This window comes from Rousettus aegyptiacus, unplaced genomic scaffold (genome assembly GCF_014176215.1).
Source record: "Rousettus aegyptiacus isolate mRouAeg1 unplaced genomic scaffold, mRouAeg1.p scaffold_m13_p_3, whole genome shotgun sequence".
NCBI lineage: Eukaryota > Metazoa > Chordata > Mammalia > Chiroptera > Pteropodidae > Rousettus > Rousettus aegyptiacus.
The window spans coordinates 83,899,176-84,899,744 of NW_023416306.1; the positions used below are offsets into that span (position 1 = coordinate 83,899,176).

Consider the following 1,000,569-nt stretch of genomic DNA (forward strand, 5'->3'; position numbering starts at 1 on the left):
GGCACATGGTTAAAACCACAATTACAGAAATAGATGAGGAAGTGAGGAACAAAACTCTTGGCTCAACTTGGGCCATTTTTTCTGGTCACATCCCTCTCTCTTTGTTACAGGGGTTGATTCTGTCACTGTTCAAAGTCCCCAGGGGGGATGGTCACATTGATCTATGAATAGTGAGCTGTTACTACTTTTTAGTCAATCTTAATGTTTCAGACTTTTTATGTCTGTCACGGGTAAAAACGTTTAGGCGAAGATATGTCTGCCAAGTAAAAGAGTGTGTAGGTGAGGTGGTGAAACAATACAAATTAGAATTAAATTCAAATAGCTTGATTGTGAGGGTAATTTTATGTTGTACGGGTAAACTCTCAATGAAGATATAATCTACTTAAAATTTAGCATAACTTAGCCTCAAACAATGTAACACAAAAACTGCAAGAAAAAAATATATGTATGTATGTATGGCAAAATGGAAAGGTATGCAGTTGTTAGAAGAGTTCTTGGGAGAATATAGCTGCCAAAATAGATGAGGTGAGAAACTGAGGAAAAGTTATTAGGTAAAATATTGTGCAAATACATTTAATGCTGCAATACAATTAGTTTTTAAGGAATATATTAATTACAAAAATCGGCTTATGAATAAATATGAGGATATTCATGTGGTACCAGATATTTGTGTGGAAGAGATACACTAAACCTTCAAGGAAGGTTTCTCAAATTGTTAAAAATAGAAGTTTTATATTTTTTTCTAGAACATATTTTATTACACTTTTCCCAAAGTAATGTGGTACCAGGAAATTTTGTAAAGTAATAACTTTAAAGGATTTCATAATGAAAATAGCTAAGGAGAAAATGAGTGAGCTAATCAAAAGTGGTAGCTCTTTAGGTGATGAGAACTGTGAAAGAAGTTAAAGAGATAGGGAGACAGACAGAGACAATCTGACATATCTAATCAGAGTTTCGGGAGTGACTAGAAAGAATGGAATACTGCGGGTTTCATTCCTTAGAAATCTGTCTCTTAGACCAAGTATAGCAAGCAAGATGTTTATTAAGGACTGCCTTTGGATCAATCTCCATGAGAGAAGTAAAAGAAAGCAGAAATAGATAGAGGGAAAAGATGAGACCACAATAGCTACAGCTGTCCCCCAAGGAGCCCTGATGGCCTTCAGAGTTGTTCTAATTGGGGCTGAGATAGATAGGCTTTATAATCAGATAGGGATCAGTAATTGGATATGGGTCACTCTTGGAAGAGGCATGAACTGGAGGCAATTTCTAAAGGGGCTGACAACTGAAGACTGTCTGCCCACAGCACTCCCAGCAAATATGACAACAGATCTTTTGCCAAAAGGGAGGGAAGGGGCCCTCAGCAGCACATCACACCGCATAGAAGAAAGACATCAATTAAGGAAACAATAACAGAGGATTCTCTAGAATTGAAAAAGATATGCAGATTTAGGAAGCACAAGAAATTTCAAGCAGTTTAAATAAAAAGAATTATACACTTAAACACATCATTTTGAAAGTGAAGATTACTGAAAGAAATGACAAGATCTTAAGAGCAGCCATAGAGAAAAGCCTATTACCTGCAGAGAAATGACAAGTTGACTATCAGTTGACTTCTCATAAACAAAAATGGAACCAAAGAATGACAAAATAATATCTTCAAAATGTTGAAAGAAAATAACTAACTCACTAAGCTAGCATTCAAGAAGTGGGCCAAAATAAAGAATTTCCAGATAAGCATAGCAGAGTTTACCACCAACAGACTCCTCACTAAAGGAACATCTAATGCAGTAGTTCTCAACTTTGTTTGCAAGTCCGTTGGAAACAACAGGGAGGTTTTACAACATATGCTTAGGTCTCACTCCAGCAATTCCAATTCAATTAGTCTAGGCTGTGTCTGTAACAGGGTACACCTTCTCCCCAATCCCGAGGTGGTGTTAGAGAAGGTTAAATGAAGATCTAGGACTTTTATCACCACCCAGCATTAACGAGCTTCTCATCCATGGGTTTAATGGAAGCCACAGAGACTTCTCTCCTTCCTTGGCAGAATGGTGTCAAAGAGGCCTAGTTGGACATTTCTACCTCCGGTAATGAGATCTTCTTCCCTCCTGTTCAGGGTGACTTCAGCAGACCTAGTAGGAAACCTGAATTTCAAACTCCACCTGTCAGTTACAAGGCAGTGTCCCTGTTTCTCAACTGGTGTAGGAGCAAAGGAGACCTGCTTAAATAGAAAATTTAAATATCCAGAGCCTTATAATAAAATTTTCAGAATTTCATAACAAGCACCAGTGCTGATATGACACTGATGTTGGAACCGTCAAAGATTGTAAAGTAACAATTATAAAATGCTTCAATAAGCAATTACAAATACACTTGAAACAAATGAACAACAGAAAGTCTCAGCAAAGAAATAGAAGATATAAATTAAAACTAAATGAAATGTATAAAAAAATTACAACAACCAAAATGAAAAACTCACTGGATGGGCTCAACATCGGAATGTTGATGATGGAGAAAAGAATCAATGAACTTGAAGATAGAATTTACCCAGTCTGAACAACAGGGAGAAAATAAACTTTAGAAATTTTAACAGAGCCTCAGGGATCTATGGGATTAAATCAAAAGATCCAACATTCTTGTCATCATAGTCCTGAAGAAAGAGGAGAAAGAGATAGGGGCTGAAAAAGTATTTGAAGACATCGTGGCTGAAAACTATCCAAATTTAGTAAAAGGCATAAATCTATAGATTAAAGAAGAGCAGTCCCCAAACAGAATAAAGCCAAAGAAATCCACATCAAGAAACATCATAGTCAAGCTTCTGAAAACTAAAGACAAAGATACAATTGCAGAAGCAGTGAGAAAGAGATGACACTTTACTTATAAAAGGAAACAATTAGAATGACAACAGATTACTCTTAAGAAACTATGGAGGCCATGAAGAAGTGGCACAACATTTTCAAATGCTGAAATCAAAGAACTGCCAAATCAGAATTTTATATCCAGCAAAAATATCCTTCAGAAATGAAGGGGAAATTGACATTTTCAGGTGAAGGAAAACTTAGAGAATTTGTCACCAGTACAAATACCTTTAAAAGAATGGCTAAAGAAGTTCTTTCAAGAAAATGATAAATGAAGAAATCTTAGACTATTCGGAAGGAGGGAAGAACAATGTAAAGAAGAAACACATGGTTAAATATTAGAGACTTTTCTTATCCTCTTGAGTTTTCCAAATTGTTTTTAAATAACATTGTCTAATTTGATTCTCAAAGTATGTAGAGGATATATTAAACAATTATTAAAAAGAGAAGATAAAGGAACTTAAATCTAGGTAACTTTTCCACACTTCACTTGAACTGGTAAAATATCAACACCAGTAGACTGTGTTAAGATATGTTTGTTTAATGTATCTAAAATAAGGAACAAGTAACCCATAGGAAGATAGGAAAAAGAAAACAGAGAAATGACAGAGAGAATGAAAAGAAAACAAAAAATTAAGTGGCGGCTTTAAGATCTAACACGTTGATAATTACATTAAATGTAAATGGTCTAAATATAGCAACTAAAAGACAAAGATTGATGGCCTGATTAAAAAAAAATACCCAAATATGCTACCTACAAGGAACTCACTTAAAAATATAGCAGCATAGGTAAGTTGAAAATAAAAAAGATGGAAAAAGATGTACTATGCAAATATTAACCAAAAGAAATCAGGGTTGGCTATATTATTATCAGATAATGTAGATCTCAAAGCAAGAAATTTATCAAGAACAGAGCGACATTACATAATAATAGAAGACAGCAATCCTAAATGTGTATATTCCAACCAACAGAGCTGCCAAATATGTGAAGCAAGAACTAATGTAACTGATAGGAGAAATAGATATATTCACAATTTTAGCTGGAGACTTTAACACTCCTCTCTCAACAACTGATAAACCAACTAGACACAAAGTCAGCAAGGATAAAAAAGAGCTCAACCAACATGATCTAATTAGCATTTATAGAAGACTCCACCAACACCAGCAGAATATACATTCTTTTCAAGTACCAATAAGACATTTACCATGATAGATCATATTCTGAGGGTCACAAAACCTAAACAAATGTAAAAAACTTAAATCATAGAGTGTTCTCTAACTGTAATGGATTCATCCTAGAAATCAAAGACAGAAAGATAATAAGAAAGTCTCCAAACATTTGAAAACTAACCAATACACTTATAAGTAATCCACAGGTCAAAGGAAAATTAAAAAAACATGGAACTGAATAAAAGTGAAATATCCTTATAATCCACTTTATAATCATGTAATTACAAAGAGTAACTTTTATTAAAAGTTAAAAAGAACTTTTGAAAAATTACAATTTATTTCTAAATAATATTTTGTTGATTCTGCTGGCTGCCGCTGCTCTTAAGAAATTTCAGTGGACACAGGCTAGCAATTTTACTTGAAAAAAGCAGACAAAAGTTTTATTAAATAAATATATATTTTATGAATTACTTATCTTTATTGTGTAACTCTTCTGTCCAAACATCATCACCCACCCATCAAGAGAATATACTCAGACAAAAGCAAGAGTAATAAAATTCCATCAGCTCTGATATTTTGTTAACTGTCAGTCATGTAAACAACAGCTTTACATGTATTTTTCGTTTTTTATTATGCGTGTATTTGTGAAAATGAAAGGCAAACATTTTATTTAAGAAATTTTAACTTATTTTACATCTTTTACACATATAGACACATCGTTTGTTTATTTTTATTTTTTCTCTTGCCCTGGGCCCAGCAGATGTTGGAGGCCGACTTGGTCCTAACCTCTTTGACCCTCAGACCTTCAGCTTCCTTTTCCAAAGAAGGTATATGACACTCGTGAGCTCACGGAACTGGGATGAACCAAGTATCAGAGCAAATATGGCTAATGTAAGTTCCCTTACTTTCCTGAGAAGGGATCTATATTCAAGGAGTGTTTGGGAGTTTTTATTTCTTTTCTCTTTCTTTAGAATTAAAAAAAAAAAATGGGAGAGGAGGATGTAGGTGAGACGAATGTGTTTGAGGCTCGTGGGTAAGGAAGTGGTTGAAGACACAGAACAGAGAGATGTATGATGGGGCGGGGTAGGGTGGCTTTGGTAGTGTGGAAGGAAGAGGAATCCCCGTCCATCCCCACATGAAAAGCAGCCGTGATTGGAGGTGAGTGTGCTTGTATGTGCCTGTGTGTGAGGAGGGGGCTAGCTCTGACTCCTGCAGACGCATGACGAAGCTACTTCCCCTCACGCGGTCCAAGGCGCACACGCGCGACTCAGGGCCACGCCCGCACACACTCGACACACACAGGGCACCCGAAGGTCCGGTTGCCATGGCGAGCTGGAGCGCGTGAGCCCAGCCGCCCCTCCGCCCCCGGCCGAGCACGGTCAACTACAGTTCTGATTGGCCGTTGCTTCCTCATTATGCAAATCATTTGCGTAGACTCGGCGGCCAGCTGCCTGACGTCACCAAGCACGGGGGCCGTGGCTCAGGGCTCACCTCCCGGAGCGCTCCAGCGCGAGCCCAGAGAGCGCCGCGCGGGGACCTCAAGCCGGACCCCAGCGTCCTGCAGGCTCAGCGCCGGCCTGCCCCGCCCCCGGCCCCGCCTCTTTCCAGCCCGCCCCACCCCCTTTTACGCCCCTCCACCGGGGACACCGCCCCCCGTGCAGCCCCCCGCCCTCGCCACCAGGGCCCCGCCCCCTCTCTCCTGGTCCTCGCCACCGGTCCTGGGAGGGGACGGCGGGACCGGCGGGACCAGCGGGAACGGCGGGAGGGCGGACGGGGCGGGGATATGGCCGCGGCGCCCGGAGGGTCTGCGCCGCCCGCCGGCCCCAGCCCGCGCCTAGGTTTCAGCACCGCGGACAGCGGCATCGGCATGAGCGGACTAAACCCAGGTCCTGCCGTGCCCATGAAGGACCACGACGCCATCAAGCTCTTCGTGGGGCAGATCCCGCGGGGCTTGGACGAGCAGGACCTCAAGCCGCTGTTCGAGGAGTTCGGCCGCATCTACGAACTGACGGTGCTGAAGGACCGGCTCACCGGCCTCCACAAAGGTGCGCGGGGTTCAGCCCAGCCCAGCCCAGCCCAGCCCAGCCCAGCCCTGCCCAGCCCAGCCCAGCCCAGCCCAGCCCAGCCCAGCCCAGCCCTGCCAAGCCCTGCCCTGCCCAGCCCCAATCCGATTAGAGTGCGGCCCAACCCAAACCCAATTCTAGCCCTACCTAGGGCCAATCCAACTCCAGTTCAATACTAGCCTCACTTCAGCCCGGTATTCTCCTCAGATCACAGAGCCCCAACCTAGAATTTTCTCTGTCATCCTGCCTCAGATCATTACTCTGGTAACCTGACATGTCCTCTACTCTAACCTCCAACTTCCTGCCTTTCATCTCTCACATCCCAACAGTCCCCACTTTTCAGTTGGACTTCACTCCATCCCTCCCAACCGACATGCAAAATCCTAGAATTTGGAAACTTATTCCACTTTCTAGGTCTCACATACCCTCAATCTCCCCAATGCTGGACCATCTGGTACCATCTCACTTAGGTTTAACCATCCCCACACACACATCTTGGACTTACATCCCTCATTCTGGCCTCCAAGCCCATCTAACCTCCAGAGTCTTCTTTTGACTCTTAGACTGCCAACTTAAAATGCTGCAGACCCGAATTCTCCCCTTCTTCAGAACCCAGGCCTAGGTAACTCACAAAATCCAATTCCCCTCCCAGGAGGTTCTCACCTCCAAATTCCATTTCATGTGTAACAGTAACCCCAATCTCTCTTGCCCCCTGCCAGAATACCAACATTATCTGCCTCTTCTGATTTGAGTCCAAGAACCCTGGAACTTCTGACACTATGTGCTCCCTCATCTCAGGTTTCCTCTCAGCTGAATCCACACTTTTTTCATCCTCTAATTTCCCCAACCCTGTGCCTCATCTTCGCTCCTCCCCAATCTTCCTTATAGCCTCTTGCTTTTCCTCCTTCACAGGCTGGTCCTGGGCCAATGCCTGTGGAACTCAGCCTCTGGGTGGGTCAGGTTGAAGAGGTAGCAATGGGTCTTCTCCTCGCCCTTCCTAAAGAGACAGAGGCGCCACAGTACTGTCCAGCCACACCCCTTTCTTCCAGTAGAGAGAGGGAGGAGGCTTGTTTACATGCAGAAAAGTCTGTCCAGTCTGGACTGGAGAAAGAGAGCCAGAATCACATGTCATTCATGGGTGGGGGAAGGAAATGATTTGAGGAGAAACACCTTTATCTCCCTCTACCTTCCCCATTCTGTGGTTTCAGGCTTTGGGGGGAGGGGAATTCACGAACTATACTCCATGATCTTCCTAGGAAATAAGTGGTGGGCCCTGGGTAACAGTTAAATGTACTTTCCTAAGGGCTGAGAGCTGTAATCAGGCTGCCACCTCTTTTCAACTGGGAGGCCTTGGGGTGTTCCTAGTCACACTATTGTAAATGCTTTAGGAAAATAAATGCTCATGGAAGATCTGGGACCAGGTAGGTAGTAGTGCATCTTCTACCCTTTGGGGTGGGGTTATTTTAAATGGGGCATGAAAGGACACAACCATACCATTCAGATTCTTTGTAATGCAGTCCAGTTGCCTGGCTGTCCATCTATCCATAGCAATTTATTTTCTTATATTATAGACATTTATTTCAGTATGTAGGTACAAGCTAGCCTTTTTAGGCCATCTTTACAATAAGGGAAGTGTATAGACTACCTTTAATTCTTACTTTCTCACCATTTAAAATCTCTAAACACTCTCTCTCTCTCTCTCTCTCTCTCTCTCTCTCTCTCTCTCTCTCTCTCTTCTCTCTCTCTCTCTCTCATTAATCTTGTTTTATCGTTCATCTGTCTCTTTGGACATACTTCTCTGTCTTTCTATCCCCACATGCTTCTGCCCCCTATCATAGGTAGTCCACAAGGGCTCCTTTAGTCAGCACCTGGGCCCCTGAGCCTTTCAGGCAGAGCTCCAGGCTGCACAGTTCTGATGTCAGCTGATATGGCACGGTGGCAGAAGATGAAGCAGAGATGTAAGCAGAATCAGGTGTTTGGTGATTTAGCCCCAAACCAACGTGCAACTCTTCAAGGCAGGGTTGCCTTGCAAGATGATCAGGGAAGATCTCCAAGTCAACATCTTCCCCATCCTCTCCCCAGCAACATTGACGTCCAAAAGCCAGAGTGACTCATTTTCCTTTCAATGGCTGGGTAATGAGGGAGGCAGCCACACTGCTTTGAAAACAACCTCAGCCTAGCACTTAAGAGATTCCAAACCCTATCCTGCCACTGACATACTCTCTGGGCTTCAGTTTCCCTATTGATATGATAAGAGTTTGTCCCAGGAGTTGCCTAAATTCCCTTTAACTCAGTGAATGGCAGATATCCACCCACCTTAAGGTAAGGGCAACCACATAGAACACATCAGAGAAAATGGTTTCTTTTGCCTTTTTAGTCTGATGAGGTCTAAGTGGAAAACTGCACCAAGCTCCTAAAGGCTTCCCATATCCACTTTTTCTTCCTTCATTCTTTCACCTTCCTACACTCAGAAGGCTTTTTTTAAAAACACAGATCTTATTATGTCACAGCCCTGTTTAAAACCCTTTTAGCGGCTACTTACTACTCTTTAAAAAAAAGTTCAAAATCTAGACTGATGTGTAAAAGGCTATATAGATGACCTGATCCCTGCACACCTCTGCCCCCATTCACCAATTTCAAATCACACTAGCCTTCCATCCATTTCTCTAATACACTGAATTCTTGACTGAGTCTTCATATGTGCTATTCCCTCTGCCTGAAATAATCACCATCTTTCTTGTCACCTAGTTAAACTCTATTTTTTATTGAGGATACAGTGTGTTCTTAAAGAAATTCCTTAGCATTTTGGACTCAATTACATGCCCCTCATGATTCTTTGTATAATCCCCATTAGGGCAGAGAATGTGTCTGTCTTGTTGCCACTTTATCCTCAAGCCTTTTGTAATGCTCTACCATAATAAGTAAGAATTCAGTAACTATTTTCTGAATGAGTGAGTGCTCAGTGACTGTTGGAAAGGAAGAGATCCCTGCTTCAGTGTTTTCTAGCAAGCCACAGGTTCTGAGGCTGAACGAAGAGTGGTAGGACCGACCCTTTGGTTCAATCTAGACTCCTTCTCTGCCCTATATCTACTGGTTCTTTCAGAGAAGTCAGATTCGGGTCACAATAACCCTTTAAGAGGCCCTATCTTGAAGCTTTGGGAATGCTGACAAATCAAGCTCCTTGGATAGGATTGGAGGTCCTGGAAGCTCCTACCTACAAGAAACCCTTAACCAGCCTCATCTTCTAAGCCTCAGATTAACCCATTCATTACCTTCAGAATTGGAGGAGTGAAATATTAGGAAGGACTTGTGGGGTTCTGGACTTGGATCCCAACCCTCCTCTTCCTCTCCTGCCTCCTCCCATCTGAAACTGAGTTGGGAAGGAATCAAGGCTGATTCTGGGAGACTCTGTGAGTATAAATCCAAAAAGGGGGAGGCTGGTTAAAGCTGAAGCCAAAGCTGCTTAGGGAGGTTTAACCCCAACAGGACTTATGGCTGGAGTGGGGAGGAGAGATGTGTGGTTGTATTAACACGTGACTGGGTATGGGTATACATGTTCCCTAGGTGGGAGGCCAAGAGAAAATGAAAGGGAGCCAGAGCCTAAGACACAGACACATGAAGCCCCTCCCTTCAGCGAAGGTAGGAAGCAGAGAAGAAGCAGTGTCCTTGTTTAAAGGAGAGTGGTCTTGAGTTTGTCAGCTTAATGAGGTATTTCCAGGAAGAGTATTTGGGGTTTCAGAAAACCTCCTGAGCCAGCCTCTTCCTCCCCAGGCTGTGCCTTCCTCACCTACTGCGCCCGGGACTCTGCTCTCAAGGCCCAGAGTGCACTGCACGAGCAGAAGACCCTGCCAGGGGTAAGTCCACCAGGGTTGGAGGGTGGGAATCACCTCAGGCTTGGGAGATGCCCTACATGCATGCCAGAGCAGCATGTAGGAGCCAGCTTGGAAGCAGGAACTAGCAGGAGAACTATTTTTCTAGGAGAAGGCTTACCTGTGCCCTAAACAGGTTCTTTATTACATTCAGTCTTCTGGATCAAAGAAATGGGCTCAAGACCCTTGGGCGAAGTGATCTATCTCATCTTTTAGGAGACGCGTCATTGTTGTGGGCTATACTAGAATCTGTCCACCTTGGCTAAAATCATGGCTTCAGGTGTCATTTGTCACTGATGTGAGCATATATGGAGCTATATAGGTTAGAAGCTCTGCTGTGTCTCATTTTCTCCGGTACTAGGGCCCTTGATGACATATCTCGCTGGTCTTCTTCCTGTAATGTTTTTTTAGGGGAGTGCCTTGACTCACCAAGCTTGCCTTCCCCCTACATCTCAAACACTTAGCTAAAGTTAAGAGAGACCTGATTCTATAGGCAGGTAGGCCATTATATATCGATGGCACCTAGTATGGCCTTGGCTAATGGCTAATCACTGGACAAAAGGCAAAGTGAGACCTATTGACCATGTGGCAAGAAAAAAGTGGTGATTGTTAGGAACTAACATGAGTTCACCAAGCAAGTTATACTACTCATCCTCATTTTCTCTTCTCTGAAGAATGGTATGTCTAGAACAAGAGCGGTATTTAAATGCCCTGAGCAGGCCAAAACTGGAACGATATCCATTTCAAATCCTCAGATTTAAGAGAGGGTCACTAGCCTACCAGAAAGAGACCATGATGGGATGGGGACAACACACACACACACACACACACACACACACACACACACACACACACGATGATTTGAAGTAACTGCGGATATTTAGCTGGTGAAGATTGGTTTAGTGCGGGCTTTAACAGGGAGGCATCATAACATAATAAGTAGAAATACTAGTTTTTGAGTCTCACAGACCTGACTTTGAGTCCCAGCTCTGCCATTTATCAGTTCTGTGTCTCTGGGTACATTACTTAACATCTTGAGCTTCAATTTCCTCATCTATAAGGAGTGGGTTATACTAACACTTGGCTCACTGGGCTATCATGAGGATTAACTGAGGCTTATTAAATGCCTGGAACAGAATAAGATCTCAATAAATATTACTATTGTGGGGGGGAGGGGTAGCCACTTTCAGATTCTGAAGAGATATATGGTTTTATACAGATGGCTCCAGAGAGCTGGATCAGAATCGATGGGTATAAAGAACAGAAACACTAATTTCAGCTCAGTAAAAAGAAGTCTTCTCTTCGAATTTGAGCTGTCCAGCAATGGGACAAGCTTTGCCTAGAGCTGGTCAAGCTATTAATAGGGCGTCAGATCCTAGAACTAATCCTAGTAATTGAAGCAACTGAAGCCTCGCTCTTGAAGATTCCATTTCAAGTAACACCAACTTATCACCCTCACCAATCCTCTGTATGCAGCCTCTGGGGTCAGACATACCTGGGTGTGGATCCAGGCCTCAGCACTCACTAACTCTGTGACACTGAGAAAGTCTTTACCTCTCTAAGCCTAAGCTTCCTCATCTGTAAAATCGAACTCATAGGGCTGTTGAAATAATTAAACTAAGTCATGTAAAGTGCTTAACATAGTTCTTGGTAGACAATAAGCACTCAATATAGGTTAGCTGGTGGTGGTAGTAGTAGTAATAGTAACAGCAGCATTAGTAGTAGGAGGGGTAGAAGTCATTCATCCAAGCATGGGAGTAAATGACTTCTGATGCTAGAATTAGAATTGAGTGTCACTGAGACAAACTGTAACATTCCATGTGGGAAACAGCATGGTAAATGTGTAGAGACAGAAGGAACAGGATGAGTGTGAAATGGGGTTGGGGGTGTAAGGGAGGGCCCATGTGAGCATGGGCCAGGCTGTAGAAAAGAGGGCAGTGGTCGAAGAGGAAATTTTGGGTGCCAGGCTGAGGAGTTTGGACTTTATCCTGAAAGCAACTGAAAGGCGCTGAGAAAATTAAGATGAACTTTGGGAGAACAAAACCCATCCTCAACCAGCCACAGGGCTCCATAAGATAAGGGGTAACTGGAGGACTCTGAAGCTTAGAGCACCTGATATAAGAGCTGTGAAGCCCTAGACTACAGGGATCATTTCTGGGGGGAGAAAAGAGAAATAATAAGTAACATTTATTGATTACAAAAATTTACATGTTAATCCTCTATGAAGAAGGCATTGTTATTGGTGTTTGCATTTTAAAAATGAAGAAATTGAATAATAGAAAACAAGTGGCTTACCCAAGGTCACGTAGCCACTAATGAGAAGACCTGGGCTTCAAGGCCAGGTACTCTGGCTCCAGAACTTATTCACCATTACCTGAGCCAAGCTGGTGGCAGACAGAGGTCTAAGGTTTTGGAGGGATTGGTGACTGGACACATCTGCCCCCTTTACCCTTTTAACTGCTGTCTTCCAACATGGCCTAGCTTCCTCTGGCACTGCCAAGATTGGCTTTATTCACCCTCCCAGCTTAACGAAATGAAAATTAATATTTAATTATTCTCCTAAATGAAAATCGATGGCTCTGTTGGCCACTCCCAGCAATGTCTGTGCCATCAACCTTTCCTCTAGGCCTGCCAGGGGCAGCAGCAGCTTTAGTTACCTGGCCTCAGGCCCACCAGCATGCAGGGAGGAGGGTCAGCTCTTTACAAGCACTGGATTCTGGGCACAGCTACCATCTTCTGGAGAAGCAGCGATAAGATCAATCTGGGCTCCCCTGAGATAGGCAGGACTGTTCCTGTGGGATAGGGAAATGTTGGGTCAACTCCAAAGAGAAAGCCTGGACCCCTAGGGTAAATTTCCAGATAACTGCTAGACTGAGACCTCCCTTTGGTTCCCTTCCACCTGTCCCCTGCTAATTTCTGTCATCTATCAAATCTTGGCTCCCTACTCAGGACTTCTTCAAATCTCAGTGGTCTGTCCCATCTTCTTCAGCTTCTTCCCCTTGAAGCTGTTAGCCACTTCTTTCAGCCTCACTTTAGACCCCAGAATCCAAATGAAGAAGGTGAAGTACAACCTCAGACGCACCTGGGATTCGAAGGTGCCCCTTTACTTTCTTTTTTCTTTCTCTCTTTCTGCTTATAAACTCCTTCCTTTCCTTTGGGTATCCATCCTTTTAAGCACTGTCAGACATAACTGACTTCATTTACTTTTCAGGTTGTGCCCTGCACAAAACAGCTTGAGTGGAAAAGACAAATGGGGATTAAAATCCACCCATGCTCTACTGACCAAGCCATGCACATTATCACAGGGATGTGTCAGCCCAGAGGAAGGGAAACATTTTCTCTAACTCACACAAAGTCACGGTATGTGCTAGTAGCCACCCAGTAAATGAGTTAGAGCCTTCACCCTCAAGGGGCTTCCAGCCCAGAAATAACTCATTACATCTCCTTGGGGTTTACATCTGAGCATGTAAAAGAAGCATCAGGAGTGAAGAGGGAGGAGAAGCTTCACAGAAGAGATGCTATCAGAGCTAAATCATGATCATATTTCATCGCGTTCAAAGGTCTAGAAACTTAAAAGGTGAAGGCCCCTTCTAGAATTCTGGGTACAGTGTGGGAACTGGCAAGGAATGTGTCTAGCAAAGATGGCTAAGGCTCTATGTGAATGAAGAGTATCATGTATGTTAGGCAACCAAGGAAAAGTTTTGACTGCCAACGCTGGGATCTTGAGCTTTACTGGGAGGCTTGCAATGGGAATCACAAACAGATTTTAAGCAGGGAAGAGTGAGGGACTGGCTATAGTGTGAAAGTTGGACTGGAGAGAAAGTAATCCTGGAGGCAGGATGACTCTTTAGGACACTGTTGCATGAGTGCAGGTGAATGATGATGCTGGCCTGGAGCTGGAGATAGGGCAGGAATGAGGAGGGGAAGGCAGACTTCAGAGGTATTTAGGATATCCATATAGATTTTAGAACCAATAGGTTTGGTTGAATTAGAGGAGGGGTGTGAAGTAGAACAAAGTACTGAAAATGGTGACATTTGTTTTTTCTCTGCGTCTCTCTTCCCTACATCCATGACAACTCTCTTAGACCCACCAGTGTCCCTTTGGGGAGGTTCTAACAAACACTCTTTCCATGGTGGGAGAAGGGGCTGAGGGCATTAGTGCTGAGTGGAGGGAGGAGTTGGCATTAGGATATGAGAGTCTGAAGAGGGCAATGCTGAATCTAAAGGCAGGAATTTTAGGCAGGTCAAGCAGAAGGGGTAGGGTCTTTCATTCACTCTGCTGATGGGGGCAGAAGGACCAGGGCCTCCTGCATGTATATGATGCCTCTGGCCTTCCCTACTCCACTGCTTGGAGCAGGTTGTTCTCTCCTCTTTCTGACATTCCTTCTCATGATTTCCCCTCTAGGGTTGGGCTCTGAAGCAGACATAAGCCTGGACTCCACTTAGGAAACTCTCAAGGAAATAAGTGCTTAGCTAAGCACAAGAGCTCACCTGAGGTTTCATGACAAAGTCTCAGCCAAGGAAGCAATAACTTCTTTTCTTCAAAGGGGAACCATGATCACCTCACCCCATTCCCACGTCCCTCCCCTGGTCTTGGCAGAAATAAGGCAGGGTAGGGTCAGGTTGCTCAGACGGTTCAATGGGCAACTCTCTCCTCCAGCCACACAGAGTATACCTAAATCCTAGGTGTTTTTCCTGACCACTTTTCAGTGGGGATTGAAGGCCCAGAGCCCTGGGTAGCACTGCTGTCCCAGTTTTGTCTTTGTTTTCTTGGGCTCCTTTCCTGGGACTTCCGCCTGCATCTCCTAATTCCCAAACTATCAACTTCCTGAATACCTGAGCCGTAAACTTGAGAGTCAGTCAACATTTCCTCCTCTCCCTCAGTCCCCACATTCACTAGAACTTTAGTCCAGTTAATTCTTCCTAAACATTTCTTGAGTCTGTTCATTTCCTCTGCCTTGGTCCAGGTCACCTTTGCCCCTTACCTGTATCACTGATTTTTCTGCCTCTAATCTTTCCCCTTCCAATCTCTTCTCTGCATGGAGACAGCTCATGGGATCTTTCATAAGACAAAAAGAACTAGATCATCTCCCTACTTAAATCCTTCCTTGGAGCCCTAAAACCTTTCAAATACAGCAGTCAAAATTCCTTTTTGAGGTTTTCACAACCTTCCTTGATCTGGTCCCTGCCTACCTTTCAGTTTCACATCTTCCCATTAAAATAAAAATATGTATTACATCAGGTGAGCCTACTAAGATCTAGCCATTGTCATTTTCACTACAAGCCTGTGAGGTAGGATCATGATTCTCCTTCTCTTTTACTGATGTGGATATTGAGGCTCAGAGACCTTAGAGAAGTTGCCAGTGATGGAGTCAGGGTTTAAATCCACATCTATCTGACTCAGAAGTAATGTATTCCACCTTGGCTACCTCTGTGCCAGGTGCCCAGCAGAACCCTTGCTCCTTCAGACTAGAAGCTCCCTCTCCATACCCCAGACATCTGGAATAGGCAGCCTCCAGCCCTACCTCTCGCATTATCTCCACATGGCTCAATAATCCCAGTCTTACACATGACCCCCAGGTCAAATCTGCCTCCTCCATGAAGCTTTTCCTAAGTCAGCCTCTCCAGGGGAAGTCAGCCTCTCCCAGAGCACATTATCTTGCAGTCCTCCTAAGGCTCTGATCTCTCTGTGCCTTCATTATTTGTATTCACGTCTTAAGAACAGAGTCAAGCGGCACGATGCAAGTCATCGACTTCAATGTCAGATAGAACTGGGGGTAAATTCCAACTCAACCACTCACTCACCACATGATCTTGGACAAGTGATTATCCTCAGCTTTCAGCCTCAGCCTTCTCATCTATACTGTGAGGACAATAGTGTTATTTTGCAGAGCAGGTGGAAGGAATTTAGAAACAATGTATATAAAGTGCCCCAGGTAGGGCCTGGCATATACTAGGTTCTCAGGAAGTAGTGGCATTATCTTCTCCTCTGTAAGTCTTTGAAGACAGGATCCCCAGGGGAATCACTGTCTCCCCTGAAAAGCCCAGCCTGAGGATCTTCACAGAATTCAGGAAATGCTGGCAGCATACCCGAGTGGTGGAAAGCCTAGGTGCCCAGCCTCTGAGGCCTGGACTCTGTTAGGTCCATGTGGAACATTACGTACCACCTAATGGCCACTCTCCATCAAAGAGCAGTGGAGTGGAGGAGGAGGAAAGGGGCGTCCCCCAGAGCACCGATGAGCACCATCTCCCCAGAAACCCAGCTAGGGAGGCAGCTGCCATGGAAACCATTGCTGTCACATGTGCTCATCACTCTAGGCTCCAGAGAGAAATTCTGAGAATCTATTTAAGAACTAATAAAATAATGATAGTCTTGCTCACCCTCACTGCCCCCAACCCCAGGCTTCTACCCCTCTTACCTTCTCCCCGACCACTCTCCTCCCTGCCTTTCTTACACCCCCTTCCTGTCCTTTTATCCCCTCATTTCCTTCCCATCTCCACCACTATTTCTCTCTTTCTTTGCCCCTTTCTAGGACTATCTCTTACTCTCTCTCTCATCATTTCTGTCTGCCTGTGTCTCTCATCTCTCCCTGTGTCTGTGCTCTCCATGGCTCTGTCTCTTGGTCTCTCCTCCACAATCACAGGTGGCCATGCCCAGGGACGGGTCCTGTCCTCCTGGTCCCTGGTCCAGGCCAGTCCAGACCTGTCCAGCTCGCCCTGCTCTGCTTGAATTGATCTGTCATCCCCTTAGACTGCAGCCTGAGTCCTGTTGGTGTCTCAACCCCCACCCACAGCCTGGTACACTGCAGGTGCTCCACCACCAGCGAGTGGGTGTGTCAGAGCATATAAGAACGTGAGCCTTGGGTGGGAGGGAAATGCACTGGTTCAGATTTGGCCTGTTTTCCTTCCTTCCTTTTTTTTTTTTTTTTTTTTAATAAACCCTCCCCGCTCCCCACCCTCAAATTTGATCCAAAGGAAATTGCTCAACTGTGACTGCCAGGGCGTTACCATGGTTACTGGGTAGCACTTGTGGCTATGGTAACAGGAAGCTGCCTGTTGTCTCGGCAACGAGCACATTGGTAGAGGATGAAGTGGCCCCTGATTGGTGCAGAAGCAGTGCATTTCCTGAGAGGAGGGGGTCAGATCATCACCTTCTCAGGCCAGATGGGCATCAGTACCCCTTCTCCATGACCAGGAAGGCCGCTGTTCTTTCCTCCCGGCACTCAGCTGTCTGCCCCCCAACAATAATTCCTCACATCCTACGCACCCAGCTCCTGGCAGTTTACAAAGACCTTTTGCGTCCCCATTATCTCATGTGATCCCCACAACACCCATGAGAGGAAGGTGAGATGGGATTCAATCATGAATTCTCTCAGGGTGGTTGGGGGATGGGAATGTGTGGGGTGTGTATTGACATCACCTAAGAGCTTTTACAAATTTTACAGTCCCCCAGCTCAAGAGTCTAATATGGTTCCCAGGCGATTCTTATCTACCCCTGACCAGGGAACCCCTGAATTAGAAGGTGAAATCGGTTGGTGGGAGAGGGGATGAGGGAGGAATCAAGCTGCTTTTCAGGTTTATAGTGGGTGACTGGAAAGATCAGGTTTGGGCAAAAAGATAAACTCTGGTTTCGTGTGTCAAGTGGAAGGTGCCAGTCAGACTTTCTAGTTGGGATGTCCAGCAAGAGGCTGAGCACATAGGTCTTAAGCTCAGAGAGGAGGATGGGCTGGAGCCGCAGAGCTCTGAGTCATCCTTGTGGGGATAGTAGCTGAGGCTGTGGGTGTGAATGAGATTATCCAGGAAGAATAAGAGGAGTGGAATGAGAGAGCCAAGGATGATGCCCTGGAGAACTTCAACATCCTTGGGAGAAGGGATGCCCAGGGAGGGGACAGAGGAGTAGACACTATGGGGACGCAGAAGCTTGCGTAAGCTTTCCCTCATTTAACAAGTTAAATCTGAGCAATGTTGGCTTATTGGAAGTCATACAACCATTAAATGGCAGAGTTTGGGATAGACAGCACTGAGTCTGATTCCCATATTGTTTAATTTGAATGACACATAGAATTATATTCTCAATTTGAGGCACAAAACATAAATCTGCAATACCCTCTCACCCAATTCCCTTCACGCAAAGCCCTTAAAGAAGTCCAGGAGCCAGAGGGACAGACCTCACATGGTCCCTGCCTAGCACCCAATGCAAGAGAATCTCTTCAGCCTCCACGATTCATCCTGCACTTAACACCGAGCTTTCTATCACTCAACTCTTTAGTTTTCAACACCTTCTAAATTCCTAGATTTAAGGAAGTAATCTTGGAGAAAATCTATAATCCCATGTGAGAGGGATGGAATGCAGATTCAAAAAGTCCAGAGCTTAGTTCTTGAGGAGTCCAGAGGTGGAAAAGCTGGGGGGCCCCAGGACCAGGCAGTCATGTTGACTGGGTGTGTTGCTCCGATGTCTTTCAGATGAATCGTCCAATCCAAGTGAAGCCGGCTGCCAGTGAGGGTCGAGGAGGTAACTTCCCTGCCTGACGAACTTCAGGGTATCATCTCTGTAGGGGATGGTGGGTCCACTCCTGGAATCAGTGCTACCCACGGTCTATTACTAGAGCCGCCTAGGGTCTGGGGAACAAGCGGAGTCCGGAGTTGCTTGGCACCAGAAAAACAAAGCCATTCCAGCTCAGACTAAGATAGGATGGCATTGCAGGGGCCCTAGACCCAGAACAGGGAGGAGGAGCCTACACAGATACTGGAGATAAAAGAAGGGAACTCTTGACACCTTGCCCCTGGAAAGAGTTCATTTCTTCTGTTTTTCCAGATTCTTTGTTTGAAGAACAAAGCTAGAGTTATTCTCCTTCTCCAGATTCATCCGATTACAGAAAACCCAGTCCGCTCTTGGTTGGGGCCACTCATTCCTTCATTGCAATTGCCTGACTTCATGGTCAAAGATGAAGCCAATATGACAGACTTTGTAGGCTACATAAAGGAATTTGACTCTATGCTAAAGACTATGGAAAGACTCTGAAATTTTTTTAGCTGCACTGTTTCCTGGTGCAGAAAGACCAATGCTCCTTAAGAACAGGAGGGGTTAAGAGCCTGGGCTTTTTGACAACCAGCTACATTCTGGCCAGTTTCCATCCTGGAAAAGCAATGCTAGCTTCTGGTACTAGTTCTTAGTGTCTTTTCGCCCTTGGGTCATATATCTGCCTGTAGCCCTCCCTGATGTCTGCTGACTGTCTCCCTTGGATAAGACCCTCCCTACTTTACCCAAGATCATCCATCACTTTGTTACGTGAAATAAGCTGCCCAATGTTATGGAAAGAATGGAATCCAATTGACAGACATTTATGGACCCCTACTAATTTTGCACACCCTCTTAGACTTCATGCTCACTACAAGGAGCTCTGATTCCATTGTGAAGTTCTTTCCTCTGAAAAAATCATTCTTTCATCCTTTTGGATTCAGTAACTTCTGGTCTCTGATTCTCAATTTCTGGCTAAAATGGTATCACCTCTACTTTGCTTTGAAGAGATATTTCAAGCTCACTCCCTCCCCTCTACATACACATCCTCCTTTCTCACTTCATTCTTTCCAGACAGGTTTTTGAGAAGTTTCAGGCTGCATACTAAACCTCCAGTTCCCTTGTCCCAAGAATTTCTGCTTCTTAGGAAACTCTGTTAGGCATCAAGGCCATTGTTGGCCCTCTTCTATGCCCTGCCCATAAACACTAGACAGTCCCACAGCTGAGAGGACAGCTGAGAGTACCTGAGTGAACAAAGAAGCAGACAGGTTGGGATACAGTTTATTCAACCATCCAACGAGCATCTTCTGAGTTACGTAACTTATTCCACATTAGGAATACAGATGTGAGCAAGGCAGACCTAGCATCTGGCCTCATGTAACTCTGCAGCTATGAGAGCGTATAGACAAGTGAACAAGGGGTTATGATTCAGTGTGATCAGTGCTTTTCAAGTCCTGCAGGGACTGTGAGGACACAAAGGGAATCTAGCTTAGTCTGGGAGGTCAAGGTGGGCTCTCAGAGGTAGAAGTATTTAAGCTGAGATTTCAAGGATTAACAAGAAGTAGTCAAATATTAAAAGGAGGAGGGGAGAGCAAGTGTTTCAGGCAGAGAAAATAGCATATACAGAGTTTAGAAGAATATGATGCAGCTTGGGGTCTGGTTTAGTAACTAAGTTCACAGTGCTGGGGGCACTCCTGCTATTTGGCGTCTGATACATCTTGTCAGGGTGAAGGGAGCTTACAGTTGGCCTGGTCCATATATATGTCTTGGTCATCTGGGTGCCAACCAGTGGCACCAGCTTGAGTTTTATCATTTTTCTTTTCATTTATGTACAAGTTTTTCAGGGGTCACGTCATTGGCAAATTTTGTGGCTTCACACCTCAAAACCTGTTTAGATTCGGAGCAGCTCAAGAGAGCAGGAAAAGCAAATCTAATTGAAAAGAAGTCTGCCTGGCAGTATAATTCACAATTTTAGTAGTTCTTTGTTAACACATATATTTCTTGACATGTGATGGCTCTTTAAAAGCATACACTTCAAATGTCTCCATGGATAATTCTTGCAGGTTTGGGTGACAAGATCTCTAATTCCTCCCTGCTCCCACATCACCAAATGTTCCCTGCTACATATTTGGGAGAGAGGAGGCATATGAACTAAGTCTTGCAGAATAGTTGGGCATTTACAATTTATAAGTAGTTTACTACCAACTGAACTGTGTTGGATAATCTTGTTACTAATCAAAATGTATTCCTTTTCTTCAATATTATCATGCATTCCTTCTAAAGTGAGCTCAGCTCTCTGCTGAATTTTAACACAAACTAATGCTTTAGAAACCTAACTTTTAGAATGGTATTGAATTTTGCTTTTGAAATGTAATTTGACACCAACGTGGGACATCTTGTCCCATTCAAGTCTTGCCCCTGTGAGTCCAAACATTCTATTAACTTTCAGAGTTAAGTCACACCTGTCCTGATATATTTAAGCCTGTGAGCTTGCATATTTTTTATTATTTCTGAAATTAAATTATTTATTTCTGGTTTATTAATAATGATTTCTATATGTGATAAGAATACTGGTATCAATGCAGACATAATCCAATGGGTATCAAGGCAAACGTACTTTTCCAAAATTCCACTATTTTCTTCTAGAAGGGATTATTAGATTTTTCTCCCCATGAAACAGGGATTACCAACTCAAATTCTATAGGAATTAGTAAGTTAACCTAAATTAGTGAGACCATCATGATTTAATAAATATTTTACCTTTTAATTATATTAAATGTTGGCAACTAGTTCAATTTTTTATGTGGATCAACACTATGATAGTCTAACCACATCTATCAAGTTTGGTTCTTTGGCCCAAAGACTTCGATTTTTTTTTTCATCTGTCACAGAGGAATATTCTATTGTGCACACATGAGCTTTTAAACAGAAATAGTTACTTTCCATTCTGTCTCTTGAATTTTGATGCCAGTGCAACAGAGCAGTATTCTGCTTGTTTTTAATCAACAGACATGAAGTTTGTGGTTGGAATAACAAATATATTAAACGTGCTGTTTATTGTATTACTTTTAGAAGTTATCAGTAACATACACATTCGATACCTACAATACAATAATAGTAGCAACACAACAGGATCTGCCTGATAGAAGGTGCTGGGGTTATCTTCTTTTGTGGCCGTTTCCTGCAGCCTTGGTGGCAATCAGAGTATCAGATGGACATATAGGTCCTCATGGACTACATTATAGCAGCCTTTTACTGTCTCCCAGCCAATTCCTATCAGTTCTGTAGTTTAATTCATGCTGTTTGTATACTCCATATTTCATGCCTGTATTTTATATTCTGGAGGCACTGAGCAGTATACTCTTATGGGAAAATGCATCTAATATTCCAACATAAAATTATTTATTTTTATGACATATTAAAGGCATCCATTTCTATATTAAACATATATAATGTCAAAAGCTATTCCTTCAGCATTTAGATTTATTCGAATGTAAACACTGAAATGTTTGCCTGGTAAAAATTCAGAGTTCATGTATTTCAGGATGTTAAGCTCAAATTGTATGAGGTCAGAGCTAGAAATCCCCAAATCCTTCAGACAATAGTAACTAAATAGGTCTATTTTATTTGCTCTTCAACGTGGAGCTTAGGTTGATTTTTCCTAACTTACACTATATCTACTGTGGAAGCACTAAAAATAAGTTAAGCTCTAAATACCAATCTTATAGGGAAAACATTTTTTTTGTCATAAGGCAAAATCTTCAAAATCATTGAACTCTTGTATATTCTTTCCTCTTTTAAATTTCATAACATAAAATCAATAAATTCATAAATCACAATGGTGATCACTCTGTTTGTTCCATTCCCCAAATTTGCTGTATTTTTCACTCAGCAAATATTTATGTATCTAAGATGCCAAAGATACAAAAATAAGTTGTGCTTTTAACATGCATTCTTTTTTCTTTAACTCTAAAATTGAACACATAATCTACAGTCATGCTACCTTGAATAAGCCCAATTCTGTCTGATTTCGAAAGGTAAGCAGGGTAGGGCCTGGTTAGTACTTGGATAGGACACCACCTACAAAGACCAGGTGCTATAGACATAAAAAATAAAAAAAATAAGAGATTGTACAAGCCTACAAGGTCCTTGCAATCTGTGAGGTCAACCAAGGGTTGCCTCACCTAAAAACTTAAATTAAAAAACCCAAAAATAATAAAATAAAAATAAAATGAAATAAATAAAATAAAATTGAAAACATTCTCTGAGGTGAGGAATCTCTTTTTCCATCATGAAATTTGGTTTAACTCAAAATCCAATTATCTGTTTTCATATAAGCCTTCTTTCCCCATCCTATAGCTGTTTAAATAATTTCTGCCTAAATTTGCAAGGGTTTAGTTAACAGCATGGATTTTGAGTAATAAACATATTACTATCTAGGTGAACTATCCTTCTTAAAATTTTTCCAGGATTCTATTTTAGTCAGTGTTTAACAAGTAAACTTTGAGTAACTTTACCATCTTTACAATTTTTAAGTGTACAATTCAGTAATGTTAAGTATATTCATACTGTTGTGCAACCAATTTCCAGAACATTTTCATCTAGCAAAACTCAAATTCTGTACCCATTAAATAATTACCCATTCATTTCTCCCTCCAGCCCCTGGAAACTACCTTTCTACTTTCTGTTTTTATGAGTTTGACTACTCTGGATATCATATATAAATAAAATCAGTGCAGTATTTGTCTTTGTGACCAGCTTATTTCACTTAACATTATCTCCTCAAGGTTCATCCATGTTGTAGCATTATGTCAGAATTTCCTTCCTTTTAAAGGCTGAAGAATATTCTATTGTATGTGTAAACCACATTTTGTTGATCTATTCATTACTTGATAGACATTTGGGTTCCTTCCACTTTTTGATTATTGTGGATAATGCTACTGTGAACATGAATACACGAATATCTCTTTGAGACCTTGATTTCAATTATTTTGGATATATACTCAGAACTGGTATTGCTGGATCGCATGATAATGCTATTTCAAATTTTTTACGAGTAACCACCATACTGTTTTCTATAGTGGCTATTTATCATTTTAAATTCCCACTAACAGTGCACAAGAGTTCCAATTTTTTTTTTTTTTTTGAGGAGGGTGTTTGTTTTTTGGTTTGGTTGTTTTTGGATAACAGTCATCTTAATGTGTGCGAGGTGCTACTTTGTTGTGGTTTTCATTTGCACTTCCTTAGTGTTTAGTGTTGTTGAACGTCATTTCATATGTTGGTTGGTTGCTTTTTAACTTTGATAGTGTCTTTTGATGCACAGGAATTTTTAATTTTGATATAGTCCAATTTATCTATTTTTACTTTTGTTGCCTATGCTTTTGGTGTCATATCCAACAAATCATTGCCAAATGGAAAATTATGAAGCTTTTCCCCTATGTTTACTTCTAAGGGTTTTATAGTTTTAGCACTTGTGTTTAGGTCTTTGATCCATTTTCAGTTAATTTTTGTACATAGTGTAAATAAGGGTCCCTTTTACATGTATATAGCTAGTTTTCTAAGCACCATTTGTTGAAAAAAATAACACTCTTGTCAAAAATCATTAGACCATATATATGAGGGATTATTTCTGGGCTCTCTATTCTATTCCATTGATCTATATGTCTTTTTGCCAGTACCCACTGTTTGATTACTGTAGCCTTGTGGTAAGTTTTAAAATCAGGAAGTGTAAGACTTTCAACTTTCTTCTTTTTCAAGATTGTTTTGGCTATTCAGGTTTTCTTGAGATTCCAGATGAATTTTAGAATGGGTTTTTCTTTTCCTGCAAGAAAAGCCATTGGGAGTTTGATAGAGATTGCATTAAATCTGTAGATCACGTTAGGTTGTATTGACACCTAACAATATCAAGTCTTTCAATCCATGAACACAGGATGTCTTCCATTTATTTGTGTCTTCTTTAATTTCTTTTAGCAACATTTTATAGTTTTCAGTTTTCTTTCACCTCCTTGGTTAAGTTTATTCCTAAGTATTTTATTCTTTTGATGCTATTATAAGTAAAATTATTTTTTAAATTTTCTTTTCAGATTGCTCATTGCTAGTGCATAGAAACACAGCTGACTTTTGTTTACTGATTTGTATTCTGCAACTTCATTGAATATGGTTATAGTTCTAAGAAATGTGTGTGTATGTGTGTGTGCACATGTGTGATTAAAGCCTTTTTTTTTTTTTTTTTAGGCAAGGCAACCCTTGGTTGACCTCACAGATTGCAAGAACCTTGTCAGCTTACAATCTCTCATTTATTTTATTTTATTATTTTTTTTCCACCTACAGCACCCGGTCTTCCTAGGTGATCTCCCATCCAAGTTCTAACCAGGCCTGACCCTACTTAGCTTCTGAGATCAGACAAGGTGGGGCTTATTCAGGGTGGCCGTAGACGATTAAAGCCTTGATACTCATCAAATCTGGCCAGGAGAGTCTGTTTGCCCTGGATATTTTCTTCACTCATATTCTCAGTCTTCCTTGACCCTTTATGCTTCCATCATCACCAAGGACATCAGGGAAGAAATGCTTTGCTCCACATGCTGCCACCAGCACTACCTCCTGGGTTGTTATTTGGAAGGAAAGGTGGCCTAATATTTTTAGGGTGTGCTTTGTGTTTGGTATCCCATGCTGGAGCCTTATCTTTACATTGTTTCTACAATTATGACATCCCATTGAGGTGAGTAGGTGTGAGGGATCTAGAAACCAGAAACTTGAGCACCTCAGGAATTCCTTCAGCCCAACTTGACGCAGGATCGCCTTTCTTGAATAGCATCTTGATGCCATTCCTGGGGAAGATGGAGTGGATTGCCTCTGACTCTGGGCACTCAACCCTATCATTTGCTGCATTAGAATCCCTGACCTATATGACCAGCGGCACAAGGCAGATTCATGGAGATGGGCCTCTGGGACCCAAACAACTTGGTTTGGGTTCAAAAAAGCTTTTGGTACGAGTGCAAGGAGTACACACTTTGGTTGCCAATAGGAAAATGCAATTATACCATCCAACTGTGTGTTTTTCCTACTATGTCTCAACTCTATACCAATGTTATCTTCCAATTCCTCCCACTTTAGGAAGTTGGAGCCTCTTGTTTGATATTCTCACAGGATACTTTTATTTGGAAATTTCCGACCTACCTCTTACAGACTTCTCTTTTTTACCAAACTGGTAGAGTCTTACCTAAAAGAAACAGAATTATATGGACTAAATCCCATCGTTATCTCTCTCTGGGGGCATTGATCAGCCCTCCAAATATTCAGGGCTGTGGATTTGGGGATTATTCTCAGGAGTTTAGTCTATATTTCTTTTTGGAGTACAATAAGGTCTCAAAAGAAATGCATCTCATCATTTTAGAAACACTTTGAGGCTTATGTTCACTGTGACCCAGATCATCCTCCTGTCAAAAACCATTAAATTTCCTGTAAAATGGCAAAGAGGATACTAGGATTGAAGATGATACCTGGGAAAAGGGCAGCACAGAGCCCAGCCTATACCCTGGCCTCGTTTCATGGATGCTGGTCCATGTGGCATGACATCTTACCTAGGTACCATTACCATCTTGTAGACCTTACCTAACAACACAGCTGTACTATAAATTAAGGCATCACAAATCCCTCTTTAAGCCTTGGAACTCTGGAGGCTCTAAGATCTTCAGCCTCTCCTGGGCCTTCTGCAGCCATGTGGGCATACTTTAGTGTCATAGCTCAGAACAATGATACAGTCTTTTGGGGTTTGACTTCTGGCCAAATGAGGCCTGTCCTCCAATGTTAAGGCAAAGCCACCAATGTCATACCGGTCAAGAGATTCATGAAAGACCTTTCTTGTCTTCTTGGATTCCTAAACAGGATGATCTCAGATTCCTCTTCATACACCCTCTGGAACTCTATTTTTCAAGTCAATGGTTTTTAAAGTGTTTTCCTTGGATCCTTGTTTTAGAGGGTGCCAAGAAAAGATAAAGCAAGAGGAACTCCAGCGCGCGTGCGTGCACACGCACACACACACACACACATGCACACCCCTACACTTTTCTGACTTCAGGCAGAACAGTTCTGCTTGTGTCTTATTTTGAGCTCCATCCTAATATTTTTGTTAGAACAATGGATTCACCACTTTCTTAAATGGTTAGGAAACCAGCGATTTGTTCCAAGAGCCTTATTCTGTGACTAACACTCCAAGTAGTGAAGCACACCTACTGGATTGTACTCTCCTTACAGAATGTCAGCACCTCCTCTAGAATTCCAGCTACAAGTATATTATCCATCCCTTTCCCCTCAGAATCCCTGGGCAGTAATCCTCTGGATAGATTCTGCTGAAACGCACTATGCCTGTTCCATATAAACCACAGTCCCTGCCCTCCACACAGACACAGCATTGACAAACAGATACCTTAGAGTACCTAGGGCAACCTAGGCTGAACCCTACACCATCCAGGTGAAACACGGACACACACATAGCCTTGTTGGAGATGCCCTCCACTGCTAATGTCAGGCAGTCTATTCTTCCTTTTTATTGTCACCCAGGCTTCAGTCTATGACCCTCACAGGCCTTGCTTCCTTACATTCAGGATCTGGAAACTGCCATCAGCCTAACCAAGCTTGTCAAGGAGTAAAAGAGTTTGAGATGGATTTTCTTGGGCTCCAGGATCTTGGAGGTGAAACCTGAAGCCAGATTCCTGCCCATTTCTTCTCTCCCAACTTGTATCATCCAGATAAAAATCCATCCTGAATTCACAGACTTACATTAGTGCAGAAAGACAGCAGGCCCTGTGGGCTGGGCGCCTCTACCCTAGGCTCTGGGATAGTGCTCCTGAGACCTAACTCTCTAGATGTACAGCTAACCCCTGGTGTTCAGCCCCAGCTCTCCAACTTTCTCCAAAATCACAGGCCCAGTTTGTAGCCCCTTTCTTGGCATCTCTGTCACTCTCAGAGAAAGGGTAGACAAAGCAAGAGATCAGGCTTGTTCTTAGGTGGCCATCCAGGTCTAGAGGCAGAACTTGTTCTCCCACAGCATGAACACCTGGAGAGGGATTGACGCAGGAGAACAGGTGAAGTCAAAAAGGAGGCAGCAGGGCTCAGTGAGGACCATGGCAGCTCAGTGAGGGTAGGAGGTGGTGAAGGTGGGAAGTAAGGAAGGATGTCAGGGATTCAGCAGGTGTAGCGGGGAACGTGCTAATGCTGGGGGCTCAAAAATCCAAGCTTCCTGCCTTCTTTCAGCCTTTATAGTGTGTGTGTTGGCGGGGGAGATGCCCGGGTTGAGTTTGGTGTTAGGGGTAGGGAAGCATCATTCCAGAGCTTAGTGTAGGAGGATGAAACAGTATGACGAGACAACTACTTCCGGTGCTGCTTTTTGACCCAGGATCCTCTTTGATCCGAGTAGGGAAAGGTCACTGCCATCAGGCTGACCAACATGGATGTACTTCTTTTCTCCAGACCTAGTCTGAACACAAAAGCCTTCTCTGAGGATCCCCAACCTTAATATGGCAGAAATGGTCCAAAATAGCCTTCCCCCAACTCTAAGAACAGAAAGGTCAGAAATACGAGATGCGTACAGGGCTCTACCCAACCAAAGAAATTGACTGAATCACTTTCCACAAGAGCAGCAGTGAGTCTTTCTGGGTTTTTCCAGGACCTGGGTTTTCCTGATGGAAATCTAAGTTGGGTTCCTTTCCTCCAGATCTGTCCGTAGGTCATCCTGCCCCTCAGAGAAACCCAACCTTGTAGCCCCAGGCCCTTCTCACTCCCTACATCTCTTCCTAGAGCTAGACTGTGGTGAGCTATCTTCCTAAGGTCGTTGGGCTACTCTGGGTAGTCCAAGAGAACCTAGGATCCCCAGGTCACTCCTGGATTTCTCCCCAGAGGACCGAAAGTTGTTTGTGGGAATGCTGGGGAAGCAGCAGGGTGAGGAGGACGTCAGACGCCTGTTCCAGCCCTTCGGCCATATCGAGGAATGCACTGTCCTGCGGAGCCCGGATGGCACCAGTAAAGGTGACTTGAGCTGACCCCGGGATTTCCTGGTGACCCTGTCTCACTCTGGGCCACACGATCCTTTGGTCCTTGTGGCCTGAGCCACCCAATCCCTCTATCCTGCCCCAGGCTGTGCCTTTGTGAAGTTTGGGAGTCAGGGGGAAGCTCAGGCGGCCATCCAGAGTCTGCACGGCAGCCGGACCATGGCGGTGAGGGCGGGCGCAGGGGGCGAGGGTGAGGCCAGTGGGGTGGGGACGGGCTCCTCCTCCCCACATATAATCAGTGCCCCAGGTAAGGACCTGATGGGCAAGGCGCTTGGCCCAGGGCCAGGGGTCTGGACCAGTCACCGTGGCCTCCCCTGCCCTACCCAGGGCGCCTCGTCCAGCCTCGTGGTCAAGCTGGCGGATACGGATCGGGAGCGCGCGCTGCGGCGGATGCAGCAGATGGCAGGCCAGTTGGGCGCCTTTCACCCGGCGCCACTGCCGCTCGGGGCTTGCGGAGCCTACACCACAGCGGTAGGTGCCAGGGCCCTGCGGGTGTGGTAGGCAGGCGGGTGGGCCAGGCAAGGGTTCGGGGGGGCCAGGCAGGGGTTCGGGAGCCCAGGCAGCCGCCTGCCGCTGGGCCTTCCACACCCGCCCGCTCTTCTTCCCTTCCAAAGATCCTGCAGCACCAGGCGGCCCTTCTGGCAGCGGCACAGGGCCCAGGCTTAGGCCCGGTGGCCGCAGTGGCAGCACAAATGCAGCACGTGGCTGCCTTCAGCTTGGTAGCTGCGCCGCTGCTGCCGGCTGCAGGTACTGCGCGCAGGGGTGGGGCACGATTGGGGGCGGGGCAGCGGCTGGGAGAGGTTGGAGAGGGGAGCTACCACCTAACTCTGCGACCTCCTCCTCCACCAGCAGCCAACTCCTCTCCCAGCGGCGGACCTGGCACGCTTCCTGGTCTCCCGGCGCCCATCGGGGTCAATGGATTCGGCCCCCTAACCCCCCAGACCAATGGGCAGCCGGGCTCCGACACTCTCTACAGTAGCGGGCTCTCCCCTTACCCAGGTGTGCCCCCTGCTCCACCCAAATCTGCCCGAAATGGAGTGGGGAGCGGGGGGTGGAGGGGGGGAGTGGGGGGGGGGGGTGCGGCGCGGCCTCCCTGGGAAGGGATACCTCCTTGTTGCCTGCTGCCTCCTCTCCTCCATGCTCACCAGCCTGTCTTCACCGCGGCCTCGTGCCTCTCTCCCCAGCCCAGAGCCCTGGCGTGGCTGATCCCCTGCAGCAGGCCTATGCTGGGATGCACCACTACGCAGGTTTCACTGGGCGCTACGCGGCCTTGGGGGAGGGGGAAGGGGGTCTGAAGGGCCCAAGAAAGGAATAGAGAAATTTGTGCGGGAGGTTAGCTCTCTTCAGAAGAGTCGACCCTCCCATTCCCCGACCCCTGGACCCAGAACGACCTCTCTAGGGATGAGGATTACCATGGACTGGGCTGAATTGGTCAAAGATGGCCAGGCAGATGGGGCCCTGCTTGGGAAATGGCTCCTGGGGTTCAGTGCCCACTCCTACTTCTGTCTCCAGCAGCCTATCCGTCGGCTTATGCCCCAGTGAGCACAGCTTTTCCCCAGCAGCCTTCAGCCCTGCCCCAGCAGCAAAGAGAAGGTGAGGGAAAAGGGTCTGGATATCAGGGCCTGGTGGGGCTGGATTCAGTGTCCCTTCTTTGAACCAGCCCACTACTGTTCCTGCAGGCCCCGAAGGCTGTAACCTCTTCATCTATCACCTGCCTCAGGAGTTTGGTGATGCAGAGCTCATTCAGACATTCCTGCCCTTTGGAGCTGTTGTCTCTGCCAAAGTCTTTGTGGATCGAGCCACCAACCAGAGCAAGTGTTTTGGTGAGCTGTGTCCCTTCCCTGGGCCTCTTCCACTTCCAACTTTGAGATTCCCTACAGACTCTAAGATTGTCCCTCCATAATTTAATGATTACCAGAGACTGAGTGTATTGCACAAAGCAGGGGCACAGATTAGTGATGGGACTAATCCCAGACCAGGAACAAGTCTAGTTCAGGTTCATCTGGGAAGGTTAGGTGTCTGGAAGATGTATCACCAGGTCAGGCTTTAGAGTCTAGCCAGGGTGGAGGAGTCTAGATCTGGGACCAGAGATCCCTTCCAACTCCAACTGCAGTTCAGAGGAACAGAATGGGAGCTGTGCAGGGAGAGAGTCAATCCATGCTAGGGAAAGACAGGGAAGCACCCCAACCAACACGCACTCAGAATTGCTTCCTGTCCTTCCAAGAAATACACTTTTAGGAAACCCAGGCCTTTTGCCCGTGCAAGTATGAGCATGTGTCCCTGTGTGCATGTGTGTGCAAACAATGGAGGGCGGAGGAAAATATATTTGATGGAACTGGCCTGAGAGAGCCAGGAGAAGAGGAAGTTTGTCAGAGAGAAAGGAGGCTCTGCCACGCAGAGTTCCCAGCTAACCTCTGTACCCAAAACCCCCAGGGTTTGTTAGCTTTGACAATCCAACCAGTGCCCAGACAGCTATTCAGGCCATGAATGGCTTTCAAATTGGCATGAAGAGGCTCAAGGTCCAGCTAAAGAGGCCCAAGGATGCCAATCGGCCTTACTGATCTGCTCTCACTGACCAGCCACAGAAAGGTGAGTCCTTCGTGGATCCCAGGCAGATGGGGCCTGAGTGATGGAGGTCCTATTAGCTTTGATTTTTTGAGGGGACATTGGGATACCCACCTCTAAAAAAATCTGGGAGAAAATAGCCAGGAGTTAGGAGGGATCCTTAGTTAGAGACTTTGTATTTTTCCTTCAATCCAAGGACTGAGGTAAATTAGACAATATCCCTGTCCCCATAATCTGGAAGAGACAGTTAACAGCTAGATTCAATCAGTTTAACTCCAGAGATAGCCACAGGGGGAGGGCAGAGGGATGGAGAATGAGACTAGAAAAGTAGGTTTGGGCCAGCTTGTGAAGGATCTTAAAGGCTATAATTTTGGACTTTATCCTGAAGATGGTAGAGAACCATGAGGAGTTTAAGCAAAGAAAGGACACAGTGTAAGGGCTGGGTAATAGCAGTGAACATAAACATGAGGAGAGAAACAAGTATGCTGAAGAAGCAGGACCTCCGGGGCCTGGCGGGTAATGGGGAGGGAGGTGACTAGCTCCGTTAGGTTTCTGACAGAGACAGCTGCCTGCAACTTTTGGAGATTCTCTGACCCAAAAGATCCACATGGCCCAACCTCATCTGAGCTACCTCAGGGGGCCCTCTGTGGTGGGTGCTAGGCTGAGGTCATCCGCCCAGGACCCAGAGTGGATGAGGCTGCTGCCTTGACCCTGCTGTAGCTCTTCTCCTCTCACCTAAGCTGTTGCTGACAGGGCAAGAGCTGCTCTTCTTTTTTGCCCTCCAGAGTGATGTTTTCCTCCCCTCTCCCACCCTGTTAATTAATATCAACAACAGATTCCGAAGAGTGAGAAGAAAAAGGAAAAGCACAGAAGCACTTGAGCAGCCCTTCTTGAAGAAGCAGCCGCAGATGGAGGTGGATTGGACCCAAGGCCCGCGCCTGGGGCTCGGGCCGCCTTAAGGATTGTTTTCATCAAGTGGGTTGTTCTATGCCTGTGGCATAGAGCCTAGGCTGGCAAGACAGCTGGGCCTGACTGAGGATTGACTGTGTAGGGGAACCAGCAGAGGGCCTTGGGGGTGCCAAGGGCTTCTCTGCAATGGAAGCCCAGATTTACTTCTTTCAAAATCATATCATTCCTTAGAGTTTAGGGACCAAAGGACTATTGCTTTTTTAAGAATATATATATATATATCTATATCTATATAAATCTAAACAAATGAAAACAAACAAAAACCAAGAGAAACACATAAGACAGTATAGAGTCTCATAAAAGCTGCCTTTAAATATCCCTAGGAGACAGGGTGAAGGAGACCTTTAAAAGTGCCAGCCTAGGCAGAGTAAAGGGAGGCTGCGGAAAGTTTGTTCCGTGTCTCATTCCCTCTTAAACCATCTCCCCACCCTGCCTTTTTAAAATAATTAAGGACTCGAGGTCTAGGCTCAGATGCAGGTGACAAGAGAGTTATGGAAGTAGTGAACCCATAATCTCGAAACTCAGAGAACATACCTGAAGAGGTCTCAGGAGTTCCAGCCATCATGGACTTTGCCATCCAGAGAGGCCCCCTAGCCAGCAGGAGTGGGAACCTGCCTTTCCTTCTTGACAGCCTTTCCTGTGGAACCACTGCTTCCACAGGCAGGAAGGAAGAGGGAGTTTGGACCATCCAAGCTTTTCCCTGCCCCTTCCAGATAGACAGAGGCCCTGCCTTTGGCTGAGCCAAGACACCTCCTGTTTCCCCTTGCCTTCAGCCATCCCAATGTCCCCTTGCTCAAGTCCACCTTCTATCTCTAAGTTTAAGTCTGCCCACCTGCAAAGTAGATTCAGGATATACGTAGGGTATATCAGACTTGGAAAGTTTGCTACTGTATATACTGCCATTGAGAAAGGGATAATTTTCAATATGTAGAAGCTTCAGAATTTAGAGGCCCCTCTTTATCCAGGACCTGGGAGGGAAGTAGATGTTTTGCCAAAATACTTTATTCCTTTAAAAAGTCATCTTTCCTATGCAAGAGTGTCTCACATGTGCTTATCCAAGGTGCTTCTAGATGGTGAGCAGTGTTCAGCTTAGAAGTGGTGTGTGCTCTGTCTGTCTGTCTTTGTCTGTCTGTTGTATACAGTGGGTGCCATATAAAGCTGATCAGTGGTGGTGCTTTCTGCCTGCTTCTGTGAGATGGGCAAAAGATTTCAGCTTAGAACACCATGACTCACTTTGCCTTGGTCAGCCTTTCCTGGGCCTGCAGGGCCTTGCACATATTTTTCCTGGGAGGATAATTTCCTCTCCACCCCATAGACATGGATCAAACTAGTCTGGGGCTCCAGCTGTGTGGTGAACACTCTGATCCCCAGATTTTGCCGAGGCTAGAGGCCTCTAATCTGAGCACATCAGACAGTAAAGGATGTGGGGGTGGGGTCGGAGGGTTCCTTCTTCCTGACAGTTTCTAAGAAAACTTGTTTCCACCTGTTCCTCTGTCTTTGACTCATTTTTGGAGGGAATGGGATGAAAATAGATGTAGTAATATAACCAGGTAAGGCGTATATATCAACTAATCATTTCCAACTGAGAGAAGAACCAGTGTCGAGGGCATCTGTACACCAGCACAATGCTGACGTGTAGACTGACCAACCCTGTACACAGATGGAGATATGCAGCACCTGCACATTCAAACAGATAGGCACACAGAGACCGCCTCAGTGCTAGATGCTAAGTACTAGGCTAGGAGCTAGGGCTCAGGCATGTCCTCAGCACTCAAAGTTAGGAGGGATGGCGGACCAGTAATGTAGTTATAATGGAGGGCCACACAGGGTCTGTGGGAGCAAGAGTTCCTAATTCAGACTTGATTGGAGATCAGAGAGAAGTTTCCTGATGGAGAAGAAAGGAGGGGAAGGGTCTTTGAGGATGAACTAGGCCATTGAGACAGTGGCCTGATTTTGATAAATCACCGTTTTGCTAAGAAATAATGGTTACCATTTATTCAGTGCCTATTATGTGGCAAACAATGGATACCAAGACCTTTTTCTCATTCCTAACTCTTACCCTGAACCTTTACTCATTACTAAGTCATGCCAAGACACATGAACCAAAACGGCATTTAAAAGTATTTTGCTTCTTGGTTAGGGACTTGCAGACTATGTGCCAATGCTGCAGGGGTTGGCAGGGTCAGGGGTCAGCAAACTATGGCCTGTGGGCGAATCCGGCCTGCAGCCTGTTTTTTTTATGGGCTACAAAGAATGGTTTTTACATTTTTAAAGAGTTGTAAAAATAAAACAAAAAATTATGAGACAGAGATCATATGTGGCCCACAAAGCCTAAATTATTTATCTGATCCTTTAGACAAAAAGTTTGCTGACCCCTATAAGATCATGAAAGACTTGTGAAATGTCAAATGAGTTTGAACAACATGGTGTTTGTGTCTCCGTTGTGTGTGCATGTATTAGTCTGAGCCCTTTCAGTTGCAAGTGTCTAAAACCCAACTCATACATGTTTAAGCCAATAAGAAATTCATTGGCTTACATAATCGGTAAATGAAAAGATATATCTTCATTCAGGCCTGGCTGGATCTAGGGGTCCAATCGATGTCTCCATCTCTTGGCTCTGCTTCTTTATGTTGGCATCACTAGTTCTAGCTCTGAAGTGCTAGGAAGAACTTTGGCCAAAATGGACATGTGCCCACCCCTAGAGTGAAAGAGTAGGCCATAGTAATTGACAACTTCACCTTTCCTGAAGGAGAGAAATGTGTCTCCAAAGGAAGGGACGATGGGCAGATAAACAGTATGCATCCACTATATTCCATCCCTTTATTGCTCAGCATCCACTTTTACTTTCTTGACAAACACAATTTCAAAAGCGTGCCTGACTAAAAATGCAATGACCCTGGGCCCAACAAAAAACACACCCGCTTTCCAATCGAAGACAAAACGGAATACGTTCATTGCTTTATTAAGCCCTTAGTCTAGAGTCCCTTTGTGATGTGCAATTCTTGATCAGGTCTGGATATAACTTGTTATGATTTTGCAACCTATGGCTAAAAGATAAATTTAGCTACCCCTGTATAATGAATATGAAATAATGGAGGAAAATAGAACCATTTTTCACATAGTTTGCTTTTTATTTTTTACATAAATAGTATCATACATATTATTTTCCAATTATTTTAATAATACACCTTTAAGATTTTGTAGAATTAATACATTTAAAATGCTTTCTTGCATTCTCTAAGGATAACTATTTTTTAAAGGGAAAAACACACCTTCCATTCGGAATAGGGGAGAAGAGAAAACAATGGTTACTAATCTGTAGCCTATAGCACATCCTTCTGGACAGTGGAGTGAGTTTCTTGATCAATAAAATGGATTCCTTTTGGTCTTTTCCACAGGGAAGTATCTCCTTCATCCATTGCCTTTTATGAATATTCTTGAGAGGATGCTTCTTCTGGAATTGAAGCATCCTCTTTCTTTTGGACATGATTTTGGGTCTCAAGATTGCCTTTGAGATTATGTATTTCGAGATTGCCAGATGTGAAGATTCTCTGGTGATAACAATTCTTTTCAAACTGATTGATTTGATTCCCAGGCTCTCTGTGAGCTAGTACCCATTATTGGGAATCTTGCTGAGTCCTTGTCTTTGAGCCTAGATCTGACCCTTGTGGTTTCTGTCTCTAGTGACAGGTCACCATTGCCCATTTCCCTCCCCCTCAGCTTCTCAGCTTCCGTAATGGCCTGTTTGTGGTGATAAGTCGACCTTAATCTGCTCAATGCCGAGAGAGAGAGAGAGAGAGAGAGAGAGAGAGAGAGAGAGAGAGAGAAAGAATTATTTATAATTATTTATAATACATAAGTATTTATGTATTTAACACTTGATCTGCTCAGGCTCCAGTGGCCCTAAGCTGACAGTCAAAACCCCTGAGTGCTATTGACTCCCTAGGCCTCAGCTGCAAGGTGATATATAAGACAGGAGTGAGGCAACCACATGGCTCTCACTGTGGGCTAACCTGCAGCTTGCTCCACTCCTCAGCCTCTGGCCACGGTCAGTTATTACACTGAGGCCACATTACTAAAGCACTCCTGAGGGGACTCTGTCAGTGGACACCAAATTTGGAGCCCCTCCAAGAACTTGCACAACTTGAGGACTGTGAGCAGTCTTCAGCCTTCGGCAGAGCCCCTGGAATTTTTCTCTATGGTGTCTTAGATGTAGTGAGAAAAGACCTGTGGTCTGAGATGGGACTCGAGCTCTGACCTCAGAAGCAGCTCTGGGTCTATCCGCTCTGACCAGACCTGAAGACTCGCTTCTGCCTCAGTGGAACAGAACATGTAATACCCTCCAAAAGAGGATGTTAAGGATGTGGAGATCACAGAATCTCTTGACCCTTTCCAGCTTTGGTTATAATCTTTGGGCATCCACTTTCTTGACTGCACCTGGCTGCATCATGACAAGAACAAACCCAGAAGAGACTCAGAGGTTATTTTGGCCTCTCCTCAGGCCAGTATATTTGCACAATTAATGTTACACAGCTCAGTGTTCTTTGTAAGAACCAATGAAGGAAGAAACTTCATGGACTCAGGGAGCTTAGAGCCAATGCAGGCCATGCAGTTGCCCTTGCAGCCTGAGCCATGTGTGGTCTGCAAGAGGTGACCAAGTCTGTGCCTAGCACCATGCTCTTTCTGTCCAGCCCTGGCTTCAGACATTGCTATCACAATGTTCTCCACCTTCTAACATCCTGGGCTGATCAGACCCTTTGGCCACTGTTTCACATGAGCCAGGAGAAGGGAAAAGGTCACCTGACAGGGTTGTTTGCTAAGCACATGGTGTTTGTAAAGAGAAACTGTGCCTTGGAGCAGTTTACCAAGAAGAGAATTGAGAGGGAATTTATTTCCTCCCTTGCCTCCTGTCTTCTATTGGTCAAGGTGTACCCCCCGGGGCACTAACTCCACTGCACTTCTGAGCTGCATCATTGCCCTCTGGATGTCTGCTTGGGAAGTCAGATCCCAAAGTCTGCCATGTGGCATTGCTACCACAAATGTGGAAGTGGAGGGGCTACTCGGCATAGGTGGCATGTCAACCAAGACAGAGAAAGAAGGAGGTAGCCTAGGGAGTCCAAGAAGGGTGCATGAGGTTAGTGACCAATACATTCCACTCTCTCTCACAGGATTCACAGCCGAGGTCCTCAGGTACCAGAATCCTCAGCTCTGTCTGAATGCTAAGGGAAATAAATATTTAATTTTGGAGAAAAAAAGCATTCAGGTGTGACTTGGAAGATTAGGCTTTTTCTCTTGAACTTTCCCATGCTCCAATATCTCCTGTTGGATTTCCTACCCGTATGCCTTTGTTTTCACTCCTTTAGTTCGGGGAAGAAAATCTGGCTTTTATAATCTATAAGGTGTGTGATTTTCTGACCCTTGACAGTCTAGCTTGCTGGCCACAGGTAGAAAAGGTAACTCTAAACAAAGCTGTGCATAGCTCTGGTTCCGCCGGCTTGGAAGAAAACTGAACTGCAGGATCTTATCGAAAATCTTGAGAAGAGGGCAGCATACTCCAACATTCAGACAGCTTCCCAATGTGTCCCTGAAATATCCATCTACGATGGATGCATGATCCAAATCTCAAGATAAAGTACAAGATGATTTACAGATGATTTAATACAGCACAACAGGGATTTCTAACTTCTCAGCCGAGATTTATCAGATCCCAACTGCTGATCAGATTTCACTTTAGTTCTACCAATTTCATATTCTAAGATCTGTTGTTTGCATATGCCATTCCATTTCTGTATTAAGACCAGTTTAATTACAAGTGATAGGAACCCAAATAAGCCAGCTTAAACAAGAAGGGAAATGCTTTAGTGTTATTACTTACTTAGGTAGCATTGAATGCAGGGCTCAAACAAATATCACTATGTCTCCCTCACTCTATATCTTAGAGCTCTGCTTTGCTTTGTGCCTTGGTTCCATTCTCTTTCCTGCCACACTTTCTCCATGTCGCACTAAGTGCCACAGCTTCAATCTCATATGTTCCTAGCACCACGGCCTCAAAAGCAAGAGACCTTTTATTAAAAAAAAAAAAAAAAAAAAAGCAAGAGAGCAATGAGGGGAAGGATATGATTGGCTCTGCTTGTGTCATAGACCCATACCTAAACTAATCAGTTTGGTCAGGGTGATGGAGTCCCCTGCCTGGCCTGACGGGTGGTGTAGCCATCTCAGAGGAGTGGAAGAGGGAAGCGGGGAAGATGTGCCATTTTGACTGTCAGCTCCACCAAGTACTTATGAAGTGTAAAGACATGTCCTGCATGGTCTGGATAATCATGTGTCTTATAGATTATAAAATTTGGCCTGGATGGAGTGTAGGATGCAGGTGAGGAAGTGGTGAAAGTCAAGTAGAAGGCAGGTCCAAAGAAAGGGTATAAGTTTTATCCTTGGGTCAGTAGGGAGCCATGGGACGCCTTCCCAATGTGTCCGTAAAATATCCATCTACAATGGATGCATGATCCAAATTTCAAGATAAAGTACAAGATCATGGCTCCCTCCCATGACACAATCAAATTTGGGTTTTAGAAAGATTCATTTAGGCATCTAAGTAGAGAATAGTTCGGAGTAGATACTGAGACAGGTGATCTAGTTAGGAGGCTAGAACAATGGTTCTGGTGAGAAGGAATAGAAATATAAAGGAGGGATTTATTTAAGATGTACTAAGTGGTAAAATTTAAGATGTTTATGAGGTGAAGTTGGTTCAATTTAGGTGAGAGTGGGAGAAGTTCAAGATGCTTTCCTCCCAGGGTTCATGTGACAGGGAACATGTCATAGGTGCTATTTACTACATTAGGAACATGGAAGAGATGCAGATTGAGAAGATGAGTTTACCTGTGAGACATATGAGCAGAGTTTTCTAAAAGATAACTCATTCAAAAGGAAGCTTCAAACACAAGAGGCCAAGGATGGAGATTTGAGAGTCCTGATCAGTTGCAGTCAGTGTGTCACATATGCTGATTTAAACAAAAAACCATTTGTTGAAAGGGCTCTGGGACTGCAGGAGAAGCAGCTTGGAAAAGAAGCAGGAACGATGGGGGGCCAATCCACCTGAGCAAAAACAAAATTAAATGCCAGGACCAGCCCGACGACAATACTGACACTGTCATCATCACTAGACACTGGATGTCACCATGACCAGTAACCACACCACTACAGCCCCCCAGCATGGGATAAAGCTGACTCTACTGTTGCCATTGCTACCAGGATGAATTATCCATGGTTCTATTTTTCTGAATAATTTACTCCAGAATCTACATTTCTGGGGGCTACTTGGCTAGGCCTAAGTCACATACTTCTGTTTTAGTTGCCAAAACTCTAGGAAAGCAAAGACTCAACCATTTCTATGCCTGTCATGGAAGGTGGGCTCTGCTTATCTCCAAGGCTTGTAAATTAGAAAGGGGATTCAGATTCTGGACATCCCCAAATTATCAAGGTCTGCTTCAGGTAGGTGCTAATGAGGTCACTGGGAAGAGTGATGAGGGTAGAAATGAATGTGGACTGAACTGTTTTGTTTTGTTCAACTTAAATAGTGAATAACAGAAGAGTCTATTAAGGATGCTGTGAAGAAGCCCTATGAAGTATAGGAAGTAACTGGAAGAGTGTAGCCTATAGCAGCCGGCAGAGGAAAGGGATGCAGGGACAGGGTGCTCGACATAATAAATGACATCAAGTGGTCAAATAAGTTAAGCCCGAAATTTTCCAATGGATCTGGCAGTTTGGAAGTCATTGGTAACTTTGGTGAAAGTATTTTCAGCAGAGATTTTCAGGAGAAGTCAGATGGCGCTAGGAATAAATGGGAGGTGAAGAAGCGGAGATGGGAGTGTAGACTACTCCTTAAAAGCTTGGTTGAAGGCAAGAAAAAAATATGCAATAGCCAGTAGTGTGTGGGATTGAAAGTGGATTTTTTAAAAAGGTAGGGCTAATTTATCAAGTTCAAATGCTGAGATCAAAGACTAGGGGAGGGGAAAAAGTTGAATATCCATGAAGAAGAGGCATAAGTGAAGGAGGAAAGGGATTGAAATACATAACACGGTGAAAGGATTAATCTTGGATTTGAAGGGAGACCTCTCTACATCTGAGAAAGAAAGTGTGGGAGAGATTCAAATGTTTGGAGGGTGTTGAAAATTGAGAGTTTCCCCGATAGCCTTTATTTTCTCTATGAAGCAGAGTGGAAGATGGTGACAGAAGTATGGAAGGACTGCTGAATGCACTGAGGGCCCAGCTGAGGAGACCGAATTGTCGTAGCTCTGTATCAGGTACGAGTTTAGTTAAGATGAGCAATTTATTATAGATAAAGGTGACTCAGGAAGGGTCTGGGAAGCTTCCAGAAACAAAAGAGCAATCCCACCATTTCTGGTCTCTGCCTCTTCAAAGCTCTTATGGGATCCTGCATGTGCATTGTTTTAGAGAGCAAAACCAACTCCTTCCCCAACCACTCTGAATTTCTATTCTTTGAGACTAAGGCTTTACGTTCTGTTATCTTATGTCCCTCATTCGTTTGGTGGCTCAGGCTAAGTGCCAAAGTGAGAAGAAGAGGGGCATGAAAAAGAAGAGGGAGTCAGAAAGGAAATGCTGAGGCTATCCAAATGTAAAAGTCACTGGAAAAATACCGACTGATGCCAGCTTAGGAGAGATAGAGATAACATGTGTTTATACTACTAGGGGCCAAAATCTTCCTTAAGCGTGCTGTGTCCAGCTAAAAAGAGGGAGTGAGGAAGGAACGTAGATCCAAGATAAACCTTTCCCCATTAGTGCTGATGGAAGAGAGAGGCATGTAGGAGCCCTAAGACACCCTTTTACGATAAAGATGAAAGGAGGTCTGGCTATTCCTAAAGTTAGTAACCATAATAACCATAGTTACAACTTACATCTATGAACTACTGTAAGTTCTCACATAACATCGTCCATAGATTCCTGGAATATGGGTCTTTAATCAAAATGATGTAAAAGGAAACCAATTTCACCACAGGCTAATTGTTATCAACAAGAGTTAAGTTCCTCATATTTCTGGTCAAAAACGTCACCAAAATTCTAAATAAAGACCCCAAACACTTCTAATATTAAACATTGATAAATGCGAGCCATACGTACATTTAAGAAAGATTAATAAAAACAATAATTATTTTCCAACCTGCTCATTCCAGTTCAGGTCACAGGTAGCTGGAGGCTCTTCAGCATCTTAGGGCACAAGGCAGGACCCACCCTGGACAGGATGCCCATCCGTTGCAGGGTTACTCACACCCACCCGTATCACTCAGATGGGACACAGGTCAGTTCACCTGACATGCACATCTTTAAGATGTGAGAGGAAACTTGAATCCCCAGAGAAAGCCCACACAGACATGGAGAGAACCTGCAAACTCCATACAGACAGTAGCTGGGCCAGGGGTTAAAAATTTTTTTTTCATCAATGTTATAAAGAAATGACATGTAATGAAACAATGTTATTTGAAGACCTGCTGTACTTCCTAGTCCCAGGTACTGTGCTGGTTACTTTATATATACAGTTGATTCAAACCACATAGGTTTGAATTGCTTGAGTTCACTTAATACGCAGATTTTTTCCAAAAAGTACACAGTTGGCTCTCAGTATCCCTAGGTTTTGTATCTGTAGATTCAGCCAACCCTGGATGGAAAAGAGTATTTTTCTGATTCACAGTTGGGAATCTGGATGTAGAGAGCTGACTGTATGCATTGTTCTACACCATCTTATATAAGGGACTTGAGCATCCACAGGTTTTGGTATTCATGAAGGGTTCTGGAACCAATCTCCCGAGGATACTAAGGGACTGTAGCTAAGTTTTGGGGGGAGTCAAAAGTTACATGTGGATTTTTGATTGGGAGGGTGCCCCTAAGCCCCAAATTGTTCAAGGGTCAACTGTATTAGGTAGAACCACTGAAATTGCAGGAATTTGACTCTTTATATCCTAAAAAATGGCACTTGCATACATTCCAACCTTCCATCTCATTTCATCCGCACCACAAGAGCCCCATTAGTTAGATATTATTGTTCCCACTTAATAGATGAGAAAACTAAGACTCAGAAATGACGCTGAACAGTCAATGAGTGCTGAAACCAAGCTTTGAACTCTGTTGACAAAGGAACCTCCAAACTGTAGAAAGCTTTATAAGACTTTATTTGAGCCAAGATTGTGAGAACACACCTAGAAGCAAGTTCTTAAATGATTAAGAAAATGCTATAGAGAACGGGTGGCAGTTTTGCAGCTTATTTTGTATATTTAAAATCAAGGGAGAGAAACTTAAGGAAAGTTACATTGAAATCTATTGGTGGTAGATGGGAAGGAGGGAGAAAGCTAAGCAGAGAAATATCTGGTATTGGATAGAAAGTAAGATGGAGAGTTACATACTTCTTTTTCATTGCTGGGTACAGGATAGTTAACACATAACCTTTACAGTGAATAGAGAAAGTATACCGGTAACAAGGTAACAATGAGCACTCATGTTGTAGTCTAGTGCTCTGCTGCCGGTGGTTGTGCAAGAGGTCTAGAAAACAAAAATTACTTTGACATTTTCAAGGGTATGTTATCCTAGATGCATAAGAACAATGGATAGGAATTATTGATGGTAAAGACTGATCTTTGCAGAGGAAGCTGTAGGCCTGGGACCTGACTACCTGCCATGACCTGCCCAGTTAAAAACTTATGAACAGACCATCCTGCGTGGTTACTTTCTGTCAATAAGCTTGCTAGGCCTGCCCCTAGCTCCCTGAACTGGTCATGTCTACTACTTACCCCTTTCCTTCACAGCCCTTGTCTGAATTGGTCAGCGTGCTTTCCAGCACACTACAGCTGCCAGGGGAGCAAATGTGTTTAACTTAAGAATTAAAAGACCCTTGAGGTGTTTGACTCCCACTGCAAACCAGAGTCTTAGAAGCAGCAGGGTCTCAGGAAGCTCCATCTGCAGGCCTGGCCGCTAATGCGGAGCGGTAGCTGGGGACCGCCTTCCCTACGCATTCCTCCCAACCACACGGGGCGCCAAATGCCAACGATGTATTTCCGAGGGCCCTCTGAGAACCCTCACCGCCCCTCTTGTTTCTCCACGCACACGCCCCGACCCAAAGCGCAGGTGCCACCCCCGCTCCGCTCCCCCTCCTAACCAGCCACCACGGCGCAGGCGCCGAGAGCCTGGCGTCGGCGGGGACTTACGCGAGGGAGGGCGAAAGCGCGGCTCGGGGCAGGCCGCGTGGCGGTTGGTTCTGAGCGGGCCACGTGGCCACGGCATCGCCGCGCGCGCGTGCGTAGAGCGCGCGTGCGTAGAGTGGCTCAGCGCGCCCGTGACGGAACGACGAGGCGTGGGGGAGCGCGACCTCGCCTGCCCGGCCGGCCCGGCCCCCGCCCCTTGGCCTACCGCTCCGCCCCCGCGGGGCGTCCCGGGCCGCTCGTACCCTCAGCGGCGGCCGCGCGCGGCCCGGGGTCGCCGTGAGTACTCGCGAGGCCAGCCTCTGAGGCGGTCGCCACGGGGACGGGGCGGGGCGGCCGGGCCGGGGCGGCCGGGCCGCGGAAAGGGTACCAGCTGGGGTAGATGAAGCGAAGGGTCTTGAACCGAGTGGTCTCGAGGAGCTAGACAGGCATCGCTCAAGGACGGGCGGCTGGCGACACAGATCGGGCACAGAGCTTCTTCCCCGGAAGGCAGGTGTTGAGTGTCTTTGGAGTCTCCGGAGGAAACCGGAGAACAGCTTTAACTACTCCCCCAAGGGAGGCCTCGGGGCCTGTCCTGGAGGGGCCGGTGGTAGCCAGTGTTTTGGGGGCAAACCCCGTCCTCTCCCTCCACTGGGAGTGCTCGAGATAGCGCTAGCCTACGAGAATCGTCCCTCTCTGGGTTCTCCCCCGCACTCCTTTGTTCAGTGGCCTGGTCTTTCAGAGAAAAGAATACTTGGTATGGAGCAGAATAACCTCCTTTTCAAGGACCGCAAAGCTAGGAGTCAAATCCAGAATTTAAATGTTGAGATTTTTGACCAGTTATAAAGTCGCCACACAGAGAAGCGCCTGTGGACCTCGGGAAAGACTTTTGTGATCCAGGTTTAGGCTTATTTGCATTTGGCTATTCCTGTGAAAATTCATAAAGCGTTCTGTGTTAGTTGCCATCATCCAAACTAAACGCTGAACTGAGCGACACCCTTCACAGTCTGTATTTGGCCTATCGTCTCTTAAAAGGTTCCTTTCTTTATCTCATTTAGATAAGTCAAGTCTTTATTGTTTAATTCATTAAGAACTCCTTTAATTAGCTATAACCACATCACATGAAGATTGGATGTTATTAGGACCTGTCAAATGTGCTGAAGTTTCGGTCCCACTATACTAAGCAAGTTGCTTGACCTCCCGTACACCTGTGTATTGTAGGTATAATATGAAAGCTTTGAAATAGGTCATCTTTCAGGCTTATTCCTCTTGAAAAAGTCTACGATTCTGTGAATTCTATGACATTACTCCCCTTTTTCCTACACTTCATCTTTTAAATTCATTCTCCATCTCTTCAGAGAAATGGGCATTGAGTAGAAGGTGGGAGTCCCTTTTACTGAAACAGCCTGGTTTGAAAAAGATGGTTGTGTCTGAATTGTCTCTTCCCTGGACAAGGAAAATTCCCTCTGAATTACATTTTTTTTCCCTTGTGATAACAGCAGAAACCAAGCAGCAACAGCCTTTGGAGAGAGGCTATTTATTGACTTCTACAGTGACAAAGACCTCGAGAAAGTTGGTACTTCTGGCCTGTGCTGCCATCATCCCACCACCTAGCCCAAGACGGCCTAGGCTGGACATTAGTGCCTCCCTCTTTGTTCCTCTGTGATCACCCAGATCAGCACCTGACTGTTTATTTTCAAGTCTCAGAAATCCAGCCCCCAGATCTTCATATTCTGGTTCTCAGCTGCTCTTGAAGGTGAATGGAACCTTCCTTTTAAATTCATTTCTGTATGATTTTGTCTATATGGAGGTTCTTATATGTATCTGCCCTTCGGCTTAGGTATCTAGTGGACAGTTCATTCATTCCCCCATTTAATAAATATATATTGAGGGACTGACAATTTAGGCAATAAAAAAAGTCAAAGCCTGTGCAAACACAGAGTTTGCTTTCTGGTTGGAGATAAACACAATTAAACTTTTTGTATGTCAGAGTGTGGTAAGTACTATGGGAAAAATAAAGCAGGGAAGGAGGATGCATAGTGCTAGTAGGTATGTGTTGGGGTTTTGCTGTTTTATATAGATGGTCAAGGTGCCCTTAGATCTGAGATCTGAAAGAGTGAAGGAACAAGCCTTGTAGATACCTGAGTGAAAAGCATTCCAAGAAGGGAGAACAATAGGAACAAAGGCTCTATAGTGGGAATATGCTTGTTATGTTTGAAGAGTAGCAAAGAGGCAGTTGTGGAGTCTCAGGTAATCTTCCTGATCACGTTTAGAATTGACTTTTTAGGGAGAGCCCCTGCAAGAGTCCAAGAATAGTCCCTGATTTTTAAAAAAAACTTTTTATAATGAAAATTTATAGTCTTTGGCCATGCCACCCTGAATGTGCCCGATCTTGTCTAATCTTGGAAGCTAAGCAGGGTTGGGCCTGGTTAGTACTTGGATGGGAGACCACCTAGGAATAGCAGATGCTAGACATTTTTTTAAAAATGAAAATTTACAATTATATACAAAGCTAGAGACTACAAGAAACCCTCATGTACCCATTACTCAGCTTCATCAGTAGTCGGCATTTTGCCATATTTATTTCGTCTCTCTTCCCCTCCTCTCACCATCTTTTTTTTTGGCGCTGGAACAGTATTTAAAGCAAATCTCAGATGTCAGCTATTTCTTCACTTGCAGTTTGCCTCTGCATATTTTGATGGGTCAGGCAGCACTGTCAGCTGGGGCACTGCTATGCTATTTGCCCTGGCATTGTGCCTTATGTCCCCATCATGGATCTTTTGCCAGGCTTAAGTTTGGGTATCTGAGAGACAGACTACAGGCCCTCTGAACACACAAGGATTTAGAACAGTGGTTCTCAAATTTTATTGTGTATCAGAATAACTTGGAGGGTTTGCTAAAACATATTACTGGACCCCGTCTCTGGAGTTTCTAATTCAGTAGGTTTCTATGGGTCTGTGAGTTTACATTTTTAACATTCCCTGATGATAATCGATGCTGCCAATCTACAAAGCCCACTTGAAAACCAGAGATCTAGAAACTTTAGGTTCAACAGAACCATGTTAGAGACGAAGAACAACTCTGTTTAAGGTTGGAGTGAGTGAGACTGAGATATATGCAGCTAGAATAGTGGTTCTCGCTTTTGTGAAAGGACTAGGGGTTTGTTTTTTTCCTGGGCATTTGTTGGGATCATTACCACATTTTTCTTTGCAGAGTAGGTTTCAAAATGAGTCCAGGGCATTATTTTGGCTATGACAGCTCAGACCGTGTCTACCAGAGAATGTTCAGTGTTGTTGAGGGCTCTTTAAGTTAGCTGTGATTATCATATAAAGGTTTCTTGTGATACCGTTGGTGAATAAGAAATAGTGACTCAATTTGGGGAAGAAACTAGGGGTAAAAACTCCCAAAAGAATCACAATCTGACGAGAGTTGGTACTGTGAAGAGTGTACTAAATGAACTGACATGACAGAGTAGCATAAGCATTTGGTTCTGCCACCATCACTTTTTGCTTCAGGATTGATACAACATTATGAACTAGAGTGGGAACTTGTCCCAATCCCAACTCTTCAGCTTGAATGGAACAGTAGTGCCTTATGTTTCTATAGTACTTTCATGGTTCATTATCTTTCAAGAATTATGTATACAAGTGTGTATACATGCTTAAAAGTATGTCTCTTTATGTACAAATGTCTGTATATGTGTATAATAAAGGTGATTCATAAACATGTGCCTCTGTATGTACCACCTAGCTTTTAAGTGTGACGAAACCAATTGTTGTCTACTTTCCACAGGATAGTGACTTGTTATCACCACAACAGCAGAGCCTGCCATCCTCAGCAGATCTCCAGTCAACCCCTGATATCACTCCCCTTCCTCGTCTGCCTTTGGGGCCTCCTAAATGCCCATCTCGTTGTCCTGGGTTCAGCTGGTGGTATGGAGGGGTGCTGCCTAGCACTGACCTGGGAGTGTGTGTGACCCACTGACCCAATGGTGAGAACTGACTGCCCACCCCTGCAACTGACCATCGAGGGTAGAAGGGACAAAGCGCACACCTCACCTTTTCTGGTATTTTCCCTTTTGGAAGGTATAGTGGCTATATGAAGTTGAAGGAAGGAGAAGGCATGGAAACAATATTACTTGGTGTGTATATAGGTGAATTTTCTTGGGAAGGAAAGGGATATAAAGGGAGCGATAAGAGAACTTAGGTATGCTTTGGAGCTGCATTGAGTCCCTAGATGATTTTAGAGGAGGCCAGCTTATACTAGAACCTAGATATGGCTAGGAATCAGCCTTGACATTGAATTCTTCTGCATTCTTTCATTGCCTACCAGGCCCTCCCTCAATCACACCTGACACTTAAGAAGGCCAAAATTCCCTACTGTTTTCCCCTTCCCACCAAGTCAGAACTAGGCCATGGATATGACCAGGTCAGGAAGAAACAGAGTTGCTCCCAAAGGGCGAGGTGAAGGGAATGAAGGGATTAGGGCCTCACTTATGCTATCATAGGGAACCTCCCATTCTTTGTGAAGATCTGTTTGCAGTCCTATCATTCTACTTCATTTCATGGGTTAACAGGGACCAGCAAAGGGTTGTATCCTTATTTCTCATTACTAGGACATCAAAGGCCAGTTCTGGAATGATGATGATTCAGAGGGAGATAATGAATCAGAGGAGTTTCTCTATGGAGTTCAGGTGAGATTACATCCACTAAGATCCATGTTGGATGGTCAAAATGTGTACTTCTCTCTGGATACATCAGGAGTGAAAGAGATTATTCCTGACCAGAGATACAATGTTGATGTGGTCTGAGCATTATCTTTTCAAAGATAATATATCCTTGCTCTTGCCTGGGACTCATACCTTTCATAGCAAACTACATCCCCTGTACATGGAGGTTACCCTTATGTTCTTAGTTGGATATAATTATTTTCTGACTCTTCCTTCACTAGCCAGTGGAGTCATTTTTAAAAAATTACCCTGACAGGACCACTCAGTTAAATGCTATATTCAGTCTGTTCTGAGTTCTCATAGAAGGGACACCTGAAGTGTCTTGGTCAAGGTCTGAGAGGAAAAGCTGGAGACTTAAGGATGTGAACGTAGGCAAAGCTGCCTGTAGGTGGACTACTGAAACTTCTTAGAGTGGTAATGGGGAGACTTGTCTGTCAGTGAAATCCCCAGCAAGGGCCACCACCAAGAGTCCCTTCATATATGCAGCTTTTTGCTTATATGTACTGCTATTGTTTGATTTTCCTATTCCTGGTATTTCTTCAAGTTCTTTCACCTCTCTTCCCCTCTGTCTTCCTCTGCTCTTCCAACCGTTTTTGCTGCTGATTCAGGGGAGCTGTGCAGCTGACCTGTATCGACACCCACAGCTTGATGCAGATATTGAGGCCGTGAAAGAGATCTACAGTGAGAACTCTGTATCCATCAGGTGGGACTCTACTTCAGAGGTGGCAGGGGAGCAAGCCATTTCTTTCTGAACTATTAAAATACTAGAGGGTTTTTCTTTTTATGATAGGGAGGGAGTCCGTGGACATTTATAACTTAACAGCTTAGCAATAGTGAGAATTGCTCAAAGTACTTCAGCTTGGCTGACAGGAGTAAATAGGGAAATACAGCCGCTTTCCTTAGAAATTCGCTCTTATCCTTGATCCTTCCCTCTAGGCTGATAGTTTCACCTTTGAGGTAGGAAGAGGCTTCTGAACTGGAGAAGGCCCTGATCATGTAGGTGCCTAGAAACTGTAGCCAAGAGTTTATATACAGAAGTACCTCTACCTTTCCCTCTCCCTGGCCTCAGGCTCAGTTCTCCCTCCACCTCTGCCCCCTTCTTTTCTCCCTTAATGAATCTCACCTGTGGTCACCTGTATCTCTATAGGGAATATGGAACTATCGATGATGTGGACGTTGACCTGCATATCAACATCAGCTTCCTCGATGTAAGTGGTACTAGTACCCACCAACAACATGTCTAGCTGGACTTGTGGATTTTGTCATGTAGGCCAGCAGTCATGTTTGATGTTCCTGACTGCTGTATTTGGAACACATTCTTCATCCCTGTCTTTCCTAGGTCATCAGAAGACAGTGGTGTGTACTGTCGTAAACATGTGTGTATCATACAGGAAAGACTCCAAGTTATTCCACTCTGTTACTAAACTGGAAACTATTTCCCATACTCTTTTAGGAGGAAGTCTCTACAGCCTGGAAGGTCCTTCGGACAGAACCTATTGTGTTGAGGCTGCGATTTTCTCTTTCCCAGTACCTCGATGGACCAGGTAAAGGCAGTGTCTTTGGGCAAATGAGTTCTCTGAGTCAGATCTAATCCAAAGTTCTAAATTAAGCAAGACAGAAAAAAGCTAGAAACTAGACCTTTGGGTGTAATCTGCAGGCCATTGGTAGGGGCTTTCAGTCTCTTCTCATTGGTGTCTTCATTACTGGTTACCTGATAGCAGTCCCCTCAGATCCTTCATGGTTAATGAAATTGTTTTCTCGGGATATTACTTATTACTTTCCTTCCCTTTAACTTCCTCATAGAAGTTGAAGACATTTGAAGTTGGCCAGGCAGCTCCCAGAATCTCCCCTCTGCCACAGATGTTTTCCTTCTCTATTACTGTTTAAGGTACCTTTAGGATCAAGGAAGCTAGTCCACTGAACCTGAGCCTTTGAATTCCCAGGAGGGTAGAGACGTGTACGTACTAGGAACTTTCTTTTCTCTTTACAGAACCATCAATTGAGGTTTTCCAGCCATCAAATAAGGAAGGGTTTGGGCTGGGTCTTCAGTTGAAAAAGTAAGAACTTTGATATTTCTGATTATGGACCTATGAGGGAAAGAGAGATGGACATATGTGGATGGACAGGCAGACCTTTGGATGGGATGTTTCCTTCCAAAAATGTCTTTCTGAGAGATGCCCAAGAAAGACTAAAATTTTGGGAGCCAAATTTATAATTAGGCAGAGGAGCGTGTGGTTCTGGGGTATCTGGCATTGAGAATTCTTGGAGGTAGGAGGAAATGCTCATCAGTATTTAGTATCTAAGGAACAGTACAATCCTGGAATTAGAGCCATGCTGTTTACATTTTCTCATAGTGGGTCTGTAGGAGCTAGACAATTTAAATATATTAAATATGTTGAACTTGATAAGTATTTGGTATACAAAAAGAGCTGAACTACAGATTTTACCCTCAGTGAAGTTCTGAAAAGAGTCCAGTGGATACATGTTCTAATACAAGTGAATAGGGAAGTTTTTGAAAGGACACAGAAGAAGTGGCCCAGTCTGGTGGTGGGTGGAGGGCTCAGAATGAATGGGAGCTGATTAATGGTTTTCAAGGATTGATAAGAGTTGCCCATGTAGACAGACTCTGAGAATGAATAGCATTTGCTAGCTCATAGTCATGTGAAGCAGCATGTATGCAGGAAGCTTCAAGTAGTTAAATATTGTGAATAAAATACAAGAAAAGAGTGGTAGGAACTGAAGCTAGAGAAATAGGAAAAGGTTCAAATCAGAGAGGGTTTTGGGCCCTTATATTGTAGACAGTGGAAGCATTGAAGGGCTTTAGGAAAAGAAGAGACGTGATCTGTTTAGCTTTAGAAAAATCATTCTGGTAACATTGGGCTAAATAGGAGGGAGTGAGATTAGAGACCAGAGCTAGCTTAGTAGGAGTATTTTATAGAAGACCAGATGTGAGATGATGAGGGCTTGAACCAAAGTATGAGTATAGGTGAAAATTAGAGATGATAGACTAGAGAGATTTATGGGGTATAAAATCAACAAGATTTGAAAATTGATTTGGATATGTTGCATACGGTCATAAGCCAAGGAATAATGGAAAGTTACTCCTGAGTTTCCATCCTAGATGTCTGCATAAATTGTAATACCACCAGTTGAAATAGGGATTTAAAAAGAGAGGCAGGTTTGTGGGATGAGGATAGATAATTAGTTTTATTTTAAACATGTTTAGAGGTGACCTTGGTATATTCAAGTGGAGATGCTTAATAGATATGTAGATTTGGTACTTATAGGAGACATTAGGGTTGAAGATATATAGCAGTGTATGGGTGGAAATTACAACCATTGTAGAATAAGAGATTGCTAAGGAAGGGCATGATAGAGTGAAAAGAAAATAGGATCAAGGACAAAACACTCTTTAACACTCAGACAAAATACCCAAGAAGTTAGCAGGGTAGGCAGAGGAAGAAGAAACACTGAAGGGAGGTCAGAGAAATTGGAGAAGAATGAGAAGAGAATAATGTCACAGAAGGCAAGGAGGAGAGTTTCTACAAGGAGGGCCTGATGCCAGAGAGAGGATAGTAAGAGGAAAATTTAGGAATTTCTGTTGGACTTCCCATCGATGTGAGAATAATTGCAGTGGGATGGCAAGGGTAGAATATATTGAGAAGTGAGTGATTGGTGACAAAATAGAAATAATAAGTATGGATTGAGTATTTAGATGAGGATAGGAGGGGAAGCAAGAGAGGTAGCTAAACTGAGGGGCAGCAACGTGAAACTTTATGTAGACTTTGGGAAAGGATTTGACAGGAGAGGGGCGTGATGGATCAGTGTCCCTAAAGAGGCAAGAAGGGGCTGAGATCCAGAACACAAATAAATTAATTGATCCTTAATAGGAGGGTTACCTTGTCTCCAGAGAATGGAAGGATGAGGTAAGGGTGGAAAGGGAAATACATTTTGTAGTAGGGTTGGAATATTAAGGGGGCTGATATCTGATGACTTCAATTTTTTTTTTTTTTTTGTTAAGGGAGAGAGTTTATTGGTTATAGGTGAAGTTGCTTAAAGAAGATGATGAAGATTTCAAATAATAGAGTAATGCTAAGGAGAACAGATGAAGGTCAAATGAAAGGATTGACAAGACTAGTTGAGGGCCCAGCTAAAGTCGGAAACCATAAATTCGGGATGTAATTTTTCACCTAATAATATCAGTGCCTGTCATGTCCTGAGTCCTTTTCACTATTCCCAATGCAAAGGGTGGTACCTCTAGCCTACTACAGTATAGTCATTCTTGGCAGTAAATTCCAAGGCTCACAATTTTCGAAGGCTCACCTTTGAGATTTCCCTTTAAAGGCAAAGCATCTCAGAAGTTTTTTGGTCCAGTAGACTAGATAATGGGAATGAGCATTTACCTTCCAGGGTAAAGAGGTACTTTAGGACAGTACATTTCCATGTGCTAAGGTCATACGGAAGGAGGGAATGTTCAGACACATTTCCTTACCACAACTAGCTTTGGTGTCCCTGGGTCTGAATTTTAGATTAGTTGCCTTTTGTAATCCTATTTCTTGACTTATTCCCCTGCCTGAGCTTTCCTGAGCCTGTTTTCTTTGATTCGTTAGGATCCTGGGTATGTTCACATCCCAACAATGGAAACATCTCAGCAACGATTTCTTGAAGACCCAGCAGGAGAAGAGGCACAGTTGGTTCAAGGCAAGTGGTACCATCAAGAAGTTCCGAGCTGGCCTCAGCATCTTCTCTCCCATCCCCAAGTAAGTACTCCCTCAGGAGCTGATCATCTCTAATCACCTTAGTCTTGTCTAAGTGCCCACCCTACCTTCTTGATTACCTAAATTTATCTATTCTGCCCTCTCCCTAGGTCTTCTGAATTTTGTACCTTTAACTACTAACACCACCCACATAGTCCTGTCTTTTATGTGTTTTTTTCCTTCTACTTCTGACCCTAATAGTCATACCTTGTGCTTTAGATAAAACACAATACCTAACTCATGGTATGCATTTGGAGAAATATATGCTATTCTTTCCATCTTCCCTTTATTTGACCCTCATCCTTATTCCCTCGCCTAAGGAGGCAAAGTCGAGAACAGGCATCAACTCATTGCTCTTACTCTGGGTATATTGATTTATTATCTAGTTCTAAAAATAAATATTGCTCCATTTTCTGGCCCCCGGACTACATCCCCCCCTTCTTGTGCTTTCTGATCTTCCCAAAGGCAAATACAGACCCAGATTTGTAGCTTCCCAGGCACTGTTATTGACAGTCAGACATCTGGCTCTCTGGGATGAAACTACTTCTTTCCTAGTACTGTGTTTAGCACTCAATCATAAGTATGTAAATACACACACACACACACACACACACAGAGTAAGTGAACCAGGGATCTCTTCCAAGGATCATTCAATACCTGGCCTAGATGCCACAGACAGTGACCCAGGCTTTGCCTCTGCCTACCCTCCATGTTCCACTCAGAAAAACACACAGATAGTGACGTGAAAATCAAGTCAGATGTGTGATCTACTTGTTTAACAGTGTTTAAATCCAGTGGAACTCTCTCATATGTGAGTTCCTCTTTCGCTTAGGTCACTTCACTCATCTTGACCTAGGACCCACTTGTCTGCAAACCTCTTCTAGGATTCATACTGAATCCCCAGTTTTGTCACTTCTCCTTGCTCTCTCCCAGGTCTCCCAGTTTCCCTGTTATACAGGACTCCATGCTGAAAGGCAAACTTGCTGTACCCGAGCTTCGGGTTGGACGCCTCATGAACCGTTCCATCTCCTGCACCATGAAGAACCCCAAAGTGGAGGTGTTTGGCTACCCTCCGAGCCCCCAGGCAGGTCTCCTGTGCCCCCAGCACGTGGGCCTCCCTCCCCCAGCACAGACCTCTGCTTTGGTACATGGGCTGGGGAGGGTTTGACTTGGGTGTCAGGTGGGTGGGAATGGAATTGTGGGAGTATAGCTTCTCAAAATGGGTGGCAGTATGGTTTTTCAGGTGTCATAAATCAAATGTGGCATGTACCAGGAGTGGGTGGAGTGGAACATATTTTTTAATAGCTGAAAACATATCAATTGTTTGGCAAGCTTCTCTGATAGTAGGCCATGAAGCAGAGAGTCTGGAGTTAGGCATTCCAGTAAGACGTCTCATGATTTTATTAGGTTGTGAATAGGACTTGGTAGTCAACTGCTGTATCAATCTATTCTACCTACCTTGAAGAAGGTTAATGACAGATGAGCCCGTTTTAAGACCCTTTGGCAGAAATATCTAAAGGTCTTCTTTCCAGCTTTGGGATTACTTAGGCTGATGGGAGGAGATAGGGCTTAGATACTTTAGGAGAGTCCAAGTTAATGGTGTGAGGGCTATCTAGGTGCCTGCTTCATAGGAGGCTTATGAGATCTGTTTTTTTACTCTCATCAGGTCAGTGGTCACTGCAAGAATATCCCCACTCTGGAATATGGATTTCTCGTCCAGGTAAATCAAATCCAAAGCTTCATTCCAAAGCTTTTCCCCTGTTGTCTGACCCATCTGATCCCCTAACATCTCCCAGCTCCTCAGTCAGTTATATGTTTCCTGAGTTGCCCTCCTTCCAGAACTATACTAAATGTGTGTATAGGAGAAAAGAAGGCATAGTTACCATTCTCAAGAAGATTACAGCATTACTGGGAAGACAATACTTACAGACTACTTATGACCAAGTGCCAAATGATGCACTGCAAATCTTAAGTGTCAGGGTATCAAGATGAGAAAGGAAATGACATTAATTTCTTTACAATTTCCACCATCCTTGCTTAAGTAGTCCAGTTTTTCTTGCGGATTTCTTTCATTGCTCAGCCACTACTGGTCATTTCTTCTTTTTTAAATCTTGTTATTCCTTGGACATGCTTTCACTTTTGCATCTCTGTTACCTTTGTTTATGTCATTCCCTCCACTGGCCTTCCTCCCTATATGTGCCAATTACAGTCAAGGCTCAATGTCACTTTTTCCATAAATCTCCATTACTCCAATTGTATTAATTACCTGGAAGTAATGTCTTCTCTCACTGAATTTTCATGATGCTTCCCCCCCCCCTTTAATTCCCCCTCCCTACTTCCACCCCTGACCTATGGACATTGCCATTTCCCCTTACGAATTGGATCTCTGAAGGTGGGGCATCCATTCCCACACGCTCACGGCCTGTACCTGGGGCCTGGCACACCCAGGGTATGGTCCATGGCTCCACCTGGGGCACGAACTCAGGACCTTCTGCGTGTAAAGCAGATGTGCTAACCACTAAACTATGGAGCCACTCCATGATGTTTTTTGTTTTATGTGGCATCTATGTGTCACATACCATATCCTACCTTGAATTGTAATTAATTTGTATACATACCACATCTTCCCTATTGCAGTATAGGGTCTGAGAAAACAATCTTTTGTATTATTGTATAATCAAGGAGACCTTTCACTGAGCTGAGTACATCACAGGCATTCAGTAAATGTGAATGAATAAAAACCCTTGTATCCCTTTACCAGCCCCAGAGTATATGAAATGGGAACAACTTGATTAATATACAAAGTGTACCTGGCTGAAAAGCCATGTTAAGACAGTGTTTAAAAAAATACTTTAGGATATTGCTGCATGAACTCTGGATTTTTGTTCTCGTCCCAGCACAGAGTTATATCTGTGATTGTGACCAGTGGATGGGGTGATTGTTCTAGGTAGTTGAAATGGCTTCTCAGGCCTCCCTGCCATCTTATCATGAGCTCAGTACTCACCTGTGCCAGAGGGACAAACTGTAATTACCACAACTAATGTTAATAGTTTAATACCTGTTAATGTTTATAAAATACCTTCATAGAAATCATCTCACTACTCTGAATACCTCATTGAGGTGAATGATGTCCCACTTTATAAATGAAGAAACCAAGGCTCAAGTTAACTGACTTGCCCAAAGTTTTATGGTATTAAGTAGTGACAAGGGGAATCTTAACCCAGGTCTTACCATGGCTGGTCTTATTTTTATTCTAATATATAGTCTTAGCTTTTAAAGTCAGGCCATCATCAGTTTATCTAAGGGCAGGGCTCAAGAAGAGATTCTGCCTAAGGCCCAGGACGGGGAGGGTGGAGAGTAGCTGGAAAAGAATCTTTGAATTTCCCCATATCGGTGTCTGTACTTCCAAAAGACTTACTTGAATATCTTTTCTCTCTAGATTATGAAGTATGCAGAGCAGAGGATTCCAACGCTGAATGAGTACTGTGTGGTGTGTGATGAGCAGCATGTCTTCCAGAATGGGTCCATGCTCAAGGTATGGCCCCTACTCTGTGGCCCTCTTCCTTGGACCCTTAGCCAAAGTCCCTTCACTCTGCATCTCTCCTTTATTCCTTTCTTCCTGGGTCTCTGGTAAAGGCAGAATTCTCTCCATACTCCCTGAGACTCTCAAAATAATTGTTTTTCTTAAAACAAATCCCAGCAGTCCTGTTTGGAAAGATGAGTATATGTGATTATTTTTGAAGATACAATCCCCACTCAACATTTAACAATTGGAATCAGATATTGACCAAAGTGATTGGATATTGTCCTTAAGGACTTTCAGGTCTAGCTAGGTAGACAGACACTTGACTATAAGTATATAGAAGAGATATGAGCAGTGTTGTGGAAGCTCAGAAGAGAGAGCATCGAACTACCTAAGGAGGTCATAGAAGGTTTCATGAAGAGAACATTAATTCTCAAACTTGTCAGTAAGGCATTTTAATTAAGATTTCACTTATTTATAGTTTTCTCCTGACAGAGCCCCAAATTCCTATCTCATTCTAATGTCTGAAGTCAGGATTTGCCCTCTCTTGCTACAATACTTTCTTATTTCACACCCCTCTCTACCACTGTTTAATATGTCCATTCAGCCAGCTGTCTGTACTCGTGAACTGTGCGTTTTCTCCTTCTACACACTGGGAGTCATGTCTGGAGCTGCAGAGGAGGTGGCCACTGGAGCAGAGGTATATGGGAGAGGGAAAAGCTACAAGGGAACTGGGATAAAAAAGGCTGGGGCACCTACCACTTTTACTCCTTGGAACTTAACCTCCAGAAATGCTTTTTGTATTTAAGGATATTCACGACAGTATTGTTTGCAATAGTAAAAAAAGGATTCAACTCCATCTGTAGGCAGTCCAATTAAAGAAATTATGGCATATCTTACAGTGGAAATACTATACAGCTATTATTTATGGACAGAAAATTATATAAGAAAACACAATAGTATGTATAGGACAATTCTTTTTTTACTAAAATATTAATAAAATATATAATAAAATATTTCCATAGGAAAAACTATCTGGAAAGATATGCATTACACTTAGCAATAGGGACTTCTGAGAAATGAGATTTGTTTGGGATGGGAGGGTGATTTTTATCTTTTTAAATCATTGTAACTTGAATTTTTAGAATGAGTTTATATTTTCTAATTAAAAACCATAAACATTTGCTTTTAAAAAGAACAGCAGAGAAAAATGCTGAGACTCCAGAAGGTAGACGTATGCTGGATACTGTGTGACTCGTAGCACTGGGAAATCATTTATCTTCTGCCCCCTTTCTCTCTTTTTCCCTAAGGTTGTGGATCTGCTGGTGGCAATGTGTAGGGCAGCTTTGGAGTCCCCTAGGAAGAGCATCATCTTTGAGCCTTATCCTTCTGTGGTGGACCCCACTGATCCCAAGACTCTGGCCTTTAACCCTAAGGTATAAGTTGTTTGGGAAGAAAGTCAAGGCTAGGGAACAGAAATAGTAAAAGATAGTGGGAGACTATGAGCTGTCATTCTAGTGTAAACAGCAGCTTAAAATAAGGGTCAGAAGAAATGAATCACTTGTTTCTTGGGAACTCTTGAACCCTAAGTTTTAGCTGATTTAGAGAATAAATAACTGAGTTTATCAGAAGAAGAAGAGGAGAATTAATATTAGTTATGTCATGAAAGAGAAGAATGTAGACTCTGGAGCAAGACAGACTTGGATTCCACTTGAGACTCTGCTGTTCCCCAGCTGAGTGGTGTTAGGCAAGTCACTTAATTTTTCTGAACCTCAGTTTCCATATCTTTACAAAGGGAATAATATCTACCTTGCAAATTGTTATAAAAATGAGGAATAATATATGTAAAGTATTGCATTGCTCAGGGTTCTCCAGAGAAACAGAACTAATAGGAGATATATATAGAAAGAAACTTACTGAGTTGGCTCATATGATTTTGAAGGCTGAGAAGTCCCAGGACCTGCAGTCAGCAAGCCAGTGATGTAAATTCCAATCCAAAAGCCAGCAGTCTACAGATCCAAGTCCAAAGGCAGAAAAAGACCAATGTAATGTCCCAGCTTCAGGAAGTTAGGCAGGAGTTCCCTTTTCCTCTGCCTTTTTGTTCTTTTCAGGTTTTCAACTGCTTAGATGAGGCCCACCCATATTAGGGAGGGCAGTGTGCTTTACTTAGTTTACTGATTGAAGGGTTAATCTTATCTAGAAACACCTTCGCAGACACACCGAGAATAATGTTTGACAAAATGTTTGGACACTTCATGGCTCAGTCAAATTGACACAATTAAGTACCCAGCAGTGTATCACTATCATTCTCATTGCTATGTGTCATGTACTATACCAGGTTTTTTACATGTGTTATTTAATCCTCAAAACATCTATATGAGGATAGTGGAATTATCCACTATCCTCATATAGATGAGGTTCTAGGAGGTTAAGTAACTTAATCTGTTATTTCCAGTTGGTAAAAGAGAACTAGCATGTGATTCTATAACTTGTCCAACATTAAATCTGTGTTCTTTCTGTGACATACCCCATCATTTCCTTGGGCCTACACATTAGCCCTCCTTTTCATCACATCTTACTCTCCTCTACTTTTCTTCATCTGGTTCTTCTCTTCCCATTGATTCCCCACAGAAGAAGAATTATGAGCGACTTCAGAAAGCTCTGGATAGTGTGATGTCCATCCGGGAGATGACCCAGGTACTCTGCCCTTTGCCTGTCCCCTGTTCTCTGCCTGCCTATGCTCCTCAAGTGCCCTATTCTGCTTTGAATTCATGGGAGTGGAGTGAAGATTTAGAGATGCTACTCAGATTGCTCACTGTGTTTAGTCTTCTCTCTTTAGCCTTCCCAGTCCCGTTCTGTTTTGTTAGCTCTCTTACTCTTTCTCACTCCTAATGTCTCAACCTTTACTTTTGCTGGTAATTCCTTCACAAGTTGTTCATATTTAATGTTTTTTTCATAATTCTTAGAGAATTAGAGAAGTAAGGGAATGACATCTGTCCAGGGTTGGGAGATTGAGGAGGGGGGCGTGGAGGTAAGGAAGTAGACCCAGGGGCCTACATCTTCTATCCTTCCAGGGGTGGGGCAGCCACATGGAGCAGTGACCATCCTTTGACTCAAGGCTGTCCCTCACCAGACTTCCCCACCCCCTCGTCTGCAATCTCTGCATGAATAGACATTCATTTGTACTCATTTACAGGTGGGCCTCTTCTCAGCAAATCCTATATATCACAATTCAGATTAACACATAAGATACACCAAGGAAGAATGATTTACTTGTCAGAAGAACTCTGCTTTATGTAAAGTTTTACCACAGGATTCCTTAGCCTGTTCTTTCTTGACATTGATTGTATTTATTTTTTGGTTTACAATAAACTTTTTAGGGCTGTAGGAATTGCATAAAATGAGGGAGACCCACCTGCATGTTGTTTTGTAAGCATCTTCAGTCATTTTCATATTTATGAATCTTCCTGATCTGACTGAGCTCCTTGTGGGTGGGAACCCCATTTCCTCTTGCCTTTATGTGGCCTTCAGTGCCTGCCTTGCCCTGGGCCCTGATAGTCTGTGGAAAGTGGGAGGGCTTCCACCGCTCTTGGAATATAACCTTATGGCTATTGTCTTACAGGGCTCATATCTGGAAATCAAGAAGCAGATGGATAAGCTGGATCCCCTGGCCCATCCTCTCCTGCAGTGGTATGGATAGAATGGTTCACCCTTCCCACAGTAAGGTCAGGGGCATGATATTAGACATGGAACCTGTACCTTTTCTTAGAGATGGTTTCAGCCTTTTTCCTGAGGTTATAGATATGGATGCTTTTCCTTGGGGTTCTGTTGATACACCTAGCCTTCACAAGAACTCAAAGCCTGCAGGGAGCTCACAAATTCTGAGATGTTTCAACTTCTCTTTAGGGGTTTCTTATTTCCCAATAGATTTTTGAGGGGCCCTTGCATGTAAGAATTAACATTCTTCGTTTCAAATAAGTTTCTGTGGATCCAGGGAGGTCTTTGTCCTAATTCTACCTGCTATCCCTGTCTCAAGGCCTTCTCTGTTGATGTAGACTGTCAAGGGCCTTGAGGCATTATTGTTTTCCCCTCTAGCAAAGATTCTCACCATTCTCTATAGCCCTCTACCTCCTGCCCGCCCTCCCTGATCTTGATTTCTCTTCTGTTTTCCTGACATAGCTCTTCCCTCTCTTCTTAGTCAGCATTTGATATTAGTACTTTCTCAGTGCAACAAGCTCCCTATTAATATGAGGAATGGATAGGCATAGACCAGCCAGGATGATATCACAAGTACATGGTTAAAGCACAAAAAAAACTAAACTGTATCCATCATAGGAGATAATGCTTTCTTGGTGAGCTCTCAAGGTTTTATGCCTTTGTTCTGTGATGTCCTCTGAGTTCCGCCTACTTATAATCTAGTATATCCGTGAATTCTCAGAAAGTTTGTTCTAGTTTCTTGTTTCTTTCTCTAGCCCAAACAGTAACTTTCTATCCATTCCTCCCCATCCCTGAGAGGCTTTAGGCTTCCTCTGAGATCAAGTGGGATGGCTTCTGAGCCCTAGTTCTAAATTGCTAAATCCCAAGGATAAGTTGTCACCATCCTAATACATACCCTTCCTTTCTAATTTTTTAGCACCTCTTATATTCTTCCTTTTGTTTGTTCCTTTTCCCTCCCTAGATATAGGAGCTCCCCTCCTGCCCTCTCTTTCATCCATTGGTTAACTGCCAGTAACAAATGGTCTCCGGTCAGTAGCTTTTCGTTTGCATTTTAATACACAAGTATTACTACCCACAGGAATACCCAGATAGCGACCTGGTTATTTCACACAATTCAGACTGCCCTGGAACCTTTGCTTCTTCTCCCAGGGGCACAGCAAGGCTGCTCCTTTGTTCAAGTCAGCCTACCTGTACACTTATTCTATCCTTCTCTTTTTTTGTCTGCTTTATCCCAGGATCATCTCTAGCAACAGGTCACACATTGTCAAACTACCTCTCAGCAGGGTAAGTGGCCTTTCTCCCTCTAAACTCTAAATTTCTGGTGAGGGGCAGGGAGAGGGTCCAGACCAGCCAACCTCATTGGTCCTAAACTTGCCTGATTGGCGCCGTCCATCAACAACAGTCTTTGGGCCTAAGCATATTTCCCTTATTTGGGGTCATCACAAGCCTAATTTGCTCACTATCCCCAAATCCTTCCCTTCCTGATCTCCCATTCTGTTCTGTTTTCCTGACCCCACCCCCACCCTGGGCAGCAGCTGAAGTTCATGCACACCTCACACCAGTTCCTCCTGCTGAGCAGCCCTCCTGCCAAGGAGGCTCGGTTCCGCACCGCCAAGAAGCTCTACGGCAGCACCTTTGCCTTCCAGTGAGGAGGGTGGAGGCGGGAGTTGGGTGGGGGGAGACAACAAATAATGTAGGGCAGTGGGAGGGCAAGTTCACTTAAGGAATATGAGTTTGTGTTATTTATGTCCATCGACCAGTCAGTTATCAAATAGTTATTAAACTCTATTGTGGTAGGTGCTGTAGAAGATAAAAAGGTACATATGATATAGTCTTTGCTTTTAAGCTAGCTACTTAGGATGTAGTTGAGGAGAAATTATATTTATATGTAAAAAAGATACGCTTGAAGGAACAGATTGGAGGGGATAGGTTTGAAAGCTCCTTTTAAGGAAATCAGTAATTGATGTCTCATTGTGGGAGGAGAGAGAGAAAGAGCGACATTAGAGATAATTTAAAGGGAGCGGTAGTACCATTTTCTCAAAATAGACATGAATTCATGACCAGAAGCCATATTTGGGGTTAGTGATAATTTTATTTAGTTCGAGAAGAATTTAATTTGAAATATAGGAGACTAGGCAAATAAAAATACTGAACCAACAGTTGAGGATTTGGATAGGTCTAGCTAAAGCACAGAAGAGGAGATGAGACCAGAAATTAAGACGTAGGGGTTAGCCACATACACATCTTGCATGCCGTGACTTATATCCATGTGCATGTTCATTGCTAGGTCTATCTGTGTCCATCTTCATGTCCTGTGTGGGTGAGAATGGGTGGGAGTGGCAGTCTTGGAAGTGCTCTTGGGAACCTCATGCTGTGAGGAGTCATGTATTCTACCCTGCCTTACAGTGGGTCCCATATTGAGAACTGGCATTCGATTCTACGCAATGGGCTGGTCAATGCATCTTACACCAAACTGCAGGTGAGGCTGTGCCCCTTTTCCCTTTCTCTCTAGCCCCCTTCCTGCACCCCTCAGTTTTAGGGAACGCTGGTCTAGAGTACTTAGCTCTTTTTGCCTCAGCATCCTCAAATCTAGCTTCCCCAGGAAGTTGGACCTATATATATAGAATGAATGTGGCTGTTGTATATTTGACCCAGGCTGTGTTTATTTTGGTGGTTTGGGGAATGGCAGGAGTTTGAGTCGTTGATTACAACCATTAGATGAATTAACCTATTAGAACTTTTCAGTTTATGTATTTGTTCAGAGAGTTGATATAGGAGACTTGTCTTTGCCCTTTGAGATTCCAAGGAATGGTAATTGTCCCTTCTGGTTACCCATTCTATCATTCCTTCTTTTGGGTGGAGGGAGGGAATCTGCATCTGTAACAAAATCTGGGGACAGAAGCATGGATTCTGAAGGACCAACTCAGTGGCTACGCAATTCCTCACTCCACAAGGCATCAGTATCTAGTATTTCATAGGCAAAGGGGGTAACCTGCATCCAGTTTTCAGCCAATCAGCTTTTCAAGAGTAGCTGCCCAGAGTTATTTGAATGAGAGAGAAGGTAAATGGAGGGACAGAGGGCTGGATAAGCCTTGTGGCTGCCTAATACACAGCCATGGGAGGGCCCAGGCTCATATTGCTCATCCTGGTGTTTCCCTGCAAGCTGCATGGAGCAGCCTATGGCAAAGGCATCTACCTGAGCCCCATCTCCAGTATTTCCTTTGGATACTCAGGTAAGAAATACTCTCTGGCCACTTTGACTATTTATACTGCATCTATTTTGTGAATACACAATCTGTGCTGTCTCCTTTTCTTCCCTCATAGATACATAGTCTGTTTTTCTCTTTTCTCTCATTAGAAATTCCGATTCTTTACAATTTGAGGCCAGTTATCTCCCTTTCTCTTAGGTAGTCCTCTTATCCATAGGGATGGTTTTATTTATTGTAGGGGCTTGTCCCTTAAAATGTGTTGGGAAAACCTGGGAGATGGAACTAGGCTTTTTGTATATCACATTTTTGGTGTTGGCAGTAGTCTGTTGTTATAAATTGTGTGAGTGCATATGTGCATGTGAGTTTATGTGTGAATACATTTGAAGGATTCAGTCCCTTTCGTTGGCCTATGTATGTAGAGATGTTCTTTTCCTATTAACAAAATGGATAAATTCTTAGAAAAATATAACTTAAAACCGACTTAAAAAGAAATAGAAAGCCTAAATGGCCCTCAAACTATAAAATACATTGAAATAGTAGTTTAAAATTTTACACACACACTCCCCCCAAAACATAAGCCCACCTAGCTCAGATAATTTTCAAGTGAATCTTAAACCAACCTTTTAAGGAATAAATTATTGCACAGTTTTATACAAAATCCAGAGAATAGAAAAAGATGGAACTATAAATCATAAAAAACTGAAAACTTCAGAAGACACCTTAAAGTAAAAAGACAAGCTACAAATCAGTAGAAAACATTGGCAATACATGGAAGCATGAAAGATTAGAAATAAAAGTATATTTTAAAAATTCTTACAAATCAATAAGAAAAACACAACTCAATAGAAAAATAGGCAAATGACATGAAGGGCATATCACTGACGAAATGACCAAAAAATATGAAAAGCTGTTTAACCACTATTAATCAAGGAAGTAAAATCAAGACCAAAATGACTTACCATTTAGCACTCATGTGGATTGGCAAAAATTAGATCTGATAATACTTCTGATTGAATCAGAGACAGTAGAATCAGAGTCTTTGTTTATGGAGATATAAATTGGTGTAATCACTTGGGAAAACTAGTTGGTGTTAAATTTCATAAAACTGAGAAATCTTACACTTTGACCCAGTATTTTCATTCCTGCATATGTGCACCCAACAATGTGTACATGAATGTTCAAAGCGATACTGTTTGCAACAGTAAATCTTGGAAACAACTCAAATGCTCACCATCAGGAGAATGGATAAATACATTTTAATACATTCCAACAATAGATTATTTAGCAGTGGAAGTGAACCAACCGTGACCCTTAACAATATGGAAAAATTTTAGTAATGAGTAAAAAACGGGAAGTCCAGAAGACTACTGTATGTATGCTGCCTTTTTTATATTACTCAAAAGCAAAAGTCAACATCATTTAAAACTGGATGGTGGTTACCTCCCAAGGGGAAGCAGAGAGTTGAGATAGGGTAGGAACGCAAAGTTAGATTTAAGTCACTAGTAACGTTTTAGTATTTTGATTTAGTTTTCAGGTTGGGTCTGTAGGTATTCATTGTCCTATTAAATAAATGACAGTGTGTCATGAATCCACACAGGGTAAGTGCCCAATAAATATTGAATGTGTGAAGGGATCTTATTCTGAGTGCCTGGGTCCAAAGTGGGATGGGGTTGGGGTAGTCTTTTTGGCTTCTTTGTCTAGGTTCCTCAGTTTTTATCTTTGTCCCAGCCTGAGCTTCCCTTTAATTAAGCTCTTACTGTTTTCCAAATGAGATTCTCCTGGTTCTCTTAGTATCCACAGGGTTCTCTTCCTGTCTGTTTTCTCCCAATTCTCTCCTGCTCTCCTCTCTCAATGATCTTTGTTTATCACTAAGTGCCTTAATATCTTTAGTTATGAGATGAAGCCTGGAGTCTGTATTGATTTATCTTTATCACTTTACTTAAAAACAGTAATTAATTAAAACCATTCTCATCTAAAAGGTCTATCCATTATAGATACAAAATACCGTAGGATTTTACTATTAGAGGTGTAGATCATCTCATCCAATCCCTATTTATAGATAGAAAGCTGATATTCAGAGAAATTAAATGACTTTGGGGTCACACGGCTATGAGTAGCAGAGCTACTGGAATCCAGATCTAACTTCTAGGACAATGTTCTTAAAATTATATTGGACTGACAGGGTAGGCTTTGCTTGAATGACTGACTCTCTAATATGTGAGTCTCTATAACGGCGGGATATATACAAGTATCATTGTAGTTACTCTAGCATTTGGCCAACTTTATCTTCTCTTCCCTTCCACACTGTTCTTCTCTGCTTTTCTCTACTTCCTCAGGGTATCCTTAGCCTACTGGCTTTGGGTACCTTCTAGGGGTGGTATAGAGAGCATTCATTTGAATAGCAGAGGCTCCAACGATTTGGCCAGAGTGTGCAGGGTAAAATGAGGGCCAGTGAAAACAGATTGTAAACTCCATCTGTTTATTTAGTCCTGTTTAGAGACTTGTGATAAGTGTGTACTCCAGAAACAAGGATCCAAGGATTATTCCAGCCACTGTGTTCTGAGGGTCTAGTCTTAGGAAACTGACAGAAGATCACTGGGTCACTTTGGGCAGCATAGTGTGCAACAGAATTGGGATAGGACAAGATTTGTATCATAAGGGCCATCTCTAAGACCAGCCATAGAAATCAGACTTTTTTCCTATCTGGGTTAGAACCTGAATGAGAATGTCACTAATAATATTGCACTGAAATACTCATGCTGAGAAGGTCATGATGCTTGGATGCAGAGCTAAACCTAGTTAAGGCTAATGGAGAAGGTAGAAACAGTGGTGGTAAGTGTCCTATAGGAGGAAAAAATTAGCAGTCCCAAATCCTGAGGCTCTCATTACCCTGAGTTTTGTTCAGGCCACAAATCTATCATGAAGCTTTACTGTAGGTGCATGATGAACTGGCAGCCTGAGCAGTGAAGTTTGTCTGTTCTGTGGTTATCATCCCCACTGCTGCACCATAGCTATCACAAAACAAAAATTGAAACAGAGTAGTTAGTAATAATAGAAAGTTCTAGGGGGGAGTGGTGAGATAATGACCCTGCTTATGGCCTGTAATGACAGCATCATTTCCCATCTTCATCCATCTTTCAATCTTTCTCACACACATGCATATATTGGGGGGTGGTAGTGGTGTGGGGGTGGGGGGAATAAGGTACTTTTCCCTAACCGAAAGCTGGGCCTGTGCTAAAGCTGAGTACAGAGACCGAAATCCTAATCACAGGCCAAAATGAGTTGAGAGTAGAGGCATACAAGCACTGTTTTGTATCTAAGAAAAATCTAGAATGAGTCTATAAAGGCTATAAACAGGGCTGTTCAGTGAGGGGTAAGAATGATGAGGATTTGGGATTTAGAGTAGAAACTGGAGGGAATTGGCACTACTTCCTAAAGTCTGGGAAGACTTTCTGAAGGAAGCAGGATTCTTCAAGGTTGTTACCTTGTGGTTATCTATGGAAAATTACTTATCACTTAACTGCTGTGCTTTCTCCTTCTCTTGAATGACTCTGGTCACAGTGTTTTATGTGACTTTGAGACTAGAGCAGATCTGACTTGGCTCTGCCTGCGTTCTCTCCACTCATTCACTCAGCATGGCATTTGATCTGAGGTATTCATGTCACCACTCTCCTGGGCCCTTTGTTACTGTCTCATTTCATATGTTACTTCCCTGTAGAAGCCTTTAGTGATTCCCTGATATTCTCAGCATGACCTCTAGTTACCTTAACATGGCCTACAAGGCCTGCTTGACCTGATCCTAGCTTACCTTTTAGACATCATCTCTTGCCACTCCTCTGCTGTTGACTACACTCAACAAACTAGGGCATACTGCTTTTTTCCCTCCAGGCCTTTCATATCTTGTTACCTCTACCCAGAACACTGCCCCCACTTCATGTAACTCTTTCTGATACTAGAGTTCTCAACCTAGCTGTCACCAGGAAGCCTTCTCCAAACACCTAGATTAGGCTTCTCTTCTAGCTCACACAATGCTCTATATTCTCCCCGTCAAAGCCCTTACCATACTGTGCTGTAATTACCTGTAATCTCTACCAGACTAAATTTTGTAAGGGCAGATATCTTATTTATTTTATTCATTGCTATATCACTAAGTGTCTAGCTCAGTACCTAGCACATAGTAGGCACTTGAGTAAATGTTTGATTAAAGAATGGGTGAATGAACTGGGTTTGTTGTTTTGTGACAGGAATGGGAAAAGGACAGCACAGGATGCCCTCCAAGGATGAGCTGGTCCAGAGATATAACAGGATGAACACCATCCCTCAGGTATTATTAGTTGACTCTGCTCTAGTGAAGCAGGACTCTTCTCCTAGGATAAGTTTAGGCTGCAGAAATGGATGGGGAAACAATGGTGCAGGAGGTGGGTGGTTTGAAAATCATTTGAAGGCATCAGGTACATTCATTCTAAGATGAACACACTTCCAAAGTCATGTGTGTGTGTGGTCTCAGTTATAAGTATGAAAGCAGAGACTAAGTTTAAATACAGTGACATGAAAATGTAAAGATGGAAGCTGTGGACTCATCCAGACTGGTTATGAGAAAGCAAAATTGAGTATCAGGGGTAGGTGGGAATCCAGGATATCCCTGAAATCCACCCCTAACCATCACCAGCTAACCGGCCTCTCTAGGGAAAGCTATAACAGTCTATCAAGCTCTGCTGTCTTTCTCTTCCAGACCCGATCCATTCAGTCAAGGTTCCTGCAAAGTCGGAATCTAAATTGTATAGCACTTTGTGAAGGTAGGTAGCTCACCCAGTCTGTTTTTCTGGGTCCTAAAACTTTATCTCTGGTGCACCTATGGCAGTGATCCAACAACAAGGGTGTTATTGAAGCATCAATTTTTCCCTCCCCTGCCTGGACTCTGTGACTTAAGCATTATATTTTTAACTTCTGCCCCGCTCTTCTCAGTGATTACATCTAAAGACCTCCAGAAGCATGGGAACATCTGGGTATGCCCTGTGTCCGACCATGTCTGCACACGGTTCTTTTTTGTGTAAGTCTAGGAGGGTACCTTGGGAATTACTCTGAGGGTGGGGGTGTGCTGGTATGTGACTACTGGGAGAGTCTTTTTCTGTTATCTGAGGCTTGTCCCTGGCTACCTGAGTGGAGGTGTCCTCGGACTTTTCCCTTGGAGGTTGGGGATGGCTATAGATAAGTCTGTTTAAAGGAAGCCAGATCAGTTGAATCTCTTCTACCCTAAAGAGTAGCAAGAAAGGCGTTTTACTTCTGGGATGGGATGCCCACACCTCCAAATAGTTTCACTGGTTGACATTATTCTGGTATTATTCTCCCTCTTATGTTCACACTTACCCTCTCTTTGGCAGATATGAGGATGGTCAGGTGGGCGATGCCAACATTAATACTCAGGACCCCAAGATACAGAAGGAAATCATGCGTGTGATCGGAACTCAGGTTTACACAAACTGAGGGGGCCCCAGCCCTCGTACCACCCCTGTCCCCCCCAGGATCCCATCTGCCCTCATTAAAAGGCTCAGGAGCAGCAGGCAAGGCTGCCTTGAGGAATCAAGGGGCCATTTTCAAGAGGCAGGAAAAGGGTTGAAGAGGTGGCCTTCATGGTGGTGATTGACCCAGGAACCACTCCATATTTGGATGGCCCAGACTGACTTCCTATCTCTGATTTTCCCAATTGACTTCACCCTGTTTGTAAATAAAACAATAAATTGGAAGGTGCTGTGGACTGGAGATGATCACTGTGGTCTGACTGGCCTTGGCCCAGCACTTGCTCCAAGCCTCTAAATGGGGGTGGGCACGGGCAGAGTGGAAGATCCCAACAGTTGGGACTATTTATGTTGTGTGGAGTTAAAGCTGAGTCTATCTAGAGTAGTGTTCTACAGATCTGTCAACATTTTTATGAATGGATTAGATAAAAAAGGGCAAGTTACCAGTTATGCAGATGACAAATCGAGAAGGATATTGAATATCACTGATTAACTATTTCTGAAGATTTAAAAGGACCATTGAGGCCAAAGCAGCTCAGATTTCCTACCTCTGGAAATTAGGTCAGATTAAGACTTCTGCTTTCTGCACAAAACCTATTTATTGTCCCTTGCTCTAGACTTCTGGGTCTGGGCCCTTATTCTCTTCTTCCTTCTAGTGATTTCTTTGGGAGAGGGAGGTAGGGGGAGAGCTCACAGGTGCAGGGATTTAAGTTGATGTCCAACTCGAAATCTATAAAGAGATCCTAAGGAAATGCAGCCTCCCATAATGAAACAAAATCCAGATTCTCCAAGGCTAGCAAGGTGAAGGAAGACAGCTGTTTCTAGGAGATCTAATTGTTTCAGTGAAATCCATTTCTCTCTTGAAGTTCCCGCTGCAAGCCTCTGCTGGTCTTTTAGGCTGTGCTCCATGTACCTGAATCCCTAAGTTAGTTATAAGAGACAGGTTGGACATCGCCAAATAGTATATAAAATAGTAAATGAAGAAAAATATGAGCACGGAAAATTTGAAAAGCATTTAGACAAACCTGACTTTTTAAGTACAGGCATACCTTGGAGATACTGCAGGTTTGGTTCTAGACCACCAGGATAAAGCGGGTCATTCTTTTTGCTGGTGGAGGGTCTTGCCTTCAGTTTGTAAAATATACATCTGTAAAGTGCAAAAGGGAAGCACAATAAAACCAGGTATGCCTGTACAGGTTTTTATTCTGTTATAGTGTCTTGATTTACGAAGCCTATGCTAGATCAGGTATTTTCTTTCATTACCTTCACCCTGCTTTAGCGATAACCTTTGTCCAGGTACCTGCTTTAGAGTTCCTGTCTTGGCCTTAACTTAGAAGTACCATTCTTAAGGTCCATCCCCGCTAGGAGCTGTTTCTTTAACTTTACCTATTCTTGATCAAAACTGGTATATTCTGACTCTACAAGTTTCCTAAGGCTCTCTGCCCCATTCTGGTTGCAGGTCTAGCAGAAATGCCCTTCACTAAGTAAATGACCCCATCGGGGATCCCACTTTATTGAAATTGTTGCCTCTTGAGAAGACCCTTGCAGCTTATCTGCATAGTTATCGGAGATAACTAACATCGTTTAGGCCTTACTAGGTTGGTGCTAGGCATTTTGCTAAGTGCCTTAATAATTTGCTTTAGCTTATGTGTTTGGCATAGTTGTAAGGTCTCTACATATAATGACTAATGTAATTCTCTCATCAAGCCTATGAGGTAGGTGCTGTCTTTCCCATTTTGTAGATGAGAGAACAGAGGCACAGATGTTAAATGACTGCCCATGTTTCACAGCTATTGATTGACAGGCATCCTGACTCCCATACTGTTGGTTCTGTGCTAGATAGCTTTTCAGATTTTACAAATGTTTTCATTTAATCCTGACAACAAAAGGTGGAAGGGAAGGTAGGTTTTTTTTAAAAGATCTTAAATAATGTATCTGAGGTCTCAGAGCTGGTTAGTGGCTGATTCTAGAATCCGAGCTCATAACCATTATTTTACTATCCCAGAGGCTCTCAAACTATTCCCACTGGTGTTCCAGCAACTGAACCTAGGTGCTTGGCTACTTAATTAGTGTAACTTTTTTGCTCTATTTTCAGAAATTTTTGATAGATTTTTCTTAGTCGTAAGCATTTATAATTTTTTTTATTAGTGGCAGATGACAGTACTAGTAAATGATGGAATGAGAAGTAATGAAAAGATATTGTATATTACCAGAAAAACTCAAATACCTGCGTGTCATTTTTTTTAGAACATACACATGATAATGGTCTTTTATGCCAATAAAAGTAATGAAATTAAATATAGCGGGTCTTCAGATAACAACTTTATAATGTCGAGATGCCATAGATCTTAACTCTTGTTTATATCAATTAGCCTAGGGGACAATTGGTCTAGTTTCACGTTAGCCAGATCTAAGCAAGAGATTATCATCCTTCACAGAAGGCAAGGCTGTTACAAATCCTGCCTGCAGACGTTGACAGTGGCCTACTTTTCATAGTCCTAGGCTCAAGCAGCCTTATTTCATTTAGACCTGCTTAGTTAGGGCTAGGGCTAGGCCAGGGCCAGGAAGAGAACTGTTTTCCTCATAATTAGTTCCAGGTGGAGTTGGTGGCTGTGATTATGGACTGATAACTCAAAAATCCTGGGAGTTTAACTTTCTCCTTCCCTCTTCTGGTAATTTTCCATCCATGCAGGGTGTGGGCATGACTCAGTTTGTGGTGAGGATGTAGCCATCTGTAGGGGAGGAGCCTTCTGCTCCATTCTGCCCTTCATTCCAGGCAACAGGGAAAAAGAGAGAAGAGTCTGGTGCTGAGTCATAACTGGGTAACTTAACAGCTTCTCACAGGATGGATTCTGAGATGAAGGTTTGGAAGATGTCTCAGCTTCTAGGCCCAATATGGGAGTGTTAGGAAGGAATTCACGAGTCACATAATTCCCTCAGAGTCCTCCAACCCCAGAATGGGTGGGAATAAAGTAGGCTTCAATTCATTTGAAAGGGCATCATTTTCTTTCTGTAGGAGAATATTTCCATAAATATTTCAGAACCCCCCTTGCAATAGGGCCAAAGATGCCACCCTTTAAGTTAAAGCATTGCCTACGAAAATTACTTAGCAGAGAGACCAAAGTCTCCTGGTCGTAGCAGTCCTTTCCAGTTTAAGTGGGTCAGGTTAGCTGGTAGCTAGTGAATGCAGAAGTGGAGACTACAAGCAATGGTGCCAAGGAAAAGCAAATTTTGAGCTGCAGCAAGAGGACTTCTGGGGACGGGGGCACTTGATCCATTGCTCACTGATGCCTTTCTTAGTCTTCCAAATCTTGATAACTTTGTGGGGCTAGGATCTGCTTACAATTGGGACCCTGAGCTCTGACTATACTTGTAGGGAAAAGAGAGAGAACACAGGACCTCCAAGAGAGTGGTTTGGTGGGCAGGATTAATCACCCTAAGGAGGCTTTGTCCTATGTGCCCTAGCAGTCCTGGGCTAGAGAAAGATTGCTGGAAGTCACGTCATCTGACAGGGTCACCTTGGCTGAGGCAGTGCTTTCACTGGAATGAACAAGGACTCCTGAGGCTTCTTCCCTCCTATTTCTAAGTACTGATGGGGCATTTCCTCATGAGGGGGGTCCAAGACACACAGTTGTATTCAGAAAATACTCTACTGTTCCTCTCCCCTGGGATGGCCTTCCCCTACCCATCTCTATCCTAACCTTCCATGTCTCTTCTCCCATGAAGCCTTCCCTTTCCCGCAGCCTGTTCTCTATTCTTAAATCCAAAAGGCCAACTTTCACTTCCTTCTAGGATTTTTCTGGGGGAAACTCTGAAATTAAGATTTTGTGCCACTGGTGAGCCTGAAGAGATCTTGGGAGTCTGAAGGAGGGCACAAATTTAAAAGTCTACTTGGTCTGCTTCTGCAAAGAGCATATAAAATCCAAAGTGATAAGCACTTCTGCTTTAAACCTGACATTCAGGGCTTTATGGGCTGCTCTGAAAATCTGTACTGTCCTGAGAGAGAAATAACACTGCTATTTCAGGCAGAGGCCAAGAGGTCAGTAACAATAAAGCCTGTAACCAGGGCTAAAGCTCATCTTTGGGCTCCAAGATTGGGTCCAGTATTGTTTGCTGACACACCCTACCCCACCAGAGACTCCAAATGGCCTTCAAGAATTAAACCATTAAACTCTGTGGTTCAAGAATCAAACCATTAAACCAGAATTCAAACAGATAACAAGCAATCTGTATCCTCTCTTCCCCAGTCAAGTGAACCTAGCAGCTTCCTCTCCCATCCTGCCAGGTCAGAGAGCATACTAGAAGGGTTGGCTCTAGGGGGAAGAGCCCAGGGTCTAGGAGAAACTGTCCTTCTCAGCTTTCTGGTTTATTTATCCCTGGGATTTCTTGCTGCTGGGTCAAGAGAGAGAAGATTCAGGAGAATTTCCAAGAGAAAGGCAAACTAAGTTACTTGAATTCAAAAAGATGTTCTGACACTAGTCACGAGGACAACCCTGCAGGACAAGTCAATTCCCAAATAAAGAGGATGCCTATTGGGCTCTATGCTGTATGAATTCACATACATTATCTGATCACACCCTACCCTATGAAACAGGAATTGTCTTCATTTTACTTTTAAGGAACTGGACTCTTATACATTATAGGATATGGTCATAGGACTAGTGAGTAGAATTGTAACTAAGATGGAACCTAAGCTTTCTTCTATACGCCACTGCTTTTCAGCAAAATGACAATCACCTTAAACTCAATGTGAAATTTTCCTATGTGTCACTGTGCAAGGATATATGCTGGATTTGTCTCTGCAAGTGTTTCATGGACGGTGTTTTTATAACTTCGATGATCAACATCTGTAACTGAAGGGCAGTAGTTTGCTACCAACTCTCCAGTTTAATAGATGTACATTTCAATTTGGGGATTATTTCTAAATTTAGAACTTTAAAATACAAAATAGTACAGCATTGGCCAGATCACCCACACCCCCGCCCCCTTTGCTGTCCACCACTGTATTTAGTTTATCCTTAACTCAGGGGCAAGGGAGGGCCTTTGATACCATTCCTTTCTCTGGATAGGGCATGACCTTTTTTCCTCAGCAACTTCATGTGCTCTCACCACCTCAGTGAACATGCATTCACCTCCTATCTACAACTAAGGGGACCAGAAAAGGCTCACATAAGAAATTAAAAGATTTTATCTCACAGAAATTTACTTTTAGGCTGTCATTCCAGCTTATCTGAGCTAAAGGAGTGTAATGAAGGCCTGTGATTCAGTTGCAGGCAGAGTGTCTGCCAGAGCAGGTCACACCCATTGGTCTCATTTTCCAAGAAAAGGAAAGAACCTAAGAGAATAGTCTTCACGATTTTTAATGAAATAACATTGTATTTGCTATCAAAATTTGGCTGAAGGAAGGCAAGGGTTAACATCTGTTTCATTGATAACTGCTATCACCGGTTGTTGGCTAATCACGGGGAAATGGGAAAATGCCTTGGGGAATATGTAAGAAAAACAACAATACTGATTTCAATTCACAATTGAAAATACTGCAAAGATCATCGGCTCTCATGTTCAGACTCGGTTCTACACCAATATTAATACCTCCTATTTGCTTTCTACGCTCAGACACTTGCTGTGCAGGATTCCAGCCTCTACTAAAGCATTCACATGGCCCCAATTTGTCCTTTTTTGTTCTTGCCCTAAGAACAAAAAGCTTCGCCCTCCAGCTCCATACACATTCCGCCCTCCCTAGTCTCTCTACCCCCACGCCCGCGCCCGCGCCCCACTGATGGCGGTCCCGACCTCCAACCATCCCACGAATCTCCATCCCCCCCCTCCGCCCCTTCTGATCTCATCTCGGGCTCCTCAACCTCCCGTTCGCCTCAGTCCCCGAGGTGTTCACTGGGGCGGGCACTGGGAGGGATGGGCAGTAGCGGGGCGGCAAGGAGAATGCTGCCCTTGGACCCATAAATCTGGGCACCGCCTGAATAGGCCAGGGCAGCTGGGGTGGGCCATATCAAGGGTCAAGAGAAAAGCCCTTCTACAGCGTTCCAAGTGCCGGCAACAGGTGGCCCAGGCGCCCGAGGGTCTGGAAAGAAAGGTCCCTGGGGCTCTGAGGGCGGGAACCGCCGCCTCTCCACTTCCTACAGATCGTCAATGACTGATTTGTTTTATGTTCCGTGTCCTTCCGCCACGGAATGTAGTCCTGCCCCAAAAGGGCAACCTGGTGGCCTGTTCCGGCCCCGCGGTACTTCCTACTGAAGTGACTGCTCCCGGCAAGGACGGAGAGGGCGGGCCGGACGAGCGGGGAGCCCGGATTGGGTGGGGGGCGGGGCGGCGGAGGGATTGCGGCAGCCCTGTAGTCGGGATAACCTTGAGGCTGAGGCTGCCAGCTCCGCATTCAAGAGACGCGCACAGAGTCTTCTGACCTCTCTGCCGTGAACGCGAAGCCACAGCCGGACCACGCCGGAGGTGAGCGGTGGGGGAGAGAGGCTGAGCCATCCGTTCCCACCTGGGCTCCAGTGCGGAGTCCCAGCCCGTCTGAGCACTCAGGAAACCCACTGCGGGGCGGCGCGGGGTCCTTGGCATCTTGGACCGGATTGGGGCCGCGAGAGAGAAGCTGCTTTCGCCTAGGGCCTGCTCTTCAAAGTCTGCAGCTCCTGTTTCTTCCAAAGTCAGATGAGTCAGCCAGACTCTCCTGCCCCAGTCCCTACCCCCATTTTGGTCTCATCCTCGCCTCCCTTCCCACATTCTCTCACTAATCTCCTTTCTTCTCCATCCTCTTTTCCCTTCTCTCACTCCCCTTTGTCACTTCGTCCTCTTGCCCCTTTCTACTGTTCATTCACCCCCTCGTCTCCAGCTGCACGTGTTCCCCATTCTGGTGCTTTCCTTGTATAACATCTCTGTGAAAGTCCTCTAGCTCCCCTCCCCCATTCCGGTTCGTGGTGCCCTCACGCGGTCCCCTACCCTATTCTAGGGCTGGTTCTCGCCCCTCCCCCTCCGTTCCGGTCACGTCCGCTCCGCATCCTTCGCGCCTCGCTGTCCTCGCCCCTCCCATTCGGTTCTAGTCACGTTCACGCCCCCTCCCCCGGCCTTTTGGTCACGTCTGTCTGCTCCCCCCGCCCCTCCAAACTCCCATTTCTGTCTCATCGACCTTCGCCATCACGCCTCCCAATCTCAGGCTCCTGGAGCCCTGGGGCCGTGTCACCGCCTAACTGCAGTGGTCTGCGGATGGGCAGAGCTGGTTCGGGTGCGGCCGGGGATGCAGCGGTGGCCTAGGTTACCTAACCCTGGGCTTTCCCCGCTGCCGGGGAAGAAAGGGTAGTTGCTCCTGGGGCGCTCCAGATTCGATGGGAGTGGCGGGGGCTCTGCGCTAGCTCCGAGAGCGTCGCGGGGTTCCATCCCGTCGCGGCGGGGCTGCACGTAGCGGCCAGCTCCAGGGCCTTGTCCCGCCCCGCCCCGCCCCGCCCCGCGGGACAACTGGCCTGCGGGCCCGTTACCTCCCAGCCTCACCTCCGGCGGCACCAGCCGTCCTTGTGGCGCGGAGGCCACGGGGTGGGGTGGGGTGGGAACAGGTGTGAGGAGGAGAGAACAAATAAGTCGATAGCTTGGCGCCATGCACCGCAATCACTCGAAAACTGCTAGGAGCTGTTTGGGGGAGGGGAATGGAGACCGGAATGACTTGACCGGTCATAGCCAACAGAGTTCACGGTCTCAGTTGAGAATGAACATAAACATTATCACTGGTTAGTGTGGTGAGGAAGGTACGTCCTTCCTGCTTGGGGAAAGAGGGGTGATGGGAGCCCTCACAAGGTGATATCTTATTGGGTTTGACGAAGCAGTAAAGCACCTCCAGTCCGAAGGTTATTTAAAGTCACTCCTTATTGTTCAAACTCGGGACATTAATCCTCTCCTGTACAAGTGAGCCTCATAGGTGATGGATAGAGGCATTGGGTCTCTGTTTAGTCAACAGGGTTTTAGAATCAGGTTTGATTCGTTAATACAATGACATAAATGTTGGAGGGAATAAAAGCTCAGGACCTCAAATTCCCATGTGTAAACTGGGAGTAACATTTTCCTCGTGATTGCTGGATGTTGACTAGTCAGTGCAATGTCTAATCTCTGGTGAGATGTCCAGAAGAAATGCCTCCAATGTATTCTTTGAGTCACTGGGCACAATACATAATTGAGCATGAAGGCTAATCTTCATGCCATCCCAAAACACATAATCTTTGAGAGTCAGGCTCTCTAAGTACCAGACATCTCCTGGAAACCAATCCTCCTAGGGATCTTGGTACAATGTTGACAAAAGTAACTAACAAAGTTACTTTGCAACTCTCCACTGTAACCGATCTCCTGGGAATGGGGGCCTCTAGACAAGGATGGGGCAGGGGAGATTTCATCCTTCCGTGTTCTATAAGTAGAAACAAACTTGCAACTCCTAGACTGCAATTTTCACATTCCATCCCCATCACCTGGGTTCTAGGATTTGCTTAGCCAGTGGATAGATGTGAAGTTGGGATCAGAGACAGGACAGTAGCCCCCTCTGGGCTGTACTGAGGGTGTGGCCACCCCCTAGGGTAACTGGAGGGCCTAGGTCAGTATTCACACCCTGCAGCATTGTTAGCAAATAATTTGCCCTCTGGTTGTTTGAGGATGCTCCTGGGAATTCAGTGGGGCTATTCTGAGGGGCTCAGCAGGGAGGCTCTGTGGGGAAGATGACTAAACCTCCCAACTTCTCTGCTTTTGAGAGAATTCTCTTCATTGGGTGAGTAGGAAACTGTATTACAGGTTTTAAAAGTCCCCTCTTCCCTTTCGATGAGTCAAATGATGAAGCATGTTTTTCCCCAGTTAAAAATGTCTCAACTAAGTGAAAAATGGTTGGTACTGGTCCCAGGCTCTCTGTACTGCCCCAGGAGCTGAGATGCAGCCTGGCAGAGCCCTATACCCAGGTAATGCAGTCTGTGTACCTGCATTCTGCTCCTTCTGTGGTGGGCATGGCAGTCTCATGGGATAGGGGCTGTAGTGGACATAAATAACCATTGAAAGAATTTTAGTGTTGAATTCATAGTTTAACCAAGAGCATTATTGGGTTTGTAAGAAGTGTACCCCCAATGACTTGGTGAATTTGGTGGCTGTGACTCTATAAACAGAGCTGGCACTTTATGGGAGTTGCTTCTGTGCCTGGAATGTTGAGACATCAATATGGAGTCACAGGAAAAGTCATTTCATTTCTTAAAGCTGTTTATTACTTAATGTTGAGGCAATGGAAGAAATGAGGAAACGGCTGTGAGCAGGAAGATAGAAAAAAATGGAGCTCTTGCATTACAAACTCACACTACCTGGGTTTTAATTTATTTTGCTTCCGCTTTTATGAAGGCATGTCAAGATGTGTTATTCTGGGCCCAGAGCTAAGACAAATCAGGTAGGGAGGTAGGGGAGAGTGAGTCATTTGGCATTGTTATTTCTGAATCATTCCAAGTATCCCCAGTCAAATCTCAATTAAGAGGTGCACTACAAGAATGAGTTGCCCATGTGAAAAGAGTTTTCTTGCAACCTTGTGGAAGATCTTGTGAGATGTATAAGTGATTCATTTGGTAAAGGGTCTAATAGTACCCTGACTCATCACTTTTTAATATCAACTTCTAGGACATATGGGAATAGAGCTAAATGAAGACCATTCTTGATACCACCACAGTTTCTTTAGAACTTGAAGGTTTCACTGAGACCCAGCCTTAGACTAGATAAATAAATAGTCTGATTCTTTGGGCTTTGTCAGAAAAGCTGTTTGGGGGAAGGTGAGCCAGGGTGGGTGGTGGATGGTGGTGTGCAGCCTCTGCTAGGCCATTTGGCCTCTTAGTATGACTGCTCAGCTCAAAAGCGGCGACTGACTGGGCCAACCAGCAGTGCTTCCCTCCCCCTGCAGTGGTTTGTGCCAGTCTGCACGTAGGAGGGCCAGGCTGCAGTGCCTCTGGTAGCCTCTGAGATTCACTACCCCTATTTCTGACTAGGCAGTGGCTGTGTTGGGTAGATGCCGAGACCTACTGTGATAGGGCCGTATCACAGCAGTTCAGAGTATAGGCCAGCTCAGCAGATGCAGTCCACAAAATTCTCTGAAAGGAACCCCATCCCTTCCAGACATCTTAAATCAACCTATAGATAGATAATATTTAACTTGAGACAACTGGTGTCTCCCATCTCCAGTGATGAGTGACCTGAGTCAGTCACATGGTATGAGACAAAACCACACATATTTTGGAGGGGCCCTGGAGTTTTGATCTAGGTAAGAGGTAGGGAGGTAGAGAGACCTGATAACCAGTATCCCTCTTTCGTTATTACTTTAGAGAGCAGAATTGCAAAGGTCACCCATCAGATGGGCAAACATTTTAAAAATGACAGTATCAGGTGTTGACAAAGGGTGGGAAGGCAAGAACTGACATTACTGCTTGGTCGTAAGTAGATATAACTATTTCAGAAAGCAATTCAGTATTTTTTATTTTACTTTATATTCATTTCAGGTGTATAGTACAATGGTTAAACAATTATATAGTTTATGAAGTGATCCACCCCTGATTACTCTAGCACGTAGTAGAAAGCATGGCCATACCCTATGGCCCAGAATTTCCATTTCTGAAAATGTAGAAGCTCATACCTGCACAAGGAGATAGGTACTAGGAGAGTTGTTATGGTATTGAAAATTGGGGGAAAATTGACTTAATGGAGGGGGAATGGCCAACCAATAAGGGCATACAAAAATAAATGGTCTAGTGAGTGGACTGGTATAGCAGTTATGAATTAACCAGATCTGTATATCAATTGGATAGACCTTAAATGTGCTGAATGAAAAAGCAAGTTGTTTAATGATACTTGTACAGTATACTATTAGGGCATTTTGAAAACAACATAGGGTTCAGTATAGATATGGACACACTTAAGTGAACTAGAAGGATACAAAATTTGTGACAATGGTTGAGTGTCATAGTTCTTGTCAGTGTGCAAGAGCTGAAGGGACCAGGAGATGGAGAAAAAAAATAAACTAAAATTATGGTTCTTTTTAAAAAAAGTCTAAAAAAATTGGTGAAATACAGATGATGATATTTCTTTTTTTAGTTAAAAAACAAAAAACAAAACAACCAAACTTATGAAGGTCACTGTAGGAAGACCAGTCATACTAACTAGGTCAGTACTCTTGGCGAGCTGGCACTGCCCTTCTCTGTCCCTGCTTCCTCTCCCTCCAGCTATGATGTAGGGCAGGCAGCTCCTGTAAATGCTGAGCCAAAGCCTTGCTTTGCTGAGGCCATCATTCAGCCTGGATGTACCTGACTTGGAGGCTCCTAAACCAGGTCCGTTGCTGCTTCCGGAGTATGAATACCATGCCTGGAAGCACTGTCTCAATATTTTAAGCCTAGAAAGGAGACGCCATAACAGCACAACCAAATTTCATCCAAACTTCCTCCTTCAGGCTTAAACCAGTTCTCTGCTTTAAGCGTCTGTGATCAAATCAGGAAATCTTTGGCATCTGAGGACTTCCAGTTTTTTTTGACTTTATACTTCCTGTCCTGGAATTGCCTGATTCTTCTGGGGGTAGGCCCCTTCAGTATCAGCTTTCGTGTCCTATTCCACTCTAGTTTGAAATGGGACCTTAGGCTCCTGCTTATATAAGGTTTATGTCACTTAATAAATAAAAGAACAAGGGAATTTTACTTGAATTGCTAGGTATGCTAATTTTGTTTTATGTAACCAGGTAAACCAGACTTTATTTTCTCTTATGGGGCCTGCTGAAGGTAGAATGGATTTCAGATTCACATCTCTCTGCTAAAGATAACTTATCCTTCATACCCTACTCTGTATGCAAATACATCATTGTCATTATTCTCACGCTACATCAGGATGCACAGCCATTCACTCCAGACTCTACTAGGTTCTGTAGCTGTCCCAGCACCTGTTTTGATTTTGTCGCTGCCATGGTCAGATGTGGCCAGTCTTTGAATTATACTTCCCTGACCCATCTTCTAGGAAGAGAGCTCTTAGGGAGTAGGCTGGCCTGAGTGCCCCATCCAGTATATTGAGATGCAGACTTTCTAATGGTTACTAACCTGAAGATTTGGGAATTGAAAGGCCTTCATACTGGCTTAGAGACCCAGGTAGCAAATTGATGTCAGAGCAAGGAACATAATCGCGGGCATCAGGTGCCGTCATTATTGGATTAGTTTGGTGAGATTGGCAGCAGAGAAAGTTTGGTTTAGAGAGCCCTGGCTGGTTAAAATTGGTTCATGCACATACAAGCTCATAGGTCAGGCTGGTTTACTAGGGCAGAATCATTTAGGCCTTTGCTTTGCAAAAGAGAGGATTGGTGGAGTGAAGTGTGAATCTTTTCCAGAACAACTTGCCAACAGTATTGGCTCTAAGCAGTGTGTTGGATTTTTTTTTTTTTTTTTGGAGTCCGTCCACCCTCCGCTGGTTTCTAAAGAGTGGCACAAATGAAACTATAGTTTTAGAGAGCCACTTGAGATGAGAAAGGAAAGGTGAGAATAGGGGCTTCTAGCTGAGCTGTGACTGCTTGCTCCATCCTTTCAGCCCACACCAAGACCTCTGGTGGTGTCTCGTTTCTCACAGAGGAGAAATGGCTCTGAGGAAGATCCTACTGCAGGGGCTCAGGCTCAAGAATAAGGCTCCTGTACCTGGGCACAGTGTTTTCCGCCATCAGTGGATACACCGGGCTTCCTCTGCTGTCCAGAGGTTGGCTCTGCATGTCTGTGCCTCCCAAGGAGGAGGATGCAATAGTGAGTCAGACTGACGTGGTTGGGCTGCATGTCCTGGCAGGCAGTGTCCAGATGGCTAGCATGAGGGTAGGGGAGGTCTTAGAGGCCTACCCTGAGAAGCCAGGGCTGAGGCTGATGTGCTGGGGCTAGGGAGAGTCCAGAGGGTGTTTTAGGAAAACTTTAGATAGATAGATGGTGGGATGGGCAGTTTGTGCTCTGGAAAAGAGGCTCATGGAGGACCTTCAAGACTGGCAGGAGAGACTTAATGACCCAGGGATGAGACATGAGGTCTCTGGTAGAGGGCTTTGAGGACATGCTGAGACCTTGTAGGAGTCTGGACCAACTTGCTGACTAACAAGCTTTTTAAATTGCTGATGTGTATTTCAACCCAAATGCCAAACAAATTCTTGTTTGTTACTTTTTGTTCTTAATAGCCTGGGTGAACAAAAGATCAGACCTCTTAATCTTAAACGTCAGGTTTAATTCAAGATGGTGAAATAGTGTTAGTGTCTGCTAATGACATCTTCTGGTCCTGGAGGCAGTTTTTCTGAACCAGAACATCTTTGTCAGAGAGATTTTGATGTGAAGCCAGAGGACAGACTAAACAGCAAAAGAGGTTTGTTGGATTTGGGCACGGAACTAAGAGAGCTTGGCATTGAGTTGTCCTATGGACTATATAAACTACCTTTTCTTTCTCTTCTCTCTCTCTCTCTCTCTCTCTCTCTCTCTCTCCCTCCCTCTCCCTCTCCCTCTCTCTCTCCCTTCCTCCCTCTCCCTTCCTCCCTCTCTCTTTCTCTCTCTCTGTCTCTTCCCTACTTTCTCCCCCCCCACCCACGTGCTCATCCTTCTCTTTCCCACACAGTGCGTGCACTTTGAGAGTCTGAGTGCATCAAGGTTTTTTGTTTTTTTCTAAGCCATTGAAACTTTGTGACTTGGGGCCTCAGATGTGCTCTCTCATGTCTATCACATTCAGACAGTATTCCTGAAGCGCTTAAAGCAGCAGTTGCTTATTGGAACTGGGATCCTCATACTTGTTGTAATTTCAACACTTTTACCAGGGTGCTTGTAAATGTATCATTTTTGGAACAGGTATATTTGTAATTTTTCTTGTTATAGATGAATTTCATGTCAGTAAATTTATTAGTAAAGAGAAGAAAAAAATTGATGTTATCCTACCTCTCAAATAACATAGTGTTAATACTTTAGTAGATATCCTTCCAGTCCTTTTATGTATGTTTAATCTAGTGTCCCTTCCATCTAAAAAAGGGGAGTGATCAGGTTCTTATATAGAATAGGATATTAATACATCCTAGGTTTAGAGAGACTTTTGAGAGAAAGCAGTATTTGGTATGAGGGGAGGGGATAAAGCATCGGACAGGAGTCAGTAAGAACTACTTTTACCTGTAAATTTTGGTCTTTTCTTAGGAGGCTTCTGTAGTTTTCTTTATAACATAACTGAATCTCTAAGAGCAGCTACTACTTGGATACCTAGTTATTAAGGTAATTTTTCCATTACCCCAAGGAGCTTTAGTTACACTCAGCTTTTACCTTAATCCTTGTACAGCTCTTCAGGGAAAACCTTACTCAGCTCTCAACAGTCTTTGCAAGTGGGGCAAAGGAGCCACCCTGAGCCAAAAAAGCACTATGTCACCGGAAGCCCAAGCCCAGAGAACACAAGGTATGACCTGATAATCAGTGGCCCCAGCCAGGTCTTTGCAAGGAGACCCTAATGTCTCAAGTCTAGTGAAGAGCCAGCTGATGCTTTTTAAGAAGAGTGGAATTAGTTACTCAAACCCACTCATTCAAATCTTATTTTGTTCACGACACAGTCCTCAGATTGGATGGCTCTCACCACTTGGAGGCTGCAGCAAGGCCTTTGTGTTCCACTTGACTTCGTGTGCCACCTGGTTCCGTCTCCTCAGTAATGTTCCCTTAACAGCCAGACTTACTTAAACCTGGCTGGGTGCTCTGAAGGCATGCAAGCCCTACCTCAGCTGTGAGTGCAGGGAAAGGAACCCTGGTTACCCAGACCGTCCTGCCAGTAATTAAGAAGTTCTCAGATTTAGGGAGTGGGGAGTGAAGGTAGAGCTTTGATTTTAACAGAGACATGAAGATACACTGGAAGGTCATTCAACAAACACTGGATTGCTTCCAATGCTAGGTGCTAAGAGATATAGAACCAAATGGATCACAGAGGGAGAAGGTTGACGTTGTCATTTTGGGACTTGGTTTGTATGAGGGAGTTAGGAAATGCACATTGAAAGGAACAGTGCATTTGCCGTGTGGAATAGTAAGCCGGTATCTTATTTCCCCATTTTTAAAGTTTTAGATTCTGTAGTTGAGGACTTGTAGACAACAGTTTTCTGTAACTGACAGAAAGTTTATTCATAACTCGTCACAAAGCTGCTTGTGCTTTTACCAGACTTCTTAAAGATGGCAGAGATGGGTTTAAATGCATGCTTACTCAAGCCATCCAGAGAGGCGGCAAAGTCACAAGTGGAGAAGGAATAGGGGGGCCTTGATTTGGAACACTGAGATCTAGGAGGAGGTGGGACAGGGCTAAAGAGGGTTTTATTCCTAAGTCTGATCTGAAGCATTTAGGTTTATGGGTTTGAAGAAGGAATGGCCCTTGGTTTGAGAACTTGAGGAAAGGGACAGTCTTCTGATGAAGAGTGTCAAGCTTCTGCTTACATCCTTACCTGACAGTTCTTCCAAGCACTGGCCAGAATCTTTTCACTTCTTTGTCTCAAATCTGTTGACTAACCGGCTGAGTGAGTTTACTTGTAAGTCAGTAATGAAGAAGAGCAGAGGCCAAGACAGTTGTCAGGACTGACCTGGGCTGGTTAATTACCTAGAACAAATGGTCTTCCTTACTGAGGGTGGTGGCGCTTGTCAGGTTTAGAAAAGGAATCAGGATGGTGCATCAGACAATCAGCTGGGGAGAAGATCTGATCAGCAACCTCATGTTGCAAATGTATTTGTAATCATTTTGGAGCCAGACCAGTGCTAATTGTGGTTATCCTTGATTTTATGCAACTTGCTTTGCACATCCTAAAGTCCTCCTGACCAAAAAGTACATATGGTTTTTAGGTACAGAATCCTGAAGCGAAAGATTTTGTATCCAGGGTTCTGGTGGGACTTTGTTTCTTATCCAGGGACTGGTTTTTATTCCCGGTCAGTGGGCTGGAACCTACTCTAGAGCCTAGGGTGAGGTCGAGGAATGAATTTATGTAGTGCTTTGGGTTAGTGAAAACCTAGGACTTTAGAGCTAGGGCTGACTGGATGGTGGTTGTCTTCACAACCAGGACCATCAATTTGGGTTTGGGTGGGGTTGTTAAGAGGCAGTGTGGATGTCCCATGCCATAGCAGATGTGTGTAGCTTTGACACAAAGATCTAGATTTACCTAGGTTCTAAACTAGGAATTGGTTGTTTATGTCATTGGAAAATGATTACAACTTCCTTTTGAGGAAGCTCCTTCAGTACATGTAAAGTAATGTTGTTTATAGGGGTAGCCGGCAAGCTGTCAAGGTAGAAATAAGCCCAGTGAGGGGGAGATGTGCTTACAGTGGATGCCTGGGAAGTACATGCAGTGGGTACGAGGTTTTAACCTATATTTTAAAGTTCTTTCTACTCTCTAATGATCCCGTGAGCTCTTTGTCCAAGTTGAGGAGTACCCATAGAGCCAGAGTGTGCAGGGCTTCCTGTGGCTTGTGCACAAAGTGTATTTATTGAGTTAACATGCAAGCAGGAAACAGCCTCCTGTTTCAAACAGTGTCTTAAATTACTCTGGGCTTCTTAGACTGATCACACTCTCTTCAATTCCCCTGGACCCAGCGCCTCAGAAACCATGTCGAAGCCCCATAGTGATGTCGGGACTGCCTTCATCCAGACCCAGCAGCTGCATGCGGCCATGGCTGACACGTTCCTGGAGCACATGTGCCGCCTGGACATTGACTCACCACCCATCACGGCCCGGAACACTGGCATCATCTGTACCATTGGTGAGTGGCTTGCTCCTCCCCCAAAACGATTGCATGTGACAGTAATTTTTTCTCTCTTGAAAAGACTAAGTAAGTGTAGCAAACCTGAGGTCTGAGCAAGATTCTGCACAGATCATAGGAAATTGCAATAAAGAATTAGTAAGCTTTATGTTTTCTGCTAAAGGCTAAATTTAGAAGGGCGTCTTCATTAGCACATCTTTGTAGGAGCATGTCAGAGACCTACATAAGATCTTTTTGACGTGCTCTGTGCAACCAAGATTCTGTGGTTGAACATCTGTCTGGGCTCCAGGGAGAGCAAAGAGGGCTGGCCAAGGCTTACCCAGGCTTTCCTAACGAGAGCCTGTAGAATTTAAAGGAAATAGTAGAAGTGTCCCCTAATCAAGAAAGTAGGCTAGTACAATGATAGCCATGTATGTGGCTTTTGAAAGAATTTTGAGCTGTTTTTGGGGGAAAAATAACATATCAAGAGTCCTTTAAATGTAAGCAAATTTAAAGTGTTAAACCTACTTTTAACAATTAACACTGATGGCTTTAAAACTTTACTAGGTCCAGCTTCCCGGTCGGTGGAGATGTTGAAGGAGATGATTAAATCTGGAATGAATGTGGCTCGTCTGAACTTCTCTCATGGAACTCATGAGGTGAGCCTCAGCTGAACAGCTTGGCCACTGAGATGGCTTCTAGGAAACAGAGTAGACCAGGCAAGAAAGAGTCTAGGAGTCTACGGCCATGCCGCCCTGAACATGCCCAATCTTGTCTGATCTTGGAAACTAAGCAGGGTCAGGCCCGGCTAGTACTTGGATGAGAGACCAGCTAGGAAGACCAGCTGCTGTAGGCTTTAAAGAAAAAGAAAGGAAAAGAGAGTCTAGGGTTTATAACCAATGGGAAGATTGCCTTCACTAGCCTATCCCTACTCTCCCTTCCCCATCTCCTTAAGCGAAGGCCTACTCATCATTGGCCATGTTCTCTCACACACCTGTGCTACCATTAGACACCCCCCCCCCCGCCCTTCACCCCAAAGAAAGTGGAAGAGCACTTATTGGAAACCCCTGTGAGCCGTTGAGTATCTTGAGGATCTCAGGCGCAGGGCTTGACACTCCTACCCCAGGGTTTCTGGAGCAGCTCATACTGAACCAGAAGATCACCTGCAGATTGATTCTCACCTAGGTTAGACCCAAGATAACTGGGCAGATCTGGGAGAAGGGTTTCCACTGTAGCAAGTTAAAAACTAAGTTTATTACAAGAACACTATCTGGCATTTAATACCCCTCCTCATCAGCTTGTGTTCCCAGCCCGTCTCTTCCCAGGAGTTTTAGTACATTAAAATTAAATAAAATAAAGTCATAGTACTTCCTCAGGAACCTGGTACTGCTGGGGCTATTTCTGAGCTGACATAACCTGTGGCTAGAGGCCTTACTCTGGGACCAGGCGGCAGCTTTTGGGATATCATATCATCCATTCCTGCTTCTGTTCCCAAGTTAAGAACAAACTCATTTTGAGGGGTACGGAGGCTCCCCGAGCGACAGTGCCTTTTAAAAATCACAGGCCCTAAAATTTCACTCTGACATTGATAGAGGAGTAATGGATGAGGCAAACTTTCCCCACTCTTGACTTCTATACCTTCTGTTAGGAATAAAGAAATGCTACCCCGGAAGGGCAAGTGGTGAAGGGTTGCCCTCTGGCATTTGGAAGTTGGTATTTGGGCTATAAATAAAGCTTCAGGAAGTGCTGTCCAAGAGGTGAATTCCTCCTTTCTGGAAACATGAGAATCATCATCTCAGCATCGTAGGTTCCCTAACCCATTTCCATAAACAGCCTATGGCCTGGCAGGTGGCCAGCCCCCAGATGTCATGGAGGCCTGACCCAGTTCAGAGGAACTGTGTTTAGCAGGCACCTCAGGTTAAGACACATTTGTAATGATATTCTGTAATTTTCCAAAGGAAGGGTGTCCTTGACAAGAATCACCAAGAATTACTGTGTTAGAGCAGCCCAAAGAGAGCTAAAGATGTCAGTGTAGATGGTTCACTATTGATTCCTGCTGCTGGAGAATGCCAGGGTCTTCTGTGTGCAGGGGAAGGCAGAAATAGATTTTAAGAAGTTGACCTTTAACTAGGCTTTATAGCCTCTTCCATCCAGTAAAATAATACCGCACAGTTTTAAAATGGCAAGGGCAAGTGGTATCTGCTGCACCTGTTGGAGGGGGGCCGCTGGTTCAGGAATTTTGTTTTTTTTTTAAACTGTAGGAGGCATTTGGAGATAATCTGTGCTTTAACTCTTACTCCCATTTTAGAATTGGGATATAAAAAGGACATTTGAATTTGGATGCTGAAAACATGATGCCATACACAGATGATGTGTTATAGAATTATTGTACCCTTGAAACCTATATAATTTTATTAAACAGTGTCTGTCACCAATTTAATTAAAAAATAAAAATAAACCATCACTCCTCCCCCCCCTCCAAAAAAAAACAAAACGAAACAAAACAAAACAAATCCCTTTTGTAGGTTTTTTTCTCTCTTTTTTTTTGAGGTTTTTGACCAGGATGAGGTTGTCCTTGGGATCTGAGCTTTAGAAGCTGATCCGAAATTGTTATAATATTATATAATGTAATATAAACAAGTTTTATTTTGACCACATTTCAGGATTGTTTACTAGCAGCTGGTGCAGGCTTTTGTAGCTCTTGACAATTTTAAATACTCTCATAAGAACATTGAAACAGTTCGCTCTCCGTCGGTCTGCCGAGGACCATCCACTGCCTACTTCTGTTAGTTCGTTCACATGAGCAAGATGTGTTTTTACTGAATGTGTCATCCCATAATGCCGTGTTGGCCAGAAATACTGACTTATCAACTTAAACTTAGAACCATCCACAAAGATAGCCTTGACTGATGGAACTCTTTACTACTTGATCATATCCAGCAAAACGAAAGCCACAGTGGGATACTTCAGTACACCTCCCAGAAATGTACCAAAAGATAACAATAGAGAGGATTCGAGCACTATAATACCTAGTAATCTAAGTGGTATGTACAGATGATGTTGGTCTCTAAGACCAAAAACGCATGTTATTTAAAATGCTATTTCAAAAATATGTTAAGCTGCAAAAAAACCTTCAAGCTTAATTAAGTAAAAACTATATAGACCACATTCTATGATTTTTTTATAGAAATTGAGAACAAAGTATAACATAAGAATCAAAATATAAATTTAAATGTACTTGTCAGAAAGCAAGAGTCTAAAAGAATAAAATAAATACATATTTAGCTCAACACTAGGGAAATAAACCTAAAGTAATGTTAAAAGAGTGAAAGAAAGGAATTGATTTAAAAGCCAAGCTTAATGAAATAGAAAGTAAACCTAACAAATTAAGCCAAGAGTTGGTTCTTTGGGGGGCAAATGAAATTCAATAAAGCAGAAACTCCTGGAAAGCCTGGTGAAGAATAAGGATGCACACACACGAAAAAGACTATGAATAGAAAAGGAGAATATTTCTTATACATCAGAAGAGAGTTTAAGTCATAAAAAGATTTAGACCTTAATTGCTATAAATTGAAATGAAATTGAATATTTTCCAAGAAGTAGAAAATATTAAGAGATTAGCAGACTTAAGAAAATAAAAAAGTGACTGTAAGGTCTGCCTCCTCTCAGAACACAGGCCCAGATGATTTTGATGGCTAAATTGTGTCCCTCCATCAAGGAAGAGATAAATCCTTTGTTATTCCTTCCTAGCACTTAGAGATGGGTAGAAATCTTCCCAGTACATTTTTTGAAACCAACATACCCTGATACTAAGGTGAGACAAGGACAGTACCAAAACCAGACAGGTTAGTACTAAAGATTAGTACACTAGAACAGTGTCACTTAGAAAGCATTAAATAAAAAAAGTCATGAATAAAATCTGACAGTCAAATCCAGTAGTGTATTAGTCGTGACCCATGACCAAGTATATTTTATTCTAGGGACACAAAGTTTGCATTGGGATTAAATCATGTGGTCAGTATAATATGAGATGATAATAATAGGTAACATTTATTAAATGATTATTATGTGCTCATTTCTGTTTCAAATACTTCGTATAGTTTACTCATATCAAGTCTGAGGAAAAGGAATTTGACAGTATTCAACATCCATTCCTTTGAGCTATTTCTGTATTCTCTTCTGTACTATTTTTGTTTCAAGTCAGTAATAGAAAGAAATTTTTATAACTTAGAGTTAGGACCTCTACCTCAAAAGAAAAAGCAAGCCAGTGGCCCTCATAGAGTATTCGTGAATTAGAACTTGAGGATTTTCAGACATAAGCTTTAGGCAACACCATGCTTATAGAGTAATCTCTGGTTTAGCTCCCTTCCAGGCTCCTACTGCAGGTGCTGTTCTAGTAGGCAATAGTGGTCCACAAAGTGCTAAATAGGATGCCTCTGTTATCAACAGTGTCATACTGATTATGCTAATTAAGAACTTTTGGCATCTTGGCTTTGAGTTGAACTGTAATTGGAAATGGAAAAAGAGAAAGAGCTTGAGATGATTAAAGTCGGGATTTGTTGCAGAGGGCCATTGGTTCGGAGAAAAGCATGCTCCCACTTTGCTCTATTTCACCTCCATCTCTAATCAGACTCTGGAAGGTAATTGTGAAAACAGGCCTACGTGACCTTGGCACTGGGCCACTGCTTATTTAGCTTGGGCCACTGTTAGCTTAAGTTAACAACCTTAAGTTTGAAGTGTAGCTGGAATCAATAGAGAAAACTCAGAATTACCAAATTTATCAGCATCTGATGCTGATTGCCAGACCAGCGTTGTCGAAACATAAGCCTGGGCGTTTTACTCCTGTGGTTTGATTTATTTGATGAGTCCTGGGAGAAGGAGAACAGCTGAAGGGACATAGGCTTCTTTTATGTTGACGTGTTTATGCTTATACCTTTAATGGTGTTTGGTGGCAGTATTCTGAAAAGTTTAGGAGGTTAGTGTTGTGGTTGAAGTGTGTGGAAGCCAAGGAAATTGAGACAAGCAGGTACAGGGTTCTCAGTGCATGGATGGCACTGAGACTAGATGGTGGTGGAGGTCTAGAACATCCACAGGTCTTGTGAGTGGTCAGCTTCAGCCCCGGTGCTAGGTCCTAGTGTCTGGGAGGACGCTTATCATCTTCTTTCCTGTCCCCCAGTACCATGCAGAGACCATCAAGAATGTGCGTGCAGCAACGGAAAGCTTTGCTTCTGATCCCATTCTCTACCGGCCAGTGGCTGTGGCCCTGGATACTAAAGGACCTGAGATCCGAACAGGGCTCATCAAGGGCGTGAGTATCCTGGGGAGAAGAGAAAGGGAAGGTGCAGGAGCGGGGGGCCCCAGAGATGTCCTCAGTAGTCTCTGCCCTGCAGAAGCCATGTTCCTCAGAGGTTAGGTCTGTAAATGAGGGTTTTATTCATCACTAGGAAAAAAAAAAATGTTGTTTTAATCTCTTTCACTAAGAAACTACCAAAAGGGAACCTTTTTAAAAACTATTTCCAAATCTCTACCTTTAGGGGGCAATTCGTCTTTTCCCCTGTCATTAAATAGCGTAGCTAAAAAACAAAGTAGGATTTTCTTGGGCTATTTCCTTAAAATATACTGAATTAGACAATATGATCTTTTATTCCCAAAAGAAAAAGGTTTATTGTTACTTCTGAGATTCGAGCATTGTTCCCCTGGAGGAAAGCATTTCTTTTCCTACCAGGAGGGCCTGGCTTCTGCAGCTGGGACTCATGGCTTACTCTTTTTGTAGAGTGGCACCGCAGAGGTGGAACTGAAGAAAGGAGCCACTCTCAAGATCACGCTGGATAATGCCTACATGGAAAAGTGTGATGAGAACACTCTGTGGCTAGACTACAAGAACATTTGCAAGGTGGTAGAAGTGGGCAGCAAGATCTATGTGGACGATGGGCTTATTTCTCTGCAGGTGAAGGAGAAAGGTATGTCTAAAACCGGCTCCCATCTCTAAATTTCGTAGACACAAGGAAGAGAGGAAGCTTGTTTGGATGGCAGCAGGATTGCGTCCGTGTTCCTTTTATGACTCCTTATCCTCTAAAACAGACTTCAGTCCTGCTTAATCATGCTCTTGGGGGGACATATGATAAGATTTCTCTTTATTCATCCTCACTACTTTGGGCTCTCGGCTTCCTTCCTTCGTCCCTCAGTATGATCTATACTGGACTCTAGCGTGTCCGGGAGTGATAGCTCATATTTAAGTGCCAGGCAGGCACTATTCTAAGCATCTTATATGAAAATTTGTTTAAATTTAAAAACAACCTTTGAGTAGGTATTATCCCTGTTTAACAGGGGAGGAAACTGAGGCATGGAAAGGTTAATTGACTTGCCCAAGGTTACACAGTTAGCGAAACTGGCATTTGAACTCTGGCAGCATGCCTGTAGCACCTGTGGTGTGCTGTCCCCCCTCCCCCCCGGTCACTATAGTGGGGAGAGAGGCAGGTGGCTTCCCGTTGAGGACACGTGCCCTCTGGTCTTTGCCTCCCCACCTACTCCATTTCACACAGGTGCCAACTTCCTGGTGACAGAGGTGGAGAATGGTGGCTCCTTGGGCAGCAAGAAGGGTGTGAACCTCCCTGGGGCTGCTGTGGACCTGCCTGCTGTGTCAGAAAAGGATATCCAGGATCTGAAGTTTGGGGTAGAGCAGGATGTAGATATGGTGTTCGCGTCTTTCATCCGCAAAGCATCTGATGTCCATGAAGTCAGGAAGGTCCTGGGAGAAAAAGGAAAGAACATCAAGATAATCAGCAAAATTGAGAACCATGAGGGAGTGCGGCGGTAAGTGCCCCCACTGCCTGTCCCCTGCCTCCGTCAGCCCCAGCCCAGCTCTCTGAAGAGCCACATGTATCCTATGAGTACCTGGCTGTCTGTGCATCAGAATGCAGATTCCTGAGCCTGTTCCGGACCCACTGAACCAGAGTATCCTAAGGGGAGAAGTGGCATTTAAAAAGCAGCTTCCTGCCTCGCCCCTTCCTTTCTTGTTGTGGAAGGCATTGCTATTTAAAAAGAAGCATCTCATATGTTTGGGGTGCCAGCATCTTGACATTGTTCCAGAGGCTCCGAGACCAACCCTGGAGAGGAACAGGGGTCACTGCTCTCAGGGTCAGGAGCCACTGGTGCGCTCCTAATCAGAGCACTACCTGCATTTGCTGGTAGCACTGCCACTGAGGAGAAAGGCAGCCAGATTTTTTTTTTTTATGTTTTATTTGACACCTACAGCACCTGGTCTTCCTAGGTGGTCTCTCATCGAAGCACTAACCAGGCCTGACCCGGCTTAGTTTCCAAGATCAGACGAGATCAGGCACATTCAGGGTGGCATGGCTGTAGACTAGTCAGCTTTTTAAAAAGGGCTCCTTTTGGTCTTTCACTAGGGTGCCGTGTGTAAACTCGAGCCTGATATTAAAGCTGAGGGTTATGGCCTCCTAGTCTTCACTTAGAAAGCAATTGGCTTGATGAGCGGGCTAGCTCTGGCATGGTATCAGCTTCCCAGAGGAGAGCATGCGATTCTTCAGGCTTAGAATCTCCCAGCTTAGCTTTACCATCTCCCCAGTGCTCATCCATTAGAGCCAAATGATGTGGCCAACTTGGTGACTTCTGTTGCTCGTTGGCTCCCTATTAGAAACAACTCGGCGTAGCTAAAACCCTAGACCTACTTGGGACGATTGGGCATTGCTTAATGTTGTAACCTTGGCTTTGTGTATTAGGTAGTTTGGGGTCCTCCTATGCCATCCTGATAAACCCAGCTGACCTTGGGCCTCAGGCCAGGCAGCAGAGCCATATGTCTGTCCTCTTGCTTTCTGCAGTTGGAGAGGGCTGCCTCAAGAAGCAGCCCTCAAGTGTCCTTGGCTGGAAGTGGCCATGGACTTTTGTGTTGGGAGCTGTCAGCAGGCCTTAGGTTTTTGCTCTAGAAGTGTTGAGTAGACATAGCAGAGAGACCTTGGGAAGGGTCTCATGAAATGCAGATGGAGAAGTAAGAGGCCTGTGGGCCACTTTGGGGAACTAAGGTAGCTGGAACACCCCACCACCTCCATGCACCCATGGTGACATCATGGGTGACTGTCTTGCTAAGTCAGAATCCCAGGAAAAGTTCCTTTGGGTCACTGTACTAGTGGCCCCTGTTCCATATAACCTCTCTCTTTCCACCTCTCCTGTTAGGTTTGATGAGATCCTGGAAGCCAGTGATGGGATCATGGTGGCTCGTGGTGATCTGGGCATTGAGATTCCTGCAGAAAAGGTCTTCCTTGCTCAAAAGATGATGATCGGGCGGTGCAACCGAGCTGGGAAGCCTGTCATCTGTGCCACGCAGGCATGTGCCTCTCCTCATGTGCATCTACTTACAGAGGAAACTGTAGTCTCTTCCCGTGGCCTTTTCTCTATGTCACAAACACATACATATAGTCCCTTCCTCCCATACAGCTACACAAAGCCATACCCTCTGCACATACACACTGCCCAGGGAGTCAGCTTGCAGTCATTCATCTCCAAACATAGCCCAGGCCATGTCTCACTAATGCTCTGTCCCCTTCCAGATGCTGGAGAGCATGATCAAGAAGCCCCGTCCCACCCGGGCTGAGGGCAGTGATGTGGCCAATGCAGTTTTAGACGGAGCTGACTGCATCATGCTGTCTGGAGAAACAGCCAAAGGGGACTACCCCCTGGAGGCTGTGCGCATGCAGCATCTGGTGAGTTTTTAGGGCTTGCCTGTCCTCCCAGCTCAGGCTCAGGTGGAAGCCAACTCTGGTATAAAGCCACACCTTTTAGTTTTCTGCACCCATATCTTGTATTATTCTCCAAGTTTCAAGAGTAAGGAACTGTTTGCTGGGGGTGGTGTGGGGGAGTGCATTTTATTTTTTGCTGTTGTACCTTCCTCGCCTATACTCCCCTTTCTATTTCCTTCTGTTCTGGAGGCGTTCTCCATCAGATGTATGTAGCCCAGTTTACTACTGGCTCTTTCACTTGGCTCAGGTACTAGGATATTTTTACCTGTTCCTCTGGACAGTCCAGAGGACCTGAGTACCTGCCCTACTCTGGAAAAAGCCAAGGGTTCCTGTTCCCAACCATCATCTTTGTTTGGCTTCCATTTTGATTCCCCACCTGTCTCACAGGCAGGTGCCTCCCCACCAAGGGTCTCTGGGCCTGCACTGGGGGCTGTTGCCTGCATTGAGTTGACCAAGCTGACCTTGCATGGTGTCTGCAGTGGGACCTGCTGTGCCGAGCTGATGCACTCATCCAGACTAAGAAGTAGGGTATAAGTGACAGGTGACAGGTGCATAAATAGAAGACAGGTGGGGGGACGGCAAGTCCTGACTGGCCCTGGTTTGAGAGCATCTGGAGAGGAGTCCTGGAGGTGGTGCTTCTTTCTCCTCCAGGGAGCTAGCTAACTTTTCAAGGCTCTTCTGCCTGCTATGTCCCAAATCCTGGCTGTTTCTCAGGGCTCGAGGCTGGGTTCCTCTGTCCTACATGCTCCTGTTCTAGAGCTTATTAAAGAGTTAACACAAAGATCAGCTGCCTGGGAAAGTGAGTGCTCCAAATTAACTTTCTCATAATAGTCCTAGGTTAGCAGTTTATGTATATGTAGCTCAGTGAACTTGTCTCTTATCCTGAAAGTTTTTTAAACTTTTCTATTCCCTTTCAGTCAACAAAGGACACCATGCCCTTTGTGTGACACCCTCTCCTCTGCATTTCCCCAAATTTAAACAACCCCTAAAAACGAACCGCTGGACTAGAATCTTCCTTTTTCACTTTCTATGTGTCCAATTATTAGGCTTAAATGGCCTCTAGAGAAGACTTGTCATTTATAATTTAATATTTTTTTAGTGGTGAACCAAGACATCTTGGCTATTCCTGTCCCCTGTCCTTCGGCTGCATGTATTCCATTCTTGCAGAAAAAAATCTTTAACCAAGTAAATCCTGCCACACATCGGCTTATACTGTCAAATTAATGAGATATTACTGATTCTTCCCTTGCCCATCATTCTCTAAGATGCTGGTAATTGTATTATAATCCTCAAAAGCTTAGATTTTCTTTCTAATTCTCAGTATTACCTGAGCAGGTGGTCTGTAAATAACTTGGTGGCTTTCCTCGTGCCTTTTAATCATTAGGTTTTAATCAGATGTCTTGTTAAGCTTATCTGCATGCTTCCACAGGCATCTGTCTCCACATGGCTGTTCAGTATGCCCCATTAAGTTCTCCAGTTTTCAACTTTCCTGTTCAGAACACAGTTAAGCTGTGTGGGTTTGACGTTGTCTGACCCCAACTTTCTAATGCTGCTCAGTGCATTTCATGGCAGGCCATTGGAAAGGCTCATAGCAGCCCTATGCCTGAAGCCAAGCTAAGTGCTCCATGTGTGTGTAGAAGTGAGACAGGAAGCCCTGGAGAACCAGACAGCCATGTGAGGAAGGAGGGCCTGTTCCTTTTATGTAAGCCTGTGTCATGAGGCAGCGTGGCCAAGCCTGCCAGGGAGTGGCATGGGCCCAGCCTGGGCATGTTTCTGTGCTAAGGTGCTAGAGCCTGCTGCCATGTTCGCTCCCTCTACCCCCACCTCCAATCAAAAAATCCAGAGTGGAAGAACCAATTTCCCCTCTGATGGAAGGGAAGCAAGCCGCAGCAGTTGATGCTGGAAATTCTGCACACATACCCCAAGCAGGCCTGTCTCACCCTGCCTATGCATCTGCCTGAAGCACAGATTTAGCCAATTAACCTAAGGTTACCTTCTTCTCTGATTAATTCCCCATTCTGTCCATGTTGTTGTCTCTTGTTTTTTTCTCTCCTTTTTCCCTCTTCTTGCCTTCCCTCCCCCCTAAACCTTACAGATAGCTCGTGAGGCTGAGGCAGCCATGTTCCACCGCAAGCTGTTTGAAGAACTTGTGCGAGGCTCAAGTCACTCCACAGACCTCATGGAAGCCATGGCCATGGGCAGCGTGGAGGCTTCTTATAAGTGTTTAGCTGCAGCTTTAATAGTTCTGACGGAGTCTGGCAGGTAGGGCCCTAAGGGCAGGTAACTCTGTAGGATAACCAGCCTCTTGCTCCAGCTGCTCTAGAAGACAGTCAGGACCCAGCCCTGCATTTGGGGCCTGGGCCCAGAGCCTCTTTTCTCATCTTCAGGAAGGCAGCCAGGTTGCTCAAGGCAGGACAGGACCAAAGGGTCCTTCAGCTCGGTAGGCACAGATAGTGTCACAGGCACCTGGTGAAGGACTGGTTCTTGAGTCTTGATTTTGCTCAGCTCAGAACTTCCAGTGATTGGGCTCCTCTTGGCCTTTGCACTCAGGGACACATTCCCCACCAGTGGTCTGTATGACTACCTCTCCTTCTCCCATTGTGACACAGCTCTGACAAAGCACTGTCCCCCTGTTGTCCCTCTGGACGGATGTTGCTCCCCTAGATTGCCCGTGAGGCAGAGGCCGCCATCTACCACTTGCAATTATTTGAGGAACTCCGCCGCCTGGCGCCCATTACCAGCGACCCCACAGAAGCTACCGCCGTGGGTGCCGTGGAGGCCTCCTTCAAGTGCTGCAGTGGGGCCATAATCGTCCTCACTAAGTCTGGCAGGTAGGAGGTGGCAGCAACTCCCTGGGGATGCCCTGCTCAGCGCCTTTCCTTGGGGGTCCTGGGAGTAGTGCACTGAACAGTGCCAGGATGGCACTAAGCTAAGGTAAGACCTCCTGCCTGCCGGGCAGCACTTGTAAGGCATGGGTGGGGGGACCATTTGGATCCAAAACAAGTTTACACCCTCAAGGTGAACTAGATGACAACAGATAGACTGACTCCAAATGATTATTTGGCATTTAAAGGCTGGTCCTCTAAAATAGTGAAAGACTACCAGCTTTCGTTATTCTAGTTACTGTGTGCTCTTTAAAAATTTAGTTGGAAAATTAGTGCTGTTCACTGACATGCTCTTTGGTTGGGGCACGTCCCCCTCTCTGTCAGAGCCCTGAAGATATGTGGGTTGTGGACCCGGGAAGCTCATCATATTGTCTTGCCAGCACTCTGGAGCCATGCAGCCAAGTTGAGGCCTGTGTTTGGCCTTGGACATGGAACCCTTTCCCGGTCTTGGACTTTGAGTCCCAAAGTCTAGTGGTCCTCGTCCCTTGCCCACAGGGCAGCTAGGGTTTCCTAGAGGAGAAGCAGACAAGCAGTCTCCATGCAGCAGGTACAGCTGCATATAGATAAGATCTGAGCATATTCCCTCAGCAGACGGCTCAGGATAAACAGCTGTAACCATTAGGGTTGACCTTTATGAAAAGGCCTAACCTTTACTATCTGGCTATTTTTAGCTCCACTCTTCTGGGGTTTCACTCTCGGCTGGTCCTGACTTCAGCAATTGCTTCCCTCTGAAAGTCTTTTATGGAGGCCCAGGCCTTACGCAGGGCATTCTCTTACGTGACATGGTTTGTTTCCTTGGCACCTATTGAGTGTCTTCAAAGCTTGCATTCTGGGGCAGTCCCTCCTGTACACTCTTCCCCACCTCCTGAGACACATCTGCAACTACAAGTGTCCTGTGTCAGTGTTTAAGGAAGCGCCTGACATTGGGACTTCAAAAGGGTCCCTTCCAGAGGAGCCTTCACAGGCAGAGCCTCTTACACTAACACTTCATCTGGTTTTGCCTCCTGGCTAGCACCCAGATTTCTAAGCCTCACTAGATACTCAGATGTGACTTGGTTTCTAGAGCTCAGTTACTGGGCCTCTTTCAGGGACCTGGGGGCCCCAGTGCTGGGGAGAGGGCCCAGCAGCTGGGAAGTCTTGGGTTGTAGATTCCCAAGGGGGCTGGTAGACTATTCCTGTTCTTTGCAGATGTCGAGAGTCAAGTGCTGTTCACATGCTGCTTGGCTTGTAGCTGTTGCTGGCAGCAAGAGAAGTGGGTGCTGGTGAGGTTGGGCCAGGGCTGTGTCGCTGTGCCAGAATGGAAAATTTCAGAAGGGATTCTGCCAGTTATGGGCCATGTGGGGAAAGTGGGTGAGGCTGATCATGCTGAGTCAATAAGATTCTGGGGCCCTGGCCTGTGGGGAGGGGTGGGGGGCAATGGGGTCACATAGCTATGAAGGAAAGTTATGTGCTATGGAGGATATGAAAAGAGGGACTGCCCTAGATGTAGGAGCAGCTCCCCACTCCCACAGTGGGGGGCCAGGGAGCGGATATTGAAATGGTCAGAGCCTCTGGCATGCATAATAAGTTGGATTAGAGGGTGAACTGTTGCCGAAGGCCCTAGGAGTTTCCTGGGACACTATTTAATGGTCTCTTTTGCCTGTCTCCCATCCTGTCTCAGGTCTGCTCACCAGGTGGCTAGATACCGCCCCCGTGCCCCCATCATTGCTGTGACCCGGAATCACCAGACAGCTCGCCAGGCTCACCTGTACCGTGGCATTTTCCCTGTGGTGTGTAAGATGCCAGTGCAGGAGGCCTGGGCGGAGGATGTGGACCTCCGGGTGAACTTGGCCATGAATGTTGGTATGTGCCTGGGAGCACAGGGTAGAGCCTGGAGGGTTGAAGGGGGATGGTTGAGGACTGGACTCTCAATGATCCTATGAAAAGGGGAACATCTACACCTTAGGGTGCAAGAGCCCTGGCTGCCCTCACTGGAACTCCTGCATCTCCTTCCACCAAGTTCTGAGCTGAGCTCAGGAGGCAAGGAGGGACCTTTGAGTTGTGGGGCTGACCAGCCCAGTTCTTGCCACACTCATCCAGTCCAGGGCCCAAAGCAAAGGATCCTGGATAATCAGGGTTGTCCATTCTTTGGCATCTGCTCATTACCAAGGTTTTTATGAAATTGGCCAGAGTCCTGCACTGTGGGGTGGCACACACACACATTATGTACTGATGTGGCCTTTGTCCCTATATAAGTATAGGATGCCATAGGAGTGAGAGGAAGCAGCTAGCTCTGACCTTGGGCAAGGCTCTCCACCCTCTTAGAGTATAAAATGATGTCCAAAGGTCCCTGCCCTGCCCGCTGTGGCATCTCAGTGATAAGGAAATAAGCCTCTCTCATCCCTGCGTTTGGGCTGTGAGGCTGGCGCCACCTTGTGATGTAAGGAAGTAATGGTCAGCCAGCTCTGCTTATTGGCTGTGGGACAATGTCCCAAGTGCGTACCAGCCTGACTTGACATTTACTCACCTACATCTTCTCTTCCTCCAGGAAAAGCTCGAGGGTTCTTCAAGAAGGGAGATGTGGTCATCGTGTTGACTGGCTGGCGCCCTGGCTCCGGCTTCACTAATACCATGCGTGTAGTACCTGTTCCATGATAGGCTTCAGAGCACCTCCTCCAGCTCCTGTCCCGTCCCTTTCCCCCAAACCATCCTTTAGGTCAGCAATGCTTGTAGTGCTCACTTGGGGCTGTAGTGCGTCACTGGTGGGTTGGGACACCAGAGAAGATTAATGCTTCTATGAAACATGGCTGTTTTTAAGACCCTGCTCAGGTGGGGTACCCCAGAGCCAGGCTGCCCGCCTTATGGCTTCACCTAAGCAAGAGAGAAACAGGGGTGCAGGACTGGAGGCCCCAGAGCTTAACACAGAGGGTAGCAGCTCCTGCTTTTCATTTGCACAGTCCATTCAGTTCCTTTAGAAACGGGTACTTAAGAGAACCCTCAAGCCTGGCCTGGAGTCAGTAGACAGCCATCAAGAGAGGATCCTTTAGGCATGAGGCAGTGGTTCCAGTTTAGTATAGAGTCTGGCCCTGGCCTTTACTTGCTTCTCCAACCCCCTCAGCCTCCTTCACTCCCACCTTGTGCACTATGCTCTTCTGTTCCTACACTCCACTCAGCTATTGCTGCAGGCAAACACTCCACCCTCCAACTTCATTTTCCCTACTACAGCCACCTCCAGGCCTGTTGCTATAGAGCCTACCTGTATGTCAATAAATAGCAGTTGAAGCATCTGTTGCCTCTCTTTTCTGATGGGGGAGAAGGGAGTGTGAGCCCTGCTCTTTGAGTAGGGTGAAAATCGCAAAGAGCTTGGGAGCTTCTGCATAGCAGCTCGGGCGCTTCTGCATAGCAGCTCGGGCCACTTGCTATCCTGTCCATCTCCAGGACACAGAGGTTGGGAAAGCAGTTGTTGACCATAGGGACTGGTTATTTCCTTTATTACTCTGGAGTGGTGTGGTGGCTGGATCCGTAAAAGCTCCAGCAGGTGGGGATGTTTTAATGACACATTTGAACCAAAGATGAGAGGGCAATGACAGGGGCCCCTCCCTCCCACTCTGCTAGGTAAACCAGGAGTGAACTGGCCTTTGCCCTACCCTGCCCTCAGGTCTTCATGGCTCCTAAGGGAGCTGTGGGATGAGATCCTGGTTCCTGAGACCAGTTCCTGCCCCCACTTCCCAGACGATTGTAGACTTGTGCTTCCTTTGTGCCCCTTCTACATGCTGGGGCCCTCCCCCTCCACGATAACAGCTGGGTCAAGGAAGTGGGAGAGGAATGGGAATGGAACCAAATCTGACTTGCAACTTCACCCTCTCCTGATAACTCCCCCAAACCAAGCCCTACCTGGTGAGGATCTGTAAGGGGCCCTTAGGGCTGGAAAGTTGGGAGAACCTGAGTTTGGTCCCACTCTCAAGGCCCATTTCTTTGCCACATCCCCACCAGTCTCAGCCCTTCTGCTTTTATTTCCCTACTCAAGTCCCTGGCCATTTTCAGTCTAGACTCTTGAAAAAGCATTTTACTTTGGAAACACTGAACTTTCCAACTCGGAAAAGGGCACCACAGCTGTCTGACTTTTACGTTCAACATCCCCTCTGGTGTTCCCCACTCATGTCCCTACTACTGATCGGTGTGGAGGGAAATCGAAAGCACCCCCGGGGCTCTGTTGAGAGGGTTTGGAGGGCAGGAGTCGGTTGCTGCAGAGCACCAAGCTCCAAGACTGGAAGGGCTGAAGAAGAATGCGGAGGGGCGGGGACCTTGCTGTATCAGGAGTTACGGCCCCGATCCTGGCTTTGGTCCAGACTGGAAGAACGAGCGGTGGGATCCACGCTTTGCATGGGCCCCACCTGTGCCTGGAGAGGGCCAATAGACAGGGCCCGTCCCACATGGGCAGCCAATAGGCGGGAGGAGGCGGGCCCTCAGGGCGGGCAGGGGCGGGCGGGGGCGGGCCGGCGCTAAGACCCGCCGCTCAGTCCCCGGCGCTCGCTGAACGCACAGCGATGACCGCTCTGAGCATGGCCGAGGCCGCCGAAGCGGGCAGGTAAGGGTCTGCGGCCCGCAGGCCGGACTCTGGAACCCCGAGGCTGCCGCGGGGGGCGGGGCGGGGCCTCCTGAGCCCGGGCGCCTTCTGCCTGGGGTGCAGGCACTTCGCCGCCGCCGGAATGCGGGCTGGGCTTCAGAGCCGCGCCGCGCCAGCTGAGGGCGCCTGGGGGGCTGTGGGGTGTTCACGGCGGGGCACATTAGCTGGGCTGTCTGCGCTCCGCGAGAGGTGTCCGGACCTGGAGATGAGAGACATCCGGCGGCATAAGGACGCAGGGTACCCTCCTTGGGACGCCTCCAGTGGTCCAACCCCATCCCCTGCCATCGCTGTTCATTCATTCACTTGTTCATTCATTCATTCTTCAGTCACATTGACCCCCAGTCCTGACTGTCCATCCCACACAAAGGCCGGCGCTTCCTTACTGACCCCTGAGGGGTGGGGGGCGGTGTACGGTATCAGCCTCTCCTTCCAGCCAGGTCTGCAATTGTAGCGGCCCGAGGCGGCCCCGGAGACAGAGTGGAGCTGTTCCGGCAAGACTCGGCCGCACCCGTTCATCAGGCCCGTCCCGGTTGGGCGGGCTGGGGCCGATCTCTCAGCCTCAAGATCTGATACGAAGTCGCCCTGGGAGGATAGAAAGTTCTTGCAGCTGGGGAAGGGGCAAGGAGGCAGGGCAGGCGGGAGGTGGCGTGTCAGGTGGCATCGAGAATTGTGGCCTGTCCCTTGAGGTCTTGGGGGCCTGGGGAGTGGGATTATTTGGGGAAGATAGAGCCAGTGGATGAGGCCCTAAGTTCCTGCCCTTGCTCAGGTCCCCGACCCTACAGTCTGAGCTCTGGAGGGCAGCCTGGCACCCTTGGCCAGCTAGTACTGGGGCACATGGGGTGAATATGCGAATGCTGTGCCCACTCCTCACAAGTATGTGGAACTGGCAGAACACTTTGGGCCTCTCTCTGCCCAGTGGGTTCTTACCCAGCTGTTATTTGTTCTTCTTTACTTTTCCTCCTACTCCCCCAACCTCACCCCTGCATGATTGTTTAAGGGTGCCATCCTTGCAGGCATGGGGCTCCTAGGGAATGAGAGAGAGTGCCTTGACCATTTGTGATGTATTTGTGCACCTACAGCTGGCTTTGAGGTCCCGCTCTTTTGAGAGTAAAGACTTCCAAGGTTACAGGGAGAGGTGGGTAGAGGGTGTCCCTCACATCCTGCAGCGAGAGGGGCCTCCACAGTTCTCTGGTCATGCTTGCTGGAATCCAGTCCAGTCCATGCTGGTAGACACTCTCAGTATGGCAGGGCCAGTTAAGCAGTGAGCATCTCTGGAGCAAATGGGTAGTCAAGAAGATGAAGTTGACAGAGGCCGATGCTGAGCTTCCAGGGGAGTTTCTGCTGAGGCCAAATCAAAGTTCTCCTTCTTGACTTGCCTTTGGGAGAATGTTCTGAATAGCCTAAAGGGGACAGCCCAGGTCCTATCCATGTCTTGATGTTACTGGTTGCTTTCAAATGTCTGGACTTAGTTGAGTCCGTTAAGCCTTAGTACAGACTAAAAAGACCTGAGTGTCAGTTCACCCACCTGGGATGCCTGCCCCCTGAGATTGAGGTCGGTGGTACCCGAGATGCCTTTTTATAACAGCCAGCCTCCCTGAAACTCTTCCAGGGTCCTGCTTGGGTGGCTCCTCCCAGTCCTTAATCTGGTTAAGCCATGGCTTTGGCACTTAAATGCCACATACCATATTTATCAGACTAGTGTGAAGAGCCTTGCTCTGGGAATCAGAAGTGAATTTGCAACCTTTTGCTGTTCCTGTTTTGCTGTGACTTGGGGACAAATCAGGTCACTTGTCTGGGACTGCTTTGCTATCGTAAGGTAAGGCGATTAGACTGTAGGCCCTTAGCCTAAAGCCCTTTCCATGTGGCTGTTCAGTGATTCTGCTATCTAGCCTGTTTCCCCTCAATTTCTGAAGGTATTTTATTTCTTTACATCATTTCCTCTTTGCCATATCTACTAATGAAAATCATTCTTTGGCTCGAAGTCCATCTTGGCCACTGTGCTGCTGTTCACCTGGGCTGTATGCAGGGCATCGATCTGTCACCACCTGTTATTACCAACCTTTGAAGCTTTGATTAATTCTCCAGCTATTTACTAATGTAGGAAAAGGAGGAGGAGGGCAGAAGCCCCTGGGATGGAGCTTCCTATGTAATTCAGAAGGAACTGCTTCCCCAAGGAGGACCTGCCTGCTACAGCGCTGGTGCCGAAGGAAGGCTTCATTCCCCAGAGTATAAGCCTCTACTGGGCAAGCCAGTTCCTCCTTTCGCCCCACCGCAATTGCACATTTTTATTAATTTAGGACTGTTGTGTTTTTATAACCTGTGGAAGTTGAACCAAGCTTTAAGTCCTCGTCTTAAATTATTGTGTTCCTCAGGTGATGCTTATAATCCACTATAAAATCACAATGTTAGTTTTTTAAATAGACATAAGTTTTTGGCTGGCACTTTTTTTTTTTTTAACATGAAGTAAAAAGCACATAAAGAATTAGTTTAAATCAAACATGAATTGCTTTTCCTTCTAAAGTGTTGACATGTCATATCATTGGTACATATTAAATAATTGTTAAAATCTAGTGTCCCTTTTTTCTCTAATTTAAGGTCAGAGCAGCAGCATGGGTGGTATGCCTTAGCAAACAACTGTGACCAATTATAAGAATGTTTTTCTATCTCTCCTATAGAAAAGAAAATTAAATATTTCTGATACATGTTAAGATTAATCAAATTATTTGAAACTTGCCCATAATCATCAGGGCCACACAAAATGCTATTTTAAAATAATTTTTGAATTTGAACTTTGTAAAGATAACCCAAAATTTTAAAATAAACCAGCGACAGTACTTCAGAATTGATATTCATTCATGCTGGGCTTCCTTGATTACCAAATAAGTTGAAAAATGTTTATATTTTAAAAAATATAACTACAATACCATTTTCATATCTGAAACAAATAACAGTAACTTCTTAAAATCATCAGATATCTAGTCAGCATTTAAAGTTCCCCCATCATCTCATAAATGTTTTTGTACCATTAATTTATTTTAATAAGGATCTAAATGAGATTTTACAGTTGCTTGACACACTGAATCTATATATCTATATCTCTGTAATCTCTTGTAATCTATAGGTTCCCCTTTTATTTCTTCTTCTTGTTGCAATTCATTTGTTGAAGAAACACATTTATTTTTCCTATATCTTTTCCCAGTTCGTTGATGTTGTTTAAAATATTCCTCTGACTCCTATATTTTCTATAAATAGAGAGTTGGATCTAGAATTTGATCAGCTTCAAGAGGTGTTGAGCACTTGAAGAAGCACATAAGGTCTAGTTATGTTTCTTTAGAGGATGGTAGCAGCCATTGGTGATTATTTCAATTAGGCTCATTGTTTCATTAGGAAGGGATCGCAAAATGGTATTACCTTAATTCTATCACTCATCATTTATTAGTTTGAATCTTCCTATGAAAGAAATGTCCCCTCTTCAACTATTTGGTTACCATGAGGTATAGTTAGTACTAGAAAGGTAGAATTAAAAACTAACTCTTTCCTTTTATTTACAAGTTTTCAAAATAATGCGATGGGTCCCTACTATCCACCAAAGATAACCAAAGAGTCCTCTTTCTATTATTATACTCTAATGGATTTAAACAGATTTGATGTGTTTCAGTCTGTTGTAGACATCGTTCTTATTGAGTCTTTGTGCCATGGTTTCCTTCCTCTCTGGTATGATTAAATATTTTATGCCTATTTGTGTATATCCTACCCCAAATCTGAAGTAGCCATTTCTCCAAGGAGTACTGGTTCCTTTTGGTGGAAAATGGTATTTAGAGAACACAATCTAAGCACCAAGATTTATTGCTAGCTGAATGTTTCTTTTTAAATTAATCAGCATTAGAGTTTATATTTTAAATCCATTTTGTTGCTGATCAAATTAAAGTTGTATTTCCTATCATTTTGGGAGTCATAGGCTACATTTAAAAACCTAATAAAAGTGAATTACTCTTTTTCCAGAAATGTTCACCTTTGTTCAGGCACAGTAATTTAGCCCCAAATTCCAGGAGTTCACAGACCTATCTTGCAACCCTTGCCTGGACTCCAGGGTCCATTAGCCTGTCAACTGGAATCCATAAAGATGGAAGAGGACTTGGGAGGACTGGAAATAACCAGTTGACCCCACATAAAAGCAGCAGTGGCCCAGGAGAAGAGAGTTTAGGAGTGGCCACGGCCCAAACTCTGTACTGGTCACACCAACAATGGAGATCTAGTTTTATCAAGGAAGGAACATGATGCCAAAGGTTTGGTCCTTGGTGAAAGATCACTAAACAGAGTGAGGTCCACTGGAGTGTTGGAAAGAACTTTCTAATAATCAGAGCTGCGGTAATATACGTGATGAGTGATATTCACAGGTAGGCACATATTTTGAAATTCCGTATGCCTAACTGATACTCCACTCTTTCACTCACTCAAATATTTATTTCCTTACACCAAGTTCCTTGATGTGGATAACACTAAACAAGTTTTTTTTTCCCTTTAAGTCATTCTCAGATGTAGTCGTTGTGATATAATAACAGGAAGGGTCTGAGCTTTTAGAAAGACCTGGATTTAAATCCTTAGTTAATGCTGAGCTACAACTAGCAATGGGCATCCCTTTCTTTATCTATAAAACAGAGTCATATCTGGCCCCCTTAAAGGTTCTCAGGCTGTATAATGAACTGATACATGGTAGGTACTCACCAAAAGTTAGTTTCCATGCAGTGCCTCCAGCTTTCCGGATCTCAGACCAGAACTCTGAAAATTCAGCCGTGGCTCTAAGAAAAGCTTGACCTGTTTTTCTCTTCCAGGTACACATTCAAATTTACTTCTATAAAAATAAACTTTTATATCGAGATAATTGTAGAATCCTATGCAGCTGTATGAAATAAGCATGTGCCTTTCACCCAATTTCTTCCATTGGTAACATCCTGTTTGACAATAGCACAACTAGAAAATTGATGTTGATATAATTCATTGATCTTGTTCAAATTTTACCAGTTTTACATGCATTCATTTGTGCGTGTGTGTGTGTGTGTTTCGTTTTGTGCAATTTCTATCGCGTGAGGATTTGGCAAAGTTCATTTTTAAAATCCAGATTTATTTTTCTGTTGGATTCTGAGGATTTCCGTGTAAGAAAATGAGGTTTTAGGAATTTGGAATTTCAGAGGCATTTATTAGTTAATATTGCTGTGCACTGGGAACAAGTTTTTTTTCTTGCTGTATGCTTCTCCTTCCTTTTAATTCTTTTCACCAAATGAAAATAGTTTGTATATTGTGATCATAAAATTCAAGCAAAGTATAAAGAAGAAAGTAAAAAACACCTGAAATCCCAACTCATGGAGAAAAATATTGTTAGAATTTTGGTGAACATTCTTCCCACATAGTTTATTTTATTATGCATGCTGTTCTATATAATGCTTTTTCCAGTATTATATAATGCCATCCTTCCATGTTAATATAGACTTATTTTTAATAATTTTTAATAAATAACTTGATAAATACCATTTTAATAGTTATATAGCCTTCCAGTCTATGAATAAACCATAATTTGTTCATGCTCTATTGTTTTTTTCTCTTCTAACTACACTTCAGTGAACATTCTTATAAATTTGTGTCTATTTATTTCCTTGGAATAAATTATTAGAAGTGGAATTTATGAGTCTAATGGGTATCTACATGTAAAATGTATGTAATCTTCTCACACTCCCTTACACACAGTAGTGTGAGACTGCCCGTTCACCAACATGTTGATAAACAGTAGATATTATTAAACTTTCAAGCCTTTGAAATTTAATAATTAAAAAAAGATATCACTTCTACTTTTTTATAATATCTTTTTTTTGCTGATTTTAAAAGGATCGTATGCCTGTTTAATAATTTCAAACAAAATAGAAATGATAAAAGTGACAATCATCCCATAATTTCCCCTAAGATATTATCACTGTCGTTTGATGTATACCCTTAAGTAAAGATTCTTTTAAATTTTATAAATGGACTATATCTTGCTAACTAATCTGTACCTACTTTTCACTAAAGAATATGGACTTTTTTCCATATTAGTACATGCTACTATACTTATTCTTTTAGTCAATTGAATAGGAATCTATTAGATTGATAAAATATTATTTTGGTATTTCCATTTTTTTCCCATCATTGTTAGCCATATAAATATACATTTTTGCCTACTTGTTCAGTCATTTTCTTATACCTAGTTCTGTTAAATGGAGTTGCTGGATCAAAGGATTTGCATTTCTTAAGGCATTTGATATATGTCAAAAAATTTAACTCAGTTTTCAGTCTCATGGGCGCTAAAGAATGTTTATTTTCCACATTCTTAGTAATAGTGAGCACTATACTTTTTTAAATGTTTGCCAACAAAGTAGGTTAGAGATTTCTTCTTTTGCAACTTGCCTGTTCATATTCTTTACTCACTTTTCTATTAGATTGTTTGCCTTTTTCTTATTGATTTGGATGTACTCATTATATGTTAAAATACTAATCCTTTGTCAGTTTAAATTTTGATATATAAAGGTTTTTAATTTTTTGTGATTAAATATTTTCTTTTATGTGTTCTGGGTTTTATATTTTGTTTAGAAAGAACTGTCCTGAAATTTAAGTATTCTCCATTTTATTTTGGTTCTTTATTGATTTAGAAAATATTTGAATGTTTAATCTACCTGGAATTTATTTTTGTGAATGGTGTGAGGTAGCCAGTTGCCCCAGTACCATTTATTGGACAACCCATTCTTCTCTTACTTATTTGAAATACCTTCTTAATTGTATAGTAAATTCTAGATACCCATAGATCATGTTCAGGACTCCCTCTAATGTTCTATCATTCTATTGATCTTCCTAAACCAGTAAATACTGTGTTATTTTAATTGCTCTAGCTTCGTTGTTGGTTCTGACATCTGGTAGGGCAAAGCTCTTGCATTAAATTTGAGATAAATTTGCTTCTTTAAAACTTTGAATATTTCACTCAAGAACAGAATACTCCATGTATTCAAGTCTCCTTTTATGTCATTTTAAAAATGTTTATGGTTTTCTTACATATTTTTCTGCATTTTAAAAGTTCATTTTTGGGTATCTTATATGTGTCATTGGCATATGAACAGAATCATTTCCCCAAATATATTTCATAACCGATGATTGCTGTTGGTCTATAGAGAAACTACTGATTTTTATGTTGATCTTATAACCACTATTATAATAATTAACTCCATAAGAGTTCATTATGTGTCTATCCCAATCACAGCCCTGTCTAGCCCAGTGCCCAAATACAAAATTATCTGGCCATTTTCTTATGTTTTTTATTTTTATTTTTTCAGTTGATTACATGTCCTCTGGGGAGTTTATCTTACCATCTTTCAAATAATAAGCAGCTTTTAAATATATAAACCTTTTATTTCTTTTTCTTGTCTTTGTGCAATGACTAAAACCTTCAGAATAATGTTGAATAATGGTGGCAAGAGCAGGCGTTCCTAGGGGATTTCCACCATTTAGACAATCTGGGGTTCTTCCGGGAGGAAGAGGACCCGGAGCCCAGCAAGCTCCTTAAAACTAGGTCATCGCTCAAGAATCTGAACCCTTAGTTGCTGCACAGTTTGGCGGAGCCTGCAAGAGGGCGCAGAGCCGGGCCCTGTTTTGTGTGTCCCAAATCTCCGCCAGCCGCAGGGTTTGGAGGGGACACGGATCCAAGAGGGGCGTGGGCTCACTCTGCAGGGAGGCAAGGAGATGCTGGAGCAGCTGCTGCATTCCCCACAGCGACTCCAGTCTGCACCAGCTTTTACTCTTACCACCGGAGGACCCACCAGTCCCCACGCACGGGTGGGCGGAGGGAGGGTAGGGGTACGGGCGGGCGGAATCTCTGGCTCCCCGGCCACCGCCTGGCGGAGCCAGGCTAAGTGCAGTGCTGGCATTCTGGGAGCGGCCGCCCTCTGGGCGGTGCAGAAAATGAACTTGTGGTTCACTGGCTCGGCAGATACTCCCCAGGGGTGGAGGAATGTCTGGGGAGGATGGCTGGAGAAGGGTGGACCAAGCAGTGAGGCTGCGGGCAAGAACATCACCTTCTCCCTCCCCGACTGCAAACAAGCCCCTCAGGGAACCTGGAGAGGAACAGACAATCCCTTGTCCCCACATCCTCCAGTATCTCTGTTTTTTCACTGAAAAGAAGCCAGGATCCAAGGCTGGTGTGATGCTGAGCTGGCCGGTGACCCGAGTTTCCAGCTGTACTCAGCAGCAACCTCACTTGTGCTCAGAGGCCTGACCTCACCGCCCCACCCAGGGATGTAGTCGCTGGCCTGGTGGAGGAGGAATGAGGAGCAGGCCTTTAGCACTCCAGTCTGTGTTCATACCCTGCCCACTAGCGCTCCACAATTGTCCTGGCTGAAGTTTCCCAGCCTCTCCTGGTTACTGAAGTCAGTGACTGCATTTCAGTCTTCTGCTACTGGGCCTCTCAGCAAACTGCACTGCTCTCCCATTTCTTTTTTAAAACACTCCTCAAGGTTTAACAACAGCCTCTACCCCTGGTTTTCCTTCTACCTCTTGGGCCCTTCTCTCCTAACCTCCCTGAGGGACTCCTCTTTCTGCTCCCCACAGCCCGTAAGTGTTATAGTTTCTGAGGTTCCACACTTCTCTCTTCTCTCTCTCCCTCCTGGAGATATAGTAGGCTTTCCTGTATCCTCCAGCTTCACATCGCTGAATTCAGTCAACCAGGGATGGGACATATTGGGAAGGGGGAATTGCAGAAACTTCCAAAAGCAAAACTTGAATTTTCCATGCAGGGAGAACTACACTGAATCCACATGAATGAAGTGATGTGTAGGTGTACCTTGCTGTAGTTGTATGCCAATATCAGTGATATGCAAATACGACATCATTTTATATAAGGGACTTGAGCATCCTCAGATTTTGGTATCCTCAGGGAGGAGGGGAGGCCTGGAACCAATCCCCTTTCAATACCAAGGGACTACTGTATAATTCGCATATCGTAAAATTCGTTCTTTTAGTGTACAATTCAGTGGCTTTTAGTGTATTCACAAAGTTGTGCAACCATCATCACTGTCTAATTCCTGAACAGTTTCATCACCCCCAAAATGAAGCCCTGTGCGCATCAGCCACTTCCCATGTCTCTATAGGTTTGCCAATTCTGGATATTTTCTGTACATGGAATCATATAATATGTAGTCTTTTGTAACTGGCTTCTTTAACTTAGCATAATATTTTTAAGGTTCATTCATGTTGTAGCATCTATCAGTACTTTATATCTTTTCATGGCTGAATTATATAGTCCACTATCTAGGTATAACACATTTTGTTCATTCATCAGTTGATGAGTTTTTGAGTTGTTTACATTTTTGGCTATTATGATAATAATGATTATCATAATATGATGAGCATTTTTGTACAAGATTTTATGTGGACATGTTTTCATTTCTCTTGGGTATATACCTAGAAGTGGAACTTCAGGGTCATATACTAACTTTGCACTTGCACCAGCATTCTCCGAGGGTTCCAGTTCCCCTACGACACCTGATATTGATTATAGTGGGTGTGGAGAGGTGTCTCATTGTGGGTGTGATTTGCATTTCCCTGTCGACTGATGATGTTGAACATCTTTTCAGGTACTTATGGGTCTTTGATATCTTCTTTGGAAAATGTTTATTCAAACATTTGCCCATTTCAGTTGGATTATTTGTCTTTTTATTCCATTTTAAGAGGTTTTTTTAAAAAAAATGTTTTAAATTGTGGTTAAGAAAAACACATAACATGAAAATTACCATCTTAACCATTTCTGAGTTCATTGATACAGTTCAGTAGTGTTAAATATGTTCACATTGTTGTGCGATCCATCTCCTAAAGTTTTCGTCTTGCAACACTGAAACACCATACTCTTTAAATAACTCTCCATGTTCCCCTCCCTCCAGCTCCTAGCAGTCACCATTCTACTTTCTGTTTCTATGAATCCGACTACTCTAGATATTTCATATAAATAGGACCATACAGTGTTTGTCCTTTTGTGACTGGCGTATTTTGCTTAGTATAATATCTTCAAGGTTGTGAGAGTTCTTTGCATAATCTAGATACTGTGTCTTATCAGAGAAATGATTTGCAGTTATTTTCTCCCATCTGCGGGTTGTCTTTTCACTTTCTTGATGATATCATTAGCAGCACAAAAGTTTCTAATTTTGATGAAGCTCAAATTATATACTTTTTCTTCTGTTTCTTGTGGTTTCGGTGTCGAATCTTAAAAGGCCATTATCTGATCAAAGGTCACAAAGATTTACACCTGTTTTCTTCTGAGTTTAATAGTTTTAGCTCTGACATTTTTGAGTTAATTTTTGTATATGGTGTGAGGTAGGGGTCCAACTTAATTCTTTTGCATGTATATCTCCAGTTGTCCCAGCACCATTTGTTGATAAGACTATTGTTTCCCCCAGTGCCTTGTTTGTTAGTGTCTCTCCTTTGTGTACCCACTTTCCCTGGGGAAATTTCCTAGCTTCTGTATCCATCCATGGGCCAATAACTAAGAAATTATCCCTCCAGCCTGGACCTTTAATGTGAGCTTTTTATCCATTATAGATTGACATCTCACACACGTTCAAGACTACACTAATGATTGTTTCTTTCAAAGATGTTCTTTTTCCAACATTTTCCTGTTTTGTCTCAGCAAAAACAGAGCAGTCTCTTACTTAAACCAGGAATCTAGAGTTATATTTGACATTTTTTCTCTTATGCCACACATCCAACTGATGACCAAATCAAGTTGATTCTATTTGGAAATCTATATGTTGAGTCTATCCCTTACTCTCCATTACTGCCACCAAGTCTGACATTATTTCTCTGCTGGAATACAGTCTCCTAACTGATCTGTATCCATGGGAAATTTTAAACCTACAAAACAGGAGACAGTTGTAAGGTGGGCTCCCATGTATCTACTAGCAGGCTGCAATCACCACCAACATAAGGTTGTTTCTATTTCATCAATATTTACCCTCTGCTCCCCCTGCTTCATCTCCTTTGGATTACTTTGAAGCAAATCTATGTATCAGAGATCTCTTTAACATACAAAGTCGATAGTATGTTTCTGTGTTTAAACCCTTTCATTAAATCCTCTTTGCTTTTAAGAGAGTGATGAAACCCTTACTGGGGCCCCACAAGGCCTTGGATGATTTAGACCTGCCAACCTCTCCAGCCTCATTGCTCACCACTTCACTATTATTCATCTCTACCCTAAGGGCACAAAGGCTCTGTTTCTAATCCTCATATATGCCACACATCTCTGACCTCAGGACCTTAGCATAACCCCTTTACAATGACCATCTCCAACTCCCTCCAGCCACCCGCAACCCATCTGATCAGTATTCATTAGCTGTCAGCTCAAATGTTGCTGCTTCTTTGGGGAAGTCTTCCCTACTCTGCATGGCTGAGTCAGGGCATTGTACTTTTCCTTCATAGCCTATATTTCACCATTATAATTATGTATTGATTTAAATAATTTTTTTTCCATGTCTACCTCTCCCACCAGGTGTTTTGGGGATAGTAGCTTGCCTTATCCCTCTTAGTATCCACAGCACTTACACAGAGCTAAGCAAATAGCAGGCATTCAGTAGGCGTTTATAGGAGAGAGACAGAGAGGCCCGCAGCCCTTTGAGGACTGTGCTCCTGCTGGCCTCTCCTGGGACAGGGGCTCTTCTAACCACAGAGGGCCAGTGACCATTGGGAGTTCACTTAGTGCCTGGCTCTGCTTTGTTTTTCCCTCAGACATTTGCTTTCCCTCCTGGCCTGAGATTTTCTTCCCTTTTGCAGAACAGTAACTGAGGCCCAGAAAGAGAGAGTGCCTTCCCCATGGCTCCTTAGCAGAGAGTGCTTTCCCCATGGCCCCTAGGCCTGCCTCCCTGTCTTCCTGTCCCCACACCCAGGCTCTTCAGGACCCTGAGACCCCTCCAACCTGTCTGTGTCCTGAGAAGAGCCTAGTGGGTCCACAAGGCCAGAGTCATTCCGAGGTGGGTGTCACATGATGGTTGGAGTGGGGTGCACTCAATAGTATCCATAGATGGGCAGAGCTGATTTGTCCCAAGAGTAGCCAAACCCCCTATCAGCCTTGAGTGGGGGCATCTGAGCGGCTGAGGCTGACTGTGCCCCTCCTCCCCCAGCCAGCCCAGGAGAGGATGGCCACCGGAGCAAAGGGGTGCTCTGTTTCTTAATGAATGCAAGTCTGTTTTTAGACCTAAATGACCAGCTTCTTGTCTGGAAACGGTCAGGCCTCAAGTGGCCTGCCAAGAAAAAGTGGTCTGTGACCAGGTCCAGGGGTGCCAACTTAAACAGTTGCTGGATGGGGCCAGCAACAGTCAGGTCACTCTCTGCAGAACCAACTGCCCATAGTGTGGCCTGGGCTTCCTAGGAAACCCTGGATATTCTCAGGAGCAAAGCTTCTGGTTTTCAGCTGTTTGTCGCTCTGTCTCACTCTGTAGGCCTTTGAGCTCTGGCCAGGAGTGGGGCAGCAATTGCTGACCTCAAACCACGGGTGGAGGGAGGAGAAGAGAGGATGGCATCCTGAGCATGGCTGGGCCTCAGTTATGAGAGTGCCTCCAGGCTCCAGAGGGGTGGGAGGCAGTCACTGGGTGTGGCCCAGGCATAAAGAGGGCCCTGCTCCCAGCTGCTCTCTCGTGCTTTAGTCCCAAGGGAAAGATTCAGTAGTACAGGACATGTATGGAGCTTTGTGGGTGCAGTTTGGGGCCTGACGGTGCCTCCATCTCTGCTTCTTCCCATGGGAATCTTTGGAAGACATCCTTCAATGGACATGACAGGACTTGGGGCCAACTCAGCTTTCAGTGGTGCTGGTTGGGGGGCGGGGCGGTGGTAGTGGGGTGTGAGGCTTAATGGGCAAGACTGTGAGAACTGGCCCCCTTCTGAGGACTAGGCCATGCATGACCTCTCAGATCCTCACAGCAGCCCTGAAGATCTGCAGGTCATGGAGGGGATTTTCCCCATTTATAGAGAAGCAAACTAGAGGGAGGTGAATGGGGCCACCCAGAGGGTCAGGGGAAGCCAGAAGCAAAGGAGTGACCTGCTCTCACTCTAGGTCTTGTGTTTGTGTCCTAAAGCCCCACCAAGGCTGAACAAACACAGAGGAGCTTTTCAGCAGGAAGCATTTGTTTATTCAATAAACAGTTATAGAGCACTTACTGTATGCCTGAAGCTGTGTGAGGCCCTAGGGTAAAGAGATGAATAAAATAATCTAATGAGGAGACAGCCACATAAACAGGCAATGCAGCAAAGGAAAGTATCTGGGCAGACTGGGTGTGGACACAGGCAGGGAGGGGTCTGCTTTGCCTGGAGGCTCCAGAGAGGAGAGGTACTGGGAGATGAGAACAAGAGGGACTCTATCCTGTGCAGGAGCAGATTAGTGCAGCAGGGCCCAGGCAGAGCTGGGAGGGGCACACCTCCCAAGTGCAAGAGAGGCGTCAGCCTGAGCACTTTACTCCTGACTTTCACCCCCATGAGGAGCTAGGCCTTTATGGTGTGCTGAGAGAGCCTAGGCCTGGGTGGGAGGTCAGGAAGCAGGGAAAAGGAGGACTGGGGCCCTTTACCCAGGGACTGGTCCAGTTGGCCAAGCTGCTAAGGGCTAAGCTGAGCAGCTCTGGGCTCTGCTCAGAGACCTGGGCAGCAGGCAGCATCTTGGCTGCTGAGACTAGACATAGAGCCAGCCGTGCTCTCGGCTCTCCTGGCGCCCACTGACTGAGAGAAGCCGGGGTTTCTGAGATCTCTGTAGGTAAAAGGAGTTCTTGTTAACACCAGAGCTCAAAGAGGTTCTTGTTCTGGCTGGATCCAGCCACCCTCAGAGGGATGAGCCAGCCCACATTTCCTCCAGAGCAACTAGCTCTCCCAGTTTGTTTGATTCTTTGAGTAGAGGAGATAAAGGCTGGGGGTGGGGGGTCTGATCTAGGGAACCCCAATCCCCAGAGGGGCCCCTGCATAGTTATCTCAGCCCAAGAGACCCTTGCTCTGTCTTCCCTAATCCCCACCTACTGGGGCCTTAGGGGAGAGCTGGGGCCTCGCCCTGTAGCCAGGGAAAACTATAGGAGAGGGCAGAATTCCAGGGCCCTTGAGGACTCTGGGCCCTGTCAGAAAGAGTGCACACTTTCAGCCAGACTGGAGTTTGAATTTGAGCTCCACTACTTTCCAGTTACATGGTCAGGAGTAAGGTACTCTACCTCTCTGGACCTCAGTTTCCTCATCTGCATAATGGGGATGATGCCATCTCCCTTGCAGAACTAGAGCTGAAGATTAGAGATCATGAGCCAGATCTGTTCACTCTTCTTCTCCCCAGAAGCTACCTTGGCTGATAGACTTGACTTAATTTAAGCATTCAGAGTCCTCTCCCCTTCCTGGCCCTGAAGCCTTGGGGGTGGGTATGGTATGACCCAGGCTTGGGTGTCAGACAGACCTCCATGGAGTCCTGGCTTTGCCAATGACTGGATGTGAGCAAGTTGTTGAACCCAGCTGAACCTGCGTTCTCCACCCATGAAACGTAAGCACTATCACCTGCCCCACATTAAGGGCCTAAATGACATCACATGTGTGCCCTGCTTTGTGGTCTTTGGGCAAATCCAGTGTAGGGTTTTCTTGTCTGGCTGCAAGTGCTGGGGCACCGGAAGCAGAATTCAAAGTTAATGAGTAACCACGGGGAGCAGGCCTTCTCTGCTGTCCTCAGAGTGGGGGCTTGGCCCATGCCCCGTGCTTCTCTCCTCTCCCACTTTCCTTGCTCTAGACCCAGTCTCTGGGTGCACCCAGGGATTCTGCTCCAGCATGCTTGTTCACGGCCTTTGGCTGCACACCCCCACATCTCATATTTCCCAGTTAGGGCTCATTAGAAAGGGCTAACCCTTTCTAATCTGATTGGCCAGCCCATCTTTTCACTCCCAGGAGGCTGCTGGTCAGCTTGCGGTGGCTTTACTTGGATCTGGAGCACACCCACGGCCCTGTCAGCCGTCGCCAGGGTCATTTGGTACAAACCATGGTGTCTTGGGAAGCAGGGCCACACTCCACATCCCCCTTCATTTAAAAGATGCCACAGGTAGTAAAGAGAAACAGCACATTCCTGGCCCAGGTGTTCTTAGCCCGGCTCCTGAGAAGTAGGTTTGTGGCTATGCGGAGGGTCTTCCATCCGTGGGTCCTTTGCCAGGATTGCTAAGCAGGACAGCTGGATCGGGACTCAGCATGTGGCCCTCCAACTCACTGAGCCCTCCAGCCTTACACTCAGTGATGGGATTTTCTCCTCTTTTCTAGTCAGCAGAAAGGGCAAAGCAGTGGTCCTAGGTATAGAATATTAGCTTAGAAAATAAAAAGTAAGGTACAGCTTCTGTGTGAGCATGTAAGTGGAGCTCCCGTATAAGAAATATTAGAATTTTTTTTGCAAAAGGAGATCACCTTTTATTCTCAAGTTTCAGCATATTGCTGATGAACCTGATTCTATCCACATGATTCCAATTGTCCTTCAGAAGAGGTCTTATCAACCAGCTTTTGGGCTGCATCTTGGGTCTGATGGCCCAGAGAGAACATAGATAGGCTTTGGGCAAATCCAGAAAGAACACAGTGTGGCTCAGAGCCAGCCTTGGCTACATGGGAAAGCTGGTCTTATTTCCTTGGCACAATGTAGTAAATGTGCTCTGTGACCTCCTCAACAGTTGGGAGGAGACCTCTATTAACAATGATTCTCTATCTTGCCAAGGATGTTCCTGAAACTCCAAAGGGGCAAGGTGAAGGCACAGGAGGGTCAGGTCCTGGATCTAGAACCCAAACGGGAGGGTTGATTGGCCCTGGAGACCAGGAGCCACAAAGAAGGGAGGGGCGAGGGCAGGGTTCATCCAGTGGTTTCTTAACATTGGCTCCAGGTCAAAAATCACCTGAGAGCCTTTCAAAGGCTGAAGCAGAACATGCACCTGCCTTACGACCCAGCAATTCTAATCCTAAGTGTTTACCCATAGAAATGAATACTTGTGTCCACAAGACAAGTACTGGAACTTCACCAGCCATGACACTGCTTCTGCCAGAGGCATGGAGGCGCCCTGGGGGGAGCACTGCCATGTGGTTAGGAAGGGCCCGGTGGGGGGTGGGGGCTGGGTAAGTTGGAAGAGTGTTGCCTGGACATGCCACAGCCTAGAGGAGTACAGCCAATTGAACAGTGCAGTGGAGGGCAGCAGGAGCCCAACCTGTGCTTTCCCCAAAATACCATCCCATTCTGTCTGGGCCACTTTATCCTTTTCTATATGTTGTCTTCCTCCCACCTGAGCTCCCCCTTTGATTAGTCCCCACATAGATTGAGAGTGCCTGGTGGTACTGGGCCAGGGCTGTCTGCCTACCCCCAGACTAGGGCTCCTAGAGGGAAGGGCCTATCTGTGGGCGACCCCATCAGCTCCTGTGTACCTCCCTCTTCCCCCTCTTGCTGGGCGATGGTCATTCTCTGTACCCGTTCACGTTTACGGTCTTGCTTTCTTCCTGCCCTCCTCCCTCTCGATTTTCTTCACATACCTTTCTCCATCTGTCCTTCACTCATTCATTTCACAAACACTGGGTGTCTGCTGTGTGCTGGCGATATAGAGATATTTAAGACACGCCCCTAGTGGAGCTCATAGTCGACTGGGGGAGATAGATGTATAAAAAGACGAGCACGGTCTGGTGTGGTAAGTGCTGGGGCAGCAGCACAAAAGAAGGGACAAGGGACCACAGTAGAGGGACTGACCAGCTAGCTCTGCGGGGTGGGAGGTGGGAACCACGGAAGGCTTCACAGAGGAGGTGGTCTTGAACTGGGGCTTGTAAGATAACCAGGAATTCCCCAGGTAGATAAGCATGGGAAGGAATTCCAGGTACAGCGAACATGCAACTGTGAAAGGTTTCTGTGGTGAGGAAGCACAGGGACCCAGCGGAGCTGCAGGATGTCTCCAAAGGGAAGCAGGAAGGTCAGAAAGGCCAGCTGAGGAGGTGAGAGGGAACTAAAGAAGGAACTTAGCAGAAGAGGGGCCGGGTCAGATCTGGGTCCCAGATAGCTCCATTGGCCATGTGGGTACAGAAGAGGGCCGTGTGTGTGAGGGCAAGGCTGGGGAAGATTTAGTTAGAAAGCTGATGCCAGCATCCAGGAAAAAGACGATGGTGGCTTGAGCTTGCGTGGTGCAGTGGGAATGTGGAAAGCTGATGGAATTGTGGGTTTAAGTGGTGGTAAGGCTCTGGGGCCTTGCGGATTGGTTGGGCAGTGGGGAAAAGAATGAGTGGAGGACTCTGGCTCAGTCTCTATGGGGGATGGAGCCTTTCAGGGATACTGAGAGCTCAGAAGCAGGCAGGTTGGACACGCCTCGGTGGCATGGCCAAGGTGTCAGGGTTAGAGGTGTAAGTGTGGGGGTGTTAGCCTGGGGGAGGCATCCAGAGCAGAGCTTGTGTGTCAGGTGTCCCAGGAGGCCTAGTCCGTGAGGTCAGTGGGAGGCGACTTGGCTTCATCTCTGGGTTCCCTACTCACTACCTCTCTCTCCCTCTCCTACCCTCTATGCGTCTCCCCTTTCTTGATGGGCCTGGCTTCCCTCATGACATCTCCTGGTAGTAGCTGCCTGTCCCTGCCCTCTTGGCAGGCCTCATGCCAGGCTCATGGTATGATAAGCTCAGTAAGTATTTGCAGAAGGAATGAAGGAATGGACAGGTGGCCTGAGTTCCTTCACTGGCCAGTGATGCTAGAGAGCAGAGCAGACACTTGCCATGTCCTCTGGATAGGCATCCTGCCTTGGGACCAGGCTCAGCAGGGTGAAAGGATCTCATCTGACGAGTTTTCCAACCTTTTCTATCCTCTTTAACATCCAAAATACTGGGCCTCCCCTGCTCCATTCCCTTCATGACAATAATGACTTTTTTTTTTGGTGGTGGTTTTGATTAAAAAAATAAATATGGATTTGAGGATCCCTGATATATTAGCTCCACAGTCTGCAGGGGGGTATAATCCACCGCCCACAGGGTAGGAGCTCCTCAGCCCAGGAAGTCTGTGCGGGAATGGACAGAGGCTGCTAGCAGGGTTGGAGGACCAGCGTCATTCCCCAGTCTCCAGCTCTCTGCTCTTGAAGCCTCCTTCCTGGCCCTCTGGGTGGGGACCAGTCCCTGGGTGCCCCACCCCCTGCCTGGTTCTGCTGGTAAATGCTCCATGACCACTTGGCTCCAGACCTTTTCATTTGGCATTGCTCTCATTTCTTTATTTTTGCTCAGCTAAACAAACAAGTGCTATGGGGGAGAAGACTAATTAGTAGAAAGTCTGAATTGAAGGTAATTTTGAAAGCAGTGCATTTCAGCCACAGCAGGGTCTCTGTATCAACAGCTTTATCTGGACAGCCAGGAGGGACTGCTCTAATGGATGGATATAAAGGAATTACTTTTAGCTTAAAGATATTTGAAAGTCATGTGTTCTCAAGTGACTCTTATTTATTACTGTTACTTTTTTCACAGAGATGCTATTGTTATTCTCATTGTCTATGGCTCCTCTAGCCCGGGTTTGTTATCCTGCTTGCATGTCTTCTCCCAGCCATTCCTCAAACATGTTGTGAGTTTCTGCTGTATGCTGGTGTTTAGGCTCAGGGGTTTCAGTGATGGAGGAGGCAGAGTCCCTGATGTCCTGGAGCCCCTGGAGATGGACAATTAGAGCTCACCGACCACAGGACAGGTGCAATCAGAATGCCGTGAGTTGCCCTGTAGGGGCTCCTCCACAGGCTGGGGGAGGACCAAGGGAAGGTTCCCCACTGTGAGGAAGTCTTATTTGGACCTAAGGATGAGTGGTTTGGAATCCATGCAAAGGCATGATTCTCCATGCCAGGTTAAATTATGGGATCCATGCAAGATTATAGTCCTGCTGTTGGTAAGGCTCAGCTTCCTTTTCTCTAGGAGCCCTTCCATAACTCTTTTATTCCACAGGGATCTATGTGTCCTCTGAGCTTCTGCGGCCCTGACAACTCAAATCACCCTCTCCAGTGTCTGAGGGACAGGCTCCCTGCCTCTGAAACCATGGGCCACTCTCCTTTTCCTCTTCGGGTACTGTTTTATCCCCTAGTCTCCAGGCCGGAGGGCTTGTTTCTTAGAGTGGAGCCCATGCTCTTCTCATCCATGGTGAACCAGGGGCTCATGGGCCTCAGGGCTCACGTTCTCCAAGGGCTCAGTGGTTTGACTTGTACGTGCTCTGTCATAGGGGCCTCTCCTACCAAAGCACTCAAACCAATTGAGGAGCAGAGACATGGAAGAGATGGTTGGAATCTACCACACAAAAATTAAACTCACGTACAGAAACAATACCTGACAAAACTAAAGGGCAAATGATGAACTGAAGAAAATATTTACAAAAGTGATAAACCAAGGATTAATATTCTCAATAAAGAATTTATACAAATCAATAAGTAAAACATGAAGATCCTTATAGACAATTCACAGATGACATTTCAATGGTTAATATATATCTTGGGAAAAATGTTCAATCTGCCAGTAAGTAGAAATGGAAATAAAAGCAGTATATTCTCACCTATCAAATCTGCAAAGGTGAGAAAAATACAATACCCAGCATAGGGCTTGGCTGTGAGGGTACGGGCACCCTCGTGCAGCGCCGAGGCCATGTCAACTGGTATAGCATCTGGAAAGCATTTTGGAAGTGGGAGAGAGCCTGAGAAATGTTTGTTCTCAATCCACTAATTTCAATTCTGAGAATTTATTTTAGGAGTGGACAGTGACATGGGGAATTTCTCATGAAATCATGTTAAGTGACAAAAATAGGGGATACAAATTATATGATATATAATCCCACTCACATAAATTATATATTTGCATAAATATATATTTGGGTGACTTGGGAATGTTTTTCTTATGGGTGATTTTGATCACATTTATATATTTTATATTTCTCATATTTCCTATAATGAGGAAAAAAAAAACCAAGGGGGGAAAAAATACCTCTGCAAAATGTGAGATGATGAAACCAAATAAATCCAGAAATGAACTTTGGGAATCAAAAGGTCAAGTCACTAGTACATTCTGTCACTTTGCAAGATAGAAGAAATATATGTTGATGTGTATATTAAATTTTTCCATAAGGCTGAGGCAGAGGTCACCAGGTCACATGGTATGGCTGGGCTGATTTTGTGGGCGGGGTAGCCTGGCTCTTCATGGTATGACATTGGGTACATCTTGTCCCCTGGGGTTTCAGTTTCCTCGTCTTTACAGTGATATGGCGGGAGAGGGTCAGACTAAACTCCGCGGGTCCTGGCAGATCTCTGCTGTCTGTAACTCTGCTCTTGAAGAGGAGAACTTTGACATGCCAAAGTCACCGAGCTGAGAGCGACTGAGTGCTAGGACCTGCAGGCTCCAGGTTCCAGCTCATCTGTTGAGAGAGCACTGCACAGGAACTCGTTACCTATTCCGGCCACCGCACTGCCCTGCCTTGGCTCTGCTTCTTGGCCACCTCCTTTCCCCAGCAGCCCCTGGGCCCACTAAGTTGAGGGCTCGTTTGACTGCTCAGGCTTTATTGATTTGTAGCCTGTCTTCCCTGGAGGGGCAGAAAGAGGGAAACCGTATTGTTTGGAGCTGTTAAGGGGAGGCACAAACTCAAAGGCCATTGAGGAGCCCCTCAGCCTAGGATGGGAGTGTCCCCTCCCTCCTGGGCCCTCTTCCTGGGACATTTTTGAGATGTTTGGCTCTCAGGCTGAGCTACCCCGACTGTCCAAAGGTAACACATGGCAACTTCCTGGAATATGGGGCAGCCCCTCCCATCCCGGCCCACACACCACCTGTGGGCTGACTGGAGTCCACTCCCACACCACCAGCTGCATCAGCTACTCAGCTTTTATAAGGACTTCTGTGCTCAACGTCCTTTCCCAGAACCTGATAGTTTACGGTAACGCTACCTAGGCATCTCGGAAACTTACTTTCAGCTGCGAGCAAGTCTCAGGGTCCTCCCTCCTGATGTGCCTTCTAAAGGGTGGGGCCCAAGGCTTAACTCTGCTTGGTGCTGGATGGTTTTCTTCCGGCCCAGGCATAAACTGAACTTCAGGCTTCTAGGAAAGACAACTTATGAGACTCCTGCCTCTGTCAGCTGTCTCCGAACCCCTGCCTGGGCTGCTGCCTCCTGACTGTGACGTCTTCAGCCTCACCCTGAAAAGCAGGGCCAGTCCTGAGTGGTGGGCAGAGGCAGCCGTCCTGGGTATGGTGGAGCCGGTAGGGCAAGGCGTCCCCGTGATCCACCCTTCCTGATATGGGCCTGTTTCTTCTTAGCAACCAACAGATGCATGGAAAGACGGCTTCTCTGAAGAGTCCTGTGTCCTGCACAGAGAAACAAGACAAGGTCCAGGCACCGCCGGACTCCAGGTGAGCCCTCGCCAAGTCAGATTATACATATGGACTGGGGGTGGGAAGCCCTCGGAAGGTGACCTGTTACAAAGGGGACCTTAAGGCAGAGTCAGGGTATTAGGCGAATCACAGGTTGCCCAGGGCCTCTTCCTCCCACCCTGAGGCCTGTCCCTGTGCACTGGGACCTAGCAGATAGCAGAGTCCAGGCTTCTCTGGTTACCAGCCTCCTCCCCTGCCCACCTGTCTTCAGGCCAACTGGATTAGGACAAAGGTTTGCATTTAGCACCACCCTTTTCCCCAGACTCCGACGCCTCAGTCAGTTCAGGTTAGTCTGCCAAACTCCTCACTGCAGAGCTCCAGGCTACCGGAGGAGGCATGGCCCATGGCCAGGCCCAGGAGCTGTGAGTCTGATGCCACCATCTCACCTACTCCCCAACCGGTTCTTGTCCCTGTACCTCCGGCCCATTTACACTTGGGTCTGCTCCTCTGCTTATCCCGTGGCCAGAGAAATGAGAACGGGTTTTTGACAGCCCTGGTGGGTGGTTCCTAAGTATCTCTGGGAGATCTAGGCTTGGGCTGAGCAATCCTCCTGGGGTGGCCACTGCTCACAGCTGTCTGGGACAAGGGGGCCACTGAGACCCCTCTTACGACCCCTCCATGCGTCAAGGAATGCCCTTCCCCATCGAGCTATTTGCTCTCAGTGCTTATCACTGTGGTGTGAGACAGGCCCCTCTGAGCTCTGCCCCAAGCTTCTGGCTTGAAGCCAGGGCAGAATTGGCACTAAAGATGCATGGGCAGGACTCGAGGGTTCCTTGTCCTTGGAATGGAATGTCTCCTTTGCAGTCTGCACTGGCCACAAGGCTTGAAGGGCGAAGATATAAAGAAGTGCAGCAGAGAGGGGGTAAGTGTGCGGAGGCTGACTTCTCACTGCCCAGCAAGGGAGGGGCCCGGGCTGCCTGAATTCAGCGATTGTTGGCTCCTAGGTCACTAGGAAACCTGAGTGAGTGTCCCCTCCTGGGTGGGAGTGATGCATCTCCCTCCGGTCGTAGGCTACCTGTCAGGACCCAGCATCCCCAGGAGACAAGCTATGCTTGGAACTGAGCCCTCTCTACCCACGGGCTGTTTACCTGCTGCTTCATGCTAAGTTCCCTGGGTGGCCTGGGCATTACTTTCTGGTGGCTAGATTCAGGGCCCCTTTGGTGGTCTGATCTCCCAGAACTTCTCAGCCCCAGCCCATGTGTTTACAGACACTACTGAGTAAATACAATCAGCAATACCACAAGCTGTTCAAGGACATCCCCTTGGAGGAGGTGGTTCTCAAAGGTGAGCTGTCTCCCTGGTGTGCCTGGACAGGCGCCTGTAGTGCCCGAGGCCCAGGTCCTATCCTCGGGAGTCTCCAAGGCACAATTTAGAAATGTCAACTGGCTGCCCTTTGGATGTGGTCAGTCCCTTTTCCCTCAAAAGTGTGAGAAGACTGGGCTAGTTTGGGTATATAAAGTTGAATTTATGAAGGGTTTCTTGAGAAAATGTCAGGACTTCCAACTCTTATTTCTGTTCTGCTCTTATCAGTGACTGTTCTTTCCTGCCGAGACCTGTCACTGAGCATTGTGGGAGCATTTGTACAACCAGGGCCCTCTCTGCAGGGCAGGGCAGGGGATTCTGCCTGAGAGGGTGAGAATCCAGGCTTGGAGGACCAGGGCAGGAACATAGCAATCTTCTGGGGTGAGGACCATCAGGATGCTCAGGAAAGGATTTTTGATTTTTTTAGGGGGTTCTAGGGGGTGGATTGTTTGAGAAGTGGGGTTCTAAGGAAGATGGTCCTTGAGGCTGGACTCCAGACTCCTCTGAGTGTGAGGACCCAGGTCCTGGGGCTTCCCAACTGACCTTCTCATGGCAGTCTTCTCTCCTGTGACTTCCCAGTGTGCTCCTGTGCCTTGCAGAGGGACCTCCTTCTCCAGGGCCGGCTCTACATCTCCCCCAACTGGCTCTGCTTCCATGCCAGCCTCTTTGGCAAGGATATCAAGGTAGTAATGAGTGGGAAGGGCTGCCATAGCCCGTGAGGCCATGCCCCAGCCTAAGGAAGAGACAGCCCCCTGCCCTGTGGGCTTGCCTCGAGTCATGCCCGTCCCTCTGGTAAGGCCTCTCACTGGTTGGATGAGCAGCTGTGAGGCATCCCACCTGGTGTCAACACTGTTTCTTCCGAAAGAGGGGCCCAATGTCTAGACTCTACATCTGGTCTGAGTTGGACTAAACAATTCACAGCCAAATTATTCGTCTTACAAATCACCTTCAGAATCAGAGTGGGATGTCATACTTAGGGGGAGCCATAAGCGTGGTTGGGAGGTAGCTAAGGGAACTCCATTACTAGAGTATGGGTTTCTCAGAGCCAACCATCTTTGGCCTCCTGGAGAACGGGGTAAAAGCCTGGAGTGGTGTGTGCTGCCCAGGTTGGACAGGGTGGTGGGGATAACTGGAAGGGGGGCCTGCATGAGAAGGGGAGGTTCAGATACTCTCCCACATGCAGCCAGGCTTCTTCATGGTGCCTGTGCTTGGCTCCCTGCAAGCTGAGGATGGGGCCCTAAGCCAGAGCAAAGGGACCGAGTCCTTGGTGATGAGTCTTGAAAGGATCACACCTCTTTCCCCTCAGGTGGTCATTCCCCTGCTGTCTGTGCAAATGATCAAAAAACACAAGATGGCACGGCTCCTTCCCAACGGCCTGGCCATCACCACCAATACCAGCCAGAAGGTCAGTGAGTCTCTGGGCCACACTCCCTTGTCAGTCTCTGTACCCCAGCCCCAGGAGCTTACAGCCTGCTTCCGGCAGACTCTCAAGTCTTAAATTACCCCACCCCTCTCTGTTTTCTTTCCATATCCCAGTATGTTTTTGTGTCACTGCTCTCCCGGGACAGTGTATATGACATGCTGAGGAGGGTCTGCACTCACCTACAGGTATGGAGCTCGGGGCAGGAGTTAGGCCAGGGAGGCTGCTCAGGCCCTGACTGAGGTCTTGGGACAAGGCCGTAGGGGGAGGTTGGCCCATCTCTTCAGCACAGGGACGGGGCACAGAGGGGGAAGTAACAGGCCACAGCTCAGCGTCAGAGACAGTCCTTGGACTGTGTGTCTGCATTTGCGAGCATGTCTCTTTGAGGCCAGTGGGCCCTTGTGTGTCCCTATGCATCACCCTCACTTGTGCTTCTTCAGCGTGCAGACAGGAGCATGGGGCTGCTTCCCAGGATGCCTACAGCTCTCTCTGGCCTATGGTGAGGAAGGGAGGGGCAGCTGTATGGGAGAGTAGGTTGCCTTGGACTTGCCCCTCTGCTGCAGCATAAATGGGGCACGCCTGCAAACTCTGGGAGCTAGGCTCCATCCGACCCAAAATGGAGGTGAAGCTCTCTTAGAGAATGCTAACACAGCCCCATGCCTGACCTTGGCTGTTCAAGATGGACGAGTGACCGCTGTTCCCTTTCCTCCTCAGCCTTCCAGCAAGAAGAGCCTGAGTGTAAGAGAATTTCCAGAGGAACCTGAATGCGAGTCTCTGGTGAGAGCTGAGGCTGGTTGCCAAAGCTGCTGGCCTGAGACTGCTGAGGCTTCAGGGCCTCCCAGGCAGAGGTCCACAATGCAGAACTAAGGCACCAGGCTCAAGAGCCGGTGGCCATGCTGTGTCAGGGGGCCTCTTTGACCCGCCACACTCCATATCATGCAGAACCACCAGGTCCTGGGCAGATTTGCTGACTTAATGAGCAGATCAGATGTCCAGCCCTGGAACGCTGTCCAGGTTGGATCCCACACCTGTAATGGGCACAAAGCCTATATCCTCTTTCCTTAAACAGAGTCAGGAGAGCTTTGATGGGTCTAGAGATGTCCCTGGGGAAGAATTCCATAGGCTATTAATATAGAACCCAGATAGACTCATTTTAGATTTGTCGAGGTCTCAACAGTTTCCTTTGGCAGCTGGGGTTCTGGATAGGCAGAACTGAATTTCTAGAATAGGATGAAGTATGGAAATGACTCCAGGGCATTTGAAGCCTTCTTCAGTAACTATTAAGTGGTTAGCCAAGCACGCTGTATGCACAACACAGTACAGGGAGATAGGAGGTAATGTTCCCATTTTCACTGATGGGGACTTTAAGTGCCCTCTGCCAAGATCAGTGATATTCTTAGGATTAGAGCTTAGATCAGAAAGAGTCATGACTTATTCCATCTAAGATAAGTTGTGCTGAGCTTTCTTGGACTCAGCTGATCTGAATATGTACCTGGGTTGGTTCACATCTACATTAGCAGTCTTCAAAGACATTGTTCCCTGTAAGAGTAGCCAGTCATAGCAAGGGAACAGATAGAAGAGACATGTGGTTGCTATAGCAATGGTCCCATCCCACCCCCCGCCCCCGGCCCCGGTACCTGCTTCCATGCCTTGCTAGGCATCCATGTTGGTAATATCTGGAGAAAGCTTTGATAAACCTTGTGTGGGCCCCTTAGGTCAAGTAAGATCCCAAGGGTCATGGTGAGAGAGCTTCTCCTGCCTTCTCTGTAGGAAGTCCTCATCCCCGAGATGAAGTGGAGAAAAGTGTGCCCTGCCTCCAGGACCCTGTCCCTCCAAGACAACATCCCTTGTATCCCTCGGGTATCTGTGGATTCCATGGACAGCTTCTTCCCCTCCAGGAAACCTCCAGGGTCCGGTGAGTTCAGAGGGCTTGTCTATGGCAACTGCTTGCAAAGACCCGGCTTCTCCTCCCACTTTTGTGAAAAGGGATCATCGCAGCCAGCAGGGCTTCTGAGAGCTGTTTCTTTCTCCAAATCTGTAATGGAAAGCCAAGAGCCCAAGCAGCTTCAGGGAGGTGGGCATGTCCCATGCGGGGCTGGGGACCTGACTGCTCTCATTGCAGAGAATACTGTCTGTGAGGAGGAGACGCTGGAGGAGGCGCCCAGAAGCAACCGGGAGCTGCAGCTCTGGGATTACCGGCTCCTCAAGGTCTTCTTCGTGCTGTAGGTGACTGTACTGGGGGAGGGGCAGACCCATCCGGGTGTCTGGGTGTTTGGAGCAGTGACCCCCTTGGTGTGTGTGTGGGGTCACTGTGCAGAATGAGGGGAAGATTCCGAGGCAGCTGCAAGCTCCTGACAAAGTATCTCCAGTTTTTATTTTAATAACACTGTAATTTATGGTTAAAGCTTTGTGATGGGGAGGGGCGGGTATGACACTTGAGACAAGGAAATGTTACACAGGACTAGGGAGAGTGAGCATGGAGGGATGTTTCATGAACAGCCAGGCCCTGGCTTCCCCTCACCTTACCTCCTCTCCTTCCTCGGGCCCTGCTGGCTGGGCTTGACTGTCAGCCTCAGCACTGGCTGTGCGAACCGCCTACTGCTGCGGGGGCTGCCTCAGTGGTCTGACAAGGTGGCTGGCTGGTCAGAAGGAAGGCGGGCTCAGCTGAAGAACCCAGGACTCCTGCTGGGCTTTGAGGACCCCTCCCCAGAGATGAGTCTCAGGACCCCCACGAGGCCTTTGGCATGAAAGAGGCCCAGGCTTGAACATGGCTGCGGGGCAGAGGTTCTGTAATCCCTTCAGTTGCAGGAGTAGTTTAGCTCCCACTCCTACTTTGGGCCAGCCTCTAAAAATGCCCCTTTTCTAGAAGACCGATTCAATTCTTCTTGCCCCTTTGTCTCCAGGATCTGCTTCTTGGTCATGTCCTCATCCTATCTGGCATTCCGCATCTCCCAGCTGGAACAGCAGTTATGCTCCCTGAATTGGGATAACCCAGTCCCTGGGCACAGGTGATGCCCCTTCTCTTCCCAATGCCTCTGGGATTCAGGGCTAAGGACAGGGACCAAAACCTACAACTAGGCCGCTTGTCACCTTGGCTGCCATTGGCAAGATGGCTTGATGGACCTAAGCAAAGCTGGGCAGAGTGCACAGCGTGCACAGATCCCGCCCTGCGCCACATTCGTGGGGTGGTCGAGAAGCCTTCACTGACCTGTCTGTCTGCCTGATAGGCCCTTCCTCTGACCTGGGTATCCCTTCTGTGTGTAGGTAACAGCCGCTTGGCCTTTGTCTCCATTCTTCCAAGAAGAACGCTCTGGGTGCTAGGGTTCCACCAACGATCGCCTTGGGTTTACGCTGCTGCTGCGCTGGGACTGATTGTGAAGGGAAATCTTCCAGAGCCCTCCTCCTTCGCCGACTGTTACCACTCTTCCAACGAGTGATCTGAAGTACCTGTTTACAAAGCTCCTACAATTTTTGGACTCAGACAAAAAGCCAGATTTTTTTGCAACCAGCTGAGGAATTCTGTATACTAAGCTTCAGCAATCACTTAAATGAAAAAAAAAAAAAAATTAACCTGTTTCTTAGAAACAGTTCTGGCACACAGGAAGAGCACTAGGCGCTGCCCCAAAGGACAAAAGCCATGCTTTGGTCTCTGGAATGCGGCTCCCTGACTGTCACATGGCTCACTTCAGTGGTGGGACAGAGGCCAGAACCCAAACCACCAGTGTGGGCTCTGCCCTCTTCCCACATACTGAGAGTCCCTGTTCTGAGGCCTAAAGAGCTACTCTACAGGGACCCAGGCACTTCCCTTTCAGGCCAGGGCAGACCAGAAGGGAATGTGGGGCAAGCACTGAATGAGGAGGGGAGGGCCTATGGCGAGTGCTCCAGCAAGAGAGGAGTGTTCACGCTCTGTGCCTGTGCCGAGGCTCTGCTCTTTCTCCTCTGCTGCTTCCTGGTGAGACAGGGGGAGCAGGGCCTTTGATCACAGACTGGTGCGCTCAAACATTTCCAAGGTGCCACAGGTGGAAAGTGGGTATGACAAGAGTGGTGGCTTTGATCTGAGGTCTTGCTTTGTGCTCCCCGCCTGACTGCCTGAACTTCAGTTCCTGCCAACGGCAGCTGGTTGGGGAGTCTAGGTTGCGTGGCCGGGCATGATTGTGGGCCACCATAGGGCAGAACTCGCTTATGTCACCTGCAATCACCTGCAACCATTCCATGGGCTTCATCTTCCATAAATAAGGTGGAGGTGTTCAAAGTGAGGGTGGTACAGTGCAGGGACCAAGCCAAGGGAGGTTCTGAGAGGTAGGGGGACAAGCGAGGTCGGGGGTTGAAAGGGTGGACATGGTGGTGGCTTTGCCTTAGATATTTCTTTTCTGTCAGAGTCTTCTCTATTCCGAAAAGCTTCTCTGTGCCTCAGAACTCTGGCCCGCTCTCCCTGGGACTCCCATCTGCTAAGACAGTGTCTTTGGCGATTCTGCGAGGGCCTTAGTGAGGAGGCCAGTGGTATCAGGGAAGTCACAGGTGATGGGTGGGTGATGTCAGAAATAGCCACTGTTTTCTCCTCTTCAGACACTTGATAAATTAATCAGGGAGAAATCCAGGTTGAAATTTTTATCATGGAGCCATGCTTGTCTGTCCTGTTTATGACAAATCCAAATGAGGATTGGAGGGACTGACAGTAGGTAACAGCTCCCTAAGCTCAGACGGGAGGTCTCTTCACCCTCTCCCCATGCCTGGCCTAACGGGTTGCTTGCACCAAATCTGTATGTCTCAGGTGAAATGCACCGTTCCACTCTCCCCACAGTGCCACACTGGGTGAATGTCCATTCTTGTTTGGAAACAAGCCCCCCTCACCACTCCTTTCCATCATGTTTTCAGGGAAATAATCCTACTTGCCCCAGCACCTCCCCTCCCTGGTCCTTGTCATAGGGTGGGGAGAACAGATTTATTCTCTGAGCCTTGCGAACTTAAACTGGAGGCCATGAGAGGTGCCAAGTCATTGGTGGCTGTGCCAAGATGCTGATGGACCTAGTCTCTAGCCATGCCCCAGGCTCAGAAAAGGCAAGAGGTATGCTGTAGGGTAGGTGGCTTAGGAGGCCCTCTTATGGTCCAGGGCTCTGAGTGGTAAGGGTGTGCCTGTCCTTCTGGAGGGTCCTCTCTCTGTTTCTCCCTTTTGTCCCCCAGCCTGTCCTCTGGGGCCGGTATAACTTCTGCTGTGCTCATTTATAAACTATGTGTATTTATAGACCTGCTTGCATTGGCTGATGCGCCTCTAATTCCCTGAGAGTTTGGTTCAACTGTCCTTGAGTTGTTCCACTATGGCATTAGCCTTTGAAAATATTTTTAATTAAAAAAACCTGATTTTTCTAGTGTCTTGTGGTATGGAAAGTTTATTTTTACTTTTTGATTACTCACTAAAGGTACCCTTTCTGCTGGAGCCCAAGTCATTCCCAGAATCCTAAGTATTCTGCAAGCAAGTCTATAGGACTTTAGCTTGGCTGACTCATACTTCAAGCATATGGAGAAGGATAAGGATGGTCGACAGCAAACCACTATAGCCTTTGGCTCTGTTGGGGGGACACCGAATGCTGCCCAGTTTCTCGTGGGCAAATCTAAAGGAGTATCCCTGGTTGAAATAGTTCTCTGCTTCTGACTCAGGAAGTGAAGTCTGGAACTCAGCACCAGAAAACTGTGGCTTCTTCTATGACATTGAGCCTAGATTAGGCAGGTTGAATTCCAATTTGGATCGCGTCACCTTGCTTTCTCCCTAGATGCCCCCTCTAGTAGGGATGCACTTGTTCAGTAAATATTGAACCCAGACTGTGTACCAGGTTCTATGCTAGACACTGGGGCTGTAGCAGTGACCATGTCAGGCAGAATCTCTCAATCTGCACGGCACCTGTGTTCCGTGTAAACATAAGTGCTAAGTAAATATGTAAACGAACAAGGTAATTGCAAATTGTGATTAAGGTCCATGAGGGAAAGAAACAGTGACAAATAGGAGATAAATAGGGAGATGGCTTGAGATGGGTAGGCAACAAAAGTTCTCTGAAGTGACATTTAAGCTGGTACTTAAAAGATGAGGAGCCAGTCATGGGAGGAGCTGGGACAAGAGCATTCCCGGCAAATGGATCAGCGACTGCAAAAGGTAGGAAAGAGTGCATGTGTCCGAGGAACAGAGAGACCATCTGCATGACTCTGGGATACTCATCAAGTGAGAATGACATGAAAAGAGGTTGAAGAGGCCAACTCAACAACAAAAACCAAACAACCCTATTTAAAAAGGGGTAAAGGGCTTGAATAGATATTTCTCCAAAGAGTATACAAATGGCAAACAAGCACATGAAAAGATGCTTCACATCACCAATCCTTAGGGAAATGCAAGTCAAAACCACAAGCAGATACCACTTCACACCCCTTAGGATGGCTACTATCAAAGCAACAGAAAACAAGCGTTGGTGAGGATGTGGAAAGATTGGAACTCAGGTTCTGTTGGTGGGAATATAAAGTGGTGCAGCCACTGTGAAAACAGTGTGGCAGCTCTTTGAAAATTTAAAAGTAGAACTGCCATTTGATTCAGTAATACCACTTCTAGGTATATACCCAAAAGTATTGAAAACAGGGTCTCAAAGAGCTATCTGTACACTCATGTTCATAGCAGTGTTATTCACAATAGTCAAAAGGTGGAAGCAACCCAGGCGTCTGTTGCCTTAAAAAAGGACATTCTGTTACATGCCACAACATGGACGAACCATAAAGACATTATCCTAAATGAAATAAGCCAGACACAAAAATACTGTGTGGTTTCACCTTTATGAGGTACCTAGAGTAGTCAAATTCATAGAGACGAAGTCGAATGCTGGTTGTCAGGGGTTGGGGAGGGGGAGGAATGAAGAGCGATTGTTTAATGGGTAGAGTTCCAGTTTCGCAAGGTTAAAAGAGTTCTGGAGATGGATGGTAGTGATTGTCGCACAACACTGAATGTACTTCGCACTACGAAAAACTACATTTAAAAATGGTTAAGATAAATTTTGTGTATTTTACAATTTAAGAAAAACAGGTTGGAGAGGTAGGCAGGAGAAGGGAATTAAGGTTTTGCACAATCCTTGGGTACTGCAGCTCTGATCTGAAGGCTCAGTGGCTGCTGAAACCCAAGTGCTCTCCTTTGCTGAAGGAAATCAGCACATGGATGTAACGTGCAGGACGGTGTGCCTGGTAACATACCCCCTTTTCACCGTTTCCAGGGACTGTTTCATAGCGGCAGCAGCACATATACTTTTGTATATGTTAAGTTGAAATGAGCTAAATTTATAAGGGAGAAGTAACTGCCTTAAATGTGGAGAAACAGAGGGGAATATATATATATATATATGTGTGTGATCTTCAATTTTGCAACATGGGCTGTAGCTAGGTGTAAGGAAGGATCATGAGATGGGCAGGAGTTCTAGTGAAAAGGGCATTCAGGAATGAGGGAAGCTCTAGGAAAACTGCATCCCCCTCGCAACCCCCACCCAGGCACCCAGCCAGCCAGCCAGCCAGCCCGGGCCCTCCTACCTACTGGCCATGGCATTAAGATGCTTATCAAGCTGGGTAAGGCTGTGAATCTGTGCTGCTGCTCTCTCCTACATGCTGGGTCGCAGAATCAGGGTGTCCCAGGGCAGAAAGACTTCTCAGAGAAGGCTCTCTGGTTTGCCTCAAGCCAGGACTGAGGCCAGGATCCCCCAGGCTGGTCAATCTCTGAGAGGAAGAAATGCCAATGAGGCCACTAGGTGGCAGCAAAGTCCAGCAGGAACTGGAACCTGGGCCGTGAACGGCTCCATTTTTCTTTCTCACAGAAACGGCCCCACTACCCTTTCCTGGGGTGAAAACGGGCTCCCGCCTGGTCTAAGTCCAGTGCACTGCCTATCTGGCAGGCTCAGGTGGTCATGTTTCCCTGTCCTCTTTAGTCCTTTCTCCTCTCCTCCTCGCTCTTTCGCAGCCTGGGAAAAGGCCCGAGGTGATTCTGAAAGGAAAGCATTTCCAAGGGCTCTCCAGCCTTCCTGAAGGTCAGGTCAGTAGGATGGCAGAACTGGCAGGGGTGAAGAACTAATGTGTGTGTTTGTGTTTGGGGTACAGGAGGCGGTGGGGAGCTCAGCTTCTCTTCCAACAAGGGCGCAGACATCTCAGGCTTTCTCCCTCACCTGCCAGTAGCATCTCCTTTACTCAGGGCACAGAATTACAGAAACCTGTCTCCTGCAAGTATGATTTCAGGAGGCAACAACACTCTTTCCCCTCCTCCTTCATTTTGAGGTAACGTGTTGGACACCAGAGCAGAGAGGATTCAAATTTGATGGTTACATATGCTTTGTTCACTGAAAGTGAGAGGGAAGATGGTTAAGCCTCTGCAATGATAATCCAGAGAAACCGGAGTCCATCCGCCTGCGTGCCTGACCTCCACAGAGCCAAGGAGCACCTGGCGCCCAGCAGGCCCTTCTTGCGGGGCCGCCTTCGTGTTGGCAGGCCTCCTTGCCTTCCTGGAATGTGTTCCTTCTTGTTTGCCACTCAGTGCCTGGCCCGAAGCCAGACCTGGGCTGCTCAGAATGCCATGCCCCACTCACTTCTCTCACAGGATCTGAGACAAGGCTCTCTCTTCTGCTTAGGGAAAGGCCAGACCCTCGCTGCAGCCTCATCCCACTGGTGCCGACTTCTCCAGGGACATCAGACCCTCGAGTGGCTGAGAGTAAAAACACTTAGGGAGGACACAGCTGGGACCTCAGTAAAGTAGATTGTGGCATATTGACATCTTGTCCTATTGACAGACTTCTAAATTGGTCCAGAGTGGGCAAAGTGTCATTCCAAGCTGTTCATTAACTTATTAAATGCAGAAAGGTTGGCTTAGGCACTACTTTGGGAAAATGTGACACTCACTCCTCTTGGATTCACTCTAGCGTGAAGTAGTGTTCACTGGTGTAGGGTTTCTGAGGAAGTTTTTCTTTGCGGTTAATACCAAATACCAGGCTAGTCTGAATGCATGCTCTCTCTCTGCTATGTAACTCCATTTAAAAGATTTATTAAGCACTTTCCGTGGGCTCCAGAATGTATGCTTCTAAAGGTACTATGACACTATCATTTTCTGAGCACTTAACTGGGTACCAGGCCCTATACAAGGTGTTTTTATACTCATCTCATTCAACTATCAATACAGAAACTCTCAATACAACAATATAGTTTTCACACCTTACACTGTGGAAACTGAGACCAAAAAGCCAGAAATACAATATGGACCCCTTCAGGGAGTTTATTGAGAAGGCAAGATAGAGGGAATAACTATCTAACAGAGCAAGACATGTGAGTAAGCACAAAAGGGAGTGGAATAGACTGACTAAATGGCACAGGGGTGTGCAGCATGTGTGGGCCTCAGTGAGTAAGATTGGTATTAGAGGAAAGGTGTGGGGAGGATCGTCACAAGATGTGTGTTTGGGGAGAACATCGGTAAAAAGATGGTGTGGAGGATGGTGCAGATGAAAGCGTGGGAGAAGCAGAGTTCCTGTCGGGGAAAGGATACGTAAATGGGCAAAATCCCTCAGGATCTAAATGCCAGGATGAGAAGAAGAGAGTTGATCTTTCAGGCAATGAGGAGCTGCTGGAGCTACTGGAGCTCAGGAGTGATGGATAAATTTGATGTTTTAGAAATATGGCTTGGCAATGGAGTAGTACAAGGTAGATTCAAAGTCCAGTCGAATAGTCTAGATCAAGTTCTCAACCTCAGCACTACTGACATTTTTGTCTGTATAGTTCTTTGTTACAGACGGTTACCTTGTGTATTGTAGAATGCTTCAGCACATCCTTGGCCTCTGCCCACCTGATACCAGTAGCAACCCCCTGCCCCAGTTGTGACCATCGAATACATCTCCAGACATTGCCAAGTGTCCTCTGTGGGGAAAACTGCCCCTGAGACTCATTGGTCTAGATGGCAGGAAGTTAGGGCTTTGGCCTCAGAATATTAGCAGGTATTTTCAGAACCAACTGCATCAATCCATTGATTTTTGGAATAGCTGACAAAAGTAAAAAGGGTTTCCTTGCTGCAAGAAATTCATCTTCAGTGCCAAAGAACTTAATGGCCTAGAGAAAAGAGGCTTCAGAAGTGGATCATTCTGCATTTTAGAAACCTCTAGAGAATACTCTGAAGCTACAGATAATGTGCTCTAGACTCATTAGCAAGAAAGTGGCTGATATCAGAATTTCTCTCCCTACCTCCCACTTTCAAGTCACATCTTACTCAATGGCCACTTTGAGTAAGGAATGGCCAATCTGTCTGCAGGCAGAGAAGCAACTGATCTGTAATTTTGCTAGATTTGCATTCGCCTTTCTAAAATTTTGTGTTGGGCAATTGGTAGAGTGTATGGATAGAACTAATGAAGAGTTATGATTTATTATGATGTATCTTTGTCTAAAGCAGAAATCAGTGAAGTACAGCCTGCTGTCTGCCTGCTTATTTTTGTAAATAGTTTTATTGAAACACAACCATGCCCATTTATTTACATATAGTCTCTGGATACTCTGGAGCTCCAAAGGCTGCGTTGAGCGGTTACAACAGAGACCGTATGACCCATAAACGTATAATATTTATTATCTGGTCCTTTAAGAAAAAGTTTGCTGATCCCTGGTCTAAAGGAAAAATGCCTGTGTTGTATAAAACCGTGTACTCAGATTCTCGTTCTGTTGCTGGGGATGACAGATTTTCATTTTTTTCATTCTGATAATTATCACTGAGTGCCTACTGTGGGCCAGGCACTGTGCTAAGTGCTTGGGACATATTAGTGAACAAAGCAGATGAAGATCTTTGTTTTCATGGAGATTATGTATTCCAGCGGTGAGGGGAGGGAGATAAGATTAATAAGCAATAAAGGTAATAAATGACACAGTATCTTAGAAGGTGATAAGTGCTAAGGGAAAAAGAAAAAAAGAGTGATTGGAAATGCTGATGAGGTATCAGAGTTAAAAGAAAATGGTCAGGGAAGGTCCGATTGAGAAGTTAATATTTTACAAAGAGAGAGAATAGCTTTGTGGGCATTCCAGGCCGAGTGAATAGCCAGTGCAAAAGGTCTGGGAAGGGAGGGTGCCGGGCTTGTTCAGGAACAACAAGGACAGAGGTGTAGCTGAAGAGAGAGAACCAGGGACAGGACCAGGAAATGAGGTCGAGGAGGTAACGGTGGGGCAGGATAAGGTGGCGGGCCACAGGGATGTCACTCAAGACCACTGCCAGAACTTTGGCTTTTACTCGAATAAAATGGCAAACAGAGGAGTGAATAATAAGCTTTTATTATACAGATTTTGAAAGGATCACCCTTGCCAGCTCGGGAGGAAAAGCAGGGAGACCAGTCAGAAGACTTCGTGACAATGCAGGTAGAGCTGACAGTGGCTCTGCCTATTGTGGTAGAAGCAAAGATGGGGGAAATGGGAAGATTCTGGATATATTCTGAAGGTGAAAACAACAGAATTTCCTGTCGAATTAGAGATGGAGTATAAGAGAAAAAGAGTCACAAAGGATAACTCCACAATTTTTGACTTGAAAGGATGGGTAGAGTTGCCATCATCCTTGATGGAGAGAGCCGTGAGTGGTGCAGTTTTTGGAAGGAAGATCAGAAATGTAACATTGGACATGTTAACTTTGAGATGAGTTTTAGACATCTAAGTAGGGCTGTCAAGTGGAGCAATAGACTAATCTGGGTCTGGAGTTCAGGAGAGGAGTCAGGGAAATATAAATTTGGGAAATGTTGCCATGTAGACGTAAAATGGTATTTAATAAATAATAAAATGGTATTTAAGAAATAAATGGTATTAAAAAGCATGGGATTGGATGAGATCACCAAGGGACTGAGTGTCGATAAAAGAGAGAACAAAGGACTGAGCCCTGTACACTGTCTGTAACAGATCAGGAAGATAGGAAACAAGAATGCCCGATGAGATGGGAAGAAAAACAAAAGAATTTGGTGTTCTGGAAGTTAAATATCAACGAGGAGACCGACAAATTGCTAATAAATCAAACTTCTTTTCCTGTGGCTCAACAAAAGTTCTTTCTCACTTGGGTGTAACCCAGAAGTTTCCAACTGGGACAACTCCAAACAATTTAATGATAATACAAAATGGCCTGAGCTCCATTTCCAACCACTGTGGGATATTCTGATCTCAATTTCTCTAAGGGTTTCCAAGGTGGCTTCTGTGTATCCTGAGTGATGCAGCCTGCTTATCAACTGTCACCTGCTCCTTTGGCTGTTGCCCTCTTGCCCATGATGTGCCAACTCCTCATTCTTCATTCCTCCAAATAATCCACCACCAAGAGGTTGGATGTAACCAAATTGCACGAAAGGTTTAGAGTTAATGGAAGGCTACAGCATACAGCAGAAATCAACTTCAGATTCAATGCATACATGACTGCTTATGGAAATTTAACCATCACTCTCTACCATTTTAGGAAACTTTTCATTGGTCGTGTCCTTCATTAGGCCCCTGCCTCCTGCCATGTTTCTGGCGTGCATCTCATCTCGGTTTTTTTTACCCACCTCCCTCCACTTCTTTCTTTCCTGGGCTCATTCTCTTTAACTAGGGCGTTGAATGAAAATTTAAATATTTATTTTATTATGTGCGGTAAGTGACCTCTCTTTGTATCATTCTGTCCCACTTAGGCTAAACACAGAGAAGTTGTGCTTTCTCAACCAAAGGTCCACGTAGATGTTTACCTCCACAAAACAATAAACCTTCCAGCAATAAAGTATGCCACACTCCTGAAGTCAGAAAGGCTACATTCAGTTTTTGTATTTAATGGTAATTTTTTCTTTCAGGTAAATAAAAAAGAAAAAAAACACCACCAACAACAATTAACCAGGAGGCAGCATATCATGGTGGTTAAAAGTACACGTTCTGCAACCAGTACATCTACTTTTCAACCTCATCAATTTACTTAACTTGAGCAACTCTAAGCCTCAGTTTCCTCATTTCTAAAAGAGGGATAAGAATAGTATCTATCTACTGTATAGGTTTATGGTGATTATTAAATGGGAAAATGTCATGTCAAATCCCTAGGAGTTCCTGGCACATAAAAAGAGCTCAATAAATGTTAATTATTATCCACTACACTTCAAGAAATAAATTTAAACAAGTGTAAAACCCAATGTTGGGAGGGTTACATGGACTTAGATATGTTTATAATATGCATTTTAATGTCATTATACATTGATTCTTTTGAGAACTCTCTGGCTATATGAATGTATATTAATTTGTCATATGCTTTGATATCTCAATTCTACTTTGTACTCATCAAGGAGATAATTTGAAATTTAAAACGTTATTTAGGAAGAATATTTACAGCACTGCTGTTTGTAACAACATCCGAACTAACCAAAAAGCCTAACGGTGGGGGAATGGCTAACGAAACCATGATCTATTAACTTAATGTGACCCCGCGTTACCTTTAAATATAACAAATAGGCAATGATTAAAGGTAGAAATTTGTAAAAAGCAGAATTAAAATAGTGCTTAGACATGGATTACAACTATGTTAAATGTAGAAAATCTCTAAGAAATCAGCAGATATGCTGAAGAAATGTTCACAGTTAGAGTTCCATGTTTAGTGAGTTCCTTATTTTCTGTCAGGTTGCTTAAGTTCATCAAACTCTCCCCCTACAATAGCTTGCTCTTATGCAAGCATGAAATATGCTGGTTAGCATGGCATTTTGATTTCTGATGCAATGCCATGGAAGGATGACAGGCTGGTTAATTTTTTTTGATGAATTACTTCTATATTTGCATTTATTCGTTCAACGAATAACCAGTGTCTTTGTGCCAGGCATTATATTAAGCAGCAGGGATTCGATGGTGAACAAATCAGACATGGTGCCTGGGCTCCAGGGCTTTTACAGTTTAGTGGGAAGAGAGATACACCACCAAAAATTATATGTGATTTGAGTACACAGAAAGGATTCACAATTCTAGAGAATTGTTTAACAAGGAAAGCAAACTAGTCTGGGACATCACGGAAGATTTCCCTGAGGAAGAGGTTATATAGGAATTTCTCGAATAGAGAGGGTGGGAGAGTTAGAATGGGGGAGAACAGCAAGTAGGAAGGCTTTACGGGAAGAAAAAAATGTATTGGAGGAACTAAGGTCTGCAGAGTTGGAGCAGAGTAAACTAGGGCAAGAGTGGTCTGGCTCGTAGAGACAGGAGAAGCAGGCAGGGGCCAGACTATGCAGAGCTTTATTAAATATATTGGCAGAATATAAAATTGGCTGGGAAGTGAAAGAGCATGTGTGAATACTGGGAGACTACTTTAGAAGCTAATTGTGGCAGCTCAGATAAGCGACAACAGATGTTTGGACTAGAGTGGTGGCACTGGTGATTGAAATATGTGAGTTTAAAGGATACGTAAGATGTAGAATCAACACGATTAGGAGGAGACCGATAGACGTGAACTTGAGAGAGACAAGTCAAAGGTGATTCTTAGACTTCTGGTTATAACTGGGGGTGGCGGGGCTGTGGTGCCATTTCTGAGGTAGGGGATACTGCTAGAGCAGGTTTGATGAGGGAAGATGATTTCAGCTTTAGGATTTAATGGGTTTGAGTTGCCTACGAACTATCCAAGGGAAGATGTTCAGTAGGCTGATAAATAAGTTTGGGACCCACAGTTCAGGAGAGATTTTAAGTGCACAGATCTATTAGTGGCCTGGGGTATGAGATGGAAGAGACTAGGAAGTATGTACAGAATGAGGGCAAGAGAGCTTTTTGGACAAAATCCTAAGAATCTACAGCAAGTGGAGAAGAAACTGGCAAATAAGAAAGAGTGGCCAGAGAAGTACCAGAAAAACTAGGTGTCACATCAGTTAAAGGAAGAGTGGTTTGAAAAGGTTTAAAGTTGCTAGGAGGACTAGTAAAGTAAGAACCATTAGTAATCTCAGTGAGAATTTTTTATAGAATGGTGAGACCAGAAAGCAGATTCAAGTGGGTTGAGAAGTGGGAGGGAGGTGAGGAATTGTGTCACTTTAGATCTGGTGGTAAAGAGGAGGAAAGCACAAAGTCAGTATCTAGAGGGAGACACGAGGCCCTGCTTTCATTTATTTTTAAAGATGGGCAGATTAAATACATGCATACATCTAAATGCTGATGGAAAGGAGCCAGCAGAACGAGGATGACAATGATGATGCGTGGGAGCATGCGGAGGAATTGTTTGCGCAGATTCCTGTGCACAGGTGTAAGGATTAGCTTCAGTTATGAGGTCACTGCAACAGGAGTGAGGGAGGCTCAAAGCTGGGTACAGGAACAGGTTTGTAGATTTGGTGTCAGGAAAGTTGAGGGAGGTGAAGGGTTTGCAGGTTTGAGGAAGGAAGACTGAGGGAGCGGCTGTGGAGAGCTGGCGTGGAAGCTGACTAGGGAAGCGTAGCCGAGCGCGGAAAACCTTGTCCCAGCTCGCATCATGGAGAAAGGATTTTCTTCCAAATACGGATTGTTTTATTTGGGTATAGGAGGGAAAAGAGCCAGGAAGTAATTCTTCTCTTGTCTTTTAACACAAACTGCAGGCCCTAAGATTAATTTTGTCCAGCGTAATAACTTCTCTGCTACTGACACTAAAATTGGCTACCACTTCCTTTGACGCTCTGACAAGTTCATTTAGCATTTGATTTTTCCTTAGTGAAATTTCATTTGTCTCATTTTGGAACTTGATCAATCTTCTCATGTGTACAGTTCCATTTGTTTGATCCAATTCCTTTAAGCCCTCTCCTTTTTATGAGATTTCCCAGGACACTACTCTTGTTCTACTTCCCATCTTTCATACACATGGCATCTGAAAGAAGTACAATGAGGGGTTTTTAAAATGCCTTTAATCAGTAGTAGATTGATGTCAGGAGCTGATCCAAATATAACCTAACACATAAAATAAAGCCAGTTATTATGTAGGTTTTGTTACATAACAGTTAATTGAGATGACAATGTTTCACTACTGGTTTCTGTAATATACAAGCTGAATTTATAAAATTTATGAAGTGAGGTGAGATTACATTTAAAATATTCAAGTGAGGAGCTCTTACTACCATTCTCTGTGAGAGAAAGAAAGGAATAGGTGGGTTTTAAGGAGCTGGAGGCCCTGCATTTGAGTCTTGGCTCTGTCATTTTCAATCATGTGACCATGCTTCTCCAAAAGCATATTTATAAAACTAGAGTAATAATACCTAGAAAAACATGACAATTAAATGAGATTACAGTTGACCCTTGAGGAAGAGGGTTTAGGGGCCCCTCGCCCTCTCTCCAAGTTGAAAATCTATGTTTAACTTTTGACTCCCCCCAAACTTGCCTACACTTCTCCCTTAGTATCCATAGGGGATTGGTTCCAGGCTCCCCTGTGGGTACCAAAATCCACAGATCAAAAAGACTATTTTGATCCGAGGTTGGTTTAATCTGTGGATGCAAAACCTGGGGAATGCAGAGGGGCCACTGTGTATTTATTGAAAAAAATCCACCTACGAGTGGACATATACAGTTCAAAACTGTATTGTATTGTTCAAGGGTCAACTGTATATGGAATTATTTATACCACATATGAAGTATCTTGTATGTATAGAGTAATACAAAGATTAGTTGCCATTTACCATCCTTGAATAAGTTTTCTCTTTTGTACATAACAGTATTTACCAGGACATATTTATATAGATGTTTAGCTGCAATATAAAACCAAGTTTTCAAACCTGATGCTAGTCTTAAAATGGAAGTAGGTAATAAGATAGAAGGGGAATAAATATATTTCTGTGTCTGTCATTTGCTTTATATATGGTATTTAATCCTTATAGCATCTGCTTAAAGATTGTCTTCATTTTGCAGATAAGGCTATTCACTTTCTAACTTACCTGAAACTTGCTTGTAACTTGCTTGTAAGTTCATAACTGGCAGGCTTTGATTTAATTAAAACATTCACACTCTTTCTCACACCACAGCATGCAAATTTCTGCAAATATTTCCCCCTTTTCTATTTTAAGTATTGGAAGAAAAAACTTTCAATATCAGTAAGTAATCATGTGGCTGAGAAATTATACTTTGCCATTTCAATAGAATACCTATTATTAAAACATATGGTTGATATGGATATAGTAAAAATTATAGTGTAGTAAAAATAATAAGATACATATCAGAAACATAATGCACTTGTGATTTTCTAATATTCTGATCCAATTAGGACCAGAGCTTAGAAACTTTGGCAGTTATCTAGCCAAAGAGCAGCAGACTTATAATTTGGATAGTATTAAATAGAAAAGCCACTGATATTTATTTTTATTTTTGAACACCATGTATAGCTGGATTTACATGTGGCCACATGAGACACAGGCTGGACAAGTGTGAATATACTTATGGATAAATGCAACCACATATTTGACAGGAGGGTAGTTCAGTGTGATGATTGCTCAATCCAGTTTTAAACAATCTGCTTTCCTTTTGCATATTTTGAAGCTAAATTTTGCATGCTGGACCCTTTTGACTCTAAGAGGAAAGGGAACGAGCAAAAAACTTTTTCTCTATTTTGTCTCATGTAACTTCAATGGTGTATGGTCAAACAGGTGCCTAATTACAGGCTGTTACAGTATCTAGTGAAATAATTACAAGTAAAATTTTAAATTCTCCTGTCACTTATAATGGTAACACTTACAAATGGCATACTCAAAGTTTTGTGCAGTGAACTAACCTGTGGCACAGTCTGATCATGTTATGTATTTGGAAAAGAAAACTTTAGGTTTTGTTTTTTAAGACTTTACTAGCTTAGTTCAAAAAATAATTTATTTCTGGGACAAATCTTAGGGAGTTAGGAAAGACTGCTCTCATATTGAAGAGGAAATTTGAGAAATTTACATCAAAAAGCTAATCAGCTTTGTTCTGTTTCTGTAAATATGCTGTATGCAGGAGCTCATGCAAGAGCTCACTTGCACTTTGCTCCACTTGTAAATGTAACTGTTTGTACCCATAGCAGCCCCACCCCCCACCTTGTAATACCTCAGTACTTTGGCAGATTCCAGCTTCCCATAAGAATTTGTAACCAGCGGTAACCCATAACAACTCCTGCCCTTCCACCAATGCTACTACTTGCAACCATAGCAACTCTCTTTGCTTTGTAACGGTCTAAGTGTGAATCAACCAATCAGCTTGTGTAATAGACTGGTACATAAGGAGTGTTACAACATATCTTGGAGCCCAGATCTTCAGAGCATGAGCTCCTCTGTGACCATGTATAATAAACTTGAGTTCTCCTTCTCTCCAAGTTACTGCTTGGTTCTTCACTGGACTGGTTTTGGAATTGTTCCACAATATTTTTGGAGGCTCCAGTGAGGTTACAGCCACGCTGGCCGCTTGAGCTGCTGGACTGGTTGGTGGCTTGGCCTGGCTGAGGCAGAGGGAAACCAAGATGACTGAGGAGGTGTGCCACCCGATGAGTATTCTGGGTTCTTTTTCAGATCAGTGCCCCAACTCCTAGTGAGGTTGAGTCACCAACTGGACTCATAGGAGGGAAGGACCAACTCACCAGAAATGGCCACAGGAAGAAAAGTTACCAAGGTAAGGAGGAAAGATCTTGGGACAGTCCCCATTCAGGTCCCGCCTGTTGGGCAGAAGAGAAAGCTGATCCTTTCCTGGTTTTCAGTAAGAAGACATCGGTTAGGGAACCTGATGAGTATTCCAGGTTCATTGGAGTCTCCAAAAGTGAGGGTGGACACTGGGTCTCCCCAGTGGAGGAAATGTCAGGTTAGGCCAGAGGCCTTCCATAAATGGGGGAGGCACCATTCAGCCTGATGTATGAGTGAGAGTTTCTTCAGCGGGGAGGCATCAGGTGGAGGCAGGCCCCCACTCAATGAATATACCTGTGGGGAGGAGTAATATTTTGACCTGATGTGTGAATGATTGAGTGGATGAACAGCTTGGCTGATATGATCGGTCAGGTATGAGTTTGTAGCTCCACGGCCAGGCATCCTGAATTTCCCCTGAAGGCCATGGAGTTTGTGTGGGCTCATTCTGCAGATCTGTGGTGAATGGCATATGGTCCAGGGTGGCATTGGACCGTATGCAAGTGTCCGATTGCAAGTCATGAAGCTGAGTCCACTATGGCTAAGTGTCACCTAAGCTTCTTGTGAGGGGACACGGTCAGATGAGCATCTGAATAGTCTCCTCTGTGGAGGGGGCACCCACCCTTGTTTGTCTTTGTGTCATTGTCACAGGGTGGGAAGAGTTTGGTCAGCACTAAGAAAAGGGGAGAACTCCATCATCCTCCGGAGGACAACCAAACGCCCTCCATAAGTTAGTGGACATGTTAAGGAATGTTGGGAGGTTGTATGAAAGAGAGTGAACGCTGAGTGACTGACACGTGGCCTTGCAAAGAGGCAAGAGTTGAGCCCCAATTCGCGGCTCTGTGGCGATACTCATATGGCTTACAGTGGCCTCACTGGATCTCTGTAAGGAGTCTACTCCAGTGATCTAGGTTAGGGGTTTATACTGACCCACCAATGCAAAGAAGCACCTGAAATCCCCATGAGGGGAGTGGCCGGAGATGTCAAAGCGAGTGGCATCCCCCTCCAAGTTTCCCTGACCCTATCCCCCATCTTCCCTTGTGGCATGATAGTTGTCTGTCGTAGAAGGCATGAGACGTACCTCAGATCTATATGAAGGAAAACAAAAGTGTTTTTGATAACAGAAGGTATAAGGTCTGGAGACTTGTTTTGAAGGAAATTGTTTACCTTAGAGGTGGTTATTGCTGAAAGAGTGAAAAGAGGCAAACTGAAGAAATAAAGAAAGAAAGAAAGAAAGAAAGAGAGGTTTGTGAAGGGAAATCCTGAGAGGAATTTTATGAGAGGAGAGTGTGGAAGAAGGTTTTTGAAAGAGATCTTGAGGAGAAATCGTATGTAATGAAGCGAAACGAGGTTGGAAATTTGAATGCCGAAAGTAAGCTGATGCGAAATTGTTTTTGTTTAATGTTTCTTAGACTATTGGTCTGATGCAAATGTTATGAAGAGGTTTTCTGAGTAGGAAACTAGGATTATGTATTCCATCAAAATAATTTCAGTGTTTTATGTTGCCTTAACCAGGTTTCTGGGACTTTAGAGAATATACTAACACCAGCCTCTGCACCCAATTTTCAAAGGAAGCTCCCTGCAAGAAGTTCTTCTAAGTCAACTGTCTTAAATTATATGTTGAAAAATTTTAAGAACGGTTTCTCAGAGGAGTATGGGGTCAAGCTAACCCTGGGAAGCTTTGTACTCTTTGTGAGCTTGAACGGCCCACCTTCGGTGTAGGATGGCCCCTGGAAGGGACCCTAGACGTCCCCACCATGAGGGCAGTGTACTGGACAGTGAAGGGACTCCTGGACATTTAGAACAGTTTCCGTACATAAACATATGGCTGCAGATTGCTGCAGATCGCTGTAGTGCCCCTTTGGGTCCAGTTTTGTGCAAATAAGCAGGGAGAGAGTAAGGTACTAGTGGCCTGACTGGCTCAGAAAAAAAACAAAGAGGAGCTAGCAAAAATAATCCACCAAGGGGACCCCAAGGAAAAAGCTATCTTCCCACCACTGTACATCCCAACAGCTCGACCAGTCCCCACCCAGCCACTCCATCCACAATTTCCAGACAGCCTTCCACTATGCCTTTGCTGCCCCAACAGCCTGAGCAAACCCCAAGCCCGAGTTCATGGCACCTTCGCTCGGCCATGCAGCCAGTTCAGCAATCTGCGGCCCTTCAGATGCTTCCCCCGCCCCCCGAGAGACTCAAAGTCCCTTTGAGATTGGAGAAGATGGCACACCCCAGCCAGGCCCCCCTGCCTTCTACTATTAGCCATTCAGTAAAACTGACCTCCTTAACTGGAAGCAACACACCCCATCCTATTGAGAGAAACGTCAGGCAATGACTGATCTGCTCAAGTCCATCTTCCAAACTCATCAGCCTAACTGGGATGACTGCTGTCAGCTCCTCCTGACTCTCTTCAACACTGAAGAATGACTCTCTTTGACACTGAAGCATGAGGATGGCTTCAAAAACAAGCACTGGGTGGTGTACTAGACCCTGTAGAATGGGCTTCAGAGGCTACACCAGATGCTTGATTGGGATTTTAATGTACCCCATGGTAGAGAGTCTCTCAACAGGTACTGGCAGGCCATACTGCAAGGGGTGAAAGTTGGGGCTAGGAAGTCAACAAATATATCAAAAGTGGCAGAGATACTCCAGAAGCCAGAGGAGTCACCCACAGAGTTCTACGAGAGACTATGTGAGGCATTCTGGGTGTATACCCCTTTTGACCCTGAGGCACAAGAAAACCAGTGCATGGTCAATGCAGCATTTGTGGCTCAATCCTTTACTGACATCTGCCCCTAGCTTCAAAAATTAGAGTGCTTTGCTGGAATGAACGCCATCCAGCTGCTGGAGGTCGCAAACGAGGCGTTTGTAATCCATGACTAGGAGGCCCAAAAGATAGCCGACAAATGGATGAGGCAAAAGGCATCCCAGCTGGCAGCTACATTAGGGAACCTGGATCTGGCACAACAGACTACTGCTCCCCCACGGAAGAGAAAAGCCAAAAGGAGATCTCCACTGCACTGCGACCAATATGCCTACTGCAGAGACTGGCCATTGGAAGAACGAGTGCCCCCACCGAGGGAGAATGCCTGAAAGGCTAAAGAAGTTCAATAAACCTCGTAAAGAAAAATACCAGCCCGAACCAGCTGTCCAAGAGCTTATCGGCATGGCCAAAGAACAGTCAGATTAGGGGTGACTGGGCTTCCTGATTGTAGGCCCCCAGGAGCCTATGGTCACAAAAGAAGTAGGAGGCAATCAATGACTTTTATGGTGGGCACTGAGGCTGAATATTCTGTGCTAACTAAGTGTATGGCTCCTCTCACAGATCATATGGCGATCATCGTTGGGGCCACGGGGAACTGAGTTACCCGCTTGTTCTGTAAAGCCCACTCACGTAAGCTAAGGGGCCACTTAGTGACTCATGAGTTCTTGTACCTACCAGAATGCCCCATTCCCCTTTTGGATAGAGACTTACTGACAAAACTTGGAGCACAAATCACCTTTACCTTAGGGAAGCCTGCCCATCTCACACTGAGGGGCCAGCCTGCTTTAAATGATGGCTGTGACTATATCCAGGGAGGACGAATGGTGTCTTTATTCTTCAGGAGAAAAACAAATGAATCCAATCAGTCTGCTAGAAGAGTTCCCTACTGTCTGGGCAGAAAAGTGGGGCCCTGGTCTAGCCAAAAATCACGCACTCATTGTAGTAGATCTGAAGCCAGAGGTTGTTCCTGTTACACAAAGGCAATATTCAGTGCCACGGGAAGGACACCTAGGAATCAGGACCACATCCAACATCTGTGTGATGCTGGAATTCTAGTTGAGTGTCAGTCACCTTGCAACATTTCACTCTTGCTGGTCAAGATGACTGAAGGAACAATTACCATCCTGTTCAGGACCTCCGTGCCATCAACAATGCAGCAGTCATCATCCATCTGGTAGTCACAAACCCATACACTTTCCTAAGTCTCTTACCTGTGCAAGCACACTGGTTCACATGCCTTAATCTTAAAGATACCTTCTTTAGTCTCCGAATATCACCAGCCAACCAGCCTTTGTTCGCCTTTGAGTGGAAAGACCCACACACCAGGGAAAAAATGCAGTTGACCTGGACTCAACTGTCACAGGGCTTGAGGAACTCCCCCACTCTGTTTGGCAAGGCACTGGCTTCAGATCTTGCTGCCTTCCCTGGGGAGACTTTGAATTGCACATTACTTCACTATGTAGATGACCTGCTACTGGCTAGACCCACCAAAGGAGACTGCTGGAAAGGTACTAGAGACTTACTGGCCCTACTCTCTACCATGGGATACAAGGTGTCATGGAAGAAAGCTCAAATCTGAAAACAGAAGGTCAAATACCTTGGGTTCATCATCTCGGAAGGACGTGAAAGGAAACTAGCCATCTGCTCAATACCTCAGCCAAACACTAAGAAAGGAGTCTGTGAGTTCCTAGGGGCAGCTAGATTCTGTCGAATCTGGATACCAGGTGTCTCTGGGATTGCAAAGCCACTGTATGATGCTGCAGCTGGGTCTGGTAAAGTCACCTGGTTTGGGGCTCCAAACAAGAAAAACCATTCTGAGAAATAAAGAAACTCCTAACCATTGCTCCAGCATTAGGACTACTGGATGTGACACGGGACTTTAACCTCTTCGTACATGAGAAGAGTTACACTGCACTGGGGGGTCCTCACACAGTTGGGCCATGGCAGTGCCCAATTGCATATTTGTCCAAACAGCTAGATTTGGTGGCTGCGGGATGGCCACCATGCCTTTGGGCCTTAGCTGTCACAGTAATCCTAGTCAGAGAAGCAGACAAGCTTACGCTGGCACAAAATATAAATGTAAAGGTTCCCCATGCTGTAACTGCATTAATGAATAATCAAGGACATAAATGGCTGACTAACCCCAGGTTGGCTGACCAACCTCATTATCAGGGACTGCTTTGCGAAAATCCATGAGTCTGTCTTGAAACTGTACAAACATTGAACCCTGCTACACTTCTGCCCACTGAGGAGCCTCCCGACCACAATTATGAGGAGGTCATGAAGTTTACTCAAGCAGGCCAGACCTGACAGATGTTCCTCTTCAGGACCCAGAACTGACAATGTTCACAGATGGGAGCAGCTTCATCCATAAAGGACAGTGCAAAGCCGGCTATACAATAACAACTATTGATAAGGTAACCAGAGGTGAGGCCCTGCTACAGGGCTGATCAGCACAGCGGGCTGAACTATGGGGACTCATCTAGGCACTGCAACAGGCTGAAGGAAAACATGCCAATATCTATACTGACTCAAGGTATGCCTTTGCTACCTTGCATATACATGGAGCCATTTATAAAGGGGATTACTGCCAGTGGGAGGAAAGGAAATCAAGAAAAAAGAAGAAATCCTCCTACAGCTAGAGGCAGTCTGGAAGCCTTTAAAAATGGCAATCATTCACCGCAGGGGCCACCAGAGAACCAATCCTGTCAATAGGGGAAAGAGACTAGCAGACCAAACAGCAAAGGAGGCTGCCCATCAACTAAGTGCCACAATGGGTCCTAAAACAATCTCCAAGGTCCTCCTAGCGCCAGAATTGCCTTTATCCCCAAAATACACTAAGGAAGGAAATCAATGGGCTTCAAGTGAAGGGGAATCCAGGAGAAAGGAGGGCTCGTGGAAGCTTCCAGATCGGAGATTCTTTGTTCCTGCTGTACTGGCAGTTCAGCTTGTAAAACACCATGAATTAACTCACCTGGGGAAGACTTCCTTAGAAAACCTGTCATACCCAAACTCCCAACCCTGTGTGCCCACATCAGTGCTAGGTGTGCGACTTGAGCACAAAATAATGCTGGCCAAAGACCAAGGCCTAATCCAGGGGTCCAAACAATTGGCACTATGCCATTTGAAGACCTAGAAGTGTACTTTACTAAGGTCAAACCCTGCAGGAGCCACTGATGCTTGTGTGGTTTTGCACCTACTCTGGATGGGTTGAAGCCTTCCTTACGTACACTGAATGGGCATGAGAAGTACCCAGAGCTTCATTGAGGGAAACTGTTCCAAGCTACGGACTACCCCTCTCCATAGGATCACATGATGGACCTGCCTTTGTGTCTGAGATAGTCCAGACCTTGTCCAAAGGTCTATGAATCAAATGGAAGCTCCACATGGCCTACAGACCACAAAGTTCAGGGAAAGTTGAATGCATGAACCAGATCCTCAAAACCACTCTAGCTTTGTCAGGTAACCCAGTTACCTTGGATAGATATGCTGCCTTTAGCTCTGCTTTGAATGCGATGCACCCCAAGACCTTCAGGCTACACCCCTTTCAAAATCCTTTACAGGAGACCTCCCCCAGTGATAGGAAAGTTAAAAGAAACCCTCAATTAATGGCTGATCTAGAAGTGTCCCAACACCTTCAGGGCTTAGGGAAGATCTTCTGTAGCATTACTTGGGAAACTTTGGAAAGAGCCCTATCCCTTTAAGGAATTGGGTCCACCCCTTTCAGCCAGGAGATGAAGTATGGATTAAAAATTGGAAAAAGAAGCCGCTCCAGCCAAGCTGGACAGGCCCTCACGCTGTTATATTAGCAACTCCCACTGCTATTAAAGTTGCAGGTATCATCCCATAGATCCACCATACGTGGGTAGAGAGCAGCACCGCTGGAAAGCCGGAAGACTTGGACTGTAGAGCCTCTTCCTGATCGACCACTCCGAGTCATGTTCTGGAGGCAGCGGAAGTCCACCTGAGGTCGTCGGCCCTGCTGTGGCCACCCCAGAAGCTGGCCAGTCTACGAATGGCAGAAGCTTGAGGATCAACCATCATTACAGTCGGCTGAAAACGGTGCAGATGGATTCCACCAACTCTTGATAAGTAGGAAGACAACAAGCCCTGCTCCAGCCATCAGCTGGAAGCTGGCTGGTCCACGCATGGCTGAAGCCTGAGGAATTTCATCGTGGGACTCCTTATAATTGGACACTGGGGAGGGAAGAGAATTAGGGCAGAGGACTGTGAGCTATGTATTCATGTCACCAAAGGAGGTAAGAGAATTTCCACTACCTTAATTTTCTATAGCTACTAGGAATGTCAGAGGACTCAGAAAGGGACCTGTACCTAAAAACAGGCTCAATATTCAGTATGCAACCCAGGAAGTAATCAAACTTATATATGTTACAACCCAAATAACCCTCCCACTGAAACAGTTCTTGAAATAAGGGTAGCTATGAGGGACCGTGGGGGAGGATGGACAGATGGACCCATGTTGGCCCAGACTAAAAGAAAATCCTAATCAGATAAGCCTAAAGTGTGATGCTTGTGCTGCTGAGTCAGGGACAATGGAAAGAAGAGAGATCCCATGGATCTCTCAGCTGGGAAGAAAGTTACAGGACAGAAGAAAAGTATATATGTCCCCACAGTTCCTCATAAGCTGTCTATTGGTCGTGTGTCCTATGAGCTACTTGGGAGAAAGACACCACCAAGACAGAGGTGCATTTACAAAAAGGGGTAGCCTTATCAAACTGCACCACACATACTTGCAATCCATTAATCATAACCAACCCCTTGAACCCCCGTTGGAGTCCCAGAGAAGTATTAACACTTGACATTGATGGGATAGGGATAAATCCCTATGTTCCAATTCATATTCGTATTAAAGGTCAAGTACCAGCCCATTCAGCCCAAGTCTATCAGGTTTATATGTCCTTCTATAAGGAAGTAACTGAACCCCTACCCCCATCACCACAATCGATCAAAAACTTATTTCTCAGAATGGCTGAATAGCTCACTCCTTGAACGTCACTTCCTGCTATGTATGTGGGGGAAACTCTAGTGGGAGATAGATGGCCATGGGAAGCTACTGAATTGGTTCCCTACCAGGCAATGCCAGATATAATGGCTCCATGAGGGCTTTAATGGATTTGTGGAAGCATGGCCTATATCCACCGCTGCACAAATTGGGAAGGAAGCTGTGTAATTGGAATAAAACCATCCTTTTTCCTTTTACCTCTGAAAACAGGGGAACATCTTGGTCAGCCAGTCCCACAATCCTTGCAAAGGGTAAAAAGAGAATTCCAAATAGGAGACTGGAAGGATGATGAGTGGTCCCCAGACTAATCCAATACTATAGGCCTGCTGCTTGGGCAAAAGGTGAATCTTGGGGATACTGTATCCCCATTTATATGTTAAACTGAATTATCCAACTGCAGGCAGTTTCAGAAATCATTATGAATGACAATGGGCGAGCCCAGACTCTTCTTGCACATCAACAGACTCAGATGAGAAATGCCATCTACCAGAACAGGTTGGCACTACATTATATCTAGTAGCAGCATGAGGCGGTGTATGTGGGAAATTCAATCTCACCAACTGTTCTATGCAGATAGATGACCAGGGCCAGGTAGCTGAAGATCTCGTCAAGCAGATGACAAAACTGGCACATGTGCCCATTCAAGTATGGCACAGATGGGACCTTGATAGCCTTTTTGGAGTTTTTTTTTTTTTTACCTTCAGAGGCTTTAAGACCTTAGTTGGAGTAATACTCTCCTCAGTGCCTGCCTCCTTCCGCCTTGCCTATTGCCTCTTGTTGACCAGTCAATCACCTCCCTTACCTCCCTTAGAGGGTATAGTGGAAAAAAAAAATTCCCAAAAAACTGCAGCTAAGATCCTTTTGCAGTGGAATTACCAGTCCCTGGCACTGAGAGATCAAGAGGGAGACCATGAGGTTGATGCCCTATGAAGAATCTAAACAGGCATCAAAAGGGGGGAATGAAGAGGAAATGTGAGGAATTTACATCAAAAAGGTAATCAACTCTGTTCTGCTGTAAATATGCTTGCTGTATGCAGGAGCTCATGCAAGAGCTCACTTGCTCTATGCTCGACTTGTAACTGTTTGTACCCCTGGCAGACCCCCTGACTCCCACCTTGTAGTACCTCAGTACTTTGGCAGATCCCAGCTTCCTGTAACAATCTGTAACCAGTGGTACCCCGTAACAACTCCAGCTCACCTAAGCTTGAATCAACCAATTGGCTCGTGTAATAGGCTGGTATATAAGGAATGTTGCAACATAGCTCTGCGGCCCAGATCTTCAGAGCACTAGCTTCTCTGTGTGACCACGTGTAATAAACCTGAGTTTTCCTTCTCTCCAAGTTACTGCTTGGTTCTTCGCTGGACTGGTTTTGGGATTTTTCCACAACAGTATGTATCAAAGGAGACAATCTAATATTTAAAGACATATTTGCATTATCAGAAAGACAACTTTTTCCAGGGAGGATATGATTCTTCCATAGTCTGTTATTCTTACTGCTTTCTTATCATTATCTACAGTCATGGCCTCAGCAACCTGTCACTCCTCTTGCTGTCCCTCTCTATTTCACCTCCGTGCCTGATTGCCAGCTCCTAATCTCTTTTCTGCTCCTGTCTTCCATTAGGTCTTCCATTAGGTCTTCCATTAGGTCTAGTGACTTGACATGGAAACTTTTTGTTGCTTTCTCTTTGACTTTGTTTCAACTTGTGTTCACCCAGACCTGCTATGTAACTGCTACTTACTTACACTTACTGTGTTTTCCCTTCTGACTAAAAGGAACTGAGTTAACTGCCTGTGGTCACTCAGTGGTGAGGTTATTTTGGGCCATATGGCTGGGGGCAGGGTTAGGCTGGAGAGGTAGCTAAACTCAGTTTCATGGCTGAAGCTAACCTTTGGTTTTCAAGTCGTATATGCATCACAATCCAATTCTCATTAGGAATAGAATTAATGTGAGCACCCAACACATCATCTGGTTGTTATTTGAAACAACTCTGAAAAAACACATCAGTGATTTAGAAAGGGCAGCATTTCCTTTTACTCTTGGTTCCACATTTAAAAAATTACATTGTCTGCATTTTGAATTAAGTGAAAGGGTCGAGAAAGGTCACTTTTTCTCGTGGATATCTCAAAAAACAACTTTTAGTTTGTAAGTTTCAAAAAAAAAAAAAAAAAAAAAGTCCTGAAATCACCATCATATAACTGAAAACAATTCTGCCAGATTAATAAGAGAGAAGAAAGGAAAAACTATGTCTGTCAGAAAGCAAAATATTTATCTGAAATAATAGATAACCTTGGGAAGTTATCAGCTATGAGTTTTAAAAGTACAGCACTATGGAAATAAGGAGGGTGTGCATGGATAACAAACGAGGTGAAAGAAAGCTTTTATCAACTCAGGGAAGCAAAGTGACCCACTTACTGAGCAAACTAAGAGGTCTATCACAGCCATTTAATTGAATGAAGCTACTCGAGATTCCCTCTTTCTTAAAGCATTCCAAGAATCAGATGGCGGAAGATGGGCTAACATCATCTTTATCAAATCTTTGCAAAGGGTATACAGATAGCTGGGAAAACTTTGCATGGTGAATGGAAGAAATATCACAGAACTGAAAAATTGATTTTCATAATATTTAAATCTTGAATTAGGTTAGGTCATGATCTACTAGCCGGTGGCTTGTCCAATAAATTTTGGTTCTTCTATATAGTTTGCTTCTTGCATTCCTTTAGATTTACAGTCTTAAATTGTTTCACAGGTCACTGCTGTTCCTTTGAAATAAGCCAATGTGGCTAAGAAATACCAAAAAGGAATTAACAAATATTAAGATAGCTTGGTTTTAAGGTTTTGGTGCATAACTTCAAGACATTCCCACAGAACATACTGTTTCTCAAGCTAGGGTTAAAGTGAAATTTTCCATTAGGATAATGCAGAGGATGACATTCTTGCAGGAAAAAATAAGAATCCTAAGTTCCCTCTACCAGGCATCTTCCCTCAGGCACTGAGACTGCAGCCATCCAATAAATGGGTACAGGCAGAAAGAAGAGACTTCGAAAGTCACAAATATCCTGAATAGCTAATTTTTAGCAAGTCTGGCAATAAGATCTTTCCATTCTCCTCTCTTCTTTGTGATGTATGTAGGAGTGAGTAGCTGCAATAGTGACTCTGGTTGTTGTCTAAATAAGTTCTGGCATAAGGCCTCAGTATTACATATCACGTACATCCCACAGTCATAGCTGTTTTGTTGAGCAGGGGCTTTCTCTTCCACAAAGGCCAGTTTGTCTCCCTTTCTGCCTAAGAAAGCCTCCAACTTCTCTGCTACTTGCTTTGCATGGACTGAGTTGCTTTCACTATGGGAATCATAATGAAAAAAGCTATTTTTATCTTGGAGATAAACCAGTAAACTCCAGTGGGTTCCCCCAGCTGCCTGGTTGGAATTATCATTGATGGCTAAAAATACAACTCTCTTGTGGGGGAGATCCAGGGGTTCAAGGAACATGGTGATCTCTGCTGGGTTGCTGGTGCACTTGATAAACTGGGTGACTTCGGGGCTGATGAAGCAGACGTCAGCAGAGCAATCATGAAACTGGCTGTTGGCAAAGTACTCAAAGGCAAACCCAATAATATGGTCATTGAGCCAGCTTGGAGGATCCAATAGAGAGACATCTGACTGCCGCAGTAGACTGTCCATGTAACTCAAGACTACAGGGTCCATCTTGTACTGACCAGAGCTGCTCAGAAATTCCAGAAGCTGAAGGAGAGGCAGAAGACAATAGTTACTGTTGAATACAATACTTGGCTGTCAAATGGGGATCATAAATAATAGCTACTCTTATAGGGTTTTGGTAAAGATTAAATACAATTGTAAACTGTTTAGCAAGAATGCCTGATTAAGAGTAAACACTCAGGAAACTCTAGCATAAAGAGCTTTATGTCAACAGTTAGAATAAAAACTTTGGAAGTTCTCCATGCTGAAAAAGTAAGCATGGATTTTTAAATTTCCTCTTTAAATACAAAGATTGCTAAAAATCACTAACTAATGTTTTACCAAACTCCATGGCATTAACCATATATTTGGCCCTTTAATGAATGAATATGCGTGATAACAATGGCAAATTATTTTTTTATATTAAAGATGAATTTTCAAAGAGTCTAAAGAAAAATGTTACTAATTACCAAGGGAAATAGTTTCCATTTCGATGTTAATTTTTAAGAGATAAGATAAAATATTGCTTCCTCATTCCATAATGGAAAGCGACAGTGACTGGAGTTGTAGTTAAAAAGAAATGTAATTTTAAGAACAGAGTATCACAAAAGTACTACAAATGAAATTCATTCTTGCTTCTGCCCAGCCAAGAACATGAGTGATATAACTGCTGTATCTTTGCCCATTTCCCATCTTTAACCTCAAGGAGTGAGATAACGACTATGTAATTTTCTAATATAAGTTAGGACTTCTTTTGGTGTCGATAAGTAATGTGGCCAGAATCAGGAGACCAGCATCTAGCCCTAGTTCTACCACTGACTTGCTAGTATTGGCTTGAGCAAGTCATTTAAGTGATTTTGTCCTTGTTTTTGTTATCTGTAAAAAAGGGCATACATCTGCTTTACATGCTTCAGACAGTTTGCAGAAGAGGCCAAATCGTTTCACTTAAAGATATTAAAATTGTTATACAAAGAATATTTATGTTATTAATTGGATTTTATTAGTAAGATGATAAGGCAATCTAGATAGAGCTCTAAACCAATGAAAGCAAATGAAGTTTGGAAACAAATATCCAGTTCATATTATCTTCACCAAAAAAAAGCATGACTGAGAGTGGAGCAAGACAAGTCATGAGATTATGATCATGATCACCCGAGGTAAGGTGTTAACGAAGACAGTAAGTGTGGTAAGGTAACAATATTAGAGCCTAATAGAGTTCATTGATGTGCACTGACTTGGCAGCATAAGTGTTTTTAAAAGTCACAAAGCAATAAACTGTCACACACAGATTGAGACTACATAGCAGAGCATATTGTAAGAAAATAATAATACTGCTGTGAAAGCTAGGCTAGAACTGTGACTAATGTAACTAATTCAGGCCATTAGGTCGGTTATTTTGCCACTTGGTTATACTATTAAAACAACAGAATTTTGTGACACAATAATTTTCATGTTATCAAAGCCCTGCAGAAAACCTATATAAAAAATAAATATACCCCTCAAGGAAAAAAGCTAAAGTAAATTAGGTAACTAAGAAGGACTAAAGAGGGATTTATGCACATACAGTATGTCATAATATGAACTATTTCAGGAACAATATGTCTGTTTAAGAGTGTGTGTATCTATCTATCTATCTATCTATCTATCTATCTATCTCTATATAAAATAATGAATTAGGATTTTCTAGAGAAGAAAAATAACTTGAACAGAAACATAAATTGGAGCCAGGAACAATGTTAAGGAGGCATAGAGCACATTTGTTTTGGGTGGGCCACGAATTGGGCTCTAAGCTGTTTGGCAGCTAACCAGAGATCATTAAGTTAAACATTCACAATGTCCATAAGGTAAAAACAAAGCAATTGCCCAGGAAAGGAAAAAGCTTTCTTTGCATTAAGGTCGGTTTTCTCTCAAAATTTTTTAATAAAAGACATGGTGTATCATAATGAATAATTTCCCACAATGTCCTTATAATAGATGAAAAAGTTTTAGAAAATTGTTTCTTATAACAATCCTTAATATCTATCCTAATGGCAAATAAGAAAATAGCAATCTAGTAAAGCAACTTTGTGGGGGCTAGGTGCTCAGACTGCTGCTGCTCTGACTTAAGAGTATATGAATATGAAAAGAGAATGACTGCATGTGCATCAAGCAAGGCTCCCTCAATCACTCCCCCATGCCTTCAATGACTACTACATAGCTGTGAGTGCCAGGTTGTACTGCTTGGCGAATACCTGGAGACCTGCTCTCTCTGCTGCCAGACCTATATGTAATCAGACTCACATCTTAACAGCCACTCAACTAGGAATAGAAGCCTACCAGAAGAGTGGCTGAATAGAAGTATCCATAGGCATGGTCGAGATTTTCTTCAGAAAATAGTTTTGTCTGTTTGATTTTGAAAACATCCAATACACAGACAATGGGTCACTCAAGGGCCTAATTCTATTCCATACCACATGATTGCAATAGTTTAACCCTAATAATTCTAAAGCAAATGGAACCAAATTAGCTTTTGGTCAAACCATCCTTGGCCAAGGAAAAAACTCTAAATTTTACATGTGAAGACTAAGTTTTAGACTCAGTTCTCTTATTCATACAGTTCTGTGTGATCATAATTAAACTACTTAATTTCTTTAAACCTTACTGTCCCCTTCTGTAAAGTGAGAATATTAGTGCATGACCTTTAGCATAGGTTGTCAATATAAAATGAAGAAACAGGTAACTAAAATTTAAAAAAACATAAAGTAGTATTTCCAGATATCTATTGTCATCAGGGAATTTATATTCCAATAATTGATAACTATATGTTTTTAACACATGTTTATTGAGTGTTTCCTATGTGCTAAGGACTGGACGATCAGAATGAGAATGAGACAGTCATAGTTACTACACTTACTCACCTTAAGCTTGTTATAATGAACACAATGAATATATTACCTCTTTTAGTCAACAAAAAGCTACTGAGTACCTAATATTAGGTATTGTGGGAGATGCGAAGATGTATATGGTGGCTTATATCTAATGAGAAGAAACCCATAAGACACAAATAAAAATATATGCAAATTCAGAAGAGAGAACACTCATTCCTGGCTAATAGGGTGAAAAGGAAGGAGAGCTCTGATCAAGAAAGATTCAAGGAGAAAGTAGCATAAAAGTGGGCTCTTGAAAGGCAGGTAGAGTTGGATGCATGAATAAAGGAATTAAGAGGGCAAGGAAAGTGACTTGAACTGTGCAGTCTAGTCTGCCTGGAATGAAGTAGGACTAGAGGTGAGCTGAGGGTTATAGGAATATTACTAGAAGCTAAGTGGTGACAGACTGAATTCCAGGTGAAAGAGTTTGGAATTTATACTGGAGAAAAAGGTGAGCCATGAATGACTAGGTTAATGCTTTAGGAAGTTAATAATTCAACCATAGCATACAGGATTAATTGGTAGATAGAGAAACTGAGAGGTAGAGATCAATTAGATTTTTACCGAAAGTAAAGGTAGGAATACATGACCTACACCAAGGGAAATGGTAATAGGTATGGGGAGGTAAGAACTCTTGATTTTTTTCCCCAACCTCATTTCACCATGGAAAATTTTTTGTTTTGGAGAATATCAATTACTGTCTGTGCAATAAAGTTTGAGATATGCTTGCTGAGTTATTAGATGGCATTGGGATAACCTGTTAATCATTTGATGAAAAAAAAGTTAAGATCCCTACCTCATACCTTATATCAAATTACTATATCTTAGATGGAGTAAAATTTAAAAATAAAAAAATTAAATGAAAATATCAGAAGAGAATAAGAGCTTAAAATACTTATATTACTGACCAATAAACAGATAAAAAGATACTCAACACCTTATTAGTTCAAAAGTGTAGTGGTACATAAAAATAAAAAAAATATTTCATTTCCATACACTGAAATTTTTTTAGCCATTAAAAATAATGTAGATATAACTTTACTGACATAGAAAGACATTTCATAGTATGCTATGAAAAGGTTATATAAAAACTTGTACAAGAAAAATACACACAAAAATAATCAAGAATGATAGCTATCAAAAGTTTAGGTAGTTTTAAAAACAGGATTATTAACTTCTGGTCAAGATGGCTGAGTATGGTAAATGCTGTGCTCACCTCCTCCCACGACCACATCAAAATGACAACTGAAATACATAAAAACCATCTTTGAGAATCACCTTAAGTCTAGCTGAATAGAAGTCCTGTAACTAAGGACATACAGAATAAGCCATGTGAGACTGGTAGGAAGGGTAAAGATGCATTTTGGGCTAGTCTCAGATCCACATGTGGCAGTTAAAAATCAGAAGGTATATCTTGGTTGCAGAGGTACCTCCTGAGGAGCAAGTGGTCCAAGCCCCACACCAGGCTCCCCAGCCCAGGATTCCAGTGCCAGGGAGAGAAGTCCCCACAACTTCTGGCTGTAAAAACCAGCAGAGATTATGGCTGATTGAGACAGAGGGCTGCTGGAGTCCCAGGTATTCCTGTTAAAGGGCCTGGACATGGACTTACTGACGGACTCACTTATCTTGGGCTCCAGCGCTGGGGCGGCAGCTTGAAAGGTACCAGAAACATATGGGGAAGAACAGAATTGTCTGGCTTCAGAGAGAAAGCTTAAGTGCTGGCAAAGCCGTTGTTCCTTTGTTGAGCCCCCCTCCCACCTAGCCTGCACATACAAATGCCATATTTGAATCTCCATCAACCTAGCTAATACTATTCACCCTTCCCTGGTGATTCCCTGAGACCCTTACTCCACCCAATTTGCAGGCCTCAAAGTTGCTTACAGTGGCTTTTCCATACAAACGGCATATCTGCAGGCATTCCTAAAAATCTCTCAAAAATTTTTAAACCCCAAACAAACAGCATCAGCCTTTAGGGTGCCCTGTATTTCTTGCTAGACAGCCCGGAGCCTGGTATTAGTGACATCTGGCCTTGGTTCACAGCTAAGAATCTTCGAGGCACCTCTAAGCCCAGCACAAGTGGCAACCATCTCCAGATGACTTTGTAGCTCATATAAAGTGGCCCTGGGCAGAGGACAGGAAGCAGCTGACCTTGGTCTGTACCAGAGCCCTTCCTAAGAGGCCCCAGAACCAACACACCTGGTGTCCAGCTTCAGACCATACCAGAGCACCACCCAACCATCTCTACAAATGATAAACCCAAAAAAGCAGACTTGGCAGGCACCAGAGACCCACTAAATTGAATCCTGTTCTGTAGAGTCAGCCCTGCATAACAGCTTCCCCACTGTGGTCAAAGCCAGTCCTCATAATCAACCAGCCTGAGGGTAAATCCCTCCCATTGACATGAACAGCAATCAAGGCTCAACTACAGCAGAAGGGCATGTACAACCCACATGAGGGACATACGTGGAGCACCTGGCTCAGGTGACCAGGGAGACCACTGGGCCCCACAGGACATCTACCACATAAGGCCACTCTACCAAAACCAGGAGATGTAGCAGCTCTACCTAATACAGACAAGCAAACACAGGGAGGCAGCCAAAATGAGGAGACAAAGAAACATGCCTCAAATGAAACAACAGCATAAAACTCCAGAAAAAGAACTAAACAGAATGGAGACAAGCAATCTACCAGATGCTGAGTTTAAAACATTGGTTTATAAGGATGTAGAAATGGAGATAGAAAACAAAAAAGAACCAGTCAGAAATGAAGAATACAATAACTGAAATAAAGAATACATTTCAGGGAATCACCAGTAGATCAGATGAAGCAGGGGACTGAAACGGCAATTTGGAAGATAAGGTAGCAGAAAATATCCAATCAGAACAGTGAAAAGAAAAAAAATCCTCCCAAATGAGGCTTAAGGGGCCTCTGAGGCAAAACAAAACATAGCGACATTCACATACATCACTGGGAACAAGAGGAAGAGAGCACAAGGAATGGAAAACCCATTTGGAGAAATAATGATGAAATAATGATGAAATAGACATATAAGCCCAGAAAATGAAGAGAGTCCCAAACATGACGAACCCAAGGAGGCCCACACCAAGACACATCATAATTAAAATGCCAAAGATTACAGACAAAGATATAACCTTAAAAGCAGCAAGAGAAAAGCAGTTACCTGCAAGGGAGCTCCCCTAAGGCTCTCAAGATGATTTCTTAACAAAAACTGCAGGCTACAAAGGAATAGCACAAAATATTCAAAGTGATGAAAAGCAAGGATCTACAATCAAGATTACTCTACCCAGCAAAGATATCATTTAGAATTGAAGAACAGATTAAGAGCATCCCAGACAAGAAAAAGCTAAAGGAGTTCATCATCACCAAACCAGCATTATAAGTAATGTTAAAGGGCTTCTTTGAGAAGATAAAAAATGTGAATAATAAAATGGCAATAACTACGTAGCTATCAGAAATTACTTTAAATGTCAATGGAATAAATGCTCCAATCAAAAGACACAGGGTGGCTGAATGGATAAGAAAACAAGACTCTTACATATGCTGCCTACAAGAGACTCACTGGAGATTGAAAGACACACAAAGACTGAAAGTAAAGGGAATGAAAATATGTTTTGTGAAAATGGAAATAATAAAAAAAAAAGCTGGGGTAGCAATACTTAAACCAGAGAAAATAGACTTTAAAACAAAGGCTATAACAAGAGACAAAGAAGGACCCAGTTATTCCACTTCTCGGTATTTATCTGAACAGACCCAAATACTACTTGGAAGGGACATGAGAATCCATATGCTGATGGCAGCATTATTTACAGTAGTCAAGGTATGGAGGCAACCTGAGTGTCCATCAATAAATGAATGGATAAAGAAGAGGTAGTACATATATATAATGGAATATTATTCAACCATAGAAAAAAAGAATGAAATCTTGCCATCTGCAACAACATCAATAGACCTAGAAGGTATTGTGCTGAGTGGAGTAAGTCAGAGAAGCACAAATGCCATATGATTTCACTCATATATCTAAAAAAAGCAAAATAAATAAACAAAGCAGAAATGAATTCATAGAGAACATTTTAATGAATGCCAGAAGGGAGAGGGGTTGGAGAGGATGGATGACAAAGGGGAATGGATTACGAAGTAGAAATTGGTAGTTGCAAAATAGTCATAGGGATGTAAGGTATAGCATAGAGAATATAGTCAATAATATTGTAATAACTATGTATGGTGTCAGATGAGTATTAGATTTATTAGATATTTTTAAAATATCTAATCACTACGTTGTACAACTGAAACTAATATTGCATGTCGACTGTACTTAAAAAATAAAAAATTATTAAAAGAAAAAAGGATAGGATTAATACTTAACTTTTTTCCTTCTATGTTTTATTAATCTTTCTTTTTTCCCTTTTCTTTTTATAATGAGCACATAAACAGCAAATGCAGGTATTTCTATTCAGGAAAAAAAAAAGATGTACCACCTCCCACTCTTACATTGACCTAAAATGTTTGTTTCTTCAACTTACTAGTCTCACTGGGTCCTTTGTTAAAAACAGAGTAGGTCTAATCTCTCTTCTATAAACATTCAAACACAAATATTTAAAAATAATCTGTTTATTAAAATTAGATTACGTACAATTTCTAATGTATGATTCCATTTGCAATTTCACAAAAAGAATTACATCCAAGATCAAATGTGCTTTTCATGGAAGCATAAGCAGAAAAATTTTCAGGAAGGAAGTTCAAGCCTTTTTTTTTTGGTTTCAATTTCCCTCAATTAAACGTTTCCTTTTAATGTAGCCTAAACCATTCAGATTTGTATAAAGAGGCATATAAAAATTACTAAGGTTTATATATCCCTCTTGAGGGCAGAGATTAGATTTTACTCTTCCCTGTTACTTTCAGTGCTTGACAAACTGGAGAAGTTTCAATAAATGGAAATAGAGAAGTGCAATCCATTTTCTTGAACAAAATTGAGAAGTGCATTTTGAAAAAATCCTAAAAAACACAAACTGTTATAAACATAGGAAGATTTCTCAATTTTGTATTTATTATTTTGAATATTCTTTTATTATCCATATTTCACAAGTAGAGGAATTCAACTCTCAAAGTAGAAAACTACTTATATGATGATGATGCCCAGTAACTTTATTGCCATAAATTCCACTTGATCCTGCCCTAAGGCCAGGAAGACTGTGTAGGTGAACTTCTGCGATTCCTTCTAGCACCAAGCTCTTCATTTATTGCTCTATTACTAGGCATAGCTATCAATGGGAAAGGTGTCATTGAGAATGAAAAGAATTTTATTCTCAACCTAATATTTCTATCTCAAGGGTTCCATCTATAACTGTGTCACAATTTCTTTGACTTGGTATAAACATCAGCCTTTGCTCAAATGGACTTTGTTTTGCCTAAAATTTTCTGAGAAATGATTTTACACCACAACAAAATTTGAAACGACTGAAGTTGTCAAGACATTATATCAGGGAGGTGATTATATTTAATGAGAGGTCTGAGTAAGATAATATTTAACAAAGAAGCGGACATAATTTTATTTTAGTGTATATACTAACAAATAAAAGCTGATAAGGTATAGTTGAGCTAAAGTTATAATCTGCCAGATTCCATAAATATTCACTGTGTTGAGCACACAGTAGCTATATGCAAACACATAGTTTGAAAGAGTATGAAAAAGCCATCATCTTTTAATCTTATTTGTCCTGTATATTTAAAAGCCTATTATAAGTTACTTTTTCCCCCATAGGTAGTTAAGAGATATGTAAATTGTTATTACAAACTCCTAATTAATGGGTTTCAAAAATGTGCTTGGAACATAGTGGGGCTCAATAAATATTTGATGAATTAAAGAAATAATGAATTTATGTTTTACTGTACTGTGCTGACAGGAAAACAGGGTCTGATGGGACTCAATTTTGATGTATAGAATTTTTTGCCTTGCAATTTCTCTTTAAATATTAATTAACATGAATATTTGTGAGTTATCTGACCATGTCTTAATTATATGTTATTAAGTAGGGCTAAACATTTCCAGCAACGATTTATGTTGCTGCTCAAGTGCCAAATTGCTGCAATAAACAGTTGTGAAAAAATTAAAGCCAAATAAGGCCAGAAATCGCCAACTATTGTTTTGATGGAATTTAACCTATCACACCACTCTGAGAAAGTATTTATTTGTTGGCCACCAGGGATGGCAGGCTTATGGTTTTTAAACTTATAACATAGATGTTCAAAAATAGTAACTATAATTGAGACAATTTTTAGTATCAGGACCATAATCTAGTGCTTTCATAACAGATGAATGTGCAAGGGAGAGGCATTTAATTGGTAGTCAGAGAAAGGAGATTTTAGAGCTTTTCTGTAATAAAATTCTTAAAAGCCTCGTAAGTTTCAAGAATTCCCCCCTTCCCCTACAAAAGGGACGGATGAACCTCAACCTCTGCATAAACCTAATTTTTGATCTGTACTAAACCATATCATCACCCATACGGTTTCTTATATTTAGATGGACATAAAGCCAATAAGACTAGTTATGCTGAAGAAAGTAGTCTCTCAGAGAATCTGGTTCAGAAAGTTAAGTAACTTTACATTACTTATTTGGATTAGTGATAATTGGATCCCAGATTCAATTTTTTTTGAATAATATGTTTAAATAAGTGCGCAATTTGGGGACTAGTTAGGATTTGAGCAGTAAGTTTTATATAGTCTGATACTGATCAGTTTCCAAAGAGATGGGTTACCTGGGCCTTGAAGAATTTCTTTTCATTTGCTAATACATTGCATTCACCTAAGAGGTTTAAGGGATTGGCAAGGAGAGAAGTCTTGAGTTTACAAAGTCAGAAATGTAGAATATACAGGGGTAGATGAAATTTAACCAAGGAAGACTTAAGCGACATCTGAAAACCGATATATATGATAAAGCCATTCCTTATCACAAGTACTAACATTATCACTTTGCAATACAAAAGAATGGAATAGTCTCTTAATCACGTAAAATGCTGATTGACTTCTGCACTAGTGTACACATCCGTGTTGAAAGGTTTGTAATTTATTTCAATCAAAGTTATTTTATACTGTCCAGTCACGCTGGGGAAATAAAGTAATCCAAAAGACTCTTTAGAGATCACTTTATGATAAAATTTAGTTTTAAAAAATCATTTATTTACTTATTTATAGGTCTAGTCTCCTCATTCCTATCTTCTCTTTTGATGATCTAACCTACATGTTGCTGCTAGATAACAGAACTCTAATTACATTATTCTACTCCAAAAATTTTCACATCTCTCCATTATCTGCCAAAGCAAGTACTGATTACAGTCTGGCATTTAATGATTTCCACAAAAATAGCCTCAACTTATCTTTCCCAGTTTTTTTCCTAGTACTGCTCCTACATAGCCAGCCACAAGCTCAATTCTTTGGCCCAAATTATTAGACAACAGTGGATTAGTACTGGTTGCTGCCCCTAAGGTACTGAAGAAGCAGAAGAAAATAGTCAGTTTTCCACTCCAGCTCCAACAGAGAGGTTGGGACATGAACATTGCTCTAGTACCTTTCTGAAATACAGATTTAATGTGTCATGCTCTTGCTTAAAACCATTACTATGAGCTTTTTATAAATCTAGGCTCCAGGGGCCAGGATGTGGCTAGAATTTTAAAGAGTCCATAGACATGGATTATTAAATAAAACTGCATTTTTTATTTTCAATATTCTCTAGTTGAAATTTGGCATTTTCTTTGATAATTGTAGGCCATAATCTAGGGTAGTATTAGCTGTCCCTATGTCTTTTGTCCCCAATAGAAAGTTATTTTCACATCATATTAAAGTTGTTGCAGGTATTTCAAAATATAATTGAGATTCATTATTTTGAAATTACACAATTAGATCTGTTGTCGGATGTTATTTAATGATAAAAAAGTACATATATAACTACATCGTACAGTTCTAATACTCTTAAAACTTTGAATAAAATTGATTCCATGTGTGTTTTTATGTATTTTATTTTATATATTTAAAAACATCGATAGGGCCCACAGGCCAGGCTTGCCAAAGACGGCCACAGTGTAAAAGAGGTTAGTTTTACTTTCATTATTTATACCTATTAATTACTTGTAACATATAAATGTTTTAGCATGGAATTCACAGCTCCTCAATCTGTTCACACCCACTTTATCATCTTTATATCTGCCCTACCCCTACTCTCCATACTATGCTCTAGTTATATCAGACAACAGTGACTCTCTCTTATCTGGAGGCAGAGAGACAGGTTTTGGATTAACTCTCCTTAAAAGACAGTAGCCATGCACTGGTGTGGGCTTTGTCTTTACAGCCTTTCTTCGTCAGCTGAATTCTTTTAAAGGTTTGTTTTCTCTAACACTATGAGATCCTAATAGGGCTGTATCTTAAATATCTTTATATCTCATTCCTACCTTAAATTATTGAATAAATAAATAATAGAAGACAGATTCTAAATTGGCAAGGCCTGTGTGTATTAATTTCTAGGGGAGTGAAGTTAGTCTTTCAATTTCATAAAAAGGCTAAGCTCTGATATTTTTTTGGGTAGAAATGAGGCTATTTGTGAGGTATAAGGCTGGATCCTCGGCTGATAAATCCTGGATGGAAGAGAGAGAATAGAGGCCCATAACTGAAGTGGACATTCTTAAGATTGAGGGATGGAATTGTGTGCTGAAGGAAAAGGCAGGAATGGCTTCTTCTCCCATTTTCCTAAGCAGTTATTCAAAACTTTCATCACTCTGCTCAAGCTTCTCATTCCATCTCCAATTCTCCCTCACTAAACGGCTCCTATCTTAATGTTACAGGGACAACGCCGTCACTCTCCTACCTGTCCACCCCATCTCCCATCCTTTCTTTTTCTCTAGTTTAGTAGTTCTCAATCCTCAGCATCAGTCACTTCAGGAGAAAATAATGATGTCTGGGCTCTAATCCCAGTTTAATCGGTTTTGGGTGAAGCAAAAACATTGGCTTTATTTTTTTTTTTTTAAAAGCTTTCCAGATGATTCTAACGTGCATACAAAGTTGAGTTCCATTAGTGCTCTTGATCCTACAGACACCCTCATCCATGAATTGTCCGCTTCTCGGCTCCATGGTACACTATTATGTCTGTCTCCTATCTCTAAAGAAAACGTTTTTGCAGCCTACATTCTCACTCGTCATCTCTCTCATCTCTCTCCCCCTTTACGATGCTTTCTTAAAGTGTAGGCTATACAAATATGGTTTCTATTAGCTACATTCTATTCCTCTTTTTACTCTTCCAGACCAACACTATAATGTGCTTTGGTACCTGTCAGCCTTTCTGCTTCTGTCTCATATTTTTGGCCAGCTACTGCTCACTAGCCTTTTAACACAAGTGACCCAAATGTCGCCTTAGAAAGGGTTTTCTCACGTCCACCTACACAATCAGGGGTCCCTCTTCTATGCTGAGAGTATCCAGTGCTTTTGTTCTATTATAATTTTACTTTACTACCACTAAAGATTCTCTTACCGTCTTCCAAGTAACACCACTCCAGAAAGCTGAGACTATTACATTCTCTTCTGACATTCTGGAGTCCAAGGGCATGGAAATCACTCAGTGAAAAGTCTGAGGAATGAATGGAAAGGAAGACTAGGAAACGGAGGTCGGGGGCGGGGAAAGATGGGGGAGGGGCGTGCGTGTGAAAGGGGCGGGGCTAAGAGGAACGGTGCTGAGAACTCTGCTCCAGAATAAGGGGAGGGGGCACGGATACAACAGATCTGTGTGGTCAGCAAACAGGTCCTTTGCCGGAACACACTGACGGACAAACCGAAGTGGGGAGGCGGCTTCTTACCTGCCTCGGGCCTCACCGCCCCAACCAGCCTTCTGGCACCTCTGTGTTGGCCGGAAAGCGAGAGCTACAGTCGCAAACTCAGAGTTTTCTACCCCAACCTTGCGACATTGCTCTCTAGTATAGGGAAAATCTAAAGCAGTTTCCAGCTCTGCCGTAAGGTGAGGAAGAAAAGTTTGGGCGGGGCCGCCTGGGGCGGACGGAACGGGGCGTGCCCGCGCAAGCGCATACCGCACTCTCTGGCCGCGTCACGTGCGGGGGCGGGGTGGGGCGGGCAGGCCGACTTAGGCAGGCTGTAGGGGGCGTGGGAGGTGAATGCGCGCGCGCCGCTCGTCTGCAGCTGAGGAGTCGTGCGGGGTGGGGCCGCGTGCGCGGGGTCGAAGGCGCGCGGGCCGGAGCAGAGTAGGGGCCCAGCAGCGGTTGGTGGGGGCTGCTGAGAGTTCAGCAGCCGCAGAGACATCGGCAGTCCCGGCAGGGGCGGCGACAGCGGTTGAGGCGGCGTTGCAACGCGTGCTCTCTGGGCGGGGTGCGGCGGGGGATGTGCCTGCCCAGGCCGGGCGGAGTCTCTCTGACAGGGCGGGGGATGCGCGGCGGCAGCTCTCTCGGACCCTGAGGCAGCTGGGCCCACCCTCCCGGAACCGTCCGACCCTCGCTGGCCTTGGCTTCTTCTCTCTCCTCCGTCCCGACCCTGGGGCCGAGGGTGAGAGGCGGCTTCCGCCGTAGACCAGGGGGTTGTGGTGGCCACCGCCGCGGAACCCGAGGTAAGACCCGCTCTAACCGCCCAGCGGCCCTGCTGTCCGGCCCGGCCCACGTCTCAGGCTCGCTCTTGGGCTCCTGTGGGGCACTCTGGCCCCGCCCCAGAGGAGACGCCCCGCAAGCGGGTCTGCGCTACAGCCTCCTCGATGCCGGATCACTGCCCCGGGTACCCTGTAGACCCCACCCATCGTATTTCCATTGGCCAGACATCATTTCGGCCCTCCAGCCGCGCCGGCAGTTCTGTCACGGCCCCTCCACGCCCAGCACATCCCATTAGAACCCCCCTCAGACTCTTAGGACTCTTAATGGATCCTCTAGACTCTGTTACATCCCGTGAGCTGACCCGGTCACAGTTCTTCCGAGAGGCAGTCACCGTTGCCCCGTAACGCTTTGCGACCCCTAGTTCAAAGGCAGATCCATTACTGCCCACCTCCCTTCTCAGTGGACCTCCCCTTCCACCCATCTCGCTCACCGCCAAGCCGACTAGCTTTGTCCCTACTCAACTGGGCTTTCAGATAGTGTATTTCATGACGCTTTTCTCTCTCATGTCAACCCCTCTTTGGACACCATCAGACAGCGGTCTCTCTCCCCACCCCTCTCCCACAGACCTTTTCTCTTCTAGGCAATCTTGTTTTCTTTATTCCTAGTCGTGATCCTTTCTTTGGTTGAAAGAACTTTGCCATGAAATCCTGAGAGGAAGTTTGCTTAGCCTAGTGTGTTCCCCCCAGTGGGGCATAAGGGGATGAACTGACACCCATGTTTGGAGAGTTTAGTCTGGTGACTAAAGAAGAGAGGGAGAAGAAGAGTATGGAAGCTCAGTGCAGGTGGTGTGTGTGCTGTTATAAGGTCATAGCCTGCTTCCCATCTCTTCTGTAGAACGCGAGAGGTAGTTGAGATCTGACATTTTAGGGACCTGTATAAGGATTAAATCACATTACGCTAATGGATAAAACTCTCCATGTAGTATCATTTGCTTTACCTTCTCACATATTTTTACACATCTTTTGCACTGTTTTTGAAGGATTCTGGGGACCTTTTTTTCATTTGCTGTTTTTGAATTTGGTGCAAAAGTGTAATTTTTAGCTTTCTTTAATCCCTAACGATTTTAATGTCAATTTAATAAATTTCTGCTACCTGGTGCTGCTGTCTTGCTTTTCCAAGGAGCAAGTACAGTTATCATTCAGTGTTCACTGGTGTCATTACCAACAGCCTTCTCAGCAGTAGTAAAATAATGAATAAAATGTTGAACTCCTAAACTGTTAAGAAGGAAATGTAATGTTACACCAAATGATCAATGACTAATTTTAATGTTGATTTAGGGAAGAAGTATAGAGAGATTTTTGTAGTCAGTGCATTCAAATTTTTATTTGTGTATGGAACTGAGGAGGGAGGAAATCATATTAAAATTATAAGTAATAGGTAGACATGAAGTCAGAGGTCCAAAAGAATATGCAGTAAAAAGTTCCTTTATCTTCCACCCATCTTTGTTTTTTAAATTGAATTGAATTGAATTTTTTTAGGCGAGGCAACCCTTGGTTGACCTTACACATTGTAAGGACCTTGTCAGCTTACAATCGCTTATTTTTTATTTTTTACACCTACAGCACCTGGTCTTCCTAGGTGGTCTCCCTTCCAAGTACTAACCAGGTTTGACCCTGCTTAGCTTCCGAGATCAGGGGGGATTGGGCTTCTTCAGAATGATGTGGCTGTAGTCTTCTTCCACCCATCTTTAGAGGCAACTAGTATTTCCATTTTCGTGTGTGTCCTTCCTGTGATATTTCTAGCATGTACAGCCCTGTACATTTATATTAAGACACTAAAGACAATGCTTGTATACTGTGCACTCTGTCTATAGCTTTTTTCACTTAATAATAGATTCTAGAGATCATTCAACAGCAGTAGATATGGTAGTGCCTCATTACTGACTGGATAGTATTCCGTTATAATGGTTTTGAGGTATTTTAAGTCTTCGCATTTGCAAACAGTGCTGATGCTCTTCTTATAAATTTATCAGCTGCTATATGTATGTGTTAAGTAATTTTCAGGGTTTGAAAAAATTTGCTCATGATGCTTTTGTGTTGAACCTACAAAAAAAGATACCTAAAGTAAATTTCATTGAAATGCTGAGCTACCATGGAGTGACTAGCTTCACTGGTAATTATAATATATATCAAGTAAATTATTGAAGGTTTTAAAGTAGGAGACTGAAATGATCAGATTTGCATTTTTAAAAGGTCACTCTGGCTACAGTGAGGAGGGTGAATTGAAGATTGGACTAAGGCTAAAGGCAGGACTATCAATCAGGAGGGCAATCCAGGTAAATGACGATAGCGAGTCTGGATTTGGGTATTGGGAGTAGATAGGACTTAGTGATTTCAGTGGTTTGGGATTAGGAAGAGGGTTCATACAGGTTAAGATCTAGTTTCTAGCTTGTGCCTTTCAGTGAGGTGGGGATCCATGTGAGGGAGAAGTAGGATCTTTATTTTTGTCATGAAAGCTGAATTCCATTTGTGACATGTTGAGTTTGGGTGGTTATATTTCTGTCACATGTAGATGGCCAGTAGGCAGCTGGATTTGTGGTTTTAAGCTCATTCTCAAATTCTGGGTTTGGAGTAATAGATGTTGGGGGCAAAGAGTATAGGTGAAAGGATAAAAGATTGTATGAAAAAACACCAACATTTACAATACAGATATAATTGAGTGTCTAAGCTAGCAAATTATGTGATTAAATCTTTAAGAAATCTTGTTATAGTTTAAGCAACAATAGTGAGATTCACTGTCTTACATGTGACTTTTTTTTTTTTTTAGCATTTTCCCCCTTTGCTAACAATAGTAATGTACAGTTAGTGAGAGAAATGGAATAAACTTAGATTTTTTTTTAAAGTAAAAACCTCAGTTGAAATTAGTAATATAAACTCCATCTTTCCTGATCAGTTGGCTCATACTATTGTAGAAATTGGTTCAATCTTTGGTGTTAGTAGAGAAGTGCAATGTGATTTGCCAAGAACTCTTTTAAGTTTTTGGTTTGCATGATTTTTAGTTATATTAACTTAATTTAAAATAAATATTAGGCAGAATTTTTGGACATATTTTAGTACCATAATATCAACTTAATGTATTTGTTCTTTTTTAAAAAAAGTTTTTCCCAGCTTTATAGAAGAATGTATTCTTAAGTCTAGAGCTGCTGTTTTGAGCTCTTACCTCTACTCTAGACCCCAGTAAATCATTGCTAATGGGCATTTCCACTTGGATTCACAGTTCACAAGCACTTCAAACATGTACAAAATAAAACTCTTCTCTGCCTCTTTTCCCCCCAATAAGGTAGGGTAAAGGGAGACAAACTGCCAACAAAATTTTTTTTGATTTCTTGTCTCGATGAATGGCACCACTGTCGTCATGAAGCTTTCTAGAACTTTGGAATCATCCTCCACTCCACTCTGTACCTTACTACTAACATCACTACTAAGTCCTGCACATTCTCCCTGTGATGTTTTATGTTATTCCTTATTGCTATTTTTGTTGTCTCTACTTTATTTTAACCCCAAATATTGTTGGGCTTCTATAATGCTTTCTAAGTGATTATCTTGCCTTCTCTCTTTTGCCCCTTATTATGTCTACCCTCCTGTTCATTCTCTGCATTGCTGCCAGAATAAGCGTTCTAAAATGCTCTTTTAGTTAGGCTCTTTTCAGTTGCAAGGAAGAAACTCAAGTTACCTTAAACAGTGGAGTGCTTATTGAAAGGAAACCCAGGAAACAAGGGAACCCAGGAAAAGTTAAACAACTCGGGTTCAAGAAGAACAGGCACTTAATAATTAAAACTAGAAGCAGGAAATGACAGATTTTACTCTAGTACTCTACTGTTAATTTGTCTTAGCTACTCTTTCTATTTCTTTTTGGCTTATTTTTCTCTCTACTTCCACAACCGCCCCCCACCCCAAGCCTGCCTATCTCATAGCTTCTATGTGTTCCAATTTCTGCCTCTTTATAACTACTGTGTCATTCTCGTGCCAGCATCTTTCCTCCTGACTGCTATCTTTTTAACTTGAGCTTCTGTTGTTAACTCCTTTTTTTTCCCCTAGGATTTTCTGGTTTGAATTCCCAAGAAACAATCTCTTTGGCTCAACTTTTTTTTTTCTCATGGACTGCTAGCAAGCCTGTGTACTTTGGTCATGTGACCACTCCTGCCCATTTGGTGTTGACTGTGTGTTTATTTGCCAATGGTGTGGAGTGGGATCATGGTGAAAAGCATGGGACAATGTACAGGTTAATTTCTCACAAAACGGGGTTGTAAGCATGGCAGGCGCCATAATTGACATTTATAGTACAAAAGAAATCTAATAATGTCTTTTCCTGTTGAAAGATCTTCAGTGCTTTCTCATTGCTTTCATGATAAAGCTTAAACTGTAGCATGGCATGTATTTGAGATCTTTCATTTTTCTAACTCTTAATTCTCTAGGCTTTCCTCTCGCTGTCTTCCTTAAATTCTTTGGTCCACTCTTATTGAACATAGGCTTCTTCTCTCCTGTCTTTGCACTCTGTCTTCCCCTTTTCCCTTCATTTATTTGGTTAACTGCTACTGAACTTCAGGACTCAGTTCAAGTGTATCTTCAGGAAGCTTTCATTTACCTGTTCTGGGTTAAGTTAGGTGCCACCCTTTTGTGCTCCTGTAGTACATAGTGCTTCTTTCTGTCATAGCTCTCTAATGAAATTCATGATTACTTATTTTCTTCACTAGGCTTTAACTTCTTTGGTATCAGTGTATTATAATTAGGCAGGTTTTTAGATTGAAGATTTAAAAAAATATATAAGCTTTTCGTAAATTATACAAAAAGGTACACAGATCATAAATGTACAAGCTCAGTGAATTTTCACCAAACGAGCACACCAGTGTAATTAACACCCACATCAGGATACAGAATATTATTACAACTCCATAAGCCACCTCATGCCCTCTTCTAATCACTAATCCAATTCAAAGAGGATTTAATTTTAAATGGGAAAACTCTTTAACGTAAAGGTTTCTCTACGTATTTTGTGTATATCTTTAGCTATACAAGAGATACAGGTATTGCAGTTTTGATCTTTTGAAAAGAACCTACATAATTTACATTAATGTTATAGAAGTGTAATTTCGGCATATTTTTATGCAATGAATTAAAAAACAACACTAATGTTCTGTTCAGTTGTAGGATGTTATTTAAGTAGGTTTTCTTGCTTATTTAATATTTTAGAGTGGCAGAAAAAATGTGATAGATCAAAGAGTATTTACTGAAAATAGTGTGTTAATTTTGAGTGGTGAACTTGCTTGAGATGGGTATTGTAAACGTGTAAAGCACTTTATAAATAGTGGTGGGCCTCTGGTTTTTAATGTGAATTATGTTGCTAGCATATTTTGGCAGTGGGGTTATCCAACGGGCAACTGGAGTATAATTTTACATGTACAGTGAGGAAAGGGCTGGCTGTCCTATGTCGTAGACAGCTGGCTTGCTAAGAATTTTTTTTTTTTTTTTTGCATTTAGCCATAATTTTAGAGTGTACATTTTCTTTTTGTCAGTTTTGATTTTTCTTAATCTTTAAGATTATATAGCTCTTTGAATATGAAGGTATTCTTTTAAACATACTTTTATGTAGATGGGCTTTTTTGTCTGTAAATATTAAATCCATTAAGGCCAATTAAGTGGAAAGCAGTATTATGGACTTTCAAACCTGGATTTCCAGTAGACCTTGATTCAATTTCCAACCTATGAGCTGTCACTTATGGGCAAGTCACTTAACATTTCTGATCTTCAAGAATGTTCATTCATTTCTCAAATGGGAATATTTACCTCACAAGATAATTACTAAACTTTATGTAAAGCACCAAGCACATAGTTGATTCTCAACAAGTCTTCCTTTCCTCCCTTGAATAAATGTCTATTTCTTGTTATATTAAATTGAGATTAAAAATGTAAAGAATTGTGTGTGGCATCTAGAATTAAATGGCTAATCAAAGATTGTTGCTAATAGAAGTAAATTCTAGAATGATAGTCTGCTAGTTGTCTTTGTAAAAAAAATTTTCGATTCAAAAAATTTCAAAGAAATGCTTTTCTTCGTGTCTTAGTATAAGATTAATAGACATTAGAATGTATTTTGATTCATTGTGGGGTATCAAAACAAAATGTTCTGTTTGCTAATGACAAACATTCCTTAAATCATTGACAGATTGTAGTGATATTACTGTTTGTAGTGTGTAAGTATTTGTTTAAAATCTGTTTACTTACATTGATCAGAAGATAGTGGGCTGAGTAATCTCTGGATTTTTTTTTTAATGTAAAGGTGAAAGGTCTTCAGGTGACTATGAATATGTATTAACAAATGATTTGTAGATCATTTTTTTCTCTACCTTCTTTTGGTTTTCTTCTTGCCATCCTCCTGTTTTATAATAAAAAGCTTAGAAAATATTGAAATTTTGAAAGAATAGAACAAAGACTATTGTTATATTTGCCACCTAGATTCAGAAGTTAATATGCCATCTGGAGTATACTTTATGGTTCTCTATGTGTATATGTGTGTATGTACTTTTACTGAACCTTTTGAAAGTTGTGAATATTGTGACATTTACCTCAAAATACTTCAGCATATAGCTATTAAGAAAGTAGGTTTTCTGCGCTTCACAGTGCCATTACCAACACCTGAGAAAAATAACAATAATTTCCTAATAGCATTTAATATTCATCTATATTTAAATATTCCCAGTTGTGCCATAACATGATTTTTTAAAAATCAGAATTCAATCACGATTTTATATTGCATATGATCATCTTTTTAGTCTCTTCTAATCTAGAAAAGTTCCCTTCCTCACTCTTCTTTCTTATGATATTGAAATTTCTTTGACAAGGCCAGATCTTGTACAGCAGTTTATTTTCTAAGAGTTATCTGATAGTTTCTTTGTGCTTTTATTTAACTTGTTCCCCGCATTCCCTGTATATCCTGTAAACTAGAAGTTGTATTTTAAAGGCTTGATTAGACCCACGTTAAACAGTTTTGGCAAGAATACTTCATAGGTAATGTTATATATCATGTTATAAACTATGGGAGGTATATAATATAACTATTAGTGATCTAAGTTTTATTAGGTTTAAGGTGATGTTTGTTATATCTCTTCATTATAAACGTATGTTTTTCTTCCTATGATCGTCAAGTATAATAATCTGTGGGGGTGATATTTTGGTACAATACCTTAGTACCATTCCATTCTTCAATATTTTTTACCTAATAATTTTAGTATCTTTTGTCGAGCCTTAAGCAAATCAGGTATTTTACTAAAAGTTGAAAAATGATGATGTGTCTAATTCTGTTAGCTGTCATTTTTCAGTTAATGAGAGCTTTAAACTATCAACTGGGAATGAACTATAGTTCCTCCTAAAAGGGCAGAGTAAATAAACGCTAATTCTTTCCTATCTAATTTTCAGAGTGAGGAGTAGTCTTAATAGTCATCCACAATGGTGACAAATGAGTTTTTTACGCTCTTGGATTTTTATTTGTTGTATTGCAATTAGTTATAGATATTGTTCTTTTTGATGCTCAAATAAGGATATTGGGAGCCCCTTCTAGGAGACTCCTGAATTCTTTTTGCGTAAACTCATGATTAGTCTTTTATTTCCTTACTTTTGGGTACAGGATATTATGACTTTTGCTGCTTTAGACTGGAATCAGCAATTTTCCCAGGAAGCTCTGTTTCATAGTAGAGGATGATATTTTGAAACCAGTATCTGGATGCTAAGTGTGCTCCTTGTTATAGAGCTGTCACTGCTTTTAGGCTTTTCAGTAAAAGTACATATACTGCTTTTAGGCTTTTAGCAAAACAGGTCATATTGATATTTCTAATTCAAATTTAACATTGCATGTTTCTTTTTAAAAGTTACTTTAGTTTTAATCTTTACACTGGAAATCTTAGTTTTTATATAGCGATACATACTTTTCCTAAGTATACCTCAAGTAGTTTGAAAATAAAACTACTCAGTGAAGTTTAAGATTTCTTTGCATTTTATTTGTCCTTAGAATGTATTCCACTAAGGATATACTATTATATTCAAAAGTTTTTTGAAATCGTTATTATCTCAATGTGATTTTTACCAATTTAATATGTAGTTAGGTCTGTTTGTTTTTTATTTTAGGTTTTGCTTTTGTTTTTGATTTAATGTTATCCTTTGAATATGTAAAACACAGTTAAAAAGGAGAAACCAAATGAAAAGTATATGTAGAAATATCATTTTTATCTCCATCCCTCTACTCTGTTTCTTTCATACTCCCCTATATGTAACCATTTTTGTAAGTTTCTGATCAATCACTCCAGTATTTTTTCTTTTAAAAATGAGATGTCTATTTTCATACAGCAAATGTAACATACTATATATACACTGTTTTCGACCTCTTTTTTTTTTCTTTTTCACTTACTAAATTCTGGAGAGCACTCCATATTGGTACATACAAAATTTGGTACATACAGATCTTTCTCATTCTTTTTTATGGAGGCATAATATTTTCTTGTGTTGATATAATTTTATTAATGAGTTTGGATCTGATGTATATTTGTGTTTAATATTTTGAACTATAAATAATGCTTGTTGAATAAATTAATTACAAAATAACAGTTTCTTCCCCAAGTAATTGACAAGTCGATTCGTTCCAGAGAGACTTACAGTCTTCGTGGGCTTTGTTGTGTTTTCATTGTTGTTGTTGTTGTTAAGAGAATGTCAGCAGAAATAGATGATTGATATCAGTGATTGTTAATCTGTTTTAACAAAGGGACAATAGATGATTTACCTTCTGACTCTCTCAATGCTTCTTGGTAAAAACCTAATGTCCTGGGTGTTCTCATGTAAGGGTAACTCAAGTTCTGTCCTCATTGTTTTTCTTCCCACATATTCCTCTCTCCTTAACTTTAAACCTTTCTTTTTTGTCTTTTCGGCTTTGAATCTCTCAGATTATAGGATTCTAAGCATTCAGTGGACAGCTACTTGCCATTGAGTAGACAGATAAGATATATAATATGAGTGTTAGGAATTAAGAGGTCAGGAATACTGAAGGGAGAGGTAGGGTTACCTGTTAGGATACTAGGAATTCAAGCTCTGAGCATGTGAAATAGAAATCAGAAGTTAGGGAACCTAACCATGTAGACCTAAATTGTCTTTACTCCAACGATTGAAAAGAATTTGTTTCATTTACCGAACAAAATATTTGAGCATCTATTAGGAGCAACTTGTGGTGTTAGGCACTTTGAAAGACACAGAAAGTTTGTGTTATTATAGTGGTTTTTTTTTTTTTTTAAATGCACACTAGGTACTAAGCTTACATAGGTTGCTTTATTTTTTATTATTTTTTAATTAAAAAAATTCTTTTCATTTTACATTTCGTTTTCATTGTTCTGATATGCACAAATTTTAATTACCACCATTAAGTAAATAATACTAAGTTCCCAACAATACAGTTTAAATTTTAGTTACCATGGTATATTAACTGTAATTGTGTAAAATCATAGGTTGCTTTATTGAATGAAATTACCATAGCAATCATATGCAGTCATTTTCCTTTTTATTCATATATACAGGAGAGTGAATGAAACATGCAGTTTAGAGAAAATTTTGAATATTTTTGTTGTCTAGACTTCCCCGTTACCTCACCCTGCCCATGCCAACATACCCCCTTTGTGGAGGTAGCTGTTATCTTGACCTTTGTGAATATCATTTTTTGCTTCCTAATTTGAAATTCCCAGTAAATATCCTTAAACAATATAGTTTTCCCTGTTTTTGAACTTCATATGAGTATTTTATGTGATTTTAAAAATTTAGTTTAGCATTTGTGAAATTAATTCCAGATTGTTGTAGTTAGCCATGATAGCTGATTAGATTTCATTGTGGTAAAGTATTCCGTTCTGTGATTATACTACAGTTTATTCATTCTAGGTTTGATGGACATTTGAATTGATTTCAGTTTCTTGCTGTTACACAATTTGATGGTGAGTGCTCTTGTACCTGTTTCATGTTTGCAAGTACACAAATGTTTCTCTAGAATTCTAGGAATGGAATTGTTGGGTTGCAAGGTATGCACATATCAAATTTGATAATGGTAAAGTGTTTTTCAAAATTACTTTAATTTATACTTCTACCAACACAATGTATGAAATTTCCCATTGCTCTTATTTTCTCAACACTTCATTTATATTGTCATACTCTTACTGTTGCCAGTCTGAAGGATGTGATGATACGTTATCTCATGATTTTAATTTATATTTACATGATTACTAATGAAGTCAAACATCTTTTCTTTTTTTAAATAATGTTTTCAATTACAATTGACATATGTGGAACACCTTTTCACAGTCATCGAGTTTTTTTCTTTCGCCAGGCCTGTTCAAATTGTTGGTCTAATTTTTTTTCTATGAGATGGTCTGTGCTTTTCTTACTAAGTTTTAGTAATTCTGTGTTTTGGATACTGGGCGTTCAGTTACACCTTTTACAAGTATCTTCTATTTGGGGATTGTTATTTCACTTTCGATGATGCCTGTTGATCAACATAATTTCTCAGTTCTGTGTAGTTGAACTTATCAACTTTGGCTTGTGCTTTTTGAATTCTTTTAAAGAAACCCTTTCCTAGGCTGAAATAAAGAAGGTGTTCTCCAACATTATCTTCTAAGAGTTTTTAAGTTTTAGCCTTTCACAAATTTGGTTTTTACCTGAAATAGATCTTGTGAATTAATGTGAATTCCGATCTCATTCTCTCCTACTCCAAATAGATACTTTATTCCAGCATCGATTTTGAAAAGTTCATCTTTTCTCTGCTGATCTGTAGTTCCACATCAGATGTATCAAGTAGCTCTGTTTCTGGACTTGCTCCTTTGTTCTATTGGTCTGCTTATTTTTTCCTGTACTAGTAACACACCATCTACTTATAATTTTATAAATTATGCTATCTGGTAAGGCAAGTCTTCCCACTTTGTGGTGGTCTTCAGAAGAGTCTTGATTGTGTTGCCCCATTGTGTGTGTATATGTGTGTGTATATATATATATATATTAGGATCACTGTGTCAAATTCCACAGGAAAAAAAATACAATAAAAGTAACATTTGGGATTTTTATTGAGATTGAATTGATTCTATATTAATTTGGTAGAACTGACATTTTTCCAACATTGAATTTTTCAGTCTGTGAACATGGATATCTCTCTGTATCTGTAATTATTCATAATAAAGTCTCTTTTTTTTTGGTAGAGGTTTTGTACATTGTTAGATTTATTCTTGAGCACTTTATATTTTCTGATGCAGTTGTAAGTAATGATATATCTTTAAAAGATTATTTTCTAATTGTTGCTGACGTATAGAGATAAAATTAATATCAACTTGTATCTGTTAAATTATAGAATAATAAGATTATCTACAGATTCTTCCATATTTTTATATTATTAATTATGTCATATGCAGATAGTGAACAGTTTATTTGTTGTTTCAAATCCTTATACCTTTCATTATTTTTTTCTTGCTTTCCTATGCTGCCTGAGATCTCCATTATAATGTTGATAGAAGTAGATATGGGTCCATCTTGTCTTGTTCATGATCTCAAAGGAAAACGTTCAGCCTTTCTCCGTTAAGTAATCTGTAGGTTTTTGTAGATACTTTTTTTTTTTTTATCAGATTAAGGGTTTCCTACTATTCTTAGTTTGCTAAGATTCCTTTAAAGACATTAACAAACATGGACTATTTATGGATTTCTTAAATATATTCGATTATTTTAATTGGCTTTCTGATTATTATCATATTTATCTTTCCTGGGATATACCTACCTTGATTATAGCATATTTTACTTATCTTGTTTGCCACATTTTATTTGCTAATATTTGTTTGGAATTTTTGCAGTCAATTTCAAGAATAAGATTAGCTTATGATTTTTCTTTCTTGTCTGGTCTCTGCCAGATTTTTTGGTTTCAGAGTTATGCCAGCCTCATGAAAAAAACTGAGAAGAATTTACTTATGATTGAATTATTTATTTCTTGAGTATTTGGGAAAACTTGCTGGTAAAGTAGTGTGGCTCTGGAGTTTTCTTTGTGAGGTTTTTTTTTTTTTTTTAATAGAGTCATTTTTTTTTTTATGGAACCATTCAGGTTATCTGTACCTTAAATTTCCTAAATTATATCTTTTTTAGGATTTTTTTTTTCAGTTTCATCTAAATCAAAAGTCCTCTTACTATTGTAATATTTGCAGTATTGGTAGTTTCCCTCCACCTTTTCATTCCTAATCCCTTTCCCTTTTTTTCCTCATTCTTGCCAGAGGTTTGCCAATTCATAGTTTTTTCAAAGACCCAACTTTTGGCTTTTGGCCTTTCCATTGTACATTTTCTTTTTATTTCTTGTGTCTTATTTTGTTTTACTTGTCCCAGGTTTATTTTGTTATTTTCTTTCTACCTTTTTACATTTTATTATTATTTTTTATGATTTTTATTTATTTTTCTTTCTACCTTCTCGAATAAACAGTTTCCTATTTTTTTCCTATTATACCTATTTAGGGTTACAGGTTTTCCTGTAAAGTATTGCTTTGGCTTCATCTCACAAGTTTGAAATGTAATATTTTTGTTATAGTTTAATTCAAAATATTTTCTGTTTACTTATTTGCCACATGGATTATTTTGACTATATTTTACAACTATGTGAATGTTTTTATGAGAAAGTAAAATATGTTATCTATTGCAGCATAATAAGTTAAGCCCAAAACTTTGTGAATCATTAACAATACCAGTTTTTGTGGGTTGGGAATTCAGGAGCAGTGCAGTTTGGCAGTTCTGCCTCAGTTCCTTTCCATGTGGGTTTTTCTGTGGAGCTTTTTAAGTGTTGTTACGGTATGACTACTGGAATTCCTGAGAAAGAAGGCACCAGGTAGAAGCTGTGCTGCAATGTACTGTTTATAACCTAGCCTCAGAAATCACTCAGCTTCACTTCACTGCATTCTTTTGGTCTAGACAGTTACAAAGTTCCATCTAAGTTCAAGGGGGAGAGAACTTAGGGAAATGTGCCAGTGTCACGTTGTGGAAGGCTGTGTGGGGTGGGATATATATTGGTGTGAGAAATACCACTTTTTTCTAGTCTTTTTTTTTGGTACTGAATTCTGTTTGTTTTCAAAGAACATGGTGTTATGACTCCAGTGTTCTTTCTTTTTGTACATCTCTAATTTACATATGTTAGATTTTCTCCCTTACATGTTTCTTAACCTTGTTTTTACAATATTTTTCTTCTTTCACTATGTATGATTTCTTTAGATATGTCTTTTAGTACACTAATTTCTCTTCAGCCATTCCGCTTTTTGATTTCAGTTGTGTTTTACAATTTTATAAGTTTTTAAAATTTCTTTTTCAAATCTTCCAAGTAATTTTTTGTGGTTGTTGGCCCTTTCAGATATTTTCAGGCTTCTTTATTGCTTTAAATATTAGTAAACAGTTATTTTATATATTTTTTGTATGATCATTTCCTGTATCTGAAATTTTTGCATGTCTGTTTTTCTCCTTTCATGGTGCTTTGTTTCCTTCTTGCTTATAAATAATGTCTTTTCTTGGAACATTATTTGTGAAATTTAGACATGCGTCTCATAGATGTCTATAACTTGAGTTTTTTGTGTTATCCAAGTGATGTGAATTAGAGTCACAAATCTGTATGTGTGTATAGGGTAGGAGCAGTCCAGGTGTGTATCTTAGTTATAACTCAAGGTAGATTGTGGCCTGTACCACCTGTTTTTGTAAGGTGGAAAGCTAAGAATGGTTTTTACATTTTTAAATAATTGGGAAAGTGATATTTTGCAACATGAAGCTCAAATTTCAGTGCTCATGAATAGTTTTATTGGAATGCAGCCATACTTATTTATTCCTGTATTGTCTGTGGCAGTTTTTATGCTATGACAGAGTTGAGTGGTTGCAACAGAGATCATATGGCCTTTAAAGCCTAAAATATTTATATCTGTCCCTTTACAGAAAAAGTTATAACTGGTCAAGAACTCTTCTTTCCTCTTTTCCTTTACAGCTCAGTGCCAAAGCAATTTTTCTTGCAGTTCTTAGGGGATAAGTTAGAATGGAACATGTTTATTTTGGTTCATTTTATGGGGCCCAGTCATATGGTATAGGGTCTCCTATCAGACTCACTACATAGGGTGGGCCTGTGGCTTGGCTTTTATCTTTATGAGACTGTGAAAACCAAAGCCCAAGTTTGGCTTCAGTCAGAACTCTGCTTACCTCCTAGAATTCATGCTTGCTCTTATGTTTTGGCTTTATAATTTCTTACTACCTTGTCAGCTTGATACTTTTAAGGATATATATTTTCTATCTTATTTAGTTCTTAAAATTTCAGTGGGTGTTTTGTTTTAAATAATTGGCCATATTATTGGAGATTGATATTCTTTTTTTGAAAATGAAGAAATTAAGTCTCAGAGAGGGAGTAGCTTGCCCCCAAATTATATTACTAGTAGCACCGTGACTTTGACTTTAGGGAGCTTGTTTATGATCTAGGGATGTGAACAATTAGGATTGGACACTGATTCCCATATTTCCAGTACGGTCTTAAAGACCCAGTCTGCTGCTTGGGTCATGCAAGAGAAGTATCTGTTACTGAGGACAAGAAGGGCATAAAATACTCAAGCTATTTGGCAGGGAAAGCTAAGATCATATAGATACTTGAGAACTGAAAAATGTTGAAAAAGAAATGGAAAATTTTGCTGACTGTATAAAAAACAGTGAAATTCAGTAAATTTGCCATATTAACTATATGAATCAAAGGTGAAAGTAGACCTTTATTGTACATCTACTTTGTAGCAGTCATTTTTTATACATAGTATTGCATTTAATTTCATAGCAACTGTGAGTGAGGTGATGTTGGTAATTTCTTATAATAAGTATGCAAACATTTAGGGAAGATGGTTTGTTATTTACTGAGGATTACACAGCTAATAAGTGTTAAAAGTAGGATCTGAACTCCTGTGTGACTACTAAGCCCATATTTTCCCCATAAAATTATGTTGCAAAAAAAAGTCTCTAAATGGTTAATGGAGGTTTTATGAAAATATATGGTTAACATTTCTATACTTATATGAGAATCCCTCAGTCTTTCATTTAGAGATTCGTTTTATTTTAGACAATTCAAATAAGTATTTGGTTTCTAAGGTCACATGGATTAGAGGCAGCAGTGAAAACAGAGGGGCATTTGTAGGTTGTTATGCTGACAGCATGAAAAGCTTTTCTATAAACTAAAAGTAAGCCAATCTGGTGATATTGAGGATAGGGACAGACAACTTTGCTCATGTATATCAGTAGTTTCTATGAATGTCACTATCATATAAAAATTGACATTTATTGCAATTTTCCAAATTCTTTTTTTATATTTTATTAGTTTCAAGTATACAATACATTGGTTAGATGTTTATATAGTTCATAAAATGATTCCCATAATTGCTTTTTCTCATTTTTGGCTCTCCATGTAGCCAATACATTAATGCTAACTGCATTCCCTATGCCGTGCTCCTCATCCCTGTGACCATTTATCAACTACAGATTTGTAATTCTTTAACCCTTCACTCCATTCTCTCTGCCCTCCCCAACACCCCTCCCCTCTGGCTGTTACCAGATTGTCCTCTATATTTGTGAGTCTGTTTTTGATTAGTTTGTTCTTTTTGTTCCTTAGATTCTGCATATAAGTGAAAACATAAACACATAAATTATATTCATTATACTCTGCTTAAAAAGATATAAACTTTGAAATATGTTGTAGGAATAATTTAATATAGAGTATCTGAAAACAACAACTTCTAATGCTTAAAAAGTTGAAATTCCAGTTCTTTGGAAAACTTAGATTTCTAGAATAACTTTTAAAAGTTTAGAATAACTGAAATTTTACTAATAAGTAAATGCTTGGTAATAAGTAATTTGTGTCTTGCTATCTATCTGAGTCTATGCAGTAAAATAATGACTACCATACTGTAAAATAATGATTAACTTTCATTTTTATTTTACCTAAAACTAGTAATTTCTTTCCATGAATAGTCATTCTTTATAAGTTAATTTAGCACTGTTATCTCACAGCTTAACAAAACAGAGGTAAGAGTATTTATAATCCTACTCGAAGCCATTGGTGTAATATAGTTTTCCCCAGTGCACTAGGGGGGCCTGGCGCACCTGGGCCTGATCTGTGGCTCCACCTGGGGTGCAAACCTAGGACTTTCTGCGTGTAAAGTAGACGTGCTAACCACTACACTATGGAGCCACCCCGGTGTAATATAGTTTTTGACACATAGTGAATGATGGCTCCTTTTAAATATTTTAGGACCAAAACCCAAGAAAACCCTTTAAATTGAACTTTTCTGTGATTTGGTGACATTGCTGTTGATAATGTCAAGATCTGGAGGGAATAAAAACGATCCATTTTCCTCAATGTTTTGACTGTTGAGGCAGAAAGGCAATATTTGATGAGCATTTTGAATCATAGCTTAGTTGTTTAGTGTACTATTCTAATGAGAATAAAACTTTAGGCTCTATTCTTAAGTTGGTAAGGGATACTCTGTTCTCTGATGATATTCCTACCTTTGGAAGGCTATTGCTTTGCAGAAGTGCACATCATTGGTCAGAGAAGGTAAACTGGATGATTCGATAAATGAGCACAGATATGTTAATATAAGTCGAGAAATTAACTCATAGCACATGGTTTGTTGATGGTAGTCAGCAAAGCTGGACTCTCTTGGTAGTATTTGAAAAGCAGTATTTTCCACTTTATTAAGCTACCTAGAGTTAACATTTGAATTTTCTCAACTCAAGTAATAGCTGCAACAGTCAGAAAAAAATAGTCCACTGGTGTAAACAATAAGATAAATTATCGACAGATACTAGCATGTTATTATTGGATTGTTCACTGACCAGAAATGCTCTCTGGTTGGTGATTCTTCTAAGTGCCTAATTGTTAAGGCTGCCAAGTCTGAGGAGTATACATGAGGCATTTGGTAAAGGAGTAAGTGATGGGGAAAAAGGTCTGATAGTGGCAAGTGGCAAATATGTCAGATTACAAATTTGATAGTTTGTTGGAAACAGACTTCTGATGGTGTTAAATACTAAGAGCAGAGAACAGAAATGATCCTAATTGAGAGGATGGAAGAGAAAGGAGCTTGAATATAGTATTTGAAGCTCTGTTGGAAAAAGAAAGTCGTACATATATGATACTAGGCATAGAAGGCATTGTATTTCTTAGGCGATGGCAAAAAACTGCTGCATAGCTGTATTAATTTGCTTAGGGCTGCCATAACAAAATATCACAGACTGGATAGCTTAAACAGCAGGAATTTTCTCAGTTTTGGAGGCTGAAAGTCCAAGGTTAAGGTATTTGCAGGTTTGGTTTCTTCTAAGGCTTCTCCTTGGTTTGTGCCCTCACATAGCCTTTTGTGCATGTGCATCCCTGGTATCTCTTCCTCTTTTTATAAGGATAGCAGTCCTATTGGATTAGTATCCCACCCTGTGACCTCATTTAACCCTAACAGCCTCTTTAAAGGTCCTGTCTCCACATACATTGGGGGTTGGGGTTTCAACATGAATTTCAGGGGAACACAGTTCAGTCCATAACAGCAATAGGGTAAACCCAAACAACTGAACAGAGTAGAAACTAAATTTTGTCTAAAGAAAGGCATGGTGAAAAAGAATATAAGAAAGAAAAGACAAGCACGAGATAGTTTTGATAGTTAACCGTGTCATAATAGCATATGCTCAGATCAGTTCTTTGCATATTCTGAAATGATACTGTTGAATGTTGTATAACAAAATCACTATTACAATATTCATCCAGTGTGTCAGACTCTACACTTGGTGTTCTGTGGGTATTTTTGGAAAAGAGGGGCATCTAGCAGTCAGCTAAGTAATGAAAGAGGAGAGTGCAATGGAAATACTATAATCATTGTAGGAACGGAGTTATTGATAAAGTAGGAATCAATAAGTAATACTTGTTTGTTGCCTGGTCATTCACAATTGAATGATTTAAAATTCTTTTAAGATGTGGAAATAGTTACAGATAACTACGTCCAATGTTAATTAATGCCAAGGCTGTTTATTCTTAAAGGTTAGAAACATTTTGAGATAGTTGTAAAATTCTGAAACTTGCATTTAAAACCTAGAATTGCCAACTTAAAAAAATTAATATAGATTCTCCTAACAAAGATTAAGACATACAGATTAGGTATTCCGCCCGCCCCCGCCCCCGCCCTGTTCTTCCACCTTGTTCTCTTCACAGTGGTGCTGTTTTTCTGTACTATTACTTCCTAGTGCTGCTCTTTTCAGATTGTTAACCACTCTATGCATTTACTTATATGCACATATATGCACTTGTAGAATATACATAATCCTGTTTTATTTTATTACTATTTTTTAATTTATTATGGTGACATTGGTTAATGAAATCCAGTAAGTTTCAAGTGTACAATTTAACAGGAAGTCATATATATATTGCATTGTGTGTTACTGCCCAGAGTTAGATTTCTTTCTGTCACCACTTATGTGACCCCTTTTACCCAATCTACCTTCCCCCTACCCCCACCCCCTGGTAACCACTAGTCTACTGTCTGTGTCTATGAGTCTCTGTTTATTTGTCATGTTTGTTTGTTGCTTTTAGGTTTATATCCCACAAATAAGTGATGTCATGTGGTTTTCAACTTTTTCTGTCTGGCTTCTTTTCCTTAGCAGGATTATCTCAAAGCCCATCCATGTCGTCGCAAATGGCAGTATTTCATCTCTTCTTAGAACTGAGTAATATTCCATTGTATATATGTACCGCATCTTCTTTATCCAGTCCTGTATTGTAAGACACTTTGGTTGTTTCTATGTCCTGGCCATTGTGAATAACACTGCTATGAACATTGGTTTGCAAATATCTTTTCAGAGATGTGTTTTCAAGTCTTTGGGGTAAATACCCAATAGGGTGATTGCTGGATCATATGGTAGATAATTCTTAGTTTTCTGTGGAATCTCCATACTGTTTTCCATAGTGGCTGTACCAATTTGCAGTCCCACCAGCAGTGTATGAGGGTTCCTTTTTCTCCACATTCTCTCCAACACTTACTACTTTTGATAATAGCCATTCTAACTGGTGTGAGATAGTATCTCATTGTGGTTTTGATTTGCATTTCCTTAATCACTAGTGATGTTGAACATCCTTTCATAAGTTTGTTGGCCATTTGTATGTCTTCTTGGGAGAAGTGTCTGTGCAAGTCCTCTGCCCATTTTTTAAATTGGATTAGTTGTTGTTTTTTTGTCGTTGTTATAGAGTTGTATGAATTCTTTGTATATTTTGGATATTAGCCCCTTATCGGAGGCATTGTTTGCAAATATATTTTCCCATTCAGATGGTTGTCTTTTTTGCCTTGTTAATGGTTTCCTTTTCTGTGTAGAAGCTTTTTAGTTTGATATAGTCCCATTCATTTATTTTTGCTTTTACTTCCCTTGCCTTCGAGGTCAAATTCATAAAATACTCTTCAAGTCCAAGGTTTATGAGTTGAATTTCTATGTTTTCTTGTATGCAGTTTATTGTTTCAGGTCTTCTATTCAAGTCCTGAATCCATTTTGAGTTAATTTTGGTGTGTGGTGATGGACAACAGCCTAGTTTCATTCTTTTGTAGGTGGCTTTCCAGTTTTCCCAGCAGCATTTATTGAAGAGACTTTCCTTTCTCCACTGTATGTTTTTGACTCCTTTGTCAAAAATTATGTGCCCATATAAACGGAGGTTTACTTCTGGACTCTCAGTTCTGTTCCATTGGTCTGTGTGTCTATTTTTCTGCCAGTACCATGCCGTTTTGATTATCGTTGCTTTGTAGTACAATTTGAAGTTGAACAGAGTGATACCTCCAGCCTCGTTTTTCCTTCTCAGGATGGCTTTGGTATTTCGGGGTCTTTTGTGCTTCCATACAAATCTGATGATTTTTAATTCAATTTCTTTAAAAAGTGCTGATAGGATTTTGATGGAGATTGCATTAAATCTATATAATGCTTTAGGTAATAAGGCCATTTTAACTATGTTGATTCTTCCAATCCAAGAAAACAGAATATTTTTCTATTTCTTTGTGTCTTCTTCAATTTCTTTGAATAGGGTCTTGTAGTTTTAATTATATATGTCCTTTACATGTTTAGGTTTATTCTTAGGTATTTTATTTTTTGTTGTAATTGCAAAAGGAATTAGTTTTTTCCATTTCTTTTTCTGACAATTCATTATTAGAGTATAGGGATGCTATGGATTATTATATATCTTTTCAGATAATTCCTCTGCGTTTACTTATATACACATACATGCACTTGGCAGAACATATATCATCTTGTTTTAAAGAATATAAACATGTCTTTTGTTCTATATTCATTTTCAAATAAAGGGTCTAAAGAACTGTTTAGTATTTCAGTTTTGAAAATTGAGGTATAGCTTACATACAGTAAAACACCTAAATCTTGAGAGTGTATGAGTTGATGACTTTATAAACACGTTAAAAATTTATTTTTAATTAGTAGACTTTTTTTTTATAGTAGTTCTAAGTTTATAGAAAAATTAAGCAGAAAGTACAGAGAGTTCCCATATATCTCTTCACCCCATCCCTTCAGTTTCTTCTGTTATTAGCATCTTGTCTTAGTTTGGTCTGTTTGTTACAAGTGATATGCCAATATTGATACATTAATAGTTAGGTTTCACTCTTTGTGTCGTACATCCTGTGGGTTTTGACAAATGCATAGAGACATGTCTCCACCATTATGGTATCATACCGAATAGTTTCACTTTCCTAAAATCTGTGCTTCACCTATCTATTCATCCCTCCATCCTTCCTCTGAACCCGTGGCAAAACTGATTATTTTATTGTCTTAATATTTTTGCCTTTTCCAAAATGTCATATAATTGAAAACATCCAGTATGAAGGCTTTTCAGATTGGGTTCGTTCACTTAGTAATGTACATTTAAGGTTCCTTCTTGTATTTTCATGTCTTGATAGCTCATTTATCTTTGTCAGCAATTATTACATTGTATAGATACCATGATTTGTTTATCCATTCATTTTTGAAAAACATCTTGGTTGCTTCCAAGTTCTGGCAATTATGAATAAAGTTGCTATGAACATTGTCGACAGACTTTTGTGTGGATATAAGTTTTCAACTCACTTGAGTAAATATCAAGGAATGAGATTGCTGGATTGTATAATGAGAGTATGTTTAGTTTATAAGAAACTGCCAAATTGTCTTCTAAAGTGGCTGTATTAGTTTGCATTTCCATCAGCAATGAGTGAGAATTGCTTTAGATCCTCACCAGCATTTGGTGTTGACATTGCTTTGGATTTTTATTATTTTAATAAGTTATAGTACTATCTCACTGTTCTTTTAATTTTCAATTCGCTAATGACATATTATGTTGAGCATCTTTTCACATGCTCATTTGCCGTATGTATATCTTCTTTGAAGAGAAGGTGTCCATATCTTTTCCCCATTTTGCCTATTTTAATTCAGTTGTTTGTTTCCTTATCGTTAAGTTTTAATAGTTCTTTGTATATTTTCAATACCAATCCTTTATCAAATAGGTGTTTTGCAAAGATTTTTCTTCCAGTCTGTGGCTTGTATTTTTATTTTATTACCAGTGCCTTTTGCAGAGCGGAATTCAATTTTAATGAAGTACAATGTGAGATTTTTTCATTGCTTTTACTTTCAATGTTTTATTTAAAAATTCATTACCAAACCCAAGGTTATCTAGATTTCCCCCTATGCTATATTCTAGGAATTTTATAGTTTTTATTTTACATTTAGGTCTGTGATCCATGTTGTGAAAAGTATAAGGTTTATGTCTATATTCTTATTTTTTTTTTATGTAGAAATTTAGTTGTTCCAGCACCATTTGTTGAAAAGACTAGCCTTCATTGAATTGCCTTTGCTCCTTTGTTGAAGATCTGTTGACTATATTTGTGTGGGTCTGTTTCTCGGATTCTTTTTCTGTTCCATTGATCTGTTTGTCTATCCTTTAGTAGTATCAACTGTCTTAATTATTGTAGCTTTATAATAAGTCTTGAAGTCTTGTTTTTCTTCTTCCTTGTTTTTCTCCAATATTATGTTGGCTGTTCTGGGTTTTTTGCCTTGCTAAATAAACTTTGTAATCAGTATGCCAATATTCACAAAATAACTTGCTGGGATTTTAATTGGTTGTGTTGCATTTATAGATCAACTTGGGGAAAGTTTGCATCTTAAAAATATTGAGTCTTCCTATTTGCGAATATGATGTATCTCTGTATTTATTGAGATTGTCTTTACTTACAGCAAAGTTTCAGTTTTCAGTTTAGAGATCTTTTACATCTTTTTGCTAAATTTGTTGCTCTTTTGTTATTTGACTACTGTAAATGGTATTTTTAAATTTTTTATTTTTTGAATTATTTCATGTTAGAAATTAGAATTTACTTGATTTGTGTATGTTGACCTTGTGTCATTTGAACCTTGAAACTTAAATTATTAGCTTTAGTAGTTTGCCTGTTCCTTTGGATCTTCTGTGAATAATGTCATGTTACCTGAGAATGAAGATAGTTTTACTTCTTCTTTCCCAATTTTTATGCCTGCAGTTCTTTTTCTTGCTTCATTGCCTTGGTTATTACCTCCAATACATTGAATAGAAGTGGCGAGAGTGGATGTACCTTCTTGTTCCCAGTATTTTCTGGTGCTTTTCATTCTTTCCTGTAGATCCAGATTTCTATTTGAGAATTTATTTTTTTTTATGCCTGAAGAAATTTCTTTAGTATTTCTTATATGTCTGCTGGTGATGAGTTCTCTCAGCGTGTGTGTGTCTGAAAATATTTTTATCTTAACCATGTTACAGAATATTTTTTGTAAGGTCTAGAATTCTACTTTGGCAGTTTTTTCCTTTTAGCAATTAAAATACATTATCTACTATATTGTCTTTTAGCTTCTGTTGTTTTTGATGAAAATCAGCTATTCTTGTTATTCTGAATGTAATGTGTCATTTTTCTTTGGATACCTTTAAAATTTTTTCTGTTTTTGATTTTAAGCAGTTTTACTATGATGTACCTAGGTGCAGTTTTTCTTTGTATTTATTTTGTTTATGATTTGCTGAACTTTTTTATTTCAATCTGTGAGTTTACTTTTACATCAAATTTGGAAAAATTCTGCCAATATCTCTTGAAATATTTCTTATGTTCCATTCTTATTTTCATCTCTTTCCACACTTGTGTGATATTGCCTCACACAAGTCTCTGACTCTCTAAGCCTGAACTTTTTAAAATTCTTTTTTCTCTGTGCTTTAGTTTGGATAATTTCTATTTATCTCTTGAATTCATTGATCTTTTCTGTATCATATCTGTTGTTAAGCCTATTCAGTGAACTTTATTATTTCAGATATTGTAATTTAGATTTCGAGAATATCTATTTGGCTTTTTTTTAGAGTTTCTATTTCTCTGCCAAAATATATTAAATCCATACTTTTCTCAAACTTATATTTACAAGATTTATTTTGAAGTCTTTGCTAGTTCCCACATCTGGGTCATGTGTTGGGTTTGTTTCGCCTATGGGTCACATTTTCATGATTCTTTGAATATCTTGTAATTTTTACTTTATGTATATCACATATGAAAAGAACAGTGATAATGAAGTTTACAACTGCTTCCATCCTGGAAAAATGCATGCTGACTCCTAAGACATACCAAAAGCATTAGGGGCTAGTGTCTTCATTCTGATATGAAATTAAATTGTAACTGGGCTGGGTTACAACTATAGTTAATTTTGTTTTCCAGTGTTTTGAGGATGGATTCAGTCTCCACCCTGCAACAGAGCTTGGGATTTTAGTATAGCTAGATTATAGAGATTTCTTATAGCCGTGCACTTGGCTTTCCACTCTCCAGAAGATCCTACTCTACCTTCATATTCTACCCTCAGATTTATGCACACTGCTTCGTGTTCTATGAAAGCTCCATGGGGAGGAATTTTTAAGTTGTTTTGAATTTTTAAGTTGTGTTACTTCTGGGGCTCCTGGATTTCAGTCCATAATATCTGTCTATAGGGTTGGTTATTTGCCCCTTTGCACTTGAAAGTGGTCACTTGTCTTTACCTAGAAAGAGTTTATCTGTCTATGGATTTGAGTTTCTTTAGACTTCTTTGTGTTCTTAGCTCTCTTATGGGTTTAAAAATTGATTTTGCAGTTTGTCCAGCTTTTTCTTGTTTTTTTTTTTTTTTTTTTTTAACTGGGTGACTCTTCTGACCTTCTGTGTTTTGACTGGAAGGAGGACCCTCAGCATGACATTATTTTATTATTTGAGTTAAAAATTAGTTAAAAATTGTACTAATTTCTTCATTTGTGTAGATTGAAAAGGTGGTGTTATATTAATTCTGTAATAGTATTAACACATTTGCTGCATGCTCAAGTGATTTCATCTTTGCTTCCTTCTCATTTCCAGTGAAGGTGATATAAACTATATGGAGTATGATTATTTTTTTATTATTATTAGTACAGGAATGCCTAGTTAAATTGAATTTTCTATCAGTTAATTTTTTCTGTATTTCAGCTTTTCCTGCTACAAGAACAGAGTTGAGTGTTGGGAAAGAGACCATATGACCTGTAAAACTTCACATATTTACTGTTTGGCCCTTTACTTTAGAAAGTTTGCTGACCCCCGAACTAGACCATAATATAAATGCCAGTATTGAAAGTTAAGTAACTTGTCCCAGGTCACACAGCTATCTTTTTTTTCAAGACTTGGCGGAGAGTGTTTTAATTTTAGCAGATTATGGTACCAAATTTACGTATTACTTATCATTGTTGACATTTTCTGTTGGTTGCTTTCTATTAGTAGATACCTTAATTTCATCTGTAAAAGTTATCAAATACAGGAAGATTGCCATATATCAGTGCCTTTTCTTTTCTTTTTTTAAATTTTAACTCCAGGAGGCTTTTGCTATAAAATCATTGATGGGACAAACCATTGCCAAACAACTAATCCTAGCTATAGTTTATGTATTTGTTTGTTTCAATCAGAGTGTGGCTCTTCCTAACCTAAATTTCTTCTCTTAGTTTTTATGAGACTGTGATTGATACTTTAATTTAGATTATCTTGCGATGTGAGTAAAAGTGATAAGTTGGCTCTATGGAAAAATTTACAACAGCAAGGGGTATATGCCTAGATCTAATGGCTGTTGCCAAGTACATTACTTGGTTATGATTTTTTGATGTTCTTTTTACCCTGATAATAGCAGTGGTAGATGCTTGAGGTAGGCACATTTTCCCATTAGTCCTAGTTACAGGAGCCACTTAAATATTTTTAAGTATCTGAAGCAAATGTTGGTATAGGGCTTACGGTTTTTAGAGGTAAATGCTTGGAGTATTATAAATTCCATAAATAACAGAAAGTCACACTTGCTGGGTGGTTAGCAGTGGCTTAGTTTTAACTTCTGGGAACAAATGGTTTGCTTTATCTTTGTTGTGTTTACTACAACAACTTCCTAACTGGTCTTCCTGCTTCTATTCCTCCCTCCCTTCCTCTTCCTCTAATTCATTCTTTTTCAAGCAATTGGAGTAACATTTTAAAAATATAAATCGGGTTATATTATTTCCTGTATATCAAAACAAACAAAACACCAGAGGCTTTCTATTACATTTAGAATAAATAAAATTCCAGCTTACGAGGTACTACAGAATTTAACCTCTTTGTACCTCTTATCTCGTCTTTCACCATTTTCTTCTTTGAATACTTTGCTTTAGCCACCCTATCCACTTTTCTGTTCCACAACCATGCCAAGTTTGTTTCTGATTTAGACATTTTTCACTACCTATTCTTCTTAGCTAGAGCATTTCACCCATATATTAGCATAGTTGGCTCCTTCATATCCTATAGTCTTTCACCACATCCCAGAGGGTTCACTGTGTGCTACCGATAACTAAAATAAGCATACCTAAGCCTTCTAGTATAATGATAGACAAGCTACTGCCCACAGGCCATATCCGGCAGGTGGCCTGTTTTTCTACTGTCTGAGAGCTAAAAATGGTTTTTAGCTTCTTAAACATTTAAAACAGTGAAGCAAAACACAAAAAGTCTGAAAATGACAGAGACTTTATATAACTTACAAAATGTAAAATAATTATTATCTGGCCCTTTACAGAATGAGAACTTATAGCTATCTAAATTTGTTCATTTGTTTTTTGGTATCTTTTTGTTCTTAGAATACTTAATTGTTGAAGAATTTTGGAAGTTGGTTAAGATCTCTGGAATGAAGGAATTGAGCAATAATAGTTAATAAAAGGAACATTAGAATCTTTGTTAAAAGGGTAGAATAGCAGGACAGATAAAAAATGTAGCATGGATAAAGACTAAAGAGTCCTGTGGTACTTCTCCCAAAGTAAACAAGAAGAGATGGGCTGTTAAAAGGATCTACTGCTCACATAGCTCTGAAAGCCCCCCAGAATCATTCATGTGGAAGATTCAAATCTGCCTTTAAAGTATACCTGAGAATCTTTATAGGTAATTAAGAGTATGCACATCTGAAAAGCCACTGAGTACCTGAAAGAGGTCATATTATGGAAGCATGTGTTCCCTAGACAGCATAGTAGAGTTGAAAGATATTCCCTAGGCCATACTTATTATTAATAAGTGCTAATCTTGTTGTACAAGTTTAAGAATGTGGAAAGTGATGGTGAGTCTCAGCATTTTGATGTGTACTTTGTAGTCACTGAGTATTTTGTCAACAAGACCTCCAAAATATGCAGACAGTTATAAAACTCATAAGTAGATGAACTCATAGATGAACTCCCTAGTCCCTGATTTTTATTGAAAATTAAAGGAAGGAGTAAAAATTTATGAATATGTAAATTAAGAAAAAGAAGTCTCTGATTTGTTTTGCTTTGCTCCTGTATTTACTGTTGGGTGTAATATATGTGTCTACTGCCTATCAGTATCTTTCCTCATTCTCCTGTCTACTTCAACAGTCTAATAAATGTTTTATCACAAATTATATAATTGCTATGAATCTCTTATATTATCGATTCTTTTGAGAGTGGAGTTTGTGAGTACAGCCTTTTGTAATAAGAGTTTTACATATTTATTCAGCAAACTTTTTTTTGTGTTTCTACTAGGTATAAATGTTGTATGACAGATACAAAGACAAGGAAATTCTCTGCCCTCAGCAAGCCTATAGACTAGTAGGGGAGACTACCAAAAACTCACTTAGCAATTAGATGTATAATTTTGGAGTTCAGTGGCAAGGCCAAGCTCAAACATTACTACTGCAAAGAAGCCTTCCTTTAGAGCCCGAGGGCACCTGCTAGTCTTCTTTTATTGTTTACTAGTTCCTATGCTAGAGAAAACCTAATGCTGAGGTATAACGGGATCAGAAGACTTGATCTTTGCTCACTAAAAGCTCATGATTTCATAGAGGAAATATGACATGTATTTTATCAACTATAATATAAGGCAGTTTATGAAAGGCAGATTAGATGGTAGTTAAGAACTCAGATTCTAGGGCTAGACCATTGAGGTCCTGGCTATGCCATTTATAGGCAGTGGCAACCTCTGTGTGCTTCAGATTCTTGATTTGTAAACAGGGATAATAATAGTACACATTTAATTAGGCATGTTATGAGGATTAAGTGATCTAAGCATATAGTAAATGGCATATGAGTGTTGCTATTATTGTTAATTATCATCATGTTTCTAATTTGTGCTAGGTGTAACATATTGATTAAGAAATTGGAACCTGGTTTTTAATCTCAGATCATCCACATTCTAGTTATATTATCTTGGGAACATCACATAACCTATCTGGAACTGGTTTCTTCATCTGTAAATGAGGACAGTAGCACACATTTCTTATTAAATGAGGCAACATAAAGCACACAGCAGTGTCTGACTATGTATTCTCAATAAAGAGGAGGTATTTTTCTTAAAGCTATAAATGAAATAAAAAGTTATCGAAAAGTGAGGTACTACTAAGGTGTAGGACATTCCTGAGCTCATAGGAGTCACTAAATCAATGTTCACTTAATATATTTAGAGAATGGAAGCCAAGGGAGAAAGCTACTTGCTTGAAGTACAGTTTTTTTAACGTGAGTACTATGGAAAGGTGATTTGATAGTCTTATAGGCCAATGTTATTGAGCTAGTAAAAGGAAACCTCAGAATAAATGACCTAGAAAAAATCATTTATGATTTTTCTTTCTAATTACAAGTAGAGTTTTTATATTTTCATTAAGAATTATAAAGAACTGTAGAATTCTTAGCTTTTCTTTCAAACTGCATTGTATTGTAAACTTTAGGGGGTTTCTACAGTCAGTGTAGAAAATTTGCTGAGTAAAAAAATATAAACATTATTATAGACTATTAAAATGAGTAAACATTTTGAAGCTTCTGGAATTTTAGTAATTAAATGGATAAGCACAGAAGCTTCATAAGTATTCCATCCATATTGTTGTGTTAAGGGGAAAAAAAAATCTCATTTTAAAAACAGTGGAAATATATCTTGTAGAAGGAGAGATGTTTGGTAATAGTCTACATGGTGTCCCAGCAGAATGGCAGAAGGTCAGTTTATTTTGAAACAGTTAAAATAATGTAATGTTTTAAAAATTAATCTTTGGAATAATATTTAAACTAGATTCTAATTTTTGTACTTACCCCAGGTATTTAGTCATTATAGTAAAGTGTAATTTTGAGATATTCTTAGCTTATACAATAATAATTGCTATATTACACTGATAATCTTAACATTTATTACATGGAGTACCATTTTAACGTCAAATAACCAATCTCAGTTATGCTAACTTTTTTTATTGAGATATATAGTAAAGTGCTTATCCACCTCCCAGATCAAGATATAAAATGTATATAAAACTCCATAAGTCTTCTTTTTGTGACCCACCATCATATTCCCCCTCCCCTAAAGGGAACCATGCTTCCGAAGTTTATAACCATAGATTTATTTTATCTGTTTGTGAACTTTACATAAATGGGGTAATTTAGTATGTATCTTTTTGTATCTGTCTTTTTTGACTCAACATTATGTCTGTGAGATTCATGTTGTGTGTATTAGCAGCTTGTTCTTTTTAATGTTGTATTGTATTCCATTCATTAATTTTATTGTTGATGGACATTTTAATTGCTTTCATTTCTTTGGCCATTTTATGAAAGGCATGGAAATGAACATTTTTGTACATACTTTTAGTGGATATAAGCTATTTTGGTAGAAGTTTGGTGGTATTGCATTGTGAATTTGGTTTGCATTTCTCTGGTGACTAATGATGTTGTATTAGTCAACTATTACTGCTTAACAAACAACGTGAAAATCATCAGTGATGTACAACAATAGTGTTTGTTGGTCATGATTTTGTGGGTCAACTGGGATGGCTCTGCTCTGTATCTTATCTTCCTACTGGGACTAGTAGGCTAGATGAGGCAGTTCTCATGTTGGTGACACAAGTGCAAGGAGGCATACCTAGCTGGCCATGCATATGTCAAGACCTTGTTTATATCGTACCTGCTCACCTTCCACTCTCCAAACTGAGTCATGTGGCATAGCCCAAATTCAGCAGATGGGGAGGTACACTCCATCAGACATGAGGGTAGATAGTGAATATTTTTGAATAATCTACCACAGACGAGTTCTTTTTCATATCTTTATTGGCCATTTAGAAATCTTTTCTTAAGAACCACTCATCTTGAATCTAACCACTTTTTACCATTCTCATCTCTACCACCTAGTTCAAGCCCACTATCACTCTCTCATCTGAATTAGTGAAAGATTGTGATAACTTTGCTTCTGTCATTGTTCCCCTTCAGTCTATTTCATACAAAACAGGTAGGGTCACCCTTTTTAAAGATAAATCAGAGTATGACACTCTCCAATTCACAACCTTCAGTGGCTCTCCATAACACAAATAAAACTGAAACCTCTGTTGCCTAACTTCATCTTTCCCTCACTCCACTCCACTCCAGCCTCACTGAACTTTTATCTGTATTTAAGCTTATTCTTGCTTTAGGACCTTTACACTTCCTTCCTGCTCCCCCTGCCTGGCCCTTCTTTCATATCACTGAGGTCTCTGCTCAAATGTCGACTCCTCAGAGAGGGTTTTCTTTACTGCCCTATCTAAAATAATCCTCTTTCACCACTGTCGTCTCCTTATCCTAACTTATTTTTAATCAAAGAACTAGAATTTTATTATTTTTTGTTTATTGTCTGACTTCCCCACTAAAGGGTAATAAACATCTTTTTCATCAGAGGTATCCACAGCTTTTTTTCCTTTTCCTACTGATTTACTCATCTATTTTCATTATTTGACTTTCTATAAGAGCAATTTTCAACAATAACTTGATAACATCTGGCTTTAAAAATGAACAAGCAATCAAAGTCCCTTCCTAAGGAGGTAATTAATGTTGCTGATACAGTAAGCATGACTAGCAATAGATATATTTTAAAGGTAGACCAATAGTACTGATGAATATAAGAGGAGCTTCCTTACAGAATTCTTTACAGGGAAAGGGGTGGGAAGATTTTATAGTAATGCATTAGTCAAGGTAAACTACCTGCTGTAATAAAACAACCCCCAAATATCAGTGGCTCTGCACAGTAAAATTTTATTTCTTATTTATGTCACAATCTATTGTAGATGAATGGAGGATGGTTGGGAAATGTAGTCTAGCTATGTGCCCAGGAAGAAGAGGAAATGGGTTTTTATAAGAGTATTTGGGGACGTTAGAAAAAAAATCTTTGTGAAATACATATAAAAATGTAAATATTTATATACCTAAATAAGTTGCATATATGTTTATATATGTGATTATACATTATGGTAATAGCTATTTGTAGAACATGTGAATTGTAAGTACTAAAAAAATGAAGAAACACGAATATTAGCTCTTAAATACCACTTTCCCAGTTTTTTTCTAAAATAAGTTCAAAATATTTGATAGCTCTCCCCCATGGTATTTACAAAAATCAGTTATCTTCCACAAATGGACCCTGCCTTCATAGTAGAATGTTCTCCTTTTAATATGTACTGGTGAGGCCTTTGCTTTGAGTGAGTTTTTCTATAGGCTTTTATTTTTTAGACATACATTTGCCTCATTCTTGCCTTCTATTCTTGTTACTGAATGATGATGTCTGATTCTGCTTATATCATTCATCAGTAGATCCCTGTGATAAAGCAAATAGAAAGAGAAAGCATACTTCTTTATTTCTTCTTGGAAAATTACCTTAAGAACATGATAAAAAAGTAAAAGCAACTATATATTTTAAGAAAATTATATTTTATTAGCACACAGATGAAAAACACTGCATTAAAAATCTTTAGTTGTTTCATCTTTTTAACTGAACTTCTAATTTAAAGGAAACTACATTCTAACTCTGCTTTCTTTCTTCACCACAGTTTTCCTCTATAATTAGTCTCTTCTAACTCAGTCCAGTGAATAACATCATAAACTGTCTTATTCTGAACCACACCCTACTGACCACAGCAACTGTCCACAATATTGTTTCCCTCTGTTAGGTTATACTTTTGAAATAACGACTTTGAGATAGAGAATAAAAAGAATATTAATTTTCTTTATAAAAGATACAGCAATGTCTGATTGCTATATAAGTGCCAGTAATGTGCTAATTCTTTATATGCATAATTTTACTCTCAGTCATTTATCCCCACATTATTATTGAGTAATCTCTACTGATTTGAAATGCCATCTTTATCATAAATGTCATAGATTTTTTTTTGCTTTTTAAGCTCTGATTTTCTGATTTGAAAGTTTCCTTATTTCAGAAAATTGCTGTTTAACTCAAATGAGGTGTAATGCATTTCAAACTTATTTTTGGTAAAAACTATAAAAGGAAATTTTGAAGATTTCCCAAAAGCCTAATACGTTTGCCCATTTTTACATATCTATAGCTTTAATACAATTTTATATTTTATGTTTTTCATTTGACATATTGTATATCCCTTACCATATTTCTGTGCGGCTGGCAGTATAAGTATCCTTCACTACCCAACTCTATTTAATTCTTTAGTTTGGAGAGTGAATTTGCCTTATTTGAATCTATTTGGTTTCCCATGTTTAGATAGCAAACAGAATCATAGTGAAGAAAGTATCCAAAAATTTATTCAAATACATTTGGCTCCTGAATTTAGAGTGAGACATTTAGATATCAGGAATTTGGATAACAAAGGATATCTATATTCTCAATTGCACTGAAATGCCGCCTATTGTAGTAGGTTCTTTTGATTGCAGAGAACAGAGAGCCAACTCAGAGTGGCTCAGGGCATAGAAGGGAATTGATTGGCAGACTTAACAAGAGTTCAGTGGTTGAGTTTATTTGAGGCACAGCTGTATTCAGTTTGTTTTGCTGTCGCTGTTAGTTCATTCTCTTTTACTGAAGAGAGGCTTCTTTTAGGCATTCAGGGAAGATGGCTGCCAATAGCTTTACATTTACAATAGTCTTCACCCCATCCCCATCCATGGTGGGTATGTTCCAAGACCCCCAGTAGATGCTTGAAACCATGGATAGTACCAAAACCTATATATGCTGTTTTTCCCCATACATACATACCTGTGATAAAGTTTATAAATTAGGCACAGTAAGACATTAACAATAATAACTAATAATAAAATAGAATTATGAAAATACTGTAATAGTTATTTGAATGCGGTCTCTCAAAATATCTTTCTGTACTTATCCTTCTTGAGATGATACAATGCCTATGTGAGGAGATGAAGTGAGGTGAATGATGTAAGCATTGTGATCTAGTGTTAGGCTGCTATTGACCTTAGGTTAAAAGGAGAATAATTTGCTTTGGGTGATCCTGGGTAATGGAGCCATGACAAGCTACTAAGTGACTAATAGTTGAGTAGCTTATATAGCATGGATACACTGGACAAAGGGATGATTCACGACCTGGGCCAGATGAAGTGGGATGGTATAAAATTTCATCACATTACTCAGAATGGCACACAATTTAAAACTTGTGATTGTTTATATCTGGAATTTTTCATTTAATAGTTTTGGACAGCGGTTGACTGCGGTAACTGAAACTGAGGAAACTGAAACTGTGGATAAGTGAGGGGTGGGGGTGGGGACTAATGTACATCTTTCTAGATGAGCAGCCCTAGTAGAAAACAAAATTTCTTTCCTAATAGTTGCTACAAAGTTTCAGTATAGTAAGCAGCCACTATCACTAGGAGGAATGGAATGAACTGATTTCCTAGGCCTGGGTCACAGTACCACCCTTCTACCCTACCTGGAGAATGAGTTTGGTCCATTTAAACTGTGTCAGAAGACAAGGGAGGAGAAATAGTTCTTCAAATGAACGAAGGTATAGAATTAGCTACTGGAAAGACTAAATTTGATAGCTTTCCATGTACCTATACCATAATGTGTCATACAATAACCTATTTCTTTCATCACCTTTTCTTTAGTTGAAATATTATAAAATGTTTTTCTTTCAGCATGCAAGTTGACTTTTGCTTTGTATTGACTTACTATAGGTAAAAGGGAACTCCCATATCTTATCTAGTGAAAAAGGTCATCTAACATGCCTTCTTATCACATCTTACCTGAAAAGCTCTTTCTCAACCCATCTTTTTTTTTTTTTTATTATTATTTCAGAAAATGAAATAATGTCTTTTTTCTTTCTAAGAGAGACACCTATCTACTTTTGACCTAAAACTCATTTAGTCTTGCTTGCCAAAGAACTTTGGCTTATCAGTTATCCTTTTTTTCTTTGTCTTCAATTTTTCCTTCTCTACTTGATTCTATTTATAAAGATGTGCACCCAAGGCCCTAACTAATAAAGATTTCACTCATACTTCTTTTCTTTATAGCAGATTTGATCAGTACCCACTAGTCTACTTACTTGCCAGTGTATCACTTCCTTCTTAATTTATAGTCTTTTTCTCTTTTTTGTTTTTTGTTTTTTACTTTTCAGGGTCACAAGTAATATCCAGAGACCTTTATCTCAGGCCTAAATCTAGAATTATAGTATGTAAGAGCTAAAAGGGCTTAAGAGATATTTCGCTCGACTTTCTTTTCTGTTTTACTTGATGTTATTTTGGATTATACCATCTTTCTTTTGGCTAGAATTTACACGATATATCTTCTCTCTTTTCTTTCAGATGCTGTATCCTCATATTATATATGTGTGTCTATTGAAAGAGCATATAGTTGGATTTTAAAATCCAGTCTGATAATCTTTGTCTTTTAACTGGAGCATTTACACTTAATACAATTACTGGTATATTTAGTTTGCTTTCCATTTGTTCCATCTGTTCTAATCCCCCCTCCTTTCCTGGTTTTTTAAAAATTATTTTTTATTATTTGAGTTTTTACTCTAATAGTTGAGAAGTTATACTTTGCTATTTTTTAGTGGTTGCCTAGAATAAGGACTGCAAACTTTTTCTTTTAATGCTTGGCTTTTTGGACCATATGGTCTCTGTCACAGCTACCCAGTTCTGTCATTGTAGTGCAAAAGCATTCATAGATAGTAGGTAACAGTATGAATTATAGATAAAGGACTATGTAAAATCATCCAGATAGAAGAGCACTGGGTTGAGTCCAGGAACTGGGAGAATATTTTTATTGTTAAAGTGAGGTAGCAGAGAAGGAGTTCTCAGAGTGACCTGGGAAGAGTGAGCCTATCAGGAAGATTGCAAGAAAAATAGTTGTCATGTGAAGTCAGTTTCAAAAAAGATGAGAAGATGGCCACCTCATTTAAATGCTATAATGTGGTGTGTTAGGATGGGGATTGAGAAGAGCCTTTTGGATTTGGCAACTTTATAGTGATTGGTAACATTTTCAAAGAATATTGGCAGTAGCTTGCTATGTGGAAAGAGTGGCAAGGGATTGAAGAGTGGAAATATAGGCCATTGATTCCCACACGCTATGCTCTGGACCAACAACAGTAGAATTGCCTGATTTCCCAACCTCAGGAACATTATTGGGTCTAGAAATATATATTTTTAAAATGTTGCCCAGCTGATCCTGATAAGCGCTCATGGCTTGCTGTCAAGATGTATCTGTGAGTGATATTTTGAGGCAACCTCTTTTTCTTAAACACAGAGCAATGATTGATAAAGTAACAAAAAGAGAAAACCAAATTTACATAAATGGTACTCAAAAAAGAGAAGCATTTTTATGTCTCAGAAAGGGAATAGAATGCAAAGCAGCAAGTAGGGCTATGTCTGGGAACCTACAGGTAAAACAGCTGAGGTTTTGGCTTTTTTGAGGTAAACGGGGAAGTGCCATTGCAGTTGGTCTCATTGTTGGGAACCATGGGCCAGGATAGGTAGGGCTCCTCTGCTCTTCTGTTGAAAAAGATATTTCTGAGTTTAGTTCTAGGGCTGCCATATTGTACACCTTTAGAGATCAGACTGTGGTTACACAGTGTGTCTCCTGGAGTAGTGCAGGGCACAGCTGGCTTGACTAAGGAGTAGCTTTGCTGTTGACTGGTGCCAGAGGCCACAGTTTACATGAAGTCATATACTTAGGGATTCAGGAAAATGCGAACATAACCTTACAACTAGGAACCTGTCAGCTCAGAGTATAGCCTCAGTGTTATTTCAGGATAGATCTCCTGATTTGAATAGACCAACTGTAACAAAAATATTTATGAGATAACTGGGGAAATCGACCACTGACTAGTAATATTGAAAACTGTTGATTTTTAAAGGTGCTATTAATGATATTGTGGTCGTGTTTTAAAAAAGCAGTAAGTAGTAGGTTTTCAGTAAATGTATGAAAGACAGAAAAAAAAACCATCAAAAAGTGTACCTTTAAAGCTAAATTCTCAAATTAAGCCATCTAATGCTGAGAAAGATAGAAAATAAAATCAATCAAAAGAGCAGTTCATTTAGGATTTTCAAGGCGATAAATGAGCAATTAAAACAATTATGAAGTTTAAATGGAGACAAAAGATCACATAGATATGAAAATGACAGACTTAGAAGTAAAAAAAATACTTGAAAATGTTTCTGTTCTGTAGCACGTCTCTCTCATTTCTTGGTTAATTAAGATAGTTTAATTTCTCTCATCTTAACCGTTTTTAATATCACAAAATTTTTGCTCCATTGATGACATTTTTCCTTGTTTTTTGGTTTATCTATGAGCGCTTTTCAATGCAGGGTGATTAGATTTGTGTGATTATTCTGTCCATCTATTCAGGGAGAGGCTCCTCAGATATAAAGGAAATACTTGATTATAATCTCAGGTACCTTAGAAACATTTGAGATAGTAGAAGACAAAATAATTTTTTAGAAAGTGCCCACAATTGGACAATAAAATGTAATATGTGGTCTCAGTGAGACCATTTTCAAGACTGTTTCTCCTTAGTACCCTTCTAGTTGCTAGGTGAGATGCTGCCCAATTTATGAGTCACTTAATAAAGCCAATCAGATCTTAAAAAAAAAAAATAGACTTCCTGTACTAAGATTGAGGATTGTGTATTCCTAAAGATATAATCAACATGACAATTAAACATTTATTTCTTGAGCATCAGAAAGCAATGATTGTGTAATATGACTTCTAAATATTGAACCTCTTTTATGTTACAGATCTTTTGCCATGAAAATGTTTTGCACAGTCTTGAACATGTACTATCCATGCTGATGGGACAGGATCCAATATGAATATAAATGATGGAGGAAGACGACGCTTTGAGGATAATGAACATACATTACATATATATCCTGGGACAATTTCAGAAGGGACAATCTACTGTCCAGTTCTTGCCAGAAAAAACTCCACAGCTGCTGAGGTGATTGACTCTCTTATAAATAGACTTCATCTTGACAAAACAAAATGTTATGTTCTAGCAGAGGTAAAAGAATTTGGTGGAGAAGAATGGATACTCAATCCAACAGACTGTCCAGTTCAACGAATGATGTTGTGGCCCCGAATGGCTCTGGAAAATCGCCTGAGTGGAGAGGACTATCGGTTTCTTCTGAGGGAAAAAAACCTTGATGGATCAATCCATTATGGTAGTCTTCAGTCATGGCTACGAGTAACAGAAGAACGACGCAGGATGATGGAACGAGGTTTTCTTCCACAGCCTCAGCAGAAAGATGTTGATGATTTATGTAGCTTACCTGATTTGAATGAGAAAACTCTTTTAGAAAATCTACGAAATCGCTTTAAGCACGAGAAAATATACACGTATGTTGGCAGTATTCTAATAGTTATTAACCCATTCAAGTTTCTTCCTATTTATAACCCCAAATATGTCAAAATGTATGATAACCATCAATTGGGAAAACTTGAACCCCACATTTATGCTGTGGCTGATGTAGCTTATCATGCCATGCTTCAGCGCAAAAAGAATCAGTGCATTGTGATTTCAGGAGAGAGTGGTTCTGGCAAGACTCAAAGCACAAACTTTCTTATTCACCACCTTACTGCTCTCAGTCAGAAAGGATTTGCCAGTGGAGTGGAACAGATTATTCTTGGAGCTGGACCAGTCCTTGAGGTGTGTAGAAATACTCTTCTTATTCTTAAACATGTCTTTAAAAATTAAAAATAAAAGCCTGTTATATGCAAGAAAATAAAATGAAGCTCAATAGAAGTATAGATATCATTTTTAGTTACCAAGAAAACCTGGAAGATGGGAAAGCAAAAAAACAGTGTGGAAGATTGAAGAGTGTGACAGTGGCAATATTTTTTTCTAACGGTGTCTTTTGGTCATGGCGATGCAAAAGAAAGATAATCGGAGTCATACATATCTCCCTGTAAAGGGAAGGAGCAGGGGCAGGACTTCCATCTGAAATAGGGTTGTTGGAGTAGGTGATTGGGGAAAGATTTTTGTCAGTATATTTGTATCTTTGAAAACTTAACATCAGTGCCTAGCATTGAAATTCTAAGAGTTCACTTTTGAAAATGTAGAGAATATGGGAAAAATTTTTTTAGTTCTGTAAGGTAATGTTACTTAGTTTTTAAAGATTTTGTGAGATATAGTTGAGATACAGTGAACTGCACATATTTGAAGTGTACAATTTGATAAATTTTGACATATGTATATGTCCCTTAAGCCACCACCACCACAGTCAAGATACTGAACATATCCATTATTCCTAAAGTTTCCTCATATCTCTTGGTAATCCGTCTTTAACACCCCTTCCAGTTCACTCATGTACAAGAAACTACTTAGTGTGCTTTCTGTCACTATGGATTAGGTTGTATTTTATATAATTTTATATAAACGTAATTATATAATATGTCCTCTTTATGTTTGACTTTTCTTACTCGGTGTAATTATTCTGAGATTCATCCATGTAGTTGTATGTATCAGTGATTCATTCCTTTTGATCAGGTAGTATTCCATTGTATGGCTATACCACACTTTGTTTACCTATTTACCCATTGATGGACATTTAAATTGTTTCCAGTTTTTGGTTTTTACACATAAAGCTTTATACAGGTTCTTTGTGTGGACATACACTTTCCTTATTCTTGGGTAAATTTCTAGGAGTAGAATAACTGGGTCATATGATAGGTATATATTTAACTTTTTAAGAAACTGCCAAACTTTCCCAAAGTGATTATAGGTACCGTTTTATAAGCCCCACCAAGCAATGTGTGACAGTTATTCCATATCCTTGCTAACCCTTATATAGTCATTCTACATATGCTACATTTTCTTTATCCATTCATCTCTCGATGGACACTTAGACTGTTTCCATGTCTTGGCTATGAGTAATGTTACAATGAACATGGGAGTGCAGATATCTCTTTCAGATAATAATTTCATTTCCTTCAGATATAATATGCCCAGAAGTAGAATTACTGGATCATATGGTAGTTATATTTAAGTTTTTGAGGAACTTCCATGTTGTTTTCCATAGTGGCTGCATCAATTTACATTACCACCAATAGTGCACAAAGGTTTTCTTTCTCCACATCCTAACAATTGTTATCTCTTGTCTTTTGACTGATAGCCATTCTCACAGGTGTGAAGTGATGTCTCATTATTGTTTTGATTTCCATTTCCCTGACGATGAGTGATGTTAAGTATCTCTTTATGTACCTGTTGGCCATCTATAGGTCTTCTATGAAAAAATGTCTATTCAGTACCTCTGTCCATTTTTAATGGGGTTGTTTATTTTTTGCTATTGAGTCGTATAGGTTGTTAATATATTTTGGATATTAACCCCTTAGCAGATACATGATTTGCAAATATTTCCTTCCATTTGGTAGGTTGCATTTTCATTTTGCTAATGGGTTCCCTTGCTGTGTAGAAGCTTTTTGGTTTGGTGTAGTCCTACTTATTTATTTTTGCTTTTGGTGTCAAATACTCCCCTTCCCCCCCCCCCCCCCCCCCCCCAAAAAAAAAATTGTCTTCAAGACCAGTGTTTTACCCCTGTGTTTTCTTCTAGGGTTTTAGGTCTTACATTCATGTGTTTGATTCATTTTTAGTTGATTTTTCTGCTTGGTTTTAGTTAGGGGTTTAGTTTCAGTCTCGCATGTGGCTGTTCACTTTTCTCAGCACTGTTTATTGAGGAGATTGTCCTTTTCTTATTGTATGTTCTTGGCTCTTTTGCCATTAATTAATAGACCATATATGCATGCATTTATTTCTCAGCTCTGTTTTCTTCCACTGATCTATATGTCTGTTTCAATGCCAATACCATACTGTTTCGGCTACTGTAGCTTTATAATATAGTTCAGAATCAGGAAATATGATGCCTTCAGCTTTGTTCTTCTTTTTCAGGATTGCTTTGGCTGTTCAGGGTCTTTTGTGACTGCAAATTGTAGGATTTTTTTCCTCGTTCTTTGAAAAATGCCATTGGAATTTTGATAGGAATTGCATGAATCTGTAGATTGCTTTGAGTAGTATGGACATTTAACAATGTTAATTCATCCAATCCAGGAGCATAGAATACTTTTCCATTTATTTGTGTCTTCGTAATTTCTTTCATTAATGTCTTAAAGTTTTTATTGTATAGATTTTTCACCTCCTTGGTGGAATTTCCCCAGATTTAATCCTCTCTTAATAGTACCCTTGAAGAGCAGAATTTTAAATTTAGTAAAGTACAATTTAGCCATTTTTTTCTACGTATTGTGCTTTTGGTGTTTTATTGAAGGCTACTTTACCTAACTGCATGATTGCAAAGATTTTCTCATACTCTTTTTTCCATTCATTTTATACTTTCAGGTTTTGCAGTTAGGTCTGTAGTGCACTCTGAGTTCATTTTTGTATAAAGTGCAAGGTATAGATCCAGTGTTTACCTATGAATATCCATTTGTTTCAAGACTATTAAGTGTTTCATCTTACTGCATTTGTATCTTTGTCAAAAAACATTTGTCCATGTATATGTGGGTTTGTTTTTGGATTCTATCTTTTGTTCCATTGATCTATTTGTCTTTATGTCAGTGCTACGCTGTTTTCATTAGATAGCTTTACAATAATTCTTGAAATTAGGTAGTATTAATTATCCAGTTTTGTTCTTCATTTGCAGAATTGTTTGGATATTCTGGGTTCTTTAATTTCCGGATACATTTAGAACTAAATTGTCAATTTCCTCATAAAAGCCTTTTTGGACTTTGGTTAGGATAGCATTGAATCTATAGTTCAGTTTGGGGAGAACTGACATGCTAACAATATTAAGTCATCTTACTGATGAACAAGTATATTTTTTCATTTATTAAGAACTATAATTTCTTTCAGCAGTCTCGTTTTCAATGTACATGCCTTTTACATCTTTGGTAAGATATTTATCGATTTTTCAAAACTGATATTTAAAAATTTTTTATTGTTTGTTCCTAGTATATAGAAATATAGTTGATATTGCTATTTTGATCTTGTATTCTGCAGCCTGGCTAGATGCAGATATTAGTTCTGATGTATTTTTGTAGTTTCCATTGATACTTTGTTTTTCAAAGAAATTACTTAATCTGAGTTGTCCTATTCATCGGCAACATGTTTTATATAACCTTTCTCTATTATACAAAGCAACAGCTTTTGATTTCGTGAATTTTTTTTTTGTTTTGCAGTTTTATATTTCATTAATTTCAGCTTTTATCTTTATTATTTTTTGCTTTATATTTAATGTAATTTAATTACATTACACTTATTCTTTTAGTTTCTGAGTGTGGTGTCTGAGGCCATTGATTTGAGACCTTTCTTCTTTTTCAGTAAAGTCAGTTAGTGGTATAAAATCTGCCTTTTAGTGGCATCCAACAAATTCTGATATATATTGTGTTTTCATTTTCATTTAGTTCAAAATATTTGCTAATTTCCCTTTTGATTTCTTCGAATCATGGGTTACTTAGGTTTGTGGTATTCACAGATATTTAGATACTGTCTGTTACTTATTTGTAATTTAATTATCTTGTGGTTAGATTCCATGGTAAAACTGGAATCCTTTTAAATTTATTGAATATAATCTTTTTTGGTAAATATTCTTTTTGCATGATTTGTACTCTGCTGTTACTGGGAGGAGAGTTTTCGTGTATCAGTGTTGTTAATTTGGTTGATAGTGTTGTTGAAGTCTTAACATCCTTGCTGATTTTCTTTCTATTTATTCTATTAATTATTGGGGCAGAGGTCTTGATACCTCCAGCTATACTTGTAGATTTTTCCATTACTCCTCTAAGTTCTGTTAGGTTTTGCATCTTGCATGTGAAACTCTCTTGTTGGTACATAAACATTTATTATCAAAGGTGCTTTTTTTTTTGATTAATTGTCCTTTTTATCATTATGAAATAATTCTCTTTTTCTTGGTAATATTCTTTACTCGGGAGTCTACACTGATACTAATGTAGCCACTCTAGCTTTCTTTTGACTAGTATTAGCAAGATATCCTTTTTTTATTCTTTGTCTTGTAGCTTGTTATATTTATATTTAAAGAACTATATTTGTAGACAGCTTATGGTTGGTTCTTGCTTTTTTATGTAATGTGATCATCTGTGGCTTTTAATTGGGCTGTTTATACTATTGATATTTAATGAGATTCCTTATATGTTTAAATGAGTCTGTCTTCTTGTATTTTTTCCTAATCCCATATGTTCCTTGTTCCCTTTATCTTTTTCTGCCTTCTTTTTTTTCCCCCCAATTATCTTAGTGAAATTCATATAACATTAAAATTAGTGTTATATAGTTCAGTGGCATTTAATTCATTCAAATTGTTATGCAACCCCTACCTCTTCTAGTTTCAAAACATTTTAATGTTTTCATTCCAAAAGCAAACCCCGTAACCAATAATCAGTCACTTCCCATTCTGCCCTCCCCCCAGCCCCTGGAAACCACCAATCTGCTTTCTGTCTCTATGGAATTACCTATTCCAGATATTTCATATATAAATGTATTCTTTTGTGTCTGACTTCTTTCACTTACCCTGGTGTTTTAAAGGTCCATTCATATTGTAGGATGTTAATACTTAATATCTTTTTATTCCTTAATCATATTTCATTGTATAGACATATCACATTTTGTTTATTCTTTCATACGTTGGTTGGATATTTGCGTTATTTTCATTTTTTGGCTGTGTGAATAATGTTACAACCATTCATGTGTAAGATTTTGTGGGAATGTGTGTTCTCAGTTCTCTTTGGTATATACTTAGGAGTGGAATTGTTGTGTCATGTCATAGCTGTGTTTAATTGATTGAGGAACTGTCAAACTGTTTTTTGAAGTGCCTGTACCATTTTACTTTCTTGCCAGTAATGTATGAGGGTTCCATATTCTTCCAGTTCTCTTCAGCATATGTTAGTGATTATAATCATCTTAGTGTGTGTGAAGTGGTATCTCATTGTGATTTTGATTTGCATTTCCCTAATGACTAATGATGTTGAGCATGTTTTTCACATGCTTGTGGCTATTTGTATATCATCTGTGGAGAAATGTTTATTCAAATTCTTTGCCCATTTTAGAATTGAAGTCTTTGTCTATTTACTACTGAGTCATAAGAATTCCTTATATATTCTGGATGTGGATCAGATATATGATTTGCAAATATTTTGTCCTGTTCTTTATATATTTATCCAGTTGTGGATCAGGTATGTGATTTGCAAATATTTTCTCCTATTTCGTGAATTGTCTTTTCATTTTCTCGTTTGTGTCCTTTGATGTACAAAATATTTAATTTTGATGAAGTAGAATTTACTTTTACTTTTGTAGCTTGTACTTTTGGTGGTGTTTTAAGGAACCATTGCTAAATCCAAGGTTATAAAGATTTACATCTATGTTTTCTCCTCAAAGTTTTATACTTTTAGCTGACATTTAGGTCTTTGATTCATTTTGAATTTTTTTTTTATATGGTATGAGGTGGGAGTCCAGTTTCATTTGTATGTGGATATCCACGTGTGTTAAAAAGACTGCCCCATTGAATTGTCTTGGTATCCTTGTTGAAAATCAGTTGACAATTAATGCAAGGTTTTATTTCTTAATCTCAGTTCTAACCCATTGATCTGTATGTTTATCTCTCTGCTAGTACTACATGGTCTTGATTACTATAGGTTTGGTAATTTTTGAAATCAGGAAATGTGAATTCTCCAGATTTCTTCTCCCTCCAGATTGAGCATTTCGAGGTTCTTGACTTTTCATGTTGACTTTAGAATTGACCTGTCAATTTCTTCAAAAATGATACCTTAGATTTTGATAGGGATTATGCTGAATCTGTAGGTCTCCACAATATTTAGTTTTCTAAACTATGAACACTGGATATCTTTAACTTCCTATAACAATATTTGAAATTTTGTAGTATACAAGTCTTGCACCTCTTTTGTTAAATTATTCCTAAGTATTTTAGTTTTTTTGATACTACCATGTATAGAATGGTTTCTCTTAATGTTGTTTTCTGGTTGTTATTGCTAGTATAGAGGATATAATTGATTTTTAAAAAATATTGTACTTGTATCCTGCAGCTTCGTTGAATTCATTGATTCGATCTAATAGTTTTTTTTGGTTCCTTCACCTTTTCTGTGTATAAGGTCATGTCATCTATGAATTTGGATAATTTTATTTTTTCCTTTTATCTGGATTCTTTTTTTCTTTTTTTTATCATTTTGTTTCTTGATTGCCTTATTCTCAGTGCTTTGAAGTGAATTCCATTGTCTTCTATCCTTAATCATTTCTTTTGAGCAATTAGATGTAATCTCATTGATGATCCTTTGTATGACATATGTTGCCTTTTTCTTGCTGTTTATAAGATTAATTTTTTTTCTTTGAACAGTTTGATCATGATTTGTCCAAGTACAGATCTGTTTTAGTTCTTCGTATTTGGAGTTTATTGAGCTTCTTGGTTGTGTAATGTTTTTTGTGACATTTGGGAAGTTTTTGTCTATTCTTTGTTAAATTATTTTTTCCTTTTTGCTCTATCCTCTCCTTCTGATTTTCTCATTATACATTCCCATATCTTAATAAGTTTATTGGTGGCTCCACAGTTTCTGAAGCTTTGTTCCATTTTTTCCTGTTTCTTAGATTGGATCATCTTGATTAATTATTCAAGTTTGCTGATTCTTCTTCTTGCTCCTATCTTTACTTGAGTTCCTCAAATGAATTTTTAATTTATTTAATGTACCTTTGAACACAAGAATTCTTACAATTTTTGTAATTTCTACCTCTTAACTGAAATTCTCTATTGTTAAAGCATCTTTGTCATAATGCTCTTTAGTTGTTGGAAGAATATTTAAAATAGCTGATAAAACATCTTTGCCAAGAAAGTCCAACATCTGGATTTTGTCAGCGACAATTTCTTTTTATTATTTTTAAAAATTTTCTTATGTCCATACTTTCTTACACTTTGCATATCTCATAATTCTTTAGTGAAAACTATGCATTTTTGTTAATATAGTGTGGCAGTTCTGGAAATAAGATTTTTCCTCCTCTCAGGGTTTGTGGTGGTTGCTTTGTTATTGCTCTTTGGTTGTTCCATGACTTCTTTGCAATGTCTGTTTTCCTTTTTTTGAGTGAAGCCATCAAATTCTTTACATAGCCCAATGGTTAGATGATTAGACAGGGATTTCTTTAAATTTCCTGAAGAAATAAGGTTCCTAGCCTTTTCTACAAGGTTCTGTGTCCATGTTGGGATAACACTCAATACTTCACCGGGAAGTTGTCAACTCTTCCTTACATTTACTTCCTGTTTACATAGAGCCTCAATTGTTAACCATAGGTCTCAACTCTCTGTGAGTGTGCACACATTCCTGAGCATGTGCACAGTCCTGTACATAAACCAGTACCTTCTACATTTCCAGGAATATTTAATATTTTAGATCTTTTCAAAGTCCCTTTGTACATGTTATGAACCATCTTTTCCTTTTGAGTTGTTACTGTGTTTTTTGCCTAATCTTTTTATCACCACTTTAGGCAGTTACAGTGTTTAAACAGTTATCTGTTATTGTTTTTCACAAACACACATGAGGGAAAAAGGCTATTCTCAGTGGGTGATCTCCAAATCAGGTCAAATAAAGGTAGCTTTTTGAGGTTTTCCAAGGAAAGGCTATATAGGTCAAATTATGAAAATTGTGTCTGGGACAGAGCTTTAGTTAGTTTTAACTCTGGTCTAATCCATCCAGTGACTTCTAGGCTGCTTTTTGAAAAACTGTAATTGTAGGGTGTTGGTTTTCTTTTCAGTGTGGAATTAGGGAGAGGGAGATGGTAATTGGGTAAGTTAAAATGTCATTATGCCTATTTTTCTTACCAAGATTCAGCTATTTTCCTTCATTAAACATTCCCCTACGAAGGATTATTTCAAGCCGTTGGTTAATTTACAGAGTCATCAAAAAGTTGATTCTGACAGTTTTGCTAGTCTTATTTCTTTCATGTAAGGGAAAAGATTTTCATAGATTTTTACTTTAGCATTTCTCTGCCCTCACTCTCAATGGTCTTTTCAAGAGATTAATAAAAAATATTTTATATTTTTACTCATGTAGCTCCCATTTCAGCTATTCTTATTTCCTATGTTGATTCATATTTGAATATATCATTTCCCTCCTGCATGAAGGACTTCTTTTAATGTTTCCTTTAGTGTGGATTGCCTTAAGATGAATATTTTCAGATTTTTATATCTGAAATTGTCTTTTTCTGGCCTTATTAATGATTTATTTTTAAAGTAGATATTGAAATGTAAAGAAATAACCTTACAGAAAAATTCTATGAATTTTAAAACACATATATATTTGTATAATCATTTATATACAATCTGGATACAGAATAGTTTTACTACCCCATAAAACTCCCTCATGCTATTCCTTATCTTTATATCCTTGCCATCACCATGTATTCCCATAATTCATGAGAACTACTTGTCATTTCTTCATTGATTTTTTTTTGTTTTTCAAAATGTCATACAGATAGAATCCTGCAGTATGTAGAGTTTTGAGACTGGCTTCTCCTTTTCAGCAGTATGTCCTGTTGAATATGTATGTGAGTTCAACATGGATCCTTTCTTTAAATTTAAATTTAAATTTTATTGAGATATCACAATTAAATGTAGACATTGAAAATATACTATTCAATGATTTTTGATAAATGTACAATACACATGTAATCACCATCGTACAATCAAGCTATAGAATATTTTCATTACCCCTTGTGCCCCTTTGTAGAAATTTTCTAACCCACATCCATTTCCAGACGACTTACGATCTACTACTTGTTATTCTTTGTCTTTTCTAGAATTTCGTATTATAATGTGTACTCTTGTGCCTGGTTTCTTCCCTTGACATAATGTTTGATACTTGTCTGTATCAGTAATTCATCTTTATTGTTGGATAATATTTCATTGCATGGTATAGATTTTAGGTAACAATTGAAGAAGACTGTATTTTTTATTGTTTTTAAATAGTAGTGTAGCTTTGTTTTAAGTAGATGTCATAAAGTGTAGTACATTATGTAATGATACTTCTTTTATACTATTGTAAAATTATAATTATTTTGACATAATTATTTTTTACCTAGCTCTTTATTTCAGTTTAGAATTTTTTAAAATACATATATAAATGTGTTAAGAAAATTTGCTGGCTCAAGAATGTGAAATTGGAATCTGAATTTTTAATGAGCATTAAGTTATTAAAATTATGTTTTATTTTATAAATAGCATAAAATATTACCTTCTTGGTTTTATGTCACTTATTAGTTGCTCACTTTTACTTTATCTGAACTATATGAGTCTAAAGGTAGAGTTGCTTTTCTGCTATCTCTGTAGCATTGTGTCCCTGAGCTAACCTAAGCAGGATTTTACATTTTTTAAAAATGAAATGATAATTTTTTATTTTGACAGGCCTTTGGAAATGCAAAGACCGCTCATAATAACAATTCAAGTCGTTTTGGCAAGTTTATTCAAGTAAATTACCAAGAAACAGGCACTGTACTTGGGTAAGTAGCAATAGTAGGCTTTGCAGCATGTTTATATTTTCATTATTGCCCCTATATAAATCATAGATTGTTCATTTGCTCTTTAATGAGAATAGTGACATTGATGTCTGTATTAAATTTTTTTCCTTTCAGCTCATTTTTTTTTCTTTTGGAAACGTTCAAACCTGAGAAAAGTTTTAAGAATAGTGTAACATTCATACACCCTTAACTTAGATTTATTAATCATTGTTAATAATTTGCTGCATTTGCTTTACTCCCAACATTATGCATACATTCATTTTTAAAAATTGTTTATAAGTGAGTTGAGCATATAACTTGACCCTATAATTACTGTATTTCCTAAAGCAACCACAACCACACTTTCCTACATAATACTATTATTATACTCAAATTTAATTTTGTTACACCGTTTCTTATTATATAGTCTATGATCAGAGTCCTTTGGTTGTATCAAGAATATTCTTTATAACTTTTGTTTTTAATTAATAGACTTTATTTTCATAGCAGTTTTAGGTTCATGACAAAAATAAGTACCTCTTCGCCCTATCCCCCAATTTCCACTATTAATAATATCTTGAATTAGTGTGCTGCTTTGAAATTCTGACTTTATTTTGCTTTATTGAAAGCAAACAAAAGAGTTATGAGTTTATGAATTTAATGTGGATAACACTATAACAGTGGCCATAACAGTTATTATGATCTGGATAGTATTCTTTATGCTTTTCTATCTTCTCTGAAAAAATATGTCTACTTTATATTAAGCTTTATTATTTATATCAACCAATTTTATTTTTCTTCTAGTGCCTATGTTGAAAAATATCTACTGGAGAAGTCTAGACTTGTTTATCAAGAGCATAATGAACGGTATGTATTTCCTTTTGTTTAATTAAATCAAATTAATTAATGCACATAGACTTTTAGGATCTTTTTATATTATCACCTTTAATTCAATTTATACCTTGCACAGCTTTACATATAATTGCTATTTCTGTCATGGGCAGAACAGTATACTTTTTCTGAGGCTGCTAGGAGATTTTTTAAATAGGTATAAAGAACTCTTGCCCTTTCTAAATTAGACTATCAGAAGAGGAAAACAGTAGTATCTGTGCTCTTTGTGAGCGTTGTGCCTTTGGACCTTTTTCAGGTTCTAGTGTTCTTTTTCTAATTTGAGAAAAGCTTTTTACTTAAGCTCTTAATTTCATAATAATATTTGAGGTATATGGGACTTCAGAGATGATATATGTTTATAACCTCCTTCAGGTGAAGATAACACATATTAGAGAGGTAAATGATTTGCTTCATGTTACAGTGAGGAAAAATTAAGAGCTAGAGTTTAAAGTTAAATAGACCTTCATATTCAAATATCGAATATACCTTTGGCCTCTCACTTCTCTCCTTCTGAGATTTTTATTCTCATTTTACAGAGACAAAACTATCCCGGAATTGTTTAGAGGATCAAATGAAATAACATTTATAAAATGCTTAGTATAATCCTTATATATATGTTCAGTAATTAATAACTAACGTCATCATAATGAATCACCTGTAAGGTTAGGACTAGAACTCAGACTTTTCTATTAATTTTTTTGTGGCTAGCAGAAGAGAAAATCTGAGTTAGTAGTGCTTCAAAATGAAGAGAGGAGAGTTTCAGGAAGACAATAGCTTCATAAAGACCTGCAGAGCTAATGGGTACTGCTATTTGAAGGTTATCATTAACTTTTTCTAATACGTTTTAATGGAGTGATAGGGATATTAGCCTGGTTTTCTTGTTTTTGAACAGTCAATGGGAGGGAAGATTCAGAGCTATAAACTGATTCTCTGTTGTGTTGCTAGATTCAATTTACAGATGTATATATAATCCTTATTATATGTTGCTGGATTCGGTGTGCTAGTATTTTGTTGAGGATTTTTTGTGTCTGCATTTCTAAGAGATATTGCTGTAAGGTTTTTCTTCTTTAAATGTTTGGTAGAAGTTACCAAAGAAACTATCTGGTTCTGGGTTTTTATTTGTGGGAAGTTTTTTTTTTTTTAGTTTTTATGTTTCTGGGAATTTGTTCACTTCATCTAGGTTATCTAATTTTTTGGTAAAATATTGTTTATTGTTAGTATTCCCTTATGATCTTTTTTTTTATTTCTGTAAGATTGGTAGTAATGTCCCCCTTTTCATTCTTGAGTTTGAGATTCACCACTGTCTTATCTTGTTCCAGATGCTGTAACAAAATACCACAGACTAGATAGCTTACAAACAACAGAAATTTATTTCTTATAGTTCTAGAAGCTGGGAAGTCTAAGATCAAGATGCCAGCATGATTGCATTCTTGAGAACCCTCTTCCTGGGTCCTCACATGGTGGAAGGGGGTGGTTAGGGAGCCCAGTGGGATCTTTTATAAGAGCACTAATCCCATTCATGAGAGTTCTGCCCTCATGACCTAATCACCTCTCAAGGGCCGCATGTCCTAACCATCACCTTTTAGAGTTAGAATTTCAACATAGGAGTTTGAGGAGTTTACATTCAGGCAATAGCAGTACTCTGCTTTTAGGTCAGTTTAGATAAATTCGTCAATTTTGATGGTCTTTACGAAGGACTGATTTTGATTTCATTGATTTCCTCCCTTTTTTTCCTATTTCCAATTTTATTTCTGTTCTCATGCTTATTACTTCCTTCTTGCTTTGAGTTCAGTTTGCTCTTCACTCCCCTGCCTACCCCTTTCTTCCCCCCGGCTCCCGCCACTATTTTCTTAAAGTGGTTGGTCAGGTTATAGATTTGAGATCTTTTTAAGTATGGGTTTACAGCTATAAACTCCCACTGAATGCAGCTTCATTTGTTTCCCATGTTTTAGTATGTTGTATGTATGTTTTCATGCAATTAAATGTATTTTCTAACTTTCTGTGTAAGTTTTTCTTTGACCCATTGGCTATTTAGGAGTGTGTTGAATTTCTACATATTTGTGAATTTTGGACACTTGTTATTGATTTCTAATATCATTGTAAGATGGGCAGAGAACATACTCTGTATGATTTCAGTCCCCTTAAATTTTTTGAGACTTGTTTTGTAGTTTAAATTGGCTATCCAGGGGAGTATTCCATGGGTGCTTAAGAAAATATGTATCTTGCTGCTCTTGGGTGAAGTATTTAGTAGATGTCTATTAGGTCTAGTTGGCATTTAGTATTTTCCAGGTCCTCTTTTCCCTTGTTGATCTTATGTCTAGTTGTTCTATTCATTATTGAAAGGAGGTGGAGGGGGGGCTGTCTAAATAGAATCTCAGTACTATTGTTGAATTGCCTATTTTTTTCTTCAGTTCCTTTAACTTTCACTTTGTGTATTTTGGGGCTCTGTTTTCAGATGTATGTATATTTAGAATTGTTATATCTTCTTGACAGATTGGTCCTTTTGTCATTATAAAATGACTTTTGCATGTAGTAAAAATTGTTGTCTTAAAGTGTTTTATCTAAGTGTAGACACTTCGGCTTTTGGTTACTGTTTGCATGGTATCTTTTGCATCCTTTTACTTGTAACCTATTCGTGTTTTTGAGGCTGTAGTGTGTGTCTATTGTAGAAAGCATGTAGTCAGACCTTTTTAAAAAAATCCTTTCTGCCAGTTATCCGCCCTGAGACTAGAGTATTTAAATCTGCTTTTATTTGGTGTAATTACTAGATAGAATTTATGAATACTGTGTAGCTACTTGTTTTGTATGTGTTTTTATATTTTTGTTCCTCTATTATTGCCTTGTTTTGTATCAAGTAGATGTTTCTAGTGTACCATTTTAATTTAATTGGTGTTTCTTTTATTATACAGTTTACCTTTGAAAAACATGGGTTGAACAGTGTGGGTCTCCTCATACGCAAATTTTTTCAATATAAATACATAGTGTTATAAATGTGTTTTATTTTGCTTATGATTTTCTTAATAACATTTGCTTTTCTCTAGTCTACTTTATGAATACAGTATATAATACATATAACGTACAAAATATGTGTTGACTGTTTATGTTATCAATAAGACTTCTGGTCAACAGTAGGCTATCAATAGTTAAGTTTCTGGGGAGTCAAAAGTTAATGTGTGGATTTTCCACTTTGCAGTGGATTGAGATCTGTAAACCCTGTGTTGTTCAAGGGTCAGCTGTATAGTTCTTGAGTTATTTTCTTAATGGTTGCCTTGGCGATTGAAGTTAACATTTTAACAATTTGGCTTGGATTGTAACAACTTAATTTTGATAGTTTACAAATAACTTTGCTGCTACGTAATTCTGTTCCTTTCTCTCTTCTTTGCGTTGTTATTGCCTTACACATTACATTATTATAGTAGTAGATCTATCAGTACAGATTTATAATTATTGCTTTTTGCATATGTCCTAAAAATGAGGAACAAAAGTGTTAAAAAATAAACTTATACTATCTTTTATATTTACCTATGTAGTTATCTTTACTCGTGCTGTTTATTTTTTCATGTTTAATTAAATCTTGTCTAGTCTCTTTTCATTTCAGTCAGTAAAACTTCCTTTAGGCATTGCCTGCAGTGATCTTCTAACCATGAAGTTTCTAAAGTTTTGTTTATCTGAGAATGCCCTAATTTCTCCTTTATTTTTAAAGGATTGTTTTGCTGGATCTGTAATTTTTGATCGATAGTTTTTCCCTCTCAGTACTTTGAATTCGTTATCATTCTGCCATGGTTCTTGAAGAGAAATAAGTTGGTAAACTTATATTAGGATTTCTTGAGGCATTTCTCTTATGGTTCTTGGAAAATTTTGATTTTTGTCTTTCAATAATCTTGATTTGTCTAGGTTTGGATCTCTTTGAATTTTCCTCCCTGAAATTTGTTGAGTTTCTTAGATGTGCATATTAGTGTTATTCATTAGATTTGGGTATCTTTTGGTCATTGTTTCAAATCTCTGCTTCTTTCTTTCCTATAATTGGGTCTTCTATCGTGGATATATTGGTGCCCCACATTATGCATGTGTTGATTCTGCTTAAGGATGTTCCATGGAACTCTGAAACTGTTCATTTTTCTTCATTTTTTCCTGTTCCTCAGACTAGTCTCAATTGATCTATCTTTATGTTCACTGCTTCCTTCTTTTGTTTGTTCAGATCTGATGTTGAGCTCCTCTAGTTTTTCATTTTATAACTAAACTATATTTTCAACTCTAAAATTACTTTTAATATAAATTATTTTTTTCAATTTTAAAAAATATTCATTTGTGTGTGTGTGTGTGTGTGTGTGTGTTTATTATGGTAACATTGGTTAATAATATCCAGTAAATTTCAAGTGTACAATTTAACAATAAGTCATATATTTATTACATTGCATGTTCAGTGTCCATAGATAGATTTCTCTGTTACTACATATTTGACCCCTTTCATCCCACCTACATACTTCCTACCCCAACCTTCTGGTAACCACTAGTCTATTGTCCATGTCCATTGGTCTCTGTTTGTCATGTTTGTTTGTTGCTTTTAGGTTTATATCCCACAAATAAGTGATGTCATGTGGTTTTCAGCTTTTTCTGTCTGGCTTCTTTTGCTTAGCATGATTATCTCAAGGCCCATCCATGTTGTTGCAAATGGCAGTATTTCATCTCTTCTTAGAACTGAGTAATATACCATTGTATATATGTACCACATCTTCTTTATCCAGTCCTCTATCATAGGACACTTCGGTTGTTTCCATCTCCTGGCCACTGTGAATAATGCTGTTATAAACATCGGTGTGTAAATATCTTTTCGGATATATGTTTTTATGTCTTTGGGGTAAATACCCAGTAGAAGGATTGCTGGACCATATGGTAGATCCATTCTTAGTTTTCGAGGAACCTCCATATTATTTTCCATAGTGGCTGTACCAATTTGCAGTCCCAGCAGCAGTGTATGAGGGTTCCTTTTTGTCCACACCCTCTCTAACACTTGTTATTACTTGTCCTGTTGATTATAGCTATTCTATCACGTGTGAGATGGTATCTCATTGTGGTTTTGATATGCATTTCCCTAATCACTAGTGATGTTGAACATTCTTTTATAAGTTTGTTGGCCATTTGTATGTCTTCTTGGGAGAAGTGTCTGTGCCGGCCCTCTGCCAATTTTTTAATTGGATTTTTTTTTGTTGTTATTGAGTCATATGAATTCTTCATATATTTTGGATATTAGGTCCTTATCAGAGGCATTGCTTGCAAATATATTTTCCAATTCAGATGGTTCTATTTTTACCTTGTCGATGATTTCTTTTGTTGAGCAGAAGCTTTTTAGTTTGATGTAGTCCCATTTATTTATTTTTGCTTTTACTTGCCTTTGAGGTCAAATTCATAAAATACTCTTTAAGTCCAAGGTCCATGAGTTAAGTTCCTATGTTTTTTTGTATGCAATTTATTGTTTCAGATCTTCTTTTCAGGTCCTTAATCCATTTTGAGTTAATTTTGGTATATGATGATAGACAATAGTCTAGTTTCATTCTTTCTCAGGTGGCTTTCTAGTTTTCCCAGCACCATTTATTGGAGAGGCTTTCTTTTCTCCACTGTATGTTTTTGGCTTTTTTGTCAAAAATTATTTGCCCATATAAACGGGGGTTTACTTCTGGACTTTCAATTCTGTGCCACTGCTCAGTGTGTCTGTTTTTATGCCAATTTCATGCCATTTTGATTATCGTCACTTTGAAGTATAATTTGAAGTTGGACTTAGTGATACCTTCAGCCTCATTTTTTCTTCTCAGGATGGCTTTAGTGTTTCGTGGTCTTTCGTGCTTCTATACAAATCTGATGATTTTTTTGTTCTATTTCTTTTAAAAGTGTCAATGAGATTTTGATGGGGATTGCCTTAAATCTATATAATGCTTTAGGTAATAAGGTCATTTTAACTATGTTAACTCTTCCAAGAACATGGAGTATCTTTGCATTTCTTTGTGTCTTCAATTTCTTTTAGTAGGGTCTTATAGTTTTTCATTTATAGGTCCTTCACATATTTCATTAGATTTATTTCGAGGTATTTTGTTCTTTTTGTTGCAGTCGCAAAAGGAATTATTTTTTCCACTCCTTTTTCTGACAGTTTATTATTAGAGTATAGGAACGTTGTGGATTTTTGAACATTGATTTTGTATACCAGAAACTTTACCGTATTTGCTTATTGTTTCTAGTTGTGTTCTTGTGGAGTCTTTAGGGATTTCTGTATAGAGAATCATGTCATCCACAAATAGTGACAGTTTGACTTCTTCATTTCCTTTTTGGATGCCTTTTATATATTTTTCTGGTCTGCACTCGCTAGGACCTCCAATGTTATATTGAATAACTGTGGCGATAGTGGACAGCGTTACCTTGTTCCTGATCTTAGAGGAACGGTTTGTAATTTTTCACCATTATATTTAGTGTTGGCTGAGGGTTTTCTTATATGGCCTTTATTATGTTAAGGTACTTTTCTTCTATACTGATTTTGTTAAGGGTTTTGATCATAAATGGGTGCTGTATCTTGTCAAAGGCTTTTTCTGCATCTATTGATAATGATCATTTGATTGTTTATGTGGTGTATCTCATTTATTGATTTGTATATGTTACACTATCCCTCTGGTGCCCCTGGGATGAAGCCCACTTGATTGTAGTGTATAATCTTTTTAATATGTTACTGTATTCGATTTGCTAGTATCTTATTTAGGATTTTTGCATCTGTGTCCGTAAGAGATATTGGTCTGTAGTTTCCTTTTTTTGTGTTATCTTCACCAGGTTTCAGTATCGGTAATATTCACCTCATAAAATGAGTGGGGAAGTATTGCCTCCTCTTTGATTTTTTGGAAGAATTTGAGGAGAATAGGTATTAAATCTTTGAATGTTTAGTAGAATTCACTGGTGAAGACTTTTACTTTTTGGTAAGTTTCTGATGATTGTTTCAATTTCTATACTGTTGATTGGTCTATTTAGATTTTTTAGTTCTTCTTGAATCAGTCTAGGAAGGTTGTATTTTTTTAAGTACTGGTCCATTTCTTCTAGGTTATTAAATTTGGTGCTATATACTTTTTCATAGTATTCTTGTATGATCCTTTGTATTTCTGCAGTGTCAGTCGTAATTTCCCCTCTTTCATCCCCAATTTTGTTTATTTGTGTCCTTTCTCTTTTTTCTGTAGTGAGTCTAGCCAGGGGTTTTTCACTTTTATTAAATTTCTCAAAGAACCCGCTCTTTATTGCATTTATTTTTTTCTGTTGTTCTTTGTTTTAATTTTTTTTTTTATTTTCTGCTCTAATTTTGATCATTTCTTTCCTTCTGCTGACTTTAGGCTTCATTTGTTCCTTTCTAGTTTTTTAAGATGAAGCGATAGGTTGTTTATTTGGGCTCGTTCTTGATTTCGAAGATAGGCCTATAATGATATGAACTTTTCTTTTATGACCACTTTTGCCATGTCCCAAAAGTTATAGGTTGTATTATCATTATCATTTGGTTCTATTATCTCTTGATCTCTCTTTTTATTTCTTCTCTGACTCAGTCATTCTTCAGCAGCATGTTGTTTAATCTGCATGTATTTGTGGTTCTTCCCACTTTCTTTTTACAGTTGATCTCTAGTTTCAAAGCATTATGATCTGAGAATATGGTTGGTGTGATTTCAACCCTCTTATAGATGTTGAGGCTATCTCTATGTCCCAGTTTGTGGTTGATTCTTGAGAATGTTCCATGTGCACCAGAGAAGAATATATAAGCAGCTGTTTTGGGATGAAAGGCTCTGTAAATGTCAGTTACACCCAGTTGGCTTGTGTCATTTAAGTGTGTTATTTCCTTACTGATTTTCTTTTTGAATGACCTGTCCATATCCGACAGGGGGGTGTTTAGGACCCCTACTATAATAGTTTTTGTCTGTTTCTCTCTTCAGTTCTATTAGTAATTGCTTTATATATTTCAGGGCTCTGTAATGGGAACACAGATTGTAATAAGTGTTGTATCTTCTTGGTGTATGATTCCCTTTATCGTTATGAAATGTCCCTCAGTATCTTTCTTTACCTTTTTTATTTTGAAGTCTATTTCATCCGATATTAGTACCGCTATTCTCACTATTTTCCGAATGCCATTGCTTGAAATATTATTTTCCACCCTTTCACTTTGAATCTGTATTTGTCTTTGGAACTGAGATGTGTCTCCTGTAGGCAGCATATAGTTGGGTTCTGTTTTTTGATTCATTCTGCAGCTCTGTGCCTTTTTATTGGTGAATTCAGTCCATTTACATTTAGGGTGATTATTATGAGGTTTTCCTATAGCCATTTATCTTTTGCTTTCTTGTAGCTCTGTGTTTGCATTGATTCTTTGTCCTTGCATTTCTGTGTGTTTTGCTTGGGTTTTGTGGATTTTCTGTTAGGTACTTCAGTTCTGTATCTTTGGTGTGTGGTTATCATTACAAATATGTAAAGGATAGTTGTATGTATATCTAGTAGTCTATTTTCTTCTACATGTGCCTTATCTCTTTTCCCCCTTGTGAATTTGGTTCTTTGAATCCTCCCCTTTTCTGTTATCATTGTCTCAGTTTATCCCTATGTATGCTGAATGTTCATTACTATTTTGCAGTGGCAAGTCTATTATTGCTTAAAATTAGAATACCGTGTTCTTAATAATGGTTGCACTACTCTGCTTCTGTTTGCCTGCTAGTTGCCTTACTCATAGTTGTGTTTATTTTGTTTTGTTTTGGTTGTTTTGTTTTAGATTGGCTGACCCCTTTCAGTATTTCCTACAATACAGGCCTCATAGTGGAGAATTCTCTCAGTTTTTGTATGTCTCAAAAGGGCGTTATTTCTCTTTCATATCTAAAGGATAGCTTTGACTCGCAATTCCTTTCATTTAATAGTTTGAATATTTGATTCCACTCCTTTCTGGCTTGTAAGGTTTGTGCTGAGAAGTCCGACGATAATCTAATGGATTTTTCTTTATAGGTTACTGTCTTCTTTTCCCCGGCTGCCCTGAGAATTCTTTCTTTGTCATTAATTTTTGATAATTTTAATATAATGTTTCTTGGAGAAGGGGTGTATTTCCTTTCCTGATGTTATCATTTAGTTCTTGTATTTCTTTTTCATTATTATTATTTCTTCAGTCTCATTTTCCTTCTGAATTATTTCTAGATTTCTGTCTTTGATATTACTGACTCTTCCCTTCATTTGGTCGACTCTCTTTCCCAAGCTTACTATTTCATTCTTCATCTCTTTTAGTGTGTTCTTCAGCTCCAGAAGTTCTATTTGGTTCTTTTTCAGGATTTCATTTTCTTTGCTAAAAAACTCATTCTGCTAATCTTATTGTTTTCTCATCTCCTGGAATTGTTGATATGAATTATTTTGGATCTCACTGAGTTTTTTCAGAAGTACCGTCCTGAATTCTCTGTCATTTAAGTTGCATATTTCTATGTCTTCTAGCTTATTTTCTGGAGATTTTTCTCTTTCTGAGCTGCCTTGTCATTTTGGTTTTTCATGGTGTTTAATGCACTATTTCTCTAACGGGGCATTAATGGAAGTGTATTCTGCTTTTTTTCTTTCCCCAGAAAGGTTTATTATATAAAGATCTCTCTTTAGCCTGTCACTAAGAAGGCGTTTTTCTTTTGATTTCCGTTAGGTGGCACCTAAGCCTCTTGGATCCCTGCGTTGAGCCTTAATAATGCCTTTTTTTTCCCTCTTATAAATGTTTAATCACAGTTGCTACCCTTCATCTCAGTCCCTGTCAGTGTTAGTAACAGTTTCGGCACCGTTTGCCTAAATTCCCCTGGGACTCTGTGGTGTTCGGTCTTGGAGGATATGGAGTGGTGCTGTCTGGTTTGGCGCATGTGAGTTTTTGTAGCTCAGCCTCTTGTTTGGCAACCGCGGGCAAGTGATAATTAGCTGTTGCTTCTTTGCTGTTGGTCCCTGCTTTGTTTTCTTCTCTGATCCCTGGGCTTCACTGCTGCGCGAAGCTCACAGAGCTCTTAGGCAGGGCAGCTCAGAGAATTGGCCACAACTTCTTACGTTTGGTTCTGACCTATGGTAGCTTTCATGCGCAGATCACTTGCTCAGTTGTGCTCATGTGCAGGTTGGGTATTATTTGTTGTGTTTTAGATGTTCAGCTTATTGTTATTTCTAGGGTAGAGATTTGGGGACATCTCAGATTTTGTCATGCTTCTGACATCGCTCTCTCCTTTTTAATTTTTTGATAAGTCCTGTATACTTATTGATAGTCTCTAGATAGCATTCTCATATTTTCCTCTAAACATGGTTTTTTATAAACATGGTTTACTTTAGTTCTTTGGACATATTTAAAACAGTCGATAAAAAGTGTCGTCTAGTAAGTAATGTCTGAGTTTCCTCAAAGACAGTTACTATTGTCTTTTTTCCTTTGTATATGCTTTACCATCTTGCTTCTTTGCATGCCTCATAAGTTTTTGTTGGATTATTGGACATTTAAAATAATCACATGGCAGCTCAGAAGATGAGATGCTCCTCCTTCTAGGATTTGTGGTGGTGGTTTTGTTATTGCTCTTTGTTTCTTGGCTTTTCTGAACTATCTTTGTGAGGTCTGTATTCTTTAAGTATGACTGTTGAAGTATATCTACTTGGTTAGCTAATGATTAAACAGAGGTTTTCTTAAATGCTTGGAAGTAGTAAGCTTCTTAGTCTTTGGCTCAGGAAACTTCATGTGTGTACTAGGCCATGCATTTAATACTCAAGTAGGCATTTTATAGTTCTGCTTTAACTTTGCAGACCTTCAATGTTAGCCAGAAGTGAGAGCTTAGTACCTCCTTCAGTCTTTGCTGAGCTGATGTGCGGCCCTGCACATTTGCACAGCCTTATGCATGCACATGACCATCTAGATTCCCAGGAATATATTGGAGCTTTTCAAAGCCTGTGTATAGAGATATCTCATTTCTCAGCTCTTTCCTTTATGTTTTTGGTGAGCCCATTGTTTGCCCCAGCATTTATCCATTGCTTTGGACAGAGACATGTTTAAAAAATTGTTTATAATTGTTTTCTATAAATGCCTCTGGGGAAAAGATTTTCACAGTGGGTTAACTATGGGTCAGGTCAAATAAAGACAGTTTCGAACATGGCTTCTTCCAGGAAACCATCAGATAGTTAAAATGATGATATTGCTCAGGGAACAAGGCTGTGAATGAGCTCCAGCCCTGTTCTGCCCTCTTTTGGAGGCTGCCAGGTTTCTAGTGTTCATTATGATTCTGAACTGTTGGTTTTGAAGGCTACCATGGATCTGATGAGCAGGAGATGGAATAGAACAAGTTAAAAGGCCACAAAACTTATTGTTTTTACTGAGAAATCAGCTGTTTTTCTTACATAAACACCTCTGGAATTCTGTAAACTTTTGGTTAATTTCCACAGTTCTAAAAAGTTGATTTTGCCAAATGTACTAGTTTTCTATTGGTTTTTGGAGGAATTTTCATCCAAAGCATCATTTTATTTCATAGTACTTAAATATTGAATTTATCACCTAAATTCAATACGTGCGAAACAAGCTAATAGTTGCATGTATGCATTCGATACAAGCTAAAACATTTTACTAATTAATGTTTGCTCTTTTTCCTGTTAAATGATAGCTATATAGGTCGTGATCATTATAAATCCATATTTCTTTGTGTCCAACAGGAACTACCATGTGTTCTATTACCTCCTGGCAGGAGCAAGTGAAGAAGAGAGATTAGCATTTCATCTTAAACAACCAGAAGAATATCATTATCTCAATCAAGTAAGAGTTCATGGAAACCATATTGAAATGTAGGGCATTATTAAAGTTTTGCTCTTGAGAAAAGTATTTTCCTAGTACTTTATTTTCCAAATCTGGTAATGGATATTAACTAGCATTTTCATATACATAATGTAAAAATTGCATGATGCAGTTCTCAAATTTAAATTATTATTACTCTCATGAGTTTTAAAAGATTCATTATATGTATGCCTTTTGCTTCTGGTGAGGCTAAGAGGATAATAAACTGTTTATAGGTATTCCCATGTGAGAAAAATGGTTTACTCTTTCTAAAGTGATTTACTTTTTACAGGCCATGAATGTTAAATGTTAGTAATGTTTAATGCTTGTTCTTTGGCAAAGGATTACTTGAAACTTTATTTGCATGTTTTGAAATCTAATTAAAGTATTTCTTTACATGACAACTATGATTTTGACTTATAGTATGATTATTTTTGTAATTTAGTGATCCCATTAACTACTCAATATGAAATTCATCAAGGAAATGACTTAGAGAATTCGTATCTTACCTTGAAACTCACAATACACTCCTAAACTTCAGTAATAAGGAGTAATTGTCACAACTTTTCATTACATTGTTTTTTTTTTTTAAGTTTATTATTCATCATGTTAGCAGACATTCTGAAACTAATATTAATGGAATTGGTATGACAGATCATTTGAATAACACATTATCTCTCTTTTTTTAAAATTGTTTGAGGCAAGATGTATTGTTTATGGTAATTTAAAACCCTTATGAAGGATTTGTAAGCAAATTTACACTTTGATAATGGCTCAAAGATTGTATGTATTTTAGGTTATGAAAGTATACAACATGCTGTATAACTGATGTTTCTTAATTTTGAAATGACATTTAAACAAACATAACTTTGTATTAATATATTGAGAATTTAAAAATTACTCAACTTCCTAATATACTAGGCAATTCATACTATATAGAATTAAGATTTTTTTTTAACAAAAAGTGGTTTAGCTTCTGAGTTTTACTCTCCCCTGTTTAAACAATTTGCATTTTATTTGTGTGATTAAATATTTTCCTTTTTTAAAAGTAATAGTTGACCATAAATGAGCTGATAGTTGTTAGTATTTGAGAAATTCTGAATTTATTACTGTTCTTCCAGATATTTTTGTAGTCATTGGCCATATCTTACATATTCTCGTCATGTGATCAGTATGCGTAGAATGTGGGACTCAGAGGGTAATAAAAATCTTGGGCACAGGACAATAGCAAGTATGGATTAGTTATAATAATATATGATCTCCAAGAATCTGAACGTTTACCTAGTTGTTTCTTGTTTTATGCTGCTATACAAAATAACTTTCTTTGGATTGCAGCAGTGATACCTGAACACTTTATCTAAGAGATAATTAGAGAAGTGTAATAACCATTACTTCTACCTAACTAATCTGCCTTACTTTCAGATAACAAAGAAACCCCTCAGACAGAGCTGGGATGATTATTGCTATGACTCTGAGCCGGTCAGTACAAATACCTACTCTGTGTTCCTGTTCAGGACGCTTACCTTGCTCATTTGTATCTATGTGATGACTTAGAAAGAAAATCAGCTGACATACGAAACAATTTAGGAAAGAAGATAAATCAGTTTAATTTCTTTGATTTATTTTGTATATGTATGGTTTTGTATATGTATGGTTGATTAAAAACCCATCAATTTTCATTTTTTAATTTTTTTCTGCCAACATTTAGTCTATATTCAGTATTTATTTTGAAAATTAATAAATTGATTGCTTTTCTGATTTCAGCATATATGGTAGATCCTTTTGAACTACATATTTTTTGTTTACATTTTATTTTTTTCAATTAATTTTTAGTGGTTTCATTACTCACATGAGTAGTAGTCTTTATTTTTTTTTTTAAGTTATACTCTTCCTGTTTTATGTGTCAGTTAACAGTGTTTTATATAATGAATATATGTATAGTTTTTCTTTGGTTCTTCTTTAATAGAAAAAGAGACTTTATGTGATTTTCTAAATATTGAAAATTGAAATTCCTATAAATAAGATTATTTTACATTTTAAATTAACTAAGGGCATATATGACGTAATATAAAATGAGTAGGTAAATTTAGCTTTATTTGTTATATTTTATAGGGACAAATATACAAGTATATAATCATAAAAAGAGCACAAAACTTTTCCTTCCCTTTAGTTTGCAATTAGGTCAGATATAAAAGACTGAATAAACACACTCATCTATATATATATTTATGAACTAATGAACTAAATTATTAACTATTCCTTCTGGAAACATGGCATGTCTTAGTCCTTGCTTTGTATAACCATGATTTTAATTCTCATTGCATGTGATTATAAAGTCCACTAAATTACAAAATGAGCCCATTTCAGAGTTGAAAAAGATTAGCGATTATGGATATTTTTTCCTTCAAAATTTAATTACATTACCATTTTATAATAAACCAGATAATTTATGGTTTCAGATTTAACATTTTGAAAAACAAATTTTAGACATTTAAATTATAGATCCTGAAAACTTTCAGTAGAAAAATTTCATGTTGTTTTGGTACTCTTGAGAGGCTTCCATCTTTCACTTAGTATACCAAGTGACTGTGTCTCATTAGACAGTAGGTAGGAGACCTGGAAATTCATGGCTGATATAAGACTTGTTGCCTGTACAGAGCTTATAATGATATCGTGAACCGATCTGCTATTCTTTAGGTAGTCTAAGTAATGCTTAAGAATTTTGGCTTTGAAGTAGACAGACATGACTTGAATACTGGCTCATCCACCCACTAATTTTGAGAACCTGAGCAGGTCACTTAATTCTCTTGTTTCCATCATTTATCTAAGGGGTTAATAATGGTCTTTATCCTAACTTTCATGAGTATTAAATTAGACAGTGCATGTAAACAGCTTGATAGAGTGCACAATAAATGTTTTCACCATTGCTGCCACCATTGGAATCATCATTATCCATCTTTTTCTTTTAGAAAGACTTTGTAGCCATACTCTACTATTCTGTTAACATCACTGCTTGTTGTGTTTTAAAATCTGTTATAGTTTGAACTTTGATTAATTTCTCTTGCTTTTCCTTACAAGTTAATTAATAAAGGCAAGCAGTTAGTCTGAGCATCTTCAGTTTGTTCTTTACTCTTAGCTGTATGTTTGAGGTAGACTAAACTTTGTTTCTTTCTGAATTATTAGAACTTATGTGACTAGCATTATAGGAAGAGAGGATTATAAAGGACTGTTCTGCCACTTGTTCCGTATTGTTTATCATACATTTTATGGAATTATATAAACAATCCCAATGGGAACTATAGTGAGAACATGACTTTTAACAGGGGACCCTGTTGCCCATTGTTTTATGGTGAATTAATTCCTTTTAAAGGTTATCCTTTTAAATAAGCTCAGGCAACCACTGTTGATTGGGGCAGAGATAGATATTAGTTTGGACACCCCTGTCATTTAGGTGAATTATTTAACCTCTGAGTCTATTTTTTCCCCTAAAAATGTTCATATAATTAATTCATACATACCCATAATTATCTCCTTGTATTTTTGAGAATTTCGTGAGATTATATATGTCAAATGATTCTCATATTGACTCCCACATGCGGAATATATTTAGTAAATGCTAACTTCCCTTCTTTAAATGGTAATAATCTATTTAAATAGTTTTATTTCAAAGCTAGTTTTGAATAACTTCATTGTAAAGGGTTATTCTCAACTTAATTTTTTTATTTTTCCAAACCAAGTTTTGAATGATTTTAGGGTCCAACAAACTACCAGGCGCAGAGTTTTAATGAGAATTGTCACAATAAGTCTTGGGATACTGTCATGTCCACCATGCTGCAGAGGGATTAGAATTTACTATCTTGTTGAGATCAAGTTCATATTCTGGTCATTACTACCTATATAGGAATCCGAATGTGTAGTACCTGGCAGCTGTTTTCCCATGGGGTAGACCTGCTGCAGTACAGGTAGATCCTGATGCAGCTTGGGCAGGATCCTTGAATTCATGATATTTCCATTTTTTTCTATTTTAAGTATTTTACAGCATAAAGACTCCTCCTATCATTCTCTGACAGTTTGTAGTTAGTCTCTCAAATATTGTCTTTCTGGCTTTACTCTTCACCCTGTGCCAGTCGAATATAAAGTCTGCATGCTGCACAACATTTTTGCATATGTTTTTCCACTTAAAAACCACTTTAACATCCATATTATATTTGATCATTATAAAACCCCTGGTTGTAATTAGTATGATTACCTTGTAACATATATATGTATATATGTACACATACACACATACATATATATACACACATACACACATATATACATATATATGTGTAGATATATTTAAATGATCTCCAGTATCTTAACTAATTCTCAAAGTCAGTTATTCTGATTTATGTCCTGCACTATCAACTGGTAGTTATAAAAAGAGCGATTTTCCAAATACCATTCAAAAAACTATAGACAGCATGGGAAAAAAAAGTCTAATTTCATTATATCTTTTACTTTCTCTCCCTCATACTCACATTAAATGCCTATGATCTGCCAGGCTTATCCTGTGTACTTTTAAATGAGAAAGGCTTCTCATCATTTTATACAAAGGGGAAGAAGGCAGATAGCATGAAAGAACAATTTGGTGTGAGTTAGTTCTCTGCTTTTTTCTTTGAACCTTACCAGTTCATTGTTCTCTAAATGACCCCCAACAGCCAGTATTTGTATTTTGGTGCCTGAAGGCTTTTTCTCAGAACCCTGGCCTTTGTGCTCTTACAGGTAGGAATTAACGGTTTATTACCCGCCCACCCCTTGCCAGAAGTCTTCCACCAGTGACCAATGGGAGATGGTACCTAAATACTTCAGCCCTCTCAACTTTTGTGTGTTTTATATATATTGTCTCCCAGAGATTACTTTGGGATTAAACTCCAGTTACCTGCTGTAGTATCTACTTTAAAATTGGACCCTGTTTAGGCTACGTTGTCTTCCCTATTTTACTTTCCCCATCCCCCTGCTAATTGTACTAAGTCTAGATCTCAAGTTCTGATTTGGTAGATTAATCCATCCTTAGCTTTCTTAATACACTTGTTATCAGGGAAACAGTTAAGTACACATTTTAAAATTTAAAATTTATAATTGTGGTTTTGGTGTTCACGAAGGAGACTTTTCTGAAGTATTTCTGAAAAACAGTTGATTATGGATAACAGCAAATATAAATTATTTATATTTTGGTGCTTTCAGTTTACTTTCTCAGTATTGTATATACATTGTTATATTCATTTTGAGAACAGATAAAAAGCTATCAGTTATAAGGATCATTGCCATATCATTGAGTTTACACTTGTTAAAGAAAAATGCTTACTAAGTTATAAAATGGATGAGCTGTTTGTAGTTTGGGGGAAAGAGAAGCCAAGAGCATTTTTAAAAACTTTACTATAGATAAAAAAATGTTAAAATTTTTTAGTGAGTCGGACATTGTCATGTCTGTGGAAGTGTGTCTTAAAATTGTTTACCAAACATTTTATAGGCAGAAAATTAAATGCATGGGTTCTCAGAAAGAAATCTTGAAGCGAATTAAAAATGTAGAACTATGCATGTGTACTTTTCCATATAGATAATAAATATATTTTAAAGAACACTCTAAACTGTAATATTTAACTTCAAACTAGCTAGATATATTCACTAACTCATTCTTATGGTTTCTGAAGTAGGTTGTCCATGGTAAATGCTTGATAAATACTTCTTAAAAAATTAATGAGCACTTTATTTCTCAAGAAGGAATGTTTTATTCCATTCTACTGAATGGAATCCAGTAATTCCATTATTATTCGGTAATTTGGTGATTGTATATTTATTTCTATAATTGCCTACTTTCAGCTTGGCATTGACTTGGAGGTCTGCAGTGACTACAACAGATAACAGTTCATGCATTTATTGAGTACTTGATACAACATTCCATAGGAAGATAGGCATTACAAAAGTAAATATGTGTGAGGAGGTTTTTGAAAATAAAAGTGTAATGGACTGTGAGAACATATACTAAGGAATTTAAAGACTTATTTGTTCAGTGTTAATGTTTTGACTTTTTTGGGAACTGAAACAGAAAGATTATTCTAAAAAAGTAATATTTTTTTTAATCTGGTAATTCACAACTATTTTTATCGACTCATTTGATGTGTGTTCTTTGCAGGTTTTTATGCTTTCACATATACTTCTTTCTTTTGCTAATTGATTACCATGTTTGCATTATTTTCTTAGGAACTATTTGTATCTAATATCCATATAACGTAAACATGTTTATCATATTTATATAGGCTCCAATTCTCAACTAAATTTCTTCTAAAATTTATTTTTATGTCCCAGGATCTGGTTCAGTGACTTGCATATGCATAAGCATTTATTAAATATTAGTTGAATAAGTAACACTTGTTTGTCCAATTGAGCCCTTTTAAATGCTTTGGGTCTCCAAAACACTTTAGAACCACTCAAAATCAAAATTAGTATAATAAGTTACTTTTGAGATTCTTGCCTTGGTGTTGATTATGAAAGGGGAAAAAAAAGTAACTTACTGGTATTTAATAGGTATCTGTTTAGTTTGCATACCTGTAGTAAGATAAAAGGTCTAATGAATTTGACTTTAAATATTTCACCAGCTCTAATTTTTATACATCAGTATACTTTTCTAAAATTACTGTATTTCTTCTGAGTGGCTTATGTTAGTTTTCAGTAGGTAATATTGATTCCCTCCCCTTTTTCTTAAATAAGCAGGATTACTTCACAGTGGAGGGGGAAGATTTAAAGCATGACTTTGAACGCTTACAACTGGCAATGGAAATGGTAGGATTTCTTCCCAAGACCCGAAGACAGTGAGTTTATTTATTGTATTCTTATACCCTCAGTAGAGAGCAAATTCTCATGTGTGTTTCAAAAATACCCTTTTCTTGGTCTTTCAAAGTAGTTTTATTGTATCCCTGACCTAGTACCTCTTCCATCTTAGATGTTGCTTAGAAAATTAATTTTTCTAAAAGACTCTTTAAAATTGCTTTTTTTTTTTTTTTTTTTTCCTTCTTTGAGAATCAATTTTGGAAGTTGGAGCTCTTCTTCTTGCAAAGAACTACAAAATAGTAGTTGATAGAGGGTCACGGGAGCAGACAGCAGTAAAGTAATGGCTGTGTGTGGAGCCAGAGGGAAGATAGAGTAATCAGGCGGGGGAGGGGGGTTGTTTCATAAACTATATAAATGTCTGACTGATGTACTGTAACTCGAAACTAATAAAAAAATATATTACATTACATTAGAATATATTTTAATAGTTTATGGTGCCCCCTGATGCCTCTCCATGGACCTAACTTTAAAAGTGTTGCTTTAGTCTACAGCCATGACAACCTGAATGTGCCCAATCTCTTCTGACCTCGGAAGCTAAGCAGGGTCAGGCCTGGTTAGTACTTGGATGGGAGACCACCTAGGAATACCAGGTGCTGTAGGTGTTAAAAAAAACAAATAAACAAAAAAACTGGTGCTTTATAACATTATTTTTATAATTTCTTGTTTTCTATATCATTTATTTCTGATCTTATTAAGGCATACATACCTATTAGTAAAACATAATTTTCTGTGTATTTCCTCTGTAAATTTATGTCTGTTCTATTATACTAAACATTTTATTCATTGTACTAAATATAAACAAAATAGAAAACTATAAAGGTTGAGTTAAAGATGAACGAAATTATATTTAAAATAAAACATTATTTAAAATTAAAGACACAAATAACCTTGACTCTCACCAGAAAAAATAGTAACTTATAAATATTTTTTGGAGGGGGGAATTAGTGTTAATAAATATGTCAGATAGGATTATATTGTCAACTTTTAATCTCATACTAGGAGTAGAAAAATATCAGCTCTGCCATTTATTTTTTGCTTATAATTACTTTATTGGAATGCATCTTCAATTAGCAGACTATGTCAGAATTTCTTTATGAAAGATGAGTTAAAAACAAATAATATAATATGTAAATATGCAAGCATTTAATTGGTGACATAAACTGCACTTCACTTGAAAGTTAATAAATAAATGAGAGTACCCTCTCAAGTCCTCCAGACTATATTACTTACATTCTTCCCTTAGGATAGCACATTTACCTCGTGTGACACCTGACTGACATGTGAACTGAAGTGTTAATCTATTTATCAAATAATAGTCTTAATTTAATTTTTTAAAGATAAGATAAGGTAGATAACATAAATTGGAACGACAGTATTCACTTTACACACACCAAGGAGTGTCTTTTACACTTTCTGATATGACAGTATCCATCTTATATTGGAAATCACAGGAAACACTATGTTTCTCATAGGCTGGCATTCAATTTGACCCTTCTCTGTCACTCAGATTATTATCTTTAGATTTTCCTTAACACAAGTTTTGCATTTTAACTAGGCTGATGGTGTTCTCTAAAACATTATGTTATATTCTGAATATTCACTGTTTTCTTCATTCCTTGAAGGAAATATCTTCATCTCTTTTTTGCTCATTTAAATACTTTGCATTTTTTGGGTAGGGTATATAATGTGTATTGTTGGTCTCTTCTCCTGTGGCCATGATTGACTCTGCTAATAAACCACAATATTCTTTTCTTTTGCAGTCAGATCTACCCCGAAATTCCTCTAAATACAACCTTGCAGGCAGTCTAAAGTTCAGCATGTGAATTGAAACCTGTTTTCTTTAGAGTACTACTTTTTTAATGAAATTTTCTTTAACTGTGCGTTGTCTGTATTTTAAGATGTCCTGCCCTATAGTATAGTTATTTAATCTTATCTCCTAATGCAAGATTATAAGCTTTTTGAGAATAGGGATTCGTATCCATATTTATTAATCTTTTAATATTGAATCACAGTATATTGATTACTTATATGATATTATTGCTGGAGACTATGCATCACATATTTATGTTTGAGAAGTCATTAATATTTTGATTTTTGAAACCCAAATTCTGAACAATGTAATAAACAACTATATGAACTACCACTAAAACAGTTTTTTAAAAAAGGCTCAGGAATTTGTTTTTATGTCTTTTGGCTTCTATTGATTTTTATAATGTTCTAGTTGATACTGAGTTTCCTCTCTGATTTAATTCAGAATGCTTTTATTTCTTTATAGGTGACTTGTGTTTTGTTTAAAAATTTTTTAATTATTTGAGAAATTAGACATATAAATGAGTTGTTGATTCAAGGCCTCTGAAAGTATAGCTATTAGATCCCTAAAGCAATATCTTTGTTTTACTTAGACTATTTCCTAATTTTAGGAAAACACATAGTTAAAATTTCCTAAGTGGAACAGACACAAAGACACAAAGATATATGTATATGTAGATTCTAGAAATGGCTTTTAGATGGGGTGTTTAGTTATATTAAATGCTTTTGAAATGTCAGGTAAATGAAGGACATAATATACTGTTCATAGTTACATGGAAGTCCTTGGTGTAACCTCTATGAGACATTTTGGTCAGGGGCAGATGCCAGAATGTGACAGTAAGTAGGGAATGACAAAGCGAAGACAAGGAGTATAAGTTAACTTTTCAATAAGCTTGTTTGTGAAGGAAAGGAGAAGATGTGAGATCTAGGATGGGTTTTTTAAAGTAAGAGAGAAGTGAACATGAGATTATTTTGATAGAAAGTTCTTGTAGGTTCAGGTGAGAGATAGGAAAAAGGTATAATAATGTTCCAGAGTAAACTGGAATTCATAGGATAGAGAGCACAAGTTGAGGGATTAGTTGTTGACTACAAGAGGGTCTAGATGTAGATGTTTCACAGTAGGGGCCTGATATTAGATAATATACCCCAATGACCTCAGACTGTTTTTAAAAACATGTAGGCTACTTTGTTAAAAGAGATTACAAGACCTCTCCCCTAAAGATTCTGATTCAGTAGATGTGAAATAGTGTAAGAAAAGGGCATTCCATTTAGTATGAAAAAACATTTAGGAAGGCATGGACTTTTGTAACAGTACAGCAGATTGAGACAATAGCAAGAAGTCCCTTTTAGACACCTTTATCGGACAAGCAATACAAGATTTAGACAACAGCAAGAAGTTCCCTTCAAATAACTATACTTGATTAGTAGTATAGTACTGAAATTAAAGTTGTGTAATGCACTTTTCACATTGCCTGATATAGTAAACAATAAATTTTAGTTACAATTATTTTTCCCATATTTCTTATTTTCTGAAGACTAAATACTTCATATTTGTACTGGTTACTTTGCTTGATGAGAATTTTTAGGATGTAGGGAGTTGGCTTAGAGAATGCACACAAGCGAGCTGTAATTTGTGGTTCTATTTTCGCAGGATTTTCTCTCTTCTCTCAGCAATACTACATTTGGGCAATATCTGTTATAAAAAGAAGACATACCGGGATGACTCCATAGATATCTGTAATCCTGAAGTTCTGTCTGTTGTCTCAGAATTATTAGAAGTAAGTGATTACATTCTCATTTGTAAGGGGTAATGCCTCAATTTTTATTTTCTGTAACTATTTTGTAGGGGTAAATGGGTTAATGCTTTTTATTAATACTATTTCTCCGAGAGATGGATTTTTTTTGCTGTTGAATATGCCACAATCTGTAGAAGATTTAGGTTTTCTTTCTTGCCTTGCTTTGCCCCAGACACCTATAATCCTTCAGTTTGCTGGATATTATGAATATTTCACTTTAGACTGAAATTTTGTTTAGATTATTTTATTTGAAGATGGAGTATGTGGATGGGTGGGGAGAAAAGCATACTAATTTTTTTTTCTTCATGGCTCAATGGAATCTAAGGTTATTGTTTCCTATCATGCTTCTTTCCTCGTTAAGGTCTTTATTACCTTATTCATTCTTTCTGGAGTGATGATTTCTCATGTTTCCCCTGCTGACTTCTCATCTTGCCTGATTTATCTTAAAAGGGGTATCATTTTTTATAGGCTCTCTCCTCTGGCAGAGTAAGGAAATACATGTGTGTATACTAACTTGGGTATATTCATATAACTACGAATATTTTTGTGTAACCATCAATATGTATAAAGATATGAGGTTATCATGGTGATGTTTCTAACTAATCAGTTGTCACATGTATCATTCTAGCCTTCTCTCCGTACTTAGCTGTAAACTCCCACTCTAACAATTAGGAAGCTGTGTCTCTTCAGCTTTTATTCATCTACTTAATTAATTCTCATAATCATGTATAGCAGTATTAGAATTGTTAATCCATACCCCTGTGGGAAGTGATTTTATTAACTAAAGTACAGTGCTTATGTGTAGTGTCTTTTGCCTTTAGTTTTGCAGTCTTCCTTCACTTTCAGAATTACTTAGGTCAGTACTTTTTCCTCCCATTCTCTTCACTGAGGTTGTTTCATGTATTTGTCATACAATTAGATTCTATCCTCATGGTCTGCATTCTTTCCTAGGATCCCCCAACATCTTTAATTATTTTCTGAAACTTTGTATACATTAAGATTCATTCTTTGTGCTGTATGGATTCTGAAAAAGGCATAATGTCATGTATCATCTGTTAACAGTATCATATAAAATAGTTCACTGCCCTAAAAATCCCCTTCACCTATTCCATCTCTCCCTCTAAACATCTGGCAACCACTCATCTTTTTACTAGTTATAGATTTTTCTTTTCCAGAAAGTACCATAATTGGAATCATACAGAATGTAGTCTTTTCATATGGACTTGGTTCATTTAGCAATATGCATTTAAAATTCATGCATGTCTTTTCGTGGCTTGATAGCTCATTTCTCTTCATTGCTGGGTAATATCCCATTGTATGGATATACCACAATTTGTTTATCCATTCACGTAAGGGACATTTTGGTTGTTTTCAGTTTTTTGCTATTATGGATAGACTTCTTTTTTCTGTTAAAATATTGCTCATCTGTGGTAATATAGGGTATTGCGGCTAGTGGTCAAGTCTTCTGGTTCTAGGGTAGTATTCCTTCTTTGATGAGAGACTTAGAAAGAGCAATTCAGGCAAGTCAAAGAGGAACTCAGGTGTTGGTAAAAAAGGAGAAATCCACTCCTGAGAAATTTGGCACACTAGTGTCAAAGTTAGACTAACCAGCAAATGTGATCTGATAGTAAATCTTACTTTAGAACCCAGGCTTTTAAAATTCTTTCTTATTATATATAGTTTGAACTGGTTCTAGGAATAAAGGTTTGGTAATAAGTAAAAAGAAGATACCTTCAAAGTTGAGGAGCTAGAGAAGATATGACAGGACCTATCATGGTATCCTGCTTATAGTTAGTTCTGAGCAATTATTTTTCAAAATTATCTCCTCTAATTGGTTACATTTGATATTAATAGATATTAATACCTTTGTCGAGATAAAAGATAGGCACAGTAACTGGTAAACTCTTCAGTTAAGATTTAATATAATTCCCTTTCTTACCAAAGTGATTCAGTTCAGTGATAAATAAAGATTTAGATTTTAAGAACAAATTTTCTTTAAAAAATGGATTAATTTTATTTACTTTTACAATTACTTTTTGTAGTTATCTCTGGCAAAAGCGAATGTTTTAAGTCTTCTGTTTACTAAATTCTATTTGGGATAGATAATTGTGAAACTATTGAAAGGAGAAGAATCTCCAGTATTTAATTGTGGGTAATTGTGGACCATGTTTTTTGTTGTGAGATATTAGAACTATTACCAAAAAGTGTTCAGTTTTTAGCAGATTTATGTTTCAGTATATTTTAATATCTATTGAAACAGTATAAAGAATGTTCTTTTAATATATTAGTTTCTCAATTAGGTGATTATGAGAAGCATTATAGATTGGATATTGAGTCCATTGCTGATTATCTTGTATTAATAAAGTTAATTTTTATTTTTAAAAGTCATATACATACAATTAAGAATATTTGGAAGATTATAGAAGTAGCCTATTAAGATATTAATTCAGTAATATTTTCTTTAGGATGTTTATCAAGTAGAAGCAAGATTAATTGTGTTTTGTGTGCTTGTGCATATGTGTGTAAATCTGTGTCTGGTCATTATTAGATTTTAGTGCCAGCATTAAGCCAATTTTTTAAAATGAGTTAGGTAGTTTTCATCCTTTTACAATTTTTAAAAATTGTATTTAAAAGAAGAATCATTAGCCGAGAATATTATGTTCCATAAATATTTGAGAGACACCATCCTGTGACCAGCCATATCTGATGTCCTTTGGTTTGTTTTAACTAATTTTTTAGGATTTTAAATCTAGCTTTAGTTGATGTTAATACTTTGTGTTTTTCTAGAAAATCATGTATTGATTAAGTGTTTAAAATTTATATTTTTGTGTTCTTTCAAAATATTTTAATATTTGAAACTTTTTCTTTATGGTGTTGGATCTCTGTTTTATTAATTTCTTTTTTTTTTTTTTTTGATTTGGGGAGATTGGTCTTTGATTTCTTACTTGCAAACAATTGGCCATTAGATTTATCTGTCCTACCATTTTACTTATGTATTAATTTCTGTTTTAACATATTTTCTTCTCTTTTATTCCTCTGTTATGAAATGTTTTCAGCACACAATACATATAGGGAACAACATATTTAACACCTGTATACTTACACCCACACAAGTAATAAAATATTGCGTGCAATTGAAACCCACTGTGTGCTCTGCCCTCACCAAAAGTAAACACTAATATGAATTTGATATTTATCATTCCCGTTTATATATTTTTATATTTTCAGAATAGAGGTTTTCATTAATAATATATAGTTCTCTTCTGCATGTTTTCAGACTTTATATAAATGTTACAGTGTTCTAAAACTTGACTTTTTCATTCCATATGATTTTTTTGAGATTTTTCAGTGCTGATTTATATATTCTAGGTTCTTCTTTTTAGCTGTTGTCTAAAATTCTGTTACATGAAAACAACATAATTTTTCTATTTTAGTGGAGATTGAGGTTGTTTGTAATTTTCCATGTGTAAATAGTACTATGATAGCCATTCTTTTACATGTCTCCTTGTTAACACATGTGAGAATTATTCTAGGGGATAGACCAAGGAGTAGAATTTTTGGGTTATGGTATAATCTACATATTGAGCTTTACTGATATTGATGAATGGCTCTCCATAGTGGTTGTATTAATTTATACAAGTGTATGAAAATAACCTTTGCTTCATATTGTTGCCAGTTTACATTTGTTTGTTCCTTTAAAAAAAATTTTAAATGCTCACTTTAATAATAATTGGTTAAATGTAGAGATATACCAGTGTTTTTATCACATACGTGTTTTCTTAGTTTTATTGTTTTTGTGAAATCTGATATTAATTAATTTTTTTCCTCAAAATATTTTAAATGTATGTGAAAGGTTATGATTTTATATTTAGTCTTTGGCTGTTGATTCTTAGTTTTACTGCATTTTGTGAAGGTAATGTGCCTCAAGATGATTTTTATTTTTTGGAATTTGAAGATTGAGCACTGGATGCTCTAAAAGAAGATATATTTTCTCCATGATGTAATCATACTTAAAAAATGATTGATCTGTCAATTACTGGTATCAGGGTAATATCTCACTATTGTTTCATAACTCAGTTTCTCCTTGGAGTCTAATATTTTTTGCTTGAAATACCTTTTATCATACTGTCTCCATGAAATTATGGAAATTCTATCTTTATTATAATGTATGGATGCTTTTATAAAAAGCCCGTTTTACCATTTTATGCTCATCAGTATGGCAAAAACCAAGTCTGCTAATACTAAGTATAGTCAAGGTTTGAGGAAATAAGAACTCTCAGTGCTGCTACCAAGAGAGCAAAGTGGTAAAAACTGTACAGGAGTTTGGCAATATCCTGTAAAGCTGAAAATGTGCACTGTCAGCTGGTAATTCCACTTTTAGGTATGTACTTCAGAGAAACTCTTAAACTCATATGCAGGAATATTCACTTCAGTTTATATTATAATAGTGCAAAATCGTAAATGCCTATAAGTAGAGTGAATTATACACAATGGTAATTTATATACTGCTATATAGCAGTTATAATTAATAAGCTTGATTTAAATTATCAACATAAATCTAAAAAACATGGGCTTATGATATTACATACAGATAAGATTTAAATGGACTAAACAGTATGATATAGTTATTGTGTTTATTAATACATCTAATATGTATTAATACATGAACTGAAATGATATATATCAAATTTATGATAGTATTGTCTTCTGGAGAGTAAGAACAAAGGTGGCATCAACTATGTCTTAAAGTCTATAGCATCTGTAAATAAAAATGAACATGTGAAACATAAATTAGTACTCATTGTAATGTTCTTGGAATTCAAAAAGTGTTGTCACTTTTTAGTCCATTTCTTCAGGTTGTTGGATTATCATTGATTGTATTAAAATTTGTTTTTTGTACTAGTCTGTATTTTCCATATTCTGCACAATGAAATGCATTTCCCCATTATGATCAGAACAATAACTTAAACTTAAATATAACCCATCGGTCTTATTTACTCTTTGTTTTTTTCTGGCAAATATTTGAATTTCCCAGTGTACTCTGTTTTCCTCTGTTGTATCTTTGCTAATCTCATTAATTTTTTCCCTTTATAGCTTTTCAATAAATAATTCAACCCATTGTTGTAAATATTATATGTTGAATATACTTTTCTTCTGTACAGGTTAAAGAAGAGATGCTATGTGAAGCATTAGTAACAAGGAAGACTATGACAGTGGGAGAAAAGCTTATTTTACCATACAAGCTGGCAGAGGTATGAATAGATTTTCTTTGAAATCAAAGTACTCTGAACATTTTTAAAGTTTAGGTTTGTGGTTTGTTTGTTTGTTTGTTTGTTTGTTTGTTTGTTTTTAAACACAATGAAAGTAACAACAAAGAGTGTTGCTTGAAATGTTTTCTGGGCCCTTGAAATTTGATTATGAACTTTCCATGAACTTGGAGACTTAAAGTTGAATGTAATTTTAGGCAGTAGGCTTAATTTTTCTCCAAGGGTCTTAATGTGTTCACCATTCTTAAGTTTCATATTATTAACATGGGGCGAATAGATGGTACCTAGAATTATCAATGGCAGTAGTTGACCGAATTGATTATTCCTCCTTGAGGCAGTTTCTTATCTTCCGGCACATCATACTCTCTTGGTTTACTCTTTCATTGCTGGCCACTCCTTTCCAGTTCTTTTTGTTTGCGTTTTCTTTCTTCTTGACTTTTGAAAGGTGCAATGCCCTAGGACACAGTCTGTCTTTTTCTCTCTGTATTCTTTATCTAGATTATTTCACTCAGTCCCATGGCTTTAAGTATTATCTCTATACTGAGGCTTCCAAGTGCGATTAGTTACTATAGTGAACCATTATTATTATTATACTACTCAGGTGTATAGGAGTAGGAATGTTATTGAAAAGTTGACTAATAGTATAAAATTATGAAAATGTTAAGAAATCAAACTGACAGTTATTATAGAAATAGGACAGCAATATGAGATTAGAAGACTCAAAGGTGGGGAAATAGTGATTGAACTGTAGAGAATGCTTTTTGGGCCGACATTGATCCATTTGTCCTACCTTTTGGGTCCTAACTGTACCTACAAGTCTACATTTCTTATGTTAGGTATCTCACATCATATTTTATAGTCTCCAACTTTGAGAGCTCCTTTTTAAGTAACAGAAAAAGCCAAACCTTTAAAGAGTTTTGCCCTTATTTTAATAAAGGTTCACTGTTTTTATATTTTCTTCTACAACTTTTTTCATTATAAAACATTTCTTTATGTTTATTTATATTGTAACTTTAAATTTAACTTTCTAGTATTATTTTTATAGCCTCTGCTTTATTTTGTGTAGATTTGTTTAGTGTACTTATTTGTTTAGTAAATATTTGAAAACTCTTTTTTGCCCAGACACGTGTTAGGCATTAGGTATCAAATAAGCAGCAGTTCTTACGGATTTTAGTATTTTATCGGAAGGGCAGTGGAAAGCTCTTAAAATGATTTAAGCAAAAAAAGTGTCCAAAGTTTATTTTTAAAGGATCACTCTGGCAACAGTAGGAAGAATTATTTGGAGGAGAGTATATTAGTTTTCTATAGCTGTATAACAGATTTAGCCACTTAGTACAACAGTGATTTATTATCTGACGGTTTTCGTGGATCATCAGTCTGGGCATAGGTTAGCTGGGTCCTTTACTCAGGGTTTCACCAGATTGAAGTTAAGATGTCCATCAAGGCTGTGATCTCATCTGAGATAGAACGTCTTTATCCAGTTTCATAAGTTGTTCAGTTCCTTGAAGTTATAAGACTGAGACCCCTAATTTCTTGTTGTACTTTTTACATGTTGAGATTTCTTTAACTAGTAGACACTATGGTTTAGAACAACTTCAGATTTATAGAAAATTTGAGCAGATAGTACAGAGAATTTTCATAAACTTGGGAAAGCTTGAAATAAGGGAAAAAAATAAATTGTATAACTCCATAATGAAGGAATTGTTACTCTAAGTATGGAGAATTCTAGAAATTACTGTGGATGATGACAAGCTGAAGATAATTAGGAATATAATTGTGGCGGCATTATGATTTATGTTTTTAAGAGTTTGACCAGGATTCCACAGATAACTGATGCCTTTTTGCTAACATATTTGTTGCTCTGCCTGGAATACTCTTCCCCACATGAGCTGGCAAGGATAATTTGTTTGTAAACTTCCTATTATACCTTCTTTACCAAGTGAAATATATACCATAATTTTCAGTAAAACTATTTTGAACTGAGTGATCTACATTTTCGCTTATCTTTTAAGGCAGTTTTAGCCTAGATTCTATGAGTTGGACTAAATTAATGAGTATATATAGAAAACTTCAATTATAGCCTATTTATATTGAGAGAAATTAATTTCTTATTCGTTAGTAAGCTTTCTTGAATGGGAGCAAAGCATACTTTGTTACAGTATCTTAGATTATTTTCAATTTCACATGTACTCCTAACCTTTTTTTTTTTTTTTTTTCCAGGCTGTGACAGTGAGGAACTCCATGGCTAAGTCTTTATATAGTGCCCTATTTGATTGGATAGTTTTTCGGATTAATCATGCACTTCTCAATAGTAAAGATTTGGAACAAAATACCAAGGTAGACATACATTGATTATATGTTTTTCTCAGAAAACTCTTTCAGTAATATAGTTTCACATGAAATTTGGAGAGACAGAATTATATAAAAGTCCTGAGTAAGGATCATCTTGTATCTGTATTCTCTGCTATTTCCTTCCTTATTTCTCTTTTTACTACTTTATTCAGAGGAACTGTATTCTATGTGTCTTTTTGGGCTTTTTTTCTTATATACTTGGATTCCTATATATGTACATATACAGAGTTGCTTTTAACTTAAAAATGTAATCATAGTATTGTCAAGGTAAGAAACATCCAAACTAGTAGATAATTTTTATAAGAGTTAATTTGAGCCGAACCAACAACATATTCTGGGGAGCAAGATCTCAAATGCTCTGGAGAATAAGTTTTGCAGTTTCTTTTATGCATTTGAAATTAAGGAAGGAACTAAGGAAGATTACTGGAAGATGGAAGAAAGCAACCAGGAATGGGATTCCTGGATAGTTAACAAGATTATTTGCTCTTTTGAGGGTTAGTATCCCCTTTAGGGGTATTACTTCTGGTATTTCAAAGGTATTGTAACCTAGACCCACAAAAACAAGGTCGGGGCTGGCTTACACCTTTTGCTAAAGACGTTACATACCTGGGCATGACTGCCCACCATGACCTGCCCAGTTAGGAATTTAGAATCAGGATCACCCTCTGAGGTTATTTTCCATAGAACACCTTTTTTCCTCTACACTGTCTGTATTGTTTCTATAACTTGTATTTTATTTTAGCTAGTGTGTCTTGAAATATATCTAGACCTCATTATTTTTAGCAACTTTGTAATACTGTATAGTATGAATGTATACCATAAATTCTCTCATTAAAATGTATTATGTTTGTTTTATTGTTATAAATTAGCACGTAACAAATATTCTCTACACATTTCTCTAGGACAAAATTCTTAAAACAAATTGCTGGATTTAAGGATATATATGTTTAAAATTTTTGGTAGCTCCTGCTAAATTGCTTTTCATAAAATGACTACACTTCCACTAGCAGTATATGAAAGTGCCTCTTTTCCTACCCCTTTATTCACATTGGATATAGCAGTATTTTCACCTACTAATCTGATAAGGACTATCAGTTTTCAGTGATAGATTTCAGTTGAGTATCTTCTCATCTTTTCTCTATTTCTTTATATATTTTTGCTCTTTTTTTATGTTGTTCATTTTGTCTTTTCCCTATTCCTTTTTAGGAGTCATAGACATGGTGGAGACATAGTTTGATATATATTGCAAATATTTTCTCTTGGCTTAAAAGATTTGTGTATGTTTTGTTTTGGAGCTTATATGTTTTAAATTTTTGTGTACTTAATTCTGTCATTCTTTTCCTTTATTGTCCTGAGTTTTACTTATTAATTTTTCTTACATAGAAAGCCCTCTTCTAGCCCAAGATTATAAAATATTTATTTTTATACTTTTAGAATATAACTTTTTGTGTTTAGGCCTTTTTTCCAATTGTAATTTATTTTTAATATGGCAGATTTTAGATCTTTAAGTTTAATCATTTCAAATTCATTTTTATTTCACAATAACTTTTATAGAGTAGTCTACCTTTTCAGGCTGATTAGAAATGTCATCTTTATTACTTAATTATCTTAAATATAAAATTGCTCTTACAGGAACTTTTCATGCTTTGTGTAGTCCACAATTAGAATATTAATTTTTAATTGTAATCTAATTTACCAAATTAACTTATTTTTGAAGGTCATTATTTTCACTGTTTTTCATAAGGACTTAGAATTTAGTCAGCAGATTTAAACAAAATACTCTTAATAGAGACTTTAATAAAATCTTAGTATTATCTATCATTCATTATATCAGTTTTCCCAGTATCTCTTTTAGCACCAGTGGAGAAAAATTGTTTTCAGAAAAATTGTTAACCAAAATTGTCATACAACTGTATTTCACTAATGAAGTGGGATGGTGAGAAGAATGTTGGTTTGGATGTATTAGAACGTGGTATCAACCATTGTAAGAAGTTAGAACATAATTTCTAGAAGTAAAATTTCAAGAAATAGAAGAATAAGCATTTAAATACTATACTATACTAAATACTAATACTATATTAATACTATACTATTCCTTACCAAACAGCTAAAAGATTTAGGTATCAGTGATTTTAGGGAGCAGAAATCGAGGATGAAGAAGGGATTGTTGTTTTTTTGTTATAATCCTTTTAGAACTATTTAACATTACAAATTTTGTACAACTTTTTGATAAAAGTTTTAAAAATTTAACTTCTATAATAAACCACATATTCTGATATCCAACTTTATTCCTACTTAGTAGAAGGCCAATTAAACACATTCATTAGTTTGTTTCTTAAAGCATAATTCTATTGGGATATAGAAGTCAAAGTAGGAAAAATTACATGGTCTTCTTGGTATAAGGCATAGGCAGGAGTAACCTAGTTTTACTTAAGTAACCTTTTGACCTTCCCATGGCCTGTTATTTACATTCCTTGTCTCTTGGAGTTTAAGAATTTCTAAGATTGAGATAACAGGTCACTAACCCTGCTTTATACATTTCTGTAATCAATGTATTATATGTGTTAAACTTTTGGATTTTAAAAAATAATTAGGATAAAAAGTAAAAGATGAAGATAAAGAGAACTAAAATGCTTTTTATTTGTGGTATATTTTGGTTCAACATTGGTCCCCCAAAACTTCCTCTCCACTGCTGTAGCATTTTGAGCATTTTATTTCTTATATTGTGGATATTATTCATGAAATAAAATTGAGCATAATATTTAACCATACACTTTTTTCTATTTTACAGACTTTGTCCATTGGTGTTCTTGATATTTTTGGGTTTGAAGATTATGAAAATAACAGCTTTGAACAGTTCTGTATTAATTTCGCTAATGAACGTTTACAACACTACTTTAATCAGCATATCTTTAAATTGGAGCAAGTGAGTACCTGAATGCATGCATGTTTTTCCTCTGCTACTCCTTCACCACCCCCCACCTTTCCATACAAATACACATGAATTTTTTTGGATATTTAAGGTTTAATAGAATCTATCAATTATACCTTTTTCTTTCTTTTTCGTTTTTAAATAAACATAAATTTTTGACAAATTTTTGAGTTATGGTCATGATAAACATTTTAAGTCTTGTATTTCCGTGTAGATATTGTAGTCTTCATATTAGAATGTGCAAATGACATATCAGAGTTTTGAACTATGTTTGATAGGTTTTTATCTTTTTTTTTATTAGGTCCCAAGTAGATTCAATAATATGTGCTTGTTTGAGTGAACCTTAAAATGGAAAATGGATGGATTGTTTTGGGTTTCTGTTAGTGTTGTTGATTTTTAATTGCTAATATGGGCTTGGTCACTGTGTATAATGCTAAGTGTGCCTATTTGATTGCTTTGGTTTCTTAGTTCCAGAATGGGATAGAGGAGCTTATTAATAAAATCTCAGATCAATTCAGAGTATGTATACCATGAAACAGGATAGCGTGGAGAGACCAAAATAACTAGATATTTCTTGGGAGAGGCTCAAATTATTTTAGTGTAGGAAGAGTGAGCCATTAGTTTCCTTGAGAATTCTTAGGTTAAATGCAGGCCCAAGAAAATATGAGGGCTTTCTCCAAGCCAAGTTTGAAGTCAGTAACAAGTTGAGATCGTAGCCTAGTATTTTAGTTTGTGGATGAGGACATAAGCAGAAGCAGGATTCACATTCGATTCAAGGGAAATGATGAAGAAGTGAAGACCACGAGAGGTCTACAAAACAGGAAAAAAAAGATCTTTCCTATCATTGGGGCTTGTTGCCCTCTGTCCTAGCTTGAAGTACCTAACCTCTATTTTTCCTAAGGGGTTGTAAGGATTGATTTACAGTAGAACAAGCAGCATTGTATCTGGCCATCTTGATGAATGCTTAAAGTTTTTAACACATAACCTTTTAGCTAGACTCTTGGACAGAGCTGTTTAAAGATAGTATCATTTATTAATTAGCTAACATTATGTAGTACCTACTATTTATTAGACAGGTACTATTATTTTTATTCTAGTTTTACAGATGATACCTAAAGCCAGTATTCAGATCTTAACACTCTGGTTCCATAATTCTTGCTTTTAACCAAAAGCTGAGCTGGGATTGGCCTCCTAATATAGTCCAGTGTGCTTTTAACTAGATCATGCCTAATTAGTATTTTTATCTCTTGCAAATAGGTATATGTGTTACAGGGGCAGGAAAATACATTTTGTTGACTCTTTTCTGTATTTTACAAAGCAAAACATCGCTTTCTTTGTGGATCATTAAATAGAAGACTGGTTAAACTGCTTTTGAAGAAGAAATGTATTCTGTTATTGTGAATTGAAATTATTCGTAACTTTTGTAGAAGTCTATATTAGACATGAAGGAGCCACAAGAAATGCTTTACCTAAAAACGTCTATACAAGTAAAACCTTATAGTTTATGGACAGTGTGTTCAAAACTATGGGGGGGGGGAAGTGATTCTCATTGATTTGCTGTGCTGAATATCATAATTTGGGGACAATCTGGTGTAATTAGACTCTTAGACTCTAAGGCATATCTTTTTTTCTTTCAAGTCTCAGTATTCTTTTCTGTAATTTCTGGAAAGTTAAAAACTTTACACTCTTTGTCATACCATCTATTTTATTTTTCCTTTCTCTCCCTCATTGTTTTCTAAATCAAATGAATCTGCTGAGAATAATAGATTTAAGGCATTTTAAGTATTAAGTGTTTTATTTACTTGTATATCAGTGTTGCCTAATATGAGATGGGTACCCAGTGACTATTTGTTAAGTTCAGTTGAATACAAAATCAGGTAAGTAGATAAAACCTTTTGAAGAAGATATAGAAAGGTATCAAAGTTTCTTTGGGAGGAAACATCTTGAAAACCTTGATTACTGAAGTTTGCCTCTAAATTTTGTCCAAAAGTAGTACATAGGCACATAGGATGCAATAAATGCCACACAGGATGATGGGTGCTATAATCAGATATAAGGTAAAGTAGTGATGTAAAGGACGATGTTGATTAGAACTTTCCGAAAGGCTGCAAAGATTTCCCAGGGGGTGATTCTGGAATATAGTTTTGAATGGAAGATTGAACTCACCAATTGTCAATGGGGAAAAGGTATTTTAAAAAAAGTAACAATATTCTTAAAACTATAAGGCATAAAATGGCACAGCACTGTAATGAACTGAAAATAGTTTACTATAGTTAAAATATAGGACATAAGGATGCAGGCAGAAAGAAAGATAAGTTTGATGAAATAGCATAGGGTCAGATAGTTGTGGGTCTTCTATCTTATGCAGAGATTAGAAATTTTCTTTTAGAGGAGGAGGAGGCATTTGAAATATATTTAACAGAGGATTTGAATTGGAACTGTGGAAGATGGACTGATGAGAGGTGAAATGGAGGGAAGGATAATGTCTATGAGCCAGTAGAAGTAGTGTGGGTGAGTGATTCTGAATCCTGAATCAAGGTTTTAATAGCGATAATGTGGAGTAAGGGACAGATAAAATGTTTCTGTGATTTGAAAATATATTTCCTGTTGTCATTTGTAATACTGCTGTCTTATTATTTCCTTTACTTGCTCAGAATTATCCTTCAGGTCATTAGGTTATAAGTAAAATGAATAATTGTGTTTCAGGTGCTTTTAGGCACTGAAGAGAGAAAATTTAGAGTGCAGGGATCTTATTTGAGGAGTTCATAATGTATTGAGTTTTTCTTTTGTCTGTCCCACTTATGGGGATGTCAGACTAGGAAATTTTGACCAAACTGGCCTTGAAGAACACTTGAAAAAACTGAACAAAACATATTTGAAGGTGTTGGAGTACCTTCAAATAAGTAAAGTTTTATAGGGCATAGATATGTAAGAAGAAAACCCAGGGAGATGAGCTCAGCGTTTGGGGACTGCTTTGTTCATAGAGACACTTTTCTATTCTATTAGAGGGATGCTAATTCTCTGCAGTAGTCAAGTTTGAGAATCTGTGAAGCTGAACAGGATTTTTCCCAAATTCAAGAGCAAGGGGCCACACCCTGGCAATCAATCTTCATGGGCTTTTAGGCTGAGACCCCAATTGTTAAAATGACTTTATAAGTAGATTTATCAAATAATATGACAAAAAACTTTCCAAAACTGACATATAAGAAATAGAATATATGAATCTGTAACTATTAAAGAATTGAATATATAATTAAAAATCTTTCCATAAAGAACATTGTAAACCAGGGTGGCTCCACTGGCAAATTCTACGAACATTGAAAGAAGAAACAGTATCAGTTTGACATAAATTCTTATGTGAAATAGGAAAAAAGGGACAATTCTCAACGCATGTTAGGGAGCCAGGATAATATTGATACTCAAAGCTGTCAAGGATATTAGAAATGGAAATTAAAGTCTACTTCACTCAGATTCAGAAATTTTAAGCAGATATTAGCAAACCAAATTCAGCAAGATATACGTCAGAACCAAGTGGAGTTCTTTCCTGGTGTCTTTTAATATCTAATCATCAGTTATTAAAAGAAAAAAGGAAAACAACCTTATGGCGCTCTCAGTAGAAGTATAAAAAGCATTTGATAAAGTTACATATCTATTCATGTTAAAAAAAAAAAACCTTAGCAAACTAGGTATAGAAGGGAACTTCCCGATAAAAGGTATTTGCAAAAAACTTATTGATAATATCATAGTTAATTGAAGCAGACTGAACGTTTTCCTCCTCAGATTGAGAAGAGTATAAGGCTTGTGACGATATCCAAATAGCAGTGAACATAGAAAAGATTTTTTACTTATTAGTCATCAGGTAAATTCAAATTAAAACCACAGTGATATATCCCTAGGCATACACCGGAATGACTAAAATGAAAAAGACTAAAATAATACAAGTGTTAGAGAGAAATTGCGCATAGGAAAGTCCCATACTCTGGTGGTGGGTGCATAAATTGGTAAAACCACTTTAGAAAGTTATTTGGCAGTATCTGCTCAGGTTATACATATGTAATTTATAAGCCTGTGTTTTCACTCTCAAAATGTATATAAGTGCACACCAGAAGTTTTATACAGAAATGTTCATAATGGTATCATTTTTAGTGACCAAAAATTGAGGAAAACTGTAATATGTATCAGTAGTACAAGGGTGAATAAATTGTATGTAACTACGGTATTGATACTCAAAGTTTTCTTCTTCCCGTACTCCAACTGATAGCATCAGCATCACTGAGGAGCTTGTTAGAAATAGTTATTAGACCTCACCCTATACTTGGTTATTCAGAAATTCTGGGCGTGGGGCCAGAAGTCTGTGTTTTAACAAGCCCTCCGTGTGATTGATTCTGTTGAACATTAAAGTTTGATAACTAATACTCTAGAAGATTTTGGCATACTTTTTCTTTAAAGGACCAGCTAAATAAGTCTTGGGTTTTTTGGGCCAGATGGTCTCCACTCTGCTGTTATATTGAGAAGACAGCCATAGATAATGCATAAATGAGCAAATGTGGTGTTCCGCATCCTCTGCCCTACAGCAGTTAATGAACCCTACAACTTGAACATGTTTCTGAAATGTAACGTCGAGTTTAAAGAAAGGCCAGACAAAAACAATATGTGCTGTGTGATTCTATTTAATAACTTTTTTAATAGGTGAATCTTGTCAATGGTATCAAAAATTAGGATAATAGTTAACTTCGGGCATTAGCGTCTGAACTGTCACTGGGAAGTGGGGATAAAGAAGGATTTTGGAGTGCTTGTAATGTCTATAAAAATCCGTATGCTTGTAATATCTAGTACACTTGTTACCCATGCAATGAAGAAAAAGAAACAGGTAAAAAAAGAACTTAGCACCACTTCAAGTTGAACTTTATATAGCAATTACTTACTTGTGAAATTCTTAATTGAAAGGAATAAGCATTTACCTTTCCCAATTAAAATAACTGTAGTTTATATTAGGGTTGATTTTCTTTTCAGGATGATGATAATACAGAAAAAATGATAAAATTACAAAATTACTGTTTTGCAAAACTACCATATTTGCAGAGTAGTGTGCAAGTGTTACTAGTGAATACTTAAACTATCAGGTGAACAGGATATTTACTTGGTGCCTTAAATATTACTGTAGTGTAGAAACATCTTTAGATTCTCATGGGCATTTTTTTTGTGAAAAACAGTCAAAGTAAAAACATCACAGGGATGAATAAAAGAATGTTTCCCAGTACAGAGAAATAATAAAGAATAATGGCAGCTTCATTAAGAGGCTTCTGAATAGTTGCTCAAGGCCTGAGCTTTGTGTTTGAATCCTGGAATTTGAAACCTTAAAAAAAAATTCTAAGACTTTTATTTCGCTTAAATTGTGTATGAATTACATCTGATTAGTATCAGTGATAACCGGAGGTGATGGTTTTCCACTTTCCCTGGACATCGTTTTATTAAATTTATTATTGATGATGCAATAAATACTTGGTATTTTTTGATGAATTAGAGTCATGTGGGAGAAATTAGACTTCTTCATTTTATATTTTTCCTTAGCGCAGTTATCAGATAATGTGGCTAGAACAAATCCAGTCCTAAATTTTTATCTGAGTGGTATCACAAATAGGATTCTCACCAAAAGTTTGGTTCCATGTACTTTTTAAAGAAAACAGACATGCACAGATCAAGATTTTCTACAACTGAAATTAAACATTCTTCCATTGTGTAGACTAGTGATTTCAAAGAGAAAGATTGAGCCTATTCTTTTAAGCTTGGTAAAAATTTTTCAGTCTTTGATGAATAAATTGTTATTTGTTATTTCCTAGGAGGAATATAGAACTGAAGGTATCACCTGGCACAATATAGATTATATTGATAATACTTGTTGCATAAATCTTATTAGCAAAAAGCCAACAGGACTGCTCCATCTTTTAGATGAAGAAAGCAAGTGAGTATGATTCTTTTCAATTTTGTTTATGGCTATTTGGACCTTTCCTGTCTCTTAAGTTCTAAGCTTTCTTCTTACATTATCAAATAAAGAGCCAGAGTTTCCCTTGCATGCATTTTTCCGTGTGTTTGTGTGTTTCTAGGAAAATTGGATGGACTTCACTATTGAGCTAATTTTTTAAAAAGTTTTTTCAGGTTTTTTCAAGTTACTTTGACGTTCAGTTTGTTCACATTAATTAATTTTGTTGTGTGTTCCTGTCTTCTTGAATTGAGTTTTATATATGAGATGTGTTTGCTGTTTTCATGTTTAGCAGAAAAGGATATCATAATAGATTAGTGATTCTGCCACGGATGTGCAGGTGGTAAATGGCAACATATGCCAAGTATTTACTATTCCTTGTTAACACTGTTTAGTATACCATACTTATCTATAAGCTTCAGAAATAAAGCTTCATATAGCATCCTCCAGAGTGTTCTCAGTGCTTTATAAAGTATTATTTATAGTTAAATTATCCTAAGAGATGGCAAATCTAGAATTGGAGAAACTGAAGTGATGGAGAGTATGTAGGTTTTCTATGACTCTTTAGTAAAATATTTAGAAACTGGATTAGATCACCCGACTCCTAGCTTAATGTTATACCCATTAAATTAGAATATAAAATACTGGAGATTTACTATTTTAAATAGAATGTTCATATATCATGTTTGTATGAGACAGTCTAGCATTTATCACTATTCATTTTAAATGTTAAAGATGCCCACTTTTATTCTAAGATTATCCTGGTTTCTATGGTAAGTTATATGTCACCCTCTTAAATGCCATAAGCACACAGAATTACTATATAGAAATGTAGCGTTATACATATGGGAGAGTGCAAAATATATTGGAGACTGCTAACAGTTATATCTACCCACTCTGTTATTGTCTATTTACATTGATCTAATTGAATTAAAATGAAGATAACACAAATTTTAATTTTATAGCCTAAGTTGTGTATAAGTTTCTTGTTTTTACCTGTGTGCTCTGAAACACACATTATCTTAAATTGTAAAGTTAGTGTCTCTTCACTCTGCTGGCATGCCTCTAGTGTATTTTATTTTGGAAAACTTTATAGGTAGTTTTGATATTCAAGTGTTGAGAACCATTGTGGTCGATATTGAAATGATAAGTAGTTCTTTTTGTTTGAGGTTTTTTATGGTAACAAAAAGAACAAAAAAGTTTAAGCAGTTGGAGAAACAAGTCATGTAGGTAGTAAATGATGGACTTAAGATTCATACCCTCCAGGTATTTCTGACTCAATTGGCTTGTGCTTTAATACCGCTTCCCAATAATATTTTGGTTGTAGTGTTGCGGGATTCACGAACAGATGGGACAATGAGGCTTTAAGCAGAAAGCAGCGTTTATTGATGCGGGCACTGGCTCAGCGGATTCTTATCCAAAGACTGAGCCCTGATTGTAACATGGTGGGCAGTATTATACAGTCTTGTACTTATTCATTCCTACACAGCTATAGATATTCCATATAAGGAAGGAGAACATAAGGAGAACAGTGATTGGCTGCCAAATTGTAAGGAAACCGGTTTAATCTGTTTAAGCGGGTTTTCTGACTGCCAAGTCAGCTGGAGAGTCTTGGGAAGGGTGGGGGTGTGCATTTAGGAACTAACTTGTTTGAGCAGGAAATGGTCTGACAGGGTCAGCTTGCCCCAGTAGTTAGGATTTCAGGATTGTATCCCATCTCTATTAACTATCTTTAGCAAATCTCTTAATATCCTTGGTCCTCAGTCTTCTGGCATGCAAAAAGGAATTGATGATGACAAATGATAATATATCTGCTATATATCTTAAGGTGATTGTGAACAGCCATTGAGATAGAACAAACATGTAGAACAAAGAGATCTTGTCTGGCCTGTCATTCTTTAAGCAAGATTTCATTGAGTGCACACCTTATTATACAAAGACTGTGTTTCCCTGGACAGTTGCTACGTCATATCTGTATACATATTGCCCAATGAAGACGATGTCGCCTCTTTGCTATTACTCACAGAAGCTTGTGGGGTTAAGGTACCTGGCCAGAAGTTACAGGCAGATAGATTTTGACTCAGTATAAGGAAGAACTTTCAAATTATTATAGCTGATTAGCAACTGCTTCATAAAGTAATAAAATTTCCCATTAAAGTAATAATTTTCATCATCTGTCAGGGTATTATTGTAGGTAGGAGACTGGACTGAATAACCTTGATAATCATCCCTTTAATTATACTTCTATATTTATGCCTCCATAAACATTTTTAACAATCCTCACTTTATGAGTTCGTTCTGTTGTTATTGCTTCTCTTATAAATGGACCACCTTTGTCTCTATGCTTTAACATTGATGCAGGATGGCAAATTTCCCCAAGGGATGGGGAGACCTGTACCAAGAGGAGGGTCCTTTGGCAGAGAGTGAAGAAAGAATTCAACACACATGCCAAAGTTAGAGTCAAAGGAAAGTTTATTAGAAAAGAGGGTAACACTGCAGAGACTGTGGTCTCCGCTCAGAGACAGAGAGTGAGAGGGACAAGAGAGGCTTGGAAAGATGTGATGGGAGGAGGGGAGGTGTGAGTGTTCAGGGAATTCACTTTATATATCATTCTTTAGTTCCTGTGAATTATTGTTTAAAAGACTTCCGTTAACCCACTTCCTTTGATATGGACATACAATGAAGAAGGGGAAGGGTATGTAACAAAGGAAAGAAGAATATAGAGAGTGAAAGTCCTGCTGGAAGTTCCCAGCCTTTAATCCATAGGTTCCCCATGGTTTAGCTATAGGGAATTACTCTTGGTACCTGCTTCCCCTTCACAGGTGTGGAGAATGGATTGTTAGTAATCCAGCAGAACTCTTCCTTTGTTCTGAAGGTGTCCTCCTGGCCTGGCTGCAGGGCTGATCAGCATATTGCAGTCTCTGATTGTGGCTTGATTAACATTTTAATTTTCTTGCCTCTTTCCTACATTAATATCCTAGAAGATGCAAAACATGAAATATTTTCCCTCTGCCATCTACCTTTAAAGTAGGGTTGGAAATAAATTAGTCACATTTAAGAAGAGCTATTTGGGAAATCATTTAGACTGAATTTTTTTCTCTAAAAATATTTTGTCATATAGGGAATATGTAACATGAAATAAATCCTCAACTGTGTTCCTTCATTCAGTGTGTTATTGTAGTACTTTAGCTGCATGGGTTTGAAGTCAGAAGTCTTGTTTAATCTTGTCTCTGTATCTATAGGCTGTTTGACCTTGGGCAAGTTATTTAAGCTAGGTTATAAAGGATGCAGTGTGGAATTTAAAAAGGAGGAATAGTATAAGCAAAGTTAGGTATAATTAGGATGTTAGGAGTGTCCTCAGCCTTTCCTATAGTACTCAAAGTGCGATCTACTGACAGCAGCCCTGGCAGTACCTTGAAGCTTGTTAGAAACACAGAATCTCAGACTTTTACCCCAGACTTCTTGAAACAGAATCTGCACCTAAGAAACTGAAGTTAAGATCAGAGCATTCATTCAGAACAGCATTTTGTGTGTCTTGCCTGCTCTTAACAATTGCCTGAGGAACTTGTAAATAGTAGGATGTGTCGTCACTTAGCTTCAATTCTGTAGAATCACAGGAGGTGGAGTCCAGCCTTTGACATTTTGAAAACTCCAGAAGTACTTCCTGTATGCATAGAAATAGTAATCTAAGGATTCTGTTTTTGTGCTTTGGTGATCCATAAATTTTCCTGAGTAGGTGAGGCACATAATGGTGAAAGCATTATTATAGGAAAATTCATTTTGAGTCTTGATTTGGTAACTTGAAACAAGATTAGAATCACTAAAACTGTTACTGAGGTTGTTGCTGTACTCTCTGAAGTTGCGAGTGTAATCCATTCTAGAATGAAGTTATAGAGTTCTGAAGTGGAAAGGAAGAACTAGATATAGATAGATGCTGGAGATATTTTGAGGAAGGGATAGTATTTGAATGCAAAGGCAGGCCTAGGAAAATGGCAGCGTTGGCATCATAAAAAAGTAGGTAATGTTAATTTCCTAGAGGATGCCAGCTATTGTTACATGTTTTTACCAGTGTTACTTAATTCTCCTAGCACTGTGATACCTCATTGTACTCATTTTATGGATTAGGAGACCAATTCTTAAAGAAGATTACCTAGCCCAAGGTCATAGATGGAACTGGTAACCTAAACTATGACTATGACTATCTGATACTAAAAGCTATTTTCCTTCTTGATTCCAATACATCCTATATAATTAACCATTTTTGTTATAATTTTGAAATCATTTTTCACATTAGATCTCGTATTTAGCATCTTTACAAAGTTATGTAACAATATATCTCATTTCAGCTACCGTTAGATGAAAATATTCTTTGAAAAATACTTTCTTTCTCCTTTCTCTGTCAGTGTTATTTCCTGTTTGAAACTCCTATCCAACCTTTAACATCTAGCTCATAATTGCCTCCTATATCCTGTGTGAACCTTTCCATTATTCCCAATGACTAGTAATTTTTTTCTCTTCTGAACTATTATGTTTCTATATTTTCTGATATGTAATTACTTTGTAATAAATATTGTTTGAGTGATTCCTGGATATGAAATGCTGATCAGTGAGTACAGTCCTATTGATATGTATTTGAAATAATAATAGATGTAATATAAAAATATGTAGTCACTGGTATGGGTGAGATAATTACTATTTAATTTTTACATGAAGAAACAGGAAAACAAAAAATGGATTTAAAAGACCTATCCAAATTGAGAGATCATTCCCCTTTTGGAAGTTCTTGGCCCTAAACAATGTATTATTTGGTTTTAATTATCCTGTGGATTTTATAGTAGTGTAGCACAATGCAACCTAAGCTAAATACCTAAAGACCTTAGTTAATGTCTCAGTTTTACTTTCAAAGTGTGAGTTTATGCAAATCATAACTTTTGATCCCTCATCTATAAAATAGGAACACCGATTGTTCTATTAACTTTTTAGCTTGTTAGGAGAATCGGATAATATAATATGTGAAAGTTCTGAAATTTGCTAAGTGTATTAGATGGCAATGTAATTATAATGTGTTTTTTAAAAAAAGACTATTAACTTCTACATCTTTCTTTAGTGTTTTTGTTTTTGTTTTAATTCAGCTTTCCACAGGCTACAAATCAAACATTGTTAGACAAATTTAAGCATCAGCATGAAGAGAATTCCTATATTGAATTTCCAGCTGTGATGGAGCCTGCTTTCATCATAAAGCATTATGCTGGGAAAGTAAAATATGGGGTGAAGGTCAGTAAATTTTTCATTGAATATGCCTTTAGGATAGAGGTATGTTCTTAACTATACCACCATCCTTGTCATGCTACTCTCCTTGTAGTTTGTTGAGGCTCTTGATCAGTAACAGTTGGAGACATTTTATAAGGATACCACTAAAATTCAGATTCTACCTTATAATGTATATATATTACTGTCTTAGGTGATGTTTCTGTTGATTTCCTCCTACATTCCAGTATGTTTTTTAGGTCTGAAAGGATCACATTCGTATGTCTTTAAATCCACTAGTTCATTTAGGTAGTTTGTTGAATTTTTCTCTTCTCTGCAACTGTGAGGCCTGACAGAAGCTTCATGTCTTGATGCACTATTAGGTGTTTGTAAGCTTACAATGAATATATTAAAACACTTTTAACTACCACAGAAGGGAATCTTCATAATTTAGTCTATTTCTTGTTTGTAATTGGTGAACTGTTACCTTTCAACCGCTTGATGTTTAAGCCATGTAAGACAATTTTCCAGGCACTTTCCCAGCGATAATATGGAGACTAGTAGAACATTATGTTTTCTCCTGGGTCTTCTGGTGAGAATCAAAATTAAGATCACTCACTTATTCATTCATTCATTCACTTATTCAGGAAGTGTTTATTAAATACAGAGCATGTGTCAGAACCTGTGCTTGGTGTTTGGAATGTCCCAGTGATAAAATAGATATGTTCCTTGCTCTATATAGACATTTGTGTACATATACATATACATGTATACATACATGTGCATGTATATGTGTATTAGTGTATAGCATAGATAAATGGGGCTATGTGCTATAAATAAATGAATGGGTTCTATTGGAGAAACTAATGAAATACTGGATTTTGAATTTGTAGATCCATGAACACCTTTCTGGGAAATTCAAATTTTGACAAATGACCTGAAGTAAATGAAGTAAATGATGAATATTTTAGGCCATGACATGGGAAAGGACTTAATATACTAAAATAATTGAAAACAGGCCAATGTGAATTAGATTATAGTGAATAATGGACTTAGTGGCATAAAATTAATTTGGAGAGTGGACAGCACGTTATTTCCTCAGAGCTTCTAGAGCAAGTTAAAGAAACTTGGTTTTGTTGAAATTATTATGGAAAGCTTTGAAATGATTTTAAAGCTGAGGATGTAATTTGTGTTTTTAAAATATTGCTTTGATTACTTTGAGAAGAAGGAATAGTAGAGGATGGGAATGGAAGCTAAGAGATCAAAATTAGGTAACTTTTTAAAATAGTGAAGGTGAAATGTTAGGTAAACTGCATCATGGGGTAGCAGTGGAACTGGAAGAGAACTAGACGATCATGAAATACATTTTGGAGGTGTAATTATTAGATCTTAATGATGGATTCTGGGAAGTGACTTCTGATTAGCTTATGAGTGAACTTGAGGTACTGTTTTTTTTCAGGTAAAAAGATGGGAAGGAACAGATTTTAGAACAAACATTAAGAATAGCTGAGAGTAAGATGGTTGTTACCAGGGGCTAGGATGTGGGCAGATTGAAGAGATGTTGGGCAAAGGGTTCAGACTTGCAGTTAGAAGATAATAAATTCTAGAGAATTTAATACACAGCTTTGTGATTATAGTTAACATTGTGATTGTGACATAGTCTTCAAAGTTGTTAAGAGAATAGATCTTAAATGTTCTCACCACAAAAAAGTAGTGATAATTATATGACTTGGTGAAGATGTTAGTTAATACTACTACAGTGGTAGTCATGTTGCAACACATAAATGTATCTAATCAACTTGTTGTATACCTCATACAATGTTTTATGCCAGTTATACCTTAATTAAGATTTTTAATGTAGTTTAAAACAAAAAAGCTTGAGCTATAAAATCATATAATGAGATATGTAAAGCATAAAAATCTAAAGTGTATGAAATTTTCTTATGCCCCTTCCCAGCTCATTCTCCTCAACTCAGAGGTAACTACTATCTTAATTTTTTTGTCTTTAGTTTTACTTATTATTAACCTTCAGATAAATAGAAGCATACAGTATATATACTTGTGTCTGTGATTATTCATCCGTATTATCGCATAGGTTGAAAGTAAAAGCACATCCACCTTGCTATCTGTACCTCTTCATTTACTTGTGAATGAAATGTGGTTTATAATTTATTCTTTAATTGAGTAATTGATAGGGTTGAATTAATTATATATAGTGCCTAATTTAGTGCCTGATATCTTGTCTGCCCTTGGTAGATATTAGTGGTAGTGGTGATTTATATTTGAAAATTCTTAGTCTAACTAACTTTTATAGTATATACTTTTAAAAGAAAAGCTATTTAGGGACAAGCCAAAGACCAAGACTTCTGGCTCATTTCCCCTTTTATCCTGTTCTCAGGTGAACAAAGAAAAATTAGGAAGGGAAAGCCCTAAAGGTAATAGGATGAGTACAAATGCCTTGTAGATGTGAGAGTAAATGACATATTAGTCATGCCCCTCATAGACTCTAAAGGAGAGATATTTTATAAAGCTGCACCAACTTGGAGTAATTTACTCACCAAGTTTTAGTCCTTCCACCTGGGTGTGGTTATAGTCAGATGCCTAGATTATCCATAACAGTCTGTGACCTTCCAGGGGATAAGCTTCTTGCCCTCCCTATCTTTCTGTGGGGTATTTTTACCTATTTTTTTTTGTGTGCGTATGTGCTGTATCCCCTCCCACACCCACGCTTTGGCAGGGTTTTTTACTGTGTATTTATGGTCCTTAAGTAATCTTAATCAGCTTTAAAAAAAATCTATATGCTGATGATATGCAGATGTATTTTCTGAAATATCTGTAGGACTGTACACACATAAAACTATCTGTCTAATTGATGTTTGTATGCAGATTTAGTATAGTGGTTATGAGTGGTTGTGTTTGAACCTCTGTTCTTCCACTTTTTATGTGATAGGGGCCAAGTTAACCTCTCTGTGACTCAGTTTCCTATCTATAAAATAGGAATAATAATATGTCCTTCAAGGGATTGTTGAAATGAGCTTAAATGAAACAGTACATGTAAAATGCTTAGAAGAGTACCAACACACATAGTGACCTCTTAATAAATTACTTTCTATTTATCATATCCTCACCATCTCAAGTTAACTTGCACAGAACTGATCTCTCGGTCCCCATTTCCTATTTCGAAACCTCTTTTTTGTAGTCTTCTCCATATCAGTATAAGTCACTGTTAGCTGTTATCTGGAATATTGTAATAGCTGGTCTCCCTTTTTCTATTTTTTTGTACGTTTCATTCCCTTTACAGCAACCATTGGTGTTTAGAAAACACCAGTTAGCTCATGTCATTCCCTTCCAGTGACTTTCCTTTATACTCGTATAAAATCCAAACTCACAACTCAGGCTTATATAGTCTGCATAGCCTATTTGTCTAATCTTTTACCATACTCACCCTTGCCCAGAATGCTCCAGCCCCTATTCTTACTGCTTTTCTCCTAAATTGTCCAATAGGTAGTAGGTGTTCCTTTTGCTTGGAATGCTGTTCCTGACCTTAAGTTTAGCTCCTTTTTTTATTCAACTCTTTTGTCATTTTATGTGAGACTCTTCCTGACCAGTGTTTCATAAGTTGCAAAAAAATTGTGTAATATTCTAAGTTTAAAGTAGTGTAGAATCTAATAGTTTTAGTGTTGGATGGAACTTTATAGAAGATATCTGGTCCACTTAGCTACCTAGTACAGAAATGACTTTTATAGTTCTTATTCAACTGCTACCATTCAAAGATGTTACCTGTTGTCTTCTTGCTTTAATAATTTTTTCAAAAATAACACTGCTACTTTTTTCATGTAGGATTTCCGGGAAAAAAATACAGATCATATGCGCCCTGACATTGTAGCTCTTCTGAGAAGTAGCAAAAATGCATTTATCTCTGGGATGATTGGAATTGATCCTGTAGCTGTTTTTCGATGGGCAGTTCTCCGAGCTTTTTTCAGAGCCGTGGTTGCGTTCAGGGAAGCTGGGAAAAGACATATTCAGAGAAAAACTGGTAAGCGGTAGTATTGGTATTTTGCAGTGCTTCATCTTTTAATTTTTTACCTCTCTAATGAGTAGAAACGTAATTTTATTCTGTTCTGTTTTCTTACCATACCCTAACATGTTTCAGATGTGATTTGTTGTAGTGAACGTTATCTGATCAAATTAAATAGATGCATGGTACGTGTGTATATATGTGTTTTTATTCATAAATACTTATGGCAATAATTCATGTAAAGTTCCTGGTATTTAGTATTCAGTAAGACATTGGCATGATTTTTAAGCAAAATGTGAAATATAATTTAATTATATAGAACTTAATATTGATACCTTTCTTTGTTTTCCTCTTATGCCATAGTTTTTACTAGACATGAAACATAATTTAATGTAGAAGTATAAATTAGTAGACAGAAAAATTAGGATGGAGATAGTATAGTTTAGTGGCGATAACCTGGCTTCAGTAATTAATCAGGTTTCATCTCTTCTCTTGACTGATTTGCAATCATTAGCAGTTTTTCTTAGAGTGTTAATACCACCTTCAAAATTTATAAAGTGTTCTTTTTTTTTCTCTTACCCTGAACCTCAGTTTATTGAATTTTACTTTGAAATTTAAAATGTTTATAGCAGTTTACTTTTTCTGCACCTCTCTGTTAAATCATAAAATGCTCCATTTCACATTCTTTGGGAGGGCATCTTCATAAGCACTTGTTACCTGATGAAATCACACTGTTTGCTTTAGATCTAACCTTAGACTAGTGAGGATTTTTCTAATATATATGTAGTTGTCTAAAATAAATTTCTGCCTAGCGAAGCTTCAGTAGAAGTGTACTGGGACACACCTATACTTTCAGGGCTCCCAGACTTACTTATATGACTTTTTGGCATGCACACTAGCAGTAAAACTTTAAATTCAGGTTTGATATGTTGCAAATGAATACATTTATTTGGGAGGTTGTATTTTTAAAATGAGAGGCAAAAACTAATTTAATTTTTGTTTTTCAGATTTTAATGTGTGCAAACTGTCCTTTACGGATAGGGAGAATTATAGTTTTTTTTTTTTTTTAATAAAATAAATATCTTAAACCTGCGTTGCTTTTACAATGTTATTTCTCAGAGGTATCTTTGCAAAAAAGCTTTAAGGAAAAGTTTATTTTTTAATTAAGCTATGTTCTTATTATGAATGATGAAAATTTAGAAATTGATAAGTATCCTGCTAAGATGTGACCAAGAGAAGAAACTTTTCTTCTATTTACTATTAAATATATCTTTTTCTGTAAAGATTATTCACATTGTATGTTCCTTTGGCATTTAAAATATCATTTATGGAAATTGGATATATGCTTATAATAATTTATACGAGATATGCAATGCTATTAATGATCAATATTCTGAGCTTGTATTATCTCTACTTTGATAATTTCTGGATTCTTCTTGTTTTCTTATTTAGTTTTACTTTCTGGCCCCCATAGAGCTTTTAAAAAGAATTTCATAAATTCTTTTTGAAAACTTTTATTATCGCAAAGTAAAGATAGCCCTGTAACTACCACCTAGGTTAAGAAAAAGAATATTACCAACATCCTAGAAGTCCCCCTTGGATGAACTGTGAAATTTTACCCTTTATCAAAGAGAAGAAAAACTGTAGTTTATTTGCAGTTTTAGGCAATGAGTGAGCAGATATTTTATAGGGAATAATTGTTTGTATTATAGTATATTAGTGTCAGTGCCTGTATTAAGCAAGCATTTTTGCTCCCTCCACACTACTCATCACCTACTATTTTCCGATAGGTTTAGGATAAAAAGATACCGTAAAGTTAGAAATTGTCGCATTGCAAAATGAAAACTACTAGAATAACTGAAAATGGATTAAGTAGTAGATTCATAACATTTATAATGACTATAAATAATATGCAAACATAGTGAAACCAGACTTAGAGTTTAAGCAGAAGCAGAATATACGGAAGGCAGAAGGCAACCAAGTTTAGATATTGAATGAGAATAAAGGGTCAAACATAATACTTCTAATGAAGAAAAAAGCTGTAGATCGCAGAAGTGCAGTATTACTTCTTTGTGAGTATCAGTGGACCCTTAGCTAATTGTCAACAAATATCCTTATGGTGCTTAAAAAAATTCTGGATTTTTATAAGGAATTCCCTGACATATTTTTTCTTCATTAAACCAACTGAGCATAAATGAGAAGATCAAATTAAAAACTTTTAACTGTTATTTTTTGTGGACTTCCAAATTAAAGGACACAATACTATTTTAAGTCCCTTAAATCAAAATTAATTCAGTTTATTCTTTTACAGAGTAAATTTGTTAAAATTGTGGAGTGTATATTTTGGTGATCAGGAAACCATAACATGTTCTTAGTGGCATCATATAAGTAAGCAGTCTGAATGAAACCACATGTTGGCCCTGCTGGGAGGTATAATGAGAAATGGTAATAGTTTGTCTTGTCAGCAGTGAGATATAGAGGAACAGATATTCCGGTGGTGTCATCTACCTTGGTTCTGATTTATTCCTCCTGAATAAGAAAGAGCCTGGATGAGAGCACATACAGGGAAGATGGTCACTTGACCCTGAATTATACAGTATGTAGATGTGAGTGCAGTAATGCTTTATTTACTTCTTTTGGAGTTACTTACCATCCATGTATAGACAAAGAGGAATTTTAATCATTCTAAAAAGACTAAATAGAGATGAGTTCAATTGTGGCATTGGGATAAGAAGCAAGAACAAGAGAGTTCAAAGTGTCATTCAGTTTCTTCATTTATTGGTAGAGAAGCTAAACCATTCATATAGTGTCTGCAGATAGAGAGCTTTAATGATTCCCACTTAACCTGTTCCTTTTCACCACCCCACTCAGTGGGCTATGTGACTCTAATGTGCTCCCCTTTGTTTCTGCAAGTGGGAGAAGGGTTTCAATGACCACATATTTTCAGAATTGACCTGGTACTGAAACTGATTTGGATTATCACCAAGGGTCTGGTATGTCTATATAGTACTCTGTCCACAATTCAACCCAATATTTAAGACAGTTAAGTGGATGTTAACAAACAGAACCCTTGTCATTATTTATAAGTCACTTCTGTACCAGGCACTATAGTGTGGTAGTTAAAGAGTAAGGATTTTACTTTGAATGGCAGTGAAATGATGGAGTAAGGACCTCTGAAAATTCTTTCCATAAAAGTGACAAAAACTCTTGCAAAAAGTGTTGGCATAACTAGGTCAGAACTCAGGAAATTCATCAAAGGCTTGCAGTAATTTGGGAAGTGTTCGTACAATGAAAAAAGGCTGAATATTGGTAAAGACAGTGTACTTTGTAGCATATTAATTCGCAATATTGGCATCCCTCCCTCCCTAGCTACACTGTAGCCTTGAAATCCATAGGTTCAAGCACAGTGAAAATCAGCAGTGTGATAGTCACTAGGGGGAGTAGAAGAGTATTGGAATTCCTTCAAAGCCCCATCCTCAGAGAATTTTCATTTTTCAGTCTATCAGGTGGTTCTCTGGAAGACCCCTCTTGCAAGGCTGCCTTAGTGCTTGCCCAGTGCTTAGTCTTTAACCTAGGGTTGATATCTAAAACAATCAAAAGGAATTGTTGAATATTAAAACTGCCTGATGCGGTAGGTAATAGTTGAGGCAAAAGCTGACCAAAGTGCATAAAAGGAAAAGCTAGAGAATGAAGTATCCATAATGGCCTTGAAAAGTTCCCACCTGTTTATGGGAATCTAGATGACCATGCATAAGGGTGTGTACATGCCCAGGGCTATGGACATATTCACTCAGGAAAGACCTAAGAAGATAATGATTGATCATCTCTGGATAACCTTCAGTTACTTGGTAAGCAGGAGGTGAAAGACAATGCAGAATTGTAAACTGCCTGCTTACTGAGTGTTGAAGGTGTGTCCCAACACATACACAGTGACACTTTGACAAAGAATGGGAGATTTATTGGTTTCAGGAATATTCATATATCCATCCACAATGGATGGATATATGACCACTAAGCTAACTGAGCAGAGATTTCTATGGTCACATGCGGGAAAGAATACAAACTTTACAAAATTGGTTTAGGAAGTCCTAAACAAACAGCAGCAACTACAAGAAACAGGAACAACAACATATCTGGGGAGAAAAGAGAATCTGATTTCCAGAGTTGCCATACTCACACAGGAAAAAAGAATCAATAGAAACTGTCCCTGAGGAAAGCCAGACATGAACTTAGTACAGTCATCAAGCTATTTTAAATAAGTTCAGAGACCTAAGGCAACCATATCTAAAGACCTAAAGGAAACTATGAGAACAATGTCTCACCAAATAGAGAGTGTTAATTTACATCTAAATTTTGAAGTGGGGAATAAATACAATGACTGACATGAAAAATTCACTAGAATTCAGCCCCACATTTGAATAGGCAGAAGTCAGAATCGGTGAACTTGAATACAGATCAGTTGATTATCAGATCTAAGAAACAAACAAAAAGAATGCAGAAAAATGAACAGAACTTCTAGACCTGTGGGAGATCAATAATAAAGCATACTGACTTCAGGGAGTCCAGAAGGAAAGGAGAAAAATGGGCAGCAAGGATATTTATTTTAAGAAATAGTGACAAAAAAAAAAAAAAAAAAGAAAGAAAAAGAAAAAGAACGAAAAGAAAAAAAAGGAAATAATGGCCCAGACTTGTCATATTTGATGAGAAAATTAATATACAAATCCAAGAAGCTCAAAAATCTCTACAGACTGAGAAGCTCCACAAACTGCCAGAAGGGCGAATTCAAAGAGATTCAGATTTACATATGTCATAATTAAACTGTTCAAAGATAGAGAGTATTAAAAGCTCTCCACAAAGCAAAGCCAAGGGACAGTGATTTCACCGATGAATTTTATCAGCTCCTTAAAGAAGAATTCATACCAGGTTTTTTTTTTATAAACTCATCCAAAAAAAAAAAAAATGAAATATGAGGGAATACTTTCATTCTTATTCTGTGGAGCCAGTATTGCCTGGATACCAAACAAGAAATCACAAAAATGAAAACCACAAACCAAAAATCCTAGCATAATGAATCCAGCAATACGTAAAAAGTGTCATGTGTTATACACCATGACATGATGGAATTTACCCATGAATGCAAGGTTGTTTTAACTTACAAAAGTCAAATCAATGTAGTAGACCACATTAACAGAATAAAAGACAGAAATCACACCATTACCTCAGTAGATACAGAGAAAGCACTTAACAAAAGCCAACACATTTTCGTACTTTTCATTATTAAAAACATTGAACAAAGAAGGAATAGAAGGGGACTTCTTCAGCCTAATAGGGTGATCTATGTTAAACTCAAAGCTTTACATCGAACTTGATGGTGGAGTAAGTACTTTTCTCCTGAGATCAGAAACAAGACAAAGACGTTTGCTCTCACTGCTTCTATTCAACATTGTCTTGGAGGTGCTGATTAGTTAGGCAGGAAAAAGAAATAAAAGAATTCAGATAGGAAAAGGAAGAAACCATTTTGTTCGCAGATGACATATTGTGTATAGAATACTCTTAGGAATCCACCAAAAAACAGAGCTAATAAATGAGGCCATCAGGGTTGTAGCACACAGAATCAATGTGGAAAATAGTCGTACTTAGCATGCTAGCAGTGAACAACCTGAAAATGAAATTAAGTTGGTGCTCCAATTACAAGAGCACAAATAAGTATAAAATCTTTAAAAAAAAATTTAACTAAAGAATTGTAATACATTTTAAGTTGAAAAACTTAAAAGAATACCTAAATAAATGGAAAGATTCTATTTTCGTGCATTGGAAGGCTTAAATTAATATAGGTAAGATGGCAATACTTCATTGTCATAACAGCTGCCTGTGTGCAGAAATTGACAAGTTAATCCTAAAATTGATATGTAAAGAATCCAGAAATATAGGAAGAACAAAATTGGAAGACTCACATTTCCTAATTTGGATAAGTCAGTAATTCTTCAACATGACACCTAAAGCATAAGCAACCAGAGTAAAAATGGATAAATTAACTTCATCAAAATTAAAAACTTTTGTGCCTCAAAGAACACTATTAAGAAAGTGAGATGACAATCCACAAATGATAGAAAGGATTTGTAAATCATATATCTGATAACTGATATCTAGAATATATACAGAATTCTTACAATTCAGTAATAAACTAATAACCCAATTAAAAAGGATCTTAAAAGACATTTTTCCAAAGAAGATTTGCAGATAGTCAGTAAACATGCAAAGATGCTTGACATCATCTGTTATTAGAGAAATACAAATTTAAACCATGGTGGGATACCACTTCACATCTAATAGGATGGCTACAATAAAAAAGACAAGTAATAACAAATGTTGGTAAGGATGTGTTGAATTTGGAAACTTGATATGTTACTGCTGGAAATGTAAAATGATGTAGCCACTTTGTAAAACAGCCTCATAGTTAGAATTTACCTAGCACTTCTACTCTTAGGTAGATACTCAAAAAAATATAAAACACGTTCAAACAAAAACTTACACACGATGTTCTTAGCAACATTATTCATAATAGCCAAAGGGTGGCAATAACTCAAATTCCTATTAAGTGGTGAACGAATAAACAAAATGTGTTATGTACATACAATGAAATGTTATTCTGCCTTATAAAGGAATGAAACATTAGCACTTGTTATAACATGGATGAACCTTGAAAGCATTTTGCTAAATGAAAGAAGTCAGCCACAAAAAAACACAAATTTTATGATTCCATTTGTGTGAATGGCAAGACATGATATATTCCTACTGTGTGACATTATTCAGCATAAAAAGGAACTAACTACTGATACTTGTAATGAACGAGTCACAAAAAATAAATTGAGCAAAAAAGCCAGACATGAAAGAAAACATACTGTATTATTTCATTTAGTTTAAGACTAGGCAAAGTAATATACAGTATAGTGATACAGTATCATAACTTGATTGCCTCTAGGTGAGGTGAGGGTGGTATTGACTGGAAGAGGGTAAAATAAATTGCTGAAATGATATGTTCTGTATCTTGATGGAGTATTATGTGGTTGTAAACATTTGTTTAAACCATCAAACTGTATACTAGAGATGGTTGGATTTTACCTTGTGTGAAATATACCTTTAAAAAATGGCCCAAGGCCCGGTAGCTGGCATTATAGAAATTGTTATAGGATTAGAGACATGGCTTCAGGTCTGAATGATACAGCGAAGCTGGGATTAAGCCTCTGTTATGTGGTCAGAAACTTCAAAGAGTTTAAGTCACTGAAAGGATAATTGCAAAATTCTTTCCTTTGGCCTTGCCAAGAACCTTAGCAATATGTGTTAGGCCTTAGGTAAGGTTTTCTAAAAAGTTACTAAACAAGTTACGTCTAAAATAAAATCAGTGTCCCACATCTTCACTATGCATGGGTATAGGGTCTGAATTTATGTTGTGTGTTTTGTGCATCTTCTCAAGATAAGAAATTATTAAACCTAGACCAGGAACTAGCATAAGCAAGCATTATATAAATCTCTTTTAAAAATATTCCTTAGAAAATAACCGCTGCTGAAAATGTACTTAAAAACCATCTTAGGAGATCAAAGCACTTAACAGGGAGTTGGTACACATAGTAAACAAAAGGAATATCATTTTAAGGTTTGGAAATACTGTTTTATATAGTCTGTAAAATAGTGTTTAAAATAGAAGGCATAGAAGGCAGAATGAAAGAACAAATGAAATTTAAAAAAAAAAACAAAACTAAGGCATAATGGTGAGACACAAAACAGCCACAGATCAAAATTACTCATATCCAAATGGCATTGCCACAATTTATTTCATAAAATAGAAAATAGAGTACAGCGGCTGTGGTAATGTTGAGTGATTTCTTAAAACTAGGTAATAATTTAGTGTATTCAATATCCTGAACTTTTTAAACACTTACAAAACACTTTAATAACACAATCATACTTCTGACTAGTAAGTTATTAAGCTAGTTATTGAGGGGCCTGAAAGTCTGATGATAACTCTTTAAAATTACAATGTAGATGGGAGTATGAGTAGAACTCACCAGGTATTTTTCCCCCTCAAATAGTTCTCCTCAACTGCTATCTCTCCCTCTTCTTCCAGCTAAGTAAGTATAGGCTAGTTTGAGTCTAAGTATTCATTCTCTAAGCAGCCTATCTTAGGGGGGGAATTATTGATAATAATGGGAATAGCATATTTTTTACTGAGGTATCTTTTGACTAAGACATGAAAAGTAACTTGTAAATAGTTATTTGATTTTAGAACATTTAACATTTGTAGTTATGGGCTCTCCATATCGGCTAAATGAGATAATTTTATTAGCTTACATTTTTATTATTGGATAATGAAAATGATTTCAAATTCATTTTATTTTAAAAAGGATGCTATTTATGTTTATATTATTATCTAATTTTATGGTATCATAAGATTTCATCTCCTTAACTAAAGTGTAGATGCTTTTTCTCTGGATATAGAAATCCAGTTTAAGGAGTTATAGATAGACTAAACCATGCTTTGTAAACCTCCTTAAATTGCTCTACCTCTGTTTAACTTTTTAAAAGATTCTGCCTTGAGAACTATTCATAGATAGTACCTCATTCCTAATTATACAGTAAATCTGCACAAATGGAACTTTAGTTCATTGTTTATGTGTTGCTTACTTTGCCTCTATTGTTGACTATTCACTTTTGTTTTTTAAAGGAAATGTACATTTGTTTGAACTTAATGTTCTAAATCTAGAGATAGTTCTATGAGTAAAAGGTATTTAAGTCCTCGTAAACTCAGAAAACCTGTATTTCTCTTTTAAATCAACTTATTGCTAATATTTATGGTACTGAAACTCCCTCTCCCTCCCTTTATTGCTCGAGTGATTCGCTGTTTTGGTAGTCCTAATCGGGCTTTGGTCCTTACCTAAAAGTGCTCTTTTCCCTTTTCCACCAGTAGTTGATTCTGTCTCCCTTTACTCAGAAGTGGTGATGAGGTGTACATTTTACAGCTTTGTTTGAGATTTACAAATATAGAAGTGATGCTGGGTTTTTCTGCTCTTCGGTGCTTTCTTCCTACTCTTCCAACATTGACACACACTTGCTGGAATTCCTACAAGTGTTGTTAATTGCAAAATTTGTGAAAGAATTGTTTAACTTTTGGTAAATTGTTTTGAGTAAACTTCTCTTTGGGATTCATCAACGTTCCTTGCATTGTTGCCAACTATATGCTAATTATATTTCATACCTGATAAAAATGAGTCCACTAAAAGAAAAACCAAAAAACTAAACCATACAGATAGTTTTTGAAATTTGCCTAGTATTTTAAATTAGACACTTTTGTTGTTGTTTTGTTGTTCATAAATTAGACATTTTAGTATGGTGTTAACATACAACACCTTGAATACTAAAGATGACATTTTGAGTACGTAAAAAGGACCTTTATTTTTTTTTTCTGTTGTGTAATTTCCTCAAATTAATTGGAAAAATCATTCACATTTAACTTATATTACTTGGTATATTTTTATATACTAAAGATAGTTGGCAGCATTGTCCTTGATTCTCTATTGGTTTGGGCTTATATAATGTCTTTTTCTTTTCTCCATTTTTTGTTTTTGTTTTTCTTCTGCTTCTTAAGGACATGATGATACAGCGCCATGTGCAATTTTGAAAAGTCTGGATAGTTTTAGCTTTCTCCAACACCCAGTCCACCAGAGGAGCTTAGAGATTCTGCAGAGGTGCAAGGAAGAGAAGTACAGTAAGGCTGCAAATCCTGATAAATTCTCTGTCATCACATATCCATTCGGAAATGGACACCAGGAGCATTCTACATCAGGGCGGGACATAAATTGCATAGGCAGTGTGACCTCCATAAGCCTTTGACCAGTTGGTCTCAAGATATTTTCATTGAAACTTTAGATTTTTTCTCTCGAAAAATTGATATACCTATTCTTTTAAGTCAGATGTTTATTTGCTTGTGATCCTTGAGTTAATTATACTTGTTATTATACTTGGTTATGGACTCTGACTTGATTTTCATTTTTGGCTATAAAGTAGCTGAGAATGGGTATAAATGAATAACAGCTTTTTTCTCGCTGAGTTTTTTAAAAAAGTTTTCTTGAAATCTAATTGAGGTAAAGTAAACTACATGCAGACGCATAGAGTTTAGTAAGTTTTCACATATATGGACCTGTGAAATCATTACCACAATCAAGATGATTAATATATCCAGCACTGCCAGAAATTTCCTCTGCTCTTGTCTGATTACAGCTAATTTTTATGCTTGAGCTTGAATTTCAAAATCAGCAGTGGAGCTTTTGTGTATCATTGGTAAATCCACTTAGTTCGATTGCAGTCCTTCGATCAGACTTTCCTATGTCTTGTTTAGAGCAAAGATACTACCTTAATGTTTTGGCTTAAGGAAGAATTACAGAATCATAGTGGGTGTTCTTTTTAAATAAAAATAGGTGTAAAAAAATGCCCTAGGTCTCCATTTCCTCCTTGTCTATTGGTATTTATAATTATTCTGCATGAACATGAGTTCTTTTGCTTGTTGTGGGATTACAGTTATTTGGCTATTGCTATAGGGAGAATAAAGGGATACTCAGAATACTTGAAGCCTAACTCAGAAATTAGCATATAATGGACCTAAATTACTTACATATTCTGTTCTCAGCATTTTACAAATCACTACAGATATACTTTGCTAATTTCACAGTTCTGCGATTGAAAGTCCATGAAATTTTAGTATCCAGTTATCAGTGAATATAAGCAGAATTCCTAAAAGCAAATGTTATGGGTTTTTTTTTTTCCATTCTTACTTTTGCTGTCTTGATATCAATAAGAAAATGTGTGATGCATACTGAAAAACATTTAAAATTTTTTCTCAGAACAAAGGTAAGTATTTCATTTAAAAAGACATCTTTAATTGTTACTCTTAATTATTGCTATTATTTCTAAAAGGTATACAAGTCTTTATTCCAATTATCCATCTTACTTTTTTAAATCTTTTAATCCATGGGACATTATTTAAGACAGTCTACAAATCTTTTATGGGAGATTAAATTAATTCTTTTTAACTTTTAAATAGTTGGAAGTGGTTTATTTGTTTTGATATTTGTGACTCTCATCCTGACAACCTTGGGCTTGAATGTATTTCAGCTTGGTATATGTGGGTCCAGAATAGGAAGGCACCAATTTTAGCACAGGCTGCATGAGGAAATTGTACATTTGTCTGTGTTCACATGCAAGTTTATTTCTACATTTGTGAAAGTTGGAGCTTTTCCGTTATTTTAGGTAGGTTATTCCATTTTCCATTATAGTACTACCAGTAATTAAAATTTTGTAACATATAAAATTATAAGTTCAAGTTCAGGAGATTTAAAAAAAAAAATCAGGGGACTACCAGATTTAGGTAATGGTAAATTGGTGAGGTAAATGACCCCTTCCTCAAGTTACAATGATAAAACCTGGAAAAATTTAAAAACAAACTATTTGAAAGCATTGGAAAAGACCCAAAGGACTAAAAGACCAAAAAAGGCCAAAAAGAAGCAGAAATCAGAGGAGAGTCATTCATTAAATAAAATAGTGGGTAAGAATTATGAATGTGTAGCTTTTTCATAAAGTACTTTCCAACTCCTGTAACTCCAGAGACAGAAAACCAGGTGTCAGAGGACAAGACTGAGGACTGGCAAGCAGGTTGGAATTAGGAGGAAAATCATATGCAAGAGCTGCCAAAGGGCTGAAACCCAAAGTTAAAGTATGAATTCTGTCAACCATACCTGGCTAACTGCCGTGAGTATGCAGGAAAGACTATAGGAGCCCTGTCAAAGAAGCACTGCAAACCAAATGGGAGATAACCTTTGAAAGAGGTAACTGCAGGTTGAGATTTGCAAGTTTGTTGCTTTTGGTATCTGTATGTAGCTCCTGTGTGGGCAAAGCTGAATATTCACTTTAGTTGGAATTCCATTTAGTAGAGAAAAGCAAAAAAAATATTTGAAGAAATACTGGTTGAAAACTTTTCGTGTTTGGTTTAAAAAAACTAGCTTAGAGATCCAAGAACAGTGACCTCCTAGAAGAGTAAATACAAAAGAAAACCACAAGTAGGCACAGTATAGGCAATATGTAGAATACTAAAGATAAAGAGAAAATCTTGAAAGCAGTGAAGGGAAAGTATGGCATACTAAATACTAGGGAATAATGATATGATTAACACCTGACTTCTCATTAAAAGCAATAGAGGCTGAAATATATCCAAAAATCATAACTAAAATAAAAACAAAATGAAACCCCCAAACCAAAATACTTTCAGGCAATATTTCTATATTTGTAGTTGGGGACCAGACAGGTTAACGGTCTGTTAGAAGAAAAATCAGCAGTTTTCAAAATCCAGTGTTATTATCTACAATGTCAAATTATCAGTTAGCAAAAGTATCCTTCAAAAATAAAGCCAAAATAGAGATGTTTTCAGATAAACAGAATTTGAGAGAATTTGTCACCATAATACATATTCTATGAGAAATGATAATGGAAATTATACAGGATAAAGGGAAATGACACCTCCAGGTAATAACTGGGATACATAGTAGAGTCTGTAAAGTTTTTCTTTAAATGGCTATATAGTAAACATTTCAGGTGGTCTGTGTCGAAACAACTCAGTTCTGCTGTGAAAGGACCCATAGACAATACATAAACAAATGGGCATGGCCATGTTCCTATAAAAGTTTATTATATACACTGAAATTTAAATGTTATGTAATTTACACATCACAAAAATATTCTTCCATTGAATTTTTTCCTTAAGCATTTAAAAATGTAAAAACCATTCTTAATTTGCAGCCATGCGAAAACTTAGTGGGTTTGATTTGGCCCATGGGCTCCAGTTTACTGATATGTGAATTATTAGAAGGAATAAAGAAACCAGAAATAATAAGTATGCCTAAAAACAAATGAATATACATACTTTTTACTTCCTTATTTCTTTAAAAAAGATGTATGACTATTTAAGGTAAAAATTATTACATTTTTGTGTGGCTCCATAGTGTAGTGGTTAGTACATCTGCTTTACACTCAGAAGGTCCTGTGTTTGCACCCCAGGTGGAGCCACGGACCATACCCTGGGTGCGCCAGGCCCTGGGTGGCCAGGCCCTGGGTGCATGCCATGAACATGTGTGAGGAGATGCCCCACCTCCAGTTCTTAAGGGAAATGGCAACAACCATAGGTCAGGTGTGGAAGTGGGGGTGGGGGAATTAAAGAGAGGGAAAAAATTACATTTTGAATTTCATTTTCCTGGTGGATTAAAATGTGTCTACAAATTCTTTGGTACTCCTCACTTCAAAAGGCATGTGCTATACTTAATGACTGGCTTCTAACAAATGGAAGGTGGTCAAAGTAACAGTGTGTATGACCTTTGAGATTAGACATATAAAGTATTGTGGCTCTTTTTACTTTCTTCATTTCTAGTGCTCGCACCTCTCTCCTGTGAGTATCCTCTGAGATTTGGTCGGGAGGAAATTAGAGGGGTAAGAGTATATTGGGATTTGTGGGAGTTTTAACTGCAGCCCCATTTCTTCAAAGGTCAGGAGCCCTGGAAAGGAGAAGGAATAAGATGGTAGGAGGACTAGAAAGAGGATAGAATAGAAGAATATCATTTCAATTCGAACTCATACTTTTGATCTTCAATCTAGTTTTGGGACAGTGGAGATTATGATGTTCAAGTGCCTTAATGTCTCTGACCTCAGGCATTAGTATGGTCACACAAATGGTTGAAATTTAAAGTATGTTGTCTGACCAAAATGGAATTAAAATATAAATCGGTAATATATTTATCTGAAAACTCTTATGTATTCGGAAAATAAACAACATGTATAAATAACTCATGAGTTATGCAGCTAAAGAAGTCCTTAGAAGAAAATCGATAGCCTTAAATATTTATATTAGAAAAAATAAGGTCAAAAATTAATCGTCTAAGCTCTCACCTTATGAAGCTACATCAAGAAAACTTATTAGACCTAAAACAACAAGAAAGAAGTGAACAATAAAATTAAGAGCTCAAATCAGTGAATAGAAAACAGACCAAAAGTAGAGAAAATCAGTGGAAACCAAAAGATGGTTTTTCGAAAAGAGTAATAAAATTGATAGAGTTTGAGCCCAGCACTGTCCAGTAGCACTTTCCGTGAAGATGGAAATGTTTTCCAACTATGCTGTCCAAAACTGTGGATATTAGCCACATGTGGCTGTTAAGTGCCCGAAATTTAAAAAACAAAACAAAAACAAAAACAAAATCCTCCTGAAACTCTAATTAAATCACCTTAAATTTAAATGGCCACATATGGCTAGTGACTGCTGAATTGGCAAGTGCAGTTCTAGCCATTCTGATCAAGGACCATGAGTGAAGAACAAAGCTATTATCTGGAATGAAAGAGTAGACACAGTTGTATATGGTACAGACATCAAAGATTGAGGAAAAATTATTAACATTATGCCAGTAAATTCAATAGATGAAATGGACCAGGTCATTGAATGTTAACAAGTCATCTAAGTGGACCCAGGGAAAAATAAAAAATCTGATTAGTCTTATATCTATTAATGATGTTGGATTTATAAATAAACTTTCCCCACACATAAGCACAAAAAAGTTCAGATCCAGATAGCTTCAGTAGTGAATTTTACTTAAGAAATGTTTATTTAATAAAGGAATAATACCAGTTCTCATCTCCTTCAGAAAATATAGAAGTGAGAAGCACCATATAAATCATATCATGAGGTCAGTATTATTACTCAAATACCAAAGCAAGACAAAAATACTATAGGAAAACTCAGACCAACATTCTTTACTATGATTGTTGTAAAGATCCTGAATAAGAGCACATTGAATTCAGGAATATATTAAAGGATAATACATGATAGCTAAGTAGAATGTATTGTAGGAATATAAGGTTGTTTGATAATAGAAAATCAATATACCTTACCATATTAACCATCTAAAAAAGAAAAAAAGCATGATTAGTTCAGTAGATTGATAAAAAGAGTTTGTCACAATTCTGTACCCATTTCTATTTAAAAACTTAGCAGCCTAGGACTAGAAGGCAGCTTTTTCATCTTTGTAGAGAATACACATGAAAACCCTACAGCACACTTTACACTTAGTGGTAAGAGATTGAATACTTCTTTCCTGACCTTGAGAACAAGGCAAAGATGGCTGCTTTTTCCACTCAGTTCAACATTGTACTAAAGGTCGTAGTACAATAAGGTAACAAAAAGAAATAAAATGTACTTAAGATTGAAAAGGAAATTGTAGACAGCATGATCATCTACATAGAAAGTGCTAGGAGTTTAAAAAATGCTCTTCAGTCTAAAAGGAATTTAACAGTCTCACAAGATACCAGGTATACATATGAAATCAAACTGTAATATTCTAGCCATGAATACTTGGAAAGTGAAATTTATAAATGCTGTTTCCACAGCTATGGCAGCCAGCCTCCTAGATATTCCCCAGTTATTCCCGTCTCCTGGTAGTTACAACCCTGTTTAGTCTCCTCCCACATTTTACCACTGTTGGTCTATGTGACCTATAAGACATGGCAGAAGCAATAGCATGACATTTCTGATATTAAGTTATGAAAGATTGCAGTTTCCATGTTAGGCAATTTTTTGCTTGTTAGCTCTCTCTCTGATCATTGTTTCTGAGAGTAGCAAACTGCCATTTGTTAGAACTAACTGGCTAAGCAGCTCTTGAAACTTGTTATTTTAGACACCCTGTGATATGATAACTATTTGTTGTTCTTAAGTACTAGGTTTTGGAGCAACTTAATATGCAATGGACAATAATATAACATACCCAAACATGAAATACGTAGGGATAAATTTAACAAAATATGTGTTAGACCATTGTACCTTAGAGAAAATGAAAAATACCTAAATAGGCGAACATAAATACATATTTTAGTAGTTCTGAGATATCAGTTCTCTCGTAAATGGATCTATGGATTGGATGTAATCCCAGTGAATATCACAGCAGATTTTTTGGGGTAGAAATTCACAAACCGATTACTTATTTATATAGAAATGTGTATACCTAAGATGACCAAAATAATTTTGAAAGAACAAAGCTGGAAAACTTACACTGTATGATTTCAAGACTAAAAAAATCATGACATTGTTCTCTTAGTGTAAGAATCAGAAGATCAGTAGAACCAAGAAAGAGCCCAGGAATGGATTAACATACTCATGGTCAATTGATTTTCTGCGAAGGTACTGAAATAATTCAGTGGGGTAAAGTATGTAGTCTTTTAAACAAATGACACTGGAACAACTCCATAGCCATATATTAGAGGATAACTTTGACCCTTTATATTATACATAAAAATTAACTCAAAACGTAAAGAGTAAAACTGTTCAATTTGTGGAAAAAAACCTGAGAGAAAAATCTTTGTAATCTTGTAACAGACAAAGATTTCTTAGATGGGGCATAAGAGCATGAACAATAAAAGGAAAAAGCATGACAAAATTAGAGGTTCACTAAAATTGAAAACTTTTGCTTTTAAAAAGATATTGTTAAGAAAACAAAAAGTATACCATATCTGGGAAACAGTATTTGTAATAATTTATAATACAGATAACTGATAATGGACATGAAAACAAAATATAAAAATATTCCTGCAATAATAAGACAAATGATTCAGTTAAAAATGGCCAAAGATTCGAATATATTCGTCCAAAAAGAAGATATGTGAATGGTCCATAGACTCATGAAAGATTATCAGGCTTTATTAGTCATCGGGTAAATGCAAATTATAATCACAATGAGGTCACATTAACACCTTGAATCATGGCTAAATTTTAAGTTGATAAAACTGATGACAAGAATGTGGAGCAAATAAAATGCTTATGTACTCTATCGGCAATATAAAATAGTACAGTTATTTTGGAAAACAATTTGTCAGTTTTTTATAAATGTGAAGCATATATTTTCCATGTTCCATTAATTTCATTGAGATATTTACCTGAGAGAAACATACTTACACAAAGACTTTTATTAATCAATTTCCAACATATTATGCTGACTGAAACCCTACACAAAAGAGGGCATACTGTTTTATTCCATTTAAATCAAATTCTAAAAGATGCAAACCAGTCCATGTGGACAATTAGTGGTTACCTTGACCCAGGAGGGTATGTGGGGGATTGTCCAAAAAATGACATGAGGGATCTTTTGAAGATGATGCAAATGGTCTGTATCTCCTTTTTATGGTGGTTTTGTCTAAACTTATTTAACTGTATTCTTAAAAGGCATATATTCTACTATATATAAGTTTTACCCCAATAACAAATTTACATTTCATGAATCCTAACATAAGTCACAGACATATACCTTGAAGAGAATATTTTTCATGGAATGAAGAATGTCAAATTTTTTTTAATGATGCATGACCAGAATTTCTGTTTGAAAATGGTAGATAGAAACAAATGCTAATATGTATTTCAGTGAAGCTGACAGAGAAGACAGGGAGCTATATTTCTCTTGAATTAGTAAAATATGGATATTTATCAAATTTAAGATACAATATGGATAAATAAACATGAATGTGTACAAGATAGACAACTACAATAATAATAAAAGTGGAATCTTATATTTTAATGAAACATAAGAAACCTTTATCAAATGAAAACTAAGAAGGAGAAAATGAGTTTAAAGAAAAATAAATGGAAAATATGAAGTAAAATACAAGAAGCAAGTACTATTTAAAATTAATAAAAATAGATTAATCTTACCAATTAAAATCTCAAAATGCATTTTTCAGAAAGTTTAATTAAATATAAGATTTAAAAAATGATAACAGTAAAAGGATGAACAAAGATATACCAGGCAAAGATGAACAATGGCAATAAATAAAGATAGTAATCTGAACAGATCTTTACCAGTAGAACTTATGAAAAGATTTAGTGGAGAAAGACAGAAGCTGAACTCACTGGAAAGTTTTGAGATCTAATAAAGAAATTGATATATGTGTGTAAATATAAATAAATGATTTGTAAAACAGTAATGTCTAATTCACTTGGTTAATGGGAAGAAAACAAGGTGAAAGTAAGTACTGGGTAACAACAGCTGTTACAGGAATGGAATGATGAGAATCAAAGCCTTAGAAGGTTTTTATACTTGTTAGGAAAAGAAAATACAGAATTTAGTTTAGAATTCATAAATATGTTAAAAATTCAAGGATTATCAAAGAGGAGAGTATCGCTAACTTATGAAACACAAAAGAATCTATATAAAGAAAATACTTCGGTAGAAGTGTGGATAAAATTATACAATAATTAGAGTAAATAAAAGGCATAACATAAAATAAAAAGGCAGAAAAAATTCCAGATATATCATGATAGCAATAAATTAAAATGATCCAAAGTAAACAGTTAAGAGATTATGCAATTATGAAAAATAAAATTAAGCTCCAAAATGTTTATAAGAGACAAACCTAAAACATATGAATCCAACAAGATTAAAAGTAAAGTATTGGAGTAAAGCTGTATCAGAAAATTTACTCTTGCTCTCTTGTACATTTTCCCATGTCCTTTAGGCAACTCTTGTTAAGATTTCCATTACTGTAAATGAGTTTTACCTTTTCTAAAAATTTTACAGAAATGGAACCATACACTATATATTCTTTTGTGTTCTGATTGTTATGCAACATGATATGCATATTTATTTGTGTTGTTCCATGTATCAATAATTTGTTGCTGGCTTTTATTCCATTGTGTATACAAACAGACATATACAGGTATATATAGATACAGCTTTGTGTTTCTCATTTGTTTCTTGGTGGATATAAGGATTGTATGCTGTTTTGAGCTATTGTGAGAGACCCTGCTGTAAACATTATTGTTTGAGTCATTTTGTGTACATATGTTTTCTTTTCTTTTTTGGACATTGAAGTTTCCAATTGGGATAGATTGTATCAACTGATTACCAGTTGCTCTTTTTGAAAATAGATTTTTTTCAATTAGAGTTAATATACAGTATTATGTTAGTTTCAGGTTTAAAATACAGTGATTCGATATTTATACAACTCACGAAGTGATCTAGCCATCTGACACCATATATAGTTATTAAATATTATTGACTGTATTCCTTATGCTGTATTTTACATCTCCATGACTGTTTTATAACTACCAATTTGTACTTCTTAATCCCTTTTACTTTTTTCACCTATTCCCCCTAACACCCCTCCCATCTGGCAGCCATCAAAATGTTATCTGTATCTATAAGTTTGTTTCTTCTTTGTTTGTTCATTTATTTTCTTAGGGCATTACATTTCTCCAAGTTATTCCACTCAGCACAATACCTTCTAGATCCATCTATGTCGTTACAGGTGGCAAGATTTTATTCTTTTTTATGACTAATATTCATTATACATATACATATATAGATACACACAGACACGTGTGTATCATTTCTTTATCCGTATAGCCATTGATGGACACCAAGTTGCCTCCATATCTTGACTATTGTAAATAATACTGCAATAAACATATGGATTCGCATGCCCCTTCGAAGTAGTGTTTTGGGTTCCTTTGGATAAATACCCAGAAGTGGAATTACTGGGTCCTTCTTTATCTCTTGCTATGGCCTTTGTTTTAAAAGTTTATTTTGTTTTGGTATAGTATTACTTCCCTACCTTTTTTTTTATTTCCATCTTCATACAGTATCTTTTCCATCCTTTTACTTTTCAGTCTGTGTTTTTCAATGTGAAGTGTCTGTAGGCAGCATATGTAGGAGTTTTGTTTTTTTATCCAGTTAGCCATCCTGTCTTTTGTTTGGAGCATTTAATTAGTTTACATTTAAAGTAATTATTGCTAGGTATATTGTTATAGCCATTTTATCATTCATATTTTTGATATTTTTTCCCCTTTTTAAAAGAGTCTCATTAATGTTTCTTGTAATACTGGTTTGGTGATGATGAACTCCTTTAGATTTTCTTGTGTGAGAAGCTCCTTATTCGTCCTTTGATTCTAAATGATAACTTTGCTGAGTAGAATAATCTTGGTTGTAGGCCCTTGCTTTACATCACTTTGAATATTTCATGGCAATCCCTTCCAGCCTGCAAAGCTTCTGTTGAAAAATCAGCTGACATTCTTATATCCTTGTAAGAAACGAGCTGCCTTTCTCTTTTTGCTTTTAAGATTCTCTCTTTGTCTTTAACCTTTCACATTTTAGTTATAATGTGTCTCGGTGTGAGCCTCTTGGGTCTTGTCTTGTTTGGGACTCTGCACTTCTTGGACTCTTGTCTACTTCCTCCGCTGAATCGGGGGCGGGGGACGGGACTCAACAAAAGAACAGTGCTTCTTCCAGCAGATTATTCTGCTGCAGTTTCTCTTTTCCTTTTTAGACACTGGTGATATGTTCTTAGAATATTTGATATTGTCTCATAGATTCCTGATACTGTGTTCATTTCTATTTTTTCTTGTTTTCAAATTGGATAATTTTTATTTATCTGATTTCAAGTTCATGAATTTTTAATTTCAGAAGTTCTCAGATTTTAGTTCCAGAATATCCTTTTGGTTTCCTAATATTTTAGTTTCCATTTCTTTCCTGAGATTTTTTAATCTGTTGACTCAGTAAGACCATCTCAAGTCATTGAGCATTATGATAGCTATTTTAAAGTCTTTCTATAATAATTCCAAGTGGGCAACATTGGGGTCTGATGTTGTTGGAATGGGATCAGACAGGTGCACTAGTCTTTATTTTCTAATTGGAGTGATCATTTGCAAGTATTCAGTATATTATTCGTATGGCTTTTTGTTGTTATTTGTTTATGCATTCACACAGGGTTTTTTCCCCCCAGCTTTATTGAAATGTAATAGACAATTAGTTGCTTGTACAATTTACATTGTACATATCAATTAGTTGCTTGTACAATTTACATTGTACATATCAATAAGTTTTCTTTCAATTACAGTTGCAATCCAGTAATGTGTTCATTTCAGTTGTATAATGTAGTGATCAGAGATCCACATAACTCATAAAGCGATTACCCCACTAATAAGGTACCCCTTTTTCCTTACATATTTATTACATTATTAACCATCTTCCCCATGCTATACTGTACTTCTCCATGTCTATTCTGGTACTAATTATTTGCCTTATTTTGCCATCCCCCAACGCCCCTCCTGTCTAGTAGCCCTCAAAATGTTCTCTGTATCTATGAGTTTATTTTTGTTTTTGTTGTTGTTGTTGTTTATTTTGTTCTTTAGATTCCACATGTATGTGGATTCATGCAATGTTTGTCTTTCTCTCACTTATTTCATTCAGCTCCTTAAATTATTATTTCAGTCTTGGCTTCTTTTATCTTGCCTTTGTGATTATGTGTCCTCGGCTTTTCCATCCTCTATATCGGTGGTTTGATCTTCTTTATCTACTCTGTTGATTCTCTCGAGTATACTCTGCATCTCAGATAATGTGTTCTTCATTTCAGATAATGTGTTCTTCGTTTTATAATTTACATTTTCATTTTGGTATTTTTTATCTCTGTTAAAGTTCTCACTGAGTTCATTCATGAACACTTTCCCTAAGTTCATTGAGCATCTTTATAACCAGTGTTTTGAACTCTGCATCTGTTAGCTTGCCTTACTCTATTATTCCTGGAGCTCTATTCTGTTCTTTCATATGGTTTCTGCTTCTTTATCTTTCCATTTTGGCTGTCTTTCTGTGTCTGTCTGTATATACTAAGAAAGCTCCTTCGTCTCTCAGTCTTACTAGTGCACTTTTGTGTAGTAGGTGTCCAGTGGCACAGTCCTGAGAGGGGTTCAGCTGCAGGCCAAGTTTAGCCTCATTCTGTGCTCCCCTGGGGCCACCTGTTAAGATTCAGCAAGCAATCACAGATGCTGTGCTTTTAGTTGCCTCAAGAAACCACACCAGGAACCGAGGCCAGCTAGTACCAGTGTGAGTCTTGTTGCTGCTCTGCAAGGAGCACCAGGCTCCCCAAGGACACACGTAGATGTTATTTGGGTGGGACTGCATATTTGGGGAGGCGGAGTTTCAGGGAATCCTCTGGGTGGAGTGACCTCTGTTATCCAGTTTGACAACATCTCAACTCTGGCCCTGCTGTGTCCACACACTGGGAGGGGGAGGGCTCAACAGAGGTACGATGGATACAGCCAGCACTTCTGTGGGCGAAAGCCTTGCCTCTATCCTTTTCTCTTGCAACTCAGTGTTCCTCTGTAAGTCCCTGGTGCCCTCCCCACCCCAAAGCAACTAACCCTGTGCTTGTGCTCAGAGTGGGCAGGTCTGTCAACTGTGAAAGTCCACTCGCGGACACAGCCCCTTTAAGAGGCATCCGCAGCTGCTGCCAGCCTCTGCCTCTGTCCTACTCAACTGCTGGGGACCAGGCAGCCTTGCGTCTTTGCTCCCCTCTGCTTTCTACCATTGCAGGTTGATTAAGTATTTCCCTAGTTATAGTACTTCTGTTTGTCTAGGTCCCAGGCGACTGCTTGCTGTTTGCTTCTCGTTTCTGTCACAACTTTGATTTGGTCGCAAGAGAGTTTAACAAAGCTTCTATCATACATGCCATTGTTTTTTTTAATATAGCTTTTTAATGTTGAAAATATTTAATAATTGATATTAAAATCATTACATAGAGGGAAATAAGAAAGTCAACTAACGTGCATAAAAGAGCCACCCTAAAAGAAACACCCTATCATGTTTTCAAGGAAGATACAACCAGAAAGAGAAGAAAATTCCCTATGAGCATTTTAAAGTATAGAAGAATCTAAGAACATGAATTCAGTAAAGCAGTAGTTCAAATATGAGGCTATAAAATATCATTATAATATTGAAAATAGGTATTAGGCTATTAAAAGAAGCACAGGTGTAAAGCAATACCTGTACAAGCTCAAGAAATCAAGGAAACAGCTGAAAATTTAATGTCTAATATTGAGAAAAGGCCTGAGATAATTATGTTTCAGTACACAGAAGTAAAGAATAGATATGATGGATAGAAAATGGTAATTTGTCATAGGGAATTTAGTGTCTATGACTTAGGAACTGAATAAATGAAAACAGCGCAATCAGATATATAAGAAAATGAAGTTGTTCAAAGTTTTATCTGAATTGGTTGGTCTCAAGACATATTTCCAGTGACAGTTTTTACGTGTGTGTGAACATGTGTCTTCAGTTCTTTTAAGTACATAGGAGTGGAATTGTTGGGATATATGGTAACTAATTTTTGATGAACTGCTGGACTGTTTTACAAAGTGATCATCATTACACATTCAGCTGTGTTTGAAAGGTTCCATTTTTTTCATGTCCTTGCCAACACTTTTACTGTCTTTTTTATTATAGGTATCCTAGTTGGTGTGAACTGGTACCTTATTGTAGTTTGTTTTGCATTTCTCTGATGACTAATGATGTTGAACATCTTTTCGTGTGCTTATTATCCATTTGCATGTCTTTGGAAAAATATTCACATCTTTTGTTCATTTTTAAAATTTGATCGTCCTTTTATTTTTCAGTTGCAAGAGTTTTTATATTTAGATTTGAATTTATTATTAGATGTTTAATTTGCAGACATTTTCTACCATTTTGCGGATTGTCTTTTTACTTTGTTGATACACAGTGTCCTTTCAATCATAAGAGTTTAAAATTGTGATGATGTCCAGTTACCCATATTTTTGTTTGGTTGTTTGTGCTTTTGATGTCATATCTGAGTACTGCTGGCTAATCCAATGTCAGAAAGATTTACTTCTTTGTTTTCTTTTTTCTTTTTAAAAATTTTTTTAGAGGGAATAAGATTTTTATTTTTATTTTTTAAAACTAGATTTTATGTATTTATTTACTTACTTGCTTTTTCTTTTTTTAAAATTTTTATTATGGTGACATTGGTTAAGGAAATCCAGTAAGTTTCAGGTGTACAATTCAACAGTAAGGCATATATATACATTGCATTGTGTACTTCTTTGTGTTCTTTTAAGTTTTATACTTTTATCACTTTAATGTTGGTCTTTGATTCACCTTCATTATTTTGCATGTGGTATCTAGTTTTCCTGACACTATTTGTTGAAAAGATTTTTTTTCTATTGAATTGTCGAAGTTAAGTTGTTGATAAATGTAAGAATTTGTTTCTGTACTCTTAGGTCCTCACATTAATCTATTTGTCTCTTGTTATCCTGGTACCATATTGTCTCAGTTACTTTGCAGTAACTTCTTAATTTACGAGGAGTGAGTTCTCCAACCATGTTTTTTTTCCACATTGTTTTAGCTATTTTGGGTCCCTTGCATATACTTTTTACTTATAGGATCAGTTTATTTATATCTTCAATAAAAGGCAGCTGGTATTTTAATAAAGATTGCATAGATCTGTAGATCAATTTGGTAGGCATTTCCCTCTTAGCACCGTTAAGTTTTCCAGTCCCTGAGCATAGATGGCATTCCATTTATTTAGATATTCTTTAATTTTGTTTAACAATGTTTTGTTTTGTAGTTTTCAATACAGACATTTTAGATTATTCCTTCTATATGATTTTGATGTTATTATTAATGGAATTGTTTTCTTCATTTCATTTTCCGATTGTTTATTACTAATGTATAGAAATATAGTTGATTTTTAAAAATCAAACTTATATCTTGTTTAGCAAATATTTATTATCAAAATATATTAATTTCATTTGTCCGCAGACATATTGGTTCATGTGTAGTTTTTCTTAACATTGATTTGATAATTTCTTCTTTTTATATGTTAGGTATAACCCGGAAAAATCCCAGAACACCTCTTTCAGATCTCCAGGGCATGAATACTCTAAATGAAAAAAACCAACAGTAAGTATGTTTAGTTTATATTTTCAAAGAAGTATGGAAGAAATAACTAGAATTCTTAATAATACTTTTGTGGCTTCTAAAAATATGAAGAGAATCAACCCTAATTTACTTTTTATTTCTTAAAGCTTTTATAAATTGTGTAATAAGTTAATGAAGTTGGAATTGACACAACTTAGGACTAAGTTACCTAAGATTCCCTGTGATAAAATGCTGTACAATTAAAAACAGAATGATTTAAAATTAGTCCATCTGTTTTAATTTGAGACCCTTCTTGCATTTGTCTTTTGTGAAATTCAAAGGTTATTCCTCTGCTTTCTGTGGAGAAATGTTATTGGTAAGTAGCAATTAAATAGTTTGATTTACATCAAACCATTGACTACCTTTTTCTTTTTTTATGAGTATGATAATCAGAGCTTACTTTTTAATCATTTTTAATGAATTCTTGAATAAAATTTCAAAGTAAGAAGTATAAATAATTTTCTGAGTTTGTAAATAGTTACTTTGCCTTTTACACATTGTATTTTATAAAGATTACTTTATGTGAGCAAAAGAATATTCTTTAGTGTCTAGCTTCTGCTGTCTACATTTTAACCATCAAGAAAATTGAGCTTCTTGGTGCTTTGGTAATAAGGATGATCTTCCATTAAAGTTAAAGTATAACTATCATTTTTTCCAATTTGAGTCACAATATCTTTATAATATATATTGTTACTTCTCTGCTCAATAATTTTTTTATAATCCTTTGTTACTTGTTAAAAGAAGTCTAGTGTCATGTGCAAGAGCTGTCACAGCCCAGATATAATCTCAGCTATATTTATCTTAAATGCTAGCAGATTGAACTACTTGGTTTTTATAGTGTATGCATTTTGTTTTCTTAACAGTGGTAACTTGACTAATGTTGAAATCTACCACTATATTTGTGTGTTAAGTTTCACTTAAGAACAAATTATATTGTTAATCTGGTAACCTGTGTGCCTCAATTCAGTCTCTTGACATTGTAGGCATACCTTGCAGGTTTGGTTTCAGACTACCGCAATAAAGCGAATATTGTATTAAAGTGGGTCATATGAATGTTTTGGTTTCTGAGGGCATATAAAACTTATATTGACATACTTAGTCTGTTAAGTGTGCAATAGTATTATGTCTGCAAACAAATGAATGCACATACCTTAATTTAAAAATACTTTATTGCTAAAAAATGCTAATCATCATCTGAGCCTATAGTAAAACATAATCTGATGGAGGGTTTTACCTTCAATTTGTAAAAAAAGCAATATTTGCAAAGTGCGAAAAAACAATTTAAGGAACCTATTTTCTTAGTTTGGATTAAGAAAAGAAACTCTTACTTACTCCATTTCCCAAAGCAGTTTAGTGGTTATAACTCTCCTAATTCCCAGTTTATGTTTGTTTATATAAGAAATATATACGTGGCACTGAAGTAATGTTATCAGGAAAAGATCAACTAGCCACCTTAAGAAGATTCTTCCAGATCTTATTTATTGTATTGGTGAAGTAAATTAATGTTTTTCTAAGCATAAGCTAAGATTATTTAGCTAGCTGGTTTTTGAGTTTTACAGACATAGTAATATATATATGTGGTCTTCTGTGACTTTTTTCCTCAGCAATATGTATCTAAGATTCATCCATCTTATTGCATGTAATTTGTTATATGGTGTTGGTAGGAGTGGACAGTTATTCTTTGCTGGGTACAGACTTGAAGTTTAACTGAAATTGCTGGAGGTGGATAGTGGTGATGGTTGCACAACAATAAATATACTTACTACTACTGAATTGTACACTTAAAAATGGTTACATGGTAAATTTGATGCTATGTACATTTTACCACAAAAAAAGAATATTAAAAAAGAAATTCATGTTATTAGGAGAATAGGGGGTCATTGTTTATTGGGTACGGAGTTCCAGTTTGGGATGAAAAGCTCTGGAGAGGGAAAGTGGTGATGGTTATGCAAAAATGTGAATGTATTCAATGCCACTAAATTGTGCATTTAAAATGGCTTAGAGAACAGATTGGTGGTTTCCAGAGGTAGGGATAGGGGTTGGTAAAATAGGTAAAGGTTATCAAAAGGTACAGACTTCCAGTTATAAAATAAATAATCACTGGAGAAGTAATGTACAGGAAGATGACTATACTTAATGCTTTGTTTTATATTTGCTGAGAGAGTAGATCTTAAAAGTTTGTATCACAGAAAAAAATATGTAGCTATGCATGGTGGTAGATGTTAATTGGACATATTGTGGTGACCACATCAGTATACACAAATAGCAAGTCATTATATTGAATACCTGAAACTAACTTAGTGTTATATGTCAATTATATCTTAATTAAAAGAAATATGACTATTTAAGTGGTAAATATCATCTATATTGTACTGCAATAAAAATTTGTGTGGTATGACTATGTCATAATTGATTTGTCCATTTTCCTGTCAGTAGGTATTTGGTTTTTGTTTTTACTATTACAAATGTTGCTGCTTTAAACATGCTCATGCCAGTCTTCCTCATCACTTTTTATTAAATCTTATGAGATATATATACACACATTCTCTCTCTCTCTCTCTCTCTCTCACACACACACACACACACACACACACACACACACACACACTTCGAAATGGAACTGCTAGTTCAGTAGAATATGTGCATGTTAGTTTTATAAGGTAATCCCAAACTGTTTTCCTAGATGGTTGTACCATTGTACACTAACAGTGGCAGCTGAAAATTCCCTTTGCTTCATTCCTTGCCAGCACAGCTTATTGTCAGACTTCTTAAATTTTGACAATCTAATGGTTATAAAATGGTATCTTATTGTAGTTATAATTTGCATTTTCAAAGCACAACAAAAAGAAAAATAATTTGCATTTCCTTACACATCTTTTTATATATATTTATGGTCATTTATGTATCTTGAAATGCCTGTTCTTTGTTTACCTTTGTTTTTCAAGTTTTTTATAAATCTGAAGTACCGGTCCTATTTAGTTATATGTTAACAAAAAAAGCATCCCAATTTATAGCTTATCGCTTTGCTTTTTTTTTTTTTTTTTTCTTCAAATATTTCTTTGGGTCTGTTTCAATTAGAGGTCTTTTTTTCTTTCTTTTCTTTTCTTTTCTTTTCTTTTCTTTTCTTTTCTTTTCTTTTCTTTTCTTTTCTTTTCTTTTCTCTTTTCTTTTCTTTTTTCTTTTCTTTTCTTTTCTTTTTTTTCTTTTCTTTTCTTTCTTTTTACACCCATCATACCATGAATTCATAGGGAATGGGTTCCAGCAGCTCAGACTCCTTTCACAGAGTGTTAGTTGTCACAAAGTGTGTTTCTCTGGGTAGGTACTTTTCTCTTTGGCTTCCTTTTATTTTTTTGATCATCCTCCTTTACACATTTCAGGAAGCTATCTTGGCCTCTTAAGAGTGCTTAATATGCTCAATATGTACATTAATTCTCTTGGCAAGAATATTGCCCTTAACTTGTTTGTTTATAACAATACCAGTAACATGCCGAGTAACATTGTACTCTTCCAGTTTTGCCATGGTAGCATTTTTGGGGCGTTCCTTTTGAAATGTGTTCATTCCCTTGAGGTCTACAATGTCTCCTTTCTTACAGATTTACGTGTATGTGGCCAAAGGAACAACTCCATGTTTTCTAAGAGGCCTAGAGAACATATAGCAGGTGTCTCTCTTTTCCTTCGTGTTGTTCATTTTGGCGCATTACTGGAAGATGAGGGTTCTGGCCGAAAGGCTCTTTTTACTTTTTTAGTGGTTCCTTTTGATGTGAGATAGCAGTCCAACATCATACTTTTGCGTGTGGATATCCAGTTATCCCAGCATGATTTGTTGAAAATATTGTTTTTCTCCATTGAATCATCTTGTCACTTTCTTCAGGAGGCACTAGGATTTTGGTAGGAGTTACGCTGAATCTGTAGATCCACTTGGGAAGTATTGGTAGCGTAAGATAGGAGATCAAGTCATAGAGTGAAGAGGAGCCCATGTCGCATATACCTTTTAGGTTATGTAAGAATTTTTGACTTTTAATGGGAATAAGAAAGAAAGACATTGGAGGATTTTGAGCAAAATACTGACATGATTCAGCTTATATCTTAAAATAATACTCTGGCTGACTTCTTAATCTAAGACTCATCAGCAACATTTCTGTCCCCAGAACTTTGTATTTTTTCTCCTCTTTGCCTGGAATGCCCTTCTTCCAGATAACTCCTTGATTTTTTTTCTGTTTACATGAAAGGTGACTGACCACCCTATTAAAAAGCCTAACATCCTGGCATTTTTTAAATCTTTCTTTTCTGTTTAAAATTTCTCCTTGGTACCTGTTATCTGGCATACAGTATATTATGTGTTTATTATTTGTCTCTTTTAACCATTAGTGTCACATTTTTAATTTTCAGGAGATTTTTGTTATTTGTTTTCTCAGTGCTTTTTATTTTTATAACATCTTGTTCTTATTTTATAGATGGAATATTTTCTCTTTTCTCTCCAAAGATATTAATGATAGCTTTTGAAAAGTTTTCCCTGCTTTGTCTTTTTTTCCCTTCAGGTTATTTATGTCATGATTGTTTGTTTTGGTCTCTGTTTCATCCTAGGAATATCTTAAGGAATCTTACTTGACTGTTCACCTTTAGGATTGAGACACTGAAAAGCTAATTGGATTCTCTGATTAATTGGGTGTGTTGTCAGTCTCTGGAACATATTAGTATCTTTGGATCTTTCTTCTGGGGCTGGTCACATTTTACACAAAAGTACATTATAATTTTCTACCTGGGTGATATGCAGTTGACCCTTGAACAGCGTGGGAGTTAGGGGCACCGACGACCTGAGCAGCCAGCTGAAAATTCACATACAACTTTTGATTCTCTAAAAACGTAATTACTAATAACCTGTTGACTGGAATCCTTACTGATAACATAAATAGTCGATTAACACATATTTATGTATGTACTATTACTATATTCTTAAAGTAAGCTAGAGAAAAAATGTTATTAAGAAAATCATAAGGAAAATACATTTACAGTATTTATTGAAAAAATTGCATATAAGCGGGCCTACACAGTTCTCGCCTTGTTGTTCAAGGGTCAACTGTATCCCAGCTGCAGCATTCTGGAGCCAGCTGGGTAAGAGGACTGAGAATTTCTATTTTTAGTATTTCCTTTGACATCTATATACCTCACCCCCAGTTGTGCCTGGTGCTGCCCAGTCCACACTTTGCCTTTTATACTCTTGCTTGGGTAAAGGAGGAATGGTCATCAGGCTGCATGGATTTCTAAGTGCTTCTTAAACCAACTTTCATCTAGTGTTCCTACTTTTAACTTACCTTTTTCACTACTTTCACTACTACCACTAATCCTGGAGCCTTTTGAGAGTTCTCATGAGTAAATAGGGATGCTTCTTAACCTTCCTCACAGCCAGTTTAAGATTGCTTTATCAGGTTTACTACTGAGAAAGTAGTTTACTTTCTATATTTTGCAGCTTTCCAAATTTCAAAAATGTGTTACTGTTATCTCTTAGTATATTCTCTTTATTCTTAAGTGTTTATTCCTTTAAAAATTATTAATGTTTTTATGGGTTTCTGAAGGAATCCAAATATGTGCACAATTTTCTGTCTTTACCGGGAAAGCCCCTTATTATCTCTTTATATTACAATCGCTGATAATTTTATCTGTTTTGTTCCTGTATCTTCAGTGCCTAGAGTAGTGCTCAGCCCTTAGAAGGAGCTTAGTAACTTTGGTGGATGTGTGTGTAATACTGAGTGTGTAAGTAAGACCTTCCAGAAGGAAATTAAATATTTTATAGAATGGGACAGCCTATTAGGATATGAAATTCCTTCAGTAGCATTTGGAAGTTCTAAAATCTAACAAAAACTTCAATTGTTAAATGGTTAATAACAGTTAAATAAATTAGCTATATGATGTACTCAGCTACATGTACACTTGTATGTGAATGTGCCAGAATCCATAGAAATTTTTTGTTCTGAATGAGTAAAGTTTAGTGCAAATTGATTGATAGTTGCTGATGAAACCATTTGCTACTGGTTTAGCATTTTTTCTAAATTTTAACTTTAAGGTTTAAAGTTTTATTCTACTTATTTAAGCAATTTAGAGAGTATGAATTAGAGCTGTCACAATTAACAAAAGCAAACTGTACTATATTTAATTTTTACAGTGATACATTTGATTTTGCCCGGAATGGCAGAACTGGAATTCGCCAGAGCAGACTGTCAAGTAGCTCCTCCTTGCTTGACAAAGATGGGATATTCACTAATTCAGCCAGCAGTAAACTCTTGGAAAGAGCCCATGGAATTCTCACGTTAGTATTAATTAGTAATGTGGATTGCTTTTTAGGACTGGTTTAAAATTTCTGGATGAAAAAAAGGGGGCGATGGTGAAACTATTTCATGAGTAGAATTTTGAGTGAGACAATGTTAAAAATAGTCAGCATTTAGAGTTATGAATCTCACATATTATTAAGTTGATGTTTTTTGTTTTCATAGTTGAGTATACTCATTATAGAGATGATTATTGCTTTTTGTCAGAACCTCCATCCCGAGAGAGAGAGCTTAGATTCCAGCGCAAGCAAGTCTTTCTGACTCCCCAGTCCATGTTCATGAAGTATTGGTCTTTATTCCCTTTCTTTCTGTAGACATAGTAAAAAGAAAGTATTGATGTAAGTATGATTTTGAGTTATGAGTAAGAAAAAAAAGCAGAAGAGAATTTTTAATTTCTAAAAGTGGAAGATCATAAAGTTTAGTGAAAAGTACATTTTAAAAATTTATGAAATTAAGCATTTAATATTTAAAGGTTTGAAATGACAGAAACAAAATTTTGTAGTAAAAAGAAATTAGAGTCCTATTAATATCCAAAAGAAAAGGAAATTTAAGCTTTGAATGTACAACATTATGTTACTGATCATCAGGCTTAAATATGTTTATACCTGTGTTACCGAGCAGGCATCTCTTTTCTTGTTCTTTTTTCCTTGCTTATCCTTCCTTCTCAAAGGTGCCTGCTTAGGCGAATCAGACAGTGTTTTCATAAATATGATCTGTATCTTGAAAATAGTATATAACTTGCTGTTTCAATAGAGACCTTGAGATCATTCATCTCTATAGTAGTAGTTTTATCTAATATGTGATTTGTCTCTTTAGGAGAAACAAAAACTTCAAATCCAAGCCTGGCCTTCCAAAGGTGGGTATTGTGAAAATTCTTTTTGCCATTGATGCCCTACTTCATAATTATTTTATTACTCATGCAAACAATCTTTATAAATCAAAGACAAGAAATATCTCATTTTTACCCAGAGTAGGGTTTGTGAGCATTCAGTTCAATCCGTTTTAGAAGTAAGACTGGATGTTATAAAATGGCCAAGTTTAATAGTTCAGGTAGATATTTATTGCGACATATCCTGTTTTCTAGTATTTGAAAAGCTTTTGAATATAAATGTAAATTTTTGTTGAGTAATTGTCTCTTTGAGATTTTTTTTTATTTCTCCTTGGGCCAGGTTAGGATCAAATTATGAATTTTACCCGATTTTTAAATAATTTCTAATTAGTACTTACTTAATTCTCATCATCAGCAGCACAAATTAGCTAAGTTTTATTGTAAAGTCCAGATAGGCTTGCAGGCTTATAGTATAGTCTCTATTGTAACTGCTCAGCTATGCTATTATAGCACAAATGCAACTATAGACAATATGTAATTGAATGAGTGTGACTGTATTCCAATAAAAGTTTATAGACACTGAAGTTTGAATTTTCTATAATTTTCACATGTCATTAAATACTATTTTAATTTATCAGTCATATAAACCATGTAAACATGGTGGGCAGGATTTGGCTCTTGGGCTGTAGTTTGCCTATTCTGATCTACATCATTAACACAGAAATGGCATTCCAAAAATATTTATTGAATTTACTAAAGAAAGAAAAATCTTACTGAGTGTTTCATTCTTTTGTATCCTCCTAAAGAAAGAATCCTTGTTAATGAATGTTATTTAAAAGAATTGAAAAAGTTATTTATTCTTATGATTCTCTAGTTTAAGAAACAAGAAAATGAATCTGTCTTTATTATTCCTTCTACCTAAGTTACCTTATGTTTCCAAAGAATGCACTGCTGATGTGATTTCTGGTCGTGGTAAATATTGTTTAAAATCACAAAACACAAAGAAAATTTATGTAAGTGGCTTGTAATGATGTTCTTATCATGAATAAATTTTATATAGAGAAAAGAGACCACAGTTGCTATTAAACACATTTATCTGTTCATTTGTCTTTCTTTTTCCTTCACCGTCTCTTTAGTCTTTTAGTATTTCGAATGCCACTCCTTAGTCTAGCTATTTGCACTGTTCTTTGTACTCTTCTCAAATGGATACCTTCCTCTTAAACTTCATATGATAGCCAACATGAATGTTGGCTGCATCTGAAGTAAATAATTTCATTCAGTCATCAATCACAGGAATCTCATTCGTTTCTCTTTTTAAGTTGAATGTAGCTGAGTTCTTATTTATTTTAATGTTTTATAGATTTAAATACATATATCTAATATTAGAGAGGCAACATAGCCTATGAGAGTAAGAGTCACTAACAAACATTCATATTAGGGATCTGTTACTTGCTCTGTGATTTTTGGAGTGAGTTCCCTAACTTGTCTTAACCTCTGTCATCTCATCTGTAATGTGGGGATAATAGATACTAGTATTAGAGATAAATGTTTGGTACATGCATGTTTAGCAGTCAATAAATAATGAGTATTTTTCTTATAGAACTGAATTTGTGGCTTATCTGTATACATATCTATGTATATATATGTATGTGTATATATACATATATGTATATGTATGCATAATGTGGTTCGTTTAGTAACCTCACTCCTTTTTTTTATACTTATTTAAATAAGCCTCATTTTTTCTAATTATACATAATGTTTTGCTTGTTTCTTTCATTCCACTTCAGACCAAGGCAAGACAAGTACATATTACTAAAACTTAAAGTGGCAGATCTCATTGACTATAGTCATTTGCCGAACAAGATATTTCTGTTGTATTGTTAGTTTCATATATGATTTGGAAAGAAGCAACAGAAGTGTCAATAACCTAAGCTTTATTTTGTTTGTTTGTTTTTTTCTTTTTCTTTTTGGTAAAATATGCAGCCTCTTTTTTATATCTTGATATCTGAACCACTGTTGCATGTAGCCATGTTACTTTTATAGCTACTGGAAATAAGTTTCAGTCCCCTGTATGCAGGATATCTCTAACACTTGATTTTATTGACATAGGAATACTGAATAATTAAACATAAGCAATTATTTAACAAATATAACCTTCAACAGCTTTTTAGCCCTCTGTTAATATAATTCTCTTTTGATAATATTTTCTATTTTCTCTTAGAATTTACTCTCATACCTTGAAACCATCATTTTTATTAAATCTACTTTTCTAACATGACCTGTCTTTTAATTTCCAGTCTTTTACTGACGGTTGCCCTGTTGTACATTTCTACTTTGACTCCCTGCTCATCTCTTATACTTGATGCCTAAAGTGATTTATTTTAGTGTGTCCCTCCCCAATTAAATTTTTAGTCACTTGTGCTCAAGATTTGAAGTTAATTTTAGTCTTCTTTAACAACATGAACAGTATTTTCTCTTTTTTAAAATAATTTTTTAATTTTTTAATTACACTTGACATACAATATTATGTTAGTTAGGGGTGCAACATAGTGATTAAATATTTACATAACTTAAGAAGTGATAACCCCAATAAATCAAGTACCCATCTGACACCATTCATGGTTATTACAATATTATTGACCATATTCCCTATGCTGTATATTACATCCCTGTGACTGCTTTTGTAACTGGCAATTTATACATCTGAATCTCTTCCCCTTTTTTACCTTCCCCCACTCACCCTCCCATCTTGCAACCATCACAGTGTCCTTGTATCTATGAGTTTGTTTCTGTTTTGTTTGTTCGTTTATTTTGTTCTTTAATTCCACATATAAATGAAATTATATGGTACTAATCTTTGTCTGTCTGACTGACTCACTTAGCATAATACCCTCTACGTCCATCCATGTTGTTGGAAATGGCAAGATTTCATTCTTTTTAATGGCTGAGTAATATTCTATTGTATATATGTTCCATATCCTCTTTACCCAGTTGTCTATCAATAGAATTTTAGGTTGCTTCCATATCTTGGCTATTGTAAATAATGCTTCAGCAGTATCTTCTTAATCTTTGTTTCTACAGCATGTTGCACAATTGTTTTTAAAATGAATGAACTGATTAAGCTGAATAACCTAAACAGTGAAGATGGAATTAAGAAAGGAATAAAGTAAATAATGAACAGAAGACTTAAGAAAGAAATTAACTATCTATCTCTTTCCTCTAGATCTGTGGTCCACATTCCAATTCTTGATTTTTGCAGCTGTCACTTAATGGATTCATCTTTCTCTTGTCCTCTTAACCTCCTATCTTCCACTTTGTTCTGTTCTACCTTGTCTCCCCTTTTCTCCCTTGCTTTATTTTATCTTTTCCATAAATCTTAATAGTCTTCAAATTATCATTTATTTTTTAATGTCCTTGTAGCCGATCTCCCTGTAGTCGAATGCAGTGTATTCCTAGCACTTAGAATAGAGTCTGATGTGTAGTAATCACTCTGAATATTTGTTGGTTGATCTAATCATGGGGGTTTTATGGGCAGAAGTGTGGTATCCAGTTGCTGATGAAATATTGCTCAAAAATCATTAGTTGTTAACCATTAATTTATCAGAATTAATATTTATTGGATACCTACTCTGTACCATAAATTATTTTAGGCATTGGGGGTACAGGGATGAACAGTCTAGTCAGTCCTTGCTTTCTCACTGTTTATCTTCTAGAAAAAAAAAAAGCAAATAAATGAAAAGATAATTAGATGATGTGCAAAGAGAAAAATGAAATGATATGTCGACGTAGAGGTGAGGTACTTTTTGTAAGAACTTCATGAAAAAGTTTGGGCATTTAAGCTACAAGTTGAATGCCAAGAAAAATCAAGCCATACGAAGGCCTGGCTGTAGCAAATGAAACAATTAGAAGGACTTTAAGTAGTAATACATGTGGTGGGTTTTTAAAAAAAATACTTTTCCAGTTAAATTCCTTGAAAGAAGTATGGACTTTTTTTTTTTTTTTGGTAGTTATTTGCATTTTCCACAGTCCATATGATGCTTTTTAATATAGCGACAAATATTTAGTAATTAATTTTACTATCATTTTAGATATGGTTTACAAAATAAAATAATTATTTCTAAGGTGTTTTTCTCAGAAATATCTGAAGTGTTTGGGGTAAAAATTATGTTAGCCTTCAGTGCTAATTTGTTCTTACTTTTGGATAAACTTTAAAATTATTCTAATTGAATCTTGACCAGTATGTACATTTTTTTTTACATAGTATGTAATGAATCTTGTGAGAATTCAAAAATGCTAATAAAAATAAAGTAAAAACCCTTCAATAATCAACACCAACATGCCATCTTTACATATATGTTACTGTTTTACATGGCTTTTTTTGGTCAGTAGTATTTGCTAATATTTTTTCATGTTAGTAAATATAGGTTTATAGTGTTTTTATGAGCTGTATAGTATTCAGTTGTGTAGGTGAAGCATACTTTATGAAAAGAATTCCATATTTCTGTTCATAATTTTATATCATTTTTTAAAGTATATTGTCAGAAATGATATTCAGATCTTGTTTGACAATCTCCTTAAATAAATACCTAAGTGAGATTGCTTATCTGGAAGGTTATAATGATTTGCATTCCTGAGGACAGTGCATAAATATACCTATTTCTCCACATCCTCCTGAATATTGGGTTTTGTCAGAATCTAATGTGCAGAAAATCTCTTTAAAAGGAAATGTATGTTTCTTTGCTTACAAGTTAGATTGAATGATTGTCGTTACGCTATTTGTCATTTATTTTTTATTTGAGACCTGCATATTCAGGTCTTCTCTTTTATTATTGTGGGATATATTTTTAAAGAATTTCTTATGGTTATATAAACATAATAAGTATTATTGCTAGAAATATTTTTTTTAATTGCACTTGTTTAAGTACTATTGTGCTTATTGCTATGTGATAGTTTTTATTTTTAATGTTTATATTATCAAAATTAATATTTTTAGACTTAAATTTGTCATGCTTTTAACTCAGTCTTGTGCTTCTCATATAATAAAACCTTTACTACTTTTTGAATAACATTATGTAGTTGTACATTTGTATAGATGTATTCTTTTCATTGACGAAGTCACTGCCATAAATATAGGATGGTTTAAAATTCTTTGATTGGCTTAAAAAGCTCCCAAATACTTTATTAATAATTTATATTCTTTAGTTGCTTTATGTGTAACTCCTAATATTATTATTAAGATTAATAATTAGCACATCAGATGAGACTTGATAGGGACTGTTTTTTTTTTCTGTGTGCATGTTCACGGCATACCTGCTAGAGCCCTGGGATTGAATTTATTGTTTCTATGACTCGAGGTTCAATTGCCCATAACTGTAATCACTGTAGATATTTTTAAGTAGATAGGGACCTATTTCAGAGAGGCGCTTAGAAAATCATTACAAGTCTTAAGAGTTTCCAGAGTATTAAAATAACAATGCAGAACTAACCCTAGCTGTAATCTGAAAGCTAGGAAATTAAGGAGCTGCCCTCCTATCTGCTGCTTCCAGGTGCATGCTTGGAAGGCAGAAATCAGGAAGAAGCTGCTACAACTCTAGGGCTAAGGTGTCCTTACTAGAGTTGCAAGTGACAGCACAAACGCCCTGCACTGTGCCTCTCAACACTTACAAAAGTAGGACCTGGACAGATAACTGAAGTACTTTTGTGTATATGCTTGCCAGCAGAAACAGAAGCTACAAGCCAAAGCCTCTGCCTCATTACATCTTCCCAATTTTATGCGTGGGAATTTAATTGATGAACTTAAATCAGTTTCAGAACCTGAGATGCAAGATAGTTTGGGAAAAAGTTTTAGTTTTAGCTGAAAATTGTCTACAGGAAAGCAGAAGGAGAGTAGAATGGATGTCGAATGCCGATCTTGCATGTTCACCACATAGGAATTATACATAGGAAATAATGAAAACTGGCTTTCAATTTTGTTTCTCTTGTTCCTAGATTAATTTATGTGAAGAATTTAATCTCCCCTCCCCTTTCTTTTCAGCATTTGCTAGAGGTAAATTCTTTAAAGCACCTGACAAGACTGACCCTGCAGGATCGCATTACCAAGTCTCTTCTTCATTTGCACAAGAAGAAGAAACCTCCCAGCATCAGTGCCCAGTTTCAGGTTATTTCCTATTTTACTTTTAACAAAGACGAATCTGTTTTGTTCAGATAAGCATTGAAAGGTCAGAATGATCGCCAGGATACCTGGATGGTATATGATTCACGTGTCTAAAAAACCATGCTACTCATTTTGCTTTTCAGAAATAAACCTATTTCTGTGTGTACTGCTTGTTTTTACATATTTTGCTAACATTATTGTTTGTAAGTCATTCATTGCCAGTTTGGAATGGAAGAAAATGCTAATTACTTTGTATTACAGGCCTCGTTAAACAAGCTGATGGAGACTCTGGGTCAGGCAGAACCATATTTTGTAAAATGCATTCGTTCTAACGCCGAAAAGGTAAAAATGTCCTGTAAATGAGTGTTTCTAGCTCAGTTTACTTCAAACTGAGTTTTAAATTCTAAGAGTTAAATGCGTGACGGTGAGGGGTGAGTGGAGTTATTTATAATTTTTGTAAGCAAAACTGTTCTATATTTCTGTGGATATCTTTGTAATTTTTACACTTACCTGCCTGTGAGGTATTTATATGATGTTGATTTAGCATGTCCTAGAATTTGAGAGGCAAATACCTCTTGAGATTCCATCATAAAAAAGTTTTATGTAAGTTTTGTTACCCTGAGATGAATCTTGTTTGCATATAAACTATCACTCTTCAAAAACTTGCTTGACATTTTTCATGTTTAGAGCTTTTTATCTCTATAAAACAGGGACATTCTTGATTCCTTCCTGTTTTCTATGACAGTTTCCCCAATTAGAGTATTGCAAAATAGGTCTAAGTGTGAACATTGTCATCTTTTTTCATATGCATCATAGGAAATATAGTTCCCAGCCTAAACATTTAAAATCTAGTAGGAATTATGTTTAGCTTTCTTAATTATTAAGAAGCAGTCCCTAACTCTACTATTTACAATTATTGTGACTTTAAAATGAGTTAACCTTTCTGTGGCTTAAATGTTTTCATCCATATAAGAATATATTGTAATTATAGGCCCAACCTCATTGTGTTTGTGAGTATATGTGAGTCAAAACCTATAACCTACTGAGAATGTTCCTAACCTGCATTGAGTGGTTAGTAAATATTAGCTATTCTTTTATATTAACTGCAAAGGAAACCATTTTATTTACAGTTAAATAGAAGTTTGAGTCCTTATCATTGGGACCTTGTTATACAAAGAATTCAATTAATGAAGTATTTCAAGGTACAGAATAAGTACTAAATAAATATTAACTACTATTATTTAACATAAGTTGCCCATCTGACATTTTTTCTTTGACAGCTAGTATGCCCCATCTGTCTGCAGAAAAATGTTTGTGATTGCCTTAAGGGATCATTGAAAATATTTAGAGAATAGTGAGAAATATCAGAAGCTCCAAATACATCTTCTTTTGAATGTCTAAAAAAAAGCCTACTGAAATACTTGGGAATGTCAGTAGGTTATCGTGACTAGTGAGGAGTGAGTACCTCCCATTAGCTTCTTCCCTATCGATGCCTATACGATGAGATATTAATTGTCAAGGACTAGAGGAATTTTTTGTTTATAAATATATCATACCAGTATCATCAGCAAAAAGTATTTAGAGAAACAAACTACTCTTTAACTTGTACTAGTAATTAGAAGAAGAATTTGTCAGCTTGGTTAACTGAGAGCTATTCAGTTAACCAAGAAAACTGGTGGAGTGGGCAGGTGGTTTCTGAGTGAGATTATATATAAAATCTTAATTAAAAACAAAAATATAGACACCTTCGACTATATATAAGTAGGCTAATATTGTTACATATTTTACAGTGACTAGACTGTGTGGCCTTCTCTGGAGGCAACTACATTCCTTTTGAGCTTTGAAGATCCTTTACTACAACTAGAGAAACTTGGAAGCTTGGTTTCTCTCGCTCTCTCTTTTTTTTTAAATTAGGGTCAGGCAGTCAGAACTTTTCTGAAGCTAGCAGCTGGAGAAGTTGGATTGTCCTGTCACCTCTGCCATCTCTTAACCAGATAATCTTCAGTCAATTCCTAGACGTTCGAAAGTTAACCATACTTATAAGACAAACTGTAATTTGGAGATCTATTCTTCTAGGTTAATTTTTTTTTGTTGTTTGCTTTATTTTAGCTGCCATTACGGTTCAATGATGTCTTGGTCCTTAGACAGCTTCGGTACACTGGGATGCTGGAGACAGTTCGAATTCGCCAATCAGGATATAGCTGCAAATACTCTTTCCAGGTTATAATTTTATAATGATCTTCAAATAAATATGCACATCAAGTAAATTATTCCTGTCTTACTGCTTATTTATTTGGAGCTTACTTGTTTATTTCTTTTAATTTTTCCTTTCCATTCCATCTTTTGTATACAGAATTAAAGAGGTAGAGAGTACTCACTTCCAGTCAGTATCAGCAATCTCATTAGCTTGCATTGTGATAGAATCCAGTGCTTGGCAATTCTCATTTGATCTGAATGTTTGCCCTTATTAAGTTTACTCATAACATAACAATTCTTCACACAGATTACTCCAGTAATTGAAATAGTTCAATCAGACTGTTTTGTTTAACAGAAAACATTCCCTTTGGTTTTTGCTAAAGTTTTCTCAGCAGGATTTTTTTTATGGCAAGCTGCCAGCAGGGCTCATAGTTATTCTCTATAGCTTCTGCTGCTCTAAATATAGAACTTATACTGAAACTTCAGCAGCTGAGCAAGTCTTTGCTGTTACTAGGAGGGAAAGCTTCATTCTTTTTACCCCGTAGTAGCTGCCACCTTTGATTATTTTTCAGCTAAAAATTTCTAATTCTGTTACATAACTTTTCTTTGTTTTTTTTAATATAACTTTCTCAAAAGGGAAAATTTGTTTCTGTCCTTTTTTTTTTTCTTCTCCCATTCTTCTTTGATGACAAAATACTATGTATAATATAACCCCTCCCCCTCAATTTTGCAAATTAACCTTTTGTAATATTTCAAGTTAACAAATACTTTCTTGGTTTCACTTGTTTAAAAGAATGAGAAAAGGATCAATAAAACGGCAGTTAGGTAGGTTTAGGATCTTGTGTACATATCATTCTCTTGTGATTTTATAACATTTTCCTTTCATTTTTCAGGATTTTGTGAGCCACTTCCATGTACTTCTTCCTCGAAATATTATTCCATCCAAATTTAACATTCAGGATTTCTTCAGGAAAATAAATCTTAATCCAGATAATTATCAAGTTGGAAAATCCATGGTAAATATACCTACAGTCCTTGTTAAAATAGAGTGTATTTTTGTGTTGAAATAATGACGGTCTTAGCCTATGAGAATGTTTTATTAAAACAAACAAACAAACTGTGTATCAGATGTCATAAGGAAATTGATTAGGCCAGGATTTATTACTTAATAATATAGTCAGTACAAATCAAAGAGCTTCTGACCAATCCTCTAGTTCTGCCTATAATTTTAGCTGCCTAAAAATCATCTCTCCCCAGTCTTCTAATCTAATCTCCAATTCTACTTGCCTAAAGTCATCTTATCCTGATTTCCCTACTGTCCTTATTGTCAGCTGCTCTTTCTGTCATCCTTCTAGTTTTTTAGTCTGGAAACCATAATAATATTTGGCTTGCCCTTTACTTTAATTCTTTTACAAATTTCTCTCTCTTTTTTTTTTTCCTTACAAATGATTCTTAACATCTCTCCCTTTTCCTCCATTTCTACTGCTTCTATATTCTCTATCTTTAGCTCTCACTATATTTCTCTTAGAGTAAACAGATCCCTCATCTAGTTTGAATCTATTTGTCATTTTATTTAACTCACTCTATCCATTGTATGAAAATCATCATCTTAATAGACTTCTTTATGTTGGCTTCTTGCTCTGTAATAGTCCCCTGATAACCTCCTTAAATTAAACATTCTCTTTTTCAAGAATCTCCATATAGTGATTTCAAACTATTAAATATCTTCACTATGAAGATCGTTTCATTGTCCCCCCTATGTGCCTTTATCATTATTTCTAACTCTCTATTTTACTCAGGTGGGGTCCTCTGTCTCTTGCCCGTTATTAGTTAACTGTTTTTCCTCTTTGGTACCTAATGTCTATGTGCTATTCTTAAAAAAAAGATTATATTTTTATTTTTTCAATTATAGTTGACATACAATATCATGTTAGTTTCAGGTATACAACACAGTGATTAGACTTTTATATAACTTATGAAGTGATCACTCTGATAAATCTAGTACCCACCTGACACCATGAATAGTTATTATTTACTATATTTCCCATACTATACTCTATAACCCCATGACTATTTTGTAACTACCAATTTATACCTCTTAATCCCCTCACCAGATGTGAATTCCACTCTGACAACCATAAAAATTCTCTCTGTATCTATGAGCTTATTTCTACTGTTTATTTGCCCTGTTCTCTAGATTCTACATATGACATTTGTCTTTCTCTGTCTTACTCACTCCACTCAGCATAATACCCTTTAGGTTCATCCATATTGTTGCAGATGACAAGATTTCATTCTATTTTATGGCTGAGTAATATTCCATTGTATATATATACATACCACCTCTCCTTTATCCATTCATCCATTGATGGACACCCTGGATGCCCCAATATCTTGGGTACTGTAAATAATGCTGCAATGAACATATGGATTCGCATGTCCCTTCAAGATAGTGTTTTGCGTTTCTTCAGATAACTACCCAGAAGTGAAATAATGGGTCCTTCTGGGTCTCTTACTATAGCCTTTGTTGTAGTCTATTTTGCATTGTATAAGTATTGCTACCCCAGTGACTTTTTGTTTTCCATTTTCATGACACATCATTTTTCATCTCTTTACTTTCAATCTGTGTGTGTTTATTGATCTGAAGTGAGTCTCTGTAGAGAGCATATGTAAGAGTCTTGTTTTCTTACCCATTCGGCCCCCCAATCTTTTGATTTCACCATTGAATCCATTTACATTTAAAGCAATTGCTGTCAGGTGTATAGTTATTGCCACTTTATTATCCATTTTTTTAATCTTATGTTTCCTTTTACCATCTTCTTCCTAAAGAAGTCCCTCTAACATTTTCTGTAACACTGGCTTGGTGATAATGAACTTCTTTAGCTTTTTCTTATCTAGGAAGCTCTTTATCTGTCCTTCGATTCTAAATCATAGCTCTGCTGAGTAGAGTAATCTCGGTTGTAGTTCCTTGCTTTTCATCATTTGAATATTTCCTGCCAGTCCCTTCTGGTCTGCAAAGTTTCTGTTGAGAAATCAGCCGACAGTCTTATGGGAGCTCCCTTGTAGGTAACTAACTGCTTTTCTCTTGCTGCTAGTCAGATTCTCTGTCTTTAACCTTTGGCATTGTGTTTATGATGTGTCTTTGGTGTGGGCCTCTTTGGGTTCATCTTGTTTGGAAATCTCTGTCTTTCTGGGATTGTATGTCTATTTCCTTCACCAGGTTAGGGAAGTCTTCAAACATTATTTCTTAAAATAGGTTTTCAATTCCTTGCTCTCTCTCTTCTCCTTCTGATATCCCTATGGTGTGAATGCTGGTGTGCTTAATGCTGTCCCGGAGGCCTCTTTGGGACTATCCTCACTTCTTTGGATTCTTTTTTCTTGTTGGGTATCCTCTGCTGCTACTTCCTCTATGTCACTGATACGATCCTCTGCTTCATCTAATCTATTGTTAATTCCTCCTAAGGTGTTCTTCGTTTCAGTTATTGTAGTCTTCATTTCTGACTGGTTCTTTAAGTTTTCTATCTCCACTTTTATGTTTTCTATCTCTTTGTTAAAGTTCTCACTGAGTTCCACTACTCTTCCCCTAAGTTCACTGAGCATCCATGTAACAAAATGTTTTGACCTTTTCATCTGGTAGATTGCTGGTCTCCTTTTTGTTTAGTTCTTTTTCTGGAGCTTTGTTCTATTCTTCTGTTTGGGACATGCTTCTTTGTCTTCCCTTTTGGCTGCCTTCTTGTGTTTGTTTCTATGTATTAGGTAGGACTGCTTTGTCTCCTGGTCTTAGTAGAGTGGCCTTATGTAGTAGGATGTGCTATGGGGTCCAATGGCACAGTCTTCCCTTTTCATGTGAGCCGGGGTCTCCTGGTATGTTCCTTGTATAGGTTGTATGTATACTTCTATTATAGTTGAGCCCTGGTTGCTGTCTGCTCATCAATGGGAGGAATTGACCCTTGGGCTGATTGTTTGTGATCATTGGCTTTGACCAGTAGAGGAGCTGTTGTGCAGGAGCTGACCCTACAGATTCACTTTGGCAGAAATCTAGTGTCTGCTCTGTCTGCTTTATGGGTGTGTTGTCTTCAGATGTGACTTCAGGTTGTGCTGTGGCTCAGATCAAAGCCAAACCCTAGGCATGTGGGCTGTAGCCTCCTGGGAGGAGCCCTGCCGCAGGCCAAGCTCAACTGCAGCCTATGCCTTTCCTGGGGCCACCTGGCATAAGCCACCAAGTAATCTGTAGATGGCCGCCACCCACTCTGGGTTTGGATGTGCCTCAAGTGGCCAAGTTGCAAACTGAGGCTGGCTACCACTAGTGCCAAGCTTGGGACTGCTCAGAGAAAGGTACGGGGTCTACCAAGGCCAGATGCTGCTTATTTAGGTTTTGTGAACCTTCGAGAAATTTTAGGAAAGTCTTCAGCATGAGCCTTGATAGGCCTTTTGTATGGATAATCCACTGGAAGCAACATGTGGGTGGGCCAGCACATTGAAAGAGGCGAGGTTTCAGGGACTCACTAATGTTAGCTATGTTGCCAGAGACTCAGATATGGCAGCTGTCTGGGCCTGCAATCCAGGCAGGGGAGGGCTCAACAAAGAAACAGTGTACTGTGCCAGTACTTCTTTGTGGGAGAAAGCTGCCCCTCCAGCTCTCTCCGTGAAGCCAGACAACTCAGTTCCTCTCCTTATGTCCCTGGTGCTTTTCAAGCTGCTGCCCCAATGCTGGAGCTCAGAGCGAGTGAGTTTATCAGTGGTTAGTCCATGTGTAGACCCCTTAAGAGGAAAGTCTGCAGCTTCCTCAGCTCTCTGTCTCACTCAGCCAAAATCTTCACTGGTTTTCACAGCCAGAAGTTTTGGATACTTCTCTTCCTGGCACTGGAACCCTGAGCGGGGAGCCCGGTGCAAGGCTGTGACTCCTCACTCTTCCCAGGGTGCCTCTGCAGCTGAAATATCACTTCCATTTCTCAACTGCCAGATATGAAATCAGCCTGTTTTGTGTCTGCCTCTGCTATATGTCCCCAGTTGTAGGACTTAAGTTCAGCTAGGCTTCAAGTTACTCCCATGATGGCTATTCTGTAGTTGTAATTTTGATGTGGTTGTGAGAAGAGGGAAGTGTAGCATTTACCTACTCCACTATCTTGACTGGAAGCTTATGTGCTCTTTTGAAAAGTATTTATTTCTTGTTGACAAAAATGGGAGGCGATGCATATGCTGATTAATGTGATTGTGGCAATCATTTCACAATATATGCATACATTAAAACCTTACATAGTGTACCTTGTATATATACAGTTTTTAGTATATACCTGCTCTTAAAGATGAGTGTAAATCCTGTTTCCTAGGGACTATGTCTAAGTTTTCTTTGCATTCCCCTAAATTCGTACAGATTTTTTTAATGGAGTGAAGGAGTCAAGAAACTGATTAATAGCTTTGGGCAACATACTGGGTTTCAGAAAGGCTTATTATTCATGTTAGGATCAAACCTCAATATCTATGGTTCTCAACTTTTTTTTCTCCACCCCAATATCCTTGAAAAATATGATATACTACCAGTAGTACATTGGCTCATGATGGTGAATTTCCCAAGGGAATAATGTATCATAATCTCTGGCACTGACATTTTTGTACTCATGCTCACCTTCCAGTTCTCCTTCTGTATTGTTTTCTTTTTATTTGAGAATAACTAGTTTGGATAAATCGATATAAATATTAATAGTACTGCTTTTACATATCTGCCACTATCTTTGTTCTTCTCTAAAAACGCTTATCACAGAAGGGATTATTCATGAAATTAATTTTCTCATTTTTTTCTTAAACTGTATACCTCATCTTTCTTCCTTCTGGTAGGTATTTCTAAAAGAGCAAGAACGACAACACCTACAAGATTTGCTTCACCAAGAAGTGCTTCGCAGAATCATATTGTTGCAGCGATGGTTCAGGGTTTTGTTGTGCAGGCAGCATTTCCTTCATCTGAGACAGGCATCCATTATTATCCAGGTGGGAAGCAAAAGATTCCTGGCATGAGATTGGCTAGTTTATTTGGCCTTTGCTTTAGTAACGAGAAATGTTCTACTGTGAAACATATAAATAAGAATGTAAACTTCTTCAGTGATGACAATGTGTCCTCATTTTTGAAATGTTGATAGTATCCACATATAATAATAGCCTATTAATAAATATTGATGGAGCTGAATTTAAATTAAATTGAATTTATATTTATAATGTCTTATGAGGTATGATCGGGGCAGAGGAGTATGTGCCTTAGTTTTTGTTGATATTGTTATTTTTATTTAATAGTTTCTGAGTGATATTTGAATGATATACATGCATTATTGTTAGATACTCATCTTGGATTACAGGTACCTTATTTCCCATTTATCTGTTTTTTTTTTCTCCCCTATTGATTTATATGATGACTGTTTTCCACAGGACTTTCTCTGTTCATACAAGAAAATCTTTAATATGTTAATCTTTGAAATGTGTGCATGTTGACCTTAAGTTCATTAATATTGGTAAATTGTAGCATAAGGATGTAATGTAATTTGTTTCAATCAATGTATAGGGCATGAAAGTACAAAAAAATTTTAAATTATTTTAAATTCTGTAATTAACTTTATTGAGGTTATATTATCTAAAATAGTTGTTTTAGTCCAGCATATCCAGAAAACTTTTTTTAATCACTCAGAATTTAGCTCTTTAGCCAATTACCCTCTAATTATGACATAAGAAATTTATTCTTTTTTCCTTTTTCTATGAAAATGTGGTATAAGATATGACAACAGTTTCAATTATTTTGTCTTCCCCCCCAGCAATTCTGGAGGAATTATCTAAATCAGAAGCAAGTCAGAGATGCAGCTGTGCAGAAGGATCCTTTACTTAAGGCTAGTGCAGCTACTCTTCTCCAGGCTTCCTGGCGTGCTCACTTAGAGAGGCAACGGTATTTGGAACTCCGGATGGCAGCCATCATCATCCAGCGGAGTTGGAGGGAGCATTGTAGGCTCAGGCACATGGCTGCTGTCTGCATACAGGCAAGATGGAAAGGCTACAGGGAAAGTAAGAGATACCAAGAACAAAGGAACAAAATTATCCTTTTGCAGTCAATATGTAGAGGATTCAGAGCAAGACAAAGGTAATCGTTGTTGTTAAAATAATTACTTTTTTTTTCTTCCCAAGTATGTTGGTCGTACCTCTGTTCTAACAGTTGCCTAACTTGTATTAGAATTGATTATGTACAATTTGTCTTCTCCACTGAACTGTGGTACTCCTAGCAGTTTTAACCTACACTGGGTTGTCTATAATAGAAGCTAAATAAGTATTTATTGAACTAAATTGGATTAAAAATCCACATGGGTTTGTGGTTATAATTGCTAAGAGTCAACTTTTATATTAGAGTCATTAAAAATTATCAATATGCAAGTGTTTTTACCTTTAGAAATTTTATTTTCAATGTTAAGGTTTACCTTAAAATAAGGATATTATTAAACGAGAGCTTTACTTCCGATTTATTTTTGAGTAGAACGCAATTAGGAATAATATGCTTAATGAAATATATTCTCACACATGGAAATAGAATTATGAAATGTGCATCCAAGTTAATTTGAGAAATACTTACGTATAATAAAAAGAAAATTTTGATGCTTTCCATTTTTTTCTTAAATTCTTAGTAAATGCATTCTCTCCAGTGGTAACCAAGAGAAATCTTTAACCCACTTTTTTTCTATTTTAATATAGATTTAAAACTTTAAAAGGACAAAGACTAAAAGCAACAAAACTAGAATCTGAATTGATGAATACTGAGCCATATGGAGCTCTGAATATTCAGGGTTCAGACCCTTCAGAATGGGAGGATTGTTCATTTGACAACAGAGTAAAAGCTGTAGAGGAATGTAAATCTGTGATAGAGAGTAATCGAATTAGTTCAGTGGACTGCTTGCAGGAGTCCCCAAACAAGCGACAGGAGAGAGCCAGAAGCCAAAGTGGTGTGGACTTGCAGGAAGATGTGATTGTAAGAGAGAGACCCAAGTCCTTGGAGGATCTCCACCAGAAAAAAGTAGGTCGGGCCAAAAGAGAAAGTCGGAGAATGAGAGAACTGGAACAAGCTATATTTAGCTTAGAATTGCTGAAAGTTCGTTCTCTTGGTGGTGTGTCTCCTTCAGAAGAACGCAGATGGTCTGCAGAACTGATGTCCGAGGGCCTTCAGTCTCTACAGGATACACCTGATAGTGAAAGCTCTCAAGGAAGCTTGGAACATCTGAGCTGTGAGGAAAGCCAAAAGAGCAAACAAGAATCCATAATTTTAGATGAAGGAGACTTGCCGTTTCTATCACCTAAGATATCCAGGAGTCCAAAATTTGATTCACAGGACAATGCCCTTAGTGCCTCAAGTGAAACTACATTGATTCAAAAGGGAGTACCCTCTGACTCAATGCATTTGAAGAATGGGACTAAGAAAGAAAACTTGGTTTGCAGTTCTGAATCTATTACTTGTAAGCCACAGCTGAGAGACTCCTTTATTTCAAGTAGTCTGCCTACATTTTTTTATATTCCCCAGCAGGACCCATTGAAAACAAGTTCCCAAGTAGACACAAGTATCCAGAAAAATAAACTATTGGAAAGTGAAGAAACACTTCCAGCTCTTACTTTGGCTGTCAACAGGGAAGGCAAAAAGTATCACTCCTTAGGAGAAAATCAAGTTGTTGCTTCTTTGAATACAGATTCTTCTAATACTGTGCTTAAGAAGTTGGAAAAGCTAAACACTGAGAAGGAAGAAAGGCAGAAGCAGTTGCAGCAGCAGAATGAAAAGGAGATGATGGAACAGATTCGCCAGCAAACAGATATTTTAGAGAGGGAGCGTAAAGCCTTCAAGACAATTGAAAAACCAAGAATGGGGGAGTCTTCCCTGGTTCCATCTTTCCACCAATCAAAGCAAAGAATAGAGAGGCCATCCTCTCTCCTTATCCTAAATACCCTAAATAAGGAAGAACCCAGTGTACTAGGACCTTCACCAGTAACTGTAAAAGAGGCAGCTCTTGCTCCAAAATATGGTCCCTCTGTTCACTTACCCCTGAAAGACCGACCTGTCACCCTGTTCTTCGAAAGAAAAGAAAGCCCATGCCAATCTAGTACTGTCAATGAATTATCCAAGACAGACAGAATGTGTACTCAACTCAATGTAGCCTGTAAACTCTCTAATAATCGCATTTCAAAAAGAGAACACTTTAGGCCGACTCATTCTTATGGCCATTCTTCTGATGACCCTTCCAGAGATGGAACTACTAGGGCCATTTTCTTCACACCAAAAGACAATACGATTATATCCCTGTAAGTGAAATGTTTGTTTATTTTTATGTATAAATGGGAAACTTTTTGGAGAATTTTACAGGCATACCTCAGAGATATTGTGGGTTTGGTTCCAGACCACCACAAGAAAGCGAAGTATCCCAATAAAGTGAGTGGATCTTTTTGCTGGTGGAGGGGCTTGCCTTCAGTTTTTAAAAATCGCAGCATCTGTGAAATGCAATAGAACCAGGTATGCCTTGATCTGCCCTAACTATTTGTATGGGTGCTACTCAAATTAGCCATTTTCTCTCTGTAAAATAATTCTCTACTTGACTCCACCAACCACCTGAAATCGGATATAATTATACCCTAGGAATCTTTAACTTAGCACAGATAGAGTTTTTGGTTCCTTCCCATTAATTGAGAAAGCCTTCGTAAAGGGCAATACAGTGCCTATAAACATAGTAGGCATTCAGCAAATGCTGGTTGCCCTGGAGCAGGTGTCAGGCTTTAAAGTTAATGTGCTTTGTCACAGCTGTTGTCCTATTTTTGTTCTTCATAATTTTTTCTACTTTTTTGTGGTAAAACACATAACATGTACCAACTTTACTCTTTTTAAGTATAGAGTATAGTAGTAGTAACTATGCGCACATTGTTGTGCAACAGCTCTCTAGAACCTTTCATCTTGCTAAAACAAACTCTATTACCCATTGAACAATTCCCCCTATCTCCCTTACCCAAACCCGTAAAAACGATTCTTTTTTCTGTTTCTAAGATTTCGATTACATTAGGTACCTCATATAGGTGGAAGTTTGTTACTTTTAAGTTTTTTTAACTAGTGGTTGCCACAAGAAAAGCATTTTTCAGTGATAAATAACAAATTTGATACATTTTAAGATATTTGTATTAAATCTTTATATACAGTAGATTCTTTCAGTTCTTGTGGGAGAAGATCACTGTTTAAAGGAAAGGAGGGCTGTATTTTAGGGCTACAAAATTAAATTTTGTGTTAACTATGAAAATAATTTTTTCTCTCTTATCTGTAAAAGATAACTGTGAAAATAACTTTTTCTCTCTTATCTTTAAAAGCCCGAGCTTTTAAATCTTTTAGTCTTTAAAATGACATACAGATTTTATAGAAACCCTTTGTAAATGTGGGTGAGAGATATTTGGTATTTTATTTTTCCACTATGAAATATATTTGGACTAAATGATAATTTGAGGTCCTGTTCCTGCCCATTACCCTAGAAATTGCCCAGAAGTTCCAAGACTCTGTGTAGCCCATCAGAGTGTTAAAAACATTTCCTGTCATTCTAATTAAGTTTAGTGATGTGAGGAGGGTTTGTGTGTGTGTATGTGTGTGTGTGTGTGTGCGCGCGCGTGTGTGTATAGAGTTGTTAGATTCATAAATCCATAAATCTGTTTTATAGAGGGCTTATTTGTAGGTTTCATTAACAAAAACTACAAGGTGGACCTAAAGGGTATTGTGCTAAGTAAAATAATTCAGACAGGGAAAGACAAGTACCATATGCTCTCACTTATTAGTGGAATCTAAAGAACAAAATAAACTAAAAAACAAAACAGAAACATTCATAGATATGGAGACCAAACTGATGGTTACCAGATGGGAGGAGGTTTGGAGGGAATAGTCTGATGGGAATAGTATTTGCTAACCAAAAATACTTATCAGGTATTTTATGATTAAGAGTAAAAGACCCCTTCTAAAACTGATTCTCAAAATTTAGGGATTTTGTATTTTTCCTTTCTCATCATTAAATCCATTTCATTTCTTGAGCTAATTCTGCTACTGTTCTTAAGCATATGTCATATTAGTGGAATATATCCAGTGATTACCAGGGCAGGGCCTGCAGTAATTCATTCATATGTGTAAATTCTTAATACTATAGGTAAGCAGGAAATTTTTGAAGTATCATTTTAGGAATTGAAAAAGATCTGGAAATATTTATGGAAGTTGTTGAAATTCTTTGTCCTAGCTTGTTAGACTGTATTTCGTGTTATACCTTAGGATTGCTGCCATGGGATATCTGCTAGGAACTGAAGTATAATCTTGCTTTTTTATCCTAAGTGTCAACAAGGAAGCCTTAAACAGTGGAAATCCTCAACCCCATAAACAAAATGAACCAACTTGGAAACCCATGAAATTAACTGGGCCGGGCCAAGGAGAGGTAAGTATTAAATTTTGTTTATCTGTCTTCTATGCAAAATAGATGCATACTATTTTGGAAATTATTGTTCTTATAGATAGAGCATCTCATCTACTCATTTACTCCCAAGGGTTTATAGAGAAAGAAGCTATGAGTTAAGTGTGTATACTTAAGGAGGTGTACTTTAGGCAAGGAATGATGCCTGAGAAACCCAGATTATATTTGCAAAAGAAGTGGCTAAGAAAAACAAGGCGATTTATGCAAGTGACTCTGGTGACTTACCATGGCAGTGAAAGATGACTTCCTTGGCTATAGAGAAGAACAGTGTAGATTTAGCTTCCATTCTCATCTTTTGTCCAGAGTAATGTATATGAATTACTTTTGGTTATTTCTGTCACTTCTAGTGGAAAGGGCATGGTGGGGTGGAGGGATGTTTCAAGAAATTCATGAGCTCTCTGATTGATGTCTTTCATTGGCATCATCTCCAAAAAACCCAAAACAAAACATTGTTGTGTTATGTGTTTTATCATTTGGTCAAGCAGGTTGCCAGACCGGCCCATAAAAAGAAAGCTCGAATGGCGCGGACGCGCTCCGATTTCTTGACTAGAGGTACTTTTGCCGATGGGGAGGGGGATACAGAGGAAGATGATTACGATGACATTATTGAGCCCCTTCTCTCCCTTGACCAACCTTCTCACTCTGAGCTAGGGCCTGCACCCAGCCTGGGTCAGGCCTCTCACAGTGACTCCGAAATGGTAATTTTACAGCAATATAAGAAAAATAGGCAACAAGCAAATCTGATGAGAATAGTCTTTGCTAATCTAAAGCTAACCTTCACAGCTTCTTCCTCGTATAATGGTTTGTTCATGGGAAACCTCAGTGAACACAGCAAATAAGCTAAACTTTAATGAGACTTGGATAAAGGGCACTTTAACAGTGTATGTCAAATCATAAATTGGGCAACATTAAGGTTACTTAGCACTAATATAGAAATTTTCTATGTTATGTCTTAAAAGGTCTAGAGAGCAGGAGCCCTCAAATTTTTTTCTGTAAAGGGCCAGATAGTAAGTATTTTAGAGTTTGTGGGCCATACAGTTTCTGTTGGAACTACTTAATTCTGCCACTGTAGAGTGAAAACAGCCACAGACAATAAGTAAACAAATGGGCATAGCTGTGTTCCAATAAAACTATTTACAAAAACAGGCAGTGGTCTGTAATTTGATCTGCTGGCCATAGTTTGTTGATCTCCCTCCCTGGTCTAGTGAACAGGGTACGTGTTAAACAATCAATTAAAATAGCTTTTAATTGAAATGGTAGTCTTGCTTGCTCTTTTTTTTCTTTTTGCCTTGCTTCCCCTCCCTAATTTTTTAGTAATAGAAAAATGAACATGAATTTTTAAAGATTTAATGAGCAATGCCAAAAATATCTCTCTGGACCAACCTAGCCAAGGAAGGCTGTATATAATGTGAGTTTGTATTAATCACAAATTAGAATGTTGGCGTTAGGTTTGAATAAAGCTGTACTAGCTTTATCATCGCATTTCATCCAAAATGATTATATATATATATATATTATACATATACATATACATATACATATACATATATATATATATATATATAGTTTGACAAGTATGGATATAAAGTATTTGATTTTGGAATTTTCCTAGAAAATGTTCAGTATAATAACCCTCTTTGTCTAATATTTTCTAAAACATTTTCACTGATAAAATGGAATGATATGCATTTTTTTTCCATGCATATACTTAACTGAGTTGGATCAGTAATGCTCTTCTTTAGTATCTGTTCACTGAGAGGAAAATTTTAGGATGGTCTTCTTTTGACTTTTTAGATATTTTATCTTTGAACTGTTTTAAGCTGTTTGTGCCAAATATCTAGTTAATTAAAATTTTTGCTAATTTCTATAATATTCTCATTATCTTTTTTTATTGGAAATAGACCCAGTTTTTACATGATAATATTGATATTCTAAGACAGAAAAAACAAAAACTCATGACCTGGTCTCTAATTAGACAAATGAGTCATTACCCTGAGCCAAACTGTAGGATCGTAAAAGTTGCAAACAACCTGTATATCCCTCGATATATAAAACTAGAGCCAAAGCCCTCTCTTCATTGTCGGATAAAGTAGCTCCATTTTGGCGGTATCTAATTTTAATGAAAAGTGCTGCTTATATTTTTTAGGGTAAATAAGGGGCATACTTAATTCATTCTCTAAAGCATACATAGATTTTTCATTTGTGGAAGAACTCAGCCTTTATAATTGCTGTTTCGTTCCTGAGAGTTTCCTTTGTTACAAACCTTAGTCCTTTTGGTGATAGAATTCTCTCACTGAAAACTCTTAACTGAGATGAAGCAGAAAGTTGGGCTTTCTGCTTGGAGCATTCAGCCCCTTTAAACGTTCCAGCTGGTAGCCTCTGCCTATGATTCTGTTCACGTGCTTGACAGTCACTGCATGCCAGTAGTTGTAGAGCACCCACCCTGCACAGTGTTGTTAGTCACCTCTCCAGCTTTCTCACTGTCCTTCTATTTTCATTTCTAGCTATTTTAGGAACAGGTGGTGGTGTTTGTTTCTGGTGGACATTTGCATGAAGAAGCTTTGCTTTCTAGAATATGCTGATAGATACTTATTGGGCTTGGGGGTGGGAAGGGTAGGAACAGTTTTAAAATGTGTTTCTATTTGTTTAACTTGAATATATGCCATGTTTAATGTTCTGATATTGTAAAGATGAAGACTAATTGTTTCTAAATGGAATCTATTGAATTCTCAAAATTGAAATATCTCTTGGATTTTAAATGGGCTCGATTTTCTGGGCACTTGGATTTTAAAAAACCGGATAATGATTTGCTTTGTTTTGTTTTCTGGATAAAGTGCTTCTTTCACTGACATTCACTAAGAAGAGTGTCATTCAATATTAGAAGAAATATCTAATGAGGTAGAGTTCTAAATGAAATCCCCAAAGCGGCTTTGGTAACCATTACCATCTGAGTCAATGAATAGTGAATCAGTTTTTAACCCAACCTGCTGTGGAGGAGTGGAGACAAGAGTAGTAGTTTTCCTCCTTAAGAGTTTAGTGTTTTTTAAAAAAATTTTCTGCTTTGAACTCTACCATTAGTCTCCATTTGCTGCTGTCACTCGGTTCTAATACCCACTGTGCTGGCTTTTACCCAAGAAGAATGACATGTTCTTTTAAGCAGTGTTTTTAAGGTGGCTTTCTTATAGTATTTAGCCTCTCATTCTTCTGAATGGCGAGTTAGTAAAATCATTTCTATCTCTTATTTGTAGGATTAGTGTAGGTAACAGTTTTTTTCTGTATAGTTTCTTCTACCATTCCCCAGACTTAAATCACTTAACTTATTTCTATGACTCTGAGTCCCAAATAGTTCTCCAGAATGTCTTATCTCCAGTATGATAAAAGTAATTTCTCATCTTCCTCCCAAAACTGCTGTCACTTCTTATATTGCTATTTTTGTATGTTATTCTCTTAGATACTCTCCAGTCCTTATTACCTGTGTTTAATTTTCCTTCTTTTCACTGTCCACTCTCCAAAAAGCTGCCAGAAAAACCTGTTGATCAAGCAAGGCTAAGTTTTTATTAGCTTATTTTACACTAAGTGAAAATCTACCTTGACTAGGTCTAAGTAACTTCAGGGAAGGTTAGGAGAGGATGTTTATAGGGTCTTAGGACCTAGGCTAGTGATTTTGACGGCAGTTATTGAAAGTTGGAAAACCAGTTGGTATTGAACAAAGAGGTTTGGATTGAATACACTCAGTATTTCTCTGTGTATTTTATTACCCCACAAAAACCAGGGACAGTTTATAGCATTGTGACTATGTTCTTTGAAGATTTGGTAGAATTTCTCTATGAAACCATTTGGGATTGGTACTTTTTTGTGGCCTAATTCCTTCATAAGTTCCTTTTTTTCTTCTAGGGAAATTAGTCTTTTAAGCTTTCTATCTAATTGGGTCAGTTTTAGTAAATAGTATTTTCTTATGAAATTATCCACATCATCTAACTTTTTAGGTTTATTTGCATAGAAGTCTGGAAAGTAGGCTTTTAAGATTTTTAAAAATTGTCTATTTCAATGGTATTTCCTTTTTGTCATTTCTTATTTTGTATATTTGTGTTATTTTCTTTCTTCCTTTAAGTCATCTAGTCATTTGTTAACTTTTTCCAAAATAACAGGATTTTGATTTATTTATTAAACCTACTTTTTTCTCCCATTTTCCACTCATTTCTGATTTTTATTATTTCCTTGTGCTTTCTTTTGGTTTACTTTCTTATTTTTCTAGCTTTTGAGTTGGGGAGTTGAATCATTTATTTAATTTATTTTTACTGGTATAAGCTTTTAAGGCTATAAATTTTCCTGATTGTTACGTCGGATGTATCTTGTTTATTGTGATGTGTAAAGTTTTTATTGTATTAGAAAAATGTAATTTCAATTTATACTACTTTTTTTACCCAAAATTTGTATAATGATTTTTTTTTTAGCTTTTAAATTATTAGTTTCTAGTATTGTTAGATTGTGATCAAAGAGTATTTGAAATGTTTCTATTTGATAAAATTTACCAGTACTTTTTAAATTTTACTTAATGTGATCAGTTTCTTGTGAATGTACCATGTGCTTTTGATAAGGTACATTCTCTATTCCGAGTATAAAATTTCAATACATATCCATAATTTCTACTTAATTGATTATATTGCGTCTCTTCTAGATTTTTATTTTTTCTACACTTGATCTGTCATATAGAGAATGTTGTGTTAAAGTCTCCTGTTATTCATTGTGTTTATGAGTTTAGTATTTTAAAATATCCTTTGTCACATTTAATGCATTTTGCTTGAATTTTACTTAAATAGTAATATTATAGCCTCTTTTTTTTTTATTCTATGTACTCAGAATACTTTTGATCATCCCTTTATTTTTAGCCTTTTTGGATACTTTTGTTTTAGATATGTGTTTTGTATGCAGTCTAGTTTAGTCCTGCTTTGTGAGCCAAATTATAATTTTTCCCCCAAATAAATGAGTTAAATCTATATTTGTTTATATCACTGATAGTCTCAACTCTTTCTTATAGTTTTATATTACCTATTACATTAAATTTGCTGTGTTTACGTTACATGTTTTCTTTATTTTTTAAAATTTCTTTTAATAATTAGGGATGGTCATGTACTTGTTCTATCATTTGTTTACCTTTGTATATAACTTTTTAAAATGCCTTTAATTTGCCATTTTTTATTTAACCAATTACCGTCTAGTCATTTTTTAATGAATAATATTCTTAAATTCTCACTTACTGTGACCCAACTATTGACGAGTTATTCTAGTCTCTACTTTTCTTCTTCCATCTATTCCTAGTTTTTAGATTTCTACTGTGTTAGAACCATGTAATTTTGCTTATTAAAGTTTCCCCGTTCTCTTGGTTGGGTGAAGCTCTCCCCTAGTAGATTACTAACAAAGAGCTCAGAGCTATGGAATTCTCTGAGTTCTTTTTAAAAGCTTGATATTTGAAGGGGCATATTGGCTACATGTAAAATCCTTAATTCATACTTTTTTTTCCTGAGTTTTTTTTGAAATTGTTAAGTTATTGTTTTCTGGTTTTGTTATTTTTGGTAAGTCTATTGCCAGTCTAATTTTCTTGCCCTTCTAAGTTTTTTTATCTTTTTGCAAGCCTTCAGAATTTTTTTTTTTTTTTAGTATTTAAAGTTTAGGATGTATCTTCAAGTTGATCATGATAGATTAATTACCCTATATACTTGCAGGTCTTTGTCAATATGTAAATTCTGGTTTTGCTTTATTTTTGGTAAGTTTTCATGGATTATAATTTTGAATTTTAGTAATACATTGTTTTATTTTTCTTCTGTAGGGACTCCAATTATAAATAAGTTTTTTCTTCTTTTTCTTTCAGTTTCAGTCACCTTCTCTCTGACTCCTTTTATCTTATTTCTTTATATCATTTTATATTTTTCATTATCTAACATCCTTTATTCAATCCCCTTTAAATTTCCATTTGTAATTCTTTCTCTTACCTATCTTATAGTCTTCATTTAACTATCATTTCTTTTCTGAGTTCATTCAACTCTTTTCATCTCTTTCTGGTCTTTCACATAGTTGAGGATATTTAATTCATTTTTGAGTTACAATTTTCTGCTTCATGCTTGGTTTTTTGGGGGAGTGGAGTGGGAGATAGAGTTAAGGAACTGAGTTGTTTTGCTTCTAATTTTGGTTTTGGTTTTGTTTTCTTATTGTAGCTGATGTAAATTATGTATGTTTTAATTTATTTGTTTTATGCAGTGGAGGTAGTTTATAAGATACTGAATTCAAGAACTTTCTCTTCTGTCAGTGTAGCAAAGGTCACTTTCTTTTACAGACAACCTGTTTTGGGTTTGTCTTTTGTGTGTGTGGTAGTGGAGGCAATGTTGAGCCCTCCATTATTTTACTTCTCTTTTGCCTTGCTGGATTCTAAATTTTCCCCTTCTGCTCCTTTTCCTCTTTACTGCTCAATCTCCAAAGGACACTTTTTCCTTTCTTTATGCCTTGTTTTTTTGCCTCTAAAAATATGTCACCTTGAATCACCATTTTAAGTTCTTTTTCTTTAGTCAGTTCTCTAATCTCCTAGTACTCAATAACATTTGTGTCAGTTTTGAGTCATTATAGATGGATTGATTTTTCTCCTCATTCTCAGTATATATTCTTACTTCTTTGCATGCCTAGTTATTTCTTACTGGATGCCTGACTTTGTGAATTTTACCATGTTGGATGCTGGATATTTTATATTTGATTAATATTCTCAAGCCTATTATATTCCAGCAATATTCCAGAGACTTATTCTAGAAGCACTTTTGTCCTTTTATGTCTTCCTTTTAAGGTTTATTAGGCTTACTGTATTGAGTACTGGAAATTTGTCAAGGGAATAGATTTTAGGTGCTGTCACTACCAAAGAAAAAATAAAGTAACTGTCTGCAGAGATGATACGTTAATTAGCTTGACTGTTGTGATCATTTTACTATTAAATAAAGATCTGTTAGGCTCAAACAGTGCAGTACTTAGTCTAGAGTGTTGAGGCAAGATTTTCTGTGTGCTGTACCCAGTACCCTGGGAATCATTAAGTTATGTACTGTCACTCTTGGACACAGGCACTATTACTGGTCTTCTGTGAGTGCTGAGCACCATTACCTTTAATCCTTTCAGGTGGTCCTTTCCCTGGTCTTGGGTAGTTGTCTGACACAGAAATGGTGCTTAGTACTCAGTAAATACTCAGCAGGGACCCTCTGATAATCTTTGTGCATCTCTCTCTGTCTTTTATTTTCTGGTTACCTTGGTCTCTCTGGATTTTCAGCTTCATGTGTTCAACTCAGAGTCAGCTGAGGTTTGCCTGGATTCCCCCTATTTATGTAACAGCCTGGAAACTGTCTCAAGGTGCTAAGCTAGAGATGGGAAACTGAGAGATGTTTCCCATCTCTCGGGATAATTATTTGTCATCTTGATAACTGCCGTTTCATATTATTTTGTGTGGGTTTTCATTATGTTTCTGATTTTAATTTGGGTTTTTTCAGGCAAGAGGATAAAACAGGTTCCTGTTACTCTGTCTTTGCCAGAAGCAGAATTTTGTTCTTAATTTTAACAACTCAAGATCATTTCTGTTGATAAGGCTCTAGTCAAGCAGACTAAAGGGCTAAAGAAAAGATATAACTATAGATGTATGAAATACTAGGAAATTACTTGAAATGGTAACAAGAAATTCACTCCTCCAAATAGGATTGTCTTTAAAAAGGCATACTGTAAACAAATGGAACAAGAATTGCCAATTGAAATTCAGGTTCCCGTTTGATAGCTATGTAATTTCTTTATAATTTAGATGATTAATGGTGATAATAATTTTTTATTCTTTGGTACTTTGGTTTTTCTTATCTTCCTGTGTTCTTGTTATTTTGAATCTTTGACTGGATATAATAAGAATCTATAATAGCAAGTCAAGCCATAAAAATAATGATCAACTTTTAGGGACAAATAAAAGGAGGTATGAAAGAACTGGCATTCTATATTTATCAGATCCTGGATCTTTTGTCTGTAACTTTAGATGGTTTTGACTTTTTTCTTACCTTTCTACTCGATAGTCTTTATAAAATTGTCAGAAAACATGAGCTGGTAGGTCCTTTTCAGCATTTTCATTGACCCAAGTTCTCTTTACTTCAGATTACTTTAGGAAGTTAATAATTTTTTTTGTAGGTTCTTTTATTTCATAGACTCTCTGAATAATATTAATATATTTTTCTATGTTTTTTAATAGGTATAATTCTTAAATTCTATAACCTGAGTTTTAATTACAGTACTATGATGTAGTTTCTTGGTTTTAAAGTTTTTCACGTATATACTTATTACAGACCTCACAGCGATTTTCTTCAGTCGATGAAGAAGCAAAGCTTCATAAGACTATGTCTCAAGGAGAGATTACTAAGTTGGCAGTGAGACAGAAGTCTTCAGATTCGGATATAAGGTATAAAGTATACCCTGAGAGTTAGTAGGGATAATATAATTTTATTTTCTAATTCTCTATAGTTAAATACTGAGTCTCTTTTTAAAAGCATAATTGATAGAGAAGCTAGTTTTGAAATGTGACTGTTTTCAACAAATATTAAATACCTACTGTGTGTGTGACAAGCACATCAGATATAATGAGCTTTATCTTTCTATATGTTTAGCAGTATGATTTGGGGGAAATCTTTAAATCGTATGACTTAAGATGTTTTGATATAAAAGAAAAGAAATTAGACTAGATGAAATCGAAAGTATTTTTCAGCTTTGGACTTAGATTCTATTCTGAATTAAGTGTACTACAATGGAACTGGAAAAGACTTTCAGGAAATAAATATGTTCTCTCTAACAGAGTACATGGAATTTTTATTTGTCAGATAAATACCTTTGTCCCTTATTGTTATATAAGGCATTCAGGCCCTCATTGAGCACTTGAAGATCACACCGAAATCTGTCTGGTTCATAATCATATTAAAGACCTCTTCCTTAATGACTGTAGAGGCATCATCCAAGGTAACCCAAATCCAGAGCCATATTATCTTGGAGAACACATTTTGGCAAACAAGATACGACATAATAGTACAAATATACAGGTGGAGATAGCAGATTAAATGTATAATAATTTAATTTCCACTTTCTTTTCCAAAATTGCTAAAATGACAAAACCTATCCAGGACAAAAAAACAACAGCAATGCAACAAGAGACAACAATAAAAAAACTGGAATCCAAAAAGTAAATAAATTTTAAATGTCTTGATAGGAGAAAGCTCAGAAAGAAGCATCAAGTTGACTGATCTTCCCCAATCCTAGCAGAAAATAAGAGATTTATTCCTTGGAAAGGATAAACAAAAGATCTCTGCACTGGGAGGTTACCAGATACAGTTGAGAACTGGGGTACATACTTGGCACAGGGGATTCAGTGAATGTTTACATACTGAATGTTAAAACCTCCTAGCTTTTTTCGACCGAGATTCCACATTTCATATACCCCTATGAGCAGGTGGTTCAGGGAGTCTTTCGGAATTTTTGTCCCACCCTCTATGACAGACCTAGAGATATTGGTATCAGGTGTTTCCCTGCAAAACAAACCAGCCAGATAACCTTACAAGGGAAACCACAGTTTGGAAGCCCCAACAATGCACATGAGAGCTTTCAAACAGCCTTTTTTTTTTTTAACCCTATTTTTGATCGCCACACATTTGAGGAAACATATGAAAGAAGCTAATGGATAAAATACAACTTGGAAAAAAACCTAATGGATAAAATACAACTTGGAAGAAATAAGCTATGCAGGGGGAAAAAAACTTTAAGACAACTACAACTGTCAGCACACTTTCTGCATACATAAATATAACTATATCCATGAAAGCAGAGTGTGTGAAAAGGGAACATTCATAATAAAAAGAGCTTTTAAAAATTAAAAATATAATAGCACAAAGAAACAACTCAGAAGAGTTAGAAAGAAAGTTGAGGACGTATCTCAGAAAGTTGAGCAAATAGCCGAAGAAATAGACAAGAAAAGATAAAATTAGAGGAGCAGTTCTGGAGCTCCAGTGACCCAGTGATAGGAGCTCTGGAAAGACAGAACAAAGAAAACAGAGAGCAACAAATCATTAAAGTAATTGAAATAAATTTTATAGAACTAAAGGTTATGTTTCTAGATTGAAAAGGCCCACCGAGGGTCCAACATAATGGATAAAAATAGATCCGTGCCAAAAAACATGTCATTGTAAAATGATAGTGATGAAAGGAATCTCCATTATGACAGGGAAAGTAGCTTTTCAAGTGATAGTTGTACACCAAAGACTGAGGGAAATCATGCCAGATCGGAGCAGGTTAGAAGGCTCTGAGGGAGATTTCAAGAACACAAAACTGATGGAGTGAATGAATACCTTCTGTATTTGAACATGTTGAGAGGAGATATACACAAATAGGGAAACACTTGGAGGTGAATTGTATGTAGAAAAGTAAGCGAGTGTAAAACAAAACATTTATTAACTCTAGAATAAAATAGGTTTTTCAGAGAACTCCATGCCTCAGTTATGAATATTTACATAATAAAAATAGTGAATATTACTAAAACAAAATGCTGAATATTGATCTAACTATAATTATGATATGATTCTATTAGGGACATGTCTATGTTTGTGGAGGGTGTAGAACAGAAGTGGTGGAACATGCTTAATCATTATCTGTGATGACAAATATGATAGCAATATAAGTAGCATGACTATTAAAAGAATTAGTCTAAGTCAATTCAAAAGGTTTGCCCCTAGGGAGCAGAAAAGGAATGAAAATGGATGGATAAGTTGAATAATAAGCTTTAAAAAAGAACATGGGCTTCAAAACCAGATAGACCTCATTTTAACTTCCAGTTCCTTTAGCCCTCTGAGCCTCACTTTGCTCATGGTAAGGTAATTATACCTATTTATTAACAGTAGGCAATTAAGTTTTTCAGGAGTCAAAAGTTATATACAGATTTTCAACTGCTCAGGGGGTTGGCGCCTAGTAGATACTCAAATATTCTTTTGATTGACTCAATGAACATACGAAGGAACAAACAATGTACAAATAAGCCTCCTAGCATGGGATTAGAATACCTGATATATTGTCAGTAAATGTGAGCTGTTGTAATTTTCTCAAGGTGGTTCCTTGATTTTTATGATAGGAGAGAGTATATAAGCACTAAGAATGAGGTAATATAGTACATAGGTATGATTCTCAACTTTGTCACTCACTGGATGTGTAACTTTGGGAAAGTTACCTAACGTTTAAGCCTCCAGTTTCTCACCTGTAAAATGGTTATCATAATTTGAAATACACTTTTTATGATTAAATAACATAATCCTATACCAGCACTTAGTACTGTTACTCAGCAAGATAACTTAGTAAGATAACTCAAGTAAGTGATGGTTTTTGTTAATTATCAATATTGATGATTCATGAATATAAGAATGACAGTAAAACCTTTATCAAAATGGTAAGTAGAAAAATTTAAAATTGTATCTGCATCGTGATTACAATGGTGTAAAAGTGGGTAAAGTGACGGCATACTAGTGATTTCTTTAAAAGTATTTTCTTTCTTCTTAAATTATTTGTACACTAAATCCAAGAATGAAGAGATACCAGTTTAGGAATTAGAAAACCTAAGTTGGAATCCTAGTTCCACTGCTTTGTAAACAATTATTTTAGGGAATTATTTAATGTCTCTGAGTCATCTTCTGTATTTAAGACAAAGAAACTATTTACCTTTCAGATAAAATTTAAATGCAAAATCAAAAGTTAAATATTTTTAAATTTATGTGTGAAGGTTAAATGAACTAATGCATGTGAAAGGTTTTTATATAGCTTATAGTGATGTGCATGTATTATCACTGGGGATGCGCTGATTTCCATTTTTACCTTTTTTTAAAAAAATAGACCTCAGAGAGCTAAGATGAGATTCTGGGCCAAAGGAAAACAAGGGGAGAAGAAGACTACCAGAGTGAAACCTGCCACCCAGTCAGAGGTTTCGGCACTCTTTGCTGGCTCAGATATGACTCCAACTCATCAGTTTCCAGATGGTAAAAATGGACAAAGGATGACATTTGTCTTCATAATTCCTGTTAACTTCTTCTGAAAGTTTGCTATTGCTCTAGTATTTGTAATGGCACCCTGTGGCTAGATATTCTAATGAGATAGGATTGTTAAATGCTTACTTAACTAAAAAGATAACTCTAAAATCATACTGTACCTATAATAAAAGTTCCAAGGAAATATGGCATAAAGCAGTGGAGCAATGACAACTTCAGGAATGGTTGTGATTTTCTTTGGGTAGCCTCAGTTTTCTAAAGTGTTGAAATATAGCCATCATGCACTCACTTAATAAATACGTATTATTAGTAAAAGCTAATAAGACGACAGCAGCTAATATTTGAGTGTTTACTACATACAAAGGCATTGATCCTCACAATAATTTTTTGAAGTTGGTGTGATTATTATTGATGAGAAAACTGAGGCACACAGAAGTTATTTACTTATACATGTATAGCAATTGGCAGAGCTGAGATTTGAATCTAGGCAATCTAGCACCAGATTCCACATTCTTAACCACTGTGCTCTGTATTTGGAATCTACCTATGTCAGTGCCTGGGACTTTATAATGGTTATAGTGGTTATTTTAACTTTCTAAGCATCAGTCATAACACATTTGAAAGTACCAACAATTAGTTCATATGTTGAGAAAATGGACCTTTTTTTTTTTTCTAATTACTCCCCACCCCCAACTTCCACCTCTGACCTATGGCTGTTGCTGTTTCCCATTAAGAACTGGATCTCTGAAGGCAAGGCGTTTCTTCCCACATACTCTGAGCCTGGCGCACCTGGGGCCTGGCGCACCCAGGGTATGGTCCGTGGCTCCACCTGGGGTGTGAAAATATTATAAGAATAATATCAACTTTGCTAAATTAAATTAGATCATTATATAACTAGGTTATATAATGGAATTAAAATCAGATGATAACCAATTTGAATGTACTTGTATCCTGTATCTTAAGAATTTTTATTCTGATGCCATATCTGAGATTGGGTTTGTTTCAGTTCTTGCCTGAGGTAGAATTAAGCATTTAGAAAGAGGCTCCTTTTTTCCCACCCCCATTAGCAGATTTAGCTTTTACCATTGACAAGGGGGTATGGTGACTACAGGTGAGGGAAACTAACAGGTATGTGAAACGAGAAGGGGCCAACATTCTCATCAAGCCCCAGATAGGGTTTTGGATAATCCAGTATAGTTCTAGATTATAATGGACTACATGGAATCCAGTTTTTCTGGTGCAAACATTTGCAGAAAAAATGTGTTGTGCTTTCCAGTTTTATATACAAAGCCAGTTCATTCCAGGAATTCTCTGAGAAATTCAGTTATTTGGGAGATGTATAAGAAAAACCTAATACAAAAGAAACTGAAGCAGAAGTGAGCCTAAACAGATTGCCAGGCTAACACCAGAAAATATTAAAGCATTTATGGCTTTAGCTCCTAATAAGGAAATACTAATTATCAAACTTCACTAATTTGTTGGACTTTTATATAGATGGATGTTCTTTCAAACAGATACAATAAAGCAATGACTGGGTTAATAATCAGCATTTAACATGCTAGTGTGATTGTGTACTCTTTGGGGACTGAGGTTTTTGGGATCTGAGCTTCAAGTTCTATAAGACACATCCATCTAGGTTTTCAGTATCAGACCTTAGCTGCTTGGGAGATGTGATAGCATTTCCCATTGAAAAGTGATAACACTTAAGTAGATTTTCTGTACAAATGTGCAATCGGGATTTATTGCTTAACTGCCTGACGTCAAATATTGTTACTTTCCTTTTCAGATATTTACATGTGTTTCCTACAGTGACTCACTAAAGGAACTTAAAAAGAAGGATGTAGAGCTTTTAATATTTTTACTAAATTTCTTCTTTCTTTTTCTTTTTCTTTCTCTCTTTTTTTTTTTTTTCTTTTTTTCGGCCACACAATTTTGAATTGTAGAATCAACTCGGTATCATTCAACACCTCCTTTGAGCCCAGAATTGCCTGGTAGTTCCCGGAAGGAGTTCAAAGAGAACAAAGAGCCTTCTCCAAAGGCAAAGCGCAAGCGAAGTGTGAAGATCAGCAGTGTGGCTTTGGAGTCTATGCATTGGCAAAATGACTCTGTCCAGATCATAGCAAGTGCCAGTGATTTAAAAAGCATGGATGAATTTCTTTTGAAAAAGGTACACTTTACATGTTGAGTTAGTCTCCTGAGCAGTGTTGACTATGGAATACTTGTATATATCAGGATATGGCCCCTCAAGAACTAGGTGACATATGCTTCAGGAAGTTAGATGGTTTACTCTTTGCCAGGAAGGTGCAAGTAATATGATATGCCTTCAACTGAGTAGACAGGATTTAAGGTTTTAGGCTTTACTATCAACTTCCATTTTACTCTATTACATATTCTATATGAGAAGGTAAGGCTTATCATTGCATACTTAAAGTTGTTTTTCTGGTAGCAGGACTATAGAATCATAAATGTTAAAAGACATTATAAATCACCTAGTAGTAATAAAACTTTGGCTATCTAGATGTGCTTTTACCTGGGTCTCATAATAGCAGTGGCTTACACTTTCAGGGCAGTGATTGTTGAAGAGACGGTATGTGTCCACTGTTGAATTCACCTCTTTTCAATTAGTTAATATAAAACCCTTTCTGTGGTCCCCAGATGAATGACCTAGATAGTGAAGACAGCAAGAAAGACACACTAGTGGACGTTGTATTTAAAAAAGCCCTGAAAGAATTTCGGCAGAATATCTTCAGCTTTTATTCATCTGCATTGGCGGTAAGTTGGACAGTGTTAGAATAAATTCAGTAGTTCAACCTATGAAAAATTTATCAATACTGTAGAATATAATACAGAGGACATGTAGAACTAGAGATTTCTCTAGTTCCTTGCTGTTGTCTCAGGGATGGGTAGGGAAAAGCCTACTGACTGACCTCAGATTCCTCGAATTTCTTTGAGTAGTTTTCTTTTTCCCTCCATGGGTATATTTTTATCTTATTAAGATATTGAATTTAAATATTCTGGATATGATTCTTTTTCACCCCAGCGGCTCTCTACTATTTTGACTTTTCATAATCCTATAGCTCTAGCTTTGATCTTTTATAAATGTGGACTTGCACAATTTTTTTCCAGTAGAATTGTTTACTAATTTCTATATCAGTTTATATCACTTTCAAATTTACTTTGTACTTTCCTATATTGGTTGTGTTTTAGAAAATTTATTTTTGATGCTAAAGTATATAATAATTAGTGCTTTGATCTATAGAATTTTTATTAGTATCTATGAATTATATTTATCCTATAAAATAATAATTTGTATTTAATTGGGTTTTCTTTGTTCAATCTATAAGTCATTGTGAAAAGTGAAACAGGAAAACTTTCTTTTTTTAAAATTAATTTTTATGGTGACACTGGTTAACGAAATCCAATAAGTTTTAGCTGTACACTTTACTTTCACAGTAAGGTGTATGTATATTTACACTGTGAGTTCACCTCTCATAATTAGATTTCTTTCTGTCACCACATATTTGACCCCCTTTACCTCACCTACCTCCCCTCTACTCCCTCCCCGCTACCCTCTGGTAACTTCTAGTCTATTGTGCATGTCCATGAGTCTCTGTTTGTTTGTCCTGCTGACTTGTTACTTTTAGGTTTATGTCTCACATATGAGTGATGTCATGTGATTTTCAACTTTTTCTGTTTGGCTTATTTCGCTTAGCATGATTATCTCGAGGTCAATCCGTGATGTCACAAATGGCAGTATTTCATCTCTTCTTATGGCTAAGTAATATTCCATTGTATATATATGTACCACAGCTTCTTTAGGAAAACTTTCTTTGTATCTTCTACTTTTTCATTCTCAGTATAAGATTTTTTTACCTTTTAATAATTGGAACCGTATGGTCTGAAAGAGCAGGAATTTTAAGACCATAATAAAGTAGTAATCAGGCCGTGGCAAATGATTAAGTTTGGGTAGGGACAATGTCAGCCATATTTTTCTAAGCCTGACCAACTACGTATACTCATTTATTTCTCTGCTATCTACCTATATTTCCTAGATTAGGGATTCAGGGTGGTTAGATGCTCCAGTACACTTTTTTTTTCTCCCCTTCTATAAAGATTCCAGACTCATTTAAATAGTTAAAAGGAATTCCACGTAGATTCCTTTACAAGTAATATGTTACTGTAGGCATGTCACTCTTCTATGGAAAAATAAAGACAGTTACTTGCTGTATCATTAGGCAAAGATTCACCGATTCTTCTTTCCCCCTTTTTTTTAAATTAAAATTTTTGGTGACATTGGTTAATAGGATTATATAAGTTTCAAGTGTACAATATAATACATCATCTGTATATTACATTGTGTGCTCGCCCATCACCCAAAGTTTAGTTTTCTTCTGTCACCACATATTTGATCTCTTTTACTCTCTTCAGTCACTCCCCATACTACTTCCCTTCTGATAAACGCCATACTGTTGCATGTGTCAGTGAGTTTTTTGATTATTTATTTGTTGTTTTCTGTTTTCTATCCCACATGAGTGAAATTATATGATTCTTCTCTTTTTCCATCAACTTACTTTACTCAGCATAGTACTCTCAAGATCTATCCACAAATGGCAGAATTTCATCTTTTCTTATAGCTGAGTAGTATTCCATTATATGTATGTACCACAGCTTCTTTGTCCAGTCATTCATTGAAGGACACTTGGATTGTTTCTTTCTATGTCTTGACCCTGTGAATAGTGCTGCAGTGAACATAGGGGTACATATATCTTCATGATTAATGTTTTCAAATTGTTTTGGGTAGATACTCAGAAAAGGGATTGCTAGGTCATATGGTAGCTCTGTTCTTAATGTTTTGAGGAAACGCCATACTGTTCTATAGTGGCTGTACCAATTTACATTCCCACCAGTAGTGTATGATATGAGGCTTCTTTTTTCTCCACATCTTCTCCATCACTTATTATTTCTTGTCTTGTTGATAATAGCCATTCTAACAGGTGTGAGTTGGTACCTCATCGTGGTTTATATTTGCATTTCCTTTATAGCTAGTGATGTTGAGCATCTTTTCTTTTATCTGTTGGCCATTTGTATGTCTTCTTGGGAAAAGTATCTGTTTAGGTCCTCTGCTCATTTTTTCATTGGATTGTTTTTGTTGTTGAGTTGTATAAGTTCTTTATATATTTTGGATATTAGCCCATTATCAGAAAGGTTTGCAGATATCTTCTCCCATTCAGTTGATTGCCTTTTTGTTGTCGTTTCTTTTGCTGTGCGTGCAGAAGGCTTTTAAGTTTGATATAGTTCCATTCGTTTATTTTTGCTTTTACTTCCCTCGCTTTTTGGGTCAAATTCATAAAATCCTTTCAGGTCTTATATTTAGGTCTTTAATTCACTGTAAGTTAATTTTTGTGTATCGTGTCAAATAGCAGCCTATCAAGTTTCATTCTTTTGCAAGTAGCTTTCCAATTTTCCCAGCACCATTTATTGAAGAGGCTTTCTTTTCTCCATTGTATGTTTTTGAGTCCTTTGTTGAAAATTAGTAGCCCATTACATGTGGATTTATTTTTGGGCTCTCAACTCTGTTCCATTGGTCTGTGTATTCATTTTTCTACAGTTACCAAACTGTTTTGATTATTGTCACTTTGTGGTATAATTTGAAGTCAGGGAATGTGATACCTCTAGCTTTGTCTTTTTTTCTCAGGATTGTTTTAGCTATTTCTGGTCTTTTTTGGTTTCATTCAAATTTGATGATTTTTTTGTTCTAGTTCTTAGAGAAATGCCATTGGGATTGCATTAAATCTGTATATCCCTTACTGTTGATTGGTCTATTTATATTTTCCAGTTTTTAATGATTCTGTCTAGGAAGGTCATATATTTTAAAAAACTTGTCCATTGGGTAATATGACCATTTTAACTATGTTGATTCTTCCAATCCATGAACATAGAATATCTTTCCATTTTTTGTCTTCACATTTTAAAAATAGTATCTTGTAGTTTCAGTGTTTAGGTCCTTCATACCCTTTGTTAGGTTTATTCCTTGGTATTTTATTTTTTTGTTGCAATTACAAATGGAACTATTTTTTTTAATTTTCTGAAATTTCATTGTTAGAATATAGGAATGCAGTGGATTTTTGTACCCTGATTTTTGTGTACTGCAACTTTACTGTGTTTGTTTATTGTTTCTAATAGGTTTTTGGTGGAGTCTTTAGGGTTTTCTATATAAAGAAACATGTCATCTGCAGAAAGTGACAGTTTTACTTCTCTATTTAGAATTGGGATGTCTTTTATTTCTTTCTCTTGCCTAATTGTTCTGGCTAGGACTTCAAGTAATGTGTTAACTTCAAGTAATGTGTTATTCAACACATTACTTGAAGTCCTAGCCAGAGAGTAGGCATCCTTGTCTTATTTCTGATCTTAGAGGAGAAGCTTTCAGTTTTCACCATTCAGTATGGTATTAGCTGAGGATTTTTCATATATGGCCTTTATTGTGTTGAGGTACTTTCCTGCTATACCCACTCTATTGAATGTTTTAATCATAAACGGATGTTGCATCTTCTCATGCTTTTTATGCATCTGTTGATATGATCATATGATTTTTATCCTCTTTTTGTTAATATGGTATGTCACATTGATCACTTTGTGTATGTTGAATCATCCTTGTGTCTCTGGAATGAACCCCACTTGATTGTATATATTATCTTCTTAATGTATTGTACTTGATTTGATCATAATTTGTTTAGGATTTTTGTATCTATATTTAGCAGCAATATTGTTCTGTAATTTTCTTTTTCTGTGTTGTTCTTGCCAGGTTTTGGTATCAGGGTAATGTTGGCCTCATAAAATGAGTAAGAAAGTATTGCATCTTCAGTTTTTTGGAAGAGTTTGAGAAGGATAGCTATAAACTCTTCTTTGAATGTTTGGTATAATTCGTTTGTGAAACCGTTTGGTCCTGGTCTTATACTTTTTGAGAGGTTTTTGATAGCTGTTTAAATTCCCTTACTATTGATTGGTCTATTTGTATTTTCCAGTTTTTAATGATTCTGTCTAGGAAGGTCATATATTTTAAAGAACTTGTCCATTTCTTTTAGATTATTGAATTTGGTGGCATATAGACTTTTAGTATTCTTGTATTGCCGTGTGTGTTTATTTGGTGTCTGTTTAACTCCCTCTTTCATTTCTGATTTTATTTGAATCTTTTCTCTCCTTTTCTTAGTGAGTCTAGCCAGGGGGTTTGACAATTTTATTAAGCTTTGCAAAAAAACAACTTTTTGTTGCCTTAATTTTTTCTGTGGTCTTTTTGTTCTCTATTTTGTTTAATTTTGCCCTAATTTTTTATTCCTTCTACTGACTTTGGGCTTTGTTTGTTATTCTTTTTCTAGTTCTTTAAGGTGAAATGTTAGGTTATTTATTTGAGATTTTTCTTATTCTTTGAGGTAGGCCAGTTAATGATATAAACTTCCTTCTAATTTCTACTTTTGTTATATCACCCAAATTTTGATAAGTCATATTATCATTCCCATATATCTCTATGTATCTTTTGATCTTTACTTCTTCTTTGATTCAGTCATTGTTTAGTAGCGTGTTGTTTAATCTCCACATTTTTGTAGTTTTTCCTGTTTTCTTTTGCAGTCAATTTCCAATTTGAAAGCATTGTGGTCAGAGAATATGGTTGGTATGATTTCAGTCTTCTTAAATTTGTTGAGGCTAGCTTTGCGTCCTAACATATGATTGATCCTTGAGAATGTTCCATGTTTGCAAGAGAAAAATGTATATTCTGGTGTTCTGGGACGAAAAAAATCTGTAAATACTAGTTATGTCCATTTAGTCTAATGTGCCATTTAAGGCAGATATTTTCCTATTGATTTTCTCTTTGGACGATCTGTCTATAGCTATCAACGGGGTATTTAAATTCCCTACTACAATTGTGTTTTTGTCAGTTTCTCCTTTTAGTTCTGTTAATAGTTGCTTTATATATTTTGGTGCTCCCAAGTTAGGTGCATATATATGATAAGTTTTATGTCTTCTTTATGTATTGGCCCCTTTATCATTATAAAATGTCCATCTTTGTCTCTTGCTACCTTTTTTATCTTGAAATTTATTTTGTTAGGTATAAGTGTGGCCACACCTGCTTTTCTCTGGATGCCATTTGCTTGGAGTATCATTTTCTGACCTTACAGCTAGGATGTGTCTCCTGAAAGCATATAATTGAATTTTGTTCCTTGATCCAACTTCTTTCTTACTCTGCCTTTTAATTGATGAGTTCAGTCCACTTATATTTAGGGTTATTATTGATGTATGAGGATTTCCTATAGCTGTTTTATTTTTTATTTTCTGGTAGCTCAATGTCTCCATGTTTCTTTTCCCTTTTATTTCTGTGCGTTGTTTTAGTTTGGTGGTATTCTATGATTTTCTCCTCCGTATCCTCTTTTTTTAATGTTATGCACTTCATTTCTAGATTTGTGTGTGTGTGTGTGCGTGTGTTTACCTTTTTTTATGCAAAAGAAAGTTTCGTATATACAGTAGCCTTTTTTTCCTGATTGCATCTTACCTCCATTTACCTGTGCAAGTTGTTTTTTACTCTTCCCCTTTTATGTTTTGTTGTTAAAAATTAGCCCTTTTTATGCTGTGAGTTCATTTCCGAATTGTAATAGCTATTTTCTTTTTTTATGTTTTTACCTCCTTTAACTTCTATATTTAAGTATTCGATACCATATTCTGAACAAGGGTTGCAGTTTCCTGATTCTGTCTGTCCGTTAGTCATCTTGCTCTTAGTTTTGTGTCTTTTTGTCTTTTCGTTTCAGATAGAAGAACATCTTTCAGGTATTTTCTATAATGCAGCTTTTGTGTTTGTAAATTCCCTCAGTTTCTGTATGTCCGGAAAAGGCTTTACATCTCCTTCATACCTAAAGGATAACTTTTCTGGACCTATTATTCTTGACTGGTGATTTCTCTCTTTTAATAATTTGAATATTTGATTCCACTCTCTCCTAGCTTGTTGGGTTTCTCCTAAAAAAAATCCAATGATAATTTAATGGGATTTCCTCTGTAGGTTATTGTTGTCTTTTCTCTGGCTTCCTTAAGAATTTTCTTTGTTAATTTTTGATAGTTTTAATATAATGTGCCTTCGAGAATACCTTTTTGGATTGAGATAATTAGGTATTCTGTTAGCTTCTTTTATTCAAGGATTCAGGTCTTTCCAAAGGTTTAGAAAGTTTTCATAAATTATTTGTCTAAATAGGCTCTCTCTTCCCTTCTCTCTCTCTTTTTCTGGTGTACTCATCATTTCTGATAGAGTCAAATAGCATGGAGAGTTCCTCCCTCAATTCCTCCGACCTTATTCTTTTCACGACAATACACGGAAGGTCAAAAGTCGACGAGAGTACAGGAAAGGAAGAAAGCGATGGATGCCTCAACGGTCCAAATCACCCCAACAGCCTCCGACGTAGCCCTCCTTCCCTGTACTTCCTCTCTTTCTCTCCCTCTCCTTCCCTCTCTCTCTCCTTCCCTCTCCCTCTCTCCCTCTCTCTCTCATTCTTTCTTTTCTTTCCTCCTCTTCTCTTCTCTTTTCTCTTCTCTTTTCACTCTCAGTTCTCTCTCTTCCACCAGAGTCATTTCTAGATTTCTATCTTTTGTGTCACTAATTCTTTCCTGTATCCGATCTGCTCTAAGATTACTAGTTCATTCTTCATCTCTTTTATTCTAGAGTTTTTCAGCTCTAGAATTTGTTTGGTTCTTTTTTATAGTTTCAGTGTTTTTGGTGAAGAACTAATTTTGTTTGTTGATTTTATTTCTGAGTTGATTGATTTGCCTTTCTGAGTTTTCTTGTATCTCTTTGATTTTCTTCAGAACTGCAGTCTTGAATTCTTTGTGATTTAAATCATGTATTTTGATGTCTTTTATAGAGATTTTTAATTTTCTTTCTGAATTCCCTTGTTATCTTGGTTAGTCATTGTACTTGATGGATTATTTCTCTGCCTGGCATTTGTGTAAAGGAAAGCTGCTTTTTAAAAAGAATTTTAGTTGATAAGTAGAAGTTTTTCTTTCTTTTGTTTTCCAGTAGGTGACACAGAATTACAAGTTTTTTTAAATTAAATATTCTTTATTACTTAAACTAGTTTCCTCCCCCTCTTTAATTCCTCCCCGCCCCACCTTCACCCCCAACCCATGGACGTTGCCACTTTCCCCCAAGAACTGGATCCCTAAAGACAGGGTGTCTCCCCCCACACGCTCGCACTGTGTACCTGAGGCCCGGCACACCCAGGGCCTGGCATCCCCCACACATTGTCCGTGCCACCCAGGGCGCAAACCCAGGACCTTCCACGTGCAAAGCAGACAATAGGGGGCCACCTCAGAATTACAAGTTTTTAATTTTCTCTTACTTGCATTGCTGGGGCTTCCAGGATCTCTGTGGGGTGGTGTCTCCTCGGCAGTAGAAATCCTCAGTATTCCCCAGGAGGTGAGCATTCCCTTTATGACTCCCAACAGTCACCTTGGTCTCAGTCTTGTGGTACCATTCCTGATGTTTGGAAAGGAGGGTATGCTATGGGTCTTCTGTGTGTTCCTGGCAATGGCTTCCTGTTTCCAGAAGCTGCAGGCAGGGCTGCTCTGAGTTAATCTAGCTGTTTCTACTAGGCCACACCTAGATGGGTGGGAGATGGATGGGCAAAGGGGAAGAGAGTTCCTGCGTTCTTCTCTTCCTTGTAGGTTTAGTCACAGACGACTTAGGCTGGAAAGTTTTTTTAGCCCTTTTGCAGTCTTCCGAGTTTTTGCTGCCCAGCAAAGTTTAACAGTGCTGCGATTATTTTGCACTCTTTCCCTGCCCTGGACCTAATCTCAATGGATGCCAGCACCCAGACCCAGTTGCTGTCTCTGCCCTTCCCTCTCTGTGGTCTGGTCTGATCTGGTCTACTCAGTGGGGGTTGCACTCCAGCCCTTCACTACTGTTCTATTTGCTGGGGCCATAGCAAGAAGGTTGTGCCTGGTTTCTGTCTCTGTCCTTCTACCTTATATCTCCACTGTTGTCTTGGATATGCCTACCTTCTGATGTCTCTGCACCATGTCTTAGGCATGTTTGTGTGTTGAGTATGGAATCCTTTGTTGTCCAACTTGTTGTTACTTCAGGGGGAGAGACTTGGAGGTCTTCTAGAACCACCATGCTGCTGACTTCACTGTTTCAAGTTTAGAGTGGAACTATCTAAGCAGGGTTCAGTTCTGGGGAGATAAGTAATTAAGAGGGATGCAAAGAATCTTTACAGCTAAATATAGTGAAAAAGCCAGACTTATGGGAGAAATTCCCAGGACTTTGTCTTTAATTTGAAAATACTGTTGGTGTTTTACTAAAATGTAGCAAGTATTACTCTGCAGATGTTTCTTATTCTGAATACTACCCATTGCAAGTTGAATCAATATTTTATATTTAAATAGTTTCATAAAACCTTACCTTTCTTCATTTATTATTAGGTAGATGATGGGAAAAGCATACGTTATAAAGACCTCTATGCACTATTTGAGCAAATTCTGGAAAAGACCATGAGGCTTGAGCAGCGTGATTGGAGTGAATCTCCAGTTAGAGTTTGGGTCAACACTTTTAAAGTGTTTTTAGATGAATATGTGAATGAATTCAAGACTTTGGATTATATACCCACCAAGGTAAATATGATAAATTTTGATATCTAAAAAGATTTAATTATGAACTCTTCTTAAGAGTCTGTTTAGGACATCTGGTATTTGAAGAAAAAATTACAGTGAACATGTCAACTTAACATTACTTAAGATTTAACTAAGTCCATTCTGCCTTGTAAGTTCATCACACCATATTGTTTAAACCTTCTGAAATTAATACATTTTTCACTGAGGTAAAATATAATGTGCCCTCAAGATTATACCCTCAGCTTTGATAGAGGTCAGCATGTGAATTTCCTTTTGTAAAACAGTTTTTAAAGACGTAAATCCCTGTATCAGCTAGTGGCCTTTATGTGAGGACTGACAAATTATATTTCTCCTTGAATTAGGTTTTAGGAAAATGTGTGTTTCTGGAAATCTTTATAACAATAATAATAACCTTTATTTATTGAGTGCCAGGAATTGTATATTGGTGTTTGATATTTTATTTAATTTTCGCTTCAGCACTATTAAATAACTATTATGAAAGCCATATTATAGAAGATATAACAGGCCTTAAACAAAGTTATCAATATGCTTCCTTTAAGTACCCCAGCTAAAATGATTAGCTATCTAATTATTAGGTATTAAGAATACTGTTAATCTTTTTTTGTTGATTATGTTTCATTTTAAATTATTCTCATATATATTTAGATTTACAAACCATCTTAAGTCATATTTGAAGTAGTCAGATATAAATAAATTCTTGAAAATTCTTCTGTTCTAGATTTAGGTTTAAGGTCTTTGTTATGCAGAAGAAGATTCTTACAAGGATTAAACTGCCTTTGTTTATAATTTTAAAAGGTTAGGCTTAGATTGTTCTATATTATGGTTATTAGGAAATGTCATATGTAAAAGAGGTTTTCTATGTCCCAAATGATAGCTTTTTATATTTAGCTCTGAGATAGAGAGTTTTCTGGAGGCAAAATATGGGAAGTGCAATCTTTAAAATTAATAATTATTTACTTAATGATTAAAATAGAATCATCATTTAAATTAATATGATGTGGCTTCTGGACAGAACTGAGGTTTAAAAAGACAGTCTCTGGAGTATCCTTTCATTCTGCTTTTATGAGCACTGTGTTTTACCAAACTTTAAAATTTCTCACATTTGCTTACCAGCACTTCATGTTTACTATTGAATAATAAAGAACTGCTTACTCTGTTACCTTTTAAGCAAAAATCTCAGCATTTGTGGAGAAGAAAGTTTGTTAGTTCTTGTTACAACACAACTTCTGTATTTCTTTCCTACCAGGTACCAAAAACAGAAAGAAAGAAAAGAAGGAAAAAAGAAACTGATTTAGTAAGTCATAATCTTTTTTTATGTTAAAAGTAATTTTTAGACCAGCAGTGTGAAGTATATCATACAATATTTCTGTGGATATATTTAAGGAATAAGTTTATCAGCTGCCTAGAGTGTAATCATTTATGCCTTTACAAAAATTTAGAATGACAAATGTGTCTTGAATTTTGTAACTTGACTTGTTATCAGTGGCAGCTTCCTAAAATGGCTGACTTCTGGCCTACAACACTGTAAGATAATGGGTGTTATTTTAAGCTGTGAAGTTTATGGTCATGTGTTAAAATAGCAATAGAAAATATACAATAGCTGTGTATATATATGTTTTACAGCTTTCTAATTTCCTTGCAGGACTATTGGGTTGTTTCATGTTTTCTGCTGTTACAATTATGGCACAATGAAGGTGTGTGTGTGTGTGTGTGTGTGTGTGTGTGTGTGTGTGTGTGTGTAGTAGAAAGAGATTCCTAGTGGAATTAGATAAATACTGGGTAATAGGTAAAATGCATATGTTATTGATATATATTACTTCATTTCTCTCTAGGGCTAGTCTCATTTTTTAGTTTCAACATTAATAAAATGGGTTGTTAGAATTTTCCAGTCTTATAGGTAAGGAATATTGTATCTCCCTCTAGTTTTAATTTGCTTTTCTCTTATAATCGATGAGTTAATCTCTTCTTATGCTTAAGTACCATTTGCATTTTTCCTCATGGCCTGTATGTTTATATTCATTGACGATATTGCTTTTGAGGCTTTGCTCTTTTCTTTCTCAATTTCTAGAAATTTCATGTATAGGGGAGATTACCTTTTGTCTGGGACGTAAGTCAACTATGTTTCCCAGTTTGTCAGTTTTTTTTTTTTTTTGACATGCTTTTTGATGTTATTTGCTGTATAGAAGAATTTTACTTTTATGAAATTAGACTTACCAGTCTTTCATAGGTTCTGAATTTGGTGTCACAGTTAGACTTTCCTCTACCTAAAGAGTAAAAAGAAATTCTCGATTTTTTTCTTCTAATACTTTAATGGTCACATTTTTTACATTTAAATTCGGATCTTTATAGCATTTATCCTGGTATACAGTATGAGATACAAGTCTAATTTTACTTCATCTCAAATCCAACATCATGTATTTAAAAGTCCATCTTTACCCATCTATTTTAAGGTGTTACCCTTTTTATATTCTAAATTCCCCTTTTTGCTTGGGTCTTTTTTATCCTGTTCCATTAGTTATCTGAATATTCATGAGCCAATTCCACACTACTTTAATTATTGAGCTTTTATTATGTGTAATAATTGATAGGGCTAAGTCCTCTATAATTACTTTTCTTTTTTAGAACTCTTCTTCTATTTTTACCTGTTCTTCCATATGAACTTTGAACTCAGTTGCCTAATTTGAGGAGAGAAGAATCTACTAGTACCTCTTCTTAGGTGACCTTATATTTATAAATTAACAAAGAAGTGACATCTTTATGATTTTGAATCTTTTCATCTTTTCAGGTCTATATTTTTGTCCTTCATTAAGGTTTTAAAATTTTCATATATAGATTTTTATTTTACATCTGTTACTGGGTATTTTATCTCAGGAGAGATAATCATTAGCGTTAATAGTTTAGCATATATCCCTCTATACTTTCTACTTACATAAACCCTAATCTGGTGGTTCTCAAAGTGTGATATGCAGAACATTTTTCTGGATTTTGCAAGATCAAAAATATTTTCATGATAATAATAACATTATTTTTCCTTTTTCACTGAGTTGATGTAAAAGCAGTCATAGGTAAAACTGCTGACAGCTTAGCACAAATACAAAGCATTTGTTCCAAATGGGAATGGGAAGTCTCAAACGATGGTTGTCTCAAAAATAAATAAATAAATAACATGTACAATTAAATAGTAAACTGATCTAGCCTTTAAAAAATTATAACAAAATCCACGTAAGATAAAATTCACCATTTTAACCATTTAGCGTGATTTAGTATACAGTCATGTGCCACATACAGAAATTTCAGTCAGTTATAACCACATATACAATGGTAGTCCCATAAGATTGTAATGGAGGTGAAAATTTCCTATCACCTAGTGACATTATAGCCTTTATAATGTCATAGTGCAACCCTTTACTCACATGTTTGTGGTGATGCTGGTGTGAACACACCTACTCTACTGCCACGTGTATAAAACTGTAGCACATGCAATTGTGTACAGTATATAATACTTGATAAGATCATAAACAACCGTTACTGATTTATGTATTTACAGTGTTCTTTATCGTTATTTTATCCTCTCTACTTATACAAAAAAACCTCTTTAAAACAGTATGCTGTGCCTCATCCTGTGTTTATTGCATCCCTTGATTGCATCATTTTCTGTTGTGCTTAATTTAATCTCATTGTTTTATAAATTTAGTGTAGCCTAATTTTACAGTGTTTATAAAGTTTACTGTAGTGTACAGTAATGTCCTAGGTCTTGACATTCACTCACTCCTCTCAGTCACTGACTCACTCACAGCAACTTCTATCTATTACAGCAAGCTCCATTCATAGTAATTGCCCTATGTAGGTATACCATTTTTTATCTTTTATTTTTACTGTACCTTTTTTGTGTTTATATATGTTTATATACATAAATACTTAACACTGTGTTACAGTCGCCTACATTATTCAGTACAGTAACATGCTGTATAGATTTGTATCGTAGCAGCAATAGGCTATATCATATAACCTAGATATGTAAAAGGCTATACTATTTAGGTTTGTGTAAGTGTTTGCTATGATGTTCACACTACAAAATAATCACCTAGCAATACATTTCTCAGAATATATCCCTGTCTTGAGCAGCATATGACTGTTTTCACTACGTTGGGCAGCTGTCACCACTATATAATTCCAGAACATTTTCATCACTCTCAAAAGAAACTCCATACTCATTGAGCAGTCACTCCTTATTCTTTTTCCTCCCAGTCCTAAAAATTACTAATTTACTTTTCATTTCTATGGATTTGCCTATTATGGACATTTCATATTGCTAAAAAAATTTATACAATATTGGCCTTCAGTGTCTATCTTCTTTCATTTTCAAGGTTCATCCATGTCGAGGCATATATGGTACTTCGTTTCTTCTATAGCCAAATAATATTCCAGTGTATAGATATACTACATTTTGTTTATCCATTCATCAGTTTACAGACTTTTGGGGTTTTTTTTGGCTATTATGAGTAATACTACTATGAATATCAGTATACAAGTTTTTAAGTCAACATGTGTCTCTAAGCCACATTTTCATAGAAATCACTTTTACTTTATTAACAATCTACACTTATTTAGATTTTGGTATTTGGCAGACATTTTCTGAAAATTAACAAAGTGACCCCGTTACTTCAAAGATAACACTTAACAATATTTATTACAGTGGTAAAGTTTGAGCTTTCAAGCAAAAATTAGAATTGTGGAAAACTGCCACTGTGAGTGTGACAACTTTCCAGTAAAGAGTTTTCTGATGAGATTCGTGGCAATATGAAGGAATTTGACTTTTCGATAGTGTATAATATGTCAGCATTTTGGAAGGGCTACACAACTCAGTGAGGGAACCAGTATTCTCCAAACAACCAATGTGTAATACTATAAAATCATGTATAGGTGAAATGTCCATTTAAAGTGCAAGGTAAACCAAAAGGTTTTTAAAAAGAGCTTTGTTGAGATAAATTTACTTACATTGTAATTTATCACTTCTAAGTGGACAGTTCAGTGATTTTCAGTGTATTTATACAGTTGTAACTTTACCTCAGTCAAATTTTAGAACATTTACATTACTCCAAGAGAATTTGTTGTGCCAGTTTGCAGTTATTACCCTTTACCTTTCCCAGCCCCAGGCAACTACTAATCTACTTTTGTTTTTATATTTTTGCACTTTCTGGACACTTCATATGGGTAGAATTATACAACGTGTGGTCTTTTGCATATGCTGCTTAGTTTAGCATAATGTTTTTGTGGTCTCATTCAATATAGCTGTTAATGTGTTTGGCATTGCTTTCTGATTTTCATGTAAGTTTGTCTTGTTTCTCTACTAGATTGTTAACTTTCTGAAAGTAAGGAACATACATTTTACTTTCATTTTATTTCTTAAAAGATCATAATTTTTCTCTTGGAATAAGTGCTCAATAAAGACTTAACAAGAGACTGAAGGATTTCCCCTTGGCTGACCAATGTTTACTGTGTTGGCTTTAACATAAATAGCAATATTGTTTCTCATTCAGGTGGAAGAGCACAATGGTCACATCTTTAAGGCCACCCAGTATAGCATCCCTACATATTGTGAGTACTGTTCTTCATTGATATGGATAATGGACAGAGCCGCCGTTTGCAAATGTAAGTATAAGAGATCTTTGAGGAATTTTTTTGTTAACCCCTTGACCTTTCTGTTTCCCCATGTTTTCTGATGTATTCTTTAACATAAAGGAAAAATTCACATTTTCTGATTTTTTAACCTCATCTCTCTTTCACTTATTTTCTGTAGCCAAACCAGATATTTTGGTGTTCTTGGTCACTGTACTTTTAGCTCACTCTATCTGAAATGCTCTTCTCCCAGATGTTAGTAAGACTCACTATTTCAGTTAATTCATGTCTGTAGTCAAATGTTACCTCTTAGAGAGCTCTTTCCTCTCTTACCTAAAACGCCTCCCTGTCTCCCAGTTTTCTGTCCCCTTACTCAGCTTTAAAAATCTTTATACCACTTATCACCACCCAAAATTAAGTATTCATTTGTTTTCTCATTTATCAGTTTGTCCCATTAGAGTGTATGCTATATAAGGTTAGGAAACTTATCTGTCTCTTCCATATCCACCAGTGCCTATAACAGTTCTGGCATATTGTAAGTTTTAATAAATATTTGTCGGGTAGATGGACCGATCTATTAATGGATTAATTAATGAATAAATTCTTAGATTATAACCAAACAAATACTTCGATACTTTTTTTCTACTGTAATCCTTTCATCAGAATATATAAATCCTAGAATGTGAGTAGAGGCTTTTTGTGAATCAGCTTGGTTCTAGATTACAGAGGAACATTAGCTTCCATTCCTGTTACTCCATGCATTTACTCTGGTGCTTTTAATAATACTGTTAGGGTTTATTTATTAGTGGACCAGAATTGAATGAAAGAAATATTAAGAAGGGCTGGGTCTAGTATGGCAACAAGGATAAAAGTCATTTTCACCATAGCAAAATCACCACAATTGCTGGATATGTTCACTTTTTCTGTGGTTCAATAATTGTTTTCCTTTTGTTTTATTATCAGTAGTTTAAAAAATTAGAGTGGAATAAGAACTAGTTTGCCATGTTTTTGACTGTTTAATTTGAATCTGATTTCTGTAGGTTTGGTATAATTATGATTTGAGACTGAAAAATATAAAGAATATGCTTTTTTATGACTTGGGTGGGTTCGGTTTGATTTCTTAGTAGAATTATTAACTTTCTTTGCAATTATACTAGTAATTTCACCAGGATAATTATACAGCCTCCTCTACTTCATCTTGGCCTTAAAAACCCCACAAGTTATACTATAAAAGGCAAAAGATATTCAGGTCTTGATATACAGGAGCCAGAGCTCATATAGCAAAACGACACAGGCCAAGTGTGTTCTCAGTATCTTCCCCTCAGTATATCTCTTTCCAACTACCAGCTGCCTAGACACCCTGTTATCTCCTGTTTCAAGAAATTATTTTGCTCTGAACTTTTTCTTAACCTTATCTTCCCTATCACAAATGATATTCTTTATGTTCTAGTTCTTGAGAGCTCTATTCTCAAGAATAGAGAAGTAAGGTCTTTCTTATCTTTTAATGTGCTCTCCAGTTTCTTCTTATTTCAGTAGGGGTCTTTGGCAATAATGCCTTCTTTACCCATTAGAATGATTCCTAGTAGGTATTTCTGGCATTTTAGCAGATTGTAGAGCAGATAAGTGAGGGGAACATGAACACTAATTTGTGCATCAGATCACAAAGATACGTAAACATTCTGCTGGAATATGGCAGAGGCAGGGAAGAAGGTCAGTCTTAAAAGAATGAAAAACTCTTTTATAGACATTAGTTAGATATTTAGGCATGTTTTCAACTTCATATTTGCAAGTAGAATGGGTTAAATAAATTAATTAAATTTAAAAAAATGATTGGTTAGATTTTTTTTTCATTCTAATACCATGCAAAGTTGTATATATATTATATCAATCTCACATTTAAAGAAAAAATTAAATCCAAAATAAATTTGTGAACTTAAGTTCTTGTCATTGATTTACAGACTTTTAAAAACTCTGCATTGTTAACCTGTTTTTCAGTATGCAAGTATGCGTGCCATAAGAAGTGCTGTCTGAAAACCACAGCCAAGTGCTCTAAAAAGGTAAGTTATCACCTACAAGTAGTAATTGACAGATCTGTCGGTCTTTTGTGCTTCATGGAAAGAAATCAAGGCCTCTTTAATAACTTTATAGAGCAGTGGTTTTCACACTTTTGACCACAGATCACAATAAGAAATACATTTTATGTCGTGATCCAGTATACACATGTAGAGGGATGTGTATATATTAACTGAATTGATTGTCCTAGAACTATATCTCTTTACTAATTGGGAGCTACTAAACTGATTTGACGACCAACGGTTTTAAAACACTACTTTTAAAGATTTTTTACTTCATTAAGCACTCATCAGTCTTCCTAGGAATTGTCTTGAAAGTGGTAGTCTACAATTAAAGATTTTAATATGAACGGCAAAATGTACTGCATAGTTGTTTTTTTGTTTTGTTTGTTTTGTTTTTACTATTTCTATTTGGGTACACAGAGATCTAAAAGATACTGAACATGTACTTTGGTACCTTTTGCTTCAAGGAAGCAACCATTTTTGAAAGATTTTGGGCTTTTGTTGATATATGATCACAGTTTCCTACTTATTAGTCACATACTACTGTGCATATCTGAACTATATTATAAATGTGTGTGCATGTTATATACAACCCATGTATAAAATTTGCATGCATTCTATGACAAATCATGGCAAAATACAAAGAGAAATTTGATTCAAGGCTTAAAATACAATGAAGGTGGGACATTTACTTCTAGCTAAGATGGAGTAGCTTGTGACAGACTTAATCTTCATGCTGAGAACAACTGACAAAAGGGGAACTGGACTTCAGAGGCCTAGAGCCTAGAGAAAAGAGAATGGTAGAGTGGTGAATCTATACCTGTGAGATGTTTTTTTCCTTGTGGAAAGTTGTCAACTTTTTTATAGGTCAAGAAACCAAGATTCTGCGCAGAGGGCCACATTTAAGAGTCAAAGAAGTCAGCAGAGTTTTTAGGAGTCTCATAGGGCTATAGGAACAAAAGTTGGGGTCTAGGATTGCCAGGACTTGAAGGACCATGACCCGGACATAAAAAGAAGTGAGCATGAAACCTAGAGATTTTATCTTTGAAGTATTTTATGAATTCTTAAGATGCATAGGACAAAAGGCTAAGAAGCTAAACAGAAAAGCATATTAGAGTTTTCTGTAGTCTCATAGTGCTAAGCAGAGAAAATTTAGAATTATATGATCTACCTTCAAAGAGGATTCCTAGTCAATACTCTGTACTCTCAGTGAGAACTCTGAAGAGCTATAACCTAGGAAAGGGGGTGAAGCACTGATAGACTGAGCCTTATAAAAATTGGAAACAAGCGTTGAGGCAGTTCTTGATTAGATTAAGCTGATCTTCTTATGCTAGCTACCCACCAGAGAAAATAGAGTGATTCTTCTCTAAAGAGAGACTACATCAATCAGAGCCTTTATAATTTTTCCTATACAATATCAGTCATTAAGAAATGAGACTAACAAAAAAATACACAATATCAATAGATTCATAGATGACACAGTAACACAGAATTGTCAGACAGATATATACTTTTAAATTTTTTAATTAATATGTTCAAATAATAGATTAAAATATAAGAAACTGTTTTTATGTGTGCATGTGTATATACACATGGAGAGAGAGTATGTCAAATGGAAATTCTAAAAATAAAAAATGCAACTGAAATTATAAACTCAGAAGATGGTTTTAATAGCCTATTGGTCATAGGAGAAGAGAAGATTGGTGAACTGATAGGTAGGTCACTAGAACCTATTCAAGCATGGAATGCAAAAAGGATGGGGAAATACAGAAATAAACATGGACGACATATGGGAAAGGATGAAAGGTTCTTAAATGTGTGTAATTGGAGTTCAGGTAGAAAGGGATAATGGATAACACAATAAGTCACACTTTTAACTAACCAAAAGTATAATGAATACAAAGAAAACCACACCAGATGTACAGTGCTCCAAATTAAAGAAAAAGAACATTTCTTAAAAGCAGTCAGAGGAAGAAAAGAATAAACATTATCTAAAGGAGCAGTGAAAAGACCGACAACTAATTTCTCGGCAGAAATGATGGAAGCCAAAAGATGGTGGCTTGACACATTTAAAGTGTTATAAGGAAATAAAGCTGACACAGATTCTGTATCTAGTGACAGTAGCCTTCAAAAGTGAAAATGATGTGAAGACATTTCCAGTTGAACAAAAACTCAGAATTTTTCACCAGCAGATCTACACTAAAAGAAATATTAGAACAGGTTATCCAGGTGAAGGAAAATGATCTCAGATGGAAACAAATACAGTAAGGAATGAAGAACAATGGATAGAGTAAGTAATATGTGTAAATATAAATGAATATTACAAAAAAAAACACAATAATGTCTTGTGGGGCTTAAAATATAGAGAGGATTAAAATGCATGAGTTTCATGTTTTCTGCAATGGATTTGCTGCCAGAACACAAGCATCATGAAAACTATCACTAAATCCAAGTCAAAATGGGAAAGAAAAATCTCATATCAATATTATCATCACTGGACATGTTGATTTTGGCAGTCTACCACTGCTGGTCATCTGATCCACATATGTGGTGGGATTGACAAAAGAACCATTGAAAATTTGAGAAAGAGGCTTCTGAGATGGGAAAGGGCTTCTTCAAATATGCCTGGGCCTTGGATAAACTAAAAGCTGAACGTGAACGTGGTTCACTACTGATAACTGCCTATTGAAATTCGTGACCAGTGAGTATTCTCAAACCTGGCATGGTGGTTGCCTTTTTCTCAGTCAGTGTTCCAAATGAAGTAAAGTCTATTTAAATGCACCATGAAGCTTTGAGTGAAGCTTCCGCCCTGGGGATAGTGTGGGCTTCAATGTCAATAATGTGTCTGTCAAAAATGCTCATTGTGGCATGGTGGCTAGAAGCAGCTGGCTTCACAGCTCAGGTGATTATCCTGAACCATTTAGGCCAAATCAGTGCCAAATATGCACCCATGCTGGATCGTCACAAAGTTCACACTGCTTGCAAATTTGCTGAGCTGAAAGAGGAGACTGATTATTGTTCTGGGAATGAGCTGGAAGATGGCCCAAAGTTTTTAAATCTAGAGATGCTGCCATTGTTGATATGGTTCCTGGCAAGCCCATGTGTGGTTGAGAGCTTCTCTGACTATCCTCCTCTCGGCTGTTTTGCTATTAGTGACATGACACGGACAGTTGCTTTGGGTGTCATTAAAGCAATGGACAGGAATTGAGGAGGTAGATAAAGTATAAGGGGTCAAATTATGGTGACAGAAAGAAATCTAACTATGGGTGATGAACACACAATGCAACACACACACACACACACACCTTACTGTTGAATTGTAGACTTGAAACTTAATTGGATTTTGTTAACCAATGCCACCATAAAATAAACAAACAAACAAACAAACAAATAAATAAATAAATAAAAAGCAACTGGAGCTGGCAGTATCATCAAGTTTGCCAGAGCTCAGAAGGTTAAATGGATATACTCCCCAACACTTGCCACCCCAGTCTTAATCAGTGGTGGAAGAATGGTCTCAGAACTGTTTGTCTCAATTGGACATTTAAATTTAAGAATAAAAGACTAAGCAGTTCCAGTCAAGATGATGGAGTAGGTAAATTCTGTGCTAGCCTCCTCTCACAAACACATCATAATTACAATTAAACTACAGAATAGCCATCATTGGGAGTCACATGAAGTCACATTGAACAGAAGTCATACAACTGGGAACACACATAAGAGGCTACTTCGAGAGTGGTAAAAGGGGCAGAGACACCAAATGGGCTGGTCCCATACCCGCATGTGGCGGTGGAGAATCAGGAGGAATATCTCAGCTACAGAGGCCGCCCTGAGGAGTGAAGAGTCCTGGCCCACACTGGGCTCTCTGGTCTGCACAGGGCTCCCAAGCCCACACTGGACTACCCAGCCCAGGGTTCCAGTGCTAGGAAGAGAAGTCCACACAATTTCTGCTGTGCAAACCATTAGAGATTGTAGCTAAGTGAGATGGAGGGCAATTGGAGTTGTCCTCTTAAGGGGCCCATGCATGCATGCACTTGTTGATGGACTCACTCACTCTGAGCTCCAGTGCTAGAATAGTAGCTAAAAAGCCCCAAGGACATGTGGGAAGGAAATGAATTGTCCGGCTTCAGGGTAAGGGCTGGAGGGGTAGCTTTCTCCCAGATAAAAGTACTGGCATAGGGCATTCCTTTTTTGAGGTATGCTCAACTTGGAGACCCAGGCGGCTAACATATCTGAGTATCCAATGCTTGTCACCTTGCCCTAGTGATTTTCTGAGACCCCACCCCTCCCATCATGTGGACCAAGCCAAACTGCTTCCAGTGGATTTTCCATACAAACTGCCTGTCTTGGCTTGTGCTGTGGACTTTCCTAAAATCTCTCAAAGGTTCACAAAACTTAAACAAGCAGGATCTGGCCTTGGCATGCCTCATACCTCTCTCTAAGCTGTACCTCAAGACTGGCACAGTTTGCAGGTTAGCAACTTGGGGCACATCTAAACAAAGCATGAGTGGCAGCCATCTGCAGATTGTTTGGTGGCTCATATCAGGTGGCCCGGGAAAGGGCACAAGGCTGCAGCTGAACTTGGCCTGCGGCAGGGCTCCTCCCAGGAGGCCCAGCTCTCATGCCCAGGGTCTGGCTTTGGTCTGAGCTAGAGCACAACCTGAGATCACATCTTGGGATGCCACACCTAAAGGGCAGACAGGGCAGGTCCCTAGAGCCCCACTAAAGTGAAACCTGCTCTGCAGGGTCAGCCCCTGCACAACAGCTCCTCTACTGGTCAAAGCCAATGATCACAAACAATCAGGCCAAGGGTCAGTTCCTCCCATTGATGAGCAGACAGCAACCAGGGCTCAACTATAATAGGAGTATACATACAACCTATACAAGGAACATACCAGGAGACCCCGGCTCACATGAAAAGGGAAGACTGTGCCATTGGACCCCATAGCACATCCTACTACATAAGGCCACTCTACTAAGACCAGGAGACAAAGCAGTCCTACCTAATACATAGAAACAAACACAAGAAGGCAGCCAAAAGGGAAGACAAAGAAGCATGTCCCAAACAGAAGAATAGAACAAAGCTCCAGAAAAAGAACTAAACAAAAAGGAGACCAGCAATCTACCAGATGAAAAGGTCAAAACATTTTGTTACATGGATGCTCAGTGAACTTAGGGGAAGAGTAGTGGAACTCAGTGAGAACTTTAACAAAGAGATAGAAAACATAAAAGTGGAGATAGAAAACTTAAAGAACCAGTCAGAAATGAAGACTACAATAACTGAAACGAAGAACACCTTAGGAGGAATTAACAATAGATTAGATGAAGCAGAGGATCGTATCAGTGACATAGAGGAAGTAGCAGCAGAGGATACCCAACAAGAAAAAAGAATCCAAAGAAGTGAGGATAGTCCCAAAGAGGCCTCTGGGACAGCATTAAGCACACCAGCATTCACACCATAGGGATATCAGAAGGAGAAGAGAGAGAGCAAGGAATTGAAAACCTATTTTAAGAAATAATGTTTGAAGACTTCCCTAACCTGGTGAAGGAAATAGACATACAATCCCAGAAAGACAGAGATTTCCAAACAAGATGAACCCAAAGAGGCCCACACCAAAGACACATCATAAACACAATGCCAAAGGTTAAAGACAGAGAATCTGACTAGCAGCAAGAGAAAAGCAGTTAGTTACCTACAAGGGAGCTCCCATAAGACTGTCGGCTGATTTCTCAACAGAAACTTTGCAGACCAGAAGGGACTGGCAGGAAATATTCAAATGATGAAAAGCAAGGAACTACAACCGAGATTACTCTACTCAGCAGAGCTATGATTTAGAATCGAAGGACAGATAAAGAGCTTCCTAGATAAGAAAAAGCTAAAGAAGTTCATTATCACCAAGCCAGTGTTACAGAAAATGTTAGAGGGACTTCTTTAGGAAGAAGATGGTAAAAGGAAACATAAGATTAAAAAAATGGATAATAAAGTGGCAATAACTATACACCTGACAGCAATTGCTTTAAATGTAAATGGATTCAATGGTGAAATCAAAAGATTGGGGGGCCGAATGGGTAAGAAAACAAGACTCTTACATATGCTCTCTACAGAGACTCACTTCAGATCAATAAACACACACAGATTGAAAGTAAAGAGATGAAAAATGATGTGTCATGAAAATGGAAAACAAAAAGTCACTGGGGTAGCAATACTTATACAATGCAAAATAGACTACAACAAAGGCTATAGTAAGAGACCCAGAAGGACCCATTATTTCACTTCTGGGTAGTTATCTGAAGAAACGCAAAACACTATCTTGAAGGGACATGCGAATCCATATGTTCATTGCAGCATTATTTACAGTACCCAAGATATTGGGGCATCCAGGGTGTCCATCAATGGATGAATGGATAAAGGAGAGGTGGTATGTATATATATATACAATGGAATATTACTCAGCCATAAAATAGAATGAAATCTTGTCATCTGCAACAATATGGATGAACCTAAAGGGTATTATGCTGAGTGGAGTGAGTAAGACAGAGAAAGACAAATGTCATATGTAGAATCTAGAGAACAGGGCAAATAAACAGTAGAAATAAGCTCATAGATACAGAGAGAATTTTTATGGTTGTCAGAGTGGAATTCACATCTGGTGAGGGGATTAAGAGGTATAAATTGGTAGTTACAAAATAGTCATGGGGTTATAGAGTATAGCATGGGAAATATAGTAAATAATAACTATTCATGGTGTCAGGTGGGTACTAGATTTATCAGAGTGATCACTTCATAAGTTATATAAAAGTCTAATCACTGTGTTGTATACTTGAAACTAACATGATATTGTATGTCAACTATAATTGAAAAAATAAAAATACAAATTTTTTTTTTAAAGAATAAAAGACTGGTTAATGATTACAATGTATTGTAAAACTTTCCAAAGGAAAGGAAAATGTTTTGTAGACTATTTGTTTTTTTTGTTTGTGGCAGTTTTCAAGTTATTAGTTTTTCAATCCAGTACTTTTTAATGCAAACTACTAAAAATCTGTTACAGAATTTGAGACTCATTAAAACAAAGTTTAATGAGGAAAAGTAAATAAATAAAATGCATGGAAACAACACAAAATGTGGTTGGTAAATGTACTTAAAGTATTCTAAGGGTTATCTGGAAAGCGGTAAAAGGGCTAAAAACATATTAGGCTTAAATGTTATGGATATTTGTTGTAGTCTTTAACCACTAAAAGAAGAGCAAATGAATACATAACTTAAAAGTTAATAAAAATGATAAAATGGAAAAACAAAAATTGCTGGATTAATCTAAAAGAAGACAAGAGATGAGATAAACTGAAACATAGATTAGGTCAGAACAGAGAACATAGTGAATTGGTGGATGTGAGTCCAGATATATTGGTGACTATATCAAATGTTAATAGGCCAAATACTTCCATCTAAAACACTAGGTTAAAACTAACTGAAAGATCTCAATGTATGCTGTTTTTATGAAACACACTTAAATATAAAGATACAGAAAGGTTAAAAGGAGAAAGATAGATAGTTATGGAAAGAGTAACCATTAGAAGGGTGGTATAGCTGTACATATGTAAAGTATCCTTTAGGACAAAAATCATTACTTCAGGTAAAGATGTTTGATAATGATAAAATGGTCAACCCATCAGGGAGATATAAAAATTTTAAATTTAGAAGAGTCTAATATTAGTAGCTTCGATACCTGGCAGACAAAAATTCAGTAAGGATGCAAATGATATGAAAAACAAAATTTAAAAAATTGGCTTAGTTGCCATGCATTGAACCCTGCATCCTACAATTGCCTGACTACACAGTCTTTTCAAGTGTACGTGGAACATTTGACAAAATTGGTCATGTGTTGGGCCATAAAGCAAGTTCTTAACAAATGTCAAAAGGTTGAGATACTGAGAGTATACTCTTTGGCCAGAATGGAATTAAGCTATAAATCTACCTGAAGATAACTAGAAAGTCCTCAAATGTTTGGAAATTAAACAATATACTTCTAAATTAAAATAAAAATGGAAAAATATTTTGAATTAAATGATAATTAAAGTATAACATAGCAAATATGTAGCGATAGCCGACATTGCGATTAGAAGAATGTTTATATCTTTGAATGCATGCATCGGAAAGGATGCAAGGATAAAAATGATCTAAACTTACCTCTCTAGGAGGTGGAGGGAAAAAAACAGCAAATTAAACCTAAAGACAGTAAAAGGAGGATAATAGAAATAAATGAAATGAAAAGCATTTGTGCTAGAGATAAAAATGTACAGACAAATTTTAGCTTTTTGAATAGCCTAATATAATAAACTCTTAACAAGTGATCGAAAATAAGAATTAAAAAATTGGCATATTCAAGAAGAAAAATGTAGTGTATCACTGCAGATACTGCATACATTAAAAGGAAAATAAAAGGCTATTATGAATACCTTGATACCAATAAATTTAACAATTTAAGATTAATTGGGAAAATTCCCACAGAAATACAACTTAGCAAGACTAAGTCAAGAGAAAAGAGAAAATCTGAAGAGTCATATTTCTTAAAATAGAATCTGTAGTTGAAAATCTTCCCAACTTCACTAATCATCAGGGAAATGCAAAACCATAATGAGATTTGGGCCCACTAAAATGGCTAAAATGAAAGACATCTTAGCAAGGATTAGAGCAATTGAAACTTTCGTACGTTACTGGTAGGAGTGGAGTGTAAGTTGGCCTAAATACTCTTGGCTTATTTGTTAGTGTTAGTTAAAGCCGAACATGGCTCAGCAGTACCACTCCAAGATTATATACTAAACAGATAAACATAGATATTTGTGCCAAAGACAAATAAAAGACATTTATAGCAGCACTATTTGAACTAGCCCCAAATTGGAAGAAACCTACATGTCTGTCAGCAGTAGAATGAACAAATAAATTGTATATCTGTATAATGGAATACTATATAGCAGTGAGATTAAACTATTAGTACCCAGTGTTGAATGAAAGAAGCCAGAAACTAAAGCATACATACTGTATTATTCCAAATAGATGCAGTTCCAAATAGATGCAACTAACTCATATACATATTATATGATATCATTAATAACAATGTTCAAAAACAGATTAAGCTAATTTATAGTAATAGAAGTATGGATACTAGTTATTGGTGAAGAGTGAAACACGTGTGGCTGAGAGGACCTCGAAGGGGAATTTTATACTTCTGGTTATATTCTTTCTTAATTTGGGTCCCGGTAACAAGTATGCATTTACTTTGTCAAAGTGTACACACTTAGGATTTGTACACCTTTCAGTATATATGTCATACTTCAATAAATTTTTATTTGAAACACAGGGAAGTTCATTGGAAGGGGAAATAATTATAAAAACATTTTTATAAAGAAAACTCAAAGTTTTTCAGTTGCAAATATTAAAATTAATTTTTTTCTTCAAGAAATAGAATTTTTTTAGCATGTTTGCTTTAGATTAGTTGGTGTAAAATCAAACTGTTTTAAAGTTTTTGTTTAATATCCTCAAGTATTTTATTTTTTTGCTTTCTTAAGTCTTAACTATTCATATTCATAATGCCCTAGGGATTACCTTAACATTTAAATATATTATATGTTTGCACATGTGTATCACAGTAATAGTAAGAGGTTTGGTTAAGTTTATTTTGTTTTAATCATTGCAGCAAGCATTACTTTATTTTTTTTAACAATTTATTGAGTATTTGCTATGTACCACATACTGTGCTATGTATGTTCATCTGTAACTTCATCTTGACAATAACCTTCTGAGATAGAAAGGTGATATTCTTGTTGCAAATATGAAATAACCTAGTTATAACCTAGTTGCAAATATGAAATAACATAAATACTCTAATTCATTTAGTGGTGATACAAAATTTTAACTTGCATCCTCTGAACATTCCAAGGTTAAGTGTCTTTTCTATTACACCTCAGACCTAGAAATACATTTCAGAGATGTTGCCTCATATTAATTTAAGGTGATTTTTATGTGCTTCCAAGTAGACATGCAATTAATTCTCTTAAGAATTAAGTTCTGGAATGCAGAATATGTATGTATAGATGAATGAATGATGCATAATAATATAAAACTTTTGTCTTCCATTACTCAAAATTCTCTAGTGGCTTCCCTTAGCTGTCAGGACAGATCCAGGTTCTGTAACTTAGTACCCAGTCCTCTTTACAGTCTTTCTTTTTCTCATTTTTAGTTCAGCCATATCAGAGTACTGTTAGTTTTGTACATTTTTGTAGTTGTTTTCTTTGCCTAAAATATTCTTTTCTTGCCTTCCTTACTTATGTACTATTTGCTTTCTAACAGTTAGATTAAGCATCAGGTCTTCTCAAGGTTGTTAGTTGTTACCCAAGCCCAGTGCTTCCTGATTTCACTGTTTCACTTTTGTGGTTCCATAAGACCTAATAATTCTGTTGTTGCTGTTTTACTTATCTCCACACACTAACATTACTAGTTTTAGCATTAGTCTTAGGGTAAGAACTATCTCTCTGATTTGATTTTGTTTCCCTGTTACCTAGCACATATATGATAAATGTATTAAAATAAGACTAGAAAGAAAAATTAGAATCAATTTAAGTTAATATCTTGAAGGCTAGACTCAGGAATGTTGCACCTTTTTTGATATGTATTAAATCAGCAGCTGAAGGTTTTTGAGGGTAATAAAGTAGATAATATATATTCTACAGCATATTAAAAGAAGAGAAAATGGATATGGGGAAATTTATCAGGAAGCTGTTGGACTGGGCCAAGTGGACAGTTATAATATGTTTGAACTAGGGTGATGACACTGAGAATAGACAGGAAAAAATGGAGTGTACTGCTTGAGTAAAAGAACTTGACCCTGGATTCAGGTTGGAGGAGAGAGTGGGTATACAGTGTTGGGTTAGGGAAGGAGAATGGCGCAAGAGAAGGAAAGAACAAAAAAGTTTACTAAAAAGATTTTTGTAAAGATAATACCTGGCATTTTTCTTTTCTGTGAATTCAAATAATCTTAAACCATTTTATTTATTTATTTTTTTTGCAGTCAGATAAATTACAGTTAGTAAGGTATGATATAAGATACACTATTGAAATAAAAAAGAGCTAGAACACTAATCATGGGTGAATCTGTGTGTGCCTCTGCCTTTAGCTGTGGCATCAATGTTCAGTTAAACTTATCTAAAGTTTATATAAACATTAAAGCATTCTTATACTTCAGAAATTGCTAAGAACTCTACTTCATATCAAATTGATTGATTTTCTAATGGTACTGGGTAAATGTTTAAGACACAAATTCTATCTCCCTAATCCCTTGCCCGAATGCTACTTTACATAGAGATTTTTAACAGTAGCCTATTGCCACTGACTCCATTCTCCACCCCATTTGGGGGGGGGGTGAGTGTTCTTAGTAGGAGAGAATGGAAACTAGCACCTCATTTATACTCTCAGCATTAACCATAATTACCTTTGCCCCTAAGTCTAGTAACTATGCTTAAAAAACTTCAGAGAAATAAAAAAATAGTTCCTCTTAAGTAGTTGGTTAAACATGTTTAAAGATGTTTGAATGTATTTGGAAGCAAAAATTATCTTCCATTTAGTATGATCCAGAGCTGTCATCTCGACAATTTGGGGTGGAACTGTCCCGTTTGACCAGTGAAGAACGAACTGTTCCTTTAGTGGTGGAAAAGCTCATAAACTACATTGAAATGCATGGACTGTACACAGAAGGTATTTACCGAAAGTCTGGTTCAACTAATAAAATCAAGGAGCTTCGACAAGGTCTAGATACAGGTAAGATAGTGCCCTCCAAATTAAGACCAAATACTTTTATTTAAATAGGTCATTTCATGCTCTTAAAGTTTTCATTACATGTTGATCTTTTTATTACAGCAAGAAGAATGCAATCTTTTCTGTGGTGCTTATTTATCATCTTGTTACTTTCTAAAGAGACTTTGTTTTAATGTGATCAATTCAGCAAACATTGAGTGTGTCATTTGTACAAGGCATTATTAAGGACTTCAGATAGATCTCATTTAATCTTTTTAGCAGTGTGATAAGATCATGATGTTTGTAATATTCAAAAGAGAAAAATTTAGACTCAAGGGAATTAATGAGTTGTTGATTATGCAGGACACTGTGCTAAATGTTTTTATACTAATCTTCACAACAACCCTATGAATAAGGGATTATTGTTCCTGTTCTGAGATTTATAAACTGAGATTTACAGAGGATCTTGCCCAAAGACTCATTACCAATAAGTGACCAAGCTGGGATTTAACCACAGATTTTCTGAATCCCTTTTAAACTATTACCTGTTAGTCTCTATTACTCTTACTCCAAGTAATGCTCTTTCCAGTGCTGCTTCTTACCTTTCTACATTGATGACAGAATTATTTAAACTGATAATTAGTGGGTTGAATATTTGTGTAGAGCTCTGGCCACAGTCTGGAGGTTTGACTTTGGTTTCATTCTCAACTTCTACTCTTTACCACTATTGGAATAGATTTTTTTGAGTCACATTGTATACAAAGCTGGTCTCTGTGTAGCCAAGAACCTATCCACATGCTTTTCTCTTCTAGTTTTTTTTTTTTTTAGTAAATCAGTGAGAAATGAATAAGTATGGAAATAATAAGAGAAAGTGCCTAGTAAAACTCAAGCAGGAGGTTCTGTCTACCAGAGACTTAGTCTCTTCCAGTTTAAAGGCAGTTGCTAATTTATCTCTTATACCTTGAGTCAACACAAATGAAAAGTCATTCATCCTATATCTTCCCAATCATCTCATCTGTATAATCTCAAAGAGTTTATAAATGAAATGGAATAAAGGTGTTTCATTTATATTTCTTGAGCTCAATTATTACTGTCCTTTTATCTCATAAGAATGACTGAAAATCAGCCTTATTTTTAGAAAATGTCCTCGGCCTTTTTTCCACTTGTCATCTTAAGCATTGTTACTTAAAGTGTGCTTCACAGATTGATCCACAGTAAGATAAGTATAGAAATTAAGAGCAAGCATTTAGAAACATTTACAGCAATTTGACGGTGCTTTGACTTGAAAACATGTGACCTTTCATTTTAAATATCATTGGATCTGCAATAGATTTGGAAAATAAACAAGCAAAAACTCTTCCTTTACCAGTTAGAAGCACTATTCCAAAACATTGGGATTAGATTACAGGAAATATAAATTAGTCTGATTAGGAACACAAAGACTTTATTTGGTAATGATAGTTTCTAAAGTGAATTAGTTGAATCTCTGCATATTTTTTCATGTTATCTAACTCTTGTCTATAAATAGATGCTGAGAGTGTAAACTTAGATGACTATAACATACACGTCATTGCAAGCGTATTCAAACAATGGCTTCGTGATTTGCCCAATCCACTCATGACCTTTGAACTTTACGAGGAATTTCTTCGAGCTATGGGTAAGCACAGGGGTCCTGGATTTGAGAGGCTTATACTTGGGAATGGAATTCCATCTTTGTTATAAATTATTTACCCATTCTCAAGAGATTTAGTCTTTATAGATCCACAAGTAAGCTTTTGACCATAAATATGAAATGGCCATTGTACTCTCACTTATTTGAATTTTGATTTCTTAGATACTAATTAAAATTTCATTGTACTAAAAGCTTTCTGAGTAAGTTTCTTAGCTGCTTTTTACTAACATATTGAAAGACTAGGGTTACAAACAATTAAAAAATTAAATAGATTTAAGAGTTGGTTTATGTTCATTTAAATTGTGAATCTGGGGAAGAGCATTGTTTAAAGCTGGCTATTTTATGCCAGGCCTAACAGGTTATGGAATTTAGTTTTTCAGTGCAACAGATGTGTAGACCATTGATGAAGGCCTGCCCGGAAGTGTTTAGGCCCTAAGGCATGACTTCTCAACTGATCTATAAATTATATAGCAATTGATTAATTTTGACGGGGAATTAGTCTACCACAAAATACCTGAAACACTAGGGCCTCTCTTTTCCCTTACTATAAATCAAGGATTACTGGGATACAAATTAAAATTCAAGAGACTGCTTAGCGAACATAGAACTCAAGCAATGGGAGATGAGTGGTAACTGTGAATTACCTGCCACACAGGTACAACTGCCTCTTCTAAAACTCTAGAGCCAGTCTCCCCTGCTACTGAGCATCTGTCCAGGAGGAAGATGTAGCATATAAGAGGGGACATTCAGTTTAATTTGCTGCTCTTACTATTTTTAGGTCTTCAGGAGAGGAAAGAGACAATCCGCGGTGTATATTCTGTGATTGACCAGCTCTCCCGAACTCATCTCAATACACTAGAACGCCTCATCTTTCATCTAGTCAGGTAACTTCAAGAAGCAATAGAATGTTTAATAGTTTCTCTTGGATTCTTTTAAATAAATGAAGAGTTCTTCCATTTGGAAAAGAGATATCTTTTTTTTCTTCTGACTTACAAAGTCGGTGCCTCAAGTAGGTAGTTATGATTCCTTGGAGCAGAAATCAGGGGAGTTGGACTGCATGTCAGATGCTTCTCTGCCCTACTTGAGACAAGTAACAGCTTCAGCCTCATAGTAGCACTGTGTGGCTTAACCTGTTATATAACTCCTAAACTAGAAAGTTTGTATATCTGTTGACACAAGCATATTCGAAGGAGGTGGGTTCAGATAGTGCTCAGGAATTGGTTGACCAAAGAGATTTCAGAAGTAGTCGCTTTTTCCCTGAGTATAAATATCAGCAGTAGTTGGGATAAATACTACTATTTGAAAGTGCATTAGAGTCTCTGCATTCTTCAGACATGTTTATCTAGTGATGGTGATTTCGAGCCATGGGTCACAGATTTTCCTTGATAAGCTATCTGCTGGCCTACATTGCTTCAAGGAAGGAACAGAATTAAAGTGTGTTTTCAGAGGCAAAAGAACAGCATTGGGGAAAGCCTACAGTATCTCCTTTCAACCGGCCTGAGTATCCTTCAGTACTGTGCAGTTAATGTTATACTTCTTCTTTCTCTCATCTTTTCTGCCTGCCTCCCTACTATTTACTCTTTTTATCCTTGTTTCACTTGGGATATTTTTTGTTGTTGTTCCTTAGGATTGCTCTGCAGGAAGACACTAATCGAATGTCTGCTAATGCTTTGGCCATCGTGTTTGCACCCTGCATTCTCCGCTGCCCTGACACCATTGACCCACTACAAAGCGTGCAGGACATCAGTAAGACTACCACGTAAGGCCAGTCACCATCACCTTTGCAAGACCCCAGGGACTTCTGAGTCAGTGAAGTTACTTTATCCAGCTATCAAACGTAGAGAATGACTTCATAAATTCAGATTATTTTAAGAAGGTTGCTAGACACCTTGGGTTTTCTTACAGTGAAGAAACCTTCTTTAGATTCTATTCATCTGAACATCATTTGTTTTGAAGAGTCTTATTTTTAAAGTTTGACTTTTCTTTGGGAGTGCTTATGATTTCTAAATATATTTTTAAATTCCATTTTACCAAATTATGTACACTTTGTATCTTCCTGTAATCTAGTCTAATTGGTTTTATGCCTCGGAATCCCTTTGTTCTTAGTACTTCAATGTTCCTATATTTCATCTTGGCTTTTTTTTTTTTTTTTTTTTTTTTTTGGTGGGCCTCTGCTTTCCTCCTAGAGTGGTAGTTCTTAACCTTGACTGAAAAAGGAGCTTAAAAAAAATACTGGTGTTTGTGTCCTATCCCCAGAAAATCCAGTCTGATTGAATTGTTCTGGGGTGTGGCCTGGGCATTTAGCACCCTCAGATGGATGCTAAAAGCTCAGCCAAAGTTATGAAGCACCATTCTAAACTCTATCTCTGAGCTCATAAAATAAGGAATGCTGATTTTTCTTTTATCTTCCATCTACCACACTTAACTGAAAAGCTGTCTGGGTGCTAACTTTATTTGATTTACTTATGCTCTTAACAGTTTCCTCTCTTCCCTCCTATTTCAGTTGTGTGGAGCTGATTGTTGTGGAACAAATGAATAAATATAAGGCTCGTCTCAAAGACATCAGTAGCCTGGAATTTGCTGAGAATAAGGCAAAGACTAGGCTGTCACTGATTCGTAGATCAATGGTAAGATGCACAACATGGACTCATGGGAAAATGGGAGCCTTCCTGGGATTTTAAGTGTGCATTTACGGTGGAGAGAGAGATTATTCTCTGATTCTTTTTCACATGGAACAAGTAAAAAAAAAAAAGATCACCAAATCTCAGGGTATTATGGATGCCTCATATGTGCTCTTTTAGCTCTCTTTAGTTGTATGTACATAATATATATACAATTAAATGTGTAAAATTTTTAAAATCAAGTATTTGGATAAAATGTTGGTCATTTAATAATATGTCCTTTTTCCCCCCTGTCCTTTATATGAAACCTTAACCTATTCTAACTTTTTTCTCTGCTTCCTTCCACCATCTGTTCCTACCTTCAACCTTGTCAGTACTCCTGGGATTTAGAGAACTTAATAAATGTAAGAATATGATGTAAAGGAAATGGAATTCTATCTATGAGTCTACTATTATAAAAGATTCTTTAAGAGTTTGAGAAAAGTCTTAAAAAAATGATGATTTATTTTCCTGTATATGCCCACTTTTCTGTTTAATAAGTTCCTTTATAACAAGCGACATATATAGATAATTCATTCCAATTCTCGCTGGACCAATAATCAGTAGAATCCGGATAACTGGAAAACTACTGCTGCATTAAAGTTTAATTATTCCCATTTACTACCCTTCCCCTTAATTGTAAAACAAAATTGTAGTGATGAACACCCACTCAGATCGCCAGTAAATCTCTAAGGAGAAGTAGGCTTCCTTATCATCATGCCTGTGCTTCTCCAAGGGCCCAGCAATACTTCCTCCATATCTTCATAGTTTATACTTAGATTAGTATTAAAGTAACTCTGATTTTACTATTTAAACCATCTGGCACAGAACAACCACTCAACAAATATCTGTTGATTAAGTTAGTGAAGGGTCTTTTCTAAAAAACAGACATAAACATAGACTTTTCCCAGTCAGTAAAAGGTATGAAATAAAGCACATCATAGGATATTATGTAAATCTTTTCCCCAGAAAATGAAAACAGAAACCCCATTTAAAAGTGAAACCCTTTCTGTAGTATGAATTTTCAGAAGATCAGTTCTGAGAGGCCCAATTTAGTAGTGTCTATCCAGGGAGAAACGAGAGACCTTTTACTATAAAGCTACTTTTCAAAGCAGGTGGACTAGCTGTGCTTTTTCTTTTTCTTTTTTTTTTTTTTTTTTTTTTTTTGCTGATGCTTGCAGAAGAAGTCCATTAAAAGATTAACCCTTCTCTTTTAATGAGGCAATGACATGCACATTCTAACCTTCTGCTTTCCTTTTCATGTCCTTCCTAATCCAGAAACCTGTACTAATTGCAGTTAGATTTATGACCATTACCCGCAGTTCAGTCTCGGTATGTATTAATATTGCAATGTGTCACAGCCACTTTACATTATTGTCTCTCATCCATTCAAGAGTTGTTCTGCTCTGTCTAACATCCATGCCTGTCCACCCTCCACGCCCAGCCCCAGTTCAGGTCCCACTTCCTGACCAACTTTCACTTGCTTTTCTCTTACTTTCTTTCTTTAGAACTTTCATTTTCCTTCCTCTCTATCATACAGTTGAACAGTCTTCATTTATAATATACTGGTTTTTCCTCTTTGTCAGATAAGCCTCTTTATGGTTTCTTCTTTGGTTGGATCTTTAAAAGGTGAACATTGAAAGCATTAAGTTACCAAATTTCTGCTTTTGAGCTTTGTTCTCATCATTCTCCTCTACTTTATTACTTGAAATACTTATTGCTACTTCTAGCATCCTCCGTTATTAGTAATGCTTATTTATCCATTCATATCTGTGACTTGGATGGTGTCTTCCTAGGCACAGAAGTATGGCTGTTATCTACTTGGCATTTTTCAGATAGACCAGCAAATAATAATGAGCAAATTGATGGACTGGTTCTAGACTTAAATATCACAGTATAATAGAGTTCATACCAGGATTACACGAAAAAGAAATAGAGAATTGGAAAGCTAAGAACACCAGTAAACATGGAAACTAATTTCAGAGACTATCCATCTATGTGTAACCAGTTCACTGAGGATCTCAACTTGTTGGCATATAAATACAAATCAGTTTTGCTTTTTATCTGGTAACTGCCTTTCAACTCTGCTATGCCAAACTCCCCTTCCTGCTGTATATCAGCTACCTTAACAGCAACTTATCACTATTCCATAATACTCAAATACTCTAGTCACATTCCAGTATCTAAGACTTAGTTCTCTTCATATTATAAATTCATTCACAGACTTGATATAGTACTGTCGTCACTTTCTCCCAGGACAAATTAGACCTTAATCTGGACTGAAAACTTTGGGGGGTGGGTGAGTAATGTTTTCTTCCCCCACCCCCACACCCACACACACACACTTCTGCCATCCCTCTTTCTTGTGCTTTTTCTTCCTCTGTCATTGAAACTGGGAGGAGTGATAGGAGAGGCAGAATTCTGCATGATATCCCAGTGTGAGGTGGCAGTTCTCTTTCTTGGTTGTTCAATGCTGTTATTCAAGCTTATTGTCAACAGGCTAAATGAGATGAGTGTTAGCGCCAGTTTACCCTGCTGACAATGAGCTCAGTCGTATCACATTTCCATAGGCATTGGCAGTCCTTGCAAGACTTGGTCACATCTTCTGGCTAAACCGGACTGATGGTATTCTCACCATGTGACTCAAATTTTTTCCAAGACTTTATCTAATCAAATCTACCTTTCATGGCCAATTCTAGGACCTGCAGCACATTGGGGGAAAGGTTACATTTTTCATACCTCGTAGGAAATAAGAACTCAAGGTGGATGATAGTCTTGTCTACCTCTCCACCTGACATTTTCTCACCACACTCTCTCCCCATTTCTCTTTTTCCCTGTGCGTATAACAGGGGACAAATCAGTAAGTCTTTTGCCTATATAGATAACCAAACAAGGAATGAAATACCAGTCTGCCTTTATTTTAGATGACTTTGAACTTTAATTCTTACCTTCTGAATTCATACATGACAATTGCTTTTTTTCCCCACAGAGAAGAGGGGAGATCCTCTTTTAAAAAACTTTATGTTCTTCTCAAAGTCTAATAAACTTCTCTTTCTTTTCAGCCTTTTTAGATTCACATTGAGGGAAGGTGTTACAATACTGATGATGGGGCTGGTTCAGAAAAACTGGTACCTCTTGGAAAGCCCTGAGAGAAGCGGCAGATACCAACTACTGTTGGCTCCTTGAAGCTAGAATAAGGGGTAGTTAATTATCCTCAACTTTGGGCTTTAGCCATGTTTTGGAACAAGAGGAAAAATTCTATTTAACATCCTATCTCATATGCATTTAGCTATTGAAACAACCATAGGCCTAGTCTTAAGAACAAGACAGTGTCTAGGACATATATTTGGTCTTCAGTAAGCATATATGGAATTGAACCTAAGAATTGAATCTAGGAGAGATAGCAGTGAGTTTTTAGGATATACACTACAAATAGACTAATCAAAGTCAATATGCATGTATTCATAGATTTTAAAAATTACTCTTTCATAATTAAATACAATAATGACTTTTCTGAAATGCAGAATGAACTGCACTTATGAGAAATATTGCCAGTGTGAAAGGTCATTTTAGTTGGGTGTTGAAAGGTGAGTAGCAATTTAACAAATGAAAAAAAGAAAGAGGGGAAAGATAATTCCAGAGCCAAGGAAGCATGAAACAGCAATCTATAAATAATGACTACCCTGTATAGCTAGAGCCGGTAATATGGAAGTGGCAGAAGAATTTGGAGAGGTAAATTAGAAACAGGTGTGCAATATGAAGAATTTTTAATTTCTGCTTTGAAAATTAAGAGCTATAGAACGGTTTTCAAGTAGGGGAATGTCTCCATAAATGTTTCTTTTAGAAGATAACTACTACCACTCTGAGGAAGAATGACTAGAGATAGACAATACTGGCAGTCATATATCAGTTAGGAGGCTCTTGACTTGTAAATAATCATATTTGCCATCACCAAAATAGATGAATCCTGATCATTTCATACAGGTCACCCTTCAACAACATGGGTTTGAAATGCTCAGGGCCACTTATGTGCTGATTTTTTTCAGTCAGCCCTCTGTATCAGTAAGTTGGGAATCCATGGCTGTAGAGGGCTGACTACATGTATTGTCCTACACTATTTTTTATAAATCACTTGAGCATCTGTTGATTTGGGTATCTGTTGGGAAGGGGGGTCCAGGAACCAATCCCCTGTGGGAGGGTTTGGAGGAGTCCAAAGTTAATATGTGGGTTTTCGACTGTGCAGGTGATTGATACCCCTAACGCCCACGTTGTTCAAGGGTCAACTGTTACCTGTTTCTGCTACCATGTGGAAAGTGGAAATCAGATTTATGGCACATAATCTTTGACTAGGCTATTCTCAGACTAGGATTTTGGAATACAATATACTTGCAATCCATCCAGTAATACCTTTTCTATGTTTTTTTGTTATTTATGCTATAATTCTAAGCATAAATATTGATTTACCACTATTTAAGCTAATATAATATGAAGAATATAATTTGAATAAAGATTACTAATCTATAAAACCCTCACAAATTATCCTCTTAAAAGATGTTAAACACAAAAGATTCCTTGGCCAAACAAATTTGGAGTATAATGTGTAGCACTTCCAAAACTTTGACCATGGGGTGCTTCTTTTCATAATATATCAACTTGAAAAAGGGTTCTAAGAAAGTCATTTTAGAAACAACATTCTTACTTTTTAAATAATATCAGTTGCTCTGTCTATTTACTTTGGAATTTTAAAATTACTTGAAGTATTTTTTAGGATTTTTGTGCTATGTTCATAGTGATTGGTAGTACTTGTGAATTTTCTATCTTCTAGGCTTGTTTAAAAATTTGCCCTTGTGTCTCTGTTAGAGATCGGCATGCCTGCAATTCTGTATTAATGTGGATTATTAGATTTGTGGAGTTAAGTGTTGCAATTGACTACACCAAAGAAGCAAGAAATGCCCCTCCAGAAGTTAAGTGTTAGTAATTGGAAAGCCAAGAATCATTTGAAAAGTGCCAGCTCTAAGGAGCTGCAAAGGAAAGAGATACTCCAAGTGTGCACTTACTTGACTAGCAAAGGGTCCTGCCATTTCCTTTTAATGCATGGTGTCTAAGTCTACTGGTCACATTCAAGTGATGACTTAATAAGAATCAGATTCAGAGAATGAAGATTTTCTTAGACTCTAGAGGCATCTGGTACTGACCAATAGGTATTTTTGTAGTGTTATCTTTTTCTTTCTTTAAGATATACTTGATACATAACATTGTATTAGTTTTAGGTGTACAACGTAATGATTTGCTATATGTACACATTGTGAAATGATTACCACAATAAGTTTAGTTAACATCCATCACTTCACATAGTTACAACTATTTTTCTCATGATGAGAATTTGTAATGTTATCTTTAATAACACCACAACCAGCAGACACCTGCTCTTTCTATTTCTTCCTACCCCACTTCCAGAGATCATTGTGTTAATCAAAAGTAATTGCTTGAAGGTGTGCACGCAAGAAGCATACAAAGGCCAGTGGTGAGGAGGATTAGGCACAGGAGCTTTTGGGGAGAATAGGCAAAAGGAAAATAGTATATATGTTCTTTTTTTAGAAAGAAGCACCTCTTTCAAAGCCTTGGAACCTTCTTATTCTCTCAGATGGGGACAAATAGGAAGAGAACTTAATGTAGGAAATTCTTGTAGATAAGAGAGGAGAAGTACAGTAATATGTGGTAAGGGAACTTGACTCTTTTCAAGAGGCCTGTTAATTAGATTTGGGGGAAATAAAAGAAGGTAGAAAGAGATACTATAAGGATTACTGTGGTTTTGAGATGATGGGATTACATGTGAGAGAAGAGAAGGTGAAGAGTTTACAAATGGTAGAATGATTTGGCGGGGGGGGGGGAGTTGTCTTTAGAGGAAAAAAAGTACAGAATACTAGACAAGAATGAATTATATTAACTCGCCATATAATTTTTGCTGCTAGAAGGAGTTTACCTATAAATCTACCATTTATATTATAAAAAAACGTCTCAGTTCATTCTTATATCTCTTTTTCAAAAAATTCAGATTTGAAGCTTCATACTAGCTCTTTTTTGCGTAATAACATACTCGGTGCTTTTAAAGAAACTTTTATAATTTCTCACATAACTTAAAATTGAAAGATGAACTATTTTATATTAATAATTTTTAAATTATTGGACTTCTCTGTATTATAGTATATAATGTCTTTTAAATTAGCCATTTGATAAATCTAAGATCTTCTATGTCTACATAAAAGACATTCACATACTTGTTTCTCATTCATTATGGAAAATTTTGAACAGTAGGGTAAAGTATAAAAGGCAGGAAAGAAATCACCATTGTCTATTAATATATCTGAATATTTATATTTCCCTCAAATTTTTTCATTATTTATATTTAATGAAGTTATGACAATACTGTGATATTCATAGTTTTATATTTTATTAGGAAGATTTTTCTAGAAATAAACATGAACTCAATTTAGTATCATAAATCTGTTTAATATTTTTAAACTTTTATGGTTTTACTAAGTAAAAATGAGGCTACTTTCAATATACATTTCTTTAGAGGTACTTCTCTTTGTTGACTGCATCTTGGACACATCTTTTTTCCTTTTTATTCTTTTGTATAGAGGAGACCTGTCCTCTTAACTCCACTTATTCTTTCAATTTCATTTATTCTCCTTCATTTTTTTTTTTCCAACAGAAAAGGCCATATTTCAGGCACTGTGCTAGGTGCTGGAGGTATAGAAATAACAAGATCTGTGCCTTAGATAAATTAACAGTCTAGTAACAACAATGCAAATCATTGTGGTTTGCTTTACTAAATTTCATCTTGTCTCTGCAAAGGCTGTAGAGGCATAGAGAGCTGGGTGACTAGTACTGCCTGAGAAAATTGAATAAACTTTAATGGCTAGAATACAAGATTTCTTGGTAAGAATGAAGGAAGGGAAGAGTGATAGTATGCAAGATTTTGGGTTCTAAAATTACAAGACCAGTAGTTTGTATTTGATACTTTTAGACTTTGAGGGGTTATCAAAGGGGGTTTTAAACCTTTTGAGAATATTTACCCATCACCAAAGACTTCCAAACCTTCTTAGAGAAAAACAGTGGGTTTACTCAAATGGTAGGTTCCAGAAAGAAGGATAACCTAAGGCTGTTAGCAATTTTCATACCATTCATACCTTTAACAAAACACCGCAAGACTCATTAGCTTAATACAGCAATCATGTATTTATCACATACATCTGTGGAGTGGCTGGAGTTCAGCTGATTTACAATAAGATACAGGTTGGGTCCAGTTCCGTTCTACACATATTACTCTTCTTGAACCAGTGAACCATCAGGGGTATATTTTCCTCTCGACAGTGTCTACATCACGTGAATTGGTAAACTCAACTGTGCATGCTTCTGCTGCCATGTCTGCAAATATCCAACTGGCCGTAAGCAATTGCATGAACAAACCCCAAATCAAGGAGTAGAGAATGCACTTAACCTACCCTGAGGTTATGGCAAGGGTGTAGATATATAATTTTATTACAGAAGACTGGAGAAGTAGAACTGTTAATTTAGTTTATCATAATCTGTGATGCTTCTTACAAGGCCAGGAAGATAGCTCAGAAACATGTTTCTTTACAAAGAAAGAAATTTTCCTTCCTACATTCCTTAAAACAACTTAGTCCTTTCTTACACCTGATGTGCTCATGATCCAAAGCTGAGTTCCTTTCTCCCTCATAGAATGTTGGCCTTATAGATGAAAAGGAGCCTTGTTTCTGCTTTTATTAAAAGGGATTAGCTTGTAGCTCTTTTCAAAATGTCTTTAAGAGATTCAAACTCATTCCTGTTAAAATGGACTTATACAGCTGTCGTATCTTAAGGGAGGTGGTCAATACACTTTTGACCTGGTCACTTAGATAATTTTGGACACTCGTTGGTCTTAGACCCAAACCCAACAATTTTTAGTTTCTTACAAGTTAGTTGCAATATAGAATGTGTAACTATATCAATTAACATTTTATATTTGGTGACATTAAAATCTTTTGGTTATTTGAATATTGAATATTTTACTCATGTATGGCCTTGTAATGTCATAGGTGGGTCACTTGAAATATATTGGTTCACTGAGTTATGCAGATCTTTCAAATGTTTCATACAATATCAAAAATCACATTTGTTAATATCACCACCTATCTTCAGAAAATCTTTAAGTACTGGGCAGCAGTTGTCAAACTCATGGGGCAGTTACAAGTTTTCAGAATTCTAATATTTGTTTGAAAGCTTGAAATTTTGTCATTGATAGCAAATATGGTCATACATTTCATTTGAAATGATGGACTTTCCACATTTTTAAAGAAATTATCTGCTACATTCCCAAGTCTGGATAATCATACTTTGTTGATTATTGTAAATAGCATTTCATGAATAAAGCAGTTAATTTAGCTTGTATTTCAAACAATTGCACATATACTTTTTCTTAAGATAACCAGTCAGTATGCAGCGAAGGTCCTTTATGTATAAAATTGCTCATTTTGTGAGACAAAAATTCAAAAATAGTGAACTCAAGGATTAAGAATTTATTAAATTATATTACTTGATGGATGACATGAAATCAACTTTTTAAAACTATGCATGATAGCAAGAATGTGATGATTATTAGAACAGTTTGGTACCTTGCCTTGATTTATGCAAAGATGCCAACAGTTTATACCTATGACTTTTGTACTGTTAGTACACATGTCAAGTGAAAAGGACAGCTAATATCTTAGTATCATTATGAAAATAGTTTTGACATTGCACATCTTTTTAAATGGATTTGGAGACACCCTTTATTCCTTCCAGCTGTCATGGACTACACTTTAAGAACCACTGCTTTACAGTACATACAACACTGCTGGCTCACTGCATAGCCCAGAAACGTTTGATGAGTATAATGCCTTTTCATATGCAAGAAATAAATAGACACAGACACTTACTGGCTGTGTTTAAAGTGTCTACTAAGCCTCATTTGGTGAATCATAACTACAAGAACTGGGATTTTTTAACAGGCTTGGTTACCTAATTATAACATCATGCAAAACAACCAGCCTTCTAGAAGACCTTAATATAGGACTACTTCTTACCAGGAAAGTAGACTCCTCAGGAAGTGGTCTGATAATTTAATTCCTTGCTTCCTGTTTTTGTGACTTAACAGAAGAAAATACTGATCTTCCATCTTGGCCCAAAGTGCTATTTTGAGGTATGACTTGATCATTAGGATTCTGAGATTTGTACTTTAGCTAGTCATATACAGTTCTATCTAGATGATGCATATATAGTCAACCCATGGACAAATCCCAGTTACATATGCTTTTCTAAGATGCATTTCTTCATAAAGTATCATGGCTCCCTGGTGAGGGTAATAGATATCTTTCCCTACATAGTTTTTTAAGAGTGATGCAGTCCAATCCTTAATCACTACCACGAGTATCTGACTTCATCTATCATCAATTCTTTGGACTTACTTTGACTCAGTGTTGAATTTCCTTGTGCCCCATCAACCACGCCTTGCTATTCTATTTTTTGCTGCATACTTTTTCTGTCTTGAGCCTTATATTGTTTTAGGAAACTTCAAAACTCTCCTCATAGACTTTATTCATTTTAACACTTTGGTGTACCTTTCACTTATTTATTTTTTTTATCTCTTTAAGCCTTAGGAGAACATGGAAATGTTGGGCTCAGGTGAGGATACATTAAAGAGGGTATCTTCACATAGATCCTCCATGTTAAAGCATTTGGTTCCTAACATTTTTGTTACAGTAGGGAAGCTTATTATAGATTCTTCTCACAGAATAATGGGGAAGCCTACTGTGGACTGTCTTCGCAGAGTTCTGACCCAAATCAAATAATTAAGGATCTCTGTTTCAGAATATCATTCATAGAAAAAATAGACAGTAGAATTATATATAGACTTCCTCAGACAAAGGATGGAAAAGCTACATGATTAGATCATTGATTTTGTGGGTTTTAGAAAGAATGTTCTTAAAAGAGAGCGGGAGGAATCAGATGGTAGTACTGTGTACCGTGTGGTGAGAGAGCTAAGGAAGAAGTACTCAGTTCTGCTTGGGGATACTGGAAAAGGCTATAGAAGAGGTGACATGTGAGCTAGATCTTAAGAGATGAGTCTGAACTAACCAGCCGGAGAAAGGTATGTTGTTAAAACCAAAATAGGCTTTGTTCTGAAGACATTAGCACTATGGGGCCCTGAGGATGAGCAAGACTCACAGGGTCTCTTATTGTAGATAGTTACCTGTTAAGGTAGAATGAGAATTTTATGTTTAACCCAGAATGTCCTCATTTTTAGGGAATAATTGGTACCGGAAAAAGATTGTTGAAAGTGAGTGTACTTAAATAGCATAATTAATGATTGATAAAATGTGTATAAACATGTAATTCTATACCCACAAAGAAAAGAATGTACACCCTTTGGTGTTTCCATGGAATAGTCTAAAAATCAGGTGACAACACTTAAGTGGTAATGGCGATCTTGTAGTTGTTAATCTGGGTTGTGGCTACACAGGTGTTTGTTTTACTGTTTTTGAACCTAGCTATAAATTTTATGTTATCTTTAAGTATATAATATTTTATAATAAAAATTAATGAAAATAATTAAAAGTCTAGAGGAAAAATTAGGCCACAAGAAAATCCTCAAAGGCAAAGAGGAAATGTAAACTGAAATTATTGGGAAATTTAAAAATTACAATAAAAACATACTATATCTAAGTCTGTGGGATATATAACTAAAGCAGTATTCAGAGAAAATTTTATTGTCTTAAAAATTTATAAGAAAAATGAAAATAAACATCTAAATTAAGTTAAAAATAGAACAACAAAATAAACGAGCAGAAGAAAATAATAAAGGTATAAGCAGGAAATAATGAGGATAAAAGTAGGAAATAAATTAGAAAACAAAAAATGGTGAAAGTAATAAAAAAGTTGATTCTTTGAAAAATCGGTAACTAATTGAAATGGAATAGGCATAAATCCACAAATAAGAAATAAGGAAGGAATTATTATGGATAACAGTGAGAATTTAAGAGTGAGAAGAGACTACAGTTTTTTTAGTTATCTATTGTTGTGTAACAAATCACCCAAAAACCTAATGACTCAAACCAACAATAAATATTTATTATCTCATACATATATTTTTGTGGGTCAGGAACTTAGGAGCAGCTTATTTGTTTGGTTCTGGGTAGGTCTCTCATGAACTTGTAGTCAAAATGTCAGCCAGGGCTGCAGTTATCAGACTTGACTGGGACTATAGCATTTGCTTTCAAGATGCTTACTCATATTACTACCTTATTGGTGCTTGCTGTTGGTAGAGGAAGTCCTTAGTTCTTTGCCACATGGATCTTTTCATAGGGCTGCTCTAGTGTCAAAATGACTTTTTCTAGAGTAAATGAAGCAAGAGAGCTAGGTAGAAGCCCACATGTCTTTTATACTCTGGCCTCAAAAGTTGTACTCTGTCATCTCTGTAATAATCACACAGTGCAGCCCTGTTCAGTGTGGAAGAGACTAAACAGGACATGAATACAACAAGATGGCAATGATCAGGAGTCATCTTGGAGGATAGCTACCACAATTTTATTCAACTCTGAAATAAGTTTGAAAAGGTAAAGTTTTCTAGGAAAATGTACTTTATCAAAACTGCCTCTAAAAGAAAGACTATTAACAGACCAATTACCAAAGAAAAGACAAAGTTGTCTAAAAGTTCCCTCCTATAAAACACCAGACATTTTCACAGAGGAGTTTTACCAATCCTTTAAAGACGTAATTTAAACTGTTCCAGAGCAAAGAGGAAAAAGGTCTTCTTTTAACAAAAAGAGTATGTAACATTGATACTTCCTCCCCCTCAAAAAATAAAAAATAAAAAACTAATAAAAATTGCACACAAAAGTATCAAAGGTAGCAAAGGCAGCAGAATACAAGATGAGCTCTGGACTAGACTTTTGCATTAAACTCCCAGGACCAGTCAACTGGCAGTTGTGACATGGGCTAGTCATTTATTCATTTATTCTCCATGCCTGAGTTTTCTTATCTGTAAATTGGGGTTAGTAGTATGACTGACACAGGATTAAATGAATTAATATTTTTAAAGCCATAAGAACAGCACTTGACACATTAATACACACATATATATCAATAAAGCACTTGATACATAATTTCAGAGCTGCCTCATCTACGAATATTAATACAAAATCAATATTGTGTACATACATCTTTTTTAGAGCTCTGAAAACATGTGTTTGGGATTTTTTCTCCCTCTTCCCTAGTTTTATTGAGATATAATTGATATAACATTGTGTAAGTTTGAGTTGTACAATGCGATAATTTGATACATGTATATATTGTGAAATGATTACAATAATAAGGTTAGGTAACACATCTATCACCTTACGGTTATTTTTAAAAAAAATTTTTTGGTGGTGGTGAAAATATTTAAGATCTACTCTCAGCAACTTTCAGGTATTCAGTATTGTGAGCTATAGCCAGCATGCTGTACATTGCATCCCCAGAATTTATTCCTCTCTCTTATAACTGGAAATTTGTACTTTTTGACCACTATCACCCATTTTCCCCATACCCAGCCCCTAGCAAAAGAGTTAAATCTCTGTAGGCATAATAATGTCTTAAACAGCTCCATGATCTCTGCTCTCTGTCAGAATTGTGTGTTATCTGTGCCGTCTTTGATAGTGGTAATCCAGCTTTTCCGAGTAACTTCGTAAATATTTTGGTAAGGGATTGGAAATTTTCATATTGTATATGATATTAAATCATTGATTAATGGGACTTTAGACCTAATACCAATATGTGAAGATAATTGTAGTTGATATCCTGATTTTAGGAATAATTTGTCTCTAAAGTTGAAACTGGAAAGTTACTGGTTAAGTATTCAAAGAAGGATTATAATATGGCTTTATAGATTTTTCAGTACTGGCATTAAGAATCGGGTACAAATTGTTCATAAAGTGTATGATGGATCAAAACCAATGAAATCTCAAATGTGATAGAAAAATATACTATACTTTTGGAGTAGGGAAGGTTTTTCTGTTACATAAAATCATTTGATAGGTTCATCAGCGTAGGTATCAAGTATTACCACATGACAAAAATAACCATAAGCAAGGCAAAAGGGAAGTGACACACCATAGGAAAATATTTACAACTCATATCACAAAGTTTTATTTTCCCTAATCAAGAAGGAGAGACCCTATAAATAAATAGGAGAAAGATTAGCTACCTAGTGAAAAATGAATGCAGGATACTGCAGACTACTTCTCAAAGTATTAACTACTGTCTCTTTACAGGGAGTCCAGGAGGTGAAATCTGTTTTTATCATAATGCCAAGAAAATATTAGCTTTTTTCATCGCGTTGACATTTTGGACTCATAGCAGAAAAGCAATTATTTACCAATCACTGAAAGAGAATATACAGTAATTCTGGGGGGGAAAAGTCTCATTTTGGGGGGGGAAAAAAACTAATTCATACCTGTTATGAGGAAGTTGTAAAGTACAGAAAAGTATAGAGAATAAAGGATATTACTCCATTCAAGAAACTACTGTTAATAGCTGGATATATTTGCAGATTAAAAAAAATACCTATGGTATATAAGTTTATGTCCAGTTTTTAACACAGCATTTTCTCATGTTTCTAAAAGTTCTATGTAATCAACTTTAAAAATTATTTTCTTTGACTTTGTAAGACAACTCAGGCTATAAGGGTTTCAAGTTTTCCTTCATCTTTGTTTAATGATGTCTTAAAAGAGATCGACCCGTAGAGCTTGATTTTCTTTAGCTCTGTTAAGTAATTCCTCACTAACGCATGGTACAGTACTCAGGTGACTAAGTAGATGATGGTATGAAGGCTGAACAAAGGCAATTTTTTTTATTGAATACTGCGAAATGGACTCAACAAAAAAAAAATACTGGGAATAAGCTGAGATTTTTCAGTTCCTCAAGGCTAGAAATAGCACATTAAATTTTATTCATTCGGCTTCATTAAAATAGTAAAAATCAAATGGAATGAGAAGATGTCCTGGAATTTATAATTTTATTCTGACTGGCCAGAATGGTCTTTAACACTGTGTTGATACTATCTTCAAACCATATTTGCTGCCACCATTCCACAGTGCCTTCTTCTGAGTTATCCTTTGTCAAATTTGCAGACTGATCTTGTGTTTCGAGGGCCTTTTGCTTAATCTTTTTACTTCTTGACCTCAGAACTTAAAAGTGGAATAGCCATCTTGTAATCCTCTTGATTTTCATCCCATTGCATTTTAGAACACATGAGTTTGGAAGAGTTAGCCTGAATGCCCTGAGAACTTGACCTTCACTTTAATCTCACTACCTGAGCTAGAAATTTCTGATCTAGCCTTCTTTCTTCCCAAAATCAACTCAGAAATCTGCCAGTATTGTCCTATGATATTCAAAAGATATTAGTATATTTGCATAAATCGCTAACTTTGAAAAGCTCTTAAAATATATTTTTGTTGTAAAATACAACACATTTGGAAAAGGACAGAAACATACACTTATATCTTAATGAATGACAAAGTGGATATCCACAGACCACTCACAGTCAAGAAATAGATCATTGCCAGCTCTTCTAAAAGCACTGCTTTCTCTCTTTCCAGTCACAATCCTTTTCTCTCCCTCAGAGGTTAGTAATAACTTGAATTTTATCTTAATCAATCTATTTTCTTTGTTGTTTTCCTACTAGAATATGTATCCCTGAACACTCTAGTTTTCTTATGTCTGTTTTTGAGACCTATATAAATGGAATCATATAACATGTATTATTTTTATATCTGACTTATTTCACTTAATCTTATGTGTATAAGATTTATCCATAATGTGTTTAGTTGTAGCTCATTTTTGTTACTGTGTAGTATTCCTGTGTATGCCTATACCACAATTTAACCTTTCTCATGTTGGTGGACATTTGGCTTGTGTTTTGAGGAGTTATAAATAATGCTACTATGAACATTCTGATACATGTATTTTTGATGGATACATGCATGTATTTTTGGGTCACAGGATATATAGATAGATAGATAGATAGATAGATAGATAGATAGATAGATAGATATCTATATATATCATCAACTCTAGTACGTAGTGCCATACTTTTTTCCAAAATGGTTGTGCTACGCTAGTAGTGTATGAGAGTTGCCAGTTGCTCCACATCCTTCCCAGCACTTATATTGCCAGATTCCTTAATTTTAGTAATTCTAATGAGTGCTTGATGGTGATTTTAATTTGCATTTCTGTGCTATGACTCTAATGTGCTTTAAGTAGCTTTTCATAATTGTATTGGCCGTTGAGATACCATTTTTTGTGAAGGATCTTGTTCATTTTTCCAATTGAGTTGTCTTTTTCTGATATGTAGGCGTTCTTAATGAATTCTGGATGCAAGCCCTTTATTGGTTACTTCACTTGCATACTTCTCCCCCTCTTAAAAGTGGTGATGGATGAACCAGAAGTTCTTAATTTTAGTGTAGTCTGATTTATCAGTCTTTTTCTTTAGGCTAATACTTTTTGGGTTATGTTTAAGACACTTCTTACTACTTAATGTTATGAAGATAATCTTTATTTCTTCTAAAAGCTTTATTGCCTTTCATATTTAGGTATACAGTCCACCTGGAGACAATTTTTGTATGTGGTATAATGTAGGGAGTCTTTATATTTGCATATGGCTACCAGTTTTTCCAGTATCATTTATTAAAAACAGATTCTTTCCATACTGCCCGACATCCTGTTTTGTTTTAAATCAGGAGTCTGTGAATGTGTGGATCAGTTTCTAGGCTCTCTATTTTGACCTGCTTTGTACCAACACTACTATTGTAATTACTACTATAGCTTCTAAAAATATCTGCTAGGACCAGTCTTCCTATCTTCTTCAATAGTGTTTTGACTATTCCTGGCTCTTTTCGTGCCATATAAATTGTAGAATCTGCTTTACAAAAATTCTCTTGGGATTTCATTGAGATTACATTGAATTTATAGATCACTTTAGGGAGCATCGACATTTTGGAAATATTAGTTGTTTACATCCGTGGACGGGATTTATCTTTCCATTCATGTAGATCATTAATTTAACTCAAAAGTGTTTTATGGTTTTATGTGTACAGTTCTTACACATCTTTAGTTTGAATTATTACCAGGATTTTAATATTTAGTTATGTGTTATTTAAATTTTTTTATATTCTTTTTATTGCTTGTTAAATAAAAATACAGTTGATTTTGGTGTTTTTCACCTTGTATCCAACAGCCTTGCTGAACTCACTTATTTCTGTGGATTCCTTTGGATTTCCTACCTCTATAGTCAAGAGTTTTCATAAGTAACAATAGTTTCACTTGTTCTTTTATAGTCCTTATGCCTTTTATTTATTTTCTTTACATTAGCTAGAACCTCCAGCACAGGGTCAAGAGGAAGTGGCGATAGGGATCATTCTTGGCACTTTCCAGTCTCAAAGGGAAAGCTTTCAACCTTTACCACTAAATGTGTTTGCTCTAGAATTTTTGTAGATGGTTTATGAGATTAAGTATGTTCCCCTCTACTTTGGTTTTCTAAGAGTTGTTATTGTGATTTAATGTTGAATTTTTTTAAATGCCTTTACTGCGTATACTAAGGTGTTCATGAAACTTCTATTAATATGATGTTGCACCAAACGATTTTCTAATGTCAAATCATCATTATGCTACTGGAATAAATCCACCTGAGTCATGAAGTAATATCCTTTTTACATATTGTTTGATTCAGTTTGTAGTGTGTAGGATTTTTGCACCCATGTTATGGGTAAAAATTGTTCTGAAATAGTTCTTCCTTTTCATATCTTTGTGATGTTTTGATATCAAGGATAAGCTGGCCTCTAAAAATAAGTTGGGGAATAGTCTTTTTTTTTTTTTTTTTAATTCTGTGAAAAAATCTGTGTCATTTCTTGTTGTTAGTAAAATTATGTAGAACTAGATTTTCTCTCTAGAAAGTTTGCATTTATGGATTCAATGTATAGGATTATTCACTTTTTAATTTTTTCTTTGGCAGTATCAATTACATGGATTTTTGTAGAAATTTATCCACTTTGTATAAAATTTCAGATTTATTGATACAAAGTTGTTCATAGTAGTAGCCTCTTACCCTTTTTATATCTATCTATAAGATTTATAGTGATGTTCCCTTTTTTCATTCCTGTCTTTGGTTATTTGTGAATTCTTTCCTTTTATTTTCATCAGTCTTGCCAGGGTTTTAACTTTTTTATTAGTCTTTTCAAAGAGCTACATTTTGCCTTTGGTCCGCTTTATTTTAATGTTTATTTATTCTTATCTTTATTTTTTTTTTCCTTAAGTTTATTTTGTTGTTCTTGATTTAGTTTTCTGAAAGAAAAAGAAATGCTTACCTCTTTAATTTTTAACCTTTTCTACTATATGCATACAAGGCTATAACTTTTAAGGTAGGCAGAGTTAAACTATATCCCACAAACTTTGATATTGTTTAGTTCAAAATATTTTATTTGTATTGTGGTTTCTTCTTTGGCTGTGTGTGTTAGTCTATTTCTTAATTTCCAAATATATGGAGATTTTTAGTTTTCTCTTTGTAACACTTCTTACCTCAACATTTACTTTGTCAAGAATTAATATAGCCATACCAGTTTTCTTTTGATTAGACATTGTATATTTTTTATTCCCATCCTTTTACTCTTAGCCTTTCTGAATTCTTATGTTTCAAATGTGTCCCTTGTAAACTTGGTATAGCTGGATTTTGCTTTTTAAAATAGTCTGACCATCTTCATATTTAATCTATTTACATTTAATGTAACCACTAGTGTATTTGGATTTAAATCTCGTGTTTATTTATGTGCTTTTTTAAAAACCTGATACATACTCTTTTTCTTTCTTTTTTGTCTTTTTTCTTTTGACTATCTTCTATTATTTATTTTTTGTTAATTTAGAAATTTTTATACTCTTTACTCTTCTTTTAGTAGTTAACCTAAAGATTACAACCAAAATTTATTCCCTAAGTCTGTTAATTGGTACTTTTATCTTTTTCTCAGATAATGCAAGGACTTTAAATGCTTTAGCTTTTTTATGATATAGTTGCTATTGTTGTATTTTGAATGATCTGTATCTTTTTAATCGAACATATTATTCTTATGTTTTATGCAGTCAGTGTTCTTTTAGACTTACATATTTACTGTTTTCATTTCATTTCTCTTTCCTTGACTTCTTCTTGGGCCACATATATCTGCCTTTTAGTATTAATTTAGTGCAGGTCTGCTGGTGCAAGTTCTCTTAGTCTGTCTGAAAACGTTTTTATTACGACTTCATTCTTGAATTCATTTTTGCTACGTATACCGGTTACTTTTTTCTTTCATAACATTAAAAATACCATCTATTGTTTACCGCTTTCCATTGTTTCTATTGAAAAGTAAGCCTTGTATCTGTGTTCTTTGTTGCAGGTTCTTTTATTTTTTCTTAACTGCTTTTAAGATTTTCTCTTTGTTTTGATTTTTAGCAGTTGTGTCTAGATGTGGACTTCTTTTTATTTATCTTTCTTAGAAGTTGAAGGCTTTCTTCAGTCAGTAGGTTGATACATTTAACTGGGTTTAAAAAATACTCTGCCATTATCTCTTCAATATTTCTTCTATAGGATCTGGCTCCACTCCTGGTATTATTTTTACATATGGTAAATCTTTTTCTTGTGTCCTTTCTTTTACCTTCTTTTTGGATTTTTTTTTTTTCAGAAAATTGTTTTGTTTTGTTTTCCCAGCTTGATTTTTTTGTATTTTCTTCTTATCTGACTTCCAGTTTACTAATTCAACTATGTCTGTCTCCTTTAGCATGGTTGTTTTAAGTCTGTCTTATGGCCATAATGTTTGGGGTCATTGAGGGTTTTGTGTTTTCTGTTGTTTTTACTGATTTTTGTTTTCATTGTCTTATCTCCTTTTTTGCATGGTTACCTTTGATTGTGTCCCAGACATAGTATTTGAAAATTCTTTATAAAAATATTTTGAGGCCTGAGCTGATGTTACTTTCTTCCAAAGAGTGATTTCATTTTTTTCTGCCAGGTGCTAGGGCACTAACAATCTGGGATTACTTTAATCCAATTTTAGGGATTACAGTTTTCTGTACCTTTCAAATGACTCGAAGCTAGGCTGCAATATCTGCAAAGACTATTATAATTCCCATTTGCCCTATGACTAGAATACAAACCTTGGGGATTCGAGCATCAGACATGAAGGTTTTACCAAGTAGCAGCCCTTAATGTGGGTCTGGACTCCACCTTTTATTCTCTATCCCAGGGGTTGGCAATCTCTTTCTATACATGACCAGAAAGTAAATATTTTAGTCTTTTCTGGTAAATATTTCAGTCTTTATAGATCATAGTCTTGGTTGCAACAATCAATGCTGCCATTATTCTGCAGAAGAGCCATAGAAAATGCGTGAATTAATGACCATGAATGTATTCCAATAAAACTTTGTTTACAAAATTAGGGCATGAGGCCAGATTTGGCCCATGGGCCTTCATTTGCTGATGCCTCTGTAGTCTGTCAGAACCTCTGCTCAGACTCTTTTAAATTTAGATTACCCCTAATGCTGGGCTAGCCTCTCCTTGGCCTACCTTGTTAGCGCTACAGTGCCTTTAAGAATATATTGGGGTCTTTTTATATTTGGTCCCATGATTCTGGTTTAATCTGAAATACCTAGACTGCCATTATCAGAAGCTAAAGTTACATACAAGGTAACCAATTTAAAAGCAATAAGATTTTTCTCCCCTCTGATCTCAGGAAAGAAGTTTCTTGAGTTGTTCCCAGAGAATATCTCTCACTAGCACCCTTTGATATATAAATGACTTTTTAAAAATATTGAAACTGAGTTTTAGGACTTGTTTCTATGGTCTTCCTAGAGAGGTTGTACATTCCAAAGTTAAAGGTAAAGAGCGGTGTTCTCCATCAGAACTTTCTGTGGGGATGGAAGTGTTCTCTATCTGCACTGTCCTGTGTGGTATCCACTGGCTACTTGTGGCTCTCGAGAACTTGAAATGTGGCGAGTATGAATGCAGAATTAATTTTTACTTGTTAAATTCTAGTTAATTTAAATTTAAATAGCCACGTGTAGATATTTACTTTCAAGTGGATGCAGCTTAGATTAAAAGAAGAATCTCGTCTCAGTACACCATGTGCTCTCATACACCTGCCCACTGAAATATCCATTTGCCACTGCTCTTGCAAGAAAAACTTAACCTAAATGTGTTCAATGGATGGTATCTCACTAAATATCGTAGGCCTCGTAGAATGTTTCCATTTATTTCATCTGGTGGGATGGAAGCACACTTGCTATCCCAAGTGGGCCATGTAAAGCTAATGTCACTCGATTTACTTTCTAACATGTATTTTTCTTTGCAGGGAAAGGGGCGTATTCGTCGAGGAAACTATGCAAGTCCATCTTCTCCTGTTGTAGTTCAGTTGCCCTCCATGTCTGATGTCCCAGAAGAGACGTTGACTAATGAGGCAGCCATGGAGACTGACATCACAGACCAGCAGCAAGCAGCTATGCAGCAGGAGGAGAGAGTACTGACTGAACAGATTGAGAACCTACAGAAAGAGAAGTGAGTTTCCAGGAGGAAAGGGAGTGACCAATTGTTATTTGTCTTCATTTTCTTCTTTCTATCTTTTCTTTATTTTTCCTTATTTATTAAATATCTCCTGAATGTCAAGCACTGTGTCAGGTGACACAAGGGATGTGGAGATGACAAAGACATGTTGCCTGTACTTAGGTAATAGTGTGAAAGTTGTCACCGCAAGGAAGGAAGCTCTATGAGCAGGGAGATCTGAAGCTGCTACAATGATGATTCTAGACAAGCTGACTGGGACACTGTGTCAGTCTTAGCCAGGATTCCTAACAGGTCAGACCAGCCTTGGTGAACAGATTTGTCTTATTGGAGGAATATGGACTCCCAGGCTTAGACAAAGTCCCTTCCAAGAATGGGCATTCCTCAGAATTCTGTGAAAGATGGTTTTCATCCAAAGATCAGGACAACCGCATGGCCAGCAACTAGATGGTCAGGTTAGGGTGGCAACTCTAGTGGGGGCTGGAGTACTGGGTAGGGAGTTTGTTGTAGTTTAGGAGAGGGACAGATAAGCAGCTCTGTGACCTCCATCATCACTGGATCAAGGGTGAATAACACTAGATCTTGGGATAATATGAATATCCCATGGTTTTCCCTGATGGTACTGTGTACCGGTTCTGAGTGACAGTGATGACCCTTAAGTTTCAAAGGGATTTTTATTCCTCAGTTATAGGATTGCAGGTTTGAGAGCTTGATTCATGTGGGGATCTGAGTCTGTTAAAGTACTTTCACCTGTCAGGACTGATTCTTGATTTAGGCAAGCTGAAAAAGCATCTGGGGCCAACTGTGCAGAATGTGATAAGGCAAAAGTGCAGTACGTTGACTGGGCTGTGTTTGCTATTAGAATGATCTAAATGGAGGACCTACTCAGCTTAGATAAATGTGGTGTTGGAGGTGCTGAAGGATGAATAAGAATTTGTAGGAAGGAGAAAGTCCAGAGAGAGAGAAAAAATATGAGCACAGTCTCAGAGGTGTGGATGCACATGGCTTATGACAAATGTATTGCCATAATGAGTTTCTGGTGAGATTATCCTTGAAAAGGTTGTCTGTGAATCTCAAGCTAAGTATTGGAGGTATTGAAGGATGAATAATTAAAGCTAGGTAGAATGGAAGCAAACCTAAATGGTTCTGAAAAGGAGACTTGGTGAAAAAGGGAGTAAGAGTTGGAAGGATAAGGAGGTTGTGGACAAGTGGAGTATTGGATTCAAAGCTGGTATATTTCTAGGTAATAACAAACTCTAGGACCTGCCCTTTGGAGAAAGTTGCCTCTAAAAGTAGAGCAAAGGTTGTTAGAAAGTGCAGACATAAAGGAACTTTGGTGTTAGGGTATTGAAGTAAGCTGTTAACAAAGATATTGATTGAATTAGATTAGGCTATGTCAGGCATAGTGAGAAAGCAAGATTAGGAGCCAGGTACCAAAGACTTCAGGGAATGAGGGAGCATGACTGAGGTAGGCCTGTGATCGATGAAAAGAATAGAGAATCTATGAGTGGAGATGGCTTAAACTTCAAAGGAGAGAAAAGATCAATCACTGTTTTACTTCATCTAGAGGCCTTTCTATGGTCAAGGTAGAGAGTATAGTTGGTAGCCAGTTAGTAAAGTTTAGGGGAAATAGTTTAAAAGATAGAAAGAATCTTAGAAATTATCTGGCTTAATCACTTTTTTTGTAGATGAGAAAACTGAGGTCCAGAGAGAGGAAAGTACTTTCCTGTTGCATTATTAATGAGTTTAGAACCTTCATCTCCTTATCATTAGCCCAGAGTTCATTTTACCAAATGAGCTGACAGCTGCAGCATCTTTCCCCACCTCATCTTTAGCCCTATTATAGGTCCAGTCTTTGCTGTCATTTTTTCCTTTGGTCCGTGTAGTTTTAGCCTTCACCATTACTATGACTTATAGATCCTTGTCGCCACCCTGCAGGGGAACAATAAGAAATGTGACTGTTCTTGCTACTTAACTTTCCTGACTTTCATGGAAAGTCTTTTCTCTTTTCTTCTTTCCACTTATCATATACTAATTGATTTCTTGATTGTATCCTACAGGGAAGAGCTAACATTTGAGATGCTGGTACTGGAACCCCGTGCCTCTGATGATGAAACCCTTGAGTCTGAGGCCTCTATTGGGACTGCCGATAGCTCAGAAAATTTGAATATTGAGTCTGAGGGTGCCATCTCTGAGAAATCAGGTAAGTGAACATGTTAGTCTAAAGACTCCAGATTTGTTTTGCAAAAGACGATTAAGGATTCCCACGCTAAGACAGAGTCTCTTTCCAGAATGCCTTGACCTTATGTGAAAAGGTGACGAAGTCCTAAGGAGTTGAAATATACTGATCTTTGTGAAGCTTCCATATAAATCATTCATTAGAGAAAGTCTTCATTGTAATGTACCTTCTTGGTAATTTAATGTTTAATGCATTTACCAGTGAAAAGCCAATAACCACAACAATGTTGTCTTACCCATTATCTGTTTTCTAAGGGTGGTAGTTTTTTAAATGATAGTGACAGTTGTAGGCCTCTTCAAATGGCATAGTCAAACTCCAGACTTCCTTGGAGTTGATTCTGAAATGATTCGTAGAAATGGATGGTAAGCTCTTCTTGAATTATGGTTGCACAAAGTAGGTCAGCCTGAACCCTCCAAATTGTAGTCCACCCAATTTCATGTATCAACAGTGACACCTGTTCATTACATAATGATTTGCTTTAGAGGGAACTGTTGTTTACAGCTCTGGTCTCTTTTCTGCATTAGAGAGAAGCTTAGCCTTTAGCTCCATGAAGGCAGCCAGCAAGTATGAACCTTCTACCCAGCTGCGAAAGCAGTTCAGAAAGCAGCATGACTCTTTGGATTCGGTGGACTCTTCAGTCTCCTCATCTAACACTGTATCTTCTCACGGGACCAGAAAACGATTTCAGATTTATTCCAAATCTCCATTCTACCGAGCTGCCTCAGCCGGTGAGGCCCTAGGAATGGAAGGGCCTTTGGGCCAGACCAAATCCATGGAAGACAGGCCTCAGTTCATCAGCAGAGGAACCTTCAACCCTGAAAAGGGCAAACAAAAATTAAAGAATGTGAAAAATTCTCCTCAGAAAACCAAAGAGACCCCAGAAGGGACAGTCGTGTCTGGCCGCAGGAAACCCATGGACCCAGACTGCAGCTCCACCCAACAGCTAGCTCTCTTTGGAAATAATGAGTTTATGGTCTGAACTGGCAGGTGTGTGTCCCTTCATGGCTACAGAGTGGTAAACATGCCACCTCTTTGGGGCTTCTTCTGATCACCTCGTCCACAAAGTAGTTCATCCTAAATGTGGTCCTGCCTCTTGCCCAAGCATACAACCCAGACCTTGTACGCTGGACTCTGAGGCCTCTTGCAGAGATGGAAGGGCCTTTTTGAAGCCTGCCTGGGGTGGTGCCAGCTGTGCCTTGGCTGCTGTATTTGACTAGAGATTTCACTAAACAAAGCCACCTAGGGCCTGGAGCTTTGGGTCGGTTGTGGAGGTCTTTGTAGTTGCCTCTATCCCATCTTCTTTCCCTTCCCAGAGGTGGGCGTGGAACTGGGGGATACATTGTGGGCCTGAGGGACCCACTGATTTATGATGTTTGAAGAAAACGTAAATCCTTCTTACCCATGAAAGCAAAAACCTTTGGGTTTATTTTGGGATAGTTAGGAGGTGGGGTAGAATATACTTTTTTTCCCCCAAGGATTTATAAGCAAAAAGCCTAAGCCCCTCTATTTTAAGATTTTTGGAAAAAACTCCAATGTATATGCTGGGGAAAGTAAAAGCAATTGTTTTCATTAAGCCATCAGAGCATGTCTCAGACATCTGGGTACACAGTGAAAAAGAGAGCACATGTTTTGTTTTTTGATGATGTCGATGTAATAATAATCAATGCTGGTTTAACTCCTGGTTAGTTCCTGCTAAGTATATTGCATGGGCTGAAGATTCAGTAGCCATACTGTTCTCATATTCTTTGGTCCTAGGATCAGGTTCCTCTGATTTTTTTAAATGTCCCAGAGATATGGTGATCCCTAAACATGAGGGTTTCACCCTAATCCATCCAGGCTTTTCTCTTTGTATAGATTAAACTGAAGATCATATATTCATGTACTGGTGGATTTCAACCACACACTCACAAATAATGTGACCATTTAATCACTTCTCCCAAACATTCACACACAGTACTGCATGAATAAGTATTACAAAAAGCTGCCAAAAACAGTAAGAGAAAAGTTTTAATATGCCCCATCTAACTGTTATCTTCTTTCCCTCAGACCATCAGTATTAAATAGGTTTAAAAAAAATCAAGGACTACTTGAAGCTATTTTTGTTAATATTCTGGTTACTGAAGTTTACTGTAAATATGTATGTATAGTGTGCATATTTCTTTTTAACCTTATGCTTTCCTCCTCCCCATGGAATTTCTTCCTACAGATTAGAGATCATTGGACAGGGAGGTGAGAGCCATTCATCCCTGGGTTGAGGGACAAGTCAGACCGTCTTTCACCACTGGGTGTCTCCATACACCTGAGCTATAATAGCATTTTAAGCTTCTTAGCATTCATGGGATTAGAAATCTGTTTTTGCTATTTATGATATTAGGAAATGACACACAATACCCTTTCTTGAGATAAATATGTGAAAATGTTTATTTTTGAAGTTACTAAATACATCTTGTTTAACTACCACATGCACTGTTCTGAAAAAGAGCCTTTACCATCTGTAACCTGAATTTTGGTTATTCTTCCTTTTCATGCTTCTTTGATTTGAAGTTATGGAAACATTAAGACTTTTGTTAAGGCAGAGTCTCTCCTGTTACACAACACTGAACCTCATGCCACTGCCTGAGTGGTTATTGTCAAGCCCCAGAGGTGACACTTGGAACATCATTCTGAGTGGCAGCTAAAGGTAGCAGGAATCTTAACCTGTCCCTGGTTTGGGAGCTAGAGAAAGGAATCTTTTGAAATCTCCAGAATGATGATGGTTAGTGAGTAAATAAATGTTCAGTTTTGTATCCCGCAAACATCTGCCACCTTGTTTATGCTGTCCTGAGGTGTAATAAATGTAAAGCCTTTAAAAATCTGAATTCTGGAGAATCTTCTAGAGGAAAACCCAACCCCTCAGCATGGTTGTGTCAGAGTGGGATTGCTGTGCTGACCCGGGCCCAGGCCAGGCCACGCGGTCTGTTCCAGTATTCGTGGGAGAGTAGTGTTCTGCTGGGCATGACTGCTACACTCCACTTGCTCCAGACATTGGTTATGTACCATACAAATAAAAAAAAGAGATTACCCTTGTTGAATAATTTCCTTTGGCCCAGAGAAATGGACTGGAGAACACATCTTAGCAAATGTTCTCCTTCTAAAACTTTGTGGATGTTGTTGTTGTTGTTGTTGTTTGCAAAATAAGTTTTTGGCAGTTAAAAAAACTACGTATATCAGTCACTTTATAGGAACTGAGCAATGGATGTTAAGAGACTTTATAATTTTTCTCAGGGACCTGAAACCTGAATTTGGATAAAATTAAATAAAAAAATACTTGTTTTTCCGTTGCTAGATTTGTGGATTTCTAGTCATTTAACAGGATGCCAGAAAAGAGGGTGGTGGGGAGAAGAGATCACGTAATTGTAAGAATGGAAAGCAAGTGTGGGACCCTCCCTATGAAGGAAAGAAAGCCTGTCTTATAGGACAACAGGCATTGTTGGCTTGGTAAGGAGATGAAGCCATAACTCTTAAAAACTGTCAGAACCAAGTGCTATATCTCCTTCCATTTGATCTTAACGGGTTCTTTCCTGGTTAAAGTTATGTCACCACAAAGTGATGTGTGCATTATAGTCACTTATGATTAAGATAGTTAACCTCGATACGTGTCACATCTGTGTTTCCTATTGCTTCTCCTTTGCTTGTTTTCTTTGATCTCAAATGCTCCCCCCCCCCCCAAAAAATCCCTGTATGGTGGCCACGAGGCAGCCCCACACTTGGAGCCCATGCCCCGAAATGCAGAGCATTCTGTTTTTGTCACACATTCCCAGCCCCAAACAAAGCCTGGATTTTTAATTCTCCCTGTAAAACCAACATATTTCTTATCATGGAAAATGTAATAGAAACAGAGAAGTATAATTTTGGGATCATACTGGGTATCAACAAAGTGAAGCAAATTAATAGTTAATACAGGAAGGGTTCAGGGAGGTGACATGCTTAGTTTGTAATACACTTTGTACTTCCTGCCGTTTTAATTATTTTGCCACTCTGGGCTTCTGAGAACACAAAGGTAGATACAGCTTCCCTGAGTCTTAAAGAGGCAGAGGGACCAGAGGTCAGGGAATGGGACCAGAGGCCTCTCCTTGTGCTTCAGAAACCGATTTCAGCTCTTACCCTCCTGGGAGGTTAGTGGATACATCTCTATTCTATCACAATAGGGTTGTTTTCATGTCAAAGACAGAGAGTCCCAGAAACTTGCTGAAAATAAGAGATCCAGCAAGATGCCACAGGCCTACTGCAGTGCCTGTGGGCCATGGGTTTTTTTTAGCTATGATAAATGCGGACATTTCACGAGCACTTTGGTGAACCAGAGAGAAAAAAGTATCCTCAGGATATGTTCAAAGCTAAGAGTTTTAATTTTAAAAAGAAATACAGTTCAGATGGTTTGCCTCACCCTCCTCTCTTTTTTTCTGTTAGTGGGGAGCTGGACATGCATACGTCATTCTGTGTTGACCCATAATTTTGTGACAATTCCCCAGCGCTGTCTCCAATGCCATGCTAGCTGTGATGGTGAAATTCTTCCGTATTTGTGGGAGTCCTCTGTCCTTCTTTGCCCCTAAAATAATCTTTACCACTTTCCTCTGGAACCACTCCTACATTTGATTTGCTTTTAAAGGGTAACAGCAAAATGATAATTGTGGACATGGATCTGTTAGGTCTTGTTGGTCTCTTGGTTGAAACTGTTTTCCAAAAAGCCTCACTAAGGGGCCTGTCACCTTGCTATTCATCCATACTTAATACTGATTCATCAGCCCTCTTAGGTCATATAAAAGTTGCACCTTTTGAACCAAGGAATTGTATTCACTAGGGGAAAGGTGTGTGCTACACATTAGTTATATTATTTTAATGGATTTAAAGTAATTTATAAGTATGCTGAGTGTAAATTTTTAAAAGACTTGTAAAAGGACATATCCTGTGATACATAATATTTTACTGTTAAACAGAATAATTCTATAAGAAGAACGATTTCACCCACGGAACCGATTACTGATACAATCAATCAACAGGCACTTTGTAATTTCTTTTTTTTTTGGGGGGGGGGGGGGACAAGAACATCATCTGTATAAAGTCCAGTTTGTGTCACTCAAAATATGCACTGTATGCCTACACAGCAGCAGCTTTGATGAACAAATCACTCCAATGGCTCATTAAAGAACAAACGCTTCCAGAAGCAGCAATACGTGTGGTTTGTTTTCTGACCGTCCTGGCTTCTGCCCCAACTTGCTCCAACCTGATCTCAAGAAAAAAGAATTCTGTTAGTTAAACTGATTTTTGTTTTAAAGGAAAGGACTTAAAATTGACAAAGTGCAGAGATGAGAGTTATTGGAAGTCAAATGAATGCAAGTGAAGGAGAGATTTAAGCTGTTCATTTCCTATAATGGACACTAGCCGCAAGCTGGGCAGGGAAGGCAATAAGTCTACATTTAAGATCCTTACTGAAAAGGGACCGAGGAAGTAGCAACATCTGCTAGTAGAGGGCCCAAGAACTCAAACCCAGTTCGTTTTTGTTCTGCTGCTCTGCTGCATGACTTTGGGAGAGTCATTTGCCCTCTTTGAATGTTAGTCGTCCTATCTGGAAATACGTTCTCTTCCCCAGGTCTACTTCCTGGTTAGCTCCTACTGACTCAGGTCTCAGTGTGAAACAGTTCTCGGAAATTTCTTCTTCTACCTTGAACCGGGTTAGACGTGTTCTCAGCAGCTCCTGGTATTTGTGGTATTTAAACAAAAAACAAAAAAAAAAAAACCAAAAATCTGTTCGATTTAAGCTTTGCAAGGCAAGAAATGTGACTTTCTCTCTGGTTCTTAGGTTCCCCAGCACCTAACAAAAGGTACAGCACTTAGATACTGGATAAGAGCATTGAATGAGATCAGAGTTTCCCAAATGCCAAACCAGGTCTAAGGTAAAATGGAAGAAAAAAATAAAATTTTCCCTAACACTAATATTATTCCGTTTTTAAATTCTGAGATTATCCTTCCGATTTCTTTTTAGAGTTTACATTTTTGTGTTAAATTACATCAAAATGGTAAGGATTTAGTGCATTGTTTCTTTAAATTTCCTTAAGTGTCTAAATAAAACCTAGAAATGCCACTTGTAAAACTTGGCCCTGTGATTACTGAATTTCCAATAAATTTTTCCAATTATGAAGATGAGAGCATGAAGGTGTAAGGAGATGCAAGTTACGAAGAGGCCAAAGCTTTGACTTTTTAAAAATTGTTCTTTCTCCTAGATTAGGAAGCAGTACAGTGTCTTAGAGCCAGGGACGTAACCATGCAAATAGATAAGATACTTGTAAATCTGTTTAATCTTGTAGGCATCTTGGATGCCTAGTCAAGGAGTGTGTCAGTTCTTGATTCTGTTGCCATTAATCCACTCAACAAATATTCACCGAGCACCTGCCAGCACTGCTGGGGGCGCACTGGTGAACAAAACAAACTCCCAGTAGAGCTTGCGTTTTAGGGGGAAAACCAGTGATGCCCACCTGACGGAGGCTAATCATCCCTAATAACCGGGTTCCACTATCCGGCTACATTCGTTGATTGGAATGGTTGTTTCTTGGCATCTTTGAGTCTTTCTCTGCCCTTTCTACCTTTAAAGGGTCTGATGATTCTGGCTGAAAAGAAAGGCCCAGATAGGCCCTCATACTTCTGTGTGCTTCCTAACCAAAGGCATTTCTGTCATTGAAGGCAAAAAAGAGCTTTCATAGTATCCCCTCGCCTAGCAAGGGTCCTAGTTGCAATGAAAGAGAGCTGTTACTCATCTGGATTTCATCGAGGCCATTTTACAGAGAAAGGTTGAATAAATCCAGGGATTGACAGAGCTGCACTGTAGTAGGAAAACAGAAGCCACTCAGTATATTCCAGGTGAGAAGGACTTCGTATAGAAATTAGGGGCTTAACATAAACCTGGAAGAGCTGGGGAAACCAAGGTCAGAGAGGCTCCCACAGAAGGTTGCAAAAACCAACACGGACCGCAGCCAAAATGTCCAGAGTTCTCCAAGAGCTTGCCCGGGAAGCTACCGTGGTTCTAAAGAAGGCCGCTGTGAGATCTCCATCCTACCACAGATTCTGCGGCAACTACCTCTGGAGAACGATGGTTTCTCATTTACCTTCCAAATCTCATGTGAGTGCCCTCCTTCTCTTAGCAAACCACAGGGGAAGGGATTCTGGGAAATGCAGTTCCTGGAGTCTCTGCAAGGAACACAAAACCTTTGGTGGGGGAGGGGTGAGGGTCGGGTATTGATGCCAGGTTGACAGACAATCCAGCTTATACCTCCTCTAATTCTCCAAGCTTTCCTACTGGAGATCTCCTTCCCAAATGTAGAAAATGCACACATCCCACATACTACGGGGTGAACTTCAGCAAGCTGCCTTCACAGTCTCATGTTCTCAAAAGCAAAACTGTAGAATAAATGTATAGGATACATGTCTGGTTCAACCATGTTTCCTGCTAAAGTGCCTTTGCTCAGGCTTTCTACATAAAGGCCTTTAAACCTTATGGATAAAACCTCTATAGGGAATTGGATAGTGTAATGACATTATAGATATTAAATGACCCAAGTAACTGAGGCAAGTCTGGTACTTTTAGAAGAATAAAGAGTCTCAAGTAGTTTGATTGCTTCAGTGTGATGAGCTTAATAAGCTGGATAGGGTTTTTCATACTCTTTCCTCTCTGGGCACCGACATAGCTATTGTCATTTCCAAAGCACAGTGTTCTGAACCATTCTTCCTCCATCAAGATAGGATAGCTCTATCAGCTAGGAGAATTCACACACAGGCCAAAGAGCAAGAAACCCCTAGGATTTCACAGATTTCTCACATGATCTTTTCCTTCTTGACTTCAAGCATTTTTTCTTTGAAGACACAAAATTCGACAGACTGTTCAGTGGATCCCAGGGGTAGAGGGGGTGTGGGGCGAAGGCAGTGCCAGAATTGAGCAGAGTTAAGTGGAGTGACAGCAGGGTTTGAATCTCCTCTAAGTCTCAAGATTTTCATTTATAAATGGGGATGATTGGTCCCTCCCCCAGAGTTAATCTGAGGATTAAATAATAATGTATAATCAGTGCTCAGTTCACTGTCTGGTATATAAAGTGCCTGATATATGTTATCTTTATTATTATTTTCTAGGTTTCTGGGTCTGCCTTTGAAAAGGATTGAGGTTTGTCTGAGCTTCATCTTTCATCAAGGATTAAGTTGAGATTGCCTTCCCAAGAAATGCCTTTAGCTGCCTTGTGTTGAGTTGGATGGTGTTCACTTTTGCTTGTGGAGAGGTGAGGAAGGCTAAGAAAGAGAAAGAGTGAGAGAAGCTGTGGCATGGTGGGATGCCATCCGGAGAGAAGCTGGGTGGTTGAATCCTGTGGGAGATGTTTCACTAGGCTTGGATTCATTACACCTGGACTCCAACTCGCAGTGCAAGCCACACGGAACCCGGGACCCCATGCTCATCCCTTCAGTATCCTCAAAAGGAGAGCCTTGGCCACATTCATTGTCTTGGTTTTGCGTTTTTACTTTTTTAATCGAGGCCTAACATAATACAGTGAAGTACACAATTCTTACATGCACAGCCTAAATAATTTTTATGAATGAATAAATTTGCAAAGCTACCTCCCAGATCAAAATAAAGAAACATCTCTAGCACACCGGAAGGCTCCCTTGGGCTCCTTTCTAATCACTCCACCTCTCGCCCCAGAGGTAACCACTATTCCAACTTCCATCACCATTGGTTAGTCTTTGTTCTGGAACTTGTGTAAATGAAGTTTGTGCCTGGCTTCTTTTGTTCAACTTTTGTGCCCGTGAAGTTTACCCATGTTGCCACATGTATTGGTAGTTCATTCTTTTTTATTTGTTTTCCATTATATGAATATACTACAATTTATTAACCCATTCTACTGTCAATGTACAGCCTGGAGCTATTATGAAGAACTCTGCTACGAATATTCTTGTAATATCTTTTGGTGGACATTTCTGCCAGGTACACACACCCGCAAGTGGAATTGCTGGGTCACAGGCAGGCAAATGTTTAACTGCAGTAGATTGTTTTCCAAAGTGGCTCTACCCATTTCACTTCCACCTCCATTAGTTTTTGAACATATCACAGAGGAGCTTTTCCATTGGAGTATTCCCTATGGTCTTGCGGAAAAAGAGGAGCTCAACGCGTTCAGAAGTGATAAACCTCAAAGACGGGAGGAGCAGGAGCAATTTCCCGAACCTGAACGGGAGAGAGGACACCATCAGTTTTACTATTGCTTCCGAGCAGAGGGTGGTGCCCTCCCAGGAAAGGCGGGGGGCCGGGGGGGCGGGGAGGACAGGCGAGAGGTACCCAGGGGGTGTAAGGAGGAATTTCAAGGCAAAGCCCCATTCACTAGAGGGGTTGCTGTGGCCCCCACCCCTCAATGTGTAGTTGAGGAATGCGATGAAATGGTGAATAAATACTTTTTATTATGTGTAAAGATTGTAAAGTGAGTTCTTTATACTTATAATATATGTGAACATATTATTATTAATTATGTATATGATTATCATGATAATTATGTGACTATTAATGCCATCTATATTTGAGTAGGATATAAATTCCCCTTGGGAAGCCACCCAGGATGATAGAGTAACCCTTAGTAAAACTGTTCTGAAGTGGAAGCATAATTTTTATGGCTGAGATACTCATCCAGAAAATAAGAATTGTACTTTGAAATAAGAACAATGTGCCAAGGCACAGAAGATGGATGACGAAGCCTTAAGTGAATGATGGGATCATACCTTCCTTGGGTAGGAGGCCTGACGGCCGGGGTCAACGCCCAATGTTAAGGAGGCCGCTTGCTCCACAGTGATGCCCCTCCCTGTCCAACTTCCCCCATGGAGGTGTATGAGGAGCCCTCCCCCCTCCCTCCCATTCACCCACTGGACTCGTTTTGCCCGCCCAAGGGCTTTCTTTCTCTTGCGAGTGCAAATAAGTGGCACCGAGCATTCCGCACCCCTCCCTGTGCCTTCCCCTCTTCCATGTTTCTGATCTAAGGAGGTTCAGGAAGAAGTAGCTATGAAGTCCAATGGAGAAATTGTTTTTCACCCTGCAGGAATTGGGTCACTAGTTGGTGTGAAATTAAATCTAATGGGTCACAACCAATCTTTAACATACACAAGTATCAGAGTAAATTATACAAAGTAAGGGCAGGTATTATTTGGTGGAACTTTGTTTCACTGTGTGTGTATTGGGTTATGATGGAAACTGGATTTCTTTTGGGTATTGCTGTTTTAAAAAACAAATATGCTAGCCTAGAGAACCCAAAGTCACTCTGTTCTGCCTGTCGTTTGGTACTGAACTGCTATAGAAGTGACAGAGAAAATCTTCATCAGAATTTTGAAATTTGACACAAAACCGATATGCCCTGACTTCTCTGGGAGCTGATCCAGGCAGAAACTTGGCTTAGGACAGCTTCTGCTCTCTGCTGTCTGTAATGGCCATTGTCAGGCTGCTGGGTCATCTTGGAACAGTGTTCTTCCTACACTTATAAGCAGCAGGAATCCTTCTGTGCATTATGCTTTGACTCTTTTTAAAGGGGAATTACCTCTCTTGTGACCATTTCTTAGATTAGAGGTGATTCGAGGATGTCCATGTTAGCTTCAGAGAGAACTGCTGGGAGCCCCCAAGAGAGGACAGATAATATGGTCTAAAATAGCCAGTAGATGCCTGGCGGGCAAGTGGTCCAACCTTGGAGGGGCTCCACTGTGTCTGCTAGTGCTGGGCTAGCCGGGCAGGTACACAGCACTGGCTCCTGCCCGCACCCTCCCTGCAGACACACACACTCTCAGCCTACCGGCCCCAAACCTAGCTGCGGCCGGGCTCTTGTCCTTGCACATGGTTTATCCAAGTACATCCCAAGGAGATGTCCCTCTGTACCTCCATCGATCTTCTCATGTTCTCTCAAAACTATCTTTGCCTCCTGACTTTCCTGTTTATTTCAGGGCTACCTCTTCTCCCAAATAGCTCCTCTTTCCTTCCATCCACCCAAGTGCCAAATCTGACCCATTCTGGCTCCTGCAGGCTCTCGTATCTGTCATCTCCTTTCCACTCCCAAGGAGCAGACTCCATGGACTCCCCTGGGTGACGGCAGCATCCTCTGCACTCGCTGCCACGCCAGCCCGCATGAAGTCCAGCTCAGTGCACTACACCCTCCCGCTTGAAACCTGCAGTGGCTCCCCTCCACCTACCACATCACATATGGACTTGGCCGACATTCAAAGTCCTGAACAGGCTCGTCCCCCAGTGCCATTCTGGCTTATCCCACCTTCTCACGGGCAGCAATCCGTTGTTGTACCTTCCAAATGGGGCTCCTGTTCTAAGAACACATCCGACTTTGTTCTCTCTCTGTCTCTCCCTTTGCAAATGATGGTCTCTCTTCTTTTAGACCCTACCCTTCCTCCCAAGTCCAGCCCTGCCTCCACAAAGTCCTTATCAGTTCTGCTGTACACCCCTACTCCCAATGGGTCTCTGTCTCCTTCAGATCCATGCAACCTCCCAATACTTGACAAGGACAGTTCTCTGGTCACTGTGGCAGGCATCCCTGGAAGGCAGCACCTTTGTATTATGCATTTTGGTCCCCACTCTCGGGGCCTGGCATTGTGCCTGGCATATAGTAGATGCTGGATATGTGCTGATTCAGCCGAGACACTGTTTCTGTCTCGTAAGTGCAGCCTTGAGGTGGAGCCAGAGAGGTGGGCAGGGGGTGAAGGGGTGAAAGGATAAATGGGTAGGGAGGCACGTGCTCAGGTCACCTCACAGGCTGGCTAGGGTGGTGGGCCTTGCTGTGCTGGCTCAGCATCACTTGGGACTGGTCCTGCAAGGCCTCCACGTGCTCTGGATCCTTCAGGCCCCGCGTTTCTGGAGAAGAGCAGCAGTAAGGAGTAAGCTCATCTCCCAGCCTGCCCTGCCCCCTTCACAATCAGCCAGGGCCCTACACCTCCTGCCTCCCAAGGGAAGACATCTGGACACATCTGGGCCTGTGTGTGGTGATGGAGGGAAGGTGAAAGGCAGAAGGAAGTCACCAGAATTCTCATTCATCATCCCCAAACACTTCTCTGGAAGGAAGGCTGAGACAAAGATTCACCTACCTGGTTTGAAGAGGACCAGAGCCTTCATGCAAGCAAATTCTGTGGGGTCCACCGCCAATGCCCGAAACCGTGAGACGGTTTCCTGCAGGATACGCATCTCTGCACTGGCCAGTGCCAGCCGGCCCTGGGAGCTGCCAGCCGCGGAGGCCTCAGGCGGGGCCAGTAGTGGACAGCTGTCCAGAGGCAGGGACCACTGTATGGCTCCAAGGAGGAAGAGTTCACTCCATGCCTCTTCTAGCAGGATCACCTGTGCTCAGAAAGGGAGTAGGGGTGATGGCTCATACACAGAACCCCTGGCTCGGACTGCAACCTCTGGCAGTTTGTTGGGTTCCCTAGGAAAGGAAAGGCCAGTCCTGGGTGTCCAGAACATTCTCTTGACCTCTGCCTGACATCAGCCAGAGATGTACCAGGAACACTTATGAAAGCCTAGAGCTGTGGGAAGTTGGGCAGCCTCACGGACACTCCTCTACGAGCCCCCTAAGTTGAGTGTACTAGGGAGGTGTCACCTGACTTCTGAGCTGCTGCATCCAAACCACTGGCACAGGGCTCAAACACTTAGTAGTGGGTCTCTTTTCTGGTTTATGATGACAGGTCAGTCAGCTTGCCCACCAGAAGCCCGTAGGTGAAAAGGCTGAGCTGAAATTCAAGCCCTGAAGTCAGAGGCCCAGAGCCACCCACTCATGCTGTTCAGGGTGTACAGGCGCCCTGTCACATACAATGTCTGTAGGACCTGAGTATTTTTCTAGGAAGAAAGAAGACCCAGGGGCCACAGACACTGACTTCAAACCCCTGGTCTCTGTGCGTCCCTGGCCGTCATTGTCCCCTAGGTGTGCACCCCAACCGTCATCATTGCCTAGACATGTGAGCAGCCCCAACAGTCACATTCCTGAGACATGTAGCCTTAACCATTACTAACTCAAAAGCATGTGTGACCCAACCATCACCATCCCTAAGCTGTGTGTACCTCCAATCATCACCTACACAGGAACGTATGTGCCCTCAGCCCGGCTGACTTGTGGGGGCTGCCTGATGGGTGTACCTGGTCCCGGAAGGGCAAGCTGGAGAACACGGGCAGGTTCTTGGCCCACTTGACAGCCATGAAGAGCAGGCGAGCTGATGTCTCATGGATACTGTCCAGGCCACAGGGGGAGGAGGAGGAGTATGGGGATGAGGGGAACTCGGGGTCGTTGCTGGTGACATCGATGTTCTCATCAGCTGTTGGAAGAGGAGGCTTTGCATCGGCCCCTGCTCTTCAGCAGGCAGCAGGGGATGCTCAGAGGCCTGGGCGTAGGATAAAGGCTGGGTGCTGGGGCCCCACCATGACCCAGGGACGTGGCCATCCTCCCACTTACCATCTTCTGGCTCCAGCTTAGCACAGGTTTCGGCTGTTATAAGGCTAGCCATGAAGTGGTGGTGCCCTGGAGGTGTGAGGGCCCCAGGCCCCAGGGCTCTGGCTGCAGAAACAGGCACTGGGCCCCGTGGGGTGGGCCCTGCCGGGGCCGGGGGAACCGCCAGCGGCTCCAGCTGAGGATCCCTATCTGACTCCATGCTGTCCAGGCGGACCTGGGCTGTGCTTCGCGGCTGGCGCTCATTCTGCACCGCTGGGGAGGCAGGCAGGGTCAGGACACCCCACAGGTCACGCGCCCTCATTTCTTGTCTCCGCGTTGAATCCCCGACTCACCATCCTGGTTCATACCCGCCTGCAAGCACTTCTTCAGCCGGCAGGCCTGGCACTGGTTCCGGTGGGCCTTGTCCACAGGGCACATTCCTGCCCCCACCTGGCACCTGCAGGTGGAGGGGAGCCCCAGGTATCAGTGTCCTGCCTAGGCCCTGAGCCATGGGCTTTGCACATATTCGCCGTAGCCGTGTCTTCTCTGAACATCCACTATCCCTCTGCAGGAGGCTGGCAGGGCTCTCCCACGCGGGCGCCCTGCCCTCCCTCACCTGTAAATGAGCCTCCGTCTCACGCTTCTCTTGAAGAAGCCGCTGCAGCCGTTGCAGGCGTAGATGCCATAGTGCTTCCCACTGCTGCTGTCTCCACACACGCGGCACTGGAGCGAGGGTCCCACGCCTGAGGGGCAGGGGCGGGGCTGGGCAGGGGCAGGGGCGCTCGCCCTCCCACCTCCTCAGGGACCACCCTCATGCCCTTTCCCATCTGGAAAGTGTGTCGTCTAGCGTATGGCCCTCAGCCCGCCCGCCCAGATTCGGCCCTCTCGCCTCCCTCAATGGCAGTTTTCAGCAAGAGTATACTTTGCGCCTGTACGCATGTCCCGCCTCCAGCTCCTCTCTGCAGGTGGCATCAGGCTCCGACGCCCCACGAAAACGTTCTCCACAACGCCACTGGGACCTCTGCTGACAAACCCCAAGGGCGCTTCTCCCTTCTTTTCTTCCCATTGGCTAGGCTGTCCTGTCCTGGCTCTGCTGACCCCCATGGATCTAGGATTCTGGATCTGCCAGCAGGTCCCTCACACTTGCGCACCCCTTGGGTCCGGCCCGAGTCTCTCTGGCTCCTTTCATGGTGCACACTTCAGTCCCCAAGGGTCGAGACCCTACCTCCGGGAAAGCCATACCTGTCTTCTCCTCCCCCAGACCCCATCTGCCTGGAGACTCCTTCCTGGAGGCGGCCACAGATGTCGGCACAGCTGCAGCCATGTCGGAGCTTGTGGGCGCTGTCGGCCGGGTCCCGGGGGGTCCCAGGGCAGCCTGCGCCTTCCTGCCTGACGGAGGCCTCCCGGGCGCGGAGCCAGGCAGCCTCTGCCTTCCTCGCTCCACCTCCGTCCCTCTGTTTGTGCTCCTGTCCCTCTTCTATACCTACGTGTCCCTTTCCCTGGTCCTGGTGATCTCTCTCCCGCTGTCTGTCGTCTTGCCCCCCTGCCTCCTGTCCCCTCGGTCTGAACTCAGGAGCTGCCCCAACTTCCCCTCCGTGCAGCAGCGGCTCTGGCTCTGGGAGATTTCTCCCAGGGCAGCTTATGATCCTCTTAATCTTTACTGTCTCCACAGGGGATCAACTGGCCACACCTGCAGCGCTACCAAGGTGCCCCCAGAGCCAGTCAGTCCCGCTGGCTCCACTCATGCCCCCTTGCTGCCAGGGGTCCCCGGGTCCCTTCTAAACAGTGTTTTCAAGCTGTCTGCCATCCAATGCCAAATCTCGAAGAGGGGTGTGGACTCCATCCACTTCTTCCAGGACTTGACTCTTTTTGAGCTGATCGGTATGCTTCTGGGGACAGTGCGTGTGGCCGAGGCGTGTGCGCCTGTGTGTGGCTCTGCGCATGCGGTGCTCGCTGTGGGTCCTGGGTAGGCCCTGCTCCCCAACCCCTCCATAAGGAACTCTTTGTGGGTTCTAGTTGCCCTGGAAGGCTCCCCGCCAGATGCCCACACAGAAGCATCTTCCCTCGCACATGGAAATGGGCACAGTGCAGGGGCTGAGTGAGGCTAGCCTGGAGGCCGTCGGATGCAGAGAGTCTCCTTCAGGCCTGCGAGGCAGCAGAAGAGGAGCTGACAGGTGTTTTTCTTACCCATCTAGAGAACTGGGCCTGTAGGAGAAGAGCAGTTGAGGCCATAGCCCTTAACTCTCAGGCGGCCGCCCCTTCTTTCCCTGTCTTGGCTTCACGGTCTTAGGCAGGCTGGGTCCTCAGCCATCCCCAGACCCTGTCTTCCTAGCTGGAGCCCAGTGGTGATTCTTAGGGGAAGAGGCTGAGAGAGGAGTCTGCCTCCTTAGACCAAGCACCAGACACCAGAGTGAACTCAGCAGAGACAGACCCAGGTGAGAATCCCTGCCCCCCTCACAGGCCAGCCACAGAGCTGCGATTTAACTTGCCTGAGCTCTGGTTTCCTTGTCTGTGAAAAGAGGTGACAAAAGTACCTGTCTCATAGAGTACTTGGGGACACTAAGATCATTCTCGAAGTGTTTCAGTGCCGGGTTCTTAGTAAGAGTGTAATAAGGGATGGATGCTGTTGTTAGTTTGCTTCTCAGCGTTACTGAGAGGATCGCAGGGCAATCCTCGGTAAATAGCCTTTCCTTTCCCTGTTCTTCTGTCCTCACCCCAAATGCCACCCATGACCAGGACGAAGCAGAAAGCCTTATGCTGGTCTGGAGTGGACCACCCATCCTCGACAGACCTGAGCTCACCTACGGGGTGAGCCTGGGGCAGGGCTTGGCCCAGCCTCAGAGCCTGGGGGGTGGGGGGTGGCCTTGCAAAGCTTCCGGGAGGATCATGGAGTTAAGGCGACAGTGGGGGTGAGGCAGGGCCCTGTGTAAGTGGGGTTAACCCTCACTGTGACAGAGAAGCACTATTGGGGATTTGGAAAGTCAGCTCAAGGGACTTTTCAGGATAATCTGCTCTCTGGGTCCTCAGAAGATCGAGGCCACTGGGCTGAGGCCTCTTTCCTGACCTCCTCTGCCTCTGTCCTCACAGCTCCACCCCTCCTCCTGTCAGGCAGCCCCTCAGGACCCTCCACTGCAAGGTCTCTAGCTTCACCTCATCTCCAAGGCCAAGGGCATCTCCCTTGACCTTGATTGACCGGTCCCTCTTTCTCAAAGCTCTGCTCCCCCAGTTCTTCTGGAACACAGGTCTTCATTGTCTTCCTCCCTGCTTGGAACTTGTCAGCACCTCAGTGTGCCCCAGAGGGTGGCCTCAGCAGACCTCTCACACCTCCCTGGTCTGTCTTGCACACGATCATGGCTTCCAAGGCAACTTCACACCACACTTCTGCCAGGGGCTCTGCCCTGAGCTTGCAGCCCCAGATCTACCAGAGGTTCTGGTGTGGAGACTAACTCCACAGGCCCAGACCAGCTTGCCTGCACAGAGGTGGGCCCGGATGCACAGGACTGAGGGACTGCCTGGAGCACGCATGTGTCAGGGAGAAACCCCCTAAGGCTGAGCTGAGGGCCTCTAATCCTGGCGGTCTGGGCTGAAGAAGAGCTGCTGGCTAAGGAACTGAGAGGGAAAAACAAGACAGCACCGGCCATGGGAGCAAGGGAAGGGGAGATTCAAGGATGGAGGCATCAACCAGGTCAAGTGTCCTGTAAGGTCATTTGTATTACTAATAAAAAGAATGGGAAAGCCTGTGAGAAGCGCGCTTACACAAATACTTGCAAATGGTATCCAGACCTCACAATAAGCCTCTAAAGAATTTATCCTTATCAGTCTCAATTCACAGGTGAGGAAATTGAGTCTCAGAGAGGTTAAACAAGTCACTTCAGGCAACACAGCTGCTGAGAGGTGGAGGTGATTGGTTGGGGATGGAGATACGGGCTTGAAACTTGTGTCTGATCCCGAAGCTCCTGCTTCCCACCGAAGTGCTCTCCAAGGAGACTCTGAGCTGAGGGAACTGGTGCCCAAGGTGCTCTGAAGGAGGGGCAGAGCCTTGGCCCTGGGTAGGAGGAGGAGCTGGAAGAGCACTTGCCGAGAAGGGAACGAGACAGGGCTAAGATACATAGGAAGAGGGGCATGAAGCAAAGACAGTTTTTTTTTTTTTTTCCGTCAAGGGAGATAATTCAATAAAAACGTTTAAGAAGAGAAGTTCCTTTTAAAACAGGAGACAGAAGAAAAAGAATGCGAGAGAATAAAGATAAAGATGGAGGTGGGGTCTAAATACGGGCTACCTGAGCAAGCCCAAGGGGATGGCAACGTAAACAAATACAGAAACACCACCACTTGCAATGGCTGCACCAGCCCCGCAGTACAAGTAGAGAGCCAGCTTTGGCCTGGAGAGAGGCCGCCTGGAAAGAATCAGAGAACCCAGGGCTAAAGGGGCAGGCTTGGGGAAGCGCCCCTCCTCCCAGTTGCTCGTTCTGAATCTTCCTGGCTGTGTGAGCTTGGGCAAGTCATTCTACCTCTCTGTGTTTCAGTTTCATCTGCTCTAAAGGTGGGTCCACTAGTGCCCCTTTGAGGCTTGTGCTGGGATTAAAGGAGTGAGAAGGGAGAAAAGGCTGGTGGAAGGGGGCCAGAGGATAGAGGTTGGAGGTGACCGCTGTGGGGAAGGGATTCAAGGAGGGTCTTCTAAGCAAGCTCTGAGGCCCAGCTGAGCTCCTCTCCCCTCGCAGCCCTGGGTTCCTTGGCAGGTCAGGCCCAGCCAGAGCCCTGACTGTGCAGTGGGACGGGATGACAGCCGGGCTAGGACTAGGGCAAGGGGGTGTCTCCCGATCTGTGACCAGCAGCTGCTGGGGCAGACGCCAAAGGATTACTCTGCCCAAAGCCTTGAATCTGCTGACGAAGCTGCCACAGGCCACCTTACCACTAATGCAATTATTCCCCCAGGGGACAGGTCAGCAACTTCCTTCAAACTCCCTGGAGGTCCGGGAAGGGGTGGGGGCAGGACTTGGGGGCTGGAGCAGTGTTGGGGGAACAGAGTCATGATGAAGGCTGCAGGGCTGACTTTCCTCTGGATGCTCAAGGTCCTGGCAGGTAAAGCCCACTGCCCCAGCTGGGCACTGGTCCTAGGCCTGCGAGCTGACGTGGGTTCTGCCAAGAGAGGAGGGGGCGGCTCCCGAGGTGACCCAGCTGCCAGTCAGGCTGGCTGGGCTGTCTGGCCATGGCATCCGTTCCAGCAGCTGTGGGCTACTGCTTTGGGGCAAACCTCGTTCACAGCATTCGGTCCTGGAAACACATCTTCTGGGGTTTCTTAAAAATTCTCCAACTGCTCCCTGCCCCCCACCCCAACACATACACACGAAGGGGCTTCGTTGTCTCTGAGGAAAGATAGCTGGTAGTGAGTGCACGGGCTGTGGAGGCCAGGACCCAGCAATTCCACTTCCAGGAAACTGTCCCACAGAAAGTCTCACAAAGATTTAATTATGGGGCCGTTCCCTGCAGCAGTTTAGGAAAAAACTCATCTGCGGAGAGCTGGCTGAATGAAGTACGCACCGCGCCCGCCCGTGGCGCAGGGCTGTTGCAGCCACTGCAAGGGGTGGTGTTTCTATATTTGTTTACAGGGAAATAGGCCCGCGATGGGTCAGCTTCAAAGCCAGCCACAAAAACAGCATGGGCAGTGTGATTGCATGTGTCCCAGAGGAATTTCTGGCCAAAGATCATAGGACTCCTTTCTCCTTGGCAGCACCTAAATTAATCAATAGTTTCTTTTTCTAGAGCAATGAGTGGAAGGTTCAGGACTCCAAGAGGCAGACACCAGCAGGAAAGTTTCTCAACAAAGCCTCTTTATTTTCTTTTCAAGATAACATTTAGAAATAATCAGATATTTTCCTACATGGTTTTCCCAGCCCTTGGATAGTGAAGTCCTTCTCCCAGAATAAATGTCTGAGTACAATGGCTGAGGCTCCTGCCCCTGTCCTAGGACGAGCAGACAAAAGGCAGTCTGTCTAGGGCACATCTGATCTGCTCCACGTTGGGAGTGACCCCCTTCCTTCTGAGTGAACAGTATCGATTTTAACTTCTCCTTCCTCCCGGCGCTCTGAGAGGTGGCGTCTCCGTTTTCCAGTAGAGCTCTAATAAAGACGCCACAAGCGGAAATTGTTACCACAAACAGAAATATTTCTGTTTTGTTTGAACGTTTAACAATGACTATGTATTACAATTATAATCAGGGAAAAAGAAAGCTCTTTTCAATTTTAAAAAAGAGAATGCTAATTTGAAATAAATATTACCAATAATAATAATGATAATAATAATAGGAAATATTTATGAAGGAATTATTAAGTGTTTACATGTGTGGGAATGAAAGGCTTCCCAAGCACCCCTTCATCACCCCGGGGAGGCTGAAACCTCGGACAGCTGCTCCGGCTCAGCCCTGGCTAATCAGAACAGCTGCAACCACCAAGGGGGAGGCCTGGTCCTAGAGGCACCGTCTCCTCTTTCTATGAGGGGTCTGAACCATTCGGTGCTGGACCCTAGGAAACTCTGGAGGATGAGGGGCAAGGGGAGGTAGAGTGGCAGCTGGGGATGGGGTGCTCCTTGAAAACCAGTACAGAGTATTTTAAAAGTTTAATAGGCACAACTACACCAAGTGTATTCTAGATGACCGATCCTCCTGGTTATAATATTTATTATCTAGAGATGAAATAGCCTAAGGCAGGGGCTTTCAACTTGGGCACAATTGACAGTTTGAGCCAGGTGATTCTTTGTTGCGGAGGGCTGTCCTGTACATTGTAGGTGCTTAGCAGCATCCCTGGTCTCTACCCACTGGATGCCAGTAGTATCCCCTTTCCCCCAACTGCGATGACAAAAATTTCTCCAGATGTTGCCGAATGTCTCCCCTGAGGGGCACAATTGCCCTCAGTTGAGACCTTCTGGCTTGAACCATGTTATTTCCTGCTTTCCTGGAGATGGTTCACCAAGCGTGTTTTCACAGATGCTGGAAGCACTGTCCATGACAAATGTCTCTGAGGAGCCCCAGGCTATCAGGCAGGTAATGGTATATCCTGTTTCATGTGTATGCACTCAGGGACTATCTGGAAGGATGCTCACAATGTCAGCAAAGGTTTCTCTGAAGGAGAATTTTACTATTTTATATTATTCTTCATATTTTTCTGTTTATTGAGTATTTAACAATAAATATGTATTATAATTATAATCAAAATAAGGCTTTTTGTGTTTTTAAATGAGACTGGCTAACTTGAAATGAATATGACCAATAATAATCATACGAAATTTTTATTAAGAAATTATGTGCCAGATGCAATTCTAAGTGTTTATAAATGTGAACTCATTTAATTTCACAACAGCGTTATCATACAGAGACATAATCATTATTCTCCTGTTGTTATAGAGACTGACAGAGAGGTTTAGCAACTTGCCCAATATCACACCAGCTAAAAGGTGACAAACGTGCGATTCAAGCTCAGTCAGATAAGCAGGTTATTTTAGGAGAATGTGTCTGTTCAAGAGTAAGGGGGTGGGGGACAATGCGAATATAATATTAAAAAAAAAAACACCTTTATACACTTAATAAAGAAAAGCTCCAGACACATTCTGTTTCCAGATAGGTTAAAAGAATAAAGCAGACATTCTGGGCTGTGGAGTCCCTTTGAACTGGCATTTCTGTTCTCAATTTTTCTATGAGATACAGAATTGTAGACTCAAACTACAATAAAACTTATAGAGAAAGCGAAAGGATTGACTACTCTGGAGGAACCTTCTTTGTTTTCTATGTTTGCTCTTAGTGGAATAGCTCTGGGGCTGCATCAGGTATGAGAGTTGCTGGGAGCTGCTCTTGGGTGCGCATGGGCATATGTGTGAATGTGTCTGTGTACACGTGTATAGGTGTGAGTGCATGTGTGGTGAGAATCTGCTGTCTCATGACAAAGGCAAGCTAACAGATGCATCGTATTGGCACAAAGTTGCCAACTCTGCCTGTCTGTTGCAGGTCCCAGATGACGGCAGCTCGACAGTGTTACGGCAGCTTCACAGGCTTGCAGAAATTGCGCAGATTGAGCTGGTTAGATGAGCAGTGTTTACATGTTACATTTGGCATATTTTCCTTCCTGACTTTTGATGTTGAAGTAAGCTGTGTTTTCTGACATTCCTTATTTGCTACGTTTATTAATTTGGTGAAAATATTAAATGGAGGTAACAAACATCCAGTGCCTCACCATGGAGATGAAGGACATGTTCTTTAGAATGACGTTCTAGAAAAAGTATACGCTCAAAGCAATTCTCCCTAAACATACTGGTGCAGCGGGTTGGGTCCCATCTTTTCAGCTGGGCTGCCCTTCCACCTCTGCTCCATGCTCTGGCCACAAAGGTCCCCCGGGATCCTGAACACAGCATGCTCCCTCCCAACACATGACCTTCATACATGCTGTTCCTGCTTCCTCGATATTTCCAAGGGTGTTTGGAAGACCCGCTCTTCATAGAATTTTTGACACAAACTCTACACCATGATATGCTGAGCTGTTGCTTTCAGTCACCATGCACTGGAAATAGTTAAATATATTTTTAAAATCAAATAAATTATGGCACATTTCCAAGATGGCTAGTTTTCTGCTATCGAAAGGGGTTATATGGAAAAATGCTAGGATGAAAAAGCAAGTATAAAGTACTACAAACCCTATGGCATTTGTAAATAAAAACAAAAATAGTTCTGTAAGTCAGAGGCATTCCGGTTGTTATTAAATTTACTTAAATGTGTTATTGTATTTAATATAATATAGTATTTAATATAAATTTGATATTATTTTACTGATCTTTTATGTTTTTATACTGTTTCTTCAGCATGAAGAATCATCCATCATCTATTTATTATTTATTTATTTATTTATTTATTTATTTGATAGTCTATTTTCAAAGGTAACTTCAAAGTCTGTGATCTGTTATTTTATTCCTAGACTTAAGGCAAGACTCTCAAATAAGACATTGAAATTTAAGATAACTTTTCTGGAAATCTAAAGTTATTTAAAAAATAAAATACTTAAAAACCAGTACGAATGTTTGAAAACAAGTACCCTGTGCCTTATTTCGGGATTGCAACAACTCATTTCCAGGAGCCTTTAGATCTAAGACATGACCATAATAATTAAATGCAATTTTAAATTACTGATAGATTATAGAGCGTCCCAGATAAAAAAAGGATCTGGAGATAATGCATCCCAATTCTCTTACTTCTTAGGTGACTGAGTTAAGGTAAAAGGAAGCAAAGACTTATGTAAGATCATGATATAAGATCAAGATCAGATGGTTTCTGACAGGAAGAGCTCAGGCTCCTAGTTCAAAGTTTCCAAAACATAAACAATTCTTTACAGTGAGCTAGAATAGCTTAGTAAAATTAATGTTAAATGGAATAAATTTTACTTCAACTTACTTTTTTTTTTTTTAAAAAAAAATCTTTTCCGTTGCTTCAAGAATAGTGTTATATAACAGGGGAAGATAGTTAAATAAAACATATCTTTAGCCTGATATGGTCTCACAATACAGTATAGTGCACAGGATGTGTAATTTACCCTATAGTGAGAAAACAGTAGAAATTCATGTACAGAAAATAAAGACATCTACAAAATAATTTATTATCTTTTATTACATTAATGCAGTTTTTCACATTCTCATGTCCCTGATCTGGAGCCGTATTAAAGAATGCACATCCCTGATCCACAGTGTACAGAATCAACGAACTTCTTCTTCGGCTCTGTGCAACATCACTTGGCTGTCAGTTTTCCCATCGAACGGGGTTGGTAATACAAACTCAAACTATGTAATTGCTAGATATTATGATTCAGACATATCTATCTGGTATTGGAAAGATGGCTGATGTAAGATAGGGCTCACGGATAAGACTGAAATCAAAGGGTTGATAATATAACTTTTGCCATTTGCTTTCCTCCCAAACTGCTTCTACTCTCCTGCCATATGCTCTCCTACAAGTTTTTCACTCAAGATTTCTCTCTATTTATGAGCGGCCACCAGCTGTGGCAAATAAGAACAAACTTATCTTCTGAGTCACCTTGAGTATTAACTAGTGAGTGCAAGCTCAGCTTTCCTATCAGTAAAATGTGGGTACTTAATAAGCATTCAATAAAAGTGTCCATTCTTGGGGAAAGAAAACTCCACAAATACACACAAGTAGAATACATCAAGGAATTGTTGTTAATTCAGTTTGTAATGACAATGTATGACAATAGTATTGTGGTTACATTTAATAATAATAATAATAAAATCCTTATCTGTCAGAGACATATCCTGAAGTATTTGCCAGAGGAGTGATTCAATGTCTTGGATTTGCTTTTTAAAACTGAAGGGAAAAAAAAGAATGGAAAGAGAGTGTATATGAACTGATAACAACTAAAGTTGGTAGTTGTTGATCTGGCAGATGGGTGCATGGGGTTTTATTAAACTATTTATCTGTAATTTTTTTTTATGATTGAAATTTTACATAATAAAAACTTAATTTACAATATATACAAACACAAGCAGGCAACATGAAAAATGAAACAAAAACTATGGTTGATGACTTTGGACATGCTTTCCAGTCTGAGTTTCCTTTTATCTCTTTGCTCCCACCACCCTTACCTTAAATCTGTTTTCAGTGACCAGTTTTACCTTACTATGTGGTTTTGAGGAGCTAAGTCAAAGGGTGGGGCGGTTGCAGCAGAGAGGAAAATTCCAAGTGCTGGCTTTGGATGGGGTTGGCAGCAGCGACCCCTCCTGGAAGGAGAAAAAGGCAGGGAGCTGTGAGCTTTCTCTCCAGTGCCTGATTTTCTCTCCCATTCTTTTTCCCCATGGTGTTATTTTGAGGACTTATTTATTTATTATTAAAAATTTTCCCCAGCCTTATTGAGATGTAACGAACTTATAACAATTTGTAAGTTTAAGGAGTAGGTGTTGTTTTGATATGTTTATATATTGCAGTATAATTACCATCATGGTGTTAGCTAACACCTCCATCTTGTCACATAATAATCATTTTTTTTTGTAGTAAGAACATTTAAGATCTACTCTCTTAGCAACTTTTAAGTATGTGATACAGTGTTGTTAACCATAATCATCATGCTGTGCATTTGCTCCCTAGAACTTATTCCTCATAACTGGGAGGGTGTACCCTCTGACTCGCATCCCCCCATTTCCCCAACCCCCAGGTTCTGGTAACCACCATTCTACTCTCTGTTTCCCTGAGTTTGGCTTTTTTAAGATACCACCTGTACACGGCATCATACAGTAGTTGTCTTTCTCCAACTTGTTTCATTTTACAAACCTTCCTGTCTGTACCTGCTGCTCCCGACTTGCCTCCTAATGTCCTTTTCCTCGTCTTCCAGGCGACTCTTTAATCACACTGCGAGACGTGGCCCCAGTGTCTCTCCTCAGACCAGACACTCTAGCATTCTCTCCACCTCTCTCTCGGTCACGATCAGAGACTACCTTATTCACCTATATGTTTGGTTGTTATTGACTGTCTCCTTCAATGAGAACATCAACTTTACGAGCCCAGAAATCGTGCCTATATCTTGTGTAAGGGCTTGTCACACGGAAGGAGCCTGAACCACTGACCGAATGAGTAAATAAAATCTTCCCCTAGGTCCCCAGCAGAGCTCGTTGCTCTTTTCTCTACTTCATCCTTGTTCTTGCCTCTGCTGGAGGCGTCTCACTGCATCAGACTGCTGTACCGACATGCCACAGCCTGGCGCAGGGCTTGACGTGGAGGAGGCTTGTCACGCGTGCCTGCTGTCGTCACACCCACGGCCACTGTTGCCATTGATTGTGTCACAGGAGGTTTAACGCGTTTACGTGCGATTGAAAACAAATCAACTTAAATGTCATCTCAGAAGAGAGATGTGAAAATGAAAAGCTGCTGATAAGTATAATAGAAATAGAATGTTTTAATAAAAGGCCAGAACAGAACACTGGTCAAATAATAAACCACTTCGGAATGAAATATTTGCCTAGGGATCTTTCCTCAGTTCCCACAGTGCTGTTTTCATATTGGTTTACCAGGGAAGCAGCCCCTGGGATAAGACAATGAGTTCCAATGAGTGCCGAGTAGAGGGATGGGCAAGGGCGGGTCCTTCTGTCCTTCAACCAGAACGCCTCTGTGTTGGTCTGTTTTATAATTGGTAGGATTTTGTTTGAAGAAAGTTTTCCTCTTCTTAAAAAGTGAGAAGAGAATTATAGGAGCCTCAGCTAAGATGGTCTGTTTATTAGCTGTGTGACCTTGGACGAGCATCCTAACTTCTCTGGGCTGTTGTGATGAAGAAAGAACGGCACTAATATACTTTACCTGTGCGAAGGCAGTGGGCTGCATTAGAGGACCTCTCAAGTTCTCTCCCAGGTCTAAGATCCATGATTCTACCAATAGGTACAGAATTAGACTGATCTACTTACAATATCCAGAAGGGCCACAAGATGTCTGTGCTCCTCCATAGGTAGAGCTTTGCCTATTCTATGGACTGTTTCACTCTCCAAATTCTAGCACAAGAAATTTGGGGATTTTTTTTTTAATTGCTGCAAAGGAAAAAATTTATTAGTACTCACAACTTCAGGCAGAAGATTTAAACCCTTTTAGTGACAAATCCTGACAAAATTACCCAGTGTTTAAAGCAGCTTTGTGGGTTTTTTTTTCCTACTAGAGCATCAAAGAGGAGCTTGTGTGATGGAGCAGTGAGACCCCTGTCTAACACTGAGGTGGTGTCCTCACCCATGAGAACGTCTGCTGGATTTATTATATTTGAATGTATTTAATAAATATATGGTATTCTATAGAGAGGATTTCCTATGTCCCCATAAGAACTGTTGAGATGTCTTGGTAAAATGCCTAGGAATAGAGTTTTGATTAGAATTCAGTTTTTCAGTGTTGTAAAGGTGACTCCCTCTAGGACCTGACTGCCAGGATGTGGGAGTGTTGAGCAGGAGACTGGGAGAGGGTATTAGGTTCAGACGGGCAAACCTGTGTGGATGAGGGTCTGTCATACAAAGATGACATTCCGTAGTGGCGTGTGGTCAGGAATCTTGGTCATGTTCTACTTTGTTGGTGGGAAGAGAAGGTACGAAAGCACCAGGATTAGGCAACACACAGCTTGGGCCAAGAGGATCTGTCTTGCTCAGCTGACATTTGGAACAGGGCGGGATGAAGCAGAGGAGGCTGGGGTGTCGACTTCTTGAGGCCCTGAGAACCAGGGCAGCTGGGCAGAACTTGAGGAGGTTACACAGGAGACGATGGCTAAGATTGCCTGGAAGGCTGAGTGACAATAAAGTGTAGATGCCCAGAGCCTGGGAGCTGGAGAAATTTCTGGACACAGACCTGCCCGTGATTTCCCCTAGAGAATGGTCGCCACCAGAATAAATGAACTGCACATTCCTGAATCCACGTGGAGCCTGCTCCTTCTGCAGCCGAGCATCCGGCCCTTCTTGGGCAGGTGGTCAGTGAATCAGCACAGGAAAGGATGGTTTGAATTGTCTGTTGCTTCAAGCTACTAGTTAGTTCAGTGTTGCTCTCACTTCAGTAACATTTAATAACAATAACTTTTAAAAGAAAATAATTGTTTCACTAATGCCTAATGTCGAATAAAAGAATTTAACGTTTAATGATAATGTTACAAAAATAAAACTAAGTAGAGGGATTATAACTCTTGTAGACCTATATAATCAATCAAAATGAAATTGCTGATTAAGTAAAAACATGATTTTTAAAACCAACAACATCGATAAGATAGTGTTTTGCTGAAACTCAGTTGCCACTTGCAACACAGATTTAGGAACCAACCGAACGGGGCAAATTCTTTTGGGTTCGGCAGGTAATGACAAGTAACTCGCCACTCTTGTCTACCCACACTGCTGAAGATCCTTATCTCAGACAGCAAGTCTATGACATAATTTGGCTTTTGCTTGGCAGGGATACATCTTTTAATACTAAATTCGACTCCATTCTTCTCTTATTAGCTCAGCTCATGACAATTAAAGTAATACTACCTGGTCCCAGTGCTGGAGCCAATGGTGGTATTGGCCCATAAGGCAGTAGACTAGATGATGGAGTGTACGTTCATGCCAATTTTATAAAGATTATTATTAACATTAAAATACAAAAAAAATTATAAAAACACTGCTGAAGAACAATGCTTTATTAAATCTATCCCCAGGATGAATTCCCAGGTATGGAATTCTTGAGCGAAAGGATATATTCAGCTTCATGGCTCTTGTTACATCGTGCTAAGTGGACTTTCATAAATCAACATTTTCGCTGAAATGGTATTTCTCAGCTTGCCTCCAACATTAATGGTTCGACCCAGGAAAAGAGGCATTTGGCCACAGTCAGGCTGCTGCCTCACTTGATCCCGGCATTTCTCTGCCCAGATGCCTGACTGGCCTCTCCTCTCTCTCGCGGTGAAACCAAAGTCTTTCCCTGGCTCCAAGGGGTCTGACCTCATCTCCCGTGCTCTCTTGCTCTCCCAGTTTCTGAGTACTCCGTGCCTGCTCCCGTCTGGGCAGGGCTCTTGCACGCTCCTCTGCCTGCAATGCCCTTAGCCAGGCAGCCATGTAGCCCGCTTGGTCCCGCTCACCCAACCATCCAACTGAAAGGTGCAGCCCCTGCCCTATCTCTACTGCTTCCCATCTATCTTCTCAGCTTTGCCGTTTTTCATAATTCGTATCACCTGACATAGCACACATAGTTACTCGTCTATGTCTTTATTTTCTGTCTCCCCCACTACAATGAGGGCAATTCTGTTCCACGGGGTGCACTGCTGCATGTTCAGCGCCAAGCAGAATTTCAGGCACAGAGTAGGTGTTTACTAAATACTTGTTGAATGAGTGAGTCATGACTAGGGAGGCTTAAAGGCAGGTGATAGAAAGTGAATCTTCAGGGAGAATGCTGAGTTTTGAAGCAAACAGAACTCAGGTTGGGAGTAGGCTGAGGGGCATGCTTGTCTCCCTTCCCTTGAATCTGGGATGCCTACGAGTGGCTTCGAGGCAGAAGTGGTGTTTGGGATTTCTAAGCCCAGGCCTGAAGAGATCTGGAAGCTTTCTCCTTTCTCTTGCATGATCTTCCTTCCTCCTCCAGCACCATGTTTGAGAAGCCAGAGCTATAAGGAGAGACCACGGGCAAAGGCCACGTGGAGAGAGAGAGGCCCGGAATTGCATGGGGAAGACTCAAGAAATCCAGCCCACAGTGAGAACGGAGGCCCCAGATATAGGACCTGGGCAAGCCATTCCGGCCATCTCAGCAGAGGCATCAGACCTGTGAGTGGAGAAGCCTCCTAGGACAGTCCAACCCCAGTAGATAACATGTGAAGAAATGAGCTGTGCCCAGTGTGCATTGACTAAATTTCTGGCCCATAGAATCTTAAAAAAATGATAAAATGCCTGTTGTTTTAAGGCACTAAGTTTTGGGGGTAGTTTGTTATGCAGTAATAGATAACACAAACAGGGTCATTGCTTGAGACTGTAAACTGGTGTGAGAGGGAGCAAGTGTCCGAGCACAGATGAGCCACAAGGCAAAGATGAAAGTAAAAGTTAGACAGGAAAGGCCATCCAGGGCCCGGGCGGAACTAGGAGCCAAGAATTCTGTTGTCAGGATGAGAGAGTAGAGGTTGATATTGGTATCAAGTTCAGGCAAATTTGATCCTTTGAGTCCCACTGCTTTTGTCCCACTTGTTTCCTGACAAGCCATTAAACAAGACTGACTCTGGGCTTAGAACAAATTTTTGGAATTCACATATAAAAGTAGGACACAGATGTAGAGGTGGCTCTTGAAGCATTTTCCCTGGAGACAATGGTGTGTGTGTGTGTGTGTAAATATCATGGAAGAGCTGCCTTCTGGCTCTCCCCCTAAAGCCAGAGAGTCTCCGTGAAGCCACAGTCATCAACAACATGTGCTGTAATGTGCAGCTCTTGCTCAGGGAGTAAATCCTGGCTTAAGTTTAGTTTTAAAGGGAGTTTCGTCTTGCACACAGATTTATTCTTTTGGAGAGGCAGTGCCATGTAGAGGAACAAACACAACCTTTGTCACTGGACAGACATAGGTTCGAATTCCTCAGACACTTATGACCTGTGTGATCACGAGTAAATTTCCTAATCTGGCTGAGATTTGGTTATCCAGCTAGAAAATGGAGAGAATAGTACCCAGTTGCCAAGGTAGTTGTGTGTTTTAAAGGAGGTGCAGATGCTGTTGCAGAGGAGGCACTATAAGCATGAGTTCTCTGGCTGCCTGGTCGGAAGTAAAATCTGCATCACAGCTATCAGAAAACGGAGACACAAATGATGTCTGTTTATCTGCTGTTTGTTTCAGAAGCCTGGCTCCATCCATGTTGTCCTATGGGGGCCTCCTTATCTGCAAATGTTTTAGGTTGTGTAACCACACACAAACTGCATTTCTTTAATATAGTTTTTTTCCCCCCGATTCAAGCTGTTTTTGCCCAGATAATGGCATTGTGACTGGCTCTTCCCCTACCCTTATCCTCTGTATGTCTGCCCCTTTAATCATTAGGGCTTATGACATAAGATGAACCGAGCCTCAGGTCCATAGTCCTGAGGACAATAGGTTTGGTTGGACTTTAAGGATAACATCTTGGCTTTAGATATATTTCAACTCCAGGCCCATCAAAGAAGAACAGCCAGGGGATCAGACCACAGCACCAGATGGGATGGCACCATGGCCGAGTCCAGAACTGGAAGCAATGATCAATTACCTCATGCTCTTCCAATCATCCAATCGGTAGCACCCAGGACCCTAACTCCTTTAGTTTCCATGACTAGTCATTTTTCCCTATATAATCTGTACTCTCGAGACACCTGGGGAACCAGGCCTTTAAGCTATAGCTTGCCTGTGTCTCTGGGACTTGCAACTCTAATAAACCTTACTCTTTTTTGCTGCAAAACCTGCATGTATTTCTTTTTTGGCTTAGATGGACGAAGGCAGACAGACCCCATTTTTGTCCCAATAACAGTTGCACAGCATTTTGTAAAGTCCACTGAATTTATGTATTCTCAATTCCCAAAACAGTATTTGGCACATGGTATGTGCTCAATAAATATTTGTTGAGTAAAGGGAGATGTATAGCCTCGTCAGCGCTGAGCTGATCGAGAAGGGAAGGCTTCAGTGATGAGATGCCCAGTAGGAAGAACTTACAAGGGGCCGACATAAGAATGAAACGGCAGGCACCAACTTTATTGTGGGGAGCATGGACTTCCATGCTAGGGGACCGCATGGGCTCCACACAGATCAGAGTACAACAGTACCATTCTGCCACACATGTCTGATACAATAATCTGAATCATGCTTACACGAGCTGGCTGCAGGCGCCCTACTACACTAATATAACATTCTAAATTCGGGTCCTATCTCTAGCCGTGAGCCTGGATCACAGCCAGCCTAAACCTATTGTAAGGGGTAGCTCCCCAATAGGCCAGTCACAAGTGAGCAGACAGTACAGTATTTGTAATTCCGTTGCTCCTATCTGGAAGTCTGTGCTCTTTAATGATGCAATGATCAGACATCATTGCTTCTCTTACCCATTGTGCCCAGAGCAGCTGTGTGTACAGCACCTAGTGACTTGGTCCAAGTTAATCGTGGCAGTTCTGTTTCCCAGCTTCTTTTGCAGCTAGGATGGCCATGGAACCCATGTGGGCCATCCGAGTAGAAGTCCGTTTGCCAGGGGAGAAAGTTCTAGGGATATGGTCGCTTTCTTAGTAAATGGAGACAAATGCAGCTGAGACTGTCTTTTCTTCCTGCCCTGAAAATAGATGAGAGAGCTGGAGCAGGAGAAGCTGACGACCAAGAGGAAGAGGGCGAGAGAACTGCAGAGAAGCCGTCCTGAAACTACTGAGTTGTTGAACTGACACCAGCAACTGCTTTGCTCCAGACTTCTCATTATAAAAGAAAAACAAATTCCTAAGTCCGTGTAGTCAGATTTCCTTTTAAGTATGGCCAAACGAATGCCTGAATGAGACACAGATTACCTAGTTAAAGAATTAAATCACGTAAGACACAGGAGTACAAAGACACCAAATAGTTTCGGTCCCTACATTTCATTGATTGAAGGGATTAACTGGTAGATTAAGTCCAAGAATCTAAATGTTAGAGGAGACTTTTATAAAGAGTCTTAGCCGCCATTTGCTCAACTTCCCAATAAAAACAAGATAACCTGCAGCTTTCTTAAAGAGTTAATTTAGGTGCTTCATTTTCAAAGCATCAGCTTTACCTGGGAGCTTGTTAGACATGCAGATTCTTAGCTGGCATCCCAGAGACACCAATCAGAATCTGAAGTCTAAGGAAACCCCAGGTGATTCATATACCAGTGAAAGGGTGAGACCACCCTTCTCAGGGGTTCTCAGCCCCAGCTGATTTCCTGGTAATACCAGGAACACCAAAGCCTCGTCTCCACCCTGGAAACGACCAAAGACTAGAATCTGGGAGAGGGGTCCCAACCTCAGTTTAAAAAAAAGTTCCAGGTGAGTTAATTACACAAGGAGGCTGAATGAAAACCCAAAATAGACGCCACCACTTAACAGCTGTGTCTTTGGTCACATTACTTATTCTTGTTGAATCTAAAAATTTATTTATCCGTAAAATGGCCATAAACCAAACCGCTTATTTCTTAAGAGTTGTGAAGATTAAAATCATGTAAAGGACCTAGAAGATACCTGGCACATGGTGGGTGCTCAATAAATTACGGATGCGAAGACTGGCCTGGGGCGTGGGCTGGTCACGCGGACCGCGGCGCTCGCCTCGGCAGGAGGCATGCACGTGTGCGGGTGTTGATGAGCACTCCAGGTGATTCTGATCATCAGACAAATTTGAAGCAAAACACTGCAAAAAACATTAGTTCTCCTATCTACTTTTTGTACTTTATTCCTGACACCAATTTTATATTTTAGAAAAATTCAAACTTCGGAAAAGTAAAGAATAATATAGTGAACATCACATACCCTTCACTAATGTTCGCCAAGGTGTGTTTTAACTTATTTGTATGAATTATGTTTCTAGGCACACGTGTGCACACACACATACAATTTCACTCATTCACATGAGAACAGATTGCAGACATCATGACCTCCACCCCTGGATACTGCAGCAGACGCATCCTGCTTGGCCAAATGCCATCATCATAACTAAGAAGTTTTACATGGATTCAACTGTGTCATCTCAAATACAATCCATATTCAAAATTTCCTTCTACCTAAATGTTCCTGATCACTCTTTTTTGAGGGTCTGTCTCTCAAAATCTTTCCCACTGTTAAGCCTCTGTTACTATAATGTTTTATTTTGAACCAAAGTCTGGCTCCCTCCTTGTCCTTTCTCTATGCTAATCTGCTGTAGGCATCCAGGTTCTTGTTTTCTGTCCCTGACAGTCCTTGAGATGGCTGAAGGTGGTCGAAGACAGTTTTCACTCCAGATCGATCCCCCGCCTCCATTTCAGTTAGCATCCTCTGGGCGCTTTCCTGGTGGTCAATCGACCCGTATGGCCTGTGGTCCCTAGAACTGGAGACTGAGTTCCAGCTGGGGTCTGGCCTCTACCCTTCACCTCCTTAAACAATAGAGGAGGCTTGTTGCCTGCCTCTAGGAGGCAGTTGTAGATCTTCAAATGCAGCCTGTGATTGGATGGGTCCTCTTGAGCTGAGGTTTCATCAACAGCTAAGCGCCCCATCCAGTCCTTGTGCAGTTGTGGTCCATTGATTGGAACTGATGTGGAGAAAGAGACAGGAACTCACGGATGCTAGGATCATGGAGCACGCCAGGTCTGGGAAGATGGAGCTGGGAGAGACACGGACCGCCTCTGGGGAAGCCGACTGTAGAATCCTAGCGCCACCAAGTGGTAGCTGGAGACGAAACCACTCTGTCTCAATGTTCTCGTTTATCAAAGGGGTAACATTCTAACTTCCTAGGTCTGCTGTGAAGATTTAATAAGATAAAGCGTGCAAGAGTGTGCAGCATGCTGTCTGGCATGTAGTCGACTTCTGATTTGGGCGTTGGAGAATACATGGAATTTTGGAGTAATGACAATATTGTGAGCTGGTTGCACACACTGTGTGTTAAGTACTGCTGAATTGGTTAAAGTAGTGAATTTTATGTTGAGCGAATTTTATCGCAATTAAGAAGAGAATAAATGGAGATTTTCTAGGTAGAAAAGATGGGCAAGAGGTGTGGGAAGCATGTTTCAGGCATAATAATAAGTTTCTGAGAGTTACTGATGCACCACCGTGCTGAACAGTTAAAGACAGAGCTCATAGGCACTCCACTAGAGACTCTCTCTTGTCCAGGATAACTTTCAATAGGCATTATAACCTAAGTTATATTTCACTTTATTGTGCACCAAGATAACCTGAGACTTCCCTAAACTCAAGACCAAGGTGAAGTCAGCTCGAGGGGAGATGGGAGAAGTTTTAGTCAGGTTGAGAGATGGAGCCACATTAAATCTGTACAGTGGATCCCCACCTTTTCTCCTGCCTGGGGGAGGTTTAAAGAAATACAGGTACAAGTGCAATCCTGGGGGAGGGGGTGGTGCACACACTTGAATATTTTATCAGAAGCTCCTCTGGTGATCCTAACATACAGGCAAGGTTGAGAACCTGCATATACCAGCAGGCTAATGTCCTTTGTATCTGAAGCGGTCCTTATTCTCTAAGTGGCCTAGCCACCTACAGAGTGCCAAGAACCCAAGTCCGACAAGCCAACCCACCTCACCTCTAAAGGGTTTTTGTTTGTTTGTCTGTTTGTTTGTTTTAGAGGAGGCTTTTTGAAGCAAAGTGAGTAGAAATGGAATGAGGCTCAAGAAAGCACAAATGTGTTAACAAAGCTGATCTCTTAACCAGTTTATTGTATTTTTACAATAATAAAAATAAATTAGTCATACACAAAAATAGTTGTCATTTTTGCTGCAGATAAAACAGACTGTATTTACTCATATAATTCACCTGCTACTCTCCACCTCCTTAAACAATAACTTAACACTATAAGGATGACAAGGAGTTGATGGGTTCCTTGCTCCTGACTATGCAGTTAGTTGACAGGATAACCCAGAGCCCCAACTCCAGCAGTCCCCAGTGAGGACCCCGGAGGCCTGGTCAGAGTGGTGGGCGCATCACGTCCCTTTATGGGCCCTGTGCCTCTGTGAGGAGACCCTGCCTCATCCACAGCTCTAACCAAGCCTCCAAGCAACTTACTGCTGATGATTCTAACGAAGGAGGCAAGACAGAGGGAAGGGATGGAAAAGACCCTCGTATTTCCTTATCCAAATGTTTGGACATGAAGAGAGGGCAGATTATATGAATAAATATGATATTTAAGATGGAAAGGTGGCAATTCAGACAGACTTGTTTCAGGTACAATGCTGGGGGTAAAAGCCCCTGAGCAAGTCGAAAGCAGAGTAATTTATATTCGATCTTAAAACCCAAGGAGTTTGACTAATCAGTATATTAAATTGTAACTATGGACTTAGAATAAGACACCATGTAGCAACTTTTCAGGAAGCTGCGTTAGTAGGATCAAATGACTTTACACGAATGTGGGTCGCATATGTAAATAAATACCTATTAGGTCCCTTTAAAATTAACATATTCTAAATAATAGAACTATTTTGGTGTAGTGACTCATTCTGCCAATAGAGTTCAGAATACACATTTCCTATAAACATCTTGTATTTACAAAGAACAAATAATAAGTTATAACAAAGTATATATCCTTCTGTCAGACTGAATGGTGGGGATCTGAGAGTCAAGGCAGGTGGATGTTAATTTATGTAACCGAATGGCTTTCCTCTCACTGAGGCTAGAATATGCTGAGAAAGCTGGTTAGAAGTTCCCACCCTCTCTCATGGTCACTTTTCCTCAGCACTGTGGTGTGCCTCCCACTGCAACCCACTGAACAGAACTAGGAGTGTGGGATGGTTCAGGGTGGAGAGCATTTCTTTGCTCCAACAAAGGTGCAGGAAAGCAAGGTTGAGAAAGAGAAATGGTATTAGGGGGTCCTAGTCTAGTCAAAGCTGTGCCCCCGTCAGGATGTGTGACCTTGAGTAGGGAACTAGCCATTGCGATGTTTGGTTACTCACCCACAAAGTGGACCAGACGGGGCAGTGCTGACCAGCTTGCTAGTGGTTCTCTCATGGCCACATGGTTCACAGGAGGGGTGTGACACGGGGTTCAAAATGGCAGGTGCAGAAATGAGAAGTATGTGCTCCTGTCCCTGCCATCCCAGACCGGGCGAGTCACTTAAAGCTGTTCTACTTACACAGTTACCAAAGCCCAGACTTTGAAAGAATCTTACAACATTCCTGACAAATGTGTGCTGGAATCCTCTCTCCAGTATCCCCGACAAATGGCCATTCAGCCTCTGCTGAAACCGCCAGCGATGGGTCAGTCACCACCGACCAGAGAGGCCTCCACCTTCTGAATACTCTAACTTGCAGAAAGTTGATTCTTCTGCAAGAGTTAAAATCTGTCTCCCTGTAGCTTTTATCTCCTGGTCCTAGGAGAGCTGTCCTGGTGCTATCCCAAGGCTCTTCTCCTCTAGGCTAAGCATTCCCATCAAGTCCTTTTCACTGTTCCTAACAGTCTGCACTCCTCATCAGGACTGGGCACATTATCTGAATGTTACATGCTTGCAATATTCTTAAAGTTTCCCATAATCATGAGCACAACGGGGTATGACTCTCACCAATGTTTTCTCCTTAGGTAGTCTAAAGGTTTTGTGTTTTTTGTTTCTGTGGGTTCATCCGACTTTCCAAACTCACATTGACCTTAGTCAACTGAAACTCTTACTTCTTCCTCATCTTGTACTTGTATAATATATATTTTTTTAATTCTAAAGTAGAACTTTATATTGCTCCCTGGTGAATACTCTCCCAGATCTTTTTGGATCCAGAACCTGCTACCCAAGCTGTTAGCTCTCCAACTCGATGTCATCTACAAATTTAATCAGTAAGGCATCTATTTTCACACGTAAGTCATATTAAAAATGTTTTATATGACAAGAATAAAATGGCCTCCACCTGCCAAGCTGACATAGGTTTCTTCAGGTTTGATTATTAAGCCTATTTTAAGGAAAGTACTCTTTCTTTTAACCGCTTTTATTTGTGTCTTCTTCCATATTAGAAAACTGATATTTGAACTCTAAAATTGCTATATTAAAAAGACATTGGCTTAGAAAGGTGCTAGCAATACTAGGAATACCTGCATTTCTCTCTCTGCCACACAATTTGATGAAAATAAATTAAGCCTCTATTTCCCATTTTTCATCCCTCTGTAAGACCATTGTTTTACAGGAAAAAGAGTGTTGAATGCTAAACACTTTGAGGATAAATGATACATACTCAAGGAAATAAAAAAGGAGAACCCTGGGCCAGAGAAGTAATTAATGCAAAGTATCAGATGAGTCAGTGTGAGAACGGGAAGAACCGACTGCAATAAATGGCCTTTGCTTAGGATGCAAGGGGAACAGTTTCCTTTTCCAAAAAATGAAAGTGAAAAAGCAAACTATTTCTGTTTGGAGTTTTGTTGATATTTGTGAGAAAAATATCTATCAACTTAAAGACATCTAATTTTAGAACTCAGGGCAGGGAATGGGACAATCCAGTATATGGGGAAAAAAAGCAGTATTAAATGTAAATTTCAGTTTCGCATATGGCCAGTTAAAGGAGCATGGAGAGGTCCCAGGAGGAGGTGGCAGGTAATGGAAAGGAGAGGGAGAAATAATGGGGTGCAAGGAAGGGAGAATGAGACCTGACTGAAGGGAGCTAGTCATCAAAAGGCAGGCTATCCTTAGACTCCCTCCCCAGGAAGTTATCACCGGAAATGCCAAAGGACTTTATAGTTTGTGTTGTACTAAAGACAAGGGCAATTAGACATGGACACAAGAAGCTAGGAAATGAGTAAAAATTGAATTTCTAAGACAAATAACTTGATAAAACCTGGTTCTAGTAATTTATAACCTTTCCAGAGATGAATGAATTCCAAAAATAGCTCGACTATTTGTTGGAAGAGAAAAACACCCCTAGCTTAGGTACTTTTTCCCTCTTGAAGTCATAGGATCGATCCATTTGGTCTCACCCAATTCCACAATTGGCAGGATGACTATTCTCATGGGGGTCAATTATTGTCCTTTTAAAGAACTGTTAGGTAACATTTGGAAGCCACAGAACACTGTTAGATGTCAAGGAGACAAAGCCTTCATTGACTGGCTAGTCATGAGAATCCTGAGTTGGAAAGACCCGGGATGCTCACCCTCACCTGATGGAGAAATTCTATTTAGGATGGAGAGTGCACTCATGAACGGTGGGCGGCTGCAATCGGCCTTTCTGCTCTTCCGCCCATTGATCTTGCCCTAAACTCCAGCATGGAAAGAAAGCCTCTTCCAAGGACTCCTTTGAATGATTGTCTTGTTCAGTAAGACCTGAGAGCAATTGCACAAAGAAAGAACTATCCTCGTAAGCCGTGAAAGGAAGAGGGTGGGCACTGGACGAAACCACTGATAGGCTCGATAGGTATGGGAATCTGGGCCTCTCGCTGCCCGCTTCTCTGCGCAAGTTCGTAAGAATCAGGAGAGGTGGGGTGCTTCTGCGAAGTGGGGGCCAGGGCTCTCCAGGAAGAGGATGGCCACAGAAAGGCCCAGCGGAATTTCTGAAAGCTCAAGGGGAGTGATGAGAACCTAACGGAGTGTTGTCAGACCAGGCAGCTGATATTGCTTCCAAAAGCTCCAAATGGTCGTTGAGTTAGCAGATTTAAGGTTTAAAGCGTTCATGGGAAGAATCTAGACTTGCTTTAAAAGGGAACTAGGCCCAGGACCATGATACTAAATGAGATAGATTTTTTTTTTGTAAGCTTACTATTTGTTTAGCCTGATATTTTTCTTAAAGGGAGAAAGAAAAAAAAATATATATATATTTTTTTCTTAATTGACTTTTCAGATAGTTCACCTCTCAGTGTGCAATGCAACCCCCTTTCGACCTCTGGAACTAAAGAGTTAGGTGAATGACCCTGCTGCTGCAGCCGTCACTGGAGTTCGCAGCCCCTTTTCCCAGACGGGCGGCATTGATGTCGATGTTGGTGCCACATCTGGGAGGGAGGGGTGAGTATGGTTGTGAGTCATGGGGCGAGGGGGAGGATTTGAAGTCACAGTGAGAAATCCACAAATCAAACCAGAAAGACCAAAGAGGGACTTTCCAACATAGACATAAGGTTTTTACTGAGATGGGCTGGCTAGACTTTCCACTGGGAGCTGGCTGAGGAAGATGCAGGAGCGCACAGCTCCGGAAATCTGCTCTGGGATCCGAAAGGCTCAGTGGCCAAAGGGATCCTGACCTGAGATTCCAGGGGAGGACATCTCTCTGGGAGCTGGAATCAGAATGAAGGTAATGACCTCGCTACCCAATGGCTTTCTGGTCTCATGGGACAGTTCCTTTAAGGATAGGGGTTTAACAAAACCTGCAGAGTCCACTGACTACAATCTGTGACTTTGTGAGGGAAGGAATAAGTAGAAAAATACTTCTGAGACGACTGACTCAGGGGAGAAAGTCTTGACCTTTCCACAGAGGGAAGAATTCAAAGACCTGGGCTTCCTTTGCAAATTGGGAAACTTCTCAGCCTCTTGGTCTGGAACGAAGCTGCATCCTTCAGACTTCAGACTTCTGGACAGGCCTTGTGGGGAGGGTTTTGTAGTCAGATGATTAGGGTCAGGACTCAGCTCTGCCATTTGACAGGTGAATATACCTGGCAGGTCAATTACCAAAGCCGAGTCTAAGTTTCCTTGTCAGCAAAACGGGGATAATGATTCATTCCCTGCTTCCCATTCTGGGGTATTGTGAGCTGCTAATGAGTTACTATCTGTGACTACGCCTGTGAAACAATAAAGCACTATATTGACTTGAGATATTTGTATCCTAAGGCAGGAAAACAGCCTAATGTCTTTGAGAATGAAGATAGGCACAGCTAGGCTGAGGTAACAGAGGGATCAGGCATCTCAGAGGGCTTTGTGGGGCCCTGGAGCAGGGGCGCTACCTCCTCTGACTCTCCAGGGGACGCTGATATTGGAAAGGCCAGTAGCACCAGGGACGAGGCAGCACCCCGCCAGGACCTAACTGCTGACTTAGAAAGTGCCAGGACGTGAGTTGGCTGAGAGCTACCTGCACCCCCCACTGCCTGGTTTTCAGGGAGTACCTTTAGCAGATGCCAGGGTTCCCAAGGAGGAATTATCAGTTTATGGCAATGCTCAAAAGACAGCTGTGGCTCTGCTCTTGGGCACCATGTGTACACTCTACCAAAGGCAGGGGTGGTGTAAGTTGGCTGGCAGCGCCCTGGGCCAGGGAGCCCTTGCTGGAGCAACAGCCAGCCAGTCACCCTGTTTAGCCTCCCCGCCCCACCCTATGGATGTGGTTCAGGGGTGTTATCTGCTCCCCAGGAAGCCGGGGTGCCTGTTGGCCACACGAGTGCAGGAGGCGCAGCAGGCAGTCTTGTAGTAGTTGTAGACACAGAGTCGCGCTTGGACAACCACGTTGCAGTTGTAGTACCTGTCTTTGCAGTTTTCATCTGCAGGAGAAGAGAGCAGAAGAGTCTGAGCACAGGGGCAGCTGGGACTACTGGAAAGCGAAAGGGCGGTGGGTGGGGGTCGCGATCATGGTCCTGCTGTCCTTGCCTATGGGAGGAGTGAGTGTGGACCAAGGGCTTAGGTCTTTTCTTTTTCTTTAAACATTTAGTTGGAATCTTACTGCTTCGACCTTAAGGATGATGGAAACGAATCTCTGAATTCATTACCATTTTAATCAATTCACATTAAAGTTTATCTTCTGGTGGGTGGCTTGGATTGCCATCTGTGCTATAAACATATCATACCAAAAGCCCTTTGACCCCTGAACTCCATGACTATGCACAATGTCACAGAGAGACCTAGATGGGCATGACATTTTCATGCCAGAGAACTTGATGGAGCTTAACAAAGAGGAAGCCAAGATAGGAATCCCAACTTACCAACTTCAGGGACACAGTCCTGAGGGTTGCACGATTCTTTCTCTTCTGGTTTCAACTGAGGGTCACAGAGATTACTTAGGGTCATGTCATCTGACAGACAGCGCACTTCCCGGACCCGGAAGCCGCTCTGGCAGCTCTTGGAGCACTGCATGGGGACAGAGGGAGAAAGTTAGATTTCTTCGCAGCCTATTAGCTCAGCATGCCAGAGAGGGCAAATATTGGAAAACTTCAAATGTCTCCAAAAGGAGACAGAATATTCAAACAAACTCCTATGCAACTATAAACCAGCTTCAATGTCCATCAATTTGTGGCCATTTGGGTCCCATCTCTACTTCACTCACGTTCACTCTTTGATTTATTTTATAGCAAATCTATACATCATATAACTTCTTCCATTATTTCAGTTTGTAGCTCTAAAATGCAAGGACTCTATTAAAAGTACCACGATATCTTTATTGCACCTCGAAATTATACATATTTTCTTATTATTTTAAAATATGTATTTGGTGTTCCTATTTCCACTGGTCTTGTGAATCTCATAGATTTTTTAATATCATTTTTTAAAAAGCAGGATCCACATTGGTCTACACATTGCAGTTGGTTGCTATGCCTTTTACAACTCTTTTAATACATAGGTTCTCCTCTTCTGTTCCTTCCCCTTGCATTTTCGTTGTCAAAGGAACTGTACCATTTGTCTTGGAGTTTCCCATGCTTGAGATTTTGTTGACTCCGTCCCTATGGTTCAGCTTAACATGTTTCTCTGTCATCTGCATTCGCTACGGAAGCTGGATCTAGAGGAGGCCTTAACAGGTACGGATTTGATTTTTTTTTTGTGGTGAGAGTATTTCATAGGATATGTATGATTGTCTCTCTTTTGCAGATGTCAGCAGTCACTGATGAGCACTGCCCAGATCCTTTAGTTTATTCGGAAATTGAAAAATGATGAGAATATCCTATCATCTCTTCTTTTTTTATTAGCTGAGAATCTTTCTGATGAATTCCCTTTACCTTCCCCGACACCTATACATTTGCTCTTTGGTTACCCGGTGGTGTAGGAAAGACAGAGTAAATGCTTGATTATTTTCTTTTATCAGTTTTCAGAATAATGAGTTGGTTCCCCTAACATCCTCTAATGGTGACCTATTAATTGTTATTAATATTATTATTATTAATTATTATTATTATAAACTTATAAATTGATGGATTTAACATGTACAATGGGTTTCCTTCAATCTATGGTATTTATTACTTTTGACTATGTTCACTGATGCCCAGTCAATGGCTAGCAGGAGCCTCTAAAAGTTGTTTCTTGAGTCCTTTGGTTACAGACTCGGTTGTCTTTGAGAGTTTCCCTTTTGCCTGGTATAAAAAGATATTCCAATCTAATCCACACACACACACACACGCACACACACACCATATGTGTATATATATGTGTGTGTGTATATATACGTGCGTGTGTGTGTATATACATAGTCTCAGACCAGAATCAGCCATTTCTCTAAGAATTCCTGGTTCCTTTAGTGGAGAGCAGCAGTTTGAAATCACATTCTGGCTGATTGGCATGCCCTTTGCTGCCGGATTGGTCATTGTTTCTAGGCTCTTTCAATGGCTAATACTAGGAAAATAAGATGAATTAATTTATGAGTTCATACTGATATTTCTAACTCAAATTCAGGTTAACATGATTTTCACTTAAACCTCTTTTTTATCTGCATCTTTTTCTCCTAAGTTGAAAACCCTATTTCTCAAGGAGACTGGGGATAAAAGTTATACTATCATATTATCATACATATTATCACATATATTATTGTAGTACCATAAAATATACTACTCATTTACTTTATCACACATTATGTACCCAACCATCTCAGAATACAGTACAACACTCTCACTAAAAATGTGAGTACTGCAAACAATGTAAACCTTTTTCCACAGGCCTTTTGTCCCTAAAGATGGACAGTCAAATTACTATGTTTTAATGCCAATGCAATAGTGCTGATGCCACCAGCTGGATACACATTTCGGTTAATTTGTTTAATTTGTTTGAGTTAAGGAATAAAGTCCTGAGGATGTTTTCTGTTTAAGGAAGTTTCTTAAAAATAAACTTTTTACTTGGGAAAAAAAAAAGATTTTATCACTATTTCCATTCTTTCCCATTTCATTCCTTGATAACTTATATCTGTATTAACTCTGTCTCTCTGTCTCTGACTCTGTTTCTCTTCATTTATATACTACCTTCCCTCCTCACAGAAAGGATTTGAGATGGCTTAAGAAATATTTAGAGGGTTACAAAAAAAAAAGTGAGGAAACTAGGGTAAAAAGAAGATAAAAGCAGGAAACATCCATTTTGTAAGGTCTGATAAACTCTTAGAAATGGGCCACAATTCTGGCTCTGAGTTTCCTAGCAAGCCAATTCTAAGAGAAAAGCAGAATTAGTCCCATAATCCACATTGTAGAATGTAAAGATAGTGTATACACGCATACACATACAAACACACGCGTCTGTGGCCTGACTGGTGTGGGTCTCACATCGGCACTGAGACCCACTGAAATTCCTTCAGTGAGTTTTATAACACGATCACGTCATGATGTAGTTTGTCAGCAGCATCCTGGAGTCCCTTTGGCCATCAATCCTCTGTAGCAGCATCTCTCAAAGTGTGGTCAAAGGACACCTGCATGCAACTCATCTAAGGAGACTGTTCAGAATGCAAACTCCTTGGCCAGAGTAGCCTGGAATTGGTCTTTTCAAACAAGATCCCAGCAGATTCTTACGCTCTCTGAAGCTTGAGAGTTACCACTTTATGGCCTCTACAGTTTGGAGATCAAGATTGCCCCATCCTCGGGCTCCACACAAGTATGCTGAGTCCAGTGGTGCCCCAGCAGCACCCAGCTGGAGTAGAACACTGTGGGGAATCTACGTGAGGGCTGAGCCCAGTGCCTGGCACCTACTTGGTGGCCCAGAGTGTCTATGGGAGAAAAGCAGAAGAATGATGTGCTAATGTAGGTCTCTACCAAGAGCACGCTGACTTACCATGCTCCATTCTGTGTTAAACCATTTGGCCCCACAAGGCTTGAGGTGGCAAGATTGCTGGCTGGGGGGTCTCTCCAGGAAGGAACATTCATAAGGGTCCAGCACTTCGAAGGTGTCTGCATTCTTCCTAACACAAATCACTTCCCTCTGTTGGGTCCCGCTCCCACACTCGACGGAACACTGAAGAAAGAAGCAAAGAAAGATAGTGTCACGTGATGGAAAGGAGATGAGAACTACTGCCCATTGAGGGACATTAGTGAGATTAGTGAGTGTTTTCTGTTATCAATTCACTGAGGAAGAGCCCATGGGCACTGGAAAACATTTCTGGAGGAGGAGTTGCCCACAAATTCCAATTTCCTTAATAGTTCTGAGTGTGGAATGGAGGGTGGGTGCCCTGTTATAACAGTTTCAGGCTGCTGGTTGCTGAGATCCTGGTGCCCTCTGTACTAAGTGCAAGATCGTTTCCCCTTAAACTCCCCACAGGAACACATCAGCCAGTCAAGTTGCTGGTTTCTGTCCAGTAGACTAGGACACTTGTCACTGTAAAACGATAAACTAACATTCTGGTTTATCTGCTGGTCCCTTAGTGGGTGAACACTGGGAATGAATTAATTTCCCAGAGCCCGAATACCTGTGCATGAAGGCTAAGTTAAAATTCTTTGGGACATGAAAGCAGAGAAGATTTCAGATGTGGGACAATGTCCCCTGTAGTAAACCGCCCCCCTCCCCCCACCCCACACCCTGCCCTCACTACCGGCTGGCCAGTAGGAAGCCTTTTACCACAGAGTCCAATTCTCTCGCTTCCTAACCTGGTGCCAAAGCTTGTTGGTGTGTGTCCCCAGAGGCCAGTCAGATAATTACACATGTTGGTACATTTTGTTAGTTTATAGAAATATGATGTATATACCTGGTCATGAATCTATTACTTTGTAAAATATTTTTTGGTTTACTTCTTGATTAAAAAAGCTGTGATCTATAAACTTTTAGAGACTTTAAAGAATCCACTACCTTTATGGAAAGCCTGTAACAACATCTATAGCTGAAACTCTTAATATCAGCCTTGCTTATGTAGGCAGACACGGGTCAAATAAAATAAGAAAAAACCCCTCATATCCCTGCCCAAACACACACACACACACACACACACGCGCACACACACACACACACACACACACACACACACACACCCCAAGCTAAGAGACTGAGTTACTCATACAGGGCGTAATAAGCATCATCATTAGCAGTTTCCACTTTGCGCTTTCTTTTTTGCCATTTTCTAGACATCCAGGAAACATTTTAGGTTTGTTTTTCCTATTTTCTTCCATGTCAGTTAGTTTAGTTAGTTCCTTTATTTGTGTTGGAGGTTGAGTCCAATCCCAGCATCATAGGCAGACAGGATTCAATCTATGTGATTTGTACAGTGTATATTATGATGTATCAGACATGTGTTTTCCCCAAATGTGATCTTTCTCATCTGTGCATAACAATGCCCATCATAACATGTTAGTTGATTATGAATTTGATGTACATTCATGTTTTGTCCTTTTTTTTTTCAAGTGCTGCTGACAACCTGAGGCAGGAGAGGGGCAGTGGCTTCCAGGCAAAGGAGGAGTGAGGGTGCATGTGAAAGGTCCAGACGACGGCAGGAGCAGAACACAGAGCTGGAGTTGGGAGACATGGGGACCAGCCTAGGCAGCGTCATTAAACAGTTCTGTGTCTTTGGCCAAGGCACAGCACTTTCCCAGGTCTCTATTGTCTCACCTGCAAAGTGGGTTTGAAAACTTGATCTGAAAGACCCCTGACTGCTCTGAGGAGCTAGGTCTGTACTGAGCGCCTGGCAGAATAGCAGACTGCAAACCTTGACGAAAAACCTGAAGTTATTTTATGCTATATTTGGAAAGTCCTTGAAGACATTAGGAATTAAGGGACAATGGGCACACATCTCAGCTTCCTCCCACTCCAAAGGCCCGGAAATGGCAGAATCTGTGTGTCTGGGAACAAGCGAATGGATGCGTGTGTGGGTGTGTATGTGTGTGCATGAGAGAGTATTCAAAACAGGATAGGGTGGAGCGGAAATTATGAGGAATCTCTGGATGGTGAAAAGATAGATGAGATTAAATTAAAGCAGAAAATTGTAGTCCAAAGCACACACGGAGGAGGAGCCCTAGCCCAGAGGAAGCAGCTCAAATGCTCCGGGCGAGAATGGTGGCGGCCACGTGGGTCTGAGGAGCAGGAGCGAGGCCTCCGGACAGTGAGAGAATGGTCAGCTAAGATACTGGCCAGGAGCCTGACTGTGCCAAGGAAGAAGCAAAAGCATCTTCCCCTACTGGGAGCATTCCAGTCAAAGCAAAAAGTAAAGACATTTTCAGATATTCAAGGGCTCAGATAACTCACGGCTTGAGAATCTTATAAGAAAGACTTACTGGATTATGGTCTCTAACAAAATGAAAAAGAACCAGGAAGAAGACAGGATACAAAAGCAGAAGTTGGCAAAAACACTTTTAATAAGGGCTCTTTTTAATAGTGAATATGGAGTTTCTTTTGGGATGATGAAAATGTTATGGAATTAGGTAGTCGAGATGGTAGCATGTTTTTTTGTGAATACACAGAAAACACTGAATTCTATATTTTAAGAGGATTTTTTTATGGTGTTTATGTGAATTATATTAAAATAAAAATAACCTTTGGAGGGACAGAGGCTATTTTAAAATCTAAATTAGTATTTTCTGTAAAATTGATTAACATTACTATGGAGCTAAATCCAGATGGTTTCAACATCTATTTGGAGGTATTATAGATTGAGAGAGAGAAGTAAATAAAAAGAGACTTCAGGTTTCTGTTTTGTTTCAGGGGAAGGTGTGGTTACTGATGACAGGAAAAGAAACCTAAAAGTTTAAAACTCTGTGCTAAATCTTTTCTTCTGTTATCAATAGACGAATAAACAGGATTTATAAATTCCAAATATTAGAGGAAAAATGGAATTAAGGAAGCCTGACCAATACAAATGTGTGGAAAGAGGAAAAAACTGAAGAAAGTATGGCAATAGAAAACGAAAAAGAAAACAGAAAATCAGATGGCAAGAAAAAGTCCGAACATATAAGTGATTACAGTAAGTGTGAATGGTTAAAATTTAACTCTTAACAAATAGAGACTTGCAGTTTGGGTAAAAATAAAGACAAAAATAGTCCTACATACAAAAGACACATCTTAAAAAATACATAAGAAGCTGACAAAGGTATGCCGGGTGAAAAGCAACAATGATAAGTAAGACAGAGTAATGCAAATATCAGATAAAATGTAACTCATGGAGAAAAGCATAGAAGACAAAGGTGATATTTAATAAGAATAAATGCTTCCATGAGAGGTGATAGCAATTCTGTGTGTTTCTACACCTAAAGAATTCTGGCAGCCGTACTTTGGTGAATCACTCTTCCAAGACCACGTGAGAGTGGAGGTGTCTGCTCAGATGCCAGTGAGAATAAATATGATCCAGATGCACACGGGCAGACAAGAGGGCTATTGATCACCAGAGACTGTAAAAGACCTCTCAGGACTAAGGGTGAAGTAAACCCATAATCGAAAAGGAAGAAAGGAAACATCTCGGCATGAATAATAGACTAGGTAGATTACCATATGAATAAGAGCTGGGCTCCTTTGCCTCCCGAGTGGAAAAGACACCCTAAGTTCTACAGGTCTCATTGTCTCAGGCTGGCTTTCTTCACAAGCCTCAACATGGCCACTGCTGGCATCTGTCCTCACAACTTCCCAGGAAGTCTCTGCCCTTAAGTCCATGAGAGTCCCAGGGAAGAACTGTGTTTAGCTCAGCTGAGGTCACATGTCCATCCTGGACTAGTCACTATAACCAGGCCAGTGGGATGTTCAAGATGCCAACACTCATCCAAACTGCGTGGCAGGAAGGAATATTTATTTTTATACTCCGAAGTCAGTTAATGGTTAAGACATACCTTTCAATAAATAAACATTTCATTTTGCAGGGGGAGGGGAGGGGTAGGTAATGTCAAATTCCCAGGGAAGGGAGGTGCCAATAGGCTCCGACATCCTTCTAAATTCAGAACCTGAACTCTGTTCACATTCAGTCAGGTTTGGGCAACAGGAAATAAATGCCATGTTTCTAACCTTAGCAGAAATAACAGCTGCCTTCACTAAGAGTCACACCACTCTGTTCTCCAAGCTTAGGTCTAGAGTCAGTAAGAGGCCCACAGGTAAAAAAGACCCTGAATCTTGCTCTCTTTCTCTTCTGAAATTGGTAGGCATGCGAGTTGAACTTCACTGTGTGTGAAGACTATTACAATTTAATATTACAGTTTTCCATAGAATTCTTCCCCTTGCCTCAGTTCCCATGAATATTTGGCATTCCCTATATAGTCCACTTCTGAATTATATTTGGGATTTAGGTCCTAGGTGTTTTGTTACCAATGAAGAGATAAAAACAGCTGGCAGGAAAAGTAATAAACATGGAGAAAAGGGAACTAATATTTCTTAAGTACTTCCCATGTCCCAAGCAATGGGTAACCTCCATATGTATATCATCTCGTGAAAACCCAATAATCACCTTAGGAAGTCAGTATCATTATCACATTTGGGTGAGGAAACAGGCTCGGAGAGGTTGGAATACCTGCCCCCAGCCAGAGGAGTAAGCGGAGGCAAGGCTGGGACCAGTCACCAGTACGTGTAACTCTGACATTCAGGGAAGCGTGGGCCATATTTGCATTTTCTTTCTTTCTTTTCTATATTTTACAGTTTGTATTATAAAACATTAAAGAAAAATTGAGAAGAAAACATTTCCCCATGTTGCTTATATAAACAAACTATACTTTGTAGTGGTTGAGATCATAGGGTTTATAGACTTTCAAATTGTTTTTAACTTGCCATTATATCATATTCACTTTTCATGTCTTCCTAATTATCATTGTTACATAATATTCTAATGAGCTATGATACACCATAATATTCCTCACTACCCTACCATCATGAACATCTCTGTTGAAAAAACATTTTCTGCTGTTAATTATTTTCTTAAAATGAATCCCCGGGAGTGGAGTGATTGGGTTAAGGCAAATGAACATTTTTATGGTTTTTGACTTTTATTGCCAAATTGCTTTCCAAAGGGGTTGTATCGATTTATAAGGACAAGGCAGTGTATTTTTTTTTCAGAGTCTGTGTTTAAAGCTACTTAAAAGAAATAAAATCTATATGGAGCCAGATAATGTGTAAACCATGATCATCAGCCAAAAAAGCCCTTGGAGAACCAGCCAGCCCTGGGAGCCAAATGCTAAGTGGCCCAAGAACTCGAAATACTGATGGTCATCATAACGGGAATAAGAGCAGATGATCTCTCCCACATTTTCTGAGGGGGTTCATGTTTAATTTTGGAACAGAGAGGAAAAATATTAATTGATCGATTAAGTCACTTTATTAAAGTATTCAGTATTATCTGTTCTTCATAATGAACAACCTCCACTTTTTCTATTTCTGCTTCTTTTTTCCTCAGCTTTAGTGAAGTATAAATGACAAATCAAATTGTGATATATCTAAATTGATGATTTGATACATGTATACTTTGTGAAAGGAATCTCACCATTGATTTAATGCACATTTACCTTTTTTTTTTTTTTTGATGTAAACACTTAAGTTCTACTCTCTTAGCAAATTTCTATTATATGATACAGTGTTATCAATAGTAGTCACCATGCTATATGTTAGGTCTTCGGACCTTATTCATCTTATGCCTGGAAGTTTTACCAACCCCTCTCCATTTCCCCAAGTCCCGGCCCCAAGAAAATCACCATTCTACTTTCTGTCTGAGTTTGGCTATTTTAATACCACATATAATTGATTACATGCAGTATTTGTCTTTCTCTGGCTTATTTCCCTTAATAAGCATAATACCTTCCAGGTTCATCCATGTTGTTGCAAATAGCAGGATTTCCCTTTTATTTAAGGTTAAAAAAATTTATATCATATTTTCTTATCCATTCATCTGTCAGTGGACATTTAGGTTGTTTCCATACCTTGGCTACTGTGAATAATGCTGCTTTGAACATGGGAGTACAAGTATCTCTTTGAGATAATGATTTCTTTTCCGTTGGATATATACTCAGAAGTGGGATTGCTGGATTATATCTATTTTTGCTTCTGACACTCAGATACAGACAAAACTGGCTTTATTAACAATAATAGCAGAAGCAGTAGCTGTGATTTATTGTGTGTTTATTTTATGTCAGGCACTGTGCTACATACTTAATATATATTACTTCACTTCTTCTAAAAATAACCTTGTAAGGTGCTATCACTACTAGCATTTTATAGACGAGGAAGCCATGCTAGACCATAAGCTCCCTGAGGGCGGACATGTTTGTTTTGCTCATCGCTGTATCCCAAGTGCTTAAAAGAGCACATAGGAGGTGTGCAATAAATACTGTTGACTAAATGGGGCTCCAAGAGCCTAAGCACCTTCTTCAGGGTCACGGGTAACGCAGCTGGGATACAATCCCGGGACGCATCAGGTTCCTGTTGCTAACCTGTCCTCTGTGCTGCCCCTTACCAGAGATAGGCAGACGCACCCAGTTCCGGCCACTCACCTGACTCCAGCTCCCAGCAAACCACTCCACCTTGCCCGTGCAGGGCCCGTTGTCACACGGGGTGGCCTCTGCTGGTCGGTTGTTTCCGCAGCCCTCCAGGGGCAGGCTGCTGACATGGTTGGTCATGCACACCACCGAGCGTGTCCGCACCCCAGCCCCGCACTCCGCTGAGCACTGCGAGATGGAAGATGGGCACGTTAGAAGGAAGCCTCTCCTCCAGGGTCTAAAGCCACTTGCAAACGATGTGGAGGACCAAACACCTCGCTTCCCTACTAGCTCTTTCCCCTAGAGGTCTCTGACCACTTCTCATGCGTGGCCTACTCCATTATGGGGTCTCAGTATGGCATGTTCCCCCACCTTAGATTTCCTGAAACAGTCTTGTTCCCAATATCCTGCCCCATTGTTGCGATTAACATGCTTACACTGGTCAGATGATTTTTCTTGGCTTTTGCTTTTGAAAATATATTCAGCAGCAGAAGAATGAGAGCATGAAAACTTGGGCACATGCCTACCTGCTGGTAGTGAGTCTGGTTTGGTCTGGGGAAGAAGGGGAACTGACATCTGTCACCTCAACACTGTTGCTTGATATTAAGGCCGACGGTTCCAGTCCCCGCAGGCCACAGCTGTGACAGTATGCCAGGAGGCAGCCTGGCCTGGGAACCAGTCACATCAGTGTTAATATCCTTATCAGCTGAGCGGCCTGGGCAAGTGACCCAGGTCTTCACACTTCTGTCATGCTTATCTACACAACCAGCATAGGAACACATTCCTGGCAGGATTACAGGTAATGGATGGCAGGTAGAGAGCAAGTACTCAGTGAATGCATAGGACAGGTGATCGATAATGTCTGAGGGGCTCTGAAGGGTCAAGGCCTCCATCCCCACTCTAAGATAGAGAAAACAAGGCTCACGGGGATAAGGGCTTCACCCAAAGCCACATAACTGTTCATGATTTTGTCACTAAGGTCTCATTCTGTCCTCATCCAGAGCACAGTGAACACATCCTTGAGTCATACCTGGAAGCTCCAAGAGCATTGCCCCTCTGTCTCGAAATGCTTTGGAATGCTGCCTCATTTTGCTTCTCATCCTGCATTTTCCGAACATCTTCGTGGAGGTGCCCCACAGACATCTCATGCCCAACAGGTGAAATGATGGGGTGCCACATTCACCACTATGCTTAGTCCTCCTCTGGATTTTCTAATACGTGTTCAAATCTATACCTGGATTCAAAATCGACTGTTCTTCTGCCTCCTGGCTTCCCAAATCTAGCCAGCCACCAGGTCTTGTAGATTCTAGTTTAACGGCTTTTCTCGTATCTGTCTTGTCCCTCTGCCTGTGGTTCCTGGCACCACTGAGACCCTTCTCAAGGACTGTGGCTGCGGCTTCTCACTCAGCTTCACCAGCTTTCTGAGGTGCTGGGCTTCCAGGGGCGGGGAGCTCTGTACTGAACTCCCTCCGAGCCTGTTCCGTTCCTAACAACAGTCACTTATGGACTTCCCCAACTGACATTGAAGGTTTCCTAAAATATGGCCCCAGTCAACCTGTCATTCCATCCCATGCACCTCACGCGGGACGAGGCCAGGGTCCACTACTCCCTGACCACGTGACATGTTCCCAGCGCCTTGTCCGCGCTGTTTCTTCTGCCGGAGCGCTCTTCCCCTTCACCAGGACACATCGACGACGTCTTTTCCGCTCAGCTCAGATATCACCTCCTCTGTGGAAGCGCTCTCGACTGCCCAACTCAGTATGCCCTCCCCAGCTTCAGAGTTCTCATGACACTGTGTTCTGCTGTCTCTGCCTGTGGACCGTGGTTACTGGTGACCCGTCTGTTTTGTTGTCTTTATAAGGGTAAGCTCAGTATGGGCAGGGACTATTAAAGCAACTTTAATTCCTTCTCAGTCAGCACCTTATCCACGGCGAAGCCATGAGTATCAGCTGAATAAATGAATACACAGACTTGGGCCCTCCCTCGCTTATTTTTCTGCTCTCATCAGCACCTACTGATTCTGAAAGTGCCCCTTGACATGACAACTAAAGCCCTTCTAAGGGTTTCTGCTGGGTCTTTTCTTAAAAAATCCATGTTTGGTTTCTACCAACATCACTAATTTTAAAAGTTAATAAAATCAACTTAATTTAAATAAAATTTGAGAAAAGGAAAATAATACTCACAATCTGGTTTACTTATCAAAATTCCTACTTTTGTTCTTGTAACTTGCTGTCTAGTCTTGTAAAATCACAGCCCGGGATGAGCAATCCCACATTTACATGACCACTGCTAAGCCGAGCCTGACTCCTCAGCAAAGGAAACTCTCTGGAGCCAAAAGCTTGAAGGGGGTTGGAAAATGCCACCCCCAAAATATGCTGCTTTGTCCTAGTGATTATTTTGAGCCGAAGGCAACTGAAAAACAGCAGATGCGGGAAAAGTTCTTGGCCCTTCCTTTTCTTGCCTAAAAGCAGGGCATAAATTTCCTGTAAGAAAGGTGCCCTTCCAGTTCCAGGCAGAAGAGAATAGTCCTATCGGCGATGGCGCGTCAATGCCAAGATCAGTCTGCACAACGAACTTTACTAAAAGAATGCGTATTTCCATTAGTTTCTTCCACACATTTCTTAGCCACTTTCCTACAAGTTCCTGCCACTAGAAGCCCAAACCCCTTTCCTTTGGTCTAGCGACTGCTTCATACGTTATCACCCTTTTTAAAAATGGTATATAAGCCCTTGAGTGTAACTGCTTCTTTGGGATTCTCACTTCTTTCCTATGAAGCCCCCCTGCGCCATGTAAAGCGATTAACATCAAATAAAACTTGTATGCTTTTTCAGTTAACTTGGCTTTATTATTTGTCAGCTTATGTGCTGGCCTCCATTACGGAGCCTAAGAAGGTAGAGGAAAAGTTTTTTCCCTTCTACAGGCTCACAAGTACTTTTCACTTAATCTGCATTGTTACTCGAAATCTGAGACAATGAATCAGTCTCTTAGGTGAAAAAAAATCTATTGTTACTATTATTAAAATAATTCAATTACTAAACTTTTTGTTTGTTTGTTTGTTTCGGCCATGCATTACCTAGTCTCCTAACCTTAAAACTCAAGATATTTAAGTTCTCCTAAAGAATACAAGGTAAATCACATCTAAGTTATCTTCAGGAACCCTCATACACTGCTGGTGGGACTGCAAATTCGTACAGCCACTATTGAAAACAGTGTGGAGTTTCCTCAAAAAACTAAGAATAAAATTACTGTATGACCCAGCGATCCCTCTTCCGGGTATCTACCCCGAAAGCTTGAAAACATTTATCCTCACAGATACATACATCATTATTCACTGCAGCAATATTCACTGTGGCTAAGACACGAAAACAATGGAAGTATCCTTCAATAGATGATTGGGTAAAGAAAACGTGGGACATATATATGATGGAAGATTACTCAGCCATAAGAAAAGATGAAATACTGCCATTTGCGACAATGTGGATAGATCTTGAGATAATTATGCTAAGCGAAAGAAGTCAGGTAAAAAGTCGAGAACCATATGATTTCACTCATATGTGGGATTTAAAACTGAAAGCAACAAATAAACATGACAAACAGACTCATGGACACAGACAGTGGATTAGTCATTATCAGAGGGAAGTGGGGAGGGGTCAGCTAGTTAAGGGTAAAGGGGGTCAAATATGTGGTGACAAAAGGTAATTTAACTTTAGGTGGTGAACACACAATGCAACATACATATGGCGTATTATTGAATCGTACCCTTGAAACCTGTTTGATTTTATTGACCAATGTGATCCCAATAATTTTAATTACAAAAGAAATCTATGTTATCTTTGTGTTTCAAACCCTAAGAATATTTCTTTCTAGGTAATTTCATTTGACTCATTAACTTAATTTTCTGCTTTCCAAACCAAGTAATATACATGCATCTGGGGGAAGCTTCCCCGTATCCCCATGTGCTTAATTTAAAAGAGAAATGTTAAGAATCAAGCCATAACCCAGTGAAAGAACATGATAAGAATGAGCCCTGCGGCGATTATACTAACTGCAGTGAATAGCACAACAAATTTTAACTGACAGGTGCTCACCACATAGGCCCTGGCCCAGGAAGCCTGTCAGCGGAAACAGGGGAATGAGGGGTTCCGACCAGACAGGAGAGACTAACCTTCAGAGTGAGGCAGGGAAACACACGCACTCACTGTCCCTGCAGGATGTGCATTAAAAGGAGGATCTGACTGCTAATTGAACTCTGGGCAGATGAAACACAGTGACGCGTGGAATTCCCAAGCAACCGTCTGGTGAGGACTCCCTGCATACTCCAGCAACGGTTAAATGGTAAACTTGGCCCAATTGGTCCCTGAGGGACTATGAAGCTCTAATGACTATTCCTGAACTTCAGTTTTATGGATCATCTTCCATAATTAAAAAAACTCAATATCTTTACTCTTGGAAAAAATATCCTTAGAAATTAGGTGTTACGAAATTGAAGCTGGTAAACTTTCTAAAAGATTTTTTTTTTTCCTGTTGTGATATAAAATTGCATGCATGTTTAAACCTGTCATTGATTTGCAGGACTAAAAAGTAAATGATGCCTAGTCTGATAAGGCCCACCCTCAATTAAAAGTAGCCGAAGGATGTTTTTAAGGTGAGTCATCAAGTCAGAAAAACTATTGATATAGCCCTAGAAGTTTAAGAGAAGATTCATATTGAATTTACAACCTCAATTCATTTGGGTAGAGATCAATTAATTGTAAAGGGCAACAGGACACTCTTGGTATTTCTGGCACCAATTCCAATGTTGGGGGCGGGTACAGTGGTTCACCACTGACAAGCAAGTCTCAAGGCACAGCTGGGAGTCCTATAATTCAACTCAATTCTGACACTATTTACCTGTAGATAGCATTCGACTCCAAAGGTTAAGGGGTCAGTCCTACAAGACTGTCTCCCCGACTCCCAACTTTAGCAGCCAATCACAAGACCAGGTTACTTTTTGTACTTCAGACTAACTGGCTTAAATCAGAGGTTCCCAAGACCCTCAACTTGTGTTCGATTAATTTGCTAGAGCAGATCGCAGAACTCAGAGAAATATTGTACTGGTTTATTATAAAAGGATATATAACTCGGTAACAGCCAGATGGAAGAGATGCACACAGGAAGGTATGGGGAAAAGGATACAGAGCTTCCATGCCCTGTCCAGGTTTACTCTTCTCTCTTGCTGTCCGCATGTTCATCAACCCAGAGGCTCTCTGAACCCCATCATTTTTGGGTTTTGATGGAGGCTTCATTACATAGGTATGATTGATTAAATCATTGGTCATTGGCGATTGAGGTAACTTCCAGCCCCTCTCCCCTCCCTGGAGGTCTGAGGGTAGGATGGAAAATTCCAACCCTCTAATCACACTATTGGCGCCTTTGGCAACCAGCCCCTATTCTTCTGTGCTTTCCAAAAGTCACCTTGTTAACATAACAAAGGACACTTTTATCACTTTCGATATTTAGGAAATTCCAAGGGTTTTGGGAGCCATGAGCCAGGAACTGTATTTCTTATAAATCACAGTATCACAGATACGCTCTGGATCCTTAAGTGTTTGTAAACTTTAATCTCATTTTCTCTCATCTCTCCCACTTGAACTCCTCTAACGGAAGCTGTGCCTCTTCATGCCTAGCTTGTAAGAGGTGCTCAATACATTTTTATGCTAAAAATTGCGTTGTTCAGACTAAAGCTTAACAGCGTTGATTTTTATATGAAGCCACTATTAACATGTGGAAGACTGCTGTCAGCTGGTCATTCCTGTGGGCTGAATGTTTCTTAAGGCTGACTGATGGCTGGAAGGCCCAGTGTTGACATGAAGCCAAAGAAGTGTGAAGCAGCCCATAAGAAGCCCTCCCCAGTGTGCCAGCCTCATCTAGCTCATGGTATCTAATGTTATCCCTTAATGTTCACTCAGCAATGTTACTACTGACGGGGAAACAGGGTCAGTGAGTCAGTGGCTTCCTTAAGGACTAATGAGAAGTCTTCAAATTGCAAAAGAATTGCCAAAGGCGATTCACCTTCCTGAAATCCAACAGGAACGCCTCCCCCCTCCCCGCCCACAACACACACTCATCTGCTCTATAGTAATCACGAACATTCAGGCATACTGATCTATTCTGGTGGTGGATAGAGCAAAATTACTTACTTACATCATGGCATTGACCTTACATGCCTTAAAATCCCTTTTCCAAAAAAGAACAAAAAAAGTCCTTTGAACAGAAGAAAAAGTGCTCATCCTTTGCTCTCTTTGGAATTTTGAAACAAGGGTTAGATCCAGCAAGTACCAATGTTAAAATACAAGGCAAATTTACACTAAAGGGAAATTTACAAGTCTTTATTGAAGAGGAAATAGCTCATGTGGAATTCCTTGTAAATCTGTATGTAGAGTTTTACTGTTCTAAATAAACAAGGGAGACACAAAGAGGAATAAATCATTGCAGTCTCCACTCCCATACCCACAAAGTTTTTTTTTTTCCCATTTCTTCATAGGACATTCTTTTCCAGTAGAGATGGAATTACAAAATGGTAAAGAATCAGTGCCATAAAAGCACTCTCTGTTGCTGTGTGGGCGACTCTAAGTTGAAATAATCTTTCTGGATAGAGTTCTGCCAAAATATATCAAGAATTCTAAAAAAATTCACAACATTTGGTCAAATAATTCTGCTTCTTAAAGACTATTTTAGGGAAACAAAAATAAAGATGCATATAAAAATTTATGCATAAGGATATTTACTGCATTATTTTTTAAAATAGCAAAAAATTAAAAAAAAATATCCTCAAACATTTAGAAATAGGGCATCAGTTCAATGAAAATAGTCATACAATAGCTTATTCTAATTAAAAATCATGCTTTAAAGGTTTTTAATACCATTGAAATGTTCATAAAACATAAGCGAAAAAAATCAGGTTACCAGATTATGCACATCTTATAATTTATACTCAAACTATGTGAGTACAAAAAAGCTATGTATGCAAAGTATGTATGAGTAGAAAAAGGTTTGGCAGTGTAGCTTTAAAATCTTAAATTGTTATCTTCTAGTGGAGAGATTATAAGTATATTTTTCTGATTCTTCCCATATTTTTTATAATAGTATATCAGTATATGTTACTTTATAAGCAGAAAAATGAACATTATTTTCAAAAGCATCTTTCCAATATAAAAAGAAAAGCCCAGAATTATTGTTTTTATTTATCTGCTTACACATTAAATTCAGCAAGTTTTCTGTGAATACAAATGAGTTCTGGGACAGCTAGAAATCCAGAAACACTAAAGAATTAGTTGGAGGAACTAGGAATGTTTAGCCTGGAGAAGTGGAAGGGGTTCCCCAATATGTGTGTGTCTGTAGTGTGAGGAGAGTGCACCCTGCTTTTCTACGGGACATGGCAGGAGTTGGCAAGAAATAAATACTGGTTCAGTGTAAAAGGAAACCTCCTGACACCGCGGGCTGTTCAAGAAATAGACGTCACTGTTTCAACACACAGATTTTCTGACACAGGAACCTGACCTACGTCAGGGGTGCTGCCAGGGAGGCTGCCAGGAGTGACTTCTGAAACACCTCCCAGCACCGCTGCCAGGACGCCAGGACCTGATGCCCCTGCTGGGAGGCTGGGAAAAGCCAGGACACGCAGACAGAACTGGTTGAGCTCTGCTGAACTTGGCTTTCAGGGCAGAAGTCGGACTCGACTGGACACTTTTAGATGGGCACCCACTTTCCCTTTGTTTCCTTTTGGTTAGCATCTTCCTGATGGCTAACTGGGAGGCGTCAGAGCCCCTCCTGGGACGGAAGGCAGGGTCAGCTGCTCATCCTAAGAGTTCGCTATTTGTGCCAAAGGCTCTCTCTCTGGGGACTGCCTTGGACTAAGGGGCAGGGGCTGTGTGCGGGAGGTGTCAGGAAAACACAAGAGGATGAATCATTTGGTGACACTCTCCAGGATGATCTCTGAATGTGGAAGGAAGCCTGCATTTGCAGCCTTGTTCTTCCTTTCTTTCCAGAAACATTCCCACTGACGTGGATTCTTATCATGACGAAAGGGAGGAAACAAAGGCTCACTGTACAACTTGGAGGGAGTGGAAACCCACATGAACACTCAAGGGCGATGTTCAGAATACTCAACAACTGGTCCACGGTGGGCACTGACCAGTCAGAATGGATGCCGGCCAATTGGAAGCAAGCAACAGGGTGGATGGGCCCAAATCTGTTGATGTGTAAAGTTTACTCCCCCAAGCGCAAAATACCTCACTGTTGTTCACAAGACAACGGGGTGTGGGGTAGGGGGGAGTCGCCAGCTCAGCAATGTCTCCTAAGATTCCATAAACATGGCTGATTTCCTCTATTCGTAGACCCGTGGCCTCGACACCACTGGAAACCCATGACAAATGCAGGATCTGGGTCTGCTCCATACCTGCTGACTCAGATTCTATGCTGAAACCAGGTTCTCAAATAATTTGTAGGCACATTACAGTTTGGAAGAACCGTGGACTTTCTGATACAGAAACGGTGCAGGCATGTCCTAAGAAGGAGGCCCTCAGGACAGAGGCAGCCAGTCATGTCCACAGCCCAGTTAAACTTCCACAGCCATCTGGAGAAACCATCAATCCGGAAAGGGAAAGTGTTGGTCGGATGCCAGCCAGCTGCGCGGGGCGGAGCGCCCTCGCGAGCCCCGCCCACTGCTGGCCAATCAGTGGCTGCCGCAGGAAAAGGACCGCACAGTTCATTATCTCCTTCCTCCGCCCCAGGGTGTGCACTTTAATTTTTGCTTAGTTTTTTTACCCCGTTTATTTTTATTGTGGTAATATGTACATAATGTGAAATTTACCATTTTGCCCATTTTTAAGTGTACAACTCAGTGGCATTAAATACATCCACACTGTTGTGCGGCCATCACTACCATCCACCTCCAGAATCTTCTTATATAAATCCTACTTTTGTCTTTGATAGATGAACTCAGTCTCATTGGTTTCCCCCCTGCATGGGTAACTGGTGGGCTAAGTGACTGTACGTGCCTTTGAGTTAACCCTTGACACCTAACACCAGCCATGGAGGGAGGCCAAGCTGTTGGGGAGAAGAGTGTGTGCAGTGTTTTGAGTTAGTAAAGAGTAGGGATGGAAGCCTTTTGTATGTCAGGCACTCACAAAACTTATGGAAGTGTGAGGTAATTATTCACTTTACCTAGTATTTCATTATTTAATATTACGTGGCATGCTAAGGAGAGTTAAACTAAGTTTGTCACACCCAACTCCTCAACCTTAGGGCCCCTCAGTCTTCATACGAGGATAGAAAGCCTGCGAGAGTTCACTTCTGGGCCTTCTCCCAGTCAGAAATGACGTTTGCGATTCTCAGCTAGGGATTCATACTTGTGTGGTTTGGGGGCACCTTGTGACACATGCCCCTGCCCGTCAGCCCAGCAGACCTTGGTCCCCAGCTCTAGAAAACCCACGCTGCGTGCTCACCCTTTCACTCCACTCGGTGAGGAACCAGCTCTTCGCACAGGGTCCCATGTCACAGTTCTCGATGTCATTTGGCCGGAGCTTCATGTTGCATTCCTCGTCATCCACCACATCCCCAATGTTGCTCACACACTTCACGTCTCGGGTCCTCTGTCCCACTCCACAGGGCACCGAGCACTAAAACACAGCGAGCTTATGTCAGCGGCAGGGGTAGCGTTAGGTCTGGGTGACTCTCCAGTTACGGTGCCCTCGTCCTTGTCACCTGCCACCCGAACAGAGGGCTGCAGCGAGACTCCCCTGTGTTGCTGGATCTCCTGCGATGCAGTGCTGCTTGAGGAGGAGCCCAGCCTCGAAAACATCACAAGCTTTTTCTCTAAGATTTTCTTAGCTATCTTGACTGCTCTGTTTCTCTGAGCCTCAGTTCTGTCATCTACGAAACGGAAGAGCCAGATTGGAAGGAGTTGGCTCTACCGGCACTTGCCACCCGCCACTCCCCTGTGACACGTGAGAGAAATGAGACCTGTATGCACACGGCTCCCATGGGCTCCCCCTTAGAGTCGGGTGTGGTGTTACACACCAGCTTTAACTCTTTTAACTCTACTGAGCTATCGGTACATGCAACAGTTTACAAAAGCAGCCATCCGGATCCCCACAGGACAGGTTCCAAGAACTCGGGGTCTTTCCGAGTCAGACCTTGGTTGGGGGCGAGGGGAGGGTGGTGTGGGTCTTGGAGAGGGAGCTCCAGAGCAGGCCGCCCCGCCACGCGTACCGAGGTCCAGTCTGTCCGGATCTGCCACTCGCTGCAGATCTTGAGCTGGCAGGTGCTGGTGGTCTCGGGCTTCTCCAGGTGCTGGCAGCGGTAGGGCTGCACGGTCAGGCTGCGGTTGGCATACACCTGGCGGCACAGAACCTGGCGATGCTGCATGCCCAGGCCACAGGTTTTGCTGCACTCTGACCACTCCCCGATGTCCCAGCTGGCTCAGGAAGGAAAGAGTGACAGGGACAGATCGCTTCAGTCAACAGAAAGAGGGCAGGAACCTGAGCGGACTCACACAGAACCACCGTCAGAATGCTTGAGAGCGGTCTTTCTCCCAGGGCACTGCTCAACAGCCAGCCTAAGGGCTACCTGGCTTTAAAGAAATTAGCTCTGTTCGATATACTATTTGCCGATGATTAGGGCCCAGAGTCTATAAAATTTAAGAATACTGAGAAGGTACAAATGATTTTTATTTAGTAAAAATAAAAGAACTCCAAAGCTTAGTTTCATTACTTTGTAGAACACTAACCCACTTTTGGAACTTACTTAGAAATCTTAGTCTGGCATTCTTTCATTTTTCGTGAACTATTTACATTTCATTTTCACATACCCTCCTCTGGCATCCTGCTTTGTCATTTAGTTAAATAAGACATCAGCACATGCTCATCATGCATGTGCATGAGAATTTTGTTTTTATCACCTTGAGAATTAAGTTTTGACCCATCTTAATGCCCCTTTCCTCTGATCTTCAGAAAGCGTCCTGTTTATCACTCAATAACCAGTCCAAGGCCTCTCCTGAGATCCTCTCCCTGGCTTCCAGGCAGGTGGAATGTGACTTTATTATTCTCTCTCTGTACACAGCTCACCTACAAGTACACCGACTACATTGGATTCTAAGTATTTGCTTCCTTCATTGTTTTCCTTACCAGGCTAAACTCTAATGCCTCCAATTTCCCAAAGGGTGGGTCCCCTGGGGGTGTGCTGACCTGCTAAAGACTACAAGCTCCTGTATTAATCCTGAAAGATAGGTGCTTTTGCTAAACAGGCTGCATTTGATGCGTAGATCAAGTCTCATGTTTCTAAATCAGATGCAGTCTGATTTAAAAATGAGATTCTATCTGCTACTAGGGTCCTACGCAAGAGCAACCGGAAGTGACCCGATAGCAGGCGACGGACAGGAAGAGAGGCTGGCTTACAAGGCTGGGCAGGGGAAGATGTTGCACGGCTCCTCCTCGGGGCTTGGCTTCATGCTGGAGTCACAGTAGCCGTCAGGAACCTCTTCGTGGGTGCTTCTGTGCACACAGCGAAAAATGGGATACTGCGATCCTGTAAGGACAAGGAGAACGTCTGAAGGACAGTGCCTTGAATGTCGGTCTGTGGCGGAGGCACACAGAGATCCAGGTGCTGATGATGAGAAGCTATAGAAACAGAGCAATTCACACACACACACACACACACACACACTCACACACCTCCCATGCCAGGACTTTGCTCAGCACTGTGGGCATAAAAAAGAGTGGAATAGTTCTCGCCCTCAAAGAGCTTATAATCTATTCGTGGACGTTGTTTGAAAGTGCTCAAAGGCAGATAAGAACAAATTTCCCAAGTTTAAGATAACACTAGGCAGGTGAGTGATTATAAAATAAGCACAAACAATAACTTCTTCCATGTTTTCTGGAGACATCAAAGAGAAAGGGCCCTGGAGGGTTCAAGCTGCAACCTGGAGAAAGGATTGAGTTTGGGTCGGTGTGTGCACCTGTGTCTTGGGCTGTTCAGGTCACTGAACAGGAACAAAAGTGCCCAACAAACTGACCTGCAAGTGCTAGATATGTTTAAGAGACAGGTTGGAGCAGAGAAATCAGAAGATTTGAGAAAGGCTGCAAGAGCAGCTGGCTTCCCCTTTGTAAAGCGTGCTACGTGCTCCCTTAATAAAGTATCGATCCAATGATATTTTATTTGAGTATATATGTCTGCTTCCCATGAGACAGTGAGCTTCTCAGGGACAGGACTAGTTCTTGTTCATCCTTGTATCCCCAGTACCTAGCAGAGTAGTAGCTTCTCAATAAAAGTTTGTTGAATGAATATTTATCAGAGGTCTATGTTTATTTTTATTACTTTGCTAAAAAATCATGCTAATTGCCTCAAGTTTTTTTTTTTTTTAAGTACACAGCTTATCCATCATTGGATAAAAATGGATACATCTGTTTTTTTTTTGATAAAAATAATTTGTTCAGTGGAATTTCTAGTTCTCAGAACAAAAACCAAACAATCCAAGAAATAGCAAATTCACAATTCTGTCTTCCTCTCTCTGCTACCCCCTGGTGGCAGCACTGAAGCATAATGGATGTTTACAAAGTGAGCAATGTAAGCAGATGGACCCTGCGACTCAACTGCTGGAAGAGTAAGATGCGTCTTCACAAAGAACTGCCTACCCCACCCCAGTCTAGGTCACTGGCTCTGTCTTAGCTCTGTTGCTAATAGGTCTGGCATTTATAGTTTCTAAACTTCCAACTTGCTACAATTTTAATTGCAACTAGAGGGATAACTTTTAATACGTGTTTCCATATTTCATCAGCTATGAATAGTGTTTCAATGCTTCTTTAAACTAATCTTGTGCGACTCAGTAAGCCAGAGGGTAGTTCTTATAAGAAACTGGACAGTCTGTAAGACAGTTTTGAATTTGAAACAAACATTTGCTTAAAGTACCCTGGCAGTAAAAATTTACAATGTAGCTATAACTTGAGACCATTATTTAAAATGCCGGTCCAATTAAGCATAATTATTAGCCAAGTAAAAAGCAGTACTGACTGTAAAATTAATAAGAAGCAAAAACTTTTGTGGAATTAGGTTTTGGCCAGCATCATCTCTGCTTCTATTTAAGAAGAGCTCTTTGATTAAATTCAACAAGCATTAAGAACATTGTGCTGAGTTATAAAGATGAATAAGAGTCGGTTCACGGCTTGCAGGGTCCCCTTTTGGGAACCAGCTACTAAGGGATTAAGTAAAAACCTTATTATTTTTTTTAGCCTATCCCTTTCCCTTCAGACCACATGGGTTTGACATTTTTACTGACAAGTCTGTGGGTTGGAAAGCAAAAGTAACTACCCAACCACTTGGCACTCGGGTGAGGGAGAAATTTAATATCTCTAGCTAAAAGGACACAGGTTACCATAGGAATGTTCTGTGTCTCGCAAAAGATGGGTCCTGCTGGGAGCCGTTTGCATGCCTTCCCCTACCCTCTTACTGCCTTTACAGTACACTTGTCTATGGTCTAGCTCCACTGTTTAGCCAATAAAATAAATTTGGAGGCTCTCTCTTTTTCTCTGATGGTAAGAAAATACCAGATCTATAATTCTTGGCTTTAGTGACCATGATTTCTTCCTTTGGGAAAGTTTTGATTTCTTCAGAAAGGGAGACACCTGGCCATCTCTTCACTGTTGAAGCATGACATTCAGTCTTCTTCGAATTGCCATCAAACAAGAATAAGTTGGTGAGGTCAGGAGCAAGGCTTGGCTTTAGGCAGCAGGAAAAATCTGGGGTCAGTTTGTTTGGATTATATGTCAGGTGTATTGATCAAAACAGAAGTATGTTACATTGGGGCAGGCAATCATACCACAGGTAGAGGTCAGTAAGGCATTATGGAAAGATGGAGAAACTAAGGAGCAAGAAAAAAAAAAAAACACGACTCTAGTTGGAACTCCAGGAACCAACCAAACCAAGCCAAGAGTTTGACCAGGTATACAGAAGAGGTCTTGGCAATGACCGGATGGAGTCCTGTATGCCCGAGACTAGTCCTTGCTATGACGATGACATCGTGATGTTGAAAGCATTTATAGAAAGGGAAATTTCAATGGGACAGACATAGCAATGTGCGGTCTGGTTAGTTTTACCAGAAAGGACTGGAGAAGAGTCTGGGAGAGTGTCAGTGTGGGGACAAATGACAAGGGGGAATGGACTTGGGTTGTGCAGAAAAGACTTGGACAGTACCGGCAGGCTCAGAATTTCTTGCCATGGGACACTTGTCACTACTGACGGCAGTGAGACAAATTCAACATCTGGTGCATCCACTCTACCTCACCTGCCCTGCCCGTCTGACTGAGGCCTCTGTCGCCCGGGAGCAAACCGTAGAGGGAACAAAGGTGGGGCATCTTTGGGCTTCAATTCTTTGTCATATGGAAGAAAAAGGGGACTAGGAGTAGGAGAGAAGGACGGGTAGAGGAAAAATACATCTCTATTTTTTTTCTATTTTCAAGACCCCTCTTCAATATCTCTTTGCCTGAGAACCAGTGATGTTTTTCAGGAGAAAGAAGTAGGTAGACGTGTCATCTTAGGCACATGAGTGGCATATGCCAAGTGTGGATGTATGATGTGTGTGTATCCACAATGCAAAGGAGAAAGACTATCTTAGAACATTAATCAAAATAATATGGAAACCTAGAGAAAAAGATTCTTCAGCTTTTAACGCATAAATCCACATTCTTTGTGTGGCTGACAACACGGGTAAAAGCAAATAGACTTGTATATCTAGGAAGTAATGAAGATGTAAAAACTACCTTTATATCTTTTCTAATAGCTGATCTCTCTTCTCTCTCTCTTCTCTCTCTCTCTCTCTCTCTCTCTCTCATCTATCTATCTATATCTATCTATCTCATTCAAAATGTAGTGACAATATATCTATTCATTCAGGAAACACTTGAGGAGTGCCTACTGTGTGCTTGGTAAGAGACCAGGTGCAGCGGTTGAAAGGATACACTCAAGGAGATAGACGGTCCAAGCAGAGCTGGGACAGAACTGTGTCCCAAATCGCTGTGAGGCCCCAGGGAAGACATTCCTACCTCTGCCTTGCAGCATCAGGAAGGGTTTCACAGAGCAGGAGGTATCTGAGCTAATTGTAATGTGTTAAGCAGGGTGTGCCGGCCAGATACCAGAGAACGGCGGGGAGGTAGATTTTTATTTCAGAGTGGACCATAAAGACTGGGGCGGCGAGGGGGCAAGATTACTAGCATTTTTGGAGTCCCTCCATGATGCCTGGCACATGACAGCTAGAGACCCATCGAATGACTTTCTGGGTGAGTAGGTGGCATCTGTCCAATGGACACAAGACTGTGAGCCTGAAGGGTGAGCTGACAAACAGCACCTGCTTTTGTCCTCATCCCATTGTGTCCACAATGCAATGCCTTATGGTCTCTGGACAGAGCTCCATCCCACCCTACTGGAAGGGCTGGGCCACATTATCTTTAAAGACATGGAATGTAAGAGAATCTTCTACATATGTCGCCTTTGACATAAAGCTGCATGACAACAATTTTTATCCTTTTTATAACTTTTCCTTGTTTTCACCTAGTTCAGAGTGTATCTGGTTCCTTTAATGGTCATCAGACCAACCACCTAAAAGGTACAATATTTCAGTAATAATACATTTCGATTTTGGAGTCTTCTGTCAATTATGTTTCATATCGTTTACCTTTATAGTGTCTGGGAATGGTCTTCACTAAAATGATTTTGGCTTTAATATGTAATTATCTCCAGCTTTCTGCCTCTCATTGCTGATTCTAATCTCTTAGCTTTTCACTCTAATAAATTGTACCCATGCGCATAGCAGCTTTTCCATCTTGTAAGTCCTTCTAGTAAATCAAAGAGCTTGAAGGTGGTCTCGGGGAACCTCAACACAACATCACACTAATGAGCCATGTCATGGCCAGGCTCATGGAGGTGAGGGTTTGCCATGTCCCTTGGGCCCAACTGCACATTACTCACTCAGGGATCCGCAGAGCCCCTCCAGGTGCACCCACGAGCTCACCTTTCCCGCAGGTCGTGGAGCACTCTGTTGTCCCGAGCTGCTTCCAGTTGTGATCTCGGCTTCGTCGTGGGGGCTGAGGTGCTGGTGGCACCAAGTTGTCTGGCCGATGGGAAGAAAACCTATCCGGATGCCTGACTGAGAAGGTCTGTGTTGATTCTGAGGTGAATATTTCAGGTGTCCCACGGTGCAAGTCTTCCTTCTCCTCATTCCTCTCCTTCTCTTCTCCCTCTTCCTGGCTCCTTCCTTCTGTTACCAGCTGGCCGTTGAAGGGCTCCCCTAGGAGAGGCCAGTGTGTGCACATGCACGCGCGCGTGCACACACACACACACACACACACAGTAAGGTTGATTTGGACATTGAGTCTTAAAGAGGAAACTGCTTCAACATGAGAAATCAAGCAGCATGGGATGATTTCTAATTCATAGCACATGTATTTAAAATAAGCAGACACCAATTTCCCTAATATTCAGACATGATTAAAAACAAATAAGAAAAAGATTAACATCCCAATAGGAAAAGAAGGCAGGGTCCAGGGAGAGGCAATTCACACAAAAGGAAATACAGACAGCCAAGAGTCACACAAAAATGCTCAACTTCACTCATAATTAAAGAACTACATGTGAAAACAAGAACAAGAACAGCATCTCTATTTACCTAACGATAAAGATTAGAAGCTTTGAAAACCCTTATCTCCCTAAACGTCTAGTTGAAGGCGCTGAAAAATAGTCTCATACACCGTGGGGGAGGCTGCAAATAGATGTGAATTTTGGAGAGCAATTCGGCAATATCTATCCACATTTTAAATGTTCATAACTTTGACCTAGGCATTGCTGTTTCTAGGATGTTTGTTGTATAAACATTCCCATTCTTTTACACAAAACCGTATGTACAAGTATGGTTGCTAAAGCATTATTTGAAATAGCCAAGCAGTAGAATGGACTTAAATGTTCACCAGTGGAACTGGTTAAAATAAATTATGCTACAATCACGAATGGAATATTATGTTATTTTTTTTTAAAAGAATGAAGCGAATATATGTTCTGGTGTGGAGATTTGACTCTGATATAGTATTTGCTGAAAGAAAAAAGCATAGCAGAATTCGGTTTGTATACACATACATGCACACAGAGGTGGCAGGACGCTTTGTGAGAGTTTACTTTGTGGTTCCTTCTTTATCTCCGATGCTCCTTCTCCTCCCTCAGTCTCAAAGAGGAGTCAGATGCTTAGATTTTCTTGCCTCAGAATTTTGTCAGACAGAAAGCAAAAGCTGCTTCAAGTCAACAGCTCTTTCTCCCCATACTGAAAGCCTAGTTCTTAGTAAGGATGACAGGTCCCAGATGGGAAGAAGAGAAAAGTGAAGGTGTTTTTTGTTTGTTTGTTTGTTTGTTTGTTTTGAGAGAGAGAGCGCGAGCGCGTGAGCTCAAGTGGCATAGGTTTCCATGGCAAGGAAAGGCAGGAATGAGAGGTCTTCGTTTTCCGGACCACCACGGACCCTTACCTGTGCCAGGCAGGGATTTTTACTTATACTTGCAGTGTGTGTGTGTGTGTGTGTGTGTGTGTGCGCGCGCGCGCGTGCGCACACACATATAGACTGAGATTAAATTTCTACCAGTTTCAAAGAAGTTCCATGTTGAGGTTCGATTTACATTGACTTATAGCAAACAATTACTTGTGATGCTCCTTGTACACTTAGATTATAGACAAAGATTCAAATTGGCTACAAACACCTTAGTATATATATAGGAAAGGGCTGGGCAGAATCCCATTAAATGTTAAGAAAGATTCCCTCTGCGAAGGGAGAGAAAAGATGGGGAAGATTTTTTTTTTAAGAGCAGTTTTAGGTTCACAGAAAAATCAAGTGGAAAGTACAGAGAGTTCCGTGTCTCCACTGCTCCCACACACGCACAGCCTCCACCAAACGGTACATTGTTACGATTAATGAACCTACGCTGACACATTAGCATCACCCAAAGCCCACGGTTTACCTTAGGCTCACTCTTGGTGGTGTACATTCTACAGATTTGGACACTGTATAATGACATGTGTCAATCATAATAGTGCCATAGAGAAGAGCGTTGCTGCCCTAAAAACCCTCTGTGTGCCACCTCTGTATCCCTCCCTCTCCCCTACTCCTGGACACCACTATCTTTACTGTCGCCATAGTTTCGTCTTTTCCAGAGTGTCATGTAGTTGGCATCATACAGTATGTAGCTTTTTCCTATTGGCTTCTTTCAGTTAGTAATAGACATGTAAGTTCTCTCCATGTCTTTTCATGACTTTTTATCTCATTTCATTTTAGTGTTGAATAATATTCCATCACCTGGATGTACCACAGTTTACTTATCCAAATTCACCTACCAAAAGTTATCTTGGTTGCTTCCAAGTTTTGGCAGTTATGAAGCAGGTACATTTTACTTGACATACTTTTATTTTGATTGAATAATGTTTAAGCACATATTAAATACAAATTAAGGAGGCAAATTCTAGAGTTACTGTAGAATCCAGTTAAAGCTTAGGGCTTTCTCTACCCCTTCACCAGTACTTTCTTATTTAGTAGCTACTTACAATAATTTGTGATTTAAAATATTACATGCAAATTAAACCAATAAAGATCAGGCCTATTGATACAGATGGGACTGTCTAAGATGTTATTGGCCAAAAACATTTAAAAATCTTTCGAATACTTTGTATGCACTGGGCACTAGGATTGACAGCTAATTTATTTAATCTCCTCCTTTGCTTCGGCTTTTCCCAAAACAAGACAAAAATAAAAAAATAAAAAAGTTTGGATGCAGTTTTTTTCCCTCTCTTTTTTGCAGATTGGCAATGTGTTCAGAGAAGTTATGGACTTGTCTGAGGCTGCACAGCAAGAAAGGGGCAGATCTGGATTCAGGCTCTGGCTTCCTGACTCCGTTGACACAGAGGATGAAGCCTGGAGCAGAATGCCCTTTGTCACCAACTTTTTACAACTGACTCCTTCTGGGCCCGCTCTGTCCCAATCCCGGAACCCCATGCTACCTGAGACCCATCGGACTTGTTTCAACCATCATCATCCTAATATGATTTCAAATAGTCTGTCTAATCATCCTTATAAATCAGCATCAGACGGCAGTAACCTCAGTAGTCTGGCATATGAACTTGGTTCTCAGATTGTGTGTTGCTCCTTGAAATGGCTTAAAAATTCTGTCAAGCTGGGTATGCAGCCTTGAAGTTTGGACAACATATATACACCCCTGTGTTGTTTTAAGCCACTAACCTGAAACCACTAAGCAATAGGAAACTAATATAAGGCATTTCAAAAGGATGAACTGGAAAGAAAGACCCAGGATGTTTGTTCACTCCTATCAATGAAGGCTCCGACTAATGGTGAAGCATCGTCTAATATCTGGGTCACCAACTCTGAAATATGTGTCCCTGGGTTTTCTCTGTGTCGATTAAGAGACAGAGGGTAGCTGCACAAGAAGAGAGAGGGCTTTAAAAGGAAACGACCCAAGTGCGTGGCAGCAAAACCAGGGACTTTACCTGGTCTCCTGTGAGGTGGCACCTGAGGGCTGATGGCGTTGGTCCCCATGATAACATACTCGTAGTGGACTCCTGGGTTAGGCTGCTGGTGTATCATCTGATAATACAAAAGTCCATGTCACTGGCACACACGCAATCCTTTCCTCCTGACGCTATCTATAAATGAGTGGGTCGATTTACATCTAATGATATTAGTGAACCTGTGACAGATTCAATGAAAACTGTTTCCAGATGGATTTTTGTTATTTGCTTTTGAAGAATGAAGAACTTGGAAGAAAGCTAGGCTGAAAGTCAAGATTTTTTGACTTCCAAATAGGAAGATGGGCAATGGCAGTGGAACCTTTCTGTTGGCTTCCAACCGTCCTATAGCATGGCTTAGATTGTGCTCTTAAAATGCGCAAAAGATACATGTTTACGCTGCAGAGAACCCATTTGGACACAAGGTGGCGAGATAGTCATGCAAAGAAGGGCTAGACCCGTGGCAGAGCCCGCTCGGGTCCTTTAGTTTTCCTTCAGAGTTTTCTACCTGGCCAGTGAGGCTAGCTCAGGAAGAGCCTGCCCCAACCCTCTTCCTTGTTGACTCTTGGGTGCCACCCCTTCTCATCCACGGAAACCTCCAGAACCACAAAAAATGGGGTAAGGAAAACAAGTATAGGGGAAGTAACTATCTCTGGGTCCTATTCTCAGGACCCGATGACAAAAGAATGACAGCAAGCAAGAAGCTGCATAGACTGTGGAAGTCAGCAATGACACCTGCCTGGGACGAAAACACAAAATAAATGAGCCCAGCAGAATAAATCCCTCCCTATTGGCTCTAGAGCACAAAGTCTTCTCAGCTCATGGCTTTCCTGGTGGGCAATAGGATAGGGGGCTAAATGCATCAGCAGAACAGGAATTTACAGAGTAGATATGAGCCAGGCAAGGAGACACTGTCACATTTTGCTATTTCTGGCTCTACTGCTTCATAAAGGGGCTCTCCTGTTGACCAACTGTGGAGCCTTGAAGAAATCCCTTAATCTCAGTTTTTTGACTTCGTCATCTGGGAAGAAGAACATTAGAATCACAGCTGATCTCTTAGGTCCTTTTAGCTGTAAGTGTCTCCGAGTCATTCCAGCATGGGTGGGTCCTGTTCGGGTTCTGAACACGCCTACCATGTCTCTTACCCCCTCCTTATGTGTGAAATGGGGCCTCCGTTCTATAAATCACCTGACAGAAGGCAGGCATAAGAACCACTGGGCTCCTTATGCTCAGAAACCATGGTGGTGTGCACAGAATCCCCAAGGGACACAGTGGTGTGACCTTGGGTTCCTGCTGTCTACCCCTCATGCCTTCACTTCTCCTTTCACACAATTGGACCATCAGTCTGAGGCTGGAAACCCTCTCTCCCTCTTCCGTGCCTCTTCGGCATGAGCATTCTGCTAGTGCAAACCTTGTCCCATTTATGAAATTATTGTTGGCCGCCACATCCTAGACCACCCACAGTGGGCCTCTAACAATCTGGGTTTTTAATCCTTGATGCCATTTGAAACTTACCCAGAGTCCAACAACTGACTGGACAGTGTAAAAAAAATATTCAAAATGAACTATAACAAGGCTTCCTTTATAGTTTCTAGTCCGTGAGCCACTAGGCCCAAGAGGCATGAACGTGTAACTGTATAGTTAGAGCAGTAATATATATAAAACTCCAACATAGCACAGTCGTGTACGTTAGTGTGGCTTCAGAGGTAGTAAGAGAATGCGTATCTGTGGGTGAGTTCATTCTTTTTATCATAAAAACCTGATTTCAAGCTTTTATTTCTTGTCACCTTTTATTAACTGATCTTTTTAAGAAGACTGGATTCTAGTGGTTTCTTTTAAAAACAAAAAACGTTTTTACTTTTGGGTAACTTAATAATTTAGTTTCTCGTAAAATAAATTGAAGTTTTGTCTTCTGTGAAGCACAGAACTTCTAGTAAATCTCTGCATTGTTATTCTGAGCTTTATTGTGTCATCTGGAGTATTCTGGAATTCTCCTTTCTTCATTTGCTTTAATAGAATTTGAAGAGGGCTGGGAACTGTGAGCCGGTCTTGTCTTGCTTGAGGCATTTGCTTTCTTTTGCCATAAAAAGAAAACATGCCAAATTAGCATTAGGAGGAAAGTGCCTGGAGGAGATCCAATGCTCATGAAATAAAGGATATGTTTTGCCTCTGATTTGGTTCAACAAGTAAAATTGGTTTTACTGCGTCAATAAACTCCGAGGGTTATAAGCATCTGGTAGAGTTTAAGGTTTCTGTAAGCTAGGTACATTCAGGGCGAATGGCAAAGATGAATGCCAAGATTTAAGGGCACCTCAAAAGACTTCGCTCAAATGGTTTTATCGAGGATGGGCAATGATGTGTTGCTTATTTGTTCCAAGTGTGGGCCTTAGAAGTAACAAGATACCAAATCCAGAGAACACCCCAGAAATATCCAAACTCACATAAACATCCAAGATCTCATTAGTGGGACCTTCGGCCAAAAAGGACTCTCCGGCAGTACTAGAAATCTCATTTGGACGCTTGTAGGTGAACATCGTCCCTCCGCCCTCGTATTTTCCAGGCCGGTCAATCGCCCAGTTCCCGTTGATGATGGAGCGGCCAGAACGACTTCGCAAGGCTGTCGAGAAAAATGAGATAGTTTCTCAAGTAAGCCCTGGGTGTGCACAAAAATCCGAACCGACACCCTTCACCCCAGTTGCTGGGTGATTTATTCATCAAGTTTTTCATTAGGATCCACTGTGTGCCAGGTGCCGATGGAGGCCGTGGGGCAGGATAGGACATCTAGATCACATCCTTTTGGGCTTAATCACCTCTTCAACCCATTTAGATCCCTTCCACCACTTGGACGTAGAAATGAAGGGTGCGAGTGAGAAGGATGTGGAAAACGATGAGGAAAGAAGAAAGTTAGAGGAGGAAGATAAAAGGGAGGGGGAGGGGAAATGATATTATATCGCATTATCTAGGTGAGAGGTTGCACATTGGCAGCTCACGGGCTGATTTTGGCCCGCAGATGGGCTTAGTTTGGCCTTCATAGTGTTTTTTAAAAAGTATAATTGAAAGTAAATTTAAGAATTGGGAGATTTCATATAAAAAATTTAGAGTTCTAGCTTGTCTTGTAAAACAAGAAGACATGTTAACATTGGCTCCGTTCCCTCAGGGCAGCACTCAGTTGGCGCTGTGGCGGACAGGCACCTTTTAGTTGGGGCCTGTATGCTCCGGTTTGCCCTAATCCCCACCACTCCCTAATATTCCCCAACACTGAGGCTAAGTCTCAGTTTTTTACCCATTTATTAATGAATATGAGTTATTTATTTTCTTCGTGATCATGCTTGCATTGCTTTTTTCTTGTAACTTTTCTACTTGTACTTATCCTCAAAGTGGCAAAGCTAAAGATAGGCAAAGAGGTTTCACATGATTTTCTCCTACCTGATCAGCTTCATTTATTTATAATCACCTCCCTGACTCCCTGGGCTTTTGAGGCTGTGAACTATGTGAGGTACTTCCACATACACTCTCAAAATTAACCCTGGCGACATTGCTAAGCAGATGCATAGCCTCATCTTTCAGAGGCCAGAGGGAATTTGTTCAAATTCACTAAGATGGTGAGTGGAATCCACACTCAGAAGGGAGGTAAGAAACAAGGATCGGGGTTACTGAGAGAAGAAAGGACAGTACGTGAGAGCAGACTTTCTTCCCTTAGACATGTGGCATTTTGAAACCCACAAGCCAATGGCAGCTTGGGTTAAAGGAGGACCTGTTTTTAAGTGCCATGTACATAGTGGGCCCCATGATGGTCACTGGCTCTGTGAACTTTCACTTTACAGAATTGCTAAATTTACTTTTTTATAATGCATTGTGGAAAAATTTATACACAAACAAAAGTAGTGAGAATAATATAATAACCTCCAGGTACCCATTCCTCAGCTTCAACAATGACCAACTCATGGCTTATCTCGTTTCACTTTACAATTCCCAGATCCCATTTATCTTTATATTTTTCAGTAGTTGTCTCTAAAACATAAGGACTCTTAGTTTATTAAACCCATTTTCAGCAGCGATTCTACAACGGGCCTTCCCAGGCCTGCAGAGTCAGAGGCTGCTTGAAGGGGTGGATGAGCCTCCTGTTTTCAAGGTGGCCTCCCCTGCAGACACTACCCCTGGCTGGCTGGTTACCATGGCTACCAAGAGACACAGCTGTGGAACACTGATTACCGAATTATAAAGTGAATTCAGTTTACTGAGTGGCAAAGGAGGTCAAGAATAGAGACTAAGGAAAAACAGGTTTGGGTCTATTTTCCAGGAAAAATCACACTTCTCGAGAGTGGTCCATACAGTGTTTTCACCTTTTCACTTCCCGTTCATTCCTCAACCATCTCTTATTTGACTCCTGCCTCCATTATTCCATTAAAAGAATTCAAATTAATGTCCTCAAGACCACCATGTTGCTAAACCCAGTGGGTATTTCCCAGGCCTCCTCTTACTAGACATTTCGGCAGCATCTGACACTACTGACCACTCCATCTTATCTGAAATATTCTTTCACTGGTCTCTGGATACCACACTTGACTTGCTTTTCACCTGCTCCCACGTTTCTCTGTTTTTATTTTCTGTCACATCTTTCCTACTCGGCTATTAAATATTAGCATCCTTGAAGGATTAAGAGTAGATGTGATTTGGGAGCTGTATTTCTTTCACGGGCCATTTCACCTATGCCTATGGCTTTAATTACTATATCCAGTGACTTCCAAATATATGTTTCCAGTCTGGACTTTCCCTCTGGTCCCATACTTTTATTTCTAATTGCTTACTTGACAGCTTCACTCAGATGTGTTGTCTAAGACTGAACTCATCCCTGACCTCTTCCAGTGTTTCTTATTTCAGTAAATGGTACTACCATCCATCTATTTAGAAACATAGGAATCATCCTGGACACCTCCTCTCTTCTTAATCCCCTATATTCAATCCATCATCAAATTTTAGTTGACCTTCTCCATATTTCTTGAACCCATCTGCTTCTTTTCATGTCCAGTGCTATAATCGAGGGCCAGCCTACCATCAGAGCTCATCTGGACTAACTCAAAAGCCTTCTAATTGGTCTTCCTGTTTCCCTTCTTTTCAGCCAGAGTGATCTTTTCACTTTGGTAGATTTGATTACCAACTAAGGCTCAGAATCCATCAATGGCTGTCTATCTCTCTAGGGGAAAAAACTCCTAATCATCAGTAGGGCTAGAGCCCCAGGTGATGTGATCCAGTCTCGCCTTGTGTCACTGTCCTTCTCTCTGTGCTCTGCTCTGGCCTTCTTTTAGCTCGTCTAATACATTGCGTTCCCTCCACAATATTGTTCCTTCTTCCAGAAGTGCTTCCCCTAACCCCCAATCCTATTTGTTCTTTAGATGTCAGTTCCTCAGGGCAGTCTTCTCCCACCCCCGGTCCAGGCCTGTCATTTCTCTCATATGCTCTAAGACATGCAAGAGCCTTTCCTTTAAGATACTTAACTCAGTTTGTACATACACCCATCCAGAGCATGGTTCATAATTGATGTCTGTCACCCAGTACACCATAAGCTCCAAAAGGGCAAAAACGGTGGCATTTCCTCACTGTTATAGCTCTAGAGACCAGCATAGTGTTTGCCACATACGAGACACTTCATTATTCACTGAATGAAAGAAATATATAGTAAAAAAAAAAAAAAAAAAAAAAGGCAGCAGCTCAAAGGACAGGCGAAGAATGATAAATAGGCAAGTCACAGAAAACCAAGTATAAATATCCCATTAGTACATAATAATATGCTCTACCTTCCTTATAGTTTAAGAAATGCAAACAAAACCACAATGGGATATTCTTGACCCACCAGGTTGGCAAATGTTTTAAAAGTGTTAATGCCACCAGAATTGACAGGTGTACGAATAAGCAAGAACCCAAAATGTTGTTGGTGGGCATGTAAACTGATTCAACCATATTGGAGGGCTGTTGGTTACACCTTTAAAACTTTAAGTGCCCATACACTTAACCTAAGAATTGTACTCATAGGAAACTACTTGAGTGATACCCTTCTCTAAATATAGAAAAGGGTTTGTAACAAGGATATTCTCTGCAGATTTTTTAGATATAAAAAATGAAACCTGAATATCCATTAGTAGAAGATTGCTTAAGTAAGTCGTCATACTGGGTATCCACACAGCATGGCCCTAAAACCAATGAGACAGGTATCCGTGCGTGGGTATGGGAAGCACCTGTGATACATTTCTAAGGAAACAAGAATGCAGAACAGTGTGTTTGGTATGATCTCATTTGTGTATACCTTTAAATAGAAGCATGCACATAAAACATGTAGGCACATGCATAAAACATTTTAGAGAAAGACAGTCATAAAACTGTTAACATTTGGGGACAGGAACTGGTGTTTAGGTTGGGGTGGGAGATGAGAAGGGAGCCATTTAGTTTCCATTTTACATCTTTTTACTTCCACCTAAAATATGTTTTACCAAATGCCTACATGACTTTCTTCAAGGCTTAAAAATTTTAATTAATATAAAGGACACAATGCAGGCAGAAATACTCCTGAGAGATATACACATTTTCCCCTTTTTACAACTTCTTGTTAAAATCCCATTCAGAGCATAAGAAACTCAGAAGTGAGGTGGGTTCTGGCTAACATTTTTATTACTGTTAATGGTAATATTGTAGAAGATGTTACTATCTGGAAACCAAAAAGTCCAGTAAAGAACCACTTGAAATACTGCACGGGAGAGAGCTGCAGGGGCCTCCCAGGAAATGAAAACTGGAGGCCCTGCATCTTTCTACCATCTACTACTACTCCCCATGCATCCCCTCTAAGAGCTTAGACGAGTCTTTAATCATAACAGCAAAGCATAAAAAACAGCCATATCAGATTTTTAGCAAACATGGTCCTGATTCCATATGCTCATAGGTTAGCTTCTGAAATAGCTCTAAAACTAGCCCCTGGTCTGGCATGTGAAAACAGCTGCATCTACAGTTTTAGTGCCTGTAAGCAGTTCCAGGGCTATAAATGGTGTCCAGGACTACCCCACAAAAAGATGCAGGTGACTCATGATTATTGCTAGTGGGTGTGTTCACTGAAGGTCAAGCTTGTTTGGTAGAGCCTGTTTGAAAGGCAACTTCACAGCTATGTCAATATGAGGAAATCTCCACTCTTATTCGACGCTCCGTTTTATTCCACTTTTAGTTGTCAGCACTGGGCATATATATTTGGCCTAAACTATCTGCACCAGCAATGCCTTTCTCCAAGATTCACTTAAACATATAGGATTCACTTAAACATCCAAGCCCTGCTTCTCATATCATGTACCCCATAATCTTATCTTAATGCCCGTCGTTGACCTCTGGCTTCCATCATCAAATAAAGAAGGTGGTTTCCTTACAGCAAACAGATCACTGTGATGCGGATGTGTTTCTTCTTTTGGAAAGCGAAAGTTAAGTTTTTTCTAGTAGCAAAATTCCAAGCTTCTTAATATTTCAGTAGTTCTTAGAAGTTATTTGGGAAGTATCACAACAAACTCGAGGGCGGAGGGCCCTGATGTCACTGGTCACCGCCAGGTGGAGGTCTGCGCCCTGGCATTTTCCATCTAGTTTCTGAGCTTCCACAGAAGCCCACATGTGGGCGCAAACCCAAGTGAGTCTCAGATATGGTAGCTAATCTGGATGACCTGAAAACGCAACACAACTATCCACTTCATACTGCCACTTTGGAGGGGTCTGTCAATTACATCTTTATTTTAGCATTCCTTCTATTATAAATCACTATGCTGTACACCTGAAACTACAAAGCATAATAGTATTTAGCAGTACTGTGACTTTGTCACCAACAGAAATCACAAATGACATTACAGATGTTACAGATATTTTGAAATCCATTGTTATTTTGAAATTGTTAGACCTTCCATAAGATCTCCTATTTTAGTGTGAAATAAGCACGTTACTATATTGCAAATTTGTTCTCTAAAAATATTTTGATAAATATTTCAATATAATTGGTTTCCTTTGTACTCTTCTATATCTTGTTTATGGATTTAAAAATAGTATTCTGAGAAGGTATCCCTAGACTGCCAAGAGAGACCATTGCACAAAAAAGTGAAGAATCTCTGGTTTAACGATTGCTGGTTTTCATAACACAACTGTAATAACTTTCTGTGGTGACAGAAGGTAACTGAACTTATTGTGGTGATCACTTTGTAATGTATATAAATATCAAATCACTATGCTGTACACCTGAAACTAATATAATATTATATGTCAATTATATTTCAATAAAAACAACCCACAAATGAACTCATAATATGAATACCAATCCTATAAGGCAAGCAGGACACATATTACCTTTCTTACACAGAAGAGGAAATTGGCTCAGAGAGATTAAGTTGTTTGCTCAAGGTCGTAGACTATTATGCAGGGTTCAGGACTTGAACTTTGATGCTCCAATTCCATATTCTTTCCCTTACACCAGTAGTTCTCAATTTGTGGTCTTTGGACCAGCAGCATCAGTATCTCTGGAAGCTGTCAGATGCGCAGGGTCAGGCTGGATGAATCAGAACTCTGGGGTGAGATCATCAAGCCCCCGGGTGACTGTGGTGCATTTAAAGTTGGAGAACCACTGCGGTGCACCTTCCCTCATCTCTTATTTTTGAGTCTTGGTCAAAAGAGAAGCCTTCTCCATCAAGGGAGGAAAGGTTTCACCTCTCATCTTCTGCTCATCCTGAGCAACAGGATGGACACCGAGCAGAGGGAAGCAAAAGGGCCTGTCCGTGGGTGGCAGCCCTCATTGCACCCTCCTACCAAAGCGCTCACCACATGCCCACCCTCCCTGTCTGTGAGCACGTGGGGTTTCCAGAGCCAGCTTCTTCATAGTTATCAGCAATCGGTCCTAGAGGACGACGCCTATGACTGTGTGACTTCATACACAAGGCTTAAGCCATCAAGGGTTTGGTTTGTGACTAACCCTTGGGAAGGGGAGAAGTATAAAAGAGAGTCCAGTTCAACTCAACACAAAATTCTCTCCATTGTAAAATCTTAGGATGCACAATTTCCCCCATTTTCCCATTACTGACGCTGGATGCGTCTTACAACAGAAAAGCAGTAGCTGCCAGGCAGATGATTAAGTTCTGATGTAGTTGTCATTTCCTGAACACATGTGAAATTGGTCTGGTTAGGTCATTTCAGTTGAGTTAATTGCATTGGCAGCCCGATTTGTAGCTGCATTAAAATTTTTTAAAAATTAGGATATAACTTATATATAGCAAAGTATTTAAATTGCAAGTTTATGACTTGATTTTTTTTTATATTTGTATCACATCTGTTACTACCTGAATAAAGATATATTTCAGCCCCCCAGGAGATTCCTTTTTCTCCCCCTCAAGGGTTACCACTACTTTGCTGTGCACCACTATAGTTTTTCCTGTTTTTGAGAATAGTGGTACACAGCAGAGTATGCATATAATACCATGCATACTCTTTTGTATTGAACATCTTTACTTAACATATCCACAAGATATGTTCACATTGTTGCATTTATTGGTCCATCCTTTTTCACAGCAGTTTCGTATTATACTACATGAACGTGCCACAATTTATTTCGTTTTTCTTTTATTGGTTGAGTTTTGGGTTGTTTCCAGGTTTTGGCACTTTGTGGGTAATGCTGCTATAAACATTCTTATATGTTTTTGGTGGACATAGTCCTCATTTCTGTTGGAGATATACCCAGAAGTAGAATTGCCAGGACATAAGTATATGCGTGCTTGGTTGTAGTAGGCATGAGCTGAGAGTGGGCAAACATTTTTCCTAAGTGTTGTCCCCTGGGGCTAACGTCGTTGGGAGCCAGGGCCCTCCCTGTGGAAAAGGGGATGCACAAATATGGAACGGGGGAGGGCAACACAACTGTGGTAATGGATTTAAATTTGGGGCAGCGTGAATTTATGACCTTGAGATTATGTAAATGTGCATGTTTATATGTACAGGCATATATTTACATGTATGTGAGCATGCATATTTTTATGTATGTGTATGCATATGTACGTGCATATATTGCCTAGCTCTGTCTGCTAAGAGAGCTAGGAGGCAAAAACACTCCACTAGCAATAAGCATACCTAGCAACTTAATCTTGGTCTCTAATACCATTCCTCATCAAAAGGCACCATTTCCTGGGAAATGACTAGATTTAGGGATGGGGCAGCCTAGGTACTAGGTAAGTCTGGACATGTTTACAAAAACAGTGGGGACATGTCACAAGGGCATGGGCATCACCTTGAAGGGGCTCTTGCTGGCCACATCTGGAACATTTTGAGCATCCAATTAAGTATGGTAATGAATTATGATTTTTTTTTAAAAATGAAATTTATGAGTTTTTACCAACAGTATGGAGATTATTATTATAAGTGTAATAAATACATGGGGGACAAGGGAGAGCCCTTCCATTACAGGGGTTTCAAGGACTGGCTGGTAAACATGGAGTGCTGGAGTTGGAAAATCATTTTGCAATCATCATGGTGAAGATTGGATCGGCAAGAATCATCATCAATGGATGTTAAACTTTGGGGGAAATTTTGATGTCCCCTGGTCTTATTGATCCCTCAAACTGCTTATTAGTTGCAAGGGAGAAAGAGAAAGAATAATTATCCAGTGGAGAAACCGGGCAGCACTTTACCAGGTGTTCAAAATTAATATCGCCCATGAGAAAAGGTGGACGTCATTTGCCTCCTGATATGGTATCTTGTAGAGGACACACAACCACTAGCAGGGTCCTGGGTGAAAGGGTATCATTTCATTAGACAATGAGGAACATTCTATTTTTCAAAAGTAGGGTCCCTGTGTTCTTCAAAAATGTCAGTATCATGAAAGACCAAGAAAGTCCCTGGAAACAGATTAAAAGAGGAGAAAGAGAAATGCCAACTGAATGTAATACCTGACCCTAGAATGGATCCTGAAATGGAGGAGGAAAAATGTTGTAAAGGCTATCATTAGGTCAATCGACAAAACCGGTATATGGTTGGTAAATTAAATACTTTTAAGTATTGTATTAATATGAAGCTGTCAGCTGTAGTACGGTTTCAAAAGAGAATGTCCCTATTCTTAGGAAATACTCACTGAAGCGGAGCTCTTTACGCATAAAGGGCCATAATATATATAACATCCTCGAATGGTTCAGAGGAAAAACATATCGGTGATTCTAGATAAACAGAATACGTGGGTTCTTTGTACTCTTTCTATTTTCGCTACATTTTATGAACTTTAAATTACAGAGACTGCTTGGCTTACAATGGGGTTACATCCTGATAAACCCATGGTAAGTCGAAAATGTCATCTACTGAAATGCATTCAATCTACCCAAAGCCAGCACTTTGCAGCTGAGCCTTAAACCTGCTCAGAACACTTAAAAACATTAGCTGAGAGTGGGCAAACTCATCTAGCGCAGAGCCTGTTTTATAGTAAAGTTTTGGCTGTTTCATGTAATCTACTGAATATTGTATTGAAAGCGAGGAACAGAATGGCCGTTTGGATCCTCATCATTAACTTGCACAGCTGAAAGCACACTGGGCCTGGAGACTGTTTGAAGTACCGAACTAAAACAAAAACGCCGCTAGCACAACGCACCGCGGAGTCTCGCTGTTTCCCCTGGCGATCCCGGCGGCTGGAGCTGCGGCTGGGAGCTCCTGCCACTGCCCCGCGCCACCACGAAGAATCATGCCGCGTCACAGCCTGGGAAAGATCAGAACTCAAAATTCCAAGTGTGGTTTACTGTATGCGAATCACTTTCACGCCATTGTAACATGGATTAAACAAGGTCGAAAAATCGTTAAGTCGAACCATTATAAGTCGGGGAACATCTGTATTTCCAAATAAAAAGTTTTTAAAACATACAGTTGACTCCTTCTCCCTCAAATGCTCATGCCTGGGTCTCACTTCCCAGAGGTTTGGGTTTAATTGGTTGGGGCACAGCCTGGGCATTGAGTGATTTAAAAGCTCTCCAGGTGATACTGATTACAGCCAGAACTGGACTAGATAACAGAATTTCCCAAGCCAGCAGAAGTTGATGCTACTGATTTCTGCATTTGCAACCACTACTCTGTTGCTCCAATTCTATTTTTCAAAAGCTTGAGCTAACCTTTAGGAGTAACTGCTAAAGTACATAATTTGATGAAGGAAAAACAGAGTGTAAAATCAAACAAGAAACTCAGACAAGCCCCAGTATTCCTTAAAGTGCTTTGTACTTCTACTACTAGGTATAAAAATGCTAAAGGAAGGCCGTGTGCACAGATCACACAAATCATTCTGTCACTCTTTTGCTCCACAAAACTATCTGAGGCCAAAAACGGTGCAGAATGAGCTTTAGGATCTGAATAAGAAAGCTTGGAGTCCAACTTCGATGGTGATAGAAAGTAGCATCTCTATATAAATACGTGTTATAGCTGGCTTCTATTATTAAGTTTATTTCTCTGTGCTACTATTATATGTTTATATACCTGCCTCACTTGCTAGAAGGTGAGTGCTTTAAAGGCAGATACTGTGACATAATGCATTTTTGCCCACTACTTGGCTCTTGGTTGGCACTCAATAAATGCTTGTTGTATAGAAGTAAATTATCGGCTGTATTGTTCTGATCTATTATTTTAACCTTGGAGTTCAGATAAGAGAGTCTTGGAAATTCCTTAAAGTCCTGTTTATCTGGATATTCCTGTTTAAGAATTCCAATCTCAAAAATGTCCTCCATTCATTCTGGCCCAAATGGTAAACACACACAATGATGCATTAAAATTCTATTAAAAAAAAAAAAAAGCATTTCTTTTGAGGTCGATCCAGGCCCAGTTTGATAAAATGTCCAAATTATGGTTTCTGTTAAACAAATATACGCACGTATCATAGTAATTTTTTAGTTCAGATTCGCTTTGGCGTTTGGGGTTTGGAAAAAATTGAACTCGTGTGATTTTCTAAAATATGATGTAACACATTTGGACTGAAAATCAGAGTATCAGAGAAATAAGGTTGGCTTTCTCTTTGGCACTCTATGATCCCATGTTGTGAGGGGTTTGAATAAAGAGAAATGCCAAGTCTTTGTTCTTATTTCATTGCTAAATTACAGCTAAATACAGCTAATTCTCATTCTTTAAGATATTAACATTTGATTTATTTCAACTCCAAATTTCCTTTGAATACTTACTATTAAGAAAGTTTGTGTGTTTTTAAGCCCCCAATAATATTGTATGAACTAGATTCCACCTATGGTTGAAATGAGAAAATAAACTGGGCAAAGAAGTATTGAGAGTCTGCAAACGTAGGACATGGCCCTCAACTTTGGGAGCTCAGACTAATGCAATGTGAATAGAGAGGCTGATAAAATTTCCATGGAAGGGCAGAAGAATCTTGGACAGGAGGTAGCATTTGGGCAGGAATTTGCAGGGTGAGGAGCAGTTGACTAGGCAGAGGGTGGGGGTGGGGAGGGCATCTGGGGACAGAGAAGGGCATGGACAAAGGCAGAGGCAGGAAGACACCCTTGGAGGGGTGGGGGACAGCCTGGTATGCTAGAGAAAGGGCGTCATGTGTTGCTGGGGACTGGAGTTGGGTACGGGGTGTGGAGTGAGAGCCCCTGGAGATGAGGTTGGAAGGGAGACCACAGGCTGACAGTGAGGACTGAACTGTGGGCGCTTGGGAGCTGTGAAAGGGGTTCGATCAGGATAGAGACCTGGTTTTTAGAGATAGCATTGGCTGCTGAATAGGAAGAGGTCCAAAAGTTCGTTTGCACCACAATCCCTGAGCACCTGCCATGCCCCCTCCCGCGCCTGGAGAGAACCCGCTGTGCCACCGCAGCCATCTTGAGGCCACGCTCTCCCCTCTGGGCTGGAACGTCCGCTACCCACAAGCAGGGACGGACCACGTCTGCCCTTCAGAAGGAATTCCAGGAGTCTCCTACTCCAGCGGGCCTCATTATAGTTCAGTTAATTGAGAGCTCAATCTACCGTCTTTCTCACCATAAGTAAGCCTACTTCCTGACCCCTCCTTAAAAAAAATATTATTCCCCCATGACTCAGATTCAAAGATTCATTTTTGGCACTTTCCTATCTTTCTTTCCCCTTAGGCAATCACTCATCAGGCATAGTGTATCCTCTGAGCTGCTGCCCTGTTGGTCTCCCTCCCTTTCCTCCTCCGCCCAGTTGCTCCTACATCCAGGTTCTCTCTGCCTCACATGTGGACCGTAACAGAGAATCGCAGATCTCCTTGCATGCTCTCAAGATTAATATTTCAAAGTATACCTTTCCTCCTGCCTCTCCTCTGACCCTACATTTCCAAGCCCGAAGGGTGAAGTCCACCTTCCCAATTCACAGTCAAGGTCTTGTGGATTTCACTCTACCTTCAACCTCCTCACACAGACCCCCTTGTCTGCATTCAACTAAGTATGGAAAACGTCATGTCAGTAATTAGTGTCCCTACTTAAAAAAAAAAATCTATTGTGATTTTTCATAGGGCATAAGCCCTGTCTTATATATTTCCTGACAATAAGACCTCAGTAGATGTTGTCAGATACTCCCGGCGACCCCTCTCAACCTGAGGGTCTTGTTTAAGTGTTTCTACCTCCTGTTTCTAACTTCTTAACCATAATCTTAATGTCCCTCTATGCCCTGCTCTTTGAGGCTTAATCAATTGCTGTCTTGATGGTTTTACTATTCTAAATGCTGATTCTAAGCTCCTCAAGATTTCTTTTAACCTTAGGAGTGGGAAGTAGAATTAATCAGACTCTTCAGTTCATTATACTTTATAGCCCACCTCTCTTGTCTTATTTTATTTTTCTCTTCAGGCTGGATTCCCACTGCCATCACCCCCTGCCCACCCCAGGAAGCACCTATGCTATTGTGATCTAAATGTATATGCGTAATTCATACAAGCCTTACTGTTTTTCCAACAAGCCTCTGCATTTAGGATCCACCTTTGTTGCTGTAATGTCTGTCTAGATAATTTTTCCTCACTGTTGCATAGTATTCCATGGCAAACACCTACCTCGGCTTACTAATCCAATCCCCTAGTCATACGGGACTAATTTTTAAATTTCTTTTTATGGTCCACGGTGTCAGCAAAGAACTGGTATTTAGAAGAAACTATATAGGTATTTGTTGACAAAACACCAAAGCCAAGAAGGCCCATTTAAAAAAAAAATAGCAATCTTATCAATGGCAAAAGGAGAAGTGTTTTATCAGGGCCCATATATTTAGGTAAAAGGTGGCAACATGTTTGTAAGAATGTGCTCTCCTCCTGGCACAGACAAGGAAAACTGGAGTTGACTAAAAAAATTGTATGTTGGAAGTAGAATGAGAATTCAGCTTTTCCTCTGGTTAGCTCTGCCTCAAAAGTTTTCAGCAGGGAAATCTGTGGTGAACTCATGGAGCTGTGTTTTAGGGTCCTACATTAGAGGATTCCACGTAGGTGACCAAATGTATCCAGAAAGAAGCATCCTGCATATACAGCAAGAGGTGAAACCCCACACATTCTATAAAACGGGAAAGTGCTCTATGGACAAAAAGATAACATCATCAGTACTGCTGTGCAATTGTGCATGCTCGACATCTGCATAGCCACACAGATACCGTACTGGGCTGAACGATATTCCCCCAAATTTATGTGGACCCAGAACCTGGGACTATGACCTTATTTAGAAACAGGGTCTTTGTAGATGTAATCAAGTTAAGATATAATCAAGTTAGATTCAGGTGGGCCCTAAATTCAATATGTTTGGTGTCTTTAGGAAATAAAGAAAGTTTGGACACTCAGACACTCAGAGATACACTAGGAGAATGCCATGTGATGAGGCAGGCAGAGACTGGAGCAATCTGGCCATACGCTAAGAAGTGCCAACAATTGCCAGCAAGTGCTAGAAGCTAGGAGGGCGACATGAAACAGATTCTCCCTCTGAGCCCCAAGAAGGAACCAGCCCTCATGACACCTTGATTTCGGAATTCTGGTCTCTGGAACAGTGAGAGAATGAATTTCTGTTGTCTTAATGTACTCAGTTTGTGGTATTTTGTTATGGCAGCCCCATGAAACTAATGCAGACACCTATTATGTAGGTATCTAATATATACGTGTGTTTCACACATATGGTGGTTATAGAGTGGTGCACTTAGATCATCTTTTGCAAGACAGATTATCTTGCAAAATGCCAATACTCAAATTCAGAGTTTTCGTATTAAATAGACCCGTCATAAATAGAGAAAAAAGCCCAGAGCCTAATTCCAATTTCATAGCATAAAACTGTGGCTAAACTGGAATGACATTGGGGAATGAGCAGAATTCTCGACATCATGGGACAGTTAGTGTTTTAAATTTTGTTACACTATGAGCCAAAATTTTTTCCCTTTGATTTCACTCACACAAAATGGCTCCCATATTCTGTTCTAAGTGCATGCTCTATATATTTTTTTTAAATAAACGTATAATTGTACTTAGTTACATTCCTATTCTAGGCACTGCGTATCCCAAAGCCCTCTCCAAACTTAGGATCTGGGTGATTTTTTTTTTTAATTACAAAAATTGGTGGCTAAAAATAGGAAGCTTGAAGCAGAAGTTTGAATCCAACGAAAAAATAGAAGATCATGAGGGAAATTCCAAATGACTGATCCAATGACATTGTTGCTGAGGGTTCCAAGATGTTGGCACTAGTTCAGTCTAAACTAGTGAACTGGTAATGGCAGAAGAAGTTAGTCTAAAAAAACACAGGATGCACTTAGATGCTAATTTAATATAAGGGTTTTATTATAGAGACGTAAATGAACCCAAACCTTGGTGTTTTTTGAGTATGAGAACTCTGAGCAATAATTGCATACCAATTTTAATGTCCGTTGAGAGCAAACTTACAGAAAGAAATTCCTGTTTAATTATTTTCATGGTCGAGCTATGATTCTTGCATGTGATACTCCTCTAAGACTGAAATGAACTACTTACATGTCGAAGTTATAAGTTATGTATCTAATCTAATGATGGAAACTTGTCCATCCACTAGTTGAACAGGTCGGAAACATTTTCTCGAAATGATAATAATTTAAAACATTATTTTTTGATGAAACCAAATGGATACTAACTAGAATACAAAAATCACATTTGAAAGATAAAATAGAAAACCTCCAAGAAATCTGGACTTGCCTAGAACGACCTTGGGCTAGCTCCTTTTTCTCATGTAAGTATTAACTTTAGTTCCTAGGGGCTTAAAGGGAAAGTCTATGAAGCTCTGCTGGAGTCGATTTCTCTCTAGCCATCTTGAGAATCTGAAAATAGCATTTTAATTTTTCTCTCACACGCATCCATCCTCTGCTAGGCTCCTCTACTTTACGATCTTGGTTTACATTTTAAGAAAAAATTTTTTTCAAAATGGAAAATGTTTAACATATTAAAAATAAGCAAAGCAGTATAGTTCTCATGTTCCCACCACCAAGGTTCAAGAATCACCAACATTCATTCAGCCATTCTTCATCTATACCTCTCTAATAGCTTCATTTATCTTTTTCACTTTTTGACACTTAGGCGGGATAGTCTTGTTCTTTTTCCCGCAAGTATTCACTCAATTCAGACTCCAAGAATACAGGTAGATTTTTTTTTTTTTTTTTTTTACTTTTCTGCTTTAATTCCATTTCCAAATTTGGTTAAGGAATATAAGATAGAGCTCAGAACAGAATTAACCCCATCTCAGCACTGCTGCTACACTTGGGATGCTGAGCACCCAGTGATGATAAAATCTAGTTAGAGTGGCATAGGTCTAGAGCCACGGTTCTCACAGTGTGGCCCCTGGACCAGCAGCAGCAGCAGCAGCAGCAGCAACATCTGGGAACTTGTTAGAAATGAAAACTCTCAGGCCCCCTACAAACCTCCTGAGCTGGAATCCCTGGAAGTGGGGCCTAGAAATCCGTGAAAGCCCCTCTGGTGATTCTGTTGCACACTCCAGTTTGATAACCACTGCTCTAGAGGCTGGGCTAACTTGAGACATGGACGACTGCAAGAATCAAGGATATGATAACCAATCTACATTCTCTTAATACCAGTGTGTGCAAGTGCATGAGTATAAGCATATTTTTATTTAAAATAGCCTAAACACTTATTTCTACTTGGCAAATGGGTTATAAACTTGAGGAAGAAATTAACAAATAAAAATTCCTAGGCAAAATCTAAGTGTCTTTGCTGCTATATTTAATTTTATTGATTCTGCTTTCAAATTTTATTACAAGTTATGTGCAGTTGGCTCTCTGAAGCTTACCCATTTTAGGTATTACCCCACCCTGAAACTTACCCCATGCCTGCTATAGTAATCAGGACAGTGTGGTAATGGCCAAAGGATGAACACGTAGGTCAACGGAACAGAATAAAGTCTAGAAATAGACCCACACAAATATGGTCAGTTGATTTCTGACAAAGTTGCAAAGGCGATTCAATAAAAAAAGGGTAGGTAGTCTTTTAAACCGATGATGCTTTAACAACTGGACATCAATATGCAAAAAAATCAACCTCAACCTATAGTTCCCACTTTGCACAAAAACTAAATGAAAATGGATCCTAGAACTATGTGTCAATATAAAACTATATAACTTTCAGGATAAACGTAGGATAAAATTTTTGTGGCCTTGGGTTAGGTGAAGATTCCTTAGTTATTATACCCAAAGCAAGATCCATTAAAAGAAAACACTGATAAACTGGACTTTATCAAAATTAAAAACTTTTGCTCTGTGAAAGACTCTGTATAGATTCTATATCCAGACGGTATAAAGAACTCTTAAAATTCAACAGTAAGAAAACAAAATTCCATTTAGAAATTGGGGTAGAGAGTTGAGAAGGCACTTCGCCAAAGAAATATAAAGGTTGTATATAAGCAAATTGATTTTTCTCTATTGCTTTCCTATTTTCACTTTTACCGACTTCCGCTCTTTGTTATTTCCTTCCTTCTGCTTGCTTTGGGTTTAATTTGCTCTTTTTTCCCCCTAGTTTTTCAATGTTAAAGATTAAATTATTGACGAGATCTACTTTTCCAGTATAAGCATTTAATGCTATAAATTTCCTCTAAGCACTGCTTTAGCTGCATCCCACAAATTTTGACATGTTGTATTTTCACTTTTATTCAGTTCAAAGTATTTTCTAAGTTCACATGAGACTTATGGTGTTTCATTTCCATGTGTTGTTTAATCTGAAATAGTTTGGAAATATTATATCATAGTTGGAAAAAAACCATATTTTATAAAATTATAATTATATTAAATTTGTTAAGGTCTGTTTTATGGCCCAGAATATGGCTTATCTTGGTGCTGTTCCATGCACACTTGGAAAGAATGTGTATTTCTGCTGCTGTGGGGTGAAATGTTGCATAAATGTTAATTAGGTCAAGTTGTATATTTGCTCTATTAATTTCTTGAGAGGAATACTAAAGTCTCTAAGTATAATTGTAGATTTGTCTATTTTTTTCTTTCAGTACTAGCAGTTTTTGCTTTATGTGTTGTTTGGCTTTTGGTTAGGTACATGTGCATTCACGACAGCTACATTTTCTTAGTTATTTCTCCCTTTATTATTATGCAATTTTCCTCTTTATCCTTGATAATTTTTTCTTGTTCTGAGGTCAACTTTGTGTAATAGTAATATAGCTGTTCCTGCTTTCTTTTGATTAGTCTATCAACAGCATATCTTTTTTTTTTTAAATCCTTTTACTTTTAGTTTATTTATATCATTACATTTAGAGTGGGTTTCTTGTAGATAGCATGTCAGATCTTTTCTCAAAAATTCAATTGTGCAATATCTATCTTTATTTGGTATTTTACACTATCTACATTTGACATAATTATTGACTGGATTTAGGTGTATCATTTTTATCAGTCTTCTGTTGGTCTCTTCTGTTTTATGTTCCTCTGTTCTCTGTTTTCTTTCCTTCTTTTGGATTTGAATCATTTTCAGTATTCTATATCATTTGTCTGTTGGCATTTAGTCATATCTCTTGTACTATATTTTAGTTGTTTAGAAATTATACAAACCTCATTTGTCACAGTTTAGAGTTAATATTTACCACTTCAAGTAAAATGGAGAAGTCTTAAAAATGTATCGGTCCTCTTACTTCCCCTATTTTGTTACATTTGCCATATCTATGACATTTAATAAATTGAAATTCTTCCAATGTTATATTTTTTCTTTCAATAATCATGAATATTTTATATAATTTAAGAAGATATGACCTTGGCTTATTTTTTTTTTAACCTCATAATAATCCTGTGAAATCGGTAGCAGGAATAACGAATTCCATTTGACAGAGGAGCAAACTGATAAAGTCAGTGACTTGTCTGCATTCGTGCAACTGGCTATTAGCAGAACGGGGACTCAGCCTATTGGTCTTCATTTTCTATCCCTTTCCCTGTCCTTAGGCTGCCATGTGTCATTTATGGCTCTGGTACAGAAACTAGTCTGTGTAACACAGAGGTACCATGAAATTGTAAAAAGAAACTGAAAATGAGAACACCTGAGTTCAAGACTTGCTCTGCACACTGTAGGACACGAAGAGCTCAATCGAGGTTGAACCTCAACACATGAGTACAAAACCTGGGAATTTTAGCAAATAATATTTAAGCATTCTTCCCTTTGGTGAGCTAGAGGAGGTGGGTCTTAGATCCCAAGTGTGGCACAAAATTACAAGCAGAAATAGGGTCTAGTTTCTAAGGCACTAGCTGATGCTGTTCGTGTTCCCAACTAATGAATAGTTTAGGTCCATGATCATTTACGTTGGCTCTCCTCCATTTGGGATTTGCTACTTCTATTCGTCAAAATAATCAAGATTCCAACTACAGATGGCTGAATACGAAATTCATTTCTGTGGAAATCCCTTCCCTTAAATTGGTGTTTTTTTAAAACCATGTTCCCTGGAGTCCTAGAGAGTTTCATTAAGTTCCCAGATTTCCACAAAGTGTCCTCAGGGGTCATCATGAGAAGAGGGTTGAAGAGATGTATGTTGTGCAGGAAGGGAATCCACCTCCCTCTTCCTTTGTTTGTTTTAAATACTTAATTTTATTTGAACAAATAGTTCCCTGGAACTATTAAAAAAATTTGAAAACCTTCACCTCAGAGCATTGACTAAGCCTCTCAGGATAGGTGGGCACTTAAGGTTTGGTTCCTTTAGTCAAATCATGCATGGAAGGCTTGAGTTTGTCACCACCAAGTGACACCCAGCCTGAGTCTGGGCAGCGTCAACATCACGAACTCTCCACACCTCTAGTAGCTCACCCTTTCTTTGCTTAGTTCAAATGCTCTCAGTTCTTCTGTAGATCACCACTTTGAAAACTTGGCTACCCGTTGCAATCGCCTGGAGAGTTTAAAAAACATTGATGCCGGGCTCTCCCCCCAGAGATTCTGATGTAATTGGCTTGAGGTTCAAACCGGACAGTTGAAGTTTTAAAAGATCCCTAGGTGATTCTAATGTGTAGCAAAGTTTGGGAACCACTGCCTTAGATGAGCTGGGATCTGGAAGGCAGCTACGCTCACCACTATACCACCAATGCTGCACGAGCTGGGATCTGTACCTTTGAAGCGTCCACCCTCCCTCCCCTGGAAGCCACATGTAATGAGTCAAATCTGTCTCCCACATAGCAATATTCATAAAACCCAAAGAGAGTTTTCACTTTCCTCCCAGAGTTTTCCCCTTCCAGTTAAAATCCTGGAGGTCCCTAGATGTCTCTTCCCACAACATGTTGTCTGGCTGGTTGACATTCCCTTTAAAGCGAGGAGCCTCCCTTGGCATACAGTACACTAGGATGGATGTGATCATTCCTCAGGAGAGTAGAACTAGGGTGTCCCTCCTCCTCGCACTCTGTGGTTTTCTGCGAAGCCCTAGCACACGGCTGATTTGATAAAGAGCCCTTTTTAAACAGGTGCTGCTGCTAAGCTTTCCTCCCACCTTGCATTTGGGTGCTCATTACTAGTTACTGGCTAAGGCCATGACACCCAGAAAACCAAATCTGCGGAACCTGTAGGTAATTCACCCTTAAGTCTCTTAGTCTTTTACAGTTCCCAAAGTAAATTCACACCCTCATTTCAGCTGCCCTTATTCCAATCCTATTAGTCGGGTGAGAAAGCTAGTTTCAAAACAAAAGATTTGTGCTTGAAACCCCCAAGGTTAGTAAGTAGTGGAGCTGCGGGCACAGTTCAAGGCTCCTGCTTCCATATTTAGCGATCTTCACACCAGGCCACACTGCCTCCGACGTAACCGCAAGGAACATGGCAGGCCAGGGCCGGGACCTCACGGAACAGGAACCTCCGGTTACTACTGCTGCTCTAGCTGGCAGTGTTCCAGGGCCACCCAAGCTCTCTGCGCAGTGTGTGGAGAACCATAACCACAGGACAGGGGGCTCTGCCCCAGTGTCGAGAAAATAAGGCCAAGCTTCAGGCGTCATTATGTGCCCCTCACTCTGAATGCTGACAAAAATTATGTGGCGACTTAATAAGCACCTTGGAGCAAGGCCCCAAGTACATGGCTGAGTCATAAAAACAATAACAAAAAACAGTTTGGAGAGTGGCAACCGTTGGGCGAAAATTCATAATCCATCTCGTGATGGATCCCTTCCTGTATTTATTTAAATGTGATGACTCTTTTTTTTTTGGTTCCCAACTTTCCTTTGCCCTAGGATGAAAAAACTCCTTTCTAGCAAATGACACTGTAACTCTACGTTCTTTTAATTTCAAGCTCAGCTCTGACTTTGGATTTTGGTTTTCTGGCTCATGTTTGGGATATTCTCAGAACTTCCTCATTTCAGACTCCCATTGCTGACCTTACTATGGGTCTTAATTTCACTGATTTCACTGATTGGTTTAGAGACAGTGTGACATCTGTGGGCCAGGTGGCCTGTCCCAGGTGCAGGCAATGAGGTGGTGCACTAACTGTAGAAGATTCAAAAACGATATTAAAACTGTCTATTCTTTATTATCATCATGATAAAATACTCCTGTCTCTGTTCCTCCTCCCCTACCTTGGTATGCCACTGGTAACATTCAGTCCCAAACGTCCATCCCAACCTGCCACAGCCCTGAGCTCCATTTCCGCCCCACCTGTTGGGTAGGACAGGTGTCATGACTAACTAGGCTCAGCGAGACTTCCAGAAAATTTCCTGCACAGTTCAGATGGAAGAGAACTCTGTTAACTGTTAGAAAAAAATATTCTTCTAGAAGACAGTGCAGTTTCTATGGCAGAACTTGAAGACGAGAGAAAACTGGATTTTAAAAATCCCCAAGAGTCTACAGTCATGCCACCCTGAACAGGCCCAATCCCATCTGACCTCGGAAGCTAAGCAGGGTCGGGCCTGGTTAGTACTTGGATGGGGACCACCTAGGAAGACCAGGTGCTGTAGGTGTAAAAAATAAAAAAATAAGAGATTGTAAGGTGACAAGGTCCTTGCAATCTGTGAGGTCGACCAAGGGTTGCCTCACCTAAAAAGTAAAAATTAAAAAAAAAAAAAAATCCCCAAGCATGTTCTTTTACATGACACACTGGATATTCCCAAGCACTGGTAAGTATCTTGCTGAAAAAAGAGGGCATGAAAATTGTTTTTATTTGAAAGTCATTCATTTGAGAAAATGATGCTTTCTCCAAGCAAAATGTTAGCCTTGCCTGGTTAGAAGTTAATTACAGTATTTATTGCTTAAAGCCAGCCTGGAATTTTGGCTTGAATTCTTACAAGCCTATGATTCAGGGGGGAAATCACCTATTCAACCCAAGGCCAGTGAGCAAAAGGTTGATCTGATAACTGCCTACTTCAAAAGAGCCTGAGATAAGAAATAAGTCCCAGAGGGTGTAAAAAACAAAGCTGTGGTTTTAGATCCAGGAACGTTATCAAGGAGCTACAGGAATGTTTTGTTACTGAGATTGGAGCTAAATGAGGAAATGACTTAAAAGGATCAAGTGGTTAGTTGCCTTGATCCTAAAATTAATAATGTCCCCGTTCTTTTGATATCCTCAATATTCACATACTGTTTTAATTAAAATATTTGGACTTTGAAGTCCAGTGCAAGCAGAGAAATCACGCATTTGATATGTGGCTTAATGGACGTTAGCTTTATCATTCTAACCTGTCTCATGAGCAAACATTATCCATGTAGGTCATCTTGTGCCCGTCTTCTGGGCGGGGCATCACTGACTGACCTGTTTGGGCCTCTGGACATCATGGCTATGTTTTCCTGCTGTCCCTTCCTTGGTCCCTATCTGACTTTGGACTTTGGGCTTCTCCTAGGGTCAGAGCCTTAGCCCTTTGGTTTTCTTCTTCCTGTGTGACTTGATCCTAGGGCTTCAGCACTCACCCCCTGCCCCTTCTATGATTCTCCAGCCCAGCCCTCCCACCTCAGCTTAGAGACTTCACTTCCAACTGTCAACAGGCCATGTCCTTGACCTTAATCCCTCCTTCCTCCTTCAGGATCAGTTTCCATTAAACATTCCTTCTCTCTTCCATTTCTTATCTCGCCCTCTCTCTGCCAGCTCCTCCTCATCTTCCAATAAACACGTTTAAGTCTATCCAAAGTTAAAAAAAAAAAAAAAAAAGAAACTCAAGTGGTCTCAGCCTTGGCACCCCTTAATCTCTCATCTCCGCTTCACTGTCAAACTTCCTAAATAACATTTACTCTGGCTGCCTTGCACCTGCAAAAGTCAAGAGTAATGTTCTAGTCTCTAGATCTAGATCTGCCTCTTCTCAGACATCATGTTTGCAGCATGTTAACCCTTTTTCCTGGGGCACAGACCATTCCCTGTGGACTCCCTCTCATCCCTCACCTCTGGGGTATTGCATCCCTGACCCCTTCCTACCTCTAACCCGCCTCAGGTCCCCTCTGCTTCCTTCTCTCCAAAGGGAGCTGCTGCTACAGCCTCTGGTCAGCTTCTATTTCCTGTCCATTCCATCTCTTGAAGTACCCCAATCATCTACTCTGAAGAGAGGACTCCCAGTTTATATCCTTGGTCCTGACTCTTTCCTGAACTCCAGCACGTTTCCATGGTCTGCTAGAACTTTCCCTTGTACCTTTCGTAAATGCCTCTAGTTCAGCATGTCCCAAAGCTACCACACTGTTTTCTCTCCCAGCCCTGCGGCCTCCTGTTTCCGGCCCAGGTGTCCTCCCAGTCATTGGGCTGGAAAACCGTTTTCTCCCTGCTCTTCCTTTGCCCCTGGCATCGAATCAACTACAAAATCCTATTTTCAAAGTGAACTGCAATCCTCATTCCACCAAAAGTCAGAACTTCCACAGCTCCAAGCCCTTGCCTGGACGGTGCTGTGCAGGAAGGCCTGCCCTGTGTCGGGGGCACTCTGTGTGGGCACAGGCTCATTTAGGTAACGGCTCCATCTCCAGACTTGCCAGTGGCTCAGTCTTATCACATACAAGATAAAGGGTTAGGCAGATAATCTGTGAGGCGTTGTGATTCTCAGGATGCAATGCTTCACCATGCCTGCATGTCCACGACCTACTTATCTTTCAAGATTGATGGTAGTTGCTGCCTCCTTCCAAAACTAACCCCAAGACTCCCTCCCCACCCCACTCCACCCCACCCCAACTAGAAGTAACTGTGGCTCCCTCTGGATTCCCGTCACAGATTACTTCTTATCTCCTTCCAGATTAACTGACCACACAAACACTCTTGGAGGGAAAAGCCTGAGTTTAGTTTTTCCTTTTTCTTTAAATCCTCCTTGTAGATAGTAGGCAACCTGAAATAGGCATTGAGTGAGTGAATGAATGAATGAACGAATGACTGCAAAATCCTTTCCCTTGATGAAAAACACACAAGAGCTCCACTTTCTTCCTGGTGCTGTCCTGAAATTAGGGCTGGAATCGCTTGGCTACCCTGAGCGCTGGAATAAGGAGTGGGCCAGCCTAGCAGCTGCGTGGGGCGTGAATCTGTGAGGAGCTCGCAGACGTCTCTAAGACAGCAACCTCTTACCAGAGATGTAAAGATAAAGCAAATTTTATTCACCTCAGCTCCTCTCAGGGACTCCTGTGTATGGTAAGAGTATCGCCCTGGATGAGCCGCTTGGGGTTAGGGGAGAACCAACCCTCTTCTACCTGGGGCAATGCTTCATTAACAACGGACGCCACCCAAATGCCTCTATGTGGGTCTGGTCATGTTTGATTTTGCCAAATAGGGCATGGAAATTAAGGGTGCTGCCACCATTGGTCTCCCTTTTCTCACACAGGGCCCAGCCTCCCCAAAATGAAAACTGAATACATCTTTGAAGACACGGCGTGAGGGACGCCTGGCTGTTGGCTGGCCCTGGGTGCCCACCCCTTCGGCGCTGCTCTTGCCCAGCGGGACCTTTCACTCTAGTTCTGCCAGTCCCTTGACTGGCCTTTCACGGCTTACGGTTATCTTCGCCCCTCGCTTCAGCTTTTTCCCTTCCAAGTTCTACCCATTCTTCAAGGCCTGGCCCATGTTCCACTTCTTCCACAACCCCCCTACTCCTGATTACTCTAGATATCTGCTTTCTTTCTGTTTCGAAGACCTAAAGTGGACTTCTTATAGCTTCTCCAGGCTAAGGTCTTTAATCAGAGTTCACAAAGATGGCATTGCCGCCTACTTCTCACTCAGAGACCTGTGGCTGCCACATTTGCACAGCTAACGGGCTCGGAGTCTGGGTTCAAAGGCGCCTTTGGGCCCCAGTGCTCTTCCTGCTCTCACTTCCTCCCGCTCCTCCCCATTCCATCATATAAGCCATTGCAGGCAGAGGCTGTGTCGAAAGTGGCCTTTAGATCTCCAGAGTTGAGTGCCTGGTTCAGAGTGGTTGCTGGATAAATGCATAACAACTAAATAAGTACTTAGCTCTGAATTATACAATTTAGTGTATGTAACCTTACACACTAGCTTTAGTTTGTCACTTAGCAATTTCCACTCTAAGAAAACTGTGGTTTCTTCGGGGGACATCACTTTAAGTTATGTTAAAAACGTTGTAAAGTTTTTCATTAAATAGTGGCTAAAATTTACAAATATCCTTGCCCCTTGCTGGACAGGAGGGCAGAAGTCAGCCCTGACAAGGAAGAAACGGAGGCTCCCAGAATGAGAACTTTTCCGTCTCACCCTCAAGGCTGTGGTGGAGCCTTAGGCCCGCAGCTGAGCCCCACACCTGGACCCGCCCTCTCTCCAGATCTGACCTGCTTCTCTTGTGCCAGCTGCCTGCACTGCGGGCCCAGATGAGCCCTCTTCTGTGGAAAAGCCAGCAAGAGGTCAAAGTGTGGGGTTGGCTTTCGGCGTCTGTCAGAGCACAAAGCCCCTGCAACCCTTTCCCTGGTACCTAGGTGAAACCTACCTTCTCTCTTTACCACCTGCCTCAGGTTGCAACCACTCAGAGGTTCCCCACATTGCTGACTGTGGCCACACTACCTGGGACAGAGTAAAACATTAGATGACAATGGACAGCTGAACAAACAACATAAGCTAACGGAAATATGTCCGATCTCCCTTGTAATCCACACGAATTAAAATAGTAAAGCTGTATAATTTTTTACTTAAAAAAAAAAATCTAAATGATAATACACATTTCATGGACTACATGAGGAGACAGGAAGCTTTCAAAAGTAGGTGTCGGAGCGGCCCCTTCATACACCTAACAAACTTTTTGAGCACCTACTACGTTTCGGGCACCAAGGACACAGCAAGAGAGACATAGAGGCTGCCTTCTGGAAGGAAACAGGTTGCTAAAAGGGGAAATGATGGGGAGGGATGGAATAGACACGCAGGGCAAGGAATACCTGAGTGTAGGGGAGGAGCCCAGCGAGGGGGAGGAGCCCAGTGAGGGGGAGGAGCCTCAGCGTGGGGAAGGAGCCAGCCTTGTGAAACGCAGGACGCACAGCCTGGAAAGAAAGTACAGCCTGTGCAAATGTTCCAAGGCCAGATGAACTTGATTTGAAACGATGACAGAAGGTCTGGCTGATGATTTTTGTTCTCATAAAGAGAAGCGGCTATAGTTACCCTTCTGATGGTGGGGGTGCAGATGATGGCAATAACATTCTCAAATGGTAGCAAAGGGGCTCTCATAAGAATTAAAATCTTACAGGGCTGAGCCCCAAAGTGCAGGGTCTTAAATATAATACAATTTATTAACCTCCTTCTCTGGGCCTCTGATTCCTCATACATAAAAAGTTAAGATTGAACTGAAAGATCTCCAAGGTCCCTTTAAGTGAAAAATTCTCTTAAAAGATTAAATTTAATTAAAATAATGAATTCAAAATGATGGAATGAATCATTAACTAAGAGTTGAAACATGACGATGAGCTCTGTAGACTTGGTGGCTGCCTCCTCCTGCCTTTTCCCTGGTCCTGTTACAGTACTCGGGGCTGTGGGGTTACTGTGAGGTGCGTATGGACGCCTGGATGAGGCACTGGCCTCCACGAAGAATCCATGGGAAAGTATGACCCTAGGAGGACAGTCACAGAGCGCTTTGCAGACAAGTTTTTGAAGATTTTCAGTTCAGAATATCTCAGGTGGGGCGGAGGCTGGCAGAGGGCATCTGGTCCGAAGACACTTTTTGGATTTGATTTATAGGCCGTACAGCAGTGTTACCTCGGGCAGTTTTATTTTCCATATATTTTTCATCAGAACCATTGGATTTTTTTTTTTTTAAATCACAGAGGTAATTCATTTTTTAAAAATTAAGTGTCCTAAAAGAAGTGGAAGTTATCACTTCTACCTTTACTTAGTCCCAAACCCACTTCACTCCACAAGAATAACCACTTGTAATAATTTTGTGCCTTTCCTTCCAGACCTTTTGTTCATGTTCAGAAACAGACATACATAGGTTATATACAATTTCATATGGTGAATTTTGAATACAAAATTGGATTGTACTATAACTTTTCTTTTAAAGCCCAGCATCCCTTCAAGGATCTTGATTTTATGTCATTAAATGTAGAGTGACTCCATTACTTTTAATGGCTGAAGAGTGTTTCACAGGATGGAAATATTGCAACACAATCACTTTCCTATTGTTGGGTGGTTAGAGTGTATTTATTTGTTTGGCATATAAAACTGTTTGCAATAAATATTCTTGCACAAGTTTTTGCGCTCTTAAAGGAGTATTTTCATAGGAGAAACAATCAGAAGCGAATTGCTAAGTCAAGGGTTTGCATTGCCAACTATTTTTGCCTCCTCTCCCACACTGTGTTTTTACCAACATTCGAATTTCTGCAATTTGCTAGGCAAAAATTGTTCTGCAATAGTTTGCATTTTCCAAATTAGTAATGGGGTTAAATATCTTTTTATTTATTTTTAGGTCATTAGCATTTCCCCCCTTGGGAATTACTTACTTATATCATCTGCCTGTTTTACATTGGGTTGTTTTATTTCTTCTTAGTGAATCGTAGGAGCTTTTTCAAATATTAAGACTATTAGTCATTAGCCCTTTGTCTTTGTATGTTCAGAAATATTATCTTTTAGTCTACCATTTGTCTTTAATAGAGTCTTTAGACATAGAGGAAGCTCTACTTTCTTTATTAATTTAAATGTATAAATCTTTTTAATGTTTACAGAGGCCTAAAGGGTTTAGGGTCATGTTAGGAAGTCTCTCCTTACTATGTGATTTAAAAATACTTTCCTCAGGTATTTTTATAGATTTTACTTTTGTATATTTTCTTCTGATATACATATCATATATAGTTCTGATATATCTCTATCTATCTATCTAGTTTTTATATTGGTACATAATGTGACACAGAAATATAGCCTTGTTATTTCTCCATAATGATAACTAATTATCTCAGGTCTGATTATTAAATTGTCCAAACCTTCTTCAATTATTTGAAATGGACCTTTTATCATATACTCTGTTCTTTGATGCGCAGTCTATTTCTAGACTATTTCATTTCATTGAAGTTTCTTTGGTACATGTTCTCACTTTATCTTTATTCAAAAACTGATTATTCTCACACACTTGCTCTTATTCTTCCAGATGAACTTTTGAATCAGGTAATTTTCATTAAAATTCTATTGAAATGAGGATGAGATTCTTTTCTATTAAATTTATGAATTAATTTAGGGGAACTTGATGGATCTTTAATATGGCATTATTTTAGACATAAATATGGTATATATTTTCAATTTATTTAACTTTTCTAATATATACTTCAGTAAAGTTTCATACGGCTTCAGTTTTCTGAAGCATTTATTACTTCATTTATTTCTAAATATTTTAAGTTTTTGTTGCTATAATAAATTGCATCTTTTAAAAATTACATATTTTATATGGGTATTGCTTACATATAGGAAAGCTAGTGATTTTTGAATACTTATGTTGATTTGGACACTGTAATGAACATATGATTAGGTTTGTTAGATGTAATGATGCTGGTAAAAATATTGTTAGTAAAAACTCATGGCATATGTAATAAGAAGTTTTATCCCTTTCCTCCCAATATTTATACCTTGGTTATTTTTCTCATCTTATTTCACAGATGAGGAACCTCGCAGAGATAGTGGGTGTTTGTACCTTTTCCCTAAAATAGGACTGCTTCTCACATTCCATCATTAAGTAGACATTTCACATCAAATTAAGGAATTTCACTTCTATTCCTAGTTTATTAAAAGTTTTAATACAGATTGTGTGGGAAATGTTATCAAGTAACATTTCAGCACCTATCGGGATGATTTTTTCTTTTAATACGTTATTATAGTTACAGATTTTCTAACATTAACTACTTTTTATTCCCCAAATAATTTGTATTTTAAAAATTAAACCACAACTTTTTACTCCCCACAAAGCCTTTTTGATAAACTTGACCGCGAAATGGCAAAGATTGTCTTACTAACATGGAAATCCATGCCATGCAGAATGCGGGACCTGCTGCCTCTCAGCCAATTTCTGCTCTCTTTGGCCCTCTCAGGTGTGGAAGGTCCTGGTGACACTGTAGTATGCCACGCTGTAAGACCTTGGGTGTGGGCTCTATAAAGGTGGCTTCAGCAAAACCCGGGCTGTTCCTGTCAACCGAGAAATGAAATGTCCAAAACAGAGCAACAAAGGTAATGATAATGCTATTTTTAAGAAGAGAGAGGATAACAGACACTAAAGGTTAATAACATTACTAACTACTGGAGTAAAATATTTTTAGAAACGTTGCTTTTGAAAGTGGAGAAAAATGACAGACATACAACATATGGGATATACACGTTCTTAGCTATGAAAAATATCTTACTATCTAGCTTTGCTGCTCCCAAAGGAAACATTTCTTGGGGTTTAGATAAGGTCTTATAAGAGACTGTAGTTCCAAATGCTGTGTTGGATCCCATGAGGGTGACCAGGCTATAATCCTGTCAAGTCAATTTGGCAAATCTGGATGACAAGGTCCCCTTCTTCTCTTATTGCTCCCGGACTTCCTAATTCACCTCATCCAGTCTCAACTTCTTCTACCCTTCACAGTCATCCTGTGATCTGGAAGTTTCGCACACTGAACTCCTTAGTATTTCCAGAACATTCTATGCCTATTTACACTTTCATGCATTTACACAGTTTGTTCTCTTTGCCTCCAAACATGTTTCTCCATTCTCACCTGGTGAACTTTGTTCTTTGCAATCCAGCTCAGAGGCAGCTCCTCTGAAGGCCTTTTTCTCTCCTCTCCATACCCTACAGGCAGAATTTATTGTTCTTCCTTCGATTCTGCCTTACACCCAATTCATTGTGTTGCGACTACACTCTGAGTTCTCTGAGGGCCAGAAATGATGCCATGGAAAGACGTGATGTTTTATGAATATCCAATATTTCCTCCAAATACTTAACTGAAGTGCAGGTTTTGCAAACACCACTATTTTCAAAACCCCAAGTGTTAATGAGTACTATCGAAGTTGCTACCTCTTCCTTCTCTCATTTTATACGGTGCATTTTGGAGTCCGGGGACCTGAATTCTACATCATTCCTATTCTAACGGTGTCGGTAATCATCTCTTTCCCCCATCTCTCCTTTCGGCGAGGTCCCAAGCACAGCAGAGCTGCTCGGATGTTTCACCTACACCCCTCCCCCCGCCTGTCAGCGCTGAGATCCTTCGGCGGGGCCTGTTGGGGAACCGGTGTGTTTATGTCTATGTGTCTAGGTGTCCACTTCCCCTGAGCAGGCGTTTCCCCTTATTTTCCCGAAAAGAACACCCAGTCTGACTAAGAAAGCTTGCGTTCCAGCACGTTCCACCCCCCGATTTCATGCACCTCATAGATCTTCATTTCATGTCACCATCCTTGACCATCCCCTTCTGCTCTGCCATCTCACACTTCTGGGACAGTCCCTCCACCTAATTTCCCCATTTGTTTCTTTTCAAGGTCTCCTATTTCATATTCCTTCTGGTATTCTCCCTGGCACATCTCTCTTCAGGCTTCCCCTTTCCTCATAACGTATATCTGTGTGCCTTTAACAGCGGCTGCCCCTTTTTCTCCCTTTGCATTCTGCCTCATTTACCAACCGATCACCCAGGGGCACTTCTCCCTTCCTCTCCCTGTTTCTCTCTCCGAGAAGCTATGCGTTAGGAAGACTGTTCCTTTAAGTCACACACGCTTATGAGTCCCCGAAATCTGTACTCTGATCTATCTGGATATTTCCTTTAGTATCCTTGGTCTTAGAGCTGACCTTGCCTGGGGGCAGTTTTAGATCAACCAGAGGCCTCCCCGCTGGTCCCCTTCCTCTCTCTTCCTAGAGATTCTCTCCACGTGTCTCTGCTTCCACACAGTGGGGCGGGGTGAAACTTGGTGTTCCTTTTCCTTTTAGTTACAGTTATTTTAACATTCTCTGTCCTCAAGTTATGCCAAGGGTATGATTTTCACGTAGTGCCATTTTTCCCTTTCTTGATGTTCTAGTTGTTTGTGGAGGAAATACTGGGAGACAGGCATCTACTGCTGCCATTGTCTTCAACTACCTGGAAGCCCTCGTGCTCTTCTTTTATGTGATAATAGCTACATAAAGCAGCTATTTTTCAATAGACCAGACACTTCATATAATAATAGTAAAACTAGCTAACAAAGATCGAGAACCTACCATGCACCAGGCGTGTCCTAAATGCTTTACCAGTAGGCACCTCTATTATTCACATTTTATAAAGAAGTTAAGTAACTTGCCCAACATGCACACATTATCATATATAATCTTCACAAGGTCTCCGGGCAGGTATTATTAGATCCCCTGTATAGATGAGGAAGCTGAGGCTCGGACAGGCAAAGTAACTTGCCCAAGGTCACGGAGCTACCAAGGAGTTAAGCCAGGATTTGAACCTGGTTCCAAAACCCTTCTTCTCCCTTGTGAAGGAGGAAGAAAGCAGCATCTGTGCTGGCTCCTGAGGGTGCGGTGCTGGAGCTGTGCCTAGCTGTGGGGGCTGTGCCGCTCTAGGTATGATGGGAGTCAGGCTCCCCTCTCCCGGCCTCTGTCACATCGCTTGCTCCTGTCTCTTCACGTGGTGGCTCAAGGACAGCGGTAAGGATAGCAGAGCAAGGGCCTGTCTGGAGCCCTTCTTCTCTCGCTGAGACTGTCTCCAGCCTTTACAGAGCTATGAGTCTGCCTTCTTTTGGAGCAGGGACATTCCATGTCTCAACAGGTCCTTCTCTGAAGTGGCAAGGGTGGGCAGCAGATGCAGGAGTGGGGCTGGAGGGAGTCTTGCTGGGGGAGAAGCTACAGTCTGCCAACCTCTTTCCTGAGCTTGATCTACTATGGAGGTATCGATGTATGGACTGGAGTCTCACTCAAGGAACCCATGGTACTCTGACTCTGATTAAGCCTCTGATTCAGCTGTCAATTAGCAGTAAATACAGAGGACAAAGGAACGTGCTAAGCTGCACTATAACTATGCAATCTGTAAAGCTCACTGCCATGGGAAACATTACAATCTAATACCATGGGTCGTCCAGCAGGTAAGTCGTTAACATAAAACAACAGAAGAGAGAATCTGTAGAGAAAGAGAGGCTTAAAGGACCTAAATAAAAATGGATAAGACTAGACTCTCAGGTCCAAGAATGCACACTTGGGCCATAAAATTATAAGTATAGGCAAGGGATGATTTCTATACAAGTGGGGGCAGGGAGGGAGCAGAGCTTGGGACGGGGCATGTGGAGGGGCTTCTGGTCACTCACACACCACTTTATTGTACCTCTCTGCCTCCCCTGGCCTACTCCACTTCTGGCCTATCCTGGCTGCCAGGTCCACATGGGTCCCCCATGGATGCCGTGGGGTGTCCTGTGTGATTTGCTGTGGTCCTGCAGGGTCTAGCGGGTGGTCTCTGGTACTATGACAGGGCTATGAACTGCCTCAGAGTTGTGCTTCAGGCTTCTCTGGACGAAGTCATACATGGTTATGGCAGTGTGTCCTAAAAACCTAAGTTCCATTCCTGATATCTGCATCTTTTCTTGGGACATCCTATTAATAAGCAGCAATTATTATGTTTTTTTTTTAAAGTTTTTAATGGCTCTATTGTTTGGGAGCAGAAGTTTTCACTCAGTTAAAAACTGAAATGATATTTGTATTATTTCTTCCAACTGCATGTTGAACCCACAGTTATTTCAATAAAAATTTCAATTAAATTATACAAAGGAAGGGAAAAATAACTTGCTAGAAACTTGAACAAATTGAAGGATATAATTCTTGCAAAGTTTAACCATGTAAAAGAAAATATGATGACCCAAAGTCATGCATAAAGGATGCCAGACCTTTATTAAAAGTCATCAGAAACTGATCTGGAGGCAAGTGGCGAAAAGCTAAAACAGGTTGAAATCTGTATTGTAAGGTAAAATATAATAAATATAAAGAACAAAAAAAACTGAAAGAGGAGAAATCTAAATATTCAGACCTTGTGACAGAACGGGAAAGAAAGTCACTAGACCATGAATGAAAATCCATTCCATGGCTGTTGGCTTTTCCAAATAGAGCATCTGACAGAGAGCCTTTCCAGATGGTCTTCACCAAGGGGTCAGCCTTCAGCTGAAAAGAGACCTTTGCACTAGCCTCTACTCAGAGTCCCGCCCTCACACAGGCTTTGTTCCTCCACTTCTCCCTCTCATTCAAGATCTTTTGTGGCCAGTGGGCCCAAGAAGACAGGTCATGGGACTTGGATCTCCTTGCTTTGCTGCCCCAGCAGAATGTATGAAGGGACCACCAAACGAATGCTTCCTCTGAAGTGGCCTTTCACGCTTTTTGGTCACAATGAGAAATGTCTCCCCACTGAGGGTTTTCTGATTTTCCTCTCCCATAGGCTAGGTTTCCCTATACCATCCCACATCCTGAAATTAACATGAGTTAACATTAGAGTTAACATCAGTCTTCAAATAAACCTGTGACTAAACATTTAGAACCTAAGCGAGTAATCTGAAACATTTTGGTATCTTTTCAAAAACAATTTTGAATTTACTCATCACCATTTTAGGAAACTGCTCTCTCTTCCTTAAATGTTTATTTTTGTCCGACTGAAAGTTTTATGAGATTGTAATTCCAGAATAATGACTTGTACATAAAGTTTAATCGACTACTTAAAAAGTAGTTTTAAATATTAAATATTGCCCAAGTCAGCATTTCCCGAACTGCCTACACTGGAACATGAGTCCCTTCAGATACCAGGGTGTGTAGCTGGATTCCTTACTGCCAGGAACAGAGCTAGCAAATGTCATCTGCAGCCACCTCAGTGCCACTCCTCCTCTCCTCCCCACTTTCACTGCTAAGACATCCCAGATGTCAGAGCTACATGTGAATTCATGGATCTCCTGGACCCATCCCCAAGCACAGAGGAGACTGAGCTAGAGACCTTGGCTCTGATAGCAGAGCTGAGTTCACCATGGCTGCCTCTAGACTTCCAGCTTGCTGCTAGCTCTCAGCCTACTGCAGAGTTCGGTCTTACAACTCAGTCGATGACAACGATGATGACAACGACAACAACATCAACAACAACAACAAAGTTCCAGTGGAAGAGTACATGTCATGCCATAAAGTACGGTTTTTGTCTAGCTAAATCCCCTTGGCATCCAGCAAAGTAAAAAGGGGAAAAAGAAAGCCCTGAAGTGTTTTGAAGGACGGCCTGGGAGCATAATTCCAGTAAAGTGACCTCATAATCTCTGTAATTCTTGAAACCCAGCAATTCAGTTTAGAATGATGGAAAAATCAAAATTAGACTCAAATGTTTTCTTATGTGCACACACACCCACATCTCTTTCATCAGTTTGTGCCTGGATGTTCTGGAACACTCATTTGTATATATTAATGTCCTGGTATTTTGTTACTCTTAAACTAATTATGTGGGAAACCGGTCCAACCGAGGCTCTAGTCACTCGAAGAAAGAGCACACCCGTGAGATTATTTGTTACTTTTGGTGAAAGTCCCAGTTGGAATTTTGTTACCCTTCGGGGAGAGGTTAAACATTCGGCTAACCACACTGCTGTTTTTGGTTACTTGAGTCTTTCACCTGGATGGTGTGATCTTTGGACATCTTGATCTTTGTTTAGTTTTGACTTCCCTGCCGGGCCAAGCCTTCATGTTTTCATTGCCCTTGCGGAACGAGCGTCCAGCTGCCCAGAGTCCAACTGGTGGTCTAACTACCTGCAGTGATGTACCTGGGAATCCCCAGAGCAAGGTTATGCGGTACAAGACGGGAGCGACTGTTACTCTTTCATACCCTAAAAAAGGAGAAACTCTTCCCAGAGTCATTAGTAAAAAGAGGTCACATGTTGTGAGCCTACTGGGTGCCAGGTACTCCATGAGGAGTACCTTATGCAGTTTAATCCTTTTGTGATGCCCATTTTATAGATGAGAACAATAAAGTTAAAGAGGGATGAAGCAATTTGAACAAGCTGTGCATCCAGGAAGTGATGACACTGGAACCCAATACAGCTCTGCCTGGATCCAGAGTCTGTGCTCCTTCCTCTCCAGATAAGCTGCCCTTAAAGATGAGTTATCAGCCTCGGTCTCCAGCCAGGTGATAGTAAAGAATGAGACACCCATAGTGGGTGTCTCTAACAAAGGAAGGGGAGTGTATTAGTTTCCTACTGCTGTTGCTATAATAAATTATTATAAACTTAGTGGCTTAAAGCATCACACATTTGTTATCTTGCTGTTCTGTAGGTCAGAGTCTGAAACAAGTCTCACTGGACTAATATCAAGGTGTTGGCAGGTGTTCCTTTATGAAAGTTCTAGAGGAGAATCCATTTCCTTCCCTTTTCCGCCTTCCAGAGCTGCATTTCTTGTACTCCTTGGCTCATGGTCCCTTTTTCCATCAAATCGAGCAGTGGAGCACCTTAAAATCTCTGACTTCTTTTCTGTCTCCCTCTTCCACTTGTAAGACTCCTTGTGATTACACAGAACCGATCTGGATAATCTCCCCGTTACAAGGTCTCAATTAGAAACTTTAATTCCATGTGCAACTTTAATTCCCCTTTGCCACCTAACCTACCTTGTTCTTTGGTTCCAGAGGATAGGACAAGGACATTTTTAGGGTTGGGGACATTATTCTGCCTTCCACGAAGAGTATTCAATAAGATTCTGCCTCCTTGAAATTTTACTTGAGGCTGGCCGATAGTGGCACTCGGGTCCCTGTATCCCCCTCCGTCATGAGTACTGACCCCTGGCTCTCACCCCACTAGGCAACCATGTCGAAGCCTAGAAATATAGAATTGTGCACCATCCCAGGAGGCAAGGATGGGAGTGACAGCCCCTCAGGCATCCCAGCTTCTCAGCAAGGATTCTGAGCTGATTCTCAGTGGTGCCAGAGAGGGAGCCAGCAACATCCTGAGGACAGTTACACCAAGTGGTCTCAAAAATAGGAGGCTCGGCGACACGCAGAGATGCAATTACCCAACCACCACAAAACCTGGTTTACACTCCTGGTCAAGATAAAGGGCAAGGATGGCCCTTCTCCAAAGATCCTTCTGGCTGGCTTTTTGATTAATTTTTTTTCCCCTTTGAGATCGACTCTGACGTTTAATTGAACCTGATTCTTTTTGGATAAAAAAACCTTTCTTGGAGAAAGGCTTGGGACATTTATTATTCCATTTCATGCATTATCAGTGGGAAGCTGGAAGAGGCAGATTTTGATTAAATATACAGGACTTTCGAATGATCAGAGCTACTCAGGCTTGACAAGGTCGCCTCGTGAGGAAGTCAGCTCTGTGCTCCCGCTTGTGTTCAGGACAGGGGGGCGTGGTCTAGAGAGTTCCAGGCAGGATTCTGGACTCAGAACCCAGACTCAGAAGTAATACCTGGAAAATCCCCTCCCTGGTCCAGGTGAGGTGCTAGTCCTCTTAAAGGCACCCTCTTCTTGGACCCCAGGACCTTGATGAGGGTGACAGTTTTAGCTCCTCTTTATAGATCAGAAAGCTGAGGTGAGGCACAGGGGCTCACCCCTGCTAACAGCTTGTCCAAGCTCAGTCTCAGGCCCCTCACAAAGTTTGGAGAAACATGGTGGAGTGAGAGACGTCCTCAGATTTTCCCCCTTGAATGAGGCCCCTGACACGTCTCGGGTTGGGCATGAATCCTCGATGCTCCGATTTTCTGATAACACCAAGAGTGGAGGTAAGAAAACAAAGTTTACTTTGCATATAAAGGCAACTTTATATAACATCTCACTTAATCCTCTCAATATCGCTATCTTCTCCACTCTATATGTGAGGAGAAGGAGATACACAGAGTTTAAGTTATATACGCAAGATCACAGAGCTGCCTCAAGGACCGACTGAGGCTCCAAGTCTGGGGCTCTGGCCTCCGTCCTTCAGAGATGCTGCTTCCGGAAGCCCAGAGCTCCCCAGCACCCCGAGGAACCAGGCGGTGGCCTCTAGAGCAGGAAAAACACACTAGCTCCAGAATCCATCCTGGGTCTGACAGTACACATCCACTTGAGGAAACTAAGAGAATAAAATACTTTTGGAAGGTTAAAAACACTTTGTAGACATTTCCGGTACGAGTATTATTATTTTGGGGGCATGTTTCAGATATACTATTTCTCTCTCAGACTCTCATTGAGGAGAAGGTAAACTGAAGATCTCGGCAGAGCTTCAGAGCATAGGATCCCTGGCACCTGCCAGCACCCACGATGGACCAAAGACCTTCATGTGTCTTGTCTCGTGGGCTGGCAGGGAAACCAGGCCTTGCTCTTGAGAAGAGCCAGATGCACATGGTTCTGTCATAACTGGGGATGGAATTGTCAAAGTAAAGGACTAAAAGGAAAACGAAGAAAGAAGGAAAGAAAGTAGAAAGAAAGAAAGAACGTGGGGTGATTGATTATTCCAAGATGTTAACATTTTGCCCTCGAAAACAGGTTTTTAAAAATTATAGGCAGCTCACAAAAAGGAAAAAAAAAACAACTAAGAGTATTAAACAGGTAACTTAATAGAAGAGTTATTCTTTTTAATTATAAAGTTTTTAATTTCCCCTTTCTTCCTATTATTTCTGCTAATAAGCTTGTCGACTGGGCTGGAATTGATTATGAAGGGCTGGGAACAGATTTTATTGCCTGGAATAACATTTTTACACATTAGCATTTTACTTTTCAGTTTTATGAATCAAATGCAATATGGAGTTTCTTTAAAAGGGTGCAGTTCTGAATATTACCTCAGGATTACTTCGTTTGAGCATATAAATACACTTATCTTTAGGGTAAAGTCTGGGTCCTAGTAATGACTCATTCTACATGAACCCTTACAGGCAAAAGGGAAATGTTCTTTGCAACCTTTAGGAACTCTGGGAAAATTAAGAGAAGGATTCTAGATGGGGTTTAAGACAGAGGCTGGATTATAAAGGCTTCTCACCAGTCGGTAAATAAAAATCATGTGCTAAGTGCTTTGTGGCATGCAACATCCAGTCAGGTACTGTGGAGCATTATGAAGAAAGTGAAAACATATATTTGCATGCAAGCATCTTTTATTATTAAAAAGGAAGGTAGAAGAATTTATTATATAGAACACACATGAACACATGCGAACAAAACAAACATTTAAAAGAAGCTATAACTGAAGTCATAACTGCAGCCTAAAACAGACTTGCTTCATAACAGACTCTCAATAAATGTCTGTTGAATAAACAAATGAATGAATAGGCATAATCGGTTCATAGGCACTCAAATATTTTTGGCTGATCGATGATTGAAACAAATGAACTTTTGAGATGTTAGTTTTTAAGGTTAGTTTGTGAGCTCAGTGATGGTCCACTTCCCTCTGATGGTCTTTTCTTAAACATGGAAAGTGCTATCAGGAAGAAGTAATGATTTTCTGGTATGGTCTCTTGGTCCAAACAGCCGAGACCCCACAACTTCGAAAAATTAAAGTGGATCAGTGTAATCGTTTATATAAAATAAAATTCTTATGTAACATAGCAGAATATAACTACATTAAGAGGTAAACTAAAAACTCCTAAAGAACAAGCAGTTAAAGAAAGTGAACACCTCGTAAGAAGTTGGTGGCTTAACTTTTATTTCCCAGTGGTTGCTAGCCACCGTCTAGCTTTATGGTCAGTGCTCAGAGTTGACTATGAAACTTTTCTCAACTAAATGAATGAGGAATGAGCCCAGCTTTGGCACCTGTTAATAGGTAGGGCAAATGACTGTCCATTGCCCTGGTTACTGTTCATATATGTGCTGGTAGAATTCTCCTTTAGAATGCTCGGCTGGTGAAGAGTGAGCTATTTAAAACTCTTAGCCTGTTTTCAGATCCACCAGGCATTCATTTAGTGCAGGTTGGCAAACTAGAGCCTGCGGGCCAAATTTGGCGTGCTGTCTGCTTTGTAAAGAACGTTTTATTGGAAACCAGTCACTGCTTTCACACTACAACAGCAGAATTGAGTAGCTGTGGCAGGGACCATATGGCCTGCAAAGCCTAAAATATTTATTTTCTGGCTCTTTATAGAAAAAGTCTAGTATAGTGCTGGAAACCTCCCCTTTATCCTACTGCCACTTGCGCTCCCGGAGATTGAACCAATGTGCTACATTGACATCATCACCATCACCACCACCACCACCAGCATCACTGTCATCACCACCATCTCCTTCCGTTTCTAGCAAGCACGGCTTCAGGCATTCTTCCTTGCTCTGTCTGTACAACCCGAGCTTTAACAACATGGTGTTTGTGGGTGAAAGGCCATGTCATCACTCTGTTCCCAACGTGTTCTGGTTTCGTGGTTTATTCAGAAACACAGGGAGCAATGAAGTGGTGAGGGAAGATCGCTCTGGCCATCTCAAGACAAAGACGCTCTTATGTGAGCACCGGACAGCTGTCTCCTTTTTTGTTTGCTAAAAACCCTGACTCAATCAGCGACAGAGGAAGAAACATTTCCCTACTTTTCTGGCTCATCCAACTCCTGAAATTGTACAGATCACATTCTCCAAAACAATAAAATCAGAAATTAACAGCACAAATATAACTACTTGAACATGTAAATATTGACAAATGCCCTAGATAATTTAGGTTAAAGAATAAATTGAAATTACACATAATGAGTCAAGAGCTTCAGTTCTGAAAGATGAAAAAAGCTCTGGAGCCGGATGGTGGTGGCGGCTGCACAACACTGTGAGTGTATGTAGTGCCACTGAAATGGACACTTAAATGGTTAATGTGGTAAATTTTATGTTTTATATATATATATATATACTGCCACACGTAAAAAAAGTTGACATTGGGGAGGCGGATGGAGGGTAAATGGGAATTCCCTGTATTATCTTTTCAATTCTTCCATAAGTCTAACATTATTTGAAAATAAAAAGTTAAAAGAATTACGCATACTCCATCTACTTAGAATGGCGTTTCTCAAAGTGTCCCTGAGACGCTTTCAAGTGGTCTGTGATGTCAAATCTACTTTCACAATAACACTAAGATATTATTCACTTTTTCTCTCTCGCTCTCTCACAAACATAAAAATATGACAAGTTTATTGATATGGTTTCATATTCATGTTACAAGTAATTTTTAAGAAACTATCACAAAAAATTTATAGTATGTTATAGTATCAGAAAAAAAGATTCACAATTATCTGAAGACTACCAAATCAATTTTCATTTTCCAACTACATATCAATGTGAAACCAGATTTTCTTCATATACAGCCTCCCCAAAAAACATATCTCAGTAGATTGAATGTAGACACAGATATGAGAATCCAGCATCTTCTATTAAGCCAAGGATTAAAAGATATTTGCAAAATTGTAAAACAATGCTATGCTTCTCAAAACTTTTTTGCTTTGGGAAATAGTTACTTTTCAAAAAACTTATTATATAATGAGTTTATTATTGTTATTTAAAAATAATAAATAATTTTTGGATTTGTTTAAATATTGAATACTATAAGTATCAATAAATACAACTTATATAAACAAAGGTTCTTTGGGGTCTTACATAACTTTTAAGCATGTATAGCATGAGGCCAGAAAACTTGAAAATCACTGACTGAAAAAAATAAAAAGAAAACAAACACATACTGAATTTATTAGATGTGGCCAAAGTGATAAATATTCATTTTTTAAAAAAATGGAAGTTAAAGTGGAAATTTTAAAACAGAAGTTTATAAATCAAAAAAAAAAAGAAAAAAAAAACAGTTGCATTAGAAACTGAGAGCTTGTTCTCCAAAAAATATTTTAATAAACAACTTTAATAAAAAAGCAATAAAATCCAAATAAATATTACAACTAAAAAAGATAATATATCAGAATACTTTTAAATTGTAATTGAATTCTGTGTGTAAATCTATATTATGACATTTAAAATTGTCTATAAAAAAGATGCATTAAAAAAATTGCCAAACTGACCTAAGTTGAATAAGAAAACATGACAGATTAGTAGCCATAAAAGAAATTTTAAAAGTTACCAAAAAAAATTCTTCCTAAAAGATTCTAGGGCCAGATGTTTTTAATTGGTGAGTTCTCGTCAAATTCTAAAGGAATATAATTCACTCATGAATTATAGATTTTTCAAATTTTAAGTAAGGTACCAACAAATAGAACATTAAAAGAATCACTGAGCAAGATGAAGCAGGTTGTATTCCAGGAATGTAGGAATGATTTAATATAGGAAATTTTTAGGAAAAAATAATTTAAATAGATGCCAAAATGGCATTTAAAGTCATCCTGGTAAAAACATTTACAGAATTAAAAACAGACTTTCTCAATCCAATAGTATGTAATCATACATTATTTTAAAATATGTATTGAATATACATTTATCTTTCTTGATAGTGAAAATTAAAGGTATGCATATTAAAATCAGAGTTAGGGTATAGATGTCTGCTATCACTTACAATTATTTCAGAAATTTTGGTAAACTTTTGGTAATATATCGTGAAAAAGAAATCAGAAGTATAACTATAGGAAAGGAGGAGGCAATTTTTATCATTATTTCTATATGGTATAATTATGTTATTAGAAAACCAAGAGAATCAATCGAGAATGCTCAGAATAAAATTTCAACAAAGTGGTGAGATAGTAAGAAACCTATAACTTCTACATACTGATAATAATTTTGAAGATTAAGTAGCAACAGAGTTCATTCTCTGTCGTCATCATCAGCATCATCATCGTTACCACCACCACCGCCACTACCATGACATGACAAAATAAAAATTAAATATCTAAGACCAGTCTTCACAAGAAATGAGGGGAATCCTCAAAAATTGAGAAAAGAATTACCATATGGCCAAGCAATTCCTCTTCTGGGTGTCTACCCCTCAAATTGAAAACGTTTATCTATAAAGATCTCTGCACCCCAAAGTTCACTGTAGCATTATTCACAGTGGCCCAGACCTGGAAAGAACTGAAGTGCCTTTTGATAGAGATACAATGGAATATTACTCAGCCTTAAGAGAAGATGAAATACTGCCATTGCAACAATATGGATGGATCTTGAAATAATCATGCTATGTGAAATAAGTCAGAAAAAGCTGAGAATTATACGATTTTAGTCATATGTGGTATATAAAACTAAAAGTAACAAATAAACAAGACAAATAAACAAAAACACACAGACCAACAATTTAGTAATTAGTGGGAGACAGGTGGGGCGAGGTAGGTAAAGGTAAAGGGGGTCAAATATATGGTAATGGAAGGAGATTTGACTTTCGGTGGTGAACACACAATGTAATATACAGATGACGTATTACTGAATTGTACATTTGAAGCCTATGTAATTTTATTAACCAGTGTCACCTCAATAATTTAATAAAAGAAAGAAAGGCAGAGAATCTATATGGGAAATATCAAAATTTTACTGGCAGATGTAAATTATTTAAATAAATGGAAATAAGTGCTATGTTCTTAGGCTGGATGTTTTAACTATGTTTATCCCTCTCAAGTTGACTTAGCGATGTAATACACTTTTGGTATGATGCAGGTTTCAATTTAAGTGTTGCCTCCTCTGAAAGATCGTCTCACATCCCCTAACTTGAACAGCATTCTGCTCCTCCAGCGAGTCGCTCATTCTCTTTTCCCCCTGTTTTCTTTTCTTTATAGCACATATTGCCACCTGGAATTATCTTTTTGTTCTTTTGACTCTGATCTTCCCCACTAGAATGTAAATGTCACCGGCATGGGGGCGTGCCTTGTTCTCCGTGGTATTCCCAGTGCCTAGAACAGAGCCTGGCACACAGTAAGTGCTCAATATCTATTTATTGAGAGGATTTAACACCATTTACCACATGAAAATGCCAATAAAATTTTTTTTTCTTGAATGTGACAAAATGGTTCCAAAATTTGCCTGGAATACAAACATGGTAGATTATCTAAAATGTTATTTAAAAGAAACAAAACAGGGAGAGTTATTATGCCAGATATTATAACACATTTTAAAGCTGCAACAGTCAAAATGTGGTGCAGAAATGAGCTGACAGACAAAAGGAACAGAACAAACAGCCATGAAACAGACCTAGGATAGAGATAAAGACATAGTGTGTTCTAAGCTTTCCAATGTTAAGTAAAGGAATTCTTCAACAAACTGGGCTGGAAAGTCGGTTGAATATTTGGGGAAAATCCATAGACTCATTTTATACTCTACTCCAAGTTAGATGTGAAAATGTTTAGACCTTCTCTCCCCAAAAGCCAGGTACAAAACAGTATATGCTGTATTATTTCGTTTACATAAGGTTTTAAAAAACCAGCCAAAACGAATCTGTGGTTGCAGTCAGGGTAATGGCTCCTCTTGGGGATGTGGGAAGATTAGTGACTGGGTGCGGGGAGCCGAAGAGGCCCCTGAAGTGCCAATAAAGTTCTGTTTCTTGATCAGAGTACTTGTTACGTGAGTGTGTTTACTTTGTGAAAATCCATCAAAGCTGTATAACTTAAACAATTATTTTATTTTATTTTTAGTTTCAATTATACAGTACATTGGTTAGACATTTATATAGTTTATGAAACGATCCCCCGATTGCTCTTTCTCTCCTCTGGCTCTACACACAGCCATTACCTTATTGCTGTCTGCATTCCTTATGCTGTGCTCAAAGCTGTATGATTTTGAACTGAGGACTTATCCTATGTATTTATACTGAATACTTAATTAAAAAGCTTATTCAACACATAAATAAGTCAGCTGATGGCTCGGGCCAAAGGTTAGGCTTTCTGCACTTAAGTATGCATTTCTTTTTCACTTGTGCTTTGAGAAGAGGGGATAAAGCTCTGTGAGGAAAAGTTGAACTTCTTTAGTTGTAATCAATGAAGCAGGTCCGTATAACCTTGGGTTGAAATGTGACCTCACTTCTTTCAGGAAGTGCCTGTGTCACAGGGGCTTCAAGGGTCCCCAGGCTGAATACCAAGGATCTATGTGTTTGACTCTCACTTGCTCACAGAAGGAATTTCATTGTTATGTGGGTCTCTGAGATGCAGCTGAACATTCTAAAAAAAATGACTCATCACAACAGAAAGTTAGAATTCATATTAAAAGTAGAACATCCAAAAACCCAATGCTCATGGCTTGTCCAGACCTTAAGTATGAGTGTTGATCAACCTCTGATTGCATCTGTGAACATCTTGGTAACACCTGGAGCCAATGAGCTCAGTTTGGGGACACCATACGACTGGGTACAATCCAAACAGCTCTTCAGATCTGGTTCACTGTCAGTTATAAAAGCGTGGGCCATAAAACTTTGATTTTGCTGTTGGCTTGGTATGATTAGAAAAAGGTTCTTAGCTTGTGGGAAGGTATTTACTGTCCAGACAAAACCTCAAAGCACAAATATGTGGATCTATAACCACGTAATTCCAGACTAGTCTATATAATAGTAACAACAATAAAAGTAGTAATGATACCTGATACTTGTTAAGTAAGTATTTTGTGTAGAGTGCTTTATTAGTAGATCTTATTTAATTTTTAAAGACCCTATGAGATAACCACTATTGTCAATTCATTTTATAAAGAAAATGATATGTGGAGAGGTCAGGTGACAGACTGAAGGCCGTAAAGCCAGAAAGTGCTTTGCACAACCCACCCAATCCTGCTAGTATTGAAATGTTTGAGACTTTGAACATTGGGTACTTTTGCCAGTGAGACTGGTGACTAGTAATATATCTTAAAATTCCAAGTTAGTCTTAGCCATTCACAAAGGAGAGGCTGACCATAACCTGAGCGCTCATCAGAAGAAATCTCAAGTCAATTGATTAGATCCTTTTGCTTTGATGAACACATTTCCACTGTAATAATAAAAAATTATCTTAAGGGTTAATATTGGCCTTCTTGAGGCAATGCTGGAAACTTATCAGATATATGATTTATTTAGGATAATTGAACATAGAGGAATTGCATTTAAACAGAGCATTAAAGAAGGGTGGAGACAGGATCTCTGCTGCCCGATGAGAACTTGCTGGAAGGATGAGGCCATTGCCAAGGGTAAAGATCTAGATACCCATTTGGCTTTGGTGTCCCCAGAACACACTGACAAGGAAGGAAAGACTGGCCAGGTTTCAAGATCTGCTTTAGAGATGAGGAGAGAAACTTAGCTTCTCTCAAATGCAACTCAAATTTCTCTTTGTATATCGTCCCATTCTCTAAGTAGGATTGATCACTTAAATTTCCAACTCCTGAAATTACTCATCTGTCCCTTATACTATCGTTTGGTCCAGATTATCTCAAAATGCTAAATGCATATTATCATTCCATGATCTAGCAATACTTTGGTGTGTATTATGTTTTTGTATAATAAGGCACTTAACCTATAGTCACTGATTAAAGACATACATACACAAACTCTGGTTTTCAGTTAAGGTTGAGACCATTGTTTGGAAACACTCGGCCCCCTGATATACCAATATCTTTGTCTATTAGTTATTTCTGGTCCTTAAACTCTCAGTACATAGACCTGGCCTTTCTGAAACGCTTACTCTCTGTTCTCCTCTTCCCCTACAACTGCCCAAAAAATATCTTATTGCAACCCTCCTCCAGCCCAACATCTTCAGTGGCTAACCACTGCCCAAAGATTTCATGCAAAGGATGGGGTTTCAGATGAAAGGTCTTTCACGGTCTGGCCTTATCCTTCAGTTGCAGTCTCAAATGCCAAGGCTGCCCTGCTTGTTTTTTAAGACACAAAATCCAGACATGCTCCACTTCCTCTTTCTCTGTATCTCAGCTTATGCTCCTCCTTTGGATTGAAACGCTCTTCCCCACTTTCTTCTGGTTAAAGCCTACCCATCCTCTAAAATAGGGGAGGCTGGATTTGGCGATGGCCCTTTTGTGGTAAATCAAGTTTTACCGGCATACACCCACATCCAACCATTCAGATATCATCTACCACTGATTTTGAACTATGACTGCAGAGTAGTTGCAGCTGTGACCAAATGGCCTGCAAAACCTAAAATATTTACTATATGGCCCTTACCTCACAAGAGGTGGCCAACGCCTGCTCTAAAGGCCCAGTTCAAACACCATCTCCCCCTGTTCCTCCTCAGATCATCCTGTTAGAGGTAATTTCTCTAATCTTTGCACTCCCTTAGTTCTAGGTTTCTTATCAAAGTCATTAAAGGATTCTTAAACAAACTGTAAATGCATTGTTCAACTTCAGGTCTTTGCAATGCACTACACACAGTAGGTGCTTTTAGATATTCATTGAAGTGTTTAATTATTTTTGTATGAATATCAAATCAGATGAAGAGAAATGTTTTACTTAATCAGATTATATAACTACTACATAAAGGGGAAACAAGGAGACAAGTTTTGCACTCAACGTACAATAAGTGGAACCGTCAGGCTACAAAGAAGTTAGAGGAGTAGGGCTATGTGAAAGTATATCGTCTATGGAAGGGCATGAATATTGACTCAGAATTCAGATAGAAGGAGTGGATTTTTCCCACACTGACGTTTTTATGCCCTCTAATCCAAGGCATAGTGCCTGGCTCAGGGAAAGGGTACAGAAAGTTAGGAGATGCCCAAGTTCTTTCCTTAGCTAAAACAGCTGGGGAAGGGCTAACAGAGGCAGTCCACTATCAGGAGAAAAGAGGCTTTTCTTCAAAGCTCATCCCTTCAGGGATTTATTGGCAAGAATGAAAGTTGCAGAAGAAAAGCAGAATCTGACCAGAGTTCTGCTTAACAAGAGAAGGAGAAAGGGTGCTCAATTTCTCCCATGGGAAGGAGAGTTCAGGAGAGAGAAGGGTGACCATCCTAGAAGGCAGCTTTCCAATGTCTGGAGCCACAACCTTCGAGAAAGTAAGGAACCTACCGAAAGACAGCAACGACCACACAGTGGCAGAGGGTGGGCAGCCTCAGCTGCTGGTTAAGAAAACCTTGAAATTATTGTTTTTCTCAGCTGTCACTTTTCTTTTGTTAAGTCAACTATATTGACTAAATGTTGTTTAAACCTTAGCTCTCTCTTCTTGAGGCTTAACTTGTATTAATTCGCTAATGTGGAAGCTCAGCAATCTAACACAGTGCAAAGCCTGACCTTGATTCAAAGAGGGAAGGCTTAGAAACACTTGCAAGTGGGTTAGAGAATGGATGGACTCGGGACAGCATTATCCACAGTGGACTCACAGAAAATGGGTTCCAAGAGATCACCTGAATCCAGGTAGGAGACCTGGGAGTGATCAGTAGCCTTGCTGAAGATGCTGTCTGGAGGAGCTGCCGCACAGAGTGGGCTGGCTCAGGGCTGTCAAACCACTTCCTTAAAAATTCATGACCCAGCCTGCCCAGCAGCTGTTTCCTGATTTTAAGCAAAGCCTATGAGGCATAGAGAAGCAGGTGTGGATGATTTGCATATGTCTGAGACAGATGATACAATTAAAACCAAAAACAAATTGCAGCTTAACCATCCCCACAAAACCAAAGGCAAATCTGAGTATGGACAGGCACACCCAGTCTTACATCTCCAGGCAACAGAGTGCTAACTGAAAAACAGGGTTTGCTTTGGTCCAGCAGATCTGAAAGCTTTTCAAGGCAGAACAACAGTGAAAGTGAAAAAAAGAAAGCCCATGTAAATAGGTGTAAGGACATCAGAGCTTTCCTGAATCAAAGGTAAGTGCTGGCAGATACCAGGTGGAAAAATTAAGTCCAGGAGTATGAAAACAAACAACAGCATCTTTCCAAATCACAGCAGGAGGGAACTGTCTCCTTGGCAGGGGAACTTCGTTTTGTGAAGATTTAGTTTTGGACAGGAATCATAAAAGTTTGCTGCTGAAGACAAGGTGAGAACTGAGTCCGAATAAGAAACCAGCTGCTCAGTGATCACCTTCTCTTATGTAATCAGGAAACTCCAGCCACAGGTCAGGCTAGCACTTTGATTGTTTGTGGTTTGACCATCTCCCAGGGCTGTTACTTCCTGCAACAGGAAACGGAGCAGGGTCACATGGCCCATCTCAGCATCCTGTCTTGATGCCCAAAAGCAGACCACTGATGCATGTCATTTCACCCACTTAAACACTTTTGAAAATACTCTTGACGTATTGGCAGGGACGTGGAGAAATTGGAACCCTGGTGCATTGCTGGTGGAAAAAGAAACACAGCCATTGTGGAAAACAGTTCGGCAGTTCCTCAAAAAGTCAAACATAAGATCACTATATGATCCAGCAATTCCACTCCAAGGTGTATACCCAAAAGAACTGAAAGTAGGGACTCAAACAGATTCCTGTACAGCAGTATTATTCACAAGAGCCAAAATGACCCGGCTGCTCTTCAACAGATAAACAAAATGTGGTACATATGTAAAAAGGAATACATTCCTGACACATGCTACGACATAGATGAACTTGAAAGCATGACAGTAAGTGAAATAATCCAGACACAAAAGGACAAATACTGTACGAGTCCACTTGTATGACGTACCTAGAATAGGCAAGTTCATGAGGCAAAAAGAATAGAGGTTACCAGGCATTTAGAATAAGGGGAAATGGGCAATTATTGTTTATTAGGTGCAGCTTTGGGATGCTGAAAACGTTCTCGAAATGGATGGTGGCGGTAGTGCCATAACACCATGAATGTACTAAATGTCCCTGAATTACGTACTTAAAAGTCATGAAAATGATACATTTTATATTTATATTATATCTATATTTACCACAATTAAAAAGAAAGGCGAAAAAAACCTACATGTTTCATTTCTCCAATATGCTCTACTCTTAAGAGCCAAATGTTTTTTTAGATGCTCGTTTCAGAAGCACTCCGCTGAGGCAGATGGTGAAAGTCCAGTGACTAAGATAGAACTATGGCAGCCTAGTCCATGGATTCGAATGTGAGGGCAGGAGTGGAACGGTGTGTGTGTGTGTGGGGGGGACAAAAAGGCTGCCAGAAATTAGGACATGTCTTTTTCCTAACAGTGGGGGGAGGGAAGAGGCTCAGGTTCTCCCCAGCCAGCCCTCAGCCTCCGGCCACATTTCACTCGCCAGTGACCACGGGCATGTACGTAGAATGCGGGTCATGGGGAAAGACCATGCCTGGATTTGGCTCCTGACTAAGCTAATCACAAATTGCTCACCTCAAGAGGTCCCTCAGCCATGCTGGGCTCAGTGTCTTCGGCTATCATGGCAGATGCAGACACTAGCACCCCTGCCCCTTTCTGACTGTGCGAGTGCCGCGTTACATGAAGGAGGCAGTTCCTGGATTCCAACAGTCTGTGCGTAACATGTGTGACCAAGGTGTCCGAGCACAGACCAGCACACGCTGCACAGCAGAGTGTTGCCTCAGGAGAGCCAGGACTGCTTTGGTTCCTGTATCCCCACTTCTTAGCACAGTTGCTAGCACATAGACGGTCCTTGAGAGAAGGAATGTCTAAGGCTGGAATGTTTATCTTCAAAGAGTACACGACCTAGCTGGAAAGAGCAGACATCTAAACAGATAAATTACAATAAAATATGGTAAGTGCCAAACTGGAGATATGGTCAAAGTCCTATGGGAACCCAGAGGAAAAGTCTTACTCTTTTTGCTTTGTCTTTTCTCCATCTATCTTTTATTCTCCTGCCATGTATTAAGCAAGCAAGCAAGTACTCCGAATGCCAGAAAGGCAGACTATAGAGAGGTGTTTTAAGCTGGAATTTCTGTTGCCGGGGCTTCATTCCACAGCCAACAGAATCAGTGAAATACTGAAGATAAATTGTAAGCGGGAACTTGGGTTGGAAACTAAGAATTCAGAGTGAGCTGATGAATGCGAACTTAAAGGTAGATAAAACAGTCATTCTAATAGCACCTTGGACATTTATTATTATTTTTTAGACACCATTCTGAGGTAAGCGGCCCATGAAACTTTAGCACCACCAAGGATCTTAGTGATGACACAGGCCAGGGTTGCTCATCTTCGTGTTATTGACATTTGGGGCTGGATAATTCTTTGTTGTGGGGTTGTCCTGTGACTGTAAGATGTTTAGCAGCATCCCTGGCCTTTCTTCACCAGATGTCAGTAGCAACCCCACCCCCATCCCAGTTGTAACAATCACAGACGTCTCCAGATAGTGCCACATGTATGGGTAGGGTGTCTGTGTGGGGAGAATAGCCCCCAACTGAAACCCCTTATAATAAAGAAATAGTTTTTTACCCTGAAAGGACATTGGACTCACCTAGGGAGCTTAAAAAAACCTGATACCCAAGCTGTATCCCAGATCAATTAAATCTACAGGTGGGAGCTAGACATTGGCATATTCCAAATAAGCCTCAAATATCAGGTCTCCTGTGATTCTAATGTGAGCCCAGGGTGAAAACTCCAGATCTAGGGAAATAAGGAAACTAACCGTTATTGAGTACTTCTAAGATGCCAGGTATTTGACATACATATCTCATTTAAAGCCAACAGCTCTATGAAATTACAATTGTTTTCCTATTTTACCTACGAGGAATGGAAGTTCAGAAAAGTTAAGAAACTTGTCCAAGAACATCCCAGCCAGAAATGGTAGCTCTGCAGAGGGCAATTTCAATGGGCATGCTGGATGATAAATGGAAGACAAGGCCAAGAACTGGAGGCTAGATGGCAGTAAGAGCAGAGAAACGTCACTCAAAGTGCTGGATGCAGTCTGGGGTGGAAAGGGTAGCAACGTTATTATACATTTATACCCTAAAGAAACTGTTTTCTGATAAGAATGAGTAAGCGCAGGTGAGATGCCAAACACATGTGTCCACTTTGTTTCTCTCTTTGTTCTGCTGAGAAGAAGGAACTACTAGAGGGACAGCAGCCAGAAGGACACACAGAGCAACTGAGTTCAGTCAGGTAGGCTTTCGATGTCTGAGAAGAAAGGTACGAAAGTTCACAATTAAGCTGGCATAATCCTGGAAGCTTCCAGCAGGGTGGTGGAAGAGAAGGCTGTTTTTTCTTTCGCTAGCTCAAGGAAAGCTAGAGATATGTTAAGCAGTCATCTGTAAATATTGGCACCTTGGATAAGGTAGGGAAATAGGTATTCGACTCTTATCATGTTAGACGCTTCACGTGCATTAACCTATTGAATCCTTGCATAAGTCTCTCGGTGGATTTGACTCTACGAGAGTGGTCTCTATTTTACTCCCCGACTGCCCCTTGCCCACATACACTCGGAGGAAACCTGTCTGAGAGCAGATTACCAGCATACTGAGGTCAGCTCTGTTTGAAGGAAAGGCTTGTTGCAAAATCAGAAATAGGTAACTGTCCTAGACTGTGTGGGCTGCTATAATAAAATACCACAGACGGGTGGCTTATCAACAACAGAAGCTTATTTCTCACAGTTTTGGGGGTTGGGAAGAACAGTAAGTCTTCACTTAATGTTGTTGATAGGTCCTGAGAATTTAAGTGGAACAACATATAATGAAACCAATTTTACCATAGGTTAATTGATATAAACAAGAGTTAAGTTCCTATGGCATCTTATCAACATCATGACAAAGCGATTCTGAATAAAACAATGAAATGATGTTATTTGAGGACCTACTATACAAGATTAAGGTGCCAGCAGATTGTGTGTCTAATGAGAGCCTGCCTCCTAGATGGCTGTAACCTGACATGGCAGAACAGGCCAGGGATCTCTCCAGGGTCTCTTTTATAAGGGCACTGAACCCTCATGACTCAATCATCTTCCAAAGGCCCCACCTCCTAACACCACCACCTTGGGGGTTAGAATTTCAACATATGAATCATGGGGGTGAGGGTTGGATATAAACATTCAGTCCATTGCAGTAACTGGGGGAAACTCACTTAATATACCTATAATAAAAAAATATCCATTAACTTTATAAATATAAATTGACAACTAAGGATAATTCGACATTGGGGAAAAATAAAAACAAAGGAAAGTTCCAATAATAATTCTTAAAAGCTAGTTACAGAAAAACAATTCCTTACTTTGATAAAAGGTATCTATCAGAAACTTCAGCAAACATTCAGAAGCATTCCCACTGTTATGAACAAAATAAGGAAGCCCACTATCATTATGATTATTCCAAAATTTTATAGAGGTCTGAGCCTCTAAGTGCAACAGGACAAGAAAGAAGTAAGAGTTAAAAAGCTCCAAAGGAAGAGTATATAATTATTATCTATAGATATCAAGATTTTCCACATAGAAAATTTGTATCAAATAACTGAACAACTAGTAGAATTGTAAAAGAGTGAGAGTCTAACAAGGTATCCGGGTACAAAATAAATATATAAAATAAACTGACTTCACATATACCAGCATTACTAAATGGAAATAAAGATATTATACCATATTGTAAAAACTATAAAATGCCTAGGAATAAACCTATAAAACATATGTAAACTTTAGGTAAAGGAATATTATTAAACAACATGAAATGGGTAGATATACTATGCTCTTAAATCAAGAGTCAATATTATAAAGACATTTTTTCCTCCTCTTCAAATTAATTCATAAGTTTATTGTAATATCAATTAAAATCTCAACAGAGTTATGAATTTTAAAAAGTATTTAGAACAAATGTAAGGAAATTTAGGAAAAGTGGGTAGGGAAGTAGAGAAGGAGAAGAGAGTTTACCTACAAAAGAATAAAACACATAAAACTACAGAAACGAAAACAGTATGGTACTGAAGCTGGAAGAGACAAATCAATCAATGGACCTGAACTAAGAATCCACAAGTATATCTACATATATTTGAATTTAATATATGGCGGAGGTAGAATTTCAAATTAGTGGGGGAAATTTAATAAGTAGTTTTGGGACAACTGTCTATCTATTTGGACAAAGAAAGGTAGATCCCTACCTCATACCATGTACAAAAATTAATTCCAGATGGGTTAAATATTTAAATATAAAAAATGATCATAAAAGTAATAAAACATTAGAGAATAATTTTAAAATGTTAGAGGTGGAGAGGTCTTCCTAAGTAAGACAAAATCCATTAGTTATTAAAAAAAAAGATTGATAGATTTGACTAAAAATAGATTAAAAATCTTCTGCGCAGAATAATAGATCTCATAAGCAGAGGTGAAACATATGATAAAGACTAATATACATACAAGCAAGAAATAGTTATTGTTCATAACATATGAATTTTTTAAATTAGTGAAAAAATGACAAACACAATTTAAAAATAGTGAACACATAGAAGTACAAATAATGATAAAAATGAGTGATCAGGAAAGTGCAAATAAAAAAGATATACTAAAAATGAAGTTCATAGTATTTAGTGTTGGTGGAGGTATAAATTGCTACGACTACTTTGGATAGGAACTTTTTTTATCTTTCTAAATTTTAAATGCTCATTCCATTTGACCTGCAAGTTCTATTTCTGGGAGTCTATCCTACAGAAATATTTATATAATTATGAAAAGATATGCATATTTGGATAGTCATGGAAGCATTACTTGTTAGAGAACCTTGAAGTTTTCTTCTCCAAGAATTTGTTCTGTTTCTTCTAGAAACAATTTATCCATTTATTTATCTTGGGTTTTCTCTTTCACGCTACAGGCTTCTAAAAAATGTCTAGCGATCCTTGGTTGTCCGTTCACGTTATTTTCGGTTATCCATTGACGGTTCAGACAAAAGCAATGGGCAGCCTGCCTGAGAGCTCTGTTAACAGGCCAGGTTCTATAGGATGAGAGAACGAGGCACCCATCACTAAGCTGCTCCAGAATGAATACAGAGGTCTCGGAGCATCAGTGCCCTAGGTCCCTTCAGCTTTTAGACAAGGAGGTAGATGCCAGCATCCTCAATATATCTGCAGGGATGCCCATTCATATACCATTTTTCACCATTCTCTCACTTTTAGCTGTATTCTCCCCTCCTACTCTACTTTCACCTGCTGTACCCCCAGACTCAGAGTCTCCGTAGGCTCTGCACGCAGGCCGGCCCTTCTTATCACAGTCCCCTCTGCTGCCTAGGCTCTGATTTCCTCTGTTCAATTAGTGAGCATTCTTCCATCTGCTTTTTGTCTTCCAGAAATTTGTTTAAATCATTTAACAAATGTCCCCCTGTGGTTTTCTTGGTGGTTGTAGGTTTTCCTTTAGTATCATTTTGATGGAATCTTGGGAGGAAGGGAAGAAAACTCATGTACGTAATCTGCCAACTTGAACCAAAAATCTAGAGTATTATTTGTAATCTTAGAAAACTAGAGACAATCTAAACATTCCTCAATAGGGAAATACTTAAATGGCAGTACATCCATTGTATGAAATAGTTTACACTAAAAAAACAATGAATAAGCTTTGTATGTACTGATATGAAAGGATATCATAATATAATATCAAAAGAAGCGAATCGCAAAAAGCGTGTGCAGTAATACCAATTTTAGAAAATATACATTTATTTGCATTTTTACAAAGGGCTGGAGGATACCCACTGAACCGTTAGGAGTGGTCATTCATTTCTGTCTTTCCACTTGAAGGCAGAGGGTCAAGCACGAGGTTGGCATGAAGAAGGAATTTCATCTTTTTGCCCTGTCTCATCTGTATTGTTCAAACTTTTTACAACATGTATAAAAAAGTCTTTGGGATTAATTGTCATACAAATGAAAGACTCCAGTCTTTCCCATAGAAAGCTGCTCAACTAATAAAGATTTGCAAACTATAGATAATCCATGATAGTTGGTATTTAAAATGCTGACCATTTTATTATTGTTTAAAACTTTTAAGAAAACATGCTTAAGAGTAAAGATATTGCCAGCTTATTTTTAAAAGCTTACAGATCTTAAAAAAATCTCTTCCAAGTTTAAGGCTCTATGACAATGTAACATGTTGGCAGGTAGAACATGTCTTGTAGAATCAATTTTTGCTTGGTATGCTTTTATGTCTGATTTCTTAACTGTTACATAATGACATTAGTAAACTGAGCTGGCTGAACTATGCCAAACTTTGATATTTCAGCTAAAATAATTTTACATCTTATTATTAAGAAAGAGGCAAGTAACATAAAATGTCAATCATTGTAAAAAAATTAGATTTAACTTTGTAATTCCAAAGAGTAGTGCTCAGAATAACTCAACCTGCAAAAGGAGACTACATAGCCTATGTATTTAAAGTCTTTTCCATTAAAAAAAAAAGGATCTAGGAATCGATAAACCACAAACTAGTGTATATTTTGTAGCATGTGAACAAATTCATATTGACCACTCCACTGAAAAGTAGAGCTCAGTTTTGTAGAATTTCATTGGTTTCTCACCTAAAATGAGACAACCACTCTATCTCTGGAAATCTGTGTACCATTGAATGTCACTGTTTCTCCAGCTTTTCTCAGAGAAACGGGAAGCATCACAAAGTGCCGAACTGGCCGGCGGCCGGGCCAGAATTCAGACCATCAGAATCTGAGTCCAGCAGGTTCAGTTCTTGATGGCCAAACCAAGTTAAACCAGGGTGAATGAGCTGTCATGACTTACATATTAGCCAAGGTTTTTGGTACACACGACTCCTTCTATGTAGTTTTTAAATTTCAATTTTCATAGCCTAACTCTATGATTCCATTTTTAGTAACCAACTCCAAATTTTTTTGAAACAAGCAAAGTAAAGAATGTCCAGTTTTAAGTCAGAAGACCATGCATGTAAAAATCTTGGAGACAAAGTGCTATGTATTCATATAGCATGACTAGTCTTATTAACTGAGTGGCCGAGGGCAAGCCATTTAAATATTGAGGGTTAAAAAAATTAGGTGATTAAACCATCTCCTCCCACACTAATAACACAAGTCCTTCTGTGTTATAGAAATCTACTTTCTATCTCCACCAAGTTTGAAGAGTTAATCATTAAAAAATACAAAGAAAAGTTTTATTTGCCTTACAAATAACTAAAGGTAATTGTGGAAAATAATAAGGCAACTAAGATATTTGTTAAAGGTGCACATTTTTAAAAAGTAATGATAGAAATTTGAAGTATTTTTCCCCTCTATATTGTCTATTCTACTGAACAAATGTGTGGAAACAGCCAAATCAATTTTGTGAACCAAGTCAAATTTTTATACAAAATACAGTTTACATAGCTAGAAATCACAAGGTAAGAAAATGGAAACTTTCATTATTACCCGAAAAGTTGTGGAGAAACCCACCACATATCTCTTCGAAAAAAAGTTTCGATGTTTGAAAATATGTAATGTAAAAAAATAGTCACTGGACAGTTCAAAAATAGCTAGGTAGACCTGTGCTCTATTGGAGTGGTCCCCAACCTTTTTGGCACCAGGGACGGGTGCTCCTGTGAGAATCTAATGCCTGATGATCTGAGGTGGAGCCGAGGTGGTGATGCTAGTGCGGGGGGTGGGGGTGGGGATGGGAAGGGAGGGTGGTGGCTGCAAATACAAATGAAGCTTCACTCGCTTGCCCGCTGCTCCCCTCCTGCTGTGCGGCCAGGTTCCTAACAGGCCACAGACCAATACCAGTCTGTGACCCAGGGGATGGGGACCCCCGATCTAATGGTTTATACATAATCTTAAGCAATCCCATGCAATTCAACTTTAAAAATATATAGACTTCACAGAACAGGCGCGTTAGCAGGATAAGTTGGATAGGCAAAGAGAACGCCTATGATGGGAAAAGCAGCACTGAAACTACTATACACTTTAAAAAGTTGAATTTTATGGGATGTGAATTATATCTTAATAAAAACAGAAAAAAAAAACAAAAAAAAGAGTGGGTCAGTTGATGCTGCATCCCAAGTTATGGTTAAGTACTACAGGCAGAAGCTCCTGTTCATCACCTCGGGTGCCTCCCCCACTATATACACCCTGCTCTTCTGTTTCCACTCTCCCTCTTTTGCCCGGGCGACATCATGTAAATTTGCCACAGACTCTGGATTTCTCATGCACTCCTCTGGTTGCTGGGAAAAGAAAGTCGAACTTGACTTTCTGAATCACCTTTCCAGTGACTCTGAGTACTTCCATTCTCCTTTGACTCCCCTTCATCTATTTTAGGCGGAGATGGAATTTTGATTCCATGAAGTTTGGCTACTGACAGGCTCTCCAAGACAAAAGAAAGAGGATGAATATTTGTCAATTGCTAATAAGTGCCAGGGGCTCTGTTGGGTCCTGAATCTCTGTAATCCTATTGATTCTCACAAAAGCTTATAAGGTCAAGATTCTCATTTCATACTCTAGATGAAAACATGGAGGCTCTGAGAGCAATTTCCATCCAGACATCTGGTGGCTATTCACTCAGGGCATCTATTTTATCTTCAGGGGGCACAACTTTAAAACCGCTGACTGAATAGGACTAATTCAAGCCAGGGAACACTTACTAAAACAACATAAAGCTCTTAAAAAGTGGCATTGTTTGATGGTGCATTTGAACACAATCATACTTTAAATAATTCCCTGAAGAACATTTTCCATTCTAGGAGACAGGATGTTTATGGAGATGTGATCTCCTAATAGTACAAAAGAAAGAAGGAAACACACGAAGACTATTTTTTTTTTTTTGCAACTAAAAATAACACACAAACCATTTACTGGGAATCCAGGCTTATTTCCACTTCCATGGCTCCTGGATTTGCCAGAGCGAATGTAACAGCTTTCCACTGTAATCGGTTTGTCTTAGAGTCCAATCTGCCATCCCTTCCTCCGCTCTCCAATAAAATGAAGTGAAGCTAATTTTGGTTGCATCCAACTGAGCAGAAAAGGAAGAGCTGCAGAACCCGGAGTTCTCGGGTCTGGAGGTTTCTCCTTGGGCATTCTGATACTAGAAATCTGCCAAATTAATGATCTCTCAACTACTGAAGTCACTGACTGCTGCATGGCCAAGAGTATACCAGAAGTCAGTTCTGAGAACTGCTCATGGGTATTGCCCCTTGGTAGACTACCAAGCTTGGAGTTAGGCTGCTTGGGTTAGAATCCCAGCTCCACCTCTTCTTTGCAGTGTGACCTTGGCAAGTTACATAATCTCCCTGTCCCTGTTTCCTTATCTATAAAATGGGGATGAGAACAGCTCCTATCTCCCTGGGGCTGTTGAGAGGGTTCAATGATTTAATACATGTAAAGTATTAAGAATAGTGCCTGGCGCCTAGTCTGTATTACCTAAGTTCCTGTTAAAATAAATAATTAAAAACTAAAAACGAATATTGTTCATTGTGACTTGAAGAAATTGCTTTCCTTATAGTAGTATTTTGTTAATTGATTTGTATATGCTTACTTGAACTAGAAATTGGTAAAAATTAATTTGCAAGACCTCAGTTGCTTTGCATAAAATGCAGTCAGCCAGAAACCAAGAAGGAAGTATTCCTTTTGCTTACTCTCCATATTAACGATATTGCCCCAAATGATTGCTGAGGGATTCTGCAGCTGTTCAGAAGACACACATATTGTTACCACAGGCAGATGAGGCAGAAAGAATAGGAAAATGGCTTTTCCTTTAGATCCCCAGGCAATGAAGGTTCAGACAGGATCATAAATTGCCCCTGGCCACCCCCAAACTCCAACAGAACAGAAGATGGGCAGATCTCTGCTTTTCAAAGAGCCTCCCCCATCTTAGAGAAACGATTTAGCTCATTATAGAATTCCAAACCATGTTTCTCCTGGAATAAACAAAGGCTGGTTTACATGTGTAGCTATCAAACATTTACTTGCAATTAGGACTTTTTTTTAACCTTTTCCATCCAAGCTTCTCATTTTGAGGGGGACATGGTGCTCTGGCATTCCCAGTGAGACCTTCAGCATGTCCCAGGACCTCTGGACACTGCTGTGTTCATCCCACGATCTTGGAGGGAATAGACTACTTGGCAGGGACAGATGGTTTCCTCTGGGAAAAGACCAAGCTTACCCAAATAGTTGTTGCTCTTGTGCATCTCGGTGATGTTGATTTTTGTGGCTCCTTGGGGAATCTCAACCACGCGGTGGTAGCCCAGGCTGGTGAGGGCATGCTTAAACACACCTGACACAACCTGACAGCCCGTGTTATCGCCTCCGCACACTCCACATTTGTCCACAACTTTGTCGGAGCCTAGGTAGTCGTCACAGCCGATGCTCTGCAAAGGGGTGGAACACAGAAGACTCTTGTAGCATCTATCCGGAGCACCTGGGGAGGGAGGGGTGCCGGCTGAAGTTCTGTTGGTGGGACCTTCCTCCTGCCCCGTTCAGCTCCTGCAGATGAGCAAGCTCATTCTTCCCTTCACTCAAAGGATATTCATCGAGCACCTACTCTGGGCAAGGGCCTTCTTTTCTGGGTGCGCGTGAAATGCTCATTCTAGGTGCGAGTGGGTGCCACAGACAGTAAATAAGATAAGTAAACAAAATAGTGTCTTTCATGGTGGGAAATGACCAGGAGAAAAATAATGCAGGAAAAGGGAACAGGGGGAGTGTGGGGATACAGACACCTATCACACAGGTCGGACAGTGAAGCTGTCCCACAAATCATGCCCCTACTGGACTCTGAGAGAGGCGAGTCTGGATCATGCTGGGATTTTTATATAAAGAAGTTCTTTGGGACCATGATGAGTGATGCACCTAAAACTGGGCTTTGCTCCCAAGTCTTCTGACAGACTTATAAATACCTAGCAAAGTCTCCCCAAAAGTAGTGTTCTCAGGCCCAGTTTCTTAGGAAATCAAATCAGATTGGTTGAGGTGTGGGTCCCCATGGGTCAGAGCTTCTGCTTGGCTCCCCTAAAGAATCTTCCCATTACTCATATCAAGGTCTTTTTGCTTTATCTTCTCCCTCCCCCTTCCTGTTTCTGATGGGGCCATTTTATTTTGCATAAAAAAAAGAAACCTTGGGTCAGAAGGGAAGGATCTTCATTGAATCCTTTTCCACTTCTAGAACTGATTCCATGGAGTTCATAATTGTGCTCTCTGAATCCCAAACTGGGACACGCAGTATGAGCAAAGAATTCTGTCACATTTCCTCAGGCAGATGGAAGTGAGTGGATTATAGTCTGGGCAATGAAATATTGGGTGACAGAATTATTTCACTGAATCATGGTGATAGAAAATGGTACTTGAAGTCAGAATGGAATTCTAAAGTTTGAGACACATGTTGCTGAACCACAGGCTTATGTTGGTTCTTGAATTCTAAGAGCAATCATCAGGACCTCATCTCAGGGGACAAAGTGGTCAGCAAACCATTCAGAGTACACTTTTGATTTTGTTAACCAACCCTGGGTCTGCTCATGTGAGTCTTACAGGTCAAATCCCACAGGCAGGGTCAAGTCAGAAGGTGTTCATTCTTTCCCCTCCAGCTTCACATTTGATTGACATCCTTCTGCAGGCACTATGGGTCTGCATTATTACTTCCATATCCCTGAGTGCACATTAATCCATCAATAATTGGTCTTTTTTCACAAATAGCTTCTCCGTAAAACATTATCTCTGACAATAACAGAACACTGTCTCGATATGTTTATCCATAACCAATTGGCCTTTAAAAATGCATGTTTGCTATATATCTCTCTTCACTCAAATATTTCTTGTCCTGCTCCATGCACATTTTAGCAGAAAAATAAAGAAAATGTTTTCCATGCATGATTTCTACCACCCACCCTCGCCAGTTCTCCTTTGCTTTGAAACAAACAAACAAACAAAAAATGCCACCATGACAGAGGTTTTGGAAAGGAGATCCCATGCTGCCAAAGCAAGATTCTAACAGAATTAAGGAGATGCCTCTGACTGTCACTGATTGGGGGGGGGGGGGTTGACAGAGAAGCTGGTCAGCGCTCACTCCCTGCCCTGTGTAGCAACAACTCACTCTCTTGCTTTTCCCCACCCGGGATCCATTCCTGCTGTCTATAGACTCAACTTGTTCCAGACTGAGCTCATTCTTATGTGCACACCAGGGAAAGGGAACAACGTGCACTAAGGCACAGATATAGAAATGAACACTTAAGAAGTAAGAAGTAGGAACACATGTTCACTGACTGATAGGCTGAAGTGTAGGTTTGCTGGGAGGGATGAAATGAGGCTGGAGCATTCAGCTGAATTTGTCAAGAACCTTGTTTGCCAGGGTGAAGAATTAGAATTTTATCTGATGGCACCAGCAACCACTGGATGTCCGAAGAAGGGGAGGACTATGCTCAGATTTGTTTTTCAGATGATGACTTGGGCTGTGTGTGGATGGGTCCTAGAATGGGGAGAACAGGCAATCTAGTGAATCTCTCTCTTGTAAATGGGGGGAATGAACAAGAGCCACTGAAGATGGGACAGACATTGCATCAATCCTCAGCTCCAACCCAGCAAGAAAGGGATGATCACAGGAAATTACACGGCTATGGATTGCTTCTGACAAGCACAGGCAAAGACAAAATGTCATTTTATCTTGTGAATCGGACATTATGTTAAAATGCTCTGCACAGCTTGATGGGTGCATGCCTTCCCACCAGGTTTCCAGTGCAGCACTGTCACTCTGGATGAATCTCGATGTGGGAGGGAGGGCTGCAGCAGTATTTCCTACTAGATGTCCGATAGCCTAGAGGTTGGTTTCAGTGAAGTGTATGGCCACACAAGCAAGTGATGCCGAGAACTAAAGGTGAGACATTCTGTCCCCTCCGGGCCTGACTCTGGACTCTGAGCTCCCAGGGTTCACTCATTTGAGAAATCAGAACGAGTGAGTGTGAACCTTCCTAATGGGTGACAAGAAGCGGATAGAGCACCTGTGCAGTGTTCTAGTGATTGCCCGGGTTTCTGAGAGACTGGGTTGCAAAATGCCCCATATGCACTTCACAAAGCAGGAGGGACAACCCCACAATGAGAAATGGGCAGACAACATACATTCAAGGTCTCTATTGTTAGGCAATTACATTTCTGACAACTGTCCCTTTTTCAGCACAGGGCTATTGTGAGACTCAGATAATATAATGTGAGAAAATTTGGATTGGATGTCTGGGCAGGGCATGGTTAAAGAAATGATCTTTGGGCCATGACCTGAATGACAAGAAGGACCAACCATGGCAAGATCTAAACATATAAACATGCATTTTATCCACCGATACTGTTGAGTGACTATGCTAGGCAGGCCGGTGAGGAAATCCCAGGCTGAATCATACTCAGGTCCTGCTTTTGGGAATCTGAGTCTAACTGGGGTGATGAGATATAACTATGAATAATCACTCACTATTAGGCAGGGAGAGTCCTGCATTCTCCTCATCACACTGTGCCAGGATCTACTCTCTTTTAGGAAGTCGTCAATTAACGATGGAGTATGTGAAGTCTGGAAGATGCTGCAACATCCCTGAACCAGGGGAATAGTGATGGAGTGAAAAGATACTGAGAGACACTTAGGGAACGAAATGGACAGACCTTCGAGACTGATCGGTTGGGGAAGAAGAGGGAGAATGAATGTCTGTCCTCTCTGTCTGCTCCTCCTCATCCCCATCACCGCACGCCATCGTATTTACATTAACCAAATCTTTACTACTGTCCAGGTCCTCTGTACATACATTTTTTTCACTCTGTGATATCGCTGAAAACTGTAGAAAACTAAGACTTAGGAGAGAGGTTAGATAATTGGCCCAACGCCATGCTGTTAGCAAAAGCTGGAGCTGGGATCTGAACCCACATCCCATGCTTTTAACCATTATACGAAAATCTCCCCACCACCCCACCCACCAAAGGATCAGAGATCACACTGAAGGTTCTAGCTTTGTTGAGAGAGTGAATGGTAGCAGTGACCTAAGGGTAGAGGAACCACTTCAAGGCACCATTACCGTGAAGTCTCACGGAGGACTTGGCCCAGAAGCGGCTCTGCCATTCTCCTCTTCCAATGTTATGAAGCACCAAACACATATGTATCTCACTCACATCGGCTGTTTTAACCCTATACTTTACGCAGTACGTGATTAAATATTTTAGCTCATCTTCCTATTATAGTAATTGTTTACTTTTATAACTTTTTATTTTGAAATAGTTTAAGGCTCACAGGAAGTTGCAAAAAAAAAAAAAAAAAAAGCAGAGTTTCAGTGACCCTTTAACCAGCCTCCTCCAATGATAATATTCACATAAGTACAGCACACTGTCAAAACCACATACACGTATACCATTGCCAACAGTAAGATACATTAACTTAAGGGTAAACCTTATTCGGATTTTGCTACTTTTCCTTGGTGTGAAGTTCTATAAAATTTCATCACATATATAGATTTCCTGTACTATGTTTCTTTAAAGCAACTGGTTTTCTCCAGAACATGGCCGTGTAATTGATAAGTGGAGCTTACGTCATTTAGCAGGAAAAGCTGTTGGCACGATGGAGAGAATGTTGGCCTGGGAACCAGAAAACCTGAGGTGTAGTCCTGGCTCAGTCCCTGTCTTGCTCTGTGATGCCGGATGGGTCAATTCTCTCTGAGGCTAGAACTGAAAGCATTTCCATCATGTCCAGATCTTTCAGGGGATGGCATCCAGAAGTGAATCTGGCCTGAATACTGGTTTTATCGGGAGGCTAGTCAATTGGTTTCTGACGGGGATGACTTAACGGTGCTGGCCTATGTCCCCAAACTCAGAGGTACCACCAAAGTGCCATCGGTGGGCTTGTAAGGCAGCACTAGCATCTGCTGAGGCTGGGACATGTGCTGGCTCTGCCACTTGGGAGTATTGTACTTCTGATCATTTTAATCAGCCATTCTGAGCCTCGGTTTCTTTATCTGTGGCTGGTACAGGATTTACCTCAGAGCACTGTTGGGAGGACCACATGAGGTGAACACGGAGGGCACTTAGCAGAATGCTCTGATAGGATGGCTTCTCAGAAAACACAATTTTTATTTTTATTTTTTTAAATCACTGTCTTCATCTATTGGTTTCATCTGGAAGCTATCCACTTTTTAATAAATTCCATCATCATGTAACCACTCGGACCATATTTCTATAACATTTTCTATTAGTTTTCAGTCACAGATACTCTCCTCATTTGGAGAAATGTAGAAAAGGCTGAAGAAATAAGAAAAGGTCAGAGCTCACCAGAAAAATTAGACATTTATACGGCCCTTCTCCCTTACTGTTCCCCCAGCATCAACTGAAAAAAAATGAACACTTGTTCTCTAATTTACCTTTCTTTCATATTTTATTTGTTTGTTTGTTTTTTGTTTGTTTGCTTGTTTTTTTAATTTGCTCACAATGTACTGCAGTTCAAAAGAGATATTTCAAACTGTTGCAAAGGCAATTGTGCAACTATCAAATATCCTTAGTATTCTTCCAGTGATTTTTGCAACATGTTGTAGGAAAATTTTACACGTTGCAAGCCATCACAGGAGAAATTGCTCAAGAATTGCCCCCAGTTGTGTGCCAAAATTAACCTAAATGAAATTTCCTGAGGGAAATGAACAATCTGGATGACATATTTGGTGGTGAATTTCACAGGGAGGAGGCCTCTGTACATCATGGCGGGTAGGCCAGTGCCAGGCGTGCAGATAGTGGAGCTTCTGATTCTTTAATGGAAAGCAGATGTTTCTGTGTGTGCTCAGTAAACACACCAGATAGGGTAACTTCAACTGGTTGGCTAAATGACACCAACAGGTAAAACAACATGTCTTAATAATCATGCTGTCACAACAGTATGGGAGACTGTTATTATTAAAATGATTAGTAGCTAACATCAATTTACAGTGAGATAATTTGTGGAAATAGATATGGATGCCAAAACTTTTATTCATGACATTCTGTTGAAAGAAATCCTTTGCATATGATAAATAGCTCCCTCTTATTATTGTTAGGAATGTAGATCAATACCACCTTCCTGGAAAGCAATTTAGCAATATATACTGTTTGACCCAATAATTCTTCTTCTAGGAATTTATCTAAGGAAATTATAAAGAATGAGGCCAACATTTCCGTATGAAGGAGCTCCTCATGGTATTATTATTAATAAATAAATTGGAAACATCTTAAATGTCCAACATAGGGAAACAGTTAAACAATATATAGAAATTCTCTAGGAAAAACTGGATGGATCTTTTTCCAGTTACTCTTATTAAAATATTTTGGCACTTGTGCCTGCATGATTGACACTCAGTGCTTCCTGAGGCAACCCCTACTATGTGCCAACGTGGTGTTAGGCAAGGGAGACAGGAAGGTAAAACCACTATGGTTTCTACTTAGGGTCTAAATCAGGGGTCAGCAAACTACAGCCTATAGGCCAACCTGGCCCGCTATCTGTTTTTGTAAATAAAGATTTATTGAAACATAAACATGCCCATTTGTTTATTTATTGTCTAGGGCTGCTTTTGTGTTACAATGACGATGGGTTGGCTGGCAGCATCCCTTGCTTCTACCCACTAGATACCAGTAGCACCCCTACCCCTCAGTATGACAAATATGTCTCCAGACCTATTGCCAAATGTCCCCTGTGGGAACAAAATCACCTCAGTTGAGAATAATTGTTCTAGTTTATTCTAAAGCTCACGGGATACCCTGGATTTCCCCAGAAGCTTTAAAACAATGGCAATTCTACAGAAGTGCAAAAACAGTATTTTGTAGATGTCAGAGAAGCTAATGAGCAAAGAATACTTAATTATCCAGTTTTAAAATTACTTTCTCACTGCCACCAAACTAACCAGTAGCCTTTTAGAGTTCTTTAAGCTTGCCTTTTGGCTTACCCAGTATGAACAGGATTGTTCACTAGAAAGACTAGCTTACTGTACATACTCAGAAAGTATTTTTTGAATGAAAAAAGAGCTGGTTGGGGAGTCAAGAGATCAGAGTTATAGGACCAGTTTGCTCCTTGAACTGGATTATCTCTAAGGTCTCTTCTGGTGCGAAACTGTTTCTGAAAACAACAATAACAACAACAACGATGACGAGGACAACAATAACAAAGAGACGAAGCCATGATGTGAAGGCTTCGGCCATGTCTAAAGTCAAAGGAATCTACTTTATGTAGTTAAAATTAAATTGGAAGCAGGAATCAATGGGAAACAAACTGACAATATCATTCGTTTGAAGAGAAGAAATGGTCCATAGGTTAAAAGGTATTTTGGCTTCCTTAATGATGGTAATTGTGAAACTAATGATCTGGTTTTAATCAAGCTTACAGTTGTCGCTTTTCAATACCTTATCTTATTTCATGAGAGAACAGTGCCTTACCAAGTGACTCAACTGGAAGAAAATGTTGGCATTCTTATAGGATAAAACTGAGAAGAATCAGCTACACCAATGTTTACAAATCCAAAGATAGGAGCCCTGAGAGGAAAACATTTCATATGCTGTAAGAGAATCATCCCCAACCTGCTCCGCCACTCCACTGAGATTGTCTTTCCCTGGAGAGTGGCGTATTCCAAACTCTAAAATTCTAGTGTTTCACTTTCACGATCTTCCTCCTGAATGGACTGAAACTGGGGCGGGGGCATGGAGAGAATTACGACGACGACAATTGCTCTATTGTGAAAGTAGGATATCCATATTGTTTTTATGAAATAGTAGAAGCCTGTGGGCTTCCACTTCTCTTTTAAAGTGTAAGGCCATATGGTGAATTCTCTGTTTAAAGAGAATTCTGTTTAAAATATCTGGTCAGATTGTATCGTAATGTTTATGGGGCCTCAGGAGAAGCCAGCACCATATGAGATGGGCCTGTCAGAGGCTGTGGGTTTGGGCTCCTAAGGAGTTGGAACTAAGAAGTTTCCTGCAGAAATGATCAGAGATGCCAGTTTCAAAACTGGTGAAGTTTTGAAAGCTATATTTATCAGCAAAAAGGCACTGGGTTGATGACCTCTACTCTGGGGTAGAGGCTTCTAACACACTGGCCCTATTTACATGGCATCCTGGGTGCAGACAGCACATGTCCATAGGTGTGGGTCATGGCCAGAAGGCCCTCAGAGGACTGTGGGTGAATTCAGCCACCTAGAGGAAGTGATGGATGCTCGTGCGTGCATCCTTGTCATTTCCTGGACACGCAGCCTGCCTCCATATGTGTCTGTTTGCATTTTTCTCCACAAGATGGCACCTATAAGCCTTCCTAAAGGGGTACTCATCTAAGCACTTAGTTTAGGGACAAGAAACTCTGGTTAAATAATTAAAGGAATAATAGTTGAGAAACGCAAGAAGAGCTGACTGGATATTTATTGTGCTCTTATGTGCACGCTGCTGCCATGTTGTTAAGATATTATTTCTATTTCTCAAAATTATTTTCTGGAGCATCTAAAAAAGTGGGAGGACTATTCGGACCTTTTATTTCTAGAATTCAAGAAAATGCTTAAAAATCTGTGTAAATAAATTAAACTTTGGGTTTACATGGCTCTTTAGATGTCGCTGGGTGATCTTCAGGGACTACTGAGAAGACTGGTTGGGAGGAGATGATGAGAGAAATGACTGGCTACCAGAGCACGTGGGCTTGGATCCCAAGATTCTCGACTGGAGGAATGGCGTACCAAAATGCTGGTTTCGGAAGATGCTTGGTAGACACAGGCAGTGGATTGAAGATGGAAGAGACTGGAGGTTGAGTTGCACACAGACAAGTGCACTAAGAAGGGCACAGAGGAACCAGAAGGCAGAATTAGAACAGAGGGCAAGAGTACCAATGGACCATAGGAGGACGGTCCACTGAAGGCAAAGTGAGGAAAACTCTGAGGTCTGGGAACCTAGAAGAACCTAGTAGCATTGCCTGTTTCAGACAGAAGCTCTACTGGGGGGATGGGGGTGGGCCTTTAATGAACCATCCTACAGCGAGGGTGTCAGTGTGGATCTTGACAATCACTAATTTACCCACTGAATTTTGTCATACTAATTCTCTCTCCTTTTTCATTGGAATGTTCCGCTAGAACCCTAAACAGTTTTATTTTAGATTTTTGGATGGGAATCTTTCTAAAGGTATATTTTGTATGTCTCTGCTTTTATTTTTCTTTTTAAATAAAAACATAATAAACCTTATTTGATCTTCTCTAGCCCCTTGCTGCTCAAAGTGTGGTCACTGGACCTGGGGCATAGGCATCGTTTGAGAGCCTGTTAGAAACCTCAGGCCCCATCCCAGGCTTAATGGATTGGAATCTGCATTTAGGCAGCATCCTCAGGGAAGTCCTGTGTAATCTGGGATTATTTGACTTTTCAGGCTACTTTTTGTTTACTTTGTGGACTTTCTTCTTCTCTCACGTTGCACCCCCACATGACGACCAGCTCTCCTGTCCAGTCAAAAAAAGGAAACAACACTATAGTTCTTTTGGTTACAAACTGAAAAGAATAATGCCTCTGGAAAGCTTTTCTTTGTGAGGTTTTTCATGGGGGCAGGGGTGGTGGTAAGACATGTGTTTGCAAATAACCTCCTGAGAATCTCAGAACTGGACAGTAGGAAAGGCTCTGGGAACGCCAGCCCCTTGCTTCGCAGATGAAGAACCAAGTCCCGAGAGCGGAATATATTCTCCAAAGTGGCAAGGAGAGGATCCCCTGCTAGAGACCCCTTTCCACGTCACTATGGTGCCCCCCCCACCACTGTTTCTGAGGCAGGGTTTTACTGTTTCCTTAAAAGTTTCTGCCATGTTGTTAGACATGATTCTCATTTCCCAAAATGTTCTTCTTCCTTTCTTTTTATTATGTCTCTGGAACCACGTGAAAAAGATTTTATCTCCAGCTAGAATAGCAACTCCTTTTAGAGAGCAAACTGTTTTTGTGAAAATACTTAGATAAACTTCAAGGAGCCCTGCGCTGGCGGTCAGCAGAAACCAAAGAAACAAGAGATAACGGTGAACCTGAGGTGTGGCTCAACAGAAGAGTCGGGCTTTGGTTCCAGGTGTGCAGAGAGAAGAAAAGGACAGGCGAGGGGAGGAGGCGAGAAGCTAGGGGATGGTGGACGGACAACGAAAGCCCTGAGTGGTTGGGAGGGCTATTAATAACTGACCTTGCATCTGAAGTTTACTTGCTGTGATTTAAACCTCTCTCTGTTCCCAGCCCTCCCAAGTCTTCCCTGAAGCTCTACATCTATTTATGCTGATTCTCCTGCCTTTAGAACTCCTGGTTTAGATTCCTGGAACCCCCTTTCCATTTCATAACCTGAAACAAAAACTTCTCTTTTATGTTCCCACATCTTGAAAAGTCTTTTCTTCTAAACACGGTATTCACTTAAGTGCATCCTCTACACCTGCAGTGACACCATTTTTCTGAGCCTTAGTTTCCTCACCTGTAAAATGAGGGCATTAAAATCTAGTTCTCAAATCTCTAGTAGTGAGGACTAAAGGAGAACATGTAGCTGAAGGCACCCAGTTCAGCACTGGCATGGAGGAGGGGCTGGAAAGTGCTCTTTGAGGCTCCGCCTGTCTCCCTTCAATAACTGCCCAGAGGCAGGGCCATGGGAATCCCCTTTCTCACACAAGGCACACACATTTCTCCACTAACAGAGGAGGCTGCTCTGTTTGTACTGTCTACTGAATCCCCATTTCTATCTACATGCGATTGATTCTCAAGTGATATTTGAAGCAGGGTTGTAACAGGCAAACTGCTATGATCTACTTGCATTTCAATAATGGTCTGGGATGGTGGCGATCGATGTTTCCAGAGATTTTCTTATAACTTTGTTACCTCTCTATTAAAAAAAAAAAAACCCAAACCGAACATTTCTTTTGTTAGTCTTTCCTGGTTTGTCTTGGAGCCCAGCTATGGAAAGTCTCAAAAACTGTAAAGGAGTGGTGTTCATTTTAGAAACAGAGCAAGAGAAGCTACCAGGCAGAGCTTATAGCTCGGGCACGTTGAAGTGCAGTCCTACGTGCATTGTAGGTGGAAAACAGATGCTATTCCCAGGGCCGCAGGCAGTGGAAAGCCCCACACAGACATGTAACAGCTATCACGGGCCGAGTACACACCACGCTATCCTCTTTCATATGTTATCTTCTTCAATTTTCTCACTTCTTCCTACTTTATTGAAGCTCAGAGAAAGTAACAATATGCCAAAGGTCCCACAAAAGTGGTGATGGTGGGTTTGAATGAAGAGCCTCTGGTTCCAATGCCCAGGATCTTTCTCCTCTGCTAGGGGCAGTCCCTTAGTCTGATGGGAAGTCTTTACTTTAAGAACAGGGCTTGTTAGGTGGTCAAGCGAGGGCTAGAATGGCCAAGAAATCAAATGAGGCTAATTCCCTCTTACTGCTTACATCTCCAGGCTGCTCTCTGGCTCTCTCAAGGCCTTTCCACAGTGGCTCTACTAGTAGTCTGAGGCCTTCCTTCCCACAAGACTAACTGAATTGTACCAGCATCTCCTGTAGCTTATCTTTATTCTCCTGCTACCCCAGAGCCTCGTGCTCATTCACCCAGGTGAAGGAATATCTATCACACCATCCTTCCTTTTATAATAAATTCCTAGGTCCAAACTTATTCACTGAAATAGTAATTGTTTTTCTAATTGTCTTCCTTGGAATGGAAACTTTTGGTTTACCAAACTGGAAACTTTTATGACTCAAGGAAAAACATTAGGTTAAATGCAAAATATCATCACCCAATCCAAGAGCTTGCTCTTTGGGGCGAGGATGACAAAGAAATCAAATAAGCATAATTCTTTTTATTCTCTCTTTGAACCATGATGCATCCAATGTAAGTATTTATTTCATAAATAAAGACATTGTGTTCCATGCATGCTCAAAAGGAAGAAATTTGGTTGAAATATTTAAACATGAAGGCTTCTTTTGAAGGGTGGCTAAGAACAGGGTTATCTGTCAAACTCAATGTGTTCCATCACAATAATTCAGGTGGCAGCCAGATGAATAATTCTCATGCTTTCAGAGAATTTCCCTCCTCTTGTAACTTTTGGCCAAAAAGTTAGGGCAAAGACAGATACGGCACCCACACATGGCTTCCACGTGACCACATTAGTAATATGCCCTTGTGTACATAAGGTTTAGGATTAGGACATGCTGACCAGTTGGATAAACACCGATCCTTTGCCTTCTTTGGTGGAACCTTGAAATCCTTAATTTTCACCAGTCCTTTCTTTGAACAGATCCTGTTTTTGAGCTTTTAAATCATGCCCCCCAGATGTGTGGGTATAAGAACGGCTAATGCTGTGGTTTCAGGTAATCTATCTTGCATGTGGCTGCGAAATTTATCTTCCGGAGATACTGCTGTCATCACGTCATTCTTCTGGCTCAGAAAGCTCCTGATGTCAGCTGTCACTTAAACAAGCTGATTATTTCCTCCTACGTTTTATGCGTATTTTTGAGTCCCTGATTCCAGGTGGAAAGGAGAGCCTGGGGCTGTGGCAGCTCGAGAAGAAGCTTTACCCCAGGTGTATGTAACTGAGCAAAATTAAGAATTTTGAAAATGATCCAAAATACTTAGGCTTTGACAGAAAAAATATCTTGTTAAAGTGACAGTACATATTAATTACCAATGTTAATTATTAGTTATGTATTCTAATTGATTAGGTTGGTCTTGTGATGATAAAACTTGTAAAAAGCATCTGACAAATGGAAGGAACTCAGTACATATTATGTTTTATTTAAAGTCAAGTTAAAGATAACACAGAGGGCAAATTCATAGAAATACAAACAAATGATACTCACTCTTAGCTTAAACAATAGCTGCCTTGGAATGTTATTTAGCTAGAGAACAGCCAGCCTATGCTTTAAAGAATGTGGAATGACAGCAAATATGGAAGTAAAAAGAAAAGCATTTCTCTGGCAGAGTAAAATAAACCCTCATTAAAAGAGAGCCAGAGATGAAGTCAAACAGAGTCAAAAAGTCAGTTCTGACAAGTAATGGATTCTCTGGGCCCTACAAGAAAGTCTTGCCTTCAAGAGAGGTCTACAAAGATGCTCATGTGCACCAAGAAAAGTGGTAGAAAGAAAGGGAATGGTTATTTGCTGAGAATCTACTAGGGTGAAAATATTTACTACCATTTTAATAGAGGAGGGAAGAGGGAGGCTAAATACCTTGCCCAAGGTATTTAACATAGCTAAGCCTCTGGGTACAAACCCACCTCTATCTAGTTCAAACACTCAAGCACAGCGATAAGGTGAAATCCCAACAGGCAAGGTTAACATGGTGATGGAACCAGCACATGTTACTAAGTGAAGGACAAGAGCTGCAAGAGCTTGGAGTGAGGACAGCTCTGGAAGTGGATGAATGCAGCGACCCACGAAGGCCCACGAAGGCCACTGTTCACACAATGAGTGCCCGCGAATGGGGGTTGACAGGTGGTGGGAGGAGAGAAAGGGTTCCGGGTGGCTTCTGAATGCCTGCTCTTTCCTGTTTCATGGAAAGGAGTCATTATATTCTAGAACTTCCCTTTTATTCTCACAGTAAAGTTCTGATTTCTCAGAGGCTTTGTATTCTCTTACCAATTACCTCCACGTGCTGCCCGAAGTCCTGGCACTAAAAACTCTCCCAACCATTTTTTCCTGTTGTACCAAAACTATTTGATGGAAGCCTTCTCTCTGGTGCACACCCAAAGGTCTGGGATTTTAAATCCTTTGACTAGCAGAGAGGGTACCTAAAATCATGGTATCATGAGCATATAGGCCAGGATTTCCTCAAGACCATCTTTCCCTTGGGTTTTTTGAGTCATTCTAATAATCTTGGGGCACTCTCTTTAGAAGCCTAAGGTTACTCTCTTTGAGACTATGTATGTTCAAGGTCTGCAAAGGAATCACTGTGTAGTTTTAACTTGTTCAATTTATGTTTTTAAATAGTGATAGGAAAACAGCCTGCTTCCTTTAAGAGAAAGAAACTTTGAGGTCTTGAATGGAGGAAGGCTATAAACCTATAGCCTATAGGCACTACCAAGACATCTCCCCTGATATAAGGAGCAAATTGGAAAGCAAGTGGAAGTGTCTACTTGAACACTGGAAAATCCTTGTCTCAAATATGTTGGGGACATGACATGGGTTACATAAAGCCATTCAGATGGCAACCAGCAAAATGGTTTCTCTGTTTCTTTAGGATGGCTGAATTCTTCTCTGCTGTGTCTCACAAACATCAACAAATTGAACCAGGCTTTTTGATATAAGCTAAAACGTTAGGAAACAGAACACAAACAAGGGTGACAGAGGCCTGGTCATGAAAATTAAATTTAAATTTCTTTGTCAGTTTGGACCTTACAGTCACCAAGGAGTGTTAGGAAAAACTACTAACTCTTCTTGCTGTAGAAGACCGCAATTCTCTATTTTATACAAACATCGTCAAAATGGATAGGACCAAAAAGAAAGTGGATTTGAAACAAAAGATATCTATTTTTTTTCAGAAATTCTAATTTTGAAATTTCATTTCGTAATAGATTTTTGTAATCTAGAGAAGAACAAAATGGCCCAGCCAATAGGATGAGGAGAAAGCTTATCACAGTAAAATCAGTCTTATTAGGAAGTATTCCCACTAAACACAGAATACTAGAATCTCAAAGGGCGTCTGGCATAACCAAGGGCAGAGGAGGTGCCACAAGGAGCCAAGTTCCATACCAGTGTCAGCCTGGGTCCTGCTGTACCTTGCTGAGACCTTGGACAGGTCACTGGGACTAATTTAACTGATAAAACAGGTCTGCTAGATGAAGTAGGTTGGTGGCTTTCAAGCTATTCCAAAGGTGTACTTTAATGTTTTCATAATCTTTAAAACATTTTTAAAATATGAAGAACTTGATAGACATCGCATATTATGCCACACCATCGTATATGTTTAATTATAACACATTGGCTACTGCTGCGTTAACTCTTAAGGACAAATGGCTCCCATTTTTATTTCAGTAAAGATATCTGTTAGTAATTTACAATTTCTTGTCCGTGTTAATCAAGAACTCCCTCAAGAGCTGTAAATTGAAACAAAATTCAATAATAAATTGGATGCTGAGGTATCTAAACCACCTTCCATATTCCATGTGCTAAATTTTCTATTTAACAAAATAGCCACATGCTCACTAATTGCCTTTATGATAATTAAATATTAATGCTTTAGTTAAAAATTAATTTGGACTAAGAAAATATATTAGGTTTTTGAAAATGTGTGTTTTGTCCTGGGATCACTCATAGCCCTCATCCTTTAGATGAAAGAGCACTTCTCTAAAAAGCGACGACTAAGACTAGATGATTTTGCATAAGCACAGCACTTATTTTAAAAAATATCTTGCATAAATTAACTCATTAAATCTTCTCAGCATCACAAGAGGAAAATGATCTTATTATTTCCATTTTAGAGATGAGGAAACTGAGGCACAGTGAGGCTGAGGAAACTGTCCAAGAGTAGCAAGCTGTTGAGCAGGGATGTACCTGGGCAGTCCGGTTCCGGAACCGGCCAACTGGACCGCCAACTTCAACTCTCATTACACCTCCCAACTCTCATTACGTTACTACGTAATGGGTGTCTTGTGACTCTCGCTTTGTAAGACATTTCCCTTCTTGGCAAGGGACCTGTGTAGCTGGTTGTGTCCGGCCCTATCCCAGCGTCAGGGAGCTCCCCACCTGCTGTGGAAGCCCAATCGTGCCTGAAAGGCTCTGGCTTGTAGCCACTGGAAACCTCTCTCTGTGCGCTGTCCACCAGCGTTCTATGTTCTGATCTCTGGAGACCTCTGTCATTGGTCTGTGCCACTTCCTTTCTAATATTTTCCATTTGGTTTGATGTCTTTGCTTACAACACATCTTTTTCTCAACATTATTCTCTCTTTGTCAGGACTATGAGGTGAGACCCTGGTGCAAGTGGAGTCCTAGGTTTCCAGCTCCAGAGCTGAATAACCTGGAATAACTTTACTTTTGTACAAGTAATAAAAATATTTTTGAAGGTTCTTTTTAATATCATACTTTTTCTAACATTTGGTTTGCCTGTGGAAAAGTGGCTTAAAAATACCCCTTTCACGAATCTTCTTTCTATGACAAAGTATTTACCCTTTCATTCTTTTATAAAAAAGTTGACGTAAGGAATTCTGTACTATCAGAACTATACTATTAAGTAGTAATGCTACTGAGTAGTAATTAGAAACTCTGTCTTTGGAATCATGCTCTCCTGGGATTACAATCCTGTTGGCCACTCGCTGGATGTATGACCTTAGGCAAGGTGCTTAACCTCTCTGTACCCCTTCTATCAACTGTAAATAGAAAAAAAAATTATAATAACTTAAGGCACAAGAGGAAGGCACTTGTCACAGTACTCAGAATATAGTAAGCATTTAATAAGAGTTTGTGATTGTTGTTAACAAAAGTAGAAAGAACTGGGGCTTTTAACAGGAAGAAAGAAGACAAGCATGCTAGATGGCTCCAAATATTGAAGACTTTGTCATACGGAAGAAAGACCTTCTATCTGTGGTCTCAAGAAACAGAACTGGGGCTAACAGGTGGATGTACAGAGGACCTACCCTCATTTATTGATCCTGAAATGGAGACTCAGAGAACGTCTGCCTTGTAAGACTGCTATGCGGGTTGACTGTCACGATCTGTGTAAAGAGCTTATTAGCATTGTGCCTGGAACATAGTAGGCACTCAATAAATCTTCATTACACTGAACATTAACAGTCAGAATTGACTGAGGAAGGAACAGGCTGGCTGGGGAGGAAGTGAGTTATTCAGGCAAAGACTGAATAATCTGAGTGTGTGTGTGTGTGTGTGTGTGTGTGTGCGCGTGCGCGCGTGCGCGTATGTGTAGGTGGGTGTGGAAAGAAAGGTTTAAATCATCCAACAAGTTATTAGATCAATGAAGGATTAATTAAACATCTCTCACGTGCTCACCACTGTCCTCTAGAGAAATCACATCCCTGCTTCCAATGGGTTTACTGTCTGGCTGGGGATAAAAATGTCCATGAGAAAAATAAACAAGGTCAGCTTCATGGTAGGTAGATCAAGATTTAATGGATCAATTGAGCAGCAATGGCAAAGAAGTTCACATAGATGGCTTCATGGCAGAATCAGGATTTGTAAAATAAAGAATGGATTTTTAGGCTCGAATGAAGTAAAATTAAAGATTAAAAAATCATGCAGTTTTGGAAAAGCCTAGAATATCTAAACAATAGTCGGCACGAATTGGGTTTTTATATTTGTTATGTTATCTTTCCCGCTCTTGGCTCTGAAGGAGTCACCTGGTTCAGTTACATAACAGAAATCAGCCCAATATGGAAGAATTTGAGACTAGTCCCGGGTGGCCTCTGAGGAATCCTTGGCCCTCTCACCATAAATTTCTCACTAGGCTTTGCTATGATCTGCCCTCTAATTTCACTTCACAAGATTGGAAAGTTGCCTTTGTTACTACTTTTCAACTACACCCTGAATACTACGATTTGGTGGCTCAAAACAGTACTATTTCTTTTTTGACCTGTTTCTCCCGTTCATTCATTCAGTCACAAGGGCATTCCTCATGCCTCACCTCTTGAAACAGTCCATAATATACATGGTGAGATGTATTATTCCTCACTAAACTAATTTTATTTTGAACAAGAGAAAACTCTATTTTAATGGTTTTCTGATTTGGTGTTTTTGCTAAATAGGTTATTCATAATTGGCCTAGACCATCCTACAAAAATTAGGGGCTGAGAATCCCCAAGGATATATTGATAGTAGATCAGAATTACACAAAGCCATAAAATAAAGATTATAATGCTTTGTTGATTAACGATTTGATTTAATAGCAAGTTGTTTAAAATATTTAAATCCAAACATTATCATTAGCCTTATATTAAAGTTACATCGAAGTCCCTTGAGAAAAGAACACGGAAAATTTAACACTGCATTTCTTTCAGAACTATCACATATTAAGTAATGATACTTCTTGAATTAAGTAAAATTCTATGGCCACAGCCAAGCTACCATTTTAGTTCACACAATGTCTCATTTGGAGAATGAAGAAATTGCAGCCTAGATCCTGGTGGAGTGGGATTTGGTGGCTTAGTGCGTTTTGGTTCTGTATCACAAATGGGACATTTAAATCAAAGAGGCACTCTATTAACTTCAGAGAATGCCTTTCCCCAGTTACACCAGCCTACTGGAACTCCCCACTTCCCCCATGCAAACCACCAGGATTTATTCCAATATTACAGTTTACAAAGTTGAGAAGTACTAATCTTTTCCTCTTAGGAAAAAGAAAAAAGTGGTAAGATGAACTTCTGTTCAACAATACCGATGTTTCTCAGTATCTGGTTCTTTTAATTCTAGGTAAATGAAGGATTACAATTTCCCAAACCTCTGGAGTTAGGTGTGGCCAGGTGACTAGTTCTGGCCAATAGGATGTGAGTGTGAATGGCGTGTGTCACTTCCAGGTTGAAACATTGAATTGCTGGTGCTCAATTCTTCAACCCTTTCTTTCTGTGCCAGAGCATATTTTGTAAAATTGGGGTGAGATGGCAGCTGCCTAAGATGGTGGAGCCTGGGTCCCTGAGGGACTATGATGAGCAGAGCCCCTGCTGGCCCTTTAACTAGTGTGAAAAAGAAATCTTTCTTTGAAGCCACTGATATTTTGTACTTATTTGTTGCTCAGGCATTATATAGCTTATTCTGCTTGATACAAAACAGCTGGTTGAATTCTTAAAGTTACAGGCAAGAAATTATGTAGAATTTCACATTAGGTGATAAAACACTAGTCCATACTAATTTTTAATATCTGATACAGTCAAACTATCTTATAAATTATTTCTTTCTATTGCCTGAATAAGACTGTATTATTGTAATAATATGTCTTAAAAGAAAAGTACCGTGGCTATGAGAATAACAAAGTTTTAAATTGAGTAGTTGAAATCGCTTAATTTTTTTTCTTTATTGTATAGAAAAAAAAACTATTAATAGATATAGAATGCTCCTTGTAAATTCCACATACAGTTCTAATTTTCATGTATAGTTTTAGTCTTCGCTGGATCAAAATTTACCTTTAATTAGGTGCTTCTGGGCTATGTGGCACAGTTTGGAAAATGCCATTATAGGACATTTCATCACTGCTTTAATGTATCGCCCAAAGCCAGAGTGAAGCAGACACCCACAAGTATCCAAATAGCCTTCAACCTTCTAAAAACTCAGCCCAGAGAAGCCTGCATCACTTGTCCACATTGGATACTAGCAGCTCAACACAATGCTACAAAAAGGTACCATGTTTTGCAAAAATGCATGAATTACATGTGGGATCCTTGATGATTCTGACCTTCACTGTAGCCCCAAGTTTGATGCTGCCTCCACTTTTGCCTAGTATCCTCTTATTACCAAATATCTTGAACAAGCACCAACTTCCACACAATCAGGTATTCTTAACCTGTGGCCACAGACTACTACACTAACCAGGTTACTGAGATTTTCTCCCTTGAAGATGCCAATGACCTCGCCATTTCCCCTTTATCAAACTGAGTCTTCTCAGTTCTCATTTGTTCACAAGGGCATTCCTCATGCCTCGCCTCTTGAATTATTCTCTAAATTCTCTAAATTCCATGATGGCGCCTACCCTGGCCTGCCATCTTCTCCCTCCCCTCCATTCCTTCACTTGTCTCCTAAGTGTGGGCTTCTGAAGGCTCAGTCCTTGACTGCACATTCTCAGTGTATAAAGCCAAAGATGGTTTTTGAAAGTCGAAGTTTTTAAGAATTTGTTATTAAAGATGCTTTGGTTTTCATCTCAAAATTTAAATTCAGGTGTTTTGAAAGTATATGAGAAGTTAAAGATCTGTAAACCACGGTTAAAAAGAGTTAATCAGACTTGAAAAAAGCAATGATCACTGACTCTTCCCACCACCTAATGGCTCCCAAGAGAACTGTTCCCAAGAGAACTGTTCACCCTGAGTTTTCTATTTATCCATCCAGTTGCTATCCATCCAGTTTTCTATTTATCCATCCAGTTGCTATCTCCTCTTATCTGAACTCCTAATCCAAGAGACAACCATCTCAAAGAGTCCCTTAGGTGTCTTATATTTTCCAGCGAAAGTCCATGGATTATGTTGGAAAAGCATCCTACTGATTATCATCTTTTCTCTTTTGTACTCATCCTGCTGAAAAATCCCTAAATGATAGGAATTTTATTTCTCAAAGAAATAAAATCAAATCTAGAAAGCAGGTTTGAGGGAGAAAATAACACTTGCGCTGAGCTCTTCTCTTAGGAACCTGCTAACAGGTGAGAAATACCTGAGTGGAAGGGAGTGCTAGGTCAGCAATGAAGCCTGTGGGTTCCTCACCTCACAGGTCCTTCTGTGGTTCAACGATACTGTGGGGGTCTGAGGAGAGAGGTGGGAGGCCATGATTCCTGGGGGACCAGGGGTCAGGGGATTTGAAAGCACAACTGTGGGATAGCTACAAAGAGCTAAGCAAAGAAAGATTTCTCTATACTGGTCCCCGTGATAAAAAGCCAAGAAGAAGCCACGTATGCAGGGACAATGTTAGCAGAAGACAGTGGGAGCTTTAGTCCAGTGATAGAAGAAAGGAATAATTGGAATGAAATGAAATGGAGAAATAGGAACTGACATTTGTTGAATACCTTAGGATTTCGATTATCTTTATTTCATTTAATCTTTATGCCAGCCATGAGGCAGCTGTTATTTTTTTTCCATTTTACTTCAGTTGAAGAACTGAGCTTCAGAAAAGCTAAGCGATTTGTCGAAGGTCAGATAACAGACCCGGAGGAAACCCTGGTCTGTCTTCAAAGACCACGTGCTTTCCATGGTCCCAGAATAACAGGAAGTGATGTGGGGGCACTTCCGGGGCACACAGAGCTCGCCAAGATTCTGACCCTGCCATTTCCCAGTTGGGTGACCTTGGGCAAATTCTTTAAGCTTGTGAAACCACCATTTCCTTATCTATAAAATGGACATATAACAGTGAGTACCTCATAGGTTTTCTAGAGCCAAGTGAGATAATGCATGAAAACACATACATTTAAAGTGGCTCAGAATGAGCACGTAATATATATTAACTCTATTAATATTACGATTGTGATTATTTTCAATATCACCTGAACTGCCACACTCTTGCTTCAAATCATTCGGCTAGGAAAGAACCAGTATTTTATTTCTTTGATAGCTGGCAATCTTTGTATAGTATGTTTTTGATTCTCTATTAATTAAAGCATTCAGTAATCAAAAGATCATGTGTTCCAACCAATCCACGATGTTTCTTTAGAGAGAGAAAAACAGACAACTCTTTTCAGCTTCTTAGCAGTCTCAGTTATAAATTGGTCCATTTTTGCCTTCACAGAAATCCAAGCTGCTATCTTTAAGACCATCTTTTCACATGATTACTTTTCCCAGATAGCTTTTCATTTTCCAGGGTGCCTCAAATAAAGCCTGTGTGTGTGTGTGTGTGTGTGTGTGTGTGTGTGTGTATGTTCCCACCCAATAAATCTGCTTGGCAGAGAGTGTTGATGGTTTCTGTGAAAGGGTCTTTGTGTCCCTTTTTGTCTAAAAAGTTTTTTCATTAGAAGCCTGGAAGTCAAGGTAAGTGCCATAGGGATTTGAGGATCTCTTGGCTTTTCTCCGATCCCCAAATTATCTCCTGAAAAAATAAAGTCCTACATTCTCTGCCGTTAATAGAAGTGACAGCTGTGAGAGCTTCAAATCTGGCCTTAATTAATGGGCATTGCACAAATGTGACCAAAGCATATTTGCAAAAAAGAGGCTTTAAATAGCATCGAATGTTTGTGAGCATGAGGCCATGCGATGGCAGGAAATATCTGCCCATCTTAATGGGATCAGGCTTTTGTGTGCAAACAATGGTGAACAAACCACAGCCCAGCTGAGAGCTGTTAGAATAGAGTTTTCATTTGTGGTGCTGTGTATAGGCTCTTAAATAGCCACTAATCAGAGCAGAGCAAAGTGAGCTGATGGCATGATGCAACTGCAGCAAAACTGGGCGCCCAAGGGAGCAGCCCATGTAGATGTCTGTGGTTCGTGCAGAGTGGCTTCTCCCTAACGTGCCGCCACCCTGGGCACAGGGGAGCGTCATCTCCTTCAAGAAAGTCTTCCCTTAACCTTTGAGGCTAGTGTTGTCCTCTCGTTTCCGATTTCATTGATAGGTTCCTCTCATCCCCTCAGTGAGTCAGTCCCCCAAATCATTGTTTTTCTCTGTTCACACTTGGTATGTGAATGATTTCCCAGGGAGACTCCTTCTCCCAAATCACATAGAGATTTAAGAATGCCACTTATCCAGCTGCAGCCAAAGTGCCGGACATGCCATTGGGTTGCAGACATGCCATTGGGTTGCAGATGTGCTCGTGCTTACCTAAATACTTATCCTGGGGACAACAAAGACCTGAATACGTGGGTGTGCCATTCCTCCATGCATTTTGGAAATGTTCTCATTTCCGGATACAGATCTAGAAGCTAATAGTGCAGATAGAAGACTCCCTGTCCTCAAGGAGTTTATAAAACCTCCCTCCTCATCAGTGTAGCAGCTGACCTGGATTAGGTATTCCAAGCACTCTGCTGGGTGCTGATATCCCACTTAATCCTCAGAACAGCCCACGTAACCAATGACAGATGACACAACTGCATTTTGATTGGGAGGGCAATCAGATAACTCTTCCCAAGCTAGGGAGCTGGAAAACAGCAGAGCTAGGACAAAGAATCAGGATTATCTGTTGTCAATTATCCATGCCCTTCTCCACTACTCAGTGCTGACTTTCTAGTCATTTACCTTCCAGCCTAGTGGAGGGAAACAGACAAATAGGTTTACAAGTAGTGATAATTATAACCCAATAGGGTAAAGAATAGGAAGTCAGATATTAGTTAATCTACACCAATACCCAGGTGAGCTGAATATGCAAGCAATCAAAATTTGTCCTTTCAAAAGAAATACTGCTCTTTATTTCAAGTCACCATGTTTCCTCAGTTACACCCATCTACAATGTCAGTGGAATCATCCTCACAGGCAGGGCTGGTTTGTACATCCGGTAGATAGGGAGTGACTTAGAACAAGAATCTGAAGAGTCCAAATTTTGGGGTGGTGCAACAAAATATTCCTGGAAGCATCTTCCTATTGAGGGTCAACCAATGCCTACAGGTTTTAAAGAGCTTGATTTTGAGGCAGCTTGTCTTTTAGTTGCTTTTTTCCTTTATGTTCTCTTTTGTTTCTCATCTCATCTTGAACCCTCAAAAAAGGGCAAGCTGGGAGGTAAGCTGCCAAATTGGGGAGACCTATAGTAAAATAACTGCCTTAGACGAGGTCTGTCATAGTAATTAGGAGACTTGTTGCCACAATGGGCTCAGACAAGAGCTGAAAGAGAGCCTAGATCCAACTTCCCCTCACTCATGAATTAGCCTTTATCATCAGCCCCTGTGTCCTCAGGAGAAAATTTCACATGTAAGCTGTTTGTATAGTCTTCTTATTAATGTAAATAAACAAGGCCCTACATAAGCTGTAGAAAAGAAATTAATCAGGACCAGGCAATGTTTCCAGATCATTCACAGCGCTTGCTGGGAAAACAAAACTTTATATTTAAAACATGGAAAAAAATGTGCAACACTTCAGTCCAAGACATATAAACTGTGAACAGGGGAGTTCATGCGAACAACACTTAGAGTGACTTGAAAACATACAGACATTTAAAATACAAGCAAGGGAAGTCAGTGAAGGCTCTCTGGTCGTGGGAATCAAAACCCACAATTCTGACACACTGGGAGACCACGGTAGGGCCAAAGACATAGGTTCTGGCTACATGGCTTCTGGGTTTCATTCACCCTGTTGGTTGCAAAGGACCCCTGAAAATTTTAATCGGGGGTCACATGATCCTAGTAACACCTGGAAAGAGGTCAGCTGGGTGGCAGAGCAAGGTAGACTTGTCACGAGGGGTGACCGGTGGCACAGAACCCAAGTAATGCCAATGGTGACAGGGAGGAAGAAGCCAGATTTTCAGAAAACATCTCCAAGGAATAGGTGAAAGGACTTCTTGATCCACTGTACAGTGGGGCCAAAGAACAGTGATAGTAGCTAATGTTTAGCGAGTTCTCTACTCCGTGCTTTTCATGGATTGTGTCATTCGATTCTTCTACCAGCTCTATGAGATAGGTATGATATTATCCCCATTTTACAGATGAGAAAACTGAAGCTCAGAGGGGCCGAGCAGCTTAGTTCTCTGAGATCTCTCAACTAGTAAGGCATGGCATCAAGAACTGAATAAGCTCTAGTGACGACTGTCAGGCCCATGCTCGTAATCTCCCTTCTGTAGTAGAAATCGAGTGCAAAATAACTGCAGTTTTCTAGCACCCTGAACTGAAACCCAGAAGTCTGGCACTAAGCATCCCATTGTTCCTCTTACTCCTTTATAATAGGACTATGTATCACAGAGGAAAATGGAGAGACATCACAAGACACCCAAGCCAACACCGCTGAAGCAACTTCCCTACCTATGTTAACTGGAACCAACTGGCCAAGAAGGACTGAATTTCGGCTTCAGGCTGCTGCCCCTCTGGGTCTGTCTTGCCCTTTTCCCTGAGGCCTCTGAGACTCAGCCTACTTTTCCCTTTTAGAATCACCAAGACTTTCTATCCCTTTAGGATTCTCCTCTCTCGCAGCCTGGCTGTGAGGCAGGACTCAGGCTTCCTAGCCCTTCCTAGCACAAATCTTCATTTTGAGTTCCACTGACCACCCAGGAAGAGGAAAGGAACACATGCCGATTTCGGGCGGTTGTTTGCCCTTCTCGGCCTTTCCTGTCCAGCTCCCTTATCAGTGAAACTGCGATATGCCAAGGTCCATGCTCCTCCCTGTTTCTCCCTTCTTTTCATGCCAAGGTCATGAACGTTCTCTTTCTCAACCCTGAGCATTTACTAAAATCACTTGATGGCCTTTAAAAATTACTTACATCTGGGCCTTACCCCCAAGACTGACTGACTTGGTCTGGCACGCACCTGGCCATCGCAATCTGACAAACGTTCCTCAGGTGACCCTACAGTGTGCCTGCTACTCTGGGCTCCTCAGACCCTGCTTCACAGAGGGACATCTTTCCAAGTCTGGTCAATGCACCGAGTGGTTCACAACGCAGGGAGGCCTGGGGACATTTCTGATTGTACAGTTGGTGGAGGCAGCGGCAGAGTGCTTCTGACACCTGGAGGGCAGAGGCCAGGGACGCTGCTAAACATCCTACAATGCACAGGACAGCCCCACAACCAAAACTATTGGTCTAAAATGTGAGTCGTGTTGCTGGTGAGAAATCCGCTCGCACAGAACCAGAGACACACACCAAGACGTTCACACACCGTTGCGCCCTGATGGGATGCCCAAGGCTGTGAGAAGCCCTACTTGGAAGGCCTCGGCCTTTGTGAGGCTCCTGCTTTCCAGCCCAGCTGTCACTGCCATTCTAGAAATGTGGGCGTGAAGGTCGTTTGGTCGCATCCTTACAGACTTTGTGCCTGCGAAGGTTGGGAGGGACTCTTCTGTCTTCGGAGGAGGGAACCGGCTTCGTGCTCTATCGTCCTCACACTCAGAGCGCTCACACCTCTTTATACAGAGAAAGTTCTTGAGGAAAGCATGACAAGAAACAAGGACCCTGAAACAGGGGGTAAAATATAAACAAATGTTTTGGCTGATGCAGTGCACATTTTTTAATCACAAAGTGTGTTTTCAGAGTGTACTGAGCTCTGCCTAGAATGGCTCGAATTAAAGATGAAAGGCAGTGCCGTGACGAGACAGAGCAGAGCTCTGCGCCAACTTAACCTCCCCCTGCCCCTCCCTGGAAATATCCATGTGGTCATCCCTTTGTCTGAGAAGTGCTTGTCTGAAGCACCAGTTAAGCAAGCATTGATTGAGAGAGGTTGTCCCGCGCGCGCGCGTGTGTTTTCTTTTTTTATTGGGAGAACTTTAGGATGTGATTAGATAGCAACGAATTTTAAGAAAAGAAAGTGATTGAGAGCCAGCTTGCAAAGACCTAAGTTTGATGTTTGGAAAGTGTTTCCATTTTTATCGAGAGATTCCAGCTTGCGGCAGGAAGGGTAAGGCTGTCCAAGGGGGAGGGAGGGCTCTCTCTGAGTGTGTAGGGGCCGTAACTATGTGGGCTTGTGGGTACAAAGGAACCATCAAGGGTTCCAGAGCTAAGCCATCACCAGTCATAGAGGACTGGCTCTCTGGCTCTATGGGAAGGATAACCAGAGGAATCAAGCTCCTGTGAGCTGAGGCTTCAATTGACACATCCCGGATGAGGGAATGGACAGAAAGACAGCTCTAACAGCTGTGCATAGGATGGATTTTATTGGGAGCAGGTACATGAGAGGTAAACAAAGAGAAACTTACAGAGAATTTGATGCCACAGTCTAGGTGTGGGGTGGGGTGGGGGCTGGATGAGGAAGAATGACTGGGAAGTCCTGAGAAGCTCCTTACCTCAGGGGTCCCCAGCCCCCAGGGTAGCAGACCAGTACCAGTCCATGGCCCGTTAAGAACTGGCTGCACAGCAGGAGGTGAGCGGTGGGTGAGTGAGTGAAGCTTCATCTGTATTTGCAGCTGCTCCCCGTCACTAGCATCACCGCCTCAGCTCCATCTCAGACCATCAGGCATTAGATTCTCATAGGAGCACCGGTCCCTGGTGCCAAAAAGGTTGGGGACCACTGCCTTACCTATCATAGCCTCTAGAGTTAACATTCTCAAACTGTCCTCACAAACAGAAAAATGAAGGTATAACCAGAGAAGTGATAAGAGCTAAGAAGAAACTAAAACATGGGCACGTGACGTACTCAGGGAGGCTGCTTTAGCTCTGATAGTCTGGGAGAGTAATAAGTGGAAAGACAGGCATCATCCCTGGAGGGATAGGGAGGAGACTTGGTGGCAGAGGGGCAGCTGGGAAAGGCCCTCAGGGTCCCTTGGCCTCTCCATCTTGAAGCAGGACCAACACTGCTGGTTCTTTCAATGGCGCCTGATGTGACACAGTTCACATCTCCTCCCTTTCTGGCTGCTCTCCCTGGATGAAGCCCAGTTTGTCACAGTTCCCGTTGAGATAGGGCCCAGAGATTCAAAGCCAGTCGTCCAGCTGCGGGCTGACCGGGCAGAAAGAGCTAGTTCAGGACACTTCTATTCATGCAGATGGAGCCTCTATTAGATTTCTGGCAGTTCCACTACATTGTTTATTCATATTGAGCCAACCTGGTGACAGATTGGACATAGAGGCTGATGGAGTGAGAAAAGTCAGGGTATTTCAAGGCTTTGGGCCAGGAAAACTGTAAGGTAGACACGGAACCAAACCCTGTGATAAGTGTTTTGGTTTAAACTTACTCCGATAGATTATAAAAAAGCCTTGTTTATCTTTGCATCTCAAGTGCCCAGAACAGTCTCCAGCTCACCTTGGGCACTCAATAAATATTAGTTGAACAGCTAGATGGCCAACCCTATTTCTGTCACTGCCAGCCCCCTTCTTCCCAATTCCTGAGGAAGCCTGTCTGATGCCTCAACAGGACAAGTAACAGTTGTGAGTCAAGGTGGAGGCTTCCCAAATGTGCATGGACACTGGGGGCCATCTTCCTCTTTTTCTCGGTTTTCTTATCTGGGAAACAGAATCACTAGATTCATCTGTAAGCAAAGGCTCCTGAACTACTTTATCCAGATCATCTAAACCCTCCGTATCAAAGTGCCTCCAGTGGACCAGCAGCATCAGCATCACCTGGGGGTTTGTTACAAATGCAGAACCACAGGCCCCACCCAAGACCTTCTAAAACTGAATCTGCATTTTAACAAGTTTCCCAGGACACTTCTGTATGTGCACCAAGGTGGGAGCAGCTCTGGTCTCTGCCAAATGGGCTCAGGCTTGGTGTACCTGTGTTCAAATCCTGGTTCTGCTCCTTACTTGCTGAGGAACTTGGGGCAAATTACTTAATTTTTCTGATCCTTGATGTCTACATGTTTAATATGGGAATAAATAATGCATAGGGTTGTTATGAAACATTAAGGAGGCTGAGGATATAAAACTATCTGGTGCAGAATCTGGAATATGAAAGAGACAGGGAATGTTTGTCTGGTCATCCACACTGAATTCCTGAGTGCACAGTCTGTTTGCAACCCTCACTTAAGTCTCTTTTTCATTGTCAACATTGAATTTCTGCCTTGGTCCAGGAGATGCTCTTTTTAAAACCTCTGCATAAATAAACTCTTCCAGTAATGGAGAACTCACAGCTCAATTGGAAACATCTCTCTTTACTCTGAACCCAAATCTGCCTCCCCCACTGCCTTCTGTACAGCACAGTGCACTGAAAGCAAAATACAGTCCCTACCCCAGGGGGATTCTTTACATATGAGAAGATGTTTAGCCTGCCCCTTACTGTCATTCTCAGTCCAGCTCCGTCAGGCAATCTTCATATGAGATTTCTGCACCTCTCACACCCCTGGTCAAGTTCCTCTGAAGGCCAGTTATCAGCCACTGGATATCCACGTGTCCTAAAAGGCAAGCCCACTTCTCATCTGATGAAGCGTTTACATCTAAGCTCAGATTTTCTCAAAGAAGTTGTTGTAGTGTTAGCTGGCTCTTTGCTGCCTGGGTCCCAAGTCAGTGATTCCCCAAAAAAGCCCATGCCAGGATAAAGGACTACTGGCCCTGTTACAGATGAAGATGTCAGAGAGTTTTCATCCTACACAAAGTTAACATGGGCTGAGCATCTTGCCTCTTGAGGTGCCCTTCTTAGGACAGAAAAAACACATGGATCGGAGAAGAGACATTTGAGTGCCTTTCAGACAGACATGTATTTTGATTGTTCTCTGGCTCAGAGATGGGTGCCTCTTTATCCTTGAACAGGTCTTGGGGCACTATTTCTTTTCTCGTAACAACACGGTGGACATTTCCATTTTTTTTCATGAGCACTTAAATAAAATGGGTGTCAAAACCAACACAAAAGAAACGTAAGACTTGTACAGATCAATGACCACTAACTAAATTGACATATAGTAAGAGAGGCTCTCCATATGTCCCACTTCCTTCCCCCAAAGCACCAGGACCAGATGATTTTATGGGTAAATTCTATGAAATGTTCAAGGAACAGATAATCCCCACTTTACGAGTTGCTCCTGAGTACAGAAAAAGAAAGCAAGCAAGCTGCTAATTTCATTTAATGACATTAGTATATCCTTGATTTCAAAGCTGGTTAAGAACAATGAAAAAACAGAAAATAATAAGCTATTGTTCCCTACTTTAGGATGCCACAATCTCAAATGAAGTATTAGCCAGTGGAATCCCGTAGTATATTAAAATGGTAATAATTAGAATCAAGTACTTTTATCCCAGAATATAAGGCATGAAATCTGATAAATCTATCAGTGTAATTCATTCTATCATTGGTTTTAAAGAATAAAAATTATATGGGTATCTCAAAAGATGCAATTTAAATAAAGCATTTGTTAAAGTCCAATTCATATTTAAGATAAAACATGCTTAGAAAAAAATAAAGGGCACTTCCTGAAACTGAAAATGGTCACCTTCCAAAACCCACCCACAGAAAACATCACACTCAGAAAATTGAGACACATTCCCTTTATGCTCTGTGAGAAGACAAATATGCTCATAATTACCTCTGCTCTCCAGTAAGTATAGAGGTCTTAGACAGTGCAATAACACATGGAAAGGAAATAAGAAATATAAGGACTGGAAAAGATGAAACAAGATCACCATTATTTGTGGATGATATGTTTATCTACATAGAAAACCCAAGAAACCCCCAGACTCTCAGAATTGGTCAAGAGTTCTGCAAAGTTTTAAGATGTAAGACACTGTACCAAAGTAAACTGTACTTCTCTATAACTAACACAACCAACCAAAAAAAGAATATAGAATAACACAATAGCATCAAACGCTATGAATTATTTGGGAATTAAGCTCAAAGACATTTCATAAGATCTTCGTGGAGAAATGTATAAAAATCCTCTTACAGGATATAAAATAGGATCTAAATAAGTGAAAAGATGTACCGTAATTATGGATGGAAAAACCACATTTGACTTAACCCATTTCCAATCCTACAGAGTCCTCTAGACCTCCTCCAGGAAGCCCTTCCTGATTATCAGAGCAGGACTCAAGGATTGCTGATCTGTGCTACAGCAGCCCCTGTGCCTCTCTCTTTAGCACTTTATCATCTGGTAGTCTCTGTCCTCTCCTCTAGATTGTGAGCTCTCTGAAGGCAGAGATTGGTTCTTCCTGTCTCTGCACTCCTAGCATTTGGTACAGCGCTTGGAATATGGCAACTGCTCAATTAAAGCTTACTGTAGAAATAAAGAAAAGAGACACAGATCCTTGTTTGCACGTTCCCACCTTGATGGGTAAACATAAAGATCATCTTCATTTGTGAATAATAGATGAGGTAATGAAAATAAATAAAAGGAAGCTATGAACCTCATTCTAAAGATGCCCACGAAATAGACTGATTTATCAAGGGTCTCCATGGGCTCAAGGGAAAGGAGTTCTCAAACTCTGGTGAATCTTAGAGGCTGTCAAAACTATAATGCTTGACTAGATCCCACCCTAGTTACCAGTAGTCAGATTCTTTGGGAGCCGAAGTTCAGATATGCCCATATTTTGTGTATGTGTGTGTGTGTGCCTAATGTTTGTCAGGATCAGCAGTGTCATAATAAAGAGTTCCCTAAGTGTTTCTGGCACATGACCTCATTTATACAGCTCTTCTCTGCAGGCAAGCCTGGCAAGGTCTTTTTGATGGACTTGAAGGATGACTTCATGATTCCATATGTGTTGGATTCCTGGCCAGTGATGATAGTCCATACCCTTCTTTAGTCTGAAACAAGAAATCCAGACTAGACTTCCACTTAAACAAGGGATCATAAAAAAGAGAGCAGGTGTGAAAACAGTATTGAATTTACACATTAACACCAAATGGGTCCAAAACACAGTGTTTCAATTAAGCCACGCACCAAATGCCTTCCATATTGATTATTTTCATCAAGAACTAAGGCCACCATTCCATGGCAAAGAAATGTACTGACAGATTTATTGGGTGTCTCCTCCCCACCAAAAAAGTACTTTAAAAGGAAAGTATGGCCCCAAATGTGACTTAAGGTGTTTACATATTGAAGAGTATATGATTAAAAAATATAACATGTTTTTATATTTTGTTGTAGTGGATGCTGTGGTGTGTTGTCTGGATTCATTTCAGGACTAAGGCTGGAGACTCACAGTTGAATCTCTCCCCGGGATCTGTCATCAACAGAAAAAAGCTGCTTTGTTCAAAGGTTACCTTCCTTTCCTGTGAGCAGCCAGCATCGAGTGACTGCTCGATGGAGGGATATAAAAGTCCAGACCCTTTGCCTTTATTGGGACAACTCTCAAGGGTCATTCCAGTTCCAGAACTGCCTATAAGACTGGTTGAAGTCTCCGTTACATCTGCCCGTTCCTGAATCCCTCGCCTCTCCTGAATGTTGTTCCCCAGCACTCCCCCAAATAACCTCCTGCACACAAATCTCGAAGTCTGTTTCTTGGGAAACCCTACCTATGACAACATCTGTCTGGTTCATGTTGTAGGATTTGATTCTCTGGTTAGATTTTAAATTCTTCAGATAAAATACTTTAAGATGCTATAATATCAAGTACAGTTCTAAGCCAAATATTGGCTAGTTCTCATTTCCACCTTTCAAATACTTCTAATGCCCCTCTTTTATAGCAGGGGTCCAAGTATCAGATGGCTTAGTTTGAGATCCTAGCCCTACCAATTGCCTAGGGGAAATCATTTCAATTTCTAAGTTTCAGTTCTTTCATCTGCAAAATGGAATTAATAATAGTACTTATCTCATAAGGTTGTTGTGAACGATTAAATGATGTAATCCATGTAAAGCACTTAGCACAATGCCTGGCACATTCAATAAATGGTAGCTGTTGTTGTTATTAATGGCACAACACTGCCACCACTCTGGTGACCTTAGTTACTGCCTTCCTCAGTCGTCACCTTACTCCTTGATTTTTATATAAAAACGAGTCCTTCTTGCCTCTCAGTTTGCCTCGTCCTGACCCCTCCCTTCTAATTCTAAACAATGCTACCAAATTAATTTTCTTAAAATATTGCTTTCTTTACATCACTACTCAACTCTTCAGGGATTTCTCTCTTTATAGTCTTTATCAGTCTAAACCCTGCCTGCCCAGTTCGAAGTGGACCCCAACAATCCAACTTGCCCTCAGTCTGAGTCTATAGCCACCTTTGTCCCGAGCCTTCACTTAACCTAACGTTCTTTCACGTTTCCAATACTATGTGGTCAAAGGCATCCCTAAAGTTCTAGATTTCCTCTGATTTCCTAACTGGGACAAAAATCTCCTTTGATAAGCTCTTCATCAGGGCTTCCTACAAAGGTTGTTATTCTAAGTGTCTACATTGGTCCTTAGGTACTTTCCACATCATTAAAATTTATGAAAGAATAATAGTAAAAAATAGAGTAGACATTAAAAACAAACAGATTTAGAACACATTAGGAAAAAAGTGAATCCCACCATAAATAATACATAAGACCAAATGCAGAGCTGAGATGAGGTAATGAGACATATGGAATTTGTCTAAAAGGAGTCAACTGGCTTCCAGATTTGGAGGTTTGATGCCTCTGAGTTATTTTTACTGGTAGAGATTCCACTTTACAAGTAATATTTGGGACATGATATCAACAGTCAACAGTTCATAAACTCTTTAAGAAGGTTTCCAGCAGAAAAGGTTTAATTAAGTTTGACAGAAACTATCTAGCAGCTTTCATAAGTAATTGCTATTACCCAAAATAGGACCAACTCATAAACTGCATGATTTCAGAAATGATGAATCAATAAAAATGTTTATGGAAACAGCATTTTGATTAGTTCCTTCAGACTAACAAATTCATGGCACATGTGATAAACTAAGATTTCTACTGTCAATTAGGGAAATCCAGAAATTAAACCCAGCCCTCATATAGCCCTTTGAATAACTGATCCCAGATTTTGGCATTGGGAATAGCTTTCTAAGTAGCTCCTCCAAGATCAACTGCATCACACCTCTGGGCCTTATTCCTGGGGCAGTCAGGTTCAAAGTCATTTCAATTGTCAGCCATGCTAATTGTCACCATGAGACTGACTATAGACAACATGTATTGCAATCGCTATGAAGTTCTTGATAAATCAAGCAATGAGTCATTCACAAGTAACCAATGGCTTCTTTTTATGCGTATAAGCTCAACAGCAACAAAAAATCATTAGCAATTATAATAAAGTAATAGCTTCACTATTACTAGGATGAAAATTAATGTGAAAATTCCATTAACCTAGAGCACAAATAATATTTTTTTGTTGGATGGCACTACGCTCACAGCAAATAACTCTTGAGCTTCTACAAAATCTAAAGGAGTTTTCAAGGCATCAAACAACATGAAATGATTTTGACTATAGTTTTAGTGTCCAAATATATTTCTTTGAAAATAATTAATGCGTGACAGCTATAGTAACGCTCAGCTAATCGGAGTATCAATAACAACACTGCAATGGAATTTTTCATGTAATTATTTAATAGGTACAGTATCACTAAATTTTCAATTTTTCCTGTAGAAACTCTTAATAAAATAGCACTTATTATTAGGACTTGCCACGAATTTAATATTTTATTTGACAAAAATCTAAATTGCCATCCATGTTAAAATGTAAAAAAAAAAAATGTGCATTTTAGAATCAGTAACACATGGTAGTTTAGTGTTTAATCATATGTGCCAAGAACAAGAAATCATAAACATGCAGAATACTGAAGCATAGAACCCCAGAAATCATCTAATCCAACATCCTACATCCTTATTTTTAAAGACCAAGAAATTTTAAGCCAGATTAATTATTCGCTCAACATCACACAATAGGGAGTGGCCAATAGTGAAACTGGAAAATAGGTTGGCCTCTCAGCAGAAGCTGGCCTCACTGGTTGTTAACCTTTTCAGCCCTCCTCCCCATCTGAGGGCTAAGACATGCCCTCACCAGTAACAGTGGTCACTAGGGCAGTGAGTATAGGCTGGACGGATGGCATGGGACCCTGAATCTAACTATCCTGAGGTTCCAATTCTCAAACTTTGTACAGGGTTGTACACAGAACTATAAATCTAATTGTGTTATTTGATAAAACAATTATTACCAGGATTGCTTCGGCTGAGTTATTTGGCTAGAACAATGAGCAAATCTTGCCCTCTTGATGACAAATCATCATGTAAGGCAATGCCCTTCATCTGGCAAAGGCCATATGGATGGTTACAATCCCTAGGCAAAACTTTGATACACCAATCTGACCAAAGCTGGGCAATATTTTTCCTTATTAATGCATGACACATAAATAATGTATCTTTACAGATATACATGGCATCCACTCGTCTTTACCTGTGTCTTCTGTCAGGGACGAGAAAGAGGAACCTACAACTGATTTCAAATGCCAACAGTACCTCAGGCACTGGATTAAGCATTTTACATTACTTACGTCCTTTAATTCTTAACAGCATCATAATTGTTTAGATGAGAAAATACGAGTGGAGATGTTAGAGAACTTTTCCAAGGGCGCACAGGTGGGAAAGTGGCAGAGCTGGGACCTAAAGCCCCATTTGGCTGACCCCAAACCCTGCATCGTTTCCTCCATACCCTGCCTCACAAGACTCTCCAAGGCCTTTAATCACAGCATCAGTACAACGTGTGATGAGTCACTGTTTTTCTTCAGACTGACTTCTGGGACTGCACGTGAATTTCTAAAGAGCTGTATGTAATTCTAGTCTTACAGGCTTGTTACTCTTGATAGAGAAGATATTGAGTAGATACTAGCTGAACAGAAGTAATACTAAGTAACATTTAAATAACCCCACAACTTGGTCAGGATTTTCAATCAAGTGTTAACTGAATTAGTTGGGAAAATAAACTGTTACTGTTGAACAGACTTCCCTCTATGTGTAGCTATTTCTACTTATTAAAGTTCTACCTGAAATAGAGAGTGGGCTGTAGCCCTTGCTCGCAAGTCCTATTGTCAAATGTCAAATATACATTTGAATATAATGTATATAGAGAGAAGAGAAATCTTGAGCCACGAAGTGGCAGAATAAATAGGAAAAATGGAAATTTTAATTTATATTCTCACCAAGTGGAATTAAAAATGTCTGCCAAGTAGAATGTGACCAGGAAGTTAAGTCATTAAACAAGCACTTATGGAATCTTAGGAGCAGGCTGCTGAAAGAGAAAGAATGAATTGGTTCGACCATAACTCCCTGGTACTTTGTCCTCTCTGGAGATGGCCTCGGCTGGTTTTCCCAGATGCCGACTGTCCCTGCCCTGCCAGGTTTGGAAAGAAACCCTCTTGGGTGCTTGGCAGTGCTTCCATCCCTTTGTTTAAGTCCTGGTTTAAGCTTTATTTTTAACTTGTCAAATATATAAAGATGCAGAAAACTGTAGAAAATTATACCCAAGCATTCACTAAATTAAGTTTTTGTTAAATGTGCTTTAGATATTTTCTTTTTAGGGAAACATAACATTATCGACGATGTTGAAGAGCTTTTGGTATCCAGCCCATCCCCTCCCCAGAGGCAACCTCTGAAGCTGCGGTGTTTCCATGCTCTTATACTGTATATTTTGTGTTTTAAAAATTTGCATAATGGTAACGTGTCGTAGTAGCTCGCTTTCTTTACTCTGTGTTGATCTTGAGATCTGTCCATGTGGGCACACATGCATCTAGTTTATTCACTTTAACTGCTGTTAAGTGTGCACGTGCGGGAGAGTTGCCTTAAAGTTTGTACCTAGAAGTAGAATTGCTTGCTTTTATGGTGTGCACATTTTCAGCGTTACTAGAAAGTGCCTCTGTCTTTAAGTTCGCTTATCGATTCACTCTGTTTCTACATCTAAATAAGACTACTTCCAACAGCACTAGGCTAAGAAAGAGGTTTTATGAAAACTTAAGTGGGGTTAAATGAGCATCATAATTTTCTTCAAAAGACCACATTGGGTAGTGCTTGGTTTTAGATCTTTCCATGACTGAATGTGTTTCCAAGCTTTGGGCTAGGACCAGAGATGGAGAATAAGAACCCTTGTTGTTCAGAGGTGTGTGCTGATTGTTTGGGGTCTGTGGACATCAGCTCATGCCAGCTGAGTAAGAACTGGTAAATGGCCCCTTTGAGAAAAAAGATAAACAGAAATAAAGAAATGCCAGAGCTAACTGGAAAATTGTTTTCATAATTCAATTTTGTTTTACATAACCTTGCTCCCCAAATGTTAGCAATTTAGCTCAAAGAGCTGTTAGTGTTATTAAATAGTCACTAAATGTTGCAAAGAGACAGCTCAGCGAAATTCACAAATCGAGAAACCATTTTATGACCATTGTTTCACCTCTGGGGGTGGCTCGCTGCATTTTGTTCCAGGTCCCTAGGGCCCAGAGGTAATAACATCTGTATTTTTAAGACCAGCTTTGTACCACACCTGCATATCAATTCCCTTTTTTGACTTCTGCCTCAAACCAAAGCCAAATGTTTGGCTACAGATTTCGTTTCCAGGGTTCGGCTGAGTATTAAATGCAGCAGCTCCAAGACTTCACTGGTCCCACAAAAATTTTTTTAAGTGATGTTAATTGAGTCCTGGGAAAGTTTAAAAATTGAAATTCTTAGAGGAAAAGAGATGAAAAGAAATGAAACAGAGGAAGAAGAAGAAAGGGGGCACGCAATGAGAAATTACTGACAAAAACAGAAGCTAAATCTAAACGATGGTGGAAAGATTTTAAACTAAAGTAATTTAAGAAAAATTATTATAGTCTAATTTCATGTACTTCCATTAATTTATTTCTGGCTTGTATCTGATTTTATTTAAAAGGTAGGAGACTGTTACTAAATGTTCTAAAATAACTGAGGAGAGGACTTCGAGATAGAATTTGAAGAATTCAAGAAATGTGATTATAGTTCATGTTAGTTGATTTATGACCATAAACTTCTGCTAGCATTTGCTATTAAATCACATGATGTAATGTGAATCAATTCTCTAACTTATAAATTATCTTCTAATAATTAGAAGTGATTATAGGTTGACTCCTCCCCAGTGACAGGTAGAAAGTCACTTTAAAATAATGGCTAAGCTCTTTCGAATCCCTATTCCAGATATGGGTTACTGTGAGCAGTTGACCTGGAAAATAACGTGACTGGAGCCTCTGAGAGGCTCTGCCACATGGTGGCCCTCATTTGGAAAGGTTTTTTTTTTTTATAGAGTCAGTCCTATTCATGGTGAATGAAGTGGGACTGTCAGGGATTCTTGGAGTAGAAGACCACCCGGTTCCAATCTCCTGCTCAGTGCAGGAATCCCATCTACGGCTTCTCCGAACAGGCTATCCAGACACTGCTGGAACGTCTTCAGCGAGGGGAGCTCTTTGCATCCGGAGGCAGCACGATTCTGTTCTCAAGGAAATTCTTCTTGGTAGTGGAACGAGTTTGGGTCCCATTCTACCTATTGGCCCAGTTCTGCATCGTGAGTAGTACCAAAGGGAACTCTGCCTACGGTCCAGAGCTTTGGAGATGGCATTGTTGCCTCCTCCTGCCACCTCGACCAATTATTCTCCAGGCTGAACCATGCCAGCTCTCCCCACTGCACGCATTTGATAGGGACCGGAACCACTGATCCTGGCCACCCTCCCTCGGGTGTGTTCTAGTTTATGAGAGTTCTTCTTAAAATGAGCTGCTGAGAACAGAACATAATGTGGTCTGATCAGTAAAACACAAGAGGACTATGATTGTTCGGGACCCTACATTTCTATCAATGCTCTGTACAATTAGATTTGCTTTTTAAATCTTTTCATCGCACTAGTGGTTTTCAATGAAGGTCAGCTCAAATTTCCTGATTAATTCTAGATGAATTGCAGATTTTTCCAACCAGCTATTTAGGTCTGTTCCAGATTTTTTTTTTTTTTGGAAAAATTAACATCAAGCTTCGATATCTGTAGTTTCCAAGTTTTACCCTTCTTCCAATTTGAAAATGCAGACATTTGTCCATCTTTAGTCTTCTGGTCTCTCATTCAACTGGCACATTTGTGTTGTGTGTCTATTCCGGGCCAGACACTGTGCTGGGTTTGGGAACGGCCGGTATATGAGACACAGCCTCTGCCCTCGAGGAGCCTCTATCCAGCGGGGAGAGTCGCACGAGTGAGCAGAAGGTTACGGTGGCTCAGGAACCATTTGCTATGGGAACACGAGTTCCCAAATGGGCCAACCTGCATGTATTAGTATCGGCAGGAGCCCAAACTCATCTCAAGTGTCTGGGCGCTCCGTCTCCTCACCTTCCCTGGGCTGCAGGTGCCTCTTACTCTGTTGTTGCTACCCTTTCCCCTGTAGAGAGCAACTGCCACCCAGGTAAAGACAGAATGATTGTGGAAACAGCCTTTGATTCTCTAGTATTTATTAACAGTATCCCTGGGGCCCTAAGGAGGAGGTCTGGCCCTTTACTCTGTTCCTCCTTACTCTAAAGAATGATGTGGATGATATAAAGAGGATGGAGAGGAAGAGCAGCTTGCATTTTTTGAAGACTAGCTCTGCTAGCTCTGTGTAAAGTATATGCTACATACATATCTCATATGTACTCCTTTAATCTTTTTTAATCCTCATGGCATACTTATGAGGGAGGTATTTTTATCCTTATTTACAGCTTGGAAAACAGGCTCAGTAATTTGTCCAGTGTCACCTTATTAGGAAATGAGGCTGCTGGACCCCAAACCCAGGGTTCCTGCGCCTCAGATGCACATATTACTCTGACCGCTTGTCTTGCTGGCCTGGTTACCTATAGACCAACGTAATTATCTAGACATCCTCTTTTCAGGAGTCCTGACTGATTCTGACCTCTGCCGGGTCCATTTTCCTAAGTTCCACAGCTGTCTGTGTGTTCATCTTGGGGCCTTTGGCCCCTCCACCCATGTGGCCAGTCTTTTGGAATCCTGAGCTCATGAGACTTTCCAGGGCAGCCTCAAGGGTTTCTCTGGAAGTTTTCCTCTTTTCCCTGGTTCTCCTTTTCTTTTAGTGGTGTTCTCCATCATGGTAAAGTAAATTGAGTGTAGGGGTTTGATTGGTTGTCTAATTTTATTAATTTACTTACCAACTTACCAACATTTACATTTATTTTTAGCCTTCCATCCCTTGGGAGCCATATTTCTCTTAGGAGTCTTTGACCAGAGGACCCTGTTTGTCTTTTCTGAAAATAGATTTCGTGCATCACAGAAACCTTATTTCCATTTTTTTCCATTTCCATTTGAAAGGGGTGAGTGAATGAGCCTGAGGGCAGAAGTGGAGAGTTACAAAACACTGGCCAACTGTTTTCATTTGCAAAACCAAGTCTATGCAAGTTGATTTACACTGAAGATAGAGTAATCTAAGAACTACTCCGAATGCCAGCTCTTTCTCAGGTCCTATTTTTAGGGTGGCATTTGGTAGGGAGCGTGGCACCTTCCTATCCTACTGGCTGGGACACTTCACACAGAGGCCTCATCAGTAGCTGTATAAGCACCCAGCTTGGTACCCTGCCCGGAGTTGGTCTTGGTAAGTGTGAAGTTCTACAAGGTTCACCTACACTTATACGGATAGATCTAGCTCACTGCCTTTCTCCATTTTAAAAGGAAGAAGAAATAGTCCTGAGTTTCCTCGTCTCCCATACTGCTCTCTTATATATTCTTCATCTCCACTCAGTCTCATCATTTTTGGGAACTTTCCACCGATTCTAACCAACACTGACCCCTCCCTCTTTTCCTATACTTGAAGTATGTCTTCCAACTACATGTTTCTGGATTTAATTAAATATCTTCAGAAACCGTTATTTAAACGTTTCAGATTTATGGCTTTTCTTTCCAGTGAGATGATGCTTTATAGAGTCAGAACCAAATCTTACTCTTCTCTTCTCAAAAATCCAGTACAGGGCTGAGCTGCACAGTGAGGAAAACCTCTGGTCTAGGCTTACAAAATCGTTAACAGACACGACCATTCACCAGAAGATAGTCACCAGAACTGTAGATAAATAGAGATATCCAATAAAACATGTACATCTTTCAGAAAATAACACCATACTTATTAAGAAAGCACGGGAGCACCTCGAAGTAATGTGTGAGGATAAGAGAGAGCAGGACAACTTCATAGCTTAAAACGAAATGGGTTAAATAAATTCCATTTATTTGAGTAGGACACAGAAGAAATAAACATCTTTTACAGATCTACCCTTGTGCATCTTAATTTATGCCATGGTCACAAATGTCACAGGAGTTCAGGGAGACAGAGAAGTCAAAGATAATCCTGATGTTTTAAGTTCAATTGACCTGGGAAATATGGGATTCTATTTAGAGAAACAGAAATGTTTGGAGGAGGGCAAAAATTGGCTTATATCCCACAGCATTTCACTAGGTAGTTGACCTCAGGAGTATATTTGTTAGAACCAGGAGAATTCAGCATCCTGTGAGTTGGGAGAATAAATCTTCAAGAAGTCTCCGAGGAGAAGGTGGAAAACATAAAGCTATGGCCGTGGCAACCAGATATGGTAATTAGGCAGTTAGTTACCAGATGGTGACTGAATCCAGATTGGATGGGTAAGAGAATGTAGTAAATCGGGGCAAGGAAATGCAAGTGGGTAGAGTTCTTCACGAATGCTTTTGGGCAGAAGTGCTTTATTTGGAGCAGAAAGAGAAATACTTAGCTAATACAGAGCAGCTGGGTTTTGGGGAGAAAGGCAAGGGAGGGTGCTTTAGGGAGCAAGGGTTTCTCTTCTACCATTGTGATGTCCAGCCCTAACCACAGAACCTGGATGTCTGGAGCTGGTTTCCGTGGTTAATAGCTGTGTTAATAAATATCCCCACGGCATGGGGAAGACAGGGGAAAGGGTCTGTTTACTCAGCGATTTTATGGTCTGGTCTACATGCAGCAAACCCCCGTTTAGACTGTAGATGGAGACCGGTTATGCTACACTTAAGCCAGATGAGCTGTACTTACGCCCCACATAAAAGGAAGCATAATGGTCAGCTGGGAATTTGGCCCAAATGGGATACTACATTCCATCTAATCGGGACCGGTTTATTGGAGTACATAGGTTCTGCACGGATTTAGTGGTTTAGATGGGATATAACCCATGTGTGGATAGAAGAACGCTTCAGAGCACAATAGTTGGTGTAGATATAGGTACATAGACAGGCTGTAGAGGAAAAATTGACATGGTCAGGCCAGCTCTGTTTGGGTGGATGTGGGGAATTATGAAGATGAGAGGTTCTAGATAAGAGAGGTTTGGAGAGAGATTATGACACATTTTATATATGTGGCACAATATATTTCTTCTGGCTAAGGATGAACTGGCTCAACATTGTTAAAAATAAAAAAAGACGACTGATAAATCAATTATTCCTATTCCCGTTTAAGTCTTAATTCTCTGAATTAGCATTTCCTAACGTTGTCCTGAATATGTAAGATTTTAAAAGATGTTAAAAATTAAAAACAAAAACAAAAACAAAAACCAAAAACCAAAAAACCCAAACGATGGCTCCATGGACAAGTTTGGGAAATACTAAATTATACCAAGTCAACCGGGTTTCCTGAGTGTGAGATATCTTAGAACCTTTACTATGCCAGTGGGCCTTGTGAATTTCCGACAAGGGCATATAATACACAGCATTTCTTGCATTTATTCACATATAAAACCCTTCCTGTACAGGACTCTCCAGGACCAAGGGTTCTGGAATGTGCTTTAGAAAAGACTGCTCTTCATCTACTTTGCTTATACAAACACTATGCTGGTGACTACGGCCATTAGCAAATGAGAATGTCTTTGCTTTTCCATAAGTTGAGGTAAAATTCACAATGCTTTTAAATTAAGGAAACAGACTCCATAGATGCTTTGCCTTGGTTATTCCTGTGACCAGGTGGCAAAGGCCTTTATTAAATAAACAATACCTTTCAAGATAAAATTACTATGAAAAGCACAATTTATAAATTTGCTAACTCCTTTCCGCTGATGGCAATAGCATTCTGTCTTTGGCCACAGTTAGCAACAACAATAAATTTCAGAAAAGCTGCAACAATCATCCACCTTGCTCCAAGCTCATTGGAGAGCCTGGATTGAGCCTTCGAAACTTATCAATGCATCGACTTTCTGTTGGGAAATAATTTCACAGCTGAGGCCTCTTTCTGACTGTGCCTTTTTCAGTTGTAGGATTCAGAAAGCACAGAGGCAGACATGAGGCAAAGCTGAACGGGCCTTCCAGTCTCACAGCAATGTGTCAAAAATTTGAGCAGCTGCACATCCCTCTTTTCTCTGCTAACAGCTGCAGCCATGAAACCCACTCCTTTTCATGGGTGTCGGCTCAGAAAACAGCCATGGAAAACCTTGAACAGGTTCACACACTTACAATCCAAGCAGTCTCTCAGGGCCTGGAAGACCATTCTTGCTTCCTATGGCCTGCCCTTTGAATTCCAGATCTGCCATCTCCATGCAATCATTTTCTCTATGAAATACCTGTTTTCAGAAATTCTTCAACTCAAGACACCATCTTACAAGGAAGCTTGCAGAAGAAGTCTTGCATCAACCCTTTTGGAGGGTGATTAGTTAAAACTGAGTTCATCCAACTTCAGAAAGCTTCATTACCTTTTCCACAAAAGGCTTTGATCCCTCTTTAGATATTACACTGACAAAAGCGCAAACATACTGTTCATTCACGATGTTTTCCCAAAGGTCTTCCAGGCCTCTGGCCCCTCCATGACTGCACAGCTAGTGTCTCCCACCCATTTCCAGAGAACTGGCTAACGGGGGATATCCTTCAAATGACTCAGTACTTCTGGGGTCCCACATGTCTTAGCTACAAATAGTACACGATACTCACTGACTTAAATTTCTCTATACAGCAGCAGTTTGTGGCAAAGGGGCTTTCTCAACTCCTGCTCAGCTCCAAGCCTTCAAGACCTGGCCCCTGCCCAGTTTTCAACCCTATAGCCATTTCCTACTCCCCAACTTACAGGCTCAACAGCACCCCCATGGATGCAGGAATTCCAGACTATATTCCCTGTTCCTTAACCCTATCATGGTGTAGGCTCTGCCCTAATTGCTCTTTCCTTGCAAACAACCATCAAGCCTTTCCTGACCTCTCCAGGCAGGGTTAACCCTTCTCTTTCCTGTGCACATAATATCGGTCGCTCACCTGCTGTATTACACAATGGTTAGTTGTCACTGATCTGTCTCTCCTAAGTCTAGACAGTGAACTCCCAAGGGTCCCCAGTACTTAGCACAAAGCAGGCGTCCAAAGGGTGTTCACCCAAAAAGAGAGGAGAACGGCTGAGTTTCTGCTGTGAACAGGTACAGAGGGTGCTGAGGGAGAGTTAGTTTCCATAGGAGATGCTGGCAGTGGGAACAGGAAGCGAAATGAAAAGGTTGGCCTGGCACCACCCTTAATCTAGTTCTAGAAGGAAAATGTCAGTCCTTCCATTTCCAATGAAAAACCCGGGCCCCTCCTAACGCCTGATGCAGAGAGCAGGAGGAGATCAGCACGACACTGGGCAATTGGAAGGGTTGGGAATACAGAGGGAAATGTAATCTACTCACTAGAACTAACTACCACTGATACGCATCTTATTTACTGATTGCACAGCTGGTAGGGTTGCATTACTGAGGTTCTGATCCAAATATGTTGGTCCTAAGTTGGTCAGCATGTTGCTCGTTCATGCGGTCTTCTCCACAGCCCAGCCTTTCTCTCTCCTCTTCTCTCTCCCCACCTCTCCATACATGCACACAAATAAAGGCACACATATACATACATACACACATATGTATACACATAGATGTATACATACATACACACCAACTCACCAACTCACATACACACCTCTCCCTAGTGGGGAGTAGATCCCCACTCCCATGACATAGCTGTCTTGTCTGCTCCGTGCTCTCTGTTCCCTTCCAATTTATATTTGAGGAGCGGCTGTCGAAGCATTACTTTCCCTCGTGTAAGCAAAGAGGTGCAAAGACGTGCATTTTATACAACACGGGGAAGGAGAGTCTATTACTGCGTGAGTATATTCTAGTAAACATAGGCATTCCTAGTTTTACTGCTCACTTTCCTGAGCTTCACAGATGTACTTCTTTACAGATTGAAGGTATGATCCTCCACCAGCAAAAAGATTATGAGTCGCTTTATTGTGACACTCACTTTATTGTGTGGTGACCTGGAACCGAACCCACAGTATCTCTGAGGTATGCCCATATGTACATAAATGTATATAAATCACCTGAGTCTACTCTTAAGCACAGGGAGTATTAGTAAATTACTGGAACCAGGAATGTCCAGCACACCCGCCCCTACTAAGTGGAATTCCGCCTCCATTGTAACCTCCCTTCTGTTGCAGGACAGACTGTTTCTCCAAGAGCCATCCATTTGCTAATTTGAAGAGCTCTGTTGGGAAAAAATTGCCATTGCTTTGAGTGCAACCCAGGGCCTCCCTAAGGATGGCCATTCTCTGCTTGATGGGGTCTCTATATTCACACGTACTTAGGAAATGAGATGTTCTCTCTTTCTCTATATTCACACATACTTAGGAAATGAGATGTTCTCTCTTACTGACGGGAGCCATGGATAAAAACCCAAGGGGGGAGGTGGAGAAGGGAAGAAGGCAGAGAGGAGGGGCCTGCAGTAGGGACGACGCATCCCACTGGGCAAAGCACCACCAACATATATTTCCTGAGACGTGAGAGTGGTTGTCATTACCAACTACTTGTCCATCTGATGCTTTCTCCTAGTCAGTACAAGTGTTCTTTAACTTAGGGAAGGAATGTGCATGACTCAATGTGCTTTGAAACAGATTATTTAAATCCTTTCACAAACAGTTTTCACCTCTTTATTGTCGATGACAATCTTGGACTCTAGGCCAGGGAGCCCGTCTTTAATTTGGATTGCTTATTGGCCCCCAAATGTGCCCAAAGTAGTTAATTTTCTCTAAGTTCCTGGCATATAGTAAGCTCTCAATAAATGGTAGTTCTGATTGTTATTTTTCTTACACTCCACATGTGTGACCAAGTGAGATTATTGGCCAATTTGGATCTTTCAAGAGAGCAAATCAAATCCATGTGGTTAGTTTGGCCACAGACGGAGTTAAATCCTGAGGTGACCCCAGAGCTGAATGCCATTACCTCTGACCTTCAAGTCTGAAAAGCAGAAGTGACATGGGAGGAATCAGAGATGGGGTCGAGCTGCGAACAGCTCAATGTCATTCTTGGTGAAATGGCCTTCTATGATTATGAACATCGCTACAACATTGTTTAGAAATTATCACAGCAGATCATATTTGTTAACTAATTTGTATGAGCTCATATATGTTACTTATTAACCTTAATAACATACATTAAATTTTCGGTTCTTTTTTCCCCCTCTCTCCACATAGTCAATCTTCAGCTCATAAATGCCCCAAAGAACAAGAAGCGGCGTGTTCAGAAAGGGGGCTATCGTGTCAGTTGGTAGTTAATCTTTAGATTCACCACCAATGTACGAGGCAGCACTAAGAAGAGCAGGCCAAGAGGAACGTGTACTTCATGTCACTCTCCAGATTTAAAACCCTCCAGTGGGGTCCCTCACCTACTCGGGGAGAGAGCAGTAAGGCTCTCGAATCGGCCACACCCGGTGTTGGTTCTGTCTCTGCGCCTTACTGGCTATGCGACTTGGAGCTAGTAAGAAAACCTGTCGGCCTCAGTTTGCTTATCTGTAAATTGGAGATAATACTCATCTCATAAGAATATCATAAAGATTAAGTGATATCAAATGTTAAATTACAACATTCACTTTTGGAGAGTATGTGGTGAATGCTGCCACTTGAAACTCAGATTGGAAGGGTTTGTTGGAAAGCCACTGGCAACATGGACCGGGAGACTTAACATGCTTATGCCCTCTGACCCTGTCATTCCAACTATGGGAATGAATTCTAAAGGCATAATCCAAAACAAGGCCACAGATTTACATACAAGGATGTTCATCACAACTTTATTTATATTTACATGAACTGGAGACAAACCCAAACACGCAGTGCTAGGAAAATGGCTAAATTATTGTACTTTCACCCGATGGAATATTAGATATTGCTAAAAATGATATTCATACAGAATTTTTAATAATGTGGGAAATCCCCTTTAACTGTTAAGTGATAAAGAGATAAAAGGGAAATTATATAATAATATTGTATAATAATCCAGAAGTACTTCTGGATGCCAATGATGGAAGATTTTCTTTCTACTTTTTGTGTTTTACGACTTTCCTGCAATGAGCACGTATTTAAAAAAATTGAAAGATCGCAACTAAACTAAAAAATATGAAGGCCTTAACAAAGGGTCTGTTACACTGGAGGCACGTAACAAGTATTAGCCCCGTTCTCCTCCCCCTTAGCGTGCTGACTAAGCTGCTAAAGATCTGGGCCTTGTCCACTTTTCCTGCTTCATTTCCAGCTCCTCCAGACTGGAGTCACTTCCATAGTTCTCAATCCCCTGTACCTCCCAGGCCCTTTTATGCTCTTCTACGCACCCTAGTGTTTGTGTTGAAAATTTTTATAGGTTCCTCCTGCCCACACCTGGGTAAGCTCCACTCAGTACAACTCTAACTGCACACCTCCTCTGAGACTCAGGGTGAGGTAAGGTTTTACCTCCTCGTCCCCCAATTATAACCTACATGCTTTGCGCAGTGATTACCACACACTTCTGTTTCACCAAATGACAGTGAGGGGGCCTACATCAAGTATAGACACCATACCTTTCTCATCTCTGAATTCTCAGTACTGGGCATGAGAGCTGGGTCCTAGCAGTTTGTCAAGTGAGTGCAGAAGTGAGAGACTCTCATTCTAATATCTTAACTCCCTGTGATCACCTCTCAAGGCCACTCACCCTTGCCTTTGGGTTGTCTTGCAGGCTGGACCATTTCTTGCATCCTTCCCCATCACCCCTTATTCTCAAAATGGTCAAGCTGCCTTTCTCCAACCTTTGCAATGGCTCCTAAATCCTACCTCTTCTATGAAACAGAACTTCCTCTGCCACTTTTCGATCAGGGACTCCTGGATCTACATTTAGCTGTACTGGCTCTCTGGCTTCAATGACAGACCGTCTCCATTTTTATCTCCTGAAATGGTCCCAAATTGCACTTACCATGTTGCTCCCAGCTGGCCTCTCTTTTCCTCCCAACACTGAGCTTCTGGCTTCTTGAAAAGCTTCAGTGAATTCTTTCTTTTCCCTTAATTCATCCCCTAGAGCCAGGCTATCAACTAGCTCTGCCTTTTCTTCCCTCTGAGATGTTTTCAGATTTTATCTTTCAATTTTAAGGACAATTACATTAAAATTGCCACTCCATATACATTATTTCTAGGAGGTCTTGGTCCTTTGAGCAGTTTATCCTGTCTCCTTGCTGGAGTTTGTGGCTCCCAAACTGTATTCACTTTGCTGTAGGAGCTTAAGTGACAAGTAATAGAAAACAAGATATCACATTGCTGCGAAATGCCCCTATCCCCAAAAGAAGCCAGATGCCAACAAGAGAAAACCATATAGCAGTGGTCCCCAACCTTTTTGGCACCAGAGACCAGTGCTTCTGTGAGAATCTAATGCCTGATATCTGAGGTGGAGCTGAGGCGGTGATGCTAGCGCTGTGGAGCAGCTGCAAATACAGATGAAGCTTTACTTGCTGGCCCGCTGCTCACCTCCTGCTGTGTGGCCCGGTTCCTAACAGGCCACGGACCTGTATCAGTCTGTAGCCTGGGGTTGGGCACCCTTGCCATGTAGCTTCCTTGGTCTCTCTGCCTGTCCACGGTACAAAGTAGAATAGGTTCCTTGGAGAAATTGCCTTTGTCTTTTGCTTTTCACAAGGACTGAGGACAGTGCTTGAGAGTTGGGGAAAAGAAAAACAAAATAACAAAATACTCTCCCACCCCCTCCTAAAAAGAACCCCCAAAAGACAGCATTTTCTATTGAACTTGCTGCAGTCAGGCTTCTGCCCTCATTATGTACAGACATTTCTACTGTCAAGTTTATCAGTGACTGCCATGATATTAAATCAAGTGGCGGATACTGCACCTAACAGGAACATTCGGCCCAGCTGATTACTGCCTCCTCCTTTAAGTACTTTTTCAGTCAGCTTCTGGCACCATGTGCTCTCTGGGTTTATTCTTATCTCCCTGGTTGATGCCTCTTAGTCTTATCTGCTGTCCTCCCCATTTCATTGACTTCAGACATGTAGCACCCTAGGGCTCAGTTCTTTGACCTTCTTCTCTTTTACACAGACACTTGGAAAGCTCATCCAGTCTCTCGGCATTAAGCACCACACGTTTATCTCCAGCCTGAAGCTTTCTTGGGATCTCTGAGTTTTGTACCCACTGGCTTTCTGACATCTCCACTTAGCCATTCACAAGGGATCACAAACTTCACAATCCAAAATTTAATTCCTGGTCTTCCCTCCCAAATCTGTTCCTCCCAGAATCTTCCCCATCTCAGCCATGAGCTACTCCATCCTTCCCATTGTTTAGACAAAACACTTCGATGTCACTCTCTGCTCACTTTTTCTCTCACACCCGACAACCAGTATGCCACTCTCCCTTCAAAATACTTCCCGAATCCAGACACTTCTCATCACCTCCACTGCTGCCCTGTGAACCAAGATGCCCTCACTTCCCACTTGGGTTTGTTCAATAGTTAGCTAACTGGTGTCTCTCTCTTGCTCTGACCGCTCTTTATCGATTCTCCACATGACAGTCAGACGGTCATTTGGAGTCAGATCTCTGGTCGAAACTCTCTGGGGGGTCCACTTCAATATATGAATGGGCCAAAGCCTTTAGATGAGCTATACTAAGGACTACCATAACGTTTCTCATCCAAACCAGGACTTCTTTTTAGAATAAAATAATAGGACAATAGGTAAAACTTTAGATTGTCACAGGCAAACAGATACACATTTATTCTTCCTATAAAACCCAACAGTCTGGGCTACAGTCAACTTCATGAGGTCATCCCCTTCCCTTCTCTTCCTGAGTCCTTCCGTTCCAGCCACGCTGGTCTCCTTGCCATTCCTTAAACATGTGAGACACGCACCATTCTCAGGGCCTTTCTGCTTGTTACAACCTCCGCCTGGAATGCTCTTCTCCCATTTGTTTACGTGCTCACCCCCTCACCTTTTTCCAGTCTCTGAATAACTTTCACCTCCCAGAAAGGTCCTCATTGACCACTCTACTTTAAAAATGAGGTCTTCTCTTCCTCCTCCCACGCATTTCCTACTGACATTTCTGGCTTTATTTTTCTCCATATCATGTCTTCCGCCATCATTTCTAAAGAATATTTTCACTGGATTTAAAATTCTAGGTGGAAAGTTCTCTTTTTCTTTCAGCACTTAAGGACACTATTCTACTGTTTTCTGGCTTGCATACTATAATAGACATTTTATACACCTTAAAACAGTCAATAACTGACATTGAATCATATATACACATTTCCCAGCCCTTGCTTGACAGAACTTTTCTGGAGCTATCCTAAGCTGAGAAGATATTTGTTGATTCGATGCAGAAAACATGTATTTCATCAGTCACTGGTAGGAGCGCCTCATCTTATATCTGTATACTCAAAGCCTTTCTGATTCTCCCTCTTGAATGCCCTATGTCACTCACCCGAGGTCATCTCTTAGATTTAAATACACTCTGAAATCCTTAAACTGCTGAATGGAATGCCATAGTTAATCCAGTAAATCCAGCTATAGTTTCATGAAGGGTGAATTCACTGTTGTGGAAGGATTGCGATAAAACCATGTCACAATAAATAGAATAAAAGATGTCAAAGTAACCTGTAAATTACAAAGTGTTATAAAAGTGCCTTGGATTGCCAATATTATTTCTCTTGCATATTTGTAGCTAGCACAGCAATCAGAACTTGCCTTCCTAAAGTGGAAAGAAGGAAAAGGCTGCCCCTGTCTGGGATGAGGGCCTGGGCGGGAAGTTAGCACAACCCTTGATACAGGACCCAATGTCACTACCCCAGACTCATTGGGTCCCAAACTTATTTCATGATCTTTTCCTTAAACTGAGCCCCCTTTCTATTTCATGTCCATCCTCAGCACCTTCAAGTCTTTAGCCTTCCAGGCTGTAAAATAGAGAGTTAAAAGGGGAGAAACTTAGGCGAGTTCTATAATTATTCCTTCTCCTTCATCTGTGGCAAGGCTATAATTTGTTTTCCTAAATCTCACTCAGATTCACACTTCCTCTCCATTTATATTACCAAACCTTGAACTAAACTCTCCCCAACTTACCCCTGGATGGCCACGGCTGGCTAACCCACCATTTGTACATTGCCAGAAGAACCTTCTAACACCAATACCGTACTACTGCCCACTGCACCAAATTAAAATGCCCCCACTAGAGCAGACGCCACTTCAAGCCCTTCATAATATGATCCCCTCCCACAGACCCTACCTGTCATAGCACACTAGCTGAAGGCACCAAAAATACTCCATCACGAGGCTTAGTCAGTCACCATGCCCTGGGAGCCAGCCAGCCCAAAAGGATCTCCATCCTGACCTGGGTAAGATCCAGAATTGGTCTTGCTATCTTCAAAGCCAATATCTTGCGTGTTACTTCCTATTAGAAAGTTTACTATGTGTCTCGCAACCCACAAGGTTCTGCATTGTATCTGTCAGATGGCATCACTGCATTTGTAGCAAAAATACATTTTACTCATCGATCGAAAGTTTATAGCCACCCTCATGGCAAGCCTTCATGGTCCCTGAAAGGACAGAAGGAAGCATGATCTAGGAACAAGATCACAAGCTTTGGAGCAGGGAGCCCCGTGTTCAAATCCTCGTTTGCCAACTAATCACCAACTTCATGATCTTGAGAATGTCACTTGATCTCTTTGAGCCTCAGTTTTTTTTTTTGCCTTATTATTGTTCTTTAAAATTCATATTCCATACAATTTGCCCTTTTAAAGTATACAATTCAGTAGTATATTCACAAGTTGTATAGCCATCACAATTATTTAATTCCAGAACACTCCTCACCCCTAAAAGAAGCCTCATACCCATTAGCAATCACTTCCCATTTCCCCCTCTCCCAGACCCTGGCAATCGCCAATTTGTTTTCTGTCTCCGTGGATTTGCATGAGCCTCAGTTTTAATCATCTCTAAACTGAGCATAACACTTACCTTATAGAATTGCCTTCAGGATAGAGGCAAACTGCAAAGATTCTAGCTTAGAATTTGGCATCTCAGAGCATTTTAATAAATTATTAATAATGTGCTAATTATTTTTTCTGGTTCCTTCCAATTTCTTAGTATGAAACCCTTAGCTCCAGTCAACTCATTTTCTTTATTATTGCCTCACCTGAAGCTCTATGTTCTTACTTCTCACCTGTCTCTTAGGTCTCTGCCTTCCAAAACAAACATTCAAGATCCAGCTGAAACCCTACCTCCTACATGGGGAACCTTCCCTGGTGTAACTTCTGTTTTTCCTTTGATTTTCCTCAGCTACCCTCAAGAGAGAAGAAAACCCTTTCAGCCTGACTAAACATTTCCAACATAATGAAATTCTGGTCACGACTCCAGGCTAATCAAACTTGTGTTTATTCTAGATTTTTCTTCGTGACACATACAGTACTGCTGATATACACAGCTGCTTTGTCACAATAAAGCAAAAGAGTGCTACAATATTTTCAAAAGAGATTTCTGATTTGGCAACAGAACCTCCATTACAGGATGATGTTGAAGCAATAAATAGTGACACTTCGGTAGCTCTTACATGGGAGCTATATTTGTTCACATTCTTGTGATTTGCAAATTTAGAGCCATCAAAGATTACAGCCTCTTCGGAGTTTATTTGGTCTTGGAAAACTTCTTAATGAGTTTGACATTTTTATTAGGCTCAAAGTCTTCCACCAAAGCTCGGTGCAATTATAGTCATTTATAAAGTAGCCAACATGAAAAGAAGCTTGGCAAGCCCGTGACAATGCCTCGCAAGGTCTGGCTGCCTGGGAACGCTCACCCAGGTTTCCACTCCCTTGTCCTGTTGCACTGTGGAGGCCAGAGCTGGGGTAAGGGTAGACGACCTGTTATGCTCTTTCTAGCTGTGAAACGCTTTCACGCCAGGCTGACCTCACAAATGCATTAATTCTCCTCACGCGTCTGGCCCAACCCTTGAGGGAATAAAGGGAAAAGCCTGCTCTCACACAGCAAGAATTGTTCAATGATAGTCTTTAGTGTAATGGAATAATTCATGGCTGGCTCTCTGCAGTCAGATGAGCCTGGGTTCAAATCTTGCTTCTATCATTTCTTCATTGTGGATTGTTGGGCACATTATCTACTCTCTCTAAAACCAAGTTGCCTCATCATTAATAAGCATAAAAATATATAAAGGGCTTATTACAGTGTCTAGAATGTAGCAAGTGTTCAACTAATAGAGGCCGTTATCGCTATTTTATTTTATATTTTATTTTTAATATCTACAGCACCTGGTATTCCTAGGTGGTCTCCCATCCAAGTACTAACCAGGCCTGACCCTGCTTGGCTTCTGAGATCAGATGATCTCAGAATCAGGGTGGCCATAGACATCACTATTTTAGTCACATCATCATCATCATCATCATCATCATCATCATTATCATATCATCAGACAACATAGTCTTGAACCAGTTGTAGACGTCATTAAAAACAGTTGAGTATGGGTACAAACTTCTAGCTGTAAGATAAAAAAGTTCTGGGGATGTAATGTTCAAAATGACTAAAGTTAATGATAATGTGTACATCTAAAAGTCACTAAGAATTGCTCCAATGCCTTCTGGCTAAGAACAAGTGTGAACGTTTCTAAGAGCATGGATATTAGGTTCTCATCACAAGAAAAAAAAATGTAATTATGTGAGGTGATGGATGTTAACTAAACTTATTGTGGTAATCATTTCACTATATATAGATATCGAGTCATCATGTCATATACCTAAAGGTATAGAGATATCGATTATATCTCAATAAAACTGGAAATGACAACTACACACACACAAAAAAGGTTGAGTAGGATTAATTTAAATAACTCCTAATCATTCTTTTTCTACCCCCATACCCTAAATGTTTAAAAAGTGTCTCGTATGCGTAAGACACTATACTAGATATTGAGGGAATTATAATGATTAGGCACAGATTCTTCCCTCGAAGATCTTACAAAAGAGTAAAAGTCATTTATGCACATATTAAGATGATACAAAGAAAAAAAATAAAGGGAGTTCCAAGAAAAGAGCAAACAAAGCCCTCTGGGAATTCAGAAGGTGAGCGTGTAGAAGACCAGAGAAGGCTTCCTGGAGGAGGTGGTACCTGAGCTAGCCAAGTGATAATAAGAGTTGACCATTGGAAGACTGGGGAACAAGCACTCCAGGAAGAGGATAAAGCTTTGAAATCCAGACAGAGCTATCTGTGTGAGTGGCAGCCTTACACAGAATACCATCTAATCCACAGTATTGACTGTAGCTAATTAGTGGTATTTTCCCAAGGCCACATTGCTATAAAATCTAAATTGCTGCTTTAGTCTTAAAAAAAAAAAAAAAAAAAAGTTTTTTTCTTTTTCCTGCTCAAATCAGACACTTTGGAAGGGAAACTGAATAGGCTTTCACCAGATGGAGTCATAACGGAAAGATGACACTAACTAAGCCTGAATGTTTCAGAATTTGAGATGCAAGAGCTTACAGGAAAACAGAGCCGAAGTGCATCTCAGTGAGAAGATTTGTGGCTCTGCCGCTGAAAAGGAACTTCTCATACTGGAGTGTATTGTGGGGAAGACATTGGGGCTTTATGCAGCTCCCAGTCTTTAGGCACAAAGCGAGCTTCTCCACACAATGCAGGGAGGCGACATTTGCCCTTGAATGCACACACATTCCTCTGGGCCCACCGCCAGTGTCCACTGGAGCAGCTGAGTGGCAGAATGTAACTAACTGTTCTTACTTAAAAAAAAAAAAAATGCTCCTCCTCAGGTTTTATGAAGAAAATGGAGCGGGACCTTGCCAGGGGAGTGCATGCCGCCAGACTGATAGGGTGTAATTACCATGCATTATGATTCGGGCAGGGTTCCTGCTTTCAGGTCTTTTCTACCCTCGAGATATTCACAGCATTTCTGTAGCCTCACAGGTGACTGAGGTCTGGTCAGAACAGTGAACAGTTTGCATGGGTCTGAGCCTCAAATTTAGGAGCAAAGAGAAAAAAATCTGATGAGTATTGGAGGGGCCCAGCACAGCAGAGGCTCAGTCTATGTCCTGAATGTCACAACATAAATGAATGTGCGGACAGAAGTGGGCCCCCTGAGTGACTCAGCCCAAAGGACTTGGACCCTCCTAGGGGACAGCCATCCATATTTCCACTGGGATGGAAAAAGCCACAGTACATCAGTCAATCAAGCGTTTATCTTGTCTGTACCGTGTAACCAGCATTGTACCATGCTAGACACAGAAGCTGGATTCAAAGAAATATAAAACATGGCCCTGATCTTAAAGGTTTGCAGTTTAGTTTGAGAGACAAAACTAAGCCACATGAAATACTTGTAGCCGATATAATTTAGGGGTTTACTAAGGTTTCCGAGTGGTCCCAAACGCAAACACTGACTGTAAGTGCAAGTGGAGCTCAGAGAAAACAAAAAGGTCAGAGCGAGTTGAGTAGTTGAAAAAGGTGTCAGGAAGGGGGCAGAATTTTAGCTAGGTTGCCCCTAACATTGGTGACACATACCTCTGTCGATCTGTAAAAAATAACTTCTAAGAGAAACAATTAGAACTTTGTTGTCTCTGTAAGTGCTCAGGGACACGGTGAAACAGTTGACGTCTGAGGTTATTTGGTTCATCAGAGGTGAGAGAGGATCTGAACCTGGGGCTGTTCTCGAACTTCATGCAGGTTGCAGTTCTCATTCCAGGTATATAAAAATAATATGCTTCTTTCATATAGAAGACTAGTTTGAATAATACATGCCCCCCGCCCCCTTCTGGATCCTGCGTAAATTATGTGGCTGGGAGGGGTTGGGAGTAAAAAGCAGCATTCAATGGAACTAATCTATTGCTCAGTGGCACTAAATCAAGAATTTATGAAGGAAATTTGTTATTCCCCTTGGGAGCTTGATTATGGAAATGCTGTTCTTGGCATTAGCCTGAGGCATCTGCCATCTTGAAGAATACAAGCAACTCAGTTAGCGACGACACGGATTACGGAGAAGCCCTCGTGGCGCAGCATGTGCCCCTCAGAGTGCGTGGGGGGTTCTCTCAGACACAAACCTGTAGGCCTTTGGTTCCTTCCTCAAAAGACGAGCTTAGTTATTTGTAAGAGCCCTGAGTCCCTGGCTGTGAGGGGAAGACTCCAGCACAAAGCACAGGGAAGAGGAGGAGGAGGAGTGCCATAAGGCTGGAGAGAAGAGGCTCAACAAATAACGAACCCTCTCCCCAACCTTCAGTCAGATCCTGGTCTTTACGATGAAACTCCGGTGTGTTAATACTTGATACCATGTATACGCCCAGGCTTCCTCTTCTCAACACCTATCAAAGCCTACATATTAGAAGTCAAGCTGTTGGCCTTGGGATGTGTCCTGGCTGACTTCTCAAGTCTCCCGATGTAGCCCACGAGCCAAACTTCCATTTTCCAAACACACCGTGGGCTGGGTTCCTTATGCCTTTGGTTCTTGCTCTTGTTCCCTTGGCCTGGAAGGCCCTTCTCCCTTGTTTACTTGACCAATTCTTACCAGGCCTTCAAGGGCTAACCTCAGTGTGTGACAGGCTCTGGAAACTCTGCTAATCCTCATGCCTCTAGCCTCTGACACAGCCCGTCCCACCTTTCTCTACTGCTGGCCTCCTTGCTCAGCTAACTCTGTTCTCGTGAGCACTTCTCTCTCCCCTGACAGGCTAGGCACACCTGGAAGGCCCGAATCACCGTTTGTTCACCTGGGCGACTCTGGAGCCCAGCACAGGATCTGGCATACAGCAGGCACTCACTAAATGTGTGAGGGAAGAATGAAAAGTGATTCGAGGGGGTGCCTGAACTCACTCCCTTTGGGGTGACGCAGCCATGTTCCCTGATGAGATGCCCTGTAAGCACAACCCTGGGGGCTCAGAGTCAAGCTTGGGGAATGGGATCTGCTTGCCCACCCGAGGAGGCCGAGGATGGAAGAAGCTCCTCTCATACGGGGTGTTGAGCTTGTTAAAAACAGGAGGGCCAGTGTCATCTAATACATGGGGAGAAGGATGCAAGAGACACTCATGCATCGAAGCTCAATGGTTTAACCAGAGAGCTTCTCACTGTGGTATTCCAAGTGAAATATAAAGGTTGTTTTCTCAGTAAACATGTTTTTTGGTGAAAAGCTTTCTCTCTATAAAGCTTATTATCCTTATAAAGGTTTCTGCTATTATGCTCTTTACAGCGTGTATTGTCTATTGAAAAAACTGGCATAAATAGTCTGTATTAAGTTGGGAGAATCTGCATGTATTATAAACACATATAATCTATTTAACAACAATACAAAAATTTGCAAAACACATACCAGACACTGAAGAACCGAACTGTCAGCTTTAGCCAGGCTGTTTTCACACATTCTTGCCTGTTTGAGAAAGGAGATTCTGGGCAGCACCGAAGAAGGCTTATGACAAAAAGCATACCCAGGAATCCAAGAAATTCGATGCTATAATTTAGAAATAATCTAAATAGTCTATGTTCCACCCAAAAACAAGATTAAAAGAACAATATTGTTGGAACATTAAGAAAAGAAACAACTTCAAAGCTAAACTTTCAAGCAAAGAATTTGGACCGAAAGAAAAAAGTGAAATCTAGTTAAATATTTTGGTTTAGCAATAGTTCTTCTTTGCCTCACCCAGCTTTGCTCCCTCAAGCTTGCAGCTTCAATGTTTCTTGGCTGCTTTCCGTGTCCCCACCCCCTCTCTGGCTGCAGATCTGCACAGCGTTCCTGGCCAGGAGGGCCAGGGTCACTCCAGGGCCCAACAAACCATGCCGCTCTTCCTCCTCCCTCTGCTTCTGCACTCTCCCAGTAGGGCATCGTCCTTCCCCAGCTAGGAAGCCTGCGGGGTTCCAGTCCTACTATGCACAACAGGAAACAAGCAGAAAATGCTCCCCTTGTTAACAGGTTGGCCAAACTGAGTCCGAAGAGCACTGTCTAAGCAAGTATCAACGCAGGTCTCTTCAACACCGGTGGATGTTAGAATTCAGAGCCCCAACAAGGGTCTCCATCTGTAGTAATGAGACAAAGCTAAGTGTCTTGGTGTGTTCCCGGGGATGCAGTCTTGAGTTACTAAGGACGATCTGAATGGCAACTCACAGCTTATAAACTCTTAGCAATAAGATATCACAGCACCTTCTGGAAGGTCGATATTTGATGCATTTACTGCGTTAGAGAAATTGATGGCTACTTCTGGAATGTGGTGGGAGTTTTCTTTTTTCATATAAAAGAGGCTTTGGATAATTACCTTGTGTTTGTACTTGGAGAAAAGAGAGAAAGATAATACCACAATGATGTCATGATTTTGACTATATATCTACCCACGGAGGGGTGGCACACACCCATGTCATTTGCGGAAGGCCACTCTCCCCTAAAACCAGTCAGCAACATAGAAATACCTCAATGTCTCACTCATCACTCAGCGATTTCTCTAAAGACATGTTTTTAATAAAGGGTGGAATGAATACTCATAAGAAACAAAAACACAAACAAAAATACCTCAAGGCCATTCTGGTTATGATTTAAAAAACGAAAAACAAAACAGAACCTTTGCTGGGAAAGAAAAGTAGTGATGAGGTTGGACAGAAGGACCCATGTCCTGACTTTAAGGGCTAGGAGAGGCTGAAACAGTCACCCAAAAAAGCTGTGCCATCCTCTAGTGAAATCAACATGGGCAGTTATGCAATCACCAACTCAAAACTTTCTCTGCCACTTACACTGACCTTGGACAAGTTCTTTGGGTCTTGGTTTCTTATATATATAATAGTACCTATCATCATCAGATAGAGGATATTGAATTAGCAGACCTTGGGATGATGGGGTGAGGGAATTCTTCTGCTCTAACAGTTAAGAGGAGAATGTTCTTCACTGTGGTACATTTGCAGTTAATTATTAACAGGACTCTGGAAACACAAGGACTGGTAAAGGATACTTCCTTTGGACTTACATATACACACGTGCAATTTCAGGCCCTTTGAATTCCCAAAGCTCTAGCTATACAAGAAATCTGTAGGATTCATAGTGTCTGACTTCCAGACCTTCTGCCCGTAGTGCCTTTCCAGCATCACCCAGTATCTACATGGAAGTATCACCACACAGCATCCCATCCCAATCTGATTAAAGAGAGAAGCTGATACATTTAGTTTAGTAACAATATCATCCTACTTTCCAAACTCAGCTCATCCCTGGCCTCTATGTTCCGGTGGTGCCAAATCTACTTTGTTCACATCATACCCTTCCCACTCATTTCCCACTACTGGGACTGCCCATCTCCCTATCCAACTGGTAAATGCTTCCTCCTCCTTCAATGTCCGGCTCAAATGTCATCTCTTCAAAGAAACTTTCCCCAATCCCCTAATCCCAAGGAGGAGACTCAGCTAGTCATCTCTGCCCGCAAGTTCTTTGTGCCTTCCTTATTCATAACCATACTTTGTTCAGTTATACGTACATCCCGCCCCCGGCATTCCTCCAGACCAAGACTAGATCTTATTTTCCTTTCTGCTTCAGTGCATTACACAAGCCCGACACACTATAAGCAGTGGGTTAATGCTTGCTGGATAAATAAGAGGCAGGAGGATGAGGGTATCACATTGATATGTCTGCTGCCGATGCCAGGGAGGCCACCGAGACTCCAAGGAGGAGGTCTAAGGTAGTAAGGAAGACGGGGCCACCTGGTTACACCTGGGTCAGGCTGGGTTCTCCCAGCCTAGGGGAGAGGCTGGCTCACAGAGGGGCAGAAATCCCAGCTAGAACGAGATCCATGCAGGCTCGGAGACGGACTGGAGCAAATGGTACCAGAAGTCTAGCAGGTCCCTGGGCTGCAGGGCAGAAGGTGCAGAGGAAGGCACCTGGCAGGAAAAGGCAACCCTCACAGAGTACGCTCAGCACCCCCTACTTGCGACCTTCTCAGGTCCCTCCTGTCCTTGAGCACCTTCTCCCCTTCCTAGTGGCCCCCTCTCTGGGTGACTTTAGACAGTCACTGATCTCGTAGTAAAAATTTGCAGCTAGACACGGAGAAGAAAGGAGATGAGAAGGTGTGTGAGGGAAAGGGCGGGAGCAGGTCTGAGGGGCATCGCCATTCCGCTAGTGCCACATTTTCTTCAGGGACTTACGGTGTTTTGAAAAGGTTTCTGGTGGGTTATTTTTATCACAATGATGCTGACGAACAAGCCTGGGGACAGGAAGAGAAACTTTGCTCACTTTACTTGGTCTGGATTTAATCTGACTCCTCCTGGAAAGAACTTGAGCTCTAGGCCTCGATTCTTCCCAGCTGTAGACCCTTGGAAAAGTTAATTGACCTCTCTGAAGGTCCAATTCCCCCACACAAAAATGAGTATGCTCCTATCGACCTCACAGAACTGGAATTGAAACATGACAAGAGGGTGCGTAAAGCCCCCAGCACAGCTCCGTACAACCCCTGGTACCCGTGAGTGCTCACTAAGTGTCAACCTCCATCCCTTCCCTCAGTCACCACGGGAACCCGGACTCCTAACACCTCAGAGCTCAATGTTCTGTCATGGTAGGCTGTTCTCAACTTATGGGCAGGCTATGTTCCAAATGTCCATTCGAAAGCTGAACTATGAACACATTTCCATGTGGTGGCTGGGCTCCCAGACCTGCCCATAAAAAATTAATCCAGCCCACAGTGAATTTTGCCACTGCAGGCCAGAACCCAATACCAAAGAGGACATGGTTTCCGTGGGAAAGTAAGTCCTGAATTCTGACTTGTGATGCCAGATGAATGGTTTCTCCTTGCCTCTCTACGGAGAGGTTAACTGCTCAGCTCCTGAGAGAGAGTAGAGGGCCTTGTGGCCATGCTCTAAGCAGCAGGGGACCCTGAGGTCCGCCAGCAGCCCCCTGCTCTCTGCTGCTGCTTCTTATAGCTCCCGCCTGTTGTGCATGAAACACTGGATGAAACACGCAAGAACAGAGCATTGACCTGGACGGCTGTCTGCTCAAGAACCTCGGATGGTTTCTCAGCCCAAAGATCCAAATTTCCTCTTGCAACATTCCAGGCCTTCCAAAAGCCACTTCTTTCCATGATAACAACATGTTGGCTTATAAATAAATGTATGTTCTTTTTCTCTTTCAATTCTATTGCCATGTGATATAGAAGAAAGGCTGTGAACTATGGGACAAACTCTAGTGTTTCAAATCCTGGCTCAATCACTTACTAGGCCAGGGACCTTGGGCAAACAAGCTAATGTCTTAGCTCTTGTTTCCCTGTTTTTGAATCGACAGGTATTAACATTTGCCTCACAGGGTCATTGGGAAATCACATGAGATAACGTTCATAAAAACCTGACACAGAGTCTATCACACATTAAACCCACAAATACTTGTTTTCGTCTTTTCTTCCATTATTTACGCAGTGAGACCACTTCTGAAAAATACCATTCACATTTACTTGCCTTCTTCTTGTTACAAACCCACTTTTTTTGTTTGTTAGTTCTTAGTATATGGAAGATGTCTGGTTTGTGGATTTTTTTTTTTTTCTTAAGGGAAACATCTGGCCCGTCTAAACATCTCTTCCCATAAATGGGCTGGTTGCAAACATTGCTGCAGAAGGTCACACCAGGCCTCATTTCCCCAACAGTTGTCCTCTGACATCCCCTGAAGCTCTGCCAGCATGAATGGACCAGGTGTTCACCCTCGAAGTCCCCTTTTCAGTGTCATGTCACATATGGAACATGCCACACAGCCATTACCTGCTCCTGTACCATTAAGACGAAAGTGAGCCAAGAGGATGATTACAACAATGTTCTTACTTTATGAGAACTGAAGATGTTTCCACAATCAAAAAAAAAATTTTTTTATCGCAAGGTCACATATTTGTGATGCACATAAATGCAAAGCAGAGATTTAAAGAATGACACTTGGGCTTTGGCCAAAGGTGGGCCCAACATGCCAGCCTTGAAAGACTGAACAACCATGGGCGGACTGGATTCAATTCCCCACTTCACTACACATTACTGTCAAGCCATTTAATGTCCCTAAATTTCATCGTTCTGAGGTTTATAATAATAAACAACCGTCCTGCCCATTGTGAGACCATAAATGAGAAGATGCCTGCAGAAGTGGTTTTCTAGTTTGAAAAGCCCTTCCAAAATACAAAGTATTATTAGTACTGCTCTCCTACCTATTGCTGTGTGACAACAGCCTATCCTTATTGTCACCCTCGTCCAGGTCCACATTGCCACAGATCTACAACATTGCAAGTCTCCAAATCAGTCTCTGCTCAGCCTGGCGCATGAATTATCCTGCAATTCTACCCTAAACACATGTTTTATGGAATAATTCAAGCTTGCAGACAACTATCAGGAATGATGTCATAAAACACAAGTTCCCATCACTCGGATTTAATCTAACAGATGCAGGTGAGAGGCTATCTCCCTGGTCCCATTCCTCGCTCTCCTCCATCAGTCATAACTACTACCCTTACTTTGTTATCATTCTCATGCATATATATATTCCTACTAATATTTGCAGATCCATAAGTAATTCATTGTTTTGTATGTTCTTAATACATTTATAATACATTTACATAATACATTTATAATTCAGAAACCATCATTTTTCTTTCATTTTGATTTTTGTGTTCATGATGATGTATGTTACTTCAGTTCCTTTTTTTTTTTTTTTTTAAAGTGTTACTCTGTACTTCATTACATGCATAACGCACAACTTATCTATTCTGAGTCCGGTCCTGAGGACGTCAAGAGTGTTTCCAATTATTGGTGATTATAATCAGTGCTGCTAGCAACGTCGTTGTACTTGTCTGAGTACACATGTGCAAGAGTTTCTCTGTGCATTATTTTCCCAAACCTTTGGCTCCAACCTAGAGTAAGAAATATATTTTATATCACAGTATACTATACAAAAAAACCAAATATGTACACACATACACATGCAAAGTGAAAGTATTTCAAGAAATAATACTTATTATCCCTATTGCATCCTCTGTCCTTTAATAAACCCCATTCCATTCTATTTTACAGTTTACATGCTGTTTGAACACCCTAAATTGATTTCATGAGGTATTAATGGGCCTTGGGTATATATCTAGGCATGGAATTGCTGAGTAGATAAAAGGCTATGTGAAACATCAACCTATTAAACACTGCTATTTTGAATCACTCTCAGCTAAAAATATCCTAACAGTTCCCTACTGTCTAACACCCCACAGCAAATTCCTGGGTCTCTCTGACAGGTCATTAACCCTTTGACAGACTTCCTTCCCGCCCCCACAACACATTTTGCTCATTCCTGCCTTTGCTCACACTGTCCCCCAGCCTGCCCTACTCTCTCTCCTCTGTGTACCTGTGCCCATCTCCCATCAAGTGTCCTCAGGTACTCCGGCCCCACACCACCCTTGAACTTAAGCAGCATTTAAAAACACCACTGTGCTATTTACTCCGTAATCTTTAACTGCCTTCTGTGTCTCACTTTGTCTTCCACATGACAAGATTCTTGAGCGTGGAGATATGTCACAGGGAAGGTTTGGTCTTAGAGCCAGAGGATCTCATCCTCGAGTCAGAAGTTGCAGCTCCAAGACACTGGATTTGTTACCCGGGGTTAATCTGTTAACTTTTTGGAGCTCCAATTTCCTTGCATATAAAATAAGAAGGTGGCAGAATTTTTTTTCTTTTTTCTTTTTTTTTTTTTACCTCCGCTTTAGGGGAAATGAGATCGCAGATGCGGAAGTGCTTTGCAAACTGTTAAGGGGCAGAGAAGGACTGATGTGCATTTTGCATTCTCTACTGGGCCCCCGTGTAGGTCTGATGACTTACTGTGATAATCAGCTTCCCTTTGGGCAAAAAGAATAGTGGGGTAGGTGGAATTCTGAGGAGCCCATGCCTGGACAGTCGCCGGGACTGCGAATGTGATGAATTTTATTCCCATGATTAAATGGCACAGCTGACCTTAAGATAGAGAGATGATTTGGGTGGCCTGACCTAATCATTGAGCCTTTTAAAAGCAGATAGTTTTTTCTGGCTGGTTGTAGATTTGAAGCACAAATTGTCGCGCTATTTCTGGCTTAAAGATGGAGAGGTCACATGGCAAGGAATGTGGGTGGCCTTCCAAGAACTCAGAGCTAACAAGGAAATGGGACCTCAGAAATGAATTCTGCCAACATCCAGGGAGCTTGGACTATCACCCCATGCTCTGGGTTAGGATGGCAGCCCTGGGGAACACCTTGATTTCAGCCCAGTGAGACCCTGAGTAGAAAACTTAGTCATACTGTGCCCAGACTTCTGACCTACAGAAAAAAATGACGTAATATGTAATACATATGTATTAATATAACATTTTGTATGTAACACAGAAACTATGATATAAATCCTCTGTGTTTTTTTAAAGCCACTAAGTCTGTGGTAATTTGTTATGTAGCAATAGAAGATTAGTACACATAGAATTGGGTAGTTTTAGACACTAAGTTTTCCATTTCTCTGTAAAACGAGCATCTCTCATTGCTGTTGCTTTACCTTCCAAATCATGGTGGCTCAGATACTTTAAAAGCTATGAATGGAAAATAAACTCCAAGGTGGAGGGTAAGGAGAGCTGATTTGAGAGGTATCCACTACATGGAGGCAGTTACTGCAGAGTAGAGTGGAGTCATTCTCAAGAGTGTAGCAGCAGTCTTTAAGTCTAAGTAAAAGAAGCTAAATAAACTAACAAAACTTCTGAACTGAGAAAGTGAATCCAGATCATTGAATTATTACTATTTTTCACACATATTTTTCCCCTCTTCTCAGGACTCATTTACCCAAAGGTATTTCTAATTACTTTTCTCATCGGAACCTCCATAGACTTGTAGTAGGCGGATCATCATGAGAACAGGTCCGGGTCCCTTTTCAGCAGGACGCTGGCTGGAGGAAATGCTCTCTCAAATGCCAGCTGGCCTCAAGCAAGTTAACAGTAGGCATTGGACACCTACAAAGAGCTAGATCTTATGGAGCATGCAAAAGAAATAATAATAATATTTCCTTACCTAAATTCAGTTTGTCTCCAATTTATAATTTATATTTTATAATTTAACTCAAATTATCTAAACGAGAAACATAGTTATCACTAATTTCATAAAAAAAAATAGTTAATGCAAGTTGGGCCTCCAAATTAAATCAATGTATGCAAAGACAACACCAAATATCACTAAAATGGTCTTGATTACTTCATTAGAAAACATTAGTATCGTAATATAACCTAATCAAGTGTTTTCTCTTTATTATTCAGTCTACTGAATAGCTGTTTACTTGTTCTCCTTAGGCTATTTTCTCCTGTATAAGTAATACTTAAAAATGAAACATGTATATAATACTCAAAGTTTAATAATTCAACCTTTAATTTAAAAACATATTAAAATTCAAAGAAATCAATGAACACAATGCAATTGACACCACACTCAGGTAAGGTGACATCAAATGAACATCATCGCTGCTATAAATAGCAAATGACGAGTCATCTGAAAGGAGTGCGCTCAGCCAGATGTTGGTGCCAACTGCACAGTTGCCCAGATGATCACCTGCAGGGCACACAGCAATTCATGTGGTGCACCAATCCACGTTGGTTTTCGTAAATACCAAGACATCCCCCGGAGAGCTAAATTAGGGGCACAAAGTGAAGGTTTTCGTAACTAATTAGTTGTAAACCAAAGAGAAGTCATTATAGAACACTTTACAATTTATGAAGCATATTTCCATCTTGAAAGTTCTCCACTAAATCACACAGTAAAAAGCATGGGGCCAGGGCTTCAAACTCCTGACACCTTACTTCATAGCTACTATTGCTTTCTCAGTTGGTAAAAGGAGATCCAGAAGCCAGTTTTTGGTACCAGGAGGAAGCAAGTGAGTAAGCCAGCTTCCCCTTTGATTATGTGGCTGTGGATGAGTAGCTTCGTGTTTCCAAAATTCATTTTGCTCATCCACAAAAAGGGGATGATGATATATCTACCAGGGTGGTTAGCAGGGCTCAAAATGAGAAAGCTCTTTGGAATCTAGAGAACACCATGAATGTTTATTATTGTGTTGGTATACCATTGGTACTCAATAAAGGCTGAAGGCATGTATGAAAGATTTCCTTACTGTTGAAGGCATAGGCTTGAACTATGAGCTGTGGCTCACCATGAGATGTTGCTACAGCAGGGTTGCTCAGTCAGCAAATATTGAGCGCCTGTGTGCCAAGGTACCGGGATAAAGTGGTACATTAGAGCGGGTCTGTGTTCTTTTTTCAAGGATTGAATTCTGCTTTTGCCTCAAATTAATGCCACCTGACTTGCACGAGTTCTCTCTGACTGCTCTAAAATTTCTCCAGAGTATTTTTAAACGATCGAAAGCCCTCCTTCATTCAATGGACATTTATTAGGCACCTTGCTTGTACCAGGTACTCTAGTAGGTGCTAGGAATAGGGTGAAAATTAAAGGTAATCAAAGTGACACAATTAGTATTAAGTTACTAACTGAAGTCACAACTAGTGAGACCGTAGGAAATCAATCAGAGCTCATATTGACATTTATTATAGTTCATAATCCTTCAGAAGCAGTTGATTCATAAGCTGCCCTAACAGCAACGTAGAGAATGTGAATAGAGAACATTGTATAAGGGAAATTAGATTATCCTATTCCCTAGAGTGCAATTCATTTATACAGTGGATTTGAGGAAATATTTTTACATGAAAACAGTATGGCGTTTAACTTATTTCACAGGTGGTATTTTGGGGGAAAAAGGGACCCATTGAATAGAACAAAACTATGTAATTCACAAAGCAGAGATTAGAGTTTTGAAAGGCCTAGAAATATTCCATTGGCCAATTGGTTCCTAACGTCAAATGCCTTTTCAAAAGCCACATTTTAGTTTTTGCTAAGGCTTAAGCAATAAGGTCTGTTGCGGTCTTGGGCTATTAAATCAGTAACTCTCTTCCGTGTCCCTTCCTAATGTCTTTCTAGGACTCCTACCTTCTCTTCTCACTGCCACCAGCCCTCCTGGAATTTGTTAACAGTCTCTTTCAGATGCAGCAAATCCTGAGCCTCTAGTATGTGCCAGGCAGCAGCAAACAAAAGTGGCGATTCTTGCGCCCAGAAGGCTAGGAGTTCTCACCCACTAACCACTCCCAGAAGCCCCCCAATCTGTTGTCCCCCTGCAGGTGTCACACTGAGTGTCTTTGAAGCACATGTCTGCTGAGATCAGGCTTCTATTTGTAAGTCTTAGGTGCTTCACCAAGTCGTTGGGATGAAGTTACCCTCCTCGGTGGGGCATCAGAGACCTTTCAGGATGTGTCCTCTGCAGACTTCCCCAGCTGCAGCTCCTGTCACACCCTCACAGGCATCCTAAACTCAGGAAGGAATAAGGCCCCGGCGTGGACCAACCCTGCTGAACTCCCTCTCCCGGCATTGTTTGCATTTCCTACAATGACCTCTCCCTTTCTCCTCCTCACCAGTCCCTTTTTTCTCCGAGTCACTTTGTCCTTCAAGAAACAGCTCAACAGTCAGCTACTCTTGGGGAGTTTTCTTCCCACCCCCACTTCCACCCCAAGACCATTTTTCACACTTAGATGACAATAAAATATATATAACTCTAAGATTATACTGAACATGACTTAGTATTAAATAACTCAGCAAAGCCCTTTTAGACTCTGCTGTGCTAGGAGGAGATGGCTCCTAATATTAAGTATCACATTAGTGGACATGGAATATGCCCAGCGCCAGTGCTCCCCACTTTCTCCCTGGGGGCAAACTGGTGCCTTTTCTTTCTTTATCCCCAGATCTAGCCCAGCGCCAGGCATGAGCGGTTGCTCTGGACAAGGCCGCTACCATCTTAAAGGTGGGTGTGAAGAATAAAGGTGGAAAGCCTCCACAAGCCCAGCACAAAGGAGATGGGGAACATAACTGCTTCACCTGTAGACTAAATGCTAAGCAGCTATTAACAATCAAGGTTTTGAAGACTACTATTTAATGACATAGGAAAATTGCTCATATATAATATAGTTATTATCCCCTAACTGGAAAGTCGCATAATTGGCCAGAGTTGAGGATAAATAACCACAGGTAAACTTTAGTAAATCCAAAATGTTAACAGCAGTAAGTTTGCTGTGCTGGGATATTTTTCTTCTTTATTATGATTATGTTTTTCTAAATTTCTCTTTGCAATCTCTCTCTGTCTCTTTCTGTTTTTGCCTCTCTTTCTTTCAACAATGAACACTAATTTTATAATAAAAGGCAAACATTTTAGGAGGGAAAGCGGTTTAGGCTTGGCAGAGACAAGAAGCAAATAGAAAAACCCAGGCTTCGAAGGAAAATACGATTCACGATTCACAGAGAAATTGCCGAGGCTGTTCCCAGGTGTCAGGATAGCTGATGAGATAAGCTAGTTGTTGCCAACCCCAGAGCTGAGCCCCACCATCACGAAGGAGGACCACACAGAGGTGCTGCATCACATCCTGTCAAAGATCACAGGCAGGGAGGAAAGCTTGTCCTCGGGCTAAGGCTGAAACTTCCTATAGATTCTAAGCAAACTTTATTTTACATACTCAATTAGAGGCCGTCAGAGTCTCATTTGGCATGTCTATCTCCTACAGGGCTCAGAGGAGAATCCTGGCCACAACAGGTACTCAAAATGCATTTTAGGGGCTAAATACAGGCATTTTTAGAAAAGCATACCAAACATCTGGGGATTTGGTGAGGCGAACTTCTCTTAATGCAATGGGAACATGGAAATCACATTTTGAAATATAAGCTCAAGGATCTCTTTTTTCCATTAAATAAGGAATTTCTTGGGATTTGCTAAACATTTCAGCTTTATTTGACACAGAAACTTTTAGGCAAAGGGATGCCAGAAACAAAGCTGGAGACTAAAGTTCACGACAGGGCTTATTTATTTGGGCACAGAAAACTAGCACACAACATTCTGTTCCCCAGGGAAGTCCTCCTCAGAAACACAGCTAACCTGTTAGAATCTTAGACATGAACTTGAGATCTTTGGGCTAAGAACTGGTTTAAAAAGGGAAAAAAAAGTGAGTTCTTCACTAGGTCTGGATCCAACTTTCCATTTCGAACCTTCCTCAGAAAAATCCATGAAAGATGAACTATCCATCAGGAACAACAAAAAACATGTTCTGTAGGACACCTCAGGCTCAAAGGGAGTTCTGGCTTCTCTCAGCCTTTAAGATACAACCCACAACCCCAGCCCCCAAGCAAGCTGGGACAATGGCGAAGGTTAAATGGCCCACAGAGGCCTGGGCGCGCCATACCACAGAGCAACTGCTAACTCGAAAATGACTAGGAGCACTCTGGAGTGGAGCCTGGGAAACTGCCTGGAGCCACAGAAACCCAGAGATGAACAGGCTGTCACAGCTGTAATTCATCTTCCCAGACAAGTCATCTTCCTCCTTATTCTCCAGCTGAAGACATTGCAGCTCCGAGAAGAAAAGGGACCCCAACACACCACAGTTAGTGGCAGGCTCAGGGGCAGACACCGCCTACAAACTCAGCTAAAGATTCTAGAGCCAAATTTCCACATTTCCATCACCATAGTTTTTCCCCCTAGATCATGAAGTAATGGAAAAGGTGTAATTGAAAAATCTAGATTTATATATTTCAGGTTCACCACTTATTAGCTATAAAACCTTGCTTCCCTCATGGAAAAATAATGTCTTCCTGGCTAATATCTCACAGGGTTATTGTGAGTAATTAAGTAGGAACACAAATGGGAAAGCGTTTTGTAAACGATAAATTCTCCTTTTACAAATATATGCAGCTGTACCTCATGCCTGGTGTTCTCGTGTCATTACACGGGTTGGGATAATGCTTGGCATACAAGAAGAGCTCAACCGATTTAGCTAGCACTAAAATAGTGGCACTGACTTCCTGAGTCAAAGGGCTAATATCTTTTATCCTCTTTGTATATGTTCCTCCAAATTGCTCAACTCAATACCCCATCCCAAATAAATTAGCATTGTTTTTTGTAGTTGAATGTGTTTCTTTGCTTTGGCTGCTAAGAAGCTCAGAATAGAATTTCTTACCCACACCTAGTAGGACTTACTGATATAGATTTTAGACACCAGTCTCATTTCTCCTATCTCAAGTTTTCCCTTTGTTCCATTTTTCTGCTTGTTATCTTGTGTGTTACAGTCACTAAATTTTTTATGGTTGTTTCAAATCTTTTTTAGAATGAAGGTATCATAAATAAATAACTCGAGCTATGCCCAGTTAATGTCATTGATTATTGGACAGAAGAAAGAGAAACAAGAGTGGAGTCTAGATAGTTCCCCTCTCTCTTCCTCCCTCCCTTGTACTGTGACATCTACCTTAACATATTCCTTGAGATATGAAACCAGATGGCAAAGGAAGATTTAGTGTGGGTCTGCATCCATGCCCATGAGTATCAGAAGGCGGAATCTTAATTTCTTTAGGACTTTTGACCAGCAATGAAAACAACCCAAACCTTAGATTTCTGAGTGGCAGGTCACATTTTACTATGGATGGTTCTAGTAAAACACCTATTTTTATAAAACAAGATCTGTAGGGTGATGTCATGACTAAAAAATCTTCAGATGATGTGCCTTCGGATGTGCCTTTTCATTGTTTCCCCATTTAAAAGCAATACATGTTCATTAAAGAAAATTTGTCACATACCATAAGACAAGTGGTAAAAATGTTAATCAATAAAAATCATGCAGAGGAGGAAGTATTTTAAATATTAGCCTTACAAAAAAAAAAAGAGCAGTAAGATTACAGCTATTAAAAACCCTGGAAGCTTCTGCTGGTACTTGCCTTCATTTATTTTTCTACTTCCCATGTTATAAAAAGGCTTCATAATCCCGATTCAGCTGAATTACAAATCATGGGCTTCAATTCGGCCTTCATCACATCACCTGTGTGATACAGAAGTCTCCTATTTTATAGCGCCCTGGGGATGGTGGCCGTCCTGTTTCGGTGGCCACTTTGAAGAACACATGCATTTCCCCTTACTGGCGATTCTCTGATGACTCATTACAACCTGACACACTAGCAAGAATTCTGTGGTCTCCATGCAGTCTGGCCATCCAGGTGGAGTGGCCTTGATAATAAAAATCTTTAAGTAAAGCTAGAGACCAGCCAGCAGCCTGGCAGGTGCTCGCAGCTAGTCCCAGAATGGTTTCTTTTAACTGGGTAATCTGATTTTGTATTTACTTGTATCCAACCTATGCCAACGAAGGAATTTGAAGGGGCTTTGAAAGGCATACACATACAAGGTAAGAGTAAATACACAAAGAAACTGGGGCAGAATGGAAATAGAAAAGGGAAATCAAACAGTAAAGTCGGTACAAAAATTGCATTCCTTTAAGGTCTTGTCCAATAACTAGAAGTGGGCTATACATTCGTTCTGAACTTTCAAATTGCCAAGACTAAGAATCAAGCATGGCAGTTAATCAGAATTAGTGTTTGTAAGTCAAACACACACGCACGCACTTTCTGACTTTCCCTACCGGCATCTGATGAAGCTTCCTCTTGTGGGTCCTTGTAAGCGGGGACTGTCGCCTAGTCCACCCACACCCTGCTGCATTCTCTCCACACTCAACTCACTGCTCTGAAGGTGGTCTGCTGGGAATACCTGCAACTCTGCCTGGGCGCTTTGTTCTTGTTGGGAGCAAGCTGGAAATGCTGGAGAAGTAATGCTCCTAAAGCAGCCCCTCGACTAATGATGAAAAGGAGTTGGGGGGCAAACATGTCAGCTTCCTTGTTACTCTGCTGGGTAATTCCATTGGGTAGTTATGTTCTATACTGATTCCAGGAGGTCCCCAGCAGGATGGAGCCCCAGGTGCTCACAGCATCACTGTCTTGATCACACACTTATACTGGGTGCCTCCCCTCCCTGTCTCACTTCTTCTCTGTTCTAGTGGGGTTTTCTGAGACCGAATAAGCCACTTGCATTTGAGTCCTTGGCTCAGGGTCTGTGTCTGGGGGGATGAAATCAAAACGGGGATGCTGTGGGATCTAGTGAAAACGCAGTAAACACAATGATGATTGTCCTCTGGTGGCTCTCATAAGGACCTCCAGTACAGGCAAGGGCAGTTCCATTAACTCACTGCTCTCTGGGAGAGGGATCCACTTGATAGAACTAATGCAGAGCACTGCTGTGTGCATTTGAGCCCACAAGTTTGCCTGCAGAGTCTTAATCTCTAACAAGGGAGAGTTGGTCTGTTCATCTCTTCTGGTTCTAAGATTCCTCAATGTAAAATATGCCACACCTACATGAGTTCAAGCTTTTAGGGAGAGAGAAAAAAATCACAGTTCTCTCTGCCAAAATGTTTCTCAGAGAACTCAGTCTGTTTTGTGCAAGCCTTCAGGCTAGAAGATAGAGAGGTGCCCCTGGAGGGAAGAAGAGCCATTGTCTGAAGCAGCTATCACGGCTTTCCATGTGATGACCACGAAAATGAAAATGCGAGGGGTCTGGGTGGGGAGGAAGCAAGGATGCAGGGACATCTAAGAGGCCAAGAGGACAATTTATAATCTAAGAGAGGAAATGACAGGGCCTTCTGGAGGCACAGCGAGTCAATTATAATTAAACTGACTATAATTATATTAAATTGACTATAATTAAATTAAATATAATAAAATAAAATCTGGCTTCAGGTTAGGAAGAGAGAGGACTATGGGGTAAAATGGTCCCAGAGATTAGAGTCTGCACTGCAGAAACTCAGGGTGGGATGGTATCACTTGGTGTGGCTGAGGAACAAGAGAAACCCCAGCCTCACCTTTTAACAGGATACGTTCGGCATGTTACTTCTCTCTCTAGCCCAGTTTTCTCATCTAAGAGTGGAATAATAATTGGTATTATTACCAATTATTCTGCTGGGAATTAAATGAGCACAAAGTAGATGTTTAGCAAATAGTGGTATAACAGTGGTATTGGAATAATAGTGGTATTGGAATCTGTGGGCTGATCCTGAATTAAGGAAATGCATGGACATCTCTGACTACAAATTTCTCAGCACTCAAACAGTAGATAGTTTTACTTATAGCTATTTCAAAACTAGCTTGCATTTTTATTTGATTAAATCCCTATAAAGAGGAAACACACACAACATTCAAACCATACACTGACACGGAACAATGATGCCTGAAGGGTACTTGAATTCACTATTGAATTTCAGAAAAGAAAAAAATTAAATGAAACCATTGAACCATTGGCTTCTTTTCTTTAAGTATTATCTGTGACCTTATCAAGGTACTCCCCTTGACTGACCTCGGATTTCCCGTAACTAAAACCAAGGGGCACTGGGACAGATAACGCTTGAAGAGCCCGTTCAGATCTTTGGTCTGTTTCAATTTTAGACCCCCTGGGAAAGCAGAGAACTGAGTCCTTTACATGGCCATAAAGAGTTACTGCCATCTGCCATCATCACACTTGTGTTCTGAGTACCTCAGAAGCTGGCTGAGAGCATCTAAAACTTAATGATTCCTTTGCTTTTCTCCCTTTGTCAACACATTAGTGTGATGTTTTTCCTCTTGTTAGCATTTGCTGTAATTTATGTCTTGTGGTCTCAGAGGTTTATTAAAAAAGATTAATCTGTTATTTCTTCCTCAAATTCAATGTTTGCTTGTAACTAAACTTACAGGAGAGTACCTGGAGCAGACATCATCTCTGCTAATAAATCCTTTGAGACTGAGCTCACATTCTACCCTGTGAAACTCCAGCTTGTTAATGTCTCTTACTTCTCTAAGTCATTTCAACTAACTGGCTCTCTGTACTCCATGTAATTAGCACCTTATTATATACTTTGCTAGGTTTTAATTGTCTGCATCATCTAATTGAACAGTGGTTTACACTGGGGGCGGGAAGGAGAGACTGTGTTCCATTGGCACATGCAAGTACCCTAGTCTAGCATGGGCTCTAGAATCAGACAGAAGGGGTCCAAATCCTGCTTCTGCTCTTAGGATTGCATGATCTAGGTCATATGATGTGGGCACATCTGTGATGCACATATAATGGACAGCTGTGACTTTTACCTGTCAAGAATCCTTTTTTTTTTTTTCTTCTGGAAATACCATCCCGATATCACTCTAATCCAAGTAGACCGAACCCATCACCCAGTTCCAGGACTGGGCTTGGACCTACGACTTGGGCTGGTCAATCAGCATATTTATTGCCTTGGCTACTGAGATTGGTTCAGGGATGAGCATGTGACCTAGGTCAGCTCAATGAGCGTTAGCTCTAGAAATTTGCTGGAATTGCAGCCACAATCCATTTACTCCAAATCCTGAAATCTAAAAGGCTTAAAAACCTAATTTTTTTGATAAGTTTGATATCCAAACTCATTTGGTAGCAAAACACGACTTTACTTATATGACACTATTAGTAAGTCTTTTATTTTATTTTATTTTTTAACTAATTTAGATTTTTTAAAACATATTTAACCCCTTTTACCCCATCTGCCTCTCCCCTCCCCTCTCCCCTCCCCTTCTCTGGTAAGTAATAGTCTTTAATTAATCCTACTTAGTATGACTGTTCAAACTTTCTGCTCTGGATATATTCATGTATTTGACTAGAACCCTGCTGTGGGTGTTATGTAATATACAATATATGTCCCATATTACCCTTCTAATATGCCTCCCCCACCAAAAAAATCTCCATATTCTGAAATACATCTGGGCACAAAAGTTTTCAATAATGGGACGCGAACCTGCATAGACCCCCTGCTTTTGCACATACTGCCCCCTCTGCTCGGGAAGTTCAGCACTCCTTCCCTCAGCTTCTTAAACCGACAAACTCCTACTAATCCTGAATACCCCAACTTAAAAGTCCTCTGCTCTGCGACGTATTTCCTGTTTCCTCAGCATAATTAGCCATGTCCTCATCTGGGGTCTCATCTGGGTGTCGTCCATACATACGATAGCAGCTTTTACACTGCATTATGGCCTCTTTGCACATCTGTCCTCCTCAGTGGGCTCCTAGGAGCGAGGACCCATCTTTGCATCTTCGGTTTCTGGTATAATGCCCAACAAAAGCAGCATGGTATCCTACTGCAACTTCCCAAAGAGGAGAAAATGAGCATAAACATAATGAACTCTTAGAAGTGCATAAATCCAGTTCTGTAAATTGTGAAACAGAAGTCTCTGTTGTAATCTATTCTGTGAAACTGTATTTTTCATCGGTGTAAAAAGCTAAAATGAAAAAATAAAAACATAGTTGCTATAGAATTGGCCAACTGGTACATCAACTAAGACAACTGATGGAGAGGCCCACCTCCCATCACTAAAACCAGGGCTGCCTCAGACATGCAAGTCAAACTACACCTCTGGTAAAGCATGGATACACATTTGCCACATGGGCTTAAGAGTTTATTCACCAGTCAAATATATCTGTGAAAGATGGAAGCAGTAACAGGGAGAAAGGGAGCCCTGGCTGGACAGCAACCTTTTCCGAGGCTGGACAAAGCCATATTTCTATTGAGGTTATCGAAAAGCATACTATAAAACATTGAAATCAGAGGCCATGTAAGTACTTAGAATCAGGCTATCTGAACCCAAGAAAAGCAAGCAGACTTTTTTTTTTAAATTTACTGTCTTTCTACTTTACTGTGCTTTCTTTCTTAGAAATAAGAGCCAAAATGATTAAACATTATTTGGCTTAATCATGATGGTGTGTATCCGGCTTTATGTCTTGGCATAGAATTCTGTTAATCATCAAAATGCTTCATGATTAGAGGGCCCCTTTCATCTGACAATCCCATGGTGCTTAGACTCATAGTTCTTAGATGTTTTCAGGGGCATTTGGGATTTTGATTCCCTTTGAATGGGTTTTCCAGAGCACTTAGAAGATACAGTTCCAATGGAGCTGCCTCCAGGGCACTAACTGGGTCTTAACTACCTGAGCCTCAGAATGAAGATCCCTGGAGTGGTTTTACTAGTGGGTCTTGCAGCAAGACTGTGCTGCACCTCTCATCTCTGAAGTGTCTCATCAGTTACCACAAAGCTTTTCTGCTCCCGTCTGACGTGAAGGCTCAATAATTGTGTGCTGCACGCAGGCATCTGGTGTCCAGTTCTGTGCACCACAAGATGATGAGGGGTACGGGGATGGGTTCCCAGCCTCAGGCTGCTCGGAGGCTCATCGGGAAACCAGGTAGTCATGGATGAAACGAAGAGAGCAAAAGAGGTCAAGCTAGATCCGGGGCTTGATGTTATGGAATGTACCAAAGCGGAAGGCACTCTAAGGCCAGTGTGCTAGGGTGTCCTGGAAGAGGTAGGACTTGGAACGGGCAGGAAGGGTGGTGTGATGAAATGGATGCAGTACCACATCCAGGCCCATTTCTTGCTACACTTCCAGGAGCAAGAAAGCTGGAATATCAGGTTAGGATCCATGTCTGATTGCCTCACTAATATGTGGCAAGCACTTAGAACAGTGCCAGGTATACAGGAAGCCCTCTGTAAGCAGTGTACTGAGAAGTGCAGTGGGGGTCTGGGTTCCAACCTTTCCTCTACCACCCCACCACCTTCCAACAGACTCAGATGGTTGATGAAGAAATGTAACCATGACTGTAAGGTCGGCATATTGGGAAACAAACTACACAGCTGAGCTCTCTTACAAATAGCTCTGAACATATTTAAAGTATCTGGATTAACTGTTGCTGCCATAAAAATTTAAAGCTACAACCACTCTCTTTCGAGTTACCTCCAAACTTTCATTCTCCCAAAGGTCTCTGATGCTACAACTAGGTCTATCATGATTATGTGGCTTCTAGACCATTCATGCTCCAGCTCTGGACTGAGCAAGTGTGTCATCTCGGGCAAGCCACATAACCGCTAAAAGATCCATTTTCCTCCTATGTAAAATTAGTGGGTTGGACTAGATTATCTCTAAGGTTCCTTCTCAAATAATGTTTCAAGAGAACAGAAATCAGTATTTTACAGAACTTCTTGACTTTAGGGAAGCCAGCGTGATTTAAAAAAATTTTTTTTTTTAATCCACACCTTTGCTGGGAAAACCACAGTGATGTCCCAGCTCCCTCCTTCACCAACTGAGAAGGCGTGGCTAACTTGTTCTATCATTAGGAATCTTATTTTTGCTCTTTCCCATTTTTCAACTGCCCACCCCATCTTCCCATTTAAAAGCAACCTGGATATTTTCTTTCCTTCTCTGACCCTTTGACTCCATAAGATCTGGCTAAGGAATTTGGAGCCACTTTTTGGATTCTTCCCCTCTCTAGGATCTTCTGTTTTACTTATTGTTTTTATGGGTGCTCCCTGCAACTCTAAATTCATTCTCTCTCATTCCTCTAACTTTATAATCTGCTTTAATTTGACAACATCTCCTTGTATCTTTATACAATTCCTCTGGCCTAACTGAAGAATCCTTCTCCATTAGGCTTGAGAGATCAAATATTTTTATGACAAAGATGGCTGCCATCCATTGAGCATCTGGTGTGCACCAAACACTTTATGGAAATTACCTTCTTAATCTTCATGTAAACTTTATGATGTTGACATATCCTCCCCATTTTAAAGATGAAAAAAAAATGATGCTTAGGGAAGTCACTGGGACTGCCCAAGTAAGAACATGCAGAACCAGAGATTCAGGCTCAGGCTTGTGTGTCTCAGAGCCTGTGGCTCTTTCCCACTTTACTAAAGACATCAGTACTATCCAAGGGTTTATAATATGCATTTGCAGTTTGGTGGTCACTCCAAGATTCAGAGAATCTGAAAGTTGGAACATATTTAAGAAATCATTTAGTTTTAGTAACTTCTAGTAGACCCTAAGAAATATAAGAACATACCCACAGAAGAAAGGAATGATACAATTATATAGGAGAATGCGCACTTATTATATGCATCTATATTTATAATAAAATGTAAAGTATATCTTCATAAGCTTCCATGGAACATTTACAAAATTGGTATATTTAGCCACAAAGAAAGCCTCCGTCTTCTTTTCTAAGGCTAAAATTGTATTGTGTCATCTTGCACGCATTGTTTCTCACTATGTGTACTTATGTTCTAGGTAAAAGAAAAAAAAAATTATTTGCCATTGTCTAAGTACACCCTTACCTTTCCCAACTGAATACCTCTCTTTGTTCACACTGTTCCTGAGACCTGGAATGGCTTTCTTTCACTATCTGTCTATGGAACTCTTAAGCATTCTTCAATCCCATCTTGAATGTTCTTTTCTCCACACAGTTGTTCCTGATCCTCACATTAGGGTGTGATATGTTTGTTAGAGTAATTATATCTTAGATTGAACTAACTACTTGTTGGTATTCACATTTAGAGAACAAATGAAGGGTCTCATCTCCTTTTGAATTCTGCAGCACTTTGCACAAATCTTGTTCACAAAATAGCGCTCAATACACAGTTGTTGAATTTAATTGACAGTTGATTATTTTGCCTCGGTGCGAGGTAGAAATATGGAAAAAAATCTGTAGATAGGATGATTTCAGTATATTATAATACAAACCACTTGGTCTCTTACATCAATTACTCATTCTGTCTCTTAAATATGCTTGGGTTGAAATTTTAGCATTCTTTCTGTCAGTTCATATTAACTTTCTAAGCTAAAGTAAATAAATTTATATAATGTGCTGAGTCAGCAAACAAGGTTGTCTAAGTAAAATTATTTTTAAAGGAGAAATGCCTAATTGAGTATGTATTCCAACAACACAGTACAAGAAAATAAGAAAGAGAAAAAAGACACCCACTATAACATTTATTTTGAGACTAGTATTTCTACTTATAAAATATGTAACTTTCTATTGAAGCTCCCAATACTTTCTTGGCAAGTCATTTTCTCAAAAAGTGGCAAATAAAATTTTGTTTGAGCCTCTCATGATATGCCAACTAAAATCAATTTTCTCTAATGTAGCTGAACTGCTTTATAACATTAGCTATGCTAAAGAAAAGAAAGGTTAAAGAAATGCACTATGGTCATCCTTTGTATTTGTATAGATCTTTAAGGTCTGCAATGTTCCTTACATGCCATTGAGATTAATATTATCATCCCCATTTTATAGATAAGGAAATAGAGGTCTAGAAAATTATTTGCCCAATAAATATAATTTGAGAGAAAAAGGAAAGGGAAGAAAAGAAGAAAGCATAAAAATGTGTCTTTAAAAGGTTCAAAATGGCAGACTGAGCTAAGGTATTTGTTTTTGTCTTCTCTTCTGTGAAAATTAATAAACAGAATTGTCATTTATAATGGAATTGGGAGGCTAGAAGAGAAAACTGTTATGCACGGGTCACTCTACACACACTATAAGAAAAGAAGTACCTTACATCTCTGACGGGAGACGATGCAACATTACTACCTCAGCAGGAGAAAGAAAAGATTCCTTCTTCCTCAATGACAGCTTATCTAATGGGAGATTGCCACAACTCAGCTAACGGAAAGTCATTACACTTGGAACGTTCAGTTTCCACCAATGGACTCTTCCTGTATGACAGGCCCCGCTAAGCCCATAAAAGAGTGTTCCTCTCCCATTTCTTTGGACTGGTGACTGCATATCCCAAATTGCAGTTCTTTGTTGTTCCTGAATAAACCCATTTTGCTGGAGAAATATCTGGCTATCTATTTGTTTAAGGTCAACATTTTCCAAAATTCCATTCAAATGGCAGAAAAGACACACACGTTGTAACAATAACTATGAAACAAGAAAGGATACAATCATCAGATAAAAATTTTTCAAGAATTTCTGGATATTAGAAAGTTTATGTTGGCAAGAAACCATAGCAGAAAAAAACACCAGAATAGACTATTGTAGAGATGGAAAAATTCTAAACTCAGTAACAACAGGTACAATGGGCAAGAGGGGCCATTGAGGAAGCATAGTCACTAAACTCAAGGAGAAGACTGCCTGAAGGCCATTGAGGCAGTCATGTCCTGTCTGCCCAACTGGCCAACAGAGAGGCTGGTGGATTTAAACATGTCTCTCTCTCTCAAACTGGTAAGGTGCAGCAGGTAATCATTAGTAAAGATATAGAAGACTTGAACGACTCAATCTACAGCCTTAATTAGAAAGATATATAAAAAGTCCATATATCCACTTAGCAAGAATGAACATTTTTCTCAAGCACATGTGAAATGTTTATAAAGACTGTTCATGTACTAGGCCGTGAAGCAAGTTTCAATGAATTTCAAAAGATATTACATTCTCTGAACACGATACAATCAAATTAGAACTGAACTTGGGCCATACTTTTGAAAATATAATTAAATAATGCATGGGTCAGAGAAAATAAAATGACAATTTTTAAAAAATAGTTAAAGATGAATAATAATAAAAGTACGATATATCAATCTATATATCAAATACTATACAGCGATAATTTCAATAGAAAGAGACAATATATTGAATAATGTCCAATACCTATTCATGTTTAAAAGTAAGTCCTTACCAGACTATGACTAGAAAAGAGTTTATCAACCTGATAAAGTGTACAAACACAGTAAACTTCATTTTTAATGTCCAAACATAAGAAACCTTCCCTTTACCTCAGGAACAAAATAATACTGCCCATATTCAACAATTTACTAAAGGTCTTAGCCCGTGTTATAAGAATAAAAGGAAACAAGGTATAAGAATTAGAAAAGGAAAAAACCAAAATGGTTATTATTCACAGATGACATGATTATATACTTAGAAATCACAAATTTCCTACAATCGATTTAAATTAATAAGAGAGTTTAGCAAGTTGCTTGAATATAAGATCATTTGCATTTCTAAGCATTAGCAACAAATTAATTCAAAAATATATACATAATTTAAAATAATGAAAATATAACAAGGTAGTAAGAAATAAATCTAAATTAAAGAGGTATAAGATCTTTATGTAGAAAATTGAAAAACTTCAAAGAAGACCTAATGTAAAGCTTATGCTGTGTTAATGCATAGACTGGCTTAATATTGGATTGATTTTAGTACTCTAATATCTATAAATTCAATACGGTTCTGATAAAAATTTCTAAAGGGTTTTCCGGGCAAAATTGGTGCATTAACTCCACATTTCAGAAAGAAGAGTGAATGTCTAAGAAAAACGAAGACACTCCCAAAGAATAAGAATAAGATTTAAAGGCTTCGACGGATAGTTCTTCAATAGTTCATTATTAATATAGAAAAAATATGAACTTAGATCCCTTATTTACACTAACAGAAAATCAATTCTAAGTGTATTAAAGATATAAATGTGAAATGCAAGCCTTCAATAATTTTAGAAAAGAAACTAGGAGAATATCTCTATAACCTTGGGATAAATAATTTTTTCTTTCTTTTTCTTCTTTTAGCGTCAAAAGGAAAGTTTATTAGAAAAGGGGTAATGCTCCACAGAGTGTGGTCTCCTCTTGTTGAAGAAATGTTGCAGAAAAATCAGACCAGTGAGAGACCAAACACCACACAGAGAGTTGGAGAACTCAGGTTTATTGTGCCAGTGGTCCCAGAAGAGCTAATGCTCTGAAGATCTGGGCCCAGAGCTCAGGTGCAACCTTGCTTTTATAGAGTTTATCTGCACAGTTACAGTTAGCCAGTTGGCATGGTATCCAGCTAAGCTCTCCTTTAGATATGAAGGAGAAAAAAAGACCTTTCCAGACATACAAAAACTGAAGGAATTCTCCACTCGAGGCCTGCACTATAGGACATACTGAAAGAGGTCAGCTCATCTAAAAAAAAATAAATAACAACAAAAAGTATGATTAGGAGTAAGGTGACTAGCAGGCTGATAAAAGCAGAGGAATGCAGCCCTTACTAGGAACAGGGCATTATAAGCTTAAAATAAGAAGAGATTTGCTATAGCAAGACCATAGTGAATGTTCAGCATACATAGGGACAAAATGAGACGGCGATGACTGAAAAGGGGAGGCCTCAAAGGTCCAAATTCGCAAAAAGGAATGGAGATAATGTACATGCAGAAGAAGAAGGACGACTGTATATATAGATAACTATCCTTTTCATATTTGTAATGGTAACCACAGGCCAAAGATTTAGAAGTATATAACATAAAACAAGAAGGACCAGAGGGAAAACCTACAAAGCCAACTAAAATAAAGAAAATAGAAACACAAGGACAAGGAAGCAATGAAAACACGGAGCTACTAGAAAGCAAGAGATAAAATGACTATAAGAAGACCTCATATTTCAATAATCACCTTAAATGTAAATGGACTGAACTCACCAATAAAAAAGCATAGAGTTGCAGATTGGATCAAAAAACAAAACCCAAACATATGCTACCTCCAGGAGACACATCTCAGTTCCAAAAACAAATATAGACTCAAACCGAAAGGGTGGAGAATGAAGTTTCATGCAAATGGCATTCAGAGAAAAGTGGAAGTAGCAGTACTAATATCAGATAAAATAGACTTCAAAATAAAAAATATAAGAAAGATACTGAGGGACACTTCAAAATGGTAAAGGGAATCATGCACCAAGACGACAACACTTCTTAATATCTATGCTCCTAATCAGGGAGCCCCGAAATATGTAAAGCAATTTCTAACAAAACTATAGGGAGAAACAGACCAAAATACTATCATAGTAGGGGACCTAAATACCCCATTGTCAGATATGGACAGATCATCCGAACAGAAAATCAATAAGGAAAAAACATCCTCAAATGATATATTAGACCAACTGGACATAATTGACATTTACAGAGCCTTCCATCTCCAAACAGCTGCTTATACATTCTTCTCTAGTGCACATGAAACATTTTCAAGGACTGACCACATACTGGGACACAGAGATAGCCTCAACAAATATAAGAGGGTTGAAATCATACCAGCCATATTCTCTGATCATAATGCTTTGAAACTAGAGATCACCTGTAAAAAGAAAGTGGAAAGAGCCACAAATAAATGGAGATTAAACAACATGCTATCGAAGAATAACTGAGTCAGAGAAGAAATATAAAGTGAGATCAAGAGATACATAGAAATGAATGATAATGATAGTACAACGTATCAAAACTTTTTGGACATGGCAAAATTGGTCATTAGAGGAAAGTTCATATCATTACAGGCCTATCTCCAAAAATAAGAATGAGCCCAAATAACCAACCTAATGCTTTATCTTAAAAAACTAGAAAAGGAAGAGCAAATGAAGCCTAAAGTCAGCAGAAGGATCAAAATCAGGGCAGAAATAAATGAAACTGAAACCAAAAAAAAAAAAAAAAAAAAAAATAGAAAAAATAAATGCAACAAAGAGCTGGTTCTTTGAGAAGGTTAATAAAAGTGACAAACCCCTATCTAGACTCACTAGAGAAAAAAAGAGGAAGAACACAAATAAACAAAATCGGAGATGAAAGAGGGGGAATTATGACCAACGTTGCCGAAATGCAAAGGATTGTACAAGAATACTATGAAAAATTATTTAACACCAAACTTAATAACCTAGAAGAAATGGACCAGTACTTAGAAAGATACAACCTTCTTAGACTGAATAAAAAAAACATGGAAAATCTAAATAGACCAATCAGCAGTATGGAAATTGAAACAATCATCAAAAACCTACCAAAAAGTAAAAGTCCAGGACCAGATGGCTTCACCAGTGAATTCTACCAAATATTCAAAGAAAATTTAATACCTATTCTCCTCAAACTCTTCCAAAAAATCGAAGAGGAGGCAATACTTCCCGACTCATTTTATGAGGCCAATATCACTCTGATACCAAAACCTGGTAAAGATAATAACACAAAATAAGAGAACTATAGACCAATATCTCTCGTGAACACAGATGCAAAAATCTAAATAAGATACTAGTGAACCGAATACGGCAACATATTAAAAAGATTATACACCATGATAAGGTGGGCTTCATCCCAGAGGCACAGGGATGATTCAACATACACAAATCAATTAATATGATATACCATATAAACAAATTTTAAAAAATCATATGATCATATTAATAGATACAGAAAAAGACTTCAACATGATACAGCACCCATTTATGATCAAAACACTTAACAAAATTTGTATAGAAGGAAAGTGCTTTAACATAATAAAGGCCATTTATGACAACTTCTCAGCCAATATTATATTTAATGGCGAAAAGCTAAAAACCTTCCCTCTAAGATCAGGAATAAGGCAAGGCTGTCCACTACCGCCACTGTTATTCAATATATTATTGGAGGTCTTAGCGAGTGCAATCAGATAAAAGAAAGATATAAAAGGCATCCAAATAGGAAACAAAGAAGTCAAACTGTCACTGTTTGCAGAGCACGTAATTCTCTATATAGAAAACCCTAAAGACTCCACAAGCACACTACTGGAAACAATAAGCAAATACAGTAAAGTCTCTGGATACAAAATCAACGTTCAAAAATCCATAGCATTTCTATACTCTAATAATGAAGCATCAGAAAAAGAAGTGAAAAAAATAATTTCTTTTGCAATTGCAACAAAAACAACAACAACAAAATACCTAGGAATAAATCTAACGAAACATGTGAAGGACCTATATAATGAAAACTGTAAGACCCTATTAAAAGAAATCGAAGAAGATACGAAGAAATGGAAAGAGATTCGGTGTTCCTGGATTGGAAAATCAACATAGTTAAAATGATCATATTACCTAAAGAATGATACAGATTTAATGCAATCCTCATCAAAATCTCATCAGCATTTTTTGAAAGAAATAGAAGGAAAAAATCTTCATATTTGTATGGAAGCACAAAGGACCCCGAATTGCCAAAGTCATCCTGAGAAAAAAGAACGAGGCTGGAGGCATCATTCTGCCTGACTTTAAATTATACTACAAAGCAACAGTAATCAAAACGGCATGGTGTTGGCAGAAAAATAGACACACGGACAAGTGGAACAGAATCAAGAGTCCAGAAGTAAACCTATATTTATATTGGCAGATAATTTTCAACAAAAATGCCAAAAATATACTGTGGAGAAAGGAAAGCCTCTACAATAAGTGGTGCTGGGAAAACTGGAAAGCCACCTGTAAAAGAATCGAACTAGACTGTTGTCTATCACCACACACAAAAATTTACTCAAAATGGATTAAGGACATGAATAGAAGACCTGAAACTATAAAATGCATAGGAAAAAACATAGGAACTAAACTCAAGAACCTTGGGCTTTTTAAGAGGATTTTATGAATTTGATCTCAAAGGCAAGGGAAATAAGAGCAAAAATAAATAAATAAATAGGACTATGTCAAACTAAAAAGCTTCTGCTCAGCAAAAGAAACCGTCAACAAGGTAAGGAGACAACCATCCGAATGGAAAATATGTTTGCAAGCAACACCTCGGATAAGGGCCTAATATCCAAAATATACAAAGAACTCATACGACTCAATAACAACAACAACAAAAAACAAACAATCCAATCAAAAAATGGTCAGAGGATCTGAACAGAAACTTCTCTCAAGAGGATATACAAATAGTCTACACACATAGGAAAGGATGCTCAACATTGCTAGCTATTAGAGAAATGCAAATCAAAACCACAAGGAGATATTATCTCACACCTTGTTAAATTGCTATAATCAATAGGACAAGTAATAACAAATGTTGGAGAGGATGTGGAGAAATAGGAACCCTCATACACTGCTGGTGGAACTGCAAATTGGTATACCACTATGGAAAGTGGTATAGAGGTCCCTCAAAAAACTAAGAATTGACCTACCATATGATCCGGCAATCTGTCTACTGGGTATTTACCGCAAAGACTTGAAAACTCATATTCGAAATGATATTTGCACACCGATGTTCATAGCAACATTATTCACAGTGGCCAGGACATGGAAGCAACTGAAGTGTCCTATGACAGATGACTGGCTAAAAGAAGCTGTGGTATATATAGAAAATGGAATATTACTCAGTCATAAGAAGAGATAAAATGCTACCATTTGCAACAACATGGATGGACCTTAAAATAATCATACTAAGTGAAATAAGCCACAAAGAAAAGGTTGAATATCACATGATATTAGGTATGTGGGATCCAAACCTAAAAGCAACAAATGAACAGGACAAACAAATAGAGATTCATGAACAAAGACAATGGACCAGTGGTTATCAGGAGGGAGTAAGGAGGGGGAAAATAAAAAAAATAAAATGTTAAAAAAATTATGTATATATAGTATGAAAAATAATTAAATAAAATGGAATTTAAAAAATAAATAAAATCAGGAAATAGACATGAACAGACATTTCACAGAAGAAAACATGTATAGCTTGTATGCATATGAAAATTATAGTGTAGCAATAGTTTATGATCAGGGGAAATGTCAATTGACTTACACTAATAACATTTTTTTACCTATTATAGCAGCAAAAATTCATTTGTCTGACAATGCTAAATATTGACAAGGAGATAGGTTATTGAGAACTCTTACACACTGCTAGTAGAAGTGAAAACTGACACAACCACTTAAGAAATCAACCTGACATCATCTTCTATAGTTAAACAAACCCATACTCCTTGACCCAGTAACGCAACTGCTAAGTATACACGCTAAAGGAATTCTTGCGCACATATATGAAGAGACATGTTCCAAAATGTTCATAGTAGCTTTGTTTATAACAGAAAAAATGCCAAAGAAACCTGGAAAGTACCCATCTATCTATCAACAGGAGAAAGATGATACGTTCACATAGAAGAATACTATGTAGCGGTGAAAATGAGCGAACTACAATTATAGGCATCATCATGTAGAACACAAATTCAAGCTGAATAAAAAAATCTGTACCATGTTTACATAACTCAAAAGCAAACAAAATATATTCTTTAGAGGTACATACATACGTGAAAAATTATTAAAATTAAAAGCAAGGAAATGACAACCATAAAATTCAGGATGATGGTTCTCTCTGGGTGAAAGAAGAGAGAAGGATATACCTGAGAGATGGCATACAATTTTGGGAATGCTTCATTTGTTTGGTCGAGTGGTGGGTTCATAGGTATTTTATTATTTTGATTTATAACTTCTGCATATATTACATATATTCTCCTATATATATTAAATATTTCACAGTTTTCATAAATGAAAGAAAAGGTACTCAAGGACCACCCCTCTACATAAGAGCTGGTTTTATGACCAACTTATAAAAATACCTTTAAGAAAAAGTTAATCCCGCTTTTATTTAAACCATTTCAATGCACACTAAAAGATGAGAAACTTATGAATTTATTTTACAAAGCTAGCAAAACCCTATTTGAGCACAATGAAACAGAGCCATGAGCCAACAGTACTGGATAAAAAAGAAGACAAAATTCAAACAAAAGCATGTCAAGCCATGTGACTTTTGACATTCTTAATTTTTTTTTTAATTATGAGAGCTGTAAGTCATAGGTATTATTTGCAAGTCGCAGGCATACACACACATTCACTCGGAGACACACACATGCACATATGCACACACCCTTATGCTAATAAATGTAAGAATGGTTCTAGAAGGACAAATGCGAAATCATTAACAGTGGTTTCATCTGGGGAGGGAAGAAGGATTGGGGAGGGAGTGAAGGTAAAGAGGAAGCTTTAACTTTTTATCCCTTTCATTTCTTTATTGTTTGGATTTGTTTTTACAACTACAGCTTTCATAATTAAAAAATAAAACAATTAAAATGTCAAAAGTCATATGGCTAAATGTGATAGACCCAAGGCTTGAACTCCAGTCTTGCTTCATCAAGTGAGTTCCCCACAGTTGTTTTTTCATTTTAGACATCGGAGAGCAAAAGAAAGGTGGAGCCACTGAGACCCGTGCACAAAGAATCAGCCATTAAAGGCATTACACCCATCCTGCACTCCTATTTGCTACAAATAATGACGGCTAGCTTTTCATAAAGGCTGTCACTGCTTACAAAGCAACTCCATATTCATTATCGAATTTGATTTAATCCTTTAAAATAATTTCAAAAATCTATAACCAAGATTAGGTTCCCACGGTGATAACCTAAATGACATTTCATAAAAATGGAATCTTAAGACTGTAGATATGGAATTTCTTGAAGTTTCAAAGGCGCAGGAAAAACTCCCACCTTCAGGATGGAAAACGTTCTCCTGCCACATCTCCTCACAGAGCACGCTTCTATAATCTGAACTAAGCATTGTTTCCAGAACGTGCTGCGTTCTTTCTTATTTCTGGGGCTCTATAGATCTTTTCCCTCTGCCTGGAATGTCCTCCATCTTTTTTCCACTCAGAACTCCTACCCTTAGTGCAGAAAAGAGTTAATAAACATGTTAGACCTGATTGCTCTCTTTTAAAAGGACCTACTTACGAGGCTGGCTGTTGGCTGGCCTATGTGAACTTGGACTTTGGGAGGGTTCTCACCACACCCAGAACTGGTGAGAGTGGCTCACGGTGCCCTTACTGTACAGACCACACAGTTCATGCTGAACACCTGCTTCCCTTCTGGGCACGTCAGGCAGAGGGTGCCTATGTGGCCAGCGCCCAACGAAAACCCTCGGTGCCGAGTCCGACAAGCTTCCTTGGCTGGCAACATTTCACACATGTTGTCACACTCATTGCGAGGGAATTAGGTGTGTCCTGTGTCTCTCCCTGGAAGCTTGTACTTGATTTCCCCCAGACTTCACCCCACGTACATTTTCCTCTGTTGTACCATAATAACTCAGAGCTGTGAGTGCAAACTACATGCTGAGTTACAGAATCACAGCAAATCCCTGGGAGTGTCTTGAAGTCCCCAAACACACAATCCTTTAAGACTCAGTTAAATATGACATTGTTTATGTACTCTTTCTTCACTCTCTTAGACAAATTTCATTGCTTCTTTGCCTCTGTTTTTGCAATCAAAGAAAGTTTTTTTAAAATTTTTTTTTTATTGCATGGTCATTAACTGTTTGCACTCTGTGCCCCTTTTAAAGCATAAGCTCATCAAAGACAAAGGCTTTTTCACCTTCCTTTTCCCAGCACTGAAGTGGCACCGGCCACAGTAATTGTAGTAATAGCCAGTAAGTGCTGTTTTCTATGTTCCTGACACACCAAGCTACAAGCTCTACCCATATTACCACATTTAATTCTTCCAATCACCCCTTAAAATAGCTGCTATTATTATCCTCATTGTAAAAATGAAGAAAACAGAGAGATTATAAGTAGGTGTCAAATGAGTGAATGAGTCACCTAAAGAACATCATTTTGGCCCTCAAGGGATCACTTCACTGAGCTGCACGTCAGTGTTATGACTGTCAACTCATGTACTCTTCACCTTGGCACGTGCTCTGAGCTATCGCTGAGGACGTTACCTATTATATCATGGACTTCATTTATTACATTTAGTGATTTATTATTATGTCACATATTTTTTAATTGTTTACTAGATAAGTAAACATGCTTATTGCACACAATTCAGAAGGTACCAAAGGTACCAAAGGTACGACAAGTCTCTTACCTCCCCCAGCCACTCTATTTATCTCCCCATTTTCTGGTATATCCTTCCAGAGAGAGGACAGACACATTGTCCTGTAACTCGCTTTTCTTACCTAGCAACATATCCTGGTGGTCTTTTCATATCAGTACCTAGAGAGCATTTTCTTCTTTTTGAACACCTGCATGGTGTCCTTCATCGAGGGATGCTTGTACAGTTGCAACAGTCTAATTATGAAAAATGGTTCAGAAAGCATTTTGCACATTCAGAGCAGATCTACATGATAGAGTATTAGAAACGGAAAAGCAGGGTAAACAGATGCTTATTATTCATTTATTCTTAATTAAAAATTGAGATATTCGCATGTCATAAAACTTGCTCATTAAAGATAATACTCAGTGGTCTTTAGTTTAGTCACAAAATTGTGCAACCATTTCCACTAATTCCAAAACATTGTCATTACCACAGAAAGAAACCCATTAGTAGCCAAGATAATTTTTAAAAATTTTGATAGGTTTTGCCAAATTTTGCTTCATCAAAATTAAAATAAATATCTTTTTGACTAAATTCTAGGAATTTATCTCACCACAATATATGGAGCCTTGCCTCTCCCTCTGTCTCCCCACATATAACAGTATCTCATTGGTCTTACTTGAGGAGGCAAGTTGGAGTTTAGGAAAGAAGTCCCCACCCCCTCCCACCCCAGTTCTGCAGCATCCTACAAAGAAACTGGATCCTGTCATGCTTCCCATACTGACGAATACACCACAAGTCCAGGATGACCTAGTTCTTTAAATTCTTTTAGAGGATGTTCTTAGTTTAATGTTTCTTCAACCCGAAATGAAGCAAAGAATAGTCCTCTGTGTTTGTCCTCAAACCCATGCACCAACACTATACTATACTATACTTTGCACGTCAGTCTTTGGTGTCAATATTGCCAGCAACAGGACTCCGAATGAGACTTGCTTTGAATTACACCCCCTCCTCCCGCCACCTGCCAGCCCCTGCTGATCTGGAAGGACCTCACGCCTTACAAGACTGACTGAGTTTGCTGCGCGGCTTCCAGCTGCACGCTGAGAACACAGCCAGCGAAGCGCCACTAGGTGCAGGACGCTTTCTTCTCCTTTCTTGCCTTTCCTCATGTGTTTTTATGAACATCCAAAGGGAAGATAATTAAAACCTGCAAGAAAACCGGCTGGCAGAGAAAAAGGAAATCTTGGTGACTTGGGGACGACGCCACATGTTTATGGGTGAGTTTCGTAAGTAACATGGCTATAAAATAGGGCCTCTTATAAATAAATGCCACATTCTTCAAAGCTCCATATAAACTACATTCTTCTTAAGAAGGGAGGGGGAGCTACTCATACTCATGTTCCTTCCTCCCTCATCATTTCATTTCCAACAAGGGGAAAGGAATCTCACTAATTGTACAATTTCCGAGGAACACAGTGGTTATGGAACCAAAGCTTTGTAGTGGTGTGTGTGTGCGCGCACACACGCACGCATACACACGCACTTGTGTGTGCACACACGCACACACACACACACACACATGGAGAAGGAAGAAAAACAAGGAAGAAAAAAGTGAAAGGCACATGAGAGTCTTTATTTAGCACAGCAGAGCAGAACAAAGGAGCAGAGAGCAGGCACCTCGTCATTTCTGATTGGGTTTTCTGGCTATTAGGTGCACACGCTTTAATTCAAAATACAGAAGTCCTGCCTTCCTCTTCCAAGTGCTGAGTGCCGTCTGAACAGCATCAAGACTTGGATGAGCCTGCGTAATCCCCTTTCATTTTTCATCTGCTTTGCTGATTGTAAAGTGAAACAGAACCGCTCCTGCCTCTCTGCATCGTGACACGGCTGGAGGCGCACACATTCCAGAGTGGCCTTCCCCAGGAGCCAGCTGTGCACAGGTACTCGGAGCCTGCCCTTAGCCCTGCTGTTAATAAGAGTAATTGGCATACCACTGAGGGGCTGGCTGCTGGGGCGCCGTGACTTGCTCTGTACAGGGGTCTCCCCAGACTATATGTGCATGCAGGGGTGATAGAAATATTTTCCATATGAGCTCTCCTCTCACATGCTTAAGGACTCCAGGCTGAGTTAGGCCTGCCCATTTGTCATTTACTCTGCACAGGAAAAAATCAACAAGGAAGTTGCGAACTTCAACTACAACTAGAGGGCAATGGTTTGCTTTCGGCTTCCAGCATCACTAACCCATTAGGTTTCTCCACCTCCAATTCAAGACCTCGATCCCCCACAGGCCCAGAAAATATCTGCAGAGCAGAGGACTTGGGTAACTAATAGGCCAAACGCCTAAAACAAGTGACCCGTTTCAAGCCTGCTGAAGCCACAGCCAGTCCTGCAGCCCGGGTTTGGGAGCACACCCCTTCCACTCCTTAGAAAAGGGAAAGTAATTACATCAGGCTTGCAGAGCCTGCTCCATCCTGACAGCGCTAACAAAAGCAAAGCTGTGAGGTGGCCTCGTGGCCTTTTTAGGAGATACACTTTTCACTTGGCTTTTCAAAGAGGAAGATGGATTCGGGAAAAAGTCTGTCCTTTCATGACTCAGGATCTGTGACTTTTCATCAGCATAAGAAGTACGAGGAGGGGACGAGGAATATTTGTTGCAGGCGACGGTGGCTACATTTAAGTGCTTCCCTCTCTGGCCCATATGATCATCCCTTCTAATCTCTTTGCCTGTATAAAAAACTGGCACCTACAGGCATCCATGATGTCCAGAACTGTATCCAACAAACATAAGCTAAATCGATAAGAATAAAGCATCCTCATGGGTCTTAAACATGCCTCCTTCTATGGTCGATCTGGACACACTCCTAGCCCTGATATGCATCACTGTCCTTCTTCAAACCTGTGATAGCAAGTTAAGCACGGATTTTTCCAAGCACATCAAAGCAGAAAAAGGAGAAAAATGTGATCCAAAAGCAGTAAAGAAAAGCAATTCCTCTAGCATGCACACTCTCTCTGCAACACTGGAGAAAAATTCCCAAAAGGTAACAGTGCCTTTCGGAGTCTGACGCGCACATTTTCTTTATTCTGCAATGGCAGGAGGAGAAACGTGCACCTCCGGGCATCTGTCATCAGGGCCATGCCAACGCTCCAAGGTGGCAACTGTACAGACAGCCTCAGAATGAGATTTTAGAAATCACAGGGTTCGTCAAGAAGAAAAGAATTCCATCTATAAGAAATGGCCAGGCAAGCCTAAAACGGCAAAATAAAGCATGACTCTTTGCACACCATAAAAGCCCATTCCTTGATCCCTCTTGATAGATAGAAGAGGAAATATAATGCTGACAAAAATACAACTTCTTACAAGATATTTTATTTGGCTTACCTCTCCCCCAGGTCTTGCTAACACTGCTGTTTGAACGTGGAGCAATGTTAATATCAGGTAGCTGACAAACATTATTACCCAAAGTTAGAACTACCCTAGAGGAGAACTCCGTCTGCCAAGTGCTAACAGCTAGCAGATGCACTTGTGTCTCGGGATTCCAGCCTGGAGTTCCGCTAGGCACCGCGCTGTTCCCTCTGCTCTCCCTCACTGCACTACCCGGAGAGCTCCGAGCTCGGTCTCTGCTCTGCAGAAAACTGGTAAGCTGATCTCTTCATGTAATAACTTCTCCCGGCTGGGGGAGGGGACAGGAGCCAGCTGGGAGCTGGGGGGCTGCCTTTAACAGAAAGCAGAAAGGGGAGGGACAGAAATGATCAATGTGGAGTTCTGCATCTGGTCTCATTCATGAAAAGGCTCCAAGGTAAGCACTCCACATGCAGGGGGACGACCCCTGCTTCACCAACTGAGGCAGGCAGGAGGCGGTGAGCTGCCGTAGAATGAGCTCCAGGCTGGGAGCCGGGACGCCCGGGTCTTCCTAGTCCAGGATCTGCTGCCGAGAAGCCGTGTACGCCTGGATAAATTGCCAATCCTCTCAGGGCGTCAGCTGGTTTTTTTTCACTGATATAATCAAGGGTTGGGTGGATAAACAGAGTTCCCTTTTAGTTCCGATTTGATGGCTACAGAAATCCAGGCAGTCAAAGGTTGTGTTCCCCAGGGTGCCTTGAAGAAGAAAGATGTCACAACGGTACTGTGTGTTTATGCACTGAACATACGAACACGAATGGATGGGAACTGGGCAAGCCACTATGTCCCCCTCTTGCTGCCTCCCTGGGTCACTGTGCTTAACGAAGAGCTTGAGGAATTACAGCGGACAGTATAAAAATATACAGTAAGAGGGGAATAAGTAAAGTCCAGGTGTTAGATGGTATTGGCAGAATACAGTGAAAAGCAGGATAGTTTTAAAGAAAAACCTCTGGGTAGAGTCAGGCGAACGAGGTTGGGGCTGGGGGCACAGGAGGCACAGGAGCAGATCGGGGAACAGGTGTCGCTACAGCTCACAGTCCACTTGAGACCCACCTTACGCGGCCAGCTCTCACTGTGAGAAAGCAGGGCTCATGGTTTAGAACACATCGAGAACCCACCAAATATTAGATTCTGCTTAGAAGGGGCACAAGGAACTATTCTGAGGCTGTGGGTGACCACAGAGGATAAGGTGACTGCCTGGTGCAGTAAAACAGCTGGGAGCCCTGGAGTCTGGCAGACCTCATGCAAACCCTGGTTCTGCTACTAACTCCCTGCGAGTCTGTGGCTGAGTCTTCCCTCCCAGGGATCCCCAGCCGTCCACCTGTGTGGTGCGGAAAGGCCATCTGAGGGTTATGATGGTGATCAATTAGGTCACCTAGGCATAAAACTTGGCACAGCTCCTGACACACAGTAAGTGCTAAGACATCGGCTCTTTGATCTGAATAAATATCGGCACCCGGTCCCCTAGAGTAAATTAATAAACCCTTGAAAAGCCTCAGGTTGTAGGCATTTTCCTACATTAATGAGGAAACTTTAAACCAAACTGCTGTTTGTAGCCATCTCGGAATGTTTATTATCACCAGTCACATGACAATTTAGTAGCGGGGAGTTCTCTGGGGGGTTGGGTGGAGGGATTTACAATCCTGTTCTCCAAGGCTGTGAGAGACAGAAGGTACTGCGAAGCCATCTCCAACTAGAGACGGAAAGGAAGAAATTTCTTCTCCCTCTTCCTCTTCTTCCTCCTTCTTATTCATTGTCATCATTAGTGCTGTTTAACTGTCTGATCTGCTCAGACGCTAAAGGGACACCTCCGTCTGTCTGTTCGGCAACCTCACCACAGGTGCAGGACTGTCTTAGAAAGCCAGAGTTCTTGAAAGTCCGGAGCTTTTGTCTAGTCTAGGGGTTGAGGAACTATCTGCAAAGGGCCAGACGGTAATATTTTCAGTTTGCAGACCGTACAGTTTCTGTGGCAACTGCTTGACTCTCCTGTCGTGGCACTAAAGCAGGCCCAGACAAATCACCCGTGAGGGGCCAGGCTGTGTTCCAATAAAACTTTCTTTACAGAAACAGGCAGCGGGCCAGACCTGGCCCCAGTTTGTCAGTCCCTGGTCTATATACTTCCAGGTCACCCTTTAACACATTGCAAGCTGACTTTCGATCTCTGCTCCACTACAAGGACTCTGGAAATGTCGCCAATGGGCCCTCTGTTACAAAATACATACAAAAGATTATTTATCAGGACTTGAGTTCTCTGAAGCATTAACCAGCATTTTTCACATTGTGGTAAAATATACGAAACATAAAAGTTTACCATTTTAACCATTTTTAAGTCTACGATTCAGTGGCATTAAGTATATTCACCATGTTGTATCACCATCGCTGCCAACCAGTTCCAGAACTTTTTCATCATCCCAAATAGAAACTCTGTATTCATTAAATAATAACTTCCCGTTCCTCCTCCCCCCAATTCCTGGTGACCTCTATTCTGTCTCTATGAAATTTGCCTATTCTAGGTTTCTCATACAAGTGGAATCATACGATATTTGTCCTTTTATGCTGTGCTTACACAGACGAACGTTTCCAAGGTTCATCTATGTGGTAGCGTGTATCAGAACTTCATTCCTTTTGGAGGATGAATGATATTCCACTGTAGGGATATACCACACTTTGTTTGTCCATTCATCTCTTGATGGACCCTTGGATTATTTCCACCTTTTGGCTATTGTGGATAATGTTGTTATGACCATGAGTATACAAGTATCTGTTTGAATCCCTGCCTTCAATTTTTTGGGGGGTATATACTGAGGAGCGAAATTGCTGGGTTATATGGTAATTCTGTGTTTAGCTTTTGAGGAGCCACCAAACTGTTTCCCAAAGCGGCAGCACCATGTTACATTCCCACCAGCAATGCCCGGAGGTTCTAATTTCTCCACATCCTTGCCGACACTTATTATTTTCCACTTTTTTGATAATAGCCATCTCAAGGAGTATAAAGTACATACCCTTCTTTATGAACCACTCTTAGCTCCCAGAAAAACACCCTGGTTTTCCTTTGCCTCCAATTAGCCAACATTCTTTAAGCACTATGAGCTCAACATTATCCTAAGAACTTTACAAATAGTGTCTCATACAATCCTCACAACAATCACTTTAGATCAAATGACTTGCCCATGTAACACACTGTGTAGGTGGCAAAGCCAGTATTCTGGCTCCAGCAGCCTGCCTCCAGGATTCAGTTCTTAATCTTGCACTGCAGCCACTCCTCTGGACATGCTCTGGTCTCCTTGCCACCTACTGGGCCTAGTCTCCAAACGCCTGTGTTCGTGGCCCTCTCTCTGCTCTAGCCATGCTCCTAGGGCCATCTCGTCATTTCACTTGCCTCGACAGCTTTTTAAATGCCAATGACTGTCCACCACAATCTCTAGCCAGCTCTTCCTCCTGACCTGTGGGTCCATATAGCCAGTTGCCTGATAGATACTTGGCCCTCTCAAATGTACTGCCCCCTGAACAGGTCTAAAACTGAACTAATATTTCCCTAAAACCTGTTCTTCCTCCTGTTTTCTCCATCTTGGTGAACGACATCATTACCCATCTAATTCCTTGAGGTCGGAAGCTGGGTGTTATCCTGAGTCTTCCTACTCCCTCACTTCTTTATCCGAACTGTCACCAGGTCTGACTGAATTTCCTTCTGGAGATCTCTCCAGTCTGTCCCCGGCCTCAGACACCTGTTGCCCCTGCTCCCATCCAGGCGTCCGCCATCTGTCCTGACGTTTTGGAGCAGAACCTGTTCTGGCTTTTCTCCCTTCCAGTCTTCTTTCCTACCACAACCTCTGGGATTGTTCTAAAATGTGACTCTATCCTGTGACGCCCCTAATTCTTTCTTTCTTTTTTTTTACTTTTTATTTTGAAACAATTTTATGTAATAGAGTAGTTGTAAAGGTAGCACAATGTGTCATAGTATACATTCACCCACTTCCTCTTAAAGTTAACATCTTAAATAATCACGGTACATTTATGAAATTTAAGATGTTAGTACAAGAGACTTGATTCATATTTCTCCAGTTTTTTCTTCAAGTGTCCTTTCCTAATTCTAGGACTCAATTAAGGAGAACACACTACATTTAATCAACATGCTTCCTTAGTGTCTTCTGGTGTCTGACATTTGGCCCAGCTTTTCTTTGTTTTTCATGACCTTGACACTTGAAGAGTACTGGTCAGGAATATCATAGAGGTGAAGTGCCCTTCTCATCACATATGTCAGGGCACTCTACTCCAACATGATGTTACCAGTGATATAAACATTTATCCCTTGGCCAATGTGGTGTCTGCCGTGTTTATCCACTGTAAAGTTATTATTTTTCCTTTTCCATACCCTACTCATTAGAAATGACTCATTAAGTCCAGTGGAATTAAGCTCCACTTCCTGGAGGGAGAATATCAAAAAAATATTTAGACATATGTTAAAACCATCACAATAATTAATGCATATTTTGGGGGAGATACTTTGAGGCTATGCAAAAATACCGTTTCTCAAAGTTTCACCCGCTAACTTTAATATTCCTCAGTAGCTCTTACTTGCAGCAACTATTACTGCAGTGCTCTAAATGGCGATTTTCTGTTTCCCTCATGCCTTCTATATCCACTAATCAGAATTTATCAGTATGGAAGATTTGTCCCTCCTCCCTCATTTATTTATTAATTCAATAATTTAGTTATTCTCCCCGGCTTCTAAAAATCTTTTGATGACTCTCCATTAGGAATGAAGTCTAAACTTCTTAATATGACGCTTGCAAGGTTGCCCGAAATCTGGTCTCTTCCTGCCTTTCCCACCTCCTCTCCTCTCTTCTGTTTGTATTCTCCAGACATCTTGAGCCATAAGAAGTTATTCCCAAGTGCCATGTGTCCTCGCGCCCCAGGCCTTCCTTCATGCCAGTCCCTTTCTCTACAGCGTTATTTCCCCATCCTCGCTGGGTTAGCTCTTGTTCCTCTTCGCCTCTGAAAACTCAGCTCAAATTATTTATAAGCACCAAATATTGAAAATAATCTAATTGTCCATTGATAAAGACTAAATGAATAATTTGTGATATCCGTAAAGTGAGATATTCTGTAGTTAAAGAAATAAACAAATGAAAAAATAAAGAAAAGAAAAATTGAGCTTGCTTCCTAAGTCTCCATGATCTATTGAGTAAAAAAAAGTAGGAAGCATAATGATATGATTACTGTCCTATTGTTTGCACATATATGTGTATAATTGCTTGTGTACATGGTAACTATCTGTGGAAGAACATGCTGCAGGCTGGCCACAATGGCTGCTTCGAGGGAGGGGGACTCGGTAGCTCAGAGCAGAAATGGGAGGAGACATTACTATGTAGTCACTTAGTCACATGTGGCTATTGAGCACTTGAAATGTGGCTATTCCAAATTGCTATGAGTTATAATGTAATATACAATTACAATTGTAACAATTCAAAGACTTGGTATAATAAAGAATGTAAAGTATCTCGGTATTAAGTTTTTATGCTGATTAGATGTTGAAATGGCGATTTTATATATGTGGTTAAATAAAATATAGTATTAATAGGAATGTCACTTGTTTTACTTATTAAAAATGTGGCTACTATAAAAATTTGAAATCACATCATATTTCTATTGCACAGCACTTCTATAACCATTTTCAGACTTACTGAATTGTCAGACATTAAATATCACCTTTTCTTGGAATTGTGCATTCCCAGGCTCCCCGCCAAGCTAAGGACCATGCCCCGGGCTTTTGCATCCACTTATCCTCTGATTACCTCCAGCGCAACGTTTATCGAACTGTATTGTAACTGTTAACTAATGTATCAACCTTCATCAACAGGGAGCTGAGTCCTTGATGACAGGAGATGTATCCTTCTGTGTTCTCAGAGCTTTGCACATAGACAGCCTCACCCAGTGTGTGCTCAATATGGGATGGATGCAAGGGAGAGTCCTATAGACCAGGAGTCCCCAGCCCCTGGGCAGCAGACAGCTACTGGTCCGTGGCCCGTTAGGAACCAGACCACACAGCAGGAGGCGAGCGGCAGGTGAGCGAGTGAAGCTTCATTTGTATTTGTGGCCGCTCCCCAGTGCTAGCATCTCTGCCTCAGCTTCATCTCAGATCATCAGGCATTAGGTTCTCATAGGAGCACCGGTCTCTGGTGCCAAAAAGGTTGAGGACCACTGCTATAGACGCTCTCATCTGCTTATAAGTGGAGAAGTGTCCTGATGGTTCATCTTAAATACCACTAAAGGGAACATAAAAAGGAGGAATGCCCTGAAGGTATATCCCTCAAGGAAATGCAAATAATTTTCAACCTACTTTTGGGCGACCTAGATAGGGAAAATATATGTGAGTGGGGGAAATGTGAGCATCAAAAAATAGGGAAAACAAATGTTTTCCTAAGACCACATATTTCACATAAAATATAATCATGTACTTCTGTCTTAATAACAAAGAAGAGTAAACTCACAGTAGGTAGCACCTTTAAGGCTATTTTATTTCCCACAGAGAATCTTGTCTTTTTACAAAGAAAGAAGTCAGAGAAAGGCTTCTCCACAGAGGTATAGACCATAGGGCTAAACTGTTCAAACTATGTTTATTTCTTTAAATATGCTACATTGTGCGGAATGGGTGGAAAAAGTCTCTGTCAAGAAGTTGGCTGTAGGTCCAGGAGCGAAGGCAGGTGTTAGTAATTAACTCTCCCTTTGTGTGGACCAAGGAGCCATTAAAAAGTCAAGGAAGTAGGAATGAGGAAAGCAAAGAGGAGTTTCTCTGCGCCGTTCCCCTTACACGTAAGGGGGATCATGAGTACCTACAGCACAGGGAGTCACTGCATCCTTGATAAAAGGTCAAACCATGGCTGCCTGGGCAGCTGTCAGCAGCAGGGCAGCCGTGACAGGACTGTGCTCCTCGGCTCAGCTTTACGTGGAGCCAGGAACAGGGCCAGACACCGGCAGGGAGAAGCCCACACAAACACACAGGGAAGACACACCGGGGAGCCAATTCAGGGACAGCATCAGGACCGGTATCAGGCTGACTGTATTTTTTATTTCAAGCATTTAAGGCAGAGGTTCTCAAATTGCGATCCAATATCAGCAGTGTCAGCATCAGCAGGGAACTTGTTAGAGATGCAGATACATGGGCCTCACCCTAGATCTACTGAATCAGAAACTCTGGGGGTGAGGCCCGCTGAAGTTTGAGAACTGATGTTCTGAGGAACAGTTCTCTGTCTAGTACCCTCAATTCAAATTGTATTACTTGCAAGTATTATTTTATAAAAACTTATTTCTTAGAAAAGGTGACCGTCAGATATTAAAATCTAGTATAAAGCTATAATAATTAAAACAGTGCCAAATACTACCAGTGTAGGATAGACACTATTTATATAACTAAACATGGAAAGGAATTTCGTGTGCAATCAATGAGTCGCTTCAAATCATCAAGGAAAGGAGAGAAAAGGGCTGGGAATCTGACAAACCACTTGGGATGTAAATAAAGTTATTTCCCTAATTTATACCATATGCCGACATTAAATAAGTTGCAGGTAGATTAAAGATGTTAATGCAAACAACAGAAGTACAAAAGCAGTAAAAGAAAATAGGTCAATATTTCTATACCCTTGGAGTGGAGAAGGACTTTCAACATAGCTCTAAGAAAGGCAGAAATCATGAAAGAAAATTCATACATTTACATATATTTTTAAGATTCCGTAAGTCAAAAATGCCACATACAAAATTAAAAGTCAAATACACAGTAGAAAATGTATTTCACTTGTTTATTTACTCTAAACATCAGTACTTACCATGCACTGAAACCTGGAGGTACATGATGAGCAAAAGCACACTTAATTCCTTTCTTTATGGAGCTTACTGTCTGGCGCAGGAGGCCAACATTAATGAAAGCCAACAAGTAAATTTAAATTTGCAATGTGGAAAGGCGACAAAGGAAAGATATGTGGCGATAGAAGAGGCTCTCCCTCATTAGGGAGACTGGCCTGTGGTTGAAGCAGCAGTGCTTTCATGAGGACCTGGGAGGAAGCAGGTGTGGACAGAGAGGGAGCGACAAGCCGGAGCACAGCATCTGATTAGGCTGAAGACAAAGGGAGGGACCACGACAAAGAGTTTTGTCCTCTTCCTAATGAGAATCTCTTTCAAAGGCGGAGGCAGCAGTCACCAGACTAGATTTGCATTTTGCAAAGGCTACTCTGTTTATGGAAAAAGGATTGGAGAGAGAAAAGAGTGGAAGCTGGAAGCCCAATTAGCAGATTATGGCTATAACCCAGATGAAAAGAGAGAAGAGCTTCAACCAGGATGGTGGAAAGAAGTGAATAATTTCAAAGACAATTTACGACATGAAAAATGAAAAAGGGTATGTGTCCATAATGTATTTTAAAAAAAACCCACAAATCAGATAATGACAATTTTAATACGAAAGGCTGGAAGCAACGTCCGACCACATGGAAGTTGCTAAATACACTATGGTATATCCAAAAGTGAAATCCTGTCCAATTATTTAAATTGACCATGTTGTATTTATTAATAGGGATACATTTTGATGTTATATTGTTTTATAAACAGAAGAAAAGTCTTTTCAACAAATAGCATGGGGATAACTGGATATCCAAATGCAAAAGAATGAAATTGGACCCCTAACTCACACCCCACACAAAGATCGACTCAAAATAGATCATAGACTGTGGCAGGAAGAATAATGGTCCCCCAAAGATGTCTATGTTCTAATTCTCAGAATGTGTGAATATGTTACATTATATGGCAAAGGGGAATTAAGACATCGAAAGGAATTAATGTGGCTAATAAGATGACTTTAAAGAGAGTATCTTGAAATGCCCAGGTGGGCTCGATATAATTACATGGTTCTTAAATGTGGAAAAGACACAGACAAGGAAGTTGGAGTACTCTAATGTGAGAAGAACTTGTCCTGCCGTCACTGGCTTTGAAGATGAAAGAGCCGTGAGCCAAGGAATGTGGGTAGCTCTAGAAGCTGGCAAAGGCCAGAAGGTAAGTATTCTACCTTGGAGCCTCTGCAAGAATGCAGCCTTGCTGACACCTTGACTTTAGCCTAGTGAAAACCATTTTGGCCATCTAACCTACAGAATTGTAAGAAAATCGATTTGTGTTATTTTAAGCCATTGAGCGTGTGTTAATTTGTTACAGCAGCCACGGAACACTAATGCGTAAAACTATAAAACTCCTAGAAGAAAACATAGGAGTAACTTCATGACGTTAGGTTAAGTAGTGGTTCCTTAGATGTGACACCAAAAGCCCAAGTAACAAAGGAAAACAAATGAGACTTCGCCACAATTAAAGGCTTTCGTGCTGCTAATGATACCATCAAAAAAATGAAAAGACAACCTATGGAATGGGAGGAAGTGTTTATAAATCATGTGTTGGCTAAGGGACTAGTATCTAGATCTATACGAAAAATATTCAAAACTTTATAAGAAAAAGACCAAAGGCCCAACTGAAAAAAAAGGCAATGGACTTGAATAGACATTTCTCCAAAAACGATATACAGATGGCAATGGACATATGAAAAGATGCTCAACATGGTTCGTCGTTAGGGGAATGCGAATCAAAACCACAATAAGATACCACTTCATACTCACTGATTAAAAACAGGTAATAACAAAAATTGGTGATGATATGGAGAAATTGGAGTCCTTGTATAGTACTGGTTGTAAGGTCAAAGGGAAACGCTGCTTTGGAAAACAGTCTGGCAGGGGCATCATAAAGTTACACGTAGAGTTACCATGTGACCCAATGATTCCAACTCTAGATGTACATACCCAAGAGAAATGATAACATATGTCCACCTAAAAACTTGTACACAGATGCTCATAGCAACGTTATTCATAAGAACCAACAAGTGGAAACAGCTCAAATGTCTATCATCTGATGAATGGATAAATAAATTGTGGTAGACCCATACAACGGAATATTATTTATCAATAAAGAGAAATGAAGTTCTGATATATGCTACAACATGGTGACCCTTGAAAATGTTATGCTAAGTAAAAGAAAAGACCACTTATTAAATGGTCCCATTTACATGAGATGTCCAGATTAGGCAAATTTATATATAAAGTAGACTGTAGTTTCCTATGCCTGAGGAGTATAAAGAGAAATGGGGAGTGGCTGCTAATGGGTACAGGATTTATTTCTGGGGTAATGAAAATATTTAAAGATTAGATTGTGGCGATGGTTTCACAAACATGAATATACTAAAAAATATGGCATTATGCCCTTTAACTGGGTGGATAGTGTGTGTGAATTATTTCTTAATAAAAGTATTTTTTAAAAGTAGGCTATAAAATGGCATCCTTAATATGATTCTGTTTTGGGTAAACATAAAATGTGATGATCACATTCTTGTTTTTAAAATTTTAGTTATCCTTTTTTCTACATGAGCAGCAGAAAGAAAACAAAATTATTTTTATTTGGAGAAATGGTGAATATAACAATATAAATGGGAAAGACCATGAATAGTCAATTCACAAATGAAGATACATAAATGCAATATGAAAACAGAATATGAAAAAAATATTAACATCAGTGGTCACCAAAGAATTACAAAACCAAATAACATGATGCCATGTCCATGTCCACCTAATACACCGGAAAATAGTTTTCTAATGAATAGTAAGTAGCCATTATAGGCAAGAGATTAGGGAAATAAGTAGTCTGACACAGGGCTGGTGAGAATGTAAATCAGAACAGACGCTTTAAGCACTGGGCTATCCAAACTTTGATGTGCCTGCACATCACCTGGCCTCCTCAATGAAGAGCTGCCAAAATTACTTCTTTCCCTGGACCCCTTTTCCTCCTTCGGCCCCCCATCTCTACCTTTCACCTCTCTCTCTTCCCTCCCTCCTTCCCGCACAGGAGCAGCAGTGCGATGGCGGAGGATTAGCAGCGCCGTGCTGAGGCAGGAAGTCCTGCCTTACCTTACCCCAGGCTGGCACCAGCAACAGTCTTGGCACTGGCTGTAATGCCCCTAAGCTGCTGAAACAGCGTCTGAAGGCTGGGACTCTGCTCTGCTAGGGTGTTCACCAGCTCACGTGCAGAACTTGTTCATTTCTTCGTAATACGGTTGCCCCTCAAATGACACAAGTTTGAATTGTGCAGGTCCACTTAATATGCAGTTTGTCTCCCCCAATAAATCCTGTATACGTACTTCCTCTTCCATGATTTTCTTAATGACATTTTCTTTTCTCGAGCTTACTTTATTGTAAGAATACATTACATAATACATATGACATACCAAATATGTGTTAATCGGCCATTTATGTTATTGGTAAGGCTTCCGGTCAATAGTAGGCTATTAGTAGTTAAGTTTTGGGGGACTCAAAAGTTTTATGTGGATTTTATATTCGGGGGTTGGCACCCTTAACCCCTGCGTCGTTCAAAGGTCAACCGTAATTTATAGCAGCCGTATTTTATTTTTTTCTCCCCATAAAAAAAGATTCAAAGATGATAACTTGGAGGCTGTTGCTACCAGTAAAAAGTGGCAAGACGTCAACACGAACGGTAAAACTAATTCCATAACTACAGTGACGGTATCTAGCACCGTTTCATGATGGGGTAGGATATTTTACGAGTCTCCGAGGCTGATGACTCATGTTCCTAAGCACAATTTCAAAGCAGAATCTAGTAAACCATATCATTAAGAAAGAGGTCAAGGCTTCAATAGTTATTGTGTGTATTACTTAACATATATTGTGCCAGGCATTAGGCTGGGAGGGAGAAACGAACCCCTTTTAAGCCCCAAATTCTATGGATTAAGTATCCCTCATTTTTTGGTTGATGAACCTAAAGATTGGAAAAAGTACAATTATTTTCAGCAGAGTACTTTGTTTAAGAAAACATAAAAGCACATAAAACACTTCAGAATATTTTTAATTTTCTAATTTATGAATTTCTAATAATTTAGAAAAAATAATTATGCTTATTTCTCCTGTCTTTATTGAGCTCCCCCTTCCCAGCCCAGCACCTGGCACCAGGAGTGTTTAATTTAAAACACAATAAACGTAGTTAATCACTAACCCTGGCTTTCAGGGTGAAATTGTTAGGCAAAAAATCAAATAGACTTCTTGCTGACAGAGAACCTAATTCTGTATTTCTTATAATCAATGTACACAGCATATTTAGAATAGATAGACCATGTAGAAAGTTTTTAAGCAATTACAAAATTTGTTTTCCCACAGTAACAAAATATACAATGGTGCCATCATGTTCAGAAGACCGTCAAGTGCTATTATGAGGGGAATGTTTTTAAAACTCATCTCCTTTTTCATAATGTTTATTAGTTAAGGTCGTGCTAGCTGCTGTAACAGATAAACCTGAAGGTTTGGCTTAATACAAAGAGAGCTTCTTTCTTGTTTGGGTGACGTTGAGATGGTGGGGCAGATGGTGCTCTGTTCTACACGGCCACTCAGGGACCCAGGCTCCCAGAGGCTCTGCCCACTTCAACCCATTGTCTCCAGGCTTGTCCTGGACATTGACATCCACTTGGCAGATGGGGAGGGGAGAAACTGGAAGACAGCCAGGGCTGGCTCACCTTCTGTCGGCCACATCCAACGGCAAGAAGGTTGGAAAAAATGACTTAACTGTGAGCACAGAAAGAATCACAGGTCTGGCAAACAACAAAATAGTCTGCCTTTGTAGTCAGGATCATCTGAAGGGGAGAGTTCATCTCTGTTACCTGTGATGTACATTTGCAGTAAGGTGACCACGGATAGCCCACACTTACCCCTTACTATCTATGAGGCCCAAACGTCTGCTGTATATTCAGATTTCCCCCTGTCCCTGCTTCATCTAAGTCTAGTCAAGAAATCTGATGAATTCACTAAAGAAGCATTTCTCTTCATTCCCATCAGTTGATGCACAGATATTTTTAGTTTCAGAAACAGAGGCTGCAGCTTAGTGAAAGAGAGTCATTGCTTACATTATCAGGTGCTGAGAGGCAAGGAAATGAAGATTTATTGAATGCCTACACCATGCTGGCGCTCGATAAATGTGATCTTATTTAACTGGAATAACCATGGAAGACGGAATTTTATTTCCACCTCCATTTTCCGGATGAGAAGGCTGAGGCTCACAGAATTAGACGACTCTGCCAAGGTTTCAGTAGTAGTGAGAAGTGGAGCCTGGTCTGGATGTTGTTCAGGTCCATGTATTCTCCACGAGAGCCCAGCTTCGCACGGAGCCGAGAGCTCTCAGGCGACGCGGTGAGGGTCGCTGGGATGGGAAGCCCTGACAACGCCCCCCACAGCAGCTCTTGTTGTTCTTAAGGGCACCGACTCTCAGAAAGTCAAGGAGCCCTGTCTACCACAAAAATACAACACATGGGCAAGAGCACTAGCCTCTAATCCTATCACCAACCCTGAAGAGAACAGAGGTGGAGGGACGAGGGGGCGTTTCCAAGTTAGCAGTCTTCTATTTTCGACTTTTGTGATTTCCAGTAACAATCACTTTGGTTGTCTACCTAAGTAAGACCAAGTGAGTTGGAGGCACTCTTCAGTCTTACGTAAGGCAATTTTCCTAGGCTCACACCTGGGGTATATCTGAGAAGACATTACAGTATAAATGGAAACATGAGTGGAAATCAACAAAATCTGAATGTCAATGAAGAAAAGTAGCAAAATTTGAAGAACGTTCAAAAATCTAAAACAAGAATTGTAAACATGAACTAAAGTGTGTGGGGGGTATGGGTGTGTATCGGAGCCTAACTGATGTTGTTGGGAATAGGTCAGTGCTTTGCAATCTTTTCATGTGTGTCTACAATGCACTTTCAAGTACTCACATTTTTGGCTGTACATTTGAAGGGCTTTAAAGGTGAATACCGATTATGGAAAGGAAAGCTTCAGGAAGTTCCAAGAACTCCCTACGGTTGTCACGCCATTCACTTTTGTCACCCTGCATTTGAGAACTGTTTACTTTCCTGATCATGTGCTTTTTTATATTCATGACAAGTGTTTGCGTATTTCAATAAATGGCCATTTTTCAGTTGTGCTAACTCGAGGTGTTGTTGTGCCTCTTATCTCATGGCACAGAAAATCGTGCCTCATTCTGTGCCACGTCCCTGCTCAGTTCAACCATCATCTGACGAGCACTATTAGAGAATCTATTCTAGGTTCAAGCACGAATAAATTTTATATCCAGATCAAAATTTGGCAGAATACCAGTGCCACTGCTACACAATAAGCCATCACTGGCTACAAAGATTTGCATCACTTAATTGGAAATGTATCAAATAAAAGTCACAGCATTTCACAAGTAAGAGATTCAGCTCCCTTTCACAAATACAGTCCTTCGTCCAGCCCATAAACATGCCAAGAAAGATTCAACATTATGTTTCAAATGCGGCACTGAAGAAATAGTTTCTTTCAGGAACAACAACAACAACAAAAAAACCTATCACAACTTTAAAAAAAGAATCGCTAAACTAAATCTAAGAATAGTGCAATAAAACTGCCAAGAATGACAGCACTTGTATTCAGAAGACCTTGAAGTGACTGTCTCCTAACAAGAAAGAAGTAACTCGAAAATATTCTGCCTGTGCCAGTGATGTGTGATTTAAGAGAGGAAATACTTAGAGGCTTAAGAGACCTTTGCAGGGAGCCTGGAAGCTGGCTTCAAGTTTGAAGACATTTGCATTCCCTGGAATCTAGGCTCATTTCTCTGTGGGAACCACCAGGATGTAGAGTCTATAAACTGTGATTTTAGAAGGTCCCTGAAGCAGGCAATGAATCAGAACAAAATGAAATTCAGCGCAAGTAGGCAGCAATTTATTGCGGCGTTGTCCCAGTACATAGGAGAAAATTCAGACATTTGCAATAAAATAATGATGAGTCAGTAGAGACAGTTTAAAATTTGATAATGTATACAGGAGCGAATGTAGCTGGCTAGGGTTGGTTCTCATTTCCTGGGTTCAATCAATTCAGCTACTGTTTCCTGGGTGTCTGCAGTTTTCCAGGTACAGGAAGCTCTTGCATGAATGGGCTCCAGGTCTCCAGGGAATGGGTAGAGCACTGAATCTGTAGTGAGATGTGCTAAGGCAGAGCTGCGCTGTGCTCACCGAGGACTATGGTTTTCTACTGCACTTATGGGACCAGTGAAAGTTCTCTGCTTCTCAAAAATCCCAACCAATTTTGACTTTACAGCATGATTTAAGACACTGACTTCTGCGTCTGGGTCCTATTTCCACACAGTTGGAATGTCCTGTCCATGGACTGTGATAACAGTAGTCAGTTATTTCTAACTCATTGCTTGGGAAAACATCCCACTAATATATAAAATCTTTGCATGAAGTTCTTTCTGTGTTGTAAATCTGTATAACCGACTCTCGATCTTATAGGCCGAGTAAACCTATCCACGGGCACTTTTCAACCACCGTCTCCCCTGATGGCTCTGAGCCTGGGCCTGACCTCGTCCGGTTTTGTATACTCCACTGCCTTTTGCATATTTCCATTTGCAAGGCTTACCAACATATGAAATCTAAAACATCTATAATTAAGTTTATAATCTGGTGGTTATGAATGTCAGCTTTAACATTAGATCGCCTGAAGTCACATTCTGTTTGTACCACACACTAGCTATGTGTCCTCGGGTGAGTAACTTAATTCCCAAGTGCCTCATGTTCCCCATCTATAAAATCTGATGACTGATGGCACCTATCCCTTAGGGCCGTCATGAGGATTAAACGAGGTATTACACATAAAGCACTTAATGTGGTGTCTCATGCATAAATAGCTCAGTAAATATTCACTTGTTTTACAATCATTGCACAATTGATGTTTATATTTCTGTCACTGGTACCACCAGTCCTTCTCTACAGGGGGCAGGGAATGCTAAAGACGAGAGGTTTTGCGACTACGTGGCAGTCGGGGGCAGGGGCCAGTTATGCTCTTGGAAGGTCCCCTTCCTCACGTAGAGTGGGAGGGTAGGAAAGGCAGTTCTTCAGGGTATAAATTAAGAAGGACTCACAGCGCATCCCCACCCTCTTCCTATGCTAATCATTTGCAGGACTCTTCCTGGCCCCCTTCTCCAGGCAGCCGGGGAGTCGCCACCCAACGCATTGGAGTCGGCACAGTGCTGGACACTTACGTGCCACACCTCATCTAAAATGAAAGCTCCTGCTGTGGGTAAGAAGGTGCCAGAGGAAGAAGAACCCAAACCACGGGACAGTCCCACAGGCTAGTCAAGTCAAAGACAGCTGTTCAAGCCTTCGAGTGACTTCTGCCAGCTTCGTCAGTCCCTGTGGCCATCCTTGTCACTGGCAGGGGTCTCAGGAAACAAACCTGGCCCTCCATAGATGACCTGACTCAATTTGTCTTCATTCCATCCCTCTGGCTCTCACTTACATTTTCTTTTCTCCCCCATTCCCATCTCAGAGGGCTGGGAGCCTAAGACCAATATTTGCCAAAGGTGTGCGGGTCATTTGTCCTTTGGGATAATCTAGATAAAACAGGTCCACAGTCAAGTAACTTTGTGAAGGGCTGCCCCACCCCAAGTCCCTCTTTAAATAACCACAAGACACAGAGCCTGCCAAAGGCTTGGAGAAGGGCCACAAAAGAGAAGCCTGTTCAACCATGTTTGACCTAGAGTTTCACACCTGCGTTTGCCTATAGTGCCATTTCCCCCACATATTACCTACTGACACTCCAAGATCCACTATTCTACAGCACACATTTTTGGGACACGTGCTTTAGTGCCAAATTTTAAACTTCTCGTTTTCTTATTCACCACACACACAGTGATCGAGTCCCGACAAATTATTTCATTAAATATCTCCTGATTCCACCTCCTCTTCTTGGTTCCCATGGCCTCTGCCCTGATCCGGTTCCTCATTTCCTTTGTCCTGGACCAAGGCCAGAGCAGCCCACAAGCCCAGTGTTCCCAGCCTACCCTTGCCATCCTACTCCCCTGTCAAACTCTCTTCCTAATACATACATGTCATTGTAATGGATTGAATGATGGTCTCCCCAAAAGACATTTCCATGTCCCAACCCCTAGAACCAGTGAACGTGAATGATGGGCTTCAAGAACACTTCCCCAAAATATGGCACCTTGGCATACTGAATATTTTAAGCTAGAGGGATCTGAGCAATGACCAGTGCAGGAAGGACTCTCTGATCTTCCCTTTAAGCAGGTCACAGGATCCTCTTGTGAGAACCGCCCCTCTCTCCCCTGCACAGGCACCTGGAGGACAGGAGCACGGAGACCCCAAGAGGCATCTGAACGAACAGGCCTTGCTAAGTTTTCCCAGTTCAGTACTCGCAGCTCATATTCCTTTTTGTCCTATCACATTTTCCCATGACTCAACACTCTTCGTTAAATCTAGTATAAAGAGATTCGAGTTTAACTGTTTCTTCAGGACTTCCTTTCCTTAAAGGATCCTGTGTCAACTAAAACTTGTATTACATAAATTTATATGGCTTTGTCTTGTTAATCTGTCTTTTGTTACATAGGACCTAGCCAAGAACTTAGAAGGACAGGAGGAGTATTTTTCCTCCCCTACATGACTTTCTTTGGACAAAGGGTCTTTGCAGATGTAATTAATTTAAGTTAAGGATCTTAAGATGAGATCATCCTGAATTATCCAGGTGGTCCCTAAATACAATGACAAGTGTCCTTATAAGAGACACACACAATAGACCTACAGAGAGAAGGGAAGGCCATGGGAAGATGGAGGCAGAGATTGGAGTAATGGAGCCACATGTCAACGAATGCCTGAAGTTGCAGGTGGTGAGGAAAAATTCTCCCCCAGAGCTTTTGGAGAGGATGCAGCCCTGCCTACACCTTGATTTTGGATGTCTGGTCTCCAGAACTGTAAGAGAAAGCATTATGTTGTTTTAAGCCACAAAACTGTGGTAATTTGTTACAGCAGCCCTAAAAAACTAATATAGTAATCATAATGTCTTTTTACTCATCTCCAAAAATGAAGCAACATGAGCCAATGCTAATTTCCCCCTGCGTGTCAATTCCTGTGTTCCCATCAGGTGCCAGATGGCAAAGTGTGGTCATCACTGTGGTGGTATGTCCATGTGTGCAAGGGAGGCTTCTAGAAGGCTTGGCTGCCCGTGCTCCAGGTTCTAGATTGGAGTCTCATTAAGATGCTGGCTCTGAAGTCTCCAACTTTAGAACTTACTAGATTCTTCTTTTCACCTCTCTGATTTATTGCCACAATGCCAGCTCCCTCACTAAATAGCATTTGAAGATAGACATCCATAAACTCCGCCACTGAAACATCTTAGTTCTACTTAAGAGACACAGAGGTATTAAATCATATATTCCAGGAGGCACACAGAAAGTAAATGAAGATTCTGGATTTGCTTATTGTCTCTGCTTGTATTTCTCTTCCATTTATTCATTCATTCATTCATTCATTCATTCAATCCATGTTTATTGAGCACGTAATAAGTGACGACCACTATTCTCAGAACTGGTTGCATTTAAGGATGAAATGCTAAAGACATCTCTTTCAATCAATGCACCATATTTTCTCCTTTTCCAAACATTCAGCCTAAAACTGCATGTTCCTTTCATTGCCACATGCCTGGACCTCCCTCACCCCTATCCTAACCCTACATCTTGAAAGAGAAAAGTTTTTCATGGGTGGCTGGTGCATGCCTTGGACTGGGGATTTTTGTTTGCTTCTACCAAAGCCTTACAGAACAACATGTTGGCTAATTTAAATAAATGTGGGCTTTCAATAATAAATAACTAATATCTAATAATATTAATAAATTGAGGGGTAAAGATATAAACAAAATATACACCTGACACATAGGGTTTTATTTTAGATGGATAAAAGTGCTCTAAAGTAGGAATTTGAGGTCCAAGGACTGGCTCTGCCACTTTCCATTTGGGTGATCTCTCTGGGTTCCATCCTCCATCTTAAAGAGTAGGTAGGCCTCTATGATCTACAAAGCCCAGGTCCATGCCAGGTGCAGGAGTGCGTTACCATAACAGTATGCCAGTGATGAGGATCTGGAACTTATGTGAATGTGTTCAAGACTTTAGGCCCCTAACTCTCAAGGAATTTGTTACACAAAGAGACACAGACCAGTTCACCCCAAAGGTAGCTATATCTGCCCCTTACCAATTTCCATAATAATTCCTTCAAACAATGAACCCTTAAGAACAGGCTCTTACCTTATTCATTTCTGATATTTGGGGCATGGAACACAGTAGGCATTCGATATACTTTTGTAAAACAAATGAACAAATGTCTATTATTCATGACATTTTTCTCCAGAGGAGCTCAAAGGAACATTTAGTGACAGCAAAATCTGATCCACCAGGTGAATCAGAAGAACACAAATTGATTTACAGGTGAATAAATTCTCTTAGAATACAATAATGAAGGACTGAGAGCAACCTAAGAAGCTGTCTCCTTACTCATGGCCCTTTGGCAGAGAAATTCGCGGCCCTTCCATGGCAGTTCAATTGTCCTGGAGGTCTAGGTGTTTTCAAGTTGGAGGAACACAGACATATGATTAAAAAGTGACTTTGCCAAGATCATGGAGCCTAAGAAAACTGAGATCAGGTTATCTACCCATGTGTTTGGATAGGAATAGGTAAATGTCAAAGAAAATATATTTTTTAAAAAGATAAAATGGATTTAATTAAGTATGATGCTGAAAGAATCTTATTTCATTTATTTAAATGATTTCTTTTGAAGATACCCTACATACATGTTTTCTTTTAAAATCATGGAAAACTAAAACACCTTAGCAAAAATCATCCACAACCACAACACTTTTCTTGTTCGGGGGGGTTGGTCGGAGGGGAGAGTGGCGAAGTAGACAACTTTCTAAATGTTTATGAGGTGGAATTAAAAGGTGTAGGGGAAAGCATTATTTGAGTAGTGTCAATTTTAGACTTCGTAGGATAAGACAAGAAAGTAAAGCAGTAATTTCTTACTCTCTATTTCTCTATTTCTTTCTCTCAATTCCTCCTTCCCAACAATTGTTTCCATCAAGTCCATCACCTTCTCCCTGAATCTGAGAGTTGGTTTACAGGACATTTCAAAATCTTTGTGGTTATGGAAGACCTTGGCTGTTCACTCACTAGATCTCTCTTCCAAATTTATGTTGCTACATTTGCTTCTTTTCAGGTTTGCAATACTTCTTGGGAAGCCACTCCCCTCAACCCAGTACTCGTATGTTCCTCACTCATAGCAGAGTGCTTAAAGATTAACCTTTGATACCAGGTCGTCAGGGTTCAGCTCTCAGGCCCACCCCTCACTATAACTTTGGGCAAGTGATGTAACCCCTCTGGAGCTCAGTACTTAGTCCATCAGAAAAAAAGGGGAGCAAGATTAGTAGCTACACCGTGAGATCGTTGTGTTTATTGAAGGAATAACATATGTCAAGTGCTCAGGATAGAAACTGATACATAGTAAGTGCTTAATTAATGATTATTATCTCCAAATGAGAATGATGGTAAAACATCCCAGAAATGTATAAATATGAGCATTCTCCTCCCGCCCAAGAGCAGAGAGGAATAAAGAGTCCAGATACTGTATGTTTAGATGAAACTGTTTTTCCCCTCACAGGCTGCCTAAGAAAGCGATCCCTGAAGGAGGCCCCATTCGATCAGTGGCTCCTCCCCACCCACAGAAGCTACAGGAAAGAGAAAGCGCTGCTGGGCGCTAGGCTTCCGGTTAGCACTGAGCAGGATCCTTCTTCTAATGTCCGTCAGGGCGAATGGCATCATGGAACAAACTTGTTTACCTTCGTCACCGCCTTGCAGATTGCCTTTGTCACCTGAGTCTTATTTTCAGACCAGTGTACCTCTCCCTTAGTGAGGTCTCTCCTCAACCCTCTCTGACAATCCCTGAACCTTGCCATTCTGACTTCCAAAATTCAGACTCTGTCATCACAGCCATATCAATATCACTTAGTAGCTGCAAGTTTCTTAATTCTTCTGTGCCTCAGTTTCCTGCGTAAAATGGGGCTACCAGTAATATCTACAGTTTAGGATTATTTAGAGAACTAAAGGTATTCTAAGAAAAGCACGTAGAGTACTGCTAGATACATAGTACATGATCGATAAAACTAGCGGTTGTTACTGTGATTTGCCACCACTGTTGCTGAAACAAACTCCTTATAGCTTTGCTTTCTTTTCTGAATATTCCCTTCCCTTCAGCCCACTGGACCTGGCTGGGTCCTGAGCCTCCCTACTTACACTTTGACTATCTCAGGGCCTGGATGGAAATAGAATAAACACTCTCTCGTCTGCAACCCCTTTTTTGTTTCCAAAGCGCTATCCTTCTTACTCGAAATCCTCAAGCCCCTCTGAAGTTCATGTTCTCCTTACCGTTTCCCCCACTTCCTGACTCGCTCCTCCTGTACTCATTCTTCCCCACACAGAAACCAGAGTGCTCTTTTACAAACTTAATTCAGATCATATGTCTCTTCTGCTTAGAACCCTTTTGTGGCGTCCTGTTATACTTGGAACAAAACCCGAAGCCTGTCTACATGTCTGACCTTATATTATATCACTCACCCCCACAGGCTACATAGTAAAATTGGCCCTCTTGCTGTTTCTTCAAACCATGGCACTCGCTCTTACCCCAGGGCCTTTGTACTTGCTGTTTACACTGCCCTAACACCTGCCTTCTGGATCCTTCATATTATTCAAGTCTGAATTCAAAAGTTATCTTCTTAGAAAATCTTTCCAAGAGCTCCCAACACAAGCAGATCCATATTCGCTATGATTTTACTCCACCTATTGTTCTTATGGCATTACCGACATCTAAAATGATCTAGATTTTTCTTTAACTCTTTTTCTGTTTCTTCTCTAGGATATAAGCTCCACAAGATCAGGAATCTCTCCCTTAATATTTACTGTAGAACCGCCTGAACCTAGAAGAATGCTGGTCCACAGTAATCATCGATTAGCATTTAATGAAAAAACAAACAAACACAGAACTATGGAGTCCAAAGGCTACAGAGCTCTGGCATTGGACAGACCTGGGTTTTAATGTGATCTCTACCACTAATTGGTTGTGTGACCTTTGACAAGGTATTTCTCTCTCTCGGAGGGGCAGGGGAGGGTCCACATCAGCAGAGATGGGATGAAGCTTAATGAGATTGTGTCTATAGTAGCAAACACACTGCTGGGCACTTTCCAAGCAATCAACAAATCGTAGTGATAATTATTATCCAGAGACAGCACAAAACTTAAATTGTAGTAAAATGAAGGCTAGTTAAACTTGGACCTGTTTCTCTTTTTCAGAGAGTGGAGCAGTACGGAATCTAGCCAGAAGGATGTGTTTCTATCATTCCCACCCAGGTAGGGACTTCTCATCTTGGACAAATGCCTCCCTTTGTCTGAGAAAGAGAGCAGATCATCACAGCACCTTCCTGAGAATAATCGATCCCATATTTAAGGTTTTAAAGCTGACAGATGAAGGATCCCAAGGTATTATAACTTCTTGTATAAATTAGCAAAGGGAACTAAATTTTCCATCGCCTAATTGAATGCATTTAGAATGTGGTAAAAAAAAAAAAAAAAAACAACACACACACACACACACACACACACACACATTTCCCCACAAGGAATGAATAGGCAGGGTTTCAGGGAGTCCTCCGGGGGAAGCAACCTCTGTTATCCAGTTTGATGACGTCTCAGCTATGGCGGCGCTGTGTCTAGCACACTGCGAGTGGGGAGGGCTCAACAGAGGAACAATGGATACCACCGGCGCTTCTGCCCAGGACAAAGCCTCGCCTCCGGCCCTCGATCCAATAACTTAGTGTCTCCCTAAGTCCCTGGTGCCCCCTTCCCTTACCCCCAGTAGCCTATCCGGTGCTGGTGCACAGAGCGAGCAGGTCCATCACCGCGAAAATCCGCCTTCGGGCCGGCTCCTTTAAGAGGCATCTGCAGCTGCCCTGGCAGCCATAGCGTCTGTCCCAGTCAGCCGCTGGGGACCCGGCAGCCTCGAGTCTTTGCCCGCTCCCACCTTCAACCGTTGCAGGGTAATTTCTCATTTCTCTTCCTAGCTGTAGTGCTTCTGTTCCTCTAGACCCCAGGCAACTCTGCTTGCTGTTTGCTGCGTGTTTCCATCGCAACTGTGCTGTGGTCACAAGAGTGGATGAACGAAGCTTCTATCACCTATGGCATTTTGCCCCCAGATCTAAGAGTCTTTTTTTTTAATTGTTGTCACAGAAGAGTGAGGTAGACGAGGAAAGAGGTGTGAGACTGCAAAAATCTGCCAAGAAAGCAGAGATTTAGGGCAATTCAAGCCAAGCTCTGCAGCTGTGGTAGATGCTACTGGGCCACTCACCACCAACACTCCAGCTGCTGCATTTGCTTGCTGGGTGAATTGGAGTAAAATGGCGATGGTGATATTCCAGATACTGTATGGAGTAAATAAGGCAGGTCAACATAGGCCGCAAACTGTAGAGAACCAAATACAAATGTTACTCAATTTTATTCCCTCTTCTCTTTCCTTAGTGTCATCTCCTTGTCCAGGATAACACCTGGACCCCATTTCAGTGGATTACAGATATTTTATTAAGGAATACCAATCCATTTCTATGCTTTTGGCTATCCCATTTCTGGTGGCAAGAGTCTTTCCACTTGGTCGCCAAACCTTTCAGAGGCCCAGGATAAGTGGTCCATTACAAAACCTAGGTCTCCGACTGTAGGTCCGATTGGGTTATTAATGCAGGGTGTGTAATGCGGTAATCTTGCAAGGTCACCGCATCTGCCGATCCTCTGAAAAAGCTGCCAGGATTTTGCCAAAATGTGCCCTGAGAAACAGCCAAGGCACAAATTAACACCCTCTCTCTGGCAATGGGAGCAATTCCTGAAAAAGCCACTTCCGCAAAACCCGAGGCAACCTGGACTGATCCAGGAGCCAAGACGCAATTTATTACTTCACAAAGAACAGAGAATACTGACCCTGCAGCAAATGAACTGGTAGGTTTTTTCCTTTCCCATACAAACTGCATCTCAGAGGCCTAATACTCTCAATTTATAAGCGTAAGCTTTGAGAGAAATGCTTTAAATAGACAAAGATTCGTAGAATGTCATGACTAAAGATACTGCAGTGACTGGGTTCTCCTCAATCCCTCATCTTACAGGTGAGACAACTGAGGCCCTGGCAGGGTAAGCAAGAAACCTGGACAGGATGACACACAGCAATAGACAGTGGTCCAGCCGGCCCTGAAAACAAGGCATTCAAGCCCCAGGATCGCTTTTCTTCCCAGCGCCCCCAATGTTTCTACTTCATTTGAATATCAATCATGTTCCCAAATTAATATTTTAAAAGGGATATTCTCCATTTAAAATTAGCAGAATCCAAAAAAGGAATCCAAAAGAGGATCCAAAAGGTAGACCACATGAAAGGTTAATTTCTAAACCTTACAGACCATGTTTCTGTGAAAAAAAGTGGTACCTAACATAGGGACCAAAGTTACAGTCTCTGCATCAGGGGGACATAGGATAGCACATTCACTCACTGCTAGTGAGAACATAAATTGGTAAAATCATTCTGAAAAGAAAAAAGAATGACAGTATAAATTAAATGCCTTAAAGATGTCCAAACTTCAATTTTGACCCAGAATTCCACTTCCAGGAACTTTTCCTGAGGAAATAACATAAAATGTGAGCAAACATTGCACTTAAGGATGTTCTCTTACAGTAGGGTAGTAGGTAGTAGCAAAAATGGAAACAACTAAGTTCATAACAGCAAGGTTTGGTTAAACAAATATACCCATGCATGAGCTGTTATATACCCAAAAGAGAGGGGATCTATTAATATCCTCTAACAGAGAGACATTTTCATGGTATGTTGTTTAAAATGGCACATTATAAAGTACAGTATGATCTCGTTTCTGTTAAAGTGTTTTTTTATTTATTAGCAACCAATATAAAATATCTGAGATCACCATTAGATAATAAGACCTAGGAGGTTTTAAAGTTTTCTTTTTTTTTTGTTTGTATTTTCTATTTCTTTGCCATGGAAACATATTGATGAATTCATAAAGAGTTTTTGAAGGTCTTAAAAATGAAACAAGTTTATTGTTTATGACCCAAGGTGGATACCACAAAAGAATAACCTTGATATCGTCTCTACTGGCAGGCTCCATGAGTCAGATGGTGATGCTTATCTCTGCTCCAACATCTGTCAAGCCCTCCTAATTACTCCTGTGGGTGGCCATGATGGAATTGGCTCTTTCTGTCAAAGGTGCCATTACAAGCTTCATGCCCAAGACAGAAATGTGACCTCAGTGACTACTGCCCTTCCTTCCCTGGTACAAAGGAGCCTACCTACTGCTCCCTTGCTGCTGTGCCCAACTCTTTCTCACCTTCCTTCTGTGCTGAGAGAGTGTGTTGCACCCAAAGGGACCCTAGATCTGACATCAGCTGGCCTGAATTCGAATATTATTTCTGCCATTTCTTTGCTGCACAACTTTAAGAAAGTGTCTTTACTTCCCTGAACCCGAGTTTCTTCTTTTATAAAGGTGTAATTTACACATAGCAAATTGCACAATGCTTAAGTGTACAATTCATTGAGTTTTGACAAACATTTACAAATATTACAGATATTTATAATTATGTAAATTCACCATCTTAACCAAAATAGAGAACATTTCCATTACTCCTGCCCCTTTTGAGTCAATTTCCATTAACGGAGGCATCTACTTTCTGATTTCTTTCACCACAGGTTTGCCTCATCCGTTCTAGAACTGCATATAAATAGATCCTGTAGATCAACTCTATTGCGTATGGCTTCTTTGATCGACACAATGTTTTTGAGATTCATCCACGTATTTGTGTCAACAGTTTGTTGTGGAATATATCCATTGTGTGAATATACCCCAATTTGTTCATCCATTCACCTACTAATGGATGTTTGGGTTGTTTTCAGTTTTGAGCTGCTACTAATACTCTTGCTCCAGTCCTGTGTATGTATATGTGTCTATACATGTGTATACACACGTTTTGATTTATCTTCAGTAAATACCTAGAAATGAAATTTCTGAATCAGTTCTCAAAATGGTTGTGCTATTCTGTATGCCTACCAGCAATGTAAAAGGGTTCCAGTCTCTTGTCCTCACCAACACACGGTATTGTCAGTGAAGTGGTACTCCAGGTAGTGCATGGAGGTTTTCTTTTATCCCAAGGGTCAGGAGGTACTTATACTTTGGGCTGTTTACTTGGCTTCACGACCTTGATTCTGTCTTGGGACCAGCCCAGTCTTTATGCCCTGCATGTCTGGGATGGCTGACGACCTACTAGACTCAGTTCCTCATTCCTTACCCTAGAAATAATATTGCCAGTGTGCTCTGGGTGTAAGATGTGGAGTCGGTTTCCCAGGATAAAATATTAACACTGGCTTTGGCATCAAAGGTCTTTAGCAATTGACTTCCTGTCACCTTTCCCTCTAGCTTTTGTTGTTTTTAAAACAAATGTTCCAATAGGAATATATACTTATATTTTCCCTATGAAATTAAAAAATCAATAGAAAATAATAAGGATTACAAAGGTCGAAAATTCATTGCTATTTCAATGACAAGTTAGTCCTAGCTAGAAGAAAGAACTCAGGCTCATGTGATTGGACTCTTTTATATGTTCATTCATTCAGTCAGTCAGTCAGTCATTTTTTATAGATCACCTCCTAGATGTGAGTTGCCATGCTTAGAGCTAAAAATATAAATAAGACTCAGACACAAAACCTTACGCTGAGATGTTCATTGTCTGGTAAGGAAAGCTGACAAGTAAAAAATCCTTCTGTCTACTACCTGGAAAGTGTTATAATGCACATACAAGATGCTATGGGAGTTCAGGGAGAAATGTACTATCCATTCCTGGAGGTCATCAGAACATTGACAGTGACCGTGATATTCCACAGAGAAGGTAGCACATGAGCAGTACATTAAAGAATAAGTAGCAATATGACAGAAAGACAAGGAAGACAGGGAACAGCGACAACAGAAACTTGTTTCTCCAAGTGCTGAACCTCTTAAGATGCTAGAAACAATGAGAGACAGAGAGAGAGAGAGAGAGAGAGAGAGAGAGAGAGAGAGAGAGAGAGAAGGGAAGAAGGGGGAAGGGAAGGGAAGGGAAAGAAAAGGAAGGGAAGGGAAGGGAAGGGAAGGGAAGGGAAGGGAAGGGAAGGGAAGGGAAGGGAAGGGAAGAAAATAAAGAAATGAAGTAATGACTCTTTAACAATTAAAAATGAACTTATATCTCAGTAAGCCATGATAAGATGGAGCGTCCCCACTGCAGTGGTATCTGAGGTGAGTACATGGAAGAAGACTAAACAAGAAAGCAATAGATGGTCTCAATCCAGAGCGCCCTGTACTGTTCCTCCTTCATACTGGCTGGTTTGTGTTTGACTACTATATGCCTCACCTCTGTGGAAGGAAAGACCAGGTCTGTTTCGCTTACTGTTCTATCCCCAGAACTATGCTGGGAACATTTAACCACTCAGTATTCATTAAAGAAACAAATGCATGAAGCCTGAATGGGAGGCAGCTGAAGGTGGCGCTGTTCCTGCAGGTAAGCCACTCATCCTGCGTGTCAGGGCCTTCTATACCTGGATGCCTATCTGTCTACTTTCATCCTGTGTTAGCATTTTGATTCTTGCTCTGCATATTTAGCATTATTTGAACCACTACAATTTGTAGGTGATCTTAGAATATTCTGTGCCTGTTTGAGAAAGGATTTTGGGGGAAATTCTTTTGTAATAGAAAAAAATTTAAAGCATTCCCTGGCTCAAAGCACTTTTACACACAAAGTTTTTAGGGAAAGAAACTGTGCTCTAGGAATCCAACCCAGAGAAAGTATAAATGTAGCTGACATCTAACTGAGCATGAAATGGTTAACACTATCGCTCCCTGGTTTCAGGTGCTGCAGAAGTAACTTCTGTTATTTCTGAAGAAACTTCTAAATGGAACTTACTCTTTTCTTGCAAAACTGTATTCCCTGGGCAAACCCACCCGTGGAATGGGCCTGCAGAGAATGTGAGTGGACAGAGGCCAAGGGCAACCCACCCTCAGGGAAATGCAAATCAAAACCCTAAAGAGATGCTACTTCACATCTGCTAGAATGACTGTAATCAAAAAGACAGGTAATAACAAATGTTGGCCAGGATGTGGAGAAACTGGAACCTTCCCACATTGCTGATGGGAATGTTAAATGGCTCAGCTTCTTTGGAAAACAGTCTGGCAGTTCCACAAAAGGTTAAAGATAGAGTTGCCATATGACCCAGCAATCTTACTCCTAGGTATGTACATAAGAGAAATAAAAACTTACAGTCACACAAAAACTTACACACAAATGTTCAGAACAGCATTATTAATCACAGGCGAAAAGTGAAAATGACCCAATAGCCATCAACTGATGAATGAATAAACTAGCATATCCATACAGTGCAATATTATTCAGTCATAAAAGAAATGAAGCACTGATACATGCTACAACGTGGATGAACCTTAAAAATATGTTTAGTGAAAGCCAGTCACAAAAGACCACATATTGTGAGATTCCATTTATATGAAATGTCCAGGGTAGCAAAACTATAGAGATCAAAAGATTAGTGGTTGCCAAGGCTTGGGGGTGAAGGTTTGGGAAGAAATAAGGAGTAATTGCTAATAGGTACAGGCTTTCCATTTAGGGTAATGAAATGGTCTAAAATTGGTAGTGCTGATGGTTGCACAACCTTGTGAACATAGCACAAACTACTAAATTGTACACTTTCAAGGTGTAAGTTGTATAATATTAATTATACTTCAATAAAGTTGTCATATATATATTTTTAAAAAGCCAACGTATAACACAGAAGAGAAACAGGGAGGAAGTTCAATCATGAGGGGAGGGCCAGACTGTCCCAGGACTCACCATTCTCTAGGTGAGGAAGAGTTCAAGGTAACCTCAGAACCACTCTAGCAATTTAATTCTCTTTTTGTTGTATGTGTGTGTGTGTGTGTGTGGGGGGGGGGGTCTATGTACTGTTAAGCTAACTCTTGGGAAACCATACAGGTGTGCTATCTAATATGGTAGCCACTAGCCACATGAGGCTATTTAAATTTCAATTATTAAAAATGCAATAACATTTAAAATTCAGATCCTCCGTTGCACAAGTCACATTTCACATGCTCAGTACCCATGTGTGGTTTGTGGTAACCACACAGCACAGATATAAAACATTTTCATCATCTCGGAACATTCTAATCAGACAGCACTGCTCTGGATGGCTTGTCCAACATTTCGACCGATCCTTCTAGCTCTCTTTACAGTTCAGAGTTAAAAGAATTCTTTAAATTATCGCCGTAAGTAAAAATCTGCATCTAGACCAGGCACAGAAACAGGTCCCTGGAAGAACGGAGCCGCAGCAAGGCTCGTTCCTGGGCGGGTGTGCCACTCCACACAGAGCAGTTGCTCTGTCCCTCTGGGATACTGGCTGCTTTTTATTCCTTAAAAAAGGAAAGAAAGAAGGAAAAGAATTCCAGTATTGTTTTTCTAATACTGGTGGAATAATAAACAATTGTTTAATGTTCCAAGTTGAGAGATTAAGCCCCTAGGGGAATAGGAGGGAAGATAAATCAATATTTACCAGTAGTCCTTATGCTATGTTAAATATTAGCTTAAACTTAAAAACCCGAGGTTTTTGTAGCCGCCTTTCCTTAGGCCCACATTTCACTGGTCTCTTGTTCTTGTAGAGGAGTAATCATTTCAGAAGCAATGGGAAATATTTGAACCATGTCCATTATATATGTTTTACCATCGTCTTTAATAGTTACTGTAAAACGTAGGGGTCACAGGAAAACATGGCCAGACTGAAAGGATTAAGACTGTGCAACACAGCAACACATAAATATCAGTGGGATTCAACCACCGGTATGACCAATCAAGCTACAGGATGAGCAAAATGAGGAGTCATTTGCTAGAAATTTTGGCTCGTGAGCTGAACTGGGGGTCTCAAATTTCACAGTTTTGCGTTAACCTTCAAAACTAGAGACGTCGGCAGCCCCTACTCATCCCATTCAGACATAATCGGGACCTCCACACCAAAAGAAGAATGCGCTGTGTGCAGAACCTGCCATTTGCTCAGTTTGCACAACCACACCCCTGATCTCTTAACCCCTGGGAGAACATCAAAACTCAGTCTACGGAGAAGCCAGAAGAAAGTCTCGGTATGGAATGTGAGCCCAAACAGGTCATTATGTAACATTGGTTAGATGGTCCACACAGCAGAGTTCTTATTGCATATTAAAATATTCATGGGTATCATTATCCCTGGGGTCTCCAATAAAGATCCTTTATAAACACTAACTGAATAAAATTCCCGACATCGTCTCCACAGGACATGTGTATTAAATACCAAGCTTTTCTTATCAATGCTAAGGCTAAACCCTGAAAGGTGAAATAACTTGCCTTAAATCATGGTGTGCCAGGAGGAGTCCAGGTGTGCTGGCATCTGAACCTGCTTTGTAAAACCTCATTATAATTGTATAGCATATGACAAGAAATACAATCATTATACAAAGAATTTTGGAAGTTAAGTGGTTATTTAATCAAAGTCACTTAAATGATTTATGGCTAGAAGGATCAAAGAATTAATGTTACAAAATTAAGCAAAAGCCAAATGAAAGCAGTGGAAGAGGTGGGGGGGGGGTGGAGAATATGGTTTTCCCACGTTTTAAAACTCTTTTGTGAAATCGAGCTCAAATGATTTAATGTTTGCAATGAAAATAAATCTTTTCCCCTCCCTTTGGAAGAAGGAAAAATGACAGAATTTGTGTTGTTCAACTCAGTGAGAAGACCCTGGCCTTTAAAGTGTCCTAATCCTCCCACCCTATTCCCAGCGTTAGCTGCAAAAGGGGGGCGAATCTGAGACAGAGAGAGAGAGAGAGAGAGAGAGAGAGAGAGAGAGAGAGAGAGAGAGAGAGAGAGAGAGAAAGAGAGAGAGAGAGAGAGAAAGAGAGAGAGAGAGAGAGACTGGTGTTTCCAACCCCTGCCTCAGCTCACTACCAAAAGTTCATGAAAATGCCCACTGAGATCAACCTGGTTGCCAGACCCCTAAACAACCCACAAGGAGCACAACTCTTTTTCCTTCCTCTTGTCCTCTTGGTTCCCTTAATTTGGCACCTTACTCATTTGTTTGGCTCCACTGGAAACAGAAGCCATGTTTTATTTCTCCTTATTCCCATTCACACTCCTCCCCATGCTCCTTATAACAAAACATGACTCACCACATCGCCAACACACATCACACTCATCCTCTGGTATCAGAGCCCAGCACATGGGAAAAATCAATGTTTTTTCAGTTCAAATAAATTTAAAAATTTCTACTTCTTTGATGGTCACCTGAAGTAGACGATGAGAACTCTAATTGTTCATTAACAATGCAAAAGACTCTGCTTGCTGGCTCTACTCACAAGGATTGTCCCCAGGCTACAGGTTAAGTTAAGGTCCACAGAGAGACCATGGTGCAAAACCAAAAATGAGGCTGGGCTGCAAAGAAACCTTGTCCCACTTTACATCATTTTCATGTCTATTAACCCAGATACCATTACCCACACCTTCTTGCTGCTTGCTCTTGTACCTTACTCAGCTGTTATCTCTGTACAAAGGCCTCCCCTGACCATGTACGCTGAAACAGCATCACCTACATCATCTCCCTCTAGCCTCTTCTTCTTCTTTAACTTTTCTTTACAAAAGTCATCGTCACTGACACTCTAAGTCTGTATCTCTATCTGCTATTTATCTATCTCTCTTCTCTAGAACATAAGCTCCAGGGGGACTTCAGTCTTGTTCACATCTGTCTGTTTCCCCAGTGCCTGTCCTTTTAGTATCCCTTCAATAAGTACTTACGGAACAAATAAACAGATGAACAAATAACTGCCATTCGTTGAGAAAAGATTTACCAAATACCTAATCATCATATTTATTGAGTGCTTATGAGATACCAGACACAGTGCTGGATACTTTAAGTTCATTGAGTGTTCTATCAACACGATGATTTTCTATCAATAAGTAATGTTGTTTTCAATTAATAAAAAGCGAACCCTAATGTAAACAGTGGGTGATAATGATGTGTCAGTGTGTACTACTTTCGTGGGGGATGTTATTAGTGGGGGAGGTTATGCATGCGTGACGGCAGAGGTATGTGAGAAATCTCTGTGTCTTCCTCTTACTATTGCTGTGAATCTAAATCTGCTCTGAAAAAATGAGTCTTAAAAAAATGTCTCTTGCCCAGTATAGAAGTGACACATGCCCTAAGGTTATTCATTACCTCCTCTTCTCTCTGGCATGGAAAGCTTACTGTGCTCATTTCATTTTTTTAAAGAATATTCATAATATTTATGTGCTGAAGACTGCGGAAGAAAAAGAATTTTTAAAGCCAGTAAAACACCACAACAACCATATTTAAACATTTTCATTTAATAAATAAGTCAGCTGTATAACTTAGAGATGAATCCACCAAAAAGGTAGCAGATGGTTAAGCTTTGCCAGGGAAAGTATCTTCAGACTCAACATCTAACTAGGATCAACTACTTTTCTTAATGAAGAATCCATTTAAAGTTCTTATCTAATTTCATATTAAGTGATTTCGCTGACTAGAGGATAGAGTATGGTGTCTAATATGGTGAAAACAGATAACAAAATACGTGGGGTCGGGAAACCAACACACCCAGGTCTGATTTCTAGCTCTGCCACTAATCAGCTGTGTAAAGTTAAGGAAGATGCTTTACTTCTTGGAGTGCAAATATTCTTGCTGCTCAACTGTCATAGTTTAACTAACAAGTAATAATTGTTTTGTCTGGGGGTTGATTTTACTCCACTTATAAGCTAATGAATTACTCTGTTGCTGGCAGAAGATATGAGACTCCTGAGTCAGAGACGAAACACTTCTTTACTCATGGCAGAGCAAACAGCATGGACATAAGCATTTGCATTGCTTACCCTTGTCCCCAAGTCCATGAGGGCAATGTAGAGGGGTCTAGATAGATGTTGTACATGCAGTGGGTTTGTACATGCAGCTGAGTAACACTTAGCTTGTGGAATGTGATGCTTTTATAGCAAATAAGCAAGTCTGCCCTTCCTTCTGGGGTAGCTCTTACCTCATTTCTCAGGGTGGCTTGCTGAGAACACGACCCTGAAGAATGGCTCAGGTAAAAAGCAGTCATATTTTCTCATTAGAGCACGAGAGAACATGGAGGACTGTCTCCCAACAATAATGTGATTAAATTATGCCCCACAGTGACTACGACATGGTACCTAAAGATGTTACCTGTCTTCTGTTTTCTCTTTTTCTCAGACATCTTTCTTTTAAAAAAATCCACTTTTTTTTGTATCATCACTCAAGGAATTCCAAAATATTTGTGATGGGAGACATTTTAAAATCAAATGGTTATGAAATTTTAGGAAGCCATTACAAGTTACACAGAAATTTTTTTAATGAATGGAATATAATATTAGAAGGATCCAAAATTATACAATTGTTATAAGACTATACAATAATATCTAAAATACTCTGCATATGTATGATAGTTTTCTGTATTTTACAAAGTCTATAATGTTTTTACTGTGTTTTACAAATTCTATAATGAAAATGTCTTGCATCACTTCTCTACTCTGAAGAAAATGTGATGTTCTAGTTTGGCCCTTTCACTTCACAGATAAGAAACTGAGAAGTAGACAAGTTAAGTGACTCCCCCCCCCCCCAACCCAGATCCCCAGCAGGTTCTCTGCAGAGTGGTACTGGAAAGCACACCCTCTGATTTCTAGTGCTGTATCTTATGCCTTCTCCCCTAGAGACTTAAAAGGGGCAGCAGGGCAAAGATGGATATGGAGAGTCTGGCCAAAGTAACTATGAGCCTCTGAACTTGGGGGAAAGAGTTCCTTGTGTACTGAATGACCACTGGAAGCTGGACTCAAGTTCACTCACCCATTACTACAGTGGACAGAAGGGAGAGAGAGGATGGATTCCCTTAGGTCTGAGCTTCTTGTGGTAAGCCACTCATTGTTAATAGTTGGCAGCCAACCAAGATGTGGCTAAAACCTGAGCCGAAAAAGCCCTGAGATTCCAGTAGGTAGGCTGAGGTTGGGCTCTGGCACAAACTCTTGAACGATTGGCTTCTGCCTGAGCTATCTGAATTACTTGTCTAGACAGTTCCCATTTCATTGGATAATTAAGTGGTCCTCCCGCTCTCTTAGCAATGTTCACAATTCATGTAACACATCTTTCTCAGTCACACACTTATCTATCTCTCTCTTCTTCCCTCACTACTGTTTTCAAATGACATTATCACACCATCGTATTTTTAATTTTATTTTTTTTAGGAGCAATGACCTTGCTAGGATCTATTTCAGGAGGAGAGCACAACAAAGCTATTAGAAGATTTAATTGGGGTTTGGTCAGTTAGCTCAGTTGAGTTAGAGTTTACTCAGTAGAGTTATAGATACCCTTGGAGTGTCATGGAGTTTATCTCTAAAAGTCATGCAGTATCATTCTGGTCCTGTTTCCATGGGGAGTGTATCTGGGGAGAGCATCTGGCTTTCTGACACATTACAGACAACTTGAGTTAACATTCCAACACTGAGTACAGTTTTTTTTTCCCCCCCAGGCATGAGGAATATAGGGTCCAAAGATCTAGTCTTTGCCTTCATAGAGTTTGGGGTCTAGAAGGGGCAGATGAAGTCTGCAGTGGCAATACATTGAGATAATTGGTAGAAACTGAATGACCCCTCCCCTCTTCTCAAACCTTACCTTTCAAACTTTGGGACAGTGGAGGGAGCAGTGTCCCCCAGCTAAGAACGTATCAGAGGGGAGGAGAGCTGAGTGTGATTGAAAGGAAAACTCATAGCCGAGTCAGGCCTCTCAATACGGACTCCTGAAAAACCTTGCGTTCTGCAAAACAGTGCTCTTAAAAATAGTATAGTTGATGGTAAACTAAAGGCAACCATTTAAAACCTATGCAATTTTGTAACCAGAGGCCAGCAAAACCAAAAATTGGTTCCTGGTAGTCTTCCCACAAACACATAACCCCAGTCTTACTAGCAAGAAGCTTAGAGTTCTGGAGTCTGCTTCAATGGATATTAAAAGTGTACAAAAATAAAAGAGTGGCAGAGCTTGCTTGCAGATGCTGAGGCAAGGCGATGAAGCAGAACCCTGGGCCAGGGGTAGCCATTAAAGGGAACGGCAGGAAGCACAACTAACCATGGTCCTAGAGCCCCACCAGGCAGGAAATGTGCTTCTTCTCCAGGGCGCCCTACTTATGCGCTCCTTTTTAATTCGCCTAAAACAGTTATCTGAAGGCTTCCACCAATGCAGCACCCTACTGAATTTTTTGCTTATGTTTTTGTTTTTTGTTTTTATGTCCTATTGAAGTTTATAATTCTACTCCTGTTATTCTACCTTCCTCTGCCTTGGAAAAATCACAGATGAATCAATTTAACTTCTATGGTATATTGACATCATTCCTCCTTTTACCAGTCATCTGTGAACTAACCCATGTCACAAGAACATGAGATGCAACAGAACAGAGTGCACTTCACAGGACAGATGAGCCTGGTACACAAACCCCATGAACCCCTGGAAGAAAGGTCTAGCCATGGCAAAGGCCGCAGGCCAGTTCAGGCCAAGAGATACTAGTGCTATTCAAGCAACCATTGGTGATGGAATGGAAATATTAGAAAATAATGAACATTATGGGATATAGTAGGATCTGTTTCCTACATGCAACCCAAAGGCTTAATGTATTATATGGTTTTATGTGGATTACATGTATTTTCGTAACCTTGTGTCAATATTCTTTTATGGAATGGAATGTCCAGTGCATGGCTCTTCTACTGGAAGGATACAAAGTGTGGACAAAACAGGCCACCTGCAAACAACCTGGACTTGCCTGGCATGGAAGTTGCAAAGTAGAGCCAATCTATGGTGACAAATTTACTGTCTCTACCTGTTCATGGGCTGCTGCTCTTGCAAGCACATGGGGAAGTGAGAGTGAGGAAATCCATGGAACTCAGTATTTAACCTGGGCAGGGGTGGAGGAATGGTGCTGAAATAAATCACTCAAGGAAAAAGCAAAAACCAAAATCCTGCTTGCAAAAGAGATTCGACTTCCAAGATCTAAACTAGTAAAGACGTAGCTAGGAGGTAAGGAATAAAATGGGAATATACTAACTAAACTATAAAATCCTTGTGAGAAGGGACTGACTCCTGACACCATGTCTGAATAGGGAAGACACACAACGAATTCTATCGTGTGAACAAAAAATTCAATGTGACAGTGGGCACGAGCCACATTTAGAAAACATGGTCATGCATTTTTTTCCTCAAAAATAAACAAACAAAAACTGTTTTAACAACCTAAATATTTTTTTTTAAAAGGATTTCTAATTCCTTTGTTGCTTGCTTCTCAAAACAAAATGATTCTGTTTATATAAAGTAAACAATAGGCCCCAATTCCAGCCTCTGGACGGTCCTCCTCACACCTCTTCATTAAGTCCAAGCTGATGGCTATTAATCACTTCAGGGCTGCCAAAAGCTTCCTGCACTTTCCAAATTGCAGTGCTTTCCTTTTGCAAGATCAGATAACTGTATTATTTGGCTTTTCATTAAAATTTGCCTTACCTATTTGAAACATATTTTTCCATCTCTGTTTCTGTTCCTATACAAACTTGAGCCCCTTACATTTCCTTTACTTTAGCAAAATTTTATTTTAAAGTTGGAAACTTTTGATTTTTGAACTTTTGCTTTTGACCATTACTTTTCCTTTTTGCATTTGCTATTTGAATCACAAATTCTGACCCTGTTTGATTTGGCTGTCTATTTTTGGCTGCCATTTTTCTCCTATTTTTTTTTTCTATATCTAATTTTGCATTTCATTGCTTTAATACCTTTTCCTAAGACCCAAGAATGTCTTTTAAAAGTACATGTTTGTTTAGTGCACTCTCTTTGACAATGTTTAAGCAGATATTCAATAAACCTCTATAAAGGGAGAGACTGGTGCTACTAAAGCAAGAGAATAATTGGGGAAACAGGGTCTCAGCTAAGATATAAAGGAACAGAGTTCTGACGCCGTTGAAAGAGGACCTCTACACCACTTAACATGAGCTGAGAGGATGGCAGGTTGGCCATAAGGATGGGAACATATTGGTGTAAAGGCAAGGACTATGGTCAAAAAATGTAGTCAATGTTAATATTCCCAATGACATCATGTAGATGTCATGTGCTGTCTGCTATGATGTGATGAGATGGGCACTTTACCTTTCTGGTAGTCTTCCTCCAAACCCGTAACCCCAGTCTAACCACGAGAAAACCTCAGATAAACCCATTTCGAGGAACATTCTAGAACATACTTGACCATACTCCTCAAAACTGTCAAGGGCATGAAAAACAAAAAGACTGAGACATTGTCACAGACCAGAGGAGACTAAGTAAACATGATCACCTAATACAATGGAAGATCCTGGACTGGATCCTGGAACAGAGAAAGGACAGTAATGGTAAACTGGTGATCTGAATTGTATGGAGTTTAGCCAACGTCGGCTTCTTAGCTTGACAAACGTGCCTTGGTCGTGTCAGGAACACCGACACTGGCTAAGCAGCTCGCAGGAACTCTCTGTACTCCCTGAAATCTAAAATTATTCCAAAATAAACACTTTAATAAAAATTAATCCAAATAATAAGTTATTCTCAAGCTACTTGAATGTATGGCTTTAACCACTGGCTCCACTTTTTCATTTCTTTTCCTGACTGCCTAGAATTATTTGCACGCTTTGTGTGATAAATATGTGGCTTTAGTTTCTATGCTTATAAAAGTGATTCTTCTGAGGTCGCTTGACTTAATTAAGATGCCCTTTCATTTTTTTCATCAATTCGTTCCCATAAATCAACAGTGGTAACCATCCTCACCTAACTGTCTCAGTTTCCATAACACCATATGCATACATTCATTCATTCATTCCCTACATGTATATTGAGAGGCTTACAATAGGCTGGGCCTTGAGCTACCACTCAATGTATGGTGGTGACTTAGAGTTCCAGCTCTCAAGCCATCAAGATAAAAAAAAAAGGTTAAATTCTTCTTGATCTGCTTATCCTAAAACAGGGGCATGTAGTAGGGGCCTTGTTGAACCTTTAAGGTATGATTTGCTCTGCTATTTAAAAAGTCTTCATTTTCTACCATTCTTTTCCACCTCTCCCTTCCCTCCTCAAGCCAAGACCATGCTATATGCACCCTAAAATCATAACTTTCTGAGTAACTGGGTTCCATATGTTGGTGGCATGATGAATGACAGAACTGGTTCTTCATGGCCACTTGAGTTAAGAAATTTCAGCACAGAGATTCCGTTTTCCTGTTTTGTGTATGACTATTGTTTATTGAAAAAAAATGGAGGGTTGCTTGGACCCAGACAAAATGGCATAGATGCTGGAAGCTTCGTTCATCCCTCCAGTGACCGCATCAAATTTGAGACAGAAACATGGAGCAAATAGCAAGTAGAGTTGCCTGGGGGTCTAGAGGAATAGCAGCTCTACAATTAGGGAGTAAATAGAAAATCACCCTGCAATGGTTGTAGGTAGGAGGGACAAAGATGCAAGGCTGCCAGTCTGAGTGGCTGAGTGGGATACAACCCATGGCAACGGCAGTGGTAGCCAGCAGCTGCCTCTTAAAGGGGCCGTGTCTGAGAACAGACTTTGGCGGTGATGGACTTGCTCACTCTGAGCACCAGTGCCTAGTTGGCTGCTCAGGGTGGTACTAGGGACTTACGGGGGACACCAAGTTGTCAGAACAAGGGGCCAGAGGTGGTATCCATTGATCCTCCGTTGAGCCATCTCCTCCACAGTGTGCTGACACAGCCTCACCATACCTGAGACATCATCAAACTGGAATACAGAGGTCACTCCGCCCAGAGAATTCCCTGAATCTCTCCCTCACCCAACTTGTGTCCCTACCCAAGCAACCCAGGTGTGTCTTCAGCGAGTCCTGTGCCACCAGCTGAGCAGTGCCAAGACTTACACTTGTGGCAGCTGACCTCGGTTTCTGGTGTGGCTTTTTGAGGCAACTATAAGCAAAGCATCTGTGGACTGCTTGCTGAATCTTAACAGGTGGCCCTGGAGGGGCACAAGCTGGGGATAAAACTGGCCTGCTGCTGAACCCTCTCAGAACTGTGCCTCTGGACACCTACTACACAAAGCAGCACTAATAAGACCAGGAGACTTAGGAGCTTTGATTAGTACATAGAAACAGACACAGAAAAACAGCCAAAATGGGAAGACAAAGAAGCAGAACCCATCGGAGAGAACAGAACAGAGAGTCAAGAAGAATGGAGTTAAAACATTGGTTATAAGGATGCTCAGTGAACTTAGGGGAAGTGTAGATGAACTCAGTGAGAACTTTAACAAAGAGATTTAAAAAACATGAAAATGTAAATCGACATTTTAAAAGGGAACCAGCCAGAAATGAAGAACACATTATCTGAGATGAAGAGTATATTAGAGGCAATCAACAGAATGGAGGAAGAGGAGGGTCGAAACACTGATATAGAGGATGGGGAAGCCAAGGACACCCAATGAGAACGGCAAGAAAAGTGACCAAGTAACCAAGACTATAGTAATAATTTAAGGAGCCTATGGGACAAAAGTAAGGGTAGCAACATCTCCAGCAAGGCTATCCATTAGAGTCGAAGGACAGAGAAAGAGCTTCCCAGACAAAAATAAGCTAAAGGAATTTGTCAACACCAAGCCAGTATAGGAAATGTTGGAGGGACTTCTTGAAGAAGAAAAAACATGCATCAAAAACATGAATAAAGAATGATAACTACATATTTATCAACAAGTACCTCAAGTGGAAAAGAATTAAGTGCTCCAACCAAAAGATAAAGTGGTTGAATGAATGAGAAAACAAGGCCCCTACATATGCTGCCTGTAAGAGACTCACTTCAGATTAAAAGACACACACAGATCAAAAGGAAAGGGATGGAAAAAGATATTGCCTTCATGGACCTAGAGGGTATTGGGGTGAATGAAGTAAGTCAGATAGAGAAGGACAAATACCACATGATTTCACATACATGTGGAATCTTAAGAACAAAATAAACAACAACAACAACAAAAGCGGAAACAAACTCATAGATACAGAGATTATATTGAGGGCTACTAGATCATGAGTAGGATTTGGGCATTGGGGGGAGATAGTGAAAAAGGGCAAAGGGATTAAGAAGTACAAATGGATAGATATGAAATAGTCATGGAGATGTAAATTGTAGCATAAGGAAAATAGTCAACAATGTTGTAAAAATTATGTAAGGGGGAAGAAGGGTACTTGATTTAGTGGGGTGAACACTTTATGAGTTATACAGATCTCTAATCACTCTGCCGTACAACTGAAACTAACATATTATTATATGCCAATGATAATTGAAAAATCTCATTGAGTTGTACAATGTAAACATCGGCAACTAATTTTCTATTTTACTTCAATAAAGCTGGGGGAAAAAATGGAAAGGTTGGCTCCAGGAGTGGATTCAGTACTTCTTTTGGCTTTACTGTGCTGACTATCCCTCAAAATTCTCAGTTCAGGTCCCAAGAGCAAATAAATTAGGTCATGACCCCAGAAGGTGACATTCCAGGGAGGGGTCAGGAGGTCAGTAGAGAGGAGCGGCCCAGACCCCCCCACCTTTGCTGAAGATGCACCATAGTCAGGAGCTGCAGCAACTCCACGAGCGTGTGGGTCCCAGGCAGGCCGAAGGTGCTCTGCTTACCAGGGCCTTCCTGGCATGCTGGAAGGTGCGCCTTGTTGTTTTCACTTTCAGACCAGACAGCTCCTAATAGGTGGGCTCCAAATCCCGAAGCAGAACAGCTCTGTAGAAAGTCCAGGTCCTGAGGCCTTAGCGGACGGGTCCTCGGATGATATGAAAGAGTGGAAATGCTCCCTGAGGAATAAAACCCTATGTCCTTGCCATGGCCTAGAGAGCCTTGATTCGACCCCTGCTGCCCCCTCTGACCTTCTCTCCACACTCCTCCTCGCCCCTTCCCCCAGCGTTTGTGCTTCAGCAACACTGGTCTTCCTCCCATTCTTCAAACACGCTGGGATCTTTCTTGCTGCCTTTGCACATGCTGATTCCACTGCCTGGAGCAGTCCTCCTGTTAGATCTTCACGAGGCTGCATGTTAAACCTCACCTCAATATCTCCTCCTGAGAAGGGGCTTCTGTCCCACCAGTCACTATCACAAGAACCTATTTCAGTGGTTCCCAAACTTCCTGGTTTATGGTATTCAATGTGCCACTAATTTTTTTTTTTCATAGAAAACCTAGACCGAAAGAAATACCTAATAACTTCATTTATTGAGTAGTTAGGTCCAAACAACTTGACAACAGCTTTCATAGACTCTGACAGTGGTGTTGTTTCCCTAAAATATATGAAATTTCCTATGGTACCCAGTGAATTTATTGCAGCACCTCAGGATACCCAGGCACACAGTTTAAGGAGCCATGGCCCTATTTTATCTGCTTCATGGCATTTTCCTTCTAGCTAAACAACTTTTTAATTTGTTTACTGGCTTTTTATCAAGTTTTCCTCACTAGGTGTTAAGCTAGGAGGTGAACAAGAGCTGGTATCTTGCCTGTCCTGTTCACCTACATATATATAACATAATGCACAAAGCAGGCACTTGATAGTGTCTGGATAATTGTGAAACAGAATGGGAGCTCAGGGAAGGCTTCCCAGTGGATAGGACACCTGGCCTGGCCTAAATGAGGAGCGAGAGTGAGCCAGGTGAGTGAGCCAGGGGATGGGGGCATTCTAGGTAGAGAGGACAGGATCCAGAGACACTGTGAGCCTTGCAGAGTGTGGGGTGATGGCTTCACAACCTTTGGGGGAGTGGTGGGAGACAGATCATAAAATCCTTTGTGGGTGACCTTCCGAATCTTCATGGGATCCTGGAAGCTTCAGGGTTCCATGCATGGGAATGACATGATTTAAGGCTGTGCAAAAACCTCCCTGGCAGGATGATGACAGTGGACCAGAGCAGGAAAGAGACCAGGGGACCAGTCAGGAGGCCACTGGGCCAGCTTCTAAGTGAAGATAAGCAGCACTCCACTGCTTAGGGCAGTGGGAATAGAAAGGAAAGAGGGGAGAAGGAAGCCTAAAGAAAGTAGAACACACAGGGCTTGATGAATCCCCAGACGATTCCCCTGGATGAATTTTCAGGATAAACATTAGGACCAGGCAGGGGTTTCTGATTAGCGTATCAAGGACATAGCTGTACCATTAGCCCAAGGAGCTCCATAGGAAGAGAAGATTTAGGGGGGATGAACTAAGTGCATAAGGGCTGAGTTTGTGCTGTCCAAGGGACATGTAGGCAAAGCTGGTCAGTGGACCATTGGGTATTCGGATTTCAGGCACAGGAGAGACGTCTGGGATCAGCAGCCCCCAAAGTCAATGAGACCTGGGTTAGCTTTGTGAACTCTTTTCTCTCTGGCGGCAGACATCATGGGGGCTGTAGAGGTTGGGTACTGGAGACGGAATCCTGGACAGTGAGCTTGAGGGAGCCAGGCAGAGAATAAATCAGTGGAGGGGGACTCCCTTTGCCTGCGTGAGCTCAGGGTTCCAAACTTCACTGACTTTCAGCCCCTACTTGCCCGGTCTCTACAGAGATCTCTCTGAAGGTGGAGACAGCATTCTTACACAAAAGGTGACTATGGCACAATTTGCGGGCTGCCTGTAGAAGTTAAACTTGACATACAGGATGAATTCTTGCTGAAAACAGTGGTGCTGCCTTGTCCCAGTTGAGTTTGAGTTTCAAGTGAACCAGTGGCACTCTGTGACATTTCCCCAGTCAGAGAACTCCTATATCTTCATCTTCACAACACGAACAGCTTGTTTCTAAAGCAGCAAACCTCAGAACGGGAGCATCTGCCACTTCTGGAAAGATGTCCCAAGTGGGTGTGAACTTTACACAGGGCTTTAAAGGCTGGCCTTCCCTTGCCTCCGAAGGTTTTACTTAGGGCTAGTCTGGGCCTAAAGAAGTTCCCAGTGGATAAAGCCACACGACTCCTTAGGAACAGAGCTAGTCATCCTCAAGATTGTTACTGTTGGAACCAAAGAAAGAGATGCTAGAGGTAGTCAGGAGTCAGGGTTAGATGCTGGGGACTCTGAGAGTACCCGAATTTGGGCCTGAGGCTGGACTTAGTTACCATGAGCTGAGACTGAGCAGAGAGAAGAGCATGCTACACTTGGCACATAGGATCAGAAAGATAAAAGTGAGTCAGAGATTATGTAAAAGGTGATGGTAGTCAAGACAAGGTAGGAGTCTTGAGTAGACACTGCTACACAGTAACCTCACTTGACTTCTTCCTTACCGTCAACACATGACACTGAACTTGTTGGTGCAGCAGTGTGTGCAGCCAAAAAGCTACATTTCCCAGCCTTCCTTACAGCAAGCAGTGGTCACGCACAGTTCTGGCCAATGAAATATAAGTGAACATTGCTAATTGGGCTTCTGGGAACACATTGCTGGAAGCCACTTTTTGCCCTTCTTCCTGGTGGGAACACAGATTCAGTGCTAAAGAGGGGCAGCCACCTTGTGATTACACGGCATCCAGTGTGAGGAAAAAGCTCACACTCTAAGGATGAATGGGCAGAAACATGGGAGGGGCCTGTGTCTCTCATGGCATGATGGATCCACCAGCCCTGGACAGTCTGTCTCTTCTGATATGATCAAAACGAAATTCCAATCTGATTCAGCCTTACTTAGTTCGTTAACTAGTTAGTTTTTGTCACTTTCAGCCAATTAAATCTTCAGGGTCTGAAGTCAGGTAGACAGATAAGAACTAGGTGGGCATCAATCCTGAAAAGCAGAAACGTAAATTTCTGAATGGTAAAATGGTAAAAAGTCAGGAATTACAGAGAAATATATACTCATTTCCTCAGTGGCAAAAGCCAGTCCTTAGGTGTGGCGGGCTTGAATGTAACCACAAAAGCTACCAGAGATCACCTGTCTTGAGGGGGAAATGATGTCACCCGACTCCTGGGAATGCTGACCACAGACAGGAAGCTTCAGAACTTTCTTCAGTCATTCTCTTATTGCCACAACTCCAAGGTGGTTTCTCTCCAAGGAAAGGTTTTTGTATGAAAAGAGAGAAGCCTGAGCCTTCCACGTACCTGGCATGCTCACACCAATGCCGTGACAGTTGAGCCACCAGAAACTAGGTCTTCGCTGTGGTTTGTTTTGCTAGATTTTTAGTAACACAAAAAATACCCTTATCGAAGGCTCCCCGCCAGGATGTTGGGGTTTTGGTCATACCTGCGGTGGCATTTGGTAACCTGTGCTGTCCTGAAATGTATATATGTTCATTCAACTTATACCATAACAATTCACTTATACATACGCATATGTATATATATCTCACACTATGCATATATAAATACTATAGTTATGCTACATATAATATACATATTATCTATCTATCTGTCTATCTATATCTATCTATCTATCTAATCAATCAATCAATCAATCAATCAATCATATACTATGTAAGTTTACTCAGTGGCAAATTCTAAGTAGAATGGCAGCCCCTGACATGGCACCTGGCCAGCAGGAGGACTGAAGTAATGACAAGTGTAGTGTCGGTAGTGAGGACTCCGATATTTGGCCATTTGTTAGGAAGAAGACCTCATTTATTAAATGATTTGTTTTCTTTCTTCAACTCTCATTTAAAAGATTTTCTACCCTTTTTCTATCTAAAGATGGATAGGAGCTTGGAATTACCTTCTATAGAACATCTTGCCTCTGTTCAATACATAATATATAGTATGATCCAATCTCTCATTTTTCAAGTTAACTGTTTCGACTCTTCTTACATTTTACTTTCCAATGCTTTCATACTTGTCCTCCACTACTCTCCTTTCAAAGTTCTTTCCTTTCTCTCACTTGTGAAGCATATGACTTGATACTTTATTATTGTACACAGCTAATTTCACATTGGAAGCTTTTAAATAGGCTTTATAATTGTTCTGACATCTTTTGTACTTGATTTTGGATAAGATATTGTGTCCCTGTTCACCTGTGATCCATGATGACCTCAAATTGTTTTCTATCACGGAAATTCACAAAGCAGCAAAACCCATTATTTTCAGTCATTTCCCTACTCTAATTCTGATGAACTTTTGTACCCCTAGTTAATTTGAATAGCATGTAAGAAGTTTTGAGATGTATTTTTAAGTGTTTTCTGGGATGGCCCTATACACAAGCATCTCTAAATATGTATGATATCTAAAAGCACAGATTTGCCCTGATTATGCATCATTCTTTTCAGTAACTATATCAACTGTAATGATCATGCTATTTATCCCTGTACAATGGGGCTCTAATTAAGGTCTAGTTCCCACAAATGTTCTGGAATTTTATGAAAATTCTTCTCTATGAGATTGGTATCGTGGATTAGTTCTAATTTATTCCCCAAATCAATCAATGTCAAAGACTTCATTCTCAGTTTTATATTTAAACATGTTCCACATTCCTGGGCAGATCTTAAACATAGTTAAATAGGTGTGTTCTCTGCGTGATTTGTTCTCTCTTTGTTGGCAGAAATTATGTAACACGTACAGTGAGGCTAAAACAAAAATGGCCTGGGAGGTTCACAGGGGTGTCAGGATGGTAAGCTTTCCTTGCATCGTTAAATTCATGTCCGCCTTCAACTGTTGGCTATTCAAAAGACGCTAACGGGATTTAGTGAATTAAGTCAGAAGACACTGGATGGTTCTATCAACTCGGTCATGAAATACCTCTGCCATGCTGAAATACCCTCTCCAAAGGATAACCAATAATGATCTTGGTGTTCCCTAGCCCTGGTGTGAAGGTAGTCAACAGCTCAGGTGGGCAGAATTGGAAAACACTACCGCGAAGAAAAAGAGAGAAGAGGAGAGAGGAGGAAGGGAGAGGGGAGGAGAAGGGAGGAGGGACTGAGAATGAGAATGAGAATAAATAGAACACAAGCCTGGAAGTCAGACAAGCCCACTTACGGCAAACGCAGACTCTGCCACGTACTGGCTGCATGACCTTTAATAACTAAAGTTATTATGTGTGAGTCTCAGTTTCTTTCTTTGCAAAATAAGGAAACCAACACTTACCTCATAAGTTTATACTGAGAATAATCATATATAGAAAGTGTTTGATACACTGAAAGTGCCAAATATGTGTTAATTGCTTTCTTTCCCTCTATTCTTACGTCCTCCAAAAGTAAAAAATCCACAGCTTTGGTGATTTTTTTCTCCATACCTTTTCATCATCAACAACTATCTTATTAAATATAAAGAATTTTGCTAAGCACCTAAGACATACAAACCTGGCCCTCAAATTGCTTAAAAGATAAATGTGTGGAAAACATAGTGTAGCGGTCTCCCCTACCTGCAAGGTCTATGTTCCAGGACCCCCAGAGGATACCTGGAACCATGGATATTACCAAACTCTCTCTATATATACTGTTTATTTCCCTATACAAACACACCTATGATAAAGTTTAATTTATAGATTAGATACAATGATTAACAATAACTAATAATAAAACAATTACAACATACTGTAATAAAAGCTATGTGAATGTGGCATTATAAAGTACAATGAGAGTTACTTGAATAGAAGCACTATGATCCTGTGATAATTGATCTGATAACCAAGATGGCTAATAAGTGGCAGGAAGTGGATACGTTGGACAAAGAGGCGATTCACATCTCGGGCAGGAAAGTGCGAGATTCATCATCCTACTCAGAAAGTGCACAATTTAAAGCTTATAAATTGTTTATTTCTGGAATTTTCTGTTTACTATTTCCAGACTTCTGTTGACTGTGGGTAACTGAAATCTCAGAAAATGAAACCGCGGATAAAGGGGGCTACTAGATATATGGTGATACAGGAATGAATGAATGAATGAATAAATAAATAAATAAATAAATAAATAAACAAACAAACAAACAAAAAGTCAAGATGCTCTATGCTTTGAAAATTCAGTGTTGGAGAGACCACTCCTCCACGGACAGTCAAAGCAAAAAGAAAGTGGCTTTCTCCTAAGACTTGAGGGACTTAGTAAAGAGATAGAGGAAGGTCCTCTTGGCATAGAGGACAGTATGAGGCAACATTGCAAAAAGCGGACAGCAACTCTGGGCTCCAGGAGTTGAAATGATTAGATCAGAGAGAAGGCTTTGTGTTTGGAAATAATGAGAGACACGATGGGAAAGGTAGGGCCCATTTGATCAGTGCCAAGCTATGGCGCTTCATCTGTCATTGATTCAATACTAATGAATGTTCTTGAGTTGGTGATTAGATGACCAAAGTCATGTCTCAAGAAGATTAACCTGGCTGCCCTGTAAGGGTTCAATGGAAAAGGTAGGCCCAGAGGCCGAGGGAGCGCCCGTGGTCCCTACTGGAAACCAGTGATGAAAGCTGGACTGGGGGATGGTCATGGGAATGAGAGGAAGGAATGATTCTATAGAGAGCCTCAGGAAGAGAAGCAGCCGTGGTATGAGAGAGAGAGAAACAATTAAATGCTGCTCCTCAACTACTATCAGTAAGATATTACCCACCTATGAGCACAACTGGGGTGAAAAAATTTCAAATATCCTGAAATACATTTAAGGTACTTACACACAGCAGGAAGGATTTGTGGGTCTCAACTTGCAATGGGTCCTAAAATGTTGGCATTTTAATTAGGTGAGAAATAATCAGCTTTCTCAAGAAGAAAGAGTTGTTCCCCCTCTTAAAGCATGATAAATTACACAATACTATATGGATTATTCCCATGGATCTTTCGGATTAGACAGCATTATGAAACTTAATATTGTTTTGGGTAATATAATCCAACAGCAGGGTTTCTATTAGTCATAAAAATTACTTAATCATTAAATCTGAGTGACTATTGGATTTCTATCACCAACTCAGGATGGAGCCATGACATCTCCAGTTAGGACAAGAGCCTAAATCACCATAAGAATCAATCTACACCCCACCTTCTCTGGTAAAGAATTGAATTTCCTTTAAATATAATTTTAACCCAACATTTTTAATTCCTCACTTTGAAAATTTTTATTGGCATGTACCAGACAGTCTATCTGCCAAGGACATTGAGTTGATGACCCTGAAGCAATATTCTACTTTTCGGGGCATCGAACCATTTATTTTCCTAGACTATGGCATTATGCCTATTCACCGAATGAGAAATCTTTAAGTCCTATGGTTATATTCAAAGACTGACAATCGTATGCTGATAAACAGAAAGAAAACAATTGCCACAGACTGCAGTAGCACGGGGGAACTTATAACCCAGTGAGGCTCACTTGGTAAGTAAAGCTTTTCCCCAGGGAACTTCAGTCTTAAGAGATTAGACTTTACTTCTGTAGACAGGACTCCTTGGACAAGGAATTACTATAGTAAGCACTATAAAATAGGTTTAAAAAATATAAAAATTTCATGACATATATACTTTCATATACATGGTTATACTCCCTCACTCTTCTTATTAATGGAGCATTTGAAAAACATTTGAATTTGTATAATTGCATTCTTACTGTGGAAGGATATCATCTGGGGTGCAATGACTTCAGAACCTGTAGAATATCCTTCCTTATGCAAAATACTCTTTGGGGGTTAGAGTACAGTGGCAGTGCTGGCATTCTCATTTCTTGGATGGTTAAAAGTCTGAAGTACGCCCGGTGTTCATGTGTTTCCTTCTCTCTAGTTGGTAATTAATTTATCCCCCTGCTCAGGACGCAAAGCTTCCAGTGAATGCTCCCAGAGTGGTTTCTCTCATTTTTAGCTGGTACCACCCCAAGTGAAAAGGGAGTGAAGCCTGTGCCATGGTCTTTTCTCTAATATTGTTTGTGGTAGAGATTCTGAGTCACTTACCTATACTCATTCTTTCATTTTTCTGTAGGACGGAACCCTAGTTTTATTCCAGGCATCAAAGTGCCTAACTGAATAACTATAGTTTCTACCCTCTCTTGTTGTTAGGGGTATCCAATGAGTTGTCACTGGATGTTGTAGTTTCGGGGAAGGGTCCTTAAGAGAGGAAAAAAACAGTAGTATGCTTTTTGCTTTCCTCCCCTTCCTTCATCCTGCTGCCTGGAATGTATTTCTGTTGACAGGAGCTCCAGCAGCCACCTTGGACCCTGAGGCAACCTGGACGAAAGCTGCATGCTAAGGTAGATAGAACAAAAAGACAGAGGAGTTCGGGATTCTCACTGCCTACATAAGACTTCCTTGAAGTGAAAGAAAACAGAAACCATCTTTGGGACTATACCACAGTCATTTAGAGTCTTATGTTTCTGCAGCAAACTCCAATCTTAATTAATATAATACTTCATCCCAACAGTTTTCTATTGTACAATTTTTAATATGGAAAACCATGAGGTAACGTTAGGAAGCAAAAGCTGCAGTTCAGGCAAGTTACAGAGAGGTATCATTACATCAGTTTAACCAAGGGACACCTCAGATTCACACAGGACAAGGAATGGTCCAAACTGATCTATAAGTCAAGAAACCAAAGGATGGTATTTAGGTATAATTTATCTGAGGGAGAAGCCTGTGCTCTAAAGCGGACCAGCATCTGAGCTGGTGGTTTATGCATCGGGAAATGAGTGCGAACCCCGGTTACCCTTCCAGTGTACAGGAGGAGGCTCTGTCCTGCAAACTTCTAAAGGCTGAAGTTCTCATCAGTCCCCTAAGTGACCCTACCACGGGTTTAAATATGATGCACGTTCTTTTTCTGAAGCGAAGCCTCATGAAAAAGTTAAAAACAAAATGGACTGAATGCCTGGAGAGTCCATGGGGCAGAGAGAACGGTTTGTGAAATAGAGCTTTCGACTTTCTCCTACATAGTGCACGTGGGAGGTTTCTAAACCCAAATCCTTTTCTATTACAGTGATAATAATATTGACTCTCTCTTCAATCCTTTACAACCTCTGCAGCCTGCAGTTTTCTTGACACAGCAGCTTGGGTACATGCTGCTTGCTTTTTTGGGTATCAGATCGCCTTAGCAAAGAAAAGTGCTTCATCTTCTCCTACATCATATTTCTAACTAATGAAGATAAACTATGCTTTTTACTATTTTATTTTAGAGTGTCATTTTAGGGGGACTGGATATTGGGAACCATCAGCTAATCACAATAAAATGTTCCACGTCCATTCCTCTCTTGGGGTCCATTCCCCTCTGCTGTGGGACATCTCCTCTGAATCTTTGCATTTGAGAGTAGGGCTGGAGCTGCTCCAAGCAGTAGGAGAGGGTGCTCCATTTTAGCATTCTTGAAAATAACCCAACAATTCAAGTTTATAGTGAGTAAGGCAAAGCTGAGTTGCTATTGGCAGTTGTCAACTTGAATTGTTAACAGTTTCCACCTTTCGAAGAAACTGTGACTTAGGTCACTCACACCATTTCTCCTCCCTGCTTTCTGAAAAGCAATAAATTGTCCACGTTTCCCAGGCCTCCCTCCTCTCACCCGTCGTGGGCCTTCGCCAGGTCAGCTGTATCAATACTTTGGAAGGTGCACAGACCATTAAGCAGGGAGGGACCGGTGGAGGTCTTTCTACCAGCACTTCATCAGGGCGCATAAATTGCTTCCTAGCCCTGAAAGAGAAACATGTGCCAAAAATATGTCGATTTACAAAACGTTTTCATATCTTTAGGGTATTTTATTTCTCCTACTTCTTGTGACATAAATAGCACATAACCCTGACCCCAGGATTTTTTAATAACCAGCTGTGAAATTTCACTAGCACTGGCATGAAATCAAGAACCGAAAATAATTCACCCCACTGTATGGGGGCTTCTGTCCCTCTCTGATGGGGCTTTGATTTGGTAATGGTTTATAAAGCCACTCTTCTTCCTGAACTGAAACAGAACTTAAAAGAAAAATACTGACTTAGCTAATGGGCAAGGATCCAGACAGTACTGCTTCTTGGGTCCATGGCGTGGTGGTGGGGGAGGGGCCAGAATATGAAAGCGTAAAGAGGAAACTTTGTATCATACCTACTCAGGCTGCTTGAAAACTTTAAAAAATGTTTAATTAAAAATCAGTGTCTTCTTGGATCGGGGAACTGCTTGTGCTTTGGGTTGCCTTCGGAGTGAGATTCTGGGGCTGACGTGCTTTGGGGCCGTTGACATATGTAGGACTCAGCTTGGGCGGTGGGCTTAGAAGGGAAAAGATGTGGACAGAAATGAGGTTGGTCCTTTTTTTTACGTTGGCGTTCATCTATTTTATTAAAAAATAATAAAAAAATAACACCCTCTTCCCAACAAGGTCAGCTTTGCAAATAAAAGCAGTAAGTGAAAATTAAAAAATAGTTTTCCATAAATGTTTTCACATACAAAGATTCGGGTGTAATTTTGAAAGCTTCTGCATGTTGGTATGCATAATTTCCTCAAAAAATTGACCCTTGCAGTCTTCAATCAATCGAATTAAAGCTGGATTACATCTGGGCGTTCCATCACTCAGGTGCCACCTGAAGTCAAAGTTATGAACTATGAAGGTCTAGGTCAAGGCTGCTAGGTACAGCCATGCCCTTGTAGTGGTCACTCCCCAAGCCTTATGCTGTTAGCACAATGCCAGGACCCAGGCCACACAGGGCTGAGTTCATATCCAGTGCAACCTCAAATGAGCTGTGCTTGGGCAAGCCTCCCTCTCCCCAGCTATAATCATCACAGTCGTCCTTCTTTCACAAGGTAGCTGTGATTAATCCAACTGTGCGTAAAACACCTAGAAGAGTGGATAGTACATCCACTGTTGGTACATCAAATATTTATTGCGTGTGGGCTCTATGAATGAAAGAAGCTGTGCTTAAGACAAAGAGCATTCATGCCAACAATTTCAGGGCAATCCAACTGTGTTCTTTGTTCACGGTGAAGTGTATGAAGTTCTTGTAGTAAAATAAAGCCCAAGTTCATATACTAATGTTGATGCACACTAGCCATATGACTCATTCAACAATACATTAAGCTCCTGGAACTCCAGTTTACTCAGCTATAAAAGGGGGATAATAAAAGGAAAAAAAGGGGGGATAATAGTCGACTACGTTCTCCTTGCAGATGATAAAGATCACACAAAGGAAGCTCTTGGTACCTGTGGAATGCTATACACATAGAGGTCATTATGAAGTTTGAGATGGCTCCAGCCCTAACTCAGGTGAAATTATAAAAAATTATTTAAAAAAAATCAAAGGAATGTAAGAGTGAGAGGTACAGAGCACAGAGACAGAGGACTGATTCATCAGCCAAGCTTCAGAAGAGGCCATAAGCAGTCTCACAGTTAAGTGTCAAACTCTCCAGCTGTTTTAAAAAACCTGCTACCATCTCATCACCCCAGAGCACACGGGGTGCAATAAGGGCAAGCTGGCTCAGTGGTCATGCTTTTATGCTTACCTACTAAGGTCTTTCCAACTCATTTTTACCCTGAGTAACACAAGCAAGAACAACCACATGGTTCAGAAAAATCTTTTGCCTCTTCCCAGCCAGGATGCCCACCTGAATTCACAAAGTTTTATTTGGAAAGTTTGATGGCTGGAGTGGTTTTTCGAAGAGCTACTTTACGCATTATAGCGATTAACCCTTTTTCAACAGTTCATTACATGGTTTCTGAAAAACACAAAAAAAGATCTTACGGGAGGGCAAAGCATTTAACTTCAGCATGCTTCAGGAATAATGCTTGCCACACACAAATCGATTCCTGCTACCTACTTCCATGAGTATGGAATTCATTTAGGGGCTAATTTAGTAACAATGAGGAGCTTTACTGCTTTGAAGAAGACCCTAGGTGAACTCTGGGCCTGGGAAAAGAAAGGAAAGAGGGATTTGCTTCCTAACTGCCATCGTTCTTTCTCTCAGGCTCAGGGCGGGGAAGCTAGGCTCTTAGATTTGCCACAAAAATATGATTCCCTTTGAAACAAAACCTAAAACCCTAAGAACTGCTACACTACTTCAGACTCAGGGTACACCATCCACTTAGCTATGGATGCTGAGGGCATGTTGTTTAGAGAAAAGGCAAAGCGGTCAATATTGAAAGCATCCAGAATACAATATCTGTAACATTTAAATATGTGTCACAGATCCTAGAAAAAAACCAAACACTCCAACAGGAAAATATATAAAGAACTTGAACAGGCAATTCAAAAATGAAAGGAAAGTGAACATTCTGAAGAAATGTTTTACCTCAATAGTAATAAAAGGTAGGAAAACAAAAATAAGATATCATCCTTCAACTTACAAAATTTGTAAAGATTAAAAATATGACCATACCTTGTGTTGTCAAGGGTGTGAAGAAAAGTGCCAACTTTCATACTCTAGTAATGAAAGAGTGAATTGACCTTTCTGGTGGGCGCTTTGGCAAATGCCATAAAGATGTTTATATCCCTTTGATCAAAGTAGTTCCTTTTCTAGGAGTTGATGTTGAGAAAATAAACATACATTTATACAAAAATGAACATGGAAAGATGTTCACTTTAGTACAACAAGGCCGGAAACTATTTCTATAAAGGGTCAGACACCATATTATAAGCTTGGCAAGACAGTTGATCTCTGTTGCAGCTACTCAACTCCACCACTGTAGGGAGAAACCAGCCTCACACAATACATAATCAAATGGATATGGCTGTGTTTTGATAAAACTTTATTTACAAAAACAGGAAGCCATAGGCCCATGGACAACCCATATAGCATAATTTATAGTAATAAAACAAACAGAATCACTTAAATGTCTAACAATACAGAAATGGTAAACTAATTTATTTTACGTGGCTATTGCAACTTCCTTCTCTTTTGGTAATTTGGGAAAATAGTCATGTGAAAAAAAAATCACAGTACAAAACTTCAGGTTTAAAGCGATCCCAATTTTTAAAAGAAGAATGTATGCGTGGACAAGGGATTAAAAGAAAGAGGCGAATATTTTAACAGTGATGGTGGTTTGAATTTTCTTTTTTATATTTCTTAGGATCTAAATATTCTACAATGTATATGCATTTTATTTTTAAAATAGAATAAAATGTTTAAAATGACAGAAGTGAACTTATAGTGTGAACACAGTTGCAAAAAATCAGCATTCTCCCCTCCTACTTGTGGAAATAATCCAAAAATGAAGACAAGAGGAAAACTATCTTTAATTTCTGGCAAAACTAAGAAACAAACATCAAAATTTTCTAAGGCATACCAAAAGCAAGTAAATTTTTCTCTTGAGCTTTGGAGAAAGAAGTATAGAGAAGAGGAGAAGGGAATGCTTAGGAGCAGTGAATTTCACAGAATATTGCGCTTCTGGGGCGGGGGAGGGGGAGAGGGACCCCTGAGGGCCTAAGGTGGGTCTATCAACTGCAAAGGAGGGTTCTCAGACTGGGCAGCAGACAGGAGTAGATCCAGTGTCATAGGCCTGAAGCTTATACAATTTGGGGGTCCTATTTGGAAAGAAACAAGATACCATTTTAAATATAAATCTAGGTATAAACATATTTATTTAGAATGGGCAAAGGGCAATTTTTTTAAGCTGACAAATTTTATGCACACCACCAAGATCCAGAAAAATAACGCTTCTAAGAACTACTCCGACTACCTGCCTGACCCACTTCTATAGTACCCCTCCTCTAAGCACTTCCTTTCCCTATATTTTTGGCTGCACAGCTCTTGATAACCTCTTTATAGAACAATAATTTTTAATATGCAAGAACTCACAGAATCTTTTTTTGATGAGCTTTCTGTGGAGATTTCTAGAAGATGGACTTCATTCAACCAAATAATGACAGGGGAAACCATTGCAGGGGAACTGGGAGGGCACTCTGAATGTACTTAACTGTCAATCTAAAACAAATTGAGTATTATAAATTAGCGAAGGAGAAATAAACTGAAGAGAAGTCGAAGTAAAGAATTAATAAAAGTAAGAGCAGTTACGAGTGAGTTAGAAAACAGTAAAATAAAGAGAACTCAAAGCTTTTTAAAAGGACAGTTAATCTGCAAACTAACTTAATCAGGAAAAAGGGAGGAAATAGTAAATATACAAAGTAAGAAATATTATAAGGAAATAACTACAAAATTAAGCAAACTAAAAGAACCATAAAAGACTAGTTTGCTAAACTCTAAATAAATACATTTGAAAACCTAGATGAATGGATGATTTTTGAAGAAAGTATAATATATCTAAACTATATATAAATTATAATATACCCCAAACAAATATACTAAGACTCCAGAAAAAGAGAAAATCTAAACAGACCAGTTTCCATGGAAGAAAAATGAGGAAAACTGACAAAGAGTCTCATTTCCTAAAAATACCAGATCCAGCTGGTTTTCCGTATAGAATTTCTACCAAATTTCAAAGAACAGAAAATCCTGATATAATTTAAACTATCCGAGAATGTAGGAATAGAATGAAAATTTCCAAATTTTTCTAACGTGTGCCAATAACAAAATGCAACAAATATTTCGACAATAAAGTCACAGGTCATCTCTTATGAATGCTGATGCAAAAATTCTAAATAAAATATTAACAAACTGTCAAGAGTTTAGTTAAACTACTTCATGGTATGGTTGCCTTGGCCAAGTGGTCTGCAGGGATTTCAAAATGACATTAGCCTCCTTGTGCAAGTGCATGCCCTAGATAGTGGTTTCAAAGTCACATGCAAATGTAAGTTCCAGATATGACTTCCCCGATAGCCTTTGTGATCAACAGTCTCTCCCACCTCCCACCACCTGTATGCTTTATGCCTTAGTTTTACCAAACCCTACTCTTTTGGCTTGAATTGATCAATCGGGCCATAGCCTAGGAACCCCAAAGCACTCTGCCCATGGATGCTAAAGGAGGCCTGTGCCCGGGTCTTGTTTACTTCTCACTGTCTGCACTCTGACTTGACCTCCCCATATAGTCCTTTGAGGTGTGCTGTGTCTTTCCTCCAAGGCCTTTGAGTAATAAACTTCTCTATTTTGATATCGGTTTGGTTTCTTGTTGAACTGTAGCTCACCATCTGGCACCCTGTGCTCTGGTTAACAAGTGTTAATTTAATGAAGTTATAACACAAACAGAATCTGGGACATTAAAAGAAAAATGTGTTCTAATCAGGTGGCATTTATGCTAGAAATAGAGACAGTTTAATATTAGGAGATACATTAATATAACTCATCACATGAATAAATTTAAGAAGAAAAATCATAATTTAACATCTATTCTGATAAAAAGTCGGTGATATAAGAATACTCCCTTCACATGATAACAATAAATCTACCCCTGCTTAAGAGCTTGCATCATGCTGAAGAGAGAAATACAAGCAGTATCTTCAGTAGTCAGGCACAAGACAAGGATACAAAGACTTAACTATTGTTTAACTTTGTACTAGAAGTCGTAGCCTATATAATTAGATGAAAAAAGAAACTAGGGTTAAAAATACTGATTAGGAGAATTATTACTACCTATAGATAATATAGTTATACACTCAAAAAGGAAAAATAATCGAAAGCTACTGAAATAATAAAAGAAAAAGATAATAAAGTAGAAAAAACCATATGGAATTCAGTAACTTTCATATTTACAAACAATAACCAGTTGAAGTTATAATGGAAGAACAGATCCCATTTACGATAGCAATAATAAAAATACACAGAAATCAATTTAAGAAATGTGAAAGTCACTTTTAAAACTCTAAAATATGTCTGAAGGCCCCAAAAGTACACTTAAGCAAATGGAAAGGCATATCATGTTCTTGAATTATATACATTTAACATGATCTTCATATAACTACCAATCCTTTTTTACTCGTGTAACTAGACAGATACCTACATGAAAGATTCTGTGCTGGACTTTAGGAGGGCTGCAAACATAAGTCAAACAAAAATTGTTCTAGATCAGGTAGCTTGGGACTTCATATCTTGGTTGACAATTTCTTGTGATCACAACTATTAAAATACCCAAAAAAACAAAAAACAACACTATGTATATCGAGACTCAGAAAATGTAATAGGATTTAGCAACAAAGAAGTTACTGATGAGTTTCGAGAAAGTAGTTTCCATAGAATAGTGGGGCTGAAAATTAGTCTGCATCTCTTAGTGAAAGTCACTCATTTCAGTGTCAAAGGAAAACAACAGAATTACTCACCTGAGTACAGGGAGCTGAACTGATGTAAAAAGCTCATCTTCCTGCTCTAAATATACAGATAAATTAGATAAAATACATATTATCTATAGGTAATGATAATTTTACCTTCTCCTATATTCATACAAAAAAATCCCACATAGTCAAATTCAGATTAAGAAAAGTAAATCCTGAGGCATCAGAAATAAAGAGGAAATGCAAAGTCAGAATGTTGTGCTGGCATGAAGCTGAATATCTTACAGAGGTACCAGATCCTAATAAACCCTGAGGGAATGAGATCTGAATGCAATTTTAATAGTCTACAATCGAGACTATAGCCAATCCTTCACCAGCTGAAGGCAGCTGGACCTGATGGGATTTCTCAGCATAAGGCTGGAAGCTTTATTAACTGGCGGGGAGCTACTTAATTAATGGTGTCTTCAAAAACTGAGAAGTTAACATAAAACATGACCAAGCACTGAGTAAATCTGTAGCATACCCAAAGGGTAAATTCAAAATCTTTCCATAGGTGCTCCTCTTGAACTCAGGGCAAGTGGGTATCTCGAGGAAAAGGATTCTGGCTAAACCAGCTCGTACATCAAAATTGCAAAGTGTGTGGGAGAAATATCCCGCCGCCAGCTAGCATCAGCGCTCACAACATTCCAAGTTCAGAACTGCAGATAAGAGGCCAATGCGAAAGAAACGTTCACAAACTATTTCTAAAATGTTTACAGAGAGAGAGAGAGAAAGAGTGAGGGGGGGGAACAGAAAAGAAACTGGGCATCGGGGAGGTAGACAGCTGGTCCCAATGAAGGTTTGGTAAGATGTGAATCACACTCACATGCCATAAACCCTAATGAAAAAATGATAAATAATTGGGAAAATGTACACTTATTAATAACTAATTATGTACCAGGCACTATCCTAAAATGTAACTTTTGCGTGTAATTCCACAATGACTACCTTGTGGGATAAAAGCATTATTGCCATTTTTTAAACTGGGCCTCAGAGAATTTAACTTTCCCAAGGTCACAAAACTGAAATTGGAATTGGAAGCCTAAACTAGTAAAGAAGGAGAAACTATCATTGCTAAAGAAAAGTATGTAAAATTGAGGACTTTATATCACCAAAGAAGGGAGAGCTGATTTTAAAGGAAGATGGATACCACCTCGGCTCTGGCTCTGAGGACGAGAACAATGTTGAGATGGAGAGAAGGGTATGTCAGAGCGCAGAAGACTAAATATCACACAATATATAACACTAACATCCCCAAAGTGGAATATCACCTCTTACTCGCAATTATTTTAGCAGGAGAGGAAAAAATGATCTGACTTCAATTTGTTCAGCATTTATTTTCTAAAAAAAGGGTATTTGCCACAAGTAATTACTGTGAAAGGGGAGCTATTCCTGGTTTTAAAAGTTTTTAATCATGAAGTGGTATTTGACGATGTAATTATTTCCACAGGCTGAAAAACAAACTTGTCACTGAACTGTAGTAGTAACTGAATTCGACCACAAAGAAAATGGTGTGCGTTGCTGAAGCACCCAAATATATATTAATAATGATCTGCCATTCTATGAGAGGCATTGTAAAATAATGTAGGAAACACAGTTTTATGCTTGGTTTTGTTCTTAGAGTGGGGTGGCCTTGGACCTGAGCTGTGGTCTTCCCTTCACAGAAGGTGGGAGAAGGAGTCCAAGATCTCCAGGTACTTCTGAGTCCAAGTTCCACTTCACTCAGGCCTCCTTCTGCCCGGCAAGGTTGGGAACATCAAATGCTCTGGAGGCAATGGTGAGCTCAATTTTCTCTTAATGATCTCAAAACATTTTAAAAATGAATTTGCAATAAGTTCCTCTTCTACCACTAAACCACAATAATTTTGAGCCCAAAATAGTCAATGATGATGAACTGTAATTCTACCAGGGAGGAAAATGAATCACAGAAAAATTCCTTAGAGGGTTTCTAATTCAACCTTGTCAGCTGAGGGATAAGGGTCTGAGGTCCAGAGATGGAGAGTAAGCTGGCCACTAAGGGCAGATCTTGGCCTGGAACCTGCGTCTTCTAGCTCTTTACCTGGTTTTCCATACCATGCTGATGAGAATCGGGTCAGCTGAATAATGGCTATATCTACACACACACACACACACACACACACACACACACACACGTATATATGTATGTGTATATGTATACATGTGTATATGTATATGTATACATGTATACATATACACATACATATATACGTGTGTGTGTGTGTGTGTGTGTGTGTATATATATATATATATATATATATATACAGCCAATAGGACCTAGAAAAAGCCATCACCACATTACCACTAATGAGGATAGCAAGAGAGGCACTAATGGTTTCTCATCAAACACCTGTCCTCAGCCCTACCCTCTTTCTTCCAAACCTGGAAACAACAGCTTCTAGAGGAGGTGGGGAAAGCAGCACAGAAAGTGTATTTGAAGACATAGATTGGTTTAAGCGTTTGTTAAAGTTCACCAGGCTAGTCAGCAGCAGTCGGGAGGAGAGCAGAGCACTCTAGCCAGAGGTCTGTCTCCCAAAAGATGAGAAATCTTAAGCGAATTCAACCAGAATGCATACTTGATCAGTCCAGACCAAACCCTTTGCCGGAAACCCGTGAATGCTTTTAAATTAGAATGCTTCCGTCTTGGAGGGAGAATCCTGACTCCAGGTCTTACTCCATCACAAGGTTTCCGCAATCATAAATTCCCTGTACCATCATGGATAGGTCACTTCATATCTCTAAGCCTCAGTTTCCTCACTTGTAAAATCAGGGCCAAGAAAACTGAACCAACCTCAGAGTTGAGAAGAGGGTTATATAAGGTAAAAAGTGTGCTTAAAAGATGATGAGGAGGAGACAGAAGAGACTTCCGAGGCTGATGATGTTACGTGTGACCCCTGATGGCAGTTGAGGGTAAGAGCTCTGCTTTTGGATAAGAGCCCCACAGGCTCTGCACAATCTTAGTTAAAACACATACTCTTTCTGAGCCTTGATTTCCTCAAATTTAAATTTGGAATAATAACAGTACCGGTCTCATGGGAAAAACAACTTAGGGAGAGACCCACAGCCAGTTTATTCTTCTGATGTTACTCATGGAAACAATGGCATGTGGGCCTTTCTGAAAGCTAATTTAGAAAAGTAAAACCATTCTCTGTGGATGTTTTTGGTGATTAGACTCTGCTGGTGGAGTCAGTGAAATCAGTAGACAGGATTTCCCCAGTGGTCGAAGCATGAGGAATTTCGTAGGAAAATATTCCAAAAGCTTCCTTTTGGGAATATAGTCTTGCCTCCATCTCAGTTTCAAACCCTGAGAAAGCCCAGGTTCAGGGAAAAGCTGACTGAGGGGCTCAATGTGAAACAGATACCACACTAACACATATTCGAAACGCCCACTGTTGTTTACGGTGTACTTTCTCACGTGCTGCTCACAACCCTAAGAGGGAGGCAGAGTGGGTGCTCTCTCAGTTCCCCAGAAGCAGACACGGAGGCTGCGAAAGTTCAAGTTACTTTCCTAATAAACTGACAACCACCTGAATGTTCTTTTCGTGACAGAGCATTGCCTCTCACTCCACCTGGCCAAGTTCAATAACATTATTCTCACCTAGATAAAATGCCTAAGTCCAAAGCCAATATGCCTCGATATTAGTAACTAATATTTCACCCATTAAGATGCTAACATATCAAATAACATAAACCATACATTTGCACATGATCACACATATATTGCTGTCATCCCAACTTGACTTGCATCTCCCCACTTTGGGTCTTTTTGCATCTCTCAATGGTGCTTTGATATTTGTATTCCTTGTTGTGAAAGATATGTTTTTTAAAAACACTTTTCCCTTTCATTTTCATTTTCTGAGGTTACTACAATGCAATGTATCACTTAGATAATAAAAAAGTAATTAAGAGTATTCCTCAGACCGAATAGAAAAGATCCATCTAAAATAAATGTGTAAGTAATTTTTAATTGGCGATCCAACACCTATTCTCAACCCTCTTCTTTTTTTTTAATGTCTTCATCAAAAATATTCATTTTCCTGGTCTCTTGCATTGCTAGGAATAGACATTCTAACAGTTCTGGCCAATGAGATATAAGCCAAGCTTGGCTGGGGTGGCCAGAGGGTGGGGAGGTAACAGGTGGGAGAAAGTTTTGCTTTCCTGTTAAAGTACTGCTCTTTCCATCTTTCTTTCTGCCTCGAACTCAGGTGTAATGGCTCAAACTGTAGCAGGCATTCAGTGACCATGGGAGAAAGGCCAAGGGAATCAGTAGAGACGATGCTATTGTTAAACCACTGAACCACTTTTGGTTATTGTCCACCTCTAGACATTTTTATTATGAGATGAAAATGAACCCCTCTTGGTTTTAGCTGTTCTGAGTTGGTTACAATTATCTGAAGCCAAACACATTATGGAATAATATGGCTGTCATCTTTGGCCCTCTTGTGATCTGAGTACGGTCAGAGAAGCAGGGATCATTTTTTTACCCTATGTTGATGTTGGACTTTGGGAAGAACACTTTCGTTTCTGGGCCATTTTTCTGGTGTTAAAACCTAAAAGGATGCATTTTCGAGGAATGGCTGGAAACACACTAAGAAGCCCTACCTTCTCACTATTCACTTATAGGAGTTCACCCAAAACGTTCATTTATTAGAAACCATAGTGTTCTCATAAATGTCTCCAGAGTAAAAGATTGAATTAAGGAGATGAGACAATAACACTCTAGTCAATAGATGCAATGAAATGATTGCTCTATACAACTATGGGCACATACATATGCATCTTTTCCCTTCCTCCTTTTCTCCTTCTTTCCTTGGTGAATAAAGGACTCAATGAACCAGTGAAGAGGAGAAATACAGAGGCTAAAGTAGGGAGAGAAACTAAAAGGTAGGGAAGGAGAAAGAGGAAAAAATGAAAATTAAAAAAAGGAACTTTTGTCTTCTCTATCTGGGCTGCACATGTCAAAAAAAAAAAAAAAACTAAGAAAAAACTGTTTGTAACTAAGAAAAACCCTGCTGTGTTGGGAAAGGATTGATCTGCGTGTATTTTCAAACCTTAAAGTTTATTTTTAAAAGTTTTATTTTCCTAGGAATTCTTAAGGTTTTATATGCCTATGAAGGAATAACTCAAGATTTTATAAATATACTTAGGAGCTAAGAGGTATCTGTCAGGACCTTCCACACAAGTGCCTAATGATATGGTATTCCAAAGTCATCAGATTGCCTTATTCTGGATCTTTAAGAGCTAACTGGGGCTTCTTCTAAAGGTTACATTTAGAGACAAAATTCGTCATTATTTAGGGAATTTTTTTCTCTCAATCAAATACAGGATTTTTATTGTTGTTTTGTTTTTTGCCTTAGTGAATATCTTCACTTTTCCTCTCCTAAAAACAATCTCACAAATGTCAGTAAAAAACCATTCCTGGGGGCTGGGAGGTTTTCTTTTCCTCAGCCCCACCCTGGGGGCCTGGGGTGAGGGCTATCCCCTCCTCCTCTACCCGGTGAGGAACATTTTTTTGTAAACCTATTTTCATTTTGGAAAATATTTATAAATAGTTTTGTATGACACAAAAAAGCATTACTGTACAATTGTTTTGTTTTAAAACAAACTGAACAAGGGCAGTCTGGTACATGTATAGAAATCCAAGCTTATATATCCTTTGACCTTTGACCAAATTTTGCTTCTATGAATTTATCCAAAAAAAATTAATCGAGTGTACAGACTGTACCCATTAGAGTACTCACGGTGATGCTTACAATAATGAAAGATGGAGACAACTTGTTTGGATTCACATTTGGAAATATTTACTCTTCACTACATCCCTCTCTGCACTCAGCGTGCTTCCTGCTCCCTGACTTCAGGCTGGCGCTATGACTTACTTTGGCCAATGGAACATTTATGACCGAGATGCAACCCAAGGCTTGAAAAGTATTTGTGTGACTAGGCTTGTACTTTCACATTTTCGTCATCACCACAAGAAGAACATACAACACCAGGTGCATCAAGGTGAGAAGATCCTGGGTGGGAATGAAAGACCCCTGGAGCAAAGTCTCCCCATCCACCTCAATACGTATCAGTGAAGCCCTCTGAGCAAGAAATAAATGCTTGTTTCTGTATGGCCCTGAGATTTTCTGGTTGTCTGTTATGCAGCATTATTCTGACCATAGCTGACTGATACACAATTTAAACATCCCAAAATAAGGAATTTAATAGTGATACTTATAATGGAGTATTAAACAGTTTCTATTAATGATTGTGAACTACATACATATTGACCAGGAAAATATCTAAAATATATTGTGAAACAGCAAGTTATAAACATGTATGTATAGTATAAATCCTTTCTTATGTAAAATACATACATTAGGTGTTTACATGTACAAGAGCCTGGGAAGAAATATACCAAATATTGGCAGTATTTCTCACTGACTGGTAAGAACATAAATATTTTAACTTTGTTCCTTATGAATATCTGTATTTTTGTATTAAAAATAGGCTTATGGCAATTTTAAGTCAGAATGAAAATAATAAATTTATTTTATTTAGAAAATAATTAAAACTCGCAGAGAATTCTGCCTTAATTTCCCATATATCATTGGCCTTCCACAAGAAAAAAGTTATTTTCTTCTCCTAAAGAGTTATAGGTATGTTTTTAAAAAATCTGGCAACTCCAGACTGCAGTATGCTTCAAAAGTTAAATCAAATTCCCATCAACAAATCAAAAACAGCCCAGCTTGATTGTTCCCAAATTTGTCTATTTTCTTATATCAACTAATGAAAGTCTTTGTTTCAGACTCTGGGTAGCATTTCTGTGAATTAATCCTCATACAATTTCCCAAAGGTCAAATTAACCTTCTCTCCCACCTCTTACTCTTGATGATTTGTCCTTGATCTACCCATAAAAGCCCAAATCCAGAAGCGATGATTAGGAAAGTGCAGACTCTAATAAAAAATAATTTCATTAATGTCAGGGAAAGAGAAAACTTACCAATGGAAAGGACTAAGGTTTGGTATCAGAAACAGAAGCTGTAAGCATGATAAACAACGTGGACAAATGGACACAGAGGATGGTATTTAAATCTACTGGGACTTTGTGTGAAAAACACCCAAATAATACCTCTCTCAGGTACAGCAGAGTCCTTGAAAATATTTGGAAAAAAAAAAAAAAAGATCTGCCAGCAATCAGCCAGCATTTACAGATCCCAGACACGGCTTGCAAAAATGCTCTGCCTAATTTTCCCGCAGGTGTTTCTGTTCCCCTAGATTGCCACTGCACTACCAGGGGCCCGCTGCTCTCTGGTGTTAAGGATTAGAGTTGTTTCAGTTACAAGACACGAAGCAGACCTGTGGTTTCAGGAAATATTAAAGACCTGTTCACTTGGAGAAAAATGACAGAAACTTTCATCTCTGGGAACCAGCGAACAGTCCCTTTCTCTAATGGCTCATTAGGGAGGCACAGGGAGGAGGAACAAGTTCTCACAACGCTTTGCCACACTGCCCGGTGTCTGGAAGAAGGCCCAGGTGCTTCATGTCCCTTGCAATCACTCATTTGGTTGCCAGGGACCTCCCATTATCAGGAAATGGTCCCCAATATTTTTTTTTGTTACATGTTACATAATTATAGTGTGTCTGTTTCAAATCACATAAAGTAACTTGAATTTTGGTTGCTACCTACAATTGAAATTCTCTCCAGCTGAAATTCAAGATCTAAATCTCTCTTCACAATGCAGCGCTATTTTATAACAGGTCACTAAAAGTGTTGTTACTTTGATTTTATTAATATTTAACATATCCTTTGGGTAGAATCTACCAAATCATGTTTTTGACTAAAAGTTGCATCTTTCCACTTAATAAATATCTCTCTACAGACATTGCACGTGCATGTTCATTTATAAAAACATGAGAATGGAGAGTATAATTATTTTATATCCCATTTTTAAAGGAGGCATAAATAAACATATACAATAACACAAGACCATGTAAATTATAGTAAGTAGATGCCACAAAGAAGCCAGGAGTGGAGTTAGACAACACATATTGTTGTGCCTTCTCATGTACTTGCTAGAGGTTCGGTCTGAGTTTTCTGCAGTAATGTGACACAGGCTTCATAGGACCAGAGTAGGCTTCTTGCTCAGAACAAAGACAGCTAATGCTGCTCCACTAAACCTGCGGGAAATTTCTCCCTCAGGTCCTCATTAAGAGGCTGCTGCGGAATGTAATGAGTAACATCTTCAAGAAAAACGTTGCACAAAGACAGCCAGCGGTTTCACAGGGCTGTTTCTTACCACAGGCTGACAGCGTAAGCCCCACTTCCTTGGAAACCAGAATAATTCGACCTGGGCACACAGCTCTGCTGTACTGCACCTGATCCAGGCACAGATTTGGGAGCAAACAGAATGAATGCTTGTAATTGTTTTTAAGTTGCAGAACACTGTCTTCCAATGAAGACTAACTTGAGAATGGGCAATAGAGGAAGAGAAGCAGGTTTGGTGAAGTGGAGGAGGAGAGCAGTTTTAGGGATGCCGAAGGCGGGGCTCTGGAGGGACAGTCAGCAAGAGATGCAGCGTGGGAGATGGGGAGGGAGAATCACCAACATGAAAGTCGAAATTGAGACAAGGGGAGAAGAGCCAACCCAGCTGAGGGGGTGACAACGGAAGGGACTGAGGACCCACAGATAAGAGAGTTGCTCAGAAAGAAAAGGAAGCAGCGGCTTTTATTTCTTTTTCCGCAACATGTAGCGTGAGGCTCAACGTGGCCTCCATATCCCTGATCTCACTCCTGTAACTTCCAAGTGTCTCTTGCTATCTGTCGGTCCTTTTATCCTCTGGGCAAGAGAGCTGCCTTCAGTGTGGAGGAAATGAATTCAAGACCGGGGGCCTGCGGGGCAGCACATCCACTTCCTCCACCTCTGGACTCCTCTGGGCAACTTCTAAACGCCGTTTGCCTCACACATGCTCACAGCCGTACTAGCCGTCTGCTCATATTCTTATGCAAGTCCATATCAAACAGAAGCATGAGGCAATGTTTCATAGGAGCCAGTTGTGTCACACTCAGGCAGCTGGTTCTGGCTGGCTCTGCACAGGTTTGAAGCCTCTTCTCAAAGCCCTGATGTCCTGACTCTGGTTGTTGAAACATTCTGTATTAAAAATGATTTCCATGTTTACTTTAGTGAACAGTGCTATTTTAGGGACCAATTTGTGTGTGTGTGTGTGTGTGTGTGTGAGTGTGCGTGTGTATGCATGCATACATACATGCATACATACATACATACATATATCTCCATTGGCCATGGGTGATACATTCAGACAAGAGTGGGCATGGCCAAGTTGTCTAGAAAGATGAGTTCAGAGATTGCTAGGAGGAAGTGAGAAGCTCTGTTCCCTACTCCAAATGGGAGGATGCCACTGGAAGTTCACTCAAGCTCATCCTAAAGAAAAAAAGAATTAGAGGCTTCCCTAAAGGTTTCATCAGGATTAAGACCATCCTAAAGAAAAGGAGAATTTGATATCTGTCTGGGGGACTGATGGGGCAGCTGGTGCTGCCTAAGCTCACTTTTCTAAAAGCAAATGTCTCAAACGTTTCTTGAACTCTTGGAACGACTGCTCAGCAGAGGCAGTTGGCAATGACTCAGCCACAAGCTCCCTTCTAGAGGTGCTAAAGGAGAATAGTATCGCTTTGGTCTCAGGGGCTGCCTTGAAAACAAGTAGAAGCTTCTGGAGCAGCTGCCAGTCTGAGACATTGGGGGCCATTGGAAACTGTTTTGAGGGGAACTGAGGACAGCTAAGTATGGAGAACAGATGGGGGTGGGGCAAATAACCATCATGAATAGACGGGTGGGGAAAACGATAATCTGAGCTACCATTTGTGGAATGTCAATGATGTGTGAAGCCTTTTCTAAGTACTTTATATATGTATATTAACTTACGTGGTCATCATCAAACAATATGATCCAATCCCCATTTTATCGATGAAGAAACGGAGGCTCAAGAAGATGAAGAAACTTGCGCAAAGTCAGTAAAAGGGATTGGGGTTTTGAACCCAAAGCACATTTCTTAGCCATTTCTTTATGCTTAATCTCTAACCCCTTGTTATTCAGGACCAGCACGGACTGGCATCACCTGGGAGCTCGTTAAAAATACCGACTGTCAGGCCCCGCCTCAGGCCTCACAAACCCGAATCTGCATTTTAACAAGATCCCCAGGTGATTTGGGTGCATCCAAGTTTGAGAAGCATGACCCTAACACACTGACACTGTCTGGTTAGTAAATGGTCATTGGAGAGGTAACACAATGTGAAATAACTATAGAACAATTTAGATAATATCGAATTAGGACAAATTGGCACGATCTATCAAACTTCAAAATGCACATTCCCTTGAACCCAGAAATGCTACTTCAAGGAATTTATTCTATTTATAAACTCATACATATGTGCAGAGTTCTATAAACAAAGATTATAATTGTGTGAAATAGCAAACTTACACACGCATCAACAAGTGCATTAGGCAGGATCCCAAGAGGAAGCAGATGGCAAATTCAAATTGAGACGATCTGAGGAGGGCTTAATAAAGGGATTGCTAGCAAAGTTGTGGATAAGACAAAAGAGGTAGGCATAGTACAGTGGTCCTCAAACTTAAGTGTGCATCACAGAATTACCCAAAGGGGTTGTCCAGACTGCTGGAGCCCACCCCCAGAGCATGTGAATCAGTAGGTCTGGGTTGGGCTTGGGAAGCTGCAGTTCTCAGTTCCCAGGTGATGCTAATTTTGCTGGTCCAGCAACCACACTTTGAGAACCACTTGTGTAGTGAAGTAACCTAGCTGAATTCACAAAGCTGAACATAGTCAACAAAAAAATTGGATAACATTAGGAAACAAAAGACCCCTTAAAATGCACTATTTAAAATCGACCTCACCAGGAACAGCAGTTTGCTTGCACAACCCAGGTGTCCTCCTCACCAGAGCTACATAAAACAATTCACACTGCCTCCTCCACTGTTTCACAGGTACCACTTCCTCCCAATCTGTTTTTCTAAATTTAGAATGCACAATTTACCACGCACACAGTTTCAATTAAGATGACATGTGCTTATGAGAATAACATTCAGTCAACATCCTGTAAAATCAATTTTTCTTAAAACCAAGATTCCTGTTTCCGAGCAGGTCAGCAAGCAGGGCTTCCTAAGATGCATCAAGAGAGGATTGTTTCTGAAACATTCATCTTGGAACGAAGGAAAATTCCTCAGGGAGACAATCCTAGTTTGTCTGCCGTGAAACTGCCTGTTAGGGGAGCCAAGGCTCTGTCCGCTAAGAAAATCAAAGAAACCTTCCACTGGGAGGTTCTAACTGGGAACTCTGAGTGAGAGCAGAAGTAAAGGCTTGTCAGGTTGGTCTGAGTCTTGCTGGAAAGGATCCCTGCTCAGATGAGCCTTCCCCAGGTATTAGGATAATTAGTCTAGAATAGATGAACTCCACCTGGTGGTGATGATGATAATGACAAACAGTAGTAGTCAGCATTTATTGAACCCCTAATGTGCGGCAGACAGCATGCTGAGTACTTTACTGCAGTAAGTTTATAAGCGTGAAATATCTACAGCAGTCCTATAACATGACTACAACCATTAAGCATCTCCACGAGAAAGATAAGTCACATGGTCATTGGTTACATGGGCTTCCAACCCACTGTGTGACCCTAGAGCCCTGGCTTTGAACCACTGTACGGACGGCCTTGCATAGCAGTGTTACTATGTGGATCATCTAAGATTAATCCTCATGACGACACTGCAAAGAAGGTTTTATCAACTCATTTTATAGACAAAGAAACTGAGGAATAAAGTTCGGGTGACTTACCTCAGGTGACACACCTCGTATGTGGCTGAGCCAGGTACGCAGAGAGTTCCTTGCTCCTGAGCACTAGACTATACTTCTCCCTTCATATTGTAAAAGGCAAATATTTGAGGTCACAGAAGGGGCAAGGCTAAGGCCAAAGTAGGGACCAGGGAGTGTGGGTCTAGGAGGCCTCAGAGAGGCACGCTGCCTACTTGAGACTCAGTTATGTCACCTCAGGGCTGGCCCTGGTGAGCAAGAGGTGCCATTGAAAAGCTGAGAGTGCTACACTCTCAAGGAATTAAATAAAAAAGATTAAGCACACTTACCATCATAACAGGAGGCAGGGCCTCCTGTAAGAACATTCTGGAAACTCTGTCACCTGGTCCTCTCTCCATAGATCTGAGTTTTTTGATACCTCCACCTGCTTGCTCTAGTGCTTAGTTCCGAACCTTACCACACAGAGGGCCAGTGTGCATATGTTCTTCAGGGGTAGTTGCTGTGGGGGTGGGGACAAGCTACAGAAGGAGTAGCCAGAGAAGGAAGCCATGCTGGGGAGGGGCCCACAGCATAAGAAGGTGAAGGTATGCTCCAGAGGTATCAGGGCCCAATGGGTTATCCAAAAACCAGCAAGTTCTTTCTGGTTTTGCCTTCTAAATATTTTCTTTGCTTAGTTAAAAAGCTCAAAAATAAAATAATAATAAAATAAACAGCCTGATAACTTTAAATACACAGCCAAACTTTTGAACTGTGTGAGTTTAAAGTGCTGACTCTGTCACTTATCAGCTATGTGACCTTGAGCAAGTCACTAAATTTGTGTGACTCAGTTTCCTCATCTATAAAATGGGGTTAGTACTACCTGAAAATGAGTCAGTACATAAAAAATGCTTAAAATAGCACCGGGCATTCCGTCATGTAAATATTAGCAATCGTTATTTTCTAATTGTGGTTATTGATCAGGTTTTAAAAAGACCTTTATATTGAGATTACTGAAGTGCAGCATTCACATGGCTATAAGTAGTCAACCTCTAGGAAAAAAAAAAATCTGAAATTTCAAATTTACTAGTGCCCCCTGGGATGAGGAGTGACTAGAACTGTAACAAATTACTAGATCCTGTTCCACAATCTCTGGATGCAAATCATCATTTTAAATCAAAGCCCTGACTTTTTTAAAAATTAAATTTATAACATTATATAATTTTCAGGTGTACATTATAATATGACATCTGTTTATTCTATTGTGTTCACAATCCAAACCCTAGTTTCCATCTGGTATCATATATTTGACCCCCTTTATCCTCTTCATCCTCCCCTCATCCTCCTCTCATAAACACAATTCTGTTGTCTGTATCTAGGAATTATTTTGTCAAAGCTCTGACTTTTGATAAATTACTAGTAATTATAAATCACTTCTAGAAAAGAAATAAAGAGTTTAGTTTCATAAAAAACTACTTTTAAAACTGCCAGGTCTTTAGGTTAGAGGATCTGTTACACCTCTTGACTAAATGTGTGAGGTTGTTTTATGCCTTTGTTTGTTATTTTTACTGGACAACCAGGAATCTTCTAACTTTATTTGTATTCTTTTGCGTGTGTGTGTTTTATTACTTTATTTGTATTCTTGTTTTTAATTTTATTTTTCAATTAGTGTTGACATTCACTATATTATTTTGTTTAGTTTTAAGTGTACAACACAATGTTAGACATTTATATAATTTATGAAGTGATCTCCCCAATTAGTCTAGTACCACCTAGCACTATACACAGTTATTACAATATTGACTATATTCCCTATGTTGTACTTTATATCCAGTGACTATTTGTAACTACCAATTTGTACTTCTTAATTACTTCATCTTTTTCACCCAGCCCCCCAACTCCCTCTACCATCTGAAAATCACCAGTTTGTTCTCTGTATCTATGAGTCTGTTTTTCTTTTATTTGTTCATTTATTTTGTTCCTTAGATCATATATTTGTCTTTCTTTGTCTGACTTATATCACTTAGTATAATATCCTCTAGGTCCATCCACGTCATTGCAAATGGTAAGCTTTCATTTTTTATGGCTAAGTAATATTCCATTGTACATATGGACCACATCTTTATCCAATTGTCAATCATCTATCAATGGCCACTCAGGTTGCTTCCATATACTGATTATTGTAAATAGGGTCGCAGTGAACACAGGGATGCATAAATCTTTTCGAATTAGTGTTTTGGTTTTCTTTAAATATAAAAGTGCAATTGCTGGGTAAAAAGGTAGTTCTATTTTTAATTTTTTTGAGTAATGTCCATACCATTTTCCATAGTGGCTGTACCATTTCACAATCCCACAAACAGTGCATGAGGGTTCCATTTTCTCTACATCTTTGCCAATACTTGTTTTTTAATTAATGACACCCATTCAGACAGGTGTGAGGCGTGGTTTTAATTTGCATCTCTCTCATGATTAGTGACCTTGAGGATCTTTTCATATGTCTATTGGCCGTCTGTATGTTGTCCTCTTTGAATAAATACCAAATTCAGGTCTGCTCATTTTAAATTGGGTTTTGTAGTGTGTGTGTGTGTGTGTGTGTGTGTGTGTGTGTGTGTGTGTGTGTGTTGAGTTGTATGAGTTCTTTATAAATTTTGGATATTAAACCTTTATCATATGTATCATTGGTGAATATCTTCTCTCATTCAGTAGGTTGTCTTTTTGCTTTGTTGATGGTTTCCTTTGCTGAGCAAAAGTTTTTTAGTTTGACGTAGTCCCACTGGTTTATTTTTTCTTTTAATTCCCTTGCCGGAGGAGATATATATGAGCAAAATTTCTGATAGCAATATCAAAGAGTTTACTGCATATGTTGCTTCTAAAAGTATTATGGTTTTGGATCTTACATTTAAGTCTTTAATCCATTCTAAGTTTATTCTTGCATATGGTGTAAGAAGGGGGTCCAGTTTCTTTCTCTCGTTTTTTTTTTTCTCGCATGTATCTGTCCAGCTTTTCCAACATCATTTATTGAAGAAAACATCTTTATTGTATATTCTTGCCTCCTTTGTCATACATTAAATGAGCATATAGTTGTGGATTTATTTCTTGGCTCTCTATTTTGTTCCATTGATCTATGTATCTGTTTTTTTATGCTAATACCATGCGTTTTGATAACTATAGCCCTGTGGTATAGTTTGATATCAGGCAGTGTGATATCTCCCACTTTGTTTTTCTTTCTCAAGATTGCCATGGCTAGTCGAGAGCTTTTATAGTTCCATATAAATTTTTGGATTATTTGTTCTAGTTCTCTGAAAAATACCATTGGTATTTTGATAGGGACTGCACTGAATCTAAAGATTGCTTTGGGTAGTATGAACATGTTAATGATGTATTTCTTTGTATCTTCTTCAATTTCTTCAATGTCTTATAATTTTCTGAATACAGGTCTTTTACCTACTTGTTTAAATTGATTCCTTAGTATTTTATTGTTTTTCATGCAATTGTAAATGAAATTGTTTTCTTAATTGTTCTGATAGTCTATCGTTGGTGTATAAAAATAAAACCGACATCTGAATATTAATTTTGTATTCTACTACTTTACTGAATTAATTTATCAGTTCTAACTGTTTTTAGGGTTTTCTACATATAGTATATAACTTGCAAATCATGACAGTTTACATCATCCTTTCCAATTTGGATGCCTTTTATTTCTCTTTCTTGTCTGATTGCTATCATGAGGACTTCCATACTATGTAGAATGAAAGTGGTGAAAGTAGACATCCTTGTTTTATCCCTGATCTTAAGGAAAACACTTTTAGCTTTTACCCATTGAATACATTAGCTGTAGTTTCTCATATGGCTTTTATTATGTTGAGGTTCTGTGTTCCCTCTAGTCCCACTTTGCTGAAAGTTTTTATCATAAATGGACGCTGGATTTTGTCAACTGCTTTTTTCTGCATCTATTGACGTGATCCTATGATTTATCTTTCAATTTATTAATGGAGTGTATCACATTAACCAATTTGCAGATATTGAACCAAACTTGCATCCCAAGAATAAATCCCACTTGATTATAGTGTATGGTATTTTTAATGTATTGCTGAATTCGGTTTGCTAATATTTTGTTGAGGATTTTTGCATCTATGTTCATCAGGGATATCGACCTATAATTTTCTTTTTTCCAATGTCTTTGTCTGGTTTGGGAATCAGGATAACAGTGACCTTGCAAAATGCGTTTGAGAGCCTTCCCTCCTCTTAAATATTTTGGAATAGTTTGAGAAGAACAGGTGTTCATGCTTCTTTGAATGTTGGTAAAATTCACCTGTGAAGTCAGACTTTTGTTTGTTGGGAATTTTTTGATTACTGATTTGATTTCGTTAATATTAATCAGTTGGTTCAGATTTTGTTTCTTCTTGACTCAGTCTTGGAAGATTGTACGTTTCTAGGAATGTATTCATTTCTTCCAGAATGTCCAATTTGTTGAGATGTAATTGCTTGTAGTATTTTCTTAGAATCCTTTGTATTTCTGTGGAGTCAGTTGTCATTTCTCTTTCATTTCTGATTTTATTTATTTGAAACCTCTTTTTTTTTTCTCTTGATGAGTCTGGTTAAAGTTTTATCAATTTTGTTTATCTTTTCAAAGAACCAGCTCTTGGTTTCATTAATCTTTTGTACTGCTTTTTCTTTTTTAGACTCTATTTTGTTTATTTCCACTCTGATCTTTATTGTTTCCATTCTTCTACTCATTTTGGGTTTTGTTTGCTGTTCTTTTTCTAGTTCTTTTAAGTGAAAAGTTAGATTGTATGTTTGAGATTTTTCTTGTTTCCTGAGATAGGCCTGTATTGCTATGAATTTCCCTCTTAGGACTGCTTTTGTTGTGTCCTTTAGATTTTGAGTTGTGTTTCCATTTTCATTTATCTCTAGGTATCTTGGGATTTCTTCCTTGATCTCATTGTTAACACATTCATTGTTTAGTAGGGCATTACGTAGCATCCATTTTTCAGTTTTTTCTTGTAATTGACTTCTAGTTTCATACCACTCTGGTTGGAGAAAATGCTTGATATGATTTTAAACTTCTTAAATTTACTGAGACTTGTTTTGTGGCCTAACATGCAGTATATTCTGGAATATGTTCCATGAGCACTTGAGAAGAATGTATACTCTGCTGCTTTGGGGTAAAATGCGCTAATAATATCGATTAAATCCATCTGGTGTAGTGTGTAATTTATGGCTGCTGTTTCCTTGTTGATTTGCTGTCTGGAAGAGCTGTCCATTGATATCAATATAGTGTTAAAATCCCCTACTATGAATGTATTCCTATTGATCTCTCCCTTTATGTCAGTCAATATTCACTTTATATACATATATATGCTCCCATGTTGGGTATATAAATTTTTACTAGGGTTATGTACTCTTGTTGGATTAATTCCTTTATCATTATGTAATATCCTTCTTTATTTCTTGTTATTGCCTTTGTTTAAGATCTATTTTGTCTGATATAAGTATTGCTATCCCAGCTTTCTCTTTCATTTCTATTTGCATGAAATCCTTTTCCATCCCTTTACTTTCCAGTCTGTGTGTGTGTTTCAATCTGAGGTGGGTCTCTTGTAGACAGCATATGTATGGGTCTTGTTTTCTTATCCATACCATGTCTTTTTTTTTTCACCCTATATCTTTTGATTGGAGCATTTACTCTATTTACAGTTAAAGTGATTATTGATAGGTACACTGTTACTGCATTTTATTATTTATATTTGTTTTTTCCCCTTTTCTTCAAGAAGCCCCTTAAACATTTCTTGTAATACTGGCTTCTTTGGTAATAAATTTCTTAACTTTTCTTGTCAGGGAAGTTCTTTATCTCATCTTTCACTTTAATTGACATCTTTGCTGGGTAGAATATTCTTGGTTGTAGGTTCTTGCTTTTCATCACTCTGAATATTTTGTGCCAATCCCTTCTGGCCTGCAAAGTTTCTGTTGATATATCAGCAGAAAGCCTTAGGGAAGTTCCTTTTTAGATAACTAATTGCTTTTCTCTTGCTATTTTTAAGATTCTCTCTCTGTCTTTAACCTTTGGCATTTTAGTTATGATGTGTCTTGCTGGGGTCTGTTTGGGTCATCTTGTTTGGGACTCTCTGTGCATCCTGGACTTGTATATCTATTTCCTTCACCAGGTTAGTGAAGTATTCAGTCAGTATTTCCTCACTTATGTTCTCAATCCCTTGCTTTCTCTCTCCTCCTTCTTGTTCTCCTATGATGCAAATGTTGCTATTCTTAATGATGTCCCAGAGGTTCCTTAAACTATCCTCATTTTTTAAAAAATTCTTTTTTCTTTTTGATGTTCTGATTGGATGTTTTCTGTTATCTTGTCTTCCAAATTGCTGACTCAATCCTCTGCTTCACCCAATCTACTGTTGATTTTGTCTAGTGTATTCTTCATTTTGGTTATTGTATTCTTAATTTCTGAATAGATTTTTTTATGGGTTCTATGTCCTTTTTATGCTTGCTATCACTTTGGTGACATTCTCACTGAGTCATCTATTCTTTCCCTAAATTCATTGTGCATCCTCGTAACCAGTGTTTTGAACTCTGTATCTGGTAGGCTGCTTGACTCTATTTCATTTCGTTCTTTTTCTTGGGTTTTCTCCTGTTCTTTCATTTGGGGTATATTTCTTTGTTTTCTCATTTTAGTTGACTCTCTGTGTTTGTTTTTATGTATTAAGTAGATCTGAGATATCTCCCTGTCATAGCTGAGGGGCCTTATGTATCGATCACCTGCATTGTGTGCTCTAGGGTGACCCTTGTGTGTCCTCCAGTTGTAATTGAACCTTGATTGTTGTTGATATATCAGTAAGTGGGATTGACTCTCAGGCTAGCTGGCTGTGAGGATTGGCTACACCCATGACATACAAGCTGCTGTGTGGGATATGACCCCATGGAATGGGGTTCACTCAAGTGGGTTCATGTGCCTGTTGAGACTGCTCTTTGGGTATGTTACTTATGGGGCTAATCAGGTGGTGTTCTTTTGAGATCTAATGCCAACCTCTGTGTGTGTTGTTTAGGAGCCCCTTGGGAAAAGCTCTTGTGCAAGCCAAGGTCAGACACTGCCTGTGACGGGCCTGTGGCTATCTGGTAGAAGTTACAAAGCTATCCATGTTTGGTCACTGTCTGAGCTGGGCCTAGTGGTATGTGGGAGAGGCCATGTGGTGAATCAAGGCCAAATGCCACCAGTACTGGGTCTGGGGTAGCTCTGCAAAATACCCAGGGCACCTTCAGGCCTGAGGCTGCCTGTTGGATGCCTGTAAGACTCAGAAGCTGAATGAGTCTCGGGAGTACCAGAGTTGAATGAGGTGGGGTCTTAGGGAGGCACCAGGGTGGGGCAAGTGGTGTTCCCCAGGTTGATGCAGATTCAAATTTTCTGCCAGTGCTGAGCCTGTGGCCATTTACAAAAGTCTCAGCTCATATCTAGGCCAGCTACTGCCCACCTTGGGCCGGACATGCCCAAATTTGTTTGAGAAATATTTCAGCTAAGGCTGGGGCTGGTTGCCCACCACTGAAAGTGTCTACCAAGCTGTGCCAGCTGAGGCTTGTTGATTTCTGTGAAAGGAACCTCCTGATGAGAGCACAAGGTGAGGCTGGTTGCCCTGTAACCACCAGGCAATTTGTGAGTTTGGTGGGACAGGGTCTCAATGATTCACTGGGGTGGAGCAATCAGATCTCACCAGGCCAATGCAGATTCAGTTTAGGCTGTGTCAGGAGGAGGGCTCAACACAGGCTCCTGCCTGTAGACTGAACAGGAGGAGGGCTCAACAAAGGAACTATAGTGGCTTTCCCTCCAGCCCTTGCCCTGAAACTATACAACTCAGTCTTTCCCTGTATGTATCTGGTACTTCCCGAACTGCTGTCCCTCCACCAGAGCCCAGGATGAGTGCCTACAGGCAAGTGAGTCTAAGCATGGGCCCTTTAAGGGAACATCTGGGTTTCCAGCTGCCTTTCATCTCACTTGGATGGCCAGAATCCTCACAGATTTTCACAGCCAGATTTTGTGGGTCTCTTCCTGGCATTAGCACCCTAGGCTGGGGAGCCGTGTTGTGGGGCTTCGGCCCCTAGTTCCTCTGGGGGAGCCTCTGCAGCCGAGATATCCCTCCTGAAGTTTAACCACCACACGTGGGTGTGGGACCTACCTGTTTCATGTCTCCACCCCTCCTACCAGTCTCAATGTGGTCTCCTCTTTAAATCTCTAGCTGTAGGTGTTTGGTTCAGCTAGACTTCAAATTGTTCTCCAGGTTGACTGTTTCATAGTTTAGTTGCAATTTTAATGTTGTCATAGGAAGAAGCATGCATAGCATTTACTTACCCTGACATCTTGATCAGAATTCCTGCTTCATGCCTTTAGACTTTTGCACAAGTTGGCTTCTCTGCCTGTAGTGTCTCCATCTCTACCTCCATAGGCCTCTGTCAAAATCTAGCTCAGGCATATTGTCTGTGTTATTTCCATATTGTGCACATATTTACACTGTATACTATAATATAATTGCTTATGTTTAGCATCCCCCACTAGATTTTGAGCTCTGTGAGTATAAAGACCATGTTTCAATTATCTTTGTGCTTTCATCATTTAGCACATTGTGTTCATTCATCTATTCATTAACAAATATTTATGGAAAGTCTACTCTATGTCAGGCACCATGTGCAACACTAAGGAAGGATACAACAGTGAGCAAGACCAGTGTAGTGGAGACCATGGGGAGGGAGATAACCAGATTATGAATTTCCTGCCTTCCTCTCCTCCAAAGGGCAGTCTTCCAAAGATATATTTGATGCAGATGTGTTGAGCATAAGCTTAAAACATATCTAGCTAAATGTATTCATATGGGTGCTGTTTAGTAGATAAATATCATGTGTGCCTCAGTTCACCGGAAGGGGGCTATCAGAAGTTGATGGGTAGTTCCTCAGCTTTGAAACCAGGCACCAGTGTGTGTCTGTGGACCTGTGAGGTGTGGGGGAGTCCCGCCAAGGAAATCCTTGCATTGTTCTTTCACTGTTTACCACATCTATTGACTTGTGAACCAGCTGTTGCCTTCTGAGAACTGGCAAATCTAAAATTGTGACCTAAATCATCTGAAACTGTGATGCAGGTGTATAGACCAGGCTTATGTGTGCAACCCAAGGAACCTCAGTGGTATAGAAGCATGGGGCCTGGGCAAAGCAGGACACAGAAAGTTAGCATGGTTTATAGTATGGAGAAAATAATTTCAGCAGATTCCTCTTTGGAAGCGAGCTGTAAGTATTTGGGGAAAATACCCTAGGTCAAATGTAAAGCATGGAAGGAGGCTGATCATATGTCAAACTAGACAGGGCAAGAAAAGATGGATGTTTATTGTTATAGATGTAACAGAGTCTGCAGATATCCTCCAATATTTATTCTCTTTTTCTCCATAGTAATAGAACTCCCAGGTTTTATCAGGGCACATGTCTTCCTAGAATACAGACTATATTTTCCAGCCTACCTTGTAAGTGGATGTGGTCATGTGACTAAATTCTGGCTAATAGGATGGAAGCAGATGTGGTTGGTATGTGCAACTTCTGGAAAATATTCTTAAAGGAAGATTGTATGCCCTTCTTGTTGGCTGGAATGTATGTGTAAGGGCTGGAGCTACAGCAGTCATTTTGAATAATTAGATTACCTTGGAAATAGAAGCAAAGCATGGAAGAATAAGACAAAATAAGATCTCATACTGAGGACAACAAAACTGCCCTGCCACTCTCAGACTTCTTTAATTTGAGACTTAAATAGACTCTTTTTGATCACTGCTATTGTTGTTGTTGTTATCATCATCATCATCATCATCAATTAGTGTTAAACTTAAAGTAATGGAGTGGATATAGGGTGGAGCCAGTGACGAGGCCAATCACTTGTTAAAATCACCTCTCATGATCATTTCATCTTCAGTAGTTAGTCAATTAATGAAAAGTAAACTCATGTCGTGGTTTTGCGTGGAAAATGGATTTGGGGACTCGGCTAACAAGGGCAGAAACCAAGATGGCACATGGGTGTAGGGTGTAGAAGTGATGCGGCAGAGAGAAGCATGAAAAAGCAAGCCCTGAAGTCTCCGGAAATCATAGGAAATGCTCTGGAGTTTCTAGGGTTTTCTGTTTGCATTCAGTAAGATTTCTTGGAGGGGAAATTGGGGCTCTGGATTATAAACGTGAGGGCAATACCTCAAAGGGAACAGGCAGTTAAAAGTCTGGTAAAGAAGGCTCTCTGGGTTGAGGATCTCAAGGCATTAGGCCCAGGGGAAAGAGAACTCATGTCTGGTCCAGCATAGCTGGAATGGAGCTGAATGGGGCAGGAGGGGAGGACTGGGAGATAAGAAGAGGCCAGGTCATGTAAAGCCTCAGAGACTTGTTAGGGGAGGATATTTTGTTTTAAGGACAATAAGGATAGAGTCTCTCCAGGTTTAATCCGAAGAGCCAGAGATCAGAGTTGCCTTCTCAAAAGCACAGAAAGCAGATCAGGGACAAGCCAGCATGCCACAGGAGAGTCCACTGTAGCAATCTAAGCAAGAGGTAATGATAGCGTCTACCAGGGGATGGAAGAAGAGCAGCATCTGAGAGAGATTCAGAGAATGGAACAAACACTTGAAGGATGTTGATCAACAAACTTGAAGTCCACCTAGAGGTTTCTGCCTTAGGGCCAGAGAACAGAGATCTGACAGATAAAGGACATGACCTTTTTGACCTTTGAGGGCCTTAAGCTGGAGGGCTTGTGGGGCATGTAAGCAGTGAGGATCAATAGCATATCTAGATCTGACCTGTGACTCTGGCCAGTTTCTCCTCCTCAGGCCTCTATTCCTCATATCTAAGTAGAGGAGAAAAAGAAAAAAAAGAAAAAGGAATATCCTTTAGAATTCTCAAGGAAGGGTAGGTCAGACCCCTTTCCTACATCGATTTCACCCTGGGCCCTACTTTCTGGACCTTTCACTCTATTGCCAAAGGAAACTAGCATCTACCCCCACCCCCCGCCCCATGGAATTGCCAATAAACACTGTGAATAGGCATTCTCCTGTTTGCCACTATTTTAAAACTCATGTCAAGTGACCAAAGCATTCTTTTCAGTTCCTTCCGCACTCCAGCTGATACCATATGCTTTATAAATAAGCACCAAAGCAAGTTTTGGGAAATAACCCATTAGAATAAGCTTTTCCCAACAGGGGAGACAAATATCAACAATGCAACTGATGAAGTCTGACTTATATGTAGGTAACTTGGGCTGCAGGGATAAAAAGTCTGGGCATATACAAATCTTAAATTTAAATGCACGTCACCCAGATTTTAAATAATGAGTCCTTTTTCCGTTGGGCTCATAAAAACTGAGGCCAAGGAAAGAGGCCAGGGAGAAAATAAAGCATAAATCTATCATTTAGCTTTATAATGTAGAAAGGACTTGAAATTCCCTAAAAGGTAGCAGGAATAGCCTTTAAATCCTGCCTTTTCTCTGCCCCTGTCTACCTCTCACAGCCACCTTAATTAACTGCAGCACAAGTGTCAAACTATGGAACCACAGCCAAGATGCAGTAGGAGCCCGAACTGCGGAGTTCAAAGGGGGCTCATTTGTTTATTACTATCTTGGAATGATGGAGGCAGTCACACTGACATCCTGTGGGAGAGCCCGCTTCAATTAATAAAAACCTTGTTTTTTTTTCAAAGTGAAATGCAAGAAGAGATTAATACATTTGAAAATGAGTGTAAACAAGCTCATTTAGTAAAGAATTTCAGTGGCCAAAAGCTCAGATTCTCTTGTGTTTAGGGGGAAGGCTGAGTGAGAGCTTGAGTTCTACTGAAACTCACTCACCCGCCAGGAAAAAAATAACTCGGGTAAGGGCCACACGCATGTACAAATTTTACTTAGTTTGAAAAGTTTTAAATGTTCACTTTCACTTATCATTTTATGGGACATAAGTTGATGTTTAAAATGCATATATTCACTTTCCTAATAAGGAATTAAAGATTTAAGAGAAGAGGTCATGTTTTCATCTCTTACTCCAATATACAGTTATAGACTAAATGAGAAATTGATAGTTGGCCATCTAAGTGAAGCTTATGAATAAGGATTCTATGAATTCTTGGACAGAACCAGCGTACATCTCATTCCTAGAAGCTCCTTGACATCAGTCTTGCCAATGATTGTTTTTGGATTAGACACTAAGAGAGCAAAGGCAACAAAAGCAAAAATAAACAAGAGGGACTATATGAAACTAAAAAGCTTCCACACAGCAATCACCAAAAAAAGACAACCTAGAGAATGGGAGAAAATATCTGCAAATCATATATTTGATAAAGGTTAATAGCCAAAATATGTAAGAACTTGTGCAACTCAACAGCAAAAAAAAAAAAAAAAGTCTGATTAAACAATGAGGAACTGAATAGACATTTTTCCAAAGATGACAAAACAAATGTCAGCAGGTACATGAAGAGATTTTCAACATGATTCATCATCAGAGAAATGTACATCCAAAGCACGATGAGGTATCACCTCACACCTGTCAGAATGGCTGTCATCAAAAACACAAGCAAAAAAAAGTGTTGAGGATATGGAGAAAATGGAGCACTTGTACACCGTTGGTGGGAACATAAATTGGTGCAGCCTCTATGGGAAACAATATGGAGTTTCCTCAAAAAATTAAAAATAGACTACCATGGGATCTAGCAGTTCCACTTCTCGGTCTATGTCTAGAAGAAATAAAATCATTATCTCAAAGAGATATCTGTACTCCTATGTTCATTGTAGCATTATTTACAATAGCCAAGACATAGAAACAGCCTAAGTGTCCATTGATGGAAAAATATATATTTACACAATGGAATACTATTCAGACATAAAAAAAAATAAAAAATCTTGCCATTCACAACAACATGGATGAACCTTGAGGGCTAAGTGAAATAAGTCAGACAGAAAAGGACAAATACTATATGATCTCATGTGTATATGGAATCTAAAAAAATAATCTGAATTCATAGAAACAGAGAACAGATTGGTAGTTACCAGAGGCAGGGAGTAGAGGTGGGGGAATTGGTAAAAGTGATCAAAGGTACAAACTTCCAATTATAAGATTATTAAGTCTGGAGATGTAATATACAGCACAGTGACTATAGTTTACAATACTGTATTGTATATTTTAAAGTTTCTAAGAGAATAGATATTAAAAGTTCTCATCACAAGAAAAATATTTGTAACTACATGAGGCAATAGACGTTAACTAAACTTATTCGGGTAACCATTTCACAATATATACATATAGTAAATCATTATGTTGTACACCGTAAACTAATACAATATTATATGGCAATTATATCTCAATGAAACTGGGGAAAACAGAATGAAACTCTAAAGAAAAAAGAAAGAAAGGAGAAAAAAACAACATACATCTCCCAAAACTGGGGGAAATACTGCAGAGGAATTTCCGATCTTGAGAGTCTGAAGTTTAAGATTTAGAGGGGAAAATGTGCAGATGAGACTGTGAGACTATCCTAGAACACCATGTATGCGTGCCAGGGAAAAGTACCAGAGTTCTATATTTTTCATGAAAAAATCAGGGCAAACTAATTGATTATGCTACTCACAACTTAAAGGGCCTGCAAACTAAGAGACAGACTATGGGTAACACAGTTAACTTGAATTGCTACCCTTGATAGAAAGTACCTTTTCATCCTTATCACCAAGAATAGTGGTTGGTACTCATTACTACAAGTCAGAAAAAAATAAAAACAAATTAATAAAAAAGAGGTAAACCTTCTCTATTAATAGGCAATGAGCACTACCAGATTGGGAACTGGAACTCAGTCTTTTCATCTATTTTCCTACCCACTGCCTTTCCAGTCATTCTGACAGGTAAAGGGTAGGCTCTATGATGAAGATTCCAAGGTGGAGGTGGGTCGATATGTGTCCTATTTGTAGTGATTGATACAATGGAAGTCATATGCTGGTGAAAAACAAGGATTAAGCCAGAGTAAATGATTTAAACCTAGTTACCAAATCTAAGACCCAAATGAAATGTAGGAGTCAGGGCAGGAAGCCACAAAGAATGGAGAAGTCATAGGTCCTTACGTTTAAGGCTGGACACCTAGAATGGTGGGGATAGCCACGAGTTTGAAGGAATGCCTAAGGTGGAACACGGCTGACCAGGATGGCTTGCCATGGATTCATATTTGGGTAGTTGTACAGTGTTCATTGAAAAGTACTGACATGGCATGAACAAATCTTGTGCAGGAACTTACACTAGATACTTAAATATTTGGTAATCAGAATTATGAAAATCTGTGAACCTGAGGATCTAAACATGGTAGACAGTAGACAAATGAGGATAAATGAGGAGGGTGAGAAACCCAGGGTAGCTAGAAAGAGCAGTTGATTAAGAATTAAGAGACTTGGATTCTAATCAAGATTATAATACTTTTAAGCAACAAACTGCTTAAAATTCTTCCTGATCCTAAAGGGTCTGGGCAAGCATCCTAAAGGCTCAGTCAACAGGTGTATTTTCAGGAACCTGGCAGTCCTTAGACTGACTCAGGAGTTTGCTGGTAAGGGAGCTCAAGCAGAGGAAAGAAGAGTTCCCAATTTGCCCCACTCCCTTTTTCCTCTGAAGCGACAGTCCCCAACCTTTTAGGCACCAGGAATCAGTGTTTGTATAAGAATCTAATGCATGATGATCTGACGTAGAGCTGAGGCAGTGATGTTAGTCCTGGGGAGAGGTTGCAAATACAGATGAAGCTTCGCTCAATCGCTCACTCGCCTGCCGCTCACCTCCTGCTGTGCAGCCCATTTCCTAACAAGCCACAGACCAGTACCGGTCTGTGGCCCGAGGTCTGGGGCCCCTGCTCTAAAGCAAGAAGCGGGTCAATATAACTGACAAACTATAATGTCAGAGACCCAGAATGTATTGATTAATCAAGGCATTTGGCAAAGTCTCTCAGGAAATTCTTGTGGACAAGATGGAGAAATGCAGACCAGATGACAATATAATTTGGGTGACATGTAGTTGGCTGAAAAACTTGCTCTCAAGCAGTGCTGATGGAAGGGGGAAGGGAGGTGTCTAGTGACTTGCCAAATGGCTTTATCACTGGTCCTATTCTACTACAAGTGATTTGGACACAAAGATGGAAGAAATGCTTATCAAAACTGCAGATGACATAAAGCTGCGAGAAATAACTAATACGATGAAATCAAGATTTAAGAGTTAGCAAATATCAAAATGACTTCAATGGACTGGAACGATGAGCTGGGCCAACAAGATGGAATAGGATAGAGATAAATGTGAAGTCTTTAATTTAGTTTCAAAAAATCAATTACATGAATATAGAGTTGGGAAGACCTAAACTGAGAATAGTTCCCTTCAACAAAAACTGATCATTTTAGTTGATCACAGCCAAAAATAATCCAATAACTTGACATGGTTAAAAAAAAAAAAAAAAAAAAAAAAGCTCATGTAATCTCTGGTTACATCAGTAGAAACGTAATATCCAAATTAATTGGAAAAAAACAGTCCCACTTGACCCTGTCCTGTTCCGACACATGGACTGGCACAGTGTCTTGCCAACAGACAGCATGCAACAAATACTTGTCACACAAATAAAAGGATACCACATTTTCAGATGGACCTTGAAACTAAGATGGTCAGGGATTTGGAGACTGTTCCCAGAAGAGAAGGCTGAACAAACACGGAATGTTTAACCTGGAAAGACTAAGGAGACCCACAAGAGAGCAGTTTTCAAATATTAGAAGGAATTTCACATTTGATTTTGTTCCAGAGGGGAAAAAAACAAGGGTCAATAGTTAGAAGAGCTGCAGAGATAAAACTTAGCTCAAGTAGAAAATGAGAACTCTTTGACATCAAAGGTAATGGTAGTAAGCTTTTTCTCATTGATTACATTAAAGCAGAAGTAGAACGATCATCTATTACACCTCTAGTATTTTAGAATATATACCTCTATACATTGGAAGTTAGGCCTACAGAGTCTCTCGGATTCCAAGTGGCCATAAGAGATAGGATTCTATGATGCTTCTGTTCTTATTCCTTTAGCTCCAAATGAGCTTCCAACTTAATGAAGTTGGCTTGCCAACACACAAAACTTCATGCCAGGCAATCTTGGCTATGGCTTTCAAAGCAGCAGCTAACGAAAGAACCTGGCCTGTACTCCAGGATGGCAGAGCTTGAAATGGTAACTTTGTGAAGGGAGGGTCAGTTTTGATTTGTTTGTTTAACTTTCCTCAATGCAAACACCAGGGAAGAAAAGAAAACTGACAGTGCCCATATGGCTTCATCATGGTGGAAGAAAATCCTGCTTGGAAATCGTGATCAAAGTAGACTCTAACCTTGACTTTTCTGGACTGTATTTTTGTTTCTTAGCTAACACCAAGTCAGATGTTTGGAAAGCAATACCTCTTTTAACAGGACTACATATACTATTGACACTGTTTTGCAGTCATATTTAATACTGATGAAACCAACTGATCCCAATAGCACCTTTGATTCTTTATTTGAAATAACACTATGAAATTTTTCTACCAAAGAGGGTTGAAAGTTCTGATGGGCCATAGAGAATGTGGTAGCTCTCCTCTCAGATGGGTTCCAATAATCCTTGCCTACCAGTATTCATGCCCTTCTGTAGTTGCCTCACACACTGAATATAGCTAATCTGTGTAACTAAAGGCATTTTGGAAATGACGAGGTGTGACTTCTGAGGCCAGGTCATAAAATACATTGGGGCTGCTACCATGTGCTTTCTTGGATCATTTGGGGAAGCCAGCGGCCATATTGTAATGACACTCAAGTAGCTCATGTGGTTAGGAACTGAGGCCTCTTACCAATAGCTGGTACCAATTCACTAGTCTTGTGAGTGAGCTATCTTGGAAGCAGATCCTCTAGCCCCAGCCAAGCATTTACATGACAGCAGATCCAGCTAACATACTGACTCCACCTTATAAGAGATCTTGGGTCAGAACCACCCAGTTAATCTGCTCCTGAATTCCTGACCCACAGACATTTTGTGGGACGATGAATACCTACTGTTATTTTCAGATTGCTAAGTTTTCGAGTAATTTGTTACACAGCTAGAGATCACTAATACTGGGAAGTTAATACAGAGCAACAATTAGTAAAACTCAGTTTTTCTTTGTAGTGCTTAATCAGTAGAGGCCTCTCACTAAAAGGGCCAAGATAGATAAAATGACATAGGAAGCCACAGAGAAGACACAGATTTTATTTGGTCTTTCCAGGACTGACTTCCCTGAACAGTGATTGATCAGATGAGCACCTCCAGCAAACTGTCTCATCTACCTGGGTGGTAATGACTAGACAGTAGCAAGGAAAACACTCATTATTGTTTCAAGTAGCCCTTTTCTATTTTTACTAAAGAGACAGTCACCAGCCTAGTGAGAGAAAGATCAGAACTCAGATAGCAAAAAGTGTCTGTTGACTTTAAATGGTCCAGGATAAATTGGCACCCACTGAGTCATGGGCCTTGTTGTCATATTCTGTTGTGAGCTAAGGACTTGAGGTATCATAAGCAAGCTACTGTTTTCACGATGTGCAAATATGTCCACATGCCATCCAACCTTACTGGCAGGCATAATAAATTTAATGTGGAATGTACTCCGATTAATTTTGGAAGAACAGGCATGATATTTAAGTCCCTTTTAATATACCATTTAATTAACTCCTGGCATTATCTGGGCCCAATGGTATGCTTTCAAAAAAATTGGCAACTTGTATTTCTTCTTGTTTATCTACCTATATTTTTTTTGAATGCTGCTAGATAATTTATTTCTCCTATTAGCATGAGTTATCTCAGAACAATTGGCCTAGCATTTCAACCTCTTAGCCATTCCTTAGGAAATCCTTGGGGAATGTGCTCCAGAAATAAAATTACCATCAGTATTGTGAGCCACAGAGATCAAGGGGTAGAAAGGGGACAGCTCTAGAGAAACATGAAAAAAGGGCCATGGCATTTCTCATGGGAAAGACATCAGTGTGGCCAGAGGTAGAAACTTGGAGACAGACCCAGAAGTAGAGGGTGCTGGTCACTCCGGGGCCACAAAAGTTATGGTCAAGTATGGTAGAGGACAAGATAAAGGCTGTGTTAAGACTAACGACAGTCTTTAAGGAGGAACATAATCCAAAAAAATGAGAAAGTGTGAAGCTTACTTGCCAGAATCTATCAATCCACCTGCCACTCTCTAGTTTAGTTATACACAATGAGCTAATCCTTCACAAAACTGAAATAATGTTAGTTATTATGCAACTCCTTAATTTATATCATTGGGTAGTTAGACATGAGTGACAGAAGAATGAAAGAGTGAGGGCCCAACCCAGAGACCACCCAAAGACCTCCCAAAGAAGACCACCCATTTTGTAGTTAAAATCATTCCTGTCTCCTAAGAGACAAAGGACTGAAGGGCCATAAACCTATAGCTGGTTTAGCTCAGCCACAGATGCTTACACAATAAGGGCTGCTCTGACCCTTTCTTCACCTCAGCCTCATACCATCATTAGAATATCATGCCTCTGCTCGGAAGCTCATGAATCTTATTATAATGGACTGCATTCTGGGTAACTACACACTCAGTAGGCAGGTTGTTATACAACTGCTAAATGTCAATCAAAGTGACTTCACATGCCAATCACCTAGGAACACCTTTGTAGCCCCCCTCATGGCCCTAACATCATACAGACCTTCCCATTTCTGCATTGGTGCAGCCCTCTTTGCTGTAATTCGCCCCTCACTTGGAGCGTACATTAATCACACCTTCATCTCTGCATGGTTATACACTGCTTAGGCGTGATCCACTGCTACTTCAAAACACACTTTTAATTTATTAAATCTTCCTTCTTCTAAATCTCACTGACCTGAAATTCATTCTGCGTCAGTGAAAAGAATGGAGAATCCCCATTGTTACTTGGGCAATGCCAGAGTTCAGACAGCTTCAAACAGTAACAATATATAGTCGCTTCTTTTATTTACATTTTGTTGTAGTTCAAGGATTATAGGTGATTTTTACTTTTGGGGTATGAGTATCTTTTTGAAGTTTTCAAATTAAAAAGAAATCTAAATAACTTTTGCTGGAAATACTATATTTTATGTTAGAAATTCCGCTTTTAGAAGAAAACTTGCCAAAGAAATATTTCATTCCACCTTGAACCAAGCAAGGTAAGCAGAGCAAAAGCCATGCTTGCCACAGCACTGGGATTGACCAATCAGAAAACATAAAACAATAAACAAGCTGACTACTACTGAAGATTCAAAGAGAAATGACGAAGTTAGGAATTCATGAGAAAGCTGGCTTGAGTATAGCTTTCAGTTTCCTCAAGTATGGTTTCCAACTACAGTTTACACGTGAATGAACAACATAGGAGTTGGGGATGCCCACCGCTGCTCAGGCTGAAATCGTCATATGACTTTTGACCACAGGGGATACATTTCAGGACCCCTTGTGGATACCAAAATCTGAGGATGCTCAAGTCCCTTACATAAAATGGCATAGAACAATGCATACAGTCGGCTCACCACAGATTCCCAACTACGGATCGAAAACAGTATTTGAAGCCACAGATGGGAAAACCAGATAAAAAGAGCCAACTCAATATTATTTAAAAAACAACAACGACAACAGCAAAAACCCCACGTATTAAAGGACCTACACAGTTCAAACCCATGTTGTTCGAGGGTCAATTGTATTTTAAAATAAAATATAGGACATTAATGGCAGTGTAGTTAGGAATTCAAGCAGAAAAAGTCTCATCTGAGCACCCAGCAAATCGCAAAACCTGTGAGTGTGCTGTCTACACTTTCTACCGTCGTAAATGAATAAAAGATTCCAGGGTTTTGAAGCTTCTTTTAAAAATTATGTGTCTAAGAATAAAATGAAGTTGCAGAAACCTCACAGGATAAGAATGACGCTCTCCCAGTATCATAAATGCTTTGATCAGTTTTTCCAATAATGTCTAAAAATAAGTAGAAATACTCGTCACTCTAGGATGGTTAGTGTCTTGAAACATGACAGTTACATGACCAGTTAACATCTGCATTGTTTTAGAGTTCATGAAGTACTTTTGACATGTCACTGTATTTGAACTAAAAACAACCCCAAGAGGTAGGCATTTCTACAGGTGAGGAAATAGATGTGTATAAATCAACCAATATTTATTGGGTGCCTTACAGGTATGCTGGATTCTGCTAAATACTTTAATACTCCATTGCAGGTAGTTCTAATGAAGTCCTGTAGTTTAAATGCCTCATTTTACAGATAAAAACACTAAAGTTCAGATAGGGAAGTATGTTGCCTATATAAAATTGCTATAAATATACTAAAATACAAACTAAGACAAAATATAAAGCTTTGACTCCAAATCCGAGGCTTTTCCCACTATATAACCATAGACATACGAATCAAATTTTCATGTGTACTTATACCATAAAATCCTTGTTCAAAGCTTATATGATGTTTGGCAAGCTGGTGAATTTCTCTGAACTTTAGTTTTATCATCTGTGAATGAGAAAAATTGTAATGACTTACCTATGGTCATTCAAAAAATTAAATAATACATAAGTGAAAGAGATCATAATGAGATTACATTTTCACAGGATTGTGACACTTCTAATAATTTATCCCAGAACTGGAAAACCCCAGATTTCCTCTGATAAAGGATTCTGGTAATTGCAGATGCCACAGATTCCTTGAACTCAATTGTTCATTCAACATATATGTGCCAGGCACTGTCATGATGCAGAGAATTCAACAGTGAACAAGATGAACAAAAACTGTGCTTCGATTGTGGAGATGACAGGCCATAAACATAACCCAATAAATACTGTAATCTCAGGTAACAGTGAGATGGGGAAAATGAGGCAGTGTGAGGGAGCAGAGGTAGGGCGGAGCTAGGCTGGTTAGAGGAAGATCTTTTGAGTAGAAATATGAAAGAAGTGAAGGAGTGAAGGGTTGAGTGTTCCAGGTAGATGTCTCAATAAGTGTCAAGGTTCTGAGATGGGAAAAGCTTGGCAAGACCCAAGAAGTGAAGTCAGAGGTACCTGACATTGATGGAGTAAGACAGAGAGGAGGGTAGAGTGGGGCAGGGGGTGGGGGCAGATTATAGAGCAGCCTGCAGTCCACAGCCAGGAGTCTGGGTTTCGTTTTAAGTGATGAATCTCACTTCCAAACCTGTACAGGTTCGAAACACCTGCATCGCCACCACCTGGAGGCCGGCCCTTTCACAGACGAGGTTGGAATCCACACCCTACGGGGCCTTCATTCTTGTCTACAGAGTGTTCGTAAGGCTCTCTCCCTGTCTTACTATTTCACCTCCCCAATTTTCTTTCCATAAGGGCTTACTGAGAAGGAAGCAAATATTGGGAAACGGTGCAGACTCCAGATGGGCTCTTGGACTCAGAAAGCCCTCCAAGGAGGTTCGGTTCCTGACTCAGTCACCAGCCAGATATAACTCCTCATGGAAACTGCTGTGCACCCCCAGTTTCCCATGTACAAGCTGAGGATTGTTATAGGATCTACCTAGTAAGACTGGGGATAGGATGAGATGGTCAGGCAATGTGCTCAGAAGAGTACCTCACTCATCTCTGCTGTATGTGAAACAAAGCTACACCTTTCTATTTCAGCAAGTCTGAGCATTTTAGCATTTTTGCTATCTTGCTGATACGCTAAGGCTGCTTCTTTTTGTTACTGGTGAAAATTCTCCGTGTAAATGGAAGAAATTATGTAGAAATAAGAAATGAATAAATTGACTTAAAATCTGAGGAGAAGGGGCATACACAGGATGGAAAATATATGACTAAACATGGCGTGCTGCCTTGGCACTCCTTGGATGCTTAACTGGGGACATTTTCATCTATTTATTTGAGTAGTCCAAAAGTAAGCCACAAGAGGAAAAGAGAGGAAGAGAAAAGTTCTTTCCTCATACTCAAACCAAACACCACAAAATAACACTGTTATTCATATTAGTGGATTCTAATTAAGGGAGGAAAAGCCTGGCCTTGTTTATAAAAGGGGCCCAGTCTAAAAAGTCTGTGGGACAAACTGGACTGAGCCTGACCCTTGACACTCTGGCGGGCTCACAAAGCTCAAGAGAAACAATGGGACCTGAGAACCGCCAGGTAAAACACAATGAGGTGTGCTCCTTCTTGCTTCAATCCAGGGCCACCCTGAGGTGAAGAGGGCACTTTTGTCTCTGACACCTCCCACCTCCCTTTCAGCATGTACTGTGTCAAATTTCTGCCCCCTTCCTCACTGTTCCTCGTTCCTCCCCACTACCTCTCAACCGACTGGGGTTCATCTGGAACGGTTACATCCACCACCCACTTGCACGCTAGGTCCAGGTGTCATGCTGCATGGGAGAACAACATTTTATTACGGGCCAATTCCTTAGGTCAAAGAAAGAATCCCTCATGTGGGACATGGGGCTGATGGCATGTGGACCCTCCTGAAGGGACAAGCTCCCTGGAGGGTTAAATGATGGCTGCTTATTAAGAGGCGGGCCACCCCCATCCATGAAATAGCAGGGCCAATGGGATAGCTGGTGGGGATAAGGGATGTTACCTCTACCATTCTTTCCTTCAAACTTCCAGTTCAGGAGACAGTCTAAGCAAAAAACTATAGGCTAGTCTATAAGCACAGCTATAGGACCAGCTCTATAACACTGCCTTCCAACCTTAGGGTCTGCCACCCTGGGCCCCTGATCTTTGCCATAGTAGTGCCACTGCTGTAGCAAATATGAAGACCTTCTAGCTTGGAGAGGTTCAGGCTTCAAGATAGGGCAGAGGCTCACGTGGCAGTGTGTGTGGGGGTGAAGTTCTGCTTTCGTCAGCTTCTCACCTGTCCTGCTCCACAGACCTCCAACGAGCACACAGAGCAAAGGATGACTCAATTGACCCATATGAACCAAACAGAAACTTCCCGATGGTAGAAAACCAAGCCCCAGAGGATTAATGGGTGAGGCAGATATTTTTGGATGCAAAGGTGTGTAGAATTGGAGAGGGAGCTTCTGTGAGCCCCAAATCAAACCAGAGAAGATCTGGCTTTGGAAAGAGAGTGTACTTATTCCTCCCATCTTGATCTCTTCAGCTGAGCTCCGGAGTTTTATTTATTCAGTCGATTTAGTACACCTTAGTAACCAATTCCTCTTACTTTTGTTTCTCTTTGGGATGACCTTCATGACAGGGAGAGATATTTTAAGGGAGAGGGGCAGGGGGTGGAGGACTGGGCTGCCAACCCTGCACTGAGAAAGTCTTCTTTTCAATTACCTTCCTGACCACTTAGAATGAATTTTAACAGGCTGTGCTTTTCCTGGGACATTTTTTCTTTGAACTCTCAGACTTCCCTTCATTGCAAGTTGCCATAATATGAACCAGATTTTTTTTCTCTCTCTTGTTTGCTTAAAAGGCGTTAACTATAAATTAGAGTATCTTAAGAGTGAGGTGTCACATGCGGGGCCTAGGGCCCCTGAGCCCCGGAGACCCGCAGCTGGGAGAGGGGCCAGGCCGCCTCTTGCCTTGGCAGCCAGTCTCCAAGGGCCAGGCCAGGATGATCCCACCCTCCTTTTCAAAGCTATCCAGTTACATCAATGTATAGAAAAAGACTTGTTTGACTTAAACATTAAGTTTTATTCCTTCTTCTTCTTTTTAAAATTTCCTTTCCTAGAGGAGCAAAGAAGGGAAGAGCAGTTTTAAATGTACACTTCTGAGTTATTTTCCACGCGGTTCTTCCATTCTAATGGGCACTGAGGATCATTTGCAAAATATCTCATGCTCCCAAGCCTGGAGTTTCTCACCTCTGGGGGATGTCTGCAGGTGGCCGTGATGCTCATTACACAAGGAGGTGATGATCGTCACAGTGTATTTGTTAAATGTACCCTCAGTTAGGTTCTCGTCAGAGAATCTTTGCAACTGCACACACCCAAGCCCCTCCATGTCCATACATCATGCCTCCAGGGGACAGAGGAAACAACCGTTATTTTGGGGTAGTTCAGCTTTGTTTTTTAGAATATCCGAGTTCACAGCTGTTACTCAATGTCGAAATTTAGAAAACATTCACTGAGTATCAATCGTTTACCATGCACAGCACTAAACAATTTCACATCTATTCATGTCACCAAACACGATTTTACACTCATGATAGGTGAAACCATGGTGCTCCACAGGCCTCCATCCACTGAGGCACCGAGAGACAAAAGAGACCACAGGTTGGTTCCTCACTCCAATCTCAGGCAGAAGAGTCTGACAGCAAAACACTCCGACTGGAAAGAACTAGGCACTTAAGGGCAAAAGTTTACTTTTGACTTCCAAAAGGGCGTGGCCTACAAGATCACCCAGCGTTGGAGTCTGAGCACAGGTTGTTCCTGGAGTGACAAAGAGGCAACTCTCCCAGGCGGCCGTGTCTTGCCACTGGGAAGCAGGGGCTGCCACAACAAAATGCCAAAGACTGGAGGGCTTAAACAACAGACATTTATTTTCTTACAGTTCTATAGGTTAGAAATTCAAGATCAAGGTCCTATGGAGTCAATATCTGGTGAGGACTCTTCCTGGCTTGCACACACTGCCTTCTTGCTATGTCCTCGCATGGCCTTTCTTCCATGTGTTTGTGTGAAGACAGAGAGAGAAAGAGACAGACAGGTAGATAGCACCAGCTCTCCGGTATCTCTTCTTATAAGGGCACTAATCCTATCACGAGGGCCCCACCCTCATGATGTCATTTACCTCCCAAAGGCTCCATCTCCAAATACCATCACATTATGGTGAGGGCTTCAACATACAAATTTTGGGGGAAAGGGGAAAAATTCAGTCTAGAGCAGGGGAAAATGCCTTTGAGAGCTGGAAGAGGAGTGGAGATTCGAAAGGGAAGGGATGAGGTTCCAAGCATGGGACCTGTTTCTTCACCACATGCAGCCCTGGACCCGGCTCAGGGTAGAGACATTGGAGGTAGGAATTGAAACCTCCAGAGAGAGCTGGTAACCAAAGCCAAGAAGATGCGTGTCACCCTTCGTATGTGGGAAAGTGGGGGCAGGGAGACAGGCTCACTGAGTGTACCCAGAAACACAGGACAGCTGCAGGAGAGAAGAAACAGTGGTATGGTGAGCTGATACAGTGGCCCTGAGGCCAGCACATGGCTGCGTGAGGATGGAAGCACGAGACAGACAGCCCGGAGCTGGGAGCCTAATAGCCATGTAGAGGGGCTGGGCATATCAGCAGCCAATGTGGAAGTGAGATGGCAAGGGGGGTGGCCTGAGGAAGGACTGGGGTCCACCAGGTCTCAACTGTGCTGCAAGAACAGCCTGAGCACTATGTCTGCTGCCCTTGGAACAGATGCGGCAAGAACAGCGAGGACCCAAAGACCAGGCAACACAGACGACAGTCAACCGGTCAGCAGGAGTCAGCAGGGAAAGGACAGTGGGGGCCAAATCACCTGCCTTCCCCCTTCACCTTGACTCTCCCTAGGAGAACAGATGGAGAAAGGGAAAGAAAAGGGCCCCTTGAGAAGATGGGAAGAACTCTGAGAGATGGAATTTTCCCAGAAAGACTGAGTTAGTCCAGAAGTGACTTCTAAGCTAGAAATGACTAGCTTTAACTGAGAAAATTAAATACCGTCCCTTCTCCCAACTCAGGCAACTCTGTTTACCAAGTGCGAATTGGAACTTCATGAACAATTTGAGCTGAGCTATGAACAAAGTCACATCTTCAAACTCCGATACGGATGTGGCTGTTTAATTTATACATACTATACTACCTTGGATGCTATAAGATTTACTATTTCCATTTTGCAGGTGATAAAACAGAAGCTCAGAATGTGAAAGCAACTTTTCTGTGGGCACATAACTTGTAAGTGATGGAAGATGGCCATGAACTTGAATCTACAGAGCCTAAGATCAATGTGTTTTGGGTTTGTTCCTTTGTTCTTCTCTTCTCCAATCCACTCTGAGCAGGCACAGCTCTCCTGGGTGAACAAAAGGGCAAGAAAAGAGATCCTAGGCTTCCTACATTACTTTCGCCTTGGCTCACAGTCGCGGGGCACCAAAAGGGTTAGTCGACTCTTTCTTTCTAAGCCTGAGTTTCCTTTGGACAGTGATGCCAACCAGTTAGTGGAACATATGAGGCCACATGAACACACAATTATCTGAGTCATTAACTACCATGACCATGACCTGGCCTGACCTGGTTTAGAGAGAAGAAACAGGTCTGCTGGCCCCTCAAGTTTTCAAACACACAGCGCTGGTCTGATACATTGGTCCAATACCCAAACCTTCCTTCCTTTCTCCCTTCTTTTGATTTCAGGTTTGCACCTCACATCTCCCTTAGGAGGTGTCCATCCTGGACAGTCATGCTGTATCAGAGCCCTGACCCACCTATTTGCATTGTCATGTTGCTTTACTATGAGGAGCAGTTTCTTGCCCTACATTTAAACCCAAGTGGTCTTTTCCTAAGTGTCTACAAATCCTATTATGCATCTGTGGTGAAAACTACCCAAGGAAGTAGCCACTGACTTTGGCCAGCAAAACTTTCAAATACCAGTTGGTGTTAAAATGACTACTTTTCCTTTTCTAGTAGTTTGGGATCTAAATTTTGTTGCAAGTCAATTTCCCTCTAATTAATTCTATTTATTTCTAAATGGTATTTTAACTTGAAACTAGCAATGGATTTTACTGTCAAATTCAATTGCTTTTGTTCCTAACACTTTTTATAACTCAAGTTAAACTGATTATAAAATATCTGTATAGAATGGGAACAACTGATAAACATCACCGTCCTTTGTGATTTTAATAAATTTGGAGTAATGATAATAATAATAGCTCATTTTATTTTTTGAGTGCTTATGAGTGTAGCAAGTGCTGTCCTAGGTGGTTCACATAGAATTATCTCACTCAATCCTTGCAATGACTCTGGGAATTAGGTTTCATTATTACCTCCATTTCTCTGAGGCACAGAGGGGCTAATTAACCTGCCCAAGGCTGTAGACATAGGGGGTGATAGAACATAGACTAGAATCACTAACTACAAAGCTCATGTTCTTCATATTCTACTCTACTGCCACATAGAAATGGTATCAAATATACCCCCAGATAATTTGGTCAGTCAGTAGAACAAGAATTTGACACCAGTGATCATATATGGAATAATAATAATAATAATAATAATAATAATAATAAGTTTACTTCTACAAGAATAATTTAAAAACCAATCACCCTAGTTACTAACTCAATCCAACACATAAGCCTTCTTCATCTGAACAGTGAAGTCATAGCTTGGTGACTGAGTCTCCTCTGTGATAACCATCTCAGAGCATGTGACCAATAAGAATAGGCTCTCCTGGGTCCTCTGGGGTACCTCTTCTGAGGCTGCCCGCTGGCCAGGCAGGCACACCCGGGCGAGACCTGCCAGTCTGATTCAGGGTTTGCCTGCTGCGGTTGTCTAAGCAGGGACCTGGACTTAATGGAGAATGAGCAGAAGGCAGGGGATTTCTATGTAATCATCAAATATGTTTACAGCCGGTCCCTAGTTTTCACCACCTCTCCCTAACCGATCCATTCACCCAGCCACGCCTGAAGCCACCTATATTTAACTTTTCACCACCTAGATTCAAGAATTTGTCAGTTTCTACCAGGCGGTTAACATTACCTGTCAAACGTTTCCTGATCAATGTATGAGTGCCATCTAGGTGTGAATAGAGGTAATTGCAGCAGAAAAAGCAGGAAGGACAACATTGAGATTCTCATTACCTGGACTTTATACTGGGCATTATATCTAGAAAATTATGCAAAAATGATTTCTGCTTTCGAAGACTTTGTTATGTAAGCCTAGAAAGAGAAGTTAATAAGTCTAACTTCTATTACGACAAGATCATATGCACTGAAATCACTAAATACCTAGAACGTTAAGGGAGTCTGAATTAAGGACAGGCTGTTTCCCAAACAATCTCTGCCACCAAATTTCAGGTTAAACTTGGGCAAGAGACATCTCTCTGGGACCCAGTCCTCTCAGTACAGTCTTCTCAATATTCTCAATGAGGATGTTGAACAGTGTGATATAAGCCATTCTAACAAGGCCCGGTTCTAGGATAAAACACAATACTTGCATGCGACAGCTTTTAATAGCTATTTTGTTTCAAGCTGGAAGATGGAATGACAAATAAAGAGTAAGTAAGTTATCCTGAGACTCACTGCCTAAGCGTCTACACATGCTCTAGCCTCCCCTTCTTCCTAAAGAATGGAACGCTGACGGTGTTTGTCTCGGCTATGATCCCAGAAGACCAGACCTGTGTCTAGCCGATGGGACAGAACCAGAAGTCAACTAGGTGGAATTGTTGAGAAAACATTTATCTAAGGAAGAGACACAGCCTCAGTCGACAAATACCTTTAGCCCTTTTTCCTACCTGCACTATGGACTCAGTGGAGCAGAACATCCAACTTGTGCTCATGAGAACGTGCAGTCACATGCCAAGGAGTGTAGAACATGATGCCGGAAGGAGCCTGTGTCCTTGATGAACGGTAAGAGCATCTTCATTAGCCTCGGGCCTCTTTCTCTGGGGTTGCTGTTCCATTGGAAAAACAACTCCCCCTTCGGTTAAACCATTGTTGTTGGGTTTCTGTTACAAGCATCTGTCACACACATTTCATCACAAGAAGGTCATCTCTAACTGGCACAAGAACTCAGATTTTGTCATTCATTTTCTTATTCAACAAATATTGTAGAGTATGCACCTGTAACTATGTGCCAGGGACTGTGCCTGATACTAAGAGTCCAACCTCGAGGCACTTGTGGTCTGGTGGCACTATGACACACAGAAGGCGTCAGAAGGAAGGGAGGTGGTCGCCGAAGTGTCCACAAAATGGCTCCTTAGTTGAGTCATTGAATAAGCCTGGTAAGTGACTAGGAAGGACCCTGGTAAAGGGGGTAGAGGCCGCAGCAGACACTGCTGTTTGACAACCCAGTGGGCAGAAGTTCTCCTTTCTCCACACCGACAGTGCCTTGCTTTTCATTCTAGTTAGTGTCTTTCCTTCCCATCTGCCACTCCTGTGACTTCATTAAGTCCCTTTGCCAATGGTTGGTTTAGGATGGGCCTGAGACTTGGTTTTGACTAATGAGACATGAGGCAAATCCTGCTGTGAGGGCGCCTAGAAAAGCTTTCTTCGCTCTTAAAAAGAGGACACTCAAGGAACAGCGGGCTCTCCTTTCTTTCGCTGGGCTTCATGTCTGCCTGAGACATGAAGTAAAAGAGGAGTGTCTGTGATTAAAGAGTGATGTGATAAAATGACACCGCAAAGTTAGCAGAGACCTAGAGACCATGCGGGAGCTACCGGGAGTTTTCAGCATGGAGTGACGCATTTAGATTAATATTTTAGAAAAGCACCGGCAATTCTGTATGAGGGAGGGGCATGGCTGGCACTAGGAAGACCATTTAAGCATTTGCCTTACTTATAGACACCAGCTACGATGAAGGCTTGAAGAGAGGAAGTGATAGTAAGAAGGAGGATGATGAGCAAAACACGGAAACCTAATAAGAAGGTAAAAACCTAATAAGAAGGTAAAAACTTCAAGATGTGGTGGGAAGAAGGAAAGAAGAAGTGAGGATGGCATTTATACTTCTTGCCCGGGTGACTAGCTGGGTCTTGCTCATGGAGACACAAGAGGAAGCATCTATGACAGCAAGGTTATTTTCTTTGAGGGGAGCTGGGGGGAGTGATAAGAATAAATTCAATTTTAATTATCCCGGTTGGAAATCTAGGTGGAGCCATCCAGCATGCAGTTGCTAAAGGAAGTAAAGTATGGATCGGTCTCTGTGATCAAACTCGGAAAAATTTCCCCATGCTTAATGTTTTCATATACAAGGAAAGAACAAGATCACAAGAGACCCCTGCACTGTCATGGATGACCTTTCAGTCCTACAACTGTGAGAATAACTTTCTGAGGCTTTAGCTATGAAGCTAAACCATCATGTCTTCCCAGTCCACCAGTGATCTCAATCCTTTGACTTCAGACTTGGATATCCAGCTGCCTACTTGATATTACCATTGGGAATGACTGGAAAGATCATTTGAGAAAATAGAGAATGTTTTGCTGATCTAGCTGATGAGGATCAGAACATGGACTGTGAGGGTAATGCTGTAAATATGACACACCTGTACTGTGTGGTTGTGAGGTCAGGGGATATCCCGGTAAGATCTGGTGAAGAATAAATAGATCATATGATGCTTGTAACTCAAATGAACAGTGTTGCTTTCTATGGCAATCTCATGTGTGGCTAAATGAAAGTTCATTTGTTACTTGAACAAACATCTTTTGAGGAAGTACTATATGCTGACCCACGGGCTAGTCAGTGAAGGAGCCAAGAGTAGTAAGACACAGTTGGTCACTAGCTCAAGGTGTTTCTGCACATCCAAAGAGAGGAAGCTATGTAAATAAAAAAGAGAAATAACGAATTACAGGTATTTTGATAGAAGTCCTTGGAGCGCAACAGGGACAGACATTCACCTTCTCCTGGGACCAAGAGTAACAGCATTATAGAGGAAATGACACCTCAGCCGAATCTTGCCAGGTGAACAGCTATTTTCCATTTGTATAGGGAAGAAGAGACATTCCAGACAGAAGTAGGAGGGGCAAAGCTAAGAGGCATAAAGCAGAGACACTGCTTTATTCAGAGAGCTGTGCCTGGTTTGGTAAGGCTGGAGTCTATGCTGTAAGAGTGGGTAGGGAGGCAGCGGCTAAATCATGGAGCATCCGAATACCCCACTAAGGCATTTAAACTTTATCTGTGGACAATGGGGATGGCCATGGTGGGCGCAGAAGCAGGGGAGTAACTTACTCTGATTTATATTTTCGAATTCCTCTGGCAGCAGAGTGAAAACTGAAAGAGAGTAAGAAAAGAAGCAGGTAGATCATTTAGGAGACCGCTGCAGTGGGCCAAAGAACAAATGACTGAAGACCTAAAATAAAGCAATGGCGTTGAGAGGACAAGGAAGGAACAGACACAAAAGTTTTCAGGGATGCAGAGAGGATAGAACTTGGTCACCAAAGGGTGTGAGGAGGTAAGAAAGAGGAAGGTGTCCAGCTGGCCTGGCTTGCGAGATGAGAAGGATGGAGGTGCCACTTGTCAAAATCAGAAACATAAGGGAAATATGAAGGAGTTCAGATTTGATCATGTTGAGCATTCCCAGGTGGGAATACACAGGTGCGAATTAGCACGAGTCTGGAGCTCTGGAGAGGCCTGGCTACATAGGGCACACTGATTCTCTTGGTAAATTTCTGTCTTCTGACCAAGAATTAAATTGATAAACAACCAGGCAAATTAGGAATGTCACTTGCGGCCACAGAAGAGATGGTATCAGTTTAGGACCCTCCAGATTGATTCAGCGCTTTAGATGCTCCATTGACTTCTTTAGAATGTCTGATTCACAACCTCTTCGACAGAAAAGGACCCAGTGGTGATCTTGTCAAAATCTGCACTCGATTTAAGCATCCCTTCTCCAGCACCAGTGTATCGGTTTGTCCAGACTCTGCCTGTACATCTCTCTCTGTGCCTGCCTGCTCACCATCACCCGTTCATCGCACAGTTACTAGGCAGTCACATCGTGTTTAATAAGGAAAGTATGACCACATGAAATGGGTCATTCCACTGTTGGAAAGTTCTACTTTTTTTTTAGGAACTTTCTTTTTAATATTGACAAAAGGTCTGTTATCTCAGAAAGTACCACCCTGGCCTTGGATAATTATAGGAGTGACAGGTTTTCTATGAAGAGAAAAGCATTACAGATTTGATCTTCGAGTAACCCATATAACAGAAGGGATATGTGTAAGTCTTGTCTCCTAGGTTTGCCTTAGACCCTTTCTTCGAAAAAAAAATAAAACAAAAGGAAATAAAGTAGAAGAATTTGACGAGCATTTGCTGTACAGCTTTCATTTAAAAATTATATTTGCCCATTGTGCTTTAATTAAATACAGAACTTAACCACTTAAGCAACACTTGTTGTAGAAGGGAATGGGAAAGGATATAGCTTTAAACATGGCACCTTTTATACTTTTCAAAAGCACAGCGCATGAATTTTTTTTACAAGTGATCTGGGATGCAGCAGTTCTGCACATGCCCAGTAGGGGGACCTGGAGGTGAAATGTAGAGTCCTCCCCTGACCACTTCGCATTGAACTGAACGTGCATTTTCACAGGGCCGTTTCAATGCTTCCTCTTTGCAAAATTTAATGTTATTACTCTTAATCCAAAATTCTGAAACATGCTGTGGCTTTCAAGCAATAGTCAAGAATAGTTTCCACATATAAGAGGGGAGGGATCTGTTTTTCTCTTAATGACAGGTGGAACCCCAGTTGAGCGGAGTCGAGTCAGGCACGGGACTTGTAGGCAAAGAGGACAGCTTCACCATTTGGACACAAACAGAATTTCTGAGTGGCCAAGGAGGCCAGGCAAGGAAGTGGGGAACACACGACAGCTGTCAAAGCCTAGTCCAATCTCCCCCCAAAGAAAGGCTTTGAATGCAAAAAGAAAAATGGCAAATCTTTCATTTTTCCCCTGCAATCTTGCATCTTTCTCTTTATGTTTTACAAACATAAATAAAAAGTTGCAAGCATAGTTCAATAAGCAGCCACACATGCTTCCCCCAGGTCTAATGAACATTCCCCACGGTATATTATTTCCGTTTGCTCTTCACCTCTCTTCCCCCTCTCATATTGCTCCATTCTATCAATATTTCTTAAGCACTTACGATTGGCCAGTCTGTCCTCAAGAAGTTCATTGTTTATCAAGGAGGTCAGATGTGTCAACAAATATGGATACTACAGTCTAAAGAGAATAGAAAGTGTGTCAGAACAAGGGGTTTGAGGACACAGTACAAGGAGTGATGATGCCTCCCCATCCTCCAGAGACAGGGCATGCTTCCAGAGGAGACCTATGTGGGAGGTAGAGAAGGAAAAGAATTTTTAGGCAGGGGAACAGGGTACAAAGGCAAGGAGGAGCTAGCCATGTGTCCAGGGGCTAGGCAGAGTTTTGTTTGTCCTGTCTTTAATCTGATGCTCCTATCTCCTCCCTATAGATAGCAACGGAAGTTAAAAGATACAGCATGCTTACTACTAAGCCACGCCAGGTGAGTGCCAAGGATCTCATACACATTATTTCATTTAATCCTTACATCCTTGCTGAATCAGTACTGTTATCATCCCCACGTTACAGAAGTGGAAAATGGGGATCAAGGTAGCCAAGAAATTTAATAAGGGAAACCAAGATCATGAGTGGCAGAGGAAGTAATCGTTTCTGCAGTTTATCTTCTTAAAGCCCAGACTCAAAACAGTCTTCCCAAGGATGCCAGACATTTCCTTCTATCCCTTTCTCCCGCATGCTGTATCCCAAGTCATTTGAGCAGTAGATTTCTCAACCCCAATGCCTTAGGCAACATGGTTCCCATCATCTGAACCTCATACAACCCACATTTTCTGTTCATACAGGACATGGCTCCTGTTGCTCACTACTTCCGGGATCTCGTTACAATCTTCTGGACAGTTTCTGCACCAGGTCCCTGTCTGTCTTTGCTATCCCTAGACATCCAGATTCAGCAAATGGGGCCCCCGACACATGACCACCACTGAAACCACCAGTTCCATCCTTCATGATGCACCCCAGGCTGAGCTCAGATTTCTCTCTACACACAACAATTTTATAAGGTGGTCTCAGTATCACTAATTTATATTTCAAGATTTTATAAGGTAGTCTCAGCATCTCTAATTTATATTTCAGAGGATTGAGTCTCAGAGAAATGATAAGACTTGCTCAAGTAATTTGGTTATTGAAGTCACACCCAGACTTGGTTTGGGAAGAGCCAAAGAGGGCTGAACTGAAAAATTGGATTCTGAACTGAGTCTGAAAGGAAACAGCAGTTTACTTTGCGTGTCCATACACAATTCCTCCAAGTTATTTACAGTTCTTGGTGGTGTCATCAAGAAAATATCATCTTTTTGACTCAATTTTCCTTGGTTGTTACCCCCATTACTTCACTTCCACTTACTAATTCTGGCCTATTCAGTCTATATCACCAGTCCTGAATTAAACAATAATTTATTTAGAAGCTGCTTTTAGGCAGGACATGTGATTTCAATACTGAACACTAGATGTCACTATCAACCAGTTATACTAAACCGCTCTTCATGCGGTATCAGAGAAAAAGACGTCACTGAGAAAGAAGTATTAAAGTCACTTTTACTTGATATTGTGCTATATAATCTATAAGAGCTGGAAGTCAGAGACAAGATACAGATTTCAATTTAGCGTCCCTCAGAGGGGCTCAAATATCTATCTATCCATCCATCCATCTATCTATCTATCTATCTATCTATCTATCTATCTATCTATCTATCAAAGCCTCTTTTATTTTTCACCAAGTGAGAAATAATAGCAAGAACATTCAAACACCATTGGAAAACTAGGCATTGATCTTTATTTATATCATACACTTAAAACCTCTCATTGTATGTGTGAAGTTTTAGATTAGCCTTTTGGAAACTGATTCGAAACCCAAAAGACAGAGATCTTTCACCGAGGAAAAAGCTCATCATAGCTCTTACAAGAGAGACAAACATACATTAAGGTTTCGTTAAGCACAATTTTGAGAAAACAAGGCTGGTATTTGGAAACCAAATGTTTGAATCCAAGATCTTTTTATATATGTGATTATATTCGCTCTCTTTAAATGACAATAGTGGCCATTACTGATCTTCCTTCCTTAGTCCTTTTGGGTGAATTTGGAGGTAAAGCAAAAAGAATATTTTCTCCTGTCACCCTCTCAAGGTTTGCTTAGGATATTTTGTAATGTCCTTAAATGCTACAATTAATAACATTTTGCTAGGAATTTAAAAATAAAACACAAGAGAAATAAGAAAAAAAATTGTAAATTTCAAACCATTAGGAGATGAGTTGATAAAGCTTAAGGAACCATTAGGGTCCATATAAACTAAAACTTGTAGAAGATATTGCCTATTTACTAAATGGCAGAAAAAATACCTAAAGAGAGCTAGGTTGCTCTTAGGAGCAGCGATTCCTCTCTCCCCCACAGTTTGTTCTAAAAAGCAAATAACCGCTAAAACTTATTTTGTTTTTCATCAAATCTACTGATTTTGTTATCCGGAGTGCTCTTTATGATTGTAACTTCTGCTATGCCAGTCCTAAAAATTCATGGAATATTCATTTTTCAATTAAGTAAAAACATATCACAAGTACACTTGAAGTCCTGCTAAGGCCCCTAAACGCAGATGGCTTTTCCAGGTGATAACACAAAGAAAGGCTTCCACCCGAAGTCTATGAGTATATGAGTTCCAAACAAAGAGCAAGTTTACTTTTCACAACTTTAAACACTGTAATGTTTCGTTTCTCTTTCAAAATGTATGTTCTGGTATTTGACATATAGATTCATGGAACAGAATAGAAAGCCCAAATACATACATATACACAGACAGACAGACATACTGAAATACATACATACATACATATACACATATGATAAAAATAGTCGGGGAAAGATTAATTCAATTATGGTAAGAGCATACCTGGGTAGCCATCTAAAAAAAAGTAAAATTGAATCCATACCTCACATGATACATTAGGGTAAATTCCAAGTGGATAAATGTAAAATGTAAAAATGTAAAAGCATAAAGCCATTAATTACTAAAAGAAGACAGCAGAATTTTTTTTTTTTTAGTTGTTATTTCAGAGTGCAGAAGGTCTTTCAATGGCACAAAATCTAGAATGAAGAGAAAATTGCTAAATTCACCACTTAAAAAATAAAAAACTTCTGCATGGCAAAAACATAACCAAAACCCCATGTGTGAAGGTATAAGTTAAAGACTACCTAAAAACAAAACAAAATCCTGCTATTAATATCACACACACAAAAATCTCTTTCATGTATGAAAAGCTCCTACAAATTAAGACAAAGATCAACAAGCCAATAGAAAAACAGATCACACAAAAGGAATGTAAATGGTTCCCAGGTCAGAAGGGCAAATGCCCCTCAGGGCTGGGACCACAGTGCCAGGTGAGGTGCCTTGGGCAGGAGATTTAAGAAGACCCTGAGAACTTCATTTAACTTAAGGCCTCCTTAAATTCTGCACCTTACTCAACTTCACTAAAAAGAAGATAACACGAATAAAACTACCCAGGATGCAAGTTTTTACTATTCAGATTGGCAAAAACCCAAACGTTCGATAGCACAACACCTCAGACATTGCTGGTGGGAGTGTTAGTTGTTTTGACCTCTCTGGAGAGCAAATTACTACCCACTAGGCATTAAAATCACAAATATATACAAACTCTTCAGTGGATTCTAGGAATTTATCTTAGGGATACTTGCAAGCATGTAAAATGGCCCATGCACAAGCGTACTTACGGCAGCATTGCAGGTTATGGTGAAAGACTGGATACAACCTAAATGTGCATCGCAATTAAATAAACTATGATTACTTCATTCGGTGCAGTACTACACAACTGCAGATATTGAAATGGAAAGTTCTCCAAGGTGTGTTAAGTAAGAAAAGCAAAGTTCAGGCCATGTGTGTGTGATACGCTACAGTATATGTAAAAAATAAAGGGAGAATAATATAATACGAATGGGCTTATGTGTACAGAAAAATATCTGCCTTAAAAAAGAAACTATCAAAGAGGCCATTTCCTGCTGGGAAATGGGAAACTGTGTGGAGAGGAAACAGGATCATCCTTTTTGATGTCTGAGTCACGTAAATGTATTACATATTAAATATAGATAATCATCTATTAAGAACAAGAACTAAAAAATGAAAGTATTTTCATCTGGCACTTCATCTTCAAATACCTCTTTCTAGCTGGATACATGACACCTCAGGATATTTTTCTAAGCCTTTTCTAGCACACTAGCAATGCTACTCACTAATCGGTTTGACCTGCCTTTGGGAAGAAATTTAAAAGAGATGCCCAAACGTGCTGTTAGGATGATGGTCTTTTCCCTTCCCACCTTCACTCAGATTTCCAGGCTCTGCCAAAGTCATCATCAGGTTTGCAGCCTACATTAAAAAAAAAAGGCTGATCCTTCGTTAGTTAAGAACGTGAGCTGACTAGCAAGAATGTGCACAGGGACCAAAGAGAAAGGGGACTACTGCTCCCCTTGGCCTTGGTAGTCTGAATAAAAGTGGCTTGTGGTTTCCATATGCAGCACAGGTTTCTGCATCCTTAAAATTTTATTATGTGCCTTGTGGAACAGTGTCTGTAGAGTCGAGCTGGTTGCTGTACAGTGAGAGTTGCATTACTCTACAGCATCTTTATTGTGAAAGAGCCTACTCACACGGCGCTCCTAGTCTGTGTTTGGTTTAGGGGCAGGGAGGGGAGTGGAAGGGGGCAGAGGTGGACTATTTGGCCCGAGGATTTCCTCTGTTGAAGCTTCCTCTCATTCCTCAGTTACAAGTGCCAGTCACCACTCCTGCAGATTAGATAGAACACCTCTTTAGTTCCCTTTGGAGGAATGCTGTCCATTCCTTCAGAAAACTAGGGGGAAGGACCTTCAATGTCCCTCTCTAACAACACTCAGATAAAGGAGGGGCCACCAGGAGAGGCAGGTTGGCATCTCTGAACAACCTACCCCAATCTTACCAGGGCAGCCCCTGTTTCAGTATCGGAGATCCTGGCTGACCCTCGCACCCGTTCTTGAGACATTATCATCCAGTTTCCAGGGCAGTTTTTCTGGGCCTCAAGAATGACTTAATGGAGTTAGTGGAGGGCTTTCTATTGCTAAAGCCAGCGTGTGTTCAGGAAGATGTGTGGGCCCCCAGGAGGAACTAAGAATGGCATCATCAAGGGACCAGATTACGAGGGCAGGGAGCAGGGAGAAGACATGAACCGACCATCTCTGTATCTGTCAGCTCCTCAGCATATACGCTGGGTCCTGGGCTAGAGACTTGGCCTATGAGTTTTCCAAGCCCGGGGTCTGCGAGGTCGGGAAGCAGCGTTGCCTCCACCGTTTATCTCAGCCTGCCCTCCACGGAGACCTTCCCCAGACATACCACGTGTTCCTCACCGCTGTTCACTATTTCAGCTCCCTATTAACTTCAAAACGCTCATCAAAATTTGTAATTCTTGCTTGTTAACTGACCTTTTCTCTTTATTACTTTCCATTAGATTTTAAGCTCAATGTGGGTAGAAATCACTGTTTTATCTCCAATGCCTAACCTGGTGTATGGCAGGGAACAGTTATTCTTTGTTAAATAAATTAACAATTATGTGTATCGCTTCAGTTGTTAATAACAACTAATTAATAATTAATAAGTATGTGTTAATTAGGAAATGTAAACAGTTTTTATGTTAGATAGTGGTTCCAATGTTTGAAAATGAGCAAAATCAAAAATAATGGAAAAGAAGTATATATAATCAGGCAAATTTCATCGTGTTTACTTTAGGTTTAAGATTTCACAAGGTCTTGAGAACAGCGCCGAGGCTCTAAAATTTTAATGTTCCATTAACCCTGTTCTTGATTATTTGTAAGAAAGGAGGTTTCACAGTCAGTTTTTGACTTTCGTTGATTCATTCATCTGTTTTAAAAACATTATAAAATAATTTTCATATGCTAAGCACTGAGGATACAAACATATACAACACCCATTCTCCTTAAGGAGCTCAGACTCACATCAAAATAACTGTAACATAACATAAAAAGCATTTTAATAGTCACAAGCAAAAAGACCTTTAGACTTTTAGTTTGCTTGGGGTAGGAATATAAGAGGGAGTCCACAAAGTGTCACATAAGCTCAGAATTCGAGCAAAGTAAAAGCTCTCCACCCTGCTTCAAGGCTGAATCATGCAAATGTCTGGCAAAGGGTAAAACGCTTTACCCAATGCAATGAAATCAAGAGAATAACTCTTGATTTCATTCAAGTAACAATAGACTCCAAGAAAAGTTCACAAAATAAAGCTGACAGTCAAAACCAAAAAAAGCAAACAAACAAACAAAAAGCATCTTAGGGTAAACCGGCAGTGACATGAGCAGGGTCTGCCTTTTTGGTTCCAGACAGCGCAACAGCAGTTTATAAAGGAGGATGATGAAAATCCGGCACCTGAACGCCCATAAGCGCACACAGATGCACACACCCATTAAGTCATCCTTCCTGGTCGGGGCCACACGCGGGTCCAGAGCTTATCTCTGAACATTTGGAAGGAGTTACCTTGCTTTAACTTATTGAATAAATATGAAACTGTCTGCTGATGTATCCCAGCTGGGGGAGGAGGTGCGGAAGCCCCTGCAGAGCGTGGGCGGAAGGTGGGCTGCTGGAAACGCCCTGCATGGAAGGTGATGGCTGACTGAGGGGGAGGGGGAAGTGTGCTGAGCAGAAAGGGGCTCTTCCCCCACGACGGGAGGCACCATGGGAGCGTGCACTCTCACATTCGCTTGGGTTCTTCCTGCTACTAGCTCTGAAAGGACTCAGGAGGTTCAGAGTGAGCAAAATTAGAAACAAGATTGGGGTGCCGAGCTCTCCCCAACTCCAAGACTGGGTTCTGGGGAGTTGGCAGGGGCCTTCATGTCCTTGTTTATCTGTAGTCAACTGTCCATCCCAGCCTAAAATGAGAAAACGATGTGCTGCATTCAAGACTAATTTCATTTGCTGAAATCCAATAGACTGAGTCACCAAGTACCTTAATTTTTGTACTCATTTATTTTAAGCACCTATTCAAAGGGTACGCATTGTGCTAAAGCAAATTGCCAGGATTTCTCCCAGGGTGCCTGGGTGGCAGGCGGGGGCGATGGTAGCAAATAGTTCTAAGAAGTGTGAACAGAAGAATAGAACGGTGCATGAGGGGGTAGCCAGTTGCTTATGAGCTGAGTCCACAGGGTGGACCGGGAGGGGGCATAGACAGCACTCCAGGCTGGCAGGACAGTGTGTACATTCCCGTGGAGGCAAAACCCTGCAGGCCTGCTGGGTCAGGGAGTGACATGTCCCAGCCTGGCTAGCACTGGTGGCTTTGGGGAGGCCTGACAGGAGACAGATGATGTAGGGCCTGGCCTTTATTCCACAGGCAATGGGGTGCCACGGATGGAATTTAGGCAAAGAAGAGGCATGTCCTGATGTGTGTTTTGGAAAGACAATCTGTTTTGGAGAGAGGCAGTGAGGAAAATAAACTCAGAATATGGGAGACCTAAAGCACATGGGTTTCTCTCCATCATATGTAAACTACTCTTTCTGTTGATTAACAGTGTGTCCTAAAAAGTCAATATTAATAGTCAACCCCTATGTAGCACTTAGTATGTCCAAGTCATTTCATCTTTTCAACAGTCCTCTATAAAACGGGACTAATAATTCCTATTGATTGAGTTACTGTGAAGACAAATGAAATGATGACATAAGTTTGTACGTAAGGCACATAGCACAGTCTCTGGCATGTGGTAAATTCTCAGAAATGGTGCCTTGCTAGCTTGCATCAGCTCCAATACCTTGTTTCTTTGAGGTTTTGTATCAGCCTCTGCATTGTAAGGACCGTTCCTTCATCACCAAAGACTTTTGAGGGAGATGAGCAAGAAGTGTAGGTCTTGGAGTGATTCTGACTCTTTTGGCATCTTTCTGGAAGCCTGAGGTTCCTGAAAGGCTGGTTGCCAGGAAGCAAAGATTTTTTTTTTTTTGGTAGTCTTTACCCAAGTGACCCCGTTCTTGCAAATGCCTACTATATCTGAAGGCAAAATTTCATTGATTTTTATTTATTTGTTAGCAAAAATAATAAATACACATCAAACTATCAAAATTCAATTATTTTCAGAGTTAAAGCTGAGATCAAGTTAAAAGAATTGCAGCACAGTTAACATGATGATTAATAATCGAAAAAACCATTACTGTGATCTCTGTTAATTAGACATAAATGCTATTTCATTCCCATAAATGATAATTATGACTGGGCAGGGCTGGAAGTGTCTCAGGGACTGTTCTGAAGACTGGCCAGGCAGTCCTATTTGATGTCTGGAGGGACAGGGTCGGGAGGAGGAAGGCAGAATCTGCGAGCCTCAGATACATTCTTTAGGAAAAGACAGGGCCAGAGGCTTCTCTTTAAAGCCTATCCGCATACCGTCCTCAGCCTGAGGCCAACATTTGGAATTCTTCAATCCCTGTCAAGAAAGGAAGTGTCATCCAGCACTGAGGGACTAGAGGGGTACCCCTATTTTCTCCAGCACCCAGCCAAAGGATGTCTGCATTCCCCCTGCATCTCTTCCAACTCTTGAATCTCAAACACAGAGGAGTGCCAGCAAGAGGGTAAACAAAGGCTGGCTAGGGAGAGCTCTGCTGGGTGCTGGAACAGAGCATTCCAGCTTATGCTGGGTGGGCCTGGGCCTTTCTCTGGCTTAGTGTCGGAGGACGCCCTTCTCGCCTAGCCGCTCTTTTGTGGGTTTCACTCTTGTTCCTATTTAATGCTTGTCACCTTTCATTAACTTTTGTTGCAGGCATGGGTTTGCTCCTTGACTTTATGTGGCAAGCTGAGGCTTTCTGGAGCTATTTCAGATGCAGACACTCATGTCGACGAGTGACAGCTCTCTCAGCCACAAGTCAGCCAGGCAGACATCAATTTGAATTCTGGGCTTCCAATCAAATATTCAGAAAAGGACACTTTACCCTTTGAAAGCTGCAAAGTAAACAGAGCTTCAGCCTGGGAAGCAAACGTATTTCAGATTATTTAAACTGAAATTCTAAAGAGGACGGGAGAGTCAGTGGTTCCAGCAGCTTCAATGAGTGAACTTCAGGCAAAAGCACAGAAAACAAATGTGATGGAATATCAAAGTCATCCTTGTGACATCAAATTCGTATTGATCTACTCACATCCTGGGAATGTCAGTCTCAGACTTTTAGCACTTATCATCCTCAAACTGTATTACCCTGCAGGTTGAATGGTTTTCATCGATTAGTATGAATCCATATCCACGTCCTTATAAGTGTTTGTTTTTCTTTCATATCATCAGTTCAGAGACACTTATTGCAACACTAAGAAAACATGCCTGCCCAGTGGAAAGAGACCACATTTCATCTTCCTTCCAAGTCATTTCACCACTCTGTATTTACGTTTTTGGTTCTTTGCTAACCATGTTTTAATCAAAGTATCTTTTAAAACTCTACTACACAGACTATAGACCAGCAGCACCCACATCACATAGGAGCTTAGAAAATCAGACCTGTCAAATCAGAATCTGGTGAGTCACACTACAGTGAGAGAACCCACCTCAAAAGATGATGTGAATCTCACAGATTTACAATCCACAAAAAAAAGCAATTAAAACCTCAACTACAACAGGACATACGTGGGCATAAACGATCATAATACTAATGAACGCCAGCATGCTTACTAAGTGCAGACCTATTATTAGCTCGTGATTCTTGAGGTAGGTACCACCCTCCTTGTGTTGTAGATGAAGTACAGAGGCCTAGAGAGCTCACATGATTATGCAAGACCACACAGCAAATCGGCAGAAGAGGCAGAATTTGAACCCAGGCAGTCTGACTTCAGAGGACATGTTTTCAACCATTACACTCTACCACCTCCCAGCAGTGGACAGCTATATTCAAGAAATAAAATGGTTCATTCAGGATCTGAAAAAAAAAAGCTAGGTTGCTTAGGATCACTAGTTCAGGCTTGGTAACATTTAGAAGCAGAGATCAGCTGGACACCACAAAGCTTCACTGAAACTCCCTCAGGTATTATCTGAAGATGATGAGGCTCAGAGGGAATGTGTGAAACCCGATGCTTTTTCCAAAAGAGTGGAAAATTGGAGGCCAGACAGGTCTCAGACTCCACTGCACTTCCCATCATGCCCCTTGCCTCTTATATGCTGCCTCTTAATTCTTGGGGGTTTTGCTCTTCCAAAGACATCTCACATACCTCAAACAGTATCAAATGATAGCTTTTCCTTTCTTAACTTTTATTCAAAATTTGAAACTATCCATGTTGCTTCGATAAGTTATTTTGTATCCTATTTGAAACCGCCTCAAAAAAAGGCTGGAGAAGGAAGACTATGCTTATAAATCACATTTGAAAAGCTCGAATACTAAACACTGTGGCAATTTATATTCAAAGTAGTAACAGAAACTTTCAGATGTGATAGCCAAAGCGTTCTTCCTTTAATGAAAATCAGTCCTGCCAGCTCTTGAGCGTTAATTTAGATAGAATCTCAGTCTGGGCTCCAAGAGTCATTTACCTGCTACAGTCTTAGCTCCACTATTCCATTTATAGATGAAAGGAGGGTGGAAGTCCAGCCCCAAGTTAATGTGGCTACGGGATTTGTGCCATCTCATCTAAGATGCCTATTTTTAACCAAATGATGTTTTCTGTCAAAGGTTAGTGCCCCACAAGGATTCTCTCAAGCCCAGAATGTTTGCAGAATGCTGGGTGGGGAGTTTCTGGAACACACTTCAGAAGTCCAAGGAGGCTGAAAACTCTTCCTGTTTAAACAACTTCTGCTATAAAAGGCACAAGATGACTTTCATTTGGAAGCCTGCCCCATCTGGTGGGAGGCAAGATAAAATACGCATGCCCTTCAAATGCCACCCTCACGCCGCCGCCCGTTTCTGGACTGATTCGGCAATGGCCTTTCCATAACCTCGACTTTGGTGGTAAGAAAGGAGCTCCAGACCCAATGAGCAAAGATCACTGTGTCCCTTCTGAAGCACGTGGTGTAAACATAAATCACTTAGCAACTGATATGCCAGAGTGAGATATGGCGACTCCCAAAGATCAAAAACAGAGCAGACAAAGCTGCTCAGTCTTCTTCCACTTCTCCCAGAGCTCATGGTTCCGGAAGGCCCATGGGCTGGGGGTGGGGGAGGTAGCAGGCCACAGTCTGGCAAACAGAGGAGTAGGTAGTCAGAGCTCAAGAATCCACCCTGGACACCCCAGTCCTGGGGCACTTACCTTGCACTGCCCGGACACGCAGATGGCTGTGCCATTCTGATCGCAGGGCGTCCCATCAATGACCTTCTCAGCTTGCCGCACGTAGAAGCGGTACCCCATGGCCTGGCAGTTCAACTCACATTTCCGATTGCCCTTTACTGCCAAAAAAAAAAAAAAAAGAAATGTATTTTTTATTGCGACAAAATTCACGTAATATAAAAATAACCATTTTAACCAAAGTGTAAAATTCAGTGTTTTTCAGTGTATTCACAATGTTGTACAACCATTACCACTAACCGATTCCAGAACATTTCTATGGCCTCAAAAAGAAACCCTGGACCTGTTGGCTGTCCCTCCCAATTCCCTCCACCCCCCAGATCTTGGCAACCACCAATCTACTTTCTGTCTCTATGGATTTGCCTATTCTGGACATTTTATAACCACATACTTTTTAAAACTACATGAGTATTATTAGATTTCTCCATATTTAATGGTGGAGGTAAGGGATTGTAGCCTGATCTTACTGGCATATAGTAGAGATTCAATGCTGAGCATTACAAAGGAATTCCTAAAGAATCTCACAATGTAAACAATAGACTCTACTTTTAGATATCCTCCCATACTTTGCCATAGTCATAATTATATTTTATAGGTCAGCAATCACAATGAGCACACAATTTTAATGTTCTGCTTTTTTTTTAAACTTAAAATCTATTCAGTTATATCATTTTTATATTCTTTTAAATGGTTGGAGTTTCCTATAATAATTCCTCCATTATAAGATATTTTAGTGGTTGCCCCATCACTTTAGGTTGAAGCCAAAAGTCTTAAGCAAGGGAGAAAACATCTTTCAAGAGCTGAACCTTGCCTGCCTTTATAGTCTCCTTCCCTACCATCTTCCTTAAATCTATGTTCTGTACCAAACTATACCCATCCACTGTCCTTCTGCCTTTGCCTCACTTGGTTGGCACCCGTTCTACTTTGTTTTAGTTCCCAGGTCACCTCCTCCAGGAAGCCCTCCATGGATCCTGATCTCACCTATACAATCCACCCATCAGAGGCTGATCTGGCCTTCACTAGGGTTAACCAAGCTTCACTGAAGCATGGTGTTGAGGGACCACAGGAATATGTCTGTCTTACTTTTGTGTCCCCAGTACAGAGCTAGGCACAGAGCAAATGCTCAACAAAGCCCTGAGGAATAAAAGGAGGGATAGATAAATGTATACTGGTATCTTTTTTTGGCCTTTCTCTCCTCTCTCTCCACTGGATGTATTCACCTACCTCAGAGTGTTTCTCTATATTTCTATCACTTCGCACAGAGCCTGGCACACAGTAGGTGCTCAAGAAAATCTAAATTAATTACTGCTACAACTAATATCTCCAGAGCAATTTAGTTGCCTTCAAAATAAGAAGAAGAAAATTTTTCCAGGTGAGATGTGTTTCCGTATCCAAAAGAGACAGACAAGCCAAGTGCACGTTGATTTTTTTAAAAAACTTTTTTTGAGACAAGACTAATGCTATGCTCAGCCACAGACATTATGTTCCAGGGTCATGCCTTTGTCTGAAAATCTGATTACTGGGTTGGATAATACTGACTTTTTCCTACACAAGACAATACATCATATTTTCCCCAGTGTGGCTGCCTGTCACATAGCAATGAATTTTCTTCTCCAGAGCCACTGAAACTGCTACCAGGAAATAACACGGAGCCTCTGGGACCACATGGTTTAGGAAAGATTGAATCTTCTCTACGTCCTAAGCTCTACCTTAGAAATCAGGAGACTTGGTTTCTTACCCTGGCTGACCGAAAGATGTAAGAGGCGACCTCAGAAAAAAAAAAAAAAATAAAAGAATACTAAAGATGGAAACACCTTTGGGAATTATCTAAAATAAAACCATCATTTTATAGATTAAAAAAAAAAACCAACTACAACAGGCCTAAAAAATGAAGTGACAAGTTAGAAGTAAAACTAGTCTCCTAACTTGCTTTCTCATGTCTACCTAGCTAGACTGTTTCCTCTCTTTCCAGCTCCTCACTTTCTAAAGTGACAGCAGGAAGTATACAGGTGCATTGCATTTTATGTTAATAAAAGTCTCTGAAAGGCAGCCTTATATAGGCAAGGTTTTGAGTTCTCACTTCTCTTGGTTTTCTCCCAACTAACTCTGTCCTTTGTAGCCACAATATTTTATTTCTCAATATTTGCAACCATACTAGAGAAGAACATTCTGAGAATGACAACGAAAAAAACTCACACATAAAAAACACAAAAACATAGTCAAACATGAAATAATTCTGGCAGAATCCTCAAACGGCTACATAGAAATAACCCAGAGGAATGGTGTTAAGTCTGGGGTCCTCTTACCTGTGGCTCAAAGCGGCCACTAAGTCTGACCCTCTGCTTATGTGGCTTAGACCCGTCTTCTCAGACTTGCAACGTGGAAAAGGGAGATCCTAGGAGATAACCGAAATCTGTGGAAAAGTGCCTCACTCACCAAATTGCCTAGATCCTGCTACCTTAGCAATATCCAACCTAGTGCTTCTCATAAAATTACATAAGGACCGACTTCTCTAGGCCCTATATATACTCCCAACCATCTTAAAATTCCACATAAAAATACATTTGCAGGGCTTCAGTTTAAGGTTTTTTTTTTTTTTTTTATGGAGAATCACTTCATTCCTTTTAGTTTCCTTGAATAGAATCACAATTCTGATGCCAGGAGTTGCTTCACTAAGCAGTCTTTGTCTTTTGTCACGGTTGTAGTTTGTCATGGAGAAAACAGAGGAGTGGCCACAAGCCGGGTGCAATGGGATAACAGCAAGAAAATTCCAGTGAGTTAGAATAAAGTAGCTGGCAGTCAAAGGGTTTACAGTCAAGTAAAGGTTAAATATTTAAACTACTCATTATGCTCTCTTGTCTTGGAAAAGCCATCGATACGCACGAAGGCTTTTTTTTTTTTTTAATGTAAAAAACAAAGAAAACAGAAAAGAAGTTTAGAGTTACAACGTTTTGGAAGGTGGAAAGCAGAAAGACCTATGGTTGTAACTTAGCAGATCTAAGCAAACTTAAGAATTGAGGTAACAAAGCTACCTATATCATAGCATTTCCAAATGGTAACTTTGGAAATAAAGGAGAATGCAGTCCTAAAAACAGAGAAATTATCTGTGAGAGTGTTTAAGTTATTAGACGTTCCACTTTTCAGAATTGTTGGCTAACGCATCTGAAAATGGACACCTTCATAAAAACAATGAGAACACTGGCAAAAGACAACTGAAGTGATTATACTAAAAACAGACAAAATAGTCTTTAAGACAAAATTTCTATTTAACACAAATAAGAGCATTTTACAATGATAAGGAGTCAATCTATCAGGAAGCCAGCAACAGAGGCCCAAAATACATGAAGCTAATGCTGACAGAATTGAAAGGAGAACTAGATGAGTCAATAATAATAGTTTGAAATGTTGATACCCCACTTTCAAAAATGAGTAGAACAGTTAGATGATCAACAAGGAAATAGAAGACATGAACAACATTATAAACCAGCTATACCTAATAGATATCTATTGAACATGCCACCCAAGAATAGCAGAAGTCACATCCTTCTCAAGTGTACATGAAACATTCTCCAGAAGGGAACAAACATTAGGTTATAAAATAAGCCTCGATAAATTTCAAAGGATTGAAATTCTACAATGGAATAAAATTAGAAATCAATAACAGGAAGAAATTTGGGAGTTTCAAAAACATGTGGAAATTAAGCAACATACTTTTACATAACTGGTCAAGAAAAAAACACAAGGAAAATTAGAAAATGCTTTGAGATTAATAAAAATAAAAATATAACATACCAAACTTATGGGATGCAGTTATAGCAGTGCTTAGAGGGAAATTTATAGCTATAAACATCTACGTTAAAAAATATCTCAGCTCAATAACCTAACATCCCACACTAAGAACTGGAAAAAGAAGAGCAAACTAAATCCAAGCCACTGGACTGAAGGAAACTGGAATGTAAATAAATTAAATAGAGAAGGGAGGAACAACAGAGAAAATCAATGAAGCCAAAGTTGGTTATCTGAAAAGATCAATAAAATTTACAAACTTTTATATAGACTGACCATAAATAAAGGAGAGAAGGCTCAAAATACTAAAATCAGGAATAAAGGGAAGACATTACTTTTGATTTCACAGAAATAAAAAGGACTTCTATCCCAAGAGATTAGTCAAGAAAAAGAGAAGATATCTAGATTGAAAAGAAAAAAATTAAACTATCAGTGAATTGAGATTTCTTTTTAAAACATAGATGTTTACAACTATAAATTTCCCTCTATGCATCTACACTATTTGTATAAATAATCTCGTCTACAAAAAATTCCCCTGAATGCAACAAAAATTATTTGAACTAATAAGCAAATTCAACAGGGTTACAGGATATAAGATCCATATACAAAAATCAATTTTATTTCAATACGCTCACTATCAATGAACAATCTGAAAATGAAATTAAGAACATAATACCATCAAAAAATACTTAGGAATAAATTTAACAAAAAAAGTCCAAGACTTAAACACTAAAACTAAAAAATACTGTTGAAACAAATTAAGGAAGATCTAAATAAATGGAATGATTTCTCACATTTATGAATCAACAGACTTAATGTTAAGATGGCAATATTCCCCAAATTGATTTCAAATTCAATGCCATCTCAATCAAAATACTAACTGGCTTTTTTTTTTTTGGTAGAAATTGACAAGGTAACCCTAAAATTTATATGGCAATGCAAGGGTCCAAGAATAGATAAAACAAACCTGAAAATGTAAAACGAAGCTGGACAATTCATACATCCTTATTTGAATAAACACGGTGTGATATTATCATAAAGCTAGAGGTATAGATCAATGGAATAGAACTGAGAATCCAGAAATAAACTTTTATAATTTTGGTCAATTCGTTTTTGACAAGGCTGTCAAAACAAACCAATGAGGAAAGAATTGTCTTTGCAACATATGGTGCTGTGATGACTTTGCATATCTACATGCAAAAGAATGAAGCTGACCTTCTACATCATATCATATATAAAAATTAACTCAAAATGGGTCATCAACCTAAATTTGAGAGCTAAAACTATAAAATTCTTAGAAAAAACCATAGGCATAAATCTTCGTGATCTTGAATTAGTCAATGATTTCTTAGATGCTATGTCAGAAGTACAAATGTCAAAAGAAAGAAAGAAAGAAAGAAAGAGAGAGAGAGAGAGAGAGAGAGAGAGAGAGAGAGAGAGGGGGAGAGAGAGAGAGAGAAAGGAAGAAAGACAGATATTGAAATTCATTATGGAACTCCAGTGAGAAAATGAAATGACAACCCATTGAATGAGACATAATTTTTGCAAATTTTATATCAGATGATGAACTTGCATCAGAATCTACAAAGAACTTTTATATCTCAACAATGAAAAGATAACCCAATTAAAAATGGACAAAGAATTTGAAATAGACGTTTCTCCAAGGAAGATATAGAAATGAATAATAAGCACATGAAAAGATGCTCGATATCATTAGTTATTATGAAAATATAATTCAAAATCACAATGAGATATAAATCATTAGTGAAATAAAAATCAAAGCCATTTAGCACTCATTAGGATAGCTAAAATAAGAAATACGAAATATTAGCAAAGATGTAGAGAAATCGGAACTCTTGTACAATGCTGACAGGACTGTAAAATAAAATAGCTTCCCTGGAATACATTTAGCACTTCCTCAGAATGTCAAACATAGAGTTACCACATGACCCAGAACTTCTACTTCTCGGTATATACCTATGAGAAATGAAAATGTACGTCTTCGTGTTTGAATTGTACATAAATATTCATAGCAGTGTGATTCACAATAGCTAAAATGTGGAAACAATTCAAATGTCCTTCAACTAATGAATGGATAAAGAAAATGTGTAATGTCCATACATGGACTAACATTCAAAAACAGAAAGTAATTGTGAAGTACTGATACATGCTATGACATAGATAAATAATGAAAATATTATGCTAAATGAAAGAAGCGAGTCACAAAAAGCCACATATTTTATAGTTACATTTATTGTCTAGAACAAGCAAATCCATAGAGGTAGAAAGTAGATTAGTGGCTGCCAGGGGCTGTAGGAAGGAGAGAATGTGGAGCAATGGCTAATGGGTATGAACTTTCTTCTTGGGGTGATGGAAGATTTCTGAAATGATGTAGTAGTGATGTCTGCACAACTATCTAAATATACTAAAACCACTAAATTAAACTATTTAAATTGGTGGCCTTCATGGTTTGTGAATTTTATCTCGACAAATTAGTTATTTAGAAAGAAAAGCAGCAGCAGTTAGCTTCCCAGGAAATCATCAAATAAATAAAAAAAATTGTTTCCAGATTGAAGGCGCCCATCCAGTGCCCAGGGCAATGGTGTTAAGGGTGGGATTTGATTTTACGCTCCTTACAATTGGTAAGTTAGCCTGTTACTGTCTCATGGAAAGAGACAGAAGAGTCCTCAGTCAGAGATTAAGAACTATTTTACTCAAGGAAGAGCAAGCAGAATGAACACCAACATGTTTGTGTCAATTCCTTTTGCTCCCAAATCGTATGGATGCTACACACGCAATGGTTTTACACTGCTGCTGAGGAGCACTGAGGTTGAAGAACTCACTGCTTTTATGGGAAGCGATAAGAAGCCCTGCTCTTTGTCTTTGATGGAGATGTGTCTCATTTCTCGAGGTTGCTCACTGCAAACACAACCTTGAGAAAGGACCCAGTTTAAGGGTGGTCAGGGTCGGGCATTCTTGGCATATTCCACAAGATCTGTAGGAGCACAAGGGACCCATGGAGAGGTCTCCCAATAAATGCAGAATGATGAACAAGACCAAGCCACATGGCTGTGAAATTTCAAGACACTTGGGACAAAAAAAGATAACACAGGCTATCTGAGAGGAAACAAACAAATAAATTGGTATTGGATTTCTTCTCAATAGTAACTCTGAAAGCTAGAAGATAATTGAGCAATGCCTCATAAATTTTGTGGGGAAATAGAATTCTATATCTAGTTAATTCTATATCTAGTTAAATTAGAATTCTATATCTAGTTAAATTCTTAACACTTAAGAAATAATAAAGGCATCTTCAGAAATTCAATTCTCACACAATTTGCACCTTTATTAGAAGATGTATTCTACCACAGAGAAGAAATAAACCAAGAAAGAAGATGTGGGATTTAGGAAATAGAAGATCTAACCCAAGAGAAGCAGAAAGAGTGCCCGAGACTAGCGTGAAAAGACTCTGATGGGACCAATGTGCATTAGGAAAGACTGAAGAAGGTAAGAAGGTTCTAGGAGACATTTCTTCAAGGAAATGAAATGAATAAAATACCTAAAAAATTTTAAGATATTGAGATACCAAGTTACTGAAAGAAGGTTTGCACAATTTTGAAAGCTCAGGGTTGCATAAGTGTGAAGTACAAAAAAAAAGAAGACAAGCTAAAACCAGAAAGGTACTTATTGATAACAGGGGAAAAAAAAAAGAAATTCAGGAAAAGGAAAGTAATTGCAGTATATGGACTGGGTGTGACAGCATGATGCCCAGATTATTGACCATCACCACCCAATCAAAATTAGAATGCCCCCATTAGCTGGGGGGAAATGAAGTGTCACCTGCTGGTAGTTGACAGCTGTGTCTTTTTGGAACTTGCCATCAGCCTAAGGGAGCCCCTCACCCAAGGCTGAAGCTCCTTCCGAGAGCTAGCCCACACCCAGGGACTGGTCCGTGCATAATACAAAGGCCCACTCAGACTCAATTTCGGGTAACTCTACAAGGCTATTCTAGCTCAGGTTTCTGAGGGACCAGGTTCAGCTTCTGTGTGACTGTCCCGGTCCAACTCCTTCCTCTGTCCAATCCTACATCTCAGTGTTCCAGGTTCACTTCCTGATAAACACTGGGCACAAATCTCTGTCCTCAGGATCAGTATTTTGGAGATCTGACCTAAGCTAGTACGCTATAAGGCTCAGCTGTGAAGACTATGCACATGGTTACCATGTAAGCAATGGGTATTGATCTAACCCAAATTATAAGGTGATTATGTTGAGACGGCGTAGAATCGGAGGAGCGAGGTGGAGAGAGAAGATGATGAAAGAGGGCTACGTCCTCATCTTCAACAGAAAATATTTGAAACTGAAAAATCCAGGAATAATGTTTAAACATAATTTAGAGATAAGAAGGTAAATGAAAGTATAGCTAAAATAGTCAAGGAGTAAGAAATATTGGGAGAGGGGCAAAGTTTGTAGAACTATTTGATTGTAAAATATATCTATGCAAAACTTGGATTAAACAATACAAAATAATTTTTAAAAGAATATAAAAATAACTCCAACAATTTGAGTTCTCAGAAACAGAATCCTGCAGTTATTATTAATGGTTGGTCCCTCCCATTTCTATTCAAAATTAACACAAAATGGCGAAACTCCTTGTTGTCTTTTCAGGAACTCTGCATAAGTGGGAGAGTAAAATGTTGCTTTCCAGGAATGCAAATGTTGCTGCAGTGTGGATGTTCTAGATTTTAGTTAGCTTTGCTACTATCTAGGTTTGCACTAGCTCTCAGTAAGCAAGAGGGAGACGCCCAGAGAGATGGAAGGGGCCAAAAGTAGCAGGAAAGGAGTAGCAAGCTTTTCCTACAATTGCACATTCTCCCACCCTCACATAAGCAAAGCAGGGAGAAAGTCTCAGGTAAGAAACGGGAAGAGATTCTGTGAATAAACACGCAAGGCTATTCTTGGAGAATGGATAACATCTGTGCTTCGTTTCGGACCCATTCAAACTTCACAAGTTCATTCCAAGTTTAGCACCGAAGCCCTCATTTCCCAGGCTCAAGTTTTGTGTTTTTGGTAGAATATACGATATCCCTATTCAAGAAAAGCAGCCTTGTAAATGCAGCTCATAAAACTCAGACGTGGCAGGGTGCTTACCCAACGCATGCTGATGAGTGAAGTGTAAATGAATTAGAAACATGTGGATGCAATGTCTTAAGTGTACATGCAGGGTTTAAATAACACGAAAAGGGGGGCTGCTCAAAGCCCGGGTAGTGGACGTGGAGTAGCAGCATCTGGTCCATGCGAATAAATCAGCGGCAAGAGAGCCAGAGCAGCGCTGGTCTTCACCTCCACTGACTGCATTATCTACGTGGTATTCTGTTTACGACAAAGGGTCTGCCTGCCCTTGGACTCCAAATTCTGGACTAGACACAGGTGATTACTATTTAAACCGCTTTCCCCCAGACTGCATTTTCCAGGACAAAGTTATGGAAAATAAGATGAGGAGAATGCTCCAAAGAACCCAGACTCTTCTCTGGAATTAGAAAACTGTTCTGAAATAGAAGAGGGGTGAGACTGTCTAATTCTTAGCTTTTCCTGTTCTGAAAAGGAAACTGTTTTGGGTGCATCCATTATTAAAACTTAAATGCAAAACCATATAGCTTATCAATTACCTAATTCCCCAACCTTCTATCCCACTCTTGCAACTATGTAATTAAAATTTCAGAAGTTCACATGCAGTACCCTACTGAATCTTACTTAATTGAGAGTCTTAACAGGCTGGGGATCTGGATTAGAAATTGTGAAAAAAACATCTTTTCAAATCCTCAATGTTCCATAGATGTTAAATTCCTGGTAGCACTGCTCACACTAAAGCACAGTTCTAGTCTGTAACACTCTAATGCAGTGGCTCTCAAATTTTTAGTGTACTCAGAATCACCTGGAGATCTTGTGAAAACAGATTGATAGACTCCACCCCTATAGAGTCTGATTCATTTGGTCTGGAGTGAAGCCCCACAGTCAGCATTTCTAACAAGTTCCCAAGTGATGCCAATATTGCTGGTCCAGGAAGCACACTTTGATAACCCCTGCTCCAGCTGATGCTCTTGAACCAGGATAGAGAAAGGAGAACTACCTGGCAACCAGACCTCTAGCTCACAGCCTGGGAATGCATCGCCAAAGCTGACATCCAACATGATGTTCAGCTAACTAAATATGTAGATACATGCAAGCTAGACTGCAACTGTGAAGAGGCCTTGCAAGGAGAAAGCTCTCTTCTGAGTTGTCAGTTATGGTCCACACTGTTTAGAAAGCAACGAGGGAAAAGGAACTTCTCTTTAGCATCTGCATTTGGATTTGGCTGCCTAACGTATTCCCACCTTTAAAAATTTTTATATGCTGTTTGTTGAGCACCTACTATGTGTCGTGGCATGCCCACGGAGGGCATGGAAGCACCATGCCCCTTCCTCCTTACTTTGCCCTATGCATTTCTCCCATCTGGCTATTCCTTTATAGTAAACCGCTAATAGTAAGTAAATTGTTTTTCTGAGTTCTAGGAGTCATTCTAGCAAGTTGGACAGAAGTCTGGGTAACTTGGGGACCTACTACTTGCAACTGGTGTCTGAACCTGGAGGGCAGTCTTGTGGGACTGAGCCTTTATGCTGTGGGGTCTGCACTAACTCCGGTTAGTTAGCATCAGAATTGAAATAAATTGTAGGATACCCAATTGGTGTCTGCTGATAACTGGATTGCTTGGTATAGGAAACTTATATGTTTGATGTCAAAAATGTTCTGAGTACACCAAATTCTCTCATTTTACACAGTAGGAAATTGAAGCTTAGAAAAATGGAAACATTTGCCTAGGGTTAGTCTCACTGTTTTGTCAATGACCTCAACACACTTAAGATGCATAGGAATATCCTAAATTAATAATAATGATTCCTAACATGGCTAGAGTGCTTGCAGTATACCAAATACTGTGTGAAACACTGCATAGGTATTGTTCCATATCATCCTTACAACTAATTGAAATAGATATTACCCTCCCCTTTATATATGAGGAGCCCAAAGCTCAGAGAGGTTAAGTAACTTTGTGAAAAGTCACACTACTAGAAAGTCGGGAGAGCCAACAGGACTCAAATCTAGTTTTGACTTAGAAGCTAGTTCTTATTCTTGGTGCCCTATTGAACTCTTAATTCTTTCATCTGAGTACATATTATCTAAGTAGAAACTCACCTCTTTGAGATCAAGGAGCCGTTGGCATTGTGCCACATACGGAGCAATGCCTGTTCATTCACCCAATGAACATTTATTAGGCACCTATTGTGTGCCAGGGACTGTATTAGGATCTAGGCTTAAGGAATTTAATAAGACAGAGTCTCTGCCCTCATGAGGCAACCAGGACTCAATCATTTTATGAATTCATTCACTCAGCAAATATTTATTGAGAATCTACCTTATTCTAGGTACTATAGTAAGTGCTGAGGAAATGATAAGAAAGAGACCAGGTTCCTGACCTTATGTAACTACAGTCTCATGGGGAAGACAGGTATTCATTAAATATTCACACCAAGAAGTGTGAAATTGTAACTGTGAAGGGGAGGGGACTCCGGAGAGAGGAACATTTAAGCAGAGGTAAGTCGAAGGCCATGCCCAAAGGCCAGGGACATGCCCATCATGGGGCTGAGAGACATTCTCCATGGCCAAGGTAAAGAGTGAAGGGAGATGAGATGAGATGAGGCTGCAGAGGCAGACTGGATGCTGAGGTCACGCAGGACCATTGTTCTTGTAGAACGAATGAACACACTTGCATTCTTTATACTTTTCTGGAGAGCAGAACATGGAACAGCAGTAGTTTCCCATTTGGAGAAAGTTCCTAGACACGTAGTTTCATGGGAATTGTCTCAGCCAACTCTGTCCAACTTCTCCAACTTTTTTCTGAAGTGTTCTCTTTTTCTCTCATGTCATACACAGTATGTCTAAAGCTGGAAAAAGTGACTGAAAACAAATACCATTATGGAAAAAACACCATGCCGTTCAAAACTCTTCAAGCTGTGTGACATGTAGTGTTACATCGTAAAATGTTACATTTAATAAAAAATAAAAGTTTGAAGGAGGTTCTGCCAGTAGAAAGCCGGTTTGGCCAACTGTCAGAAAAGCAGCTTGACAGTTTCAGTGGAAGCGGGAGTCTTAACCAGTTTCTTATGGCTGGGGAAAACATATCTCTCTCTGAGCAAATAAGGACATATTAAAATATGGAATGTATACACATCCTTCAGAAAAACGATGTGTTTGGGGTTGTACTTGTCAAGCACTGAGGCTGTTGAGAGCTCTGAGAAGGAAGTCGGGGAAGGGAACTCTGGTACAAACAGCACATAAAGTAAAAGTCTCAAAAGCCAGAGAAGCTCTGAAGCAGAGGAAGGAGTATCATTTCTGCAGGTAAAACCCAGAGGAGGGTGGTTTTACGTCCATCTCCTGCTATTATCATCTTAATTAAAAAAATATATGTGTGTGTCTGTATGTGTGTATATGCATACATGTATGTATATGTGGACATGTTTATATGTATTATGTATATGTATGTGGATGTAGGAACACGTGTCTAATATATATATGTATATACATGTGATTGTTTATATATGTGTATTATGTGTACATATGTACACGTGTGTGTGTATACAGCCATGTATGTGTGTGAACACATGTGTCTTCCAGTCTATTGGCAACAAGCCAGGGCAATCAGCAATGATAAGAACACAATACGGGCTGGTCCACGTGTGGAAAATCTTACCTCATGAATGTGAGGGCAGACGTAGCAAGGTAGCAAGTCTACATACCAGAAAACCTAGCAGTGCTTCCAACAAAGGCATTATCTCTCTTCTAAATGTTTAAGCACAGACATGGTCGGACACTGAAAAAGTTTTCAGCAAGAAGAAAGTTTTGATGGCTTCGAGAAAATAATTTTTAGTATGACAAATTCTCAGAATTCTGGGAAAGGCTTTAAGGAACTCAAGCGAAACTTGTCTCAACTTTTGACTGCAGGATAATATGGAATAAAAGGAGTTGGACACTGGTTATGTTTCACCTGAGCATCTGTGGCCTGCCTGCTGGGCACATGCTTTGTGCCTGGGAGGCACCGACGCTCAGCGGGTGTTTCTTGACTTAATGCTGTTTGTCATCTTCAGACCGTGTTCCTTGGCAGCCCCATGGAGGGCTCTGGGATTTGGCTCCCCATTTTAGAATTTAATAAAACCCACTAAAGAATAACGTTCATCATGTTACCACTCTTTTCACAGCCATCTTGAATTCTTCAGTGTCCTCAGAACGTCTACCCTGAGATGGGTTTTGAGGACATTGTTCTCTATAATGGGGTCTTAAACTAACTTTAACTACTCAACCGCTCTCTTCACTGTTCTGGAAACACACCATGGGCATTCTCACCTCTGTGGCTCTGTTTCTTTTTCCTATCCAGAATATCCATAAGGTCTACCAACACGAACCTCACCTTCAACTTATATTTGTGAAATACAAAATGTGTGGCAAGTGCTGAGAAGGCAGTCTCTCCAGGAATGTGGAATAGAGATATTGACTCTGTCTAGGGTGTCAGGAAAGACTTTACTGAGGAAGTGACCTTTGAACTGAAATCTGAAGGATAAGTAAGTGCTATGAGAAAGGGGATAAGAAGGAAGCCATCTCAAACAGTGAGATCAGCCTGTGCAAGGGCCCTGTGGCAGGGGGAGTGGAAAGAAGGCCAGTATGGCTGGGAAGCAAAGAGCAAGACAACCTGGAAAGAAGTAAACCTACATAGGTGGCCCTTCTTTAAGTCTACAGTTCTCGTGATCTCTCTGAGCTTGCGTTGCCTGATAAAATGCAAGATGCCCAGTTTTCAGTTACACAACATATATTGAATGGGTCATACTTATCCTAAACATTTGTTTATCTGAAGTTGAAATTTAACTGAGCATTCTTTATTTTTGTTTGCTAGCAACCTTACTCTGATACAACCAAAGAACATATTTTTCTGCATAACTCATGTGTATCTTAATAACAATGGGTCTTATTTTTTAGTTGGCTTGATGTCTTTTTGGCCCCTATGACCTCAATCCAAGAACCTTAGAGCTGGAAGAGTCCTAGAAATCAGCTCATTGGACCTCGTAACTCCACAGCCAAGAACAGTAGGCTTAGAAAGGCACCTGGAGCTGCTCAAGGTCACAGAAAGAGACCCCACTAGGGTGTCTTTCATGTCTCCCTGCAGGGCCCACAACAGAGCTGAGCCGTTAAAAAAACAGCTTAATCAGTTGCTCAGTTGAATTAACAAACTCATTTGCATGCCTTTGTACAGAGGGGGATGAACAGATACAATCCCAGACAGCCAGAAGCTTTCCAAACAAAACAAACAGCAAGCCAGACAGAGAAGGGGCCATTTGCACATGCATAAACACAGGGACAGACACAAAGGACCCTAGCAAGTAACTGCTTTGACCAGCCGGACTTCAGCCTTTTCCTGGAGATTCTACAAGAGCTTAGAAACAAGGCTCTCCTCCTTAGTGGCTTGGTGAATTTACTCTTGCATGGTGGCCCCCTGGATTTACATGGTGAGTGATCATTTTTACCTTACGATGCAAACTGTGACCCTGAAGAGACTCACCAGCTGGCCTTGTTTGTCCCTTTCAGTCTCCAGTTATTTGCTAAGAGACTTTTTTTTTCAGGCCCTCTCTGCAGGCAGAACACATTCTGTCCAAATATGCACAACCACCAGGAGAAAAAGGCGGGGGGTGGGCCACTCCTCCACTGTTTGCGAAAGGAGGGCAGCCCTCCACATTCAACTGGACTGAATGCAGGGGATAATCCCCCTGAGTAAGCTTGGTTTTCATTCCTCTACGGACTGTCAAAGACGTCAATCTAGCGCAATCACAATCAAATGAAAGCATTTCACTTCCCAAAGACAAACGCGAATTTGGACAAATGAGAAATGGAGGTTCCCTTGGGGTGGCGTGAAAAGGGAATTCAGTAGCCTCAGCTCCCTCTTCGAGGAAGCACTGGGAAGGATGTTCTTGCTGTGGCCACACAAAGCGGGGCATGAGCTCATCATGCCAGAACCTAATTGAAACCTCAGGCTGAGGCTGTGTTTTGTGATATTTGATGGAAAGGATGGGAAAAGACAAAAAGGGAGAACAAAGGATGTGTACAGAGGCAGCATGAAAAGCAGCCCACTTCTTGACTGTGGGACAATTTGGATGGTGGCCATTGAGTTAAATGAGGCGTAGCCTTTCTCTCAGTCTCATGGAGATCCAGAGCCATTTTGCAAAACTTCCTGCTGCCAGCATTATGGTTCCATAACCAAGGTCTTGAGGACTCGTTAGGACCTTCAAAATGCAATAGTATTTAAAGAAATGTAGCAGAAAAGATGCTGGTTAGATTTTTAGACAAAATACCTGCTATCTGTGAATCTATTGAAAGGCATAAAGGTAAAGAGAAAGCACGAATTTTGCATGTGCTTCCCTGGGTTTGCATCTGAGTTTTGCCACTGACCAAGCTTGTGTCATTGGACAGATTTTATCTATGAATCTTGCTCTTCTTATCTGCTATTATATGCTTATCTCACTGACTTGTCTCACAATCAAGTAAGAGAATGCTTGTAAAAACACAAGCACTCAAGAGGCGTTTACTTCCTTTCATCTCCCCTGAAACTAGATGCTCAGGGAAGCAGTGGAATGTCTACATTTGGAAGCTATCTAAGAATTGCAACGACATGGAAATATCTACCATTATTGAAATGTGGCAACCCTTGGCAGTAAAAAGATGGGCACGGTGGTCGTCCCCAGTAGTCTCAAGGCTTTATTAAAAGTATTTACTTGCCGATAGGTAGCTAATTGATGTCAGGCTGTCCCCAAAGCCCTTCTGAGCTGACTGCTCTTTTAATTTTCTTTGATAATTATCGTAGAAGCACAGCCAAGTTAAAGTATGCTTGGAAGAAGAGTAGGGAGAATGGTTCCATGGCTTTTGGCTGCGTTTCAGGACTCCAGCTGCTCAGCAGCCAAACCTTGGGAATGCTGTTCAGGATCTCATTGTTCTATTTTCTTTCTCTTTATAGTCCCTGCAAATAGCCACCTGCGAGGTTCATTTTGTTATTGGGTCTGTGCAAAGAAATGGTTTTCATCTCCCTTCTTCTGAGAGTCTCCGGTGTTCTGAGGACCAAAGGCTCCTGCAGTTCAACCATCATCCACTGACAAACACAGGTCTTAGTGAGAAACTCACTGTTCTTTTCCTTCAGCCAAAGTTCCCACCAGCAAGCATACTCAGCCTCGATGAAAACTGTGTGACAACAGACGGGCATGATGTGTCCCTGCACACATTCCCAACAGGACACAGTCATCTCCAGTCAACCTTTGCAATACTGGCTCTTTTCCCAGACTTCGGTTCCCTACTTCACCTGGACTATGCAACTATAGCCTGATGCTCTGTTTCCTTTGATCGATTTAGCCATTTGTAATTAACTAAAAAAAAAAAAAAAAAAAGGGTGGGGAGATGGCTGGAAAATGAGCGCACTGTCTTCAAAAGCCCAATAGATTTGAGATGAAAAAATATTTGAGATGAAAAAAATGTGATTTTTTTGACTGACTAATCCAGGTTATTACCATTTCCTTTCCCACTGCACTATGTAGCTCAAACATCAAGAAAAATTTCTGGATAATCCAATATAGTAATCTACTCCTCAGGGCAAAGCTCCAACAAGCACAAGTGTAGGCCAAAGACATTCACGTTCTTTTTCTGTGGCTTCAGCGTGTTGGAGGTCAGGGTAAGGTTACATGAAAAGGTAGACATGGGAAGACACAAGATGCAAAACTGGATATAAGCTTGTTGACCTATATAAATGAAAGTCAGACTTGCCATAGCTTGTCTATGCGATCCAGAAATCTTCCAATAGTTCCATCCATATTTGTGAGTCCTCTCTAATCACCCCCCTGCTTTCCTTTTCCAGTTAAGGCTAAACAAAGGGGTCACCCAAAGCAGATATCCCATAAAAATAAAACTAGATAACATAAACAGAGAAGAAATATAATAAAAGCTCTCTTAAACCTTTGGCTTAGATTCCATTGGGCCCATCCTGCTTGGTTTTTGATGCTAGGTGTACGGTGGCAAATGTCGGAATTTCCTGGTTTGTATCCTTTTATCTGAAAATACAAGGATTGCTTATGATATTGTCTTTCATTCTTTTTTATCAGTTCACCCTTAAAAATGGAACCAACATCTCACACCCATTAGGATGGCTACTATATAAAAAAAAAAAGTGTTGGTGAGGACTGAAGAAACTGGAACCCTTGTGTACTGTTGATGGGAATGTAAAATAGTGCAGTCGCTATGGAAAACAGTCTGGCAGTTCCTCAACAATTCAAAATAGAATTACCATATGATCCAGCAATTCTACTTCAGAGTATACATCCAAAAGAAGTGAAAGCAGGGTCTTAAAGAGATATTTGTACACTCATGTTCATAGCAGCACTAGTCACACGAGCCCAAAAGTAGAAGCAACCCAAGTGTCCATCAACAGATGGACAAACAAAATGTGGTATATACATACAATAAAATCTTATTCAGCCCTTAAAAGGAGGGAAATTCTGACATCTGCTACAACCTGGATGAAACTTGAGGACATTATGCTGTGTGAAATAAGCCAGTTACAAAAAGACACTGTATGAGGTACTTAGAGTAGTCAAATTCATAATGACAGAAAATTCATAGAGACAGAATAACATTGCCAGGGGTGGAGGTCGGGGAAATGGAAGACTATTGTTGAATGGGTACAGAGTTTCAGTTTTGCAAGATGAAAAGAGTTCTGGAGACTGATGGCACAGTAATGAGAACGTGGACACACTACCAAACTATACACTTAAAAAATAGGTAAGATGGTAAATTTTATGTTATTAGCACAATTTTTTAAAGATGTAGGCAATATGCAGAATCTATAAAATCATAAAATCAAAACTCAGACTTTCCCCCCATTATATTCCAAGGAATCAAATACACACTCTAATAAAACATAACTAAAATAGGTGATCAAATTCTAGTCATTGGGATGATCTCCTACCAGCCCTCTCTGCCCTACAGAGATTTATTTGCCTCTGGTTCTTCCTCTCTTCGTGTGGAGCTGGGCATACAGGAAGAGTGGACAACAGAAAATCTTTCAGAAGGGAACATATTCTGACAGACAGAAAAAATCAGCTAGCTGTTCTTTTGCAAACAAAAATGACATTACAGACCCCAAACCAACAAAGCATGTGTAAAGGTTGCTGTGTTCCCCATTACTGGGGCTGAATTTCCATCGCTTCACCAGCATTCTCCTACTATAAAGTGCCTGGCACATAGTGGGTACTCCATATGGTTCCTGAGCAAATTAATGAATCACCATAGGCTAAAGGGAATAAACTAAACAGCTATACAGAAGAAATGTAAGAAGCCCTCAGAGTGTTAAAATGCAAACTGATTGCCTCTTTCTGACAAATTCAAGGGATGATTTATGTGAAACAAGGTAAAGTAAGTACTTGTTAAAGTCTCAGGTTTTACTGAGAATGTGTGATATCCTGAGTGCAGTTTTGATTTGTCTTCTGTGTATGTGTGTAAACCGCATAAGCAGTTAACTGTTAATGGCCAAATAACAAATGTCTCTGCCATTCCCAGGAGAGAATAAATTGCTCTGGGTCTAGAGAAAAGAGAAGATCAAAAGAAGATCCAGGCATCCCTGGCTGGCAGGCAGCCAGAGGTCCCCTGGCCAAGGAAGGGTAACCTTTGCTTGAACTTAGAGGAATGTGGACAAGGGGTTCTCAGCTTGGGAAGAAAATCTCCCAGATGATTTTCCTAAAAACTGTGCTGACCAGAATTCTGAGCTACATTCCCTGACCACCACAGTTTTTACTTTTAAGCCTTTGCTCTGTAGACTTATAATTAACAAAAAAAGATTGTTTTCCTTTTTTCTTTTTTAAATAATAGCGCATAAAGCAAGTTCAGGGTTAAAGTGGTATCTTCATATGATTGGTACAATGCTTTTGGAAAAATAAGGTAGATATCAGGCAACATAATTCATAGCCACTGGCACATTCATTCCCCCTCCCGGAACTTATTCTAAGATTAAAATCTAAAAGTACAATAGAACATATTACAGTGTTCTTGAAATGTATTTGAATGAATTTTGAGTTCTTTTAAAAAACTCATTAGGAAAAAGACATCAGGGGAGATAAAACAATATTCTAAGGCCATATCGTCTTATGTATGGCTAGGTAACCCAGATGTATGTAAACCCTGATTCATGGGTACCACTTACTTGGTTTGGGGACAATCACCAAACACAGAATCCTGAGCAGATCTGAAAATGTTTCTCTAATACCTGAGATCACCCAGACAACACTGTCTGTCAAAAAGATCCCTTTCTATAGCCACTTGGGCAGTTTTTTTTTTTTTTTAATGTTAATGAGTTATGTCTAGCAGTTAGCTTCGAGTATACAGCTATTCAAATCTTCAAACACAGCTATTCAATTCTTCAAACGTGTGATAAAAGCAACCAGCCCAGGTCCTCAGGAGCCTAACACAAAATGTAAGTAAGCTGTGAAAAAAAAAAACCTTGATCTCCACGCCTACCCCCACCCCCAAAGGAATCTCTAGGGACTAGGAAAAAAAGAAAAGACAACAAAAACAAAAAGAAAAAAACCTGAAACTTGACTCCTAAAGTGGCAAGTACAGTAATGCAAATGAATGTTGATTAGAAGCAAAGAGAATGCTTTTTTGCCTAAGGTTTCCAACAAAGCTTAGAAAACAAAGGATTTTTGCCAAATTCTCCAAAACAAGGAGGAAACACCCGGTTAAGGCTTTCATCATTTCAAAGCTTATCCTCTGAATTAGGAACCCAGATAATGCCTAAGTTTTCTTTTAGAAAGTGTTATTTACTTAAAAATCAGAGTCTATGTATTTTAGAGGTTCTCTCTGTGTCTTACGCCTAAGAAACAAACCATCCTGTTTGGGGAGTAAGAAGTCTGGAGCTAGGCCCACCTGTCAAATCTCTCTTTCATGTGGTAACATCCCCATCTGCTGGAAAGTTAGATGTCTGCATTAAAGGCAGATAACGTTAGTTTTATTCTCCTATAAATCTAGGTCAAAATTACATTATCATTTTCTGGTTTGTAGGCTTCACCATTTTATTTAAAACATCTGCCTTTTCCCCTTATTTCTGAGGCCCCCAATGGTCTTTTTCCCTATAATATGTGCAGCACCCTCCGGCCCCAGTCTCCTCCCTACAGTTTGTGCAGGTCCCTATTGATCTTGCTTTACAACTGTACATCCTCTGGTTAGTCCTGAAACCCTTGGCTGAATCTGAATACTGTTTACCTGGAGGTCAAGTGTTCCTGTCCTCCTCGGGCTGGCATTCCTTTGAACTATAATCTTAGCTATTCACAGCTCAAGCTCCTTTATTTAGCTGGCCAAACTGTTAAATAACTGCTTTTTTTTTTTTTTTTTTGTCTTTGATTTTAAAAACAAATAAACCCAGACACATTTGGGCAGTGAGGACATGGGTGCTCAAGGTTATTTTTGTCCACAGGCCATTCTTCCTCCTTGGCCCAGCACCCACTCAGTGAAGAGCCCCCCAAATACTGCACGTTGGACATGCAGGCGACTTCTCTGCTGTTTCTGTTTACTCATTAGCTCCTTGAGCATCACTTTTTTCTTTGGTGTTAAGTCTCCATTCTGCCATTCCTTTCTTTAAAGTAAACCAATCTATAATTCTATTTGTAAGTTATTTCTTTCTGGTGTTAAACTCACGGTATGAACTTAAGCAGCTTTCTGGGGCTTCCGTCTCTTAAGTTCATGCTATTTACGATGGTCAGAGAAAAGAAGAGCCCAGACAAGTAAAGAAGCCATCGCCTTCAATAGCCTCTCAAAGACTACCAATTCGACAGAGTTAGAAGTTGGCAAGGAAATTGAGCTCAGCTAATCTTGTCCTCCTTGTGGGAATGGAGGGCTGGTGAAGGACACTCTAGATATGAGAACACCTAACTATAAGGAAGCAGTCGTCAGATAAGCCCAAGAGAGCCAAATCCTCGTCTGTCTTGCTGGAGGAGAATTTAGAACTATAGAGATGAACATGCCTCGTCTTTCATAACCATCAGCTAAAATGTACCCCAAGAACGAGAAAATGAGAAAAGCTAAAGAAGAACCCTTTGTCTCTATCTTCTCTGTCTCTCTCTCCAGATTAGCTGCCTAATCCAGGGGTAGAAGCCTTAAAAGGCTTTTGACTGCAAACTCATTTAAAACAAGTTACTCTCTTTGCCTAAAAGAAAGAATAAGTTTTATTAAGTGGTGACTCACAACAATAAAATGTCCATTAAAATGGTAAATTAATCATGAATAATATTTAAACTCATTCCATGAAAAGAAAATGCAAAATGGAAAAAAAAAAAAGTGGTCGGGGAGGACTGAGTCCAGGCCCCTAGCACTTTATCCATATGGTTACTGCATTATGTTGTTTTCCTACTGTGCCCCCAACTTAGATTCTGAGTACCTTTAGGTTGATGGGCCCTTACTTTTTCATCCTTGTACCCTTGACAGAGATCTTCTCACTGAACAGGTACTTGTATTTGATAAATATTTAACAAATTGAAATGGACTGACCAGAGCCCATTCTAATGGTTCACACGCACAGCCAAAGTGCTGACCCTCATTCATCGGCTGAGAACCCTGCCAGTGTTCTTCATGGTGCCTTTATAAAAAGTAGAAATGGTGTTCCTTCCTTCTCTACTTGAGCTCCACCTGGTAGAAAATTGTCATAAAGTACTGGTAGTATTAGAAAAAGCCACTTTACTGCTATTTGTTGGAAAGTTAATATGAAAATCACTCAATATGCAAATCACTCATCTTTAGAGTTAATATAGTCAATAAAAATATAAAAATATTCAAATGATCAAGATACCTACAATATAAATGCTGCCCTCTTAGATGAAATAACCTGTGTAGCAAACAACCTGAATAACTGTGTCAAGCAGATGATTTCTTTGGGGCATTTATGTGGCTAGCCTTGAAAAACTGAGTCTATGAGTTGGTGGCAAATGGGAGAACACTTTATGTTCTGCTACTTTCATGTTAGCTTTCATGAAAGGTGAGAGGGTGTTTGTGTATGTGTGTTAGAGTTTGAGAAGGGGGCAAGCAGGTGATCACAAATTAGATCACAAGGATTCTAAAGAATTTCTTCTCTCCATCACGAAGTTCTCAGGCCTCGCAAGTTTGACCTGTAAACTTGTCCACAAAAGGATTTCCCTAGAGATACACTGTTAATTTTAAGATACCAAATAGCTGTCCTGAGACATAATGGCCCACGGCGCTCTGGGTGTTATCCATGAACTCACGGGTACATTCATCAGGACTGTTTACTTTCCATGTCTTCTCTGCAGCATTAACACTGCGGATGACCACCTCCTCCTTGGTGCCCTCTTGTCCTTCCATGTCCCTGCCACTGCAGCCTCCTGGTCACCCTACGCTTGGGCTATTCCTTCCCTGATTCTCTTTCTTCCTCCATCCCATGCAGGCATTCTCCAAGGGTCATGCTTTAGAGTTGGAAGCTCCTTCTTCGCCCTCCCCTTTTTGGCCGTCTGCTGGGATGGGGCGCACCCGCACACCTGCTCATCCATGCTTGCACACTAGCTGTGGTCTTGTGGTCCTGGATCTCGATGTGCCTGGTCAGCAGTGAAGTGGTGCTTTTACCTCGAACTTACTTTATCACTACACTCACGTTCTCAACTTCCTCCCACATCTCTTCTTCCTTCTTTATGTCAGAGCTGTCTTTATTATAGTCACATACATAGCTTCAAAACAGTGTCATCATTGACTCTTCTCAGTCCCTTACTCCATGCATGCAGTCAGTCAACCAGTCGACTGACTCCCCTTGGGAGTGTCTCTATTGTTTCTTTCATATGTCAGTTTATTTCTTTAAAAAACTTTTAAAACTTTTTTCCCCCTTTTTCAATTACAGTTGACATTCAATATGACATTATTTTCGGGTGTAAAGCACAGTGGTTAGACATTTATATAACTTACAAAGTGATCCCCCATCTGATACCGTACATAGTTACCACAATTATTGGCTATATTCCCTATATTGTACTTTACATCTCCATCACTATTCTATAACTGCCAGTTTGTACTTCTTCCTCCCCTCCTTTTATCACCCAGCCCCACAAACCACCTCCCATTTGGAAATCATCAATTTGTTCTATCTATGAGTTTGTTTCTGTTTTATTTGTTCATTTATTTTGATTTTTAGACTCCACATAAATGAAGTCATGTGGTATTTGTCTTTCTCTCTGACTTATTTCTCTTGGCACAATACTCTCTAGGTCTATTCATGTGTTTGCAAATGGCAATATCTCCTTTTTATGGCTGAGTAATATTCCATTGTATGTATGTACTACTTTATCCAATTGTTGATCGATGAACGCTTAGGTTGCTTCCATATCTTGGCTACTGTAAATAATGTTGCAATGAACATATGAACACATATTTCTTTCTGAGTTAGTGATTTGAAATTCTTTGAATAAATACCCAGAAGTGGGATTGCCAGGTCATATGGTAATTCTATTTTTAATTTTTTGAGGAACCTCCATACTGTTTTCCATAGTGGCTATACCAATTTGCAATCCCACCAACAATGTCAGAGGGTTCCCTTTCCTTCATATACTTGTCAACACCTGTTGTTTGCTGATTTATTGATGATAGCCCTTCTGACAGGTGTGAGTTGACATCTAATGTGGTTTTAACTAACATTTCTCTGGTGGTTAGTGACAATGAGCATCTTTTCATATGTCTCTTGGCCATCTGTATTTCCTCTTTGGAGAAATGTCTATTCAGATCCTGTGCCCATTTTTTAATGAGATTGTTTGTTTGTTGGTGTTAAGTTATATGAGTTTCTTATATATTTTGGTATCGACACTTTATTAGATGTAACATTGGCAAATATCTTCTCCAGTTCAGTAAATTGTCTTTTTTGTCTTGTTGATGGTTTCCTTTGCTGTGCAAAAATTTTTCAGTTTGATGTAGTCCCATTTCTTTGAGAAGACATATCTGAAAAATATTCCTAAGAGCAATGTCAGAGAGTTTACTGTCTATATTTTCTCCTAGGAGTTTTATGGTTTCGGGTCTTATATTGAAATATTTAATCCACTTTGAGTTCATTCTTATATATGGTGTAAGAAACTGGTCCAGTTTGTTTTTTGCATGTATCTGTTCAGTTTTCCCACCATCACTTACTGCAGAGACTGTCTTTACCACATCGTATATTCTTGCATCTTTTGTCATAGATTAATTGTAGGTGTGGGTTTATTTCTGGGCTCTCTATTATGTTCCAATGATCTATGTGTCTGTTTTTATGCCGGTACCATGTTGTTTTGATTACTACAGGCCTGTAGTATAGTTTGATATCAGGTAGTGTGATACTCCCACCTTTGTTCTTCTCAAGATTGCTTTGGCTATTCCGGATCTTTTCTGGTTCCATATAAATTTTAGGATTATTTGTTCTAGTTCTGTGAAAGATGCTATTGGTATTTTATAGGAATTGTGTTGAATCTATAGATTGCTTTGGGTAGTAAGGATACTTTAACAATGTTAATTCTTCCTATCTATGAGCATATTATAAACTTCCATTTTTTTTTATCTTTTACAATTTCTTTCTTCAGCGTCTTATAATTTTCCAATTAAAGGTCTCTTACCTCCTTGGTTATAATGATTCCTAGGTATTTTATTGTTTTTGATGCAATTGTAAATGGAATTGTTTTCTTAAATTTTCTTTCTGATAATTCATTATTGGTATATAAAAATGCAACCGATTTCTGAATATTAATTTTGTATCCCGTTACTTTACTGAATTGATTCATCAATTCTAACAGCTTTTTTTTTTTTTTTTGGTGGAATCTTTAGGGTTTTCTATATGTAGTATCATGTCATCTGCAAATAATGACAGCTTTACTTCTTCCTTTCCGATCTGGATTCCTTTTATTTATTTTTATCTGATTGCTGTGATGAGGTCTTCCAGTATTATGTTGAATAAAAGTGGTGAAAGTGAATACCTTATTTTGTTCCTGATCTTAAGGAAACACTTTTAGCTTTTACCCATTAAGTATGTTAGCTGTAGTTTCTCATATATGGCTTTTATTATGTTGAGGATCTAAGTTCCCTCCAGTTTTACTTTGTTGAGGGATTTTACCATAAATGGAAGCTGGATTTTGTCAAATGCTTTTTTCCGCATCTATTGATATGATCATGTGATTTTTATCTTTCAATTTGTTAATGTGGTGTATCACATTAATCAATTTGTGGATCTTGAACCAAACTTGTACCACAGGAATAAATCCCACTTGATCACAGTGTATGAATTTTTTAATGTATTGCTGAATTCAGTTTGGTAATATTTTGTTGAGAATTTTTGCATCTATGTTCATCAGGAGTATCGACCTATAATTTTCTTTTTTTTTTTGTAACATCTTTGTCTGGTTTGGGAATCTGGATAATGGTGGCCTTGCAAAATGAGTCTGAGAGCCTTCCCTCCTCTTGAAATTTTGGAATAGTTTGAGAAGAACAGGTGTTCATTCTTCTTTGAATGTTTGGTAAAATTCACCTGTGAAGCCATCCAGTCCAGGACTTTTGTTTGTTCGGAGTTTTTTAATTACTGGTTTGATTTTGTTAATAGTAATCAGTCAGTTCAGATTTTGTTTCTTCTTGACTCAATCTTGGAAGATTATTCATTTCTAGGAATGTATGCATTTCTTCCAGAATGTCCAATTTATTGGCAAAAAATGCTCACAGTATTTTCTTAGAATACTTTGTATTTCTGTGGAATCAGTTGCCACTTCTCTTTCATTTCTAATTTTATTTATTTGGATCCCCTCTCTTTTTTCTTGATGAGTATGGTTAAAGATTTATCAATTTTGTTTTTCTTTTCAAAGAACCAGCTCTTGGTTTCATTAATCTTTTATATTGTTTTTTGGACTCTATTGTTTATGTCTGCTCTGATTTTTATTATTTCCTTCCTTCTAATTACTTTGGGTTTTGTTTGTTGTTGTTCTTCTAGTTCCTTTAAGTGTAAGGTTAGATTGTGTATTTGAGATTTTTCTTATTTCTTGAGGTAGGCCTGTATTGCTATGAATTTTCCTCTTAAGACTGCTTTTGCTGTGTCTCTTAGATTTTTGAGTTATTGTGTTTTCATTTTCATTTGTCTCTAGGTATCTTGGGATTTCTTCCATGATCTCATTTTTAACCCATTCATTGTTTAGTAGGGTGTCATTTAGCCTCTGTGTGTTTATGTATTTTTCAGTTTTTTCTTGTAATTGATTTCTAGTTTCATACCATTGTGGTTGGAGAAAACACTTGATTTGATTTCAGTCTTCTTAAATGTACTGAGATTTGTTTTGTGGCCTAACATGTGTTCTGTTCTGAATATGTTCCATGTGCACTTCAGAAAAATGTATATTCTACTGCTTTGGGGTGAAACTCTCTAAAAATATCTATTAAGTCCACCTGGTCTATTGTGTCACTTAAGGCTGCTGTTTCCTTGTTGATTTGCTGTCTGGAAAATGTGCCCATTGATATCAACAGGGTGTTAAAGTTCTCTACTCTGAGTGTATTCCTGTTGATCTCTCCCTTACATTTTCTTTATATATGTAGGTGTTCCTATGCTGGGTACATAAATGTTTACTAGGGTTATGTCTCTCATTGGATGGATTCCTTTATCATTATGTAATGCCCTTCTTTGTCTCTTGTTATCGTTTTTGTTTTAAAGTTTATTTTGTCTGATATAAGTATTGCTATACCAGCTTATTTTTTCATTTCCATTTGCATGAAATCTTTTTTCAGTCTGTGTGTGTCTTTCAATCTGAGGTGGGTCTCTTGTAGACAGCAAATTTATGGGTCTTGTTTTCTTATCCATTCAGCCATCCTATGTCTTTTTTTTTCACCCTGTATTTTGATTGAAACATTTAATTCTCTTATAATTAAAATAGTTACATTTTATTATTCATCATATTATTTTTCTCTTCTTGTTTCTAAAGAAGTCCTTTTAACACTTCTTATAATATTGGTTTTGTAGTGATGAACTCCTTTAGCTTTTTCTTGTCTGGAGAACTTTTCATCTCTCCTTTTATTCTAAATGATACACTTGCTGGGTAATCCTAGTTGCAGTTCCTTGCGTTTTACCACTTTGAAAATTTTGCACAAATCTCTTCTGGACTGCAAAGTTTCTGTTGAGAAATCAGTCTTATGAGAGATCCATTGTATGTAACTACATTGTATGTAACTAACAGCTTTTCTCTTGCTGCTTTTAAGGTTATGTCTTTGTCTTTAACTTTGGGATTTTAATTAAGATGTGTCTTGGTGTGGGCTTCTTTAGGCTCATCTTGTTTGGGACTCTCTGTGCTTCCTGGGCTTGTATGTCTATTTTCTTTGCCATGTTAAGGAAGTTTTCTATCATTTCTTCAAATATATTTTTAATTTCTTGCTCTCGCTCTTCTCCTCTGGGTACTCCTATGATGTGAATGTTGTTATGCTTGATATTGTTCCCAGAGGTCCCTTAAACTACTTGCACTTTTTTAACATTCTTTTTTCTTTCTACTGTTTCGACTGGGTGTTTTCTGCTATCTTGTATTCTAAATTGCTAATTCAAGCCTCTGCTTCATCTAATATGCTGTTGATTCCACCTAATGTATTCTTCATTTCAATTATTGTATTCTTTATTTTTGACTTGTTCTTTTTTATGATTTCTACCTCTTTGTGTAAGTTCTCATCTATTCTTCCCCTAAGTTCACTGAGCATCCTTATAGTCAGTATTTTGAACTCTGTATCTGGTAGATTGCTTGCCTCCATTTCATTTAGTTCTTTTTCTGAAATTTTCTCCTATTCTTTCTTTTGGAACGTGGTTTTTTTTTTTTTTTGTCTCCTCATTTTGGCCAACTCTCTGAATTTTTATCTATGTATTATATAGAGCTGCTACATCTCCTAGTCTTTGAAGGGTAGTCTTTTGGGGCCCAGTGGAACAGTCTCCCCGTTCATCTTGCTCCAGGACTGTCCCCTGTGTGGGTTTTGTGTGCCCTCCTGTTGTAGTTGGATCTTGATTGCTGTTGGCATGTCAGTGGGCAGTACTGACACCATCAGTCCTGACTGGCTGTGAGGACTGGCCATGACTAGAATGGCTGAGCTGTTGTGCAGCGGCTGACCCCATGGAGCAGAATTCAATTTATCAAGATACTGGTGGGTGCCAAGTCCACCCTTTGGGTGTGTCATTATTGGAGCTAATTGGGTCATGCTCTGGTATGGTCTGAAGCTGGCCACTGGTGTGTTGGTTTTAGGGCCTCTTGGGAGGGGCTCCCATGTTGGCCAAGTTCAGCTGCTGTCTGTGCACAGCCTGGAGCCATCTGGTAGGAGCTGCAAAGTGATCTTCAGTTGGTAGCTGCCTGTGGGCTTGAAGGTACCTGGTAGAGGCTATGCTATTAATTGAGGCTGACTGCCACTAGTGCCAGGGTGAATCTGCTTAGCAAGAGGCACATCAAGGCCAGCTGCTGTTTGTTTTGGGTTTGTAGACCTTTGTAAATGTTTAGGAAAGTCCTTAGTGTGTGCCAAGACCAGCCACTTGTGAGGAATAAGCACTGAAAGGGGTTTGTGCTAATGTGCGAGTTGGTTAGGTTGGGGTCTTAGGGATTTACCAGGGTGGGATGAGTAGTGTTAGCCAGGTTGATGGTGACTTAGATTTGCCATCCATCGGCCAGAACTTCTGTCCTGAAGAGAGCTGCCCCTCCAACTTTCACCCTGATTCCAGACAATTCAGTTCCTCCCTGTATGTACCTGCTGCTTCTTAATCTGTTGTCCTTTTTCTGGAGTTTGGGGCAAGTGAGTTTGTGCTCTGGCCCTATGAGGAGATGCCTAGGTCTAAAGCAGCCCTCCATGTCACCTGGATGGAATCTCCACTGGTTTTCACAACCAGAAGTTATAGGGACTTCTCTTTCCAGCACTGGAACCCTGGGCTGGGGAGTCCAGTATGGGCCTCAGATGTCTTGCTTCCAAGGGGGCACCTCCACAGTCAAGATATCCCTCCTGTCTTTTAACTGCCACACATGGGTTTAGAATCAACCCTTTTCACGTCTCTGCCTCTCCTACCAGTCTCAACATTGGCTTCTTCTTTATATCCTAAGTTACAGGAGTTCTGTTCAGGCAGTCTCAATGTGGTTCTTAAGGGTGGTTGTTCTATAATTTAGTTGTAATCTTCACATGGTTGTGGGAGAAGGAGAGCACAGCATTTACCTACTCTACCACCTTGACTGGACATGACAGTTCCTTTCTATTCCCACGGTCACTGCCACATCAGGCCTGAATAACTGTGGCAGCCTCTTTTTTTGTCCGTCCCCTGAACATCACCCTGTACACACATGCTGTGTCAGAACTCCTGCAGCATATCTTTCAAGTATCTCTACCTTATTCAGCTGAGAGCATGTCATGTCTCCCTCCTCCATAATGAAGTCCAAGCTCTGGGGGCTTGAGACATTCCACAAAATGATCTTACCAATTGTTTGCCAATATTTCAATCGAATGTGTTTTGGCATGGGTTCTTAATTCAGCCACACTGGCCTCGCTATGGAACCCAATCATGTTTTTCACATTCTGACCTCTATGCCTTTGTTTGTACTAGTGCCACCACTTGGAATCTCTTTCTTGAATAAGTTGGGAAGGCTAAGAAGGCAGCCAGGACTAGGAATTTGTGAAAAGTAGCTGGCCTGAACTGGGAGACAGAGTTTGCAAATGGAAGAAAGGAGAAAGGTTTGTGTTTCTCAGGGTACAACAGAATTGTGTACATCCAAAGGCAGATCCAAAATGATCCAATCAAGCCACAGAAGGAGGGCTTGAGCATGGCTAGAAGGAGGTTCCAACTCAGAATAAGGGGCGGGGGTCTGGTCAAACAGTGATAGGTCAGGCCATCTACCAAGATCCAGAGGGGTGGCAGTCAGCATGCAGCCAGTCCAGTGTCTGGTACTAAAGACCTAATCAAGGCAAGACTAGTGTCAAGGGGCAGGATACCCAAACTGGGGCCTGAGGAAGGAAAAGTGGTTTCAAAAAAGCAAAGCATGAAGGTCAAAAGAGAACTCATGGCCAGTTAGCCCTAAGCACTGCTTTCATCATGTTCTATAAAAATTCAGGATTGGCTCCAGATCAGAGGTGGCAAACACTGGGGACATGAATATACCTTATTCTTGCGCTTGTGTGGGCATCACTAATCAATCATGGCACTTTTTCACCCTGAGTACTGTCAGGCTTCAGAATTCCCCACAAAGATCTTCAAACAACCACTGCCAATTAATTGAAAATAGCGCATGATATAAATTCTATTTGTCACACTTGGTCCCAAAGTCACAGATAGGGCCAAATCTTTATATGAGAGTTAATTACATCATAATCACCTACAGGGCTTATTAGAACTGACTGTCAGATTCCACTTCCAGAGTCTCTGTTCTGGTAAGTGTGGAGCGAGGTCAGAATTTGCACTTCTAACAAGCTCCCAGATGATGCTAATGCTGGTGGTACAGAGATCGCTGTTTGAAAACTACTGTACTAGGTAAAACCATGTCATTTCTATTTTTATTCTTTATTCAGCTTTTAGGGCCAGCTGGAGTTTTTATTTATTTATTTATTTTTTGGCTTAAAATGACCTCTTCCATCTCCACTCTCAGAGAACATCATCAATATTATTTATGTACTATGACAACAAATATGTAGTATGTTGGGAATGACAGAGATGGGTAATCCTTGCTCTCACAAAAGTCACAGGATGGGGACCTGGGGGCACAAATAATTTAACAGGCAACTGCAACTCAATGTGAGAAGTGCTGTGAGGAGGGAAGTATAGGCGGCTGTGCACAGCCAGACGCCTCGCCCAGTCTTGGAAGGTCAGAGAAGGCTGTTCAGAGGAAGGCGCAGCTGAGCTGGGACCTGAAGGGTGAGATAAAGGTAGTCAGGGAGAGAGAGAGGAAACTTACTTGCCTTGGGTTGTTCCCCTTTTGCACACACATGTGCACACATATACATATACACTGCTGTATTTCCACATCTAGACACTAATCTACCTGGATGAAGAGATAATCTTTAACCTACACAGGCATTCCTCAGAGTGTTTGGGCTCTTGCAGACATGGAAGTTTTTGTTCATTGATTGAATATATCCAATGCAACAGGCTGGAAATGTTCTGTACTTGGGAAGGCACAGGAAAAGAGGATAGGGGAATGTGAGGACATGTGGGTTTGGCTCAAATCCCCCTGTGGGCTTTTGGTGATTTTTATGGCTGCAAGAATTTCCCTAATTATCTGCAGGACAGAGGATTCATCATCAAGCCCCTACAATAAACCTTGCTGGGGCTTGGTATGCTTGCTTACACCCAGCAGCATATCTGCAGATGGTGATTAATGGCCCACAGTCCCAGCCTCTGCGTCCACTCCCAGCCCAAGCCGCCATCTGTGAACAGTCTCTTGCTTGAGTAATAGCTGTGTCTAGCAAATTGTTCTACAAATTCATAAACAGAGATTGGGCGTTTTCCTCTGCTGTGCTAATTTCGAATGATTAGGCTGAGCTCATTCCTGCAGGCAATCTCCTAGGATTCAAAGTTTGAGGGTCAGGGCCATTGCTTGGCCTCAAGATTCATCCCTTAAAGCAGCCTCTGAGGAAGCTGGCGGGAGGTCCAGCACTCTGGTGACATCAAGGCCACCTTCTCTGACTGCTCAATTGGTAGACCACAACCCCTTCCGCCCAGAACCTCCATTTTCTGATTCGGAAATCTAGTCACACATTTTCTTACACATTCCCTTTCTTACCTCATTCATTTATTTGCATTTAGAATATGATCAGCTTCTGTCCACTTTAGGTGGGATAAGAAGTGACAAAACCCACTAGCCTTCTTGTCCCTTATTCATTTTTGTCTCTGCAGAAGACATCACAGCCTGGCTTGTATTGAATGCTCAACAGATGGAAAATGAATGAAATAATTGAGGTACTAATTTGGTATACATTTGAAATGAAGAAAATGTTTTGCATAGAAGGTTACACTTCCCTCTGCTTTCCCTTGTTCAACTGTCTTACAGTCAAGGACATTAAGTGAGAAAGAGTACACAGTGCATGCTAGAAACATGGGTTTGCATCACCTTCAGGGAGTACACACATCACCCAGCCCAGCTGTTCTAGACAAAGAAAATACACGCCAACATGTACCCATCATTCCAGGTCTACCCTCTGACCTAATTTATAACCGAATTTGGTCCAGTGTTCATATAACATACCGAGGAAAGGGTTACCCCAGTGATTTTACAACTGATTGCAGACCAGCAGTTCTAGCATTTTCTAAGTAATGATTTTGTAATTCCCAGGGACCAGCACGCAACATTTGCCTGTGTATAATGCCTTCTCCAAGAAATACTCACTCTCATTGGGAACACCCTTTTTCATAAACTGCCTGTGGCCCTCAAGATAGAAAGCCACAGGCCCACTATGCAGAGTCTCAGACTTTGAGAAGCAGAAATGACCATAAGAACATCTGCCCAACCCCTGTATTTCATGGGGAGGTAACCCGCCCAGGGGCAAGGTAGTGGCAAAGTTGGGCCAAGAACTCACACATCCAGCCTCACCATCCGAAGTTGTTTTAGAAGTGGGAGAAAACCTCACACTAGATCTTCTGGATCTAGATACGACTTCCTGCTTAGTGGGAAGGAAATAACAAGAATGCAATTGAGTTTCATATTAACTAATGTTTTTAATGATAATTTCCTATTTTTAGGTCATAAGCAACTCCAAAATGTATTTGTTTCAGCATTGGGATCTCCTATGTTTACGAACCCAAATTCGGAGCCATGAAAGTCTGTGTTAAGAGAAAGCCACAATACTCTGTACCTGATAATAAGCAAATACATCATCTTCAAACATCCAATAAACAGTTACTAACACTGCCCATGTAGTAGGCCACCATATAAACCTCACTACGTTCTAAAAGTCTGAACACAGTCAGGGCTGTATTTCTGACCAAAAAACCCCCAATAAAACTAGAAATTAACAGTAAAATAATTATTTTTAATCTATTCACTTGCAAGTTATAGACATTCCTTTAAATGCATGTTGATTAAAGAGGCAATCAAAACTGATATGAACTATTTAGAATTTTTTTCCAATCTGAACACTTTTGGACAAATCTTTAATCTATTTCTTTCTTTCTAAAAGGAGGTCATTGCAAAGATTAAAAGAGCGAACAGGAAAAAGGGTCTAGCACAGAGTGACTGTTCAGCGAGTGTGATGCTAACACTAAGGTCAAGCTTATGTAACTGGCTGTCACAACGGGGCTCTTCCCATCTCATTTTCAGCTAAGATATAAAAATAAGGGATGCTACATTTTGAAAAGACTAACATACAAAAATTTCAAAGTTGATGGATGGACTCATTACATGACTCTTGAATCCCTCATACAGAGTGAGGAAAGACTAGTTTTGAGAAAATGGAGCTTGAAAAAGGATTTCTTTGGAGAGAGCTGTGCTGACCACCCCCCTCCCCCACCCCCACGGCTTTAGGAGATGGCTGGGGCTCTTCTTCAGGTTAAGAGAAAGGAGCTTCAGTGAGGTCATTGAAGGGCTTGATTTAGTCTCTTACAATTGGGACACAGAGCACTGGGTCTGATTCCTGCCTGGAAAATCTAAAAGACTGGATGCTCTAACAGTACAAGTAAAAGGAGAGGTATCTGCTGGGCACTGCGCTCCTGGACATTGTCAGAGCAGATGACGTATGAGTGCTGCTCGTGGACTAGGTCGAAGGCATGTTGAAGAGACAGTCAGTCTGGGTCTATTTGAAATCCCACCTAAGAAAAATCCATGGGGAGGTGACAGACCCCAAACCAAAAGCGTTTCTATAGAATAGACCACTGGAAAAAACAGCCGAGGAAAGGATAGCCAGCTAGAGGAAAATGCAACATGTCTGTCAAGGGATGTATGGTTCAATGTCCCCAGTAAGGGTCTCAGGAGAACCTAGAAAAGAATCCACGAGAGAAGAAATCGGCTCTAAAGATCTTCCAAGGACACCGAGTAAAGACATCTGACCATAGGATTTGCCGAGTAAGAACTTTTCTGCCTTTTCCTCCTCCCTCTCTGCAGACCCAGCAGAGTCAGAAGCCCTGGTCACCAACGTGAGGGAGGGTGTGTGAAAGGAGCGAGAAAAGGAACCTCGACCTCTCTCACTTGTAGCAGGTTCTAGTTTAGAGACGGGGGCAGATTTAACATTAAAGCAAGTTGGAAATTTTATTACATGGACTAGATACTTATAATAACTGAATTGAAACTGCCTTGTCAACTTCTAGTGGTCCTAGGGATTTTTATTACTTGAGAGTGGCCAGAAAAGTCACGGGACTGCCTGTGTTTTAAACTGAGGGCAGGGAAAGAACTTTTAAAAGGGCAGTGAGAGAGAAAAAAGATGCTTGTAATTAAATCCATGAGTTTCTTGGTCAGTTTACTGACCAGGTTTCACTAACAAGCTCTACCACTCTATCTCCTTTCCAACCAGAACCCACTTCAGGATGCTCTGATACCACAGGCTCCAAAGGAAGCCAAAGAACAAAAGAGACTTCCTTTCATTTTATAAAATCTCTTCCCTTTCTCCCTTTCTGTTCTCCTATGTTTCTCTCACCCTGTCCCCATTCCTGTAAAGTATCAGCAGATTGTGCTGTTGAATGACAGCTGTCACTGGGAGAGATGGAAATGCATGATAGAAGAGAGAGTCTGAGAAACATTAAAAGCATGGAAGGAGGCTTTTTACTAGAAGAGGAGAGTTAGGGCAACCATGGCTAAAAAAGGATAGCATCGGGATCCCAAGCAGGCAGAAAGACAGCTTGATGGAGTGGAGAGAATGCCCTGGATTTAAGTTTCGTACTCTGGTGTTCTGTCTAGACCATCACTTTATCGGTTTGATTACTATTATATCAGCAGGTGACAGCTACAAGGCAACTACAAGGCAGGCTAGGAAAGCCCAGAGCTAGGGCTTTCTCTTCACCTGGAAATGCTCATGGAAATTCCTTAAACTGCTATATACCCAATTAAGTGGGTCATGGCTGGTACACTTGCACATGCGCTCGCTCTCTCTCTCTCTCTCTCTCTCTCTCTCTCTCTCTCTCACACACACACACACACACAGACATACACACAGACACAGACACAGACACACACACTCACTCACACACACACACACACACACAGGGGGAGGGAGAGAGAAAGAAACACAATTTCATGAACTACAAGTGAAACGAGCATCATTTCCAAACATCTGATAAATGATTTTTATATTGTTCCTGGGGGAAAGAGAAAAATCTGGGAAATGTAGTTGAGATACCAAAGTAACAGCATTTCTAAGATACTTTATTGTTTAGGTAGAAGCAATGGGTCAAAATATTTGAGATTATGGCTGTCCCCCAAACCTGCATTTTAACAGAGCTTTAACTAATCATTAGTTCACATGCACAATATATGTTCCATTTATAACACATCCCCAAATAAGCTTTAAACAGTTCATACTGTTTCCCACATACTGTGACCACAGTGCATGCCCCTTACCATGACACGCTTTAAAACTCAGTGCTGTATAATGGTTAAGAAGAAAACACAATGGTCTAAAACGATATGATGAAAATAAATAAAACAAAACTGAATTATATATATGATAATTATTGTGCTGGGAAATCTTATGAAATCTGGAAATGCTGATGTATGCATCCATTGGGACTTAACTTAGTGGCCATCTCCTCTGTGAGGCCTTCCTGAACCCCAAGAGGAGCCAGTATTTTCTGGAACCACTACTTGCCAATTCTTTCAGCAGCTCTATGAGGCGGATATCATGTTCTGCATTTGAACAGATAAATGAACCAAAGCTCAGATTGCTGAAGTAACTTGCCCAAGGGCACACAGTGAGTGTCCAGTGAGCACCCTAGATGGAAGAAACTAAACTTATTACAAACTGCTAAGGCCACAAAAGTCCTAAATATTAAGAGACATGATTTCTCATCTAATACAATGGCCTCCGAGGCAATTAATATTACCCCCTAAGCACAGATAAGCAAATAGGTCCAGTTTTGCCCAATGTCGCAGGGGTGGTAAATAGCCATGTTAGGACTCAAAGACAGGTTTTCCAACTCCAATCCTGTGCAATGCCATGTCACCGCCACACTGCCTCATTTGAAATGGTCCCTAGAATTGTCCACTGCACACCCCCTTCACTCATCAAACACCAGTCCTCACCTAGAGTACCGCTGCATTTTCACAGGCTCAAGAACCTTTTATAGCCCCCTATCACCCCTAGCATACTGAGCCTTCACATACATTCCAAATCTTCTTGACAATCCTATTCGTATTGCACTCTTTTTTACATGAGGAAGCTAAAGCGCAGAGAATCAAAGTCACTTGCACAAGGCCACCAGGCAGTGAGTAAAGAGGACAACGATAACAGTGATGTTGCTAAGTAAGGTCAGCTGAGCAGCAGCAGGCATCGTCCTAAGCACGTTACATTCATTATTTTATTTAATCCTCATAGCAACCAGAGCTAAATACTATTTTTACATCCACTCCGTAGATAGGGAAACTGAGGCACGGTGAAGTTATGCCTTTGCCCAAGGCCATCCATTGATAAGCGGCTAAGCCAGGATATACATTTATGAAATCTGGCTCCAGAGCTGAAACTCTTGCAAGCTCCATGCTTATTCTCATCTGTCCCTCAATGAGGCTGCTTCTAAATGGACACCTGTCTAATGGGATTTCTGTTGGAATGCTGCCCAAAGTCCCATCTCATCACACTCCACAATTAAAGTACAGAAACTAACACCAAGTAGTCCCTGGACTGATAGTAAAGAAACCTCACTTAAAGGCGCAGCCGTGCACGACATGGGAACTCTCCCACTAAGCCACCAGAGAGAGAGGCCAGGAGCAGAATCCAAGGAATAGCTGAAAAGTAGGGAAAGGAAACTCTGACAGGATAGCATGGAGGCAAGATGGGCACCTTTGAGGGTCTCGGGCCAAATGTGACTAAGCCCTTCAGAGCCCAGAGAAAAGTAAGACCCTGGGGCAGGCCTCGCTATAGACCGGCCTTGACTGGAAGAAGGGGAGGAGCCGGCCAGGGCCTGACAGAGGGGATCTGGCGGCACCTGTCCCCGGAGGCTTTGGTTCTCATTTCCACAGTCCTAGCAGACAGCGCAGCTACCTCTAGAACCCAGCCCAAGTTTGAGGCATTTAGTAGGAATCACAGCCAGGGCCGAAACAAAGGCTTTATTCCCTTCTTAAAATCAGCAGGGCAACTGGTAGTATGATGGGGAAGGAAAAACCTCAAAACAGATTATTTTACAAAATAACATAACTCAATTATTTCAGACAGCAGAAAGGGAAAATCCATTTCTCGCCACATTTAATTTTCTCACTCTCTTTCTTTTATCCTTCCCAAATCTCTGTCCCTGCATCTGGAATGTGATCCTGATGTGCACTCCCCATCCTCTGCCAGAAAGGACTCTGGTTGCTAGATTCCGCCAAGACACTTAATCCAGCCCCCGCCCATATTAAAACTGCAGGAGGGGAGAGGGAGCAAGGGCGTGGGGCCCTGCACAGCCTCGATGCCTCAAATACTTTCTCGAAACCTGGCAGCTGCCCCTGCTGCTCTTGGCAGCACAGCCCACACCCTCTTGGAGAAGCCGGCCCGCAGGGCATCCCACTGGCTTGACTTGCTAAAATACACACTGAAGAGCATGTCAGCTCCCACCCAGCCAGGAGCAGTCGCCAAGGAAACGCACGCCTCTGGCCAAGCCACCTCGGTGACGTGATGCCAGAGCGGGAACAGCAATACCGTCGTCACTACGGCACAGATGTCCTTCAGCACACAGCCTGTCCCTAGCGCGGCAGGCTCCAAACTGAGGGACTGCAAGCAGAGGCCGGCTAGCGTAGGAGTGTGGGAAGGAGGCGATATTCCTTTACTTTCTCTCCACCTGCTACAAACATAAGCAGGAGCATGCCAGGAAGGGAAATCATGATCCTTGGCCCAGATGTCACAGGACACAAATGGAGCAGCTACCATGTCCTGTGCACTTCCTAACTGCTGGGAACAGTGGCATGGATATGCTCTTATTACCCCAAATCTACAAGGAAAATGGCATCTTTCCACATCGGTGAGGCGGAGAAGCACAGACTGAGCAGGGCAGCCCCAGTCCCCCTCGAAGCCCCCCAGGCTAGACCTGACTGCCTCCCTATGCACTGACCCTTGGTGTGTGCGGGTATATGATGATGCTAAAGTCCTGGGAACAAAACTCCTCTTACAGAAGGAGCTGTGAGGGTAGAGGGAGTTGAGGCGGGGAAGGCAGTTCCGGGACCCTCAGTGCTGGAATAGCTATGGCAGAGTCCCATCTGGCCTAAGACAGCACTGTGGGCTCCAGAGGGTAGGTGAAAGACACTAAGGGGGCAGGGTACCCCTCATGAGCTTTGACGACTGTGGTCTCTTCAGTCCCAGCTTGCTTAATACAAAAAGAGTTAGTGTCCCAACTAAAGTTCCCTCCCTCCCGATTTCCTTCCTTCCTCTTCTTCCTTCTCTCTGGTTTCTGTTCATTCACTCAACACATTTTTGTTAAGTATCAACTATGTACCAAGTATTTTTCTAGGCTCTGGGGACACTGCAGGTCATGAAGCACTAGGTCTCCACTCTCACCAAGTTACATTCTGTTGTTGGGGTTAGGAAGTCAATCAACAAATAAGAAAACGGATGACCTCCCCCTCCCTGTATTAGACTGCAATAAAGATGTGATGGAGAGAACTGGAAAAGAGGATCAGACAGGAAGTGACCGCTACATGGCCACTTCGGTCTGGTGCTCATGAAAGGTCTTTGGGCCCCAGAAGCTACTATCTGCAGAGCGTAGTCATCAGCCTCACTGGACAAAATAAAACTGGATATTCTGGAAAATAAACTAATCAGAACTAACTGGAAGAATGTAAATTAGAACACTTGGGAAAAGGTTTCTCTAAGACTCCATTTCTGACACATAAAGAAAACTGCTTCCTGCCTTGACCCTGGGTCCAGCTGATAGAAACTCATCAAGAAGCAGCTTCCTCCTTGGGCCTTGTGTTCATTAACTCAGACCCCTGAGGCCCAGAACTGGCCACCCAGGCACACGTTCCCAGCTGAGCTGGGGCTGGTCCAGCAGCCCTGGACAGTTCTCTTTACCTGGTGATCCTTCCTCTTCCGCCAGGGCACCACTGAATGACACATAATCCAGGAATACTTGGAGCTACAGGTCCATACTTGCCAGAAAAACAAGAAACAAACCTCTAGGCAGCGAGGACAATAAATTGAGAGACATTCATTAATCGCCTCTCTTTTGAAGGTGTGCGCATGCACGCGCGCATAAACACACACACGAGGCTAATTTCAAACTAGCTGGAGGAAAGTATGAACATCATCAGGTTTGGAAGCCATTTTCAAATACAGAGAGCTCCTTGGTGAGCTGGGTGTAAAGAGGCCAGGATTAATACTCACCTTATGTGTTAGATGTGTTATGTCAGTCTTTCATTGCTTGTGGTTTTGCTCCAGAAAACCTTTATTTAGAGTATTATTTGATCTGCAATGCACTGAAATCTCCATATAGAGGACTCTCACCCCAAACAAGCTGATGTATATGAAAGAACATATAGCACAGGGTCTATTTCATGGTGGGCATTCAGCAAACATTATTTTTGTTTTACGGAACATTTATAATGCTTCCATGTTAAAACAACAGGATTCCTTGAGAGGAAAAAGTCCTCAGATGCAAAACATATACCCACCCACCAAACATGGTACCCATATAGGCACAGGAAACACCAGGAAGTACAAGACTGTGACGCTATGCAGGGACATCCTTCAAAATGAAGTGCTCTAAGCATAACCAGAGTTCTGTATATAAAAGGTTTTAATTGGCCATCACCCCTGTCCCCATCTTGACTGGGCAGTGATGATACAGGATTCATTTTAGACTAGGGGAACTTTGCAGATAATCCAGGCTCCACTCTCTAGGCCTGGGGAGATTATGTGGATTGCCCAAGGCCACACCGTGGGCCCACACAGCATCTGGTTGGCTCATCTTATGTTTGCGAGCAATTACAGAGGTAGAAATGATGTTAGAGACTAAAGTTTCTAAGGTGAGACCTCCTGACCCAAGCTTCATAGCATCAACAGCTTTGCCTGGAACATGCTAGGCACTCAGTTGATTTATGTTGAATTAATAAAGGAGGAAACTTTAACTAGTTCATCAAACACTTTCTGGGCACACTTTGGAGAAGTAGGATCTGAGATCCAAATGAAAAACTTAGGGTGCCTTCTCAGTCCTTACCTAGCTGGATCAGTCTGAGGCCACTCTGATGGCTCCCTGCTTGACACTCTTCCCTCCTGGTTTGCCTCCTGGCTCCCCGCCTCTCCTTCTCAGTCTCCTTCACTGGCCCCTCCAGGGTCCACCCTCAGCTTCTTCCCTCCTCAACACCTGGCAATCTCATCTGTGCTCTTGATTCCATGTGTGTGAATCTCATTATCTGTTCCCATAATACTTTCCACATCCACATAGGAGGGAACTAAAGCTGAGGTCACATAAATAGCAAAAGGCAGAGGCAAGATCTGAATCCAAGTCTGTTAGATTCTCAGGTCCACACCTCCCACGTAAAGAAGCTGGGATTTTATCATCGGGCATTGAAGATGTAGCAGGGACATTACATTCCAAAGATCACCTATAAGTTAGTGGCTCCTATCATCTTAGGGACCAACAGACCCTTTTTGGAATTGTATAAATGCATGGATTTTCTCCATAGAAGCTGACATATGAAATGTGTTAGTAGAGAAAATGTTTTGTATACAATTTAAAAGCTGTCCTGGACCTCCTAAAAGCTCATCAATGACACCCTCTGGGTCAGGGACCTCTCATTTAAGAACCTACCCTGTAAAGACAGACGACATCTTCAAAGTCCTTTAAATGAAACCACAGTTTCGGTGTTCTTTCTCATCTGCTCTAACCTGCCATTAGGAAGCAAGCTGGAGCTGCATCACGTCATGGGTTGTTCTGGGCTCAGATTAAGTGCTTTCTTAAAAAAACTAGACACTTGGTTTTTATTAACATGACTTATTTAATCAAAAATTGCTCTAGGCCCAAACCAAAGACACGTCACACAAAGTTTTATTTTCCGCATCCCCCACTATTCTTTTAGGTACGACATCTCTGTATGAAAATAGAAAAACACAGCACCACTTCATGTGTCATGTATCTGTTGATATCAGAAGGGTCTGGCAGAGATGTTGTGATCACTAAGTGAAATACCAAGTATAGAGTGCTCAGCAAATTGTCTGGTATGTGACACGAGGTTGAATGTATGTGAGCTATCGCTTGCAAGGTCCTAGGAGGGCTGGTCACAGCCCCCCTGCACACCCTCATCTCCTCAACCTCTAGACAAACCTATTCCCAGGGCTTTCAGCACTAAGCAGCACCTCCCGGAGTGTTCAGGCTTCCGTGTCCTCACTCATGCTGTTCCCTCCCCCTAGAATGCTCTTCCACCAATATGTCTACATGGAAAATTCCATCAAGATCCAGCTCAAATGTTAAGATTTCCATGGCCCCTCCCCCACTGAAACCGTGGTTGGAATTCATTTTCCTTTCATTGGATCTCATAAAGCTCTGTGGAGAAACCTCTATCATTGCACATATGATACTGTGTTACAATTACTCACTTCTTTCTCCTGGTATTTCAGAGCTCCTGAGGACAGGACCCTGTTTCTAACATTTATATCCCTAGCAGACCACAGAGGATCTCCATAAATACTCTTTGAAATGAACTCAGCTATTCTAGCAAATCCTTTCAAACTTTCTTAGTCCCAGGGTCTCTAGGAGCTTTATTCAAGTTCAAGTATGCTCCAATTCACCTGGTTTTAAAAGACTCAAAACTTTCAACCCTGTTCATAACTGACCCAGCAGACACAGTAATGCCTGCTACTCAGTTATAAGGCCATGACTGTGTGACACATCCTGTAATTTATCTCCATATGAAGTTGTTGCCAAGGGAAAGAAACATGTCTGCTTCTCAGAAACAATGGCTGGCAACTATCAGGGCTTTGGATAAGCTCAGACCATGTGTCTTCAGCCAGAAATTTACCTTGTGGACCAATCATCAAACCTTAACCTGGCTGAGGACTGCACATGTTAGAAATGGTAACACCAAGAACGAGGATCCTGGAAGTTTTCATCTTTCCAAATGAACATGCAACGTGTTCTTGGTTGGGAAAGGATGCTAAAATCAAAGAGAACAGAAAAGTAGCAACTCTGCTTGAATCACCAACCTGCCAAAAACAAATAGACATTGTAATCTTTTTTTTCCGTATAATTAGTAGGCTCACTTTGGAAGCCAAAGAGGAAAGATGTGTGTCATGATTCTTTAAAAGGAGCTTTTATCGGTTAGCTGCACAAATGTGTTGAGAAGTTTTAAGAACAGGACTGAAAAATGGGATGGAAAGGCCAAATAACAGAAAGTAGTGGTTTTCCTAAATGCAGACCAGAGTTGGCAAGTTACCAGTATTTGGTAATTGACTTCTGAATCAACGTGAGCCCTGTAAGAGAGTAGAGACACAGAAGCAAAGGCAATAGGGAGACATGGTGCAGAAAGGAAACTGGTTTCCATGTTGTTTCCAGTCCAATCTGGCTATGGAAAGAAAACCACCTCCCTTCCCCCAACCCAGGAGAGGGGCCAGGCAAATGCCATCTCCAGTCTCTGGTGAAAATCTAGATAAGACTGGAAAATGGCTGTGACCAAAAGCTTGCAGCCTCAGCACAGATAATGAGGGCAAGAGCACATGTGAGAAGTGTTTAGATAGATTTTGAAGATTTTGATGTCACAAAAAGATCGTTTAGCTGGAGGAACTTAAGAGCAGATGGCTGGGAGAAGCAGCAAGGTTTGGTCTCATGAAACCATAGGTTGGGAGGAAAAACAGTATTTAAAGGATAAAATCAATCAACAAAAGCAATCTAGTTTAAGTGTCTATTTATATGTCTATTTCACTTATGAATACTTTCCCTAAAGAAGGGACTTTTTTTTTTTTGGTAATAATTATATATAGTGTGTTACAGTAGGAAATGCAGAAAGCTCAGCTCAGCACCAGGTAGCAGACTGGCCTGCCCCTCGCTAGCTGTGTTTGGGCCTCTACTCTACAAAAGACAGGCCTGGACTAGATGATCTCTAAAGCCTCTTGCAGTGCTCACATCCATGACTGATTTACCATGCAGCATTAACTTGTGATGCAGGGCCAGTTTCCTACAGAGCACACATGGATTTCTACTACTCCCCAGTGGTTCCCCAATCACTCACCTGATACCCAGGACCACAGCTGGCCCTGGACAGCACTTCCCAAACAGAGGTCATTGGTTCTCAAAGCAAAGCTGTTCTAACCGCAGCTCATTGACAGACCTGGCTGATTATGCTCCTTGAACGCAGGGACCCCAGTTGCCTCATGTATCAGATCAGCTTAGAGGTAATAAAATCAGCAATTTTCCCAATGGTGTTTCTTAGAATTACCAACAGGCTTTGTGCAATGAAAAGGGTAGAAGTGTGGCTATGTGCTTTGCCTGCAACCATGTACTTATAAAGAGGAGACTCCCCAAATCTGGGGGTGGCACATCCTTGTCATCAACTGCGTTATTTTTTTCTATTTGCCCTTCTCCAAGGCCTCAGCTTATCTCCCTTGCCTTCCTCTTTGCTTTCTTCCTCATCTCCAATGGATATCTCAAGATCGTTGGCCATTTTTCCTAGTTGAATGTTTTTGGCACTGAAGAAATGCAACTTCAGAGTCACGTAAAGCGCTATGCTTAGAGATTTTTAAGAGATGAAGGAAAAATAAAAATTCGAGTCTTAAAATGTTCACTTTAGAAGTCACAGAGCCTTGGCTCCTCACGTGACAGAAACCCAGAGGGGATGTCACTAACCCAGTCAGTGGCAGCTCTGAAGCAGACGCAGGCATCTGGATTCCCCTCAGAGGACTCGTTCCTGTTCCTCTACCCACGAGCACTGCAGGGAATGACTGAATTCTAGGGTGCTCAGCTTCCTGCTGGAAATGTATGCGTCAAAGTGAAGGTGCCAAAAACAAACGAACAAACAAAAAACACAAGAAAACAAGAAAAAAAACCAATAACGACAACAACGACAAAACCCCCATCAAGCAGACATGAGTATCCCCTCAGGTTATATACTGGAAAGCATAACTTTGGGATCGTTTTAGTGAGTGAGTGAGTGAGTGTGGTCCAAGTCAGGGACAAAACAGAGTTCAGCTTAAAATGAAATTTTAGTTAATATACCCCTTCTTTTTGGCCATTTTTTTTTCTTTTGCTACTTTGCAAATTATATAAGTATAAGGCTGGGAACTTATCACATCAGCTGGACAAGGATACACTATAAATGTGCTAAAGTGAAATGTAGACAGAGATTTAATTATCATGCTACTCAGGCTTTTTAAATCACAGTGTGTCAGCACTTCCATAACCGATTTGCATTACATTAAAATACATGAACTGTAAACCTCTGCTCCTGGTGAAATGGACCATACCCAGTCTTTCTCTCCTGCTCTAATCTCCTTCCTGAGTCCAGCTGCCTACTGGCTCCCCCTGGCTGGGCCCACACTGAATCTCCCCCTCAATTATAAAGCCCCTGCGGCGTATAAGAGTGAGGATCCCTGGCCTATTTCAAACACAAATGCATGCATGCACAGCCTCACCCCATTTCTCTAAAACACAAGATAGCAAAACAAAATAAACCAAAACTGATCTTGTCATTAATTTCTCAGCAATCCTTCTCTTTTCATAGTGACCTTACCAATGCTGGGAGCAGACCATTTGCACTGTGAGCATGCCATCGAGTGACGATGGAGACGCTCCCTCCCAGAGGTGAGTGGACCAGAGAAAATATAGGACTGTCAAGGCCAAAGGCATGTGCTCTGGTGTGGGGTTACTGACAGATGCCAGGCGGACAGGGAAGTGAGGAGAGCAGCGAGCCACCACATCTTCAAGAAGTTTGTCATTGAACAGGGAAGGGGGAGATGGAAGAGCATCTGCAGAAGTGAGTAGATTGAAGTCATTGCTGTTTTCTAGATAGTGGAAATGTGCATGTTTGAATGAAGAAGGAAATAAGCGAGCAAGGCAGGGGTCAACAGCTCTTGAAGAGAGAAACGACTAAGAAAGGGAAATATTTTGGAATATTTTGGAAAAGTTTTTCTGGGCTGGATACTTCTGTATCCAATTTATCCTTTGTGTTTACTATATCTAATTTAAACCCCACATATCAGAGTAGCCTTATTTTAAAACAGAACACAGAAGTTAAATACTTTGTCTACGATCTTATTGCCAAGAAGAACTGACATGGGCTTTGAACCCAGGTTAGCCTAACTGCTATGTCCTAGTTACCCCACCTCCCTATGCTGTAAAGCCCTGAGGGATGGGATGGGTTTGAAGACAGAGGCTGAAAAAGGATCCATAAAAAGAGAAGGTATATCTGAAATCCAGAATGAGTAGTTACAGAGATGGAACTATAAGGTATGTCTGTAGAGCAAAGTGAATTTCATAACAAAAAGGTAAGAACCTGCCTAATCCAATGAGAACATAGCTCCCCTTTACAGGGGCTCACCGTGGAGACTTGGCACTTATTCTGAAGATGCTACAGTCGCTCAAAGCATTTATCTGACCTGTCATTCAAATGGAGTTAAAGAACGTGTGGCACATTTTTTAAATAGCTTAGTGCTAACAGGTGTTCATCCTTTGGAACCAAACCTAGAGCAAATGTTGCTCTGGGACGTGTAAATTGTAATTAAAGGCTAAAACAGCCATTACGACTAGGTCTGACTACAAAATAGAGAGACTACATCTTCAATAGCTCCACCTGGTTCTGCATACAAGCAAGAGCTAAGCTCTGAGTTGTTTTCTGAAGTGGTAGTATCACTGGAGTATAGTCTTTTGAGGTTTCTCTGTTGAAAGACAACATTCATCTAGATATCAAGTTTTGGTGACCAGGTCTTCTGAGAGAAGATAAAGAAACAACAGAGGAGAGAGTTGACGCTTCTGAGATTCAGCATCGCAGATGGCCAGACCAGCGACATTAGCAGCCCTTGGGGCTCATTAAAGTGCAGAATCTCAGGCCCATTCCAGACCTACTGAATCAGAATGTTTGCATTTCTGTAACATTTCATGTGGTTCTGCTGCACATTCGAGTCTGAGAAGCACTGGTCTGAAGGAGCAGGCCCTATGTCAAGGGTTGGGTACTGAGGAACTGAACAGACAACCTGGAATAGAGGTTTCCAGGAATGACCTAAAAAGCAAGCTTTTCAAAAGCTCACACGAGCGGGAGTTTTATTACTCTCATTTCACAACTGCTACAACTGTAAATCTGAGAGTTTCCAAGACAGTCTCAGTTTCAAATATTCTGTTCCATTTGCAGACCTCGTATTCCGTATGATCTGAGGCAGTGGGCATGGACCATGCACGGTATTGTGAATGAGTACTCGGGGGGTGAGATCAGTGAGCTTGTAACCATGTGGATAGGCTAGTTAGCACGAAGGACTGCCGGCTGACAATGAAAAATTAAGGTGACGTCAGGCTGAAGGGAAATCTGGGAAGGATCAATGTTGCACGAGGAGAAAAAAAGAGGGATTATGCTTTCTGCAATAATGGAAATGTTCTATGTCTACACTGTCCAATATGGTAGCTGTTAGCCACATGTGGCTACTGAGCACTTAAAATACAGCTAGCACGACGGAGAAACTACATTTTAAATTGTATTTTATTTTAACTAACTTAAAGTGCTACATGTGACTACTGGCCACCATAGGTGTATATAAACACAGGTATATATAAACCAGCCCCTGTGTCTGCCTTAGGCCCACGGGGGACCAGCAGGATCCCCATTTAGGGAAAGATCATTGATGGAACACCAAGGTAAGGAAAAAGTCAAGTAAGGAAAAAGATTTGAATGAATAGATTTAGACATATAGAAAAAAGTGTACCTTACAGAAACAAGATATATAATTATAGACAATGTCACCAACCCCGGTTAGGCTAAGAAAGGCACAAGGATAAAAATGAAGAAATCCGTAAACAGTTTTGTATTATTTGACTTTAAGTCTCATCATCATCCCCTTGCATATTTCACCTAGTGTAACCCACGCCCCTCTTCCCACACTTCTCCCTCACCATCATGCACATACTCGGAATTCTTGGCTCACTTTCCTGCCATCACACTCGAAGGGCATCTCCCAGGTCAGCTAGACCTGAGAAATAGACTTGGATGCCATACCACTTTCAAGTCCTTCCCACTGCCCTGAAGATTCTGGTAACCAAGGTCATGTTCATTGAGTAGATCTTGGACAGATGAATGTAGAACCCACAGAGGTGAGCACAAGAAATCTCTTTGAATGGTCACCATACAACCTGGTTATTTCCATAACTTCTTCTGACTATAAAAATAATGTCCCTACTATATACTGTTTTCCCAAAATTATCATGTCTGGCAAGAAACAACTAAAGATAACCTTATATCACAGTGCTAGGTGCCAAGGAAGACACAAAGGACAGAGAGGTGAGGTTCTTTAAGCAGACAACAGCTAGCACCCTGCATGTGTGCCTGGTGAGGCAGCTCGCATATTTTTGGAGAGGCCGAAAGCGCTTCTCCATATGGTGGGCACAGAGGGATGCATGCTGTCCCCTACTCCCCAAATATATCCCAGTCCTAATCATTGAAACTGTGAATGTGACCTTATTTGGAAAACGGGTTGCTGCAGATGAAATTAAGTTACGCATCTAGGGATGAGATCATTCCAGATGATTCAGATCATCCTTAAATCCAATGTCAGGTGTCCTAACAGAAGAGAGGCAGATGGAGATTAGAGTCCCAGAGACATACACACAGAAGAAGGCCATATAAAGACAGTGCAGAGATTAAAGTGATGCATCTAGAAGCCAAGGAAAGCCAAAGATTATGCTGAGGAGAGAGGCATGGAACGATTTTCCCCCAGAGCCTTAAGAACTAACCCTGCTAACATCCTGGTTTCAGACTTCTGCCCTCTGAAACAGCAAGAGAATGATCTTCTGTTGTTTTAAGCCACCAAGTTCATGGTAATTTGCTACAGCGGCCCCAGGAAACTAATACGATGGGCAAGGACGATCATTTGAGGGGGAGCTTTGTCCACAGAAGAAGCAGGTTTCCCCTCCAGTTATGATAACACAGGACCATGAGCACAAAGTCTTGGCAAAACTACTTCTCTTTAGGCCCTGTTGTACACTGAACTGGACAGTGAAAGGAAGAGAGCAGAGAGCCCTGGAACAAACTGAGACCTCAGACACCTTCTGAGACTCAGCAATCTGAGGTCTGGATGGGTCTGACACCCAAAGGCCCCAGAAGGGAATTCACATGGGGAAAGGGGTACCTGGTTGGCGCTCAGGGTCCCCACACGGTGATGCTGTGTGCGCAGGACCCCTCCAGGCACTGCTTCTGGCTGAGGCTCAGTTCCCCACAACACAGTGTGCAAGAGTCAGTCAAAGCAGCCACAGCCATGCACACACCCAAGGGCCACTCTGCAGTCCTGCAGGGCCCGTCCCTGCCAGAGCATTCTAGGGTGCGGGGAGAGGCAGGAGGGACCTTGAGAGAGCGGCAGTATGACACTGTGGAGAGATCAGTTCAATGGGAGGTCGGAGAAGGGGGAGACACAAGTGCTGGGCCTGTACCCCTGTTCTCTTCTCTCAAGTCCTCTGGCCGTCCACTGACTCGACGCTTACTAGAGGGTCTGCAGGGAGAGGACAATGCCCCAACTTCTTTATTCGTTTAATTATGTATGCCGTGATTATTTTGCACTTCCCACAACAGTGTCTATGATACAAATGGCCTCTCTGGTCCAGCTTCCCAAAGCATACTTTAAAACCTCATCAGCTAAGTTATTTTCAAACTCCAGTTTAAAGTTATTGTTAAAAAAATCAACTGTCCTATTTTTATAAAGAAGTACTTCAGTCAATCAACTGATATACTGGTTTGTCCATTAGAACGTACATCAATCAGCTCACTCGCTCATCCTCCCACCTCTCTCGGTGTGTGTGTGTGTGTGTGTGTGTGTGTGTGTGTGTGTGTGTGCATGCACGTGCGTGCACACACACATTAGAGATGTCTGGAATTATGTTCATCTACTGTTAACAAGAGTTAACTCTCAGTGATGGGATGTGGAGTAATTTTTCACTCTCTTCTTGGCTCTCGTCTGGATTGTTTGAATTCTTTACATTGGACACACACTACTTTTAGAAAAAACATTAAGGTCATTATTCTAAAAAAACATATAATTTAAAAAATCCTGTAGTAGAAATAAACAGAAAGAAATAAAGGAGGGAAAGAGAAGGAAAAAAAGAAAGGATAAAAAAGAGAAGGGAAGAACATAAAAGAAATAAAAGAATAAAAAAATGAAATGGAAGAGAGAGGAAATGATAAACATTCAGAAGAAATGGTGAGGCCTTTATCTGCATACCCACCTTAGGAAGTCCAGGGCCCACTAGAGGCCCTCCCACCCCATTGTCACAAGCGAACCCCCAGGGAAAGCTCATGGAAGAGGTTCATTAAGACCCAAACACCTTTCCTACAAAAGAACTCATGAGAAGTGGGAGGCCTCTATGGCCACGGGCCGTCCTGAGGGTGGGTGGCCACAGCCAGCTCCCAGTGCAGTGTGGAATGGGCCACACATCATGGTCCCTCTATCTCGCCCCCTGAGGATTTGGTTTGAGAAGCCAGAACACCTAAACTCCAGAGTGGGCGACATTTTAGATTCTCTGGGTTAAGTTCCCATTCTGAGATCTAGAACTTCTACCACATCTTGAACTTAAAAGTGACCTTCGATAAGTCATTTAACCTCTCTGAGCCTCAGCTTCCTTATCTATGAAATGGAGGACCAAGACCCATCCTAGCAAGATGCTGAACCCAATGTGCACAAAACAGACAGGTCCCATGTGCTGTCCTTCTTCAGTGAGCACACAGCTCGGACACAGGGTCCCAGCACAGAGCAAATCAGGCCTGTCTGTTGATTACACGCAGAGCTCCAAGGCCGCAACGGAGCTTGGAAATGACTGAGCACTTAGGTGCTCTATACATATTCACCATTTAATCCTCATAACATCCACAGGAGGTGAATGCTTTAATTATTCCCATTTTATATGTAGGAAACAGGTACACGGAGGTTAAGAACTCCCCCACCCCGAGTCAAGAACTTGCCTTGAGTCACAAAGCTTGCAAATAGTAGCACTGCAATTTTAATTTAGGCAATCCATCTCTTAAACACTGCACCCTGTGCCTACTCTATAATAAGTAATACATAGCTCTCATTTTTAATGAGATTACATTTTAGATAGGGACAAGGCATGTAAACAAATGTAAAATAGCACACTGTGATTGGTTTAACAGGCCATGTGTGTGAAGTACAGGGGTGACTCAGGACGGAAATAATTAAATATCTGAGAGGGTCAGGGAAGATTTCCTAAGAGTGAAATAACTCAATCTGGCTTTTGCAGGATGAATGGGAGTTTTTCTGGGTTAAAAAAATTAATAAACCAAAGGGAGGCCTCGACAGAAGCAACAGTTTGGGTAGGCAGAGGCAAAAAAAAAAAAAAAAAAAAGCAGGTAACAACATAGAACACTGAAAAAGTTTAATGGAGACAAACATGCTAAGAACAGTACAACGCTATGAGGAGAAGAGCACAGCACACAGGGAGGAAGGGCTGAAAATAAGACTGAAAAAAGATCTGGGAAGAGGTCGGAACAAGATGGCCTGAGAAGAGGTGACCCACAGAGATGGCCAGCGGCTGGAGCAAGACACGGCGTGACAGCCCTGTGAGGAGCTTAGGTTTCATCCTGTAAACACTGACCATGTGGGCTCCTGTAGTCCCCTTCCTATAGGAACAAAGGTGACCTCTACAACAGACAGCCTTTCACTGACAGGCTCAGAACTCTGACCCTGGCATCCAGACAACGGATGGACTCTGGCCTTGGTTTGGGCCACACGGAACTGGACACTTCCGTCTCTGCCAGGCCCACTCTGATGGTTTGATTTAGAGGGTCTCTTTTATTTTGTCCCATTCCCCAACCCCCGTCCTTACCTTCCATCGAGTGTGTTACTGCAAGGGGCTGATTATAGGTGTCTTTTCCTTCTAATAATGTGAGTTTTCAGTCACAGATTAACCAAACCCAAACAACAGAACTTGCTCGAAAACAAAAAGCTAAACTCCAACCCCGACGTGCCAAATGCCTGCATTTCTAACTCCTCGGTCAACAACCTCCTAACGTCCCTGCCTTTTTCTAAAGACACCATAAAAGGAGAAATCAGAGCCGAAAGAACCTCACTGCAGAGCAGATTGGCATATTAATTTATAACAGTCCACATATTCTTGGGATTACCTCACAGCCTGATTCTAGGTTCCACGCGTGAGTATAAACTGGGACAACGTGGAACTCCTTGATGTGTAAGGCTGGTTCAGGCGCAGGGCCAAAGAAAATTGATCATGCAACATATAAGCAGACTCTTTGCTTTTGGATTCTCCTGTGCTACTGCGGAAAGCTTTGGAAAGGTCGGAGCAGGAGGGGCCTGGGCCATCATCTAGGGATTCCTGATATTTCAAGGCATGCCAAGATTGCATCATTGGCTCAAAATCACTCAGCTAATGAGAGAGGCTCTAGAGTTCAAAGCTCAAACTTATGATTCTTCACGGTTAAAAACCATACTCTGAACCCAGTTCTCAGGGCAAAAAGATGATAGCGCTTTTTTTTTTTTTTTGGTCGTTGGGGGGCAGTTTTAGAATAGCACAGGGAAGGGAAAAAATGGACACCAGCCTTTTCTAGGCACTGCTAGGTATTTCACAGACAGTGTTTATAGTTCTGTTAATCCTCATTATCCTTCAAGGACGTCCTCAGAACCACCGATTTTATTTACACAGGGAAGGAGCTGAGGCTGAGAAAAGTCTTAGAAACTTGACTACAGTCAATTCCTGAATGAGAGTCCAGATTAGAACTCAATTTTACCTCCAAATGGGGTTTTCTGCCTACATCACACTGCATTCAGGAGTTCTTTTACTAACATGCAAGCCCTCTGGGAATGTCTCCCAGGTATCTCGGCCCTCTACCAGGCCCGTTTGGGGAACCCAAAGACCTCCTTGTGTGCGGGCCGAGAGCTTTATGTTGCAGCCTGGCTGGGGCCTCTCTCACTGGGGCCCAGGCTCCTGAGACCTACAGGACTGAATAAGGACTTACTGAATGGATGGCTACCCCAGGCAGAATGTCCGAGGGCTCTCTCACCCTGCCTAGAGCTGGGAAACCTCTTAGCTATTTATCAAGCCAGACCAGTTTATCCAGTTCCAATTTAGGACAACTTTACATGTTAACTAGTTGGTTCTTGTAAGGTTTAGCTCACGAGGCAAGTATTTGTGGTTTTTCTCCTAGGGCGACACAGTGAACAAACAGAGCCGAGCCCCGCAGGGCCAGGTTTCCTCCCAGCTACTTTGCTCAGCCTCACTCCCAGTCCACCAAGGGCCATGGGGCCTGGCTCTATGCAGGTCTACCTGAACCCTAATACGGCTGCCCGGTTCTCTGTACCTCTGTACTGGGTTCAGCGTCCATTCTACTTGTGGCTTAGCTTCTGTAACCACTACTGCCTCCCATAGTTCTCTTTTGGGGTGGGAGATGGCCGCTTAGTTTTTTCAGCAGTTCTTAGGGGTGGAACTAGAGAAGCAATTTCGGGTTGCACCCTGTGGAGCCACATCCACATCTGCAGACCCTGGACACCAAGGAAGGTTTATTTTACATGTCCTAAGCCCTTCTTCTTCCCCTTTTCCTTCCCTACCAAAGACGCATGTGCATATATACACACTGATTTGTTCTAAGGTCTGCAAGGGTTGGGCAGATAACAAAAGGCCCTCAAGCAAATGGCTCCCATTCAATAAAGCCCCTTACTTCTTAATGCACATGCTTAAATGTGACCAAAGTCACCTCCAGCTGACCTTAATAAATAACATTTTCTCCTGATGAAATGTGAAAGTCTCGCTCATTTTGTGTTTGACAGGTTTGTGTGTCATTCTTAGAATTTTGCCTGCTTCCTGCAGAAAAATTAAATAGGTCAGCTCTGTTTGTTACTTTAGAAACTGTATCTGAATTACCAAATAAGGGGAAATAAGTTATGAATAAGAAATATTTTGAGGAACAGAAATGATCAATTGTTCGACTGAGCTTTTTAAAAGCACGTCTTACGGAAAGTTAATATTATGTCTTTTTTAAAAAGTCTGATTCAGTGAGAGTTGTTTCTTTGCACATGTGGTACTTCACCACAAACAGACATGGTTAAATGTAAAATACAATTAAGGATCAGTGGTAATATTACTGTTCCAAATACTGACCCTCAACTTTAAAAAAACCGATCACACCCAAATGACCACCTTACTTTTTAAGTGTTAACATGACAAAATATAAAATTCCTTGCTTTAATTGTTGGTAATTAGAAATTTTAACATATCAGTAACCCGAATTTGCATTTTTTATGTCTAAAGCTGAATTTCAGATTTAACGAAATATTCCAAACTGGTAATAAAGGACATTGATATACTCATTAGATACCACCTCTTTCCATGCATCATTAGACCCTCACTACTCAGACCAGGGCTATAAAATTTCCTTTTACATTAAAACTTGCAAAGCAATTGCCCTAAATCACTTAATTGATTAAGTACATTCTAAAAGCTCGAGCATTTGAGGGAGAGAGAGTGTGTATGCATGTCGCACACATGTTGGGGGTATAGCAGCCATCACTTTATTTACCTAATGGGTCACAATTGAATGGCCATCCATTGAGATGCTTTCTCCCCAGTTTGAGATTTATTTTCAAAAGGTTTTCTTTCTTTCTTTCTTTCTTTCTTTCTTTCTTTCTTTCTTTCTTTCTTTCTTTCTTTCTTTCTTTCTTTCTTTCTTTCTTTCTTTCTTTCTCTCTCTCTCTCTCTCTCTCTCTCTCTCTCTCTCTCTCTCTCTCTCTCTTTCTTTCTTTCTTTCTTAATTGATTGTGCTTTGTTGCAATCCAGTTCCTCAAGTTTAGCCTTCCACATCATTTCTCTACGACCCACCACCCTGCCCTTCTGGAAGAAGAATGACCTCAAATGGGAAATAATCTCCAGCATCTGCTTGGGGCTTTGATTTTGTGGGTTTATTTTACACATCCTAATTGTGCAGGAAACTCCCTGCAGATGTGGAGGAGCCCTCAATCACTGACCTCTTGTTAAAAGACAAACAGCCAGAAACCAGAAACATGACCGGGAAGACAAACAGCTGTTCAGGTCTCAGCTGCTTGCCAGAATGGCAACATCCTCAGAAACTAACCTCATACTCATCTTCAGCGAGGAGGTAGAGCTTGAAGTTTCTCTATCTGGTTAAAGATGGTAAAAGCATGGCACACGTTGCCTCCCATCCCCCTCTCACACCCATGACAGACATCACTAATCAATCATTGGTATCTCTGTCCTCTGAGCTTGAAATAAGTCCTAGAATTCTTCTCAAAAAGGAGTCCAGCCAGGTTCCATAGCTCCAAATTAAATCTATTTGCCATCCTGGGAGTCCAGGTTCTAAGAGGTGAGGATTATATGAAAATCCTCTTGGGGTTGGAGGAGAGGGATACTTTATTCATGTCCTAAACAGAGCAGGAAAATTCGTTTCATTGAAGAACCATCTCTGAAACCAACAACACTGATTTAAGCAAAGAACCATCAAACTTAAAGAAGATGCTGGTGCTGATGAGTGTCTGCATGCACTAAACATGAGCTGTGTGCCAGGCACTCTCTAAGCACCTCACACGTATTGTCTCATTTAATTAATAAAAGATGACTCTGACGCTAACATGACCCAGGTTCCAAGACTCATTTCTCAGATCCAGCATGTCTCACAGATGAGTGCAGCAGAAGCCACATAGGACAGCTGCATGCCAAGAGTGCTCTCACCCTCCCAGGACCCGCGCACCATTAATTCTGCTCAAGAAGGAAGCCTTTCCAACATCCAGCGCAGCCCCAGCCCATCTGTTCCAGTCTGTCACATTCTAGTTCTGAATGTACAGCTTCAAAAAGAAGCGGGCTTTAGAACATATTCCGCCTTTGCCCCAGATGAACAGCATAGCTTCCATGAAGAACACACATTTTCCTTCCACCATCTACCATATCTGCCAATTGCCTCTGAGAGCTGTGAGGGCCAAGAATCTATCCAGCAGCGAATCCAGATGATGCCAAGGGCTCAGTTTCAGAGAACTGGAGATAGGGAAGCTATTGTGTTTCTTCCCTGGGGCTTGGGTCAGACCCTGTCTGGCCTGCCAAGTCATTTGCCCTGATGGGCCAGCATTTGGCCATACTCTCGGCCAATGCCCGCCTCAGTATTATCCGGCCCTCGGGGCTTCTCCATGGATCCTGGGGGACAGCTTTACAACAGCTGCCACCAGAGCTGGGAATTGAGAAAATAACAAGAATGATGGTGAAATGATAATAAAAATGAGAGCTACCAATTCTACTGGATGTTTAGTAAACACCCAGGAAACGTGCCAGATGTTTCACAAACAGTCTCGCGCTTAAACCCCAAACTCTTCTACGACCTAGTAATTTAGACAGGCTGCTGATGTGTGTCTCTCAGAGAAAAGGTTCTAGAGAAATTCCATGTTGGTTTCAAAGCTAAGATTTTGAAGACATCCTTTGACTCTTTCCCCATTTCCAAACAGGAGAAATTTCTCCATGTTTTTCACTTGTTATATTATGAAGAAAGACACTCCACGTGAACATACTTTGGACTATTTTGTGGAAAAGAACTAAGTTCTCAGTTTATGACTGTTCTGACTGATATATTGCTTTGGCTTCCTGTTTGCTAGCTGTATCTTATCACATTGTCCTCCATAATGTAAATTCTAAATCTTAAAAATAATCTTTCTCTAAATATTTTCATCAACTAAACTAGCAACTGAAATAGCAGGCTGGGAGGTTGCTAGTATCTTGAGGGCAGAGATGGCATCTTATTCATCTCTGAGTTCCATGTATTTGTCGTAAAAGCGACAGATGAGAAATGTTAGTTGAAGAAAAAGGTCCAAATGGCGGGAGAGGGAAGGCAGGAAGAAGCCACAGCCTTCTGGAGCAGGATCTTGTCAACTAAAGTCCACACTTTTTCAACAGGCATCTACTAAATCCTATAAGAGAGGAAAGCTTGGTACTACCTTAAAAATCAGGTGGTAGATGAAAATGTTACTTCTATGGAGAGGGAAATAGCACTGTGGAAAGGTGAACCAGAGTTAATATGTATCCTCAATGACAGCCAGAACCCCTAGTACACTTATTCTGGCTGATTCTTGGGAAAATAAAAATGCCCACAGTGATGCCATGGGAATGTCCTTCTACATTGTACCAGTTGCCAGCCACTCAAATCCACATTCTTCCTGTCCAAAATTGTAGATGCCAGAATGACAAGGCTCCTGGCCAAGAAAAAACAAAGGCTCAGCCTAATTAGAGCATGTGGAGGGTGAGAAAGCTCAAGTCTGAGAGGCCCACACATAAGAAACGGGAAACAAAAATAGGCAGCTGTTTGGAGACCTGAAGGCCAATTCTCCAATTCCGCAACACATTAATGGTCTGTTCACAAGGGCAGTAACAAGGGGCCTTTGGGCTGGCCGAGGCCTGCCCCAAAGAAAGCATGCCCGATCTGAAGCCCAGTCTCTGTATGAAGGAGGCTCATGCTCATGGGATGAGCCGCTAAAGCTTGCATTATACCCTGTTTCTTCAGACAGAAAGTATAATGTACAGTGGTTCTCTCCACCACGACCTTTTTTTTTGTCAGCAAAAGAAGGAAAAATGTCCTCATCCAAGCATCCTAGGCTCCCCATAGGACCACCATAGTTAGGGAGGCCTAATGAGGAGGGAGGCGGGGGTGGGGTGCTTAAATAGAATCTGGGTGAGTTAGACCGGACACCACACTGACGTTCACAATCAATGGATTCGTCACTCCAATATTTACTAAGAGCCTTTTGTGTACCACGACCATTCTAGGTGTTGATTATACAGTATGGATAAAACAAGACAGATAGCTGCCACTGGGGATAACGATCCCTACCTCAACCTTGTGGCAACCACTGAATGGTCAGAGGTTAATATCATAAGACTTGAACTGGGGGGTTCAAATCCCAAGTATACTGCATTCTAACTTTGAGACCTCAGACGTCCAACTTCCCTGGGTTTGTGGGATTCAGTTAAGGCAGTAATTTGAAGGTCCTGAGCAGGGTTCTTTCTTCCCCTGATTGGTCTCCTGATTCCAAGTCTGGTGTTCTTCCTTCTATATTCTATAGTCCAAAATTTCCACACATACATGTACCCATGCACACATATACATCATCCTTAAAATAAGATGTACCATTGTCTACATCATTGCTCTCTTATCTTCACAGCCACCACTCAGTGTGGATATTTGTGGCGCCCACGAGAATGACTGTCTTTGGCAGACCTCCAACTGCAGGGAGCACAACTTACCAAGGGACCTAGCTGCCGGGCTCTGAAATCCACCACTGCAGCAGCACTGGCACTGAGATGAGTGCCCCAGGGCAACGGCTGAACCTGCAGAGGTACTGAGGTAAGTCTGTTCCCCGAGACTCCTCTGAGAGTCAACTTCAACTCTGACTCCAGGGCTCCCATATAGGGCCCTGCCGAACCCTTCTTGGAAATCTAGGACCAAAGCCTAGGGTTTCTGCTTCTGAATCTGACACTCCTGCTCCCGCCCGCCAACCGGCATGCTCCGGAGCCGACCACATCGACCCCATCGGTGATCCCAACCAGAGCGAGCATCTGCAGCTGACCCCACCCTGTGGTGCCTGTAGGGCCACAAAAGCGTTTTGCATTTAGTTAGTGTGTTTGGAGACAATCATTTCATAAAAGTTAATCTGCTCTGAGTCAGAGCCAGCTGAGGCTGATCACTCCACATCTCCTCAAGTGTGAAGTTCAGAGGCAAAGCCACATTTCTTCCCAGTGATCTGGCCGCCTGAGACCTGTCTTCAGGTGAAACCGAGTGTGCATGTGTCCACATCCAAATTTTCTTGGCCCGTGGCAGTTGGAGATTCAGAGCTGCTTCCCCAATGCCAGGAGGGGCGTGAGGAAGGGCAGCCACCCTGCCGTCACCATCACAGGCCAAACACCTAGGTGGCTCGGGGAGATGCCCAAATACCACCTCAGGAAAACCAATCAACACTGCGTAGATGACTGTAGCAGACAACTGGAAGGGGAGACAAACAGCTTTTCTGGCCGAAGGCCACTGAAAGGAGTGTAGGAGAAACTAGCTTAATTCTCGTCTACACTCCAGGAGACCCACAGGTGGGAGAACAAATTAGCATGACCTGCCTCCCCACTTGCCAAGTCCAGATTCAGAGACGCCTGGTAAACAGGCTAGTGACTGTCCAGGCCATTCAAATCTCTGATGTGTCGACTGACGTCTGTTTTATTTTAAGTTACTCACCGAACTAGCCTCTTTCTTACTCTTGGCAGCCAAAAGAGCAATGAACCCGTGACAGCCGCAGCAGAGGCAGAAAGGGAAAGTGAGAAAAAGTGAGTGGGTTTATAAAACAGTATTTTAGGTCAGAAGGAACACAGTGCAGGGCTGCTTGCTTCGGCTGGGTCCCGGAAGAACTGAGTGGGCAGGAAGGAAAGGGCTAACAGTTACTGAGGGTTTTACTGCGCGCCAGGCACTGGGCTAATTGAGTCACGTGCATTGCCATGCAATCCTCACAGGAACTTCAGAGAGCTGATGCTATTATTATTTCCATTTTACATAAGAAGAAACTGAGGTTCAGAATAGTGAAGACACTTTCCTAAGGTCTCCCAACTAATAACCAGTCAAGATTTTAACGAGTCAGTCTAATTTTAGAGCTCACTTTATTGACTACAATAATGCATTATTCCCTGCATTTACTGAATACTTATTGTGTGCCGGGTGTTTTAATTACATGACCTCATGCAGTTCTTAAAATAACCTTACTCAGTAGGCGTCATACCCATTTCTGGCAAGTGAGAGCTAAGACTGGGTCTGAGTGACCCCGCACACCATGAGTCCTTCTCATGGGTGCACCCAGGGGCAGCTGCAGCCATTTTTCATGTGGCCCAGGAGGACATAACAATACTAGCAACGGTACCGGATGCCGACTGAGCATTTACAATGTGCTCAGCACATATCAGCTCATGTAATCATCACCATACCTTGTCAGGTAAGTGGCATTACCTCAGTTCCACATTCCAAGGCTCAGAAAGGCAGGGCCACACAAGCAATCTGCGCAGAGCTGCAGTTCTAACTCAGCTTGCCAACACAGTGTCTCACAGGAGATGACATCAACTCAACCTTCACCTTTCCACTCAATGAATATATGCCTTTTCGCTATAGAATTCTTCTAAAGCAAGTTATTAAGGAGGCAGCAAAGGAAGTTTCTGGGTTTCCTTCTGAACAGGATTCTTCAAAAGAATCTTCTAGAAGTTACGGGCAGTGTGGGTTACTCAGAAGCCCAGCCACCTTCTCTCTAACTTGAACTCTCTGCTGGCCACAGCCTCTCAGTCTTGCTGCAGCCTTCCCAGGAAACGGCTTTGGCCCTGGCCGTTCAAGTGAACGAGTTTCCAGCTGAGGCCTGGGCTCAAACTCAGCCCAGTCCACTCCCTGTCGCCAAGCAGCCAGTTCCTTGTTTTTCCTCCCATGAAGATGGATACAACCTGTCAAGAAAGCTGGTAATATTTTTAGCTCCTAACTGATTTTTATCTAAATTTAACTCTGGACCACGGCACCAGCGGTTACGTCCAGAGGGCAGCCAACGTCTTCATGGCGACACATCATAACTGAGGCTTGGTATTTCTCAGATGTCCTGGCGCTGCCTCCAGCTGGAAGAAGGCAAACAGCTCCTCAGGAAAAGAATAGTGATCCTGTAGGACTGGAGCCGTTGGGCTGTAGAGCTGGAGGGAACCACAGGGATTATCCAACCCCCTCATTTTACGGATGTGGAAACTGAGGCGCAGTGAGCAAAGGTTGGTCTTACTTTTTTTCCATGACCCCATGTTGCCTCTATGGAACACGGTGACCAAATCAGATGTGACATCTGCAGAAGGCCATAAATTTTTATCTAATAAATCATAATATCAAAGGCTCTGTGTCATGGAGCTAAAATTTGCTAAACCCTGATCTCCAGAAAGCAGTGGCAACTATCTAGTGCAGCATATTTAATAAACATACGGAAAGTGGACTTTTTCCAAGGTTCAGAAGTTGAAAAAAAGTTCCAACCAAAAAATGCCAGTGCAGCCTGTCGTCCTCTCTGCCCTGCGGGAATGCTGCCTCCTGGAGAGCAGACCATTGTCGGTTTTAGTCACAGTTCTATCTCCAGAGCTCAGAATAGCACCTGGCACACAGTGGACAAATTATAAATATTTATTAAATGGCAGACTGACTAAGTGAACAAACGGGTAAATATGAGGAAGAGAATCATCAGGCCTGAACTGGCTGTTGGTTGGAAGGGGAGAGCAAAGCCACAAGCAAAAGAGAGTGACAGAACCCTTGGCCTTCCTTACTCACCAAGGTAAGTGGCAACCGATGTCTCCTAAGAGAATCAGATGAAAGGTTTCTGTACGGTCTTCTAATAAAAGCAGACCGAAACACCCAAATAGCCACTATCATTTGCCTAAAGGCTAGACTGGATGATTAAAGACTGAATTAAAGAGAAAAAATTTAGAAAGAAATAGAAATAAGGACAGAAGAGCATAAAAATCAAGTGACACAGTCTGCTCATAACTGGTAACACAATGGAGTCACAGCAGAATGTGACGCAGGGTTTCCAACATTTTTAGAGTCAGATCACCTGGGAGTTTGGGAGAGGGGGACACACCACCAACTGGCAAGGCAGTTACGAGAGAGACTTTACTTTTTGTCCCATCCCCCTCAGGAACTGGGGAAAGATACAGTGTGGTTGTTGCAGTATATTTAAATTGAGAAATTCCCATTTTCTCACAGACACAACTGAATAATTAGCATATTCTATGGCTCAAATGGTATCAGGTGTCCCAGGCCCCACATTGTAACACATTTATTTTCATAAGTGGGTCACTAAACATATAAACATAAAAGGTGGTCTTTGTGTATATTTGAAGGTACAGGATATGGGGAGTGAGGTGAAGAAAAAGAAGCAACAGAAAAAACAGAATTTCTATAAAAAAGAAATCCAAATATGGCTTTATTTATTAAATACCCATTATATGTTCAGCGCTGTGCTATAAAAAATTTATTTTTGTATGAGGGGGAGGAAATTGGGTAAAAGAAAGCAGATGAGATTAAAAATATAACAATTCTTGACTTCGAAGCTTTAATTTGTTAGGGAGACATAACAAACATTCCTGTATAAAAGAAATATACATATTTAACATTGTAAAGCATTAGTGAATTGTTTTATAAATTGTGTGATTCAGAAAGTCTCAAAATAGGGAGCTCTAGGTGGGTCATGTCAGTCAAGGAAGGCTTCCTGAGGGAGTGACCAGAACCTGGTGGAAGAAGGCTAAGGTTTAGATGAGCAGAAGCTGTTTGAAACCATGGTGGGTGCCAGGACAGGGTGAGCCCCTTCACAAGCATGGGAATTTATGTGTGTCAAAGGAGGAAAATTAGGCACCACAAATAATCAAAAGGAGGAAATGAAATATGGAGTGATCTATTGGAGTGCTCGAGCTGTTTACTAAATATCCTTTTCATAAAAAAAAGTAACGTTTACTGGGCCCGCCCACCCTGGCTGCTCTCACATTATCTCGGATCATCACTACAACCTGAGGGGAAGGTCCTAGTCCCATTTCACAGGTGGACAACTTGAGGCTCACCAAGACTCAACATCACAGAGCCAACGAGGATCAGAGGCAAAAGGCTGCTCTCGGTCTGTTGAGCTCTCACATCAGAAAATTCAGCAATAGTTTTTACTTTTCCATCATCATCGCCACCACCACAGTCATCACTAACACCAGCATCACCATCCTAACATCACCACAAATAACATCATCATCACCACCACCACCATCATCACCACCATTACCAATCACTATCACTATCATCACCTACCCTTTTTTGAGTGTTTGCTCTGGAGCAGGTGTTGACATTAAGCCCTTCACACACATTCGCTTTTGGGATCCTCACAACAACCCTGTATGGTCTGTATCATTATTTTCTCCATTTGGTGGATGAGGAAACCAAGACTTGGAGAAATTAAATCACTTGCCCCATGTTAGCGGCCAAATCTGGGTTCAGACTGTCTTTCTTCATGCCAACCGCTTCATGCTCTACCCAACTGACTAATTTCTACCCCTGGTAGCTTTGTAGAGCAGTTACATGAAATTATTAAGCAGATATTCTTGCTCTATTGGAATGTAACATTGATTACTGAGGCAGAAATTGTTAGAGAATTTGCAATAATGCATTTTACATGCATATCATTAGAATTACTCAGGGGTGAGAAGGAAGAAAAGTGCTCAGAAAAAATTTGTATTTCTTTTTGGATTTGATGTCCTCATAAACCCAGCATGCCCCCTGCACAAACTACCCAGAGTTCCTGGAGTTTTTTTATTTAATTAATGTCACATTCAGAAGTCCAATGGGCATTTCCTCTGACTGCTCTCTGATCTGAGCTGAGCTCCAACAACAGAAGGTTTGGGAAAAAAAAAAAAATCCCCGTACAGTCAGTATTGCTAGCCCATTGTACAGATGAGGAAATTGAGGTTCGAAACAATCACAAATCGGTGATCATGTGCCATGACTTGAGTTCCAAAGAGGAGTGGGCTGTGACCTAGCCCACCTTTGAACTCCTTTAGCCCATTCTGAGGACCTCCTTGGGTATGCAAGTTCCCTGTCTCCTTTTCATCCCCATTTGTCTCTTTCCTTTTACTCGGCTGTGACTCTTCACAGATAAAATCAGTTTCTCAGTCATGTCTCTATGGCCAGTGCAGACTCAGAACTAGCTGGCACCAGGCAGGTACTCAGGAGCAGCTGAACCAAGGAATGAAGAGAAAACTCATGGTGTTGAAATCAAAGGGAAAGGAGATCATACTGGAGGGTTGTAGGTAAGAGTCTGATTCCTGTGGATGAGAGAAACAATGCCTGGACATGAATGAGGTGTTTGTTGCAACATTGCGTATAACAAATAAGACCTAGAAGTAATCCACATTTTCAGTAAGGGGGGCGGGTGGTGGTGGTTACACAAATTACTGTAGGCTCACATAATGAGATCTTATAAAGCTATATAAAACGTTGCTATAATGAGTGCAGTGTCAAAGGGAGCAAACATTTGTTCTTGGGAGGTAAAAAAAATCTTAGCTATTGCAATTATTTTTGGACCTCGAGACCACAATATATAAACAGATATACAGTATATCTGTGGTATTAGAAGGGCTCATGAAGGAAGCAGTAATGGAAAGAAGGTTGAGCAATAGTGTTATAGTAGAATCGCTCACAACAGAAATCACTGTTAAAGATGAGTGCTACGTGAGGAAAGCAAGTTACGGTGCCATGATACCACTTTCGTAAACTATATACACATGAACCTAACACATATACATGGAAGAAGAGTGATATATTTACTATCACTGGAAAAAACAGAAACTGTAATTTTTAGCAGTATTCTTTGAGTAGTGAGGTTACAAATTATTTTTCTTTTCTTCTGCTTCTCTGCATTTTTTCGAGTTCCTATAATAAATATATCACTTATGAGAAAAGTGCCCTGCGTCTCTAACATCATTTCTGTTATTATTGTGAGTTATTGTTGTTGTTGTTGTTTTGTTGTTGTATTAATCTCGTCCTAAACCAAGGGCCACACAGGCAGCCCTTGATTTTTGCTGCTTCACCTTTCATCTTTCTATCAACCAGCTTTTCTCATGCCACCTCAGGACACTAATTTGATCCGTAAGGATCTGCTATGGCGCCCGAAGCTTGGAGTTCAGGACGACCTCCCTGGAACCCAAGGCAGCCTGAAACTATGCAGGAACCTTTTCTAACTGCCCCACTTCCTGCCTGTCTCCTGCCATGCTCCTCCTCAGTTCTCACTGGCTGTCTGAACAATCCCATCCTCTTTCCAACCGGCCTTACTGGGATTTAGATGATTCCTTCTCCTCTTCTAAGCTACCACCATCCGTCTGTCTCTTAAGTCTCTTCCTCCTGCAAGGCTGGCCACAGGCAAACAGAGCTTCTCTGCTCTCTCTGTGATCTTTAATTCTTTGTTGAGGTGGCCAGCCTCCAAAATGGCCCGCAATGATCAGCGCCTTCTCATATTCATCCCACACGCTGAATGGGGACTGGTCTGTGTAACCGATGTGGAATGACCAAGGTAAAAGTTTATGATTCCTGAGACTAAGTCGGAAAGGATGTTGCACCTTCTACCTCACCTCTGATGGCTGCTTTGAGGAAAGCCAGCCACCACGCTGGCAGCATACTCAGCAGCCCATGGAGAGGCCCACGTGGAGAGGAACTGAGGCCTCCCGCCACCTGTCAGCACCAGCCGGCCAGCAGTGAGTAAGCTATTTTGGAAGTGCATCCTACGGCCCCCGTTAAGCCTTCAGATGACTACAGCCCCAGACCTCACCTGGCGCCTCATGAGAGATGCAGATCTGCCAGCCAAGAACACCCAGCCAAGCCACTTCTGAACTCCTGATCCATGTTTCATAAGATAATAAGTATTTATTATTGTCTTTAAGTCACTATGTTTGGGGATAATTTGTTATGTACAATAGACAACAAATAACTTTTGTGTTTTTAGAATTCTACTAGCCCATACCATGTGAAACGGAGTCACAAAATTTAAAACAGGAGGAAATCACAATGATTCAACAAACTTAATAGAGTTATTCTGGTCTGTTCCTTAGAGTAAATTTTCTCATTCTTTCTGACCCCTTTTTCTGCATTGTTCTGATAACCAAACATCCTCCAGCAAGGCCTGAGTATGTTCAGTTGGCCTGTGATCTCAGCACCCTGACTCTTCACCTCACGGAAACTTTCTCTTCCAGCAAGTGAGTCAGTGAGCTCAAATCAGGCATTCTAGGGAGACGTTTCCTCAAAGTTCCTAAAAAGTCACTGATTCCTTCCAGGCAGCATTCCACACCGTATGACTTGCAATGGATTCTTAAAAACCATTATGAGGTGCATTTTGATTTACTCTAAGCTTGATTTCAACTCGATTTGACCCATATTAAAACCCAAAAAGGAACCTATGTTATCACTTTACTGAGTTCTAAATTTGCCCTTTAGTTCTAGTGGACTTGATTGTTATTAGCATTTGCAGTTATTGACTCTGGCTTTTATTTGTTTTGAGCTGCTTTTCAGGGTTTTAGGAAAGTAATTTTTTTTGGCCCATATTAAATTGACTATAATATTTTTAAGATTCTTTTCAACTTTGCTCACATTAGCCCATTTGTTGTTTTAACAGGTCTTAAGTTGTTTCAGCTGTTTTTTGGTTAAATAGTTTAACTTGAAAAGCTAACATCTGATGTTATAGCCTTTTAAGAATGCAATTACATTTACTTCAGTGCTTTTACATTCAGAACTGCTTTTAATATTTTAATACCTTATTTAGTTATAATCTATTCTTGGAACATGATTTCAAAATATTGTGGGGAGAGGAAAAACTATTTTAAGAGACTGTTTTAACCTTATGTTTTAATACAAAGGGCTGACACAAAAGTTTTAATGAGGAAAATACATGAAGACTCAGAAGAATTTGGTTCCCGCCCTGGGTATCTCAGTCAAATAGCAGTCAAAGTCATTTTTCCTCTCCAGGTCTCAGTTTTCTCATCTGTAAAATGAGTCATCATAATTTGGGTCAACTTTGGAAGGTGACATGGCAACTGTTATGACAGCAGTTTAGATCTTTGCAGGTTTTGCCACCACATGGACTTTTCTATGTGTTTACATTTTAAAAAATTTATTTGTAAAAGAAATTTTATCTTACCATGGTGAATGGAAAATCCACATCACTTTCCATAAATATGAGGTCACAGTAACATACATGAAATGAAAACAAAACAATGTTGTTAAACTCTAGCCAGGTATCACGGAAGGGCAGCTCAGTTTGGAAACTGAAGGACACAGCTAGCACCCAACTGAGGTATTTTTCTTGATGTTAAAAAAAAAAAAAAAAAAAAAAAGATGTAGCATGAGGTTGAAAGAGAACTGAAAAAGGATGACTTTATCACTCTATGGTTCAGTTATTTAATAAAGTTCCCTGATTCCACCTAGAGTCAAGGGGACAAGCTTCCACCAGCAGTGAGCCTTGTGCTTTCTGAAAAGCTGAAATAAAGTACATGGTGGAGCAAACATTCGATAATATTCCAGGAATAACATCCCGGGCTTCCTTGGGCTATTTAGATCTCTTTTATGTGTTGTCTGTCTCTTTATCAATCCAATGTGGACAGCGCTGTATTAAAAGGCCAGAAATGTCAGCTGACCTATTTTAAATATTAGAAACAGTAGGTCCCTTTGGGAGGGGGAATAATTTGTGATACAAAGGAGAATTCCCTTTACCAGAAGGTTGTATCCCCATGGAGAGAGAAAAGGAAGAGCCTGGGAGAAGGGAAGTTTCTGCAAAATAAATGCTCAGCAAATAATATTGAGGTTGTTTCAGTCTGTGTTAACTGGTGGTCTTCAGGACTTTCCAGATATAGCTGGCGCTTGAACGATATGGGGGTTAAGGGAACCAACCCCCCCCCCCGCCCCGCACGCAGTCAAAAATCTGCAGATAGCTTTTGAGTTCCCCAAAACTTAACTACTGATAGCCTACTGTTGACTGGAAGCCTGACCGATAACATAAACAGCCGATTAACGCATTTTGTATGTTTTACGTATGATATATCATATTCTTAAAATAAAGTAGGTTAGAGAAAAATAAATGTTATTAAAACCATAAGGAAGAAAATATACATTTACAGTATTTATTGAAAAAAATTCTCATATAAGTAGATCTGCATATTTCAAACTGTGTTGTCTGAGGGTCAACTGCGTACAAAAGTGTTTTATGAACTCAAATCTTATACTAGATGTAACGTACATGGAATTATCCCACTGGATGGTGATTCGGTCATTATGAGAGACAGCTGAAAGATGCTCACGTCAGTTAACCCTGACGTGAGAAGACAACTAAAGGCTAACTTGAGGGGAACTAAGAGTTTCTATCAAACTCTGGGAGAGCCTTTCCCAAAGCAGTTTCTCAAAAATATTCATGCCCAGAGATCTCTGTAAAAATGCCTTCCTCCACCCCCAAATTTAAAAACGATTCTGTGACCCTTTTGGTAACATCTGATTACTATACCTTCCTCTTAAAAATCTATAATTCACATTAGTAGAATAACGCTCTGAGATGTCCTGTAATAAAGAATTTGTAACTTGTTGGCCAAATAAGCTTTCGTTAATAGCCTAGCGAAGCTCATATTCAGGGCTGCCCTGACCTCTCACAGGGTACCACCACCAACAGGACACTCTGGAACCAGGACTAAGAAAAATAATGAGTAAGAAATAGAATTCTGTTGTCTACAGCCATGCCACCCTGAACAAGCTGGATCCCGTCTGATCTCAGAAGCTAAGCAGGGTTGGGCCTGGTTAGTATTTGGATGGGAGACCACCTAGGAAGATCAGGTGCTGTAGGCATAAAAAATAAACAAATAAAAAAAAAAATAAGGGACTGTAAGCTGACAAGGTCCTTGCAATCTGTGAGGTCAACCAAGAGTTGCCTCACCTAAAAAAAAAAAAAGAAGAAGAACAACTAGCATTCTGCTTTCTTGAATGCTTCCGGGAAGAGAGGTTTTACTCTGGCATTAATATAAAACATTATTTCCTGGAAATTTTAAGAAGGACTTTGGGACATTTTAGAGAGTTTGGAATACTTAATGCATGTCAATAGTTTAGTGTTCCTTGTTCCCTTGATCGGACTTAGCTAGAATGTCCTAAAAGGTGACCAGCTATCACCATGGCATGCTGGAAACAGACCGGGACCAAATGTCATCAAATGTGATCAATTAAGAGAAAGTATTTGCAAGCATCGATATCTATCACAAGTACTGTTATCCCTAGGAGACACGACTCTACTTCAGGTTCGGCCGGTGACCAGCATCATTACCCAGGGTGTGGCCATCCTCATTTTCCAGGTGAAGAAACTGAGGCTCTGAGAAACAAAGCAGCCTGTCCAAGGCCTGAGCAATCCCACCAGCACCTCGGGCTCCAGCTGCCAGCTCAGCACTCTCTCCACTTGCTGCACTCTGGCTCCTCTGCTTTCCTGCTTCTCAGGTTCACATTTGACATCATCTGACTTTTTTTCAGTTAACCTGGGGGTCTGTCTTCCTTCTGACCTAACTCTTAGATACACTGCCCCTATTTGCTTGAGTATCTTGATCCTAGGGCCTGTGCCCCAGAACAAAATGACCCAATGTGGTTCTGCCCTCTTTGGGGGTCCTTCCAATTACTGATGGCCCGAGCCCTAGTCCTGGCTTCAGGCCTTGGCTCTGTATTCATGTTGGTCCGAATGACCTTAACTACTCTTACTCCATCAATGACTCTGTGGCCAAACCCTGAATGTCTTTCCCATCAGGATACTTACTCTGGGAGCCTTCACTTTGCACTAGGAGCTCTGTGACCCAAGGACAGGTAGTAGCTTCTTCCCATTAAGATTCCATCTCACAATGTGGTTGAAGAGCAAAAGGCTCCGGTGGAGAGGGCTCTGGACCACCCCTGTTCCAAACCACAGCCTGCCCCATCCCAGCACCACACCTTCACCCCCGTCTGTCTCTCACCACTGACCTTCTCGGTCTTCATTCTGGTGGCCATCCACGCTAATTCTGCCTTGTTCTATGCTGACCAGGAGGCTCAGCTGTCTGAGTCTTTGTCTCCTTAAAGCCACTGCTATATCCCTGGCTCATGGTGTGCCTCCTGGGAAGAATCTGAACCTTTAACTCATGAACTGCATTACGGGATACATAACACCATGCTCCCTGAATCCTTCTGCTCTCAGTACCCCCCTAAATTCCACCGGAAAATGGGTGTTTGGCGAGAAGTACACTACTCCTGCGTATATATGTTACAAGCTCCACCACTTCCTCTCTTGTTAATAATAACAGCAGTGACGATGTTAAGAGCTATTAGCATCAACTGAGCATGGACCAAATACTAGGCATTTTGCAAATCAAGTACTTGAGGTGGCTTATCTCATTTAACACTGTTAGAACACTATGAAGGCAAGTACTAGGATTTTCCCCATGTTTACAGATGAGGAAAATAAAGATCAAAGAGGATGAGTAACTAGTCAAATAGCTATGCTAAGTGGTGGATCCATAATTTGAAACAAGGCCGTCCTCAATCTTCAACTATTCAGCTGCCCCCCTTACAGAAAAACAAATTTTCAATGGGCATATTTTCTCATCTTCCAAAAAATTCCATCTTATGTACACAGAAATAGGTTCACAGGAGATAAGCGGCCTTTTTCCTTTTGTGGCCACTGCTCACTTATAATTCTCTTGATCACAAACCTGTTTCAGAGGTAAAGGAAAGAAAGAGTTAGCCACTTTTATGTTAACTATTTTAGACAGCAACAGCCAACTCTGAAAATTATCCTTTGGCAGTTTATTTAGACTATTCTTATACAAAACAAACACTTAGGCGATCTAATCTGTCTAAACTTTTACATCTCACTCAAACTTTTTAAAACTTTGGGTTCTGCCAACATTTTCTGAGGGACCTGGGAGACAGTTCCCATGGCTCATTTTGTGTTGCATGAAAATATAAATGTCAGAATTGGGAATGGTTTATTTGGTCCCACTGATAACTATGAAGTACAATACTTTGGGTATTTTCTCAACGTGGGGTCTCCCCGAACAGGCAGAAAAAAAAGCTTCATCTGAGAGTCCCCAGATTTTGGCCCTAATAGCCATTATAATGTCTTCTTAGAACTACACCGAGATGCTCGGAACATGAACTTTTCCAGCCAGTTTCTGCTGCTTATTGTGGACTCGGCATGCCCCAGGCCCAGGGTGCTCCATTCTGCCCAGATCCTGGAATCGAAGACGTTTGTCTCCAGGTTCAGTTCTATTCAGTCCTTCAGCCACTAAGGAGCCATGCCTATAAAGCATGATGAATCCCCGTGACTTCCAGCAACAGGCTTAGACTGGGGTATACTGCATTTAAAAGCCAAAATGACATCCAGGCCCCTATAGAAAACAGTTCTGTATCACTCGCCCTCAATACAGGTGGAACTTTGTTTGACCTAAGGAAGCTACAAAAGTCTTGGACAATCATCTCAGTAACCCCTTGGCTTTCCCTATTTATTCATTCACTCTTTTTTCAATCCTCCCCCTTCCTGCCTTCTTCCCTTCATCTTTTCCTTCCTCCCTCCCTCTCTGTCTTTCTTTTTCCTTTTCTCACCCACCTTCTTTCTAATTTTTATTGAACTCTTACCGTAGCCAGGCATTGTGCTCAGTGCTCGGGAGACAGTGGGGGCACAGTAAACATGGCCCTGCTCTCATGATGAATCATTTCTGGATCTCAGTGAAGGGACCCCTAACTGCCTGTTGTTCACTTCACCATTTCTTCTTCTTCCTGAACACGTAGCCAGACTGCATTTCCCAGGATTTCCTGTAGTCAGAGGCAGCTATGTGACTTGACTGAGTTCTGACCAATGGAATGTGGGTAGAAGCAAGGTACACCACTTCCAGACCTGGTGGATTAAACCTACCACAAAATCCGTGCTTTTTATCTGCCATTATACACAGCCCTATGACAGAGGACCCACTAGAGGGCCACGACACCCTAAGGGATAACGAATCCATAAGGGGGAAAGGGCTAAAGTGCCTGAATGACTCTGTGGGACAGAGTGCTCCCACCTACCCACCACCTACTCATGCTAGTCTGTGATGTGAGTGGAAATCCTGATTGTGTTAAGCCACTGACACTGTGGGTTGTTTGTTAAAATAGCAAGCCTATGTGACCAATACTCAGTCATGAGATTAAGTTACTGATTATATTTTGTTTCTCTGGCAGGGATCCTAAGGAGGCATTTTTCCCAGGAATATTTAAGTTTTTGCCCAACTGGAAGGTCCCAAATTTGGTTTAATTCCTCATGTAGATAGTAGCAGCTTAGTGTTGTTCCTATAGAATTCAACAAGAGTTATTTTTAAAGAAATGACAGAGGCAGTTTCATAAATCAGTGGAGGAAAGATAGACTATTCAATAGATGGCTAGGACAACTGAGCCATAAGAAGAAAATAAAAGTTAAATTCATATTTCATACCACACAAAAACAGACTGACACCTTAAATGTGAAAAGCAAAACTTTAAAGCTTTACAAGTATAAATAGGACAGAGTATTTAATACAAACAGTGGGGGAGAATACCTTTAAAAGGACATAAAGTGTAAACAAAAAGGAAAAAAAATGGGGAAACCTGATTATATTCAAATAAAAATTCATTATAGCAAAAGGCTTCATAAATGAAAAAATAAGCAATAGTCCAGAACAGAGATTAGCAAACTGTGGCCCAACGGCCATAATGTGAACCTCTGCCTGTTTTTTTTGTAAATAAAGTTTTATTGGAATACAGCTATGCCCATTTGTCTATGTATTGTCTATAGCTGCTTTCACATTTTAATGACAGATTTGAATAGCTGCAGTAGAGACTCTATGGACCACAGTGCCTAAAGTATTTATCATCTGGCCCTTTACCGAAACTTTTGTACCTTGGTTTAGAACAAGGTATCTTCAATACATATAATTGACAAAAGATTAGTGTGCGTCCATTTCACTCATGCATGTAAGGAGGCACTGTCTATAAGGGTTAGTAAGTGAACACGGCCTAAGTGTCCATCAATGTGGGAACAGAAAACAAATTGTGAACAGAAACAAATTGGAATATTATACAGTAGGAGTGAATTAGATTTGTAGATATCAACAAAGATACTTTCAACTTAAAGTTAGTAAAGGTAACATACAACATGATATCATTTAAAAAAACATATCAAACAAATACTAAATATTTTGTTTAGGTACATATTTAAGTCATGAATCATAAACCACACAGGAAAAGGTATTATTCATTGCTTTCAGTACACTAGTTTCTGCTGAGGAGATTAGACAATGAGAAGAGATGATGAGACAGGTTTTAGCTATTTCTGTAACTTTAATATTTTGTATCAAATGCAGCAAAATGGTAGCATGCCTTAAAGGTTAGTAATGAGTATACCATTTTATTATTCTCTATACTTTCGTCTACATTTGAAATTTTCTCATTTAAATAACCATAATATAAAAGAATTAAAAGGCCCAGATCACTACAATTGGATAAGCCTTTCCCATATAGTTACCAAATTACAAGGCAAAGACAAACGTGTCCCCAAAACGTGGGGGCAGTGCGTCTATGGAATAACAACGCCAGCTCTGCCACTTAGCGGCTGTCATTTCAACTCTCAAAGCCTACTCTTTTGCATTCTGAGAATAAATACCTACCTCATAGCTTTGTTAGGAGAATTAACTGAGATAACCCACAATGCAGACATATACGAAGTGCTCAATAAATAGTAGATATTATAATTACTATGATTATAAGTAAAGTCCTATCTGTGAATAAATTAATACAATCAATACAAAAATCAAGAAAGACCTGCATTAATCATATGTGACCTTGAAAGGCAGAAAGTGTGTCAAAACAGGTAAGAAAGACTTGTCTAGATTTATTTTTAAGGTGGCCTATGAAAAGCAATTCATAAATGTGGAGAACCACATGATTAGAAGGGAGCTATCTGCTGGAATCTCAAGAAGAGAAGTCCTTGGAGTATGAACTATCCCCAGCTGTACTCCAGGGAGAGCATGTCCTGGACAATAGATAAATGTCTATTTTCTGGACACGTGCTTTCCGACTATGAAAAAGGAAGCATGAGACTCTCCAAGACATTAAGCTCTCCTAGGCTCCCTCTGCTAAAATTCAATGGTCACGTGAGTTTTTAAGAAAATTCTGTGATACCAATAACTACCACTACTATCCATGGTGCTTGGTACTTACACATCATGTCATGTAATCCTCACTACAATTCAGCAGAATAAATGATTACTACTCTATTTTACAAATGAGAAAATTAATATTCTGCAAACTTAATAAGATTAGCTGAACAGCTCATGTTCATCACATCACATTTGATAACCGCTCTTCAATCGGAACGCTAGCTGGCTTCTCCTATACATATTGCTCTAGGGAGAAAGATGTCAGGACCAACTAACTCCAGTTTATAGTTCATGTAGTGCTTGCATTTACTACTCTTAATGATTTAGAGCTCATGTGACTCAAGTCACTAACATCTAATGTCTGACTGTTCAGGAGAGAACCAGACTCTGTAATGTTGTATACGGACAAGTATCCCCTCTTTGATGGTGCTGCTGGAGTGGCTACTCAGTCTCTCTCCCTCCTATTCTGACTTTGCTATTTTTTCTGTTTAATTTAAACATACTGTGAAATTAAGGCAACTGGAGAAAAAGAACATGGTCCACACAGAAGTTGGCCTCAGAAGGGAGTACGACTGACCATTAAATGACACCATTACTTAGTCTAGCAAAGCATGTGAGGCCCTACCTAAATACTCCTAGGTTACACTTGCGAACCTGGCAGAAGCCTGACTCAAACCAAAGAAGTGGCACAAATTATTCGGCATGAGTATTAATAGGTACCTCTTATTTCTCCCTTGACAACTTCAAAGGATCACTATTGCTAGAGCAAAAGTACAAAAATCCAGTTCTGACCCAGGCAATTCAGTTAGCCAAGGTGTTAAATGAAGGCTTTTTCATGGTCTTCTTTCTATTTATTCTTCACTCTGATACTATAAAATAAAGATAAATCAGCTCAGAATTTTTCAATAGGCTCTCAAAATAGTTTCTTATGCAACCACTCCTTTACTCTTAAAACTCTATTAAAAAGCTATTACCAAAAAAAATCTTTAAACAGCAATTATTCAAAAAACAGAGGGAAGATGTGTTGTAAGTTGTCCAGTAAGCTTTGATGTAAATAAATATGAGCCAACATGTAAATATTAAATCCTTTATTTTGATAAAATCCTTTCCTGGAAAGCTTATTCAGAGATAACAAGGGCTGCAACAGGGTCACCCGAACTATGGTGCCATCTTCAAAGCTGCACGATATTGGACGAGCATCATTTAATTCCTGCTCTGGGTGTTCTTCACAAGGACACAGTGGCATAAATCTCCCATGGAACAGAAATGTGGTATTGGAAAAGTAGAGAGACATTCAACTTAGACATTTCAAGATAAAAGTTGTTTTGAACACATCCTACAATTTTCAGCATCTTTTACCTGTTCAGAGGCTGGATTCCTTTAACTAGAGGCACATCCATAAGTGTTATAAAATATTATTTAAATTGGAAGGACTCTCCCAAGACTTCACGATTAACAGAATTACAACAATGAAAATGTAACCTGTGTTGATTTCATGTACTCTCTTTCCATAGACCATTTGCATGCTGGGACTAGTTTGGAAATGGGGAAAAAACTGTCTGGAGACAAGCCAACAGTTTTCCATGCTAGGCAGAAATCATCTTTGGTGGTATAGAGAAAAAAAAATAAACGTAGGTATTCATTGGTAAATCTTATCAGTACCTTTATAAAATCCTCGGGACTACAATTCAGCCTGTATGGGAATCTGCTTCCATGATGGAAGTTACACACCACCTGATTCTTCTAAAGTAGAAATTTACCTCTGTTCCCATTTCTGCTCTCTATCCTGCTCTATATTCTCACACCTCCAACTTCTGCTAAACAACTTCCTCTTAAATTCCCAACTTTACTTCCAATTAAGTAGATCTAAAACTGAACCTATCTTTTCAAAACAAATAAACACACTTACAAATAGTAAACAAGTCCTCCCTGCTTCCGACCTAGGGGGCAACATTAAGATGATCCTGAGGGGACCTCCATCATCAGTAACCTGTTTTGAAACTTTAAAGTTGTCCCTGACTTCTTACTCTGCTGGCAACCAGTAACTGAAAGAGTCTTATTAAGTTTTCCTTTATAATTTCTCTTGCACTCCACATTCGCCTTGACTTCTGCTTGAAAGTCACCCCTCAATTTACTTTTGAGGTTGAGATTAGTGTATCCTATTACTAAGAACACACAGCATGACCATATATATTTTTCTTTTGCGTGTGATAAAACATAAGGACAATAGTTTTGAAATATAATCTGATACATTTTCATTCCTCATGTTCCTATTTCCCCAAGGCTTTTCACCTTTTGAAGCTGAAGCATATACAGCCTCCTTTAATAAAAGGTAGAACAGTCTTGAACAAAGAAGGCATTGCTAATCCTTGAAGTTTAAAATAGCATTTATTACTATTATGTATTTTTTACTTTTTAAAAAGTCTTACAAGATAGCATTTTCTAAATCCCTAGTCTAGAGGCTTGTCTGGAACAGAGGTTTCCAGTCACACAACCAGACTTCGTTAAAAGGAAAATGAAAATATAAAAATACGTGTGGGAGGCAAAGCTGAGGAGACGAACCACAGAGGAACTGCAGTTTCCAATGTGGAACTGGAGGAAACCACCTTGCAGGGCACCCCATGTCCACAAAGGGTGGCCACAGAGAAGTGGAATAGGCAAGGTGGCATGCAGGCTTTGAAAATAAGTCCCTGGATCACCAGAGTCTGGAGAGAACTAAACCAAGAGCTCATGCATGACCTGGCAGGGCAATGGAAGTGCTAAAGGGGCCCATGGATATGCGGTGGGGGCAAGGAGGATACTTGTTCCCTTGTATTACTTCATATTATTTTAGGGCTGGAAGCCAGCACAGGCATCGTCATCTACTGCACAGTGCGAACCAGCTCAGAGGTCAGGAAGGTCTGGCTGTTTCAGGCAGAGATGAGGAGGGATATAGGCCAATAGCCCAAGGCTGAGTTGGGGGAATAAGGGCATCACTAAGGATGCCAACAGCACTCAGAGGTCACTGTGTGTATTCTTCAGTGCTCCCCACTGCCATCATCACAAGGCCACTCCCATCAAGGTGCTTCTGATCCCTGGTTCTTGAATTGACTGAGTTTGATCCTGAATCTTTGGAGTAATTATCCCACAAAAGACAGTTTTAAACTGGATGAGAGAGAATAAGTACTATACTTGAAAGTTTAACCTTATAGTCTACCATCTTTGAAGATAAGAGTTCATAAATTATGTTTGATTAAAGAAAAAATTTTAAACGGTTGTATTCATCAAAATCTACTGTGTAACTATTGAGTCTTCCAGAATAGGTATACTTACTAATCAAGTTAACTAAACCTGCACAATGTACACTGCAACCAAATGGTGGTGATGCTTGGGTCACAACCTTGTGGTACAAATAATAAGATTATATTTATAATTTGTAGGCAGGTTTCTATTTGAAGCTGAGAGGAAGCACAACCACTTTGTTCTTTTAAAAGAATAAAAATGTAATATTTTATTAGAGCAACTGATCAAAATCAATATTACCAAGCCTAAATTTTGAGATCATATAAGTGGTTCCAGCCTAAGTCAAGCAGAAGAAAAAAAAAATCAAGGTATAATTCAATCCCTTTCTCAATAAACGATGACTGTTACCAAACCTTTAAAAAGAGTTATTGTCATATGACCAAAATTATCCTTTCTAATTGACCCAGAAGCATTACTAGGGTCAGTGTTCTCTAAAGACTACAAATAAGCATAAGACTTTCAGGAAATTTGCATTCAAACCCCTCCAGACAGAGGAATGCCCCAGTAAAAGATTTCATATGCCTACTTATCTGTATTAGGGCATCAGAGCTTAAGTTAGATGTTGGCTTGAATTTGCTTTTGTTAGAAGACTACGCTGTTTTTTTTTTTCTGACAGTCTATGTCCTTGTTCTACTACAGACAATTCGGTTACAGAGACAGTCACATAGAAATGACACTCATAATGGCATGAAAGCCACTGAGAGCTGGTATCAGAGCTACCTTGCTGAGACGGAAGACTGTGTAGACATGAGCCACAGTCAGAAGGGCAGCTGCTTGGGGGCAAGGGTAAGTGTGATTGATAGACTTTTATAAAATGACATGATTCTTCTAAGTCGCTCTTCTCCGAAAGGCAAGTTCTCTCCTCTCCTCCTGGCAGTATTTTTGAAAATTTGAAAGTATCCATATATTAAAATAATTTTATCATTCATCTACTCATTCATTCCAAAGAATATTTACTGAGCCCCATTTTGTGCCGGGCACTGTTCTATCAAGTGGAGATATGGCAGTGAACAACACAGGAGAAGTCACTGGTCTCATGGAGATTTCATTCTAGGAAATAAATAAACAGAATCCATGAATTTCAGAGTTACACATGCTAAAGAAATTGAGGGTAATGTGAAAGAGGATGGTGGGGTATCAGAGCAAGGGCCTCTCAGAGGAGGCGACATTTGAGATGGGACCTAAATGACATGGAAGAGAACCACAGGAAAACCTGACGGTCAGACCATTCCAAGAAGCATGAGCAGCAAGCGCAAAGGCCCTGCCGGGAGAATGTAGAGAGAAAGCCAGTGTGGCTGGAATGGAAAGAGAAACACAATGGAAAGGCAATGGAGGATCTGGAGCAGGGTAACAGACTGTGGGGAGAAGGTGGTGGAAGGGAAAGCAAGAAGGCCATTTGGGAAGTATCTGCAGTTGCCCAGAGAAGAGATCACGGTGGTATGCACTAGAGTGGTAGCATACAGGTGGAGAGAAGGGGCCAGGTACAGGACATATGCGGGAGGTAGAGAAGACAGGATGTGCTGATGGACTGCACCGGAGCAACGAGAGGCAGACTGGCCTTAAGGGTGACTCCAAAGTGTTTGGCTTGAGCAACTGGGTGGACAGTGGAACAATTTACCAAGATGGAAACAGATTTTATTACATTACATACGTGTATAAAAGAGAAGCATGACATATGATGTGAGGTTCATTATTTATAAGTCTAGAAAAAGGATGTGTGGAAAGCAAGGATAAGGAGCCAGTTAGAAAGCAAATAAGGAAATCTCTGGATCAGACTAAGAAAGGCAAGCAGCACATTACTCTTCTAAGTAGTTTAAAATAGTTCTTAGAAGAGGTTGGATTCTAGGAGCTATTCGAATGATAGGCGTGCCAGAGAATATCTGACACCTTCCCAAACCCATGATCTTCCATAATAGTAGCTTTTTTAGCTGAGCAAATGGTTGCCCCTTCCCAACACTGAAGTTCTGGGCCTTCCTTGAAGCTAGATGTGGCCACAGGTATATTTCAGGCCAATAAAGTATAAATGAAATGCTATATGACAACCTCTTGGAAACTTATATTGAAAAAAGCAAGTCTGTGCCCTTCGTTCATCACCATCCTTTCTTCTTCAATGCCCCGTTACCTGGAACTGAAATATGACAGTTGGAATTCTGACTGCCTCTTGGAATCTAAAAATTCCAATGTACAATTCTTTGCAATACCAGCTGTGTTTCTTATAATTTAATATGCTTCACAATGTGTGAAATATAAGAAATATATGTTTTGGTCTCTGTCCCCATTTCTGACATAGTGCTCCTGAAACCCTTGTAAATAGGGATTCTAGGAGAATCTTTTATTTGTTTAGTCTTTGACTGCTATCTCCCAGGGCTAAGTTCCTAAAACCTCTGTAATTTCCTAAGTGATAAAAGCACTAGGAGCATCTTTTGTTCTAATATTTGGTCTCTGATTCTGGTTCCTGTCATAAGGCTTCTAAATCCTTTAGAATTTTCTGGGTTATAGGAGTGTCCTTTATTCTAATGAGGAGACTTTGGATGGGCTCCTGGTTGGGAGCTGGTCACTAGAAAAACCAAGCTATGATTAGAAGCTTAGAACTTTCAGCTCCATCCTCCCTGTTTTATAGAGATGGGAGAGGGACTAGAAATAGAGTTAATGATATGTGCCTAAGCGAGGAAGGCTCCATAAAGTCCCAATAATATAGGGTTTGGGGAGCTTCCAGGTTGGTGAACACATCCGCCTACTTGGATGGAGATCTATTCCAATACCACAGGGACAGAAGTTCCTGTGCTTGCGACCCTCCCAGACTTCTCCCTATGCATCTCTTCATTTGGCTGTTCATCTGTATCCTTTATCATATCCTTTAATAAACTGGAAAACAATAAGTGAACTGTTTTCCTAAGTCCTGTGAGCCACTCTAGCAAATTAATTGAACCCAAATTGGGGATCAAGGGAACCTCTGACTTACAGCTGATCGGTCAGAAGCCCAGGTGACCTGGACTTGTGACTGGCATCTGAAGTGGAGTGGTGACAGTCTCATGGACAGAGCCCTTAACCTATGGGATCTATCTCTGGGTAGATAGTGTCAGAACCATATTAAGTTATAAGAAACCCAGCTGGTATTGCAAAGAATTGCACTGTCTGGGAAAAACTCTCACATCTGGTGTCAGAAGTGTTGTGAGTGTGGCAAAGAGTAAAAGACATACATAGGAGGAATACTGAGTTTTTCCTACGAAGGACCAAACCCTAGACATGGAAGAATGATGAGTTGGAAAGTTCTGAGTCTTGAAGTTCTGGTAAAGATGGCAGAGTAAGTAAATGCTGTGCTCATCTCCTCCCATGACCACCTCAAAATAAGCAACAGAACAACAACCATTGAGAATTGCCTTAAGTCTAGCTGAACAGAAGTCCTATAACTAAGGATTTACAGAAGAAAATGCATAGAGACTAGTAGGAGGTGCAGAGTAGAGGAGACTAGCATGGATTGGGCTGGTCCCAGACCCATGTGTGGTGGTTAAAAATTGGAAGGGATATCTTGGCTGCAGAAGTCCTTCCTGAGGAGCAAAAGGTCCCTGCCACATACTAGGCTCCCAGCCCAGCGTTCCAGCGCCAGGAAAGGAAGTCCCCATAACTTCGGGCTGTGAAAAACAGTGGAAATTGTGGCTGAGTGAGATGGAGGGTGACTGGCACTCCTCTTAAAGGGCCCGCATACAAACTTATTCTCTGACGGACTCACTCTGAGCTCCAGCAATGGCGCGGCAGCTTCAAAGGCACCAAGTATATATGAGGTGAGGAGACTGAATTGTCTGTCTTCAGAGAAAGAGTTGGAGAGGCAGCTCTCTCTCAGATGGAAGTGCTGACAGAGGCCATTGTTCCTTTGCTGAGCCCTCCTCCAACCTGCCTTCCAATGCAAGCAGTTGCTATATCTGAGTTTCTATCAACTGGCTAATGCCATTTTCCCACCCTGGTGATTCCCTGTGACCATGCCCCACACAACTTAAAGGCCTACCCAAGCCACTTCCAGTGGCTTTTCCATACAAACAGTTTGTTTGGCTCATGCTGCAAACTTTCCTAAAATCTCTTGAAGGTTCAGAAGCCCAAAACAAGCAGCATCTGGCCTTCAAGCGCCCTGTACCTCTTGCTAAGCAGCCTCAAGTCTGGCACTGTTGGCGACTGGCCGCAGTTCATAGCTTAGCCTTTCCCAGGCACATCCAAGCCCAGCGCAACTGGCAACCATCTGCAGATCACTTTGTAGCTCATACCAAGTGGTCCTAGGCAGGGAACAGCCTGTACCAGAGCCCCTTTCAAGAGGCCCCAGAATCAACATACCTGGTAGCCAGCTTCAGATCACACCAGAGCACCCCCCCAACCACCTCAACAAATGGCACACCCAAAGAGCTAACTTGGCAGGTGGCAGAGACCCTCTAAAGCAAATCCAGATCCATAGGGTCAGCCCCTGCACTACAGCACCTCCACTATAGTCACAAGTCCTCACAACAGTCACTCTGAGGGTTAGTCCCTCCCATCGATATGCCAAGAGCAACCAAGGCTCAACTACAACAAGAGGGCACACACACAACCCACACAAGGGACACACCTGGAGCACCCAGCTTAGATGATCAGGGAGACTGTGCTACTGGGCCTCCTAAACAACTACTACATAAGACCACCCTGCCAAGACTGGGAGACAAAGAAGCTCTATCGAACACACAGAAACAAAAACAGGCACTAGGCCAAATGGGGAGACAAAGAAACAAAACAGAACAAAGCTCCTAAAAAGAACTAAACAAAATGGAGATAAGCAATCTACCAAATATAGAGTTCAAAACACTGATTATAAGGATGCTCAAAATTTCAGTGAGAAATTCAACAAAGAGGTAGGAAACAAAAATGGAGATAGAAATCATAAAAAAGAACTGGTTAGAAATGAAGAATATAATAACTGAAATTAAAAATATCTTAGGAGGAATCAATAGTATATTCGATTAGATGAAGCAGATGATTGAATTAGCAGTTTGAGATAAAGTAGCAGAAAATACCCAATCAGAACAGCAAAAAGAAAAAGGAATAAAAATAAAATGAGGATAGTTTCAGGGGCCTCTGGGCACAGCAAGGATACCAAGTTACACATCATAAGAATACCAGAAGGAGAAAAGAGAGCAAGGGTTGGAAGCCTATTTGAAGAAATAATGGCAGAAAACTACATTAAGCTGGTTAAGGAAATAGACATACAAGCGCAGGAAACACAGAGTCCCAAACAAGATCAACCCAAAGAGGCCCACACCAAGACACATCATAATTAAAATGCTAAAGGCTAAAGACAGAGATAATCTTAAAGGCAACAAGAGGAAAGCAATTAGTTACCTACAAGGGAGCATCCATATGACTGTCAGCTTTTTTCTCAATGGAAACTGCAGGCCAGAAGGATAGGCATGAAATATTCAAAGTGATGAAAAGCAAGAACTTACAACCAAGATTACTCTACCCAGCAAGGCTATCACTTAGAATCAAAGAACACATAATGGGCTCCCCAGACAAGAAAAAGCTAAAGAAGTTCATCACCACCAAACCAGTATTAAAGGAAACTTTAAAGGGACCTTTTTTAGAAGAAGAAAAAAAAAAAGATAAAAAATATGAATACTAAAATGGCAATACTACATATTTATCAACATTTACTTTGAATATAAATAGATTAAATACTCCATTCAAAAGATAAGGTGACTGAATGAATAAGAAAACAAGACCCTTATATATGCTCCCTATAGGGACTCTTCTGATCAAAAGACACACAAGCTGAAAGTAAAAGGATAGAAAAAGATGTTTTATGAAAATGGAAATAAAAAAAAAGCTGGGGTAGCAATACTTATAACAGATACAATAGACTTTAAAACAAAGGCTATAACAAGAGACAAAGAAGGACCCAGTAATTCCACTTCTGGGTATTTATCCAAAGAAACCCAAAACACTACTTCGAAAGGACATATGCATCTATAAGTTCATTGCAGAATTATTTACAATAGCCAAGATATGGAAGCAACCTAAGTGTCCATCAACAGATGAATGGATAAAAAAGAAGTGGTACATATAAAACTGGTTAACATGGTGAATTTTATCTCAGTAAAATATTAATTAAATTAAATTAAAAGAAAGGAAAAAGACAGGGCTATGCTGACCTTTCAAACCAAGGCTAAAAATTGTCTCTACCATATTTCAATAAGCACTTGGTTAGGAAAAATAATATCCATATGAAGTACCTGTCATTTTACTTGAGTTCAGTAATTCTGATAAACTAGTAACTTACAAGAGCGATTTAAACTTTAGTAGGTGGAAAAGGTTTAAAAAGGGCTAACTCAGCAGGCCTGTGGTGTCCAAACCCTGTACAATATAAAGAAAGGCCTGTCTTAAGGATAGGCCCTTGTGACCAGGCTACTAGGGGATAAGCTTTGAGCCCTAAAAATATTTTCCCGATAAGAGTGTTGATGTATGTCTGAGGTCTTGGACATGCTATGCCAATGTGACCGCATAAATTTATCCTTGCAATGTGATTTATGGTACACACCTGTTTATGCCTGGGAGTGAAGAGGTGGGAAGGTGCTCGAGTCTGAATAGCTGAGGTCAGTTGTGCAGGTGCTATCTGCCTACCTGACCGACGTAGGCTCAGGTGTGCCTACGAAGGCTCAGGTGTGCATCCCCGGTCAGCAACACTTTGAGTTGTCACATTATTGCTGAGATAATTAAGTGTGTCCCTGCCCAACTCTTGGGAAGAAATACCTAGAATCTTGTGCTGGTTTCCCCTGGATGTCACCACATGCACCTTTTCCCTTTGATAATTTTAATCGGTATCCTTTCACTGTAATAAACCATAACTGTGAGTATAAAAGCTTTTCAGAGTCCTGTGATTCCATTTAGCAAATCCTCAAGCCTGATGGTAGAATTCGGGACCACTAACACTCTTAGTCTTAAAGGTTCAGTATGCTGGCGTATCCAATGTACTTAACATGCAAATATACATCAGATAGATATAGAAAATGAGAATAATACTAAACCATATGTGGGAAAGATGGAAACTGACAGGTCTCACAGCCATGGCTATATCCAGGCAAGATGGCAACGTAACATACTGAGTGGAGCACCTGAACACATTTACTCAGCCAAACTTAAAAATATGCTACTGAAAAAGGGGTCCCAGTCAAGAAGAGTGATGCTCACAGACCAGAACCCCAGAGAATCCCCAAGAAGCAAAAGAGGTGAGTTGTCCCAAAGCCTGGAAGGAAAATGGTTTCCTCAAGAGCAGGGTTTGAGGGATGGCCACAGAGCAGGACATGGAAAGAGCACAAAGGAGAAAATTCTGGAATGCTGCCTCAGTAATCTTCCAGACTTGAAAATGACGTCAAATTAGAAATCTAAGAAATTTATGCTTGTACTTCAGACTGATATTTCCAAAGAACGATCTGTGAGGAAGTGCAACAGAATATTACCACCTGTTTCACACTCAGCATACAGAGGTCTGCAATATGTTTGGAAGACACTGGGTTCAATGACTTTAAATAGTTTTTTGTTTTTAACTACAGGGCTTTCTCAGAGCCTTTAACATGCTACTCTGCACTATGAGTTGCCAAGATAGGCATATAACATGCAGCACTCGCAACTTTATTTGACCCCAGAATTCTCTTGCAAGCAGGATTTCAGAGATCTACTGCTCTGTCAGACACCAGATTGAGAAATAGTGTGCCTCTACTGAAATCGAAACCCATATTCAGCATGTTTGTTTCAAAACTCTTTCCCCTGTGAACCTGTGTTGTGTGCGTGCTGCTTTGTTTACCTTAATTTCTTAGTAAAGATACCTGAGAAGGAGGAAGGCGTCTTGGAATGAGCACAGTCTTTTAAGAAAGATAAACTCAGGTGCGACTTCGGTTTCATTCGATAATCATACTCCTTAGGGTTGTTGTACAGATAAAATTGAGATAAAATCTTTGATTTACTTAGCAAGGGCTGGCCATAAAAGAGCGCCAATAAATATATAATTCCCTCCCTCTCTCTCCTTATCTTTAAGCCTGCAAGCTCTTACACACCTGTTTGAGGGGCAAAGTAGGCATCTTCACACTCCCTCTAGGGTTAATGGAAAGGTGTACACTTTGGCCACAGTAGCAGTAGGGGTAGTGGTGGTGGCCTGTCCAACTCAAGGACACAGAGAACCTGGGACACTGGGGATGACAGCGAGTGGGAACTCCAGAAGGATTGATTTGAAACTAGCTGTGAGGAGAGGCCTTTCCCATCAAGACAGGCCTCATGGTTAGTGGCACATGTAAGCATCACTCTGCTATTAAAGTAAATAGCTTTTCCTTCGCTCACCTACTTCTAAATGACCTCATTCTCCATCTGTGATAATTTTGTTAATATGGGTAATAATAGCTACCACATCTTAGGCACATTCGAGGTACTTCGCAGTTTATAGTAACTTCGTTAATCCTCCCAGCAATTCACAGTTAACAAATAAAGTGAACTCAGAAAGGTAGAGTAACTTTGAAGGTAACAAAATTAGAAGCTAGGTGCGTCTGGCTCCAAACCCATGCTAACCACTTCCCTTTAACCACTTCCCTTTAAGCTCCATCATCTCCTCTCTCACAGTGGCCCCCTCTGTTTTCCAGCCCTGCAGCCAACTTCTGGGGGTGGTCCTGCGAAGGCAGCCCACCCACATCAAGAACTTTGCGTGATGGTAATTAAATATATCCAACTTTTTATCATTCTGTCCTTACATGGCAGATCGCAGAGGGTTCTCTAAGAGTCAAGTATGTCCTCTGGGGACTAGTAATGTGTCCAGTTGGAATTTGTACTTTGATGTATTAGGCAAGAATATTAATAGAGAAAAATGTTTTGTCCCAAGTTGGTAGATGATTGGCCATGTAATTTTCATTTTCCTATCATCCATCAGCTCTGGGTCATGGGAGAAAGTCTTCTACCTCCTTAGGGTTCTCCCCAGAACCCTTATCATAAAACTCTTGCCCACACTAAAAGAATGTGTGTAGGACCACTGGCAGTTGATGGAAGAGAGGTGTTACAAGCAAGCCTCGTGGTTATTGCCTGGGCCGAGGAGAGAAAATAATCTTTATTGGATGCATGTATTTGATAGCATCTGGATCCATTTAGTAAGTCTATTTATTTCATAACAACATGAGATCATGATGCCAGGATGATTAATGATCTTTTATATTCTACCACTCCTTTTGCATAAATCCACAAATCTGTTAGGGAGGTTAATTATCTCGGATGGGGCAAATATGCATTTTGGTTACTTCTTTTAGCTGAGATCTCTTATATGGAATACATTTTACCACAGGTAAGGTGGGAGAACACTGGAAATCGCTTTAGGTATCATCCAAATTAGCAGCACCTAGGTTCTTGGAAAATAATTTCAAGGTTCTTAGAGAATGCTCTTGCATTTTCCACAGGCAAATGCTGATATAATCCTCACGTTGGGAGAGGAACAGTAAGGAGGAAAGGTCATTGGGGCTGAAATTTTAGTGATAAGACTGAAAAACTTGCTGCCAAACACATTTTTAAATGAACAGGATAATACCATATATTATAACTACACTGGAAAAAGCATATATTGGAATACACTGGAACAGAGACGCTATTCTCTATACGGCGAACTTCAGAATAAGTGACATCTCCCTCCGTTTTATCCAGGGAGGCTTAGGGTCTGAAGTAACAATTGTTAAGGCACTATCCCACCTCTGAAAGGAACAGCTCCCTCTTTCCCCTCCCCTGCTCGCTTGGTAGGGGCGACACAGACAGTTCCAGCCGATGGTCCCACAGGTCACAGCCAGATGGGGCAGGCTCTTTATCACATTTCACAGACTGAAATGTCTTGGCTTTTCTGTGATACAGTACTTTGTGTTTGCCTTTCAGAGCAGGTTCCTGTCCAGGGTAGTTTCTGGGATGAGCTGCCACATGAGAGGCACCCTAACAGGTGGAATGAACAGGCAGCTTGGGACAGCTCTGCTCTGCCCTTGCATCTTTCCTTAAGGACATGTCCTTCTTGGTTTCGCCATCTGACCTCGAGGGTCACAAGTAAGTTAGCTAGGGAAAAGAAACTGAAGGGGTGTGCTCTGGGTCAGGGAAAAGGGTCTTTGTGGGTCCACAGGGGACAGCGTGAGGTTTCCACCATGAGAAACAGCTCAGGGGGTCTGGAGGCAAAACACCCGAGCATTTGAGCCAGCGGGCTCTGTAGTTAAATGTTCCTGTAGTAGCCACACCAGGGTCTCAATGTCAGGCCAGAATCAACCTAGAACACCAATAAAATATCCTCTCTGAGGACCCCAGGCACCAGCACAGCAACTAGTTATGAGCAACCCTCACCCAAATGAATGGCACTAAATGCAAGACTCCATGGAAGATGTATCAATAATAATACGGAAAAACCCGAAAGGGAAGATTCTGGAACACATTCAAGACCCAACACAATTTCTTTCAGGCCCACAACCCTGGTTCTTCCTACAAAAACAAAAGCAAACAAGCAGAAACCTTGCTTTATCCACAAAACTGGCCTGTATGAGTTCCACCCTTATAAGCTAGCGTTATTCTTTACAGTTTAAGAGGCCGTTTATCATTTGCCTCCCCATTCCATCTTTAGCCGAAGCAGACAACGGTGTCTGCCAGAGATCTGTGAAAGCTTAGCCCATGCCGATCACCTGCTTCCTGCCCTATGGCTCCCTGATCTGAGGTTACATGAGCCCAGCCTGGAGCTTCAGCCACTGTCCCAGCTGAAACGGGGAAAGTACGGGTGCCCAAAGCCAGTGATACCCAGATGCGCTGACTGTCAGAATCATTTGGAGAGCTCTGACAAACACAGATTCCAGCATTTCTCCCAGAATTGGCAGATAAGAGCCTTCTCCTAGGTGAGGTGGTTCAGGAATCAAGAGTTGTGAGAAGTATCCAACTCACCGATGCAAACCTTATATCAGGGATCAGAAGATCTAGAGCTGCAAGAAGCGTTCTCCAAGTGCAGGGAGCCATTTCTAGGGGTCAAACCAAGGCCTCATGGTGGAGGGGGGCGGCCTCCTGAGCTTCTTGTACAATGCAGAGGGGTAGAGGGAGGAAGGCTGAATGAGGAGCCAGAGGCATAGTAGCTCAGGGGGTAGGAGGTTCATGGTGTTGAAGGGAAAGTGGGTGCAATCTCAATCAGCTGAGGGGAAGTGACTGACAGATTACTATGTGCCACTTTCCACTACCCAAGCAGACTTCCTGGCGGCCCAAAGAAGGGATGCACTCACTGAACTAAGCCTGGGTAGGGGTGTGTTTGGAGACTGCAGCCCAAAATCTTCATTACCTGCTGCCTTAGCTCACTCCCCTGGACAACCCCAAGCTGTCCCACTTGGATGTGGGATGTGAGTAGGTCCCTTTGGAGGTATGTTCAGGTATGTGAAGCCAGAGATGAGGCCTGCTCTGAGCAGGAGCCCAGAGCCTCTCTATTAGATGGGATCTGCTGCTCTACTCATCTCCCTGATTCTGGCCTTTCCCACTGCATGCTCTGGCTCCAGTGCCTGCTTCCGGCTCCTTTGGTGCTGGTGACCAACTGGCTTTCACTTTTGGGCTCAGCAGACTTTGGCTTCTCCATTTGTATCTCAGCCCTGCTCTGCCTACTCCCATCTTCCACCTCTTCTCCAACCTGGGGTAGAAAATCTCTGTGTAGCCCCAGGCCCATGGAATCCCACCATGCAAGGGAAAGGAGACTCGACCAATTATTTTAAACCCCAGTCTCTGGAAATATGTCCCCAAATAAACTAACCCTAATCTTGCTACCATGAACAGAGCCTCCAGTTTTTGTCTGACCATAAAATCAGCAGTGCCCTGGAGTTGCTGTAGCATGCCAGGGTGGGCATCAGGCAGTAGAGGTCAGACCCCAACGAGCCCCCTGCAGGAGCAATCAAAAGGCACTTGATATTTCTAATGTCATGTACTGCGAAGACTGAGTGACATGTCTTCCCCTCCCCACAAGTTCCACTGGCTATAGGAGAGAGTACTTACCTTGCAGATGGTCAAGGTAGAATATAAGTTCAATGAAGTTGAAGTACACACTTGAATTGGGAACTCTGAATTACAATTTGAATCTTGAATTACTAGAAGAGGTCTCCAGATAGCCCAATCATTATAAAAGAGATAATAAAGTACTTCTCAAAAGAAAGCACAGGAATCACTCTAATGTTCAACTGGATAAAGGATGACCCGGAACAGCAAGGAGAATCTTGGAAAAGGCAAAGTAATAAAGGGGCATTAGGCCTGCCGGGAATAAGAGGAATTAAAATGGATTCATATTAGTCGACTACAAAGAGAGTTTAAATATATGTCTTAAAAAATAGAAAGATAAAAAATTTTAAAAATAAAATATCTCATATCTTATAGGGTGCTGTAAGAGCTACTCTCAGAGAAGTTTTGACATTGTTGATTACTGGCTAAGAGACAAACATTGTGTAAATGACATATATATTTCTTCATTTAATTGTCGCAACAGCTTTAAGAGGCAGGTACTATTTTATTATTCTCATTACAGATGGGGGAACTGAGGTCAAGAGAAGTTAAGCAACCTTTTCAAGACCATACAGTCATTGAGTTAGTAGGTCAAATCCAGACAATCTAAAACCAGAGTCAATGTTTGCATCCACTACACTCAGTTGCTTCTTTAGCAAAATCAACTGACGTGTTCATTGTAGGCTAAATTTTAAGTAAAATATTGTCAATAAACTGAAAATGGTACTGCATAGGCTTAAAGTCATGATTATCAAACAAAGAAGCAACTTAGAAAACTGTTCTTGACATCATATGAAGTTTTTAAAAAGGCAGAATAAAAGATGTACAGACACTCTATGGGTAAAACCACAGAAAATATATAAATGAGACAAACTGGAAGGAAATATATAACTATAGAAGCACGATGATGATTGGTCCAGACTAGCAGTAGTCCCATTCCATGCCATTGAAATCTAAGTCTGGGACTGGAAGCCAGACTCTGGTAGTATTTAAAGATCCCCAGGAAATTGATTCCAATGTTCTGTAAAGCTTAGGAACCTCTGGTGTAGAGTTCAGAGTCAGGTGAACCCTGCTTCTCCCCAACCCCCTCCCCCCCCCCCCGCAATAAATGAGGATAAGTAAAAGGTTTATAAAATCTAAAGAGAAGCTGAAATTAGTAAAAAAACAAACAAACAAACAAACAAACAAAAAACACATTAACAAACAATTCATGACAGCAGAACTATAAAGGGCCAGAAGACCTGAAAAGGTGCTCAAAAAGAAATTAAGAGATGCCATTTTTCAGAACAGCAAAGAAGAATGCTTATCCACAAAGGTGCATGTTCACAGATGTTTGAACATATCTGAATCATTGTTTTACATAGCAACATTCTACAAACAAACTAAATAGCCATCAATAGGATATTAGTGTATTAGGATCCATCCATTAAATGAGATACTTGGAGCACTAAAAAGCATGATCTAAGTCTCTCTTTATTGGCCCAAAGCTATGTACAACATATTTTTAAGTTCAGAAAGGCAGGCTAAGCAACATTATATATAGTATGATCTTCATTTTTGTTAAAAAGTTAAATACCATATAGAACCAAATGATAACGGCAGTCATTTCTGAGTGATGGAATCAGAGCTGACTTTTTCTCTTGCTTTTAGTTCCTACTTTTGTTTAAAAAACATGTAAGCAAATGGTAACAACAAAGCACCCCACCTTTAACACAAAAAAATTTTTAGGTAATTAGAGGGAGATGACCTTAGGGCAGAGAATTTTCCCTAGTCCAGAAGCAAAGACACAGATCATATTAAGTAAAATAAGCTTGTCCAGATCTTTACGTACCTTGTCCTTTAGCAAAGTCTTATGTCCTAAAAAGGATTTATCCAATTAAACAAACATTATTTTGGACAACAGTAATGTCTCAGGGCAAAAAGATTCCCCTGGCTGTGATTTCAGAAGCTGGTTCACTAGGAAAAATGATATTTATCAAGTACTTTAATGCTCTCTTAAACTTGCCAGCACAATCCATTTATTTTATTATCTGGCTTGCAATTTCTTAATTTGCAATTTAATCGAGTTTTTATATACTGTTTTACTGCCAGATATTACATGAAGTGTTTAAAGTAGACAAAGTAATCAAAAAGAACACATTCTACTCTCTAGATTTTTACTGGTCTGTCTGACTCTTATACTAGTGTCTTCATGAATAATTTTTTGGGATTCTAAGTGTTAGGACATTTAAAAGCCGAACTCTGATTTGGGGGATTTAGTGGGAAAAGTGATAAGAAGCTTCTATAAATATAACATCTGGTCCAGAAATAACAACCAAGCCAACCCCTAATAATCAGCGTTATTCAAAACACCCCAAGTTCCCAGCTATCCTTGTGCAACTCTGAAGGCTCCTTTGAGACAAAGGTCTTCATCTTGGAGAGATACTCCTCTGATTCCCAACGAAGGTACCATTTATGTTCTGTTAATGTGAATAGTTTTTGAAAAAAATTTTAAAACATATAGGAGTAGTGTAACCTTGAAGATAAAAATAATATTTAAGAAAAAGCCTTGTTTTTCTAGGTGTTTGGGGGGAACACATCTATATGTAGAAGACTCTTCTTTATATGAAAGCTTAAACCTCATTATACAATAGAGATAATAATTTATCAGTATGTTCCAGACTGCTCCAATATAAAACTATACTTCGAATAGGTTTTTTTAAAAAAAAAACTATCAAAAGGCACATAGATGAAAATTCCATTCCTTATCCCCTGGGGGTACAAGAGTTATCGTCCATTACTTTAGGGCTTTAGGAATCTGCTTTCTAAAAGGTCAGAGTCTCTTCCAGTGCCAGACTAAGGGCCAGGACAGGCAGGAAGATGCTGAGATACCAAAATACAAGAAAAACTTAACTGGAGAGAGAAAACAGTATTTGTCAGAACTCTTTTCAAAGAGGGCTCTGTGAATAGTTGGAGGTCCTCCGTAAAGGGGGCCTGCGACAGCTGCGCCAACCGTAAGAGGTACTGAGAAACAATAGCTGGTTACCAAAACGCTTTCTCAGGTGGGTGGTTCCTGTTAAGTGAATCTTTTAAAAAAAAATTTGTGGCATGTAAGTTTGGGGCCAGAGGTGAAATGCCCGGAGTGACAAAGGACCTGCTGCCCACCGTGGTTCTCCTCTGAATATGGAACAAACATCTGAAGAGTATCAAAGTATTTACAATACTTAGTCTGCCCCTATCGAAAAGTTAAGGATCTGAAAATAAAACGAGATGACCTAAGTTTTAAACACCTCAAAATATGGTAAAACATTTAAAAACAGTTCCATAAAAGTCACTCTACCCCGTTCCTCCTCTTTTAATTATCATTCTACCCTGTGTTTCTCTTCCCCACTGTCCAGCTGGCCAGGATAAAGCACAGCTCAGACCTAAGGCTCAAAAAGGCCAGGGTAGAATCTGAGAGGACCAGGCAGGTGCAGAGGGAAGGGGTGATAAAATGTCTGACACCAAACCAGGCAGTCCCCATACTGAAGGCCATCTGAGAAGAAACGCAAGAATCTGCAGGAATCTGGAAATTGCACGCAATGGGAGGCATCGTTGTAAAGGAGATTGGAGGCTTTTAAGGATATCCAGCACCTGTGCCAGGCACTATGCTAGGTGGTTTTCATTTCTTATTTCATTTGATCTGAGTATTAACCCTGCCAAGCCAGCACTGTTGTCCCCATTTCACAGATGAAGAATCTAAGGTTCACAGGGTTTACGAAACGTGTCCAAGTTCGCACAGTTAAAAGGAGCTGGAATCAAATCCATGTTTGTCTGAATTCGACGCTATGCTCTTCTCGAGACAGAAAATAGAGCCATCTAGGAAAAAGGCAGTGTTACTGGACTTGACATTAAAAGGCAAGGGTCTTACGCCAGGTTTCAAGTCTTTCAAACTGCAGCAAGTCACTTAAGCTCTTGGGAGAGATGACATGCATGTTGATGAAATGGGAGAATGCAAGAGTAATGCTAGTAAAAATGACAATCTCAATTATAATAAAACCCAGGAGGCTCACTGAGATCTGAGTCAGAGGTGCCCAGTGTGCAGGAAGAGCAACAGTAGCAGGGTAGGTGGGAAGGAGGGAAGCTACCAAGCTGGATCTCAGGTCCCCAAAGAGGGCACCTAAGCTGAGGGTCCTCAGCCAGGCTGGATGATTACAAAGAAAGAACTGAAGCCTGAAACCAAGGACATCCTGGGGACTCAACAACAAGAATTCTGTTTCTCCAGCCATGGATGGGATTAAAATAAAATGTCAGCATGAGACCAGGGTCTTAAAGAGAAATTAGCCATAAAACTATAAATTGTGGAGAGAGGAGGAGTAAGCCATGCTGAAGAGAATAACTAGGGGAGCCGAGGGGAGAAGAAATGAAATCTCGTCAGGTGAGAAAAATAGTGAGATCATATACATGTAGCTGATCTCACAGTATACACAGCTGAAACCCTGGTCCAGTAGCAAAATGAATGATGTTTGTAAGCTGGTACTGCAGAAGAGTGAGCTGGCCAGTTAATACTGGAAGGGAGTCTTGGAAAAGCACGGTGAACTTGGAAGACTCATACTTCCCAATTTTAAAACTTGCTACAAAGCTACAGTAATAAAGACAATGTGCGACTTTCACAAGGCTAGACACATGGATCAATGGAATAGAATGGAGAGTCCAGAAATAAATCCTTACATTGATGGTCAGTTGTAAGAAGGTGAAAGACAATACAATGAACACTACAAAATACTGAAGAAATAAAAGAAGACACAAACAAATGAACAGACATCTGTGTTCAAGCACTGAAAGTCTTAACATTGTTAAAATGGCAACACAGCTAAAGAAACCTACAGATTAGATGCAGTCTCTATATAATTCCAATTTTTTTTTTTACAGAAATAGAAGAAACAGTGCTAAAACTACTATAAAACTATGAAAGACCCCAAATAGCCAAAACAATCTTGAGAAAGAACAAAGCTGGATGCAACACACTTCCTGATTTCAAAATGTAATACAAAGCTATAGTAATTAAAATAATAGGGTACTAGCATAAAGATAGACATAGAGAAAAGTGGAACAAAACAAAGAGCCCAGAAATCAAAAGATACACATTCAGACAACTTACCTTCCACGAAGGTGCCAAGAATGCGCAAGGGGAAAGGATAGCCTCTTCAACAAACAGTGTTGGGAAAAGTGAATATTCATATGCAAAACCAACCAACCAAACAAACAGACAAGGAATGGGCCATACACAGAAGTTAACTAAGAATGCATTAGGATGTGCAATTGTAAAACTCCTAGAAGAAAACACAGGGGGAAGGCTTTATAACATTGGTCTTGGCAATGATTTCACAGATGTGACACCCAAAGTACGAGCAACAAAAGCACAAATATACAAGTGGGACTACATCAAACTAAAATCTTTTGCACAGCAAAGGAAACAACTGTCAGAGTGAAAAGGTAATCTATGTTAGGAGAAAATATCAGATAAGAGGTTAATTTCCTAAATGTATAAGAAACTCTTACAATGCAATTGCAAAACAAACAAACAAACAAACAAACAAACAAACAGAAAATCCCTAATACCCAGATTTTAAAATGAGCTAAAGAGTCGAATAGACATTTCTCCGTCTCCAAAGAAGATATACAAATAAGCAACAGGTATATGAAAAATCACTAATCATGAAGCAGATGCAAATTAAAACTACAATGAGATATCACCTCACACCTGTTAAGATGGTTATTTAAAAAAAAGGACAATAAGTGTTGTCAAAGATGAGGAGAAATTGGAAGCCTTGCACACTATTGGTGGAAACGCCAAATGGTATAGCCACTATGGAAAACAGTATGGAGATTCCTCAAAAAACTAAAAATAGAACTATCATATGATCCAGCAATCCTACTTCTGGGTATTTATCCAAAAGAACTGACATCAGGATCTTGATTTTAGCACTGCCATATTCTTGTGGCACTATTCACAGTGGCCAAAATGTAGAAATAACCTAAATGTTCACTGATGGATGAATGGATAAAGAAAACGTGGTATATACATACAATGGAATATTACTCAACCTTGAAAAAAGAAGAAAATTCTATAATATACAGTAACGTGGATGAACACTGAAGACCTTATAGGGAATGAAAGAAGTTGGTCACAGAAAGACAAATACTGCATATATGAGGTATCTAAAATAGAATCAGAGAATAGAGTGGTGGTTTCCAGGGGCTGGAAGGAGGGGGGAATGGGCAGTTGCTAAACAATGGACAGAAAGTCTTAATCATACAAGATGAATAAGTTCTAGAGATCTGGGGTACAACACTGTCTCTGTAATTAATGATACTATATTGTACACTTAAAAATGTATTAGGAGGGTAGTTCTCATGTTAAGTATTCTTATTATAAGAAAATATAATTAAAGAAATAATGGAAGATATACAAATGCCCAAGAAGCACATGAAAATACGTATAATAATGGAAGAGGGAAAAGGGGAAGAAAGAGGGAGCAAGAAGCTCTAAAGCAGCCCGTTCTAGTTCCATTTCATATGTTAACTCATTTAATCCTCACAAGAGACTCCATGATGTTGATATTATTAATTCTATTTTGCAGATAAGGAAACAGAGCCTCAGGGCCACTAAGTAACTAGTCAGAGCTAATAAATGGCAAAGTTGGGATGAGACTTCTCAATAAGTTACCAAAATGACAGCAATCAAGATTATGACTTAAAGGAACAGGCTGCTTTCAGACACACTGAAATCTGGACCCTTGAGTTTATGGCACTTTTTCAGCATGACAACACATAAAAACCTGTGATAAAATTTTATGTTTATGAAGCCAGGGACACAAAGCCTTGGCCCATACAGAGGATAATGCAGGACAGGTGCTACACGGGTTTATACGCGCTACTTGGCCAACCCGCCCAACCCTGCTCTGCATAACTGCTTTTCTGACCCGAAGACAAACACCAAGAAAGACTTGGCAGGAATATGCGACTTGCCCCAGAGCACAAACTAACAGAGACAACTGTCCTCAGTGAGGCTTTGGAGGTCACCTAGTCTTAGTGTATCCGAACACACATCCACCACCCAGATGTATCTGAATTACCTAGGAAGCTTGTTAAATGCAAGTTCTTGGGTCCCATTCCAGACCTTTGGGTCAAAAGCCCAGAAATAAGAATTTTTAAAAAGCTCCCTGTGGAACCCGTAAACATTGCTGGTGGGAGCATAAAATGAAACAGTCACTTTGCAAAAGAGTTTGGCAGTTTTCTAAAGTTAAGTACAGAATTACCACATGACCCAACAATTCCATTCCTAGGTATCTACCCAAGAAAAAGGAAAACATACATCCCCATAAAAACTGTACATACACACTCTTAACGGCATTGTTCATTGTCCACTAAGCCCAACAACTGGACCAAATGTCCATGAACTGAGAAATGGATAGACTATGATGGAATTCTACTGAGCAATTGAAAGGAACAAACCACTGATGCATTCTACGACATTAATGATCTCAAAGACACCACATTAAGTAGAAGAACCGACATGTGAGAGACCACATATTTTGATTCTATTTATATAAAATGCCCAGAAAAGATAAGTCTACCGAGACAGAAAGCACAAAGATTACTGGGTGCCCGGGGCAGAAGGGGAGGATGGGGGTTAATGAGGGCAGGAGGGATATTGCCGGAGTGATGAAAATGTTCTAAAATTGGTTTATAGTGATAGTTGCACAAACTGGTAAATTTACTGAAACTCACTGAATTATACATTTGAAACGGATAAATTTTATGATATGTAAAATTTGCCTCAATAGAGTTGTTTCTTTAAAAAAAAAAACAAAAAACAAAAAAACAAAAACAAAAAACTCCCTGGGGAGCTTTTGGTGCGCCAGCAGATTTGAGAACCACTGAAGTCCAATACGCTTATCTTACAATGAGGAAACTGAAACCCAGAGAGGGAAATGATTCACCCAGGGTCACACGGTGAGTTTATACAGAGCCAGAAAGCCTCTGATCTGTGTCTCTGCAAAAGGAAATGGAGGGCCAAGGTATGACCTGTTGAAATGACCCTAAGGGGACAGCCAACCTCAATGAGTCAGTCCATACTAAATGTTTCCCCCTCAAATAGCAGGAAGCCAGCTTGTCTGGCTTGAATGATTCAGGAAAGGGGCTCAGGAAGCAGCTAGGGGGCAGTGGAAGGACCACATATATGGAGTCAAAAGGCCTGAATTCAAATCCAAACGCTGAGAGTTAATGGTGACCCTGGGCAGCTCATTCCACCTCCCTGAGTTTTATCTCGTTCATCCACCTGCAAACGGAGATGATAGCATCATGCTCCCAGGATCGCTGTGACCCAGGTAGGGAAGAAATTGAATAATCGAAGCAAGAGATGATTCCGGATGATTTCCTTCCTGCTTAACTGAAACCACAGATGTCCAGCCTCATCTGCTTCTCTAAATGCCATGAAAGCATCCCTTCCAGCCTTTCAGTGCACTCACAGGCCCTTTGAAGGTTCCCTAACACAGGCGCCACCCACCCACCCACCCTGATCTTGGTCCCGGTCCCAGCTTGATCCAACTTCCCAGGTATCGAAAAACTCTGAAAAGGGGGAGACAGAATTGTATTTCTTTACAGATATGGCAGTCCCGGACAGAGAACAATATATATTTTAAAACTAACAACCTTCTGAGTGGCCACTGATGCATCAAATACTGGATTGGGTGTGGTGTTATTACAAGACCAAGAGAATGTAAAACATCCTGTAATATATCTCAGCAGAAAATCTTCGCCAAAGGAAAGAAATCTGTCTTCTATCTAAGAGGAATGTTTGGTAATTGTTTGGGCTTTGGATAAACTCAGGCCATACATTTCGGGCCAGGCGTTTACATTATGGACTAATCACTGAGCCCCGATGTGGAGACAGACACTACGGATCAGGAATAGCGGGTTACCGAGATGGTCAAGGCCGCCTCAACTCTCGGAGGGACGTGCAGCCTGCGTCCGGATGGGGGAACATTTAGGCCAAGACGCTTTCTCAGAAACACAAACGTAAACATCAGTATCCTTTGAACTGAACCCATCTAAGTGCATTCTGAGCTCTCAGGATCTCAGCCCGTGTAATCAGACCACAGTGTTAACGTGCCAGAAGGCAAAGGTGCGAAGGGACCTGTCCAGTTCTGCTTGCATCGGCCACGTTTTGCTTGCTTTATTAGTTCCAAGAGAAATCTGACTTCTTGGAGGAACTTGTATGTATCATTGACTGTTAGCTCCTGGTAATTGAACTAGACAGTGACTAACAGGCATTCTTTGTAAAAGGTCACTTGGGACAGAAAAGAAGACAGAAGAAACAGAAGCTCACAGCTCATGACAGCAGAGCAGGCACAGGGTGGGAGAAAGAGAGCTTAACTTGAGAGCATTTAGTTTGGAGGGGTGTTAAAGACTTGTTGAAAATATACTTTTACTAAGCAGAGAATAAATGAGAACAGAGGAGCAGACGTAGGGAAGGACTAACACAGGAAAAATGTGAAGAAAAGCAAAGAACAGGAAGATAAACGTCTGAAATGGGAATGGCAAATACTTAGCACATGAGCTGCAAATGCCCCTCACCCAGTATTCACTGTGGCCTCAGAATCCCCAGGCAGCCCCCACAGAGGAAGGAAGTGTGCTCCAAGCACACTTCCCAGGCATGAAGTTTTACTTCCAGTTTAATATGGAGTGACTATCTGCCTTTACCTCCTCCTTCTCCCAAAGCCCTACTAAAATGTCAGGAAAGCAATTAAAAACAGTTCAACCCAGAGGAAAATGGCAACGGAAAGGAGACAACAAAAAAACAGTTTCAGCAAAGTCGCAGAAAAATGGATGAAAGAGATGCAATACAGTATAAATTGCAAACTCAGTATCCGCTGTAAAGGATATTACTCAGACCAAAGCCAACTGGCCTGAAAAACCCAGCAGTTCGGCCCTTGGAAGCACAAGTTCCATGCAAGATAGGGACTCGACACATGATGGAAAACAGAGTTACCAAGCCCACTTCTTGTGGCTAGACCACTTTGTATCCCACATACCCCTCTCCAAGCAGGCAAGAGATTTATTCAGGAGAAATGGAGGAGGGGCTGCAGACTCAGGAAGCAGACACATTGGAAAACAGAGGTGAAGGGGAGAGGCTCCCAAAACACCAGCCTTGAGTCTACCTCTGTAGGCAGGAGATCGAATGATTTTTCTCTGGAGTAAATGAACAATCTCGGAGGAAAGACATCCATATACTGACATTTGTGTGTGAGGTTCGAACAAAAAGGCCAGCTCAAAATCTGCTCTCCCTAAAGAAAGCTCATCAGCCCCACCAATGCATGTACAACTTTCAATTTGGTTTTTAGTGCCTTATTCACTACTCACTAACGGTTGACAGACATTCGAGGTGAGCCTTGACGTGAAAGGCAGAGTCAAAATAAACAGAAAAATGACTTGGAGGTGAGGGTAGATGCAGGACAAATGAAAAGAAATTTAAAAATCCTATCATACCCTTAGAGAACAAGTACATCGATATAATACACTCATGAAACAAGAACAGGATGCTATGTTAAATAATCAGAAAATAAGAAAAAGCTCCTGGAAAGTACATGACCATAAAAATTTTAAGTTTATCAGAAAATCTACACAACAGCCAAACTCCCTAGAAAGTAGAACCAAAAATCAAAACAATGGAAAATAAGAAAGAAAAGATAAGAACATTGGAGACTCTCCAAAAAATTCCAGAAATAAAGAATGAAGAAAATACAAAAAAGAAACTTATCAAAGAAATATTCAAAGAAATGACCCACAGATGAGTTTCCAGCTCGAAAAGTTTCATTGAAAGGTTTGCACAGGACACAGTGGACACACAAAATCCCTCCCCAAGTCATCTCGTTGCAAAGTATGGGAACACCAAAGACTAAGACCCTAAAAGGATCTCGGAGGCAAAATTCATGTCACACAGAAAGCAAGAAGCATTGGAATGATACTGTCCTCTCCAGCAAAATGCTACAAGGCAGTGGCAAAATGCTTTCAGAATTCTCAGAGACAAATGACTTCCAACACTGATTTCTAAAAGTAGTTTAATTATAAGCCAATTATGGGTAGAATAAACACATTTTTTAGATATGCAAAAGCTAAAAATCAAATACTTTCCTGTACCCTTCCTTAGGCAGATGCTGGAGGATATGCTTCAGACAAGTAAGAGAATACACCAAGAAAGAGAAGATGTGGGCTATGGTAGACATGGGCCACCAAAATAGAGGATGCTCGCTATGCTCCCACCCTAGAACACAACCATTCCAGACTGGAGCAGGAGGGTGGACTAAGGAGGGTAGGTTTCCAAGAGGAAGGAAAATATAAACGGTAGGTTGTTTTATGTACACAAGCACTTTGAAAATTGATAGATATCGGAAAGATGCTGTGATAGTTAATTTTATGTGTCAGCTTGACTAGGTCACCAGGCACCAAGATATTTAGTCAAGCATTATTCTGCATGTGTCTGTGAGAGTGTTTTCAGACTAGATTAATATTTGAATTAGTAGATGGAGCAACGCAGACTGCTCTCCATAATGTGGGTGGGCCATCCAATCAATTGAAGGCCTGACAAGAACAAAAAAGCTGATCCTCCCGCAGTAAGAAGGAACTCCTGTGTGAGCGCCCTGAGCTGAGATATCAGTTTTTCCCTGCATTTAGAGTCAAATGGAAATGTCAACTCATCCTGGGTCTCAAGTCTGCTGGCTTTTGGACTGGAACTACACACCACCTGCTCTCCTGGGCCTCCAGCTTGCCATTGCAGATCTTGGGACTTACCAGGCTCCACAGTCATGTGAGCCAATTTCCTTATAAGAAATCATATATTTGTATGTACAAATATACCATTGGTTATGACTAATACAGATATATCGAAGTATTGAGAAAGAAATGTGGTACCATAGAAAAGAACTGTAGTAAACAGTACTTCCATAGTCATAATCATGTAAACAATGACTAGTTAAAGGTTCGGTTATAACTGCAGGCGGAAGGTGAGGGAGGGGAAGTGAGGCTGGGGGTGGTTGATGTGAGTCTGCTAAATCCAATTACTTTACAAGAAGTTAAGGAGGATTATCCAAAATGGATGCATTGTCTAAAAGTATAATGGTAAACGCCAAAAGAAACAGCTCAAGGAGCTGGAGACAGTCGCCTCTGGGGAGTAGATAGTATTTGGGGGGAATACTGTTTTTCATTATAAGCCTTGAAGACTGTTTGATTTTTAAATTATATGCATGTGTTCATAAATAAAAGTTAATATAAAAAAGGAAAAAGAAAGGAAACCAGATTTTTGAGACACATCGATTAGGGTGTGATTATACATGTTAAAAATAACTTGATTGGAGTTGGCAATAGAGGTGAACATGCCACCTTTAACACACGATGACAAGGTCACTAATTTGTAACCAACAGCTTTTTATGCAGTTAAATGTCTTATGGTTTATAAATAAAATACAAAGGTAACTAATTTATATCTTATGACCAAAATAGATATTTATATTAACTAAATATTTTTGAAATGAAGCACTAGTGAATGATGTAGCTCTGCTCTTCTTAGTAATCAAAGCCTGAAATAAATCTAATTACCATGCATCCAGCTTTCTTGGAATTCAGTTTTTGGAAGCAAAAGACTTTTGCAAGTGTTGGATGTCACTGTAAACAAGATCGTTTTCAAAAGCCACCCAGTAAGCTGATAGTCATGGAGATCCCTAAGAGAGTGTACACTAATAAGACAAAAGGGAAAACAATCTAAATAACATACAATTTTCAATGGCAGCATCATTTGTGGATTTTAAAAGTTCTCTATTGCACTACTGTAGACACGGCATCCACCCTAGCTGGTTTAAGCAGAAAAAAATTAAAAAAAAATTTTTATTAGTTTCAAGTACACAGTACATTGGTCAGACATTTATATAGTTTTCAAAACTATCCCACTAATTGCTCTTTCTCTCCTCTGGCTTCCCCCCTAGCCATTACACTAATGCTAACTGCATTCCCTATGCCATGCTCCCCATCCCCATGACCTTTAAAAGACATTAGGCAGCTCATTGAATATCCAGAGAGCCAGCTTAGAACCTACTTAGCCAGGAACAGAGGACATGCTGTTCCAGCCTCTGTCCCGGGAAGTCCTAAGGCTACAGACCCTGGCACCATCATCCACAGCTCATGGCACCCACACTAACAATAGGACACCACACAGGGGCTGAGGCACTATGACCCAGAACAGAACTTCCAGTGCCCTTCTCCCTACTCCACCTATCACTGGAAAGAGAGCACTGCTAACCATTCTTTGGGGTTCGAAGCATGTCTGCTTTTGGGGAAGGTTGGGGACGCAGGTGTTCAGCACATGTGGGTACTTCTTCCCCCAATACTCTGGCACTAGCACCTCATTCTGGATCATTCAGCAGGGAGGGATCATCCAGCAATAAAAAGAGGAAAGTGAATCCCAGTCATTCCTTCCCTAGCAGAAGGAAGGTAGAAACATACCCTGTGATAAAGGATGAGCCCCAAAGACTGGAAGGTGTGCTGCACCAGGCAGTTCAGAACTCTGTACTCTGATTCTTTGTTCTTAAAACAGAGCATCATTTATGTTTTCTGAGTCAAATAGGTATCCAATTACTTAGAACAATTAGGTTACTGACTGGTCTACTTACTGTCCTCCATATTCATTAAACAGTCGCCTAATTAGTTCCTTTGAAAGCTGGACCTCAGGAAGGAACTCACAAAGGTATTGCCTAGGCACTATCTTTGCCTGGGTTCCCTGAAGCTGGGCTACTACTTTATTCAAGTGAGAGGGAAACGGGGAGGGAGGCAGGAAAGGGAGAAAGAGAAAATGGGCCAGGGTGCGTTCCCAAGCTGACCTCTGCTTGGCATCCAGTGCAGCTAACCCCAGGATCATGCAGGATTGCATTCCTAGAGGCAGCAGGAACTGCTGTGTCTCAGGATAGTCCACCCAGGGGGAGGAAGGGAAAAAAATTGAACAAATTCCCTTCTTCGTCTCAGGTATGCAAATTCACACATTCCCAGGTGGCACTTGCATGAGTGGGGCTCAGGGAAGTCTCGCCCCTCAGAGTCAACAGGAAAGCCCTAGGGTGGCAAACCAGAGGCTAGGAGCTCCTGGGCTGTGTCCTCAGGAGAACTAGTGTGGCAATGACTGAGGCCACACCCTCACATTAGGTGCAGCCAAGAGGAACTGAGGAGGCACGTATGAGATGTCTCATACAGTTTCCAGCTCATCATTAAAATTCTAATTCAAAATTCTGGTAATATTTAGCCTTTTTTTAAAAAAAAAAAAAAAGAGAAAATTTATTTTATTTTTAAAAGGCAGCACTAATAAATAGACACCTCTGACCGTTGGGAATTTGCCCATTCAAAGTATCTTCTTTGTTCCTTTCTGCAGAAAGCCCCCATGGAGAAGAAGGTGCTGTTACTAGGAAGGGAACCTGACTTACTAAACTACAAGTGCTGTCAGCAGACTGTGTAATCGATAAGTATCACACATGTGCATAGGCACTATTTCACATCTATATAGATGCTCTTATGATTAATAAGATACTGAAATTTACCGAGCTGAGTGTAATCACTGGGTTCATAAGGGCTCTTTCCATTACGAACGTGACCGATGTGTTGGTCATTCTCTGTATGCCTCTGCCTGTGTCCTGCCCTGTGTCCCCGGAAGGAGCTCCTGCCCTTGGGCTTCCAGCTGGACTTGACTGGCAGGAGACGGATGATGAGCGAAGTCAGGGTATTTATTCTGGCTCTCCATCCACACCTTTGCCTGACCCTAGCAGGTCATTAGACATCGCCAGACCTCAGTTTTCTTATGTGTACGTGGCAGGGGGCATTAATCAGATAACCTCTGAGGTTGTTTTCACTTGCTGTCCTATATTTTTACTTCTTGGATCCTCAGAAAGAATAGTTCACATCTGTCAAGTCAAAGAGGTATGAATTCTAAACTGATCTTTCCTCAAGGTGGTCAGGATGCCTTCTTTCCGAAAGGGATCAAAATGACAGGATAAGGAAGTTCCTGATTTGTCTTTATCTCTTTTCACATTGTTTACTGTGGACTGGTTCCTTTTTGTCATCTAAATGCAGAATTGAATTTCATTAATACCAAGCAAACAGTTATGCGGGACTGCAAAATTCATTTTTGTCTAAAAATTTTGAATGTCTCATCGGGCTGTGGTAGGAAATATCACCTAGCGTACTTTGTAGGTGGCCTCTCCATATTTATGGGGCATGCTGCACATATTGTTTAAAATTCCCCAAATGTGAAAAGGAGTTGATTTCTTCTCAAAACTTCCCCCCCAAGTTGATTGTAGGGAATGTGCTTACCCTTAGCCATCATTCATTTTTAAACACAGAAGGGTTAAAAATTCCTTCCTAAATTCAATGTCTCTAAAAGTTTATCAATCTGAAAAGAACTACACCCAATTCCAGTGGCTCAGAACATCAAAACAAAATATGAAGCATCTGAAATACGCAAGTTCATCCTCTTGGCATTTGACCCCACAGTGGTCCTTGATTCCCGTGTGGCAGGAGGCTCGTCCTACTTTCAAAAGTGTTCAAAAGGATTTTCCACAAGTTATGGCTGCCTCACTCGTGACTATTTTTAAAATCCATATCTATCTGTTTCCCAGGAACATATTCCTATTTCTCTTTACCAAGTGAAGTTTGATTGTTTTTTCGGGTAGTGTCTGGAACTGCTTTGGATATAAAACATCTAAATTTAAAAATATCTTCAGGCATATCAAAGAAGAATGTAAGGACATTAATATTATCCCCTAATGCTTATTACAGATAGCACAATGGGTAAAACTAGATCAGCAGGTTTATATGAAAACACTATGGAATAATAAGCATACTATTTTCAGTTTTTCTTGGATGCTGTTTTGATTTTCTAAATATTTAATATTAACACAGTATTCTGTAATATGATGAACTTTCTTCCATTTCCTTCTGCAAATACAACCATCTGACACTGCTATATCAACCACTCAAAAGGCTACTACTTCTGGACTTTTCCTTTGCTTCCTAAATAATTCACTTTCTGTGGTATAATTTCCAGGCAGTCACAATTTTTGGCATGAATTTATTTGTGACCATGACTTTACCTCAAACATCAGGCTTCTCAAACAGGAGTCTGCACATCCCTAGGAATGGTGATCATTTGTTAAAAATTGGAAGTTCAAAGCACAAACTTTAAAAAATTTAAAACGTGCAATAAGCAAAATTCAAAATAATCTAAAATTAGGACAAGTTTTGAAATTTCCTCACTCTAAAACTGACAACCAATAATAACAATAGGAAAAAAACATAATAATAGGATGATCCTAAACCCAACTTATAGCAAACTGGTTACAATCAATCTAAAATGCACAGAATGCATTTATATGTACATGCCGAATTTTAAAAAATGCCTTCTCTATATGTGTCAAATAAAGAGTTTGCCATAGTAGAGATACGAATGGGCCTAAACTTGACATTTTTTTTTTAAATTGTGGTGGAGAAAAGCTGAGCATTAGCTGCATGAAAAAAATTTCTTGCAATACTATTTATTAAGAGAGCACAAATCCCGGGGACTATTAAGAAACTATACATTTTTAAAGAAAAATCATTCATTTTTTGTTTCGATTTAAGAGAAAAGTTGGGAGGTGGATCAATCCATTGGGAAACACAACTCATGAAGCACTGAGTTCATCAGTTTCAGAAACACCTCAGGAGGTGAAGCCCATTCAAGAGAACATTTGGTGACGCCCTGATATGTATACGTATGTGAATTTTTCTGATTTGGACCAAAACTGATTTATAGCCAAGCTAAAAGTCAGTAACACTACCACATGATGTATTTTAAACTATAGAAGGAGCAGACACAATTGAAGGACACAACAGACTCAACTGAAGGAGCAGCTAAGAGACTTTCCAGGTAGTTGAAAAGTTTGGTATTATTCAATGATTTGTCCTTTTAATGATCTTTACTTGTTCTGTTTACATAGTGTTGTAAAGGCCTCTTGATGTACAAAATGCTTTTTTGTAAAAGATCTGATAAAGTAATTTTAATAAAGTATGATTATTGCATTCCATTCCACTCTTAGTAAGAACGGTGCTCACATCTCTGAAAATGTAGATAGAATGGCTAAAACCGGCAGCCTGGATGGAGGTTGGTGAATGCACCCAAAACTGCTGAGGAAATAAACAGTAGCTCACTACTGGACTTTTTAGACACAATTTAATAAAAAGTGCATCCAAAAGCTTGCTCTATTTACCTACTTGAATACTGACTATTGGGGGAGGGGAGGATATATTATGGCTAGTGTCCTTAAACCTATTATTTACTTTTTTTTCCTAATGGAGGAACAAATGCTCTCAAAATAAAGGGTAAAGACCTGGATACACTGACTTATTTTGACATTCGCAAGTTGACTTATTTAGGAAACACTTTTTTCAAAATTGCTATAATCTGTCCCTCCAACACCACAAGGCAGAGCTAACTGTTGCAATAAAAAAGTTTGAGTTACATGGAGAGCACAGATCCCAGGGACTACGTGTGTCTTTGAGGCAATTTGTTTACATTAGTGGTTAAAACAAAAAATGCCAGCTTGTTTTTTCTTTTGTTACTAAAATCAGAAGTGCTCTGGATCCCCTATACCATAGAAATAACTTGGTCTCTCGGCAAGAAGAAATACTTACTGAAATTTCTATCAGTAGCGGCCTGAAAATGTAGCATCACACCACTTCCTTGACAACATTCTCGGTATCTCCCCACATGCAATAAACACCCCGACACCTATTTTTATGAGTTTATAATCTCAAAATATTATAACACTGAGAAAGGAGATCCTATCTGACCCCAGAACCTAATTTTATACAACATTAGCACTCTTTTATCAATCTAATTTTAAAAATATTCGAACAACAGTATCTCACTTTTTCTCTCAATGGTTGGTAATACAAAAATATTTTTCTAAAAGATATAAATGTATAGCATTTCTTGTCTTTCTTTGTGTTATATGGGGCAGCGTTCCCACTCATCCGCTCTGAGATTAAGTGCACTTAAGAAAATAGGCATCAGAAGCACTGGACCTCTGGTTTAAGTAGAATAGTATGGTACTGCTGTAATCCAATCGCACTAAAATCTGGTGAGAGATCAACGGGCTGCTCTTCTCCAAGATAAAGGATCCCAACAGGGCAGGAAGCAGTCTTTTCACTCAAATTCTCCATTCACCATTCCTGGGCACTGTGTTTTTGACAGAGGAGAACCCCATCCTCCCCCACCCCCAATGCAGCATTTCAGCCTATTGTCAGTGCTGCCTCTGAATTTTAAACTATACAGAAGAAGTCTGAATTTTAAAAATTAAACACAAAAAAGCTCCAATAGTAATAGCAATCTGTGTGATGAGTTAGAGCGATTTACTAGCTATTTGATCTACCTGATCTTAGCAAGTTGCTAAACATCTCTGAACCTAAATTGAACCTAAACCTAATAGTGGCACCTATATTATAGAGGCATTCTGGGAGTTAAGGGAGACACCTCCCTGTACAGAAGCTCAGTGCAATGCCTGCCACATAATAGGCACTTGTTGAACATTATTATTATTAGGCGACAAGATTTAGTGAGCTGGATACAGGGCCAAATGCAATTGATAGGTTCAGCAGTAAAAGACATCAATAATTTTACAGGCTAGTAAAGAGATAATATTAACATACACGAAATAACAGCGGTGTGAAACCATACTTGGGAAATAAGGCTGGTAGACTTGGCGAATTTAAGTTCTTGCTCTCACTGGCTCTATGGGCTTGACCAAGTAACCACTCACAGTAGGGTAAATATATCTGGCCTGCCTGCCTACAGGGATCTTAGGAAGGTCAGAGAAATCATATAAGTGAAAATACTCTGCAGGCTAGAGAATTTTATGTGAGTGATTGTAATTACTACTGTGATTTCCATGAATTATAATAAGGTGCTCTGTTATGCGACCCAGGTCAAAAGAGATATATAAGTTGAATCAGAAAGAAACCAGTGAGGAATAAGGCAGCCACAGAGCCTTTAAGGATCTGATAAGCTTTGAGCAGATTCTGAAGACTAGATTGGATTTGGAAAGGAAATTGGAAACCCTACACAGAGTTGATACATGAGCAAGTTCACTGTGATGTACCTGGTCAGAGTGGAAAGTATGTAAAGAGGAATGGTGAGGAAGCAAGTGTGGATTAGTTGTGGGTGTTAAACTATGTGGACCTTCAAAGTCAAGAAATAGAGCTTAGATGTGATATGTCAGAAGCAAGACACTACTGTACAAGCAAGAAGCTACTGCTAGAAATAAAATCGTGACAATAACCAAGATCAACCGAACATTTACATAAAGGTAACATATCTTCTTTCTCCTTCTCCCCGTCTTCCTCCTCCTCCTCCTCTCCCCCCACTTTTTACATATGGTACAGCTGGATAGGGATATCACAAATCAGTGGACATAATGCAGGGTCATATGGTAGCCCTATTTTTAATTTTTTGAAAAACCTTCATACTGTTTTCCATGGTGGCTGCATGGAATATTACTTGGGCAAAACGAGAATTAAATCTTGCCATTTGCGACAACATGGATGGACCTAGAGGGTTATTATGCTAAGTGAAATGCATTGGACAGAGAAAGACAAATACTATATTATTTCACTTACATATGGAATCTAAATAACAAAGTAAACAAACAAAACAAATAAATTTATAGATATAGAGAACAGACCGATGGCTGCCAGACTGGCTGGGTTAAAAGGTGAAGGAATTAAGAAGCACAAACTGGCAATCACAAAATACTAATGAGGATGTAAAGTACAGCACAGGGAATATAGTAAATGTCATTTTAATAACAATATATGGTGTCAGGTGGGTACTAGACTTATCTGGAGGATCACTTCATAAGTTAAATGTCTAACCACTATGCTGTGTAGCTGAAACTAATATAACATTTAATTTCAACTGTAATTGAAAAAAATATATATAAGAAAAATGGAGAAAAGATAGAAGGAAAAAAACACTCATTTGTAAATATACTGCTCAGTTTGAGTTAATTGATCTCATCTTTGGGACCAGAAAAATAATAATAGTAATAATAAAATGGCTAACATTTATTGAGCACCTACAAGGTACAAGGTGCACAAATTATTTAATTTAATCTTCTCCAAAGAAATCTGTAGGGAACCTACTATTATCTCCGTTTTATTGTTGGAGAACCTGAGGCCATTGGTCTCAGAGTAAGCAAATATCAGTCAGGGTTTTAAAGGCTGGGCATAAGCCAAAGGGCCAAGAATATGGTGATGATTGAGCATAACAAATAATTTTTTTTATAAAAAATTCTTTGAAAATTAGAATCATCTATAATGCAAAATCCCTCCTGGTAAGAAACCAAATCTCTAATTATTGACCAAGCACCTTTCATACATGCAAACTGATTTTTCCCATGGAAAAACAGTTATTTTAAATTATCCTAATGCCCTGAAAAGGGGATTCCACTTAACATAATACATGTATCCAACAGTTGTATACACTAAATTTCTGTAAATCAAATACTAACTATATTTACTAAAGGACTTTCTAGGGTAAACATACGGTAAATATTTAATAAAATGGAAAATTGTTTTACAATCTGAATAGTCATTCAATAATTTATCTGTTTTGTGAATTTGGATTTATAGCAGACTCTTGACATCCCTGAGTCATACATCTGGAACCGTCTTGAATTCCCAGATTCACAAAATCAAAAATGTTTATAGAGGCTCCCAGCCTTCTCTCAAATCACATTTCCATGGAGAGTCGCATGAGTTTCCTGTTCACAGCCTTACACCATACACTACAAACTAACCACCCTTTCAAATTTCACTATAGGTTTATCTTTCACTTTATCATCATTTTTCATAGAAACAAAATTTCTAATTAACTAATGAGCATCGTTGTAAACACACAAAGAAGTAGAGATCAATAAAGCTAAATGACCCTTTTCCTTATACATAGCTTGCAAAGCAGACTTTTCAGATTCATATCTTGGTCAAACTTTGTGCCATGGACCCTCAGAGGAAGTCACAAAGAGTCACAAGCCTGCAGGTTAGATTCATGACAACCTAGGGACAAAACACATTTACTAAGTATGCTTGAGCTGGTGCATGGGCCATATATCTATAGAATCCATAGAAATTCCATTGCTCTTATTAACCTAACAGTTACAGAAGTAGATTGAGTCTTTTGGTAATGAGTCCAGAAAATCTGATTATAGAAACATTAGCCACATGAATTACAAGAATTTGCCTACTCATTCAAAATACATACACTCTGTATGGTTGGGGTTGGTGAAAATCAAAGGTAGATGATTTCACTGCCTTTGGTAATGGAACCCAGTCACAGCTGGCACAGTGGACAGAGCCCAGGCAGCTGGTTCTTCTTAAAGCACTGTGCTGAAACGCTGGACCTCTGGCTGGTTTGGACCTCCCACCCCTGAAACACTCCACTAACCATGACAGACAGGAGAGAAGGGATGGAGAGAGAGAGGGAGAGGGAGAGGGAGAGAAAAGAAGAAGGAGGAGGAAGAGGAGGAGGAGGAGGAGGAGGAAGATGACAAAGGAAGGGAAGGAATGCAGAAAAGAGAGAGAATGAAAAAGGAATTTGGCTGCTGTGAGGGAAAAAAAGAACAAAAAAGACATTATCTTCTCAAAATATATAGCTCATACATTTCAGGACATATTTTAAAATACTACTGCCAAATTTTCAATTTATTTATTTATTTATACCTCTTCTTGTTCCAAAGAGGTTTTGCAGCATTTTGCTGCCAGATTAATTTTCCTGACGCTCAGCTGTGATCATGTTACTCCCCTGCTTAAAAATCCCAACGGCTCCTCACTGCCTATAAAACGAAGTCCAATTTCCTTAGCCTCCTATTTGGGGCCCTCCACTATCTTGCCCCAAGCTTCTAGCCCAACCTTATCCTGTACTTCTTCTCTTTATACACCCTTTGTTACAGGCAAAGAATACTCTCTGATGCTCCCCCAAAACATTCTGTATTTTTCACCCTTGTACCTTTCCCTATGCTGTTCTCTCTGCCTGGAATACCTGTGTTGGCATATGTCCCATATTACTCACCCTTCCAGCATCTGCCTGGAGAATGCTATGCATGTGGAGGCACTCGGTCATCAATAATGGAGATTATAGCATTTAGATACATGCTTTAGACGCATCATCTCACTGGATCCTCACAATGAAAGGAAGTGATCTCTTACTGTGGTCCAAGGATGCTGGGGCTGGTGCCCCTGGGGTGTGTCCCCTTATCCATTGTGCTTCCTGCTACCCCAAGGCTATCTCTTACATAGAACAAAATGTGATTTGCGTGAATCAGTACCAATGCACTGTAGCAATCTTATCTTTTTAAAAGGGAAAACGTGCACCTTTCTATTCTGTGTGAACTTAAATTTGTTTGTCTAATCCGGGCGCACAGTTTTATTTGGCAGCACCTATACAGCCCTCATCAGGCTCTATGAGGCAGGACAATACTGATTCCGAAGGCAGAGGACCCAGAGGTCTAGGGTGTCAGGGTAGGAGCAGATACACCTAGCACCCTTCCATACTCCCCACCTGGATATGCCATGGGAACATATACCAAAGGAGACGAATAACCATCATAAACCCCAAATGGATCAAGTTCCACTCCTTTGCATCCTAAGATTAATCCGAGGATTAATCCAAAGGATTTGTGAAGGTGCCACTTATCACCAAGGGTGGGAGAGCAGGTTGCTAAAGCTATTTATACAACCTCCAAAGCTGGCTTAAACAAACATGGCAACTGGGTGCAGGACAAGACATCCTGCCTGATCGATGGTGGTATATAAGGCATGCGCAGCTGCCAATATCAATATGCTCAGTGGACAAGAGCCAAAGTATTACATGATGAGCAGTTACGTAACCTTGAGTACAAATGGAATTTGGGCTGCACGCATCTGATATGCTTCTCTTTCTGATTTTTGGCATCAAAAGGTTACACACATTGACTGGAATAAAAGAGCCCTCCTCTCCTTTTCTAAGTGCCAGGCAGGCCTGGTGATCACAGCAGAGACATCTCATCACAGTTCCTGCACATTCTCCCCCAAACCAAGAGCTCCATTGTCCTATTTAAATCTGACCTATTTTTAATGGGCTGCTCAATTTAAAATCAACATCATTTACTAGAGTTTGACTTCAGATGAAAGCTGCTTCCAAAGATTAATCCAAAGTTCAAATAACTTCCCTGGACAAAACTCAACTCAGCCCAATAAATAATGGCTCACTTGATAAAATTATAAAGCAAAAATTAATTAAATGACCATGTGATAACTATGGTTGCCATGCTGGTCTCTTGCCCTATTCTGCTGTTGATTTCTGGCCTCACTAAATTTATGACAAGGCTTATCTTCCTAGCGTTTCTGACCGATAAAGTTCAGATAAAAAACTAAGCACTACCGTGAAGGGTGAACTGAATGATAATCTGATACAATGACTGCGATTGCTTTGCCCCAGGGAGCTACAGAACCTGTGCCGCCTTAGACTAGAACAGAAAGGCTGGAAAGGTGTGCCTTTTTTGAGTGAGCCATCCAAAGGTCACTGGACACCATCAGGGGCAAGAATGGAGCACTGACAGTCAGAGAACAGGATAGAGAGGGGAAAGCGAAGGTCCAGAAATTTTTTCCATGCTGGAATGATTATGAATGAAAGCCTTATATGTCAGGGTAATACATATCACAATTAGTCATCTGAAAGAAAGATATATCCCAATGTAAACTCAATTGCTAAATATTCTGGTTAAAAGGACCTCAAATAGTAAGCTCTTAGTGAAGCCTAGGTTTGCAACCAAGAAGTATGATAATGACATGTGAACTCAGGGTGTGATTACGAGCGCTCTCCATTGTGCAGGCTGAAAACAGCTGGGTTTGGAAGCAGGATAATTGGATACAAATTATTGCTGCTACCTCAATTTTATTTTGCTGCAGCAGATACAGCCTCGGGTGCAGACAGGAAATACAATTCCAAATCAGAGTGAAACCCGTTTAATCCATAGATATCAAACGATCTGATTTTTAGCAACTATTCTCAATTTAGTTCGTCCTACACCTCTAGATACACTGCGACCCTGAAAGGATCTTTAATTTAAAGGATCACTGTGGGAAACCAGGCCTGCCCCCAACTATTCCGGTCATGCTAAAGACTTCTTTTATAAAATTACAGTCACACATCATTTGGTTTTTATTTACATCTCAAATGGGAACACATTTTAGACATAATGTACCATGATGTGTGCTCCTCATATTTACTAGCACAATTTCCATGATTACTGTATTTTAAGACCAGAAGATTTATAGACATTTGTAGTGGGGCCTAAAGCAATGCTTGGAAAACTCATTCAAGAGTCTCATATCTGTTCAATAAAGAATGGGACGTATCCTGAATTTTCAATTTGAAAGATCAAATTGAAAGATCAAACTGTAAAGATAGCAGAGTCGGTGAGTGTACTGTCATTTCCCTTCCCATACCTGTGTAAGACATCACTAACCAATCCCAGTGACACTCATTCCTGAGCCCAGCACATCCGAGCGATGCTCAGCAGGAACTGCCACAGGCAAAGAGGCCTGTTTTTGATCCCTGGACTATATTCTAAAGAGAATGGCCAGGATGATAAACAATAGCACGCTCCAATACATAGGAAATCAATCGAAGGGAACAGAAACACTCAGCAGGCTGGTGAAACAAGATTCCAGGTGACTGGATGGCTACTTTCAAATATCTGAAGAAAGAACGTGGACATTTTCTTCACTGTGGCTCCAAAGGGCAGGCTGGGTCTAAACAACCACTGCAGAGGAATCTGGAGTGGCATCATAAGAATGTGTTGGGGCAGAGTGTAGGCAGTATGAGGAGGCAGGGAAAGCGGACCCTTGGGGTGAAAGGAGCGCAGGGACATGCTCTTTCCCGTCCTACTACTGCCCGGCCACAGATACACAACAGATGTGTGCTCCGCATATTATTAGCATGTCCTTTGCTTTAATCCTTTGCATACAAGTTCCGCTGATCCACGGATTTCTCACTGCAATTTCTAAGAAAAGGACACTGGCAGGTAGTGTTGCTGTTTAGTATCGTTGGCAGGGGGTGGGGGGTGGGGGTGGGGTGGGGATTACGCAGTTGGAGGAGAATTTCTTTGATATATTTTAAGAGATGGGCTGAATTTACAATTTAAATATAAATTGCATATTCTGGCTGTAGAAACCTCTCGATGTTGGCCCAATACTAATTTCTCAATGTCCACGCAAGGTGCAACAAAATGTCCTGATCACTCCCACAGGACATGACCCCGCCAATTCACAATGAGACCTCTTTGCTCAGAGAATGAAAAAACTGTGCTATAGGGATTAAGACAAAGTCCCAGCACTTCCTGAAAAAGTCTTAGTCATCTTGATGTAAAAACACATTTGTTTGTTTTTAAAGGAAACATTTTGGTTACACGGAGCGAGAAATTCCTTTATAGCCCCTGAGGCAGATGGCCGCACTCAGCTCAGCAGGCTGTGGTCATGTAACATCTTTAATGAGACTCTTCTATTTTATCCCGTGACCTGGGGCAGACTGGCCAACCGTTTCCCTCAGCCCCTGCATCCGAAGAATAGGACAATGTAGTGACAATGACCTTGCCGGACCCAACCAGCTACACTACAAGGAATGAGGCAGTCTTTGGAGAAAGCTGAGCTTCTTCGAAGAGAAAAATGGCAGAACTGGGTCTCATTATTTCATATTTTGCAGTAGGTTTAAGCTCTTCGCTTGGTTTCAAATCCTTGAAATTATTCACAGTTAGACTAATCTTCTTATTAGATGTTGCAATATATCCTGAGGCTTTTCTTTACTAATGACCTAGAATGGTACAAGCACCAGGAAAGAAACTGTGGTTACACGAATCTCTTACACCTTCCCGAGTACCCTAGAGCAGGGGCAATTTTCTCCCTCAAAAAAATCTTTCCTTCCTAAACCCTAAACTTCCCAGTGAAAAGATTTACAGACGGCTGTGATAATAGCACCTCCATCCTTCATTCTCCTTATGCTCAGAGAGAGAAACACAGTATGCATGCAAGAACACACGCTTCACATATATAATCCCGGGGGGAGGTGCAGAAGCGCCAGAGTAGGAACCAGAATTACGGAAATCAGGGGGATGAAAAAGAATCATTACCAAGCCCCCTCTCTTCTCCCCAAGGCCACCCGCAGCTATAGGATGCAGTGGGGTGATGAAGGGCACCACAGAACCTTAGCCACTCTCTCATGACCCTGGGTCAATGCCAACTGGTCAACAGGAATTATCCCAGCATAATGCTTGGGAGCAAAGGGGACCCACACAGTCACGTGCCAGACATATACAAGGAGGCCTATCTGTAGAAATCTTCAGAAATAGAAACAAAATGAGAATAATGAAAGAGTGATACTCTTGTGTTATATTCCAATTCCAATAATCCCTCAAAAAAAAAATTCCCTGTGAGCCTATTGATGAAATGAAAGCTGACAGGCCAGGAGGGCCTCCTGCCTCGTCATGAGTTTCCATCATGGGCATTGGTTGCCTTGGGGCACCCAGGGCTCATTCCTTTCATTGGGGTTCAGTATCTGTATTTTGGAGGAAGGAATTAATTCTCCCCATCTGTGTATAGTCTTGGTGGAACTGTCAATCTGGACGCCTCCCCCCCTTCCCCCAGCCGAAGCGTGGGGCATGTGGCCCACACCAAGTCAATCACACTCTTGTTTCCAGGGCTTTGACTCTTGGATGGAGAAACCTGTTGGAACTTATCCATTGTAACAGTAGCATGCAAGTAAAACCATCAGTTCTGTCCACCAGAACCCCCAAAGCATCCTCAGTTTCTGTCTTCCACCAAGCCTTGTTCTGCAAACATCCTGTTGATTCTCTGAGCTACTGGATATGCTTCCAATAAAATCCTTTCATACTTGACTCAGCCAAAATCAGTGTCTACTGCTTGCAAAAAAAAAGGAATACTAACTATTAGCAATGTCGAACTTGCTTCCTCAGATTCTGGACCTACCTGAGGACTTCCAGGTCCAATGAAGCCCTATGATACTAAATGATTCTAAAAATTATACTCTGTATAATGAGTTCATTCACCCCCAAATTCTCTTGCTCCTCCAAAGTCAGTAAGAAAGGGCATTTAAAACAGAATAAGAGAGAGAAGGAGAGTTGGGGGAATGGTTGGAAACTAGCAAGCCTTAGTTTGGTCTCTCTGGCCCTACTCTATCTTGGAAGAAAAGAAGAAAGATAAGTATTATTTTTCCTCCAGGAGAAAATATATTATTGGTTCCCCAGTGGTGAATTTATACTGGTTCTAAATATCACTTTGAGGAACCGGAGAGACTCAGGAGAGAAAAGAGATTAATGGGCTTTTTAAAGTATAATTTACACACAATAAAATGTACAAATCACAAGCATACAGTTCAATCAGTTTTGACAACTGTATACACCTGTGTAACAGCCATGCTGATCAGGATACGGAACATTACCATCACTCCAGACAGTTCCATAGTGCCCCTTTCCAGCTAATCCTTCCCGTTCTCTGGAAGAGTTGCTCTCTATAACGGCTTGCAGAGAAACAATAATATACTTTCTCCCTAGGGAGGGAGGATGGCCTCTTCTCCATCTTTTTTTCTAAGACAGAGGAGATTCATAGATGCCTGTTAACCCCTTATTCTTCCCTATAAGCTTTATTCTCTCAATCTACAGACATCCTCATTTCTCTACCACTCTAAACAAACCTTTCCCTTTCCCCTTAAACTACCAAAAACTCTCAATATGCCTTCTTCATGGCATTATTATTTTTTTAAAGAGCTAGTTATACTCACTGGCTACCCTCTTTAAGTTATCCCCAGTAGTGTTCCCAACAGCCCATTCCGGTCTTATTTTCTCAGTTCTCATTCTCCCCATGACCTTTTACTGTGTTTAGCTGTATTGGCACCCACTGCCCCGCCCCCACCACCTCCTGGCTCTTTCTCGACATCTAACCATCAATCTATCTTATCTATCTATCTACCTACCTACCTACCTATCTTCTCTCTTTCTCCCTCCCTCCTTCTCTCTCACTATACACACACACACACACACACACACACACACACACACACACACACACACTATATTTTACTTATTCATATGATAAACATCAATGAAAACAGGTACTTAAAAACTGGTCTTAAATGCCCACAACTATACAAATCCTTCTCCTGGCTTCCATCTACATTGAAAGTAGAGATGCTATAGCCAACTCCGGGGTTTGTACCTGGCTCTATTGTTGTAGAAAAGATGTAAAGATCAGACCCCTGAGAAACCGAGAAACCAAGCAGCACTCGGAGAATTAGAGAACTCAGGTTTATTATGCCAGCAGTCTCAGAGGAGCTAGTGTTCTGAAGATCTGCTCCCCTCTCCCACCCCAGTTCAGTTGCAACATTCCTTATATAGCACTTATTTGGCATGGGGTGATTGGTTAATTTGTCCTCAGACTGTTACCAAGTGGGGGGGGGTTGCTATGGTTACAGATAGCTACACAGTGTTTCAAAGAGCGGGGAGTTGCTATGGACTGCAGGTAGTTACATTTGTTGCTTAGGCAGAGCAAGCCAAAGGGAGGATGAGTTTTTTAGTCACTTTTGAGTACAGCCTATACAGCAAGCGTATCTACAGAAGCAGACCAAAGAGCTGATTAGCTTTTTGGTGCAAATTCCTCTTCACTATCACTTACTACCTGGGTGACTTTGGGCAAGTTATTTAGCTGTCCCATGCCTCTGTTTCTTCTGTAAAATGAGGCTGATAATATTACCCATCTTACAGGGTTGTTGGGAGGACTGAATGATCAGCATTTAGAATTGTGCCTGGTATGGAGTAAGCACTCAACAAATACAAGCAATTTCTATTATCTCATGTGGTCACCATTGTGGTGTTTGTAGTAAGAGAACTTTATAAACCACAACAGACTTTATTAATACAAGAAACGATATAAAGCGTACAGTGCATTGGTGCCAACTCTTCTCAGCCTCCCTTAGTGGTTGAACCTCTTTCCTCCGCTTCTTTAATCTGATGTACTCCAAAGCGCCTTCCTTGATCCTCTGTTCTCATGATGCTTGAAGGCCTTATCCGTCATGGTGGCTTTAATTATGACACCAAGGCCAATGACTTCGAGTATAGGTCTATAACCCTACAGCATGACTTAAATTTCGGAGTTTCCATTCCCAACTTGCTGCTGGGCATCTTGCCACTATTCATTCGAATTCAACATGCATAACATCAAAATCACCATTTTGTTTTCGCAAAGGGGTTGCCCTCAAGATTTCACTTTGTCCACAATGACACATTCGTATGTTAAGTAAACATGGCCTAGTCTTGCCAGGTATTCCTAGGTGAGTATAAAAGAGCTTGAGTGCAGATCTTCTGAAGATATAACTAGAATACTCCTCTTGTCTCCCTAAGGCCTGCCCCGGCCACTTGGAAAGGTCCACAATGACTACACACTATCTATGTAGGAGCTGTGGGCTGGGGGACTGAGTCTCAGGTGCCTTGGAAGGAAAATCCTTCATTAAAACATGAGCATCCTAATCCCAGGTCCAACAGCTCTTGGACTTGGGACTCATTCCCTCAGATAACACTGTCCATGTTTTTATCTGACAGCCCTCACCCCATGCCCAGTGTGTTGTCCATGCCATGGCAGACTCATGGACTAACAGAGGAATTGGCAACTCACCTGGGCACCTGGGGCCACATTTCATCTCTGCACAGAGCTTTAATCAAAGGAAGAACTTGATCTAAGTGTCTAGGGGCCCTGTGGTGCACCTTGAATATCCCCTCCAGCCAACTCTACAATTCTTACAAGCAGCCTAACAAAAGCAGCCTGGACTTACAAGGAAGGCATTCAGGAACTTTGCCAGAGCTTCCTGCCTATGCTAGTCATTAGGACTGCTCACAGATATTCCACTTTTCCTCCTCTGAGCACAAGTGGGAAAGTACCTTCCCGCTGCCCTTGAAGTGAACCGTGCCATGTCACTTGCCTCGGCCAATGAGATGTGAACAGAAACAAAAGGGATCGCTTCTGGCAGAAGCATTAATAACCTGTGCATAATCCACCTGCTCCCTTTTCTTGTGTCAGTGGACGTGTAAATTGAGATGCAGCTTCTACCAGTCTGGGTTCCAGAATGAGCAGAATACATGCATGGATCAGGAGCAAGAGACAAATTTCTGTTTGTCAGATCATTCGGATTTGGGAGTGATTTGGGGGTTCTTTGTTACTGAAGCACAAGCTTGTCACTCCTGACAGATACAATGGCCCTGTACACGTGACCGGCTGGCAACCTCTAATTCCTGACCTACCCTCACCTCTGACTTTTGAACTTCCACTTCACTCAGTTCTACTCTCAGAGCCATGTGATGTACTTCAGCTACCCGAACACAAAGCTATCCCCTGGTTTATGGATTAAGACTGATCCATACATTGATCCAGTAAAACTGTGGACCCTAGTGCTGCCCAACCCCAAGTCCCAAGGCATGATTTTCTCCAATATTAGCATCTAAAGCATCCCATTCTAGCCAGGCTGACCATACAATTTCTTGTCCAAAGTGGTTTTGAGAGTGAAAGGGGACTGGGGGGACAGGCTTAAGCATTCACTGTCCTAGATAAACAGGGACACTTGGGCCCGAATTCTGCTTCCATCATCTCTACAATAGAGGTCTCAGCATAAGAAAAATTCCTAGAGGTCTCATCTGAGGATAGATTACCATACCCAGGAAATGCGATTAAAGGCCTAAGAAGAAGCATGTGGTGAAATTAATGTGTCTACCAGAGTGTGCTCGCTTTCACTATTCTATGTGGCATTGGGCTGAACGAGCACAGCTGTTTCCCTGCGTAGGCACATGTGGATAGCGGGAGACGTCAAAGCAAAACCAAGAGCCCAATGCAAAATCCAGCCGTAAAGTATGAGCACCCTGCAGAAACATTAACAGCGTCTTCCTTCCATTGGTCAGCCTGGGAGTCATTTAAGAGGAAGGACAAAATCAAGAAAACAATCCTAGCAGCAAAAAGAATTATTTAAAATCGTCACAGTCAATGCAACTTCAGTGACCATGGGCTCCTACTCTCCTGGGCATGTGAAACATATTAAATGTCCGTAAATATTTTAAAAGAATGCTGAATTTTCTAGGTAAAGTAACACATCGTAGAAGACAGATGATTTCTCTATCTGCTGCTACTCTGAATTTTTCTTTACTTTGTAAAACACCAAGATTCTCATTGGCTCATTCAAAATGTCGGTGGCTTATGGACAAGAAGTATATAATGATTTTTGTATAAGATTCTGTTTTTCTGTCTGTCTTAATCCCCACTCCTCCACTTCTGCTTCATGTGACGTGGGTCCCCCACCACAGGGCTGTCACATGACCTGAGCCAGTCCAAGTACTCCTGTGTCCGAACTTAGTTCAGGGATGGGACAATGATTCAAATAAGATCACAGTGTGGTTTTTCTGAGATTGAAACCATCACTGGGCATGTTAGTTTCCTAAGCTGCCGTAACGTATTACCACAAACTGAGAGGTTTAAAGCAACAGGAGTTTATTCTCTCATAGTTCAGAGGCTGGAAATCCTAAATCGAGGTGCTGACAGGGCCACATTCCCTTTGAAGTCTCTGAGGAAGAATCCTTCCACAACTCCGCATGGTTTCTGGTGGTTGCCGGTGATTCTCGGTGTCCCTTAGTTTGTAGCTACATCACTCTCACTCTGCCTTGCTCATCGCATGTGCCTGTGTGTTCATACAGTGTTCTCCTTTCTGTGTATGGCTCTGTGCTTCTTCTCTTCTTTTTATAAGGACACCTGTCATACTGGATTAAGGGCCCAGCCTATTCTGTATGACCTCTCTTAACTTACATCGTAATTACATCGACAATGAGCTTACTTCCAAATAAGGTCACAGTCACAGGCACCAGGAGAAGGACTTCGACACATCCTCTGGGGGGACACAATTGAACTCACAACACTAAATGAGAGAGGGCTTCTCCCACTGACTGCAAGCTCACAGCCACGCAACACCCACCTGAGCAGTAAGTAAACAGAACAGAGACGGAGAAAGATCAAAAAGGTCGGGTTCTAATTCCTGGTACTGAATTCCTGGAATGCATTTCTATCTGAAGCCCAGCCAAGCTCTTGGATTTTCCAATAACAAGACCAACAAAATATCTTTCTTTAAATAAGAAATACATTAAAAAATTTATTTAGATTGAGTTTCTGTGACTTACAACCAAGAGATCTAATTAATATATCTACTGATATCATACTATATAATGTGACTTCAAATAGTTTCTCATAATCTAGGTAAGGAAGACAGAGTAAGGTACATATGAAAAAGACTGGCTGTGAGTTGATAACTGTTGAAATTAAGTGATGGTATGAAGGAGTTTTTTTTTTTATTATACTATTATATTATTCTCTATATATGGTTGAAATGTTCCAAATGAAGTGTTAAAAAAGAGTGTCTCAGACCTCCCATTTAAAGTCAAATGCAAATCAGGGCAAACAAAGGAACACGAAAGGTAGAGTCACACACGAAGCAGACAACAGCAGGCATCCTCGGAGAGTATCTGTAACACGTGAGAACATTAGGACGAGGGCTCTCTGCGGCATGTACAGGGCTTTGATACGAGTCTGTGAGGGCCTAACAGGGTCAGGAGGTCTTGCGTAATGATGCCTGGCAGATGATCACCCAAAGCCAAGCAGAGAAGGTCTGGCGATGAGGCTTCTTCTCCAGGGGCAAATGTGGAGAGCACTGTGAGCCTCTGGAGAAACTTGCCTTTCCTCCCAGTTAATCACAGGAAAGCAGCTACATTCCCCAGCTAGCAAGAGAGCAAGGGTGCGGCTCAAAGACAGGGTTACGTCGTTTCTAAAGGTTCACTGACAAGCACTGCCATTCTGACATAGGAATACATTTGATGGTTTATGACATACCCACAATTCTGTACCTTAACTTAGGAAAGATCACCACCTCTTCTGTGATCCTCCTTTGCTCCTGAATCAGAGGTTCTCAGCCCCAGCTGCCCTAGGATCTTTAAAAAAATCCTGATGTCCAGGCTGCCCCCTAGACCAATAAAATCACAATCTCTGGGAGTGGGGCCCAGGCATCAGTATTTCTAGAAGGCTTTTTAGTGGTCCCAATGAGCAGCTAGGGCTGAGGACCACCGTCTCAGATAGGCCTACATTTGCGAGGTGTTCACCCACTTCAGATATGCACCTCATTTCTCCAGGCATCTCCTGCTATTGGTCAGACCAAGCCCACTTCCTGATCTACTCACGTGGGTAGATCTCGACCCATCCAGAATCTGGTTCCTTCCTCTTTGCATAGTTTCCTTGGGTGGCCATGGCAAAATACCACAAACTTGGTGGCTTAACACAACAAAACTTACACTCACAGTCCTGGAGGCTCGAAGTCCAAAAGCGAGGTGTGGGCAGGCCACCCTCTCCTGGAAGGTTCTAGGCAAATATCCTTTCCTGCCTCTTCTGACTTCTTGCAGTCGCTGGCAGTCCTTGGCGTTACTTGGCTTGTGGACACATTGCTCCAATCCCTGCCTTCAACATCCCTTGGCATTCTCTCTGTAAGTCTGTGTCCTTTCTCCTCTTCTTAAAAGACCACCTTTCACACTTGATTAAGAGCTCACCCTGTTCCAGTAGGACCTCAGCCATCTACATCCACAATGGCCCCATTTCCAAATTAGATCATACGCCGAGGTTCCAGGAAGGATGAGCTTTCTCACCCAAATGATAAGCCTTGGACTTTATATTCACCAGAGAGCACGTAAGACCTAGCAAACTGGGCGCACGATGTCTTTTAAAAAAGTTTTTATTTTGAAATCACTTTAGATTTAGAGAAGTGTTGCACAGATAGCACAGAGTTCCCGTATACCCTTTACTCAGCCTCCTCTAACATTAACATCTTATAAAACCACAGTGCATTTACGAAAAGAAATGAACACCTGTATAATATTATTAACTATATACTTTATACATATTCCACCAGATATTCTTCTAATATCCTATTTTTGTTCTAGGATCCAAGTCAAGATATCACCTTGCATTTAACATGATGCTTTTAAAAATAAAAAGGGTCTGAACCAAGCTCTGATCCACAGCACCAAAAATTCACTCAGGCTTCCTTCCCTATTCACCCTTCAGCCTCTTACCCAACCTCATATCTGCATCTAATTATTTCTCTGTGTTTCATCTGTTCATCTTTCCTGTTTGGATCTAATAGCCTCAATTTTTCAGTCGAGTTAGTTCTTAAAAATTTTAAGGTCATGGGACCACTCTGAGAATCCAATAGAAGCTATAGACTCTCTTCTGAAAAAAATGCACAGACAAAAACAATTTTGCATCCAATTTCAGAGCAGATATTAATCCCCCTCCTCCTCCCCAAGGGTTTTCACCTAGGCACGGCCTTCCATAGTCTGGCTTCCTTGGACATTGATGCTATGATTATATCAGCACGACTCACTGTCCAGCTCTCTCCTAAGATAATTTCTGGAGGTCCTGCATGTAGCAGCAGCTCTCTGCACCCTGGGTTTTGGCCAACATCAGCTGCCTCAGCCACTGCCTTGGGCTGAGACTGGGCAGAATCTTCAGCTGAGAGTGAGGATGGCTGGACTCTACCTCTCTGGCCAACTTGGCTATCAGTATTGAACCCTATAAATTTTGCTTGGCCCATTACCTCTTTGGAGCCTGCTTCTCTGTGATGGAAAGCAACAGGTCAGAATTTAACATTTCTCAGTTCGAAATCCATGTTATCATCTTCGTTTCAACAACAACAACAACAACAAAAAGTGAAACCAGGATCCAGAGCAGTACTGATAAGCTCCACTAAAATCAGATCTTCTGTCATTTTGAAATGGCAGGAACCTTGGTCCCAAGGACAATGCCTGCCTACCACATATCACCTTTGGAAACAGAAAGCAAGCCCCTCTCCTCCCACCCCACGAAAGTCAAAAAACTGTCAAGCAACCCTACATGTTCTCTCAAGCCACTACACCAGCCCCTGTAGCAGAAACTAAGAAAAAGGAGAGCTCCATCCCACTCACTTCTCACAACCTTAGCCTGAACCTCTTGTCCAACCCATTCCTCGAATCCTGTTCTGTCCCACTCACTCTGCCATCCTCAGACTCTGCTTGTTCTATCAGTGCCTCACCCATCTGACTAATGGTCCCTGTGTCACCTGAGCTGGATGACCTTTGTTAAAGACCCCTGTAGGCTGCCCTGGGGTCTCACTTTCTTCCCTACCGCCATGCTGGCCAGGATCACACCAATTCCTCCAGCATCAGCCAGAAGGCAACAGGGTTGGAGAACAGACAAAAATAATTCCTACAGACAGGGCTGGGTCTGTTCTTACCTTCTGCAAATGGTTCCCATTCATAAAAGCGGCCCATGAATGGCTTGTTGTTGTAAGATGCACACTGTACCTCCCGGATACTTCTACTGCTTTCTGGACACACCTAATAAAGCAGATAGTAAATATGCGATTAGTGTTCATATCTTTTCATAGCCCCAGTCAAATCCCAGGAGACCTCTCCAACGTTAAATACTAGGCCTTTTCTACTGAAACCAGGATTTCTGAAAATTTGCTGATTACCTACATCAAAAATTTAAAACACAGATTCCAAGACGTCACTTCAAATTTACTAAATCAGAATCTTTGTAAAAGAACACTAAATTTTTAACAAGCCCCCCAGGTTAAGTTTTTGCACACCATAATCTGAAAACCACTAACCTAAACCTTCTGCTCCTGACAAATTGGTCTCCCCTCAAAGAAGTCATCCGTTTTCATCTGTTTGACTTTGCTCCTGCCATTCCTGTACACAAGATAACATTCACGGGAACCACATACAGAGCCCTGACCATGTCCAGGCACTGCTTTAGACGTTACACGAATTAACTCATTTAACCCTCACAACAGCCAATGAGGTAGATATGAGAGTTCTGCTCATTTTTCAAGATGAGCAACCGAGGCACAGAGGAGCCACAGAGAAGTGGGGACAGAGACTGGGTTTAACTCCAAGCAGTCTCTGGTCCCCACTAAGCTGTGGCTCAGTGTCCTCCCCATCTTGTCTAAATTTTGCTCTGAATTCTCTCCACCATCTGATGCAGGACCTCCTACTCTTCAGCATGAGAAAAAGTCACCCAGAAATCTCCAGGGAAATGCAAATTCCTGAATCTCTCTCCCAAGTCTTATTATTCAGGAAGTCTGGGATGAGGTCCAGAAATCTGTATTTTATCAAATTATCCAGGTGATTCTGATATTGTAGATTAGTCAAAGAAAATATCCAGCACCTTCTGAGTTATTTCTTATTTATAAATGGTAAATATGAGCAAAGTATGATATAAAATAAATAAATGTGAAATAAAATAATAAGGTTGAAATCTCCATTTTAAATCGTGGATAAAGTGTGACTGAGCATTTCTAAAGCCAGCTACACTCTGTTTAAGTGTGGAGTGTGTGTATGAGTGTGTGTTTTAAAAATCAGAAAGGAACGGAATCTGTCGCCTTAATTATTAAAAGCTCTAGATGTAAGAAGTCTCTGGAATGAACTGCTAATAAGACAGCTCAACATCCTGAAGGATTTATAAAGAAATCTACTGTATGTATCAGAAACACCAGGCTTCCTGGAAGATGAGGAAACAGAGGGGAGAATGAAATCAGGTGGAAAAAAGTATCGCCTGCTAAATAAAGGACAGTCAGGGGAGGCTGTGGGTACAACACTCGGGGTGGTCATAACCCTGCTGTTGCCTGAGCCAAACCATATGGAGGAGGAAACTACGTGAAGCAGAACGTGATGGAAACTGGTGGGAAAAAAGGGCAGGGCCGGCCGGGCTCCGACGATCAGTGAGCAGCTGACAGGCCAGGGAAGGGCTTAGGAAGTCAAGCTGCTGGCGGCCCTAAAGCTGGAATCGCGTAGGCTTCCAGCAACGCCAGCTGTCTCCATGAAGGATCGAGGGTTAATGTGCTTTTTACAATCCTTTTTGGCAGAACCAGTGTTCAACTAGGATGTGATCAGCTGGCCAACTTGGGAGAAGGCACCGTCCTTGCAACCAGAAAAAAATCACTATGGAGTTTGTTAAAAATACAGATTCTCGGGCTTCACCCCAGTAGGGAAGACGGCCTAGAAGCACATGCTGGAATTGTTCCCTCAGGTGATTCTGGCGCAGCGGGCCTGGCACCAGACTGTGCAGCAACAGTTCAGAGCCACACCCAAGCCTCAGTCTCACTCCAAATTCCTTTCCACACAATCACAGAATGGTAGAACAATGAGAATCAAATCCAAGTCTTTTAATTTACAGATGAGAAAACTGAGCCTGGAGAAGTGGCGTACTTTGTGAAAGGTCCCATAGTGACAGAGTGACAGAGCCCAGAGCTCTGACACCCACTCTGGCCATAATCAGAAACTACAGATCAGCTGCCGGCGGCAGATTTTCGTAAGGAAACCAGACCAGAACAAGTGGGCTAAATGTCCCGCTGTCAAATAACCACGCCTATGGGAAGCCAAGCTGCTCTGCAAAAAGGCTATGGCCAAAAGCCACCTTAATTAATCTGGTGGCGGTTACCAGAATTGGAAGCTGCAGACTATGAAAACTCAGCCAGTCTGCTTGACCCATCCCCATCAGTAAAATAGTGCCAAAAAGCCAGACCATGAACCAATTCACTTTCAGAATCATTCTGAATTGCTCAGTACTTGATGATATAAATGTCTATTTTATGATGTGGAAAGCAGTCCACAATCCATTAAGTGAAAAAAAGTGTTACAATGATTATGCGTGGTGTTGGGGGCGGAGGAAGAGAAAGAGAGGTTAAAAGTGTTATCTGTGGAAGGTGGGTTACAGATGTTTTGTCTTCATAATCAACTTTTGGTTTATTTCTATTGTCTAATATTTCTGCAACAAATATGTAATATTTATGTAATAAAAATTTATCGGAGTTGAGCTCTTCCAAACACATCTGGCCCTTAGCCACCTTTGCATGTGCTTCTAGTTTATGATCTTGTGGCGTGTTTTAAGTCCTGCTAATGCCTGGTGTTCCTGTTACATCCATATTCATCTGCAAGCCAACCAGTTACTTACGATGGGTCATTCATGATACCATGTCCCTGGTCATCAGCGAGCTCTTTATATCTGAGCATGGCCTAGTCACCTCCTGAGGCGGGAGAACTTGAGGTGGCATCAGACCCACAGTAGGGTGTCAGAAGCTAAAGCAGCAAATCCACCTACAGTTGACAGGAGGCAGCTGAGCCCAGAGGGATGTTTCCACTGGTAGGTAGCATAGGAAGGGGTGGCAGAAGGTTACAAGGTACACTAGCAGATGGGCATGCTCTTGTGTGTGACCCTGAACAGGGACCTACATGATGCCAGGCAAGCTGCCAGTTAGAAGCAGGACATTACTTCCTGCGAAGGAGAGGGTCTTGGCCAGAAAAATGCAAGGCTCACGGGGCCCAGAATTATGGTACAGGTGAGGAGGCAGGAGCCTGAGGTGATGATGTTGATATTGATGATGATGATGGTGATGACATTAATAGGTGACTTTTATTGAACACTTACTAAATACCAGAAACTCTTGTGTACAGTACCCATTTAATTCTCATGACAACTGTTATGTCCATCTTACAGATAAGGCAGTCAAGACTACGAAAAGTTAAATGAGCTGCCCAAGATCATGGGGCTCATAAGTGGTGAAGTCAGGATCTGAACCCAGGCACTGTGAGTTTAGAATCCATGCCGGCAGCCACTATACCATTAGACCCGTTGAGACTGCTTGGACAGCGAAGTAAATTTGCAACAGGTTGTCAGACAAGAGGGCCTTATTTCCTTCTTGTTTGTTGTCAGGAGAGGTCCTAGAGGCCAAGGTCAGATTCAGCCTCTGAGGCCTGGTGAAGTAGCCCCAGCTGTCAGGAACAGGGAGTTGTGGGCTAAGGATGAAAACCAAGCTAGGCCGAGAAAATTCTGTTTCATGTCTCTTTTGTAGATCACACCTATCTGTACTTTTATACTATTATCAGTGTATGATCTCCTCTCATTTTAAAGGTTCTACAAAGTTACACTTCCAGGTTACAGATCATTTTACATTTGTTGTATTTAAAGTGGGTTGTTTCCTGATACTATAGACTGAGTCATTCTCACCTTATCAGTGACTGTCTCTATATTACACTGTGAGTTAGCTTTTGGCAGATTTCTTGCAGACAGCCGATCCTTTCTATGGACACAGATTCTTGTAATTTTTAGGCCAGAAAACTGACACAAGGGAAAAGCCATGTAGATAGAGATCAGGCTCACTCAGGATGGGACCAGCAAAGTCTGGAGCTGTACAGCCAAGTAATGCCCTCTGGGAGATAACTTCCCTTCAAATGACTCCCTTTAGCCCAAACGAGAGAGCGATATTTCCACTGGTCTCTTATGGAAAGAGGAATAAAGATGCACTTCAACAAAATGAGCTGAATCCTTATAAAGCACTTCAGACCCTATCCAAAGTTCCATCTAGACAATTTCCTGGGGTTGCTATGAATCACAAAGTGTGTTGTGGAAACTTGGATATGTTTCTAGTGACCCTGGTTAATCAGAGATGACAACAGTCTGTACCTAATTTCACTGCTCAAGAGGCCACTGTTGGTGATCACACACTTACCTTTTGGTAACTAATTAATAAATAGCATAATTCCCAATGAAGGTGGCACCAGGAAACATGACCTTGAAGTGTGCCTGGGTCAGATATACATTTTTTAATCCTTCGCATTGCTCTGGATTTAGTCAAAAGACCAGCTACCATAGTAACATATGATGTATTTAACATCACAGTGCAGAAACTTAAAAAAAAAGTCTAGAAAATGTCCTTGCACTGTCATGAGAAAGTAAGTGGTTATGTGACCTTGGGCAAAGCACTTTGCTTCTCTAAATCTAAATTATAGTACCACCCCCACCTCCCAGAGATTTTTGTGAGGATTAAATTAGTAACATATTAAAGTTTCTAGCTTATAGCAATGCTCGATAACTATTAGCCGAATTGGAATCTAAGTAGACATCAAAGATGACCTAACAGTTCCAAAAGCTGTAAGTGCCTGAAAGATAGGTGTTCAGAGCAAACCTTCCCCTTCTTTCTCTTCTACAGCTGGAACACAGGCTTTGTATAACCACGAACCAAATTTCTTACAAGTAATCCAGCACATTTTTCCAATATGCTTCATATCTGCTTTTTCAAGTTACTTGGAACAAACTGAACCTTGCAAAACATTTTGCTACCTCCCACCATTTTCAGCACTTGACTAGATAATCAGTGAATTGGTTTGTCCAAAAGAGTTGGGTCAAGGCTTTGGGTTTAAAAAATAAATAAATAAACAAAAAACTAAGGTTTTCTTAGTTTTTAAATACTTTTTTCCCCATCCAAGTTCATAATGTTATTTTAGAGAAAGGTGTTTCCCTCTCATTCAATACATATGTCAAAGACCCAAAAGATGTTGATAGGACCAAGACCACCAAATCATCCAGGAGGACCCTATATTTTTAATAACTCTAGACACACATCCATACAAATTCAGGCCTATCCCAGGAGTGCTTATTTATGTCTCCCTTTTTAGATTATTAATACATCTCTATACCTGTAAGCAGGTCTAAACGAGAACATCTTTTTTTTTCCTCCAACTAATCAGGAAGTATATGGCAAAATGTAAACTTGTTAAAACATTCAAAACTCCTACTTACTAGTGCCTACTTTTGAGATCACATAAATAAGACTGGTTTCCTTCCCTCTGCTATCTGCTGGGGCAGGATGTGAAATTCCTTAACAGTCATCGTGCTCCTGCTATGTGTCATGTGACAATCAAGGACACAGAGAAGAATCCTTCATAATAGTGTCTTGCAAGGATTTCACAGGTCAGGGTGAGAAAACTACATAAACCGAAATAAGTAATGCCACAAGAAGAATTTAATGAATTATTTGGGCACTAAATTTCTAACTTTACAAAACCAAGAGTTCCTTATGGTAAAATAAGGAACTTAAAACTGTTAATATACTAAATATAACTGAAAATTCAAGCAAGGCCAGCAGAGATCAGCAGAGTGGGAGGAAAGGGGACCATATCCTTACCTTTCATCGTGAAGAGTCGACAGAGAAAATTTGAAGTTGATATATCGAGAAACAGAGGTGTTAATTGGCATGCTATTTAGAGTTATGGAGAGAATGACTATAAAAAACTAAACATTAAAAATGACTGTGATCACATCTTGGGAGAGGGACTAGGATATACCTCTCTCTACCACTGTGATATTTCTTACTATTTGTACTACTTTTTATAATCAGGGAAAGTGACAAATGCGAGCAATTCACACAGAGGTATGTATATGTGTGTGATTCATATATAACACTTCATACATATGAAGTATATGTGAATATTTATATTTAATATTTATATATTCAATTTATGTAATATTTACATATCCATACATAGCTCTCATATCTATATACAAAAGGCCACTGATAAAATATGAGAAAGTCAATAAGAAAACCTTCTATAAAAAATTCCAAGTGGTCTGAGAAGATGGAAAGCAGAACGATGCAAAAGGCATAGACACTAGCACATATTTCCCAGGTAAGGAGGTTGGTGAAAAGCCCATGATAAGAGCAAGTCATGATGAGCCCCCTAGTTAGATATCCTGATCACTCAGGAACTGGCCCCATAGTTTCTGGCAAGTTTTACACCTTACAGAATTGCACTGAATTCTTACCTGGCCCACTTGCTAAGTGTCTCCTTAAAACTGTAGTCAGGAAGTTGTCAGCAACTCTTTCATTCAATATCAGACTAGAAATGGGGAAGAATTAGAATCTGCCTGAACAGATCATGCTTAACTACATTTTGAGATTTGTCCAACATCTTCCCTTCATTTTCACTTACTCTCAGGCAGAAACAACTCCACATGGATGAATCCACTGTCAGAAGCCAGTCCCACTCCAGGGAAATTTACTGTAGAGTCCCTGATACCAGAACTCATCACATCCTTATTTGCTAAAAGCTGCTTTTAGCTCCAGGAGTTTTTCCCCTCATAACGTTAAGTGCACTCTGTCTAAACTCAGGATCACGCCTCCTTTGGCAACAAAACCCCTTAAAAACTTAACAGCCTTGTCCCAGCCTTGCAACCTCAGCCTCCTTTCTTCTGAAGGAGCCAGAGCGTCAGTCTCTTCTCCAGGAAAAAAAAGCAATGAATTCAGAGTGCTTCAGGAAGGTGGAGAGAGAGACACCTAGGCCTCCAGCACAAAGGGCACAAAGCGTACTGATCTGTTAATATATTTAGAAAATAATGATACAGAATCCCAGAAACAGCTCGTAGAAAAGCATTTTACTTTAATTGTACCCCCGCAGGCACCAAAGGAATTGCAGTTGGTTTTCTCCTTCCTCTATTTCACCCCTATAAAGACTCTAGTTCCTTTGTTCTCAGGTCTTGGCCTTCTAAGAGCTTTTATGAAGAAGAGACTTAACTATTTACTGGATTCCGTGAGTACTTGTTATTGTTTTTGCCACAACTGAGAAAGCGCGGGGCTGTGGATAAACCTCAGATTCCTCCCTCTGTGACCCCTTCTGCCAATGCTCACTGAAAAACATCTGATTCCACTGACAGTTTCCCTGAGCACCCCCTTCTTGTTCCTTAGCATCATGGGAGTGCACAGGGACTCCAGGATCCCTATCACTCCCTCTTCCTGGAAAACTCTTCCCTCACGTGGAGAGCCGGAACTTCTCCAGGAAGGCCTTCGTTGACTCTACCAAGGCCAGGTGCATTTCTGCTGTCTGGAGGTTTCAGGGTGCCCGCGCAGCATCAGCGGTGCCTAGACTCTCTCCTACAAGACTTAAAGTCCCTCAGGAACAGAGCTTACTCAAAAATCTCAGTGTCCCTGACCCAGAGCCTAACACCTGATCCCACTCAGTCACTGTTAATGCCGTGCTTATGGACTGCAAGCAGGTACCTGCAACGGTGAGTGACTCGGAGCAAATGCTGCACTAGCCGACGTCCGAGACTGATACCTGCGCTGAAAGACCACAAATTCTCTGCTTCTGCTGGAGTGTGTCACCTTAACTTCCTCATGAGCATCGTAGGCAAGAAAATAAAAACCTTTCTTATCTTTAAAGACTACGTTCAGATACCGTCGGTGCTGCATTTATCATCAATTTTGCAGTATTTCATAAAGGACATCTTAATGTGAATCAAACAATCCTACAGACACCCCAGAATGTTTAAAATTCCCACATGATATCATAAGGCAGGGCATAATGTTAAATATGCACATTTGAGGGTACACAGAATTCATTGCCATGAAGCCATCTATAGTTTCACTGTTCTCACTTTAAACACGACTCGAGGATGATTACATCGAAACTACACCGCAGGTGAAACGTTGGGTCTCTCAGCAGTCGTGTTTGTTTGTTTTCTGTTGGGCAAAGGGACACTAGATTACAGCTAACCTAGAGGACAAAGGGGACTCTGAGCAAGTCTGACCATTTCATCCACGACTTTGTGATTTAGTATTTAGAAACTGAAAGCTGTTCAGATACGGGGAGCACTTCCTCCACTGCTATCTAGAGAGGCATGTAAGCCACGCTCACTAATCCAGGTCCAGACGGTGTATCTACTAACAATGTGTCCGTGTCATACCAAGCTCCATAGATACGTGGCCTATCTGAACCTTGAATCGACCCTATGGAGTAGGTAATACTGTCCTCACTTCACAGATGGCCCAGGGAGTCACGAAACTTAGCTCCATGGTATTGCAGCTCAGGTAGCCCTGCTATTGGCAGTGCAGGTCTGGCAAAAGGTGCATGGCTTAAAAAAGTGTAAGTTAAATGAAAGAAATGCTTAATAGGGATCAAGTCTACATACATGCCAAATGTCCTCTCGCTTTTCCTTCTCTTTAAGAAATATACTTAAGAATTATACTCATCATTGGGAGAATGTGTTCTCAATTAGAAATTAATTCATTTCATTTTAAAAGGATTGCAATGGATATTCAAGAACAGAGACCAGGACTGATCACTACAACAGTATTTCTTTTTGATTTATGATCCTCATAACAACTCTGTGAGGCAGATAATATGTCTTTTCTTTCATCTTCTGTGGTGCCTGGTCTATTAGAAGACCAGCGACGATGCTCGGTTAAGACTTACTTGTTGACTGATTAGTAATGGCTTAAGAAAAATTACTGCTATACAAAAATTAATAATTCCTGAAGTCTGTCAGCGGAAGAACAAGCTAAACAGCAATCCAGGCATTCAGAGAAATTATTAAAATCACAAATTAAGTCATTTCTATGGACTCTTTAGCAGTAAATATAATTTTAATGAGAAAATTGAACCTAATACGTAACAGCTGTCCCAGTACCCAGTAACAGAGAATTAAGGCATATTAAATTATTAATAAAAAATATAGCAACTGAGAAATTTAACCTTTAAATATTCTATAGTCTTTTCTCTCTTATACAGAGTCTTTAAGCCGATATTTAAAAAAAAAAACACACACACACATTTGGTCACCTTATATAGTTTCCATTTACAATTTCCTTTGCTACTCATTAGCTGTGGACTCTTCAGCAAGTGACTTACTACCAGACTTTTCGCGATGACCAGTATCTAAAGTGTTTATTCCTGGAAGGGCAGGGACCCTCTAGGAAACTTAGCGGATGATACCTATGCTAGTCAAACCACCCAAAACTCCCACGTATCTGGCCACAACTGGATGACCTAAATTACCAAAACTGCACTTGACCTACAGACCCATAAGCAAAGAATATTGCTGATGTGAAGCCACTGAGAATTTGAAAGTTGCTTGATATGCAACTTGTTATATTGTTGTTTGATATAAGCAATAGATAATCAGTAAGTGATTCAATAGGTTATTCATAAGTTACTAAAGTAACAACCTTATTTTTAAAAAGTATATAGGGGAATAAATGGAGAGAAATGAGAGGGAAGGAAGCTAAAGAAAAAAAAAAGTTCATTAACATGGTCTAAAAAACTACACTCTCATTGTCTTCCACGCGTTTACTGACAACTGACAGGAAGAGAAGAGTGGCAGCAGTTCCAGGCCCAGATGAAGAGGAGTGTACTCACGTTGGTGTTGCACATCTTGTATTGGCGATAGGCCCCAGTGCACGAGATGGCTGCAGACCGGCCAGGCTGGGAGAAGCTCGGAGCCACCCTGTGGGCCCCCATGCCGTGGTTGCTGCTTGTTTCTGGGCTGTGGAAGAGACTTGAAGCTGCAGGGAAGCCTTGGGTATGGGTCAGAGGCAGCTGGTAGATGGAGGCCTCTGAGGCCTGCAGTCCAGAACGAGGGCCGCTGTCACTCTGGTACAAAGGTCCGTGCTGGGAGGTCCGGTGGGCTGGCGTGCTATAGCCATGGCTAGGACCTAATGCCCCCTGGGACCTGGAATGCCGGGATGAGGGCCTCTGCCTCCGAAGCCTCTGCGGTGAGTGTGCAGAGTCCGTCTGCAGTGGTAAGATGTATGGGGCCTTCCCATAGCCATACTTGCCAGGGCCGATGGGACCTCGGGTCCTGCTCCTACAGAGAGATATACAAGAAAGGAGATGAACAGTCATGGAATTTTCACATTCACCTAGAAGCTCTGGTCCATGGTAGAGAGGACTTTATAGAAACAAAAGCTTGAGAGAGAGCCTGCAGTGGAAGGGAGGGAGATGGAGGGCATTCCAAGAAAAGCGAGCATCATGGAGGCTGGAACAAGGCTCTACGGTCTGGAAAGTAGAATGAAAGTGGGAATCAACTGTGGGTAATGTGAATGGCTAAAAATGAGGTTAGGATGGTGAGTCGTGGTCAGTATTGACTTATGACGGGGAGCTTGGGTAGTTATGTAGATTGTAGGGAGCCATCGAAGGTTTCTTGAAAAGTATAGAGATGTAATTGTAATTTTAGACATAGTAACTTTCTGTCCATTTTTTTTCTGATCATAGTTTGTGGGTTTTTTCCTCACATGACTGCGCCTGACATTTCAGACTCTTGTTTCCATTACCATTCATGCCCGAATAGCTTTTCCAGGTAAAGAGAACTTGTTAGCTAAGGAACCAAATTCTAAGGCCGTCCTAGGCCTGACTTGCACTGGGTCAAACCTAATCCCTGAAGGAATGAGAGGAGGGTGAGCAACTGGCTGCTCCATCACTCTTGAGGAGACTCATGTGGAACAAAGGGTCAATGCTCATCTTTTCATTGGTACAGATCTTTAGATGTTGTGGCGACCTACGACATTGTGCGACCTCGTGAAAAGCAGGTGAACAGTGGTGTGTTGGGAAGTGTGTAACAACCGGCTCTCTAGTGAGGTGAAAGCTCTGGCTTGTAGCATTTTCTCCGCCGTGCCCAAATTCTAGCTGCCCTTGTGGAGACACAATCAGCTTTAGTGAGGGGGGAAAACCCAGCCATTGTTTGCAAAACGTAAGAACGGTAAAGAAATACAAAAATGAATCAGACGTGGTCCTCGAGACCTTAACCTTACAACTGAAAGCTGAAGGCAACGAGATCATAACGAAGGGTGTGGTAAAAGCTCTGGAGACATTACAAAATTGGTGCCTTGGCAATTCTGAGGCAAGAGAAAGTACTTTTGCCTGCAGGGATTTGGGAAGGTCACTAGTCTGAGACTTGTGAAGCACAGGTTGCAATGTTCTGTGGAAGGACTTAAGTCAGTCACATAACTCACTTATTTGCAAAATGACTGAACTGGATTAAATGACTGCGAAGGTCGCTCCAGCTCTGAAATTATATGCTTCCATGATAATTAATTCTACTTTTACATAAAATTGGAAATGTGCCCAAGGGTTTCTACAAGATGGACCCATTAAAATAAGTACATTAAAATAGCAATCAAGGTGAAACATTAATTTCTGCCCTCATGAGGAAATTCTTTCTTTGCTATTCACAACCACTGAATATAAAATCTAACAGACCACAACTAATTATTAACATCTTTATCACTAATTGCACCTTCATTCTTAGCTGATACGGTTTTGAATTAAACTATGCTACAGTGCTTATTTTGCCTTTAGGCATTTCTCAATTAATCTTGGCAACACTTGGGACTCTGTTAATGATGGAGGATCCAGCGTGCTGCTTTAAGTGATGCAATTAAGAAGTTAGTCTTAAAAATATGTATAACTTGAATGTAATTTGCCTTTTTCTTTCTTGTGGCAGGCCAGGTAAAATGAATGACATCATGAAAATGCAAAGGAAAGAATTTCTCTCTGTGTGTTTCATGTGTCTTTTTCCTTTTCTTTTTCTTTTTTAGATACCTGAAAGTCTACCAAAAATTCTAGCCTCAAAGTAAGTACTGGGTGAAGAACCTTGTGCTGAAGGTAACAGAGAAATGAAGACATGTGGAGCAGAGCTTCTCAAACTTGAATGTGCACAGGGATCACTGGGGATCTTGTTAAAAGGCAGATTTTGATTCAGGACATCTGGGGTGGGACCTGAGATTCTGCATTTCCCACAGGCTCCCAGGTGATGTTGGTCCTGCTGGCCCATAAACCAACTTTGAAACAAAGTCATAGGGTAGAATTGAAATTCCAAACAAAAAGGTGAAAATTCAACAGCAAAATTTTTCATGTTTAATGGAGAAAAGTAGGTATAAATGTAGAAAACGAAAACAAAAAGCCATCTTTGTGACATACATACAAAATCTGCTGGCCTGGGTCAGGCTGTACTGCTGTGGCTCACCCAGTGGGAGCTGCTGAACCAAGACTGACTGCATCTCACTCCTGGGGAGCGGAGGAGGCAGAGAACCTGCTGTTTGCTGAGGACCTGTGTAAGCATCTTTCCAAGGGCTGCCCATCACTCCCGAGGGGGGTAACACACACGTGCAAATGTATATTTTTGTATTCGCACTGCCTTGTGGGAAGCTCTGCCTAAGCCAGAGGACCATTCAAAACCCACACAAATAGCAACACCATTAGAAAGATGAAGATTCAAAAATAAATGACCAGCTTATTCTGAGAACCAGAGTAAAGAGAATCAGCAGCAAATTACGGTGTGATTATTAGAGATGTGACTTCTGAATACTTGACTCGGAACACTCAGACAAGCAGCAGATTCATCCCCACTTGGCCAGGGGAACGTGTTTCCTCACGGCCAGTCAGAGCTAATTATCCTGACAGTTCAGAACGGCCTCTTCCCCACCAGGACAGAGTCCATCTGGCCACTTGCAGAGCAGCCTACATGAACTGGGCAGATTTATGCAGAGTTGGGATAATAAGCACAGATGTGGCTGAGGGTCACTGTTAACCCTTCCAGGGGTCCGTGCAGTAGGTGCCCAGGGGGGCTGTTAGGTTGATTAGTTCTGCTTGGCCTCTTATCTCCTGGAATTCTACTTTGTCTTCCCCACTTATCATAGCTCTAGCTAATTTCAGAAAGTGAAGCCTTAAGAAAGAAACAGAAAAAGCCCGGTTTGGAGATCAAAGACATGCATGCTAGCATAGCAAAGTGGTTAATGACTTGCACTCTAAAGCCAGAGTTCCTGGGTTTATATCCCACCTCTGCCATTTACTAATTACTGAACTTGGGAAAAGTTACTCTATCTTCTGATGCCTCAGTCTCTTCACACAGGGCCAAGACTAGGATGAGGCCAGTGAAGAACCTGAGAGTGATGTCTTCTTAAATTCTGTACCTAAGGGCCTCATCCTAGGCCCATTCCTGGCCCTGTATGCATGTATAAATAAAGATGACAATAGCATCTTCCTTACAAGTTGTTGTAAAGTGTAAACAACTTAATCAGAGCAAATAGATTTAAATAATGCCTAGCAAAAAGCATACATCATAAAAGCATTTGCTTAAAAGAAAAAATTCTGGCATGGCCAGTTACTAGCTCTACAAACTTTGGCAAATAAAGCACCCTCAATTTTCTTACCTAAAAAAATGAGAGTACATCCACTAGGATGGCAATAATAAAAAGGGCAGATAATAACAAGTGTTGGAGGGGATGTAGAGAAACTAAACCCTCGTACATTTCCAGTAGAAATGTAAAATTACTTTGGAAAACTGCAAGGAAGTTCCTCAAAAAATGAAATGCAGTGTTACCATATGACCCAAGAATTCCAATCCTAGAAATGAAAACGTGTATCCACACAAAAACAACCCAAATGTCTATCAACTGAGAATAAACAAAACATAGCATTTCCATAGAATGGATTATTATTCAGCCATAAAAGTGATGAAGTATTGATATATACTATAATGTAGATGAACCTTTAATATATTCTAAGTGAAACAAACCAGATATAGAAGGCTATCTGTATGAAATGTCCAGAACAGGCAAATCCAGAAATAGAAAGATTAGTGGTTGCCAGGGGCTGGGGGAGGGGAGAATAAGGAGTCACTGCTAAAGGGTATGGGATTTTTTTTTTGGGGGGAGGGGGTGATGGGAATGTTCTGTAATTAGACAGTGATGATGGTTACATAGCCTTGTGAATATACTAAAATCCACTGAATTATACACTTTAATGGTGAATTTTATGGTGTCTTCATTACATCTCAATAAAGCTGTTATTTTTTTAATGAGACCACGAATAGTTTCCATTTTATCTACTTACAACGATGTTGTAAAGATCAAACTGAGGTTACTAACAGGAATGAAATATTTTTTAATCTGAAAGCAGTTTTTATCATGTTTCCCATGATTCGTTTCTATGACCTTTAATAAACCTTTATTGAAAACTTCAATGAACATCTATTGATCATCACGTGTGATGTTTTTTTCTGCTCATTCACATTTCTAGCCCTGACAATGTAAGTAAATGCAGAGTCCCCTCCCCCGCAGCGTGGCTCAATGACAAGAACACAACAGAAAAGGTTCTGACACTAGGTTCCGGTCCCAGTTCTTCCAATGACCTGAGTGTCTGGAAAAATTGCTGCTTCTTGAGATAATGGCTGTAAATAGCATTCTGGAAAGAGTAATAAGCACATAAAATATTTTCTTCTCAACAGGCTGGCTGCCATCCAGGGGCTCATTATGTGTGATGTTGTACAGCTTTGTGACATTAACCCTAATCAGTCAGTGTGATGATTCAAGCTAAGACATCTAGTCTCCTAACTCTACACAGGAACCCTGGAGATGTGTCATCTATAGACATCACTGTAACTGACAGCATCCATATTTCTATTTCCTGCCTAGACCTCTCTCTTGAAAGTCAACAGCATAGAACAATTAACCTCTAGACTAGAGCCGGCTTTTCACCTGTGATGTGAATCAAATCACCTGAGGATCTTGTCAAACTATAGCTTCTGATTCAGAAGGTCTGGTGGGCCTCTGGTTCTGCATTTGTAATAAGCTCTCAGGTAACTCTGATATCATGGGTCTTGGGTCCCACACTTTGAAAGCTCCACCAAGAGGTTCCCACAGACATCTCAAACTCAACACATTCAAGCCCCAATTCATCGTCTTTCTCCCACAAAACTGTTCTCCTAGTTCTTCCTATATTCTCCATCTCAGTAGTTCTCAAACTTAAGCAAGCATCAGAATCACCTAGAAATCTTATTTTACAAGACAATTGAAACCCGACCTGCAAATAGTCTGATCCATGAGGTCTGGGGTGAGGTTTGAAAATCCGCATTTCTAACACGTTCCCAGGGAAGAATTAAGGGGAAGAATTAAGTGGTGCCCCATGCATGCCTGTCAGAGCTGTCAAACCACCCAGGCGAGGCTGTCTGTCAGCTGCTTGGGGCTCTAGGATGATGTCCCATGTCTTTTCTTAGTTTCTAGTACAGAGTGGAACAGGCAGAGTGAGAACCCTGCCCTCTGGAAGCCTGGTTGTTTGTAGTTCTTATAGTCTCCATGTTTATTCCACTTTGTTTTCCCTTAGAGATCAGTTAAATCTCTGAGAGGTCCAGCCTCTCTCAGCTGTGCTAACATGAACCACACATGGGCCACAGCATCCCACAGAGCAGCAGCCCCTGGAACCAGCCTGCAAAGAACCCCAAGAGTCTGAGCCTGACAGCCCAGGGGCAAGGCAGGAGGTCATTTGTCCAGTGCACTGATTCATCTGCGAGATTCTAGGTTTTACAGCATTTAGAAAGATGGCATTCTTTGTAGCTTGGTACCTGAGTTGAATTGCTAAACAGAAATCAGTTCTTCCACAGAGAAGACGGGAAGGAGGCTTGTGGGATGGAAGATTATTACTGGAGATAACTGATGGAATCAGGGGTAAACAAATCCCTATATTAGATGCTGTTGAGAAAATCTAAGGCCTTATTGCTTATCTAAAAAGTCTCCAGGAGATTTGAAGGGATCCTTTATGCCACATTTGCACTTTGCACTGACATTATATATGAAAACTAAACTCTATGCAGTCAATATCTTGAGACAAATTTACCTGGCCAGTCTTAGCACCAAATATAGGCCTGAGGAAATAAGAAAGGAAATGCCACAGACTCCTAGTCACAAACGCAGTATACTGCATGTGAAGGATTCCTCTACACCAGCCTCCAAAATGCCACATCCTTCCTCCCTCTCCCCACTCACTAAGGAAACAAAGCATTTCCACGTGGCTCTTTAAGCTCGGAGAGAGGGGACGATGTGACTTGCAATTACTATCAAGTGACACGCTTTTTCCAAAATCCCTTATCATTTATGATAAAATGTTTTTAAAGAAGTTTTCATAGACGTGTTAATAGATACTGAGCAGTAGGAATTATAAGTAGGAATTAACTTTTCAAGTGCTAAAAGATGTACACAGAAATGTGGGCTCACTGTTTAACTGGCAGGACACCTGATACAACCCTAGTAGGACGAGGTTTTATGAAACTAGCCAGTGCATTTCTCCCTTCTCCCCCAACCTGCTTCTAGAATGACCCTGATGATTACAGGCAGAGAAGACCCAAAGATCAGCACAAAGAAACAAAAGGTTTCTTTAGAATTTAAAAAACTGGGTTTTGTCTCAAGAGCCAAAGTCTAGGGCTACATACTGGGAAGTATCTTCTCCAACCAAAGGAAATTAAGAGTTTGCATAGCAGACAAATGAGGGAGGTACTGAGAGGCAGCAACCAGGGATCAGGCCAGGACGCTCTGGAGTGGGGAGCAATGGAAACTCCAGATCTGTTCAGGAGCCTGAGATGAAAGGGACCTGCAAGCTTTGTGGAAAAGCCCTTGTCCTACTTGGCACCTGATCAGGGAATAGGAGGGAGGTGTCAAGGTGGAGGAGTCCCCTTGAGTGCCAGCAGGCAATCCCAAAGGAGTCTTTGTAGAGATTTCGGCAGCAGTTACCGCAGGGGGAGGAAGGCAGCCAGTGAAGCAGAGCAGACACTCTTCTCCCTTCAGCACGACTGCACAGAAGTCCCTTGTCTGGGGAGCCAGGTCACCCCCAAGAAGAGAAGTGGGGAGAATCCTGACTGAACTGGGTATACACACTGTATTGATCATGTCTGAGCATCTCAGTTTCCTGGAATTGGAAGTTTTCCTGCAGCAGCAGAAATAGAGGCTCAAGAACCACACCTAGTTGTAGAAAAAGCAATTGCATTTTTCACATCTGAATTGTGATTGTAAATTATAAATGTGAAACACAACCTAAGCATCATTAAATAAGAGAAAAATGAGTGAGTTAAATTATGGAAATATCAGAGTACACATTAAAGTAACTATGAATCTGTTTAAAAGAATGAGGCAGATAGACGTGTATATATTGATGTAGAGTGGATTCCAAAATACAGCTAAATGAAAAATAACAAGACACTGAACACTACACACAGGATATCCACACTCCTATTCACATTTAAAAACAAAAAAAGACAAAAAGAAAAAAGTATACACTATATGAAAATGCGGGATACATATCTGCACTGATACAAATGAAATACTGGGCAATGATTTCCCCTCGGAAGCAGACGTACAGGAGTGGAGTTCAGCTGGATTCATTTGTCATTTCTTATCCTTCTGTGCCACCATAATATATATATATATTTATATATATATATATATATATATATATTTTTTTGCCCTTCTGCCTGGGTTTTCAATACATGAAAGTGATATAAAAAAGAAAAATACTACACTGCTTTCCACTGAATTTTTAAACATGTAACTGTGGATGTGGGGAGCATCACAAGAAGCAAATGCAGGCATCTGCTACCAGAACTCTCCCTGAAGCCGCATCTGCTGTGTAAGCAACATCACAAAGAGAAACCAAGTCAGTAAACTTAATATGTAAACAGGCAGACATTTTGACTGTACATAAAATACTCACTTATAAATAGGCTAGAAGCCTCAGAGACTGAGGGGACAGAAATAGTCTGGGGACTAATGTTCCTCTGAAATGTCACTGTCAACAACTGAAAAGTCATATATGCCCAGAAAGCTGTTAGATCAGCAAAGGCCATTGCCAGGTTCACATCCAGACGGAATCTTCTTTAGAATTGGAGCATAGCCTATGTAAGGAACAGCAGTGACTCTGTGACACTACTCCAGTATTTTTAGTAATGACGAACACCCCAGTGCATATTCCCAGGTTGCCTAACAGCATCCCCACCCTATAGGTACCCAAGCCAGGAACCTCTTACACTTTTAACTTCTCTTTCCTCTGGACTTGTCCTTCTAAAATAGTTATTACCCTTTATTTCAGAAACAACAACAAAAAAACAAAACCAAAAACCAAAAAAAAGACAAACAATAAAAACACCTAGCGGCTCATCTCTGCCTAGAAAATAAAGTTCAAACCTAAACGGTTTTAAGGAACATTTGGTTTGATGCCACGTCACATCCTCCATTATCTGGTCTCAGTCTATCTTCCTAGATTCAACTCTGGTCTTTATCTCCTGCTCACAACCCTATACTTTTCCAGGATCATTCACCATTTCCCAAAGACACTGAGCACTTGTGCCCCCAAGACCCAGCCTAGAATTCTACCCTACCTACTTCTGAACTGGTTCAGCCTCCCAGGCCCAAAGTAAATATCAGCGCCCCTGGCACCCCGTGTGCTTCCCCCAGGCAGCCCTGATTCTCTGAGTGCTCTGCTGTAGCATTCCATTGGATCTTGGTAACATTGTGGAGTAAAAGGCCTGGCTTCCTCACAAGTCTTCCGGTCCTTCGGGACAAGGCTTGTCAGTTTCTTATTCCTGTGTGTATAATCCCTGAGACTAGCAATGGGTCAACCCAGAGGCACTCTGTGCATGTTTGTTGAAATAATACATATGAGAGACCACAGCTTAATTGCTCAGCATTTCTAACCAATGGGTCAATGAAGGGGTGCCTCTTTGGATCAATTAGTAGAGGCGGAAGGCTCTGAGTTCCAGTCAGCAAGAAGTCAAGGCGGCCCCACACATCTGGGTGGGAAGCAAAGGGAACGGGCGAAATTAAAAGTCAGTAGCCCTCGGCCACCTAGAGAGACTTAAGAGCCCGAATTCCAGGGGTGGAAGAGCCAGAGGGAGTAGCAGCTGAAGAGCAGAAACCTGTGTTCACCAAGGTGTCACATAATTCCAGACTCCAAAAGGAGTCTGCAGCCTGAAACTGGAAAGGCAGCCCCGTGTTCCTATAACTCTCCCCGTTCCATTATGATCACCTGCCAAGGGGAGAAAGGATAGCATGTGCTAAGTTCAAAGAGGCTGTGAGCAAATGGTTTAGGTTGAGTGCATCTGTCTTCTCGGAAGTTCAGAAGAACTGAAACTGCTGCCAGGGCTGCTCTAGGCAATAAATTATCTGGTGTCTACAGAAGATAAGAGGAAAACTCTGACCACTCAGGGAAACAAAAATTAAGATGATTAAAACAAAAGCTTTCCTGGTTGCCTACTGTGTGGCACACGCTGTTACATACATTAGCCGGTTTGCACAGATCTGCTGCTGATCCCCATAAAGTACTTAAGGTCTGCATCTAAAGACCAGTGTGAGAATCAGCTGACAGGTTTGCCCTGAGTCTTCAGGGAAGCAGGATCCCACAGACTCATAAGTTGGGGAGGGGGACGAGAAGGAAGAGAGGGACACAGCGGAAAGTGATGAGTTTGTGCTAACGAGAGAAAGCAGAGAGGCCTTTTCACAAATGGATTCAGAAGCACCACCAGGAGCCAAGAGGCACATGACAGAGCAAAGGAAGCAGAGAGGCAGTTCTGGAGTGACTGGGTTTTAAAGGCCCTTTTGCACCAGGAAGCCATGCCTCAGGAAGACTCTATCCTCAGTGACCTACCTGCTGGCGTCCCAGGACGTGAGGTCCACAGGGCTGCCCCCCACATACCCCTAAAATAAAACTGAGGTGCAGCCTTCAGAACAGACAACTCCATCTGGGGCAGTGCTCTGGGAGATGACAGACTCTGATTCTAGAAACTGCCATCAGGCTGTTCCTCCTTGTATAAAGGATGGTGTCTGAAATCAGCCAAGTATCCAAGAATAAGTTATCAGAGTGTTCGCTGGTGCCATGGTGCATCTGAGTGGTCCTGGGTTTGCAGGACTGATCTTCAGATGACTTATTCAGTGTGGGCCCTGAGGGGTGGGATAAGGATAAGTGAGTGGGCATTCAAGAAAACCAATTTCAGATCCACAGAAAGCAACAGTGTTCGGTAGCTGCAGCGATGCCACTTATAATTCAGAGGTTATCCACTGCACAAGGACAGCTGGGTGCTCAAATCCGGTGTCCTCCCAGTGGGGACATGAATCTGGCCAGAAGAAGAGGCATCTTGTTTGGATTCACACAAAAGTAAAAAATGAGCTAGTGGAAGTACAACAGAGAGGCACATTCCTAGTTAAGGTTGCGCTAACAAGAGAGAACTCAGAACAAAGGTGATGGCTTCTATTTTGTGCAGGGCAGGGCATCCTTTAAGGTGAGGAGGGCACAAGATCAATCAGGACAGAGATAGTGACATGGGACGGCAAAAAGAGTCTAGGTATTCCATCAAATAGTCTGGATCAGCTCTGGGTAATCATGGGTAAGTCACTCCACATCACTCATCTCCAACAGTAAGATGAGGATAACAACGTCCACCTTATCTGGCTGTCACATGGATTAAATGCAATAATGAAGGTAAAACACATAGCACAGGGCTTGGCCCTTAGTGAATACTCCATGAGTGGTGGTTACTATGATGACGGCTCTGTCTCAAAGGTGAGAGACATGAAGCCTCCAACCTTGACATGGGAGGGTCACTGCAGAGGCAGCCAGCCAAACGTTGGCTGAGTGGTACAGAGGCGGCTTTGCGTGAAAGAACAGTAAATGCTTTCATTTCTCCAGCGAAACTGAGAGCAGCCCTCTTGGGAGTCAAACCTGTTGTTGGTACGGGTTGTAATCTGAACCTGAGCCGCCCTCCAGGACCACAGGGCTTTAGGGAAACCAAGCGCGCACGATTACCTGTGCAGCACAGTGCCCGGTCAGGGCAGGTGCTAAGCAAATGCGAACTCCTAACCCCTTTCCTCTGGGACTTCCCAACGGTGCCCCTACCCCAGAGGCTGACCCCCAACAGGCTGAAGCAAGCTGAAGAACTATTTTCCATAACTTCTGCTGAGTTCATTAATGCAAAAGTAATAACAATTAAAATGCGACTTAGATTTCTTAAGCATCTTTTATGTGAAAGACCCATGGGGAAGCAATGGTATTTTTCTCGTATTCTGGACGTCTCTCAACTCTGATTTTCTATACCACTTTCTTTCGATGTACCCACTTATCATATATCACTTCATTTATTTCTTTGTCATAAATATAAAATATTTTAAGTATAATAATCATGTGTGAAAAATGAGGCATAACATTCTTCCTTGCATTAGAGGAAGGTATTTGGGTGCGAGTCTGTCTCTCTTAGTCAACTGAAGGTGAAAGAGGGATTTGTTCCAGAGTATTACCCCAGCCCCCTAAATATTTAGCATCCTGTACTTAAATAAATTCAATATTCAGATAGTGATGATTTATTGAATAACTGCTGAATGTTTTATGCATGTTATCCCATTTAACCATCATTGCAAAAAGCAAAGGAAGTCATTACTCTTATTTGATGCATAAGGAAACTGAGTCTAAAAGACATTAAACAGCTTGTCTGAGCTAGTAAGTCTGTGTGAACAAATATTATTGTAATACCAACAAATGTTGCTGAATGAATGAATGGTAAGCTCTTAAAGAGCTTAAACAGCTGTGATACAGTATACAGCTTATAAATACCGAATGTCATTCACAAAGCATTACAGGGACAGACTGTTTGGAATAAGAATTTACTGGAAAACAGGAAAAAAAAAAACCCAACTATTTCCCTCTAAATCCAGAAAGAAACACTTTCACTGAGGAAAACAGAAATCTTAGCTAACTGCTGCTGGATCCACATGGCCCACAGGGGACCACATGTTTCTAAATGGAAAAGATTCACGAGAGAATAAAGAAAATAATGTGTGCCTAGAAGTCAAACCATAAAGAGTTAAGGAAGGCTCTAGGGGTAAGGCCTGACCTTGACCTCGGCCTGACCTATGAGGCATTAGGGTGAGAATGGAGTCAGGAGCAGAGAGGGAGAATAACAAAATGGTTAAGAGAAAAATCTTGGAGCCAGACTCTGATTCAGATTCTACAACCTACCAGCACTGGGACACAATGCTCCTCATTTCTTCTAAGTGCAGAGTTCCTCTCAAATAAAAAAAAAAAAAGGGATAAAATGGACACTTTATGCATAAGAGTCCTTTGAGGTTTAGCTCAGACCCTTAAACACAGTGGTTTAGTTTCCTAGGGCTGCTGTGACAAACCTTGGTGGCTTAAAACAACAGAAATTCATTCTCTCACAGTTCTGGAGACTGGAAGCTCAAAATCGGTTTCAATGAGCTGAGGGAGGCTCAGGAGGATCTAAGGAAGAATCTATTTCCTTGCCTCTTCCAGCTTCTGGTGGGTGCCGGCATTCCTTGACTTGTGGCTGCATCATTCCAATCCTCAAGGCCAGGATCTTCGAATCTCTGTCCTCACACTCCTCTGAGTGTCTAGATACCAAATCTCCCTCTGCCTGTCTCTTATAAGGATACTCACAGTTGTACTTAGGGCCCACCTGTGTAATTTAGGATAATCTCCACATCTCAAGATCTTTAATCACATCCGCAAAGTCCCTTTTTCCAAATGAGTTAGCATTTTAAGGCTCCAGGGGTTAGGATCTGATTTCTTTGGGGGAAGGGCAGTACATTATTTAACTTCCTACACAGTAAACCCTCAGTAAACATCAGCTGTTACTGTTTTTGTTACTGTTGACAGAGATAAGCCAATAGAACTATATGTCCAGGAAAGGGTCTCTGGATGGATGAGAAAGTGAGGCTGTTAGCATTTTACCATAAGAACCGATAGGGAGGCCACTGCAGTTGTTCCCCAAACCCTCTCATATACAGGTATATTACCTGGATCCACACTGTAAGCTCAGGGTAACAGTGGGAAGAGTGGGGACATTGGGGTCAAGTAGGCTTGCATTTAGATTCCACTCTGCTCCTTATAGAAGCAGAATGCTGGGAAATTCTCTACTTCGAATCAGGGTCCTCGGCTATAAAATGAGGCTGCCTGTGGCTCGAATACACATGTAAATGATGTGGCACATGGTAAGTGCTATAAGAATGATTGTTATTTGTACAAATGAATCCACAGTATGTGCAAGGAGGATGAGTAAAGGAAATGACAGTAACCCCCACACACAGGAAACGACCCCCAACCATCCTTATGTGAAGGCATCTCAGGCTGCCACCAGGCGTGCATCCAAGGAGAATTCCTGGGGGTCCCAGATGCAAAGTTGAGATCCCCCTTCGAGGACACACATGTTGTAGTCAGGTTTTTTCCATAGCCCATCATATCTTTCTTCTGGAACCCAGAGCTATGAATGACTTGGAGAGAGTTCAACATCACATTCTTATGGCAAATGTGATCTTTGTTCTGATAACTAATGAAATACTTCTGACACTTAATGAAATGCCACAAGAAATGAACAAGGGCTCTTTGGAGCCTTGTCTGAGATCAGAGTAACTCAAGCTTAAAATCTGGCTCCAATCTTTTCTAACCTACAAGCAGAAATGTACATACCAGCGGCCCGGCTCTGCTACAAACTCTCCCACTGAAGAGTTTCCGATTTAGAAACCAAAGCATATTAAAACCCCGTTTATCTGGTTAGCATCAACAGGTAACTTCTTGTCAAACAATTCAGGGACTAAGTGGAAATCTTGCCTCAGAAGGTAAAGAAATGAAACCTTCCTTGTAGGAATAAAACAAACAAAAACACCAAAAACGTGATGTATCACTTCAAACAGATGTACCTTCTTTCTCTGCTAATTGCCCAGGATCGCCAGGGCGGTTTACCAAGGAGAAACACAGACAAGACCAAAGATTTCCCTTCTTGCCAGGTGGATTCTGCCCCCCTGTATATAACAAGACTCCCTAGGTATCTGAGGGTCAGGAACACGGCATGTGGCTTTGTGAAGTTTAATTAACGGCAAGTTTTCCTATCCTGCATCAGAGAGCCCACTGGGCTCCAGGGCCCCCCCTGCACAGAAACAACACATTGCTCCAGAGTTATTAATGATGAAATGCAAATAGCCTCCAAGAAAGTGGGCGGGAAAGGAGGAGCTGAAAAAACAAATGATTCCTACTTGCAGCCAGGGACAGTTCTCCAGGGAGACAGGAAAGGGTGAGTAAAGCCTGTGATCTAAGCCTGATCCTGCCTGTCCTGTTTCAAAACTAACAACCCTTTCAAGTAAAACACTCACACACATACACACACAAACATGCACATACATACTACACACATGCAAACACACATATGCATGCACATGCACACTCATACAAGAAGTTACAGAAAGAGATACGAAGCTCTAAAACCCAAAGATAATCTGGTCAATGATAATAAAATAATCGGCCATGTTGTTTTTGAACAGTGTCTTATGTTTTTCAAAGTAATTTTATAGCTGTTAGCTCATGCGACCCTCTTGATGGGCCTGTGTGGTAGATAAAGGACATATAATTATGCACATTTTATAGATCAGGTTAAGCGATTCCCGAAGGCCATCCAGTTAGCAAATGATGATGCCGAGACAGGGGGTAGGGTCTAACGACTCCAAGCCTAGGGCATTCTCCAAGGTAAGAAACAGGAATGCTTCCAATAGAAAAGGGCCAAGGCCCAAGGGGAGACCAACAAGAGAAGGTCAGACATGTGGACGGCACTTTTAAGAAAAACACGTTATGAGACAGAAGTCTGAACAGAGGGATTTGAAGGGTAGTGATGCAGACGCATCCAGAGAGAAGGAAAACCATCTAAAAGCGTGTCTGAGGACTGCATCTCCCGACCACCTTCTTCCCTTTCCTATACCCGAGATGGTGAAATGGTGACGGGAACATTTAAAGCAGCAATGGCGCCTCAAAAACACATCACTATCTGTTAAGAGACCTTAACGAATGAACTAGGACCCCTTTATTTTACAGACATGCAAACGCAAGCCCAGAGAAGTGAGATGACTGACCCAAGGACAAAAGCACTGGTGAGAGCTGGAAACTGGGCCCTGGACTCTGGACTCAGAATACAGTGCTCTTTATTCCACCCAGCCGCCTCGGGCATCTGTTATCTTTAACCTCATGACCATCACTGTCCTTGGCTAATGCCATATACCCAAAGAACACTGAAGCATAGGGTGGGATGCATGGTTTTTCTCTTCTTTTGGCAGCGGGGACAGCACTGCTCAATTTCCAATGGATAATAACTAAACGTGATGTGGGGAGTGGCCAGTGGTCCTGCTGGCACAGAAATTGTCCTATTCCTCCCGCATACTTAAGACCCCAAAATGCAAGCCCTATTATGGCAGGCTGGGTAATGTTCTCCCCAGCCCCAAAGTATCCACATCCTAATCTCTGGAACATATGAATGTTACCTTATGTAGTGAAGGGACTTTGCAGATGAAATCAGGTTAAGGATCTGGAGATAAGGGAGAGTAACCTGGATTACCTGAGTGGGTACGTTGTGATTGATTACAAGGGTCCTTTTATGAAGATCGGCGGATGACAGCGAGGGAGAATATGACAGAATGAAGAGGGTCCCAGGAACCAAGGAATTCAGGGGGCCTCTAAAAGCTGGAAGAAGGCCACAAAATTTCTCTTGAAGCCCCCAGAAATTTCCCCTGTAGCCCCGATGACATCTCGATTTTAGACCTCTGATTTAAGACTGTTAAGAGAACAACTTTGTACTGTTTTAAGCCTCTAAATTTACAGTAAATGTTAAAGCGTTAATGGGAAACTAATACACTTATTACACAACCAGAGGGGCAAGTCTTCACTCCCCGGCCATAAACTGTGGCTTTGTGAGAGGTGGCACAGCCAAACATTGTGCAAGTCACAAGAGCCTTCGGGGAGATTCACACCGGCCATGCACTGGATACATCATCCTGCTTTAAAATGGAAAAGGAGTTGGTCACCCGTGTTTATGGGGGTATCTTTTTCAAAGAATTTCTCGTTCCATACCCTTAGGACTGCTCGATAGTCCCTCCCTGGACAAAAGCCTGTGGACCGCCCCAGTCTTGCCTGGACACTCCCTCTTATCCAGCCTGTGCTCCAGACAATTTACGACCTCTAAAACATGATGGGCTCGCCCACGCCTCCAAGACTCAGCCCCTGCAGTCTGCTTTTTGGGACATGTCCTCCTCACTCTTGGGCTCTGCTAAAATCTTTCTTCCTCTGAGAAGCCTTTCCTGGCATCCCCAGTCCATTCTCCTCCCCCACTACCCACACCCTGAGAATCCCTCTTAAGAGCGCCCTGGGCATCTGGTTTTACAAATGTCTGCTTGTCTTCCTCCCCTATCCCACCAGCACGAGCCCCTTGAGGACAGGAGACGTTCTTGTTCCTCTTGCGTCACCAAACCACTGCCATCCCCCATTCAGCTCTTTCCCATCTGAGAAATGCAAATGCATCCTTTAAGGAAGTGCCCCCCAGCACAAAGTTACCTGACTTCCCAAAGAATCTGCTCCAACGCTGTGCTTCCACGGCCCTCTGCTCACCCCACATTCAGGAGAATCCTCCATCGTGGTGGTTTCCCTGGGCTATTTCTTCAATGTGGAGGTTCTCAAAACACACTTCCTGCCCTTGCCTATCCCTTCTATGTTTAGCACAGTGCCTGGTTCATAGCAAACACACAAAGAATGCTGATTGATTAAAATGAAAAGACAGAAAGGTAATGCCCAGTTCATCTCTATTAATTAAGCCCTGCAATGCAGAGGCAGCCCTTAAGTGCAGGTACCTTTACATGAAGGCTTTGCATGGCCAGCTGCCCACTACGGCTGGGTAGCTGTCTGTGCTGGGCTTCCCACACAGACTGGAGTTCATGGTGGAGACCGTTCCAGTGTAACACTAAAATCTTCGGGGTAAATATAGGAGAAAGACCTCACTTCTCATCTCAGACAGAGAAGTATTAGTTTACCAAACTTAGCTTAATTAATGAGTGTTACCTGTAACTCTGAAAAAGGCTTTCTAGAAGCACAAGCCCGAGAGGAGCATGACACAACACAGGTGGGTTTAAACCCTGACTCATGCCTTCCATCTTAGTGACCTCGAACTAGTCATTTTCTCTCTGACTGTCAAGTTTTTCAGCCATAAATGGTAACAACATGGGTCTACCACACAGGCTGTGATGAAGATGAGATAGAACGCTGCATGTGAAGCGCCTGCCAGTGTGCCTGGCATGTGTGAGGCAGTCTGCCACCTTTCCTGAGTGTTCATGAGTTGTCTCACATTGTACAGAGCGCTTTGTAGGAATTAGCAAATTCATATCAATCCAACGAGGCAGATATATTATTACCTCCATTAGGGAAAGGCTGAGCAATGCCAGTAGGACAAATGACTAGGAAGTTCAGAGCTAGAAAACCCAGACCTGTCAACTCCAGGGCTGAACCTTTCACTGTCAGGCAATTCACAGCTTCTCAGGATGTGTTTGCTTCCATTCCCTCCCATCATCTGAAGGTCTGGCTAATAGACTGGAAACAAAGACCAATATTTCAAAGAAAAACAGTAACTGAGAACTGAGCACAAGCTGCTCCTGGGATGTGGGCCTGCAAAGGCTCTGTAAGATCATCCCTGATGCAGGCAGGCTCCCACCCAACCGGAAACCAGCGCTTCTTTTCCAGGAGGTTCTGGGAAGCTGACCCCCACAACCTCTTTCTGACACCTGAGGGATATGACACACTCCGCCCAATGGAAACAGTGGCTGGGATTTTCACAGTTGTGACTTTCATCTTCCAGCCTCCTACAACTGTCTGCAGTAGATGAAAGTTCTAGACTTGGCGATGCTCGCGGAGGGAGGGGAGGAGAGCTCCCTACCTTGAAAATCTCTGAATTAAAGCCATCAAGCTTCCCATTCCCCACATTCCAGTTAGTTCGCATGTTTAACGATCAGGAAAACTGGCCACTGCAGGCACGTGTAAGGAAGCCCGCTAGGAAGGAACACCTACCAGTGAGTGGGCTCTTTGCCGGCTAGGGTGGTGAAAAAGTTACCTGCGGTCGTCCTCAGTAGGAGCGGGGACCGCCTCATCTCCTGACTTTGCGGCAGCTGAATCAAACTGGTCAGTAAACATTTACAACAGGTTTCTGTAAGGCTATGTACTTGTGCTCTGGGTGGCAGGGACTCTCTCTGGATGCCATTTTTGCCAGACATTTTAGGAATGGAAAGAAATCCATTTGACTTTGGTCTTATAAAAGGGAAGGTCCTCCAGTAAGGGGGGCTCCATCCAGCTCCCTGCAGTGTGCAAGTATCCTTTCCAGGAATTGAGGGGGAAGGCTCTCCTACTTCGGAGTGTCTTCAGTGTCCTATGTGTGAGTCGCTGCAGTGCTACACATGCTGCTGGACTCACCTGACACTCCCCGTCCTTACCTATCCTTCCTCCTTCAGCCATCACAGGGATACAGCCTCCGGTATGGAGAGAGGGAGGACTTGCTTTTATGGAATCTACTGGCCAAGACCTGGAGGCTGAACTCCTCTAGTCCAGAGCCTCCCTAGGCTGCCACTGCTCTAAATCCCAGGAGAAGGCCACTCTTTCTGGAGGCCTTTTCTGAGCAGGCTACACCAAGAAAGGGCAGAGGGTTGAGTGCCCAGGCTCTGGGATCCAGGCTGTGCTGCCCAGAGGCCTGCCCTCCTGGACTAGATCCCAGTTCCTGGCTCCCCGTCTTGCTGTGTGGCCCCAGTTCTGCACCTGGTCCTTCCTGATCCTAACTGGAACTCTCTAACACACTAACACCCAGCCTCTAAACCCATAATGGGAGTGAGAGCCATTATTTATTGAGTACCTACTATAAATCAGGCACTATAAATACATCATTTCATTTAATTATGTAACGATGTGATAGGTATTATTCTTACTCTCATTTGAAAGATGAAGCCTCTGAAGCTCAGAGAAGTTAAGTAATTTTCCTAAGCTCTGGATCCTTGGTGAGAGCCAATAAACACTGGCAGGATTTCTAAGGCTTTTCAGAGTGTGATTTGTAGTGTGTATGTGTGTTTTAACAAAACAAAGGTCTGATAGGGAAGCGAGTAGACTCAAGAAGTTTCCAAATATATTCTAGCTAAGTAAATTTTATTTATCCAAGGTTGGGTTCAGACCCTACTGGCTCTGTGAAGTTTTCTCTAACTGCTCCATCCTACTTTGATTTCTCATCTTCATGAACTCTGGTCACACCTTTACTCTTTTTCTACTGCACGCAGCATTTCGTGGATTTGTCACTCATCCACCACCACAGGATCAGGCCCTTAAGAACAGAGACTGTGGCTTCTAATTTTTTTTTTTTTTTTTTGAACTTCCTTGATGCCTAGGACTAGATGCAAAGATTTCCCTGGTTAAGAGAACGGAACCCCGCAGGGAAGAACTGCTGTTCATTTTAAGCCTTCACGACCGAATCCCATCCACTTTTCAAGATGTGGCTTAAATTGTCCAACCTCCAAGCAGCTTTTCTGATCACACCTACTGTAAGTGAGTAGCCCTACTTTCAAACCAGCCATTTCAAAAATATCCATTTCAGTGAAAAGAACTTTGGTGCTGGATTCTGACATCCATGCCTTTTCTCACTGTCTAAAGCAGTGGTTATCAAACTCTGGAATATGTCAGAATCACTTTAAATGAATTTACCTAGGTCACACCACAGACCTACAAAACAGAATCCATATTAGGCAGAGGAGATGGTGGGGACTGGGTTGCTCTACTTGTTAACAAGACTTCCTACCCCATTGCAAGTGATGCATTCACCAAACCCAGAAAATTCTGTTAGACAAAATTTAATTCCCAACTTCTTTCCCATGAGACCTTGAGGTTCCAAAGAACCAGAGAACTCTGGTCCTGGTCCCCAACCTTGGCTGGATTGCAATTATAATGTTGTCTAAAATTCAGATGTTGGCCTAGGATGTGACTAGGGTGTCAGGATTTCTAAGATCTAGGAAGAGGATTCTAACGGTCAACCAAGGTTAAAAACCACCACTCCCTTTGGATCTAGACCCCGGGTTGTTAAAGCAATGCCTCTGAGGCTTCAACCAGAACAGCTCAGCTTTTGTTTGTGTGACAGACTTAGCTTCCATTTAACACTGATGTAGCACAAAGGATTCTTATACTTAAAAAAAAAAAAAAGTTTATAAACAGCTGCTCTAGTCTATCAATAAGAACCTTGAGGCCTCCAACCTGGTTTTCATACCTTTGTGTCCGTCCCAGGACTTTACAATATAGTAGATGTTTAATAAATATTTGTTGGAAGGTTGTATAGTTTTGTTTTGTTATCTGGCTCCAATTAGGTTTTCAGTTGCCTAGCATAACAATCTAACAGTTTCTTAAACATCTAAGCCCTAACAGCTTTTGCCTCAAACCTCAAACCTAAAACAAGAGTGAGACAGCCATCCAGAGAACACACTGACATTTCTCCTGGGGTCACATATACTATGCAAGTTCCTAATGACTGATAAATACAAGCAAATACATTTTTTGTCAACCGGGAAGAGCGTGACATTTGTCAGCAGCATAGGCCTCCCAGACTAATATTTGGATTATTTCATCTGAAACTGTCAAATTACAAGAGCATGATGAGAACTTCTAGGAACTTCATAGTAAACAGTAACTGGCCCCTTGTCAATAAGTTAGAAGAAAAAATTTTCCTGCTGCCAAAACGCATAGGCCAGAAAGCCTGCAGCCCAGGCCTACAGCCAACTAGAACCTGTTCCCCGAGCAGCTCTTCTGGATTCTTAAATCACAGAGGCTGGAAGAGAAGTCCCAAGTACTCTAGGGACCTGGGAGTCAGCAGCACCTTTAAATCTCAGCTTTTCCATGACTTTAGGACTTAGTAGTCATTTAACATCTTAGGGCCTCAGAGTCCTCACGTGTAACATATACTTCATCAGATACTTAGAGCCATGACTGCCTGGGTTCAAATCCTAACTCTTCCCATATTAGCTGTGTGGCACTGGGCAAGTTACCTCACTTCTCTGGGCCTTTGTTTTCTCACTTCTGAAATGAGGATATTAGCACGTATCTCACTCACAGTGTAGTCGGTGTAAAGTGGTAGGAACAGTGACTGACATAGAACGGGCATTCCATAAACCTTAGCTACTGTAGATCTGCAATTCTGAAACCAAGAGTTTTGAAGACCAAGTTTTTGTCTTTCTTTTCCATTTTTTATTTTATTTATTTATTTTATTTTACTTTAATTTTTTTTTGTCAGTTTGGTGTCAAAACTCATTGGGGCAGCCAACCTGACCTTAACAGACAGAGGCTACTTACGTCCCTTTTATCCTACATGATGTGGACATTCATATTTCACTACAGAAATAATAACGTTTGATTATGGAATGCTGTCCCGTACCACTGAAGGAATGCCGTTAATGTGGAAAATGTGCCCTGAATGTACCTTTCTAAAATCTGAACAGTTCTGAATTCTAACTGGCCATGAGAATTTCGATAATGAACTAAGAAGCTACGTTATTATGGGTGTGGTCAGAATGAAAGGGGGTAACATATGTCAAGCCCTTAGCTTTAGTAGTAGCAGACTCTCAGTCCAGAGTGACACTGGAGAGTACTCAGGTTTCTATGCAGTAAGAGAGAGAAGGAAGCATCCTTTCCCAGTTGATCCCTCTCTTTACTATTCCACTGGCAGGCCATGCCGGGCCTCTGAACTCCTAGCTCTTCACTTCTCTTCTATGAACCCACATGTGGTTAATCCTTCAGAATCCAGCTAAAGTATCTTCTCTGTGAAATGGTCCCCTCTCTCCAAATTCCTGCTGAGCAAGTCAGGAGCACGTGGCTGGAAGCAGGGGTAGGTTGCACTTCCTCTCCACCTTCAGGCACTGGCAGAGACAGCCTACAGCGCTGGGCTGAAGAGGACTCTCACGCAGCATCCAGCCACAATGGGAAGAGTGGCCACTGATGCTGATGTCTGAACTGCAAGTGACAAGAGGGGTTAGGCGGCCTACCTGACATGCTTGTGCTCTGCCTGGGAGGGACATTAACTTGGCTTGACCACATATTATACATTTCTTTAGCACAGAAAGCATATCTTCTCCTTTTTTCTCTTCCTATAAATGTTTGTTTAGTTCTGTTGTTAATGCTTCTGCATTAATATTCTCTCAGAATCTATCATGAATGTAGAGAACCCAAGAAATACTGCTGAATGAAAGCCATAATCTGTAAATATCACTTGATTAATTCACTGACAAACTCTTCTTGGCCCCTATATTCCTACCTTTCCCATGGGCACTGCGTAGCATAACATATTTATACTAGCCTAGCCAGGGAAGCTTTTAAGGGCTATAAAACTATTTTAATGCCATTATGCCATTCCTAGAGCTTATATTTTATTAAGACTCTAAAAAACATCTCCATCCTTAATTAAGCATAGCCTCAAAGCTGTGTGTTCACTTAAAACACTTAGGTGAAACTTTCTAGAAAAGTTCATAGAATCCTGAAACTTTCAACCTGAGAGTATGTCACATGCCAGACATTCTGCTAGTCCAAAGATCTGAAACTCCTCTGAGTTCTTCTTGTTTTAAAAGGCACCTTGTCTGTGTCCTCAGCTCAAATCCACATAGCCTGCGACCAGGGTCTCCCGTTCTCTCTGCACCAGGAAAGGAGCACTGCGAGAGGTCACCCCACTCCTGGTCCCCTCCTTCTGTCACCCCTCCACAGGGCCTCCCTAAGGTTGACGCCTAAGGGTTTCTTAGAATTAGCTTCACTTTGAAGACTATTCAGAACCGCAGAGAGGGGTGGGAGTGGCCTCAACGCTTTAAAAGGCTGCAAAATAAATCAAAAGATGAAAGGAGATATATGGAGCCAAGAATTCCTCCCCACCCGGCAGAAGCGATGCATTAACCACGCAATCTGTGATGCAGAGCAGCGGGCGCGCAAGGCACATCCGGGCAGGGACAGGGGCAGGGGCAGGGACAGTGGCGGGCGGGCTTGGGGCCGGGAGATCGTGTACCTTCTCTCCGCCGTGGGTTCGCGGCCACGGGCCGGCGGGTGCCGGCTACCCCGCAGCACCGGACCCTGGCGGCTGGCGTTGAGGCCGGCGAAGGCGCGCGGCTCCTCGCGGGTCCGGTGCAGCGGCACCGACGTGCGCACCGCCGACACTACGTGGCCCGCGAAGGCGCGCGCCGGGGCTCCGGGCCGCGGGCCGCCGCGCGCGCGGTACGAGCCGGGCAGGCAGGGCCGCGTCTGCTCCATCACGCCGCCGCTGCAGCTGCGCGAGCAGGCGGACCAGGGACCCCAGGCGCCCCACACGCCCGGGGCACCGCCGCCGCCGTCCTCGGGGGCGCCCTCAGCCGCCGCCATCCGCTGCGGGACCTGCGGAGACAGAGGCCTGTTAGGGGACCACGACACCCGCTCCTGCTTTGCCCTCAAAGGCTTTGGAGAACCTGAAAGCCTTGTCCATTAAGTACGAATAGGCGCAGGGCCTGTTTTAAAATCTGAAGACAAGATGAATATAATCCAGACTAGGTTATATCTGTCTTTATGCCAACGCACTCATGAAGTATAATTTTAAATATTTTTTTTTATGGAGCAAGGGACACACAATAGTACAAATACTTAGGACTCATCAAGGTCAGGACACAGTCGTTGCTTTGGATGCCATGGACTTGGAGAGCTCAGCGTGGTGCCCTCATCTCTTACTGAGGCTTACCCCTCAGGAATCTCCCTTAACCTCCAGTCAGGTCCTTGAGATTTTAGGCCAGAGGATCTGGCTTTCCGTTAAGCTGATAGGGAGGCCACTTCCCCGTGTCTCCATGCAAAGGGGAACTGGGGTTTACAAGCCCCGCTCAAGAGCCAGGGGCTTTGGGTCATATCCCTGCCATCACTTCTAGCAGCGGGACTGGGATATTTCTGAACCTCTCTGAGACTCACTGTGTTCTAAAGAAGATAGTGCCTTCCTCCCTCATAGATCCATAAGGAGATTTAAGTCAGGTCAGCCATGTGCATAGCAGAGAGTTTGGCACTAAATACGTGTTTGTTAGTCATCATAATGGCAAGTTTTCCTGCTTCCACCGTAGGTCAGGAGAGGTAAAAAACGTCAGAAAGGTTTAAAGTTCTATCCAGTAGGTGATTCTACAGTCCCCTTCATTTAACTTGCTATTTCACAGAGACCTACTATGCCTGGCACGGGGCTAAGTGTGGGTACACAGTGTTTCTTCATTATGCAGACATACTCTGAGCACCAGCTGTGTACATCAGCGCACGGCTAGGCCCTGAGAACGAGGAGAACAGTACACAAGATCCACATAAATGGCCTTGACCCAGCAGCAGAGGAGCTCTATGAGGCTAGTACAAGACTGGCAGAATCTCTTAGGGGAGCTGGCTGCTCCGGCTGGGTGACCCGGGGAGAGGGGGTGGTTGAAAAGGCATCAGAAGTAGAATCACAGTAATGGCTCTAATTTTTCAGGCATCCACTCAGTGCCAGGAATACAGGGACTAAATGAGCATCTAACCAGAGGGTTAAGCCCAGAGCTGGATGTCAGACAGCTAGTCTAAGGGAGCCATGTTCAGAGAGCCAAGGCAAGAGGTCAGAGGTAACATGGGGTGGAGCCAGCAGGAGATCAGGGTCAGAGCAAGGGCAACACAGAAGGTTCTGTGACAGAGGCTGCAGTTCTTTACCACCCACATGAGAGCAATGTGAACAGCACATGGGTATGAGCACAAGAATAACGAATACACGCAACTCACCGCTACTAAATCGGGGATCCAGTAGAGAAGGCGTTTTGCCTGTCCTTTCTTCTCTTCCCTTAAATGCCCTGATTTATTAATATCAAACTGATGGTGGATTCATTAAGGTTGTTAAAATTATGCCCAGTCAGGCCACAGTCTTGATAAATAAAATAATCCCTAAAGTGTGTATAGTGGGTTGAATGGTGATGCTCCCTAAAAGACATGTCCATGCCCTAACCCCCAGAACTTGTGAATATGACCTCATTTGGAAAAAGGGTCATTGCAGATGTAATGAAATTAAGGATCTTGAGATGATCGTGGATTTTCTGGGTGGCACTATATCCAACGACAAGTGTCCTTATAAGACACAGAAGAAGAGATACAGACATTGGAGGAGGCTACGTGACCACCGAGGTAGAGACTAGAGGCGATGCAGCCACAAGCAGGGACACTGGCAGCCACAAGCTGAAAGAAGCAAGGAAGGAGCCTCCTCCCCCAGTAAGTGGGAGGAGTGAGACCCCGGTGGCACCTGGATTTTGAACTCTGGCCTCCAGGACTGTGAGGGAATAAATTTCTGCTATTGTAAGCCATCAAGTTTGTGGCAATTTGTTAGAACAATCTTAGAAAACCAATACAGTGCGATAATACTTCTGAGATAAGAAAGGAAAGTGGACAAGCACTTGCCGAGTGCCTTTTCTGTTCTCGCACTGTGCAAACAGCTCATGTGTGTAGGGATGGGCTCTATGGTGCAGGCGCCATGAACTCCAGGTTACACTTTAAGGTCTCATAGGTCCCCCTGGGAGGTCGGTGTTATTTTGTCTCTCTTACAGGGGAGAAATTGAGGCTGCAAGAGCTGTATGACTTGCCCACAAGTCTCAGGCTAGGGAGGGGCAGACAAGGCTAAAACTGAGGTCTCCTGTCTCCTACTCTAGTGTTCCTATTTTCCCCCTGCAGCAGGTTGCCTCCCTGCCAATGTCAGTGGAGAACAGAAGGGTAAAATGAGTAGAAATAAATCCACTTTGATGGTTCTAATAGAAGAATAATTGGGATAAACAAACAAAGGCAGAAGTATGTTTCAGACACATATGGGGATTTCAGTTACCCGCCACCTCCTGATTTCTCATTAACATAGATAACTAAGGCACTGTCTGTAACATTCAGATTAGACATGCAGTTATACTAAAAATCTACTTCCCAGAACTAATCCCACCCTTAATTTACTTTCCTATTGCCAAACTGGGCAGGGTCCCTGGGGAAGGAAAACATGAAACCACATTCCAAGCTATTCTATTCATAAGAATACTCTAATTTATAGTAGAATTATGATGAATGACTTGAAATTCCATGTCAGTCCCCATGGTGGGAATCTAACCACATGCTCCAGAATTGTATTCGTATAGTACGCAGCCAGAAACGAAGGGGGGAAAAGGCAAAGAAATAGAAAAGAAGGAAGGGGGAAACTGCAAAGAAAGACAATGGAAGAAAAATCAAAGAAAGAACAAAGGGAGAAGGGCTTTAGATGCAGCCTCCTAATCGTACCAACCTCCCCTCCTCCCTCCACTCTTGCCCATCCCTCCCAATGACCCTCCTTCCTCTTTCTTTTCTGATAGTCAAGGAGTTTTCTGTGACGCAAGATGGGAAAGCTGTCAAGTGCTCTGAGACATAACATTCCTAAAATTAGGACTAACAGGACCTCTGTTAGTCAGTGACAAACAGCAAAACCAAAGAATAAATCATGGTAGGAGACAAAAGCAAATAAATATTCAAAACTCAAAGCCTTATAACCTGCCAGCATGTTGTCCTCTTCCCCAGTGCACAGAGGACATGTAAAGGCTGAGGCAGAAAACTTGAAATGCTTCTAAAATGCACCCTAAACTGCTCATTTTCATTTATAAAGAGGTCTAATAAATCAGGAAGAAAAAGATAACCTAATGCAAGTAGGGACAAAGGGTATGAACTGGTGGTTTACAGTTGTTATGGGCTGAATATTTGTGTTCCCTCAAAATGAGTATGTTGAAGCTGTTTGGAGATGGGGACTTGGAGAATTAATTAGGTTTAGGTAATGTCATGTAGGCGGGATCTTCATGATGGGATTAGTGTTCTTATAAGAAGAGGAAGAAAGGCCAGAGCTCTCACTCTCGCTCTCCCCTGTATAAGGACAGAACAAGAAGCCAGTCGTCTGCAAGCCAGGAATTGAGCCCTTAGCAGAGAACCAAATCTGCCAGCATCTTCATCTTGGACTTTCTAACCTCCAGAATTGTGAGAAATAAATTCCTGTTATTTAAACTGCCTAGGCTATGGTATTTAGTTATGGCAGTCTGAGCTAATATAATAGAAAAGTACATACAATAGATGAAAACTGTATAACATCATACGTGATCAAATGCAAAATAAAACAACAGAATTCCATTTCATACTCATTAGCTTGGTAAAGATTATAATATGCCATGGCATGAATGTTCACTGCTAATAGGAGTCTAAATTGGGGCAACTTCTTTGGAGAGAACTTTGCAAGACCTATCAAAATTTTTAATGCACATTTCCTTTAGCCCAACAGCTCTACTTCCAGTAGTTCACCCTATAGAGATACTCAAAATTAGTGCATAAAGTTGTATAAGTTGTGTAGGCAGACTTTTATTGCATGATTTTTTGTAAGAACAAAACTAAAACAATCTGGAAATAACCTAAATGTCCATGAACAGGAGCTTAGTCAAGTAAAACCTAACCAAACAATGGAATACGATTTGTTAATGTAGACATATCTACTAAAGTGGACAGCTCTCCAAAATATATTAATTAGGGAAGAAACTAAAACAAGAAGTAGAATGGTATATAGAGAATAAACCTATTTGCTGATATTTCTCTTAAGCATTAGGTTGAAACATAAACATCTGCTGATACTTGACCATTTTTTTATTTACAAAAATGCAATTTCATGATTCATTATTTCAAATGATTTAAGAGTCAACCTAAAATTTGAGTGATTATTTTTAAATGGCCTCATATGCATAGACTGCTGGGCCCTATGAAAATTTACGGTAAAGTTATTTAAATGATCAGAAAAAGAAAACAAACAAAAATAAACAAGTCATCTTCCACTATGGAAGGCAAAATGCTGCTGTAAGGGAAGGAGTGGGTGGTGAAGTTCACACTGGATGGCTTCAGCCTTCTGTGAAAAAGATGAGAACTGCCACTGAAAGGAGGGCAGACTGGAGGATTACAGAAAGAAAAGGTAATCCGGACTAGCAAGAAAAATCCTTTATCTACTTGAACTGCTGTAACAAAAGCCCTATGGCTGATATTCACAAGATTTATTTCAAGGATTTTTATTTCTCTTTTGCAGATGTGGTCGGTCACTGAGGTATAGAGAGGATGAAACATGGACTTTGAAAATACATGAGAGACAAAATAATGCAAATCCAACAGTGCCGTTGGCTAGAGGAAATGAAATAAAGCATCGCACACACTACCAGTCACCCAGCAGAAGCACGGTAGACCTCCATTTCAACCATTCATTGGGAAAACTTACATCACCAGTCAAAAGTTTTATATGTGTAAGCAGCGGATCCAGCCCTCAAACCGAACTGGCGCTCTCTCCATTTCACTGGAGATTTTAAAGATTTTAAGAGCAGGGTGGAGGTAGGAGTAAGAGACCAGAAATAAAAGAGAAGCTTTTTAAATGGGATTAAAGTACACATACCATGTCATGACCTTTTCCCCAGAGATTATGATAGGTCTTGCCTGGAGTGAGGCTAGGGTCAAGGGATACAGGTGTATTTTGGATAAAATCCTCCAAACCTTCACCTATCCCCTTCCTCATATAAAAACAACTGCTTGATATTATGGTACCTCTCTAAATAGTCACTATGGGGCATGAGCCAGGGAGCAGGAAAAAAGGAAGGCATTTAGAGATGTAGGAGAATCAGGGTAGTCACATCCCTATTTAACTCAGCGTGGGCTGTGTAAAAGAAGAGGTTGTAGCACTAGAGGGGGGATTAAATCCCCCCAAGGATTTGGGGTGTGGAGCTGGATGCTATAACTAACACTTTGGGATTGGTTGTGTGATGTTCGGCAGGGATGTTTGTGTATATGTGTATCATTAGGAAGGTGTGTGTCGGGGGCAGCCTGGCAATCATTCCCGTTCACTGGGTCCTTTAGGAATCAGCTCTCTACACCGGATAAACCGTGGTGGGAATGTATTCAAGGGCCTTGCCAGCTGAAGCCTAGGTAGGCAATGTGGGCCAACTGGACACTCCCTTCCTGGAATTTGAACCTCCAATAAAGTGACCAAGAGACCACAAATGGCACTGGTCCTTTGCCCTAACAGCAGCTCCCCTGACTCCACTGTTTATGGTCAGAGACCATTCCTCTTGCTCTCTGGTGTTGCTTCAATGCCCGCCTGCCTCCTAAACTTGTGCCACTAAGTTCTTCATTGCTTATGTTAGTTTCTGTTGCTTGCAGTAAAGAACCTGAAATCATTTCTAAAAGATCACAAATATAATACGCAGATAAAGTGTGGTATCCGAGACAACGTGAAATAAGTAGATCCAGTTTTGGCACAGGACTTGGAGGAGAGAAAGCAGCCACTGGGATGACCTAAAGGTGGTCTTGGCTTGCTAGAAGCCTCAGGGTCAAGGGAGCCTAGGGCTGGAGGGTTCACAGGAGATAGTAGTTGACCACAGTCAGCATCACCAGAGAACCAAGGTCTCCATGAAACAGGATGGGCTGAATGAGGAGTTCACAGGGACAGACAGGAAGTGATCTTAGAGAAGAGCAGAAGAAGCAACAATCAGAGTGATTGTGGCTGTTTTAATTCATCATAATCTTTTTAAGGGGGATAAAAATATATGACCATAATAGAATGGTCAAATAAATTAGGGCTTAATAACTCAGTGAAATATCATGGTCGTGAACAATATGGTACAATATGGAAATAGTCTTGTAATACGGTATTAAGTGAAAAGTGCCAAATACAAACTTGTAACTATGTCATGATTATAATGATGTAAAATTCTGTAGGCGTATGAACAAAACCTGGAAGGGGACGGGGCAAAATGAAAACATACGATCTGTTACTGAAGCTAGACCCAGGGTAAGTTTTCTTGTAATTTAAAAAAGTTCAGTCATGGTTGTAATGTCGCTTGCTCAATAAATAAAAATAAATAAATTAAATGGAGAAAGATTCAGAGCAGACTGTGGGAGGTGCGAGGCATGGAGTAAACCAAGAGTTGGTGGCAGTCCTTGTCACAGAAAGCCCAGGAATTCCTCATCACCACCAGTAAATCCATAACTAAGAACAGCTCTAAATGTTTTCAATGTATTTGGTTTCGGTCCTAATGTAAAATCATGTAAGACTCCACTGGTTTCTAATTTTCTTTCTACAAAATTAAACCCACCATCTGTTCTTCATAGAGAACGAGTCACATGTAAAATTTGAAATTCTAAAGTCTCATTCTAAGGAGACTGGAAAAAATAGGTTTGGTTTTAGCCACATAGCCAATTCAACACCCTAAAGCTAACATTACAAAAATACACCTTGGAGTTTGAGCCCAGAGAGCAAAGTTTTGGATAGCTGAGAGCAAATGAAAGCAAGAACATCTAGCTGGCAGTTCAGTTAGGACATATGTTACCTAGGACCCTGTGAGGGAGTACGGGGAGGTGATGCATCTGGAAAAAGAACTCAAACTGGCTCTAAATTAAGGACCACCATGATGACTTTCTCGGAGACGCAAATTTAACCTTACATGTCAATGACCTCTCTTGACTCTGACACAACACACTGCAAAGGTCCCAGATCTTGCCTCTCAGCATTAATGTCAATGCCAGCATCTGCAAAATGGATGTAAGAACCTCACAAAAAAGAATGGAGCAAAGCCCTCCCAGCCGTGATCATTGCATCAGAATCCCCTACACAGTAATTTATATATAAATGAGTTCTACAAATGCATTTTAGGAACAGCTGACAGGCTGCATTTGCACATAACCATAACAAAGGAGGAATGAGTGGAGGCCAAAGGAGAGATAAGGGAATGTGGAAAGAGAAAGACCAAGTCTTAGCTAAAAGCATGAGCCATAGAGAGGAAAAAACCATTGACATGCAGCCATCCAAAAGCTAAGCAGGTGGAAATCTGGTTGCCCTGCAAATCCCCCCTCTGTGTGCAGGATTCTCAGGCTCTCTCTCAATACCTGTGTCCTCCCAGTTGATGAATCCTTATAGTAAATGACCTCAGATATGTCACACTCTACCATATTAATCCCCATATATGGTACTGAATATATACTCTGACCCAAACACTGGAAAACAACACAGACATACATATACCCTTGTCCTCCTATCCCTAGTCCTCTGTTGTTTCTCCATGTGAGACCCAGGGTGCCTGCAACACAATCAACCTCACATCTACTTGAAACATCCAGATTCCTGACTCCTACATCACACCTAGTGAATAAGAACCTCTGAGGTAGGGCCCAGGAATAAGCATTTTAAACAAGCTTCTCCAGTGATTTGAATGCATCCTCAGGTTTGAGAATGCTAGCCTCTGGATATCTCTAGGTGGGGCCCAGAATGAAAAGCGCTCGACTGAGCTACCCTCCAGGCTTTGGACTTCCAGCGTATGCTGCTACTTCCTTAACACCATTATGCTCTAGCCACATTATTTTATTGTCCTCGAATTCCTTGCTTTTTTTGACCTACCCCTCCCTGCTTGCCATTCAAGTTGAGGCCAAATCAGAGTTTATTATGAGACAGGAAAACATGCACAGAATGATACATGCCTAACATGGGATAGACACTAAGCAGACTCCATTCGAAATGGACTTTTATAGCAGCAACCAGGAACTGTAGAAAGATGAAAGGAGAGGGAGGGAAAGACTCATGGGAAATCCTGGACTGGGCCCTGCGTTCCAGTCCTGAGTCTGCTGTTACTCACTTCGTGATTTGGGGCAAGTAGGTCTGTGGCTCTGGACTTCAGTTTCCATATCAGTAACACGAGCCGGTTGGGCTTGATGAGGACCAGGGTCCCTTCCAGTGCTAACAGGCTCTGATTTTTCCTGGAAGAGTGCTTACATTCCTTGCCACGTACTGATTCCCTTCTAGAACCACAACAGAGAGAGGCAATCCCACAGGTTGTGCCCAAGGTTGCCCATTGCCAGCAAAGACAGGCTTTAAAACACAGAAGATCTCCCCTAAATACAGTGCAAAGAAGGCCCAGATGTGTGGCCACGATATTCAAAGGCAGCGCCCGGCCAAAATGATGAAATGAGGTAAATATTTGGATGTGATCTGCATAATCGGAAACACTCCCACTTCTGAAATTGACCTGATTCTTTCATCACCAGCCACATGGAAACCTTCCTCAGTTATAACTAGCAAATAACGCAGAGCATGTGCCTGGGTACCGAGTCTGCCCTGTGTTGCTGCACAGTTACTCAGGAAACAGAAGCAGATGTCTCTGTGTGCAATGCCTGGGTGTGTGTGTTCTTTTGTTCGGTGGCTAGTACATTTGGCCTCACACTCTCAACAGCAATTGCCTATCTGCAACCCAAGCCAACCAGGACAGTCAAAATAATGAGTAATTCACACAATAAAGAGTGCCAGCTTCTGGACCCAGAGGTTCACTTGGGGAACGGCAACCTTCCAGCAGAGAATTCTGCCTGGTAATTTGGCCACCTGCCTCTGGGTCAACATCTAGCAGTCCCCAGGAAGCAGCTGGAACCAGCAGGCTCCTGAAAGACAGGCAATTCAACAGCCTGTCCCTGAAATAGGTCAGCATCAGGCACACAGTAGGTCTTCTATAAACATGTTGCTGAGTGAATGAGGCTGCACTTGAGATGGGAGCCTACCGAGATTTCCTGCTTCGATCTTTTCTTTGCCCACTCAGGCCTCCCCATGCTACCAAAACTATTTTTTTTTTTTGAAATCTAGCCCTACTGTATTACTCACTTGCTTACCAATATCTCTTGAGTTCTCGCTCTCCAAAAGATGAGATCCAAACTCATTCTTTGCCATAGCATTCTAAGCCTTTTGTAATCTGGCCTCACCCTTTTCTGGCTTCAACTCTACCAGTGCCCACCCGCGATGCACACACCATGCGTGACGGAGGACGTGTCCTTTCTCCCTTCCTACCTGCTCTCTGCTGCTCTCTTAGCGCCAGTGTTCTCTCCCTTCTCCCCTTCCCCTCTGTCTATGAACTTCTAACTCAGCTCCTAAGGTCTTTCCTGTCCAGCTAAGATGGTCTCTCCCAAGCTCCCAGGCCATCATCCACGTCCCTCTCCACAGCACCTACCACCTGGCGCTATAATTATCTATGTACACAAACATCTCCCCAACAACACTGTGAGCTCCCCAAGGCAGGGATTATGCCTTATTTATCTTTGTGTTCCATCTAATCTTACTAACAGAACCTCATACAGAGTCTGTCACCTGGCAGGCCCTCAGGAAATATTTGATGGATGGATGAATAGCACATGGATGAATGAATGACAAATGTACCAACTGCTTGGTTTCCTGCCCATTTGCTCTGTGAAATGTCAAAAACCTCCTTTCTCTATAGCAGTACATGTCACGGCTATTCAGTCACTTGGCTGGTGATCTCTGATGCTTCTACTGTCATCCTTGCTCCATGTACCCAAAGGACTAGAAGCTGACAATGAAAATGACAGTTCTGTCTTTTCAAAGTAATGCACTCATGCCCTATCTCCCGCTTGCTGAAACTTTCTCTCTCCTCGACGCCAGAACAGCACCCTGTCATGATTTGCCACCTAAACTCCTTGGTACCGTTTCCTCTTCTATTTCATTCTTCTGTCTGCTGACTTCCCCTCTTTCATCTGTTCCTCAAATGTTATGGTTCCATTCAAGGCCTTCCAAATTTATCCAAAACTTTTTACAGGGTAATACTGTAGCATTGGCAATAATCTTCTTGTTGGTGCCTCCCTCACTCATAGGTAGCCCTAAACTTCTCCCAAGCACCAGATTTACATTCTCAGTAGTTGACTAGACACATCCACCAAGATGATGCATGGGATTTTCATACATAATACATCACCTAACCAGGACCTGAATAGCTGGTTCCATCCTCGGAACACTCAATTTTCTGGTTCATTGAGATGTGGTCCTATCTTCTACTCTCTTCCTCCAACTGGACACAAAATTCTGCCAGTTTTACTTCAGAGATATCTCTGGACTCTGTCCCCTTTTCTCCATTCTCATGGCCCATGGTTAGATCAAGACCTTAGCTCCATCTGCTCTTACCTGGTCTCTATCCATTGAATCCTTCTTTCTCCCACTTCCAGAATTACATTCTTAAAAATCTCATTATCCAATTCTGTGTTTATTGACTTCTTTGAGCTCCTCTGTGTCTCCAGGACTAAATCCAGTCCCCCAGCCTGGCTCACTAAGCCCTCCACTCTTCGGCTTCTACGTAGCCCTGCAGCTTCCCCTGTCAGCATTTTCCTATTCTTAACTTCTCTCTCAACCACACCAAGACTTTACAGCACCCTGCGCCTCTGACAATCCATGTCACTGGCCCTGAAAACTCTCCCTCATCCCCAACTTACTTCACCTGGTAAATTCCTGCTCATCCTTCAAGACTCACTGAACGTTATAGAGCAGCGGTCCCCAACATTTTGGCACTAGGGACCAATGCTCAAATGAGAATCTAATGCCTGATGATCTGAGGTGGAGCTGAGGTGATGATGCTAGTGCTGGGGAGCAGCTGCAAATACAGATGAAGGTTCACTCACTGGCCCACTGCTTACCTCCTGCCGTGCAGGCCAGTTCCTAACAGGCCACACGGACCAGTATAAGTCTGTGGCCTAGGGGTTGGGAACCCCTGTTATAGAGTACCTAACTCCCCAGACAAGGACAGTTGCTCTGTCCTTTAGGCGTCCACAGCATTTTGAGCACACTTCACTATATTCTGTTATAATTTCTGTTTTTACGTGTGTCATATCCCAAGTTGTGAAACAAAACCAGGTATAAATTCCTTATGCTAATTTTAAATAAGAGTAAGTACAAATTAGAAACTAAAAAAAAAAATTCAAATTAACAATAGTGATTTCATGTGATGGGTGGTTAATGGCACTAAATAGACATTGTTGGGTGTGACCCTAGGAGGTATGTAAGTGTTTGAAGTTTCACTCATTGACTAGATTCTTTTGAATCTGAGCACAATAAACCATAATTTGAGTTGTTATTGTTTCCTATTGAAAAAGGAATGTGTTTTAAACCACTAATCCATTATACTGAAGGGCCAATCTTCAAGGCTGAAAAAAATTTAAATGCTTCTTAATGAAAAAACTTCACTACTATTTACAACTGTACTAACAAACTAGTGTAAGCTGGACTACAAAAAACGGAACCTGGCAAAACAGCTGAATGTGGACATGGTTTTGACCTCTACAGCACAGGGACTCAGGTACCCTGCATGGTATCTCAATATCTCCACCCTTTTATGGATTCAAAAATTTTTAAATCTTTTCTCTCTAAAATTCAGTTAATAAACGATCTCAGATCATCTAGAATAGACTTATGTTAATATTCTTAGATTATCATCAAAATAAAAATTCTAAATTAAAAAAAAAATCTAAGTTACAGACAACCAAGAATATACTCAAGATTCCAGGGACCTATGGGTCCTCAGCTTACAAAACACTGTTTTAATTAAAAAAAAAAAAATTCCAGATGAGGCTCAGAGCCAGGATTTGCCCCTAGGTTGGGCTGATTCTGAAGGTGACTCTTTGCCCCACGGTGCTTAATTCTTTAGAATACTGGGTACTGAAGGGCTTTGCAGACCATAAGTCAGTTTAGAGTTTGGTCATTATTATTAGATATGTAAAAAATTGTTTAGAAAAGTAACTGGAATATTTTAGGAAATGCCGTCTCATGCACAATACAATGCCTCTTTAAGGAGATATTAATTCTATCGGTTCTCCCCATACATTTAAAAGATTACAACTCAAACCTGATATTATTTGGCTGAGGAGGTAAAGATATTATTTATATGCTTCGTGGGAGCAGGTCACAGCGATAGTAAGTAGAAAACCTAGGTCTCTCCAACAAGGGAAAAGGTGCTGATGATCAGGGGCCCAGGTACAAATGCGATAGAAAAACTGCTTACTCAGAAGTACCCTTGAGCTGCCATCCCAGGATGAGGTGCCACAATCTGAGCTGCAAACAAATTTTTCAACTGTATCATTTCCAAAGGCCATTTAAATTCTCTCCTTTTTGAGATCCTTTCAATCAAATCCAATGACTTATAAAATCTATTTCTCCATGTTTAAATAGCACATCTTTGATTCTTGGAGAAAGAGGGGCAATTAATGTATACTAAGCCCCTACTAAGTGCCAGGTACTTCACTAACTTACTTGACCTAATCTTCAAAGCTGCCCCCCCCCCTTTATCAATCAGACCTTAATCCAAATGTCACCTCCTCAAAGAGACATGCCTGGCCACACCATTTAAAGCAGCAAATGCACATGGGCACATACGTACACACATACACACACACCGTCACTGTGCCCTGTTCCATTTTCCTCATAGCAGTTATTACAGGCTGAAATGCTTATTTGCTTACTTGTTTATAGTCTGTTCCTCCCACCTGGAATAAGAATGCCACACTATATGAGAGGATCTTGTGTCTCTTATTCACCTCTGGTCCCAGCCCCTATAACGGAGCCTGGCTCAATGGATATTCCCTACCAGATATAACCAAGAAGCTGATATTATCTGCCTAAGGTTAGGCTGCTAGGAAGTGATAATAGTCAGAATTCAAACTCAGATCCACCTGCTCCAGGAGCCGAGATGACCACAACCTAGCCTTCTCTCACCAGAGTTGTTAGAAGTGCACCAAGGGAGATCAAACATCTCAGAAGAAACCTGCGGCATCTTCCCAAACTATCAATTTCCTCAACAGCTTAAAAAAAGAAAGTCGTGTATATATAAATTTTGTCTCAATGTTAAGTTCAAAACCTGTTTAAAAATTAAAAGATATAAAATTAAAGTTGTATTTGGAGACAGAATGTCACATTGCTATGAATGTTTAAAGAAAATAGTAGACCTCAAGGAAATTGTGAACCTTCAGCTGGCTACTGTGGGCTACCCCAAAGGCTGGATGTGTACATGACTGTGTATGTGTGCGTGTGCGTGTGCGTGTGTGCGCGCGCTCGCGCGCGCTCATACTCTTACTGATAGGACATTTGGGGGAAGATATTTGGGAAGCCCCGAACTACACTGGCCACTACGTAAAAGTGTTGGGGTTGAAGTGATTTAGCAGAGAGAAAAGTACCCAAGGGACAACCACCCTAAACAATGATCTTCAAGGTCACGAAAGGTATTTCCACAGAGAGAAAAGTCAACAGACCTCAGCTCAAGGGATTTGGGGGAGAAGGCAAAAAGCACAGACATTATTAAAAACCGACTCTGTTTCCAGGGGTGGTTGCAAAGTCTCCTTCCCAGAGTAGTTCAAAATAGAACAGATTTGTCTTTCTGGGGTGGTATAGGTGTGGTCTTGCCTGAAAGAGAAAATCTCTGGAAATTACTTCCATCTCAAGGTCTCTGTGGTCTAGACCACCAGCGGCAGCCAGACTGGGAGCTCTCCCAGCTGTTTCTGAGATGATAAAAAAAAAAAAAAATGCCCCTCTTAACTGCTTAATCTGAAGCTTCTGCCCCAGACAGTCACAGAAGAGGGTGCCTGTCCCACAGAGGTGAGCTACTCCTGCCTCCTAAGTTAACAGGAACACCTACCTGCCCGTGTGGATGCGGGTCATGTGTACAGCAGAGAAGGGGCCCCTCTCTGCAGCACTCACAGGCTTCCCCAAACATTTAAAGTCTCCCTGGCTCTGAACCAAGAATCCCTCTCAGAGCCAACAGCTTACAGCCATTAAAGACCCTGTGCAAATGCAAACACTCTTTCCATTAGACTAGGAAGAAACGAGAACCACGTCTTGGGACCAGGCTAGCAGTTGTTGAAACTAGACTAGGGGCTGAAGTCCCCGAAGAGGAAATATCACTGTATTAAAAACCACAACTATGTCCAGTGCTCACAGTCAATTACATGGGAGACCAAAGGTGCCGCTGGAAGCGCCGCGAGGGAAAGCAGAGCCCGCCACTCTCGGGGCGGTGCTGGTTTGGGGAAACCAACGGCACCTCTGGATTTTCGAGCTGCTTGAGGCTTGAGAGCTGGTGTGTTTACTGGTGAGAAGACTACATTAGTACCTGCGTAAAGTCCTTTAATCCATGCCACGAGCCTGCGAGATCAGCATCATCCTCATTTACCCAAAAGAGAGGCAGTAATTGGTTAGAATCCCAGATGCTGACTGGGCCACACTTATTGGTGAGCAGATGTACCACTTTGAAAGCCTCCATCCTTCTCGCCCTTGCTTCTACTCCATGGAGCCCACCACCTCTTCCTTTACAGCCACTTGAGAGTGTTGGCCACTGCTCTGGGCTTAAGTAAGACAGAGGCTCCATTTAGGCCTCAAGTCCAAGCTGTATAATACATGTGAGCTTTGTCGGAACCCTGCACGGAGAGTCACGAGGCACTGACCCAGATAAAGTGTTTTCCGGCACTTTATTCACAACTTAAATCTTTATGCTGTGAATTGGATGTAACAGAAATGCTTAAAAATGAGCACAACCACCATCACGTGGGTATTGGCCCTATGAGCTTCCCGTGAGACGGCAGCCTGGGGCACGGGAGAAGCCACCGCGCCCGCAGCACAGCACACACGCCAACGTGGCATCTCGCTCTGCTGCTGCCGGTGGCCGCGAACGCAGCTGCACTCTTGATTTTGTGCTCCCCACGCCGACATCTTATTTCAATTCTCTACTTTATTGATTGTAACAATGGATTATGATGACAGTGCCTATAAATTTTATCAAAATATACTTCGTAGCTATTAAAAACTTTATTAATTACATTCTTACAGAAAAAAATGATTTTGTTATTGCAAATATAAAACTCTTGAACACAACACTATGTTTCCTTCAGAACAATGGCTTTGATTACTTAATGTTTAGCATATGACCTCTCAGGAACATAACTAAGCACTCTAAGGAGACACACTACACTTTGTTTCCCATCTGTTACTGTCACGGGGTCTCTCTCCCTTGGGGATGCCACAGGCAGGATTCAGGCATTTCAGGGTCTCTGGCCAGTGACGTGACAAGCTCACCAGAACACAGCGCTGATATCATACACGATGTGCTCTAAGTCACGCAGCCAGTGCAAGGCAGGGCCGGGACACAGCCTAGGATTACTCTCGCTCTATCCACCACCCCTGCCCCCAGTCAGCCTGACATCCCAGGCTGGAGAGGCTAGAGACCAGCCTGTCTGAGACAACAGGGACTCAGCAAGCAACGGGCCAATGTGAGGAGTGACGAGGTTTCTGGCTGAAAGAACAGCCACAGGAATGAAAGAGATGCACGCTGAGCCCAGGAGTGGGGAGGGAGTTCTGAAAAATGCCCTCAGTCGCCCCAGCAGGAGTTGCCTCTGAAATTACCTAGCGAAGGAGAGAACTCGTTCTGCTGCTGCGGCTTCTAGAACAATGGCTCTCAACTGGGGGCAATTTTGCCCACCAGGGGGCATTAGATAATGCCAGCAGACATTTTTGCTGGTCACAACTGAGGGTGTGGGGGATGCTACTGGTATCTAGTGGGTAGAGGCCAGCGATACTGCTAACATGCTACAATGCGAGATATCGTCGTCCCTGGCCCTTTTCACCCCACACACAGTTATCTGGCCCCAAATGTCAATAGAGCTGATGATGAGAACTCTCCTCTAGAGTAAGCGAGGAGTTTCCTTAACATTCCACAGCCTTTTTCTCTGCAAAGCCCCATTACTGGTACATGCAGAACAAAGAATTCAGCCCTCAGTCCCCAGAGGAAGAAAAGGGCACAAAATTAGAGGGAGCAATAGTCCAAAAAGAAATGGTCCAAAGGGAATAGGAATGTGGGAGTGTATATGTGGACCCCAGGCTGCACTCCTGGCCTGGAACATAGAGCCTGAGTAGGTCACCTCAGTTCATGGCTGGTGGATGTTGATATGGGCTATTTTTAAACAAAGTCACTAATAAAATGGCACATCAGGGGATTCCCAGGAAATCTATTAATAGGGAAACTTCTTATGCCACCACCAAGGTTAAATTGGGAAGACACTCGGACTGGAGTTGTTCAACTGGAATGGAAAGAAGTGCTGCTCTGATTCATTACATGGTTGAGGCAGGGCCCTTGGAATGATTGGCCGGGATCCCAATCCATTTCAGGGGACGGTGCTATGCCCTTACATGCGTGGCTGAAAGAATTAACTCTGCCTAGAGCTGACACATCTCAGTTGCTCCTCTTGGGTTCCAGGGACACCTGGCCAGATAGAAGAGAGAGGCTATGCAAGGTTAACAAGCTCCTTATCCTGGACTTGAGCATCCTTCTGACCTATACTGCCCTCCAGGCCCAAAGCTACATTTGTGACTCCACACCATCTGTGATTTACATCCCTCCAACCACCTGGGCAAAGTGAAACAATTATTTAGCGGGGGGGGGGGAGGAGAGAGGGAGAGTGGTGATGGGTTACCCCCAAATGCCCTCCCAGCCTAACATGCAAGAATCTCAGTGTTCTGGATATAGGTCCATGGGAGACTGACCTCAAAGAAAGAGGACAGAGAAACCCACCGTGAGGAGCTAGGTGAAGGAGGCAGCATTTGGGTAGCTCAGCCTTCCTGTGCCAACCTTGGGCATGCTTTGTTGGCCTTTCCTGTCCCTGCTTTGATCTCTTTTCCCTCACCACATCCTCCAGCTCCTGTCACACACACATACATTCCTCCAGATGCCCTCACCTTCGTGACATCAACCCCCTCGACCTCCGCACCTCAGCCTCCCAAAAGTGCTTAACACACGTAAGGCCATACCTCCAAGCTCCTCCCCACCCGCCATTTCCAGTGAGGCTATGTAGGGGACACACAGGCAACAGGTGTGCAGCAAGACTTCAAGGCAGATAAACACAGTCCTGCAGCCCTTGGTTCCTGAGAAGACCAGGGGCCAGCTCACACAGCCCATGGTGCATCCAGCTCATCTGTGCTGTATTAACCTTCAGAACTGTCTGGGGACCCTTTTTTCTTCCAAGAAGCACACACTATGCTTTCCAGTGGCGTGGTCAATGAGAACACCACCAACCAACAGAAGGGGGCTCTGGTCTCTGTCTGAACTTGGAGAAGAAAAATGAAAGGGAGTGCTTTGGAACATCTGAGCCAAAAAGCACATTAAAGAATGACAAGTTCTAGAAATAGGAGATTCTTTTTAGTACTGGAAAGCCACATGAAGCAGCAGAAATCAGCCGTGGAAGACTGAACAGCTCAAACCACTGAAAAAAAGGATGCCGCTCCCAAGGAAGGCAGGTTCCCCTGAGTCTGGCAGGAAGATGCCTGCCCCAGCCCCTGAAACCGCACTTCATGTTCTTCACTCTCTTACTTGTCATTCTGAGTTCTACCCATAATCCAGGGAGCACCGTTACGCTCCAGGGGCTGTGTGCATGTTGTACATGCCTCACTTCCGATTCCCAGAAAATTCCCAGCAACACAGGCAGCCCGGGGGCAGGCATCAGTGCACCCATTCTATAAATGAGGAAGTAGAAGCTTGGAGAATAACAATCTCAGTTAGGTGGACAAGCTACGTTTCAACTCATGTCCGCGTCAAGGTTTTCTGGACTTTTCAAGAGAAGCAACTTGTCTTTATCCATCCCCTGCACCGAATGCAAGGCCAAGAAAATGGGAGCTACCAAATGAATGTGTGGAGAGTTGAACTGAGCCCTCCTAAGTTCATGCGGGAACACTAGTCTCGATTTCCCTGACATGCACAGTGGTCTTGACAGCTCCCTTGGAACCAACTCCTCTGTTACGCCATCCTTATTCTTCTTCCTGCTTCTCTGACAGCTGCCGCTCCTCACTGTCCTTCCTCCAAAATCACCCATTAGTATAAGATGTTTTCTCTTTTCTGTATTCCTGTTCATCCATACTCACAGCTTGTCTAAAATGAGTCAGACGATATGATTACCTGGAAAAATGGTTACTTGGAATTTCTGCCACTTCCTTGACAGCCACATTTCTGAAACTCGTCTCAGTACCTTCTTACCTCATCCCCTCAAGATCACCTCCTCCTTTGTGACACTTGGGGTCTGGTGGTTGTGCTGCCTCTCCCCCAATATCCAAGGCTATAAAATGGAGATATTATTTTTCTCTGAGTCTTCTTTGCACTTCAAACCTGGTCAGTTAGCAAGTCTTCTGGATTCTTCTAATCATCTCTCCCATCTGACCCTTCCTTTCAATTTGATTATAACTCCCCTAATTTTAATCCCAAATTTATATGAAAAATCCCACCTACTTCAGCTTGGGCTTTGAAAGAAGGCAGTCCCAAGTTCAAATGCTGGTTCTGTCATTATAAGCTCTGTGGCTCTGGATGGGCGGTTCAACATGGATAAGCCTTAGTTTTTCCTCCTGGGTTAAGTGCACTCACTTTGTAGGGTTGTTGAGTAAGATAGAAATCATATGTGTACAATATCTAGCACCTAGAAGATGGTGAATAATTGGCAGCTATTATTATTGTTGCTATTATTATTATTATTACCAGCCGATTTCCCTGCCACCAGATTCTCCCCACCCCATTCACCCCACAGACACTCCAGTTGACAAGATAAATGTCCTCTCTACCTACCTCCATCAATTGGATAATTCCCAATTCTGCCTTCCCAAGCTACTCCGGATCCTAGCAAGAGGTTGTCCTTAACTGAACTCAATATCTCAGTTGTCTTTTTATCTTTTGGAGTGGAAAACTATATCTGCACATACATACCTAAAAGTTTTAACATTTCTTAGCATCTCCCATGGACTGAGTGCCATTAGATATTCACAAACATTGCTTTTCCACCTTCTACAGTGATGAATGCAACACCTTGCACATAAAAGTAGTCAATAAATCTTTGCTAATGGAAGAAAACGGTCCTCAGCAAGAGCGTGGAGGGTACTTCCCAAGCTGTGGAAGACACAGACCCAGTCCCACCCTGTCCTGGGCTCCTGTGTGCCAGGCTGTTTCATTCTTCTTCCTGCTCCTATGGGAGCCACCAGCTCTCCCCAAGCAGCTTCTCCAGTTGGGCTTCCGGGAGTAACAGCCACAAGGAGATAACTACCTATGGTTTTCATGGCTCTACACTGAAGTAAGTCTTATGATCAAATGGTGCAAGTGTGAAGCCCTGAAGTGGATGCCACTGAAGACCAGGAACTGCTGGTTGCCAGAAGGCACAAGTTTGCACGTATTCTGCGGCACCGAAAAGCGGGTGCAGCCTTGCACTGGTGGGATCTAAATGGGCTTGTGGGGGCCTCTCGCAACAGGGCCTACATTCAGGGTCGAGCCTTGGTTTCAGTGAGAAAATGAGTGACAATCAGGAACTGGACCCAGCAGGGCAACAGGCCACCAGATGGGGTCATAGGGAAACTACCTTTACCCTTTGATGGGTACCAGAGGGGCTAAATTCATCCCCTGGGCCCAGAGTGTCGAAGTAGCAGACTAATTCCAGAGCCTTCCACACTGCCCTTAGCATCAAGGCCTGGGTGGGTTGTGCTTCTCGGTGACAGGTCACCTCTACTGCTGGTAGCTGGCTGGGGCTAAGCCAGGGGAGGTAACTTCTACTCGACAGCATGAAAAGCAATCTCAGTTAGTGGAAAAGGGATTTGGGTATCATGTTTTATTATCTATTAAAAGGGAAAAAGAAATAGGACACAGGCTTAATACATCTGTCATATGTCTTTCATGAAGTACCTTAGGAATACTTTCATGTTCTTAACAAGCCCAGCAGTCCTGTCCTTCCTTTAGGTAACTGTGGTTCTGCAGCACTGGCCTAGAACCACTGTGTGTGTGTGTGGCGGGGTGGGGGGGTGTCTAGAAATCCTGGCGGTTACGAGTCATTAAGAGTTGTACCAACTGTACCTAGATGTTTATTTCACTGTGTCAAACCACCATGTTATGTGTGTTAATATGGTGATCTCCTTCTGTTTTAGTGCTTGTCACTATTATTCACAAAAATCTGCATGAGGCATGCCACGAGCTGCTAACCCAATTGGCAACTTATGCCAGCTGGTGACAGGCTGGTTTGAAGCAGAATGGCCCTTTCTGACTGAGGATACCCCTCCACTACAGAAGATATGGAGCAGGGAACCCAAGTGAAGATTGTGCTAATACTCAGATTCCCAACACTAGCCCAGCTCCTGACCAAAAGCAGGGACAGCGTCAAGTCCCCCAAGAGCCCCGTCCACTGCACCGGAAGTCATTTGTGTTCCTGTGCAGCCAGCGGTCTGCAGCCAGTTTTGGCTGGGGAGGTTCCACTGCTCATTCCTCTCCTAAACCTCCCTAGTGTACAGACAAGTCTCCATTTTGTTCAAACTTTAAAAACAGAAACGTATGAAGAAAAAGACTCCCACGAAGGATGGAAAACTAATTTAACAAGCAATTACAGCTGTGCTGAGCACTGTTGGGGGCATCAGGGCACCTGAGAAGAACAGCTGTAATGGACAAGAGTATGAAATCAAAATAATCAACACTGATTTGAGGGATCACCACATCCAAGGAAGCATGCTGGGAACTGTACGCTACTGAATTAAGTCTATGACATAGTTTCCATCCTCAAGGGTTTATAACCCATCCACAAGAATATCACTGAAATACCTGAAAAAGGGCTCCCAAGACAGTATACAAAAAAAAGTGGCTTTTAATATTCAGAAAGCACAAAGAAGACAACGTTAAATGAGTGGCATTGCCCTATCACTGAGTATTTGAGCAAAAATGTAGAGGAGGAAAAGAGTGACATGACCTGGAGACCCAGGAGTAAACTCGTTCATTCTATCTAACTCTTACACAGAAGGAGAAAAGAAGATGTAATTGAGAAGGTGGGCTAGGGCAGATGTAGAAAAGCCAAGGAGCTGGGTCTTTATTCTAGGTGCTCTTAGCAACCGCTAAGGGCTGGGGCAAGTAGGATAGCAACCAAGTGTAGAGTGAGGACTCAGGCCCAGAGTGAGCTTCAATTTCTGTCCCACACCTGTCAGTGGTTAGGAGGCTTGGCCACGTTCCTAACCATTCCCAAGTCTGCCTCCTCACAGGTAAAAGAGGGATAATGATAGTGTCTACTGATTCATGATGCTGTTGTCAGGTCGAAATGGGATAAGAGACCATGTGGCTGGCACACAGCAAGCACTCGATGGATGTTTGCAGCCAGCAACAAGAGTACGATCATATTAGAAATAGGATTCGGAGTGATGCATAGACAGGAGAGTGAGACTGGAAAGTGGGTGGCTCGCTGGAGGGCTATCACAATAACCCAGAAACAAGGTAGCAGAGGCAAAGGCAAGAACAGCCACAGTGAGATGCATCAGGAAGGAAAGGTGGACCAGAGTAGATTATTGACTGGATAACGCAGCTTGACGCCACTGAGATCCCTCCCCTGAGGAATCAGAAGAGATAGCAGTGCCTGGAATAAAAACAGGAGAGTCTGAAGACTCAGACAATTTGGTGGATGCAGGAGGAAGTTCTGCTTACAGATGCTATTGCCAGACCTGGACCCACAGCAAACGTCAGGCCAGTGCCGTGGATCTGGGGAAAGAATCCCACAGAAAAGAAGGTGTACAGAGAAGTGCTAAGAGACAAAGACGGCAACACTGGGGAAATGCTCCCGTTTACAGAGTGAGAGAAGGTGAAGAAGTTAGTTAAGGAAACAGAAAGAGCAGAAAAGAGAGGGTGGCCAACAGTCAGGTGATTCAGGGATAGAATGAGAGGTGCCACTTAGAAGGGCACTTCTGACGTCAGAAAGGGCAACTTTAGCGAAGCAGGCAGGGCAGCCGTGAAGGAGAGAGTGAGTCTTGGTGAAGGCGGTGATAGGAGTCTAGTCTGGATTAGGGAAGCCGATGGCACTGACAGCTGGGGAGTCTCTACACAGAAACGATTCTTCCCTATAGGACCCAATGCATCCCGAAATTCACAAAAGATAAAGTGAGCAAGGAGTTCATTTCCTGTGGCACTGCTCCAGGAACACAGCTTCCTCCTGACTATTCTGGGACAGTGTCTGTCACCCATTTCAGCCTCTTGTCAGGGAGCCTGCAGGACAGCCATCGGTGTCGGCGGGCCTTCGGCTGCTTTCCCTCCTGTTTTGTTTAGCAGAAAACAAGGGTTGCGTGGGAAGGGGTGTGGGGAGAGAAAGGGTATCCTGCAAGGGTATCTATAGGCAGACATCAGGAATGACACCTGGGTAACTTGGGCACTGCATAGTGCTGATGCCTAAGGCCAATGGCTCCCAGCCCCACTGCACTTGAGAATCACCTGCGATGCTGATAGTTACCAACACCGGGACCCACTGCCGGCCACACTGATCCAACTGGTCTGGGAGGAGGCCCAGCGGCAATTGTCTTCCTTCCTTCCTTCCTTCCTTCCTTCCTTCCTTCCTTCCTTCCTTCCTTCCTTCCTTCCTTCTTTCCTTCTTTCCTTCTTTCTTCTTTCCTTCCTTCCTCCCTCCCTCCTTCCCTCCCTCCCTTCCTCTTTTTTTAACTTCCTAGGCAATTCTAGCTGCTCCCAAGGTCAAGAACCACTTCCCAAGGGGTTCTCTCTAATGAACACATTGGGCACACGTTCCACCAACGAACTTTTTAAATCAGCGGTTTGAGAAGTGCCAGTTAAGACAATCTATCTTAGCAAATAAAAACAGATTCAGCTTGCAAGCCAGCCCCATCTGATTGGGACTGACAGCTACAGAGATATGAGAGGGGTATCGAGCCCACAAACAGACTCAGTTTAAAAGCCCACAGTGATCCTTTCAGCTTGGTCATGCAGACATTCTGGGCCCAGCTTCTCTAACCCCACCACAGCCCCCACAAAATAGACTCAAACAATTTGAGCATCAGAGACCAGGTCTCTGACCTGGATGTGCGTGCATCCGCAACTTCTAGGGCAGCGGTTCCCAGGGTGCGCTCCCAGACCAGCGGTGTCAGCACCACCTAAAATGCAAATTCTCAGGCCCCACCCAAGATCTGAATCAGGAACTCTGGGGTGAGGCCCAGCACCTGTGTTTCAACATACCCTCCAGGGGATGCTGACACACCCTACAGTCAGAACCAGTACTCTAGGGAACATTCCTAGGCTCACCAGGACCCACTGCAATAGAATCTCTGGTAGTAAAGCCCAGGAACCTGTACTTTTAAAGCCCCTCAAATGGCACCGATGCACATTTGGGCTGGTGTCCCACTGACTGCGTACTGCTTTCTGCGTGATGTTCAATTCTCTCGGCGGCATCCCTGCAAATAATCAAACTGCTCACAGAGACCTGCTTGGTCTCCTGGGAACGTGCTCAGCAACACCTTTCAGCAGCTCTCTTAACCTCATTTTCCTCTCACAAGATTGGGCTGTTCTTGCGACAGTGAAAGAGCATCTAGCTTAGGGTTTGGCCATGTCTTGGGCCCTCAAAAGATGATTTTTGTTGAAAAAAAAAAGAAAAAAGGAATGAAGAGAAGAGAAAGCAACTATAAGACAAAATGAATAACTTTACTGCTCATGTGGAGCTTCGTTCTGACTATGATCAAGCAAAATGACTCATATGATGACCCACATGGAGCACAGATAAACGCTCCGTGGGCAGTCACTCTGACGGCCTCCTGAAGGAGTGTACATGTCCTCACGCACAGCCTGCTCCTGTAAATGTACACTTTGGCATTTGCCTGTCAAAAATCATGCTAAAATAATGATTTTAAATGTTACAGCAGCAAGTTCAAGTCAATTCTTGGCTGGAGGCTTCTGCTTAGAGGAAACCAAAGACACCAGAACATTCATTTTCCTCGCCCTGTCATGTGTGGAAAATTTAATTTACCTAGTTAGTGGCATGGGCCATGGAAGATAGGCAGGCAGAACAGCAAAGTCCTGTATCTGTGGACCCAAACCCGTTCAATCTTCCTATTCACCTTGGGTTTTTCATGCCAGTACCTACGGCTTCCTCCAGCCTTCAGGGTAAAGTGTGAGTTCCCCACCTCCCCTTCAAGCCCTCCAGATCTGTCCCTCCCACCTCTCCAGTCCATTCTTTGCTCTCCTCAGAAGAAACCTCTGTCGATGTGGCCCCCTAAGAACCTGGAACACACACCTCTCCTCGTGCTGCTCCCCCACCTCATCCAGGCCTCCTTCCGCCTTCAGGACTTGTTCTCATTCTTTGAAGCCTCAGCCGCCATAATCTTCCCTGTCAGTCTCAGCCCCGAGGGCTCCCTTCCTCCTCTGCCCACCTACACCCTTCTGCCTCCAGTCTCTACCTTGTTCTGAAGTTATTTCCATTCATACTCTCCCCACCCCCCTTCTAACTTATGACAGCACTTGACACACATGAGCGGGATGGCCGTGCAATCCATCATTACACTGGATCACTTTTGAGAGTGAAAGGAGGTGCTATTAATAATTACACCAGGATAACAGGCAGAAACAAGGATTGTCCCAGATGAAGCCAGATGTCTGGTGACCTTAAAATTAGTCTTATCTTATGTTTCCTTATATCCCTCTCAGCACCTGGGCCTTATAAACATGAGTTGATAAAGTGAAGTGCTGGGAACTAAACTAGCTCTCGATAGAGGCTTAGGAAGATTAATCTGGCCATGCTGTGTATGGGAGACTGAGACCAGAGCTAGAATAATAACAGCTCACAGTTATGAATAGAAATGAATAAGTGACATGCTGCTTTTATTTCTTTCTCTATAGAAATGCAAATGCAGCCCAAGGGCTGATGTAAGGTTGAAACAAGCCTTGCATGAGAAATGTGGTTTGCATAGTTTAATACAATTTAATATCTACTCATGGCCAGCTAAGCATCTGTCTCTAATTCCACAGCCACGGTCCTTTCAAAGTCACTGCCTCTGGATGTAAGTTTCTCAGACAGAATGGGCCTGTGTGCAACGTCTAGAAAGTAACAGCATTTGGCCACCAAGTTCCCCTCGATCCCCACCAAGCAGCCTTTCCTGTTTTGTTTTTAGCTCCAGGGGAAGGACAATGGACAAGTCAATCAGTGCAGATTACCCTGCACGGGGAAGAGAGACACCTGACAGCCAAACCCTTCATGAGTCGACAGGGACAAAGGCACGGGGTAATCGGGGTGCATGGAGAATGCAATTCTCCTCAACCTTTGGGGTTGCCTCATTGTTTTTGCTCTGTTTTCCAGAAAGTCTTTAGAGGAGGGGAGAGGGCTTGGAGGAAGGCAGGGCTTTGCCTATTAGCAGATATTTCAATGCGATCACCACCCTCCCCCCGCTCAATGTCAGGGATCAGCCCTTGCAAAGGAGAAGCCATCAAACAAGGCATGACCAGGGGCTCCAGGCTTTTCTGCCCTGCTGCACATTCGACCTGCCTTCCGCTGCTGAAAAGGCTGTTTTCCACTGAGCATGCCCCATGTATGGAAAGAATTCCACCTCTAGTTTGTTCTCATTCGTATCCACCCCCGATGAACTAAAATTGCATGGAGCAGAGGCCAAGACGGCTTTCCTAGTACAACTAATTTCTGCCAGTTCTACACATAAGGGCTGATATCAATGATGACTAGTTAAGGAATCTTGAGAAGTGGGATTATTTATTTATTCCTTACTCTTCACTGAGCAATATAAAGGCTTTCACTTGAACTATAATTCATCACATGAAATGCCTTGCAATAACTGGGATCCGCATTTTACAGATTATAATGTCCTAGGTTTTGCTGTAGGTTCTGGGGATAGAGACTTGAGCACCCTAAGGACAAAGCGAATGTCACTGAAGTTAAATGATTTGCCCAGGATGACTTGAAGTCCTGCTTAGGAGATCAAGAACCTAATACCTGTGGAGAACCTGCCAACCCCGTGACTTTCCCAGGGCGGCCTACCTGTTGCTTCCCCCAAGCCTAAGCTCAGAGTCGCTTGAACAACCACTTCGAAGTTGAGTAGTTTGCCCCAATCGCATAAGAGCATTATATAATTAAGGGTCCATCACTTGAGAACTGGAGAGAGCTGGAATGGGGTGTCGGGAAACATATGCTGCTCTCTGATGAAAATGGGTCACACAAGTTGAAGTCACTTAACCTTGGGCAGAACCAACAGTGCAGCCCCAGCCCCCAACGCCTCCCTGACACACAGAGGTCGTCTCACCCATGTGCCTCTGTGTCTTTGTACTTCCTATTCCCTCATTCCTGAGTCTCCCTCTGGATAATTCTTACTTGGCTTTTAAGACTCAGCTTAGGGAACTGCTCTTTGAGCCTCAATTTCATCACCTATAAAATGGGGATAATCATAGCTTCTACCTCACATGGTTGTTTTTAGGATTAAAAAATAGATAATGTGTAGAGAGGACAGTGCCAAGCATGTAGAAAGTGCTCAATAAATGTTAATTGTCACCATCAGCATCATCACTCTCCTCCGTGACCCCAAACTCAATGTCCAGAATGGTCGTCGCATCTGTCCAAATGCACCCTAAATGTTTATCCCCCATTAGGCTCCGAGCTCCTCCAGGGAGGGGCTGGTACGTCTCCATCACATCCTTGGTGCTCCATATGTCACCACACAAAGTTCTCAATAAACCTCCTGCATTGTTTGATGATTAACTCCAGACTGAACTCTAAGCCCTCCTTCCGTGGGTCTGCATATCTACGTACTGTGCCTTACCTGCGACAGGTGCCTTCCCTGTGACAGGTGCAGGAAGAAAATAAAGAGAACGGATGAGACGTCCTCAATGCTACTCGGAAATTTTCTCAGATTCTACATAATTCATTTGCACGTTACCATTTTATGACTTTGATTTTTCTCTAGCACTTTCTACAGAGGCTGATTTTTTTTTCCCCTAAAAACTCTAAGGACGACAACTTCAAGGCAAGGGTTTCAATACAAAGTGGAAAATTAAAGCAGATCCATGTGGCCTCAGCAACAGGAAACCAAGGAGGGCCAAAGAGAAATTAGGTAGCATCTGGATTTACGGTCCAAATCATAACCTGTTAGCATAAAATACTAATGTGAGAAGGGAAGAAAGACACTGTCATACCTTCCAATAGCCAACATATTTTGAAGAACATTCAATATAATAAAATTTTAGTAACGGCCCTTTAAATTAGGTAAAACTCGTTTTCCACAAGAAGTTCTTTACATTTGGCTTATATGAAGTCCTGTGTCTGGGACAGAACTGAAGGTTTGTTATGAATGATCACTTTTTGCTCATAGAATTAATAGTTTTAAAGAGGTCTGTCTTAGGGAAATTTAGATGTTAGTACACCTGGTACCAGTAAGGTAAATTCTGTGGCCTAAGCGCTTAGCTCCAAAGCTTTAATCCAGTTGACATGGCTGGTTTACACCACAATGAGCCTTGTCAGTAGCAGAAGCTCACAGTCAGAGTAACCACAGGGGGAAGAAAAGAGCATGGCTTTCAGCACAGGGAGACTCAGGGGTTGGGGAACAGGCCGAGTCTCGATCTGTTACACAGAAACACAGCAAAACAAAACCCTCCCATCACACTTGAGGTCAGCCCGAGGCTCCTGGTAGACAGTTCTGTGTGACCAGGAAGAGATCTAGGAACCTAAGGCTAATTAGGGCACAGACAGGGGACATTCCAAGCAGTGAGTCCTGCTCTCTAGAGATGAGAGGGAGACGGTGCTGCCTGTGCTGACACGGACAAGCATCGGTGGGGTGAGAACCCTGGGACAAGTCGTGCAGGTTTGAGGTCGTGCTCCTGCCACTTGGGAGCTGCAGTCTCAATGGTCTTAATAGCTCCGGGCTGAGGTCTCCTCATCTCTGAGAGGGGAGTAAAGGTATCTGCCTTCGAGGGTAAATGCGGATGACTGCAGGCCAGTCCTTATCCCATGCTTAGAGCCTGGAGCATGGTGAACACTCTGCTTGTTAACCATCAGTGCTCACTCAGCGAGGGAAGTGGGGAAAACACGATCCAGGGATCAAAGGCCCGGCGGTAGGATCTTCCTTTGTGTGATCCCGTGACCCCTGCTTGTTCTCCACAGTGATTAGCAATAAATGCCTTAAGCTACGAAGGGCTGGAGGGGGAGGGCCTATCTTTAAGGGCAGCTCTGCACAAAAGTGCTATGAAGACTATGTCCCTCCTTCTTCTTCCTAAAGAAACCTAGGAGATTGAGAAGGAGGAGGATACTTCGAAGAAGGGCCCCTCCTACTAAGAAAGCCTCAATGGCAACAATAGAAGTGTTCCTGTGGTTCCAAATATGTAGTTACAAGGCACATGTACCATGCAGCATGGACCTTCAAAAACAAGCTCAGGGTGAAGACAACAGCAAGTAACCAGGGCCCTCGCTGGTAAGCAGGGTGCAGGGGGCACCATGCTGCCTCTGCAGGAAGATTTACCAGTCTAAACAGATGGGCCTCAGCTGGGGTGACATCTGAAAACGCCTGGAGACACTTTTGGTTGTCACAATTGAAGAAGCATCTTATTGGCATCTAGTGGGTAGAGACCAGGGATGCTGCTCAACTTCTAATGACAGTTACCTGACCCAAAATACCGACAGTGCAGAGGCTGAGAAACTCTGGACTAGGTAAATCAGGCCTCAGTAGACTGTGCCCACAACGTTAGAAGGGAAGTGCTTTGAAAAGAAGCATTTCAGGGTATGCAGAATGTAGTGCAAGGCGGGCATTTCTCATAACAAAAACAACAAACGATAACAACAAAAGTCTCATAATATTTACTATGGGTCAGACAACATCCTTTACCTACTATAACTCATGTAATCTTTCCAATAACCTATGCAATAGATACTATTATTATCCTCACTTTACGGATGACAAAACTGAAGTACTGGACCTTGACCAAGGTCCAGAATTAGTAAGCAGTAGAACCGATCGACTAGGCAGTGTGGCTTCAGAGTATAGATTCACAGAGTAGGCACTTGAAAGTGTTTGATGAATTAATGGGAGACAATGAATTTGGTCATAAGTAAAAACATGTATCAAGTATAAAAGAAGCAATATAATGAGAATAAAATTAGGAACAAAAGGACAGACTTCTCATCTATTTCTCCACACTAACCAAGGAGTAAGCATCCCGTGGTGGGAAGCCGGCCAGCATGTGAAAACTCTTGCCAAATCCCTCCATCATTAAGAATCAGGTAACAACATCATTTGGAGAAGGTGGTCCACTTAACATACACATAAAGACAGTAGCCTCAAGACTTTACTATAATTCATTTCTTTTTCCAAAGACCAAGATTTGTGGTGTAAGTGATGTTATTCTGTCTGTCAAAATTTTGTTTTAACTGTAATCTGGCCTGGAAACATAACATAGTGGGGAATTTAGAAGTTATTTAAGAAGCACCTTTTTATGGTTTCAGTTTTGTGTGTAGAAGTGTGGGAGGGAATGGGAATTTCAAAAATTAAAGTATAAAAATACTCATTTTTCTTATAACCAATTATAGTCCCAAAGTCACTTTGTTGGGGTCAAAATACACGCAAAAATCTATTCTGTATAACTTGGCTTGTTTGTAGTAAGATCGCATTTGAGATATGTAGATAATAGGGTTTGTTCAGATAATAATAAATTGATAATGTATTTATTTTTTAAAACTGTTACAAATGTAACTACAAACTTCCAAAAGAAGGAATTTATAAACTTGGATTGTGCATGTTTCTGTGAAGTAGGAAAAACATTTAGAACAACAACAAAATACTCGCAATGTACGAAAACAAATTTATTTTGCCCCTGAACTTAGTAGCAATTAATTACTAAAAAGAGTTCTTTAAAGAAATCAGGGCAGAGGGTATCATATGGAAGGCACACAAAACTCAGTGGATATCATTTCTGTCATTAAAAATGTGGGGTGGTTGTCTCCATTTCCCCATCTTACATTATCCCATTGTCTGCTGCTTCTGATGGTCCCTCAGCATCTTCACATATTTCTAAAAATAGAACATGTGACCCGAGTTTCCTAGATCTTTCTTGTTTTCTTTCTTGACTTGGAGCTTTCTTACAAGATAACAACTCCTTTCTAGAGATGGAGGGATCTGAAGCAGGCAAGGGTTAACCAAAGGAGTTAAAGGCAGAGCCACCATGACAAGGAGGGGGATGGCTACAACTTCCTTCCTTCCAGTCTTCCTGGCACCAGGGATGGTGGTTGAGACCAGGATGGATAGAACCAAGGCTCCTCCTCCTCTACAGGAGAGATCTGGTAGATACCACAAGACTGGGAGGCGAAAAACCGATTCAAGTTAAGTCAGCCAAGGCTGGAGAAGGCAAAGACGTCCCCAAAGGCTGGGCAGGCTGGGCAAGGAAGTCAGTAAAACTGGGTTCTAGGCAGAGCTGCTGATTATGTGTTCCACTTTGTACCGCCTGCCCTCAGGCAATAAACATATGTAGAAAAAAATCAGGAATCTGAAAGGGAATGCTGGCCCCACACCAGGAAGAGGCTCAGAGGCCAGGACTACTCCATTATGCCTAAACTAAAAGCCTGAAGATGTCTTCTTTCTTCTACAGTGTAATACGGTTTCCAAACACAGTGTAAGCTTGCTGCTCTATTTGTAACAGAAGCAGATTTCATTTTTCTGCCATTGGATTTGAATCCAAGAGATCTGGCACACCATGAATTAATGAACACTGACATTCTTCCCAGTCTGTAATAAAGACTTTTTACTTTAATTTCTTCATTTCTTCAAAAATAGAAATACTCTTAATTTTTCAGAAGCAGTCAATGATATTTATGCCATTAGAAAAACAAGGCCTGACAAATACCAGCTGGAAAAGACACAGTGCCTGCTTCAGAGTCCGCTTCCAATTCTGGGAAGGTTCTGCGGCTGGACACTCGCTAATGAGAATGCGCCTTATGCTGCTCTTTGAGGAGCATCTTTGTTTCCTGGTAACTCTCAAAGGACAGTCCCACACTACTCCAAAGACTTTCACTACCATTTCAATACTGGCTTTTTATGCACCGCGTTGTCTTTTTCTCTTTCTCCTTTTTTTTTACTGAGGTGTAACTTTCATAAAGTGAATAAAGTACACTCATTGTTAATGTATAACTTTTTATACTTTTAAAGACCTAAATAACTGCCGTCTAGGTCAAGATGAAGAATATATCTAACATCCTGGAAGGTTTCCTTATGCCCCTTGCTAGTCAATACCCCCTACCAGCATCCATTATTTTTATTTTATTTTCACCACAAATTAGTTTTGCTTGTTCTTGAACTTAATATGAATGCAATCATATTTCATACTTCGTTTTGTGTCTGGCTTCTTATGATCAATAAGAAAAATTCATTCAGTTGTTGAATGAATTCATGTAAATGAATACACGTGGAATTCATTCAGTTGTTGCTCATGTCGGTAGTTTATTTTTAATAGATTTATTGAGGTATAACTAACTTAATAAATTGTACATACTCGGAGTATACAATTCGATAAGTTTTCTCATATGTACTCACCCATAAAACGTCATCAAGATAATGAATATATCCATCACCCCAAAAGTTTCTTTGTACTCCTTTGTAATCTCCCTTTTCCCCCTCCCCTTTATTTCCCACACTGATATTCATTCTCTCCTTATAGATTAGTTACCATTTCTTAGAAGTTTATATAAATAGAATAATACAGCGTGTCCACTTTTTGTATATGTTTTTTCACTCAGTGTAATTATTTTGAGATTCATCCATGTCATAGAATGTATCAATAGTTCCTTTCTTTTCATTGTTCAGTCGTATTTCTTTGTACAAATAAACTGGTTGTTCCTAGTTTATGGCAAATAAAGCTACTACGAACATTCAAGGTTATGTATTTCCTTTTCTTGTGGGTAAATACCAGATCATATGATATGTATATGCGTAACTCTTTAAGAAACTTCCAAACTGTTTTCCAAAGTAGTTTACCATTTTTATATACCCACCAGCAGTGTATGGGGGAAATAGTTTCTCTACAAGCCTATCAGCGCTTGTATGATCAGTCTTTTTAATTTTAGCTAGTCTAATAGGCACGTAGTCATACCTCATTGTAGTTTTAATTTGTATTTCCCTAATGACTAATGAAGTTGAGTACCTTTTCATGAGCTTATTTGCCAACCACGTATCTTCTTTGGTGAAGCAGCATTTCAAATCCTTTGCTTATTTGTACCAGGCTGTTTTTTCCCTAATTATTCAGTTTTGACAGTACTTTATAGCATATTCTAGATACAAGTCGTTTATCAAATATATACTTTGTAAATGTTTTCTCTCAGCATGTGGCTTGTCTTTTCATTCTATGTCCTAGAACAGAAGTTAGTTTTTGACAAAGTTCAATTAGTCAACTTTTTGTTTTATGAATTGTGAATTGGCTAGTCCAAAGTCACAAGTATTTCCTCCTTTGTTTTCTTCTAGAAGGTTTAAAAAACAGACGTTTTATATTTAGATCAATGATCAAATTTTAGTTAATTTTTGTATATAGTGCAAGGTAAGAACTGGTTCACTCTTTTGCATGTGGATATTCAATTGTTCCAGTATTATTTGTTGAAAAGACGATCCTTTCTTCATTGGATTATATTGGCTCCTTTGTCAAAAAAAAGTTGTCCATATTTTAGTGGGTCTATTTCTATACTTCATTCCGTTCCACTATTTATCTACCTTTATGCCAACAACTTGTTATCTTGATTGCTGTAGCTTTATAATAACATAAATATTATGTAGTATAACTCCTGCAATTTTGTTCTTTTTGAAATTTGACTATTCTAGGTCCACTGCAGTTTCATAAGGGTTTTTGAATCATTTCGTTAATGTTTACAAAAAGTCTGCAGAAAATTTATTGGAATTGTGTTAAATCTATAGACCAATTTGGGGAGAATTTGATAAAGGACATATACTCAAAATGTTATCTTAACAATACCGAATTCTTTGACTCATAAACATGGTATATTTCTCCATTTATTTAAGTCTTTAATTATTTCAACAATTTTTTGTAGTTATAAGTATAGTTTTAAGTGTATTATCTTTTTCTTAAAATGTATCCCTAAGTATTTCATATTTTTCAGACTGTGAAATAAATTTTTTAATTTAATTTTTATTGTTCATTGGCAATATATAGAAATAAAATTGATTCTTCACATATTGATCTTATATCCAATAATGTAGCTAAACTCATTTATCTCAGTAGGCTTTTTTTAGACTTGACCAGTTCATCTATAGACAATTTTGCTGTCTGCAAATAAAGACAATTTTACTTCTTCCTTTCCAATCTGGATGCACTTTATTTCTTTTCATTGCCTGTCTGCACTGGTTAGAACTTCCAGTACAATGTAAAGTAGAAGTGGTGAAAGAAGACATCTTTGTCTTTTCCCGGTCTTAGAAGGAAAACATTCAGTCTTCATCATTAAGTAGATTAGCTATATGTTTTGGGCATATGTTCTTTATCAAATTAAAGCAAGTTTCTTTTTATTCCTACTTTGATGAGATGTTTTATCAGGAACGGATGTCAGATTTTGTCAAAACATTTCTGTAATGAGATAATCATATAGGTTTTCATTTTTAGTTTGATAATATGATGAAATGTGCTAATTCATTTTTAAATGTTAAACCAACCTTATATTCCTAGAATAAAGCCTGCTAATTATGATGTATTATCACTTCTTATAATATTGGAGTTAATTTGATAAAATTTTATATGGAAGTTTTATATTTATGTTTATGATGGATATTCACCTATTATTTTCTTATAACATCTTTATTTGGCTTTGTATGTAATGCTGGTCTCATAGAATGAGTTGGGAAGTTTGCGTCCTCTTCAGTTGTCTGGAAGAGTTTGTATAAATTTCGTATCATTTCTCCCTTAAATGTTTGTAAGAATTCACCAGTGAAGCCATCAGGATCCAGAGTTTTCTTTGCAGGAAGGCTTTTAACTATAGATTCCATTTCTTTAATAAATATAGAAATATCTAGGTTATCTATTTCTTCTTCAGCGAGCTTTGGTAGTTTGCATCTCTCAAATAATTTGTCTTTTTCATCTAAGTTGTTGAATTTATAGGAATAAAGATACTCATGTTATTTCCTTATTGCCCTGTTACTCTCTACAGATTTGTAGTGATATCATCACTCTGTCTCCTGCTAATGGAAATCTGTTTCTTCACTCTTTTTTCATCCTGATCACTCTGGTTCAAGATTTATCCATTTTCTTGATCTTTTCAAAGAACTAGATTTGGGGTAAATGGTTTTCTCTATAGTTTTTATGTTTCTATTTTATAGATTTCTGCTTTGATCTTTATTATTTCCTTTCTTCTTATTTTAATTGCTCTTCTTTTTCTAGTTGCTTATGGTGGAAGCTGACATCATTGATTTAAGGCCTTTTTGTCTTTATAGATATTTAGTTTTATAAATTTCTCACTAAGTGCTGTTTTAGCAATACCTTACAATTTCTGATATTTTGTGTTTTCAATTTCATTCAGGTCAAAGTATTTTCTAATTTCCCTTTCATTTCTTCTTTGATCTTTGACTTATTTGAAAGTATATTATTTCATTTCCAAACATTTGGGAATCTTCCAGATATCTTTCTGTTATTGATTTCTAATTTAATCCCATTGTGATCACAGAACAGTCTTGTGACAGTCTTGTGAATTCTATTACATTGAGACTTGTTTTATGGCCTCAAATGTGATCATGTGGTAAGTGTTCTTCATGTATCTGAAAAGAATGCATATCTGATTTTGTCTGAGGAAATATTCTACATACAATGTTCATTAGGTCAAGTTGGTTGGTGGTCATAGTCAAGTTTTCTATGTTCTTGCTGACTTTTCTGTCTATATACACTATCAATATTAGGAAAGGTGTATTTAAATATGACTATAATTGTGTATCTGACTACAACTTGTCTGTTCCTTTTTAAATCGAGGTGCTTATTTCAAATTTTATATCAAATTTTGCTTCAGTAATTTGAAGTTCTATTATTAAGTATGTAAATGTTTAGGATTGTTATGTCCTCTTGATGAATTGACCCCTTTATCATTCTGAAATGACCCTCTTTATTCTTGGCAATATTCTTGGCTATGAAATCTACTGTATCTGATTAGTAACAGAGACCCTCCAGCTTTCTTCTGATTAGTGTTAATATGGTATATCTTTTTCCATATCTTTTTAACTTTTAACCCATTTGTGTCTTTATGTTTAAGTGTGTTTCTTATAGATAGCATAGAGTTGTGTGTATTGCTGTTTATGCAATCTCTCAATCTATGCCTTTTAGTTGAGGTGTTTTATGATTATTAATATAATTATATTTGTCTACCATCTTGCTATTTGTTTTCTAGTTGTCCTATGTATTATTTTATCTCTTTTCCTTTATTTCTGTCTTCTTTTAAATTATTAGAATATTTTTATGATTCTATCTTTTTGGCTCATGAGCCAAAATTCTTTGTCATATTACTTTAATGATTATTTTAGGGTTTATAGTATACATCTTATCAGTCTACCTTTAAATAATATGATACAATCTTACATATAATAACCTTATAATACTATACTTCCATTTATCATCTTTTAGCACTTATATTATTATTGTTTTACATTTTACTTATACATATGTTATTAACTCCACAACACATTATTATTACATTTATTAAAGAATCAATCTTTTACACCAGGACCAAATGATATTCATGCCAGGAACACGAGTTTGGATAAACACAAAAATCAGTCAATGTGATACACCATATCAATATAGTAAAGGGGGAAAATGAGGCAATCATCTCAACAAAAACAGAAAAATCATTTTAAAAAATCTAACATTCTTTCATGACAAAAACACTCAACATCTAGGAATAGAAAGGGACTTCCTTGGCTTGATAAAGAGCATCTACAAAAAACCCACAGCTTATATCACACTTAATAGTGAAAGACTTAAAGTTTTCCTCCTAACATCAGAAGCCAGATGAAGATGTCTACACTTGTCATTTTGTATGCAATACTGCACAGCACTTTCTAGCTGAGGCAGTTAAGCAAGAAAAAGAAATAAAAAGCATTCAGATTTAAAAAGGAAGACATGAGACTATCTCTAATTGTAGATGATATGATAAAAAATAAAAATAAAAACAAATAAAGAATAAATCTTTAGAAGAGATTTAAATAATTTTCAAAACTTTATATAACTATTCATGCAATTATCACTTCTGGTGCATTTCATTCCTTTATATAGGTCCAGATAGTCATGTGACATTTTCATTCTGTCTAAGAACTGCCTTAATAATTCTTGTGGTACAAGTAGAGTATATTTCATATTTTGTATGTATGGAAACATCTTTATTTTACCTTTATTTTTGAAAAATATTTTTCTGGGTATAGAATTCTAGGTTGATGGTTTTCTTTCAGTACTTTAAAGATGTTTCTTTACTTGCATGAGTAACAGGAAACAGAACTCTCCTAAGTCAACCCTATCTTTGTTTCTGTGTATGTAGTACATCCTTTTTTTCCAGGGATTTTAAATGTTTTCTCTTTACCACTAGTATCATTTTATCACAATATGAGTCCGTATGATTTTCTTCATGTTTCTAGTGTTTGGGGGTCATTGATATTCTTGGGTTCATGGTTTCATCAAATTTGGAATGCTTTCTAATATTATTTTTAAAATATTTTTTCTGTCATCTCCTCCCCACCTCTTCACTTTTGGTACTCCAATTGTATATATATAAGCCCACCTGAAGTTGTCCCAGAGCTCACTGATGCTCTGTTCATCTTTTTAAATTCTTTTTTTTTCATTCTGGAGAGTTTCTATTGTTATATTTTCAGATGCACTTATCCTTTCTTCTGGACCATCTACTATTGATCTGCTATTAATCCCATCTAGTGTATTTGTCATTTCAGATTTATCATTTTCATCTCAAGAAGTTTGATGATTTTTTTTATCTCTCTCATGCCTCTATTTACCTTTTTAAATATATGAAATACAGTTTTAATAACTTTTAATATGTTTTTAAATTCAAAAATCTGCATCAGTTCTGAGCTGGTTTTGATTGACTATTCTCCTAATTATGAAGAATGATGTTACTGTTTTTCTGTTTCTGTGCATGTCTAGTAATCTCTGACTATATGCCAGACATCTTTATTTTTACCTTTTTGGGTGCTGGGTAGTTTCATATTCTTATATTCAAGAACTTTGTGATAGAATAGTTAAATTATTTAGCAACGATTTGATTCTTTCCAGTAGTACTTCTATTATATGTTAGGTCTAGAACAATACAGAGTTTAGGCTCAATTATTCCCCCCAGGACCAAGGCAAAAGTGTCTCCTTTACCCCTGAATTATGAGTGTTTAAAGTTTGGCTGCATATCAATAGTAGACAGTCCAGACCATCAGTGAGCTCTGGGACAACTTCAAGTGTTCCCAGTCCTGTGTGAGTACTGGGTGCTGTTCCCTTTAATGATTTGGGACAATTCTTTTCTGGCCTCAGGTCGTTTCTCCACGTGCATGTGCAGGTCAGTACTGTACTGTTTCCTTGAGTAAAAGCCCCCACAGATCTCTGCAGTCTCTTCTCTGTGAAGTTGTCACCTCTTTGGTACTCTGTTCTGTAGACTCTCACCACCTGGGTCTCACTGTACTTTCCCACCCATCTCCTTAACTCAAGGAGTCCAGCAGGTTCTTCCTGGATTTCTATTTCCTCCTCCCATGCCAAGGGTAAGAAATTCTCTCAAGGCAGTTAGCTGGGGAAATTTTAGGGTTTAACTCAATTGTTTCCCATCTCTGAGGAATCGCTATCTTTTGTTGACTGATACCCAGGGTTTTGAACATCACTGTTTCATATATGTTGTCTGGTTTTGTTTTGGTTTGTTTTTTTTCAGGTGAAAGGGTAAGGGAACTCTGGTCCCTATTGTTCTATCTTGGCCATTTTGCATTTGTTCTAGATGGAAGAGTAAATCCAATCCCTGCGGTTCTATCTTGTTTGGAAACAGAAGTCTATTTTTAAGTCATTGTTTAGTGCTATCTTGTATGGATAGACTGTGATTTATTTATTCACTCTTGTTGATGGACTTGGATTATTTTCAATTTGAGTTATTATAAATGAAACTGCTATCAATATTCTTATGTGTTGGTGAATAGACTAGACAGATCACTGAATGGGCATATGTTTACCTTTAAGATACACTGCCAAATAGTTTACCAAAGGGGTTCATTATTTTAAAACTCCTACTAGCAATGTATGAAAGTTCTAGGTGCTCCACAACCTCATCGGCACTGGGTACTGTCAGTGTGTTTCATTTTAAGCTTTTCTGGTGGTGTTTCATTTTAATTCGAATTCCCCTAAAGCTTAATAATTTCAATTGGGCAGCTTCTCATATGTTTATCAGCCATCAGAATATCATCTTACATGAAGAGTCTGTTGAAGTCTTTTGCCTATTTTAAAATGAGATTTTTTTTTTTTACTTTTTTCTTAATGATCAGTAGGGGTCTTTTTATATATCCTGATTATAAATCTTTTGTCAAATATATTGCAAATATCTTTACCTGTCCATGGCTTATTTTTTCACTGTTATTATGTGTATTTTGATAAATTAAAGTCTTCAATTTTAAAGCAGTACAATTCTTTTATGGTTAGTTCTTTCGGTGTCCTGTTTAAGAAATTCTTATCCCAAATCATGAAGATATCTTCGTGTTTTCTGTTAAAAGCATTATTCTTTTTACCTTTCTTCTTGAATACAGTAACCACAATATCTAAAATCTTATATACCCTTAAACTTGTTTGCTCTTCAATAGGCTTTTTGTTCAATATTCAACTGTATGACATTGTCAAGAGGCAATGTGAAGTAAGCTGTACATCCTACTGCAGTACTAGTAGACTCTAAATCCATTACAAGGTTCCCTGATGTTCACATTGTGACTTGTTAATCGGTTAGGAAAACAAATATTTTTCTTCACCTTTACTTCATTCTGTAGTGTCTCTGTTCTTTTTGTTTGAAAGTTTCTGTAAATAACAGGTCGAAGAGCATTTCTCTAGGAGTGAGTTTTTACTTCCTTCGTCTAGTTTTTCATTTTTTTCCCTTAATTCTCTATAATAAACATGCATACTTTTAATAAAAAGTAAACTTAAAAAAAAAAAACATGTCTGGCGGTCATGATTAAGCATATGTATTTTTCCCCATTTTCATACAAATAAAATACAATGTTCCACAATTCTTTCCTGTATGAGTTATTTTGACCATACACAATATGACTTGTAAGACAATTTGCTCCATTAATGTCTGTCGGATAGGTAGTAGGATAGTTTCATTACTTAATAGCTTTCTACAATCTATATATTTTCTCTTATTAATAATGTATAATTTTTATTAAAGTCTTGGTCAAGCTTGTCTTGTTCTTGGTTCTACCTTATCTGCAAATGAAGCCAAAGAGTTTCAAAAATAGAATGATTAAATAATTCCCAAGAACAGAGGTGGAGCAATCCTTTGTGAACCTGTCCATGTTGTAGAGCAAAAGGAAGACTTCTTGACAGAAATATCTGGAAAGAGCTACTTATACCCTGGTACCAGAGTCCTCCTTTCCCGCATATTATGAGACAATATTTACAGACATTGACCTAGTCAACCAAGCAGCACTTAGAAATGCATAGTTTACTTGACAGCATTTTCAAATTATGTCTTTTCCTAAGAATAATTTACACTGTAGAAATGATTCCATATGCTGAAGTTGGACATGCTATTGTAATAAGAAAGAAAACGAGATGTCTTTTAGTGGGTAGATTTCATATACATACTAAACTACAACAGTACAAATTAGTAATGCTGTCCCTTAAGAATTTACCATAAATGGCTGCATTTTGCTGCTTTCTGCTGGAAGTGGATTTTGCCACAAGACAATAGGTCAGCAGGAATTCGATTATGATTTATCTAAGTAATGAAAACAATTTGATAGCAATCATAATTCTTATGTTTTAATGAAAACATATACTTTTTTTTTCTAAACTCCTATGTGTTCCCTAAAGTTCCAGGACACCATTTCTAACTTCAAATTGCAAAACATGTATCCTTGTAGTTAACTCCTCCCCATCGTACCTTTAGAGCAGTGGTTGGCAAACTGTGGGCCACAGGCCAAATCCAACTCACCACCTGTTTTTGTAAATAAAGTTTTACTAGAACACACTCATGTACAATCATTTATGTATTGTCTATGGCTGCTTTTGTTCTACAAAAGCAGAGTTGAGGAGTTGTGACAGAGACTTTGTAGCTCAGAAAGCCTACAATATTCACAACTGACCTTTTAAAAAAATTCTGATTCTCATTTTAATAAGTGTCTCCTTATTTCTTATGTGGCAGAAACAAATGAATGCTACTATTGTTAGTATTGCTTCTCCTGCCCTAGGAGTAAGTTTTTATTTCCTTCTTGTTTTTCATTGTTTTCTAAATTCTCTATAATAGACATGCTTAAGTTTTGCAAGGATTTTTAGGATATAACCAAGCAAGATGACAGCCACAGCTCCACAAAGCTCCAATAAAACACCAAAAAGAAATCCACTGAGCAGCACTGAATCCTTCCTTCCCTGGGGTGAGGGGCAGTAACACTGACAGCCACAACGTATATAATTAATTATACTTGAGAACTGTCCTGGAATGTATATTCTCCAAGTAAAGGAATCTATAAGCGATTCAAAAAAATTTTTAAATCTATCTATTGCAAAGTTCTTAATAATATTTTGAAAAGGAGGTACATACACCGATATATAATACTTTTTGCACAATTTTTAAATTTAGCATTCTAAGGTAAATCATAAACTAATTTTTTCTTCATTGCACAGATCAAATACTTTAAGAAGGATGAAGGCAATATCTATTTATAAACCTTTCAGGCTATATATTTATAAATAAATCAGACTAACTTGAAAAATTAAGAGAACAAAGTAAATTGGCATTTATAAAATATTTTTAGCTATGATGGTCATTTGAGCAAGAACAGCTGAAAAAGAACACTGGTAGACCGAATCGACTATTAACAACCAAATTAATTCCAAACAGTAATAAATAATATAACTTAATAATGAAAATAGACCATTGTCTTAGTCTGTTTTGGCTGCTATAACAAAAATGTCATAGATTGGGTGGCTTATGAACAATGTAAAGTTATTTTTCATAGTTCTAGAGGCTGGGATGTTCGAGATTAAGGGGCTGGCTGGTTTGGTGTCTGGCGAGAGCCCATTTCCCGGTCTTGCTGTGTCCTCACATAGCAGAGGGGGCAAAAGAGCTCTCTGGAATCTCTTTTATAAGGACACTCATCCTCTCATGACCTAGTCACCTCCCAAAGGCCCCACCTTCAAATACTATCATGCTGGGGATTAAGTTACAACATATGAATTGGCGGGGGTTGTGGGGGGACACATTCAATCTACAGCATTCTGCCACTGCCCCAAAAGTCTTAACTGGTCCCAGGATCAACTTTAAAGTCTAGGACCAAAGTCTTATCTAAACATCACCTAAATCAGATATGGGTAAAACTCAAAGTATGATTCATCCTGAGGCAAATTGTTCTCTAGCTATGAGCCTGTGAAATGTTACATGCTTCCAAAATTCAATGGTGAGACAGACACAGGACAGACATTTCCCATCCAAATGGGAGAAAGAGGAAAGAGGAAAGGAGAGACAGGTTCCAAGCAAGTTTAAAACTCAATGGGGCAAATTCCATTAGACCTTAAGGCTTGTGAATAATCCTCTTTGGCTCAATGCTCTGCCGTCCAGACCCACTGCCCTCAGTTTTGCTAAGCAGGGGTTGGGACCCAAGACTCCAGGCTGCCCTGCCCTCTTAGCTTTGGGCAGCCCCATCCCTACCGCTGCTTTCCAGGATTGGGGTCCTGGGACCACAACTACACTGGAAGGCCTTGCTAGGTGGAGGTAGCCATTCTCCCGTGGCCATGCTGGGTACAGCCCACACCTCATCCAGCCACTGGAGTACCACCTGAGGCAGCTGAGGAGCGCAGTGCCACAGTGCAAGGAGAGGAGACCACCAAATGAGGTGGTACCAGAAGTGAGCCAGGTCCAGAAGGCACCAGCAGCCCCTCCTTCGCCTTCTTCCATTGTCTTAGACTACAGCTTCTGGCTTCTGTCAAGATGGCTGATTAATCTCCTTCTCAAGTGGTCTCTCCATCACACCCTTAGTGTTCTTTCCCAAACAGGCTTTCTCATTCTTTTCAATATGAATATGCGGAGAATTTTACAAACCATTAGGTTCCGTGTTCTACTTTCTTCCCAATTGACAATTCCATTGTTAAGTCATTTCTCTCTTCTCGTATTTTACTACAGTGAAGAGAAAACAGGCCACTCCTTTACTGCTTCAATAAAAAATATCTAATTTTGTCATTTGCAAGTTTTACCTTCCACAAAACACAGTTCAGCCAAACTCTTGCTGCTTTGTAACAAGCATGGCCTTTCTTCCGGTTTCCAATATGTGTTCCTCATTTCCACCTGAGACCTCATCAGAATGGCCCTTACCATTCATATTTCCTCCCCTTCTGTTTGAGATTTCTCAGGTGTTCTCTGAGAAGACTGAGCCTTTCTCTACAGGTCTTCTCTCTTCTTTCTGAGCTCTCAGCAAAATCAGCTTTAACAGTCCATTCAGAGCAATGTAGGATTTTTCCAGCATGTATCTCAGAACCCTTCAGCCCTATCCATTAGCCAGTTCTAAAGCACCTCCACATTTTTAGGAATTTGTGACAGCAGCAACCTCACTGCTTTGTGCCAAGTTTTGTCTTAGTTTGAGCTGCTAAAACAAAGTACCATAGACTAAGTGGTTTATAAACAACACAAATGTATTTCTCACATTTCTGGAGGCTGGAAGTTTGAGATCGGGGTGCCAGCATGGCGCCTTCTTCCAGGTTGCAGATTTCTCATTGTATTCTCACAAGGCGGAGCAGCAAGCTCTCTCATTTGATTCTAATAAGTGCACTAATTCCATTCACTCCCATGACATAATCACCATCCAAAGGCTCCACCTCCAAACACCATTACACTATGGGTTATGTTTCAAAACATCAATTTGGGGGGGGGGGTTGGGGGGGGACACAAATATCCAGGATATAGCAGTTGTCCTTTCTGATTCTTGAAATTATGAATGGGGATGACAGAGTGAAATTAGGGAGTATAAATTTCCCAGTGACTCCAACAAAATGATGCTTAGATCTTGGCCAGGTTTTCCATTAATTCAGTCATACAACATGCCAGGTTGTATTCCAGGAGCTGAGAATATGGCAGTGAACAAGACAGTCTAGATCCCACTGTCATGGAGCTGACATCTGAGTGGAGGATACAATACAATATAGGTTTATATCTGGCCTGGAAAAACAAAGCCAGAACATAATCCACAGACCTAAAAGAAATTAGACTAATCAGACAAGAACGTCAAGAACTTCCACCAGGAAGTTCTGTGCACATGCTCTCTTTTCTGGACTCCCTTCTCTGCTGGACTTCAGCTATGAAAACTCTGTCTCAGTAAAGGTTCCAACCAACTCAGTCACACTTAGGTACACACGGGTGCCCTACAATTCCTCTCAGCAGTGTCTACATTTCATTACTTGTAGATGTGAGGCACTCCAAGGTAGCAGAAAGGGATTTTCAGAACCCTCTCAGAGTCACTTCACACATCAATTTCTAAGGAAACGTTTATCACACACCTGCTCTGTTGCAGGTCAGCACTAGGCTTGTTCAGGCAACAGTGGACAGTTCACTTACAATGAAATACACAGAGCCTGAAGGGACATTTGCTTGATACTGTCTGTCTGTCCCTCCAGATGTTCTATCTGCCCGTCTCCACCCAGCTCTGTGGCCCAGGAGGCTGGTTTTCGAGGACTGCATCAAGGGCTTTTTGTCTTGTCTTTGGTTGGGTTCGGCTAAAGGAAGTCACCGCAGGACATGGAAGGGAGGAGGAAAGATGAGGTCAGGCCCTTATTTTCCTGCTCCCTCCCTGCCTGGCTGCTGGTCAGCAGTGGCACAGTCCTATGAAAGACCATGGTTCCCTATTAGGGGTCCTCTTGCATAGCCGCGGCCACAGCTATAACTACAGCTCTCTCTCTAATCATTAACACCCCTTGCCCCTGAAGATGGGTAAATGCTCCATGCTGGTGCTCCACCATTCCCAAGTATATAAAGTCTTCTCACTGACCTCCCCTTAACAGCTCCATTCTAATGGGCACAGGCTGCAAAGCCAGCCCTGCTCTCTGATCAGAGACTGACTCTGGGCACTGGCTTTATTCCTAAGTTCCAAGGACTCAGGCAGGATCGGAGGGCTGGTGAACATTCTATAAGTGGTGCTTCCTCTCAGAATCAGCGGTGACTCACATCAACATAGAACAAAACTCAGGGTGGTGACTGGAGTGACCTCAGTCCCCTGTACAGAGAAGGCAAGCCTCTGAAGGGCCGTGACTTACCTTTCTGTGTTCAGTGGAGGGCTGTGGGCAGATGAGCTGGAATCTAAACAGCAGCAGGAAACCCAGGGCGCTGAGAAGGAAAAACAGCAACAGGCAGGGCTGTGAGTGTGTTCCAGGCAGCAGTACCCAGAGGAAGGCGGCATCTCCATCTCATCATTGGAAGGGACAGAATGGTCCAACCCGGGTGCTAGGATGTGACCCACTGAAGAGGCAAAGGGCCAGCGAACAGAAAGGGAGGCAGCACAGTGCTGTGGGCTGGGCCAAGGCATGGGGCAGGCCTGGGATCGAACCCAACTTTACCGCTTACCAGCAAGGTTTCTAGGTCAGGACCTCTAACCAATTTGAGCCTCGTCTCTGCCACTGTAAGATGAGGATAATGACGGAAGCTAGCTGGGAAGTTTGGGGAGAACTGAATGAGACGAGGTGCCACGTCTGACACAAAGCAAGTGTATGCTTGGTCCTCGTGGAGCTGGTACAGTCAGGCCGAGCAGGGATTCGGAGCCTGGCCAGGGAAGTTCCTCTGCCACACTCAGGCTTTCCTCCGGACCTGTCCTCTGCCTGTCCTTGACCCTCTGGTGTCACATATGTTCTCCATGGGTGGGACTAGCTATGTTAAGCCCCACTGTCACCAGCCCTGATTAGGGCTTGTCATCAAATAAAGGGAAGGTGTGGAAATAGGAGCCAGCTGGCCCAGAGACAGCACAGCAGGGCATGCTGGGAGAGCATGGAGCTTTGGATTCAAACATGTGTCGGCTAGACTCCCAGCTCAACCCTTCCCATCTGAATGATCCAGGGTAAGCTAATGTCTCTGTGCCTTGATGTCTTCGTCCTCTATAAGGAGCACTGAGGATGACAGAAATGAAACTGCCCAACACAGTCAGAGGAGACAACTATTGTCAAATAACTTAAATGCCTGAAGTCCCTTAATTTCAAATCATCAATGGCATTGTTTTAAGCATCCCTGCAAAAAGGCCACTGGTTCTACTTAGCTGTCTTTTGAGTCCTTTTTTAGGCTTTAATCCTGAGGACAGAAGTTAAGCAACACTCAGTGGGTCTCGACCTTGTTGAAACCTACAACGTAATTAAAAGATAACAAACACTGCTCTCTGTCCAAGATAAACGCACTGTGTGTAGGTGGAGATGGAGGAAGCTATCTGAATCTGAGTTAGGGCTTGTGGAGTTAGAAAAGGCTCCCACCATCTCCAAGAATTCTCAATTCCACTCCGACCCTCATTTCATATGTAAACGAGCCTGGTCCTAGCAGACCCCACAGAATGGACGTGGACAGACTGGCTGGAAGCAGGGTGAAGGGACACATAACCAGGCATTAAATGCATCCTTTCTACTGCTGTCTTAGAGCTGCGGCTGAGGACCGAGGGTATTCCATACACACGCATTCCACTGAGAAGGGCTGTAGGTCTATTCAGGACCAGTAAAGGAGGTCCCCCCACCTAAGATGTCTTCCAGCGATGCGGCAGGGGCATCTCAAGGAGTGGGTGCAAACACAGTGGTGGGGAAAGAATAGCTTTTTTGTATCTTTACTGGATTTAGTTTATCCTCTTAACTAAGGAGCACATTCGTCATGACTCAGGAGTCTATGCCCCTTGGTTGCAAATCACCTCTGTGTCTCAGTTTCCTCTGCAAAATGGGAATAATATCATCGGCTCTGCTGACCTCAAGTGAGTAAACGTGCGAGAAAGCACACTATGAACCATGCCTACAAATCTGAACTTTTTGTAACACATTCTGACACTGTTTACTCATTTAAAAAGAAAACCTGCTTGGTGTGGTTTTGTTATACACAAAACAAAACAAAACAAAACAAACAAACAAAAAACAAGCAGCAGTCCACAAATGTGTTCCACCTCCGCCCCTCAAAGTTCTTGGTAGACACCTAAGCCCCATATCTGTAAGGCAACCAGTAGTGGTTTTGCACAACCGCTCCTCCCAGGTTGCATTTCCATGAATTTGAGGCAGACCTGGGGCAGGAGAGGGAGTGAAAGATGGAAGAGGAAAGATCCTAGGTTTTTTGCTGTCTCGGAGGAACTGCATTCCAGGTTGTCTGGTCAGCTCTATGCACAGATATTGCTACAGTTTGTTCCCTTACCTCCTTCAGATGTCTTCCCAATGCTGGCCCTTCTCCATAAAGCTTCCATGACCCTATAAGAAACAGCACTCTCTCGCCCAGCCTAGCCTGTTTTTCTCCATAGCGCTTACTATCTCACATATTATGTCTTTATTCACTTAAATTTCACCCTCTGCCCACTAGAATATAAGCTCCGTGAGATCAGAGAGTTTGTTTTGTTACTACTTCAACCCCCAGCATATAGCGGTGTCTGCTACATAGTAAAAGCTTAATTCATTGAATTTATGTATGATGCTACATCATCTGGACAACCTTTGATGTGTCAAGATAAGTGGAAATCGTGTGAAGCAACAAATTCAAAAATATCCAAAGTGACTTTGGGAGCTTTTAGAAGTTCTTTTATGAGAGATTTATGAAAATCAGTTGCGCTTCAAATTTCTATGTGATGTCCCCAAATACATTCTCATAGGATTGACATGAGGTATGGCAGCAAGATGTTTTTTGGTGCCTCTTGTTGCAAAAATGCAACACAATGTCGTGTTTAGACATTCAAATGCACCTTTTCTTCATGGAGCTAGGCCCTGGTGCATAGGGGTACCCTATAAAATTCATTCTGGAATAAAACCTTAGTTATTAAATGGGCTCTGCTCTGAATGGAATAGAATAAATTCCCCCAGAGGGGAAATTATTCTTTGGCTGCAATAACAGCAGCCAGAGCAATATATAACCCCAGGGGCCAGAAGAAACTCTGCCAAGGGCTGAAAGTTTCCCGCCCCTGCTAAGTAGACTGTTTTGGGATACCCCACCCTGCTCACACATACCTATCTAATTGGTAGTCTGTAGCTGTGCCCACACCTCTCCAAAACGCTGACAACCCAGCCCAAAGCCTTGTTCCTCCTAACCCATTTCGAAATTAATGTTTGGGGAATGTGAGAGCACGTGTGTGTCTGTGTGTGTGCAACTCAAGTGTTATTTCACTTTGATAGTTTGTTTTGGCAAACTGCTCCCAGCTTGCAACGTTTTGACAGATTGAAGGCTACCAGGGCCTTTGGCAAACAAATCACACGCTCCCCTCCGAGCGGCGGGGGAAGCCACATTCCTACCAAGACTTTCCAATTCACCTTGCAGAGGAACAACCCAACATTTCACACCAATCAGAAAAAGAAAAAAAAATTATGCTATTCCCCAGCGCTGTTCTAGATTTTAAACACTCCATCATTTCATTTCCTCATGTAGAAAATAATGTTCACTGAAATCTGGTACAAGTTCTACATCATGGCACTGGAGCTCTGGGTTTTGGTATTTGCCTTGGCCAGCCTTTCTCCACCCCTTCCCTAACCACCCTCCGCTCAGTGAGGGTGGATCATGTCACAGCCACTGTGCACCTCGGATTACCTCAATGACCTCTACAGCGTTTGAGCAGATCAAGTGACAAAAAAGGAAGACAGAAAAATAAAATCTTAACTTCTTTTCTTCTTCAGTTAATACAACCCAAGAGATATTTTGGGAGCAACCTGATCACTAATAAAATTATATCGACCTTAGCAAAAGAGAGCCAAAATTTTAGCTTTGAAGTGAAATCTCTACCTACTGCACTCTGGAGATTAAAAATGTTTGCTAAACGTGAATTTTACTGTGTTCAGCTCAATCCTCTGCCTTAATCGTACAGCAGTTAAGAGTAAAGGAAGCAAGACAGGGAGATGGATTACAAATGACATTAGGCAAAGAAAATTGATGGTTACTACTGATGTCAATACTTACAAGTATGATTGCATTTAATCTTCACAACCGTCCTATCAGACACTTGTATTATACCCATTCTGTAGGCTAGGAATGAGGCACAGAGAGGCTGTTATTTACTGAAAGGCACACACACCTATTAAGTGGAAAAGCCTGATTTCAATGCTAGCAGTCAGACCCTTGGCCTGGACCCTTAACCACTGTGCTCTGGGGCCTCATTAGGAAACAGCACACCTTTAAAGCAAGCATTTGCATTTTATCACATCAATTTTCTTCCCCAGTCTTATGAACCTGTGGCTTCACACATCTGTTTTACTTTCTGTCATTGCATGCAAAAATAATCAGAAAATAAGTGGATGTAATAAAATCTCGTTTATCCAGCCTCACTAGAGAACAGTCTAAGTTTTGAAGCTAACCATTTAAATTCCAAACTTAAAAAAAAAAATGCATTCTATTTATTTCCTCTGCTTCTCATACAGAGCATGCTGAGGTTAAGCGACCTTTCTTAGGTGGCTCGGAGACACCAGTGTGAATGTCAACCAATCTGTGCATCATAAGGTGGTGAGGCCTTTGAGCAGAGCACTTTGGGAGCCCAGAATCTGGGTTGCTCTGAATCCCGTTGGCCCGTGCCGACTATTATGGATGAGTCTGTGACCCTTTAGTCTGCTCCCTTCAGGTTGGCCTTGGCCTTGGAAACCTTTAGACAATGAAGCTGCAATCACACCAAGACCAAACGGGCTCTGGGAGAAGGCCTGCCTGGCTTTCTTGGAGTAAATGTTTCCATTTTAGAGCAGACTTCAGGACACCTATTCTTATTGCATACTGGTTTTTATTGCTTATTTCCAGGTTCGCCACTCTTGCAATCATTTGTGTTTTATGGACCAGGGGCTCTGAAAAAGTGAAGTGTTCTGTCACCATATAGCTTTTCAAGACACTGCACCCTTTGGTAAATTCCCCTGCTCAATGGTAGCTTTCTTGCAGAACTGGTTTCTAATACATCTTTGCAGCTAGCAGGACAATGAGCACAGACTTGGTCCAAACTAAGGGCTAATAGATAACAAGTGAATCAAAGAATGAGAGGATTAAAGGAAGAGAGGTGAGAAAGAAGATAGAGGGAAGAAGTGTCAGTCATTAAAGAAATGCAAAATGCTGCTGTGAGTAAGATTTTCATCACGAAAGTATTTTCTAAGTGGACCCCAGAATTCTGTCATAAAAACAGAAGAACTGGGAAAAGGAAGACAATCCTAAAAGAAGGATTTCTTAGAAATTGGAGTTATCGGTTCTGATCCCTGGGGGGGTGAGTGTTAGCCTGACGCCTATAAATCTATTGGGGTAAGTAAGGGATGGGTAGCTGGCAGCCCAATGATAACACCTTGATTCAACTGAACCTCTTTAGTACAGAATGTTCTAGCAAATCCCACAATCAAGTACTGAGTGATGAGGACATGGTCCAGGTGCAAGGCTGTGCCAAGCTTAAAGAAAAATCAATACTTTCTGAATGCCTGCCATCATTTTATAGGAAAGAGTTTGCCAGGGCAGTCCTCCAGAAAAACATTTTATTTCCTCCTGGCCTCCATGCCTACCTTTCAGATGGCCCCTACTGGGCATCCCACAAAACATTCCAGCAGGTTCTTGTACTCTTCTGCTCCCATCAGGAAACTTGTGTTCATATAGTCAACCATGTCCCCAAACCCATTCATGCCAGTCACTGCATAATTACATAATATATTCAAATAATACACCAATCCATGAATGAAGCGCACGCACACACACACACACAAAGAGTAGTTGTTAGTTGTTTCTACAAAAACGAAGCTGAATGCTTTGGAAGGACTCACTAACGGCAAGTAGCCAAGAAAAAAACTGCTGGGAAATTAGGTGTGGATGAGACAACTGTAAATGATTAGAGGCAAAAATAATAAAAATCTAAACTTACTCTGTACTCAGATTGCTTTGCAAATGTCTTTAAATTCTCACTCCACTTTAAAGAAATCCAAATGGAAACCTTAGATAATGCTTATGAGTGTGGTATGTGCAAGAAAGACAATGAGGGGTTCGTGCTCAAAGAAAAGTCCTCGGCGTCACATCAAAAAATTGGTGAGTGAACGTACATGTGTTTTAAGTTAAAAATAAACTGTTAAAGGTGCGTGTGTATCATTTGTATGATTTTTCTGCTTTAACGTACTTTTGTGATTAACTAATGATGCTAATCAGGAAAGGAAAATTTTCTACTCCATTTTTTTACACAAAAGATAATTATTAATCTATTCATTCAGTAGTTAACAAATATTTAGTAAGCATCAATTGAGTAGTGGTTTAGATGTGGGTGACACAAGCTCTGCCCTGTCTTATTAACGCCATGTAGTTCGATACTTATGATCTGAGACTGGCCTCTCCTCCTCCATCTCTTTTCTTGGTCACTGGCTTGACCCCACGATCTTTCCCAATTTACATATTTCTTTACCCCTAAGGGAAATCTCAGTTTTCACTAATCAATCATACTTCAAGTATCACTACCTTGAGCATTCTCTTTCTCACAGAGAAACACATTTTCTTCACCCACTTCTTTCTTCTTTTCTGTACTTGGGATCTTTTCCAATTGCTCCAAGAACAACCAGCCACCTTTCTCTTTCTCTTTTCCTCAGTCCCTTTTGGTTGTATTTCTAAGCAAAGTAGCTGACAGGCGTTACAGTAATGTTACTCTACTGAAGTGTATATGCAGAAAAAGGAAAGCTTTTAATTTGTAGAAGACTAAAACCAGACACTTGACCTAGGGCCATCAACCTGTAAAATACTTAAAATGATCCAGAACTCTCCATAAAATCTATAAAAATCACCATCTAACCTTGTAATCTCTCTAATTACATCTGCATTTCTTCAGAAACTACCATTTAAATTGAGAATCATGGAATCAACTTTATCTCCTGCCAATTTAACCAACTGTTTGTTATTTTCAATCATTTTGTTTTCTTCTTTGTTTTCCTTTCAAACATAAAATGTGTTAGTTACACGAAAGCACTCCAAGAGGTAAAGGAAGAGTGCTGACCAAGGAGACTGGCCCTGAAGAGATTCTGTCGGCAGCCACGGCAGGCAGACATCATCACTTGTTACAGAGCTTCTAGGGAGAAACTGGTTTTCCTTCCATTCAATCACTGAACAAACACATAAAGATGTAACTGTGCATATCAAAAAAAAAATGCACAATTTGGTGCAAGTTCTCAAGAAACATAAATACTCCTGATCACTGAGGACTGTTTCTTCTCTAACTTGGAACTGGTGACAAACATTCCCCAATCAAGCCTTGACTAACCCTTTGGTCCAAAGGAATTCTACTTACCCTGCCTTTCAAATGGCATCCAGAACGTGTCCAAGGTTCAGTGACAGCCCACTAACCAGTACCACCAAGAGTTAAGATCTTATGCCTCCTCTGCTACTGGGTTTAACTGTGATTCTTTTTTATTACAACAGACTCAGCAGGGCAGAGATGCTCTTAATACATTTCCTACTCGGGGCTGCTCTCTTTCAATGAAGAAGCTGGCTTTGTGACTCTGGGGCTTGGCAAAAACCGAGGAGGGATTTTTAAACTAAATCTCCATATATCAGAATTGTAAATCCCCTTAAATGTTTTTTTCCTCTCAGGGATTTTCTTGGCAGCTGAATTCTAATTTTGACCTGTTTTCCCTGTAGGTAGAGAAATCCTCCAGCACTTCCAATTGATATTTATGCATTTGGTTGCCTTGAAAAATGTTTAAAAGCTCCTAATATGTGTATATGTATTTCTCATCTATCAATTTTATCAAAGACCTCTTACTCCTAAAATAACCATAGTCCTTTGCCCCAGAAAATTTTGAAAAACATTTAGACAAGACATTTTAGGTTTGTTTGTTTGTTTGTTTGTTAGGTTAAAATATATTTATTTGGCTATAGAAACAGAATGTACAATAGATTATTAGGACCTGGCTTATGAAGGAGACCTGACGGAAATCTCCAGCTGAGCTCTCCTGGGAAGACTCGCCCATCCTCCTAATTTACATATTCTTTCCCCAGGACTTACAGAACTCTTGGAGAAATGTCCCACTGAGCAGCCCCGTTCAAACAACCCTTTAGCAGCACCAGAGTGCAGAGGCCTGTCAAGACTTCCTGAGTTCTGCCATCAGAGTAGCAAGGCGACATCAAGCTTTCCGCTACTTCTACCTTGCTCATTTCTAACCTGTGGGCAATTTCTCTGAAATAATGCACAGCTTGCAGGCAAGCCCCCAGGATCCCCTTGAAGGGAGACGGCCTTCACACCACATATCATTACAGGAGGTTAACTGTTCACAGGGGCATCAATTAAAATTCCAAGACATCAAGGGAAAAAAAAACTTTGCAAAAGGGACTTTTCCCAAGTAACACCATTCCTGTGCAGCTTGAGTGGTCATGATTTTGAGGGTCTTCAATACTTTTAGGGGCTTTTCTGATAGCAGCCAGACTTAACACATGTTTACACGGTGAACCCACCTTTGTCTCTCCGCTGCGCTTTTCAATCCAGTTCAATACGTGACTGTGACTGCCACTTCTCTGTCCCCACTGGGTCCTAGTGCTCAACTAAGCAGTGGTCCTGAAGTGACCAAGTGGTCCAGCTGCTGTGGTTTTACATCAGTGTGATGAAGTTTCCATGAAATGGATGTATATTTCATGTCTTGACATATCTTTTAAACTATTTTTTAAACTATGGCTTAAAAATGTACACATGCTCAATTAGATCAAAGGCCAAGTACTAACCCTGAAGAAACCATAAAACATCAATGGCTGGATTTCGCAAGGAGTCTAAGAATGGAGCTTTTCCTGACTTCTCTGACTGTTTCTGACATGCTGTGAATGTCACCGATAAAGAAGGTTGTAGCTCTCCACTTCAGGTCTGCACAGGTCTGTTCATGTAAAATTATATAAGCAACTACAGACTACTGCTTGCGCGCGTGCGCGCGTGCACACACATACGCACACACACTACACTCAATTAAGTGCCAGGCGTTGGCCTCAGAGTATCTACCTGGCAAACGCTCGAGCCATGGTTGGGCAATCCCACATGGCACCATCACAATAACATACTATAGACCATTTTACTTTTTATTGTGCAAGTTCTGGGCATTTGGGCCTAATGTATAGTTATGGGGGTAGTTGGAACTATAAGATATCATGAATGATTCAACTCTAAAACAGAAAGTTCCTCCTTCTCCTCTTTTTAGATTCTGAGTCAATTAATTTAAAGACTATCCCGAGATTACAAGATGAGTTTCATCAAAGAATTGTTAGTAATTGCAATTACTTACCTATGTGGATCAAAATTTTCTTAATACTATGCAGCTAAAACAAGTTTAAAAGCAACTAAATGCTGAGGCTGATGAACCAGCTATCAGCCACAAATCCTGATTTCAAATTTTGGTGTTTATCAAAACAGACTCAGTGATCTCATGTGTAAATATTACAAATTTGAACTTCTAAAATAAATTTATCTTAATAAAATACTGCTATTGGCTATTTTATATGCTGAGGTTTTACAACGGATTTTAATTGCAGAATTTTAAAAAGGGTCTATTGCCTTAAAGCATTTGAAAAAAGCCTCAATGACGGGACTACAGTTCCTGAACACAGAGCCCTTTTTCAGACCCTACACTAAAGAAATGTGGCACACAGGAGTTAAAGATTCCAAGGACTGGTTTTCTTATCTACAAAACAGAGATACTAATGCTTATTCTACCTACCTCACATGGTTGATATCAGGATCAAATTTAAAAAATGTAGGTGAAGGGACTAGAAAGGTCACCTTTTAAATAAACCAGGTCAATTAAGTGAACATCTGAGGGGATGCAGTCAGAGGACAATATTTTTCAAGTTATTTGGGTAATTCTTGTATGCAACCATGATATCTATCCACTAACCCAGTAACATTTTTATTTTTAAAAATTTGAGACTTAAAGGTGAAAAAATGTTTTAATTAAAATAAATAATAAAATAGCAGGGCATAGTGTAGGACTCAGGTCACTTGGATCTCAGTGCAAGCACCTCTCGCCTCAGCACACAGCTCCTGGGGCCTTGGCCACCCTTCCAAACAGCACGCTTACCACAAATGTGGACATAGTGTAGCAAAAATATTGGTGAGATGCAGACCTTCAAGCCTAGTTACGCTAAGAAACTATACAGTAAAACTGGAATCTGGGATTCTTATTCTCTTTTTAAAAGGTTCTTTACTTACCTAAGAGACCCCATGAAATGGGAAACCATGATGCTTGGGGTCCAGGAAAAAGCAAAGTTTCCTCAGAGATGTTGCCAATTTTCTGCAGGTGGGGATGGTGTTCAAACTCCTACAGAAGGAACAACAATGCTATTTTTAGCATAATTTGCTTAAGAAGATTCTACAGCCTAAGATTTTAGAGCCTAAGTAGGCCAATGAAACCAGAAGTGAGCAAATGGAAGACATTTAAACAAAAATGTCACTGACCAGTATGGTCACCAGATTTTCCAACTGAAGTCTGATTATATATGAACAAATTTACAGGACACTCAGCTCAGTGACTGATTCACAGAAGTGCAATAAATAACTATCAATATGATTACCTCAGACTCCGAGCTCATAGCAAAGTTGACATTTGGCAAACCTGCGTTGGAAATTTAGCCCCATCTACTAAAGATGACTTAATCATAGGAAAGTCATTTTGCCGCTGTGTCTTAAGTGTCTCTAACTGTATATTAGGGATAAAAATACTGACTAACAAAGAAAATGACATACTGATATATCTATAAGATAGATGAACCCTGAAAGCACTATCCTAAGTGAAAAAAGCCAGACACAAGAACAAATATTATATGATTCCATTTATAAGAAATGTCCAGAACAAGCAAATCTATAGAGACAGAAAGTACATTAGTGGTTGCCATGGTCTAGGGGCGCGGTGGGGCTCAAGGGAGACTACAGGTTTTCCTCCTGTGGTGAGAAAACTGTTCTAATATTAGACTGTGCCGATTATTGCATAGCCCTGTGAATATACTAAAAGCCACTGAATTGTACACTTTTAAATTGGTATGTGAATTATATCTCAATAAAACTTTAAAAATACTGCCTAGAGAATACTGCAGGTTGTTGTGAAGATCAAATGAGTGGACATTAGCCCAGTGCTTGGCTCAGAGTGCCTCTCACTAAAAAGTGTCTCTGACGATACTGACGCAAGAGGGGTGAAGCAACACGTAAAATGTGTTATCACAGTAAAAAAAAGATAAATCCCTCTCACCTACAAATACTACTTTATTCAGAAGCCCTCACAAAACAGAACTGCTAAACATTGTCAAGTGAGCCAAGAGTTTCAAAGCTTGTAAACAGCATCAGAAAGCCCGGGATAGGAGGTTTGATTGAAATGTGATGGAACTTAGGAATTAAAATCATGTCCCAGGCTCCTCCCCTCCAGCACCTCCTCTCAGAGAAAGACAAATAAATGAAGCGTGGTTTCCAGGTGTGTGCAGGGGTTCTCTCTAAGAAAGCCAGAGTTTTCCAAGACCATTGGTTTCCAAATTCTTTCCCGGACTTCACATTTCCTTCTCACTAGAAAGGGAGGATTGGGAGATAAGTTACAAAAAAATTAAGAAAAGACGGTCATGAGAAGCAGAAAATTCCATTTGCAGGAGGAAAAAAATATCAAGATTTCAAAAGTTACCACCAGCCCTTTCTGAGGGTTAAGAAAGTAAAGCCTCTTAACTGTAATCACCGCTAATTAGCTATCAGCAACTCATGAAATTACTCACGGTACTGAAGACCCTTAAATTCTTGGGTCTCAGCCAAAAGTTACATTGAGATCCACCAGGAAGAAAGCCAGCAAGTGCAAATTGGAACAGTTAAAACTCCTCTGAATCCAAGATGCAGTCTTGCTCTTGGCTGGGAAACAGGTATGTACAAAGATGGGATTTAACTTGGGAGTCAGGTAAAATCTTTGCCAAGCTCCTGATGATGATCAATAATTATTTACTCAGGATGTGGAATGCTCAGGTCCTCTCCGAGGGATTCAAGAGAAGGATGAGTCAGTGCAGGGTCTCACTTTACAATCTAACTTAGGAGCGTAGGATTTAGGGACATGGAGTTATCTGGGAAAAGGACGGTGATATCCAGAAGAGCACAGCGTAAATGTCATTACATGGAGGCCCTAAGTACTAATCAAGCTAGTTCAGGAGACAGAGAATCACTGCAGAGGGCTGGTCAGGCGCCAGCAAGGAAGATAGACTTAAAATTGGCCCTGAGCCTATGAAAGTCATAAGTGAACAATTTAGAGTAGTTGGTAAGAGTGGACACTGTAATCTGAGTGACTTGGGTCTGAGACCAGTATCCCCATTTATTAACCAGGTGCCCTCTGGCAATTAACCCTTTGTCTTTCAATTTCCTCATCTGTAAAATGGGGATACTGTTTATAACCACCTTACAGGGTTGTTGTAATAGATGTTTCTTGAGACTGCACCTGGGTGCTAGACACACACACAGCAGACATGATCCCTGTTCTCAAGGAACTTCCAGTCTAGAGGGCTACATACTTTAAACAAACTGAAATACAAGTAAGTATAAAAATAAAGTTGTGATAAGAGCCATGAAAAAAGTCCGAGGTACTTCAGAAAGTACACTGGGCAGTGGTCAGAGAAGGTCCCTCTGAGAAAGTGACCTGCATGGTGAGGCTTGGTGAGGGGTGAGTAGGGGTCAGCCAGGTGAATGGGGTGGAAGGACACCCCAGGGAGAGGAAATCTTGAGTGGAAACTCATGTGAGGAACTGGGAGGAAGATGGAAGCAGGGTGGCAGGAACCTGGCGATCCAAGGAGAATGTGGAAAGAGCTGACCCCACATTTACCAGAATATTTACCAAGTAAATGAGTGGTCGAGGGGGACAAGGGAAAGCAAGGCGTCAAAGATGACTGCTTCCAGATTCCTGGTGGACAGAGCCAGCAAAAGGAGATGCTATCAGAGCTTCTGTGGTTTGGTCAGGACAGGAAGGGCAATGTGGAGGGAACAGAGTATGACATGAAGCAGTGGTTTCCAAACCTGACAACGAGTCAACCCGAAAAGGATCTTAAATTAGCAAAACAATTTGAAGATAGATTTACAACGGCTGCTGATGACCATGAACCTCGTCCTCCATGGGTATTTTGCCTTCAGATATTTGCTGATAATGGAAGGAAGCCATCGTGATTAGCATGTCATTTTAAAATATTGTTTCTTTCATCTTTAGCTTGCCCTTTTAAAATTTATATTTTGCATGCATGTTTCACATGCTCACATAATACGTTGATAGGCTTTTTAAAAAAACAAATATACGTTGGAGTTGTACACTCCAGTATTTTTTTATTGTTGGGGTGCATATCAAAAAATTTTTGGAGACCACTGCTCTAGAATGTTTCTTGTCAGGTCTGATCAGTGTTTTCTCCTGACGTGGCAGACCCGAGAGAGCTTAGACGGGCTCTGCCTTTTCCTTAAAGCTCACTTGTGCTTCCATGACTAGTATTGTGTTAAATCAGTCCTGCTTTTCAAACTCTGGGTCATGACCCATTGGTCTATCATGAAATCAATTTCGTGGGTCATGACCTGCACTTTTTTTAATGAAATAAGAAAGACTGGAAAAGAAAAGAAAATACCAGTGTTTATCACACATAGAAGGAGAGGTGTTTCTTACTGTGGTTCGGTCAGAAACGTTTCAAAGCCCTTGCTCTAGAACCCAGCAAACGGTGAAGAAGTAAGTCTACCTGTGACTGGGGGAATAACATCGTAAAGACAGGCAAAGCCAAGTTACCCAAGCCCCTGGAAAGTGGGACCAGGAGGATTTTTGATGCAAGGAGCAAGAAAGAGCCACTGTAGGTTCTGGAGCAGGGAAGGACCTGATGAAAGTGAGGTTTCCCAAAAATGCATCTGGCAACAGTGCACGGAGCAAGCAGATTAAGGAAACATGCCATCTACGGAGCCGAGTCCCCTTGTGAGGTTTGCTCCTGTTGATTTATCCCCTTTCTTAACAGTGGACAAAAAAATCTAACAATCTAGTTTCTGTTAGAACATACACTCCCTGAGGGATGGAGGCCCCACCTCTTCTCCTTTCCACAGAGATCCTACAGGAAAGCTGACAAGCCACCTGATTTTGTTCAGGCCAAAGTCGAAGTCCCCACATACCAGAAGGAAGTAGAAGAGAGCATCAAGGCTCAAGATGGCAGGGACAGAAAGAGGAGCCACGACAGACCTAACCCAGAGCAGAGAATGGCTCCTCTGACCCTGGGCTCAAACCATGGCACTCTACTGCTCCTTACCCACAGGCCCGCTCTGAGTATCTTCCACGTCCCTCCCTCTCAAGCCCTGACCAGAACTCCTGGAAGACCCCACCTCATATTAGGCCATACTCCAGAAGAGGGGGTCTCCTCAGCCTCTCACATCTGGGTTCAGAAAGGCCACTTCGCAGCCACGTCCCAACTGCAGGCGACAGTTCCACCTCCCTCCCTCCCGCACACAGCTTCCCCCTCTGGAACTCACATCATGTGAAGCAATCACCAGGGCCAACAGAAGCCTCACCCCTGGGGGAGAGAAAATGACTCACCAGCACAACAATGAGGACCAGAGGTTTCAGAAGGAGGCAGGTCCAGCACCCAGTGACACATGATGAGGCTGAGTCTCGGAACCTACCTGTTCCTCTGCAAAAGCCACCTCCTGAGGGGCCTGACAGGCTGGGAGCCTCCGCACTGGCCACATCCTGCCCTGTCCTGTGCTCACTGACATCACCAATGTGTTCTCTGAACCTACCGCCATTTACACAAACTTTGTTCTCACAGAAACCTTGCCCATTGTCTGCAGCACCCCCTACCTGACACTCTAGGTGTCTGTGGACAAAGTACCAGGATGGCGGCTCCCAACGTCGGAGGCGTGTCTCACCCACCCTAGTCTTCCTTTATCAGGAAAGTGGAAGAGCCAGGCACCGACTTTTACTGACCAGCAGATGTGGGGCATACATCATGTTAGTTAATCCTCACAACAAACTGAGGTCGAGGTCTGGGCTGGGCTGGGCTGGGACCGAACACAGACCGCCGACACCAGGATTGTTCTTTTCACTCTAGCAGACGCACTGCCTCCCACCTAGGAGAGGATCACGCATAGCGAGACACTCAATAAATAAAGGAATGGATGGATGAATGAATGAGTAAACAGATGCTATCCCAAGCGACTGGGTATACTTCATAAATTTCCCGGGAGACAAAGCATTTCAGGAATGACTGTGTATTGTGCCATGAATATCACCTAGAACGAAGTGAGCCAAGATGAGCCATTTAATAACCTGTTATTTCAGATAATGAGACTGAAGATGCTAGAAAACATCTACTAACAAGTAGTTACTGTGTGTCAGATAAAGTCTAGGAGCTCTACACATGTCAGCTCATTTTATCCTTAAAGCAACCCCCGAAGGCTGTCCTGTTGGGAAATGGAGGCACAGAGAGGTGAACCAATTTCCCCAAAGTCGCCCAGCTCGTAGGTAGGAGAGTCAGAATTCAAATCCAGGCAGCCACAGCTCAGAGTTTATGCAACTCATCACCATTTGATGCGTACAAACAGGAATGACTTAATTGATCAAAACAGAGGTTTCTGGTGTATTTTCCCAAGTGTCGCCTCCAGGACTAGTCTGGACATAAAGGAACATTGTAGGCCTCAATGCATATACTGCATGAATTCCTCAAGTCAAAACACAGAAGAATGGCCTTGTGGTCCCTGCAGGGCTGGCACCAGTCACCCTTATGTCCTTGAGCATTTGCATGTAGGGCAATCAGGTCATCAGCTAACGAGCACTCGGTGCCTTCTGGGTTAGGTTTCATGCAAGATCCTCAGTATGACGGGGAGAGGAAGAATCCCTGCCTTTGAGGAGTTTATACACTTATCGAGGCAGACCAATAAGTAAATATGCAAGTGACTATTTCCTTGATAACGATAAATTACTTCAGACTCAGTGCTCAGTGGTTGCTTTAAGCAAAAAGGAGCCCCAACATTCCAAGGCAGAAACTAGCACAGAGGACTTTATGGTCAGCACCCCTATTATTCTTGCTATGTAGTGGGCACTGCACTTAGGAATTTATGTGCTAGCTCATTTAATCTCCTAACAACTCTATGGAATAGATAACACTGCCGCCAAGTCACAGAGGAGAAAACTGAGGCACAGAAGGGCTAGTTCATTTTCCATAGCCCACAGCTAGTAAGCACTGGTGGGCTTCAAAGCCAGGCAGTGTGGCTCCAGAATGCGCCCTCTGAACTCGCCCTGGCCCCCTCAGGGGCTTCAGAGCTGCTTCCATGGACCAGGAGGGCTTTAAGGGATTAGAAGAATCAGAGCCAGGATCTCAGGCATAGGGAACTGATAGCAGGTTGAAGGATAAGGTCTGGGGAAAGACGAAGGCTTCTGCAATCTTCAAAAGAAAATGAAGGACTTGTGTGTTTGGTGAATGAACAAATCCTCTCCTGGAGAGAGAGCACTGTGTGAATGAAGGACAGAGGACAGAGGAACAAGGAGCCACCAATGCCCAGTGAGCCGAAAGGAAAGGTGAAGAAGGAGCAAACTGGAAAGTGGTAACCAAAGGGGAGACTATCCTGAGGTGGGGGTCAGGTGGAGAAAGCTGTGCAGGTTGTCCCCTGCACCCCTCAACGGAGAAGATGCGGTGGATCTTAGAGAAAGAACTTCGGCTGGGAGGGGAGAAGGCATCCAAGAACAGCAGTTTGAAGGCAAGAGGCAGAAAAAGCGGAGTTCTTATTTCTTGAAGGTAAACCCCGCTTCAAATGAAACCATTATCCAGAGCAAGTGGGAAGAACAGTGGGAGAGATATCCTTTGTCACTGTGAACAATATGGTGGGCAAATACATCAGCCAACAATGGTGGTATGGAACAGGGGTCAGAAGCTTAAAAGAAAAGAGGGCATCTTCTCTTTTAACAGATGTCAAACATGCTCTATTTATGCTTGTCCCTCACTGGACGGGTAGCTTCTCAAGGCGAAGGCTATGTTTTCTTTACATCTTTACTTACCTGTGCCTTTACTTACGGGTGGCCATGCAGTTAAAGTCTGATGGATTAATGGATGAATGGCACGTGTCTTTACTAGACTTCCTTTTTAGAAAGTAGGGTTTCATCTGCTTTCTCTCTGTCTGTTATCGCTGATACCTAGTTAATGTCTACAACCTGCCCTAGGACCAGAAGAAAGGCACTAACCCAAGACATACAAGTGCTGCCTCCAGGGAGGGTCTGACTCTCCTGAGCCCTCTGGTGGCCTTCACCGCTCGCCACAGCCCTTTCAGAAAATCCTATCCCAGGAAGCCAGCCACTGGGGACGCTGACCTTGGAGCCCCAGGAGGGCCATATTTCCAGCCTCTTCCTACTGGGCCTGGGGCAGGGGCCAGCCAAAGGGCTGTTCCCCTAACACTCCCTCTGCTCTGGGTTTTTGCTGAACCCCCTTGCAGAGGCCATCCTTTCTTCCCTGTCATATTCAAACTCAGCCACAGAACTCATTTCTTCCCATTGAACCTCCATACTGCAAACTGGCTTGCCCACAGACACGTGAAAACCCACAGAATCTGATTTAGAAAAAAAGGTTGAGAAGATGTATTTAAAACTCCCTGGATACTTCCAAGCTACACATTACAGTGAGTTTCGTTACTTATTAAAGAAAACACCTGACTTCCCCTTTCTTACCTGGAGTAATGGGGTAATCAGCACAGGTGAGTTAAGGATTTCAATACAAATTGCATCATTTTCATGGTCTTTAACATCATGTGATTTATATTTGTTTTTGGTCCTAAAAAACGTTTCCCAGGTAACTAAGGAGAAGATTCAAAGGCAGAAATATCAAGGAGGTGAGATGTTTGAAATAAATGAGCCAGTTGTTCCTGCTTCTGTACTAAGTTGCTTTTTAAATTTTGAGTGGCATGATACTGCAGATCCGAGGGAGAAATGCATTTAGAGTAAGAGCACTTTTTCTTCCCCAAATATTACTTCCCAGTCATTTGATTTACAGCATTTGATAAACCTGGTTAAATTTCTTTACTTCTGTGTAAATCACATAAGACCTCCAATTTAGCACTTGTTACAGTATATCATTATGATTTATGCTTGTCTTTCCTCCCCATAACACAGGATCACAAAAGAGTAAAGACTCTTCTCAAAGACTTATTTTTTATATTCCTGATGCCTGGAGCAGAGCCCAGGGGCACAGAAGGTGTTCTGTGATGACAGAAAGAACTCATATTCAATCTCATGTGGAGGCCTTCTCTTAAAAGCATGATTATGCTGTACTTCCAAGGTACTGATGCCCAGCCCAGGATCTGAACAGCCACTTTACTCTTCTGTGGTAACTAATTGTTTCTGAAATTAACTCCATCGAGGACATTCTCTGCCCAACTTCTAAAGCCTCCAACACAAAAAATAAACAGCTGCGATGGGATGCAGATCACCGTACCTAGGAATCAAAGCCTCCCAGAGACACACTCCAGCCTTCCTCCCCACTCAGAATCAACCACTCTCCGGCATCCTCTGCCAAGAACAGTTAGGAATCCCTGGGTTGCAATTATGAAAGGAAATAAAGTCAGACAACCAGGGCTGAGCTCTGCATGGAAACCACAAATTTTCTGTGTGCCACCAATGCCTTTTCTAAGATGATGTTCCAGCTCCTTCCAAAAACCAATATATTCTACAGCCACCTTGGTCAAAGGCAGGTGGCCATGGGACTAAAGGCAGCTTTGGCTCAGGCTAAGCTACCCTCCTAGTCCACCTTCCCTTCCTTATAATACAAGGCCCAGGTCCTGCCATCTACAAATGGCTTTTGTCACTCTAGCAAGCACCTGTGCACATAGGTGTGCACACATACATGCACACACATATGCAAACACACATGTTGGGAAAGGAGGGTATACCAAGTACACTAACACTAAAAGAACAAACTTATAGAGAATAAATACTACATTCATCCACAATAGGTCTAGGTATGACTTCAGGGCTGGCTGGAACTTCGCTAATGGGGCGTTCTTTTGGGAAAAAAAAATATGTCTATAAAATTATACATGTTTATTGAGGAAAATTTGAAAACTATGGAAAAACAAAGTGGAAAGTTTTATAATTATTCACAATCTCATAATCCAAATTAACTACTATGGTGTTCTTCCTTCTGGTATTTTTTCTACACAGAATACTTATACATATTATCTGCATGTTTTACATATAATATTTCTACATAAACAAAATCGCATATACAGTTTTGCGTTTTCTCACTTTAAATCATAAGCAGTTCACTAGTAATATTCAGAAACATTTTTACTGTATAACAGTTCATCCTACAGAAGTCAGATAACATATCTAATAAGTTCCCTTATTGTTGGAATCTGTGATAAACATCTTTGTATGAAATTCTTTATCTGCTTCTCTGCTTAGTTCCTTATGATAAAAACAGAATCACTAAGCCAAAGGTACAACTATTTAAGGTCCATCATACATATGGACTGCTTTAAAAAAAAGAGTGTATTCTCCTGAAATTCCACATGTGGTAGATGAAATAGACACATTTGCTAATAATGTTAGCATTATAATCTTTCCTAATTTGACAATTAGTTAGGTTAGGCTAACTGCTTCAACAAACCATCCCAGAATTTCAAAGACTTAACACAGCAAAAAGCTTTTTGCTCAGTTCACTGTCTGATGTGAGCTGGCAGGGGCATTCTGCTCCACACAGTCATGCAGGCATCCAGGGACCAGTCTCTTTTCATCTAGAGCTCTACCTCTGTCTAGGGCTTCAGAATCCTTGTGGGGTTTTTTTGTTTGTTTGTTTTTTGTTTTCTGGGTTTTTTTTTTCTATCCAGTGAACAAGTAAGGGTAAACAGAAATTGTGGAGGATTTAGCTATCAGCTTCACGAAGGTAGCGTAGATCACTACCACTCATATTCCATTACCCAGCTTAGTCATATAACTCTACCTAACTGTGAAAGAATGGAAAATGTGGTCTGCCTATATCTCCAGGAGAAAATCTTTTGGTGAATGACTCCTGGTACAGGGTGGGCATTCAATGTGTTTGATGCAATAGGGGGGAAAAAATCATCTTAATGTGTACTCTTGATTATTAGTTAAACTGGAACGGATTTTCATTTTATTAGCCAAGTGTACTGTCTCTTCTTATGACCCCTTTTACCAATGTTTCTATAGTGCTCATAATGTTTTGAATTAATTTTCAAGAGCTCTTTCTACTATTAAGGGTGTTAATGCTTATTTTGTCTGGGACTCTTTTTCACTTTGATTTTTGTCTTTTAACTTTGTTTATAATTTTTATGTAAATAAGTTTTTATGTTATGTATTTAAATCTATCATTTCCTTTGCGACTTTTCAGATTCACATCACAGAATCGTAAAGCACATGCATACACACACACACACACAGAAAAGCTTGGAGATTCTAACTCAACTCCCCAATTTCATTATTTTGTATTCATGATTTATACACAAATAAATTAATATTCAGTGAAATAAAATGACTGGTGCAATGTTTTGCAGCTAATTAAAGGCAAAGCAAAGCTAGAACTAGGGATTTAAACAACTTATTGAATGTGTAATACATGACAGGTTATGCTAAACACTTTTCAAACATTATTTTGATTGATTCTCAAGACAACCCTACGAGGTAGGTGCTACTGACACCCCCATTTAACAGAAAAGGAAACTGAAGCTTCAAGCAGTGAAACACCATGAGGGAGGTCGCAGAGGTAGTGAGTGGCAACCACATGATCTGAATCCAAGCCGACCTGATCGTTTGAGCCATGGCTTGTCTTAACTCTTACGTCTCCTGACACATTGCATCAAACAGACAGTCCCAGGAGGGCTGCCTGGTGCATGACACAGAGGCTGCAGCCTGGACCTCAGCCAGGGCAGATGCTGTGTGTGAGGTCGTGTTTGGCGCTGTTCACTCCAGCACAGCTTTGGCCTTGAGTCCAGGATGTTTTCTCAGTGCCCCCACATTGAGTCCAGAACACGTCCAGGCTCAGTGTGCCGCAGCCACCATAAATCAGCCAGCCACACGCTCTGCCCTTGATGCTTTTGAACATCAGAGGAAAGGATTTGCCTTTTCCTGCTCGGCTCTTAGGGCTTCGCCATTGACATTTGAGTTATGTCATTATTTTTTTAAAGGACAGAAATCTAGTCAATGATTTGTAGCAATCACTGCTGTGAAATATATCCCAAGAGGCCCCCTATATCCTTACGGAAGAAAGCAGAAACCCAGCAAATTGGTCTTACTTCCTTGACACAATTCTGCGATAGGCTGGTATTAGGTAAAGCGGAAATTAGGAGCCATGATTAAAAGATATAATAATGCGAAAAAGACAGCTACCTCGTGAATAAGGAAACATTTCAAGGAGGCCAAGAGAGCAAGTCATTGGAGTCAAAGGTCACCCAGAGGTCAAAAGGGACAATAAAAGGCAATTGGGTTTAGCAACAACAAAACTATTATCATATCCTATTTCTTGAGCTCCATTGTCAATGGTCATGAAAACCCGTTTTCTTCCTGTCTCTTCTGTTGGTCTCCCTGTGACCCAAACCAGGACTAGAAAAATATCAACAAAACCCAGCCCCCACTAACGAGCTGTGTATGCTGGGTAATGACTCTTACACTTTGACCTTTTTATTATTTCATGCTGCGGTCTCAAACACTAACATCTCAAAACCTATCCTCTCATTCAGACTGTTACTCACTATTTCTAGTTTCCCCCTACTGATAGCCCACTCAAGATGAATAATAAAAGGACCCAGTTACCAGCTCCACACCAAGTCCTTTACCTGCCGAGGTTTCCTACTTTGGTGATGACATCATCGCCCTTCCACTGAATAAAGCTCAAAGCTTACCTGGGCTTCCCTCTTCCCATGTGCCCCAGTCCCAGTCTTTTGCCAACTCTCAACTCTTTGTTTGTATTATCTCTCAGATAACGCTCTCCACCAACCTCATTCAAGTAATCATTCAGATAATTACAGTTAGTGTTTCTTTGACTTCCCTATGCACCTCTGTCAGAAATCAGAGAGGCACATTTCTGGGTTCTCCATTTTGTTGCATTGACCTATGTGTCTCTCCCCCTGCCAATACCATATAGTCTTCATTATTATAGCTATAGAAGTCTTGAAACCTGGTAGACTGATTCCTCCTACTTTATTCTTTTTCAAAACTATTTTCATAAATTTGACTATGATGTATCTTGGTATGGATTTCTTTGGGTTTATCCTCTTTGAAATTCACTAAGCTTCTTGAATCTATCGGTTTGTGCCTCATCTTAACCTTGGGAAGCTTTCAATGATAGTTCATCGAGTACTTCTTTTCAGTCCCATACTCTGCTCTCCCAGGATTTCAAAGACACATTGCATCTTTTGCTATAGTCCTACAGGTCTCTGAGGATCTAGTCTTTTTTTCTTTCCCCAGTCTATTTTCTCTCTGTTGTCCAGAGCGGGTAATCTTTATGGTGATATCTTTAAAATCACTGATTCTTTCCTTTATTATTTCTATTCTCCTGTTTAGCCCATTCAGTGAGATTTTAAGTTATTGTTTATTTCCATTCTAAAAGTTTCATTTGGTTCTTCTTTATACCTTCTATTTTGTTGCTGAGACTCTTTTCTTCATTTGTTTCAAGTATGTGCATAATTGCTCATTGAAGCATTGTCATGATGGCTGCTTTAAAATCTTTGTCAGATAATTCCCACATCTCTGTCATCTCAGTGTTGCCACCAATTGACAGCCTTTTTCATTCAGTTTGAAATCTTTCTGGTTCTTGGTAAGATGAGTGATTTTCAGTTGAAACGTGGACATTTTAACAATTATGTTATTAGGCTCTAGATTTTGCTTAAACCTGACACTACTTCAGCAGGGGAAGGGGTGCCCCACCCCAACATGGCCAGGGGGGATAGAGGTTCAGCTTCCCTACTTGGCCTCCGCCGACACCCCAGGGGGAAGGGGGACTTGTCCTTACTGTTAAGCAGGGGTGGCAGTTCCAGCTCTTCAACAGGTCTCCATTGATACTTCCCTGGCTGGCGGGGCAGGAGTGCCTCACTATTGTGCCTCATGTGGCCTTCACTGGCACCACTGGTGTGTGTGCTGGGGTCTCGGGGAAAGGGGGAAGAAGGGGATGCATGGCCTAATTGCTGCTGGGTGGTGGTAAGAGTCCTGCCTCTCCACTAGGCCTCCTCTGACCACCCTAGTGGGGAGGGGGCGGGATGTCTTAGTGCTGAGTGAAAGTCCCGGCTCCTGTATGCCTAAACTGAGAAACGGGCTCTCGGAAATGGTCTATGCTCTCACCATTCATTAAGGAATGAAGAATTAGTGATTCCAGAGATGAGGAATGGGTTGCTGGAGGTCAAATGGCAAGCTGATGGCAAAGTCAGAACTCAACACCCATGACCTTAGCTCTAAGACCAGTTGTCTATAAACCAAAGAGCTTCTAAGGCACTGAAAGAATGCCAGCCCTCAACCCCATATAATAATGAAAAATCTAAACAGTCAAAGTAGAATGGCTGCCTCTCTTCACATCCTGCCAGACCCTAAGGCCAGAATGCACACGTGGTTAAGTGCCATCATCCCCTAAACAACACAAACACACGTCTACTCAAAACAGACCTTCCATCCAACACACACAGTAAAAGCACACTTGCAAGCCAAGAACTACAGTATCACAGTCACCTTCAGGGCTGGTGGTCTTCCATCTGGAGAGGATTCTGGCTTCCCTGCCATTGGAATCCCTGACACCGAGATACACCCAGGAGCTGCAGAACTCAGGGCAGCCTGCAGGCCAAGCATCCCTCTCCTGGCTGGAGAGCTAGGTCTGCACCCCACTGCAGGCGCCTTCCTTGGGCCTGGGGCCTCTCGTCTGGCCCCAGTCAGTGGTCTCAGCACAGCGCTGCTTATTCTCCAGCAAGGGAAAGCGAGCGACCTGAGAGGGGAAACTGCATTCTAACAGCCTTTGTTTTTGTTTCCATTTAAAAAGGTTACTGACTTTATTGCATGTGGAAAGAACCAAAGTAAGTTTCAAAGAGGCTCAGCATGTTTTGGAGCTGACCAAATATACAGAACTTTTGGGTGGGGAGGAAAAGAAAAGGAGGGAACAAACGCTTATCCCACATTCACCATGTGCCAGACACAAGCCTTGATGTTCCTCCTCTGGCTTTTACAAATAAAAATTCCAGCCAGAATCAAGTTCCAAAGCCCTACCAAAGGCCATCAGGCTGCTGAGAGTCAGGCAGAGTCGCTAGACTCAAGGATGGTATGAAATAATAAACAATTTTATATGTAATTGGAATCATGAAATTTAATAAAGTATTTGATGCCAAAATTTCAAAATAACATGATTTAAATGGTTAAATTCATTAGAATAACTACTTAAGAATTAAAAATCGTGTTGAAGTAAATACCTACACTGTTATCACCCAGGCTGATAAATATCCACAATCTTTCAGTAGAACTTGTGAATTAAGCTGTACTTCTATGAGCACTAGAACATCTATGAGTGATTTTGTTGACTAGTGGGCTATTTTAACAGTCACTCTTTTTACAATTTGAAACAATTTTCAAATGTTATATTCATCTAAACCGGGGGTCAGCAAACTCTGGCCAGTGGGCCAAACCTGACTCATTGCCTGTTCTGTCACGTTTTAAAATGGCTGAATAAAAATTGAGAGAAGAAAACTATTTTATGATGTGAAAATTAAATGAAATTCGAATTCAGTGTCCATAAATAAAATTTTACTGGAACACAGCCCAGGCCCATTCACTTATGTATTGTCTATGGCTGCTTTTGTACTCAAAAGGCAGGGCTGATTAGTTGAAACAAAGACCATATAGCACACAAAGCCAAAATACTAATTCTCTGGCCCTTTACGAAAAGAGTTTGCCAACTCCTGATCTGGTAGTGCCGGATTAAAACGCACTGAGATGATGAGAGCAACATCAACCCGGCTGGCTGTTGAAGAGGCCAAATAACTGTCACAAGATACCAAGTGGGCAATTTGAGTGAACCCACTGTATAATGCCAGGGATAACAGGGACAATGTGAAAAGCAACATTAAAGCAAAACTGTGCATTCTGAGAATGTATCAAACACACGTACATGCTCTTTACATTTATTCTAAGGGGAAAAAATAGTCTGAATCATGAGAGATCTGAATCCTGTGAGATCTTCAAGAATGCAGCCCTTTCACAAAACATAACAGGCTTCTACTTCCTTTCTCACATTGTTTCCCTTTGTTAAGGTGAGGGAATTCCCATCAATCTCAATCTGATGCTCTTCCGGGTCCCCAGACTTCCGACTGTACTAATTGGTGATCATACTGATCACCCTCTCGACCTGCCCCCTCAAGTCAGCAAGTCACCCAAGGCAAGAACATCACCTTTACCTTTAAGCTGAATGGACCTTGCAGTGCTCATTAAAGCACACAGTAGGCCCTTTGTCTCACTGTAGAAATGAACACTGTATATATGCTGTGTTCTCTAACTCCTATGGCACGAACAGTGATTATTCGTCTACTTTGCAAACGAGGAAACAGAAAGATGTTAAGCTCTTCAAGCCACACACAGGCAATAATAAGTGACAAAGGCAGGACTGGAGTTCACACCATTTACCACGCAGGGTACCTGATATCTTGTAGGGGCTCAGCGAGCATTGGGTTCAGGATAGAATAAATGCATAGTGCTGCCCATAAGGAACCACTAAAGAATATTAGCATGGTCTCAGAAGTTGCCAGGACCCCACTTCACTATGCCAATCACAAGAGACAGACAGACAGCCATTAAAAATAATGGTCATCACTGGCTAGGGAATTACAGATGATTCTTATGTTTCTTCTTTGTGTTTTTCTGTAAGTCCTAAGTTTTCTACAATAAATATATCTTGCCTTTGTAATCGGAAAAAATAAAATATTACTCTTAAAAAGCCAATCAGCGGTGCTGTCTCAGCATGTGGCTTTTGACACCTGGAATTAAAAGCTGTGCTGCAGACCTTGCAAGGCTAAAATGTCTGCATAGCATCCAAACTAGGCAGCCTGTGGCAAAGATAGCTATAAACCCTCTAGGCCATTTCTCCAGGGCTGGTCCCCTGTATCCACACAGAGCTTTCCAAGACGTATCCCCTTAGGCTTTGCCAAGTGCATGAGCCTAGGGCGGCCCAACAAGGTGTCTGAAGGAAAGAAGCTGGGCTTCCCTACTTCTCCCAGATTCAGGAACCCAGCCAGCCCCCACCTGCCTGCACCTCCACACGCAGCGAGGAGCATTCTCTGCACCTGCGCCTATTTGTACGGTCCTTTCACATCTGCCCACAGTAAAAACTGGGCACCCCTTTGAGCCGCATCTGTTTTGAGATTGTAACTCCACCCTTTCTCTAAGCAAAACAGGCTTAGTTTTTATTTTAAAAGTGGGTTATACAACAATCAAAAGGAATGAAGTACTGATACATGCTTCAACATGGATGAACTTTGAGAACATTATTCTTAGTGAAAAAAGCTGGTCACCAAAGACCACATATTGTACGATTCCATTTATATGAAATGTCCAGAATCCATAGAGACAGAAAGCAGATTAGTGGTTTCCAGGGAGAGCGGGAGGAAGGAGTAGGGAGTGACTTCTAATGACATGGAGTTTCTTTTTAAGGTGATGAAAATATTCTGGAATTAGATAATGCTGATAGTTGCACAACTTTGTGAATAAATTAAAAACCACTGAATTATATATATATACTTTAAAATGGTGAATTATAATTAGAATTTTCAATGGGTTACAATTAGACTGAGGCCCTAAGTGGCTCATTAGTTCCACAGAGTACATTTTTTAAAGTCAGATAAACAGGAATTCAAACAAAACTCTGACATATACTGGTTGTGTGAGTCCACCTAAGTTCCTTAACCTCTCTGAGCCTCATGCTTCTAGGCCGCAGAACAGGAATAATCATGTCTAGCTCACACAGATTGTTGAGAGGACTAAATAAGTTAATGCAGTACCTGATACAGAACTCTGTAATCGTGGTGTCTTCTCCGTTAGCTGGCCAGAAGATCCTTTGAGCTTTAAACAGAATGAAATTCTCGGCCTCACTAAAGTCAAGCAGGGCCTGGGTACTTGTCTGTTCTGGAAAAGACACTAAATGGAGCTAGAGGCTTGAATGTCAGTTCACACCCTATCATGAGACTTCAAAAATTGAAGCTATGGCTCCACCTCCAAGGCTCACCTACAACTGGCAACAAACTCCCTCACACAGTCTCAAAGTGTCTCATGTCCACTGACAGGTCCAACCCAACTCTCAACCGTTGATAAGTGTTACTATTATTAGCTTCAATCAAGGATGAGACCAAGGGGTCCCAGAGAAACCAAAAAAGGAAACAGCTGCAATTTGCACCAATATTTTTAAACTTTTAAAAAATTCACTTTGTTGAATGATACATTTTGTTAAAAAAAAAAAAAAAAGTTTACACATGAAAAGTAAAGTGCAGGTCAGCGGTATCTGTATAATACTAAAAAAACAAATCAAAGACTTTCTTTTTAACATTCCTCCCATTTTCCTCATAAAATGTTATTATGAGCCATGTGCTGGGAAGAGCTGTCTCCACAGCTCCAAGTTTTGCTCTCAAGACAGCTACCCTCTCTACTCTCAGCCACTTCGCTCCAGCTGGCTACCAGGTCACACAGCAAGGCTGAGGGTAGAGCTGGGTGGAAGTGGCCATGCCACAAGAGGACCAGGCAGGAGTCACTGCCCACTCCATCATGTCCGGCTGCCAAGCGTGGAGGCAGGGGCAGGGAGTGTAATAAAAGGGCAACTGGAGGCCAGGGAACCAGCAGCAACGGGAGGGGCGAAGGGGACCAGAATTCTAGGCATGTGAGGGTCAGGGGTCAAACAAGCAAGATCAATCAAAGAGTAGTTGTCAATTCACCCAAAGCAAGTTGTAGAGGCTGGGAAGAGAAGCCACTTATATCATTCCCAGAGGAGATCTGGTCTCACATCTTATGCAGATAAGTGGAAAAAAAGTGATAGCTAACATTCACGAGGCACTTCCATATGCCTGAGACAGCTTTAAGCATTCTACATTATCATGAATCTCACCCATTACCTCTGTTTTTTTTTAATTTATAGATTTTATTTTATTTTATTTTATTTTATTTATTTTATTTATTTTATTTTATTGTTAGCTTCAAGAATATAGTACATGGGTTAGACATTTATATAGTTTATGAAACAAGCCCCCTGATTGCTCTTTCTCTCCTCTGGTTCTCCCCCTACCTATTACATTAATGCTGACTGCATTCTCCGTGCCGTGCTCCCTGTCCCCGTGACCATCCATCAACTACTAATTTGTACTTCTTTAACCCTTCACCCCATTCTCCCAGACTCCTAACCCCCCTCCCCTCTGGCCATCACCAGATTGTCCTTTATATTTGTGAATCTGTTTTTGATTAGTTTGTTCTTTTTGTTCCTTAGATTCCGCATATAAGTGAAATCATATGGTATCTATCTTTCTCTGTCTGACTTATTTCACTCAGCATAATAATCTCTAGGTCCATCCATGTCGTTGTGAATGGTAGGATTTCATTTTTTTAATGGCCAAGTAATATTCCATTGTATACATGAACCGCAACTTCTTTGTCTAATTGTCTGTTGATAGGCATTTAGGTTGCTTCCATATCTTGGCTGTTATAAATTGTGCTGCCACGAACACAAGGATGCATAGATCTTTACAAATCACTGTTTTGGTTTTCTTTGGATAAATACCCAGAAGTGCAATTTTACAGACTGGAACACTACAACACAAGAGGTTACAGAAATGTTCGGGGACACACAGTGTGGCGGGGTCAAGGCCTGACATCAGGGGACCAGCTCCAGAGGCTCCTCCCTCAGCATCACGGTGCTGCTACCCGAGGGGGAAGGAGGTGGATCCCACTACCGGAGATGGTGTCCAGCCAGTACCAGATTCCATCCTCTATCATTCTGAAAATGACAAGTGATCAGAGGCACTCTGTTCCAGTAGGAAAAGTCTGTTTGGCAACTACAAATTTGTAACTTGCTGATATGATCAAAAGCAGCATGTAGAACAGACTCCCAGCAGTGTGTATACCCATTTTCGGAAGAAATTAATCACCCCTCTCTTGATTGAGCCTCCAAGAAAAACAGTTAAGTCCAAGATATGGTTTGTCACCACCACCACCCCCCCCAACCCTAGCCTCTGGTTGTCATGTGGCTGCATCTTCGCCATAAATCAAAGGCCATGCTCCCCTTTCATCAGATGCCTGCAGATAATTCCCTTGCCATTTCCCTGCTGGGGCTCAGAGGCCACAGCCTAAAGGGTTAACATCTCATTTCCTCTCATCTTTCAAGCCTTAATCCCCATCCTGAGCTAGGTGCATTCCAAGCCCACTTGGAGCAGGTCATGACGAGCCCCAGCCCATGGCTGGCCCTTCATTTCCCCTGGCAGGAGATTAGATGGGGCACTCATTAATCACTCATTACTTGGGTCCTCACTGCTGGCCAGCCCTCGGGCAGCCAGCCAGCTGGCTGGGAGGGTGGGGCAGACCGGCCCTGCCCAACCCAGGTCGTGGGCCGCTCAGTGCCACCCTTCTGGGACAAGACAGCACAATGCAAGCCTGGCCTTCTGTCCTCTGGACCACGCCTGAGAGGAGAGGGGCTAAGGGGGAGCACCACAGTGGTCCCGCCTCAGCAGTCAGCTTTGGCAAGGCGCGTCAGAGAAGACAGCTGCATGGTACATTTAGTTGAAAGATTAGGTAAAAAGAAAAGACGAGTAGAAAGAGGTAAGTGTCCCAGGATGACTAACCATCAGTAAAGAAAACTGCTGTCTACCTGTTTGTTAGCTTCTTCCTGGAGGTCTCTAAATGTAAACTGGTGGGAGGGAATAGAGAGGGGAGTGGAGATATTGAATGGAGAACTCATTATCATTACTGAACAGCTGGAGGTGTTCATTTGCTGGGTTTCAATATAAGGATCCAATATGCAGCCCTTTAGACAAAAAAGCCCTGGACCTGAGGGGGCCTGAGATTACATATTGGTGCACTTATATTGAGCACCAAGGACCCGCCAAGCACTGATCAGGTACAGAGTAGTTAAGAGAAACGGGATGAGAACTGACACTGGGCACCAGCTACGTGCGGGGCCTTTGCCTAATGTTCCACTTGCCTGTGCGCTGGTCCCCACACCACCCTCTAGGCTTTGGCCATCCCTTTGTTACAGATGGAAAACTGAGGCTGGGGGTTAAAGAGGGGGAAAATAAAGGCTTCTAGAATGAAAGGAATCTGCCAATGACCACACACCATGCCTGGAGGGAGATAGTGGTTGGCAAGGCACGTTCAGCCCTATTTGGGGAGTTCTAGCCCATTTCTTACCCCTAGGAAACTTGAGGCTCCTGAACCAGCCAACCCTGATCCTTCAGCGTCAGAGCTTGCTCAGGCCCAGAAAGAAATTGACAGTGAGCCTGATGGAGGCAGGGCCTTCATGCCTCTGCAGGGAGGGCTGGAGTTGGGGACTGTGCTTTCAGAACTGAACTGAAGACCCCCTTGACCAAAAGAGGGTTTGCTGCTTGATCTGGGCTGTGATGCTCCATTGCTCATTCCTCAGAGTCAAAGTCAAGGCCTCTGCTAAAAAGGAACATGCTGCCTGGGATAAAATGGCTTATTAACTCACCACCTGTCACTGACACCTCATTGTAAAATGAGCGTAGGGCAGTGGTCCTCAAACCTGAGCCTGAAAAAGAATCAGCTGAGACATCCTTAAAAATGCCAATTCCTGGGCCCTGCCTTCACCCTGGAAACTGTGTGTGTGTGTGTGTGTGTGTGTGTGTGTACGCGCGCGCGTGTGTGTTTTCACCAGATCCTAACTCTGATTTAGATGTTCAAAAGACAACTCTTCCAGGAAAGAATGATATATTGGAAAGAGCACCAGACTTATAGAGCTGAGTTCTAAGATTTATGTTCAAAACCTGAATTGTCAACCTCAGGCAAGTGACCCAGAGTTTCCTTCCTTATACAATTTAGATGATAATGTCTCCATCACAGGTTACTGGGAGGATTAATGTACCAAGCACAGCATACACCAGTGCTCATTAAATGTGACCTGAATGAGGTCGTCAGGACAACAAGAAACCAGAGAATCGGTTTTGGTGGAGTGGGGAAAGAAAAGAGGGTAAAAGAGGCCCAGGATATGAGGAGCGTCCCAGCATTGGTGCTCAGGTCCTGAAGAAAGAGGATCCAGAAAGGCAGCAAGAGTCTGCAGAGAAGCCTAAAGTCAGAACCTTCCATGAAGCCCCCTTTTCCCAGCCTAGCCTGTGTCATGCGTTAGCACCTGATATAACATTTCTAATCCATTATTTTCACAGAGAAGGCAATCAATAAATACACATGAAACCTTTATATCCACACATACATAAATATCACAATTCCGTGTGCGTGCACGTGCATGCATGTGTGTGCACGCGCGCACACACACACACGGAAAGAAATGTGGAGGAAAGAGGAGAAAGGAACAGTGGGATGGTCGGTCAAACCCAGTCAAACCACATTTTCAAGTCCGCTTGTGCTGGTAACAAGCCAGCACTATGCTGTCCGCCTCAGAGAGACCCAAGTAGGAGAGGCCATGAGGCTCGCCCACTAGGACACATCCAGGCTGAATACAGAGTCAGTTCAAAGAATGCAGGAAAGCACAGAAGGTGGTTCCAGGGAAGAGAGAGAGGTGTGTGCAAGAAGGCCGGGATACGCTTCCTGGCAAAATTGAGATTAGTAGAGAAATCTGAATTTCTAAGCTGTGGGTAGGGGGTATACAAGATCATGAGTAAGAGACTGAGTAAGTGGAGAGAAGGGTTTCAGGCAAGGAAGAATTGGGAGTGTTCATGGATCAAGAAAGCAAACTGGAATTAAGACAAGTTTTAAATGCCCAGATGAAGAATGGACTTGATTCAACCCTGTCTATAAGGGCACTTTCCAGGTCTTTGCTCAAGTTCTTCCCCCTACCTGGGATGCCCTCCCTCCCTCCAGCCTTTCCCATCCCCTCGGACTCCTCCTCATGCTTCAAAGCCCAGCTATAATTTTCCTAGTCCTCCTATGCAGAAAAAAATGTCTCCCTCATCTGTATCTCCTTGATGTTTTGCACACTCTCGATATTCTGCATTGTTTTGTAGTTATTTCTTTATGGCTCTTTCTCTCCCAGGTGGCCATTAATCATCTGTAAGCCTGTCAACATATTGAGGGCAAAAATATTGTTTTGTTCTTCCTTTAAGCCCCAGCACATAGTAACAGTCCCTGGCACACAGCAGATGCTCAAAAATATCTGCTGGAGACAAATTAAATAGAAATGAACACTGGGGAGCCAGTGTGATTCTTGAGAAGAATGATGTGGTGAAATCAGAATTTTAGGAATATTAATCTGTCAGCATGAAAGAAGATGGATTAAAATGAAGAAAGAGATTCATGGCCAGGAGTCAAGAAAAGAGATTATTACTGTAATTTGGCTATGAATTGGGGGCAGAGGGAATGGAGACAGAAAAATAATTTTCTGATATATCACAAAATAATATGGAAGAGGCTTGGTCAGATGCGGGATTTGGGGCATTCAAACATTGAGACTCCTGGACAACTAGGAGAAAGGTGGGGGACCAAGGACAGAGGCAATACCTGGCTTCTCTCTAGGATAACTGACTGCAGTCACAACAAGTATTTCTAGGCAAAACAAAAACAAAAACCACAATATCTCCAAATTAGCATTTCCAACCCTGATCTTACTCACCAACTCTGGGTGTATTTTATTTTATTTATTTTTTTCCTAACAGTCAGTTAGAAATATTTCTTTTCGACAAGGGAAACTGAGTGAAGATCAGGCCAACCTGGTGCTCTGCTCAGGACTTGGCCTGTAGGAGATCACATTAGCTCAACCCAGCAGTCCTCACCAAAAGAAGCCAGCCCCATGCATCCCTGTTTCAGTAAGTGCTCCAGTATTCTAATCACCCACTCTCATTTCCCAGGCGGAGACCTCTGGGAAACCCCTGCTCCAGCCTGCAAAGGTTTATAGGAAAGTCCCAGGACTCCAAAGTGCTTCTTCGCATTAATTCCGGCGCTAGGATTTTGTTTTCTAAAGGAATTCAACTATGATGCCAACAAAAACCTACAGGAATTGAGGAGTACTGTATTTAAATTACCTTTTTTAAATGTTTGCTTCTTTGTATATTGAGACCCAGAAAATCCCATTAAGCCCAGCCACTTTATCACTTTATCAATGAAGTAGAAGTCGTGTGCAGGTTTTACAGGTTTTAAGAGCTGCGCTACCTTTGCAAAATCTTTCGACTATTCAGTGCCTGGGTGCCTTCAGCTGTGAAACGGCAGATGTACAAGATAATTCCTTAGACCTCTTTTGGGTCTCTATTTCTTCTATTCCAAATTCCAACAGGCATCCCACTATCGCTCACTTACTGCCTGCAAAGGGGCGAAGCGCTGCGTGGTGGGGTCACAAAGGAGACAGGAAGAGACGCAGATATGCACATTTAATAGGCTGTAGTGGAGGCTGGGGGGCGTCAGGCTGGGTGTGGACTGCTTAGGAAACACCAGACCCACAAATTTCAAACGCTAAGGGGGCTTGAGAACACCCTGAAAGCTCCTTCTAGAGTTAGGACTGATGTTATTTCAAAGTAAAAAATATTAACTTCCAGATCCCTAAAGCCCCAAGGTGAACTAGCTCTGTAAAAGCTAATTCTATGAGCGCGCCAAGGGACTGCAGGTACTTGGGCTGCACTTAGAGAAACGTCCAGAGTTGGCGGCAACAACCGATCCACTCTGGCTCCCACAGGCGCGGCGTTGCCGCAGCTTAGCTGAGAAACACGGATTTGAGGCTTTCTAGAAAACGGCGTGGCCGAGGCCCCAGGCTGGGGCTCGATGCGCGCCGACCGAGACTCGACCGGCCAGCTCTCCGGCCCGGGGCAGGAGGGAGGCGAGCCTGCCGTGGGGGCGCGCGAGCTGCGTGTGCACTCGCCGGTGCCCTCTGCGGAGACCCAGGGAGCGCGGGCCCTGATTCGGGGACCGCCAAGGCTGCCGATCCCTGGAGTTTCAGAGTTGGAGGGCGGAGGGGTGAGTGCTGGCGCCAGCGGGACAGAGCAAATCCTACAGGAAGGGAAGTGAGGGAAGGAGGCGCAGCCGTCCGCGCGGACCAGGCTCCTCTGGCTTCTCGAGCCTGGTGCGGGCGCAACCCCGCTGCGCCCCGGACACACCCACTGCGCCCCACCGCCCCGCGCCCGCCCTGCGGTCCAGAGGGTGCCCGAGAGGCAGCAAGGGCCGGGCCGGGGTCGTGCGGGCGGAGCGCAGGGGCGCGCGGCGCGGGCGGCTCTGCTCACCTGGCGGTCAGCGTCCCGGAGCGGCCGGCGGCCGCCTCGCCTCACCTCGCCCCGCGTGGTTCCCGGAGCCGGGCAGCCCGAGCCCGCCGCATGGACGGCCGCCGCTGCCGCCCCGCGCCCGCCCTGTACGGGCTCCCGCTGCGCCCCGGTTCCGCGTCCGGCTGCGCGGGCGGCCAGTGGCTCGGGCGCGCGCGGAAAGCTCTGGCTCCGAGTTTGCGTTCAGGAGAGCGGGGACCCGCGCTCACTCCGTCTCTCCTCCTTCCCCCACTAGCGGCCTCCTGCTGTCATCTAGAGTCGCTCCTGCCGCCCCCTGGCGGCCACCTCAGGAAGGACCGGCCCCCAATCCACCTCTAAGATTGAGAGGGACCCGTTAGAAGAATGAGCGAGGCTTGTCCTTGGGTACCATCCTGTAGATGGGAGGACAGTCTAGACAGAGGCAACGAGGGCAGGAGGGTGGCGGGAGTGGAAGGAAGAGTGGCCCGGGCTGGCCAGGACCAGCCAAGTGAGAGGCAAAGATGTGAGACCAGGAGGTAAGCTAGGGCCAGATGGCAGAAGGCCTTGAATTGCGCGTGAATCTTATCCTGAGGTTTGTGGGAGTCATTGAAGGACTGCAACAGAGGAAGGACATGGGCATTATCGCGTTTTGGAACAACCTATTGGGCTGCAACAGGATGGGGCTGAAGTTGAAGCCAGAGCCAGCAAGAAAAAATGTGCTCTAAACTAGAAAGGGCAATGACTGTAAGATTAGCTAAGGAAGACCCCTCATCTAAAGGGCACACAGTCACACTCACTCACATACTCACACACAAGAAGAGCCTCACCGGGTTCCCCCTGAAGGTAAGATTGAAGGACAAGAGCCCTCCAAATTCTAAGTATGGCTAGACAGCATGGAGGAGAGAGAAGACATGCTCCCTGCCAGCCAGCAAGGTCCAGCGTTGTTTTTTGTCTTATTCAGGGTAATATTTTGTGGGAAGAAAAACCTGCCACAGAATCATCATCATTGTCATCGTCATCAAACTTTGATCTATATATCCAAGCCCTTCTTTTTACTAATTGAGAAATATTGTCCCAAAGATAGCATGATCCAAATTACGCAGCTAATTAGTTAATGGTAAGAAAATTACTGGAGCACAGTTTCTTGACTCCTAATGCAGTGCTACATTCTTCACATTCAACCTGAGATGTTTAGAGTTGGTGAGGTAGGAAACAGACTGACAGAGAACATGTCCCTCCTCTCCCAGGAGGTGGATAGAATAGCCTTAAGCATTTGAAGAGGTTGTCCAGGTACAAGTAGTCTCCCTAAATATGAGTCAGCCTATTTATCACTGCCTCCAAAACCCTCCAGCAGGAGTTGTTTTGAAAGTGCAGGTGCACGGGTGGGACAGGGAAGGCGGCGGTAGAATGCAAGCTGCCTGCCCCAGAGCCAGGCGGAACCAGGGATGGGTTCTGTGTGTGGGAGACAAAGGAGTGCAACAGGGCAGAGAGCTCCGGTGGCGGAAACATGAACAGAAGAGAAAGTGACCACCCAAGGCCAAAAGAAAGAGAACCAACTGCGAGTGCTGACTACTAGCCTGGATGGAGCCTGGGCAGAGCCAGTTCTCACTGATACAAGCTGGCTCAAACGGGATAAAATAATTCCACACTTGATCAAACTGATTCTGATTGGAGGTACCCTGTGTGAGCGGGATTAAATTAATGCTGAGTGTCACAAGTCCTCTGGGTCCAGGTTAAGTGCCTCTAACAGCTCTAATAAACCCTAACCAGTTTAAACCATTTAAAATGATAGAAGAATAATAACATAAGAATGTACTTAATGCAACTGAATTGTGTGCCCAAAAATGGTTAATATGGTAAATATTATGTAATGCATATTTTATCACGGTTTAGAAAAAGAAAGCAAAAGTAACAAAACATGTTCAAATTGGATTGATTTATTAATTTATTTAAGAGAAAAAAGCATTTCAGTGCAAAAGAAGCTTGGAATAAGGCGAAGAAGGTGTCGTGCAGTCAGAAAATCATCCTAGTACGTGGGAGGGATAATTGGGGGATATGCAGAAGTATCTGAGATCAAATAAGAAGGGAGCGGAAATCTGGGATGTTCCGCCTGAGCTGAGTTTCAGAGGATGAGCGGAGTTCATCAGGCAGGGCATGGTATGAACGGGGCTTAAGAACAAAGGATATGGGTTTTTTGTTTTTTTGGTTTTTTTTTTAAAACTAATTTTAGACTTATAGACAAGTTGCAAAAATAGTACAAAGTATTCCTTTATATCTCCCACCCTTCTTACATAACCAAAGTACAATTATTTATTGACCGAACTTGATCCATCTGACCTAGGCTGGCTCTTCAGAACTGATTCTGATCCACTTCAAATTTGTTCAAATTGTCGTGACTGTATTTCGCTTACATGTCACACAATGTTCTTTATTTAAAGTCAAGACTACACTGAGCGTGGGGAAGGAGAAGTAGACGGGGGGGGGGTGGAATTTAAATCATGTCTTCAATTAAAAAATAAATTTTTTGAAAAAACGACTACACCGAGGAATCTATTCTCATTTTAAACAAGGAGATGTTTACATTATATATAGGCACCAGTGAATATTAATTATTAAAAACAGTTTTTAATCTTTCAGTCCTGTTTTATTTCTACTCTGATCACAGCTGGATAAGCTACGAACCCTTACCAACAGCGAGGGCAAAGAGTAGGTGCCTCAGATCACAGGGGCTGCCCCACGGCGTCTCCCCGGCATGTTCATTCCTTCTATGCACATCCTGGTGGGTGGGTCGCTAGTTATCCTCCTGCACATCTGAAGTAACAAGGTGCTGACTACCTGGTACTGTAGGAGACTCTGTGTTAGAAAGCCCCTTTCCATTTTGAACAGAAAACTTTTTCCCAGTGACTAGTACCCATTGACCCTAGAGGTGGCTCCAAAAGTGACAGACGAAAAGGGTGAGCCCTCAGTCATGTGTCAGCTCTGAATCTGTGTGACAGTCTTAATTTACACCTATTGTCCTGTTACAATTATTAATTAATTATTAATAGTTCCCCCTTCACTTCGTTGTCCCAATTGCGATGATAAATGACCTGCTCATCCTGCAGAAGACTTCCACCACCCACCTCACTAAGGCGGCCCCCTGCCTAGAGCCACAGCCTCAGCATTCAGCCATTCCTCCTGCGTGACCCAGCCTGGAGCACGGTGTCGGCACACAGCACTAGCATGGGCTCCCAGATGCTGGAGGCTGGATGGCACACTGCTGAGGGCAGCTTCCTGGGATTTCAGAGCACGCAGAAATGGAGTAAGAGCAGAGTGTGAACAGATCTCAGGAAGGCAACTGAGATAGCAGGTCCTCTATGGGGCACTTACGAGCAACACGGCTTCTGTACTTCACCAATAAGCACTGACCATGAAGCGTTAAACCAGCAGAGCATTTCTGGGGGCTAGAGTCCCAAAAGTTACACGTTGAAAAGCGCTGCTCTACATTCTTGACACACACTGGTGTTTTCATCCTAATGGCATTGCAGCGGGTTGCGTCCCCAGCAGAGTAGGAAACCCCTATATTATCCCTACTGGTTTGGAGGCGGAAAAGAAACAGACATGTATTCAAACCCCTAATTTCAGGCTCCAGCAATACCTTGCTGCGTCACAACACTTACAAAATTGTTCCTTTCGTATTCTTGCTTGTAAACCTTTGTAGACTGTAAAGTCAAGGCAAGCTTGTGCTCAGTGGATAATAAGGAACTAAGGGAAGCATGGTAAACAAAGCGAAACAAAACATGAGCTGGTAAACTTGTTTTCAGCCATTTTTAAGCAGCCTGGGTGAGCGCCTTAAGAAGCCTTCTCTCCCTTGCTTGCCTCCTTAACTCAGTTCCTTCTCATCTCCTCCAGGGGATGTGGGATGTTGACCTTAAAACTGAATTACACGTGTTCCTGCCCGAGGCAGGCTCCCTACTGGACCTATAATCCATGACTAGGCAAGAGAATATCTGCAGCCACCTTTCTGAGGAAAGAAGCAAAGTGATTTCTAGATGGAAAGTCAAGGTTTCCAGGGAAGTATTAGAATCTTCTGGCTGCATTTCAGGTCACCTAATTCTTGTTAGCAGTCCGATCTCATTCTCTTTCTTGCCCCGTGGCCAGTCATCAGAGATAGAAAACTTCCTGTTTCTTGGCATAAGACAACTTTTGGAATCCCAAACATTCAGATTATTTCTCTTTTACCTCTTCGCAACTGATAGTACTCACAGCTAAGAGGCATCACCCAGACTGAAGCCACTTATCTCCAAGAGTGGGAACAAGGAGCAAAAGAGAAGGTGGGCACCACGGCTTCCAGACTCACAGGCTCCCGTTCTCCTTCTGATGATGATTAACTAGGTGAAGACAATGGCTATCTATGGAATATGTCCATTTGCAAGTGCCTGTTCCTCTCAATCGTAAGTGATCGTGCATCCTTCCAACCTATATTTATTGAAGCTGACTATGAATGACTGAAGGGAGGATGAGAAACGATAAGCAGAGTTGAGAGGGAACAGGGTGGGAGAGACCATTCTAGGCAGAAGTAAACACACCTGCAAAGGCCCTCAGGGAGACTCGATGCACTCAAGGAGCAGAAAGAAGAGCTGTGTGGCCAGGGCTCAGAATCCTATTGATGGAAAGGTGGGAAGTAGTGTGTGTGTGAGGGGGTGGGGGTGGAGGGGCAGGGGGTGGGGGAGGAGGGAGGCAGCCGCGATCTGAATGTCCTGAGTCTTCTAGGCATGGTTAATAATCCTTTGACAACCACAAAGGATTGCCTCCTTAACTCAGGCATGTCTCATCAGAACAGATACAAGTCACAGGCTGAAGCAGTGTCCTGGAGCCCTCTGCTGTTCTAGATGCTTGAATTGGGGGAGGTCTCGGGGTCCCAGAGTGGAAGAAGTGGGTGGAGGCAGCTTGGAGTAGTGGCTATTAATCAAGCAATCCAGAAGTCTATCATTTTGTAAAGATTGGAAAAACTGTCCTCCGCAAATCTGTCAAAAGTCAGTGATGTTTATGACCATTTTTGTGAGTTGGGTTATTTTCAAATGAGCAAGAGGAAGCCTCTGAGGGGGTATAAATGGGGGCTGACATGATCAGGTCTGTGTTCATCCAAAGGGAGAGAAAAAAATCAGCCCAGCAGTATGGACACAAGTTTCTACTACTACTCGTGCCTTGTTTCCCTTGTCATCAAGAAAAAAAAAAAAGGTAGTGCAAAAACATCATTCCACAATTCTTTTGTAATGAAAAGAAAATAAATGCAAAATAAAACAAATTCATCATTCTAAAAGAATGCCCTGTGTTTGCTTTCCCCTGCTTCCTGGGCGTCACTCCTAATAAGGTCTTGTCCTTCACCCACTGCCCACGCAGCCCTTGTGACCGGCACCGCAAGTCTCCAAGATGCCCAGGGTGAGAGCTCACAGTGCAGGAAGCAGGGTCTCTCTTTGAGGCTAATCAGCTTACTTTGTGCCTGAAATTGCTGTCACCTTGGCCTCGTTGGCAATTTTCCCACTTTAGCAAACTGACTTTCTCATTGAATGAATTAATTTTTATAAAGTCTTAGAGATACTGCATATCCAGTGAAACTGGCCAGATATGGTTTGTATATAAACCCAGGGCACTACAGGCCACGAAATCAGTATCTAAGTTCACTGCTTTGCTGTGCCTGCTCACCTCTATCTTGCCTCTATTTTCAGTATACAGAAAACCTACTATGTGCCAGTCATGACAGCTTGCAATATTTCGCTGTCAAGATTTTCGTGGGTCCTACATTCCTTTTTTTTGCTTTACTGTTTCCCGACTCACTGCTCTCTGCGTAATGGTGGAGTCCTCCTCTTGAGAGAAGCAGTTTAGGTGAAGAAGGCAGGCAGTGTCGCGGCCACCATGCCGGTATTACCCACTGGCCCTGCCATCGCAGAAATCCCCAACCACGGAACTCCAATTGCTTCTTCTATAAAATGGGAAGAACATATTCATACCTGTTGGGTACTGGCTCACACCAAGTCTTGAAGTCCCTTCCAGCTCTCAGATCTATGATTCTCTCAGAAACTGCATCAGGAGAATTATGTGGCTCATTTTGGATCCATCTAGGAAAAGATGACATACACAGAGAAGTATGTTACTTCTTTTTTTAAATTTTAAAGCTGCATTTGAAATGGCTCTTTTCATACTCTGTAACGTAGAAGATTACCACACAACTACAGCGTCACAGCATGACTTCAAGAGAAAACTCCGCACAGCCAGTGTCTGAAGCCACGAAAACTCGTTGAAATAGCGGCTGTGTTCATTTATTTAGGTAAGACGAGGAAATGCTTGCCTGTGTAGGCGAGCCCTGGGATGGCTCTTATGTTCCTCTTGTATTAGGTGTCAGTCCAAAAGCTACATACAAGATCAAGGTCCATGGCCAGCTTCTTCCTAAGTTCGTATTTTCCTATTTTAAATCATGGAATTCTAGAGGTGGAAAGGAACATTTCATCCTACACAGATAAAAAAATGCTTCGAAGTGAGTAGCAAACCTTCACGCTCTGAGTATGCATATGGTTGATCGGGAACAAGGGACCGCTGTGTAAGTGCCAAGCCAGTGGTCTTTCCATTATCCCATGAGGGCCAAGCCTTGGGCCACTTTAGTGAGCCCCCTCCCCATGGCCCCACACCTCCTAAGCCCATAGATGGAGAAAACTGGGGGTCTCATGCGGTCAGAAACAGCCATCAAAACCACTGAAAACATCTTGAGTTTCAAATCTCATTCACATTAAAGCTGAGGGCTTTAGGCCCTTTAAGCATATTTAACTTAATCAAGTTATGTTTTGCCTTCTTTGGGATTAAAACAAAAACACTGCTGGGTTTCCTCCATGGGCTCGTCCAGAGGCTCACTCCAGCAGTATGGACAAGCTGCTACTGCTACCCATGCATCTTTCCGGAACTCTTCTATGCATCTCAGGTTTGTCCAGGAAGTTTTCTAAGGCCTAAGAAGCATTTTTTTCTAAAGCATTGGTGGAACTATCACCTCCAGAGCCCACAGCCCGAGTCAGGAGTGACTGCCTCACCTTTATATCTCCATGGTTAAGGGCCACACATGCCCTTGTACCCATCAGAGAGCCAGCCATGTGAAGGCGGAGGGCTTTAGGCAAGGCAGAGCTACCCCTGCATCAGCTCGTATAATATCCCAGGAATAGATGGAAAGGTGCAGAGTGGAGTGGACAGGAAACTAAATATGATTCAGAAAAACAGTAATAGCTGGTTTTAGACATGTGACCTTCGGCAATCACTTAACCTCTCTCTGAGCCTCAGTTTCCTCATCTGTAGAGTAAGATTAAGCTCACTGCTGACTTCCATCAATTGGGGAAACGGGTAGGTAGTGCTCTCATGCCCTCTACCCTCCCTCTTAGAACGCTAAATCTGAGAGCAGTTGGGCTGTGTACTTGGTTAGTCCCTTTTGTCTGATTAGCTATACTGGCATTCTTTCATTGTCATAGGGACATTTCAAAGGATGAATGAAGGGTATAGGATCAAGCAGAGAACAAACAAAAGCAAGAGCAAGCGTGTAGATTAAGATATAAACTTCTCCTGACCCAGTCCTATGAGTGGAAAATACCACACAGTAGGAAAGAAAACAAATTGCCCTAACGTGCAATACTGGGGTTCAGGTAGGAGGTGGAAGCAAAGGCTTGTTTTGTTTTTTGCCTATTTTTCTTTTTTTCTTCTTCTATGAAGAAGAGAAGAAGAAAAAAAGAGAAGAAGGAACGAGAAAAGAGAACGGAAAAGGAAAAGAAAGCCAAAGAGAAAACCCCCCCTCTCCCCTCTCCCGCTCCTCTCCATCTCCCTCTCCCCGTCCCTCTCCCTCTCCTCTCCCTCTCCATCTCCCTCTCCCTCTCCCTCTCCTCTCCCTCTCCCTCTCCTCTCCCTCTCCTCTCTTCTTCTTCTTCTTCTTCTTCTTCTTCTTCTTCTTCTTCTTCTTCTTCTTCTTCTTCTTCTTCCTCTGTCTGTCTCTCTTTAAAAGAAACAGATTGCTGCAAGGAGAAAGAAAAAAACTCATTTTCTCAAGGTTAACTTTAATTTGGGGTCAAACTTTTTACTTGTCAGCATCTGAAGTTCCCTAGAAGCTAATAAGAACCATATTCTGTATAATGGTTTCATGAAGAGGAGACATCGGAGTTGTGGAAGGTACATGGGTTTTATAGTTAAACAAATGTGCACCTGGATCCTTGCTCTGCTAACTTATTAACTGTGTGACTTTGGACAAGTGACCAAATAGAGTCTGAATTTTTCAGCTCCAGAGTGGAGACAGTCCTTGGGATTGTGGTTTGGGTAGTCGTCATTTCCTCCTTGGTGGAAGAGAGGATTCATTTCCTTCTCCCAGGAAGTTAAATGTGGCCATGTGATTTGTTTTAACCAATAGAATGAGACTTTTTTTTTTTTAATTAAAAAAAGAAAAGTAACAAAATCTGGCATTAAGACAGATCATCACATTATATTCCCATTGGTGCTGAGATTATGAAATCTACTGTCAAGACATTGCCTCAGTTAGCCTGGGTCTCAGGTCTGTGATGAGCAAAGCACCCACGACTCCTTGTTAGATGTGTAGCATCTTTTACTGTGGTAAGTCACCGAAGCTTGGATTTATTTGTTACTGCAGCAAAACCTAGGCATAATATGACTGAGAGAGTGGTGGTTACAATGAAATGTGATGGTGTTTGTAAATACAATTTGACAAATGACAAAGTGCTTGAAAAGCCTTGTTATTTCACTATCCAGAGGTGGTTATGCTGGTTAATAGCACCAAGTTAAGGGGTAAATTCTTGTATAAGTCAGGCAGGCCACAGAAGGCTGTGACTTTGCCCCAGATTCTTTGTCCCTACCATGGGCCAGAATCAGGAAAATCCTGACAAATCTCCCCTAATAGATCTGCCATGGTGTCCTAAAAGCCACCTCTGCCTTAGAAAAAGCTCCAGTTAAAGGGCCAGTCTCCATGTCTTGAAAGGTGGCATGCTTAGGGGAAATTCAGCAGGCTCTGAGGAGAGGGACGGCAGTGGGAGGGGTATTGAGGAGCAGCAGTCTAGAAGTGAGGCCTGCGTTGCGGTTAGGGGCGTCCTTGACAGTGGAAAGTGTCAGCACAGCTCTGCACGTGGTCCCTGTCTCTCCTCTCCTGCTACGCTATGCGCTCTACCCTCCCATGATAATTTTCTTCCTCACTCCTCCACAATAACTTCTTTAGGAGTCATTCTTCATGCCACCCAAATCTAACCTCTGACCCTTAACTTTGGGCTCCCATTTCCTGTAAATTTGGGCAGCCTCTTCAAGTCAACGTGTTATGGATAGAACATATCACCTCCCATCTCACCACAATATCTGGATGAATCACTCAAGCTTATAATCTCAAGAGTTTTTATGTCCTTCTGGGATCATTCTTTTTTTTCCCAGTAATGTGAAAAGGGGAGGATATAAACAAAAAACAACAACACGAAGTATTATTCAGGCCAGGTGAGGATGTGGTTCAATCTTAGTGTGAATTTATTCCTTTGAGAATTTGTCTTTGTCTCTAACTGTGGATTCCAAAAATAGGATGTAGACTGCCTAATTTTTTCAGCCATGATGAACGGTTATTGCTAGTTAATGAAATTTTAAAATGCCGCCTTTTTTTTTTTGTGATAAATGCTATGTATGTAAACTGAGATACCATTTTCCACATAACAAATGAGCAATGATTTAAAAACAAAAGGAGATGCTGATTCCAGAAAAGGTGGAATAAAGAAAGGTATGCTAAGCACACCACAAATACTGCACGGAATAAATGAAGCAGCTATCTGAGGGCTCTGAAAGGTAAATTGTAGCAGGCAGATTAGGGAGGGAGACCAGAATGCAAAGTTCACTAAACTAGCAGTGGATTCTCCATGTTTCTCTCTGGTGCTGCCCAGCCTGGACTCAGAGGCAGCCAGAAACTCAGAAGTGTGCACCAGGGGCAGACGGCTCCACGAGACACCCTCTTTTTCTAAGAAACAAGAAAGGGGACTCCTGAGAGTCAGCAAGAGTCGGGGCAATCCTTTGGCTTTTGTTTCTTCTTTTTATTCTCCTTCCAAACCCTCCCATAGGCAATAGGGTCACAGCAGAGGTGGCCAGGATGGGAGTAGTGGCAATGGGCAGGCTCCTAAAGCTCTGAGGTAGGGGGACCACTTTGTTTGACAAGAGGAGCTGGTTTAAACTGGTCAAAGCTGTTTTTAATCAACAAGAGCAAAACTATTGAAATTATAGTGGATTTGATCCAGTTCGAACCAAGAGACTTTGACAAATGTGACTTGAAATTAGTTTAATTTAGTTAGAGTCTGTTTGCTCTGCTAGGAGTCATTTTTCACTAGCTTTTTCTAACATGAAGCGGTATCACCTAGCAGAATTCAAGTTCCTTCTTCTGAAGGGTTGTGATTCTATTCGTGTCAGTCTGACCCAGTAAGGACAAGTCAAAACCGGGCTTATCTGGTCTCAATCAGCATGTTAGGCTCTGAATCTGATCTGTGCAAGTTGAATGTTTTATCCTGCTTGAGCTGGCTGTACACAATTTTATCCAGGAAGGTTGGATTTGACCTGGTCAGTACCAGTTAAAAACTTATTTTAACTAACGTGGAATAAAGTTTGCTACTTTGGGAACCAGACGGTTTCTGTTAAAAACCTGACACTCAGAAATGGCTTAGCCAGTGTGAGCCTACTGTGACCCACAATGACCCCAGGTAAAGTCAGAACTCTTTAGCCTGGTCTTAACTACTGAAGAAGTGCAGGCGGCAGTGTTGATAGGAGCCCAGGCTGCACAGGTTAGGGAGTAAAAGAGGTAAAGGAGAAAATGGAAGGAATTGCATTTATACTCTTCTAGATATAGGTCCTTACGGAGACTCAGGATCAAGAGATGATTTTTGAAAAATATGGATCAAGGGGTAGGGGGACCACTTTGGATCAAGGTCCCAGAAGAGGTAAGAGAGCATGGAATAGAGTGACTATGTTGGGAACCAAGTAGGAACGAAAATATGTTGTAATTAAATTGGGGGAGATGGAAATTATATGGATGTGGTAATGGTTAGTTTTAAAATCACATGAAGAAAATTTTCATTTTTATCATAGAATTGTGAATTTGATTAAATAACTTATATAGCTAATTATATTCTTTTGACACTTCTATCAATTTTCCAGTAGTTACAGTTTCCCCCTCCGAAACGTGTGGAGAGTACACACACATCCTTACCATACCTTCCCTGTCCCCAAGGAAGGATATGAAGACGGCGAAGGGCTGGAGGCTTTTGCCAGGCAAGGGAGGATAGCCACTCAGGAGACTCATGTTCTGGGCTGTCGTAAGTGACCACCTCTTCACTGTCTCCTGTCGTCATGTAACAAGTGTCACGGCTGTGGCAAAGGCAGTCATCACCAACCTTTTCAATAGAGATGACCCTAGTGTTAGGATGACCATGTGGCCTTGTGTATCCAGACAATCCTGGTTTACATCTGAGGCCTCAATGTCTTTATTAATAGTGGCCCCTTTCTCTCCCAAAGTTGTTCTCAGTTTTGATCGAGTTATCTAAGTCCCTGTCTCCTCCTATCGCTCTGTCCCTCTCTCTTTTCTTTTCCACAGAGATTGCATCCATTCTTGTAGCTTAAAATTTCTTCTCTTTGAAGATAATTCCAGAAATGTCATCTCCATATTTTTTTCCTGAGTTTCAGTCTGTAATTTCCACTGGAATAGTAAAATTATCAACCACTCGGTGCCGGTGGAAATGATACTGACTGACAGGTATTGCTTTAGCCTCATGCCCATCATCCATCCACCCCTGCCACCCAGAAACCTGTCACCTGAGGGTTTATTGAACCCAGCTCTCGCACTAAAGAAAGATAGAAAATGTGTTCATGTGTTGGACGACAAAAGGGTATTTGCACATTTTGCTAGGGTTCCCCTAGAAAGCGTCCAGGAATTGTTCCAGAGACTTCTTTTCCGGGTGTGTGTTCCTTTAAGGAAACATTGTGCAGCCAAAGAGGAACACTCTGCAAGGCGCCACTGGCTGTTAAGTGTTGCTGCACCAGACCTTATCATAAAATAGCAAAGGAAGGAGTCACGCAAGAAGCACAACATGAACGGGCACAGTGCACGCTCCACCCCTGAGGAAGCCATAGTCAGGTAGCTGACGAATTTCCAGAGCATGTACCTTAAAGGGACCAACGTCCCCGGCTGCGAACCCCAGCAAGGACACGCTGGATGTGAAGACAGGATCAGGGAGCCAGCTCATATTTCTGCTTGATCCCGGGCTCCCACTGCAGGCTGTTTTGAGAGAAGCAGGGTGCCCGCCTTCTTTGAGAGCTGGAGGAGAAACTTGGTGAAAAGAGCGAAGGTCAACATGCTAACACACCAGCCTCGGATGGACGGCTTATCCAGAGTCAAGGCTTGGACTGATTCATGAACTTTGTCTCTGAAGAGAAGAGGACAAACTCCAGTGGGGAGTTTCTGAACCATGTGTCCATGTGTCTATTTCTTTGATTACGACCTGTGGGCCAAATTCCACTGACAAAATGATTTTAAGACCATTTATTAGAATAATAAAAGAAGAGAATAGGGAACTTATGTGGTTGAACGCCCACTAAGTGCTAAGCTCTCTGTTGGGTGTGTTATAGAGCGGAGTTTATTTAATCCCTTCACAAACCTCCCAGGGAAGCAGCAGTCATCTTGGAGTCTTTTAGTCAGGCACTTAATTCATCAATCTGAGCCTTGTTTTTCACCAGTGTAAAATAGGCCGACCCTACCCTACCAGTGTCTACTACAGAATGATTGACAGCTTTAAATGACATCACAGCAGACAGAAGATGCAGAATATACAGCTCATTGAAATGTAATTAAACCTAAGTTTGAAGGGAGGTGGGCTGGCTCTTCTGATATGACTCCTGGATATTATTCCATTCAGCAAGCAGTGAAGTTTGGGGAAGAGTCCATCTTGCATCAAGGCAGACCCTGAGATGAAGATTCCAGTACCTGGGAGGTGATCTCAAGAAGCATGTGAGGGAGTGAGGAGGTGAGAGAGGAAAGAAAGCTGATAGAGGTGTGTTAGTGGATTAACACTGTGGGCAACTGGGGCTCAGTCCTCCTGGGGGTTCCTCTGGGCAACTGTAAAACATGCCTCAAAATTGCCTCACTGAGGCGGGGAGAGGAGGGGTTTTTATCCACCAACTGCTGTCCCACACTGACTGGTAAAGGGTCATCCTTCTAGCTTTAACTCACTGGCTCCTCTGGCCTGACTCAAGGAGGAAGCAGCCAGCTCCTGGGCTGGAAATTGCCCTTAGGCAGAAAAATAGAGGAAAACATTTGATGATTGAACTGTTCACAAACAAACTCCAGGGCAGACTCAGGGCATATGGTTGGGTCAGACACATTGTCTTCTAAAAAGAACTCTGCCCTCCTGACCAGAAAAGGAGGAAAATAGGATGCTAATACCGCAGAAAGACGGAGTCCACCCTGTGTCAAAGCCTAGACTTGAAAGATTAGAAATTTGGGCTTCCAAAGGTAGAGCGCTTCTCTCCCATTTTGCTTGTACTCCTCTCCTTTCTGCCCGCCTCGCCCACATTTGACACGTGTCCATTTGTAGAGGCTGGGCAGGGGAACTGGGGGCTGAGAATGCCCTCACAACTCCTTCCTAAGCAGCAATGCTTCTCTCTAGCCTTGTTAGACAATGAGTGGGGCATTTGCGGTGGCCACATGCAGAGCTCTTAAGCAGGGGATCTTCAAATGATTCCATTGGGACTTTAACTAGAAGGGGAGTTGCTTTCATTGGGGGACATAGAATCTAGTGGTTATGAGCAAAAGCTTTGGAGTAAAACCAAACTGGGTTCAAGATCTGAAGTTCCAATATATTCCCCTGGTCACCTAGCATTTCCCTCAATGGTGCTGTTAGATTTTCTTATTTTCCTCATGGTTTCCTGGCCCCTCAGAAGCTACCTTATTCATATACTCTCTCTTTCCTTCTCCGACCACTCCTTCGGGTCCTGTAGCCACCTCGATGCTCTGTTCCCTCATTCCCCTCGCCTCCATACCTAGGAGTCCCACTTCTCTTTGGCCCTCTGTGGTGGCTGTCAGACCCGTGGACTATTTTCTTCCAAAGATAAGCTAATAAGACTAGGAAATTTAGAAAACCAGCCCTCGGAATCAAAGAGATTTATAACTATAAGATAACAAATCTTCTAGACTTCCAACAACAGCCTCTTCTTAGCAAGACCGCTGTGCATATCCCAAGCCCCCGCTCTCATAGCCCCATAGATGTATGCTATGTCTGCAGAAGGAAGTGAGGCTGGAGAGATAGACCCATCCTTCTAGGAAGACATCCACTTCTGAGTGGCTGTCTGGGACCCCAGAACTGAGTACATGGCAAGTTGCTTTTTAAGACCCTGAACAGTACATATAAGCTAGAAACTTGCTTTTCTCTATAGAATGGTCCAGAAAGGACAGCAGGCTTCAAAGCAATTCTACATACAAGGTGGTAATTGCAGACTAGGGAAAGGACCATGAGTGAGGGTTCACCCAAACTTGGATCAAGTCACTCTTTGGGGGCCAAATCAACAAGTCTATGGACCTGAAAAAACCACCTTACAGAAGGTAAGAAAAAACCACCTTACACAGGCCAGAACAAGACTCTGCATTAGTTAACGGATTACATTAGCATATTTAAAGAAAGAATGTGTGGAAACCAAGCAGAAGCAGGTCAGCTTGGAACCTAGAAAAACCTCAGTCACGAAAGCCCCACTGGGGAAGACCCCATCTCCACCCCACTGAAGGAGTCTGTCCTGAGCTATATTTGGAGACAGCTCATCACAGTCACCCTCCTGCTGGCTTAGTGGAGAACTGTGAATGCCTAAGGAGTTCCCAGCATCAACTATTGGTAGATCTAAACACTCTTTCCTAGTCTCTGATCTGCCTCTGCTCCTTTATAGGTAAGTGGAGACAGAATGGCATGCACACAGTGGGGTGATCCTGGTACGGGAAGCAATTACTCTGTGAGATGGGGCATGGGAAAGAACGGTAGGAGTCACCCAGAAGAGGGTCAACAGAATGATATGGACTGGAATCAACACCGTCCTTTAACCCTACTCGATTAAAGAAACTTTCAGCTTCTTTTGTGCAGAGGTTGCTGGTGATTACCTTTAGAACCCTACCCCGCAATGCCATGTTGTGTCAGGGGTCTCCAAGACCACCTCCAGGTTCAGTGATTTGTTAGAAGGAGTCACAGGACGTAGTACCTGGTTGCGCTCATGGCTATGATTTATTACAGCAAAAGGATACGGAGCAAAATCAACAAAGAGAAAGGCATGCGGAAGAAGTCTGAAGGAAACCAGGTGTAAGTTTCCAAGAGTCCTCTCCTGGTGGAGTCACACAGGACAAGCTTAATTCCTCCAGTAACAAGCTGTAACAATAGCACATGTGAAGTGCTATCTATCAGGGAAGTAATTAGAAACTCAGTGTCTAAGGTTTTTATTGGGAGCGGTCATACTGGCATCCTATTGTAGCAAAATCCCAAACTCCCAGGAGAAAACCAGGTGTTCAGCATCAATCACATTGTACCAACAGTATAGGCACAGTGAGCTACCCTTATCGTTATGGGAAAGTTTTGTATCAGTGCAGGGAACAGTTTGCTAGCCAAGTTCCCACATACCAGCCAAGTGCCGACCAAGCAGCCCTTTCTAAGGAGGACAGCATCAGACCTATTATGTTGACTCCTGCACAGATGTATATAGTTAAACTTATGTTATCCATATAGTAACAGCATAAATTTCTCATTCAAAGGTCTAGGTTCAAGTATTATCCAAAAAACCCTTTGTGGTCCTAAGATAAAGCACTCCTCCAGACACTGATGCGGGTTGGACATATCTTTCTACGGGGAGGACGCCATATGCTGCTGCCATCAGGATTCTAGTGCTCTAAGGTGGCAAAACAGAGCATAGGCCATGCTCCTCCCCTCCGCCCTGCCTTCCACCACCTCCACGCACTGTGACTCCTCACCGAATCAGGCTTTAAAGCAGCCCGCCTGACCTGGACTGCTAAATATTGTTCACAATCTCTCTCTCTCAGCCTTCCCCAAACAAAAACTGATCAGCATGGAGTTCCCAAGTACTGGTTCCCAGACCTGGAGGGGTCACACCCCTGACCTTAGAGAACTGTCTCAGGGGACTCTCCTAGAGGCAGCAGGACAGTGAAGCTCAGAGAGGAGCCCTTCCTTCTGAGCCATAGAAAGGTGCCTTCACACGGCTTCCTCCCTTCTCCATGCCCCAGTCTCTACCCCCACCTTTTATAGTTGGGACATTATTTACTTCTTTTTGTCTTTCTGAAGTATGTTGTTACCCAGGCTCAGGCTAGGTCGCAGTGAAATTCTCTTTAGACAGTTTCTCAAATATCCTGTGATATATGAACTCAACCACCCTGAAGTCGACCTTGAATCTATGCAAAGACACACGAACCCTTCATTTCCAGCCCTATTGCACACAGTAATGACTTTACCTAGTTTATTTTTCTTTTCTTTTTTTGAAGGACAGAGTTAGGAAACCCGCGAGGGGAGATTAATCCTCTGGAGCCTGACTACTTCAGTCAGTGCTTTCACAGAAGCCAGAGGTGGGTGCCCCACCCCATCTGGAACATTACCTCGGTAGGAATTCCCCTTCTGGTTTTTTGCCTCCCTCTAAATTTAGGATCTGGGCTGTATGTATGTGTGTGTCGGGGAGCGGGGAGGCGCGGAAGGGGTAGGGAGGGCTGGGGTGTTTCAGGACAAATGACATCATGTAGACCCATAGAAACAGATGTTCTAACTTTCTATGCTCCATGAACTCAGTTTCGTGCCACCTACTGGAATGGAAACTTGCCAGGCCATCCGGAGGGAGTTTCTAAGATGAGTGGGTGGGACCGCACTGCTTTCCTTTCATTAAAACAGGAAGGGCCTGAGCTGAAACGAACGTGTGAGTGAGGACATTCAAAAATGGGCATGGAAAGCCAGTGCTCAAACCCACACTGGCTTTCCACTGGTAAAGACTCCAGTCCACTGAGCAGATTTGTAAGTGAGATGCTGAAATAAATTTTCCATTCCACTTCCCCCTCCCCTACTCCAGAAAGGCGTGGGGTATTTTTAGCAAGTAAAGTAAATGTCCCATAAAAAAATCAACATAAAAATACCATACAGGGGACAGGGCACCCTTCCACTGGTTTCCAAGAGATCCCTGGAATGACCATTAAATTAAACAGGCTTTGAAGCCAGTATTGGCGGAGTGGATAGGCACAGGCCAACACTGGTCTGAAAAGACCTGGGAAGGAGAATAGAGAAAAGAAAGTGGCCCAAAGAACCCCATATATAATTAAGTATGGGACTGGGTGAAAATCCACAAAGCACACCATGTGCCTCTTCTTTGATCGCAGAACCATTTTGTTTGCTAAATCCAATGACCTCTCCATGCTCATCTTCCCCTACCTTTCTGTGGTATTTGACATGTTCCTTCTGTTCTCTGCCTCTGTGGAGCTATTCTGTCTTCATCTTCCTCCATAGCTCTGCCTCAAGCTAACCAGGTCAAAAGTGAGGTCCTGATTTTCCTCCCCAAACCTACCCAACTCTTCATTAACTCCTCCATTAAAGGTACTTCCTATTCCCCAGGCCAAAACCTTGGAGTCACCCTTGACTTCTCTCTCTCACACTCCACACCCAATCTGCCAGCAAATCCTGCTGGCTCAGCTTTCCAAATGTACTGAGGTCTGATCCCTTCGCACCACCTCCACTGCTCCTCCCACTCCTCCCCCAACCCCATCCAAAGCACCATCAGATCTCGCCTGAGTTATTGCACTGCCCTCACGACTTGTCTTTCTGCTTTGCCCTTGCTCCCTTCAGATCATGGACTTTCAATACAGGAATCCAATGGATGTCATGAAAATGAAAATTAGATGATGTCACTCTCTGCTCAAAGCCTTCCTAAGACTTCTGATCCTACTTCAAGGGAAACTGAAGTCCTTACGATGGCCTTCAAGGTCTCACGTGGTCTACTCCTCCTAAAAGGGCTTTGCTTTGCCTTTCCTTTCCTCTCCTTTTTAATTTTATTTTCTTTCTTTTCCTTTCCTTTCCTTTTCCTTTTCCATTTCCCTTTTCTTGTCTTTTAATCTTTTCCTAGTTAGCCCTGTAGGCATCCTGCTCCAGCCACGTGGGCTCTGTGCTGGTCCTCACACTCGCCAGGTGAGCGTTCGTCTCTGGGCCCTTGCGTGTGCTACTTCCTCTACCAGAATGCTTTTCCACCGATATCTTCACAGTTCACTCCTTCGGTTTCTTCGATGGCACTTCCTTGGTCACTCCATCTAAAACTGCAACCATCTAACATTTTGCTATTCCTTTCCTGCCTTTATTTCTCTCCTTAATGCTTATCACCACTCTCCTACTATAGTGTAAACTCATTTATCTTCTTTATAACCTACTTCCCCACTAGAATGTAAGATCCATGAGAGCATAGATCTCTGTTTCTTTTCCGTTTGCTTTTGTTGCTGCACAACTAGCGGAATCTTTAACTGAATAAATAGAATGAATGAATGAGTGAAGCTATGTGCTAAAATCCACAATAACTCCTGACCTCCCTTCTCTAAATATGGACACCACTACTTGTCACATCTTCCAGCTTATCCAAGCTCTCCTGAGCTGCTCACATTTACCAAAACTCAACTGCACTGTTTCCTCCTCCAACACAGATCTTCCTTTTGATGACTTAACTCAGTCTCAAGTTGGGAAAACCACGACAAACCTCTCAAAGTAATGCCGGGAAAGTGGCTTTGACAAACTCCGAGGGTCTACTTCCTCATTTGGGAGGTGGGTGAAATAACATTCATATCCATCAGGTTGTTGTGAGGAGGAGATGAGGTAACCTGTCTATGGCATTTCTCCCTGCGCCTGATACAGAGCAGGTGCTCAGTTGACACTGCTCCCCTCCTCTGACGTGTTTGTGCCATTCCAAATGGCTCTGACAGCTGCGGGATTCTCCTGAGGGTCTCTCCTTCAGTCCCTTCATGAGCTAACCTCCTTGTCCACTATTACACAATTTCTTCAGGTTACTCTCTAGGTTCAAATATCCACAGTTTCCTTCTGAAGAGGGAACATTTCATGGAACCCAACCACATAGAGTTGAAAACAAATCAAATGAAATCATTTCATGTGTTCGGCCCAAATAAGCCAATTTCTTTGCAGGAGCTGCCCAGTAGACACTTGAGTGAAGACGAGAGCCCAGTCTACCATGAAGAGCATGCCAGCTCATCAGCCAAGCACCCAGAACTACATGTATACCTCCAAGCTCCACATGCTCTTCCTTGTCTCTGAGTCATTGTGAAAGCAGCCCCTGAGCCTCTTTCCCCACCCCTACATCACCCCTCAAATAAAACCACATCCTTCAGGATCCTTAAGGCAAGCCCTCCTTTGAAAAGCCCTCCCCAGGTGGCTTACCTTCCCCTCTAGTATGTTCCTACCACATCGTCTGCCCACCTCACCATTGCATGGACCATGCTGAGTGGCATCTGCCTGTTTACTTGTCTGCCTCCCCAACCTAGGCTGTGAGCCCTGGTGAGCAGGGACTGTGTCCTAGTCATCCTCATGAACTAGTATCTCAGACAATATTTGGCACATGGTACTTGTTGAGTAAATGCTCTTTGAATGAATGAGCAAATAAGGTAGTGAAAAAATGAATGACTCAATAACTATGAAGACATGCAACACTCCACCAACCCAAGTGAAGCATGTGAGAGCATAAAGACACTGGAAAAACACACTTCTTAGGAACAGAACCAAGATGGCACACACCCCACCGGCCTTCTATCCTGAGTCCTCTCCTCTTCTCCCTGCTCACACTTGTTCTACCTGAGCCACCTCACCCATCCCGGAGGCTTCCGTTCCCATCTGAGTGTCATTGACTCCTAAAGCAATGGTCCTGCCAACAGTAAGTTAATTTTTCTTGCCTATGACTTTTCTATTTGAATTTTTACTGCCGCCGCTCTCTCCATGATTTGGGGAATGTTTGCACTCCAGGAACAAGCAACTCTTCTGTAGGCTGCATTCTGAACCTCCACCATCCGAAATGCAATTCTTGCTAAAATGTGTTCTAGAGGGTTTTAGCAGGTTTGGTGAAGGTAAATGCATCCCCCTGTTCCCAGGGAGGTGTGGTATTTGACAGTGACAGAGGACAGAGAAGCAAACTTAAAGTTACTTGCCTTGAAATGTAGTAGAAACTAAAATATCAGAGCCTGGATGTGTAGGGTAGGAGTGGGGAACTTCCTGCCTCCAGCTCTTGGCTCAATCTTCTTCCAGCCCTTGGCAAATACAAGAAACTAGTTACATTAATGAAGAGAGATACTTATCAGTCAGATCCTACTGTCTGGAAATTATCCAGAGCCAATTGGATGGCGCACGGGTGGTGATACATTTTATAGGCACGTTCTCGTTAGTCTACTCCATTTCAGAATGCATTTTGGCTTCTTACCTTTCAATTCAATGCTTTTTTTCCAGAACCTGTGCTAAGTCGTAAAGGAAGTCTTTTGCTTCCCACTCTTGTTTTATATTGTTGACTGAAGTTATAAAGTCACTAGACCTGAGAGTTGGAAAGACCTTTGGAGATTATCTGGTCTAACCCCCTTGTTTTGCGGGCAAGGAAACTGTCAGAGGTAACTTTAACTTTGAATTTTATGAGGCCTATTTGTGTTGACAACATGATTGATTGCCCCGCTTCCTGAGACTGAAGATTTGCAAGGGGAAGTTTTAAAAAAATAAAAAAAGGTAGTGCTCTTCCTGAGGGGAGGGTGCATAGAGAAACAGCTTTCACTGCCCTGGCTTTTCTGTGCCACACCCTCCACCGGATATAATACAGGATCTCACAACCTGGTGTAAAGCAACCACAGTAGAAATGGCTGTAGAAAGTCGCTTCTCCTCTTAAAGAGCAGCTTTAAAAGGTCAGAGGTCAGTACCCATCCTCGAACATGACTCAGACGGTCGGACTAAGAACTGCCGAGGCGATAATGTGTTCAGACAGTGGCACCCACTGTTCTGAAAGTGGGTTTCTCTATGGGGTTCTGGCTGTTTGTACCTCTTTAAATGAATCTGCTCCTGCGCACTGCAGCGGTCCGACCCGCCCCCAGCATGGACTGAGTACAGGCCATGGTAGCCGGTGGCTTGGTTTAGGAGCAGTATACACCTTAGGCTGCGATTTAAGATGCCTGGGGCGAAGCTTGGAATCATTCTGGAAAAGGCACAAAGTTCATAGCTAGAAAATCCAAATCAAAGCCTGTTTACAGAGACAACGAATAAGATCAGGAATGGAAAACTGGTTTTATGTCAAATCGGATGGGCAGAGTCTGCCTGGAGCACTGCGCTGAGAAAGGGTGGGAGGCCAGAGTCAGTTGAAAGAGCGCCGCGGTGGTGAGTGGGTGGTGAGTGATGCCCGCACTGGGCCCAGGATGGGGAGCCGCGGCGAGCTCAGTGTCTCTCGCTCTCTTTTTTTCAACTTTGTTTGACATAAAAATTTCATGTCTACAGTTTTAAAAGGCAAGTAGCGCTTCCAAAATTTATAAGGTAAAACAACAGTGCTCTCCCCACCGTCTTGGCACCAGGCTCCCTCTCCTCAGTGAAGAAACTGCTAATGAAAACCGGAGTTAGAGAGTGCTGTGGAAATAGTAAATTATGGAGATTATTATGGGGTGAAATTATGGGCGATTTGAGAGCAAAAGCAAGAAGCTATTGGCCCTAGATAAACTACCTAGAAAATAAAATATAAACCCACTTTTGTGAGCCATCTAGGATGATGAAGGGTAATGGGAAACACTATTCATCCACCATAGCAAAGCCCTAAAATGACCACTTAACCATCATCAAGAGAATAGGGTGGGAGCAGTATTTCAGTGGTGGTGGTGGTGATGGGTGTCAGTCCCAGTGACTGGGGGAGAGAGGGTTGGCTGAAGCACCTGGCCACAGGTAACCCTAAAGTCCTATTGTCGTCTTAGGTCAGGTAATGAAACCAGTAGCCTAAAATGGAAACTAAAACTTTGGATCAGGCAGTAGGTGAGACTATCACACAGAGAGGGTCTGAGAACTGCTGACCACCAGGCAAAGAGAAGCTCTCTCTGCCCACACCCTGAAGCCAGCCCAGAGGCGAGAACCCAGGAGTACTCTGAAGTGTGTAGAGAGTGATATGACTCCTTGTCACTCCCAGGACTGTTGCAGATTTTCTCCCCTGGTGTCCCCCTGCCCCTGTGTGTGGGCCACAGGGGAGGCCGTGAATAATGGCACCAAGTATTTTTCTGCAACTACTCAGATAACCATCTGGTTTTTCCCTTCTAGTCCTTAATATGATTAATTTTTCAAATGTTAAACTTACATTCCTGAGATGAAATCCTCTCGGCCATGACATATTATATTTTTATATATTTTTGGATTAATTTACCAAGATAGTAAAAAGTTTTTTATATCTATGCTCATGGGGGATTTTAGGTTGTAATTTTCTTTCTTAAAAATGTCTTTGGGATGACGAGGAAACATGGTGGAGTAAGAGACGTCCTCAGATCTCTCCCCCTGAAATAACAATAAGCTGAACATCTACAGCTCAACAAAAAACACCCAAGCTACACACCAGCACATCTGAGCATGGGATCTGCACATAAGAGCTACCACAGGACAAAACCCTAGGTGTCGGGTGGTGGGATCGGAGAAATTAAGCAGCTGCCTCTCGCAGCTGCCCAAGCTCCCCGCAGGAGGAGGGGGAGGGGTGAAGGTGTGGCAACTGCCCTGATCAGCCTGCCTGGAAGTGCTGGAACTTCCAGCAGCTGGCACCAGGGCCTACTCATCAGGGCAGAAAGCAGAGAAGCAAGACAGGACAGCAATGAAACAACAGTTGATATTTACCAGCCCTGGCTCCAAAGCTGAGGCTGAGCTGCAGCCCCCAAACCCCAACCCAGAGGGCCTCTCCCCCCATACCCTACGAGACTGAGACCGAACACTAGGGAGTACCAGGGGAAACTGAGCAAATGCAACCAAACTGTTGCTAACATTGACAGGGACTGAAACTGAGAGTAGCAAGTTGTGATTAAATATCTACAAGAAAATAAAAAAGACATTTTAGCTTTATGTAAAGCAGGGATCCAAGAGGCTTAGACGCCACCTACTGGAAACCAAAAGAAAAGCACCTTCTCTGCAGCAGGCTAAGGAGAGAACTTTGTATAATAAATCTTCATTCTGGAAAAACAACAGAATACACTTCCATTAATGCCCAGGTGCAGAAGTAGTCCATTAAACACCATGAACAACCAAGGTGATAAGGCATCTCAGAAAGAAAGAGAAAAATCTCCAGAAAATAACCTTACAGACACAGAAATATGCAACTTAAATGACAGAGAATTCAGAATGGCACTTCTGAAAAAACTCAATGAGATCCAAAATAACTCAAATCAACAATTTCAAGAATTGAAAAAATAACTAGATGAGCAGAGCAAAAAGATTGAAACCCTTGAAAGGAATTAAATAGAACTTATGGAGATGAAGAACACACTGCAAGAGTTGAAAACTGAAATAGCAAGTGTGGGAAATAAAGCAGACTAAATGGAGAAAAGGATCAGTGATATTGAAGACAGAAATCTAGAAATAAATCAGAAGAAAGACGAGAGAAGAAGAAATAAATCAAAACGAAGAATGAAAAATAATGAAAGAGAAATATAAGACTAGCTGATACTATAACAAGAGGAAACATAAGAATAATGGGCATTATCGTAGGCAAGGAAAAGGAGCAGGGACTAGAAAGCATTTTCAGACAAACAGTGGATGAGAATTTCACAAATCTAAGGAATGAGCTGGAGCTCGGAATTCAAGAAGTCAACAGAACACCCAATTATCTCAACCCAAAAAAGACCTTCACAAAGACACATTGTATTAAAGTTATCAAAAATCAACAACAAAAACAGAATTCTCAGGGCACTCAGAGAAAAGGAGATGGCAACATATAATGGAAAACCCGTTATATTATCCTTGGACTTCTCAGCCGAAAGGAATGGAATCAAATATTTAAACGGTTAAGTGAAAAGAACCACCAGCCTCGCATAATGTATCCAACTAAGCTCTCCTTTAGATATGAAGGAGAAATTAAGACCTTTCCAGATGTATGAAAATTGAGAGAATTCTCCACTATGAGGCCTGCACTACAGGAAATACTGAAAGGGGTCAGCTCACCTAAAACAAAATAACAAAACTAAACAAAAAAATACATCATAATTAGGAGTAAAGTGACTATTGGGAAAATAAAAGCAGAGGAGAGCAACCCTTACTAAGAACAGGGCATTAGAAGCTTAAATAATAAGAAGAGAATTGCTGTAGCAAGATAGTAGTGAACGTTCAGCTTACATAGGGACAAATTGAGATAAAAATGACTGAAAAGGAGAAGCTTCAAAGATCCAAATTCGCAAAGGGAAATGGAGATAAAGCATGCACAGAAGAAAATGGACGAATATATATATAATATATATATTATGTGTATAATATATATATTACATATATAACTATTATATTATATATAATATATATTATATATATAACTTTCCTTTACATATTTGTAATATGTAACAGAATATTCAGAACTGAAGTATATAACATAAAATAAGAACCAGAGGCAAAACTCACAAAAGCCAATCAAAATAAAGACAACAGAAACACAAGGACAAGGAAGTAATGGAAACACCAAGCTACCAGAAAGCAAAAGATAAATGGCTATCAGAATATCTCATATTTCAATAATCACCCTAAATGTAAATTAACTGAACTCACCAATAAAAAGACACAGAGTTGCAGAATGGATCAAAAAACAGAACCCAACCCATGCTGCCTCGGGAGACACATCTCAGCTCCAAAGACAAATGGAGACTCAAAGTGAAAGGGTGAAAAATGATATTTCAAGCAAATGGCATTCAGAGAAAAGTGGGAGTAGCAGTACTAATATTGGATGAAATAGACTTCAAAATAAAAAAGGTAAAGAAAGATCCTGAGGAATACTTCATAATGATAAAGGGAATCGTGCACCAAGAAGACATAACACTTATTAATATCTATGCTCCCAATCAAGAAGCCCCGAGGTATGTACAGCAATTCCTAACAGAACTAAAGAGAGAAATAGACCAAAACACTATCACAGTAGGGGACTTAAATACTCCACTGTCGGATATGGATATATAATTCAAACAGAAAATCAATAAGGAAATAACATCCTGAAATGACACACGAAACCAACTGGACATAATTGACATATACAGATCCTTTCGTCCCCAAACGGCTGCTTATACATTCTTCTCTAGTGCACATGGAACATTTCCAAGAATCAATCACATACTGGGACACAGAGATAGCCTCAACAAATATAAGAGGGTTGAAATCATACCAACCCTGATCATAATGCTTTGAAACTAGAGATCAACTTCAAAAAGAAATCAGGAAGAACTACAAAAACATGGAGATTAGATAACATGCTACTGAAGAATAACTTGGTCAGGGAATAAATAAAAAGAAAGATGGAGAGATACAATGAAAAGAATGATAATGATAGTGCAACATCTCAAAACTTTTGGGACATGGCAAAAGCAGTCATAAGAGGAAAGTTCATATCATTACAGGCCTATATCCAAAAACAAGAACAAGCCCAAATAACCGAATGCTTCATCTTAAAAATCTAGATAAGGAAGAACAAATGAAGCCTCAAGTCAGCAGAAGGAAAGAAATCGTCAAAATTAGAGCAGAAATAAATGAAATTGAAAACAAAAATAAATAAATAAATAGAAAAAATAAATACAACAAAGAGCTGGTTCTTTGAGAAGGTTAATCAAATTGACAAACCCCTGGTTAGACTCACTCAAGAAAAAAGAGAAAGGACACAAATAAACAAAATCAAGGATGAAAGAGGGGCAATTACGACTGACATCACAGAAATACCATATTACCTAAAGCATCATACAGATTTAATGCAAACCCCATCAAAATCTCATTGGCATTTTTTAAAGAAATAGAACAAAAAAATCAGTAGACCCCGAACTGCCAAAACCACCCTGAGAAAAAAGAATGAGGCTGGAGGCATCACTCTGCCCGACTTCAAATTATACTACAAAGCGACACTAACTAAAACGGCGTGGTATTGGCAGCAAAACAGACACATGGACCAGTGGAACAGAATTGAGAGTCCAGAAGTAAACCCATATTTATGTGGGCAAATAATGTTCAACAAAAAAGCCAAAAACATACTGTGGAGAAAGGACAGCCTCTTCAATAAATGGTGCTGGGAAAATTGGAAGGGCACCTGCAAAAGAATGAAACTAGACTGCTGTCTATCACTACACACCAAAATTATCTCAAAATGGATTAAGGACTTGAATATAAGACCTGAAACAATAAAGTGCATAGAAAAAAAAAAACAGAACTAAACTTAAGGACCTTGGACTTAAAGGGGATTTTATGAATTTGACCTCGAAAGCAAAGGAAGTAAAAGCAAAAGTAAATGAATGGGACTACATCAAACTAAAACTTTCTGCTCAGCAAAAGAAACCGTCAACAAGGTAAAGAGACAACCATCCGAATGGGAAAATATATTTGCAAGCAATGCCTCCGATAAGGGCCTAATATCCAAAATATACAAGGAACTCATACAACTCAATAATAACAACAAAAAAACAAATGATCCAGTCAAAAAACAGGCAGAGCACCTGAACAGGCACTACTCCCTAGAGGATATAGAAATGGCCAATAAATATATGAAAAGATGCTCAACATCACTAGCTACTAGGAAAATGCAAATTAAAAATACAATGAGTCTATGGTCATGCTACCTTGAACAAGTCCTATCCCATCTGATCTTAGAAGCTAAGCACGGTTGGGCCTGGTTAGTACTTGGATGAGAGACCACTTAGGAAGACCAGGTGCAGTAGGCATAAAATAAAAGAAAATAAAGGATTGTAAGCTGACAAAGTCCTTGCAACAAAGAGTTGCCTCGCCTAAAAAAAAAAGCACTATGATGAATGACCATCTCACACCTGTTAGATTAGCTATAATCAATAGGACAAGTAATAACAAATGTTGGAGAGGATGCAGAGAAAAAGGAACCCTCGTACACTGCTGGTGGGACTGCAAATCGGTACAGCCACTATGGAAAACAGTATGGAGGTTCTTCAAAACACTAAGAATTGATTTACCATATGATCCAGCAAAGGCTTGAAAACCCATATCTGAAAAGATATTTCCACACTGATGTTCATAGCAGCACTATTCACAGTGGCCAGGACATGGAAGCAACCAAAGTGTCCTATGATAGATGATTGGCTAAAGAAGCTGTGGTATGTGTATATGATGGAATATTACTCAGCCATAAGAAGAGATGGAATACTGCCATTTGCAACAACATGGATGGAACTTGAGATAATCATGCTAAGCGAAATAAGCCAGACAGAAAAAGCTGAAAACCACACGATATCACTTATAGGTGGGATATAAACCTAAAAGCAACAAATGAACAGAACAGAGACTCAGAGACATGGACAATGGATTAGTGGTTACCAGAAGGTAGTGAGTGAGGGAGAAAGGAAGAGATAAAGAGGGTAAAAGGGGTCAAATATAGGGGGGTTGGGGAAGGGCAAAGTAGATAAAGGGGATCAATTATATGGTTGCTGAAGAAAACTGGACTTTGGTGGCAATCACACAATAGAATATGCAGATGTCAAATTATAATGTACACCTGAAAATTATATAATTGTATTAACCAACGTTACCCCAATAAACTTAACAAAAAAAAAATGACTTTGTCTGGTTTTGGTATCAGTGTAATGTAGCTCAAAGAATGATTTGGGAAGTATTTTCTCTCTTCAATTTTCTGAAAGAGTTTATTTGAAATTACTTTTCTTTCTTAAATTTTTGATAGAAGTCACTAGTGATACCATTTGAACCTGGAGTTTTTCTCTGTGCTGAGGACTATAAGTGAAAATTCAGTTTCGTTATTGGTAACAGGTGCATAGGGGTTATCTGTTTCTTCTTGAATGAGTATTCATTGTTTTTGAAGGAATTGATCTATATCATTTAAGTTGCTGAATGTGTATAGAATTGTTCATAATATTCTCTTATTATTCTTTTAATGTCTGTTGTAACTGTAATTACATCACTTTATTTTTTGCTGGTATTGGTAAATTGTGTCTCTCTCTTTTTGTCTTAATCAACCTGAATAGAGATTCATTAATTTTATCGATTTCTAAAATAATAAGTGTTTAGTTTCACTGATTTTCCCTTTGATTTTGAGGTTTAATTTGCTCTACTTTTTCTACTTTTTTAAGATGGAAATTCAGGTTATTAATCGAGGCACTTCTAACAAATTCTCTCTAAACGCTACTTTACTAGTGTTCTACACTATTTGGTATGTTGTGTTTTCACTGTCATTTAGTTCAAAATATTTTCTAATTTCACTTTTTAAATATATTTATTGAAATATAATAGGCAATTAGTTGCTCATACTTACATTATACAATTTAATGAGTTATTTCCAATTATAGTTGGAATACAATAATATATTAGTTTCAGTTATACAGCATAGTGATTAGAGATCAATATAACTCACAAAATGGTCACCCCACTAATCTAGTATCCTTCTTCCCCCTTACATATTTATTACACCATTATTGACTATTTTCCTTATGTTACACTTTATATCTCCATGACTATTTAGTACCGATCCATTTGTACTTCTTAATCCTTTTGCCCTTTTTCACAGTTCCCCTCCCAACCTCCTCCCATCTAGTAGCCCTCAAAATATTCTCTGCGTCTATGAGTTTGTTTCTGTTTTTGTTGTTCATTTTGTTCTTTAGATTTAACATGTACATAAAGTTATGTGGTATTTGTCTTTATCTCACTTACTTCATTCAGTGCAATACCCTCTAGGTCCATCAAGACGATATCTTTTTCCAGCCCCTTCCTTTTAGTCTTTGTGTGTCTTTTAATTAGAAATGAGTTTTTTTGTGTGCAGAATATGTAGGGGTCTTGTTTTCTTATCCATTCAGCCATTCTATCTTTTGGTTGGAACACTTAATTCTTTTCCACTTGAGATACTTGTTGATCGATATATAGTTATTACTATTCTTCAGTCATGTTTTGATACATGTTTTTTCTTCTTAATGAAGTCCCTCCAATATTTCCTGTAAAGCCAGCTCTGTGTTGATGAAATCATTTAGCTTATTTTTGTCTGGTAAGCTCTTTCTCAGTCCAGCTCTAAATGATAGCTTTGTTGGATAAAGTATTCTTGGTAGATTTGGTGTCTTCATCATTTTGAGTATTTTGTGCCAGGCCCTTCTGTTCTGCATAGTTTCTTTTGAGAAATCGACTGCCAGTCTTATGGAAGCTCCCTTTTAGGTAATTAACTTCTTTTCTTTTGCTGCTTTTAAAATTCTCTCTTTGTATTTAACTTTTGGCATTTTAATTAAGATGTGTCTTGGTCTTTGGGTTCATCTTTTTTGAGACTCTCTGAACTTTCTGGGGTTGTATGTCTATTTCCTTCACTAGATTAGGGAATTTTTCCATCATTATTTCTTCCGACAGGTTTTCAACTTCTTGTTCTCCCTCTTCTCCTTCAGGTACCCCCATGACACAGATATTGTTACATTTAATTTTGTCCCATAGGTTCCTTAAATTATTATCATACTCTTGGCTTCCTTTCTTTTTGACATTCTGATTGGGTGTCCTTGACTTCGCCATCCTCTATATTTGTGGTTGGTTCCTCTTCATCATCCACTCTGTTGATTCCATCTAATATACTCTTTATCTCAGATGATGTATTCTTCATTTCTGACTGGTTCACTTTTATAATTTCCATTTCCATTTTTATATATTTTTTCTTTTTGTTAAAAATTTCACTGAGTTTATCCACACTTTCCCTAAGTTCGTTGAGCACCCTTATAACCAGTGTTTGGAACTTTACATCTGTTAGATTGGTTGACTCCATTTTTCCTGGATCTTTGTTCTCTTCCTTCATATGGATTCTGCATCTTTGTCTTCCCACTTTTACTGCCTTTCTGTACCTGTTTCTATGTACTAAACAAAGCTCCTAAGTCCCTCGGTCTTATTAGCATGGCTTTGTGCAGTAGGTGTCCAGAGGTGCAGTCCTGAGAGGGGTTCAGCTGCAGGCCAAGTTAGCCCCAGGCTGTGCCCCTCCAGGACCACCTGTTAAGATTCAGCAAGCAATCCACAGGTTCTGTGCTTATAGTTGCTTCAAGAGGCCATACCAGAAACTGAAGCCAGCTGCCGCTAGTGTGGGTCTTGGAGTTGCTCAGCCAGTGGCACAGGACTTGCTGAGGACACACCTGAATGTAGCTTTGGTGGGCCACGAGTTGGGGAGGTGGAGTTTCAGGGAATCCTCTGGGCAGAGGGACCTCTGCTATCGCATTTGATGATGTCCCCGCTATGGCAGTGCTTGCTGTGTCCGCACAATGGGAGTGGGGAGGTCTCAACAGAGGAATAATGGATACCATCAGCATTTCTGCCCAGGAGAAAGCCTCGCCTCCAGCCTGGATCAGATACCTCAGTGTTCCCCTGTAAGTCCCTGGTGCCCCCTCAGCATTCGACTCTTTTCTAGTGCTCAGAGTGAGCAGGTCCATCACTGTGAAAGTCCGCTCTCAACGCAGCTCCTTTAAGAGAAGCGTCTGCAGGTGCTGCTGCCACAGCCTCTGTCCCATTCAGTCCCTCAGGACCTGCCGGTGTCTTCACCTCCTCCTACCTTCTACTGTTGCAGGGTGATTTCTTATTTCTCTCCCTAGTTGTAGGGCTTTTGTTCATCTAGACCCCAGGCAACTCCGTGTTTCCTTCTCAACTTTGATGTGGTCACAAGAGGGATGAACAAAGCCTCTATCATCTACCCCATTTTGTCAGGTCTCTCTAATTTCACTCTGGCTTTTTTGCTCCATAGGTTATTTAGAAGTATGTTAGTTTCCAATATTTGGAAATTTTCCCATGTATCTTTTTCTTACTATTTTCTAATTTAATTCCATTATAGTCAGAGAACATATTTTGAATTAGTTGGTTTTAATTTTTCAAGGCTTTTTTACACTCAACAATGTTGTCTTAGTAGATATTCCCTGTGCACATGAAAACAATGTTTATGCCCTTCACTAGCTCAGCTGGTAGAACATAGGACTATAGTGTCGCCATAAAAAATTTTTTTTTAATTAAAAAAAAAAAAGAATATTATGCTGTTGTTTGGTGGCACGTCTCTCTATATAATTATATAAATGGTTTATATATTTGGTTTATTTATTACAAATAGTTTGGATTATAGTGTTTATTATGATTTTTAAATTTTCTATGTCCTCACATATTTTCTACTTATTTTATTAATTATTAATAGAGGATATTAGAATCTCTGACTGTAATTGTAAATTTGTCAATTTCTCCTTTCAAGATCTATAGGTATTTTATTTATTTGTTTGTTTGTTTTACTTGATGAATTTTGATTCTCTGTTATTTGGTGCAAAAACATTGAGAACTGTTGTATTCTTTGATGGTAGGACCCTTTTATTATTATGAAATGATCCTCTTTATCCCTGCTAAGATTATTTGCTCTGAAATCTACTTTGTCTGATATTAGTATAGCCAATCCGGTTTTATTTTTATCAGGATTATCTAGATATATCTTTTCCATTATTTTACTTTGAATCTATTGTGTCTTTATATCTAAAGTGGGTTGCTTATAGGCAGCATATAGTTAGGTATTGCTTTATTATCCAATCTGGCAATCTTTGCTTTTTAATTTAGTTTTTATACCATTTATACCTTATATATTAGTTACATGCTTCTACCTTCCTGTTTAATTTCTTTGCCCTATATGTTATTTGTGACCTTTTTCCTACTTTATAGACTTCTCTTGGATTAATTGAATATCTTTATGAATCCATTTCTTTCTCCTTTGGAACTTATGAGTTATAACACTTTGTTTCATACTTAGTTGTTTTAGAGTATATTGTAAACAACTTTAATTACCACAGTTTACCTTCAAATAATATTAGAGTTTTTTTATACATGTATATAAAAGGGTTTCATTCATGTCTTAGTATTACATATTTCACTATTAACCAAAGACTGAGCTGTTTTTCTATGTAGTTTTCGCGTCTCTGGAGTTCTACCCCACAACCTCCAGCACCTGCAGACTCCCACTGTCTCCTGTCTCCTTCCCCGCTCTGCTGTTTGGTAATGTACCTCTAGGCAGAAAGCCACAGTGACCTTAGGACTCATCTCATTTATTTCCCGTTTTCCTGGAATCACAGTCCCGATTTTCTTAGTATCTAATATCTTTACTGTTTCTCCACATATTCCATTCAGTTTTTTCATTGTTTAAGGCAGGAGGGTATATATGATTCCATGATATGTTTTAACATTGCATTTCTATAACTGAATGTGACTATATAAAAAGAGGCATATTTTACTAATTAATATAAATACATTCACAAGTAAATACAGAGCTGTCATTCACGTGGGACACAGCCTCGCGGTAACCTGGTGGCACCCTTTTTGATTGGGAGGTATCCATCTTGATTAGCCAGTGCCCAAGCTCTGCTGTTGTTCAGTTACTTAAATACTACCTTGTAGAACAAAATCTATTTCATCAGTAATTTCAAACATCTTAGACTATAGCTGTTCATAATATTCTTTTATTATAAAAATGATTTCTTATGCAGTGGCAGTTATTTCTTTATCATTTTGCATTTTGTTTCTTTATACAATCTCTCATTTTTTTTATGACCAGTCTTTTCAGAAACTATCTCGTTTATCTTTTTTTTAAAAAACAACAACAGTTTTTAATATTGCTGATCTTCATTATTATTACATATTGTATTATTGTTTTTCTTGTTCTGATTCCTTTAATTTTCATCTAATTTTCCTTTTTCTTTTTTTTATTAAACACTTAGCTCATTAGTTTTCAATCTTTCTTGATTCCTGACAAATGGATTTAAATGTATAAATTTCCTTCCAAATATTGCGCTTGCTAAATTTTGGCTTAAAATGCTTTCAGTTTATTCTGTTTTCTATAATATCTTCATGAGTTCTGTTTTAATCTAAAGATTATTTAGTTATTTGATATTTGATATCCAGATTTAGAGGTTTTTTAAAAGTTATCAAGAACTGTGAAGAATCTTAGATTTTTACCCTACTTGTCACAGTTCCAAAAATGCTGGCAGAAGACATGAGATTCCTGGATCACAGACAAAGGACTTAATTTTTTCATTTTTTTCATTGGCTCTCTTTGCCTCCCAAATCCCATGAGAGTGATGCATATTTGGGTTCAGGAGGATGCAGCACCTGCAGTCGGTTAGATTCGCAGTTAAAGCACCCCGAGATTAGAAAATTCCAATCTTTTATAAGGGGGTGTAAGCCAACCCACCCAATCTTTGCCCCAGAGGGAGACATTGTATTTATTTTATTGGGCAGCAAACAAACCTACCTTCTGCCGAGGAGGGAGATTATTATCTTTATTTTCCAGGGCTGTTTGCTATGTAAACATCCTTGAAAAGATAATCCAGACAAAAGTTGACAACGTCTGTGCTCAGAAAACATACAGAAACATGAGACCCATGGAGAACTGTCACCCAATAATTATTCTTTTGGAATTTATTTCTAACATAATTGCATTCTGGTCAGAGAACACAGTCTGTGTGATACAGATCTTTAGGACATTTATGGAGAAGGCTGAGGAAAGTCTCTGGGAATGGGAGTACCACACATCACAGAACCTGCAGACCAACTTTATTCCCAGCTCCTTTACCGGGCATTGCCTCCATTCAGAGAATCCACCTTAATTCTTGGAAAGAAGCAGGTTATCTCTAAAAGGAGATAATCTTCTTAGGTGCAATCTACTGTCATCCCAGGTGTGGAGAGAAAGGGAAACAGGAAGCAAAGGTTTTAGGGCAGCTAGTTATCATACCATGTTCTCACCAGATTTTCACTCTGGGAAGGTCTTGAAGCTACCCCAATATCTTCCTCATCTCCCCAACTCTTCCATTTCCTCACCTGGTGTCTAGGCTCTCTTGCTAATTTCTGTTCTCCAGAAGAGATTGAGCCAGAAAAGACCTTGCCAAAGCATTGTGGAGTACAGGTAAGAGCAAAACTTTTCCTCCATGGCTGTACCTACTGCCCCACTATGTTCCCATCCCAGAATGCCACAAGCTCTACACCAGCTCACAATTGCCTTCTTAAAGATTTTATGTTTGTTCCGTAGAGTTTGCCTTCTTTCTTCTTCTATCAGTTTCTCAATCCTGGCTGCTTGTTAGTTGGACCTGAGGAATATTTTAAAAATAATAGTGCCCAGATTTTGCTCCTAGAGTTTCAAATACAATTGGTCCGAGGAAGACACCCGATTATCAATAGTTTTTAAAACACCCTGGGTAATTCTCATGTGGAACAAAGGTTTTCAATCACTGTCTCTAATTTCCTTTGGGATAATTTTGGAGAAAGGTACTCACAACCCAGGTTTCTTAATTTGCTTGTCAGGAACTGAAAACCTGTATTTTGTTTAACACTAAAATTATTATGCTCATATACCTAATAAATATTTAAAAAACAAAGTATCTTGAAATTTTCAGCTGACTATAATTTGATTGAAGTCTCTTAGATCATTTAAAATGCAATTATGCATTTATGGTGGCTGATTAGTTTTGAATACTTCCAATATCATAAAACTTTCACGATGCAGTGACTACAAAGCTTATTATTATATTTATACTTGAATGTATTCTAAAGCCTCAGAACAATGAACTTATTCATTTCTCTGATAGTTTATGTGCTTGTTTTATACCTTCCTAGGGGATATTAGTATACTTATTTTAACATCTTCCTAGGGTTTCAATAATATATTTTTATTTCTTCCCAGGGGTGGAGTAATGTTACTAGAACCAAAAGAAAAAGTATACGTGCTCAGCCCAGCCAAGGCCGCAAGATCTGGATTACTGGCTGATCCATTTTTGGTCTAGGGGCAGGACCTCGTATCAAGCTGCATCAACTTCTGACATTGCTGCAACATGATTTTTAAAGTCACACCTTCACTTGGGTTTTATTTTTTTTACAATTTAGTTTCTTTCAGGAAATGATGTAGTACTTTTAATGTCTCACTTTGCCAGAATTACAAAGCCCTATGTCCTATCGGTATGATATATTGACTTGGTCTATTACCTTTTAAAAGAATTATGTATTCCTTGTTGGTGTGTTATTACAATGACTAGGGCCATCTAGTGGTTTCATTTCCTGTGAGATGAGGCATTAGGTTTGGGTAGTATATTCTTCCTCTTTGAGACATTTGACTAACTCATCTTTGTGAAAGACCCTGTAGAACTTTTCTTCTATTTGGTAATTTTATGTGGTCACTGATCTCAATTAGGTGGTGGACCTTCTTTCCACCTAAATTATTATATGTTAATCCTAGTACCAACCAAACTGGTTCCCCCTCTTCTTGCTAGATCCTTTTTTTCTTCACACTATTAGTTTATTCAGTTATATAACTTTATTTTTCCTCAGCAATATGTGCATGTAAATTTATGTATTTTTTAGAAAAAAAACAGTAATTTAGTGGTAGAAACAAAATATCCATATATAAACAATGGCCACTTGTTAAAACCTATTAAAAAGAAACAAATCCATAATTAGTTGTCTATTTTTTTTATTACAACTATATTTTTTACTCATTACATTAACTTTTCTTTTTTGAGAATAAGTATGAGTCAATGATCTTTCATAGCCTCAACTTGCTTCAAGTAACCATAATAACAATAAAATTTTGTGCCCAAATTATCACAGCTTGATCAATGGAAACTCTTAAAGTGGGTCCTTTTGCATTTTGATATTGCCTCTAACATTTTTTTTAAGTGTAAAATTCTTGCTTTCTGATGACAACAGGATATTTGGTGCTCATTCTGATCTCTTTTCCCCTTTCTCAATGTAAGAAGCCATCTATCCTCCAGGTGGCCTTGGTTTCTTTTACTTGACAATTATATTGGAATAGTGGGCATGGAAGGATGCATATGAAAGATGGGCAAAAGTTCCACTACTGCTATTGAGCCATTTGCATTGGAAATTGTGACTTTAAAATATACCCTATGATTTTCAATGATTTTTCAAATTTAAAGATGTTATATTGCTGTACTCTACTTTTATTATAGTAATAATATGTCACCACTACTAAGACTTTCTCTCTAGTAACAGCAGCCAGTTCAATAAACATATAAGTTCTTAATATGGTCCAAGAACTGTCCCTGCTTTGAGGAATTCACAGTTTAGTAGGAGATGAGCTGTATGTCACACGTGTCTCTATTTCCCTTGTGATAGGGCCTTAGATGTTGCTTGCTGAAATATCTCACTTCTCTTGGCATGTAGTATTCCTGAGAATAACTTCATAGAGATTGAGATCAACACAGAGATTTAAAACAAAAAAAAAAATTATAGAGGTCTTGGAAGACTGAGGTACAAAGACAGTGACAGGAGACACTTAGAAACAAAGAACCAAAACAAAGACACCAAAAAATTAATAGAAGAGAGGGAAGGAAATGTGTGGGTTCTTTTTTTGTTTGTTTGTGCTAAGAAATGTGTGAGAGAGACAGCACCGAGAGGGTGGAGCAGAAAAGATAGAAAGAGGATTACAGAAATATATGAGACAAAAAGTTAAAGGGAGACAAATGGAGAGAAGACAGATATGAAAAAAATGATTGATGTTGAGAGAGGATTTACACAAGAAATGAAAAATAGGGGAGAGATGTGAGGACAGTAAAGGCTAGAAAAATGGACAGGAGGAGAAAAAAGTAGAGAGAAGTTCATACAGTTTTTTCCTAGGCCATAAATACAAGCCATAGATTAAACGCTAAAAAACTGCAGCAGAATTTGAATGGTTTTAGCTGAACTCAAATTAAGAACTAAGCTCTATAAGTACAGGGACATATCTCCAGTCTCAGTGTTGCTTGATTCTACTGGGCGCTGGTCATGATGCTCCTCGTGTTTGCCTATAGCATCTTCATGTCCATCTTACAGGACATCTTAGAATAAGAGGTTTTGTAAATTCAGCTATTGGATTTAACTCCCATAATTCACGGTGTTGAAGATTTCTGTGTTTTTACATTCGATGCTGGGATTAGTTGAAAGTCCAAAGTCTTGCTTGCTCCACACACAGTTGATCAGTCATATCCTGTCTCCATCTCCATCACTGTCGGCAATCTATTCCACAAGGCAGAAGCCAGAAGAGTTATTTTCTTACAAATACTAAAAACCTTCAGTCTCTGCATTACAATTGTACAAAATGCTCTGCTACTGGCCACCTGTCTCACATAGTCCAGTTTTATACTCAATTGGATTACATGACCAGTGCTTCACAGAATCTTATTGAAATAATAGCTACCCAGTTACTCTACTCCAGTGTCAACATGCCGAGAAATGCAGAGGTTTCAGACACTTGAAAATCCATAAATTCAGCCTTTTTAAAGCTGATAGCAAAATTTTCCTTGAATTCCTCTTATTTTCTTGCTGCAAAGCCATTTTTTCTTGTTAGTATGGGTTTATATAACTCTAGGCGCTAATCAAGTTGTCTTTCTCATGGTGGAATTGCTAAAGTGGCCTCCCTTCCAGACTACAGGAGTAGGTCCAGCAGCCCATGACTCTAATGTCAGCATCTACCAAAGTGCTAGTCCCAAAAGGGCATGCCTGAGTCATCCGGGAGCCTGTTAAAAATATTGGAACCCATGTGAAGAGATGTGAACCAAGGAAAGGGAATGGGGACAGTCGTCTGAATTGTGAGACTCTCACATGTAGGCATCCCCATGCCATCCTTTGAGAAATATTTCCCAGAGTAATCACAGGCGGTCCTTGCTTATATTTTGGAAGGTGTCTTGTCAATTCTGAACCTGTATGATGCTCTGCTTATATCAGGTACAGGTACATCTAAGTCTTCAAGTCTTCCTCCCAGATCACATATTCTACCTTTGCCATCTTCAACATCAATTCTCAGCCTGGATAGTGATATTAAACTCGACCTCAGAGTTGATGTAAACTAATTATGAGGTTCACATGGTTTAAGAGAGTTGGTCCACTCTTTTAGTGCACAATATGTCTGTAAATCTACTAGGAAATAAAAAATTCAACAGGAGAATTTATATGTGGGACTTACTTTCATTCCCAGAAAGCTAAAAAGATTATAAAATCCATAGTAACACAGTGCCTTTTAGATTCTACCTTTGATGATATATTTCCAGCATTTTGTACATGTTCTTTACATTTTGTTCTTGTTCTTTATGGCATTTTCATCATGTTTAATGATTTCTAGCTTTGAATCTATTGTAGTACCTGTGAGATTTCACTTCTTATTACTAGTATCAGAATGGCATATTTTTTTTTTCTTTTAACACTTGCTCAGCTGTGTATACCTGGTGATATTTATAATACTGATCAGTTAGCTGCTAGGCATGGCCACCACGAGATGGCTCAGAATGTTCTTTGCTTGCTGGCTTATAAAAGCCTGAACTTTACGTCTAGATGGTGCATAGAGGTGTCAGTGCTAAGTGCTCAAAATGTATGACATAAATATATTAAAAGTGGAAGGTTCAGGACTGTCTCTAAAATGAGAATCCAATTTAAAGGAAGCTGGTTTACTGTGCAAACCTCAAAATAAAACTTTATTATACATCCAGATATTTTGCTAAATGTGCTGGAGATCCAGCAATGAAGACACAAATATAGATGTATTCAGGGAACCTACAGACTGATGGAGGAGATGGAGAGGCAAATTATAAGTAAATTCTATAAAAGAAGTATGGGGACCTGTGTGCACATTAATAGGGACCTGTCCTAGAGGTGGCTTGGTATGGTTTAACCAAGTGAAAAAGTAGGAAGAAATATTGCAAAATGTCCAAGGCCTTCAGGACAAAATATAGCATGGTATGTGTGGCAAGTAGTAGTTTTCGAAATGGCTGCAACATTATTTCCCATCCCATATGCTCTTCTGATCCTGTGAGTTTGCTGCTCCACCAACTGAGAGTTGGGTCTGTGTGATCTTGGATCTGAAAGTGATGCTATGTGACTTCTGAGGATAGGTCATAAAATATGATAGAGCTTGGGATGTTTGCTCTTGGTATTCAGCCACCATGCTATGAGGAAGCCCAATGAGTCACTTGAAGAGGCCATGTGTAAGTGTTCTGGGTAATAGCTCCAGCTGAGGTCCTAGTTAGTGGCTAGTATCAACCACCAGATACATGAGTAAATAAACCTTCAGATTATTCCAAGATTATTCCAGACCCTAGCCTCTTGCATTTTACTGGCTGAGGCCCCAGACTTCACTCAACAGAGAAAACGTTCAGCAGTAGAGAGGGCTTCAAGCATGGTTCAATCAGAGTTCCTTCCCCATTTCTCTTTAATTTCTCAGCTCTCTCCTTCTGGGTGTGGCTGTTTTCTTTCATGGTAGTAAAGTAACTACGGGAGCTACAGATGTACATTTATACATCTTGAATTTAGATATAGAGAAGAGAGCTCATTTATTCACATTTGTACATCTTAGATTTAGATAGAGAACTCTCTTACTCCTAACCATTCAAAGCAACCATCAAACAAATAAACTGTATTACTCTACTATTGGCCCTCCCTGAGCCAATTACTGATGCTAGATAAAGTCCATATGTTGATTGGCTTAGGTCTGATTCTTTACGCAATAATTATAGCAAAAAGCTTGAGACTGTTAACTACTTTATGTCAATCAAGGCTCATCCCTGAGCTAAGAAGTGAAGGCAATCCCACCCAACTAAATTTCTGCTACTCTGCTGGAGGAAGATATTAAAAAACAAAACAACAACAAAAAAACCCTCAGCGTAAGTTTCTCAAAATTTTCACTAGCCAACTGGAGAACCCGAGCAGTCTAAGTGAGTAGGCTACACATAGTTTGGGGGTTTCAGAAATGTCAAAAATATTTTTAAATTGTTTTTATGTAGATTCTAGAAATTTGAAACATAAAATTAGTTATTTTCACAGACTGTGTTCTTATTTTTATATTCTTAAAGATTATTCATGTTCCAATCAGTTGTTTTCCACTGAGTCAGTTGGTATAGTCCCCTGGGCTAATGTAGCTTCTCACCATTCACATTCTGTTGTCCGCTTGACTATGACTTCTATGAATCTGCATCTATTATTGTTCATTTTTATATCCCCAGCCAGAGCACAGCGTGTAGTACATACTCAATAAATATCTGTCAAATAAATCAGTTTCTTTAGTTTGCATATTTGTCATTTCTATTGTAATGTTTTTAAGTGCAATTCACAAAAACAAAAAAATATTGAAGGTCAGGGGTAGAAATGAATATATTAAATTAGTGCAAATAATAGAAACTTAAATAGTGGTCTGATTCTAGTGCAGATATGATGAGAAAATGAATGTGCTGGGCAAATGAAACTGTAAAATAATGATTTGACATAAACAGATGATAAATAAAAGTGTGACTATGAAGTACAACTGTACATTATTAGTCTATATAAAATTGAGGTTTTTTGAATTGGTGATGCTTTTACCCTTAGCTCTCATTTCATTGTCTATTATGGATCTATTATCTATCTATCTATCTATCTATCTATCTATCTATCTATCTATCATCTATCATCCATCTAAAACTCCATTTTTTATAAGTTTTTTTACAAGAACTTATTTGTTATAAGTTCTAAGGAAATCACTCAAAAAATAGAAACAGCGAAATAATCTCTAAATCCATATAGGGAAAATACATGGTTAAAAAAGTTCCTAGTAATTTAAAAGGAAGCAATTAAGGAGAAAAAAAATAAAATAAAGTATGGAATAGGTGAGACAAGTAAAAGCAAAAATTGAGATGGTTAATTTAAACCTAGTTAGTTTTATAATTATGATAAATGTTAATTAACTAAATTTACTTTTAAAAGGCTAGATTATTTGGTTGGATAGAAATATAAATTATATGTTGTTTAAAATAAACATATCTAAAACACAAGGACATAGAAAGGTTGAAATTAAAGCATACAAAAGACCTCACTCAGATGTTAATAAAAGGAAAGTTGGATTTTTTGGAAAGATGGCGGAGTGAGAGACATTGCGGATCTCTCCTCTTGAAACAACAATAAGCTGAACATCTAAAACTCAACAAAAAAACACCTATACTGGGTACCAGCACATCTGAACATGAGATCTGCACTTTAGAGTTACCACAGGTTAGAATCCCAGGTGTTGGGGGTAGACTAGGATAAGGAAAGAAGCTGCCTCTCACAGCTGCCGGAGCTCCTTGCAGGAGGAGGAGGAGGCAGGGTGAAGGTATGGCAACTTTGCTGATCAGCCCTGCCTGCAAGTGCCGGGACTTTTCTATGCATCCAGCAGCAGGGCTCAGTCATTAGGGCAGAAAGCAGAGAAGCAGGACAGGACAGCAGAGAAATAACAATTGATTTCAACTGGCCACAGTTGCAAAATCAAGGCTGAGCTGTAGCCTCCATCTCCCAACCCAGAGGGCCCCTCCCCCCAAACACTTCGAAGACCAATCACCACGGACCCCAGAGATAAAAAGGCATTTTTAAGGCTTTATATAAAGCAAGGATCCAAGAGGCTTAGACACCACCTACTGGAAACCAAAAAAAAAAAAAAAAAAAAAAAAAAAAAAAAAAGCACCTTCTTTGCAGCAGGCTAAGGAGAGAACTTTATATAATAAATCTTCTTCCTAGAAAAAAAAAATCAGAATACATTTCCATTAATGCTCAGTTAGAGAAATAGTCCATTAAACACCATAAACAACCAAGGAGACAAGGCATTTCAGAAAGAAAGAGAAAAATCTTCAGAAAATAAGCTTACAGACATGGAAATATGCAACTTAAATGACAGAGAATTCAGAAT

The 1,000,569-nt window shown here is 40.5% G+C and overlaps 8 protein-coding genes and 8 pseudogenes across 43 annotated transcripts; 11 read left to right on the forward strand and 5 right to left on the reverse strand.

The window, feature by feature from the left end:
• The first annotated feature begins 5,532 nt into the window (after window positions 1-5,532).
• Window positions 5,533-33,542, forward strand: CELF6 (CUGBP Elav-like family member 6). Of its 8 annotated transcripts, none has more exons than XM_016126980.2 (14): window positions 5,855-6,070; window positions 9,653-9,727; window positions 9,860-9,942; window positions 18,421-18,469; window positions 28,370-28,498; window positions 28,607-28,686; window positions 28,849-28,992; window positions 29,136-29,268; window positions 29,371-29,520; window positions 29,706-29,768; window positions 30,034-30,114; window positions 30,201-30,344; window positions 30,955-31,110; window positions 31,922-33,542. In XM_016126980.2, exons 1-13 carry the CDS (start codon window positions 5,893-5,895, stop codon window positions 31,080-31,082), a joined length of 1,437 nt encoding a protein of 478 aa, XP_015982466.2. In that variant the 5' UTR covers window positions 5,855-5,892; the 3' UTR covers window positions 31,083-31,110; window positions 31,922-33,542. The 8 variants fall into 8 exon arrangements, with proteins under 8 accessions (XP_015982465.2, XP_015982466.2, XP_015982471.2 ...); XM_016126982.2 differs by lacking the exon at window positions 9,653-9,727 and adding an exon at window positions 7,927-8,046 and having other exon boundaries at window positions 5,989-6,070; XM_016126979.2 differs by lacking the exon at window positions 9,653-9,727 and having other exon boundaries at window positions 5,533-6,070.
• Window positions 33,543-43,394: 9,852 nt separating this feature from the next.
• PARP6 (poly(ADP-ribose) polymerase family member 6) lies at window positions 43,395-68,938 on the forward strand. Of its 7 annotated transcripts, none has more exons than XM_036238327.1 (24): window positions 43,395-43,538; window positions 44,738-44,994; window positions 47,031-47,229; window positions 47,854-47,931; window positions 48,576-48,670; window positions 49,115-49,175; window positions 49,421-49,511; window positions 49,958-50,024; window positions 52,578-52,727; window positions 53,658-53,868; window positions 54,391-54,444; window positions 56,164-56,259; window positions 56,855-56,947; window positions 57,558-57,683; window positions 58,879-58,944; window positions 59,870-59,937; window positions 61,200-61,248; window positions 61,497-61,609; window positions 62,371-62,443; window positions 63,128-63,197; window positions 67,418-67,497; window positions 67,906-67,969; window positions 68,139-68,223; window positions 68,555-68,938. In XM_036238327.1, the coding sequence occupies exons 3-24, from the start codon at window positions 47,227-47,229 to the stop codon at window positions 68,655-68,657; spliced, it is 1,896 nt and encodes a 631-aa protein (XP_036094220.1). In that variant the 5' UTR covers window positions 43,395-43,538; window positions 44,738-44,994; window positions 47,031-47,226; the 3' UTR covers window positions 68,658-68,938. The 7 variants fall into 7 exon arrangements, 5 of the variants coding, with proteins under 5 accessions (XP_036094220.1, XP_036094223.1, XP_036094224.1 ...); XM_036238330.1 differs by having other exon boundaries at window positions 43,420-43,538; window positions 44,741-44,994; window positions 53,658-53,808; window positions 61,500-61,609; XM_036238329.1 differs by lacking the exon at window positions 43,395-43,538 and adding an exon at window positions 43,561-43,748 and having other exon boundaries at window positions 53,658-53,808.
• Window positions 45,597-45,715, forward strand: LOC118600632 (annotated as a pseudogene).
• A 6,066-nt stretch (window positions 68,939-75,004) lies between the features above and the next one.
• On the forward strand, window positions 75,005-100,324 carry PKM (pyruvate kinase M1/2). 5 transcript variants are annotated; one of them, XM_016126881.2, is made up of 11 exons: window positions 75,005-75,151; window positions 85,277-85,443; window positions 85,990-86,081; window positions 90,599-90,730; window positions 91,196-91,382; window positions 91,965-92,235; window positions 93,613-93,763; window positions 93,987-94,139; window positions 96,271-96,437; window positions 98,721-98,902; window positions 99,588-100,324. In XM_016126881.2, exons 2-11 carry the CDS (start codon window positions 85,290-85,292, stop codon window positions 99,692-99,694), a joined length of 1,596 nt encoding a protein of 531 aa, XP_015982367.1. In that variant the 5' UTR covers window positions 75,005-75,151; window positions 85,277-85,289; the 3' UTR covers window positions 99,695-100,324. The 5 variants fall into 5 exon arrangements, with proteins under 5 accessions (XP_015982367.1, XP_015982366.1, XP_015982359.1 ...); XM_016126880.2 differs by lacking the exon at window positions 96,271-96,437 and adding an exon at window positions 96,840-97,006 and having other exon boundaries at window positions 75,006-75,151; XM_016126873.2 differs by lacking the exon at window positions 75,005-75,151 and adding an exon at window positions 83,008-83,119.
• Window positions 86,160-86,278, forward strand: LOC118600483 (annotated as a pseudogene).
• Window positions 92,668-92,786, reverse strand: LOC118600522 (annotated as a pseudogene).
• Window positions 100,325-101,535: 1,211 nt separating the features above from the next.
• On the forward strand, window positions 101,536-131,174 carry GRAMD2A (GRAM domain containing 2A). Of its 6 annotated transcripts, none has more exons than XM_036217740.1 (12): window positions 101,536-101,627; window positions 122,973-123,065; window positions 123,891-123,948; window positions 124,295-124,370; window positions 124,968-125,071; window positions 125,695-125,793; window positions 125,925-125,996; window positions 126,523-126,585; window positions 127,579-127,723; window positions 127,931-128,030; window positions 128,712-128,816; window positions 129,073-131,174. In XM_036217740.1, exons 1-12 carry the CDS (start codon window positions 101,587-101,589, stop codon window positions 129,074-129,076), a joined length of 960 nt encoding a protein of 319 aa, XP_036073633.1. In that variant the 5' UTR covers window positions 101,536-101,586; the 3' UTR covers window positions 129,077-131,174. The 6 variants fall into 6 exon arrangements, with proteins under 6 accessions (XP_036073633.1, XP_015982370.2, XP_036073632.1 ...); XM_016126889.2 differs by lacking the exon at window positions 101,536-101,627 and adding an exon at window positions 121,627-122,595; XM_036217738.1 differs by lacking the exon at window positions 101,536-101,627 and adding an exon at window positions 122,602-122,878.
• A 22,993-nt stretch (window positions 131,175-154,167) lies between these two features.
• Window positions 154,168-168,783, reverse strand: SENP8 (SUMO peptidase family member, NEDD8 specific). Of its 2 annotated transcripts, XM_016126832.2 has the most exons (3): window positions 168,615-168,783; window positions 168,293-168,388; window positions 154,168-155,899 (listed from the first exon to the last, which is right to left on the reverse strand). In XM_016126832.2, the coding sequence occupies exons 2-3, from the start codon at window positions 168,365-168,367 to the stop codon at window positions 155,225-155,227; spliced, it is 750 nt and encodes a 249-aa protein (XP_015982318.1). In that variant the 5' UTR covers window positions 168,368-168,388; window positions 168,615-168,783; the 3' UTR covers window positions 154,168-155,224. The 2 variants fall into 2 exon arrangements, with proteins under 2 accessions (XP_015982318.1, XP_015982319.1); XM_016126833.2 differs by lacking the exon at window positions 168,293-168,388 and having other exon boundaries at window positions 168,615-168,782.
• Window positions 168,784-168,951: 168 nt separating this feature from the next.
• Window positions 168,952-393,112, forward strand: MYO9A (myosin IXA). 10 transcript variants are annotated; one of them, XM_036217679.1, is made up of 44 exons: window positions 168,953-169,372; window positions 205,932-206,842; window positions 216,594-216,688; window positions 217,490-217,552; window positions 229,256-229,355; window positions 230,796-230,852; window positions 236,127-236,227; window positions 239,707-239,833; window positions 245,014-245,103; window positions 247,339-247,455; window positions 250,262-250,396; window positions 256,243-256,364; window positions 261,515-261,656; window positions 265,470-265,665; window positions 275,291-275,410; window positions 290,387-290,462; window positions 296,641-296,784; window positions 297,620-297,659; window positions 303,670-303,792; window positions 304,051-304,131; window positions 305,899-306,009; window positions 306,879-307,001; window positions 311,821-311,970; window positions 312,783-313,102; window positions 313,705-315,294; window positions 317,339-317,438; window positions 317,957-318,172; window positions 325,820-325,932; window positions 329,391-329,533; window positions 331,486-331,709; window positions 332,198-332,314; window positions 340,997-341,185; window positions 342,453-342,500; window positions 346,747-346,858; window positions 348,821-348,882; window positions 360,517-360,709; window positions 362,214-362,342; window positions 363,136-363,241; window positions 363,985-364,116; window positions 364,861-364,984; window positions 366,296-366,349; window positions 385,465-385,667; window positions 387,731-387,873; window positions 388,434-393,112. In XM_036217679.1, the coding sequence occupies exons 2-44, from the start codon at window positions 206,003-206,005 to the stop codon at window positions 388,886-388,888; spliced, it is 7,926 nt and encodes a 2,641-aa protein (XP_036073572.1). In that variant the 5' UTR covers window positions 168,953-169,372; window positions 205,932-206,002; the 3' UTR covers window positions 388,889-393,112. The 10 variants fall into 10 exon arrangements, with proteins under 10 accessions (XP_036073576.1, XP_036073572.1, XP_036073574.1 ...); XM_036217681.1 differs by having other exon boundaries at window positions 317,960-318,172; XM_016126825.2 differs by having other exon boundaries at window positions 236,130-236,227.
• LOC118600851 lies at window positions 170,963-171,081 on the reverse strand (annotated as a pseudogene).
• On the forward strand, window positions 236,730-236,848 carry LOC118601510 (annotated as a pseudogene).
• Window positions 393,113-397,011: 3,899 nt separating the features above from the next.
• NR2E3 (nuclear receptor subfamily 2 group E member 3) lies at window positions 397,012-402,714 on the reverse strand. The gene is made up of 8 exons (XM_016126834.2): window positions 402,609-402,714; window positions 401,983-402,109; window positions 401,720-401,823; window positions 401,391-401,639; window positions 401,078-401,253; window positions 400,039-400,285; window positions 399,703-399,808; window positions 397,012-397,144 (listed from the first exon to the last, which is right to left on the reverse strand). The coding sequence occupies exons 1-8, from the start codon at window positions 402,688-402,690 to the stop codon at window positions 397,012-397,014; spliced, it is 1,224 nt and encodes a 407-aa protein (XP_015982320.2). The 5' UTR covers window positions 402,691-402,714.
• Window positions 402,715-422,207: 19,493 nt separating this feature from the next.
• THSD4 (thrombospondin type 1 domain containing 4) lies at window positions 422,208-959,055 on the reverse strand. 4 transcript variants are annotated; one of them, XM_016126817.2, is made up of 18 exons: window positions 958,657-959,055; window positions 934,513-934,621; window positions 924,452-924,521; window positions 879,388-879,749; window positions 856,119-856,566; window positions 846,380-846,482; window positions 722,673-722,809; window positions 518,076-518,280; window positions 460,008-460,183; window positions 457,549-457,645; window positions 454,027-454,302; window positions 449,423-449,552; window positions 448,239-448,443; window positions 447,473-447,646; window positions 438,003-438,176; window positions 431,401-431,580; window positions 428,367-428,511; window positions 422,208-427,928 (listed from the first exon to the last, which is right to left on the reverse strand). In XM_016126817.2, the coding sequence occupies exons 2-18, from the start codon at window positions 934,539-934,541 to the stop codon at window positions 427,786-427,788; spliced, it is 3,054 nt and encodes a 1,017-aa protein (XP_015982303.2). In that variant the 5' UTR covers window positions 934,542-934,621; window positions 958,657-959,055; the 3' UTR covers window positions 422,208-427,785. The 4 variants fall into 4 exon arrangements, with proteins under 4 accessions (XP_015982303.2, XP_015982305.2, XP_036094399.1 ...); XM_016126819.2 differs by lacking the exon at window positions 958,657-959,055 and adding an exon at window positions 951,289-951,653; XM_036238506.1 differs by lacking the exons at window positions 879,388-879,749; window positions 934,513-934,621; window positions 958,657-959,055.
• On the forward strand, window positions 480,825-480,942 carry LOC118601182 (annotated as a pseudogene).
• On the forward strand, window positions 790,152-790,270 carry LOC118601439 (annotated as a pseudogene).
• Window positions 959,056-985,496: 26,441 nt separating the features above from the next.
• On the forward strand, window positions 985,497-985,615 carry LOC118600739 (annotated as a pseudogene).
• Window positions 985,616-1,000,569: the final 14,954 nt, after the last annotated feature.

Coding starts and splice junctions, on each gene's coding strand:
- CELF6 (XM_016126979.2), top strand. CDS start 5,809: ATGGCCGCGGCGCCCGGAGGGTCTGCGCCGCCCGCCGGCCCCAGCCCG. Junction 28,687..28,848: donor ACGGCAGCCGGACCATGGCG/GTGAGGGCGGGC, acceptor TGCCCTACCCAG/GGCGCCTCGTCCAGCCTCGT. Junction 29,269..29,370: donor GCCGCTGCTGCCGGCTGCAG/GTACTGCGCGCA, acceptor CTCCTCCACCAG/CAGCCAACTCCTCTCCCAGC.
- PARP6 (XM_036238327.1), top strand. Junction 48,671..49,114: donor GAGAACTCTGTATCCATCAG/GTGGGACTCTAC, acceptor GTATCTCTATAG/GGAATATGGAACTATCGATG. Junction 57,684..58,878: donor CTCTGGCCTTTAACCCTAAG/GTATAAGTTGTT, acceptor GATTCCCCACAG/AAGAAGAATTATGAGCGACT.
- THSD4 (XM_016126817.2), bottom strand. CDS start 934,541: ATGGTTTCCCATTTCATGGGGTCTCTTAG. Junction 518,281..722,672: donor GCGTGTCCGGGCAGTGCAAG/GTAAGTGCCCCA, acceptor ACCCCTTTGCAG/AGCATCGGCTGTGACGACTA. Junction 428,512..431,400: donor TTAACACAGAATGGAGCATG/GTAAGTCAGCGT, acceptor GTCCCCATGCAG/TGCTCCAAGAGCTGCCAGAG.
- MYO9A (XM_036217679.1), top strand. CDS start 206,003: ATGAATATAAATGATGGAGGAAGACGACGCTTTGAGGATAATGAACAT. Junction 206,843..216,593: donor GAGCTGGACCAGTCCTTGAG/GTGTGTAGAAAT, acceptor TTATTTTGACAG/GCCTTTGGAAATGCAAAGAC. Junction 247,456..250,261: donor ATTTGGAACAAAATACCAAG/GTAGACATACAT, acceptor TCTATTTTACAG/ACTTTGTCCATTGGTGTTCT.
- PKM (XM_016126881.2), top strand. CDS start 85,290: ATGTCGAAGCCCCATAGTGATGTCGGGACTGCCTTCATCCAGACCCAG. Junction 91,383..91,964: donor TCTGCAGGTGAAGGAGAAAG/GTATGTCTAAAA, acceptor CATTTCACACAG/GTGCCAACTTCCTGGTGACA. Junction 93,764..93,986: donor CTGTCATCTGTGCCACGCAG/GCATGTGCCTCT, acceptor GTCCCCTTCCAG/ATGCTGGAGAGCATGATCAA.
- NR2E3 (XM_016126834.2), bottom strand. CDS start 402,690: ATGGCTGCAGCTGTGCCGACATCTGTGGCCGCCTCCAGGAAGGAGTCT. Junction 401,824..401,982: donor AGACGGAGGCTCATTTACAG/GTGAGGGAGGGC, acceptor CTCCACCTGCAG/GTGCCAGGTGGGGGCAGGAA. Junction 399,809..400,038: donor TCTGGTCCTCTTCAAACCAG/GTAGGTGAATCT, acceptor GCTCTTCTCCAG/AAACGCGGGGCCTGAAGGAT.
- GRAMD2A (XM_016126884.2), top strand. CDS start 122,435: ATGGCAACTTCCTGGAATATGGGGCAGCCCCTCCCATCCCGGCCCACA. Junction 124,371..124,967: donor GGAGGAGGTGGTTCTCAAAG/GTGAGCTGTCTC, acceptor GTGACTTCCCAG/TGTGCTCCTGTGCCTTGCAG. Junction 126,586..127,578: donor AACCTGAATGCGAGTCTCTG/GTGAGAGCTGAG, acceptor CCTTCTCTGTAG/GAAGTCCTCATCCCCGAGAT.
- SENP8 (XM_016126832.2), bottom strand. CDS start 168,367: ATGCCCTTGGACTCCAGAATGTCAGAAGAGAATGTAATAGTCTCAGCT. Junction 155,900..168,292: donor GTGGTGTTACTTGGAAGACG/GTAAGAGAATCT, acceptor CCTCTCCTTCAG/CTTCTGGAATTTCTGAGCAG.